Below are 1,153,433 nucleotides of genomic sequence, written 5' to 3'. Positions count from 1 at the left end.
CCCCTCTCAAAAGAAACAGTATTTTTCAATTCACCTCATACAAGTACTGTATTGCAATCTCTTTATAGTGAAAGTGCAAATTACAAATGTAGAATTATGTTTAAAAAATAACTGCATTCAAAAACAAAACAATGTAAAACTTTAGCGCCTACAAGTCCACTCAGTCCTACTTCTTGTTCAGCCAATCGCTCAAACAAGTTTGTTTACATTTACAGGATATAATGCTGCCTGCTTCTTATTTACAATGTCACCTGAAAGTGAGACAGTCTGGTTCTGTTTGATAACAAACCAAAGCAATACAGACCAATGCACCTTTTTTTTCATCATCTGGGGTCACATGCCACCAGCAGAAGGTTGTTTTTCTTTTTTGGTGGTTCAGATTCTGTAGTTTCCACATTGGAGTGATGCTCTTTTAAGACTTCTGATAGCATATTCCACACCTCGTCCCTCTCAGATTTTGGAAGGCATTTCGGACTCTTAAACCTTGGGTGGAGTGCTGTAGCTATCTTTAGAAATCTCATATTGGTACCTTCTTTGTGTTTTGTCAAATCTGATTATAGCATAATGTGGGTAAAACCATGGAGCTTGAAGACATACAATTCTCCCCCAAGGAGTTCAGTCACAGATTTAATCAACACATTATATTTTAACCAACATCATCAGCATGGAATCATGTTCTCTGGAATGGTGGTCAAAGCATGAAGGGGCATACGAATGTTTAGCATATCTAGCACATAGATACCTTGAAACGTTGGCTACAACAGTGCCATGTGAATGCCTATTCTCACTTTCAGGTGACATTGTAAATAAGAAGCAGGCAGCTTTATCTCCTCTAAATGTAAACAAACTTGTTTGAGCGATTGGCTGAACAAGAAGTAGGACTGAGTGGACTTGTAGGCTCTAAAGTTTTACATTGTTTTGTTTTTGAGTGCAGTTATATTAAAAAAATAATTCAACATTTGTAAATTGCACTTTCATGATAGAGATTGCACTACAGTACTTGTATGTGGTGAATTGAATAATATTATTTATAATAAAAATAATATAAAGTGAGCACTATATAGTTTGTATTCAGTATTGTAATTGAAATAAATATATCTGAAACTAGCAAAATCTCCAAAAATATTTATTATAAATTTAAACTGGTATTCTATTATTGTTTAACAGTACAATTAAAGCTGTGATTAATCACAATCAATTTTTTTAATCTAGTTAATTTGTTTTGTGTTAATTGCTTGAGTTAACTGTGATTAATTGACAGCCCTATGTGTAATTGGTCTGAATTCTCCGAAATACAGTAGTGTTACGTTGCAGCCTTCCAGCAAGAGTATTTATGTTTTTAATTTAACTCTTCTGAGTGTATGCTTCCAACATAACAAGGAAAAAAGGTGTTCATTTAAAAACATAACTAAGGTAAATCAGGAGTAAATCCACTGAAGTAAATTAAGTTAATCTGGTATGAACAAGAGGAGAATCAGAACCATTGTAGGAGAGAGTGTATTTGAGAGGAGAGATGATATATGATGGGAAGAGCCTAAAAGAACAGAAGTGTGAACAGGTCGGGGAGCAACATAAGGCTCGTCTCAAGCCCCATCATTTCCAGTGTAGTACTGCATAGCACTTTACAACTATGTAGCAGCCCAGATTAAATGTTCTGGAAGAAAAAAGAGAGAGACTGAAAACATAGTTCAGTTATAAGCTTTTTCATTTTAGAATTCAAGCTTACACAGTTATCTAGGCCCACTATATTCATAATTACATTTTAATATCTGCATACAAAAGCTATGTAAAAATTATTTCCCCCCCAAATATACAAATTTTCTCTTCGGATAGTTTAAAACATTTGTGGTCACAGATTTTTAATATATATATATTTTAGGCTGAAAAAATATTACTGATATAGCATATCACTTACTCCTGTTTGCAAAAAAATACATCATCCAAAGTATGGTCTTTCATTACATCATGTAATGTTTGTCTTACCCTCAGGGCATGAAACCAATAGTAACAATAAAAAAAGTCAACCTTTTGTCTCTTTTAAACAAATGGCATGAAAGACTAATTTGATGTAGTTGCGAACAAATTAAAAATGAAGAGTTAAGAAAGTATGAAAAGATAAAAAGAAATTACAGTGTGTCAGCTAGTTCATGCCCTGATATTATCTATACCAACATTAAATGTGTAATTAAATAAAGTGTCTTTTAATGTTTTACATTGTGCTCAGTAATTTAAACAAATTTAATCTACACCCTCTGGCTGATGCAGATTTATATGTGATTGTCTTGTGCATAAATAGGGTTAGCTTTTAAGTAGGTAAACTGTGCAATGGGCAGTCACAAAAAACTTATTACCTGCACAATATTGCTTTTGAAGGCGACGGCAGTCAATGTGGATACACACAAGAAATGCATACTCTTTGCATTTACTAAACATTTATACAACACGGTAAACCTTTGTGATAAGGCCAGACCTTTTTTGTGTGTTTTTTAAACAAGATTATTCTGTTGCAAAAAATGTGCTCACTTTACTTTGAATCTTTAGGTGGAAAATAAATCTCTATTGCACTAGAATAAAATTTCTCTCTATCAAGTTTAAAGAGGGATCATATCATAGCAATATCAAAAGGAAACGTCTGGTAATCAGTTCCATATTATTACAACAACAGGACAAATTAAGAGCTTGTTTAGCTCCTGGAGGCTCTATGTCAGTGAAAGGACAAGTGTTGGACACTTTTAACTGCTCTCACAGTGAGAGAGAGAGAGAAGAATGGTCCTTGGTTGCTGATTTTGATTCTGTCACTGAAAAAGGTTTAGCCTTATAAATGTTGGCTACGTCTCAAAACCGTAAGACTGATTTTTATAGTGTATGATTCATGCAGCAAAACGTCAATATGACACATACAGGTTAGAGTTCCATAGCATAAAGATACAACACTAACAATGACATGCTCTGCTTGTGATCAACAGCCCTACCTAGGCCGATTTCTGATTTCTCCCTCTGGTCATTTTTTTTTCTTTTTTCTTTCTGAAACCAACCCCTGAAGGAGCAAGCATTTACCTCAAAGATGATTTTGGATCTTAGAGGTCTAATTCTAAAGTCTACATTTTGGCAGAGTGTAAACAAAAATCATTATCACACTGTATATACGTTATTTTAAATATTGGAACTAAGTTGGGATGCCAGATGAAAGGAATAGGGCAAAAAACAGTGAGGATGACAATGAAAGAGCTAGGTTGACAGAAAGAATCATGAATAAAAGACCCCACTTGCTATACCTCTAGACCACAGAGCAAAAATGAGAGTTATGTGGCACCATCAAACACAAGAGTATGGACTGCACTGAAAAGTTCAGTTCTGTTGCACTCAGTCAGAAGGCCTTATTCTACAAATACTACAGGGTGTAGTGCTTACTACTGGGAACAGTCAGTCACACTAAAGTCTGTTACTCACAGTAGCAAGCACTATGTTCTTGAGCCTGCAAAGACTTGGGACTACGCATGTATGCAAATTTAAGCATGTGCATAAGTCATTGCAGGACAGGGGGCTGAGTCCAGTAGTAAGCGTTTGCAAGATCAGAGCCTAATATAGGTTCTAATTCTGCACTGGTGTAAATCAGGAGTAATATCACTGAAGTAAATGAAGTCAGACAATGTAAAACTGGTATGGAAGCAGGGCCTTAGATGTCACTAAGATCACATCTGTTAAACTAAGAAATGGATATTGGTTTTGGATTGATAAATACTGGTAATTCACTGCAATGAATTGCTGCCACATCCCATACCTTTAATATAAAAAAGGTTAAAAAAATACTGCTATATGTACTCTTTGCTAAAAACACTGACCAACATTTTCTGGCTTGTTTTCCTAACGTTAGGCACCGAAATCCATGTTCAGTCACTTAAATAGAGGTGAACTGATTTTTCGGGATACTGAGTAGTCACAGCTCCCAATTAAGTCAACATCTTGGAAATTCAGCCACTTATTCAGACATTTAAATACAAATTAGGTGCCTAATTCCAGGCACTCATTCATGTAATCTACTAAATCTAACACTTTTAAACATCAGTGCTTTGCTTGTTTCATTTAATGGGGACAGGTTCCCGTACCAGTAGTTATTTTAACAGCAGCCAGCCTGTGAAGTGTTTATTCTCAGCGCTGGATCAGACTGATGAAGCTTTCCTGAGTCAGATGACTAATCTTTTTTGTTTTTGTTTTTTGTACAACTCTGACCTTTTCTATGCTATTTACTTTGAATATCTCAGTGTTGCCAATCCCAAGGCTTCAAAAATCATGAGCCAGGCCCCCGAAATCATAAGATTGGCTTAAAAATCGCGAGAGTTCTAAATTGTCAATTTTGAGTTCTTATTTGCCTTCTAAGTTTTGAACATTTGGGTTTCACATTTTCAAGCTTTTTTCTACAACCAAAAGCACCAGAAACTTTTTTTTTTAAATCATGTAACAACATGATTTCCAGGGCGGGGGCGATAAGAAAAACAGCAGATATCTCAAGACTGGCAATAAAATTGTGAGTTGCCAATATTGATAGCTGCCAGGAAGAAGAATGTTTTTCTCTCTCTTTCACCTGCAGCATGATCAAATTTTTGTACACTAATTTAGTCATAAATAGCCTTAGGAGCATGTGTGGGGTTCTCACTGGCATCAGTGGGAGTTTCCCATGAAGATTAAGGGCAGAATACAGCTCTAAAAGGTTTGTACATTTCATTTATTTTTGCTTAGCAGATCTGGAAAACAGAAGCAAGAAATGGATCAACTATTTTATTTAATTTCTACAGGTATCTGTCATTTTAACTAATTTGATTTTAAAATGTGTGCAATTATTTTTCTTTTAATGTATGCAGTTAGGATCTGCTCATGCAAGCCCTGACTCGTATAAGCAGTTCTCACACTACGGAGTGACTTTCTTGAGACTGCACATCTGAGGAAGAGTTTGCAGGACCAAACCCATAATTCTCATTATTTTGTATGGGTTTTGTTTCTAAGTATAACCCCCAGTATTCTGGATGATGTCCCTGACCCCATGACGTACTCTGGGTTTTCCTGCAAAACAATCTGGAAAATGGTGTCATTCAAACATTTGCCTTGGGGTGAGGTGGTTTTTTTTTTAACCTCATACAAAAACCAAACATTTAAGAACAAGTTTCCAGTGGCCTGGCTTCCCTTGTGCCTGCAAAAAATTCAGCTGGGTGTTTTACACCCACAAGAAATTGTGGGCACAAATATTAGAAGTCCAATATGTAACTACTAAGATTAATGCTCACAATCCATTGCAAGTCTAGATGCAAATTGCACCAATAAACATGGAGGCAGGGATTCAGCCTGGCTGAAAACGTGGCCCTTAGTATTCCAAATTATTTCTTCCCATTCCAGCAGGAGTGAAAATCATTTCAAAATTCCCCTGGAGTTTTGCCCACAATGAAAGTTTTCCTAGTACCACATTTTCATGAGTCAAACACTTAGGGCTAGATTAGGGCCTTTAGCTTTGAATGTCCAACTATAACAATGCCTGTCCAGTTGGGCAGGAAAAGATACTTCCTTCTGTCTTTATGTATTGATATGTGAATGCACTATGCAACAGAGGGAGGCTGTACTAAATCTTTTCTGTTGCCAGGAAGTGGACGATCCTTCTGATGTATCCCACTTATAGATAAACCAGGAGACTTACCTGACCTGGAGTTTATAAAACTTCAGAGACAATCACCCTGTGATCAGGATGGAGGAAACAGAGGACTCTCTACTCATAATGCCCTTGAAAAAGGCCCACATGAGTGCCAGGAGTGCTGGCTGGCAGATTTCAGCAGCAAGACATCCTGTTGTTGCTCAGTTCAGCTCCTACTAATGCAGTCAATAAAAATAAATGATTTCAGGGAATTGAGAGAGAATCTAGCCAATCAAAATAAAAATGCACCAAAAAAGGTACAAAAAGATGGCAATATGTTTAAGACAGATGCTGAAGTTTCCTTTGTATTTATCTATCAGAAATTACTCTCAAGACATACTCTACATGTTACTGGGATAAAGCTGTACAGTCTGGAGCATAACTAGTAATAAGGTACGTTTCTATCCTATTTGGAGATCATCATAATCATTTTTTTCTCCCTGTGATCATCTGTATCTTTGCATAACCCTAAGCAAATCCTGCAGTCAGGATAAAAGACCCATTCCTGCAGAGTGCTGAGTGCATACCGATACCTGCTGAGTGCCCACCCCTTCCAGTGCCACTTGGATGTTGATGTGACATCCCCCTTCACTTCCTCTCCTGAAACCAACCTGAGTTGAGGGCTCCCAGCACCTGTTGGAAGAGCTCAACACCTCACAAGATCAAGCCCAAAGTCTCTATTCCAGTAGACCTGCCACTGAAGTATTCTAGAGTTTTAATTGAGCAAGGGCTGAAGGATTTTGCCTTCATTTTGTACAAATGAAAAAAATATATCAACCCCTCCTTCCCACTGGGTATTTGAAAAAAGATTTGATTGTAGAGGACACAGATATTTATGATCCATGTAATAATCCCAAAGACGTGATGCAATCACAGTGATGATGGTATTCTTAGGTCACAATGGTAATGGTTACACTTAGAATGACCATGGAAAACTAGACACTGTATCTCACTTGTGGCTTGCAAAATGAGGTAATACTGGGAAAAAGGCAGGGCAAAGTGCTTTGCCTTGGAGGCCTGTTTATTTTCTGCCACTTCAATTTTAACTCCCCATTTCCCCAAGCAGTTATGGATGTGAGCTGGTGACCACTTAAGTGCTGGTGATCGAGATTGGTTTGTCTGTGTTTTCACTGTTAAGCTGTCAAAGCATTCACATCAAGGGACTGAAGGACAAAATGCAATAGTCACAAGTACCCGCATAAAAGGGACATTTTCATCCATGTCTATGCAAAAAAAAAAAAAAAAAGAAACAAACAAACCAAACCAAAACAAAAAGAACAGAAGAAGAGCTAGGCAATGGAATGAAATGACAGCCAGTAGTGCTATGGGAATTCTGAGAACCACTCCAGTCTTTCTAATCCTCAAACACTTCCAAGAACAAAGGGGGAAAGAGTTCCGTGGGGCATTCCACCTTCATGTGCAGGAAGCGGCTGGCGTGGCAGGCTCCAATCATTCGTAGATCTGTCACTTTCATCAGCAGTTTTGGCCAAAAGTGTGCAACGTGGTGTTTTCTGTAATTAATGTAGTGTTCAAAGGCCAGGAGGAAACCTTCTTGACATTTTTCTATCCTCTCAACACTGAGGAGACCTGGACGATCTGTAGGTAAAAAGAAACAGGATGAATGCATTCATTTACAATAATAAATTCCTAATCAAAATCAAGAGAGGAAGGACAGCCATGTAATAAAGGCACTGGACTGAGACTCAGGACACCTGTGTTCAAATCCTGGCTCTGTCATAGACTTCCCATGTGACCTTGCTCACTTAATCTCTCTGTACCTCAAAGATAGTAATGGTTCCTTCCTCCAACCCTCCAATGGTTCCTTCCTCCAACCCTTTGTCTGTCTCATCCACTTAGAACGTAAGTTATTCAGGCAGGTACAGTCTCTTATTATTGGTATGTTCATTGCATAATGGAGACTTGATCTCAGCTGGGGCCTCCAAGTGTTACTGTATTACAAATAATTATGAATAAAAACTTCCTTCATCAAAAATCCCGCCCCCGCACCTCTAAATTACGATTCTCTCCTGTCTTTGTTTTCCCTTTCAATGGCAGCCCTACAACTGTGACCCAAGAAGCCCTCAATGCCAACTGGCAAGAAGGATACAGGAATGTCCTGATTCTGCTATGTACATTCGAGTTCACCAAAGAACGTCACTTCAGATCTTAAATGAAACTCGAGTCACATGGTCTTTAATGACGTTGTGAAATGTATGTATAGATACTAGGTAAGGAGTTCTGTACAGATACTGAAGATACGCTTATCTGCAGTCTGCAGCAAGGTATTAGCCACCAGCAGAGATGAAAAAATTGGTTTTCTGTTAGACAAAGAGATGTTTATTCACTGGTCTCTCTGTCAGGATGTAAATCCAGCATTATAAACCAACACAATGGATGCCCATTTACATACGAAGTCAACGAAGAGAGGTGAAACCAACGGCGAAGCAGCAGAGACACAAAACAAGCCACAGCTGATTAGCCTGTACTCTGACTACTGACAATGAACTTTGGGGATTTATGTAGAAGGCAAAGAAGACAGCCCCTCATCCTGCTGACTACATCACTATGATAATTCTTGGGGTACCTAGGACTGTGAGCCACCTTGTTCCCCCTGCATCCAGTGTCAGGGAGTCTTGCTTGTGCTTAGCTGGATGTTAGTTTTCTAACATCACCAGCCTTGTAGCCCCCCAAGCACTCTCCTCTGTGCCATGCCAGCCCTTACTGTGCCTTACAGGTTAACAATAGGTGCACCCCAGTCCCCTAGACCCTTTGAAGCATTCCCCTGTGATATCCAGCCCCTGACTACTTACAGAAATATTATGTCTGCTGTCCCCAAAGGAACAATATGTACAGCAGCTTATAAGATTCAGCTCAGGACCAGTATTTTACTTAACACCACAGCACTGAGATATATTTACAGTGAAAACAAGAATAAGTTTATTATCAAAGTCTAGAGATTCAGGAGATGGTGAGTAAGAATATTGGAAACACATGGTTACATAAAAAACAAAATCCTAACATGCTTTCTAGAGACTAAACTTAACTATCAGATTAACCTCCTATCTAACGAAGTTTATCTCACCCAAAGTCTTCTGAAACTTTTCAACCAAGATTGGCTGAGATCTTGGGTTTACAGGCAGTGAGTTTACATTCATGAAAATGGGATGGAGGATCCCATGGGAAGGCACAAGGTGAGCAGGCCTCTAGGAACACCAATGAACTGCACTCAGTGGTGCTGGCAATTCAGCAGACAGTCCTCCTCCCTCCAAATCAGCACAGAAGCAATGCGCCAGCCTGGCTGTGAAAATGCTTCCTTTATGAGAAAACATTTAAAGGTCCCTTTCAGGAAAGAAGTTCCTATGGAAATGCCTTCTGAAATAACTGTTTTACAAGCCAAGGCTTTGGAAAATAAACGGAGACCCAGATGTTTTCAGTGGAAATGTCAAATGAATGCAAATGATCAGGAAGGTCAATGTAAACCCCTGTCCTATGTATTGTTTACTACTCAGGGATTAAAGCACTCTCAACCCCTCCTCCCCCTCAAGTTGCCAGGTCTGTCATTGCCCAAGAACCACATTCTCAGTCCTGTATGTTACAGCACCCTGGGCTAGAGCAAAAGAGCACCTTGGGCTTGTCTTCAGTACGGGGTAAGTCGACCTAAGTTACGCTACTCCATGACGTAGCTGGAGTCGACATAGCTTAGGTCGACTTACTCCGGTGTCTTCACTGCGCTGCATCGACAGGAGATGATCTCCGGTCGACTTCGCTTACTCTTCTCTGAGAGCTGGCATGCTGGCATGGACTGGAGAGCACTCTGCCATCGATTTCTTCAGTAGACCTGCTAAATCGATCACAGCAGCATTGATCTCCCAGTAGTGAAGCCCAGCCCTTAGAGAATTTACCCTGAGGATGGCTGATGCTGAGCGCTCTATTTGTAAGCCAGGGAATGTTGGCCCAGACTCAGCTACATCACTGATCCCTTTCCAGCAACCAATCCACCTCAGACCTCTACACTGTTTGCACATGGTCTGAGACCAAGACCATTGTTATCTATCATAAAGGTATTTTTGTGAGTGCTTATCCACATAGTTTCTAAGCCCCAATGTGATGCAGAAACCAAGAATTTCAGCTGCATCATTCTAGTGACGCCTTAGCCAGTGCTCCTATATTTAAAATACCCTCTGTTTTCTTTTAGAGAGAGATTTGCTGCAGATACAACGAACCAGAACTTCACACAGGGATGGTTATAAAAGCTCTGGTGGTGCCCAATATGTTCTCATTCTCACCTGATGACATGAGCAGCACAGCCTGGAGCAGGGCGACCTCTGTGTCATCCAGGTTAAATGAAGACAGCGACATGCCCAGGTCGAAGATGGCATCAGAGACTACGCCGAGACCCCCGTTTTTCAGCTGGCCCCTTGTCACTGCCATCTCCCCATTTAGTGTTAAAGTCTCACTCTCGGGGTCGTAGCGCACTGCTGCTCGGAGGGACATAATCTCCATACAGCAGCCTTTCAAAAGGATTATCTGGTCTTCACATGGCAGCTGCAGAGATTACACATGATAATGAAACAGCCTGCACTAACTAGGGTTTTCAAGCAAACTTAGTTTTGAAATACAATAAAATCCATGTTACTCTCAATAAACATCAAGGGCTGCTAAATACACTATTAACGCTGTTACACACCATACAGCTGATAGACAAAATACTCCCAAGTATGAATGACACACCCCAAAAGCTAACAACCCTGTGTAGTATATGCTTTGCCATCCTTCTGAGTGGGTTCATTCCACCCAATTTCTGTTGGAAATTAAGACACCATATCGTTATAATGAAGGACTAATGGGTTCGAATTTCAGAAGACCTCAGCTCCCGTTAAGGCACTAAAATGAAGGGATCAGATTTTCAGAAGTGCTGTTCTCAGTGGGGACTGCTGGGGGCTGAGCAGGTTTGAAAAGCTAGCCTGATACATTTTCATAATATCCACTTTCCATTTGAAAAGCATTTTGCAAGCTTTAATTGACAAATTAATATTATCAATTGTTTCTTTGGTTACAACAATACTGCACCTCTTACTTTTCTGACCTAGGAATAGGGGGGGAAATAATCACACATGGGAAGAACTATAAATGTGGGCTGGTTTTTAGTAAAAGTAGTAAAACAAATATTGTCTCTGGAGAAGATTTTAAAAAATGCCTAAGTGATTGGGATTTGTGCTCTTTCTTCCCTTAATCACTTTTGAAATCTCCCCCTGTAATATTTTGGAAACCATCAAGTATCAGCATTTAATAAGAGACAATGAGCCAGATTCTGCTTTCAGCTTTAGAAATGTAACTCAGTTGCCTTTAGTGGCACTAGTCCAATGTTATGCTGGTGTGACTGACAGCAGAATTTGGATCATTATCTTCAAGGCATGTTGCAAGGCTCATCTTTTTCCCAGGGTCTGAAAATGGTAGCAGGGAGTGTAGGGAGTGAGAGGGAATTGTAATGCCAAAGATGGGGAACTATTTGAGCAGGATTTGCTGGAGGGTAGTTCCTGAATTATTGCACTTATGTTGTATTTATATGTTATTTCTAAGGTGTCTGCATAATAGGAATAGGTGCCCTTTTTAGCATTTCTATAAAGCTATCTAGCTACATAAATAAATGATAATGAAAGAAGAGTGAAATCTCCAAGACTGTTTTGAAGATGTCACTGTAAGTCAACATGAGCAGCTACCGTGACATACGTAATCATGTGAAGATGAACTAATTGGGTTCTAGAATGAAGAAAATCTGTTTCATTTTGGGTTCATGTTAAGATATGATTTTTTTACTTTGAATCTCAAGTGAAGTAAACGTGTGTGGTTTTGGCAGTTGTGCACTCACTCGCATAATGATTACATTTAATCTGGTAGAAAAACGTACAGCATGGATGATGGACAATTGGCTGACAGAGGCAAAAGCAGTGTTCTGTGGGAGAAGAGTTTTAAACATGGAGCCAGCGGAAAAGAGAAATTGACTAGGATTGCACAGTTATTTTGATGTGTCGCCAGTGGCAGGTCTGAAATGTTAGATACATAAGGAAAATGACACCTTCCAGTCAGGGCAAGTCAGCTTCCTTCTGCATCAAGCTCAATGGTTGCACATAGATGGGCTGAATGGGGAAACTGGCAGTTTAGCTTCCCAAAGGAAGTGCTGCTGTTTGGCTGCTGAGATCCAGTAAGAGAGGAGAGAAGGTGAAAGAAAAAAAAAAAGGAGAAAGGAAGCAATTATAAAAAGGTGACAAATGGGAAACAAATGCAGAGAAAAAGGAGAGAGAGAAAGAAAGGGGGGGGAACAGAGGGGGAATAAAGAGAAAAATGAGAACTGTATGGAGAGACAAGGAAGGAGGAAAGAAACAGAGACAAAAAGAAAAAAGAACGGGATCGTGAGATACGTAGCAAAAAAAGTCAATAGTGGGATATAACATGAGCAAATAACTCATTATTTTTTCCACTGATCTAATAAACATAAAGAAATTCCTTTACTCTCCCACCTCTCCCAGACCCCCCTTGTAACTTCTTTATGGTGCACCTTTTCCCATAATGCTGAAGGAAACACTGCACAGGCCTTGGTTCAAGGGACACTGTTAGGTTAAATTGTGTCCAAAGTATAGGCTTTGTAAAAAATAAGGTTTTACCAAACTGAAGACCAATAGAAATGGTTCCTTGACTTAATTTGTTTAAAAAATACCACAATTTTATTTTTCTTAAAGAAACAAACACCCTCAGTGCTTGCAGTAGCCCGCATTCTGTAGCACACCATGGCTGGGTCTGGTGGAAGTTGAGAGGGCATTCTGGCAAGTTTTAGGGACTTTTTTCTTTTAGCCTTTTTCCCCCTTAAAAGGGCGAGAGAGATCGGCATAGAAAATAACCTGTAATTCATCAGAAAGCATGTAACCTCCTGGCGGCTGGAGCCCAGCCCCCGACAATGAAAAATAATTCCTTGTCTATCACAAACATTCCCTTCCCTTACTCCCTCCCAGCTCTATTCTTTCCCTCTATACCTTCCCTGTCTCTACTCTTCTTTGCCTGTCCATTGCTCCCCTATTTTAACCCTCTCCAGTTCTTCTTCTTTTCCATCCGTAATTGCTCCCCTATTTTCTCACCTATCTCCTTATTTCTGGACAGGACTTGGATCCTACCTCTGTATGCAATTAGCCAGCCTGACAGACCAGGTAGGATCCTGCCAGCCAGGGCCAAGACTGGCTTCCTCCTAGCCTGCATGGAGTCCGGGCTGTCCAGGCTACAGTTGATGTTGGCACTGGCATCAGGACTCTCATCTTCTAGCAGCAACACATGCCCACCAGAGACTGGGGCTGCAGCTCCAGTTGACTGTGAAGGATGAGCTCATCTCACTGGGCCCCCTGCTGGTCACAGATATGAACTCGGCTGCTCACAATTTGATTTTGAGACTGAAATGACCTAAAACTGCATTGGCAAAACTCAGTACAGCCTTAGCCAAACTGGGACCGCTGACAACTGTGATACCATGCCACTAAACCATGAGCCTTTGAAACTGGGATGTTCTAGCAGCTGTGATGAATGTGATGGATGAAGCGAGCTGTAGCTCACGAAAGCTTATGCTCAAATAAATTGGTTAGTCTCTAAGGTGCACAAGTACTCCTTTTCTTTTTGCAAATACAGACTAACGCGGCTGCTACTCTGAAACCAATAAAAATACAGTGTGTATCCCCTCTTGCAGCAGGCAGGGCACTGGGGAAAAGGGCCATAGTCCTTCCCTGCTCTGTCTCTTTTGCAGAGGTTAGCTGCACTGTCAGCTCTGGTCCCATGACAGCAGGGACTGTGATTGTGTCTGTGCAGGGGCCTACAGGGGAAGGGAAGGGCTTTTCCTCGCAAACTGATTCACAGCCGGAGTCTGGCCCAGGCAGGATTATTTGTAACCGAAGTAAAGACACCTGCATTTTTTAAAAAGTGAATCATTTTAGCCAGACTGTGTCCCTTTCAAATAAGTACTAACGTTTGCCATTCCCATTCCTTTATTTCACAACTGCGGCCACATGAGAAGGCAGCTCTCCCGACCCTTTGTATTCACTGTGAATTGTTTCTCATTCTATTGTCAGATATTGGTGTCTGTAGGAGCAAAGTTTAAAAGGTGGCTCAGCTGCGGGGGAGGCCTGACCTAGCCAAAACGAGTAACATACAAAGGTCATGCCCCACAACTCCTGACTCATTTGCTTCATGCTTTCCACTCGCTTAAATTGTGGAGCATGTGGGCCTTGTGTGGCCAGGAGGGATAGGAGATGTCAGATAGGCATTGCAGCCTGTTATCTGATGGACCAGGTTTTTTAATTAAAAAGACTGCCTTGGCATGTCACTGCAATTTCCCACCACAAACAGTAAATCGATGCAGACAGCTCCCCTCAGACACTGGAGTGCTACAGGGGCCTCTCAATCTCTTTGGATTTTTAAATCTTCATACTTGGCCATTGTTTCATCCTTTCTTGGCTGACAGAGCCAGGGAGAGCTATTTATAGTGCACCAGCTATTGATACTTACTGCACCCTCTTTTGTAGGTGCCAGGGGAGGCAAAGGGCATTACTTGACATAATAGCTCTCCTTGACTAACCTTAGAGATTGAGCTATCAGCCAGGGAAAAGCACAATGGTGCGCCTGCCTTAAGCTTCTTCCCTGACTGATGTTCAGTCAGTGGGGAGAAGAAGTGGTTCCCATGTTTGGATTTCGGATCATCTCCCTGAGCATGCTCACTGTCATTTCCAAGGTCATTCTCTTGCCATATAACCAGTGGGGTCAAGTGCAGTTCTGCAGGAGGAGATAGTAGGGCGGCAGTCCACCGCTGCTGCAGAACTTCCATGGCTGTGGATTCCAGGAGACTCTCAGGTGTCAAAGTTAGTTTCCAGTCGATTCAGCCCAGAATTTAAGTTAACATTTTTTTAAGTCAAGAGAACAATCATCATCATTATCTACTGCTCTCAAATTTACATTCATTCCCAATTTGTACCAGTGTGAGTGAGATCAGAATAGGGCCCATGCATATCCTAATTACACTAAAATTTAATTTTAAATATTCCTCTTATAGTGTATCTCACATTTGAATATCCTTCTGGAGCGAAATGTTATTAGTTGCCTCCACATCTAACTTACATTTCACTCGTGGTGATGTCTGAGGGGCAGATTGTGGCCTGGGTTTTTGCTGACATCCCATCCACTACAGATGAGCCAGTGCGGGAGGTATCTTAGTCCTGGATTCAGGAAGGCACTTAACTCCATCCCTACGTAGGAAAGCATTTAAGTAAATGCTTAACTTTAAGCATGTACTTAAGTACCAGGGGGTTAATGGGCCTTAAGTATTTTCTTAAAGTTATGCAAGTGATAGGGAAGATTTATTGATTTTGCCACTGGTATAGGCCCATACAAAATCACAAAAAAGGGATTTGGTTGATCATAGGAAACAGGAAATTAAATGATACTGAGATGATTTTTATCCTATTTTTTTATTTTTAATTCTTTTAAGCCATCTGATTTAAAACAAAGTGAACTGATTAGTAAGGTCTAACCTCTTCACTTCATTCTTGCATGATTCAAGTCAACAGGAAGTGGAGGGATTTTATGAGGCTCAGATATAATTTTGTGTGTTTTCATGTCACAATGACACTACTTTCTATTGTTTCTCTTGACAGGTCCATTTAGAATAGCATGAAGCAAAGAAAAAGAAAAAAGAAATTCTTACCTCACAAAACATAGGCAACTTTTTGGCAAAATCCACCACTCTTGTAATTGCTGGTGTGATAATTTTTGTAAACTGGCTGAAGGCTTCTAAGTCCACTTTCCCACTTTCTGGGGCATTAACCATTGGTGCTTGCCCAATATCTTCAGGCTAAGGATATTAAGAAATACATTAAAAGGCAAAATTTGTTTCATTCAAGTCATCTTTCATAGATGTTTATAATATGGACGGGATTATATATAAAGTCCACCACTCTGTTCCTATGAAATTAAACAATAACATTAACCATTATTTATGCAGGACCTATAGGGGCAATTTTTCTAAAACAAGCCATAAAATGTGCAGTTGTCTGTAAAATAGGTGATTACATAAAGAAATGGGTGATCAACGTGCCATTACACCCATTTTGTGTGAGCAGCTGCATATTTTACACATGCAATTCCCTGTTTGTGTCTATGCATATTTCGTGGGAGAAGTTTAGGGGTTTCTGCTTGGAAATTTAGGGCTGATCCTGCCTCCTTCCACTGCTCAGCACCCTCAACCTCCCCTAAAACCAAGGGGAGTTGAAGATACTCATTATCTCTTACCTAGAAGATGCTCAGCACACTGTAGGATTGGGCTCCTTGGCTACCCAGTGTTATAATGTTATAATATCACAAAGACCACAAGCCAACTGCCAAGACCTATTTACAGAGGTGAGCTAACATGACTGAGACTAGGGATGGGCTGAAATCGGAGGTCGTTTGGATCAAATAAGAACTCCCTAAACATTTGCTCATTTAGGTTGAAATTTGTTCCTCTGCAGGGCTTCAGCACAAGGTTTATGCAACATGGAAGTCCTATTTTGAGGATTTAAGTGGGGCTTATATGATGTATAAGCTTTATCCTGAAACCCTGCAGAGGGGTGAATTTCACCGCAGTTGAATTTAGACTTGCATAATTTCTAGACTTGCATACTTCTGTTTTTTAAAAAACCCACACATATCCAAAGCTGTTCTTCCGTGCTCAAAGTAAGGCTTTGCAATTGCAAAAGACCTGCCAAACACTATGTGGAGGGAGCATTTTGTTCAATTACTAAGTTTAAAACTGCTCAGGAGTCAGAGAAGAACTCCTTCAAGACAGTTGAGGTGTATGAAGTTTACAGAAGTACCTTTCAACAGTGATGCTGAAACTGCTGTTTGAATAATATAAATAACATAGGCTTAATAGGCTTTTTTTAAAGCAAAATGTCAAAGATTTTCCTACAGTTCTGCCATCAGTCAAAATCAAAATCTAACTTCTTTCAGAAGAAAACTGGTGCTCTGTATAAAGCACATAAGCATCTGATTTGGAAAGAATTGGGAAAACCACATGCTATGTAACCCAACATATTAATCCAACTGAGGTTAGGGAAAAAAATGTAGTACACAGGATCCATGTTCTTGCCCTTTTAAACCAAACCAAACCGCGAACTTTGCTAGATAGTAATTTCAAAAACAACTACATCACTCTTTGCAATATTCACTGACTTTGTGAATATTGTCTTTGTGTTATCTTCTTTATGTCCTGACACAACAGTGTGTGACTGTACATATAGAAATGTGTGATCCAATGTTGGAACTGAGTAAACATTGTGACAGGGTCGGGCCAGATGGCTATAGGAGAGTAATTTTTTTTTTAAAGCAGAAAAGAATTTTATTTACAAAGAATCACCAAAAAGGAAAAAACAAAAATATGCAACAAAACAAAAGCAAACACAAGGTATAGCACAGCAGCCTTCAGGAGGGAGAAGTGTTCAGGCTAGCCTGGGCCCAGAGCGGGGGGGGCTTCCTCGACACTCGTGGTCCTCCACCCTCCTGAGTTACCTGGTGGCCTAGAGCGGGGGGGTTTCCTCGACACTCGTGGTTTTCCACCCCCTCGAGTTACCTAGTGCCACGCCCAGTGTCACCGATTATTCCTCTCCTGAGAGTGCCTGACAAGATGGGCATGGCTGCGGGGTGGGCAGTTTGGGGGGAGGGACGGACGTACACCCACGTGTGATAGGACCCCTCCTAGGTGACAGTAATGATGGTATACACAGCGGCAATGGCTGGGGCTGGGGTCTCTCGCTCTTCCCCTCAATCAAAGGGTCAGATGGAGGGAACCGGATGGGGTCACAGAGCAGAGAACCTCGGACAGCACCCACCGCTCCTCGAAGGCGTCAAGGGAGTCGGTGGACGCCGCCCAGAGGAACTCCGCCCGGATACGTGAATGTACTGAGGATCGGAAAACGGCCTTACAGTCGCAGGACGCTTCATTGGCCAATCTTCTCTCTCTGGTTTTATAGATGGCTGTTTTAGCTAGGGCTAGGAGGAGGTTAACCAGGAGATCCTGCGACTTTGTGGAGCCAAGGATGGGAAGTGTGTAAATAAAAAGGTGAGGGGAAAAGTGCAGCCAAAAGCGTAATAAAATATTCGTGAGGAGCCGAAAAAGGGGCTGCAGCCTGGCACACTCTAAATATACGTGTGCCAGGGTTTCCCTCACATTGCAAAAAGGGCAAGTATCCGAGATGCGGGTGAACCACGTCAAAAACACGCCCGTGCTCACAGCTCCATGAAGGAGCCGCCAAATAATGTCCCCGACGGGCCTCGGGACCAAGGTGGAATATAGGCTGGCCCACCGGGGCTGCTCACCCTCCAAAGGTGGCAGGAGGTCCCGCCACTTTGTATCGGGGAGGGACACCAGGGTGAGGGCGTGAAGGGTGTGAAGCATGAGTGTGTATAGATGTTTCCTTGGCGCGGTTTGGAAGCTGACCGGCTGCAGTTCATGCAGCTGGCTCGCAGTGAAAGGGTGAGAGGTTTGCTGGGGTCTACGGGGTAGGGGTCCAACTGAAAGGTCCGGAGGGCCTGGGGTAGAGGGTGGGCGGGGTGCGCCCTCGCACAGGGCTCGACTGAGATAAGCCTGAGCAGCAGGCGTCAAAATGGCCTTCACCTCCTGAAGTACGCGCCGGGGGGTATGAGGTCTGGAGAGCCCCATGCGCCGAGCAAGCGTCAGGGGATCCAGCCAGTCTCCCCGGTCGTAGTCCAGGAGGTCTCTGACTCTCGTGACTTCCGCCAGGACCAAACTCTGGCGCACTGAGCAGGACTCTGCCACCTGCACACGGAGCTGGGGGTTGTGTAGCAGGGGCTCCACAAGGAGATCCACTCCCACGGTGGACGCCGCGGACCTGGTCGGACAGTTTCCAAGTCCAGAGGAGGTCCTGGTAGAAGACTGGCAGCCCGGAGAGGTCTCGCGGAAAACCTCTTGGACAGAGATAAAAGAGCTGCCGGTCGTATCGGAGCCCTTGGAAGCGGCGCAGGAAGGCGTGCGCCAATATGCTCCACGTCGGACTACCTGCACTATAGAGGAGCCTCTGCAGGGCCCGAAGGCGGAAGACACGGACCTGAGTGTGCAGACACTTCAGGCCCTGCCCTCCTTCCTTCAGGGGTAGATGAAGAACTCCAACAGGGGCCTAGTGCATTCCTGACCAGAAGAATCCCTCCTCTAGAATCGATGTCCGGAGGTTGGTCAGGAAACCCGGGGCCGGGACCAGGGTGTTGAGCTGGTATCAGAGCATGGACAGGACTAGTTGGTTAAGCATCAGCGCTCTGCCTCGGAGGGAGAGACATCGGAGTAGCCTCGTCCATTTCCGGAGCCACTCTATCGCCCCGCCTTCTAAATTTTGCCAGTTCTCCGGCGGAGAAGGTTGCATGGCAGAAAGGTAAACGCCTAGGTAGAGCAGCAGACCCATGCTCCACCGGATGGTCTGAAGCGTGGGTGGGAGGGAGCTCACCTGCCACCAGTCCCCTACCGCCAAGCCAGAGCTCTTGACCCAGTTGACTTGGGTGGAGGAGGCTGCCGAATAGATGGCCTGGCAAGCCTCCACCCACGCCAAGTCGCCCGGGTCCTGGACCACGAGGAGCACATCATCGGCGTACGCCGACAGGACCAGCCGCAGCTCCGGCTCCCACAGCACCAACCCTGTCAACCTCCTTCGGAGGAGACAGAGGAAGGGCTCCATCGCCAGAGTGTACAGCTGGCCCGAGAGGGGGCACCCCTGCCGTACTCCTCGCCCGAAGCTGACCGGTTCGGTCAGGGTCCAGTCGAGCCTAACCAGACACTCTGCAGAAGCATACAGTTCCTGGATAAAACTCACAAACTGAGGTCCGAATCCAAACGCCTGCAGAGTGCCCAGGAGGTACCCATGGTCCACTCTACCAAACGCCTTCTCCTGATCAAGAGACAGGAAGGTGAACGACAGACCATCTCTACGCCCGAGTTCCAAAAGGTCTCGGACTAGAAATAGGTTGTCAAAAATGCTGCGGCCCAGGACAGTGTAGGTCTGGTCTGGGTGGATCACGTCCGCCATCACGGACCCTAGCCACAGCGAGATTGCTTTCGCTACGATTTTGTAGTCCGTGCTAAGGAGTGAGATGGGGTGCCAATTTCGTAAATTGCGGAGGTCCCCCTTCTTCGGCAAAAAGGCGAGCACCACTCGCCTGCACGACAGAGGGAGGACCCCGCTCTGCAAGGACTCAGCCCAGACAGTGACTAGGTCTGGGCCAAGGATGTCCCAGAACGCGCGGTAAAACTCCACGGTCAGCCCGTCCATGCCCGGAGATTTATTGGTGGGCATGCGACGGAGGGCTTCCGAGAACTCGGCCAGGGTGAGAGGCAGCTCTAGTCGGTCTCGGTCGCTCACGCTGACTGTAGGGAGTTCCTTCCAGAGCACCCTGCAAGTGCCAGGATGGGTCAGATCCGGGGAGAAAAGGCTTGTGTAGAAGTCATGGGCCCTCCCACACATCTCCACCGGATCCGTGAGGTGGGTGCCGTCTTCTGCTAGAAGGCAGGTGATGTGTTTCTTGGCCCCCCTCATTTTCTCCAGGGCATAGAAGAAACGGGAGCCACGATCCATCTCCCGAAGGAGGTGGATGTGGGATCGAACAAAGGCACCTCAGGCCCGATGGTCCTCGAGGGCCTGGAGCTCCTCCCGCTTCTCCCGGCACACTCCGCAGAGGAACGGGTCCTCGGGGCTGGCGGCCAGACGCCTCTCATCTCTAAGACCTCCTTTTCCAACTGCTCTATCGCCGCATTTCTCCGTCGGCTGATGCCCCGGGTGTAGTCACAGCAGAAGAGCTTGGCGCGAACCTTCCCTAGATCCCACCATCGCCGCGCCAAGGGAAAGGCACGCCGCTGCTCTCGCCAGGCCAGCCAGAACTCCCGGAAGGACGTCACGAAGCCCTCATCCTCCAACAGGCTGTTGTTAAAATGCCAATAGGCCGGCCCCAGCCTCTCTGCATGGAGGGAGGCTGTTATGGTGGCTAGATGATGGTCGGAAAATGGGGCCGGCCGAATGTTGGAAGAGTGGGCTCGTGAAAGATGGAAATGGGATAAATAAATACGGTCCAACCGAGAGTGGTGTGACCGATGGGCCTCCACCCGGACAAAGGTAAACGTGGAAGTGTCATCCAGGTGGTGGTCACGCCAGACATCCACTAGGGAGTGATATTCGACTATTTCTTGGAGAATGTTCGCGGCGGCCGGGCTCAGCTCGGCCCCCGAGCGGTCCTGCTCCTCAAGGGTGGTGTTAAAGTCACCTCCCAGGACTAGGCACTCGTGAGAATCTAGGGTGATGAGGAAGACGGACACCCGCTGGTAGAATTGCGGCCGCTTTGGGCTCGTTGTCGGGGCATAGATGTTAATGAGGTTGATCACGAGCCCCTCCATACGGACCCAGAGATGCAGCAGGTGGCCCGGCACAGCCTCAGTGACCCCTAGCACCTCGGGTCGTAGGTCGGGGGAGAACAGGGTCGCCACTCCAGCCTGTCGAACCGTGAAATGGCTAAAGTAGACCCTGTCCCCGCACTCCAGCTGCCAGCTGTCCTTGGCGGTTGGATCTGTATGGGTCTCCTGCAGGAAAACCACAGAGTACCTCCCCTCCCGAAGGAAAGAGAACACCTGGGACCTGCGGAGAGCCATCCTACAGCCCCTGGTGTTCAAAGTTGCGATAATGAGAGGCGTCATGCGGAGGGCTGGGGGGGTGGGGGTTCCTTGTTGGTGGGGGTGTTCGCAACTCCCAGCGGGTCACGCAACAATCCGTGACCCGTCCCGTAAGTGAGTAATTTATCACGGAAGCTGCGGACCCGCCCGTAGGCCGCGGCACCTTGCCTTCCTGTCCCTCTACCCTCTCTTATAAGGGCCCTTGTGGCTTGGAGGATTTGGTCAAAGTCCCCCCATCGCTGGAGAGCTAGCTGTACGTTGTTGCGGGAGCCACGGGCGTCTTCTAAAAACTCCCGCAACGCTTTTCGCAGCTCATGGGGGGGTGGGGTTGCGATTTCTTGGTTATTCCCTGGTGGGGCTCTTGGTGCAGGCTCGTGGTCCGCTGAGGCGGGCAGGCAGGGTGCAGACCACCGACGGGGCGTCTGACAGGCCAAAGTTATTAAGTCCGTCTCAAGCCTTGGGGTAGAAGGGGATGGTGGAGGGAAAATTGGAGCTCCTAATGGGTCGCAGCAGGAAAATGCGAAGACTGCTCCTTGGGGGGGATCCGCAAAAAAAGGGAAAGAAATAACCCCAGGGGCGGCAATAGCATTGCAGGAGGAGGTGGATTGGGCAGGGATGGGGTGGGGAAAGGGGCAAAGGCGAGGCTCTGGGCTTCGGGAGGCAAGCAGCTGAGAGGTGGCACCTCCCGAACAGATTAGAGGGTTAAGGGGGTGGGGAGGGGGCTCCCGGTGATGTCAGGCGCAGGCTCTGTGGTGGATTTGGCAGCCACGGCATCAGGCGGTGGACTACCTTCTGTAGGGTCCCCGCCCAGGAAGGCGGTTAGGGGGAGGGAGCATGGGGAAAGGGGGACTGGAGTGAGGTTGCCCAGATCCAGGCCAGCCGGCAGAAGGTCATCCTCTCCCTGGGTGACCGGGGTCAGACCTAGGGCCTCGATCTCCTCATACATGGAGGAGAGGTTGCCTTCCGCCACCCCAGGGGTCTCCCCTCTGGTGCCCGCCTCGACGGTTGCCTGGGGGTTCGTGGGGGTTTCGGGTGATGTCCGGGCAGAAGGGGCTTCCCCAGGGGTCTCAGAGGGGAGGGTCTTCCGTGGAGGGCAGATCCTACCTTCCAGTGCTATCGTGTCTTCCCCACCCGACACCGGCGGATGGATCTCACTCGTGGGCAGAGCAGAAGGCTCAGTGTCAGTGCCCTCCTTCCTGGTCTTCCGGGGAGCCTCCGCATCGGATGGGTAAACCGGAGCTCGAGCCTTCCGTTTGCCTCACTTCCCCTGGACTAGGGTCCAGCCCTCCATAGCATCGTCTGGGGACTGGTTAGCAGGGGTCGTGTCGGAGGGCAGAGGCGATGGTTCAGGGGCTCGGGGGGGTAACGGTGAGGCAGAATGAGGGAGGGAGGGTTCCCCTTGGGGCGGGCCCTCTCCTCTGCCTGGTAGTATCTTTGCTGCACCCTCCTCCATAGACTCTGCCAGATTGTTAGCAGCGAGGGCGGGGCTCCCTCGCTCATCTGGGCATTGTAGGGGAGGTGTCCTTTGGGCCCGGGCAGGAGTAGCAGTGGATCGAGCAGGAGGAGAGGTGGTTTCAGGTGCCGGGCGGCCAGGGGCGCCAGCAATGACGGAGCCGATGTCCTGCCGGGTCTCGGGTGCCCCTCCCCGCCGGGCCAAGGGGCAGTCTCTTCGGACATGCCCCACTGATCGGCAGAGGTAGCACTGGGCCTCTCCTATAGAGTAGTAGACCCGATAGCAGGCTCCCTGGTAGGGAACTAGGAAGGACCCCTCGAGCGCCTCTCTGTCACGTGCCGCCGGCGGCGGTAGAAGCTGCACTTGCCGGTGGAACGAGAGGACGTGACGGAGGGTGGGGTCCTTGCAGCCCAACTGGAGAGGGCTGATGACAGAAACGGGTTTCCCCAGGATGGAAAGAGCGGGTAACAGCGCGGCATTAGGTAAAAAAGGAGGGACGGAGGTCAGGACGAGGCGGACGCCCAGGTCCTCTAGCGGCTCCAGGGGGACAAAACCCTCCCCCCCCGCACCGCCAGGCCCTTCTCCACTGCCTCCTGGGCGGCAGCCTCCGATGCTAAGAGAAAGACGACCTTCCCGTACATTTTGGAGGCTGCCACAATAGCCATGGGTCCTACCACCCTCGCCAACGCCTGCACGTATGTCTCCACGTGGGGTGAGGCGGGCACCAGGAGGCAATGGACGCCGTGTTTCCTGGTCATGGTAGGAAAGGGGCCCCGGCCACTATTGATGGTAGCAGAGGCGGTGGGTGGGCAAGATGACGAGGCGGCAGGCAGGGAGGCTGCCGCCACCCAGGCATATGCTGTGGGGGCCGGGGGAGGGACGCTCGCAGAGCTGGTGGAGGGAACAGTGGGGAGGGACGCCATGGTCGATGACGAGGCCACAGCGGTGGGGACAGCCCCTGTCATGGAGGGCCTGGTGGTTGTAGCGGGGCCCTTTCCCTTCTTCACACCCTGGCCTTTCCGGCCAACTGGGGGGCTCTCCTAGAATCTGGGGGGGGCGGTGGGCGTGGCAGCGGTGATAATCGCCCCAGTGCCTCCTGCTGCTGATGCCCCAGCGGGGGCGGTGGCAGGTGTTTTGGCAGCAGTGGTGGGGGGAGAGGCTTGGGGGTTGGGCGGGGGGGTAGGTGGGGAAGGGGCAGCTGAGGTTGTTAGAGGGGCCTCACCCCTCTCATTCCCCGCCATCGTGAGCAGGGAGAGATGGGGAGACACCAGAAGGAGGAGGGGGGAGGGGGAAGCAGATTAACCACTTCTCCCTGTTGGGCTGCAGGTTGCGGGAGGGCGGGAGGGGGAAATGGATCGGACTGGAGAGGGGGAGGAAACAGGAGTTGGGGTCAGGTAGTAGGGGCAAACTGTGGGGTGGACAGTCCGCGGGCGGGGGACGGACGGACATGAACCCACGTGCATTTGTCCAAAGAGTCTCGTTTGGTTGGCTGTTGTTTCTGGCCCGGACGGTGGAATCAGGGTGAGCAGCTGAATCCAGAGGCAGATGGCAAGTTGCCAGCAGGGACAGACGGCGCGGGGGCCGTGACGGTTGTACTAGTGTTGGGGGGGGCACCGATGGATCGGGGGGCAGCTCCATGCCACACCCCCTGTGCCCCTACAAATGCAGTCAAGACACAGTCAAACCTCCTCCCACACGAGAGTACAGTTCAAAAGTTACTCAGTCTTACGGCCCCCTCTACGATGGTTTGTAGCTTCCCTGGGTGGTTTTTCTGTCGGCTATCTTCTCTTCTGGCTTTGTAGCTTTAGACAGCGAGGCTTTCAGCAGGCCAGGAATGTCGAGTAGATAAGAAGATTCCTCTCGGCCCAGTACGGGTCCAGAATCAAACAGCAAAACGGTTTGGACTGGGGGCTTCCACTCCCCTCCTCCGGGGAGCGGGTCGGCAGTTTCAGCCAGAGCAGTAGCAGCATCCAAGGGCAGGCGTGGGGGGGCTGGCAGCTAGCTGGCAGCCGACCAGCACTCAAATTGCAGCAGAAAAACAGCAAAAAAAACAAAACGAAGAAAAAGCGTCTGGCCCGGTCGGGGGGGAAGCTGAAGCAGGGGCAAAAAGTAAGAAAAGCCCAGGCCATGGGGCTACAGGAGAGGAATAGAAAGCAGATAGATTAGCAGTAAGCGAAGGAGGTCCCTTTTCCCTGGATAAGGGAGCAGGGAAGGTTCCAGAACAATCAGGAACCTTCTGGAGGCTGATTAGAACACCTGCAGCCAATGAAGAAGCTGCTAGACTCAATTAAGGCAGGCTAATCAGGGCACCTGGGTTTTAAAAAGGAGCAGTTTGTGGTGTGCGTGTGAGGAGCTGGGAGCAAGAGGCACTAGGAGCTGAGAGTGAGAACGTGGACTGTTGGAGGACTGAGGTGTACAAGCATTATCAGACACCAGGAGGAAGGTCCTATGGTGAGGATAAAGAAGGTGTTGGGAGGAGGCCGTGGGGAAGTAGCCCAGGGAATTGTAGCTGTCGCACAGCCGTTCCAGGAGGCACTCTAGACAGCTGCATTCCACAGGGCCCTGGGCTGGAACCCGGCGTAGAGGGCGGACCCAGGTTCCCCCCAAATCCTCCCAAGTCCTGGTCAGACACAGGAGGAGTCAACCTGGACTGTGAATTCAGAAAAACGGCCAAGCTGAGGGCTGCCGTGAAGCTCCAAGGCGAGCAAATCCGCTAATAAGCGCAAGACCCACCAAGGTAGAGCAGGAACTTTGTCACAACTGGTGTCGGAAGTGGGATCTGGTATCCACAGCAAGGCGGAAGAAGGAGGGTGTTTGGAAGGAAAAAAAAAAGAAAAAAAAAGTGAAGAGCATCTATTTTTGATTTTTTCACCACAATGGAGGAGGTAGTGCGGGCACTGATACAAGCCATGGCTGCCCAGCAGGAGGCTACCCGTGTCCAGGCAGCCACCCAACAGGACGCAGTGAGGTTGCAGCAAGAGACTAATCATCTGCTGATGGACCAGGGTGCTCAAGACCAGGTTATGTTGCGGGAACTGGTAAACCAGGTAAGGCCCTTACAGAGCAGAACCGCGGCCATGATGGGACGCAGATCATGCAGGCCAGCAATTGGCTGCAGAAAATGACGCGGGAGGATGATGTGGAGGCACACCTCCTGGCCTTTGATAGGACAGCCCTGTGGGAGGCTTGGCCCCGAGAACAGTGGTCTGGCATCCTCGCTCCATTCCGGTGTGGGGAGGCCCAGAAGGCCTCATATGATTTGCCTGAAGAGGCTGCGGCAGACTACCCCCAGCTGAAAGCAGAGATCCTGGCCAGATCTGGGGTAACAACCGCAGTGCAGGCCCAGCGATATCATGAGTGGAGGTACCATGAAAACAAAACCCCACGGTCCCAATTATATGACCTCATCCATCTCGCATAAAAGTGGTTACAAACTGAGTCCTGGAGTCTGGAGGAGATACTAGAGTTTCTGGTCATCGACCGGTACATGAGAGGACTACCGCCAGACCTTCATGCCTGGGTAAGCCAGAACGAACCCTCCACCTACGACGAGGTTGTCGCACTGGTAGAGAGGTGAAGGACGGCTAGGGAGCTGACCCGACCAGTTAAGGAAGAAGCACCCCGGGTTAAACTAGCAGCACCAAGCCCTAGAGCTTGGGTGACTGGGCCACCAGGAGAACCCAGGTGGAAAAAGAGAGGGGCTGAAGGCCCACCAGAAGCCACAAAGAGTCGGAGCACTGAGGGGGAAGAGGATCGTGATATTAGACTACCCAAACCAAGAGACCGGGGAATGCCTAGGGCTCCTTACAGATGTTACGCCTGCCGGGAGTGGGGACACATAGCTGCACAGTGTCCCAATGCCGAGGAGCCTATACAGTGTAACCTGGGGAACTGGGCAGACCCAGGCTCCCTAATCCACCTTGTGGGGGTCTCACTAACCCCACATATGTATACTAGACCGGTGAAGCTAAATGGGGTAGAGACCACAGCACTGGTTGATTTGGGGAGTGCTATCACGCTTGTCTCGGGGAATCTCGTGAAGCGTAGTCAGTTGCTGTGGGCTAAGCGTATGGGGATAATATGCGTCCATGGGACAGTTAGTTATTACCCCACCATCCCAGTAAAAATCGAGATTCAGGGGAACACTACTGAGGTAGCAGCAGGTGTAGTCCCTAAACTCCCATACCCAGTGCTCATAGGGAGGGACTTCCCAGGGTTTGGAGACTTACTCCAGGTAGAGGAATTGGAGAAAGGGGGAAGCCCTGAAAGTAGTGCGGCATCCACAGTAGACTGTCAACCCCCAACCTTCTCTGAAATATCCTCAGATTTGTTCTCCACTCTCAGACAGCGTAGAAAGATGAAAAGGGAAACAAGGGCAGCTAAGGCCTTGGGAAACCGAATACTGGCCCAAAGCCAGAGGGTCACTCTCATAGGTAGGCGGACCCGAGCAGCTGAAAAGGAGGCCACCCAGGAGGGAGAAGCACCCGAGTCGGACCCACACCCTAATGCCTCTGAACCAGTAGAGGCAACAGAGACTGGCCCCCTAGATCTCGGGCAGATTAGCTCCAGGAGAGGAAATTTTGGACGGGACCAGGCTGAAGACCCACGGTATGACAACATTAGGAAGGAGGTGACCGAAATAGATGGGGTCCCCGTGGAAGGGAAAACCCAGGGACCAGGACCCTACTTCATAATGAAGAAGAATCTCTTATACCAGATTGCACCAATACAGGGGCAGAAGGTACAGCAGATCCCAATACCTCAAAAACACCAGAATGCTGTATTAAGTCTTGCCCATAGTCATCTTTTTGGGGGGCATTTGGGGGTAGAGAAGACCCTGGCATGGGTCCTGCGACAATTCTTCTGGCCCAGAGTACATGAAGAAGTGCGGAGGTACTGTGCGTCCTACCCGGAGTGTCAGCTGCACAGTCCCCATCCCCACTTGAGGGCACCTTTAGTACCCCTTCCCATTATAGAGGTCCCCTTCGAGTGAATAGCCATGGATCTAGTGGGACCCATGGAGAAGACAGCCCGGGGCCACCAATATATACTTGTCGTTCTGGATTATGATACTCGCTACCCAGAAGCCGTCCCCCTGTGGAACACGGCCTCTAAAACGATAGCTAACGAGTTGGTGGGGATCTTTGCCCGAGTGGGGCTACCAAAGGAGATATTAACAGACCAAGGTACCCCATTTATGTCGAAGCTAATGAAGGACCTCTGTACGCTGCTCCATATACTTACCCTGAGAACTTCAGTCTATCATCCGCAGACCGATGGGCTGGTAGAAAGGTTTAACTGAACCCTCAAGGCAATGATAAGGAAAGTGGTAAAAAAGTCGAGATGGGAAGGATTGGGACACACTACTCCCTACCTTATGTTTGCAATCTGGGAGGTACCTCAGGCCTCAACTGGGTTTTCCCCCTTTGAATTATTATACGGACGCCACCCCCATGGCATACTAGATATTGCAAAAGAAATCTGGGAAGAGGAACCCAACGAGGGGAGAAATATAATTGACCATGTGTTGCAGATGCGAGAACGGATAGGCCGGGTCACCCCTATTGTACGGGAACATTTGGAAAAGGCGCAGGAGGCCCAGCGAACCCATTACAATCGCCAGGCAAAAGTTCCAACCAGGGGATCACGTGACGGTGTGGGTACCCACGGCAGAAAGCAAGCTTTTGGCCCAATGGCAGGGGCCCTATGAGGTGGTTGAACCCGTGGGGGAAGTAACCTACAAGGTGTGGCAGCCAGGATGCCGGAAACAAGAACAAATTTATCACATTAACCTCTTAAAGCCTTGGCACCAACAAGAGGCATGTGTAGTGGCCCAAGAGACCCCGATCCAGGGAAATAACATGCAGGAGCAGATCAGGATATCCACTGATCTGACATCAAACCAGAAGAAGGAGGTAACTGAGATGATCATCCAATACCAGGACGTGCTTTCAACCAAACCAGGCTGGACCACTGAAGCATATCACCACATTATCACAGACCCTGGGGCAAGGGTAACTTTAAGGCCCTATCAGGTCCCAGCAGCAAAAAGGGAGGAGATCAAGGCAGAGGTAAAAAGGATGTTGGAGCTGGGAGTCATCGAAGAGTCCTACAGTCAGTGGTCAAGCCCGATTGTGTTGGTGCCCAAACCCGATGGCACCGAGGCTAAATATCTTGGCTACATTGTAGGAAGGGGCATGGTCAAGCCCCAACTAAACAAACTAGAGGCTATCCAAAATTGGCCCGGCCGAATCGGAAAAAGCAAGTCCGGGCATTTCTGGGTGTAATGGGGTACTACCGACGATTTATTCTCCATTTTGCTACCAGAGCGAGTCCCCTGACAGACCTGATTAAAGCCCGGGGTCCAGACATGGTGAAGTGGACAGATGCCGCAGAGAAAGCACTCAGGGATCTACAGACAGCCCTCTGCAGTACCCCATGCTTATAGCCCCAGACTTCAACAAAGAATTCATTTTACAAACAGATGCATCTGAAGTAGGATTGGGAGCTGTCCTATCGCAGATGGTCGGAGACAAAGAACACCCAATCCTCTACCTCAGCAGGAAACTCCTCCCGAGAGAGCAGAAGTATGTCGTGGTTGAAAGAGAGTGTCTAGCTGTGAAATGGGCCATGGAAACACTACGTTATTACCTTCTGGGATGACGGTTTACCCTTGTGACTGACCATGCACCCCTCCAGTGGATGCAGCAAAATAAAGAGAAGAATGCAAGGGTGACCAGATGGTTCCTCTCCCTACAATGTTTCCAATTCACCATACAACACCAGGCTGGAAGCCACCATGGCAATGCAGATGGCTTGTCACGAGTACACTGCCTGAAGTCCCAAGTTGCCCAACCCCGTAGTGTTGAGCAGACTCGGGGGATATGTGACAAGGTCAGGCCAGATGGCTATAGGGGAGTAATAGAAGGCAGATATATAAGCCCCAGGCTAAGTAGGTCCCTTTTCCCTGGGTAAGGGAGCAGGGAAGGTTCCAGAACAATCAGGAACCTTCTGGAGACAATTAAGACAGGCTGATTAGAACACCTGCAGCCAATCAAGAAGCTGCTAAAATCAATTAAGGTAGGCTAATCAGGGCACCTGGGTTTTAAAAAGGAGCTCACTTCAGTTTGTGGTTGCGTGTGAGGAGCTGGGAGCAAGAAGCACTAAGAGCTAAGAATGAGAACGCGGACTGTTGAAGGGCTGAGGTGTACAAGCATTACCAGACACCAGGAGGAAGGTCCTATGGTGAGGATAAAGAAGGTGTTGGGAGGAGGCCATGGGGAAGTAGCCCAGGGAGTTGTAGCTGTCGCACAGCTGTTCCAGGAGGCACTCTAGACAGCTGCATTCCACAGGGCCCTGGGCTGGAACCCGGAGTAGAGAGCGGGCCCAGGTTCTCCCCAAATCCTCCCAAGTCCTGGTCGGACATAGGAGGAGTCAACCTGGACTGTGAATTCAGAAAAACGGCCAAGCTGAGGGCTGCCGTAAAGCTCCAAGGCGAGTAAATCCGCCAATAAGTGCAAGACCCACCAAGGTAGAGCAGAAACTTTGTCACAACGTCAAAAAACTGATCAGCTGACTCAAATGCAAAACTTCCTGTAGTGGGCTTAACAATGGCTCAAGGTTTGTGCAGAGTACGCTGCAGGTGTCTGTGCGTATAGATATGAGAATTTCCACCTGGAGGTCATTCTATGGTCTGGTGTACCTTGGACTGAAGTAGATTTCACTTTCCTTTGAGGCCCTTTGGTATTTGTGTGCTGCAGGAGCATTTGGTATTCTGCATTAATTTCCTTTACAAATCAAATTTAGAAAAATAATCAGAAATGAAACAAACCCTTTTTAGGGGCTGAGCCTTTTATTTTCTAGGCTGAACCTCAGTTATCACTTATTCAATAGTTAGACCTTTCCCCTGAAAAGGTCCCCAGGGTCCTTCTACAATCTGCAATCCCAGTGATGTACTATCCTGTTTTTGCTGAGCTTAATTCCTCCTCCCAGAATTTTTTTTTTTGGTTTAAATAAATGTATTCATTTTTGAACAAAGGGGCAATAAAAACACAATTTAACAAAAATCTGATTTTTGTGTTATTACCTGAAAAAAAGGTTTTTATTCACAACATGAAGCCGTGCTGGATATCAGTCCATACATGGACAAATGTGTCTGAATACACATGCACACACATAACCATTATTTATATTATGGGCTGACACCAGCATATAAGGAGTAAGATGTACTTTCTATTTTTCCTTACTCTACCAGAACAGGGGGTTCCCGTTTTAGCTGCATAGTTTGATCAGATGATCAGATTCACAGAAGTTGTCAACCACTAATTATGAAGTTCATGTGATTTTTCATACAGTTCACCAGTCAACATACAAACAAATTTGGGGGTGACAGTGCTGGGAAGGGGCTTCTGAGGGAATAAAAGAAATTGGCAACAAAAGCAGAGTACAAGGCTTCAGTTCCTACCAGAAATTTCCTTTTTTGTTTCCAGTGACTTCCTTGTGCATTAGTGGCCACATGCGCTTCAGTGACAATTTTGATCAGCTCCCATTCCTCATCTGTTGGCTCGGGTCTGTGCCCAATTGTTTTTTGTAGCTCTTCCCGACGTCTCTTCTCTCGGTTTTCTTCTATCAGCTTCCTTTTTGCTAACCGCTTGCTGTCATCCAGCACCACTATCAGGAATAAAAACAAAATAAAAAGTAACAAAATGGACACCTGCTCTTGGGAGTGTCTGAATTTTAGTCTGACTTATCTCAGATGTGCTGAGAGAACTAGAAACAACTTGACAAGGCAGTTGGTGAAGAAGTCTATCAGCCAGCCTGGAAGGTAGCAGAGCTAGTCTTTCTTACCCCACACTTATTCTCTCTAGATCCTGAATGATTTACTTACACATGTGCTTAACTTTATTCATGGAGAGTAGTGCCATTGTCTTCAATGGAGTCCCACTATGTTCAGTGGAGTCCCACTATGTTCAATGGGACCACTCACAGAGTGTAAAACTATGCAAGACTGATAGTAAATTGGACCCCCCATCCACTTGTTAGTGTATTCCAAGCTAGAAAACGAGGGGTCTTTCTTTTTCCTTAAGAAAGAAAAGGAAACAAAAAAACAGCCAAGCCAGTGCTCATGTTACAGTCTCATAAACTGACATGGTAAAATAGGAAGCAAGAATATAATAGTGTAGAGCGGCAGTTCTCAAACTGTGGGTCAGGACCCCAAAGTGGTTTGTGACCCCATTTTAATGGAGTCGCCAGGGCTGGTGTTAGACTTGCTGAGGCCCGGGGCCGAAGTCTCATCACCCACCGCCGAGGGCCAAAGCTGAAGCCCATGCTTCAGCCCTGGGCAGTGGGACTGAGGCTACAGTCCCCTGCTCTGGGACTGAAGCCCTTGGGTTTTGGCTTTGGCCTCCTGCCTAGGGCGGCGAGGCTTGGGCGGGCTCAGACTTCAGCCCCTGCTCCTGGGGTCGCGTAGTCATTTTTGTTGTTAGAAGGGGATCATGGTGCAATGAAGTTTGAAAACCCCCAACCTATACCAATTAAATGAAATTGGTTGTGGGAAAACACAATTATGGAATGAGGCAGGGCTCCAGAGATTGCCTGCAGAAGTGTGGTGTGTATCTAGAGACCCAAGCAACATCTGAGCAAGGTGCCGCAGGGTTTGAGGGTCATGGAGGCACTATAGAGGAAATTTATTGTTGCCTTGATATAATCTAGCTTCTCTTCAGCCTCCCTATTTTGATCTCTACGAGACCTCACTTTCCTAGAGTACAAAAGGGAGAAAGTGATGACAGCAGTTTAAGTCTATACCATGGCAGAATGTAAAGTAATAAAATATTTAGAGTCCACTTCAAGAAGAGGTTGAGAGGCCAGTCTACATAGTACAGTCAGGCTCTCTAAAGGACTGTCGACAAGATCAAAATACACACCTCTTCCAAAGGGAATAGCCCTACTCTATATGGACAGCTCCAATGCCTTCCTCTGCTGTTGCTCTTAGCTTCCCCAAGCTGCAAGATTAGATTAATCTGTTGCCTCATAAGTCTCACCATTGTCCACAGGACTCCAAATAGCCTCAGTTTAACTGATAGGAAACTAGACAATTTCCCACTGGTGCAACCTGGGAAAGCGATGAGCAGCAGTGGAGGCATTAAAGTCTGCAGACAGAGTTCAGGAAGACAGTACTACCTCAGTTTCCATTTGTCTCATGTTCACAGGTTGCAGACAAAGAGCCAGAATCTTAAATTTTGTAAATGAGATTAAATTCTGCATAATTTGATGGCACTTGTCTGTGAAAGCTTTCTACTGACCATGAGCAAGGGTAGTTTTCAAACCCTGAATATAGGATTTCATTTCAAGGAAGTTACTGCAGAGAATGTGTTTTAACTGTGAGTGCTGATTTTCCTATAACAAACTCCTAGTTGCCTCTAGACCAGCGGTTCTCAAACTATGGGTCAGGACCCCAAAGTGGGTCGGGACCCCATTTTAATGGGGTCACCAGGGCTGGTGTTAGACTTGCTAGGGCCCGGAGCCAAAGCCCAAGCCCCACAGCCCAGGGCCAAAGCTGAAGCTTGTGCCCTACTGCCCAAGGCCGAAGCCCAAGGGCTTCTGACCTGGGTGGCAGGGCTCAGGCTATGGTCCCCCGCCCTGGGGCTGAAGCCCTTGGGCTTTGGCCCCCTGCCCTGGGCAGTGGGGCTCAGTCTGGCTCAGACTTCAGCCTCCGCTTCTGGGGTCACGTAGTAATTTTTATCGTCAGAAGGGGGTTGCGGTGCAATGAAGTTTGAGAACCCCTGGTGTAGAGGTTGACTAGGTTCTGTGAATACACAAAGATGATAAATGACCTGGAATATTATTTGGTCATATAAATTTCCACCACTAACAATTCCCCTCACCCTTATTCCTGTAGGCTTTTCTAATTTTTTCTGAGTCCAGTTCTAGTGACACATATCGCATTAGACAGCCCTAGAGATGGATTACCTCTGTTTATCCACAGAGAGAAAAATCCTCCTTGCCCTACTCACATGAGTTGTCCCATTTAAGTAGACTGAACTATTCAAGATGGAAAAAAGAGCAGGTTTTGTCCATAACTGGTAATACATAGGGAGCAGCAACGCTTCCTGTACCTTGTCCCAGTAATATGGATCAATTCTAAACTGGAAGGGTCACCTCTACTGGTAGAGGGAGAGTTTGGCTGTCATGCTTATTCACTCCTCTACTGGGACTACCAATTAATGGTGGTGTTGACATCTTCTAACAGGAACCAAACTGAGATCAATATCTCATTTTAAATAGCCACTAAACAGCCAATGGTAGTAACTTTTGGTCACTGCCAGTCTGGGCTGCATTCGAACTGGTGGCCTAGAGCCACCCAGTCCCCTCTCATGCCATTTTCATTGGGAATGATGAAATGACAGATACTTCATTCTAATCAATGCTTCCGTGTATATGTAAAACATTATAATTCCTATTAGGACAAACAAACTTAGCACATTTTAGTTGCGTAATTTCTCCTTAATGGGTCTTTTCTCACTTTGTTTTTCTGCAGGGGATTACACTGGTAACAATCATTAACTAATGCGGGGGGATTTATGTAAGTTACTCCCATTTATACTAATTTAAGTTATGGTGTAAATCCCCTGTGCAATGATGGGAAAACAAGATCCCTAAGGGTTAATCTTGCAGCCATATGTCCTGGTTCTCTAGAATTTGAGTAGCACTCTCTCTCAGTACATACGTCCTTTATGGCTAAAAATAAAACAAACTACAGGATGACTCATAAAAACATACATTCAACTTCACATTCTCTAGAAATTTCTAAACAAGATGTTTTTCCAGCAAGGCATCTATCCAAATGGATTCCCTCTCCCACACTAGAAATTAACATCCTTCATGTTACATAATGTGGTTAAGGCCAAGAGAAGGTCCAATCTATTAAAAGTAAACAAAATATTACCACCCTATGACAGAAATAGTTTGTTATAATAATAAACATAATTTCCAAACACTACGTTATAAAAGGGAAAATTTGCTGGTGTGTCCGTTCTGTTCAAGCAATCTTCACCAGTCAACACATTTTAAACAAAGAGCAAAATTAAAAGAAGAAAAAAGAAATCTACTTACAATCTGTTGCCATGCCAACATAGATGCATTTTTTGAAGCGACATTCCTGACACTGGTTTCTTGTCACTTTGTCTATCACACATTTTCCTTCATATTTACAGGAATAGGTTGGATGGAGATTTTTCTGAATGGTTCTTCGAAAAAATCCCTAAGTGGGAAAGAAAATTCAGGAGGCATTAGTGTTCTGTGTTTTTTTTGGTGTTGAAAGGTACTTGGGCTTGGTACTGATGCAACCATGTATGCAAGATGGAATATTGTGTGTCATAAAGTTCTAGGATATTTAATGAGCACATCAATCCCTTAATATAGGCTCCTTACTTTTTTGGGTTGCAAGAAACATTTTGGGTTGCAAGAAACATTTTCCCCTAAAATTAAAACTAGAGATAGACCTGGGATGTCTAGATCCAAATGTGGGTGAGGTACTGTTCAGATGCAGGGTGCTAGTTTTGCCTCTTTTTGACAGAGGTACCAATTGCAGTATTTGCATCTAAACTCAGATTCTGAACCACCCACAAAGTGTGTTCAGAGCTGGTGTTTTCGAGGAGTCCTATTGTAAACACAGAGGCCAAGTAAGGAATTCTGATCTGCATCCAGGTTGAGATTCAGACCTCCCAAAAGCCCAAGAGCATTTGAATCTGGGGGTTTAATTCAGGCCCATCTCTAAATTAAAACATTTATTTCCGACTAAAGGGAAACATCTGCTTGTGTGCAAGATGCTTGCGTGAAAGTAATTAAGGCTACCGAGAGAATTAAAAACAAAAACACATGCAGCAGTAGCATTTTGCCAGAGCCAAACAAAACTTGCCCATCAGAAGTTTTGAGCTCAAGCCTAAATATTGAACCCACAATTTTCAAGTGGACTATAAATCTGAGGAAATGAGTACACCCTTACCTATGCCCACCTTTGTAGTCAGGACAAAATGTCACATGTCAGATTATCACCACGAATTGCAGTATGTATTTGGGGCCAGCTGGCATAAATTGATACAGCTCCACTGACGTCAATGATTTACATTAGTTGAGGATCTGATTTCTAGAGAAATCAGATACCGCCTTCTCTCTGAACGTTAAGGACCTGAATCTGCTATTGTTAAAGTCAACAGGAGCTTTGCCATTGACGTTAGAGACAGCAGGATCAGGCCCTAAAAGGGTATGCAACTACAGTGGGGGCAATCAAGATGGGAGCAAAGCAAGATGTTCAGATCTGTATTTGATTCCAGATCTCTCCATAGCCTGAGAACAGTTTCGGCCCACATCCAGCTACCAAACACATTATGGACCTAAAAAACCTGAAGCACTGAGTCTCAGAGCCCCAGGCAATTGACTCAGTGTCACAGGGCTTGGGTGGTGGGGCTATAAATTGTAGTGTAGATGTCTGAGCTTGGACCAGAGCCTCAGCTCTGAGATCCACCCAGAACTCAGTCTCCATCCCAAACCCGAATGTCTACACTGCAATTTTTAGCCCTGCAGCCAAGACTTCCAAGTCTAAGTCAGCTGACCCAGAACGGCCGTGGCTGTGCCATGGATCTTTTAATGCTGTGTATACATAACCTAAGTCCCTGACCCTGCAAAGACCTCCACACATGCTTAACTTTATGTACAGTGGGTGAAATTCAGTGGAGTCAGGATGTCACTCAGTGAGTAGTCTTTTGGGAGTAACGTCACAAGGAAAAAGGTGCATTCTTAACTCAAGCTAGCTAACTCTAAGTAAAATCCTAGTGAAGAAAAGGCAGTTTAGCATTCACATGAGTTAACAGGTTGAGTTAAAGCTATAGGGAAGCCTAGTCTTTAACTCAACCTGTTAACTCATATGAACACTAAAAACTGCCTTGTCTCCATAGAATTTTACTTCAAGTTCAGTAGCAGATTAAAGGATTAAAGATTTTGTCGCCCCTAGGCCCTGAAATAATTGCCCCCCACCCCCACCCCAGCTCACTTCTGCTCTGCCTCCGCCTCCTCTACTGAGCGCGCCGCCGGGTCCTGCTTCTCCCCACTCCCTGCCAGTGCTTGTGCGTGAAACAGCTCCGCAAAGGAGGGGGGATGAGCGGGGAATGTGGCGTGCTCAGGATAGGAGGCGGGGCCGGGGCGGGGATTTAGGGAAGGGGACAAATAGGGGCAGGGAGGGGGCGGGGAATGGGGGGTGGGGAAGGGGTGGAGTTGGGGTGGGGCCGGGGGCAGGAATCGGCACCAGGGGAAGCAGCCTCTGGCTGCTATTATAAATTTGCCGCCCCTGCAAATTTGTCGGCCTAGGCGTTAATATGCCACTGTTCAAGTTAGTTAACTCGAGTTAGCTAGCTTGAGTTAAGAGCACACCTTTTTTTCCCTGGTGAAGATCAGGCTTTTGAGGTTAATGCAACTCTTCACAGTGCATAATATTAAGCATGTCTGGAAGCCTTTGCAGCATCAGGGCCTGTGGGCATAAGCCAAAGCACACTGACATCAATGGAAAGTCTTCCACTGTCTTCTTTGGGCTTGGGATCAGACGCCAAAACAAATAACTGGATTTGAAAACTTTCTCAATCCCATAATGAATGCACATTTTAATAGGAACAGAGAGCCTGAATCTCTTTTTATTTATGCTGGTTTTGCTCTGGTGTAGCTCCATTGACTTAAGTGAAGCTACTCTTTCATTACAGTAGTATAAGTGAAGAGGGATGGAGGCCAAAGCGATAGAAAGCAGCTCTACAGATCAGCATACATTGGAACTCTGGGTAATTATGGTTAAAGCAGGAGACGGTATATGATCCCTGTGAGCCCTAGAATGCAGTGCTAATGTTTAGCTTCCCCAAATACTTCTTGTCCTTAGTGTGGCTTTGGCTTTATAATTTTTAACATTCTTACCCAAATAAACTACTCAGATTCTGGTTTCTGATCCAGCCCCTTTGCACTGCTCAGAAACTTTTTATTAAAAACATTCCCATCAGCTCTAGATTCCACAGGATGCAAACACCAGTCACAGTCTAGCCTGTTCTTCAATGCTGGCATTTTTTATTTTATTATTTACCTATGCTTTATAATATATGTGCAGATTGATACAGATAACTAGTTACACACAGCCAAATTTTGCCCCTTTCAGATGTGTGGATCTTCCCTTGACTTCTATGGGAGTTGCTAACACATATACCAGAGGGCTGAATAGGGCCCAGGAACACATTACATTATAAGGCAATGGCTATACTAGAGAATTTACAGCGGCATAGCTGGACTAAATTGCGCCCTATCTCGTATTCTGGGTTTTGGGGAAATAAAGATCTGCATCTGATACCTGTGACTCAACCATCTCTTTGTATGACACCAGAGTATGTACTGTGTGGTCCTGTCTTCTTAAAATGCCTCCTTTTCTGCAGGAAGGAAATATCTTGTTTACAGGATCCCAGTGTTATTCAATTGAATTCACTGCAGCAAAGGAGTTCTTTTGAAAGGACATGCCTGTACCATGCAGTTTTTTACATTTGTTTGTCTGAAACAACCCCTGTCTTCATTTAAAACAAACAAACAATTGTTCATATAATTTTAAAAATGCAGTTCATGGTTTAAAGTATATTTCATTAGTCATGGTACAGAAGGTAAAATAGTAAAAGAAAAAAAAGCATAATGTATTAGTGGCAATAGATTCTAAAATACTTCATGTTGTGTTTGCAAGTGCCTGTGTGGGGGTTTTGTTTGTTTGTTTGTTTAAAACAATAATTATCAGAGACACAGGAATACTGGCATTTGTCAAAAATAATTCATACCAACAGATGAGGTTCTTTCCTGGTATGATTTAGCATAGCTCCATTGAAGTCAATGGAAGTATATTGCTTTGCAACAGGTAAGAATCTAGTCAAAAATATTTTTAAAAATAGAAAACAGACTCCTAAAATTTAAGCTAGAAAAATATAATTGTATTGTCCTCTTTTCAGTTGTGAACTGTCTGCAAAAATACACCTTATTCGTGATGCATATAAGAATCAGTAACATAACCAAACACATGGATTATTATGTGTAACAGATGTTCTTGTTCTCTCCTAATCTGCCTTTATATTTTATGTGACAGCCAAGTACAGTAGCTTTTATGTGACTGGAACATGAACTAGAGTGCCACTTCCAGGTCCCAGCTTCCCGCCCTGGCTATTTACCTTGCATCCTTCACAAGTGATGCAGCGATAATGATACCCGGTGGCTTTGTCACCACATACTACACATAGCTCGTCCTTGTCTAAGTAACTGGGTATGTATCCTGTAAAGGAAAAGAGAAAGTGGCATGAAAACACCAACTACATTAAAATAATGCAGATCTTCTCTGCCTAGTCCCTACTTCTGACTTTTCATAGCAACTGATTGACACTCCGGGTTAAAAATGTTACACTAGAAATGTGACAGAAACATATAAAAATAATCTACAATTTCCAAAACTGCTGTTTCAGTATCTGCTTGTAACAAACGTCTACAGAGGCAAGTCAGCAACTTGTTCTTTGAATGAACAAAATATTATTTGTCAATATAGCATGTTTCACTTTTCAACTCAAAGTCTTAGGTAGGAAAAAATAAATGCAAGCAATACAGCAATATTTAATTTTTCTCCATTTTGTTCTGTGCAATCTGATATGCTTGTAGCATAAAGTAAAATAGTTCCAGGTTACTTAAAAGACTCAATATCCTATCAATCAGAAAAGTTTATTTACATTGTATTCCTTTCCAACTATTTTTGTAGGCATGATTCAGCATATAGCCAAAATGATATCAATCCTGCTTTACATAGGTGTGTACTAGTGTAACTTATTTAGTGTAGGTGGAATTTAAAACAGAACATAGTTACTCTCTATGTGAGAATCAAATACGAGTGTGTATCTCTCTCTATGAGTGGGAGAATGACACATTTTTTCTCATTCATGTGATTTACCATACATCCAACACCTGAAATTAACATGGATATTATTAAGTAAAACAGTTGCATTGATTGGTTCTTTTTCCATAATAACACATTAGATTTTAGTTTTATAAAAGTATTTAAAGAATTTAAAATTAACTTTAAAAACAACACAAAACATAATTCTAAAGGTAACAAAAATGTATTTTTAAACTAGGGAGAAATTTAAAACCGAAGTCAAACATAAGACAATTAGAACAAAAGTTTTGTTCAAACAATTTAGAATTAATGGAATTCAAAATGTGTTTCTTTAGGATGGTCTCTGCAAAAGGATAATCCCATACAGGGATTTCCAGGAGAGATTCACTTTGTGGGAGCTATGGGAAATTGTAATAATTTCCACATGACTCTGGAAGAATTATTAAAACAAAAACAAATACAAAACATATTGAACTTATACACGATATGTATATATAGACAAACAAGGAGTGGTTTTGGTTGTGCAAAAGGTTTGCAGTACCCAAACAAAATAAGGTTTTTATCCACATCCATTTTATCCAAGCTTGGAAAGTTCGGGAGGCAAGGGGGAGTTAGACGAAGGTTTTCAGTTTTATATTGTTTCTAATAATGTAAGGGATAGTGTATAGCAGTGGTTCTCTACCTTTTTTCATTTGCAGACCCCTAAAAATTTCAAATGGAGGTGTGGACCCCTTTTGAAATCTTAGACATAATCCGCAGAGTCCCTGGACCGCAGATTGAAAACCACTGTTTAATGTTAATGACAACTGCTTATGGACCCCTTAGACACAGTCTGCGGACCCCCACGGTCTGTAAATCACTGAAAAGCACTGCTCTATAGGATCCCCGTTGAAGAGCCCCTGCTTGAGAAGATACTGGTGCCACCTATAGGAGAAAAGGAGAAACTGAACAGAACGTTTACTAGTTTACTAATGCCTGGTATTGAAGTGGTTGCCCTGGTTTTTAGAAGGCAGGATTATTTCTAATGTTAAGGTTTGTAAATATATCTTTTTAAAAATCTTTCCTGTACTGGGCATTTTTAAGGCTGGGTTGTTACCAAAACCAGTCAATAAAACTGAAAAACAAATGCAATTAGAGGGATTCTTTTGGATGGAGACGTCTGTAAACATGACCCCTTCCACTTGGTTGTTGAGCCTCTTTGTGGTGTTTTGTCTTAGACTAGACTGTAAGCACTTCGAGGCAGGGGCTGTGTCACTTTGTGTGTTCATACAAAACTCAGGGTATGGCTCCATAGCCGCCGGGAGGTGTAATTCCCGGACAAGCGCTAGTTCTCCTCGAGCTAGCGCACTAAAAATAGCAGTGTGGCCATGGTGGCATAGGCAGCTGCTTCGGCTAGCTGCCCCAGTGCAACCTCACCTGATCCCCTGGGTGTATATATGGGCAGCTAGCTCGAGCCACCGCCTGTGCCACCACAGCCACACCGGTATTGTAGGCCCTAGCACGTGTATGTTTACCCAGGCTGGGCTTTAGTCCTCCCAGCTGCTGTGTGGAGGTACCCTCAGACCAATAGGGCCTCAAACCTGAGCGGGGACTCAGCAGACCACCACAAGGCAAATAATAAACAATAATCATAAAACCAATAAAAGGCAGCTACTGGGGCTATGCTACAAGGTGGACTGCTGTTGGTTTCTTGTGCCTAACGCATCAGAGGGGCAAGCCCCAGAAGTAGAGAAATGAACTAGAAACTAAAACTTCCCTTTGAAAGATGACTTTAGGAGAATGAGAAGGGATCTGTCCTGAGAAGAATGGGATCAGGATGGGAAGTAGGACTAAACTGAAGGCATATTGAGTGGAGATAGACCAAATGAGGGTGTTCGAGAGTTTCTGGCCAGCCCCAGGACAACTTGGGGTTACTGATGTGCCACTTGGAGTGTGGAATTTGAGGAAGTTACCAATACCTTACATTAGGAAGACACTGTTGAAAGTAACAGGTCCCAAGGGACCTAGTAAATTGACAAGTATTTAGGTTTAGGCCATCATTCTCACTGTGTCCAAGCTGCACATACAAAGCTCATCATAGTTTCTTGATCTCTGGCTGCCTGCCTCAGAGACGGCAAGAGCAGCTGGGAGTGCATTCTAATTTATACCACAGATTCCTAATGGAGCTTCTTCCAGTGAAAGATTAAAAATAATGGAGCTCTGTTCCACCACTCCTCCTCCCACTCACACCTGCCTCCACATACAGCATGGTGGGCTAGACCAGGAGGACACAGAGCTGGCAGAGAGTTCCCCTATGTTTGAAATTGCTACTTATATAAATGTATATATTAGGGCAGATAAGCGACCATTCTTGTTATCCTTCTCTGCCTTGGAATTCCCCACTTTTAAGGATCAGAGCAAACTTTTTTTTACATGGCAAGAAGGCAAATGAACTGCAAGCCCATGGCCCTAAAGACACACTCCAGTTTAGAAAATAAAAATGGCAATATTGAATGTGAGAACAGTCCAAAGTAAGATGGATTGTTTGCACCCAATATTAAGTGTTCAGTGTACTGATCATAGATAAGTATAACCAGACTCTATGATGTGCTAAGTGCCCTCTACTCCCATTAATTTAAAATGTGAAATGGGGTGCTCAGCACTTTGCAGGATTATGCTCCTAGTCTACAATTCTGTGAATTCTGCAGTTAGGGCTGGCGCTGCTCTTCTACTAAGTCAATAAGAAATATTGGCAGAGAATTCTTATCGCAGGCACTTGTGTGGATTGAACTTTTGGAGAAGTGAAAGCGATAAACTCTCTTTTTTATATTTCTGCTCCAAAATCTTTGTATTCAAAAAATCTGAGAATCATATTCATTTTCTTATTTGGCTTTTAACCTTTCTCCCAGCAACTTATTGGCCCACCAGTTACTGGGGAGTAAGAAACAGGGCCCTGAGCAGTGTTTTAAAAAAATCCACATGCTCCAAGTAGGCAGGAATCTAGCCAAAGGGAATGAGGGGACCTACTTAATGAATTCCTATAAATCTAAGTTTTTATTACAAAAATACGTTTCTAGCCATTATGGGTGTGATGATAACCTTCCAACTGTGATCTGAGCATAAATCAATGAAGTGTTGTTTTCCAACAGCAGCCCCCGTGCTTTTTGCTATTGCTTGTAGCTGGATCAAGCAGCAAGAGAGAGAAATTAATTGCTGCTACTCTAACTCTGTCAGCAGCATGGAAATTATGCGTTACTGCACAGTACTGCTGCTTGGGAAAACTGTGGGCAGCAGTAGAATGGCATTAGATTTATTCCCAGGGAAAAATAACCCAAATAACTTAAACTGAGTTTCAGGAAGGGATAAAGAAGCAGACTCCTCTTCCATTCCCTCCCAGCAGCAGCTGCCAGGAAAGAGACAGACGAATGGTAGATGGAGACTTGTCCCTGGCTGAAAATATAATTTCCAACATTGGAGAAGCAGACATTGTCTGGACAGGATAACCCAGGTGTTCTGCCACCAGCATATCCCGGCCAATGCAGAGTCCTCAGTGAAGTTTGCAGTCTCGAACCTTGATTATTTTTGCATTCCTTAGTCAGAATCTGTGCTCAACAGTCGAGCTGGAGCCATCCAGCACTAAGAAATTTGTAATGAAAGCAACATCTATATCACTGCAAGGTATAATATTAACCAACTTTATTCCCTGGTCATTTCAACCCCGGTGTACTGTGAGCCTGGCAACCTCATCTGACAGACACAGCATGCTGCATTCCTCTTGGTGTCTGCTCCTCATTGTTCTCCATGTATCCATCCAGTACAATTGACATTGTTCACCTTAATACCCAACCGAAAACCTTTGTTCTGAATGGGAGCTCACAAATAAATGTTAATGACCTTGACCTGTCATATGTCTGGTATTTCTCTTGCAGTCTAAAAGATAACTCCGTTGCCTTCCAGCCTACCACTTGCCAGTCTGACTAATCTTACTCTCTTGGCAAGACTAAATGCTCAACAGAATAGTTGCCCTTACCTTGGAGGAATGTGTGTCATAATCCACTACGTGCAATCATGTCTTCAATCCATAATACCTGAACAAATTGAGTTTTTCCCTATAGCATCTTTCTACAGATATGGCAGGAAAAGTTTACTTCTCATAGGACACACTACCTGTAAAATGGCTATCATCCATAAGAGCAGCCATACTGGGTCAGATCAAAGGTCCATCTAGCCCAGTATCCTGTCTTCCGACAGTGGCCAATGCCACGTGCTTCAGAGGGAATGAACAGAACAGGTAATCATCAAGTGATCCATTCCCTGTCATTCATTCCCAGCTTCTGGCATTGCTGAAAGAGAACCAGATCTGTTGATCTATGGAGGATGACCCATGCTGTCATACTTTGTGGTCTGTTTTTGAATGCTACACGTGTAGCATAATCTGAAGAGCTGACAAATTGCAGCAGCACTCCTGGCCCATGATATTCTTTCAAGGTTGAGGGGAAATGGAACAGATAACAGCTTGCTATTCTTGCCACTCCCTCAAATACAGTCAGGAAAAAGAATAAAGAAAGAAAACTCAAAAATACTTTAGCAAAACCTGTCTACAACCACTCAGAAAACCCAGGAGGATCTTATTGCCTATACATTTTGGCCGTGCCCTGCTTTTCAAATATACATCTGTTGGCAGGTGGTCTGTTTCTGCTTAGTCAGCTCTATGTGGGTGGAATTGTCTGTTTTATAGACTGTTAGATTGTCCTGCAGCTTTTAAGTGCAATGGTCTTAATATTATGGGACCAATCTCACAAGGTGCAGAATGCCTCCTGTGAAAGGCCAATTGTCTTCAACGTCCACTTACAGCCATTGGGAGCTCACAGAGCTTTATGTTCCATGAAAGGCACTCGGAACCTCATAGGATCAATCTCCTAATCAAAAGAAAATGCCTCCCCCGCTCCATAAAATGCCCCTGAACTCTTGCTGGGGAAAATATATCTTTTCTAAATGTTTCTGTACTCCAGAGAAATTGGAAACCCATTTTGAGAGAGTCAAAGAATAAACTTCAGTTATAATAAAAGTTAAGAACTTCTCAAGTTGTGGGGGCACCAGGCCTTCAGGTTTGAGCCTCCCACTCTGCTGACAAATATGTCAGATGCTTTAATATTAGGCTAGCTAATAAACTGCAATTCAGAAAAACTCTATGACCACTTTCACAACAGAAGAGTGGGATGTGTGACATAGATCTGAAAAAATAATTCCTACGTACCAATCGTTGTTTACTGTTACATTCTTGCTGCTGCAAAAGAGCCATCTTAGATTCGTTGCTTACAAGCAGAAAAACCCATTTTAGCCTTTGCACAGGAAAAGAGATCTGTTTTTAACAAGATTAGTATTTTAGTGCATTTTCATTGTATCAATGTGCTACAGCATATGTAGGGCCCTACCAAATTCATAGTCCATTTGGGTAAACTTCATGGTCATAGGATTTTAAAAATCATAAATTTCATGATTTCAGCTATTTAAATCTGAAATTTCACAGTGTTGTAATTTTAGGGGTCCTGGCCCAAAAAGGTCACAAGGTTTTTGGAGAGGGGGTTGCGGTACTGCTATCCTTACTTCTTTGTTGCTGCTCGCGATGGCGCTGCCTTCAGAGCTGGGCAGCTTGAGAGTGGCAGCTGCTGGCCAGGAGCCCAGCTCTGAAGGCAGAGCCACTGCCAGCAGCAGCGCAGAAGGAAGGATGGCATGGTATGGCATTGCCACCCTTACTTCTGCACTGCTGCCTGCAGAGCTGGGCCCTTAGTCAGCAGCTGCCACTCTCCAGCCTCCCAGCTCTGAAGGCAGCAGCACAGAAGTAAGGGTGGCATGGTATGGTGTAGCCCCCCTTACTTCTGCTCTGCTGCTGGTGGGATGCTGCCTTCAGAGCTGGGCGCCTGGCCAACAGCCGCCGCTCTTCAGCTGCCCAGCTCTGAAGTCAGCACAAAAGTAAGGGTGGCAATACAGTGCCCCCTAAAATAACCTTATGACCCCCCCCCCCCGCAACTCCCTTTTGGGTCAGGATCCCCAATTTGAGAAACACTGGACTCCCCCCATAAAACCTGTATAATATAGGGTAAAAGCACACAAAAGACCAGATTTCACTGGCTGTGATGCGTTTTTCATAGCTGTGAATTTGGTAGGGCCCTAAGCATATCCTTACTTCCTCCACTAGGACTAATTGCATAAGAAAGGGCTTCTCATTAATATAAGTGTTCTGGGACTTGTCCCTAAGATAGTACTGACACACACTGCATTGTACTGTGAAAATGAAGAAAGAAAATGTATTACTATATTGACCTATTTTGTACTGTATCAAACCTGAAAGATAAATTTACATTAATGTTCTGATGATTCAATCTGACACTAACATTTTAACACCCGACAATTATAAAAAAGTGACCAGAATCAACCAAATGCAGAGAGAGGTTGTGTGTGTGTGCAAATGCATATTATATATAATCTCTTGAGATTTGCATGGGATAAGGCACAGGGCTGTGAGCCAGGGAAATTGAGTTCTATTCTGTTATGGGCACTGAATTGCTGTATTACAATAGGCAAGTCACTTCATCTTTCTGTCCCAAATGTTTCCCATCTGAAAAATGGGAAAAGATACTATGGATTATTATTATTTATCTCCAGTTTTTTGTTTGATTAGTTTTGACTGGGACTCTCCAAAACTGTCTGTTTTCTCTTCCTCATTTATTCAAAAGTTATCTTTGAGAAAAAGTGCTTCATGTTTTGTAAAGCACTGAAGTAGAGAAAATGTTATTAAACAAATTCACACTTCCCTGGACAGCTGATCAGCTTTCTGGCCTGCGTTTTTGACTTTTCTTTACATTATTCTTTGTCTCACAGTATGACTAAATTCTGGTAAGCGACTCTGCAAAGATGCCATTTCAGGGCCCACTGTTTATTTTCTTTACAGTGATTCCAACTGTGCTCAGTTTACAAGTAAAGATGTGACTTTTTTTTCACAAGGGCTAGCCCTAAACACTTAGGCTGGGCTCAGCACCTTTATCGATAATATCACAGTTTGAGCAAATGTTCTTGACATGGAACAGTTTAGCCCTATCTGCACTAATCACTTAAACTGCTGCCAGCATTCGAGCAATTGTATCTGTTGCTAACTATAGATACAGAATGTGCTAGTGTAAATAATGCTAGAAAGTCAAGCCATGTTCTTTGTTACTTGGGCCTCATTACCAATAATTCTGCATTTGGGACTTACGGTACAATTTTCAGAGAAACATCTAAGTGACTTGGGAGCCTATGTCGTATTTTCAGAAGTGACTTAGGAGCCTAAGTTTCACTGAAAGTGAATGAAACAGTATCTTAAGTCACTTAGGTGCTTTTGAAAATTGTACACTTAGTTAACAATTTTGCTGGTGATGTGCAAGGCAAATGTAGAATCCCTTTTGCTCTCCCAAAGCTCTTTTGGTTCTGCTAGGTAACGGTGGTAAAAGGTAATCAAAACTTTTTTTTGTCACTGCAAAAAAATCAAGCAGCTATGACTCCAAATGCACACTGATCTGTTCAGTTGCAAAGATGCCCCTTTTCTGATCACAATCATCCCTATATTACTCACTCGAGCCAGGAACACCTATTTTTTGTAAGCCCTGAAGATGACAGCTAAAGTGCAGGCAGTTGTTTTATTGCAAAGGCCAGAGATGACAAAATGATCGGTTTCTATTTACTGTTTTGTTAATTGTGTGTATGTTAATTAATTAAATTATATTATATTGCTCTTCTAAGGAGACATTTTGACAAATAATTCTCTATGTCACATTTTCTTGGTGATTCAGAAAATAACCCAATGACCTTCACACTGTTAGGAACTCAGTTTGGACTAATTAACTGGTATCCTGTGACAACTACACTGTATGAACTTTTAGTTGCATGCAAATTGGCAGAAAAGGTATAAAGAGAAATAATAAGAATAATACTTTAAAAATACACAGCACCTCTGATCCCACAATACTAAAGAGTTTTGCAAACATGGACTTTAACCCAATTGTAAAGATGGGGAAACTGAGACACAGATAGGTTGAATGTTTTGTCACCATCTGACCTTGGACTCAGAGAGTCCCAGCTTGCAAACCTTTATTGACATGCATAATTTTGACTCACATGCTGAAATTTACTCCACATGCATAAAGTCTGAGGATGAAACCCTGGCCCCATTGAAAATAATGGGAGTTTTGCCACCGATATCTCTGATGCCAGGATTTCACCCAAGTACATGAGCTTTATGCAGCTGGGGAGATGAAATCCAACCCCAAACCTAGATTCAGAGAAGGGGCTGTTCTGCAGTCCCATCCCCTGTTTCAACCTACAGGCGGGAATTGCATACACAGTTTCTTCAAACCAGTTTCATTGGATACTGGGGCTTCTGGACTTGTATAAACATATTTTCTATGACCCCTCAACTGGCTCATCCCTACCTGCCCCAATGCATTTCTCCTCACTGGCCTATGCAAGGCTGGTGCAGAGATGGTACATGGACACCCCTGTCTAGGAACTCAGCTGCCTGACAGTCATGTAGCCCCTATGCAAGGCTTAAATGATAAGGAAGACCTTATGTTGGCCCCCTTCATTGGGCTGTACTAAGGTTGAAGTCCATGGAACAGAAAACTTGAAATCAGCTGACTGGTGTTTTATTCTCAACTATGCCTCAAAGGCCTGATCTCGCAAAGCTTTACTTTATGTGAGTAGTCCACTGAAGTCAGTGAAACTGCTAGAGGGAATACAGTTTTGCAGGTTACGGCCCTTTTGCGAAGAGCACTCAGCTCTCTCTTCTAATGGCTAAAAATAGCTACTTCAGACAGAAGCAGAGCAAGTTATTGTGTCTGTGTCTGCCTTGCCTGTTACATCGGGTTGTGGCCTCTAAGCACGACCAACATACAAACAATAATTTCTCAGAATAATGTGCTGCCATCTTTCAATAATGTGCAGCACAGTACAGAAGTTACTGACTGCCACAAAAACTAGGAAGCAGATACCACCCAGCTGCCCCTGATTTTTAGGAACGTACACAATTTTTCCTTAATATTCACGTGTCTCATCAAGGACTGTGATTTAAAACAGACAATAATGGGATTGTTAGTGTGCAATGGTAGCTAGGAGTAGGATAAGGTGTTTTCTGATGTCTTAGATCATTTGGCTTAATTTTCTAAGAACTTATTATTCTCCTTTAGTAACTATCCCTCATGTCACATGGGCCTTTTGTTCTTGATTTTTATTAGTGAGTCCCTCAATTTCTCTGTGAGGGGTTAAGAGGTAAGGAAGGCAGTAAGGACCCATTTATTAACATTGGCTTTCTTTAGCATCTGAAGGATTTGAACTTTTTAAATCTTTTAATAGGAAATAAACCGAAGACTAAAAATTCAGACAGCTTTATTACTGGAGAACACAAAGTGAACAGCATGAACATTATTGAGACTAATAGGAATTTCATAGAACTAACAGAAAGCTCAGTTGCAACAATAAGGACTGCTCAAGGTCACCTGCCTTGGGTCTTAATTTTGCCCTAATGAGCTATTACTAAGGCTTCACTAACAAACAAAAAAATCAATTTTGGATTAATACAGACACACACACGTCCTGTGCTGTGCCTTCTGTTGTCAGGACAGGATAAACAGATGTGTTAACTTTATGACAGTTTGGCTGAAAGCATCACATAAAAAAGAAATACGAACATGCCTGCAACTTCTTAGATTTCTTCTGTTTGGCAAACATAGCATTTGACTAGGTTTGATATTTTATTGCTGTCCACTGAGCTCAAGGTTTAAAGAATCCATAAAAACTGTGCATGTTCTCTGTAAATGATCAATTTGCAACAGGCACCAACATTCAAGTGTGATTGAAAGCCTGTTCCCAATGAAAATCTCTGAGACTTCTGATGAAATCGGGGCAATGTATTGCAAACAATGAAAAGGGAGTTTTTAAAAATGATTACACTATATTCGGAAATTAAGCCCTACCAACAGGTGGGAAGATTGTTCATGGATTACTAAAAATATCACGTCTGTGTGCTAAAACAACTTGTTTTAAGCCTTGACATAGATAATTATTACTTAGGATCCTTTAACACAGTAAAATGACACATGCAGTGGCAAATCGCTATTTTATATGATAAATTCATCATGACTAGTATCTTACTGCTAAAGAGAAAGATATGAACAAAGTCTACAACAAAGTTGCAAATTTATCACTTAAAACCACCTAGTTTAAAAGACCTTTAAAATGTTACAAGTAGAAAAACATGCACTATTTAATCTTTAATATGATCACGTTCTCTTGGTTTTTTTCCCCCTAGATTTGAAATACAGTACAGAGGTATTTTTTCTACTGAAGTGACAGATTTATTGCACCAAGTTCTAACGAATATTTCCTATAGGGTTTTCAGTGTTCCTAATAAGATGAAACAGACTACTTTTCGTTACAGAGCCACTTTAAAATAGAAAATAGTGTCTGTTCCCTAGCTAGTTACATCAGCTTCACTAGGCTTTTGATTAATTGCACACAAGTCTTAACAACTGAAGGGCACCATGTTGATACAAATGATATTGTCCTTATATTCTTTAGACTAAGTGAAATATATCTTAATGCAGATATATTTAATGTATATTTCTAAAATGCCTGCATCAAGTTTTAAGCTAACTTCAAATACAATACATAAGGTTAAAATATTTGCACACAGTTGCTAATATTCTGGGTTCTTTTTGAAAAATTATACATATTTTATCCATTTAAAAACAACAGGGGAAATTCTATAAAGCAATGTTACGGAAAATTTAAAAATGAACAGTGATTTAACCCGACGGGGATTGGATATTACAATTGGATTATATTCTACAAACATTTTGATTAGATCAACTTTTTGGAGGGGAAAATAAAGTATCATTATGGCATTATCTTTTATTCTTGAATTTCCAGTCTTTACTGCCTTAAATAATTAGAAACTACATGCTTTTCAGCTTTTCATTTTAAGCACATCAATTATATTAAATTAAATCATTAATTTTTTTAATGAACATTTACAGTTCTAGTTTCAACAAATTCTATTTGATATGGAGCTACTTAGTAATTAAACACTATTTACATTTACATTATTTTTATATAACCAGAAAATATGAAGCACATCCAAACTGAAGGACACACAGTAAACACATCTTGCAAGGGAAACTTTCTCATTCAGTCTGATAAAATACGGTAAATGAACATAATGAGCATGCGATACACAGAACTAGCGATATATTTGAAAATGGCTTTTACAATTAAGAAAAAAGTGCTTGGAAATCCCCATCATTCACAGAAAATCTTTCAATCACCTAGCAACCTGCTGCTGCTTTCAATTTTGAACAGGCAGCCTTCACATTCACAGATGTATCTGAGCCAACGGATGCAACTGCAAGTTTAAAGCAAAACAAAAAAACAAAACCAGATCTTTTTGTGTGGTTATTTAAATAAATTGCCCCTACCTTTCTTCTGAGAGTATGATGGCGACTGCACTTGAGAAAAAGTAGCTTTTTCTTCTGTGAAATATTCAAGTTGGTTGTACGGATTCAGGGCCATGTCCATGCCAGAGTACTCGCTTTTAAACACGTTTCCAGGGTAACTACAGGTATATGGCTGATTCACCGCCCAGGCCTGTTCCATAGATATGTTGTTATTGTGCAGGACCTGAGCATCACAACTGCTGTAACCCTGACTATCTTCAATATATGTGCAATAATCGGCAGACTGCATGGAGCAATTGCTACCAGCAGCAGGATGCACTTCATATATTTCTTGCATACAGTAGCTCATTTTGTTATCCGATCTCAGCTTCTACTTTACATTCACACACACACACGCATGCATGCACACACAGACATGCATACACATGGAATGGGAAAGGAGAAATGAATAAACAACGCCAACAAAGTCGATTGCAAAACAGTGTGTTTTACTTTGGGGCAGCACCTTGTGTGCTAAAATCCTATTTATATTGGGATGCCTTGTGAGCTCCCCTGCCAATCAAACATATTGGGAAGCAGATTTATGACAGTCAAAGGTCTTAATCTGTGATTGTAATTCCTGGGGAAGATGGCAGACAGGTAGCAATGACCACCAGACAAAGGCGGCTATGGCCAGACAACCCCCTCAACTGTTTGTTAGAAATAATCATTTGTAAACCATTTCAGCCCCTTCCAATATGATTAGACAATGATTACTAAGGCAAGGACACAGTTATGTCACTATAGTTGTCAACTTAAGTGTGAAGCATTATAAAGACCTCCTAAGAGGGGATATGCTGAAAATCCTAAAATCAATAATCCTGTTTTTCAGCATTAACCCATAGAAAATCCAATAGTGCTGTGTTGTTGACCCAAACAGTAGTCTAATTTTACAAATTTTAGCATCTTAATCTGTCATCAGCTTTATTGATTTTGTTTTACAGAATTATCTACATGAACCTCCCACGCCTCACACACATACATGAACTCCCTGCTGCTTGTTAATGCATTTACAGGAAAGCAGCCTTTTTTAAACTTCAGTGATTTTGGTAGGTAATTTCTATTGAGTTTAACAGGTGGGAAACTTCAGAATAATTTGTCTTGATCAGCAAATAGGATACTGCTTAAATAAGCTAATTGGTTTGCCGTTACATTTCATTCATCTTGTTTGCATGTTTCAGTAATGAAGTATTGAATGTATATTTGGTCGCAAATAGAGTGTGATTACAGGCTTTCCCCAGTCATTTTATTCACACACTCAAGTTATAAACATGTAACACCATGAAACAGTTCAGAAACAGAGTTACTATAGGATTTTATAATAATTCACCACCTCAAATGCTAGTACTAGTACACCCATTTTAATCTAATCTCTCTCCCCCCTTTTTCTTTACACCAAAAATAATTTCTGTTGTCTCTATTTTTCCCTAGACAAAGAATTTTCCTTCAATGGCATGCTACAATATAGCAAGATGTTTGTGAGAACAGGAGCACGATTGTATTATTCATTGGATCACTAAGTTCTTGTTATTGAGAAGCAAAAATAATATTAACAATATTAACTAAAGAAGAAACTGTTTCTTACTGTTATTGTTTCACTGATGTTAAACAATATTCACCACTCTTAAATATGAACTGAAGTAAGGCCCCCCTTCAGCCATGAACTTAAACCTGGGCCTAACTACCTTGCTGAAATGAGGCCGAGGGTCTTAAAAAGTACTCTTGAAAGGCCAAAGAATGGGACTTGAGGAGGACACATTGTTCCTTAGTTGGTTTCATGGAACATTTTAGAAAGATTTAAAGAGTACATAAAGGAACACTCCCTCTTCCTCCAGACACAACTTACCTATTTTATTATGGGCCAAAGCACTAAATCCTGAGCAGTGCAGAGCACTATCAACTCCCACTGACGCCAGGGCAGGTGCTCTTCACGTCTCAAGATTTGATGCATTCTGTTTCACCCGCTGATTACTTTACATTTGTTTTTCTAACTATAAATCAAAAACTGAAGTCAACAGAGTTGTTTCAGGAATGAAATTGTCCCTGTTAACTCTCATCGTGGAAAGCATCAACACACTCCTTTTGGAGCAAGGAATGCTTACTAAAAACTTCAGAAATAAGTTCCAAAACACCATACACCTCTGTCCTCTGTTTTTCAATGTCTCAAACTCAACAAAATATAATTTAAAATTAACCTTTCAGTAATATGCTTTATAAAAACACTTTGCAATTGTAATTTTGGATTTAGCTGGAATTTATGCCATAAGTTTTCAAAACTAATGAGTGGTTTTGGGTGTCTAACTTGAGACACCTTAAATAGACTGATTTTTTTAAGGATGGATGCAATTTCTGAAAATCAGTCCCCTTTTGGGTGTTTTAAGTAGGGTACTGAAAAGTGAGCCCCACACATTACTATGTTGATTTGCTTGTGTTTGATGTTTTTCCTCCATATTATTAATTTCTTTAAAGGCAAAAAAAGCCCAGTTTCTCTTCGCCCTTGAGAACAAAAGCAACATCTTTACCAAAAAGAAGCCAAGGCCACAACTCAAGCTGAAAATGTACATTAGAAAGCAATCAAAAATATTTTGGTGGAAACATTTTGGGAACTATTTTTCCTTTACGATTTATTGTATGTAAAGATCAGATATGAGTGCACAAATATTTTAGTACTTGTCACAGTTTCCTTCTTTGACAATATCACTGACACAAAATGACCAGAGAACTTTGCAATTATTTATTTATGCCGAAACACATGAAACATATCAGGCTTTGTGACTAGTTTGTGTGTGTTACACAAACACACCTTTTAATCTACTGAGAATACAGTACCCTCATTGCCCAGAAACAAACCATTCCATACATGCAGTAGGGTATTTTCTTTTGATTGCCAGACACAACTCCCATTACCCCTAACGTGAATTTATGTAAAAGCTCACAACAAGATGAAAACTATACACTACAGAATAACTGTTCAGGGTACCTACGCATATTTTTTCCTCAAATGTCCAAATGTTATCCATTGGTATGTCTCAAGCACTGTTTACCTGAATAAATCTTCAGTTATTTAATTTAATAACGAATTATATATATTAGAAGCTTGACATAATCTGAACTATGAAATTAATTTTTAGCAAATGTTCAGTCTAATTTTTTTTTGAAAATATTGTCATTTTAAATACCATCACCACATATATCACTAATCCATTTACTTCTGTTTAGTTTGGTACTAACAAGGAAGTCATGAACTGACCTTTTAAAAAAGAGTTTAAATAGTCTTTTGCTTATCTAGTCAAGACAGAAAAGTTTTATTACTGTCTGTACAGGAGCCATTTCGAATACACCTTTCCTGCTATCAGCTTGGGTAGACCTGTAACATTGTGTGTATTTTATTCCATATATACCATGGATATAGAATCAACAGATTGTTAAGGATAAATTTTGCCATCAGATGCTTTTGTAATTTCAAGTAAAGTGAGCCTGAATCCGAGCTCCACTCAGATCCTGAGGCAACATTTGTCCCTAAGCAATTACTACCTCTTCTGAGTAAAGGCGTGTGTTAGTAATACGTTTTAGTCTGAAAAGACTAACAAGTGTATCTCAGTTAAATTATATTTAGCAAGTTGTAAAGATAAAGATTACGTAAGTGTCAATCCTACTTTGACTAAATCTGCATGGAATTTAAGTTTTTCATTATTCTCGGAAAAACAAGCAGATACTTATTTCTTAAAAATGGAGAAAACTAACTGACATGGTGCATTGGTAACTGTTACAATATTCATATACCCAGAGTGAAATCCTGGCTTCACTGAAATCAATCTGAGTACATCTTAGACTTCAATGGGGTCAGGATTTCACCCCAACACTTTTCTTTAAAGTGAGTTTGGGGGAAAGACCTGAACAATACATGTTCAGAAACAGACCAATTTAGATTAGAAAATAAATATGATAAAGTTTAAGAGATACAGACTTGAAATTAAACCTTTTATTTAGTGTGGAGTGGGGAACTGAGCAATCACATCCATTCAAACTGAAAGACTAGGCGTGTTGTTGAAGATTTATGCAACATCTAGGTGGTTAGCACTACCTATTGTGTATTGGGTCTGTCATATATAATGTATAACATATATGTATTTTTGAAAACTGTGCTCCAGCAATTGGAAGAAAAATCTCGCCTAGAGTCAGAGAACAGATTGTTGTACTGAGAGAGAACAGATTGTTGCACTGAGAGACTGACATGCCAGAGAGGCCAGGTTTCATTTGCAAGACAGCAAAGAAACTTGTGGGCCACACTGGTCTGCATCTACACAACAAATTTAGTTCCTGCATTCCCCAGTGTAGTGGGTCAGTCCAAAAGCCACCTGGCCAAGTGGTCAGGCCATGGTTCCATAGTTCTTTTTAGTCTCTCTGTTCTGGAGGGGGCCCTGCCAGGTCATATACGGGAAGAAACAGTCCCTCTTGATTCCCTTCTCCTCAGGGCTGTCATGATAGAGGGGAGTCGGGAATAAGGAAGGGGGACCCGGGCTATCCTGATCCACCAGGTCCCAACCCAGGGCTTAATGTCCAGACTACTTGTTGGTCCATCCCAAGTCACATACCTGCTGGGTCTCTCCCTTTAGGGAGTGGTCACAGTCTTAGTAGCAGCAGTTTAGTCTGCCCCGGGGATGGGGGCATCCTGCTCTTTGGGGCCTCTCGTGGGTTCCCAACTCTAAAGGAGGGGGTGAGAGGAATCTGGATCACTGCTTCCAGCATATTCTTACCAGTGTCATAGTCACACTGTCCAAAGCTCCAGGCACCGGCCTCATTCCTGGTGCACCCTGTAGCTCCTTCCGCCCTTTCCCTGGGCTGTCCATCCCTTTTTAAACTATCCCTCCAACTGGAGCATGCCCCACAACCCCCGAAGGGTGGGGCCTCCCTACCCCAATACTGTGCCATGCCTTGCTCTGGTTTAGTGCGGGGTCTGTAAACCCCATCACACCCAGCCAGTGGTCGTAACTTTGGAGGCTGTAGTGTAGACAGGATTCAGACATTTTTACCACTGGGTTGTCTGACCCTGGCAATTTGTCTTTCGCTTACTGAAGCACAGTTATCTGGCACTGTTTGGTTCTTACCGTGTTTAAACCACCAGTCAGAAATATCCATGGGACAGTGGTAAAAATGGCTGCCTTGTCCACACTACAGCCTCCATGGGTGCTACTACCGGTGAAGCTACAGTTGTGAGGAATTATGGATCCTAAATGTGCCAAGGTAGATACAGTTCTGATTCCATCTCTGAAAGGAAGGGCTTGGTACATGATCAAAAAAAGGACAGAATATTTTTGATGTATAATATCTGTAGGGCGGGATGAACCTTACACTGATGGAGGGGAGCAAAAAGCAAGCGGAAAAGTGGGAGGTTAGGCTGCAGTGTGGCATGCCAGGCTCCATGCATTACTGCTTTGGGATCTGCAGGGAAGCAGCCAGAATTTCGCACGAAGACTTAGAATTCCCTGGGGATTCCAGAATGAGGTGCTTCTTCCTAGAGAAAGGAGGGAACTATGTGAGGTGAAGCTTGAGAACCCAATCCTGTAACGTGGTGAATACCCTCAACAGCAGATACTTTCCCCTTGTGATTTTGTTTTGACAAATGAGGCAATCAGCTTCTTAGTAATTATCCTTCACCCATCTCTTTTCCTCACCCATTTAATTTAACTTTCTTGTCTGAAAATAAATAGACTTGATATAAAAAACCACTATGGAGAGATTGGTGCCAATACATAACCCCTAGGATAGAGAATCTATGGCCATGATATGGAGAACTCTGTTAAGAGACGTCTCTCTTTATTTTAAGGTCAAGTCTCATCTTACTTGTTTTTTGTAATAATATCAATAATACTTATGCTACAGAATATGCACTGTTTTTCTGAGAGTAACTACCGCAACACAAGGAAATCATGTCACAAAAGACTAGGGAGAGTGTGAAAAAGGGCCCAAATGGAAAAGGCCTGTTTTGACCCAAAAAAAATGACAAGAAGTACCGGGGCATGAGTGTCTCCACTTGCAGTACGCTAGTGTTTTATGTTGACATAAAACTCAGGTTGATAGTCCTGCAGACACTTGTTTCCCTGGAAACAAATCAGATCATAAAACAGTGCCAAAAATTAACATCACTATTAGAACTGAAATGTTGCTGAAACATTTTCATTTGAATCTCTTAGGGCCTGATCCAACAGTCCTCACTCAGGTCCCAGAATGGGACTAATTACCTAAGGAAGTATCGCAGGACTGGGACCGAAGAGTCTGGAAGCAGAGTTGAAAACAACACACACAATTTCTACTTCAGCCATTTCTTTTGTGTATTGTATCTGCATTTTGGTTTTTTGGTTTAAATGGATATTGGATTCTTTCATTCATGAATAAAAACAACAAAAAATAACTTACATAAACATTAACACAAAACACTTCTGTGATTGTTCCTACTTAGGCAATGATTTCATCAGCACAGTGTCCAAGACAACCCAGAACACTGACACATGCAGAAGCAGAGCCATTAAACACATTCAACACCTGTAGAGTATAATTTACTATTTGAGGGCCTTATTCCCCAGAAGAGTTATATTCTCTTGACTGTTTGCAAACTGAATGTGTCTGGCTATAGTCTATGTTATCTCAGTTCTTTGCACAACACCTCTATCCCTCTTTTTAAAAACATTCTGAATCACCATCATAGAATCATAGAATATCAGGGTTGGAAGGGACCTCAGGAGGTCATCTAGTCCAACCCCCTGCTCAAAGCAGGACCAATCCCCAATTAAATCATCCCAGCCAGGGCTTTGTCAAGCCTGACCTTAAAAACTTCTAAGGAAGGAGATTCTACCACCTCCCTAGGTAACGCATTCCAGTGTTTCACCACCCTCCTAGTGAAAAAGTTTTTCCTAATATCCAACCTAAACCTCCCCCACTGCAACTTGAGACCATTACTCCTTGTCCTGTCCTCTTCTACCACTGAGAACAGTCTAGAACCATCCTCTCTGGAACCACCTCTCAGGTAGTTGAAAGCAGCTATCAAATCCCCCCTCATTCTTCTCTTCTGCAGCCTAAATAATCCCAGTTCCCTCAGCCTCTCCTCATAAGTCATGTGTTCCAGACCCCTAATCATTTTTGTTGCCCTTCGCTGGACTATCTCCAATTTATCCACATCCTTCTTGTAGTGTGGGGCCCAAAACTGGACACAGTACTCCAGATGAGGCCTCACCAATGTCGAATAGAGGGGAACGATCACGTCTCTCGATCTTCTCGCTATGCCCCTACTTATACATCCCAAAATGCCATTGGCCTTCTTGGCAACAAGGGCACACTGCTGACTCATATCCAGCTTCTCGTCCACTGTCACCCCTAGGTCCTTTTCCGCAGAACTGCTGCCTAGCCATTCGGTCCCTAGTTTGTAGCTGTGCATTGGGTTCTTCCGTCCTAAGTGCAGGACCCTGCACTTATCCTTATTGAACCTCATCAGATTTCTTTTGGCCCAATCCTCCAATTTGTCTAGGTCCCTCTGTATCCTATCCCTGCCCTCCAGTGTATCTACCACTCCTCCTAGTTTAGTATCATCCGCAAATTTGCTGAGGGTGCAATCCACACCATCCTCCAGATCATATGGATTACATCACACAGCATACGAATTATTCAGGACTCGATGGGGATCTCCCTAAGGACTATAGGGAAGGGTCTTATGATGTCTTTGGCCCTTCCCTACACTGATGGAGAAAAATATTTATGTGGTCAAATACATTTTTGCACATTTGAACATTTAGCATGAAGGATTACAATATATTTCAGAATTCTAGTGTTGTTGTACAAAGTAATATTATCATCTCCTGGCCTTTGAATACAATTATATCCATTTTGTTTCTTTTGTGTTATTATGGCCATTATATTCCTTTCTTTGTGCCATCTTTATATGATTATGAGTGACAACACAGTATTGTATTTTAAAATACTAACCCACACGTCACTCATTAATCACACCAATTTGATATACTTTTACCTTTAAAAGAATGCCAGCATACGTTCTCTATGCCAGTTCTGACAAAACCCACTATTCTGTACTACTCTTTGAAGAAATTACAATGCAAACTGCCTGCACGCTGTGGTCTCATACTGCACAGTTGATTCAGGACAATGTTGATCTTTGTGTACTGTAAAGAAAGTATAATTTACACCATCAACTGTTCTGTTTTGGCAGATCTATTAGTGTGGCTCTGGCTCTAGAAAATGTTTCAACCATATCTGTCTCTGCCAAATACACCTATATTTATGCCCATATGGTGTAATGAGTCCCTACTTTTTTAAAAAATGTGTGTTTTTGATCTACTTGACTCTTTATTTTGTATTACAGTTATACCTATCCCACGCTTGAGGCTCAGGACACTGTTCAAAATACAAACTTTTATCACAGAACAAGTTTTAAAAGGAAAAAAAACCCAATTCTTAAACGCCAACCCAATGACAGATGCAATCTCTGTTTGATGTGCCTAGATATCAGCCGACCATATTAGGTTCCTAGTTCTGGCTCTCCAATTCCTATATTACAAAGTACATATATCAGATACTACGCATGGTTGTCACATTTTGACATTAGCATTTGGTGGTTAGTGCCATGCATCTCAGTGGAATCAAAGGCCTATTAAAGTATAGCATTTTGGTTATGACATTCCACCAAGACTGTAGTAAGGTTTAGATAAAACACCAATATGATTTGTCTTTCATTCCAAGATTTAATATCCCTTTTTCTATTTGGTTACCTAAAAATAGTTAATTTTATACTGAAAGGTTCAGACTTGTCATGAACTTAGTTCTCAGAATAAGTGCCCTTGGTGAATTTGAAGAAATTTGGTTTACAAAGAATGAAGTTGTCTCTTTTCATAATCCAGAATTTTCTATAGGCTCACCCTGGCCATTATTTGATTATTTCCTTATAGCTCATTTCCAGTGTAAGATGTCCTCATGTCTTGTCACAAATAAATTGCTTATTGATAGTTTGCTGACAAATTCTTCAACGGTTTTTGAAAACTTTTAAGACTAGTACTGAACAAACATTGGTAAGTACAATTATAGTCCTGTGACACAGGCAACCCAATTTCTTAAGTCCCCTCATGTCTCATAATCAGAAGACACTGTTAAAAGACATTAGTTAATTAGACAGCTTATCTCTTGACGAAGCAACTACTGCTACTTAAAATGTGCAACTTTTTTCAAGTTCTCTCCCTTCAAGACAATTTTGAGGTAAAAAGTTATTTTCATTCAAAAATGAAGAAGAACGGATAATTGTATTAAAACTGTTTGACACACAACATAATTAACAGAACACTTGATGGAGCTGTCTGGATTCCGCAGACTTCAGACAGCCCCTTAGTAAGACGTTAAAGCGATCAACACCTTACATCTGTTAGCTAGAAGGCATTCTGAGGTAAAGAGCAGCTAAATCTAAAGAAATCAGGTACTTAGACCAGTTTAACTTTTTCATGAGGTGATATCCTTCCTGACACTATAATCTTTCCTTCTGGAGTGACGCAAGACTTTAAGTAAAAGAAAAGAACTTGTTGTCCCTCCCTCACAGCATAATGCACAAATATTTATTTCTTTGAGAGAAGAGCACTGACAAACTATTTATTCAATTTAAAAAGGAATATAAACCACAGAAACACCAAATTTGTGGTGACAGTTACGCATTTACAAGGCATAACACCTCCCTCGCAACTCTGCTCTAGCTTGGACAAACAGGACTGTCCTAAAACAGAACTTTCAATACTACTGCCTGCTCAAGAAAAACAATATTCACTATACCAAAGTCCAGGCACAAAAAGAAATAATTTTGGTCAGGGTACCAAGGGGGGGGGGGAAACCTTTTTAAAGGGACATCTGGAATTAGTTATATACTGTATATAGCAAAATTAATTTTTAAAATAAATTTCAAAATGTACATCACTTTAGCTCTTTACAAATATATTAAAACATACAAAGATGAAATACTCTCAGGATAAACTGAAAGCCACAACTATTGCCATGAAAAACATCTGTAGCTAGATTGCCCCATATTACAAAGCTGTTATCTATGGCCAAAGCCTGACCAACTCCACAGACACTCTGGCTTCTTTTCTTTTTAAATATTTGTTATGTTCTGAATAATAATTCTAATTACCTTTACATTTTTTTTCTTCTCTATCGTACTCCTGGGCACTTGACATGCCTTGAATATTCACTTCTGTATGACCTGGATGTAATATTGAGCTAGTCCAAACTGAAGCATGTAGAAACTGTGAAGATTGCTGTCCATTTCCCAGCATATCATTTCTGGAATGTCTTTTCCTACACAAGTGATTTTCTGTTATATCACAAATGGAATTTTGTAGATGTCTGTCACGAAGATGTACCAGCCCGTCCCAGGCTGGAAGGCCATTTTTTGGAGGGTTGATAAGCACTGGTTGACAAACTGTTGGCATTGCCAAAATCTTGCTGAGCTGTGGAGTTTTGGAAAGCAAGTGGTTTCCCAATTCTCTTGATCTGGTGGTATTCACAAGCATCTCCACTTGACCGCATTGATAAGATGCAGAGCTTTTCAGCCATGCACTTTCAGCCACCATAGTCAGTTTCCCTTCAGTGCAATTAAATGTAATGATTTCCCCCTCTATTAAGCCTGAAAAGACAGCTGGATCTACACGCACAGGTTACTACTAGATGCAACTTTCATCAACACCACAACTAGAACATGGGGCAAGTTACCATCAATTTATTGCCTCGCTCATATGATCATTTGAGGTCTTGTGGGTCGAGGCTGGTCGTGTACAATTTTCAGATACTTAAAACACAAAACATCAAGGATTCAGCCTTGCTTGACTTTGCTCTTAGCGTAGGCTGACCTGAGGGACACTCTGTTACCTAAGTATGACATTCTTATGTGGGCACGCTTAGCAGTTCCGCTCTTGCTACCACTACCTTTCTCTAGTTGAGGTTACCAGAGCAATATCAGAGAGACACATTTTATCTTGTGAGTTTTAACACTGTGGTCATAAGCAAATAACAAATACATAAATAATAATAAATAACAAGGCAACAATTATTATGTTTAATTAACAACAGTCCTGAAATGTGTTTTAGATAAAACATTTAAATACTGTCAGTTCATAAAACTACATGTCTAAAAATAACTCCTTTTTACTACTGGACAGCACAGCTAGATTCTACAGTAATGTCATTCCATAGCTGATGTTCCAAATATTCACAAATGTTTATATTTTAGATTATATGAATCAAAATTAAAATGTAAAATAGTTTATAACGTGTACTGAACATCTTAAGTCATTATCAGTGGATGCCAATTTGATATTCATTGCTACATTAATCATGATGAAATTCTGCTATTCTTATGGATTGAACAGGTAATTTTGCAGGAATTTCACTCAAGAGAATTCTCTGTATACATATCAATAATTGGATGCATATTAACTATACAAGTGGGTAATAAAGCATTTTAAAACAATTATGAGAATTAGATTTTCAGATTTGACATATTGTTAAAAGTTCTGAAAGTTATCTCTATATACTTTAGTAAATGGAATATTGCTATTGTAGGACTCTTGAAAATGCGAGTATGATCAGAAAAGTCACTATTAAATACTGTTATCTCATGTTTGTTCTTATTCCCATATATTTCATTCCCAAATATCACATTTACTCAATTTGTAATTCAAAGCAATCCTTTTCTAATTGCTATCAATGCATACTCAGCCTAGTATTTGGAAATCAAGCGGCATTCTTTCTGTTCTGTGTATCTCTATTTGTTATCTACAAAAGTATTCTAAAACCAGAACCTGGCTAGCAACGTAGTGACTATGTCTGAGGTAGGAGAAACTAAAATACAGTTTTCTCCTGTGTACCTTTTCTAGCTCTATAGTTCTCACCATAGCTCAAACTTGATTTTGTCAGTAACTATAGCACATTAGACCAAAAAACACACAAAGAGCAGGTACAATGACAGGGCATCATTTGTATGACGCATGATATTCAGAAAATGTTAGACACAAATATATAAGAATTGAAATATTAAAACACAAATATTTCAGCTTTTATATTCTGAACATGTTTACACCTTGTAAATTTCAAAACTTGTTATAATCTAAAGGAAAAGATGTGTTTGTTATGACCACTATCTGTATGCACTTATTTGCAGCTATATGAAAATAAACTCTTTCTAGGGACATTCTGAAAATTTTTGAGGCCCTACCATATAGGAAACTGTAGGGAACAATGTGTTGTAATGCAGTTTTCCACAATTCCTTGCATAATCTCAAAAAATACAACCTGTTAAATTAATTTCACTTTCCAGTGGTCTCCCTGTATGGCTAGTACTGTATATCCATGTCAATTACAGGATCAAAAATTGGCAAGACTACACAAATACGCAGACCCACATACATATTTTTATATTTTGTTATTCATATTTCACGAACAGGCCACTGCAACCCTGGCAACCTCACAAAACATGAAAAAAATCAGTTACATAACTTAGTAGTTGATTTAAGGACTGAAACTGAGATTCATAAGCTAAATAGTTGTACCTTTTCAGACTAAATTTCTGTCTTTTTCACCAACATTATTTTTGACACAAAAGTCCATCTACCATGTTACTCTACCATATACCATGCGGCTCCAGTTTAGTTCTGAAGTGCATTTAAAAATAAACAAGAAGGAAAAAGGTGGGCTACTGAGCCACCACAGTTGGAGAGACCTGAGATGTTCTGAGAGAATGCTTTTCAATACCTCTGTATTATTAAATTTACCAAGGAATTGTCAAAGAAGTCTTTAAATTAAAAAAAAGATTAAAGATATTTTTCTCTTTGTGTTTCTGAAGCATCCCAAGGACTTGTAGACTTGAATATTAACCTTTGTAGCCTTGCAAGCTTGTAAATGTGCAATGTTGCTATAACGGCTGTGTGAGCAGAGCTTGTAATTCTTTGAAATTTGTCTGTGCAGTTTCGGATTTCATAACTCAGCATCAAAATGGTCTTTTCTTTTTTGACATATAAACTTTGAAAATTGTCTCATTCTGATGTCCATGGTGGTTGCAGTTTATTTAGTGTTGTAAGGTTCCTCTTTACTTAACTAAGGCTCCTGAGATGCCAGTGGTTCTCTCCTAATGGCTGTTGCATTCAGCTTTTGTCAACACTTCTTTGAATTCAGCCTTAATTCAGCAATCTCAAAAGAAATTAAAAAGAAAACAAAATTGGAGAGGTGTATTCCCAGCTGAACTATATTAGTGAACAGGCTAGAGACTGGAAGCTAGAAGCAGTAATAGCATGGAAGGCAGGCCACTGAGAATAGCTCAAGATGGAAGGTGAAACTATTCCCAGATTCTCCATAAAATAAAGCGTAATACAGAACACGATACAGCTGATTGGAAATACTAGGCCAAATACATCCTTACATAATGCAACTCCATTAACCTTAGTGAAGTTAGACCATGAATAAATTTGGACCACTGTGTGTAGAAAGACATGAAAGGGGAAAAATTGCTTGAAGAAATTTGCATCTTAAAAATCTCATTTCTAAAATAAAAGCTTTTGAAAAAATGATTTGTTATAACTAACATCACAACAGGAAGCTTTCCATGTAAGATAATGTACCATTTTCAAATAATTTCTATGCACGGTTCTTTGGTTGTTGAGATTACCCAGACACAAAAATGTGCCAGGGTGCAGCAACTTGCATGATCAGGAGTTTAGTCTACAGCTAGCTGTTGACAGATAAGGCCAGTCTGTGATACCCTCACTTTTACTGAGTAGCATTTTACACTATGAGCCGTGCCACTGAAATCAACGGGACTATTGTGGAGTAAGCTATTACTCAGCATGGGCAAAGGCATTACTTTCTGGCCCACAATGAGAGTCTGGTTTTGAAAACAACAAAACCCTAGAGCAATGTGCAAACAGAGCAATTATGATTCCATGACTGTGTGTGTGTTTGGTACCGAACTGGCCGTTTGCATGCCTAAATACCAAATTTGCATTTGTCAATCACAGCACAGTAACTGTATGTGAAAATCAGCTGTGGAGCCGCACCCTTATTTTTGTGTATTGCTCCTGGGCTCTGACTGTTTGAAAATTTGCCTGTGAATGTTCAGTTAGAAAGGAAGTAGAATTTTGCTGTTGCTGCTGGGCCAAATCTTGCAACATTTACTGAGGTAAAACTCCTATTAACTTCAGGGGAGGTTGTGCCCCAAGCACAAGCTAATTCAAGGCTGCAGAATATAGTCTAGTGAGCAGCCATTACAGATGGGCTCTTGCTGTGTTGGGGAAAATATTTAATGTATGGATTAGTTAATTTAGTAATCATCTTTTAACGGGCCTGATATGTCTATCTTCTCTTATGAACATGTTGGCATTTCTCATACTTTCAAATTTCTACAAAGGGAAAGGACCTGCCATAGAGGGATCACTCATTTTGTCTTCTTTTCCCATGTTATTATGGTGTGGCCTTTTTCGATATTTCATTACGGTTTAGCTTGTTAAAATGTGGGTTCATTTCACCATTACAGAACATTATTATTTATCTTACACCCTTTTCTTCAACATGTTGTGCCTTAATTTGTCAGCAGCATTTCCTCCAATAAAAAGAACATTGTGAACTTCCTACATTTATGTGAATTCTTATTCTGGGTTATGCCAAACAAATAACCCTTGATAAGGGAGGACAGCAAGGTTAGTGTTATGCCAAGTTCCCAGTTATAAGACAAGAACCAGCATCCCCTTCCGGGTATTGTTAAAATGGCCATGCTCTGGGCAGAAAGCATGAAAGCATCTTGGGATGAACCATAAATAAAAAAGAGGCCCTATTTCAAAGTGAACAGAGCTTAATAAGAGGGCCTAGAGCATGGGTCCCAAACTTTTCAGGGTTGCACCCTCCCTTACCCCTGTCCTTCCCCCACTCCTCAGAGCCAGGCTGCAACTGGGGGCAGGTCTGGGGCCAGGACTGGGAATGGAGCCCAAGCCAGGGGTTGAGGCTGAGTGCGGCGCCGTCAGGGGCTGCAGCTGGGGCCGGGGCTGGGGCCGGGACTGGAGCAGACCTGGGAGCGGAGCAGGGCTGGGTGGTGCTCCCTCCCCGACTCCTGTGGGGACTGGCCCGGGCCCCACTGTACCCCCCTGAATGTTCCTCCATGCCCCCCTAGGGGGGCGCGCCCCACAGTTTGGGAATTCTGGCCTAGAGCTCTTTTTATGGTCTAGGTGGAGGATTCATCTGGTCACTGCAGAGATGTTATAATGGCATATACTGATAATGAGTAATTACTGCTACCTGAGCAGTCAGGAGTTCAAAGGATTTTCTCAGATTCCTATCAAGAATGTCTCCAAGGGTAAAATTTCCCTAAAGAGGAAACAAAGTCTCAGCTAGGGAAGAGTCCATCAAATAAAAAAGTTGCCTTTTCTATGGAAAGTCTAGACACCCAGTCCAAATGGGCGTGCGATGAGAATTTGATGTCAGTGGGATGTAAGGGTAGAGCTATTATTGCCCACTCTTCCTTTTTATGCAATCAACAATCACTTTCCTCAATTACAGTTAGTGGCCCAGAGGGGTCAAAACAAAATTTTTGCCTGGTGTTTCCACAGGTATGGTGAATCTTCCATTATAATATGCTTGGCAGAATATAGTTTTGTCTCTGCACCTTCTTCCTAAGCTCCTCAAACTGGACCTGCAACAGAGGTGCCGATAAACCTTCTCACAGGGAGACTGTCACTGCCTAAGCCATCCTCCTCACACTCTCCTACTTAGGATGGGGTCTGGTCTGGTGACCACACTTTGGGAGGGAGTTAGCGGGGTTGTTAATGAACAGCCCATATGAGATACAGCCTGGCCCATAGGAGTGAACTTATCAGAATGTATCGAATTGTATTCCCAGCTTTGTGGTGCCCTGAGTGAGTCACTTCATGTCTCTCTTCAGATTCCTCTGTAAAATGGGGACACTGCTATTCACATACATATCTAAGAGGGGGATACTGAGGATAAACTGGACGGAGCTGGAGTCCATGGACAGCTCTGCAAGAAGGGGTGGCTGCAAGGAGCTTTCCTTCCCTTCTGCCCTTATGCTGGGACCAGGCATTACCACAGTCCCTATTCTTTTGCCCTCTACTGAAGGGGAGGAGTATTTCCTTGAAATAAGAACTAGCTTCAACATCTGTAGCCGGGGAATCTGCAGAGCTTTCTTGGTGCTTTTTCCTGGACACAGCCCAAAGTAAATGGCATTACAAATATTTGCAAACAGGATCTGTGACTAAAGGTGAAGGTGGAAAAAACAAGGAAAGAAGGTAAACAGAAAAAATATATATAAAACCAGATGCTATACACAGAGTTTTATTTGAACTTCAATATATACAGGGCTATCAAAGCCCAGGTGACTACAGCCATCATTCATTTGTTTATTAACTTAAATAAACCTACTCACATTTTTTCCATTTCTCTATTTCAATGTATTAATGGGTACTAAAGGGTGTGCTCGTGGAGAAGAGGGCACAGCAAGCTTCCACATTCTCCTTCCTCCTCCTTGGTGCATCTGGGCAGTAAGGAACCATAATATGGCTGCTACCAGTAAATGGGAGGGGCAAGGCTGCCATCAGTGAGTACTGACTCCAAGAGGTGTTTCTGAGGGTGGGCTGAGGGGTGTGACTATGGTCCTGATCCTGTGCACTGACAAGCATTGGAGGAGTGCAGGATGGTTTGAACAGCAGCTGCTCTTCAATGCACTCCTCACAGTGACCCTTAAAACACCGAGCCAGATCCTACACCAACTAAAGATCTAGCCCATTACACCTTATACAGGCATTTTATGACGACGATGATGACTATTAAACATCTATATTTTGGGAGCACCAGATGTTAACCAAATTGTTCCATTGTGCTAGGTGCTGTACAAGCACATAGTAAATAACAGTCCCTGCTCCAAAGATCTTACTCCATCGATATCACATTGGTGGTACAGGTATTTTCTTCCCTCCTCTGCTCCCTCAGCAAAAGGCCATAACTGAGCTGCAAGTAAATAGGTAAAGCAGTAATGCACGGAGAGGTCGTTGTTTATACTAATCCCTCAATTACAACACAAATTAGTAAAAAGAGGTGAGTAAGATGCAGACTTAGGTATATATATATATACACACACAAGATTGAATTGCTATTTTTACTGTTGCACAGCAATCTGCTCTCATTGAAAAAAATTATTTTAAACCTAAAAGGAGTTCAAAATCTACCACAGTTTCTGCTTGGACATGAACAATGCTGTTGCAGCAGACAAATAGATTAGTCTCTCTCTTGCATCTAACTGATTTGCTTGGAAAACAAATGACTCAAAACAGTGAATCTTTTACACAGCCTTACCTCCTCTGATTTGAACATTTTATAATAAACTGGGCAGCAAGTGCAATGGTTGTTTTTTCAAAAAAAACCCCCCACTAAATATACAAGCATCTAAGGGCACAAAAGTAGGCTGGTAGCAGAGAGATCAGCTAAGGCAAATGTAATCAGGATTATGACGAAGGGTACATGGTAGGTTGATCAAGTAGGCTAGATTTGCATAGACCCAATCCAGTATATCTGGATGATTTTTAAACAAGAAAGGCACAACTAAAGAACTAGGAAAATGAAAAAACAAATAAGCAAAATAAAACTAAAACCCAACTCATCTTATGTACTAATGTCTTGGGGCAGAAGGAGTTTACCAGTAGAAGGCTTTAATGTGTGTTATACTCTAATTTGCTATGAGTGATAAAACTGTCTGTTCCAAGCAAGGTTGAAGTTTCTTTTCTTCCTGTGAGCTGCACTTCAGAGAACATTTTTTCTCTTCCACAGGGCATCCTGGTAATGTTTCCTTCCCCAAGAAATATGAAGAAATTTCCTACTTGGAGTTTTCTGAATATTAAACTATCTGTTGTGTTTAATGTTTGCGAGGGGCAGAACTAGTACAGAAAGACCTGCTTTTTATGCATAACACCAGCTCTGTCGCTTCATTGGCCAGAGGTACATATGGTTTTCCACATAACAAATGTAAGCATATGCGTATATATGTGAATTATAGTCTAATTTTCATACATATAAAAATGTCAAACTCAATACAGACAAAAATCTCTAATCTAGTGATGAAACGACTATAGCCTGGTGCCACCTCCATGGGCCTTCTGGTATTTCAGTAGAGAAAAATAAGGGCACGCCTACACTACAAAAAAACAACCAACTAACCAACCAACCAAAAAACAAAAAAACCACCAACCAAACAAAAAACATGGCAGTGAGTGTCAGAGCCCAGGGCAACTGACTTGGGCTTGTGGGGCTCCAACTATATGGCTAAAAATAGCAGTGTAGGCATTCCTGCTTGGGCTGGAGCCACGGCTCTGCAATCTGGTGAGTGGGGAGGGTCTAGCTAGACTTTGCAACTTTAACAACATTCTTTTAACAGTTTTGGGGAGTGGATTTTCTTCAGGTTTAAAAAAAGAAAACTGAAAAAACAAAGAAATTCCATTGTGTGCAATGGTAATGAGCCACCCCCCGGGTCCATGTGGGTTGAAAGCAGGGCCTGAACTCAGGACCATCAGATCCATGTCACAGTCCTCTATGACTTGAGTTGAAGGAGTAACTCTATTATCTGACGGCACTAGTATAATATGTAAGCAGAGACCAAGTATGGGAAATTCTGGCTTGAATAAGAGAAGTTTGTCAAAGTTACAAGCAACTGAAAACAGAGTTACAATGAAAACTGTTCACCTACCTTAACTACAGGGATCAACAATATACAACAACTTTTAATACAGAATGTAATGCAGAATTTTCACTGCTTACATTTAATCCAATAGTGAACACAATGAAAGATAATGTCCTTGAAAAAGAATAGAATCCTTCACAAAGATCAGTGGCGGAAAGTTTCATAATTCACATCATACTCAGCCTCAACAGCCTTTTATTGCGGCTTACACTTAAAGGTAATTACATGACAGGAAAAACAGATTTCATTTTTGGAAGCAGTGACTGTTGCAAATGGTGTTCATATTAATGTGGAACAAACGCTGAAGATAAAGTCTACAGCTGGCATTGTGACCTATCCAAAAGTACAGCACATACTGTATTACCTTTATATCTGGTTGTTGTTGACAGATATCATAAAACAACAAGTTCTTCAGTACAAACCCATGCAGTTGCTTTTTTAACGGACTATATCAGTGCCAGCTACGATTTGCAGTGCAGATATACTGGGGATTAAGTTAGCTATGTATATCTCCTAAGGAACTTGGGCAGGATGATGCTCAAGTAAACAGAAGTTCCTAATTACTTACGGGGAAAAATGAATGAGAGGAAAATAATATCTAGAGGGATATGGTAACCCATTTGCAAGTTAACCAGCAGCAACGGCCTCATGTACTGAAGCACAGGGTCTGATGTTCTCACTACTTGACAAAGAGGAGTGAAATTCTGGCCCCAATGAAGCCAACTGGAGTTCTGCAATTGACCCAGGGCCCAGGATTTCAACCTAGATTTCAATGACTGAATATGTAGTGTTGTGACAGCTGATGAAAGAAAAAAATACTAAAGGAAAAATAAATGAAAAAATGGAGGTAAATGGGAAGGAGTGGCAAACTGTGATGATATGCAGTACAACTGGAGAGTTGCCATAAAACAATCCAGGCACATAAAAAGTTAGTTTTATTGGATTCTTTCAGATTTCCATGAGGTAGATGAAATCCACATGAGGAAGAAGTTTAAAAAATGACACACCATATTAATGCATTATTATTACATTTATACTATGGTCAAAGGTATACTAGGTGCCTCTTTTCATTCTTGGTGACAGGCTGAAGGACCTTTAGCAAAGTAAAAGGAAGAAGCAAAAGTGTCATTTGCAGAAAACTACATCTGAACTTGATCCGCTGTGGTCTTAGAAATTTGTATGACACTTTACTGCAGCTGTGAGAAAAATGAAGTGATTTTTCTCCTATGCCCCGGCTTTCTGGCCATGAGTCATTCAACTAATTCAGATTGCCTTTGTCCAGTTTCAGACTGGAATATCACTCACTGCAAGGAGCTGGCTTCTTTTCTAAAGCTTCTGAATTATTATGATACAATCTCTCTGATTCCACGAGTTAGCATGGAAGTCAGGAATAATCAAAAATGAAAGTAAAGAATATCTCACTTAGGCAAAATTTGGTCAAAACACTGGGGTTAACACTACTACTGTTTTGAAAAATGTCATAGGATCTTTGATGACCACAAAAAGTCAGGAGTTCAGTATGAGATCTCATCTGAAAGTAAACATTGCTAGCAGTACAACACCCAGTAACAGCGTGCTGGTTCCCTGGTTCATTACTGGCTGAACGGGAAGCATGCTACCTACTGAACTGCCAGTATCACTTCCTACAGTTGTAGGTTTTCCTTGAGATCCGCCACTGAGGTTATGCTGGCTTTAGTGATATGGGAACTACAGTGCAGGGGAAAAATCTGAGCCTCCAGTTTTTAAGGTATATCATTTCAATTCAGTGGTTAGAATACCAGATGAACACAGATAACAAAATAATAGAACCATAGAATATGAGGGTTGGAAGGGACCTCAGGAGGTCATCTAGTCCAACCCCCTGCTCAAAGCAGGACCAGTTCCCAACTAAACCATCCCAGCCAGGGCTTTGTCAAGCCTGACCTTAAAAACCTCTAAGGAAGAAGATTCCACCACCTCCCTAGGTAACCCATTCCAGTGCTTCATCACCCTCCTAGTGAAAAAGTTCCTGCATGCCTGAGCAATATTTTTATACTCCTCCCTGGTCATTTGTCCAATCTTCCACTTCTTGTAAGCTTCTTTTTTGCACTTAAGATCAGCATGGATTTCACTGTTAAGCCAAGCTGGTTGCCTGACATATTTACTATTCTTTCTACACATCGGGATGCTGTGTTCCTGCAACCTCAATAAGGATTCTTTAAAATACAGCCAGCTCTCCTCGACTCCATTCCTCCTCATGCTATTCTCCCAGGGGATCCTGCCCATCCATTCCCCGAGGGAGTCAAAGTCTGCTTTTCTGAAGTCCAGGGTCCATACTCTGCTGTTCTCCTTTCTTCCTCGTGTCAGGATCCTGAACTCAACCATCTCATGGTCACTGCCTCGCAGGTTCCACTTTTGCTTCCCCTACTAATTCTTCCCTGTTTGTGAGCAGCAGGTCAAGAAGAGCTCTGCCCCTGGTTGGTTCCTCCAGGACTTGCACCAAGAAATTGTCCCCTACACTTTCCAAAAAATTCCTGGATTGTCTGTGCACTGCTGTATTGCTCTCCCAGCAGATATCGGGATGATTGTAATCCCCCATGAGAACCAGGGCCTGTGATCTAGTAATGAACTAATTAGAAATGATTAATGAACATTGCATTCATTAATTATGTCCACTTTGAAGACACCTTTGTTCTTATAATTAGATTCTAGGACCAACACTTTCAATTCTGGAAGCCTACAGTTAGGTTTCTGTGTCCATATTTAGGCACCTAATAAGAGGCCTTACTTTATTTAGGACCTTAAATATGGTCTTAGTGTTCTGCTTTTGGCACACAGGTTTGAAAATTCTAGGCTACAATATTTGTGTGTGTGCATGGGTGTTTGTATATAGAGAGAAAAATGCTGCCATTAAAAATAAACAAAACAAACAGATGACAAACCATCAATTATTTTACCAAAGCAAACAGTATGTGGGCGCAACATGGAACAGTAGTTGGTACATAACATCGGCGACTTAAGAGGAATGGGCCATTTACATGGTGGCAAGAAGTGAACTATTTAGTAGTTTATGAAAGCAAAGCAATAGAAGCATGTGAAAAAATCATGAATAGCTTTAAAAAGGCCAACAACAATTTTGCCAGTTGTAATTTTGGGTGGAGGAATTATATGTTATTGCTTTGTAAGAGGCATGCTAGGGTTACAAATTATATATACAGTGTGCACATATATAGTGTATATTCTATGCTATCCACCTCCATTGATTACCACTCCAATCCAAATGTTCTGCAGCAGGAAGAGAAATTTTCATCCAATCTCTTCCAGAGTTTTAACCTCCATCCCCGTACAAGATAGGGAAACAATCATAGACACAGAAAGTGAAAAGCATTTAAACAGAATGAAAAACTTGATGCTGAAAGGCTTCACCACAAAGGCCTTCAGATCCAACCTATAGGGACGTGAAAAAGTGTGGAAAGATTTCCACATGACTGCTAATACACTTCTACTATGAAAGTTGGGAACAATTAGAGAATGGCTTTTTGAGCAACTGGAAAGGGCATGAAGCTCTCATTAGCCAGTCATTCGCACAGGGAAGGTGCCTGTCTTCTCTTCAGAGGTCTGAAGCTGTTTCTGTTGCTATCATGATCTTATGAAAATGTATGGAGTTGCGGCCTGGATTCAAGGAGGAAATTTGTAAGTGTTGAATCTCATCTTTAAATCTGTGGAATAGACAGATTATGTGGCCAAGGTCCACTGAGGGCTTACAGATGCCGAAGTCTGGGGCAACGTGTACACAGCTAAGCATTTTGTTCTTCAAGGTCTAATTTAAGATAACTTGGTTTAAGCCATTTTAGTTCTAAAATTTGAAAAAAACTAGTACCTTGAATGAAGCCCATGGAAAAGCTTTTGCTCAGGAATTTGATCTTGAGCTGTGATCATGCATGGCAAGGATAACCAACTTGTGGCCCGTGGGCCGTTCACAGCCCACCAGAGCATTTAATAAAGCCTGTGGCCTGCTTGAACACGATATACTAATGGCCAATTCATTAGCATTTTGTCGTCATGTTTACACCATTTTAATTTACACAAGGAAATATATAGAATCTGTTTGGCCCACACAAGGTTGTGTTTAGGTTTATGTGGTCTCCTGTGTAATAAGGTTGTGCACCACTGATGTAGGGTATTTCTACACAGCAATTAAACAGCCATGTTTGGCTGGTGTCAGCTGAGTTGGGCTTATGGGGCTTGAATTCTACTCATTTGCCTGAGTCAGCTGACACCAGCCAGCTGTGGGTGTTTAATTGCAGTGTAGATATGCCAGTAAAGGGCAACTGCTAAAACTAATAAGCTGTGGCAAAGCTTTAAGAAACTCATGAAAGAAAATATAGATAATACCGAGAATGCTTGTCCAAATAGGCCAACAACAAACATCTTTGGAAAGAATGTGTAATCGGGATGTGAAGAGAGGCTTCTTTTACACCTACAACTCTAAGAAGTTCCATTTAGAATTTTTAAAGGCCTTATGAATGTGTTCACATTCTGCAAAGCCAGAAGCAGCCCATAGCATCCTTTCTTTATCAACACAGTAAAATAATAATAATTCCAAGACAAAAACGAGCTAGAATTAAGTGGGTAAATAAATAGCCATTAATTTAGGACATTAATACAATTATCATTAGAATGGCATACAGTAGTTGTAAAAAATCCTAACTATTTGAGAATGAGGACATTTGTAGCTGAAGCTCAACAATGAACCTTAACTTTGTTGCCGATTCCCTGCCCATTATATATTTACATATCTACCAACATTTCTAAAGTGACTATCACTAATACTATTAGCCACCTACCTGGGGTGAAATTGTATTATAATTATAAAAAGAAAAGGAGAACTTGCGGCATCTTAGAGACTAACCAAGTTATTTGAGAATAAGCTTTCATGAGATGCATCCGATGAAGTGAGCTGTAGCTCATGAAAGCTTATGCTCAAATAAATTGGTTAGTCTCTAAGGTGCCACAAGTTCTCCTTTTCTTTTTGCGAATACAGACTAACACGGCTGTTACTCTGAAACCTGTCATTATAATTATACATTTTTTCAATTCTTGACTGCAAATAAAAACAGTAGATTCTGAAGATCTGTCAACTCTTTTCTCCCCATGATAAATAAATGTTCATTGTTTTGGTGAATGAGATCTATCGCGTGAATCGGATAGAATTGGCTATGTTCTCTGTACCTGAAGGGTGGATTCTTTGACTTATGTGTGGAGGATAAGTATGAAAGGAAGATATAGTGAGGTTTCCAGCCAGTACAGGGAGATGCATGGTTTAGATTGTTTTTGCTAGCTCCTAGTGAAATAGGAGATAGCGGAAGGAATTAGTTTAGATATTATCTGGAGATTAAGATGGAGCTCTCTTGACTACAGTATCACAGAATCATAGAATATGAGGGTTGGAAGGGATCTCAAGAGGTCATCTAGTCCAACCTCCTGCTCAAAGCAGGACCAATTCCCAACTAAATCATCCCAGCCAGGGCTTTGTCAAGCCTGACCTTAAAAACCTCTAAGGAAGAAGATTCCACCACCTCCCTAGGTAACCCATTCCAGTGCTTCACCACCCTCCTAGTGAAAAAGTTTGCCCTAATATCCAACCTAAACCTTCCCCACTGCACCTTGAGACCATTACTCCTTGTTCTGTCATCTGCTACCACTGAGAACAGTCTAAATCCATCCCCTCTGGAACGCCCTTTCAGGTGTTTGAAAGCAGTTATCAAATCCCCCCATCTTTCTTCTCTTCTGCAGACTAAATAATCCCAGTTCCCTCAGCCTCTCCTCATAAATCATGTGCTCCACCCCCTAATCTTTTTTGTTGCCCAGTAGGAAGTTGGAATTGGGTAGGATCAAATCCTTGGTATATATATGGAGGGTAAGTGATATTCTGGTGTCTCTGGACTGTTGTAGGCATAAATAATGGTCTATGAAAAATTTGTGGTGGGTGGATAGTAGTTTTGAGGTCCTTTTAGAAATGGCTCTGTATTGGTTTCTGATCTACTGGCTCAGGCTGGGAAAGAACGCAGAGAAATAGACTGATTTAGTTTGTTTTTTTAACCATTTCAAAATTGTTTTTCATTTGAAATTAACAAACAAACAATAATGTAACTCAATCACTTCAATTTATGGGGGCAGAGTGACTTACATAACAGATTGACAACTAGCTAATGGCACAGCTGCAAATGGAATCCAGGACTCCCTACTCATAGTTCCATGCTCTAACCACAAGGCAATGTTTCAGGAAAACAAAGTTCCAAAAGAAAACAGCCTTTGTTCCAAATGAAACTGACCAGTCTAATTGTGGAGGAAGTGGCAGGCTGAACTATCCAACATTTTTGAAAATAAGAAAAGATTTTAGAAACAGACCCAAACATACTGTTTTGCTTATTGAGAGCACTAGAAAAGAAGAGAGCACCAAGACTCTAAAATAATGAACCATGCTTGAGAAAATGGCTAGCAGTCTTCACGGAGTTTAAAAAAAAAATAGATGCATTTGCTTCCCCCTTTCATTATTAAAATTGACCTAAATGCGCTTTTATTTTTTGAAGACAAAAGTGCCTTTCGTCTGGAAAAGGGAATGGTTGTTTAAATGAGTTATGACCGCAATATTAAATAAAGCATCCAAATTGGGCACCTCCACGGGTGTACAGAGATAAGCCCTTCTTGTTTTGTGAACATGGAAGTATTTTAGTAGAAACTTGTTTTCCACAAAGCAAAAACAATCCCAGTGCAGTGCCAAGAAATAGTATCTTTAAAGGTAAAAACCCTGGATAAATAAAAAAGCATCAGTTACACAAAAAGAATAAAAATTAACAACAGCTACCATGTCGACATAGTACCACCTATTAAATACGTTATTTTTAACTGCACATTAGAAAATACATCTTCCCAAGTAAAAAGGGCCTTTGTGGAGTGATTCACAGCTTCATGCAAAATCAGCCCACATTATAAATCTTGCTAACCTTTTGAAAATCCCCAAGAGCTTACTACAAAGCTGCTGAATCCTCGACTAACCAAACCTTACATTAAAGTATTTACTGTCCTTCTAAAAACTCCATTAGTTAAAGGAAGTAATACTTCTCAGTTGGTGGGCTTTTGTCATGGTCTGCTGGACAATAAGAGGGAGACAACTTGCTGCGCCACACAGTGATATAGGTTAAATTAAGTTATCCTAAGAAAATCATTCGGGGAATTTATGAGAAATCACTCCTAAAACAATACTTGACAATCAGCTGTTTTCCATCTGAATTGTTGCAGAGTGCTACAGGTTAATGAGCATTACAGAGAAACGGACTACACAGAAAAGGTGACTGTTTTATCTGAAACTATTATGTTTCCCAGTTCTTTGAAATTACATAAATTAGTCTTGCAGTTACTCATTTGCAGATAGATTTGTTTTAATAAAAGCTGATTAATTTCCTTCTCCAAATGAGTGACCTATTACAAGAAATATTGCATATTAAAGTTCTGCTTTCTGAAAATATGCATTTATGACATTTAAATTCTATTCCCCAACATAAGCACTTAATTATATGCTAATACCTATCTTGATTCAACTTAATGGTCATTCTCAAACAGAACTGTATTAATATCTGGGAGTTGAAGCCGAATTTCTGGATACAATATGAAAAAATATACGCTCAGGGTGAAATCCTGGCCCCACTGAAGTTAATGGCAAAAAATCCCAGTGACTTCAACAGGACTTAGTATTTTACTTCAGTATATCTCAAGCAGAAATTAATGTGAATTTATGGTACACTGCAGCTGTTATTCACTTGCTCACACTTTGGCCCAGACTTGATTCCTTGCTCAGTTCACACTATAAGTGAAGTCAGTGTGAGTTTTGCCTGACTTGACCCTGCCTGCACCAATGGTGTCAATGGGTATTTCACCACTGACTTCAGTGGGAGCAGGATCAGACCACCAGTGAATATGTTACTGCTATTCAGGGGTGATGCTTCAAGCATCAGCTCTGCTAGAATATTTGAACAAAGGACAATTTTGTTATAGAGTGTGCTTCACATTCTTGCTTATTTATTGGAAAGTATATCGTCTCAAAGAGAGAGTACCAGTTCCAAGCCCATATTCTATTCTACATCTGTATTACAGTGGACAAAGTTATAGTTATAGCTGAAAAGGCAGTTTCTGTATAAGCCCTTGTTTCCAAGGCACTTATATCTTTCTGCAAATATTACTCTTTGAGTTGACATTTCTCACTGCAGCAGTTATCATGAAATTTTTTTGGGGGGTCGGGGTGGGTAAATACTCACTTGGGCATTTTCTAGCGATCTGTGCATAAATAAAATAATCCTTTAAGACATTTCTGGTGCAATTCGAACATGGCTTCTTTAAAAACATGTAATTTGCTATGGAGTTAATCAGAAATGAAAATAAGTGCCTTTAACATGTTTAAAAGAATTTGCTTTTGAAATAGCAAAGTTATAATTATACATGCATGTATATTTATACCAAGGATTGGCAACCTTTGGCATGCGGCCCATCAGGGAAATCCGCTGGTGGGCCGGGACAGTTTGTTTACCTGCAGCGTCCGCAGGTTCGGCCAATGTTCGCAGCTCCCACTGGCCGCAGTTCACCGTTCCAGGCCAATGGGGGCTGCGGGAAGTGGCAGCCAGCATATCTCTCGGCCCATGCTGCTTCCTACAGCCCCCATTGGCCTGGAACGGTGAACCGCAGCCAGTGGGAGTTGCGATTGGCTGAACCTGCCTATGCTGCAGGTAAACAAACCATCCTGGCCTGCCAGCGGATTTCTCTGACTGGCCACATGCCAAAGGTTGCCAATCCATGATTTATACCATCCATGCATCATACAGAATTTGTCATCATTTATTTATGTGCTACCAAGCTGAAGGCAGCTATTTGAAGGTACCAGCGTGCATGTATTTAAAGCCACACTCAACTCTGAATCCTACCTGAAGTGTGTGAAACTACCCCTTTTCTTGAATTTCCCCTTTATTTGAATGTGTGATCATTATAATCAGTACTAAAAATGTATGTCTCTAAATGCATGCATCATATAGACTGCAAAATTTGAGATTCACAACTGATAATGGTAGTAAAGACGTATAGACCAACGCAATGCATGCCTGACCTGCCGCAAGATGGCAGGGCCCTGCAGGTCTAGCTTTTCAGCTGACCCCTTCCCACAGCCAGAAATTACAAAATTTCAGGCACTCTGTAGGACTACTTAGATTCCTGTGGCTATGCTCCAGGGTGAATTAAATTTATTATGAGTCTGCATTCTAATAAATGCACATTCACATTTATGTAAGAATTTATTTTTTATTTTATTTTCACTTGGCTCTCACATAAAAGCACTGCACTACAGTGCCATTTTCAGTTTCTTATTTTATACATTTACATACAAAGGAGTCCTGCTTTCTGAAAATCAAGCCCCATAAAGTGTGTGTCACCAAGCCAACTGCCTCCTGTCCTGAACATCCCCTTGTGGCCTGAGGTCAATCTCCAGACTGCCTGCCTCAGTTTCTCCCTTTCAGGACACTTACTTATTAAATACACTCAGGCTTTTTGTCCAATAAAGCCCCTTCTCCCAGGGTCTAATTTATTGACATAAGACAAAACAAAACTCAGTTCTGGGGCTTCTCTTCTTCCCCGGAGTCTGCTCTCTGCAGCATTTCCCTGCAATGGCAGGCCACTCTCAGCCATACCTGGCTGGAGATATTTCTTACTCCCCTGGAGTCTGTTTTCCCGGCCACTTAGCCTTCTTCAGCCCTCTGGCTCTGGCTTCCAGGACCAAACCTTCCCCGGTTAAGGGTCTCCTGCAAGAGCCTCCTGCTCGGGGCAGTTCTTCTGCACTCTCTGCCATACCTTTCTTTGACTGTTTCTCCCTAAGCATCCTCCTCTTTCTGCAGCTTCCTGCTGCTCTTGAAGTGGAATCACCTGATCCCTGCTCAGATGTGCCTCCTGAATAATTAGGGTTGACTGCCCTCATGCCTTCAGCCCTTAAAGGAGCAAGCCACCTAAATTGGGCATCCAAAGATTGAGGCACACAAAACCATTTTGGAAAATTTGGCATCTCTCTTTATCTTTATGTCTAGCTAGAGATTCAACTAGAGAGACAGACAGATATACACAGCACACACACACGACATTCACTTCAAAATAATCACACTACTACAATGTTAAAGTTGAGATTTCGAATGCACCAGAATAAAATAATTCAAAAATAATGACTTGCACAGTAACTGTGACTTGGTTATACTACACAGCATGTCAAATCCTGCAATCCTTTCTCAGGCAAATCTCCCACTGATTTCAGTAAGGACCAGAATGTTTGACCAATATCTACTAAGTAATCAACAGTAATAAAAAATGCAGCATACATACGAGGGGGCCATATATAAAAAAGTAAGTAGATATACATTCCGTATAATACAACATATAATTTGAGGCAATCTAACACATTCTGGGCAAGATTTTGCTCTCAGTCACATGGGTGTAAATGAATGGTAACTCCATGGACTTCAGAGAGCAGAATCTAGACCTTTATTTTAATTCATTAAGGATGACCTCCAATCTGGCTTTAGACCTTTCTCTAGCAATGCTGTAGCCAAAGATTTGAAAAGCTTTATATTCCAAGCATGCTCCTTTCTCCATTCTCAATCATGCAGGGGATTACAAGCTCTTTTAATAAGAAATGAAAAATTAAAATGGATTGGGATGAAAAACACTTGAAAGCGGCAGCTGCACCGACACTTTTAGTTTAAAATCAGTTTCTTTCACCCAGCCATTTTTGCTTTACACACACCTGTGGTGTTTACTCCTATTTATAAATGCTAAAGAGCCAGGTTATACCATTTAAACCCTTCCCTCCATCCAGGGCAGTTCAGTCACCCTCCCCCTGGAGAAGCACAATGAGACATTTTGCTTTGGGGAGTCATAATGTCCAGCGAAGGGCAACAAAAATGATTAGGGGCCTGGAACACATGACTTATGAGGAGAGGCTGAGGGAACTGGGATTGTTTAGTCTGCAGAAGAGAAGAATGAGGGGGGATTCGATAGCTGCTTTCAACTACCTGAGAGGTGGTTCCAGAGAGGATGGTTCTAGACTATTCTCAGTGGTAGAAGAGGACAGGACAAGGAGTAATGGTCTCAAGTTGCAGTGGGGAAGGTTTAGGTTGGATATTAGGAAAAAAATTTTCACTAGGAGGGTGGTGAAACACTGGAATGCGTTACCTAGGGAGGTGGTAGAATCTCCTTCCTTAGAAGTTTTTAAGGTCAGGCTTGACAAAGCCCTGGCTGGGATGATTTAATTGGGGATTGGTCCTGCTTTGAGCAGGGGGTTGGACTAGATGACCTCCTGAGGTCCCTTCCAACCCTGATATTCTATGATTCTATGAATGTCTCCAGGAGGTCCCAGTGCACAAGGCCAGAGTACTGGGTACTTTTGTGCCCATTGTGGATGCAGCTACCTACCCTCTGCTGCACACTGCATGGGGGGAGGGACAAAGCCATGACCTACCTGTCCTTGCCCCCTTTGGGCACTGGGCATTCCCAAGGGAGTAGAGATGGAATGCCCCCTGAGCACAGTGACCGGAATTCAGTCTGACCTGTTGTGACTTCCCCAAACCAGCTCAAAATTTGCATCGTGCATCGCACATGGGAGCTTTTAAAATAAAACATGCAAGTTTTGAAATGATAAAAAGCTATTGACAAATACAGCAGAACCCACAGCTTCTTTTTGAAAATGCGAATTTAAAAAAACAACTAGAAATGTGCTGTGAAAGTGAGAGATTCTCTGGGATTAAACATCATTTCTGTATATTGCATCTTTGTAGACATCCCACTCTTGGATTACTATTTTTTTACACCCAAAATTCTAATGCTAAGTGAACATTCCCATATTTTATATCTAAAAGGGGACAGGCTGGCCAAGGAGACTTGAAACGAAGTCCAGAGCCTTTCGCCTTGAGAACCTCGGCCTCAGTTCAGCCCAGGTCAGTAGTAATGAAAGTCATTTTTACAGGATGATTGCTCGATGGTCTGAGTTTATTTCAGTCCAGTCCTTAGAGGACATGTCCTCATCAGACAAACCACCATGATCCATAACACAGTTGGTGGCAATTGCCACCCTGTTGGCAGTTTTGGCAGAGGAGTCCAGGAAGTAATGGTCACAGAGAATGAACTATGGAGCAGGCCCCTCCAGCAGGGGAGTTGAGGCATATCAGCAGGGTGGTGTGGGGGAAATCTTGCTACCCAACTTATACCTGTTCTGGGGGTACAAGGAGAACTTCTGTCTCCAGGACCAATTCATTTCAGAACCTTTAAGAAGCACTCAATGCCCATAAAATATTATAATCATTTTATTTGACACTGTGTAGAGACTTCGTATGAAATATGGGTACCTGACATACTGCTGGGAGTTATGGATAAGTAATCATTCTCATTCTTCTTTTTCACCAATATCACCTGCCAAGAGGAGAAAAAAATATATATGTGATACATCCACAAATGCAAAATAGTTGGGCTAACATTAGTGTGTAAACAGGATAAGACATTTTTGGTACTGGATGCTACAGTCCACGTCTGCTGGCATTTCACATTGCACCGAAGCTCAGGTGACTTTCACTAATGCAGAGGGCAACAAATGTGAGCTACTGCCAGAATCCTGGCAGAGTTGTGGAAGACCAGGTCTCCAGATAGGTTCCTGGGTTAGTGTTTTTGTTGCGTGGCGTGTGGTTGCTGGAGGAACCTATCCTTGCAACAAAGCCTGTTGCCAACTCTGTCCACATATCTATTCAGGGGACACCATCATAGGGCCTAATCACGTCAGCCACACTATCAGAGGCTCGTTCACCTGCACATCTACCAATGTGATGTATGCCATCATGTGCCAGTAACGCCCCTCTGCCAAACTGGACAGTCTCTACATAAAAGAATAAATGGACACAAATCAGACGTCAAGAATAACAACATTCAAAAACCAGTCGGAGAACACTTCAATCTCTCTGGTCACTCAATTACAGACCTAAAAGTGGCCATATTACAACAAAAAAACTTCAAAAACAGACTCCAACGAGAGACTGCTGAATTGGAATTAATTTGCAAACTGGACACCATTAAATTAGGCTTGAATAAAGACTGGGAGTGGATGTGTCATTACACAAAGTAAAACTATTTCCCCATGTTTATTTCCCCCGCCCCCTACTGTTCCTCACACGTTCTTGTCAACTGCTGAAAATAGCCCACCTTGATTATCACTACAAAAGTTTTTTTTGTTTTTTTTCCCTCTCCTGCTGGTAATAGCTCACCTTACCTGATCACTCTCGTTACAGTGTGTATGGTAACACCCATTGTTTCATGTTCTCTGTGTATATAAAATCCCCCCACTGTATTTTCCACTGCATACACCCGATGCAGTGAGCTGTAGCTCACGAAAGCTTATGCTCAAATAAATTTGTTAGTCTCTAAGATGCCACAAGTCCTCCTTTTCTTTTTATAGAATAGGGGTGTCATCTTAGTGCAACCTGCTTATTTTAAACTATATACATCAGTTCTGGGACAGAGGTGCCACAAACAGCGCACAGGAATCTCAACCTAAACACCAACGCCCAGTTCCTAAGGAGCAACTCTGCCCCAGCCTTGACTCTAGTTACTGACATGATGACAGAGAACAAATTCTTCTGCCTCTTGCAACAGACCCTCCAATGAGAAATGACATCACAAAAATAAAAACAATGCAGCATTTCTTCCAAGACTGAACAGTGCTCACATACTAAGGAAAAGAACCACAGGACTATATGTAACAGCACCACCTGGTACCTTATCATTTATCTCCCTTGCTGTTTCTCCCACCACATCCATTTCTATCTACGTATTTCATTACATCTATCAGAGAATGTGTATGTTTCATCAGAAAGGAAAATGTGTGAATGTAAAGGTTTAAAAATGCAAAACAATTTAAAAAATTCTAAAAAATTAAAATTAAAATTAAAAAAATCTAAAAAAAATGCCTTTAGAACTTCATAATATCTTGCAGGGACCATGTAAGTTACTTGTGCTTTCCTCCCACTATTCAATGAAAGCTTTTTGGACATGTATTCTTATTTTCTTTAGATTTATTTGGGTTCTAGGGACACTTCCTCCCCTTCTTGAGAGACAGTGGGCCTGATCTCCAGCTAAGGTTCTGCCCATAAACTTTATAGTAAAGTTGTTAGCATTATTTCACAATAACCAATACATCCATTACTTAGCCCTGGTCTACACTGGGGGGTGGGGAGATCGATCTAAGCTATGCGACTTCAGCTATGTGAATAACGTAGCTGAAGTTGATGTACTTAGATCGACTTACTGTGATGTCTTCACCACGGTGAGCCGACTGCTGCCGCTCCCCCGTCGACTCTGCCTGCGCCTCTTGTGGCGCTGGAGTTCAGGAGTCGACAGGAGAGCACTCAGGGGTCGATTTATCGTGTCTAGACTAGAAGCGATAAATCGATCCCTGCTGGCTCGATTGCTGCCCACTAATCCGGCAGGTAGTGAAGACATATCCTGAGTTGTTGTGTGGCATCCTTCTTATAGACAAGTACTACAAAACATAAAATTTCCTTCAATGATTAAATCAAATAACTTAATTGTAAAAGAAATGCAAGCTTTAGATATTGTAAGCAAGAAGATGCTATATGGATAGTATAATTACTTTAACTGAAAATCCCTTTAAAAATTAAACCAGAGGATACATTGTTAAAAGAAATACGCTTGTTTCCTATATTCTTTACCACACCAGTTGCAGTATGGGAAAGTAAATGCTTGGGGTAAATGTGGGCTCCTAAACCACAAAAAGCCAGAGTAATCAATCAGGCTTTGAACATGGAACTCCATGGGGACTTGGAGGATCAGAATGCACCACCACCCAAACTGTGGCATAACTTCTCACTGTCTTTATTTCAACCTAGAACCTGGAACACCAGCTGTACACCATCTGCACCATCTATGTGGAAGGTTTGGGCCCTGGGTCTCTAGTAGCCCTCTGTGTTGGCCTACAGGGGCCTGGCATGGAACCCCCTCCGCAGGGTGTAGGGGGCACAAAGTCCCCACTGCATGTCTGCTCCACCTGTGATACCCTCATACATGGCTACCATGGGTGTAAGGCAGTGGTATAAATTCATGTGATGTCACGCCAGCAAATATTGAAAATCAGCCAATCATATTTTGAGGACCCATGTCAGAGTCCCCAGATAAAGTCAGTCTGATGTGTTTTTTAAGGTAAAACAAGAAAAATGTTTTTCCATTTATCAGGCCCGCCTGTCCACATTACCTCTTCTTGATTAATTATGTGGCTGGAACCCCTTACTATAATTTGGCTGGCATCACGTTATCCTCTAGCTCCCTCTAGTGCACCATTGATATCAACCATGAACAGGATGTCATACCCAGCTGTGAATTATGAAACGGACCCAGTCAGATCCACTAAAGCAGGGGTTCTCAAACTGGGGGTTGGGACCCCACAGGGGGTCACGAGGTTATTACATGGGGGGGTCGCGAGCTGTCAGCCTTCACCCCAAACCCTGATTTGCCTCCAGCATTTATAATGGTGTTAAATATATAAACAAGTGTTTTTAATTTATAAGGGAGTTTGCACTCAGAGCCTTGCTGTGTGAAAGGGGTCACCAGTACAATAGTTTGAGAAACACTGCACTAAAGTGACAGGGGAAGTGTGCTCCAGCAAGGAAGAAAGTACAACAGTACTAATGTGTTAAAGGAGTGACACCCCGGGGGTAGAAAGCTAGCAAGAAACAGTCAGTAGTGGGAGAAAAAGGAGACGGGAGCCAAAAAAGGATTAGCAGGGACTCATACAGAAGTGCATACGTAAGCAGGTGAAAGAAGCTCTCATTGGGAACCTGGGCAGGGTACACATCTGAATTTAGAGCCACACATGATACAAAATAAGAAACAGCTGCATTTAATCTTTTGAGTCTCCTTGAGCTTCACTCTCATGATTTATGACACTGGCACAAACCCCTAATGAAATGATAGCCCTATCATTCTCTCTTGACATGATTAGAAACCTACTAGTCCAAGGTCAGGATTTTTCAATGTGAGTTTAGCCCTCATAATGTAATGTATTTGTATATTGTCTTCATTTTAACTTGTTCTTAATTTGTTTTCGTCATTTAACCTGACATATTTGATAAACTTAACAATAAATTAATTGTTATTCCAAAGTCTGGAATTGCTACACCATGTTCCCAAAGTATTTAAAGGATCTCAACTTTTGTGGTAATTATAACAGCAAGTGAGAAAATAAAACCTGCTGGGTGAAGGTTTTATGGGACAAAAGGTTAAAATAATCAGCCTCTTTGCATGTTCTGATGTGTTTGTGTCTCCTCTTTTCTTCCCTACAGGCTGCCTGAAAGCAAATCGGGACTCTTCTTAGAAATAACAGTATGTCCTTTAATCTTTAGGTGCAAAACAGATATTCCGTTTCACTTTTGCCATATACAAACAAGTATAAACAGAGGCTACAAAGAAAACTTTATTCTCTTTCTATTGACATCTTGTGGAACTCTGAGGTATTTTATACTGTGCCAAACAACAAATTAAACAGGAGACTAGTAAACATAGATCAGGTCTGTTCCTACTCCTATTCAAATCAGGATCAGGCCCCTTCCAACATGCCAGTGGAACTAGTGAATCTCACCAATAAATCATTTGCCTGAATCTAACTGTGGTTAGGTGACTTACTGACAATCATATACAGTACTCTTAAAAACAAAATAATCAAGTTTTGGAAATAAAGCTTGTCCCTCCTGTAAATAATTAGTTACTAGTCTTAAAATTATTGTCTACAGGCCAATTTAAAGAAAAAAAAGAGAGAAAAGTAAAAGCTTTTTCAGCCAATTATGTTTTAAGGGCCAAAACTCCCCATTGGGAGTTTTGCTATTTTCCTCAATGAGACCAGTATTTGGCATGAAGGAGTCACTCGTGTAAAAATTCATGAGGAAATGAATGAAAGGAAAGATGGCCATTTGTGTAGGGCACTACACTGAGACTCAAGAGATCTGGCATTGCCACAGACCTCCTGTGTGATTTGGAGCGAGTCACTTAATCTTTCTGTGCCTCAGTTCCCTGTCTGTAAACCTGAGAGACTACTTTCTTCCTCTTCCTCTTGTGTGTGTAACTCACTGGGGCAGGGACTGCCTCCTGCTCTGAGTATATACAGCAACAAGCACATTTGGGCCCTGATTGGTTGAGGTTTCTAATTGCTGCTGTATTACAAATAATAAATGGAGTGGGTTTTTATTAGCTGTTTTATAGATGACAATGATTTTAATAGTGTTTCTTGATTCAATTCTGGAATTAATAATTAACGTTTCATTCTGCATTTTATTTGCAGTAAATAAAATAACTTCCTTTTAAGGAATGTGGCAAGTTGCAAGGAACAGTTCAGTCTGTGCTGTTTATCTGTTTTGTTGTCCCAAAAGTCAAATGTCTTTGTCCACAGATCCACAAGGGCATGCTTCGCCTCCAACTTTTAGACAATCTCTCTGGAAAATACCCCTTTTAGTGCTGGGTCTTAGGTCTCCACTTTTGATAAGGAGGAGCCCACTGGCCCTGCTATAACACTGACTTAAGCACCTCTGTTTCTCACCATGGCTCTTCCAGCCAGTCCAAAAGAACAGGAACTCCGGTTACAGATTTTACCCCTTTTGGAAGCTATGCAATCAGCAGATACTTGAAGGGACACAGTGCAGCCTTTTCAAACCAAGGCAACTTTTATTATGTCTACATTTAAACCTCAACAACGGCACCACCGCAGCTGCACTTCTGTAGCATTTCAGTGAAGACGCTCACTACAGCAATGAGGGGGGGTTCTCCCATTACTGAAGTTAATCCATCTCTGTGAGAGGTGATACTTGGTTGATGGAACAAACACTGGGGGTTAGGTCACTTAAATTATGTTGCACAGGGCTGTGGATTTTTCATACTCCTGAGCAATGTAGCTGGGTCAACCTAACTTTTTAGTGTAGACCTGGCCTGAGACAACTGGAATATAGTATTGAAGTGTCCTTAGGCTAGAATGGAAAGAGTTCTGATACCCAAGTGCTCATACCTCAGTCCTTTGTTCCCAGTCCCAGTTAAGCGGCTTCCACATTTACTTTCTCTTGGCTGCCAGTTATAAAAAGTTAATGTCCAGTCACTTGTCTTCCATTGTATCTCCAATGCAATCCTATCCATATGTAGACAATTCTTGGTAGTTCATTCATACCAACTCAGACTCACCTACTTGACTCTTTTACCTATTCTCGATCCCAAGAAAAAAATTAGTCCCTTCATAACCAGTGGGTAACAATACAAAACGAGAGGGGAAAACTGAGCTACGCATATTTTTTTGTTAAAATAATGCCCAAATGCCCCACATTCTTCACTGTTTTCTCTGGATCTAGTATTGTAAGCTGTTGGAAGGGTGGGTGGTGTCTAAATTAGCTACAGAACTTTCCTCCTTGGAGGCTGGTTAAGTGTGGAGGATCTTAGAGAAAATCTGGTCCCCAATCAAAATCAGTTACTGATCTAAAAAGGTTGTAAAAGGGTACATATAGCACCCAGGTGGGAGATTTATGGGGCAAATCCCTTCTCCACACCAGACTAGTAATGTATGGGATTCATACATTCTGAACATTGGTGCCTAACTTTCCCTTTCTGTACTCCACAAATGATACAACTTTTACATAAGAGAGCAAAGGTGGATGATGATTATGGTAATATCTTCTGGTCTGGGAAAGATAATCTGGTGGGTCACAGCTAAATACAAGGTAGAACAGATGGTATTTAGCTGTGACACTCTGATTACCTGTCCCAGACCTGAAGAGGAGCTCTGTGGAGCTCAAAAGCTTGTCTCTTTAACCAACAGAAATTGCTCTAATAAAAAATATTACCTCACCCACCTTCTCTTTCTCATATCCTGGGAGCAACACAAATGCAAACAACTTTTAGATTTCCACTCTTAATGTTAGCACCCAGGAAGCAGTCTCTAGCAGATGAACTTTTGTGCCGTCAGCTCTCTGTCTAGTGTTTTTGCAAGACGGCTAGCCAAGGTCTCACTCTTTCTTTACAATCCAATCTTTCCATTCATGAAGGATTTCCGTAGACTACAATCTTGAGATAAGCCCCATCCCAAAGCATTAGTTGCAGACATATGACAGTTAAGGTTGCAAAAGATTTCTCCTGTCCTTTCAATGGAGATATTCTGAACCTTTTCCCCAGCCTCCAGATTTGCAGCCACATGCTGTGTGTATGATTCAGTGTCAGGAAAGGAAGAGTCAGGGTTTTTCTTCACTTGATGTAGCGTACCTGGTGAAGATGCAATATGTCAACAGGAGAGCACGCTCCTGTCAACTTAATTACTCCACCTCAACAAGAGGCAGAAGCTATGTCTGTACAGTGAAGATGGCACTTTAGGGCTTTGTCTACACTGGCAATTGAAAGACAAAACTTTTGTCATTCAAAGATGTTAAAAAACACCTCCCCGAAAGACAAAAGTTTTGCTGACGATAAGTGCTGGTGTGAACAGCGCTTTGTCGGCAGGAGCACTTTCCTACCAACAAAGCTAGCGCTGTTTGTTGAGGGAGCTCTCCTGCTGACAAACAGCAGCTACACTGCGCGCCTTTTAGTGGCACAGCCAAGTTGCTAAAAGCTGCGTAGTGTAGACAAAGCCTAAGTCAATGTAACTTACTTTACTCAGGGGCGTGGCTTTTTCACACCCATGAGCAACGTAAATTGCATTGACTTAAGCGGTAGTGTAGACAAGCCCTCAGATTTGTCCAAACACAGAAGGAACACTAGAAATGGCTACATACTGTGCCTTGCCCCTTATCATATCTCCAGGACTCCTAGGGCTTGTCTACAGTACCTGCCGGATCAGAGGGCAGCGATCAACCGCTGAGTGCTCTCCCGTTGACTCCAATACTCCACCAGATCGAGGAGCGCAAGCGGAGTCGACGGGAGAGCGTCAGCTGTCGACATACCACAGTGAAGATGCCGCGGCAAGTAGATCTAAGTATGTCAACTTCAGCTACGCTATTCACGTAGCTGAAGTTGTGTATCTTAGATCGACCCAGTGCGGTAGTGTAGACAAGCCCCTAGTCTCCACTGGCCAGAGAAAGGCATATTTGGAATTCATTCCCAAATCTGGGTTTCCAATTTAGCAACACATCAGTCTGTTTGCCTGACAAGCCATGTGCCAGTTACTGTTCTTACCTTTTTTCATCATCACAAAAGGTGATTAACCAATTAACTTTAACCAGTCTGGTTAAACACACACCTCACCAAACTCCTCCTCTCTCATACAAACTCATTGGATTAAACAACAAACCTGTCAGGGATCGAATGGCTCAAAAGATTAGGAATGGGGTACTGAGGCATTTCACCTCTAAGCCACTGTTTCAGATCTAAGCAGTGGCTGATAGTCTTTAACATCTAATGGCTGTTTGGTGAGATATGCCAAATGATTTTGCAGTTTGAGTTCAGGCCCCTGTGGACAAATGTTCGCATCACAAAAGAAAGTCTTACTGGCAAATGTCAGCAGAGATGCCAAGGACTGAAGTGGCTTCCATTAATGTACTGCCAACTATTTCTTGTGTATGTTGAATCAAAAGTGACCTTGACTCAACATATGACTTTATAACATGACAGACAACAGAAATGACCATGCATTTCCCCATGGCTAAGCTGAATGTCGACCACACGGGAGCTAATAAAATGAGGTGCCGAGTCTTGAGAGGTTCTATGTATATTTAAATACCACTGATTGGAGGTCACTCAGCGGCACTTCCTAGTCTCAAGGGGTGTGCAGCAAATTAGATTATTGTGCCCTTTAAGAAAAATTGGGGGACTTGTCCATTCATTTTCAGCTAGAAGAAAAGGCAGTTCTGACTCGGCCGCTCAGTTGCTACGTGACCAGAGGAAAGTTATGTATCCTCTCTGTTCCTCAGTTAGCCCATCTGATAAATGGGCATAATAATATATACCTCCGTCAGAGCGGTGTTATGATGCTTAAATAAGTAGCACAGGCCTGGATTATCTCCAGATCTGATTCTTCCCATGTCAATAGGTGGGCTAGCAGTCTCCACAACACCACCCCTCCCTCTTCTATATCCCCCAGAGGGTGTTCTGTGAGTCTGGAGTCCGCAACAGGGGAGAAGGTGCAGGAAAGAAATGGGTGGGTTAAGGATGGTGCAGCGCAGCGCTCCACTTCTGTCCTAGGTTAGGATGGCTTCTCCTGAGTCTGGCTGCCCAGTGGCTCTGCTCACTCCCATCACCCATGCCGCACTCAAAATGGTGTGGGCTAAATTTGAGAGACAAGTGGTGTTGCGACTGGGCACACTGGGTCCCAGCGCCACTCAGGTTTGGCCCAGCTGCCTGTCCATCATGAACCAACATTGCCAAGTTGCAATGCCAGCCACAGAAATTTTGCCTGGCTGCCCCCGCAATCCTCCCATCATGATGGAAGAGCAGCCAGGCCAAATCTGAGTGGCATGTGACATCTAAGTGCCCAGTCGCAGTGCCATTCAAATTTGGCACATCCAATATCACCGACCATATTTAAATCAAGATTGGATGTTGTTCTGAAAAATCTACTCTAGGAATTACTTTGGGGAAGTTCTATGGCCTGTGTTACACAGGAGGTCAGACTTCTGGCTTCCTTCTGGCATTGGAATCTCTACATCTTTTCTGTGTTGGAGAGGATGATCTGGTCTATTTCTACAGTTTTCATAAGAACATAAGACATAAGAACGGCCATACTGGGTCAGACCAATGGTCCATCTAGCCCAGTATCTTCTGACAATGCATGGGTGAATCACGATATTGTGGAATCTGACCTTTGATTTTTGAAGGCTTGCAGCTGGCAATACTGTTTCTATCTCAGTCATTTCCAGAAGATCTGACTGTGATCACATAAACACAGGATTATGTCTTGAATGCAGGGTCAGTCAGAAGGGAAAACTGAGCTATGAGGTAGAATGTCCTTATTTAAAACATAAATATCCTAAGCAGCAGGGAACACACAAAGGTAGTAGCTGCTGATTTTGTTGTTTAAATATTTTTAGATTCATACAGTCAGAATGGGCCATGATGAGCCTCTAGTCTGACCTGCAAAACAAAGGCAATAGCATTTTACACAGTGATTCCTGGATAGAGCCCAATGTTCTCCCTTTCAACTTTGTTCTAATGTAAAAGTCCCTTCCAAAATGCAGTTCTTATGGTTCTGTAATTGGGAACTAGGGAAGTGAGGGGGAAAATGCCAGTTAATTTTGATCAGGTGTTCCAGGCGATGAGCCCTTACATTTTGTTTTGGCACAAGATGTGGCAATTTTATTTTTCTTGGGGGCTATCTTGGCTTTGTGGTGAAGGATTTACTTGATGTATCATCTGAACATTTTGTTCTGTAAACTTTCTCCACAAAAGCTACTTTCATTTTAGCCTCCACTTTCTCTGAGAAAGTCTGAACTGGAGACGCCAACTGCTATTTATGACAAACAGTCAGTATTGCATGGGTAGCGCTTATTAGTAATCGAATATGCTTGAAATATATTTTTAATAGTAAACCAAAGTCAACATTTTTGGGGCTATGTTATGTGCGAGATTCTTTTTCACTGGCTGCTTTAGTGGAATATTCTTAGGCCACAGTTTATATTAGATGATACCTACAAAATAAGTAAGCAGCATTCTCTTTCTTCAAAAACTGGACAACTTCGTGCCCTATGAGAAATGACATCAGTTCAATACCTGGCAAAGGTAAATACTATCACAAAAGCCACTATCACAATTACATTTTGAGGGGCCGTCTCTGCAGGGAGCTCAACCACTACTTCTCCAGTGAGATCATTTTGAGCGCCAGTTTCCTCACAAAATAATACTGTGTAGTCAATGATAATTGTATAAGTATGATTGATATACCTTTCACATAAACCTTTTCATTCTCTTATCCTTCAGCATCTGATAATATTAGTGAAGAGACACTGTGCCCTACAATTAGGACATCTGCCAGTAGTACTGTCTATTCCTAGTCTTTCCTTTTTCACAGTGGCAGTATTCTGAAGTGACAGTCTTCTTTCCAGAGGGGTACTTTATTACCATTGAGCTTCAACTTTCCCTTATTTTATCTTGTCACTAATCTACCCTGTGAGGTGATGAGCACTCACAACTCAACATGAATGGTTTATCCTCTGCATCTCTCTGGTTCAAACCTTAAAATAGTTACTGTTCAGCTCTGTACTGAAAAGTACAGAAAGGCCCTGAGTTTCAGCAGGTCTTTTACAAGTATGAAGTAAAAGTAAAAAGCAAAAGTCTGAAAATTGTTACATGCAGATACTACTTTTAATAGGCTATTATTGTAACCTTAGCCCCAGCCTCCTCATGTGGATTTTTGAAAGCATTTGGATTTCAATTAGCACAATTGTAGAATGAACAGTGTTAGTTCAGATGGATAGAAATAATTTTTAAGAAGTACAGTGCCAATGAGGCTGCTATTCTTCTACATGGCTTTCTGTGCATGATGATGTCTGTGTGATACATGAATATTTCTAGAGATAGGTTAGATAGTCTGCAACCTCCGGAAAGGTGGCATAATTCAATAAGGTTAGGGTTCCATTCATGTTTATCAGAACCTGCTGTATGCAATTATTTTGGTGTGTTTATTTGAATAAGACCTGTCACCTGCTGGAAAATATCATAATTAATCTGTCAGGCAGCAGGGGAATGCGGAAAGAGAGCTAAAATATGTTTTCCATTCCCCAAAGGTTCTAATACACCAGTATCATCCCTTTGGCTTAACTGAGCAAAGAAAGAGCTGTAGGTTGTCTTTAAGCAGGATGGATAATAAGCCGAAAATGTAACAAGTCAGTACTAGCTATAAATTAAAGTCATGCTTGCCTTGCTTAATACGTGCTGCACAGATAAAGATACCACACTTACAGAATATATGATCTGATCATCATTTGGTATCACAGTTATGGATTTGATAACATTAGAGATATAGCTCTAAAGGCTGTATATGTGATGCTTAAACACCCCAGTAGGTTAGAAGACATATCCCTTTAGGGTTGTGGAGCACTACGTGACATATCACCAGGCTCAAAAAGCTCCATCATTATCACCTCTGAAAATGTGAGCAACAAAGAGCAGGATTTCATCAGTCATGCCACCTCCCTACAAAATTGTTCCTGGAAGTCCATAAAAACCCTCCTTACAATCCACGAAGAGTGTATGTGTGCCTTCACGTAGGCATACAGTAGGTGGTTAGAAGATGATCAGCAGTACTGGAGCTGGAAGCCTCACTTTACAGATAACTTTATTGTGCCAGGCAATTCATTTTTGAAAATTGGATTTTGTGCCTCTTTCTCATTGTTTACAAAGCATAAAGATTGGAAAGGGCCTTTTTGTTTTGTATGTTGTTTTACATATTTTTTTCTGCTTGTTTTTAGACTCAGAAATATCAGGAATGTCAAATCTTGTCATCCCTGGGTCTGCTTCTCAGAGATGTCTGTTGTGAGCCCAAAAGAGCAGGGGGGCTGAAACACTGACAAAGATGACCTTGCTTCCAATGCTCTTTGGCAAATGAAAACGTTTGGTAATGATTCCAAACTTTGAAAAAATATTGATAAAAATGTCTCAGAAGTGGTCACAGAAAATGGGTCCATTTTAAACCCTGAAAGATGGAAACCAATTTATACATTTCTGTATTTCCCATTAAACGGTTTCTTCATTTTTCAGACAGCTCTGCCAAAAATCCTTTCCCCTCATAATAGCTCAGTCTCTTGAATCTTGTGATGTTGTAATGTCACTAGTTCACCAGTCACTACAGAGTGAAAGTAGATAAAACCTGAACTTATAACATATCCAAAAAAATAAATAAAATAAAATAGTCACAACCCCCTCCACATCTTCTTATGAAAAAAATCAATCAAACAAACAAACAAAAACTTGCATGCTTTCTTTGTATATCTCATAGATCTAAAAAAGGACATGAACCCTATATTTTACCTGTACAGGTCCCCTTTAACAGAAAGCATTTTAACCAAAGCTAGGTGCACTCACAAAAGTTCTAGCTGATTTGCAGTTGTGTATTAAAGATATTTATAAATTTAGTGATTTAGGCCTTGATTCAGAAAGGTACTTAAGCACATCGATAAGTATCTTGCTTAATAAGCATCCTAGTGGGGGGCTACTGGAGATGTAAAAACATAAATAAAATAAAAGAGTTTAAATGGAAGTGGTTATTCTCGTATATGTTTTAAATGTAAATGTATTTGTTTTAAGAGCACTGGAGATACCACATGGCTTTGACATAATTTTTTTCTTATTTTTGTTTTCTGTTCTACCAATTCATGACACATTAGCTCTCATTTAAATTTCAATAAGGGAGAGTTTATCTTCCATGTTAATTTTCATCACTGCTCATTGTGCAGTCTGTAAGTGATGAACAGTTCCCTGAAATTACTTGCAGGTCATCTTGTATTACCCAGTCACTCTGTACAAATGACTAATTACAGATAACCATAAAGATAGTAATTTTCAGACAGTTTTATCGAATGTGGTAAATTTTCCATCATAATGACTGGATATTAAAAATTACATTTTCTAAACCTCCGGCAGGAGGTGTCTGAATGAAAATTGTCAAAGGAAGACAAATTTTGTCCATGTGCCTTGTGTGTGTGCTGTGCCCATAAGTTTAGTGAAGCAGAAATAAATATGATTTGAACTGCAAATGTCACTTTATTGAATGGAGATGAGAATTACCTTAAAAACTTATATTGGCATTTGTTTTGAACTATTTCAGAGGTATTTCAGCAGGATTAATACAGCTTCAGGCTAGCTGCTTTCCTTAACCAAAGCTTTATAGATACAGAAGTTTGCTTTAAAAAGTAAATCTAACTACTGAAAAGTCATTTTCCATAACAAGGGTCTCAGAAATCTTTTATGGTGGCCAGCTAATTAGAGCTGCATAGAAAGCATTGGATGAACAAATGGAGGAGATTCAGTTATAGGCAGAAAATCAGACCCATGGTTTTGCACCAACTGAAATTTGGGGAGGTTCAAGACCTGAATCTGCATCTGAATTTTCCACATGGTCCCCATCTTTATAACTGGACAAACTAAAACCTTAGATCCAGACGCCCACATACTTTGGAGTGTTCAACACCTGAGATTTGTGGGATGAGTGCATCTCTAATTATGGGGGGAAAATTTCTGAGGTACTGTTTAATGTAAATAAAATTTAGATTGCAGGACCAGGACAATAATTAAGGTAGCAGAACCAGTTGCCTCTTCTCTTCTGAATGTTTACAGGCAGCAGAACTTAGTAAAGAGGGATGTAGGAAGGGTGAAAATCAGTCCAGCCCATTTCTGGGGACAAATTGGTTGCAGAAATTCTGTAGCATATCAGCGTACTGCTGTATAAAGAGAGAGAGTGAGAATGCATATTGGCCATGAGCTTACCATGTAATATGGCACCAAAGAAGGGTAATGAAATTTTGGGATGCATAAGCAGAGGCATCATGTAATGCAGCAAGGAGGTAATAATCTCTCTCTGTTTGGCTGTGGTGAATCCACAACTAGAATACTGCCTTCAGTTGTTGACATCTCAGTAGAAGAAAGATAGTCATGAATAGAGGAGAGCTGAGAAATGAAAAATGATTATGGGGTTGGACAGACTGATTTCTGAGGAGAGAATAAGAGAGTTAACCCTGGCTTGACTAAGTGACAGCAAAGCACTTGATAACCATATAGCCATAAAGAACGAGAGCTGATGGCCGAATGCTCTTGCTATGGAGATTCCAATCAAATCGCTGCTTAGCGTTACTGGCGGGTATGTAACTACGTTAAAAGGGTAGGTATTTTTAAAAATGAAAATTCCCTCCTGTTTTTAACTGATATTTTGTAACAGAGCAAGCCCATACGACCATTTCGGAAACTTAATCCAAAGCTTATTTTTCAACAGAACAACCCAATGAGTCCAATAATAATTAAATTTCTTCTTAAGTTTCACAAACATACTGAAACTCACTTCCCAAAAACATCATGACATATGCCTCACTTGTTCATTAGAATGAGGTTACTAGTATTACTCACTGATGATTTCATTACCTCTCCCAAGGAAACAACACAGATAGGGAACTTTTTAACCTGTTCCCTTCCTTCCTCTCCCTATTGAATTATTTATTCTGTAATTAACCAGTTAGGCATCCATCATGTTATTTTAAAGTGAATCACTATAATTGCTAGAAGTAGGGTTTGTTTGATTCTCAGTACTGGTGTTATGGGCTCATGCAATGGGGCATTTTGGAACCACAGAGAGCTACAGGTGGCTTTCTGCAAACTGCTGATGTTTTTTGTGGTAAGCTGCTTTTCTTTAAGTGATTTGATTTTTAATTTTTTAGGCATATTTATAAGGTGCACAAGTTTACTACCCAAATACATTTTTTAAATTTTTCATTCCTTGTGTCTTGGTCACATGTGACACTACTTTATTCATCTCTGTCATTTTTTCAAAGTAAGATTTTAAAAAATAAAGTAATGAAGTTACCCCCACAAGAGCATCTAGGTTGCTGTATAATAAAAACTCTGTAAAACACAAAACCCCCTTTATAATAAAGCTCACGCTACTTGAAAGTCAAATAAGGAAAACAAGTGGCAAGGATCTGACACATGGGAAAAAGGAAAGGGAAAAAGTTATACGTATGGGGCCAATATCGATCACAATAAAAATTTTAAACAACATAAAAACTCAGGTATGATATAAAAGATTTTGCTCTCCATAAGCATGTCCAGCTTACTTTGTCCATCAACTTGATTTAAAGAATCAGTATGAATGCAAGGTTAAAAAGAATTAGGTCTGATCTACACTAGAAAATTAAGTTCGCTTAACTATGGCGTTCAAGGGCATGAAAAATCCACACTCCGATCAGCATAGTTAAGCCAAATGAACCCCCAGCACAAACAGAATTCTTCCATCGACCTAGCTACCGCCTCTCAGGGGTGATTGCCTATGCAAATGGGATTACCTACAGCAGTGCAGTTCTGCTGCTGTAGCATTTCAAGTGTAGAAAACCCCGCAGACATTCCAATTATGAGTAATGACTCGGACTTTAGACATTCAAACCTGATTTTCAGAAAGGCTTACCATCCACAGCTCCCACTGGCATGAGTGCTGAGCACCTCTGAAAATCAGCCCATCGGCCTAATTATCAAAATGACAAGAGTGCAATGTTTGGCATCTAGATTGCATTAAATGAAATGAAATATCATTACTGAGTGCTAAAACCATGGGGATCTAGGGTATATACCTATGAAGTAAGCACATCCCTCCTATTCTACCATGTTGATCTTAATCAGCATGCAAGGGGAGCCTGCACAAAAGAAGAGGCTTCTGATACTGTGACATGCTCTCTCCTTTTCCACCAAGAAGCATGCCAGTGGTGTTCCAGCTCCTGATTCAATCCCCCACTGAAATCAATGACAAAATGCCCCTTGGCCTTGGGTCAGACCCTAGATTCCCTCACCTACCTGTGGAGGAGCACAGCTCAGGTTTATACCTGCTTTTTTAACTTGGGTTGTTTCCTCTCTGTGCTTTGGAGCTGCCTTTTATTAGACAGTCAAAGCATGGTAATTTTTTATCTGCAGCGTGGATCTCTGTTGCATATTCTGCTCTTGTTGATCTCAATGGAAGTTCCATGCAGACACTGACTGCAAATTATCAATTAAGGTTTCTGAAGTCCTTTGAGGATTGTAATCTTCAGCACTGAGGAACAACTCTGAGGTTTTGTTGCTCAGACATTCCTCAAAGAGAGGCTTGGAATGTAACAGACCAAAGAACCACACACTTGATATTAATTATTAAAAAGACTGATGATCAAATCAAAATAATAATTTGTTCAGATATCAAATATGAGAAAAGAATGGTAACACTGTAATACAAATACAATGTCAAATCCAAGTCAGGCTAAACTTCTTTAATTAGAGAGTTTTACAGACTCTCATTGTCTAATCCCTTGTCCACACTAAAATTTACTTTGGTATAACTTATCTTGCTCAGGGATGTGAATAATCCACACCCCTGAGCAATGTAAGTTTTAGTAACATAAGTGCTGGTGTAGACAGCGCTATGTTGGCAAGAGAGCTTCTCCTGCCGACATAGCTACTGTGGGAGGTGGAGTAATTAAGCCAATGGGAGAGCTCCTGTTGGCTTAGAGCGTCTTCACCAGAAACGCTACAGCAGTCCAGCTACAGTGCTTCTAGTGTAGATGTAGCCTAAGTCGATCAATGAAACTGAACTTTTTTCTGTCTTTTCATCATTTTACCCTAATGGAAGGCATTATGTAAGTCCTAAGTATTATTATTATGACTGTTATATGCACTGGACAGCTCTAGTGTGAACTGGAAAAGAAAATCTTCCCCTTAGTACTGAATCAAGTCAGGAAACTGGTAATGGTGCCTGGGACATCAGAAAACATGTTCTGTCATGAGTCCTCATCTGTGCTCCAGGGATAGCTATGTATCAGAGAAACTAATCTGTATGGCCATAAGCATGAAGGCCAACAAACCTGGGTTGTTGGGTCTCCCATATAGACTAGAATCAGAGGTCTCATTAATGTTACTACAGTCTAAGTCTCAAGTTTTAGACATTGTCCTTCCTATTTCTTTAAAAAAATAAGTAAATGAAACCATGGATGTTTGCTGAATGCATTAAATAAATGTATTTCCGAAGACAGTCTCTTCATCAAATTACATTAGGAAAACATCACATTAAAACCCTGCTGCCGTATATATATAACCCAGCAGAAAATTTATGCATTCAGTGCACTTCTGTTGTCAATGAAAACTGTGTTAATTACTATGAAAACATGTGGCTCCTGGATTTAGAGTTTGGTGCTCATTGCTGCATTTTGATGCTGCCAGACTTCTACTACCACAGTCATACCAATTTCTTCCTGACTGGCACAAATCCATGCTTCATCTAGCAGGATACCTGAGGAACGTATTATACCATCTTTCTATCTTTTCTTTTTCTGTAGTACCACTCACTACAGTATCTGATCACTGCATACACTTTACTAGTGCCTTCACAAAAGGACAGAACTCCTGGGTGCAGAGAGGAGGAGCAGATACTGCAGAATGATGCAAAGGAGAAAGGGAGACAAAGTGGGGCCAAGCAAAAAAGGGGGGAGAAAGGGACAGGAGAGAAACTGTGAAACAGGGCTAGAGCAGAAAGAAAACACCAAGAGGGAGGAAGGACAATCTTGTCATTAAGTTACTGGAATAAGATTCTGGAGATCTAGGTTCAATTCTTTGCTCTGCTACAAATTTCCTACATGATCTTGGGCAAGTCAGAGGGGGCTTGATCTAATGCTCTTCCTCCCTTGCCCTCATTAGTGCAGCCCCACCATACTCCCCTTCCTGGCCTCCTTTTCCATTCCGGAAAGAGAATCCACGAACCTCCTCCGCATTCCTCTGGCTCCCTTAAAAGTATTGTATTAGGGTGTGTCCCCAAGTGGGAATTAATTACTATTATTTTTATTATGGCAGCATCTAAGAACACCATTCAAGGATCACGGCTCCATTATGCTAAGCTTTGTACACACATGTATTAAAGATGATGGCCCACAATCGAGACAGCTTACAAACTAGGTCTCAGACAGGGCACAACAGGTGGATGAGACAGATGAGAGGAGGTGGAGTTGAGAAGATGAATTAACAATAAAAAAGAGTAGCATAAAAGCCGAAATCTCAGCTCATTACTTGCTTAAAAAATGCCTCACAAAGATGATTTGTAGCCATCACCGCAGAGGGATGCGTGAAGGAGGTATTAAAAAGGGACTATGAATTTAAGAATTTTGATGAGGAGCCCTGGCAGAAAGCATAGAGGTGCCTGTGGAAGAAGCAGATAAACAGGCAATTGAGGCTGGCTGCAATATTTGGCAGGCCTTGACAGCTCACTAAATTGATAGGTCTGTAAGACAGGGTGAGGTTAGATGATGTAAGATTTTAAAAGCAAAGACAAAGTTCATGTGTTTGGTGTGGTGGAGGAAAGGAGCCAGTGAAGGGATGCCAAGATGTGACTGGAGTGACTAGCCAGGCAGCTTACGTTTTAAGTGCATTTGAGGGAAACGGCGTGGCTGGTGTCAAGGCCAGAGAGGAGGAGATTACAGTCATAGTGCAAAAATGATGAGGGCATAAATGAGATCTGGGGCAGCCTGGACAAGTTGAAAAGGCCAAATATTTGGAATGTTACATAAGTAGAAGCAGCAAGATTTGGGCACCGCGTGTATATCTGGGCAGAGAGAAGGGCCATGTTGAAGAGGATGGACCTGAGTGACTGGGAGGATGGACCTTAGTGGTAGGTGAAGGAGAAAATGAGAAGAGCTTGAGGGAAAAGCCCCATGCTACCCACTGCCTTACCTGGGTTGCTGGTTACTTCCCTGTGGCTCCCCTGCTCTCCCCACTTTGCCAGCAGTGTGTGTGTTTCTCCCCCTCTCAGCTTCAACAGTAGCTGTAATCTGCTCCTCCCCCATGCAATGCTTTATGACCTAAGGGACTACTGACTAGAGCAATGAGGGAGGTGTTCCTGGCAGGGAAAAGTGAGGTTGAGTTGGGACTAGTTCCTCTCTAGAGTCCTGACTAGTGTGACCAGGTGTCTGGTTTTGGACTGGAACACATGCAGCCGAACATCTGACAACAGTCGTCAGAGAGAGAAACGCATTCTCTGCATTGCCCGGAACACTTACACAGAGGAGCTTGAAAGTCAGGAATGAGACTTGGAATTTGACCTAGTGTTCTACAGAGCAGCCATTGCAGTGAGAAATGAACCAGAGGGACGTGATTTCAGCAATCGGTGTTGCATTTTGGACTCTCAGTTTTAAAGTTCATACCTATGAAAACTGAATTGGATTAATCAAGCCTTGAAGTCACAAAGGTGTAGATTAACAAGGCCAAGTCATCAACATACAGGATGGGTGCAGTCTAGCTTCTCTCAGCTGGGGAAAAAGTCTTGTGACCATCCTCCAAACAGTGAGGGCCCAAGGGCGTTTTGACGGTATGGGGAAGATTCACTCCCTAGATAGAAGGTGACGTGGTATAAGTTGCTACTTTTTCCAAGTGTTTCTTTCTTCCAGATGACATCACCTCCATCTACCCAACTTTCAGCTTCAGCCAGTTGTTCTTCATGCAGGTGCTAATTTTGGCCAGGCATTCAGAAAATTGTGACAGAGATGGTGCTATTTGCATCAGTGGTAAAGGACATGCAGACCTGGGTACAATCTGCATACTGCTGACATTAGAGACTAAGGCCTCTCACAATTTCCCCCAACAACTTCATGTAGATGTTACAAAGGACCCTGGAGATAACTGAGGAGAGACTCCTCCATAGGGGATAACTCTGGAAGTGAAGGTACAATCCATCATCTTAATCTGGGAGCATCTCAAAAGAAAGGATCAGAACCATTTCAGTCCTTTCCAGCTGACACCTGCAACATCTTGGAAATGGGACATAGCATACCATGGTCAGGAATATAAAATGCCACAAACAGATCCCAAGTATAGGATGCACATCCTCCTTTTCAATGGACAGGAGGAGGTCACCTATTCCTGCTACTTTAGAACTAGCCAGTTTAATAAGAGTTAATATAGGGACCTAGTTTGTATTCTCCCCTATCCATACCCAGTTCTATAAAATGAAGAGAAACAAAAATGAGACACAGGAAAAATAAATTTTAGAGGATGACCAGTGGTGACCCACTAAGTAGAAAACTGGACTGGGACCCAGGAAACCAGTTCTGCCTTTTACTTCTCATATTTGTTTGGGAAGTCACTTATCTTTACTGCATCTCAGTTTCCCCACCTGTAAAGTGAAGATAATAATGCTCATCCCTACTTTCCTAAAACAATTGATGTACATCTATAAATAAAGTGCTAAGTACTATTATAATTAATAAACATACTTAGGAGTTGTTCTTGACTCAAAACATAACTTTATATCACGTCTGGGCTGTTTGGTCTATTTTCATTATTTGAGGAATTAGTTTCTCATAATTTGGCATAGATATTTTAAATTGATTTACTACATTTGGGCTTATTTCTTGCACTTAGATTTTACTGCATTGACTTTAATTCCATTTTACAGTTTATTAGTATTATGGGAGTTAGGTCTCTTTATGACACAGGAACAGAGTAGCATGACAATTCAGCAAACATCACTTTTATGGACTAACCAAATGCAACAAACTATTTTTTGTTGCCTCCCAGAACCACAACAAGCAGCCAATTTGATATTTAATAAGGAAAATCACAAATGGAGATATTACTTCATGGCAAGATACTGATGTAAAGATTGCAAAAGCCAATGGTGGAATTTTCCTGGAAAAGCCACTTTATGGAGGTTTCTGAACTGTTCCCGTGTGTGAGTCTGAAACAAACATGTTTACTATATAAACCAGATAAGCAGAACCATAAAAAGCAAGAAATAATACATAGAACTGAAGGTATTGACAAGATCACAGAATATATTTTTAAAATATATTAACCCCTTCATCTGTGGTAGATATGTGTAACCTCCTGTGCAAAAGGAATTTTGTGATCTTGGGACTTAACTTCTTCATAGCTCCATTATGGGGAGAAACGTTGTTTGGTGGGACAAGCAGGGAACTGTGAGTCAGGACTCATTGGTTCTATTTCTCATTCTGTCATTTACTAGTTATTTTGGTCATAATTCTGTAATCCTTTTGGCTCCATAAGATGGCCATAATACTCACTGATCTCTGAGGGGCGTGGTGATGCAAAATTAGTTAGTTTTTGTGAAGCAGTTTTGAGATCCAGACAGAAAAAGCTCTACAAAAGGGCTTCGTATTAGCATTTTCTTTGAGCTTTGTCCACAAACAATGTACTTTTTAGTAACTTTGGTTTTTAGATATCTTTACCGTTCTCTTCACAGTGGAGAGTTCAGTTACTGCATGTATCAGAAAAAAATATCAGTGCATGCACAACATCTATAGCTATATATTCCAGGATACATGTTGTGCAACTGCTCGAGTTTACGCTCAGTAAAGTGTAGGTAAGTATAATCCAAAAGGCCGGGTCAAGAAAATCCTGACTAGAAAAGCAGGAAGCCCTAGCTCCTAGATTCATGTGAATATGTAAGAATCTCAGCTTTCATTTATAAAATCAAAAGTTTCTAGCCCTCATGGTGGTGGAGAAAAGCACACACTCCGAAAGGTAAAAAAAACAAAAAACAAAACCCAAAATTAATTATTTTAAAGAATATCGTTATTTTGAAACCAGTCTCATGATTTTTGTGGCTTCACTCATGATTTCTGAATGCCTGATGTTTAGAGTCTGGGAGCATTAATTGTGTTTTGGGTCCTACAGAAATCTCTTCTCCCATAACATATGTGATATTGTGATATCATTGCAATCAACCTACCTGCTGGAATTCACAACTGTACTGCCATTTATATTTCTTGTTATTTTACCAAAGTTACATGAAGGAACAATGCAAATTAATGAACTTTTCCCATATTCAGTGATATTAGTCCATGCTGAGGAAAGAGTAAGAGTCTGATCCTGCAAAGACTTAAGAACCTACTTTACTTTAAAGCTCCTGAGTAGTCACAGTTAATTAAGTATAACCTTAATGGATCTAGTCATGTACTTACAATTAAGCATTACGTTTAAGCATTTCCAGGCCTAAGGCCTAAGATACACTGTGAATTTTGCAACCAGGAAACCTGAGTTTAGAGTGGTTTTATCTGGGCAAAATTATCATTGCAAATGAGCTTATTTTCATTTTTTTCCAGGCGAAATAAAGATTATTACTGATTATTATTATTGTGAATCATAAAATGTGTGGCTGAGTAACTCAGTGAACAAAACATTCTAGTTTAGAAATATAAGCTAAAGTGAGGTTTAATTTTCTTGTGCACAGTAGCAATCACAAACTGGGCATCAAATTCAATATATATCTTGGCCAGAATTTCTCAGTATGGGCTTGCCCATGCTACTGCACTGGTTGATGCTAATAAATCCTGACCCACAAAAGCAAGGCCTTTGAGTTGATCTATTTAGCTTTTATTTAGTTTATATTTCTCTGTATTGATTCTATTCGCCATTCAAAATGTTACTGTATGTCACATTGGGAAGGCAGGGTTGGGCTGGATAATTGTGGTGGTCTCTTCTGGCCTTGGAATCTGTTCCTCTCCTGTTCATCTCCTTATTTCACAAAACACAGGGAGAGCAGAATTGCCTGCATTGCCCCCAACATGCTCATAACTCCCGCAACTCTGCCATAAGACAATGTCGATAATAAAATTTCATGCTTCAGGGCTTCAGCTGATCACCTGCAGGAGTCAGGAAGGAATTGTGTTCCCCAATGCACAACTGGACAGCTGGGATTTCCCCCTGCCCCCCACTTTTCTCCAAAGTATCAGAGATTGGCCACAGCTGGAGATGGGACACCAGACAGGCTGGACCAATTCTCTGAGGCCATATAGAAAATCCTCTTTTTTACATGCCTGTCTGGTGGCTCTTGCTCACATGCTCAGGGTCAAGCTGATTGTCACATCTGGGGTCGGGAAGGAATTTTGCTCCAGTCAGATTGGCAGGGCCCTTGGAGGTTTTTCACCTTCCTCTGCAGCATGGGGTGTGGATCACCTGCTAGGACCCTCCCAGTGCATCTTACCTAATCAGTGGCCTGTCATTTCAGGAGCTCAACCTAGATGATCTAATGATGCCTTCTGTCCCTATTTTAGGGGTATGTCTATGTGCCAAAAATAACCCCAGAGGCAGTAAGTCTCAGAGCCCAGGTCTACAGACTTAGGCTCATGCTACAGCACTAGAAATAGCTATGTAGATGTTCTGGCTCAGGCTGGAGCTCAGGCTCTGAAACCCACTTACTTCCCTGGGCTTCATAGTCCAAGCCTGAATGTCTACACATCTGTTTTTACCACCTGTAGACCTGGGCTGAGAGACTTGCTGTGTGTGTTTGTTTGTTTGTCATGTAGACACACTCTGTGAAAGTGTATCTAACTGCTGCATCTCACAAGGCCATTTCTCTGGTTCATAATAACTCAGAAAGAAATAAAGAGAAAAAAAAACGTAAAAATTCAATTAACATGTGGGTTTGACCCATAGATTCTGTCTATGAGTAGTACCTCAACCCACAAGGAGATCCACTAAAATCTACTCTTTGAGTAAAGCATCGCTCAACATAAGTAAGCCTGGCAGAAAACGAGCCACAAGGAAGGATAGTCGAGAGGTTAGGGAGCTTGCCTAGGATTTGAGAGACGTGGGTTTAATTCCCTGTGTTGCCACAAACTTCCTGGGTGAAGCTGGCCATGTCATTTTAAGACAGTCAATAGTCAATAAGGCACCTAGTGGGATTTTCACAACTCCATAGGTGCCTAAGTCCCACTGAATTCAGTGGGAGTGAGGTGCTTTCACAAATTCCACTAGGTGCTTATCTGCACCATTAGGCATTTAAATACCACTAAAATGTGCCTCAGTTCCCATCTCTAAAATGGGCTTGGCAGGTTTCAGTGTAAATTGTTAGTCATTGGTAAACACCAGTTTCACTTGACACACAGAAAATGACCCAAAAATATATATATCCATCAATAACAATCAGCAAGTGCAGGCTCCCTTGCACCTGCAGGCATCGGGTGTCATCAGCCCCATGGTTATGCACGGAGCCCACTGGCTCACTCCTGGGCAGGAGTGGGGGGCCCATCCCTGGACAGGAGCCATTCAGCAGCACGGTGGCCTCCTACTTGCAAGCCCTGGCTGGGGGACTTGGTGCCAGTGGGCCAGGACTGTATGCTCCCCTGCACTTCCCGTCTGGGTGTCTTGGGCCTCACAACTATACAGAGAGCCCCCTGCAGCCCCATTTTCAGCACTGCCCTAGATCCAACCTAGCTCCACCTTAATTTCCTGCAACTAAATCGTTAAAAATAAAAAAACCCTAAAAATAAAAATTTCTATTAATGATTGAAATTACAAAACAATAAAAATTGAATTCCGCCAAGCCTAAAAATGATGATTATAGCACTGCACTTCCCTGCCCTAAAGGAATGCAGTAAGGGTACATACATTAAAGTTTGTGAGGTATCCTTTCATGGGCAGTTATACGTGGGCAGGCACAAATCTGCACCTTTGCAAATATGCAAAACTGGAGTCTGGGTTGATGACTTTAAAAAAATAAAATTAGGTGCTCAGGGCCAGATGATACACAGTGCAGATATGATGCTCCAGGATTTGGCTGAAATATATATTGGGCTGACAACAGCCTCCTTATCTAACTGAGGATCTTTTAGTAGGTTCCTGTCCTCCAAAAGGTCAAGTCTCTGGCTCTACGTCCTCCATTGGCATACAGTTAAGAAATGGAGGACTTGTGGCACCTTAGAGACTAACCAATTTATTTGAGCATGAGCTTTCGTGAGCTACAGCTCACTTCATCAGATGTATACCGTGGAAACTGCAGCAGACTTTATATACACACAGAGAATATGAAACAATACCTCCTCCCACCCCACTGTCCTGCTGGTAATAGCTTATCTAAAATGATCAACAGGTGGGCCATTTCCAGCACAAATCCAGGTTTTCTCACCCTCCACCCCCCCACACAAATTCACTCTCCTGCTGGTGCTAGCCCATCCAAAGTGACAACTCTTTACATAATCAAGTCGGGCTATTTCCTGCATAGATCCAGGTTTTCTCACATCCCCCCCACCCCCATACACACACAAACTCACTCTCCTGCTGGTAATAGCTCATCTAAACTGACCTCCTTTTCTTTTTGCGAATACAGACTAACACGGCTGTTCCTCTGAAACCAGTTAAGAAATGGTTCACAAGGAGTGTAGTATCACCAGACACGGGGAGAATCAACACAAAAACAAGCCAACCTTGTCACACCTTAGAAAAATGAGAATCTGATACATTTTGAACATGACCATAGCTGGAATAATTTGCTTTCTTCAATATCTGCTGCACTTTAGTTACTAGGTACCAATTGGGCTACATTTGTTGCTTTTTTTCTGTCTATCAGCTAAATCAGATATCAAAATGTAAAGATTTAGCACTGAGGAACATCATGTACACCCCACACATGCCTGACTCGAGAGCCATAAACCACTGCATAAATTTAAGGAGACACGAATGCATTATTTAAATTTGAGAGAGCTAATCTTGGTTCAGTATTATTCATGTGTCCATCCTCCTTTGATCAGCACTCTGCCATTGTAAAATGTAAGAAGCATCTCTAGATATAAATAATGTTCTTTAGGCAATAATCTTGCACTGGTGGAGGGATGGTTAATATGAGCTAACAAAACTCAACAAATCTTTTTCGTCTCAGGCCCTGATTCAGTGTAGCCTTTAAGCATATGCTTCAGTCCATGCCTATTCAGAAAAGCATGTAAGCACGTTTAACCATAAACATTATAGTAAAAAGGGCATAAGACATGTTGAAATGCTTTGTTGACAGGGATGGTATGCTGAACCTGGGCCTATATTCTGTGATTTTTAATGAAACATACTGTATATTTGACAGTTAATCTGAAACTTTTAAAACTTTGTAGTTCTGGGGTGCACACACAGATATAGGTTTTCCCCTCCTCACTGTTTTACACCATATGTCACTGAACACAATACACTGCTTATCCGAAAGCAAGATAGAATGGCATCATTTTGGAATATGATTCGTGTATGAAAGTAAAGTGACAAGCATGTTACACACACAATTTTGGGGGGCTCATGTCATACATCAGCAGTTTTATACCTGAAATTAGAAAAATGCAATAGCAGGTTAGGTGACATTCTACAGCCTAAAAGCATGTGTGACAAGCCTCTCACCTCACTTACGTATTTGTAACATGCTACAGAATGTTTCATCATGACTGCATACCAGGGCCGGATTAACTTTTTATGGGCCCAGCGCCAAACATATATGTGGGCCCCCATGGGGTAAGGGGGACAGGATGGTCAGTCTCCAGAGTGAAGGGCGGGCTGGGGGCAATGAGGCACAGTGCGGTGGGAGCAGCCCTGCTCTGCGCAGCCCAGCAGGAGGGCACTGTTTACAAACCTACAGCTGCCAGACGCACACTGGCCTGCCCAGCCCTGTAATGCCAGCATGCCCCTTCCCCTTGAGGGCGGGCCCGCACCTCACCACCCCCTGCCCAGCGCCCCACCCTTATGCCCAGCGCCCCCTCGCGCAGAGACCTCCACCACAGATCTCTATGCCCAGCCCTCACCCCTCCCAGAGACCTCCCCCGTTGGCCTCCCACCACACCCTGCACACCACACCACTTGTCTCCTGCCCACAGACCTCCCCACTGCCCACCACCTTCCTCACAGTCCCACCATCACAGCTGCACCCCATATTCCTGAGGGGTGGGAAGAGGCCGGGCAGGAGCAGAGGCTTTGTGGAAGAGGCGGAGCAGGGACGGGGGCAGCTTTCCTGGTCGGCTCAGCTGGCCGGGGCCCCTTCTGACTCTGGGCCCGGTGCCATGGTGCCACTGGCTCCATGGTAAACCCAGCACTGCTGTATACTATTGCATATATGAAATTGCTGGACCATATAGTTTAGTTTTTGGATTACCCAGAACTGTCATACACTTGCAAGTTGACCAGCTGTCTCCATTTATCAGGATTGTCTTTGTTTCATGGGACTGTCCTGGTTGATTCTAATGAAACATTGCAATTCTTTATCCCTTCCCACTTTACTTTTGAAGTCAAGTTCATTGCTACCTCTCTCCTAGCCTGATGTGCCAGCCACAGTCCATCTCTCTCTTGGTGCCCAAAGGAAAACAATAATTGTGGGATTCACATACTAAAAACTCATTGGGATCCATATTATATCAGAAATACCATTACATAAAAGTATTATTGTTAGAGAACCATATTGTAAATAGTGACAATACCTATATTTAGAGGAAGTTAAGAGGCAAGCAGCACTACTCACACACAATTGTACCGTATGTATATATAGCTATCTATCGTACATCATCACTATAATTTCATTACACAGAAAGTAAAATAAAATATCTCCATTGCTGCCCAAATGTATGTTAATAATACATAAGCTATTAGTAAGTATATTTCTGAGAGTTTTAATAGTCAATAGCTGTAGCCCAAACAAGAAATACACATCCATTTTCCATTTTCTTTTTCTTTATTTTGCCAACATGATTTCTAATAGTAAAGGAAATTCTAACACAGTTCTAGAAACGAATTACTACTGATCTTCATCGACAAATTCAAAATAACTTCATTGATATTAGATAAATGTCATTTTTAGAACACTCAGGGCTTGATTCAAAGCCCACTGAAGTTAGTGGGAGTCATTCCAATGACTCCAATTGATTCTGGATCTGACCCTTAGTGTGAGAATAGGCATATGTAACAAATAACTTCTAAGCCAAATTTTTGACTCATTTCCTGATGTTCAGTTCATATTCAAGCCAATGGAATTGGGTCTAAGACCAGAATTTTTTGTTTAATATGCAACAAATGAAACATTAATTGTGAAAAACTGTTATTTTAAAAAGTAACAAAGTGTTTTCCCTTCAATTTCTGTTTCTTCCATTACACAACATTCTTTTGTTTTTTAATCTATTCCCAGTTAGAATACTCAGAAAAACCAATGATTGCCTCACAGTTATTATCATTTATGTACTGCATAAATGTTTTTCCTGTGAAAGCTTAGGTAGCTCCTGATCAGAGAGACAGAGCTGCAGAAACAAATATTGCTTACAAAAAAGGAGGGTTGCTGACCTTGGTCAACAAACTGGCAAAGGCTTGGGTATGTTGCAGATAAGGGAGATGCTGTCTCCATAAGTCAGACAACCTATGAATGTGAATTAAAATATGGCAGTACATTAGGGGAAATAAAAAAAAAAAAGGAGCTATGCTAAAAAAGTCAACAACCTGGAAAAGAAAGGGGAATTCCTGTAATTTCTCAAGTGGAAGGAGAAGACAGGAGAAGAGGGACAGGGGCGTTGCTCCTTGTGAAAAGCATTTATTAAAACCCTCTGGAATCAACTTCTCACAACAAGAAGCTGTTGACCAAGACAACCACTAATATGGCTTAAACCCATAAACAATGCCTAGCATACCTCCCCTGGCTCTCTTTAGGGTGTTTCTGAAAAAAAAAATTTCATCTAGACTCTGCTGGACTGATTCTCCACTGCCTTTCACTGTGTATGGTCATTTACATCCATGCAAAGTGGGCGTGAAATGCTACAAAAATCAAAAAGGTTGCACTTACACCCAGTTTGCAGGGGTGCAAATAGCTAGATGAGGCATACAGCCCTGGAGAATCAGACCCTTTATAAGAAGAATCTAGGGCAGTCTAATAACAGCATTTATTACCATTTTTCTTGTTTGATATAATGAGAGATTATAACAATTAACAACACAACAGACTCTTTGTAATACTCTCTCCTTATAAAGGAATATTTAAATATAATGCCAGCTTGTTACAGGAACATGGTAATAAGCTCTACTAGAGAGAAGACCATGCCTCAGAACTTTAAGAGATCTGTACATCATTCAAATAGCAAACAGGCAGAAAGAAGAACAAATTACTGCAGGAGTGAAAATCACATCTTCTAAGCTAAATGAAGGAGAATGCATTACAGGTATTGTATATTGGGAATTTTACAGTTTTTGGGAGAATTTGTGACAAAGGAGTACACAGGTGAAATCATTTTGTTTCCTTTTTTAAAAAGAGATTCTGAAATTAAACAAAGCAGATAGGAAGATATTGCACTGATTTCACGAAGTATATCATGATGCAATTCCACTGTAGGCCAGATCAGGGATAGTGCCTTTGCTTAAACCCTAGAAACAGAAATTATACTTCTCTGGATTTTGGATCCAAAACTCAAATCTCAGTTTGGATCCAGATATGACATTCTGTAACTGGACACCAACAAAGTTGAGGGATGTTCCAACCTGTTGTTCCTGTTCAGAATGATTATCCAGCTCCCAACCATTATATCAAATGTGTATGACTATGAAACTGCTCTTGAAGGAAGTTACATTTCTGTGTATTTTACCACGAGCCCTTGATGAGCTGAGGATTATCTATTTCTCTCAATATTTGTTCACAGCTGATGCCATGTAAGCTAACTCTGAGATGACTTCTATTAAAGAGAGGGGGAGTCAAACACACAAGGTGCAGAATGTCTCCTGGGAAAGACTGAGCACTCTGACCTTGTACTGAAGTCAAGGGAATCAAGGGAACATAGCCCCTCCCAGGAGGAGACAATTAAGGAGGGACTTGATTGAGGCAATTCTGCAAGGCACTGAGGGCTAGATTCATGAAAGGGCTTAAGTGCCAGGTACCTAAATACCAGAATAAGGCCCCACTGGGATTCCCAAACCCCTATTCAGCTGCCCCCAAACCTTATAAGCACCTAAACTTGCTCAGCACCTACATTTTCATAGTAAAAGTTCCCTAGGCACCCATGTTTTTTCTTCTGAGCATGGGCGGTAGGTAATGGAGGCTGGGGTAGGCTAAACCTCCTCAAACCTCCACTAATGCTCCCTGCCACAGCTCCAGGGCCAGACTGTGACTAGGCTCAGAGCTCCTCTGGGTGGCTTAGGCTCAGGGCTCAGCCCCAGCTGGCTGGCTGGGGCTCGGGGCTCCTCCGGACTGCTCTGAGCGCCGGCAGGCCAGCTGAGATTTGGGGCTGCTCCGTGCTCTGGGTGGCCTGGGCTCAGGGTTTGACCCTGACTGTCTGGAGTTCGGGGCTGCTCCGGGCACCAGTGAGCTGGCCCGCGCTTGGGGCTGCTCTGGGTGGGGTTCAGGGCTACACTGATGGGCTGGCCAGCGAGAGCGGGGGGACCCAGAAGGGCCAGAGTGGGAGTGGGCCTCAGACAAAGTGGGGCAGGGCAGGGGCTAGCCTCCTCAAACGGGGGGTGCACAAACCGCCCATGCTTCTGAGCATGCATACTGCAGCACCATACAGACGCTTAAGCCTCAGAGCACTGCATGAACTGGGGAGGAGATAGGTGTCCCTCTGCCTAACCTGCCTGTGGGGACTAATTTGGTAAGTGTTGTTAGGATATAGATATTTAGGCCTGTCTGCAAAGGCCTGTACTTTAAGAATTTAGGGGTATTCTTATCACTTGGCTAGTTCTAGAGGTATAAAAGAAGAATCAAAATCACTGTCTGCTGGTGTAAGGGCCTTCTCTTACTGTGACAGTCTGAGGCCCTGTTCTTAGGCTAAGGCCTTTGGCTAAGCAGCAGAGGCAGCCATAAGCTGGGAAGCGAATGGTCACATCCTCACATTCCAAACTAGTCACACTGAAATAAGGTGCTATTCGGCTGTTAGGAATACAATCCTGTCCTGATAGTGCCTGTCACCTCCAGAGAAAGGGAAGTGCCTAGAAAATGTAAAAGAAAACTTAGTTTGATAGCATCCTGTCTGGCAAGAACTCATTTATCAATAGCTGGGATGTGAAATCCTCACTTCTGTATTGTTTTGTCATTATAGTTCCCACTTTGCTATTGTTTGTCTGTATAATCTCTGTCTGGTTCTGTGATTGTTCCTGTCTGCTGTATAATTAATTTTGCTGGGTGTAAACTAATTAAGGTGGTGGGATATAATTGGGTACATAATCATGTTACAATATGTTAGGATTGGTTAGTTAAATTTCAGGAAAATGATTGGTTAAGGTATAGCTAAGCAGAGCCCAAGTTTTACTATATAATCTGTAGTCAATGAGGAAGTGAGTGGGTGTGGGGAGGAGTGGGGGTGGGTGAGGGAAATGGGAACAGGGAATGGGGGTAAGGAAATTGCAATCATGTTTTGCTAAAGGGGGAAATGGGAACAGGGAATGCGGGTAAGGAAATTGGAATAATGTTTTGCTAAGGGCAGGAATGGGAACAGGGACACAGGTGTAAGGCTCTGTGGTGTCAGAGCTGGGAAGGAGGACACTAAGGAAGGAAACTAGAATCATGCTTGCTGGAAGTTCACCCCAATAAACATCGAATTGTTTGCACCTTTGGACTTCGGGTATTGTTGCTCTCTGTTCATGCGAGAAGGACCAGGGAAGTAAGTGGGTGAAGGAATAAGCCCCCTAACAAGTGTGCTTAGACCTCCCCTACTGGTTTACACAAAATTGCTGTGAGAGAGGGAGGAAAAGGACCTCCTGCACAACTTTTAGCCCAGTAATTAGGGTACTTCCCTGGCATGTGGGACACTCCAGTTCAAGTCCCCAAGGGCATAAAGGGGTTTGAAGAGGGATCTGCATAGATGTCCACCACCTCTCAGGTGAGTGCCCTAACCACTATGCTGTGGGATCAGGGGCTCCCGCAGTCTCTCCTGTTGAAGCTGTTCCACTGTGAATAAATCATTTTTTAAAAGTCACTGGGCAAAGCGGCTGGATCCTGGGTCTCCCAGGTCCTATGTGAGTGCTTGAACCTTCAGGCTACAGAATCATTCTCATGCTGTGTGTGCTCTTGCATTCTCTCTCACCCAATGATTCTTTCATTATTTAGTCACAGTGTAACTGCTTCAGTAAGAGAGACTGAGTGAGGCCAGCACCAGAAAACCCCATAACCTACCTTCTGTCAGTTCATGCATCACGCTGGAGCTTAGGCATCCAGGCACCAGGCTGCGGTGTGCAGGCCCAGAGACAGATACATAGGTGCCTAAGGAACATTTACTGCTAAAGTGTAGGCAGCAAGCAAGTTTATGTTCCTAAAGCATTCTGGGGCAGCTGAGCAGCGGTGCTGTGAATCCCAGTGGGGCCTGATTCTGGGATTTAGATGCCTAAAGTGGCAGTTAGGTGCCCAAGTCCATTTGTGAATCTAGCTCATCCTCTGTTACCTCTGCACTTGGATTGATTCTGAATTGCAAATAAATCCTTTAACTTTTTTTTAATAGAGATTTCTAGCCTTGGCCCTACAGTGGTTTGACTTTGGAATAGCACTGCATTACTTAATATGTTCTAGTTTTCTTACTCCCTTCCCAAATTTCCAGTACGTGTCAGTCCTACCATTGAATATAATAGGTTCTCTAAATCTTTGCAATATTTTGTACCAGGTCATGTGTTACTGAACAAGACATACTGGCAATCTAGACAACTGTCTATAAAAGTTACAGTGTGTTGAGATGTCTTGCCCATTTCTCAGAGACTTAAGACATGAAGTCCACCACTATGTGATGTGGGTGCAAAGACTGAAAAGTAAATAAAAAAGCCTTTGGTGGTAGTGTAGTGCTAGGAAGTCACAATAAATGCAAGTGGAAGGGAAAGGAAGCCTGCTTGAAGTTTCCCAGAAGCTATTACAACTGATGGAAAGATAACCATTCAATACCATAAAAATGGATGATACTTTGCACATTATACCATCTCTGTGACCTACATAAGGATCTCTGCACCACTGAAGCCAAATTTAAGCCTTGAGCAAGGGCTTATGAGTGGCTTCATGGGGTATAGGGCTTTGTGGGGACCCCACTACATTAGGGTGAATTTCATTCTCTGTATATAAATATTAGCTCTGATCCTCAAGGATTTGCTTGGTCCACCCATATGGACCCAGTAGCAGGACAGGGGCAGTTGTAACTTTTGCAATTTGTGTTGGAGGGATGGCAGGTAGGCTTTTAGGGAAGGGATATGGTAGAAAATGAAAGTGAAAAGGGCCTACCAGCTCCTGGAGGAATCCTGGTATGTTCCTGAATATTTTGACCTGTCTAGTTTTAAATGACTCATGCACTGAGTCGTTCACTCCCCCGCACAGTGCGATAGATATAATGTAAGCTGAATATGAGGAGATATTTCCTTTGCTTAATTTCACCCCATTACCGATACTCCCTTCTTTCTATTTGCACCCTTTGAATACTAGCAGATGTCTGATTTCATCTCCACAAGTCATGTCAGGATTTGTTGACATAGGGATATTGATCAATAGCTTTTCTGGAATAACTGTTCCATTATAGCTGCTCTGGAATAGCTCCCTGTTTGGACACTATATTCCAAATAAGTGACTCTTCCAATATAAAATCCTTTTTATCTCAGAATACAGCATTCACATAGGATTTGGAAATTATTCCAAAACAGCGAACAGGGGCAACAAACAGGGGCATTTGTGAGGGAACATGAGAGGCAGATACTCTAAACTTAGGCCAATCATCGCCTCCCAAAAAACCTGCAGGAATGAAAACAAATGCAGGCAGCTGTCCAGCAGCAGAGTCAGCGGAGGTTATCCAATTTGTTGCACTGAATGCCGTATGTACAATTACCTGCCTCGTGGACAGGTGCTGTGTGTGCATGCGGTGCAAGCAACTCATGACCTTCATAGACACAGTATAGTCTCCTAAGGCCAGCGTGGTTGAACTGGAGGAACTAAGACAGATAGGTTCATAGAGGAGACTTTCAGGGATACAACAGAGCAGTCTCACCTCCAGGCTGACAGCTGCTGTGCTGTTAGGGAGGATGAAAGTCTTAGGAAAGGAGAACATCAAGCTAATATGGGTGAACTAGCATGCTAGGCATTAAATGAGGATGTTGATATAATAGGCCGTGCAAAAACTTGGTGGAATGAGGATAATCAACAGCACATGGTAATACCAGGCTACAAAGTATATAGGAATCATAAAGTAGGTTGCGTTGGTGGGGGATTGGCACTATAATCTGAAAGAAAACATAAAATTAAATAAAGTAAAGAACTGTACCACTGAATCACTATGGAGAGAAACTCCATGCTTGAACAATAAGAGTACAGCAGTAGGAATTAATTGATCTTCGACTACTAGCGGTAGATATGCCCAATGGCCTGTGATGGGATGTTAGATGTGGAAGGATTTGAGTTACTACAGAGAATTCTTTCCTGGGTGTCTGGCTGGTGAGTCTTGCCCACATGCTCAGGGTTTAGCTGATCACCATATTTGGGGTCAGGAAGGAATTTTCCCCCAGGGCAGATTGGCAGAGGCCCTGGGGGGTTTTCGCCTTCCTCTGCAGCGTGGGGCACGGGTCACTTGCTGGGGGATTCTCTGCACCTTGAAGTCTTTAAACGCGATTTTAGGACTTCAGTAGCTCAGACATAAGTTAGGGGTTTGTTACAGGAGTTGATGGGTGAGATTCCGTGGCCTGCGTTGTGCAGGAGGTCAGACTAGATGATCATAATAGTCCCTTCTGACCTTAAAGTGTATGATTCTGTGACTAGATTTAAAAATTTTATTAAAGCGAATGTTAAAAAATTATGTAATACATAGGTTGAGAAAAGAGCGTCTGTACATCTGGGTATAGTGCTTACATTATCCACAAATACAAAGTTTTGTTTTTAAAGTCATAAGATACATGTAGTGCATAATCAGCAATAACCCAAATTTAGTGGCCACCTAACCAGGATGGTGACAGTGACTGAAATGCTCAGAGAGATTGGAGAGGCTACAGAAAACAGGGGATGTCATCTATCCCCATATTGACTGGGAACACGTCACCTCAGGAAGGGAGGCAGAGAGAAAATTTCTAGACACCATAACTGACTGCCTCTTGAAGCAGCTTGTTCTGGAACCCACAAGGAAAGAAGCAATTGTTGATTTCGTCCTAAGTGGAGCAAAGGATCTGGTCCAAGAGGTGAATATTGCTGAACTGCTCGGTACTAGCAACTATAATGTAATTAAACTTAACATCCTTGTAGGGGGGGAAAATCTCAAAGAATGCCTCCACTCTAGCATTTTTCTTCAAAAAAGGGAACTAAACAAAAATGAGGAAGCTAGTTAAATGGAAATTAAAAGGAACAGTCACAAGGTTGTAATGCCTACACACTGCATTGAAACTATTCAAAAACACTAATACAGTGTCAAATTAGACACAGTGTTTACCATTCACCCCTGCCAAATAAAAAATAAAAACACAAAAAACATTGTCAGAGGATCAACAAAATGCCACCATGGCTAAACAGCAAAATAAAGAAGGCTGTTGAGGCAAAAATGCATCCTTTAAAAATTGAAAAATCAAATCCTACTGAGGAAAATAGAAAGGAACAAACTCTGGCAAGTCAAGTGTGAAAATATAATAAGGCAGGCCAAGAAAGAATTTGGAGAGCAACTAACTAAAGACACAAAAACTAAACAGAAAAAACAATTAAGTCCATCAGAAGCCGGAAGTCAGCCAAACAATCAGCAGGGCCACGGGACAACTGAGGTGCCAAAGGAGTACTCAAGGAAGACAAGGCCATTGCAGAGATGCAAAATTAATTCTTTGCATTGGTCTTCACTGCAGAAGACATGGGAGAGATCCCCACACCTGAACCATATTTCTGAGGTGACAAATTTGAGGAACTCTCCCAGATTGAAATGTCAGAGAAGGTTTTGAAATAAATTGATAACTTATTACTGTTTAGTTTATCTGGACTAGATGGTATTCACCTAAGAGTTCTGAAGGAACTCTGATTTGAAACTGCAGAACTACTAACTGTAATGTGTAACCTATGGCTTAAATCAGCCTCTGTACCAGATGACTGGAGGCTTGCTAATGTAACAATGATTTTTTAAAAGGCTCCAGAGGCGATTCTGGCAATTATCAGCTGGTAAGCCTAACTTCAGTACCATGTCTGAAGCTATAATAAAGAACAGAATTATCAGACACAAATACAAAATATTGGGTAAGAGTCAACATGAGTTTTGTAAAGGGAAATCATGCTTCACCAATCTATTAGAATTCTTTGACAGTGTCATCAAGCATGTGGGGAAGGGTGATCCAGTGGATATAGCATTCTCAGAGTTTTAGAATGCCTTTGACAAGGTCTTTTACCAGAAACTCTTGAGCAAATTTAGCAGTCATGGAATAAGAAGAAAAGTTCTCTCATGGATCAGTCACTGGTTAAAAAAAGGAGGGAGAAGGGTAGGAATAAATGGTCAGTTTTCACAGTGAAGGGAGGTAAATAGAGAGGCTCCCCAAGGATCTGTACTAGGACCTTTGCTGTTCAACTTTCATAAATGATCTGGAAAAGGGGGTGAACAGTGAGGTGGCAAAATTTGCAGATGATATAAATTACTCAAGATAGCTTTGAATTTAACTTACTTCAAAGACTTACAAAGGGATCTCATTAACTGGGTGACCGGGCAACAAAATGGCATATGAAATTCAATGTTGGTAAGTGCAAAGTAATGCACATTGGAAAAAATAATCCCAACTATACATACAAAATTATAGGGTCTAAATTATCTGTTACCATACAAGAAATATCTTAGTGTCATCCTGGACAGTTCTCTGAAAACAGCCACTCAACATGCAGTGGCAATCAAAAGTGCTAACAATGTTACGAACCATTAGGAAATGGATAGATAATAAAAACCAGAAAATATAATAATGTCACTGTATACATCCCTGGTATGCCTACACCTTGAACACTGCGTGCAGTTCTGCTCACCCCAGCTCAAAAAAGATAAATTGGAGTTGGAAAAGGTATAGAAAAGGACAACAAAAATGATTAGGGGTGTGGAAGATCTTCCATATGAGGAGAGATTAAAGAACTGGGACAGTTCAGTTTACAAAAAGAGATGACTAAGGCAGGGGGAGGGTGAGTCTGACAGCAGTCTATAAAATCATGACTAGTGTGAAGAAAGTCAATAAGGAAGTGTTATTTACCCCTTCACATAACACAAGAACTAGAAATCACCTGATGACATTAGTAGGCAAAAGGTTTAAGACAAACATAAGAACTTACTTCACAAAGCAAAGTCAACCTGTGGACCCATTGCCAGGGGACATTGTGAAGGCCAAAAGTACAACTTGGTTCAAAAAAGAATTAGATAAATTCCTGGAGAATTGACCATCTTGACCACTGATGGACCTGAGACTCAGCCTGCTCTGGATGTCTCTAAGTCTCCAACTGCCAGAAACTGGCACTGAACAACAGGGGATGGATCTCTGGAATTTGCCCTGTTCTGTTCATTTCCTCTGAAACATCTGGCACTGGTCACAGTTAGAGGACAGGATAATGGGCTAGATGGACTATTGGTCTTACATAAGAATATAAGAACAGCCACACTGGGTAATAGCTAAATTATATTGGAATAGCTATTGTCAAATAGTTGTGCTGAAATAGCTATGATCAATTTGTCCCATGTAAACAAGGCTTATTCATCTCTCTTCCACGTCTCATGTCCTCTCTGTCAATCTTCATTTAGTCCACCTATATATGGATTTAATCTCCCAAGTGTGAAATGTATATATACACGTCAAACTTAGGTGATTACACACATATTTGGGAACCTGAATAAAAATAATCTAATGTTCAAAGGTTCTCAACCTCAGTTACTTCTGCTGAAGTCAATAAGGAGGTGCAAGTATTCAGCACTTAGAATCATAGAATATCAGGGTTGGAAGGGACCTCAGGAGGTCATCTAGTCCAACCCCCTGCTCAAAGCAGGGCCAATCCCCAATTTTTGCCCCAGATCCCTAAATGGTCCCCTCAAGGATTGAACTTACAATCCTGGGTTTTAGCTTTGGAAAACAATTTTTTACTTGCAGGTAGAAGGTAAATATCACAATTTCATTAATGTTATGAATTGATATGTGCTGTTCTCTTAAAGATAAATAAGTTTAAATTCACTCAAATTTATTTGATGGGAACATTCATTCATAGCATATAAAAGGTCACAGTGGAAATGTACTATGTTAAACATGGACCCCGCCTCAGTAATAGCTACTCAACTGAATGAAACTGAATAATAAACACAAGTTTATCTCTGTATTTTAACTTGGGAAATGTGTAGCTGTATTAAAATCTGAGGCTTGGTTCTAACAGTAAAAGAGGTTGTGAACTGAAGTAATGGGGACATAACACTTTGGGTCATTATGCATGTAACCTACTCGTATAAAATTGTACCATTTGTATTATACTTTTTCATCCAGAAAAACAAATACTAGTGATTATAATCCAGATTATTTCACTTTTATTGAAATTGCAATCTATTTGAAAGGTTAAAAAACAAAACTTTTCCTTTTCCAAACAAGGCACAATAAAAAAAATTGTAAGTGTATTCTATAAAGTTAAATGTGCACTAAAACAACATTTTCAAACTTATTTATTTATTTGTATATGTGCCTGAAATGCCCACCTGCATGAATAAATACAGAATTTGCTGAGCACAATAGTTGTGTATATGCATTTTTGATGCACCCATCCACAAACCCCTTTAAGATCTGCAAACCCTGAAATACAATACAGTCTAAGGTTAAAAGAAAAGGAGGACTTGTGGCACCTTAGAGATTAATAAATTTGTTAGTCTCTAAGGTGCCACAAGCCCTCCTTTTCTTTTTGCGGATACAGACTAACACGGCTGCTACTCTGAAACCAGTCTAAGGTTCTGATCCTGCAACAGTTTACATGAGAGCAACTCTCCCCAGTTGAGCAGTCACAGATTATTCTGTAGTACTACTTTTTTGTGATAAAGTTATTCACAAGAATAACTCTTTCCAGAACAAGGTTCTATATAGATAGCAGCCTTATTGTTTTTTTTTTTTTTTAAATATTTGTGACTCTATTTTTAAATACAATTGTCAATACAGAAAATTAACTGCTAACTTCTACCTCCAAGATATCAATTCTCGATATAAACATGATATTCAGAATCTGTCCTCAGTTGATTTTTTGTGCATAGATATTATAGAAGTCCCTAGATCATACCTAGGAAAAATAAAGTGAGTTCAGGGTGGCATAATATTTAGCTCTTCCATATTACCTTTTATCTGAGAATCACCACATCCTTTATACAAAAGTTACATAATTAAAACCTCAAACTATGAGTGTTAGGTACAGTAGTTCAGCTACAGATAAAATTCCACCATCCACCACTGGAATGCAGCCACTTTTAGGGCGAAACATGGAAGTACATCAAGTCTACACAATTTATAGCAAGAAGTAATTTAGAACGCCATATTCAATTACAATTGCAGGGGGAATTTAGTCGGTCAGACTGCAATTACCTGAGTTGGAATTTTTGCAGACCAGTAGTATTTTAAACACACCTGCACTTACTGAAAGTTCACTGATTGCATATGGTTGGGACCTAATTTTATGGAAGTCTCACCCAAAGATGGTACCTTGCCTCTACACCGAGCTGGGGCATTTGGTTAGTTCTAATTCAGATGGGAGAACGTCACCTACTGAATTCCCAAAAATCACTTCCTGCAGTACCTAGAGCAGATATTCATTGGAGGTCTTTCACTCAAGTACACATATAGCCTAGCCTGTATGGTCAGAAAGGCAACTTTTATTCTTAATTTCCTTGGCTTGCCAATTTAACTTAGTCTTTTGGTGCTAGATCATCCAAGAATTGTGAAATTAATACATATATCATACATTACCATTCTAATGAACTCCTTGTGCAGCCATAAGAGTGACTTTTCTGCCTATATGCAGAACATGTTATGACTGGTAGCAGAGGTATTACATAAAAATTCCCCCTTCTCACTATTACTCACCTCTTTCTCCATTGCAATAAAAAAGAAAGAAGAAACAGTAGTTTATATGATGAAGGTATCTTTCTGAAGAGCTTATGTGGAAGAAAGTTCTTAGTTTAAAAAAAGCATATCCAATCCTATTATGAAGTTGTAACGTACTGCAACACATGCCAGCATACAGCCTTATGTTTATAAAGCACCACTTTTAGGTGGTGTACTTGCCACTGTAGTTCTACATAAACTGATGATTTAAAACTAAATTTTCACTGTAATGGCTAAAGAATTTTGGCTGACTGGTAAGAAGATGGCACACAAATGCAACATTACAGCTATTCACACCCTGTTTTATTGTTTGCTTTCTCATGTTAAGACATGAAACATGATTATGTACCCAACCAGAGAAACATGAAACAACCTAATAAAGAAAAAGTAATCTGAAGAACGAAGATAATGTATATTTTCTTTGAGGTGCTCATATACATGTTGCTCAGATATTTACTGTATAGGTAAACAAAATTAAAAATAACGTCAGACATAAATCTGAGAAGTCTTATTCCAGATGGTTGTAACATACTGAGAAATGGTACATTTGAAACCTATATTATGGTCAAACTAACGGGGGAGGCTAATAATTTGTTATTTTTTATAGTTTCATCTTCGTCTAAAGAAAGAAATTACCAAGGAATGTACTGTTTGCAGTGTTGTTGCAGACGAGTTGGTCCCAGGATATTAGAGAGGCAAGGTGGGTGAGGTAATAACTTTTGTTGGACCAACTTCTGTTGGTAAGAAAGACCAACTTTTGAACTACAATGAGCTCTTCTTCTGCTAGTGTTTGTTTTCAGAAGAACTTTCCCGGATATGTTTTTTTACAGCTACAATTTTTTAAAATGATAATTTCTCAAAACATGTATTGTTCACAGTAAAAATGCCTGATGATCCATTTTATCTTGGGTTTCAGCCCATCACTACAAACCATGCATGTCTTTTTAGGATGTTTTCTCCGCTCAGGACCATGGTTTGTAGAGATGGGCCTCAAACCAAAACCCAGCTCCCAGGAATTCTGAAAAAATTCTATTCAGAATCCAGATTCAGATGTTTGTAGCTAGTTTCTATGATGTATTATTGCTTATGGGCTGATCAAAATCCCAAATCTGACGAGTAGCAAAATCTTGGAAAACTCAGGTCTAGATCAGAATGTTAGACTCCAGACCCATCTCTAGTAGTAATCATAATAATACCCTTTTGTAAGTTCAATTCTTTACATTTTAAAAGAAAACCAGAAAAGCTCCAACCAAATCAAAATATAGAATTAGGAAAAAACTAGCTTCCCATAAATCAAATTATTATACACAAAATTTTCCATGGGTTCACAACGTAAATCTGAAAGGAAGGAGGGGACAGAAAGTCACATGAAACAGAAAAACAAAACAATAGTTATAAACAAGAGCCAAGATTAATTCCTTTCTTTCCTTTGAAAGAAATCAGTACTCCAATACAAATATCACTTGGAGCAAGCCAGATGCCACAATAAAAAGATGTAGTATGCACCAAAAATTGCTTAGTGTTCAAACAGGCATAATAAAAACTGAATAATGATCCTGAAATAGAAATTTAATCCTCAGTGAATAATCCGTAGTTTAACTGGATAGAAACTAAATAAAAAAGTAGTTAAGTCATTTTGTCCACATACAGCTCACAATACTGTAATAAAATTTTGTCTTAGATTTTTTGTTGTTGTTGCTTATGATAGATCTAGATGGAAAATTACCTTTTTTTGCCAACGCATATTTTCTTCTCTGCTTAGGCAACCTGAAAGACTTCCTAATTCAAAAACTTTGTCCACTGTATAAAGGTCAGTCTAGCTTTTGGGGTTAAAATCATGGATGAAGTAGAACCTCATTTTAAAACCTGAATTATTGGTTTGGCATATCACGGAGATAAGGACAAACCTTGCAATATCCAAATGATGATAGATCATATATTTCTTACAAGTTTTAATCAAAATGTGTACACTTGAGTCCATAATGTCAACACTAGAGAGTAAAGCAATGACGCAAAAGTCACAGCTTCAGCGTTGCCTGGTTTGCTGCTAATAGGTTATACTGAATTATACTACTGGGCTTTAGCTATGTTTGGGCATTAATTCTGTTGTACATTTAAACCATGCCATGAGTGCTAAGAGCATATGGATAAGTGCTCTTTTTTCGGGTCTGGATAAATCTAAACAAATGGTTTTGGTTTTTTTTGCTCCGCTTTTCAGTGTGAGTTGCCATTCTCCTGAACTAGCACATCACTAACCGCACCATAACTCATTTACGTTGACTCACATCCATTGCCAGTTTCTCAGGATCTGTCATTTTGATGTCTACTGCCTCCTTTTTAGGGTAGTTTAAAGATCCATAACTCTCAGGGTAAATACATTAATGTGTTTTATACAAAAAGCTTGCATAGCACTTCATATAGACTTTAATGAAATAGCTGTAATTCATAACTCTTGAGAACTTTTCTGAGCTGGGGAAAGTAGCAGTTACTTAATACAGAATTGCCTGTCTGTGTCCTTCTCTCCCCGTATCTGACCCGCTCTTGTTTAGGACCTAGGTTGAGGAAAACCCAACAGAAGCTGGCTGGCCTTCCTTTTAAAAAAAAACAACACCCCCCCCCCCAAAACCTACCCTATAATTACACCTTGAACAAGAAAAAGAGGAGAACCATACATGTGGAACTGAACCCACCGACTGGAATGGTGCCTGCAAACTAGCCACAGGGAAAAAAAAAGTAAGAAATAACTCACCATGATAAATTGTTATGAAGGGAAGACAATTTGATAGCACCTCTCAAGTCAACAGTCTTAGAGAGCCCATATTCTCTTCTCCAGTCTGTTCTTTACTCAGTCCTCCACCCCACATAGGGGAGAAAATCAGGAGGAAAAAGAAGCCAAGGGACTTCAGTGATTGTGAAATAAACAATCAGATCTTCTTGTGCCAACACTTCTTTTAAAAACATTCAGTAATAAAGCTCCCAGAGGCCAGCAAGAGGCAGAAACATCAGCACACCGTGCTGTTACAGCACATTTAATACAATGTTATGAGACACTTCATACCTTTCCCTTCATTGCTGAAACTCCACCCCTTTCCTCACCACAGTTGAGGCCAAATTCTGCTCTTTGTCACCCTCATACAATCCCATTAAGTCAATAGCTAAACGATGACAAAATCTGCCTCACTGTTATTAACAGCCTTGGCCTTTTTCAAAGTTTTTGCAGCATCTCACTTCTGCCCCTTTCCCACGCCTAATGCAAGGGGGACATCAATCTCCAGAATTGCTAATATGAGTTACCCCCTTAGTCTGTTTTGTAAAAAAACAATCAGTTAAGTAGGAACTGGACAGTGCTGGGATAATAAGCCTTTTAATGTCTAGGCTGCTAGTTTGAAACAGCCCAGGTCTGTAGGGACTGATAGTCATTGCCATCTGATGACAATTCAGTGATCTATATGACTTAGTTGACTTAGTCCACTTCTTTAGTTCAGTTCTTAGTGGGCAAGTGTTGACAGTACAAAAACCACCACCAATACTGGCATAAATTCATGATCACAGCAGAGGCCACCACTTGAATGAGTCTGGCGACTTAAGAGCCTCTCCTGGAGAGTAGTGAAGGAAGATTCCCTCCAATATGAAGAATTTTGGCTACCAGAGCTAAAGGATAAAGCTATTAATTAGCTCTGTTCTTCTGTTTACCTAGAAACTCATTATTCAGCCACCCACTGGCATATTTTCTGACTCACTCACTCATGTTTTCACATGAATTTAATAATCCTGAAATGTGAAAAGTCATGCAAGACTTTTTATTAAGTAAGAATCCACATCCCCACACACAGACTTCCTCTTCATGCAATACAGAGGACTGGTCACCCCTGAAACCCTAATAGCAGTAGGGAGACCAACAATGAAAAAACAGCATTGTTCCTAACTCTCAGCTGTTTCACATATTTAACCCAAATTTCCATTTCCCTTATCCTCATGTTTATACATGTTAGTATGATTGGTTAATGCCAGATTATAAAACATTAAGGATATTCAAATGTATTCTTTACATATAATGGATTTTCTTGATTGGGGTGGGCAAACTTTTTGGCCTCAGGGCCACATCTAGGTGGGGAAATTGTATGCAGGGCCATGAATGTAGGGCTGGGGCTGGGGATTGGGGTGCGGGAGGGAGTGCGGTGTGCAGAAGGGGGCTCAGGGCAGGGGGTTGGGGTGCAGGAGGGGGTGTGGAATGAGGGAGAGGGCTCAGGGCAGGGGCTTGGGGTGCCGGAAGGGTGTGGGGTGCAGGGTGCATCAGGGGGCTCAGGGCAGAGGGTTAGGGGGCTCAGGGCAGGGGACAGGGGTGCAGAGTGTGGACTCCAGCCTCACACTGCTTACCTCAAGCGGCTCCCGGGTGGCAGTGGCACACAGCGGGGCTAAGGCAGGCTCCCTCCCTGCCCTGGCCCTGTGCCGCTCCTGGAAGTGGCCAGCATATCTGGCAGTGGCTCCTGGGGTGGGGCAGAGCAGGCTGCTCCGCCGTGTGCTGCCCTCGCCTGTGGGTACCATCCCCAAAGGTCCCATTAGCCGTGGTTCCCTGTTCTCAGCCAATGGGAGCTGTCGGGGGTGGTGCCTGAAGGCAAGGGCAGCACATGGGGCCCTCTGCCTCCCCTCCCCAGACGCTGCAGTGACATGGTGCCCGCTGCTTCCAGGAGTGGCATGGGGCCAGGGCAGGCAGGGAGCCTGCCTTATCCCTGCTGTGCCATGGGGCTGGCAATCCCATGGGCTGAATTGAAAGCCCTGACAGGCCAGATCTCCCTCCCCTGTTCTAGATCATGTCTTGTTAGTCCATCTCGTTTTGAGTAATTTTGTTGTGTTTTGACAAAGTATTTTCCCATTTGTGCCCTTAAGATATTTAACAACATGTAAAATAGATGTCACCAACCACAAAAAAGAAGATTATAAACCAGGGGTGGGCAAACTTTTTGGCCTGAGGGCCACATCTGGGTCTGGAAATTGTACAGCGGGCCATGAATGCTCACAAAATTGGGGGCTGAGGTGTGGGAGGGAGTGACGGCTCTGGCTGCGGGTGCAGGCTCTGGGGTGGGGCCATAAATGAGGCATTCAAGGTGTGGGAGGGGGCTCTGGGCTGGGGGAGTGAGGGCTCCAGCTCCGGGCTCTGGGGTGCAGGAGAGTGGAACAGATGGGTTTGGAGGGCAGGACTTGGATCAGGGCTGGGGCATGGGCGCTTGAGGGGGTCAGGGGTGCAGGCTCTGGGCAGCACTTACCTCAAGCAGCTCCCGGAAGCAGCGGCATGTCCCTGCTCCATCTTCTACGTGGAGGCATGGCTAGGCAGCTCTGCACCCTGCCCCGTCTGCAGGTGCTGCCCCTGCAGCTCCCATTGTCCATAGTTGCTGGCCAATGGGAGCTGCAGGGGTGGCACTTGGGGCCGGGGCAGGGTGTGGAGCCCCCTGGCTTCCCCTATGCATAGGAGCCAGAGGAGGAACATGCTGCTGCTTCTGGGAGCTGCACAGAGCCATGGCACACGAGCGGGGCAAGCCCTAGACCCCACACCCCAGCAGGAGCTCAAGGGCCAGATTAAAATGTCTGGAGGGCCGGATGCAGCCCTTGGGCTGTAGTTTGCCCACCCCTGTGATAAACCATTTAGAAATCAACCACATGTGCTCTTAGGCCAGGGGAGGGCAAACGATGGCCTGCAGGCTGGATCCAGCCCATCACAGCTTTCAATTTGGCCCGGGAGATTGCTAGCCCTGGGGCACAGCGCACCCCTCCTGTACCCCAACCCCCTGCCCCAAGCTCCCTCCTGCACACCGCACCTCCTCCCATACCCTGCACTCCCTCCCGCACCCCAACCCCCTGCCCCAGACCTACATTCATGGCTCTGCGTGCAATTTCCCCACCCAGATGTGGCCCTTGGGCCAAAAAGTTTGCCCACCCCTGTCTTAGGCCAAGATGGTCACTGGCCCGAAATACAGCCATGCTGAGGAGCAAGGAGTCATCAGCAGCTCTCCTCCCACCTGCACCACCTGTTTGGATTGCCAATTTGGACATAGGGGAGGCTCTGCAGGGCTGTTACTCTGCCCACGAGCGAGTGGGTGAGAAGCAGGCTTGGAAGAGAATGGGGGAAGGTGCTGGTAGAATAGGGGAAGTAAACTGTATCCTGTAAAGGGCTAAATAACTTCCTTTGCCCCAGTAGCAAGGGAGAACAGGGAAGGAACGGTGAGTCACAGTTCTTTCCTAGAGCTGGCTGCTCCTGAGGTGGTGCAGCTACGGGCTGCCACCCAGTTCAGGGCTAGATGTTAAATCTCCATTTGAAGGTGCAATTGGTATGTTTTGTTAAGAGCCTGATAGCTCGGGACCCAAACAACTTTTTCTTTTATAAAAACTAAAATGAGAAGGCAGCTGAGTGAAAAAACATCCAGTTATTCACTATATATGTACAGGTACCTTTCCCCTTCCCACTAATTTAGCGAATTTTATAGCCTGAATTTCTAAGAAGGCAGAGCACCTTGCCAAATGTTCTTTACCTGGCTATTTTTGCATTCATCTCCCTCAAGCAGCACTGCTGTATCATGTATCAAAACAACCACTTGTGAGGATATGAGAGCCTGCTAAAAAGTAAAGGTTACCCATAGCTACAGCAATTTGAGCCCTGACTAGAATTTACAGCCGATTTTCCTGGAGTGCCTTTCACTTTTGAGTTTGCTATAAGGCTTTACTCTCCTTTCCCCATGAAAAACTCCAAGTCTGACTTCCTTTCCCTACACTCACATTGAGTGACCTTCCGTCTGGTGAACAGAGCTGAATAGAATTCCTTGACTGATCCTTCCCACTGGGGCTCAGTGTGGGTTTCTGAATCAAGGCTAGCCCTGCAGTTGTAGGAGCTAGTTGTAGCAAAGTGAAGACTGACCGGTATGGTGCCTCCTGCTGGTCATCTTGGGAATTAGCTATCTAGCCTACAGAGCGCCTCCTCCTGGCCAGTGTCTCACCTGCCTTTGACCCCCATGTCCCTCCCAGACCCCAGTGCCCCTTTACCTTGGGGTGCTGCCCCCAGCAGTAACCCACAGTCTGGGTCTCCCCTCCCAGGGGAATCCCCACCCTCTATCCCCACCTTGCTTCAGTGGCTACTGCCAGTCATCATCTAGCCCCCACTCACTGGAATAGACTTCAATCTATAAACCACTTGTCATGGGCAAGGGGGTTTTGGATCTGCTGCCTTTCCCTGCAGCCCAGTATCTCTCTTTAGGCCTTGCACAAGGCCTGCAGCCTGGGAAGTTGCCAGGCTGGAGCTCCTCTTGCCTTTCCCCAGAACTTCTCCACCTCTAGTACCCTGCTCCCAGGTCCTTCTCTCTTCACCGCTAGAGAGAGACTGACTTAGCCGCTGGTTCACAGCCCTTTTATAGGTCCAGGTGTGGCCTGATTGGGGCATGGCCCCAGCTGTGGCTGCTTCCCCAATCAGCCTAGCCTTTTCTCTCCAGAGCAGGGTAACTGCCCCGCTACACTAGTGACCAGAGTTGAGAGTTAAACCAAGGTCTCTAGCACTGAGCCCTTGCCACATGGGCACTGGCCTGTTCAGCTTCCTCCTTTTTATTGTTAATTTCACTTGATATGATTCTGATATCATATTCCTATGCTTTCCCTGCCCGACCCCCCCATTAACCTGTTTTTTCCCTGTTTCATCACTTTTGTTTATTGCCCCTTAGCAAGTTTCCTGACACTCACTTAACTCAAGAGTATCTAGTAACTCAGCTGTCACCCTTTCTGGCCACTTAGTACCATTTAAAGTGAATTACAGTGCGCACAGCATTTAATTCTCTTCTTCTTGTCCAAGATCTCAGAGGAGGGACAAAGTTACCACCCATTTGTTCTTAGATTTTGTTTTCATCAAAAACTGCCAAAAGATGTTTTTCCTGCAGTGACAACAAGCCAAGCAAGCAATACTCCTGACTTCTCCTGATGATGTTCACAAATCTATGATAGGCTGTTAACTCTGAAATTCAGGGCTGGGCCAGGAACATTTAGAAGAATGCCAAAATAGCAGAAACAACTGACTTGCTCAAGAAATTAAAGCTCTTCTATCTTCCAGAATTCTGGTGAAGAAAAGGGAGGGAACCAGAGAGACTCAAGAAAAATGGACAGAAGCCCAGCTTGAAGGTTTAAGCCAGAATGGTTGGTGAGTAAACAAATGAAGGCTTTATTACAGGCTTTCATAAGCAACATTATAAATACTACATGAAAAAAGTCAAGCCATTTAGATTTCAAGCACCAAGATAGGATTTACTCTAGAAACAGAATTTTGTTGGTTGATATCTCTTCAAACATTTCAGCTGAATGTCAAAACTTTAGGACAACTTTACCAAGTGAGAATACAAGGAGCTGTTGACAACTACAATATTCAAACATTTAATCAAATGTAGAGCGCAATAGGGAAAGTGCTGCAGTCTGTCCACACTGACAGCTGCAAGCAAACTGGCGTGTCCACATTTGCGGCACTCGCAGCAGCTTTGGGAGCGGTGCATTTTGGGCAGCTATGCCACAGAGCACCTCTTCCCATTCTGGCACTGTGGCTTGTGAGAAGGGGGGGGGGGGAGTGCGGGGCATTCTGGATCCTGTCCCAATGCCCCGTGATGCATAGGTTCGTATCGCAGCCATCCCTGTGCTTCCATCCACAATTGGCGCCATCTTTCAACATTTTTTGTACTGTGCGCTATGTCTTCCCTTTCGGTCTGCGGGAGTGGACCCCAAACTGCTGAGGAATATGCTGACGAGTCTCGCCAGCACATCACGTTTGGCAGTCGAGTTATTCCTTAAGCTCCAAAGTGACAGTGAGGACTCAGACGATGATATCGATGCGAGTAACACATACAACACGAGATTGCTTGTGGCATTCACGGACATGCTCACCACTGTGGAATGGTGCTTTTGGGCTTGGGAAACAAGCACTGAGTGGCGGGATCACATCGTCATGCAAGTCTGGGATGACGTGCCATGGCTGCAGAACTTTCGGATGAGAAAAAACACTTTCATGGGACTGCGTGAGGAGTTCACCCCCACCCTGCGGTGCAAGGACACAAGATTGAGAGCTGCCCTGATGGCGGAGAAGTGGGTGGCTATTGCAATCTGGAAGCTGGCAACTCCAGACAGCTACTGATCGGTTGCTAACCAGTTTGGAGTGGGGAAGTCGACCGTTGGAATAGTGTTGATGCAAGTTTGCGGGGCTGTTAATAGCATCCTCCTCAGAAGAACCGTGACTCCGGGTAACGTACATGACATTGTGGATGGCTTTCCACAAATGGGTTTCCCTAACTGCGGAGGGGCGATAGATGGCACGCATATTTCAATTCTGGCACTCGCCCACTTAGCCTCAGAGTACATTAATCAGAAGGGGTATTTCTCTATGGTTCTCCAGGCGCTTGTGGATCACCATGGGCGTTTCACTGACATTAACGCAGGCTGGCCCGGAAAGGTGCATGAAACATGCATCTTTCGGAACACTGGCCTGTTCAGGAAGCTGCAAGCTGGGACTTTTTTCCCAGACCAGAAGATCACCGTAGGGGAAGTCAAAATGCCCATTGTGATCCTTGGAGACCCCGCTTACCATTTAATGCCATAGCTCATGAAACCCTACACAGGGAGCCTTGACAGCAAGGAGCCGTTCAACAACAGGCTGAGCCGGTGCAGAATGACTATGGAGTGTGCTTTAGGCCGTTTAAAGGGCTGCTGGTGCTCTCTGTATGGGAAGCTGGACCTGGCCAATAACAGCATCCCCGCGGTTATATCCACGTGCTGTACCCTCCATAACATTTGTGAAGGGAAGGGTGAACGATTCACTCAGGTATGGAACTCAGAGGTTCAACACCTGGAGGCTGAATTTGAACAGAGGGCTATTAGAGGGGCCCAGCACAGGGCTGCAAGGATTAGGGATGCCTTGAGGGAGCAATCTGAGGCTGAAAGCCACCAGTAATGTCTGGTGCCCTGCACGGGAATGAAGTGCAGTGGTTCCAATGTTAGTAGGAATCTGTTTGCGCTACAATGACTTGCAGTGCCTTTTGCTTTCCTGGGCTAAGGTATCTTTTACGTTATGCAATAATAAAGAATGTTTTCAAAGCAAAAAAATCCATTTAATGAAAAGAAAATGCATTTATTGAAAAGAAACACAACTGCTTGGGAAACAGAAAGGGCAAGGGGGTGGGGTGGGGAACGGTATGCATATGTCCTGTTATCATATTCAGCCTTCCTGCCTGGAGTGTTGTGCAATGAGTGCTGCACTGCAGGATGGCTATACTGCATGCTGATGGGGGTTGAGTGCAGTGGGTAAGGGTCATCGTTTTCAGGGCTGGGTGGTGAAGCTTCAGGTGTTGGAGGCAGCTGGTGGAGATAAGAACCCGGATGTTGGGGAAAGTGGGTTGGCGGTGACATGGGGGCACAAGGGAAAGAGTTTTGGGACAAGGGCTGGGGGAGGAAAAGGGGGAGGGATGCGGTAGTGCTCTGTCTGCATGGGCATGGCTACGAGAGTCTAGATCGAGTCCGCTTGGCGCTCCATGATGCTTATCAGCCACTCTGTGCTTTGGTGCCAATGATCCACATTCTGTGGACCCTCCTTTCACTCTTCCTCCACTCCTGCACTTTTTGATTTTCATTACTTGAATGCTGCATGACTTCATGCAACATGTCTTCCTTGCTTCTACGTGGCCTCTTTCTGATTCTTTGGAGTCTTTCAGCCAGTGATAGCACGGACGGCTGAGATCTCAAGGTTGCATCTGTAAAGGCAAAATGCAACACTTAACAGAGGCAACATTGTTCACACCAGACAGATCAATGATTCCCCTGTACTTAAGGGCAAGAACAGTCTACACAAGCGCATAATTTGCCTGTCCCAAAGCGAGCGCACATAACCCCTGGAAGCCCCAAAATGGTGAGTAAGCACAGGGTCAAGGGGGACAGATTCTTTCATGGCTGTACTTTCCTTTGGGTTTCTGTGCCTTGGGGAGAGCCAACAGTGGCAGGAGGCCCCTATACTGAACACTGTCCCCACATTTTCCACAGGAGTTCATCCTGGAAGATATCTCACTGCTGAGGGTGACCTCGGAAGCAAGGGAGGGTCTTCTACTGCAATGCAGCTTCCGCCCTGGCCCATATGCAGCTTGCCTATGTGCAGCAATGGTGCCCCTGCCCCTCACGGCACAGTGGCGTGGACAAGGACCACAGTGGCCTGACTGGAACAAGGACCACAGTGGCTCGCCCACAAAACCTGCACAAGCGCATTGCCCAAGTTCTGGATGAGACCTTTGAAGAGATCTCTGAGGCCGATTACCGTGATGTGAGAGAGCACATCAATGCCCTATTCCGCATCTAGGCATGCATGCAGCCCTAACCCTCCTTGCCCCAAGAGCCTGCACCGAATAACTTCCTTCCCAAAATAAAAGCCACTTACCAGGAACCTCCTCTGGTGTCTGTCCTTCTCCAAGCACTGGCCGCCGCGACTGGCTACCTTCCTCCTGGCTTGAGAACAGCTCCTGGCTGCATGCATCTAGGGATGCCAGGGTGTCTTCCTCCACCTCGGCACCCTCGCTCCCGCTTTGCTCCTCCTCCTCCTGCCTTGTTGAACTGGGCTCTGAAGTGTCCATGGTGGTACTCAGAGTGGAGGTGGGGTTTCCCCCAAGTATTGCATCCAGCTCTTTGTAAAAACAGCAGGTCGCAGGGGCAGCACCGAAGTGGCTGTTTGCCTCGTGGGCATTGCAGTAGGCGTTTCGCAGCTTCTTCACTTTAACTCTGCACTGCAGTGCGTCCCGGTCATGGCCGCTTTCCATCATGTCCCTTGATATCTGTCCAAAGGGATCGTAAGTCCTACGGCTGGAGAGCAGCTGGGACTGGAGAGCTTCCTCCCCTCAAACACTGATGAGGTCCAGCACCTGGCCATGGCTCCATACTGGGGATCGCCTGGCACGTGGAGGCGTGGTCACCTGGATAGACGTGCTGAGAGCACTCCACGCCCGGCTGAGCAAACAGGAAGGGGATTTTCAAAATTCCCGGAGAATTTAAAGGGTGGGTCTGACGGTTGGTCACCTGAGGGAAGGGCAGTAGAGTTCAAAGTGATGACCAGAGTGGCTAGAAGAGGCACTTCTGGAGGCGGATCAGCGCGCACTAACAGACCAGGGCATCCACACTGGCACTGCGGCGCTCCAGAAGGGGCACACAAAATGTTATTCCACTCCCCGAGGTGGAGTACCAGCAGTGCTCTAGCTGTGGAGTCAGAGCGCTCTACGTGCCTTGCCAGTGTGGACGGGTGGTGAGTTAGAGCGCACTGGGCTACTTTAATGCGCTGTGACTCACAAGTGTAGCCATGCCCTTAGGTTGCACCACTCTGGCACGGTAAAGAGCCTTAATTGACTAAGAATGGGGACAATTAACTGACAATGGGAACATTAGCAGCCTGCCTGCTTAGCTGTTATATTTCTGCTCTTCCTCAGGGACAGAGTCGGCTTCACGCAGCCCAGGTTACAGCAACAGCGAGCGAGAGGGACAGAGTGAGACTCTCTCACTCGTTGGTAACACAGGCATGGGCCAAGCCCCATCTGCTTAACGTCTCTCCACGGAAGCAGGCGTGCACACCCAGCCTCCCTCCTCTCCTCCATGGTGATCTGCTCTCTGCTGCCGGCTACTCCCAGCAGACGCACTGGAGCTGCCAGGGAAGGGGCACAGATTTCCCCACAGATTTCTTTGCTCTCCCATTTTTCTGCGGGGAGCCAAGAAATCTGCAGAAGATATTAATTCTGTGCCCCCACAGGGGCACAGAATTCCCCCAGGAGTAAATGGAGTGGAGACTGTATGGGTTAGAGGACTGTGAACATCTTATTCCTCCTGCAGGAGGAATGTCCTATGTCCCCCATGCAAAGCCCACTTACCCTGCCTTTGTTGAGGGGAGGTGACTATCACACCCAAGCAGGGGTGGCCCTAGACTAGCTGCCAGCAAGGCGAACCAGGCAGTTGAAGCCCCGCACCACCAAACCCCAAGGGAAGATCTAGGCTGAGGTTTTTGGTAAACTGGGAAACATTTTGCCCCTTTTTTCCTTTTAATGTTTTTTAAGCATTTTTTCTTAAACAGAGTTTTAATTATTCGGTTTGTCTATCTGTCCAACCAATGTTTCTGAGATCAGATAAAATAGAGACATGAAATTTTCAGAATAGATTTGTACACAACAGCTAGATGATATTTTAGTCCAATTTCAAATAAAATGCATTAAAATGTCAATTATAATTTTTATTATTACAAATCCAAAATCATCCATTACTCTATCCTGCTTTAACTGCCATTACCACCACATCAATGTAGAAAGAAATAAGAAAACTCTTTGATGAACTTTAACCTGTATTTACAAAACACTCTGAATAAAAAACACTCTGTGCTCTTAAAACATGACTTTTCTTGCTTTAAGTTTTGAAAATTCAGTCACTAGTTCTTTTAGATCCAGTTTTCCAGCTATTTCATGCTCTATTGACATTGTGGCAAGTCCAACAAGTCTCTCCTGCACCACTGTTGAACGCAGATATGTTTTTATCAATTTTAACTTTAAGAAGCTATGTTCCCCATTAGCTATGGAAACTAGCAAAGTTAAAAGAATGCGTAGAGCTATAAAAATGTTTGGAAAACTGTCTGTAAGTTTATTTTCACAAACAAACTTCAGTACTTCTTCAGGAGTGGAATGTTTCTTAAGTCGTCTTGAAAAAGCCTGAAGCTCACTACACAAATCTGTAGCATCAATGTCTTTTGAATTTTCATGAGTCAATGCCGACTCCAGTTTTATACAAAATTCTCTTATCTCTTTTACAAGCTGTGGATATCATATAAAAAGCCAAATACTGACTCTAGCCGCTGCGTTTGTTGAAATCTTTCATCAACCAATGAACAGCAGTATCAAGGACTGCAAAGTAGAAATTAGCTTTGAACCTTTGTTTTGGGTTCTGAATGGGTGTGTCTCGTCCTTCATACAAAAATTGCTGTTTCTTTTGCAGAATGTGAACTGGCTCTGGGTCAAATTCTGTCAGAAAGTCTATTTCTTCAGCAAGCTCAAGAGAATCTACCAGTGTTCTTTCGAACCCTTCATCACTTCTGAATTCCTCCAGAATATTTTTAGTTTGCTGCAGTTTCTGAATAGCAGAATGTATGTTCAAGTTCTTTTCCTGAAGCTGCTTACTAGTGAGGTTAATCTCGAAAAGAAAATTATTCCATAAAATGAGTAAAGTAACAAATTTGAACTTTGAAAGGCCATTTGCAAGAGCTTCTGCATCTGAACGTGCCGTATTGCCAGATGATCCAGTCAAGGTAGTATCATCAGACATTTCAATTAGGGCATCATAAATGTTTCCAAGTTCATAGCAAAGAGGCTTCAAAGCATCAGTGTGACTCTCCCATCTGGTCTAAGTGGTTTCACAGTTAGAGAATTCACATGGCGAGTCAGAATCTCCCAACAGCGTGTTGAGTCTGAGAAAAACACATAAACACGTTGCACCGTGTCAAAGAAACTGCTTGCCTCCAAACAGCATCTAGCAGCATCACTGACAACCAAATTCAGAGAATGCGCACTACAAAGAACAAAAAAGGCCCTAGGATTGATTTCCATCATTCTCCTTTGCACACCATTGTCTTTACCCTTCATATTACTCCCATTATCAAACCTTGGCCACATAATTTTTCAACCGTAATGACAGTGTTTCAAGCTCTTGTAGAATAGTTTCAGTCATAAATGCTCTAGTTGTCTTCTTCAGTGTCTTTTCTGTGGATGTGAGCTACCCTCATCTCAAAGTGATATACCTTCATCTTGATGTTCCAAACTGCTTCCCTGTGTATGTGAGCTAATCTCTCCAAGTAAAATTCCTTCATCTGGATGCTCTGAACTGCTTCCATCTTTATTTGGATCAAAAAGAAAATATTTCAGGAAGGATCCCTGCTGTTTTGTTTGGTCCTTTTCCTTCTCAGCCTTTCATTTACGATACTCAGCTCCTGAGGGTTTTCTTTTTCTTCTTTTTGCCATGGGGCATTTGAATATTGTTATGTACTGTGCTCCCAACTGCAAGCATTATAGTGTTGAGGATGGCTGACACACCACATGGTTGGTGATTTAAACCACATTGAAGCCATCCCAAGAAGTCTTTTCACTGCTTAAAGTGATATACACTCACTTGCCTATTAAAACAGTTAGTTACAGTGTTTACACGGAAACAAAATTACCTTTTTTGACATTATAACCCAACACCGGTTGTTTGGAAAGTAACCCCCTTCCTCACGGTTAACTGCTTGGAGTGTGACATCATCACTTTTGTAGTCTATTAAGCTTTAATGCTGTTACTTTTCTTTTATGGACCTTATTTATTACATGTGAACCAGTTATAACAAAGAAAAGTTCATAATTATTGTCATAAATATAAAGGGAAGGGTAACAAACTTTATTTATGCAGTAAGATAAAATCCCTCCTGGCCAGAGGTACAGAATCACTTACCTATAAGGGGTTAATCAATTCAATTAACCTAGTTGGCACCTGACCAGAAGGACCAATGGGGAAAGAAGATACTTTCAAATCTGCGGGGGTGAGAAGGTTTTGTTTGTGCTCTCTTTGTTTGTTCCCTCTTGGGAGAGAGAGAGACCACACAGGTAAACCATCTCTTGAAAAGATACCTTAAAATGATACATCTAAAATTACAGAAATTGTAAGTAAAGGCAAGGAAATGCATTAGATTATCTTTTGTTTTAGCTTGTGAATTTTCCCTATGCTAAGAGGTAGTTTTATTCCTGTTTTTTGTAACTGTGAAGTTGAGTCCAGAGGGGAGTACTCTGTGTTTTAAATCTTTTATGACCCCGTAAAGTTACCTTCCATCCTGATTTTGCAGGTGTGATTCTTTTACTTTTTTCTTTTTAATAAAAGTTCTTCTTTTAAGAGCCTGATTGATTTTTAATGTCCTAAAAACCCAAGGGTTTGGTCTGTGCTCACTTTGTTAACCTATTGGTTAGTATATTATTCTCAAGCCTCCCCAGGAAAGGGGGTGAAGAGGCTTGGGGGATATTTTAGGGAAATAGGAACTCCAAGTGGTCCTTTTCCTGAATCTTTGTCTAAATCACTTGGTGGTGGCAGCAATACCATCCAAGGACAAGGAAAGGATTTGTGCCTTGGGGAAGTTTTTAACCTAAACTAGTAGAAATAAGCTTAGGGGGTCTTTCATGCAGGTCCCCACATCTGTACCCCAGAATTCAGAGTGGGGAGGGAACCCTGACAATTATACAGCCCGATGATAATGCTAAGGTTTAATAACACTTAAAGATACTCACATTTTGGATGTATAATGCTGAAAGATATTATTCTTTATTCTTTGGCACAAAGGAACACAATTTTCCACCGTATTTGCACGATTCTTAACCATCTACCTGCGACATGTGTTAAAATGACCATTTGACATGTATCAATGTATCAATGACACTCACTGTACATGACTTTCCGGCTATGTGACCTTGATGTAATTTCGAGTTAGGTGTTACTAGCATTGCAGCTCTTGCCACTGGCAGATGTGTTTCACTGTGGCTGAGTTATTGCTTATCAAAATTGCGCAGTGGGTCATCTTGACCCTACGTCGCAAACTGGAAAAAAAATATCTAAAATATTATTTATTTCTGCAGTAAAAAAGATTTGACATATTAATAAATTCTCAGAAATGTAGAGAAATGAATTATAATTCATATTCCCTCCGTACGTGCATGGGAATTGAAATAATGACTTCATTATTTTATTTGTATTTTTTTCATCTTTTTCATTTTTCTTCTTCTTTTTTTTAAATTTGATTTTTTCCTCGAATTTGGCACCCCATTTAACTTGGGACCCTAGGCGACTGCCTAGTTCGCCTATATGGACGGGCCTCTCCTGCACCCAAGGCGTAGTGCTGGAGGTCACTCACTATGAAACATCAAGCAAAAAGAGTCTGAAATATCTCTGTGCAGAGTGTTAGAAACATTCTGAGATTCAGCCTAGAATTTCTGAATATCTTCATTTTTAACAATGAAACATTAATGATTGCATCCTGTCTCCTGAATCTTCCTGCAGCCCAGGACATGCTCATTACTCTTCCAAGTTATATTTCCTAACAGCTAAAAATAAACAGACACCCTCAGCTATTCTGCCTGCTCATTTCCTCCAGTCACCCAGAAACACACCTGCAAAACAGGAACGCTTTCCACAGTGCCAAAAATAGAAAAAAAATGAGCCAAGAAAAACCTCAAAATATAGAATTAAAAAAGGAATAACTTCCTTTTGGCTAAATATAAAAAAAACTAGTTTGAAGTTTAAAGAATCTGAATTTTTGTACCATTTTATACAAATGCAATAGACATAGCAAAATGTGAATTTTAAAATTCTTGTAGAACTCTTGGTCCCATAAATCACACCATGAGAGCTGTTTACTGCATACTGGATATAACTGGAATGAAACAATGGTTTCATATTTTGAAATGACATACAAATAGCATATCTTCTACATTAGTTTTTATTTAAGTTAGTATTATATCTTAGACATATTTGCTCCAAAATTTTCTAGCTGTAGACTTTTTTATTTAAAGCTACCGGTCCATTACAGGTTTAAACAGTCCATATAATCATATGTAAGTAGAAGCCATCAGCAAAATGCTGCTTGGCAAGGGGTAGCTTAAACACTGATGTTGCAATATTATTTTGCTTTTCCTATATCAGGAATGAATCATAGAATCACAGAATCATAGAATATCAGGGTTGGAAGGGACCTCAGGAGGTCATCTAGTCTGACCCCCTGCTCAAAAGCAGGACCAATCCCCAATTAAATCATTAAATCATTGAGTATAGAAATGAAACTATACTCAAACTAAGCATATGCTCATAGTTAGATAAATGTCAGTCATTATTTAGCATTATTAATCTAAGGACTCTTTAGCATACAACAAACTATGGGTCTAATCCTAAAAGCTTTACTCACATACATAATCCTTTCTCATTCATATATAGAGCTAAGTGAAGAACTGATTTTTGGTTTGCTGGCAGTTCTAATAAATAGGTGAAAAAAATGGTTTGACCCAAACCGAATGAGAAAAATTAAAATGTCAGTGAATTGAAAGAGGTGACAAAAGCTTTGTTTCGGGTCAAATTAAGCAACCCAAAATGAACTGTTTAATTTCATTTCCTAGCACTTGTTAACATAAAAGCAGAGGAAACAAAAGCCTAGATTCCCAAAATGGCTGGAGGAAAAGGAGATGGTGGTGTTAGTGCTGCTTCCTGGTTATCGGCTATTCTGGGGTGGGGCTCTCTCAATCTCTCCTCTTGAAGCAGTGCCGTATTGTATAAAATACTTGAATAGTCACGGGACCAGAGAGAGTGAAAATGACTCTATAATCCAGGGGCCAGGGCACTCCACTGCAATGCGGGAGACCCTGTTCCACAACAGACAGAGGGGGGAATTGAACTTGGGTCTCCCACATCCCAGGAGAGTACCCTCATCACTGGGATAAAGGTTATAAGGCTGGTGGTAGCACTACCATGGCCTTCTACTCCAGCCATTTTGTGAATGGCACCTAAGTTCCGAAAAAAAAAAAGTATTGGCCAAAACAATCAGCTGAATTTGTGACTGGTTTCAGGTTGACTGAAACTTCATTTCTCAGTGAATAAACCATTTGTCCAAAAAATTTCACTCAGCTCTACTCGCGTAATCCCACTGGGTTCAAATAGACTTCTTACATGAGCATGGATAACTCACAGAGGGTAATTGTTGCAGGATGGGAGTCTATGATTCTGGCTACAACCAGAAGTGGAAATATGAAAGTACCCAGACAAAGCTATTTGGGCCATGATTGGAACCAAGGACAACTGGAAATCAAATAAAATCATTCTCAAAAGATTACCATCCCAATGTCTAGCTAAACCAAAGGGTGTTTGAACAAGCATCAAAAATGCTTGGCTGCTTATGTTGGACTGTTGACCTTTGGCTGATGCTAGTTAGAACATGGAACCAATGCATGCATCCATTTCCAGAGATTTACTATTACTTTGCACTTATATACAGCCTTCTATCCAAGGATCACAGAGTGCCTTTCAATCTTTAATAAATTTAGCCTCAATATACCTACACACTTCTAAGATTAGCATTATTTTACATCTGAGAATATTCATGCAATGGGACTACTTGGTTATGTGTTTGCAGGGTTGAGCCCCCAGTGACTAGTGTTTGTAAAATCAGGTAGACGTGAGATTAAAACTCGGGTCTCATAATGCTCAGTTTTATACCTTAATCCTGCAACCAGCCTCCCGGACAATAGCACACAAAGTATTGCCCTAATAAACAAAGTGAATGGGAAAAAATTCTACTGATAAAAAAATGGTGTGGGGGAGGAGGCAGGCAGAGATGTTTAAAATTATTGGTTTATTTCTTCCTGTTTGTAGCACAAATCAATAGAAAAGATGATGCAATGGAATTGGCAAATGAAAAGAGCTTCTGGTCCTGCCTTACATCTAGGTCTTAATATGCTTTGACCAAGGCAGCTACATGGTCCAGTGGTCTGATCACAGGGTTAGGGGCCAGGAATCCTTTAGTGAGCTTTCATCTGAGCTCTGCCACTGACTACCAATGAGGTCTTGGGAAAATCATATAAGCAAACTGAGGCAGGGAAGTTATCTGTCAACCAAGGTCAATAAAACCTGCTTCAAATGGATGTTGCGAGGATTCATTAATGTTTCTACAGTCCTTGGAAAAAAAGAAGCACTATTTGTTGGGGCTAGCTCTGAAAACATCCACTCAATGTGCAGCGTCAGTCAAAAAAGCAAACAGAATGTTGGGAATCATTAAGAAAGGGATAGATCAGTGGTTCTCAAACTGTGGGTCAGGACCCCAAAGTGAGTCATGGCCCTGTTTTAATGGGGTTGCCAGGGCTGGTGTTAGACTTGCTGGGGCCCAGGGCTGAAGCCAAAATCTGAGCCCCACTGTCCAGGGCTGAAGCTGAAGCCCAAAGGCTTCAGCCCCAGGTGGCAGGGCTCAGGTTACAGTCCCTCTGCCCAGGGCTTAAGCCCTTGAGCTTCGCCCCCACGCCCCACAGGCGGGCAGGGGTTGGGCTTTGGCCCTCCTGCTCGGGGCAACGGGGCTCAGGCTTTGGTCCCCCTTCCTGGAGTCGTGTAGTAATTTTTGTTGTCAGAAGGGGTCCGGTGCAACAACGTTTGAGAAACGCTGGTATAGATAATAGGACAGAAAATATCATATTGCCTCTATATAAATATATGGTACGCCCACATCTTGAATACTGTGTGCAGATGTGATCACCCATCTCAAAAAAGATGTATTCGAATTGGAAAAGTTCAGAAAAGGGCAACAAAAATTATTAGCTTTCATATGAGGAGATATTAATAAGACTGAGACTTTTCAGCTCAGAAGAAAGATGACTAAGGGGGAATATGCCTAGAGGTCTAGAAAATGATGACTGGTGGGGAGAAAGTGAATAAGGAAGTGTTATTTACCCCTTCTCATAACACAAGAACTAGGGGCCACCAAATGAAAATGAATAGGCAGCAGGTTTAAAATAAACAAAAGGAAGTCTTTCTTCACACAATGCGCAGGCTGGGGAACTCTTTGCCAGAGGATGTTGTGAAGGCCAAGACTATAACCAGGTTTCAAAAAGAACTAGATAAATCCATGGAGGATAGGTCCATCAACGGCTATTAGCTAGGATGGGCCGGGATGGTGTCCCTAGCCTCTGTTTGCCAGAAGCTGGGAATGGGCGACAGGGGATGGATCACTTGATGATGACCTGTTCTGTTCACTCCCTCTAGGGCACCTGGCATTGGCCACTGTCGGAAGACAAGATATTAGGCTAAATAGACCTTTGGTGTGACCCAGTATGGCCATTATATGTTCTTATGATTGTTAATAATTAGCCTGTCTGGGATGACATGGACAAGAAAAGTCACTGTGTTACAGCAATTTGATCCTTTCCTTGATGCAAAGTTTAAATGCTGGCTACACGACATTTTTCAATATTGTTTGCATGCCACATGATTTAGCTATACACTAGAAAGCATCATTTAACATCAGACAAAAAAAAATGCAGAATGACATGTGACACTGCACCCCATATTCTTCATAGAAATGTTATGATGATTATGATTATGGAATAATTCTGATGTATTTTGTGCACTATAGGTCATGAGATATCATTGGAAAGGTTATGATTTACTGAATATTGTTATCCTATTTGTATGCATGTATCATTTTTGTATCTGAAGTTAGAAATATAGACTATGGGCATGGCTACACTTGCAGATGTAGAGCGCTTTGAATTAAACCTGCGTTCGGAGAGCGCAGTAGGGAAAGCGCTGCAGTCTGTCCACACTGACAGCTGCCAGCGCACTGGCGTGTCCACATTTGTGGCACTTGCAGTGGCATTGGGAGCAGTGCATTATGGGCAGCTATCCCACAGAGCACCTCTTCCCATTCTGGCGCTATGGCTTGTGGGAAGGAGGTGGGAGGGGCAGGGTATTCTGGGTCCTGTCCAATGTCCCATGATGCATTGGGTCACATCCCAGCAATCCCTGTGCTTCTGTACACATTTAGCGCCATCTTTTAACGTTTTTCTACTGCGCGCTCTGTCTTCCCTTTCGGTCTGCAGGAATGGATCCCGAACTGCTGAGGAATATGCTGACAAGTCTCGCCAGTGCATCATGTTTGGCGGTCGAGTTACTCCTTAAGATCCAAAGTGACAGTGAGGATTCCAACGATGGTATCGACGCCAGTAACGTATACGACACGAAATTGCTTGTGGCATTCACGAACATGCTCACCACCGTGGAACGGCGCTTTGGGGCTCGGGAAACAAGCACTGAGTGGTGGGATCACATCATCTTGCAAGTCTGGGATGATGAGCAGTGGCTGCAGAACTTTCGGATGAGAAAAGCCACTTTCATGGGACTGCGTGAGGAGCTCGCCCCCACCCTGAGGTGCAAGGACATGAGATTGAGAGCTGCCCTGCCAGTGGAGAAGCACGTGGCTTTTGCAATTTGGAAGCTGGCAACTCCAGACAGCTACTGATCGGTCGCTAACCAGTTTGGATGGGAAAGTCGACCGTTGGAATCATGTTCAGGAAGCTGCAAGCTGGGACTTTTCTCCCAGATCAGACCAGAAGATCACCATAGGGGAAGTCAAAATGCCCACTGTGATCCTGGAAGACCCCGCTTACCCTTTTATACCGTGGCTCATAAAACCCTACACAGGGAGCCTTGACAGCAAGGAGCCATTCAACAACAGGCTGAGCCGGTGCAGAATGACTATGGAGTGTGCTTTAGGTCGTTTAAAGGGCTGCTGGTGCTCTCTGTATGGGAAGCTGGACCTGGCCAATAACAGCATCCCCGCGGTTATATCCACGTGCTGTACCCTCCATAACATTTGTGAAGGGAAGGGTGAACGATTCACTCAGGTATGGAACTTGGACGTTCAACACCTGGAGGCTGAATTTGAACAGCCAGAGAGCAGGGATATTAGAGGGGCCCAGGGCGGGATGGCAAGGATTAAGGATGCCTTGAGGGAGCAATTTGAGGCTGAAAGCCACCAGTAATGTCTGGGGCCTTGCACGGGAGTGAAGTGCAGTGGTTCCAGTGTTAGTAGGAATCTGTGTTTGCTATGCTGACTTGCAGTGCCTGTTGCTTTCCCGGGCTAAGGTATCTTTTCCGTTATGCAATAATAAAGAATGTTTTCAAAGCCAAAAAATCCATTTATTAAAAAGAAACACAACTACTTGGGAAACAGAAAGGGGTGTGGAATGGTACAATCACAGATCTGTGTATGTCCTGTTATCATACTCAGCCTTCCTGTCTGGAGTGCTGTGCAATGAGTGCTGCACTTCAGGATGGCTATACTGCATGGTGATGGAGGTTGAGTGCAGTGGGTATGGGTCATAGTTTTCAGGGCTGGGTGGTGAAGCTACAGGTGTTGGAAGCAGCTGGTGGCAGAAAGAACCTGGATGTTGGGGAAAGTGGGTTGGAGGTGACATGGGGGCACAAGGGAAAGAGTTTTGGGACAAGGACTGCAGGGGGGTAGGGTGGGGACGGGGACGGTAGTGCTACGAGTGCCTGGATAGAGTGCGCTTGGCGCTCCATTATGCTTATCAGCCGATCCGTGCTTTGATGCCAGAGCACCGCGCTTTTGCGCCAGCACTCCTCATTCTGCTGGCAGATCCTCCTTTCACTGTCCCGCCACTCCTGCACTTTTCGATTTTCATTACTTGAATTCTGCATGACTTCATGCAACATGTCTTCCTTGCTTCTACGTGGCCTCTTTCTGATTCTTTGGAGTCTTTCGGCCAGTGATAACACGGACGGCTGAGATCTCAAGGTTGCATCTGTAAAGGCAAAATGCAACACTAAACAGAGGCAGCATTTTTCACACCAGACAGAGCAATGATTGCCCCATACTTAAGGGCAAGAACAGACTACACAATAGCATAATTTGCCCATCCCAAAGCAAGCGCATGTAACCCATGGGAGCCCCAAAATGGTGAGTAAGCATAGGGTAAAGCATGACTGATTGTTTCACGGCTGTACTGTCCTCTGGGTTTCTGTGCCTTGGGGAGAGCCAACAGTGGCAGGGGGCCCCTATACTGAACAATGTCCCCACATTTTCCACAGGAGTTCATCCTGGAAGATATCTCACTGCTGAGGGTGACCTCGGAAGCAAGGGAGGGTCTTCTACTAAAATGTGGCTTCCGCCCAGGCACATATGCAGCTTGCCCATGTGCAGCAATGGTCCCCCTGCCCCTCAGGGCACAGTGGCGTGGACAAGGACCACAGTGGCCTTACTAGGACAAGGAACACAGTGGCTCTCCCGAGAAACCTGCGCAAGCGCATTGCCCAAGTTCTGGATGAGACCTTTGAAGAGATCACTGAGGCCGATTCACACAATTGAGAGAGCACATCAACGCCCTATTCCACATCTAGGCATGCATGCAGCCCTAACCCTCCTCGCCCCCAGAACCCGCACCGTATAACTTCCTTCCCAAAATAAAAGCCACTTACCGGGAACCTCCTCTGGTGTTTGTCCTTCTCCAAGCACTGGCCGCCGCGACTGGCTACCTTCCTCCTGGTTTGAGAACAGCTCCTGGTTGCATGCATCTAGGGATGCCAGGGTGTCTTCCTCCGCCTCGGCACCCTCGCTCCCGCTTTGCTCCTCCTCCTCCTGCCTTGTTGAACTGGGCTCTGAAGTGTCCATGGTGGTACTTGGAGTGGAGGTGGGGTTGCTCCCAAGTATCGCATCCAGCTCTTTGTAGAAACAGCAAGTGCAGGGGCAGCACTGGAGTGGCTGTTTTCATCTTGGGCTTTGCAGTAGGCATTCCACAGCTTCTTCACTTTAACCCTGCGCTGCAGTGCATCCTGGTCATGGCCCCTTTCCATCATGTCCCTTGATATCTGCCCAAAGGGATCGTAAGTCCTACAGCTGGAGCGCAGCTGGGACTGGACAGCTTCCTCCCCCCAGACACTGATGAGGTCCAGCACCTGGCCATTGCTCCATACTGGGGATCACCTGGCGCATGGAGGCATAGTAACGTGGAAAGATTCCCTGAGAGCACTCCACGCCCGGCTGAGCAAACAGGAAGGGGATTTTCAAAATTCCCAGAGAATTTAAAGGGACCACGGTTGGTCACCTGAGGGCAGGGCAGTAGAGTTCAAAGTGATGACCAGAGTGGCTAGAACAGACATTGTGGGACACTTCTGGAGGCCAATCAGAGTGCACTAACGGACCAGGGCATCCACATTGGTGCCACGGCGCTGCAGCGGGGGTGCACAAAACGTTATTCCACTCGCCAAGGTGGAGTACCAGCAGCGCTCTAGCCACGAAGTCAGAGCGCTCTACGTGCCTTGCCAGTGTGGACGGGTAGTGAGCTAGTGCGCCCCAGGCTCCTTTAATGCACTGTAACTCACAAGTGTAGCCAAGCCCTATATATCAGTATTACAAATGTTGTTTACACCTAAGGAATACCCACTAGGCAAAAGGCAATCAGTGTAAATGGCTGGCTGGGAAGGGCCCATTCAGGTTAATGAATCATTAAGAAAATAACAGGTCTTAGACAAAGCTTTTCTTCCGGAACCTGGGGAGTCTTCCTGAGGACACTACAAACAGCCTCCAACTCATGGCTGCTGTAACACTACAGAAACATGTGACCAGGTCACCTGTTGCTGGACTCCATCTTGGGATACCAGTGTTTTTCCAATGACTGGTGTGGGAACCAAGCTTTGAAACAAAGGGTTCCCGCCATATGCAAAAGCTATATAAGGCGGGGAGTGACATCATCAGAGTTCTTCACTGACTCCCCACCCAAAAAGACTCTTGGAAACACCTAAGGAACAGGGAGACTGAACTGGGGGAAGTGCTGGACCCAGGTTAAAGGGATTTTTAGCCTGTGAATAGAACACCTGGAGATTTTAAGCTGTAAATTAGTGTAAATTAAGCTGTAAGAATCTGCAGTCTGCTGGTATCATCACTTAGGGTGAGGATCTGCTATTCATATCCAATCCCTTTAGTATATTAATCTGAGTTTGCATGTTTTGTTTATTTGTTAGGTAGTCTGCTTTGATCTGTTTGATATCCCTTATAATAACTTAAAATCTATCTTTTGTAGTTAATAAACTTGTTTTTGCTTTGTCTAAAACCAGTGTGTGTTCAAATCATAACTCAGGGCAGAAAGTTGTTTTATATTTCCTCTGCACATTGAGAGAGGGGTTGAATTTCATGAGCTTATGCTGTACAGTTCCCTGTGCAGTGCAAACCAGTATAATTTTGTGTTTACACTCCAGAGGGGAGTGCGTACCTGAGTAGCCGGGAAACTCCTTCGTTGAAGCCTCCCCATGCGGAGCTGACTACAGCATCTGCATATAACTGCAGCTGTGTGTGTCCCGACCTATATGTGTGCTGTTGTAAGTGCAGACTGGAGCCTGGGAGAGGGCTTAGCAGGCTGGGCAGAGCAGTACAGTGTAAAAGGAGCCCAGGCTGATGGATCAGGGGCTCAGTCATTCCCAAATTCCAGGCAGCATCCCTTGTGGGGAACCCATCACAACATCTATTGCTGCATTGTCTGCAAAGTGTCTGTTAGTGCATCAGTGAAATAGGGTTATTTCTCTCCCCGAGCTCCTGCTGACAGATCTATGAATTTCCAGGATTCATTCTTTTAAAAAGACCATAGTACTTGTCTGAACTAAGCATACTTCTGCCCTATATTGAAGATACTTTACTGCTATTAAGCCCGATACTGCAACCTTTACTGCCCAACTAGTCTCACAGAAGTCAAAACGACTCTCGCGTGAATAATAACTACTCACATGAGCAAGAGTTGTAGGATTAGTTCCTTAAATAGGAAAAGGACACTTCTGCTCTTGTTAAGTGATACTGTTTATGGTTATGCACCTTTACTTGTGTTTAGACATTGGGCATGCCCTTTTTTTTTCTTTACAGAATGCTATAGGAAGATTTTTATCATCTTAAATGGATTAAATTTACAACACATTTCGTACAAAATTAAAAGCACATGTTAAATTAAAGTGCATCATCTCCACTGGGCCATTTTCTGGGAGCAAGGCATTTGCCCATCAGTCAAAGGAATTCCCTAGCCCCCTGACAGAAAGACTTGTAGTGAGGCAGTAAAGTAATACAGCAATGAACAAAGCCAGGCCATGGTTTCTGATGTGCAATTCTTGGTGTGTCATGTGCATTATTCCATGACTTAAAAAACCTGCCACAAAATAATTCAACATTTCATGCCCTGCGATGAATGTTACACACAAAACCAAGTGAGAGTAAATCCTGCCCTGTCTTGGGACAAGATGGTGGGGTGGGTGGGGGCAGAGATAAGGAAGTGCAAAAGATCTCCTGTTTACACAAGCAGGACAAAACCCCTCCATAGCACTCAAGTAATCCCAAAGAGAGATAGCTGGCTAATATGCTAGCTTGCATATCATCAGCTGAGGGGTGTGTAATCACTCCCACCTGCCTCCTCCCCAAGCAAGGTTGTGTATATTCTGCCATCAGTAACAGCACCAGCGGGCAGTAGTAGGGAAACATGTTGTTCTGTTCAGAAAAGCAGCAAAGTTGCTCTCCACAGCATATTCCTCCCAGTGTGCTGCCAGGATTTGTGTCAAAGATAAGATTTCAGGTAGCATCTCTACACCTTAATGCACTGGCCAGGGCAGAATTTCAGGATAGTCTACTGCAAATCCTCACCAGCCCCACTTCCTGCCCACATATTATGGAATGAAAAAGTTGCAGTGCTCTTGGAACACTGCAAATCTTTGATCTGAGAAAAACAAAGCAGGAGCACCTATTCCCCACTGACTTGCAACCCACTCCCCTCCCCGTCATCTACCTCTTTCTCTATCCTACCCCACTTGCGAGGCACAGCTCATCTCGCTGCTGGCAGCACCACCTCGTCTCCCTGGCATCTCTCTGTATTGCCCCCTTCCCTCTCTGGCAGCCAGCCTGGGGAGTAGTCAGAAGTTGTCCTAGTCTAAACAGTACTCATTTTGTAACGTGCTCAGATGTTATGGTGATGAGCACCACAGATATGCTTATAAATACAGAGACTCTGACTACTGTCCAGAAAAATGTTCTCCCCACAACTTAATAATCGGATGATGCTTATTCACAATAGGGTGAAATTCAACCCATGCACTGAGGCTGCATAGACCTTACACACCACTTAAGCCACACTTGAACTATTAAGATGGGGCTTGTGTGGGCTCTTTACACTGCAGTGAATTTCACCCAGTACTGAATAATATAGTTAATTGAAGCGAAAATGAATATCTGCAAAACTAACTCATCATCCTTAAAATCCCTCTTTGAAAACTTTCCTTTCCCATAAAGCTTACAAAAAACCAAACTTGACAGTGGCAAGGCTGCCGATCTGTCCACAACCTATCATGCTGGCCAAGATTGTCTCATTGTTTCCTTGTACTCCTCTGTCTGTCTGCCTGCCCGTCTCCATCTATGGTTTCTTGCCTTATACTTAGATTGTAAGCTCTCTGCAGCAGGGACTGTCTTTTAGTCTGTTTGTACAGAACCTAGAACAGTGAGGTCCTTGCCATGACTTTGGCTCCTAGGTACTGTAATACTATCATCATAGGAACATTCTCTGCTGGGATTCTCTTTTTAAATAATTATTATACGATTACACAAAATATCCACAATAATACAAAATGCTACATACTTGCATCTGTGGTTGTCTTAAGTCTGAATTACTTAACTACTGTGTGATTAAGATCTCAGTCTGCTAAATTAACACAGGGTTTTTCATACTTTTTTAAACAAAAGATAAAAATATCAAAATCAATACACCAATGTTTGTAAAAGCACTCTAGGAGCCCCAGATAAAATTGCTCTATAGAGCAAATGTAAAGTATTGTTATGAAACAAAGGTGACAAAGGTATGCAAACAGATGTGCAGGAAAAGGTTCTGTATGAGATGAAATAGCATCCATAGTAAGATACACAAAAGTTACGTGTGTCATGGACTGGCTTTTTCCTTGGAAGTTTCCTATCTAATACTGACCCGGCCCAACATGGCTTATCTTGTGATATTTAACGAAGGCACAATCTTCGGTGGTATGCTGCAGGGTTTTGTGTATGCATTTGGTATCTCTGTATTCACTAAAGTGCCAGGGACTGAGAAAACAGCAGCAGGAATCAAATATATAACACTGCAGAACACCAGAAAGGCCTTTGGTACACAAAGGGTGAAAATGTAGCTTCATTGAAGTCCATGGGAGGTTTACCATTGATTTCATAAGGCCAGCATTTCCCCTGAAATCTTTCAGTCTAATTTAAATATATATGATATCATTAAGCAAAGCCAATGCTACCAGCAACAAACCTAGAAATGGTGATGTTCTTAAGCAGTCACCATCCATTTACTGACCAGAATCAAACACTTTTAACTTTCAAAATTGGGCAAGGGTCCAATGTTGTTTTCATTGAAGTCAAGGAGAGTTTTGCTACTAAATTTACTGGGCAAAGGAACAGGCCTAAAAGAGACCTACACATTAAGGCTACTTCTTTTAAAGCAGTCATCAATTCCTAACCCTGAAGCTGTAAATTACTCTAACTCCCATAATTTATTCATCCCATGATTCATTTATAAATATGCAATATAATTATCATACCACTGGCTTTAAAATGTTATAAACTGCTGCTCTTGCTGCCATGAGAATGTGGTCTTTCAAATCTCTGTTAGTATAAATATTCTGGGCATTGGCCCTGGTATAACTTTCTGAAGTTAAGGGGAAAGATGTATTTGTGCACAGTACGAATGCAATTTTTAAGTCTTTGTAACTTCAAACACATTTCTTCGAACATGGCAAAGACATTAGACTGCATTTAACACCAAATAAAAATACATGTCAAATCTGACTGAAAAAAATGTAATTTCTAAAGTAACCACGATCAAAACAAGGACCCGGTTCTGGTCATTCTTACGTTGATTTTACATCAATATAATTCCATTGGCTACCCTGAAATTACTCCAGATTAACACCAGCGTGGGTGAGATAAGAATGAAGCCCAATTGTCTACAACATTTTTAAACTGGAAAAAAATGCTTCCCCTGCCACATTCAGACAAAGCAAAACTGGAAGGACGTTTTTAATGAGGCTTTGAAAGAATTCATTTCTCAGCAAAGAAAAAGCATGATGAATTTTTGTTGAAAACAAAAGGAGAGGAGGTTTGAAAGATATAACTAACTGAGATTAGGGATGTCACTGAAAGTGCCATCTTCATTTTAAGGATAGAGGCAGTATATTATGTCCACCATCTGCACTGAATGTGTCTTACTCTATGTTTGTAAAGTGCCGTGTAGAGGTATGATGCTAATAATAGTAATGATGTTCCAGATTGTGCCTCCTGGATTGCACACAGGGGGTCCTTGCTGCAAACAGATTTCCCCATCTTCCAGGTAGACAGGGAGTGTCAGCTACCACCATGGCACTGTGCTCCCCACCTCTAGTCTCATGGAAGGCACTCCATGGGTTCAGTTGTCTGTATACAGAGAGGAATAGGACAGCCAAGGGAGAAGCAGTTGGCAGGCCAAAGCAGACACATCGTCCCTTCCAGATCAGTGGTTCATAACAAAAAAATAAATAACACCATCAGGGTACCTGGCTGTATTATCTTTTCTATGGAACACCCCTACTCTGTGGGTCTGAGAGGCCATCACACAAGGAAAAGATCATGGTAATGCAACCTCAGTGGACTCACACTGCCAAAGAAGGGGAGGCATCAGAGGTCACAGCCAGTGCAGGGGCAAGGGGTCTCTGCACAGTAAACCCTGGCCCATGGAACTGTCTAGAGGTTCAGCAGGTTTGTGATGAGTCTGGTGGTCTACTCCATGGGGTGCAAACATTCTCCCTGATGGAACACTCAAGAAGAAATTCTGCCAGACAAACCTCAAAGACAGATTTCAGAGTAACAGCCGTGTTAGTCTGTATTCGCAAAAAGAAAAGGAGTACTTGTGGCACCTTAGAGACTAACCAATTTATTTGAGCATGAGCTTTCGTGAGCTACAGCTCACTTCATCGGATGCGTACTCCGATGAAGTGAGCTGTAGCTCACGAAAGCTCATGCTCAAATAAATTGGTTAGTCTCTAAGGTGCCACAAGTACTCCTTTTCTCAAAGACAGAGGTTCTCAACCTGTTCCATACAAAGAGCCCACTCCCAGCTAGCCAGGAGCCTCCTCCCATTTAATTATATGGGAAGTGCATGGTGGTTGTGACCCCTTGATCCCTGTTCTTGACCTGCTGCAGGTTGTGACCCCCTGGGATGAGAACTCATGGTCAAAGAAATTTCATCTATTGAGCCCATTTTTTCATGGGTTTTTCACAATGGGAGAGGTAAATCTGGGCCAATAATAAATAATAAACCTTCCAGTTAGATTTGCTTTTATATATAAAAGTAAATGTTTAACTTGAAGATGGAGCTTCAATAATGCATTGTTGCATAGCAGCATAATTTTTGAAGAGACTGGTGTAGGCATGGGACTGGATCAATGTGGGGGAAGGCCCATTGAAAGTGCAGGCAAAAAGTCCAAGGAAAAATGTATTCTAATAAAATGGTTAACATGTTATGCAAACACTTACAAAACTATGCAGAGCCCGTTTTATGTCATCATCTTTGATACCAATTATTAATTAGAGACTATTCTATTTTGGCAGAAGGGATATCAAGAGAAGGATGTGTGCTGCATCAGCTCTTAGAACTGGCTTGTTTCCTTTTGGATGAGTCCTGAAGCTTCAAGCTACTTTGAAGAGCAAAGAGCATTGGGCCAAGAGGTGCATGTCAGACATGCCAAAGTGTAAGGGAGGATTTTGAAGCTGTTTGGTATTTCCCAATTAACTTCATCAAATGATACAGGTTGACTGACAGGAAATAACAGGGGAAATGGTTCCAATGAAAAGGTAAATTGGCATCTAGGTGCTCTCCAGGAAGCAATTCTCTCCCCAGATAAAAAATGTACTACTGTTGAGAAAGGCCTTTCTGAGGTCAAGGACACAGTGGGAGGAACAGAGGTCTTCTCGGAGAGGCAGACCTCAACGGAGTTGAAAAATAAAGCAGATACTGGATTACCAACACTGTGAAGAAGGGATGGCCTCATACTATGGTAGGAAATGCCCTTAAGAAATGTATCACTACATAGTCTATATGAATATCCTAGTGTCAGAGCCAGGCCATAAGCAGTCAGTGTGCCCAGTGTGCCCTGGTCAGCTGCTAAGTTGTGATTGGGAGACGTGTCTCAGGGTCAGGAGCGAGCCAGGTCAGAATGCCAGGAAGTCAGGGTCAGGCATGAAGTTGCAGGAAGATAGAGTCAGAGTTGAGCCAGGTCAGGATATCAGGAAGCCGGAGTCAGGCACCAAGTTTTAAGCAGCAATCAAATAGGAAAGTCAAGGACAAACTGGGGTCACAAACCACAGTCTACCACAAGCACAGTCTGGAGCAGAAATCAACCACAAATGGACTTGAACCCTCAATCTTCTGATCTAAACTCAGATGTCTTATCTATTCGGCCATGCGAAATAGGCAGGTAGCCTGCCTCGTTGCTCAGACAGCTCCTCTTGCTGGCATCTGGATTTAAATACTGGGTGTTGGCCAATCAGTGGGTTGTAAGGTGTGCTGTGAGGCCCTGCTGTGTGATACTTCCTGCTGAACCTTGCTTCACAGATCGATTGTAGTGGCGCAGCTACTTCAGCAGCCTAGAGCCCCCCATAATCCCAATGTTCTTACACCTATTCACACAGATTTTTTTGAGACAAAGATCAAGTAGATTCTGTCAGACTGATGTCTCTAAACAAACTGAAAGTTAGGACTAGAAAAAGAAAAGCAGTGGTCACCTGTTCAAGTACAAACTGCCAGCACAAGATTTTTACAGCTAGCCAGGAAAACCACAAAGCATTTATACCAAGCATCACAGATTTTATTTTATCCAGATTACATCAGTGTATTGAAGAGAAGAGAAGGAACAGGATGACTACAAAAAGGAACACAAAATCTGACTTATGTTCTGTAAGTGAGACTGATTTTGAGAATGTTTTTGTGTGCCCTTACTTTCCTTATAGAAACAGCTGTATCTTTCTTTCATTGAAGATCCTGAAAGAGAGATGAACTCAGACAATGGAGAATCAGATGGCTCAGAGATTCAGATTGCTTTTTTTTATGCTTTTCAATGTTTTATAAAGATTTGTCTGGTACATACCTAAAAATTATATAAAACAAATTAATGAAAATTACTGATAAAAATGATACCAATACACTAATGATCAGATACAGGTAATAGTAATAAGATATTTAAGAAATCATGAATATTGCTCTTGGAAAACATCCAAAACCAAGGATTTAATCAACTAAAAAAGTGTGACTTCCAGCTGCCTGAATGGAAGCAATGTTACCATTTATAAATTTTACTTGAGGATTATCCTAAGGTAGACAGTAGACATGCTTTATTATACTGATCCTATGCAGTGTTTGTATTTCTTCTCTACATTTACTGTTCTCATCATGAATTACTTTAGAAAGCAAGCAAAAATACCAGCATGTGGGCTGCAGAGAGTTTATGGGAAGATGATTGAGGACACCCAATGAGAGCCAGCACAATTTTGTGGGAAGGAAGGCTGCTGGAAGCCCACTCCTCCCATGAAGAGCAAGCGTCCCAGACTAAAAGAAAAGGAGTACTTGTGGCACCTTAGAGACTACCAAATTTATTTGAGCATAAGCTTTTGTGAGCTACAGCTCACTTCATCTGAAACCTCTCATTATGCAAGGTACTGAATTTAGCCGTGTGGAGTGGAAATCTATCAACTTCAGGAATGCATCTGATGAAGTGAGCTGTAGCTCACGAAAGCTTATGCTCAAATAAATTTGCTAGTCTCTAAGGTGCCACAAGTCCTCCTTTTCTTTTTGCGGATACAGACTAGCACGGCTGCTACTCTGAAACCCGTCCCAGACTAGTGCTCCAGAGATCCATTAAGGAAAGCTTCTCCCAGTTTGAGATGCTGAGGCCTTCGCACAAAGAGCAGTTTCTCTATCAAATCTGTGCTTTAGACACTCCTGAGACACACCATATAGAGACGACTTCTATCTCAGGCCCCAGAACCTTCACATAAAGCAGTTTCCCTATTTAATACCAAAGCCTCTTCTCTACAGATTCTGTCAGTCTAACCAGCATGCCTAAACACTGACTACAAGAATATTAGTAAATGAGGCCATCAGAAAACAATCTTGTTTGACCAGTGGCCAATGGGTCATTTGTTTAGAAATGCAGTCACAAACAAGAAAGGAAAGATGTCTGAGCTTAACAACAAGATTAATATGTAACTCCCCAGTTCTAAGAGGTATGTCGGAACAATAGTGCTCCAAAGGCAATAAAAAGCATTTAGTTTTTGGATATGGCCACAGGACTACCCTCAGAATATACACCTAAGGGAAGTGTGGAGTTATCCAGTATTAGGTATTTAGAGGAATGAAGAGTTGAAGGCTTTCTGCTAAGCTATTGTTTTCTGCCTTCTTCATTCTTGTGAAAATTTTCATGTCATAACCATCTTTTTTATATGTCCCAGTGACATTTTCTGTTATGTTTTACTGCACAGTTTAAGAGATTGATGAATGGCAAACATCTTATAAATATTTAACAGTATCCTGGGCGTTTAGTTATAAGAGGCATTGAGCATCTGGACCTCAATTTGATATGATAAAAAAAAAAACAAGTTAGGCAATTAGCTGATAAGCAATTAACAGGATTAACAACATATGCAATTAGCTACAGTCAGAGCAGGATGACATGATTTTATGCACATAAGCAGATTATTTAGTTAAGTGATAGGCATTAAGTAGAGTGCACAGTATCAGAAGTGTGTATGTTTATTTGCAGCCTTGTCTAAAAGAAGGGTTTCTTGACTATCCAATAAACAAATTACAGTTATGTGTGGGGCTGGTAGCACCATGTATTTTGAAGATTGCTCAACACTTCCTACTATAAGACCCTATTTTCAGTTGCTTATAAAACTTTGCCGAATTGCAACCATTTGGGCTGAAATTGTCCATGCTGGGTGTCTGCCACAGCCTGAATTTTGGAAAGTTTCAGCCAAACCACTTAGTCACTTCCAAGAACGAAGCTAGGAAATGTTGAGTTGGTTTACAATGTTAAAAAAAAAAAATCTGGTCACCTTGTCTTTGGAAAGCTGTAGTTCCCTCCCGCTTTGGATCAGGACTTGAAATGACGGGGAAAGAGGGTGGGAGGAGGAGGCATGGCCTTTATGTCAGGTAAGTGCTTTGGCATCCCTGTGAAAATCCACCAAATTTGGCCAATTTATAAACCTTTGCAAAATCTCAGTTTGTGCATATTCATTAGACTTAGAGTTTAGCAGCTAAAGTCACCAAAACTTTTGTCCTCACTGAGCATACTCCAGCCCCTCACAACTCCTAGCACTGACCAGACTGTGCATACAGCATCCCCACAGAGAGATGGTACATAATCGTAATCTGGGGCTACAGGGGCTCACTAAGACTTCTTCTGTAATTGCTCTGTGCAGGGGTGGGCCCAGGCACTGGAACAGAGAGCAGTTCTTCTGTGCTCCCTATGCTCCCTCTCTGCTGGCACCCAGGCAGCGTAGAGGAAGAAGTCATCTGACTCAAAGGAGACTAGTGAGACTGGAACTGGAGGGATATACGGGAGATCCAGAAGCTGTGACTGGGAGTTTTTTTGGGGGGAGGAGGCTGTGACTGGGGGCTGGGTGGAAATTGGGACTGGCTGGGCAAGGAAACTGGGAGCTTGGTGTTGGAATGGGATGGAGAGGAAGCTGGGGCTGGTTGGGCAAGGAGGCTGGGACAAGGAACTGGGGAGAAGGTGGGGAGAGAGATTGAGATTGTATGAGGAACCTTTGGAAAGATCTTTCCTGTATACTGAATAAAGGAAGGGGTCCTGTGGAAAAAATAGAATCATAGAACTGGAAGGGACCTTGAGAGGTCATCTAGTCCAGTCCCCTGCACTCATGGCAGGACTAAGTATGATCTAGACCAGTGGTTCTTAACCTTTACTCCAGCCTGCACCCCTTTGGTTCTCAAAATATGTTCTCGCACCCCTTATCAAAAATCATTGAAATAGGTCAGTTCTTTAAACCTAGATATATTTTTGTTTGTATATTACAGTAATCATTAAAAAATGTATAACGTTAATAAATACAGAGGTTTGATGAAACAAAGTAGTTGTACTTACATGCCTGTGCTTAATTTGTGTTTTCGATGATTTACCTTCTAAAAAATTCTGGCATGTCTCGCACCCCCAGAAAGGGCATCTCACACCCCCAGGGGGTGCATGCACCCCAGGTTAAGAACCACTGATCTAGACCATTCCTGACAGGTGTTTGTCTAACCTGCTCTTAAAAAACTCAAATGATGGAGATTCCACAACCTCCCTTGGCAATTTATTCCAGGGCTTAACTACTCTGACAGGAAATTTTTCCTAACATCCAACCTAAACCTCCCTTGCTGCAATTTAAGCCCATTGCTTCTTGTCCTATCCTCAAAGGTTAAGACCAATTTTTCCCTCTCCTTCTTGGAACAACCTTGTATGTGCTTGAAAACTGTTTTCGTGTCCCCTCTCAGTCTTTTCTTCTCCAGACTAAACAATAGTATAGGATCATGTAATTAAAGACTGCATAATAATGTGTAAATTCAAGGGAGCTGAATGAAGTTGAAAAAGCCCTGATCTTCAGAGGACTGATCACCCATAATTACAGTTGGAGGTAGTGGGTCCTGAGCACCTCTGGTTATTAGGACCAAGGGTTCTTTAAAAGGCTGACTAAAGTTAGGATCCCAAATCCATATTTATAACCCTATATAATGATTGGGATTTGGGAGGGGAAAAGATTTTCAAAGGTACTGAAGTACCTAATTTCCATTGTCTTAGCCCTGGTCTACACTACGAGTTTAGGTCGGATTTAGCAGCGTTAGATCAGTTTAGCCCTGCACCCATCCACACTACGAAGCCATTTTTTCCCGACTTTAAGGGCTCTTAAATCCAGTTTCTGTACTCCTCCCCAAAGAGTGGATTAGCACTGAAATTGACCTGGCTGGGTTGAATTTGGGGTAGCGTGGACACAATTCAACAGTATTGGCCTCCAGGAGCTATCCCAGAGTGCTCCATTGTGACCACTCTGGACAGCACTCTCAACTCAGATGCACTGGCCAGGTAGACAGGAAAAGCCCCGGGAACTTTTGAATTTCATTTCCTGTTTGGCCAGTGTGGTGAGCTCATCAGCAGAGGTGACCTCATCAGCAGAGGTGACCATGATGGAGTCCCAGAATCACAAAAGAGCTCCAGCATGGACCGAACAGGAGGTACTGGATCTGCTCGCTGCATCGGGAGATGAATCCGTGCTATCAGAACTCCATTCCAAAAGACGAAATGCCAAAATATTTGAAAAAATCTCCAAGGGCATGAAGGACAGAGGCTATCAAAGGGACCCGCAACAGTGCCGAGTGAAGGTAAGCCTACCAAAAAACCCAAGAGGCAAATGCCCACTCGGGGTCAGAGCCTCAGACATTCCGCTTCTATGATGAGCTGCATACAATTCTAGGGGGTAAACCTGCCACTGCCCCACCCCTGTACGTGGACTCCCGCAAAGGGGGAGTCTCATGCAACAGGAATGAGGATTTTGGGGATGAGGAAGATGATGAGGAGGGGGAGGTTGAAGATAGCGCACACCAGGCAAGCGGAGAAACTGTTCTCCCCAACAGCCAGGAACTGTTTATCACCTTGGAGCCAATACCCTCCCAACCTGGGCTCCCGGACCTTGAAGGCAGAGAAGGCAGCTCTGGTGACTGTACGTTTGTAAATATAATACACGGTTTAAAAGCAAGCATGTTTAATGATTAATTTGCCCTGAAGACTTGGGATGCATTCGCAGCCAGTACAGCTACTGGGAAAGTCTGCTAATGTGTATGGGGATGGAGCGGAAATCCTCCAGGGAAATCTCAATGAAGCTCTCCTGGATGTACTCCCAAAGCCTTTGCAAAAGTTTCTGCGGAGGGCAGCCTTATTCCATCCTCCATGGTAGAACACTTTACCACGGCAGGCCAGCAGCACGTAGTCTGGAATCATTGCATAACAAAGCATGGCAGCGTATGGTCCCATTATTTGCTGGCATTCAAACAACATCCATTCTTTATCTCTCTGTGTTATCCTCAGGAGAGTGATATCATTCATGGTCACCTGGTTGAAATAGGGGAATTTTATTCAGAGGACATTCAGAGGTGGCCATTCCTGCTGGGCTGTTTGCCTGTGGCTGAACAGAAATCATCCCCACTTTTCCCACACAGTGGGGGGAGGTGTGAAGCAATCATCCCAGAGAATTGGGTCTGTGTGTGGATGGGGGGGTGGGTTAGTTGGGTTTGTGCTGCACGTTAACTTGAAAACCGCAGCCCCTCCTTTTAAATGGCCAAACCATTTTAAAGGGCCAATGCAAAGGGTGCTTGGTATGTGAAATGAGGGTGCTGCTGTTTGAAACCATTCCCACATGTTAGGAAGGTTAAAGAAGCCAACAGACTGTGGCTTACCATGGCTGCCTGCAAGCCAAATTCTGTTGCCCGCCAGCCCTGCATGTGTGATCTCTCACACCATACCGGCAGGCCCTTGATATAAGAGGCAAAATGCGACCTTGTAAAGAAACCACACCTGCTATGTAATGTTAACAGCTTGGTTCACCATGAAAGAGTCTACCCATTGTTCTCTAAAATGTCTCTTTTTAAAGACTAATCTCCCTTTTTTCCCCTCCCGCATCTGCAAATGTTTCAACACTCCCCCTAACATCTCTGTCCCAGAGGCTATCAAAGGTTAGAAGCTGAAAAAAACGCACTTGCGATGAAATGTTCTCTGAGCTCATGCAGGCCTCCAACGCTGAAAGAGCCCAACACAATGCATGGAGGCAGACAATGTCAGAGTCCAGGAAAGCACAAAATGAATGCGAAGACAGGAGGGATGAGTGAGAGGAGAGGAGGGACAAGCGAGAGGACAGAAGGGACAAGTGAGCGGAGAGGTGGCTTCAGCGTGATGAGAGGAGGCAGGATGCAATGCTGAGGCTACTGGAGGATCAAAATGATATGCTCCGGCATATGGTTGAGGTGTAGAAAAGGCAGTAGGAGCACAAACCGCCACTGCAGCCCCTGTAACCAACCGCCCTCCTTCCCAAGTTCCATAGCCTCCTCACCCAGAAGCCCAAGAACACAGTGGGGGGGGGCTCCGTGCACCCAACCTCTCCAACCCAGAGGATTGCCCAAGCAACAGAAGGCTGGCATTCAATAAATTTTGAAGTGCAGTGTGGCCTTGTCCTTCCCTCCTCCCCTACCCCACCCGGTGCTTCCCTCCTCCCCCACCCCCTTGGGCTACCTTGACATTTATCCCCCCATTTGTGTGACGAATGAATAAAGAATGCATGAATGTGAAACAACAATGACTTTATTGCCTCTGCAAGTGGTGATAGAAGGGGGGGGAGGGGAGGGTGGTTGGCTTACAGGGAAGTAGGATGAACCAAGGGCGTGGGTTTTCATCAAGGAAACAAACAGAACTGTCACACCATAGCCTGGCCAGTCATGAAACTGGTTTTCAAAGCTTCTCTGATGCGCAGCGTGCCCTGCTGTGCTCTTCTAACCGCCTTGGTGTCTGGCTGTGCGTAATCGGCGGCGAGGCGATTTGCCTCAACCTCCCACCCCACCATAAACATCTCCCCCTTACTCTCACCGATATTGTTATTACTGCTTGCTGTGTGCTCCACAATGGGAATATTGGTTTCGCTGAGGTCTAACCGAGTCAGTAAACTGTGCCAGCGCGCTTTTAAACATCCGAAGGCACATTCTGCCACCATTCTGCACTTGCTCAGCCAAAAGTTGAACAGCTCCTGACTACTGTCCAGGGTGCCTGTGTATGGCTTCATGAGCCATGGCATTAAGGGGAAGGCTGAGTCTCCAAGGATAACTATAGGCATTTCAACATCCCCAACGGTTATTTTCTGGTCTGGGAATAAAGTCCCTTCCTGCAGCTTTTGAAACAGACCAGAGTTCCTGAAGATGCGAGTGTCATGTACCTTTCCCAGCCATCCCATGTTAATGTTGGTGAAACGTCTCTTGTGATCCACCAGTGCTTGCAGCACTATTGAAAAGTACCCCTTGCGGTAAATGTACTCGCCGGCTTGGTGGTCCGGTCCCAAGATAGGGATATGCATTTCATCTATCGCCCCACCACAGTTAGGGAATCCCATTGCAGCAAAGCCATCCACTATGACCTGCACATTTCCCAGAGTCACTACTCTTGATAGCAGCAGCTCAGTGATCATGTTAGCTACTTGTAACACAGCAGCCCCCACAGTAGATTTGCCCACTCCAAACTGATTCCCGTCTGACCGGTAGCTGTCTGGCATTGCAAGCTTCCAGAGGGCTATCGCCACTCGCTTGTGAACTGTGAGGGCTGCTCTCATCTTGGTATTCTTGCACTTCAGGGCAGGGGAAAGCAAGTCACAAAGTTCCATGAAAGTGCCCTTACGCATACGAAAGTTTCGCAGCCATTGGGAATCGTCCCAGACCTGCAACACTATGCGGTCCCACCAGTCTGTGCTTGTTTCCCGGGCCCAGAATTGGCATTCCACAGCATGAGCCTGCCCCATTGCCACCAGGATGGCCAAATTGCCAGGGCCCATACTTTGAGAGAAGTCTCTGTCCATGTCCTCAACACTCTCCTCACCGTGCTTCCGTCACCTACTTGCCTGCTTTTGCAGGTTCTGGTTCTGCATATACTGCATGATAATGCGCGTGGTGATCTGAGCGGGCTCCATTCTTGCTGTGGTATGGCGTGAGCAGGAGAGCAGAGTGGCAGCGGAAGCGGTGGGTGGATGACGTTGCTGACAGCAATATGGCGCCAGCACGGAAAAAGGCACAAAACGATTGTCGGTCGTTGCTTTCACGGAGGGAGGGAGGGGTAGGCTGGCAGCAGACAGTCCTGCTGGCTGGGAGAGCTATCCCTCTCTGCCAATATTCCAGGCAGGACTGAATCTCCATTAGACAAAACTTAAAGAAGAGATTGACCTGAGTCACTCCCATTTATGTGCAGGCGCCCTGACAGACCTTACTAAGGTCCGCCAGGAGCACCCATGTCTGCCCAGGCACCCCGACCGACCTGACCAAGGCCAGCCAGAGCACCCAGGAGATGACGAGGACAGCTACTAGTCGAACTGCTCTATCTGCTGCCACAAGGCAATGAGCTGCTGCTGTGTAGCAATGCAGTCCCATGTCTGCCAGCACCCAGGAGACATACGGTGACGGTGAGCTGAGCGGGTTCCATCCTTGCCATGGTATGGCGTCTGCACGGGTAACCCATGAAAAAAGACATGCATCGATTGCCTGCCATTGCTTTCACAGAGGGAGGGAGGGAATGGGAGCCTGACGACATATACCCAGAACCACCCTCAACAATGTTTTTTGCCCCATCAGGCATTGGGATCTCAACCCAGAATTCCAATGAGCGGTGGAGACTGCGGGAACTGTGGGATAACTACCCACAGTGCAATGCTCTGGAAGTCGACGCTAGCCTCAGTACTGTGGACGCACTCCACCGACTTAATGGTTTTAATGGTTCTAAGTAAGGACACACACAATTGAGTGTATAAAATCACTTTCTAAAAATTCAACTTCTGTAAATTTAACCTAATTTGGTAGGGTAGACATACCCTTAGATATTGGTGATTTAGGCTGTGCAGCGTGTAACAAGACTCTCACTTGAGTCTAAATTAGCTCTTTTATTATACCATGGAGAGAGGAAGGGTCAAATGGTATCTAAGACCCTTACCGAGAGCCCACACCACCACATACATCTCCCCATCCTCTCTCAACTCATTGGGCTTTGGAACCCATGTCCCCTGCCTAGCAAGTGCCGTTCAGTTGAGGGTGAGTCCCTCCAATGTGGTATGCCAGGTACAGTTCTGCTGCCCTGGGTTCACACAATAATGGTAATAACCCTTTATTACTCCTGCCCAAATAACAAGGAGACTGGGGATCCAACACCAGCCACAAGTGATCATTTGAGCAAGCAGAGCACCTAGGCAGGCTGGGTGTGTCCATGCAAATGAGATCTGCTCCTGAAGTCTTTTTCCACAGCTCATCACTAGATGTCAGGGGAGAGCTCATTAGGACTCTGTTTACATTAATATTAAATTAAACAGATACTAAGATTTAAACCTGACTGTTGCAAAGATTTGTTACTATGCATAGCATACGTTACGCTTAAATATGAATTTAGTACCAGTTTAGTCTGTTGGGTAAAAGGAAAAGTCATTTGAAAATAGTATATGAATATAATTCTTAACCACACACACAAAAAAATCCTGTCCATGGGTTTCCGAAAATTACCTGACTCAATATTTTAATGGTGCCTCTACATTTCCACTGGGGAGAAAATTAGATCAAGATCAGTTTCTCTTGGAAAGGTGTATGGTGCTAATCACACCACATGACCTATATTCCTTAGTCTTTGCTAGGAGGATGGGCATGTAGAACTTGGCCTGCAAAGTTGATCAGGGCTAGACAGGCCAGGGAAAACCTGTTCTCATTTGCTTGGATGTTTTGCAATAAATGCCAACAACAAAAGGAAATACGTTAAAACTTGTCTATAGTAGTGAGTTAGATGGGTAAATATTATTATCTTTGTGATGCCCACTGCTTTATTCATATAGAATTGTGAACATTTTATCCCAGCCAGATGAAAAATATTTTGGAACATAATGAAAGATGAGCCAAAACTGGAATAATTGATCAAAGCCCCCAAAATTTTGGGGAGGAGGGGTGGTAAGATAAATGGGACTTAAATCTGAACCATTCCTGGTTTTGGTTTAGAATTTGAGGAAGTTTTAAAATAGAAAAATGAAATATGTTGCCACCATATGATGGTTTTTTTGCTTGCATGGGTATAACCTGTGGGCATCAGCTACACATAAGTAGTAAATCTGTCTTAGAGTCTCTCTCTCACTGAACAGATGGAGGATGAGATTACTGGTTCTGTGGATGAAGGGAAAGCAGTGGATGTATTGTTTCTTGACTTTAGCAAAGCTTTTGACACGGTCTCCCACAGTATTCTGGTCAGCAAGTTAAGGAAGTATGGGCTGGATGAATGCACTATAAGGTGGGTAGAAAGCTGGCTAGATTGTCGGGCTCAACGGGTAGTGATCAATGGCTCCATGTCTAGTTGGCAGCCGGTATCAAGTGGAGTGCCCCAAGGGTCGGTCCTGGGGCCGGTTTTGTTCAATATCTTCATAAATGATCTGGAGGATGGTGTGGATTGCACTCTCAGCAAATTTGCGGATGATACTAAACTGGGAGGAGTGGTAGATACGCTGGAGGGGAGGGATAGGATACAGAAGGACCTAGACAAATTGGAGGATTGGGCCAAAAGAAATCTGATGAGGTTCAACAAGGACAAGTGCAGAGTCCTGCACTTAGGACGGAAGAACCCAATGCACAGCTACAGACTAGGGACCGAATGGCTAGGCAGTTCTGCGGAAAAGGACCTAGGGGTGACAGTGGACGAGAAGCTGGATATGAGTCAGCAGTGTGCCCTTGTTGCCAAGAAGGCCAATGGCATTTTGGGATGTATAAGTAGGGGCATAGCGAGCAGATCGAGGGACGTGATCGTTCCCTTCTATTCGACATTGGTGAGGCCTCATCTGGAGTACTGTGTCCAGTTTTGGGCCCCACACTTCAAGAAGGATGTGGATAAATTGGAGAGAGTCCAGCGAAGGGCAACAAAAATGATTAGGGGTCTGGAACACATGAGTTATGAGGAGAGGCTGAGGGAGCTGGGATTGTTTAGCCTGCAGAAGAGAAGAATGAGGGGGGATTTGATAGCTGCTTTCAACTACCTGAAAGGGGGTTCCAAAGAGGATGGCTCTAGACTGTTCTCAATGGTAGCAGATGACAGAACGAGGAGTAATGGTCTCAAGTTGCAGTGGGGGAGGTTTAGATTAGATATTAGGAAAAACTTTTTCACAAAGAGGGTGGTGAAACACTGGAATGCGTTACCTAGGGAGGTGGTAGAATCTCCTTCCTTAGAGGTTTTTAAGGTCAGGCTTGACAAAGCCCTGGCTGGGATGATTTAACTGGGAATTGGTCCTGCTTCGAGCAGGGGGTTGGACTAGATGACCATCTGGGGTCCCTTCCAACCCTGATATTCTATGATTCTATTACTCTTGCTTAGGCAAAATTTCCATTGTATCCTACAATATTAGCCCTGAATGATATCCTGATGTTATTTTACTGCAACTCTTTCCATCTTCAAATCCCATTGTTCCATACATTGTAATGCATTTTATTTCAGAGTGGGCAATCTAAAAATAATTCAAGGTGATATTATGATTTTTGTTTTGCACAGAGATTCACTTCTATTTTATCATCAAAAATTTCAGGGGGAAAACAAAGTGTGCATATGAGAGAGGGAGAGAAATGAATGAAAACGAATATTTAAAAAGTTAAATAATGGGAAAGAAACCAAGAGAGAAACAAACAAACCTAGAGGTACAGTCTAACCTCCAATGCACACTGCATATCACCATACATTTCAACAAAGATCAATTTTTGATCTTGCATCCAGACACACAGCAGGCGATTTTTCAAGTTATGCAAGGATGCACAAAGCAAATAGGTTAGTGTGTGGTCCTCAGAACTAAAAGAACATAAAACTGAAAAAAAATATGTAGAAGGGAAGGTGAAAGGAGAAAAAACATTAAATTATTAATCAAATCAAAGCTGTGGTTTTCAAATTGTCATCATAAAGTAATCAGGTAGACAGTCTTTGCCTTGCTAGTATCTCCATTCAAACAGAGGCAACATTTCACTCTAAGTAATAACTTGCATATATTCTTGGGCAGTTGTACCTGTTTTACTGAAAGAAGGTACGCCCATCAGGCACCCATCCTGTTTCTGAATAGTGCTAGGAGATCAAATTAGACAGTCACCAGTCACGTATTTCTGAAGGGTCTTTGACTTATGGGCCTCATCTCAAGGACTATGGGCCTGTGTCTGATCTTACAGCATTGTGTAACAGGAATAACTCAGTTTATGTCAACAGAGTTAGTGTGTAGAATCAGCTAAGTAGAGATGTTGGGCCCATTTCTCTTAATGTGTATCTCTCCCTTAGTAATGGATTGCCAGTATCAGACTGGAGTCCATAAACTTGCACCGATAATCTTCTGAGCCACTAGCGAGAGAACTCACAACTATGTGCAAGCAGCTGAAATTGTGTAAACTCTCCCACGGGAACTCTACCAATCTGAGTACAGACTCAGCTCTCCAGGAGGCTGGATCAAAGTACACAAGAGACTAGATATTATTCAGGAAAATTTGCCAACTATGAAGAAAAGGAGTTGAACCAATCTCAAGTGAAGTCCACAAGACTGGGTGACTGACTGAACAACGTCAAGGGCTTTGGGCATGCTACCCCTTTTCTTAGGATGTATAAAAAGACAAAGGACATTACATTCCTTTCAAAAAAAGTCAAAGCAAGAGTGAATGAAGATCTCTGAAAAGGCAGATTGAGCAGATGAAAGCTGTTCTTTTACTGACTGGATAACAGTCTTGTTGGAACCAGATCCCTTGTCCCAAACCACTTTGGTGTCAACTGGAAGATTACTGCTTGGTAGGCCAGTTGCAGTTGTAATCTGGCCACTGTGGGGACAAAATAAAAAGTTATCAGGAAGAAATTTGATTTCTGAAGACCAGACACAAGCTAGAACTTTCCTGGGAGTTAACATTAGGTTTCATTTTCAGTCTCTTGTCCCTAAGCTGTGAAGGCATTAGCTCAGCAACTATCTGGGTAGACGTATTGTCTGAGAGATGGGGCAGCTCATATAACTCTGAATCAACCTGCTGTTCCCGAATGAGCATCAATATTGAAGGGGGAGGGGGGAAGAAATATGGAGAGATCCCAGGTGATTTCCTCCATCTTCAGCTACAAAAGGTAGAGTTTTATCTAGTACTTAAGAATCAACAGGCTAAAATGGACATTTCCACTAAACCCAGACTGGAAAGTAGACAACAGACATCTCTTCTCAGGACATGACTGCAGAGGAGGTAAATACTCTTTATGGCAAGTAAAACCTGTAAGGAAAGCTGTTTGGTCTTTAAAAAAAAAAAAACCACCAGCACCACCACCAGACCTGGACCCAGTATCGTGTCATAGCACTTTACATCAAATTATCCTGAATCTACTGAATAGTTAATATCGCCATCTATTAGACGTGTATAGAGTTCATTGAAACATGTAGGCCTCTATCCTTTCTGCTGTGATGTGGAGCAGAACAGAAGCCCAGAGTTCACAGGCAAATAGAAGTCAGGAGATGCAGAAAGATGCAAGGTATCATGCAGCCACCTTCTGGAGAAACTGTGACGGAGTCTACACTCAACTTTTGGACAAGTTAATCCACCATTGCTGTAGCACTGGTACTTGCAACAGTATGAAAACGAATTCAGACCAGCTACATCCATTTTTACTACTGTATCGTATAGACCTACTTAAAGCAAAAGCACTGCATTAGTACTGCACTAGTACTGACATAGTTGCTTTCACTGGTGGAGTTACAACAGTGGAATCTTTCAGTAAAAGCTCAGTGTAAACAAGGCCTGTGTGTGGTTTCTGGGGGAAGGAGTCAGTTCTTGAATGCCACGTTGTCCCTCATACTAGGATACCTCAGTTGCATTTTGCAAATAGATCCTTTAAAAAAAGAATTAATTCCTTTGTGCTGTGGGACTGATGTTTTAATGTTGTACTGAGCACCTCCTGTAAGATGTGGAGAACTTTCATTTCTCATTGACTTCTTTGCAGAACTGAGCGTTCCATGAACACAATCAGTGTGTTCCCAGAACTACGGTTACAACAGCGGGACTATCAGCTACGAAGTGTGGGAGCCCATATTCTGGGGAAGGAACACAAATAATGATCTCTGGGCCCAAGTCATCGCTGTCCTGCACCTAGTGTAGTCATCTATACTACTGCAGGGAGAAAGCAAAGTGGGTATAAAATGCTACCAAATGAAAATAGTTGCTTTTGTACATATTTTGCTCTAGTGTAAATGACTACATGAGGTGCAGGCAATGGTGAATTGGGACCTCTGTCCTTGGCCTAAGATCTACAAGATCTCCACTGTCTAAGTCCCTGCAGCTTTGAGACCAGCATGCAATACAGAGATCTCCTCTTCTGCACTGTGTCCAGGAATCTGGTGATGAATCCAGATTGATGAAAAGCCAAGGGGCTTTGTGGATAGATTTTTCCCTTCAACCCCAATGGATCTGGGTTATTTTGAACTTGTAGGAAAGCTGATTCTAATGCCTAATGGGTTCATTATTTTATGGTACTGATTGCAGTAATAATTATCCCTTAAGATATCTATGAATATAATATCCATAATTAAAATGATAATCTTTCTAATTATTGCATTCTTCTAAAATGTATTGGCTGTGTGGGGGTGTTTGTATACACATATCCAGCTTTTTAATTTTAAATGTAAAAGGTTAAATGTATTTTCTTTATTTTGTTGGCTATAAAACATATTTAAAAGCCATTATGTGTCCTATCAGCTAATATATCTGCCTAGCCCACTTCAATTTCTATTTTCTGTGCCTTACGTTTGGCCGCAATTTGTAACAGATTTCCAGGTTTAGCATGAGATTTGCTGACCTACAAAATATTGAGACATTTTCTCCACTTTTTATTTAACTGAAACAGCTTTTAAAGAAATCCACAGAGTGCGTCATCAGCCATTTATTTCACTATTTTGTAGCGGAGTAGAGAAAATGTTGTAGTTTATTAATGGAATGATAGTCCACCACATTTTATATTTTCCTAAGATTCCAATCCTTGCAAAATTTATGGACATGCTTAACTTTACGCATTAGAGTAATCCCACTGAAGTCAAGTTAATCTTCATAGGTCAGATTCAGTCACTAAACTAGTGAGTTTACAGTGGCACAGCTGTACCAATGCAGCTGTGCCGCTGTAAGATCACTCGTGTAGACAATTCTCCCATTGACATAACTAAACCACCTCCAACAAGTGGCGGTAGCTATGTGGGCGGGAGAGCATCTCCCGCCAACATAGTGATAGCCACACCGGCGCTTCTGTCGGTGTAATTTATTTGTTCAGGGGTGTGTTTTTTTCACAACCCTGAGCAACATAAGTTATACTGACAAAAGTGCTAACATAGACATAGCCTAAGAGGCATAGCACTGAACTTGCAGCCTGAGGAGAGGGGCTACGGTGGCTTTAAGACACCTTTGTGCCCTCAAGCCTTGGCTTCTCTGAGAGCAGGAGAGGCTGCTGGAGTAATTTAAAAGTGTAAGGGCCTTTCTAATTTACTGCAGCCTCTCCTAGGTTGCCTTATGGGCCATAGCAATGCCTCAAATCTCTGCAATACCATGTGCTGCTGCCCCATCACTGGCACCCTCCCTACACCAAGGCATGTATGGGTGTCCTCATACATGGTCTCAAGTTGCAGTGGGGGAGGTTTAGATTGGATATTAGGAAAAACTTTTTCACAAAGAGGGTGGTGAAACACTGGAATGCGTTACCTAGGGAGGTGGTAGAATCTCCTTCCTTAAAGGTTTTTAAGGTCAGGCTTGACAAAGCCCTGGCTGGGATGATTTAACTGGGAATTGGTCCTGCTTCGAGCAGGGGGTTGGACTAGATGACCTTCTGGGGTCCCTTCCAACCCTGATATTCTATGATTCTATGATTCTATGAAAGGAAAAGAGGTTTTACTGATGGTATCCTCAACATCCAAAAAGAACTCCACCACGGCTAAAAAATAGGAGCAATTTTTTCAAGAGCTAATAGAACTAGCAAGGCCATCTGCATGATTTGCAGTAATATCACATACAGAACCAAATAAAGTTTATCAAGTCTACTATTTACATAAACTTGACATTTGCTCTAAAAATAAATATTTCAGAACAGTGCTATTTAACTTCAGGCCACATTGTTCAACCATAGGCTTCATAACAAAATGGTTATAACTCCCGTCTCTCAAGTGATTTATTAACACAGCTAGCACAATAGTTATCCATTCCTTTGTAGCCTACTAGCTTGTGGCTTGAGATACTGTTTTGCTTTAGGGGTTCCTGAAAGCATGGTGAGGCTTTAGCACTCTATACACTGCTCCCTCTTTAGATATGAATGTATCTGGGCCGATGCTATTTCATGCGTTTTAGCAAGGTCTACTACTTTATTTAAATCAAACTTAGCTTCCTAAGTTATCAGCTTTTCCCAGACTTTTTCTGAATTTGTCCCAAGCACTCTCCTGTCCCACTCATGTCACGATCCTCAGACAGACACTATAGCTATATTGCGGACTGTCCTGTGGGTTCACTTATGCTTCATATTCTGTTTATAGAAATTGTAGCAAGCAAACATTGGGTAACGTGGGTTGACATACTCTTCAAACTTATTGTAATATACTCCTGGCTCTTTTGTGTCTTCAGCTGTCATCTCTGTCCAATTATTATAAATGTCTTTAACTTCTCTCCAGTAAAGCTGCCAGCTCTCTCTGAGGTGGAACACAGTATCCGTTTGCCATAAAAACACTACACAGCAGGTCTTTTATAGGAGGGAAAGCAAAAGAGTTATCTCTAAGTCAATCTACTGTGGGAATTTGGAGAAGCAAAATGTAATTAATTACCCAGTCTGAATTTTGGCCAATACACTACTTACCCAACAGTTGCATTTTATCAGTTTCTTTCATTCTTTGTTTTTTGTTTTGGTGAGGGAACAGGTGGGGGAAGGGGGGACACCAGAGCTTGACTGTATATTAAGACTCGGTAATTTTTATTTCTACTGTGTGAACTCAGTTTTTTAGCTGTTATGATTTTTATATTGTAAGTTGTGCTGCTTTATGTGACTTTTTCAGATGAAAAATTAGGAATATAATACAGCCCTGAAGCAGAAGTTATTTTCAGAAACGGAAAGATTAGTTAATTATACATAAAGCAACCTCACAAAAAATAACCAGAGCATGAAACAGCTACACTGCATGTCCTCTGCCTTTCACTGACCATTTCCAACTCGCTTGGTGCTTTGTGTTGCCTTTCTGCAGCATTTTTTTTCACCGTCTGTACGTGCACTGACAACATTTTCATTTTAATTTGTTGATAGTAACTTTGGGGCTGGATCTAGTGAGTCCCTTTGCAGTTATCTAGCAGCTAGTTTAAAAAAATAAAACAAGGTGTCATGACATAATTGTGTTGTAAGGTTTTGCCATTCTTTTTCACTTTCTCTGTAACAAGAAATATGTTAGTGTTGTAGAAAGGAAATTACTTTTATGAACACTTTCGCCTCCAAAATATTTCAGGTACTAGCTAAGATTAAGATGAAGAGAAGAAATTATCAAAGGCATCACCTTCTTTTGGATCTTCCTGGGTGCCTTCTCTTTATACATCTGTCTTCTAGATTGATATCTCTGTCTTGTACAGCACCAAGTACTTTGTCAGTGCCTAAGAAATAATAATAATAATAGTAATATGCTGAGAATTAGGTTTTTGTGAATGAAATGATGGCTCCATTTTGGGAGCGGTTCTAACTTTGTTGGTTTGTTTTTGGGTGGTGTAGCTTTTATGATCTCATTTTTATGCCAGTACCCAGATTCCGTCCATATGCCGATTCATCTTTCTGAAACAAAGTTGTGAAAAGTAAAAGATGAAAGTTATTTTAATGTCCCTTTAAAACAATTAGGGCCTTCAGATCTCTGTGCACAACTCCCATGAAAATCAACGTGAGTTGCATGAGTACATCTTATGCATGTTAAGTATGCATCTTCTTTTTTAAAAATTCCTATACTTACAATTTGAGAGGAGAGTCAGTCAGGATTGGTTGGCTAATCAAAGGACGAGGTATATATGAAGGGTGAGAGACTAGCTCTGGCAGTGAAATCACAGCTTTTTCTTTTCTTTTTTTTGAGGGTGGGAAAGGCCAGGTACAGGCATCTTGGTGATATCATTCTGACTGTAGGCCTCACCCAAGGCCCCATTTGAAGTCAGTGGAAAGACTCCCATTGACTTCAGTTGACTCTCTAGCACTAGATTCTCTTGACCTGGTGCAACCACCACTTCAGAGAGGAATTTTATATTTAATTTCTTATTTCCTGGTCCATTTGCCCACTGTACTATATAAAATACAGAAGCTTTATAAAGTTATAAGGAAAAATGAACACCGACAAATCCTTGTCTACTTGGGAGACTCACTTTGACATGAATTAGGGTCAGAAGCGGTTTCCAAACAATCCATTTCAAATATTGCATACAGGTGTACATACTGCAGTATGCTTTTCTGCACAGTAAGCGACCGTGGATTATAAAACTCTAGTTGTTCATGTTCATATTGCCTTACCTGAAGAGTTTAGAGCATTTTTCTATGCAACGGTTTACTGCTGACCTTTTAAAATAAGAATTGCTTTGCCCTTTTAAAATAAGTGCTTAGAAATACAACAATGATTATGAAATTGCAAACCATCTTTCTAATAAGAGAAGGTGATTTTCTTCACTGCAGAAAAGCTGGCATTAATAAGCTTATAATCAGTGATAAAAAAAAATTGTCATAATGGGTATTTGAAGTTTACATCCAACCAGACCTCTCAACAAGCCAAAAAACTATAATGTGGAGATCAGGAACAAAAGAAGAAATGTAGGGATTGCATAGCCTGTATGCCTTTCATATGCTTTATTATAGTCTAAAATGCTCTAAGACCAGTAAGTGGTGTAAGACGCATTCTCCGCTTTGTACTTTCTGGAAAAGAACAGGTAAACTGCACTGTCATGGAGAAAATGTCTCCAGTAATTGACTGAAGAATACAAATATCTACAGATGGCAGCCATTTGTTTTAGTCAGTTACATACGGTTTTATTTGTACCCACAGGGCCTGATCCAAAGCCCAATGAAATCAACAGGGGAGTCTTTCCATTGACTTGAGTGGGTTTTGATTCAGGACATAAGAACATAAGAATGGCCATACTGGGTCAGACCAAAGGTCCATCCAGCCCAGTATCCTGTCTACCGACAGTGGCCAATGCCAGGTGCCCCAGAGGGAGTGAATCTAACAGGTAAGGATCAAGTGATCATTCTCCTGCCATCCATTTCCATCCTCTGACAAACAGAGGCTAGGGACACCATTCCTTACCCATCCTGGCTAATAGCCATTAATGGACTTAACCTCCATGAATTTATCCAGTTGTCTTTTAAACCCTGTTATAGTCCTAGCCTTCACAACCTCCTCAGGCAGTGAGTTCCATAGGTTGACTGTGTGCTGAGTGAAGAAGAACTTCTTTTTATTTGTTTTAAACGTGCTGCCCATTAATTTCATTTGGTGGTCCCTAGTTCTTATATTATGGGAACAAGTAAATAGCTTCTCCTTATTCACTTTCTCTACACCACTCATGATTTTATACACCTCTCTCATATCCCCGCTTAGTCTCCCCTTTTGCAAGCTGAAAAGCCCTAGCCTCTTTAATCTCTCTTCATACGGGACCTGTTCCAAACCCCTCATCATTTTAGCTGCCCTTTTCTGAACCTTTTGTAATGCCAGTATATCTTTTTTGAGATGAGGGGACCACATCTGTATGCAGTATTCAAGATGTGGGCGTACCATGGATTTATCTAAGGGCAATAAGATATTCTCCGTCTTATTCCCTATCCCTTTTTTAATGATTCCTAAGATCCCATTTGCTTTTTTGACTGCCACTGCACACTGCGTGGATGTCTTCAGAGAACTATCCACGGTGACTCCAAGATCTTTCTCCTGATTAGTTGGAGCTAAATTAGCCCCCATCATATTGTATGTATAGTTGGGGTTATTTTTTCCAATGTGCATTACTTTACATTTATCCACATTAAATTTCATTTGCCATTTTGTTGCCCAATCACTTAGTTTTGTGAGATCTTTCTGAAGTTCTTCACAGTCTGCTTTGGTCTTAACTATCTTGAGCAGTTTAGTATCATCTGCAAACTTTGCCACCTCAATGTTTACTCCTTTCTCCAGATCATTTATGAATAAGTGGAATAGAACTGGTCCTAGGACTGACCCTTGGGGAACACCACTAGTTACCCTTCTCCATTCTGAAAATTTATCATTTATTCCTACCCTTTGTTCCCTGTCTTTTAACCAGTTCTCAATCCATGAAAGGATCTTCCCTCTTATCCCATGACAACTTAAATTATGTAAGAGCCTTTGGTGAGGGACCTTGTCAAAAGCTTTCTGGAAATCTAAGTACACTATGTTCACTGGATTTCCCTTGTCCACATGTTTGTTGACCCCCTAAAAAAACTCTAATAGATTAGTAAAACATGATCTCCCTTTACAGAAACCATGTTGACTTTTGCTCAGATATTTATGTTCTTCTATGTGTCTGACAATTTTATTCTTTACTATTGTTTCAACTAATTTGCCAGGTACTGACGTTAGACTTACTGGTCTGTAATTGCCAGGATCACCTCTAGAGCCCTTCTTAAATATTGGCGTTACATTAGCTATCTTCCAGACATTGGGTACAGTAGTTGATTTAAAGGACAGGTTAAAACCATAGTTAATAGTTCCGCAATTTCACATTTGAGTTCTGTCAGAACTCTTGGGTGAATGCCATCTGGTCCCAGTGACTTGTTACTGTTAAGTTTCTCAATTAATTCCAAAACCTCCTCTAGTGACACTTCAATCTGTGACAATTCCTCAGATTTGTCACCTAAAAGACAGCTCAGGTTTGGGAATCTCCCTAACATCCTCGGCCATGAAGACTGAAGCAAAGAATTCATTTAGTTTCTCTGTGATGACTTTATCGTCTTTAAGTGCTCCTTTTGTATCTCGATTGTCCGGGGGCCCCACTGGTTATTTAGCAGGTTTCCTGCTTCTGATGTACTTAAAAAACATTTTGTTATTACCTTTTGAGATTTTGGCTAGCTGTTCTTCAAACTCCTTTTTGGCTTTTCTTATTACATTTTTACATTTAATTTGGCAATGTTTATGCTCCTTTCTATTTACCTCACTAGGATTTGACTTCCACTTTTTAAAAGATGCCTTTTTATCTCTCACTGCTTCTTTTACATGGTTGTTAAGCCATGGTGGCTCTTTTTTTAGTTCTTTTACTGTGTTTTTTAATTTGGGGTATACCTTTAAGTTGAGCCTCTATTATGGTGTCTTTGAAAAGTGTCCATGCAGCTTGCAGGGATTTCACTTTAGTCACTGTACCTTTTAATTTCTGTTTAACTAACCGCTTCATTTTTGCATAGTTCCCCTTTCTGAAATTAAATGCCAAAGTGTTGGGCTGTTGAGGTGTTCTTCCCACCACAGAAATGTTAAATGATATTGTATTATGGTCACTATTTCCAAGTGGTCCTGTTATAGTTACCTCTTGGATCAGATCCTGCGCTCCACTCAGGACTAGATCGAGAGTTGCCTCTCCCCTTGTGGGTTCCTGTACCAGCTGCTCCAAGAAGCAGTCATTTAAAGTATCGAGAAATTTTGTCTCTGCATTTTGTCCTGAGGTGACATGTACCCAGTCAATATGGGGATAATTGAAATCCCCCACTATTATTGAGTTCTTTATTTTGATAGCTTCTCTAATCTCCCTTAGCATTTCATCGTCACTATCACTGTCCTGGTCAGGTGGCCGATAATAGATCCCTACTGTTATATTCTTATTAGAGCATGGAATTACTGTCCATAGAGATTCTATGGAACATGTGGATTCATTTAAGATTTTTATTTCATTTGATTCTACATTTTCTTTCACATATGCCTGTCTACCTGGCCCTGCTCATGGAACTAGAAGCATTTCTGAGAATGCCACCATAAAGGTCCTGGATTTCAGTCTCTTTCCTAGCAGCCTAAATTTGGCCTCCAGGACGCCTCTCCTACCCTTCCCTATGTCATTGGTACCTACATGTACCACGACCACTGGCTCCTCTCCAGCACTACACATAAGTCTATCTAGATGCCTCGAGAGATCCGCAACCTTTGCACCAGGCAGGCAAGTCACCATACGGTTCTCCCGGTCATCACAAACCCAGCCATCTATGTTTCTAATGATCAACTCTCCCATTACTAACAAACACCTGCCTTTTCCTAATGACTGGAGTTCCCTTCTCCGGAGAGGTAACCTCAGTGAGATAGGATACCCCAACATCATCTGGAAGGAGGGTCCCAACTATGGCAAGGTTTCCCTCTGCTCCGTTGACTGCTTTCCTTCTCTGGGCCTTTCATCCTCCTTAACAGCACTGGGGCTGTCTGACCGGAGGTGGGACAAATCTACAGTATCCTGGAAAGCCTCATCAACATACCTCTCTGCCTCCCTTAGCTCCTCCAGTTCTGCCACCCTGGCCTCCAAAGCCCGTACATGGTCTCTGAGGGCCAGGAGCTCCTTGCACCAAATACACACATACACCACCTGCCCACAGGGCAGGTAATCATACATGCTATACTGAGTGCAATAAACAGGATAGCCCCCACTCTGCTGCTGGGCTTCTGCCTACATTCTCTCCTACAGCTACCTAGGTTAATGATAGGGTTTTTGTTTAAATCAACAAGTTTTGATTATAGTTTAAAGGTTTTAAAGAATGGCAAGTGTACCTCGCCCCCTTTCCAAACTCCCTCTCGAAACTCCCTGTTAGCGGTCCCTGGTCGCTTGCTCACTGCTTTATAAAGCCTTGGCCTTCTTGATAGCCCCGCCTCCTGACTAAGGCTCAGCCAATGAACAGAGGCTTCTAGATTTCAAACCTTGTTTAGACACTCACAGCTTCCAACTGACGGCCACAGCACACGGTCCTTCAAACAAACAAACAAACGCACACACACAAGCTCAGCACACAGCAAGTAACCCCCAAACACAAACACACACTACAGACAGCCATTTACCCAAGGGTCCTGTATTTGCTCCTCCTTCATCTGGAGAACTCCCTCTTGAAGCTCCCTGTTAGCAGTCCCTGTTCGCAAAAGGACCATAATGTATACAACAAAGAAGTTCACTCATTTCACCAGTAAATATGGCAAAGGTATAAATGATTTAAATTTCAACTCCATCTTGACACTTCCTCTCAAAGTACTGTAGTGGCTATCACCCAAAACGTAGAAAGTCAAATTTCAGAAAGTTAATGAAACTTGCAGAAATTCTCTCACTAGATCAGAGCATGTTTCCCATTTCTCAGCATACAGAGGACACCTTAGGACTCCCCATTCTCTACTGGCTGGTGACTTTTTCTCTCAAAACTTTTATCTGGATTTTGATGCTCAACTCTTACTCATTCTTTGAAGTCAGTTAATATAAATGTGCTAGTTCAGTTTCCTTTTTTAAAATTAAAACACTACAGCCAGTGATTTCAAATGCGGGCGACGTAAGTTAAAATCCTAGGCGAAGAATTCCAAAGGCAGAAATGGCAAATGGGTACCTAACTCCCTTGGGTTTGATAGAAAACCTAATAGGGATGTGACAGATGTAAGACCTAGGAATTCAAAAGGCTATACTGAAAATGTGCCAGACACATATGGACTTTTCGAACAATAAATGTTAATGGATTTCCTGAGGAATCCTCAGTGAGAAATTAGTACAAATTCCCAAACTCCAGTTAGGCAAAAACCCAGCCTTTTGAAGCTACGCCCTGAGGAGAGGGTAATTTTCTGCTGATTACCTATTACTGAAGGCCAAGATCAAAGGCCTAAGCTGTACAAAGAAACTGCTGATCTGCCCAGCCATTGTCCTAGTTTGGATTTAAGATGGATATGCACTTGGAAAACCCAGTTGTGGGTTTTGAAGGACTAAAACCTACCAGAGCCCTAGGCTGGAGTTGGGGGTGACCTCTGGTAAGCTTTTAGCATGTGTGTAGAAACTTTTATTCTTTTTATATGTTTTCTCTGTAATGCTTTTACCTTAAGAATAAATGTGCGTGGTTAGAAGGAGCTATATAGTAACTTATACCTGTGGGCAATATACTTGGAAGGTAACTTGATTCCTCTTGGATACTGGCACGGGGGGATACACCTCCCATAAATGACTCCATTTGCATTTTGGCTAACACAGTGTCTTGCAGGTCTGAAGCTAACTCATTGGGCCTGATTCACCCCCTCTGCTTTTAAAACCACAATATCATTCCTCAAAAGCAAATAATACAGAATATTTGACAGTATACCTACAACCAGCACCCCAACCCTTCCTGGTCTGTATAGAAATCTGTGATGTTGGTTAGAGTGACGGCTTTTACTCCAGAAATTTTAATCCAGATTTTACAGCGTGCAAGCATTAGATGGGGTTTCATGACGTGGGGCTTAATTACAGTTTTAGCATTCCCAGAATTTATCCATCCAATGAATGTCTCTCCACTGACTACCATCTTCTGTTCATACTAGCGATCCAATGGCTCTGCACCCAGGAGGTTGCAGCATGAGATGTGGACAGTGGTTTGGGGAGTGAATGGCTCAGCATGAATGTTAGATGCCATCGGCAGACTCGCTGTTTGACTCCCTCCCTTTGGTAAGTCAGGCACACAGTTAACTCTCTGAGGTTCGGGGTGGAACTGGCATTTCCATTTCCACATTGGGCCTCAGCAGGTAGAGTAGGCAATCCCAGGCAAAAAGTGAGCCAGCTGGTCACAGATGAGACACTGCTTTTCCCCACCTGTCCTGGGGCTTTTGGGAGGTGGCTTCCCTCCCCCCTGAGTGTGGTCTCCACTTGAGCCCATTCCTTGTCCTCTGATCCCTTTCCATCCCCATTAGGTTTTCTATCAAACCCAAGCTAACTATCCACACTAATGCTAAATAATTGATGGAAATGATCTCTACGGGACTAAGTGCACATCCTGTGTCTCACTAGATGAAGGGATGCTGTCAATAGAGGTTTCTGACTCTAAATACAAAGGAAACTGGTTGATGCACACTTCAAGGTGCATAAAAATGAACTGGCCACTTGCTCCCCACGTATTATACTTCAAGAAAACAAATTCAAGAAGATTCTTAAAAATGTTAATAAAACAGTACTCAGGCAACTGTAAATCTGTGTTCTGGCACCGTCCAGAAAGTTGGGTTTTAATTCAATGCGTCCTAATAACAGTGAAGGAATTATGTTCTTAAATGTCCCAATCTGATACTCAGACTGATGCTCGCAAATGTCTCTTTAATGTGTCTCCTGCAGCTCTTTGGAGCACATGATATTAAAGCTCTGCGATACAACCGCATTTGCTCCAACCCCTCAGACAGAGACAAACACCTACAAGATCTCTGTCAAGCTTTCTTACAACTACAATACCCACCTGCAGAAGTAAAGAAACAGATTGATAGAGCCAGAAGAGTTCCCAGAAGTTACCTACTACAGGACAGGCCTAACAAAGAAAATAACAGAACGCCACTAGCGGTCACCTTCAGCCCCCAACTAAAACCCCTCCAACGCATTATTAAGGATCTACAACCTATCCTAAAGGATGACCCAACACTCTCACAAGTCTTGGGAGACAGGCCAGTCCTTGCCTACAGACAGCCCCGCAACCTGAAGCAAATACTCACCAACAACCACATACCACACAACAGAACCACTAACCCAGGAACTTATCCTTGCAACAAAGCCCGTTGCCAATTGTGCCCACATATCTATTCAGGGGACACCATCACAGGGCCTAATAACATCAGCCACACTATCGGAGGCTCGTTCACCTGCACATCCACCAATGTGATATATGCCATCATGTGCCAGCAATGCCCCTCTGCTATGTACATTGGTCAAACTGGACAGTCTCTACGTAAAAGAATAAATGGACACAAATCAGATGTCAAGAATTATAACATTCATAAACCAGTCGGAGAACACTTCAATCTCTCTGGTCACGCAATCACAGACATGAAGGTCGCTATCTTAAAACAAAAAAACTTCAAATCCAGACTCCAGCGAGAAACTGCTGAATTGGAATTCATTTGCAAATTGGATACTATTAATTTAGGCTTAAATAGAGACTGGGAGTGGCTAAGTCATTATGCAAGGTAGCCTGTTTCCTCTTGTTTTTTCCTACCCCCCCCCCCCCCCCCCAGATGTTCTGGTTTAACTTGGATTTAAACTTGGAGAGTGGTCAGTTTAGATGAGCTATTACCAGCAGGAGAGTGAGTTTGTGTGTGTATGGGGGTGGGGGGGATGTGAGAAAACCTGGATTTATGCAGGAAATAGCCCGACTTGATTATGTAAAGAGTTGTCACTTTGGATGGGCTAGCACCAGCAGGAGAGTGAATTTGTGTGGGGGGGTGGAGGGTGAGAAAACCTGGATTTGTGCTGGAAATGGCCCACCTGTTGATCACTTTAGATAAGCTATTACCAGCAGGACAGTGGGGTGGGAGGAGGTATTGTTTCATATTCTCTGTGTATATATAAAGTCTGCTGCAGTTTCCACGGTATGCATCTGATGAAGTGAGCTGTAGCTCACGAAAGCTCATGCTCAAATAAATTGGTTAGTCTCTAAGGTGCCACAAGTACTCCTTTTCTTTTTGTGATTTAATTATTAACCCTCTAAGTTATTAACCAATCAGGATGCTTTTACTATGTTATTAGCCAAACGTAGTTGATAAACTAATAATACTTGGTCAGTCATTTTGCTGTGAGAATTAAAAACACAAACACACACACACACTAAACATTTCCCCGTCACACTGTTTAAATATGACTAGATAGTACTATAGTAAATGAAACAACGAATTCACACTTCTATGGCTCTTTTGGGCAATACTGATCGCTAATTTGACTCCTGAACCACTGAAGTCTGAGTATCAATGGTCCAGATGATTGGCCAGATAGATTTCTATCAATAGTTCTTCTCAAGCTTTTAAGGTGTGCTGCTTCAATCCAGCTGCCAAGCATGTGCACTAAGCCAAAAATCTCACATGGAATTTTGCTTTATTAAGAAGTTTGTGTGTACAGAACAAAGTTCATTAATAAACAAAGCAAATAGGTCATATAGATAGATAGATAGATAGATAGATAGATAGATAGATATAGTGATGCAGTGGTAGTCGGCACTCTTTTTTCTGTGTTAATGTTAAGCCCATGCTCTGTCCAGCATATAGTGTTAGTGGTACTGTGAAGGCCTGCTGGGCTCTTTCAGCTGGAACGTAAAGCTAAGCCCCTGACTACTTGAGGTAATTGATGATCCAATGGCATATTTTATAAGAATAGAGGTGTTAATCCTGGTATTTTGGCCAATTCCCAGTACACAGTAGGTAATGCAACTGCTCTGCCTAAATAACTTCACCCTGCAGTTTCATATGAATACTGTTTAGAGTTGCTATGAGCTGTTTTACACAGTTGCTACATTAAAAGCCAGAGGTATGTAAATTTGGATATATAGGGAAATACATAATGGTGTAATATAAAGGCTTTATTGGCATGAGTTTGGCATGCGTGCATTAATTATGATTGGAGAACCCATGTGTGAGTTACGTAGGTCATCTCAAATAAGTGCTAATAATATCTTTGTTCCACGTCCCAGAATTATGTGTTCTATATAAGCTGCATACAGTCTTGGCAATTTACAATTCAACATATCTTTCAATGGATTTACTACCTTGCTGAGTGAATTCCACTGAGCTCCAGTAAATAAGACACTACCTTCCTTCAGAACAGGGGGAGTTTTAAGACTCCATGACTGGATGGTGCCAAAAAACTATTTTACAAATATTTTAGACCATTTAAAAAGATTTGATTGGGATTATTTTTTCTTATCCTTACACCTGTAAATCAAGGCTCCCCTTGCTACCATGAATCCTGCAGAACAAGGCTTGCAGGGAGAGAAATTCAGATACTGATAAATATAAAACACCTCTAGAAATACCTAAAATGGCTTATCTACACTTAAAAATGTCACACATGTATAGCTTGATATTACATGTACTAACTTGTGAATTTTAGAAAAGTTTAGCGTTCTTATAGTCTTATTAATGTTGGTGTGGCTGTAAAGATGTGTATGTGTGTGACCATGCACATGCAGCATGGACATAAAACATTTCATTAAAATAATTTGAACTGGGAATTATTTTTTAAGACTTTTTCCCCCTACACATTTGGGTATTTATTTACATTCATTAATATTGGATGTCAATATTGTGTTGGATTGAAAGTTCTCTGCTTGGCTACAGATCAGGAGCAGCGAAAACTTCCTTGAACTGTTCCACCAATGGGCCTCAATCTTGCTTTGGAGGAAGCATCTCTTGAAGAGAGGCTGTTCAATCTCCATAGCTCATTCAGTCTTCATAGCTCAGATTGCCAACAAGGACTCCAATCAGTGTCAACGGCAGTGATGATTTTTGTGATGTGGATGATTGTCCACTGGAAACCAGACAAAGAGCAGACAGCACTAAACTCATTTCATATGGACACCTGAACGGTCATTAGATGGTGACAATTTTTGATCACTACTGATCTGGTCTACATTCAAGCTTAGGATTTTTTTTTTAAACGTCCATTGTTCTTTTATGCAGTTCAAAAGGGAAAGTGAGCGGTGACACTGACATGGGTAGATATAAAAATGTGTTTTTAAAGTTTTCACTTTCCCTTTTATTTTCAGTTCTGTTGTGCTATGCTAAGAGTTTATTTCAACTTCTGTTTATAGTGCTTTTGTGTGTGGCCCATGCTTCACACCCATCTCACTCTCCTCCTCACTCTTTGCTGACAAGCCAAAGTTTCTACTTTTTGTTTCTTTCTTCTTCTTTTTTTTTTTTTGATAATCAGAGAATGAGGCACAACATGACTGCGCAAGAAGAAAAATTGAAAAATGTGTAAATTGTCTCAGCATTTTGAAAAATATGTGAATGACCAACGACAGAATAACATAGACTAGCTTTGGCTTTGAGGCTTCAAAAGGAGTATTGTACCTTCACTCCACAGCAAACCATGATAAAATGTATATAATACAACACAAAGGGTAGAATTATTGACACATGTAGTGGCAAATAATACTGACTTTAAGAACAATCTGTTACCTTTTATTATCTAGTAATGCTTGAAGTATCAGGCTTGATAATGAATAATTACATTTTTGAATGACTGACAAGGAATTTTTCCAAATTATTTTTTTTCTTTTTACTATTTCTTTTAAAAACCCCTTGAAAATTTGAAATGGAAGAGTGTATATACACACACTGACTTCTTATTGCAGTATTGCTCACGAACACCTAACTGCTGGCATTTGTTACAAAGTCACATATAAAGATACATATGGACTTTTCAAAAGGTAAAAAACCCCAAACAAACACACACAAACAACAACAAATTGGGCAGGTCAAATGTTTGGTCTATCTGCTCCAAAAGAGTCACTTAGTAGCTTTTTTTCTGTTTTTCAAACTGTGGACTCTAGGTATCATTACAGAGATCATGTAACAACTACAAATTTTTGCAGTTTTACAAGGATTAAAAATGGAAGTAGAAAGTTAGTATGCACTGACTCCCCACTGATTCACTGACTCACCATATGTTCCTTTTCTAGTCTATTCTGTTCTATATAGGTTCTTATACTGTGCTCATCACTGTTGTACTTGAGTGCCTTCCAGTCGTGCATTAAACAATATGACTACATGTCTGTCACAAAGGTTTGTCCTTTCATCCTTTTCCCATGGGGAGAATTGTGTGGAGTGGAGTGTTTTGGTCTGGAATTTCTTTATAACATACCCTACCCTCCAAACCCACCCCAGTATGTTTATGCTAGAGAAAGTAAGGTCAGAGATACGCAACCTGCACTTGGAGCGGAAGGTGGTGAGGGTCGATTCTTAGTTCCTATTGGAGCTCATGTCTCTTTGGTGGGCTGGCACCTGAGAAAGTTCTGTCTCTTGTTCTACAGTGAAACCAGCTCTAGGGACCACTTCTGTTCGGCCACTCATCTTAAATGGTCACTTTACAGTATACAAGACTTTTAGGATACCTTTGTTTAAAGGCCATTGTTAGACCAATGAACTTTGCTAGTCCCTTGGTAAGTCCTTAATGATAGAAAAGTAGAGGAAGCCTGTTTTAAGATGCAGTGTTTGAATAATGTTAGAATACACTTTAATTCTGAAAATATATTTTTTTAAAAAACAGAAGCTAGACCAGCACCAACAGAGGATGCACTCCACAAAGGCTCTACTACGCATCATATGTCAAAGCCAAAAAGCTGTAAGTGGAGGAATGTGATGCACGAGAGACCAAAGGATTTAGGGACCGTCAGTTAAAAAGTACCTGGGTAATCAAAGAAGGCCATTAAATCAGAGATATGAGCTAGTATAAAGTTCAAAGAAAGAAGACCTTAGAGGTGAAGAAGGGTGTGGGGAAGTTAGAAGGAAAATGAATCAGTGCCAATATGAAATATCTCCAATAGTGGATGAAAACAGAGCAATTGAAACAATGTCTCCTGCTCTTTAGTTGTATCTAGCTTTATTTCCAGATTAAATGAAAAGCAATGGTACACATATGCTTCAAAACCACACCTAACTAACAAGTAATTACCCACTATTGGCCATTCTGAAAGTTAGCTATTGATTTTTCAGTCACAGTACAAAGACTGTGTTAATACTTAGTCCTGTCAGGAGTGCTAGGGACAGGACTCAATGACCTCTCAAGGTCCCTTTCAGTCCTATGATTCTATGATAATGAATATTAAAACAAATCTAGGTTGCTGACTTCTCATTACAACAACAAAAGTTGTGGCTTTTTTTCTTTTTCTTGGTTCACTGAAAGACTACAGGATTTCAGGGCAAGTTTGCTGTGTTAGGGAATTCACTGACAACAGGGTTCTCCAGCACTATGGCTATTCAGTAAAGGTATGCCCTTTCTTTTTTTTGTTTTCTGTTCAAAGAAAGATACACACAGTCTAGACAAACAGACAAATGTAACAATTTAATCAGTGAATACCAACTAATTCAGGACAAACAATAATATTAAGTACTGTTGCTGTTTCATTTTATCCCCAAATGAATCAACTGTAATCTGAATACAGCTTTAATTTAATAAAATTTAAAATTGTTCTCCACCTCAGATATCCAACCTGATTTTCTCAGGTAAGAAATTAACATAATAGAGTCATAGACTTTAAGGTCAGAAGGGACCATTATGATCATCTAGTCTGACCTCCTGAACAATGCAGGCTGCAGAATCTCACCCACCCACTCCTGCAATAAACCTCTCACCTATGTCTGAGCTATTGAAGTCCTCAAATCATGGTTTAAAGACTGTTTGTAAATTGATACTCCTGATAACCTTTTAATGACATCCGAATGTCTAAAATCAGATTAAAAATACTGATAATCTTTTGATCTCTGATGGCAAAATCAATGTCAATATTTTATCCCCAGTGACCAATATGAATAATTGCACCATATTTCTAACTGAGTGGGTACATTTAAATTAATCACATTATTCAGTCACTTGTTACAAGGGTCTATATTATATCTGTGTTCACAAACTCACTCACAGACACTTGTTATAATCAATATATAAAACATAGTCCCTTTGTAGTCAAGTAGTGATATCATTCCAGAAATTAATGAATTTCTATGAAAATTATTAGATTGATTGTAAAGGGGTAGATGTAATGACAGATAAAATAAAGCAATGTTACTTTGCCAAGGGTGTTCTGAGGAAAATGTAATACAGACCCAGACTGCCTTAGTTTTTCCTAGTAAACTCTGCTGGGTACAGAAATATGGATCTGCATCATCCTGGCTCCACCTTGGCCTGCCTAGTCCGTACTGTGTCCCTCCACATGGACCCCTGACCAGCACCGAGGTCTCCATGGGATCAGAGGGCAAGGGGATACTGCCTCAGAGATGGCTGAGTTTGGGATGACGAAAGAAGTGCACCTGGAGGATCTTTTCTACATGTGGCTCTGAGGGACACAATCCCCTTTTAGTTACCACATGGTTAAAATTTATAGTGTAGACAAGAACTATGTAGTAACTGGGCTATATGACCAAGGCTTTAACACAGGTATGGAGCACAATGGCCTGCTAACAGTACAAAATTTAATCATGCTGCAACCAGCTCAGGGGACAAACAGTAATTTAGTGCCCTGACTGGGTTATTTTGTTAGGTTTAAGAGCCTTTAGACAAAACACAGTAAAAAAAAGTGCACATCAGCCCAAACTTACAGGAACTGCTCTCCCCCTCTCTCTCTTCCTTGGAACAAAATTATGTCATCCTCCAGGAGATAAAGGTCTTCATTGGATTTACATAAAACTCCTTAAAGAGAACAAAAGGCATCTTGTTCAGAAACGTTAGGAAGACCCATCTTAGACTGAGTATATAAGTCTATGTTTATTCAGCACCTCATAAGAGATGAAAATTATGGAGCTGGTCAAAAACCAGTTTTTTTCTCAGACAATTTTAATTTTTCAGCAGCAATTCAAATACTGAGAAATTACAATTTGGAGCTGCTGCCACAGTGCCTCATGAAAGTTGTAATTTCGGTGCCTAATGTGCCCATTTTCCTCAATAGGCCAAGCTTCCCAGTCAGACTACATCTCCCATAATGCACCCTGGGCTCCCACCTTGGAGAAATGTTATACATCATGTGAGATAGTTTTCAGCTGAAATTTTTCGGTTTGGGGCCACACGTTTTTGATTTCTCATTTTAAAATATCCATTTTTTTCATCAGACAGCAGACATTTTTCACAAAAAAATTCATTTGGTCAAACCTCCAATTTTATAGCAAAAAACAGTTTAGATAAAAAATGTTCCATCCAAACAGCCAGAAGCTGGGACTGGACAACAGGGATGGATCACTCAATAAATCTTCCCCTCTTTCTTCATTCCCTATGAAGCACCAGCACCAGCCACTCTCAGAAGAAAACGACACTGGGTTAGATGGGTCAGACCATTCTTATATTTTTATGTGATGTTCAATTAGCCCTAGATGGCAACCATATTTAATAATAATTTGTCAGACACAAACAGATATATTATTCAATGGCAAAAACTATGTTAATGCAGAGTTAAGGTTGCATGGTGGTATGTCATTCCCTTGTAGAATGGTAAACTGAGCAAAACCTCAAACTTCTGAAAACCAGGAAATGCATGGTTAAAATTGCCTGTGCAACCTTAACTCTGCCCTCTTACAGCAATGCCCCAAAATGCCCCATTCACCCACATACCTTTTTGCCAACCCCACAGTTGCTGAAACATATAAGCTCTTCACCTCCTTTTCCATTCACTCTCATCCACAGGATTCCATCTAACACTATTAAATGACAAAAAGAAGAGTGAAGTTATTTGTGTTAACAGGACACACTGGGGCACTGCTGAAAGAGGGCAGAGTTAAGGTTGCACAGGCAATTTTATTAAGGTTATATTTTGGTTATATTTTGACTCACATCTCAGCAATAGTTTGCTTGTTAGCTCTACACACATACACACACAAACCCTAGAAACTTTTTGAAAAATGGCTCTTTTTTCCAAGGCTTATATTTCTGGTGTCCTTGGCGCAAATGACCCTACATGTGGGTCAATAACTATACTCTGCACTCCCACAAGGTGTTGCTAATTTCAAGAATATCTGTGAAACTGTGGGGATTTTAGAGCATTTTGAAGTGTCATCCTTTAAACAAGAAGGATAGACGGACCGTGGAGGGAACAGGCTCTTCTACACATCCATGTGCAGCGCAGCAGTCTCTGAAAGAGATGAAATGGCCCATTCATCCCAATGTGATGTTCTCAGCTGAATGAGAACACCCTGTGGAGATGAACAGAACCTGAAACAATATCGCTGAGGGCAAGTCTACATGACAAAATTAAGTTGACATAAGTTATGTCGATGTACAGCCACAGCAGTAACTGAATCACTTTTACACATCCACACTATGCTTCTTGTGTCAGTGTCCTCATCAGGAGCACTTGCGGGGCATTGTAGGACAATTTAAGCAATGCAATTTAATGCAGTGTCTACACTGACACTGTGTCAACCTGACTACATCGACATAAGTACTATGATTCTCGCAAAGGTGAAGTTATTAAGTAGGTATAGTGAGCGAATGACATTGATGAGAGCTACATTTTAATGTAGATGCTTACAGAGTTAGGTCGACATAAGCTGCCTTACGTCAACCTAACTGTTCGTGCCAGTGGCCTCTGGCTCAGGTGCCTCTGAGGCATCCATGGTCCACTGTTGGCCTCCCTGGGCTTCTGATGTGCTTGACACAGTTCCTTTGCTTTCATGTGGCACTGCTGCTGGTTCCTATTGTATCCCTTCTCCTGCATTCTCCATGCAATCTGCTCCTTGGGGTCCACGTTTCTACAGCTGGTCTGTAGCTGTTCTTGCACATAGCTCTTCTCGCCTCTAAGCTGAAGCGCGTCTGGAAATGCAGCTGGGCAGTTGCACACAACAATGGAGAGCTGCTAAAGTGTGCTTGCCAAGCTGGACAAGCAGGAGACGGCATTTCAAAAATTTGCGGGGCCTTAAAGGGTAGTGGGGGGCTTCTGGTCTCTGGGACCCCTAGGCAGTGGACCAGAGTAGTCAGTGCCAGGCATTGTGGAAGAGCTGCTGGAGGGCTGTTAGTGTTAAGATAAGAAACGCAGTCTCTACACTCGCATCAGCCTCAGTACATCGATCATGGCTCAACGCCACTTGGGGAGGTGGTGCTACTGTATTGTTGTAATGGGGCGACACAGTGGGAGACAAATTTAACTGTAGACACATGGCAGCTTACATCAACCTAATTTTACAGTGTAGATCAGGCTAATGGTTAAGTAGCTAACCACCTTTTGCTCTGTTTAATTTCCCTTTAAAGCCACTTCAGTGCATCACTACTAAGTGAAGTCTATTTTAAGACTCAAGTGAATGGAGGTGCAGCAAGCTGAAGCATTGTAACAAAAAGACAGGGAGGCAGAGATCAGAATCAACAGCAATGAACATGGCAAATTATTGGTATTGATTTTTTATACATTTAGTTGGTCACTTAACTCCTGTGGTCCGGTTTTAATACCTTTATTGACTGTAACTTTTTCAGAATGGGAAAAATCAGAGTGATTTCAAGATGGCCATGCAAACATTTCTGGTGTGAACCTTCATGTGAATACGTATTTAGCAGACTTGTACTTTCTACAAACAAAACATAAAAATCACTTCTATAAATGTTTGCGGAAAACAAAAAGAATTGTAAATACCATCAAATCAAATTCATGTTTCTATTTTTTATCCTAATCTAACGGTCAAATCCTTTTAGTAGCATTTACCCAGATCAAATCAGCTGATTGGGTAAAAGATAGCAAAGGGGAGGAATGGGGGACTGTGACAGGTTTCAATCAGTCCAGAGAGCCCCTAGGGGGCGATGGAGAGCTATGGTCCCACAGGCAAGCCCTAGTCACACTGTTCGGGCACCCCTCGGGCCCTGGGGAGCGCCGGCCCAAGTCTGCAGCGCGCCCCTCGGGCCCCGGGGAGCACCGGCCCGGGTATGTAGCGCGCGATTCTGCTACCCAAGGCGGGTTGGCCAGGGTAGGGGAACGCAGGCCCACCCAACTCCACTGCGTTCCAGCCCAGGGCCCTGACAGTGGCGGGAGGCGAAGGTCCCACCGCTGGGTCAGCAGGGGGCCCATCCGCGCCCTGCTGACCAAATACACCCACCCCACGGTGCAGTTCTGCCCCTGGGCTACTTCCTACCCGGTCTCTCAAGCGGGCCTCTCCGGACCCTCCAGCTCGTCCGGGTATTCCGCTGCTGGCAGCTCCAGCTCCCCCTCCGTGTCGGGCTCACGCTGGCCCGGGTTACAGCCTGGCCCCTCTGGGTACTCGGCAGCGGGCAGTCCTGGTCGCCACAGGCCTTCCTCCCAGTCGAGTTCCTCCTGGCCCAGGGCCTCCCCTGGGTCGGCAGCAGGGTCTGGAGGGAGCAGCCAGCAGCCTGTGTCTGTCTCCCTCCCTGATCCTCCTCTCACTGGGCAAAGGGCCCCGCCCTCTGTACTTCCTGTCCCATCCCTCCCCTTCCGGGGATTGGCATAAGCTTGGTCTCGCCCCGCCCACTCAGGCTGAGAGGGTGGCTCTTTACCCTCTGGTTCGGAGGGAAGCGACCCTGGCTCCCTACAGGGACCCTGTAATCTGAATGAACTTCAGACTGATCGTTTGCAGTGTTGTTGTAGCCATGTTGGCTTCAGGATATTAAAGAGACAAGGTGGGTGAGGTAATTTATTTTATTTGACCAACTGCTGTTGGTGAAAGAGGCAAGCTTTTGAGCTTACACAGAACTTTTCAGCTCAAAAGCTTGTCTCTTTCAACAACTGACGTTGGTCCAATAAAAGAAATTACCTCACTCACCCTGTCTTTCTTCATAATGATGGCACTTAACCTTAGCTATGAACTTTTTAAAGTAATTGCAGCCCTGAGTAAATTCCACCCTAATTTAACCACTGACTTCCACTCTTTCTTCATCACTGAAATCCTATTTTCTTGCACAGAAGAAATGACTTACATTGGAAATGTGTATTCAATGCAGACTTAAAACAAAGGGCCACTGCAACATTGATGACACCACCTTGAATAATGTGATTATTGTAAGCATGAATGTCCTGAACCTCGAAGAGTCTGAGGCAGAGGCTTCAAACTACAATCAATCACACATATACAAAGCACAGCTGACTATTGTCACTCAGATGGCAGTACACAAGCATTTAGTGACACTCAAATGTTCTGTAAAGGGAATTGCAATGTGAAAAGTGTACAGAGAAATTGTGCAGCTAAATGGAAATTACTTCTGCTACCATAATATTTTATTAAATATATATTTTTCACTCTATTGTTTTGGACAGGCATGCACTCATTACCAGTATTACTGCTCATTATTTTAGGCATTAACTACTAGGACAAAGTATTTGAAATTATAAATGTAGAAAGCAACAGATCCAATCCTGCCAAATGCAGAGCACCCTGTAAAATACTCACATACTCAATTTCTACCAGGCTAAAGGCACAATGCTGAACAGACAGAGGAAGAGACAAGTTGACCAAGTAGATAATTCCAGTTTCTATGAATCTACAGATTTTACAGGGACACTTCCTGTTGCACTAAAACCTGGCAATGGCAAGCAAATAACCAGCAAAAATTCCAGGGAATCAACATTAACAATATAATGTAATTGAACAGTGTAGTAGCTCATTAAAACAAAAAACAGGAAAATGCTAAATTCAATAGGATGTCATCTGAAATTTATCAGAATATGTAATTATTCCTTAATAAGGTGAATGTATTTTCATTAATACCACACTCTCAATTCAAGCTGAACACACAATTTATTGTAAAATAAACAGGTTGCATTATGCAGATTCGTAGGAGCTTTTAAGCAACTTACTTAACCAAAGATGCAAGCTGTCATGTTTAAAAAAATATATTTGAAATATTAACATAATTTATAGCATATTACAATAATTTAATTTATGCCAGCACAATCCATTTTAAAACACATTGCTTTCCCAGAAAGTAAGAAATAAGGCCCAATTCACCACTGCATTATCCCAATTTAGACTGCTATAACTCCACTGATTGCAGCCTGTTGACCTGTTCCAAAACCCACTGAAAGCAACTTCTGGGGGCTTTGGATCAGGTACTAAGCCCTGCACTGGCAAAAGAACAAACTTGACAATATAATATTGATGGTGCCCTTTATCATGTGATGGTGAACATGAGTAAAGGATGCACAATTGGTTCCTATTCTTTTCTAAAATGCACTACATATATTCCTGTCACTTTTGGACTTCTTTACAACATGGATTTTTAATACAAACAAGAATTCAGTGCGTCATTCTATCCTGAATACAACTTCATGTTCTCATTACATTGCAAATGACAACTGTAAAAGAAGGAAGTTCTTTGTGGAGTTCTCTGTAGAAGAACATGATTTATTAGCCTCTTCTGAAAAAGAAACTTTCAGGTCTGAAGAATAATGGCAAAAAATTACCATTAACACTAAACAAATGTTAATGGTTCAAATGAGCCAGTGCCTAAGATTTCAGTGATTTTTAATTATATGGCAAGTTTGGAGTGTTTATATAATTCTGTTATTAACACAATTCAGGACAAACGAGTGGTGCAATGCAGGTTGCTATACTGCTTAAAGGACTCATTTGTAATTACCAGATTTACTTGTAAATTTTCAAATATTTCATTCTGTACTTAAAGAGTCAATGCTGTATTTTGGGGAATGGTATGCTGTATTCTTCATAAACAACAGAGTAGTTGAATCACTGCTTTAAGTGCAAATGTCATCTCAACCTTACCTATGGACCTGCAATCAGCACTTCCATATTGTTATAAATAGAAGGTTAAATCTAGTCCCCACAGAAGTCATTAGCAATGCTCCCATTGACATCCGTGGGGACAGGATTTCAGCCAGGCACTTTTCAAAACAGTGATATAGAGCTGATAGGACTGTTCTGAATCAAGTCACAGTTATCTTAATTCATCGTGCCAGTACAGCTCCAATATATGCACGTTCTAGTCCAAACTTAGCCCTGATGAAAACAGGTGCTGTAAGTAGGGTTGCCAACTGTGTAACTGCACAAAGCCAAACATCCTTGTCCTGCCCCTTCTCTGAGGCCCTGACCCCTGCTCACTCCATCCCCCTCCCTCTGTCGCTCATTCTCCCCCACCCTCACTCACTTGCACCGGGCTGGGGCAGGGTGTTGGGGTGCAGGAGGGGGTGCGAGCTCTGGGCTGGGGGGTGGAGGTGGAGGGTTCAAAGTATGGGAGGAGGCTCTGAGCTGAGCCTAGGGCAGGGGGTTGGGGTACAGGAGTGGGTGAGGGCTCTGGGAGGAAGTTTGGGTGCGGGAGGGGGCTCAGGGCTGGGGTAGGGGTGCAGAAGGAGGTGTGGGCTCTGGGAGGGAGTTTGGGTATGGGAGAGGGCTCAGAGCTGGGGTAGGGGCTTTGGGGTGCAGGAGAGGGTGTGGGTTGCAGGCTCCAGGAGGCACTTACCTCGAGCGGCTCCCAGAAGCTACCAGCATGTCCGTCTCCTGGCTCAAAAGTGACCAGATGGCTCCTCGCACTGCACCAGGTAGGCACCGCCCCCGCAGCTCCCATTGGCCGCAGTTCCCGGCAAATGGGAGCTGTGGAGTCCCATGGCTGCCCCTGGGCTTAGGAGCCAGATATTCCGGCCACTTCCAGGAGCCGCTCGGAGCCAGGGCAGGCAGGGAGCCTGCCTTAGCCCCATTGCGCTGCCGACTGAACTTTTGGCTTATTAAAATCTCCCAGATTGCTTTTAATAGTCACCAGAAGATTGAGGCTGATTCTGGTAGACTGCTGGCCAAATTTGAGAGGGTTGGCAACCCTAGCTGTAACGGTGTCTCACCCTTAATGACTGGAGGGCCTGGGAGAAGCCAACCCTGACTACTAAAGGAGGCATACCTGTGTGAAAGAAGCTGATTCCCTATAAAGAGCAGCAAGTGCACACTGGGGTCAGGCTGGGCAAACCTAACCCTATCTTGAGAAGCTGTAGTTGGCTAGAGGAAGCAGAAGCTGCGGGGTGCAAGACTAGCTCTTGCAGAGATATTGAATTGTGGCCCACCTCTTGAAAAGAGGGCTGGGAAACCTCATCCCCCAACTAAGGGCAGAGAGACACTGAACTGGGGTTGGGGTCTGAAGCGCCAGTATATATCTGAGGACTAAATAAATTGGACCACAGGAAGGGAAATGTTTTCATTTCCTTTGGCCTGTGTTCCATTTGTTTGAGGAGCCCTAAAGAAGGGGAAAGCAGAGACAGGGGGCCATAGAGTGACCTCTGGCCATGAGGGAGTACTCAGCTGGTGGCTGACCCTGTTACAGGTGCAAAAACTGAAGTTAATGGAAGCTGCATTCATGCTAGGCTAGATTTGGTACTGTGGTTCTAGTGAAGTTGTGCAAGGTGCAAGTCAATACATAATTTGGCCTTTGTAGTATTACAGTACTCTATTGAATAGTAATCAATTTTAGCAACACTGGTTTGAAAAAACTTAGATATCTAATAAATACAATTTTTTTTATACAAGTTAACTTATCTAGACTTTGTTTCTTTATCCCAAAAGTGGTATTAGTATGCATTGTGGATTAACGGCATGGAGCATTTCAGTTTTAAAATAACCAGATTGTTTTTGAGTAATAAGAAAACAATGCATTTGAAAATCGCTAATGGAGTATAATTCTACTTCTTAAAACTTTAAAATGAACCACATTTAAAAAAAAAAACTGTAGATGTTTTAGGCTGAGATTTTATATGTCAGGTTTCTACTAGGAGTAGAGAGAAGTTATAAATCCTTGCAAATCAGGGTTTATAAAAATGCTGACAAAACCTGAACTACTGTACAGTAGCATAATAGAATCATTTTAATAAAAAAAAATCAAACTGTGATGAGTATTCTTGATCCAAGTTATTAGGAGTGGTAAGATATGAAGCACAGTGAGGGTATTAAGTAGAGCACATATTTATTTAACTGTAAAAGTTTGTGACTTTCCTCATATGACCTTCCTGGCACATAGCCAGAGCTCAGCTCCTGTTGACATTTAATCTGAACATAATCCCTGAAATCTCTCCACTATTGCTGGGTTGCTGGGGAACGATTCTTGGGCAATGTACAGAGGATTATGTTGGCAAGTTTTATTTTCAGCTTGTGGCTAGTCTCTCTTTTTCTCCGAGATGTTGAAAATGATTTGTTTTAATAAAAAATTTATGTCCCTTATTTATTATAGAAGAATGGCATCTAAAAATAGAAAACAAATCAGAGGAGAAGATTCAAACAGAAATAACTGTACCATTTCATTCCAGATGATTTTATTCTTATCGCTACAATAGTCTTTTAAAGGTGCAAACACAACACAAAGCTCATGACCACCCAAGGAAATGAGCCAAAGTGACCAGAAACAGAATCAGATCTGTTTGAGAAAATATATTCACAAAACCTAACAAAATAGTTAAATAGCTTTTCTATATTTTCTCCCTAAAGCCTCTAATCTGGGTGCCCTGTCTTAGGCCCAATTCTGCACCAGAGGTTCTGCATGGAGTCCTATTAACTCCCCACTGATATCAGTGTAAAATCAGGACCTTAGTGTATGGAAGTAATAACAATTCCAGTAGGAAATGTACACATTTAATTATCAGGTTTGCTCTTTATATGAGAATGGAAAATGGTAAATATTGCATCTTTATTATGAAGAAATATTACTTAAAACTCCAGTGAGCCAGCATCCCTGGAAGCTATTTTTGTCACTAGTACAGTGAGAGTCTCAAACTCAATGATTTTCATGTTTTTTTTAAATATATCCATGATTTTTTGCATTTCAGGATTTGTTTGCACAAGACTGGGGAAGCTTGTGGGTGAGGTGGATTGAATGGTAAACAGTTGAACAATATTAATAGAGGCTAAGAGAGAACATGACCTCTGTGACACCAAGGACTAGACCAGTGGACACTCAGGCTGAAATCCTGACTGCATTGAAGTCCATGGCAAAATTTCCATGGACTTCAGTGACACCACGATTTCACTCTAGTGAGAGCTCTAATTGCCCAAGTAATCATGAAATTCTCCCTTCCCTAAGACATACAAAATGAAAAGGGAAGATAAAATAATCTCCCCCCAAATACTGAATGTATAGCAAAGTTACTATGGATCATGCATTTAAGTAAAACCTGTTTTACTTTTTAGTCAGTGACATCCAGCAAAGCCTTTCCCCAGCATCATACAAAATGGCACCGGACTCTCCTCTCTGTATTTAAACCTCTTCCTACAAACAAGACTTCCCAGGAAGTGAATGTTGTGGGAGAAGAGGAAGCGTTCAAACCATTGTGGATACTTTTATAAACGCTTCTTTCTCTTCAAAGTCTGATGGGATTAGATGTAAAATATTGTTAAATTCAGTGTTCAATTTGTAATGAAGAGGTGCTGGGGCTCAAGCAATTTTTTTTACATTCATGACAGATGCAGCAAGCCCAGAGATATCGGGGCTATGAACTGTCAAGCCTAGAGGTGTCCAGGCTCAGCCCTGGTGAACCCTGGCACAAATTAAGCACTGCTTATATTCAGCAGCAAGACCAAGATTCTTGAGTCTGTTTTCTACGGTCTCTGAAGTAGGAATGGTTGCATGTAACTTCCTCTCTAGCAAACAGACATCTTGTCATCACCACTTTCCCTCTGGTCTAGTGTCCCTCTAGAGCTTTTCAATACTACTTATTTTCAAAGGTCACCTGCTCCTTGCAAGCAATATGTGCTAACCAGAGGCCTGATCCCACTTCCGCTGATGCCAATCAACAGGCAGATAGTTGGGTTAGATCCTCGGTGAGTGAGAAGCTGCACCCAGGATTTGAACCTCAGCTCTTTAGTACAGCACAGTATCATCATGAAGTCACTGGGTTGCCATAACAAAACCCTTTTAAAAGGAATATCTGCACAAGGAATTGATTAATTAAATGCAAACACTTTCCACATGTCAAGGAGGGGAAAACTTGGCAGTTTTTTTCATGGCAATTTTTAGATGAAGGCATGGGAGGGTCAAGGCAAAAAAGTAATGGAAGAATCTTTAAAATTTTCAAAAGACTCACAGCTATTGAGCATGATTCACCTCCATGGGCACCAGAAGATACAAAGTGCCAGCAGAGGTCACTCTATCACAGGAAGAATCCACCCATGGTGAAAGGCAGAATTTGTTTGCACAGCCACCCATCCTTGGGAGTTACATCACTTAGGATCAGAGGTGGTTTCCTGACAGAGCCTCCTAAGAGCTCCACCTGTAAGAGTTGCCTGGGGGATGTGCTGAACCAAGGCATTCCCGGATGCTTTGCTGACGTCCCCCTCCCTGGCCAGGACTGCCAACTTTTGCAGCTCTAGGTATCCTGCAGAGCAAAGGCTGTAAGCACCTCAGCCAGTGCAATCCCTCCAGATAGACTTTTCAGTGCCAAGGACTTTTATCAAGGTAACCTATTTCCCCTTGTTTTTTCCTACCCTCCCCCCCAGACATTCTTGTTAAACCCTGGATTTGTGCTGGAAATGGCCCACCTTGATTATCATACACATGGTAAGGAGAGTGATCACTTTAGATAAGCTATTACCAACAGGAGAGTGGGTTTGTGGGGCGGGGTATGTTGTGCTAACATTTTAAAACATGTTATAAACACAGCTCTCCACTTTTAGATTTTTATAAAGAAGATCTTATAGGTTATCTTAAAGCCTTTTCTTCTTTATAAAAATCTTTGCATCACTCTTATCAGCGGGACTCTTATGAGCCTGAAAACGAAAACTGTTCACACAATCTTCTCCTAACCCAGAGACCATCATTTCAGCCAGTGCTGACACAGTGAACCCCTTCTGCTCCACGTTTTCAATCCCTGAGATAACAACACTGTGCACAAAACATAATAAATAAGAGTTAGATTGGTTTGTCTAGTGACTCAGCAACAGCTGCTTACATTGCTGCTTCAGAAACATACTCCAGAGCCTAGGTCTTGCTGCTGAATATAAGGATATTGTGCAGGCAATCCCATCAGGCTTTGAAGAGAAAGAAGGCTTTGCATAGCCTACAGCAATCACTCATACATGATCCAGGAAGAGATATCAGCAGTGACTATTTGAAGAAGGCTCTGTTCATCATTCATTCTCCATTTACAATGAGAAGGGGAGGTGTCAGAAAGCAAAAGTCAGGGACCCTAGAGAAATAAACACAAAGAATATTATACACAACACACATTCAGCTACAACCTGTTTTAATGTAACAAACTGTGTTCAGTTAAAGCATTAATAATGCTCTACACCTATGTGGTACCTTCCATCTGATAATCTCAAAGTGCTTTATAAACAACAATTCTCACAACACTCCTGAGAGGCAGACAGATATCACCCCAGTTTTATATATGGCTAAACTAAAGCAACACAGTGAGGATAACAGCCTGATCAAAAATGCATGTGTGCAGTTGTGTGCCTAATTTGTTTGCATACACAATCACAGTAATTGTGCACATCAGGTACTCCTACACAAAAATGGAATGGTGTGTCTAACTGGTCAAGTGCATGTGCCAATACCTGGTTTACGTGTGCACCCTGTGATAACTGTGCATGCAAACTAAGTGCACACTGGAAAGTGAATGCAAACTACATGCATTCCTGAGAAATAAGTTTCTAGGCAAATTGATCAAGTTCATACAGAAATTACGGGGTAGAAAAGGGGCAGAGCCTATGGGCTTTGACTCCAAATCTCACGGGCCAGAAGCTACTAGATCACACTCTAGAAATACCATAATAGCAAAGGTGGGGGGGAAACAAGTCATTTCTAAATGTAAAGTCAAGTACTTCTCTGCAAATTAAAAAACTGGGAGAGTAGAGCAATAATGCATATAGGAAAAAGCAAAGAAGAAATGTGAAATGGATGTTTTTCAAAATTTAGTTTGGTAAGACTAACATCATTCTACAAGTTCATTGTGGGTGGACCTGTTCTGGTTTCTGGCTCAGACTTTGTGAGCATCCTGCTATATTTCCTTTACCGCGGTCAGAATCTTCTGTGCTAAATGTTGTTATTCCAGGTTCCAGTTTTCTCTCATTTAATCCTAGACTCCCCAATCTATAAACTCTGTACTTGACCCCTGGGTAGGAGTGAAGACAAGCAGATTAATGAGAAGCCAGAACAGCACACTGAGATATACCTATTTTAAGAAAAAAGAAAAGGAGTACTAGTGGCACCTTAGAGACTAACCAATTTATTTGAGCATAAGCTTTCCTGAGCTACAGCTCACTTCATCGAATGCGTAAAAGTGGAAAATACAGCGAGGAGATTTGTATACATAGAGAACATGAAACAATGGGTGTTACCATACACACTGTAACCAGAGTGATCACTTAAGGTGAGCTATTACCAGCAGAAGAGCGGGGGGAGGAACCTTTTGTACTGATAAGGTACAAGGTGGGCCATTGCCAGCAGTTAACAGGAATGTTACCCATAGCAGTGCCGCTGATTTGAAGGTATACAGGGTACTCACATGGCCCCACAGTATGCCAACATTTTTATGGCTGACTTAGAACAACGCTTCCTCAGCTCTCGTCCCCTAATGCCCCTACTCTACTTGTGCTATATTGATGACATCTTCATCTTCTGGACCCATGGAAAAGAAGCCCTTGAGGAATTCCACCATTATTTCAACTATTTCCATCCCACCATCAACCTCAGCCTGGACCAGTCCACACAAGAGATCCACTTCCTGGACACTACAGTGCTAATAAGCGACGGTCACAAAAACACCACCCTATACCAGAAACCTACTGACCGCTATTCCTACCTACATGCCTCCAGCTTTCACCCAGACCACACCACAAGATCCATCGTCTACAGCCAAGCTCTACGATACAACTGCATTTGTTCCACCCCCTCAGACAGAGACAAACACCTACAAGATCTCTATCAAGCATTCTTACAACTACAGTACCCACCTGCTGAAGTGAAGAAACAAATTGACAGAGCCAGAAGAGTACCCAGAAGTCACCTACTACAGGACAGGCCCAACAAAGATAATAACAGAACGCCATTAGCCATCACCTTCAGCCCCCAACTAAAACCTCTCCAACGCATCATCAAGGATCTACAACCTATCCTGAAGAACGACCCATCACTCTCACAAATCTTGGGAGACAGGCCAGTCCTTGCCTACAGACAGCCCCCCAACCTGAAGCAAATACTCACCAGCAACCACACACCATACAACAGAACCACTAACCCAGGAACCTATCCTTGCAACAAAGCCCGTTGCCAACTGTGTCCACATATCTATTCAGGGGACACCATCATAGGGCCTAATCACATCAGCCACACTATCAGAGGCTCGTTCACCTGCCCATCTACCAATGTGATATATGCCATCATGTGCCAGCAATGCCCCTCTGCCGTGTACATTGGTCAAACTGGACAGTCTCTACGTAAAAGAATAAATGGACACAAATCAGATGTCAAGAATTATAACATTCATAAACCAGTCGGAGAACACTTTAATCTCTCTGGTCACTCGATCTCTGACCTAAAAGTCGCAATATTACAACAAAAAGACTTCAAAAACAGACTCCAACGAGAGACTGCTGAATTGGAATTAATTCGCAAATTGGATACAATTAACTTAGGCTTGAATAGAGACTGGGAGTGGATGAGTGATTACACAAAGTAAAACTATTCCCCTCCCCCTTCCCCCCCATTCCTCAGATGTTCTTGTTAACTGCTGGAAATGGCTCACCTTAATTATCACTACAAAAGGTTTTCTCCCCCACAACCCCTGCTCTCCTGCTGGTAATAGCTCATCTTAAGTGATCTCTCTGGTTACAGTGTGTATGGTAACACCCATTTTTTCATGTTCTGTGTGTATATAAATCTCCTCACTGTATTTTCCACTGAAGGCATCCGATGAAGTGAGCTGTAGCTCACGAAAGCTTATGCTCAAATAAATTGGTTAGTCTCTAAGGTGCCACTAGCTCTCCTTTTCCTTTTACCTTCTCCTTTTCCACCCCCAGCCCCAGCTCACCTCCGCTCCACCTCCACCTCCTCCCCTGAATGCGCTGCCCCGCTCTGCTTCTCCACCCACCCCAGGCTTCCCGCAAATCAGCTGTTCACTGGGAAGCTGGGGCAGGCTGAGAAGCAGGCCGCCGGCTTCCTGCTCAGGCCCAGGGATGCGCAGATGAGCTGGGGCGGGGGAGCGCAAGGAGGGCCACCCGCGCTGCAGCAGGTAACCCGGGGGGGGCATGCAGGGGAACCACTCCCCGCCCCAGCTCACCTCCGCCACCCTCGGCCTGAGCATGAAGCCACCGCCTGCTTCTCTGCCCCCCCCCGCTTCCCGCTGAACAGCTGATTCGTGGGAAGCCGGGGGGGGTGTGGAGAAGCAGAGCAGGGCGGTGCTGTCAGCGGAGGAGTCAGAGTGGAGGTGAGCTGGGGCTGGGCGCGGGGTGGGGAGCTGCCGGTGGGAGCTCTGCACCCACCAATTTTCCCCGTGGGTGCTCCAGCCCCAGAGCACCCAGGGAGTCGGTGCCTAAGGCACCACTTTTGATGTGATCAGTGGGGGAGCAGCTGCTCCCCCCATAGCTACGATCTCCCGCCCCTAGGAGCCAGAGGGACCTGCTGGATGCTTCCTCTGGTAAGCATCTCCGGTACTCCCCACCTCGCCCCCCAGCAGGTACCTCTGGCTCTTAGGGGTGGGATGGGCACCCAGCATGATGGCATACGAGACCCTCCTGCCCGGTTCTGGGGGCAGTCAGGGGCCAGGGGAGGGGGGTGGATGGGGCAGGGGTCCTGGGGGGGGTGGGCATCAAGGAACGCTGAGGGGTTGGATGGGGCAGGAGTCCCGGGGGGGCGGGGGTGGGCAACGACCCCCTCGTGGGGTGAGGAGGGAACCCGTTGTTAAGATTTTGGCAGCTCATCACTGGTTAAGAAGCTACAGTAACCTAGCTGGCACCTGACCCAAAATGACCAATGAGAGGACAAGTTATTTGCAAATATGGAGCGGGGGGGGGGAAGGGTTCATCTGTCTGTGTGATGCTTTTGCCGGGAACCGATCAGGAATGCAGACTTACAACTCCTGTTAAGTTAGTAAGTAATCTAGCTAGAAATGCATTAGATTTCCTTTTGTTTAATGGCTGGTAAAATAAGCTGTGCTGGATGGAATGTATATTCCTGTTTTTGTGTCTTTTTGTAACTTAAGGTTTTGCCTAGAGGGATTCTCTGTGTTTTGAATCGGATTACCCTGTAAGGTATTTACCATCCGATTTTACAGAGGTGATTCTTTTACCTTTTCTTTAAATAAAATTCTTCTTTTAAGAACCTGATTGATTTTTCATTGTTCTTAAGATCCAAGGGTTTGGGTCTGTGTTCACCTGTACATTCTGGTGAGGATTCTTATCAAGCCTTCCCCAGGAAAGGGGGTGTAGGGCTTGGGGGGATATTTTGGGGGAAGACGTCTCCAAGTGGGCTCTTTCCCTGTTCTTTGTTTAAAACGTTTGGTGGTGGCAGCATACAGTTCAAGGACAAGGCAAAGTTTGTACCTTGGGGAAGTTTTTAACCTAAGCTGGTAAGAATAAGCTTAGGGGGTCTTTCATGCAGGTCCCCACATCTGTACCCTAGAGTTCAGAGTGGGGAAGGAACCTTGACAACCACCATCTGAGCCTGTGCTTTGGGTCTCCAGACTGTGAAAAGATCACACTGGCTTAAGCAAGTGTTTGTCCATTGAGAATCTGGATTAATTTACAGCAGCCATTTCCAAGGATCGTGTGGTAGGGTGGGATGTCAGGAATCCAGTGTCTCTGAATCAGGCCAGAAAGACCATCAACAAGGAGATGAAGATATCTGCCCATGGGAAGGAAGGTCCTGGTTACTGTTCAGCTGTCAGATTCTGAGGATTGGACACTATTGTTCCATGCCTAAAACCCAGCAACTGGAATTACAGAATTATTATAGCAGAATCTCATCTTTCAATGAAAAAAAACCAAAACCTCTAGTCCTCATGGCTGTGAAGAAAACATTGAAAACATGACCTGAAGGTAGACAATGAGCTTTACCTGAACCTGCAAACAGCCTGAAATAATAGCTCTCAGAAGAGGGAACTGACTCACGTATTTCAATGGGTTGTTAATTTCAAGTCCCATTGCTCTGAAGGGCTCTGCCAACATCACGCCTGCAAAAGACTCCGTGTAGCAGGAGGATAAGAGTGCAGTAGGCCCATCCCATCCATCTACGTATGTCAATGGTCTTCAACCTTTTTTCATTAGAGGACCACCTAAAATATTTCAAATGGAGGTGCGGACCCCTTTGGAAATCTTAGACATAGTCTGCGGACCCCCAGGGGTCCGTGGACCACAGGTTGAAAACCACTGATATAGATACATCCTGGTCACTGGCATAAGTACTGGGGCTTCTTCCCTGATGTCTCCTCTGCCTCTCCATGGAGGAGAGGGATCCTCAGGTGCCACCCCTGCTACTCCCAAGGGGAGGGGATCCTGCTGCTGATACTCTGGGGAGATAACGTGCTGCCCATGCCCACCATTAAGATTATCTTCAGGAGTGGAGTATAGTTAGTACTGTGACTTGTGCATCCTTTCACAGTCTTGGCCACGTTTACATAGCGGTTATTCAGTATCCATTTCATATTTTGTGGTTCTTATTTCAAATGACATACTGGAATGAATTTTCAGTACCATTTGTGGAATATCAAAACAAAGTTTCAGGTTTCCACCATTTAACCAAAACATTCATTCCAGTAGGCCATCCAAAATTAGAACCACAAGGTATGAGACGGATACCAAATAACAGCTACATCAACATGACCAAGAGTGTGATAGGATGCAAAAGCCAAATGTTGAAACCCATTCAAGAATTTATGGGAGAGCAAGAAAATGGATGAAGTTGGGATGAAATATGATCATATTTTATGCTGATAATTAACTTTGCTTCAATGTCCTGGAGAGAAAAGGTTTCAGGCCTGTAATATTTCTCAAGTGATGAAAGGAAACTCTTTTTTTAGCCTCTGATTCAAGGGTGACTTAAAAAATAAATAGGATTGGAAGGTGGCTCCCTATCTTCCAGCAGCAGAGAAAAGAGCTATTCTAGGGTAGTCACAAGTAAAAGTAAAACGGGAGAAACAACAAAAGGAAGAAGAAAGTAGCCAGTGATAAATACAATATGGAGTTTGGCTGTTTATATTTTAAACATCTGAAAAATTCCATGGCCTTCATCTCGTGATGGGTGAATCCCATCTCTATGGATCTTTTTGATCTTACATGTTCACTTTGAAAAGTTGGCAGGCGGGCTTCCATACTCATCAGCATGGCACTCATTCCACTGAACGCTATTTATAGAAATGTACAAAAGACCAACAAAACCAAGACATTTGATAAAAAGGCACCACACTTTTATCACCTCATATTTAAATTCAATCATATCTAAAGCACAAAATATCTGTTAACTTAGCCACATCACTCAAAACACTGCACACAGAATGAGGAGATGCAGTTTGCCCCATGAATAAAAAAGCTGAAGAACCACTTCATCACTACTAGCTTTAGATCTGTCTGAGTAAGGAAAGTATCAAATAGTTACACATTTCCTAATTTATTTATATATTTTCCTAGTCAAAGGTGAAGTTAGTTTCCATCTTCAAGGCTGACTTTTCAACTCCACTGTAAAATACCACAAAGAATATCTGGAATTTCACAATGCCACATTTCAACCCAATGTAGAAATTTTGGAAACATTTTGGGTGGGGCATGAGTGGGGGAATCAAGGCTGGAGTTTTAAAACTCCTTTGTTTTCAAAATTATCCTGTCCCTTTTTTTTGGGGGGGGGGGGGGGGGAAATGTTCTTAATGCTTTTTGTTTCCTCATGTCTCCCAAATGGTTTATCTATAAATGCTAATTTATTTTCTCTATCCATCCATCCATGTATTTATATGGTCTCATTACAGTAGTATCTGAGTACCTCCCAAGTACTTAAAAACTGAAATAAGAAATAATCTCTCCTTTTTTGAGCTCAGCTAGTAGAAGAAATAGACTGATTAGTTTATAGGGGTATTTTAATATGTCGATGTGCATGAATGTGTCCAAAGAATTTATTCAAATGTATTTTGTATTTAAATATGTAAGTGGCTCATGGTTTCATGGGCCAGACTGTACCACTCTGATCATCTAATTTGCTCCTGCATAACACATAGGACATACAACTTCCCTGAATTAATTCTTGTTTGAACTAGAGCATAACTTTTAGAAGTGTTGAGGTCTGTCATCATTCTTTTCCTATGCATGAGCAAGTTCCATAGTCTAAAGTCCAGTTCCTGTGAAAGTTCTGTCTCCTGCTCTCAAGAGTTCCCCCGACCCCTTGATCAACTGTATTGTTGTTCCAATATAACAGTTGTTTTGGGAGGCCATGGTTATGGAACTAGCACCAGTCCCATGGAGAGCTCTGAAAATCAAGACAGTGGCTCTGAACAGGACTCTGTTCAATGGAGCGAGTGGAACAAATGGGGCGATGTGTTTGTACTTGGTTTTGTTAGACTGTCTGAAAAAAGGTGCCTTTTGTAATTTTTTCAGGGGTGAGATTGCCTAGTGATAGAATCACAAACATATATCAGAGATCACAAAGACCCCTTTATCCAGTTCTCACAGCTCACCCAGCATTAAAGGGATACTGTTAACTTGAATTATAAAAAATGACTGGTATTTTAAAAATTCAAATTTCTTATAGGACACCCTCTAAGTAGCATATACAGACTTTTTAAAATTCCTTTTTAAAAAAACAAATCAGGTTTTTCCTGCACTCCTGTTGATATTTATAAGGATCTTTCCAGCACAGAAGAGAGGACAGACCCAAGAACAATGTCAAACATTCCCTTTCCTTCTCCACGCACATATAGCGTGCGCCTCTTTAGTTTCAGTTTCAATTTATCCTTTAGATCTTGGAAAGAGTCTGTGGGGGATTACAGTGATGTAATCATGCTAGATCATGATTCAGGAAGTGCAACTACGCAGAAACAAAAGACAATGAAACTGGCAGTACGCGATACATGGATGGCAAATTCAAAAAGTGAAACAAGAGAAAAAATACCCAAAACTACATTTTTTTCTAATCTTTTTCAGTTATACACAGTAATCTTGTGTTTTACCTGTGAACAATAGTAGGTTGCAAATTTTCAGACAGATAAGATGCTTTTTAAGTTGATGGCAGCCCTAACATTTTCACCTCCCTAAAATCTGCAGAAAAAGTATGACTAGATTAAAATAGAAAATGGAATTTTATAATTTCCTATAAATTTGTTATTTTAAAGGGTCCACTCCCAACGTACCATAATACTAACATACGGAAAATTAATCATGACCAAAAAAAACCTCTACATGTGCCAGCTGCTATACAATATAGCTAAAAACACAAACTTGAAAGCTTTAAATGCATTTACATAAATCTGGATGAATTCTCTTCATAAAGTTCTGCGCCACCAGCACATCACACTGTGAGGAAGCTGACAGATCGCTGACATGACAATGTACCAGGTGACTATGTCCTTTATGAAATCCTTACCAAGCAGTCAGGGCTTGATTTTTATAGGTTCTGATCACTGATATTGCTGGGAGCTGGTGGATGCTCACACATTTGAAAGATAGGCCCTTAACAAACTATGCAGCATCAACAGTAAACAGCCAATAACACAGTCCCAGTAAAGAGCAAATCAGAGAGACAAAGTTAAAGTTGAGCGGATCTGTGTAGGTGGGGTGGGATGATACTGAGGGATGAAGGACTGAAAACATGGCAGAGGGGAACTGGCTAGATCCCCTAACCATTCGTTTCCAGACATGTCAACATTTGGCTTTTTGGAAGCTGTAGAATTTTTGTAAAGAAAATGTATTTTACTGTGGGGTGCCACCTTAACTCAACTGAACTACACTTTCTGTGCTAACTCTTTTTTAACAGAGTTAGTGTTTGGGAATAGATAATGTTCCTGAATTAGTTTTTGGAAAATCCAAGTGAGAGGTACTGCACTTCTCCAATAGGCCAATTGGTTTGCATAGCTTATTTTGATATTCAAGTGACCCTTTCCCATTACAATAAAAGGACATTTAATATACACTGCCATTTAAAAACAAAACAAATTAACTACTTGTTGGATATTTAGAACAAAAGAAGGATCATGTCTGCACCACTGGAAGAAAGGAGGATGAGACACTTGTAGGTTAGGTACCATATGTGATAGGAAGTCTGACAAATGTTATTTCACAGGACCTTAAATGGAAAATAGTAGTTATAGTGGGGATTTGATGTCAGCTCTTAGCCCCAGAGGGTCCAAAAATGACAGTTTGTATTATCTTCATTCTGTACTAAGATCTTGTATACTGAGAGATATCTCTGGATGCATGTGAAATAGGAAAAATAGTTCCGATGTTTATGTCTTTGATGAAAAACACGAAACAGACATACAAGGCAAATATTAATATTTTCTGCAGAATTATAATATAGCACAACAGTATCAACAAACAGTCCAAGAAGAATTTGGGGCAGTCAATGGAGCAGTACTTACTTCTGTGAAACTATTACAATTTATACCAGCTGAGAATATTGCCTCATAATATTTTTAATCTTTTTTGCAAAGCAAAATGCTGAAAATAGTCACTCAGCTATTCTAAGGTTTCAGAGTAGCAGCTGTGTTAGTCTATATTCTTTCAGCTATTCTAAGCAACTTATAAAATTGGATTAAACCATTGAGATACAGAATCTACAGAATTGGATTTTTTTTTTTAATAAAAGTACCAGGATTTTATGGGCTAAGAGCTGAGAAAGGTGTAATATGAATTGCACACAAAGAATTTGTGGACACCCATGAAATAGACTATATAGGTTTGGGATCTAAAAAGGAATTTTACATCAGCTCCAAAAATATCACTGCACTTTACAATTTATGCTAGCAGATCAATTTCTACCCACTGTCAGAGACTTCAATTTCTCCTATATCTAAAATAAATAAATATTTTTTTGAAATTAGTACACCGTACAAGGCTGTCCCAAATTGTTTGGTTTATCTCCAAAATGTAGAATTCAGCGCTGCTTCTATAAAGCAAGATATGAACTGAAAGAGCAGTCTGGGTATTTACATAGACATTAGAATCCAGGTACCTCATTTTATTATTAATAGGGGATATTTTCAAAGGGACAAATGGAAATCTGGTGCCTAATTCCCATAAACTTTCAGTGGGAGTTAGGTGTTTAACTACCATTTATGCTTTTGACAGCCTTTTCCATATCTCAGTTCATATCTCCTATAGTGTGAAGCAGAGCTAAAATTTAATAACTAAACATATAACAAATTGCAAATAATGTATATTAGCAAAATGCAAGAAAAATGCTCGTTGCTATAAATCCTCCCTTGTTAGACCTTCCCACTAAATTAATTTCCAACCATGGACTGAATGCCAGAATAATTTGACTTTATAACACCTCACAGGTAAAGATTTAAGTAATCTGTATACTCAAAGCCTTGTGAAGAGTTCCCAAAGGTGAACATCACCGGTATGAAAAGAAAAAAAAAAAGATTTGGGGAATTACATTTCATGGAGCATGTGCACCCCCTCACTATTTAGACAAGCTACCCAGATAAGGAAGTATAACATATAACCAGTAACTGTGCAGACTCATTGCAGAGAAAGCAGTTCTCTCTCCACTGGAAGTGTAATACCACGTGGGAAACATCCACAAAGGTTGGTAGGCGAAAGGTTAATTCCTCTGTGGAAAAGTTGCTTCACTACTCTTTGCTGGTGATGGAAGTCTCAGAACATGTACAACAGATGAAAATACAATGTAATCATTAAAGGCTAATTATCCCTATCTAGCAATCGGCAACCAGGTGTTCTGAGTCAGAGAAAAGAAATGATTGAGAAAACAACTGGGGGAGTTTTCCTTTGGCTCCGCGAGTAGATGTGAGCAAGCGCTCTTTGACTATACCCAAAGGCACTACCTACAAAACCAGCCATTGTTAAACTCAGTTGTGGCTGAAGCAAGTTATAGCACATTTTGCTCCTGCCTGCATGGCCAAAGCCAAACGGTGAGATAATTTGGTTTTTAAAAAAAATCATCATGCTTTATGGTCTGATCCAAAGCCCACTTAAGTCAACAGGAGTCTTCCCCTTGATTTTAGTAGTCATTGAGTCTGACTCTTAGACCAGGTCTCAAGCGTATTATTAAATTGCTGAATTACAGAAGTGAGAGGTGGGAAAGACCTAATAGCTCAGCCAGCCCCTCTCTCACCATGCAGATTTGCTCCTTAGTCTTTAGAGTATATTTTCCAGCATGTTGCTCAGTCAAGTTTTAAATGTCCCAAGCAATGGGGCTTCCACCACTTTTCTTGGAAGATTATTCCACCACTATCCTTGGGGGAAGACTTCAGCAGCCTAATACATCTCAACAGCATGCAGCTTTTGCTGATTCCTCATTTGCCCTGCTGTTTTCAGTTTCATATCACTTGTACTCCAACACATCATCCAAAATAATTCCCCTCCACCCTAGGTGTTTAGACTGTTATCAGGGCCTTGGTCCCACCATTCTCTTAGATGAAATGTACTTATTTAGCTCTCTTAATTTGTCCTCAACAATGTCCTCAAGCCTACTGATCATTTTTGTTACTCTTCTCATGACTCCATTTGACTGTGCCATAGATTGGATAAAGAAGTATATTACTAACACAAACACTAGTATAGCATGGGAAGACAGTAAACTCTTGAGCAGAGAGTGCCTGAGGACAGAATGAGAGAGCACAAGACAGAGCAAGCTGCCAAAGTAAGTAGAATTTGGCTGCAGCAAAAGTTGAATGACAGCAGGAAGAGGCTGAGGGATTATAATCATTATTACTCCTGGGGGAATTCCGCACCACTGTGTGTGCACAGAATTCATGCCCCCCTCAGATTTCTTTGCTTCCCCACAGAAAAATGACTTCTGACAGGGAAGCAAAGAGACGCTGCAAGAGCAGTCATGCACCACTCCCTAGCTGCGCAGGTGCATCGTTTCAGGTACCTTGAACATCCGGACACCCCAGCCAGTGTCTCCTACTCTAAGCCAGGATCAGCTGCTAGTTCCGGCCGGGCTGGAGGCAAGAGAGGACAGGATTTCCTCTTCCCCTGCAAGGAGTGGCTGGGGCTGTGTCAGATCCACCCCAGAAACCTTCCCCAGCTGCAAAGTTCACCATCCTCCCTTGCTTCCTGCCCCCATCACTCCTCAGTGCAGGGGGAGGGGTCACTGTACGGGGAGCTGCTCCCCCATCTGCCCAAACCCTAACCCTGTGCATCTGGATCTCCCATACCCAGACACCCTTGCCAAGCCTGACCCTCACCCAGAACCCCCAAGCCCTCCATACCAAACCCCATCCCACTGAACTTCAACTCCTGCATCTGGAGCCCTCCTGCACCCAGACCCCTTGCCTCCGGACCCCCATCCCTGCACCCAGACCACCCCGCACTGAGCTCCCTGCACTCAAACCCCCACCCTGAAAAGCCTGAGCCCCTACATCCAGACCCCTATGCAACTGACACCCAATTGACTGCACCAAGACCCCCACCCCACCAAGCCACACTTCCCCAGAACCCAGATTCCCGTGCTGAGACCCCCACACTCAGACCTCTCCACTGAGCCCCAACCACTTTCACTTGGAAGCCCTTGCAGAGTCCCATTGCCCCTGCACCTGGAAGCCCCCCAACGAGCCTCTGTGCATCCAGATCCCCCCATATCTAGACCGCCCCACTGAGCTGCCTGCACCCAGATTGTCCCACACAGAATCCTCACCCCACACCTGGATCCCCCCACACTGAGCCCCTCCACACTTGGATCCTGCCTGGTTGAGTCTGCCTACCCCACACCCAGTGCACCTGGGGCAGAGGGGCAGGGCCCCAGGGTATTTCTGGGACAGGCCAAGGCCTTGTGCTGTGTCAGGGTCAGGTGCAGCCTCATTGAGTCCATGTCCCAGGAGTGGGGACGCTGCAGGGTGATCTCCCACCTTCGTACAGCCAGTCGTCTGTGCTCCCCACTGCCATGCTGGAGCCTCTGCACTTATTTATTGACAAAACTTGCAGAATTTTAAAATATTGTGTGCAGAATTTTCAATTTTTTGGTGCAGAATGCCCTCAGGAGTAATAGGCTAACTACTAGAAGGGCACCAGAAAACCCCCCTAGAAAAGAAACCGTGGGCTGCTGTGCGGGATGGGGGGTTGGGTAGGAGAAAGAGAGAGAGAGAGAGAAGATGCAATGCACATAACAAATATACTCTAAACGTAGGCCAATAACCCCTCCAAAGCCCAAAAACCAACCCCCGACAGGAGTAAAAATAATGCAGACAGAAGTTCAGCAGCAGAGTGGAGGCTATCCAGTTTGACGCACTGAATGCAGCATGTATTATTACCTGTCTTGTGGGCAGTTGCCATATGTGCGCATGCGCCACAAGCAACTCATGGCCCTCAGAGACACAATATGGGCTCGTAAGGCCAGAGTGGCTAAACTGGAGGAACTAAATGAGACAGAGAAGTACACAGAAGAGACTTTCAGGGACACAACAGAGCGGTCCCACCCCCAGGCTGACAGCCTCCATGCTGTTAGGGAGAATGAAAGTCTTGGGGAAGAAGAACATCAAGCTGGAATGGAAGCAAAAAATCCCATGGTTGGGACCCTCCTTCCAAATGATGTCATGGTATCCTCTCACACTGCGGATACTGCTCCTGGGGAGGGAACCCCAGTTACTTTAGAAAGAACAAGGTAATAGTAATGGGGGAGTCAATTATTAGAAATATAGATAACTGGGTTTGTGATGGCTGGGAGGACTGCATGGTAAATTTCCTGCTGGGTGTGAAGGTTGCAGATATCACAGGACATCAAGAAAGACCAAGATGCAGTGCTGAGGGAGGAGCCAGTGGTCATGGTTCATGTTGGTACCAATGACATAGAGACAGGTAGGAGAGAATCCTGCAGGTCAAATTTAGGCTGCTAAGTAAGAGATTAAAGTCCAAGACCTCCACGGTAGCATTTTCTGAAATGCTTCCAGTTCCATGCGCAGGGCCAGAAAAACAGGCAGAACTGCTGGGTCTCAATGTGTAAATGAGACGATGGTGTGGGGAAGACGGGGTTAGGTTCATTAGGAACTGGGAAAGGAGGAGCCTACACAGGAAGGATGACCTACACGTAAACCAAAACAGAACCAGACTGCTGGCATGTAACATTTAAAAGGTTGTAGAGGATATTTTAACTAAGGGCTGGGGGTGGGAGAAGGGAACCAACAGGTGCAGAGGAGCACATGGTTCAAGCAAGGACATCCCTTCATCATCAACAAAGAGAGCTGAGAAATTATCAACCTGCAGCTTGTTTCCACCAGTGTCTGAAGGAAGCACTGGACATATTTAGGGCATGTACCCTGATTGCCGACACACAGACTGCCACATAAAGCTGTCAAGTGAAAACCAACTGGTGTGAGGAAAGAAGGGCGTCCAAGAGAAACCTTAAGAAGAACCCTTAGGAGGGAGGGTAGAACAGTTGATCTCAACGCTCTAGAACTGAAGGAAGCAGCAGTAAATGACACAGAGGAATGGAAGAGACAAACGTGATCCTGAGGGTTCTCTCTCAATTTACCATACCCTATAACCTACAAACAAACTGCAATTTATGCTTTAATCAGGGACCTGTGATGTTTTGCAGAATTTCAGTGCTGCTTTCTGCATTAAGGTCAAAGGTTTTTGAGAAGGACTTGTTTCCTGGATTTCTATGTCACTTCAGTGCAGACCTGAAAACATGCTAACCTCTTACGATGCACACACAGGTTTAAAGGGTAGATATCTATTAGATTATTTTCTCTGCAATGTTATGTTTTTACCTTTACTAAGCAAATGAACATTCTGACTCTACGAGAGGGTAGATGTTTTTTTTAAATTAACTGCCCAGAAAAGAGTTTCACAAAATGAGAGTAAAGCAAATGCTGCTCATGGTTTTATTCTGACCCAGGGGAGAGAAGGGAAAGCGTTTGTAACTAGGCAAAACTTTAATAGCTAGATCCAGCCAGTAAGATTGACTTAGACAAAAGCTCAATGATTGTCTCTGGACTCACTAGTTCCAGGAAGAGATGCTCCTATCACACTACATAACAAACACAAGTTGTTATCAACCCTGGATTATATGATCACCTGTTTTTGTGCAGATGAGTAGGAAGGGAAAGCAGCGCAAGGATCCTCTCCCACATAAGGCAAACATAACAGAGACTGCTCAAGCCTTGCTCCTTCGGAGGAGCAAATCACCAAAAAAAAAAAACAACACAAGGAAGGTTGGATAGGATGAGAGTCCATGCCCTCCATCCTCACGCTGCTCAAATCCCTGGCCCAGGGGAAGTGTTCTGTTGGGGAGCAATCTGCACTATGCTAATGGCAGTCTGCACTCCTGTTTGCACCAAGCAGCCCCAAAATAGTTTGTGTCTCCTGAAGTGGTGCTCCAATTAGAGTTTTGTGCACCTGCACTTTCCCCTACTCACGGATCTGCGCATATTGTGCAACTGAACCCTCTCTGTATAGCAGTTAGTATATGATAAAAGGCTCAGGAATTTGAAATTGGCCCATCAGGGTGGCTAATGAAGGTCACTCACACCTTACACTCCGTCCTCTGAGGGAGAGGAGTGGAGATGGAGCTTTGAAGTTAAAAAGAAAAAAAAACCCTTTTTAAAGGATCTTTTTTCTTTTTTTAATTGAATTTTAAACACTTTTTCCTTTTTTATTTCCTATTTTATTTTATCCTTGCCAAGATAAACCATCCATGTTCTGAAGGTACCTAAGCCACCTTCTAACTACCTCTGGACACGCAGAGCAACAGTTTTCTTTAAGCTTACGCACATAAAGCTGCACATTTCTACATAATAGTTAATTAACTCTTACTTTGAATAAAAGCTAAAACATCGGCACCTCTCACAACCGCTGGGGAGGGGAAAATATTACTATTGACTACGTATTTCTTTTGTAGAAATATGCTATCCTATTACACTAAGAAAATTAATTTTGACATCTACTTTTGCAATATGGTTGTGACTTACAGCTATATCTTTGCCTCTAGTAAGTTGCACACTCAGTAAAACTACATGTGGGTTGAGGAAGCTGTGTTTTCATTCTGGCAAAACATAAGTCACTGTGTTCTGGTTTTGCCAGCACAGGTAGAGTCTTGCCCAGTTCTGAGTTGGTTTTGGATTCACTATCTATCAGTGAAATTTATTAACAAGCAGAGAAAGATTCTAAATTTTCCTATGCAAGTCTAGTAGAAGCTCACTGACTTGCACACCCCACAGTTTGAACACGAATAAATGGTTGTATTTTCTCACTGCTCAGAAAAGATATTATAGCAAAAAGTTATAGTTGAATCTCATGTTTCTAAGACTTCAATCCTACTACAATATAACAAATTATTAACTACACCTGTCAAATGAGTGAATAATGTATATTTGGTGCTGGAGTATACTCTTTTTACTGTTTGTTTGCTTACTTAATTTACAAAATTCAGTAATTTGCAATGTGTCTCCCATGCAGTACTGCAAACTAGTGAGGTCCTAAATTATGAAAAGAGAGGGCTATTGGACTCCAAGAACCAGAGGACACAGGAAACTGATTAAAGGAAGAGTACTGTATAAAAGGTGAATTAAGCAAAGCCACAGAGGGGAAAATGGAAACAACAGAACAAATGTTAGCTCCACGGTGATGATGATGATGATGATGAACAAGAATGACTTAAAAGCATTTGTAGATTTCAGCACAAGATCAGCAGCAGTTTCTAGATAGCCCACCACTGAGGGTATGTATACACTGCAGTTAGACAACCATGGCTGGCCCGTGCCAGCTGCCTCGGGCTCACAGAGCATGGGTTGTGGGGCTGTTCAATTGCAGTGTAGACATTCCAGCTCAGACTGCAGCCCAAGCTCTAGGACCCTCCCACCTCACAGAGTCCCAGAGCTCAGGCTGCAGCCCAAGCTCGGATGTCCACATTGCAATTAAACAGCCCCTTAGCTTGAGACAGCTTGTGCAGGCAGCTGCGGGTTTTAATTGCAGTTTAGACGTACCCTCAGGGACCTGGGGTGGGGGCAGGAGGGTGAGGGAGTTGCTGAAGGTTGAATGGAACTAAGGACATTCAATGGGCAGTCAGTCACTTTCCCACAATCTCTAATCTACCCACTGACCCACACATCTGTGGTGATCCGTACACTTGAAACTGCACTTGACTTCAAGGCCTTTGCCACATTTTCATGCAGTTCAGTGAATGACTAGGGGACTGCATTTGTTCAGAAATGCTTTCTGGATTGTCAGGGTGCAGTAACCTGAAATGTTGCGGTAGAAAGGGCCCTTGCAGGTAGACAATAGCTGCGATGCTGAGGTCCCTGCTTTGTAAAATGAGAGGAACTGAAGCAGCACCACAGCCACTTGCCTTTCCAATGTGTCCATCAATTAAGAGCATGCTGACATTACAAGAGAAAAACAGGACTTCTCATATGCTCTGTTTCCCCTGGTTCCTTCCCTCCTCCAATGGTTGACTTTATGTGCCCATATTGTACCCTGGAATGCATCAGATTAAAGGAGCCATGCTAAAATGGCATGCCACTCTCCCACGCTGACAGTAAGTTCATCTGTTTGGCTAACTTGGCAATTTTACAAAGTTGTGCTGTAAAACTCATTTAATAAAGAGCACTGCATTAATGCAAATCTCTCCCAGTGCCTGTAATACACACCCTGGATCATTACTGAAGCCAGATCCATCTTTCTAAAATGTGAATGAAGACAAACATGTCCCTGATGCACTGGAATTACTTCAGTACTTCCTTGCTACAACTACAGAGTTGGACTCAATGGCTAAATAGACTTAATAGCTTCTTATTTTTAAAAAATGAACCACAAAATGTGAATTTTCCATTCAGCAAAGAGAGAACATACCAGCTGATCTAGTTCTCTCAATGCAGCAAAACTTCACTGAATCATCAAGAGTTTGTGTTGTGCAACTGTGAACCCAATATTTTTAAATCTTATTTGAATAGACCTAAATACAGTGTATGCATCAGAGTGTTCTTCCACCACCGAACTCAAGTCTAACCCAGTATATGAACTAGAACGAAAGGCACATTTATTTTAAGATGCCAGTGTGCTACCTAGACAAAGTACAGAATTGTCTATGGAGACTGGAAATAATTATGTAAACAAAGACCACAAAACAAGATTTTCAATAACTTTTGAACTCAGTCAGATATCCTCGGTCTTTTTAATATGAATACAAAATCCTGGCCCAGCAGTGCATTTGCAATGAGTCACAAGAACACCCCTGACCACAACTCAACTGCATTTCACTTTCATTTATTTTTGAGTGCTATCATGCTCCCATAGTAATGCTATTTGAAAACACCAAGAAATGCCATCTACGATCCTTCATGATTTTCTCAATTAACCGCCCCACATCTGATACCTTTGTTCAGTAGAATAGTTTTTTCTTTCGTCCTGAAGACTATTTCATTTACATTAAGTTCCTGAGCTACGAACTTTCCTTCAGAAGGAAGCAGTAACAATTTGATGCCTCAAGTAAATTTGATAATGGAGCCCGCAATTTTCTCTCACTGCACAAGAAAAAATGCTCGTTCAGAATTGAGATGCCATTCTTCAGAACTGAGATATCCTTTAACAGTGACTTTGTGGTAGTAGCTGATGATTTAAGGAGTCTATTCTGAACAATTGATTCTTTACCCCACAACCCTTTTGTTCCCATTTCTTTCTCTTTTGAGTGTTATGAATAGCGTTGCTACATTTTCCCATTTGAAGATCAATATACTAGAACGCTAAGAAATCCTCTAGTAAATCCTGAAAGTTTGGATTTCCACCCAACATAGAAAACTCCTCAACCACATGCAGGAAGAAAGAACATCTAGAGTTAACCAAATGCAAACCAAACTGAACAGATCATCCACCTCCCTTGTTTATAAAATGCTGAAGTTGTGGCTGCCTACAAGTCCAAGTAGTTAAAAACACTATGAAGGCATGATCGAAAGCCCACTGAAGTCAAGGCGAGTTTTTCTACTGACTTCACTCATCTTTGGCTTATGCCCCACATTCAGAACTAAATAATTTCTAGTTTGTTGTGAAATAATTCTGATAACTAGTATTGTGGCTATGTTACTGATAAAATCTTGAACATTTAACATACACTTTAAAAATGTACTGTGTCTGAGAAGAGAACGAATGACAAACAATACTCACCATTATACAGTGAAAAACTTGTCAGACAATTAACATTTCTAAAACTAAGAGAGACAAGGTGGGTGCAGCAATCTCTTTTATTAAATCAGTTGTTCATGGAAGATACAAGCTTTTGAGCTACACAAGAAAGCTGGTCTCTTCCATCAATGGATGTTGGTCCAATAAAAAAAAATACTACCTCATCCACCTTGTCTCTCTCATATCCTGGAACCAACATGGCTACAGCACTGCAAACAACAATTTATAAAAATATATATTTTTAAAAGGTCCTTCTATTTTTGCCTTCATCAGATGCACCATATTTACACTTGAGTCACCACTAACCTGGAACTCTTCTCCACTTCTTTCCTCCCATCTCCTACCATGAAATCATGAATCTCATCTCTATGAATAAGAGCATCTCCATTCCTGAGCTCCCTCCAAGTTCTGTCAGTCTTAACCCAAAACTTTTTCTTCTTTTATGTGAAGTCTGCTAGTGGAAAGTTGCAAACCCCTTCTCCCCTATCCCCCGCCCTCCACACACATTCCAAATGTAGTTCATCTCACTAACCTTACTTTGTAATACCCACAGTGATGGTGCTTCAATGTCCTCTCTGAAAATTATTCCATTATCAAACTCAACTCGCTGTTAGACAGCTTTTCCTAATTTCTAATTTAAACTGCTGTGGTCATCATTAAAATATCAGCATTTACCAAACACTGGGTACCTGGTATAGCACAAAATGTTTCTGTATGTCTCTATACTTACAACAGTAAACAACTGCATTATCTCAGACACATGGAGTCCGGTGCTGCACCAACCCGACCCCATATTAAGCTCATGTTGCCACTGCAAAAACTCTGTTAATATGTGCTTTTATTCTAGATGACCATGGCCCCATTACTGAGGAAAATAATAGGAGTAATCTGTATATAGAGCATGCTCAAAACCTGTTGATGGTTCAAAGGGCATGCATGTTGAAATACAAGGATCAAATCATATCATCCCCTAGGCCTCCTTCTGGAATGCCCCTTTTATTAGGCTTTGAAGCATATCCAGAATTGGAGTAGAAAATTCTGTCTCTTGACATTTTTTGGCGATCACATACTGCAACCCACCAGTCAGTATTTTACCCATAGCTTTAGGTCATTACTCCTTGTTATAGCATGTTGTCCAAAATAACACCAATTCCTTCCATAGATGCTAGATCATCTAGGTTCAATAGGTGCATTAAGGATGGAGGATCTGATCCTAATCTCATTTAGACCTATTTTCCACCAGCATGACTCCACTGACTTCAGTGAAGTTACTCCTTGTTTAAGTGAGATCAGAATCAGGCTTACAGAGTCAGTCTTACTGTTGAATTTCCTTGCTTTTATTATTTAGGTCAAATTTTCAATATTGTAGAAAAGATTTTGTACGATATATAAATAACATTTAAGTGCTTGGATATTAAAGTTAATAATATAATGTACACTCATAGCAATGAACCTACCATGTTAATAGAAAAGGATCAGAGCTCTATATATTTTTTCTGTACAATATATCAGGTTCCCTCTTGACAGTAAATAAAATTATTCTTCAATAAACCCCTTAAAAGCCATTTCTCCTCATTTGCTCACTGAAGAATCTGCTGTCTTCAGTCCAATAAAATTAGGATGCACTTAATAGCAGATAAGAATTGAAGAGCCTCTCCTCCTATACTATCCAAGGATTCAAATGCAGGGCCCCAAGCAAAGCTGTATATCTCCAAACATTTTCAATATTCTGCAAAGTGGTTTACAATTAATTGGGAGTTCTATCTTATCTGCTGAAAATTTACCCTATATGGTCTAATGGTATAGTAGTTTCAGATACACCAGACCTGAAATAGCTCTTGTTCAAAGAATGGCATTTACAAGACATTGTCAGAATAACTGGAAAAAATTCTCACTGTATTTTAGGGAGAAATTAAGGATTTCCTAATTAGACCACATAGGCGGCTTGGTAACCATCACATATAAACTACTAAATACCTTTAGTATGAACTGCAAGTCATTGAATAAATTAGGCTAAATCATGAAGCCATCATTCAGACAAATAAGAGTTTTGTCTTGAGTAAGGACTGAGTAAAAACTGAGCAAGAACTTCGGGATCTGGCTATTTAAAATTATTATTATGTATTGCAAATGTGCATGTCACTTAATCAGCTGCACTCTGCCCACTGTCTAATCAATTTCTTCAGGGATTAATTCAAAGACTCTTACTTTTTCAGATGATATCATTCAGTCACCATAAAACAGTAGCAACCTACCTCAGTGACAGTATTGAAAATTCCACAGAATCACAGAAGATTAGGGTTGGAAGAGACCTCAGGAGGTCATCTAGTCCAACCCCCGGCTCAAAGCAGGACCAACCCATGTCTGTGGCAGCCTATATTGTATAAAGCAGCGGTTCTCAAACTTAAACAACTCAAGGACCCCCATTTTGATTTTAAAATTTTCAGGGACCCCCAAGTCCCCTCGCTCAGCCTTGCCCTGCCCCCTTCCCTGAGGCCATGCCCCTGCCTGCCCCCTTCTCCAAGGCCACACCCCCACTCACTCCATCCCCCCTCCCTCCATCACTCGTTCTCCCCACCCTCACTCACTTTCATCAGGCTGGAGCAGGGGGTTGGTGTGCAGGCTACGGGAAGGAGAAGATTAGGGTGCAGGAGGAGGGTATGGGCTCTGGGAGGCAGTTTGGGTGCGGGATGGGGTGAGGGGTCTGGGAGGGAATTTGGGTGCAGGCTCTGGGCTGGGGCAGGGGGTTGGGGTGCGGGAGGCAGTGAGGGGGATGGCGCTTACCTTGGGTGACTCCCAAAAGCAACTGGCACATCCTTCTGGCAACAGCTCGTAGTTGAGGGGCCTGGGGGGTCTCTGCGCGCTGCCCCTGCCCGCAGGCACCACCCCCATAGCTCCCATTGGCTGCAGGGACATGCTGGCCACTTCCAGGAGTGGTGCAGACCCAAAGTCCCTGCTCCTCCCGCTCCCTCCTAGCACCTCCTTCAGGCCAGGGAACAGCTGGAGGCGCTGGGAGGGAAGGAGAGGAATTGAGGGAGGGAGGAGGGGGAGGAGTTGATTAGCAGGGCCCACAGAACCTCTGGAGTACCCTCGGGGACCCCCAGGGGTCCATGGACCCTGTTTGAGAAACTCTGGTATAAGGACCTTTGTTCACAGATACTCAGATTTCTAATCCGACTTCCCGCATGGCACAGACCACAGAACCTCACACACTAATTTCTGTAAGAAGCCCAATAATTTGTGGTTGAACTAGGGAATATCTTTCAGAAAGATAATCAATCTTGATTTAATAACTCGAAGTGATGAATAATCTACCGCATTAATTGGTAAATTGTTCCAGTGGTTAATTACACTCACTGTTAAAAATGTGTGCTTTTTATTTCCAGTATGAATTTATCTTGCTTCAAATGTCAGCTATTGAATCTTCTTTAGTTTAGATTAAAGAGGCCTCTAATGTCAAATATCTTCTCCCTGTGTAGGTACTCAGAGACAGACTTGGCAGAATTCAATATTTATATTTTTTGTAATTTTGACAAATAGTGTTTATTTTAAGCATTTTAAATTTTCACATTGTGGGGAGGTGTCAATAATGGTGTAATACTGCCATTACAACACATTTTATGCACATTAAGTTCTCAAACAGCATTTTTCTCATCTTGTCTATCTAAGGAAATATTTTTTCATTGGTTTGTGTGTTCATGGTGAAATTGATGTTTACTGACATTTACTGATGAAAAGTCTAATCCTTCCAAACCTATTTATAGACCATAATCAAGTTGCCTCTTAAAATTGTCTTCAGGAAGTTAAATAGATTGAGTTCCTTAAGTCTGCTGGAGTTTCAAGCATGTTTAACAAGTTACAACTCGGAATGGAAGGACCAGGTTAGGCTGCTGCTGGTCTGGGACAGCTGCTGTGATGTGTTGTTACAGGGGGATTGTGTGGTGTTAGGCAACTGAAGAGGGATTACAACTCAGTACCCAGAATCCTCAATTCAAATAAATGTCAGAGAAAAGGTATTAAAAACATTTGTATCAAGTTTTCTAATATCGAGTGTACTATTTCCCGTCCCCTTGCAGGCACAGATTTCTCTGGCTACCAGAAGTAATGGTATTTTCCATTCCCAAGCCCTCGTATATTTGGGGAAATGAAAATGGGATACAGAATATGGGATTTATCTTCAGTCTACCAGGTCACTTCAAAATCAGCCCAGGATGGTAGTTACCAAAAATTGTTGACCTCTAAAGGCTACTTGGTGTCCTGTGGTAAACACATTGGTGGTCTCATGGGAGTGTCCAATAATCAGATGTCAGCATCACAAAAACCATTATTAAACAGGACTAACAAGCTCTTTTCTTGGCTGTCCCAGGACAGATGCTCAGGAGTGAACAGAGGGGGAGATTGAACCATTTCCATTCATGATCCCACCAGAAAACTGAGAAAATTTATTGGGTCAATGTGAGAAAACTTCCGCTGCTGTGGTAATGTAATATTAATTAGTGATTTCTATTTCCATTACAGGAGCATACCAGAGCTTTCATCAAGGCCCTCTTGTGCTAGGTGCTGTACCACAAACACAAACACGCTTAATTCATGTTGGGCAATATTGTGCCCAGTCCTTGTGCAGGTGAAAAAGCAGGGCAAAAGGAGCCTTCTGCCTTGTATACTCATTTAGAAGTCAGGCATGATGGCAGCTGTTGCACTCAGTGTACAAGGGCTGCTCAGGGCTAGAGCCACTGCTGGGACTAGCTCCTTGAAAGGAGGCAAGATGGAGTGGGTCCTGCCCCTCCACCGCAGCCAGCAAGTTGCCCAACACCCATGTTAGCACTGCACACTACAAAGTTCTTGTGATGGGAGTATTCCCTCGGGAGACTATCAGTCCCCTGGCAAACAATGGCTGGTGTGAAGGTGGCACAGTACAGCAGGGAATTCACCCCATTCTCTCTCAGAAGTCCCACTGGCACAAGCTGCTGCATACTACCCAGAAAATGGGGCTGTGACTAAAGGCACAATTCAACTGTCAACATTTAAAAAAAAATTAATTCCACTTAAAAGCACAGAGTAAGATGCTCCAGAGTGACACTGCTTAGAGATCTGCCATTTGCATTTATTATAAACATTTTTTATATTTTCTACAACAACAACAAAATGTGTGTTGACACCTTGCTACTTTTTCACCACAGTTCTGATCGTGGGTTTTTTCATTAATATTTTGCACTACTGTTGACTTGAGATTTCCAAGAGTTTACACTTTGCACAGTTTTTTAATTTCTTCTCAACGTGCCCTCCTCCCTATTCCAGCTGAAACCTGAAGCATCAATTTATGTAAATACAGCAGCGTATCTCGGATCTCAGAAGTCAGCAGGTCTGACAAAGTTCATCATGATGAACTGCTAATTGGAGGAAGTTTGACTTTGAATCAGTGCAATGAATCCAGATAGCTATTCTGAAAGCTTCTATAAATTAACAGTTGATAAGGGCTAAAATGGTTAACCTGGGGAGCAGTGTTAGGAAACAATAACAAACAGAAAAATCAGAACGTTTTGGATGTCTATGAAAATAAAACTGCTAACAGAAAAATAGCACTTGAAAGTACTTAGGTATTTCTCCAGCACTATAAAAAGGGTCATGCTCAGTTGCCTGTCAGAACAATTTACCATCAAATATTTGATTGTATGTGATTTGACTTTGCTGCTGCTTATATTTGTGCAGGTTTTCTGTAAATAGATCCCATAACATGGCACATGCATCTCAGCATCCTCATCAGTAAGTGAACAGATAAAAAAATTAAAAACATGTAACATTGTTCTTCCAGTTGGTAACATTTACCTTTTTTGTGCCTTCCTATCTACCTAGCAGACATATACAAAATCCATTTCCAAAACGTAATCTGACTTGTGTTGTAAGGCGAAGCCAAGGACAACGGTCTTAAGGAGAGTATTCTTGTTTGGATGCACACGGGTCTATTTACTCATGTAACTTTCATTAGCATTCATGGATGTTATACACACTAGTAACCATGCAACAAGGCAAGTACATATAAACGTCTCAAAACACAAAGACTTTCTGGGCACAAAGTCATATCTTTTAATGGCAATAGCATTGTATTTCATTTTCAGACTGCAAAACAACTCTCTTTTCAGGCAAACAAGTTAACCGTCAAAATAGCAGAAACTGTACCATACACTGGAAAAAATATTTTTCACTTGATGGCTTAGGACCAAACAAGTTTCAAAATCTGGGCAGTCAGCCTGCTGGGATTTAGAAACTTCACTAGGGAGGGGAACAAAACAAAAACATGCCGCAACATCTGAACCAAATCATCATATTAGTGGATGTAATGACTTCCCCTTTTCAATCTATACTTTAACATATTGACTCAATCTAACTAGTATCAACCCTAAAATGTTGGACAGTTTTGTTAAAAAATCAGCAGAATTACCTGAATATTTCACTGGAAATAGTATAATGAAATGTTACCTCATTAGAACTTCATTTTCAATACCTTTGCTGAAAAGAGTAAAGAAATCCTGTATTAAAGATCCATTCTGTAAAAGGTCTTTTCTGAAACTATTCACTAAATACATAAAACTACATTTTCTCACGTCAGAGTTAAAATTATTCTCAACAACTTTATATGGAAATATTGTGTAAATCTTTTAACAAATTTTTAAAATATTGTGAGAATATGAAAACAATTCATGTCATTGATCTAATTTGTAATCTGAACCCATGCTGTTCATACACAGTTCATGGCTTTGTTTTCACCCCAAGTGATATTTTTATACCTGTATAGCAGTAGAGCCCCATCGTATGAGGTGCTGTAAGAGACAGACCCTGCCTGGAAGACGTAACAATTCACGAATACTTGGCACTTTTTAAGAGAAACCTGTGTGAAAATGTACTGTACATATGTATACTGCTGTTAGCCTCAGCCTGCATCTTAAGTGAGTTAAGGTAAATGCCTCACAATGACAAAGGTATGGAAAATTCAACCCATTTCAAACTCTCTCGGTCATCTCAGATAGTTCAGCATGAATTATGAAATGTGGGTGGTTATACAACTATTAATTTCACTGATCTTTTAGTTTTCTGAGAACTTTGGCTAGCTTACTCTATTTGAGCTAAGAAATACGCAAGATATCAGTGTTATGACTTGTGGGCCCAATTCTGATCCCTTTGAAGTAAATGGGAGTTTTTATCACCATTAACATTCATGAGAACAGTATCAAGCCTTTTATCTTTACTCATTTTCTACATTAGCATAATATATATTGCAACATGGAAAAAACCCGAAAGCCAGATCAGATAAAATTTGGCAATGATTGTAACGTGTCTGGTGCAAAGAAAAAAAGGCAAATGAGAATGGCAATGAATTGTGAGCAAACCAAAGCTTTGTGGACAAGGAATGGAGTACCTTGCTGGATATACTATTTCAACTACTGGGCCAGTAAGGAAGCAAGCCTGGGGATGAAGGATGGTCTTTACTAAGACACGGTGCTGGAAGTCAAAAGAATTGGGTTCTGTTCCAAGCTGTCACAGATTTCCTTTGTGACATGAGGGAAGTTGCTTTATTCTGTGCTTCAGTTTCCTAAGGGGTAATAATACCTACCTTATGTAGGTGTTACAAGGTGGGAGAACTTTGAGATCAGTGAATGGACTTTATTATTAATCATCATTATCGTTTAACCCTTCCTGCACACCACACCCCCTCCCACACTCCACATAAACTAGCTACATCAGATGCCAGAGGGATTTAGAAAGTAATAATTAGAAGTACCAATTTATATTGGTATATGGTCACCCAGGAACTTATATCAATAGATTCTGGGCTTGTGGTGTGATCCATAGCTTTTGAAGCAAAGCTGTGATAAAAATGATTCACACCATAAATACACTTACAGCCAGCAGTGCTTGAAGACACATCTAACTGATGCTGCATACTTTTAAAAGAGGAGTTAAAATTAATTATGGACGGTTTTAGATCTACCAGAAAATATCCTAATGTACTGAAAGATAAAGCTAGGCTTACACTGAGTGAACAGATCCAGATAACAGACCTCATCTGATCCAGATGTTTATTAAAGGGCAGGCTGGATTAGGGCAACCTACGACCAAAGGTGCATCCCACTATGCCCTCCCCCTCCCCTCTCTCCCACAAACCCACTCCCTCCTTAAGCTGGTGAGGTCAGGAGCCACTCACACAAGAGCTATCTTCTGGAGGAGGGAGGACCCCACAACTGCTCCTCTTGATGCAGGTTGGGGCCTCTCTGTCTTCAGATGAGAGACACGCTGTCTTCTACCCAGGTGCAAGGGATTTTCAGCTGCACCTCATCTGAAGACTCTATGTGTGGGGGTTTCCACCAACCAACCACCCCAGCAGAGGGTTGTGTGTGGGCCCTCCTGCTACCCCAGCAGAGGGCTCTGTGTGTGCAAACCTCCTGACAGCCCAGGAGAGGGCTACACGTGGGCATTTAAAAGTCACATGCAATATTAATGATAACAGTACACCATGCTCTCATGCTTGGCGATATTATGTTCCCTCATAGGGAGGGGAAGAATTCTACAACCAGAGCTCATAGATTTCCTTCAGATATTCAGATATGTCACATTTCTTTGATCAACAAAGTACTTTTTCTTCTAACTGTATTCCAGGATATGCGCCATCAAATGTATTAACTTAGAATCATTCTGCCATGTATTGGGCTTCCAATTAAATATATCTTAAAAGTCCATTAAGTACAACTTAGAGAAACAAAAGCAATTGATTGCTGCCAACACTAAGCAACAAAGATCCTTTACATTCAGCAAGAATTTAATGTACAGCAAGGCGTTTGACATTGTCCTTTCAATTCATCTTAGGAAAATAATAAATCCCTTTATAAGCTCAGGGCTTTTCTGAACATCTCTTTATAAACCACTTTCATAAATTGTAAAAAACTCATTACTAGCAAAACAAATGCCAGAAATTGTTCCTATGAAGGCACTTTGCTACCCGCCCAGTTTACAAATTTACTTACAAAAGCCCAATGATCCATCTTACTCCTGTTGAAATTAATGGGAGTTTTGTCATGGACTCCAGTTTGTGAGGAGCAAGCCCAAATAAAATATTACAGTATAACATTGTAAACATTGTTATTTTTATGCAGTTGGCAGAGGGAAAATCTTGATCTGTTGCAATTTTGTTGCTAGTCCTCCGGAGGATTAGCACTGCTAAACTAACCAGTTGCAGCCTTCTAATCATATCTATACTGCATGTAAATATGTTAGTGGTGCAGGAAAATTTGTTCCTTCTACCAGGTTGAGAAAATAAATTGAATTGCATTGAGATCTAAAAATACAAAGACCATAGTCTTGTTTTAATCAGTATTGTTTCATGATTTTATGTTGTACATTAAATCCTGCGAAGGTGGAGGTACAACAACATAGCTCAGCAATAACCATAACTTCCTATATAGCCACATAACAAATATACTCAAATCGCTAAAAATGGGGTTTTATTCTAGCATCTCTCTCAGCCATGTCCATCAAGTGATCACGGTGTGTTAACCATTTGCTAGGTGATAAAAGAAAAGGCATCAATGAAGACTTTACATAATGCAGATATTATTGCCACATTCTGCTAGGAGGTCTTTGAGCAAAGAGCCAAGTGAATGTATCAGGGCAGTATTTTTCCATTTATACATACAAGGAAGCATCACCTCCATTCTCACTCAAGTCCCCTCATTCCACATTCACTTCTGGATCCAATTAAAAAAATGCTTTCTTTGTTTTTGAAATCCTCCACTGACTACTCTCCCTCTTTGTTTTCCTCTTGGTTCCTCCTCATGATCTCATCACATTGATGAGATCAATGCAAATCAATCCGGGGGCAGAGACACAATATATCTCTCAAAGTTACTAAAACAGCTTAAAAGTCCTAGTCTTCTAGTCAGATTCATGTCATGTAGCATTTATGTTCATTTACTCTGGCACAAATCCTGGTTAAAGACTCTGCTGGTGGAAAGACCAGGAGACTAGCTGAGCAACGGGGCTGCACATGAGCCCACTGGAAGCCAACACAGCCCAAGAAGTGGATGATAGTAACTAGAAAAGGAGAATAGTCAGGGTGACTGAGAATGTACTAATTCAGGGACAAACTCCTGCTCCCAGTTAAGATTCCCACCAGTGGAAAATCCAAGGAAAGGCAGCAGTAGAAACCCCACCTGAGCTGCCTCAAGCTAATTCTCCCTTAAGATGCAAGGAACTTCTTTGGTACCGAGACATAATTTAATTCTTCCTGTTCCAGCTTTACTGAGTCAGGCCTATTAGATTTCACTGTTCCAGAATATGCATGGGAGAGAACACTACAGAATGAAGATTGCTCATACAGATGGTGAGAGGGGACTGCAGCAGTTTGCAAGCTGTGCCATGCTACTCTGTGAAGTGAAAAGCTCTGGGTTTAAAGCCCTGGCATGCCGAAAATCTAGATTGTGACATGCCTTTTACTTCTCTGAAATGCACACTGCAATCCACGAAATGCTCAAGCTTTTCTGAAAAATGACACTGTCTATACTAGCAATGTATTGCTAGGCTGTATGCATATTTGTTTGAAACAAATATAAATATGTATGTTGGACTAAGCTCTTTGGATCCAGCAGATGCATCTGAAGAATGTTTACTTCTCATACAATGCTAATCACGATTATTATGCTGGTTTATGTTATCTCTAGGATCAAAAGCTGGAAAGCCCATTTTTGGATTAGGCTGTAAGGACAAGTTCATGACCAGAAGAGAAAAAACATAAGAATCCGAACAAAGCATAGGTACGGATTAAAAAATAACCATCGTTGCCAGAAAGCGGAATATGGTAACCCAGCCCATAACTACAGAGGTACATACATCTCTGCCAACAGCAAGAACAGCATATGGTGTAAGTTCTGCTGCCCATCCAGCATGAGCAGCCAGAGTTCATGTTTCAAGTTATGCCATTTTCTTGAACAAAGAGCTGAATCAGACTCTGAGATGCACATACAAGCATTACACACATTTCTGTTCAACTCTGGTTTTCCTCTCTCTTCAATCTTTATTTATTTCCTTGATTAATCCTAACAAGTTATTTGGAATTCATTTGTTATTGCTTTGGCTGGTTGGCTATCATAGAAGTCACGAATTATGTGGCTTCTTGCTTTTTTCAGGACCTCTATGAGTTCTTGCTATGTAGCTCTCTGCCGGGGTCTGAAGAAGGCACTGTTCCATCTGAGCAGCCTGTGCCACCTGCAGAGGAATAAAGATGTCATCACTTTTGCTTTGCACATTGCCTGTGACCCCTGCAGGGAGCTGAAGACCCACTGTTGCGAGTGACCAACCCTCTGCAGGGGGTGAAGATGCCCATGTATGGCTGAGAATGTGCGGTCTAGTGCCATGCGCCCTGTGAGAAAGCAGAGGATCCACAGCCCCTAACGCTATTCTTCTGTTCCTGGTCCTTTAACCTTTTTTGTGCATTACATAATGTGACCTATAAATTCATTTTTTTTTAAAAGCAAAATCATAACTTTCAAATTTTCCCCATGACAAAGCCTTCATTTTTCACATTCTTTGCCATGACAACCAATCAAGTGCAGAACAGAATCTCGTTGACCCTTTTTTCCTCCCTCTTCCTTCTCTTTTCCCTCAAAGACTCTATTGCGTTTTCTCTTTGACCATCTCCAAATCTTTCTGACCTATGCACGAGAACTGTACAATTGGTCCAGTGATTTCCCCTTTCCTGCACTCTTTGGTTTCAGTAACACATTCGCACTGCATTGTAAATTACTTGCAGAATTTCTATTATAAACTCTATTTAAATTTATAGTTGAGGAGATGAAAAGGCATTTTTGCCACCATAATGCAGCTCAGACTTCAAGTTCATTTATGCAGAATTTCTCTATTTTATGCATTTTTAGTTTCTTTTTTTAAAGTTTTCTTTTTTACTTAAAAAAGTTAAATTAAATTAAGAGACAACCAGACATGCTTTGTTTTTAAAAGGAAAAATAAAACCTTACTACAAAAATAACTACATCTGTTAAATCCATGTCAATCTCATTTCTCTAATTTTGTTCATATAATTTGATTACTTTTGGCATTAAAATGAAGAGCAAAGGTAAGATTCTGATACTGAGATTTCATCAGAAGTCAGCACTGCTAAACTGTGCTATTTTGGTCACTCACACAACATTTTTGAAAGCATGTTCTCAGCAGTGGGCATCCATTCTCTCTGGGGAGAACCACTACCATGTGTTCAGGAACCAGCTTTGTTCTTCTGAAACATTTACAAGAATTTCATGCATGTAGGGCCCAATCCAATACCCACTGAAGTCAATGGAAGGACTCCCACTGGACTGAGAAGAAGTGCCCAAACTACAGATGGGCTTGGGATGCTAAATTCAAATCTGGATACAGATTTTCAACAATTCAGTGTTCACACTTTTTCTGATCTGGGTGTTTGCTAAGAAAGATGGGGACAATCAGGGCTAGTCTCAGGGGAAATGGTGCCCTTCCCCTGGCTGCACCTACCCAGGGGCCCAAAACCCCCCGCCCATAGTGTTCTGCTGCGCCATTCCACACAGGGGAATCCTCCCCCACAGAGTGGGGCAGAACCAGGGGGCTGTGGCTCTCTACCAAGGCTCTCTCCTTCCTCCTCCCCTCCCCTACTCCTGCTCTGCAGTGATGTGTAGCTCTTCCCCCTCTCCCCGTGCCCCCCAATCACCTATCCCTCTAGATGAGCAAGCACAGGGACAAACCTTGGGACAGATGATTCTGTGGGGGAGGCCAAAGGGAGAAGATCTCCTGGAAATGGGCAGGCAGGCGTTAGCCCAGCTCTCTACTCAGGCAGCTTCCCCACTGCCATCTGGGCTGAAGTAGGTGAGAGAGACAGGGCAGGGCAAGGCAGGGAAGGGGACTGCCTGCAGCTTGCTCGGGCTGCAGGAACCAGCATGTGCCGGGGAGGGAGCAGGGATGTGCAGCCACATGCAGCCCCTGGCTGCCGGCCTGAGTGCATGGCAGCGGGGGCTGCAGGGAGGAACAGGGAGCCTCACAGCAGCTCCACAGCCCTGCACCTTCTAAACCCCCCACAGCTGGGCCAGGCTGGGCGTGGCAGTCCCCCTCCATCACTCCCTGGCTGTGTTAGACTCCGGCAGCTGCGCTTCACCCCAGCGAGCCAAGGGAGCTGCTGCTGCCACTGCTGCCATCACCGAGGTGACTTAAACCCTCTTGTCCATGGCACCCCCTGATCACAACGCCCTGGGCAGTCACCCACGTTGCCTACCTGTAGGTCCAGCCCTTGAGCCCTGGGGACAACTAGCAAAATTCACATCTAGATGCAGGTTTGCATTTTAAATGCAACATTTGGAGGTACTGAGATTGGAGGGTTTCTTTCTTTGTCCTCTCTTGATTCTGAATGAATGTTTTCAAGCAACATCCATGTGCCTGCCTAAGCATGCATTACAGCAGTGTTAAGACCAAGTTGTAAACTGGATTTCAGAGAAACCCCCCAACATAAGGCTACTTCTCTTTCATGGTTTTTAAATCATAGGCATGACATACATTTATCTTTGTATGTCTTCTTAACTCACATTAATAAACACATGACTTGATCAGTCGTAGTTTTTTATGGTATGTAAAAAGAAGGATTGACATCTATGCACAGCTTCAAAATATCACATTCAGCTCTACGTATGAAATCATGAAAGAGATTGTGGGCTTGATTCCCATTTACACTAAGTTCCCTTTATATGAGTGACACCTCCTTGAAGGCCTTTTTACAGTGCCAGAGAAATGTAAAGGGGCCTCAGTCCCACAATCTAAGCACGGTGACTTTCTTTTTAAAATTAGCTATGTGCTTTACATTTCCTGTAGTTGTTTCCTGGTGCCACCAGAGCCCCTCAGAATATTTATAGCTTTGTAACTCCCTATTATTAATTCTATATTTATAGCAAAAGACCTTTCCACTGAGTGACAGCTGTGATATTCCACAAACAGAATACAGAACTAATACCTATAATATAATTGAAAAACAAAACCACATTTTCTTTAATTATACAGAAATTCCTAAAAGAATCATTTTAAATTGTGGAGTATCTGATCTGTGGAGGAAGACATTTTTTCCATGTTTCTCTCACACAAGAAAGATTTCAAAATAAAAAATAGCCATTAAAGAGAGAATAAATCAATCATAAATAATCATGTAAATCAATGCTGGACTAAAACATAGTAGTTTGTGTTCCTATCTCCATTGATAAAAATAATGAAAAAGACAAAAACTAGAAAATAGCTTTTATACAGCACTGTATAGATATTTGAAGAAATGCAAAAGCACTAAACACACCATTTCAATTCCTAATCCAGTTTAGCTCAGTCATGCCTTTTAGTTTTCCAGAAGATCTTGGCATTAGCTCCAACAAGAAAGGTAAATATCAGTTCTGAGGGTTTTTATCTTGTTAGGCTACAACATCTTGCTGGAGGAGTTTAAATAAAAAATTGCCTGAGATTAGTCATATATGGCCATCATCAGCAAATGTCACTGCAATCACTAGGAATGTTTACCACCTCCTCACAAACCACAGCGAGAAACTTAGACAGCTCTGAAAAGAAATTAAATGTTAAAAATGGCGAGTAAAGTTAAAATGGTCAGACTTGATAGTGAAACTAGGGCCTAAAAGAACTAGCTGCTCTGTTCATTCCCTCTGAGGCACCTGGCATTGGCTACTGTTGGAAGACAAGATACAGGGCTAGATGGACCTTTGGTCTGACCCAACATGGCCATTCTTATGTAAAAATACTGTCATTGAGGCCTGACAAAGAAGTCCAGTTATCCATGTGGCACCCTTTTAACCTTAATGTCTTTCAAAGAAAATTTCTGTGTGAGAATATATTCTGTCTATTATATATCAATGAATTTTCCAAAACTCTTTTTAAAAATACCTTTCACTATTTCAATATTTTCATTGTCACTAATAGTCTCAGCAAAAGCTACCATTTGAACAATATTCCCCAGTAGGAAAACCAGAGTGATGATAATATAACCTGCTTTAGAACAAATTTCATAGTCTGTAGTATTCCATATAGGTTCTAGTCTCCCTTAATCCCACTCTACATCATACTGTCAAATAGAAGCTTGGTATTTTATTAATTCTTAATAATTTATATAGTCCAGTAATACCCAAAATGTGCTAGGCACTTTACAGATCTATAGAAGCAATTCTGTGCCCAGATCATACTATCAATAAGAACATAAGAATGGCCATACTGGGTCAGACCAAAGGTCCATCTAGCCCAGTATCCTGTCTTCTGACAGTGGCCAATGCCAGGTGCCCCAGAGGGAATGAACAGAACAGGTAATCATCAAGTGATCCTTTCCCTGTCACTCATTCCCAGCTTCTGGCAAACAGAGGCTAGGGAAACCATCCCTGCCCATCCTGCCTAATAGCCATTGATGGACCTATCCTCCATGAATTAATCTAGTTATTTTTTGAACCCCATTATAGTCTTGGCCTTCACAACATCCTCTGGCAAAGAGTTCCACGGATTGACAGTGTACTGTGTGAAGAAATACTTCCTTTTGTTTGTTTTAAGCCTGCTGCCTATTAATTTCATTTGGTGACCCCCAGTTCTTGTGTTATGAGAAGGAGTAAATAACACTTCCTTATTTATTTTCTCCACACCAGTCATGGCCATAACTCTCCAAGGTATGTAAGCACATGGGACTACAGTGAAACCTCAGGGTTATGAACACCAAAGTTATGAACTGACCAGTCAACCACACACCTCATTTGGAACTGGAAGTATGCAATCAGGCAGCAGAGACCAAAAAAAAAGAAAGAAAGAAAGAAAGAAAGAAAGAAAGAAGCCAACACAACACAGTACTGTGTTAAATGTAAACTACTAAAAAAATAAAGGGAAAGTTTTTAAAAAAGATTTGACAAGGTAAGGAAACTGTTTCTGTGCTTGTTTCATTTACGTTAAGATGGTTAAAGCAGCATTTTTCTTCTGCATAATAAAGTTTCAAAGCTGTATTAAACCAATGTTCAGTTGTAAAATTTTGAAAGAACAACCATAGCGTTTTGTTCAATTATGAACATTTCTGAATTATGAACAACCTCCATTTCCAAGGTGTTCCTAACTCTGAGGTTCTACTGTACTTGTGTATTTAAAATTAGGCATGTGCTTTAAAAGACAAAAAGAAATAAAAAGGTGGGAGAAAGAGGTACAACATACAACCAGATTGGTCAGAATAATGACTGGCACACACATCTAAATTTCCATTTTATTTTAATAAACTATAAAACAATTTTAAGTGATTTTCTCATCTTTATAACTAGATGCATCAATCAGAATATCTTCTACATTACATGAGAGCTTTCCCTGGAACTTTGATTTGCAATCACCATGACAGCTGCACTCCACTGTGTAGGTGTTAGTGGTGTTTTCAACTGTTCCAGGGAAGACAGAGAACCATGAACTCAGTTATTACAAAATGTATTTGAAAGTATGCATGTTGGACTTATCAGAGTTAGTGGAAGCAGCCAGGCCTTAGGATCTGGGACTGATGGCATGCAGATGACATCTTGGAAGAGACACCATGCCACAGCCTGTCATGTTTTGTTCCAAAGCCCACAATACACTAATGGTGATCATTGGCCAAGGGTATCATTCAGTGACATGTATCATGTGGTATTTCTTAAAGCTACTGAGCCAACTTCATTCCCCCATTCCATCAGAGATCAAGTAAGAGAAACTAAAAGACAAATGAAATAACCTCAGTGCATTGGGGGTGGGGTGGGGGTGGAGGGTGGAATAGAAAGACACAGCTTGAAGCACCTACCAATGCAAGGCATAAAGGCCCGGAAGAAAAGAACAGGTTTCATGCCAAAAATATATAAAACAACTCCAAAGCTGGACGATGTACTCCAGCACAGCCAAAATGCATCCGTTGCATCAAGTCTTGACAATGAAAATGGAAGCAGAGCCCAAGAGGAAGTAGATAGTACCTGCAGCCTCCCACAGCATGCCCTGTCAAGCACCTGAGGAGTCAATTGAAGCCAATGCAGTGAAAAATGAGGAATTCATTAACTTACCCATCCCAACCAAAGGCAGCAATGGCTAGTGAGCCTGAGGCCTTAAAGATGTTGACCACACAAAAGATCTTGCAGCCAGCTTAGAGTCAGTATATCAATGGATCAACATTTATTTAAAAATAATAATTAAAGGCTGGGTTTTTGACCCTTTCACCAACCTAGCCTTTAATTATTAATTTTTAAAAGGTATTCTAACAGGGAAGCTGCGGGCTCTGCAAAGCAGGGGAATCCCTGACTGACATAGCCAGCCTTCCTGGTCCTCACTGTCAGAGAGGGAATGTTGAGGGTACAAGGGGGGGTGACAGGAGCATAGTGATTTCTGGAGATATCCTACTACATACTAAGAAAAGGAGTACTTGTGGCACCTTAGAGACTAACCAATTTATTTGAGCATGAGCTTTCGTGAGCCACAGCTCACTTCATCAGATGTGTACCGTGGTGTCACTTAGGGGACATTACCAGCCAGTGTAGGGGCAGAACTGCCACCCAGGTGTTCCCAGAACAGGAAAAGCCAGAGACATCTTTAAAATGCACCATCTGAATTAAAAGACACATTCATTTTTCTAGCCTTCTGGCACTATATTTTATATAGGGAATTTAATAGAGAAATTGTTCCACAATATATGACCACAATCTTTATTCAATTTAATGAAGACTGTTATGATTTCTATTCTCGTAGAGTCAGGAAGAATTCCACATTTCCTCACATAATTAAAATATTAAGTAAGGGATCACAAACAAAATCAATACATTTTGTATAAAAATATATTGGGATCATCTGGTCCTAGAAGCTCTTTCACTGTTAGCTGACTTTCCATTTGAAAGAGTCAGGGCATCATTAAGAAAGTTCACTACCAGAAGTAAAACAGGTACAAGAATGAGTTTTCTGACCTCTTTTCTAAGGTCATGATGCAAGATCTGGTCTAATTTCTGTAAGCAATTTATTATTGGCAGGCCGGAGCATGCAGAATAAGTACTGGCTTTTAAGGTTAGCCTTAAACATTCAAAAACAATTATTAATGCTGCATGTGACTTAAAATCAACTGGATTATTATTAGCATATATTATTTATATTGTGATCCTGTAAGGACTGCAGTCCCATTCTGCTAGATACTGAGGGGTGCTGGAACAAATTTTTATTGTGTGGGTACTGAGAGCCATTGAACCAAACTGTAAACTCTGTATATGATGGAAACCACTTCAAGCCAGAGGGTGCAGGCAGCATCCCTAGTTCCAGCACCTTTGCAGATACTTTACAAATACACAGGATAACACAGTATTAAAGAGCTTACCGTCTAAGGCTCTGATCCTACAACTGGCTCCACATGGGCAAATCTTTATGCCAACAGGAACCTCACTGATTCCAACCACATGGATCCAGCTAGAGGATGAGGGCCTAATGCAAGATACCACAAACAACCAGAAAAGAAAAGTGGAGAGAAGGAGGAAGGATAAGGGCAGCAGAAGTAATATCATGTAGTTACATAGACTAACCATGGTCCTGATTCACAGAACCATCTCTATGTATATCTGTACTATCCGCCGGATCGGCGGGCAGCGATCGATCCAGTGGGGGTCGATTTATCGCGTCTAGTCTAGACGCGATAAATCTACCCCCCAAGCGCTCTCCCATCAACTCCTGTACTCCACCAAAGCAAGAGGCGCAGGCAGAGTCAATGACGGAGCGTCAACAGTCGACTCACCGCAGTGAAGACATCGTGGTGAGTAGATCTAAGTATGTCGACTTCAGCTACGTTATTTGTGTAGCTGAAGTTGCGTAACTTAGATCGATCTCCCTCCGCCCCCCCCCCACCGTAGACCAGGCCTATATAGGAAGGATGCTGAAGCACAAACAGGTGCTTAAAGGTATGTGTTAGCATTTACCTTAATAGCATACCCTTACATGCTTTCCTGAATTGGGGCCAAAATGCACAACTTGATGATTTTGCATCATAGAAACAATTTTTATCAAAATTGAATACATTCCCTATCAAAGTATAACCTCCTTGAGAGTTGCTTGCCCCAACTCCTGGAAATAGGACCATGGTCTATTATATTATTTATTGTCTGTTTCCCCCCATCTAAACAGATTATCCTCAACTGCCACTCTACCCATCATTCTTAATTCCATATTAATTTTTATATACGTTGTTGTGAGCTAGGTGAAACTTTGTTATGGGTTGAGTGAAAGCCCCACTGAGGTTGATATGTTAATTGAAGGATGAGTTCATACCTATCTGCAAACGTAAGCCCCACCTAAGAATAAAGAGCATGTGTGAATAAACAGCATGTGTGAACCAACCCAGAAACTTTTGGGTGGAGTACTGATTTAGATCGGTGCATGTGGGAAAGTGAGAGAACACACAGGGTATGTCTACACTGCAGTAAAAATAACCTGAGGCCGGCCCATGTCAGCCGATATGGGCTTAGGCTGCAGGGCTCTAAAATTGCAGCATAGATATTCAGGCTCAGGCTGGAGCCTGGGTTCTGGGATCCCATGAGGAAGAGCGGTGTGTAGCTCAAAAGTTTCTCTCTCTCACCAGTAGAAGTTGGTCCAACAAAAGATACCATCTCACCCACCTTGTGTCTCTCTTATTAAGAAATTCAGTGTCCTTGTGCTTAAATTAATGGACATCACTAGCCACAATATTTTCTAGTTCCTCTTTCAAGCTTCCATTCTTTGGCAGAGAAGTCTTTAATGCTGGCGTTTGCTATTTAGCTGTCAGGAAGAAATTCTTTGTATGAGAAAATGTCGGAAGTGTAGGATGATAAAATCACTTGACTAGTGTGTTTAACTTGATATTTTCATTTCTCTGTGGAGTGTGCAGCAGCTGTTGCTTGATCATTCAAAAAATCTCAATGATAAAAAATGGTAATCATGCCTAGAATCAGTGCAGAACATTAACCAGAGATTTCTTATCCCAACCTGAGCATAAAGTGTTAATTTCAACCATGTAAAATCAATCAAATATTTGAATTGGCAGTCTGCCACCTGCTGGGCTGTTAGCCTTATCTGTCATAGGAGAAACGAGAACTCTCATTAGCGGCTGACTCAGATGAATCAGCATAATTAGGACAAAATGGCTCAGGCAAAGTATCATTAAAACATTGAAGTAGTTATGTTATAATTATGGTACTGAGCATTCTCATTCTGAGGTGTAGTTTTTAGAAGTACTTTCTGGAAAAATTGCCCTTTGGGGTGACATACTTGTTCTTAATCACAAAGGTAAAGGTTTTAGAACTTTGTTCAAGTTTCAGTCAGATTTTTTTTTAATTATCCAAGCCCGGGGGGAGGAGGGGAAGGAAGATGTTTTCCAAGTTTTGAGAAATTTTCCAGACACTTTTTTGGTTGCATAGATAAATCAAAAACAGTTCAATGTTAAAAGTGCATGCACTTGAGTCAATTTAGCAGCCCTTTACTGAAATGTATATGGTCTAAGAATGTAGGACAATGTTAAGTCATTAAGTATGAAAGATTCTCATTCCCTGGAGACAACAAGAATTTATATTTTCATAGTCTTGACTTACTATCTAGCGTCTCTTTAAACAAGTATGACAGCAGTTGTAGAAATCTGTGGTGATTTTTTTTAAACTCTTTTTTTCCCCCGTTTCCCTTTAGATTATGTCACTGGCTATAAGACTTTCTTATATTTTGTACCTAAGTGATGGCTGGTGTTTTTGAACTTTTTTGTTTATTTTTATGTTATGGCCTGAATACATTATTGCATTTCGCTCATCCATAGTCACTTCACATGAAGAATCAGTGAAAAGTCTGCTGCTGCTTTTGAAAAGTGGCTCTGTAAAATGGAAATTGTAGGCTCATTCCTGAGCCTTTATTGGCTGCCAGTGATTTCCCTAAAGTTACAAGGCGAGTGAGATAATATCATTTATTGGACCAACTTATGTTGCTGAGAGAGGTGTGTTCAATTTACAAGTAAAATTATTTTTTTCCCTTGACTGCCAGCCTTGCAGATTCAGTCTGAGCTCTGAGACCCAAAGCTGAGTTCTTTACCTCTGAACATTATCATCAGTAACAAAGGTTCTGCAGGCCAAATTAGGTGTTAAGTAACACTTATGCAACCCCATTGTCTGTAAATTTTGCCTTCAGTGATATATGTATATCTTCATTAGTTTCAAGAGAGTAGAATTCTAGCTCTTGACTTTTAAACGTTAGGAGAGAAGGAAGGAACTCAGAATAATGTTACATCAAACATATTTTAACCTCCCTTTACTATTTCAGGCTCAACCTATGACCTTTGTGTTTAAGATTAGTCATGTGGAACATGAAATGGAAACATTCCATAACTTCTCTGAATCATTTTTTAATTTTTGTCATAATGCTGTTTCAGTTCTTTGTTAATTAGATCAGGACAGATTTTCTTGTTGTGCAAAATGCATATTTTAATCAAAGTCTTGTGCTCAGTGAAAATTTCAACATGTTTGTGGTAGCTGGATTCAAACATAGAGTCACAATCTTCCTAAGAATTCCACTGGGGATCGCTGGAAAGTTGCAACATCAATCCACCAGCTAAAGGACTGATAGAGGGTGCAGAAAGGTTTTTGACCTTTAACTTTCAGTACAGTGTTGCTTCTTTCCCTGTGAGGTTAAATAGTGGGCTGAACACCTATATGTCAGAAGTTTAGGGTGATTGCCCCTGAGAATTTCCCTCAGCTTTTTCATTTTATTTTCAGTCTCTCAATAAGGGTGAAAGACTTCCTTGTGATACTTTATTCTGCATTCTTGGGTGGCATCTTCAGTAAGCTGGAGACAATATTATTTGGTTTTCTCAGATGTAGAATCAAAACTATTGAATATGAAAACATTTTTCCCTGGGTGCTTGTAGCCATTATCAGGTGTTTCTGATCCTCTATCTACCAGTTTGGGCTAATAGCGAAGTTGATTATTTTTGTTCTTCCTTTAATTTTTCCTCTGTTTCTCCACTCATAACAGCTGGTAGTGACCCTACAAGTTTAAACCTGTCAGGAGGAGTACATCAAGGGTGAAGTGCTTCCAATTTAAAGAAATTGCTCATTTGAAATGCTGTGTTGAAAATGATGTTGTTAACATCAAGAATAGTTGTGACTTTCTCATCAAGTTTAATTTTTTGTTTTTATGACTAATCACTAATCAATCTGTGCCATTGTTTGGGTGTTGAAGACAAATAGAGATTGTTTCCAAATGAAGCTAACGTGAATCCCTGTCAGTAGTTCTTCAGCATTATCATCGTCAGCATTATCATCGTAGCTATTTATTGATGACAAAGATGGATTTAAAAATGTATCATTTGGAAGATCAGACTCAGTGTTCTGCTTTTCAATGTCAATAGACGAACTGTCATTCAATGGCACATTCGATCTTGAAGAATCTAAAGAAACAAATTTTCTTCACTTTCTATAAATTCTTAAATCTTGGTACTAAAAAACTCTTGACAATGTTTACATTTTACTTTAGAATAACTGCCTGTTGTCATTACTTCAATCCACTGAACAACTTGTTTCCTACTACTCCCTTCAACTTTTGGCTTGCATAATCATATAAACTCATACAAGGATGTTTGGTAAACACTGATCACTTAAAAGCAGCAAAGAGTCCTGTTTCAGAGTAGCAGCCGTGTTAGTCTGTATCCGCAAAAAGAACAGGAGTACTTGTGGCACCTTAGAGACTAACAAATTTATTAGAGCATAAGCTTTCGTGGGCTACAGCATCCGATGAAGTAGGCTGTAGCCCACAAAAGCTTATGCTCTAATAAATTTGTTAGTCTCTAAGGTGCCACAAGTACTCCTGTTCTTTTAGAGAGTCCTGTGACACCTTATAGACTAACAGACTTATTGGAGCATGAGCTTTCGTGGGTGAATACCCACTTCGTCGGATGCAAGCTTATGCTCCAATACGTCTGTTAGTCTATAAGGTGTCACAGGACTCTTTGCCGCTTTTACAGATCCAGACTAACCCGGCTATCCCTCTGATACTGATCACTTAGTAAATTCAACACTATGAACACTGAAAAATAAGATGAGCAAGAAGAGTTATATTACCTATTAATGTTTTTGACCAATTAAAGTTTCCAGTCATGAAACCAGAGCCTAACAGCCTATATTTTAAAAAGCATCTAGTGAATTAGGGTGCCTTAACTTTTTGGTGCCCAAGTTGAGCCACCTTAAATGGGGCTAATTTTAAGAAAGTACTGAGCTCATGCGATCTGAAAATCAGGCCCACTTTAAGATGTCTCGAGTTGTTCACCCAAACATGGAGTCACCCAAGTCACCAGTTGCTTTTAAAATTTAAGGCAACGTTTCCTGATCAAAAACCTGCAAAAATACAGTATGTTCATGTAAATACTTCAGTGACACAAAGGTTAAAAAAATAATGAAAAACCCACTGAGGTGGCTTTTTTTCTGAAAAACAAAAACAGGTTATTTCCAACTGGCAACTACAGAAAAACTTTATAGCCTTTCTTAGATAGAGAAAATAATCAGTCGTGCTTTCTTTTAATATTTTACATTTTGAGAGACCAAAAGGCATCTGCCTGTTTATTAGGAGATAAGACAAAACAGATGCAATATGTTGTCATCTTGTCATAAGTGAAAGAAAAGTAAAATGTCTTGTACATGTATTGGAATACACCGAAATTTCACTTAGGCTTAACAGGTTGAGCTCTGATCTCTGAAACAGAAGTGTGGAAGCTGCTTTTAGAAGACAGTGTTGACCTAAACAGTAAGGCTAACACTTTTGTCGGTATAACTTCTGTCACTTGTGTATGGGGGGGGGAGAAGGGGTGAAACCCCCCCCAAGCAATGTAAGTTACACCAAGAGAAGTGCTGGTACGGAGAGCGCTATGAGCTTCTCCCGCCGACATAGCTATCGCCGCTCCTGGAGGTGGTTTTATTCAGGGGCGCTGGAACAGCTTATAATAGTGGGGGTGCTGAGAGCCATTGAACCAAACTGTAAATGTCAAAAACCACTTCAAGACAGGGGGTGCAGCAGGCACCTCCAGTTCCAGCACCTATGGTTTTATGATGTCGATGGAACAGCTCTCTCCCACGGGCATAAAGCAGCTACACGGGAGATCTTACAGCAGCGCTGCTGCATCGGTACAGCTGTGCCACTGTAAGCTCGCTACTAATACACATCCACCTATGTGAGATCAGAATTAAGTGCTAAACATAGTCCTTTCGCATCCCCACCCTATCATTTCTCATTACGTAGTGAAATGTCTGCTCCTACCTTTGATGGACCCATTATGCCAGCCTCCATTGCCTACCAGTTAAATTTTCAAAGAAGCACATTTTTGCTTTCTCTCAAGCTGCCCCTCACAAGTTCATCAGAGCTCCCTACAACCACAGCAAAGCTACATCATTATCCACCTTCAAATTCTCCTTTGCTATGAGGCCTACAAAAAACTTGACAACGGTTAGAAGTTGCTATGGTGTTACCACCAACTAGCATGCTGATCAATATTGTTGCACTGTTTCTTTGTACTCCTACAGCTATCTGTCTGTATCCATTTGTTGTCTCTTGTCTTATACTTAGGTTGTAAGCTCTCTGGGGAGGGACTGTCTTTTTGTTCTGTGTTTGTACAGCACAATGGGGTCCTGGCCCATGAGTGGGGTGCCTATATGCTACAGTAAAAACAAAAACAAAGTAATAATAAATAATCAGATTTATAGCACTGAATGCACAGACTAATTGCCAAAACCTGAAGTATTTACCAAAACTCCCAAGCAAAAAGGAACACAATGGCAGTTTTGTCTGTATAGAAACTGAAGGATTTGGCTGTGCTTTTTTAATACTAGTAAATACTGCTTTGCCCTTGATCTGTATACACTAGTGCTTAAAAGCTGGCAATTTTCATTCAACTATGTAAGGTTTGTGATGTTCAAGCCATGTTCATAGGGAGTGTAAATCTGGCATATAGTTTCAAAAGATTTCTTCAGTAAGGTACGTGAATTAGTAAGAGAGTGGACAGAGCTACCAGGCAGGCACACAAAAAACCAAACCTTCAGAAACACTGTGCTCAATGGCCACCATCATTAGGCAACTCTAGAAGAACGAGACCTACACCTAGGACACATTACATTGTTTATATATGTAAAACATGTTTATGGTTTCTCCAAAACACATATTATACTGATAACAACCAACTAGGTTTGTGTCATATCAGTCTTCCAACAATGAGTATATGTAAACTTGCCCCCTACTAGTTAAAACATTGCGTTGTCTTTCCTCCTTCAGTGTGTACCGTGGCCGTCTACTGCTGTCCACAACATTCATATTCTAAAGCTCTAGAGCAGAGGTGGGCAAACTACGGCCCGCAGTCCACATGCAGCCCACAAGACCGTCCTACCCAGCCCCTGAGCTCCCAGCCGGGGAGGCTAGCCCCCGGACCCTCCCCCGCAGCCTCAGCGCGCTGTGCCTCCAGCACTCTGGCCCACCTCTCCCGCCGGGCAGCGCGGCAGTGGGGCTGGCTCCGGTATGGTAAGGGAGCGGGGAGTCCCGGCAGGCAGTCAGGGGACAGTGGGCGGTTGGATGGGGAGGAGGTTCTGGGGGGGGGCAATCAGGGGACAGGGAGCAGGGGGAGTGGACAGGGGTCGTGGCAGTCAGGAGACAGGGAGCGGGGGGGGTGTTGGATAGGGGGTGGAGTTCCAGGGGGCAGTTAAGGGCGGGGGGTTCTGGGAGGAGGCAGTCAGGGGTCAAGTTGCAGGGGAGGTTGGATGGGCTGAGGGTTCTGAGGGGGGCGGGAAGTGGGAGGGGGTGGATGGGGGCAGGGTCCAGGCTGTTTGAGGAGGCTCAGCCTTCCCTACCCAGTCCTCCATACAGTTGCGCAACCCCGATTTGGCCCTCGGGCCAAAAAGTTTGCTCACCCCTGCTCTAGAGGCAAGACCATTAGGAGAAAATCCTGACTTTTTCACCTGATGTAGCAACATGCAGCCTACAGGCAAAGGAAGTGCTCCGTGGCTTAACAGACTGCCCAACAGTATAAAAGAATGAAAAAAGACACTCCAAGCAAATAGCCAGTTTTGTGGATTGCAGTTCTCTGTCCTGAGAAGAATTCTTGGTGTGCTAAGAGAGCTACAAAGTCTAATGGGCACTAAGGTCCAACCACAGGTAGTTCTCAGTTTTGTGCCTGAGGCTCTGTTGGTCCTCTAAATAGAGGCGTGACCTATGTTAAATCTGTATTCCCAGCTTTTCTGTTACAGTGAAAAGGTCCACAGCGTGATCAGAGTAGCCAAGTATGTCTGTGGACACAGATGCCATAGCAGAAGAAATGGTGGGCAATGGCAATACATATGCAGGAGAAACTGTTTACCTCTCCTATGTATGCAGAAATCCCATTATGTTCAAAGAGAGCTAATAATTAGGTGAATGACAGGGACTTCAAATGGGGTCTGTCTGATGCCTATCCCAGAGCATACATTTCTCTTGATCTTAGTCTCCAGCAAGGTATTTTTGTTTTAAATAAAAAAAGACTGATAAAAAGATTGAGGATGTTCACTGGATGTATAGGGTTACATAGAGGGAAGTGGCTGATGCTATGGCTCTCTTTTTAAAACACTGTTTAAATGTGAAAAACACAATAGAAAGCAAAAGAGCATTATGTTGTCTCAAAATAAAGGTGATGGTTTTCTCTTGCTAAAGCCACAAAGATGTAGTACTTATGGCGGTTCAAACATTTCTCAGGATTACAAGGGTGGGAGAAACTTGTCTCTTCCAGTGCAAACTCCAGGCCTGGGCAAGGTGCTAAAGGACTATCAACATTTTCCCCTGTAGATCTCCTTACCCAGTTTTCCATTCTAGAGGCTAAAAAGCAAGAAGATATATTCAAATCAATTGCTGGGATGCTTCTCCCAGTATGGAGAATTCTCCAGTATGAATTGGTTTCTCCAGGTAGGCTGCATAGGAGAGGTTTTCATTTACTAGATACCACAAAAGGCTTATCAGAAGTCTTAAAAATTGTTGGTCAAAAGGATAGCATGATTTTTAACATCACACCAAAGAAAACTGGGGAATGGCGCAGGTGCTGATGTGGAAAACAGGAAGAGTGGGGGCTGTCATAAATCTAAAACTTTAAAGGGACACTCACCTGAAAACCTCGTCAATTTCCATGAATGAGTTTAAAAGTAGTTTCAAGTACTACACCTGCCTGAGTCCACTTTGTTGCACTGGCAGGTTCAAAAAGTGAAAGTAACTTTCTGGAAGTTAAAACTTTAGTCATAGACTTCTGGCTCAAAACACTAAAGACAGAAAGACAGTTTCATTAGTTAAGCTTTGTACTTCTACTTTGGCTTTAGTTTTTCCTGATGCTATTTGAAATATGGTACTTATTCACTGATGGGTGTAGCAGCCCCTAGTCCATGACTAAGGTTTTAGTCTTGCTTTAGCACGGGCAGCTGCATGTTAGATTGGGAAAAGAACCTTTATTTCCTATCCATCTTATGATCTAAGTTTCCTTCCTTTTTTTTTTTTTTTAAACCACCATTTGTGTGTAATTACATTATATATGTTTTGTAATTACACAATTACAAAATTACACACACACACACACACACAATCTAACAAAATACTTAAGGCCCAATTCTGTCATGAAATACACTTATGCAGTTCCTATACTTCAACAGGAGACATGCACAGATAAGAGAGGGCAGATTTTAGCACTAAATAGTAACAGGCTTCCTTTACACAGAAGCCATTGATTGTGTGTCTTCATCTTTTTCAAGTAATGGACCAAATCATAAAGGCCCAAGACAACCAAAGAGGAGCAAGTACAATCCATAAGGTAAAGCTTGAGTCACATGTACTGAAGATACCATATCACAGAGACAAAAATATATGGATTTTAAGAAATCTACTTTTTTCTTCGTAAATAGGATGGGGAAGGGGGTCATCTTCTATTTTCTCATAATTATGTGTGGTGGATTTCTTTCTCTTTACATTCACAATTTTTTGAAATACATTAACTTCTCATTTTGTTATACCGTATCACTGTACACCATGGTGCATTTCCTGGAAAGCAGAATTATGCAGTTTATTAGGGTTTGCGATTTGTAAGCTTTCTTGTTTCTTCAAAAACATGAATTATTCTGGCTCAATATCTGGGGTTGATCTTAGCTTGCAGAGGGCATTTTATTTTGGTAGGGATTTTGATTTTGAGGAATGAGGTCACTTTCCATCGAACATACAAGGTAACAATACCTTAGTCTCACAAGATGGGTTGTGTGCAAAAGGTGATTATCCCTGAGTAAATAATGAGTCATGAGTCCCTTGAGATAAAAGGCAAATAGACAAGGGTTAAAGAACAATTTTTAAAAAGGGCAAACAGATAGCACTGAAAACCACACATTCACAAAAATTGAACAGGAGGGGATAAATAATAGGAAAGGATAAAAACATCTGCTATTTCCCTATTTACCTGTCGTCTTGCGTGTACCTGTCTTCCCACATGTCTGTAAAGCACCATGCACACCAATGGTACTGTATAAATAATAATAAAATGAAAATACAAATGCATAGTGCAGGCTCATCTACTTTTACCTTCTAAGACCTAAGTGCAGTTCTCCGCGTCCCCTGCAATAGCTGATACAGCTGATGATATTTCAAATACACACATTACACACAGTTAAACTCCTGACACATTACTGGTGTAATCCGCTTATGGAGGGCCTCATCCAAAGCTGACTGAAGTCAATGGAATTCTTTCCATCAGGCCCAGAGGTCCTAATCATCTAAGCCTTGGTCTACACTAGGACTTTAGGTCGCATTTAGCAGCGTTAAATCGATGTAAACCTGCACCCGTCCACACGATGAAGCCCTTTATTTTGACTTAAAGGGCTCTTAAAATCGATTTCCTTACTCCACCCCTGACAAGTGGATTAGCGCTTAAATCGGCCTTGCTGGGTCGAATTTGGGGTACTGTGGACACAATTCGACGGTATTGGCCTCCGGGAGCTATCCCAGAGTGCTCCATTGTGACCGCTCTGGACAGCACTCTCAACTCAGATGCACTGGCCAGGTAGACAGGAAAAGAACTGCAAACTTTTGAATCTCATTTCCTGTTTGGCCAGCGTGGCAAGCTGCAGGTGACCATGCAGAGCTCATCAGCAGAGGTGACCATGATGGAGTCCCAGAATCGCAAAAGAGCTCCAGCATGGACTGAACGGGAGGTACGGGATCTGATCGTTGTGTGGGGAGAGGAATCCGTGCTATCAGAACTCTGTTCCAGTTTTCGAAATGCCAAAACCTTTGTCAAAATCTCCCAGGGCATGAAGGCCATAACAGGGATCCGAAGCAGTGCCGCATTAAGGAGCTGAGGCAAGCCTACCAGAAAACCAGAGGGGCAAACGGCCGCTCCGGGTCAGAGCCCCAAACATGCCGCCTCTATGATGAGCTGCATGCCATTTTAGGGGGTTCAGCCACCACTACCCCAGCCATGTTGTTTGACTCCTTCAATGGAGATGGAGGCAACACGGAAGCAGGTTTTGGGGACGAAGAAGATGACGATGATGATGATGATGTAGATAGCTCACAGCAAGCAAGCGGAGAAACTGGTTTTCCTGACAGCCAGGAACTGTTTCTCAACCTGGACCTGGAGCCCGTACCCCCCGAACCCACCCAAGGCTGCCTCCTGGATTCGCCAGGCGGAGAAGGGACCTCCAGTGAGTGTACCTTTCAAAATACTATACATGGTTTAAAAGCAAGCATGTGAAAGGATTAATTTGCCCTGGCATTCGCGGCTCTCCTGGATGTACTCCCAAAGCCTTTGCAAAAGGTTTCAGGGGAGGGCAGCCTTATTGCGTCCTTCATGGTAGGACACTTGACCACACCAAGCCAGTAACACGTACTCGAGAATCATTGTACAACAAAGCATTGCAGTGTATGTTTTCTGGCATTCAAACAACATCCGTTCTTTATCTCTCTGTGTTATCCTCAGGAGAGTGAGATATCATTCATGGTCACCTGGTTGAAATAGGGTGCTTTTCTTCAGGGGACACTCAGAGGAGCCCGTTCCTGCTGGGCTGTTTGCCTGTGGCTGAACAGAAATGTTCCCCGCTGTTAGCCACGGGGAGGGGGGAGGGTTGAGGGGGTAGCCACGCGGTGGGGGGAGGCAAAATGCGACCTTGTAACGAAAGCACATGTGCTATGTATGTAATGTTAACAGCAAGGTTTACCCTGAAAGAGTGTAGCCACTGTTTTATAAAATGTGTCTTTTTAAATACCGCTGTCCCTTTTTTTTCCTCCACCAGCTGCATGTGTTTCAATGATCACAGGATCTTCTCCTTCCCAGAGGCTAGTGAAGATTAGAAAGAAAAAAAAACGCACTCGAGATGAAATGTTCTCTGAGCTCATGCTGTCCTCCCACATTGACAGAGCACAGACGAATGCGTGGAGGCAAATAATGTCAGAGTGCAGGAAAGCACAAAATGACCGGGAGGAGAGGTGGCGGGCTGAAGAGAGTAAGTGGCGGGCTGAAGACAGGGCTGAAGCTCAAATGTGGTGGCAGCGTGATGAGAGGAGGCAGGATTCAATGCTGAGGCTGCTGGAGGACCAAACCAGTATGCTCCAGTGTATGGCTGAGCTGCAGCAAAGGCAGCTGGAGCACAGACTGCCACTACAGCCCCTGTGTAACCAACCGCCCTCCTCCCCAAGTTCCATAGCCTCCACACCCAGACGCCCAAGAACGCGGTGGGCGGGCCACCGGCCAACCAGCCACTCCACCACAGAGGATTGCCCAAAAAAAAGAAGGCTGTCATTCAATAAATTTTAAAGTTGTAAACTTTTAAAGTGCTGTGCTTAAAGTGCTGTGTGGCATTTTCCTTCCCTCCTCCACCACCCCTCCTGGGCTACCTTGGTAGTCATCCCCCTATTTGTGTGATAAATGAATAAAGAATGCATGAATGTGAAGCAACAATGACTTTATTGCCTCTGCAAGCGGTGATTGAAGGGAGGAGGGGCGGGTGGTTAGCTTACAGGGAAGTAGAGTGAACCAAGGGGCGGGGCGTTTCATCAAGGGGAAACAAAGAGAACTTTCACACCGTAGCGTGACCAATCATGAAACTGGTTTTCAAAGCTTCTCTGATGCGTACCGCACCCTCCTGTGCTCTTCTAACCGCCCTGGTGTCTGGCTGCGCGTAACCAGCAGCCAGGCGATTTGCCTCAACCTCCCACCCCGCCATAAACGTCTCCCCCTTACTCTCACAGATATTGTGGAGCACACAGCAAGCAGTAATAACAATGGGAATATTGGTTTCGCTGAGGTCTAAGCGAGTCAGTAAACTGCACCAGCGCGCCTTTAAACATCCAAATGCACATTCTACCACCATTCTGCACTTGCTCAGCCTGTAGTTGAACAGCTCCTGACTACTGTCCAGGCTGCCTGTGTACGGCTTCATGAGCCATGGCATTAAGGGGTAGACTGGGTACCCAAGGATACATATAGGCATTTCAACGTCCCCAACAGTTATTTTCTGGTCTGGGAATAAAGTCCCTTCCTGCAGCTTTTGAAACAGACCAGAGTTCCTGAAGATGCGAGCGTCATGTACCTTTCCCGGCCATCCCACGTTGATGTTGGTGAAATGTCCATTGTGATCCACCAGCGCTTGCAGCACTATTGAAAAGTACCCCTTGCGGTTTATGTACTCACTGGCTTGGTGCTCCGGTGCCAAGATAGGGATATGGGTTCCATCTATGGCCCCACCACACTTAGAGAATCCCATTGCAGCAAAGCCATCCACTATGACCTGCACATTTCCCAGGGTCACTACCCTTGATATCAGCAGATCTTTGATTGCGTGGGCTATTTGCATCACAGCAGCCCCAACAGTAGATTTGCCCACTCCAAATTGACTCCCAACTGACCAGTAGCTGTCTGGCGTTGCAAGCTTCCACAGGGCTATCGCCACTCGCTTCTCAACTGTGAGGGCTGCTCTCATCTTGGTATTCATGCGCTTCAGGGCAGGGGAAAGCAAGTCACAAAGTTCCATGAAAGTGCCCTTACGCATGAGAAAGTTTCGAAGCCACTGGGAATCGTCCCAGACCTGCAACACTATGCGGTCCCACCAGTCTGTGATTGCTTCCCAAGCCCAGAATTGGCGTTCCACAGCATGAACCTGCCCCATTAGCACCATGATGCATGCATTGTCAGGGCCCATGCTTTCAGAGAAATCTGTGTCCATGTCCTGATCACTCACGTGACCGCGCTGCCGTCGCCTCCTCGCCCGGTATCGCTTTGCCCGGTTCTGGTGCTGCATATACTGCTGGATAATGCGTGTGGTGTTTAATGTGCTCCTAATTGCCAAAGTGAGCTGAGCGGCCTCCATGCTTGCCTTGGTATGGCGTTCACACAGAAAAAAGGCGCGGAACGATTGCCTGCCGTTGCTCTGACGGAGGGAGGGGCGACTGACGACACGGCTTACAGGGTTGGCTTCAGGGAGCTAAAATCAACTAAGGGGGTGGCTTTACATCAAGGAGTATTTCAGGCAAGACTTCACGGAGGGTTCCAATAAGAAATGGTGCACCAAAGTTATTGTTCTTATTGGAACAAGGAGGTTAGTCTGGCCTCTGATTGATACATGGCTAGATTTACCTCGCTGCACCTTCTCTGTGAGTGACTGCAGTGAGACCTAGAGGAATGAGTCCCCTAGACGGGAGAGGGGGGGAAGCAAATGAGTACAAAACAAATCTGGTCTATTTCTTGTTTTGATCCACTCCATCTATCTTTTACATCTTTGGCTGGCAGCAGATGGTGCAGAAGGACTGCATGCCATCCACATCTCATGGCTGCTCGGCAGAAGATGGTACAGTACGACTGCTAGCCATCCTCATCTCTTGCCTGTCCGGCAGAAGATGGTACAGTACGACTGCTAGCAATCCGTATCGCCTGCCTGCTCACCATAAGACGGTTCAACAGGACTGACTGCAGGACTAAAGAGAATGACCTGGTCAAGTCACTCCAAATTTAGTCCCTGCGCCCATGTCTGCCCAGGTGCTCCCAGCCGACGTGGCCAGGAGCACCTCTGACATGACGATGACAGCTACCAGTCCTATTGCACCGTCTGCTGCCAGAAGGCAATGGGTTGCTGCTACTGTGTAGCAATGCCGTACCGCGTCTGCCAGCACCCAGGAGACACATGGTGATGGTTACCTGAGTGGGCTCCATGCTTGCCGTGGTATGGCGTCTGCACAGGTAACTCAGGAAAAAAGGCGTGAAACGATTGTCTGCCCTTGCTTTCACGGAGGGAGGGAGAGAACAGGGGCCTGACAATATGTACCCAGAACCACCCGCGACAATGTTTTAGCCCCATCAGGCATTGGAATCTCAACCCAGAATTCCAATGGGCAGCAGAGACTGCGGGAACTGTGGGATAGCTACCCACAGTGCAACGCTCCGGAAGTCGACGCTTGCCTCGGTACTGTGGAAGCACTCGCCGAGTTAATGCACTTAATGCACTTAGAGCATTTTCTGTGGGGACACACACACTCGAATATATAAAACCGATTTCTAAAAAACCGACTTCTATAAATTCGACCTAATTCCGTAGTGTAGACATACCCTAAGATGCTGAGCTCATTCAAGTCTCACTATGCCCTCAGTCCCCACTGAATTCACAATGGGAGTTGGAGATGCTTGGCATGTTACAAGATTTGGCCCTTCAGAAGACACCCCTTGAAAACAGGTCTTGCCACTTAAGCAAAGGAATATCTTATTTTCAATAATCAGATTTGATAATCTCTATCTATAATTTATGTACATATGCACTTAGTAAATGATTTGGACTCCTGAAGCAGAATTTACACCTAAGAAAATAAGGTTTTCAGTTCAGCTTTAAAAGGCCATCTGTACATGGCCATGCATGCAAGTGTTACTTGGAAAAGATTTGTTTTTAATATAGGGTTATCTATATTATCTATATCTATCCAGTACTGGAGTTCAGTTCTCACAACAATGTGGGGTTGAGGGGAGAAGAGGGAGACACTTATTTAGCATGACCTCACATTGAGAGACCTGCATTACTCAGGACTCCTCCTTGAAAGGTGTTTCATTGGGACCACTGCAAAGTGATCTAGGCCAACATATTATCTAAATGCAATTAAATTTATTTTGCTTGCCTCACATTCTTAAATATATACAGGGAGAAACAGCACTGTTATCCTAGTGTCATTGTAAGCACATGGCTATTATAGCTTAGCACAAACTAATTTAGTCATCCCTCTCTCCATAGCTAAATAAATTACAATTGTAAACAAAATGGAATGTTGAAATTCTACATGCCTACTGGCTATTGTGCAAAGACCAGTATGGTAAATATAACATAGCATGTAACTTGTAATTTTCATTACATATAACTAGGTAGTTTTCTATTACACTGTTGTTACAATTACAAACCATGAAAATATAAACACTTGCAGGTTGGGCATTCACCACTAATTAATGACCAGCTGGGTTAAAGGTCGGAGGCAAAGTTTTGGGTCTTCAGCATCTCCAGCCAGTCCGAATGCTGTGAAATGCCCTCACCCAGTCATTATTGCTTAACTCATCCCATATATTTTCTTTCTGATATCACTAGTGCAGACTATTGTAAGTCCACAATAAGGCTTCAATACCTTGCCCTATGGGAGAATTTAAGTCAGTGGTGGGCAACCTGCAGCCTGTCAGGGTAATCTGCTGGCGGACCACAATACAGTGTTTACATTGACCGTCCGCAGGCATGGCCACCCGCAGCTCCCAGTGGCTGCGGTTCACCATTCCCGGCCAATGGGAGCTGCGGAAAGCAACGGCCAGCACGTCCTGGCCAACTGGAGCTGCGGGAAGCAGCGCAGGGCACAGGGACGGGCTGGCAGCCGCATTCCAAAGCTCCCATTGGCTGGGAAAGGTGAACCGCAGCCACTGGGAGCTGCGGGAGGCCACGCCTGCAGACGGTCAATGCAAACACTGTCTTGCGGCCTGCCAGCGGATTACCCTGATGGGCCGCGTGCGGGCCTCAGGCTGCCCACCACTGATTTAAGTGTTCAAACTACACTTTCATCTTATCCATTCCAAAATAAGGCAGAAGACATTTTGAACAGTTTACTCCCAGATATTCTGAATAGAAGACTGAAGATCTGTAAGAACAGTCTATAGTTTTAAATAAAAAATAAGGTGGATCTTGCTATTATAATGCCTCATCATAAGCTATTATAGTAGTTGTCCTGGAAGCAACTGCTACAGTTAAAGGTTGCAAATACTTTCTATTACAATCCCACATTTTCTCATAACTTTAACATTCTGAAATATTCACCTTTTGGGGCTGAAATTTACCAAACCTGGGCTCTGCTCAAAGGTGGTGTGTGGTGGGGGTTTTTTGTTGTTGTTTTGGTTTGTTTTTTTTTAAAGTTTAAGGAAAATCCATTTAGCTACTTTTGAGTTATGGGGAAAGAAGAAAAAATAGTTACCCCACTTAAAAAAAGACCGTGGTTAGAATTTTTAAACACAGATACACCAAAAAGAGATTTAAAGTTTGATAGCTGAAACTTAGCATGAACATCATTCAAACTTCAGGACTAGTGCTATTTTGCTTGACAAACAAAACTATTAACAATGCCAGGAGTATTTGAAAATTGAATTCTGAGTATGCAGAATGTTTTCATGAAACATTCACAGGAAGTTTCTTTTAAAGTTGAAAAATGCACTCAAATTTTCCAGGAGCTGTTCAGAGATTTCATCTTAACCTGCAGTCTTTCATTCCCTGGCCAATCCTCCAACTTCCGCATTATCCTTCCAATTAAGGCTTGGGGGCTTTTAAAAAAAAATAATAAAAATAAAACTATATAAGGCCTTAAAGCAGATTAAACAAAAAAAACAAAAACAACCACCATGTAAACATGTCTAATAACACAATTAGGGAGGAGGACCCGATGTTGGCTGGAGGGCAGGCCATGGGATGGATAACACTTAACCTGCTTAAAAGTTTCTTAAACAAAATACTTGTAAGATGAACTGAAGTCATATGTAGGCACTAGTCACCTTTTGGCTGAATGGTGATTGCCAAATCATCAATTTACTAATGATGAAGCTATGCATTCATTTTGTTTAGCTGATTGTTGACAGTTCTAGAACAGGAGACATTACTTCCCCTACCCCAATTTAAAAAAAAAACTGGAAAAATGCAAAAAAACCTATCATTGTAACGTGAACGTTGCCTACTTGTGCTGGGATTTTCAAATGAACCCAGTCCCCTTTAGGGCACTTTAACAATCCTAGCCTTAAGCACTCAGAAGTCAAGAAATATCAAACTTAAACATGCTACCTTAACTCCACATTACAATACAGCTTTTGAATTGGTGATCATCTATCTTAGGAACAAATGTGTAACTAAGGTTCTGCAACTAAAATGTGCTGGCTGAGGCTCCAGATAAGTGTATGCTCCAGTAAGAAACTGTATGATGTGATCAAATAGTATTAATCAAATATTAAGTCAGCAATATACTGCATACACACAAGGGCAAAGATCAGGTGGTATATTCAATTTTAACTTCTGTATTTCCAGACTCTCGAGTAACGACTGTGCAACTTTTTCATTGTGCTTCTTTCCATTTAATAACGTTGATTTAACCCACATTTACACAGTGTGTGTCTACCTCTAGTGGCTGGTTTGCCCTGCTTTGCAGAAAAATATGCTTTATATCCATGCATTCAATGATCTTTTGCAGCTTGAGGGACATTTTGTTACAGCAGCAGTTTCATGTAAATGGACAGAGAAAATACTAGGTATTACCTTTACAAAATTGTTCTTTTATTCATAAAGAAACAGTTCAAGATTGCAGATTACAAGCAATAATACATTCAAAATAGTTCACAGATATAGATCAGGCCAAAATAAAAATACAGTTTACTTTAAATAACTTCGACTCTATAGAGAACATTTTCCTAATAGGCTTTCCAACTGTAACACAGAATTGTTATAATAATATTAATCACATACTATTAGATCCAAAACAATCTTTGTTAAAAGAACATAAGGTTGGAAAGAGAAACACTCAAAAATAAGGAAATGTCAGAATTACAGTTCCCTATATGCATTATCATAAGTTCTTTAATTACATGACCACATACTATCTTTTTCCACAGGATCCCTGCCTCATTTTGCATAAGATGGACCTGTTCTGGGAATTAATCAGGTTTTGTGCAGAGAATGAGTCCCTGTAATACCCCGGTCGCACTTGTTGCAGAAGATGTGTAGCGAACAAGACTGGAAAGATTATGAAAAAAGACAAGAAGTTGTTCCAACACATATATAATCACTTCTTAGAAAAAGAGGTTATTTCATAACAAAGAGAGCAGCTTTTCATGATGAAACAAATGCTCTGGGGCAAATTCTCCGAGATATGGAAGGGATACTGAAGGCCTCAAGCCAAGCAAACCACATGGTTTCATCATGTGGGAAGCTGAGATGCTGCATAGCAGCATCATAAAACCCCTGAATGCTGTGGAACACAGCTCCATGATTTCCTCCGTATAGAACAGAGAGAGACGGAACAAATTCTAAAGTTTGCGGATGATACCAAGCTGGGAGGACATGCAAATGCTTTGGAGGATAGGATTAAAATTCAAAATGATCTGGACAAAATGGAGATGGTCTGAAATAAATAGGATGAAATTCAATAAGAATAAATGCAAAGTACTCCACTTAGGAAGAAACAATCAGTTGCACACATACGAAATGGTAAATGCCTAGGAAGAAATATTGCAGAAACGGATTTAGCGTGTCATAGTGGATCACAAGTTAAATATGAGTCAACAGTGTAACTCTGTTGCAAAAAAAAAAAAAAAAAATCATTCTGGGATGTATCAGCAGGAGTGTTGTAAGCAAAACACAAGTAATTCTTCCGCTCTACTCTGCGCTGATTAGGCCTCAAACTGGAATATTATGTCCAATTCTGAGTGCCACATTTCAGGAAAGATTTGGAGAAAGTCCAGAGAAAAGCAACAGAAATGATTAAAGGTCTAGAAAATATGACCTATGACTGAAAAAACTGAGTTTGTTTAGTTTGGAAAAGAGAAAACTGAGGGGGGACATAACAGTTTTTAAATACATACAAGGTTGTTACAAGGAGGAGGGAGAAAAATTGTTGTTCTTAACCACTGATGATAGGACAAGAAGCAATGGGCTTAAATTGCAGCCAGGGAGATTTAGGTTGGACATTAGGAAAAACTCCTAGCTGTCAGAGTGGTTAAGCACTGAAATAAATTGCCTAGGGAGGTTGTGGAATCTCCATCATTGGAGATTCTTAAGAGCAGGTTAGACAAACACCTGTCATGGATGGTCTAGATCACTGGGCACCAAGCCGTCGATCACAATCGACTGGTCGATCCTGGAGCTGCTGCCAGTCAATCATGATCTCCACGGCCGGTGGCACAGCAGGGCTCAGGCAGACTGCCTGCCTTCCATGGCCCCATGCCACTCTCAGAAGCGGCTGGCTGCTGGCATGTCTGTGTGGCCCCTGGCAGGAGGAGGGGGGAGGGAGAAGCAGCTCTGCGCGCTGCCCCTGCACCCAGCACCATCCCTGCAGCTCCCATTGGCCGGGGACCTGCCAATGGGAGCTGTGGGGGCGACACTTGTGGGTGCAGGCAGCACACGGAGACCCGGTGCCCCCCTCTCCCCCAGGGGCTGCAGAGACGTGCCAGCAGCCAGCCGCTTCTGGGAGAGGCGTGGGGTCACAGCAGGCAGGCAGGCAGCCTGCCTGAGCCCCGCTGCGCCGCGGACTGGGAGCCACCTGTGGTGAGTTCCTCCCAGCCGAAGCCTGCGCTTGGCACCCCCTCTTACACCCCAACCCCCTGCCCCAGCCTGGAGCCCCTCCTGCACCAAACTCCCTCCCAGGGCTTTCACCCCTCACTCCTGAACCCCAACCCCCTGTCCCAGGCTCAGCCAATACACACCCCACAGTTGAGAATGTTATACTGATTTGAGATAATCCCTAAAGGATTTTGAATCTATAAACCACAGATGACACTAATAAAAAGTAAAACTCCTGAAATGTCCTATGGATTCTATGAGATTAGGTGCAGGGTGACCACATGACCCCTGCACCCGAACCACCTCCCAGAGCTTGCACCCCTCACTCCTGCACCCCAACCCCAGGCTCAGCCTGGAGCTCCCTCCCATACTCTGAACCCCTTGGCCTCAGCCCAGAGTCTGCACCCCCTCCTACACCCCAAGCCCCTGCCCCAGCCCAGTGAAAGTGAGTGAGGGTGGGGGAGAGCAAGCAACTGAGGGAGGGAGGAATGGAGGGAGCGGGGCAGGGCCTTGGGGAAGGGGTGGGGGAGATCCTGGGTTGATCTTAAATACAAAAAGTGATCTTGTGCGTAAAAAGGTTGCAGAACACTGGTCTAAAGAATACCTAGTCCTGCCTTGAGTGCAGGGGACTGGACTAGAAGACCTCTCGAGGTCCCTTCTAGTCCTACCATTCTATGAAATAACAGGGCCCATTTTTAGCATGCTTAATTATCCTCAGTGCAACTGAGCAAAGCTCAAAAGGAGAAGTCGCCACAGGCCACCAAAATGAGTGAAAGTAGCTGATGGGTTCAAAGGGAACTTCAGACCATCTTCAATAGTAAAGATATTTGGACTGCATCAAACAATTGGAATGGCAAGATGGGGGGGGGGGGGGATTAAATGCATGTTTTTTGCCAAAGCCTGTGCACCAAATTCAAGAATGCAGCTTTCACAGAAGTCAGTAGAGTTATATGCACATAGCCAGGGCCTTGCTTGTTTGGCCAGCTTAAAAAAATACTTGCCCTAAAGATCACTGCATTATACTAGTTTGTTCTATCATTCATTTGGCATTTTTATGTAATTAATATACTAATATATAGGCTAAGTTGTTGGTTTTTTAAGTGACTAGTGCTATTGGGTACTTCAATTTTTGGATGCTCAACTTCAGGTATCTTAAGGGGGCTCAATTTTTAGGAAGTACTGAGCAGCCGCCTTCTGAAAATCAGATTAGGCATCCAAACAGACAGGCACTAAATACCCATGGTCACTCTTGAAATTACTGGCCTTACTGAACAGATTTTTGATTAAGTTTCTATATTTCCCATATTAAGGAAGGAGTGCAGTCCAGCAGATAAGGCCCTTGTCTGGTAATAAAGAGACATGGATTCTGTTTCTGACTCTGCCACTGAGCTGCTATGTGACCTTGGGCAGTCACTTAACAACTCCATGACTCAGTTTCTCTGTCTGTTATGTTAAGATAACTTTTTTTTTACAATGCATTTTGTGATCTACTGATGAAGAGCTAAGTATTGTTATTTTAAAAGTCCATTTGATATACTATTCCTATTTCATGTTGATTTTTAGCTCTTGAGTCAGTGAATCCAAATGCTACTTAAAATGTGAATAGATTTGTGTACAAGTCCAGGAGCAAATACTGCCCTGGGATTCACTACTGCAGACCCGTGCAGTCATCCAGAGTTCCACCTGGAGTCAATGAATTTCACACTGGTGGATTTAGATGCAGAACTGGGGCCTTAAATGGAGTCAGGGATTTATCACATCTCTAATTCTGAAACAGTAGTTGAAGAAAAATAACAGTTCTACTAGCAGGAAAGAAAAAAAAATCACGGAATTCTGATATTTGTTTCTGGACAAATATGTCAAATTCTTAACGACAGATAAAAGGTAGAAAGTGAGGTTGCCAGGAAAAGCAACAAGAAATGGGAGGAAGAAATGAGAGAAAGTGAAACAACAAAAACTAAAGCGGCAGAGCAAGCTTTATATGTTTAATAGAAACTTTAATGCCAAAATGTTTAAGTATATTGTAGTGGAGTCATCTCGCTATGTGAGATGATGATGTCTCACAAAGATAGACTGGTCTCCAGTTGTGATATAGAACAGGCAATAAAACAGGGAGGAAATTTTGGCAAATTCAGATTTTTTGTTCTGTTATACAGTGGTACTTTATGTTTTTTCAAATTTACTGGAGAATTTATTTTAAACTATTTTGTTTGCTTGCTTTTGAAATAAAAATTTTTACAACTAATTCCTTTTTATTTCAAAAGTGGAAATAATTTGAAAAACCCTCACCACGTGGCTAAGCTAAGTAAATACGGCAATCCAAAAAAAATCCCTAAATTAAAAAAATAAACGTAGAAGAAAAACAAAAAGACTCCTTTTTAATTAAAGTTTCATTGAACATTTTCAATAAATAGAACATTTTTAAATGAAATATTTTGGTTTTGTATATAAAAAAAATTATTTTTTGCCAAGGTTGAATTTAGATGGGGAAGAGGTTCAGAAATTTCAATCAGCTATGTTCCTGGCCTCAAGACTGACTTTTAGTCCCCAGCCACAAGTTAATTAGTACAACTGTTTTACACTGTTTGATATCACTATGGGATAGATTGTGCAAACTTCACAAAGGCCAGAGTAAGGGTCTGTCGTTGTTTGAAAAGGAATACTGCCTCACGGGAACACACAATGTCCACTCCCGCCGTTGCTGTAGTTAATGAAACGGTTCCCGTTGATTTCAACAGGAACTGAATCAGGCCTTTCAGTCTGTGTGCTCCACCAAGCCCAGGAATTGCATCTGTGGCTGATCCTTACCTTATGGTAGTGAAGGAGTCTTTGTTACTCCTTCCCCAGTTCTAACCATGTATGGGCCAGGCAGAATCTGGTCCTATCTACTCAGGTCACAGTATGAATATTATGGAAGGTAACAGGGAGACATTTCACTCATTGTTTGGGGCTTGATCTAAAGCTCAATTAAGTTAACAGTGTTGGGTTTTTTCCCCAATCACTTCAATGGACTTTGGATCAGGCCCTAAGTTTCCTACCTGGAACTCTGATGTTTCAGTTAAAAATATAATTCTGATGTTTTTTGTGGGGAAATAAGGTGGGAGTTAGAGTATTTAATGAGGTTTAAAAACTTTCTGGAACATTTCACATGACGTTAATCACTGCATTTCCTTCCTCTCATTTCAGCACGTAATAATGGTCTTTTAAAGAGTCAGTTGAAAAGCAATGTGAAACTTGGAATATAAACAACAAAAAGGGACCGATATATGGCTATTACAGGTGACATATTTGATCAATTCAACATCTGATCAAGGGAGAAACAACTTCATGTGACCCTAACATTGCCTTCTAAATTCCACTGGTGTCATCTTGTAAAAGTTGATGAGATAACACTTTAGGCCCCAGATATTGCAGTAATCAGAACCTAAGTAATGCACAGCTATTTTTAAATCTCTATATACCATGTTTATCATAATTGTATAAGCACAGTGGAAATACTTAATTAGATAGATATTATTTCTATACCACTCAAGCATTGGTGCTCAGAAACCATAGTGATTAGAAAAAGTAGTGTCTTACATGACTGGTGGTTTGGGGTATCCAGCTGGACGTATCTTAGAAGAGCTTGCTTTTTTGAAAATGCTGAGCAGCTGCCCCCTGAAAAACCTGAAGGCGTCTCAAGTTGGGCAACAAAAATGGAGGCACCCAATATCTCTGGTCAGTTTTGAAAATATATATATCTAGATTGGAGCCCTGTTGGCTTTTCTGTATTGTAATGTTTTATTAAGAAAACTCAAAATATATATTTTAAATAGGAAAGTTAAAATTATTTAAATATTAATATTTCCCCCCTTTTTTTTTTGGTCTTTAAATTAGTCTTCTGACATAGAGGCCTCATTGTCTCAGTGCTACAATGACATTATATCACAGAGGATTCTGCTCTGGGCATGTTTTAAAGTTCAAACCATATTTCTTAAAGAGCCACCTCATGGAGCCAGAGAAGTCAGAGATGGAAGAGGCCTGCTAGGTTATCTAGCCCACCTCCAGGCCAGTGTAATATCATTCCATATTCTCTGGTTGAAGGTGTTTTGTTCAGTCTAGATTTAAATGTTTTCCACCACTTCTCTTAAAAGCTTCTTCCACAGCTTAATAGAGCTCACTCTCAGGAAGACTTTCCTGGCATTCAGACTAAATTTCCCCCTTTCTTAATTTCATTCTATTACTGCTATTGATATCAACCTTTATTATGCTGAATAATTCCTTTCCCTCGAGTGTTGTTCCTTGCAAATATTTGCAGATAATTATGATGCCCTCTCCTCCCATCACCAATAGCTATCTATATACTTCCCTATAGTCTCTCCTCATGTCATTCTCTCCAGTCTCCTTATCATTTTTGTAACTCTTCTCAGAATGCAGAAAGTATATTTCCAAGACTGGTCACATCAGAGCCAGAGAAAGAGGGAGGAAGATAAAGGGAGACAGACTACAACATCCCTGTGCAATACTGTATACAGCCATAAGTTATACCAGCAAAAAGGTCAGGGTGTTATATTACAAAGCATTGTCTAACTTGCTTTCTACTATTACCCTTAAGCTTCCTTCTACTTTACTGTTTCCAGATTTCTCCCTCCAATTTACTATCTCCGTTCAGGCCAAATACTTGTTCTCTCCTGTATTGTTAAACTATGGCTCAGAACAGATTCTGCCAGCAGTGCAACCAATGCCAAGCATCTGCCCTGTAATGGAAAATCTAGGCCCAGATATCTAAACATGCCTAAATTTTATATTTAAATCAAACTGAACATAGGTAGTGTGAGAGCACAAAAAATGTGTGTATAATATATACGAACAAAAATAACTAACAATTATTGATTTTGGGCAGAAAATAAAGATTATCAAATCAAACAATAGCATAATCGCTGAAGAATATAGAAACTGAAAGACAATATAATGATGCAATGTTATCAGGTGCTCAATATATAAAGATAAGTATATGTAATGTACCAAATACAACAATCATTTAAAAATACTGCATTCTGTATTATTGGTGATCATATGCTACATCTGTAGAATTTTCATAATGTTGACTAGAAAATATAAATGTGTATCAGAAAGGAAAGAACTCAATTATTTCCTTGAAATACCAGCATGACCAATTAACAAAAATTCAAGGGTTCACAAAAGACATTATGTGTCACCTGTACCAACTTTTAATAAAGATAACAGTTACAAATGACATGGAAAAAAATTAACTAAATTTCCACATTACAGCAGTCACAAATGGCATAATAAAAGTCTGAGGAGGACCAAGAAGAAGTTCAAAAACAAACATGCACATAAATCTCAGTTCCAATGTCAATATTTTGTAAAACCAACTACTGTGTTGACATGATACAGTTGCAGGTCACTTGAAATGGAAATCAAGTCCAAAAGATGGAAGGAAGTGTGTTGGCTGTTCAAAAACTATATTCTGATTTTGAGGGGATAAAGAAAACTGCATAGCAAAAAAAGTTGTATTTGAATCAGGTAAAGAAGTAGATTGACAAACATCTGTTGTTGGGCCAAATGATGCTAAAAGCTATTTCAGTTTAAAACACAGCAATGGTTTGTTATTAAAATGAATGCTATGAAAAGTACTTGGCAAATCTATACAATTAAGTCAGCACAACTTTCTTTTTGGGGGGGAGGAGGAATTACTATTCGTAAATATTTATATTACCATAGTATACCGCTTGCCCCAATTAGGCCCAGGCCCCCTTTGTACTAGCCACGGAACAAATACTTAAAAGACACAGTCTACTCAAACTCTTTCAATTTAATCCAAACATTAATCTCTTCTTTGTCATGATTAAATAACTAATGCTACACTTGTCTGTACATTATCGTGGCATATTTTTTTCTAATTAACCCATCTAGATTATTATTAAAAAGGATGGTGTCAATTTACAACTTAGATTGTAAGTAAAATGACACCGTCATCTTAAAAATATGTTGTAAACAAATAACTTGACCTGCAATACTGATAATGCTTTTTTGCCTCAGTCTTCACGAACAAGGTCAGCTCCCAGACTACTGCACTGGGCAGCACAGCATGGGGAGGAGGTGACCAGCCCTCTGTGGAGAAAAAAGTGGTTCGGGACTATTTAGAAAAGCTGGACGTGCACAAGTCCATGGGGCCGGATGCGTTGCATCCGAGAGTGCTAAAGGAGTTGGCGGATGTGATTGCAGAGCCATTGGCCATTATCTTTGAAAACTCATGGTGATCGGGAGAGGTCCCAGACGACTGGAAAAAGACTAATGTAGTGCCCATCTTTAAAAAAGGGAAGGAGGAGGATCCGGGGAACTACAAGCCAGTCAGCCTCACCTCAGTCCCTGGAAAAATCATGGAGCAGGTCCTCAAGGAATCAATTCTGAAGCACTTAGAGGAGAGGAAAGTGATCAGGAACAGTCAGCATGGATTCACCAAGAGCAAGTAATGCCTGACTAATATAATTGCCTTCTATGACTAGATAACTGGCTCTGTGGATGAGGTGAAAGCAGTGGACGTGTTGTTCCTTGACTTTAGCAAAGCTTTTGACACGGTCTCCCACAGTATTCTTGCCAGCAAGTTAAAGAAGTATGGGCTGGATGAATGGTCTATAAGGTGGATAGAAAGCTGGCTAGATCGTCGGGCTCAACGGGTAGTGATCAATGGCTCCATGTCTAGTTGGCAGCCGGTATCAAGTGGAGTGCCCCAAGGGTCGGTCCTGGGGCTGGTTTTGTTCAATATTTTCATAAATGATCTGGAGGATGGTGTGGATTCCACCCTCAGCAAGTTTGCAGATGACACTAAACTGGGAGGAGAGGTAAATACGCTGGAGGATAGGGATAGGATACAGAGGGACCTAGACAAATCGGAGGATTGGGCCAAAAGAAATCTGATGAAGTTCAACAAGGACAAGTGCAGAGTCCTGCACTTAAGACTGAAGTATCCAATGCACCGCTACGGACTAGGGACTGAATGGCTCGGCAGCAGTTCTGCAGAAAAGGACCTAGGGGTTACAGTGGGCGAGAAGCTGGATATGAGTCAGCAGTGTGCCCTTGTTGCCAAGAAGGCCAATGGCATTTTGGGATGTATAAGTAGGGGCACTGCCAGCAGATCGAGGGATGTGATTGTTCCCCTCTATTTGACACTGGTGAGGCCTCATCTGGAGTACTGTGTCCAGTTTTGGGCCCCACACTACAAGAAGGATGTGGAAAAATTGGAAAGAGTCCAGCGGAGGGCAACAAAAATGATTAGGGGACTGGAACGCATGAGTTACGAGGAGAGGCTGAGGGAACTGGGGATGTTTAGTCTACGGAAGAGAAGAATGAGGGGGGATTTGATAGCTGCTTTCAACTACCTGAAAGGGGGTTCCAAAGAGGATGGCTCTAGACTGTTCTCAGTGGTAGCAGAGGACAGAACAAAGAGTAATGGTCTCAAGTTGCAGTGGGGGAGGTTTAGGTTGGATATTAGGAAAAACTTTTTCACTAGGAGGGTGGTGAAACACTGGAATGCGTTACCTAGGGACGTGGTGGAATCGCCTTCCTTTGAAGTTTTTAAAGTCAGGCTTGACAAAGCCCTGGCTGGGATGATTTAATTGGGGATCGGTCCTGCTTTGAGTAGGTGGTTAGACTAGATGACTTCCTGAGGTCCCTTCCAACCCTGATATTCTATGATAACCCCTTAAAATTGTTAAATATCAATCACTGTCAACAGGCAATTTGTTACTATTTTCTATCCCTCCCCCATTTATCCCAGCTCAAACAATAAAAAACAGTGGGTACGTCTACACTCCGTGCTTCTTTTGGCAATGTGTAGAGTACATACCTGGATATGACATACCAGCATAGGCAGTGATGCATTGGTTAGGCAAGTACAATAAAGGCATACCTGAATGGTGTGGGCATACCTTACACGGCTCTCTACTCACTTAACCATGCCTTCCAATCTACAGTGCCTGTACTAGTCCCCAAGCTTAGCCTTTCCCTGCTGCCTCCTCCCTACCAGGGCCTTTCACTGTGTCATAAATATAAAGGGAAGGGTAAACCCCTTTAAAATCCCTCCTGGCCAGAGGAAAAATCCTCTCACCTGTAAAGGGTTAAGAAGCTAAAGATAACCTCGCTGGCACCTGACCAAAATGACCAATGAGGAGACAAGATACTTTCAAAAGCTGGGAGGAGGGAGAGAAACATGTCAAGGTTCCTCCCCCACTCTGAACTCTAGGGTACAGATGTGGGGACCTGCATGAAAACCTCCTAAGCTTACTTTTACCAGCTTAGGTTAAAACTTCCCCAAGGTACAAATTAATTTTATCCTTTGTCCTTGGAATATCCACTGCCACCACCAAACTCTAACTGGGTTTACTGGGAAACACAGTTTGGACACGTCTTTCCCCCCAAAATCCTCCCAACCCTTGCACCCCACTTCCTGGGAAAGGTTTGGTAAAAATCCTCACCAATTTGCATAAGTGACCACAGACCCAAACCCTTGGATCTGAGAACAATGAAAAAGCATTCCGTTTTCTTACAAAAAGACTTTTAATAGAAATAGAAGTAAATAGGAGTAAAGGAATCACCCCTGTAAAATCAGGATGGTAGGTACCTTACAGGGTAATTAGATTCAAAACATAGAGAATCCCTCTAGGCAAAACCTTAAATTACAAAAAAGACACACAGACAGAAATAGTCATTCTATTCAGCACAATTCTTTTCTCAGCCATTTAAAGAAATCATAATCTAATGCATACCTAGCTAGATTACTTACTAAAAGTTCTAAAAAAGAAAAGGAGTACTTGTGGCACCTTAGAGACTAACCAATTTATTTGAGCATGAGCTTTCGTGAGCTACAGCTCACTTCATCAGATGTTTACCGTGGAAACTGCAGCAGACTTTATATACACACAGAAATCATGAAACAATACCTCCTCCCACCCCACTGTCCTGCTGGTAATAGCTTATCTAAAGTGATCAACAGGTGGGCCATTTCCAGCACAAATCCAGGTTTTCTCACCCTCCACCCCCCCACACAAATTCACTCTCCTGCTGGTGCTAGCCCATCCAAAGTGACAACTCTTTACATAATCAAGTCGGGCTATTTCCTGCATAGATCAAGGTTTTCTCACATCCCCCCCACCCCCATACACACACAAACTCACTCTCCTGCTGGTAATAGCTCATCTAAACTGACCACTCTCCAGGTTTAAATCCAAGTTAAACCAGAACATCTGGGGGGGGGGGGGTAGGAAAAAACAAGAGGAAACAGGCTACCTTGCATAATGACTTAGCCACTCCCAGTCTCTATTTAAGCCTAAATTAATAGTATCCAATTTGCAAATGAATTCCAATTCAGCAGTTTCTCGCTGGAGTCTGGATTTGAAGTTTTTTTGTTTTAAGATAGCGACCTTCATGTCTGTGATTGCGTGACCAGAGAGATTGAAGTGTTCTCCGACTGGTTTATGAATGTTATAATTCTTGACATCTGATTTGTGTCCATTTATTCTTTTACGTAGAGACTGTCCAGTTTGACCAATGTACATGGCAGAGGGGCATTGCTGGCACATGATGGCATATATCACATTGGTGGATGTGCAGGTGAACGAGCCTCTGATAGTGTGGCTGATGTTATTAGGCCCTGTGATGGTGTCCCCTGAATAGATATGTGGGCACAATTGGCAACGGGCTTTGTTGCAAGGATAAGTTTCTGGGTTAGTGGTTCTGTTGTGTGGTATGTGGTTGTTGGTGAGTATTTGCTTCAGGTTGCGGGGCTGTCTGTAGGCAAGGACTGGCCTGTCTCCCAAGACTTGTGAGAGTGTTGGGTCATCCTTTAGGATAGGTTGTAGATCCTTAATAATGCGTTGGAGGGGTTTTAGTTGGGGGCTGAAGGTGACCGCTAGTGGCGTTCTGTTATTTTCTTTGTTAGGCCTGTCCTGTAGTAGGTAACTTCTGGGAACTCTTCTGGCTCTATCAATCTGTTTCTTTACTTCTGCAGGTGGGTATTGTAGTTGTAAGAAAGCTTGACAGAGATCTTGTAGGTGTTTGTCTCTGTCTGAGGGGTTGGAGCAAATGCGGTTGTATCGCAGAGCTTGGCTGTAGACGATGGATCGTGTGGTGTGGTCAGGGTGAAAGCTGGAGGCATGCAGGTAGGAATAGCGGTCAGTAGGTTTCCGGTATAGGGTGGTGTTTATGTGGCCATTGTTTATTAGCACTGTAGTGTCCAGGAAGTGGATCTCTTGTGTGGACTGGACCAGGCTGAGGTTGGTGGTGGGATGGAAATTGTTGAAATCATGGTGGAATTCCTCAAGGGCTTCTTTTCCATGGGTCCAGATGATGAAGATGTCATCAATATAGCGCAAGTAGAGTAGGGGCTTTAGGGGACGAGAGCTGAGGAAGCGTTGTTCTAAATCAGCCATAAAAATGTTGGCATACTGTGGGGCCATGCGGGTACCCATAGCAGTGCCGCTGATCTGAAGGTATACATTGTCCCCAAATGTGAAATAGTTATGGGTAAGGACAAAGTCACAAAGTTCAGCCACCAGGTTAGCCGTGACATTATCGGGGATAGTGTTCTTGACGGCTTGTAGTCCATCTTTGTGTGGAATGTTGGTGTAGAGGGCTTCTACATCCATAGTAGCCAGGATGGTGTTATCAGGAAGATCACCGATGGATTGAAGTTTCCTCAGGAAGTCAGTGGTGTCTCGAAGGTAGCTGGGAGTGCTGGTAGCGTAGGGCCTGAGGAGGGAGTCTACATAGCCAGACAATCCTGCTGTCAGGGTGCCAATGCCTGAGATGATGGGGCGCCCAGGATTTCCAGGTTTATGGATCTTGGGTAGTAGATAGAATATCCCAGGTCGGGGTTCCAGGGGTGTGTCTGTGCGGATTTGATCTTGTGCTTTTTCAGGAAGTTTCTTGAGCAAATGCTGTAGTTGCTTTTGGTAACTCTCAGTGGGATCATAGGGTAATGGCTTGTAGAAACTCGTGTTGGAGGAATTGTGCTGGAAATGGCCCACCTGTTGATCACTTTAGATAAGCTATTACCAGCAGGACAGAGGGGTGGGAGGAGGTATTGTTTCATGATTTCTGTGTGTATATAAAGTCTGCTGCAGTTTCCACGGTAAACATCTGATGAAGTGAGCTGTAGCTCACGAAAGCTCATGCTCAAATAAATTGGTTAGTCTCTAAGGTGCCACAAGTACTCCTTTTCTTTTTGCGAATACAGACTAACACGGCTGTTCCTCTGAAACCTAAAAGTTCTAAGACTCCATTCTTGTTCTATCCCCGGCAAAGCAGCACACTGACAGAGAGACACAGACCCTTTGTTTCTCTCCCTCCTCCCAGCTTTTGAAAGTATCTTGTCTCCTCATTGGTCATTTTGGTGAGGTGCTAGCGAGGTTACCTTTAGCTTCTTAACCCTTTACAGGTGAGAGGATTTTTCCTCTGGCCAGAAGGGATTTTAAAGGGGTTTACCCTTCCCTTTATATTTATGACACACTGACATACAGCTATACACCACAGTGCAGACAAAGCTTGCTTTTCACTGCTCTGTGTAGCTACACATACCCTACACACCTATGATGCCAGTGGGGCATAGTGTAGACATATCCTGTGAAACGAGTTTCACTTGTGCTTACAGTGACTTTCACTTTCAGGTTATCAGTGCAGCATTGTTTGAGTTTCTAACATTGCTAGAAAATGTTTTTGTTTAAAAACAACTATTGTTAATTGAATTTTAAAAATAGATATTGGAAGCGTTTAAAAACTGTTTTCTCCCTTATTTCAATTTTAGGCCACATTGAAATTCACACTGTCCTTTTAAATATTTACTCTAACTGATTTTTAGCATTGAAATGAGAATAACTTCACCTCTCAGTCACTAGACTGATTATTTATGTATTGTTATTAATAGCATTATTAGGAACTTGCTTGAAGAAATTATCTTCCAACTATTTATAATCAGAGAAGCTAAGTGATATCTCAAAGTCAGTTGGCATTTATCCATCACACATCCTCTTGGGACCTCGAGAATGCCATTCTAATATTGTCAAGGGAGGGATTAACACTGCTATTGCTTTATTTCCATGTGCCCCATCATATTTTCTAGGCTTAATTATAAAGCTCTAAATTTAAAAATCCATTTGAAAATCTGTCAAAAAGGCATAAATCAAACAAGATTCCTAAAAGAATTTCCCACTTCAGACTGGCTCTAAATCCTCCAAAGATGCAACATGAATAAGCTTCTCAACTATATCATGCTCTGCCCCATCAACCTGTCTTCCCCTGATTAACCCCACTACCCAGGTGGGAAGACAGGTGAGCCTTGCATTAGTCACATATAACTGTGCAATTTTCCGCCCACCTTTATCCACATAGCACTTCTTCCACATCATCACACACGTTGTGAAACTGGAATCACAGCTCTTGTTTTCCATAGAGGTGTCGGTCAACTTCAGTCATATTGTTAGCTTGAAAATGTCTGCAGTGATAAAGCTCTCAAACTCTTCATGGATGCTATTCTTATCAAGTTTAGATTTTAGAGCTTTGGAAAAAAACTTATACACACACACACTTTAAGGTCTGAGTTTTCAGAATTCTAATTTGAAAACTTGTTTTTAAGAGTAGGTAGACATACAGCTAACACTGCAGGAACTCAATATTATTATTATTTCTTAAGCACTGGTTTGCTTGATACCGTACAGGACAGAAATAAAGACAACGCCCTGGCCTGCTGTGCTCACAATGTAAGGCCATGATCCTGCACACTGCTCCATGCTGGTGCACCCCCAGTGCCCACATAGAGCACCAAAGACTTCAATGGAACTATGCACAGGTGTGGGGTGTTCCCCCTATGCAAAGCAACTCACAGGAACAGGGCCTAAAGAAACACAGATCGGATAAAACAAGATGCATTGGGAAACCCATTAGAAAGCAAAATGTATGGCACCGAGATTATAGGTTTGATCTGAAAGGTCTGGAGCTTCGACTGTTGCTTATTTTAAATACCTTTCTTGCACCACCAATTCATTTATTTAATTTTACTGCCATGATTGTTGGGAACAAATTAGTCTTTCCAACACAGTAACGCTCCCATATTGGTTAAGAAACACAAGGATGTGTTTTGAATTCTAATGCTCTGGAGATAATTTAAAAATCAAACATTAGTTTACACATCTAATTGACAATTAATTTATTATACACAAATAACAAGCATTTTAACATATCAAGCTTTTATAAAGTACATAATGGTAAGTTACTTGATAAGTTACACAAATTCTATTACTTTTTACAGCACACTTTTTAAACACAAACACTTCTATTATATGGCATTAAAAATGTGTTTTCTCCTAAACTGCCTCCTCTTGATTCGTCTCCCATTCATTCAATCCTAGCATACTTTAAAATTGAAAAACATTTTCCATAATGCGATGTGGCAACTTTTGCTCTCTGTTACCCTGGTGTAAACTCCGAGTAAGTCCACTGATAGAGGCAGGAATGAGAAGCCTGAGTGGAGTCTGGAACTGTGTAGGCAAGGAAAATGGGACTGGAACAAGGAGTCAGTGGTGAGGCAAGAATAAGGATAGGTTGAAGGGGACAGGGCAGAAAGGGTCAAGTTTGTATGGAATCGACAGAAGAGTCTGTGCATGTTAGAACACATTCCCCTCCAAAGCCTGAAATGCAATCCAAGATTACCACATCTCACCACTCCTCTGCTGTCGGAAACTGTGTCCATAAAAACCATTGGCAAAGTATGTGCCTCATCCCACTCCAGTTCTGGTACACACTGGAGATGACAACCTACTATTGCTATCAGTCCCTCCGTCAGCCCAAGACGCAATGGTCTGTGCACTGGATCTACAGTTTCCAACCCCATCGTGACCCATGTGTTAATATGATGTCACATGATGGAATTCGTTTTTTCAGCTTGCTTTTTTAAAAAACCTTGGAAATTACACACAAAAAACTATGTTAAAAGATTATTATTAAAGTTGCAGTATCAAGAACTGAAAAGAAAATGAAAAGTAAGATTGCTTGTGAAACCTTAATTCAGCCCCGTTGTGCACATGCAATATGAGCCAGGCTTTAATTACACAATCACATACTATTTTTGCCACAGGAGATCTTGCCACAGTGAATCTTGGGTTACATTTCAGGCTCTGGAGGGGAATGCACTCTGAGCTGCACAGACTCCTCTGTCCATTCCACCCAAACTTGACCCTTTCTGCCCTCTCCCCTGCAACCTGTCCTTGTTCCTTCGCCACCCCGGGCTCCTTGTTCCAGTCCCATTTTCCTTGCTTACACAGTCCCAGACTCCACTCAGGCTTCTCATCCCTGCCTCTGGAGTTTTCTGAGGGTTGTATAATGAAGGAGCCTGTTGTCTGTAGGGCCACTGCCTCAGTTACTGCAGAAGTTCATCGGTGTGTACTGAATGAGGCAAGGGTTTTCAGGAAGAGAAAGGATGGGCTCATGGTTAAGGCAGTTGAATACTATCCTGGAGAACTGGATTCTATCCCTACCTCTGCCACAGAGTTCACGTGTGAGGCTAGTCAAGTCACTTAAGCCAAACTTGTCACAAGTGGTCACTAGTTGTGTATTCCTCGTTGTCTGGGTGCCCAACATGATAACGTGGGGTCTGATTTGCAGAAATGCTGAGCACTCATAGTTGTAATAGAAGTTAGTGGGAGCTCTGCTTGAATATATAAAGTGCTATATAATGCTAGGTACTCTGAAAATGCATTAATTAAAATCTATTAATCTCAAATTTAAAACCCCAAATTAGTGGGCACATCTGACCTTAATTTCTGTGCCTCTGCTCCACATATGTAAATGGGGGAGAGGTACTGCCACCTCCCCACCTCACAGGAATGTTGTAAAGATAAATTAGTTTTTGTTTGTGAAGCACTCAGTTACTAGAGTGATGAGCACCATAGAAAAGCCCATGAGGAAATAAATTCATTTCTTCAGAGCAGGGTTTGACTAGTGTACAGTAAATAAGTCCTGGGGCCACACATTGAACAATCAGGAGCAAACAAAATATTGAACAGCTGCTCATTAAGTGAGCACTGTCTATCCTGTGCACTGAATGAGGCAGACGTCCTGTGGAAAAGTAGTATGATTCTGCAAGTAAAGACTATCGGAGTGCATATGCACTCATAATTGTCTTCATGCTCAAGTCCCTTCACAACCTATCATCTCTCATTCAGTATCGAAAGGTCAGCTCCCTCCTTTAATCAGCCCCTAATGGCAGCTTCCATTGTCCATGTGTTACACTTTCAAACAAGCACCTTTGTGCTTTCTACCATGCTGCTACTCATGCCTGGGAGATCCTCCCAGAAATATCAGCAAAACTCTCTCATTATCTTTCAAATCTCTCCTTAAAACCATAATGCCTATAAAAAACTTGACAATAGTTAGGCTGCTGGTGTGCTGAGGCCACAGCAATATTGTCTCATTGTTTCCTTGTATTCCCCATCAGTCTGTCTGCATCCATCTGTTGTTTCTTGTCTTATACTTAGATTGTAAGCTCTTTGGGGCAGGGACTGTCTTTTTGCTCTATTTGTACAGTGCCTAGCACAACGTTCTCTTGATCCATGACTGGGGATCCTAGATGCTAGAGAAATATAAAGAAATAATAGTAATAATAATAATTAATAATAAGGTTACAAAGACAACCTGAATCTGGCATTGCCTAACTTTTGAGTGCTTTGTGCAAATTAATAATGTTCTTTAAATTCCTTTTATTTTACGATAGTCTGGATTTATACTGTTGTAAGTGAGTACAGAAACTTGCTCTGTATGTCTGATATAATACTGTGCTGAAATGGTATATGTTCACACTCATTTTCATCACCTTACTTTCTTTAGCAACAAGGAGTCGGGGTGAGCACTAAGAAAAAGAATCCTTTTTTAGAAGATCAGGATAATCAAATATTTCTATAATATCTTCCAAATCCATGCAAAAGTTATACTAACTAATATAAAGGAATGGTACAGAGAGTCATGAACAGCCAGTGCCACCCTTGACTGAACAAGCCAATGCTTCATTCAGAGAAGGAATCTTCCCTTCTTCCTTCAAATAGGCAATAGTCAAAGGAACACTGGAGAAACCTACCCTGGACATTTCAGTTCTAGCCAACTATCACCCAGTGTACAACCTCCCATTCCTGTGCAAACTAACAGAGAATCTAGTAGAGCAGCCAGTTACAAACTCAGCTTATCGAAGTTGACATTCTAGACCCAGCACAATCTGGCTTCAGGCCAGGACACAAAACTGAAACTGCCTTAGTTCCACTGATAGATTATCTCCATTTGCCAATGGATAGAGGACAGACATCAATTCTCATCCTCCCATAGCATTCTGCACTGTTAATCACAAAATTCTACTGTCTCACCCGAGAGAGGTGGCAAGAATCCAGGGTAATGAATGAACGAACATGGTTTGAGACCTTCCTGGAAGGATGCACCCAATGAGTAGTGATGGGTTGAGGTGCAGTTTCCCTCTCACTTGTGGAGTTCCACATGGATCAATTCTTTTTCTGTTCCTTTTTAATATCTACATGCAACCACTAGGTGAACTGGTCAGACAACATGAACTCAAGCACCAGCAGTATGCAGATGGTACGCTACTCTATACCCTTTACCACATATAACCACACCACTAATACCAAAATGGTCCAGTTCTTGGATGAGATCAGCTCATGGATGAGGAACAGCTGGGGGAAGCTGAACCCAAACAAGACAGACAATACTGGTAGGCATAGGAAAGTGCTTTTTGAAGAGCTTGCAACCACCGTACAGTCTCCATTGGTTGAAGAGACACATCCACAATTGGTCAATTCCATCCATTGTCTAGGAGTACTCTTGGATTCCTTGCTGATGCTAAGTTCCCACATAGCAGCATTTGTGAGTAGCACTTTCCACCATATCCATTTGGCTAGCAAACTCCATCCCATTCTGATGGATAAAGACTTGGCCTCAGTTATCATGCTTTTGTCACCTCTCAGCTGGATTACAGCAATGCAATATACCTGAGCCTGAAGCATTCAGCACTGTGGAAACTCCAAGTAGTACAGAACATTGCAGCAAGTCTCCTTAGCAACAGAGGCTCCCACTAACACATCAAACCCATCCTCTGCTCTCTTTGCTGGGCTTCCCATAGAATTTTGAATCAAGTTTAAGATTTCAGTCCTTTTCTTCAAAGCACTCCATGGCCAGAGCACAGGATAGCTAAAAGGTCATCTAAAGCTCTGGCATAAAGACCACAGTTGACTACACTCCTCTGCCACAATGGAATTCACTACAAGAAGAATAAAGTTTCTTTGCGTGAGAGACAGAACTCTCCCCAGGGGCAGTTCCAAGACTCTGAAATGAACTCTCCCAGGAATAAAAGGACCACAACAAACTTAATCACTTTCCACTCCAAGCGCAAAGCACATTTCTTTGACCTTGCCTTCTCTACCATAAACATATAGCAATAGGCATATTAATATTTAAACAAAACAAAAACCCCACACCCTACCAATCTAAGATATTATTGCACATGCTTCTCCCTATGAAGAAAGGTTGAGAGAACAAACAACATGACAGATGTGTAGTCATCCTGCTTAACACACTTCTGGAAGGTGTTCCGATATTATTGTGGTGAGCACAGTATAAGAACCTATATAGAATACAATAAAAATTTATTTAAGTAGCAGCTTTTATGCAAACTATATCCCTAAAATTTTAGTGTCAACATTTAAAAAATTAAAGCAGAGGGAAAGTGAAATGATGGGTCAGGGAAGGAAGATGTTTTGCAGATGAAACTTGAAACAAATGACAGGTTTCAGAGTAGCAGCCATGTTAGTCTGTATTCACAAAAAGAAAAGGAGTACTTGTGGCACCTTAGAGACTAACAAATTTATTTGAGCATAAGCTTTCATGAGCTACAGCTCACTTCATCGGATACATTCAGTGGAAAAAAACAAATGGTGAATCAAGGAAGCAGAGGGCTGCATGAACGCTATCCCAATGGCAAGAGTTGCAAGGGAGAAGGCTCTCAAAGCAAGAGTGGTGACGTCATGTGAAGGGCCAGAGGGGAAGTGAACACCAGATAAGCAAAGATCTGTGAAGTAAGCTGGAACAAATCCATAGATAGTTTTAAATTTTGAACTAGATCCTAAAATGAAGGAAGAGTTGGAAGAATTATTTTAAGACGGGCGTGATAAAGTCACACTTCTTTGTATGGCTAAGAAGGTAAGCAGCCTTCTGCACAGTCTGAAGTCTGGAGAACTGGCTTGAATAAACTAGAGAAAGAAGTTGGCATAGTCTAGTCAAGAAGAGATAATGTAAATTCATTGAATATCAGTAGAGGTGGGGTAAAATCAGTAACATACTGAGGAGGACAAGATACAGGGGTAGCAAAAATGGAGATGCATAGATTGGTAGATATAGAAGATGTGGGAGGAGAAACAAAAGCACAGAGTCCAGAAGTATTCTACAGTTGTAAAGAGGCGAGGCAAACGTAAGGCTTGACAATGGAATTGATCCACTACTAGATGGAAATGGCATCAATAATGATGCAGAAAAGGCAAAAGCGTTCAATTAATATTTCTGTTCTGTACTTGGGGAAATAAAAACAGATGGTGATAACACTCTTTACATTCAACCATCAGCATCTCTCGATGATGTTAAACAGAAGCTGCTAAAGGTAGATATCTTTAAGTCAGCAGGTACAGATAATTTGCACCCAAGAGTTTTAAAAGAGAAAGCTGAGGCGCTCGCTGGAGTGTTAATGTTGTCTTGGAGCACAGGGGAAGTTCCAGAAGACTGGACGAAAGCTAATATGCCAGATTTTAAAAAGGGTAAAACAGGATGACCCAGGCAATTACAAGCTTCTCAGCCTGACATCCGTCCCAAGTGAGATAAAGGGGGGTAATTTAATTAATACAAATAAACATGGGTTTACAGAAAATAGATCCTGTCAAACTAAGGTGATATTTTTTTTAAAATGAGATTACAAGTTTGGTTGATAAAGGTAATAATGCTGACGTAATATACTACTGTAAGGCGTTTGCCTTGGTACCACATAGCATTTTGATTAAAAAGCTAGAATGATATAAAATTAATATGGATTACATTAAAGGGATTAAAAACTAGCTAATTGATTGATGGGTCTCAGAATGTAATTGTAAATGGAGAATCATCACTAAGTGGGTGTGTTTGCAGTCGGGTCCTTCAGGGACCAGTTCTGGGTCCTATGCTATTTAACATTTTTATCAATGACGTGGAAGAAAACATAAAATCATCACTTACAAAGTTTGCAGATGACACAAAAATTGGGGAAGTGGTAAATAATGAAGGGGACAGGTCACTGATTCAAAGCTGGATGCAAGCAAGCAATGTGCATTTTAACATGACTAAGTGTAACTGTATACATCCAGCAACAAGGAATGTAAGCAATACTTACTTACAAGATGGGGGATTCCATCCCAGGAAATAGTGACCCTGAAAAAAAGATTGGGGTTGTGTGGTGGATAATCAGCTGAACATGAGCTCCCAGTGTGACACTGTGCCAAATGCGATTCTGGGGACGCATGCACAGGAGACTATCAAGTAAGAGTAGAGAGGTTATTTTACCTCTCTATTTGGCACTAGTATGACTGCTGCTGGAATACTGAGTCCAGTTCTGGTGTCCACAATTCAAGAGGAATGCTGATAAATTGAAGAGGGACCAAAGAAGAGCCACAGGAATGATTAAAGGATTAGAAAACATGCCTTATAACGAAAGACTCAAAAAACACAATCTATTTCTCTTAACAAAGAGAAGATTAAAGGGTGACTTGATTACAGTCCAAGTATCTACACAGGGCTCTTCAATCTAGCAGAGAAAGCACAATCCAGTGGCTAGAAGTTGAAGCTAGACAAATTCAGACTGGAAATAAGGCATACATTTTTAAAGTGAGGGTAATTAACAATGGGAACAATTTGCCAAGGGTCGTGATGGCTTCTCCATCACTGACAATTTTTAAAATAAGACTGATTTAAAAAAAAATGAGAGAGAGAGAGAGAGAGAGAGAGAGAGAGAGAGAGAGGCTCTAGGAATTATTTGGGGGAAGTTCTCTGGCCCACATTATACTAGATGATCACAGTAGTTCCTTCTGGCCTTGGAATCTACGAAGTATCAAGAAGGAAGACCAGAGAGTTTGGAATTGTGTTGCAAGATGCTGCTCTTGCCTAAAGAAACACTTGTGTCCTGTGAAAATCTTTTTTAAAATTCTTAACTAAGTACATACAATTATCTACAAATTTGCACTTGCCCTATAATTCACACTGGTGATCCAGTTCTAAATCAAAGCTAGAACCTAGTTCACAAATATTTTCCTCTTTCCTCAATTACTCCTTTTTGAATAGTACCAAGTTCACGCTGAAGCATATTACAGGGTCAAATGGAGTTATTGTTGTACATGACCAAGTGCTCTATAATGAAATCTCTGTATCACTGTTCATTTATAGCACCATTCATTTCTACAAAGAAATCTGGGCTGCACTGAAGGTCACTTATGTTAAACCAGTCATGGATATTGTTTTTAAAAAATCTGTCAGAATCAATTATCTTTTATCCGTGATTTTTAACAAATGTATTTCATCCATGCAACTTGATTCTACAAAGACTGTTACTCTTTATTCATGAAAGAAATGGAAGTTTTGCATTTTGACTACACATTCACATCCTTCTTTCTACTTATCTTTTACATAGCTTGACTCTTAGGACTGGATTCCTTTACTCCTCCCAATGGAAAACAAAACCCTAATTTATTGGTTTAGATTCACCTGAGGACACAGGACAACTTTGTGATCCAGAAACATCAGACTGCTTTCATCCATATACCCTACTTATATTATAACAGTGATTTTATTTTATGTGTGAAATTAATTAAGGATCTGCACTGTAGCTAACTATACATTCAGAGTTACTTGAGGATATAGATTATGTCTTGCCTGCAATTTCACCCACACCATTGGGTTATAGCAAGCTAATTTATCCCGTAATTGTAGAACAGTCTTATTTCCTAATAATCTACAGTGGGCTACTAAAGTAAAATTAGATAGGTCTTTATAATTAGTATGCTCAGAATCAGTCACTTATTTAAAAAGCACCCATCATCTTTTCTTACAATAGCAATTGGACAAGATTCAGTGTGTCAGAGGCTTCTTGGTAGTATAACAAAAAATTGGAAGGGATAACAAGAGGACTGACTCTTTCTCCCAGTCTTTCCACCTAATTTTTATTCCCCAATCATAAAGGAGCTTAAAGTAAAGAAGTCCTGATGGGCACTGGAAACAGACACATGAGAGCGTTTATCTGAACCTCAGTAATGATTATTCAAAATGTCCCCTTGGGCAACATGTAACTAGTACAACAACAGTCTTGAAAATATACCAAATATTCTTACACTGAGTTATTATATGGTCTGCTGCTTGAATGCATAACAAAGGGTTTTGTAATAAGCGCATTACTGGTGTATGACATAATGACAAGACATACTTAGCGCTGTAGAATACACAGAAGTAAGAGTCTATCTGGAAGAGGATACAAACAGAGGTATTAAGTCAGTAAACAGATATAATGATGACTATATTTCTAACCATGCTGAGGTCTATTGACACGGGCCTAAATGTTTACACTAGAACATCTGTTTGTGGGATTGGAACCCAAATGGAAGAGACTTGGGTATGTGGTCACTTGCAAAACTAGGCCCTGGTCTACACTAGGACTTTAGGTCGAATTTAGCAGCGTTAAATCGATTTAAACCTGCACCCGTCCACACAATGAAGCCCTTTATTTCGACTTAAAGGGCTCTTAAAATCGATTTCCTTACTCCACCCCTGACAAGTGGATTAGCGCTTAAATCGACGTTGCCGGCTCGAATTTGGGGTACTGTGGACACAATTCGATGGTATTGGCCTCCGGGAGCTATCCCAGAGTGCTCCATTCTGACCGCTCTGGACAGCGCTCTCAACTCAGATGCACTGGCCAGGTAGACAGGAAAAGAACCGCGAACTTTTGAATCTCATTTCCTGTTTGGCCAGCGTGGCAAGCTGCAGGTGACCATGCAGAGCTCATCAGCAGAGGTGACCATGATGGAGTCCCAGAATCGCAAAAGAGCTCCAGCATGGACTGAACGGGAGGTACGGGATCTGATCGCTGTTTGGGGAGAGGAATCCGTGCTATCAGAACTCCGTTCCAGTTTTCGAAATGCCAAAACCTTTCTGAAAATCTCCCAGGGCATGAAGGACAGAGGCCATAACAGGGACCCGAAGCAGTGCCGCGTGAAACTGAAGGAGCTGAGGCAAGCCTACCAGAAAACCAGAGAGGCGAACAGCCGCTCTGGGTCAGAGCCCCAAACATGCCGCTTCTATGATGAGCTGCATGCCATTTTAGGGGGTTCAGCCACCACTACCCCAGCCGTGTTGTTTGACTCCTTCAATGGAGATGGAGGCAATACAGAAGTAGGTTTTGGGGACGAAGAAGATGATGATGAGGAGGTTGTAGATAGCTCACAGCAAGCAAGCGGAGAAACCGGTTTTCCCGACAGCCAGGAACTGTTTCTCACCCTAGACCTGGAGCCAGTACCCCCCGAACCCACCCAAGGCTGCTTCCTGGACTCAGCAGGCGGAGAAGGGACCTCTGGTGAGTGTACCTTTTAAAATGCTATACATGGTTTAAAAGCAAGCATGTGAAAGGATTACTTTGCCCTGGCATTTGCGGTTCTGCCTTTGCAAAAGGTTTCTGGGGAGGGCAGCCTTATTTCGTCCTTCATGGTAGGACACTTTACCACTCCAGGCCAGCAACACGTACTGGGGACTCACTGTAGAACAAAGCATTGCAGTGTATGTTTGCTGGCATTCAACCAAAATCACGCGGTGGGAGGAGGCAAAATGCGACCTTGTAACGAAAGCACATGTGCTATGTATGTAATGTTAACAGCAACACGTACTGGGGACTCACTGTAGAACAAAGCATTGCAGTGTATGTTTGCTGGCATTCAACCAAAATCACGCGGTGGGAGGAGGCAAAATGCGACCTTGTAACGAAAGCACATGTGCTATGTATGTAATGTTAACAGCAACACGTACTGGGGAATCACTGTAGAACAAAGCATTGCAGTGTATGTTTGCTGGCATTCAACCAAAATCACGCGGTGGGAGGAGGCAAAATGCGACCTTGTAACGAAAGCACATGTGCTATGTATGTAATGTTAACAGCAAGGTTTACCCTGAAAGAGTGTAGCCACTGTTTTATAAAATGTGTCTTTTTAAATACCGCTGTCCCTTTTTTTTTCTCCACCAGCTGCATGTGTTTCAATGATCACAGGATCTTCTCCTTCCCAGAGGCTAGTGAAGCTTAGAAAGAAAAAAAAACGCACTCGCGATGAAATGTTCTCCGAGCTCATGCTGTCCTCCCACACTGACAGAGCACAGACGAATGCGTGGAGGCAAATAATGTCAGAGTGCAGGAAAGCACAAAATGACCGGGAGGAGAGGTGGAGGGCTGAAGAGAGTAAGTGGCGGGCTGAAGAGAGTAAGTGGCGGGCTGAAGACAGGGCTGAAGCTCAAAGGTGGCGGCAGCGTGATGAGAGGAGGCAGGATTCAATGCTGAGGCTGCTGCAGGACCAAACCAGTATGCTCCAGTGTATGGTTGAGCTGCAGCAAAGGCAGCTGGAGCACAGACTGCCACTGCAGCCCCTCTGTAACCAACCGCCCTCCTCCCCAAGTTCCATAGCCTCCACACCCAGACGCCCAAGAACGCGGTGAGGAGGCCTCCGGCCAACCAGCCACTCCCCCACAGAGGATTGCCCAAAAAAAAGAAGGCTGTCATTCAATAAATTTTAAAGTTGTAAACTTTTAAAGTGCTGTGCTTAAAGTGCTGTGTGGCATTTTCCTTCCCTCCTCCACCACCCCTCCTGGGATACCTTGGTAGTCATCCCCCTATTTGTGTGATGAATGAATAACGAATGCATGACTGTGAAGCAGCAATGACTTTATTGGCTCTGCAAGCAATGATTAAAGGGAGGAGGGGAGGGTGGTTAGCTTACAGGGAAGTAGAGTGAACCAAGGGGTGGGGGGGTTCATCAAGGAGAAACAAAGAGAACTTTCACACCGTAGCCTGGCCAGTCATGAAACTGTTTTTCAAAGCTTCTCTGATGCGTACCGCGCCCTCCTGTGCTCTTCTAACCGCCCTGGTGTCTGGCTGCGCGTAACCAGCAGCCAGGCGATTTGCCTCAACCTCCCACCCCGCCATAAACGTCTCCCCCTTACTCTCACAGATATTGTGGAGCACACAGCAAGCAGTAATAACAGTGGGAATATTGGTTTCGCTGAGGTCTAAGCGAGTCAATAAACTGCGCCAGCGCGCCTTTAAACGTCCAAATGCACATTCTACCACCATTCTGCACTTGCTCAGCCTGTAGTTGAACAGCTCCTGACCACTGTCCAGGCTGCCTGTGTACGGCTTCATGAGCCATGGCATTAAGGGGTAGGCTGGGTCCCCAAGGATACATATAGGCATTTCAACATCCCCAACAGTTATTTTCTGGTCTGGGAATAAAGTCCCTTCCTGCAGCTTTTGAAACAGACCAGAGTTCCTGAAGATGCGAGCATCATGCACCTTTCCCGGCCATCCCACGTTGATGTTGGTGAAACGTCCCTTGTGATCCACCAGAGCTTGCAGCACTAATGAAAAGTACCCCTTGCGGTTTATGTACTCGGCGGCTTGGTGCTCCGGTGCCAAGATAGGGATATGGGTTCCATCTATAGCCCCACCACAGTTAGGGAATCCCATTGCAGCAAAGCCATCCACTATGACCTGCACATTTCCCAGGGTCACTACCCTTGATATCAGCAGATCTTTGATTGCGTGGGCTACTTGCATCACAGCAGCCCCCACAGTAGATTTGCCCACTCCAAATTGATTCCCAACTGACCGGTAGCTGTCTGGCGTTGCAAGCTTCCACAGGGCTATCGCCACTCGCTTCTAAACTGTGAGGGCTGCTCTCATCTTGGTATTCATGCGCTTCAGGACAGGGGAAAGCAAGTCACAAAGTTCCATGAAAGTGCCCTTACGCATGCGAAAGTTTCGTAGCCACTGGGAATCGTCCCAGACCTGCAACACTATGCGGTCCCACCAGTCTGTGCTTGTTTCCCGAGCCCAGAATCGGCGTTCCACAGCATGAACCTGCCCCATTAGCACCATGATGCATGCATTGTCAGGGCCCATGCTTTCAGAGAAATCTGTGTCCATGTCCTGATCACTCACGGGACCGCGCTGACGTCGCCTCCTCGCCCGGTATCGCGTTGCCATGTTCTGGTGCTGCATATACTGCTGAATAATGCGTGTGGTGGTTAATGTGCTCCTAATTGCCAAAGTGAGCTGAGCGGGCTCCATGCTTGCCGTGGTATGGCGTCCGCACAGAAAAAAGGCGCGGAACGATTGTCTGCCGTTGCTCTGACGGAGGGAGGGGCGACTGACGACACGGCTTACAGGGTTGGCTTCAGGGAGCTAAAATCAACAAAGGGGGTGCCTGTACATCAAGGAGTATTTCAGGCAGGACTGCACGGAGGGTTCCAATAAGAAATGGTGCACCTAAGTTATCGTTGTTATTGGAACAAGGAGGTTAGCCTGGCCTCTGATTGATACATGGCTAGATTTACCTCGCTGCACCTTCTCTGTGAGTGACTGCAGTGTGACCTAGAGGAATGAGTCCCCTAGACAGGGGAGGAGGCAAATGAGTACAAAACAAATCTGGTCTATTTCTTGTTTTGACCCACTCCATCTATCTTTTACATCTTTGGCTGGCAGCAGACGGTGCAGAAGGACTGCATGCCATCCACATCTCATGGCTGCTCGGCAGAAGATGGTACAGTACGACTGCTAGCCATCCCCATCTCTTGCCTGCCTGGCAGAAGATGGTGCAATACGACTGCTAGCAATCCTCATCTCTTGCCTGCCTGGCAGAAGATGGTACAGTACGACTGCTAGCAGTCCGTATCGCCTGCCTGCTCACCATAAGACGGTTCAATAGGACTGACTGCAGGACTAAAGAGAATGACCTGGTCAAGTCACTCCAAATTTAGTCCCTGCGCCCATGTCTGCCCAGGCGCTCCCAGCCGACGCGGCCAGGAGCACCTCGGACACGATGAGGACGACTACCAATCGTATTGCACCGTCTGCTGCCAGAAGGCAAGGGGTTGCTGCTACTGTGCAGCAAAGCCGTACCGCGTCTGCCAGCACCCAGGAGACATAGGGTGACGGTTACCTGAGCGGGCTCCATGCTTGCTGTGGTATGGCGTCTGCACAGGTAACTCAGGAAAAAAGGCGCGAAATGATTGTCTGCCCTTGCTTTCACGGAGGGAGGGAGGGAACGGGGGCCTGACGACACGTACCCAGAACCACCCGCGACAATGTTTTAGCCCCATCAGAGCGCTCCATTGTGACTGCTCTGGACAGCACTCTCAGATGCCCGATTGTTTGCCATTGCTCTGACGCTGGGAGGGGCGCTTACAGGGTTGGCTTCAGGGAGCTAAAATCAACAAAGGGGGTGGCTTTACATCAAGGAGTATTTCAGGCAGGACTTCACAGAGGGTTCCAATAAGAAATGGTGCACCTAAGTTATTGTCCTTATTGGAGCAAGAAGGTTAGCCTGGCCTCTGATTGATACATGGCTAGATTTACCTCGCTGCACCTTGACTGCAGTGTGATCTAGAAGAATGAGTCCCCTAGACAGGGGAGGGGGGGGAAGCAAATGAGTACAAAACAAATCTGGTCTATTTCTTGTTTTGACCCACTCCATCTATCTTTTACATCTTTGGCTGGCAGCAGACGGTGCAGAAGGACTGCATGCCATCCACATCTCATGACTGCTCGGCAGAAGATGGTACAGCACGACTGCTAGCAGTCCGTATCGCCTGCCCGCTCACCATAAGACGGTTCAATAGGACTGACTGCAGGACTAAAGAGAATGACCTGGTCAAGTCACTCCAAATTTAGTCCCTGTGCCCATGTCTGCCCAGGCGCTCCTGATCGACCTCACAGAGGCGACCAGGAGCACCTCAGACATGACGATGACGGCTACCAGTCGTACTGTACCGTCTGCTGCCACAAGGCAAGGGGTTGCTGCTACTGTGTAGCAATGCCGTACCGCGTCTGCCAGCACCCAGGAGACATAGGGTGACGGTTACCTGAGCGGGCTCCATGCTTGCCATGGTATGGCGTCTGCACAGGTAACTCAGGAAAAAAGGCGCGAAATGATTGTCTGCCCTTGCTTTCACGGGGGGAGGGAGGGAACGGGAGGCTGACGATATGTACCCAGAACCACCCGCGACAATGTTTTAGCCCCATCAGGCATTGGGATCTCAACCCAGAATTCCAATGGGCAGCGGAGACTGCGGGAACTGTGGGATAGCTACCCACAGTGCAACGCTCCGGAAGTCGACGCTTGCCTCGGTACTGTGGAAGCGCTCCGCCGAGTTAATGCACTTAATGCACTTAGAGCATTTTCTGTGGGGACACACACACTCGAATTTATAAAACCGATTTCTAAAAAACCGACTTCTATAAATTCGACCTTATTCCGTAGTGTAGACATACCCTAGGAAAGGAGGCAGAAGGAAAAAATCATGGAAATCTACAAACATATTTTTGGTGGGTCCTTAAACACCTGGTCTGATGGCAGAGCACACCACAAATTGAGGTTTTCCAAATTTAGCACCAGAGCCGGCTTCTAGGTTTTTTTGCCTCCCCAAGCAAAAAATTTGCCACCCGAAGCTCTGAGAGTGAAATAAATAAATAAATAAAAGGATGGCGGGAACGCCGCCCCTGGAATGTGCCTCCCCAAGCACATGCTTGCTTTGCTGGTACCTAGAGCCGGTTCTGTTTAGGACCTCACTGTACCATCTAGATTTGAAGGTAGAAAGGGCACTCCGCACACAGATTGCCCCATGCTGTGCAGAATGATAGGTGGGGGTGCTCAGCTGCAGCTCCAGCAATATTTCCTGTCTTCCTCCAGGTTCCACGAGGAGCACCAGGGGTCCTGGGATACAGGCAGGGAGAGGGTCAAGCCAAGAGAGACAAGGTATCTACACTTTAATCCTCTGCCAAACCAGTGCAGATCAGGGTTAAAAAAATAATATTCCCATCTATTTCCATGCCCTCTCCTTCCCTCACAGTGGAGATCCTACTTAAAGGACCACACTGCTTGGGTGGGGGAATTAGAGCTCCCAGAGACCTAGATGCAGCACTGAGGTATATGATTTCCACAAAGACGTCATTAGCCTTCCATAGATCCTTTTCAAAGCCTCAGCCTATTTATTCAATGCCGTGTCTTGCTTTTATATCCACTCTGCTTTTCTGTTCATACCCCTCTGTTATTATAATAACAAAGAAAAAACAAATGCAGTAAGTGAAACCCTGAAGTGGGGCTGACCTGCAGAAATCCCCTCCTTTAGAAGGACTACTGTGACTAGACACACCCTGCCATTAACAAACAAGATTCTGGCTCCAGGGAGTCCTGCTCCACGCCAGGGAGCTTTGTTGGGGTTTTAACCCCTTATTTCCTTCCAAACAAAACAGAACTCAAATCCTGTTGTAGTAGACACAAAGTATAACAAACTTTTGAGATTTTTTTTTAAACTTCACTGAATTTTCTTCTCCCTCCTTTTCTCCCAAGCTGGAGAATAACTAAAAAGTTTTTACATGTAGCTGAGGGAATACTCTTGTTCATCATCAATAATTTATGCTGATATATATATAGAGAGAGATTATGAGTAGAAGTCCCCAACACACTTTGGTTAGTATGAATTGCCAACTGCCACAATAATTTATATTCAAAATGTAGATGCTGCAATTAAATGAGCTTCTCCCACTCACAATAATGCACCGCTTGGTCCCTACCCGATCACTTGATCACTGAATACGTTTCAGAAGAGTGGCTACAAACATCTTTAGAATGCCCTGTCACATAATTTACTCATCATGGAAACTTCCACTCTGTACCAGCATCGCACTGGTAAGGATGCCAAAGACATTTTACAGTGATTTTGTCAACAACCCGGCACAGGCTGTGCGGAGCCATCACTCTCTTTAAATATTAAAAACAAGCCAACCATACCATGATGAAATAATCGCAAGGCTGGAAAAATCACCATTAACTGTATAAGAGGCACACTCACACAGCTGTTGCCTTTCCCACTGATCAAGGCTAAACATAGTAGCTGCGAGGTAATGAAAACTATCTTTATTACACCCTCCCCGCACAACAAGAAATTCTTATTTGAGAAATATCTCAAAATCCCATGCAGGAACCTCCCTGCCTTTGAAACCTGACTGCAATACTTGGGAGCCTGTTGTAATTTAATAAGACTTAATTGACCCAGGTTCTAAAAATACCCTTGATACAACCATTGAGCTTGGGTAACATCTGTCTACAGCTGTGCCCTTGGCCAAGCACCGAGGTCAAGTCTTGTCCATGTCCCCAGTTAATGTATATTTGTACTTTTCCCCACGGAGGACTGAGAGAGCCCGGAAATCACTTACCCAGAGATGAGGGTTTCCTTCGCAGCTATTTCACTCCTGAGCTTATAAAACGTGTCATCATGTTTTAAGGCGTACTCTCCCCCCCCCCACCCCTCTTTCCCCGCCTGGTGCCCAACTCCTGAGTCAGTGTCACTCCTCGAGCCGGTCGCTGTCTCTGGATGTGACCTGGATTCCCCCCGCGCCCCTACCGGGAGCCGGAGACGCCGCAGCAGCAGCGTGGAAAGGAAAGTGGCAGCTCAGCTGAGCCTGCCCCAGCAGCCCCCTCACCCCACAGGGCGGCACGAGAGTAGGGCAGAGAGGCGGTGTAAAGGGACCGCCAAGCGCGGCCAAATCAGGACCCTGGGAGCCTCTTCTGCTGGGGTCCCCCCCCCCCGACACTCCCACTCCCCGAGCACAGGCGGACGGACAGAGCGGAGCCGCTCCCTTTTCTGACCTGCCGTAGGGGGCTGCGCGTCTCAGCGCCCAGCCTCTAGTCCTCGCCGCGAAGCAGTACAGCCCAAAACAAAGCGACACTGGATTATGCAACGCGCAGCCCCGCGCCTGGCTCAGCTCTCCCTCCCGGCGGGAGCAGTTTGTGTTTGCAATTCCCACCCAGTCGGCTCATCCCAAGTGGGGAGCTGTACACAGTACTGGCGAGCAGCGCGGGGAGAGAGGAGGGGAAAGGCCAGGTACTCCGAAGTCCCACTGCAAAACGCCTTGAGCCTCACCTACTGCAGATCCCGCCTGACATCCACGGCCATGGTCAGAGCCTCCCAAGGCACACTGCAGACCACTTGTGGCTAGGCTAGCCCTGCTCTAACGCCCCCACAACACTGGGGCTGCTCTCCAGCGTCCCGGTTTCCAGAGGAAAGGAAAACAACGACCTTATCTCCACCAGGGAGCCCATCGCCTCCAGGGGGTTTGTTGTAAGGGGCAGAAAGGCGTTTACAGCACTACCCATCGTCTGCCTGCCAGTGGCCCTGTGGCTTTGGGCAAATCGCCTCCTCTCTCTACCACAGTCTGATCCTGCTCCCCCTGAAAATCAATGATAAGAAAAACTACCACGGCGAAGGATCCGGCCCCAGTTACGGCATCTTTAGAAATGGGGAAAATTAATACTTATTTCGCAGGATTTATTAGTCAATTCTTGCACTGCCCTTTCACCGTGCTACATAAGGGTATTCAAGTTTATTTAAAAAAAACACACCCTAATCAAGTATTTTAAAATAAAAAGTGAAAATTTAAACCAATTATAGCATTTTAAGCACTGAGAATTTCACAGATTCTCTCTGAGCTAAAATTTTGTTTCTCATCAGAAATCTTAACTAATTTCAAAGAGAAAAGCTTTGTGCGAAGTGTTTCAATGTGAAATTAAATTAAATATAAACTAAGAAATGTAGCTGGGGCTTAAATAAATATCAGGTCCGGAATTTAACTTTTTAAATGTTTCACAAATGAACAGAGATCAGGCTGGAAATGCCGATTAAGAGTTTTAGCCTGGCGTTAGGGGGCGAGCAAAAAAGACAGCTTAGTGACGATATCACAACTAAATAACTGCATAGATTTGCCAGCTACTCAGCAATCCCCTACACAAAACGGACAGAGTCCCACCAAAGGAGAATACAAATTCCTGAATATTCAGAGGCTACATACAGTTAGACAGCAGTACAATTAACCGCTGCAGTTATTATTTGTAGCTTTCCCCCCAAAACATACGTCATGTATGGAACAGTAGCGATTAGCACGCCGTCATCCGTTTTTATTTTAGTGCAAATATACAAGCTTAGGGCTGTCTATTTTACATACTGCTGGACTTTTCTGGTTTATTATAGTGAATTTCCGACCTATGTTTTACAAAGATCGAACATTTTCAGAGGTTCAATCAACTGCTTAGCAGCTTTGGCATCTCGTTGGCTCAGAATTAGTGCCACCGCTCTTGGCCGGCAAGCAGAGCATCCTACCTGAGTTTGAAGGTTGGACCTTTGTTTCAAGGCAGCCTGGAGGTGCACGATGAACGACAGAAGGGAGCGGGGGTGGGGCAGTCTGACTGCTGTATCAGTGTCCCCTTGCTGGCCAGCTGATGATGATGGGACTCTCCTCTCGGATGAGGAGAGAGTTGGAGGGTCTATCTCCAAGCTCTTTATGCAGGAAAGGCAAGGTAGCGCCCAGTCACGCAATAGTAATCCAAGACACCAAACCCGGCTAACTTCTTGTCATCCTCAATCGTGTGGCTCGTTTGGAGCAAGCCCTGCACTGGGGATCGGCACATTATCCATGAGAACAATCACAAACCTGCTAGTTCTGCATGCTTATATACAAACACTTTCCAGAAATGTTCCTTTCATCATGCTATTATAATTTAATTGAACCAAAAGAACAATGAGTTTATGCTAACAAGTCCTTTGCCTCTAGTTGAGTTTGATAAGTGACCAACAGGGCTATAAATAGAACACTGAATTTCTTTGACCAGAAGCTGAAAGATACCAGATTATTCTGACAGAGCAGCTGGAAATTTTGTCTAAAAGAAACTTTATTGCAGGTTGTTTCACCACACAGATCCTCTGCCCAGTTTGTAATAAGGACACTGGGCTAATATGTTTTCCTAGTAACAACAAATAAGATTGCTTGAGGAGGCAGGACAGTGGCTTTCAGTTGTGCACAGAAGGAACTGCTACAGAGAAAATGACAATACTGTACCAATACTGATTCCTTATGTACTCAAGAGCAAGGAGAGGAAGGTAAGAGTGAAAAAGGGTCTAGCATCCTCTGAATAAATACTAACTTCAGACAATTAGATGGCATCTAAAGTAATAGGTATGAAAAACAGCTATTTTAAAAAGTAAGATTGATTTGTTTTCCCTGAAGGAACCATAGGAATATTAAATGCTATTTGCAATTATAAATCATTTAATGCAAATCATTTAATCCAAATAGAAATTTACAAGCTCACAAGGATCTCTCATTTTGCTAGGAATGAGTCATGTACAAATAAAATGAAATCAACGAAGAAAAGAACTCTCATACCATGTGTATGTGGGTGATGCTTTGAAGAACTCCTAATTTATTATTTAAATTCTACAGCAGCCAGCAAGATATGTTTATGATGAACAGGCTAGAGTGCATTGATAATTGGACTGTAACCAATGTTCATTCTATCTATGCAATAGAACACCAGTTCCTTTACCAGTGGTGGGCAAACCATGGCCTGCAGGCCGCATCTGGCCCACCAGCGGTTTTAATGCGGCCCTCGAGCTCCTGCTGGGGAGTGGGGTCTGGGGCTTGCCCTGCTCCAGCCAGGGAGCGGGGTCTGGGGCCTCTCCGTGTGGCTCCCGGAAGCAGTGGCATATCCCCCTTCTGGCTCCAACCATGGAACCATGGCCAATGGGAGCTGCAGGGGCGGTGCCTGTAGATGGGACAGTGCACAGCACAGGTGCCTGGCCGCAACTCTGTGAAGGAGCCGGAGAGGGGACATGCTGCTGCTTCTGGGAGCAGCTTGAGGTAAGCGCTGCCTGTAGCCTGCACTCCCGTGTCCCAACCCCCTACCCCAGCCCTGATCCCCCTCCCACCCTCCGAACCCCTCAGTCCCAGCCTGGAGCACCCTCCTGTACCCCAAATCCTGCACCCCCAGCCAGAGCCCTCACCCCCCCTCCCCATGTCCCAACCCCCTACCCCAGCCCTGATCCCCCTCCTGCCCTCTGAACCCCAGTCCCAGCCCGGAGCACCCTCCTATACCCCAAACTCCTCATCCCCAGCCCCTCCCCAGAGCCCGCACCCCCTGCTCCAGCCCAGAGCCTCCTCCCGCACCCTGAACTCCTCACTTCTGGCCCTACCCTGCACCCCCAGCCAGAGCCCTCACCCCCTCCCACACCACAATCCCAATTTCGTGAGCATTCATGACCCGCCATACAATTTCCACACCCAGATGGGGCCCTTGGGCCAAAAAATTTTCCCACCCCTGCTTTAGACAGACAAGGTGGGTGAGGTAATATCTTTTATTGGACCAACTTCTGTTGGTGAGAGAGACAAGCTTTCCAGTTTACACAGAGCTCTTCTTCAGGTCTGGGAAACATACTCAGAGTGCCACAGCTAAATACAAGGTGGAACAGATTGTTTAGTATAAGTAGTTAACACATATTTCAAGGGACCATTCAAGGTGAAGTGGCCCACTAACACCCCTCCAGTCACAGGAGGGTAGGGAAAGGAGGAGAAAGGCAGATGGGGTGAGCTGTTAGTGGGTTATAGAATGTTGTAATAAACCCTAAATTCAGTTTCTATTCAGTCCATGATTTTTAGTGTCCAGCAGAGTTATGAATTTAAGCTCCCAGGCTCATCTTTTGAAAGTGTTGTGCAAATTACATTTGAGTATGAAGACTGATATGATCAGATATAGACAATTGCTTTGTGAAAAGAGTTCACCCAAGAGTGATATGAGGTTTTTGTCTTTTATCATTTTGCTGAGAGAGTTCATTTGAGAGTGTAGTAATTGTCTGATTTCACCCACATAGTTAGGATTGGGACATTTAGTGCACTGGATGAGGTAAATCACATGTTGTGATAGGCATGTGTAGGACTCAGGGATCTTATGAAGTTTGTTGTTGGTAGTGTTGATCGTTGTAGAAGTGGAGATTTATCTGAAGATTTTTGCATCTGTTCTGACAGGGTCTGGTGCTACTATGAGCTGGTATGTCCTGGTCTGTGGGGAAAATAGCTTCTGATGATGAGCTTGGAGAGGTTAGGGGGTTGTTTGAGGGCCAGAAAAGGGGGTTCAGGAAAGATTTCCTTCAGGATGGTGTCCCTATCAAATATGGGTTGTAACTGTTTGATGATACCCTGTATGGATTCCAGGTTGGGGTGACAGATGACAACTAGGGGTATGAGTTTGGAGGGGGATTTATTTATGTATTGAAGCAGATTCTCTCAGGGTATTTGGGTGGCCCAATCCACAATGTGATCTACTTCTCTAGTGGAGTGTCCTTGTCTAGTGAAGGTAGTTTTGAGTGTGTTAAGGTGTTTATCCCGGACTTTCTCCTCAGAGCATATTCTGAGTACCTGGCTGTAGATAACAGATTTCTGGTTTGGGGTGATTACTGGATCTATGAAGGTAGGTTTGGTGATCCATGGGTTTCTTGTATAAACAACTGAAATTGGTCCAATAAAAGATATTACCTCACCCACCTTATCTCTCTAATATCCAGGGATCGACATGGCTAAAACACACTGAATATAAGAGCTACTTTGTCAGTCCAAGAACAATTGTAATGGTGACACAAACTTATATATTTGCAAGAAAGAAAGCTGAGATTCTGGCCTTATCAAGGGACTTCAAGAACTGGCCCCAGAATGTCGATGTCTTAATCTGACTCCGAGATGAACCACAGAAGATTGGGGATTGTACAACTCCACGGGACTAGATTTTTCCTTGGACGACATAAGGTTCCCATAGGTGTAACAGGTTTTTTCTTGCCCTCACCACCTAAAGAGAACACCTTAGGTGTTTTTTTTGTTCGTTTGTTTTTTTACAAATTTGCACTCTGTTTGTGTAGCTCCCATGCCTGGTTTCTTTATGATAGGTCCATCCATTGGCACTATTTTCCCCCATTGCTCTTTGTCTGTTGCTTATTCTGGATTCTCATTCTTGGGTTTAGATCTGACCATGACTTGGATCGGAAAATAATTTTTGCTAGGTTTTTCCTGCCAAATCTACCTCTGACAGGGGTTTTGACATAAGTGGGTTTGCATCTTCCTTACAGATACTACCCACCCCATATGTTTTGTTTTTTTTCACTTGTTTGTTTGTAGTACATGCAATAAAACATGAGCCAAGGAAGTTGCTGGGTCATGTGACCTGATATCTTAGTGTATATTTTCTGGAGGGGAGGGAGTCTTAAACCTAAAAGTATCTACAAGTTAAAGCCTTGTCATGCGATAAACAGTCCTTGTGCAGCACTCACATGATACGCCAGCCAGTAGATCACTGCAGCTACCACACAACAGTGCTACCAATGAATGTTAGCCTGGGACAAGTTTAGCATGCATCTTTTAGCCTAGGTTAAGATCTGTTTATTTTTAATGAAAGCTGTGGCCAATCTCATCCTAAAAGATGTGTAATAAAAGTAGAAAGGCTAAAAGCCATGCAACACTTTGAAAACGTCATGGTGTTATTTGGAGGACCAAATCCTATTACTCTTACTTAGGCAAAATTTCCATTGTATCCTACAATATTAGCCCTGAATGATATCCTGATGTTATTTTACTGCAACTCTTTCCATCTTCAAATCCCATTGTTCCATACATTGTAATGCATTTTATTTCAGAGTGGGCAATCTAAAAATAATTCAAGGTGATATTATGATTTTTGTTTTGCACAGAGATTCACTTCTATTTTATCATCAAAAATTTCAGGGGGAAAACAAAGTGTGCATATGAGAGAGGGAGAGAAATGAATGAAAACAAATATTTAAAAAGTTAAATAATGGGAAAGAAACCAAGAGAGAAACAAACAAACCTAGAGGTACAGTCTAACCTCCAATGCACACTGCATATCACCATACATTTCAACAAAGATCAATTTTTGATCTTGCATCCAGACACACAGCAGGCGATCTTTCAAGTTATGCAAGGATGCACAAAGCAAATAGGTTAGTGTGTGGTCCTCAGAACTAAAAGAACAAAAAACTGAAAAAAAATATGTAGAAGGGAAGGTGAAAGGAGAAAAAACATTAAATTATTAATCAAATCAAAGCTGTGGTTTTCAAATTGTCATCATAAAGTAATCAGGTAGACAGTCTTTGCCTTGCTAGTATCTCCATTCAAACAGAGGCAACATTTCACTCTAAGTAATAACTTGCACATATTCTTGAGCAGTTGTACCTGTTTTACTGAAAGAAGGTACGCCCATCAGGCACCCATCCTGTTTCTGAATTGTGCTAGGAGATCAAATTAGACAGTCACCAGTCACGTATTTCTGAAGGGTCTTTGACTTATGGGCCTCATCTCAAGGACTATGGGCCTGTGTCTGATCTTACAGCATTGTGTAACAGGAATAACTCAGTTTATGTCAACAGAGTTAGTGTGTAGAATCAGCTAAGTAGAGATGTTGGGCCCATTTCTCTTAATGTGTATCTCTCCCTTAGTAATGGATTGCCAGTATCAGACTGGAGTCCATAAACTTGCACCGATAATCTTCTGAGCCACTAGCGAGAGAACTCACAACTATGTGCAAGCAGCTGAAATTGTGTAAACTCTCCCACGGGAACTCTACCAATCTGAGTACAGACTCAGCTCTCCAGGAGGCTGGATCAAAGTACACAAGAGACTAGATATTATTCAGGAAAATTTGCCAACTATGAAGAAAAGGAGTTGAACCAATCTCAAGTGAAGTCCACAAGACTGGGTGACTGACTGGACAACGTCAAGGGCTTTGGGCATGCTACCCCTTTTCTTAGGATGTATAAAAAGACAAAGGACATTACATTCCTTTCAAAAAAAGTCAAAGCAAGAGTGAATGAAGATCTCTGAAAAGGCAGATTGAGCAGATGAAAGCTGTTCTTTTACTGACTGGATAACAGTCTTTGTCATAAATATAAAGGGAAGGGTAAACCCCTTTGAAATCCCTCCTGGCCAGGGGAAAGCTCCTCTCACCTGTAAAGGGTTAAGAAGCTAAAGATAACCTCGCTGGCACCTGACCAAAATGACCAATGAGGAGACAAGATACTTTCAAAAGCTGGGACGAGGGAGAGGAACAAAGGGTCTGGGTCTGTCTGTGTGCTGCTCTTGCCAGAGACAGAACAGGAATGGAGTCTTAGAACTTTTAGTAAGTAATCTAGCTAGGTATGTGTTAGATTATGATTCCTTTAAATGGCTGAGAAAAGCATTGTGCTGAATAGAATAACTATTTCTGTCTGTATATCTTTTTTGTAACTTAAGGTTTTGCCTAGAGGGGTTCTCTATGTTTTGAATCTAATTACCCTGTAAGATATCTACCATCCTGATTTTACAGGGGGGATTCCTTTATTTCTATTTACTTCTATTTTTTATTAAAAGTCTTCTTGTAAAAACTGAATGCTTTTTCATTGTTCTCAGATCCAAGGGTTTGGGTCTGTGGTCACCTATGCAAATTGGTGAGGCGTTTTATCCAACATTTCCCAGGAAAGGGGGGGTGCAAGTGTTGGGAGGATTGTTCATTGTTCTTACGATCCAAGGGTCTGGGTCTGTAGTCACCTAGGCAAATTGGTGAGGCTTTTTACCAAACCTTGTCCAGGAAGTGGGGTGCAAGGTTTTGGGAAGTGTTTTGGGGGGACAGACGCGTCCAAACAGCTCTTCCCCAGTAACCAGTAATTGTTTGGTGGTGGTAGCGGCCATTCCAAGGATAACGGGTGTAATATTTTGTACCTTGGGGAAGTTTTGACCTAAGCTGGTAAAGATAAGCTTAGGAGGTTTTTCATGCAGGTCCCCACATCTGTACCCTAGAGTTCAGAGTGGGGGAGGAACCTTGACATGGTGGCACAGTGGTGGGATTAACCTGAAATCATTTGAGATCCAGTTGAGATTTTTTGAACTAGAAATACAGATTTTAAAAAGGAAATTTTTTTTTCTTTGGAAAGAAAGTCCAGAAAGCAGCTTTGAAACTGAAAGCAGCTTGGTTTCTCTCTGCTTTGTGGCCAAGCAGAGACAAAAGGGGATTATCTTGTGAATTGCAGGTTTTTTTGCCTGGAGGCAGGGTACTTAACTCCTGCAGGGAAATTCACAGTCTTCCAACCCATTGTTTTTTTTTTTCTTTTCTTCCTAAAAGTAAATAGGGGGTGTGTGTTCTACCCATTTGCTTTTTCTTTGGGCTGGGTAAGCAGGTTTCCAAGCAGTTGGAGGTTTTTTGCTTTAATTTGGGCCCAGAGCAGAGACAAGGGAATTGTCTTTTTCTGTAGGCTGACAATCACTATCAGAGAATAGGTATTCTATTGCAGCACAGCAAAATTTTACAGCCAAGTTTTGTTTGTTTATTTCTAAACCTCGGGTGTAAAGTTAGTTAAAAACAGAGAGGTTAGAATGACCAAATCCTCAGCTCGACTACAGCTGGAATTAGCCAAATTTCAGGCTGAGGAAAGACAAAGGGAACATGAAAGACAGATAGAACTCATGCAGCTGAAGAAGGAACAAGAAATGGAGGCAAGGAAGCATGTGGAGGAGGAGAGGGAAAAAGAGAGGAAGCATGTGGAGGAGATGGAGAGGATAAAGGCCCAGCAGAATATACCAACAAACCCTAGCAATCCTTCTCCAGGTACCACTTCCCATCCCAGAAAGTTCCCCACCTACAAGGCAGGTGATGATACTGAGGCCTTCTTAGAAAACTTCGAAAGGGCCTGCCTTGGGTACAACATCTCTACTGACCAATACATGGTAGAGCTGAGGCCGCAGCTCAGTGGACCCTTAGCTGAGGTGGCAGCTGAAATGCCTAAAGAACACATGAACAAGTATGAACTGTTTAAATCCAAGGCGAGAGTCAGAATGGGGATAACACCCGAGCAGTCTCGTCGGAGGTTCAGAGCCCTAAGGTGGAAACCAGACATGTCATTTACCCGACATGCCTACCACATTGTGAAACATTGGGATGCCTGGATATCAGGAGCAAGTGTTGAATCTCCAGTAAATTTGCCCTTCCTAATGCAAATGGAACAATTCTTAGAGGGTGTTCCTGAGGAAATAGAAAGATACATCCTAGATGGGAAACCCAAAACTGTAATTGAGGCAGGAGAGATTGGAGCCAGATGGGTGGAGGTGGCAGAGAAGAAGAAAACTGGTCGCAGTTGGAGCGGAGACCAGAAGGGACCACCCCAGACCACACCTTATTACCGGGGGCCACCCAAAGCCCCACCTACCTCCCAAAGAACCCTCCAGACCCCTTATCGTCCCACCACCCCGTTCTCCAGCAACCCTCCTCGCCCCAGTGACCTGTCAGCTGGACGATGTTTTAAGTGTAACGAGCTGGGGCATGTAAAGGCCAACTGCCCCAAGAACCCCAACAGATTACAGTTCATTGCACCGGAATCACACCAGAGGTCCACAGGCCCAGATACCTCCCAGATACCCTTGGAGTGGAGGGAAACTGTGAGTGTGGGCGGGAAGAAGGTCACCGCGTGGAGGGACACCGGAGCACAAGTGTCAGCTATCCATGCTTCCTTAGTGGACCCCAATTTAATCAACCCAGAGATCCAAGTGACGATTCAACCCTTCAAGTCCAACTCTTTCAATTTGCCTACAGCCAAGTTGCCTGTCCAGTACAAGGGCTGGTCAGGAATGTGGACTTTTGCAGTCTATGATGATTATCCCATCCCCATGCTGTTGGGGGAAGACTTGGCCAATCATGTGAAGCAGGCCAAGAGGGTGGGAATGGTCACCCGCAGCCAGGCTAAACAAGCCGTGAGGCCTAGCTCTGTTCCGGAAACTTCTATCAGGACCCAGTCAGAGGTGATGGACCTGGACCCCAGGCCAATGTCTGCAACAGCAGTAGTGGATCCAGTCCCAGAGACCCAGACGGAACCAGTCCCAGAACCGGGACCAGCCGAACAACCAACACCAGACCCCGTGTCAGCACTGAATCCAGTACTTGCAACCTCAACACCAGAGGGCCCCACCGAACCTGAACTGGCAGCAGCCGATAACCCTACACAAGAGGCTCAGCCGGAGCCTGAATCCCAACATAGTGCACCAGCGGAGAGCGGTTCACAGTCAACAGAAACAGCTCCATCCCCTATATCGCTTCCAGAGGGACCAAGCCTAGGTCCACAATCCCATGAGGAACTGATGTCTCCAGCATCAAGGGAACAGTTCCAGACCGAACAGGAAGCAGATGAAAGCCTCCAGAGAGCTTGGACGGCGGCACGGAGCAACCCACCGCCTCCCAGCTCTTCTAATCGATCCAGGTTTGTTATAGAAAGAGGACTTTTATACAAGGAAACTCTTTCTGGTGGACACCAGGAAGACTGGCATCCTCAGAGACAGTTGGTAGTTCCAACTAAATACCGGGCCAAGCTCTTGAGCTTAGCCCATGATCACCCTAGTGGCCATGCTGGGGTGAACAGGACCAAAGACCGTTTGGGGGGATCATTCCACTGGGAGGGAATGGGCAAGGATGTTTCTACCTATGTCCAGTCTTGTGAGGTGTGCCAAAGAGTGGGAAAACCCCAAGACCAGGTCAAAGCCCCTCTACAACCCCTCCCCATCATTGAAGTTCCATTTCAGCAAGTAGCTGTGGATATTCTGGGTCCTTTTCCGAAAAAGACACCCAGAGGAAAGCAGTACATACTGACTTTCATGGATTTTGCCACCCGATGGCCGGAAGCAGTAGCTCTAAGCAACACCAGGGCTAAAAGTGTGTGCCAGGCACTAGCAGACATTTTTGCCAGGGTAGGTTGGCCCTCCGACATCCTCACCGATGCAGGGACTAATTTCCTGGCAGGAACTATGAAAAACCTTTGGGAAGCTCATGGGGTAAATCACTTGGTTGCCACTCCTTACCATCATCAAACAAATGGCATGGTGGAGAAGTTTAATGGAACTTTGGGGGCCATGATACGTAAATTCGTAAATGAGCACTCCAATGATTGGGACCTAGTGTTGCAGCAGTTGCTCTTTGCCTACAGAGCTGTACCACATCCCAGTTTAGGGTTTTCCCCATTTGAACTTGTATATGGCCGTGAGGTTAAGGGGCCATTGCAGTTGGTGAAGCAGCAATGGGAGGGATTTACACCTTCTCCAGGAACTAACATTCTGGACTTTGTAACCAACCTACAAAACACCCTCCGAACCTCTTTAGCCCTTGCTAGAGAAAACTTACAGGATGCTCAAAAAGAACAAAAAGCCTGGTATGATAAACATGCCAGAGAGCGTTCCTTCAAAGTAGGAGACCAGGTCATGGTCTTAAGGGCGCTCCAGGCCCATAAAATGGAAGCATCGTGGGAAGGGCCATTCACGGTCCAGGAGCGCCTGGGAGCTGTTAATTATCTCATAGCATTCCCCACCTCCAACCGAAAGCCTAAGGTGTACCATATTAATTCTCTAAAGCCCTTTTATTCCAGAGAATTAAAGGTTTGTCAGTTTACAGCCCAGAGAGGAGACGACGCTGAGTGGCCTGAAGGTGTTTACTACGAAGGGAAATGTGCTGGTGGTGTGGAAGAGGTGAACCTCTCCATGACCCTTGGGCGTATGCAGCGACAGCAGATCCAGGAGCTGTGCACTAGCTACGCGCCAACGTTCTCAGCCACCCCAGGACTGACTGAACGGGCATACCACTCCATTGACACAGGTAATGCTCACCCAATTAGGGTCCAACCTTACCGGGTGTCTCCTCAAGCTAAAACTGCTATAGAACGGGAGATCCAGGATATGTTACAGATGGGTGTAATCCGCCCCTCTGAAAGTGCATGGGCATCTCCAGTGGTTCTAGTTCCCAAACCAGATGGGGAAATACGTTTTTGCGTGGACTACCGTAAGCTAAATGCTGTAACTCGCCCAGACAACTATCCAATGCCACGCACAGATGAACTATTAGAGAAACTGGGACGGGCCCAGTTCATCTCTACCTTGGACTTAACCAAGGGGTACTGGCAGGTACCGCTAGATGAATCTGCCAAGGAAAGGTCAGCCTTCATCACACATCTCGGGCTGTATGAATTTAATGTACTCCCTTTCGGGCTGCGAAATGCACCCGCCACTTTCCAAAGACTTGTAGATGGTCTCCTAGCGGGATTAGGAGAATATGCAGTCGCCTACCTTGACGATGTGGCCATATTTTCGGATTCCTGGGCAGACCACCTGGAACATCTACAAAAAGTCCTTGAGCGCATAAGGGAGGCAGGACTAACTGTTAAGGCTAAGAAGTGTCAAATAGGCCTAAACAGAGTGACTTACCTTGGACACCAGGTGGGTCAAGGAACTATCAGCCCCCTACAAGCCAAAGTGGATGCTATCCAAAAGTGGCCTGTCCCAAAGTCAAAGAAACAGGTTCAATCCTTCTTAGGCTTGGCCGGTTATTACAGACGATTTGTACCGCACTACAGCCAAATCGCTGCCCCACTGACAGACCTAACCAAAAAGAAACAGCCAAATGCTGTTCAGTGGACCGGAAAGTGTCAGAAGGCCTTTAACAAGCTTAAAGCGACACTCATGTCTGACCCTGTACTAAGGGCCCCAGACTTTGACAAACCGTTCCTAGTAACCACAGATGCATCCGAGCGTGGTGTGGGAGCAGTTTTAATGCAGAAAGGACCTGATCAAGAATTCCACCCTGTAGTGTTTCTCAGCAAAAAACTGTCTGAGAGGGAAAGCAACTGGTCAGTCACTGAAAAAGAATGTTACGCCATTGTCTACGCTCTGGAAAAGCTACGCCCATATGTTTGGGGACGGCGTTTCCACCTGCAAACCGACCATGCTGCACTGAAGTGGCTTCACACCGTCAAGGAAACTAACAAAAAACTTCTTCGGTGGAGTTTAGCTCTCCAAGATTTTGATTTCGACGTCCAACACATCTCAGGAGCCTCTAACAAAGTGGCTGATGCACTCTCCCGTGAAAGTTTCCCAGAATCAACTGGTTAAAATCGTCCTTGAGATGTGGAAAATATTGTTAGTCTTTATGTACTTGGTAGTATATTTAGAGATGCATGTGTCTTATTAACTCTGTTTTTCCTAGAGCTCCAGGAAGAAATCCCAGCCAGTGTTTCACCCTAGCTGAGATTTGGGGGGCGTGTCATAAATATAAAGGGAAGGGTAAACCCCTTTGAAATCCCTCCTGGCCAGGGGAAAGCTCCTCTCACCTGTAAAGGGTTAAGAAGCTAAAGATAACCTCGCTGGCACCTGACCAAAATGACCAATGAGGAGACAAGATACTTTCAAAAGCTGGGACGAGGGAGAGGAACAAAGGGTCTGGGTCTGTCTGTGTGCTGCTCTTGCCAGAGACAGAACAGGAATGGAGTCTTAGAACTTTTAGTAAGTAATCTAGTTAGGTATGTGTTAGATTATGATTCCTTTAAATGGCTGAGAAAAGCATTGTGCTGAATAGAATAACTATTTCTGTCTGTATATCTTTTTTGTAACTTAAGGTTTTGCCTAGAGGGGTTCTCTATGTTTTTGAATCTAATTACCCTGTAAGATATCTACCATCCTGATTTTACAGGGGGGATTCCTTTATTTCTATTTACTTCTATTTTTTATTAAAAGTCTTCTTGTAAAAACTGAATGCTTTTTCATTGTTCTCAGATCCAAGGGTTTGGGTCTGTGGTCACCTATGCAAATTGGTGAGGCGTTTTATCCAACATTTCCCAGGAAAGGGGGGTGCAAGTGTTGGGAGGATTGTTCATTGTTCTTACGATCCAAGGGTCTGGGTCTGTAGTCACCTAGGCAAATTGGTGAGGCTTTTTACCAAACCTTGTCCAGGAAGTGGGGTGCAAGGTTTTGGGAAGTGTTTTGGGGGGACAGACGCGTCCAAACAGCTCTTCCCCAGTAACCAGTAATTGTTTGGTGGTGGTAGCGGCCATCGGCCATATAACGGCCATATAACGGGTGTAATATTTTGTACCTTGGGGAAGTTTTGACCTAAGCTGGTAAAGATAAGCTTAGGAGGTTTTTCATGCAGGTCCCCACATCTGTACCCTAGAGTTCAGAGTGGGGGAGGAACCTTGACAGTCTTGTTGGAACCAGATCCCTTGTCCCAAACCACTTTGGTGTCAACTGGAAGATTACTGCTTGGTAGGCCAGTTGCAGTTGTAATCTGGCCACTGTGGGGACAAAATAAAAAGTTATCAGGAAGAAATTTGGTTTCTGAAGACCAGACACAAGCTAGAACTTTCCTGGGAGTTAACATTAGGTTTCATTTTCAGTCTCTTGTCCCTAAGCTGTGAAGGCATTAGCTCAGCAACTATCTGGGTAGACGTATTGTCTGAGAGATGGGGCAGCTCATATAACTCTGAATCAACCTGCTGTTCCCGAATGAGCATCAATATTGAAGGGGGAGGGGGGAAGAAATATGGAGAGATCCCAGGTGATTTCCTCCATCTTCAGCTACAAAAGGTAGAGTTTTATCTAGTACTTAAGAATCAACAGGCTAAAATGGACATTTCCACTAAACCCAGACTGGAAAGTAGACAACAGACATCTCTTCTCAGGACATGACTGCAGAGGAGGTAAATACTCTTTATGGCAAGTAAAACCTGTAAGGAAAGCTGTTTGGTCTTTTAAAAAAAAAAAACCACCAGCACCACCACCAGACCTGGACCCAGTATCGTGTCATAGCACTTTACATCAAATTATCCTGAATCTACTGAATAGTTAATATCGCCATCTATTAGACGTGTATAGAGTTCATTGAAACATGTAGGCCTCTATCCTTTCTGCTGTGATGTGGAGTAGAACAGAAGCCCAGAGTTCACAGGCAAATAGAAGTCAGGAGATGCAGAAAGATGCAAGGTATCATGCAGCCACCTTCTGGAGAAACTGTGACGGAGTCTACACTCAACTTTTGGACAAGTTAATCCACCATTGCTGTAGCACTGGTACTTGCAACAGTATGAAAACGAATTCAGACCAGCTACATCCATTTTTACTACTGTATCGTATAGACCTACTTAAAGCAAAAGCACTGCATTAGTACTGCACTAGTACTGACATAGTTGCTTTCACTGGTGGAGTTACAACAGTGGAATCTTTCAGTAAAAGCTCAGTGTAAACAAGGCCTGTGTGTGGTTTCTGGGGGAAGGAGTCAGTTCTTGAATGCCACGTTGTCCCTCATACTAGGATACCTCAGTTGCATTTTGCAAATAGATCCTTTAAAAAAAGAATTAATTCCTTTGTGCTGTGGGACTGATGTTTTAATGTTGTACTGAGCACCTCCTGTAAGATGTGGAGAACTTTCATTTCTCATTGACTTCTTTGCAGAACTGAGCGTTCCATGAACACAATCAGTGTGTTCCCAGAACTACGGTTACAACAGCGGGACTATCAGCTACGAAGTGTGGGAGCCCATATTCTGGGGAAGGAACACAAATAATGATCTCTGGGCCCAAGTCATCGCTGTCCTGCACCTAGTGTAGTCATCTATACTACTGCAGGGAGAAAGCAAAGTGGGTATAAAATGCTACCAAATGAAAATAGTTGCTTTTGTACATATTTTGCTCTAGTGTAAATGACTACATGAGGTGCAGGCAATGGTGAATTGGGACCTCTGTCCTTGGCCTAAGATCTACAAGATCTCCACTGTCTAAGTCCCTGCAGCTTTGAGACCAGCATGCAATACAGAGATCTCCTCTTCTGCACTGTGTCCAGGAATCTGGTGATGAATCCAGATTGATGAAAAGCCAAGGGGCTTTGTGGATAGATTTTTCCCTTCAACCCCAATGGATCTGGGTTATTTTGAACTTGTAGGAAAGCTGATTCTAATGCCTAATGGGTTCATTATTTTATGGTACTGATTGCAGTAATAATTATCCCTTAAGATATCTATGAATATAATATCCATAATTAAAATGATAATCTTTCTAATTATTGCATTCTTCTAAAATGTATTGGCTGTGTGGGGGTGTTTGTATACACATATCCAGCTTTTTAATTTTAAATGTAAAAGGTTAAATGTATTTTCTTTATTTTGTTGGCTATAAAACATATTTAAAAGCCATTATGTGTCCTATCAGCTAATATATCTGCCTAGCCCACTTCAATTTCTATTTTCTGTGCCTTACGTTTGGCCGCAATTTGTAACAGATTTCCAGGTTTAGCATGAGATTTGCTGACCTACAAAATATTGAGACATTTTCTCCACTTTTTATTTAACTGAAACAGCTTTTAAAGAAATCCACAGAGTGCGTCATCAGCCATTTATTTCACTATTTTGTAGCGGAGTAGAGAAAATGTTGTAGTTTATTAATGGAATGATAGTCCACCACATTTTATATTTTCCTAAGATTCCAATCCTTGCAAAATTTATGGACATGCTTAACTTTACACATTAGAGTAATCCCACTGAAGTCAAGTTAATCTTCATAGGTCAGATTCAGTCACTAAACTAGTGAGTTTACAGTGGCACAGCTGTACCAATGCAGCTGTGCCGCTGTAAGATCACTCGTGTAGACAATTCTCCCATTGACATAACTAAACCACCTCCAACAAGTGGCGGTATCAACATAGTGATAGCCACACCGGCGCTTCTGTCGGTGTAATTTATTTGTTCAGGGGTGTGTTTTTTTCACAGCCCTGAGCAACATAAGTTATACTGACAAAAGTGCTAACATAGACATAGCCTAAGAGGCATAGCACTGAACTTGCAGCCCGAGGAGAGGGGCTACGGTGGCTTTAAGACACCTTTGTGCCCTCAAGCCTTGGCTTCTCTGAGAGCAGGAGAGGCTGCTGGAGTAATTTAAAAGTGTAAGGGCCTTTCTAATTTACTGCAGCCTCTCCTAGGTTGCCTTATGGGCCATAGCAATGCCTCAAATCTCTGCAATACCATGTGCTGCTGCCCCATCACTGGCACCCTCCCTACACCAAGGCATGTATGGGTGTCCTCAGAAGTCAGCCTTATGGAGTCTCTGCAGTGCCTGCAATGGGAGAATCCTTCTCCAGCTGAAATGGAGGCTTTTAGAGCCCCTTTATGCTGCTGTGGCCCTTTTACTTAGACTAAAGTGGCTGGAACACTGGGTAAGAATCTCACCCCACGTATGTGCTTGCAAAGGACAAAAATTGCTTGACAGAAGCCCTAATATTATCTTCAAAAGAGCAAGTATACCAGGTCCATGGCACTGCAAGTGAGGATAACCACATTTTCTGTGGTAATTCACAGATCCCTTTGTGATCATCTAGTCTGATCGGCTGTCTGACACCGGCAACAGAACTTCCCCGAAGTAATTCCTAGAGCATGTCTTTTAGAAAAATATCCCAATCTTGATTTCAAAAATTGTCAGTGATGGAGAATCCACCACAACCCTAGGTGAACTGTTTCAATGGATAATTACTTACACCATTAAAATTTTACACCTTATTTCCAGTCTGAATTTGTCCAGCTGTAACTTCCAGGCATTGGACTGTGTTATACCTAAGGCTAAGATTATGTCACAGAGGTCACAAAAGTCAAGGAATCCATGACTTCCGTGATCTGTGACATTTTCCGTTTCAGCCCCAGGGTGCCGGAGCTGTCAGCCAGTGTGGGCCTGGAGCTCTGAGCCACCATGGGAGGCAGGGGCCCTCATATCACTCAGCCATTGGAGGGGGATCTGGAGCCCTCCATCGCCATGAGAGGCGGGGGACCGCGGAGCTCTAAGCCGCTGGCCCCAGATCTACGAGCCACCAAGGGAGATAGGGGTCCCCACAGTTCCAAGCCACCATGGGCAGTTGGGGGACCCCAGAGCTCCCAGCCACCACGGGGACCCCAGAGCAGTCAGCTGCAGCAGTGGCAGGTGATGGACTCCCTGCCCGCAGCAAAGCTAGGGCTCAGCCCTATTTTGTCCAAGTTATTTTTAATAAAAGTCAGGGTCAGGTCATGGGCTTCAATGAATTTTTGTTTATTGCCTATGACCTGTCTGTGACTTTTACTAAAAATAACCATGACAAAATCTTAACCTTAGTTATACTTTTCTCTGCAGATTGAAGAGCCCATTATTAAATATTTGTTTCCCACATAGATACGTAGAGACTATAATCAAGTCACTCCTTAATTTTCTCTTTGTTAAATAGATTGGCTCCTTGAGTCTGTCACTATAAGGCATGTTTTCTAATCCTCTAATCATTATCCTGGCTCTTCGCTAAACCCTCTCCAATTTATCAACATCCTTCTTGAATTGTGGTCACCAGACTAGGACGCAGTATTCCAGTAGCAGACACAATGCCAAATAGAGAGGTAAAATAACCTCTCTATTCCTACTCAAGATTCCCCTATAATCATTTACTGCCAACAACAACTGTCTGAACAGGGGCAGCAGAGAGCCATCAAATAAATGTAAACATATCTATTTACTCATTTTTTGCATAGTGCAGTTTGCATACAGGAGTAATTTTGATTTTCACCTAACATAAATCATCTGAGGCTCCACTATTTTAGTTATTTGGTCATCTAAAACTCATTCAAACAAAAATTAAGAAAATACAAGAGGCAACTGCAATGACAGGTCGACACTAACACGTAAAGAACCCACCCACTGTACTCAAACCCACAACTGTGCCCTCCTTTCCTCTGTACTGAGAAATTACACACTGGAGTCATTGCAACAGTTGAATATTTTACTTCTTCAGGACACAGCTGCACCAGCAAAACATGATTAAAAAAAAAAAGATGACTGAGACAGATAAGCAGCCCTTTCCCTGGGCAATTCACATAGTTGAGCGAACTTCAATGTGCCAGAGCCTTGTGACTGTGGACTCACCGACTACATTCAGCCAGCCCTTCCTCAGGGCAAAAAAACTGTCAGATGTGTACTTAGATACTATGGTGATGGACAAATCAGAAACATATACAAGTAGGCAGATCAACACACACACACCCCACTTAGTTTTGGATTTGTTTCCATAAAGATGAAAAATGCGAAATAAAATCCAGGTTAGTAGTTTTGTGAGGATTTAAGGGCTATGGAAATTGTGATGGGGTACACAACCTTATTTTTATTAACGGCATTTTTCAAAAACATATACTTTCATTTCTTCTCACTGAACTTCAGACATGTCAAAGGTACTCACTTGTTCCTGATAGAGACTAAATTTATAGAAAGTCCAAACTTAAACAAAGCCACTTTTGAGTAATACAAAAAGAAAAACCTTTGAAAAATTCTCAACTGATAAAATCACTTTTTATTGCTCAAATTTAAAAAATAATGAATTTTTACAAAAAACGTCATTGCAAAGTAGAATGAAAGTACTCGTTCAAACCTGACTATAAAAGTCACAGTAACAATACAATGATCATCTGCACTTTGGAAGGAAAAAGTTTCTCAAGAACAAATGGTTTATTTACTGTTAATTATAGTACCATGCTTCATCATTCAACATTAAACATGCATTTAGCAATTTTTATAACATTTCTGCTTCAATATCTTCTTTTCAGAACTCTAATAGATCCTCCAAATGAGCTTTATTAATCACTGATGGAAAACTGGCAAAACCCTACTGCATGCCTTGACCACCTTTCAAAATGTCCAATTAGGTCAAACCAAGAAAGCTCTAGAAACCAATTATAACATGAGTTCTAAGCCAAGAAACCTCATTGTACTTTGAAGCAAATGCAACTCTATAGCAAAGAAAAGCAAAATATGTAAGGTCATAAAAAGTATTGTGGCTGAAATCTCAGTTCTATGCACAATAGTTAACCACTCCTTGAATAATGTCATTTTATCACAGATTTTTATCACTGTGGAAATATTGTTAGCCACTTTATTATGAGAAATGGAACTAAACAAACAGTTTCTTATTTATCTAAAAAGAAAGCGTTGACTCTCCATTAACAGTTTCTTCAACATCCTAAATTTATTGCACTAATACCAAGAATTTACAAGTCTAGACCTTAAATTTCACAGGCGCCATACCTCACCTATTAACATCCAAATGTAGACTAACAACATTGCTGACAATATGATGCAACTAATCTTGGCTCAAACAATATTACCTACGTTTAGCTCTTCAATAAAGACTTAGAACTTACTCAGAAGTTTATGCAATATACCCCTAGATAGTGCAATAGGTATGTGATGAAGCAAAGAAACTGCCCACCAGCACAGCAGGGGTTAAGGAGAACCTTTGGACCCAGTCAGCCCCGCCTCGTTATACCTGCAGCCAATGCCAGGCCTGGAGGGAGCAGAAAAGGAGAGAGCCTACCCCAGTTCAGGGCTCATGGGTGAAGAGGTAGGAGCTAACTACTTCCCTACCTGATTGGAAGGGCCACCATCTTGTCAGCCAAGGCAGACACCAGGGAGCACATTCTGTCTCCCAGCCAAGGGAGGCAGACCTAGGAGCTTCTGGCAACTGAGGTAACTGGGTGACTGCAGCCCAAAGATATTGTGGGCTCCAGCAAACTTATGGCTACCCCACCCAAAAGAGCCTGGAACCACAGCAAGGTGCCATCCAAGATCCATGAGAGGGCACCACAGGAGGCAAGCCATTCCAGTAAATTGGAATACAGGGGCCATGCCCCAAATTGAAGAGACTCTGTTAGGAAGTAGCTCAGGGCAATGGATTTAGACTCCCTGCTTGAAGTGCCACCCATTCAGGGGTCAACTAACTAAGAGCCCTGGGCTGGGACTTGGTGGAGTGGAGGGCCTGGGTCCCCCTACCCCCACTGCCTGAAAGACTGATGCACCTTGACCAGGGAAACAAAGAGCTGAAAGTCAGGCTCACCCACCACTAGGCCACCTGGCCCTACAAGCACCATGTTATTAGATGTGACTGGGTTGTTGGAGAACCCAAGTCTGAACTTGCACATCCACATTGCAATTTTATAGCTCTGTAGCCAGAGCCGTGCGAGCCCAAATCAGTTGAAACAGGTCAACTGCAGGTATGTTATTGCTGTGTAGTGCCAAAAGCAGAAGACCCTCACCCTTGCTCTAAAGAAACACTCCTCTATCTGTGAAACAGTAATAAGCTTTATAGTCACAACAATCAGCAACTAGAGGGAAACAAGGTCAAACACACACTAGCCCAGTGTATTATTTTAGCATTAATTAGTTTTGCCTCAATTAATACATATTCTGTCTCCCCATTCCGTCATTCTGCCCTTAGGTTAGCATTTGGTAAGATTTGTACATTCCTGCAACCACTGGATCTCAGCCTTTACCACAGCTGCTTTACCCTGTTTGGCAATATTTTCCTTGTAATTCCCTACCCATTCTTTATGTTTCCTCCAAATTGTGTCTCTCTGCAGTATCTTTTGCTGGAGTTTCAATTTTTGCTCTTTAACATTTTGTCCTTAGATTAGAGAAGATCGTCCCTCAAATAAGTCTGGATCAGCTATTTTCCCCCCAGCTCGCAGCCTTTTTGGACTGCTTGACAATAGCCCTGAGCACATTCAGTATTGCCTACATTAAGCTGTTTCACCATTCATCTGTGGTGATTTTCTCTTCCACATCTTCACTGGGCCAGAAAACATCATCCAGTTGAACTTGGATAGCCTGGCAACAGTCACCGTATGAGATTTTTTTGAGCTTTGCTTTTGAAAATTAGCTGCCATCCATTTAGCATGGCTGAGTTCCATCTCCATATCATGGTGGTTCCACCTCATCTCTTGCAACTTCAGTACCTCAGCCCAGCTCCTGTATGTCTCCAGCAAGGTTTGCAAGGACTCCATTATAGGCTTGTGTTTCCTCTTGGCTAGACCCATCTCCTATTCCTTTTCTATTATTAACCATATGTATTCTACAAGTTTCCTCATTGTTTCTGCCTTGATCTGGTTGATCTCCCATGGAGTCAAGATCATTTTACCTTTTTTATCCCCAAGGCATATCTTGGTCTCTTGAAGGACACATTACAGCTCCATATTCTCAGCTTCCAGCTGCTTTCTGAATACTTCTGTCTTGTGAATCCTTTTTCAACTTGCCTAATGATGGACAATGAGATCAGAGATTTCCTTTAGAAATTCCTCTTTTTGGGATGCCTAGTAAGAGTTCTCCACCATGCTCAAAGAAATTTCCTTGGATTTCATTTCTTTCCCAAAGTTCTTCCTCAAAGAGCCTTTCAGTTAATCTTTTACCCTGAACTGTACTGCTGTATAATCATGTTCTCCTTGTTCCCTTTCACTAGGCCAGCTTCTGCTTGCAAGAGATTTCCTTCATAAACGAAGACAATTGTTCTACCATTTCCCTAATATTCCCCCATGCCATTTCTGATGTGTTCTTTCACATCTAACAATGGCTTTTCATTTATCTTGTTCAAAGCTTCATGCCAATTGTCCCATATCACTGAATAGTGGAAGTAGCAGATTTTCACTTTAAATTCATTGATACAATGACAGAAATCTTGAACTTTTCCTACTCAACACACTTTTCTGCTTTAAGTTCTTAGCTATAGGAGCAATGAGTCTTATATAACAGAATCATAAAATACCAGGGTTGGAAGGGACCTCAGGAGGTCATCTAGTCCAACGCCCTGCTCAAAGCAGGACCAATCCCCAACTAAATCAAATATCCCTTTGGTAAAGCTTAGTTCTCCCTTTTTAAAAGTTTCAAAATATCTTATGTAAGAGGCTTATCAACCACAGAGATGTAGAACCTGAAGATGTCCTGTTTTTCCTCTGTAATTTTCATTCAGTCTCTCAGGGCTTGTCTTCACATACAGCGTTGCAACTGCATGCTGTAGCGCTTTAGTAAAGATGCTACTATGCCAACTGGAGAATTTCTCCCATTGGCTTAGTTAATCCACGCCTCTGAGAGGCAGTAGCCATGCCAACAAGAAAAACTCTCCCATCGACACAGCACTGTCTACACAGAGGGTTAGGTTGGTATAACTACATTGCTCAGGGAGGGTCATGGACAGGGCAGTATTTCCAATTAGGCAGAGTAGCCACGTGCCTAGGGGCCCCAGCATTCTAGGAGCACCTAAAAGTTAAGTTTCATTTTTACGGAAAACACGAAGGTCGCTGAAGATGCTGCAACTAGGGGCATGTAAGGTGTAAATCCGGCCCTAGTCATGGATTTTTTTTTTTAACACGCCTGAGAAACGTAGTTATGCTGATATAGGTCTGTAGTGCAGACCTAGCCTTAGTCCCTTGCTATATTTTCTTCCCTCCATTGTTTCTTTGAAAACAATTTTTCTTTAATATATAAGTCTCTGACCTCATACATTCCTACAAATGACATCCACATTGCCTCTCTTTACCAAGAATACATCCCACCTTCTATTCTGCAACACCTCATAGTTGCTGTAGTACAGGGGTGGCCAACCTGAGGCTGAGAATGTACCAGTGTACATTGCCAAAGAGCCACAGTAATATGTAAGCAGCCCCCCACATCAGCTCCCACTCCCAGTGCCTCCCATCCACCGGAAGCCCCACTGATCAGCATCTTCCGCTCCCTCCCTGCAGCTCCTGATCAGCTGTTTCGTGGCATGCAGGAGGCTCTGAGAGGGAGGGAGAGGAGCGAGGGCATAGCAGGCTCAAGGTAGGGGGCAGAGCCAGGGGTTGAGCAGTGAGCACCCCCTGGCACATTGGAAAGTTGGGGCACCTGTAGCTCCAGCCCCAGAGTCGGTGCCTATACAAGGAGTTGCATATTAACTTCTGAAGAGCCGCATGTGGCTCCGGATTCACAGGTTGGCCACCCTTGCTGTAGTATGTACAATCGGACAATCAACTTTCCACCATTTAGCTAGATTTTCTCCTGTGGCACCAATATTCTCTCCAGAACACATGAGGACTATTTAGAACCTGAAAGCCTCCCTCTTCTAGTCTGAACGCTTTTTCTAGTGGTCAAAGCCAGATGACTGGTATATTCTTTTTCAGATTTGTTTCCTCTTTCTGTTGTATAGAAAACAAATCTCTCAGCTATTCATAAGCGTCTCTAGTGCATAAGGACTGCCTTTACTGCATTTTGCTACTGACTTCAATAGGAGTAGGATCTGTCATTACTGAAGGGAGATTTGTTTTGTGGTAAAGACATATGACAGTCAGGGAATCTGATTTTTCTTCTCAGCTCTGCCATGGATTTCTGTGGGACCTTGAACAAGTTACGTCATTTCTCTGTCTTGAGTTTTCAATTTTTTTCCTTATTAAGTCTTATGTCAATTCTTCAGAAGTAATTACTAGAGAAACACATGACTCAAACATATATTGTTGCCAAAATGTACTGTCTTGGCCACCACACTCACCAAGAGGCCACTTGTACATGTATTTTTAATGGCATTGATTATCCTTCAAACCCAGAAGTGCCAGTGACATACTATGTCATTATAGAGATTGCACAGTACATTAATGGAAACATTCACAAAGGACTTCATTTGTTAAATGATCACACAGTATTACCTTCAATTACACAACTCTACATTTACATGTTGGTTTGTGACATGAACTTAACACTTTTTCAAAATCTTTAAAATGATGGTCTTGTTCAGCTGCAACTTTTAGTTAAACTTAAGCTGCCACTCACACAAAGCAAAAACAACCAAGAAAAATATGGTCCTTTGGAAAGAAGCACTGCTATTCTACTAAATTATACACAGTATCACAGAATATACAGAAAGGGATACTCTGTTTAAAAAAAAAGTAGCTCACATTTGAGGATTATTTTGTTTACAAAGACACGGTCACAAAAATAAAAAATATTTGCTAAACTAAGAGACTTGGAGAAACTAAACACAGAAGATCCTTACTCTAGCATTAACAAAACCACCTGACTGGTGATTTAAGAAATTTCTGGGATGGAGGGAAGCCACACAATCAGCAGGAAGCTGCTTGAAGTAAACGATGTCTCATGATACACTTAGCAAATGACAAAAGTCAGTGAAAAGCAGGGTTTGATTTTAAAAGAGGTGAAAGGGGAGTTTTCACTGTTTCCTGTGATGGGGTCTGTCAGGCCTTCTCTGCTTCTTGCTGGAGGCATCAGCACCTCAATACTCCCTACCCAAGAAAAATCTCCTCAGATGGGGCAACTAACAAGATAGGCCTCCAGAGGCCTAGAAGAGGCAGGAGGAGAACCAGCAGGCCAGTTAACAAGGCTTGTCTGCTTTTGCTCAGGAGCACACCTAGGTGAGACTGAGACAGAGGAAGAACTCCTCCGGGCTAACCTAGAACTCGGGTCCAGGCCAAGGCCTTGCCTTAAGAGTGCTGCATTTGAGGGGAGAGGGGTTCCTCTTTGTTTAAAGGTTCAGCCAGCTGAATCCTGAGTTCCTGTTTTGTTACTTGATTATTTGAAGACTGACACCAAGCTTACCCCACAAGCTATCCTGCCCTACGCAGACAGCTTTCAGATTAAAGCAGGGAGCATCACGCACGGCCCTCAAAAGAGCACTATAGAGCAGCCGTGTCTCCCACAACTTGGTACAAGAGGTGGGGTCAACTCCCACTTTTCCTGTAAGGACGAACCATGGAGGAGACCATATGATTCCTAGCTCAGCAGCAGCAGGCCCAGCCAGAGGCCCAGGAGCTTTTCCTGGAAGGGCAGCAGTACGCTCAGTAAGCCAACCAACAGCATCAAAATATGTTCCTCAAGCTCTCGCAGCAGCAGTTTCAGGAAGCAATACTGGAGCATATCACTGGCCACCCCCCATCTGAAGTGACTCTGTTGGCACCAGCTATCACCTTTTCCAAACTGGGCCTGCTGAAGACCCCAGAGGCATATCTTGTTAGTTTGAGCAGGTAGCCCATGCTGCCCAATGGGAGAAGACCACCTGGGCTGCACAACTAGGCCCTTTTCTAACTAGGGAAAACCCAGAAGCCTACCGGGCCTTAGATTATGAAGCTGTGAAGGACTAGGATACCCTGGAAGCCGCCATCCTCAGCCAACTAGGAGTATCAGCTGTGATGTACTACAACTGATTCTGGACAATTGCTCACCAGAGCCATGACCCCGGCTGTGGCTCCAGGGCTAAAAGAGGGTCATCATCTGGCTCTGGCCAGCTTCCTGCTCTCCAGCGGAGATTGTGGGGTCAATGGCACTCAAACTGTACCCAGATATTTTGCCGACCATCATTCAAACCTGTCAACCTGGGTATGTAAATACAATCCCAATACATTGAAGACTTTATGACAGCAGATTGGTCCAGCCAGGGTGGATGGCCCAGGTTGGTGAAGCAGGAGTTAATCCGGGGTACCAGAAAAGGGCTAGGGGGCTCCCAGGGAAGTCTCAAAATGACTGCCAGTGAAACCCAGAGGACTTCCCACAACACCACCACAAGAACTACCAAAGAGGAACTGCATGGAGTCCCACATGAGGAGCAGGCCAAGGACTGGCCAAGAAGCCTCCCCTATTTGGACAATCAGACAGGATACTAGTTTAGATGGACCATTGGTTTGACCAAGCTTAGCCATTCTTATGTTCCCGCTGTGGGAAGCCAGGGCATGCCAGACACTTGTGCCCCTCATGGAGTGTGATTCTGTGAACTGTGGCTTTGCACTTGACAGTTTTAGCTCCAGTAGCACTTGGGGAGCTGAACAATGGCAGGGCTAACAGACTCTGGGTGACCCCAAACCCTGATCCAAGAGGTCCTATTGGATCCAGAAGAGTAGCAAGAGGATGACCAGGTGCATGTGATGTGTATCCACAGGGACACTCAAGCCTACCACCCAGCACAAATACATTTGAATACAGGGAAACAGGCTGTAAGATTTCAAGTTAGTATAACCCCCCAACTTGCTGTGGGAAGTAATAATCAGAAGGGTTTGGCAACATTTGTCCTCATTACTACTGCATCACCCAGAGAACCCAGTTGCCACTTCAGTCTGATTGTCTGACATCTTTCCGATTCCTGTATCTGACCTTTGTGATGGCTCATTGTAAGCCAAGAAGACTCTGAAACAGTGACAACTAGACAGGAAGGACTGGTTGCAAACTGCCTTTGCATCTGATGAGCTGTCTGGCAGCCCAACAGAAGCACCTTAGGGCAATGCTCTTCCTAACACTGACTCAAGAGTAGTAGCTAGAATCTTTGATCTGGTTCAGGAGTAAAAAGGAGATGACAGCTTTAGAGAGGCATACACTTGGCTTGCATTGGTTAACAGAATCATCGTGCAGAAGGCTCAGGTCTCCCAATTTCCCCACTTTGAACAACAAAATAATTCACTTTACTGTGTGGAGAAAAACTCCCAGACAGGTGAGATACCTCTCTAGCTTCTGGTGCCCCAAAGAATTTGAAAAGAAGTATTGTGACTAGCATGCTGCGCCCCCTTTGCCAGTCACTTAGGCAGAAATAAAACTCTAGAAAGGGTGCTAGATAAACTCTTGGCCACAAGGAGGTGGCAAACTTTTGTGCAATCTGTTCCAACTACCAACAAGTAGTATGTGAGGGACACCTCCTGGCTCCCTTCATCCCCTTACTACTCATAAGTACCCTGCTTTGAGCAGTGGGGATGGATGTAGCAGGGCCATTTGAAAAAAATGCAAGGGAGCACCAGTATGTCTTGGTGGTAGTAGTAGATTATGCAACTTGCTACTCTGGAGGCAGTTCACCTCTGCTCAGTAACAGCCAAGGCCATAGCCAAGGAGTTAGTCCTGCCTTTTGCACAAGTAGGCTTGCCTACCAAAGTCCTCACAGGTCAAAGGAGTAGCTTCACCTCCCACCTAATGCAGGACATATGACAGCATCTTAAGGTTAGATCCCTCCAAACTTCAGCATACCAGCCCCAGACTGATGGCTTGGTGGAAAGGTTTAACTAGACCATTAAGCAAATCCTGAAGAAATTTTATGATGATGGACCCCAATGCTTGGAATCAGCTACTTCCTTATCTTCTCTTTGCCATACAAGTACCACCTCAGGCCTCAACAGGCTTCTTGCCCTTTGAACTGTTCTGTGGCTGACAGTCTCAAGGACTCCTGGACCTCCTTAAAGAGCCCTGGGAAGAGCAGCAATCATGCTCTCAAAACATGTTATGTGTGACCCACACACCTCCTAGGTGTGGTGTTCTGTCCCCTCTAGTGGAGGGCAGGGGGAGTGAGAGACTGCTCTACAGCCAGTTGCCTTTTAGCTCGTGCAGTAAAGGCTCACACACTAAGCTTTTTAGCTCATGCGGTAGAGGCTCATGCACTAAGCTCCAGAGGTCCCCGGTTCAATCCTGCCCGTCAACGACTGGGATCTGTTGGCCTTACAACAGCATATCCTCCTACAGCTGTGCAAGCAGCTCAAACGAGTAGGACAATTTGTGAAGGAGATGCTCCTGTGGGCCCAAAAAACCCAGGCCTAACACTATAATAAAGGAATTTGGGAGGGTTTTTTCCAGCCAGGACACCATGTGCTGCTATGCCTCCCCACCCCAGACAGCAAACTCCTGGCCAAATGGCAAGGATCCTATGAGGCTGTCAGGCAAGTTGGAAAAGTTGATTATGAAATTCACTGTCCAGACAAAAAGAAGAAACACCAGATATTCCATGTAAATAGAGTTAAAACTGTGGCAGGCACAGGAAGGCTTGTTCACAGATCCCAGGGGTCTCCCTGAGCATCTGGACCCCCAGATACAAGAGCCAGGAGGCGCTGAAGATGTGCGGATAGCAGAAAGTCTTACTCCTAAGCTTACGCTGGCAAGCCAGAAACATATTGACCCACTACGACACGGTATTCTCCACCCATTCTCAGTCAAGGTGAACACATCTACTGAAACACTGACTTTAAACCTGCCCAGAGGTAAGGCCTGAACATGCAACTTATTGCATTCCTGAGCAGGAGGTACAGGCCATATTAGACCCTGGCATCATTGAGGAGTCCTAGATGTAGCCTTGGTGTAGCCTGGTGGCTTTGGTTCCCAAACCCTATGGGATCACCTGATTTTGCATGGACTTTCTGAGGCTTAACTTAGCATCACAGTTTGATGCCTACTCAGTGCCACACATTAATGAACTCCTCAAACACCCTGGGAAGGCTAAATGTATCACCACACTTGATTTAACGAAGGGTACTGGCAAATACCCCAGATTCCAAACAAAAGATAGCATTTGCCACACATCTTGGGCTTTTTCAGTTTACGACCATGCCTTTTGGACTGCCTGGGCCCCTATCACATTCTAGAGGCTTATGGACTGAGTCCTACACCATCACAGCCAGTTTGTAGCAGCCTATTTGGATGATGTATTTAATTTTAGTATGACCTGGCAGTCACATCCGGTACAGGTGGCCTCTGCATTACAATCACTGCAGGAGGTGGAGCTCACCACTAATCCAAAAGAATGTAAGTTTAGGATGCAGGACACCTGCTATCTTAGGTATTTCATAGATAGCCTCGATCAACAGCCTGACCTATGGTGTCTGGACTTCTCATTCGTGTTTATATTACAAACTGATGCTTCCACAGTTGGACTGGGAGCAGTATTGTCACAAAACTTCCAGGGGGTGGAATATCCAATACTATACCTAAACTGGAAGCTGCAACATCAAGAGACCAGGTCGTCCACCACTGAGAAAATGTCTAGCCATCAAATGGGCTGTGGGGCATTACACTATTGCCTTTTAAGGGCTCCTTTTGACCTTGTAACAGACTGTGCACCCCTTAAATGGTTGCAGGTGATGAAGGGCAATAACTTTCACATTACTCAGCAGTATTTGGCATTACAGCCTCATGCTTTTTGTGCACGACACCAGCCGGGTTCACAGCACCAGAATACAAGCTTATTTTCCCTGAATCGTGGCCTTACTGTGGAGTGGCAAGAACAGGCCCCTGGGCCTGTTCTGTGGAGACTGGTGTGTAACAGGACCGGTCAGGCCTTCTCTGCTCCATGCTGGTGGCATCAGTACCCTGACACTCTCTGTCCAAGGTAAATCCACTTAGAGTGGGCAACCAACAAGACAGTCCTCCAGAGGCCTAGAGGAGCCAGGAGGAAATACTCAGTGACCAATCAAGAACCATCAGGCCAATTAAGAAGGCTTGCCTGCGTTATCTCAATAGCGTACCTGAGTGAGTCTGGGAGAGAGGAAGAGTAATTCAAGCACAGGCAAGAGCCTTGCCCTAGGGGCTGCAACTCAGTATTTGCATCTGAAGGGTATTTTCCCCTCTCTCTTTGTGTAAAGGTACAGACAGCCTGAATTGCTATTGATTGTTTAGAGACTGATGCCAAGCTTAGGGCATCCTTCCCCAAACAGACAGCCAAAGCCTCCAAACTAAGTCAGGGAGCACCTGTAGTGCCACGTGTAGTCCTGCACAGGGCACTGCAGAGCAGCCCTGCGCCCGCCATTTCGCCCCCCACCCCACCAAATCACCATGCCGGTATCCGAAGCCGTCCTCCACCCCATATTCGACACTGCTCTACAAACTGAGTACTGTAGGGCCTCACGTTTCATGCAAGGACAAACTGAAGCAGCCCCTGAATGGGAAGCTGGGTGCCAAGATCGTGGGCCGGTCTCAGCACAACAGTTCACATTCAGCTGGGGCGGGTGCACCTTTGCTGTTTGCTGTGTCTGCTGCAAAGTTCTGAGGAGTCCCCCCAGGCCAGCACCAGCTACAGCTAGTGTGAATGGTAGTGAAATAAATAGGACTAGCAGTCTGCTGAACCTACTGCCCCCCTCTTCAAGGCCTGTGCTACCCAGCACTCCCAGATCTCGGGGGCCCAAGCTCCCAGCACATTCTCTGCCTCCAGCCTTTGTAACCTGGGAGAGGCAGGGGGAGGCTGCACTTAAAGCCCCCAGCTGCAGGAGTCTAGCGCAGCAGCTGGGCAAAGGCAAAGTCAACCCTTCCCCCCCCCCTGCACTTGAGATCCCAGAGCAGAAAACAAGGCAGCCCTGGAAGGGCCCTGCCCACCCCCGGGTGCAGCGCTCGGCAGCATCCCGGGCCCCCCCACCTTTCCAAGGGGCTTCTGAATCGAAACCACTTGTGGCGACTGGCAGCTCCCTCCGCCTCGCCTCGCCTCGCCCCCCAGCTCATTGCTGGCTTGTAAAGACTTATTTGCACGCCGCCCGCCGCAGCCTCCCCCTGGTCTGTGCGGGGCGATTTCCTTGCGGGGAAAGGGCAGCCCCTAAGGAAGCGCGGAGGGGGAGCTCTCACCTGACAAACGCCAGTCTGAGCGCGGGAGACGCCGGGCAGGCTCCTGCAGCGCTTCGGAGCGAGAGAGGCGGGCGGTGTCCTGAAATAACCCTGGAACTAGGGCGGCGCGGGGGGGGGGGGGGGGCGAGCGCAGGCGGGGGGAAGTAACGCTAAGCACGGGCTGAGGGAGGCGAGGCGCAGCTAGAGAGCGGGAGCGAGGCCGGGCTCTGTTTCTCTTTCCATTCCCCCGGGGAGGAGACGCCCGGGCATTGCCCAGCCCCCGCAGATGCCTAGCACGCGCCCCGTGCCCCCACTCGGCGCTGCGGGACAAAGGTGGACGGGCCCAGTGACCGCGCTGTCGTCGCCTGCTCCCCCGGCCGGGCAGAGGGCATGTTGAGAACGGGCTGGGGGTGGGGAGCCCGGGTGGCCTGTCCCTTTTTTGGCAGATTCCAAGACCGCCTCCTTGCTCCTGTTTGCTCCGTTACCATATTCGCTCCCTCTGTTCGCGGGCTGCAACAGTAAGTATAGGTTTCAGAGTAACAGCCGTGTTAGTCTGTATTCGCAAAAACAAAAGGAGGACTTGTGGCACCTTAGAGACTAACCAATTTATTTGAGCATCAGCTTTCCTGAGCTACAGCTCGCTTCGTCGGATGCATGCAGTAAGTATGTGGCCTGGCCTCTGAACCGGACTAGCCAGGCTTGGGAGGCAACCCTTTTTGAGGGTCCCTCCCTTTATGCCACGTGTCCCCAACATTACAGAAGTCCTGGGGTAGCTACTCTAGATCGTGATTGCTCTCTCTCAAGATAGAGCATGAATCCAGGGTCCTTGTTCATCCTGGTATTATAATTGTGCACAATGGCCTATGGCTAAGATGCTATGTTGATTAACTTCTGTGTTCCAGTTATTATAGCACAATTATGTGTAGTTACCAGTTTATAGTCATTGAGCATTTTCTTCATCTGTGAAATAGGGCTAATGATACCGACTTCCTTAGTAAAGCACTTTGAAATCTACTGCTGAAAAGTGCTATATAAGAGCCAGGAATTAATTATTTTATTTAGAAGATGGCTAATGAGAGCAGTGATTTGTGATCTGCATCTAGCTCAACTGCTTGCCACAGAGAGAGAGGAGGGTTGTAACTTGGAAAAGTAACTAGTACCCAGGGTCAAAGTGCAGAAAAGTCTGTGGAACTCTATTCATGCTGACTCACCATATCCGCTCCCTGATGGCTGCTGTGTCTTTTGTCTCTTCCCTCAGAGGCTGCACCTGTTCCCCTCCCCTTTCCTTTGGTGACTGTCCCATTCCCCACCCCATCCCTGCTTCCCCTAGTGGCTGCTTTCCACTTTCCTCCTACTTTGGTGATTGCTTATTCCCTTTCACTTTCCTTTTGGCTTCTGGTCCTGTGTTCCCTTCCCTTTGGTAGCTGTTGCCTCTTCTGCCCATTTCCCCCTAACCCTGCCAGCTCCCACTTTACTTCCTTCTCTGGTGGCCGCTCCTTTGCCTCCTTCCCTCACTTCTCTGGTGACTGTTCACCACCACCACCACATTTCCTGCTGGCTCATTTAGAGGCCTGGACTATTGCCAGGAGTAATGGGAGTAAATTTGTAGAAGGCGCATTTAAACTAGAAAAATGGAGGAAAATATGCTAATGGAGATAATCATTAGACTGGGGTGTAACCACCACAGGGAAGTGATGGAAGTCCCATCACTCTGAGCACTTTAAACCGGATAAAGCATTAAAAATGTACTGTAGGGAAGAGTCCTTCAGTGAGCCCTTGGAATGGATAAAAAGGCCTGTTGTAAGGCTTTTCCCTTTCTAAATTCCTCAATATCCAACACATCAGATGGATGTTTCTGCTAAAATGATCAGAGGAACAATTAAGAATGGTGGCAGTCAAATTGAAATCATTAGCCTTCAGATGGTGTGGTTAATAGAAGCTGTTCTAATATTTCAGGCTGTTTGCAGACTCCGGAAGAACCTGCTAGAAAATTAATTGTTTTAAATGAAATCTTAAATTATTCAGAAAGCACTGGGGCTATTAGAGAAATGCCAGAATAGTGCTCTGGCCTATTTCTATTCACTTTGAGCTCTGACTGCAAATATATTTGAATGGGGGAAGCTATGACTGCATAATAATAGTCCTCTAGGCTTATGTTCCTTCTCGGTGGAGTCTTTTTTTTTTTTTTTAAAAAGGACACTGAATTACATTTTTCTTCTAAACTACAAAGAATGGATATTTTTCTCACAACAGTTAAAGAGAACTCAGTGGCATTTCAGCATTGGCTGGATGCAGGATAAACACAGTAGCCAGTATATAACCACACACTCACCCACTTCACAAATGTCAGGGTTTAATTGACACAAAAATGATAACGCCTTACTTCCATTGTCAGCGTCATCACTGATGGCACTTTTAACACACAGGAACAAAAATAAGGACAAAGTAGTACCTAGATACCATGGTGATGCATGCATTAGAAAACTATAAATAAGATAAACATCAACATTACTCTTACTGATGGATACAATTAATTTGATTAGACATTGTAATAAGATGCCAGCTGAGACCCAAACACTGTTTGTTTGGGGTTTTTTTTGAAGCAGAAAAGAATTAAAACAACATTACAGTTTTCATTTAAACCTTTAGAACTTGGCACCCTCATAGTGCAATTCTATTCTGAAAATGACTATACAAGTGGCTTCATGGGGTTTTGTATTTATTGTGATTATTTCTGTATCAAATGTGCTCAATTTACAAGTAAAAAAAGTTGGATCTACTAGCTTCCACCCCTGCAAACTCACTCGGGAGCTGAAAGTCAACTGGAATCTTCTCAGGAATCACAGTAATCATGTTTTAAAAATCTAATTGAAAAAACATGTATCCCTTTATCTTTAAACAATTGTCTTACAGGACTTCCTTTTTCCAAAATAGATCATAGTGGGTTTAGAGTTTAGCAAAAGTCAGATCATAAACATTTTACTTTTTTCTGCTTACATAGAGAAAATCGCTGAAGAGGTAGAACTGTCATGGTGTTCGGCCCTAAATGTGACCAATTGTTTGCAAAGACCATGTAATCTTTTGTGTTCTGTTTTTAAAACAAAGGTGTCAGATTCTTTTTTTCTTTGAATTAAAGAGCTACCTGAAAACTTTTTATGCGCTCTGTCTGCATTATACCATAAAACAAAACTATACAACTTCTACTTATTTAAAAAACCCTGCTAAAATTCCATATTTTAAACTAGGGGTGGGCAAACTTTTTGAGGGCTATATCTGGGCGGGGAAACTGTATGCAGGGAAGGGGGTTGGGGTGTGGGAGGGAGTGCGGGGTGCGGGAGGGGGTGCAGTGTGCAGGAACAGGCTTAGGCCAAGGGATTGGGGCAGAGGAGGTGTGTGGGGTGTATGAGGGGGCTCAGAGCAGGGGATTGGGGTGCAGGAGGGGTGTAGGGTGCGACGGGCTCAGGGCTGAGAGTTGGGGTGCAGGGTGCAGCAGGGGGCTCAGGGCAGGGAGTTGAGGTGCAGGAGGGGTGCGAGATGCAGGCAGAGGGCTTAGGGAAAAGAGTTGGGGGCCGGGGTGCAGGAGGGGTTCGGATTCCACCCCGGCGCCACTTACCTAAAGCAGCTCCAGGTTGCCAGCGGCGTGCACCAGGGCCAAGGCAGGCTCCCTGCTTGCCCGCCCGCCTGCCCGCCCTGGCCCCATGCTCTGGGAAGCGGCCGGAACCACGTCCCTGCGCAGCCCATGGGGGAGGGGGACACAGGGCTCCACCTGCTGCCCTTGCCGCGCCTCTAGGTACCTCCTCTGAAGCTCCCATTGGCCGCAGTTCCCAGTTCCCGGCCAATGGGAGCTGCAGGGGGCAGTGCCTGGAAGCGAGGGCAACGCACGGAGCCCTCTTCCCCTCCCCCTGCCACCCCGGGCCACAGGGACGTGGTGCTGGCCTCTTCTGAGAGCAGTGCAGGGCCTGCGGCACCACAGGGGCAATGCCGCAGGCCAGATCCAAAGCCATGACGGGCCAGATCCGGCCCGTGGGTCATAGTTTGCCCACCCCTGTTTTAAACAAACAGACTCAGTTATGTAGAGTACACAATTACTACAAACTCAGCAAATGGACTCTAAAGAATGTTTTAGGCACAAAATATATATTGAATGTTCATGAAAATGAGGGACTAGTAACTAACTTGAGCCAGAAATCGTGCTGGCTGGCATTGTGCAAGCTTCCTTACTGAGCACTGCTCTTGCACTTCGGTGCTGACTTGCAACATTCCCTACTATTCTAGTGTTGAGCCACTGGAAAAGAGACTGCCAATCATGCCAAATGTGTCTAGCTAATTAGCAACTCACTGGAGTAAATAGTTGTCTAGCAAAGCTGTAAGTGCTGAAAATTTCATCAGTTCAGTAACTGACATTATTATTATTTACTATTAATTATAAAATATTAAAGTAGCACCCAGAGGCTTCATTGTGCTAGGGACTCTGCAAACACAGATGAAGTTATAATCCCTGTCCCAAAGAACAAGGTAAGTGTTATAGAAAGGGTAGGGGAAAAGGATACAATAAAAATAAATATATTTACAATGTTTTGAATAAAAATTAATATACAAATAAGTGCCAGGCAACCCTATGTATCTTTTGAGCTATCATTTCCTACAAGCTTACACCAAAAGATTTTGGGTTAATAAGAGTAAGGAAGAGTGTGAGTAAGCAGCAGTGTGCTGGAGCTCAGCTCCAGATGTTATAAAGCAGTGGTCCCCAAACTGTGGGGCACACCCCCCTACGAGGGCACAGAGGAACATTTGCGGGGGGGGGGGGCCTGCAGCAGGGCCTAGGCCAGCCCCCACCGGGGACGGGGAGGGAGCGCCACACTTCCAGTCCTGCTTCGCCCCCAGATCAGCTCCATCCCCAACCCCATTCAGCTCCCAGCCCTGCTCTGCCACCATGCCAGATCTGCCCCCAGTCCTGCTCTGCCTCCAGGTGCAGCTCCACCCCCAGCTCCACTCCACCCCTGGCTCTGGCCTCAGACCAGCTCTGCCCTTATTCCCTCTCTGCCCCCAGACCAGCTCCACCTTTAGCCCCAGCTACTCTCCCATCCTCAGTCCACCCCCAGCTCTGCCTTCAGCCCAACCTCCTCTGTTGAGAAAGCCTTGATTGTGCAAAATGGAGAGGGGGCACGGACAGATTCTATTAATGGCAAGGGAGGGCGCAACTGAAAAATTTGCACACCACTGACCTATGCTGATGGGAGAACCCGTCCCATCAGCATAAGTAGGATCTACACTGAAGTGATACAGTGGCACAGCTGTGCTGCTGTAGTGTTTTAAGTGTAGACAGGCCCTTACTCCTGAAGGTTCTTGTTCTAAGCAAAAGGAGTGATGAACTGGTAACCAATGGAAAACCTGTGGGTGGGGTTTGAAGGACTGTTAATCAGTTAGAGCTCTTGTTGGAGATGGGGTGATCTCTGGTAAGCTTATTAGCACAAGTGTGGGTTCTTTTATTGTTTTTAATATGTTTTCTCTGTAATGCTTGTATCTTAAGTAAAAAAGGAGTACTTGTGGCACCTTAGAGACTAACCAATTTATTTGAGCATAAGCTTTCATGAGCTACAGCTCACCTCATCGGATGCATAAAGTGGAAAGTACAGTGAGGAGATTTTATATATACATACAGACCAAGAAAATATATACATTGTAAGGAGAGTGATCACTTAAGATGAACTATTACCAGCAGGAGAGTGGGGTAGGGGGAGAGAAAACCTTTTGAAGTAATAATCAAAGTGGGCCATTTCTAGCACATTTCCAGGGTTAACAAGAACGTCTGAGGAACAGTGGGTGGGGAGAGGGAAGGAATTAACAAGGTGAAATAGTTTCACTTAGTATAATGACTCAACCACTCCCAGTCTCTATTCAAGCCTAAGTTAATTGTATCCAATGTGCAAATTAATTTCAATTCAGCAGTCTCTCGTTGGAGTCTGTTTTCGAAGTTTTTTTGTTGAAGGATAGTCACTTTGAGGTCAGAAATCGAGTGACTAGAGAGATTGAAGTGTTCTCCAACTGGTTTATGAGTGTTATAATTCTTGACATCTGATTTGTATCCATTTATTCTTTTATGTAGAGACTGTCCAGTTTGACCAATGTACACGGCAGAGGGGCATTGCTGGCACATGATGGCATATATCACATTGGTAGATGTGCAGGTGAATGAGCTTCTGATAGTGTGGCTGATGTGATTAGGCCCTATGATGGTGTCCCCTGAATAGATATGTGGGCACAGTTGGCAACGGGCTTTGTTGCAAGGGTAGGTTCCTGGGTTAGTGGTTCTGTTGTGTGGTGTGTGGTTGCTGGTGAGTATTTGCTTCAGGTTGGGGGGCTGTCTGTAGGCAAGGACTGGCCTGTCTCCCAAGATTTGTGAGAGTGATGGGTCGTCCTTCAGGATAGGTTGTAGATCCTTGATAATGCATTGGAGAGGTTTTAGTTGGGGGCTGAAGGTGACAGCTAGTGGTGTTCTATTATTTTCTTTGTTGGGCCTGTCCAGTAGTAGGTGACTTCTGGGTACTCTTCTGGCTCTGTCAATCTGTTTCTTACTTCAGCAGGTGGGTATTGTAGTTGTAAGAATGCTTGATAGAGATCTTGTAGTGTTTGTCTCTGTCTGAGGGGTTGGAGCAAATGCGGTTGTATCGTAGAGCTTGGCTGTAGACAATGGATTGTGTGGTGTGATCTGGGTGAAAGCTGGACTTCTACATAGAGTGCTTCCGCCGACGTACACAGGCTGAAATTGTGGAAAAGCAGCATCACTTGCCTCATAACCTCATCCGTGCAGAACACAATGCCATCCACAACCTCAGAAACAATTCTGACATCATAATCAAAAAGGCTGACAAAGAGGTGCTGTTGTCATCATGAATAGGTCGGAATATGAACAAGAGGCTGCTCGGCAGTTCTCCAGCACCACTTTCTACAAGCCATTACCCTCTGATCCCACTGAGGGTTACCAAAAGAAACTACAGCATTTGCTCAAGAAACTCCCTGAAAAAGCATAAGAACAAATCTGCACAGACACACCCCTGGAATCCCGACCTGGGGCATTCTATCTGCTACCCAAGATCCATAAACCTGGAAATCCTGGGCGCCCCATCATCTCAGGCATTGGCACCCTGACAGCAGGATTGTCTGGCTATGTAGACTCCCTTCTCAGGCCCTACGCTACCAGCACTCCCAGTTATCTTCGAGACACCACTGACTTCCTGAGGAAACTACAATCCATCGGTGATCTTCCTGAAAACACCATCCTGGCCACTATGGATGCAGAAGCCCTCTACACCAACATTCCACACAAAGATGGACTACAAGCCGTCAAGAACACTATCCCCGATAATGTCATGGCAAACCTGGTGGCTGATCTTTGTGACTTTGTCCTCACCCATAACTATTTCGCATTTGGGGACAATGTATACCTTCAAATCAGTGGCACTGCTATGGGTACCTGCATAGCCCCACAGGATGCCAACATTTTTATGGCTGACTTAGAACAACGCTTCCTCAGCTCTCGTCCCCTAATGCCCCTACTCTACTTGCGCTATATGGATGACATCTTTATCATCTGGACCCAGGGAAAAGAAGCCCTTGAGGAATTCCACCATGATTTCAACTATTTCCATCCAACCATCAACCTCAGCCTGGACCAGTCCACACAAGAAATCCACTTCCTGGACACTACGGTGCTAATAAGCGATGGTCACATAAACACCACCCTATACCGGAAACCTACTGACCACTATTCCTACCTACATGCCTCCAGCTTTCACCCAGACCACACCACACGATCCATTGTCTACAGCCAAGCTCTACGATACAACCGCATTTGCTCCAACCCCTCAGACAGAGACAAACACCTACAAGATTTCTATCAAGCGTTCTTACAACTACAATACCCACCTGCTGAAGTGAAGAAACAGATTGACAGAGCCAGAAGAGTACCCAGAAGTCACCTACTACAGGACAGGCCCAACAAAGAAAATAACAGAATGCCACTAGCTGTCACCTTCAGCCCCCAACTAAAACCTCTCCAATGCATTATCAAGGATCTACAACCTATCCTGAAGGACGACCCATCACTCTCACAAATCTTGGGAGACAGGCCAGTCCTTGCCTACAGACAGCCCCCCAACCTGAAGCAAATACTCACCAGCAACCACACACCACACAACAGAACCACTAACCCAGGAACCTACCCTTGCAACAAAGCCCGTTGCCAACTGTGCCCACATATCTATTCAGGGGACACCATCATAGGGCCTAATCACATCAGCCACACTATCAAAGGCTCATTCACCTGCACATCTACCAATGTGATATATGCCATCATGTGCCAGCAATGCCCCTCTGCCGTGTACATTGGTCAAACTGGACAGTCTCTACGTAAAAGAATAAATGGACACAAATCAGATGTCAAGAATTATAACACTCATAAACCAGTTGGAGAACACTTCAATCTCTCTAGTCACTCGATTTCTGACCTCAAAGTGACTATCCTTCAACAAAAAAACTTCGAAAACAGACTCCAACGAGAGACTGCTGAATTGAAATTAATTTGCACATTGGATACAATTAACTTAGGCTTGAATAGAGACTGGGAGTGGTTGTCATTATACTAAGTGAAACTATTTCCCCTTGTTTATTCCTTCCTCTGCCCCCCCCTCACTGTTCCTCAGACGTTCTTGTTAACTCCTGGAAATGTGCTGGAAATGGCCCACCTTGATTATCACTTCAAAAGGTTTTCTCTTCCCCCACCCCACTCTCCTGCTGCTAATAGCTCATCTTAAGTGATCACTCGCCTTACAATGTATATTTTTTCATGGTCTGTGTGTATATATAAAATCTCCTCACTGTACTTTCCACTTTATGCATCCGATGAAGTGAGCTGTAGCTCATGAAAGCTTATGCTCAAATGAATTGGTTAGTCTCTAAGGTGCCACAAGTACTCCTTTTCTTTTTGCGAATACAGACTAACATGGCTGCTACTCTGAAATGTATCTTAAGAGTAAATGTGCTTGTGTAACCCATACACCTTTTGGGTGTGGTGTTCTGTCCCATCTATTGGCACTGAGACCACTTAGAGAGATAAATGAGTCTGCTCTACAGCCTTAGCTAACAGCCAGTTGGCTTATAGCTTGTGCGGTAGAGGCTCATGCACTGAGGTCCCAGGTTTGATCCTGCCCACTGATGCCCGGGGTCTGTTGACGTTACACTTGCTTAAAAGAGCTGTGTTAACTACACTGTGTACCATCTCTGAGGAGAAAAGTAAAACAGGTTGACTTAGGAAGCTGGACTTTTCTGCGAAGGTCACAGTGTAGGCAGGGAGGTGTGCTGCAGGGAAATACAGCAAAGAGGAGGGAAAGACATGGCTCTCCACCTAACAAAAGTGATGACTGAGGAGCCTGGAGCCCTGTATGGGTCTCCTTGCTGGGACCACAGGGGGGAATACAGGTGCAGTTGCACTCTACTGCGACAGGCGTCATGGAGAGAGATTTGACCTTATGGATCATCAGTTCAAAGAGATGTTCCATGCAGAAGGAACAATGTGGAAGACTACAAAGGAAATGTTTGTGTGAGCAGCCAACAAACGGATGGACAAAGTTGGCGTTGTTGGTAGAGCAGAAGAAGTGGAGAGTGACTAAGAAAGAATCAATAGCTGGCAAAGATGGAGAGGCTTAGTTCTGAAGGCTCCTGTAGGTGAGGGCAACAACCTTCACCCTTATGGAGTGAAGTAAGGGAAGCCACTTGAGAGACTCAGTTGGGGTGATGTGGTCGGAGGGATGGGCAAGGAAGATGATCATAGAGAAAGAAGAGAATGTGTTATTGGCATGATATATCTTAAGAACCATACCTAGAAGTTTTCTTAATCTAGATTATTAGGCCATTTCTACATTGAGGATTTCCCCAATTCCAACTGCAGTGGCCTGCCACTAATGTAAACCTCTAGTATAAACAAAGTAATCGGCAATTTGTGCTGATGCAGTTTACCTTAGCTACATCAAAGGTTTGCACCAGTGCAGCTTCCCTGGTGGCTGGGTACCGCTGACTGAAACCGGGACAGATTCCCAGTGTAGACGAGGCCTAGCTTTATGGAAAAACAGTGTCTGTGTGTGGGCCTAAAGCCTCGGATACTTATGTCACTTTATACAGCGTCCTTGTCTTTTCCACAGAACATTACAAATAGCAATTTACTAAGTGTAGTACTAGAAAATGATTGAAAACACATTACTGTTATTTTGTATTTGTATTACCCTATGACCTGTCGTTCTACATGTTGTAAAAACACAAAGGTGCCCAAGGAGTTTATAGCCTGCATGCCTTTCATTTTCAGTATTTCATTTTAAACGTCTGAATGAAAACATTTGTAATTGTTTTCTGAAATCAAACTTGTTTTTCAGTTTGAAAAGCAGACCTCTTGGCATGGATACAGCAGACTAACCTGTAAACTAGGAGAGTCATGGAAGAAGTCAAGTTTCCAGGGCCCAAATGAGAGCTGTCCTTGGTCACAAACTGGAAAGGGGATAATTCTTGCTCAGTTACATAGGGTAGCCTATATACCTACTATAGGGTATTCTTTGATATACTCTATATACCAGGGGTCCCCAACGCGGTGCCCGTGGGTGCAATGGCACCCACTGGGGCAGTTGTATGCGCCCGCAGGACACCGCACTGCCGAAATGCCACTGCCGAGTGCAGCCGCCTGAGAACCGCCCACCGAAATGCCACCGAGAAGTATTGCCATTTCTCGGCGGCATTTCAGCGGCGAGGCTTCTTTCCGCTGCCGCTTCTCGGCAGCATTTCGGTGGCAGAGTGTTTGGCGCCCGCCACAGTCTGTTGGGAATAGGAATGTGCTATTCCCACAGAAAGGTTGGGGACCACTGCTATATACCATAAATTGGTAGTGGAGCTTCACACTTTCTCATGACGGAAACATCCATCCTGCTTTCTATTGGCTGTCATTTATGCAAAAATAATTGAGGCAGAGAAAAGAAAGTGTATTGCTCATAGGACCAAATTGAGAAATCCCTACTCTGGGTCAGCTCATTCTCTCTTGCAGAATAAATCCCACAGAAGAGAGATAAAGGGTCTGGAAAACATTGTGAGGTTTAGTCTATGGAATTTCCTGGCATTTTTCCCTTAAGGGGGAGGGATTTGAGGGGCAATGGAGTTTGGGCAGGGCAAAGCCTCCCAGCCCTGAAGTTTCCCCAGATCTATGGAGGCAGGAATGGGCTGCCTGGATAGCTCCTGTCTTCACTGTTCTGCTGGCCCCTCCTTTCCCCTGTTGCATGGCTCCTACATTCTGCTGGTGATGGGGTTCTCCAGTGACCATTCTTCCTCTTCTAGCTGTATTAACTCTCTCCCAGATTTCTGTATGTGGATCTCATGGGGAGAGACGGGATGGTGTTGTGGAGAATGACCAGTCCCCTGATTCTCTGATTCCTACATCTCTCTCTCAAAAGGCTGAGCCTCCTGGCTTCCCACTCCCTCCCCTGCAGAGGGGAATCTGCAGTAAAGGGGTCGGAGGGTGGGGGAGAGGAAGAGAGGAAAGTGCACAGGTGGGAGGAAATCTGCTCAAGGAGATGGAGATGGGGGAGGGGGAGAGAGGCTAGGTCCAGGATAGGGTTTGCTGTTAACATGGTATATAAATACATTATGGACTTGGAACAGATTATGATTGTATGAGCATATGGCTGTGGAGTAAAATAATTTTGGTTTAACTAATGGTAGAAGCACCCAGAGCTCGGGGAGTGTGCTTCTAGTATCCGGGTCTGATCCAAAGCTCACAGAAGTCAATGGAAAGACTTCCACCGACATCAATGGGCTTTGGATCTGGCCCTTAAATGTCTTAGAAATCTAAATAAATAAATATCTTCCTTATAACATGCTATTATGGCTAGTAAGCCTGAAGAAAATTTCAGCAGCACAAACAAATTGTAAGCTTCACAGTACTATTATATTGCTGGCAGGAAGGGAATTAGCTTAGCAAATAGGAGGTTATTTTTCATTCTTTCATTCAATGATCCTTTAATGAATAGAATCCCTGGAATGAACTGGAAAGATAGAGGGAAAGAAAACAGCCTTTTTCTGTTCTTTGTCTCCTTTAAGTACCCTAAAGTGTCCAAGTACAGAAATAATGCTTTAGACCAAACAGTAAAGGGAAATGTTAGTTATAGATTATAGTGGTGCGCCAGCCCCCCTCCTCCTTCAAATCCCTCCTCAGAGCTCACATCTGCTGTGAGGCCTACAAGAAATCAGCCAACTAATGATGGCTGGACTGCGGGCAGGGCCGTCCTTAGGCATATGCAGCATACGCGCCTGCGTAGGGCACCCGAAAATTTGGGGCACCACTGGGACAGCAGATAAGAGCAGGTTGGCTCCTGCACACCCAGCGCACACTGCAGTCTCCTTAGGCAGGGGCCATATTCCCTCAATATCCCCCCTCAGGAGCCCCCGCCTTCCCCTCCCCAGTCCCTCAATATCCCCCCCTCAGGTACTTGGGGGTATACAAGACAAATTAGGTTCCTGAAAGGGGTCTGGAAAGCTTGAGAGCCCCCGCTGTAAATAATCAGTGGCATTATCCAGTTTAATAAGCTGGGTTTCCAAGGAGCAGAGAAGTAGATATTGGTGAAGAAAGAAAAAAAGTCTGTGAAAAAGGATGCTGATAACGTTTTGGAGACTTTGTGGGATTTCATGGACAGTTCATGCACAGCTCTAGAGTAGAAGGAAAAAAACCCCAACCCTACTTCTAGAAAGTCTTTCTTCACCATTGGACAGTCACTGTAATGGCTAGCCAAACCTGGCATTATAATAAGAATATCATCTGCAAAAAGATTTTCAACAGTTACAATTTTAACATAGCAATCATGGGTATTAACGATTGGCAAATTCTTAGTCACACATTACCGCAACATGAAAAGGTACAACACCACATTGAAAGTATGCACAAATGGTGTGAGCTGAGTGTAAGGTTAAAAAAAATCAGACAACTTTGATGCCCAAAATCAAAGATTGCTGGAGTCAGAAGCAGCATTGGCATTGTGTTCTTGAACGTCTGTTATCTATTCTTGAATATCTATCAACAAACAATCTTGCTTTTAGAGGAAGTGTTGAGAAATTATACCAACCCCAAAATGGCAATTTTGGGGGCCTTGTACAACTGCTGGGAAAATTTGACACAGTGATGAACGAACAGCTCCGAAGAGTATCTGAAAATGAAATACATGACCAATATTTGGGACCAAGAATTCAAAATGAACTGATCATGCTAATGAGTGGCAAAGTGAGGGACAAAATTGTTTCATTGGTTTCTTTAGCAAAATATTTTGCCGTAATTCTAGATTGCACTTCAGACATAAATCATCAAGAACAAATGTCATTAGTAGTGAGATTTGTTGACATTAGTGATTCAGCACAGATTCTAGTTAAGGAATAATTTATCACATTTTTAGAAATAGAGGACAGAACAGGTTTTGGACTTCTTCAAGCTCTCCTTGAACGACTGGGATTGTCTGTAATGAACATTAGATGACAAGGCTATGATAATGGTGCCAATATGAGAGGACACATTTCTGGCGTGCAAGCGGCAGAAAATCCACAAGCCTTTTTTTGTTCTGTGTGCATGCCACGGCCTTAATTTGATTTTGTGTGATATGGCAAAGTCTTCTGTAGAAGCTATTTCTTTTTTTTGGCTTGCTGCAATGCATTTACATGCTCTTTTCAGCTTCCACTGAACAATGGCACATATTCAAAACACATGTCAGTAGTATTACCGTTAAGCCTCTATCTAAGACACTCTGGGAAAGCAGAGTAGAAAGTGTAAAAACATTGAGATATCAATCTGAGGAAGTTTACGAAGCACTGGTTACTATTTCAGAAGAAGCCAAAGCGCCAAAAGCTAAAAGTGAAGCACCGTCATTGGCCTCTGAAATATCCAGCTTCAAGTGTCTAACATCTGTTGGAATCTGCTATGACATTCTTGTTAAAATCTCAAGTGTAAGCAAAATAATGCATAGTCCAACAATGCAGCTTGATTCAACACTTACCTTACAAAGCAACACACAAGACTTTTTAGTGAAATACAGAGAAGCTGGCTTCAGAGAAGCACAGGTTATAGCAAGAGAGTTTGCAGAGGCACATGGTGTAGAACCAAAAGTTCCATGTCCAAACGTGACAAGAGTTTTGAGGAAAACACGGCAAGCAGAATATAAAGGAGCAGATGAGCCCATAGAAGATCCAGAAAAGAAATCTGAGGTTGAATTTTTTTTAATGGTGCGAAGGGTCAAGCAATATCTGTCATTGATGAAATGTTTAATACCTTACAAGCACACCATGAACAGTTTGGATTTTTGTATGTGTAGCGGGGTAGACACCTGATCCTGCCCGGAGGGGCTTAGAACAGCCCCAGAGAGGGCTGTGGCTGGGCACAAGAAGCCTGGGCTGATTGGGGAAGGCAGCAATAGCTGGGGCCATGCCCCAATCAGGCTCAGCTCGCCCCTGTAAAAGGCTGCAAGCCAGGAGTCCAAACAGACTTTCTCTGCCTGTAGAGAGAGAAGGGCCTGGCTGCTGGGGAGCCTAACCAAGTGCCTAGAGTGGAGCAGGGCTGGGGGAAGGCCAAGGGAGCTGGGGAGCTCCAGCCTGGAAACCCCCCAGGCTGCAGCCTAGTCGAAGGCCAGTTAGGAACTGGGGTTGCAGGGGGCGGCCTGCGGGTAGTCAGAGGCAGCAGGTCCAAACCCCACTTGCCTGTGATGAGTGGCTTATATACTGCAGTCAGCCCCAGTGAACGGGAGCTAGATAGTGACTGGGCAGTAGCCAAAGACTGAGGCGAGGTGGGGGTTGGGGTTCCCCTGGGTGGGGAGACCCTGCAAGTAAGGGGTTACTGCCAGGGGGCAGCCCCCGGTGTACAAGGGGCACCGGGTCCGGGACGGTGCTCCAAGGCTGGAAGTAGAGCTAATTCCCAGGACACCAGCAGGAAGCGCCGCAGGGGTGAGTCCCACACGCTTACAGTATGACATAACTAAATTCAGCAAAATAGGAAAACAAGAGCAGCTAATGACAAAGTGCAAGAACCTAGAGAGCCTCCTAAAGCATGGTGACAGTTTTGATTTAAATGGACTTGAACTGTATGAAGAATTGAGTACACTGTCCTCAATGTTGCCACATACAAAGTCTGTGATGGACACTGTACAGTTTATTCATACCAACAAACTTGTTGACATATGTCCTAATTTGCACATTGCCACTCGTATTCTACTGACAATTCCTGTAGCAGTAACATCAGGAGAATGGAGTTTCTCAAAACTGAGGCTCATTAAAAACAATCTCCGCTCTACAATGAGTCAGGAACGCCTGTCTGGTCTTGCTATTCTTGCAATCGAACAAGACATCACTTCATGTTTGTCATACGATGACATTATTACTGATTTTGCTGCCAAAAGAGCCAGAAAGATTGCTTTTAATTAAAAACAAATCTTTGTTTCAATACCTCTTTACAATAATTTCCAATAAAATGTTGACAAATTTAAAAAAATTTGCATCATTCTGTCAAAAAATCACCATTTTTTCTATATCATTTCTTTAGTGCAAGTATAGTCCATCAGCATTATAGTGTGCTTCATTTATTTAAACTGTTCTTAATAAAGTGCACGTGACAAGTTTTCCAATATTGTAAACTTATGTTTGTGTTGCTAAGAGCAAGTCAGGCAAGGGGCACCAGTTTAATAATACTGCGTAGGGCCCCATAAATCCTAAGGAAGGCCCTGGCTGAAGGAGCAGTAATGGTTAAGCTAGGATTCTGTCAGAGATATTAAAATGTTTTAAATATATAAATAAAATAAGCTGATTTGGATCCATCAAGTTGTGCACCTAGGGCTTTGTATGTCTGCCCTTTCTTCCTAACTGTTACACTCACTTGTGGTCTTTTGAATTAGCTTGAAAACTCTTCAGAGCAGAGACTAGGTCGTGTGGTTTGCACAGCACATGATGCAATGGAGTCCTCATCCTTACTGGGCACAACTGCAATACAAATAATATTTCACAGATGGGGAAAAGAGAGCAGAGAGAATTTAGTGACTTGCTAAGATTTTACAAGTCATTATCAGAGATAGGAAGAGAGAACCCAGGTCTCCTGGCGTCTGGTCTAGGGCCCTGTCCACTAAACAATGGGTTTTCAACCTGTGGTCGCAACAAGTGCCAAGGGGTCACTATGATCCAGCCCTTCCCATATTGTTATATGGAAGGGTGGCCTTACCTAGATAGGAGTGAGGTGCCAGGGGATCCAGGTACGGGAAAGGATAAGTAGCATTTTACTACACGACACTGCCTCCCTTCAAACATGTCTTGTTTTAATATTCTGGTTTCAGCTCAGCTATCATGATTAATGATGAAGCAATCGTTACTTTCTATTTTTGTACCAATACAAATATATGTTCTGGCAAATGCTACCTTTTGTAGTTACTATTTTCATAGGTTACATGGACATTTAGTAAATGTTTCCATGGCAATGCAGCAACAATTTGTCACAGATGAAGGTTGGTTTTGGTATTCATAGACAAAGGTTCTGCATTTTCTTTTTGTTTTTAAAATCTTTTAAAATGTAACTGTGTAGGAGTGTGGTCTATTAAAATAACAATGCTCGCACAGGATATTTTTTATGCAAAAAAGTTTAGGTTTGGAGATACCTGTTAAAAATATTCTATTTAAAAGACATGTTGAAAACACATAGGGGTGAGATCCTCAGCTGGTGACTGGAGTCCCAATATGAGTAAGGCCAAGCAGGGAGGGTGTGGTTTTGGGACGGTGGGAAAGGGGAGAGGAGGGATTTATTCTCTCTCATTCCCCTGTGTGGCCCAAAATAAGAGCGGAGACAAACTAGCCCACTGAGAGTTACTCACCCAAACAAATCGGTCTTACAATCAGAGGACAGCTTCTGGATGCAATTATTTATAACCATGAAGGTACAGAGGAAACTATTTGCCCAGTTGCCCTGAGAAAAGAATGCAGGCTGCTGATATTCTTGGGGGCTCCTAAACAAAGTCATTAAGAATGTCTAGAACCTTCCAAACAAAGTCTTCTCACCCCCTGCCACTATCAGAGTTAATGTTCTTCTGAAAAGGAGGCTCCAAAGTAAAAAGCAAAAGGACAAAACAGGGATAAACTGTAGAGCTTTGAAGGCGATTAACAAAGTGAACCTTGGCACAGTTGCTGGTAGACTTGGCCAGCTTAATAGCTTAGCCATTTTATGTATTTCATTCACAACAGCCAACACACTGCTGTATGTTATACAGATAAACTGAGTGTATCTTTGGAAATGAACTTAGACATTCCACAGGAAATGTGTGGGAAATGAGAACTATAAAAAAACAAACAAACAAAGGAGGGGGGAAAAAGTCAAGTCAGTTAAACTGCAAAAAGAAAGATGCCACTCACTTTTGTGGATCTGAAGAGACCTGTTAAGAAAATAGATACGTTCTGTTCCAATACCTTTATAATAATAATCCTTTACATTACTTTGTAAAACACCTAGACAAATGATTGTCTATTAGTCTAGTAAAACTGAATCAACTAGTGTTTAGTATTCACAGAACACAGCAGTCTGCTCATGTATTTTAGTCGCTCTACAATATTTATATCACTTCTTAGTCCAAACCACAAATTGTAATTGGCTTTTTTTGTGTATATGTGAGAGAAGAGAGAGAAAAGGAGATGTGGTCCACAGAGAGGATCAAAGTATAATTTATGTAGCAATTGTATCTAATGTCTGTAGCATATCAATTTGCTATAATGCTCCTTATTCTAGTCTGGGAGGCTCCTCCTCAAATAACTCTAACTATGGCAAAGTTTGTGATAGGTTTTGATGCAGCTGAACATCCAATTGGGACTCTATTGAAAACACTAAGAACTAACCTATCCCTAGGCCTAAAAAGGTCACTCAGTGGAGTAGGAAGAAATGAGGGCTTCCTTGTCTTGCGAAATTAGGGTTATCTGGATTGCAGCTCTGGGCACAGGAAGGAGTAGAGAGAACAGAGTCTGCTGTTATACCCCTTAGTAAGCAAATGAGTGGAGGGGCTGAAAAGTGAGGGGGGATGCACAGGATGTGCTGCTGGCTCTTACTCAAGGCTTAGCCTAGAAGCTCAATCTATTTCTAAAATTATTAGAGATTTAGGACAAGCCTATATCTCCAGAATTGCAAGCCAAGCGCATTTTAAAACTACATTACCTCCTCATCCATTACATCATCTTAATTGTTCTCTCTCACTTACGAGTTCACATTTTTTAAAAAATGTTGAAAACTGATCACTGGTCAGTATATCACTTTGTTAGTACTAATACTTGCCTATCACGATGGAGAGCTGAAAGGCTCAATTAATACTTGTAAAGCACTCTGAGATCCTCAGATGAAGGCATTATACAAATACATAAAATTATCTTGCTGTTTACAATTTCCTTCACATTTTAAAAATAGTCATAACATCATCGTTTTGTAACTATTACAGATAACTGCCTTGGTTGGTTGCTTCCCACACTGAATGTATAATCTGAAGGGAAATATGAATCCTTTTTGAACTTATATTGTGGTCTATCTGCCAGAAGTATTGCATTTTTTACAGCCCAGTAAGCTCAGCAAAGACCTTCAGGAGCTGTTTCTGCGCATCTCAAGACATGTTTGTGTTATACTATTAATTCAAGACCAATTCATGTTGTTTCCATAAGCTTCCAACCTCAGAGACGCTGGAGCAAGAGACAGTAAAATATTTCAGAACTGGTGACATGCCAGAAACTGAGCTGCTTAAGAAAAACGTCCAGTTCTTCTACTCCTATAAACAAATAAAACTTGCCACGTTATTAATGCTGTTTCTTTGTTTTGGTCTGGTTTTTTCATTTGCTTTTTTTGCCTTCAGTAAACTTAAAGTAAGGCTCTAAAACTGGCAAAACTGTTTTTTTAAAGGGGCTGGAGCAATGCATACCGCTGTATGTAGTCATAAGATCTTATTTGAAGCCTCATGCCGAGAAACTGGAGTAGTTTCAGATTTCATTACACAAGGCAATTTGGCTTCTTTCCAGATCAGTTGCCCTCTTATTCAGTGCCAGCTTTGACTTAATTCCTTTACTAAAAGGAAATATGTTGCATCCTCTTTTCAAAGCAGTTTTTCACACCAAGTGAGTTATAGGTGCACGTGTTTCTATAAAAGGGGTGTTTATAGTTTTGTCGTCTCAAACTAGGAAGGAAAGTTTGCCAAACAATGGGATTTAGTTATTACATAACAAGATATCAGGTCTCAGACAACTTGTTTAAAAAATGTTACCTCACCAGTGGCAAACACCATAATCACTTGAAAAAGTCTCTCTTTATTGCTAGGTCTGCAAACCCAGCCCACTTTATAATTTGTGTGAGAGGCAGATATGTTTACCAGACTTCTAGGTTGCTCTGCAAGGCAGCATGATCAATGTCTCATCATTGGATTGGGAGACAGGAAACTTGGGTTCTATTAACAGCTCTACTATTGACTCACGCTGTAACTTTTGGGCAACTGGTTTAGTCCATCTGTGCCTTAGTTTCCCTAGGTGTAAAACTGTGGTAATAATGATTGCACATCATTAAAGTCATTTGAAATCAACAGATAAAAAGTGCTAAAGTATTGTTCTTTTTACTAAACTTAGCTACAACTTCAGTGTAAAGCTAAAGATAATAGGTGCACTGATCATCTAAAAACAATTTAACAATATACTGCATTCTCTGTATAATTCAGAGTATTGAAATGAAACATTTTCAATTTTAGGTGGTTGGGACCCGAGTATAGTAGCAAAGAAAATCTTATAAGTCTGATAAAATGCCTTAAAACAAAGTACACGTGACTAGTAAAATACCAAACACATATAGAAAAAAGATATGGAAGAAACTGGAGACTAATTTCTAACCCTAACTGTAATAGTCCCTCGCTCTCCTGCTCAGAGGGAGGCCACTCAGGCTGGTCCTGTCTGGGCAAGACCAGATTCTGTAAGACAGCCAAGAGCCCACAAAAGGGCTGGGCGATTACTAGTCACTTTCAGGCTTTAGCCTGGGTTTGGGTAGCTCAAGTGGTCAGCCCTTAAACAGAGTCTATCTGGGCTGGCTCTGGCCTGGGCGGAGCTCAGGCAGCCAGCAAACAAACATACTCTCAGGGCTGGCTTTGGCCTGGGCACGGAGCTCCTCTTCAGATCTAGAGCCTCCTTGCACAATGTAGGGGGTCAGCCACCCTGGAGTGGGGTGGCAGGGGGACGTGGGCCTACCCTACTCCACCGCATCCCAGCCCAGGGCCCTGGCAGGGGCAGGATTGGCCACCCCTACATCAGCAGGGATCCAGCCGCAACATGCCAACTGAGCCACACCTGGCTTTGCAGCCGGCTGCTCCGTGGCTGCCCCTGGACTACTTCCTGCCACCCTGGGGTTCAGTACCTCTAGCCTCCAGGCCTCTTCCGGCTCCTCGGGGTACATGGCGGCAGGCACTCAAGGCCAGTCCTCATCAGCGTCTGTGGATTGGGCACCACCTGGGGAGGGTTCCTCTCGGGGACACAGCTGAACCAGCAGAGCATCCTTCTCCTCCACAGACTCCACTCCAACTGTGCTACAGGGCTGGCCTTTTATACTTCTGGCCACGCCCTGGTATTTCCGGCAAGGGGAGCGGGGCAATCTAGGCTCCACCCTCCAAGGGGTGTGTAATGGTCCCTCGCTCTCCCACTCAGAGGAAGGCCACTCGGTCTCACTACACTAACCCTAAAATTAAGTGTGATTGATATAGCATTACAACTGTATTTTTTCTAACAAAAATAAAGGTTAGTCCTGACATTAAATGATTTTCCTAACATGCAAATGACTTTTGGATGTAAATTGTTACTGCCGCCTCCATTTCTGAACCATTGTAGGTACCAGTCAGAAGACAGCTACACAGAAAGAGAGAAAGTCAGAGGAGAAATGATGTTTTTATGTACTGTACATTTGTGGGGGCATCTTGAGCAGTTGTGACCATAGGTTGTAAACAAGTAGGTGGTTTCAGTCACTCTCCCCCAGCTTTATTTTTAACACATTATCTTCAGCATCTCTGTGTTTTTCCTCTCAACTAAGGGCTAAATTCAAGCCTAGTGTAAGAGGTCACACCTGCAGTGACTTCACCAGGGTTGGGTTTGGCCCAAATATTTTTCTTTATATGTATCCTTGTTAGCAAAATATATATTGCTGAAATTCTGATTCCTCAGTCCTTACAAACACAAGTATTAATAGTGGGTCAAATCTTGGTCCCACTGAAGCTGGTGGCAAAACTCTCATTGACTTCAATGGGACTATTATTTGGTCCTATATCCATAAAAAGAAAACATGTGACTGAATTAGGTACTTCGAAAATAAGGGAATAATATCACTGGCTTGATCTGGGCACAGGGCAAGTGGACACTGCCCAGGCTTTCCCATATGTTTCTGCAATGTACCACCACTTGAACTGCAAAACTCACAAGAACTGGTTCTCCTCTCATGCTAGTTCTACACTGGTGTAATTCTATTTATTTCAATGGCTTTAGTCCTGATTTACATTGGTGTAAGTGAGAGTGGAATCAGGCCTCTATTGTTCAGGTTTTCTTCAAATGATGACCTGGCTCCCCATCTGCAGGCTGCTCTGTGATCAAAGGTTTTGTAGTGTTTCTGGAGAATTTCATACTCTTTGGTCTGGGAGAGCCTGTGTTAACCAGTTTCTCTTCCTCGCACCAAGGAGTAATGTTTCCTGCCTAGGTGAACTGAAAACCCATCCGCTGTGAGCAGCAGGGATAGGAGGTGGGTGGGCAGGGGACTCGCTAGGCAGGGCCAGCCCATAATATTTTGGCACCTGAGGCGGGGAACTCAAATGACACCCCCATACCCCCTCACTTGGGACAAAACTTTGAAAGGTCTCAATTCTGCCTTCTTCCTGTTCTACTCCTCTCATGGTACTGCTCTGCTACCTACCCCAATAAAGGAGAACTAACAACTTAAAATGCCTTGTTCAAAATTTTTAAGTAACACTTAACTTTCAAACTCCTGAACAGCAAATGTAACTTTTCTTGTCTGCATAGTAAAAACTGGCATTTTTATCTGTTTGAATAATCAAAGTGGTGCTTTCTGTGCCTTCTTGTTTGCAAAGATTTGAACTGCTTCCTGAAGGTCCACAGTCTGGGCCAGCTCATGCTTTATGGAGATGTTTGCAAGGCCGACCAGCCTCTCCTGTGTCATTGTGCAGCATAGATGTGTTTTTATTAACTTCAGCTTGGAGAAGCTGCGTTCTCCACTGGCAACTGTTACAGGAAGTCTTAGAAGTATGCGCAGAGCAACAAAAGCATTTGAAAAGAGGGTGGTCATCTTATTTGTGCACATATGTTCCAGAACAGCCTTTGGAGTTGATCCTGCTGAAATGTACCTTGAAAAGGCTTTCAGTTCATCATCTAAATCACTCGCATCAATATCACGCATGTCATCATGTGTCAACACTGTCTCTAGTGCCCTGCATTGCTGGTATATGTCTTCTTCAGGTATAGTGAGGAGCTTTGGAATATCATACAACATCCCAAATATCCTGCTGTGTTCCTTGAGCTGCATGAAACATTCTTCAACGGATTGTATTGCACAATCTAGCAGATGTTTAAAGAATTCAACTTTGAATTGTTGGTTGGGGTCTCTTATGGGATTATCCCGTGCCTCGTAATCAAAATGTCTTCTTCTTTGGTGACTCCTGTATTCTTGAATGGGTGGGAAAATGGCTTCAGTGTGAAGTTCCTCTGCCAACTTCAGTGCACTCTTCAGAATGTTTTGAAATCCCTCATGTGACCAGTAAGACTGTAGGTATTACTTTGCTTTGTCCAGTTGTTCTATTGCTCCATATATATCAAGGTCAACACCTTGGAGTCTCTTGCTTACAACATTTATTTCAAACAGTATGTCATGCCACAACACTAAGGCACACAGAAATTTGAAGTTATGTATGTTTCTGGTGATTCCATTTCCCTCTGCCACTGTTCTCCCACAAACAGTTCCTGTCATAGCATTATCTTCCATAATGGCAACTATGGCATCATCTGTCTTCCCAATTTGGTGTTTGTTAGGCTTTATCGCCTCCACTCGACTTTCCCATTGTGTCTTGTGTGGCACTCAGTGGTTTCAGTGGCAGAGAGGATGTTCACAGATTTTGCTTCAAAATTTGCCATCAATGAGTTGATGCAGAGAAAAATACATAGATGCTTTGAATTACATAAAATTCAGCAGCCTCACTAGAAGCTGAGACTGCATCACTGATCACCAAGTTCAATGAATGAGAACTGCATGGGACAAAAAAAAGCTCAAGGTTTTAACTCTCGGATCCGTGTCTGCACTCCTCTGTTCTTTCCTCTCATGTTGGCACCATTATTGTGGCCCTGACCTCTCATGTGAGCTATTGCAATTCCCATGTCTTCCAGCTTTTAAGAAGCACATTTGGCCACTATGGATGTAGAAGCCCTCTACACCAACATTCCACACAAAGATGGACTACAAGCCGTCAAGAACACTATCCCCGATAATGTCACGGCTAACCTAGTGACTGAACTTTGTGACTTTGTCCTTACCCATAACTATTTTACATTTGGGGACAATGTATACCTTCAGATCAGCGGCACTGCTATGGGTACCCGCATGGCCCCACAGTATGCCAACATTTTTATGGCTGATTTAGAACAACGCTTCCTCAGCTCTCGTCCCCTAAAGCCCCTACTCTACTTGCGCTATATGGATGACATCTTCATCATCTGGACCCATGGAAAAGAAGCCCTTGAGGAATTCCACCATGATTTCAACAATTTCCATCCCACCATCAACCTCAGCCTGGTCCAGTCCACACAAGAGATCCACTTCATGGACACTACAGTGCTAATAAACAATGGTCACATAAACACCACCCTATACCGGAAACCTACTGACCGCTATTCCTACCTACATGCCTCCAGCTTTCACCCTGACCACACCACACGATCCATCGTCTACAGCCAAGCTCTGCGATACAACCGCATTTGCTCCAACCCCTCAGACAGAGACAAACACCTACAAGATCTCTGTCAAGCTTTCTTACAACTACAATACCCACCTGCGGAAGTGAAGAAACAGATTGATAGAGCCAGAAGAGTTCCCAGAAGTCACCTACTACAGGACAGGCCCAACAAAGAAAATAACAGCACGCCACTAGCCGTCACCTTCAGCCCCCAACTAAAATCCCTCCAACGCATTATTAAAGATCTACAACCTATCCTGAAGGATGACCCAACACTCTCACAAATCTTGGGAGACAGGCCAGTCCTTGCCTACAGACAGCCCCGCAACCTGAAGCAAATACTCACCAACAACCACATACCACACAACAGAACCACTAACCCAGGAACCTATCCTTGCAACAAAGCCCGTTGCCAACTGTGCCCACATATCTATTCAGGGGACACCATCACAGGGCCTAATAACATCAGCCACACTATCAGAGGCTCGTTCACCTGCACATCCACCAATGTTATATATGCCATCATGTGCCAGCAATGCCCCTCTGCCATTTACATTGGTCAAACTGGATAGTCTCTACGTAAAAGAATAAATGGACACAAATCAGATGTCAAGAATTATAACATTCATAAACCAGTCGGAGAACGCTTCAGTCTCTCTGGTCACGCAATCACAGACATGAAGGTCGCTATCTTACAACAAAAAAACTTCAAATCCCGACTCCAGCAAGAAACTGCTGAATTGGAATTCATTTGCAAATTGGATACTATTAATTTATGCTTAAATAGAGACTGGGAGTGGCTAAATCATTATGCAAGGTAGCCTATTTCCCCTTGTTTTTTCCTAAACCCCACCCTCCCAGACCTTCTGGTTAAACTTGGATTTAAACTTGGAGAGTGGTCAGTTTGGATGAGCTATTGCCAGCAGGAGAGTGAGTTTGTGTGTGTGTAGGTGTGTTTCCGGGGGGGGGGGGGAGGGTGAGAGCCTGGATTTGTGCTGGAAATGGCCCACCTTGATTACCATGCACATTGTAGGGAGAGTGGTCACTTTGGATAAGCTATTACCAGCAGGAGCGTGAGTTTGTGTGTGTGGTTTTTGGAGGGGGGTGAGAGAACCTGGATTTGTGCAGGAAATGGCCCACCTTGATTATCATACACACTGTGAAGAGAGTGGTCACTTTGGATGGGCTATTACCAGCAGGAGAGTGAGTTTGTGGGGGGCGGGGGCGGAGGGTGAGAAAACCTGGATTTGTGCTGGAAATGGCCCAACTTGATGATCACTTTAGATAAGCTATTACCAGCAGGACAGTGGGGTGGGAGGAGGTATTGTTTCATGGTCTCTGTGTGTATATAATGTCTTCTGCAGTTTCCACGGTATGCATCCGATGAAGTGTGCTGTAGCTCACGAAAGCTCATGCTCAAATAAATTGGTTAGTCTCTAAGGTGCCACAAGTACTCCTTTTCTTTTTGCGAATACAGACTAACACAGCTGTTACTCTGAAATTTGTCATACCAGCTCCTGTAGCATCATCAATGTCAATAAATTCTAGAAAATGCTCTCTGACAGTCACCATTGCAGGGACATTTTCAGTAGGTTCTGTTGTTGTTACAAAATGCACCATTAAAGTCATTTGTTCTGTATGGCTGATGTCAGGTGTACAGTCCAGAATAACAGAGTAATATCTTGCTGACTTCAGATCTGCCACAATCTTCTGTTTGACTTTTGTTGCCAGTAACTGTATGATCTCATTTTGAATTGTTTTTCCAAAGTAGTGGTGTATGTACATTTCTTGGGTGGTGACTCTTCGTAGATGCTCCTGGAGTACAGCATCAAACTCAGCCATCAGCTCCACAATTTTAAGGAAGTTTCCATTGTTTGGCACATACACCTCATCTGAAGTGCCACGGAGTGCTAGGTTTTGGGTAGCAAACATTCTCACAATGACAATGAGCCTTTTCAGAACATTTTGCCAGTAAAGAGACTCTGATGCAATCTTCTCTTGATGCTGATCATCTATGGTGGCCTTTAACCTTAGTCTCATCTCAAGCTCTTTCCACCTATGGAATGCTCTCTGGTGATTTGCTGCCTTCTCATGGCATGCCAGATTTCTAGCCAGATTTTTCCAGTCCTTTGTTCCAGTAGAACCCAATGTGGCTGGAACATTAGACTGGAAGAGTTTGCAACAAAAACAGTATGCAGCATTCTGGGTTTTTGAGTACATAAGCCATAACCTCTCCACTTTGTCACCATTGAGGATTTCACGCCAGTAATGGGTTGGATGGAAACTTCTATTTTCATTGTCTTTGGGGAACATGAAGTTTTTCACTTGCTGTAGCCCATGCAGTACAAGGAAGTCCCTCAGGCTACTGCTCAAGTGGGTCCACAGTCCTGGATCATCTTGACTTAAGTAACTAAACTCAGCAGAAGCTGTTTCTTGCACCTCCACCACACTCTTCTCTGATCTACACTTTTCTTCAGGAATGTGCATGGTTACATCCATTTGAGGTGGAGATATGGATGCTGCAGTAGCTGCCAGGTCACCTGCACTCTCACTAACTGGAAGATCAGGCATCTCCTCACCACTCACATCCTCACTGGGGCCGGAAGGCTCACTGTGAACATTTGTGTCTATGTATCTCAGGAGAGCTCCTTCCTGCTTAGATAGAAAAGCTTCCTTTGCTTTCTTTCTTTTCCTGAATGTTGCCCGAGAGGGGTGTTTTCTTCTGTCACTCATGACTGCTGTTCTGTGCCAGCTATAGTGGCTCTCAACACTCAGTTGAAGGGGACAAATAAGCAGGCTGGTAGCAGGGCCTGAGTGAGGGAAGATATCGACATCTTAAAGGCCTAACTGGCTCCTACTACTTCAGTTGGCTGCCTGTTCTCCTCAAGTGGGTTCAGGGAAGGAGCAGGAAACAGGAAGCTTCCTGAGAAGCTGGTGTTAATCAGTCCAGGCTCCTGGGGGTGCTAGAGAGGTACATAAGAGGCTCCTTCTCCTCCTCTCTCTCCCTGCAGCTGCTGCTGCTTTCTGTTATTCCCTCTCACCTTTTCTCCTGCCTGCCTGTTATGTCTCTTGTGCCCTCCTTCCTCCAGCACAGCACTCCACCATCTCTGTGCATCTAGAGCAGAGAGAATACATATGCGCCAGCAGCAGACACAATTTTCTACACTCAGGGTCCTACTGGCGTCCCCCCACCCCCCCAGAGTCTGGTACCTGAGGCGGCTGCCTCAGTTCACCTCATGGTAAGGCCAGCACTGTTGCTAGGGGTCAAATGAAGATGGAGTGACTAAAAAGAACTTACTGGAGGTTGGAGGGAGGAGTGCATTGGGATATATTACTGGGGATATGTGTAGGATAGGGAAGCAGGAGAACCTCCTCCTCCGGGGGGGGGATGGGGTCGGAGTGGAGAAGACTGGCATAAAAGGATATAATTCCACTGATGTTAATGGAGTTACATCTGCCTACATCGATAATGATTTTACTCATACAACATCTGTGTGTTTGCTAGTTAATTGGGGGAGGGGGTCTGTTCTCTCCTTGGCAGATAAGTGTAAGGCTCATTAACGGTCATGGGGTTCACAAGTCAGTATTGTGGGGAGAAGAGACCCTTAGCTATATGAGCTACTTCAGAATCCTGCTGGAGAATGTTCTCCATATGAATAGTTTGTAAATGTTACTGTTTGTGGAATGGGAAATATAAGACCAGAAGGAAACATGAGTTAATCTAAAGAAAGGCTAAGTTACTTCCTTCCCATCCCACAAGCACAAAGCTGCATCATGACTGAAATAAATATACATGCTTGGTTGATAGGCTCCTTGAACTCCAGCACAGTGGTTAATTTTTTAACAATCTCCTTTAATGGATTTGAGACTTTAATACAGTGGAATCCACTAACAGTCAGTTCTCATTGTCACTTGCTAATGTTATGCTTTAGAGAAATTCCCATCTGTCTTCCACGATGTTAATTTTTAGTTATGATTTCCTCTTCTCATTGCCCCAGTCAGCTTTTGAATAAATAGCAATTCACTTGTTATGTTTCGACAGTGAGCTACAAGGGTTCCTTTGACCAGCTCTGGGTGGATTTCTTTCAGTTCTCTTTTTGCTAGGGCCTGAACCTGAAAGATACTGATCACTCTCGATGTCCACTGACTGCAGCAGGAGTTGAGGGTGCTCAGCATCTTGTAGGATTGATCCCTAATTATACAACAGATGTCTGAAATGCAGTCCTTAGAATAATTTATTCTTCCTTGTTTACTGCATTATTATTCTAGAAGAATAAGAAAGTTAGACGGGAGCCACAGGGAACAGCCGAGACATTTTTCCATGAAAATTCTCCCCAGAGCCATAGAAAGGAAAAGCATAAATTAAATATATGTTGGATGAGTTGATGATTTACAAGACTGGAAATCCAAAATCCAGTCCAGGAATGGATCCAGTCTATTAATGTGTGACTGATAGTTGTTACTACCTGACAGGCTAGGTGAGTTAAGGTTTATCAAGGCTAATTCCCCACTCTGGGACTTCAAGTACAGAAGGTGGGGGCCTGCAAGGATTCTAAAAATTAATACTGGCCACTCCAGGCTTGTATTAAACTCCCAGGGTTACAGCTTTTCTCTGACCTTGGATGGGTAGATGCTACCACCACTCAAGTGCAGAACCCCTTTGAGAGCCCAGGAAGCACACTTGGGAATTCCTTCCTGTTGGGTACCCTCAAGCCCTTTCACGCCCCCTCTGGGGAAGAGCTGAGACAGAGAGAGAGAAAAAAAAAAAGGAAATCAGCTGTTGCCACCAGCTAATTAACCAATGTGCACAAATCTCTTAAGACACAAAAATCCAATTCAGTTCTTTAAAAAGGTAAATTTTATTAATAAAAAAAAGAAAATACATCTGGAAACTCAGGCTATTGCTAGGTTTTAAAAGAGAAACTACAAGGATTAAGCACCAAGAGTAGCTTTCTTGAGGTCCAGCTTAAAGGTTATAAGCAAAGCAAAAGCACCTAGGGTTAGCACTGAGGAGTCCCCAGGCCATAAAAAAATAAAAAGAGATAAACCTAATCGCATCTTCCTAGACATTTCCTGATATACTTACGTATCTGGGGTTTTAATGAGTAGTTTCTAGGTATGATACTGATGATTTTTCATACCTGGCTCAAGCTTCTTATAGCATAAAACAGATAGTTGCCCTGTCTGCCTCTCCCAACGAGAACAGATAGACAGAAAGAGAGAAAGTCAGAGAAGAAATTATGTATTTATGTACTGTACGTTTGTGGGGGCATCTTGAGCAGTTGTGACCATAGATTGTAAACAAGTCCCCAAGCCATAAATAAAAAGAGATAAACCTAATCGCGTCTTCCTAGACATTTCCTGATATACTTACATATCTGGGATTTTAATTAGTAGTTTCTAGGTATGATACTGATGATTTTTCATACCTGGCTCAAGCTTCTTACATCATAAAATGGATAGTTTCCCTGTCTGCCTCTCCCCGGGAGAACAACAAACAGACAGAAAGAGAGAAAGTCAGAGGGGACAAAGTCAGAGGAGACAAAAGGGGAGTCTTTGTTTCAATTTTAAAAAGTTCTAGCCTTCTCATTGGCTCTTTTGGCCAGGTGCCCACTCACTTCCTTTTACCTATGCATAGCAGTGAGACATTTAAACCCTTTATGATTACATTTGCCATTAATTGGCAATCTCAGAAGAAAGACTAAAGACTGAAAGGGTATGAAGGTGTAGGGCCACATGGTGTAGGGCCTGTGCTCCAAGGATAGAGATCAGATCCATCCTACTGAATGGAGAAGATTGCACTCACTGCCTATGTGCAAGGAGCAGCATGGAGAGTGATTGCATCTGCCTTAGGCACAATCTCTCTAGTGCAGAGGTGGGCAAACTACGGCCCGTGGGCCACATCCGGCCCGCGGGACTGTCCTGCTGGGCCCCTGAGCTCTCGGCCAGGGAGACTAAACCCCAGCCCCTCCCCTACTGTCCCCCCTCCCCTGCAGCCTCAGCGCGCCATGCCGCCAGCGCTCTGGTCCGCTGCTCCTGCCAGGCAGCGTGGTGGCGTGGCTGGCTCCGGCATGGTAAGGGTTCTGTGTTCTGTGAAGGAGTACCTAACACTTCCTTATTTACTTTTTCCACACCAGCCCGAATTTATAGACCTCTGCAGTTGAAAAGTCCCAGACTTTTTAATCTCTCCTCATACGGAAGTTATTCCATATCCCTAATCATTTTAGTTGCCCTTCTCTGTACCTTTTCCAATTCCAATATATCTTTTTTGAGATGGGGCGTCCAGACTGCACATAGTATTCAAGATGTGGGCATACCATGGATATATAGAGAGGCAATATAATATTTTCTGTCTTATTATCTGTCCCATTCCTAATGATTCCCAACATTCTGCTAGCTTTTCTGACTGCTGCTGCACACTGAGCAGATGTTTTCAGAGAACTATCCACAATGACTCCAAGATCTCTTTCTACAATGGTAACAGCTAATTTAGACCCCCATCATATTGTAAACATTAGTAAAAAAAAATTGTTTAAAAAAAAAGGGGGTAAGTTTTTACTGCTTTTTACTCCCAGTAGTCTTGCATAACTAACAGAGCCAAGAGGAAGCAAGCTGGATTCTATTTTTTTCTTGTACATCATCAAAATTGTTTACTGAGTTTCAATCCATTACATCTGTGCAAAACCATTACAGACAATAGGACTGCACAGATGTAACTGAGGGCATAGTTTGACCTACTGGTGATAATGCATGAGAAAGACAGACAGAATCCAAACTGACTTTCAGATCCTAGGTTGAGTTTGGAGAACTATAAATTGGGGCAGGAAAGGAACCTTTCTTCTTACTTGTAAACTCAGCATATATCATCTAACTGGTGAGACCTAATCTAATCTGGAATATTGTGTGCAGTTCTGGTCTCCCATGTTTAAGAAAGATGAATTCAAACTGGAACAGGTACAAAGAAGGGCTACTAGGATGATCCGAGGAAAGGAAAACCTGTCTTATGAAAACAACAAGGAGTCCAGTGGCACCTTAAAGACTAACAGATTTATTTGAGCATAAGCTTTCATGGGTAGAAACCTCACTTCTTCAGATGCATGGAGTGAAAGTTACAGATGTAGACATAAATATGACACATGAAGAGAAGGGACACAAGAACAAATGGATATAAACTGGCCATCAGGAAGTTTAGACTTGAAATTAGAGGAAGGTTTCTAACCAACAGAGTAGTGAAGTTCTGGAACAGCCTTCCAAGGGAAGCAGTGGGGGCAAAAGACATATCTGGCTTCAAGACTAAGCTTGATAAATGTATGGAAGGGATGATATGATGGAATAGCCTCATTTTGGCAATTAATTGATCTTCAACTAGCAGTAGGTATGCCCAATGGCCTGTGATGGGATGTTAGATGGGGTGGGATCTGAGTTACTACAGAGAATTCTTTCCCAGGTGTCTCGCTGGTGAGTCTTGCCCACATGCTCAGGGTTTAGCTGATCGCCATATTTGGGGTCGGGAAGGAATTTTCTTCCAGGGCAGATTGGCAGAGGCCCTGGGGTTTTTTTGCCTTCCTCTGCAGTGTGGGGCATGGGTCACTTGCTGGAGGATTCTCTGCACCTCGATTTGAGGACTTCAATAGCTCAGACATAGGTTAGAGGTTTGTTACAGGAATGGGTGGGTGAGATTCTGTGGCCTGCGATGTGCAGGAGGTCAGACTAGATGAGTATAATGGTTCCTTCTGACAAACTCTATGATTCTATGAATAATTGGTATGCAATTAAAATATAACCCCATCATGTCATTTTCACAAGGTCACCTTTTAGCAAATAGATAGATCTGTACTTCAAAGAGATAGATAGGGCCCAATGCAGTTCCCGCTGACTTTAGTGGGAACTGGACCAGGCTGTTAAAAAGCTATTTCACACAAAGTTCAAGACAAGAAGTTCTTATTGATCTGGTTATCTTTAAAGCTTTATTTATTAATTTGTGTTATTTAAACTTTACTGTTATTTAAACAGTATACAAGGCTGGACAAAGTTAAAGGAAAGCAGTAGCTGTTAGTTGCATAATAAATACAAAATAACAGGATAACTTCCGGCTCTAAATGGTTGTTGCTGCAGCCTTCCCCATTCCACACAAATGGACCAGTTCATCCTTGTTCTAGTCAGTAGCATTTTTCTACCCTTAAGAAACAGGTTTTGAAAGGCAGCTGGTCAAATTATTCTGGTAAACTAAGTTTCTTACTACTTTTGAGGGGAAAACAGCCTCTGTAACTTTGTTTTTTCATAAAAATGTTTCTACAAGTAGAAAAACCTATCAAAATGCCTTACCCCGTTTTGTCTTGCACTTTCACTGCCTGTGTGGACTGAGCACTCCTCAGGACACCATGTCTCTCCGCCTGCCAACAGCTCAATGAGTAACACAAATCACTGGAATGTAGAACAAAGGACCCAAAGGAGGAATTTAGCAGAGATGAATAGAAAAAGTGACTGAGAAGATGTGGAAATTATTTATTTGGCAAAAATCAAGTTAAAGTTACATTACTCAGCTTTCCTGATGTTACTAAATACTTTTTCCAACAGGAAGAAACTAGAATAATGTTGGATGGAAGATAAACACAGCACAGGATAAAACTTCAGAATTGTAGAGTTCTTAAAACAGAATATTCCTTTTACTGAAATTGTTGGAAATCTCTTGAGTCTCATAAAGTTAACAGTGAACTTAGATTTACAGTTAAAATGAGGGCCATTCTTGCTAATGGATTTTAAAATATAACCCTCTGAAAAGTAGACAATGAAAGGATAAATAGTACAATAGCTAGCATGAGAGAACATTTTGTACCAGAAAGAAGTTTATTGCACAGACTAAGTACCATATAGAAAACCCATAAAGACAAATCACATTCAATTATATAAACCCAAACACAATAAAAGAAACTAAGTTCCGAAGAAATGCCTTTCTTCAGTGTTTCTCCATTTCAAATTTTGAAACATTAAAGAAAGCATTTTAGCTGAGACATTTGTTCAGTTTCTTTAAGTTTAGAGGATTAAGGGTTTTTTTACTTTTAGGGACAAATTCTTAGACTCTTGCACACATTTAGTTTCAGTGGGACTATTCATGGAGTGAAGTGAAACTCAGACTGAGTAAAGGTCAGAATCTGGCCCTGAGCTGTATTGCAAAAAATGCAAGGCATATTTAGATGGCCCAATTTATTCTGCATTGATTGAAGTAAATGGGACTCCTCGTGTTCTTAAAGTTATACACATGCTTAAGTACCTTGCTGAATTAGACCCTTCAATAGGATCCTCAGCACCTCCAACCATTACTCAGCAACTTGCAGGATCAGGCCATTACTATGGACCTAATTCTATAAACCATCTGTGTTTGACTCCCAGTTGAGTCAATGAAAGCTCTGCATGTGCAGAGGGTTTGTGGGGATGGGCTAGATCTTAGGGGAACACCCACGTAAAATGTGATTGTGAATTTCTGCTCTTCTTGAGAGCTGCTATTAATCTTGTAAATTGAGGTAATCCAACAGTAAGTATTGACACAGTTTTGGTTCTTGTAATACCATTAACATTCAGCCAGTAACACCTTTGTATTGTAATAATCAGAGCAGATAAGAGGAGAGAATGAATACATTCAAAAATCAAAAAAATCAAGGAAAAAAAATTCCAATACATGCTTTTTTCCCCTTTGTTCATTTAACAAAAGAAATCTGTCCTGAGCGTCAGCATATCAAAACTGCTAAATCTTTTTACAGTGTTTTACCCTTCCTGCTTATGTAGCAAGAAATCTTTGTGACACTCTGCAGCAATCTGGTGTCTGGGGAATGCAAAGAAAGACTTAGAAATCTTCCAGAAAAAAGACCTCTTACTGCAAGATCGAGGTCAGCATTAATTATAAATTAGTATTGTCATATAATGACTTTGCATGGGCCATGATAGTTACTATCTTTGTCAAGTTTCAGAGTAGCAGCCGTGTTAGTCTGTATCCGCAAAAAGAAAAGGAGGACTTGTGGCACCTTAGAGACTAATAAATTTATTTGAGCATAAGCTTTCGTGGGCTACAGCTCACTTCATCGGATACATTCAGTGGAAAATACAGTGCAGAGATTTATATACACAGAGAACATGAAACAATGGGTGTTACCATACAGACTGTAATGAGAGTGATCATGTAAGGTGAGCTCTCTCGTTACAGTGTGTATGGTAACACCCATTGTTTCATGTTCTCTGTTTATATAAATCTCCCCGCTGTATTTTCCACTAAATGTGGAAGAGAAAGGACCTCTACCTTTTAGCTCCTGAGAAAAGGGCTGAGGGAAGGTGGGATCTCTCCCTCAACAACCACCTGAAAGTCCCTCCCTGAGAGAAGGGAGGACCTGCTTCTGTTATACCTGGAGAGGGAGGCATTTCCCCCACTCACCTACTAGTGCAGTTTATTTGTGTTAATTCCCTGTGTGTTGTTTATGGACAACCCCTGAAGGGGAAAGACTTGGAACTGACCTGGCTGAAGGGCCAAGGCATGAGAGGAGGCAGCTGCTACCCCAAGAGAGTGAGAGCTACCATGCCACTCCCAGCTGTGAAGAGGCACCCAGTAGTGACTGAGTCCCTTCACAGCCTCCTGTGATAGACTGAGAACTTTGGACAATAGTGGGGAGGTAGGAAGTGGCCCAGGAAGAGCAGCCTTAAGGTCCTCCTGGGTGTCAGATCCTTGTGTTCCCCTCATGGGGCCCTGGGTGGGGAGTCTGGTGGAGTGGGAGGGCCTGGGTTCCCCTACCAAAAAACCCACTCTGCATGTTGAAGGGCCTAAGATCTGACCACTAGGCAGTGCTCCCCATGAGCAAATACCATCACAGTCCCAAACAGGAAAAATGTTTATTATATTGTGAATCTGTACAGTAGAGTATTTTTCCCCCACATTCATAGGCTGTGGCTTCTAATTCCAATAATGTCTAATTCCTAAGAAACATTGATTCATTTAACAGGTCTAATAACTACCAACTGTAAGATTTCATGATACACTAGAACTTTGTTTGTGGGATTTGGCAACGAAAGTTGTAGTCGTTGAAAATGGATTAAATCATTTACAGTACCAACACATCCACAGTAAAAAAGTTATGGGAATGGAGTACAAATTTAGGCTCCAGTCTGGCAAACTCTTACACATGGGTATGTTTACACATGCAAGTAGTCCTGTGGGACTACTCACACGCATAGTTCTTCACATAAGAGTTTCAGGAGGAGGGCCTTCATTTCTTCTTCAATAAAAAGGCAAAATGTCTGTATTTTCTATGAAATAGAAACAATGGGACAAACCCTGAAGTCCTTAAACAGTGGGAATTTTGCCTGGATAAGTTTCAAGAAAAAGCTCAGTAAAGATTTCAAGATTTGGCCCAATGGGAGAAGGGCAAAAGGGCACAAACTGTTGGTGAAACAAGAAGTGCAGCCAACTTTTTCTGGTATTATTACAGGTCCCAAAGAACCTAATGTAAAAGCTACTGTGTTAACTTTAATAGGAGCAGGATCGGGGTTCTTTGGGTCCGGGGATTGACTCACAGACTAGAGGAAATAGCCAGTGAGAGATCTGAATATTTTAAGATTTAGAACCACAGAAACTGATGCACATAAAGTGATATCTCAGTCATTTTGTAGAAAAGGATTGTCAAGGTTCCTTCCCCACTCTGAACGCTATGGTACAGATGTAGGGACCTGCATGAAAACCTCCTCAGCTTACTTTTACCAGCTTAGGTTAAAATTTCCCCAAGGTACAAACTATTTTACCCTTTGCCCTTGGACTTTCGCTGCCACCACCAGACATCTAACAGCGGTATTATTATTATTATGAAAGAGTTCGTTTGGAAACGTCTTTCCCCCCAAAATTCTCCCAAATCTTACCCCCTTTTTTCTGGGGAAGGTTTGATAAAAATCCTCACCAATTTGCATAGGTGAACACAGACCCAAACCCTTGGATCTTAAGAACAATGAAAAAAGCATTCAGTTTCTTAAAAGAAAATTTTTAATTGAAGAAAAAGTAAAAAAGAATCACCTCTGTAAAATCAGGATGGTAAATACCTTACAGGGTAATTAGATTCAAAACATAGAGAATCCCTCTAGGCAAAACCTTAAGTTACAAAAAGACACAAAAACAGGAATATCCATTTCATTCAGCACAGCTTATTTTCTCAGCCATTTAAATAAACAGAATCGAACGCATATCTAGCTAGATTACTTACTAACTTCTAAGACTCCATTCCTGTTCTGTTCCCAGCAAAAGCATCACACAGACAGACCCAGACCCCTCCAGCTTTGAAAGTATCTTGTCTCCTCATTGGTCATTGTGGTCAGGTGCCAGCGAGGTTATCCTAGCTTCTTAACCCTTTACAGGTGAAAGGGTTTTTCCTCTGGCCAGGAGGGATTTACCCTTTTAAAGGTGTTTACCCTTCCCTTTATATTTATGACAAGCCCCCCAAATCACAGATAGGGTGAAACACTGGCTGTGATTTCTTCCTGGAGCTCTAGGAGAAAACAGAGACACATGCACCTCTAAATATACTACCAAATATATAAAGGCTAACAATATTTTCCACATCTCAAGGACGCTTTTAACCAGTTGATTCTGGGAAACTTTCATGGGAGAGTGCATCAGCCATTTTGTTAGAAGCTCCTGAGATGTGTTGGATGTCGAAATCAAAATCTTGGAGAGCTAAACTCCACCAAAGAAGTTTTTTGTTATTTCCCGTGGTGGTATGAAGCCACTGTAGTGCAGAATGGTCAGTTTGCAGGTGGAAACGCCGTCCCCAAGCATATGGGCGTAGCTTTTCCAGAGTGTAGACCATGGTGTAACATTCTTTTTCACTGACTGACCAGTTGCTTTCCCTGTCAGACAGCTTCTTGCTGAGAAACACTACAGGGTGGAATTCTTGATCCGGTCCTTCCTGCATTAAAACCGCTCCCACACCATACTCTGATGCATCTGTGGTTACTAGAAATGGTTTGTCAAAGTCTGGAGCCCTTAGCACAGGGTCAGACATGAGTGTCACTTTAAGCTGGTTAAAGGCCTTCTGACACTCTTAGGTCCACTGAATGGCATTTGGCTGTTTCTTTTTTATTAGGTCTGTCAGTGGGGCGGCGATTTGGCTGTATTGCCTAAGAAGGATTGGACCTGTTTCTTTGACTTTGGGACAGGCCACTTTTGGATAGCATCCACTTTGGCTTGTAGGGGGCTGATAGTTCCTTGACCCACCTGGTGTCCAAGGTAAGTCACTCTGTTTAGGCCTATTTGACACTTCTTAGCCTTAACAGTTAGTCCTGCCTCCCTTATGCGCTCAAAGACTTTTTGTAGATGTTTGTAGATGTTCCAGGTGTTCTGCCCAGGAATCCGAAAATATGGCCACATCATCAAGGTAGGCGACTGCATATTCTCCTAATCCCACTAGGAGACCATCTACAAGTCTTTGGAAGGTGGCGGGTGCATTCCGCAGCCCGAAAGGGAGTACATTAAATTCATACAGCCCGACATGTGTGGTGAAGGCTGACCTTTCCTTGGCGGATTCATCTAGCGGTACCTGCCAGTACCCCTTGGTTAAGTCCAAGGTAGAGATGAACTGGGCCCGTCCCAGTTTCTCTAATAGTTCATCTGTGCATGGCATTGGATAGTTGTCTGGGCGAGTTACAGCATTTAGCTTATGGTAGTCCATGCAAAAACGTATCTCCCCATCTGGTTTGGGAACTAGAACCACTGGAGATGCCCATGCACTGCCAGAGGGGCGGATTATACCCATCTATAGCACATCCTGGATCTCCCATTCTATAGCAGTTTTAGCTTGAGGAGACACCCGGTAAGGTTGGACTCTAATTGGGTGAGCATTACCTGTGTCAATGGAGTGGTATGCCCGTTCAGTCAGTCCTGGGGTGACTGAGAATGTTGGCGCGTAGCTAGTGCACAGCTCCTTGATCCGCTGTTGCTGCATATGCCGAAGGGTCATGGAGAGGTTCACCTCTTCCATGCTACCAGCACTTTTCCCTTCGTAGTAGACACATTCAGGCCACTCAGCATCATCTCCTCCCTGGGCTGTAAACTGACAAACCTTTAATTCTCTGGAATAAAAGGGTTTTAGAGAATTAATATGGTACACCTTAGGCTTTCGGTTGGAGGTGGGGAATGCTATGAGATAATTAACAGCTCCCAGACGCTCCTGGACCGTGAATGGCCCTTCCCACGACGCTTCCATTTTATGGGCCTGGAGCGCCTTTAAGACCATGACCAGGTCCCCTACTTCGAAGGAACGCTCTCTGGCATGTTTATCATACCAGGCTTTTTGCTCTTTTTGAGCATCCTGTAGGTTTTCTTTAGCAGGGGCTAAAGAGGTTCGGAGGGTGTTTTGTAGGTTGGTTACAAAGTCCAGAATGTTAGTTCCTGGAGAAGGTGTAAACCCCTCCCATTGCTGCTTCACCAACTGCAATGGCCCCTTAACCTCGCGGCCATATTTTTCACAGGTAAGCTTTATAAAATTCAGCAACAACATGAGATCTTTGAGATATCTGAAGAGGCATTTGAAAAGGTGGAACACTACATTTCAGAAAACTAGAAATTAATTTGGCCCAGTAATTTTGATGTATGCTGAAGGGTTTGAAATATATAGGCAAATATATTAACAGAAGCTTTGGTAACATGGTCAGAGATAACCTCATAGATTCAGTATCTACAAACACCCTTTGCCAAGTGAGGTAAACTAATACTTGCAATAAGTAGTCAAGATTACCATCCTCATTTAAAATATAGGTGAAATTCTAGCCCTTTTGAAGTCAGTGGGAGTTTTGCCATTGACTTCAATGGAGCCAGGATTTCACCCTTTGTGTTGTGTAAACTACAATATCTTAAAAATGCAAATTATGATCAAGATTTTTATATGGGATGGGAAAGACCCATAAAGATAGAACACGGGCTCACTAAAAGGAGCTTTGGACTTGCCAAGCATATATTCGGTAGTCTCCGGCTTGACTTAGATGGGTCTGCTGTTCAATCCTACAGTTACCACCTCTCTATGGTTTCCTTTTAAATTTATGGAGATGGTTCCTCTTACTCAGACTTGCCCAGTTGTTCCTATGAATCAATTAAAAACAATCTATCTAATTTTGAAGCATACCAGAGAAATTTGGATAATGGTACAAACTGGGTGATGTGATATTAAAACTATCTTCTCAACTGCCTATATGAAAGGAATTCTTTTTATTGGTTGGAGTGGGGAAGGGCTGGGATCAGCAGCCTTACTCAATGTATTTACCACAGGAGGACAATCTTATTAAAGGTTTCAGAGTAGCAGCCATGCTAGTCTGTATTCGCAAAAAGAAAAGGAGTACTTGTGGCACGTTAGAGACTAACAAATTTATTTGAGCACAAGCTTTCATGAGCTACAGCTCACTTCATCGGATGTGCTTCATTCCCTCCCAATTCACAGCCTGAACCATCAGATCTTCAGGCATTGTGGGCAGAAAAGAACACTGCATGGTGGCAGGAGAGAAGGCCAGGCTCCTCAGGGGTTCGAGAACTCGTTTCTGCCCACATAGCAAGAGGGCTGCAGCATGAACAACTATTTCAATCAGTGCCCCACTGGGGCTGAAGTGTTGGGGACTCACTGTCAGTGATGGGAGACTGTTGGTCACAAGAGATTCTGCAAATTGCTTCAGGGCTGGAGAATCCAGGGCTTTGAAGCGTTGGATGAACTTGTTCATAGCATCACATTGCTCTTTTTTGGGGTGGAGGCTTGTGTTCCTGAATCCATACAGAGCAGTGAGTTCCCTGAAAATAGCCAAGAGCAGGTGAACAGCTTGTGCAGACGCAGAGCTGTTACATGCCTTCTGTGCTTCTGCAACGCCCTTCATCTTGCACTCAATCATTGCTTTTCCCACAGCATCATACAGGACTCTGTAGTTCTCGCCACATACCAAGTACCAATCAATCTGACTAGGTTGGTCCCTCTGTTGTTGAATGATTTCCACTGAGAATACCCAATGAAATTGACTCTCATCCGAAAGCTTCTGAGCAAACTCCATCCCATACTGGTTAGTCAGTTTTCGGACCAAGTAAACTTGGTACCAGTCATTCCCAGCCAGCCTACTGAAAGCAACACTTTCAGGAAGTACCAGAAATTTCAGCAATTATTATAGCCTTACTCATGCTAAGGAGCACAAGTACTTCCCATTGGAAGCCTGACCCTGCAAGGTACTGAGTATATCCTGGTCACTATAACCTGAAATGCTGGTTTCCACAGCCTGCTGCTTTTAAGGCTCCTTGTGAAAGATGGGAAAACAAAGTTTAAGCATGCTTCACAGTAATATGCACTGTTTAAATAATTTCACTAGAAGGGCGGCAAGGGAAGCAACATTTAATTTGATATAATTTAAAATTGGGAGTGTTAGGTCTTGTCTACACTTGAAATGAACATAACATAAGAGTGGCCCTACTGGGTCAGACCAAAGGTCCACCTAGCCCAGTATCCTGTCTTCCGACAGCAGCCAATGCCAGGTTCCCCAGAGGGAATGAACAGGTAATCATCAGGTGATCCATGCTACAGCGGCACTACTGTAGTACTTCAGCGTAGACCAGCGGTGGGCAAACTACAGCGGGACCCTCCTGTCCGGCCCCTGAGCTCCTGGCCCGGGAGGCTAGCCCCTGGCCTCATCCTCTTTTCCCCCTTTCCCTCAGCCTCAGCTCACTGTGCCGCTGGGGCAATGCTCTGGGCGTCGGGGCTCTTGCTGCACAGGGGGCGTGGCTGGCTCCAGCTGGGTGGCACGGCTGCCTGTCCTGGTGCTCTGGGCGGCGTGGCTGTGATGCTGCCAGCCACTGGTGCTCCAGGCAGCGCAGTAAGGGGGCAGGTAGTGGGGGGGGGGTTGGATATAGGGCAGGGGAGTTGGGGGGGTGGTCAGGGCACGGGGGTGGATAGGGGTCGGGGCGGTCAGAGGGTGGGGAACAGGCAGGTTGAATGGGGGCAAGGGTGCCGGGGGGTCACTCAGGAAGGAGGGGGGGTTGGATGGGGCGGCGGGCGACAGTCAGGGGCAGTTGTCCCAGGGGGGCCGTCAGGGGGCAGGGGCCGGGCCATGCCTGGCTGTTTGGGGAGGCACAGCCTCCTCAACTGGCCCGCCATACAATTTCAGAAACCCGATGTGGCCCTCAGGCCAAAAAGTTTACCCACCCCTGGTGTAGACACTACTTATGTCAACGGGTGGGTTCTCCCATCTTAGTAGGTAAGCCACCTCCCTGAAAGGTGGTAGTAGGATGAAGGAAGAATTCTTCCATTGACCTAGTTCTGTCTACAGAGGGACATAGGTTGGCTTAACTACGTAGCTCGGGGGTGTGGATTTTTCACACCCATGAGTGACAGCTGTGCTGATCTCATTTTCTAGTACAGACCAGCCCACAGATTACCTCAGTTGTGACAGTTCATTAGAATTAATAGCAGGGTAGCACCTAGGACTCCAGCCCCATTGCACTAGTTGCTAACCACCGCCCATGCCTCAAGAAGCTCACAATTTAAGTATAAGACAAAAGACAACAGGTGGATACAAAAGACAAGGGAGAGCACAAAAACAAAGAGACTATTATGATCAGAATGGTAAGAGGTCACAGCATACCAGATGCCTAACCACTGTCGATTTATATGTAAGGGGAAGACTCAGTGGGGGTGTTTTAGTTGCTAGCTCCCAGAACCAAAAGAAAGGGGAAGGGTTGATGGGAAATCAGGACCCTCAGACTGACAGTCCACAGGAACAATGGGGAGAGGTCAGTGCTCCAGGTCAGCCTGAATGACAGGGCAAGCAGGCTAATCAGGAAGTCAGGAGGCCGGGGGGAGAGGGGTGTCCATCCTCTGTGTGAGCTTGATTTCCTGGGTCAGACAGAGTGGGGCCGAACTAAGGTGAAAGCAGGGGCCCAAACTGAGCTGGGGAGTAGAGCTGTGCCAGATCCAGAGGAGCCAAAACAGAAGCCCAGGAAGCAGGTCAGTGCTGGGAGCAGACTCACAGAAGCAGCCCACAGAGCAGACCTGTCCTGGGAGCAGAGCTGCAGCAATCAGAGCCAGAGGGGCCAGAGACACAGCCGAGGGAGCTGGAGGCAGAGCAGCAGCAGCAGCCGTGCTGAGGCAGAGTGGAGCTGGAGCTGAGGCTGGACCAGTCCGGAGCTGGTGAGCTTCTGGGGAGAGCGAGGGGGACCCTAGGTTGCGGGCCCAGTGCAGTGAGACGCCCCCAGCCAAGAGGCCTTGTAGGCCAGACTTGTAGGGGGATTGTAACCCCGATGGGGCGATGCTGGGAAGAAGGATCCTGCCACCTAGAGCCTGAGAGCATGTGGCTCCTGCCAGAGCAAGTGTCCGACCCGCAGCATCTCTGCAGCACACCCAGGGCCTGAGAAGGAGGCCTTGGACTTTTGAGGAACAGACTGTGAACTGCCCTGACATTCCAGAGACACTGGTTGTGATGTCTCCGTGCCACAGAGTGGGGTGACGTGTTTTCCATTATTTTTCCCATTTTTCCCTTATTTTTTTAAATTGACTGCTGTTTAATAAATTGTATTTGCTTTGAACTATATGTACTGATCAGTGGGTCAGGGAAGCATCCAGTGCAGAGAAAGCACCCCAGAGTGGGGACACCCTAGCCCCTGTCCTAAGTGACCACAACAAGGTTGGGGGTCGGGCCCCCCAGGAATCCTGGGCCCAGCCTTGTTGGGGTTACAAGAACTCTGCCACACAGGAGAGTCAAAGGGGAGCCCTTGAAGTCAGGCAGGCCTCTGGGTAAAGGAAGTGGGAGCGAGGACTCAGATTCTTTCACTAACCATGTCACCGTGGTAGCGTATAAGCTAGGAAAGTTCCCCACAATAGCAGGACCATTCCTCCGCTTACATATACATCAGAGTAAAGGTGAGTTTTAAGGAGGTATTTGAACAAGGATTCATTCAATAGTACAAGTACTATCTAAGGCATTAAATATGGTTATTGTTGCTATATCTTTGACCAAAAGATTAGAAGGACACCAACAACCTGAAGTGAGTTTCATGTGCTATGTTTGCCTCTGAGACTCCCTGCCCATTCCTGCAGTTTTACAGTCACACTTTCCTCTTTTAGAAACAATATTTTTCTCTTCCCTGTGCTGTGTGAAAGGCCTACACAAACAAAAAGGGAAACGGACTAACTGGGCTATGCTGGGGAGACGTTGAAACTGACTGCAAAATGCTGTGAAATGCACAAAGCAAACTGGAAAAGATAGAAATTTTATTTTTCTTTAACATTTTCAGGATAGCAATTTTGCATACCCTCATAACAACACTAAGTAAACAATTTTCAGAGAGAAGTTTTAAAGAGATGTTGTAAGTTGACAATGTCCCTTAAAATAATGAGAAAGTAGAAAAATGGTACAATTTTGCTACGGTATATGGAGGAGGCCAAGTTTGCTTTGTACAAACATCTTATTTACTAATGGCAACATTTTCAGATGTGTTCACTTAATCCATTAGCTTCAGTGTGTATGTAGGCTGTCTCCCATTAGATATTCAAATATTCACTTGAAATAATTGGACAAATCAGTTACAATACCAAAGCTTTCTGATCCTTGTGGGAAGAGTTCATTAGTCCTATTGAAGAAAATACAGATGGATACAGGAAAGTTATCTGAAATCCAGAATTATATTGAGGGAAGGGATGCAATAACAGTCTAGGTTTACATGTTCCTTTGTCAGCTGGGTTGTATTTATATTTTTATTGTATTGTTTAATGTTTTTGTATCTTGTTTTTTATCATTTCAAAATCTTTAACATAGGGTAATAGAAAATAAAATGAAGGTTTTATGTACTTTTAAGTGACATTCATTTAGTACTACTTTGTAATAGGTTTCTTTTTAAAGATAGATAAATCCATAATGCTACGAAAATCAGCAAGTAGCCAGCACTGGAGGCTGTGGACTCAGGAAGTGAACAAATAAATCAAAGTAAAGAGGACTGCCAAACTTGTACATGACATTGAAATGATCCTGGATGCCCTTCAGAATTTAAATCTATTTTTGTGTTTGCAGAATCCCCTTGATATTAGAATGGTTCAGATAAATCTCTCTGTCAATGTCAACCAGTTCATACTTAACAATAATAAATCTTATTTCATTCCATAAAGAGTTCAGACACAAGCCTGGTAATTTTTTCCAGTGTAATTTCTTTCCCCATTGCTGACTAAAAACCTAGCACAAATCACAAAGGTACCGCATTCTAGATTGTTGGTAGCAAGTTTTCAAACTCAAACTGGTGAGGAAGATAGTGTCCCAGCCATCTGAAGTTTTGTTGCCGTATTTATGAGTCCAGTTAGTCTTCCACATATGGCCCCAGAGCAGGGACAACAACTGAAACCAATATTCACTGTGTTTGTGAATTCATCTCTTAAAAAATATGGTCTCATTTAACAGGCAAGATTCCTGCCAAAGACCATAGCTAAGTTACCTCACCACAAAGTTCCACATTCGGTCTCAGGAACAAGGGGGCTTAAACCTCTTAGAAACATCAATGACTGTATGGTTAAGATTTATTTTGAGGGTGTTTGACAAATAGCCCAATTTCACTGCTCTGCATGCCCTTCCATTTTAACTCTAGGCTTAGCATAAGTGCAAGCACTGTGTTACATGGACTAAAGTGACATCAGCCTGGGGATATTCAAAAAATCTTGTATATCTTTCCCTACATCTCAAGCTACATGAGTGCAGTTGCACAGCTACCACAGAACTCAGGGTTTACCAAACTTGAAAGGTACTTGTATCCTCCTTTCAAAAAAACCCGGAAAACCCCCAAACACAACCAGACAAAATGTTCATTAATTGAGGGATGTCTTTTGAGATGTCCCATTTAGCTCCAGCTTACTGGAAAATAACTAAATTCATAAGCAGCACTGTGATACTAGTACCCATTTCTATACTCATATGGCTGGACTGTGACCACAGGCAAGGGGTGGTGTGTAAACTGCACTAATCTAGAAGTAACCTGGTGAGGCACTGTGATTTAAAACACATCTGGAAGTCACAATTTCTTCCCTGCATCCTTCTTGCTCTGGGTGCAAATAGTTTGCTAATGATCTCTTATGGCACCTCCTACATCAGCATAGCTATGCTGGCCAGTGGAGCCAAAGCTCTGCTCTTTCCTCTCCCTGCCCACCTTCTCTGAAGATGGGCAGCAGGTTAGTAAGCAGACACTTAGGGTATTTCTTTACTGTAGGGTTAGCCCAGGATCTTACCGAACCCCGCCTTCTGTCCATATACAAAAAGCTTTTACCCAGGCTTACATGTGGTTTGAACCCAGGCTTGCTTACCCAATTGGGGGTACTGATTACAGCCTGGATTTTGCTTTCACATCAGCTCTAACCCACCTGCTTTGCAGTGTGGATGGAGGCTGTAACCTAGGTTCCAGAATTTGGATACTGCTAGTCCTCCAGTGCCTTCCCACAGTCCCTCCACAGACTGTTTTTTCATGCCTTTCTACTGAGTGCCTTCTTCTGCACTGGAAGTCACCTACCAATTTACACACACCAGCTCAGCGTTTAAACCCCACATTCCACATGTTCTGCTCCATTTCTACACAGCACCTGACTGAACAGAGAGGCTGGCCAGGAGATCCTCATTCCAGAGCGCAGCTAGCTGGCCAGCCTTACACCAAGGTTCTGATGGATGTGAAGTCAGTAAGATACACAATTTAGGGAGATGTTCCCCAAATCATCCCCTGTACAGTAACATCTCCAAGAGTCTGTCAGAGGAGGGCACTGAGTGGACAGGAAGATAATAAAAAACCTGAAACCATGTTTCACAAGGCAAAACATGCCAACAGCAAGTCTGGAAACTCACAGTCAACCTGCGCCCACTACGAGGAGCTTGATCAGGTGCTCAGTCACAACCTGAGCATAGAGCGCAGCATCAAGTTGCATGGGCTGTTGAGGCCAAACGGGTTTATTTTTGGAGTGGAGCCAGACAGACCTTGCTAGTAGGGGGACAGGAGAGGCTGGAACAGACTCCACAGCTGGAAAAGACCCTGTGATCAGAGGGACTGAAGGATGTCCTCGGCCTGGAATTCATGCAGCTGTTTAGGGAAAGGGACAGGGAACAGAGTGGAGAGGAAGGGCCATCAGAACCACAGCATAAATGGGAGGGTTTTGCTGGTTTATGACCATTGCACTTACTGTTATGGAAGGTATCACATGCTGTGGCATGGACTTTGCTTTAGTTGAGGGTGGAAGCCAAGCCATTACATTGAACCGCCTTCCTCACTCCCCCCCGCCCCCCCGACACATGCGATCCCAGAGAGCGAGAGAGAGAGAGAGAGTGTGTGTGTGTGTAGGGTTGGGGGAATTAAACATGCAACTACAGATTTACTCTAGCATGCATGTTATGTGCACGGTTGTATGCATTCCAAACTAGGATTACAAACTGAGGTGGATCCATGCCTTGGCACCAGCATAGAATCATAGAATCATAGAATATAAGGGTTGGAAGGGACCCCAGAAGGTCATCTAGTCCAACCCCCTGCTCAAAGCAGGACCAATTCCCAGTTAAATCATCCCAGCCAGGGCTTTGTCAAGCCTGACCTTAAAAACCTCTAAGGAAGGAGATTCTACCACCTCCCTAGGTAACGCATTCCAGTGTTTCACCACCCTCATAGTGAAAAAGTTTTTCCTAATATCCAATCTAAACCTCCCCCACTGCAGCTTGAGACCATTACTCCTCGTTCTGTCATCTGATACCATTGAGAACAGTCTAGAGGCATCCTCTTTGGAACCCCCTTTCAGGTAGTTGAAAACAGCTATCAAATCCCCCCTCATTCTTCTCTTCTGCAGGCTAACAATCCCAGCTCCCTCAGCCTCTCCTCATAACTCATGTGTTCCAGACCCCTAATCATTTTTGTTGCCCTTCGCTGGACTATCTCCAATTTATCCACATCCTTCTTGAAGTGTGGGGCCCAAAACTGGACACAGTACTCCAGATGAGGCCTCACCAATGTCGAATAGAGGGGAACGATCACGTCCCTCGATCTGCTCGCTATGCCCCTACTTATACATCCCAAAATGCCATTGGCCTTCTTGGCAACAAGGGCACACTGCTGACTCATATCCAGCTTCTCGTCCACTGTCACCCCTAGGTCCTTTTCCGCAGAACTGCTGCCTAGCCATTCGGTCCCTAGTCTGTAGCTGTGCATTGGGTTCTTCCGTCCTAAGTGCAGGACCCTGCACTTATCCTTATTGAACCTCATCAGATTTCTTTTGGCCCAATCCTCCAATTTGTCTAGGTCCTTCTGTATCCTATCCCTCCCCTCCAGTGTATCTACCACTCCTCCCAGTTTAGTATCATCCGCAAATTTGCTGAGAGTGCAATCCACACCATCCTCCAGATCATTTATGAAGATATTGAACAAAACTGGCCCCAGGACCGACCCTTGGGGCACTCCACTTGATACCGGCTGCCAACTAGACATGGAGCCATTGATCACTACCCGTTGAGCCCGACAATCTAGCCAGCTTTCTACCCACCTTGTAGTGCATGCAGAGCCATAAGTGTTTGTGTTTGCAGGACAAGAACACATCTGCACAGGACGTGAGAAAGACAGACCAGTTCTCCCACAGTACACTGTGAAACAATTTGTAGAGGAGCACATCTTAGTGCACTATTAAGAACCATGGGATATACTCCCAGAAATCCTAGCACCTAACCCTGGTTACTGCAGTGCCAGCATGGACATGACCATGCAGGGTATGCTTTGAGTGCTGCTACGTAATGCGGATGCTCTCACTCAGGCTTGACTAACCTGGGTGCCCAGACCTGGATAAACTCTATTGTGAAGACACACCATCAGAAGCTACTTACTCTGAAACACAAGGCCAGATTTTCAAAGATCTTTATGTGTCTAAAGCTGCAAACAGGTGCCTAGGGGGATTTACAAAAATGTCCATATTAGTTAGGTACATAACCTGCTTAGGCATGTTTGTAAATCTCAGTAGGCACTTATATGCATTTTTAGGCATCTAAATACCTTTGAAAATCTGGTCCCTGGATCCAAGATCTGGGTAAACCCATACAGAGGAGTTCCTATGCCTGCTTACTCCCATAGTCGTATAATCTCAATCACAGTATAGATTTGTACTGATTTTGTTCATGCTGGCTAATTTCAGTATAAAATGTGGGATAGATTCTGTGAGGGTGCTCTCTTCTGTAGTTGTTCTACAGACAGAAAGCTGGAGGGCATTTTCAGTGAACACCAGAAGGAAGCAGGAGCACACTTACTGGGTCATGCAATACCAGTATTCACAACAGATTAAAGCATGTGCAAGGTAACACCATGATTCCAACGTGCTAGTCTCATGGTACTACCAATATAGTAGAGACAGTCAATATAGTTATGTAAATACCCTTGGCTCCAATTTATATTGTCCATTTCATGTTACCATAAGAAGGGGTTCAACTAAAACATAAATATAACTCCACTTAGGAGGTTTGCCATCTCATCCATAAGATAAACTAAAAATATATTATAGTAAAATACATGAGAAGAACTAAAACACAGCTTGATTCTTAACACATGCCAAATATACTATCTCCTGTCTAACTGCAGATAATAAGTATATCTCACTTTTGTTATTTGTACTCCCTTTTCATACCAATCTTCCATGGCCCTCAAAAGTACATTCTATAAAGCAAATCTGACATGCTCTAAATAAGCTTAACTATATATTTGTATGCTGATAAGGTAGGGTAAATGTATCTATTTTATGTTTGTCTACAGGGCCCACCACCATATCTATTTGCTCCTAAATGTTGTGGGTTGAATACAATCATTCAGAAAAAAGAAAAGAAAAACTAAATCCACTATCTAATGAAAGAGATCATCCTGGCAGATTGTTTTCCATCTGTAGAAATGATGTACAGTAATATTGCTGTAAAGATGACAAATGACAAATTTGTCCTTTGATAATAACAAGTTGAATTTTACATAATATCCAATTAATCATGGCAAACACAAGAGGTTGTTTCATTTGTCATATCTATTTCATTAAGAATGACCTAGCACAATTTTAATGAGTTATATTTATTACCATGATGTTAATACATTTTACTGAAGTAATTATAATAGCATGAAATTTAAAATAATCGTCTGAATACCACACAGGAATTAAGCAGAACAGAGGACTCCTACTACCTTTAATTAGTGCCTTGGACTCAAACCGTCCCCTGAACTCTGGAGATTTACCTCCAGTTGTTTCCAAATGTACTGCATGTTAGAAAAAGAAACGATGGAATTTTGACACAACCAACTAAAGGAAGTCAATTACATATGCAATGAATCTTCTATCTTCCTGAATTTCATCATACATAATTAAGTCAGAGGACTGGATGAATACTCTGCATTGAATAAATTATTTAAGCGATGTCAGCTATATTGGTAAAGTAATTTCCTTACTTTTTCCCCCTGGTATTCAACCAACTCTATCGGTTAGATAACTGTATATCCAAAGTCAAATATTATCATCCGTAAAGTGAGGAAAACAGTAGGAGGATATAATGGAAAACGACATTCTCTGGTGGGTGGATGAATTTCTCAGTGTAAAAAGCATATTTCAGGTACTTTTTTTGTAAACGGACCTTAAATAAAACAGGCAATGGAGATTTCTTAGGATAGGCTCATTCCCAGTCCTGCAATCTTTTCTTATGCCAATCTTATCATAGAATCATAGAATATCAGGAACAATCCCGAACTAAATCATCCCAGCCAGGGCTTTGTCAAGCCTGACCTTAAAAACCTCAAATGAAGGAGATTCCACTACCTCCCTAGGTAATGCATTCCAGTGCTTCACCACCCTCCTAGCAGAAAAAGTTTGTCTTAATATCCAACCTAAACCTCCCTCACTGCAACTTGAGACCATTACTCCTTGTCCTGCCATCTGCTACCACTGAGAACAGTCTAGATCCATCCTCTTTGGAACCCCCTTTCAGGTAGTTGAAAGCAGCTATCAAATCCCCCTTCATTCTTCTCTTCCGCAGACTAAACAATCCCAGTTCCCTCAGCCTCTCCTCATAAGTCATGTGTTCCAGTTCCCTAATCATTGTTGTTGCCCTCCGTTGGACGCTTTCCAATTTTTTCACATCCTTCTTGTAGTGTGGGGCCCAAAACTGGACACAGTACTCCAGATGAGGCCTAACCAATGTCGAATAGAGGGGAACGATCACGTCCCTCGATCTGCTGGCAATGCCCCTACTTATATATCCCAAAATGCCGTTAGCCTTCTTGGCAACAAGGGCACAATGTTGACTCATATCCAGCTTCTCGTTCACTGTAACCCCTAGGTCCTTTTCTGCAGAACTGCTGCCTAGCCATTCGGTCCCTAGTCTGTAGCAGTGCATGGGATTCTTCCAGGACTCTGCACTTGTCCTTGTTGAACCTCATCAGATTTCTTTTGGCCCAAGCCTCTAATTTGCCTGGGTCCCTCTGTATCCTATCCCTACCCTCCAGCATATCAGACCACTCCTCCCAGTTTAGTGTTATCTGCAAACTTGCTGAGGGTGCAGTCCACATCATCCTCCAGATCATTAATAAAGATACCTGGAGCCATTGATCATTACCCATTGAGCCTGACGATCTAGCCAGCTTTCTATCCACTTTATAGTCCATTCATCCAGCCCATACTTCTTTAACTTGCTGGCAAGAATACTGTGGGAGACCGTGTCAAAAGCTTTGCTAAAGTCAAGGAATAACACATCCATTGCTTTCCCCTCATCCACAGAGCCAGTTATCTCGTCATAAAAGGCAATTAGATTAGTCAGGCATGACTTGCCCTTGGTGAATCCATGCTGACTGTTTTTGATTACTTTCCTCTCCTCTAAGTGCTTCAGAATTGATTCCTTGAGGACCTGCTCAATGATTTTTCCAGGGACTGAGGTGAGGCTGACTGGCCTATAGTTCCCCGGATCCTCCTTCTTCCCGTTTTTAAAGATGGGCACTACTGTGAGGATATAGATATTCAGGCCTGTCTGTAAAGGCCTATACTCTAAGAATTTAGGTGTATTCCTATCACTTGGCTAGTTAGAGGTATAAAAGAAAGAATCAAAATCACTGTCTGCCAGTGTAAGGGCCTTCTCTTACTGTGACAGTCTGAGGCCCTGTTCTTAGGCTAAGGCCTTTGGCTAAGCAACAGAGGCAGCCATAAGCTGGGAAGTGAATGGTCACATCCTCACATTCCAAACTAGTCACATTGAAATAAGGTGCTATTGGGCTGTTAGGAATTTAATCCTGTCCTTATAGTGCCTATCACCTCCAGAGAAAGGGAAGTGCCTAGAAGCTGTAAAAGGAAATTGAGGTTGATAGTTTTCTGTCTGGTAAGAACTCACTTATCAATAGACACAGCTGGGAAACTCTTATGTCTTTACAGATGTAGTTGTGAAATCCTCACTTCTGTATTGTTTTGTCATTATAGTTCCCACTTTGCTATTGTTTATTGGCATGGTCTCTGTCTGGTTCTGTGATTGCTTCTGTCTGCTGTATAATTAATTTTGCTGGGTGTAAACTAATTAAGGTGGTGGGATATAATTGGTTAGCTAACCCATGTTAGGATTGGTTAGTTAAATTTTAGTAGAATGATTGGTTAAGGTATAGCTAAGAATATTACTATATAAATTAGGGGCAAACAGGAAGTAAGTTGGGATTCGAAAATAAGGAAAAAGGAACTTGTATTTAGCTTGCTGGAAGTTCACCCCAATAAACATCGAATTGTTTGCACCTTCGGACTTCGGGTATTGTTGCTCTCTGTTCATGCGAGAAGAACCAGGGAAGTGGGAGAGTGAAGGAATAAGCTCTCTAACATCTTGGTGCCGGGACTTGGATACATCGCATTGGATAGGTGAGTGGCAGCCTGTAAGTCCCCCTCCCCAACAGTCCGCGCAGCTGCTTGGAGGGGGTATGGCGAACTCTCGTGATGGTAGTTGCGGGTTCTGGCAAGCTGGGGTAACGGATTTTTTGAACAAATGGATAAGGAAGAATCAGGGCCCATACCAGGTGCAGGGGTTCACCTGGGATGAGATTGAGAAGGAGATGGGAGAGGTTTTGGGAGACCCCAAGGGAAAGGAGTGTAGGAAAAAGGGAATGGTATTACAAGGTTTGTGTGCTGGGATGGCATACTGGGTAAAAAGGGAAGCTGATCTCCTCCAACACATTAAGGATTTGGAGGAGATTGTGGATCAGCAACGGATTTTAACAGAAAAATCTGTGTTAGCAGTAGAAGTAGCGGATTTGAAGGCACGGGATGCTGCACGGACAGAGGAGTCTTGTGAGGCAATCCGGAGAGAGAGGGACGAACTGCTGGGGAGAGTAGGAGACTTAGAGGAGGAATTGTATTATTGTAAACATGGGGGCAATGGATTTGGGGACCTCAAACCATCCGCCCCACTAATGGAACTGAAGGAGACACCTCCACCACCCTACCCTGAAAAAACACTGTACCCACCACTGCCGGTGGATGTTGTAAGCCGGCGATCCACAGTTACAGCCCCTGCGAGAGAGGCTACCCGGGAGGAACTGCAGGAGGCAGGAATAGTGGCCCCAGTTGCGGGGTGGGGGGACCATGCCCCACAAGTAGTAGAACAGGCAGAAATCCGCCCCTTGTCCCTGAAGGACCGGGAGGCAGTACTGGGCCGTTTGGGAAAGGTACCCCGGAATGATTGGGATCAGTTTGTGCTGTGGCTAGTGGAGGTGGGCAGAGAGATGGAGGGTCTAACTCGTGAGGACCAGGTGATCTTATGGCGTAGTCTTTTGGGACGAGGTACCTTAGGAATCGATGTGGCAGGAGTGGCACATCCATTTCTAATTCCCGGACAGGTGGCAAAACACTTGTTTGGGGTGTACTCTCGTACTGCGGGGATGAATAAGATGAAGCGAGTCCCTGGGGAAACAGGGCGGGATACACTTAATCACATACAGGCCTGGGCACGGTGCTGGGTGGATCCCCTGGACGGTCCATGGGTGATGCCCCAGACAGGGGCACCGGGACCTGGTAGGGGTGTGGAGCAGGGCAGGGGTGTGGAATTGCTGGAGAAATGGTTGGAGCTGAGCAATCTGCAGTTCGTGGGGCATTTAAGGTTGCAGCACCCTGAACTTGCTCCCAATCAGCTACCCCAGTTTCTGGAACAGGCAGATGTGTGGAGGCAGATGCATCAGGGGGAAGAGCCAGTCCATGCTATTACTGCGGGGGATCAATACAAGGTGGAAAGGAGTGGGTCAGCCTGGAGAGGAGGAGGTAGAGGGAGAGTTCGTGGCTTTGGGAGGGTAGTCAGGGATGAGCGGGCAGCTATAGAGCAAGAGATCCAGAGACTGCAGGCTAAACTGACTACCCACGATCTTACCAGATCAGGGGGAAAGTGGTCCCGGAGGCCAAGGGACTGGGACTGCCTGAAATGCCAGACATACAATTTTGCATGGAGACAGGAATGTGTTCGGTGCCAGGACCCCCGGTCCCCCCATGAACCAGTGGGAGGGACAGAGGTGGGTACTGCAACTTAGGGGTGCCCTGGGAGGCGTCCTGTCCATGTTCTCAGTTTAGGACGGGATGCATCTGGTCGCCCCACGCTCCAGGGGGCAATCGAAGGGAGTCCCATGAGGGATTTTTTGATAGACACTGGAGCAGCCATCAGTTTAACCACATGGGGGCAGGGGAGACCCTCAGAAGGGACTGTGACAATTGTAGGGGCAACAGGAGGGGAGACACAGTTAACCCTGAGGAGGGGACAAATCAAAGGAATCTGGGGGGAAGGGGAGATTATGTGGGGTTGTAATGATATGCTTAATCTGTTGGGGGCAGGAGATTTACACAAACTGGGACTTGTACTGGATTTAGCCAATTGGGTGTGTTTACTGGGGCAAACACAGGACGGTCAGGGCTATACCATTCCCATGGGGATAGCCACTATGACCATTAAAGCGGCACATGCCCTCCCACCACCCCCGGCTGGGTGGGAACACATCCCTGTGTGGGCGAAGGATAACCTGGATTGTGGTAGGGGCAGCATGGAGGTACTGATGGAGGGAGGGGACCCTCCCCCACAGAAACAGTACCCTATTCCTCGGGAGGCGTTGGCAGAGGTGGGGGCAACTATTGAGGAATTGGAACAGAGGGGACTGATTCGGGCAGTTGCATCCCCTTGTAATGCTGCTGTGTGGCCCGTGAGGAAGCCAAACGGTACCTGGCGCCTCACTGTGGATTACAGGGCACTAAATGCTCTGGCCAATTCGCCAGCCTCAGTGGTGGCAGCGTACCCTGAAATGTTGGCCCGTATTGGACCCCAATTCCGAATTTTCACTGTTTTGGACATAGCTAATGGATTTTGGTCTCTGCCACTAGCTACCTCGTGTCAGTATAAAACTGCATTCACATGGGAGGGCAGACAATTCTGCTGGACAGTCCTACCCCAGGGATATAGGGACTCCCCTGCAATTTTTCACAGATACATGAGACAGGCTCTGGAGGGGGTGGATTCAGCAAGGTGCATACAATATGTAGACGACCTGTTGCTAATGTCAGGGACAGAGGAAGAAGACAGGGAACTAACTGAGCAGGTCTTGCAAGCTTTGGCAAGAGCAGGATTGAAGGTCAATGGGAAAAAGGCTCAGATGGGACAGACAAGAGTGACCTACTTAGGAGTGGAAGTGTCTCAGATGGGAAGGGAAATTGATAAGGGACGGGTGCAACTGATCCAGTCCCTGCCACTGCCTACGGATGTTAAAAGCTTGCAAAGTTTTCTGGGTCTTACTGGATTTTGCAGGGATTTTGTGGCCAATTATGCAGAAATAGCCCAGCCTCTATTTGACCTAACCCGAGCCTCAACTTGGGAATGGTCAGAAGAGTGTACTGAGGCAGTGAGAGTGCTAAAGGAAAACCTGGCCAGTGCTCCAGTGCTGGCCTCCCCAGATGGGGAGAAATTCTTTTATCTGTATCCTTTGGTATCGGACACTACCATTGGTTGTGCATTAACACAGGAGTATGGAGCAAAGGACCGACCTGTGGCCTTTGCCTCTCGACTTTTGAGTGCTGTGGAATTGAAGTATGGATGGTGTGAAAAGGTGCTGTTGTGCTCCTACTGGGGGATAGGGAAATTTAAATACCTTACGGGAATGCAGAAAGTAATAATCCGATCTCATCATGACCCCCTGCGGCTGTTAAACATGCACACTATTTTACAGGGACAAGTGAGTGGGCAGCGTATTGCTAAATGGTTGCTGGCTCTACAGGCAGAAAACATTAAAGCAGAGGTGTTAAAGGAACCCATAGTCTGGGTAGCTGGATTACATCTGGCTGGCACCCCACACCAATGTGAAGCCAGCCCAGGTAAAACCCAACATCAGGTGTTTCGGGCAGCTAATCCCAATCAGGTAAAGGAGGGGACACTGGTATGGTTTTTGGATGGAAGTTGTAGCTATCAAGGGGGACGGAAAACTGCAGGCTTAGCTGTTGTGGGAATCAGAGGCAATGAGACAGTCAGCACCATTGGTTTCTCACTAGAAGCAAAGTCAGCTCAGGAGGCAGAACTGGCAGCCTTGCTAACAGCTTTAAATGAAGTGGATCCCAAATTTGAGGCAGAATGTTGGGTGGTGGTAGATTCAGATTATGTATTTCGTGGTGCCACATTAATGCTGAGATGGTGGGCAGATAATCATTTCAGGGCGACAGACGGCTCCACAATCAAGCATGCTACCTGGTGGAAGCGAGTGGAGGAGCTGAGTCACTGTTTTACACGGATCAATGTGGTGAAGGTAAAGGCACACAAGAAAACAGGACCCCTAAGCAAAGGGAATAATCTGGCTGATGTAGAGGCCAAGCGGGCTGCAACAGAGGCACCCCCATGGCCCTGGGAGCCAGAAGAGAGTGTGCCTGTAGCAGTGTTAACAAGAAGCGGGGTGGATACAGATCGGGGAGGGCGAATTCGAGAGTTGCAGGAATCTGACCCAGGACTGGAAGGCATCATGAAACTTGGGGACAGGCATGTGCCAAAGGTGGAACTAATGGAAGGGATTTGGTGTGTCTTAACAACTGAGGGACCGGTCATGTTGTGCCCTCAGGGAAGTCGGACGGCTTTCTTAAGCTGGGTGCATGGAAGCTTGGCAGGGGGACACCCGGGGTTTGAGGAGGCACTGGGAACTTTAAAAAGGTTGTGCTGGTGGCCAGGAATGGCAGCTGATTTAAAATCACATCTGGAACGTTGTTTGGACTGTGCCAGGCACAGCCCACCTCACAAGGTGCTAAGGGGAGAATTAATGAGACAAGCCCCAAGGGGACCATGGGAAAGGATACAGATTGATTACACAGGACCCCTACCACCAGATCACAGGAAAAACCGATTCATGTTGGTGGTAGTGGATGCTTTCAGCCGGTGGGTGGAAGCTTTCCCCACAAAGTATCAAACTGCCCGGGTAACTGCTGCAATACTGGTAAATGAGGTATTCACTCGCTGGGGGGTCCCAAAGGTGATTGACTCAGACCAAGGAGCTGCTTTTCGATCAGATCTGTTAGGGGAGCTATCAGCCCTCACTGGAATCACACAGTTGTTCCATATTGCTTATCACCCCCAGGCTGCGGGGCAGGTGGAACGCATGAACCGCACCATTAAAAGTGAGCTAAGAAAGGGAGTGGAAATTGGAGGAAAAAACTGGTCACAGTTACTGCCCTTTGTCTTAATGAGAATAAGGGCCCGAGAATCAAAGGGCACAGGATTTTCTCCATATGAAGCTCTCATGGGAAGGCCTATGGAACGGTGGGAAAATCTACTTACCCCAGTACCTGGGGAAGTCACTACACACGGCCTAACACAAGAATGGATTTTAACTTTAATCGAACATGTAAAACAGGTACAGCAGGCGGTGGCCTGGCGAGACGAGCAAGGAGCAGCAAGAGTCAGAGCGTGGTATGACCTGCCTGGGGAGCGTAATCTACCCACGGTGGGAGATCTAGTGATGTACAAGATTCCAGGTCAACACCATCCATTCCCAGCTCCTAAATGGAAGGGCCCTTATCTTGTCCTTGACCAATTAGGGCCCTGTCTGCTATTACTGGGTACAGAGAATGGAGGACGGGAGTGGGTTCACTGCACGCAAATAAAAAGGTACAAACAGGGGATTGGGAAAGGGGACATGTAAATTGTTTTATGTGTGTATTACAGGTTAATTCAAAAAGGAGAAAAGGATGAAAATTCCCTGGCCCTGGATGGAACAATTACTAGTGCTAATCACAATTGTCACATTTACAAATTCTATTCAGATCCCACGATGTGAAGTGTCAAAAGGAGGAAACACATGGACGGCTACACATGCAACCTGTGGTAATAAAGCTAATGAAGACTATGAGAATCTCCCCATAGAAAGATGTACCACTAATACTCCAACAGGAATTTGGCAGTGTCGGTATATGGTTTATGGATTAGATGGGGGAATCCCAACCAGGTGGAGAATATCAAATTTATCAGGAAATATTGCATGGTACTCCCTGGGTGCTGCCATGATTAACGATAGTGAAAAACACAGTTACCCAGCTATGTGGTTTGTTACAGAGGGTCCAAAGAATATAACCCTCTGGTCTCCTGGAGCAAATGAACCCTCTTGGGAAAATAGGGCCCCACATTTAGGGTGTGATGTTACCATATGTAACCACAATGGTACTTCCATGGAAGATAATCCCCAAAGGTGTGATTGTTATGTACATATTACATTAGGCGTAAAATCCCCTCTGGGACGCTGGGTGTACGATGAGTTAACCATTTTACAGAATGTAACCCTACAGGTGATATGGATGCCAAGTTGGAAGAATCCAAATTTAAAGTGGCCACAGCCTGGAGCCAAGAATATTCCCCGACGAGCAAATGTCTGGGAGCCATTGTGGGAGCAGGTGCAGCCAGCACTTTTTAACGTGTCCTTTCACTCTATTACATGGGTGGTACGCCCCAAGGAATGGTGGGTGGACCAAATCCATCCTAATTGTAGTATGTACATAAAAGGATTGAAACAACAATTCAATGCATGGGTGAGGGGACACACCTGGAATCGTCGTCGGAAAAGGGGATTGTGGGCAGCTGGGAACACTATGCTGGGTACATGGAATCTGGGGGACGAGTGGGTAACCAAACAATTAGTAAGCCAAAATGTGAAATTTCAACAACAAATTAATGAATTAATGGCACAGCAACTATCAGCAGTTGCCACAGGGTGGAGGACAGCAGTAGAGGTAAACTTGCAGTTAACTCATTGGGCAGGGGACCTGGTGACATGGGTAGAAGATGGCTTCAGAAGACTAACATGGGGAGAAGTGTGCATAGGTATTCAAAATGCTCAGTTAATAATGTTAATGGATATTATGAGAGATGCTTGGTCAGAACAATGGCCTTCAGTATTGAATCGGGAAGCTAGCCCATATTTATCCACAATTGCAAAAACATACCCATCTACCTGGAAAATAACATCCCCGACCTGTGGGGACAGTTCTTGTGTAGTTGTTACTATGATACCATGGGAAGGAAATGCAAATAAGGTGGTTCCCTTGTACCCTATGGGAGTAAGTAGGGAAGGGGGAGCACGTTGGGAGCCACTAGGGAATAGGTGGGGGGCATGGAATGGGGTAAATTGGACTGTCATCACATTAAGCAGTTGTATATCCAGAGGAGGAATATGGATGTGCCCCTCTCCTATGACTATGGAGGAGCAGGATCAATGGCCTATTGCAAAGGGGGGGCATTTAGGGGTAATGTATATGGGGTATGGTGTATTCTGTTGGGAATGTATGCAATCCTGCAATATAACACTAGGAGGCAAAATCCTTCCAGTGTATGACAAAATTATGAACTTCTATACTCTGCCACCTGGACTATGGTGCACCAATGGATCAGTGGACTCAATCGTTGTAAACAATCGAACCAGCACCTACTACCCGATACCGTACCAAGTAGTTGAATTGGTTTGGACAATACCAAATTTCACTGTGGATATTCAATGGACACACAATATGGACAAAAGTACACAAAGATTACAAGAGCAACTTGCTGCAAGCGACAACAGTTGGACACACTTACAATACACACTACAGGATGGTGCTGACAAAATTTTAACCTTATCAAAGGAGGAGAAGCAGTGTTTTTGGTGGTGGCCAGGATGTTGGACCATACTGCAGTGGTCAGGACTCTCGGTGTTGCTGTGGAGTATCATAGCAGCTAGTGTATTGTTAACTATATGTGTGTTACATTGCATATGGAAACGATCAAGGGGGGCACAACCCCCTAGAGAACAGCCACTAATTATAACTTATAAGTAATGTAGTAAGCCCCCCCAAGTGTACTAGACAACCTGGACCCAACCTTCTCGGGCCCACTACACTGGGAAATCTGGAACACTAATTGGAATAGGTGTGGTATGCCCGTACGAGAGAAGGTGCAGGGCACTATACTACACAAGGGGCAGTGGGACAGATGGAGCATCGACACCTTCCACCTCGATGCCTGGCCCTATCAGGAAATGTGTCACCATATGTCCTATGCTTTTCCAGGGATACCTGGGCAGGAGGATCCCAAAAGAAAAAGAAAAAAAAGGGGTGGAGTGTTAGGATATAGATATTCAGGCCTGTCTGTAAAGGCCTATACTCTAAGAATTTAGGTGTATTCCTATCACTTGGCTAGTTAGAGGTATAAAAGAAAGAATCAAAATCACTGTCTGCCAGTGTAAGGGCCTTCTCTTACTGTGACAGTCTGAGGCCCTGTTCTTAGGCTAAGGCCTTTGGCTAAGCAACAGAGGCAGCCATAAGCTGGGAAGTGAATGGTCACATCCTCACATTCCAAACTAGTCACATTGAAATAAGGTGCTATTGGGCTGTTAGGAATTTAATCCTGTCCTTATAGTGCCTATCACCTCCAGAGAAAGGGAAGTGCCTAGAAGCTGTAAAAGGAAATTGAGGTTGATAGTTTTCTGTCTGGTAAGAACTCACTTATCAATAGACACAGCTGGGAAACTCTTATGTCTTTACAGATGTAGTTGTGAAATCCTCACTTCTGTATTGTTTTGTCATTATAGTTCCCACTTTGCTATTGTTTATTGGCATGGTCTCTGTCTGGTTCTGTGATTGCTTCTGTCTGCTGTATAATTAATTTTGCTGGGTGTAAACTAATTAAGGTGGTGGGATATAATTGGTTAGCTAACCCATGTTAGGATTGGTTAGTTAAATTTTAGTAGAATGATTGGTTAAGGTATAGCTAAGAATATTACTATATAAATTAGGGGCAAACAGGAAGTAAGTTGGGATTCGAAAATAAGGAAAAAGGAACTTGTATTTAGCTTGCTGGAAGTTCACCCCAATAAACATCGAATTGTTTGCACCTTCGGACTTCGGGTATTGTTGCTCTCTGTTCATGCGAGAAGAACCAGGGAAGTGGGAGAGTGAAGGAATAAGCTCTCTAACAACTACATTAGCCTTTTTCCAGTCATCCGGGACCTCCCACGATTGCCATGAGTTTTCAAAGATAAGGGCCAAAGGCTCTGCAATCACATCCGCCAACTCCTTTAGCACTCTCGGATGCAGCGCGTCCGGCCCCATGGACTTGTGCTCGTCCATATTTTCTAAATAGTCTCAAACCACTCCTTTCTCCACAGGGGGCTGGTCACCTCCTCCCCATGCTGTGCTGCCCAGTGAAGTAGTCTGGGAGCTGACCTTGTTCGTGAAGACAGAGGCAAAAAAAGCATTGAGTACACTAGCTTTTTCCACATCCTCTGTCACTAGGTTGCCTCCCTAATTCTGTAAGGGGCCCACACTTTCCTTGACTTTCTTCTTGTTGCTAACATACCTGAAGAAACCCTTCTTGTTACTCTTAGCATTTCTTGTTAACATCTTCATCAACTTGAAGTGAAAACATGCACACAAAAATTCCTATTGAATCAGCGGGGTTTGGAGCAGGTCCACAAAAGCTGCATAATCAGTAAATAATAAAAAAACTATTCTGCTAACATGCTCCTAGGTAGGGAGTTCATGGCATATTTTTCACTGATCCCAAGTTATTTTGAACTCCATCATATTCTGCTGGATTGCTAACGTAGTATTTAATGACTACACTTTCTCTTTGCAAGAAAATTCTCCTTGGCATAGCGCTATAAACCCATAAGCTTTTCAAATGTATTGCCATTTGAAAAAGAAAAGTAAAACAAATTAGACAGGTGGAACAATAAGCCAAAAATCTGTGTGTGTGGAGCTGCCTTCTTTTATAATTACTATTTCACTCAACAAGGATCAGTATATATCATCATGACATCAGGAAGTACAAGTGTTTCCACTCTGTACATCAGCCTTGGTTAAATATATTAAATATAATATATCAAACAAGAACAAAAGGGAACTTAGAACATTTCCAATAATGCAGTTTTCGTATGAGTTTGGCTGTAGGTATAATTTTCAGAAACCAATACTGTGTATTTTTAAAAATAGTCTACAATCAAGATTTCAGTAAATGAAGATTAATTTTTAGACAATCTATCGTTATTATATTTCCTTCTTGTTTTGACTCTAGCACCTACATAACTAAATAAAAAAAAGCAATAACAGCAGATTATATTGTAACTTTGTTGAAATTCCTAGATAAGCAATGAACAGGTATCCAGGATAACTTTATCACAATTCATCCAATTTATCACACTGTGTCTTCAATATAATTAGTTATTGTCTTCTGGGCTACTCCTTTTCTATACCTCTATACATCACCTTAAGTGTTCCAATATTACAGAAGATTTCATGATGCTGTTAGTTATGTAGTTTAGCTGGAGGCCAAGTCTATCAGCATTTTTGCATGAGCTGCATAAATATAGGGATCTACATTGACAGCGAAGAACTGTATTTAATCAAACACAGATTTTTGTGGGGAACTGATGAAATGTTAGTCAATTCCAAATGTTATGTGTGATTCTCCAAAAAGATTTGACACGTAGGTCCATTTTTAAGCCTCCATTTTTGTGCAAACCTCTCTGGCTGCAGCAGACATTCTGTGCATGTACCAAAGGTAGCAGCACTGTATATTTAGGTATACCCCATGCCTCATTCTGGTATCTGAGCATCTATTTGCTGTTTCATTAAAAATAAATGATGCAGCAAACAGGCAGGATTGTAGGAAAGAGAACTTTTGTCATACAGGCCTGTGTTTCATGCTCAGAAGCCTGTGGTTTTTTTGGTAGCAGCCTGGCCCCAACTTGCATTCTGGAACCCTTGGTGAAGTAGGTCCCTCCTAAAACTTGACACACTTTCTCTAGTTACATTCATCATACTACATTTAGTAGCAACAGAGAACAGTTTTGAAAAAAACACTCTGATGACACTATTAACTGTGGGACAAATCTTAAAATCCTTTACTCAGTTTTTCTCAGTCTCATTGAAATTCATGGGAGTTTTATCTTAATAAGGACTCGTTAAAAACTGTGTGTCCAAGATTTCTTCTTTCTAGGACAATCAGCTAGACAGGAAAATTCCATAAGGGTTCCCTGGTGGAATTTCTTCTGTATTGTTCTGTCCAGAGGCAGGGTTTGTTCTCTCCTATGGAACAGGGAGGCAGTTCCACTCCCCGAGATCTGGCAATCTCAGGAGATCTGTCAGATACCACAGGCATCTGCCCCAGGGTCCCTTACTATCTTCCTCTGCTCCAGGGCAAACAGGGACTCTCCATAGAGTGTTTTCCCCTGGAACCACCCTTTAGAGTGTTTCACAGCAGGGAAAGGTTGTACAGCAAAGTACATTCCTACAGGTTTCATGAAAGGACACTGCACAGCACTGCCCCTTAACTCTTTCCCCTCCCCCACAGATGTGGATCCTCAACCCCACGGAGGGGCTTCCACAAGGATCTGGGGGATAATGGAGCAGAGTTGATGGAGGTCCAAAGGATTTCCCAAAAAGGCAGAAGGGATGACACACATGTGAGCAAGGACTTCAAGGTGTGGCCTTTTCCTGGTGACACAGCGGATGAAAGGTAAAATCCCTTTGATTATTAACAGCAGTCTACGTATATATAGCTAATTTCACCCTGCTCTCAGGGCAGGGCCCAGAGAGTAGTGCTTAGAACGACCATCACAGAATATGCTGTTCTGAGTATTGCAGCCTTCTCAGTCTCTGTTGTTGCACTGCAGCTCCCAAAAACCAACCAAACAAGTCAACTGGCAGAGTTTGTGGAACTTTGTAGGTTCAGAAAAGGCTGGCCATAGTCAGGATTCAAGAGAAACGGTAATTCAGGGACTCCCTGCCAACTATCATTGACTTTTAAATACATACTTAAGCTGCCTTTATGAGTCTATACTGTATTTATTTTGAGGGAGGAGAGTACAGTTTTCTGTATCTTGTAACATTATATGTGAGCAAAGAAGCCAAAATGAAAATTGCTTATCCAAAATTGTCAGATGGAGTTCCAGGATTTTGTCGTATGCCTGACATATGTCAATAATATAAGAGGCATATCACACACAAGCTGCTTTTTGGATGTGATATTGAACTTCAGCTGTGGCATGTCAGAAGCTTGTAATGTCAAGGCACAGTCTGACTGGTCAAAGTAGACATCCCACTGACCCAAAATATTCCCCACAATATTAAACAACTGTAACAAACAAATCAACCAACCTAAACAACAAATTAAAAAAAAAATATGCCAAGCACCGTTTTTACCCCAAAAAGGAAAAAGAGCCAGAAACCCCATGAAGTCCACTAGGGACTTCACTATTGCTATTGAGTTCATGGGGGAAATGTGTAATACAGTGATGGGCAGTAGTATGAAACCGTAAGATAGACAATGGTTCTGTCAGGGAGTCACTATTGCTCGCAGTTGTTGCTGTGGCAGTTTCTGGGATGGGCAGGCTATGAGAGATATTAGCCTGAGTGTTTCCACAAGAAAAAGTCTGCTTGAGGATGTGGACACCTCAGACACAGAATGCCTCTTCTCTATTTGTTTGTCTTGCCTGTATTTAGATTGCTTGGGCTTTATTCTCTCTTCAATTGGTGCATAGGTGTGTGTGTACATGCATGCATGCTGGATTATTATTTTAGGTTTTCTCACATGTTTTATTTGGCAGTTGCTACTAATCTGGTCTTCACGGCACTGCTTTGTTTGGCTCAAGTAAGCCCTTGCAAACTGGACCTAAATTCTGTGGCATTCTAGTACTGGAGACTCAATGTTCCAGAGCAGTCTGATTTAGAAACCTCTTTTTTAAAAAAGTTGACTGAATTAAATATTACCATAAATCATGCAGTCAAGAGCTGGGAAGATGGAAGAGAATTTAGAACTGGGATGAGCACATCACTGGATATCTCTGCTAAAATTAGCAGTGGTGATGGAGTTGGCAAGAGGTGGAGCCTATGGAAAATTCCAAAGCTGCAGAATACACTGTCTCCTTTCTCTCATTTATATATGAACAGCCCTTGGTTCTGTTGAAGTCAAAGGCAAATCGCCCATTGACGTTAATAGGCCTGTGATTTGGCCCATAATGCATGTAGGATCATGTCTTATTTAGATACTCCTGCAGTATTTTTGTAAGTTTGGATTATCCTGGACTCAGTGCTCAATTTGCATTTTGGGGCTTTGTCAGTTTAAGCCAGATTCTTACCACTACTGGGACTGCCTAATAAAATTATTAATTTTAAAAGTATGAACAAAATATATTCTCTTGTTAACAACAAATACTTATATTCCTGGCCCATACACATATTAGATTGAAAGAGAAAGTGAGATGTCAAACAAACCCAATACTCTCTGCAGCAGCCACTCTGATTTTTCCATTTAGCCATCATTTTGTCCCATGATAGGATTAATTTCCTATTGTTACTAGTGATTAGGGAGCATCAGTTGTCACTCCATGGTTAAGGTTTAAGCAAATTCTGCATGATAAGCTTGTTTTTAAAGTGTCCACTCCCCAACTTCTTCTTCAACAGTCTTTGAACTCTTGCCTGCAGCATTTCCTCCCAGGATAGAACCAGAGTTCAGGGGGGATGCCACAGCAGCGTGTCTGGGAAAATTCAGACAAAGGGGCAGATCTTGCTCTGGTGGAAATTGGCATAGTGCCTTTGGTTCAATGGGACTACACCAATATATACCAGCTGAGGATCTCACCCATTTTTTGTACATTTACTCTTTTGTACATTTACCTGTTATTAGTTGCTGTTGGTTTTGGTGGGGAGGTGGGGGAGGGTTAGTGGTGGTGGTTCTAGGATATTAGACAGACAAGGTGGGTGGGGTAATATTTATTGGACTAATAGAAGTTGGTCCAACAAAATATATTACCTTTTCCACCTACTCTCATTTTTTTAACTTTTCCAACTGTGTCTATTGGCTCATCGTATCTCCAGAATGACTTAGGCTAGAATCTCCTAACTGGTATTGTTCTCTTGGCCTCGCTCAGGAGAAGTGTTTTAATATCTTAGGGGGTTAGGGCTAGACTGAGCCTTGGTTTCGGCCTCAGCTGCGAAGTTGCTGTGTGACCCTAGCAGCCCTGAAAGGAATTTGACTCAGTTTTAGATCCACTTTGGATTCACTGGACCAGATTCTCCATTTGGGCCAACTTGTACTCAATGCAGCAACAGAGGGGTTAGGGAGGAAGGTGGCTTTAAGCCACCTTTGCTCCTCCCCTATTCTTGGCCCTGCTGAGAACCCCCAGTGTAAGATAAAGTTGCATCCGACTTCTAGCTTACATTCAACTGCAACAGTCCACAACGGGCCATGCTGGCAGCCTCGAACAGCTAGAGGCCAGAAGCATTCCAGCCACACACCCCTCCCTTTGGTCGTAGTACGTTCCCTATGCCAGGGGCTGCAAGGAAGACTGGCATAAATCCATGATGCTGGCTTTGCGCCATCTGGGGAACCCCTTATCCCAGGGGATTCCCCAGTTATACTCCCTTTCTGCTGCAGAAGCGATGTAAGAGTTAGATCTACTTGGCAGAAGTTTAAGTGACTGCACAAGTTGCGTTGCAGTGGAAAATCATGCTTATAATCTCTGAATCACTTGACAAACATTAACTAACCTCTACCCAATGATTTATTTACAAGTTGCAGGCTCAGGTCAGAGGGCTCAAATAAATGTAGCAGAATCAAATAACTGATGAATTTAGAAAATCATCATTATCCACATGTGCAATTTAGGACAACACATGTCCAGATGACTTGGCAGTAGGGGAACTCTTATAACAGTATAAAAATTAAAACCAGTGATTGAATCAGCTAACTACTTACAGTTTCTAAAACATGTGCGCTCAGATGTAGGGATAGCCACGCTACTATTTTTCACTGTATTTTCTTGAACATACAAACTTTAATCATTGTCCCTGATATTCTGAATTTTTTTTTTTTTTTTTTGCTTACACATGGATTTCCAGCTGTTTCTATGTGGTTCAAAAGGTGTGTAGTATATGCTGTATGCCTTTCTATATAAACTATTGGTTGAAAGAGAGGAAAAACCCTCAGATTTTCAATATTAATAACATGATCAATTAAAGCACATTTAAAAACAAGATGTAGAGCATGTTCCAAGTGGCATTATGCCACTTACAGTGGAGAACTTTAAAAATAGGTAAATGCCCAAGATATTGATAGTAGAGGGGAATCTGAATTACTTCTAGTCTGTCTGCTCCTGCTGACAGGGGTGGCAGGTTTGTAGAAATGTTGGTGCTGCCCAGAACCCATCCCCGCAAACTCCGTCCCCCACCTGCCTAAGGCTCTGGGAGGGAGTTTGGGTGGGGGGAGGAGGTCTGGGGTGCAGGCCCTGGGCTGGGGCAGGGGATTGGGGTGCAGGATGGGTGAGATGGGCTCTGGGAGGGAGTATAGGTGGGGGAGGGGGTGTGGGGTACAGGCTCCTGGATGGAGTTTGGGTGCTGGGTGAAGGCTCTGGGGGTGCAGGAGGGGGATGAGGGGTTCAGGCTCCAGGCTTGGGCAAGGGGTGGGGGTGCAGGAGGAGGTGAGGGGTGCAGGCTCTGGGAGGGAGTTTGGGGGCAGGAGGGGGTGTGTGGGAAGGAGGAGTGCAGGCTCTGGGATGGAGTTTGGGTGCTGTGTGCAGGCTCCAGGCTGGGACAGGGCCTGGGGGTGCAGGCGGGGATGAGGGATGCAGGCCCTGGGACTGAGTTTGGGTGCAGGCTGGGGGTGGGGGTGCAGGCTCTGGGAGGGAGCTTGGGGATAGGAGAGGGTCCAGAGGGAGGGGGTGCCAGCTCTGGGAGTTTGGGGATGGGAGGGGGTGCGGAGAGAGGGGGTGCAGCCGAGGGAGTTTGGGGGCCAAAGGAGGGGTACAGGCTCTGGGAGGGGGTAGGGAGGTGTGGCGCTTACCTGGGGCTCCTAGGCAGGGTGGGCCGGTAGTCTCCATGTGCTGCTACCCCCAGGCACTGCGCCCGCAGCTTCCCATTGGCTGCAGGGGCACTTGGGGTGGGACACAGACCCATCCCGCCCAGGGGCTTCAGGGAGGGGCCAGCAACCACCTGGAACAAGTAGGCAGGAAGCCACTCAGCTCCACTGCACTGCCAGTGGTGAGTGGGGGCCCTGGGCTGTTTTAAATGGCCCCGGGGATGCGCAGGGTAGGGGCACCTGAGGCAGAAGGCAGGGCCGAGGGAGAGACCTGGCCTCAGATATTGCTGGAGCCAGGCCCTGGGCCAGGAATATTCCTGGTGCCCAGGCACCACGGGCCCACAGGACTTGCTGCCCAGACCTTCTGATGCTCCTTATGCTGCAACTTCTGATGCCCAAAAAGATTCTGCTCAATGCATACAGTGCCAATGCAAGCTGTCAAGTAATGGAGCAAGAACAACATTCTCGTTTCCACATGCCAAAATGCAGATAATTAATTTGAATCTCCCCAGGAAACAGAATGATGGTCAGAAAAGAACAACGTGCTACCAGTTATTTTTTGGCACTGGAGTCTTGAAGAATTCTCCCCAAAAGACAGAAGATTGGAACAAAACCACGTCCTCCACCTTTACACTGAAATACAGAATAGGCACAGACAGAAACTCACACACTATTAGGGGAAGTGGGCATTTTCCTTTAAGCTGCTAAATAACATAAGCTTGTTGAAGAAAGTAAGTTGGCAAGACAAGGCATGCATTCCTGCTGCTGAAGAAACTCCTGCTTGTGTCTAACATGGCAGAGAACTTGCTGGACAGTTTGTGTATGTGAAAACAGAACCTCCATAATGTTCGCTGAGGAATCTGGTGATCTGCTGCTTTATAATAATGACATAGTGCTTGGTACAAGCAGTGAGTACCGTCTTGCATGTGAGGATATCAAATCATGTTACAAACGTTGTGCGGGGGTTAATATTATTGTACAGATGAGAAAACTGAGGCAGAAGGGCAGATTGTGACAGGCTCCTACATGGGTGAAAGCAGGCAAGGTATCTAACCCTCCACTTCTGTGGCCTACACAAGGGCCTGTTGCTTTCCCCACCTCTTTGTGCCCTGGCAGCGCATATGGTCCTGAAGGAGGCAGGGACATGACTTTTTACAGGCCTGCAGAGCAGACTCCCCACAATGAGGGAACGGTCACAATGAAACTTGTGAGGGATTGGGCCCCTTAGGAAGGAGATGCAGCTGCATACTCACCTCCGCTTCGGTTAGTGATCACATGATCACTTCACCCTAGATGACTTGCACATGCAGTCAGTTTCCAAGTTAGGAATATATAGGGTGACCAAATAGCCAGTGTGAAAAATCGGGACAGGGGATTGCGGGTAATAGGTCCCTAGATAAGAAAAAGCCCTGAATATCTGGACTGTCCCAATAAAATTGGGACATCTGGTCGCCCTAGGAATATAACGTATGTCTGTAGACCTCCCTGAGCCAAATTCTGCCCAATACTATCACTCTTCTGTGCCACTCTTGTGGTTCACTGTAAACTGAAGATTCCCGTGGCACTGGGTACTGAACAACTGGCATAGAGATAGCATAGGGGACGCGCTAAGAGCGGGTTGCACCATAGCCAGAGCGCACTGTCCTGCAGTGATTCTCGTCTGGCACAACAGCCCTTTGTAGCTAAGGCAACTCTAAATGCCAGCAAGAATCACACGGACCCCTGGCTATCCATGAGGCCAGGCAAGTGCAAAGGCGGCTTGGGTGCACTGGGTAACACTGTATTTTCTGCATTAGCAGGGCTTAGTCAGGCCCTGGAAATGCAAAAGTTAAGAAACCCATAGTACATATATACGTGGTATTCCATGTTTATTACTTAACTAATGACAGGTTTACCTTAAACCAATGGTTCTACAACCAGGAGTACACGTACCCCTGGGGTACATAGAAGTCTTCCAGGGGACACTCAACTCATCTAGATCAGTGTTTCTCAAGTTGAGGGTTGCAGCCTCTGGGAGATCACAGGATGGGTTTAGGGGGATCACAAGTGCAGAGTCGCCATAAGGGGGTGGCAAGCAGGACAGTTGCCTGGGGCCCTTTGCCACAGAGGCCCCCCATGAAGCTAAGTTACATGCTTCAGCCCCGCTGCCTGGGGCTCGGGCTTCAGACAAGCCTCACCAGTGAAAAACAGGCTCAAGTATCTCACTGAACTGTAAGTGTAATATTTATATTCCAATTGATTTATTTTATAATTATATGGTAAAAATGAGAAAGTAAACAGATTTTCAGTAATAGTGTGCTGTGACACTTTTGTGTCTGATTTTGTAAGCAAGTGGTTTTTAAGTGAGGTGAAACTTGGAATACATAAGACTAATCAGACTCCTGAAAGGGGCACAGTAGCCTGGAAAAGTTGAGAACCACTACCTTAAACTATATGGTGGGCCACATTTTTTTAAATGTGGGTGCTGACTGCAGGCTTACATGTCCACACACTATTACCACATTTGGGTGCACAAACAATGAGGCCTTAATCTTGATTGGAGTGTCTAGCCACTATTGTAATACAAATAATAATAAATTATGTATTTGCACACACAGATGGTTATGTAGACATCCGAAAGCCTAGTTACAGATGCCAATATACAATTTGTGTCCATAGTTGCAGTAATAAAGCATGAAAATGTAAGCATGAGATTCTACATAGCTCTTGGGCCTCAGTGTATTAAAAATCTGTCCAGGTATGCTCAGCGTGGTGGAGTTAACATTGCAGTCAGACCCGTAACTTTGGCATTTCCTGATTTGCATGAATTTAAGTTTACAAACCACATTGCATTCAAGATCATGTATCTAACACAATACTGAATTCTGTAACTGAAATCGGATATTCATTTCATTATAACATTCTTCTATAAATGTTTATACTTTCTAAAAAAAAAAAATTGCCCTCCCTTAATATGCAAATCCTCAGGATTTGAGAAACTGCGCTTCTGTTTTCAACTCTGCCCTGGTAAAAGTCCTAGGAAGTCTGTTCAGAACTAAGAAGGTTGTGACCAATTTGATCAGGATTAACCTAAATCAAACAAACAACCGTCTATTAAATAAAAGGACATTATCGGTATTACAGATGCTGAATGTTGAAGGTTAATTTATTGAAGATTTATATGTGCTCAAGAAATTAATTCCAGTTCATTTCCAGTTCTAAATGGTCTTCTTGTATTTTTCATTTGGAACTTTTTTCAGAGTAACAGCCGTGTTAGTCTGTATTCGCAAAAAGAAAAGGAGTACTTGTGGCACCTTAGAGACTAACCAATTTATTTGAGCATGAGCTTTCGTGAGCTATAGCTCACTTCATCGGATGCATACCGTGGAAACTGTAGCAGACTTTATATACACACAGAGATCATGAAACAATACCTCCTCCCACCCCACTGTCCTGCTGGTAATAGCTTATCTAAAGTGATCATCAAGTTGGGCCATTTCCAGCACAAATCCAGGTTTTCTCACCCTCCACCCCCCCCCCACACACACACAAGCTCACTCTCCTGCTGGTAATAGCCCATCCAAAGTGACAACTCTCTACACAATGTGCATGATAATCAAGGTGGGCCATTTCCTGCACAAATCCAGGTTCTCTCACCCCTCACCCCCCTCCAAAAAACACACACACAAACTCACTATCCTACTGGTAATAGCTCATCCAAAGTGACCACGCTGGAACTTTGTCACCCTCTGGCAATATAACAATAGAAACAAAGACTTCTGAAAAAGGCAAGTTAAATTGTGTACAATAACCTGAAGCACAACACTACCAGCAAAGTCTTAGAATGAGTTAGTATTCAAAAAATTAATTATTTAGCACAGACAGATATTTTGGGACAAATTTTCAAATTATTTGTGCATGCAAAGTGGATATTTACATGTGCAAATGCCTACCTAATGTTCATGCATAAGGCAATTGCTGGCAGACATAAAACTTAGCTTATATTTGCCCTAATGTGGTCATGTTATTTTTTCAAATGTAAATGCCTAACAGTCATGAGTCAGATGTCATAATGGATTAATACTCTAAAATCTTGTTGGTCATTACATGGGCCACAGTGGCTCACAGACACATTTCCTGAAGCTTCCAGCCTGACCAGTAGTATCACAGCATGTGTCTGATGCTGTTGCAGTAATAGTGGCACAGATGTTCTCTAGAAGTGCCTATACAGCCTGTCCTTGCCAAGGATGACTTATTCATGGCTCATAAAGTTACTTCTGGAGAGCAAGCTGTGACACTGTGCCCCATATTCTTCAGAGTGATATTATTATGATATGATTATAGCATAATTATGATGCATTTTGTACAAGACAGGTCATGTGTGGTGTCATTGGAAAAGTTATGTTTTGCTGAATATGATTATCCTATTTGTATGCATTTAATCATTTTTCTATCTAAAGTTAGGAATATTGACTATGTATCTGTATTTCAATCATGCTTACTCTGGGTGACACCCACAACTAGCCTTTCTGGTACAATAATGAAGACGCCAGACAGTGCTGATGGCCCATCAGCAAAGACAATGGACTCTGAAAGAACTTAACCTTCCTGTGAACATTTTGGCCAGCCTGTAAACAATGGCTGCTATAACACTGCAAGGGCAGGTAACCAGACCGCATGACTCTGGACTCCATCTTGGGATGTCAGTGTTTTTCCAGTGGTTTGGGACAAAGGGTTCCCACCATATGCTAAAGCTTTATAAGGCAGGGAGTGACATCATCAGTTGTTCTTCACTCTCCACATAAGATTCCTGGAAATACCCAAGGAACAAAAACTGAACTAGGGGAACTGCTGGACCTAGGCTAAAGGGATTTCTAGCCTGTGTATGAAAGACCTGGGAATTCTAAGCTGTAAAGCAAGTGCAGGTTGTTCCTTAAGAATCTGTAACCTGCCTGTACCATCTCTCAGGGTGAGAATTTGCTAATTCATGTCCTATCTTTCTAGTATCTTAGGCTTAGTTTGTGTTTTTTTTTATTTGCTAGGTAATCTGCTTTGAGCTGTCTGCTATCACTTAAAATCTATCTTTTGTAATTACTAAACTTGTTTTTGCTTTATCCAAACCAGTGAGTTGGAGTGAAGTGCATGGAAAATCATAGCTAAAGGGCAAAGGCTGTTGCATATTCCTCTCCACATTGAGGGGGAGGTGAACTGGATAATAAATTCATACTGGTTGGGGTTTGGACCAGGGCAGGATGGTACCGCTCTGGGGTCCTAGGCTGGGAAGCTGGCAGTTATTTTGGCTGTAGCCTTTCTATTGTTGGTTCACATGCAGTGGCTGCTCAGAGAGCCTACATGTAGCTGCAACTGGGTGTGTCCCTACCTGTGTGTATGCTGGTGGAAGTGTAAGGCCAGGAGCGTGCCTGCAGCTTGTCAATGCAGCACAGTGTGAGAGGGAGCCCAGGCTGGTGGGTCAGAGGGCTCAGTGGTACCCCAGTTTCAAGTGGCACCCCAGGGGGGGGACCCGTCACACAAGCATTTTTGCCTTTGAAATGCAGTGAAGACACGTATGTAAAGACACTTTCTGACAATGACTAATATAAAGCCTTCATGGTGTCCCAAGATTAGAGTTGGACCCTGGCCAATAGTTAGCGAGCACTAGGTTTCCAAATCAAGATCACGTTGTTTGAATCCGATTTAGGTGAAAAGGAAAAGAGTTCTGTGTCGTAACTCTTCCCTCTAGTCTGTCCAAAATAACATTGCTCAAATAATCTACCTGGTTCACACCTCAGATCACAACTCCACTTCTCTGATTCCATTCATTGGCTTCCTGTCTCTGGCTGCATAAAAATCTCCTGAACTCTTGCCATCCAACACTGCACTCTTTCGCCAACATCTATATCCCGGTTCTTATTTTTGCCAACTCTTCCTCTCCCCCCCCATGCTCCTCCCAGTCTTGTTCCTTCTTGTTCCCACACTCTTCTTTTACCTATTCTCCCCTTCTTTCATGCTGCTCCAACATTTGGAACAGCCTCTCTACTTCCTGCTCACCAAGTTCCCTCTCTCCCCTTCTTGAAACAACTGCTTCTTATAAAGGTGCCCTTCCCAAAGCAGTCTCCTGGGTTGAATGTATAAGCAGAGCTAATGGTCAAAAGAGTGAGCTAATTAAGTCTTCCTATCGTTTCATAGAGTTTAAGGTCACAAGGGACCATTAGATCATCTAATCTAATCTCCTGAACATCACAGGCCACTAAACTCTATCCAGTTTCCCATGCATTGAGTCCAACAACCTGGATTAGGTTAAAGTATTATAACAGAGACTAACCTGTTGTGCACCACAGGCAGAGAACAGGAGGGACTGGGGTGCACCATTGCCTGAGGCTCTTGCAATGGCAGAGAATTGATTTGGTGAGATATACCTAGCGAGTGACTGTGCCTCATGCTGTAGAGGAAGGCAAAACAAACCCCAATGTCCCTTCCAATTTGACTCGGGGAAAGGTGGGGGGAATTGCCATTTTTGCAGTTTGGAAGTATTGCCATTTTTATGATATGACCCTGACATAAGAGCAAAACACACCTGTCAAGTATCTACAGAAGCAAATTCTCTGTTCCACCTCAGGGCATGGCCCCACTTTATCCAGTGTCCCTTCTCCAGCTGTGGCCATCTCTGGTACTTCAGAGGAAGGAGGGGGGAAAAACAGAATATGTTGGGGCTGGGAGGAGAAAATATCCTTTCTGACTCTGGCCAGAGACTGGCTGACACCTTGAAACATGAGATTTAGGACATAAGACTGGAAGGGACACCTGGGTGACCAAGCCCAGCCCCCTGCAGGCAACTGTGTTACAAAATCCCACTCCAATTTATCAGCTCCGTTTTAAAACTAATTCGGTTATTTGCCTCCACTACTCCTATTTGGGAGGCTGTTCCTGAAAATCACTCCTCTGATTATTAGAAACCTTCTAATTTCCAGCCTACATTTACTCCTGGCCAGTTCATACCCATTTGCTCTTGTGCCCCAACATTGTCCTTTAACTTAAATAGCTCTTCACCTCCTTGGTGTTTACTCCCTCCCCAATATATTTAAAGAGAGCAATCATATTCCCATCTTAGCCTTCATTTTACTAGGCTAAGCAAGCCAAGCTCCTTTAGTCTGCTCTTGTAAAAAGGCTCTCAATTCCTCCGATTTTCCTAATAACCTTTTTCTGTGTATGTCCCAGTTTGAATTCATCTTCCTTGAACATGAGTGATCAGAATTGCACCGGTGATTCTCAATCAGGGATCAGTGGTCCCATGGGGGGCTGCAAGCAGGTTTCTGAGGTCTGCCAAGGAGAGCCAGTGTTAGACTCACTGGGGACCAGGGCAGAAAGCTGAAGCTGGAGCCCTGCAACAGTGGGGTTAAAGCCTGAGCAACTTAGCTTCACAGGACCCCCTGCGCTGTGTGGCCACAGGCAACTGCCCTGCTTGCTACCAGCCCTGGTTTTTATATTCAGAAAAACAGTTGCTGTGGCACAGATGGGCCATAGAGTTTTTATAGCATGGGGGGGTGAGGGAGGAGTCTCAGAAAGAAAAAGTTTGAGAACCCCTGGATACAGTTTTCAGAGTAGCAGCTGTGTTAGTCTGGTATCCGCAAAAAGAACAGGAGTACTTACCATTGCCTTGTACAATGGCAGTAATACTTCCTGGTCTCTACTGGAAATCCCTCACCTGATATATTCCAAGATGGCATTTGTCTTTTCCACAGTCACAGCACATTTTCAATCTGAGCAAGGATTTTTCTCTTCCTGTCTTGAACTGCCATGCAGATTTGCTGTTGAACATTGCCACATTTCACTCTAGAAGTGATTGCTGTTCAGTACTACAGTACTTCGTGATCCTTCCAAAGAAAAACAATATAGATTTGCGTTATTCAAAATAATCACAATGGGAAATTTAAGATCATGTTGTTTAAAAGAATTTTCCCCATAACATTAGACTTTAATATTGTGCTTGTGTGATCTAGCACAGTATTGATTTAATAGGTCAGGGTATTTTAAAATATACTTTATTTTATGTTAAAATACGAAAATGATTATGTGTACGTACATTTTCAAAACCTGTATTTTATTTGACATTGGATTTTCAGGAAAGCAATGGTATGAACCACACAAGTAGCATTTCATTAATCCACATCTGGTATGCAGGCAGTTCTGACCATATGCCTAGTGCTAAATGTTTTTCTCTGATTCTTGGCAAATTTTTAAATGAGCAACAGAAACTGTGTCTGCAAAGTGAATGTATTAGTATATAAAGGTACAGTGACAAAAGACTGAGCTAAATAGACAAATCAGACTTTGTGCTATTGGGGCTCAATACTTCATGGAGCTGAGCACCTCCTATGAGGTCCTGAACTCCCTCTACTCCCATTGATTCATTGAGACTGGAGAGTGTTGCGCACCTCACAGCAGGCATTCAGTACCGTGCAGGATCAGGCCCGTGGAGTAGGATGTTACAGGGTTTTTTCGGAGAGGAAAGAAAAAAGGCAAAGCAATTGCTGCACCTCCTTAGAACAGGCATCTAAGGGAACCTTGCTCAATGAAAGGCAAGAGAGTGGCAGAAATGGAAATCAGATGATAACCCAAATTCACCACTGGTGTGTAAGTTCTTCATTTTCTGGGTGCCCAAACTTGATACCCTGGGGTCTAATGTGCAGAAGAGCTGAGTCCTTGCAGAAGTCAATAGGAGTTCTGTTTGACTATGCAAGGTGCTGTATAACACTAAGTACTCTGAAACATCAGGTCTTAGGTGTTTCAAATTGGGCACCCAAAATTGGACACCTAACAGCCCTTCTCTGCCTCATTTCCCCAGGTGTAAAATAAGGATAATATCAACCCCTCATCTCATGGGGGTGTTGGGAAAATAAATCCAATGTTTGTGAGTCACTCAGATTCTCTCCTGATGAGCACCCTAGAAAAGCCCCTGAGGAAATTAATAATTTTGTCATCAGAGCAGAGTTTGAATAGTGCACGGTAAATAAGGCCTTGGACCATGCACTGAACACAACAAAAGATTGAGTAGCTGCTCACTAACTGAGCATCATCCTTTCTGTGTATTGAAAGAGGCAGAAGTCTGGGGAGGGGATGGGAAGGGGGGGGAGTCTGTGACCATGTAATTAAAGACTGTATCATCATGTGTCTGCACAAAAGGGTCAAATTAAAGTCATATAGGCAACCTTAATCTGTCATTTAACTTTTGAGTGCTTTCTTTTACCACTCTGTGTGTGTGTGTGTGTGTGTGTGTGTGTGTAAAATGAGTTATACAGTTTTATTTGTAGCCCACTTCTGGATCTTAAACTCCACCCTGAGCAATACAAAGCAAATGTCACACAGTTTATACAGAGAGCCTCTAGCATCCCAGCTGTCTTCTATTTTCTGAAATCACTCTCCATAGAACACCAAGGGTCCCAATCCTTCTCCCATTGGAAGCAGCAGTGACACGCCCATTGACTTCAGTGGGAGAAAGATCAGGCTCTAATCCAGCAAGAGATTTTTTTTTATATCTCCCCTGTTCCACATTAAAATGGTAACACTTATTCCCATTCAAATCAACTCTCTTAAAAAACAGAAAAAGCCTTCGTAGAACGGGATTCACTAAAAATGACTCCTTCGCCGGGTGGTTGTTGTTGTTGAGCCCAGAAACCTTTCCTCAGCTACAACCTCAGTTTTCAGGGCAGCAGTGTTTGTTATCTAAATATATAGCCACTGTGCTAGCTGAGGCAGGTGTACATGGCCAGGCCACAAACGGAGTGCCTGAACCAATGAGGTTCTGAGTGCCAATCAGAAGGCATTTACCATGCAGGACTTGACTCTAACTGAGTGGCTCATAAAACACTTGAATACAGGCCTTCCTGGTTCCACATCTTCTGATGTAATTATTAAAGACAAATGACATGACACTGCCTCCTCTCCTGTACTCTAGTGATGCATTCCCATGTTTCATTTGGAGATCACAAGCCAAATACACTTCTGGCCTACAGAAGCACAACTCCCAAATTCAGTGGGGTTTCCACCTGCTTTACATCACAGTTGAATTTGGTTCCCAGTCTCCAAGTACCATAATATAGCAGAACAGACTCTGCTTTTTCACTGTGCTAGTGGTTTTCCAAGTAGGTGCAGTATTACTCTCTCTAGCATATTTAAAAGTCCTATCAACATGACCTGAAACTTTTTATAGGTAGCAGATATTGTTTGGAAAAATAAAACAAATTCATTTACAGTGATTTATTAAAAGTAGTGGTTAGGTCAAGACAACATAGAGGGGGAAATCTCAGTTGGTCTTTTGGAATATTGCAGGCTTGCTGCTTCAGTGAGCTTACTGCAGCATACCCAGTTACATAATGTAACACAAAGTATTGACACACTAATGTAACCAGGCACAGTTCCAAAAATGTGTGGTTTACTGAACACCATGGTTTAAAGAATGGAGGCTTAGTGAGCCCACTGAAAATGAACTTCACCTTTACAAAGGGTAAAAAGTCTTTTCATTGTTCTGCCTTCAGACATGCAGATTGACCCTTGTAAAGCAGATACCACTAATGTTAACTCTGCATAGAAACAAGTTATTTTCCATTCCTCTTTCATCTCTCTAGAGAAATAACTAAATAACTTGATAATCCATGTCCGTCTGTCATGTCACCATTTCTTGTTTCTTTCACACCCTCACCTCCCTTTTTTCTATTTATTTGTGAGGCTTCTGCCCCCCCACCCCCTTTGCTGCTTTTACCCCCATCTTTATTCTTCTTTTTAACATCTCACTTTTTCATCTGATCTTCTTCACTCCAGGCTTGCATAATACACAGGATATTGGTGTGATTATGTGGCATGCAAATGACCCCATGATTCTAAAACTACCACATAAGTCCCTGGCTGGGTCACATGGATGGCCATCCAGAAAGCTTAGGGCTTTGTGGAGAGAGGGTCAGGAAGCAGATAAAGAGACCAAAGATCATGCAGGAAAGAATGGGTGACTTTTGGAGATGCGCATGTCTTGCAGTCCTCCAGAAGCAGAAACTATGCTCCAGCGTAGCAAACAAGCTCTGCCAAAGCAGAATCAGGATAGATTGGATGGCTGTGATGGCAGAGCAGGATGGTCCTTCTCCTATGCACCATCTGAGTTTAACTCAGACAAATTAAGTTCTTAAGTCACACCAGAACAGGGGCTCTGCTTCAGTGGGGATTAAGTGTTCCACAGGGCAGATACCCCCTCCAAAAATCTCCATCCTACTCATCTTTCACTTGAACAGCTACCCAGATGCAACCTCCTGTCAGGCCTCCCCTATTTTAAGAGATGATTTAAAGGGCAGCCAGAGGAAACCATTTACAAAATCCGGGAATTATGCTACATATTCTTGAACGCCATGTGCTGGCACTTTAGTATTTAGATACAGACAGTCACAGGTTGTTACAGGAGTGCTCCATCACTTGAATGGCACCCAGGGAATGCCCACTTTCTGCTGGATGCTGCTGCACAGGCCCTGGGGAAAGAAGGATAGTTTAGACAGAGCCAGTTGGTGGCAGGGAAGCCACAAAAGGAGCTTGGATCCAGACTATGTTGTAAATTAAGCAACCTTGCAGTTTGGTGTTCATTTAATATACTTATCGTATGTAGCCTTCTATCTCCCATGGTCCCACCAGAAAATACAAATTCAATTAAAGATCAAACAAAGGGAAAATGCCAAACAGCAAGAATGTGGGGAAAAGATTTTCATTTAGATAACACGGGCTATGCCTTCAATGTAGAGTTAATTCAAATGATCTACATTTGAGTTAACTCCTCTTGAGTTAGCCTCGTTGGAATGAGAGTAGCACAGTAGGATTTCACTGCAGAGTGATTGCACTCACCGCACACTGACTGCATTCACAGCTGATGAGTTGTGGTAAATGAAGCTGTAGTCCCTACCCCTGATGAAGCAGCTAATCCAAGTTAAAAGCACCATTAAGTTAAGGAATTGTGTGAGAGAATGGGATTCAAGTTAGGACCAGCACTTTGATTTATAAAGTGAGTTAACTTCCCAGTGAAGATGAACGCATGGTGATAAAAATGCCTGCAATGTATCTGCAGTAGGACTTCCACAGGCAGTAGCCCCCCATGGAACTGCACCAATGCAGAAAATCATTTTCCCCAGTACAGATGCACCTTGAAACTGAGAGTGAACTAATGTAAATTACAATTGTGCAGTGAGCCCATACTAAGCTCCTGTGTAAGGTGCACCCAGTGTTTCATGTCCACACACAACTGCTGGGCTTGTGGGTGGCACAGCTCCTGGGAGCAGCAGCCAGTCTGTGGTATACAGCGTGCATTCACATTTTGTTCATATTTAGGCAAAGGGTAGCCTAGCTGCACATCTTATACTAGCGTCCTTTCCTCTAGGTTCTCTTTTGCAGATCTCAGTCGAGTGGGAATTGCAGCTGGGGCAGCAGACCGGGTGCCATGGAAACCCTTAATAAAGGAAGTACATTCTTGTGTTACACGGACACAGTTTAGATTGCTTGGTCATGGGGTAGGCACAGTGTCTTCCTATGTATCCGAAAAATGTCTTGTACAATGGGGCCCCGACTGTGATTCAGGCGCACCAGTAGTACAAAAATATATGAGGAGGGAGACAAACATGCTTGCGTCTGCGGGTATGCAACCACATGTGCTAACCTTGGAGTTTATTATTTGTTTTCCAGGTGAAGGCACAGGGTGCAGAAGTTTTTAAATAAAGTTTGCGTTTTTCAGTCTACTTTAAAGTCCTCCTGTGCTGCTCTGGGCAAGCTACACTGACAGAAGGACCAGGTAGGGGTAAGAGCAGATGGTACAGCCTCAGCTGTTCTCAGCTGGGTCGGACCAGCATTGGGAAGCTGGGTAGAGCCATGAGTAACCAAGTCCCACATCTGCTGTTCTCAGGCCTGCCCTGATCAGGGCCTGGAGCAGAGCTGAGAGCAAACAAAGTACTGTCGTGAGTGTTTTCAGGCCATTATGCAGCCAGTAGGTGTGCAATTTGACAGACACCAGGGCTAGATTGCACAGGGAGGACCAAATGCACAGTTGCAATTGCCTATACCAGCACTGTGAAGGTGCAGGGCAACAGTGATGGATGCCAGTTCTTATCTTTGCTCAGAGCTAGTGCAATCTCCAAGGAAACCTCCAATTTTGTTTGTGATTACGAAGTGTATTACAGGGGTGCTAGGGGACTGCAATGCTAACAGTCTCTAATGTCAACAAGGCCTCACGCTGGTGCAAATCCAAAGTAACACCATTGAAGGTGATGAAGTTAAAGCAATGTAAGCAAGATCAGAAACAGACCCTTAGGCTCAAATTCCACTCATCTGTGCAACTGAGGGCAGAATTACATTCGTGAAGTGTCACTGATTTATAGGGAAGGAAAGCACAAAGTAAAATCATTGCTGAAATTCTACCCATACAATCCCACATTTTGTCTGGGTGTAGGCTGCTGAATATGCAGGAGGGGCCAAACTCAGATTTCAAGGACTTATTTTTCCCTCTAAAATAATGTCATCAAAACAAGCAAAATAAAAATACTACTAAGGACAAAAACTCCTTTAACAAAGGATAATCGTGTTTAAGGGGGTTGCATGTTCTGCCCCCAGTAGAGAGATAGAAGGAAAATATTAAGCCGATACTTCACCACTGACCACATAATAAATAAAAACAACTATGCTTGCCATATGTGTTCACAGCCCTTGAAAGATCTTTTCTTTCTTTCTTTCTCCTGCACTGCCATCTGGTGGCGTTTTGTAGAAAAATGACTGAAACACAGTACCTTCTATAACTGCACTTCTATAAACTCAGTTTAAATAGCTTTCTAGGGACACAATGTTCAGACTTTCAATTCTGTTACTCACAGGCTTATCTTTACTTAGTTTTCAAAGTGTTTTGGCTGCTGTGGCATAATGTGATTCTTTTTGATCACTCATATGTTTTATTTCTGCTATCCATAAAGGCTCTGAAGTCTGATTCATTCATTGGTGGTGAGTTATTACGTGCAGGTAATTGTTAGAGTAAAGTGAAATCCATTTAGATTAGGATATATGAAATGTTTGTTTCCTAGTAGTCCCTCGGGACCATAATTCTCCTATTTTAAAAAAAGCAGTTTTTTGTCTATCAATTCACCCGGTAAAGTCCTAGCTGAAATCAATGGGAAAAAAAGAACATTGACTTTAATGAGACCACTCATGAAGTTTCCTTTTCATCTTGCTAAAGGAGAAGATGGAAGGGGTTGTCCCTCATGCTGTTGAATTGGCAGAGAAATAGGGCCCACATACAACTGTGGATGTCTTGTATGCTGCATGGCTCTCATCACATTTGCCATGTTGCCATTGGCTGATTCCCAATACAGATAGCCAGCAAAAACCATTAAATGGACTTTAAGCAGCTTTAGGGGACCTGTAAAGGCAAGAACAAGGTTTCTGCCCTATGTTATTCTTTATGATATATTAAAAAGGCTTAAGAATGCAAGGGGAGGTGGTTCCTACTTAATAGTACTTTAGAAAGTCAGGTCTTGCCTATCCTGCAAGATTCTATGGATGACTGGAGAACTAGAAGAATGACATCTGGGAAGAGCAACCTGATTAAGAAGGTACATGGATTTTTAACTTGGGCTGTTTACAGCTCATTGGGTTTTGTCTAAGTTTTTGTAGACACACCACTATATTCAAAACCTGAGAAAAGCTCTCTTTGTTAAAGATTCAACACCACAGGCTCACCCATTAAGAGAAGAGTAAACTCCCAACCCAGAGCTGAGTTATCCGAGAAGTCCTCCAACAAAAACAAAATGAAACAAGATTTGACATCCCTACTAGTTAGTGTAAATATCCACATGGATCTAGACTTGTCTGCACACAAACTCATACTGAAATAACTACATTGCTTATTATTCATACCTTTTCTTATTTCAGTTCTAGTTTGTGTGCTCATATGAAGAATTATCATAGAATATCAGGGTTGGAAGGGACCTCAGGAGGTCATCTAGTCCAACCCCCTGCTCAAAGCAGGACCAATCCCCAGTTTTTGCCCCAGATCCCTAAATGGCCCCCTCGAGGATTGAGCTTACAACCCTGGGTTTAGCAGGCCAATGCTCAAACCACTGAGCAAGAATGAGCTATTCTGATTTATCTCTGAAGGGTCCCTGCAACAGGACTGGCCACTGCCTGAGTTATAGGTCACTACAGTCCCCTCCTACCAATTTCTCCCCTCTTCTGGGCCCCTTAATAATCTCACAGTTCACAGGTAGTTAAAGCATTCCTCTCCAGTGGTCCCATTTATTGAGTTCTTACATACCAGCCCTCTAAGCCCCAGCCACAGTTCAGTCACTCTTTCCCTTCAAGTAGGGAGTCCCTTCTTCAGAGAGCTATGTCCCAACTCAAAGTCTCTCAGGTTTTACTTGGGTAGAGCTCAGTCCTCTTCAGCCTCTTCATTTCCAGGCTCTCAAACCCTTCTCCCAATCAGGGTCTCTAGTATAAGCTGGGCTCAGTACTTCCAGACTTTACCTGGGTGAAGCTCAGCCTTCCTCAGCCCTCTGGTTCTGGCTTCCAGAACTAAACCCTTCTCTTGGGCAGGAGCCTCCTGTTCACTGCAGCTCTTCTCTAGCACCACTCCCTTGTTCTTCTTTGTAGGAGCCTTTCACATCTCTGCAACCTCCCTCCTTCCTTTGCCTATCACCTCATTGCAGCCATCTTCTGCTCTTTATAGGGCAATCGCCTGATCTCTCAGGTTTGGCTAATTCTGAAATCAGGGTTGGCTAGCCCTAGCCCTCCAGCCCTTAAAGGGCAAGCCACCCTCTTACAGCCCCCTTTGGTCCCAAGCACATTTCCAATACGAACGTTATTGGTTCAATGCAGGAGTATCCTGCACCGCTCAACCATAACCTAGCAGAACCCCATTCTGTTTCAGACCACCAAATCTCATAGAGCTTGTACCCCACCATGCTCCTATTATTATAACTTCCTTCCACTTACATTGTACTGGATCCATTGTATCTTATATTCTGACTGGGAGTTCTGCTCCTATTACTTCTATTCATAATGCTGTTTGAATTCCTAGTCATTCTGTATATTTCCTTTGCATCGTTTGGTTAGCTGTAGTTTATATGGCTATAAGATAGACGGTTTTCATACCTCACTAGTCAAGCATAAAAGTTTACAGCAAATCCTGTTATTTTCACAAGTCCGGTAACAAGTGTATGATGGCATCATCAGTGGTGGAAATAACACATTTATTTCTGCATTCCTGATTTCATCATTTACGTTTATTTCTTCAGGGGAGGAAGGGTGTGGGATGTCACTAAATATCACATTGGGGAGAGTCCTTCTTCTACTTGGAATTCCTAAATGGAGAGACAGTACTGTGTAAATTCAGAAGATTATAGTTAAACCTCTCTAGTATATATTTACCACTCCCTATTTAATATTTATCTGACCCTAACATAATATTGTCCTGAGGTTCTCTGAGACCACAGGAGATAGTTGTTCAAGCACTGGGAAAAAAATTTTTGTACTGAACTTTAGTTTCCTCATATGTAATCTCTTTAAGATATTACATCATCCAAGGGTTGAGCCCAATTCTCATATCTATATAAAGACCATTTTACACTGCTCTGGTAGTGTAAAGGGGTCTTCAAGTGAGACTAATATAATTTTCCCCCATATTAAGGCCCCTTTACACTGCCAGAACAGTGTAAAATAGCTTTATGCAAATGAGAGTTAAGCCCTTTATCTTAAGGAAGGGGGAGATGCAAACTTCAAGCAGTGTCAGTTCTTCTTTTTCATTTTTCTTCTACATTCATCATATAACCTCTCTGACCAAACACTGATACATTCATATATGTTAATACACGAGTGACAGTGGTCTATTCTTTATCAAATGTTTGTCTAAAAGGGCACCATTCTGGCTATCGAAACAGGTTTTGGTTTCTTAGGCCAGCTTTTTCCCCACCCATTATACTTTCTGTGGGTTTTTATTTTTGATATACTGGACTTTTTTTAAAGCAGGGTTACTCATTTCTTGGGTGCAGAACTCCCTCCATTTTGAAATGTTCCAGTGTTATCACCTACGTGAGTGCTGGGAATTTATTCCCTAGCCTCTCTGGAAAACAGTGAATGATGCCATTTTGAATAATGTCAACGTAACATAGTGTATCTGAGTTTGGATTTATGGTGTACAACAAGCAGAATGCAAATTATTACCTAACAATTTAATTTTCCCCCAGGAAATAATGCTTTCCGGATCAGCAGCTGTCATCCAGGAAAGCGTTGTCTCTTCTGGAAGTAAATTTGGGTGCACACACTTACAGCATTTATGTTCCTCCATTAGTAAAGCTCCAGCAGTCTGTTCCATACTCTGACAGCTCATGCAGTTCTGGGGCTCTCTGAATATTGAAAGGACACAACTACAAAAAGCAGCCCTTGCTCCCATGCCAACATGCAGACAGTGCATGCAGCATATTTGTGGGGTACTTGGAGACAAAAGAGATTTTGGTACAGTGGTGACTCATGTTAATTGCACAGCTATCACAAGATAATGTGATAGTATTAACATAAATGACTATATATTACCATTATTCCTAGCACTCAGTATTAAGTGCTGGCATTTATGATGGTGTTCACTCCTTCTAGTTCATAAAACAAAATCTGAAAATATCCTGGTTGAGATTCTTTTCTAAGTATTTGAACAAGCTACAGAACCATGTGGGCAATGTGATACCATTAGCTGCCTCTACCCACAAGTAGCAAGTGAGTAACCTGATCTGCTGATTACCCACAAAGATGAGCACTGGCAGTCCTGTACTAGTAAGTGAAGAAATGTCATTTTAAGAGGTATCAGTGTAGTTACCTTCAGAAACAGCTAGGCAGTCAGAGTACAACTAATTTACAATATTTGGCCAAACTGCACTGTGGTCACCCATGTTAGGTTCCTAAAGTCTAACAGCTGTCTTTAAAGGACATGGGAGAGGGTAGGACTACTGGAGATTCTGTTTGCAATTTTACCTGCTGTATGTGCATACTGGGTGTGAAGGTAGCTGGATAGAATGGGAGTCACTGGGTGCTGAGGAAGGTGTGCTGGCTGAGGGATGCTGGAGGTCTGTTAGGTGCTTCCTTCTCCTACCCCTTCCCCATCTCCTCCCTCTCCCCGTCTCCCACTCCCAACCTACAGTCAGCTCTGGGGAAAGCTACTCCACAGCATTTTGAAGTGCTGCTTCTGATGGAGTTCAATCCTTGAGGGGGCCATTTGGGGCTTGGTCCTGCTTTGAGCAGGGGTTGGACTAGATGACCTCCTGAGGTCCCTTCCAACCCTGATATTCTATGATTCTAAATACTATTAATAATTTCTTAAGATAAAGATCCTCTTGAGGATCACCTACCCACTTACATCAGATCCCCATACCTTCCCTGCAGCACCTTTAGTGCTGGATTACATGAAAATGTGATAAAAGCAAGATTAAGGAGCCAGAGGAAAATAAACTCACTTTCATGCAATAAGTGTAGCTGCTTGGTAATATCTCCCCCTTTTGTATGAGTGCGGTTTAATTCCTGTCCCTGGGTATAGAGCTTTCCATTTATTATTACTGTTTGTTCTCTCCTCATTGCCTGCAATTCCAACTGCTCTGATCTTTTCTGGTCGCTTTGCCCTTAGGTTCTAGCCTCCTAGTTTGGTGCCCTCTGCAGATTTGATAAAACAGCAGTCATCAGATATAGAAAGACATGACGCAGCTGTATAAAAGAAACTTGCTTTTTGCTGTTCTTTATTGTAGGTTCAGTTAGTCAAATAAAAGCTTTGGGAAATCCTGAGAGTTCTAGAACAGACTAAAATTAACAGCAACTATCACTGGTTGAAGAGTGATGGTTGCTTCACCTTAGTGACAGAAGTAATGCTGCAGATCACGTGGAAGTGCTCTCTGGATCACCACTGGAGAGCTCAACTACAGGTCTAATAGAGCAGACTGCTGCATGTCAGCACTTGTGGGTCTGACTCTCAACTCTCCCTCTGACTCGCTGTGTGGCCTACACATGTTTACCTACCATTCAGGGGTGTTATGAGGATTAATTAATGGTTTGAGCAGAGTTTTAAGATCACATGGTGAAAGGCTTTCATATATGCTAAGGATTATAACTCTATCTCAGTGAAATGCAATCAGTTTATTACATATCTGCCTTTATTTCCATAGCTTTATTTCCATATTTTTATAGCTTATCGATCCCTTGGTAACCATTACATTTTCTGGTTCCAGCATCTCTTGTTTGTAATTATGCAATAGTTTGTTAATAAATTCAAACATTTAAGATATTTTAAGATGCGCATATTGATTTATTTTATGTGTTAGGCCTGAAGCTCTTTACTAAATGGCTACTGGTAGCAGCAAACAAAAGAGATGTATGTTTGGTTTAACATATCTGATTGCCTAATGATTTTCATTACAGTTCAAGGTTATATGTTTTTTTAAATGATATGCTAGGCATAATCCCGATCAACATCACTCATTCTGGCTCCCCAAAATGTATAAAAATCAGTGTCATGACATTGACTGGTGCTGCAAAAATTTCATCACCAGAAGATGGCACTTGCTAGATGCGTTATAACACTCCTGCAACAATGAAGTTGTACAGTCTGCCGTAAGAGTTTTAAGAGAGCTGTTAAATCACTGATTTAATCCCATTTCTAGTCCAGGATTTAATCCCTAGATAGAGGATATATAAGGTATTAAACTGATAATACACTGGGTTCCCACTGGTTTCTGTGGGAACAGAACTGGGCCCTGGATCTCAAGCAAAAGGACAAGCTGAAGCACTATTTAATTTGTTACCACCTGTCCATGTGTACGGAAGAGTATTTGTATTATTCTCTCTCATCCAGAGTTACTAGAGCTGGTCAAAATTTTCATTCAAAGCTTTTTTCCAAAGAAAATGGCCTTTTTTTTCAAAACTGAAAACTTTCACAAGAGTCTTTTAATTTTATTTTTTTTAAAAAACACTCTGTTTTTCCTTCAAAACCAAAAGATCTGAATGTTGAAATTTTGAATTTTTGTATTTCCTCCTTTTCCTTTCTGCCAATTATGCCAATAGAATGAAAGATGTTTGTTTGCTTTTAGGGGGGTTTTCCCTTTTCCCCTTTTCTTTTTCCCCTTCTATCTGTCACTTTTCAAAACTTCCTCTACTTTGGAGCAGTTAGAGTGGCAAAAGGAAAAAAAAAGGCAGATGAAAAGAAGAAGAAAGGAAATTGAAAAAACTTGGACATCATTTATTTTGTTGCAGAGTGGGAAAATAAAGGTGAAAAGCTCTAGGTGGTAAGTTTCATTTGGTACTTTTAAGTGGTACTTTTCATTTGGTACTTTTAAGTGTTTTAAATAGTTTGTGTTTTATAGCAAGTTCCTAACAGTGCCCACTTACATCTGTAAAATAGTTTCCGTTCTAAGCCCACATTTCCACATGCTCATGATTCCCTGAAACATCGGTCTTTTGGGGTGAATTTTCCTTGTGAAGAGTATGCCCTTGGAGCTCCCTAAGCCTAAGAGTTCATGGCTGCAGAAGAAGGAGATAAAAATAGGGAAGTGTGGCTGTATGTGGTATCATCCCCATGACAGACACATGATAAACTACGGGAATTAATGCCAGACCTGCTAACACTAATTCCTGAAGATCCCCACATGTCAGCAAACCCACTCAATAGAGGAAAGACCATTTGCAGGTCAGGAAGTTTTGGCAACATGACTCCAGCTGAGTGCTGTCAGGAGGAAAGAGAGGGGACAGAGACTAACACACACACACACACCACTCTGGGAATATCCTGAGGTCCATGAGATTTTTCTGTAAGGAGATCCATATGCTTGAGTGATGCATGAATAACAATACTTCTTGCTCACTTTCTAGGGAGGCAAACCCCATCCACCTGGGACAGTCTGTACCATCCCACATGTCCTAATGTCAGAATGTTCATACCTTGTTACATTCTGAGCAAAGGTAGCAAGAAGTAAAGGATGAGGAGAGTATCAATTGGCTTCCAGAAAGTCTTTGGGGACTTGTGCAGGCGGTATGCACTAACTTTCCTGTCAGGGAGGTTTAAGTTTGCAAGGCCCTGTTAAGCTGGAGTCCAATCCAAGAGATGGCTGAGTCATGACTCCCTCTTTGCTTTCAGAGAGCTCTGGAGGAGAAGGCAAAAACTTGGGCCTGATTCTCCCACTTCTCACACGTGGCATAGCCATTTATAGCTATGTAAAGTGAAGTTTGTAATGCTAATAAGTATGGATACAATTTTGTCACGGTAAAATTAGGCAAAATTCACGGAACAATCATGGTAAAAATGTTCAAAATGAGGGTTTGGTCACAGCAACAAAAAATGTGTAACAATTGAACAATAAAGTATTACAGTGTAACGCAGAGGTGTTGACACTGACCCAAAGGCTGGGTGGCCTGCAGAGGTGAGTCAGGGTGGAAGTGGCACTCCCTCCCCAACCCCCGCTACCCAGGGCTGAAGCCGACCCCCGCCGCCTGGGGCTGAAGCCCAAGCCCAAGCCCTGCTGCTGGGACTGAAGCCGAAGGCTGAGCCCTGCCGCCCGGGGTTGAAGCACAAGCCTCACTGCCCAGGGGTGAAGCCCGAACTCACGGACATCTCTTAAAATCATGGATTCTGTGATCCCATGATAGAATCATAGCCTTACTAATACGTGATTGCAGAATTTGGATTGGTAGCATTTTACACCTACATGGCACTTGGGGTGTACAGGTGTAAATGACTACACACTATGTCAGGCAGGAGAGAATCAGGCTCAGAGTTTGTGACAGAGCAGAGCCCTGGGCAACGTGAACACTCTACCGGGGTGTTCCTGGGCCCAGAACATTCTGTCACCTCAGTATAAATCAGGAGTAACTCTGGACCCAATTCCCCTCTACCTTGCACCTTATGCATTTGTCTACACCTTGACAATGATGAATGGAAAGTGGATATGGAACAAAGCCAGACTAGAATGTTAGTGTTTCACACCCAATGTGCACAGGCATAAATAACTGGACAAAGTGGAAGGCAGTGAAGGATCAACACCAATGGAATTAAAATGATGTAAAAGAAGGAAAGGAAAAGTGTGCAACATCTCTTCAGACAAATAGAGACTCTCTCTCCTTCCTCCAGCAGTGGCAGTCACTTGGGGACAAGAAGCAGCTCTTTGGCAAAGCTGTTTCCTATCAGCTATTAAGGATCAGCTTTTAGAGATTCATCACCTACAAACTAGGTTTATATCAGCCATAGAGTAGGAAGGCACAAACAACTAAATTTCCTATAATGATGCTAAACCAAATTTTATGGAATTACTGAGGAATAAGATATATTTTCATGGGATCATTTTAATCAAGATGAACTTTGCCTACACCATGCTGTTTGTAAATACACTTAACTAGGAACAGTTAACGTGGGTGCCATAGAGAGACTTTTACTTAGACTAGTTTTATACTGTAACAGTTCTACAGAGGGAGAACACACAGAGACTTGGTCCTAGGATAGCTGGACTGTGGTTTAACTCAACTTTCACAGGAGCATTATGGTGGAAAGAGTTCAGGAAGCTTCTTCCCAACAAGAGCACCTGTGCAGAACCCAGGCAGAATGCTGACCTAGCGCTCAGAGGTGGGTAAGGAGCTAATTATTTATTGCTCCTTGTATTATAGTAACACCCAGAGGCCCCAATCTGGATGGAGGCCAACAGTGATGAAAAGTCCATCCAGAAAGCTTGCAGCAGTACATAGTTGTCATTACCTCGGGTGACCAGATGTCCCAATTTTATAGGGACAGTCCTGATTTTTGGGTCTTTTTCTTAGATAGGCTCCTATTACCTCCCACCCTCTGTCCCGATTTTTCACAGTTGCTGTCTGGTCACCCTATCATTACCTCGCCTTCGCTGGTGGGCCCCACATGTAGCTAACACAGCCTCCCAAATGGGCAGCACTGACTGATGAGGGAACCCGTGAGGGAGCCTGGGATGTACTGACTGAACAGTTTCCTCCACTGACTCCTTTGGAATCTCTAACAGAAACTCAAGGTGCACCCAAAATGAATCATCTAGGGCTGGTGTTCTCACTTCCACCCTCACAAGGATGAATTCCAACCTTCCTTTCACTGGGGCACAGTGTACCAGGCTGGCCTAAGAGGTACAATTTGCACCTCCCTGCACCGGGGAGGGTGAACGTTGTTGAATATATAATTAGGACTGGAAATTTGACTGCAGAAATTAAAGGAAAACCAAATAAGGTAGTATACACAACAGCAGATATTGCACTATTTTATATGGCTAAGAATTGGTTTCAGAACAGAGCATATAGAAAATACTGAAGTGTAAACTAGAATAATCTAAACCGGAATTTTCAGAAGATTTCAGTACTCACAACTAGGGGCAGATTTTCAAAGAGCTTAGCAGTGCATTAGGCTCCTTTGAAAATCTGGCCATAAATGTCAAAATGGAAGCTCCTGAGTACTAAGAATTTTTGTAAATCTGATCTTTATTTATGTGTCTAACTGAAAGGAGATCATTTTTGAAAATCTGGCCTTGATTGTGGATACAATTCACTTGAAAATCTGGCCCCTTTGAAAATTTGGTTAATAACATATCTGACAACTGCCATCTTGGTACACAATGGGAATTGAACAGAGGATCTCTGGAGCTACAAGCTTAAGACACTACAGGATGAGCTAAAGGGCCAGCGAAGCTAAGGGTTGTAACAGACTCATGTCCTCTCTGAATTGGGTACAGCATGGGATACATAACACACACTGACCAGTAGATTAGAGTAAATATGAGAGTGGATTATAGAAACTATTAAAATATGGGCCAGATTCACTAGAATACTGCAGCTGCTTTGTGAGACAGGGAAGCCACAAACTCATTTCTACTGGCCAGTTAAATCACGCTTACATTTCCATGCATCACTGGAGCAGTGCCACGCAGCCAAAGCAAACTGGTGAATATGCCCCTAAATTAGTAACTACTATCATGTACTTGAACACCGTAGTAACAATTGTATCACTTCTGTAAAATTAGACTATTAAGTGTATTGCAACATACTGTAATTTCACTATAACAAATGTTTTGCCTGGTCTGCTGCTCTCAAGAATCCCATCTTCAGCCTTCACACTTCTAGCAAAGAGCTGCTCTCTCCAGGGACTGTGACCACTCCATGTATATTCTTCCTCTTGTGCATTTCTTCGTGCCCTCTTGTGCCTCCCTCCACCACCAGGTTTGATTTAACTGTTAGCGGCTGCTCTCCTAGACTGCTGTCCCAGCACTATATCCACAGTCAGACCTAATATAAATGTGTTATTTTCACTGATGCAACAATTCATTCTTTTTAACTCACTACTTTAAAATGTGTTAATTTCTTCAACATTAAAAATTATAACCTTAGGTGCTGACTTCAGTGGAAACAACCACAGGCCCCTTATTTATGTAGGAGGACCTGTAAACACATAGTGACAATGCTTTTCATTGGAATCAATTTATTAAAAATCTATTAGGCTAAAAGCTTTAGAATACTTAAGTTGAAGGGAAAGTCAAACGTCAAGAAAAAAAATCAGTGCAAACATTAATTTGCTTTGAAAAGCAACTAAGCAAGTGAAAATACCATCGGTTGAAATTTAACAATATACTGAAAATATATAAGCTCAACATTTCATACTATTATAAATACACCAAATCTGAAAAAAAACAATATTAAGATATTTATGGACACTTTAATAGAAAACACACAATTTATTCTGAATTCTCAGATATAATATCAGAAAAAGTGTGTAGGACATTAAACTGTACAGATTAAGATTGCAAGTTTGAGCAGTGTGGACTGCTCATAACTTCCATTGAAAATGCCCAAGTCAGTTAGTGACAAAGCCAGGAAGAGAAACCAGATCTCCTGACACACAGTCTCCCATGTTAGACCACAATCCCATTCACAATTAATAATGGCATTTTGCATTTGTGTCTTCCATCCATGCCTCTCAAAGCATTTTGTCATGATGAATAAGTATTATTGTCACCATTTTACTGATGGGGAAACTGAAGTGATTTGCCCCAGGTAACATGGTGAGTCATTGTTAGTTACCCAAATAGCACTGGCTTCCGACCTGCGGTCCCCTAATTAGGCGCCTGATCCAAAGCCCATTGAAGTCAAGGGGAGCAGTGGCGGATTTAGAGTTAGTGGGGCCCTGTGCTCAGCTTCATTTTTGCACCCTCCCCCCCCACGGGACCCAGCCAAGAAAAAGAACATTCTCTCTTATCTCCCCCACCCGCCATTTTTCATTTTTTTTTCTTCATCCTCCTTCTATATTATAAGTAACAGGAAGTAAATGAAAATAAAGTGACGTACCTTGCTTGTTTTTGTAGTCTAACTTTTTCTTCACAGACCACTTGAAAAGTGCTGGGGGTCTCGGCGGACCACTTAATGATCTTTCCAAATGTTTTTTGTACCGTTAGCTAACTACTGTAAAGCGCTTTGGATAAGAGCGCTTTATAAAAAAACCATCATAACCTTTCCTTGGTCCACCTGAATGAAGTTCTCGGACCACAGTTTGAGAACTTCTGGTCTCGATGGGAGCTTGTATTTGCATTACGCTAACGTGAAAAACGTGTAAAAATAAAAAGTATAGATGATACATGAATGGAAAAAATAAAAGTTAACTTCCTCTGAAGAAACTTGTTCAATTTGAAAAAAAAAATTATTCAGATAGCATTTTTTTTCTACACTTTTTCTTTATAAAATCATCAATTAAGACATCATAAGTAATATTTTGTAAAGAGGCACTTTCAGTTGTATCTAGCGAAACCACAGCTTGTGTAGTCGCGGCAGAGCGCTGGGAGATAGGTCTCCCAGTGCTCTAAAAAAACCACCTCCACGAGGGGAATAGCTACTGGTGCTGGGAGCCCGGCTCCCAGCGCTGGTGCACAGTGTACACTGGCCCTTGACGGCACTGAAACTTGCTGTCCTCGGGGCTGTTTTTTCACACCCCATAGCGAGAACATTGCAGCGCTGTAAAGTGCCCGTGTAGACAAGCCCTACGACAATCGGTTTAGTCCTAGGAAGGCTGCACACTGTTCTCTGGAGAAACTGTGGGGCCAGCAGCCCCTTTTCTGCACTGCCAAGCATGGAATCAATGACTTTTGTTGTATCCTTCCCACATCAGGTATTTTCTTATGTTCAAACATTTGTCTGCATGAAGAGCTGCATTCTACTCTCTTGGGCTGCACTAGCAGGGGGGAATGAGAACAGCCGGGGGGAGCACAGTCCCTGCTGCCTCTACATGCTCATCTCTGCTCGCCTCCCTCGCCTGTGGGCTCTGCTCCGGCTCCTGTGGCCAGCCCCAGCCCCCGGCCGGCCCCCCCTGCCCACGGACTCTGTGCCGGTTCTGGTGGCCAGCCCCTGGTCCCTCGGCCACCCCCCTCCCCCATGGGCTGCACCCAGCTGCCGCTCACCAGGCAGCGGCGAGTGGCGCAAACGCGGGCCAGAGGACTCTGGAGGAGCAGGGGGCAGCCAAGCAGCTGGCGGCCGGAGAGAAGCAGCGGTTTCCCCTTCAAAGCGCCGCTTCTCTCCGGCCAGCTGTGCTGCTGCCCTGTGCTCCTCCTGCATCCTCTACCCTGCATTTGCGGCGCTCGCCACCACTCGTACCTCCTGCCTGCTCCCCTGTGGCTGCAGGTGAGCTTCCCTCCCTGCTCTCCTGCCTCCCACAGTCCCCCTGCACAGAGTGGGCTGCCTGAGTGCCTGGCTCTGGGGTCCCCTGGAGTTGGGGGGCTCTGTGCCAGGGCACGGTATGTTTCACGGTAAATCCGCCCCTGAGTGCGAGTCTTGCCATTGACTTCCATGGGCTTTGAATCAACCAATCATTGAGGTATTCTGCCTCCCTGTTTGTATGTGTGGATGTGAGCAGACCCCAGAGCACATTCTTCGGGTGCACCGCAGGCCTCGTTTTCAACCTCTTAAACACAACTGACTACTGCAACCCCTGGTGTAGAGCAATATCTAACTTCTTACCACATAGCTCTCTTCTTGTTAAATGCTAATTAGAATACTTGTTAACTGATTATTCAAAATGTAATTACACATTTAGTGCTAATGTAATTTTGGGTTTCACTCTATACCAACCAGACTTACAATCTGCATATTCATGAGCCTCAGAGGGTGCTCTTTTAAAAGTCAACTGAATTTAATAAACATGACAAAAACTGGCTTACTGTATCCACATTAAAGCTCAAGGCACATCATTTAAAGTGTTTCCCTGTTTTATGTTCCTGGGTTACTGTATCAAGGATCATTTTTCTAAACAAGTCCACACAAAAGACTCCTAAACAAGATCCCAGCATGTAATATGGAAATGTGAGAATGAATATTCCATCAGAGCAGTAATCAATATGTCACTTAATATTAATGCTCAGTGAAATACTCAACTGCAAATACAATAGGCCAAATTCTCTTCTCAGATGCACGGGTGCAACTGGCCATATATGTCAATAATCAAAAGGGGTATTGTTTCAGTATAGGAATGCCAGAACCTAACCATTCCAGACAAAGTAGTAAACCTGCATATTGTCTAGCTGTATGATTGGATTAAGACTGGAAACAGTGATGCTAACAGGAAATTGCCAACTGATAAAGAAAAACAATGCATTTATGCTTTTGAAGAAACCTATTCAGAACCATCAGCTGTGCCCATAAGTAATCGATGTAACCATGTGCTGCTATCACTATTACCCTTGTCTTTCCACACATCTGTGTTCTGATTGTGTGTTACACTCACTCCTTACAGCTCGTCTTAAAGTAGATAGTAAGTTCTCTGGGGAAAGGACAATGTGTTTGTACATTGTCAAATACAGTGGAACCCCAGTCCTGCTTGGGGCCTTTGGCCACTACCACAGTCATAATGATAAGTAATTAGATTTAAGCCAGAAATCACCCTTGTTCACTTCTAAGGAGTTTTGCCTGGCTAAGGACTAATCAGGGCTCTGTAGCTCTCCAAAGGCAAGTTAAAAATCCCATGAGACGTTTTTAAAAGAATGGAGGTAAGTGGTGTGTCTTGGCCAAAAATTCCCTCTCTCATTATAATGATTATTCCAAGGCGTTGTGAGCTTTTGGTGAACACATGTTGAGTGCTTGTTTGCCTCCACAGTCACTGAATTACTCATTACTTTGGAAACAGTTTTGGGATACTCTGAGTGTGCAAGATGCCACATAAAACCAACTTCTATTATACTCAGTTTACTTGTTTGTACGTCACAACCAATGAAATGGGGAAATCTGTAAGCTAAAGGAACATAAAACCCATTAAGGTGTCAATTCATCAAGATTAGTGCGGCATTTCTCAAGTGTTTGTTAGAGGAAGTTCATGTACGGCCTCAGGAGCGCTAGTGTGCATGCCTCCTCTGTTGGTGAGAGAGACAAGCTTTTTTTGAGCCACACAGAGCTCCTCTTCAGGGGATGCTCTGAGCAAAAGAAGAGCTCTGTGTGGCTCGAAAGCTTGTCTCTCTCACCAATAGAAGTTGGGCCAATGAAAGATATTACCTTACCCACCGTGTCTCTCTAATATCCTGGAACCAACATGGCTACAACTACGCTGCATGCCTCTTCACAGTAATTTTCACAGAATTATTTTTCATTCTGTATGAAAACTATGTTAATAGAGTATTAAGGTTATATGGTGACAGACCCAAAAGTCACGAAATACCATAAAACAGAGGTCACCAACCTGTTGATCGCAATCTCCGGCTGCGGCAGTGCAGCGGGGCTGCCTGCTGCTAAGGCAGCCTTCCTGCCTGCTGTGGCCCCACACCACTCCGGAAGTGGCCAGCATGCCCCTGCAGCCCTGTGGCGGGGGGGAGAAGGGGGGCACAGGGGTCTCCGCACACTGCTCTTACCTGCAAGCACCACGCCCCGCAGCTCCCATTGGCTGGGAACAGGGAGCTGTGACCAATGGGAGCTGCAGGGGCAGTACCTGCAGTGAGGGGCAGCACATGGAGCCATGTGCCTCCCCCAGGGGATGCAGAGGCGCGTTGGCCCCTTCCGGGAGCGGCGTGGCCATGTGGTGCACTACTGGCTGGCAGAGTGGCCCGGCTCGTGATGGGGAAGAGGTGCCGATATGCCTGAGTGGGGCTGGGGCAGGCAGGGAGTGTGCCTTAGCCCCGCTGCACAGCCAACCAGGAGCCGACCGAGGTAAGTTCCCCCTTCCCAGAGCCAGAACCCCATACCCCAGCCCTGCACCCTGAACCCCCTCCTGCACCCCAACTCCCTGCTCCAGCCCTGTCCACCCTCCCAGAGCCAGCACACCATACCCCCTCCTGCACCCCAACACTGCCTCAGCCCACAGCCTGCTCCTGCACCCATACTCCCTCCCAGAGCTTGCACCCCCTCACCTCCTCCTGCACCCCAATCCCCTGCCCCAGGCTCAGCCCAGAGCCCTCTCCCACATTGCAAACCCTCGGCCTCAGCCCAGAGCCTGCACCCCCTCCCGAACCCCAAACCCTGCCCCAGCTCGGAGAAAGTGAGTGAGGGTGTGGGAGAGCGAGCGACGGAGGAGGGGGCGGGGCCTTGGGGAAGGGGCGGAGTAGATCCTGGTTTGCCCTTAAATTCAAAAAGTGATCTTGGGTGTAAAAAGATTGGAGACCATTGCCATAAAGGCTAATGATTCATAGATTCATAGATTCATAGATATTTAGGCCAGAAGGGACCATTATGATCATCTAGTCTGACCTCCTGCACAATGCAGGCCACAGAATTTCACCCACCACTCCTAAAAAAGACCTCACACCTATATCTGTGCTATTGAAGTCCTCAAATTGTAGTTTGAAGACCTCAAGGAGCAGAGAATCCTCCAGCAAGTGACCCGTGCCCCATGCTACAGAGGAAGGCGAAAAACCTCCAGGGCCTTCCAATCTGCCCTGGAGGAAAATTCCTTCCCGACCCCAAATATGGCGATCAGCTAAACCCTGAGCATATGGGCAAGATTCATCAGCCAGATACTACAGAAAATTCTTTCCCGGGTAACTTGGATCTTACCCCATCTAAAAACCCATCACAGGCCATTGGGCCTATTTACCATGAATATTTAATTACCAAAACCATGTTATCCCATCATACCATCTCCTCCATAAACTTATCGAGTTTAATCTTAAAGCAAGATAGATCTTTTGCCCCCACTACTTCCCTCGGAAGGCTATTCCAAAACTTCACTCCTCTGATGGTTAGAAACCTTCGTCTAATTTCTAATCTAAATTTCCTAGTGGCCAGTTTATATCCATTTGTTCTTGTGTCCACATTGGTACTGAGTTTAAATAATTCCTCTCCCTCTCTGGTATTTATCCCTCTGATATATTTATAGAGAGCAATCATATCTCCCCTCAACCTTCTTTTAATTAGTCTAGCCAAGCCAAGCTCCCTGAGTCTCCTTTCATAAGACAAGTTTTCCATTCCTCGGATCATCCCAGTAGCCCTTCTCTGTACCTGTTCCAGTTTGAATTCATCCTTCTTAAACATGGGAGACCAGAACTGCACACAGTATTCCAGGTGAGGTCTCACCAGTGCCTTATATAACGGTACTAAAACCTCCTTATCCCTACTGGAAATACCTCTCCTGATGCATCCCAAGATGACATTAGCTTTTTTCACAGCCATATCACATTGGCAGCTCATAGTCATCCTATGATCAACCAATACTCCAAGGTCCTTTTCCTCCTCCGTTACTTCTAGTTGATGCGTCCCTAGCTTATAACTAAAATTCTTGTTATTAATCCCTAAATGCATGACCTTACACTTCTCACTATTAAATTTCATCCTATTCCTATTACTCCAGTTTACAAGGTCATCCAGATCCTCCTGTAGGGTATCCCTGTCCTTCTCTAAATTAGCAATACCTCCCAGCTTTGTATCATCTGCAAACTTTATTAGCACACTCCCACTTTTTGTGCCCAGGTCAGTAATAAAAAGATTAAATAAGATTGGTCCCAAAACTGATCCTTGAGGAACTCCACTGGTAACCTCCCTCCAACTTGACAGTTCACCTTTCAGTAGGACCCGTTGTAGTCTCCCCTTTAACCAATTCCCTATCCACCTTTCAATTTTCCTATTGATGCCCATCTTATCCAATTTAACTAATAATTCCCCATGTGGCACAGTATCAAACGCCTTACTAAAATCTAAGTAAATTAGATCCACTGCGTTTCCTTTATCTAAAAAATCTGTTACTCTCTCAAAGAAGGAGATCAGGTTGGTTTGGCACGATCTACCTTTTGTAAAACCATGTTGTATTTTGTCCCATTTACCATTGACTTCAATGTCCTTAACTACCTTCTCCTTCAAAATTTTTTCCGAGACCTTGCATACTACAGATGTCAAACTAACAGGCCTATAATTACTTGGATCACTTTTTTTCCCTTTCTTAAAAATAGGAACTATGTTAGCAATTCTCCAATCATATGGTACAACCCCTGAGTTTACAGATTCATTAAAAATTCTTGCTAATGGGCTTGCAATTTCTTGTGCCAATTCTTTTAATATTCTTGGATGAAGATTATCTGGGCCCCCCGATTTAGTCCCATTAAGCTGTTTGAGTTTCGCTTCTACCTCAGATATGGTGATGTCTACCTCCATATCCTCATTCCCATTTATCATGCTACCATTATCCCTAAGATCCTCTTTAGTCTTATTAAAGACTGAGGCAAAGTATTTGTTTAGATATTGGGCCATGCCTAGATTATCCTTGACCTCCACTCCATCCTCAGTTTTTAGCGGTCCCACTTCTTCTTTCTTTGTTTTCTTCCTATTTATATGACTATAGAACCTTTTACTATTGGTTTTAATTCCCTTTGCAAGGTCCAACTCTACTTGACTTTTAGCCTGTCTCACTTTATCCCTACATATTCTGACCTCAATAAGGTAGCTTTCCTTACTGATCCCTCCCTTCTTCCACTCCCTATATGCTTTCTGCTTTTTCTTAATTACCTCTCTAAGATGCTTGCTCATCCAGCTTGGTCTACAACTCCTGCCTATGAATTTTTCCCCCTTTCTTGGGATGCAGGCTTCCGATAGCTTCTGCAGCTTTAATTTAAAATAATCCCAGGCCTCCTCTACCTTTAAACCCATAAATTCTTCAGTCCAATCCACTTCCCTAACTAATTTCCTTAATTTTTGAAAGTCAGCCCTTTTGAAATCAAAAACCCTAGTTGCAGATTTATTTTTGTTAATCCTTCCATTCAGTTTGAACTGAATTAGCTCATGATCACTTGAGCCAAGATTATCCCCTACAACCATTTCCTCTATGAGGTCCTCATTACTCACCAAGACCAAATCTAAAATGGCATCCCCTCTAGTCGGTTCAGCAACTACTTGCTGAAGGAATCCATCAGCTATCGCATCTAGGAAAATCTGAGCCCTATTATTATTACTAGCACTCGTCCTCCAGTCTATATCTGGGAAGTTAAAGTCTCCCATGATCACACAGTTTCCATTAGTATTTACTTTATTAAAAACATTAAAAAGGGCTCTATCCATATCCAAATTAGATCCCGGCGGTCTATAGCATACCCCAAGCACTATCCCAGGGGAGGCTCTAATAGTTTTCTTCCCCAATTTAATTGTTGCCCAGACAGACTCAGTCATATCCATTTCATCGCTTCTTATTTCTTTACATTCTATCTCATCATTGATATACAGTGCTACTCCACCACCTTTACCTTTATTTCGGTCTTTCCTAAACAGCACATACCCTTCAATACCTGTAGCCCAGTCATGACTACTATTCCACCAGGTCTCTGTTATACCTATAATATCTGGTTTCACTTCCTGCACCAGTAACTCTAGTTCCTCCATTTTATTACCTAGGCTCCTTGCATTAGTGTACAAACATCTTAATTTTTGCTGTTTGGCCTCACTCACATTCTGTACCCTATTAGGCACGGTTATTTTACTACCAGTATAACCTATTAGACTTGTATCTACACTGCCCTTCCTCCTACCTACAGCTGTATCCACTCTTACTTCATTTTCTTTCCACTCTATGCTAAATTCTGGCGTGGAGATTACCTGGACATCTCCCAACCATCTCCCCCAAATTCCTAGTTTAAAGCTCTCTTAATCAGTTGTGCCAGCCTCCATCCTAGAAGTCTATTTCCTTCCCTACTCAGATGAAGTCCATCCCGAGAGAACTGTCCTCTATCCATGAATGCCTCCCAATGACCATACATCCCAAAGCCCTCCTTATAGCACCACTGCCTAAGCCATCTATTGATAGTCATAATCTTGTCACACCTTTGTTGCCCTTCTCTAGGAACAGGCAGAATCCCACTAAAGATCACCTGAGCCTCAATTTCCTTAAGCGTCCTCCCCAGCCTAGCATAGTCTCCCTTAATACTTTCCAGCGAGAATCTAGCCGTATCATTTGTTCCCACATGAAGGATAATTAGGGGATTCTTTCCCGCTCCCTTTAGAATCCTTTTCAACCTCAGGTCTACATCCCGTATCTTAGCACCTGGAAGACAGCACACCCTCCTATTTTCTGGATCAGCTCTGGTTACAGGCCTATCTATTCTTCTCAGTAAAGAGTCCCCAATCACATAGACCTGCCTTTTCCTAGTGACAGTGCTATTCTCCAGTCTATCCCCTGTTCCCTCTGGCTGCAAGTTCTTTCCATTCCCATTCTCCCTTGTAATCCTTTTTAACCCATCCTGTATCCTCCTGGGGCTCATATTTGGTGTAATCTCCATTAACTCTTCCCCTTTTCCTATAGGACTAACTGCTCTTCTCTTCTTCCTTGCCCTGTCACCTTCAGTGACTACCTGCTGAGCCCCTTCGTCATTTTCCAACTCTGCAAACCTATTCTGAAGCTCTATTTCTCCTTCACTGATAGAGGTGGGGGTGGGAAATCATAAGGGAATTCAGTTTCTAGGAGTTCAAAAATCTATCGGCTTCCAACAATCACAAATAGTATGTATGAATTCCATAGTCTGGAACTGTGTAGCTAGACACTACCTGAATGTTGACAATCTTGTCCAAAAACACTGGAACCCACCTGGGCACATATTGCTACACAGATGTCTACAGCATGTAGCTGAGTGGAACTCTATAGCTCCAGCCTTGACTGAGGCCTGCTGAGTAGTGAGGATAATCTGCACCATGAACTTTACTGTGTATAGTGTGTATATATTTTTATGTGTATAGTGTGAAACAGACTAGGATCATGGTGAGCTGTGGTGCTGGGAGAAGAGGCAGTGACTTTATATCCTGCAGGGAGCATCAGGGAAGTTTTCAAAAGAAAGTGCCTAAGCTGAGCTCCTAAATCCTGCTCGGGTAAAACCCTAGAGCAAAGAATTTGTCAGCCATGTGCCTTCCCCAACTTTGAAGATCCTTAGATATGTTAAAGCAAAAATGGTGTGTTACCATGTAATTAAAGATTGAGTTGAGGCCTGGCCTGAAATGAGTAATCAGCACCTGGAAGGAGGCCTCATTTCTTGGTGAATGGAAGTAGGGACATAAACAAATCATTAGATTGAAAATGACAGACTGTCTGACCCAGCTAAGATAAGAGGACGAACACTGCAGGGAACCATTTACGAATAATAGACAAGATAAATTAGGAATGTAAAGAGGAGGTTGGCTTGGACAATGCATAGACAGTGTGCTGCACAGGAATTTGTTCCTGCAAAGCAACCAAGCCAAGCCAAAAATGTGTGATGCGATGTATAGTAAATGCAATGAGAGGTGTACGTGTATATGAAGGTAGAGGGTTTCTGTGTAACTTTGGAACTGTGGTACACCCAATACCCACCCCCTATGCCTGAATCTGATCAACTCAGCATAGCTTTGCTGTATGCCAAATAAAGGTACCTGAGCGATGAAATCTGGAGTTAAACTGAGTTTTTTTGGATCCCAGAGAACAGGATAAAGTGTTCTCCCAGAACTGGACAAGGTGTTCTGGATAAGCTGAGGGGAGTGTTCTCGGAGGGAATCCTAAAAGAGACCACACAAAAAGTAGAGTCCACGGCACTGCTCTCCTGGAACACTGCGGCCGATATGCCAGAGAACCTTCACATTCATATGCCCCCTCAGCTCCACACAGAAGAGGGCAGGTCTCCATGGCTGACTAACTGTTTAAGGGATCTTTAAGGGAGCTGCAAGGTCTCAGACAGCTCTGAAATGGAGCTGTCCGCTCGGCTGCATCTGGGCAGCTGTCATCTGGGTTCCTCCTTCTGGGGCAACTGGGAGGGCTCAAGGGATAGCACAATCCCCTGATAACCCCAGCCCTAAAGTCAACAGAAAAACACTGTGCCCCTATCTCCGTCACACCCTTTCTCCCAGTCACAAAGTAGCTGGTACCTGTGAGTAGACCAGGCCTAGTGTCCCTGTGCCAGAGCAGATGAGCCCCCCTTAAGCTAATTAAAGAGGGCGGGGCTATACCTGGGCCTATAAAGACCTGTCAGTGGGCAGGAAGGGGAGGATAAATTTATATATATATATATATATGTGATAAATGGCGCAAACATTGTCAAATATATACAGATGGGTATAAAGATAATAAAACCAGGGGAGTGGGGACAGCATTCTGCATCGCAACACTTGGAATAAAGACTATCAATTGTTGTAGTTGTTATGACAGCTGAACTGGAAGGGATAATGGTGGCGTTATGTTGGATACTGAGTGTGCAGCCTACCTCCCTTGTCATCTCATCAGATTCACTCTCAGGACTGCTGAGAGTTAAAAATGGGACTTCAGATAGCAGAAAATATATAATTAATTAAATATTATTACTAACAACAGAATTGGCAGAGATGGGAAACAGCATGGATTCCAGCATAAGTTGGGTTACCAGGAAATGAGGTGGCAAAGTAGAAAAAATGCTGTAAAAATGAAAAAAAATGACCTAGAGATCCCTAAGTTAATAGGAGTTTAAAAACCTAATAAAAAATGAACTAAGAAAGGAGTAGCAGGAAGTATGGACAAAAGAAACAAGGGGAGGAAAGATTTCATGAGGTATGCCCTGGAATCGAAAATACTGGCATACTACAAGAACCTGAGACAGAAAGTGAGGTAGCTCTACTCCGAATATTTACCAGACATGATGGCTTAAACAGTAACTTGGCCTTAATAAATACACAGGGCAATGGAGAGGGACCAGTTCCGCAGACACTTGATCAAGGGAGGCAGCAAGGAGCTCATTTTTAGGTCCCTGCTCCAAAGGGCTTATAATAGTGGTGGGCAACCTGTGGCCCACAGGCCACACGTGGCCCATCAGGGTAATGCGCTGGCAGGCCGCCAGACAGTTTGTTTACATTTGCATGGGCGCCCTCAGCTCCCAGTGGCTGCGGTTCACCATTCCTGGTCAATGGGAGCTGCGGGAAGCAGAGGCCAGCATGTCCCTGCAGCCCGCGCCGCTTCCTACAGCTCCCATTGGCCGGGAACGGCGAACTGTGGCCACTGGGAGCTGCGGGCGGCCATGCACATGTAAACAAACTGTCTGGCAGCCTGCCAGCGGATTACCCTGATGGGCCGCATGTTGCCCACCTCTGGCTTATAATATAAATAGACAAGACAGACAAAAGAAATATTATTAGCGCCATTTCACAGGTGGGGAACTGAAGTACAGAGAGACTTGACCAACATCACACAGGAAACCTGTGTCAGAGCCAGGAATTGAACCTAAATCTCTTGACACACACACACACACCCAAGCTTGGTGTATTGACCAGAAAAACATCCTTCCTCTCTTTTTAGACTAATTTTCTCAGCAACAGGGATGATTGGTGAGTGATGCAAGGCAATTCCACCACCATCCCACTGCAACTGAGCATGTTGGGTCTGCAGTGCTCCCTGCCCTTACTGGCCCAGACAATATAAGGGCTGAGAACCAATCGTGTTTTTTGCACAACAATGCAGAGTGGCATAGCCCCAAATTTCTCTTGTACTCCAAGTGTGCAGATTTGATGGAGGTGGAATCCTCCGGAATAAAGTATTCCCGGGTACGGGCCTGACAACTGCTCCCATACAAGTCAATGGCAAAATTCTCACTGACCTCAGTGGAAACGAGATTGGGCTTCCTGTGTGTAATACAGAACTGATCTCAGAGAGAGACTGACTCAGTGCAGGCTCCGAAATCCTACAGGCGTTCTTTGAACACAAACTGTAATATTTCGTACTACGGAGAAGGAGTGTATATTTATCTAGTTATCTCTAGTTATTTTTATGGTCACGTAGGCCAGCACCTAGCCAGCCTAAGAAGGTTTGCTCCCACTCACAAAGAGCATCACACTGATGGCTGGATTGAATGAGCGTTAAGGTTTTCCCCCCCACAATAGCTTTTATTTTGGGTCCCTATTATTTCTCTCATCCTTGCGTATGCTGTGGCAGGATGGGCTACCAGAACCAAGACTGATGTTGCTGTGTACAGTCCTTAAGAGGAAATCAGACAGAGGTGCTTATGATGCAATAGTGCACCCACTCATTCTCTCCTTCCAAAAAAACTTCTTGCCTTACATAGTAGCTTAGAACCTGATTCTACCATGCAGCAGCTTCATGTCATGCTATCCTCTGCTACATCAGGCTGGCCTGGAGGGTGGAGGGTGGGTGATCTTTTAAAGCAAGAGCCCTCGGAGAGTTTTGACAGTGACACAGTAAGAAAGCTCCAGTTTTCATATTGTATCTCCTTACCAATTGTAAATCAGTCATTTAAAGGATGCTTTCCGTTCTTGCTTCCCTTTAGGCGTCTCTTATTTCTCTCTGGAAAAAGATGTGGTTTATAGCTAACTGCAGGACTGAAATGACATATATAATGGCAACAGCAGGCAACAAATGTGTCCCTAAAGTGGCAATATGTTCTTTTTGTTTTGTTTTAAGACTTTGGTGTGATAGGTAGTTTTTTTTTTCAAGCCTTCATTTGAATATAAAAGGAGTACTTGTGGCACCTTAGAGACTAACAAACGTATTTGAGCATAAGCTTTCGTGAGCTACAGCTCACTGCATCAGATGTGAGCTGTAGCTCATGAAAGTTTATGCTCAAATACATTGGTTAGTCTCTAAGGTGCCACAAGTACTCCTTTTCTTTTTGCGAATACAGACTAACACGGCTGCTACTCAGAAACCTGTCATTTGAATATAGTTAATTTAGAAAGTAACATTAGGTGTGTTCCATAATAGGAGCTGCATACGCCGACCCAGGCTGTTTGATAATATGAACAATAGGGCAAGACTGTCAGGCTAAAATACTACAGGGCAGAAGAAGATTATTTCTTTGTTATGCAATATTTTCTTACTAAAATTTTATAACAATTATTTAGGTACTGAAGATTACTTGACCTTTTTCTTTCTTTTCTTTTCCTGCCATCCCTTCTCTTCAAATAAAAAATAAACAAAAATCCCACCAAACCGACAATTCTGACTGCCAGGTTCTCGTACATAATCTGAACTATTCACAATTATCTTAAAATGGACAGACCATAAACCAGAGCGGTATTGTCTCTGTTACAGATTGACTCAGTGTTCAGGAATCTAACCAACAGGAGAAGTTAGAAGTTTTTCACTATGGGAGAAAATAATTGTATGATAAAATAACACAAGACTGCAATTTAAAGAATGAATCTTGAAACCTTACCTATGTGAGTATGTCTGTTGACTTCACCATACTTCTCAACTTCCAGGATACCAGGAAGGGAATTCAGACCTGCACTGTGGCCGCACCCGTCCCTATGAATTCCACAGGCACACCCTGCCAGCCACAGAGGAGGCTCTGCAGTCTCTGCATGACCCCATGGCACAAAGGTCTGGGGTTAGGGGCGGGGTGGGAGGGAGCATGACTGGAATAGTCTATTAGCTACATATATGACCCCACTGCTGTTTTCTCGGAGCACCTCAGTCTTTAATGTATTATTCTCACAACACCACAGAGAGGTAGGGACAGAGGTGATGCATGGTGGGGGGGAGCATGTAGGATCATTGCTCCCCAAGATTTGCTGCTTGGCTTGTACTGAGCAGGCTCACACGGACGGAGCACGCTCAGTAACACTGCTGAAGCCAGCTGCCCGCACTCTGCCCCCCCACCATCAGGCCGGCACTGTTGTCTCTGGGTAGGGAAGTAGTTACCTCTCCATAAAATGGTGATACTAAGGCACACAGAGACTAAGAAAGGCATCTAAACCCCAAATGTACGTCTCTAAATCCCAGTTTTAAGCACTACAGCGATCCACAAAACCCCCTCTCAGCTACTGCCCGACTCCAGTAGGTGCCTAAACTCACTCAGCACCCAAATGTCCACTGTAAAAGTTCCCTAGGTTCTTAAGTTCCTGCCTCTGGGCATGCGCACAGCTGCCTCGCTCTAGGTCTCTAGACACCTATCTAGTGACTAAGCTCCAGTGCAATCCACACACCAGAGGAAGATAGGTGGGGAAATGCCTATCTTGGCTGCAGGATCTGATCTGCTAGACTAGAGCCATATTCTGAGCACGCCTACTGGATCTGGTCCCATTCAAAATCCAAGACAAGGAGGAACCTCTTGTATAATTTTTAGGCTGGTGGTTAGAGCAGTCACTCAGGCTGTGGAAGATACAGGTTCAATTCCCCTCTTTGCGTAAGGAGGAGAAAAGATTTGATTGGGGTCTCCCACCTCTTAAGAGAGTGCGTTAACCATTGGGCTAGGGGATATTGGAATGTCTCCCTCTCTTCTGTTGAAGCTGTTCCACACTGAATTAAATACTTGGATAGTCACTGGGCCAAAAAGAGAGACTGCAAGTGACTATGACTCCAGAGGCTGGTGGTTAGGGCCGAGATGAGAGATCCAACGTCCAGTCCCCCTGCTCTAGTCACTCTTTAATTATTTAATCCAAAGTGGAGCAGCTTCAACAGCGGAGACTGAGGGAGCCCTGCCTCCTTTCTCCCCATCAGGTAGAGAATTGATTTGAACCCGGGTCTCCCACATCTTGTGGGTGTGGGTGCTCTAACCACTGAGCTAAAAGTTATAGGGAGGGGAGAGGGCAGCACCACAGCTGCCACCACCACCTGCTCAGTTTCTTGCAAGAAATGGTTTAGACACCAAAGGTGCCTGACTCCAGAAGAGGGGTTCCTGGCTGAGGACTGCAAGCTGCGATAGGTGCCCAACTCCATTGGAGAGGGTGCTTATGACCTACCCCTCTAGTCAGCATTTTCCATTGGCTTGCTTAGGCAGGGAGCTGCCTAGCAAGCTGTTTTTTGTGGATCCCATTCTGAGGTGCCTGTCTCTCCCCGTTCGTTGTATAGGGAGCATAGGCACCTGACTCAGGTTTTATAGATCATGTTCCAGTGATTTTCTAGGTGCCTAACAGTTAGGTGTTGCAATGTTCAGCTTTGCAATGACTAACTCCCTTTGTGGCTCTGGGCCTAAGGGATTTGCCCTAGATCACAGAGGAAGTCTGTGGGCAAGTCTACACTACAAAATTAAGTCAACCTAAGTTAAGTCGATGTACAGCCACCGCAGTAATTAAACTGCTTTTGCATGTCCACACTACGCTCCTTGAGTCGGCGGTGCGCGTCCTCACTGGGAGCGCTTGCACCAATTTCACTGTCAATGTGGGGCATTGTGGGACGGCTTCTGAAAGGCAGCAACAGTCGATGTAAGCAACTCAGTGTCTACACTAACACTGCATCGACCTAACTTACATCAGCTTAAGCACTACGCCTCTCACGGAGGTGGAGTTATTAAGTGAGTGCAGTGGGCAAGTTACATCAGTGGAAGCTGCATTTTAGTGTAGCAGACATTTAGAGGGTTTAGTGTAGCAGACATTTAGAGGGTTAGGTTGATGTAAATTGCCTTACGTCAACCTACTCTATAGTGCAGACCAGGGCTGTGACATGGCAGTGAATTGATCCTTCATCTTAAATCCCGAACTAACATCCTAACCCCTGACCTGAATTCCTCACTAGTGCCAGGGAGACAGGGGTGGGCCACTATGAGCAGCAAGTCTCAAAAGCAGCAGCTGGTGGACACCCTCCCTTCATGTCTTTATGGCCCCAGCTAACTTTTTCCCTTACAGTCTGTCTGCCCCTTATTTCCCTCCTCTCTCTGACACCAGTTTTGAGCTGGTCTCATTGGAGGTGTTTGTTAGAGAGCATAACCCAACATGACTGTTTAGTGTTAAGTTCTGAGCAGCTCCATGTCTGATATTTTACACAAGTTGTTGTTAATGTGCTTATTTGTAGATATGTCCTTGTGATTGTCAGGGTCAAGACACCCCACAGGGAGAACAGAGGATCTGAACCACAAGAATAAGCACACGAGTGAACTAGTTGTATACAATGTCATTGTGTATAAATATATGTCAAATAATGTCTTTTTTTGAAATTTTGTGACGTTGATGGTCATTCGGAGATTTGTTCACAAGTTATGGGTATGAATGTACGCATATGTGTCAGTGTAGAACTTGGTAATTGTAACTAGGACGATGGCTACACCACAGAGCTTACAGTGGCACAGCTACACCACTGTAGCGCTGCTAGTGCAGACAGTCTAAGCCGACGGGAGAGAGCTCTCCTGTCGACTTAACTTCTCCAGCCCCCGTGAGCAGTGGTAGCTATGTTGGCAGCACACTGCTGTCCACACCGGTGCTTCGGTTGGGGTAATTTATGTCACTCCGGGGGGGGGGGGGTTGGGGGGGTGGCTTATTCACACTCCTGAGTGACATAAGTTATGTCGACTTAAGGTGTAGTGTGTACATAGCTTGAGATGCAACTGCAGCAGCATCTCACAACAAGGGGTGAAGGAGTCAGGTAGGCAGGGTCTCCTCCCAGGCAAATTGATTACATAAAACTAACTGCAAGCACCTAGCTTTGTGCAACTGAGTGAAAGACAATAGTGGACTATTAAAGTTAACAGAAACACAATGAAACTGAAAAGAAAACTCCAATCTTGAAAAACTAAGGCCATGTCTACACTATAGCTTAGGTCCCTATTAGTTATGTCACTCAGAGGTGTGGATAAGACACCCCCGAGCGACATAAGTGACTTAAGTGCTGGTGTGGACAGCGCTATGTCAGTGGGAGAGCTCCTGCCAACATAGCTACTGCCTCTCATGGGGGCTGAAGTAATTAAATCAACAGGAGAGAGCTCTCCTGTTGGCTTAGAGCATCTGCACTGCGCTGCTATATGCTCTGTAGCGTAGCCATAACCTAAGGAAGGAGGGAGTTTCCCAATTCCATGTAACCATGAATTACCATAGTCTGAGAGAAAGGGGAAAAAATCCAAACCCTGTTAAAAGGGAAGGGATTTGAAGTGAAAGCTATCCAGACACTGAGGGCCAACATTGAAGCGGAGTGCTGTCAGTGGAACACTAGATCCCCCCCTAGGACAGAGGACATACTAGGAAACAGTTCAGAGGCACTAGCCATCAGAAAAGGGAATTTAGCTAATAGAGAAGTGTAAAGCCTCAGGTTGCGTCTTTGTGTTTATTTTCTGTGTAACTTGGATACCTTTGCTTTTCCTTACTATTTCATCTTTGAATTTAGGCTTTATCTATTAAATAAACTTTGTTTATTTTTACCCCAAGCAGGTCTCTGTTGGGCAAATTGTGTGGAGTGTGTGTGCAAACTGAACTGATAATTGGGGGCAGGTTTCACTCTTCTGGGGTCACAAACCAGAAGGCAAAAGTCCAAGTGTCTAGTAGTTAAGAACACAGGAGATGGACTTAGAACCAGAAGGGCTAGTGGGGTGTCCCTGCCAGGAATAAGTAGGCAGGTAGAAGCCATGGTTGAAGCCTTGATGCTTGTAGGCTGGCTACTGGTGTCAGAGCTGAGCCATAACATCATAGCATTAAGGCACCCAAAATTACAAGGCAGGTGGTGACAGCGAACCCCTTACTGGTCTAGATGATCCCCAGAACATCATAGTATTTTAAGGACTGCTCCCATTAACCAAAATACCAGTACTAAAAATAGAAAACAAAAGAAATATTAACACCACTTCTAAATTCATCTCAAAATACAATGTTTTACAATATAAAATAATTTCAACAGCTGTAGCTATTCCTTATACTAACATATATATTCCCAGACAAAAGTTACATTAAGATGGAGTGAAGGTTGACAATACATATCAGTAACATAGGGTAAAATAAATTAGTGGATGTTGCAATTATTCCAAAACCAAATGTGTTAAACCCGGGAAATTCAGAATAAAATGTTAAACTTAAAAGAAACCCGAACATCTTAAAGGATGAAAATGCAGTTAGGGCACTGAAACAACACTACTTCTGCACTGTAGAGACACTATGCAATTGTAACACCGACAGACCCCAGTCGTTGGTGAGTAGGATTGAAGCTGGGACCTCTGGAGATAAATGCATGAGCCTCTACTGCATGAGCTAAAAGCCACATGGCCCTTAGCTAAGGCTATAGCAGATTCATTAATCTCTAAGTGGCCTCAATGCCGCTAGAGGGGACAGAGCACCACACCCAGGAGGTGTAGGGGTTACACAATGCAATACCATACGGTTATGATCAAGGCACTTTAATGTTTATGGTCCCAGATTAGATTAAATTGATGTTGAAAGATCCATTTGATTTTCTTCTTTTCTTCCTGATGGCATCACTATTTCAGCACAAGCAGTCACCTCCTCCATCTGCCTACTTGCCTGTGCCTCAGACCGCAGCCTAAAATATGCAGTTACAGATCAGCTGCTCTGTGTCTGTTCGCTGGTCTTTGGCTGTACATAGGGTAGAGCGGTAGGTACTGTAGCTCAGGGAAGAAAGCAAGCTAGGCAGTAACAAGCTAAAACTACTCAAGAGCAGGACAAAGAGGTCAAACCCCCTCTTTTCACCTCTTCTTATGGCTTCCATGGTAATAAGGCAACCAATAAGGGCTGCCTCTAGGCTAGGGTGCCATACCACGTCCAATCAGGTAGAGGCATCTTACAATCATGGTCCTGCTGCACCTTTCACCTGTTCTTCATTTTGAGGGACATCACTCAGTTCCAAAGTTACCTACATTCCACACAGGTTTGGTGTCCCCTCCGTTTTACTATTAAAAAGTATTTACATTGGAAATAAAGACTCATAAGGCTGAAGGACCAATTTATCCAAGAGAGGTGCATCCCACAGCATTTTGTCTCCTGCATGAATAATTTTTTTGTCCCCCTCATTCTGTGTCTTTGTCATATATTATGTGCCACATTCAGGTCTTGGCAGATTGTGCTAAACTCTCAGATCCACCTCCAGCCCATGAAGACCAGCAGGTTTACAGCAAGGAACGCAGTAGTACGAAGTATCACAATGTACAAAGTATCTGTAAAACAAAACAAATATGCTGGGGAAAGCTACCCCTGGAACATCTACGAGGTCTTTCTTTACACCCTCTTTCAAATTACACAGAATTAATACTGTGCCATAGCATCCATGTATTCACTGTATTTTTCAGGAACAGATTACAAACATTTCAACCATAAGCATTTAATGTAAATTGTTTTGCCAAGTGCCAAGTTTTGCTTGCTGTGATTAGGATTATGAGCAAGCTTTTATTATTTAAAATCAAATCAATAGATTCCATAGCCCTATCACTTTTTTTTAAACTGAGTTTAATCACAAGCTAAGGGGAATTTTTTGTAGGATTCCCCTTGTAAAAATATTGACAGCATATCACTGCTTTACTATAATTTCACTGATGAATAGTTTTTTTCTTATTTCCCTTTGTGATGCAAATAAATGAGTGCAGACTATCACATGGCATTGTTCTGTTTTCTATCTAAATGCAATAATGGGTGACTTGCTCACTTTTCAGAATACCTTTGTACTGCCTCTGTGTAAGAAATCACAGAAACATTAATGTAAAACTAGTTCTGTGCCTATTAGCATGTTATCATCACATTATGAAGCTTTCAACAGATGGTGTTTCCTATGTGCTTAAACAACCTTGACCTTCAGTTCCTTGCAATGTGAATAATATGACATCACATCTAAGAAGAACAATGTAATCATCTTTTCCATTTCCAGCACTAAGACAGTCAACAGTATTTGATACAATCAGCATGTGTCTTGATACTGAAGGCACATGGTGACAAGTCTAACTGAATGTAGTTATTCAGCTGCCATGAAATGCACCTTATGGTGATAAACTTCAGCCATAAAATTGGAAGACTATCACATAAACATGTTTCATGAAGAAATACACTAACAGAATTCACTGCAAGTTTATTGTTAGAAAACGGCATTCTATTTATTATGCTGCAATTTTTTACAGTAAGTGAGTATTCAAAACTCATTACACTTTACCATGAAGTAATTACTGGGCGTTCATTCCTTTACTTCGACCAACAATTCTATCTAATTAGTGTACAATAAATTGAAATGCTGAGATTGGGGAAATGTGAAAGGACTCACACCAGAGTAGGCACCTGCAGTCAGTTCATGCAGTACATGTTTAACCTGAGATTTACTTGACATAAAAATAGTATTTTATTTTAATGACTGGTCAGAATATTTGCCTTGCATATTGTTTCTTCTTCTTTCAACCATATACAGTCTTAAATGACACAGTGTACATGACAATCGCTAAAGGGTTCATCTGTAAAAAAAAAAAGTGTCCACAAGCTCAGAGAAAGTCTTCTCTTCAGCATAAGTCAGTCAGTGAGAGCATGCTCCAGCAATGTAATGTTTCTATCTTGGCATTTTATTGGTTGAGGAGATTTTCGAGGGCAGTTAGGTGCCCAGGATCCATTGGAAGTCAATGGGAGGTGGGGGACCAACTCCCATTTGTGCCCTTGAAAAATCTCCTATTGAGTTCTTTTTTAGTTGTCATCCTGGATGAGATTGTGTTCTATTCTGGTCCCTTTAGGAGAATAAAGGGGCACAATTGGCCTCTGGGGAATATTACCAATGTAAGGGGTTTCCCTGGATAATGTGGAGACGCTGGAACAGGTCTGATCTGGCCTCCCTTGTAGTCCCTTTTGTAGAGGGCATGTCAGAGGTGTGTTGGGATGGTGGAGAGAGAGTGGCTGGAACATGCTGTTTTCTGGCTATCCTTAGCTGCAGAGCAGTTCCTATTGCATTGTGGCAACTGAGCATGGATTTAAAAAAACAACAACAACAAAATCCATCCTACAGGTCAAAGTTCTGTCAAATTCCTGTCAGGCATTCACACCATCAGACTGCCTTAGATAATAAAATAATAATAATAATATCTTACTCTTATGTAAGACTTTTCAGGCACAGATCCCAAAGTGCTTGGGTTGCTGCCATGGAAAGACCCAATATGCCAGACTTTAATTGTGGACTCAGTGGACAAGGAGAAGTAGTCACCAAAGTCTCAAAGAAATGGGAAATATTTTAGGAGAGCCATTAAATGCACATAATCACTGACCTAGCCAGAGCTGCTCAATCTTGGCACAGGTGATTAATATAATTAAAATGGGGTTTCTCCAATCTAAGATTTGACATTGTTGTATTATTTCTAGCCAAAAAGCAGGTCATATTAGATGAAGAAAAGTTCTTTTTTTTTTAAATTTTGATGATGCACAGCCATTTTTGTTCATCCAGCTGCAGAAATGGAAACTTTGTGCTGGCAATGAATTGGACAGTTTTATGAATTCTGATGAAGATCTACTCCTGAACTCAGTGATTCTAGATTTCTAGAAAGGATATCTTCATGTTTTCATTTTTCTTGTTATTGATCCAAATGCTTTTATTAGTATGCCAAGATTGGGGCTACCGTTTCAAAAGTGGGAATTTCTGCATACTATCATTTGCACAATGGCCAAGATCTGTAGTTTCGCTGATTACCTAACAATTAAGAAAAACTAGAGAAGCAAAATGTTTGAAAAATTGTACTGCTAGACAAGATGGCTACAAGTACCTTGTGCAGTAGCAAAAGCAAGCACAACTAAAACTGAATCTGAATCCTTCCCATAACATCAAACATTACTTATGCTACAACAAAGGCTCTGTAATCCCTATCTATCCTGGGCCGCTCTTTGTATGTCTTCTATGTTGTTAAGTCCCTTATATTTCCTTCTAAGTGATGTTCATTGGAGGGATTCTTTTGGTTGGCCCCTCTTACGTGTTCACAAAACTCTGCCTGGTCACAAAACAAAATGGCTCAATCTCCAGGCGATTTCAAAGCTACTCTATTGTTGTTGTAGCCATGTTGGACCCACTATATTATAAAACGAAGATGGGTGAGGTAATATCTTTTATTGGACCAACCTCTGTTAGAGAGAGAGGCAAGCTTTCGAGCTTACACCAAGAAGAGCTGAAGAAGAACTCCAAGAGAAGTTGGTCCAATAAAATATTTTAGCCTCCCCCCCATTGTCTCTCTACTTTTGTATTAGAAGTTTTTCAAATATGAGATTGCCCTGACTGAGCATGGGATATTAGAGTGGAGAATGTCACTAGGAAAGTACAGATAAATATCATATTGAAGAGCAGTTGAGGATTATACTAACCTCATCATTCATCAGGAGCAGTGGGTGTTGGTGGTCAGGTATATAGGGGATCTGGAGCACATTAGAGGCCTTTGTGTGAGACAGTACTTTGTGATGTTTCCTGTGGTCCACGTGAAGGAATAACCCCCCCATCCAACTTGGTTAACTCCTAAATATCAAAGAATTACATCTACAGGGCAAACCAAAGTGGGGACAAGGACCTGCTAGGAGAAAAGACCAACCACAGAAAATCATCCTATGCCCAGTCTCTCCCCCTCTGATAGATAAGGGTAGAATTGGACCATGTCATGGCAACTTGGTAAGAAGGTACTTGTTTTGGTGAGGTTGCCAGGCTCTGGCTACACTGCAACATTGCACTACAGCTGTGCCTCTGTAGGGCCTCCCGTGCAGCCACGCTATGCCAGAGGGAGAAAGCTCTCCCCTTGGCATAATTAAACCACCCCTAATGAGCAGCGGTAGCTACGTTGGTGAGAGAGCATCTCCCACCGACACAGTGTTGTCCACACCAGCGCTTTTGTTGATGAAACTTTTGTTGGTCGGGGTGAGTTTTTTTTCACACCCCTGACCAACAAATGTTTTACCGGCAAAACTGCCAGTGTAGACATAGCCCCAGTTTGTGCTCTAGAATTTAAGCTTTCACTAAAAATCACTTTAAAAATTCCCCAGCCTTATGGTTGTGAAGATAAACTTCAGAATGAACATAAGTAGTGCAAACTTGCACCTCAGTCAGTACACAACCTGAAACAATTACTCTGAGATCTTAAGCCTGTCTGTATTGTTTTGTTATGGATCTAAGACTGGCTAGGAGACAGAAAGCAAACAGATTTATATCGTCAATCTTCATCATGGTGGGAGGATAACAGTTGGGCATCCCAAGGATCCATACTGGATACCATTTTATTATAATTTCATTACAGAAATCAGTGGTACAACCTCTTTAGGAATACTGTATGCAGTATTGGTCGCCTCATCTCAAAGAGCATATTGCAGAACTAAAGTGTGGCGGAGGGGGTGAGGGGAGTTAGAGAAGAGTGACATGGATGATCAAGGGCCTGGAAAAAACCTCATGTGAATAAAGACTGAAAAGATTGGAACTGCTTATCTTACAAAGGTAATAGAAATATATAAAATAATGAATGCTACAGAGAAGGTAGATAGGGAGTTTCTGTTCTTGCCATCGCTAACACAAGCGTGACAGGGTGTACCAACCCCACAGTGGGCCAATGGGGCCTGACCAATCATTGTGGGCTCAGGATGCCATGCCCCCTCACCCGTGCTGCTCATGATCCAGGTGGAAGGGACTGATAAAAGGAGGCAGCCCAGCTCAGTCTGGGCTTGCTATGGAGGGGGAAGGCCGTGTGTGGCAGGCTCCTGCAGAACCACCTGCGACTCTCAGAGTGGTGTGGGCTGTGGACCCAGATTACGCTGCAGCCAACCAGCCAACCGTGGAGACTGGTGGGGATGACAAGCCACTGCCAGCTGAGGAGGTGTTCGAGATGAGCCTTGTGGTAGGAAGTGACCCAGGGAATGTATTAGAAGCTGGTGCTTGAACCCTTACCTGGGAATTTCCCAGCTTCACAGGGCCCTGGGTTGGCATCCGATGGTGTAGGGTGGACCTGGGTTCCTCTACCCACCCCCCGCATTGGCCACTAGGTGTGGCTACTGTGGGCTCCAGCTACAGAGTAACTGTTTGCTCTGCCCTGCCCAGAGGGTCAAAGCACCCCAGCTGCTATTGCCTGCCCCAGCCAGGAGACTCAGGGGCCATAGACTCTTTGCTTTGCTCTGCCCTTCCCAGGAGTTGCAGATTGTTTGCTCTTGCCCAGAGGGTCAGAGCCACCTAACTGCTATTGTTAGCCCTAGTCAGCAAGCTTAAGAGACTAGAGACTGAGCATTTGCTCTGCCCCACTGTGATGGGCTCCCCAGGGTAAAACCTGGAACTGGGGTACGACTGAGCCCTCTGTCTTACCAACCTGGGCTGCCTCTCACACTGTGATGCTGTGACAAACTGCAGACACCCTCCAGAGCCTGCACTCACACAAACATTCACAGGCAGGGACACACCCAGCTGAGTTACAGGAGTGCTTTCACCAGCCACCCATGAACCAACAATAGTCTCCAGCCAGTTCCCTCCAGCTCCCCAGCCTAGGACCACAGAGCTTTGCCATCTTGCCCTGGTCAAAAGCCTGACCAGTGTAAGTTTATTACCTTGTCCTCCCATCCCTCATTATGGAGAGAACATGCACCAGTTTTTGTTCACTGAGCAGATTCCACAAGCACTTCAAGCAGCACGCTGTTTTAGGTAAAAAATATAAAACAGATTTATTAACTATAGAAAGACAGATTTTACATGATTATAAGTAATAAGTGCACAGATTAAAGTAAATTACCTAAGAAATAAAACAAAATCACAATCTAAGTTCTGTAAACTAGACAGAATTTGAATCAAACAGTGTCTCACCCTGATGGTACAAACAGTTCACCAATCTTCCATACACAGGTTGGGATTCCTCTCCAGCCTGGGACCACCTCCCCAGTTCAGTCTTTGTTCCTGAGGTGTTTCCAGGTGTTGAGTTGTGGGGGGAGTGAGGCCAAGTGTTGATGTCGCTTCCCCCTTTGTAACAGTCCATAAAGGAGCAATCACATCTGAAGTGCCCTTCCTGGCTGTACTCATAACATCTGTCCCCCTCCACAACAGAGACAATGGGGGACAGATGTTATGAGTACAGCCAGGAAGGGCACTTCAGATGTGATTGCTCCTTTATGGACTGTTACAAAGTTCCTGCTCTACCTTGGTGGGTCTTGTGCTTATTGGCATATTTGCTCACCTTGGAGCTTCAAGGCAGCCCTCAGCTTGGTCTTTTTCTGAATTCACAGTCCAGGTCGACTCCTCCTGTGTCTGACCAGGAGTTGGGAGGATTTGGGGGGAACCCAGGCCTGCCCTCTATTCCGGGTTCCAGCCCAGGGCCCTGTGGAATGCAGCTGTCTAGAGTGCCTCCGGGAACAGCTGTGCGACAGCTACAACTCCCTGGCTACTTCCCCACGGCCTCCTCCCAACACCTTCTTTATCCTCACCATAGGACCTTCCTCCTGGTGTCTGGTAATGCTTGTACACCTCAGCCCTTCAACAGTCCGCGTTCTCACTCTCAGCTCCTAGTGCCTCTTGCTCCCAGCTCCTCACACGCACACCACAAACTGAAGTGAGCTCCTTTTTAAAACCCAGGTGCCCTGATTAGCCTGCCTTAATTGATTCTAGCAGCTTCTTGATTAGCTGCAGATGTTCTAATCAGCCTGTCTTAATTGTTTCCAGAAGGTTCCTGATTGTTCTCGAACCTTCCCTGTTGGGAAACGGAACGTCCTTTGCTTGCTCCTCAGCTATTTGCTTTCTATTCTTTCCTAAAGCCCCCTGGCCCGGATTTTTCTTACTTTTTGCACCTGCCTTAGTCCCCCCCAACCGGGCCAGATGCTTTTTTTTGGTTTTTTTTTATTCTTTGTTTTTTTTCCCATCTACGTGCTTCGGCCCTCAGCTTGCCGCCAGCACACCCCCCCCCCCCATGCCTGCTTTCGGGCTCAGCTATTTGCCTCAGCTGAGCCCCCGGAGGAAGGGGGGGAAGATTGCCGATTTTGCTGTCCAGAGGGGGGAGTGGAAACCCCCAGACCCAGCCGTTTTGCTAGCAGCTTGGACTTTACAACATTCTCAGCATGCCGGAAGCCTTGGAACACAGCGAACACAGCTGGAGAAGAAGATTTCAGAAGACAGGAGAAATAATCCAGGAGAGCTATAAATCATCGTGAAGGGGGCCTTAAGACTGAGTAATTTTCTGAATTATACTCTCGTGGGGGGGAGTTTGACTGTGGTTTACTTGCGTTTGTGGCGGCACAGGGGGTGTGGCGTGAAGACCCCCCCCTCCCCGATCCATCGGTGCCGCTAACTCCCCACCCTTACTACAACTGTCACGGCCCCCCCGCCGTCCATCCCTGCTGGCAACCTGCCATCTCCCTTCAGATCCAGCTGTTCGCTTTGAACTTTGCCTTCCGGACCGGACATAACAGCCGACCATCCGAGACTCTTTGGACAAACGTGTGTGGGTCTGCACCCCTCCCCCCCCCCCCGGATTGCTTATCCCACAGCTTGCCCCTATTACTGGACCCCGATTTTGTTTCTCCCCCCCTCCCAGTCCAACTCCCTCAGCATTCCCCCCCCTCCCCACCTGCAGCCTAGCGGAAGGAGGGGCTACTCCGCTTCTCCCCTCCCCCCTCCTCCTTCCGGTGTCTCCCTGTCTCTCCCTGCTCACAATGACGGGGAATGAGAGGGGTGAGGCCTCTTCAACAAAACTATTTGTCCCTCCCCCGCCACCACCCCTGCCCGACCCCCAAGGTCCCTCCCCCACCACTATTGTCAAGATACTTGCCACCCCCCCCGCAGCAGGAGGCACCGGGGCAATCGCTGCTGCTGCTGCACCCACCGCCCCCCCAGATTCTAGGAAATCCCCCCGGGTTGCCCGGAAGGGCCAGGGCGGGAGGAAAGGAAAGGGCCCCGCTAAAACCACTGAGTCCTCCATGGCAGAGGCTGCCCCCACCGCTGTGGCCTCGTCATCAACCGTGGTGCCCCTCCCTGCGTTTCCCTCCATCAGCTCTGCGATTGTCCCTCCCCCGGCCCCCAGGACGTATGCCCAGGCGGCAACGGGCTCCCCCCTGCCTGCCGCCTCGTCATCTCGCCCCCCTCTGCCTCTGCCACCATCACCAGTGGCCGGGGCCCTTTCCCCGCCTTGACCAGGAGGCACAGCGTCCGTTGCCTCCTGGTGCCCGCCTCGCCCCACGTGGAGACATACATGCAGGCGTTGGCGAAGGTGGTAGGACCCACGGCTATTGTGGCGGCCTCCAAGATGTATGGGAAGGTCGTTTTTTTCTTAGCTTCAGAGGATGCCGCCCAGGAGGCGGTGGAGAGGGGCCTGACGGTGGGGGGGGGGGTGTTTGTCCCCCTAGAACCGTTAGAAGACCTGGGCGTTCGCCTCGTCCTTACCTCTGTTCCTTCCTTCTTACCCAATGCTGCCCTGTTACCCGCTCTCTCCACTCTGGGGAAACTTGTCTCTGTCATCAGCCCTCTCCCGTTGGGCTGCAAGGACCCCACCCTCCATCACATTTTTTCGTTCCGCCGGCAAGTGCAGCTTCTACCGCCGGCAGGGGCACGTGACGAAGAGGCGCTCGAGGGGTCCTTTCTAGTCCCCTACCAGGGAGCCCGCTATCGGGTCTTTTATTCTACCGGAGAGGCCCGGTGCTACCTCTGCCGCTCAGCGGGGCATGTCCGCAGAGACTGCTCTTTGGCCCAGAGGGGAGGGGCACCCGAAACCCCCGAGACCTGGCAGGACATCGGCCCCGTCGCTGCCGACGCCCCTGGCTGCCCGGCACCTGAAACCAACCCTCCTCCTACTCGACCCATCGCTGCTCCCGTCCGGGCCCAAGAAATACCTTCCCTACAAAGCCCGGGCGAGCAAGGGAGTTCCACCCTTGCTAGTACCAATCCAACAGAGCCCATGGAGGAGGGTGTGGCAAGGATATTACCGGGTATAGGAGAGGGCCCGCCCCAAGGACAAACCCCCGCCCCTCATGTTGCCTCACCACTACCTCCCCGAACCTCTGAACCATCGCCTCCGCCCCCCGACATGACCCCTGCTAACCAACCCCCAGATGACGCTATGGAGGGCTGGACCCTAGTCCAGGGGAAGCAAGGCAAGCGGAAGGCTCGAGCTCTGCTGCATCCATCCGACGCGGAAGCCCCCCGGAAGACCAGGAAAGGAGGCACTGCTATCGAGCCTCCCGCCACAGCCACGAGTGAGATCCATCCGCTGGTGTCGGGAGGGGAAGACGGACTGGCATTGGAGGGCAGAATCCCCCCTCCACGGGAGACCCTCCCCTCCGAGACTTCTGAGGACGCCCCTTCTGCCTGGATACCACCCGAACCCCCCGCGGACCCCAAGGCGATTATTGAGACGGGCCCTAGAGGAGAGGCCCCCCGGGTGGCAGGAGCTGGCCTCTCCCCCGTGTACGCGGAGATTGAGGCCCTAGATTTGACCCCGGTCACCCAGGGAGGAGATGATCTGCTGCCGGCTGGCCTCGAGCTGGGCAATCTTACCCCAGCCTCCCTTTCCCCATGCTCCCTCCCCCTAATTGCCTTCCCAGGTGAGCACCCTGCAGAAGGTGGTCCACCACCTGATGCCATGGCCGCTAAGACCACCATGGAGCCAGCGCCTAGCATTATTGGGAGCCCCCTCCCTTACCCCTTAACCCTTGACTCTGCTCAGGAGGCACTTTCCTTTAGCTGCTTGCCTCCTGAACCCCAGAGCCTTACCCCTGCCCCTGCCCCCACCCCTGTCCCTGCCCAAATTCCCTCCTCCTGCAGTGCTAATGCCGCCCCTGGGGTTATTTCCTTTCCGCCTTTCGCAGATTCCCCCCAGGGAGCAGTCTTTGCACTTTCTAGCCGCGACCCATTAGGAGTGGCAATTTTTCCCCTGCCATCCCCCTCCACTCCAAGGCGTGAAATAAATTTAATAACCCCAGCCTGTCAGACGTCCCGTCGGTGGTCCGCACCCTGTCTACCCGCCTTAGCGGACCATGAGGCTGTATTAAGAGTCCCACCAGGGAACACCTCGGGAATTGTAACCCCACCCCCCCATGAGCTGCGGCATGCACTACGGAAGTTCCTAGAGCACACCCATGGCGCCCGCAATAGGGCACAGCTGGCTCTTCAGCTATGGGGGGACTTTGATCAAATTCTCCAGGCCACAAGGGCCCTTATAAAGGAGGGTAGGGGGCAAGGAAGGCGTGGTGCTGCGGCCTACGAGCGAGCCCGCAGCTTCCGATGCGATCTACTCACCCACGGGATGGGTCACGGGTTGCTGCGCAACCCACCAGGGGCCCTGAACACCCCCGCCAACACGAAGCCCCCACCCCCCCAGCCCTCCGCATGACGCCTCTTATTATTGCAACCCTGAATACCAGGGGCTGTAGGATGGCTCTCCGCAGGTCCCAGGTGCTCTCTTACCTTCGGGAAGGGAGGTACTCTGTAGTTTTCCTGCAGGAGACCCATACGGACCCGGCCGCCGAGGACAGGTGGCGGCTGGAGTGGGGGGATGGGGTATACTTTAGCCACTTCGCGACCTAGCAAGCTGGAGTGGCGACCCTGTTCTCCCCCAACCTACGGCCTGAGGTGCTAGGGGTCAATGAGGCCGTGCCAGGCCACCTGCTGCACCTTCGAGTCCGTATGGAGGGGCTCGTGGTCAATCTTGTTAACATCTATGCCCTGCAAATGAGCTCCAGGCGGCCACAATTTTATCAGCGGGTGTCCGACTTTCTCGGCACCCTGGATTCGCACGAGTGTTTGGTCCTGGGAGGGGACTTTAACACCACCCTCAAGGAACGGGACCGCTCAGGGGCCGAACCGAGCCCGGCCGCCGCGAATATTCTCCAAGGGATACTTGAACATCACGCCCTAGTGGACGTCTGGCGTGACCATCACCCAGATGACACCTCCACGTTCACCTTTGTCCGGGTGGAGGCCCATTGGTCACACCACTCTCGGTTGGACCGTATTTACTTATCCCGTTTCCATCTTTCACAGGCCCACTCCTCCGCCATTCGGCCGGCCCCATTCTCCGATCATCATTTAGTCACCGTAACGGTCTCCCTCCGTGCAGAGAGACCGGGGCCGGCCTATTGGCACTTTAACAACAGCCTGTTGGAGGACGAGAGCTTTGTGATGTCCTTCCAGGAGTTCTGGCTGGCCTGGCGAGAGCAATGGCGTGCCTTTCCCTCGGTGCGGCGATGGTGGGATCTCGGAAAGGTGCGCGCCAAGCTCTTCTGCTGTGACTACACTCGGGGCACCAGCCGACGAAGAAATGCGGCGATAGAGCAGTTGGAACGGGAGGTCTTAGAGATGGAGAGGCGCCTGGCCGCCAACCCCGAGGACCCGTCCCTCTGCGGAGCGTGCCGGGAGAAGCGGGAGGAGCTCCGGGCCCTCGAGGACCACCGGGCCCGAGGTGCCTTCGTTCGGTCCCGCATCCGCCTCCTTCGGGAGATGGACCGCGGCTCCCGCTTCTTCTATGCCCTGGAGAAAACGAGGGGGGCCAAGAAACACGTCACCTGTCTTCTTGCAGAAGACGCCACCCCCCTCACGGATCCGGAGGAGATGTGTGGGAGGGCCCGTGACTTCTACGCAAGCCTTTTCTCCCTGGATCCGACCGATCCTGGCGCTTGCGGGGTGCTCTGGGAGGAACTCCCCACCGTCAGCGTGGGCGACCGAGACCGGCTAGAGCTGCCTCTCACCCTGGCTGAGTTCTCGGAAGCCCTCTGTCGCATGCCCCCAATAAATCTCCGGGCATGGACGGGCTGACCGTGGAGTTTTACCGCGCGTTCTGGGACATCCTTGGCCCAGACCTAGTCACTGTCTGGGCTGAGTCCTTGCAGAGCGGGGTCCTCCCTCTGTTGTGCAGGCGAGTGGTGCTCGCCTTGCTGCCGAAGAAGGGGGACCTCCGCGATTTATGAAACTGGCGTCCCGTCTCACTCCTTAGCACGGATTACAAAATCGTAGCGAAAGTAATCTCGCTGCGGCTATGGTCCGTGATGGCGGACGTGATCCACCCAGACCAGACCTATACTGTCCCAGGTCGCAGCATTTTTGACAACCTATTTCTAGTCCGAGACCTTTTGGAACTCGGGCCGAGAGATGGTCTGTCGTTCGCCCTCCTGTCTCTCGATCAGAGCACTCTGCAGGCGTTTGGATTCGGACCTCAGTTTGTGAGTTTTCTCCGGGTGCTGTATGCCTCTGCGGAGTGTTTGGTTAGGCTCAACTGGACCCTGACCGAGCCGGTCAGCTTTGGGCGAGGAGTGCGGCAGGGGTGCCCCCTCTCGTGCCAGCTGTACACTCTGGTTATCGAGCCTTTCCTCTTTCTCCTCCGCAGGAGGTTGACAGGGTTGGTGCTGCGGGAGCCGGAGCTGTGGCTGGTCCTGTCGGCGTACGCCGATGACGTGCTCCTCGTGGTCCAGGACCCGGGCGACTTGGCGAGGGTGGAGGTTTGCCAGGCCATCTATTCGGCAGCCTCCTCCGCCCGAGTCAACTGGGTCAAGAGCTCTGGCTTGGCGGTGGGGGACTGGCGGCAGGTGAGCTCCCTCCCACCCGCGCTTCAGACCATCCGGTGGAGTGCGGGTCCACTGCTCTACCTAGGCGTTTACCTTTCCGCCACGCACCCTTCCCCGCCGGAGAACTGGCAAAATTTAGAGGGCGGGGTGATAGAGCGGCTCCGGAAATGGACGAGGCTACTCCGATGTCTCTCCCTCCGAGGGAGAGCACTGGTGCTTAACCAACTAGTCCTGTCCACGCTCTGGTACTGGCTCAACACCCTGGTCCCGGCCCCGGGTTTCCTGAGCAACCTCCAGACATCAATTCTAGAGTTTTTTGGGTCAGGAATGCACTGGGCCCCTGTTGGGGTTCTTCATCTACCCCTGAAGGAAGGAGGGCAGGGCCTGAAGTGTCTGCACACTCAGGTCCATGTCTTCCACCTGCAGGCCCTGCAGAGGCTCCTTTATAGTGCAGGTAGTTCGACGTGGAGCATATTGGCGCATGCCTTCCTGCGCCGCTTCCAAGGGCTCCGACAGAACCGGCAGCTCTTTTATCTCTGTCCGAGAGGTTTTCCGCGAGACCTCTCCGGGCTGCCGGTCTTCTACCAGGACCTCCTCCGGACCTGGAAACTGTTCTCTACGACCAGGTCCATGGCGGCCACCGTGGGAGTTGATCTCCTCACGGAGCCCCTGCTACACAACCCCCAGGTCCGTGTGCAGGCGGCGGAGTCCCGCTCGGTGCGCCAGAGTCTGGTCGTGGCAGAAGTGACGAGAGTTGGAGACCTCCTGGACTATGACCGGGGAGACTGGCTGGATCCCCAGACGCTTGCCCGGCTCATGGGGGTCTCCAGACCTCGTACCCCCCGGCGCATACTTCAGGAGGTGAAGGCCGCTTTGATGCCCGCTGCTCGGGCTTATCTTAATCGAGCCCTGTGCGAGGGCGCACCCCTCCCACCCTCTACCCCAGGCCCGCCGGACCTTTCAATTGGGCCCCTACCCCGTAGATCCCAACAAACGCCTCACCCTTTCACTGCAAGCCGGCTGCATGAACTGCAGCCGGTCAGCTTCCAAATCGCACCACGGAAATATCTATACACACTCACGCTTCACACCCTTCACGCCCACACCCTGGTGTCCCGCCCCAACACAAAGTGGTGGGACCTCCTGCCACCTTTGGAGGGTGAGCAACCTCGGTGGGCCAGCCTGTATTCCACCTTGGTCCCGAGGCCCGTCGGGGACATTAGTTGGCGGCTCCTTCACGGAGCTGTGAGCACGGGCGTGTTTTTGACACGGTTCACCCCCATCCCGGATACTTGCCCTTTTTGCAACGTGAGGGAAACCCTGGTGCACGTATATTTAGAGTGTGCCAGATTGCAGCTCCTTTTTCGGCTCCTCACGAATATTTTATTACGCTTTTGGCTACACTTTTCCCCTCACCTTCTTACCTACACACTCCCCATCCGTGGCCCCACAAAATTGCGAGATCTCCTGGTTAACCTCCTCCTAGCCCTAGCTAAAACAGCCATTTATAAAACCAGAGAGGGCAGGTTGGCTAATGAAGCGTCCTGCGATTGTAGGGCTGTTTTCCGATCCTTAGTACATTCACGTATCCGGGCAGAGTTCCTCTGGGCGGCGTCCAGCAACTCCCTTGACACCTTCAAGGAGCGGTGGGCGCTGTCCGAGGTTCTCTGCTCAGTGACCCTGTCCGGTTCCCTCCGTCTGACCCTTTGATTGAGGGGAAGAGTGAGAGCTGTTGCCGCTGTGGATACCATCATTATTGTCACCTAGGAGGGGTCCTATAACACGTGGGTGTAACCCCCCCACCCCAAACCGCCCACCCCGCAGCCGTGCCCATCTTGTCAGGCACTCTCAGGAGAGGAATAATCGGTGACACTGGGCATGGCACTAGGTAACTCGAGGGGGTGGAAGACCACGAGTGTCGAGGAAACCCCCCCGCTCTAGGCCACCAGGTAACTCAGGAGGGTGGAAGACCACGAGTGTTGAGGAAGCCCCCCCGCTCTGGGCCCAGGCTAGCCTGAACACTTCTCCCTCCTGAAGGCTGCTGTGTTATACCTTTTGTTTGCTCTTGTTTTGTTGCATAGTTTTGCTTTATCCTCTTTGGTGATTCTTTGTAAGTGTTACACAAATAAAATTCTTTTCTGCTTCAAAAAAAATTACTCTCCTATAGCCATCTGGTCCAACCCTGTCACAGGACCTTAATTATGGTCTGACCTGGGTGGCAGACATGCGAGCCCAGAAGAGAGGTCCACCCAAACTTCTGGTCACTATGCAGGTTTTACACTAGTAAAATGTCTGGTCGACTCAGGGTGCAGCCAGGCACTCACGCAGGCCAACCTAGTGAAGTCACCAGGCAGGACAGAGGCCCTTCTATATCGCCAGTGCTTCCAGAGTGACTTACAGCTGTACCCCACCACCAGGGTAAAGCTGGAGGTGGGCCCTCAGGAGGAGACATGCTCAGTCGGCCTGGCCAAGAAGCTGGTGTACCCCGTGGTCCTGGGACATGACTAGCGGTGTTCGTGCAGGAGAGGGGACACCAGCTGCTGGCAGAAATGAACCTGAGACTGTGACTAAAGGGGCTCCTAAGCCAAGTGGAGGATGAGGGGCAGGAGGGAGAACCCCCTGACCAGGTGGAAGATCCCGGGCCTCACTCCATAGAGATGGAAGCGCCAGAGAGAGCTGGGTGCAAATGGCTGATGGAAGATGGGGACTTGATGAGGGAACAGAGCGAAGACCCATAACTGAGTCATGCATGGGAGCAAGTGACCAACACCTAGGAGGAGGGGGGCACGAACCAACGAGTCCCAAAGGACCCACTTTGAGATCCACAATAACTGTCTATACCGGGTAACCAAGGATCCATAAATCCAAGAGATACTCCAACAACTGCTGGTGCCATGGAACTTCTGACAGGGCCTACTGCATCTGGCTCACTTGGTACCCTGGGCCAGACACCTGGGGCAGTAGAAGACCTTTCAGTAGGTGGTTCTTAGGTTTTTCTGGGAAGGGGTATGTCGGGGTGTACCATCCCCACACTAGGCCAATGCGGGTGGCCCCACCCAACACACAGGGCTCCCCATGACAAGGAGAACTAGGGGACAGGCAATGAAACTAAATGTCAGAAATTCAAAACCAATAAAAGAAAATACTTCTTCATACAATGTATAATTAGGCTGTGGAATTCATTGCCATAGTAAGTCACGGAGGACAAGAATTTCACAAGATTTCAAAAGAAGATAAATGACCTCCCAGGTAAGGGGGTCCCAGACCTATTTAACATTAACGATGATAGTTTTTGTATAAACAGAAAAATCAGATTGTTGGGACTTTGAGAGAGAAAAGAACGGTAGCCTGAGAGAACTACTGGAGTGAATTAGATATGTCATGTCTATTCTGTGTCACTGTTTATGTTGCTGCATTTGGAAGTCTGAAAAAGGTTTCAGGTGTCATTTGGTTGAAAATAAATTTCATGTAAGCACCAGATAAGGACAAGTGATAGTGTTATGGGGGCACGGGGGAAAGCAATGTTTCTTTAGTATCATCCTTTGATTTTTTGACACAGCTTAAGCTGCACCAAGATGTCAGAAGTGTGAAAATTCTGTCCACTACTCTATAAAAGATGTGTGGCAAAAATCAAGGAATGCCTGTGTAAGTAATTTTATTTTTTATGATTCGTGCCCCAAAAGGTCTTGAACTGTCAGATTTATTGTCCATCCAATTTTATGTCTTTTAGTTGTGTTTATTTCTTGATATTTACCATCAGCTTGTATCTATGTGAGCAGTGGTCTGTAGACTTTCATATTGCTGTGTCATTTGTTAAGCTTTACATGTAGCTTCAGTTCAGCATCAATCCCCTGAGACATGCCATTAACATGAATCACTTTTGAAAGTACTTGGTACAATATGAACTTCTTGCTGAGTCAATCACTCATTGTGATGGAAGGAAGTGATGACCTTCACAGAAGTGCAGTATCACAGCTAAATATCCCAGGGCAGACCTCTTTATTGCTGACAATGGCGTCTGCTCACACAAACTTAATCCTAGCATAAAAAAATAGGCTGAAGATTTTTTTCCCTTTGTGGTGAGCAGTGTGGAATGATTTAAATCCAAGATATTTAAATCACCAATCCTAATCACTATTTAGATCAGCAAGCAGGAACTCTTGATTTAAATAATTGATTTAAATCATATTTTCTATTTGTACTTTTTAGTAATTTTCCCTAAAGATACGATGATTCTTATTTGTTGATAATAGGGCTGTCGATTAATCACAATTAACTCATGCGATTTACTCAAAAAAATCAATCATTATTTTAAAAGTTTACTGCGATTAATTCAGTTTTAATCACACTGTTAAATAATAAAATACCAATTAAAATTTATTACATATTTTTGGATGTTTTTCTACATTTTCAAATATATTGATTTCAATTACAACACCAAATCCAAATGTACAGTGCTCACTGTATATTATTATTTTTTATGATAAATATTTGCACTGTAAAATGATAAACAAATTTAACAGTATTTTTCAATTCACTAAAAGTACTGTAGGGCAATCTCTTCATTGTGAAAGTGCAACTTACAAATGTAGATTTTTTTTGTTACATAACTGCACTCAAAACTAAAACAATGCAAAACTTTAGAGCCTATGAGTCCACTCAGTCCTATTTCTTGTTCAGCCAATCTCTCAGACAAACAAGCTTATTTACATTTACGGGAGATAATGCTGCCCACTTCTTATTTACAATGTTACCAGAAAGTCAGAACAGGCGTTCACATGGGACTTTTGTAGCTGGCATTGCAAGGTATTTACATGCCAGATATGCTAAACATTTGTATGCTCCTTCATGCTTCAGCCATCATTCCAGAGGATTTGCTTCCATGCTGATGATACTCGTTAAAGAAATAATGCGTCAATTAAATTTGTAACTGAACTCCTTGGGGGAGAATTGTATGCCTCCGGCTCTATTTTACCCGCATTCTGCCATATATTTCATGTTATAGTCGTCTGGGATGATGACTCAGTTCATTTTAAGAACACTTTAGCTGCAGATTTGACAAAAACCAAAGAAGGTACCAATGTGAGATTTCTAAAGATAGCTACAGCACTCAGCCCAAGGTTTAAGAATCTGAAGTGCCTTCCAAAATCTGGAAAGGATGAGATGTGGAGCATGTTTTCAGAAGTCTTAAAAGAGCAACATTCTGATGCAGAAACTACAGAACCTGAACCACCAAAAAAGAAAAACAACCATCTGCAGTTGGCATCTGACTCAGATGATGAAAATGAACATGCATCGGTCTGCACTGCTTTGGATTGTCATTGAGTAGAACCTGTCACCAGCATGGACACATGTCCTCTGGGATGGTCGTTGAAGGATATGAATCTTTAGCACATGTAAATATCTTGGGACGCGAGCTACAACAGTGCCATGAGAATGCCTGTTCTCACTTTCAGGTGACATTGTGAACAAGAAGGGCAGCATTATCTCCTGCAAATGTAAACAAACTTTTTTGTCTGAGCGATTGGCTGAACATGAAATAGGACTGAGTGGACTTGTAGGCTCTGAAGTTTTACATTGTTTTAGTTTTGAATGAAATTATTTTTTGTACATAATTCTACGTTCATAAGTTCCACTTTCATGATAAAGAGATTGCACTACAGTACTTGTATTAGGTGAATTGAAAAATACTATTTCTTTTGGTTTTTACAGTGCAAATATTTGTAGCCAAAAATAAATATAAAGTGAGCACTGTATACTTTGTACTCTGTTATAACTGAAATCAATATATTTGAAAATGTAGAAAAACATCAAAAATATTTAAATAAATGGATTTTCTATTATTTTTAACAGTGCAATTAATTGTGTGATTAATTTTTTAATCACTTGACAGCTGTAGTTGATAACCATTAAACATATTGATTTAAAGCTAAATACAGCCTTTATACTAAATTTTGGTGCTTTTTTGCTAACCTGGAGATAAACTGTATCTTTATACATTTATTTAAGCAATTATATAGCTTAACTTACATTTATTCAGTTTCTTAATTTTGTCATTTTAATTGTGTTAAAAAATGGTGAATGATGCATTTCTTATTCACTAGATTAATTTTTTTATTTGTAATTTTTGTTAAACTCTATTTGGATGAAAATTCAAATTAAATTAAAATTCACAAAAACAGCATTTTAAAATGGTTATTAATTAACTAAACCTTGAATGTGCTGGATACATAACAAAAAAGTATCATCCAGTTTAGCAAAACATGTTTTGTATTTAAAACTAACTGATTTCAGGATGTATTATCTGCTATTAGTGAAACTAACTGATTCTTTCTGGTCACTATGTACTTTCAAGATCTTAGAACTAGTATGTCTTATCCTTTCACATCCAGTTTTTATTTATAGTTTGGAAGTGGAAACAATCTCCCCTGCTTTTTTAACTCTTAATTGGTTTCTTAACTTAGAATGAACTAGTCATTGAACTGAACTAGTTGAATAAACTGAAATGAAGAAAAAAATTTCTCTTCACCTGCAGTAGAGGCTACTGCTGTCAAAAGCTGGTTTAGCACATCAGCATATTCTGGTTCCAGGTGCTTAGTCAGTGACTTCTACCAGTTCAGTGGGTTGATGTTCTTTAAAACTTCAGCAGCACACATGGACTGCTTAATATTATTTGAATGTAATTTAAATTATTTTAATATACTATAGTAAGTTTAGGCAATAACATGATTGTCATAATTTCAAATTTAATTTTAAGTAGGTTTATTTTTTTTTTAATTATTTCATTTAAATCAAAGCCCAATTTAAATGAAAAAAGGGGGTTTATATTAAAAATCATTTATTTTTATCCACCCCAACTATTGCCTCCCTCACTTTATTTAATATCTGTGTTATTTTCACAGTAGACATAAACGGTTTGAGAAGATAAATGTCTGAGTTGTGCTTTGGTCAGTCATTCTCATCTTCTCCAATGTCCCTCAGATGAAATAATTATGAATTTAATTTAGATAATTGGGAGGGAAGAAACACTTTTTCTCTGTCTCTCCCCTTCACTTCCATCTACGCAGGCAAATCAAGCTATCTCATTGACTCAGTGACCAGTAAAAATAATCAGAAGGACTTAAAACCATAGATCCTCTGAAGATAAGACAACAGCAGACGCTGTTTGGTCCTCTTAATAACTATGGTCCTGATCATGCAGGCCAGAACTGATAACACACCTCTATTACAGGGGAAAGAATAGGTGGGTAACTTGATCTGCCCAATGATGAATCAAAATGCGTTTGGAACTTAGATTTTACTAAAATTTCCCCAAAATGAAGTTGTACCACATCTTGTCTCCTCAGCATTCTGTACAATTGCTATAAAGTAACTTGAAAGTAAAATAAGGACAGAGGAAGAAGCAGTTTTGTAGTTTAAGAGACCCAGGTCTTAGAACCAAGAGTTCTGGGTTCTGTTCCCAGTTCTGCTGTGGGTTTCTTTTGGCAGCTTGTGTAAGTCACTTAACCTTTCTATACTCCAGCTTCTCCTTGTGAAAAACCAGCATAATTGTATGTACCTGCTTCACAAAGATGGTGGGAGGCTTCATTCATTCGTTAATGGTTGTAGAATCTTTGGATGAAAGGGGGCATAAAAGGGTATAATGGATTGTTAAACATGAGAAAGAGAATCCTTCTAAAAGAAGGTCAGTAAAAGCAGAGCAGCGGCACTTTTTACACCGTGATGTGGAGTTTCCGATGTTTTCTGTTAGATTTCCCTCCTAATGCACCCTGAGTCAAGCAATAGGCATGAGGCATACTCTGGAAATGAATCTGTATGATAGATATAACTCAGCTTAAATACACTTTAGATGTTTTATCTTGCATTAGGTTGCAGGGCAAACAGCTGCCAGATTTGTGGGAATTTTCCCCCATTTGTTGTACAGAAAAATAGCTTCTTCCCTGGCACCAATGATAAAATTCCCTCCAATAAGAATTTGAGTGGTTGGGCCAGAATCATTCCTGCCTCCAGAATCTCTTGTCTCCTGGACTGTTGAATCAATATCAGATTTACCCAACCATGCCCATACCTGTAAAGCAAATGGTACAGTTCAAATGGCTGGTCACAACAACAGTAGTTCATTTCCACTGTATGCAGTTTCTTTAGACCTTATTATAACAAAAGCTCTTAGTCATTATCTTTACAAAGGTTGTTTTCGGGAGCAAGAAGAGGAAGAACCACGGGATCATGGTTCAACAGTCCCACCAGTCTTATGAGAGTAGCAACATCTTATAGTGGATAGAAGTGGTCAAGAATGTGAATTTGAAAACCTTGTTAGTTACATAAGACATCTTTTGTGTTATGGGTGCAGCTATATTCTACTGCCATGTCTTTCAAATATAACCCAACAATGTATTACTGTGACGATGTGACTCAGCAGGAAGGGGGGAGTGTTGACCTGGGAATGTGCCCTGGGGATGGGAGACCTGAGAGCCTGTCACCTGAGCCAGGAGGGGGAGAGGGAGGTGACACCTCTGCCAGGAATGTGGACGGAGACTGCAGCAGGGAACCTGCTGGGTGGGTTTAGTTTCAGTTTGGGGCTGGGTGGAGGAACACAGGGAACCCCAGGGCTGGGGTCTAAGCTCCCTGCTCCCCCAGAAGGACTTGACTGAGGGGTCCTGGGTGTACCCACAAGCTCTGTTTTGGACTGTGTTCCTGTTGTCCAATAAACCTTCTGTTTTACTGGCTGGCTGAGAGTCTCAGTGAATCCCAGGAAGAGGGGTGCAGGGCCTGGACTCCCCCACACTCCATGACAACTACCAAAGCTTTCACTAGCAGTGAAAACTATAATTAGGGTTGCAAAAGTTTCCATTATGAATCCCATTGCTAGTTCATAGATAGAGCTGGTTGAGAATTTTCCACTGAAATGATTCTTTGGCAGAAAACTTGGCTTCCAAAAAATCAAAATTTTCTTTGGAAAAATGTAGATTTTTGCTGATTTTTTTTTTCTATTGGGAAAATCAAAACACAACATTTTATTTCAGTTGGGGTTAGCCTAAATCAAAATATTTATTTTAGAGTTGGTTCAACATTTAATCTGCTTCCACCAGAGCCACTGCATTGCCTCACAGGACCTGTAGTGCAGGTGCCTCCTACATCCATTCTCCCTCGGAAACAGGTTTCCCAGCCAGATTACATTTCTTAGGATGGACCGCAGTCCCGCCTCTGGCTGAGCCACAGTTTATATTACAGCTGGTGCCAACAAGACTGAATTGTAGCATGGAATCAAGGTCTGAAATTTAAATTGACACTGTGTGATAACTGCAAGTGCCTTCAGCTACAGTAGGGTTCTTTCTGCTTTTGTGTCTTTGGAAGAAGATATCACCACATTGGGCCAAATGAAGGACACCATATGAGGCAAGTGAGGCGAGCAAGTATTAAAAGCACAGGAACATAGGACCTACTGCATCTGACTAATGGTCCATCTAGCTCACTGTCCTCAGTGTCCTGTATAACAATGGCCAGTATCAGATACTTCAGAGGAAGAAGCAAAAAATGCTGAAGTAAGCAATTATGGAGTAACCTGCCCATATGGAAAGTTTCGTCCTAGCCCCTTCTGTTGGTTTCTGCCCTGAAGCATGAGGCTTTATATCCCTTCCTAATTTTTTTTCTAAAAATCCTTATTAATTTAACTCTGGAAGTCCACATAGTTGGATAAATGGACCCAGGCAAAATCACGCTACTCCCAGCTAGCCAAATACTGCAACATATTGCAACAATGGTTGGAAGCATCTTGTTATGTCTGCTGAGCTGGTAAAGAAAAATTATAGAAAAGATGAGAAGCTGGCGATTAAGAAAAATCACCACTATAATGTTTAAAAACATAACAAATGAGTGCTAATTCCAAAAGGAAATGTCAAACCCAAATGTAATGATTTAGAATTCAGTTTGCAATACCCTTTGCTTCTGATTTAGTAAAGTACCTCAAAGCCAAGTTACGGATATAACCCAGCATCAGGCATGCTACTTATACCCACAGGCATTTTGATTTGTTCATGGAAGATATTGAAATGAGGGACATTCTATCTGGATCATCATTTGGGATTGTAGCATTTAAAGGTCATAAGAGAATGCATCTTCCTGAGAACTATTATCAACAGCCACCTCTTGGAGTATTGACTGATAATGATTATATATTGTTAAAAGCATTTTGTGTCAAATAGAAATAAAAGTGTTTGTCATCATTGTTTTCTGGTCCTTGTATATACATAAATATATCTATATAAAAGATAAGGTTTTTCAGTATTTATTCTACTGTCTGTTCATATATGTGAAAAGCCCCATCAGAGTTTAATCTTTATAGCAATATCTTCTTTATAGCCATGATAACCTGGATGTGAGATTTTAACTACAAATACAGTAAATTTTAGTGCTCACAGCTGACTATAGTGATAATAACAAAGGATCCCAAAGGTGCTGTGGAGCAAAGAAAAGTTTAGAAGCTAAGAAAATATACCACGTTATCATAGCCAATTATTTCTTTACACCCCTTGAGCCTCTGCCATCATATTTATCAGATTACCCACTGAGACTAACAACAGGAGTCATGCTATGCAAATTGATAGACAGCAGCCACTTTCAGATGAAAAGGGCAGCACTGAAAGGAAATTGAATGAGAGCAGGAACATTGGTGTATGCAGTGTTGTTGTAACTGTGTCAGTCCCAGGATATTAGAGAGACAAGGTGGGTGAGGTGATATCGTCTACTGGACCAACCTCTGTTGGTGAGAGAGACACGCTTTTGAGCTTACATGGGGACTACATCCTGAAAGAAATCTTTCCTGAAACCTCCCTTCTGGCCTTCAAACAACCCCCCAATTTTTCCTGGCAGCTTAAATTCATAACTTTGCTAGAGGCTAAAAATCATGGACTGAACAGAGACATTGGATTTGTGGCTTATTACAACAATCTGTAACCCACTTAACTCACCCCCAGCTCCCGCCACATGACTGGGGAGGTGTAAATGGGCCACTTCCCTTTGAATGGTCCTTTGAAATATGTCTTAACTATTTACGTGAAACAATCTATTCCACCTTGTATCTAGCTGTGACATTCTAAGGCCAAGTCTACACTAGCACTTATGTCAGCAAAACTTTTGTCGCTCAGGGGTGTGAAAAAAACCACACCTCTAAGTGACATAAGTTTTGCTGGCATAAGTGCTTATGTGCACAGCACTATGTCGACAGGAGATGCTCTCCTGCTGACATAGCTACCGCCGCTCTTTCAGCTGGTTTTATTATGTCGACAGCAGAGTGCTCTCCCAGCTGCATAACTCAGCTACAAGAGCGATTTTACAGCCGCACAGCTATGCCACTGTAAGCTTGTAAGTGTAGACGTGGTGTAAGTATGTTTCCCAGACCTGAAGAGGAGCTCTGTGTAAGCTTGAAAGCTTATCTCTCTCACCAACATAAGTTGGCCCAATAGAAGATATTACTTCTCCCACCTTGTCTCAGTAGGAACATTGTAATTTACTACTGGCTGTCTGTCCAGGAAGTGAATCTTTGACCTTTGGGCAGTCACAAACAACCTTGGAACTAGTGGGTGTAATAGCCACTTTCCATTATTCAAACTAAATGAGGGAGTAGTTAAATGCCCCATTCTTTAGTAAGACCCAAAACAACAGACAACACCACCCAAATCACAGACCAGCATGTCAAGGCTGGAGTAGGAGTTGGACCATTTGTTCTGTGGGTTTTTCCTTTGGTCTGAATGCAAATGCCAGGACGAGGTATTATTTTTGTGGAGATATGTGTGTCTTTGAGCCAGAAGCAGACAGACAAGGCAGCAAGACAGTCAGAGAAGTACTGGTTGCTTGGCTCTGAGAGAAAGTGAAGAGAGAGATTTTTGTGCAGAGTGCTTGCTGGAAAAAGGCTTGTATTTTTGAGCAAGGAAACTGCTTCCTGTTGTTTGATTCCTACTGTGTGTTTCCAGGGAAACAGAACTTTGTGTACATTCTTGGTAAATAGAGAGGATGGCATAAAAAAATAGCATCAATTTCTCCTCCTCATGGAAACAAGCAGCAAGACCCTGAATAGTGACTCACTGCATGGGCCAAAAAGGGGTAACATTACTATATGCAGCAGAACTGACTGAGAAAGTATGGTTAGCCCATGGGTTTTTGGTTTTTTGCACTAAGCATTGACAGTGTGCTGGGCACTATACTGAGTATCTGCATCTCTTGTCTCCCATTGATTTTAGTGGAAGTTGAATGGGCTCAACCAGAGGCCATAAGGAAAAAAGCAAAACAATTCAGGCAGAAGATGTTTTGTTCCTCTAGATGCTTAAATAGCCCTCATTACCATAATACATGAGCACCTTACAATTGTTAATAGAATTTATCCTTACAACACTGCTGTCAGGTAGGGAAGTAACATTCCCATTTTACAAATGGGAGACTGGCGTACAACTGACTTGCCTATTGTCTCAGAGGAAGTCTGTGACAGACCTCGGCGTCAAACTCCAGAGGCCTAGTCCAATAGCTTAACCAATAAGCCATCCTTCCTCCCATGAGGCATACTGATATTTTAAATGATGGCATTATGACAGCATTTTATACATCAATGGGTTAACACATGGCTTCATTAATACAAAGATAGACTTCATGGAAGGTATGATATTGAAGGAGCAATTAGAATGAAGAGAGGATGGTTGCCCTTTATATGAGAGGTAGAAGGAAGTTCCAGGCATACAGGGCAGCATGAAAGAAGGCACAAAGATGGGAGTGGGAGAATGCTGTAAAGAGAGGAGTGAGGTGGGAACTCTGTAGGGGTGCTAATTGAATAATAGTGGATATGACTCTTCACTCAAAACCAGAGTTCCATCCATTTCAACTCACTTATCTACTATTGTCTGTACTAATAAAAATCTGATCTGAAACCACCTCCTCCCCTTTTGTAAGGAAGCCACTGAAAGCTGTTCTTAGTGTTCAGAAGTTGAACATAATGATTGATTCATGTTAACTTTTTTCTTTTAACATTTGGTTGCCACTTTTATATTTCCTTAACAGTCTAAAATCTGTTTTACAAGTTTAGCAGGACTCCTGCTACTGGAGGGGAAAAAAGGTTTGTAAAACTCAGTGAAAAGAGTTGTTCTGACTCACCCATAAATGAAGATTCTTCCCCTCTCCATATCTCACTAATAGAAGCTATCGACAACTAAATGTTTCTGAGAGAACATTAAAGGTGTCATATTCTGTTACAGTTTACCCCAGGGAAACATCAGTCTAATCGGTTGCCTGGAAGTAACTGAGAGCAGAATATGGCCCTTCAAGAATATGGCCCATATTGTCGTATATTGCATACAAAAAACTATGTTAATGTTGCAAAGTCAATCACTTAAAAGTTAGGAAATGACAGAATTTAGGTTACCTGTGCAAATTTAATTTGGCCCCCTTGTGACTATGCATAATGAAAAAGTTTTGCCTAATATCCCATAAGAAGTCTGGAGCAGGGCCAGGTTTAGAACCCAGTACTCTTGGGTTCAAGTCCAGAGCCTTACCCACCACACACATACACACACACGCACACACACACACACACACACAAAATAAAATCCTCTCTCTCTTGTCTCCTTACAGACCTCGGCCAGGAACAAATAGTATGTGTTGATGTAATGAATAACTGTATTCTAATGCATATGTATGAGCCACCTTAATTCTGCTATTTTCTAACTTTTGAGTATGTAACTTTGCAAGCTAACTGTTCTTAAAAGTAAGTATTTTATAGTTATTTGAAGAATTAACACTTTTGCTTGGTGAATTGAGAAACCAGGACTTTTCAGACATCCTGAAGGAAGTTCTTGCGAGGCAGCAGGTGTAATGAGCACTGCAGAGTGTTGCCAGCGGGGTTCCGTCTACATCTGCCCTGCAAGAATGCCTCAGAGCCCCTCAACTCACTTGACTGCAACAACTTCATGCAACCCTTACACTCCAGAGAGAATCAAGGCCCAATATTTTCATTGACTCTACTATATAGTATGTGCCCATTTACCTTTACTGTCATCAAATCAAAGATAAATCAAACAACAATACTGCTTTTCTGAAAGGCCGTTAAGATAAATTAAATACAGACTGGATTCCTCTTTCTGATTTCACACAATGGGGGAATTTCAAAAGGTGTAATTCTACCTCTCTCACCAAGGATTAGTAATTACATTGATCCATGTGCCATGTCTGCAAGAGCTGTGAAATTCACAGTATTTTTAATGTAAAATGTACTGTTTTATTGCATTATTTCACATTTAATGTGTACACAGTAATAACCATAAAGTATGATAACCAAAGTCATATGTTTTCATCAGGACCTTCATTTAGAGAGCTTTCAAAAGAGTCCAAGGAAATTAAAATATCAGTCAGTTTACGAGCAGGATATAGAGCTAAAGCAGAAAGCAGCATAATTTCTTTTACAAGCAGCACACTTTCCCGCACATGATGTCCCTGCCTCTGACTGATAAAATACAATAGTCATAACATTGTACATATTTTTAAACTACTGTACACTGTGCACAAAATAAAGATCTCAGAACTGAAGAAAAATGCATCTCCATGGATAAAATGTTGTTACTTGTGAGATGCCAGGCATTGGGGTTGAGGAGAGGAATCGCCACAACTAAGATATGAAATTTCAATACTTCTTCCCCATAATGAACAAGAAGATGACATTGACATCCATAAAGCTGGGGTGTCAAACGTGTTATGGAACATAGTTGCTGAGGATGAGTAGCATAAATAAATTAATAGACACTAAAAATAGCCAAAGTATTTGAAGCCCATAGAAGAGGAGTAGCATTAAGACAACAGAGACATACTGTGTGATCTGTAAAAAGAGGATACTGAAGCTATGGTGTTTCCGCTTTCCCCTGAAGCACCTGGTCCAGCCCGCTGTCAGAGACAGAATACTGGATTGGATGGACAGCTTTAGGATTAAATATGCATTTAATTTGGGGAAAACTTCGGTGTATCACAGGCTTCCTCACACTTCCGCACTGCAGAACCCACTTTTCTTTTATTAAAACTAGTCTTTGAAGCTTTGACCTGGATTGAAATGTGTCATATAACTGTGCATGGTTCAAAACTCCCTTTTATGTATTAATCTGTGGCACTGTATTGTAGATGATAATTGGATGAAATCATCTGGACCCATGGAAAAGAAGCCCTTGAGGAATTCCACCATGATTTCAACAATTTCCATCACACCATCAACCTCAGCCTGGACCAGTCCACACAAGAGATCCACTTCCTGGACACTATGGTGCTAATAAGCGATGGTCACATAAACACCACCCTATACCGGAAACCCACTGACCGCTATGCCTACCTACATGCCTCCAGCTCTCATCCAGACCACACCACACGATCCATCGTCTACAGCCAAGCTCTGCGATACAACCGCATTTGCTCCAACCCTTCAGACAGAGACAAATACGTACAAGATCTCTATCAACCATTCTTACAACTACAATACCCACCTGTTGAAGTGAAGAAACAGATTGACAGAGCCAGAAGAGTTCCCAGAAGTCACCTACTACTGGACAGGCCCAACAAAGAAAATAACAGAACGCCACTAGCCATCACCTTCAGTCCCCAACTAAAACCTCTCCAACCTATCATCAAGGATCTACAACCTATCCTGAAGGACGACCCATCACTCTTACAGATCTTGGGAGACAGGCCAGTCCTTGCTTACAGACAGCCCCCCAACCTGAAGCAAATACTCACCAGCAACCACACACCACATAACAGAACCACTAACTCAGGAACTTATCCTTGCAACAAAGCCCGTTGCCAACTGTGTCCACATATCTATTCAGGGGACACCATCATAGGGCCTAATCACATCAGCCACACTATCAGAGGCTCGTTCACCTGCACATCTACCAATGTGATATATGCCATCATGTGCATATATCCAACGAGAGACTGCTGAATTGGAATTAATTTGCAAACTGGATACAATTAACTTAGGCTTGAATAGAGACTGGGAATGGATGGGTCATTACACAAAATAAAACTATTTTCCCCTTGTTTAATCCGCCTCCCACCCGCCACTATTCCTCAAACGTTCTTGTCAACTGCTGGAAATGGCCTACCTTGATTATCACTACAAAAGGTTCCCCCCGCGCCCCTACCCCCCCGCTCTCCCGCTGGTAATAGCTCACGTTAAGTGATCACTCTCGTTGCAGTGTGTATGGTAACACCCGTTGTTTCATGTTCTCTGTGTATATAAATCTCCCCACTGTATTTTCCACTGAATACATCCGAAGAAGTGAGCTGTAGCTCACGAAAGCTTATGCTCAAATAAATTTGTTAGTCTCTAAGGTGCCACAAGTCCTCCTTTTCTTTTTGCGAATATAGACTAACATGGCTGCTACTCTGAAACTTGATACAGTATGCAAGTGAAGATTTATGTGCATTGGTGCAAAAGATCAGAAGAGGGCACTTAGTGCAAGATTGCAGGACAATGCCATAGATAAACGCCAGAGCTGAGCACAAACATCTCTTCTGCTTCCAGAGTACATTTTTAATCTCTTTGGAGTTTATTAGTCACCCCTGTTTTCAGTCGATTAAATTTGTTTGTAGATGTCCTGAAGATTATATTGACAGCTACTCCTACTTACATGTTAAATGGCAAGAAGTTGAAGAGCATGAGTTGACGTGATATGACAAATGGAAAAATTAAATGCACCACTGTGCAGTGCTCTTACTCACCGGTCATCCCCCCACCCCACCAACCCCCAGCATTTTTTGTGTTTGTTTGAGACTGGAAGTCAAACAAATGGGATGACATTTAGTTTTGCTAAAATAGCTGTGTTATCTGTGATTTATAGCTGCATTCCTTCGTAAGTACACAAATTAGCAGGGAAGGTGAAAGTTGGCTAGTCAGAAGATTTGTAGAGTTGCTGATTCTCAGTGGTAAGTTCATTGAGAAGTAAATCACAGAAGTCATAAATTTAAAGTAACTATGAAGGGGGAAAGCAGCTGGAATAATATGCTGCCTGAAAATGAGCACATAACAGATCTGTCTGTACTGGAATGAAATGCAATGTCTCTTTAGATATTTCTGCAGATTTAGGACCTGATTCTGATCTCATTTACACCATTGCATAACTGTATAATTCGGAGGTAACTCCATTAAAGTAAACAGAGTCACACTGCTGCAAAACAGGCAGAATCATAGAATTGTAGGACTGGAAGGGACCTCAAGAAGTCTTCAAGTCCAGTCCCCTGAACTCAAGGCAGGACTAGGTATTATCTAGAACATCCCTGACAGGTTTTTGTCTAACCTGCTCTTAAAAATCTCCAAAGACAGAGATTCTACAACCTCCCTAAGCAATTAATTCCAGTGCTTAAATACCAACAGTTAGGAAGTTCTTCCTAATGTCCAACCTAAACTGCCCTTGCTGCAATTTAAGCCTATTAGTTCTTGTCCTAGTCTCAAAGGTTAATGAGAATAATTTTTCTCCCTCTTCCTTGTAACAATCTTTTATGTACTTGAAAGCTATTATCATGTCCCCCATCAGTCTTTTGTTCTCCAGACTAAACAAACCCAATTTTTTCAATCTTCCCTCATAGGTCATATTTTCTAGACTTTTAATCAATTTTGTTGCTCTTCTCTGGACTCTCTCCAATTTATTCACATCTTTCCTGAAATGTGGCACCCAGAACTGGACACAACACTCCAGTTGAGGCCTAATCAGCACAGAGTAGAGCTAAAGAATTACTTCTTGTGTCTTGTAGTGTTACCATACGTCCATATTTTCCAGGTCATGGGCTTTTTGGTTCTTAAATCGCCGTCTGGGAGGAATTTTTAAATATCTAAAAATGTCCAGGATTTTGCCATTATTATTTTTCCCCAAAGAAGAGTTGATCATTCGAGAAAGAAAGTGAATGTTGATCATTTGAGAAAGAAAGTGAATGTTGATCACTCAAGAGAGCGCCCGCTTTCCCCCCCTTGCTCCCAGCACTTGTGCCACGAAACAGCTGTTTGGAGTGGCTGGGAGGGAGGGGGGAAGAGGGGGAATGTGGTACACTCAGGGGAGGAGGCGGGGCCCAGGCGGGGATTTGGGGAAGGGATCCAATGGGGCAGGGAGGGGGCGGAGTTGGGGTGGGGACTTTGGGGAAGCGATTGGAATGGGGGTGGGGAAGGGGCGGGGAAGGGGTGGAGTTGGGGGGGCTGGGGGGCATGAGCGAATACTCCCCCCCCCATGGAGTATCCTCTTTTTTGAATGTTCAAATATGGTAACCCTAGTGTCTTGCTTACAACACTCCTGCTAAGACACCCCAGAATGATGTTTGCTTTCTTTGCAACAGTGTTACACTGTTGACTCATATTTATCTTGTGATCCACTATGGCCTCAAGATCCTTTTCTGCAGTATTCCTTCCTAGGTAGTCATTTCTCATGTTGTATATGTGCAACTGATTGTTCCTTCCTAGGTGGAATACTTTGCATTTGTCCTTATTGAAATTCATCCTATTTACTTCAGCCCATTTCTCCAGTTTGTTCAGATCATTTGGGAATTTTAATCCTATCTTCCAAAGCCCTTGCAATCCCTCCCAGCTTTGTATCCTCCACAAACATTATAAGTATACTCTCTATTCCAGGGGTGGGCAAAATACGGCCCGCAGGCCACATCCAGCCCACCAGCTGATTTAATCCAGCCCGCGAGCTCCTTCCTGGGGAGTGGGGTCTGGGGCTTGCCTCGCTCCCACACTCCAGCCAAGGAGTGGGGTGAGGGGCCGCCTGGCGCGCATGTGCCGTGGCTCCGAGAGGCTCCTGGAAGCAGCGGCATGTCCCCGCTCTGGCTCCTACATGTAGGAGCAGCCAGGGGGCTCCACACACTGCTCCTGCCCCAAGCGTCGCCCCCTTAGCTCCCATTGGCCAGGAACTGCTGCCAATGGGAGCTGCAGGGGTGGCGCCTGCAGATGGGGCATGCTGCTGCTTCTGGGAGCTGCTTGAGGTAAGCGCCACCCGGACCCTGCACCCCTGAGCCCCTACCGTGCCCCAATCCCCTGCCACAGCCCCAATCCCCCTCCCACACTCCAAACCCCTCAGTCCCAGCCTGGAGCACCTTCCAACATCCCAAATCCCTCATCCTCAGCCCCACCCCAGAGCCCGCACCTCCAGCCAGAGCCCTCATCCCCCCGCACCCTAACCCCCTGCCCCGATCTGGAGCCCACTCCCGCACCCTGAATGCCTCATTTCTGACTCCACCCCAGAGCCCACACCCCCAGCCAGAGCCCTCATCCTCTTCTGCACCCCAACCCCAATTTTGTGAGCATTCATGGCCCACCATACAATTTCCATACCCAAATGTGGCCCTCGGACCAAAAAGTTTTCCACCCCTGCTCTATACCATTATCAAAATCATTGATGAAGATAATGAACAGAACTAGACCCAGAACTGATTGCTGCAGGACCCCATTTGATAGGCCCTTCCAGCTTGACTGTGAACCACTGATACCTACTCTCGAATGGTTTTCCAACTAGTTATGCACCCACCTTGTAATAGCTCCATCTAGGTTGTATTGCCTTAGTTTGGTTATGAGAAGGTCATGCGAGACAGTATCAAAAGCCTTACTAAAGTTCAGATATATTACATATTGAAGTAAGATCAGAATCTGATCCAGAGTTTCAAACTCCAATACTCACACAATAAATGGTACAATTAAAAATCAGACTGTCAAGTAATATTATTTTACTGTATTCTGTACATCTAGCAAAATATAAAGCTGTGGTAGCTTATTTATTATTAATTCTTTTCAGCAAGTGATAAAAGTATGTAAACCTGAAAATAATAGGGATTTTACTCTGGTCCTTGTACTTACCTGCAGTATTTTGACTTATGAGTACACCCTTATCTTTGGCAAAAACTAATTGACAGCAACTTACAGCGTAAAGCTTGTTTTGATATATACTTAGCTGTGTGGCATTAATGGTGAGTTCTGAGGTATACCTTCAATCGCGCATACTTGCCTTTTCTTCTACCTATTGCTTTCAATGTATACAATTAGCATAGGCTTAATGGGGGAAGACCTTAGGTTGGTAGAGTTCTTATTATTTTTACTACCAGTTCCAATCCTGCAAAGTACTGAAAACCTTTCAGGAAGTGCTCAGTGAGAACAATTCTCTCTGATATCCACTGGAGCTGAAGGAGCTCAGCAACCTGCAGGAAAACCTCAATGCCTCAAAGAACAAGGTTCACAGACCATGAATGTGTCTAACAAGCAGTGAAAGAACTGAAATGCATCTTGTTAAAAATGCATAAAGACAGGATGCCAGGATAAACATATGGCAAGGACCAGATTTGTTTGTAAAAATGTGGAGACAACCACAAATCCGTGCAAAGATGTCCAGCACTAGGGTTGGAATGTCATAATAAAAACAATGATTTTGCTAAAATTGTTCCTCTCAGCATGAACAGCAAAGAAATACAGAAGAAAAATATACCACAAACCTACAAATGATGATAATGAAGAAACAAAGTTAGATAATTTTCTGCATCTCATTTGTCAAATTTTGTTTTGGAAAGGACCTAAGTCATATTCACTTTAAACTCAAACAATAATGGAACACAAACTTCAGGCTAAGGCTTTTCTCCACACCCAATGGAACAGGATCTGTTCACAGCTGATTGCTTTGAGACACTGGTACCGATTTTAAGTGAGTTTTGACTGCGGTGGCCGGAGAACAGACAAAGTGGTTACTGGTTTGTTATTTTCTGTTTGTTTATTTCGGGTGAGGGAAATAAGCACAAGTAAGCAGGAAAATAACTACCAGTGAGGCAGCTACAAAACTAGAGCTGGCCTGACTGGAAGCGGAAGAGAAGGCAAAGGACTGCAAGTTTCAAATGTGGCAGGCAGAAATGAGGCTCTAAGAAGCAGCTGTGGCCAAGGAAACCATGGAGGCCCAGAATCAGGCTCAAATTAAAGCACAAAAAGCTGCTCACGAAAGAGCCATGGAAGCCCAGAGATTAGCCCAACAATCTGCTCAAGAAGAGAGGCAGCAAACCCTGGAATTAAAAGACAGAGAAATACAGGCCAAATTGAGACCCAGAAGCATGAACTGACTGTAATGGAGTGGAAGAGACAGAGCCCTTCAGCAGATGGCTCCACTTCTCCAAAAATCCATAAGTGGGAGCGGTTATGTCCATCATATGATGAATCCAGTGATATTGCCGAATATTTCTTCACCTTAGAGAGACTGAGCACTCTCCATGTGATTCCTGAAGATCAAAAATTGACTATTTGGGTTGCAAAATTGACTGGGAGAGCTCTGGACATATTCAATAAGATGCCTATTGATGATGCTTCAAACTATGGTAGATTTAAGGAACTGGTTTTGAAACAGTTCCAGATTACACCTGAAACCTATAGGGTAAAATTCAGGCATCTTCAGAAGGGATCTGGATTGAGTGATGTGGCTTATGTGAATGAAATGAGGGATTTGTTAAACAAGGGGGTGAAGGGAAAAGGCATTACAAGCTTGGAAGAAATGTGTGATTTGGTTACTCAGGAACAGTTCCTGAATATGTGCAGTGATGATGTAAAACAGGAATTGTGGGACAAAAAGGTGGGTGCAGTGGGTGAATTAGCTGGGTTTGCAGGCTCTTTTGTGCAATCACAAGCTGCCATTAAACACAAACCACTGGCCGAGGGGGACACAGTGGGGGGAAAGCAGAATCACCGTTTTACCCCTGGGGAAAAGGAGGCTGAGCGTTCACCTCCACATTCCCCTGTTATTCCTCCCCAGTCTCCTGTACAAGGAGAGGAGCCCAGAAGGTGCTCTCATTGCAAGTCCACTGAGCACCTGAGGAATAAAGGTCCTGGGATGAGTGGGAACAGGCACCAAGTAACACAAGAAGCTGCTGCTTCTCAGAGCACAGGAATATCCCAGGCTACTGCCTCTTACCACACAGGATTTGTAAAGGTTGCTTCTACACAACCAAACAGTGAGCGTATGCCTACTGTTAAGCTCCATGGTAGAGTGCTACAAGGTTGGAGGGATACTGGTGCAGAGATCTCTGTGATCAGGAGGGACCTGATCCAGGAGAAGGATTTGTTATCAGGAAAAATGGCAGAATTAGAATTGGTGGGAGATTACAAAGTCCTTGTACCTTTAACTAAGGTACACATGGAAACTGGTGATTTGCAGGCTGAACTGACTGTTGCAGCGGTGGCACACAATTTTGCACCCTTTCTACTGGGGAAAGATTTTTTTGATGTGGCAGAGTCTTGCGCTGAATCTTGCAGGAATCTTGCGCTTGCAGGAATCTTGCGCTGAAAGCCCCAGAGGGGATGGTAAAATCACATGTGCTACTGGGGAAATGGGAGAGTGTTTCTTTAATTCCTTGGTAGCAATCGAAAATGGGCTCTATAGCCCCAGGCTCAAAGGAGGTCCCTGTGGGAAGGGCTGGATAGAGCCAGCTCCTGTCCTGATCATCTCCCTGGGGGAGGGGGATGTTCCACCTTGTAACAGGGAGGCCTTCCCAGCTGCTGACTGCCAGGAGGTTGTAGTTCAGCAAGAGACAGGTCTAGCCCTAGGGTGCGCAGAGACAGGTATCCTGAAGATGGAAGTTGGGGTCCTGCGACCGCTGCAGTGGAAACAGACCCCAAGGAACTTTTAGCAGTAGCTAAAAGCAAGCCCAACCTGAGTGAAAGGGGAGTATTTTGCTGACCAGTGAAGAGTCTGTCGTAGCTGTGAGCCCACAGCTGGTTCAGGGTCACCTTCCTTTTTGGAGGACACAGGGATGTCTGCCTCGGGGGGAACCCAGAGAGGAAAGTCCAGACAGAAGGTGAGCGGGGACAGGAGGGTCTGACCACCTTTTCTAGGAAGGCTTTTCCCCAGGAGGAGGGTGAAGGATCTGCATCTGAAATGCCAGACCCCACACCTGCGGATCAGATTTTAAGGGAAGATTGGGGGTCAAATTTCCTGGAGGGGAGAGTCCACCCAGTGTGACCTTTTGGGAACAGAGAGTGGGGTGACCAAGGGGAACTTACCAATCCAAAGCATTTCACTGAAAGAAGTTGCTCCTGCTACACTTGTAAGAGATAAAACCGTCTCTTCAAGACAGGAGGAAGAAAAACTTTGCATTTGGGAAGCTTCACAAGCGGGTGGGGCCCAGCACAAAGAGATTCCAGAGGGAGGGACAAGGGCAGGCATGGTTGCAGTGCACCCTTTCCTTTCCAGGACCCCAAACACATGCCTGAATTGAGAGCCTTCTCCAAAGAGGCAGGAGATTCTGTGTCTGAGCACCTACCATGGTACACAAAGGGACTGGGAAATACAGTGGATACTGGGCAAGCCGGGCTGTGTGAACGGAGTCTGTCCGTCATAAGTTGGCTGTTAATCTTGTGTCTTTTGCTACTTCATCTAGGGGTCCAGACAAAGGAGTTAATACTAACGGTAAACGCTTTAAAGATGTGTGACATACCTGATTTGTGGCAAAAACTTTTGTACATGATAGGGGTGGTGACAAGACAGTCCCACAAGCATGTTGGTTTTCGGTTTATATCTGTAAACAGGCTGGAAGCTTGGCACAGCAGCAAAAGCATAACAGGTCTACACTGCTGTGTGGAAGGGGAAGCTGAGGCACACCATCTCATGGCATTGGTGATTAAATGCCAAGACACCTACACTTTAACAGATATTGCTATCTGCATTCTGTGAGCAATACTACACCCAAACATGTTTTCAGGCACCCAGGGACCAGAACTTTGCTAGAACACTTATGGATAACATCGTAGGGTTTAAAGATATTGGAAGGGGATGTGACTAGAGACAAACAGGGATTTTAAATGTACTGCCTCTGCCATGGACAGTATCCAAGACTTTGGCAGTAGGTTCAGGAGGAGGGCCTGTGATGGGTTCGGTCACAGACACCCCCTTGGGACTGTCACCTGATGTGCTGAAATTACCTCTGAGCCCGTTTTCCCTGCCATCTTGGGACTCCAGAATCCTGCCTTGTTGAGCCAGACACACTAGCTTGCTGCAACACAGACCCAGGCCTGAACCATGCCCCCAAAGCTGCAGGTTTTAACTGAAAACCACTCAGCAAGTTACCTATCTCCAGCACCCAGACTCCCCATTCCCAATGGAATCCAAACCCCAAATAAATCCATTTTACTCTGTATAAAGCTTATACAGGGTAAACTCATGGACTGTCCACCCTCTATAACACTGATAGAGAGATATGCACAGCTGTTTGCTCCCCCAGGTATTAATCACTTACTCTGGGTTTGTTAATAAACAAAAGTGATTTAATTAAGTATAAAAAGTAGGATTTAAGTGGTTTCAAGTAATAACAGACAGTACAAAGTAAGTCACCAAGCAAAATAAAGCAAAATCAAGCCTAATACATTAAGAAACTGATACAGGTAATATCTCACAGTCAGAGATGATCCAATAGGCTTCTTTCACAAACTAGACTCCTTCCTAGTCTGGGCCCAATCCTTTCCCCGGTACAGTCCTTGTTAGTTCCAGCTCAGGTGGTAATTAGGGGATTTCTCATGACTGGCAGCCCCTTTTCTTCTGTTCCACACCCTTTTATATCTTTGGCACAAGGCGGGAATCTTTTGGCTCTCTCTGGGTCCCACCTCTCCTTCTAAATAGAAAAGCACCAGGTTTAAGATGGATTCCAGTATCATGTGACATGGTCACATGTCCTGTGAGACCCCAGCCTTCATTCTTCCACGGCTGACCTGCACATACCCCAGAAGGTTTGCAAGTAAACAGAGCCATTCACAACCAATTGTCCTAGTCAATGGGAGCCACCAAGATTCCAAGCCACCATTAATGGCCCACATTTTGCATAATTACAATAGGACTTCAGAGTTATACTTCATATTTCTAGTTTTAGGTACAAGAATGATACATACATACAAATAGGATGAACACACTCAGTAGATTATAAGCATTGTAATAATACCTTACAAGAGAACTTTTGCATGAAGCATATTCCAGTTACATTATATTCACACTCATAAGCATATTTCCATGAACATATGGAGTGCAATGTCATACTGGATTCAACCACCTGATAGACTCAACAGAGGGAAGTCAGCATATTTCCATGAACATATGGAGTGCAATGTCATACAGGGTTCAACCACCTGATAGACTCAACAGAGGGAAGTCCATAAGCAGGACTTTAGAGAGTCTACCATTCTGTTACATAGACAGAGATTCCCAAATAGAGGAATGGGAATTCTCTACCAAGACTGGGTTAAACTAACAGACAATCCCTACAAAATTCTGAGCTGTAGGGACAGCAGATTTCCAAAAGTGAAGTGCATTATACTGCAGCATTTGACTTTGTTTCTCCCAAAGAAAGGGAGAAAAGCAGTGCAGAGAAGACATAGAATCACAGAATCATAGAATATCAGGGTTGGAAGGGACCTCAGGAGATCATCTAGTCCAACCTCCTGCTCAAAGCAGGACCAATCCCCAATTTTTGCCCCAGATCCCTAAATGGCCCCCTCAAGGATCTTAGCTAGAATACTGTGTGTCTCTGAACACAGCGTGGGGCAGGGGAACTCAGCTAGAAGGGCACAGAAACATCTAGAAATAGAGTGTGGCAGTTACTAGATATTGTTGTTAGCTGTTTCTGAAGCTTTATAGGATATTTTCATTGTCTGCAATACATCTGGCAGGTCACACACCATCACCCTCTGAGAGCTGAGCCACTCAGAGTGCAAGGTGGGGGATTGTTGTGAACATAAGAGTTAAAGACAGCCCTGTGGACTCAGTAGCTGATCTACCCAGAATCAAGAGCAATACCTGCTATAAGAGCTGGATTCCAATACCTGTGCCGTTTTTGACACGGGCTACAGGTTTCTGTTTCCCCAGCAACTGAGAGGAGCAGTCACCTGTTAACTGGAATGTTGCTAGCTATGACGCGCTAGACTGTTTGTTTGCTGACCAGCTTCTGAAATGTTTGATAGGACTGAGATGCTGCCATTTTTCTCAAGCACTGAAGAGCCCAGGTGACACAAAATACGTATCATAGCCACTCTATAAAGACTGACAAATCATCTCTGAGAGAGGATCAGAGAGGAATGTGTTGTGATGTTTGCACTAAAGTACAGAAAATGTTATGTTGAAACCTTATGTTTGAATATACAGTATGTAATAGCAGCAAAGTGGGGAACTTTGTAGAAGGCACACCACTAGATTTACTGTCCAACAGCTTTTGTGTAAAAGATATTCATAGTATTCCAAATACTATGTACAATGTTTTACACTATTTTTAGTGCTTACTCTGTGCATCAAATGTTTGTTTTACTAAGAAACTGTATGGCCCTCTTTGTTGAAAACTGACTGGAAACTATTAACATCTATTTATCAGGGTTTTTATGTCCAATAGCCCTGAAATTTAACTCTGTGCAATGCTTTCTGAAAAGTCTCGAGAAGACAGAACACTGGCATGTGTTTCAGCAAAGAATTATGCTGAGGTGAAGGAAGAGGGGAATTTGTGCTGGGGAATAAAGCCCTTCTATCCCACTGTGAGGTTTAAAGGAGCAACTCTGAGGTCAAGGGATGCCTCTCCAAAGCACCTGCAAAGCCTGCTCTAGCTGGAGGAGGAGTCTGACAGGGTTGGACACTAGCTAGCATAGGGGGATGGATCTGTTCTGAGAGCTCCTGAGTTAGGATACGGTGGAATTCTTGCTGCAGGAAAGCAAGATCCACAAGTTGTAGCTACCCCATGTCCCAGAGGAGGGACTAGTTTGTCCTTAAGGATTAAGAACCCCTTCACTTGGATTGTTTGTGCGACTGTGACCACACCCTGGATTGAGAGACTAAGGGTATGTCTACACTACGAAATTAGGTTGAATTTATAGAAGTCAGTTTTGTAGAAAGCGTTTTTATACAGTCGATTGTGTGTGTCCCCACACAAATGCTCTAAGTGCATGTAGTCGGCGGAATGTGTCCACAGTACCGATGCAACCATTGACTTCCGGAGCGTTGCACTATGGGTAGCTATCCCACAGTTCCTGCAATCTCTGCCACCCATTTGAATTCTGGGTAGAAATCCCAGTGCCTGATGGGGCTAAAACATTGTTGCGGGTGGTTCTGGGTACATATCATCAGGCCCCCGTTCCCTCCCTCCTTCCATGAAAGCAAGGGCAGACAATCGTTTTGTGCCTTTTTTCTTGAGTTACCTGTGCAGATGCCATACCACGGCAAGCATGGAGCCCGCTCAGCTCACCGTCACCATTTGTCTCCTGGGTGCTGGCAGACGTGGTACTGCATTGCTACACAGCAGCAGTTTATTGCCTTTTGGCAGCAGACAGTGCAGTATGACTGGTAGCCGTCATCGACGTAGTCCAGGGTGCTCTTTTAACCGACCTCGATGAGGTCAGGGGTGCCTGGGCAAACGTGGGAGTGACTCAGCCAGGTCATTTCCCTTTTAAGTTTTGTTTCATGGCGGTTCAGTCCTACCGGCAGTGCACTGTCTTTTAATCTGCAGCCAGCAGAAGACGATGGCCAGCAGTCATACTGCACCGTCTTCTGCCGAGCACCCAGGAGATGATGATGGCTAGCAGTCGTACTGCACAGTCTGCTGCCAGCAAGATGTATAAAGATAGATGAAGTGAATCAAAACAAGAAATAGACCAGATTTGTTTTGTATTCATTTTCTCCTCCCTCCCTCCGTGAAATCAACGGCCTGCTAAACCCAGTTTTGAGGTTCTTGAGGTTTTGAGTTCTATCCTTCAGGGGGCCATTCTGTTTCTCTCAAAGCCAACCCCTTTGTTGATTTTAATTCCCTGTAAGCCAACCCTGTAAGCCATGTCGTCAGTCGCCCCTCCCTCCCTCTGTCAGAGCAACGGCAGACAATCGTTCTGCGCCTTTTTTCTGTGCAGACGCCATACCACGGCAAGCATGGAGCCCGCTCAGATCACTTTGGCAATTAGGAGCACATTAAACACCACACGCATTATTCAGCAGTATATGCAGCACCAGAACCTGGCAAAGTGAAACCGGGCGAGTAGGCGACATCAGTGAAGTGATGAGAGTGATGAGGACATGGACACAGACTTCTCTCAAAGCACGGGCCCTGGCAATGTGGGCATCGTGGTGCTAATGGGGCAGGTTCATGCGGTGGAACACCGATTTTGGGCTCCGGAAACAAGCACAGACTGGTGGGACCGCATAGTGTTGCAGGTCTGGGAGGATTCCCAGTGGCTGCGAAACTTTCGCATGCGTAAGGATACTTTAATGGAACTTTGTGACTTGCTTTCCCCTGCCCTGAGGCACAAGAATACCAAGATGAGAGCAGCCCTCACAGTTGAGAAGTGAGTGGCAATAGCCCTGTGGAAGCTTGCAACGCCAGACAGCTACCGGTCAGTTGGGAATCAATTTGGAGTGGGCAAATGTCCTGTGGGGGCTGCTGTGATGCAAGTAGCCCACACAATCAAAGATCTGCTGATATCAAGGGTAGTGACCCTGGGAAATGTGCAGGTCATAGTGGATGGCTTTGCTGCAATGGGATTCCCTAACTGTGGTGGGGCCATAGACGGAACCCATATCCCTATCTTGGCACCGGAGCACCAAGCCACCGAGTACAGAAACCGCAAGGGGTACTTTTCAATAGTGCTGCAAGCTCTGGTGGATCACAAGGGACGTTTCACCAACATCAACGTGGGATGGCCGGGAAAGGTACATGACGCTCGCATCTTCAGGAACTCTGGTCTGTTTCAAAAGCTGCAGGAAGGGACTTTATTCCCAGACCAGAAAATAACCGTTGGGGATGTTGAAATGCCTATAGTTATCCTTGGGTACCCAGCCTACCCCTTAATGCCATGGCTTATGAAGCCATACACAGGCAGCCTGGACAGTAGTCAGGAGCTGTTCAACTACAGGCTGAGCAAGTGCAGAATGGTGGTAGAATGTGCATTTGGACGTTTAAAGGCGCGCTGGCGCAGTTTACTGACTCGGTTAGACCTAAGCAAAACCAATATTCCCACTGTTATTACTGTTTGCTGTGCGCTCCACAATATCTGTGAGAGTAAGGGGGAGATGTTTGGGGGGGATGGGAGGTTGAGGCAAATCGCCTGGCTGCTGGTTATGCACAGCCAGATACCAGGGCAATTACAAGAGCACAGGAGGGCGCGGTGAGCATCAGAGAAGCTTTGAAAACCAGTTTCGTGACTGGCCAGGCTACAGTGTGAAAGTTCTGTTTGTTTCTCCTTGATGAAACCCTCCACCCCTTGGTTCACTCTACTTCCCTGTAAGCTAACCACCCTCCTCTCCTCCCTTCAGTCACCGCTTGCAGAAGCAATACAGTCATTGTTGCTTCACATTCATGCATTCTTTATTCATTCATCACACAAATAGGGGGATAACTACCAAGGTACCCTAGGAGGGGTGGTGGAGGAGAGAAGCACGAGGAGGGGTGGTGGAGGAGGGAAGGACAAGGCTACACAGCACTTTAAAAGTTTAAAACTTTAAAACTTATTGAATGCCAGCCTTCTGTTGCCTGGGCAATCCTCTGGGGTGGAGTGGCCGGGTGGCCGGAGGGCCCCCCACCGCGTTCTTGGGCATCTGGGTGAGGAGGCTATGGAACTTGGGGAGGAGGGCAGTTGGTTACACAGGGGCTGTAACGGCGGTCTGTGCTCCAGCTGCCTTTCCTGTAGCTCAACCATATGCTGGACCATATTAGTTTGATCCTCCAGCAGCCTCAGCATTGAATCCTGTCTCCTCTCATCATGCTGTCGCCACCTTTCAGCTTCAGCCCTCTCTTCAGCCCTCCACTTACTCTCTTCAGCCCGCCACCTCTCCTCCAGGTCATTTTGTGCTTTCCTGCACTCTGACATTGTCTGCTTCCACGCATTCATCTGTGCTCTGTCAGTGTGGGAGTACAGCATGAGCTCAGAGAACATTTCATCACGAGTGTTTTTTTTTTGCCTTCTAATCTTCGCTAGCCTCTGGGAAGAGAAGATCCGTGATCCTTGGAACACATGCAGCTGGTGGAGAAAAAGAAAGGGACAGTGATATTTAAAAAGACACATTTTATAGAACAATGGGTACACTCTTTCACAGTAAACCTTGCTGTTAACATTACATACATAGCACATGTGCTTTCGTTACAAGGTCGCATTTTGCCTCCCCCCACTGCGTGGCTAGCCCCTCATCCCTCCCCGCTCCCCGTGGCTAACAGTGGGGAACATTTCTGTTCAGCTACAGGCAAACAGCCCAGCAGGAACGGGCACCTCTGAATGTCCCCTTAAGAAAAGCACCCTATTTCAACCAGGTGACCATGAATGATATCACTCTCCTGAGGATAACACAGAGAGATAAAGAACGGATGTTGTTTGAATGCCAGAAAACATACACTGCAATGCTTTGTTCTACAATGATTTCCAAGTACGTGCTACTGGTCTGGAGTGGTAAAGTGTCCTACCATGGTGACGGAATAAGGCTGCCCTCCCCAGAAACCTTTTGCAAAGGCTTTGGGAGTACATCCAGGAGAGCCGCGAATGCCAGGGCAAATTAATCATTAAACATGCTTGCTTTTAAACCATGTATACTATTTTAAAAGGTACACTCACCAGAGGTCCCTTCTCCACCTGTCAGGTCTGGGAGGCAGCTTTGGAAGGGTTCGGGGGGTACTGGCTCCAGGTCCAGGGTGAGAAACAGTTTCTGGCTGTCGGGAAAACCAGTTTCTCCGCTTGCTTGCTGTGAGCTATCTACAACCTCATCATCATCATCTTCCTCGTCCCCAAAACCTGCTTCCGTGTTGCCTCCATCTCCATTGAAGGAGTCAAACAACACGGCTGGGGTAGTGGTGGCTGAACCCCCTAAAATGGCATGCAGCTCATCATAGAAGCGGCATGCTTGGGGCTCTGACCGGGAGCGGCCATTTGCCTCTCTGGTTTTCTGGTAGGCTTGCCTCAGCTCCTTAAGTTTCATGCGGCACTGCTTCGGGTCCCTGTTATGGCCTCTGTCCTTCATGCCCTGGGAGATTTTGACAAAGGTTTTGGCATTTTGAAAACTGGAACGGAGTTCTGATAGCACGGATTCCTCTCCCCATACAGCGATCAGATCCCGTACCTCCCGTTTGGTCCATGCTGGAGCTCTTTTGTGATTCTGGGACTCCATCATGGTCACCACTTCTGATGAGCTCTGCATTCACCTGCAGCTTGCCACGCTGGCCAAACAGGAAACTGAAATTCAAAAGTTCGCAGGCCTTTTCCTGTCTATCTGGCCAGTGCATCTGAGTTGAGAGTGCTGTCCAGAGCGGTCACAATGGAGCACTCTGGAATAGCTCCCGGAGGCCAATACCGTCTAATTGTGTCCACAGTACCCCAAATTTGACCCGGCAAGGCCAATTTCAGCGCTAATCCCCTTGTTGGGGGTGGAGTAAGGAAATCGATTTTAAGTCGAAAGAAAGGGCTTCATCGTGTGGATGGGTGCAGGGTTAAATCGATATATCGCTGCTAAATTCGACCTCAACTCTTAGTGTAGACCAAGGCTAAGTGGTAGAAATTGGCTTTAAGAGATGGTCTCTGAGCACTGCTGGGGGCTTGATATTGCTGCCACTTATATGGCCCTGGGACAGAGCCAAGTGGAAAGGAAGGGCGTCAACTCCCCTACCAACCACCCTCCTGCAGGGGCGCTGGAACAATCTGTATAGTGGGAGTGCTGAGAGCCATTGAACCAAACTGTAAACCCTGTACATGATGGAAACCACTTCAAGCCTGGGGGTGCAGCAGCACTGCATCACCCTAGTTCCAGCACATACACTCTCCTGTGAAGTAGGAACAAACCCCTTCTTCTTTTCTTTTCCCCACCCAGAAATAAGTGTATTGTAAAACCTAAGGCAAGGACATGCAGACCACAGGGGTGTGGAGGTGGGGACATTGGACACATGTATTTTCTTGAATTGGGTCTCAGAGGACCGACCGATGCCTGTCACAAGTGGTGGAGAATGCGGGCAGGCGATCCCAACCCCTGACGAAAGGGGGTAAGTGCGAGGGCTCCTCTGAAGCTCCCCTACTGGAAAGATGGAGATGGAAAGGCTTATCAAGTTCCTGGCTGAGAGCCAGCAACAGCAGCAGCACCAACTCGTGCAACAGCTGGGCGCCCACCAGCAGCAGTTGCTCCAAACCCTGGGGGCCCAGCACCAGGAACAACAAACCCAGTGCTTCCAGCAGCTTGCAGCTCAACCGGAGCGGGCAGCCACCCCGACCCCTCCCACCCCACCGATCCATCTGGCCAAGATGGGGCCTGAGGATGACCCGGAAGCCTACCTAGTGACCTTCGAGCGGATGGCCTCAGTGGCTGGTTGGGCGCCTGACCAATGGGCGACACTCCTCGCCCCATATCTGACGGGGCTAGCCCAGAAGGCTTACCGTGGGCTCCCAGATGATGAGGCCCGCATTTATGCTCGAGTGAAAGTGGCTATCTTGGATGCCTTCGACATTACCCCGGAAACCTTTCAGCGACAGTTTCGGGAAAAGGTCTACCCACCGGGCGCCAGACCCCGGGCGGTGGCCCAGGAACTGAAGGACGCGGGTAACCGATGGCTCCAACCCGAGCGTTAAACCGCAGCTGAGGTGACAGAACAGGTCGTCCTTGAGCAATTCGTGCACATCCTCCCACCCCAGGGGAGGGCTTGGGTGTTAAGGCACTGGCCACAAAGTCTGAGCTCGGCTGTCACGCTTATGGAGGACTTTCTCAAGGCTGAGGCCCTGACAGGACCAGCCGCCCACCCCCCAAACCCTGGACCCAATGCACAGAAACTTGAACAGAGGGGCCCGCCTCCCAAACCAACGTACCCCACCGTACCCGACGACCAGAAGGCAGCAGGACCGAGTTTTCCCGACGGCCCGAGTCAACACCACTCTCTGGCCCTGGACGCTTAACCCAATCACCAGGCCCCAGCCCACTCTGCGGCCCCACCGGTGCCCCCATGCGGCCGGCACGCCCAGAGGTAGGACCTTGTTTCCGATGTGGCGAGTATGGGCATCTGCAACGGGGCTGTCCTGCAATGGACTGCAACTTTGGCCTGGTGTGCGCCGGGGAGCGACGGGCCCGTCTGCCCTCCGTGGCCAAACTGACAGCTCCCATGGAAGTCACCGGGGTCCCCGTGGTGGGTCTAGTCGATTCGGGCTGTGGGCAGACCCTTGTCCGCCAGGTGCTCTTCTCGGACCCCCAGCAGACCGTTGGGGAAGTACGGATTCAGTGCATCCACAGAGATGTAAAATCATACCCCACGGTGCGGGTCCCCGTTATGGTGCATGGAGTAACGCAGTTAATGAATGTGGCGGTGGCGTCATCCCTCGCCTATCCAACGATCCTGGGCCGGGACTGGCCAGACTTCGTCGAGGTGCTCCAATCCCTACCCACCAAAGAGACATTAGAGGGAGCCCCGCCTGAGAAGAAGACAGGACCTGACTCAAGCTCCGACCCTGGAGCGGAACCAGGCCCCACCCCCGGGCAGGAGGGCCTGGAAAGGGCGGGTCCCCCTCCTGACCTGGTGGACTTTAGCCGAGATGAAAGGGAGGATCCTATGCTCCGGTTTGCCTACGAGCAGCTGGCCTGGGTGGATGGTGAGGTTGTGGAGGCACAGCACACCACCCAGTGGCCCAGGTTTGAACTCAACCACGAGCAGCTCTACTGCCTTGACCGAGACCCCCAGACCCAAGAGGTCCGGACCCAACTCGTGGTCTCCCGCATCCATCGTCGGGCTGTCCTGAAGCTTGCACATGACATCCCGTCTGCCGGCCATTTAGGGCAGGAAAAAACTGTGGCCAGGGTCCTGGCCAGGTTCTTCTGGCCCGGCATCCACCCTGAGGTGAAGGAGTATTGTGCGTCGTGCCCAGTCTGCCAACATGCAGCCCCGGCCGGGGTACGGAAGGCCCCCCTAGTCCTGTTACCAGTCGTAGGTGTGCCATTTGAGCGGGTAGCCATGGACCTGGTCAGGCCTTTCCCAAAAAGCAAGGCGGGCCATCAATACATCCTTGTCCTGATGGACTACGCCACCCGCTTCCCGGAGGCCATCCCCTTAAGAAGTATCACCGCCCGCACTATCGCTGCGGAGCTCGTGAAGATCTTCGCAAGGGTGGGCCTCCCACGGGAGATACTCACTGATCAAGGGAACCAACTTCACATCTAAGCTGTTCCGCCAGGTATGTGCCCTTTTGGGGATTAAGAAATTGCAGACCTCGGTCTACCATCCCCAGACTAACTGATTGGTCGAGCGGTTCAACCGGACCCTGAAGGGGATGTTGCGGCATTTCCCCACCCAGGATCTCCGCCAGTGGGACCAGCTGCTCCCTCCTTTACTACTGGCGATTCGAGAAGTCCCACAGGCGTCCACGAAGTTCTCCCCGTTCGAGCTCCTCTATGGGCGGCGACCCCGCAGGGTGTTGGACCTCTTGAGGGAGACTTGGGAACACAACCTGTCCGCAACACAGGTTCTCTTGCAATATGTCTTAGAACTGCAGGGGCGTCTGGTGAGGGCGGGCGAGCTCGCAAGGGAAAACACTGCCCAAAGAGCCCAGGAGCAACACTACAATCGGGGCGCCCAGGCTCGATCATTCGGGTCAGGGGACCGAGTACTCCTCCTGCTCCCCTCAGAGGAATCAAAGCTTTTTGCCCGCTGGCAGGGTCCGTATGAGGTCCTCCACCAGGTAGGGCCAGTAACTTATGAGCTTCGGCAACCTGGTCGCCGTAAGGAAAAGCAGATTTATCATGTAAACCTCTTAAAACCTTGGCAGGACCGGGAAGGGCTCCTAGTGGCCCCATATCCCCCTGAACCGGAACTGGGGCCCCAACCACCCGAGGAGTCGGATAATGGTGAACCCCAGCTAGCAGAGACACTCACTGTCGAGCAGCGAGAACAGGCACTCTGCTTAGTGAGGGCGTTCCCCAAGATGTTCACCACGAAACCCAGGCGGACTACGCTCACCTACCATGTGATCCAGACGGAACCCGGGGTGGTGGTCCGAGAGACAACCCGGCCATTGCCGATGCGAATGCGGGAGGCCGTAGAGGAGGAAGTCCAGGCGATGTTGGAGCTTGGTGTTATTGAGCCCTCCCAGAGCGAGTGGCGGAGCCCCGTCGTCCTCGTACAGAAGCCCGATGGGAGCCGGCGGTTTTGCATTGACCTCCGGAGGGTCAACACCATCTCAAAATTTGACGCCTATCCGATGCCCCGCGTCGATGAGCTCCTCGACCGGCTCGGGGAGGCCTGTTATATCATCACTTTAGATCTCACCAAAGGGTACTGGCAGATCCCCTTGGATCCCAGGTCCAAGGAGAAGACCGCGTTTGCCACCCCTTCAGGGTTATACCATTTCACCTGGATGCCTTTTGGCCTACAGGGGGCCCCGGCAACCTTCCAGCGTTTGATGGACCGGGTGTTGCAACCACACACGAAATACGTGGCGGCCTACCTGGACGATGCGGTCATCTATGGCAATAACTGGGAGGAGCATCTTAACCAAGTAGCGGCAGTCCTCTGGGACCTCCGCGCAGCCGGGCTGACGGCCAACCCGAAAAAATGCCGAATTGGGCGGGAAGAAACCATTTACCTGGGGTACACCTTGGGCCGGGGACAGGTCCGCCCCCGCATTGGGAAGGTCCAAGCACTCCAGGAATGTCCGGTGCCGACCACAAAGAGGCAAGTATGTCAATTTTTGGGCTTAGCTGGTTATTACCGGTGGTTTGTACCCCACTTTGCAAGCATTACGGCCCCGCTAACGGAGCTCTTGACAAAGGACAGTCCCCGCCCGGTGCATTGGTCCAACGACTGCGAGATGGCCTTTCGAACCATCAAAGAACGGCTGTGTAGCGATCCAATACTCTTTAGCCCCGACTTTCATCGTGACTTTATTGTCCAGACAGATGCCTCAGGCGTTGGGCTTGGGGCGGTCCTCTCACAGGAGGTGGATGGGGAGGAACACCCGATTGTTTACCTCAGTCGGAAGCTGTTCCCCAGAGAACGGAACTACTCCGTCGTGGAGAAAGAGGCCCTAGCTGTTAAGTGGGCAGTCGATGCTCTCTGCTACTACCTCCTAGGGGCCCCCTTTATACTGGTTACGGACCATGCACCCCTGAAATGGCTCAATAAGATGAAGGACAATAATGCCAGGCTGATGCGATGGTATCTCGCTCTGCAGCCCTATGCCGTCACGATCCACCATCGGGCGGGACGAGACAACGCCAATGCGGATTTCCTATCCCGCCTCGGAGAAGGTGAGGACGCCAACTCCGAAGATCGGGAGCTGGATTTGAGGGGTGGGGTATGTAGGGAGCCAGGGTGGCTCCCCTCCGAACCAGAGGGTAAAGAGCCACCCTCTGAGCCTGAGTGGGCGGGGCCAGGCCAAGCTTCCGCCAATCCCTGGAAGGGGAGGGGTGGGACAGGAAGTACAAAGTACTGCCCTCTGCCCAGTGAAGAGAGCACCAGGGAGGGAGACAGTCACAGGCTGCTCCCTTGCAATCCTGCTGCTGACCCAGGCGAAGCCCTGGGCAAGGAGGAGTCTGACCGGGGGGAAGGCCTTTGGCAACCAGGGCTGCTGGCCGCTGAATACCCAGAGGACCTGGAGGGGCCTGACTGCAGCCTGGGCCAGCGTGAGTCCGATAATGAGGGGAAGTGGGAGTGGCCCGCAGCGGAATACTCGGACGAGATGGAGGAACCGGAGCTGCCCGCAGAGGACTACCTGGAGGAGATGGAGGGACCGGAGCGACCCGCCTGAGAGAGACCGGGTAGGAAGTAGCCCAGGGGCCCAACTACACCGTGGGGTGGGTGTGTTTGGTCAGCGGGCGCGGACTGCCCCGCTGACCCAGCGGCAGGACTTTTGCCTCCCGCCATTGTCAGGGCCCTGGGCTGGAACGCAGTGGAGTTGTGTGGGCCTGCGTTCCCCTACCCCGGCGCTCCCCTGCCTGAGGGGCGCGCTGTTGACTCTTGCCGGCGCTCCCCTGCCTGAGGGGCGCGCTGTTGACTCTTGCCGGCGCTCCCCTGCCTGAGGGGCGCGCTGTTGACTCTTGCCGGCACACCTTCCCCCTAATTCCCCAATGCCCGGGAGGTGGGGCCGAGGCCTGCCAAGGAGACCATTGCTCTCCATCGCCCCTAGGGGCTAGGAGGAGCGACCGACGCCTGTCACAGTCCCCCTCCCAACATAAGGCAGGGCAGAAGGAGAAACACTGCTTACCTCCTTATGGGTTAATTACTATTTTGGGAACATCAAGTTTCAGCAGATATGTCATGTGGAGGAGCTTTGCATTTCCCTGCTTTCCTGAACCTAGCCTGGTTTGTGAACTTCTAGAACAAATTTTGTCCTGTATGCATGAAAACTGACAGCTGATATGCTTTGTAGTAAAGGTTTGTGTGTGTGTGTGTAAAAAAACCCAAAAAACTAAGGGTGGATTTTGAGGCAGGATTTGCAAATATATCATGCAAGTGGTCCTACTGAAGTCAATGGGACTTCTTGAGTGAGGCGTGAATAGGATTTGGACCACTGTGGATCTTTTGTTTGTTCACTTTTAAAACAAAAATGTTACTATTTGATGACAACTAGAGTGAAGAATCTAGACCTTATGATATAAATATTTAAACGTAAAACACTGTGATTTAAAAAATGCAACAAATTGAGGAGAGGCTGCCATAACAAGCAATTCAACTAGATAAAGTGCCCAAAAATAATAGTCTGGGCCCAGTTTGACACTCTATTCCAAATGTTATTGGTATTGGGGTGAACTCTTGATTTAATTCTATTCAAAACTCCTGTTGCTATGTGGACTGTCATATCTGGCCCAATAGAAATTATGCAAGGGTATCTGAGAGTACAACTGATATATAGTATTTCACTCTATGTTCTGCTTCACAAGAAAATTTTTGAAAGCTAAATACATTTAAGAAATGGGAAATTAACCTATAATTTAACTATGATATGGGCTTAGGAATCAGTAGAGGTTCTACAGAACCAGAATGCAAGAGCAACAATGAGAGCTACAACTTGTATTAGTTTCTATTAGAATTAACACAAACCTAAGTACTATATCCCCAGTAAGCCATTAGTTATCAGTGCTAATAAATGGTGGGAAAATGAGTGTAGCGCCCTTATAACTTAAAAATAAACAGTATGCATGATGGTGTGTGATAAATATAGTACATACTGTAAGACTTGTGCTTTAAATATTGTACACTTAACAGACTTTTGTTATTCTTACTTGCTATTGATACCCAAGTATGTTTTTTGAATGTATTTTGGTCTCACAAAAACATAGTTTGATGGTCCTGCAACATTCCACATGCAAGTAGTTAAAAGATTATATGCCAGGCCACCGGCATTATACAAGTCAAAAGTGATTTACTGCTGATGCATTTGTCTCTTGATGAATACTTCCAAGATCATACAGCTGTTGTTTATCAAGTATCATTTATAAAGCATTACATGACAGTAAGCTATAAAGAATGCACACACAATCTTGTTAAATGAAACATAATGCTTGGCAATCTAAAAAATATATTCATTGTAGATTTAATTGTTGAATAGTTATCTTGATTTATACCACACAACTGGGTACTTTTTTATGGTTTACAGTGACTTTGGATACACTGAACTTCAGTTTGTCACTAAAATTGGTTTATGGGCTCAAGTTGCAAATTTTCTTCTTGAAGTGCGCCCGTAAGGACCAGTCCAGCATTCCTTGCATACTAGAAATCTCCATTGACCACAGTTGTTCAAATAGCCTATATCACTGGATTGGTTCTAGCCCAGACTAATTGTGGTGAAGAATTTATCTGATGGCTATTCAATGGCATCTGTGAAATGGCTCAGTGCTTTTGGTTCAGTTTCTAGTAATTGGTGGCCATGCTTTCTTCAGAAATTTGTTTATTTTTTTGGTTGAGATTCAAAATATTTCGATTCAGATATGCCACTGTAGTGCTCCGTGGGAATTGTAGTTTGGTTGCCTCATGTCCCCACTCTCCTATATAAGTGGGCTCCTCAGCTGGACTACATTTCCAAAGACTCACATGATGCACCAATTGGCTAGGGAGCCCAGTTTACAGAGGAGGATGAGAGCATGGGTAACCCACACTACTGTGGCATTTCCAAATAAAGCTATTTTGTTTTTCAGCCAAAATATTTTGGTCTTTGATTTTTTTTCTTGATGAGAAATCTAAAGTTTGCTCATCCCAGCTGAGATGCCAGCAGTTGTATATTGTTATTTCTAGAAGACTTTCCTCCAGAGCTCTGTTTAGCAGCAGTTTAGAAAACCTTCCACTACCACTGTTCATGCTGTACTTGATCTGCTGATGTGCATAGAGTATTTCAGTTTTCAAGGCTGGTATCTTCCATCCAAAATCACCAAATTCAAAGTAAATTAAAAGAATATATGTTTACCAGCAAGTTTAAAGAGGACCTGTTAAGACTCGTATGCCTAAAATATGTACTACTGCACTTGTTGTGGTTTGGATCCCAGCTGTGCATGAGTGAAAGCTATTCTCTGCAGTGCTTGTCTTCTCTCTTGTAGAGAGCCAGTAAAATGAAATTTACCAGAATTCTGACTAAGTGAGCAATATCCTTGTAAATTTAATGTATCTGCCTGCATACACCGTGAGACTAAATATATACAGCAAGGAAAAGCATCCAGGCATAAGCTTTATCTTGAATATGCACACCTGTGATTATAGAGAGAAAGAAGGAGACTGCTGTTATTCTACTTTCAGAACCAATGCACAGTTTGTTTGTTTATCAGATAAACTCACAATGTAAAATTCCACCAGAAAACAAGGGAGTGGATTTCAGCAAGATGTTTGGACCAGATCACTGGAGTTCTTATAACATGTCAGAGGCTAGCCTATCAGCTTTTGAGCGTTCCCTTAAGACGTGATCAAACCTTGATATAAAACCTATGTAAACGACATGGCACATTTTATTAAATGTTTCCTTTGTCCCTTTATTTATTTTGAAAGGCTGGGGTGATAATTTCTGCTCAGACATTTGGTATGTGCTTTGTGGGTTAATAAGTATGTTGGCATTTTTCCATCAGAATAATGCAATATGTACCCTGGCCCGGATCTCATACGAACGGTTTGTATGGAAAAATCAGAAGTACTGCAATTCCATTATTATGATAGTACAATTAACCTCTATTGAACAGATGTAGAAATTACATCTAATGATACATGTAGTTGACTTGAGACATTGGCCTTTGCCCACTGAGGACTAATCTGAGATCACCAAATTCCTTTTCACTTGGGACCTTTGCGCTCAGAGTTGAGAAGTGCAGTAAGTGATTTCACCATTAAACATCCCTGTGGCACTATAATCTTCCTAAAAGTCTGTTCTATACTCACTTTTACCTGAAGAAATTTAATGTGATACCCCAAGTGATGCAACAGGAATTCTTAGCAGAAGGTCACTGATAAAAAGCACCTTCTTTTTTTTGACTATGGGTCTTACAGCTAAAAGGCTAGTGGGGTCTGGTTCCATAAGTTCAGACATCAACATAATCATTTACACCTGTGCAGAAAGCCAGGGCAAGGCTGTATTCTGAACGTGGCACAAAGTCCTTGTGATAGCCCTCTGAAAAGTGGTGCATGTCATTAACCACAAGATACATATTTCTTCAACATTCAGCAAGTTTTCAGTCATTTCATACAACAGCACTTTGTTTCAGAATCATACATGATCCAACTGTGAACATAAGATATTTGTTAATCTTCTCTAGTCAAATATCAGCTGCATTTGTGTGCACTTATGTTAGAGTATAGTAGATGAGTGCAGAAGACAAAATGAACATGATTTACATGTGATTGCTGTTCCCCCCCAACATCATTTGCCTTTACCATTCTCTTTTACACCCATCAACATTATGTGATATTTAATAGAAGATTCTTTACTTGTGAATACATTAAACTGAGATGATTCTCAGTCGTTTTCATAGCGTGGATGTCATCTTAACAGAGAGAGAGAGAGAGTTGACTGGAACAACTCCACTTCGTTTGTGATCACACAAACCTCCTCACGCCTGGTCCCCCACCCCTTCACCAGTGTAAAACTGCCTTGTGGAAAGAAAGGCAATTGCATGCATTCAACATTGAGAAAGTATTTAATGTCATTATAGCTTCTTTTGAAACAATTTAGTAGCAAGAAACAAAGAAGACCTTCCAGCACCAGTGATCAACTGTGGATCACTGTGGATCACTATTTGGGAATTACTGCTATGTTATTGGTTTGGTTTTCCTACAATTTATCCCTTAATAACTAATAACTTTGCTACTGGTTTGATAGCAGAGTATGACATAGTTACCCTTCATTCCTGTTAACAGGAAGAAACATTCTCATGTTGTACATAAATTGTCATTTATGTACTATACTTTGTAACTCACACTGAATGACTTTCTTCTGTTGTCCACAAGCAATTACACTTATTAATACTGCAAAAATCATTCTTTAATTCCTACTGTGAAAGTTTTGTTTTTTCTGTTAGTTTTTCAGAGGGCAGAGATGCCATGAGATCTTTAATGTCCAATGTGCTCAGGAACTATTTTCAAAAAGGCGTATGGCTTTATATATAGATGAGGTTACAAGTTTGGTTTCTAAAAGTAATAGTGCTTATGTAATATACTTTGCCTTCTGTAAGGCATTTGACTTGGTACTGTACAACATTTTACCTTTTCCTCATTACAGCCTGGAGGAATAGTCTATCTTGATGTCTCCAGAACTGCATGGAAGACCAGAGTTTCTGGGACTGGATACATATAAAAAATGGATACAAATGCTTCCATGGGACTTGATAGATAGAATTATCTCATTTAGAGATGGGAGGGATGTGTGGAAAGATTAGCCAGCAATATTTTGCTGGCTTTAGAATGTCTAACCTAGTTAGACTGGCTGCTTGGACTAAAGGATAGCAAAGAGAGAATAACCCAAGGGGTTAGTAATGTATAAAACTTTAGGAGCCCATGACCCTAGGAGGATTCCAAGGTGGAGCTGCTAAGGATCCCTAAAAAAGGTCCTTATGCTCATCTAAGCGAAGAGGGATGGATAGCTTCTGAGGATAAGGGTTCCAGGAGTAAACCTTGAATGTCAGCCCAAATGATGGCAAGATTGACCCCAGAATCTCATGAACCCTCGACATAATTTCCTCATGGCATGGGACAGAAGATAAGTGGAATGTGGAAACCAACAAAGTATACCTTACTTGAAGGCACAGGACAAGAGTCAAACTCACAGATGCTAAATAAGGTACTGATGTTATAGGTACCCAGCTCTTGTCTATGACCAGAATTACCACAAAAGGTGATGTCAAAGAATCTGGTGCTAAGATACATGGCATAGACAAACCAAGGTCAAGGGGCCTGAATCTACAGCAAAATGCCAAATGATGAAGTAACTGATACTGAAGCATCCAAAGGCTAATGATGAAAATATCCCCGATAACTGTGTAATTGTGGTTTGGGTAGATTCACAGGACTTGTGGCTCCATCTCTTTTTCTTCTTCCTTAGCTGTAAATGAGAGTCATAGTGCTGGGAAGAAGAGTCTCTTGAAGACCCCTTACACCTGCTCTGTGAGTTCAACACCAAAGCCTATATAGTGTTTGATGGTAGAGGTAACCCCTTCTAACCTTCACATATGCATTTAGAAGAGAAAGAGAGAGATCTAAGATTGAGGAGCCTGGTTTTGGTGGCTTGGATTGACCATCTTTACTGGAAGCTGAGTTTGTAGGCATTGGACCTTCCTTAGGCATCAAACTCAGTTGACCACCAGCACTGGAGTCAATGAACTAGGATCTTGATTGTGAGTCTGACAGAGACTTGGTCCCAGGGGTTTGAGGCTTATATAGCCACCTCTAGGAGAAGTAGTGGTTCTCTCAAGCTCAGCATGCATGGCTGGAGAAATCCCTGCATATTAAATGCCTAGCAGGACAAAAAAGACTTCTGGTATTTCCTCTGTCAAAGACATGGTGCCACTTCAGGAAGGAAACAGCATGAAAAAAATGGATGTGACCTCAGTCATCCTGAATACAGAGAAAGGGACCTTCAGCAAAGCTGTGGGAAGCTTGGGTGTGCCTGAGTGGAAGATCCAACAAGGCCATAACATTTGCCAAAAAATAGCTAAACATTCTAACACTATGAAAGCAAACAAATACAATTTCCCTAAATCAGGGAATTGATGGGGAGGGATGAGTTTTTGCTCACTGCCTGTTGAACTCAAAAGGAAATGAGTGGCACTTTGGGGTGGGTCCCCTTATTTATGGCTGTGAGAGGATATGAGGTGAGAGACATGCAACCTCAAATGACATTGCAATCTGAATTGGTAAGGCAAGGGCATGCACACTATATGGAGTGGGGTTCCATCCAGGGAATGCACAAAAATACATATTTTAAAACTTCCTTTAGTATTTCACTCACATCTAGCAGCATTTAAATAACAACCTAGTATTACGTTTGTTTCAATCTAAAAACATTTGCCTTTTGAGAAAACTCGATTCTTTTACAAAAATGTAAAATGACCCACTGTTTCCAAGAACTTTTATTTCCCAGATTCAAACTTCTTAGTCTCTCCCAGTGAAAAACTTTGCAGTCCTTCTGAATAAAATAAAATAATAATAAAAACATTAGGAAGGTTAAAAAGCATAGCAAAGGACTTGTTGGGAAAGGTTTGATTATGACACATTATCATAAAGATCTTTGCCTTGATTATAGTACAAACTGTTCCACTTTTTACTTTAGATTTGTTCAGACAGAAGGAGAAAGAAATTGCTGGTCCAGATTTGCACTATCGAGTTTTTGTAGAAAGTGCAGTAAAAAGGACATTACCGATAGAATGCTGCTGAATGAATGATCAAATTTTATTTTATTTATTTTTGCTATTACAGCCAGATGTTGCCTCAGGAAGTTGAAACAAGAAGTCAGGAACTGACAGCTTAATAATTAAATTGGGAAAGTTGGCAGGCCTCCTGCTACTTCCTCCAATACACAGCATCTATGAAGGAAAGTGTACAGTATCCCAGTGGCACTCCTTCAGAACTGGCTCATCTATTAGTGGGGTAATGATTTTCCGTCAAGGCAACAGTGAAGCACAAGGCTTATTACACAGCTACATAAAGTTAAAAAGACATTATGAATAAAATGTTCATCATGGCTTTTACCAACATTTCTACACAAGATTGCCTAATGCTGACGTGTTTATTACACTTAATAATGTTTACATAATTCTTCCTTGAACTCATTATAGCTGTCAAAAATCGGAATGGAGTATTTGTTTCCCCCTGTGTTCATCTCTAAAGACTTTGCAGTCACTAAACCAAGATAAATTGCAGTGATGAGAAGACAGAGGAGTCTTGTGCAGAGCTGCTGGGATGGAAAGCCAACTGTAGCTTTTACATACTGCTTTGAGGAACTCAGGAATAGTTTGAACAGCATTATCTCCCTTATCCCTGTTATGCAACCACCCCCTAGAACAGGAAGAATCTGTTGCCTAGCTGAAGTTTGTTTATTTAAGGCCTCCATCTACTGGGCTGAAAACTATGGGCCCCATTGCAATACAGCTGTTTTATGATGCTGCGGCAGCAAAAGGAGTTGTAAAGGCAGCATATTTTCTCACTGGGAACTGCCCCTGCTAGGGGCTTCATTAGATGCTATAGAGCTGGCATAACCAGCTCTATGCCACCTTCCAATATAGTGGGTATGCTGAGGGAATGGCTGTTCTCAATGCCCTCAAGCTTCCCAGCATAAATTAAAATCGCCTTGAGGATGCTCTAATTTACACCAGCAGCTGGACCCAGAATAGAAGCATTCCCCTCCCACTCTCTGGCTCTTCTGTGCTGTGCTTAACTCAGCCAGAATGGAATATCATGCCCTGTGTTTGGAAAAACTGAGATTATACCCTTATTCCATCCGAAGTTTTCACCTGTGGGGCTAGAATCTGCCTTTCTGCTGGTAAAATATGTTGGAGGGGTGCAGAGAAACATGATGCTGCTGCATTCCCCTAGCTAGCTCAACCACAAGTCTGCCATATGTGTCACAAAGGGAGCAGCACACACTTCCTCTGTGACAAGGAGCTGTGCTGGCTGGTGCGAAGGGGTTGAAGGGCCATAGCCATACCCTTATGTGCTTTCAGGCAGCTACTACCCATGGCAGTGTTGCCAGCTCCCATGATTTTGTCATGAGTCTCATGATAATTATTGTTTTCCTTGAAGCCCCAGCTCCTGGAGTCAGGTGGATATGTGATGATTTCAGCCTTCACTCTTAAAGAAAAAGTAAGTTTCTAGCCCTCCTGGCTGTGGAGAAAGCTTCAAAATGTGACACACACACCCCGCAGCGCACCCTAACAGTTCAAAAAGCAGAAGGCCAAGAAAAAGAACACCTAAGTTATTATTTTACATAATCTCATGATTTTTGGTGAACCTGACTCACAGTTTTTGAACATTTGGGGTTGGCAATACTGTTCAGGGCCATAGGGAGGACAAAGAAGGATGCTTGTGCCTTTCCCCTGTGCGCAGGCTACCTACAACGCTGCCCTGATGGTTTGGCAGGCCACTATCGACCAGGTGCACTTGGGGCGGGGGTGTCTTTGGCACCCTAAATCGTACATTTAGCCCGGGGGAAGGAGGGGGGGCGCACAGGGGTGCCTGCCGAATGAAGGGTGAGCTTCAGAGTAGTGGCTGTCCCGCCGTATCAGCCACTGCTTGCACTTGGATTTTGAAGAGCTCCTCTCTCCTAGGCTCCTTGGGCCGGATCCTCTCCCCCGGACCTTGGAAGTCCCTGGAACAGCAGGGCGCTTGGGAGCGAGGGACCAGCTCCCCGGCTGCTTCTGGAGGGGGTGGGGCGCCGCTCAGCCAGCCGAGGGGGGCCCGCGGCCCCCCGCCCGAGCTCGCCCCGCAGGCCGGCTACGCGCAGCCGGAGGCAGTCAGAAGCTGCGGAACCCGGACGGCTCCGGCACAGGGGCGGGGCGGAGAGGGCGGGAGAAGCGGCCGGGGCGGGGGGGTCCTGTTGCTGCTGCTGCCGCCGCCGCGGCGCTCTCTCAGCTCGCGGGGCGGCAACGGGGAGAGGCGGCAGTAGCAGCGCTCGGAGCAGGCGGCGGCTGGAGCGAGCGCAGAGGTAAAGGGCGGGCTGTGGGGATAGACCGGGCCGGGCGGGAGTGCCGGTGGGCGGGCCATGCGCATGCTGTGCGGGGGGCTGGGGGTGGGTGCGGAGCGCGTGGCACCCAGGAGCCGTGGGGGAAGAGCTGATGGGGGTGGGTGTAGCGGGCATGCACCGCTGCTCCACGCTAGGTCTTGGGGACGGGCGCCTGCAGCTGTACGCTGCACGGGCAATTAAATACCCCCCCCCGTCACCCCCCCCCAGGTCAGGGACCTTTGGGCTGTGGTGGAGGCTTGTTCTGCATAGAAGCGCTGCGTTCTTCGGCACCCCCCGCCCTGCCCCCCCCCGGCCCGATCCGCTCAGGCCACGGGCCCCGGGGACTTCGATAGGAGTTTGCCCCGGCCTCAGTGAGAGCTGCGTGAGGGTCTCCCAGGCTCGGGCCAGCCGGCTTGAGTAAATGCGTGGTGTGACCCTGAGCGCGTCCCGGAGTCATTCCCCAGGCGCGCAGGCAGCCTGGAGGGCGGCTGCGGCAGCGCGCGGGGCACAGGCGTGCGGCTGCGGGGATGTCTGTCTTACGTGTGCCTCGCTGCTCTCTGCTGGAATCTTTGCAGCCGTTGCATGGTTGTGCTAGAACAGTGGGTGAGGAGCAAAGTTTGCAGCCCAGCTCCAGCCGCCTGCTCCAGGTAGAAGTGGGCTTCTCTGGGGCTCTGTGTTGAGAGAGACAAGGTGGGTGAGGCGATCTCTCTCTGTTGGTGAGAGACACCCGCTTTGGAGCCGCACAGAGCTCTTCTTCAGGTCTGCTTCTAGGTTTAGGGTAGTAAATCCCCCCCCCCCCCTTTGTCTGAAGTATCAGACCTAGGGTGCAAGGTCCTTGGTATATAACTTCTCAAGCTCTTAGGTGCAAAGCTTTGTGGGGCAGAAAGGGTGGGAGAGCTACGTTTTTTAGTGGTACAGCAATGTACCTGAGCTCCTCTGAGTTTGTGATTGCTGTTCACTTCTTGCTGCTGTGCTGTGTGCCTTAAAAAGAAGCTGGGAGAGCTGTTTTTGGTACAGATAGAGAGGCATTCCGAGTTTTGCTTTGGCTTATTGGAAACGTGCGGGTGACTTCTTGGGACAGCAGGGAGTTGTAAATATGGCAGTGTGCTGCGTGTGTGCAGCTTTGTTGTGTGGGGAGGGATCCCTGCATTTGCGGAGCCGCGTGTGTGCCTAATTGCTGGTAAAACAGCTGGAGTTGAAGCAGAATCGATCAAAACGATGAAAGCGTTAACCAGACAGAAGAAGGTCACAGGTTCAAGAGCACCGTGGCAGTTGTACTTTTAGCCATCAGCAGCAGCACCGCGCTTGTGTGGAAGTTGCAGTTTGTACTGGAGAGAGAGAGAGAGAGAGAGGAGCAGAGGTAACAAAAAACATCTTGCTTGGCTAGCTACTGTAATAGTCTATATTTTGTGAAAGAGATGTAAGCATTGAAACTTGTAGGAGAATAATCAAGATACGCTGCAGTGGCAATTAGTTTGATTATTTTGCAGAACTAGTGTATTTGAGAGAGGGGTGGCAAAGCAGAGTTGTAAACCGTCTGTTATTTTATTGCTACTGGGTTTAGATAATCCCATTAGACAAGTGTTGCACCTATTCCTGTGTTGTTTTTGACTGTCAGGGCAGAAGTGAAAGCAGTTTCTGCACAAATAAGAAATAGCTAAAATGAAGCTTTAAACAGGATCAAATGGGTTGTGTAACTGTGAATGGTATTAAAGTACTGTCAAGGCTATAAAATAGCCAGACAAAAACAAAGAAAAAAATAATTGTAACAAGAAAATGAAGGCTTTATAAGAACTTCAGTAATGAATACATAACAATTGATTGTATGATGCAGTAATTATTTTGGTATTTACACCATTAACTATTGTAATTTAACGTTAATGCCTTGGTATTTTATTCCTTCTCATTTGCAGACAAAAGCACATTTGAGACATCATCAGGGAGTAATTTGATAATAAAGTCATGAATAGAAAACACTAAACTATGCTTAGAACTCTTGCAACATAAAGCGTGGGGCAAACTAACCTCATTTGCTGTTTATTTGTCTTTTATAATTCTGTCTACCATCGTTTGCATAAATGAATAATTAAATTGTATACCGCATCACTTTTTGGTGAAAACATACTTGATGTTTATGTTTGTTCAAAAACTAAGAGTTTTTAGCAATGTTATCTATAAAAAGTGTGCCAAAGTATAATTTTAGAGATAGCATACACATTTCATTTTACAAAATGTACAAACAACCACAGTGGAAATTAAATTTCCTTTAACCAGCCACTTATTTTATTCTCACTAATTCTGAACAGTTTCTTATTTTAGTAAAACTAATTAATGGACATCATACTTGTTTTTCTGAATGAGGAATGTTTTCTACTAATTTTGCAAAGAACAAGGCAGTTCTGGAGTTAGCACAGCTTGTAGTTCACTGCTTTTGCCTTCTGGGTACTGCTTCATCATCATGGTAAATTCCCTAGACCTTTCAGTGGGATCAATTGTGTGGATAAGCCTATTCGGATAAGGGTCTGTAGGATCAAGTCCACTATCTGTAACAATGACATATATTTAGCAAGTGTATTATCTAAAGGCTCAGCGGGATTTATATTTTTCTATTTTCAAGGCTCTATGCTAGGATATGAAAATGTTACAATTATTTATACATCAAAATATTAATTTCTTATTAGTAAGTTTTTATTTTGATCAGGGTGAAATCCTGCCCTTTGAAGTCAATGACAAAAGTTCCATTGGCTTCGGTAGGGTAGGTATTTCACCCTTGGTTGAAACACACTTTATAGGAACCATTTATAAGAATTTGGTCTAATACAAATCTTGTTAAAGTGTAAAATGTAACTACTTCTACATTTATTTAATCTGTGATATTTTATTTATTTCTCTCTAAAAAATTATTGTAAGTAATTCTGAAATAAAGACATTTTAAATCAAGATAAGAGACCCCTGTTTAATACTAACTCAAAACTTTTTTATGCTAGGAGGAGTGTGTTGGGTTCAGGAAATTTATCATGATAGAGTACAGTTGATACCCAAAAGAGAGTAAAAGTCAATGAGACCACTGGGTCTATAAGGACTATTTATGTAAGAGTTTGCAGGTGCATGCCTACTAGTCATAACATAATGCAGTATATTTTTTGTTGGGACTACTTGCGTAAGGACTTGTCTACATAGGAGAGTTATGCTAGTGTAGGCTAAGGTGTCAGTGTAAACCAATGCATTTATACTGGTATAACCCCCTGTGTGGGCACTCTTATTGGAGTATAAGAGGGTTTTCACTTATGTTGCTTGGGCAGGGTATTTAAGCTAAACAGGAAAAAAAAGCCACTCATACTGGAATAAGAATGCCCACATAGGGGCTTATAACTGATTTATCTATATTGGTTAACTATATATTGGTTTACAGTGTTATAATTATGGTGGTATAACTGGTACAATCTTCCTTTGTAGATAAACCCTAAGATATGCATCAGACGCAATATGTACTGATCTGATAGCCACAAAAGGCTCATTCCGTGGGTACTTATGCAGGCAAAACTGCCAGTGATGTAAATTTTGTCTGAATAAAGACTGCAAGATTAGACCTATGGATGACAAAATGTGCTGCCATTAGTGGGTTAGGCATGATGATCAGGTTTGTGACAAATTACATATTGTGAACCAGATTTTCATTTAAACTAATCCTCCTTTACCTCATCCTGGCTGTGTGCTCAGATTCTCAAACTCCCTTTATGCTGCCCTGGTAATGTAAAGGTGCCTGAAAGTGGGTGTGAATTACACACTTTAGGACCTGTTTACCCTTCCAGAGTGGTGTAAAGCAGCCTTTGTATAAATGAGAATCCCATCCTGCCAACTTAGAATAAACCAGAAAGAATATCACGGGCCTGATTCATTACTGCGCTGCTGCCACAGGTTCCTCCTGCTGGTGACACAAGCTGAGTGAGATAGAAACAAGCTTTTGAGCTTCACAGAGCTCTTCTTCAGGTTTGGGAAATGTACTGAGTGTGTCGCAGATAAACACAAGGTAGAACAGATTGTTTAGTATACGTAGTTAACACATATTTCAAGGGCTTGTTCAAGGTGAAGTGGCCTGCTAACACCTCTCTAGTCAATGGTGTAGGGGGTGGTTAAGTGGGTTATAGATTGTTGTAATAAGTGTTTAAGGATGAGAACTGAGAGGTCAGGTATAGAGTGATCGCTTTGTGAGATATGTTTCAGAGTAGCAGCCGTGTTAGTCTGTATTTGCAAAAAGAAAAGGAGTACTTGTGGCACCTTAGAGACTAACCAATTTATTTGAGCATAAGCTTTCGTGAGCTACAGCTCAATCCATCGGATGCATTCAGTGGAAAATACAGTGAGGAGATTTATATACACACAGAACATGAAAAAATGGGTGTTCTCATACACACTGTAAGGAGAGTGATCACTTAAGATGAGCTATTTACCAGCAGGAGAGGGAGGGTGGGGGGAGAAAACCTTTTGTAGTCATAATCAAGGTGGGCCATTTCCAGCAGTTAATAAGAACATCTGAGGAAACTGGACAGTCTCTACGTAAAAGAATAAATGGACACAAATCAGATGTCAAGAATTATAACATTCATAAACCAATCGGAGAACACTTCAGTCTTTCTGGTCACTCGATTACAGACCTAAAAGTCGCAATATTACAACAAAAAGACTTCAAAAACAGACTCCAACGAGAGACTGCTGAATTGGAATTAATTTGCAAACTGGATACAATTAACTTAGGCTTCAATAGAGGCTGCGAGTGGATGGGTCATTACACAAAGTAAAACTATTTCCCCATGGCCCCCCCCCCCACATTCCTCAGACGTTCTTGTTAACTGCTGGAAATGGCCCACCTTGATTATCACTACAAAAGGTCCGTCCCCCCCTTTGCTGGTAAATAGCTCATCTTAAGTGATCACTCTCCTTACAGTGTGTATGAGAACACCCATTTTTTCATGTTCTGTGTGTATATAAATCTCCTCACTGTATTTTCCACTGAATGCATCTGATGCAGTGAGCTGTAGCTCACGAAAGCTTATGCTCAAATAAATTGGTTAGTCTGTAAGGTGCCACAGGTACTCCTTTTCTTTTTGTGAGATATGTTCTCCCACAGGTGAAATGGTGTTTTTGTTTTTGATCATGTTTCTGTGTGAGTTCAAGAGCATAGCGATTGTCTCATTTCATCCACGTAGTTGTTACTGGGGCATTTAGTGTGCTGGATGAGGTGTATCACATGTTGTGATGGGTATGTGCAGGATCCATGGATCTTGAAAGGTGCGTTTTGTGGGGTGTTGATCGTTGTAGAGCATCTCTCTAATATCCTGTTACCAACATGGCTACAACAACAATCCTCTTACTAGAATCACTCTTGTTTTCCATGGATTTACAATAGTATAAAACTGTAGTAACACAGTAGTGAATTAGGCCCATAGTGATATTTCAATTTCTTGTGTGAAATATTGATATTTCCTAGATTGTAAGGGTCTAATTCTCCACTGCCTTGCACCCCATTTACACCTGGAAAATCATACCCTAAAGAATTAAAATGCTGCCACTTTCACATGTGATTCAGGAATATGGAAAATGCCCTAGTGAATCAGACCAGGTGGTTCATCTATTTTGGTATCCTCTCTCTACCACAGGAAGGTGTCCTGTAGTGGACAGTTATGGAATAATTTGAGCATTGGAGAAGTTTCTTTGTAGCCCCGTCAGTTGGTAGCTAGCTTATGCTTATGCCTTGAAGCATGAAGGTTTACGTCCCTTCTAAAAAAATCTTTGCTCGCATTAGGTCTGTAAATGTCTACTCCTTTTCTGAATTCCTGTAAGCTCTTGGTCTCTTGGGACAATGAGTTCCATAAGTTACTTATCTGTGTTGAATTTCTTGCCTTTCAGTTCCACTGAATGTCCCCTTCTTTTTGTATTAAGAGACTGAATATATCTGAATGCCCTAATGTATCACAAAATGATTGAATTATTATAGCAAAATACATGCATATGCTTTGTATAAAAACAAACAGTATTTTAACCCGTAGTTGAAATTGGGAAAAGAGTCACAGTTTAATTTCAGTTGTTTGTTTGTTTCTGTGTTGAGTGTTCTAATTAAACATTCTCTACTATGGAAAGCAATACTTAGGAGTCCCAAGGTGCTAGCAAAGTGTCAATGAAATTATCTCTTTCCTTCAAAGCAATGTGCAATATGCACTTTGCAGTATTTGGAACACTTTAGAAATTGAAGACATTTAAATTTTTATTCATTACAATCCACACTTAACTTAATATTCAGAGTAGCTAGGCAAACTGGAAAAACATTGAACAATGTTAGCAGATACAGAAATAAAAAGAGAGAATGAGGCATACTGGAAACAAGCCAAATGGTTGTGAAATACAGAAAAGAGTAGAAAGTTTGTAGATGCCATTTATTGTTTTGAAGCAAGAAATATTAATGAAAACAAAAGTAACTTAATCTCTGATAAATAATTTTGGTTGTTGAAGTAATAGTTTTATCTGTTTTCAGTTTGTTTTCTAAATTAAGTTAAATTTTATATACAACTGACACCTTCTTTGAATTGTGTTGCAATGCGTTTAATATTGACCCGTGCTTCTGTAACCATGCATAAGTGAGTATGGCATTAGTGTACAACATTAATACTCTATTTCAGTGTCTTGATCAAGTTGTGTATTTTTCAAGTAGATTGTACAGCTCTGTGTACTCCATTTTCCAGAGTAACACAGTAATGTCTATAGGGCTTAGAAAAATTATGTGAAGAATATATATACATTTAGAAGTTTTGTGTCTGTCATAACCAAACCAGAAACATACTATCTCAGACCCCAGTCCTGCAAACCTATGAGCGGTTCTTTACATTATGTGTCCCAGTGAAGATAATGGGACTACTCACAGTGGATAGGGGCCAAAATCTATTCTTTCGCCCCACAGGTTTATTTAACTGAAAGTTTCCTTTACAGGTAAATTGGTATGACCTAATTTACTAAGTGTCTATACATCCATGGGAATAAAGATTATAAATTAGACTAGGCTACTAGCTGTCTCCAGACAAAATAACTTAGATATAATTCAACATATGTCAGGTCTAAAGTGACACATGAAATGGACATGTGTTAGTTCAGTATCTTTAATTTTTTTTCACTTACTGGTTTTGGCTATTTCAGTTGTATGTGTAATATCAATATGAAGTGCCTGGTTACTATTCTGTGAATTAAAATGGCCCATTAGAGTTAACCTTTGATGATAGTGAATGGCAAAAAAATGAGTGGAACGGGCAGAGAAAGGAGAAGAAAGAAAAAGACATGACAAAGTAAAAATGTCAGGCTGGACTAGAGAATCTTTAGCTTTCAGTATCATTGTAAGAGCTATAGACACACAATGAGTTCTGTTTTCCGTATTCTCACCCCATGTACTACATAATTGTCATCTAAGTATTTTAAATTATATTGCTAAAGATTTCTTTGAAGTTGGATGTGTCTGTAATATGCAGAGATTTTATCTATATCTCACACTGCATATGTTTGTGTATTATAGATGTAGACCTACAGATATATATTGCCTCCTACATTATTAGGTGGAATCCTACATCTGTTATACAGAGAAATGTTGAACCTAAATAATAGAATCCCCTTCCTTCAGACCCTGGAGAATCCCCTGTGTGTAAACTCCATGTAGTCATGATTCTACGGGTTGTGGGGCACTGGCAGGGCAGATGCAACAGAACCGCTCTGTGCAGCAGCAATCTCTAGCAAAATAGCGGCGCACACAGGTTACAGATAAACACATGATCAAATCAATTTTCACGTATAGAGAGTGCCCGGTAAAGCCTTGTTTCCCAGCTCCCATGGATCTCGCAGGCCGAGTGAGGTTACTTTGTGCCTTGTACTGCTGGGTATAAGGTTCTGCTACTTATCCGAGGTTTTGTAGAATCATAGAATATCAGGGTTGGAAGGGACCTCAGGAGGTCATCTAGTCCAACCCCCTGCTCAAAGCAGGACCAATCCCCAACTAAAGGTCAAGCTTGACCTTAAAAACTTCAAAAGGAAGAAGATTCCACCACCTCCCTAGGTAACCCATTCCAGTGCTTCACCACCCTCCTAATATCCAACCTAAACCTCCCCCACTGCAACTTGAGACCATTACTCCTCGTTCTCTCATCTGCTACCACTGAGAACAGTCTAGAAGATCCATCCTCTTTGGAACCCCCTTTCAGGTAGCTGAAAGCAGCTATCAAATCCCCCCTTCATTCTTCTCTTCTGCAGACTAAACAATCCCAGTTCCCTCAGCCTCTCCTCATAAATCATGTATTCCAGGCCCCTAATAATTTTTGTTGTCCTCCGCTGGATGTTTTCCAATTTTTCCACATCCTTCTTGTAGCGTGGGGCCCAAAACTGGACACAGTACTCCAGATGAGGCCTCACCAATGTCGAATAGAGGGGAAGGATCACGTCCCTCGATCTCCTGGCAATGCCCCTACTTATACAGCCCAAAATGCCATTGGCCTTCTTGGCAACAAGGGCACTGTTGACTGGTTGATCAAGATGAGGCCAAAATGGAGTTTAAAAACTTTGATCCAATGCAGCTAGGAGTAAGTACAATGACTGGGCAAAAGATTACAGGGGAATTTGTTTTAGCCATTTGGAAGTTCAGCTGAATACAAAAGGCCACTACAATTTTTAATTTTTAATGCTTTTCTTCCACAGGGCAGCTTTGGCCCTTGTGCTGAAGCCCATTGAGATTCTGCAACAAAGTATGCTTAGTTGACTTTTTGCTTACGTGAACTGGCACTGTCCTCTTTTTCCCATCTCTAATCCTCCTCCCTTTGCCTTCCCTCTCAACAGGTGCACAAGTTTGCCTTGTCTCTAGATTCCCTGCAGTTCTCTGTCTATTCAGTGGACATGTAGAGGCCACTCCATCAGAATATTATTCAATCCATTCCTTGATATCACAATACCTTAGAAACCTGTTTGTCTTTCTGCAGGAGGGTATGATTGAGCCCATAATATCTGTGTATGTATAGATAGATGTTATAACATTAAAGATTATTAGGGAATTTAATTAAACAAACAAAAAACCCAGCAGCAGCTAATAAGAAAGTCTGCTTTTTAAGTTTTCCATCCAGAGATCAAAGAAAACTCAGAGGAAGTTACAGATCATATGTCTTTTTTTATTCTTTATGAGGTCAAACACAGGAAGTTGTATGGCAACGTTCAAAACCACATTAATTTTCTTTTCTTTCTGCATGTTTTCCACTTCTTCACTTCAATTTTAAAAATACTGTCCTGGAGAGATCTGTGCTTATGTACAAAATTTCTTGCCTTGGACGCTTGTATGGGGCTTCCATTGACTTCACTGGAAGTTAAATGCCCTAGACCAGTGGTTCTCAAACTTTTTTTTCGTGGACCACTTGAAAATTGCTGAGGGTCTTGGCGGACCACTTAATGATCTTTCCAAATGTTGTTTGTACCATTAGTTAACTATTGTAAAGCACTTTGGATAAAAGCGCCAGATTAAAAAAAATGTAATTAACTTTTTTTGTTCTACAAATAAAAGCACACAACTCATATTTTAATATTGGTAGTCTTACCTTTCTAATGCAATAGATGTGGGGTCTCTTCCCTGCTGCGGTAGCCCCCAAGTTGGGGCTGGGATGGAGGGGGGTGTCTCTCCCACGCCACAGTAGCCCTCGAGCTGGGGCTGGGACGGAGGGGGGTGGGTCTCTTCCCGGCTGCGGCAGCCCCTGAGCTGGGGAAAGTCACCTTTCTCTGGCCACCGTAGCCCTGCACATCCCAAATTCCCCCCCACCCCCTCTTCTCACCCCACTGTCCTCTCCTACGCCGCCACCCTCCCCTTACATATGCGTCTTCTCCAAGGTCCAGGACCCTAATTAGTAGAACCATGCCTGCGCGTGGTGGGTGGGCCTTCATTTTCTCGTGTGCGGCCGCCCAAGCGCGCACCTTAGAGGGAACTAGGACCACCTGAATGGAGCTCAGTGGTCCATAGACCACTGTTTGAGAACCTCTGCCCTAGAATGTCTTCATGAGTTAGAGATGACCAAATAGCTGATAAGCCATGAGAATAATGAACTTTATTATATTCAAACAAAAAAGTATCTGGATAATTGAAGGAGTGTGTACTGCAAATATGGTCCATTCTCCAAAGATGCTGCAACACAAGGCAGTGTATAATGCTCCTGGGCAATGAGTGTGATTTTTCTTATAGTCTTCCCATTTAATTCAGTGTAAAATATGTGTAGATGGGGGGAAATGCACACACAAACAATATCACACTTTTTAGTACATGTAGTACGTGACACTGTACAGAATTACTGGAACATAGGTTAAGTATATTAGGCATCTTCTTAGAATATGTGCAACGTGCTCAGGTAGTACATGACCAGGATTCATCACCGAATTTGGTCAGCTGGTTGGATCATTAACTTCCCTGTCCCGGGCCGGGTGCTGATTGGGAATGCAACATGAACACTGATCTATGGCCCCGATGTTAGGTATGATTTGGGCTGAAAGGTTGGGAATCCAGGTCAGTTTTTCAGAAAGGCCGAGAGTGACAAAGGAAGTTGTTACTCTCGCCTGATTGCATTGTAAGTAGGTGCCTTTCATGGGAGGCTGTCGTTTTAGCGTGATAAATCTTCTGTGCAGAGTTCCTCATTATCTATGGACCGGATCCTGCCAGGCCTTTCTGAGGATGTATGCTAGGCCCAGGGAGGGGGCTCAAGGATTCTTTCCAACGCCGTTCCTTCCCTTACATAGCCTTTATAAAGACTAGGGTGAACTGCAGTCTTTACTCTGAGGGATGCAGAAGCTTCAATTTCTCTACTCCCCCAAACTGCTCTCCTGCCTTGGCTCATTGAATGGGACTGGCACATAAAGGGGAGCTGGCTGCATCCCATACTGGGATGTATTAGTGGGCATGTTTTTCCTATGTGCATGGGGAGTTCCCAAAGGAAAACTGACTTTTGGTGCCCCTCTGGGAGGGGAGAAGGGGCTGAAGCTCTACGCTGCCCCTTACTGTGAGCTGTGCTTCTTTAAAATTGTTATCCTTAACGGTATGTGTTCCAGAGCATTGCTGACCCCAGGTCAGTAATGCACATTGCAAAACATAATACCAACTGTACATATAAAATGATGGGGTCTAAATTAGCTGTGACCACTCAAAAAAGAGATCTTGGAGTCATTGTGGATAGTTCTCTGAAAACATCCACTCAATGTGCAGCGGCAGTCAAAAAAGCAAACAGAATGTTAGGAATCATTAAGAAAGGAATATGTAATAAGACAGAAAATATCATATTGCCTCTATATAAATCCATGGTATGCCCACATCTTGAATACTGCGTGCAGATGTGGTTGCCCCATCTCAAAAAGGATATATTGGACTTGGGAAAGGTTCAGTAAAGGGCAACAAAAATGATTAAGGGAATGGAATGGCTGCCGTATGAGGAGAGATTAACAAGACTGGGACTTTTCAGCTTGGAAAAGAAACAACTAAGGGGAGATATGATAGAGGTCTATAAAATCATGACTGGTGTGAAGAAAATAAATAAGGAAGTGTTATTTACTCCTTCTCATAACAAAAGAACTAGGGGCCACCAAATGAAATTAATAGGCAGCAGGTTTAAAACAAACAAACAAAAGGAAGTATTTCTTCACACACCGCACAGCCAACCTGTGGAACTCCTTGCCAGAGGATGTTATGAAGGCCAAGACTATAACAGGGTTCAAAAAAGAACTAGATAAATTCATGGAGGATAGGTCCATCAATGGCTACTAGCCAGGATGGGCAGCGATGGTGTCCCTAGCCTCTGTTTGCCAGAATCTGGGAATGGGCAAAGGGATGGGTCACTTGATGATTACCTGTTCTGTTCATTCCCTCTTGGGCACCTGGCATTGGCCACTGTTGGAAGACAGGATACTGGGCTAGATGGACCTTTTGTCTGGCCCAGTATGGCTGCTCTTATATTCTTAGGTGCTCAAAACCATGAGTCATGGCTCCCCAAATCATGAGGCTGGCTTCAAAATCATGACATTGAAGAAATTTGGAATTCTTTTGAGTTACTTTCTGGCTTTTGAGTCTTGGGTTACTTTCCAGTCACATTTTCAAGTTTTTCTTCACAACCACAGGGGCTAGAAATGTGCTTTTCTTTTTAAATGAAAGCTGAGGTTTTCTTGTAATTACAAAATTTGTGGAGCTGGAGCTTTAAGAGAAACACCAAATATTGCTAGATTTACAATAAAATCGTGGGAGTTGGCCGCACTGAGATTAACCAGTTTGTGGTTTTATGAAAATCCTTCTGGGTTTTTTCTTTGTTGGCTGTTGTTGAACCTGGTGCCTTGTTGATATTATTAAATAGAATATCAGTGACTTGGTGTATTCTGTGGCATGTCAATAGAGAAGTGTTATCAAACCAATCTTGTCTGTCTCAAGAGGTGGGCTAGGAGGCAGAGCACTTCGTTTGTTCAGCACTCAGTTTAGTTTCCCAGGAAAAAACCTATTTAAAGATAAGAGAGAGACCTTTGTGAATGCAATTGCTGAATGCCTAGTAAAGTCTGAGCTAAAGCGGTGAAGGTGCTGGCACGGACAGGAGTTTGGGACTAAAGAGTGGGAAAGTACAGTTCTATTTACTTTTAGCCCGCTTGCCCTGTCTGTTGGCTGAGTCAGTGAAACAGCAGTGCATTTATTTATGTTGTTTAACTTCATTTTTTAAAAGGTGAAATTCTTTTATATCCTCGATTCTGCTGACAGGTACCTTGAAACCCCCTTCAGCTGTGGGGAAAGCAGCATGTGTTAATGTGGATTTTGATGATCGTTAACATGCACTAAGATTTCCTGCGTGGTTCACAGGGCTATTCCTCTAACCTGCTCCTTCCAAAATTGTGAAGGTGAAATTGCCTCAAACACCTGTAGAGGGTATTCTGTGGGGTCAGGAAGGAGAGGGGAGCAAGGGTACCACTGAGCTCTTCATTTACTTTTACTATGGGTATGTTGGACATGATTAAAATCCCTGCCATATTTTGTTGGAGTTCAACTCTAACAGTTCTTTCCTTTTCCAGGATTTTAAACTCTCCCAAGTACAAGAAGTTAACTCCAGAGTCAACTTCCCAAGGACTTGCTTCCAGTTCCCAGGTGTGAAGGTAGAATTAAAGAGGTAAGTTAGGATTTATTTTCAAAATCCCTTGGAAATAGTTACAGTCATAATTGGTGACATGCCCTTTGCAAGGCAGCTCTTGGTACATTTCCTCCTGTAGAGCCATTCTATCCGTGACAGGAAGCTGTCAGCCAGAAAGATACGGAAATCTAAAAGAGTGGATTTGTTTTGAAGAGTTAGCAAAAAGTTAACAAAAAGAGCACTGCACAGGGGAAACACCAATGCAAACTGTATCCTCTGAGCTCTCTAAAAGCAAAAAATGCCTCACTGTTGGTTTACACCCACTTTACATATTATGCGTTGAAAATCAATCGGAAATAGTTGTACTGTATGTTGATAAGAGTGTGTTTTTTTCCCTACAGATAAAAGTAAGCTTGAAATAACTACACATTTAGCAACAGGTAATGTCACTGGAAATAAGAGAAACATTTCTGAATGTGAGAATTAACAAGAATCAGCAAGAACTCCTACTGCCTATTACTCAGTAGGGCAAGTTCCCATTGCCTGTGCAAAACCCAGGGGACCTGCATAATGGTTGGAGGGGACAGAATCCCCCTCCCACCCAAACCACACCCAGTGCACAGAACAGTCAGCTACTCTGTAGCTGTTCTCCACAGCCTCTGAGCTGTAGCAGTGGCTGTGGTTCTCTTCCACCCTCTACTCATGGGTTTTACCTAGTGAAACAGTATAGTTTGTAGACCACTGGCCACCATCCTTGCCACTCCTATTCCCCATCATGAATCTTCATGGTGGGCAGGGGCCCAGGAGGCCACTGTTCGTGGGCTGTCTGTGTGCAATGGAATAGTTGTAGTTCTGCTGCCCTTTGAGACTCGGCTGACAGTACAGTTGTGGTCAGGGGGAAGAATATGATTTGCCCCGAAGATCTCTGTTGTGTATTGGTCCTGTTGCTTGGTGGAAAGAAGAGAGTAGGGAGTCTTCTCTTTCTTGCACCAGAAGGCAGGCAGGATTTCTTTGAGCTGGGAGGCGGGCTTGCATACACATCCCCATGGGAGCATGGTCGAGGGTTAAGATATACGTCCAGTCCTCCAGGCTGCCTAGTGAATATTGTGCATTCAGCAGAGTGTGCCAGCTGGCAGTGGTTGAGGAATGCATGCTGATCTTGCTCATGGTAGCGGAAATATGCTCCCTGCTCTGTGTTTTTGGCAACTTTGCACTAGCATTGTGTCTCACGTGTTGCGGTTCAAATACAAGACAGAACAAGGCTTTAAGCAAGCAAGCAGGCTGGTCTGCCGACGGGCTGGTCTCCTGTCAGCTTTCCACCCTCTCTTTTATTCTTTCTCTCACCCCGTGCATTACGTACTCCAACAGATAAAAGGAATACACTGGCTTTGTTTAATATTCTTATTTACCAATATCTATCTACCGCATTCCTTGCTCTCGGGCCTTGAGCCCAGTCCTGGGAGGCTTCCCACGGTTCATGTCATCTGGGCGAGATTCCAAGGTTCATGCCCTTGAGAGGAGCCGTGTGTGCACTGCTCCTACACAACACTCCGGGTGTGCCCTGAATGTTGCCAAGTGCATGAACCTTGCATGAATGCTACACTCAAGCGCCAGTTACATGTCCTCCTTTCTTCTGCCTAAGCATGTCCCATAAGAGCGATATTTAGCCTAAATAAAAATAAAGTAGTTTTACATGCCTTTATTTTTCTGTTAGATCAAATAACATATGGACGGAAATAGACCTCTCGCTTTCAAAAATCAGTTTTCCTGAAATGTCTGTGATGTTATTGCCACAGTGGGGGAAAAAAATGTTCTTTGATAATGATGTATATAAACAAGGTCCATGTACTACACGGCAAGTTGGACCTAAAGTCTGAAAGATCCCTAGGTTTTGGTGCCTGCTGGTAGAAATTCGGTGGGAGCTTCAGTGACATTTTAAAAATTGAGGCTTTATTAAATTAAAGCTGAAACGGAATAATACTGTCAGTAACAGCCTGAGAGTCATTTTTTGATATTAAATTCATTTTATTTAATACTGTAGCCACAATTTCAGTTTCCAGTGTGTCACAGAACCCTTTGTAAAAAATACTTTACTGCACTGTAGCAAGCATCAAAGGGGGAAGTTGGAGGGTTTGGCAGCTGGGGAGGCACAGTATCTGGACATATCTGAAAAATAACCTGCAGTGAAATTGTTAATCGTGTTAACTAATTTAATATTTGGAGTGTTGTTATAATCATGTCAGTCCCAGGATATGAGAGAGACAAGGTGGAGGAGGTAATATCTTTTATTGGACCAACTTCTGATGGTGGAAAACAAGATTCTGAGCAGCTCAGAGCTTTTCAGGTCTGGAAAATTTTGTCTAGAGCTGAAGAAGAGCTCTGTGTAGCTCGAAAGCTTCTCTCTTCCACCAACAGAAGTTGGTCCAATAAAAGACATTACCTTCCCCACCTTGATATTTAATGGTCATCTTTAGGTTTCATAGTTAACATCCCTTTGTAATGAAGCCCCGGGGCAGCTCATGCCTGTGAGTTACTTTAGGCTTTCTGCAAACTCAGGAAGCCAACATTGCATCCTTGTATGCTCTGTTTTTATTTTCCAGGCTATTTTCACAACTATAAGGGCTAGAATCCAAAAACTTTCTAATTTTCATAATCAAAATATGACAGCTTATGTTCAATGGCAAAGAATGAATTCTACAAGCAAAGAACCATGGAGTGTATGGGCCGTTTATGAGCTTCATTTTTAGGATTTTCTAGTAATGTACATTCATTATACAAGGTTTTCATCTCATAACTAGAGGGGTTTTTTTAAAATTCCAGCCAATTTAAAAGCCAAAACAGATTTGTTTTTAAGGCTTGTGGGGTTATGCACAGATTTTTACAGTAGGAAAACTGGAAGAGTTTTTATTGAATCTAATCCTAAAGTATCAACATATGTTAAGCTCATTTTAATGGCTTATAATTCTACTCCCATGATTCACTTGATAATTTAAGGTTTCAGAGGAACAGCCGTGTTAGTCTGTATTCGCAAAAAGAAAAGGAGTACTTGTGGCACCTTAGAGACTAACCAATTTATTTGAGCATGAGCTTTCGTGAGCTGTAGCTGATGAAGTGAGCTGTAGCTCACGAAAGCTCATGCTCAAATAAATTGGTTAGTCTCTAAGGTGCCACAAGTACTCCTTTTCTTTTTGATAATTTAAAACTCTGAATTTGGTCTGAAGACAATCATCCCCCTTCAGTTTCCTATTTTCTCACACTCTGTTGAACTGTCTGGCTTGATAAAAGGCTAAAATAAAATCAGTGCTGCATTTACTGAAGAGACATTTACTCATCTTGTGTGGATACTCTGCCATTTAGAATCACATATTACAAATTAGTTTAGCTGGATCCTCAGAAATGGTCAATGAACTGTAACACCCTGGATCCAAATTCTTAAGAATACTAAGTAATAGGAACACAATCTACAATGCTTTGGGGTTTTTTTGTTTTTTTTTACAGCCAACAGCGGTAAAACAATAAATAGGCTAAAGGAAATTTTCGTCATTAGAATGACGACAACATATTTTGGTCCAGATCCTTAACCACATTTAGGCCCTTAAGTCCCATTGAAGTCAATGGGAGTTAGGTGCCCAAATACCTTTGAGAATCTGGGCCATTGTCATCAGCACAGATGTACATAGTCCAGTACAGCTATATTAAATATGAAGGAAGCTAGTAGAGACTCCTGTACTTAAGTTGCCTAACTTTCTATTATAAAGGATTCTTGTGATCTTTTCTTTTGATGAGGCCTCATCCCTTCACTGTTTGCAGTAGTTCATGATATTTAGCAGGGGGAATCTCTTGAGTACAGAAGTGCCTATTCTTTGTCAAATGAATTTCCACTGAGATTTGACTAAGGTATAAAGAGTTTAAAAATCACCATTTTTGATCTTTTACTTGTGTTCTTTAGGAAAATTTCGGCAGCCTCCCAAAGTCAATGACCATTCCAAAGCTGAGGTCACACTGTTGCTAAAATAGAAGATACTCTACCAGGTGTAATGGGCCAAGCATATGGGCTCATTTACTACCTCTTCCTCCCAAAGCACCATCCCATACCGGGGAGTTTGAGGTGGTGCCTTAAGAGAGCAAAGTAGGCTGCTTTGCGTTTCCCTCGCTGCTGCCCAGCCTAGCACTTGAACTCAGCAGTTTATCTTTCACTCTGGTAAGCAGTCTTCTCCTGCTGGTAGCTGATACTGCTAGTGTGGTAGTTTAGGTAGGACCTGTCCTGTGTTGAGGGTTCAAATTCTGGTGGTGATGTGCAATTAGGAAGCTGGGGTATTGACACAGTTGTGCATAGTATAGTTTGTGTTTACCATGTTCTGTGAAACAATCTAGAAATACATACAAAATTACATTTAAAAACATTATTTAGGTTGCAAAGTCAAGCACTTAATAGTTGAGAAGTGTCAGATTTATGATTGCCTGGACAACCTCTACTCCATGTGCGTTACAATGCAGTCATCTTAATTATGTAATCCCACGCTGCTGTTCCACAGGACTCCGGCTGCATTTATTGCACAAAATGGTTGGATAACGGGGCAAAATTAAGATGGCACAGGCAACTGTAAATCTGACATTTCCTAACTGCTTGACTTTGCAACCGAAATATTTTTTAACGTAGCATTTTGTCTGCAAGATGATTATATGATTAGTAAATAGCAAGATGTCTTCCTCAGAAATTTGCACAGAAGTTAATATTACTGTATTGTGGGCCATTATATTGAACCATTTTAAACATTTCTATGTTAGCAAAATGAAGTCGCACAATAGAGACTTTGGCCAATTCAGCCCTGGAGGAAGTAAACAGGTGTGACACTACTGATTTTAGTGGAGTTGTGCCCATTTACGTCAGCGTAGACTTTAGCTTTTTATTTCTGCCCTCTAGTCTAAAAGCAAATGTTCTGAAAATTCTGTTCTGGAGATAGTCATACTGGCAGTTTTGAGAGTTGTCAACGGCATTAGTTCTACTGCATATAGAGCTGATATTTAATTGTATACAAAAGTAATATAGTCCATTTTTTAAAAATAGAAAAATAAATAATAACATAGCTTCAAATAGAAACCTCCCAAAGAGACAGATTGTGAACACTTTAGTCCTATTGGTAAGTATTAACTCTTGTGAGTAGTCTCATAGGAGCCAATAGACCCACTCTTTTAGCTAATTGCAACCTTGCAGGCTTATGGGGTTCAGAATCTGGCCTTTATTCTGGATGTTGATGAATGCTGATAAAATGTTTTAAGGAACATTATAGGACAAGTCCACCCATACCCAAAGCTTTTTACATGAGTTTTATAAACTGCATGCTCTTATTTGCTGCCATGCAGTCATTCAAACTAATGAGATTTTATAGTTCCGTAGATGAGACCGAGGAAAAAATCTGGGTGTTTTAAAATATTCTTGATATAATTGAACATTTCTTAAGTTTTTAACATTATTTAAATATTTTATGTCAATAACTTTTTAAAAATTTTAGTTTTGATGGGTCATATTCAATAGACTTCAATTGAAATACATTATGGATGAATTTGGCTCAGTGTCTGTATCTCATGAAACATTCCAACAAATGTGCCTGATGGAGTATACGATGGTAGAGTATTAAACTTTCTAGTGTCCTACATAAGGCTTAGAATGATTGATGTACAATTAAAATGAGTTATATAGCTTAGTCTACATAATTATAATGCTCTGAATATTACCACGCTGTCTAACATTATAATAATATTTTACAACGAATAGTATCCTTGAATGGGGCTCCATGTGCATCTTGTAAGCGTTAAAATTATTTTCTGAAAGTGGAGTTGATGTCAGATAGCTTTCATAGGATGGACTGATAAAGGAATCACAGAAGTCCATAAAGTTTTGTATTATTATGATGGTTATTATAAATTTGAATTATGGTTGTTCCTATGGGTCCCAACTGACCAGTAGAGCCCTGTGTGGATACAAAATTTGTATCTGCATCTGACCCATGTTCTGCAAAAATGGTCCATGGATATCCGCATCCGCGGATGCAGATATCAGTGGATATAAAGTGGATAGCTGCAGATTTTGCAGGGCTCTACTAATCAGTACCCCATTGTTGTAGGCACTTCGCAAACATATAGTCACTACCCTGCAGAGTTTACAATCTAAATCAGTGTTTCTCAAATGTGTCCATCAGGGACTTTTCAGGTGGTCAGGGCCTCCTGGGCAGTGATTAGGCGGGGGCGGGAGAGGAAAGCAGTGTTAACAAACATACAAATATCACTTTTCACAGAAACAGACTTGCTAGCTTTAAAAAAAAAAAAAAAGGCAACCAAAAAAAGCAAAAGAAACAACAACAAAAAGAGACAAGAACGTGCAAAGCACTTTAAAAAAACAAAAACGAGGAGTACTTGTGGCACCTTAGAGACTAACAAATTTATTTGGGCATAAGCTTTTGTGGGCTAAAACCCACTTCATCGGATGCATGCAGTGGAAAGTACAGTAGGAAGATGTATAGACCCAGAGAACATGAAAAAATGGGTGTTGCCATACCAACTCTAAGGAGACTAATCAATTAAGGTGGGCTATTATCAGCAGGAGAAAAAAAACTTTTGTAGTGATAATCAGGATGGCCCATTTCAAACGGTTGACAAGGTGTGAGTAACAGTAGGGGAAAAATTAGCATGGTGAAATAGTTTTTACTTTGTGTAATGTCAAAGATTGACAGAGCCAGAAGTCACCTACTCCAGGACAGGCCCAACAAAGAAAATAACAGAACGACACTAGCCGGCCCCTTCAGCCACCAATTAAAACCTCTCCAGCGCATCATCAAGGATCTACAACCTATCCGGAAGGACAATCCCTCACTCTCACAGATCTTGGGAGACAGGCCAGTCCTCGCTTACAGAGAGCCCCTCAACCTGAAGCAAATACTCGCCAGCAGCCACACAACGAAAACACTAACCCAGGAACCTATCCTTGCAACAAAGCCCATTGCCAGCTCTGTCCACGTATTTATTCAAGTGACACCATCATAGGACCTAATCACATTAGCCACCCCATCAGGGGCTCGTTCACCTGCACATCTACCAATGTGATATATGCCATCATGTGCCAGCAATGCCCCTCTGCCATGTACATTGGCCAAACCGGACAGTCTCTGCGTAAAAGAATAAATGGACACAAATCAGACATCAAGAATTATAACATTCAAAAACAAGTTGGAGAACACTTCAGTCTCTTTGGTCACTCGATTACGAACCTAAAAGTGGCAATTCTTGAACAAAAAACTTCAAAACCAGATTCCATCGAGAAACTGCAGAATTGGAATTAATTTGCAAACTGGACACCATTAAATTAGGCTTGAATAAAGACTGGGAGTGGATGGGTCATTTCACCATGCTAATTTTCCCCCTACTGTTACTCGCAGCGTCTTGTCAACTGTTTGAAATGGGCCATCCTGATTATCACTACAAAAGTTTTTTTTTTCTCCTGCTGATAATAGCCCACCTTAATTGATTAGTCTTGTTACAGTTGGTATGGCAACACCCATTTTTCATGTTCTCTGTGTGTATATATATATATATCTTCCTACTGTATTTTCCACTGCATACATCTGATGAAGTGGGCTTTAGCTCATGAAAGTTTATGTCCAAATAAATTTGTTAGTCTCTAAGGTGCCACAAGGACTCCTTGTTTTTTTTGCGAATACAGACTAACATGGCTACCACTCTGAAACAAAGCGGTTTGTTTTTCTATTCTGTTTAGGTCCAGTAAAGAATAGACAACTGTACATTATTTTTATTATTGAGTCTGCAATAAAAACCTACATACATTACAATGATTTGGACATGTATATGTGCATATGTATATGTTTTCCCTAAGGTTAATTAAGTGTTTTAGGAAAAATTGTCAGAGCAGCCACCAGCAAGATTTGGTGGCCTCACTCTGAGGCTGCCAAAAAATTTCTTATGAGACCCCCCTGATAAATAGACAGACAAAGGTGGGAAGTATTATTATCCCTTTCTTTCGGATGGGGAATTGAGGCATAGAGAGGTTAAGTGATTGCCCAAGTTCACAGAAGAAATCTGCAAGAAAACTGGAAATTCATGCCAGATCTCCTGACTCCCAGTCCTGTGCCTTTATCACAAAACCATTCTTTCTCCTTACTCAAAGACTTCTCTATACGTAAGACCATCCTTCATCATCTTGTTATAAAATGAAAAATAATATATTTTCCGTGTTTTCAAGAAATCCAAGTACTGGACTGTAGAAACCCTGACAGCATTACATTTTGGTTCTCTGTGATGTTGGTGGTCTTGACTTGATCATGGTACAACTTGGGCAGGGGCAGCCATTGCCTTTAAATCGTAATCCCAAATACGGATTTTCAGTTCTACTGTCTAAACAGAGCACACAGATTTAAGTAACAGCAACTCATATCAAAGCCTCCTCATGCAATGTAAATATTTAACTATCTAATCCCCAGTACTGCGTATTAAACTGAAGTTCAAGTTGTTCAACAGGGTGGGAAAAATCGATTAAATTTTTTAAAAATTGGATATTTTAATTTAAATTAAATATATTTTTCTTTTAAAAATTAAACTATTTATAATTTAATTAGACATTGAGGCAACCTGTATTAAGGTCCAAATTTACTATAATTAAGGTCCTACTTAATTCCATGATATTGCTGATCCCACGATATTAGGCTTTCACCGCAGTTTTGACAGTGCTGGGAGCCCTGACCTGCATGGGGCTGACAGTGGGAGCCCCTGTTCTCAGCCCTGGATGGCTGCTGTCAACCGCAGGTGGCCAACAGCAGGAGTCCCCACTGTCAGCCCGGGGCTCCTACACTCGGCCCCGGGTGTCTGAGAGCAGAAAATCATGGAAAAGTAATCATGGACCTTATTATTGCAAATAATAAAGTCCATTATTACTTTTCTGCGATTTTTCCATGGCTTGTCCACAACTCCGCCACACTTTTTGGACAGTTGTCCTGCTGTTCAAGTAGGGCATTAACTATAATCTATTAAAATAATTTAAATTAAATATTGTAATATTCTGGCAGTATGTAGTTGCTGCTGAAGTTTTAAAGAACGTCAAATCACTGAACTAATGGAAATCACTGGCTAACGACCTGGAACCCCAGAGGTTGGTGAAGTGCTAAACCAGCTTTGGACATCAGGTTAGATAGTTAGAAAGCTTTTCAGTAGCCTCTCTTGTGCAGATGCAGAGAAAATATTTTCTTCATATCCGTTAATTCAGCTAGTTCAGTTCAAACTAGTTCATTCAGTATTGCAAAATGGATTGATTGGCAGTTTAAAAACCAGGAAAAAAGCTTGTTTTTCTCTTCTGATCTATGACTAAAAATGATAGTGAAAGGACTAGGTCTAAAATCTTGAAGGACATGGTGATCAGAAACAATCAGTTCACTTCATTAACTACAGATAATAAATACTTCCTTTGTTTAATAATTGGTTAGTTTTAAATGCAAAACATGTTTTTATAAACTTTTTTCTTAAGCACATTTAAGGTAGTTTTATTTAACTTAAAAAAAATTTAGAATACTGTTTTTGGTACATGTTTAATTGAATTCCTGTTTTTATCCAGATGCCACTTGACACAGTAAATAAAAAATGTGCCATTCACTATTTTGTAGTATAAAACTCTAAAAATTAAGAATCTGAATAAATGTATGTTAAGATATATCATTGCTTAAATAGCTGTGTACAGATAGCATATCCTCCTGGTTGGCAAAATAAATCCCAAATTTAGTGGGAAAAGGTGTATTTAGTTGCAAATCAACATGTTTTAGTGGTTAACAACCACTGATAATTAACCTTTTTTAAGGAAAATAACTAAATTGTACAAATGCAAAAGAAGATTTACAAGGCTTCCTGCTTGCTGGCTTAAATCATTATTAAAATGGCTGATTTAAATCAATGCACCCTGTTCAACAATTAATTGAATCAATCGAGGGAATAATTCCTTGGTTCTCATCTCCTTAGGGGATTCTATATCTACCACTCTTACAATATTTATGGTCAAGGAAATTTTTTGCCTTGTTTGTTGTGTGTCTGGTTTTTCTTTTTAGTGTGCTAGAGCCTTCGTTTGTGTAGAATAAAGATGGAACATCCCTAAAGAAACCCTAGTAACTCCAGGAGTTGACTCAGTAAATGCTTCGCGAAGGCGGCACCTTTCCCTCTGAATTAGTATTGAATTCAACATTATGCTTTGGTTATTATTACTGCACATATTGATAGTGTATCTGAGCACCCATGCAAGGCTTGGAACAGTAGGTGATTTTAATAAGAGGAACTAACATGATGGTCTTCTATTGCTTTAGAGTTTTTAATTTGATTAGTTAGTTAGGAGTTAAATCATTTGGGAAGGCCTGGGCAAAAGGTCTTGGCACTTTGCCTAGAGATGATTATGTTTGTCCTCAAGTATAAAGAAAAGGAGTACTTGTGGCACCTTAGAGACTAACCAATTTATTTGAGCATAAGCTTTTGTGAGCTACAGCTCACTTCATAGGATGCATGCAGTGGAAAATACAGTGAGGAGATTTATATACACACAGAACATGAAAAAATGGGTGTTATCATACACACTGTAAGGAGAGTGATCACTTAAGATGAGCTATTACCAGCAGGAGAGCGGGGGGAGGGGGGGAGAAAACCTTTTGTAGTCATAATCAAGGTGGGCCATTTCCAGCAGTTAACAGGAATGTCCGAGGAGCGGTGGGGGAAATAAACATGGGGAAATAGTTTTACTTTGTGTAATGACACATCCGCTCCCAGTCTCTATTCAAGCCTAAGTTAATTGTATCCAGTTTGCAAATTAATTCCAATTCAGCAGTCTCTCATTGGAGTCTGTTTTTGAAGTCTTTTTGTTCTAATATTGCGACCTTTAGGTCTGAAATCGAGTGACCAGAGAGATTGAAGTGTTCTCCGACTGGTTTATGAATGTTATAATTCTTGACATTAATAATTCTGATTTGTGTCCATTTATTCTTTTATGTAGAGACTGTCCAGTTTGACCAATGTACGTGGCAGAGGGTAAGGTGCCACTAGTACTCCTTTTCTTTTTGCGAATATAGACTTACACGGCTGCTACTCTGAAACCTGTCCTCAAGTATGTTTCCATAAGGCATGAATTCTAGAGGCAAAGGGCCACTCTCAGAAATGCCTTGCGTCCAGCAACCTACAGACTTCAACCTTGAAGAACTGAATTCCGTTATTCTGTATGAGATTAGATCACATGGTGAATTGAAGATGGTGACATGTCTTACCATTTTGGGCTTTGGATGATGTAATTGGAATCTTTAAATTTCATCTAACAATTGATTGGCTGCCTATGAAGGAAAAGAGCACAGGTATGTTGTGATGTCATGCAGATGGCTGCATTCTGAACCAGCCAGTGTTTCTGGGTGGATTTCAGACATGAAGTCCCAAGTAGGGCTTTATGCAGTCGTCCATTTGAGAGATTATACAAAACCATGTACAATCAAAGTGGGTTCTGCATTTGGTAGGAAAATGTGCAGTCTCCTTTCTAGATTTAAGTGAAAGAATGGTTTTCTGGAGACTCATGCAACTTGTGAGTGTACAGTTGAGTAAGACCCTGAGCTGCATATTGCTTTTGGTGACTGGAGAGAACCTGACCCTCATGTCGGAAATCAACATGCGCAAATTTATGTACTTTGGTCACATCAGGTGTAGAGATGGAAATAACCTCGAAAAAGTTATCATGAAAGGAATGGTGATGACTCACCATAGTAGGGGCCAGCCAGTGAGGAGATGGATAGCTGGTGTGTGGTAGATCACTGGGAGGTCAGCTGCTGAGTGCTTGAAGCTAGTGATGGTTTAGGAAGGCTTCCCAAAATTCTGCAATGATGTCATCCATGTTCAGACATGAATAAATGGATTTTACTTCCTTGCTTAGCAATGATGGCTTTTACTGGGTCCTTAAATCACCTCCCAGTGTCGAGAAGTGTGAACACATTGGCAGCTTCCGCCAACAGTTGCTGAATTTGTATCCCTGGAGCTGTTTATTCACAAAACAACTACAGCAGAGGCTGGGTCAGTGCATGCTTCCTTTTGCTGACCTGGAGAGACCATCTTTAGGGAACTGATCTTTCTCCATATCTGCTTACTTCTTGGTTCCCTCTGTTAAGACTGTTGTTAAGGGTATTGTAACCTGGTGGAATGACCCCTCCCCCCCCCCCCCCCCCCAAAAAAAAAAAAGATTTTCCTGGCCCCTCTCGGGAACCAAACTTCACCTTGTGGCATCATATAATCTTTGTTAGACTGAATAATGAGCGCAGTGAGTGCGTTTTCTGAGTAGATGTCCTGTTAGCTCAGTTGGCATATTCCATCTATGAATTATAGTTTCTGTACGCATGGGGTTTTTGCATTTGCTAGTTATATTTTGTCCAATATTTTCAAGTTAAATGTGAAATGGTTCAAAAGACAGTGATCTGTGTATTATACTTATAAAATAATTTTGAAAATAACTAGAAAACTTTCTTATCCTCTTTTGAGCTTAAATCTTCAACATCAGAAATCACATGCTCAATAATAAAAGGTAACATCCGCATAAACAAACATTTTTTTTCTGAGCTTGAAATGCAGTGTCTCTTTGAATTTTTGTGCATTAAGGGATAGAGGTTTCAAAGGCACAAAGGACAAGTGGGTATCCAAATCCATTTTAAATCAATGCGAGTTTAGCACCTAACTCCCGTTTCTGCTTTTGAAAATCTTCTCATTCATTGTTAGTTACTGGAAATGGTGTATCTCTTAAGGAGATGCTAAGAAGCTCTTTCAATTGTTTTGGTTCTGTAATTGTAAATACAGTGGCTCTGGTGTGAGAAGCATCAAACAGTAAGTCTTAACGATGGTTGAGTTAATTCACTTCTAGAAGTTCAATAATTCATCTAAGAAGTGTCAGCAGCTGGCCCTTGTTAATGGTAAGTCTTTCATTTCTGTTAAATCAATTGTGAATAATAGAACCCTTCAGAGAAAAATGGTGAAGTAAGCATTGATTTCCAAATTGGGTGTCTGATCTGGAGCATTAATAAAACACAGTGCAAGAAGGCAACAAGTACCTTATACATTTTGATCATCTAAGCAGTAATCAGAAAAAAAAATCAATAATTTTTGTGTATGGTGCTAGATCTTTTAACATTTCACCTGTCTCCATTCATCATTGTGTCTATAATTTCATTTTTATAATTATTTTGATTTTTGTTTTGTTTTCTGGTTTGCATTGAAGTAAGCAACTTACTATCAAGCTTTTGTGAAACAGACATGGCTTGGGGAATTACTGGCTGGGCCAGTTGTACTGTGATAAAGAATCTGAGGTTTATTGTGCATCACAATTGAATGTGAGCGAGCAATATGATGCAGTTGTGAAAAAGGCTAATATCATTCTGGGGTGCACTAACAAGAGTGTTATATGTAAGACACGCGAGGTAATTGTTCTGCTGTGCTTGGTTGGCACTGGTGAGGCCTCAGCTGGAGTACTGTGTTCAATTGTGGGCACCACACTTTAGGAAAGATGTGGACAAGTTGGAGAGAGTCCAGAGACCAACGAAAATAGTAAAAGATTTAGCAAACCTGGTCTAGAAGGAAAGGTTGAAAAAATTGGGCTAGTTTAGTTTTAAGAAAAAAAGACTGAGGAGGACCTGACAAGTCTTCAAATACATTAAGGGCCCTTATAGAAAGAATGGTGATCAATTCTTTTCCATGTCCACTGAAGATTGGGACAAGAAGTAAAGGGTTTAAGCTGCAGCATGGGAGATTCAGGTTAGATAGTTAGAAAGCTTTTCCTAATATAAGGATAGTTACACTTTGGAATAGGCTTCCAAGGGAGGTTGTGGAATTCCCGTTATTGGAGGTTTTTAAGCATAGGTTCGATAAAGACCTGTCAGGTATAGGTGAGGTACACTCTTGGTCCTCCCTTAGTCAGCTGCGTAGCCAGGTGGAGGGAACAGGGGGAGCAATCCAGAAAAAAGGCGCCACCCGCTGCGGCACTTTTACTCACACAGCGGCACTCCGGCAGCAGGCCCTCACTCGCTCCAGGTGTCTTCGGCACTGAAGATCTCGCCTCCGAAGACCCGTAGCGAGTGAAGGTTCCTGCCGCTGAAGACCCAGAGCGCTGCCGGGTGAGTAAAAGCACCGCCTGGGGGGGGCTTTTTTTTTTTTTTTTTGGATCGCTCCCCCTGTTCCCTGAAGAGGGGAAAATTTAAAAGGCGCCAAGACATTGACAAAGCGCCACTTGTGCTCAGTGTGGAAGTGGCCACTCCCCCCCAGCTACGCCACTGCCCTTCGTGCAGGGGGCAGGACTAGATGACTTCTTGAGGTCCCTTCCAACCCTACATTTCTATGATTCTGTGTTGCTATTCTGTTAGGTTTGGGAGAATTTTTTTTTTTTTTATAATTTTGACAGATAATGTAAATGTTTATTTTAAGCATTTCAATTTGTTTTATCCATGGAAATTTTCACCTTTGCACAAAATTATGGGTTGTAAGTATTTTTTTTATTTTTATAAATTTAAATTTTCACACTTGTGGGAAATTATGGGGGGGGGTGTCAGGCAGTAATTATTTAATCACAGTAGATGTTGAGATTCAAAAAGTTGATTTTGTTTTAACGGAAAGCTTTATCACCATCACTTGTTAAAATATATGAAGTAAATAACCTTAAATCAAACTCTAATACATTTGCAAGTGGCATTTTTCTTTCTTTGCCTATTTGGAAGTATTTTGTCATAAATTTGTGTGTGTACATTGAAATCTGTGTTTACTGACATTTACTAATAAAAATTTAATCCTTCCAAGTGTGAATACAGTTTATTGTCTGTGTATCTAGCTAAACATTTTGGGGTTTTCTATCGTGGCCATCAGCATAATATCTAAATATTTCCAAGTTAAATTAAATCTTCTTAGAGAAGTCCTAATGGACTTTACAGTGTCATCTATACTTCTTTCTTTCCTGGTTATAGGAAGCTCTGTTGCTATATATATAATATATATTATGTGTGTGCTTACTTTAAAAAATATAAATATTTCTGGTTCTAATGAGACGGCTCAAAGGGAAGGGTCTTTCAGAGTGCCCTTAAAGTGATGATACTTTTAATTGCTGTAATCTCCTCTCTAAGATCATTGCACAGCTGAAGTCCCTTCACCGAGAATGCTTTCACATACTTTGTTCTGCACTGTGCTGTATTTTTGTAGAGGAGCACAGCTGTCTTGATGTGTCAGGGTGGAGAGATGGGCACTGATCCATTGACTTTAGAAATCAGGATCAAGACCTTGAACTGACAACAGAAGCATCTGTGAGAGAACTGAGCCCAGGGGTAGTGTGTGCTCATGGTAGCACGTCCCATTGAGAAGGTGGATTTCTATGTTTTTGTACAACCTGAAACCTCTATATTGCTTCCACTTCGTTGCATTAATCTAGTCTGGAGATGACAAAAGCTTAGGTCACTGTGGCCAGATGCCAATCTGGGAGGAAGAGCCAAGGTTTCCTGTCTAGCTAAAACAGGAAGAAGATATTTTCACCTCCTGTTCATTTACACGAGTGGTCCCCAACTGTATTTGGGGTGAGGTGTGGCAGGGCCAGGTCCAGCCCTCACAGTGGCAAGGGGAGTGAGCACCATGCTTCCAGCCCACTTCTGCCCCCAGACCAGCTCCTCCCCAACCCTATTCAGAACGCCAGTCCTGCTCTGCATCCAGCTGAGCTCTGCCCTCATTCTGTCTCTTCCCCCAGACCAGGTCTGACCCCAGGTGCAGCTCCATTTCAACCAGCCCAGCTTTGCCCTCATTCCCTCTCCACCCCCAGACCATCTCTGCCTCTAGCCCCATGCACAGTTCCGACCCCAGTTCCACCTTCAGCTCAAGCTGCCCTGCTGAGGAAGACTTGGCTGTGCAGTAATGGAGAGTGGGGGGCATGGAACAGATTCTGTTACTGGTAAGGGGAGATGGGGCGCGACTGAAAAAGTTTGAGCACCACTGATGAGTTGGACTTTGCAGAAATTTAAAGAATGGAGGGGTAGATTCCTTTCATGGGAAGGCAGGTCAGTGTCTTGACTGGTTCTTTGAAACACTTGCCCTTTCAGTCCGGCATTGGCTACAGGTTACCAATGATTTTGCGTTGTTTAAAACTAGTCAACACTTACAGCAAGTCATGTGGGCCCAGGATTTTGATGAAAGTTAAGTGCCTAAATACCTTTAGGATCTGGGCCTTAGAGCCAAATCTGGGTCCTATTGAAGTCAATGGGAGATTAGACTAAAATAAAGCTATGATTTGGCCCATAAAGCATAGTAAGAAATTGTAATAGTTTTAATAAAACTTTTAAGGCAAATAAAACATTTCAGCAGGTGTTCATAAATGTGCTTTATGCCCATAGACTCTGTTAAATGTTAATGCTAAGGTCCTGCAGAAACTGCACATACGGTCTATCTGAAGGAAGAAAATGTCTGTTAAATGTGCTGTGCAATATTGTAGCAAAGGTGGATGGCAGTGCAATACCATGATACCTATTAGACTGAAATATGAAAGCTATTAAAGATTTTGCTGAATTTTCATTTTGTGAAGGAATAGTTTTCAAGAGAGAACATATCAAATAAAAAGCCATATGTTGGGCAAAACCAGAAGCGTTGGTGTATGTAGTTTTCACAGTTGTGTACAAAGCATATTAAAGACATCTTCTAACACACCATACTAACAATAAATTGAAAGTAAGGCAATGTTTGTGAAGGAAAATAATAGAAGGAAAGCAGGCTGTTTTCTATGTATTTCAATTTTCCTGTCTTGTATTCCAGATCTTATACTTAATCTGCAGGCAGAAATTCCAAAACAACCCTAAAAAAGTTCCTGATGATAATATGCATTGGTAGATTTTAGATGTAGATCTCTATCTTCTGCTAGCTATTAATTGTCTGTAGTATCTAGCACATAATATTGAAGCACTGCAAGGGTAAATTAGATTGGCATGGTGAGATCCATAGTGGACTTCATGGACCATTCTACTCTTCTCCTTCCTTAGTTCTAGGAAGCATTTCTTGGCAGCTTTGGTGGAAAAGTTTGATCAAGAATCTGGATTTTTGCAGCATGTTCTAAAAGTATTTAGATATGACACTAACCTGATTTGCTCTGGTAGATCTTTCTACAGGTGTCGGCCAAGTCCTCTTGTGTACTTACATGTGTACTAGAGTTGCTTCCTAAAACGATACTCTTCGTGTCATTGCTATAACAATGCTATAAATTGTGTTTAGTGACGGTGTGAACTCAGTCTATTATTCCCGAACAGCCTGGCCTGAATTGCTATTTCGTTAATTTAATGAGCCACATTTTTCTCTCTGTCCCATCAGCCTGAGTATATGAGATTGTTCTATCTTTTCCGACTAATTCCTTAGTTATTTCTGCTTAAACAGAGGGTTTAAAGCAGTTCATTTGCCTTAGAGCACCTCAGAATTGTTAAAAATCTGATTAGGGAGCCATACAACTTTTTAAATACCAAGTTGTAAAATCTAAAAATGTCCTCGTGTTGCATATTATTGTAATTGTCCAGCATACTGTCAGCAAGACTCTGCTCCTGGTGCCCCAGCCTTGCAGTGAGTGAAGCAGTTGTGCAGCTGTTCTCAAGGAAGTTTAAGATATTGGTGTAGGTCTTTTTTACTCCACAGTGTAGCTGGAGCGCATTGAAATAACTTCCTTTTACAGATAGGAGCACTAAAGGGGCCCACCCTTAAATCCTTGAATCAGTTTCTTAACACATAATGGGGCTGCATTAATACCAACATGCTTATAGACTTCCAGGGATATGGCTGGGCATCAGTGTTCAGTAGGAGAACAGGTGCTACAATACATGGAATAGTTACAAAAAACGATTTAAAATAATAAGGCACTAGCACTAGATGCTGAGAAAAATGAAGCAACAGGAAACACTTTAAAATGTGTGGGAAAATGGTAATCTTTTTCTTTAAAAAGAAATGGAGTACTTGTGGCACCTTAGACTAAAAAAATTATTAAAATCCTGTTCTTTTTGCGGATACAGACTAACATGGCTGCTACTTTGAAACCTGTCAATTTTTTTTTGTTACTGCATTTGTATAACAGTGACAGTCATGCATAACTTTTAATACTTGAAATAAATGTTAAATGAGGCCATTTATTTCAGTGGACTATTTATATAGTAAAGTTTTATGTGAAGTAATGGGCCATGAATGCGTTTTGTTTATTAACGTCACCATTGCTGGTTCTTCTATATCTTTTCTATCACAGAGCTATATTTTTGAAATGTAATAGTATCCTCTGACACCAAGAACAGCAACATATTGGGGATGTTGTTTATCAAATAAATAAATGAAGGTCTCTCTCTCTCATCAGTTATTCACTATGTTCTCTGTGTCCACTGAAGGTAGGACAAGAAGTAATGGGCTTAGTCTGCAGCAAGGAAGATTTAGGTTAGATATTAGGAAAAACATTCTAACTAAAGGGTAGTTAAGCTCTGGAATAGGCTTCCAATGGAGGTTGCGAAATACCCATCATCTGAGGTTTTAAAAAACACGTTGGACAAACACCTGTCAGGGATGGTCTAGTTTACCTGGTCCTGCCACAGCATGAGAGGGCTGGACTTGATGACTTCTCGAGCTCCTTTCTAGCCCTACATTTCTATGATTCTGTGGTTTAAAAATGTATAATATTGGGCGTTGGAAGCTTGAACTATATGTGATTTTTTTCACCTGAGCAGGGAAGAAGATTTTTATTTTGTAAAAAAGCAAAACAGCAAAAAAGGAGATTTTTTTCCCTTTGCTTAAAATTGCTGTATTGATTTATGTACTTAAATGGTCCCCACTTTACAGATGGGGAATTGATATACAGAAGATAAATTACTTTGCCCAAGGTGACACAGGAAGTCTGTAGCAGAAGCAGGAATTAAACCCAGATCTCCTGATTCATAGAACAGTGCCCAAACCACAAGACTGTCCTTCCTATCTTTTCTGTAATGTCTAATGTAAGATCTATTATGGCGAAACTGACAATATTTTATAGGGCTTCTACCGAACTACATAGAGACTTTGCAGTCCTAAGGGTATGAATTCCCACAATTTGTACAAATTCATCATCCTTTGCAGTTGATAGTACTGTATCTGTTGTTTAATCTCAAAAAGTAACTGTCAAGCCAACATCCTCTTAACAGTATTGTGGATTTCCTTCTGTAATTGTTTAATGTAATTATCATGAACATTTTAGCTATAAAGTTGGACAGCTGCAGCAGGATACAATATAACTGGCTCTTTTGCTTTCAGCATATTCTGGCAAACTTTACATCAGGTAATGTTTTATCAAAATCCCATTTAAGTGTCATGCAGTTAAACAGTACTTCCTTCTTTTCCATTTATTTATTGAATGTTTCCAAAGGCTAAATCCAATCACTCCTCAGCCTTTTGGCTAAGATCAATTTTGCCTGAGTAAGGGCTATAGGACATGGACCATGTGATGAGTTGCAGAACTGCATGATACATTGTGGAACCATTCAAAAGCCCTCACATTATTGTGCAAAATATATCAAATCCACTAACTGGTTATTTCCCTATGCATTCTTTGATCTGATTTGTGCAGTCCTGTCAAAATTCCAGCTTCAATGGGAATTTTGCCCGAATAAGGAAGACTTGATGATTTGCCAGACAATCCAGACCAAATTGCCCTCTTTTCTAGCAAGTCTGTAGCAGGCAAGAAAAGCATTCTTATGATATTATAAATCAACAGTTGTTTCCATGATGATTAATGATGATGCATTTGGGCTCTGGATTTTCTAGCATCACTGCACATATCAAGCCAAAGGAGCTGCCTGATTATAAAGGGCAAAGCTTTTATTTATACACTAATAGTCTGGTAATAAGCAATGATGGGGAAGGAAATACAGAAGGAGTACATGACAATTTAATGGGGTTTAAGTATAAGTACTGAAGAGTGGCCTGGATTTTACCGAGTTCCGTGACACCTGCCACATCATGGCCGTTATCTTGTATAATCCTAAGTATACCAGTTAGGGAAGAACCCATGACATCTTTCCTGCCAATCCAGTCCCTGCATATGGCAACTGGGTTGGGCTGAGATGTAGACTCTGCCTCTGGACAGGGTCGGGTGGGCATATGGTAATGAATACAACATTTGCATCTGCTTATGAGATAGATGTTCTTATTTGGATTAGTGTACAGTGTCAATGGTTGCTTAGCCCAGGAGGCCTGTTGGGTTTCTGCAGCTGCAGAATCTAGACAGAGCCTACACTAGTAAGTGAGGAACTGTGATAAGTGATCATCTTGGGAAAAAATGAAGCATGTGAATCCTGAATGGAAAAAAACATTCAAATGATTTATTTTGTTGTTCTTCAAAAATATCAGCATTTACCATTTTAAAAGAAAATACAATAAACTTGACTTATAAAGATACAAATTATCAGCCATGAGATTGTGGCATTACAGTACAAATACCAATGACTGTGGACTCTTAAGGTGCTCATGGGTTTTTGTTGTTTCATGTTAATTATATATTTAGATGTTTGAATGTAGATATTTTTAATAAAAATCAGAATTTTCTCCCGAAATGGCTGATTACATCATTTGCACACTTCTATTGTTCAAATGTCCTCTCATGTAAGCATTTTTTCATTTAGACAGCAATCATAATAAATTGAAATAAAATTGAGTCTTGACTGATGTTGTGGGTGTCATGTAAAGGGCAAGCCCCATCTATTAAATGTGGTTTGCCAAGGTAGCAATATTAGCAGCATTTGAATGTTTTTCTTATTAAGAAGAAAAATTGTCAGCAACATCAATGTGGTCTGCTCCAAAGACCACTATAAATGGAAACTGCTTGCAGCACATTTGAATTCCTCACTGTGTTTGGGACGACGGTACTATAAAGGCAGCAAGATTTTTTTTTTTCTTTCTGAAAATTAGGATAGACTATTACATTTCTTAGGATGAAAGTGAGAGGCTGATTACAACATAATGGAGTGTACCATATTCATCTCTTTGAAATATAACCTTACTCGGCCTTTTCCATTTTACAATCGATTCTCTCATTCCCTTAATGAACCTGAGCATTCATGAGTCTTCCTTGGAAGTATGCACATGAAGTATTACAGTAGCAAAGAGTAATTGTCTGCCAACCAAGTGCAAGCAAAGTGTCTCTCTTGTAGTCTTGTTCAATAACATTATGGTGTGTTAATGCATCATATCGGGCACCATATTGTTGTTTAATAATTGTTACTATATTCCTTCAAACTTGCTCATAGTTTTTTCTAAAATAGCAGCTTTTGAAAATTGGCATGACATTATCTCTTCTGCATTTCTGTGCTGAAGTATTTATGTGAGGGACCGTAATAGAGACACTATTGTAAATATTAAGCATACTTGAAGAAAAAATGATTTCTGAAATTAATAATTGCAGTGGTTTTTAATATTAATCCTGGAATCTAACACTCTAAAGTAGAAAAAACTATAGTATTGTGATAAGGATCAGGGAGGCTTTGAAGAGAGAAATATAGAAAATGCACAAAATTACTTAGAGAGCTGCTGTCTGCTTTCTAATATTGGATGTATTATTCCTTTAAAGATGTATTGCAATTTTAAAACAATAAACTAAATATTCGTGAATGATTGTAAGCACATGGGGACTTTTTGTATCTTAGTGTGCGTGAAGTTATGAGATTTTGCTGGGTCAAGGCTGATTCCCCACTCTGGCACTTCGAGTGCAGAAGGTGGGGGCCTGCAAGGATGCTAAAAATTAATACTGGACACTCCAGGCTTGTACTAAACTCCCAAGGTTAGAGCTTCTCTCTGACCTTGGATGGGTAGATGCTGCCACCACCCAAGTACAAAATAAAACACCAAAAAAACCCCACCCTTTTGAGAACCCAGGAAGGAGCACTTGGGAATTCCTTCCTGTGGGGTACCCTCAAGCCCTTTCACTCAACCACCACCCCCCCGGGAAGAGTTGAGAAAGAAAACAAAGGAAGTCAGCTGTTGCCACCAGCTAATTAAACAACATACGCACAAACATCTTAGGACACAAAAAACCCAATCCTGTTCTTAAAAAAGGTAAATTTTATTAAAACAAAAAGAAAGAAAATACATCTGGAACTTAGGCTTTTTGCTAGATCTTAAAAAAAAAATTACAAAAATTAAGCATCAAGATAGCTTTCTTGAGGTTCAGCTTAAAGGTTACAAAAAACCTCAAAAGCATTTGGGGGTTAGTACAGAGAAGTCCACAAGCCATAAAGAAATAAAAGAAATAACCCTAATCACATCTTCCTAGACATTCCCTGATTTACTTACATATCTGGGGTTTCAGATAAGCAATTCCTAGGTATGATTTGATGGTTTTTCATACCTGGCTTAAAGCTTCTGACAGCATAGTTCAGCCCTGTTCCTGCTCTGCGTTTCTCTGGAGAGCGAAAGACGGACAGACAGACAAAAGGGGAGTCCTGTTTCAATTTTAAAAAGTTCTAGCCTTCTCATTGGCTCTTCTGGCCAGGTGCCCATTCACTTCCTTTTACCTATGAATGCAGTCAGACTTTTTAACCCTTTACAGGTAAAGCAAGTAGAGAACAGCTACCAAGAGGGATTTTATAGCTAACTGGCTGGTTGGGCATCCATAAAAGGAAGCTCCTCCCCCCCTCCCCAGCCCCTTCATTTATCACATGCTGCATGGTTGTTACTGAAATATGTTGTAAGTTTGAGATCACCACCTCTACTAGGCGGCGATCCACCCCCAGGAGAGTGTTAAGCGACCATTAATCAGAAGGGGAGTTGTAAACAAAGGGTTTACAATTCTGTAATAGAATTGTGTAAGCATCACATAATGGGGGATTTCTCAACTCTGTAACTCGGCAAAGCCCACCAGGACATGTGTGGGTTAGTGTTTTCCAGGCGCATGAACTGAGGACATAAAATAGGGGACATTGGCATCATGCCTTTGCTTTTCTCCTTCCCCACTTACGCTGGAAGCAAGAAGAATGCTGGGAAGACAAAGACTTGAACTGAGGAGATTGCTCCCAGGCTTAAATGGGAAACGTGTATTAAGAACTGTAACATCTAGTAGGGTGAGCAAACTGCTTGATCCAAATACTGCCTATTCTAATAAGGTTTAAGAATTAGACTGTTCGCTTACCTTTTATTTCCTTTGATAACTACCTCTGACCTTTTGTGTCTATCACTTATAATCACTTAAAATCTATCTTTCTGTAGTTAATAAGTCTGTTTTATATTTTACCTAAAACAATGTGTTTTGGTTGAAGTGCTCGGGAAATCTCAGCTCAGGTTACAAAGGCTAGAGTATGTTCTCTCCACATTGAGGGAGGGGCGGACTGGGTAATAAACTTACACTGGTCAGACTTCTGACCAAGGCAGAATGGTACAGTTCTGGGGTCCAAGGATGGGGGTTTGGAAGATTTGCTGGTGCTTCTCTTTCAGCTCATCCTGTATATGATAGTCATTTTCACCAAACCATTCTTGGTGGTGACATTTGAAAAGTTTAGCATTTCTATGGAGTTTTGATTGCCAGTGTTTTCAAACTTCTGCAAATTCACTGTCTCCTCTGTCTGTGATCTATTTGCCCCCCAGTTTAGTCTTGATTTTTTTCCTTAAATTCTTCCTGGATAGTAATAATGCCAAAGGGATATATACTGACTCTTCTGGGTAGTTCATTTATGCTCCTAATCTTCTTTGTAATGTTATGACCAGGACAAGTTTGGGGCAAGAAACAGAGTCTGTCCTACAATGGCTTTTGTGATTTTAACCTCTTTTAGGTGTTTTTGGCATATGATGTAGTCAGCTTGTGCTTATGCTGTGGTCTTGGGTGCAATCCACACTCTTCTATATTTCTGAGTCTAGTCTAGTGGGAGACTATGTTGTTGATAATAAGTTGGAATGGTGAATAGACAGTGAATAGTTAGGGGTAAGATAATAAATGAAACAAAAATATCAAACAATATAATACCTGATACAACATACAGCTAAAAAGCTCTAACTTCACGCACACTAAGATACAAAAGTCCCCATGTGCTTACAATCATTCACGAATATTTAGTTTATTGTTTTAAAATTGCAATACATCTTTAAAGGAATAATACATCCAATATTAGAAAGCAGACAGCAGCTCTCTAAGTAATTTTGTGCATTTTCTATATTTCTCTCTTCAAAGCCTCCCTGATCCTTATCACAATACTATAGTTTTTTCTATCCAAACAATATACATGTTTGGATAGAACACTGGATTTCATCAGTTCATGACCTTTCATATGATTTCTTACATGGTATGCTTTGTATGAAATATATCATAATTATATGATGGTTGAATATGGGGGTTGCAGGGTGCTGCTTTGAGGTGCAGGGTGCCACAAGCAGTGAGTAACAAGTACATTTACAGTATTTCCAATCCCAAGCATTCAAAAATAATGAGTCAGGTTCCAAAAAATCATGAGTGAGGCTTAACAATAAAAATAATACACTGTGGATTCTTTTGATTTGCTTACTGATTTTTGAGCCCTAAGGGTTTACATTTTTAACCTTTCTTGCCCAACCACGAGGACTAGAAACTTACTTAATTTTTGAAGTGGAAGCTGATATACTTAGGGAATTACATCACTGTAGGGCATCTAGGGTTTGTGGGTTTAAGAAAAACACCAGTACTTGTGATAAAATCATTTGGCACCAGTGAATTTACTACTATATTATGCAAGATCAGGCTAAATAACTAAAACTAAACTACTGTTGTCAAAAAAAGAAAAAAGAACATATACCTGCATTTTAAAAAGTGATTGGCAATTTTGGATGTCTCAGCTATTGGGTATCCAACTTAGATGCATAAAAGAAATCTGATTTTTTTAAGCAACGTACAATACTGAGCACCTACCTTAAGAAAATCAAACCTCTTTTTGTTGTCTTAAAATCTACAATCTCCCCACCACTTTGAAAAATGTAAAGAACATAATTATAAACATAGGTTTCAGAGTAGCAGCCGTGTTAGTCTGTATCTGCAAAAAGAACAGGAGTACTTGTGGCACCTTAGAGACTAACAAATTTATTAGAGCATAAGCTTTCGTGGGCTGTTACAGCCCATTTCATCGGATGCATAGAATGGAAAATATAGTTAGATATATAGATATAGATATATATACAGATAAGTTGGAAGTGAACATACAAACTGTGAGAGGCTAATTAGTTAAGATGTGCTATTATCAGTAGGAGGAAAAAAACTTTTGTAGTGATAATCAAGGTGGCCCATTTAGACAGTTGACAAGAAGGTGTGAGGATACTTAACTTAAGGAAATAGATTCAATATGTGTAATGACCCAGCCACTCCCAGTCCCTATTCAAACCCAAGTCAATGGTATCTAGTTTGCATATTAATTCAAGCTCAGCAGTTTCTCCTTGGAGTCTGTTTTTGAAGCTTTTGTGTTGCAAAATTGCCACCCTTAAATCTTTTACTGAGTGGCCAGAGAGGTTGAAGTGTTCTCCTACTGGTTTTTGAATGTTCCACACAAGCATCTTTGTGTGGAATGTTGGTGTAGAGGGCTTCTACATCCATAGTGGCCAGGAGGGTGTTTTCAGGAAGATCACCGATGGATTGTAGTTTCCTCAGGAAGTCAGTGATGTCTCGAAGATAGCTGGGAGTGCTGATAGCATAGGGCCTCAGGGGAGAGTCCACATAGCCAGACAATCCAGCTGTCAGGGTGCCAATGCCTGAGATGATGGGGCATCCAGGATTCCCAGGTTTATGGATCTTGGGTAGCAGATAGAATACCCCTGGTTGGGGTTCTAGGCATGTGTCTACACAGATCTGTTTCTGTGCTTTTTCAGGGAGTTTCTTGAGCAGATGGTGTAGTTTCTTTTGGTAATTCTCAGTGGGATCAGAGGATAATGGCCTGTAGAATGTGGAGTTAGCTGCCTAGCAGCCTCTTGTTCATAATCCAACTTATTCATGATGACGACAGCACCTCCTTAGTCAGCCTTTTTGATTATGATGTCAGAGTTGTTCCTGAAGCTGTGGATAGCGTTGTGTTCTGCACGGCTGAGGTTATGGGGCAAGTGTTGCTGCTTTTCCACAGTTTCAGCCCGTGCATGTCAGTTTGTGTTTGTTCCCTCTTGGAGCCTGCTTCAGAGCCTGTTTGAAGTGAATGGGAAAAAATTTCCATTGATTTTCAGTAGGGTTTGAGTTAGACCCTTGATTCAGAGTTAGCCTTAACTTTTTGGGTGACTTTTGCTGGAATTAGAGTAAAAGTCATCATCACTCCTTAGAGCTATTGATCTGCTAGTTTGTTGTTGTTTTAGTGTAAGTGGCCAACTAAACTAGTAGTCAGTGTCAATTCCTGGGACTCATGGGACATACATACCATATCACACATTTTTAGTTGTAGAGCAAATGCAAACAACACTCTCTTCACAGAGTATGAGTAAACAATATCTCATTGTAGAACAGTAGTCCAGTGGATTACATGCAGCATTTAGCAAATTAATACATTTCAGGAAGAAGTCATTCACCAGGTCTCTATTTTAATGTGCTTAACTCAAAGCCATGTTCTTGAGCACTTTATGATGAATTGGTCTGTGTCCTAAGCTGTTGGAGTACGCATTTGCTCACCCAGATACAATAATGAATCATTACATTCTGTAGCTTCAATACTTTAAAGTTTACGGTGCTGGTAAAGGTATGGGGAAGCAAACTCTTTTTCTTTCTCCCTAATGGACTTAGACATTGTTCTTGTCACTATGGAGATCAATGTTCTTTTTGGTTTGGAAAGTTGTTTCTTAAAACAGAAATGACCATTTGATATTTTGCACTTAGAAAAAAACTTGCATAAGAGAGATTTCCGAACCATTGAGTCTAATGGTTGTAGATGGGAGACTCTACAGCTGAAGTAAACAACAACAAACTACTCTAAAATATGGAAGGAATTCTTAAAAACAAAAAAAAACCATCAAAAAAGCACTCAGCTGAGAATGGAATCTAAATGTAATACTCTGTGAGTGTTAGAAAATCATGTCTGATGCACTGGAACCATTTCTTACGGAAGGATGAATGCAACTCCAGTGTTCAAAAGTACTTACTAAAACCTCAGAAATGGAGGTGCTTTTTTTTTTTAATACATTTGTCAGCTGGAATTGGAAAGGAGGAATGTATTCTATGGGTTATGTGTGAGCGGTTAAAAGCTTGTTGTTTGCTGGCTTTTGGGGTTGTACTACGGTCTTTTTTGGACATAGTGCTTTTCAGACAGCAGCATTGTACTAATACACAGACTTCAAGCTGACCTGTCCTGCTTCTGCCTGCAAGATTTGAAAAGAGAGAGAACATATTTATTGGTTACAGTGACCAAGCAAATTTAGTGAAATATTTTAATACTGATTTTCTGCCTGTATGTTGCCTATCACACTAGTAGTATCTGAGCATCTCCCATGTACAATTCTTCATGGGGAGTTTTTAGGGAAATTAAATAATGATGGCGTGGGAGGAAAAAGTACTGTAACCAACCCCACTGCAGGGAGTCACAGTGAGTTTGTGGTATGTTAGTCCCTTAGATTTTTGGTAGCATGCTGGGTATGCCACATGCTGAGAGTCAAGAGTTGCAGGTGCTCCATGCTCTAGGTCCCCTTTAGGCCCCAGCCCTCTGTGGGCTCCTGTAAATAATCCCAGTGTTTAGAGTGGTCTGAGAAAATGTGTGGGGGGGAGTTCTGTCATTTTTTGCTAAAATGAAAGTGATATCATATGTGCCTGTCCTCCCTCTTTATCAGCTCTGCCCCCTGCATCAGCTCTGTGCCTCAAACTTTATTTCTGTTCTTCCTGCAGCTTCTGGGTTTTTTTCACTCCCCTCTTCCAGGCTTCGGGCGGCAGCTGCAGGGGGTGCTCTCTCCCCTGGCCAGGAGTTAAAGGGTGGGGAGCAGAAGATCTATCCCCATTGATCACCGGAGGGTAGGGAAGAATGGGGAGGATGTAGCGGAGCTGCCCTGGGCTGCTGGGCTTCTTTCTGCTCCCTCTTCCCCGTCCTGTGAGAATGTCTTTGCTCGTACTGGGCGGGGAGAGAGCTCAGCCTATTTCTGGTGCAGCTCTTATTGGCTGCTTATACCCCAGGGCGTGGGGAAATCAGGAAAGCAGCCAACCAGAGGGGAGGTTTCCACTAGGCAGGGCTGAAATGTGTATCCCCAGCTTGAGATGTAGAAATTGTACTTATTGGGTCTGTTCAGAGTCTGTTGAGGAGCAGAGGGTTGTTTGCCCGGGTGCCAGACATAAACAGAGCAGTTGCCCTCGGCATGATGGTTTTAAGTCACAAACAAAAGATGAACCTGCACATGCTAACTCAGCCCCCCCAGGGCAGTTTAGTACAGGGGAGGTATGAAGGTGGGGCCTAGCAGGAAGATTACTGACTCCCAAGCCACCCCTCTCCCAGGGGCAGTCACATATAGGCCCCTTTGCAGGTGACTAGCTGCTTCCTAGCCTGATTCTAAGCCTTTCAGGCCCCCCGCCTAAGATGCTTGGCCTTCTCTCCACAGCCAGCTCCCCGACTCCTGCTTCTGGCCTGCTGCTCCTCCATGCCCACCTTCTGGAAGTACTTCCCTTTTCTGTGCTGTTTATGAAGTGTTTTTCCAATTGGATGTTGCGCTGGGAGTTAACACAGTTCCCAGTAAGGAGTTAGCAGGTTCATTATAGTATTCTCATGGATTAGAAACTAGCTAAGAGACAGGACGCATAAAAGGAAGGTAAGACTACATGGTGAATTTTCAATATGGCAGAAGTTAACAGCGAGGTGCTCAGAGTTTGTGTAGTAAAGTGGGTGTTGTTGATATATCCATTAATGAGCTAGAAAAGGTGGTGAAGAAAGAGGTAACAAGATTTGCAGATGACACAACATTTGTTAGTCTCTAAGGTTCCACAAGTCCTCCTTTTCTTTTTGCAGATACAGACTAACACGGCTGCTACTCTGAAACCTAACATTTTTTAGGAAGGTCAGGACTAGAAAAGAATGTGAGGAGCATCCAGCCTAACAAGTATAGATGAATAGGCAGCACTATGGCAGATGAAATGTAGTGTTGACCAATGCAAGGAAAAGTACTTCAGAAGGAATAATTTGACCTTTAACTATGACCACTTAGGAAAAGACCTGGGCATTATCAAGGAAGGGGAGGAGTATCTTTGGATACAGACTGGCTAACCTAGTGAGGTGGGCTGTAAAGTAGGTTTGATGAGGATGAGAGGCAAAAGCCCACAGGTGAGTTCAGAACATGGAGACCTGGGTGAAGGGTTGGAATCTGGGAGGTACATGAGCAATCATAGCAGGGACAAAGGAGAGACAAGAGGGAACATAGAGGGGAAATCTAATCAACATCTTAGTGGTGCCCCTTGGCTTCATTCTCCAACTTGGTTGCCTGCTCTGTCCACTAGACCTGACTCAGACTACTAGCCCAGACTGCCTGCGTCCTGGTCTATAACAGTTTTGTTGTTGGGAGGAAGCAGTAGATGTGATCTATCTCGACTTTAATAATACTTTTGACTTTTTCACATGACCTTCTTGTAAGCAAATGAGGAAAATGTAGCGTAGATGAACCTACTGTAAGGTTGGGTGCACAGCTGGTTGGAAAACCATACTTAGAGAGTGGTCATCCATGGTTTACAGGCCCTTCCAGCTTGACTATCAAGCAGGATCTGTCAGGGATCTGTCTTGGGTCGAGTTCTGTTCAGTATCTTCATAAATTATTTGGATAATGGTATAGAGATACATGTATAGTCTGTGGATGATACCAAGCTGGGAGGGATTTGAATTCTTCGGAGGACAGGATTAGAATTTCAAAATGATCTTGACATACTGGAGAAATGGTCTGAGATAAATAGGATGAAATTCAGTAACGACAAATGCGAAGTACTACACTTAGGAAGGAATAATCAATTGCACATATAACATGGCTAGGAAGGAGTACTGCCTAGGACTGCCTAGGAAGGAGTACTGAAGAAAGGGATCTGGGGGTTATAGTTGATCACAAACTAAATATGAGTCAACAATGTAATACTGTTGTTGGGGGAAAAAAAGGCAAAAAATGTTCTGGGATGCATCAGTAGGAGTGTAGTAAGCAAGGCACCAGAAGTATTTCTTCTGCTCTACTCAGCACTGATAAGGCCTCAACTGCTGTACCCTGTCCAGTTCTGGGCACCACACTTTAGGAATGGTATGGACAAATTGGAGAAAGTCCATAGCAGAGCAACAAAAATGATTAAAGGTCTAGTAAGCATGATGTACCAGGAAAGACTGACAAAATTGGGTTTGTTTAGTGTGGAGGAGAGAAGATTGAGGTGGGATATAACTCTTCAAGTACAGAAAAGGTCGCTATAAAGCGGAGGGTGATGTATTGTTCTCCTTAATAACTGAGGACAGGACAAGAAGTAATGGGGTTAACTCTAAGCCCATTAAATTGAAACAAGGAAGATTTAGGTTAGGCCTGAGAAAAAACTTCCTAACTGTAAGGTTTGAGTAAGCACTGGAACAAATTACCTTTGTCTTTGGAAGTTTTTAAGAACAGTTTTTAGACAGACAACTGTCCGGGGTGGTCTAGATAATACTTTATCCTACTTCAGCGCAGGATCTGGACTAGATAACCTATTGAGGTCCCTTCCAGTCCTACATTTCTCTGATTTCATGTTTATTGTGGAGAGCTCACAAATACATCTGTCAATATGCAGTGTTGCAACATAACATATAATATCATTATATAAATCAGTGGTATGTCCTAGTCATGAATGGTACATTCTGTTCTAGTCACCTAGTCTCAAAAATCTATAGAAGACAGAGTTCAGAGATGGGCAATAAAAATGTTTAGAGGCTCTGGAGAGACTTGTTTATGAAAAGATATTGAAAGGATTAGAACTATATTAGTTTAAAGAAGAGAGTAATAGGGTAAGGGTAGATGTAAAGGGTAGATATAAAATAATGAATGATGCAGAGAAGATAATCATGTGCTACTGTTTATCCTTTCTCTCAATGCAAAATCAAGGAAATATCAATGAAATTTGAAGTCAATAGATGTAAATAGCCAATCAAAGGACAAGTATTTTACACAATGCATAATTAACCTGTGGAATTTTCAGCCAAAATGCATCAAACCCAAGAGCATGGAATTCAAAAAAGTATTAGACATTTGTATGGACGATTACAACATTCAGTTCATTAGATGGGATTAAAAAAATTAGATATTAACCCTCATGTTTCAGGGTGTAAACCAACCAATGGTTGCCTGGGTTAGAAAGAAACTTCCATTATGCACAGATTATTCTATAATTATACATTATAGGATTTCTTGCATTTTCTTGCATCTTCCTCATAAACAGCTGGTTCTGGTCACTATCAGGGACTAAATATTGGATTAGATAGGCCACTGGACTGATCCAGTATAGCAGTTCAGTCTCAGTTGCTGGGTGTTTCTACGGTCCTGATCTGTTCGGTTGTTTGTTTTAACACACTTCCAACTATTTCCGAGTTATTTGTATTTTTGTCTTGAATACAGAAACAACCAAAATCTCAAGTTTCTCATCATTCAAACTTTGTTCTGAAAGTGGGAAGATTTTGTTCTTTATTGTTCCAGAGTTTATTCACAGGAGGAGAGCTATTTCTTAGTAAAGGAAGTTTTTTATAGGTTTTCAGTGATCTGTGTTTATTAAATTTAAATGATATTCATGGAAAAATTCCCAATAAAGGCAGGTATTGAGTCATGTTAAATGAGTGTTAATCTGACCAGGGATTATGTATGCCATAGTCAAAAAGGTCATATGGAATAGTGTGTATACTTGTATGTGTTTAGGAACCAGCTACATGGATTTTTCCTCTCAATAGAATCAAGTGCCGATTTGGAGAAACCTCCTAACCCTGTGCACTGTTGTGGCCTGCACATTCTCTTGAAACAAGGTAAATAGGTGGAATTTACATTGGGATTCATTCACGGGCACTAGCTGTTATCAATATATGTCTCTCTTAAGATAGTAAGCATTAAAAAATTACTGCTGCTTCATATATATCCCCTTCTACATTTATGTAATGAGGCTCAAAAGAGAACAATCACCTGTTCTTGATTGGTTTTGCATTTGTAGCAAGAAAACTGTTTACAGTTATATTTTATTAAATTTGATTTTGTTAGTGTTTCAGTTTATCAGATTCCAGTCGTAATACTCCTTTATTTAGGAAAAGCATTCTTAATATGAAGGATGTGACTTTTCAGTCAGAAAAAGAGGGGAATCAAACATAGGTCTGTGTAGAACGAGTCAAACAAATTGTTCCATAAAAATGTCTCAATAAAAAAATGTATGGATAAGACTAGAGGCAAAGCAAATATGATTTTTTTTATTCCCAAATATTTGTACATTATTTCTCAGAAATGTGTATGTTAATATAATAGCTTGTGTATGTGGAGTCGTATTCATATAGGGTAGATTTTACCACTGTACATAGTGCCAACACAACGCCTACACACCACATTAGTTTTGAAAATAGGCCTTAGGTGGAGTTTAACTGTTGCATGGGTCTTCTGCTGTTTCAGTGCAACGAGTGAATTTCACCTCATGTGTATGAAATCTAAGACTCCTGTTTCCTTTTCATTTGTTCATACAATGATTATATACAGAGTTTGAGAGCGAGACTGCTGAGGTTTATTTGGATAGGCCTGGACCCTGGTGGTGTTTACCTTCGGCAGCATGCCTTATGCAGTTACTTGCTTAGGTGCATTGGATTCATTTTAACTTTTAACTGTGCTTTTTTTTTCCTTTTGCAAATGTAGGCTCTTGGTGGAAAGCTGTGTTTCAACTGGAGGATGGTATTACAAGAGATTATGGGCATATTCTCTCCGTGATGTACATGTGGAACTTGGCTTTTATTATCAATGGAAATTATGTGCGCACACTAATAATAAAATAGAACCCTTTGTTGATATCAAAAAGCCAATCAAGATAGAATTCTTTTTTTACAGAGAGCCTCCTGCCGCTTCCCAATGAAGTTCCCCTTTGCAAAAGCACAATGACAAATAATGGTGCTGCTTCGGTCATTGCATCACTAAAGGGTATTGTTTGAACTGTCACATTAATTGTGACTCATGAAACTCAGCTGTGCGATATTATACAGGCCAGTAAAAATGAAAAAGCCAGCATAGCACCTGGCCTCTTTCCCGAGTAAAAACTCAGATGCTTCAGTTTGATAATTTTCTAACATCTGGCGCTGCTGACCAGCCATTCCAGCTGCGCAGCAGGAAGAGTGGCAAAGGATGCACTTCAGAGGCAGTGTAAATATAAAGGAGAAATTATTTGACAGATCTTCCTGGCTAGTGTAACAATTTCTTTTGCAGTTTATAGAGTAGATTTAAAGATTAAAAATTACTCACCTTTGCTGGCTATGCATTCGCTGAAAGAACTGTGTCAGATAATGATTTTTTTTATTAAATTGTATTTTGTCTTTTTAAACTCTATGGGTAACATTTTCAAAAGCACCTAAATAACTTAGGCACTTCTAAAAATATTACCCTGCATGAATAGACAAGAAATCCATATTAATAAAAATCCTTCTTCCTTAAATTGATGTCTGTATCAAGTTATTTTTTCACAACAATTTGTCCATCTTGTTGTTGTGTATAATAGAGGCATGTACTTTTGGACCCCAGTCTTTTGTATTAAAATCTGAAAGATACTGGCATGTAGTTTTATTTTAAAGAAATTTACACTGTAGTTTAGGGTTTTCTTTTGACAGTCCTAAACAGATGCCATTCTGTCTTCTTATAGCCGAGTTCCCAACATACTCATTTTTCTTAAGGCTTTGGTGGTGGTAGAGTTTGTTGGAGAGAAGCACTGTAACCACTGATACTACCTGGTAAAAGAATGAGATTTATTTTGCAGGAGAGAGGAACTGACTGGTGAACTGACCCATGTGTTGAACTGCCTCGTGAATGTACAGTGGTGTGTTGTGGCATTTGTGTATGTTATTGCTGGGTAAAAGTTGTGTTAACTGATAGACTCACAGTGAATTCTTCAAATGTAGCACCAAAGCTGTTTCCAGGAAAGTGTAAAGAGTGTAGTCGCATGGGGGGCATGGACAAAAGGAGGCCCACAATTTGGTGGAAATTGGAGCTGTGACAAAATGCATTTACATGTTTTGAACGGTAAGAAATAGAGCTGTGGGAATTTCCTAAGGAGGGGCTGAGCATAGGGGTCTCTCCTGAGAGATCATTGGGAGCTCATAGGATAGCAGTGGGACTCACCTGGAGCGGGAAGGGCAGGAGAGGGGTAAAAGAAACTGGTGCCCCTATTCAATTCTCATGCTTCCTCTACAAATCTGTCAGATCAGCAGTGCATAGCATGAAAAGGTGTTGTCATTCATGTTCATGAAACAGTTTATACACAATAAAAGATTAATTTAGTCTACAAGGTGCTTCCAGACAATGCTACTGAGTTTTAGAAAAGGACTGAATTGCTTTTGGAAGACAGTGATGGTCTAAATGATCATGTATTCATATATTGCACAGTCTAACCTCGTCTCCCAGATTGTACCATTAGCTTTGTAAGGCATTGTTTATGCTCTTTGAACATTCTGCAGGTACTAACAGTGTAGGAAAGCAAAGTACAAGGTGATCCTAACTGTTAGGCTGTAGGTGAGATTTGATAAATCAAGTTTTTGTTCTGTACTTTATTTTTCTACCATAGGTTTCATGAGCCAGAATTTGAACTGGTGTACATTGGTGCAGCCTCATTGAAGAAAGTTGGTTTGTCTGGGATGTGATCAAAATCCCATGTATTTTTTCCTTGTCTGTTGTTACTAATAACTTACCTGATTGAAAGTGGAAAACATTGTAAAAATGTAATTTACTTTTTCATTCACTCTGCTTCTTCATTGAAGCTAGTCACTATTATTTTTAGCCAGTTTCACTCTCTATTCTGATACATTATGCAATTATATTTGTATGGCTTCATAACCCTGCAGGACACTCTTTAAATGAAAAAAAGAATTGTTTTCATTAACAGATTTACAGATATTTTATGAGTTTTTAATCAGGCTCTGTAAACATATTCCTTTTCTGCGAAGCCTAAATTTGGGGCTTTAATATTTATTGACAAGGCTCTTTAAACACCTTGTCTGGAGTTAGCTGTGGTGAGCCTTTAATGCTGCTAAAACATATCTTCTTTGCACAAAATGAGCTGTTAATTGTTAGTCTTGCTGTGAGATGGTTCAGCCAATGTAAGTGATATTGGTCTAGACCTTTTTATGATGTATATAGCCAGCATAGTAACATGGTCCATTACTTAAGTATGCACTAGTCCTGCTAATTAAACGTTGTTTGTTATGTGAGCTGGGCCATTCCAAAATTGTTAAGAAAATTCCAGGTCAAATGTGTGAAATGTTCTTTAAATGAATTGGGAAACAATGGGAAGTAGGCGGTAATGAGAGACTGTTAAGGATGGAAGGAGCAACAAAATTAATCTTGCAAAGTAATTTTTAGTGTCCTGTAAAACCACAAATTTAAGTTGTAGTTGTATTATCCTAAATTAGGTCTGTAACCCTGACATTACACAGATTTCAGACTGAAATATTGAAAGGTCTTGCTCTGCTCTTGAGATTTAAAAAAAGAATCAAACAGAGGCTGTTGGCTACCTGCATCCCAAATGTCTCCTATGACCATACGTGGTTGTGTATATATGCACCTAAATTTGAATCACGATAGGCCTGAGTCTCATTTACACTGAGGATGCTTTATTCCATCCTGACAATATAAAGAGTTGTAAATTACACCCACTTTAAGTCCTCTTTACATCCTTAGTGTAAATGAGAATCAGGGCCTGATGTTCTGGGTTGCGACCTCCTTTGTAGTTAAAAGTCCTTGCAAGCTTTCTCATGCTTTGTCTTTACTAAAGAGTTGTTTAACTGTGGGAAGGATGCTCATCATTCACTTACTCTAAGGCTAATGTCACCTTCCCCTGTGATGATGTCAGTTGTGTCACTTCATATTGTACTCCTGAGTAATATTTAATTCTGTGACCTCAGTTCGACATGGCTTCCAAATTGTCCATTAACCCTCTTTTCGAAGCAGAGTCAATCTTGTTTTCTGGATGGAAGCTAGAAAGAATGCATGGTGAAGCAGCTGAAGTTGATTAAAAGTGGTTTTGATTTCAAAGTTATGGTAAATTTGTAGCTTCGCTTCATATTATACTATTAGTTCCTTGTAATAATAATAACTGGTGTCATGGAACAGAAGTAGAATTCAAAGAAAAAAAGAAAGATGAGGAAGAAGGAAAAACAACTTACCCAGATATGTATGCCACAAACAGGGAAGTCTGTGAGAATATTATGCCAGAGTCTGACATCTTTGCTTCCTCTGAATCAAAGGGAGTAAATGTGTAGTAATTAAATTTGAGTATGAAATCTGGATCTGGCCACTCCTGTTTTATAGCACACTCAGTTCTGTGTTGGATTGTTGCACATGGTTAGATAAAACAGTGATAGTCATCTCAGAAAAATCTCATATAAACAGACTAAAGATTAATTCCTCAACATATTTCTTCTACTTTTGTAAAAGATTGTATAAAACAGAGCTTTCAATATCAAGCAGGTTATCATGAAAATTTGAATAAAGTAAACAGATCATTTGACTGTGGTTAAAAGTATAAGGAAAGACCATTGCATTTGAACATTGTAAACAAGAACAGTTTTTGCATCCTAAAGACTTGCTCCCACCTCTGTTGGTTTATCCCTCTCTCTTCTCCTAGTCCATTATGACTCTCTAGCCTCAGTGCCCATTGTGAATTTCATTAATAATGGCAGTGATAGCTATTGTCTTAACTGAAGCTACCGGCTCAGTCTAAATCATTCCTTCCTCCATCTTCTTCCTTCCCTGATGATGCCTGAGGCCTCTGAATGCATTTTGACATATATAAAATGTAATACATGTTTTTTCAATACCTGTTAACACATTTTCACAACTGTCAGATTACCAGCTTTGTGCAGCTCTAATTGTAGGCAAATGTTGCACATTTAGGGCTTTAAGACTCAAATTAAATTTTATGTCACCACACTGCTGTTCACGCATTTGAAACGCATTTTATTCTACTCTGTTTTTAAGGCTATAGCATGCACCTAATAATAAATGATGATAAACATGTCAAGAGCCAAATTTATAGCGGATGTGAGCAAGTGGCACTGAGTGAAGTCAGGGGAGTTTCACCTGCTTATGTCAGGTCAGCATTTGCCCCATATCTTCAGATTTTCTCAGCATTTGTTTTACTTTTAGATTCCTTACAAGTAAAAGGATGATTAATATTCTTACCAACTCTTGTAAACCAGTGGTGTCAAATACCAGCCCTGCTTGGTGAATTTATCTGGCCTACTTGACAGATTCATAATCTGCACTGTGCAAACTTTAATTTTATGTAAAAAGTAAACTGCTAACCATAAAAGAAGTAAAGGTGTCCTTTTGAATATGACTCAGTGAAGCCCTTTCTTACACAGCTTGAAGCAACAGCTCTGAGTGGTGTGACCTGCCTTATTGATCTCAGTGGGATAGTAACTCTGAAACCTAACAATGATACTTTTAGTACTAGATTTTCAAATAACTTAAGTGCACAGCTATGCACCTAACATGCACTTGCCTCTTTTTTTTTTTTGCAAATCACATACTATTGCAGTTATTTTGTACAGTGAATAGTATTGAACTCAACAGTAACTTTATAGCTAATGACCAATTTCTATTTTCAGTTGCAGCTCCTGATGAGGTTAATCTGAGATGCATTAAGGAGGTGAGCTAAGAATTTGGTCTTAAAATTTTAATTACTAGTATATCTTTGATCTTTGTGACAATCTACCAGTGTGTCTAAGCCTGAGACTCTGAGCACTTAGCTGCAACTCTATTGAAGCTCTCTTTGGATGAAGTCAGTTGTTATCACTGGAGGATCTTCTATGTATTGAAGGTAGTCTATTAGCCTAACTTTGTACATTTGACGTATTGAACATGAGTAAAACTGCAACATGACTCTGTCCACAGAATAAATATGACAGTACGGTTGCTTCAGAAGGTTTATTTCAGGGAAGTGGCAAATAATCTGTTCATATATAAATGACAGCTGCGATTCTCCTCTCATTTACATCATTTTTGTGCTGGAGTAACTCCACTGACTTCAAAGGAGTTATACCAGTGTAAAATTAGTGTAACAGAGTGGAAAATCAGGTCAGAGATTTTTGGGGCCGGTGCACTCTCTGAATGAAAAGTTATCATGAATCTGTTCCTTTACTATTGAGTGAGCTCATATACAAATACCCAGTACCAGAGAATAGGTCTACTGCGTGCTGTATTACATCTTTCAGTGGAGATGTTAAAGTGACATCTCTGTCCATCTCTGACTAGGAGAGAATATCTATTAAAAAAAATTTTCAGAAAGAATAAGGATTAATAAAATCTCTCTCATTAGGATTTATCCTAATGCGAACCATTGCAATTCTAACTGTTGCTAACTAATAGTGGACTTGGGTTTACCTACTCTATACATTTCTGTTGCTCTACCAGTAGCCACCTCATTTTTTAACAGTAAACTTGGATACATGAAAGGCACGCTATAAAAACCAATTATATTTGATTCTATTCTGTGTAAGTTAGTAACAAAGTAATTTTTTGCGTTTGTGATAAGCAGCCACACCTTTTGGGGTAATTTTCCATTTCTATGCTCCTGTTATTGAAAATGGGATTTCCATGCTTAATTCCCTTTACTCAGTGTTGAAAATAGACCCCTTTAGGTCTGACGGCTTGCTAAAAATTGTTCTAAAATTTTATATTGATTATGGGCCATATGTTAGTACTAATTATATAAATGAGAGATGGTGGAAATATGACACACTTAAACATTTAGTGGTTTAAAGAATTATACAAATGAATGCTAACTTGAATAAGTGCTGGAAGAAGAAAAGGAGAATTGCAGGTTTTTAGCAGATGTTAATAGGTTCGCATGGCTATCCATTGTTTTTATTTGTCTAACTATAAGAAGTGCTGACACTTTGAACGTTTTGTCAGACTATTTTAAGTTGCCATCTTGCAGGAAAATAAGAATTGCAGTTTGCACCTACGGATATACTAGGGATTCATTATATGAATGGGCTATGTTGAATCATACCAAGTGAAGTGTTAAACTCAGTTAGCATCATTGTACCTTTGGAACTATAAACATTAAGCTTGGGGCTGTAGTCATATGTGTTGCTGCAGTTGTATAGGTGATATGGCTATTACTGTGTAGTGGGGGCATTATATTTCACTTTGGCTCATGTACATTTTAGCCTTTGCATAATAGTTAAGAATTTAATGTGATAACTATGGGTATGTCTACACAGCAATTAAACACCTGCAGCTGGCCCGAGTCAATGACTCTGGCTCGCAGAGCTTGGCTGTGCGGCTGTAAAATTTCTGTGTAGACGTTTGGGGTCGAGCTCTGGGACCCCGCGAGGGGGAAGGGTCCCTGATCCCAAGATCCAACCTGAGCCTGAATGTCTACACAGCAGTTTTTAGCCCTGTGGCCTGAGCCCTGTGAGCCTGAGTTGGTTCACCTTGGCTAGTCATGGCCATGCCTTGGGTCTTTTATTCCAATGTAGACATACCCAATAGAACAGGAAGAGAACAAGGGAAATAGTGGGAGGGTAGGAGTTGTAGGCTGAGATTTTCAAAGCCATTTAGGGGATTTGGCCCTATATCTTTCATTCATATTAATTGAAGACATGTATCTAAATCTCTTAGAGGGCTTTGAAAAATTTCACCCATAGTCTTTAGGAAAGTATTGGCTAATGCTAGCAAAGAGTAGCTATATTTTGTAAGAAGTTTCTGGTAAAAATAATACAGGTGTGGTTTCTAGTAAAGCTAATACAGGTGTGTATGTGTGTGTTTATTTTTGTGAAGTGGTACAGAGCACACATTTTGTAAAGATAGGCTGGTTACAAAATATAATATACAAAGGTTTTGTTGTCATGGTTATAACTGAAATCTGTATTTAGAATAGGCTATTCAGAGGCAGTGGGCCAAATTTAGATCTGATATGAGTGAATGCTTTTGACCCAGTGTGGCCAGTAGTTAAACCAGAAGACAGAAACCCTGGTCTCCATTCCTAGCTCTGTCATTTTCTCATTCTGTGACTTGAGGCAAAACACAGCTTCTCCGTGCATCAGTCTATTGACCAGTGAAGTGGATATGATATACTTATCTCAAGGTTTTTGTGAGGCTTAATGAATGTTCCAGAAGCATTTTTAGCATCTGGATGAAAATTGCTACATTCGGCAAATGTGTTCCGATCACTTTTTTTTTTAACAAAAAGTGGGTTCTGGTTTGTTTCTTCTTGCAGGTTGACCGAAATGGTGAAGATTCCAAGACCAAATGAAACTGACTTCTTACTTGAATTTGACAATAAAAAAGGAAGCAAGACATCAGTTTTTCTTTATCTCCTATTTCTGTTCTTTATCTGGTCAGTCATGTCTACAGTTTGAGTGTTGTTTAAACAAACATTTGTTTATAGCAATTTTGAAAACGGCTGCTGGCTGGCTAAGCTAAAACTTATAGCTTTCTACTCTAACGCATGCAGTGGACTAGAATTAACAAAACATGAGTTCCCACTACCTTTGTAGACCAGGTACTTGCAAATTCACCAACGTTCTCATACGAACCTGGGCTCACTCTCCTCGTTATTTAATTCCTGTCCCTAGTACACATACATCACTGGAGCATTTTCACCCTTAGGCCTTTAACCACTAGATAGTTTCACTATCGTTAGTGTAACAAGGTAGCAGATTCTAGGACTGTTAATGGAGAAGTGAAGTCGTCTTGATGTCGCAAGGTGCAAGCATCTCTTAGAGATGCAGATATTGTTGCATTCACTCTACGTTTAGACATTTATGCCTAGTTAGTTTCAGCATAGGAGTGTTGAAAGGCAGTTCTTTCTTCCTTCTGACTGCAGGGAGATGCCATGTATTATCTCCTTTGATAAAAGGAAATGATAGTAAAACAATGTATTTGTTATACTATGTTGCTGATCTGCTTAAATGAGCTTGGAAGGATATTCATTTTATATATTGAATAATTTCTTAATTATAACTGTACATTCTGCATCCAGAACTAGGATTAGAACTACAGTAGTCAATCATGCAGAGTAATCTTTCAGTAAAATTATTACTAATCATTTCACAATTCCGTTTTCAAAACATGTTCTGATAAGAAATAATAAACTAAGAGACTTCGTCTGTGAAAGATGAGTATTGTTTAATTATGAAAGGGGAAGCATCCATAGTTTCACACATACAGCACAAGCAGGTAATTATTTCATAGGAAATCTTTTTTCAATTTACTTGAATTTAATTTCAAGTATTAGATCACTTCAATCTGTAAAACAGGGTGGGGAGCAATAGAAAACAGCTTGGAGCTGTTATGTCAGCAGAGAGATGTGGGTGAACAATATTAGAACGTTGCTTCATACCTCCGACCCTATTAATTAGCATTCTCTAGTCAACTAAAGCAATTCTTTAACGTTTGTAATGGATGCCACATTTTACACTGGTTCATGCCCAATCTTGATGTTCTGTATAATTGGGCACATAATATAAGTGGATATTGTTTTGTCAAGCATTGGTGGTGGTTTCATTTTTTTTAGAGGAAGGAACCCCTGCAGATGGTAAAACTTCTGCACTGCTTTAGGTTAACAGACCCATCCAGCCTTAATATTAGGGTGCATTACCAGAAGATAGTTTGTCCCCTCTGTGCCACAGTCATGCTTATTAGCTTTATTTTATTATATACTCTAGCTTGTGAAATGATCTTTTTAATGCCACTTAGTGGTGGCTTCTGTAGACAGCAAAATTACTGTTCCTGCCCTCGGGATCAATTTGTAATATGCTGTTATCATATAAATATTATGTGCTGTACTTTAATAATGTTGATAGTCCAAAAGATTACTTCAGTGTTGTTGAGTCGTCTTTAAAAAGCGTGATGAAAATTGAATCCACGGGGAATTTCAAGGAAAAGGTCCTTAATTACTTGTGATCTAATGCTGTAGTCCTTACTCTGGCATAACTCCCAGTGCCTATAAGGCTCACTCTAGTGCATATGGAAATGATGTTCCTGGTGTGGCTGTTTATTAAAGACATACTGTTTTTTCCAGTGCAGGTGACAGCTTTATAAAATGTGAATTCTAAATAACTGATATCTGGTTGCTCCTTTGTTCTGTGGTCCCAAGCCAAAAGAGTCAAACAGATAATTCCCTCTGTAGTTCGTCTTTACACACTGATACCAGGTAACCTGATTTATTGAAAACACTCTCCTTCTTAATAAGAAAAGGAGTACTTGTGGCACCTTAGAGACTAACCAATTTATTTGAGCGTAAGCTTTCGTGAGCTCAAATAAATTGGTTAGTCTCTAAGGTGCCACAAGTACTCCTTTTCTTTTTGAGAATACAGATTAACACGGCTGGTGCTCAAAAACATCTCCTTCTTAATGTATGTATTTGCATTCTGCCTTGGAAAGCTCTTAATCTTTCTTAAACCTCTCATCTCCAAACTTCTTCTTCTCCTTATACTTAACACCATGTTTCAGTTTTACAAACTTTGGGCCAGTGTTGATTGGAGCCATCACCTAATATGAAAATGTAGTGCTAAAGGTTGTAGCACTTTGATGCTCTACAGAAGGTAGGGCTCCTTCTTAGCCAATAATCAGCTCTTGCTCCTCCCTCTCCCTTCAAGGGTTGATTCTGTCCTTACCCCAATGCTTGGTTCAGGCTCACGTCTCTCCTCTCTCTTTCCTAGCTCCATCCACAGCAACCACCCTCAAGCTAACAGGAGAGGGATACTGAGCTGCTACATTTGTCAGGATTCCCTTTTCCCCCATGGGAGCAGGGGAATTTGGGGTAAGAGAAAGTCAGGAAGAGAAAATGGGGACAGGGTTGCATAATGTAAGGGATGGAATAGAGGGAGTTGTAGGAGGGACACTATTGTGAATGTCTTGGGGGCAGGGGAAATTTTTTTTTTGGGGGGTGGGGGGAGAGAAAGAAAGGAAGGGTCCAGCAACTTGGACAGGGAGGAGCTGGGGCGGGGGGAGAGACTCAATACCTAGGAGGGCAAGAAAACTGGAGGCAGAGAAGATGAGGAACCCAGACATGGGGGTAGATTTACGGAAGAGAATCAGAGTTGGAATTGCAGAAGAGCTAAGGGAGATTTGTAGGGATGGTAGAGAACTTTGGGGAAGAGATTATAAAATGGTACTAGGTAGAGACTGGTCTCCTAGAATAGGAGGTGGGGAAGATAATTGGATGGGAAGAGAATACAGAGGAAAGAGTCTGTGTTTGTACAGCATCTAGTCCAATGGAGTCCTGGTCCATGCCCAGGGTTGTAGGTACTGTGGTAATACAAATAATAATTAATAAAGTGGGGCTGTAAGGGAGTGGGGAGGAGATTCTGAAGTAGGAGCCTGGTAGTGATGCAAGAAGAGATTCAAGGAGCCAAGAGAGAAGGGAGGTATGTTTGGGTGAGGAGAGGGCATTCAGAAACAGTGTCTGTTTAGGGAGTGGCCAACAACAAGGCAGTTACACTTATTAGTTTGTGTATAGAGCTTGGGATGAAGTCACATAGTGGAGTTGTTAGTGGCGGGCTTCCTCTTCAAGTACCAGGAGGTGCCAGCATCAGCTTCATTCCTATCCTTTCAGGTGAATGGTGGTGGAATGAGAAGACAAGGAAGTGAGATGAGGGACTTGAGAAGGGAATAGATTTCATCAAGGGAGAGCTAAGATGAGAGGGGAAAGGATTGGTGGGCCTTACTGGAAAGGAAGGGAGTGGGAAAGAAAAGAAAAAAGCAGCCTTTGCTGGGAATAGAGACACGACAGATAACAGAAAAGAATCGGTGAAGACACAGAAGAAAGAAGTACCAGGAAAAGGGGAGGATGGGTGAAATAAAGAAGAGAAATGGTTATGGGGCAAATAGCCAAAAAAACTGCGAAGAAAGGACTTTGGTATTGCTCTGTACCTCTGAAAATCAGGCTATGTGTATTTTAAAGATGAGGTTACTATTCATTCATGTTACTATTCATTAAATCTTCCTGATTCAGTAGGGCTTCATATTTCCTTTTTTGCTGCTGACACCCATATTGGAAAGTATTAAAATTAGAAGTTGGAAAGACCGAGCACTGCATCTGTAAAATTTAAGCCATTAGTAGTTTATTTTAACACATGTTGGCAGCGTATGTACAGATACCACAGTCATCAGCAGGGTTTGAAACTATGGAGACATGCACTGAACTAGTTAGTACATTACATACTTTGCCTATTATATACATTTACCCCAAGTGTCTAGGGTCTACAAGAGCTCAAGTCCCATGCGGGTTACCATTCTGTATCATATTCACATGCATCCATGCTGCATGTATATAGGCACCATATTCATTCATGCGTGTTAATCTTGGGACCCCCAGCACAAAAAACCTCTGTCACTTGAGCTAAATGAAACTTATTTAGCTGAAAGAGTAAGCTTTTATAATCACTGGAGCCAGCCTCTGGAGGGAGACATGATTATATACACCAAGCTATGTGACAGACCCAGACCAGTGGGGTACAGGAGTCTGCTAGAAGGCAAATATACTGGCCACTGGATGAACAGTTTGCTGTTCCCTGAGTGACGAGAGCAGGGGCTGCACTAGATCAAGAACCTACTAGAACCAGTTAAGACAGGCAAGCTAATTAAGACACCTGGAGCCAATTAAGAACATTCTACAATCAATTATGGCAGGCAGACTAATCAGGACACCTGGTTTAAAAAGGACCTCCCATCAGTTAGGGGAGGGTGTGCAAGGAGCAGGGAGTGAGAAGGCATGCTGCTGGAGGACTGAGGAGCACAAGCATGATCAGGCTTCAGGAGGAAGATCCTGCAGTGAGGATAAAGAAGGTGTTGGGAGGAGACCATGGGGAAGTAGCCCAGGGTGTTGTAGCTGTCATGCAGCTGTTACAAGAGACACTGTCGACAGTTGCAATCCACAGGGCCCTGGGCTGGAACCCAGAGTAGAGGGTGGGACTGGGTTTCCCCCCATCCCCCTCAACTCCCTATTTGAGATAAGAGGAGGTGACCTGGACTGCGGGTCCCACCAGAGGGGAAGTCCCTGGCCTATCCCCTGACCCACTAGGTGGGTCAACAGAGACTGTGGGGATTGTTCTCTTCCCTTTCCCCATGGTGGCCAGTGATGAGGTTAGCTGAGTGGGCGGCAGGTTTGAGCCACTAGCAAAAGTGGCCAAACTGAGGGCTTCCGTGAATCTCTGAGGAAAGCAAATCCACCAATAACTGCAGGACCCACCAAGGCGGAGGAGGAACTTTGTCACAGCTAACACAGCATGATGTACCATTAGCTCCAAAATAAAAAGCATCCTGTGTAACCAAATATTTGTTTAAGATAATAACAATAAAAACAAAGGGACTTGCCCAATCTTATGTTTTAGTTAGGAACCAGACCCCAAACTCTTTTGTATGTGACAAAAATGGTAATTTCTTTTTTCTTTTCACATAGGTTTAAAACAAAAAGATAAAATCCCAGATGTATCTTTACTGGTTTTTTTTTTTTTTTTTTTTTTACCAAGACACTCTGACCCAGATTCTCCCTTACACTAAGGCCAGCCTATGCTGTTTTGCAGATTTGAGGTGTCTGAAAGTGGGCAAAAATTCCACTCAAAGGGCACTTTTCACTGCTACTGTGGTGTGAAGAGACCTTTGTGTATATGAAAACCATGCCCACTGTCTTTATAGAGGTTTGTAGACCTGATTCTTTTTTACTTTAAGGTCCCTTTACAATGCTTCCCTTTATTCCTCTGAGGGGGTATTTAGTCAGAGTCCCAGCTAGTCCATGCTGAACGTATACTTGTGTGTGTATATATACACATACTTTTATAATTTCATGTCTTTTCAGGACAGGGAGACTGTCTAACTCTGTAAAGTGCTATGTAAATTTAGGATGCTGGATATGATTTGTTAGTAACTATCCTCAATGTCAGGTTTCAGAATAGCAGCCATGTTAGTCTGTATCCACAAAAACAAAAGGAGGACTTGTGGCACCTTAGAGACTAACAAATTTATTTGAGCATAAGCTTTCATGAGCTACAGCTCACTTCATTGGATACATGCATGGAAAATACAGTGGGGAGATTTATATACACAGAGAACATGAAACAATGGGTGTTACCACTCACACTAACAAGAGTGATCAGGTAAGGTGAGCTATTACCAGCAGGAGAGTGGGGGCGGAGGGGGAGGGACCTTCTGTAGTGATAATCAATGTGGGCCATTTCCAGCAATTGACAAGAATGTCTGAGGAACAGCGGAGCGGAGGGGGGGAAATAAACATGGGGAAATAGTTTTACTTTGTGTAATGACCCATCCACTCCCAGTCTTTATTCAAGCCTAAGTTAATTGTATCCAGTTTGCAAATTAATTCCAATTCAGCAGTCTCTCGTTGGAATCTGTTTTTGAAGTTTTTTTGTTGAAGAATTGCCACTTTTAGGTCTGTAATCGAGTTCTCCGACTGGTTTTTGAATGTTATCATTCTTGACTCTGATTTGTGTCCATTTATTCTTTTACGTAGAGACTGTCCAGTTTGGCCAGTGTACATGGCAGAGGGGCATTGCTGGCACATGATGGCACATATCACATTGGTAGATGTGCAGGTGAACGAGCCTCTGATAGTGTGGCTGATGTGATTAGGCCCTATGATGGTGTCCCCTGAATAGATATGTGGACACAGTTGGCAACGGGCTTTGTTGCAAGGATAGGTTCCTGGGTTAGTGGTTCCGTTGTGTGGTGTGTGTGGTTGCTGGTGAGTATTTGCTTCAGGTTGGGGGGCTGTCTGTAAGCAAGGACTGGCCTGTCTCCCAAGATCTGTGAGAGTGATGGGTCGTCCTTCAGGATAGGTTGTAGATCCTTGATGATGCGTTGGAGAGGTTTTAGTTGGGGGCTGAAGGTGACGGCTAGTGGCGTTCTGTTATTTTCTTTGTTAGGCCTGTCCTGTAGTAGGTAACTTCTGGGAACTCTTCTGGCTCTATCAATCTGTTTCTTCACTTCCGCAGGTGGGTACTGTAGTTGTAAGAAAGCTTGATAGAGATCTTGTAGGTGTTTGTCTCTGTCTGAGGGGTTGGAGCAAATGCGGTTGTATCGCAGAGCTTGGCTGTAGACGATGGATCGTGTGGTGTGGTCAGGGTGAAAGCTGGAGGCATGTAGGTGGGCATAGCGGTCAGTAGGTTTCCGGTATAGGGTGGTGTTTATGTGACCATCGCTTATTAGCACTGTAGTGTCCAGGAAGTGGATCTCTTGTGTGGACTGGTCTAGGCTGAGGTTGATGTTGGGATGGAAATAGTTGAAATCATGGTGGAATTCCTCAAGGGCTTCTTTTCCATGGGTCCAGATGATGAAAATGTCATCAATGTAGCGCAAGTAGAGTAGGGGCATTAGGGGACGAGAGCTGAGGAAGCGTTGTTCTAAGTCAGCCATAAAAATGTTGGCATACTGTGAGGCCTTGTGGGTATCCATAGCAGTGCCGCTGATTCTGTGAACCAATGTCCTGTTAATCTTAGAACTAAGAAGAGTGACTGTGATTAATAATTAAACATAATAAATGGCTTTGATTAGTGTGTAGATAAAGGGCCTTACATTTATGCCCACTTTTGGCCCCTTTTAGAAAGCCAGAATACTGTATGTGTAAATGAAAATTAGGCCTCTTCAAAACTCAGTAGTGGATTAGCTGTACTTTTTTATTTATTTATAAAACTAGGATTTCTAAGGCATTGTTTCATTCTTGTAAATCACTACATGACATCTGTTGTATCATATTCTGAAGGTACTGTGCCAGATCCATTAAGGGATGAGCTATGTGGAACATGCAAAGTCAGTATGCCCTAGTTAAGTGTCAAGGACTGTATTATATAGCAGTGACCATCTAAAGCTTTTTAGTTAATTGTGTCATTGTTTTTCACCAAATTGTAGGATGCATGACCAAAGCGACATTTTGAAGTGGAATGACTTGAAGTGGCTATTTGTCCTTTATGTGAAATTAATTGGGATCCAATCCTCCTGCATGGTGCTGAGTGCCCTTAACTCCCATTGACTTCCCATGGGAATTGAAGGAGCTTAGCACATAAAGGAGTTGATGAAGGAGAAGATTTACTTAGAGTAAATGCAGTGTAGTTTGGGTGATCCTGGAGAACCCTACAAATTCTGGCCAAGTCATCTGTGAAGTGGGCTGTGTGCTCTTGAAAGTCACAACGTAGAGGTATTTTATTTGTTCTGGATCTACTAGGGAGGCTAAGGATACTGTCAAACAGGACTATGTGAAGGCGAATTTGGTACCTTGTTGTTTGTGCCAGTAGTGTCCACACAGGACAATTAGTGTGCAACATGTGGGTGTGATCTGCAGTTCATACCACTGTAGCCTGCATTGCAGCTCAGTGTAGATATAATTCAAGTTAACAAAGTCGGTGAGTGTGTATTATTGGTGGATCTGGTAGCATTCACCTAGTATTTAGGTTGTCTGACACTTCCTATTACACCGGACCCTTGCTAGAATGCGGGGTTCGGGATCCATGCGCGGTACCACGTTAACACAGGGACCGCGTTACCATGGATCCCAATTTGAATATTTAAATTTGGTATCCGCCGCTGCGACCGCGCTATGTGCGAATCCGCGCTCCAGTGAAGTGCGCTCTAGCAAGGGTCCGCTGTATAAGATTCTGTTTTCTGCTTGTAACTTTGTGAAATGTTAATTGTTTGGGCTGGAATTTTCCATGCTGGGCATCTCAGGCTGAATTTTTGGAGGAAAGTTTCAGCCAAAACAGGCCAACTGTGTCTGAGAGTGAGGCGAGTGAAAAAGGCAGGGTTTGGCCCTTGCTAAAAACTGGTGAGAGCTTTAGTTCCTGCATGCTTTGGAGTGGGGACTTGAACTTGGGCAGGTAGGTGGCCCTTTTTGCCAGGGATGTATGTGTCTGTTGCTGTTCCTGTGAAAATCAGCCCAAATTAGGCTAAGGTGTAAATCTTTTTAAAAAATTGCAGTTTGCACATGCTCAGTAGAGACTTGCTCAAACTTCACAGCTAAAATCTCTGACGATTCCATCCGTGCTGAGCATGCTGCACCACGCACCTGAGCAGGACTTTCCCTGCAATTGCAGCTCTTTGTGCTGTGGGCCATATCGGACCAGACATTGAAACTGAAAGGAAAGAGCCTCTCTCCTGTTTCTCAGAGACACCCTTCCCTCCCCCCTCCCCAGTTGCACCGCCACTGATAGGCAGGCAGGAGGAGGAGGAAGCTACCTCAGCGCAGTGAGGACAAGAACTGGATGGGATGGACTGTGGGGTGAGGGGAGGGAGCAGACTGGGATAAAGAGAAAGGGAGGATGCAGGGGAATAGATACATGACAGGCACTGGACGCTGGCAGGGGTCCTGGAAAAAATTATACGGGATCCGGTAATTAAAAACTGTGTCATAATGCATATGCACAAGGGGTTGAATTAAGGTTTAATGCAGTGAACCATAATTCTGGCATTTCCTAACTTTTGAGTCCTTGATTTTGCAACCTTAATAATGTTGTTTTACCATAGTTTTTGTGAGTTACATATGTAATGTATGTGTAACTCACAAAAGCTATGGTAAAAGAACATTGTATATATAAAACACTAAGATATGTACCTTTGACAGTCTGCTTATTTGGTGTCTTTGTATTACTGTTTAGATGGTCAGTTCTTTGGTGCAAAGAAAATGTCATATTATGTATTTGCATTAGCAGATAACAAAATGGGGCATCTATCCTGAGAGGGGGTGTTGGGTGCTCCTGGAATATAAATAATACCAATAATCATAGATAGTACACTGTATAGAAGAAATAGATGGATTAGAAGTTTTTTCGTAGTTATATTGAAATGTGAAGAAAGTGTTATATTCTTCATTTTGGGCTGATTGAGATAGATAACAACCTGTAGTAATAGAGTTATTGATTGGACTGCAAACGACTTTCCAATACCTTGGAAGGCATTGATACCTGACAGTCTGAAGCACTGCAGTGGATTGATAAACATTCTGTCTGTCTGTCTTTGGTATTTTATAGAAGCAGTTCCTAGATGGCTGTGTAAAGTGTACATGGGGGGGCCTTGATGAAGCAACGACTTCAGTTGGACTACTCACATGCTTAAAGTTAAGCATGCACCTAAGTGTTTTGCTGGATCAACCTAGATTCTTTTTTGCAGCTGGGGTTTTCGATCCTTGAATTAATGTATGGATTAAATTAATCTAATTTCAAAATACCTTATCTTACATTTTAAAATGGAGATAAGAAAAAAGAAAGGCTTCAATATCCTTTTAATGGGGAGCTTAATTTTTTGTACACTTACAATACTCCATTGATTTACTGTTAAGTTGTTAGTGTTGCTTTAGAAATATACAGCTTCTACTAGAGGTTGGAATTTGTGTATGTGGAACTTGATAATTTATTTGATATCTTTTATTTATACATTTGTATTGATTCCTTTACACTGGGTAGATTTAAAGATGCCAAATGCTAATGAACCTAGCAGCAGAGCTCTGGATCAAAGTGAGTAAAGAAGATAAAATATCCATGCATCTTCTTAGAACTTGGAGCCTGATCTTGTACTGAGAATTACATGTATCCAGTGATGAGCTGCCAAAATCTGAAGAACTGGTTCCTTCAGTCACTCCGGGTCTTTGGCGGCACTTCGGCGGCATGTCCTTCACTCGCTCCGGGTCTTCGGTGGCACTGAGGGACCTGCTGCCGAAGACCCTGAGCGCTGCCGGGGGAGTAAAAAGGGATTCTCAAGGGGAGCCTCCCCAGCCAGGAGCTCAGGCGGGCCTGTTGGGATGGTCCTGCGGGCCAGATGTGGCCCATGGGCTGGAGTTTGCCCAACCCTTTAACAACCTGTTCTAAACCGGCTTCTAAATTTAACAACCAGTTCGTGCGAACCGGCTCCAGCTCACCGCTGCATGTATCCAGGGGTCTGCCTGCATTGTTCTCCTTGCAGGACTAGAGAAGAGAACTAGATTGTAAACTCTGATTCTTGAATGGTGTCCCTGGGCACTACTGCTGTAAAAATAATTAATAATAATTGCATTTGAAGGAGTGGGGTTTTGTGTGTTTGGTGAAATCTGTGTGTCCTGGGGCAGCCTTAGGGTGTGTCTGTATGTACAGCACTGTAGTGGTGCAGCTTTACTGATACAGCTGTGCTGCTGCAGCACATCTGGTCAAGGCGCTCTATGCTTACAGGACAGAGCTCTCCCGTTGGCATAATAAAACCACCTTTGCGAGCTGTGTAAGCTGTGTTGGTGGGAGAAGCTCTCCTGCCAACAAAGGCCTGTGCACATGAATGCTTATGTCGGTGTAACTTATGTCGCTCGGGGGTGGAATATTTACATCCCTGAGTGACATGCATTTTGCTGACATAGGTTGTAGCGTAGACATAGCCTCAGTCACAGACCCTATCCAGCGAGAACAGGTACCTGAGCTGTCTGTCCTGAATTCCCTGCACAAACTCGGACCGAATCAGGCCCTTTGCATTGAAGAGAAATTGTGAGTTGAAAAGTGTGTGTGCGTGCGTATGTGTGAAAATCTCATTTCTGAACAGGTACTAGAAATAACCATTCTTGTCCTTGTTTAGTTGTTTGGGGTGCTATAAGAAACCTTAATGTTATAGCTCTTGAGCCTGACTGCTACAGTAGTCAGCTTCTGAATGTGGCTTGCTTTGCAGGAATTAGATACTCTAGCATCTTGGGAAGACGAGATCATTTATTGTAATGTTGCTAATCATAAACAGAATTCTGGAATGCTGAATACACTGTAAACATGAAATAACAAAATACCAGTGTTTGAGAAACAAACCTGCCTGAATACTGACTGAAGGATGACTGCCTTCTTGAGTTGCTTTTCCCATCCTTTGTAGGAACGGGTGCAGACATGTCCACTATAATATATTTGTGTCCAGGACTGTTTAGATATAGGGGATTTTTTTTCAAAAAGTAAAGTGCATGCAAATTTTACTAGTGGATGGTTAGTATTTTTTGAAAAAGGTAAGGAACTATCCAGCTAATACTAATACAAACCAGCCCACTTATTCCCTTTAGTGATTAGCTAGTTAACATTTCCATAATCTATTTGTTTACTTTTCTTCATAAGCAATATCAAATGTATTTTTTTTCATATTTAATGCATGGCTTATTTCAACATAAGAAAAAACACAGTATCTCACAGTAATCTTTGTGCACGTAGATGCTCTCTAAATCACCTTGTAAAAAATTGTGACCAGCAGAGGGGGCCTATCCCTGGAAAATGATCCCTTACATAGTATATTTTAAGTGTGAGAAGCAGATACCAAACACATTTTTACCATGGCTTCCCTTTCTGCTTTTGATTTTTATACATTTTTGCTCAATGCTTAAGTTTCTCAAAGGTATGGAACTGACAGCACTGGGAAGATCAGTCCTTTGGTCCTGATCCAGAACGGCACTGAGCACATGGTGGGTGCTAAGCACCTCTGTGGTGCCTTTACATATCTTCTGGCCATATATGATGCACTGAGCATCCCTACTTAGGACAGGGCAAATACATTTGGTTCTTAGTAGAAAGCTTTTTATTAGGAACTGGGCTATGGTATGCAGATATCATTCATTCCCAGCAGGGGCTAGTGATGAATCTCAGGATAAATGCAAGCTCAAAGGTAAATACTATATGGTGGACCACTTTTACAAGGGCCTATTAGGGCTGTCTGCATTGCGGGGAAAAAATTAAAAATTGCACTAGTGTCACTACATTAATGTCATGCTAACGCAAAGCTCTAAAGTAGAGGTGCTGCCATGTCACAAAGCAGTTTATCTGGTAAATTGCTGGAATAAGCTGCAAGCCCCATTTTATGTTGATGCAGCAAGCCTACATAAGAGGGTTTGTCCTAGTGTAACTATACCAATGCACTTACACTGGTGTGACTGATTTTCTAGTTAGAAACTGCCTTGCTGCTCCCTGCAGGGTATACTGATTTGCATTTCAGCTGGCTGACTTCTTTGCTTTCCTTTTCCTGAGTCCCCCCCCAAGAGTCTTTTCTGGCTTATTTTATGGTGGCTTAGCACTTTGTGGCTACATGTCTGATGTTGCCACATACACATTCCTTTCACATGCCACTGCTTTGCTCAGTACCCTGAGCCATCCAGTCAGAATGGATAGGACCCAGCTCTTTCAACTGAATGACTTGCAATGTATGGAAAGAACCCCCTTTTGGACATGTTTCATGAAAATACAGCTCTTGTTCAGCAGTGACTTTTTAAAAAAAGAATTGGAAGATAATAGGATTTTAAAGGGTGAGCAATTCACCAACAATCACTTTATGTTGAGCATTTTCCTTCATTTTCTGAATGCTAAGGTGATGCCTGAATGCTAAGTTGATGTTTACTTCTGCAGCTCACTGCATCGCTATTGGGATGGACATTCTGCAGCAGAGAAGGATAAACAGAAAGAAGTTTAATTGATTCTTTTAATTAAAAGAGTCACATGCATTATCGAATATCAAAGTTAACATAAGGACTGGAATATTACTTTTATTAGTAATACTAATATTTCATTTGGTCATAACATCCTGCTTTTGAATAGTTAATAATTATTTCCAGAAATAAGTTTATTTTTGTGATTTGCTGCAGACTTGAGTGTTAACCTTACATAACTGCACTGTAACAATGTTGGGATTGGAGGCTGGAAGGATCAGAGCTCTTGGTAGCTAGGTTGTTGGGGTTAATAAGGGCTTTTATTGCAGATGGAAATGTTTGATAGCAGGAGGGAGATGCTAGGTGTAGGCTAAAGTCGGGAGGGTCCGGGTGTTGATTGCTTAGAGGAGGATTTGGTACCACCAAGGTGAATTGAGGATTTTAGTCACTGGGAGGGAACATATCCTTCTCTTGCTTTGATGAGGATGTACTTCATTTACTTGAAGGGATACTCTTTAGTCTTAGATAACTAATCTCCTCTTCCTTCTCTGTGCTCACCAATGCCATGGGCCAAGACTTTATTTCCTTCCCATCTTTCTTCTCCCTCCCCACCCACTTGGGACTGAATGTCTCCCTCAGTAAGGACCATTTAATTAATATCTCCCACTCCCCCAGAAGGGCTCCTGAGATAATTGGAGGGTTCTGTATGGGAGCAGCAGTCCAACCATACACTGTTAATTGCAGGATCATAGACTAAGGCCTTGTCTACAATACACAGTTTTGTCGACAGAAGTCAGCTTTCATCAACAAAACAGTGGAGGTGTACATGCTACAATGTTCCTCCTGCCAATTTAACTCTCCTGCTATGCTCACAAAATAAAACCATCTCAACGAAAGGCATAGAGCTTTTTGTGACAAAGTTAGATTGACGACGTGTCAGTGTAGACAGTACGCTTGGTTATGTCGCCGTAAATGGCCTCCAGAAGATTTTGCACAGTGCCCATCTTGACTGCTCTGGGCACCATTTTGAACTCCGTTGCCCCTGCACCCAGTGCACAGGCATCCATCCCTCCCCATTTAAAGGACCGAGAATTTTTGAAATTGCACTTCCTTTGTGCTCAGTGTGGAGAGCTCACATCACATAACGATTTCCTGCTTGGAATATGCTGGTGGTGTTGGATCTGCTGGCTCTGTGGGGAGAGGGGGCTGTGCAGACCCACCTTTGCTCCAGCTGTGGGAACATCAATACCTACGGGAAGATTTCTCATGACATGTTGGATAGGGGCTGCGAATGGGACATGCATCGGTGCCGTTCGAAGATAAAGGAGCTGAGGCAGGCGTACCAGAAGGCAAGGGAGAAGGCAGGATTTAAACTATCATTCTGGTGCTGCGTCGAAGTCCTGCCGCTTCTATAAGGAGCTGGATGCCATTCTTGGCGGCGATCCTACCTCCACTGCCAACAGCCCATGGATACTTGGGGGGGGGGGGGGGGGGGCTGGAGACAGCGGACAGCAGACTGAACCCGGAGGACGAAGTGGTGGACGGGGCAGTCGAGTTTGAGGATGAGATGGGATGAGTGACAGGATCGTCTGGTTCTGTGGCAAGCCAGGATGTCTTCTCGACCTCAGAGGGTTCAAGCCAGTCTCAGCACTCCGGCTCTGGCACTCATGATACAGGAGAGGGAAGCTCTGGTAAGTGCTCATTTTGAGTTGATACTGCTCAGTTACAGGTGGTAGAGCTTTCCTTTGTTTTGTTATGTGCTAGAAGTTGGTTAAGGGATAGACATATACAAGACTAGCTGTGTTTGCGTCTGCTTCACGTTCTCCTGTGCAGCTATGCAGTGTGGGCCCTGTGGAAGAGTGTGTTAATAAACACCAAGATTTCACAGGAATTCTCCAGCGAGATCCCTAGGAAACTTTTCTAGAGGTACTCGCCAATCCTCTGCTGAAGGTTCCTTGGCAGAGCTGCTTTGTTCCGTTCCGCATTGTAGGAAACTTTCCCACACCAATCAGCAATCGCTTGTGCAGGAACCAAAGCAGCACTCAAGCGAGCAGCATAGGGACCCAGTCTAAAGCTACATACATGCAGGAGATGCACCTTGTATCCTTGCTTATCTTCAGGAGTGAGATATCAGCTGTAATGACCACTGTGTGTGGTAAATGGTGGCAGAATTTACAATATTGTCCCTAGTTGTTTGCAGTGATCCTCTTAAAAAAACAAAAAAAACCAAACAAACCTCTGCCTCATCTTGAAACCCACCAGGCCAAACTCACCCTGTTTAGAGTGTTCGCCGAACTGTGCTTGCTGAGGGACAATGAGAAAGAGGTGTATTTTACTATTATGATTCAATGCTGTGAGTATACTAACAATCATTCTTCTTTTTATTGTTTGTTATGCTTCTGCAGATGTGGCCTTGCAGGGAACCCTCTACACACTGGTGGAGCTCCTCGACCAGATAAGGAAGCAAGCAAGGAGGACATGTTTCGGGAGGTGCTCTAGTTCTCTGACACTACAAATCAAGAACACGGGCCTTAGAGAGAAAGAGAGAATTAATAAAAAATTTATAAATAGCCAGGAGAGGAAGCAGGACCAGGAGTGAATTTCAGTAGGCCAGAAGTGAATGATAAAAGGTGATGGAGGACCAAATAGAGATGTTGAAGTCCCTAATTGTGCTGCAGGCAGAACACATGCATACTCCCCCCCTCCCCCTGCCCATACAGAACTACGTGCCATGCCTTCCACAAACTCCTCCCACACATTCCTTGCATCTTCCTGGCCTGTCACAGTACTCTGTTCGCTCAAACCCTGTGGACAATTTCCCAAATGATAGCTGGAGTTGCACTTAGCTATGAGAGCTTCCATCAGGAGAGTGCTCCTCTCGCTGTTATGTCCCTTTCAACAAAGTGTTTTCTGTGTTTTGTTTGTTGCTGTTTCATAAAAAAAATACTCTGAAAGATAATCTTTATTTGTCTCCTTCATATGGTAGTTTCTGCTGGAATTAATACACAGTGGCAATTGGCACATTTGCAGACTACAAATCATGGTCAGAAAGCAATCATCAAAATTTTCATGCAAGGTAGCAAGTTAACAAAGCATGGCAGAATGCTTTATAGAAAGACTCATTACTGGTGCTCATTGTCAAAATGATGCCTCAAAGCCTCCCTGATTCGAATAGCCCACTATTGTGCCCCTCTATTAGCCATGGTATCTGGCTGCTCAAAATCAATCCCAGGTGATCTACCTCCATAAGCCACTCCTGGGGAAGTTTTGACCCTTAACTTCACAAATATTATGCAGCGCACAGCAGGCTGCTATGATCATGGGAATATTTTGCTCATAGAGATCTAACCTGTCATAAAGGCAGTGCCAGTGAGCTTTTAATCTGCCAAACATGGTCAACAATCATTCTGCACCTGCTCAGCCTGTTGCTGAAGTGCTCCTTGCTGCTATCCATGTTTTCCAGGTATGGCTTCATGAGCCATGGGAGTAAGGGGTATGCTGGGTCTCCCAGGATCACTGTGGGCGTTTCAACATCCCCCATTGGAATCTTCTGTTCTGGAAAGACCATCCTTGCTTGCAGCTTTCTGTACATCTCAGAGTTCCTGAAGATTTGTGCATCATGCACTTTCCTGTACCATCCTGCATTGATATCCATGAAATGACCCCGGTGCTCCACAAGCTTATGCAATACCATAGAGAAGTACCCCTTTCTATTGATGTACTACATCGCAAGATGTTCCAGGGCCAAAATTGGAATGTGTGCCATCTATCGCTCTGCTGCAGTTAGGGAATCCCGCGAAGCCATCCACTATTTCATGCACGTTTCCAAGAGTCACAGTCCTGCATAGCAGGATGCGATTAATGGCCTTACACACTTGCGTGAACATAACCCCCGGAGTGGACTTCCCGACTCCAAACCGATTTGCAACTGACCGGTAGCTGTCCGGAATTGCCAGTTTCCACACAGCAATAGCCACACACTTCACCACCAAAAGGGCAGCTCTCATTTTGGTGTCCTTGCATCGCAGTGCTGGGGCGAGCTCTGCACACAGTTCCAAGAAGGTGGCTTTGCACATGTGAAGTTCTGCAGCCACTGCTCGTCATCCCAGACCTGCATAATAATGCAATCCCGCCACTAAATGCTTGTTTCCCAAGCCCAAAGGCAACAGTTCACCGTGTGCAGTTGCTCCATGAATGCAAAAGGTAATCTGGAATTGTTTCATTCCATGTTATGCAGCAGGGCAGGCACCACGGATTTCTGTTCAGATTCAAAGCTCATGAGATACTGCATGATCAGCCATGTTGTGTTCGAAGCATTGAGCTCAAGAGTAGAGAACAGTGCAGGATCCATGCTTTCAGGCACATATGGTGGGTGCACAGTAAACTGGAGTTGCTGAAAAATGGTGCGAAACATATTCAGAAGCCTATGGAATGATGGGACAGAAATTGCATCATGGCATGTTGAATCCCGCTCCCATGATGCACTGTGTCCATGCCTTCTTCCCACAAATCTTAGCTGCAGAAGGCGGTGGGATAGCTATTCACCTGCTCTCACTGTCGATGCTAGAGCAGCAACTGTGGATGTGCTCCGCTGACAGCAGGAGTGTTGTGTGAACATGCACAAGCAATGTAATTATAGCAGTTTATGATCATCGGCGTAACTTGTGTTGACTTAACTCTATAGTGTAGACATAGCCTAAGAGCTTGTCTTCACAAATAGATTTAAAAACTTAGTTAAACTGATGCAAAACCCTACATAGACTCTTATTTCAGTTTATGAGTTCAGTATATCTTAAGTCAATAAGGAATCTACTTAAACTACATTGATATAAGCTACCCTTATACGAAACATTATTTCGTAGGGTATGTCTACACTACGAAATTAGGTCAAATTTATAGAAGTCGGTTTTTTAGAAATCGTTTTTATATATTCGAGTGTGTGTGTCCCCACAGAAAATGCTCTAAGTGCATTAACTCGGCGGAGTGCTTCCACAGTACCGAGGCAAGCGTCGACTTCTGGAGTGTTGCACTGTGGGTAGCTATCCCACAGTTTCCGCAGTCTCCGCTGCCCATTGGAATTCTGGGTTGAGATCCCAATGCCTGATGGGGCTAAAACATTGTCACGGGTGGTTCTGGGTACATATCGTCAGGCCCCCGTTCCCTCCCTCCCTCCGTGAAAGCAGCAGCAGACAATCGTTTTGTGCCTTTTTTCTTGAGTTACCTGTGCAGACGCCATACGACGGCAAGCATGGAGCCCGCTCAGGTAACCGTCACCGTGTCTCCTGGGTGCTGGCAGACGTGGTACTGCATTGCTACACAGCAACAGCAACCCCTTGCCTTGTGGCAGCAGACGGTGCAGTAGGACTGGTAGCCGTCCTCGTCATGTCCGAGGTGCTCCTGGCCGCGTCGGCCAGGAGCGCCTGGGCAGACATGGGTGCAGGGACTACATTAGAAGTGACTTGACACGTCAGTCCTATTGAACCATCTTATGGTGAGCAGGCAGGCGATACGGATTGCTAGCAGTCCTACTGTACCATCTTCTGCCAGGCAGGCAAGAGATGAGGATGGCTAGCAGTCCTACTGCACCATCTTCTGCCGAGCAGCCATGAGATGTGGATGGCTTGCAGTCCTTCTGCACCGTCTGCTGCCAGCCAAAGATGTAAAAGATAGATGGAGTGGATCAAAACAAGAAATAGACCAGATTTGTTTTGTACTCATTTGCTTCCCCCCCCCTCTCCCATCTAGGGGACTCATTCCTCTAGGTCACACTGCAGTCACTCACAGAGAAGGTGCAGTGAGGTAAACCTAGCCATGTATCAATCAGAGGCCAGACCAACCTGCTTGTTCCAATAAGAACAATTACTTAGATGCACCATTTCTTATTGGAACCCTCCGTGAAGTCCTGCCTGAAATACTCATTGATGTAAAGCCACCCCCTTAGTTGATTTTAATTCCCTGTAAGCCAACCCTGTAAGCCATGTCACCAGTGGCCCCTCCCTCAGTCAGAGCAACGGCAGACAATCGTTCCGCGCCTTTTTTCTGTGCGGACGCCATACCAAGGCAAGCATGGAACCTGCTCAGCTCACTTTGGCAATTAGGAGCACATTAAACACCACACGCATTATCCAGCAGTATATGCAGCACTGGAACCTGGCAGAGCAATACCGGGCGAGGAGGCGACGTCAGCGCGGTCACGTGAGTGATCAGGACATGGACACAGATTTCTCTGAAAGCATGGGCCCTGCCAATGCATGCATCATGGTGCTAATGGGGCAGGTTCATGCTGTGGAACGCCGATTCTGGGCTCGGGAAACAAGCACAGACTGGTGGGACCGCATGGTGTTGCAGGTCTGGGACGATTCCCAGTGGCTGCGAAACTTTCGCATGCGCAAGGGCACTTGCATGGAACTTTGTGATTTGCTTTCCCCTGCCCTGAAGCTCATGAATACCAAGATGAGAGCAGCCCTCACAGTTGAGAAGCGAGTGGCGATAGCCCTGTGGAAGCTTACAACGCCAGACAGCTACCGGTCAGCTGGGAATCAATTTGGAGTGGGCAAATCTACTGTTGGGGCTGCTGTGATGCAAGTAGCCCACACAATCAAAGATCTGCTGATATCAAGGGTTGTGACCCTGGGAAATGTGCAGGTCATAGTGGATGGCTTTGCTGCAATGGGATTCCCTAACTGTGGTGGGGCCATAGACGGAACCCATATCCCTATCTTGGCACCGGAGCACCAAGCCAGCAAGTACATAAACCGCAAGGGGTACTTTTCAATAGTGCTGCAAGCTCTGGTGGATCACAAGGGACATTTCACCAACATCAATGTGGAATGGCCGGGAAAGGTACATGGCGCTTGCATCTTCAGGAACTCTGGTCTGTTTCAAAAGCTGCAGGAAGGGACTTTATTCCCAGACCAGAAAATTACTGTTGGGGATGTTGAAATGCCTATAGTTATCCTTGGGTACCCAGCCTACCCCTTAATGCCATGGCTCATGAAGCCGTACACAAGCAGCCTGGACAGTAGTCAGGAGCTGTTCAACTACAGGCTGAGCAAGTGCAGAATGGTGTAGAATGTGCATTTGGATGTTTAAAGGTGCGCTGGCGCAGTTTACTGACTCGCTTAGACCTCAGCGAAACCAGTATTCCCACTGTTATTACTGCTCGCTGTGCGCTCCACAATATCTGTGAGAGTAAGGGGGAGATGTTTGCGGGGGGTGGGAGGTTGAGGCAAATCGCCTGGCTGCTGGTTACGTGCAGCCAGACACCAGGGCGCTTAGTTACAGGAGGGCGCAGTACGCATCAGAGAAGGTTTGAAAACCAATTTCATGACTGGACAGGCTACGGGGTGAAAGTTCTGTTTGTTTCTCCTTGATGAAACCCCCCGCGCCCCTTGGTTCACTCTGCTTCCTGTAAGCTAACCACCCTCCCCTCCTCCCTTCAATCACTGCTTGCAGAGGCAATAAAGTCATTGTTGCTTCACATTCATGCATTCTTTATTCATTCATCACACAAATAGGGGGATAACTGCCAAGGTAGCCTGGGAGGGATGGTGGAGGAGAGAAGCACCAGGAGGGGTGGTGGAGGAGGGAAGGAAAATGCCACACAGCACTTTAAAAGTTTAGAACTTTAAAATTTATTGAATGCCAGCCTTCTGTTTTTTGGGCAATCCTCTGTGGTGGAGTGGCTGGTTGGCTGAAGGCCCCCCCACCGCGTTCTTGGGCGTCTGGGTGTGGAGGCTATGGAACTTGGGGAGGAGGGCGGTTGGTTACACAGGGGCTGTAGTAGCAGTCTGTGCTCCAGCTGCCTTTGCTGCAGCTCAACCATACACTGGAGCATACTGGTTTGATCCTCCAGCAGCCTCAGCATTGAATCCTGCCTCCTCTCATCATGCGGCCACCACATTTGAGCTTCAGCCCTGTCTTCAGCCCGCCACTTACTCTCTTCAGCCCGCCACCTCTCCTCCCGGTCATTTTGTGCTTTCCTGCACTCTGACATTATTTGCGTCCATGCATTTGTCTGTGCTCTGTCAGTGTGGGAGGACAGCATGAGCTCAGAGAACATTTCATCAGGACTGCGTTTTTTTTTTCTTTCTAATCTTCACTAGCCTCTGGGAAGGAGAAGATCCTGTGATCTTTGAAACACATGCAGCGTGTGGAGGGAAAAAAAAAGGGACAGCGGTATTTAAAAAGACACATTTTCTAGAACAATGGCTGCACTCTTTCAGGGTAAACCTTGCTGTTAACATTACATACATAGCACATGTGCTTTCGTTACAAGGTCGCATTTTGCCTCCCCCCTGCCCGTGGCTAACAGCGGGGAACATTTCTGTTCAGCCACAGGCAAACAGCCCAGCAGGAATGGGCTCCTCTGAGTGTCCCCTGAAGAAAAGCACCCTATTTCAACCAGGTGACCATGAATTATATCTCACTCTCCTGAGGATAACACAGAGAGATAAAGAACGGATGTTGTTTGAACGCCAGCAAACATACACTGCAATGCTTTGTTGTACAATGATTCCCGAGTACGTGTTACCGGCCTGGAGTGGTCAAGTGTCCTACCATGAAGGACGCAATAAGGCTGCCCTCCCCAGAAACCTTTTGCAAAGGCTTTGGGAGTACATCCAGGAGAGCCGCGAATGCCAGGGCAAATTAATCCTTTCACATGCTTGCTTTTAAACCATGTATAGTATTTTGAAAGGTACACTCACTGGAGGTCCCTTCTCCGCCTGCCAGGTCCAGGAGGCAGTCTTGGGTGGGTTCGGGGGGTACTGGCTCCAGGTCCAGGGTGAGAAACAGTTTCTGGCTTTCGGGAAAACCAGTTTCTTCGCTTGCTTGCTGTGAGCTATCTACAACCTCCTCCTCATGATCATCTTCTTCAGCTCCAAAACCTGCTTCCATGTTGCCTCCATCTCCATTGAAGGAGTCAAACAACACGGCTGGGGTAGTGGTGGCTGAACCCCCTAAAATGGCATGCAGCTCATCATAGAAGTGGCATGTTCTGGGCTCTGACCCGGAGCAGCCGTTCGCCTCTCTGGTTTTCTAGTAGGCTTGCCTCAGCTCCTTAAGTTTCATGTGGCACTGCTTCGGGTCCCTGTTATGGCCTCTGTCCTTTATGCCCTGGGAGATTTTGACAAAGGTTTTGGCATTTCGAAAACTGGAATGGAGTTCCGATAGCACGGATTCCTCTCCCCATACAGCGATCAGATCCCGTATCTCCCGTTCGGTCCATGCTGGAGCTCTTTTGCGATTCTGGGACTCCATCATGGTCACCTGCAGCTTGCCACGCTGGCCAAACAGGAAATGAGATTCAAAAGTTCGCAGTTCTTTTCCTGTCTACCTGGCCAGTGCATCTGAGTTGAGAGTGCTGTCCAGAGCGGTCACAATGGAACACTCTGGGATAGCTCCCGGAGGCCAATACCGTCTAATTGTGTCCACAGTACCCCAAATTTGACCCGGCAAGGCCGATTTAAGCGCTAATCCACTTGTCAGGGGTAGAGTAAGGAAATCGATTTTAAGAGCCCTTTAAGTCGAAAGAAAGGGCTTCATCGTGTGGACGGTTGCAGGTTTACATCGATTTAACGCTGCTTAATTCGACCTAAAGTCTTAGTGTAGACCAGGGCTTAGGATCAAAATAAGACAGTCTATAGAGGGTTTTGCATTGGTTTAATTAACTCAATTTTAAAATACATCTTTAGTAAAGTGGTGCGAGTTTGTGTCTAGACCAGGCATAAGATTGTATTTTTAATTACTGGCCAGGGTACCTAAAGCTTTGGGTAGGCATTCTTTTACATGAGTTATATCTGTATGAATAAATGCTTTCAGAATTTAATACATTGTTTTATATTCATTTAGGGTTTTTAGGTTGTGGTCTTTATTTTCCTTGTTTTTGCTGCTCCTTCTGCAAGTGCATTTAAACGCTAGAAAAATGTGTAAATTTGGAGTAATTTTGGTATATCTGTTCTAAAAACTTATACTCAGATTCTTTCTTTGGTGGTGTTTTATGAGTTTTAAAACCAGAACGATGATGTGGTTGTTTTTACATAAATTTTACATATTTATGTTAAATAGAGTATGAGAGTATTTTATTTATTCTGAATTGCTTCAGAACAGCCTCTGAACTAATAGGCTTGCTCTTTTGGCAAAAAAAAGAACCCAAAATCCTGATATTGCAAAAATGTATGCCAATGGTGATCTCTTGTTTGATGTACATCTTCTACCTTAATATGTTAGTTGCTTATTTATCAGGTCAAATAAATTTTAAAAAACAAATTAATATTATCTTGCTGGTGAGCTACTTACTGATTTTAATTGTAACTGTAAAAAGATACCCAGAGGGAGATATAAGCAGTAGCAACTGACATTGTTATGATAGCCCCAGGAAACAAGTGTAAAAGACAGGATGTTTTGTTGTAAAACAATTAAAATAGCTTCACAAAGCATGCTGGTTTCTAAGCTGTCCAAAGGAAAAGACTGTGAAGGGAGTGTCAGCCAGTCACAGCGTCACAGTTATTATAAATTACCATCTCCTTTTGGGGAGGGGGCAGTGGAGGGAGGTGGAAGATGGATAACAAAGGTGACAAATAAATACATGCTACATAAATATGCATAAATCCATTACCATCTGCCACATTGTCCAATTTGACTGGGTTGTCTTTTGATGTCTACCACATAAATCAGTTTAAAGCAGTTTCCCTCGAGCAGTATTTTCTGTAACGAATGGGTCACATTCTTGGGTTTGTGACTGAAGACCTGGCAAATAATATAGCAAATGCAGTATTTACCTTTTAAAAAAAAATGTTGCAGTCATAGGATTTATTTTGCTGTGCAACCATTAAACATTGTATTAGTTACTAGAAACCAGACTGTGAAGTTAAACTACCATAAATTTTGCTTGGCTAGTGCTTTTTGGAACACAGTTTTGTGTATCATTGGTGAGGCATACGGCAAAAGAAGTTCAAAATGTCTGTTTTTGTGCTAGAGCCCTATGACTGTTTTAAATAGTAATTTTCATAAAGCTGCATCTCAACTTTTGATGGTAGGCAGATGTGGTTCACCATCGCTGGTGGCTATTCTTTATATCATCACTATGATGTGTTTCAGCCCCTCTTCTCAGTGTTGCTCAATTATTATTTTCTTTGTTGTTCCTTAATTCTTTGCCATGGCACTTCTACAGATAGTAATCTCATGTTCAGATGAGGACTCTCTCTCTCTCTGTATGTTCAGTTCCTGAAATATTCCAACATCCTGTTCCGGATTTCTCTTAATAGCCACCACTTATCACTTTGCGGTGGTACACACTCATCTCAGCATGAGTTTCCTTTACCAAAAAGACTGCGTTACACCATTCTGACAGTGAAAAGGGGCCTTCGTGTCAATGAGAATCAGGCCCCATCTGCCTTTTCCCTTTATGATTTTCTAGATATATCACAGCAGGATGGATAAGAATCTTGATTATTTTTTAATCATTGATTTAAAAATCTAAATGATTTTTTAATATACAGTAAATGGATTTTTTATTTACATGTTGCTAGTTCTTTCTCTATTTTGTAGTCTTAAATTGTTAATGTGGGTGCTTAGTACCTTTTTCAGTACTGAGTTTCCTAATAATTGCTAGACTTTCAGATTTTATGTAGATTTCTTGTACGAAGAAGTTTCACACTGAGAATTGTCATCTCTGCTGACAAAGACAAGTCAAGAGTCTTCTTACTGTGAGAACAACACAAACCCAAACCCAAAATTGGTAAGCAAATAGCGCATCCTGTTATTTGCAGCCTACACTAGCTGCCAACATAGCAAACTTCCGCAGGTCAAGAAAGCCAAAATACTTCAACCTGACTATGTTCCTCCATCAGTTTGCAGTTTGAAATCAAGGGGACTTGTGCTCCTAAGTCACTTAAGTGCTTTTAAAAATCTCAAACTTAGTGGCTTAAATATGGATTTAGGAGTCTAATTTTAGACTCCTATTTTAAAAAAACTTTGGCCTATGTGTATAAAAAAGTTCCCAATAACACATTAAAAAAGTTGAAAATATCAATAACTTTACATTATTAGCACTGAAGCAACTGATGTGACAGACATTTTAGCCCACAAGAGAAAATCTTTTAATAAAAATACAAATTCAAGCCTTGATGCTGCAAATAGTTAAGCACATGCTTAACTTTAAGTACATTAGTAGTCCAATAGAAGTCAATAGGCCTATTAATGTGAATAAAGTTACATGTCTACTTCAGTGTGTAGGTGATTGTGGCTTTAATTTTCAGTGTTTCATTTTTTGCATACAGAAGTTCTGTAAAATTCAGATGAGATACCCCACTAATAGTGGTATTTAAAAAAAATCATCTGTAATTTAGACCATCATTCATTTTAATCTAAAATTGCAATAGCACATATTTTCAGATTAGTTTTACAGAGCCTTAGCCTGATTTAAATCAACAAAAAAAAAATCAAGTTTGATTTAAATAACTTTAATTTAAATCACTCCGGTCTGTCTCACAGGAGCCCCATATTTTGGAAGATTCTATATCTTTCTCATCCACTGATTTGAGGCTCTGCCTTTGATAGCCACATAAAGTAATAAGCCACATCATGCAGGCTTGCTGAAGATTGAACGTCATGATGACTAGCACAACCTTTTCTGGCCAAGTAACCTCCAGTTTCATGAATACTATATATGCCTTAGCTCAGGGGTTCTTAACCTTTTCCTTTCTGAGTCCCCCTCTCCCAACATGCTGTAAAAATGTGCTACACTTGTGCCACAAAAAATGTTTTTCTGCATATCCAGTAGATTAAAAGCCAGGGCCAGAGTTAGGGGATAGCAAGCAGGGCAATTGTCCAAGGCCCCACGTCACAGGGGGTTCCTCAAAGCTAAGTTGGCTTCATCCCCATGCAGCAGGGTTCAGGCTTCAGCTTCGGCCCTAGGCAGCGGGGCTCAGGCTTTGGCTTTCTTCCCTGGGCCTTAGTGACTCTAGCGCCAGCTCTGCTCTCTGGTTTATTTTGGAGGACCCCCTGAAACCTGCTTGCGGCGCACAAGGGGGCCTTGGACCCCTGGTTGTGAACCACTGCCTTAGCTAACTTCTTTTTGTTGTCATCTGCTATGCTCATATGAAGGAGGAAAGATGATCTTGTGGTTAAAGAACAGGACTGGAAATCAGAAAATCTAGATTCTACTTCCAGCACTGCCACAGGCTTCTTGTATGACTTGTGGCCCTGATTCTACAGACTCTTACTCACATGTGTAAGGTACTTTGATAAATAAAGATTTTAAAAGTGGGCCTTTAATTTCCTGGTCCTCAATTTCCTCATTTATAAAATAAAGGATAGGTAAGTATTACTATCTGACAGAGATGTATGAAGATAAATTAATTAATGTCTATGGAGAATCTTGAAATCCTTATATAGAAGATGCTGTATAAATGCAGACAATAATTGTATATACTACAGATATAAACTAGCAGAACTCAAAGGCAATATGTCCAAGGGAAGGTAGTTCTGAAACTGCTGTCCTGCTCTGTGCCCCAGGTAATGTGGTAAAGAAATAAAACCCACACTAGAAATGAGCTAATTTGTTGTTATTTTAAAGCTAGGATGGCAGGGAACAGGAACAAAACAATTGCTCTGAAACCAATTTGAATGTTGTTCAGACAAATAAAAGACTGAGGCAGTTGCTGACCTCTCTTGACAAACAGCTGGACCCAAAAATGGCCATTGAGTTGTCGCTTAAGGACTTAATGGAGGAGATCTTTCAAATAAGAGAAACAGTAAATAAGGTAGATGGAGCTTTTACACACGTTAAAATTGAGATAGCTCAAATGAAAGCCAACCTAAATGAAATTAAAGAAAATGTGAATGAAGCTGAAAGAACATGTCTGTGTATGTGAGGATGAATTGCTTACGTTAAAAGACTCATAATCAAATCAAGCTTCTGGAAATGATCTTTGGAGAATCAAGAGAGTAGGAGCAGCAGAAAGAAAATTTAAGACTATCTGGACATCCAGAAATAGCTTGAAGGAGATCACCCAGGGAATGGTATTGAAAATATGGTAACAGAACTGATGAAATTGAATACTAAAAGTTTTTTTAAATGGAAAGGGCACATAGATTTACCAGTGCTTCCCAGAATACGCACAGTAAACTCCAGTCTTTTATATTAAAAATATTGAGTTTTGAGCATGTCCTGCAGATGATAGTGGTTCAGTCTCTTTCTTATTAGCCACTAACAAAAGTTGGTTCAGTAAAAGATATTACCTCACCTTCTATGTTTCATTCATATTCTGGGACCAACATGGCGGCAACAACACTGAAAATAGTGGAAAATCTTCTACTTAATGTTGTTTTGTCAGTTTTTAAGTAATTCTCTTTTGATTTTTGTTTGATGTGTCTCATCTGTGATTGACAGCTCAACTGCTTCTATGCTTCACGAAGACAGGACCTAATCCATAATAACCTAGTATTAAGGAAATAGGTTATTATTACATCTCTAATACAGTGACAAAGCAGCAGTAATTGGAGTAACCAAACTCAAGTTACCTCAGGATTTAGGAGGGGTTAGTTTCCCAAACACCGATGGATGGACAAGTTTATGCGTTGCCAAAATGTTATTTCCTTTAAAATTTAACATCTTGTTTAGGGATCATTGTTAGGGCCAGATTTTCTGGGTAAAGGGCTGGATTCTCTAGTTTGCCATATAAATGACACAAGTTAAACCTGACACAAACCTGCTACTGACTGAGCCAAATTTGTACAACTGATCTAGAGGTGAAAGGCTCCATATTTATTACAAATCCCCAAGTCAGTCAATTACATGATTAAAATAAATTTTGTTTAATCAGATTATTGTCTTTTACATTGTTGCATTTTATTTGCTCTTACTTTGGACGTTATTGAGTAGTTTTCATTATCTTCTGACAATGATCAGTAAGTCAAACACATTCAACTTTAATAAAAATGGTTATTTGGGAACAAAACTTCAATTAATGAAGACATTTCTGTGAACAAAAATCTTTATTTCAGTAGGCATAAATACAAAATACATGTTACTGTAATGGTAATGCACATCTGTTCTTCTGCCTCATCCCTTTATTTGTCTTAGAATTATTACCCCTGATACTACTATTATAGCTGGGAAACTGGCAACAACTATAGTTTAGCCTGCAGGAACTTTTCCATTCTAAGCCCCTGTATTTTAGCTTTGCAGTCAGCTCGGCCAGAATAAATTCTCATTCTATGTTGAAATCCCTCTTGGGTTCCAGAATGCAGATATCTGAAAAATAACCAATTTTTCTTTTTCAGCTAACCAGTCTCTCTAGTGGTAAAAAAGTATAGATAATTCAAATTAAAAGTAGGGAGAGACCAGTTAACTTCCCACAGAAATTTTGTCTGCTGATGTGATTTGTGAAAAGTAAACCCCAAAGAATTGTGGCTTATTCTCCAAGGTTATCAACAGTCTTTTACCCTACATTCCAAACACACTCTTACTTCTGATACACGCTCTCAAAGCTAGAGATTTTTTTTTTCTGTATCACAGCGTTCCTGGCAGTATCAAGGACGTTTATTATCCGTTGCTGATACCCTAGAATATTAATTTAAATCTGGGATAAATGTTTATTTTCTTCGAATTTCTACAAATTAAAAATGCACCTATCCAGCCATTCTGTATTCCTTTGACATAACTTAAATACACAAATAGTACCTTAAATCTCTCATAATCAGGGCAAGCCTCAGCAATCAGGGTAGCTGTAATGAATGTTCAGTAGAATGTGATCCTTTAATAATTCATCACCATACGTCCTGTTCTAGACATATTTCTGTAGACCTAAGAATATTCGTTTTTTATGGTTCCTGAATGTGGTATGTTAAGATGGTTAACATCCTCTGCCTGAAACTTTAGATTCTGTTAGTTAGTGAAGTTGTGTTTTCCATGGAAATAACCCTGAACAAGTGGTTGGGTGAGGTAGCTATACCTTCCTTTCAGTACCTTTTTATTTTATAATGACAAGGTGTCATTGAAGACCAGTTCTAGTTTTATCTCTAAAGTGGATTCAAGTTTAGAGAGGAGCCAACAAATAAATCTTCAAAGTATTTGTCTAAATTACCGTGTCTCAGAGAAGAGCTACAAAGCATACCTTGGATTTGGTAAGGGCTCTAATGTTCATAAAACCAAAAAAATTACAAATTTCATCCTTCTTAAAAGAGTCAAAGGAAAGGTCAGTGCATTTCTAGGTCTGCAGTTGCAGGTTCGAACAGCTCCTCGCATTAAAGAATCTTACAGTTTGTATCTTACCATCACCTGTACCATTAAGAACATAATATGACTGCCTCTTGGATGTATTGAGAACCTATTTCAGTTAAAAAGATTTTCTATTCTGCTACTTGGCTTTCCATTCATTGCTTCACTTTGTACTGGGAAGTTGGATCTTTCTTGAACACAGGTTTCTGGACGCATATACTAAATGCAATATTCTAAGGCTCCTCTGTTCAGGTTACCTCTCTGTCGTTGATCAGAGACTCCTATTTTATTTTCAGTGCTAAAGATGAACAGAAAAATATCTTTTATTCCTCCAGTTAATTGGATTTCCGTAAGTCAGCTCCAACTATCCAGAAATGCCACCAGGTAGCAAGTTTAGCTAACGGGATTGCTATTTTTTTAAATGTTCTGTATGCTTTAAAATAGCCAGTGTCTGGTCCTAAGGAAGTATCAGCTGGATCTTGAATGTAATTAAGATAAGACATGGTTAGTGTGCAGAAATTTTCAAGTGTACGCTGTCCAACTATGTCAGGTATTTGGAAGCATTTACAGGAAAAGAGGATAGTTCATGTGCTCTGCATTGATGGAACTGACTCCCAGGGATTTAATTCACATGGTTTTCAGGAAACATATTTTCTAGTTGTCTTTACTTTCCCTTTATCACTCCTGTGTAGTGAACCTGTGCAATTCAATTTATTAAAGCTTTGCCTATTATTTATTTTATTATTAAAGCTGATACTGCAAAACAATAGGTTTGAAACTAAACCAGTGTTCAGAATTAACAGGAAAAAGATGTACATCTATTAATTTTTTTTTTTACTAAAGAATATCTTCCATGAAGCAGTGCTCAATATACTAGTGTCAAACTAGGCCGTATTCCTAGATCATGTGCTATGCTTCAAATATCTAGAGGCACAATGGCATGCTAAATAGATGGATTAGCCTACATCTACATTGCAATAAAAACCCCACAGTACTGAATCTCAGAGCCCGGATCAATCAACTTGCGTTGCAGGGCTAAAAATTGCAATGTAGATGTTTAGGCTTGGGCTGCAGCCTGGGGTCTGAAACCCCATGACGGGGATGGGTCTCAGACCTGGGCCAGCCGTGGCCATGCCATGGGTCTTTTATTGCAGTGGAGATATTCAAAATATTTGTAAATATATTATAAAAAGCACTAAGGATTGCTGATGATCTTCCTCGTGTTGTTTCAGGGTGAATCCTTTATTTTTGTGTGTATGTTGATGAGGGTCTTAATGAAGACAAGGGAGATGGATTTAGAATATCAGATAATACCTTTTTTTCATCCTTTTACAATATCCAAAGAGATCTGATTTCACAGAGGGATACTTGGAAAACATAAAACACACTTATCCAGTTTTTTAAAGCACAATTTCCTGGTGTTTCATTTTTCAAGTTGCTTTGTACATTTTTTTTCTTTTTATGAATCACGATTTCCAATATGTTTCCATTGCTTATTGCTTCACACAGTAGCTAGAACAGCTGTGTTAATTAAATAGATATGTCACAGCACTGAAGCAAGTGCCTGCTGCTAGCGTACATGGGCAGTCAAGACTTACAACAAATTGAGCTTTGCAGAGGCATTAGCAGCATAACACCAAGTCTAGTTTAAAACAAAACATTGCAAAACCCAGATGCTTCTCAAACCTAATATTAAGTGCAAGTACAAATTCAAAATTATGTATATTCTTTAAATGATAGCATAGGACAAGAAAATACATAGGAACTAAAGCATCTCATTCTGTAGATGTCAGACAGAATAATGCATTTTCCTTGTAGCTGAACCACCTTTGTTGTGATCTTGTTAGATCTCTCAAGATAAACTGGGTCAAGCTAGATTGTTATTTTAATGGAAGACCTCAAAGAAACATCTAAGTGATGCAGGGAGTTGATTTTTTTTTTTCATTTAATAGGTGCCTAGTTCCTTTGACTCAGTAATGAACCAATGCCTGAGAGCAATGTTTACAATATCAGCAAGGGAACCTTTATAGAAATGACTTTCCCCTGACCACCCTCTGTAGGTTTTCCCATATGAGCTGATGTCCAGGCCGAGCTCATTACAGATCTTGTAGAACTTCCCTGAGGCTGAGTGTTAACCCGAGCATCCTGACCAAATTTGAATGAGTAAATAACATTCTTATCAGTTCACTGCCTGCTGGGACAGTTGCATACTGTAGTCTTCACTTCCTGTCTTACACAGCAACATTCATCAACAGTCTGTTTCTAAATGGCTGCATTTCAGTGATGGATAAAGTGTTCCCTTTATATTTTATTATTTACTCTTACACAAGGATGTTGTGAGTCATAGCTACTGAGGACAAATTGTTCTGATGAACTAGGACTCAAGCTTAGACCTGGCTCTGTCATATGGACTTCTTGTGGGAGAGGAGATGAGGAAGTCTCATGAAGTGCTCCCTTTTTCAGTCAGTTTTTCCACCCTTGTGAAAATGGTTAGTGGATTATGGAAGCCCTATCATAAGAGGTCAAGTTTCCATCTACTGGTGCTGGGAAGCAGGGGACAGCAGAAAATACAGACTCTCCAACAGGGGATGAAAGTGGAGTAAATCCCAAAACAATCTTTTCTCTGTGGTTTTCCCGCTTATTGGCAAGCTTCCATGTAGCAAATAGTGCCAGCAGTTACTCATGTGAGTAAATTCATGCATGTGAGTCCTCTGCACTTAATAAATAATTATGAACAGTTAGTAAAGTTTGTACTTTAGATATTATTTCCATTGTGCTATTTTTATTCTGCTTGGCTCGCAAAGAGTGTCAAACAGGAGAATAAAAATCTGCTTTTCAGTTCAATGTGATTTGATTTAATTTCTGAGGATTCAGAATATTCGCTGTTATTTCACAGAAAATGAACTGCACATTAACTTAATTGAAAAGAAATGTGGTAATACACATTGTAGGTTTGCCACATTCTCTATTGATAACTAAGGGCCAGCTTGTATTTTGTCCTGCGTGGAGGAGTAAGGAAAGATAAGGTACTTCCTCAGCAATATGCAGGCGTGCAATGTTCCTATCTATGCAAATGTTCAGAGAATAGTTGGAAAGGTGCAGGGAATGGACAGAGCCTAGACTCCTGTCCCGTGCACTGCGCAACACACATGTTTTGGTGCACTTCGAATATCCAGTTCCCCAAGTAAAGGGCTGGTGAATGGTACTTCCCACTAGAGAAGAAAGGAACTGGGAAGAAGATTGTGACTCATGCAGCCTTTCTCCTTAATACTACTTATTTTCACATCACTCATTATCCGTAGAGCAGCCTGTCAGTTAATTAAGCCAAAAACCTTCTGAAGAACTCCACTTATAATGACCGGTCATTGCTCTGCATTTGTACTGCACTGTCTTGAGCCTTTAGAATGGATGATCTTTGGGGCAGGTATCGTCTTCTTTGTTTTACACATTCTGACTAATGCAAAGCATCCTGTACCCTTATGGTACTATTTGTAAATGTACTAATTTAACTACATTAAAGATTGAGGCACTCAGATATTACGGTAATGGGGGGCCCATAAAAGTACCATGTAAGATGGATGGGTGGATAGATTTTCTCCTGAGGGAACAACGCTGCCATGGGAGAAATTGGACCCAGGGAATAAGATGGAGGAACTAGGGCCAGCACATTCAAATTTGGTTAACTGAGTTTGGGCACCTGATTCAGTATTTAGGCACTTGATTAGGTGCCTTGAATTTCAGAAGTGCTGAGCATGTGTAGCCTCCATTGATTTAAAAGGTGCTTAAATATGGATTTAGGTGCTCAACTTTAGGCACTCAACTTTGAAGATGTTATTCTAGGGCTCTGAATCTGCCTCTCAAATGATCAAATCTATAACAATCTTCTTGGCCCAGAAGCAGTTTGTGAGTTGTTTGGTACAGGAGAGCCTCTGGGTCAAAGTGTCTTTTTGTTCAAGTTTTTCCCTTGTTTGCTCCTGCTACTAAAGTAGTTTTTGCCAATGTCCCGCACTTCCTTCACAATGAGATGCTAGTGTCTGCTGTCTCCTGTTATGGGAAGATGTGAAGGAGATTATTGACTCTTTGGATAGCACTCAAGGGAAGCGGGAAGTTGAGGCCCGTTTCCCTGATTTACAGTGCTTTGTTCATTCCTCTGCCCTTGTCTTGAGAGAGACCTTGGTTGATTGTAGGAAACATTTGTCTCAAAAAGTTGTTGAATATGGTGAGAAAGTGTGCGGGGATTGTTCAAGTTATATAGGCCGCCACATTGCGCGTTTTGTTCAACATACTTCCACTTCCCATTGTTTGTCTCTGTTGCTTGGCTCTCTCCTTTTAGTTTCTATGGTGCTGCTGAACTTCAGCTCTGTAAATACTAATGGATGTTAGAATGGTCATAAAAGGGCACAACTCTGAATTTCTCAGCAAACACAAACTGATGATGTCCTTTTGCAAGAGATGCACTTAGACCCTGAGAATCAGGGGATCTGGTTGAAGGAATGGGAAAGGGAAGCTTTCTTGAGCTATGGGCTCCAGTGTCACTGCTGGGATAGCTGTTCTCTTTTCCTTGGGTGCAGGGGCACAAATCCTCTTTCTGAAGGAGACTGTGCCAGGCTGGGTCCTCCAGGTGGACACACATATTGGCATTATTGCTTTTAATCTTTTTCCGGTGTGTGCCCCTACTCTGGGGTTAGACTGTGTCTCCTTCTGCAGAAACTTGCCCATGCTGTGCTTGGCTGTGGCCATGATACTATTGTTATCCTGTAGATCATGTTTTAGACAGGAACCATGAGGATCCACACCCCCAGTCAGCTAAGTAACTGTATTGGTTCTGTAGACCATTGGGCTGGTGGGTGTTTGGAGGTTCTCTCACCCCGCTGTTAGGCAGTACTCTTGACTGAAGGCTATTCCCAACCAAGTCTCAGGGAGTAGATTGGATCACTTTTATACCATGAAGACCAGTATGAATATGTTTTTTTGGTTTTCCATATCTCCCACTGACTTGTCTGATCATTATTATATCTCTGTCAGTGTCTCTCTCCCTCTTCTTGCCAATGCTTCCCCCTGGCTCTTTAATATCAAATTATTACCTGAGTTGAATTTCACCCAGATGTTTGCTATGTTTTGGGAGCGTTGGTGGCAGCGCAAGCCTCTGTATGAGTCCCTGAGACAGTGGTGGGATGTCAGAAAGGCCCAGATCTGACTGTTCTGCTAGGGTTGCTAGGTGTCCAGTTTTCAGTGGAATGCCTGGTCGAAAGGAGACCCTGGTGGCTCCGGTCAGCACTGCTGACGGGGCCATTAAAAGTCTGGCTGGTGGCTCAGTGGGGCTAAGGCAGGCTCCCTGCGGCTCCTGGAAGCAATGTCATGTCCCCCCTACAGCTCCTAGGTGTAGGAGCAGCCGGGGGCATTCCACACGCTGCATCCACCTAAGCACTGGCTCTGCAGCTCCCATTGGCCAGGAACTATGGCCAATGGGAACTGCAGGGGCGGCACCTGCAAACAGGGCAGTGCGCAGAGCCGTCTAGCCGTGCCTCCGTGTAGGAGCCGGGGGCGGGGGGGACATGCCAATGCTTCTGGGAGCTGCTTCAGGTAAGCACCACCTAGAGCCTGCATCCCTGACCCCCTCCCATTGTTATGGTTATAAGAAGCACATGGGATTTTTTTTCAGGGAAGAAGGCAATACACTGCGTTTATTGAAAATACAACACTTAGCATATGCATTCAGGTACACCCTTCCACCCCCATACACACACACAAGTCCTGCAGATGGTCTTTATAGTTACCAGTCTGTCGTAGCTCGAGTCAATCTAATAGCCAGTTAGATTGAGCATGAGTGGGGAGCTGGGCTCTGTCAGTCACGATCTGATGTTCCGAGGTTTTGCAGGACTGAACCCAGAGTTTCATGGCAAAACACCCCATCTTTATAGTTGTAAATTCTCATTTGAGTCCATTCATTTTGCAATGTCATCCTGTAATCATTAGTCCTTAAATAGTGTTAATCTTGCAGTTTTCTGTTGTTATCATTAGATGGTTATTGTCGGACTTCCCATCGTTATCTCCTATTTGTTTTCTCTGCTTCGGAGGTGCCTGCCTCACCTCTGAGGTCGTCAATGCTGCTAACATGTTTAGCATAGGATTCAGTGGATGTTTTCTGACTGTCTCCTGGTGTTTCCAGAGTCTCTCACTTTTTTTTGACCATCTGGATATTTGTGTTGGGCTTTTCACTTATTTTTAACTATGCACACACTCCTCACTCACACCAAACAATTTTAGAGAGACTTTCAGACAGGATAACATTTTGGAAAGGAATATATGGTTACTAAGGGGATTACAAAAGAACCTTACACAACTTAGTTTGCAATGCAGACAAGAAACACAACTTAATTGGCAATGCATACAAGAAGCAAGACCTTATAGCAAATACTGTAATGAAATCTTATCCTAAACCAAAAGGTGACTATAATCAGCCATAAGGACTGTTCTGGTTTGTTCCTGCCTTGAAATCAAAAAGGGTTGGCAGGATGAAATCAAATCATACATTAATACATTTAATACATACTACATTTATTATAACCGTCAATCATTATAACTTCTAATACAAATATAAAATCCTACTCCTACACCATGCTCCAGCCCTGATCCCCCTCCCAACCCTCGGTCCCAGCCCGGAGCACCATCCTACACCCCAAACCCCTCATCCCCAGCCCTACCCCAGAGTCTGTACCCCAGCTGGAGCCCCTCCCCACCCCAACTCCCTGCCCCATCCTGGAGCCCCCTCCTGCATCCTGAACCCCTCATTTCTGGCCCCACCCCAGAATCTGCATCCCCATCCCAGAGCCCGTACCCCCTGCTCTGCAATGAGAGATCTTGGGCATTCATGGCAACCTTGATATGGGAAATCCGGTGCTGATTTAGCAAACCTTAACTGAGAAATACTGGCTCCAGAGGTGCCTGTTGGAAGAGAAGGTACAAGGAGCCCTCGTTTGGGCCTGTTTTACTCAGCTGCATGAAAATGATGCTCCCACAAGGTTCTTTTTGGAGCTGGAGAAAGTCTACAGCAGATTTTTTGCCTACAGCTTCTGGATGGTCATCTGATGACTGGCCCTGCTGAGATCTAGGGAAAGCAGCTGTCTCTTTTAACAGTATTTTGTACTTGCCTAAAGCCTGTGACGTGCTGGCAATGGAGAAACTTCACCAGCGGTTATGCCATTTGACTGGTGAGGAACAGTGGAGCCTGGATGCCCCACTGAGCAGGAGATGTGATTGCTCTCTATAAATACATTGGAGGGATAAATATCACAGAGAGAGAATTATTATTTAAGGTCAGTGTGGACACAAGAACAAATGGATATAAACTGGCCATCAGGAAGTTTAGGCTTGAAATTAGTCAAAGGTTTCTAACCATCAGAGGAGCGAAGTTCTGGAACAACCTTGCAAGGGAAGCAGTGGGGGCAAAAGACGTATCTGGCTTCAAGACTAAGCTTGGTAAGTTTATGGAAGGGATGATATGATGGGATAGCCTAATTTTGGCAATTAACTGATCTTCAACTATTAGCAGTAGATATGCCCAATGGCCTGTGATGGGATGTTAGACGGGGAGGGATCTTAGTTCCTACAGAGAATTATTTCCCAAGTGTCTGGCTGGTGAGTCTTGCCCACATGCTCAGGGTTTAGCTGATCACCATATTTGGGGTCAGGAAGGAATTTTCCTCCAGAGCAGATCGGAAGAGGCTCTGGGTTTTTTTTTGCCTTCCTCTGCAGTGTGGGGCACGGGTCACTTGCTGGAGGATTCTCTGCATCTCGAAGTCTTTAAACCACGATTTGAGAACTTCAATAGCTCAGACATAGGTTAGAGGTTTGTTACTGGAGTGGGTGAGATTCTGTGGCCTGCGCTGTGCAGGAGGTCAGACTAGACGATCATAATGGTCCCTTCTGACCTTAAAGTCTATGATTCTATGTTGTCGCCCCGGAACAGGCCAGGCCTCAGGTATTGGCTGTCTGTCGTCTGGATTTTGAGTATTTCTGGCATTGTATCAGTCCTGACTTGAAAGTCTAGCAGTGCTGGAGTGTATCCAGGAGAATGAGCTGCCCTTAATTGCTGCTGGGCAGCGATCACCCTGCTACACAAAAAAGGGGGTTGCTGTGACTTATGGAACTGGAGATCTATTTCTTGGCTCTGTTCTAATTATAAGATTTTATCTAGGGCCTTAGCTAGCTGGCTGAAGGACTGTCTGGACTCTGATACAGGCTGATCAAACATATTGTATTCCTACCCACTGTATTTTTGATCATTTGTTTTTAATTTGTGATGTTTTTTACTGTTAGCAGATTTCATGGGGCATATTTCAATGGATCAAGAGAAAGCCTACAGTAAACCATAGTTATCTTTTGAAAAGTTGGATGCTTTCAGGTTTGGGCCAGTGTTCTGTTTATATATAGTCGGGTGACTTCCCTCCTTTCATTAAAAGTTTCTTTTCTACACTCCGACTCTGTGCGTGCGAGTGGGGAAGTATTTCCTCTCAGGCACCCCAGTGTGATGTGTAATTTCCCATGTTACTGGGTGGGGGCTAGAGCTGGTTCTGTGTTGTATTGTTGAAAAGGAACCCCTAGATATTTAACCCGGCCCTGGTTGCTGCCAGCTCCACCTGGCGGAAGGGTTACGCAACCATGATCAAGAAGCAGGTCTGTGGGATGTGTTTCAAGATGGGGGCACTGTGCCACTCTCTCTGATGTCCCTGATACAGCCTGATGGATGCCTCTGTCCCTGGGTGACTCTGTCCCCAACTTATAGGACATTGTACAAACCTTCTTTTCCTAAGCGCTCAGATGACTTGCAGTGGAGTATCCTACTTAGCATTGTCACAAACAATTGTTTTGTGTACCATATTAGCCCTCGGGTGTCTGTGCAGTGCCCCTTTTCTTTGGCTTCACACATTTTGTTTTATTTTTTTCCTACATTGCCCCCGTTTGATTCCTCTTTTCTTGTTTATTATTTTTTTTTCTTTTTCTTTTTCGGCAGCAGTTTTTCAGCGGTTTGGTACTAGTTTTCTCCAGGTCCTTGTTTATTCTCGGAGTGATAAACAGTGCTCATATTCAGCCAGTTTGTGACATGGCTAACTTTTTGCTGGGTCAGGAAAACTAACCATTTTGAAATCTCACCAGAACAGAATGGCCAGGGTCAAGAAGTGTAAAGTGCTAGGGCGAGTCTGTGCATTGATTGTCACCTTGCTGCAGATTGATTATACTTTTTAGAAATAGACTTGGAACCTGGACACTTTTTGGTTGACTTGGTGTGTTAATATATTAAGTGAACTTGGTGATGATGCTTTAGTGATCCATGGATAATGTTTGCTGAAGACATGTTTTGCTTTATTTTATTCGTCTTTTTATGTATATATTGTAATTTTATAACATTATTAATATATAACATAATTTTATAACATTATTAATAGTTTTTAATGTGATTTTATGTTCATGTCATCTCTCTCTCTTCACTGAGTAGTGATGATGCTGAATTTTTTAGCCACTAATCACTGCTCCTGATTGATTTTTTTGTTGATTCAGGTAGGAAGATAACGGACAGACACACAAAGTAGATGGAGGCAAGTGTAGTAAATTTTGAGCAATTTCTATTTCTATAAAAACACAGTTTGAAATGTAAAAACTCTAAAATATTTTGTGGCTATTACGCTAAGAAGTGCCACAGGTTTCACCATCCCCAAACTCATTCTGATTCTGCCATGCTGACTGCAAAACTATAGTAAACTTCAGTGCATTGTCCTACATGTTACATTGAGTTGTGTCTTTGAATGTGTGATATAGAATGAGATTATTCAGTGTGACAACACTTAACCTAACATAATCCAGTTCAGTGCACTGAGAAGTAGAATGATGGATTATTTTACTAGAATGGGTACCCATCTATTGTCACTCTAGTTACCACAGAGTACCTGGATAGGAGTATAAGAACAAAGGAATTGTCCTATGAGACAGACCAATGGTCCATTTAGCCCAGTATCCTATCTGTGACAGTGGCCAAAACCAGATCTTTCAGACGAAGATACAGTATTTTCCATCCTATTTCTTAGCACTTTAACAATTAGTTGCTTGCATTTGTATTGGTAAGAGGAGGTACTTATATAGTGTGAAACAATGGACTGTGTACATAAAGAGAATTTATAGTTTAAAAAAAGAAGCCTAAGCAAAATGCACAAAAGTATGCAAATAAACAGTTAAGGGAAAGTAGGAACAGTTAATAGAATCTATTAACTATATTATGTTAATGGGCACCTGAGACACTGATATGTGGAGTTATATGAAGAACAGTTACCAACTATAAGAATCATCTTAACTTTTTTCTCTGTTAGAATTTTTTATAGTTTATAATTTTGACCCTCTGTAGCTTAGGGTCTGCATTTCTTCTCCTTGTTCTTCATCCTAAGTGGGACTTTTGCTTACATGAGGAATTATTCTTTTCTAAACTTTGGAGTTTGTTTTTTCCATTGGCTCAATAGACACATTGCAAAAACTATGCTTTTGTCCGAAGGGATGAGAATTTTTGCCATTATTATTTGATTCTGTATCCATCCAAGTGGTTTAATGCAGTGGATTTATATCCTTTAAATACGTAGATTTAGAGGATGCAATTGGTATATTTTATAAACTGAATCAATTAATAAGTATTGTACTTATTGAGCCTGCATGCTCCAGTGATGTGCAGTGAGTGATTTTTGGTTGAAATGAAGATATGTGCTGAAATGTCTTTTTATTCTGATTGCTTGGGGCAACTATTTTTAAAGTTCCAGTCTTGTATCTGATAGTGCTCTGGCAGACCGCTGCACCTGTGGGGAGCCCAGTTGCTTTAGGCCCAGTCCACTCACTTGCTATCAGTTGTAGTATTGGGGCCTAAAATTATAAAACTGATAATATGTGGACATTTTAAGGGAAATCCTTAATTTATTATGATCCCCAGTCATTTCATTTATTGGGATATATTTTTCTTTGTTGTTTTGTAGTTTTCGATCTCTAGATCCTATGACTTTCTTTTTTGTTGTTTGATTGTTTTTATTAAAAATTCATAGCAGACATTGTCCACTTTCTTAGGTCCTAAAATAAGTAATGAAAACCATCATAAAACCAGGACTTGAAATTGATTTCTTGAGTTTAAGATATCTGAGGTCTTCAGGGATCAGTATCCTTTACTCTGTCATACACACATGTATGCTGCTGCCATAAAAATAAATAACTAAAGCTCTTTTTAAGGTCTAGTTTGTGAAAAAAGATGAAACATTTATTGGCTAATGTATTTTGGACATTATATTTTTGAAGCTTTATTTGATGCTTTGTGTCTCATAAAATAAAAATTACGAGACTGAAGTCCGTAATCAAAAGAAAAAGGGCTCAGTGTGTCACTCTATTGCCAAGAATACATGCTTCTGGTTAAAATCGGCCTGCTCTCTAATGTGCTTCTGTTAATTTTGAATGATAGCTAATGAATCAAAAATTGATAGGCCCAAAAGATGGATTTTTCATCTGGCTCTCCTTTGTGCTTCAGTGCATGGATAATCTTTTAGAGCCCAGTGGTTGGAATCTAATGCTCAGGTGTGGATTACAAATCACAAGCTGTTCTCTGAATTCTTTAACTTGCAGCGGCTATGTATCTTCAGTGAATACTAGAATAATGCTCAAGGACACAAATTTTGGATTTTACATATGAATAGGATGTTCTAAAGAGGGACAGAAAAATGATAGAATTTTTTTTCCATTATGAATATCATAGGGTTTCCTGAAGGTAAGTCACTTTCAGTCCTGGGTCAGCTTGCTTGCTACATTGCATTTTCAGCTCCCGCCAATCCCACCAGGTGCCGCTGTAATGCAGTGATGGTTAAGAGACCTAAAAGGAAATGTAAAGATATACAATCCAAAATTACGGATTAATACAAATCAAAGGGCAAAGGAAATTGCAGCGTGTGCTCTGTGACCTGACCAAGTCAATGTGAGTCACAAAGGGAACCTTGATTAATCTGGAGTGATCTCCTAAATATGAGAGGTAATACTGCACTACAGAATATTGTACCTGCTCAGATACAGATTGGTGCAGTGTAGCCATATCACAGCAGCGGTTTGATGAGAAGGGAAAGGAAACTGAAGATTCAAGCCACAGCAATAGATCAGAAATGATTTACAAAGGCCTGGCTAAGTGGCCTAGAGATAAAGTTATGCCTCTCCAAGTATGAGGTTCATATTTAAATCCCAAAGGTCATACATTGTGTTGTCTGACTGAGGATGGTGGAGAAGAGGCAAGGATGTTCTTCATTATTCAGCATTAGAAATGACAATTAGGCTGGAAGGAAACTGCATAAGGAGAAATCATGGCATAAATTGAAAGATGGCGTTCTACCAGGCACCCCACTGATTTCATGTGGGCTCCTGATTTCATGGCTCTGCCAGATTGCTCCTGCATAGCAATGCCCCATCCTTTATCTGTGTGGTGAGAGAGGAGGTTGTATGGCACAGTTGAGGAAGATGTCATATACTGCATGTGGGGTTAGACACACCTGGTGCTGCATTGCCATGGCCAAAGAAGGAAGAAAAAAAGAGAGAAGCAGTTATGTGTTGATGTAATATACTTGTATTTCTCCAAGGCATGTAACTTAGCACTACGTGACATTTTGTTTTAAAAAAAAAAATAACAACTTGCATTGTATGGAATTAACAGGGCACATATTAGATTAAAAACTGGCTGGCTGAGAGATCTCAAAATGTTGTTGCTAATGGGGAAATATCATTGAGTGGGGCCTTTTCTAGTGGGGTCCACCAGGGATCTTAGTCCAGTGGTATTTAATATCTTCAGATCTAGATTATGATGGCAGATGACATAAAGATTGGTGGGGTAGTAAATAATTAGGAGGACAGGTTGCTGTTTGCAGAGTGGTCTAAATCACCTAGTGTAACAAGTCTGGCCTTCTCCCTAGTTGATAATGAACCCACAGCCACGCCCAGAGTAGGGTAGCCAACTTTCTAATTCTAGAAAACCGAACCCCCCCATCCCCACCCACTGCCCCCCCATCCCTGAGGCCCCACCCTGCACTGCCCCTTCCAGAGGCCCCGCTCCCACTCACTCCATCCCCTCTCTCTCCATCACTTGCTCTCCCCCACCCTTGCTCATGTACTCATTTTCACTGCGAGGCCCAAACAGGTATATTTATTGTTTTGACAGATGTATTATGCTAATTTCAGGTTTTGTTTGTTACAGGAAGCTAGAGCTGGCAGCAAAATAGTCAAAAAGGGTAGTTAAAAAAAAAAGAAATTTCACAAAGGTTTTCATGATTCTTTCCCTCCCTCTTCCCATTTTTCGTAACCAGCTCCATGCTTTTTGTTCCCCAACATTTTTTGTAATTTTATGTGTGGAATTAGGACCACACATTATCACAGCTGCAATGGGTTCATTGCACTTCTGAAGCCCAAATACAAATCCATAGAGCACAACTACAGAAATGCAGACCAGTCCAGATACCTATATAAATAAATCGGTAGAAACTGATTCCCACAACTACATGCAGATACACACTTGTGTTCATGTGTACACATCTAGCATGCACTAACACATATACTTCCACATTATTTATTATTACAATTATTGTTTTGTGCCTAGAGACCGCAACTAAGATCAGGGCTCCAGGGTGATAGGTGCTGTACATATACATAAAAAGAGAGAGTCTGCAACAAAGAGTTGGTAACGCCGCTAGACAAAGGTGGGGAGAAATGTATGATACATTGGCTCTTCTGCAATTACTAGTCGTCAACATTCACTTTTTAAGAAATAATACATTTCTTTTAGAGTTCCCTTCTCTTTTAAAAACTTGTTAGGAATTGAATACACACATTTTATGTCATCAGTTTTTTTGTGCACAAGCCAGCAAAAAGAACAAAAGTCAGAGTTAGGCTGAAAATTTTATTCACACAGGTATACACACATGTGGCAATACACGCACCTCCTTACACAGAGATGGGGATACATACCTCCAACTCCTGGGTGTTGGCGCTGTGGCGACAGAGCTTGAGCCCAGCCACAGGATGAGCATGAGGAGGAGAAGCAGGCTGGCAGCAGCGGGAGAGGCGCGTGCCACAACCCCTCAACAGCCACCTGCTAGGCGTGCTAGTTTGTCCCCTGCCCTGGCCAATGGGAGCTGCGCCTGTGGGCGGGGGGCAGCACGCGGACCCCCCTGGTTGCCCCTAAGCGTAGGAGCCGGAGGTGGGACATGCTGGCTGCTCCCTGGGAGCCATGCGGCTGCTAGCAGGGAGCCTGCCAGCCCTGCTGTGTGGCGTTGCCAGCCGGACAGTCAACAGCCTGGTCTGTGGTGCTTCACCGGAGCTGCCAGGGTCCCTTTTCGACCGGGTGTTCTAGTAAAAAACCGTACACGTGGTCACCCTAACTCAGAGTGTCTTTCCAGACAATTTTATTTTCTTAAATATAATCAAAACCAAAAACAGTTCCTAACCCCGCAGGGTACAGCCCCTATGGGGTTTTCGCCTTTACCTTTCAACCCTTCCTGTTTTCAGGCTTCTGCAGGAATCTGTCATGCTCTGTTCCCTGAGTACCACCACCCAGGTCTTTCTTCTTGGTGGGCCCTTTTTCCCCAGCAGGTTCCTACTGCTTCCTCTCCTAGAAACTTCTTGTAGCTCCCTTGCACTGTTTCATCAAATGTCTCCCAGCAGGTTGAGATGGCGTTCTGCCCAGGGGACTCAGTCACTTCTTTTTTAGCATATGCGTAATGTGCCTCAGGTGGCACGTGACCAGGATTCATCAACGAATTTGGTCTGCTGAGTTGGATCATTAGCTTCCCCGGGCCAGGCCGGATGCTGGTGGGGAGCGCAATATGAACGCTGATCCATGCCCCCCACCCAGAGAGCTTCCTGCTTCTGGTCTGTCTCCCTGTTCCCGGGGAGCTGGCAGTGAGAGGCCCATGTCTGCTTTCTTTGCCTAGGGAGGCCACTGATATTAAACTGGACAGTCTTCTTTTTGAGAGGTTTGTCCCCTGTGCTGTACTCGGAAACAACTGGACGTAGTTTTGTCTGGTATCAGATGGGAGATGCTGCTTTGCCCCCTCCAGCTCTTAAAAATGGCACCCATCCAATGTGGCATGACCTCACACACACCGTGCGTATGACATTATACTAGTGGAGGTGGGGCGCTCCTAAAGATGGTGTCCCTTGTGTAGCGTGACCTCACTGTCATACTGGTGAGGGCAGGGTCATGCCATTCATGGAAGAAGCAGACTGTCCAATATTCTGGGAACATGTGAGTAGCCATCTTATCTCTTACCCCTTTTTGTCTGACTCTCCAGCCTGGTTCACCCTGGCTTCTCCCTCTCTATCATCCAGGTACCTTTTCTTATAGCCCTAGTGATGGTCAGCTGATCAGGCACAGGTGCAATGGCCTTGCTACCTCTTAAAGGGCCAGTGCCAACCTGTGATACTGGTTAAATGGTCACAATCCAACAAAATATGTTTTAATATAGCCAAATAAGATCATACGTATGGGAACAAAGAATGCAGATTATAACTACAGAGTAGGAGACTCTATCTTGAAAGCAGTGTCTCAGAGAAGGACCTAGAGGTCATTGTAGATAATCACCTTAGCATGTGCTGTCAGTGCAGGGCTGTGACAAAAAGGGCTAATGCAATCCTTAGATGTATAAAGAGAGTATCAAGCATCAGTGGAAGTCATCTTGTCTCTGCACACAGCAGTGGTAAGACCTCTGCTAGAATATTGTGTCCAGTTCTGATGTCCATGCTTCAAGAAGGATGTATAAATACTGGAGATAATTTAAAGGCGGGCCATAAAAATGATCTAGGGGGCTGGAAAATAAGCCTCATAATGTGAGGCTTAAGGAGCTCCAATTACTCCGTTTATCAAAGGGAAGGTTGAAAGATGACAATCTCTGGTCATTATAAGTACTTACAGACAGAAAAGATAACTTCTTCAAGTGCTGGTCTCTAGGTCTATTCCACTGCGGGTGTGCATGCACTCCAAGCACCTGAAGTCTGAGAATTCTTGGAAGCAGTGTCTCTTATTTGCCCTTGATCACCTCGTGTTTTTAACCAAGGAGTGGACCAACTGTCTTTCCAGTTCCCAATAGGGCAGAGAAAAACACTATTTCATTCCAGCTAAGGGAGTGGAATTTCTCTTTATCCACCTTGTGCCAAACGCTCTGAACATCCAGGCTGCCACAGAGAGATCTAGACATAATCATCCTAAATCCACTCCTGACCAAAAAGCTAAATGTCTAGACCTGTTGAGAAGAAAAGTCTTTACATCTACTAGCCTTTGTTTTTGTACAGCGAATTATCAAGTGCCGCTGGCTAAATATGACTGTCTAAATTATTCCAAATTCTCTTGGTGTGATAGCTTGTCTAACAAGTCTGTGAATTTGGAATTTGAAAACTACTTGTTGTTCCTTGGGAATCTAACAAGTAGCAGATTCAAGCTGTCTGATTCCTGAGGTAAAATAGTAAGGGAGGGGTGACAATAATTGGTTGGAGGAAAAAATGGGCTTTGTATTAGTTATAAGCAACCCCCCAAAAGGTTTGGGTCTACCTCTTGTGCAGCCTATGCCAAGATATAGCATCTTCCCAACTTGCCTTTCCTATGTAGGTCTGACCCTTTACCTTTTATGAACAACCACATGCCCAGCAGATCACTTGTTTCTCTACTGGGCCTAGAATGTTTTCTCCTTTCAAAGATGGTAATATTCTGGGATTCCTTCATTAGTTATGTCCCAGAATATGTTATTCAGCTTTAACAGAAGCAAAATTCCAGAGATACACATGAAGTGAGAAACTAGCCTGTGTCCACCAGCAAAACTGGAGATGTGCTAGTCTGTGATATATTTCGTCGACAAGAATGGGGTTAGTGTCATGGCTATGGAAGTAGTAGAAAGGATTGAAGAAAGCTTAAATCAACTGGATTGAACTGGAGTCTCTGATAGTTCAGTTTGGCAGGAGGGTTAAGACTGAAGTTAATTCTTGCTTGAGAGAAGCAGGATTTAAATGTTCCTGGAGCACTGCTCCCATTGAGGGTTTTTTTTGGGGGGGGGAATCTATTTTCAAGTCCAAGTCCAAGACTTGCCAACTCTGCTTTTTGAACTTGCTTACTCCAGTCTGAAACACCCAAACACGGTGGAGTCCCTGTGGAGGAATTGGATCTAAGATCTGCAGAACAAGAATTCTGGAGTCCTTAAGAATTTATTGAAACTAAATTTTTCTCACACACCCTCGTAAAGCCTCTTTCTATCACCCTTTGCAGGAGCTATCTCCATGTATCCAGTTTATGGTTATGTCTACACTTTGAGATGGGAGTGTGAGTGTAACACACTCATGATAGCTCTCTCATCAAGCTAGTGCACTAAAAATAGAGAGTAGCTGTGGCAGTGCAAGTTGCAGGAGGGTCTAGTCGCTCCAAGTATGTATACATCCATGTGTCCTACATACTTTGTTGGGCTGGCTAGACCCTCCCATGTCTACATTCCGTTTTTAGTGCTCTGGCTTGATGACCGCTAAAGTGAGTGTGTCTCCTTGATCTGGGAATCACTCACCAAGTTCAAAGTGTAGGCACACTCTATGGGTGATGGCTTTGTCTTTACATACAGCAGATAGTTTTTGGCAGATAATATAAACTATCATGTGTACTCAAATATTAACAAACTCAGAAATTATCCATTGTGATAGGGTTGGGCCAGATGGCTACAGGAGATTGATAGAAGGCAGATATATTAGCCCTAGGTTAAGTAGGTCCCTTTTTCCTGGGTAAGGTAACAGGGAAGGTTCCAGAACAATCAGGAACCTTCTGGAAACAATTAAGACAGACAGGCTGATTAGAACTCTTGCAGCCAATCAAGAAGCTGCTAGACTTAATTAAGGCAGGCTAATCAGGGCACCTGGGTTGAAATAGGAGCTCACTTCAGTTTGTGGTGCGCGTGAGGAGCTGGGAGCAAGAGGCACTAGGAGCTGAGAGTGAGAATGCGGACTGTTGGAGGACTGAGGTGTACAAGCATTATCAGACACCAGGAGGAAGGTCCTATGGTGAGGATAAAGAAGGGGTTGGGAGGAGGCCATGGGGAAGTAGCCCAGGGAGTTGTAGCTGTTGCACAGCTGTTCCCGGAGTCACTCTAGACAGCTGCATTCCACAGGGCCCTGGGCTGGAACCTGGAATAGAGGGCAGGCCTGGGTTTCCCCCAAAGCTCCCCACTCCTGGTCAGACACAGGAGAAGTTGACCTGGACTGTGGGTTCATGAAAACGGCCAAATTGAAGGCTGCCGTGAATCTCCGAGGTGAGCAAATCCACCAATAAGCGCAAGACCCACGAAGGTAGAGGAGGAACTTTGTCACACCATGCACTGGTCTGAAACTAGTGAATTTGCACCTTGTTAATTAATGTTGGATATTTACAGCTTGCAAAATGCCCAGTGCATTGGGAATTTCATTAAACTTCAATAGACATACTTTCTTACATTGCCTGCGCATTTTCATAGAATTGCACATCTTAATGCACCCTCCAGTCCTTATATATGTATCAGACAGCTGCACTTGAAACTATGAGCCTGTGTGTAACATCTTTTCCCATAATTCTATTTAGTATACAGTATTTTGACAAAATTATCTGTGACGAACCACCCCATCAGTGAATTTAACTGCTTACTTGTTAACAGTTCATGTCCTCAGACTTGGAAGGTCCTCCATAGTATTAGTAACTGGATTGAAGTTGGCTTGAAAAATGGTTAGTTCTCACTGGGATTTCTAGGGCCATGGCTTCTAGGCTATTGACATAATGCAATAGTCAAATCATTGCTTTTTGGAGACTCGAATTCTCATACGCACACCGTACATTAAAAAGAAAACATCAAGTGTTCATCAAGGAATTTTTAACGGTTAAGAATGGTGGTTAAGCTTTATACTGGAAGCCTGACAATGGAGCATGCAGAACTTAAAAATAAAAAAAACGAACTTTAAAACTGAAAGCAAAATTGAGTTAGAACCTAGGAGTATGTAATAAATGTAGCCTGCTAAACAGAATAGGTGGGATATTTGCATGAACACATTTTAAATAAAAATGTTTAAAAAAATATTTTTTAGCCCTGATGAAAGACTACTACTGTTCTAGATTTGCTAATGATGCTTCAGAACGTGTTCAGATGCCAGACATTCATGACTATGTGCAGAAACTGGGGCCAGATCCTCAACTGGTGTGAATCAGCATGGCTTCTTCTTCAGTGGAGCACCAGCTGAGGAACGAGCCTATGAGATCTGTGATGTTATAGAATATATTCTGTGGCTTGTCTAGTGAACTTGGAAGAGCCAGTGGACTTTGCAAAGGTTTTTTTTTTGACGGTTGATTGGACCTCACTAATATATCTAACTAATGCCTGATTAGGAGGGAGCATTCATTACATATCTCTGGAATTAACTCAGGTTTGTTTTCATCAGTGATTTTTCTTTTAAGAAATCATGTGGCTTTGGTATCATTCCTTATTGCCCTTTGAATACCTAGTTCTCTTTATCTTTTCTGTTTCTATTTTTCTTTTTTGTTGTCAGTAAGTGAGTAGAAGTTGCAGCATCTGGGTGCATATATATATATACATATTTACTTCAGTATGTTAATGTATATAGAATTGTAATAAAATTATTTCAGAAAATATTTTTATGACAGAATCCTTCTAATTAGTCATAATCTCTCTGCTAAAGAAAGTCACATTCTTTGCCTTCCAGCTACAGCAAACATCTTTTAGACACCATAACTTAAATGAAAAATTACTGTTGTATTGTAACACGCAAAAGGCCTGGCAAGGGAAGATTCCTGGTTAATCACCCTTTGGGTGATGTTTGCCTCTACAATTGTTGAACTTTTAAAAGTAAAATGGTTTGAGTTCCTAGATTACTATTAAAGGCACTAGGTCACATTCATCCATGATATTAAATGAGTGCAGCTGCATCCACTTACACTAGGGCTGCATTTGTCCCATGGTTGGCAAATACTAAGCCAAAAATATGCCTAGCTTTATGTGTATGGGGAAAAGGTCTCTCACTCACAGGGGTCAGAGAGCCTCCACATTACCCTACACACTACTCTGAATAGGTCATCCATTGGGGTGCATTTGGGACAGTTGTAGAAAGTGGATACAGTGGCCCCACACATACCTCCTGCAGTTATGGAAGGGAATTAGCTGTGTTTAGTTTCCTGAACAAAGCCTATTTACTTACACTTTGTGAGGAGATAAACAAATCTCACCGACTGAAAGATGAGGCCCAAGAATGTTGCAGTTCTCACTTCAGCAAAACTCAAATGTGGATTCAGTGGAGGTTTTGCCTCAGAAGGGTCTGCAGATTATGGCCTGTAGAACCTAACAACTTTTCTGATTTTACTTTCTGAAGCCAATGATGTCCATAACTTCAGTATTCGTTAATCTAAAGTATTTGATGGGGTTTGCCATAGGATTCCAACTAAGCTACCTAATGGAGAAGCTATGGAAAATGTATATTAATGAGAATATTAATGTGCCCACTTCATACTGAAACCAGGTTTGACAATGTTTATGTAGCCTAAGGCCTGAAGGATGATGATAGAAAGAACAGATTGTTTAGCTGAGAGCAAAGTTAAAACATGTCATGCCTGTGTTTCTGTTCACTGGTTTTAATGTGTTGTGCAGTCACTGTGCTATAGGAATCATATTGTGCATCTATAGGTGGATAATTTCTTATCCACAATCTCTCTGTATGGAAGTATAACTGTACAGAAAACACAAGGTTGCTCTTCATTGCAGAGAAACCAATTAGAGCACAGTTTATTACACACCTGAGATTCTAAATGAAAAATATTCAGATAAAAGGTTCTTGATCAACAAAATGTGAAAAAACCTTTCAGTTTTAGTCCACTTGGATTTGGGTAATGTGACTCTCCTTAGTTCAGAGAGGGTGTAATCTTTTCCATCAGAGTACTCTCTGTTTGGCATGAGGACTACACCTACTCTATCATGTGAAAAGGCAACTGTGAAATAAGTTTTTCTCTTTCTTTCAGGATTGAGGGGGAGGTTCACTTCACTATCGGCTATATCATAGCCTCATCTCCCAGGCAGCTGCATAGTGTGAATAGCAGGAGTACAGAGACTCTACATCTCTCTTCCGCAGCCTATGTAAGGGCTAGCCAGAATGGAATCTTTGCGCTTGGGGCTGATAATGGAAGTAAACTCATAAAAAATATGGTTAGAAAGGAGCAGGCAGTACCTGGAGCTGGGGCTTAACCTGCTTAGCATCAGGAAATGTAGCTGTGGCTCTACATCATTCCTAGTGCATAACGGTGGCTCGATGCCCCAGTCTAGGCCTATAAGAGATCATTCCATTCTCAGCATGGTTTAGTAGGTTTCTTCAAAGCAGAGGGTGGGAGTTGTCCTGAATTTGTTTGCAGTGTTTTGTTCTGAAACTGCAAAACTGATTGCATTTAGGATTTTGATCTTGGCCACCAGACATGTCAGTGCACAGCCAAGCCCTTAATTCTAATCCATAATTACTTGTTATGTAGCTTTCTTCAGTAGCTCCATGCCCCTCCGATTAAAGCATATTTATCTTGCTCTGTAAGACCAATGCATTGGAGAAATAGATCTAGTTACTGTAAAAATATTTTTTGTAATAATTCTGATTGGGTTTCTCCTTCCTTCAAGAGATGCTAACTGTAATATGTATCCCTCAAAATGAATAATTTCCACATCTTGTAGTAAGGAGAATGAGTCAAAACTCTGGGAGCTTCTATTAGAGTTTTTTTCGGTGCCAGAAGTGACATAAATTTATTTACACATACATACATTTACACAGAAATAAATGGATGAATAGATAGTGTAGATAGAATGAAAGAACGCTGCTCTTTTAAATTGAAGTGCTTGTCACGGACGTTAATTTAGATGTAGTATTAGCAAGGCTCTTTAAAGGTCAGGTTTCCCCTGGAGCATTAGTTTACCCAGGACATTTTTACAGATGATGTGCTACAGATGTAATGCATCTAATAACTACATTTTGGCTTCATCTACTTGATTAATCAAATACCTTTCTTCTCAAAACTGAGCATTCTATGACATGTCATACGTGAGATGCGGGAAGACAGCCTGTTAATACTGTGTCAACCAGAACTGATATTTTGTTAGAGGTGTGTTAAAAGGGTGGAGGAAAAAAAGCTACAGGTCATTTATTGTTTAAGAGTGGACTACTACTCCTGAAAATAGGAGAGAGACAAGGTAGGTAAAGTAATATCTTTTATTGGTCCTACCTGTCTTGTTTCTCACATATCCTGGGACCAACACAGCTACAACTCTGAAAATAGGGTCAATCCATTGCTTAATGAAGGGGAAAATGGTTATGAATGGCAGTTTCTCTCTGTGTGGAAAGTGGCAGTCTCAGGATGCCTGGTGCTTGGTGTTTTCAGTGGATGAACAGCATGAATGCTATAGGCACAGATGGGTTGCAAACTGATCACATTGGGCACAAAAGCATACTGTATACAGCCAAATTGTATATTCTGGATTCATGCAAAGTCATAGGTGGTTAAGTGCATTGTTATCACAAAGAGAGAGCATAATTCCTGCAATTATCTTCTGTCCTCCTGCTAACAAGGATCCTTAACATGTTTTGCTGGCTCTTACAGGCTGAATGTGAATACGGTAGTTGACTGGAAACCAGAAAGGGTCCATTCCTGTGATTAGTAGGATTGTTTTCCTCATAAGAAATGGTTTGTTTTCCCTATTTAACATGGACATGACTATGTTGTAACACCACTCTGGGCTCTAAGCTATTGCTGTTTGAACATATTCTACCCTTGTCAATGGAAATGTTACTTAAAGATCCAGAGTAAAATATGACCTATTCTCAGTAATGAATCAGAATCTGAATTCTTGGTCAAACTGCAGCAGCATGGGCCCATGGATAGGGCACTGGATAGGGAGTCAGAAAACCTGGGTTCTCCTCTTCTTTCTGCCATTGTCTCTCTGTGTGACCGTGGGCATATTGCTTGCCCTTTTTGTATCTTGGTTTTCTAACTGTAGAATAGGCTTATGACACTTACCAACCTTTTGTAAGACCCTCTCAGTTCTTTGGATAAAACGTTCTATAGACGTGCTCAGTATTTGTTATCAGTTTTGTGCTTTTTGTGGGGCAAATGCTATCCATCGCTGTAACCTCTGCTGGAATGTGAGGTCTGAAAGGCAGGAGAATGGGTGTGAATCCACTGGATTGGGAGTGGGTTCTGTGTACTTGACAAAAGGGATCTGCATCCTCTTCTGAGTTGTGACACTGTTCTTGGTGAGGTACTATAGTAGAACCTCAGTTACGAACACTAGAGTAACGAACTGACCAGTCAACCACACACCTCATTTGGAACTGGCAGTATGCAATCAAGCAGCAGCAGAGACAAGGGGGGGCAGGAAAAAATGCAAACACAGTACAGTGTTAAATGCAAACTACTAAAACAATAAAGGGACAGCAGCATTTTTTTTCTTCATAGTAAAGTTTCGAAGCTGTATTAAGTCAATGATCAGTTGTAAACTTTTGAAAGAACTATAACATTTTGTTCAGTTACGAACATTTCAGAGTTACACACAACCTCCATTCCCAAGGTGTTTGTAACTCTGAGGTTCTACTGTATCATTGATTCAATCAGTGGGTTTTTGGCAGGTCAAGTTGGTTGCTCTGTCAGCACTGATCCCACTGGCCAGCTTCCCTCACCCACATGCCCTGTATAGGGATGTAAGTTCAGAGACTGTTGCATCTCTGAGGCTATGTCTACACTACAGCCGGGATCGATGCTCTGGCGGTCGATTTAGCGGGTCTCATGAAGACCCGCCAGATCGACAGCAGATCACTCTGCAGTCGCCGCCTGTACTCTACCCCCAATGAGAAGTGTAAGGTAAATCAATGGGAGAGTTTCTCCCGTCGACCCCCAGCAGTGTAGACCCCTGCACCCCGCAGTAACTTGACTCCAGCTACGTTATTCACGTAGCTGGAGTGGCGTAGTGTAGGTCGATTTACCACGGTATCGTAGATGTAGCCTACATTTGTGGGGTAACATGGGATTAGGATTTTGTGCTCTGAAAAGCACTCCTGCACCAACCCCATTTATTCAGGTATGCTGTAGTGGAGAGGATTTGACTGTCTCTCTCCTTTGTCCAAACTGCATTCTTAGAAATCAGAGGCAAAATACAAACTTTCCTTTATGTTTATTCCTGTAATTGCCTCTTGTGTGTGTATAATCGTAAAACAGCATCATGCTTGAAGATCTTTAAGCAGTTCTGCTCCTGCAGCCTAGGAGCTGTTGGTATAAAAACCCATTTAAATACTGAAACTGTTTCAGAATTTAAAGAGTTTTGAACTTATGATTGATTTTAAAAGTGATCCTCATTTTAAACATCAAAAGGGAATAAATAGTGTCTTGTTCTGATATTGAGCTAGTTTTAAAGTTAAATGACTTGAACAGTGAACAGTCTCATAGGAAACTGTGTTCTCATTTCAACCCCTAAATTCTCATGCACGTTTTAGTGTACCTCATTTGAGAATGGTGCTGCAGTGTTTCCTTCGACTGCACTGAGCGAGAGATTCTGTACCAGCACTGTAGTCTGATAGGATTTCTATTAGCTGGTTTAAAAGAAAATGCATTGAAAATATTGAATCCAGTCTAATATTTTTTCAGGCTAATGGAAGTTCAGCAGAAAGATATCGTAAGAAAAGAATTAGGATAGCTATCTTAAGAGGGAGGGAGAGATTTAAAAAAACATTGACATAGAGATATGGTAAATAAAGTATGGGATGAAGAGAGAGCGCTATATAATTGGTGAAGACTGGTCTGTGGGATTGGCTTATCCACACATGAACCATTATTTAGAATTGCTCGCCAAACTCCTTTTAATTTTTTTGGTGGTTTTCTTTCTTTGGCTTATATGCCTCAAAAATTGACTATTTGTGTAATTCATGTAACGTACACACTGTCCTATATTGGTAAATGCTGTTTAGCCTGTGCAGTTGGGTTTGTCCTGGTGTTCTGGCTCAGTCCTCTCCATTGGCTGTATATCATTTAATGAAAGTCTGACATCGGAAGCACCAAGAGCTACATTTGAGGACTAGATAAAGTATAAAATGAGTAATGTGTGCGCTCCTGTCTTATTGACCTTAACATTAACATTCCTTGTATGGCTTATCTTCAAGCTTGCTTTTCACTTTACTGACACTTGAAGGCATAATTACTTTAATTGAATAATTGATAGCCACTTGAGCATATTCTCTGTATTCCTTTTTCTTTAGCATGGGCCCAGAATAATGGATCAACATGACATTGCTGTTACTCTAAGCTTGATCTAGTCCACTTGGAGTTTGGCTTAGGTAAGGAGTAGGAGAAACTGTAGATGATGTCCAAATGCTGGTATTTTTGTTCAAATAGGGCTTATGAAGCAAGGGTTTTCAGCAAACAGAAACTGATTTATTATAGCTGGGACTTTCCTGTAGTGAAAAATATTTTTGGTGAAGCCACTATTATTACTGGCATGTATCATTAGGACTAGTGGTGCAAGAGTTGAAGCTAAATTGTACATGCAGTATTAGGTGGGAGTCTGGACTAATTCATCTCTATTTGTTTCCATTTCTTGAACACACAATGGATTTGGTTTTCATGGAAATTTACTCTGTTGCCTCTAGTTTAAGTCTTAACCAGTCACTAAAACGTATTAACATTCCCTTAAGAAAAGGATTGTGACTTTTTGGGGCCCTGGGACATTTTTTTCAAGGTCACTAGGGCACTTATTTGAAATGTTTGTTTCGAGATGAGTGGATAACTAGTTGACGCAATCAAAAAACAAACAAACCCCATAACCTTAGTGCACACAGAAAGGTCAGGTTTCAGAGTAGCAGCCGTGTTAGTCTGTATCCACAAAAAGAAAAGGAGTACTTGTGGCACCTTAGAGACTAAAAAAATTTATTTGAGCATAAGCTTTTGTGAGCTACAACTCACTGCATCGGATGCATGTAGTGGAAAATACAGTGGGGAGATTAATATACACAGAGAACATGAAACAGTGGGTGTTATCGTACACACTGTAACAAGAGTGATCAGGTAAGGTGAGCTATTATCAGCAGGAGAGCGGGATGGGGTGGGGGGAAACTTTTGTATTGATAATCAAGGTGGGCCATTTCCAAGAAAAAGTGCGGGGGGGAATAAACATGGGGAAATAGAACTATTTCCCCATGCTTATTCCCCCTTCCCCCACACTGTTTCTCACACGTTCTTGTCAACTGCTGGAAATGGCCCACCTTGATTGTCAATACAAAAGTTTCCCCCCACCCCATCCCGCTCTCCTGCTGATAATAGCTCACCTTACCTGATCACTCTTGTTACAGTGTGTACAGTAACACCCACTGTTTCATGTTCTCTGTGTATATTAATCTCCCCACTGTATTTTCCACTACATGCATCCGATGCAGTGAGTTGTAGCTCACGAAAGCTTACGCTCAAATAAATTTGTTAGTCTCTAAGGTGCCACAAGTACCATCATATACAAACTAGTAGGGAATTGGTAGAGCCTTTCTCAGGAGAGTCTTAATTTAATTCAGACAGACTTGGGAAATTGTGATAGATACGGAAATTTGAGTAACAGGCATTTTCTAAAAGAATAATTTGATTGGCTGAAATAAGTTGCAGTTGTGAGGCTCTCTGTTAAAACACCCATGATAAGGACTCAATAGCCAATTAGTCCAAAATAATTATGGCATTTTTTTTCATAAAAGCAATAACTTCAGAAAACTATTAGAGGGAACAGCCAAACAGCTTCTGTGGTTGAAGGTGTACAGCAAATAGGTATCAAGTGACTATCACTTGTGAATTATTTCATATTTTCCTGTCTGTTAGCTACATCCTCTCCCTGGTGCAAAATCAGTAAATGGGCTTTTTGCCAGAAGGTTACACACAAGTCAGGAGAAAAGGGGGCTGAACTCTGCCCTTTGCTCAGTGACTGATATTGCTGTGGCGTGGCAGCTGAGGGGGCTGCTGGCAAATGAATCTACATGTGCTATGCCCTAGCACTTCTTCTGGCCCAACTGTAGCCTCTCTCAAAAACTGCTGTACAATTAAAATGATTTAGCCCTGTGGACTTCTTACAGGTTGTTGATCCCCTGGACAGTTCTGTAGATTCTGCTTCTCCAGTGCTGAGAAGAATTGTGCAATTTCTTTTGTAATCAGGCATTGCACAACCCTCATCTTGGCTAAAGGATGTGATCCTGTGAGCCTTGCAGCTACTATTAGTGTTAGTGACAATAAACTGCAGAAACAGAAGGTGGAGACTTACATCAACAGCACTGCAGCTAGTCTTTTCCAACAAATTTACAGGACATGAGTGTGACATTCAGTGAGTGCAGAGAGCACTGTATTTGTTACTGTTGTTTTTTTCTTTTACTGGGTTGGTCTTTAGAAATACTCAGTTTGTTTTTAGGTATACTGATCTATAAGAGTATTGAGCACATAATCCTATAGATCATGGACACTGAGGTGCACCATAAAAGGCTGGATCCTCAGCTGCAGTAAATCAGCACAGCTCTGTAGGCTTCACTGGAGTTCTGCTGATATCCGCTGAAGAACTCGCCTGAAGTGTTACTTTACCAGTCAGAATACCTAGGGTAGATAAAAATGATAGTGAGAGAGACTTTGTTCCTAGCAAGCTCAGGAATTAATAAGGAGTAGCTTGAAATTCTAGAGAGGGTATAATTGAGGACATTTTAAGGAAAGGTCAGCATAGCTTTGCCAAAATGGAACATCAGTTGTGTTGAGTGCAGTCTCTAAGTAAGGCCTGAGGGCCCTGGTAAATCACACATGACCATGCTGCATGTCACTGAGTCTTGGAGCTCAGTTCAGGCCCAGGGGCTATTTGGAAAGATGGATCTGTTTGTGATAACCGAACAATAGTGACATATTCTAATGAAGTCTATGAAAGAAAATGCAGAAATATGATAAATATGATGTATGGATCTTGCAACCTTAATTTAACCTTAGTGAAGTTTTTTTTTTTTGTGTGGGAATATATATCATATTGTATGGCTGAGTGTGATCCATTGAATGGTTTATGGATATGCTCCTCCAGGGGGTGTTACACGCTCACTACTGAATGCTACATTTTGCATTTGGATCTCTGATTTAACAGAAAACGTGCAAAAACTGATTCATCCAGCCAATTCTCTTCTGGTTATACATCTGAGGCTCAGGATCTTCATTTGTTACTTTAATATTATTGTAAATGTTGTAGACATATGGCTTGGTTTTTTTTTTTTTTAAATGTAAAGGTCTCCATTTCAAATAAGCAATGAAAAATCTAAAGAAACAAAACAAAGAATTACAAGGTTCTGACAGAAATTTTGATTGTACTAGTGGCTGCAGAACTGCCTGTTTGAAACAGTAGCCTATGAAGAATTTATGTAGTTTGCAAAATCCACTTATTTTTGCTATAATTTTCCCTCTTTTTTGCGGACCAGCCACTTCAAGTGCAGGAGCTATGCATATCTAGAGATATGGTGCTTTTTGTTGGATGCTGGAATGGGATGGATTAATAGTTTAGTTTAATTTCTCGTTGTCCCTTTCATGCTTTAGGAGATTCACAACAGAAGGCCGAATAGACCCCTAGTGTCTAATGCTGGCCAGTGGTGATTATCATCATTGTCCAAATTACAACGTTTTATAGTGCCCACAAGTGTGCTACGTGCTTCACAGAAAGTGTGTAAATGATAAGTTCCTGATTCAAAGAGTTTACAGTTGAAGTGGTAGGATTGACAAACAAGTAAGGTTATAACCCACTGAGAAAAGAAAGAACATTGAGGAGGAACATAGGTTGTCGATAAAGGATAAGGCTGTTACTCAGGTCACACATCTTAGAGGGTAAAATGTGGTGTGTATGAAATACTCACTTTTTTTTTGTACAGTGCTGCAGAGTGATTGGAGTGAGGGAAGGACTTGACAAATAGTATTGGCAGTCCAAAAATAAAAAGCATTGTGTAGTAAACGTGGAGATGTCTGAGAGAAAGAGATTAAAAGGAGTACCAAGGTTGACATCATTGGCAAAGTGGAAAGGGCAAGGGAAATGTAAAAGGAGACTGGGTCAGAAATATATACTGGAACTACTATAGTGTGGCACTTGCTTCTCTGCATTGCCTTAGGCAGCTCCCTTAGCTTTCACTGGAAGATTTAATTATTGCTGTATTGGCGCAGTGTGATGCACCCTAGAAAAATTCCATTGTCTGATATAAACACTGAATAAAGCAAGGTAGAGTGGGAATGTAATCCTTAACAGGTGCAGAGAAGAGCTACTAGATGATCAGAGTAATGGAAAACCTACCTTATAAAATAGAGTCGAAGAGCTCGGCTTGTTCAGCTTAACCAAAAAATAAACTGAGGGGAGATATGATTACTCTCTATAAATACATCAGAGGACTAAATACGAGGGAGGGAGAAGAGTTATTTAAATTAAGCCCCAATGCTGACACAAAAACAAATGGATATAAACTGACCATCAACATGTTTAGGCTTGAAATTAGATGAAGATTTCTAACCGTCAGAGGAGTAAAGTTCTGGAACAGCCTTCCAAGGGGAGCAGTGGGGGCAAAAAACCTAACTGGCTTCAAGACTGAGCTTGATAAATTTGTGGAGGGGATGGCATGATGAGAGTGCTTACAATGGCATGTAGCTGATCTGCGACTGGTGATGGGATGCTAGATGGGGAGGGCTCTGAGTTACTACAGATGAGTCTTTCCCAGGTGTCTGGCTGGTGGGTCTTGCCCACGTGTTCAGGGTCTAACTGATCATCATGTTTGAGTTTTGGAAGGAATTTCCCCCTGGGTCAGATTGGCAGACACCCTGTAGTTTGTTGTTTTTTTTTTGCCTTCCTCTGCAGCACTGGACATGGGTCACTTGTAGGTTTAAACTGGTGTAAATGGTGGATTCTCTGTAACTTGAAGTCTTTAAGTCATGATTTGAGTTCTTCAGTAATTCAGCCAAAGGTTGTGGGTCTATCACAGGAGTGGGTGGGTAAGGTTCTGTGGCCTGCAATGTGTAGGAGGTCAGACTAAGTGATCATGATGGTCCCTTAATGTCTGAGAGTCTAATTATGAGTTTCCATGGTCTCTTCTGGATTTGTATCTAAAACGTAACATTACTCAAACATATTTTTCTTTTTTCTTTTTACCAGTTTTTTAAAAATAAAAGCAAAGAAAGAAGAAAGTAGTTTGAATGGAAGGGTCCAAGATTCCTTTGTTGTGTGTATCATTGAGACCAGAGTGGGCAATCACTGATTCAGGTATGTTATAGTTGATCATATCAATTTGTATTATTGGGAATCATTAATACATGTATAATTGACAGTGTAAACCACGAGGGCTGTAAGTGTGAGATGCTTATTTATAAGAAAGGATTAAGCACTGTTTGGATAATACAGCTGAGAGCTTCATGTTGAGCCAACAGGCTAGGCTCTCGGCACTGGGCAGCCGGGCACCCCGCTGGGAGCTCTATGCCGAGCTCGCAGCCCCCCACACTATCCCACTTAAATTGGTACAAGCACTTCTTGGTGAGGGTGTGCACCATTGGCATTGTATGGACATGAAAAATCGCAGTAATTAGTGCAGGGGATGTATGTCGACCTAACACAGGTTGACTTAATTGTGTTGTGTAGACAAGACCTTAGTGTTAAGGCTCCACCTAGAAGGAAGCAAAGGCCTTGTAAGGAATTGTTCTGCCCTTGGGAAGGGCAAAAAATAGTGGCAGAAAAGGGAAAACTGGAGGAGGGGATGAAAAAGCAGAGGAAAGGAAAATAAAGGACAAGGAAGTTGCAGAATAACAGTACTTGCAGGGTCATTACTTATCATGTCTTTCCTAAACATTTTAAACTCTTCAAACTAGAAGCAAAAGGTGAGAAAATTCCCCACCTCCCTATACAGATAAAATCCCAAAATTAAAACTCTGAACATTTCTACAGAGATCAAACTATAGATTCAGATTTCTAGAAAAAATGTTTCATAATGAAGCCTAGGAAACCAACCAGAAAATTCTGTGCAAAATATACATAAATTATGTACTTTTCTGAAATAGTGTGAAATAATATCGTAGGTCATTGTTTCATCTGAATGTTGGTTATATAATTTTTCCAGGTGAGGAACACTGACTATTTTGCATGGAAAACAATTGATTAGGGCAGTGGTTCTCAAACTTGTTCCACTGCTTATGCAGGGAGAGCTCCTGGCGGGCCCGGCCGGTTTGTTTACCTGCTGCATCTGCAGGTTCGGCCGATCACGGCTCCCAGTGGCTGCAGTTCGCTGCTCCAGGCCAATGGGAGCCGCTGGAAGCGGCGCGGGCCGAGGGACGTACTGGCCATTTCCTCACTGCCTTTTTTTTGTAGCGAGAGGAGATGCTTTTTCCCATACTTTGGAAGCTTCTTGAATAGAAGTAGTATTACAGTGAGATTGTGTCGCTTCATTGTACTGTAGTTCATTTAGTCCCAGGTGTACTATGTGTGTGTTCGGTCTAAGAGAGAGCATGGGAGTCCTGCCAAGTGCTTCAGTTTTTCTTGGCTCCCTGCCTAAGTGCTACATTTTTCTAACTTGTGAAATGAATTTCAACTTGTAACCTGTGGCACTTTCAAGGTCATAATTGGAAGGTGTCAGGTGTGCTTTAAGAATTGCTCAACAAGTACCGGGTCTATTAAAAAAAAGTTCCTTTTTTTAAAATTGCTGGCTTACAAATAGCTCAAAAGCAAACTAGCATGAACTCTTCAACACCTCTCCAAATTCAACAAAACTGACATTTATAGCTTTATTGTAGCGGAGACATGGCATTTGGATTCAGATTGTTTGGACTGCAGAGCGTCAGTATAAATAGCTATGATTGACTTTTGTATGGAGCACATCTGGAAGCAATTTATGGCATTCCAGCTAGATTAAAGCATGTTTTAAAGGAATTTCACCCGCTCTTTTTTTCTAGCTATGGTGAATAAAGTTTCAAAGAAGGTTTAGCTGCTGTTCCTGTTAATGTGGACTGTAGTGAAGTCAAACTAAGGGCAAATGGAACCCCTCCTCCCCCAGTTAGTGTATTTTTTTTTCAAAATAGAAAAACATTGAAGTGAGTAGTATTGGATCATTTTCTTCTTACTGAAAAGCATCTGGGATAAGATAAAGCATCTGACACCAGAATGCTGTTATACACTGAAAATAAGTAAACTAAACCTTGATTAATGGGGCTGAAGGAATTGACTTACGAGGAAAGATTTATAAAAAAAAAAAAACAACCCCTAAATACTGGCTAATGACGACTAATTGTTTATCTACATCTGAATGATGTAAATACCAAAAAGGGAGAGGAATTGTTTAGTGTATTTCAATGAGGCATAATTAGTATAATATGAAAAAATTATACTAAAGAAAATTTAAGCTGAATATGAAGGAAAGTTTCTTAATGGCTTAATCTATTGCACTTTGTCACACAAGGGAACTGGGAGAAGCCTCATTTATTGAGTCACTGAAAACCGCACTAACTGCTGTAGGATACAGTAGATTGTCAGGAAAGTCTGGCAACAAAATAGGCCAGTTGACCTCATAAATCTTTTCCGGTTCTGATTTCTGTAAAAATGTATTTTAAAATGTAACTTGCCAGTTTTGTTAAAACATTTTTCTTAACTGATGAGCTGTAAATTGAACCACCAAAAATTGCTAAAATGTGTAATATAGCACGCAAGATTCAGCCGAGGAAAATTAACTGTCCATGGAATTCTAATTCACAGGGATTTGCCCCCCCCCCATGTTGCATGTGCACATTGAAACTGTTGACCTATGTTTGCTTGTGCGTTCGATTAACAGAGTGAGTGTGGCAGATTGTTTTTTGCTCTGTCACATTTAATATAAAACATAATGTCAAATGAGAAGTCTAAGAATTGTGATCCCCATCTCTTCAAATATTATAAGCAAAGGAGACCTGAGCTGTCTGTAAGGTTAACACCATTGGTGGGGGACAGCAGAGGATGGGGGATTGTAAATGTGAACTGAAAGTACTCCATTCTTTGGACCTACCTTCAAGGGTTATAAGATGCAGGAACAAGAAAACAGAAACTGAACCTGCTTAGCCATATTGAATATAATCCTGAATGAATCCGGGGACAGATTCTGCGGGAACACACTTTGTGGTGGTGGGGGCCTGGTATGAGAATTAAGGCAATGAAGTCAAAGGCGCGTGAGTGGCAGAGCAAGGTGGAATGTAGCTTTGACACACTGGATCAGCTGGGAGATTAGGTGAAAGTACTCTGTAGTTTCCGTTTTTTAAAAATTCACTGTAACTATAATTTAGGGCCTGTCTACCTACGGATATTCAGGAAAGTTAACATGAATCTACTGAAAGTGTGAAGTCAATGCTTAGAAATTCAGGTTTGTTAAACCCTCATGTAGATGCTTAGGAGTAATATGGCCTTAATTCTCTGTAATTTAAGCCTCCTTCAAGGATTCTAGATGATCAGATTCAGAAACTTTTTTGGCCTTTAAATCTATGAACATCCTTTTGTGGTCAATTTCGTACTACAAACGGATGCAACAATGTGCCATCCACAGAGACTGTATCCAGAATTCTGCTGCACAGTTGCACAGAATGAGAGCATTCACATAGGATTTTAACTCACTTTAATTTATATGCATTGATGTCACACCTTTAGCCCTGGTCTACACTAGGACTTTAGGTCGAATTTAGCAGTGTTAAATCGATGTAAACCTGCACCCGTCCACATGATGAAGCCCTTTCTTTCAACTTAAAGGGCTCTTAAAATTGATTTCCTTACTCCACCCCTGACAAGTGGATTAGCACTTAAATTGGCCTTGCCGGGTCAAATTTGGGGTACTGTGGACACAATTCGACGGTATTGGCCTCCTGGAGCTATCCCAGAGTGCTCCATTGTGACCGCTCTGGACAGCACTCTCAACTCAAATGCACTGGCCAGGTAGACAGGAAAAGAACTGTGAACTTTTGAATCTCATTTCCTGTTTGGCCAGCGTGGCAAGCTGCAGGTGACCTTGCAGAGCTCATCAGCAGAGGTGACCATGATGGAGTCCCAGAATCGCAAAAGAGCTCCAGCATGGACCGAACGGGAGGTACGGGATCTGATCGCTGTTTGGAGAGAGGAATCCGTGCAATCAGAACTCCGTTCCAGTTTTCGAAATGCCAAAACCTTTGTCAAAATCTCCCAGGGCATGAAGGACAGAGGCCATAACAGGGACCCGAAGCAGTGCCACATGAAACTTAAGGAGCTGAGGCAAGCCTACCAGAAAACCAGAGAGGCGAACGGCTGCTCCGGGTCAGAGCCCCAAGCATGCTGCTTCTATGATGAGCTGCATGCCATTTTAGGGGGTTCAGCCACCACTACCCCAGCCGTGTTGTTTGACTCCTTCAATGGAGATGGAGGCAACACGGAAGCAGGTTTTGGGGACGAAGAAGATGATGATGATGATGAGGTTGTAGATAGCTCACAGCAAGCAAGCAGAGAAACCGGTTTTCCCGACAGCCAGAAACTGTTTCTCACCCTGGACCTGGAGCCAGTACCCCCTGAACCCACCCAACGCTGCTTCCTGGACCCGGCAGGCGGAGAAGGGACCTCTGGTGAGTGTACCTTTTAAAATACTATACTATCCCTTTAAAAGCAAGCATGTGAAGGGATTACTTTGCCCTGGCATTCGCGGCTCTCCTGGGTGTACTCCCAAAGCCTTTGCAAAAGGTTTCTGGGGAGGGCAGCCTTATTGCGTCCTTCATGGTAGGACACTTGACCACTCCAGGCCAGTAACACGTACTCGGGAATCATTGTACAACAAAGCATTGCAGTGTATGTTTGCTGGCGTTCAAACAACATCCGTTCTTTATCTCTCTGTGTTATCCTCAGGAGAGTGAGATATTATTCATGGTCACCTGGTTGAAATAGAGTGCTTTTCTTCAGGGGACACTCAGAGGAGCCCATTCCTGCTGGGCTGTTTGCCTGTGGCTAAACAGAAATGTTCCCCGCTGTTAGCCACGGGGAGGGGGAAGGGTTGAGGGGGTAGCCACGCGGTGGGGAGAGGCAAAATGCGACCTTGTAACGAAAGCACATGTGCTATGTATGTAATGTTAACAGCAAGGTTTACCCTGAAAGAGTGTAGCCACTGTTTTATAAAAATGTGTCTTTTTAAATATCGCTGTCCCTTTTTTTTTCTCCACCAGCTGCATGTGTTTCAAAGATCACAGGATCTTCTCCTTCCCAGAGGCTAGTGAAGATTAGAAAGAAAAAAAAATGCACTCGAGATGAAATGTTCTCCGAGCTCATGCTTTCCTCCCGCACTGACAGATCACAGTCAAATGCGTGGAGGCAAATAGTGTCAGAGTGCAGGAAAGCACAAAATGACCGGGAGGAGAGGTGGCAGGCTGAAGAGAGTAAGTGGCGGGCTGAAAAGAGTAAGTGGCGGGCTGAAGACAGGGCTGAAGCTCAAATGTTGCGGCAGCATGATGAGAGGAGGCAGGATTCAATGCTGAGTATGCTCCAGTGTATGGTTGAGCTGCAGCAAAGGCAGCTGGAGCACAGACTGCCACTACAGCCCCTGTGTAACCAACCGCCCTCCTCCCCAAGTTCCATAGCCTCCACACCCAGACGCCCAAGAATGCGGTGGGTGGGCCACCGGCCAACCAGCCACTCCGCCACAGAGGATTGCCCAAAAAACAGAAGGCTGGCATTCAGTAAATTTTAAAGTTGTACACTTTTAAAGTGCTGTGTGGCATTTTCCTTCCCTCCTCCACCACCCCTCCTGGGCTACCTTGGTAGTCATCCCCCTATTTGTGTGATGAATTAATAAAGAATGCATGAATGTGAAGCAACAATGACTTTATTGCCTCTGCAAGCGGTGATCGAAGGGAGGAGGGGAGGGTGGTTAGCTTACAGGGAAGTAGAGTGAACCAAGGGGCGGGGGGTTTCATCAAGGAGAAACAAACAGAACTTTCACACCGTAGCCTGGCCAGTCATGAAACTGGTTTTCAAAGCTTCTCTGATACGTACCGTGCCCTCCTGTGCTCTTCTAACCGCCCTGGTGTCTGGCTGCGCGTAACCAGCAGCCAGGCGATTTGCCTCAACCTCCCACCCTGCCATAAACATCTCCCCCTTACTCTCACAGATATTGTGGAGCACACAGCAAGCAGTAATAACAGTGGGAATATTGGTTTCGCTGAGGTCTAAGTGAGTCAGTAAACTGCGCCAGCGCGCCTTTAAACGTCCAAATGCACATTCTACACCATTCTGCACTTGCTCAGCCTGTAGTTGAACAGCTCCTGACTACTGTCCAGGCTGCCTATGTACGGCTTCATGAGCCATGGCATTAAGGGGTAGGCTGGATCCACAAGGATACATATAGGCATTTCAACATCCCCAACAGTTATTTTCTGGTCTGGGAATAAAGTCCCTTCCTGCAGCTTTTGAAACAGACCAGAGTTCCTGAAGATGCGAGCGTCATGTACCTTTCCCGGCCATCCCACGTTGATGTTGGTGAAACGTCCCTTGTGATCCACCAGAGCTTGCAGCACTATTGAAAAGTACCCCTTGCGGTTTATGTACTCGGCGGCTTGGTGCTCCGGTGCCAAGATAGGGATATGGGTTCCGTCTATGGCCCCACCACAGTTAGGGAATCCCATTGCAGCAAAGCCATCCACTATGACCTGCACATTTCCCAGGGTCACTACCCTTGACATCAGCAGATCTTTGATTGCGTGGGCTACTTGCATCACAGCAGCCCCAACAGTAGATTTGCCCACTCCAAATTGATTCCCAACTGACCGGTAGCTGTCTGGCGTTGCGAGCTTCCACAGGGCTATCGCCACTCGCTTCTCAACTGTGAGGGCTGCTCTCATCCTGGTATTCATGCACTTCAGGGCAGGGGAAAGCAAATCACAAAGTTCCATGAAAGTGCCCTTACGCATGCGAAAGTTTCGCAGCCACTGGGAATCGTCCCAGACCTGCAACGCTATGTGGTCCCACCAGTCTGTGCTTGTTTCCCGAGCCCAGAATCGGCATTCCACAGCATGAACCTGCCCCATTAGCACCATGATGCATGCATTGGCAGGGTCCATGCTTTCAGAGAAATCTGTGTCCATGTTCTGATCACTCACGTGACCGCGCTGACGTCGCCTCCTCGCCCGGTATCGCTTTGCCAGGTTCCCGTGCTGCATATACTGCTGGATAATGCGTGTGGTGTTTAATGTGCTCCTAATGGCCAAAGTGAGCCGAGCAGCCTCCATGCTTGCCTTGGTATGGCGTCCGCACAGAAAAAAGGCACGGAATGATTGTCTGCCGTTGCTCTGACTGAGGGAGGGGCCACTGGCGACATGGCTTACAGGGTTAGCTTCAGGAAGCTAAAATCAACAAAGGGGGTGGCTTTACATCAAGGAGTATTTCAGGCAGGACTTCACGAAGGGTTCCAATAAGAAATGGTGCACCTAAGTTATTTTTCTTATTGGAACAAGGAGGTTAGCCTGGCCTCTGATTTATACATGGCTAGATTTACCTCGCTGCACCTTCTCTGTGAGTGACTGCAGTGTGACCTAGAAGAATGAGTCCCCTAGACAGGGGAGGGGGGAAGCAAATGAGTACAAAACAAATCTGGTCTATTTCTTGTTTTGATCCACTCCATCTATCTTTTACATCTTTGGCTGGCAGCAGACGGTGCAGAAGGACTGCATGCCATCCACATCTCATGGCTGCTCGGCAGAAGATGGTACAGTAGGACTGCTAGCCATCCTCATCTCTTGCCTGCCCGGCAGAAGATGGTACAATACGACTGCTAACCATCCTCATCTCTTGCCTGCCCGGCAGAAGATGGTACAGTACGACTGCTAGCAATCCGTATCGCCTGCCTGCTCACCATAAGATGGTTCAATAGGACTGACTGCAGGACTAAAGAGAATGACCTGGTCAAGTCACTCCAAATTTAGTCCTTGTGCCCATGTCTGCCCAGGCGCTCCCGGCCGACGTGGCCAGGAGCACCTCGGACACGACGATGACGGCTACCAGTCATATTGCACCGTCTGCTGCCAGAAGGCAATGGGTTGCTGCTACTGTGTAGCAATGCCGTACCACGTCTGCCAGCACTCAGGAGACATAGGGTGACGGTTACCTGAGCGGGCTCCATGCTTGCCGTCGTATGGCGTCTGCACAGGTAACTCAGGAAAAAAGGCGTGAAACAATTGTCTGTTGCTGCTTTTACGGAGGGAGGGAGGGAACGGGGGCCTGACGATATGTACCCAGAACCACCCGCGACAATGTTTTAGCCCCATCAGGCATTGGGATCTCAACCCAGAATTCCAATGGGCAGCGGAGACTGCGGGAACTGTGGGATAGTTGCCCACAGTGCAACGCTCCGGAAGTCGACTCTAGCTTCGGTACTGTGGAAGCACTCCGCCGAGTTAATGCACTTAATGTACTTAGAGCATTTTCTGTGGGGACGCACACACTCGAATATATAAAGCCAATTTCTAAAAAACCGACTTCTATAAATTCGACCTTATTCCGTAGTGTAGACCTACCCTTAGTTGATTTGCCTTAAGTTTCTTGAGTGTCCCCATGTAGACTTGACCTTAATGTGTACTGCACCTATCTATCTTATTTTATGCCAAATATAAGATTACATACGTTATACAAACAGTTTCTCATGTTTTGATCTGGTTTAATAATCTTGTTTTTGATTAGATTACTTAAGACTTAAACTGCTATTTGGGAATTTCATGCAGACTGTTCAAAGAGTCTTTCAACCTTTAAGAAGAGGTAGTGAAAAAAGAATTCCTAGAGCCTAACCTGCTTTGGATTTTCACTCAAAAGGGCATAGACTAAGGAGTCCTCTCTTGTAAGGTAGTCTGTAGTCTGATAGATGCACAAAAAATGTCTGATTGCCTGGGCAAGAGCTAAATAAGGAAATACTTACATTATTTTGAGATTGAATCTTGTCTGTCCCACTGTTATGCATCTAGTCAATTATATCTGCCTTTTCCGGAGCCCTGTGTATTTTCTGATTCTGCAGCTGTAGAATTTGCTATGGAATCCCACATTTTCCCATAGAATGGTGCTTCAGACTTTAAGCTTTATTTATTTTTTTGTGAATCTTTCTAGCTTCTGTATTTATGAAGATAACCATAAAACTGTAAACTAAATGTAAACCAAATGTAGTATTGTATTGTAAGTAATGCAGTGTTGTAAGTTACTGAAACTTCAGACAGTCGGAAGCTGTAGCTGTGAGATATTTAAATTGCCCCGATCATCTAAGGGTTAAATCTGAAGCCTTTGGATGAAAATATTGTTAATTTATTTCATTGCTGATCATGTTAGTAGACATAACACCAATAATAGCTGGTCTCACTTGCTAACGCATAAGCTGTGGTCTTCGAACTAGTCTGTTGAAACACAAGAAGAAAATAGACTGCTGCTCACTCTATCTGATTGTTGACTCTGCAGTGCTCATAGTAGTAAAAAGCGGTAAAACTTTTTTCATTAAATTTTATCCGAAGATATTGGTTCTGAGACTGGCAGTGTTAGAGACCGTGGGAAATTTTTTAAAGAGAGCCTAGGTGACTTAGGAGTTAAGTTCCTCTATCTTTCAGTGGGATGTAGGCTCTAAGTCACGTAGGTGCTTCTGAAAATGGGACTTAATGTGCTTGCTTTGTCTGTGAAAAAAGATGGATTTGGGTGAGGGAGGGAGACTGGGTCAGATTTTGAAAGAGATTTAGGTGCTTAAAGGTACAGGTAAGCGCCTAGGATGATTTGTAAAAATGTCTCTGCAGGTAAGTGGCTTGTTCCCGTTGAATTTATTTCAGTATGAGTTAAGTCCCTAACCTGCTTAGGCACCTTTGAAAATCTCATTAGGCACTGGAGTCTCTAGATGCCTAAATACCTTTGAAAATCTAGATACTGTTCCTTAAATAATTTGTGTACTGACCTCTGCTGATGAAACAAGATAGGGAACTGCATCTTGTTCTTCTGACCAATTCAAGTTACTAATCATTTGCTAGCATGGGATGTGGCACTGGCTTTTCATTATCGCATGGGGAACAGATTGTTGGAATATGTGCATTCATTACATCATATTCCACCCTTGATATTTACACTGGACTTTCATTGATGGCAACAGTATTTGTACATATAGAAAAATGATAGGCTATCACCCTGAAAGTCTGAGCAGTGAATTTGTTCACGAAAATGTGATTGTCACAGGGCATCTCTATTTTAAATGTAACGACGTTCTAGCAAATAAACACAGAAAACCAAGGGCCCAATCTACAGAATGCTTAGGGTGAAATCTTGTCTCTATTGACATCAATGGCAAAACTCCCATTTACTTGAACATTGTCAGGATTTCACCTCTACCTCTAGTACAGTAGTAGTGTTTGTTGCCAGCTGTAGTCCCATTAAACCCAGTGGGACTCACCATCGTAGTAAGTACTACAGCTAGTATCATTTCCAGGGTTAGGCCCTAAAAGAATAACACACAACAAACGACTGTAATTGATTTACGTTGCCTGGTTATTTCATTACTTTTTTCTTGACAAGTTCATTGAAATGTAATTTTCTGAGAGGTGATAATGTCCACAGAATAAAATATGTTGGACTGAACAAGTTCAGAATACTAAATCACGAACAGTATTGCTGCAAGGAGACTTTCTTCAGCTTTTCATTAGAGACTGTATTCTGTCATTATATGGCATCATTAGTTATGCTGATTGAGGCAGGGGAAACTTTAATGACCACTACAGTAGACATTGGGAGCATATTTTAACTTATGGATGTAAAATACAAAAATAATTGCTAGTACCATATTACCAGGATTAATAGAGGTACTGTAGATTTATATTTTTTATTACTCTTGTACATAGATCTCGGGAATTATTCTTGGCAGGCATAGCATTGGTAACATTATTTTTCTATATTTTGGGTTGAAAAGTTTTGACAAAATATATTTAATATTATTTGTAACAATTTTCTTCTTTAGTGTTTCATTCATAATCTATCGTTGTAATATAATTATTTAGCAGTCCCATAAAAAGGATATCTGGTCATCTCTTAACAGGCTCATTTAGTCAAAGATGCATAAAATTTGCATTCTTACACAAGTGCCTAATTTATAAATAGCAATAAACATGCCAGGCAATGTGCCAGATACACTTCAGAGGCTTGTAATCTGGTAATAGTTAGAGTAGGCAAAGGTTGTGAAAGTTCCTTTTTTAATAATTAAAATATTGAGGGTTTTTTTTTGTTTTTTGTTTTTGTTTTTTTTGCCTGATCCAAAACCACTATTGGAGGTGAGCGGGAGTCTCTTCTCTGTCTTCAGTGGTCTTTGAATCTGGCCCTTTATAATTGGTCCATGGGGCAACTTCTTTGAGTATCTCACAATTATCCCTTATTCTATTGATTTTTTTTTAATGGCCACGTTTATTGGGATTGAATTTAGCCCACTGCATGTATGTTTTATAGATAAATTAACAGAAAATATTGTTTTAGTATGTTTTACTGGTGCACTATAATATGGAAATGTAAATGATGCCTGTTCCTTTAAGGAAAGTGTAATGTAAATTAGAGGCAACATTTTACAAGGGTGTAGTTGAGGGAGGATGTGGGAGTTTTCTTAGTAACAGCCAGATTATATTTTAATATTTCAGAGAGGTTATTTAAATGGCAGCCAGGAAGCTTTATAAATAAATGAGACATTAGACTTATAACAAAGCAGTATAAATTATAATGATGATGATAATTACCCTTTACACTGACAGGCATATGTAATGTTTTATTTGTGTTTGAACTGAAGGAGTTTGATGATGTATTTTAGAAACAGATAATGAAGAATTAATTGTTTCTTTATTAATATTAGTGAAGTTTAATGTTAATATATCCTCTAGCTCTTAGTGTGGATGTGTGGGTGACATTGTTCAGAAGTACTTTTCAATTATTTCAACAGGAACCATATGTACAAAGGGTAGTTGAAGTGCAAGATACCAAGTCAAAGTAATTGATGCTATGCAGACCTTATAGACTTTTCCATTTCTTTTTTAATTAAAGTTTCAGTCCAATGAAATCCTTTAAAGTAAATTAAAATTAATCAGAGGGTAAAGCTGTTCTGTGGAGAGCATAAAACAGCTAAAACTGTTTTTCATATTGTGCATATATTGGTCTTTCAGACAATATTAATTGATTTATTTGTAAATGTACCATGTGAACTATTTGTGAAACTTAAAAAATGTTAGATGTGAATCTTATCAGGGCAACAGTATTCAGTCATTGATTTGAATCAATAATGGCTTAAGCAAATTACAGATATGTTATTGTATTGGTTTTAGCTATGTAATTAAGCTTCAAAAACTCTATATTTTTATCTTTAAAAGGGAAATTTTAATTACTTTCCCCCTATTTACTAAAGTTTCACCAATACCATTTTATTCTGATGACTTTCTAGATGAAAATATACTGCTTGGAAAACATTAACAAAAAACATAGACTTGGCTTTATTATACATATGAATAAATTTTGGTGAGAGAAAGAAATGCTATTTACAACAGTCATTAAAGCCCTCTAATAATATATTTTTCTCTGTTATTGAAAATCTGTAATGTTTCCCTGAATGAGTCTCTGGCACTGTTTAAATATAGTGGCGAAACAAGTAATCTTTTATGTTACTTAGTGATTTATCACAAAATACTGTTGCTTGTCATCCACGCAAGGCCTATTGAAGTCCGAGGCTGAAGTCTTAGACTATGGAAGTCAATGGAAAACTCCCATTGAGTTCAGTGGGGTCAGAAATTGACCAATAGAGGTCTGTCTGAGTAGGAATGGGAGTAAGACGGTGGGAGTTAAGACTTGGTGGACTTCCACTATATCAGGTAGACTTGATGGCTGATGATGATTTTAAAAAGTCCTAATTATGGACAGACTTTGGGGAGTTGGGAAAGGGAAAAAATGTTAATGCATGGGACTGGGACTCGTGAAATCTTGGTTCAGTTCCTGATTCTGCCACAGACTCCCTGTGTCAAATTGGGAATGCCATTCAGGCTACAATTTTCAAAGGGCCCTTAGGAAATGAGGCTTCCAATTTGCAGTAGCCATCACTGGCAGCTGGGCACCTAAATCCCTTGGCCCCTTTTGAAAATTTCAGCTATAATCTCTCTGTGCCTCGACTCCCCATATCTCACCCCGAGGGGGTTGTGAGGATGTACATTAAAGATTGCTAGTTGTTCAGATTCTACAGTGATGGAAGCCATATGAAGCTGTATGAATATCTTGTCTGGGTTCAACAAGTGATTACTACCTCAACATTTGCATGTTCTTTAAGACCTTAAAAAGCAGTTTTTTTGCTTTTGGGTAAGGAGCTAATTCTAGGGAAAATACAGCGATCATTTCATACTTGGGAGATTGACATGGCACTCGCTAAGTGTTATGATTTTATTGAGTAATCTATAGTTATTACTGAGGGCTTGTCTACACAGTACTTTAGTCCACACCAGAGGGGAGTAAATTCGAGTGCACATTAATATGTCCTACACTAACTGGACTGTGTGGACCCTGCTGGCGTGCACTAAGTTTCCTAGTGCACATTAATGTAGTAGTGTTTGAAACTGTACTTTGATAATGGCAGCACCACAGTGACACTCCTTCTTCACTCTCAATCAAGGAGGAAAAGGAGGATGTTTACACATCTATACATCTCTTCTGCTCTTTGTTTATTTACGTGTAATGGTTGGTTTTTTGAGTTAGTTTGCTGTGATCTGTCAGAAGAATCGGAAAGGTTGGATACTTGGATACAGCAAGGCTTTTGACACAGTCTGTGATATGGTAACCTCACTAATTGCCCAGTCAAAGTTGGAACTGTGGATGTACTTTGATCCCTTTTTCTTAAGCTTTTCTAATCATGCTCTTCGCCACAGTAATATAGTTGCTGAAAGAAGGACCATCTAGGGCAGTAGACACCATCACTGAACTGGTAAGTTGATCTGGTTAGGCTGGGGGAACTGAAGTGTACTCCTGCATGCTTTCCCAGTCGGAGGACCATTCACTTGACTACTTCTATTGAATCATAGGATTAGAAGGGACCACAACAGTCATCTAGTCTAACCCTCTGCCAAGATGCAGGATTTGTTGTGTCTGAACCATCCAAGAGAGATGACTATCAAGCCTTCTTTTGAAAACCTCCGGTGAGGAAGCTTCCACAACCTCCCGAGGCAGTCTGTTCCATTGTCCTACTGTTCTTTACAGTTAGGAAATTTTTCCTGAGATTTAATCTAAATGCCTTAGTTTGAACCCACTGCGTCTTGTTCTGGCTTCAGTGGTAAAAGAGAACAACTTTCCTCCATCTTTTTTATGGCAGCCTTTCAAGTATCTGAAGACTGCTGTCATGTGTCCTCTTAATTTCCTCTTTTCCAGACTAAACATATCCAGTTCCTTGAGCCTTTGCTTATAGGGCTTGCATTCCATCCCTTTGATCATCTTTGTCGCTCACCTTTGGATCCTTTCCGTTTTCTCTACATCTGTTCTATATATTTGTTACCAAAATTGGGCACAGTACTCCAGCTGAGGCCTAACCAGCACTGAGTAGAGCGGTACTCTCCCCTCCTGTAACCTGCATGCGATGTCTCTGTTAATGCAACCTAAAATTTCATTTGCTTTTTTTGCAACAGCTGACTCTTGGTGAGGTAGTGATCCACCACAACTCCCAGATCCTTCTCAGCAGTGCTGCTGCCAAGCCAGTTTTTCCCCATTCTGTATTTGTGCATTTGGTTTTTCTTCCCTAAGTGTAACATCTTACTTTTTTCTTAGTTGAATTTCATTTGGTTGTCTATAGCCGAGTAACCAATTTATCTAGATCCCTCTGAATTTTAGCTCTATCCTCCAAAGTATTGGCAACCCTCCTTGCTTTGTGTCATCTGCAAACTTGATCAGTATGCTCTCTATACCGACATCCGGGTCATTAATAAAGATGTTAAACAACACCCGAACCCAGAACAAATACCTGTGGAACTCCACTTGAGACCTCCCTCCAATCCAACATCATTCCATTAATAAGTTATTCTTTGTTTGTGGTTGTTTAACCAGTTTTTTATCCATTTAATGGCAGTTCTGTCAAGTCCTCATTTCCCAGCTTACTTATCAGAATGTCAGGTGAGACTGTGTCAAAAGCCTTGCTGAAGTCCAAGTATATTATGTCCATCACATTTCCCCTAGCCACCAAATCAGTTACCCTGTCAAAGAAGGAAATCAAGCTGGTTTGGCATGATTTGTTCTTGGTAAATCCATGCTGGCTCCTAGTGATTACCCTTTCATCCTCGAGTTATTAGAAAATTGAATGTTTTATACATTACTCTAGTAGCTTCCCAGGTATTGAAGTCAGGTTGACAGGTCTGTAGTTCCTCAGCTTCTCCTTCTTAAAGATGGGCACTATGTTAGCCCTTCTCCAGTCTTCCGGGACCTCTCCTGTCATCCATGAGTTTGTAAATATTATTGCCAGTAGCACCAAGATTTCTTCAGCTAACTCCTTCAGTACCATCGGGTGAATAGCATCCAGTTCGACTGACTGAAATTCATTCAGATTTATCAGAAGATCTCTGACATGTTCTTTACGTATCCCAATCTGCATCCCTTCCCTTTTAATGTCTATGGTAGCTTCACTAGTTGTCCAATCAAAGTTTATCTTTTGTGAGAAGACTGAAGCAAAGTAGGCTTTGAGCAGCTCTGCCTGCCTATCATCTTCTGTTACCAGCTCACCTTCTCCATTGTACAGCGGACCCACACTGTCCTGGATCTTTCTTTTTTTTGTCTGACATATTTGAAGAACCCCTTCTTGTCTCTAACGTTTCTTGACAGCTGTAACTCATTCTTGGCCTTGGCTTTCCTGATGTTCTCCCTACACACTTGTGCTATTCCCATGTATACTTCCTTGGTGACATCTCCCTCCTTCCATTTCCTGTATGTGTTCCTTTTGGTTTTTAGATAGCTAAAAAGCTCCTTGTGCAGCCACATTGGCCTCCTGTGACTCTTGTTATCTTTCCTCTGCATCAGAATAGCTTGATGTTAAGCCTCTGTATTACATCTTTTAAGAACTGCCAGCCCCCTTCAGCTCCTTTTCTTCCTAGTTGGTCTTTCCATGGGACTTTGCCTAGTATTTCTCTGAGTCAGTTGAAATACGCCTTTTTGAAGTCTAGTGTCCTTGTTTTGCTGTTCCTGTGTCCTCCTTTCCATAGGATCTTGAAATCTGTCAGATCATGATCACTTCCTCCCAAGTTCCTGACTACCTTCATGTTCGCAACTAAGGGCTGGTCACCACTATCGGGGAGATTCATGATGCTGCAATTGATGCAGCAGGGATCGATTTATCAGCTCTAGTGAAGACCCGCTAAATTGATGGCACAGTGCTCTCCTGTCAACCCCTGTACTCCATCTCTCCAAGAAGTATAAGGGAAGTCGACTGGAGAGCATCTCGCATCGACTCAGTGTCGTGAAGACACCAGGGTAAGTTGACCTAAGCTATGTTGACTCCAGCTATGTTATTCACATAGTTGGAGTCACACAATTTAGGTCAACTTACCCATGTAGTGACTACAAGCTTGAATTCATCCTTGTTGGTCAAAATCAGATCTAAAATGGGTGAGCCCCCTAGTTGTTTCCTCAACTTTCTGAATCAGAAAGCTGTCCCCTACACATGCCAAGAATTTGCAGGATGTATTATGTATTGCTGCAATAGTCTTGCAACAGATATCAGGGAAGTTAAACTCCTCCATTTAATAGTGGCTTGTGTGTTAGCTAATCTTGTTACCTACTTGTAGAATGACTCATCTACTTCCTCTTCCTGATTTGGTGGTCTGTAATACACCCCCCACCATAACATTGCTTCTGTTCTTTTCCCATGTTATCCTCACCCAGAGACACTCAGTAGGTCTGTCGCTCACGTCCCCTTGGACCTGAGAGCAAGTGTATATACGTACAGCGGAACACCATCTTGACGTACAGCGGAACACCATCTCCTTTTCCTCCCAGACCTATCCTTTCAGAACAAGCTATATCCCTAAGTGCTGGTACCCCAGTCATGGGAGTTGTCCCATCAAGTCTCTGTGATGCCAGGTTAAGTCCTAATTTTCTTCATATACCATGACTTTGAGTTCATCCTGTTTGTTCCCCATATTCCTTGCATTTGTATCCAGGCATAGAAGATATTTTGCAGACTGACCTGTTGCTTTTATTTTTGCCTTTTTAATGCACTTGTGATTTCTAGACTCTTCTCCAGAAATTAGCCCCTTCCCCTTATCTTCATTACTTGAGCCTAGATGGACATTGACTGGATTTTTGTCACCATCCCCCATAGAACCTAGTTTAAAGCTCCCCTTATCAGGTTAGCCAGATGACGCTCTTCCCAGTGATTGATAGATGGAGCCCATCCCAGCACAATAATTATCTTTCCTGGAACATCAGCTCGTTGTCTAAGAAGCCAAAGTCCTCTTGCCAACATCACCTGCGTAGCCACACATTTACTTCCACTATTCGACAGCCTGTGTACTTCAGGGGTGCATTAGTGAAGTGAGTGTCCCCAAAGGTGCTGCGGGACTGGGGTCATATGCCAATGATAAAAGCAGAGTGTCTTGTTCACAGAGGAAATGGAGTTCTACCTTGCCTTGCTTTTAAGACTATTTACCTGTACTATGAATCTACTCACTCATCTCTGAATAAGCCTGTAGACCCGTTCATGGGGATGTGGCTGTCTCTTAGACAGATCAAGCAGACTTATGTCATAGCAGAGTTGTGTCCTGCCTTGCCTCCCTGTGTGTCAGGGGTGGCAGAGGAGAATGAGATAGAGTGGAGGAACTGAAAAAAGATGAGAGGAAAGGGAAATCTCCTGGTAAAATCCCTGAATCTCATGAGTGAAATCCTGGCCCCATTGATGTCGGTGGGAGTCAACTTCAGTGGAGCCAGGATTTTACCCAATGTCGATAGACTGAGAAGCAGGAACCTTTTTTGAGCATCTTTCACAACAGATTTGGAGTTGAGTTAGATGAGTGATCCCAGTAGGGCCCCAATTCAGCAAAGCACATAAGTATATTCTGAACTTGTAAGCATGTAATTAAGTCCCATTGACTTTAGTGGGACTTAAGCAGGAGTTTAAATAGATGTTTAAAGTGCTTTGCTAATTTGAGGCCTAAGGCTGTCCCTTGTTTGCTGGAGCTGTTGAACTTCATCACAGTGCTAAAGAGATTAAACCAATAAGACTGGGATCAGGTGACAGGCCCTTCTCAGAGAAGATAAATTGTCAGACAAGGCAAAACATTTCTGTGCAAGCCAATAGTTTTTCCTTTGTCATATGAATAAGTGCTCTTTGGAAATGGTAAAATCTCCCCTTTTTGTTCTGTGCACTGTGAGGGGTTTAGTTCAGGTTAGAGAGCTTGGTGGGATTTTAGGTTTAATGTTACACAAAACACAGATAACCTGCACAGTTTTGTGAAAACATGAAGGGCATGTAGAGTGCATGTGAATGAGTGAGTTAGGCTGAAAGTGTTTTTAATGATGCCAAATGAATAAAATAATCTTTTACTTTCTCCAGGCAACCATTAATCAGTCAGTAAGAACAATTAAATATAAGAAATAAAATCGAATGGCTTTTAAGCAATCAATGTGAACTTCTGTACTAAATTACTGAAGAGAAAAAATATACTGTGTCATCAGTCTTTAAATACTTTGCTCATTAAAAGGTTGTGCACTAACCTCTGATCCGTAATCCTCTGGATTATTACTATTAATTTATATTTTTAAAGAACAGTGGAAATCAATTTCAACATTGAACAAATTAGAGTATGACTTTCAGAAAACAAGTGTTTAAATTACATCTCTTGTTTAAAAAAAATATTTTCTATTAAAAAATTAAAATTTTGTTTTTGTGACATGCAAGTATGTTTAACAATTTTATGCAATTATTTATTTTAGAAAACAGACACATGACTCACATTGTGCTGTCTAAGAACTGTTTGCTCACTGTAGAAATTACTTAAGATTGAGGGATTAATTCTGTCCCTATTTCATTGGCTGCAGAAGCTCTAGGCAGTGGAATTGGTGTGGTTCACTGCTCCAAGGTGGGGATTCAGGAGTAGGGGCAGCAGCCTCAGATAGACAATACTTCTCCTATGTGTATCTGCTTACTACCTGACCCAGCTACTTGACTCCTTAGCGAGCTATGGGATGGCAGTTCGTAACACAGTAAATAATCTATGTTGGGCCCCTACCAGATATAAGCTGCTTCCTGGAATGTTGCTCTGGTTGACCGAATTTCTGCTTGCTTTCAAAGTTGTATGGAACCATGTTGATTGCTTCTGACTCCAAAGAGTTCCTTCCCCTTCACTAATGGCTATATAATGCCATTCACCGGTTAAATAACTGCCTATGAACACTAATGGCTTGTTGTATATAGCAATTGGGTCATGGAAATAAACTTAGCAGTGCAGGCCCCTCTAATACTGGGGGCATGGGCCTGACTTATTCTGTGGATGAATTGTATAGGGATCATGATCTCCTGAAGATGGCACTTATTTCTCTTGAAGCTTAATTCTGTTGCTCAGGGAGAAAAAGAAGGGTCCGTTGGGGCACCCATTTTCACCATAACAAAAAAGGTGATCTGGGGAATGGGAAGCCCTGTCACTGTAACATTGTGTTAGGAGTGCCAAAGGTAATCCAACCTCTCACTTAGAACAGAGAATGTCTGAGGCAACTAAGATAAGAGGGACAATATGCAGGGAACTATTTACTATGAACTAGATAACAAGGGACAAAATAAGGTAGGAATGTAGAGATGAGGAAAAGAGGAAGTTGAAGCATGGACAGCACATGCTGCACAGGGATTGGTTCCTGAAAAGTAGCCAAGCCAAGCCAAAAAAGTTGATGCAGTGTATCATAAATTCAGTGGGAGGTGTAATTTATATAAAGGGAGAAGGTTTCTGTGTAATTTTGCAGCTGTGATGCACCCTGCATCAATCCCCCCTGCGTTTGAATCTGATCAACTCAGCGTAGCACTACTGTATGCCAAATAAAGATACCTGAGTGACGAAGGCTGGAGCTGGGCTGAGTTCTTGGAAAGTTGACTGGAAAGAGGTCTCAGAAGGAGTCCCAACACTAAGGAGACAAGGCTTTGAGTGTGGGAATTCCTATCAGGTATGTGGCTCCAAGGTAGACTGACCTTAAGTTCAGCATGCAGGAGAGCCAGCATACACATCCTTCTACAGTCTGCTTGGTTCAGAAGGCTGCAGATATACCAGGCTCACTGTTGCCCTTATTTTTTTTAAATGTTTTTGTGACCATCACTTTGCTGTTCATGTTTTACTTATTGCACAAAAATAAAAGTAGACATTGTTTGCGGTTGCAAATATTGACACCACCTGCGAACATTTATCCCCTACAGAGTAAAAACCATACAGGTATCTTTCCGTTGACTTCAGTGGGTATTGAAGCAGGTCATACTGTACACTTAAAAAGATAAATCTTTACAATAATAAAGTAATATTCACTGATTCTTCTGGTATTTATTGTAATGCCATTACTTACACTGACCTTAGTTAGTATTAATGTGAATGTCATAAGCACTTCTACAGAATTTTCCATCATTGATTAACTGGAGTATTACTTTGAAACCCTTTAGCTCAGAGGGGAACCAGGAATGGTCTCACCACAGCTTTTAAACATAACAAGTGTGCCTGCCTCACGAGACAGTTTTCCCATTGAAATACTAAACTTGATATGAGAAGCACATGTCAAAACTCGAGACCAGACCATACAATAAAAATGTACATTCTGTCTGCAGCTATTAAAGTGGTAAATAACAAATTTAAAGGTGGTTTCTCAGGAAAATGTGAATGAAGTGATTATAAATTCAAATAAGATATATCACTCTTAAAAGGGACACTATTAGATTAGTAATTTCAACTTTCAGACTATATATTTTAGTTTTGCATTAACATTTTAAATTTTCTTTATCTCTTTTAAAATGTTTCTGAAGATTGATGATTTCATGGTAGTTAATACTTGAGAACTTCATTAAAACACAAGGCTAAGAAGATAAGCAATACAGTTTCTTCTAACTTGTTTTCCTTTCAAAGGTGATGCCTAAATATTTAAAAAATGTCTAGCACCATATTTCATATAATATGTAATTTTATATATATTCTGTTTGTAAAATTATTAGAAATTTGAAAGTAAATATTCTTCCCTGGGTGCTTGTTCTTCTTCTCATTTGCAAACAGATTTATTTGCTATCTGAGTAATTTTCACTCAGTTTTTTGCTTGTGAAAGGGTGATGAATTGGCAATCCTATATTCTTTAGTCTTCCGTCACTCTATAGAACATATGGATATCATGGGTAAAATCCTGGCCCAGCTGAAGTCAGTGACAGAAGTCACATTGACTTCAGTAGGGTCTGGATTTCATCACACATCACTTTCTTTAATCATATAGTGGATTCTCATACAGGATCTGATTCAGAGCCCATTGAAATAAAAAGAAAGACTACCATTGATTTCAGTGAGCTTTAGATCAGGCCCATAGTAAACTGTTTGGGTTTTTTTTTCCATTCACAAAAACTTCACTGTAAATGCAATTTCACTGTAATAAAACTATTGCCTACTTGACATGCTTCTCCTCTGTAGAATGGCAGGGTCTCTTTTCACCCTATACAGTACAGTATACAGCAGCCTTGTAGTGTAATGTCATTTTCCTTCATTTTCCATTGGCAGAAGCACTTGTGTGACTAATATTGTGCTGTGCTGACCTCCAGTTGTTTTTGAGCTCATACCATTAGGTTCTATGCAGAACTAAAAGTATGATACAAAGAGGACTTACTTCAAACCATTTAGGTCATGTTTTCTTACAATTGCAGTTTAAGATGAAGAAGTAAAGTGTTGACAGGATTTTACATTTCAGTGCTTAGCTGAGGATCACCGAGTAGAATGAAAATGGGCAGACATTACATTTAAGTCCATGTGATTTGAAAAGATATAATTTAGATTCCATTAAAAATAAATTGAAATGCAGTTGTATTTAAAAAAAACATGTTCACAGTATTTCTTTATTTTAAACTAATGTTTTATTTGGTAGGAGCGAAATTCATTCTATAGCAGAGGAGGCTTCCTGCACCAACACAGCAGCACATATGGATTTAAGGCCCCAATTCAGTACAGTCCTTAAGGGTGTCTAGGCATGGTTAAGTACGTGCTAAAGTTCTGTTGACTTTAATGCAACCTAAGCACATTTTGAAAGATAAAATTTCCTAAGGCACCTAAGTCAGTTAGGAACTTAAATCCCATTTTCAAAAGTTTCAGAGTAACAGCCGTGTTAGTCTGTATTCCCAAAAAGAAAAGGAGTACTTGTGGCACCTTAGAGACTAACCAATTTATTTGAGCATGAGCTCAAATGAGATGAGTGGGGTGGGAGGAGGTATTGTTTCATGGTCTCTGTGTATATAATGTCTTCTGCAGTTTCCACAGTATGCATCCGATGAAGTGAGCTGTAGCTCACGAAAGCTCATGCTCAAATAAATTGGTTAGTCTCTAAGGTGTCACAAGTACTCCTTTTCTATTTTCAAAAGTGACATGGGATCCCCCTTGAAATAGCATGACTGTCAGTGAGACAAAGGCTCTTAAGGGCCAAATTTTTAAAGGTATTTAAGCACCTAAAGATGGCAGTAGATACTTAGTTGGATTTTTAAAAGCACCTCAGTGCCTAACTCCTCTTGATTTCAATGGGAATTTAAATAGTATGGGAAGCTTTGTGTAAGCTCTCTTCACTGGAGTAAATTTAATCCTAACTAAAAAAAATATAGCCATGTGAATTTTGTACACGCTAGAAATCAGTTAAAGCAATGAACTCCATGGGTTATTACAACCTTGTATACATTTATGTAAATTCAATGGGTTATGGTCTACAGCTGAATTCCACAATGTTTCTGTGTTCTTTCAGCTACGTATCATTCAAAATTCAGAGCTCCTTTATGAGATTACTTTTACTGGGTGGGGGGAGGGGGAGAGGGGGGTAATGTATATTTATTCGTGTGCTATTCAGTAATATGTGTAGATTTAAGTAGCACATACCTAGATTTACATAGGTCTGCTATATTTCATATCTCATTATCTTTGTCCTATATGTTTTATTTTCTCACAAGACCAAATGGTCTCTAGCTTTTGCATAAGTTTGTAGGGGGTGCAGATAAGGGCAAGAAGAATGTTCAACCCTCAGTAGCCCACTGTATTCAGTTCAAAGGATCAAGAAAAATATTTTTATGAAAGAAAACGTTTAGAATAATATTTTCAAAAGTGCTTGGCATTGACTTGACTGCTGCCCCTGGAGAGACTTCATTGGGAGCAGAGACAGGCCAATACTGAGTGCTTTTGAAAATCCCACCCTTCCAATCCATGTTGAGGTACACTTATGAATGTGCTATTTAATTCTCAGCATTTTATTCCTGTACAGGGAACCACATGATAAAACTGATTGGGGTTCAATTTAGCTTTAGTGTCTTGCCTGTGTGGTTCTCTCTGCAAGTTCATGGTCTTAGGTCTTGTCCACACACACACACACAACTTGTACAGACTTTTATATCGGTTTAGAAACTGTTTAAGTAAAATTGTTGGAATCCCACTGGGTGGACACTCTTAAAGTTGGATTAAAAGTGCTTTGAGCAAAATCAATATAAATCAATTCCTTACCATTAAATTGGTGCAACTTCCTTTTGTAGATGATCCTTAAATGTACATATTGATAATGCCTGAGAATCAGATCTGGTTGAAAGTAGATGTCAACAGGAAGAAGATGGGAAAGGAGGGCAGTTTTTTGAGTTTTCCTATTAAATCTGATTTTAGTGGTTACAATATTTAGCTTAAAAATTACAATACCAAAACAAAACAACTAAATGCTTATTTTGGATTAATTTTGGATTTTAGATTCTATTAGAGGGATATTTTGATAGATGTCTGTACATTATCTAGCACAGTGGGATCCTGCCCTTTGATCCTGTTCCCTCAGTACAAATAGGTAAATAATAATAATGATGGCTATATCCTCAAATTATAGTACAAAGCCTATATTTGTTTTAATTGATTTTTGATTAAATATGCTTGTGTGTTTTTCTTTAATATGCATAAAGCTGATAATTGAACACACATTAGTTATTGTATTTATTGGCTAGTATACCTTAAAAAGTGTGATTTTGATACATAGCTTGTGAACATGTGTATATCAAATAAATTAAGTATAAGACATCACATTATTTGTTCAAAAATGGATTTTAATTTTTAAACATTAAATGAAGCTGAGCCTGATGCATGTACAAATATCTACAGACTTTTTATTCATGTAAGCAGTTGAAGGTAGGATAAAAGGAACAGACGTGGCTCCATGCATATTTCATACCTGCTTATGTGTGGGATTTTGGAGGCCAATAGATACTATTATTCCGCGGAAAGCTCAAGTTAGGACATAAACCGACATTAGACCTTTATCCCTCCAAATTCTAGTTGTGGAATCAACAGGAATGCAGGGAGTTCATGCAAAGCATTTCCCAACGTCTCGTGCTCTATTATTGCCAATTCTGTGAGTGGTTGCATTGTTAATGAAGCTCTAGGCTTGAATTAAGTCTTTTGTGTTTGTGGGTGGAGGGAACTGGTGTGTTCTCCTATCAGCCAGGTTTAAAAAATTGTGGTTAATGGAAACTTTTTGCACACCCTGTCATTGGATTGCTACCTGTCATTTCACTCCTCACTGCCAATTTGCTGCAGGGTGCTTTCTCTCCTACACTGTTCTGCTGCGTGGAGACTCTCATCAATCACCAGTCTGCTCTTGAGGGCTCTCCCATTCATCATCAATCTGCTGTAGGGTGCCCTTGTGGTTTAGACTTCTTATATGGACACTTTCACCCACATCTGCTTTTATTCTTTTCTGGGCTTTTAAATGATGTGGAGAGAAGGTGGTGAAATTGTAATCGTTTTTCATTTCCAAGCTACCTGGTTCCCTAGTTTCATAGCCCCTTTCTCCGTCTCCCTAGCTGATTTCTGGAACAAAATTATCAGCCAGAGAGAGCCTAATAACTGCGGTCTGCAGTGTCTGTAAAATTCTTGCTTACCGGACTGAGGTTGAGGAAAGAAACTGCTATTGTCTCCTTTATACCACAGAGACTGATTGCCCCATATGATGATCAAATTTCCAGATTCAGGGCTGTGAAACACATCCTTGCCAACCTCAGACATTCAAAAAATCTGTGTCCGACTCCTAAAAATCCTGTGGTTGGCTTAAAAATTACACATTTTCTTTGAGCCAACATCTATACTGTGAATGAACATCTCAGGTGCAAAATTCAACCTCAAATGTATATGCTAACGTATGGACCTGCTCACTGGCTATTAAGAGGTGATCTCCACTGTCTCCTAACTGCTGAGGTGGGGTTAAAGACATAGGGTCAGATCCTTACCTGGTCTAATTTGGCATAGCTCCATTGAAATCAGTGGAGCTAGACCAGTTTATGCAAGCTGAAGACCTGGCCTAAAGGGTTTTTTTACTAAGGACTTTACAGGTTCATGGCACGAACTTTCAAACACTAATGTGACTAATTGCACTGTTCATGTGAATAGGGATTGCTTGTGTGAATTGTTGGAGGATCAGGCCTAACTGAATTATGACTTGACGCATGGAAATTGATACTGAATGAGGGAGAGGCAGGCTTACACGAAATAAGGTTCTAGTATTGCTTGTATCACAGAGTTGTTGGTTGCTTTTGTTTTTAAAGTTAGATTTTATTAGCACGCTGTGGGAGTTAGGGTCATAACTGTAGGACTACATAGGTTTTGAGTACGGATGTACAGTAAAGGGAGGAGTTTGCATTGAGGAGGACATTCCAGGCATAGGGGAAAACATGGCAGAGAATGTGGTATTGAGTAAGATGCATGTACCGTTATACTGTGTGGATTCTGGTTGGGTGGGATGGAGTAGGATGAGGGGGTTGAAATTATGGATGCTTGTGGATAAAACAGAAATGGGAAAAATCTATTCATTTTTCCCCAAGTCAGTTGTGCTGGCTGTTGATATATGTTACTAAATCTATCTCTGAAGTATTTGTACAAAAGTGTTGTTAAAGTTCTAGTTGAATATTTTATATTGTATTATAAAGACAGTTAAGTATGATTTACAAATATTCTTTATTCAAACAAAAACATTTTAGTGCTACTGGAGGTAGTATCAGCAGTTTGTGTTTGAAAGCTTCAGAAACTACAACCTGCTTCAGTTATAAATAATCCTAATGAAGATAAATAGTCTTACACTGATTAAAACACTGGACATATATTTTAACAACTCCTGAGACACACCAACTCAAACGTCTCAATGGCATGATTCAATATTTAATATCCTCCCATGCATGTAGTTGGATTGTGAAAGTGACTTTTCCCCAAAGCATGACAAAGATTTATAGCCACCTCTGGTATTATTAGAATTGACAAGAAGTAAAAACTTCTCAAATATTAAATGTGTAGGTGTTTTTAATATATCACAATTTGTGAGAGAGGCTGGAGAAGATGACAAATTATGCAGATGTGTTAACACTATATTCAAAATCTAATAAAAACCTACAAGTTATAAACTGTATCTCACACATCCACTTGGTGGGGAGGGCATTAACGATGCTTAGCTCAACTCCACTGACTCCTGCAGGAGTAGTAAGTCATTGCTGTGATGATGTGCCTCAGTGATTTTACTGTCTCTGAAACAGAGACCATCTTCATATGAACTTCTAGGGGTTCTTCGTAATAATATTGTATTTTTTAAAAATGGCACTACCTCTCTACATAATCTCCACTAATCGGTACATAAACTCTGTTTGGCAGTTTAAACTGTATAGGCTCTGCCTATGACAGTAGTTAAAAGATTTACTCCAGTGTGAACCAATGATTTCATTTTTTTCATTGTACAGTACACAGGCTTGTCTCTCTCTTTATGCCCGGTACCTAATTTCCCTATTTTGTAATATCTCCTAGAACAGCAGTTCTCAACCAGAGGTCCTGGACCCCTGATGGACCGCGAGCAGGTTTCAGGGGGTCCACCAAAATAAACCAGAGAGCAGGGCCAGCATTAGACTCACTGGGGACCAGGGCAGAAAGCCGAATCCCGAGCCCCATTGCCTGGGGCTCCAGCCGAGCAATTTAACTTTGCAGGCCCCCTATGGTGTGGGGCTCTGGCCAGTTGCTCTGCTTGCTACTTCCTAATGCCAGCCCTGTCTTTTAATCTACTGAAAAACAGTTGTTGTGGCACAGGTGGGTCATGGAATTTTTATAACGTGGGGAGAGGGGAGCTCAGAAAGAAAAAGATTGAGAACCCCGTCCTAGAAAACAAATTTTTTGATAAATGAAAGGATTACTTTTTGAAATACAAAGCCTTGATCTGTAGCGTTTGAATAAAATGTTCTAATCTCCTTTCTTATTTGGAGTTGATCACATTCCACATCCATTATTCTTGCACTTTCATCAAGTTATCTTGTGTCCAGAGCCAGTTTTCTTCTATTATTAATAAATATTTCACTGGTGGATGAGTTTATTTTCTATCAAAATCTGACAAAAAGTGTATAGTATTTAAGCAAATTACCTGCTAGCCCATGAAAAAAAGCACTTACGTTTAATCTGTTTTTAGGATCCTGAAATAAGAAATTTCTCTTCCTTTACACAAGTAATAAGAGGTAGGTTGTTGATTAAATAACCTGCTTCAAGACAGACTGGAATGGAGAAGAAGGACTTTAAGAGCTGGCTCCGTATAGATGGGATTGAGGTTAGAAGAAGGATGACTTGTCAATTAAATAACCTACTGGAAGCAGAGAAGGACTTTAAGACTGTGTCTTGTGGTTTCAAGGCTTTGTACTGTTCAGAAAGGCACAAAAGCCTGAAGGAGTTCTGGAAAGAAGCTATTGGTCTTTGCTTGGCCATCTTTTATCTCAGTATTGCACTTCGCATTAGTAATGGAAACAGGACTCAAATGTCACACTGGCTTCAAAGCAACTTTTCTTTGTATCTTAGCTTTTTTTTAGACTTCTTTTATGTTTTTGTAAAATATTAGATTTCAAAAAAGCTTGTTTAATTATGAATTATGTTGAATGAGAGAGGCAAGTAGACCATTTCTACCATTCTCCTTTAATTTCTACCATTTCTACCATTCTTCTTTAATAATTGATGTTATAAACCACATTATTTTTCACATATGCCCTTTAAATATTGTCAGGTGGCGAAAGCTGAAGTTCATACCAAAAATAATGTATTTGGAATCTGTTAGAAATAGAGCTTCGCTTCTCTTCACTGACTCTTTTTGTCTGAACTCCATGACTAGTGGGTACATGGAGAGAGCTCCTTCTTTTTACAGTGCAGTCTGTATCTGTATGTTCCGAACTACAGCTGCCTTGCAGATTTCCTTCACTTCATGAAAAAAGTGGCATTGGCTGACTGCTTTGCCTTTAACCCAAACTCCATGTCCAGTCACTTCTCTGATAATGAGTAGATCCAGTCATGGAAGACCCAGTGGAGAGAGGGTCTTCCTCCTTTCTACAAAAACCGCTTGCCCTTTTGGCTCTTGCTTCAGGAATGTGATAAGACCTTCTCCATTTAGTAGCACTGCCAGCTCCCAAACTGTCCACATAATGCCTGTTAGGTAACCTTCATTACCCCTCCATCTCCTACCAGGAAAGATTTCTCCCGAGGCTTACTTGAGCCCTTTCTGGCAAACTTGAGGTGGACAAGTTTAAGGAGCCCTCTGGTGATTCACAACCTCTGAGGGAGAGCTAGTTAAACCATTATTCAAGTTTCTACCAAAGATAAATTGTCCATAGTAAGCTTAGAATGGATTTGATATTCATTTAAGGAAGACCCCCGCCCTCTAGTTTAGCGCCTAGTGAAGGAAAACCTACTTGTTCTGTTTCTAAACTGCTGCCTTCCATCTTCTTTAATTCCATGTTAGAGAATCCTTAAGAACAAGAGAGAAGTAGTGGGGGAAAACCCTAATTTATAGACTCTCCTGTCACCTCCCACCTGGAAGAGCCATTAATTAGTTTCCTTATGGGAAGGAAATCTACTCCGAAGAAGAGGGAGATTGCTACAAGCATGAGGATCAAGACAGTGGTAGAACTGCAGTAAGTACATTGTGACATTTTATGTCCAGTGTTCATTGTCTTGCTGTTGTAGAATGAGACCTCTGATATCTGTCTGTAACTAGTGAATGCAAAGCCACAATTTGTTCCTGAGATTGGATCATCTGCATGACGGTATATAGTAGTGGCACATTGTCATCACCAGGAGAGCCCTTCTGTTTCTCCTTCTCCAGGACATCTGTCACAGGCTGTGTTGCATGGCACAGTGAGCAGTTTGCACCTTGGTTCCACAGTTGTTGTAAAAGATGCATGGATACAGATGTATAAACATATAGTTGCTCTGTTAATTCTTGTCATTTTCCTGTGGTAGAATGGCAGCAGGTGGTCTTACAGGCAAATAGGTGTTCTTTAAAAAATGAAACACATTTTTCAGTAGAAGCTTGGGTTCATTGAAGCAGTCCCAAAGATGGGCTGCACATCTGCTGAATTTCCATTACCTGTACAAAAATCTGTCAGACACTGGGTCATGGCTAATAAGCAGGGATGAAGATAGGAGACGGTAGGGGAAGAAATAATGATTACTCAAATGATTCCTCTTCTGAAGAATGACAATACAAAAACTTATTTCTTGTCAGACCATCTCAAAATCCTGGCCTGCTTCTCATTAGGAAGCCAGCCTGAAAAACCAGTTTATAAGGAGTTCAGTCACAGCTGGTTAGGATTACATAGAGGATAAAACTCCTATTTATTTTTATTTATTTAATTTTATAAAGGCAGTTAAAGTGACTCCATCTATGGTCTGGGTACCCTTACAATAAATTAACAAACGTTACAAATAGCAGTAGATTACTGTATAAAGGATGGTTCATCCCACCATGACAGAAACATATATATTCATGAGAAAAAATAATGAGGATAACCCCAAATGTTTCCAATCCTCAGCTTGTGGAGTAAGGTGGGCTTCATGTGCCTGGAGGATTCACAAATGCAGGCTCCAGTGGACCAAGGCAGGCAGTGAGGTGCAATGTAGAGGACCGCAAATGGAGAATACCCTGCCTGCAGCTCTCTCTGATCTGCAGCAAGAGAGTTTCAGCTTGAGCACCTCACCTGATCACAACTGGAGTAATGTGGCAGAGAGAGGGTGTCTATCCAGTAAATAGGGCCCAACACAATTAAGGTTTTACTAGACAAAACCAAGAAATTCCGCCTGGAAACCTATTGGCGGTCGGCACAGAACATCGGGGGAAATTCCACATAATACTCCATTTTCTAAGTGGCAGAATTCTTCACTCATGGTCTCCAGCTGTGGCCCATATAGAGTGCATCTCTGGGTAACAAAGGAGACAGTAATTGGGGGTCAGGGTCTGCATTGGAGAAGAATGGTCACACACTTCTTTCCAGGCAAAAGTGGAAAAAAGTACCCATGACCGCAGCTGCTACTTGGACATCCTGGAGTAGCCCAAGATCTAAATAACCCAGAATTGTGCATCTGTGTTATAAATAGTGGCTACACTACAAAATAGGTTACAAGGATTCTTTTCCTAACCTACCAACATTATCTCAGGCTTATTTGGACTGAGTCAGTCAGCTTAGTCATCAAACAATAACCAAGTTCATAAAGGATATGCATACATTAGAGGTTTTTTCTCTAGTTTAGTGGTTTTCAACCTTTTTTTATTTTCAGACCCCTCAAAAATTTCAAATGGAGGTGTGGACCCCTTTGGAAATCTTAGACATAGTCTGCAGACCCCCAGGGGTCGGCACACCACAGGTTGAAAACCACTGTTCTATGATAACGGCAACCATTTGCGGACTCCTTAGACATAATCTGCAGACCTTCAGGGGTCCACAGACCACAGGTTGAAAACCATTGTTCTAGTTAATTGATTTTCAGTAAACTAGAGGTAGTTTACATGTTTGTAAAGACTGTTTGGGACACTCCTCTAGTGTTTATTTCAGACAGGAAATTTACCCTATGGCTTACCCATAAGAGGGAGTTCTTCCCTGGCTGAATGACCGATCTGATTCTGAAAGCATGAGCGGAGAAGAACAGTACAGTCCGGAGATATGCCTCTACTTCTTGCAACACTTTAGTTTAACTACAAGAATAATGTATTTGCTGTCATTTCTTCCTCCCCCTTCTCTGGCTGATATCCAGAATGAGCGTATCATTTAGTCAGGTGAGTGCTGTAAACAGCAAAAGACTCTCATTCTGGAAGGGAAAAAACCCTAAAAAACAAAGGCCATAGCTTAATGAAACATTTGTGTCTGAGGCAAGATCATTTTAATTTTACCAAGAGTTTTTGTGGTCTTAAAAATTGCTAAGTTCTTAAAGATTCCAGTTCTTGATTTATGGGCTCTTCTGCAAGATGGACAGAGGAAAGTATTACTGTTGATGAATCTGTAACTCCTGTGCTCCTAACTTGAAAAGCGTCCTGTTCTATTAATGTTGATTTGCACATCTTGCTTCATAATTTTTTGCATGAGAACTTACTTTGCCTTACCAACCCCCTTGTGTTACCAACTACTTATGAAGATGATCTTGAGGTCACAATGGGTAAATACTTTTTTCTTTATATGTCTCCCTCTGATTGCCTCTTGGCCTTTTGTCCATTCACTATATGTTATCTTCTGTGTTGGCCCAATAACCTCCATATGGGTGTGTCCTCTCTAGTATGACTCTGCTTTTATAAATACTGCTTCAGCACTGGTTTTGGAACTCTTTACATACGTACATTTTCTCATAGTGCAAAACACCTTAGCAATTAACAATAAACACGGCACATGGGCATCATTGGCCAGCAATCTTCTGGAACATCTTTACAGTTTCTTACTCTTATTAACAGAAGTATTTATTTGTATAGCATCAACAGTGTTGTCTTCTGACATACCTGTTAAAAAAAAGACCAATTTCCTTTCCTGTTTATTTTTTGTTGCACGACTTCCTCTTGCCACAAAGATTAACATAAAACATAGCTTGAAAACAAGGTAGGAAGAATCCTGTTGTCTGATGGTTTTAATTTACCATAAACTATCCTACATCAGTGAAATTTAGGACCTGATTTTCACAGATGGGCATATGGATAATTGCATAGAAAAAACAGAATCATGGGCAAATGTTCTATTAAGCATCTAATTTGCTATTTACATGTACCGATAGTACAGTTCCATGCAAAATTGGGTATTGTCTCCATGGGGACACGGCGGACAGTTAAGGCAAACCAACAATGTGCATAAATTAAAGCATGTTAAACCCTGTATGGATACTCTTTCAAGAGTAAAGTGGTCTTAATTTGCTGTAACTTAATCCTTCTACCTCAGCTTTCTTGAGATTGCTGCTGGAGGATAGAAGACACAGATATACATGACTGAACTGTTTTCTTTAATTCTACTTCGGGCATCCACTAGTATTCCCTATTGCACATTGCTAATCATGTATCACTACAAAAAATTGTGAAAACTCCATATTGTTGTTAAAAACCAGAGTTGGGGTTCAGGTTGTCCTGGGACAAGTCACATTTTTAAAAAAGCATAGTATGCTTGAATAGTATTGATTCCTTTTTTACTTATTTCTTTGATGTGTCAACGATAACTTGTGCATATTTAACAGTTATAAAGGAAAGTGGAATGCACTGAAGCATGGTTAATATATCGTTATACCAATAAAATAAAAACCATCAGGATCTTATTAAAGGGAAAAAGGCAAAATACCACATTTATTGTGAATACAGAAAGAATCATAGTAAGCAGTTAGTTATAGCTATAACATTCCATTCAATCTCATATTTATTCACACATTCATTCATACAAACACACACACACAGGTTCTGCAAGGTTGTTTCATAGTTACCAGCCTTAGAGTTGCTCATGCCAAGCCACTGGCCAGGTGGCCTGGACATGAGGGGGGAGCAGGGCCTTGTCAGATGCTCATCTGATGCTCCTGGAAGTTGGTTTGCAGAATCAGACCCCAAAGTTCTCACTTTTTAGAGTCTATTTTTATAGGAATTTCTTCCTATGCCAGTCTATGGGAATTGCTTCATCATGCTGTTGCTGAATCAATCATCAGATAGCACATTCCTGATGGCTCCGTGCTGCTGGATGTTATCTTGTTCTTTGATTTTCCCATTCTTGAGGATGTTGGGTGGATTCCAGTCTGCCCTCCGGGGGGTCCTCGGGTTATTTCCACTTGACGCCTTCTTCAGCCGATGGACACTGGATTCTTAGGCTGGCACCTCCCTGATCATTCATTTATTATCCACACCAAGCATCCATCCACATACATCCTCTATCTCTATTTTAATCACAATTGTTAATACAACAAAAGGGCGAGGAGTCTCTGGGTGCTGTTTCTGTTGTTAGAGTATTGCTTTGAGTCTCTCTCTTTCTGTGAATTGCTTTGAGAACAGACTCTGTCTTAGAATGTACTAACACAATTAGCAGCTTGCAAGTTTCACACATAGAGGGAGAGAAACAGTACCAAAACCCAAGAGACCTCTTAATTAGTAATACCCTGGAATTTAAACTATGGGGAATCAAACTCATTTGTGATTTTAATACAGAACTTCTTTAATATGATCCAACAATATAAATACTCTTCTTGTTCACATTAAATAATAAAGTTGCCTATAGAAGGTTGTAGGTGCCCTAATGCATCATTAATAATAAATAATTAATAGTGTATTTTATATGATATTGTGCTGGTTCCAGACGCAGTGTGTCAATCTGCTGAATGCAGAATACACCTTTCAAATTTGAATAATGACTTCTTGATCACTAAAGGCAGTATTTTAACAAAGCCCTTACAAGTAAGTGAAATCCATTATTCCACTGAGTTCATCTCCATTAATTGTCATGCTAGGGCTTGTATATCCTTTCTCAGGTGTAGGCTGGTACATTATCTCATTTTTTTTCAGACTGATGGTTAATCCATAGTTTTTTAACTGCCTCAGCACACTTACTGGTAATGATCTTGAAGTAGGCAGTATTGTGCAAACCAAAAGTCCAGTCATATGCATACTGTTGATTTGAGACTGTTGATTTGTTGATTTGTTCAAGGTAAAGATCTTCTCAAATGTTTAAAATGTAATAAAAATATTCCTGGCACCATTGTTGTAAAGAAAAGTCCAGAGAGAATAGATATTGAAATACAATAGCCTGTATTATGCAGGAAGTTAGTCTAGGTAATCAGAAAGGTCCCTTTTGGTTTTTAAATCGACGAACATCCTTGCTTGATCCATTTCATATACAAATGAATACAACAAAGTGCCATCCACAGAGATTGTATCCATAATTCTGTTGTACAGTTTACTGATGAGCTAAGAAATTTCTCTAGGCATTTAAACTTTTGCAGGACTTTCTACAATTCAATACAGCAGAACTCAATAACATTTTTAAGATCATGCAGCTACATATAGACACACGTTCTGTTACCTACATTTTTCCTGTTACTGTCAAGCACCAATTACTGTTTAAAGCCACATTGTGTCTCTGGGAAGATTTGTCTAGCTATTGTCATCAACGTGTCAAGGAGTACCGAGAAAAATATTTTTTCCTGCAGCTCAGATTAAGAGGAGCACAATAATTGCCAGACAGTTTTGTTCCCTTTACATTTAGAGATGATAGTGATGGCTACATCCACGAGGTAGACAAGATTATGTTGCCTTAAAGATATGTTGCTCACTAGCAAATATACTGGCAACCGTATTTGTAGAATTTTTTTTTTTTTTTAGGGTATTGGCGTCAGGACCTGAGAATTTTTCTGCTTTACAGCTTCACCCAGAATACTTTAGGTGCATCCATGTCTTCCAGCAAAATATGTTAATACTGTAGTAATCTATGAAAGGCTTTGTTCATGATGTCTGTTAGAAACTTAAGGAAATACCTGAAGGACCAGATTTTCCTTTTAGTTACAACGCGGCACTTTACTGACATCAGTGGACTTAGTCTAGGTTTGCACTAATGTAACTGAGAGAAGAATTTGGCTCAGAAAACTCAGAGAAGGAAATTGGTGTCAGAGATATTACCATTCTATAGTGGAGTGGGTTTCAATGTATATACAATATATGTAATGCATACAAATGTAAAATTAATATATGTACATACAGTAGATCCTCAGAGTTATGAACACCTTGGGAACGGAGGTTGTTTGTAATTCTGAAATGTTCGTAACTCTGAACAAAAAGTTATGGTGGTTCTTTCAAAAGTTTACAGCTAAACATTGACTTAATACAGCTTTGCAACTTTACTTCGCAGGAAAAAAATACTGCTTTCCCATTATTTTTTAGAAGTTTACATTTAATACAGGACTGTGCTATTATTGCTTTTTTTTTTAATCTCTGCTGCTGCCTGACTGCGTACTTCCGTTTCCAAATGAGGTGTGTGGTTGACTGGTCAATTCGTAACTCTGGTGTTTGTAACTCTAAGGTTCTACTGTACATGTATAACACACATACACTTTATTATATGCATGTAGATATATAAAAAGCGTGTACATACATAGGGCCAAACGTTCAACTGATGTAAGTTGTCATAGATCTGTTGCTTCAGTGGAGCTATGACAATTTATACCAGCTGAGAATCTGTCCCATAATTTAGATAGATTCTTTTTAAAAAGATTGTGTATTTAGCTTTCTGAGATATTAAGGACCTGAACAGTATTGCTTTTAACTGAAATTTTTATATATATATACACATGTGAGCCAGGGTCTGAATGAGCTGTCCCCAGCCATCTTTTAATGAACTGGAGGAAAAGATCTCAGGAGTAGACTGTATTTGTACAGATACATCTACTTTGCCGAGGTGATCAACAGACTGAGCTACTTTCTCAAAGTGATTGGCTGTTTTGGGTTAAAATGCACTTTAGTCATGGATTCAGAGAGCATGAAATGTTGTTAAATTTATTCTATGACTAAAAGGCAGAAGAACGGTCCTTAATATGTCCTAATTGAGAGGCTCATCCTCATTTTAACTGCATTCACTAAGCAAGGGGTAATAATGCCAAATCCAAGTAAAAGAGAGGGTGCGGACAGGTGTTCCTACCTGGTGGTGTGGACTCTGTTTAAAGAGTCCTAGATACTGTATGACCCTCTCGCTCCAATGTTTAAAAGACAAAACTGATCAGACTCACTTCAGAGTCCTTGTTTCTGCTTAGCGATCATTAGAGTTGAAATGACTGATAAAGATGGTCTGGGGGGCTGAATGCAGTGAAAGAGAGTGCAGGGGATGAAGCCAATGCAGCAGCAGTGAGGTTACCCATTACCCAGTGAACTCATTAAGAGCTAAAGTCACTAAAAATATGGTTAAGGGGTGGAACCTCACAACACAGGACTGCAGCTGGAGGCAAAGGTGGCAGCGATCGCAGCAAGCCGCAGCGGAGATGACAGCGACGACAGTGAGCAGTGGCAGCAGAGGCACTGCTTAACCCTCCCCTCCTTCAGGAGTGGGAGGTGAACCCAGATGAATGCAGCTGTGAATTCTGGGACTTAGCTGACCTTGGACAACCAATTGAGAGTGGGATGAAGTGGAGGGAAGGGAGAGTAGCATGTTCAGCCATCCGACTTTCATTCCGCAAGATGGGAAACTGAGGCAAATGACTAGTGCCCAAGATACTGTCGGGTGGGTGTTTACTTAATGTTGCATTCTTTTGAATCGTTGTGATGTTTCCCCATATTAATGCTGAGTTCCCTCTCCCTTTTAATAGAAATTTTATTTAATTATACATAGTTTCAGTGCTTATGAGTGGGGAAGTATTGCCTCTTAAATGCACCCATGGTTGGTGTTTACTTTTCCCAAATTACTGGGTGAGGGTTTGAGCTGGATTTATGTAATATTAAGAGGAATCCCTAGATATTGAATCTGGCTCTTGTTGCTGCCGACACCATCAGGCAGAAGGGTTACAATATCATTAAAAGACATTCTCAAGGCATGCTGTGCTGGATACTTTATTTTCAGGGAAGTATATCCACTCTGTTTTTAAAATATACAGTGAGTAAATTTAGGTGAGAAGCTGGAAAGATAGTTGGCTCATTTTTCAGCTTCACATCACGTCTTCATATTTAATTTTGGACATTTTCTATCCTCAAAAAATGAGGTTATGCTTCATTAAAATAAAGTTAGATAAGCTAAACATTAGCTGTAGTATGTACAATATGTTTCAGTAGCATTCTAACTTATGGAACTCCGTATTCTAGTGAAAGACATTGGGGTCCCTGCTTCCTTCTGCCATGTTTTGCTCACATATGCATTCAACAATTTCAGGATTTTAGTTATGCTCTTGGAATGCCTCTCTGCTCTCAGATCAATATGAAATAGTTTAATATTTATAAACATATAAATATACCTACAGCATTTCATGCTGACCTTAATTGAATAAAACATTATTTGAGAAGAGTTACCTTCATGTAGAACAAAAATCCTATCATTTTTAGTCCTGGTACAGCTAAAGTTGGAGATCTGGCAACATGTAGCTGAAAATAAAACTGCTGGCCTGATGATGCCATAAAGAGAGAAAATTGTGTTGCCAAAAAGAGGACTGATATTTTCTCCTACACTAGAGGATAATTTTCAGCATGATAGGTGCAGATTTAGCTCTCTGGCTCCCATGGATTATTCTCACTATTAGTCCTGCTTGTAATGTTTTCACATTTTTATTCATGCATGACAGAATATTGATCAGTAGTTCAACAGTTATTCAACAGCATCATGACATACAATCATACTGAACCTGAAACAGCACTGTCAAGTCATGCCTTTATTTAGATAAGCCTACAAGTGCTCATTGCTTTTGGCTTCTGACATAATTGTTCACTGCAGAAGGCAAATGTAAACAGGAGGCTGCTACTTCAGAAAATCACTCCTTCAGCTTCCTGTCCACCCCAAAAGGTCGTCACTAAAAACAACTGCTTAGCAATGGTGACAATGAAAAACAACTGTGTTGAGACTTCTGGTATGGATAAGAAGTTTCGGTTCAAAGTTATAGCTGAGAAATGTCCTTTCAGCATCATTCTCCTAACTTCTATAAATAGTTAGAAAACTAGAAGGGGTTCTTCATAAATGCCTACAGTAAAGAAATTTACAATGATTGTTCCTTTATTTTTTTGTTCTTGATATACTAAGATGTTTTCTAGGAGAGGGTAATCTTTTCCTAGTAATGCCCAGTTTGTACAACTTATATTTTACTATGTTTTTAAGGTGCCCCTCATTACCATTGTACCTGAACTCCTCACCACCTTGAATGCATTTATCCTCACATCACTCGTGGGAGGTAGGGAAGTACTATTATCCCCCTGTTACAGATGGGGGACTGAGGCCCAGATCCTCAAAGGTATTAAGGTGCCCGAGTCTCATTGATTTCACTGGGATTTAGGCAGCTAAATACGTTTGAGAATCAGAGTCTAAGTGACTTGCTCAAGGTCACACAGGAAGTGTGACACAGAGCAGGGACCTGAACCCAGGTCTTAGTCCAAGACTAGCACCCAAACCACTGGACCATCTTTCCTGTCTACTATTCTCAGCTATCAGACAGTTTTCTGTTTCATACTTATTAATCATCTAATTTTCTGTGGAAAATATTGGATTAATTCCTGTTTATAAAGGAACAAATTCTGAGCCTAATATCCAGCCCAGGTTCCCAGGCTGGGGCCTGGGCAGGTCACGAGTTAGGAAAGAGGAATCCATATACCTCCAACTCTAGCAGTAGAGTGGCTGTGATGCTGCTCAGTGGAGGTTTTTTCAGTCCAATGGCTTGGAGTATCCTCCATGGCATTTTGTGAGAGGGAGAACAAAGGAAGCCAGTAGCAACAGATCCTCCGGCCCCAGCCATCCACCAGAAGCGCTGCCAAAGCTCTTGTGGAGTAGGTCTCTGCACTGCATGGTGGTATGTGCCCCAACTCAGTGCTGTACCCCTCTCCCCCACATTCCTGCCTCCGCTTTGCACAGTTGAAGCACACCAGTTCTTCTTCGAGTAGTGTCCCTATGGGTGCTCCGCTTTAGGTGTCTGTGTGCCCCTGCACCTCTAATCGGAGATTTTTGGTAGCAGTGTCCCTTTGAGTCCGCGCATGTGCTCTCCCTCCCTCGTGGTCTGCCTCAAGATTATTTAGCACTGCATAGGCGAACCCCCCTCTCTTCTTCTCTACTGTCTTTGGCCTCTGATGGAATGAGCAGTTGTCCCTTCCTTATCTGTATCATTAGCATAAGTAGTGTTTGTTTTGTTCTCCTTAAAAGTAATTAGACTAGTGTTTCTCCTCTCAAACTGCCTTTTATAAGCACTTTTGATGAGCTGGTTGAGGGCCTGAACAATGATACCTTATAGCATCAGCTGCCATCTATACATCTGTCACACCACTCAGAAGTCACCTTGCCCTACTTCACAGCAGTTAGGACCAGCTGTAGAGCAAAGAGATTGATTTCTAGCCCTGAACCTACAGGGTGTCTACTTCCATATCTCAATACAACCATTGTACAGGAGATTTCCTACTACTTACCTTTGGGGCACGAGCATTATCAGTACAGAGTGCTCCACACAACTAAACATTAGGTGTAGTATCTCCAAGGTTCTCTTCATTGTAGTGGCATACTAACCCCGGTACAGTGACTGGACTTTATCAGAACCAACCTGATGCAGTACGAATGAGAGCGCTCCTCTCACTACCCACATTCACCACCCTGGGACACATATCTCCCTAATACACTGGGGAACTCACCTACACAACAACAGGACAAATGGCCTTCCACAGAAATGACCTTCCATATCACTCTTTTGGGGCTAAAGGTTGTCAGGAGTGCCTGTGTGCACACTCTGCCTTTCATCAAAAACAACACACAAAGGTCATGATGGACTTAATGTGACATGTATGTTTTGTATAAACTGCCAAGGAGCTGCCAGATCTCCCTCCCTCTACAAGACAGCACTCAAACTTTGGAATTGATGCACCCATCACAATGTGCTCATCTCAGCTGTCTATCTACCAGGGATACAGAACGTGACAACCAACAGTCTCAGTTGGAATTTTTTCACGACAGTGAGTGTGTACTGAATTCAGAGGTGCTTCAAGATATATCCGCCCTTTGGGGAACCCTGCCTATGGATCTCTTTGCTATTTAATAGAATAAGAAAGGTCCTTGTTACTGCTCCAGGGCTGGCCTGGGGAAACCTTCTCTGGCAGTTGCCCTCATCTTCCCATGGGACAGGGCCCACTTGTATGTCTTTTCCCAGTGTTCTACTGTATTCAAGATTCTGTTGAAAATTCAACGAGACAAACCGAGAGTTATTCTGATTGCCCCTCTTGACCATGACAAGTCTGGCTCTTTACCTGACACAGATGGCAATATGCCCTCCAGTTTCTCTTCAGCCCATTCCTCACCCACTCTCTCAAAACAATGGGCTGACCCTTCACCCCAACCCGTGGGTCCTCCGCCTCCAGGCTTGGCTCGTTCTTAGTTCCAAGGCTTAGAGGCAGAATGCTCTGACAAGCTGAAAGATGTATTGCTACACAACCGCAAGTTGACCACTCGACTTACTTATCTACAAAATGGAAACGACTGCAAGTTTGTGTCATTCCAAACACACAGACCCAACCTCCTCTGATTTTGCACTACATTTTAAACTCTCAGTCAGCTCCCTTAAGGTACATCTTGTGGCGAAAACGGCTTCCCACTTGGTCTTTGCTCATCCACTAATGTATAGATTCTTTAAGGGCATTGGGAATCTCTTCCCCTGTGTGACACCACGCACTCCAGCCTGGGACTTTAACCTAGTTCTCAGGGCTTGGACTAGACCTCCCTCCGAGTCCAGGGCAACTTGTTCTCTCTTACACATGTCCATGAAGACAGCATTTCTAATTGCCATCACCTCAGCTAGGCACATAGGAGAAATAGCGGCCCTGATGGCACGTCCATCATTCATGGCCTTTTTTTTTTTTTTTTTTTAGACAAAGTAACTCTAAGGCCATATCCCAAGTTTCTCCGAACTTTTTCTGCACTTTCCATATGAATCAACAGATCCATCTCCATCCATCTGTTTTTTCCCAAAACCATATTGTGACAACTGGGAGACAATTGTGCATATGCTAGATATTAGAAGGACATTAGCATTCTACTTGGACAGCACTAAGGACTTCAGGAAATCCCCTAACTCTTCCTTTTGTCCACAGAAAGATCCAAAAGCTCTGTGATATCCCCTCAAAGACTATCCAAATGGGTCTCTGGTTGCATTAATCACTTATCAAGGGCACAACTTGCTTCCGTTCAGAGTCCATATGCACTCCACGAGGTTAGTTTCTACATCAATCACATTCCTTAGGGATACCCCTATCTCAGCAATCTATAGAGCAACGACTTGGGCCTCTACCCATACTTTCGCAGAACATTGTGATCACTGAAGATTTGGCCGCTGACACCATCTTTGACTCCATAGTACTCTCTGTAGTAAAAGACTCCACTCTGAAGTCCCAGCCTCCAGTGGTGGGTACTGCTCGGGAGTCCCCTAAAGTGGAGCACCCTCAGGGACACTACTCAAAGAAGAAGAGGAAGTTACTTACCTTGTGCAGTAACGATGGTTCTTCGAGATGTGTGTCCCTATGGGTGCTCCACAACCAGACCTTCTCCCCTCTACTTCGGAGTTCTCTGTAGGGCTCTGTAGCAGAGACGGAAGTGAGCGGGGTTCGCCCGTACAGTGCTAAATAGCCTCCAGGCATACCACGAGGGAGGGAGAGTACATGCATGGGCTCAGCGGGACACTACTACCAAAAATCTCTGATTAGAGGTGCAGGGGCACACAGACACCTGAAGTGGAGCACTGATAGGGAAACATATCTCAGAGAACCATCGTTACTGCACAGGGTGAGTAACTTCCTCTTCTGCTCCCAAGGAATTTCCCACTGCCATGTAGTAGGGGTCAGGATTTATCCTTACGGGCATTAATGCTAGTCAAAAAACTGAGGGGTTGTAGCACCAATTCTTTTTTTTTAATACAGGTTGTTTTGTAATTCTGAAAAATTACAGACAGGATGGTTCACTGTGCAGTTTACTTGTAAATAACTGTGTTTAATCCACTCCCCCAACCCCGATTTTCATAAATTCTAGCTGTGTGTATGTGAGAGTTGGAAAAGCAAGAGGTGTCTTCAGTAAACTGACTTGTCTTTTGAAAAAGAAGGGCTGACCTGACACACTTTTTAAGGGATGTGGTTTTTTCAAAAGGGGTGGGGCTAATGACAGCAGGTGGAGAGTATGATGCATCCTTGCAGTGGTTTCTAGTCACACTAATTAGAATGTTGAGTGCTCTTGGTATGGTGGATGAAGAGGGACAGGGTGCTGTCCATCAGCTACAAAAGCATCATAGTAGGCATATTATAGGATGTTAATCTAGAATATGTCAACAACTGATCTTGAGAATGGGAAGAGATCCTACCAGAACCTGGCTCTTTCAACAGAGAGCAAAAGTGTGCTAGCTTTGGAGAAGTATGAAGTCAATGAAGGAAAAAATAAACACACAGGATTGCAGGTATGGAGAATGAATGAATTAAATGTGAGAAAGAATCAGAGCAACAACATATAAGGGTCTGTTGGTATTTCTCATGAAAAGGAATGGCAAGTAGAGAAGACGCTTCTACTTTTTTGTTTAGCCTTTGTTTATAAAAAAAAATCAAAGGATCTGTGTTCCTTGTGGCAGACGGTCAGGTGAATCTGATGCTACTAAATGAATATTTAAGACTTTACCACATTAAAGGACAATGATAAAAAATACTTACCACAATAGTATACCAGCTAGTGACACACATGCTTCAAAAGGTATTCTAGTAAGGCTAGGAATGTACACTAAATCAGTTAATTCTCATTGGGGGTAACAGTGGCAGTTAAAAACAGTGGCAGTTAAAACCTTTTTTTATCAAGATTAGAACAGAACTCATTATTATGATTAAAGATGTACTTACTAGTCATGACATGCTAGCTACATGCTGGTAGCAGAAAATACCTGCTGTTTGTGGGTTATTATCAACTTCCTTTGAAGAAAATCAGCCTTTCTTTACATTTGCAATGCAATGCACCCCCAGGCTTTGCTTTGCATGTATAATTTAAATATGTTTTTCAAAGGCAGGTACACAGCTGCAGTAAGCAGCAAAATACCCATCTCATCAGCATAGGGTAGACAGGCACTACATATTTTCTGCCATCCAGATTAATAGCTGGTAATTTTACAGATTTCCATGTTGAGCTTTTAGTAGTGTGGTAGCAACCCCAAGGATTCTACAGTACTATGGTATGAACCAATAAAACAAAGGAAAAATTGCTAATGTTGCAGTATACAGTATTAGGAGACGTTTTGCACAATATTTGTGAATATTGTTGTTCATGTGAGACAGTGTACTAAATAATGTTACAGAAAATTGTCAATATGAAAAAAGTCACTAGTAGGTACAGTGCTCTGTAGAAGTCCCTGATTTCAAAATATAACTTACCTGTTGTAGAGCTTGATGACAAATAACAGTGCAAACAAAATGCAAGTTCAGATGTATTCAAACCTGCTCCGAAAGGAGCTTATTCTGGGTGCTTGCTATAATTATTTTGGTGGAGAACTGCATATTAAATGTCAGCTCAAACTCAAGTTGCTCCATTGGAGAGATGCTGTGCAAATACCAAACTGACTGCTTTGTTTGTGAACCAGCAGATATATCATTCTTCCTCCTATCTATATTATTTTTTAAATTATTCAGTATGTCTGTTGTACTGACACTATAACATGAACAGTCCCACGCTGAGGATTTCATTTTGCCCAAGAATAAATTGAGTATTGGGATTTGAAAGGATGTTGATAACACATTGTCTTTTATGACCAGCTTTTTTCCCCTCTTTAGGAAGAAAAACATTGTAGTGCATAGCTTGCCAATATGAATATTGCAGGAATGGAAAGTTACTCTGTTTGTAAGTGTAGATATGTAGAGGCAGTAGCCTTGCCAGCAAAGATAGAAACTCAAGACCATGGTTCCCCATATTCCAAGAGTTCAGTTTGTGGCTGCCATCTGACAAAATGATTAAACCACAATTATATTTCTCCTTTCTGTGTAGTTTTTCTTTTTGCTGTTTTTCCTACTTCCCTACCTCCACATATTCCTCCAGTCCCCAACCCCACTCCAGACAGGTGACATAAATGCAGCTTTCCATCTCCTGTGCCCCTCACTGTTAAAACCTACCTTGAGTGGTAGGTTATTGCTTACTGCCTACAGGAGCCTTTTCCATGAGCTAATTTAGCTGTCAGTCTGAAATTGGTAAAAAGGATGAAAGATGGATCATAGGCCTAGGGCGTGCCTAGACCAATATCTAGTATAGTCATATTTGGAAGTATGCTTATTAAAGCGGATTTGAAAAATATTTTTTCCAATCTTGCCCTGCCATCACTTCATCCAGCTAAGAAAAACAGTTTTACACTGACACTGCTGATTCCGCTGCAGCTCTTTTTCCAAGAGAGAGAAAACAATATTTAGATACAAGATCAATAGAAAAACAAATAGACTCTTACATTCCCTGGAGAAGCCCCTAGAGAGAAGACTGATGCATGGAAATTTAATATTCTTGTAGGCAAAGATCACAAACATGGGGGCTCCATGCAGCTGAAATGAACTAGGAAAAAACTAGAAGCTTTCATGCCAGGCTGCTTGAGTTTCTTCCTTGATGAGCTGCTTGTTTATGACTTGGTAACTCTTTCAGAAAGGCATTTTTTGACCATAGATGATGTATGTTAAATTTAAATGAATCAGGCTTAACTTTGTTGGGTAAAAGGAGTTTTCCACCCTCCCTATTTTTGTAGACTTCCACATCCAGGTGCCAAGATCCCACAGAGAAGTACATTTTTTAACATCTGTTTTAGCTATCTTACGTAGCTACTTATATATGCCTCCATGACATAGAACCTAGTACTGCTAAGACCAGAGATAGTGTCCATATTGGTGTTTTTTACATGAAAGCTGTGAAAATAGAGAAACAAAATGTGATTTTCATTTTTATTGGAAAGTTAAATATGTCTAGCCAAATTCTGTCCGTTGAGGTTCCTGTTTTCTTAAATGGATTCCTTTTATGCATGTCCACGGACAGAATTTGCCCCACTGTTAGAAGGGGAGCAGCTCCCATGTTTGAGGTTGAGATTGTGATAAAAAAAAAAAACGTATCTGCTTTACAGATACCAGGAACTACCAAAAAAAACCCTTAGTTTTAAAATCGATACAAAAAATTAATGTTAATGCAATGTTAAAGTGGAGAAATCAAGCACTGAAGTCAGGAAATACAGATATATGGCTGAGGTAGGAATTCTCTATCTGATTGTCCACGGAAAAATGATTGCTGCTTCAGTTTCCCCTTTTGGGTGTATTCTTTTAACACTCCTACTACATCAAAATTCCAGCCCAAAAGTCCAGTCTGAGGCCAGATCTTCTTCATTTCTTAGCCAGGGATGTAGAAGAGTGTCTGCCATCCAAGTCTCAGGAGATCCAGAATGGGGGTTGTTAGTAGTAGTCTGTACTGCAGTAGCAGCTAGAGGCCTCAACCATGATGGGCCCCATTGTTCTGGGTGCTTAACAAATGTAGTAAATAAGAGTACCTTATTTACTCCCAAAGAGCTTACAGTTTGAAAGACAATACATAATAGGTGGATGAGACAAACAAACTGGTTGGGGTAAGGTTAGCACAGAAGGGGAAATAAAAATATGTGCGTAGCGTAGATCTTATGCAGAATGTTTTCGAAAGTGATGAGAATGTTGAGTCAGTGGATTAGGATGGAAACTCTTTTGCAACCTTAAGTTTAGCTGTTACTACAGTGACTAGTATAATATTCAAAATTGAATTTTATCTTTATTTGTGTTGACTACACAGATTAAGCCAAAAGGGAACTCTGTGTTAAAAGACATTGTTTGTGAACAGTAATTTTAAACAAACCAGTGTCATTTCCTCTGCAGGTAGTCATTGTCATAGCTCCATTGCAGTCAGTTTTGCTACATGAATTTACACCAACTCTGGCATTGGAAACCTATTTGTCTGTTTCTAACAAGTCCATGGAAGTTTAAAATTGAAATCTACTTTCTCAGAAAGTATTTTTTTATTGAATTCTCTCTTTCACTCTCTCACTCACATGCATGCACAGACACACAGATTTTGTAGCTCATGACTGTTGGCTGTGTTGGGTTTTTTAAAGGAAAAATAATACTGAAATAAATCTAGGCCCTAAGTCTGAATATTCTTTTACTTGTAAGTAACTTTACATATAAAGGTATTCTGTTTGAATTCAGAGGAATTTATTGACATGAATAAAGTTGCTCACATAGAATCTCAGGGTTGGAAGGGAATTCAGGAGGTCATCTAGTCCAATCCCCTGCTCAAAGCAGGACCAATCCCCAATTTTTGCCCTGATCCCTAAATGGCCCCCTCAAGGATTGAACTCATAACCCTGGGTTTAGTAGGCCAGTGCTCAAACCACTGAGCTATCCCTTTCCCCCAAACACGTATGTAAGTGTTTGTTGGATTATGGTTTTAGGTAGGGTAGACGTGAACCTGACATACTAAAAATTATTCAGGATTAGTTTATTTTTAAATATGCACTAGTAATAGAGAAAAGAAATGACATAATGTGGAAACTGGGAAGGAACAATACACCTTTCCGGTCGATTTTTGTGCATCTTTACAAGTGCTTTTTTTATTCACACGTGAAAGCACATGGGAAGGGAAACCCATTTTTGCAGAAACATCATGGGCATTGCTCATTTGAATGTATTACTTATGAAACAAATCACATAACTGCTGGAGAGGGAATTTCATTGTGTAAAACTAGGAGAGTATATTGAAAGAACTGTGTTATATATAGTAAACTTTGTTGCAGTTTGAGACACCCTTTAGTAGCCTGAAAGAAACTAGTGATGACCAAAAATAATACTTATCCCATTGTGTTTACAAATACTAAGTAATTAATCTTTACAACCCTCCTGTGAGGTAGATAGGTATATATTATTATTCTATGGACAAATGAGACCCAGAGAGCGTTAAGTCCAAAATGAAACCTTGAGGTTTCACGGTTGGCAGACCTAAATACCTATTTGGGCACCTAAACAATTGGTTTGGTTTTCAGAGGGGGAATATCCGCAGTTTTCATTGATTTCATATGGATTTAGGACAAGTTTGACATTTGGATTAGAATTCAGGATTTCCCAGAGGTCAGCACCATCCTCTATTTATGACCATTCAGCTTTTGTATTGAAAAAAGAATATGCACTAAATAATAATAGTAACACTGAATACAGCACAACAAAAGTTAATTGAAATGAACCAGGACATTGCCTTCTGCATGGTACATTTTCTTAAATGACAAAGATATTAATTATATCAAGGTGCTTTTGAATGAATTAGAAAAGGATGTAAATTCACGGTCTTGTTTTTCAATTTTAGATTCCCCCTTCTCCCTGCTTCCTTCCCAGATCTGATTGTGTGTCTTAATTGTTTTCTTTTATCTTTGTCGTCCAGAATCCTGGTTATAAGAGAAACCCAAAAGTATGTATAGTATTTGGATCTCAGGCCTCAAGCAAGCTCAGGGAAGCTGTGACATACTATATTGATATTTGGGGAGTTAGTTGCTTTGCATATATTTATCATTTTCTAGCCAGGTAGGAATCAGTCTGTTGTTGAGGTGAATACAACACTGGTGTTTGCTTCGGTGACACAAGAAAAACAGTATGTGTTTGCTGGTAATCAGTGGTTGAGGGGAATATTCAAGGGGGAAAATAGAAAAGTAAATTTTTTGGAAAATCACTTTGTCTTTGGCAGTTTTTTAAACTGTATTCTGTGTAGAAAAAATATTTTAAATGAAAATGATCAGCTCTCCTGTTCCTGTCCAGGTGCTTCCAGTTGGGCAAATTAAGAGGGTGGGTCTGTTGTGTAATTAGACACCCATAGTTGGCCTGTGCCAGCTGACTCAGGCTCGCAGGGCTTGGGCTGTTTAATTGTGGTGTAGACATTTGGGCTTGGGCTGAAGCCTGAGCTCTGGGACCCCGGTGGCAGGGAGGCCTGGTGTTAGAGCAGACTGAGTCAGTCAGGGGATTTGAACAGGAGAGGAAAGCTGCTTCTCCCTTGAGAAGACTGAAGGCAGGAAATCAGCAAGAGGGGTTTGCTTGCTTGCATGCATGCCTCCTTCCCTCTCCTCTCTTGTGTGACTCCTGACTGACTTAGTCTGTTCTGCCTTCCTGGGTGTCTTTCTTACCTGCCCCACCCTTATTAAGTAGGATGAAATTCAGGGAGGACAAATGCAGAGTACTCTACTTAGGAAGGAACAATCAGTTGCACACATAACAAAATGGGAAATGACTGCCTAGGAAGGAGTACTGCGGAAAGGGATCTGGGAGTCATAGTGGACCACAAGCTAAATATGAGTCAACAGTGTAATGCTGTTGCAAAAAAAAGCAAACATCATTCTGGAATGTATTAGCAGGAATGTTGTAAGCAAGACATGAGAAGTAATTCTTCCGCTCTACTCCACACTGATTAGGCCTCAACTGGAGAATTGTGTCCAGTTCTGGGTGCCACGTTTCAGGAAAGATGTGCAACAAAAGAGAAGAGCAACAAAAATGATTAAAGGTCTAGAAAACATGACCTATGAGGGAAGATTGAAAAAATTGGGTGTGTTTAGTCTGGAGAAGAGAAGACTGAGAGGAGACATGGTTTTTAAGAGCAGGTTAGACAAACACATGTCACAGATGGTCTAGATAATACTTAGTGCTGCCTTGAGTGCTGGGGACGGGACTAGATGACCTCTCAAGGTTCCTTCCAGTCCTATGATTCTGTGGTTATCTCTAGCCTGACTCCTTCTCCAGGCTCTCTGCATAGGGTATGCATTGAGGGGGCTGCAGAGATGTCCTTCCCTTCGTGTAACACTGGGTAGATTTGCATAGAGGATCCTTTCCTTACTCTTGCCTTCAGGGGAACAATAAGGCCCTCTGTATTTACATGTGTGATACAGGAGCTCTTCAGCTGTCACTTTGTTACTCCTTTAAAAAGGAAGCTTTTTAGCATGTGCTGCATATCTTAGCATGTGGTCTAAATGGGTTGGAGGGACTGGCCACATTTTTTTTAGCCAGAAGACTTAGTGGGTTGGTGGTGTGCTGGCTGGCACAGAAATTAGGTCTTCCTTTTAGCTGTTTCCCAGATGGTAGGTAGCACTGTGTCCTGCTGCAGGCTGAAGAGGCTCATAACACTGGGCAGGACACATGCAAATGTAGCATAGGCAGGATTTGACCCATAGACAAATACAATACTGCTTCGAGCTCTTTGGACAGTGGCTGTACAGAGTTCCTCAGAAGTTGTCTAATGGAATGCTTAACAAATATCTGCAGAAAATTAATTTCTTGCTGAAGACTGCTGAACCCTTTTCACATCACAAAACAATTACTGATTCACGCTTGTTGCTCAAGAGAAGGATAGGACTTGAATTAAATGTCTGTGGGGGTCAGGACTGGGCTCAGGAGCAGAGCTCCATGGGGTTACCTTGGACAGCAGTTCTCCACAGTAGGACTGATCCTGTGTTCTTTGTGCACCCCAAAAGTGAATTGGAGTTCTTGGTGCCCAGGGAAAGCAGGATCTGCCCCTTATGTGTAGGTTTGGCAGAATTTGATTTTTATTATAATTTCAACAGATAACATTTTGTTTATTTTTAAGTATCTTTTCTATTTGTCTTAATTTAGATTGTGGGGAATTATGGGGGTGCGGCATTTGACAGTAATTAGTGGCAATAGATGAGGAGGTTCAAAAAGTTAAAGCTTGTAACTAGTACAGTACAAATTGTCAGTATCACATGGCAAGAGACACAATGTAAATATCCTTACATCAAACTTCAATATGTTCTCTGGCGGCATTTTTCTTACTTTGTAAATTTCGATTGTTATAGATGGAAATTTTTTTTGTCACTTCATATGTATGGTCAAATTGACATTTACCAACATTTATTGATAAACTCTAACTTACCAAGCCTACTTATATGTGACTCAAGCCAGTGTTACCAGTCCATCACTTTCATGAGCACCTAATTCATGCATAAATTTTAAAACAGACCAACACCCTCCCTCCCTCCCCCCCCCAAAAAAAAGAATAATTAAAGTAGCAGGGTCTTGAAAAGGAAGAAAATAATCAAGGAAGACCCTGACATTACTTTTCTTCCCATATCCCTAGGGTTTTCTCCAGTTTCTCTTTTAAAATCGATTTTGTGTGAAAGTTATTTTAAATATAGCTGAAACAAGAGCAAAGTCATCTGTAGTACAGAGGCAAAAATAGGAAAGAAAGCAAACAGGCAAGAAGATGAAATATGAATGAGATACATATACCACTGTTTCATGAAAGAGAGCGCTTCAACTCCAAAGCCAAGAATCACAAATACAAAGTAGTAAAAGACAGTTGGATACTTTTTTGATTCGTGTTACAGTATTCAACTAGATACAATATGGAATTGCTTAATTATTTTTCTTTAAAAAAATGGGAGAGAAAGAGAAAGAAAGAAAGAGAAGGAAAACCAGCTCACTGCTTATTTCTTTTTTCCCACTTGCTGCTTTCTGTTTCAGTTAATTCAGCAGTAATTGGATACACTGTGTCTAATTTTTAATAAATCAACAGAACTTTATAGTAATATTGACAGTGGCTTTACTAGCCCCATTGTTTCTGTCAAGAGTTTTATTCTGCTTCAAAACAATTTGCTGTGAACGCCCTTGTTTGTTTGCCACACTACTCTTTGTTCTGGCTCAAACTTTGATTTATAACTATATATAATTGATGGCTGTGGGGTAGGTGGACTATAGCTATTGCTCCTCCTCTTTTAATCTAGCTTTGCCTAGAAATCCATGTAGTGGCGCATTCTCAAGGGAACCAGGCTGGGAAATTTTCTGTATACCCAATGGGAGGCCATTAATCATAGTGAAGAGTCTCTTACTGGCTGCAAGCATGTTTGTGAAAGTAAGGAAAACAAAAGTGGACCACCTCAAAATGACTTATCAAAAGAATAGATGTTAAAGCTAATGTATTCATTGTGATACATCAAAAAAGAATAGTTTATGCATTGCTAATTGCATTGAAGCATATTTATTCAAATAGATTTTGCACTTTAAAGTTATTTGAACCTAGTGGCCAGTATAATTTCAGAAATCAGAGATTAGAGTCGTAGTAGAAAAGAATATATGAGATATTACTGCTTTAAAACAGAAGCTTTTAAAGCAATAGATAAGAAATGAAGAGTACGTTTGTTTAATATTTGTCAGAGCAAAGCCTTTATAAAGATTTATTCTAAAATTAAAAGTGCAGTTGCTGAGGCACAGGTGGGATTGCTGACAAAGATGTCAGATTTAAAACTAAAAAAAAAAAAAAAAAAGCCTATGTAACTTTTTGGGTTCACAGAGAGATTTTAAATCACAAAGATTGATCACAGGATTCTGAAATCAACTATAAGTAACCTCTACAAATAGGAAAAAGGTGCTCAATTCTTCACTACGGGCTCAGGGTGCTGAGCACTCTGACCCTTATCCAGCAAGGCACTTTAGCATGGGCTTAATTTAAAGCATGTGAGAAGTCAGTGGGGCTACTCAAATGCTTACAGTAAGCACATGCATAAGTGTTTGCAGAATTGATGCCTAATGGATTCTGCAGGCTGATATATTTTTGTATTCTTCATACAAATTAGCTTGTCAGCAGCAAACCTTTTATAAGGGATCCGGGTTGTGACTGCTCAGAAAATATTTTTACAACACGGCGGTTGTGCCAGTTTTTGAATATAAGTAAATTGGATTTAAGATGGATTTACATGACGTATTTTTGTGATTAGAAATTTCTGTCCAGTATGGAGAAATAAAGGAAGTCAAGAGGCAATCAAAGTTTTTAAGCACTGACATCCTGGACCTTATCCCATATAAATAACCACGCAGCATGGGAAGTAAGCTGTTTTCATACTACATAACGTTCACTTTATTTACTAAACAACAGCTTATAATTTAGAAGCTAAATTTTAATGCAGTCAAAGAGTGCAAGAATGCTACAGTTTATTTTCTCACGAACCTCTGATGCAGCAGCATATTTAAGCTGGTTTTTTTTACTTTGAATTGTTTTACTTCACAAAAGCTCTTTAACTGAAGCTCGCTACCAGGAAGGCTAGCCAGTAACAATTTCAGTCTATTTTATATACTTTAAAGAGGCTACTAGAACTGATGCATAGTTTCCATGAACGATGCTAAAATCCAAAATGGAACTAGTGCTTTTCATAGTTTATACTCTGTTGTTTGAAATTCTGCGAAGTAAGGAGAACTGAATTCCCAGAAGCTGGTTCGTTAACACCACAGCTCATATGGTTAACAACAAAATCTATTAGTCTGGGTAACAGTACCTACAAACTGGATTGTTATGGGCACAGATTCAGTCATGTTCTACTGATGTATGTCATCACAAAAATACCTTAAAAGAAACACTGCAAACAATAATTAAAATCCATAATATTAGCCTGATTTATTGCACAAAATATGAACACTGGTACAGCAGTAGAAAAATGAATGCGCACTTTAGCACGTTAGAACCTCATTTAAAGTAATTCGAGAGGAAAAGAAAAATGTAACATTTTTGACACTTCTACAGATCATCCAAAAAAAAAAAAATCCGAATAAATTCAGCTGTGATGGCAACAGACGTGTCTTGGTTTGTCCTTTTCACTGTTTATGGAGAGAGATTTATTTTAGTTGTGTACACACTGTTATTTACAATGTCTTTATTCCTTCACATCTGTTACACTTTGGATACCTGATCCAGCAAAGTACTTAAGCCCATGCTTAACTTTAAGCAAGCATGGGCTTAAGTTATACTGACTTCAAGTTATTCATGTGCATAAGCGTTTTCCTGAAAACGGATTCTTTCCTGATTTAGGGGCTATGAAGCATGTGCTTAAGCACTTTCCTAGATTAGGCTATCGTTAGTTAACAATATTTTCTTTGAATTAGAAAAAAGAAAACAAACCTGTTCTTTCTGTGCATTATATAGGTGATGGTCTACATATCGACATAATGCTGCCTGTAATCTTAAATCCCTTTCAACTAGGACCCTTTCCCTTGTGTTCTTGTTTCTAAGCTTGATTGAAGTCCAAATGAAATAAAGTTCAAAAATAAGTGTTCATCTTAACTAGAATAAATGTGTGGGTTTTTTTTCTTATTACAGGACATTTGTTTGGAATTTTATTGGACTCATGGGATCAAAATATAGTCCCTGGGGTCCATAAAATTAATAGTCTTTGTACTGTCCTTCATATTTAAACCAAATATAACATATATTAAAAATGTTTTTCAACAACTAAAAAAATGCAGCTATATGTTCTAAATACAAATCATCAGTTTATCATCAGCAGAAAGAGGTCAAAATCAATCCATGTGCTTGAATAATATAAATTACATTTTGGGTGCAAAATATATTCCCTGTCCAAATAAACACGGTTAGCAATATAAGTGAAAAAGGTGCATCTAACCAAATAGATGTTTAAAACATGTTCTGTATACGTTATATGGAATGCTCTTTGTTTTTGAAAAATGTGAAGTGTGATGGATATGTTCCAGAACAGCTGAACTATGTTGAAAGGCATAATAAACAGTCAAAGCTTTATATCCAATTATTTAATTGGCAAATAGATTTTTCTGTCACTGTCACTGGCAATAGCAGCCATTTGAAACCAGGGCTTGGATTAAATGTTTCATCAGTAGTGCCTATTTAAAGATCTTTATAGAACAACAAGTTAGTCCCCTGGGCAAGCCTGTGTCAACTGCAATAAAGAGATCCCAGCAAGTGAATGAGTTGCATTTTTGCTGGATTTACAAGGAGGCTAAGATTTTCTGTGCTACCTGGATGCTTTCTAAGGCTGCTTCCTATTTTGTTTAAAAGCAGTGTCTACTGGTGGCCAGGGTTGAATGCTGGGCTTTGCACATTCAAGGGGTTTTTATAATTTCCTTATCAAAGTGGATTTGCAAGGCACTGTTCTCTGTCTGGAAGCAGGTGAGTTTCTGATAAAAATCAGACGCTGCAGGAATTGTATAGTTTTTATTATCCAGTAAATATTCTACAGTACAACTAAACCCTGAACTGGTAATGAAGCAGCAGTGCCTTGTTTTTTTTCTGCCTGGTTCAAAATACAGTCTTCTCTTTAACACAGAGAAAATGGGATGTCTGTACTTTTCAAGAGTACTTGACTTCTAATTCACCATCTCTGATCCCTGTTGTCTCATGTACTTAATTCTTGCTGCAGTGTTTTATAATTGTCGCACATAGTATATGCATTTTTCACTTGATAGCATGTCGGCTGAATCGAGAAGCAGTTTACAAGATTCAGTTTTGGGAATATATATTCATTTTAAACTGAATCTGTTGTTCTTCTCTTCAGAAAACAGACAGCCTAATTTTCCTGTTGTTGATTTTGATCTCAGGCTTGTGTTTAGATACATGTTTTCCATACATTCTTTAAAAACAAACAAAAATACGTAATGTGAACTAAATTAATTACAGCCAAAGATTCATTTTCAGATCTTTACAAACACAAAATTAAATTTCCACTGAAATGACATTAGTGTGTATTGGCCCTCTTTTGATTGGGCAGTAAACTGATGATATGCCTCACCTCCTTAGCTAATGTACTGCTTCTGAGATTGGAAAAAATGAGAGCAATTCTGTGGTTCAGCTGCAATGAGCTATTTGCAGCAGATTCAAACTGATGAACAAGCATCCTTTGGGCTCACTTGTAACAGTTTAAACTTTTATTCACTCACTGCTCTAGGATGAAAAACCAAGCCTAAATGCTGCCATTATTTAACCAACTGGTTCTGTAGCTTTAGCTGAGAGCGAGACCAGCGAAGGGACACACACCTTGCTTCCTGATCTGAAAAAAAAAATAAAATAGCCATTTTTAGATTGCGTGTTCAGTTTTCTTTGCGAGTGCTCCCTTAATTTTAATAAATATTTCTCTAGTTTTTAGATCATTCTCATGCAAAAAACTGTGCCCATCTAAAGGGCCTGAGTCTCATTAATACTAAGACCCCTTTACACCATTCTGGCGCGGGGTGGCACATTAAAGTGGGAGAGAGTTATATTTGCACCCACTTTGATGCCCTTCACACTCACAGAAAAGTGTAACGGAACTAAATGAGATAAATGAGAATCAGGTCCAAAGTTGCTAGCCTGCATATTCCACCAATGAAAAATGTAAAAAGGAAGGAAAATAATCAGGTAAGTCACTCAGCCACCCTATGTGCACTCCTCTCATCAATTTCCTATTTCAACTTCATCTGTCTCCTTTGCTTCATTCTGAGCTCTGGTATCTCCAGTCTCATCCTGAACAACTGATGGGCAGCCTTAACTCAGAGCGTGTTTGTTGGTTATATGTGCATATATTACAACGATTGATAACAGGGTTGCTCTGGCTTTCATAAATTACGTTGTCTGTAGTTCTGTATGTGGTTTTGATTTGGTGTAAGTAAGTGGGCTGTGCTTTCCAGTTCCAGTTCATGGCTGGCTGAGAGAGTTGTTTCTCTGTAATATTTCGGTAATGTTGTGCAAATGTGTGGGCTGTGTTCTCTGTGATTGTTTTAAATGTGGTTTTATTTTTGGTTGAGATTACAGAATTAAAATCTGCATGTGCCTTTCAGTATTATATTTATATTTGTCGTTTTAAAGCTGCACATTAGTTATGGTGGAGATATATGGCTGTTGAGGATGGAAGGTAGTTATCTGAAGTTAAAAGGAACTAATGCGTGAACAACTGAACCCTAAATCACACACTCTCCACTCTGATGGGCATTCAAGTCTGATGTCACTATGTGTCCATTTCTCCCACAAATGTGTCTGTGCTTTCTTCCACACTGCCACTTACAGATGGAACCTCGAGCTACTCTGATAGGCCACTAACCTGGCCTTGAAATCACTGCTCAAAACCTACTGTACCACAAGGCCATCTCATTGTTGGGTGTTTGTGTGCGTGGAGCAGAATGGGGTTCTGGTCCACGACTGAGACTCCTAGGTGCTTCAATAATGCAAACAATAAGTAATGGTAAGGCCTATAAGAAATAAATCAAATAATAAAGGTTAGGATGAACAGCAGTCAGGGCTTGATGATTTTATTTATATATAAACAGCACAAATTTAGAATGACCAAGTTAAGCTCATGCCTCACCTGGGAAGCTGTGTGTACTTATTACCATAGTCCTTCATTCCATGCTGGAGTCCTACTGATTTCTGGGGAATGCGTATATGAAATAACTACGGAATCTGGCTCTGAAGGTCTCTCCTGACAGTGTTCACTCAGACCCTTGTTCTGGCTCAGAGTATCTGGGCTTTGCACAAAGGATCCATCTGGGGGCTGGGGAGAAGGCATCATCACCCCAGCCTGCTGGCAGGGAATTTTCCTGCATGCTGAATGATACCTGTCCGCGTGAGTATTTTGCATAGTGGATCTGTTTAATTATGGACCCACTGATTATCTCTCAAACAGTCCTCCATGCTGCCAAAGATTGGGTAGCTGTGAAATCTTGCTCTGTGGACTGCTCTGCATGGCCTTTCTGCTGTCTGTCACCCCATGGAGCACAACCACCTTATCTTCTTAATAACGTGTAGGTTATTTATCCCAAGAGACTTGCTAAATGTGTTTGAGAAATAAGGGTGCATAGTATAAACATCTCCAAAAGGACAGAGAAAATGGGGAAGGGGCAGAAAGGGGAGGGCTATCACAAATCAACAAATAACATTCCCTTTTCTACAATGTTTTGCAGTTTGGGCATGACTCTTGAAGATATTATCAGGCTTCCTTAATAAAGAGCCTGGCTGTATTTATGTGTGGCTCCCCCTCTCTCGTCCATGCAGTAGGGTAGAGATAAGGTGCTCTCCTGCATCCTTTTCCTTTTATCGACTCTGTTAAGGGCTCTGTGGGATAAGGGAGGACATTAGGTAGGGGAAGGGGTGGGCTAGACAGCGGTAAGGCTGGAACAGCTGCACATGGTACCTCTGTCAGTGTGATGGACTTCCTTATGGAAAGCCTGTGGCTGTACTGCTTATCACATACTCCCCATCATCATCTGCACTGAACAAGCTCCCACCCTTATGTGGATCTGGGGGTCAGCCACCATCTGGGAAATTAACATGAAGGCTCCCACTTCTAATTCTGCTGAATTGCAAGTTAGCAGACCTTAAATCTCTCCTGGCTTCTTGGTTATATATTTTGAGAGATATTTTTCTTTTGTGGGGGAAGAAGTAAAATTTTCATTGGCTATATAAACAAAAGGTAGTGGGTTGAAGTTGCTCAGAGATTTGTAATGTTAGAAGTAATGCTAGAAGGTGAAGATGGATTAGGGGGCAGATTGCAGGTACATATTAAAGGCAGTTTATCACATGGATACCACCACTACGTATGTGGGTGGATGAATGAGTACAGATATCCCAACATACAGCTTTAGCTTGCTCAGTCATCACCTATTCAGTAGATTTCCACAGTTCTCACTGCTCCTAGAAGCATTACTGGGGTCATAGTGTCACACAGATTTCCTATTCTTGAACAGTTTTTCCATTGTGCTATGTGCAAGCGTGTTTCTCTTCAGCGTCACTCAGGCATGCATGCTTTTTGTTTCCGTCTGTTTTTTTTCCAACAACCATATTTATTGTGACCACTGAAGGATTATCACTCTCTGGTAGTATTAAGATTTTCCCTGTGTCCCTCATTTCGGATCTCAGGAAAATGCTGGACTTTGTGTTCTTGATTCACGCTTCTTTATATGAAGTTTTCTTTAAGGCTCCAATGTCAATAGATTTATTCCTTATTTACACTGGTGGAAGTGAAATCAGAAACAATCCTTGAGAGTGGTTGTCCCCATTTTCTGAATTTCTTTTTCCCTTGCACCATCTCCCAAGAACGCGTATTTGCACAACAGAGTTCAGAGGCAGCATCTGTTCAGAGCATTAGCAAATAGTTTGTATCAGGAGAACTAAAAGACACTAAAAAAAGGTTTATTCCACAGGTTGCCTCCAACTGCATATCGCCAGTCAGCAAGTTTGCTGGGGAGATACGATTTTAATCTATGGGACTCCCTGAATAAATTCAAAGACTCCCTGTCCCAAGAGTTGAGACAAGAATTCACAGTCCTCTTAGAAGAGGGTAAGGACCGGGACAGGACCTCTCTCCAGGAGGCTCTGGATGCTGCAGACTTGGCAGCCTGGACAATGGCCTCCACAGTCCCCATGAGGCACTGTTCCTGGCTCCAGTCCTTTGGCCTTCCCCAAGAGGTTCAAGAGTCAGTCTAGAACTTCCACTTGAAGCGTCCTCCCTTTTCTCAGAGCAGACAGAACAATGGCTTCATAAGTTGGATGATAGGCGAGCTCTTGCCTTTTATATTGAGAGGACTAAGCCCTTCTGCAAATCCAATAGCAATAGCAGAAAGGATGAGAGGTTGACCTGTGTCAACCCAAAGAATCTCATTTTGGATAACCGCTTATATTCGGGCTTGCAACAAGCAGGCGAATGTCCCTGCCACCAGCCATCATGATCGCTCATTCCACAAGAGCCCAGGCTTTGTCAGCAGCGTTCCTTGCACAGGTACCAATCCAGGACATCTGCAGAGTTGCAGTCTGGTTGTTAGGACACACCTTCGCGTCGCACTATGCCATCACCCAATTGGGCCTAGATGATGCCAGTTTTGGGAGAGCAGTGTTGCTGTCAGCACATCCATGAACTCTGAGCCCACCTCCTGGGGTACTGCTTGTCAGTCACCTAGCGTGGAATGGACATGTACAAGCACTTGAAGAAGAAAAAATGGTTACTAAGGTTTCGTAACAGTTGCTGTTCAAGATGTATGGCTCATGTCCATTCCATGACCCATCCTCTTACCTTTCTGGTGGAGTTACTGGGCAAGAAGGAACTGAGAGGGTGTGAGGCCAGCTGCACTCCTCATACTGGCACATATGTGCGTGGCTCTCAAGGATGCTAGACTTCGCTAAGGGAAAAATCTCTGGCAACAGTGCACGTGGTTCAGACACACCTAGTATGGAATGGACATGAGCAAAACATCGCAAAGAACAACAGTTATGAAGGGCTAGTAACTGTTTTTTCTGAATAAAGTCTGAACTGAAAAACTGAATACCAAATCCAGCTTCATCACACCAAATTAGGAAAAAATTTGGATCCAAGCTTCAAGTCTCAGGTTCGTCTCTACTTGTAAATGGATCCAGCAAGCCTGGGCTGATTAATGGTGTCATAGCTGTACTGTGGGGAGTTCAGTTTTGCATATGAGTTCTATGTGAAACCAAGAAAAACTGTGGTTTAAAGTGAATTTTCCTTAAATGTTGTAGTTAGTGTGAATCTTAAAATTCAAAACAAATCAATGGTTCAAGGCCAGATAAACTAAAACTGAAGCAAACAATTTGCACAAAGCTCTATGTACAGAAAATGACACCATTTGTGCAGCTCTGCTTGCATTGTTGCTTCCAGACAGAGGCAACTGGAAGTCTGCAACTCAGATTTCTCAAGGTTTTAGGGAGTGAACACTTATCTTCAGTGTTGTTAAAAGCAGTGCTAATGAAATGTTTTAATGGCTAAATATAGGTATTTTTTTCTTTTCCTTTCTTTTTTTTGGTGAGGGAGGAAAAAGGAGAAATCAAACAACTTTCAAGTCAAAAACAAAAAAAATTCACTAGTCTTTAATAAGAATATGTGTGTGACACTTAGGCCCTGTCTACACTACCAGGGTAAGTCAACCTAAATTACACTACTCCAGCTATGTGAATAACATAACTGGAGTCAGCGTAGCTTAGGTTGACTTACTGTGGTGTCTTCACTGTCTCTCGTCAACTTATCTTATTCTTCTCGGGGAGTTGGAGTACCAGAGTCGACCAGAGTGCTCTGCCATCGATTTAGCAAGTCTTCACTAGACCCGCTAAATTGACACCCGCTGCCTCAATTGTTGCACATCTCCCCAGTAGTGAAGACAAGCCCTTAGATAGGGATGAATTGTTTCTCCTTCAAGTATTAATAGCCTTAACATAGGACTTATTGTCCACCAGATGCAAAGCCCATTGAAGTTAATGAACAGAACATAAGGTTACTGTAGTACTATTTGTCATACACTGCATAGCCTCTGTTTCAAAACATTGTGGTTTATTAGTTGTAGTGTGGCCAAAAGTTACACCAAGTTGAAATCCTGGACCCACTGAAGTCATAGGGAGTTTTGCCATTGACTGCTGTGGGGTCAGGATTTCACCCTTTGATTTTAACATGACACAAAGTGAGGATGAGGCCAAACCAAGGGGGTGAGGGGCCCAGAAAGGCAGTGTGACAAGGTGAGGTAAATAGGATGTGTTGGTGACTTGGTTCATGTGCACTTCTTAGCCAATGAAAAAAATGAAAGCAATGAAAAAAATGTAGACTCTTTGGAATCTTCTGTTGGTTGCTTTACATGTAAGAGCAGTATCGTATTGCAACACAATTACTTCTTATTACATTTATAGCATAGTCCTTAGTGGAGATTGGGAGTCATTTTTTTAACTCTTCATTCATCAGTTTGTCCAGAGTGACCATATTTTGTATTTATTCAGGACTTATTGCAGGGCAATACAAGGCAAAATTTTTGTTATGATGTGTAATAAATTCATCTGGTGGCCAGTTGATCTGGTGGCCAAGCTATGCAGAAAAGCATTTAAGATGTCACTTTCCTCCTAGCTGTTTGCATTAGTTTTATATCCAGATGCTTTACTTCAGCTAGTGCCCAGCTTTGCTATGCCGGATTCAGTAAATCATGGTTAATAAACAGCAATTTGTTAATATAAGGGCACACTAAAAATAACAATGTGCATAGGGCTATGGGTTTTACATGATGATAAGCTTTCCACTCTGTTTCCTATTGTGTCATTCTACTTCCGTGCCTTTCTTGATAGAATTGCTCTGTTCACAGTTTCTACTATGAGAATGTCCCCATGGAGATCATGTGCTCTGTGTGCCTGTGTGTGCTATTTTGCATTTAATAAGATTCTAGATGTGATCTGAGGCTTCTTTGAGACACATATTATAAAAAGATACCTGTAAAATGAGTACTTTGCTAGTTTTAAAAAAAAAATCGTATCTGATATAAAAATAGCAACAGATCCTTTTTAGGTTTTCTGGAGGAGGGAATTTGGAGGGACAGAAGTATAAACTCAAACAGCAGACATTCAATCAAATATAATTGCATGACGAGGATGTCCTTCTGATAGTTCTGTTTGCATTCTTTTTCTTCATAGCTTTGATTTCTTTTTGTTAAAGGAGGATGTTGTATACCTCACCAGGAAGCAATGCCTTACAACAAGTGCTAAGTTTGCAGTTCTTGTGAAAGCTTCTTGTTACTGATTGTATCCAATTCAATCTGTTTCTATAGCATGGTCTCCTTTCCTATTTACTGTTGTGCCTCTTTATTTATAAATATCTTTTTTGTGCACTTTTTTTGGATGTCTGGCTCATAAAATCACAGCTAGAAATACAAGTATTATCATTAGAAAACAAGTCAGTCCTACCTTGTAGTCAGTGTCATCAGCTGTGATGTTGTATTCTATGTATAATCAATTTTACAGTAAGAGGAAAATAAGAGCATGCATTTTCCACATGAAGAAATCAAATGTGACCTAACTGCAAACCACAGATTTTATTGCACAGTAATATTTGATAGCAGTGCTATTACTAATCCCAGCATGACAAGAAACACAATATAATTATCAAGTTCATAACATAAAGTTTTGTTGTTTGGTTTGGAAAAGCCACAAAGTCAGAAACCAGTGTGTGAAAGATTATTTTCCAATCTATGGTTTTAAACATACCAAAATACTAGAGTATTATAGTTTACACAAATTAATTCAGATATGGTAGGAGTAAATGTTTGTTCTTTATAATGTCAGTGAAAACACTGCTGAGTTAGTATAATTAAACTGGGATAATTAACTACACAGTGAACGCCTGATCATTGACACAATCTTCTTTATAACATATTTCATTTGGGATTTTGATTTGTTTTTATTTGGTATTTTCACTTTCTTAATCAGTGAAATGACAACATGATTACATTTGACAAAATGATTACATTTACATTACAGTAAACACCAAATATTTCCCAAGAGGAGAGTATATTGCGGTTGGTCTCATGGATCATACAAAGCAATTAAGAGGAGGCTGGCTGAACTTTTTTTAGTGTCCTATTGGACACATTACACTCCTATAACGATGAATTTTCAGTCTGGTTCAGTAAAAATGTCGTAATATTTAATATTGTGAGAAATGTGGATATGAGACAGTCCCACTAATTGGGTTTGTTAAGTATATTAATTGATACAGACCAGGTTGGGATACATTTTGTATTGGTTTCCTCAGATGTGAATTGTCCCTTGAAAAATATATCCTAGATTTTATTAAACAATTATTTTCTGTAGGTATGGGATATAAAGACTGAGTCAGTCTGACTGCAATTGTGATTATAGCAGTTGCCATTAAAAGGAAGATCAGTAAATTAGTCTTGTTTGTTTTCCCTTTTCAAGTCCAATTCAGCAGTTACCATATATAGTTTTCTTCATAATGTATTATCTCCATAGCATGTTTTTATACAAGTTATAATAATAGCCCTACTTGGCAATTTCAAAATAGCTATCATCTAATGATCTCAAAGCACTGTAAAAACATTAAATTCACTGAGTCTCACAACAATCATTTGAGATACAGATTAGGATTTATTCACCCATAATGCACATGAGGTAGGACACAACAGCTATTTAAGAGCACAGAGCATCACTATACAACAGGTTCTGACAACAGGTTCCGGCACCGGTAATACTATGTACAATTGAAACTGCAGGGAGAATTTAGGCAGGCAAAATGTAATTGCCAGAGCAGAAATTTGGCTAGGATGCTAGGGCTAATTTCCATACTCAAATGAAAAATACAATAGAATAATGAAAAAATGTAATCAGGATCTCAGTTTTACATATCATCTGAAGGGGATGGTACCATTGGCATCAAAGTGCCCTGTTAATACCCTGCTGGGGCATTAGAGCTTACTCAGAGTGAAGAATGCCACCTATTTGAATAATTGACACCACTTCCTCCAGCAATTGGAATTTTCATGGAGGTCTCCTATTGAAGAACTCAGCCCAGCATTACTGAGCATGTCAGATTTGAAAGATCTCATCACATGGCTGCAAGCTCTCAGAGTCCTTGTACTCAAGGCCAGTCTTCTAACATATGGGCTTAAAGTCTCTAGCTATCTCATGACTTGTTCAGTGTAACCATGGGTAAGCACAACACGTCTTGAAAGCTACAAAGGAGTGCAGTGGGAATTGTAACAGAATACTATATTGTGTATCAAGATGGGTGACATACACAGAAGCCTTACTGTTGGTCACACTTTCTGTCTCCTAGTACTTTTCTGAATAGTGATAACAAAGTCAATTTTCCAGCCTTTAACAGGGAGGGTTATTTTGTTGCCCTTTAGTTTCCTTAAAAACCCATTGAAGACTAAGGACCAGGCCCCTCCCTGAACCTTGTCCCTCAACATTCCTTCCACTTTGACTGGAAGATGGAGTCTCTGGTCCTTTCATCTGAAAATTTAGCATCACATGGGAGAATACTGATAGATGGGCTACAAATTGTATTAAGTGTTTTTAGCATATCACCTATTTGTTTTGGAAAAACTTCCTTAAATTCTATACTTCTGTTGGTTGCAAAAATCTGATTGTTTTGCCTGGGGAGAGAACAAGAAGGACAAGGAAATAGTTTAATAATAATTCTTATAACAGTTACAGAATTGACATCACAATCAAAAAGGAAGATTGACCTATAGGAGTCTTCCGTACCTCTTAGTTTGTGTATGAATAACTATCTCCATTGTATAAGGCTGTATTAATATTAAAAGTTCTGTTAGCCATAATACTAAAATTTTAGCTATTACCAAGTCAGATTCCCTACCTAGTGCCTTTCTGGCTAATTGGATTTTGGGCATCTTTTCATTTGTGTTTGAGCTAGTGATGTCTGGGCATCCACTTCTGTTTTCATTGAAGAGTTATTAGCAAGATATCCAGTTTGTTTACAGATACTTCTGTGGAATATACTGTAACTTAATATAAAATTAATCAAATTCAAAAGTGGTGTCTGTGGTAATTGTATATATGTTACTCTGGTTTTTTTTAGCATATCCGTTCTGTTCATTGCTGTTTTTCCATCATTGATAATGATTTGTCTGCTTTATCTCCCCTCCTGGTAGTTTTGCCTGTGTCTCTATTCAGTTGTCTCAATTAATAAAGTTTTTAGTTCCCTGTTTTAGTTTCCAGCTGCCTGTACTTGAGCTTGCCCACTTCCTTTGTGCAGTTTTTCTAAATTGTCCTTGCAGTTGTTCTCTCTTTGCTTCTTCTGAGAAGCGGATAAGGAAATTAAATTATCTCGGAGCAAAACATCTGATCAGAGGACCAGAGAGATTTTTTAAGAAAGTTAAGTTCTAAGTTTTCTGTTACAAAGCTTTCAATTTCCAAAGGAGAGAGTTTATTTTTAAGCAGGCCACAGTTGTATCAATCTTGAGTCTTTCTCACTGTACCTGGTTCTCTGATCATACTGATAGGGATGTGATGATTGATACTGTATTTTCATTTACAGCTTTTGGTATTAAAACAGAAGAGAATAGGAAATGTGTGTGTGCATGTGTGTTGACTTTTAATCAATTATTTTAATTCACACCAGGAGTTCTTCAATCATATGCCTTCCGTAGATTGTATGTTACGTTTAGTTTTGTTGATGAAAAATCAGAACTGTCTGAACTACCATTTTATTGAGCTGTTGAAATGCCTTCCTTAGGTCTTCCCCAGTGGCTATCTTTCTGTGCCCCCAACTAAGACATTCTCCCAAATCTGCTCCTTCTTAGAGTATATGTCCCTGCTCTGCACAGGCGTGGCTTGACTGGAGAATGCAAAGCAGTGTCCATGGACCTGAACTTGTGCAGAGCGGCACTTTGTGCTTCTAAATGAGGGCATATAAGGTAGCATGGACCTGCCGGCACTCATTTCCTTCTCGGTGACCTGTGGCTCGAGATGGAGTGACTGTGTGTCCGTTGGTCTCAGCTTCCCGCCTTTCTTCATGTAGCGATTTATTCTTAGTTTTTTTCGTTTATTTTGTTCAGTTATTTTATTTATTATTAATTTCAGCACCATTTTGTTTGGAAGAGAAATTATTCCCCACCCCCCTTTTCTTTGGCCCTCTGGTTTTTGTCCTTTAGCACTCTGGGATGTGCCAAAGACTCTGGAATCTAAGCCCTGCCAGACCTGCTACAGGTCTTGTCCTCATAGTGACAGGCATTCGAGTGGCCTCTGCTGCCTTGGAGACACCCATGTTCCATCCAAGTGTAAAGTCTGTATAGGGTATAAAGGCAGGTCCTGCAAAGATAGAGAGGTTAGACTGAAGCTTCTAATGGAATGCTCACCAGCCCCAAAGAGGTCAGCTTCCCCACTTCTACATCAGCCTCAACTTCCCAGGCTGCTTCAATGGCTGTTGCAGCTCCAGCAGCACCTTCAGAGGCTAGGATAGCTAAGAAGCCTCTTTCACCTATCAGGGAAACAAGAAACAGGGGTAGGTCACCCCCTAAATCCTACTCTGAGATTTCGTGTCCCTCAAGGGGTGCAGCTGAGACTGCATCTGATTCTAGTACTGAGCTGCGGGTACCACACAAGAAGTAGTGTGTGGAGAAGTCTTCTAATAAACAGCAAAAGCCGCCGTCTGCCTTGGTACTGGCCAACACCTCTCAGCACCAAGATGCGTACAGGCCTCCTGCTCACGCTGTGGTACTGTTACCTTCCCTATGCCAGAGCTCTGGGGTTAGAGAACTTCCTCTACAACCCTCTACAGTACCACACTTACCATCTTGACACCATTTTCCAGACCTCAGAACTGACTCAGATTTCTGAATGCCAAAGCCCTCCAGCATTCTCCAGATTTCTTTCCCTGGAGAACCTTTTCATATGGGAGGAACTGGAGTTTCCCCTGTTATAGACCTCTAGGAGAGCCCCTTTCCTAGTACTGTTCAGACATCTGCAACCATAATCCTCGTAAATTGAATCCTGTTTGGACCTCCAACCTTTGCTACCAGCACCTATACGTGCTGCTCCCTCTTTAAGCCCATGGGGTGATACCTCTTTCGACTCTGAGGTCTCGGTACTTGGCTCTCTTTAGGCACCATACCATCACACCCCACTGAGTCAGCATACGGAAGAGGATCTTCCGGACCCCACCAGTTACCCTAGATCCAGGGTGCATAAGTAAGGCTAAGATTTTGGCTCAGGTATTTTTAGTAAAAGTCACATACAGGATGTGGGCAACAAATAAATCATGGAAACTGGAGCCCTGCCACCAGGGTCTGAAGTCGTGGCGGTCACATAAAATCATGGAATCTGTGACCAACTCATAGCCTTAGTTATGAGTATCTGCAGGGACCCTTCCCTTGCCCACCAGCTCAGTGGACTTACTGAAATCCCCAGGGTCACCTTGGTGAAAAACTTTATAGGGTACTAGCCAGAAAGAGCCCCCAATGCCCACCAGTACCACATCACTCACAGGCACCGACTAAACAAACTTTGGTACTGCACGATTGCCCTCTGGTACTTTATGTTCCTTTGGCACCGGGAGGCACTCAAGGACAGCAGGATCTACCGGATGAAGGAAGATCTCCCCCATCAGTGAAGTCCTCTTCATCCCCGATGAGGTGGCAGTGCCCCCCACCATCCTCTTCCATTGATGATTTTCAGGCCTTCCAAGACCTCATGGAATATCTGACACCCTTCATATCCCTTTAGAAGAGGTACAGGAGTCTCAACACTTCTTGGGGGACATTTTAGATATTGCTCCTTGGGAAAATTGCCCTCCCAATCAATGAGGCTCTGCTATCATCTTCTTGCATAGCCTGGCAAACACCTGACGCTACCCAGCCCACCTATAAGCGGGCAGATAAAATGGATTCTATTCTGTCTAAAGGAATGGAGCACTTTTCCTACTCCATTCCCAATTCACTGGTGGTGGATGTTGCTAATGAAAGAAACTGACAAATCCATTTTAGACTCTCTCCTTATGATGAGGAGTCCAAACACTTAGACCTCCTGGGTAGGAAAAAAGCTATTTCTTGGCAGCTCTCCTGTTTTGGGTGGCAAACTACCAAAGCCCTGTTGGCAAAGTATGATTTAACACTTATTCCAAATGTACATGTTTTATTGAACATCTGCCACAGCACCAAAAGGAACAATTTCAGGTCCTCATTTTGCAGGGTAAGTTGATAGCAAAAACCTCCATTTAGGTTGCCCTCCATGCCACCAACACAACTTCTAGATGCTTAGCCGTTACTGTGATCGTGCAGAGAGCATCCTGGCTCCAGTCTTCTGATTTCCTATGAGAGGTGCAGAATACAGTTGAAGACATCCCCTTTTTGAAGGACTTAAGCTCTGCAGTACAGACATGGACTCCTCATTCTGAAGGACTTGAGGATGACCTTTCTGTACTGGGACTTTATGGTCCTGCAACAAAGAGACGGTTTAGTAGTTCCCAAATATCACAGTACTCTAACTGTTTTGGTACCATCTGCAACAGATTTTTCCCATTCCTTCTGACTTTCAGAGAAGGAGATCTAGACCTCAAAAAAGGGGACTGCCCCCTTCTATGACAACATTGTCTGCACCTCCGTCTAAGAAATAGTTTTGACATCTCAGTCGAGGGCCTTGAGTAACCTAATTTCCCAGATTCTGCACTGAATGATTCCATCCACCACCCCTTTTGAGACCAACTATACAACTTCTTCCCTGCCTGGGAACCTCAGACAAATGGATCTTGGAGGTGATCCACGTGGGATATTCCATCCACCTCCACTCCCCTTCCTTGTCCTCTTCAGTGATCCCTTTCCTAAAGAGCTCTTAAAACAAGAGGTCCAGTTTCTCCTGATTTTGGTGGTGATCGAACTGGTTCCCCCTGAGTTCATTGGAGGAAGGTTCTATTCCAGCTATTTACTAGTTCTCAAGAGGCGCAGAAGATGGAGTTTGACCCAAGAAGGGAGAAAATGGAAACGTGAATACCTGTATCCTTTCACAGTACTTCAGGATGGTGGTATTAGCCACTATAATCCCATCCCTAGATCTGGGAGACTGGTTTGCCACCCTCAACCTTCAGGACACCTGCTTTCATGCAGCCTATCCACCCATCCCACAAATATTTCCTATGTTTCATAATTGCCTCAGAACACTACCAGTACAGAGTCCTTCCTTTTGGGCTTTCCACAGCCCCGAGGGACTTTACAAAGCTTTTCTCAGGAGTGGTAGCCCATTTATGTCAGTGAGACATAGCAGTATTCCCATACCTGGACGATTGGCTCTGCCGACGTCAATAAGCTCTGGACATCCAGTTTGTAACCTCCAAGGCTCCAGCCTTATTTCAGTTCCTTTGCATCAATTGAAAGAAGTCTTCATTGACCTTACTGCAAAGAATAGAGTTCATCGAACCACTCTGGACTCCCAACTGCCAGAACCTACCTCCCCAAGGATAGATTCTCTGTGTGGCTCGAAAGCTTGTCTCTCTCACCAACAGAAGTTTGTCCAATAAAATATATTACCTCCACCTTGTCTCTCAAATATCCTGGGACTGACATGGCTACAATTACACTGCATACGGTCTCATCTCGACAGTACAGTGCAGCCTGCAAACAACTGCAAGAACCTGCCTACAATTCATGCAAGACTTCACCTCAGGTGCCTTCAGACATGGTTGAGGACTGTTTACGCCCCAAATAGACACAGTCTCTCCAAATGCATCACAGTACCTCAGAATGTTCTGGTCTCTCTCAGGTGGTGGAAGGACACACTGGAGGTCTGTGTGGGAACCCCATTCTCACATCACCCACCCTCAAAGATCTTCACAACAAAAAATTCTCTTGGGGAATGGGACACTCACTTCCAAAGGCAGCCAAGGGCAAGTGGTCCACACAAGAGATCACCCTCCACATCAACATCCTGGAGCTGAGAGCAGTTCAGTTTGCTTCTCAACACATCCTTCACACTGTACAGGGCCACTCCATCAGGATAATGCTGGACAACAGGGTAGCAATATAGTATATCAGCAAATGGGTCAAGCAAGATCCCTGTTATTACCTATTTCTGTAATTCACCATGAGAAGTAGGAAGCATATCAGATAAATAAAAATAGGCTTCTCCAAATGCTACCTCATTTTTCACAGAAAGTTTCTATTTTGTATACAAAATTGAACTGGATAATGTAATTCTCTTGGGAGGTCATAAATATCCCTTTTCTGAATGTCAGTTCAAATCAAATAGTAGTTCATAGTGAACTATACATCTTCCCCACTACCCTCCAGAAAGTCACTGGGAAGAGTAATAACATTTAAAGAAATAATAGCAACACTGATCTCGGGCTTTTCACTCATAGATCTCAAAATGCTCTTCAAAACTGGATAAGCCTTATCTCCATTTTACAGATAGATAAACTGGGGCATTGAGAGGTTAAGTGACTTGCCTAAAGTCACAAGCAAGTCAGTTTCAGATCCAGGAATAGAATTTAGCAGCCTTATTCTCCACTGCATCGTGCTTTATGTAGTCATTTATACCTCTACAAAGCAGGAGTAAAATGCTACTATTCTGACTTGGTAATAATTTATACTCAATTTGGACTTGTGTAAGCAGCTATACAAGGTACAGGGCAGTGGAGAATTACATCCCAGCTCTCCTCACTCTCAATTCATTCTCCTATCCACAGTGGAACTACTCAGGTGAATAAATACTATTCAAGGTGAGTTAAGGGTCTTAAGCTTTTGATTGTCCCCAGCATGGGTGGAAGTGAATAGGACCAGATCAGGTGCAGAAGGGTAGCTGGTCATGCCAGATCCATAGCATCACCATCTTCCCTCTTTCTGATCTCGCAGAAGACCCTTGTTGGGTACAGCATGAAATTTAGATTCTGGACTGGAAGGAGTGGCACTGTATTGATCTAGGGACTTTGCATCAGTCCCCTCCGACAAATCTACAGCGATTCCAAGAATAAGGTACGGCAGAAAAAAAATCAGCATTGTATTTTGCTTTCTGCCCCTCTGGTGAGTTAATTACTGTGGGGAAGTTAGTAAAATCATGCAAGAAAATAATCAAGGATGCAAAATGCGAGCCCAGAATGGAAAGTGTTGGCAAGAACTAGTAGGAGCAACGTTATTGGATAGGGAAGGAAGATATGGAAAAATAGATGCCGTAAGTGGTAAATCTGCTATTCAGCTAAAAGAGGACACTACAACTCCAGAGGAACTGAACAAGTGCAACAGTTTGTTGGAGTATTCAAAACAAATCTCCTTTCTAAGGAGAAAAACAGCAGCAGGCAAACGATAGCCATTCATCACAGTAAAAGTGCAGAGATGTAGAGAGCTTTGGATAAATTGGACGTTAACAAATCGCCCATATTGGATAGGATACACTCTGTGATTCTGCAGGAGTTGAATAAAGAACTGGCAGGGCCAATGTCTTTTTGAAATATCACATCTCACATCAATGAGAGATCCCTTGATGACAAGAAGGCGGCAAAATTAAATGTTATGTGAAATGAGGACGTATTAATTTAAGGAGAAAAGCAGGTGAAGAAGAAAGGCAGGATAATATAACCCTGTTAAGTCTAACTTATGAGTCAGAATGCTTTTTGTAAAAATCTTATTAGGGACAAGCTAGCTGTGAGAGGGCCAGGGTTAGAGCAGCTAGCAAGACTGTTCTTGGAAAAATCCTCTCTGAGATGTGGGTTTTTTTTATTATTATTTCCTAGTTCTAATTTAATCAAAGTACAAATCTGGCAACCAGGTCTCTGGCTGAATTCTTGTCATACGGTTAGCGATAAACTACCAGCAGAACAGTACACAGGAAATGAGGTAGCTCTTGTTTCCCCACCGCTTCTAGCCTTGTCTTTTGATCAGCAAGACACCCATCTTTCTCTGTCATGGGAATAATCCAGCCCCTCATGAGGATCAAGTGGGCCTGATTAGCTCCCAGATACGAGTTCCTCCCTTTCCATCTGCTGCTGCCATCAACAGTTTGTGCCTCAGTGGTGCTGGCACCCTCCTCCTTGCTGCCAGGGTAGGAAAGGAGCTGTGCCTGGAAACACATGGGATACAGCTGGGGTTTCTCACTTCTGGATCCTATTGTCTGCTACACACTAATGGAAGAGGGCCATCTTGTTGATACTGTTACAGAAAGTGTCTGATTGTATGTTCAATCTCTCTCTCTTCACATTTCCTGCGGTGCTTGTTGTCTTATTACATGAACTCTGTGGGGCAGGGACTTGCCTTGCTATGCATTTGGAAAGCCCTGGCATACTTTGGGTGCTACCAGAAAGTGAATCACATTTGTGATGCCTCTGCTGCATGTGTTCTGCATGCGTTATGCTTCCCTTTCCAATCCTCTCAGCCTGGAACCGTTCCTCAGCATTAAATGTACTTCAAACATAGTTAAAATTTTAAAACATAAAAATATTGATGCCTTCCAACTTTGACAGACATCCCATACTGTAAATCTTAATACTAATTGCATAATGAATGGATTAAAATGTTTTTGTTGTTAATAGCTTCCTAATAAGTTGAAAATGAAATACGTGGATTTTAGTGTAACTTTTTCCAGCTAAGTTTGTCTTAGTGAAATACTGAGTCCTTGATTATTCCATAAAGAAAATCATAAAATATTTAGGTTCTCTGCAATTTGTGATGACCTCTATTTATAAAAGAAGAAAGCTGTTCTTCCTTTAAAGTATAACTGAGACTGCTCCTGACTGTGAGACATTGAAAGCTGCTAACTAGATTTGTGTAGAATCTAGTTCTCGTGTGTACAATTAATTAAAAAGCAATGAAACTAAAGCTAGCCTGCAAGGAAACACATGGGACAGCTCTGAGGAAATAAATGCGATTTCAACAGAGTCTAAAATGATTGGTTCTTGGTGTCAGTGAAAGAAAATAGCAAAATAGCTCTTGCAAAATAGCTCAGCTGTTGAAGAAATGTGTATGTGTGATTTCACATACTTCTTGGAAGATTGGATGCTGTTTCTTGAGCTGCTATACATTGCCTTTAATTGACTGGCCCAATAGCCTGGTAATAGTAATCTACAGTGGTATGCAAGAGACTTGGATTTGATTGCTGGTTTGGGGGATTCCCATGCCAGTATGGTGGGGGCTAGGGCAACTGCAGAAAGAGTGTGCTGAGCCTATCATGGGGGGAGTAGAGAGTACTGGCACTAGTGAGTGACCTTGTCAGCCAGTCTTCCATGGTGCAGGAATCCATACGCCAGTGAAGTTGTTGGAAGTTTATTGACTTGAGTGGGAGCTGGATCAGCTCATGAAAGCTTAGGGCTCCGAGAGACAGAAAAGGACTCTGGACTAGACTGTTGTTTGGCCTATGCAGCTGTGCAGGGGACTAAGAGTTCTAAGACGGCTGAATTGGAATTAATTTGCAAACTGGATACAATTCACTTGGGCTTGAATAGATACTGGGAGTGGATGGGTCATTACACAAAGTAAAACTATTTACCCATGTTTATCCCCCCCCGCCCCACACTGTTCCTTACACGTTCTTGTCAACTGCTGGAAATGGCCCACCTTGATTATCACTACAAAAGGTTTCCGCCCCTGGCCCTGCTCTCCTGCTGGTAATAGCTCACCTTACCTGATCACTCTTGTTACAGTGTGTATGGTAACACCCACTGTTTCATGTTCTCTCTGTATATAAAATCTCCCCACTATATTTTCCACTGAATGCATCCGATGAAGTGAGCTGTAGCTCACAAAAGCTTATGGTCAAATAAATATTAGTCTCTAAGGTGCCACAAGTACTTCTTTTTTGCGAATACAGTCTACCACGGCTGCTAGTCCGAAACCCCGTACAACTCTGTGGCTCCAACCAAGAGCTCAGACTCACAGGAGTAGGCATGCATTGCTTAGCTGCTACTACTCCCATTCCCCCCAGCAGCATGGAGATGAAAGTGAAGGAATTGTACCTCAAAGAGGTATGCGTGGGAGTGTCCTCTGGTGCTGCACCTGGGGTGGGGAAATGTATTACTTTATGTATCTTCTGTATGATTACTAAGCTTTTCTAACCTACGCAGTGAATCCTGCCATGTTAGGAAAAACGTAATGCTGCCATGGTTATCTAAACAGAAGCTCAGCTTCACAGGCAAGTGTGAATGATATATGAGCATGCGGTCTTCAGTCATCCACACTTTATTTCCCTTTTGTGCTTCTGTGCGCACCTGTTCACTTTAGCATGAGGTATAATAATCATTTGTAAATGCATTTGCTATCAGTGCAAAGTTCCAGAGTAAAAAGTCAAAGGGGAAAATATTTTGAAAAAGCTGTGCATGTATGTCACGGGGTGCACCACTCCCCTCTGCGCTGGCATCTCCTCCTGGTCACTCTGGGGATTAGCTCTTGAGATTGATGCTCCCTTCTGTGGTTTGCATGCTGTTGCTCTGACTCTCTCCCTGGTCTGCAGCTCCTCTCTCGCTCCAGGACCTGCAGCATCTCCTTCATGACTCAGCCCTCCAGCTAGATCACTCAGCATTCCTCCTTCCAGGGTACCAAAGTCTTTCAAAGTTGCTCTCTCTGTATTAGCAGTCTCAGGCAGTTTTTCCTTTCACTGCCCCGCTGGTCTATCCTGTGCCTTCAGTGGCTGGTCGGGGAACCCGGCCCCACCCTCTACTCCGAGTTCCAGTCCAGAGACCCTGAACCCAGCAGTTCTAGCTTTCCTCTCTCTGCCCTCACTGCTCCTTCCCTAGACTGCTTCCTACCACTCTGGTTTCCCTCTTTTCTCTGGGCATACAACTCCAAACTCTCCTCCTCCTTCCCAGGGAGTGACTATAGCGTATATGCCTCTGCAGCCTTCCAACACTTCTCCCTCTTTCCAGGAAGTGACTGCTCCTTCCCAGCAGCAGCAGCAGCAGCAGCCCCATTCTGTTACTAGCTACCTGGCTTTATAGGCACTGCCTGTTCCTGCCCAGCTGAGCCTGCTTTCAGTTAGTTACCTTCTCCCTGGCTTCTCCATAGCTTCTGCCAATCTCTGTCCGGAGGATCCTAAGCAAATCCTGTTGCCGTTTGGCCAACATTGCATTTCCAACATTGCATTTGTATAATTGCATTTCCCATTGTCTCTGTTGGATCTCTAAGACCTGACTAATAAGTGCCTGAATCCCCATTAGTTGTTTCTCGGCCCCCTTTGACGGGAGTGGCAACTCTGGGGTCCAGCTTGGGAAAAGGCTTCCACATGTGGCGGCTCCATCGTCCCTTGTCTTCTTTGCTACTTCAGTCTCTTCACTCTCCCTGGTATCTGGGGTGACTGGCTGATAAAGTCCTTTGGAGTTTCTTAGATGCCCCTTCTATCGGGTAATCACATGCCCAGTCTTTCACCGTCCACTTGTATAAGGAACGACCAAGTGCCTGTGTCAAGGTTCCTTCCACACTCTGAACTCCAGGGTACAGATGTGGGGACCTGCATGAAAGACCCCCTAAGCTTATTCTTACCAGCTTAGGTTAAAAACTTCCCCAAGGTACAAATTTTGCCTTGTCCTTGAACTGCATGCTGCCACCACCAAGCTTTTAAACAAACAACAGGGAAAGAGCCCACTTGGAGACATCTTCCCCCAAGCCCTACACCCCCTTTCCTGGGGAGGGCTTGATAAGAATCCTCACCAATTTGCGTAGGTGAACACAGACCCAAACCCTTGGATCTTAAGAACAATGAAAAATCAATCAGGTTCTTAAAAGAAGAATTTTAATTAAAGAAAAGGTAAAAGAATCACCTCTGTAAAATCAGGATGGTAAATACCTTACAGGGTAATCAGATTCAAAACATAGAGAATCCCTCTAGGCAAAACCTTAAGTTACAAAAAGACACAAAAACAGGAATATATATTCCATCCAGTACAGCTTATTTTACCAGCCATTAAACAAAAGGAAATCTAACACATTACTAGCTAGATTACTTAGTAACTTAACAGGAGTTGTGAGGCTGCATTCCTGATCTGTTCCCAGCAAAAGCATCACACAGACAGACCAAACCCTTTGTTTCTACTGCCCCGCCCCTCCAGATTTGAAAGAATCTTGTCCCCTCATTGGTCATTTTGGGTCAGGTGCCAGCGGGGTTACCTTAGCTTCTTAACCCTTTACAGGTGAAAGGGTTTTGCCTCTGGCCAGGAGGGATTTTATAGCACTGTATACAGAAAGGTGGTTACCCTTCCCTTTATATTTATGACAATTCTCCACCACATTGTCATGGCGTGCAAACCATGGAAGGAGGAGTCTGCCTTGAAGGCTAATCACCAGAGTGATCAGAAGGGGGTACCAGACCAGCGGTGAGTGGTGCACCCTGTGACAACGTAGTAAATGGTGTCTGATTTTCAGAAAATACCATCACAGGTACAGAGAAGGGCTACTAGGATGATCCGAGGAATGGAAAACTTGTCTTATGAAAGGAGACTCAAGGAGCTTGGCTTTTTTAGCTAACTAAAAGAAGGTTGAGGGGAGATATGATTGCTCTCTATAAATATATCAGAGGGATAAATACCGGAGAGGGAGAGGAATTAATTAAGCTCAGTACCAATGTGGACACAAGAACAAATTGCTATAAACTGGCCACCAGGAAGTTTAGACTTGAAATTAGACGAAGGTTTCTAACCATCAGAGGAGTGAAGTTTTGGAATAGCCTTCCAAGGGAAGCAGTGGGGGCAAAAGATCTGTCTGGCTTCAAAATTAAACTCGATAAGTTTATGGAGGAGACGGTGTGATGGGATAACATGATTTTGGTAATTAAATATTCATGGTAAATAGGCCTAATGGCCTGTGATGTGATGTTAGATGGGGTGGGATCTGAGTTTCCCAGGAAAGAATTTTCTGTAGTATCTGGCAGGTGAATCTTGCCCATGTGCTCAGGGTTTAGCTGATTGCCATATTTGGGGTTGGGAAGGAATTTTCCTCCAGGGCAGATTGGAAGAGGCCCTGGAGGTTTTTTGCCTTCCTCTGTAGCATGGGGCACAGGTCGCTTGCTGGAGGATTCTCTGCTCCTTGAAGTCTGTAAACCACGATTTGAGGACTTCAATAGCTCAGACATAGGTGAGAGGTTTTTCGCAGGAGTGGGTGGGTGAAATTCTGTGGCCTGAGTTGTGCAGGAGGTCAGACTAGATGATCATAATGGTCCCTTCTGACCTTAGTATCTATGAATCTGCATAGAAGGGCTGGTGTGAACTAAGGCACATACCTCGTTCAGCCCTGTTACTCTTCCATAACATTTTAAATAAATGTTTAATTGTTAGAGTCAATGTTTCTGTTGTATTGATGGGCTTGTTTATACCCTCTGGATAGTTTATCCCTTGAATTTTTCTTTTATATTAAGCAAAAATGTAGCCTATAATGGAACAGGTCCTGACTTTGGTTCATAAGTTTTTGGGCCCAAATCCTGTTATAGAAGATTTGCAAAGGATTTTTAAAATTATGCTGCTTGTGTTGTATTTTACTTTGATGTATTATAAAGTCCTGAAAGAGGTTTTAAGTTTAGAAATAGGAATTTCAATCCTACTCTTCTCTGGTGTTGCTAGAAAACCTCTGGGAGGTTTTGTGGATGTTAACTGTGATTGCCAACATATTAATTGAAAGGGTGAGGGTGTTAATCTTTAACAATGGCTACCTTTTATTTAAAATGTTAAATAGTCCGTGAAAATAAATAGGATTTAGCAAAAAACAAAAAAAGTTTTGTCACCTTGTTTGGAAATCCCTTCAGTTATTCAACTTTCACTCTTGTCATGTTACCATTTTATAATGCTCCAGTCAGTCTTCCAGCCTAGGTAAGACATTGAATTTCCAATATGAAAAAAATTGAAAAAACATTTTTCCTGATAAATTAACAAACAAAAAGTACCAAAATCATGCCAGGAAGTTATTTAAAGGTGTAGAGCTTAATGAGAGAATAGTAACAAGATGCAGTTGAGGCTCACTCCGAAAGTTTCCACTTGCATCTTGTTTTACTGGGCCATTCATCACCAAATTTTAAAATTTTAATTTGGTATATTCTTTTTCTTTTTTAAACAGTTTCAGTTGGATACAAGAGTACACCAACTTGTTGGTGTTCATAAAGAGATGTCCCACTCATTGTGTACCTCTATATTCCATGTGTGTGTTGAGGGTGTGACTGGCTAGATATTCCAGTCTCATGACTTGAGTCAGTCTGACCTTAATTTTGGAGATGTCAGCTGTGAAGGATATATTCTGAAAATCTTTGTAGTTTAGAACCTCTGAATTTGGTTCCTGTTCATTAAAGAATCATCATTTGTCCACATCACACAATCTATAACTATAATTTGCAGTGTTGCTGGCATTCTTAGTGTAGGAGAACAAGGAATGAAAATGGGCCATAGACCCTAACCATTCATCTCGGAGGTGGTTAGTCCAGAAGAGCACAGAGGTACAGCGGCATGGCAGAGCTGGGAAGCTTGCAGTGATGGTACCCAGGCTTTTCATGTTTTGTGGAGTCAATCACACACTTCTCACAGTATTCTTTGAAGTTCTCAGCTCAGTGTTTCTTGCTGGCACCCTTTTCCTGAACCTTTAACCTCACTCACATTATTGGTCTTTTGTAATTGTCCCAAGTTGTGCAGTTGACCTGCATGTTCCCAAGGCCCCTCCCAATTATTGAGGGGAGACCATTGCTGTTTTTTGTGGGTAGTTCTTCAGGAGTTCTTTTCATTTCACAGAGATCAAATAGGACCACAATTCTCACAGCCTACTCTGAGATTCTCTGCTCAGTGTTTGCCTCTGGTACTCTTTTGACCTCACTTCTATTCTTGCACTTTAAGTTGCTCCAAGTAAAGAGTAAAAAATTCTTCTGTTGACCTAACTGCCACTTCTTGAGGGAGTGGATTTAACTATAGCAATGGAAAAACCCTTTCTGTTGCTGTGGCAAGAGTCTACACTATGGTGCTCCAGCTCTGTCGCTCCAGCATTGGAGTGTAGACGTAGCTTGAACCGGAATATATGTTTTGCTTTTTGCAAAATCTGATTCATAAAATTAACTATAATTGTTCAAGTGGTTTAGGGAAATTAGTGTAACAGTCCCACTGTGCCCTCATCATTTTCATGATTGAGCTAATTTGCAAATCAAGACATATGGACATAAAAATATGTGAAGCAGGTACTAATGATTGCAAAGATATATTCGTCTCCAAAGTCACAGAGCCAGCTCCCACTTTTCAGCCAATATCAACAAAGTAGAAATGTAACAAAAGCCATCCAAAGAAAAACAGGGGAAAGCTGTCTCAGAGCTTGAATCTGCATAGCCTGGGACTCCTCATTCTATTAGTGCTTCTCATTGTATAGATTGGTTAAGAAACTTCAAGGCAGACTAATAATTAGTTGGTATTTACAGAAGTGTTTATGTGCAAACAAACTTTTTTTCTCACGACCTCCTCTCTCTTCATCTATAGACTGACATTGCATTTGCTTTGAAGACTACTACTTGTACTCTTCGTATCATATTTCTGATGATTTTGTTATATCCTTACTGATATTTTTCTAGCACTTTGGTATTAAAGTAACTGTATAGATAAATCTAGTGTAACCTTAGAAGAACGTCAGTGCCCTAATTAGAGAAATGACTCACTGCTCTTGATTTACTGATTCAAAAATTGATTTTCCAGCCATCAAAAGTACTCAAGTTGAAACCTAAGGAGGTGGTTAACTAGAAGAGTAGTATTCAGAAAACTGTATCAGAATAGCAGCTGAACCAAACGTCTGCTCATCTGCCTAAGCAAACTGGAAACTCTTGTCAGGTTCAGATACTCTTGTATCCCTCGCCCCACCTCCGCATGTGTTATAAAACAACAATAGTCACTGTGTTCAGGAAAGTCATCTACTCTAATTACAAAAATAGAGCAGTAAAGCCCCACAGAGAAGGTCAGTCAGGCACTAAAGCAGGGTGGCCCACACCTCTCTTGTCCAAGTGCATGTGCCTGCACTCTCTCAGCTTGTTGTGGGTCTTCAGCGGCGGCTCTCTGGAGGAGTCTCTCACAGTGCACATGTGAAATACAAATCAAACCCCCTCTGCGGTAAACAGTCCAACAGGGTCCTTTCCCTGTACTCCTCAGTTGGCCTTTCTCTTCCTGTAGCCCTCCCTGGGCTCAGGTCCTTATTTAGTCCAGCAGTCTTTAAATGGTCTCGGTCCTGGGATCAAGCCATACCCCCAGGGCTCTGTCCCTGGGGGCAGTATCTTTGCCCACTCTGGACCTTTCTGATCCCAGCTCTCCAGCTGGACCACTAAACAGTTAATTTTCCCTTCCAGGGGTGCATCAAAGTCCAGGCCACTTCCCCAGTAGCTAATGAGGGGCCGGGGAACTCGGGCCTGCCCTCTACTCCAGGTCCCAACCCAGGGACTCTACAGATAAGAGCCATCTACCAAGTCCCTTTAACTAAACATCACTGCTGTGAATCCCTGGCCACTTCCCTGTGGCTCCAGTGCATTCTTCATCCTTACCTCAGGGTCTTGCTCTGGTCCCAGCAGCCAGCCAGGAGCTCCTTCTTGCTCCCCCGGTCCCTGCCAGCAACTGCTCTGTCTGAGGTTCTGGAGGTCCTTCAGCCAGCCAGGAACACTACCCTCACTTCTCTGGTTCCAGGAAGCAACTGCCCCATGCTCTGCACTTCAACTCCTTTTACATGGTGCTGCTGGGCACAGATTGGCTGCTCCCTGTAGCCCCTTTCTGTTTGGCTGCATCCCATGCGGTCTCTCTAGGCCACTTGGAGGACTCATTTCCACTGCTGCTTTCTGGGACTGAGTGTGGTACGATTCTGAAGCCTCCAGCAGCCTGGTACACTCTGTCACCGGTACTATATTTACCCTCTCATCATTAAAGAACAAGGGATCAGTCAATGAAACTGAAAGGCAACTAGATATATACAAATAAAAGGAAATTATTTTTATACAATGCATAAGTAAACTGTAAAATTCATTGCTACTAGGTTTCATTGAGGCAAAGAGACTTGTAGGATTCAGAACAATAGTTTGTAGGGTTGAATCCAAGAGTGCTTTCAGTCACCAGTGTATAAGCCAACCACTACTTGATGGGAATTAGGAAGAAATTTTCCTTTTAGGCAGCCTATTCCATAATTGCTCAATTTGAGGTTTCTTACTTCTTCTTCAGAAGTATCTTGGGTGATCTCTGTCACAAAGATGATGCTGTATTAAATGGACCACTGATCTAACTCAATAAGGCAATTCCTATTATCCTGTATTCACAAGTAAACTTTTGTCCATTGGGAATTTTTCTCCTGGAAAAAGTCCCACATGCAGGAGTAGAAAGGGGAATGTGGCTGAAAGATTTTTACAATATTACTGTATTATTTTGTAGGTTATTTGAAAATGTGCATTCTTCTTCTTGAATGTCAGTCTTTTTTGTTAAATTATAAAATCTCATATCCTGTTCAAGAGATCCATTTTCAGTAATCTTTGAGTCATGAGTTTATTTAAAACTTTGTGCTTTTGGAAATCATAGGGGGTAGTGTTAAGGTTCAGTGGGTGGCATAAGAGTGAGTGATGAAGGATTATATGGCAGCAGTCTCTTAACTGTTCATTGCCAGACTTTATAATGTTTGTTTGTTCTTTAAAAGTGTAGAGTTTTTGAAAAGAAAGTTTAATATTATTCTTGGGTGTTAGCTGGACTCCATTGAAGCATACTTTCCACGTTAACTCCTTTTTAGCAAAGAGCTTTTGTTTGGGAATGTATTTAGTTAGACTGAAAGAAGTGTAGTGACTAATGGTACTGAGGAACGTGAGGTGGGGGTGTAATGCTGACGAACTGTATGTCTTGGATTTTCTGTTAATCCCAAGTTGGATTTACTTGTTTTTCTAAAGTTTAGGAGTGGATGAGACAGTCAAGCTGTTTAAGACAGGTCTTTTTAGCACCTCAAACAAAATTGCTCCATGTAGAGGGTGCTCAGTTCTCTGTACCTCTTAAAGGTTCCTTAGAGTCATGGGATGGGAGTTTGCTTTGTTATACCCAGAAAAATGTGAACCTCATATAGAGAGGATCCATTTCATTTGCTCACCATATGCCAACAGAAAATTCCTGGACCAGTATTTATGAGATGCAGAGTTGCTTTTTGGAAATGCTAGACTGGAGCTTAGGATCTAGCTATAGTATTTCTCACATTTTGCCATTACTCTTCTCTCTGACCATTTCGTCTTTGACTCTCAGCTCTAACTTTCAGATGCTGCAGTGTTTTCCTGTTCGTTATTATAAAAGAGAATAAAGAGATTGTCACAGACAATCGTATTTCCTCATAATAAAGACAGCGGGACTGATTCTCTTTTACACTATGGCCCCTTAATGTCTCCCTGGCAGTGTAAAGGGGCCTAAAAGCCATGTCTACACTGGAAAAAAGGTGTGTTTTTAACATGTTAGCTAACACATGTTGCAATCCTAGTGTAGACAAGGTGGTTGTACTTTTAACTTGTGTTAACTGTGGGGCAGGGACATACACAAGGTTTACCTTAATAACTATGTTGCAATCATTACCTTAATCACCATGTTTACCTTAATGCATCATGTTAGTTAACATGTTTTAGCTAAAACATATTAAAATACATTTTTCCCCCTAGTGAAGAAGAGGCCAAAGTCAGTATAGATGAGAATAAGTGTAGCACAAAAGGCTCCTTAGGAAAAGGAGTTTCTCATAATGTTAGTGTCCTTTCTCAAGCCTCCGAGGAATCTTGCAGTATGTAATCACTTTTCTCATGAACATACCCCTCAAATATTACTTATTTTGAGGGGAATTACTTATTTTTGCCCTGATGTTCCATGCAATTTTCCACACAACATTAGTGTTCTCTCATTTTCATTTTTAAAAATTATTTGATCAAAAATTAAAAAATCATGACACTGAGGCCGTTCTTCGGGTCTTTGTCCATGTGGGTCTCACTTACGGTGCACATGTGCCTTATGTGTGGAAGACTGGAGTCTTTAGCAGCTCTGCCCCTGTCCAGCATGTCCTTGTGCCCCTCCATCTGAGGATATACAATGCCAAATAACTCCAGCTGCTTCTCAATTTCCTCGCCAATTCAGAACCCCAGCAGAGTTGGACCCCAAAGGAATGGGGATGGGACTGCAGGCCATGGGATTCACATGGACAAGTCCTCTTGAAGAGCCACAGTTACTGCAAGGTAGGAGACCATTGTATAGAGAAAGAATCACATACACTAAAGGAGAGACTTCTGTAACATTTTAAAATTCCTGCATAAATAATTGTGTCCTCATTTTGAGTCTTTGTCACAGACTGTATTCCACATGTGGGATTGGCAGGTTGAGAGGTATACTCATGTACCAGCATGTTCTTTCCAGCATACTCTGGTTGGGCTACCTCTGTTCAATTCATATTCAAATTGTTTTGGATCACATAGGTCAATATTTGGATGTTTGATTAGCTCCATGCATTTCCAGTTCATATCTCTCTCTCTCTGATGAACCGAGAAACTGATTATCTCATTTGGTTTATGCACCATTGCCTGTTTGAAGGAACTTTAATTACAATCAAAAAGCAGTGTCTGCTTTAACATCTTTCCTGTGACATTTCCACTCAAATATTTGTTCTACCTGGCCACTAACATTTACACAGACTGTTAAAGCAGATTGTCTCATCAGCCTTTGATATTACTCCTGGGGAATTCTGCGCCACTGAGCAATGCAGAATTTTGCTGAATTCCCTGTTTCACCTGCCAAATTTCTGGCCTCCATTAGGGGCTGCTGAACTCTGCAGAGCCCAGCTTGCAATGAGTGAAGTGCCCAGCCTGGCGGGGCTGGAGGCTGCACACTCTTTGATCCCCATTCTCCGGAGGACGGGAAAGGGCCTGGGAGACCCAGCCAGTTCTGGCAAAGGGGAGGAAGGGCACGGTCGCCCCACACCATGTGCCCTGGCGGGACAGTAAAGACGCTGCAGGGAGTAAATGCTCTGGGGGTGCTGGTGCCTGGGGGTTTCCCAACTCTTGTGTATTTTTAAGTATACAAAAGGCCAGATTCCGCAAGCTGATGCAGAACCCCCAAGTTGGAAATTCTGGCAGGGGACAAACCTGTGCTATAAGAAAACTTAGTTAATTTCCCACCTACTTGGTGGCCTGTAATTGAGCAACACTGACTAGTGCTGGCAGGAAAGAGGCATGAGTGAAGATATGTTGATTTACTATATCTCCCTATATTCCCTAGGGGCAACATTATGCCTCTTTGCGCCTTCTTCAGTGAACCCAAGCCCAATAGCTGTTAAAGTAGATTCAGACCACAACGTATAACAGCTCTTCACATTGAAATTTCTTCCTGTGAATCATCCTAACAAATAGATTGACTTAAGTTGCCTTTAAAATTAAAAGGATTCAAATGCTATTAATAGCTTCTCATAACAGTTGTATGATGTGCCATGGTGTCTTTGAGGGAGTGATGTTAGAAATGTGTGTGTTCCTGTGAGTGAGCAGCCTGTGCCTTGAGGTGAGCTTGCCCAGCCTGCAGTGTACTTGATGCAGTGATAAGGGGGCAAGGTTCCTTTTGATGATGGTTAGAGATGTGCAAATCCACATGATTTGATTACCCCCATAACCCCTGGCTGAGTTACTGAATTCTTCATGGGTACCAGGGAGCTGTCCTCCCAGCAGTTTTTTGGCGGGGGACGGTGGAGAATTACCTAGTGTGGCCGACAGATCCTAGTACAGCAGGGCCATAGAAATAGTCTGGCTGCAGTTGCTGGCTATTTACTGAGTTGGAACATAGGTGCATATATTATCCTGAGGAGGGTCATTAGGGAACCCATGGGACTGCTGTCAATGTTAGAAGCAATACTCCATTGTCCTTTGAAAAGGGTGGTTCTGTGTTTGTACAGTGCCAAGTGTAATGGGGCCCTAATCCATGACTGTCTCCCCAAAGTGCTACTGCAATAGTAATAAATTGTTCCTAGCACACACATGCCAGACAATGCTAGGGCATTTTATATTGAACTGGCTGGCAGCAGTATTACTTCCCTTCTCCTGTTGAACTATGCAAGGAAGTTTATCCTTCCCCATCCCAAACTCTCTCTGGGCTCTGAGGGGCAGTGAACCCCATTCAGGGGAGCAGAAGAGGGCCGGCACCAGGTTGCCTCTAAATCCACTGAGCATGGCTAAGTGGAGTTTTAGAGAGGCAGCTGAGAGAACTGGGTCAGGAATATTAAGGCTCAAACCTCGAATGTACGTTATGGTCTCATAGGCAAGAAGTCCAGGGGGACTGTTTTGCATAGCTCTGGCCCTTTCCTCAGTTACTATTGCTTATCATACAAATATGAAAATGCTTTATTTTCTATTATTTTACAGAACTCTGTTCATATTAAGAGTTGTAACTATGCTCTAGCTAGTGACGTTCAATGATGTATGCACAAGTTTGGTCCTACCCTGTTGTATGCTCTGTTTAATCTAGTTAGAATTGACTGAAGATAGGGTCATAAGTGCTTAAGTCCCTTTTGAAAATGGGACTTAGGCTCTTTAGTCCCATCTAAGTCTCATTGGTTTTTAATGAGACTTGGGCTCCTAAGTGCTTACCTCATTTTAAAAAATGGAATTTAGGCTCCTAAATTACATAGGTGCTTTTGAAAATGTTATTTGTCGTCTAGCCTATATCTCAGAACTTTTCCAAGGAGATAGCCCTTCTTAATGCATCATGATATGGCAAAGCTTCTGCTGCTTTTGTGGCTTCCAGGATTGATGGTTGTAACTCTGTCCTTATGACCTGACCAATAAGGTTTTGCAGCATTTGCAGATGATTCAGAGCACTACTCCCAAGGTGCTTACATGTGCTATGTTATCTCAGCAGATTATTTGCGTTTCGCAGTTGCTTTATTGGCTCCCCATTAAGCACAATATTGACAATAAAATTGCTATTTTTGTCCTACAAGCCATTGCATCGTTTTGTCCCCTCCTAGTTATTGCCTATGCTGTTGCCTAATGTTGCTACCTTATGATTACTTTGACAAGAAGCCACAGAAAACGTAAGTTTCAAAATAAATGTTCATAATTTCCACCAGCTCAGTGGCATATCATGCTTACCCTATGGGATTCTTACTTAGAATACACTAAAATTCACAACTCATTATATATGAAGGCTCAAGAGCTTAAAACAGGAGATGGAAATGTCATCTTTTCAATACAGGATGGTTAAGGAGCCTTTAATGACTCAGAAGACTTATACTGCCTTTCAGCTGGGTATTACTGAATATAATATATTTAAGGAAAGATATAAGCCAAAGCAGCTGTGTTCAATATTCCTTGATAGCACATTTTCCATACTTCCCAGATATTAGGGGCCTAGAGCTACTTCTGGTCATATGATTGAGATTCATGGCTTGAACATTAGCATATGGTCATGATAGATTCCTGAACCAGTTATCCCAGCCCACTCCTCTCTTTCCAGTTGTCACCCTCATTGTCATCGGTGCCTTCATGAAAGCGCCAAGTATGTGACCTAAATCCAAATACTCCTGAACTTTGAGGATCCAATTTTGCAGCTAGTTAGCCCCTCTCTTTTTAATGGGCCAGTCTAAAATCTTGGATTCAACACCCTCCCACTCCCCTCAACTTTGGTAAAGCCAGATCTGGAGCTGGATCAGAACTTCAAAGCTTAGGCCCACCCCTAAGCTTTGTAAGCTTGTTTCGGGTTTCTGTTAGATAAACATTATTATCAGTTTTGCCTCAGAAGTAATACACAAGTCTTTAAGTAGAAATCACACAAAATTAAAGACAGTCTGAAATCAGAATAAGATAATATGAAAGTACAAATAATAATGAACTTGTTTAAGCAGCACGTGGAGCAGGCAATAGTTAAGTACCTAGCAGATAAGGAAAACAAATGGGAGAAAGAACTTCTGTGAGATCAAGATACCTGCTCACCACGTATGCTGCCACCATCAAAAATGTCATTTCATGTGAGAGCAATTAGGTCAATCATCAGTAGGCGATATTGTGACATTTTGGGAATTATGGCAAGCCAGTTGCCTGTATACTGCAGAAAGGTATTAAAATAAATGGTGTAGGGCAAATTAAAGCATATAGAGTCAAGATGAAAATGTAGCAGTTGGCTTGATAACAGTTCCTTGTCATTGAACATTTTGTGTGGCACCTTGGTTTGGGAAGGTGAGAGCTTCTGATTAGGTGTGTTCAGCTTAGTCTTCATGAAGAGCTAGTTTTGATAGCAGGGTCAATTATGTAGCCCTCTATCTGTTAAATAGTGAAGCAAATCAAATACAACTGAGAAGAGAAATTACAAACTGGAGTATGGGAAAACATTAAGATTCATGTTTAATGGTATAAAAATGGTGTCTTTAAATACTGGGCTGGACACTTTGCTCTTTTAAACCTATACAAGCCATTAACACTTACGCTAGTCCTGTTTTCTGGGACCTCCTCACTATGGAATGATTCCAACAGAGTCAGCAGCAAAAGAACAGAAATGCTGCTGCAAGTGAAATATTTTAAATAATAAATATACCTTTCAATATTAAGAAATTAACTCTAAAAGATTCTTGGGGAAATTAATTTAGTGCCATCTAAATTCAGGATACAGGGAGCTCATCTAGCCCCCTTTTACTTACCAAGGTGTTGACTCCTCTCATCTCTACTAGAAGTGTTCATCTTAATGGGAATTTTGGATGTGGGAAGTACATTTGGGGAAGAAATAGCGTGTCCTATGTACCAGGACAAAAAGTCTCCAGAGCCCCTTATATTCTGTGCAGAAACTGCAGCAGATTCTCTGGCAGAGTGATTGAAAAGTGGCTGCACACAGGAAATTCAACTTCTTATCCCATAAACATGAGCCAGTTCTACCATATTTGTCTTCTCAGGACATACACAGTAAATTGTTAACCCCACCTGACCTAACCGTTTATCTTTCTCCTCAATATAGATTTGACAACTGCTGAGTAATGAAAGAAATATGGAATGCAGATAGCTTAAAAATCCAAGCCAAACACACCCCCAAAAAAGGAAGAGCAAGGGGAAGTGAGAGAGACATGAATAGTATAATGTGGTGTGAGGTTCTTAAATATAGCTAAGAGAGAATGACAAATAATATTCTGTAGCATCTCTGCAGAACAACAGCAACTCTGACTACAAAGCCCCCATGTCTTCTTTTTTCAATTATGTGTCATTTATTTATTTGCCAACATTGTACAGATTAAGCTTATTTGAGCAACTCTGAGGAAATAGGCATTGTGCCTTTCAATCCTTCAGTGTAAGGGGTGTATAGAATCATAAAATCATAGAATATCAGGGTTGGAAGGGACCCCAGAAGGTCATCTAGTCCAACCCCCTGCTCAAAGCATTTCTGAATGTTGTCTTACAAATAAAGGCTGTCTGAAACAAAGGTTACCCCCTTGAAATAGAGTATAATGCTTATGGAGGCTATATACTTGTAGCTGCTGCTTTCCAGCCTGGACTCTCAGTTCGATTAAAATCAATAGTTGGTCCAGCAGGGCACTGTTGTATAGTATGTAAATAAATGGGTGCTGTTGTGTCTCTCACTCTTCCTCCCCCCACCCCCTTTCAAATTTAGATATGCAGTTTTCCTGGAGTGTATCAGGGCGTGTTTGAGATACAAGGCATATGAAGCTTGAGCGCTTAGGAAAAAATTAGTAAGTTTTTCAATGCACTCCCCAGCAACTTCTTTATATTAACCACCAGTTCCATTAATTGGGTTAATAATTGCACTCAGGAGAAAGCAATAAAACAAACCCACATAGCAAGAATTAACAATTTGTCAAGAAAAATTCTTTGTCTCACAAAGACAGCCTCACAAACTCAGAGACAGGGGAAAGGTCTCAATGCTAGACAATATGTATTCTCTAATTTTGTTTCTGCAATTTATTGTATCTTTTTCACAATTTATCCTGCACCTATAGCTTCAAGTATTTGATAATTTTGGTTATTTGGACCATATGAACTGCAGATCTGCTTTTCAATAAGTTGGCCTGAAAGGCCTATTTCATATACCTTCCCTTATATTAATACATCTGGTCATATGCAGTAGTTTACTTTTTTTGGCTGAAGACTTGGCAGATACAAAATGCAGATGTTGTTCTTGTGACATAATCTGCTATATTAAGATTTTTAGCTATTGGTTGAAAAGTGTAGGACTCAGTTGTTTATTTGGTTATCCAACTATTAGCTTCCTATGTTTACTTTCATAGTTTGAGATTAACAGCATGGTCCGTTTTTCACCATCATGGTTTTTTGATTAATAGCACAGTAAAGGATGTTATGCCTGAAAGAGCTCTTATTTGCCAAAATAAAAACAGAGCTGTAGCACTTTCCCTTTAAGAAAACCATATCTCCCTCCAGATGTCTGCCTCTCTTTGATACAGAAGGGTACACTAAGTTCCATCTATAAACAGAATCCACTAATTAAGAATAATTGCTTAGGAGATTGGTACAGACTATTCAGAATCAGATGCATGTTCCTCTGAGATATCCATTAGCCTCTAATAAGATAATGTAGATGTGCCAGGCTGTTTCCTGTTTCCTTCTATTGTACCTTTATTGCCATATATGGACCAATGGGATGGGCTGAACAATAAGTGGATGTCCTTTTGCTCCCTGAACAGTTCTCAAAGGAATGTTTGTTATTAGATTGCTTCTTCTGTTTAGTTTCACATCACTATGCTGATAAAGGAAACATAACACTCTGAAGGCTTTTTTACTTCTGCCATTGTAATGAGTTTATTGTTTAATTAAATCTCTTTATATAGGTAAGGAAACAAAATGCAACATCTCACACTCAAAGATGATCTATGGAAAACTAAACATGTTCCTTTTTGAAAAATGACGTTTCCATCTACATGTTTTAAATAGCTGTAAACGCAGCACGAATATCATGTTACTATATCTGACAGATTTACCAGGAGTCAACTGTACATCAGTTGAATTATTCAATTCTATTTAGTGTGATACTATCTAGAAAGCATATGCATAACCAAGGATTTCAGCATAAACTACAAACTCTTTATACATTAGATATATCGTAGTTTGTTTAACCTATCAGATCTTGATTTATTTTGAAAACAGAATTTAAATATGTCTTAAAGCTGTGTAATAGCCAAGGGCTTGATCAACACCCTCCCCTGGGTTAAGTGAGAAGAAATCACTGAAAGGTTTCTCTTGTGAGATTTCTCCTGATTTGCTCTGTTGAGTAAGGAGAGGTTTGCCTCTCTATGGACCATACAGAACAGCCCCAGCAAAGAAGAGCCAGACTTTTCCCTCGGAAAGGAAGGGTGGCCCAGTGGATGGGTGCTAGCCAGGGATTTAGGAGACTCAGGTTCCATTTCCTGCTCTACCGCAGACTTCCTGTGAGATCTGAGCACTTAGGCATTACTACATTCAGCATTGCAATGCCTAACTGTTTTAGGAGCCTGTCTCCTTTTCAAAAGGGATTTAGACACATAAGCATTGCAACACTGAGCACAGCAGCACCTAAATACTTTTTAAAATCTGGGACTTTGAGACTGTCTCTCAGTTCCCTGTCTATAAAATAGGAGCAGTAGCACTCCCCTACCTCACAGGAGTGTTGAGAGGACAAAGAGATTAAAGACACTGAAGTGCTTATTTACTACAGTAATGGGGGCCTTATAAGTACCTGAGAATTTCAGTGGGAGCTGTGGGTAAGGTAGAACCCCACAGTGCTGTTTTTAGAGTCCATAGTAGAAACCACTTTTGATAATGTTGTTTTTGGGGAAAGGGAAAACATAGTAAAGGAGAACAAAGGCCCTGATGTTGAGACTCTGTACATGTTGGCTGTCTTGCTGTGGAGATTGGAGAACGGCAGAAGAAGAGAGAAGAATGCTGGCCTGGTGCTGCATCGGGGAGGACGGAGCACAGTCTCTTCTGCTGGTCGCTTGCTGTCGACCAGGTCACCTGCCCTGGCTCCCTTACCAAGATCTCTTCCTGCTGTTGATATGTAGGCCAAGTCAATGGCATACTCAGTCGCCCATGGCTATGAAAGAATTTCGTGAACTGAATTCAGATCTTGTTTAAGTGAAAGCAGCTTCACCAAAGTCAGTAGCATCAAATGATAGTAAAAAAAATGGAAGCAAATGAGAGTAAAGTAAATTAATAAACTCTAGGAGGATCAGCAGATGCTCAGAAAACAAAGTTGCTTTCCAAGACTGATCTTACACAAAATATATATAGAATTAAAATAACGAGAAAACAGTAAGAAAAACCAGCCCACTCCCTCCTCCCAGTCACAGATGTTTTTGTGTATAAGAAAACAGTAGATTAAAACTACTGTTCAATTATATAAAACGCAAGAAGAAATGGAAAAGAGACAGGTACACCTTGTATGTTAACTATAGCTGGTAAATATGCTATTAGGCTTTGCATCTGTTCTAGCCTTCTGTCTTCATACTTCGGTGGCCTTCTGCTGTATCACTATAGTCAAGCCAATAAAACATCTATAGAATCCAAAAAAGGAAATACATGTTCTGTCAAAGAAGAGTCACTGGTTGGTGCTCAGTGTACTGCACAGTATGGACAATGCTTTTTTTGCCTCTGTCTTCACTAACAAGGTCTGCACTTAGGACGGAAGAACCCAATGCACAAGTTACAGACTAGGGACCGAATGGCTAGGCAGCAGTTCTGCAGAAAAGGACCTAGGGGTGACAGTGGACGAGAAGCTGGATATGAGTCAGCAGTGTGCCCTTGTTGCCAAGAAGGCCAATGGCATTTTGGGCTGTATAAGTAGGGGCATAGCGAGCAGATCGAGGGACGTGATCATCCCCCTCTATTTGACATTGGTGAGGCCTCATCTGGAGTACTGTGTCCAGTTTTGAGCCCCACACTACAAGAAGGATGTGGATGAATTGGAGAGAGTCCAGCGAAGAGCAACAAAAATGATTAGGGGTCTGGAACACATGAGTTATGAGGAGAGGCTGAGGGAGCTGGGATTGTTTAGCCTGCAGAAGAGAAGAATGAGGGGGGATTTGATAGCTGCTTTCAACTACCTGAGAGGTGGTTCCAAAGAGGATGGCTCTAGACTGTTCTCAATGGTAGCAGATGACAGAACGAGGAGTAATGGTCTCAAGTTGCAGTGGGGGAGGTTTAGATTGGATATTAGAAAAAACTTTTTCACTAGGAGGGTGGTGAAACACTGGAATGCGTTACCTAGGGAGGTGGTAGAATCTCCTTCCTTAGAGGTTTTTAAGGTCAGGCTTGACAAAGCCCTGGCTGGGATGATTTAACTGGGAATTGGTCCTGCTTCGAGCAGGGGGTTGGACTAGATGACCTTCTGGGGTCCCTTCCAACCCTTATATTCTATGATTCTATGATTCTATGATTCCTTCCTTAGAAGTTTTTAAGGTCAGGCTTGACAAAGCCCTGGCTGGGATGATTTAATTGGGGATTGGTCCTGCTTTGAGCAGGGGGTTGGACTAGATGACCTCCTGAGGTCCCTTCCAACCCTGATATTCTATGATTCTATGACATCTTTTAGTGTTATAAAAGGCCTTCCATACGATCCCCTTTGTCCTTGCTCTTCCTATGCAGGGGTTCTATTGTGCATCCCTTAGGCTGCTGAACTCCCATTCGTGATAATAGTCTCATGGAAGTTGATTTCATTTATTGAATGAATTTTCAGAAGCTTCTAAGTGACTTGGACATTTTTGAAAATCCCACCCATCGTGCATAGGATTGAAGCCAATGGGACTGCCTGCATGAGGGAGAGCTGCAGTCAGGCTCTATAGCCACTAATGGCATGCTGCCCATGCTGGAAGTATTCCTTTGCCAGTGAGTGTTTGTTCATTTTAACAGCAGCAAATGGGCAGTGAGATGGAGCGCCTCTCCTCACAGCTGGTGAAGGTAGTGCTGCCTTTACTGTCATGGAAAACTTTGATTCAGCCTTAGCTGAGAAAAAGAAAATGTCACTGTGGAACTGTAAACACCACTGGCTCCTGGGAGCCTTGTTCCTCCACATCTGAGACTGATGTCTAATGTCAATTTCAGACACCACAGTAGTAAGGTCTAGATATGAATCCAATGATACTTGCAGTCCTTCCTAATAATTTCCTCTACAATCTTTTGGGTATCTTATAAGTGTTGACCCACTCATACTTCATGCGAGTGCTAATTGCCTGTGGAGACCCAGTTTTCGAACCACCACTATCTTCCTTATTATACCATGTTGCTTGTCTGCGCATATCTACAGAACAAGACAGTGAATGAAGCTTAAAATCCTTCCTATTCTACAGGAGATTTTCTTCTCTGAAGACTGAAATCTAATGAATAGCAGTGAGTTTTTGGAAAGGCAGGAAAAGATTTAATGTTCCAGGAGTGTGTAATTTATATATAATAATGGCTTATATATATACTGACAATGTTTATGATTATATGATAATCCATAGTTTGGAGCTATAATTTTTGCATGAACATGCACATTAAGATTTTTATGAAAATGCTGATGCATTTTCAAGTCACTAGAAAATGTATTATAGAAAGTATTCTAGCATTTTTTGGGAAATGACTAGATGACCTTATTTTCATTTCAAATTTTCATTTTTCTACAAAAAGTAGTTATTTTTCATAAAAAATAAGCTAACATTCAAGTGTACAGGTATGTCTCTCTTTAGTAATTCTGGAAAGAATGATGTAGCTGAAGTTTAAACATTAGTGTCTTGAACTAATGTTTGAATATTTCAACTCTAATCCATTGCTTCCATCTGAAACTAGCCTTCCATAAGGCTAGTTGTTTGGATAAGTGTTGGAAGAACTGGGCCTTGTATTTTTTTTTTAAATGAAATCAAAATATCTAGTCCACTTTTATGGACTAATATGCTGCAATTTTTCATTTTAGACCAAAAAGGCAAAAAGTAATATGAAATTCCACTTTTTTTCCCCTCGCATTTGCGCTTTTACATGATAAGTTTAAAAACTTGCTAGTGGGTACTTTATAATAAGTGAATTGAAGATAAAAGAAAGGCAGTAAAAATCATGTGTGTAATATGTTGCCTGCTTAGCTCATCACATAGTCGTATTTCTGCTCTGTCTGAAATATTAGCAAAGACCACTGCTGTGCACATTTTGGTAATGTGTGCTGAGCTCTGCATGATTGAGCTAACAGAAATATAGTTGAAAGTATCTGATAGCTTTATAAGCTGTATTTTATTTCTGCAGGCCTTATTTAAAAATAGGTGACCTTGACCTAAAAATCATTGACTAAATAACTAAAAAGGGCCTCATTTATCCCTGGTCCAAGTCCCTTGACTTCAGGGTAAATTTGTTCTTTGTGCCTCCCCAACTTATAAGCACCTGAGTTTTAGGAAGTTATTGGTGCATGGGATCCTCCCATACTCTCGCTAAATTGCTCCTGGAAATTCCATTAGATTTTATTTTTGTCCCTCCTTTGTGGGATTCTTTAATATCTAACTCCCCCCATCTCTTAACTTTCAGTTTTCTCTTGATGTCATTGTGACCCATTATTTTGGCTATGAGTAGTTTCCTCCAAGACCAGTATCGTTTCACTGATCTCCTGGAAGACGGTCCTCAAAAGCAACATGATCAGTGCTCTTTCTGCCTTCCCCCTAATCTGTGTTTAGTGCAATATACCAATCATTATATTCTCCTCCCCATGCATGTCTAGCTTCATCTGTGTTAACGCTATTCACACATAAGTTACACAGTTATCAAGTACTTGCAACTACATTTGTTACCCTTAAACATGTTGTGCTCAGCACAAATTGCTGTGTCAAAATGTGCACAGCTAGTAGCCTTTCCTCCTATTCCACATATAGTAGAAATATTCCATTTCTGTGTGCCAGGCAGGCAAACATATGAATTTGGTTTTTATTTCTCATTTTAATTCATAATGCCAATCCATGGCCTGACTAGCAGCAACTACCCTTAAAAGCTGTGTTGTCACCATTTTCCCACCTCTGCCACTGATCTGTTCCGTCGCCTTGAGCAAGTCACTTCACTTCTGTGGCTTAGTTTCCCCATATCTAAAAAGGAGATAATGATACTCACCCTCCATTGTAAATCGCTTGGTGATCTGTGGATGAAAAGCACTATACAACAAAGAAATCTTATTTTTTGTTGTTTGCAGCTGCTAATGATTTCTGGGCTGACACCCTTCTGCACTGAAGCCTTTATACATCTGAGGACTTCACTGCATGAAAGCAGGAAATGTCAGGGATGCCTACTGACTATTTGCTGATGGGAAAGGCTAAGATGCCATGTGGCTCTTCCTCCCCTTACCCCAGTCAGAGATGTTGGGGGAGCCTACTGACTCCTTTTGTGGGAGAACTTGAGGAGCCATCCCTATTCCATTTGCTGACTTCTCATGCTTTTGCCCACTTAAGAGTCCAGTGTTGTGGTTAATGGTTCATATTTTGGTCCTTTTTTTAAGGTCATGGATAAATATGAACTTGGGGCTTTGGTCCATCATTAAGCAAATGAAAATGAACTGTACTCATTCTGATTGCTATAACTCCTAGTGGCAGGAGTTCAGCATAGAGTCCATAAAATTATTACGCACCCAACGCCATGACATAAGTTAAAAACAAACATCAACTAGTAGTGTTCACAGTCAGCAATAATAGCAGCCTGTCACTAGATTTCAAAATCTGTTAAGCCTTGGCAAAGGCGAAGCAAATGATTGGAGGAAAAGATGAGCCATGCATCATACCCTGAAATCTAATGAGATAAATTAGACATTCAGAGGGAGCAAATTTCACTGTTTAGGATGCCGCCAAAAATGCTGCTCCTCCAGTTCAAGACTTTGAATCTAGAGACTAGCACAAAGAGGAGCATCTCAGTTATTTTGATGAGGTATGGAGGGAGGAAGCTAAGTCCCTATTGATATAGGCCTTTAAAAATTGTATCCACCACCTTCCCTTGCACCTGAAAGCAGAAGAGAAGCCCACAGCAGAAGTATAGTTTACTGTTATACCAGCCTGAAATAGCTGAAACTTCTGAGTGTTCTTCAAGGGAAGCCCCAAGTAACATGCATTATATAAAACCCTATAATTATTCACACTAATAGATAACCTTGTTAGCAGTCTAAGGGCTTGTTTACACTGTCTTTGTGTTAGGTAATACATGTTCCCAGTATAGACAATACCCTAAGACAAGAGGCCAAGGGTTGAACGGGCTATTGACAATGAACCACAGAGGTGGTTCTTCTGGACCACAACTGAGGCACTCTGGTGAAGTAGAGTGGGGAGCTTGCATTCCAGCCGCTCATTCTGTATCTCTTATGGGGATGAGTCTTCAGGACTGAAACTGGAATGATTTGTATTTGCTAAACACACTTTAAAAAAATACACCCCAAATATATTTATAGGATTTGACTTGTGCTGATATATTGTACCTTCAAGAACATTTAATCTTTACTTGATCCCTCCACCCCCCCCCACCCATCAGGATTTCAGAATTTGGCAGTTTCTAAAACAGAAGTTATGTCTGATTAGCAATAAAACATTCAGTGCTGAAATCTTATTGTCAGGCCCATGTTATGGGACAATGGTAAATACCTCTCTTTACAAAGTAAGCACAGAATAGAAAGATTTTCAGCTTTTGTGCATAATATACCAATCTATTTTGTTTTTTTCCCTCCAGAATAAATCAGCATGCATCTGTAGAGTGAAGCTATCTTTCCAGAAAAAAGGTTATTTAAATAAGCAACTGCGCTGCACACCACATGCACAGTGTAGGAAAAGAAGATTTTCTATTCTCAATCTGCACAGCAAGAAGGTACTGGAAAAAACAGTAGAAAGCAGCAATGAAATAAAAGATTGTTATCTAGTGAATTATCTTCTCATCTTCACACAATCCAGCTCAAGCAGCACCTGCAGGTTTGTCAGCCTCTTCCATTCACAAGTTGAGATATTCATTTGCTGGCCTGGAGTAATGCAACATAGTATTTGTACACTGCATAGCCTTTGAGGTATTAACATGACAACCAGCAGCCACACGTGTCCAGTACCAACCGTGAATGGACATATGAATCACTATCCAACAGCTCCGTATCCATTACTTTTTCCTCCAGTCATCGGTGGACTTTCACTTCCTTCCCTTCATGGACTCCAGGGTAACCCACCAACAAGTGGATGCAGCACCCCATCACCTGCAAGTAAGTGCCCCGTTATTGGTTCTTATGGCTGTTATTTACTACAGTAGAACCTCAGAGTTACGAACATCTCAGGAATGGAGGTTGTTCGTAACTCTGAAATGTTTGTAACTCTGAACAAAACGTTATGGTTGTTCTTTCAAAAATTTACAACTGAACATTGACTTAATACAGCTTTGAAACTTTACTATGCAGAAGAAAAATGCTGCTTTCCCTTTATTTTTTTTAGCGGTTTACTTTACAGTACTGTACCGTATTTGCTTTTTTTTTTGTTTCTGCTGCTCCCTGATTGTGTACTTCCAGTTCCAAATGAGGTATGTGGTTGACTGTTCATTTCATAACTCCGATGTTCATAACTCTGAGGCTTTACTGTAATTTCCTTTATTAAAGAATGAACAGGTTGATTATTGTAAGGTTAATTACAGCTGTTCATTTGCCACTAGCCTCCCTTTCTTTAAAAACAAATTTATTTTGAAATATGATTTTTATTTTTCTCTTCCTTTTAAAAAAAATAAATATACATGCAATAGTATGAAATATCACTGATGATTTTCATAGCTGGGATAAAACCTGCTAGATGACATTAGGAAATCTTACATTGTTGTTCGTTAGTAGCTGTGGCGATACCCTATAATACCACCATAGGTCAGACCATAGATGTGTTTTTAACAAATCACACAGAAAAATAATTTCATCTCTCATTAGTAAATAGCTATTGCTTATGTTAGTACATAATTAATAGTGCTTTTTTGTTTTGCTTCCCTGTTGCATGCCATACTAAGGTTCTGATTCTGTAGCTGCACACAGAATCCCCACTAGAATCAGTAGGTATTTTGTGGCTGCACTGTTAGTACCTGCGTATGCATCTGAAACTCATATGCAGTAATATGGTGCTCTGTTGTCTGGTATATCCTCTTTAAAATGCTGGAGTTCAATATTACTAAGTGTACTAGCCAAAGTGATTTGTTTTCAGTGCTTTTTAATGAACACTGCCATGTTTCTTGCTAGGACTTACTTTCAAATGCACTGAAAGGAAGGGCCATGGGTCCAAATGATATTCCCAGTTACACTAGTGTAAACCCAGTGTAACATCATTTAAGGAAAGTGAGTTACTCCATATTTTCAGTGGTGTAACAGTGCAGAGTTAGGCCCTACATGAGGAAAAGCAGTGCATGCTCAGTGGGATATTGGGGGAGTATTCTTTTTCATTTCACAGCTCACGTTTATTGTACAAATGTTCGTTAAAGGATCTTGCTGTAAATGCTCCATATTAAGAAGTCTCTTGACTAAACAGAAAGCTACAAAGGGCTTGCAGAGTATTGATATTACCTACTAAAATATGTGCTGGAGTGAAAAAGCATACAAAGTTTTGAGTTCCACACAAGGAAGGGGAACAAAAAAGAAGAAAACCATAGAGACGAAGAAGGAAAGCAACATTTTAACATGATACTGAGGGAATGAAGAAATTCAAATGCTTGTTAGTGTCGCTTGCATGTGAAGCCCCTCCTTTATCCACTTACAAATGAACTCCTGGCCTCACTGAAATAAATGAGAGTTTTGCTATTAACTTCAAGAGGGGTGTGATTTCCCCATGCATGTAGACTTAGGTGAGACAACATGCAGGCATATTAAGTGTTTTCAGGGTCAGGCTCTTAGTTTCTTCTGTTTTATTGCACTACGTGATTTGTTTTATAGGACGTAAAGAAGAAACAGCTACAAGTTAGAAAACATTTTAAGCATTTGATTTCCCAGTCCCTTTAGAAGTGATCAGAATACTGAACTGAGTTTTTGCTCTGATTTTGTAAGAAAGTTCTTTTGTCACATGGACCAGATAGATGATTAGTCCACAGCACCTTTTTAAAGACATATATTGGTAAATATCCAAGATATATAGGACTGTATATGCACAATTGTTCTTCACAACAATCATGTTCTTATTACATTAAGATTGTATTAAAAGCAAATCAGTAGGAGATGTGACTGCTCATCACTTCTAAAAATCAAGCCAATTGTCTATTGTAGGCACTTAAAACAAATGGCCAGTTTTGAAAATTTGTGAATGTCTCTTTTAAGTCTCCACTGTCATGGTCCGATCCTCCAGTTTTCAGTATTTTCAAAGGTGCTTGCCTTAAGTCAGACACTTTTATTCATATTTACATATGTAAGTAAAATTAGCTTGATTCTTTAGGGGTGCGGAGTACCAACAGTTCCCATTGACTTCACTGACCATAAAAATCTGGTCACTTCAGAGCCTAGCACTAGGTACCTGTGTCTGAAAATTATGGTCTCTTTGTGAAATGTTGAGGGGGCTCAATGGGACAAAAATTTCTTGCAGGAAGAGATCCCTGCAGGCAGCTGGCACTTTTGATTGATATTTCTCACTTATTTTGTTTTCCGATCTTATAGAAGTGGCAGCCTCTTTTGAATTTAGGCCTTTAGAGTTCTGGTAAGTTATTTATAAATCATTCAGGAGCCCTGAGACAGGAACCTAGTGCATTGACTTTATATCTCAAGAGGCCTGGATTCAGATTCTTGAAAGTTGTCAGAGTGGCCTATTCTAACTAATTTTTCCATGTCACAAAACTACCACACAGTTTAGTACAGTTTAGCATGGTCAGCAGTCTTTCTATTAAAATGAGAGCCAGAACTGGACACTGGGGGAATACAGTTCTGTAGTGAGAAGCTATATGAGTGAGAAGAAACTTGCCCAGTATCTGCCTGAAGCCCTGCACTATATGTGACTGTATCCTCTGTGCTATTTATCTTTCAACTGCATGAGTTCAATATTCACAGGAAGTAATATTTTAGATAATAGGAACACTGTCAGGAATAAAGACCTCTGGTCCCTTTAGTTTTTTTAAAATAATGTAATTTATCAGCTTTTGTTCAGAGGTATCAAGGTTGGTACAGTTTATGCTGAAAGACTTCATATTATTTTACTGTATTATTTTTTGTTCTGTCTTGACTTCAGACTTTTTCCATTATACCAAGTACCTGTAAATTCAGCCATCTTGTATCTACAGTTGGAACTGACATGTCATAGAAATAAGAGGCCTCATCATCAGCCCCTTCTCCTATTAAAGAGACAAAAGGCTTTTAGACAGATTAATTTTATGGGCATAAGTGGCCTACAGTAAGAGAACAGTGTTATAGTGAATTAATTTCACTGATGTTGATAATGGTGTTGACTCGTTCACCTCTGACTTGACTTCTGTTTTTAGACTGAGATACATAGTGCAAAATCCTTAATAATTATAAGGTTGGTCACAATGCTAAAAAGGTCAGTAACAAAAGAAAAAATATTACCTTTACACATAGGTGAACTGTATATTAACATTGAATGAATAAAAGAGAGACTGTGGTTAAGAAGATAATTACTTTTATAAGAAGATTGATTCACCTAGTGCTGTACTAACTCTGGGCAGCACAAAGGAGAGATTTTCAGTAGTCCCATTTGGGAGTACTCATTGTGCACGCGCATGCAATAGCATTCATAATGACGAATCACAAACCTTATCCACTTCAAAAAAATTAACTGAGATAGTTACAGGATGGTTGGTTTAGTAATGGTATTTCGTGCTTCAGTGGGTCATTTCGTTCTCAGTTCCTGTGGCTATGAATCCATGAAAAAATGTGCACTGATAGTGCTCTGGACAAGGAAGTTCTTCTTGGAACCTAAGCAGGAACAAAGACAACATGGAAGAAAATGGAGCTCAGAGCCACTTTAATATCTTTTAAGTCAGAGTCGTGCACCAGCAACTGTTGGACTAGTTCTTCTTCGAGTGATGTCCCTATGGGTGCTCAACTTGTTGGTGCGGCAATGTCCCCTGTGCCTGGGACTAGAAATCTTCATTAGCAGTGTCTGTTGGACCACACGTGCACCTTCCCCCCCTTGTGCTGTCCGCCGGACTTATATATAGTGCTGTACAGTCCGACTGCCCCCAGTTCCTTCTTTACCCCCTTTGGTCTGGAATGGAATCCACAGCAGAGTAGTTAGTATTTTCTTCTTTTTCTTCTCCTTTCCTCTTCTATAAAAATAATATTTTTTTTTAATTTTCTCTTTCCCTTTACAGTTCTTTCATAGCTTGAGTTTCTGTTTGCCCCAACTTCCTGCCCTTCCCAATTGGGAAGCTTTTTCCTCTACTCTTATGCCCAGATCCCCTGGGTTTAAGAGGTTCATTTCTTGCGGAGCCACCTTCCTGGTAAGGGATGGCCACATGCAGTGTATCTGCTCTCTGGGAGAGGGACATGTCCCACAAAAGTGTTCCCACTGTCTCGGCCTCACACCCATGGCCAGAAAGGACTGGGACATTAGATTGAAACTCCTTACGAAGAAGTCGCTTTGACTGGCATCAGGAGCAGGCCCAGACTCTTCCCCAGAGAGACCCTCATGCCAGGAGCAGTGGAGTCATTCCAAGAGCGGGGGGACCCGCCCCTGCCCCCCTCTTCCATCTGAAGCCCCATCCCTGGCCAAACCAAAAGCAGGAGCTGCGGATCCTCCACCTGCCCGGGGATGGGGGGCAAAGAGCAGGCCCCAGCCCATGTCTCTACCCTGTGGGCCCCCTTCCCAGACAGGAGAGTCTGTGGCTTCCCATAGCTGCCTGCGCAGCTCTTACCTCAACCCGACTCCAGTTGGGGGCACCGGGCGGGGCAGCCTGGCCATGGAAAGAGCTGTGTCAGTAGCTGTGGGGAGCCACAGACCCTCCACCTGCCCTGAGCGGGGGGGCTGCAGGGCTGGGCCAGGGGCCAAGACTGCTCTCGCTCCCCCTCCCCCACCCCCAGGTACGTGGAGGAGGGTCCGTGGCATGGTGCCCCACAGCTGTCTGGGTTCCCTGGTCAGGCTCCATCTGCCAGCCTGGCTGGTGAGGGCAGGGCTTTGAGGGGTGGGGAAGAAATAAGGAAGGGGGCATGGCAAAAAATGGATGAGCCAGACCCCTGACCTCCCCCATTCCAGCACCCCATCTCACGCTCTGCCAGGTCATCTGCCAGTCCTTATTTTCCCTGTCTCCCTTGCTCGTTCGGATGACAAGAAATGGGCTTCCTCCTCACACTCTGAGGCACAGCCCACCAGAATGCCATCCCCAGCGATGTCGATTACTACAGCCTCATCTGACGGGATACACAGCTCCAGGGCTCATCCGAGCACCTCCAGTACTGGTTCAAAGAAAGGGTCAAAAGACTCTAACCGAGCAGACCTACATCCCTTGGCACCATTTACAGCTCTGGGGACCAAGCCGGGCCACCTTCAGGAGCTATGGCACGGATGCCATTTCTGGCACCGATGAAACCATCAACGTTGATTAAGACCTTGTGTGGCAAATTGCCGGTACGATTATGGTGGGTCCCGCGCTTCCTCTTCGGGGGGGGGGCGGGGGTTCCTGCCCCTGAACTAGCGTATCTACTGTCTCACTAGTAACCCAGAGAAGGGTAGTGGAGAGGGAGGGACCCGGGCCCGCCCTCTACTCCGGGTCCCAGCCCAGGGGCCCTAGGCATAGTGATAAACCACTTGAATTAGTGCTTCCTTCCCCTGGGCTACTTCGGTCTCCTGCTCTTCAGCTTGTGGGGCTTCCTGCCCTCTCTCTCTCTCTCTGCACAAGCCGGGTGTCTCTTTACCTAGGGTCTTGGTCTTCTAGCCAGCCAGGGCACTTCTCCAAACTCTCCTCTACTTCAACTCCTCCAAATTGCACTCTGCTCCAACTCCAAACCTCTCTGTTTCCTTGGCAGATTGAAGCAGGGGGTTTTTATCAGGGGGCTAGCTTCAGGTGCTATAATTGGCTTCAGGTGCTTTTAATTGATCTATAGAAACCTTTCTTCCCTCTGCAGGGAATAAGGATTCTCCTCATCTTGGGACTTACATATCTCTCCTGTATCACTCTCCTGCTGCCTTCTGGCCATGCTGTATCACACTTGGCACCAGCAAAATTGTCAGCACCAACCTAGTCTCAGAGACCCTGTCTTCGGTGCCATGTCTTCCATCAACACTGATGAGGCTTTTCCTCCCTCCACGTGACTTCAGATACCCGACAGATCTGCTGGTCTCTGACACTACTGAGTCTCCTCTTCTGTGATGTGACCTCTCCCTGCCACTTCCACTTTTTTCTCCAGACTCATTCTGTCTCTCCACCAAGAATGGTACCTCTCTTCCCTACTGACGATGATGATGAGGAAGACGAGGGCTCTATTTTTCCCTCGACTATGGGGCAATTCATACTTGCCCATCCTCACTATATGCAGTCTCCTGCTGGTCCTCAAGCCTGGCAGGGACCACTATGGATGTAGCCATATGTGCCACTCCCACCAAACTGGCTGAATTGGGAACCCTTATATAGGGAGCATTGACGGATACCTACACTTCTCCCTTCTCTGTCAGTTTCTCGCCCTCAGGAGGTCAAACCACTGCTGGCATTAACTGAACAGGAGGAGGAAGAGTCTCCACCAACTTTACATTTTTCATCCTCCTCACCTGATGATGCCCTAACCCTCCACATCTGCCGACAACTTCAGACACTTTCAGGAGTTATTCTGCTGGGTTACAGAATCTTTAGAGCTCCTGTTGGAGGAGGCTAAAGACCAACAGCATAAACTGCTGGATATATTACATACAATCTCTTCTGCCAAGATCGCTTTGCCAATTAATGAGGCTCTTCTTGACCCCACGAAGGTGCTGTGGCAGTCCCCGGCGTCTATCCCTCCAACCAGCAAACATGCCAACAGAAAATATTCTGTTCCGGAGAAAGATGAGGATTCTTATTTTTGCACCCTACTCCAAATTCTCTAGTGGTCAGTGCAGTGCAAAAGAGAGACAGTCAGTTCCAATCCTATTCTAATAAATGAGACAGAGAATGGAAACATCTGGACCTATTTGGATGCAAGGCATATTCATCAGCCACACTCCAATTTAGGATTTCAAACTATGACAAAGTATAACTACGTAAAAAGAACAGGAGTACTTATGACACCTTAGAGACTAACAAATTTATTTGAGCATAAGCTTTCATGGGCTGCATAGAATGGAACATATAGTAAGAAGATATATATACCTATCCTTGCAACAAAGTGGGATGCCAACTCTGTCCACATATTTATTCAAGTGACACCATCATAGGACCTAATCACATTAGCCACGCCATCAGGGGCTCGTTCACCTGCACATCTACCAATGTGATATATGCCATCATGTGCCAGCAATGCCCCTCTGCCATGTACCTTGGCCAAACCGGACAGTCTCTATGCAAAAGAATAAATGGACACAAATCTGACTTCAGGCATCATAACATTCAAAAACCGGTAGGAGAACACTTCAACCTCTCTGGCCACTCAGTAACAGACTTAAAGGTGGCAATTTTGCAACAGAAAAACTTCAAAAACAGACTCCAGTGAGAAACTGCTGAGCTTGAATTAATATGCAAACTAGATACCATTAACTTGGGTTTGAATAGAGACTGGGAGTGGCTGGGTCATTACACATATTGAATCTCTTTCCCCATGTTAAGTATCCTCACACTTTCTTGTCAACTGTCTAAATGGGCCATATTGATTATCACTAGAAAAGGTTTTTTTTCTCCTGCTGATAATAGCTCATCTTAATTAATTAGCCTCTTACTCCACCTTTTCATGTTCTCTGTATGTATATATATATATCTTCTTATTATATGTTCCATTCTATGCATCTGATGAAGTGAGCTGTAGCCCACAAAAGTTTATGCTCCAATAAATGTGTTCGTTTCTAAGGTGCTACAAGTACTCCTGTTCTTTTTGCGGATACAGACTAACACGGCTGCTACTCTGAAACCTATAACTACATAGAATCATAGAATCATAGAATATCAGGGTTGGAAGGGACCCCAGAAGGTCATCTAGTCCAACCCCCTGCTCGAAGCAGGACCAATTCCCAGTTAAATCATCCCAGCCAGGGCTTTGTCAAGCCTGACCTTAAAAACCTCTAAGGAAGGAGATTCTACCACCTCCCTAGGTAACGCATTCCAGTGTTTCACCACCCTCTTAGTGAAAAAGTTTTTCCTAATATCCAATCTAAACCTCCCCCACTGCAACTTGAGACCATTACTCCTCGTTCTGTCATCTGCTACCATTGAGAACAGTCTAGAGCCATCCTCTTTGGAACCCCCTTTCAGGTAGTTGAAAGCAGCTATCAAATCCCCCCTCATTCTTCTCTTCTGCAGGCTAAACAATCCCAGCTCCCTCAGCCTCTCCTCATAAGTCATGTGTTCCAGACCCCTAATCATTTTTGTTGCCCTTCGCTGGACTCTCTCCAATTTATCCACATCCTTCTTGAAGTGTGGGGCCCAAAACTGGACACAGTACTCCAGATGAGGCTTCACCAATGTCGAATAGAGGGGAACGATCACGTCCCTCGATCTGCTCGCTATGCCCCTACTTATACATCCCAAAATGCCATTGGCCTTCTTGGCAACAAGGGCACACTGCTGACTCATATCCAGCTTCTCGTCCACTGTCACCCCTAGGTCCTTTTCCGCAGAACTGCTGCCTAGCCATTCGGTCCCTAGTCTGTAGCGGTGCATTGGGTTCTTCCGTCCTAAGTGCAGGACCCTGCACTTATCCTTATTGAACCTCATCAGATTTCTTTTGGCCCAATCCTCCAATTTGTCTAGGTCCTTCTGTATGCTATCCCTCCCCTCCAGCGTATCTACCACTCCTCCCAGTTTAGTATCATCCGCAAATTTGCTGAGAGTGCAATCCACACCATCCTCCAGATCATTTATGAAGATATTGAACAAAACCGGCCCCAGGACCGACCCTTGGGGCACTCCACTTGATACCGGCTTCCAACTAGACATGGAGCCATTGATCACTACCCGTTGAGCCCGACAATCTAGCCAGCTTTCTACCCACCTTATAGTGCATTCATCCAGCCCATACTTCCTTAACTTGCTGACAAGAATACTGTGGGAGACCGTGTCAAAAGCTTTGCTAAAGTCAAGAAACAATACATCCACTGCTTTCCCTTCATCCACAGAACCAGTAATCTCACCATAAAAGGCGATTAGATTAGTCAGGCATGACCTTCCCTTGGTGAATCCATGCTGGCTGTTCCTGATCACTTTCCTCTCATGCAAGTGCTTCAGGATTGATTCTTTGAGGACCTGCTCCATGATTTTTCCAGGGACTGAGGTGAGGCTGACTGGCCTGTAGTTCCCAGGATCCTCCTCCTTCCCTTTTTTAAAGATTGGCACTACATTAGCCTTTTTCCAGTCATCCGGGACTTCCCCCGTTCGCCACATAAACTACTCCAAATTGGAGGAACTTTTTCATGATCTACTGGAGACCAAGAGGGAGCAATTCCAAGCCTTCATATTGGAAGGGCACCTCCTAGCCTGTACAGCCCTACAAGCCTCACTAGACTCCACAGTCACTGCTGTTTGATTCTTTGGGACTGCTGTGGTCAAGAGGCATGCATTGGGACTGCTGTAGTCAAGAGGCATGCATTGTGGCTCCACTCTTGGGTTTTCCTAAGGACATACAAAGCACAGTAGAGGACTTACTGTTTGAAGGCCGGAAACTTTTCTTGGAGGTCATGGATAATTCTCTGCACTCCCTTAAAGATTCCCAAGCACACTGAATTTGCTCAGGATATACATGCCGGCACCAAAGAGATGCTTGGGGAAGTACCAACTCCCCTTACGATTCAGTACACTCCTCAATGGCACTATGACATCCAGCACCAACGACTAAGGCCTCCTAATAAATGTAGACAGTCCACTCCTCAGGGGTCTACCTCTCACATATCCCCACCAAAGCAACTGTTTTGATGGTGCGGTTGAGGCCCCGAGAAGCACGCTCCTTTTCCAGGCATGCCCACTATCTTCAACATTCCATCTGTTTGACAACTGACTGGCTCCATTCCTATTATCGTGGGAGTCTCATCACCTTGGACAAGTAGGTCCTAGAGATAATCAGGGAAGGCTACTCCATCCCCTTCTTATCTATCCTTCCACTCGCTCCTCCCCATCCCTTTTCAGGGACCCCTCTCATGAGTCCGTTCTATGGGGAGGAAATAAAATCTTCTGCAATTGGGAGCCATAGAACAAGTCCCTGCCCTCCACAGGGGACAGGGCTTCTACTCCCACTATTTTCTGATTCAGAAAAACTCCTGTGGATAGTGTCCCATCACGGACCTTCACAACCTAAACAAATTTGTCAAACTGCAACGCTTCAAGGTGGTTATCCTCTCCACTATTATCCCAGCAATGGAACAGAGGGACTGGTTCTCAGCCCTCGACCTCCAAGATGCATACTTTCATATTTTCACACACCCTGCAGACAGATGATTCCTCCGATTTCTTGGGGGCACAGACTATTGCCAGTACAAAGTACTGCCCTTTGGACTATCTGCAGTGCCTCTGGTGTTCTCCAAGGTCTTCATGGTAGTCATTGCCTATCTGAGAAAACAAGGAATCCTCATTTTTCCATACTTGGATGAGTGTCTTCTCAAGGCCCCATCCAAATATGATGTTTCCTGTTCCTGTTGCGGTCTGAATTAGAACTCAATATAAAAATAGAAACATATTTTGAAAAATGTATCAGAAAATGACATAAAAGCCAAAGAGATCAGTTGTTGCCAATACATATTTGTACCAGAGTTGAAAGGGCAAATTCTCTCTTAATATAATATTGAGTGAACTGGCAACATAAATAGCAATGTCTTCACAATGCAGTCTGAATACAAATACCACTAAAGTATGTTATGAAGTAGTTGTGCACCTTTTGGGATTTTTAGTAGAGATTTAAATACTTCCACACAGACAGAAATGGCCTGGATTAATTCTAAATGAGGGCTAGATGCACAAACAAATGAAGCCCACTTTTTTTTTAAAAAAATTCCCTAACTTGGGACAGTCTGCTTTCTCCTGAGATGGCCTCTAATCCTCCTAATGAAGCAGCCCACAGAGCAGTTAGCTATTAACAATCATACGATGATACACTTGTTATTCTCCCTATGACTCACTGCTCCAATCTGATCCACAAGCCCTTGACCATAAGACTTGGATCCCAAGGATCTTGCCTTTATTTGTCCCAGGAACATATAGGGAGGAATTGGGAGATGTGAACGTATCATTATAAAGGACTTTGACTGAAAGTCAATAAGGTGAGTAACTGATCCACTTATTAGATAATCATAACCATTTTACATGGAGAGTCTGTGGGGTGGCAAGAATAGAGTTAAGGTAATTTAACTGCAGATTTCCATAATTTCCAGTGTTTGCAGTTTTAAAAGTGTAATCTTAAAATAGAATGTCCCATCTATTCTGTTCTGTATAGGTCTTTTGGACTTGTGTAGATGTCTGGAAAATAAAACCATTCAAGAACGTGGGAGAGGCAGGGAACAGAATCCACTCTGACCATGCTATGTGAGCCCTTATTACTGTATTTAGTAGCTAGATACTGTGGTTTTGAAATAGCCTTTTTGAGATACTCAAGCGAGGCAGATTGTTGTTTTAAAACATTATGTTCTATTAGGATTGTTTTCTCTTACATTATTGCTGGCTATTTACAACCTGGACTCCATCTCAAAGGTGGTTGTTGGTGTGTGTTTTTTTTTTTCTGGGAATAGATATGGACTGACTGACATCATTAAACTAATACAGTAGAATGCAGTATCTTTAGTGTATTACAACATAGTTTCCCTAGCTCCACTCCTTGTAGGCATTCATTTGCTTTTCCAGTTCACTTGTTAATCATTGTATTGACACAAAAAGTCCTCCCAAAAGCACTCTTTGGTAGATTGCATTAAATATGAATAGCGGATATTCATTACGATGTGTTGCCCCCAAGAGAGCGCTAAACTATCCGCACTACTCAGGAACAGGCAAATACAGTCAAATTCTTCAGCTATTCAAATAGTTCAGTGTCTCTCTGAATCTCTAATAAAACAAGAATATATCTTTATTCCCTTAATTACTTAGAAGGTCAAGGACTCCCAGTTCCCACTGTATCTTACAGTGTACAAGAGGGGAATGTTTCCAGTGGTGGTTGAATCACAGTTAATATATGATCGATTTTTTCACTCAGCATAGTTATAGTTTTCAACAGCTGTGCATAAGTCTAATAATATTGCTATATCTGTAATGAATTAGGGAAAAAATCTGATATGAATTAAAACTTTAAAGGACTTCATCTGTTTTATGTTTTTCAGTAGTTACAGCTTTGAGTATCTGCTTTTCACCTTTATTGCCTCCTCTTCGTTTAAATCCCATGTCACACTGAAGGCTTGCCATATACTCTTTACCATTTGCACATCTCTGCAATTGCCAGCTGTCTTCAGACATCGCCTTTTATCATCACCTGTGCCCTTTTTATTTTTACACATAGTTTTTCTATTCAGAAGGTGGGATAGGCAGAATTTGAATATTAATTTCTTTACGTACAGGCAATGTGATATCATGCTAGCAATTCTGATAAGAGTTCCCCAATACAATATCCTGCTAATGACATCAGCCCTAACCTTAAAAGACTCACTGCTTTTGGAACAAGCTGCCTTCAATTCTTGATGGATTCATTTAGTCTGAGACTTCTAAAACAATCAGACTGTTGGATTCACAAAAGAATCAGACTGTTGGATTCTAATATGTTCTGTGATGGTTTCATGATAGGAACTGTCTTAACTTATGAACAATTTTAAAGTACAGTTGAGAAATTTTGGAACTCTGTTATGGTATTCACAAAAAGGAAAGGAGTACTTGTGGCACTTTAGAGACTAACAAATTTATTTGAGCATAAGCTTTTGTGAGTTACAGCTCACTTCATCGGATGCATTCAGTGGAAAATACAGTGGGGAGATTTATATACATAGAGAACATGAAACAATGGGTGTTACTGTATGCACTGTAACGAGAGTGATCACTTAAGGTGAGCTATTACCAGCAGGAGAGTGGGGGGGACAATTGACTTTTTGTAGTGATAATCAAGGTGGGCCATTTCCAGCAGTTGACAAGAATGTCTGAGGAACAGTGGGGGGTGGAGGGGGGGATAAACATGGGGAAATAGTTTTACTTTGTGTAATGACCTATCCACTCCCAGTCTCTATTACTTGATTATCACTACAAAAAGTTTTTCCCCCCCGCTCTCCTGCTGGTAATAGCTCACCTTAAGTGATCACTCTGGTTACAGTGTGTACAGTAACACCCATTGTTTCATGTTCTCTATGTATATAAATCTCCCCACTGTATTTTCCACTGAATGCATCCGATGAAGTGAACTGTAGCTCACAAAAGCTTATGCTCAAATAAATTTGTTAGTTTCTAAGGTGCCACAAGTACTCCTTTTCTTTTTGCGAATACATACTAACACGGCTGCTACTCTGAAACCTGTTATGGTATTGTCATCTCCTAATGTGCTCTATGAAGCATAACACTTTTACATGTGTTCCCCCTAAAAGTTATTCAAATTAAACTACTCAGTAATAGCTCTTCCCTCAGACTAAATGCCCATGACTCCTTTTGTAACTATCAGAGTGATTCCTGGGAGTCCCATAGGTGTAAGCCACTTAAAAACTAGCAACAAGCTTTCCTAGACTTAGAGAATCAATTCTGCAGGTAGAGGGACAGAGTAGATCTGCTTTCAGATAAGAACCAATTTTAAGAAATTCTCTAAGCCTGTTAGCATACAGATGGATGACTCATACTGATTCTAGTACTTACCCCCATAAATTCTCTTCCCATGGACTTGCTAATGTCTACAAGTGGTAGGTATCATTAGTTCTATCACAGAATTGTTCCCCCACTCATGGACCTTGAAACAAGGAAATTCTGGAACAAAACGTTGTTAAAAAGAATCTATAATTGAAACTAACAACCTACGCCTTTTCCTACCCTCCTCTCGAAATAAAATATAAAAATCAACACCAAATGTTAGGAAGTCAGAAATATATAGTGAAGGGATCTCTCTACTCCTCCCTTTGCTGCAAAGATCTCCATCACTCACTGTTACGCCAGCTGACTTAACCCACTTATCCAACTTTAACCTTGGCCTCTTACTTGGTTCTTTGAAAGAAATATTCTGTTGATGTAAACTGCTGATTTTATATATTGCCAATGAAATATGTTGTAAATCTTTCAAAAGGAATATAATCCTCAGGCCATGCGGCCGTAAGTTTGTCAGAATTCTCTAAATTGTCTCACAGTATGATGTGTTGTTAGAGTGGAAGAATATCTTTCTGGCTCAAATTGGAATGATGGAGTTATGTATTGTTATGAAGCACGTTGGTCATGCGGTACTGCACACTTTTGAAAGTAGACATAAAGCTTTCAAATTTGTATTCTTCAAGTGCTGGTCCCTATGTGTATTGCACACATAGGTACAAATGCGCACCATGAGCCCAAATCTGGAAATGCTTCAGATCAGTGTCTGTTGGCCTGCACATGTGCAGTAGCCCTCCTCATGCTCCCGACCAAGGATATAAGAGGCAGTGAGGATTGACAGCTCTCCAGTTCCTTCTTACCACAACATGACCTGAGTCGGAATTGTGTCCTCTTTCATTCTGTTGTTTAACCAGTGAAGAAAGAAAATGTTTGTAAATAATTATATATCTTAGCTTAATAGTTAGTAGTTAAAGTTTATAGTTAGTATAGGTATTTCTTTTCACCAGTTGGGGAGCCTTTTCCCGGCTCCGGGACTATTCCTGGGTCCTGGGATTCAAGAATTGCGTCTCTTGCCTTTGCTCCTTCGCCATCAGTGACGAACGTCAGTGGTGCCTGTACTAGGTCTGAGTGAGGCACATATCTCTGCAAAGTGCAGTATCTGTGGCTCCTTCTCACCCAGAACTCAAGAAGCCCGGGAGCTTTGCCTACAAAACCACCTGATGGAGAAGATTATGAGGTCCCTGTCCGATCTGGGCCAGAGAAACCACCTCTCTTTATTGGCCGCAATTGACCAGCAGTACCCCTCCAAGCACGTGCTTTGAAGCTTTCAGGATCTAAGCCCAAGGTCTTTTCTTCTAGGGCTCCCCATGAGAGTAGTGGGCACTCTCATGGTATCAAGGACAGATCCCCTTCAAAGACTGCCCATAAGAAACACGCTTCCTCCCTGAGCCTGTCCAGGTTCGGTGAGATATCACCCCTGGAACTGGCTCTACTGAAGACCCCCAGATGGGAGGGCAAAAGCGTGTAAAAAGAAAATCCACTGGTTTCATCAGTCACCTTGGTACCAAAGTGTAAGGATAGATGTTCACTGGTTCTGTCTGAGTGCCGCCTCATTTGTCTAAAGACCATCCAGCTGCCACAGATGTACCGAGTTCTTCAGAATCATAGAATCATAGAATATCAGGGTTGGAAGGGACCCCAGAAGGTCATCTAGTCCAACCCCCTGCTCGAAGCAGGACCAATTCCCAGTTAAATCATCCCAGCCAGGGCTTTGTCAAGCCTGACCTTAAAAACCTCTAAGGAAGGAGATTCTACCACCTCCCTAGGTAACGCATTCCAAGTGTTTCACCACCCTCTTAGTGAAAAAGTTTTTCCTAATATCCAATCTAAACCTCCCCCACTGCAACTTGAGACCATTACTCCTCGTTCTGTCATCTGCTACCATTGAGAACAGTCTAGAGCCATCCTCTTTGGAACCCCCTTTCAGGTAGTTGAAAGCAGCTATCAAATCCCCCCTCATTCTTCTCTTCTGCAGGCTAAACAATCCCAGCTCCCTCAGCCTCTCCTCATAAGTCATGTGTTCCAGACCCCTAATCATTTTTGTTGTCCTTCGCTGGACTCTCTCCAATTTATCCACATCCTTCTTGTAGTGTGGGGCCCAAAACTGGACACAGTACTCCAGATGAGGCCTCACCAATGTCGAATAGAGGGGAATGATCACGTCCCTCGATCTGCTCGCTATGCCCCTACTTATACATCCCAAAATGCCATTGGCCTTCTTGGCAACAAGGGCACACTGCTGACTCATATCCAGCTTCTCGTCCACTGTCACCCCTAGGTCCTTTTCTGCAGACTTGACTGCTTGAACCTCTTGGTCACCAGAGTGCATGGAGACATACGTAACACCAGAGGATATATTCTTTCCTTATCCACAGTCTCCACTTCTTTCCAGTCCTGCCCTCCTGAGGGATGTCCTTACTTCGGCGGAAGAGTCTATATCAGTATCCCAGGAGCAGTCCCATCTCCAGCCATCTGGCAGGCATGCCCTGGTACCGATAGCACTGCTGCTACTGATGGAACAGTTCGTAGATGCGGACAAGTCAGAGAAGATAGCCACGCAGTATCTACATGGAGACACTCAAGCCCCATCAGACAGTCGAGGAGTTACGCTCACCATTCCTGTGGGTATGACCTCCCCCCACGGACCACTGGTAGAAATTCCCTTTGGGTCCCACACAATTAATTAACCCCTCTTTCTGGCCTTATTGATATCTATATGGCAGGTGTCTGTGCTGTTCTCAGGAGTCAGACCACTCCCCCCTCTCTCTCTCCAGCCAGTTCCATCAGTGTATGAGAGAGAAGAGCCGGAACCGGATCTGCAGGAATACAACTGCCTTCACAGCATTCTGGTCAAATGTCCCACTGTAGGACATCTGCAGGGCAAGCCACATATTCGCAACACATTACGCTCTAGTTCATGGCTCGGCTGCAAATGCAGCGGTCAGATGGGCAAACAGTGTCAGACTGGGGGCGGGTACAAGGAAGCCGGTAGCACAGATGCTTGCAATACTGCCAGTCACCCACATGTGGAATACACATAGGGCTCAGCACTCAAAAATGAAGATTACTTAGTGTAATTGGGGATTCTTCAAGATGCGTGGTCCCTATCTGTATATCACGACCCACCCTCTATCCCCTCTGCTTTGAATCCTGTTGGATTTGTGGAAAACAGAGGAACTGCAGAGGCGTCAACCTGCACTGCCTGTTATACCTTGGGTTGGGAGCATGAAGAGAGCTACTGTGCATATGTGAGCCTATGGATGCTGCGGTGAAGAATTTCTGGACTTGGGTGCATGGCATACATATGTGCTGATATGTGAAGTACAGATTGGGACCATACATCTCGAAGATCCTCCAGTTGCAGTAAGTAACCTCCACATTTGAGCTGTATGTATAGCAACTAACATGAGCAGAGTTTTTTTTTAGAGTGAATAATATTATATGGACTGATCTTACACAGGATGCACTCAAGCACATTCCTGTAATTATATGGAGCTCCATTGTAGAATTCTGTATATAAAGTAACTTTGGGACACAGAAGTGTGAGTTTTTGGGAGGAGTTGTTAGTGGAATGACCTTAATAAATTTCATTCTTTACTATTTTTATGTTTTTGGGTGTGTGTGATGTTCTGAACCGCATGTGACATTTAATCAGAAAGCTTTATTTTAGATTAATATATCCCACTTTTTTATTAAGAGAGCTTTAACTTTTTCCTCAGATGGGGATTACTGTCCCCTTTTGGGAATACTGGAAATAATTCTTGCGTTACACATGCTTAATTATTTTCAGCTATGTTAAAGGCAGCAGATTTCCAATTTAAAATGATAAATACCCATCCAAACTGTTGAGTCCTGAAAGTGTATAGAATCTATTTTCCTTTTCTTTATCCTTGAGTACTGTTTCCCTTTCTTACTGCCTAGAATAAGCTTACATCAGTAATATTCATAAATGATTTACAAAAGTAATTCCTGTGTAATAGCTTGGGACTTAAAGATTTTATGGTGCTGCCTGATGTGCTATCAAACAAAATTATCTGATTCAAAAAGCTTGATAAATCTAGTCAGAATAAATTCCCTGAAGCAAACACACACTCCCACCCTCCCTCAAGAAAAGTAACATAAAATTGTTAGGTTCTCTTTTGCCACATGTATGAAATTAGACTTAATGTTCTGTGTGAATAATATTGATGCTTTATGTTTGAAAAAAGAAACAAACATTGAGGTCTTACCTTTATTAAGTACCCCTTTCCCTCTGTGACACCACACATGATAAGAGTACATTTCAGAGATTTAAACTTCACTCATGGAGCAACCGCTGTGTCGTCTAAATATTACACTCTTAATATATTGCATGACTCCTGAACATTATAGACCAGGTTTTCAAAAAAGGCTCAGCATGTTGGCTGCTGTTCAAGAAGAGGTTGGCTTATAGATGGAATTTAAAAGGAAGTCAGTGGGAGGTGCATGCAAACAATACATGTAGAAACAAAGGTACAATTTGTTCTTTTGGTATTCTGCAATAATGAAATGTAATCAAGTAAGTCTAGCCTTTGCCCTAAATTTCCTGAGTTTCGTCTGTTTAAGTTGGAGTTGAGACTTAATTTTAGCAAAGTTTTATATATGTACATTCCTTTCCTAAAATGTCTGGAATGCAAGAAGACAAGACAATAGAAAATCCATCTTCAAAGGAAGGGAAATTAACTTGAAATATTCATGATATGGTCTTCCCATGTAAATATGTGTTTAAGGCAGTATTCTGACCTCAAACATACATGCATGACTCTCACAGGAGTTCTGGAGCCTATTTTGAGGGCAGAATTTGGCCCTTAGACAGTTTTATGTTTGTGCATTATTTACTGAAATGTCTTTCACTGCTTCTTAGAAAGTCTTAGGGTATGTCTACACTACGAAATTAGGGCGATAGTATAGAAGTCTATTTTTAGAAATCGATTTTATACAGTCGATTGTGTATGTCCACATTAAGCGCATTAAGTTGGTGGAGTGCGTCCTCACTACTGTGGCTAGCATCGACTTATGGAGTGGTGCACTGTGGGTAGCTATCCCACAGTTCCTGCAGTCTCCACCGCCCATTATAATTCTGGGTTAAGCTCCCAATGCCTGATGAGGCAAAAACATTGTCGCGGGTGGTTAGTCGCCCCTCCCTCCGTGAAACCAATGGCAGACAATCGTTTCACAACTTTTTTCCGCGCAAACGCCATACCAAGGCAAGCGTGCGGCCTGCTCAGCTCAGCTCACTGACACCGCCGCTGTTGTGTCCTGTGTGCTGCTGGCAGCAGACGGTGCAGTAGGTCTGCTAACCATCATCATCCACCGTTTCCGCTGCAATTCTGCTCTCCTGCAGCTCGGGGGATCCGTTATGGTCCTCCTGGATGCTGCTAACCGTCGTCATACATCGCTTCTGCTGCAACTCTGCTCTGCTGCTATTGTCTCAATAGCAAATTTCTCCATGTTGTCTGTCATGGGCTCCTGGGTACGTGTGTTCTTCCTCGGGAAATGTGTGCGATGCTAACCGTCGTCCTCCACCGCTTCTGCTGCAACTCTGCTCTGATGAATCCACCTCGCAGGTCCTCTCGTTGTTCTCTATGAATATCTATTCTCATGGCATCTGTCTTTAGCCACCGCTTCTGCTGCAACTCTTTTCTCCTGCAGACGCCATATCATGGCAAGCATGGAGCTCGCTCAGATCGCTGCGGCAGTTACGAGCATTGTAAACACCTCACACATCATCCTGCAGTATGTGCAGAACCAGAACCTGCAAAAGCAGGTGAGGAGGTGACGGCAGCACCAAGGAGGACATGGACGCAGACTTCTCTCAAAGCACGGGCCCCGGCAGTTTGGACATCCTGGTGGCAATGGGGCAGACTCATGCCGTGGAACGCCGATTCTGGGCCTGGGAAACAAGCACAGTCTGGTGGGACCGCATAGTGTTGCAGGTCTGGGACAATTCCCGGTGACTGCGAAATGTTTGCATGCGTAAGGGCACTTTCATGGAACTTTGTGACTTGCTTTCCCCTGCCCTGAAACGCAAGAATACCAAGATGAAAGCAGCCCTCACAGTTCACAAGTGAGTGGCGATAGCCCTCTGGAAGCTTGCAATGCCAGCCAACTACCGGTCAGTTGGTAATCAGTTTGGAGTGGGCAAATCTACTGTGGGGGCTGCTGTGATCCAAGTAGCCAACACAGTCACTGAGCTACTGCTATCAAGGGTAGTGACTCTGGGAAATGTGCAGGTCACAGTGGATGGGTTTGCTGCAGTGGAATTCCCTAACTGTGGTGGGGCAATAGGCGTAATGCATATCCCTGTCTTGGGACTGGACCACTTTGGCAGCCAGTACATAAACCGCAAGGGGTACTTTTCAATGGTGCTGCAAGCACTGGTGGATCACAAGGGACGTTTCACCAACATCAATGTGGGATGGCCGGGAAAGGTACATGGCGCTCGCATCTTCAGGAACTCTGGTCTGTGGGAACGGCTGCAGCAAGGGACTTACTTTCCAGACCAGAAAATAACCATTGGGGATGTTGAAATGCCGATAGTTATCCTTGGAGACTCAGCCTTCCCCTTAATGCCATGGCTCATGAAGCCATACACAGGCACCCTGGACAGTAGTCAGGAGCTGTTCAACTTTTGGCTGAGCAAGTGCAGAATGGTGGTAGAATGTGCCTTCGGATGTTTAAAAGCACGCTGGCACAGTTTACTGACCAATATTCCCATTGTGGAGCACACAGCAAGCAGTAATAACAATATCTGTGAGAGTAAGGGGGAGACGTTTATGGTGGGGTGGGAGGTTGAGGCAAATCGCCTCGCCGCCGATTACGCACAGCCAGACACCAAGGCGGTTAGAAGAGCACAGCAGGGCACGCTGCGCATCAGAGAAGCTTTGAGAACCAGTTTCATGACTGGCCAGACTATGGTGTGAGAGTTCTGTTTGTTTCTCCTTGATGAAAACCTGCACCCTTGGTTCACTCTACTTCCCTATAAGCCAACCGCCCTCCCCGCTTCGATCACTGTTTGCAGAGGCAATAAAGTCATTGTTGTTTCAAAATCATGCATTCTTTATTAATTCATCACACAAATGGGGGGATAACTGCCAAGGTATCCTGGGAGGGGTGGGGGAGGAGGGAAGCATTGGGTGGGTTGGTGGATGAGGGGAGGAGGGAAGGACAAGGCCACACTGCACTTCAAAACTTCTTGAATGCCAGCTTTCTGTTTCTTGGGCAGTCCTCTGTTGTGGAGTGGCTGGGTTGCTAGAGGCCCCCGCACCATGTTCTTGGGCATCTGGGTGAGGAGGCTGTGGAACTTGGGGAGGAGGATGGATGGTTGGACAGGGGCTGCAGCAGCAGTCTGTGCTCCTGCTGCCTTTCCTGCAGCTCCACCAGACGCCAGAGCATATCAGTTTGATCCCCCAGTAACCTCAGCATTGCATCCTGCCTCCTCTCATCACGCTACCACCACCTCTCCTCTTGCTTGTCCCTCCTGTCCTCGTGTTCATTTTTTGCTTTCCTGGACTCTGCCATTGTTTGCCTCCATGCATTCTGCTGAGCTCTTTCAGTGCGGGAGGACTGCATGAGCTGAGAGAACATTTCACTGCAAGTGCGTTTTTTCCGCCTTCGTATCTGCACTAGCCTCTGTGATGAAGATGATGGGGGAGCGTTGAAACATTTGCAGCTGCGGGAGGAAAAAAAGGGAGAGTAGTATTTAAAAGGACACATTTTAGAGAACAATGGGTAGACTCTTTCACGGTGAACCAAGCTGTTAACATTACATAGCACGTGTGCTTTCAGTACAAGGTTACATTTTGCCTTTTATATTGAGGGCCTGCCTGTTTGGTGTGAGAGATCACCCACGCATGGCCGGGCAACAGAATTTGGCTTGAAGGCAGCCCTGGTAAGCCACAGTCTTTCGGCTTCTTCAACCTTCATAACATGTGGGAATGGTTTCAAACAGCAGCACCCTCCTTTCCCATACCAAGCACCCATTGGGTTGGCTATTTAAAAGGAGGGGCTGTACCGGCCGTGAATGCATCCAAAGTCTTCAGGGCAAATTAATCATTAAACACGCTTGCTTTTAATCCATGCATTATGTACAAAGGTACCTTTTAAACCATGCATTATGTACAACCATGTACAAAGGTACACTCACCAGAGGTGCCTTCTCCGGCTTCATGGTTCGGTAACCCGCCTTGGGAGGGTTGGCTTCAGGGTGATAAACCGTTCCTGGCTGTCGAGGAGAAAGGTTTTTCTGCTTGCCTGCTGTGTGCTCTCCTCCTCCTCATCTTCCTCGTCCCCAAAATCCTCATGCCTGTTGCGTGAGACTCCCCCCTTGCAGGTGTCCGTAGGGGCGCTCCCTAGAATTGCATGCAGCTCATCATAGAAGCGGTATGTCTGGGGCTCTGACCCGGAGCGGCCGTTTGCCTCTTTGTTTTTTTAGTAGGCTTGCCTGAGCTCCTTAATCTTCATGCGGCACTGCTGCGGGTCCCTGTTGTAGCCTCTGTCCATCATGCCCTTGGAGATTTTGACAAATATATTGGCATTTTGTCTTTTGGAACGGAGTTCTGATAGCACAGATTCATCTCCCCATGCAGCGATCAGATCCAGTACCTCCTGTTCGGTCCATGCTGGAGCTCTTTTGCGATTCTGGGACTGCCTGATCACCTGTGCTGATGAGCTTGCTTTGCTGGCCAAACAGGAAATAAAATTCAAACGTTCCTGGGGCTTTTCCTGTGTACCTGGCTCGTGCATCTGAGTTGAAAGTGCTGTCCAGAGCGGTCACAATGGAGCACTCTGGGATAGCTCCCAGAGGCCAATACTGTCAAATTGCATCCACAGTACCTGAAATTCGACCTGGTAATGTCGATTTCAGCGCTAATTCTCTCGTCAGGGAGGAGTACAGAAATCGATTTTAAGAGCCCTTTAAGTCAACAAAACAGGTTTGGTCGTGTGGATGGATGCAGGGTTAAATCGATCTAACGCTGCTAAATTCAACCTAAACTTATAGTGTAGACCAGGGCTTAGAAGGCCCTGACCCTGCAACTGGATCTGTGTGGGCACTTAAGTGTGTATACCGGGAAGAATTAGTAGGGGAAGCAAAAGTGGATGGGAACCTGGGAGACAGTGACCATGAGATGGTCGAGTTCAGGATCCTGACAGAAGGAAGAAAGGAAAGTAGCAGAATACGGACCCTGGACTTCAGAAAAGCAGACTTTGACTCTCTCAGGGAACTGATGGGCAAGATCCCCTGGGAGAATAACATGAGGGGGAAAGGAGTCCAGGAGAGCTGGCTGTATTTTAAAGAATCCTTATTGAGGTTACAGGGACAAACCATCCCGATGTGTAGAAAGTATAGTAAATATGGCAGGCGACCAGCTTGGCTTAACAGTGAAATCTTGCTGATCTTAAATACAAAAAAGAAGCTTACAAAGAAGTGGAAGATTGGACAAATGACCAGGGATGAGTATTAAAATATTGCTCGGGCATGCAGGAGTGAAATCAGGAAGGCCAAATCACACCTGGAGTTGCAGCTAGCAGGAGATGTTAAGAGTAACAAGAAGGGTTTCTTCAGGTATGTTAGCAACAAGAAGAAAGTCAAGGGAAGTGTAGGCCCCTTACTGAATGAGGGAGGCAACCTAGTGACAGAGGATGTGGAAAAAGCTAAAATACTCAGTGCTTTTTTTGCCTCTGTCTTCACAAACAAGGTCAGCTCCCAGACTACTGCACTGGGCAGCACAGCCTGGAGAGGAGGTGACCAGCCCTCTGTGGAGAAAGAAGTGGTTCGGGACTATTTAGAAAAGCTGGACATGCACAAGTCCATGGGGCCGGATGCGTTGCATCCGAGAGTGCTAAAGGAGTTGGTGGATATGATTGCAGAGCCATTGGCCATTATCTTTGAAAACTCATGGCGATCGGGGGAAGTTCTGGACGACTGGAAAAAGGCTAATGTAGTGTCCATCTTTAAAAAAGGGAAGAAGGAGGATCCTGGGAATTACAGGCCAGTCAGCCTCACCTCAGTCCCTGGAAAAATCATGGAGCAGGTCCTCAAGGCATCAATTCTGAAGCACTTAGAGGAGAGGAAAGTGATCAGGAACAGTGAGCATGGATTCACTAAGGGCAAGTCATGCCTGACTAATCTAATTGCCTTCTATGACGAGATAACTGGCTCTGTGGATGAAGAGAAAGCAGTGGACGTGTTGTTCCTTGACTTTAGCAAAGCTTTTGACACAGTCTCCCACAGTATTCTTGCCAGCAAGTTAAAGTAGTATGGGCTGGATGAATGGACTATAAGGTGGATAGAAAGCTGGCTAGATTGTCGGGCTCAACGGGTAGCGATCAATGGCTCCATGTCTAGTTGGCAGCCGGTATCAAGTGGAGTGCCCCAAGGGTCGGTCCTGGGGCCGGTTTTGTTCAATATCTTCATAAATGATCTGGAGGATGGTGTGGATTGCACCCTCAGCAAGTTTGCAGATGGCACTAAACTGGGAGGAGAGGTAGATACGCTGGGGGGTAGGGATAGGATACAGAGGGACCTAGACAAATTGGAGGAATGGACCAAAAGAAATCTGATGAGGTTCAACAAGGACAAATGCAGAGTTCTGCACTTAGGACGGAAGAATCCAATGCACCGCTACAGACTAGGGACCGAATGGCTAGGCAGCAGTTCTGCAGAAAAGGACCTAGGGGTTACATTGGGTGAGAAGCTGGATATGAGTCAACAGTGTGCCCTTGTTGCCAAGAAGGCCAATGGCATTTTGGGATGTATAAGTAGGGGCATAGCGAGCAGATCGAGGGACGTGATCATTCCCCTCTATTCGACACTGGTGAGGCCTCATCTGGAGTACTGTGTCCAGTTTTGGGCCCCACACTACAAGAAGGATGTGGAAAAATTGGAAAATGTCCAGCGGAGGGCAACAAAAATGATTAGGAGACTGGAACACATGAGTTATAGGAGAGGCTGAGGGAACTGGGGATGTTTAGTCTACGGAAGAGAAGAATGAGGGGGGATTTGATAGTTGCTTTCAACTACCTGAAAGGGGGTTCCAAAGAGGATGGCTCTAGACTGTTCTCAGTGGTAGCAGATGACAGAACAAGGAGTAATGGTGTCAAGTTGCAGTGGGGGAGATTTAGGTTGGATATTAGGAAAAACTTTTTCACTAGGAGGATGGTGAAATACTGGAATGCGTTACCTAGGGAGGTTCTGGAATCTCCTTCCTTAGAGGTTTTTAAGGTCAGGCTTGACAAAGCCCTGGCTGGGATGATTTAATTGGGGATTGGTCCTGCTTTGAGCAGAGGGTTGGAGTAGATGACCTCCTGAGGTCCCCTCCAACCCTGATATTCTATGATTCTATGAAATGTAATACTTAGAGCCTTCTTCAAAAAAATCAGATTTTTATTTGATATGTATGTTGGCATGTGCACTGCTCAATAATTTGAGGATATAAATTATGCAATTTCTGTGAAAAAATCATTTATGTGCATACGTAGTCATCACTTTTGAAGGTTAAAGATTTAATTTATTTTTCAAAGTTTCATAACATAAATAACCCACTAAAACTATTGTGGAATGCTTGCTAGACAGATTTGTTTTATAAATCATAATCATTTTGAGTTGTTCAATCAATTTTAAGCATGGAACCAATAATATATGTCTGTGCGACTTTATATACTTGTGATTTAAAAACACCTAGGTTGATCTTTTAAAATATTTTTTAATATTCATTCTCAGGCAAGAATACCCTGTAACCAAGTTACATCTTGGAACGCACAGTCAATATATAAATCCCTACAAATTAGGTGTTATAAAGGAAATGCTGGTGAGCCCTTTAAATATAGTCGCAATAGCACAACTTTGTTCTGGGTTAAAAGAAAGAAAGAAAGAAAGAAAGAAAGAGAAACTCACATTTTCCCAGTCTTCTTTACAAAGTACATATTTTAGCAAAGAAAACAAACTATTGGTCACTCGAGTATACCAGTGCTGAAGGACCCAACTCTTAAGTATTCTTCCATGGCATGCTCAACAGAGTCCATTGTTGCCATGAATGATGGCCATGTTACTCATAAGGCCATAGGGGTTGATGTAATTTAAACCTCTTTGCAATTATATGTGTGAGTAAAGCTTAGCTAGATGGCTTCTGTTTAGGCTCCAAAGTGTCCAAGACTGGGGTGGAAATCCTGGTCCTATTAAAATCAATAAGGTAGCTCATCTCAGTGGCACTGAAAAAAGTCTTTCGTATTACAGCTACTCAAAACTGGCTCTGGTTTACAAAATGAAATGTGGCAAGCATATAGGTCATAATGTGCCCTAATCTTATTTCACTGTATTTTTTGAATGCTCAACTGATATAAGACACCGAGGCCCTTATCCTGTAAACTGCAATGGACAGGAAGCCCCTGTGCTTGTATAGAGCCCAGCTGATTTTGTTTTGGCTCCATTCAAGTGATGAGGTTATGGTTGTATGGAGCACCTTGACAGATCAGGCCGCCACTTAGAGTTACAGTGGATTTCATGGAAATGTCATTTTTATTCTCATTCCTTCTTACCCTCATTCCTCCTAAGCACTAAACAATGCTCTTTGATACACAATATGTAGAGAAGTGCATAGCCCTTAAGTCTAGAATCCTCGAGCTAAGGTAAATCTACAGCCTTTTAAATAACTCATCTGCATACTGTGACAGGGTTGGGCCAGATGGCTACAGGAGAGTAATAGAAGGCAGATATATTAGCCCCAGGTTAAGCAGGTCCCTTTTCCCTGCGTACTGTAACAGAGAAGGTTCTAGAACAATCGGGAACCTTCGGGAGACAATTAAGACAGACAGGCTGATTAGAACACCTGCAGCCAATCAAGAAGCTGCTAGAATCAATAAGGCAGGCTAATCAGGGCACTTGGGTTTAAATAGGAGCTCATTTCAGTTTGTGGTGCGTGTGTAAGGAGCTGGGAGCAAGAGGTGCTAGGAGCTGAGAGTGAGAACGCATGCTGTTGGAGGATTGAGGAGTACAAGCATTATCAGACACCAGGAGGAAGGTCCTATGGTGAGGATAAAGAAGGTGATGGGAGGAGGCCATGGGGAAGTAGCCCAGGGAGTTGTAGCTGTTGCACAGCTGTTCCAGGAGGCACTCTAGCCAGCTGCATTCCACAGGGCCCTGGGCTGGAACCTGGAGTAGAGGGCGGGCCCGGGTTCCCTCCAAACCTCCCGACTCCTGGTCAGACACAGGAGTTGACCTGGACTGTGGGTTCACAAAAACAGCCAAACTGAGGGCTGCTGTGAAGCTCCGAGGTGAGCAAATCCGCCAATAAGCACAAGACCCACCAAGGTAGAGGAGGAACTTTTTCACAATACCTACTCTACTTAAAAGCTGTCGGTGAAGATGTTTGGTAGGAAATAAGGGTATATCTGGTAAAGAAAATTTTTTTTCTTTCACATAGCAGTTCCAAAATCATGCTTTCTGTTGTTCAAGAAATTAAATTCTACTTGAGTCATTGCAAAATTAACTATCTGTAAATCCATGAGGTAAAATATTGATCATAAAGAGAATAGCAAAACATAATGCAGAGTACATCTGCTGCTTCAGTTTTATGCAGATGTATATTCTATTGGTATCTACATTTTAAATTGAACATCTTTAGAAGCACTTGAAAAAGCAGCATGAGAAACTATGCAACTGGTAAAACAGATTTTGCTGTGGTGGTATTCTCTGAATGGTAGTCTTACAAAAATTATTATAAATTCCTTTCAAGTCCCAGATCTTCCTGACATTTATTAAATAGCTACAGGATGAGTAAACCTGGGCTGTGGGACCGCTGAGTCCTCCAAACCCACCAGCCTGGGCTGTCCATCACAATGTGATGCTAATGTCAGTGTCTTCCAGATTTTCTTCCAGGCATTGAGATTGGGGAGAGGAGGAGAGGCCCGGCGATGATGTCACTTTCCCTCTTTTATACTTTCTTCCAGCTGCTAGAAAGATCCTTGCTGTGACATGGGTTAGCTTGCCCCCTGGCCTGCTTGCCTTCTCCAAGAAGCCTCTGGGATAATGGATTGCATATTGATGAGCCATTAATGGCAATGACTACTCCTTTGTTGAAACTTAAAGGCTGGTTGTGGGAGTTTCCAATCTCACAACATATTTCAGTAACACCTATAGCAATACTTCAGAACTTCACGCACAATGATAGCACATGCAATCCAACTGTATAATGTTCAACAGATCAAGACTTTTACAATGATACCACACAAGGCATACTTTGTACAAAACATATCATCATTATATGCCAGTGGTGAATATGGGGGTTCCAGGGTGCTGCTTTGAGACACAGAGCCTCAATCACAACAGCATACAAACCAAATGATGAGGGTGAGAAAAGGCACAAATCCTTCAATTCAAACTGGATTCTGGTGCTTAAAAAAGGATTGTATTTTTTAAAATGAGATGGTCACTGAAGATTGACACTGTTATTTTAAACAGCAGCAATGAGATGCTGTAACTAATATTTCACAAAACCTGCCCGTTTAGTCAGTGATTGATTAAATATTGTAATTGAACTGCATCTTCATAACTAACTAAGCCAGTCAGTTTTGATTGGAGTTTTCCCCCTAACTGCATGGTTCATCTGGGACCAACTAATTGGCAATTTTCTTCTTTTTAACAAAGCAAAAATATAATTAAACTACAAAGAAAGAAATGTTCACTGTAGATTAACTGTGATGTTTTTTGCTCTGATGTTTGACAGTCATTTGGAATACATCAGTTGATTAATGCCGTGGCAGCCATACATTGCATCTTGGCCCAATCCACGTTTAATTATTTGCAGAAAAATCTAGCTTTGCTGGGATGTGATCTGAAGGGACATTTGCCATTTTAATATATAGTTGCCTAGATAATGGAAACACTTAGATAAAAACATCTTACAGTGCCTGTGATTTGAAAAGCAGGTAATTTTGGTGGTTCCTCGAGTGCTTGCTCATGTCCATTTCAATGTAGGGTGTGTGCTCGCCCCAAGCACTGAGTTCGAAAAGTTTTCCCTGAGGGGTATCCATCAAGTCAGCTCTGGGGCCCCCTGGAGACATGCTGGCATAGCATCAGTATAAAGGGCCTTGCTTCCCTGCCACCCACTCAGTTCCTTCTTACCGCCTGTGATGGTTGCTGGAACTGCGGCTCATCTTTGCGTTTTCCTGCAAGTAACCTCTCTCGGTGTACTTTGTTTATTAGCTGTACATAGTTCTGTTTGCAGTGCTTAAGTTTTTGTTAGTTAATTAGTTAGTAAGTATTTAGCAGACCCCGCTTAGCGGGGTTAGCCCTTCCCCGGCACCGGGATATGCCTCGGTGCGTGAGGTTTAAGCTGTGTGCGTTGTGCCATAAGCCGATGCTGCTTAGTGACCCGCATTCCAGTTACCTCAAGTGTCTGGGGGAGGCCCACGTGCAGGAGTGTTGCAGGATTTCCAAGGACTTTAGGCCCAGAACTAAGAAGGACAGCGACACCAGACTACCCTGGCGCTACCATCCATGCTGGAGGTGCTTGAGGCAGTGAGGGAGCTGTTGTCACACCTGGTACCCCCGTTCCCCGCCATTTGGGAGCCGTCAGCAGCAGCACTGGAGACAAGGACTATCACAGCACCAAGATCTCAGGTGCCATCAAAAGGAAAGCTGGCCATGATGTTGTGGCACCGCTCTCTGACACTAGTTGGCACAGTTCTGCCTTGGTTGCCGAGAAGCAACGACTTGGACTCTGAGGTGGAGTCATATGCGTCCCAAAGGAGCAGACACCACTCTGAGCAGTGATACCTGAAGGCTGAGATGAGCTAGGGCATTCCACTGGTAGCCTGGCCAACAACACAGTGGCAGATGCCACAACAGTGGCTTTTCTGGAACCCCTGGGCTTTTCAGCCAGTCCAGGGTCCACAGTCCTCGGGAGGTCCTTCTCTGTTGCACTGGAGTCAAGGACTCCCTTGGAATAGGGATCAGGCCCCAGTGCTGAACCTGGAACTGAAATTTGAGAAGCAGCCCCATGAGACCCATCTGGTGGAGATGGCGAAGAACAAGGACATGAGCTGGTAGTACAGGCTTCCTTTTCCTCCTCTCCTGACCAGGTGGTGGCGGGAACAAGTATAGTTCCTTCCCAGAATGACTATAGGGCAGACCAGGAGCTCCTGAGGTTGCGAGCCCAGAACCTGGGTATCCAGGTGGAGTAAATCACCGAATCCTCCCACGCCCTAGTAGACATTCTAGTGGCATCAGGACCATTGCGGGTGGCTTTGCCTCTGAACAAAGCCATTTTGGACCCCATCAAGGCCTTATGGCAGACCGCTGCGTCCCTTCAACCTACAGCAAAAGGTATGGAGAAGAAGTACTTTGTCGACCCCCAAGGGATATGAATTCCTTTACACATACCCTCCACCGGGCTTGCTGGTAGTTTTAGCAACAAACGAGTGGGAGTGGCAAGGTCAGCAAGGGCCGACTCCCAAGACCAAAGATGCCAAAAAAACTAGACCGTTTTGGCAGGAAGGTGTACTCAATTGTTGGCATCCAGCTCAGGATTGCAAACCAGCAAGTGCTCCTGAGCCAATATGATTTCAACTCCTGGAGTGCAGTGGCAAAATTCAAGGAGCTTTTGCTACAAGAGACGAGGGGTGAGTTCTCGGTCCTAGTTGAAGAGGGAAAATCAGTGACAAGAGCATCCCTCCAGGCAGCTTTGGACGTGGCAGACTCTGCAGCCTGATCCATGGTTTCAGCTGTGGTTATGAAGAGAAACATGTGGCTTCAGTCCTTGGGGTTGCCCTATAAGGTGCAGCAGACACTGCAGGACCTCCCATTTGAAGGCAAGTGGCTCTTTTCGGAGCAAACAGACTCCAAGCTGGACAGTCTGACAGACTCTAGAGCCACCCTGAAATCCCCGGGGTTGCAAACAGCTCCCATCAGGAAGCACAATAAGCCCCAACTGACGGCTGGCTTCTACCCACCAAAACCAAGGCAAGATTACAGCAGGATATAAGAGGAGACCTCCATCCCAGTCCTCGTGTGCCCCAGTGCCTGTTCCCCAGAGACGATCAGCAGGGTCTAAGTAGGCCTTTTGATGGGACGCTCAGAGATGACATACCAGGAAAATGTTTGGATCCAGTGTCCCCTATTTTTGTGGACTAGTGTCATAAATATAAAGGGAAGGGTAAGCCCCTTTAAAATCCCTCCTGGCCAGAGGAAAAATCCTCTCACCTGTAAAGGGTTAAGAAGCTAAAGGTAACCTCGCTGGCACCTGACCAAAATGACCAATGAGGAGACAAGATACTTTCAAAAGCTGGAAGGAGGGAGAGGAACAAAGGGTCTGTGTCTGTCTGTATGCTGCATTTGCCGGGGATAGACCAGGAATGGAGTCTTAGAACTTTAGTAAGTAGTCTAGCTAGGTACGTGTTAGATTATGATTTCTTTAAATGGCTGAGAAAAGAGCTGTGCTGAATAGAATGACTATTCCTGTCTGTGTGTCCTTTTTGTAACTTAAGGTTTTGCCTAGAGAGATTCTCTATGTTTTGAATCTAATTACCCTGTAAGGTATCTACCATCCTGATGTTACAGAGGTCATTTCTTTACTTCTATTAAAAGTCTTCTTGTAAGAAAACGGAATGCTTTTTCATTGTTCTCAGATCGAAGGGTTTGGGTCTGTGGTCACCTATGCAAATTGGTGAGGATTTTTACCAAACCTTTCCCAGGAAGTGGGGTGCAAGGGTTGGGAGGATTTTGGGGGGAAAGACGTGTCCAAACTACGTTTCCCAGTAAACCCAGTTAGAGTTTGGTGGTGGCAGTGGAGATCCAGGGACAAAGGATAAAATTAATTTGTACGTTGGGGAAGTTTTAACCTAAGCTGGTGAAAGTAAGCTTAAGAGGTTTTCATGCAGGTCCCCACATCTGTACCCTAGAGTTCAGAGTGGGGGAGGAACCTTGACAACTAGTTATCCCACTTCTATTGGGCGTGGGCCCATATTACCTCAGATCGCTAGGTGCTACACACAATAGCGCTGGGGTATATCCTTCAGTTCAGTTATTCCCCTCCTTCCCACCCTCCCTTCCCATCCCTCTTCAGGGATTCTTCTCATGAGCAACTTCTAGCCCAGGAGGTACAGTCACTCCTAAGGGCGAGAGCAGTGGAAGAGGTTCCACCAGAGTTAAGGGGCCGTGGCTTCTTCTCCCATTATTTCCTAATCCCAAAGGCCAATGGCAATCTCAGACTGATCTTGGAAACCTGCAAAATGTCAACAGATTCATGAAAAGACTGAAGTTCCACATGGTCTCCTTGGCCTCCATTATCCCTTCTCTGAATCCAGGGGACTAATATGCTGCCCTTGAGTTGAAGAACATATATTTTCATATTGAGATCTTTTAGGGACACAGAAGGTTCCTACAATTCGTCGTGAACCACATGCACTACCACTTTACCATGCTCCCATTCCACTTGTCAGTGGCCCCTTGGTGTTCACAAAGTGCATGGCAGTCATCGCAGCCTTCCTGAGGAAACAAGGGGTTCAGGTCTACTCTTACCTCAATCCAAGGCCCAGCTGGCGGCAAACGTAGAGTTGATATAGTCAACCTTCCAGTTCAGTTGACAAATACTCAGAAATCTACCCTTTCCCTAGTTCAGAGGATAGAATTAGTTGGGTGATCCTCAACTCGACCTCTGCCAGAGCCTTCCTCCTGGAAAACTGGTTCTAGGCTCTAGGGACACTCAGAGAGAGCCTGAGGAATCACCCTATCGCAACCGCAAGAAACTGCTTAAAGCTCTGGGACATATGGCATCATGCACCTATGTGGTGTAATATGCGAGACTACAGCTCAGGCCTCTCCAGACTTGGCTGGTATCCGTATACATTGGGCTGACACCATGGTGTCTTGCTTCCCTCGTCGGTGATTTCCAATTTCTTTGAAGTGGACATGAACAACACATCTCAAAGAACAAGAGTTATGAAAGATTAGTGACTGTTCCCCCCTACCCCCCCGCAGGAAATTCTTTGAAACACTGTGATAAATTATTTGGCTGTGTAAATGAAAATGTAATCTGCATACTGAATGTATTGTTCGTCAGAATACAGGGCTGAGTGCTGTACTGATATTCACTGACTCCACATGTACCAAAGTTGTCTTCTGGAAGTTGCCCCACGTTGAAATTCATTAGTTATGCAAAAGACGTTAACTCCATGCAGTCACCTGGGGGCAGAATGAAGAGAAGGGGTGTAGATTGAAAAAGAAGGATTAGTCAGAAAGAAGGAATTTCAGGACGTGTTAAGGGGAAAGTCCTACTAAGGCAATTCAGCAGTAGTGCAGTTTTACATATGAATTGGTGGGCATCTAGTGACACTGGAAATGTTATACCCTGGATGCACAATGTTTTTGACATAAAAAAACCAGAGAAGGATGCTATCTAATCTTCTATCTAAACCTGTTTGCATTAAGCTCCTGTTCTGTGTCACACACAACATTTCCCCTGCTCTTGGGCCCACAAAACTTCCTCAGCTAGCCAGAAGTCTCCATAGTTGTCGATGACAGGAGGGAAGCAATTGGGAAGGAAGTAATTTATAGTGCTTGACATTTGTAGCTGCCAGCTGCCCTGGTCCATATTTAGCGGATCATTGGCAATGTTTAACAAAATTCTTGTTAAAAACGTAGTTATCTGAAGAACAGTTCAGTGGAAATTGACATATTGTCTCTCTGATATCCTGGTATCAACAGCTACAACACTGCATGTTACACCTCTTAGTATTTTTCTGCACGTTAGGGAGGTTTTTAGCAGTACTAATTCAGAATCACACAGGAGCAATGCAGTGATAAGTAATATGTCTCTTTCTCTTTGATGTTGGAATCTTTGGTGTTGGAATAAGAAGCTTTAATTATCTTAAGTGAAAGTAAAATGTTAATTTTTCAGTATGAATCACAGTCAAAATTCATGGGTGGCTCTGACTAGATATAGATTTTGGTTATTTCAAGGTGAAACAGGAGTCCATGCAGTGATTTATATAGTAGCAGAATAGTTACTGTCTGCCAGTCCTATTGGCTGCATAGTTAAATATCAGAGTTTTCTTTCTTGGACTCTGAAAATGAATGAATCAAACTCTCTATAAACTCTATGGGTAATATATGGGTGGTATTATCCATTCTGAAAACAGGAGTTAAACAAAAATTTGCTGAAGTCCTGCATTTTGTAAGGACTCTAATAATAACTTTACCCCTTTTTGATCCAAGAGTTTAGCCAATTTGGGGTCTAATGGATTGTTTCAATTAGGAGGAGAAATTAATGATAAACAAGATTGCATCAAAGAAATATCTGACTTCATGTACAGAGAATGTAGGAAGTCCTGTTTCCCTGAACAGAGAAGGAATTAAACGAGATAATTTGTTCACAGTTCTAAGCTGCTTTCACCCAACACTTTAACCAAAACCTCTCTCTCTCTTAGCTATTATTCTTAGGGTCACACTACTATGGCTTTGTGATGTCCTGTCCCTTTAAATGTTTGAGCATTCTCCCCCTCCCTTCTGCAAAGCATCATTTTTATGTTAGTTTCAGTTTTGATGCCAGAAGAACAATAAGGTCTCCACAGCGGACAGCTGTGTTTCTATCATCTCCCACTGTCTTTGTCTTATCTCCTTCTCTGCTGGGTCCAAATATAAAAAGCTTTTCTGGCTATATCTGGGCTGCTTTACTCCTCCTATGTTTCCTGTGTGTTTTTGTTCCTTCTCTTGCACACAAACACATACATCTCCACCAACCAATGACCCAGGCCCTTCATTTTCTGTATCAGTCCCCAGAGAAACCCTTTAGGCCAAAATGTTCAGTTTCTATTCAAAGCCTTGTCACATGCCTGTGTTTTGGGTGGTGGCGCCTCTTTTTTCAGCTAGCTTGTTTCATAAAGGAGCTTAATTGTTTCTTACAATTTATCCTGAAGGAAGGTGGCAGTTATGCCCACCCGCCTCAGTGAGATTTTGCCCAGCTTCCCCGCCCCTTCCCAGCATAACGACATGGGATTATCCGGGAGTGCTTCAGAGAAACGTTGGATATCGTTCTTGATAGCCATTTTCAAAGCTTACTGGGAAAGGGGGAGGCATTGTTCAAGATGTATCTGGGTGACAGAGAAGGCACATATGTTTCCTGGAACTTGGTATACAAAGAAAGAAACAGACAAAAGGTTGTGAAAAACTGGGAGCTGACAAACAAGTCTGGTTCTTGAGTTTCCCAAAGGTGACAGCACCTAAGGAATATGACTACGATGAGGGAGGCTTACTCCCTGGATCAGACATTAGCCTTCACATTCCCCTTTTACAGAAATGTATTGGTAGTAGACAACTTATGCCAAAGCAAGAGGTACCCATTGTAGTTTTGTTCATTGTGGTTTTTCTAAGGTGGTTGTCTTTTCTAACATGATTTCCCATATAAGACATCATGGGAGCATTGATTGAGAGTAGCTGCACATGTGTACCTGGCAAGAAGATGAAATTGTTTTCAGTTTGTTTCAAGTTCAAGTGGGGAGAGCTTTGTGATAGAACCCATGAGCTACTCTATGCAAGAATACTCCCTGATCTCTTGGGGGATACTTGGGCCTTGTTCTCCATGCATTGCACCTTGTAATTTGCATCCATTTTGTGCAGAGTGTGTAAAATTCTGCTATTCTGTTTTGGTAGCTCTTTGCACTTTCTTTACACAGATTTAAAACACTGCATGCTATGTAGGGCAATTTTTTTTGGTGCTCAAAGAATGCTCTGATAACTTCAGATTTCTTTCCCATCACATTAAGTCCGGGCAAGCAGCCTGTGACAGGCACACTCTTGCTTTCCAACTGGTTACCATTTCCCTTGCATTAGGCTAGGGGTTCTTAAACTGGGGGTCAGGTCCCCACAGGGGGTCGTGAGGTTATTACATGGGGGGGTTGCAAGCTGTGGGCCTCCATTCCAAACCCTGCTTTGCATCCAGCATTTATAATACACCTCTACCCCAATATAACGGGAGCCAAAAAATCTTACCACATTATAGGTGAAATGGCGTTGTATCGGGGTAGAGGGATTAGAGTGTACAAAGAAATAATGTGCTTTGAAATTTTACTAGGAAAGGTATTTTTATTCCTTTACGATACAAATGTTTGTAAACTTGTGAACTAAATCATTTTTGTTAGTAGGGGCAGAGGGTCTCGGGCGGGGGCGTGGGAGGGAGGCAGCAGCTGAGCAAAGCGGCAGCTGCGGCAAAACCTCCCAGTCTGGTGGAGCGCACAGCACGCCCTGGCAGGGGCGCGGGGCTGCGGCTGCAGCATGGACCCGCTCCCTCCAGCTGCAGGCACCCGGGCTGGGGCATAAACTTCCAGCCATGAGCCGCCCCCCGGGTCACTGCAGCCTGGCCAAGCCCCGCCGCGCTGCCCCTGCACGTCTGAATTGACCCCTGTTGTCCCCCTCCCCCATGACCCCATTATCCAACCCCTCGGCCCTGGTTCAGCACCCTTAACATGCCACTCAGAGCAGCGTGTGGGAGCCAGACATGCTGATGTGCTGATCCGCCCCCCAGGGCGCTGCTTTACTGCGTTATATCTGAATTTGTGTTATATTGGACCATGTTATATCGGGGTAGAGGTGTAGTGTTAAATATTTTAAAGGTGTTTTTAATTTATAAGTGGAGGGGTCACACTCAGTGGCTTGCTATGTGAAAGGGGTCACCAGTACAAAAGTTGGAGAACCATTGCATTAGGCAGATGCCACCAGATGCCTTTGTTTAGAGAGCAGCCACTGGGAATGCTGGGGGCTTTGCAGTCAGAGTCATTAATAGCCTTCCTAATTTTTCTGAGAGACAGAGGAGCAGACCTCACCTCTGGCATAAATTTATTATAGATTCCCCTTTAAGATCAGGAAATGAGTAAGGTCAGTTCTTTATTATTAACTGTCAGCTGAAAATCTCTGGAGGGAGAAAGAGGGCTAAAATAGATTCATCCACTTATAGAAGAAACACCATGGCTTAACAGGTGTACAGTGGTTGTAATATGCTACTTGGGAGTTCTTCAGGCTCTGCTGCAAACAAAATATTATCCAAGTATAATAACATTGTGAACCCAAAGACCTTAACTGCTTTCATTATCAAGTGAATGCCTTAGGGGAAATACACAGATGGAAAACCATTGCTTTCAGCTGGCATAATGTTCCTATGTGGGAGAATTTATGTCTAGACTGTAATTGGTCCTTATATGGGTGCATAATGGAGACAATGCATGGAGTTTTCCTCACACATTTTGTATCCTGTTTAAGGGGCAGGTCTGCATCACAGCCCCTAGAGTTGGGGAGCGCCATGATTTTTCTCTTTGGGTGCACGTTGCCCTAGAAGGAGGAGGCAGGATATGGTCCCACTCTCTGCCCACAGTAGCCTAAAGAGTACTCCCTGCTCAGGCACAGAGCTAGCTGTTACAAATTACAAAGATAGGAAAGTTACAGAAATTTGTGCTTAAATTCATTTATAGGTCTTGTGGTGCTGACTGAGCCCAGGTGATCTCCTCAAATTACACCCCTGACTTTCAAGTACAAACTTTGTAGCTAGCTGGATCAAAATTTGGAATCCAAAGGAGTGGGTGTTGCTGCTGTGTTTCTAGGTTGCTCACTGAGGTGGTCAGAGGCCACATCTGGAAGGCAGAGCACATTTGTGGAGTCAGGCTGCAAGGCATCATGTGGAGGGGGAAAAAATAGTGTCTGGCTGGATATTAGCCCTTCATATAGAAGAATGGATTTTAGTTCCATTGGCACTAAAGCCATATGAGCGTTCCTTTATCCGTGTAGAATATCAAGGAAAGATAGTTGCTCATTCATAAAAGTACCATGGCATTATTCAGTGGTTGATAAATAAGTATTCTTGCTGCACTTGTGTCAGATTTAACAAAAGCTATCTGGTTTATCTGCTGCAGGAACCCAGAAGAGATTGTGAAAGCCAGTTTATGGAATTTCTGTAAACACAGAACCTGCTGGTACTTAGCTAGAGCCTTCCATTATTGGGGTATTTTTAGTGATGAGTGAACGTAATGAAGAAAGTTTCAGAGCAGTTCAGGTAATTGCCCGAAACACTGGATGTTTCTCAGAACCTTTTGAGCTTGAGGCAGAAATCTCACAGAAAACAGCTTTTTTTATGATATTTTAGCACTTCCACTACTACCAGATCAAGCCAGAACCACGGAGGTATAAAAATGAAAAGGAAGGAAATAAAGTTGTGGACTTCTTGAAATATACTAAAAGTTTGGTTCAGGTTTTGGTTACAGAGTCAGGGAGGGATTCTTATGTTATCGAAACTGGTTTGTGCATTTCTGGTTTATTATCATTTGTCCTTTCTTTGAATATTGTACATGATTTCACAACTGTTAAAATGATGGTTTCCTGCCAGTGACCTTGATCATAGTGCAAAGGTCTTTTTTTTAAATTTCATACCGGTCAAGTAGCTCTGCTTGTCATTTCCCCCACTACAAGGTGGAAGAGTTGGCTTAAAAGGGGAGGGACGGCTTTTAGACGATGCTATGTTCTGCCAACTTGAGACTAAGTTACCATACAATATACAGCAGACGTGTTGGTAGTTGCACACAGGTGCCAGCTTTTTCCTTTGCCCAGGGTGCTCAATTCCCACTCAACCCCAGGCCCCGCCCCCTCTCCACCTGTTCCCTCAAGGCCCCACCTCCACCCGCCTTTTCTCATCCAGTTCTGCCCCCTCCCCGAGCATGCCCCATCCCTGCTTCTTTCCACTCCCTGCAGCGACTCCTGCATATTATTTAATGTTGCAAACTTAAACACTCAAGTTAGGAAATGGAAGAATTAAAGGTGTCTGTGCTACCTTAATTCACTCCTTGATGATACAGTCTTTAATTATATGGTCACATACTATTTTTTCCACATGATCCCTGGTTCTTTCAGGGAGCTTTCATAGGGTAGATGATGCACACTTAATGAGCAGCTATTAAATAGTTTGTGTTCTCCTCATTGTTCAGTGGGCGGCCCTAGGTCTTATTTACTGCACACGATTCAAACCTTGCTCTGAAGACCAAATTATTCATTTTCTCTTGGCTCATCATTACATTATTTGAGTGCTTCACAAATATTAATTCATTAATCTTTACAACACCCTGTCAGGTGAGGGGGTGCATGGTTTGCAGAACATATGGCAGGGTTATAAGTAACTGAAAACAGCATTTTACGATAGGAAATGTCAGGCAACCTTCATAATAGGTGATGCTTCCAGCCCCACCATTAATAATTTCTCAATGATAGTGTGTAAATCTATTTTTCACGGGTGCCAGAAATGTGGCGCCTCAATACATCTTGATATTAGCATACTGTGTATTGTATCCTCTAATTAAATTGTATCTGCTTGTAGGTTGGCTCTTCCCTGACTATATCATCCTGTAAACAGTATATGACCAAGAATCTAATCCAACAAAGTATCTGGCCTCTTGAACTCCATAGGAAGCCAGTGAGCTGCAGGCAGTGAGTGCCTGGCAGGATTGTACACCAAGTGAGCTATTGCTCTCATTAGGTTTCACAGTAATATATCATCAGTGTGACACGTCATCCTAATGATGCATTAGTGTAGTACATCATCAGGGGAGTCCCACTAATAATGTATCACTTAAGGTGTGATGCTATCCCGTGAAGAAAGCATCCAGCAGTCAATGTGCTGCAGTTTCAGGATAACATCAGGCAGGGTACATCCTAATGGCAAAGATTGATATAGCTTGACAGTGTTGCAGTTGTTTTTAAGTGGGTGCCTGAGTGCTTTCTCTACCCAATGACTTCTTAGTTGCATTCCCAGAGAGAGTGTACCCTGATTTGCATTTGTGTGCTAGTCGTAGCCAGAATTGATTCTTTAGATTGATGGCTGGGAGCTTGAATGTAAAGCCATCAGTCTCTTTGTCAGGATGTCTGTTACATTACACAACTGTTCTTTAGTGATTGGGGTTCTTTTAAGTAAAACGCGGCCCAAAATTAACATTGCTTTAATAGTATTTTTTCTTTCAGCCATTGGAATGCATCTCCAGTTTCCTATTAGAACTCCCTGTGTACACGTAAAAAAAAAAAGTACTATCTAACCAAAGTTAAATAACATCCATTCACTGTATCAAAGCATTGATTTTCTTCAATCTGCGAGATCCTGTAGCAAAACAATCCACCTTCCCACAGGAGCTGTCTCTCATACTTCATTTACTTCAGTGTGCAGAGAAATCAGATGACTTTTCTTATGGTTTTGAATCATAGCGGTGGTTTTAGTGAGGCACTCAATGTGGGATTACATCAGTTCCAGGGACCTGTGCATGGAGAAATATATTTGCAAGTTATCCAAGTAGTTTAGCATTAGGACAAACCTCTTGTATCACAAGATACAGTAAGATTATAATGAGGAATTCTTGTCATAAAGGAAATAATCACTGAAATGTAATTTTACATAGAGCCAGGATTTTCAAGAGTGACTTTTGATTTTGGATGCATCTATTTTGGGATATCCAACATGAGAAACCTTAGAGAAGCCTGAATTTCAAAATGTGTTAAGTACACACTCTCTGTAAATCAGGTCCTTTCAGATGTTGGGTGCCCCAAAACTGAAGCATCCAAATTTACAAGTCACTTTTGAAAATGTTGTTCAAATATATATATATATATAAAATGCAGCGAGAATCATTGATGCCTTAGAACTGATTAAAAGACTAAGCAAGAAGTGACTTATACAAGAAATTCAGGATTTATTAGTTTATCCAAGAATGGTAAATAAAAACAAGGAAGGTAAAATTATAGCCTGTCATATGGTATGCGTGAGTGTTTTGAATGCAGTGAAATTTATGATACCAACACAGCCCTCGCCTCAGCAGTACAGTGAAAATGCTATTTGAATTTCTCAACTCTACACATCTGTGAGAGAGTCCTAGATTGAAATGGCGCTTGAAGAGGAAGAAGATAAGCACCTATTGTATAAATAATAATTGGAATAAAACTAGATAAGTCTAAGTTCCATTGGTGATAATGAAACTGCAAGAGGGCAGAATTTTTGAGGGCCTTCTAGTACAGAACAGGAAAAGCATATCTGATGAAGCTCCTTGGAAGTCCATTAACCGCTCACCTTGGGCTATATTCTTCTGTCACTTCTCAGTCAAGGCAAAAGAAGTTTTTATTAGTGAGGCAAACAAGTTTTGAGCCCAGCAGCATTTTGTGTTCTCTTGCAGCATACTGGTAATTCGGTAAAATATGCCCTGTCTGAGCAGCACAATTCCAGCACTCTGGAAGACTGGACATTTCTATGGTTATCTCTGATTTAAGTAATGGAAGCAACACTGCAATCCCAAATCATTTCTGCTGTAACTCTGTTCAAGCCATCTGAGCCACATGAGAACTGCCCTAAAAGACAGTAATTCAATTTTTAAAAAAAAGAAAAGGAGTACTTGTGGCACCTTAGAGACTAACCAATTTATTTGAGCATGAGCTTTCGTGAGCTACAGCTCACTTCATCGGATGCATACCGTGGAAACTGCAGCAGACTTTATATACACACAGAGAATATGAAACAATACCTCCTCCCACCCCACTGTCCTGCTGGTAATAGCTTATCTAAAGTGATCATCAGGTTGGGCCATTTCCAGCACAAATCCAGGTTTTCTCACCCTCCACCCCCCCACACAAATTCACTCTCCTGCTGGTGATAGCCCATCCAAAGTGACAACTCTTTACACAATGTGCATGATAATCAAGTTGGGCCATTTCCTGCACATATATCAATGTGATATATGCCATCATGTGCCAGCAATGCCCCTCTGCCATTTACATTGGTCAAACTGGACAGTCTCTACATAAAAGAATAAATGGACACAAATCAGATGTCAAGAATTATAACATTCATAAACCAGTCGGAGACCACTTCAATCTCTCTGGTCACGCAATCACAGACATGAAGGTCGCTATCTTAAAACAAAAAAACTTCAAATCCAGACTCCAGCGAGAAACTGCTGAATTGGAATTCATTTGCAAATTGGATACTATTAATTTAGGCTTAAATAGAGACTGGGAGTGGCTAAGTCATTATGCAAGGTAGCCTATTTCCCCTTGTTTTTTTCCTACACCCCCGCCCCCCCAGATGTTCTGGTTTAACTTGGATTTAAACTTGGAGAGTGGTCAGTTTGGATGAGCTATTGCCAGCAGGAGAGTGAGTTTGTGTGTGTGTGTGTGTGTGTCCCCGGAAAAAAAAAAGTGGGGGGGGGGTGAGAAAGCCTGGATTTGTGCTGGACATGGCCCACCTTGATTACCATGCACATTGTAGGGAGAGTGGTCACTTTGGATGAGCTATTACCAGCAGGATAGTGAGTTTGTGTGTGTGGTTTTTGGAGGGGGGTGAGGGGGTGAGAGAACCTGGATTTGTGCAGGAAATGGCCCACCTTGATTATCATGCACATTGTGTAGAGAGTTGTCACTTTGGATGGGCTATTACCAGCAGGAGAGTGAGTTTGTGTGGGGGGGGGGGAGGGTGAGAAAACCTGGATTTGTGCTGGAAATGGCCCAACTTGATGATCACTTTAGATAAGCTATTACCAGCAGGACAGTGGGGTGGGAGGAGGTATTGTTTCATGATCTCTGTGTGTATATAAAGTCTGCTGCAGTTTCCACGGTATGCATCCGATGAAGTGAGCTGTAGCTCACGAAAGCTCATGCTCAAATAAATTGGTTAGTCTCTAAGGTGCCACAAGTACTCCTTTTCTTCATGGAGCAAGTACTTTTCCCAATATGCTCAAAACTTGCCCCTTTCCAGTTTTATTAACAATTAAAAATAAGATCATTCAGCTCAAATTTTTCTTTAGGACTGCCTGATCCTAAAATACTCTCAGAACAACTCAGCCCACACCCTAGATCCTCTTTTCATAGAGCTACTGCCACTTCTTTTTATGCAGGTGGAGTAATGAGCCAACCGCCATAGCACTTTTCCAACAGAATTACCATAGTTGATAAGGTGAAGTATTTCAGCCAAACACTGCCAGCCTATCACATATTATCTATGACATGTTATTACATTAACATATTAGGAAACATTATTTGAATACATTTTACCTTGTGTTCATCTTGATCATATGTTTTAGAAGGGATTACCTGAATTACTAGCAGATATTCAGTCAAAAACAGTATCTTTCTTCACCTTTCCAGCATGTGCTATTGCACTGTGTTTTGCTTTGTCCTTTTACATCATGTTGTACTGTGACTCAGACACAACATGACATGTTAGAAATGTAATGCGATGTGACATGTCCAATAACAATACCACTAAAAGTAGATAGTTTAGAATTCTGTAGATAGTTTCAGTTCATGGATTATTCACTATCCATTCATGTGTTCATAAAAGGTACGGTAGCCTTCAATATACTGAATGTGAAATGAAAAAGAAAAAAGCAAGGAAATTATAGCTGCCTTCATCCTTCCCTGAATCAGCTTCAATGCATTCTACTCTGCCTGTGTTCTTTTGTTCCAGCTGGTGGTAGTTGGGACCTGTAAGTTAATTAAAAGGACAAATTTCTGCATCTAGCAATGTAGATGTTCTGGAAAAAAAAAAACATTGCCCTTGAGGAAGGATGAAATTTGAGCAGATTTATAGTGCTGTGAGTGTGCATATGAATTAGATGACGGCCATCAGTGTGGCTGACTGCTGTGGGGAAGTATGTCAGGTCTGCTCTGGTATAAGGAGGTCTATGGGGTAAAGTGGCTAAATCAAGGGAAAGACATGACAAAAGTTAAATTGATTTATAATACTGGAATTAAAACTGTTAAAGCAAATGAAGAGACAGTTTCAAGAGAAAAAAATCCATATCTGCAAATAACACAGATTAAACCCTGCTAACTTTGGGATGAAATTCCCCTGAGTGCACAGGACTTGCTGAAAGCCTTCCATACTTGAGCACCATGTAAGCCGCATATGCCCTCTGCATTAGGGTGAATTTCACTCTTAAATAAAAATATAAAATATTCTGGTTTGTTCTGCTTTGCAATTTAAGAAAAATAGGGCTTGTTTTGCATTAGCAGGTGTATGGTCCCCATACTGTAATATGCTGAGCAAGGTACTGGGAAAAGGAATTTTTTCATCCCAGTTCTGCCACTAACCGTGTTTAGCCTTGGGCAAGTCTCTTAACTTCCCTGTGTCCTATATGTGTCTTTATCTATCTGTAAAATGGGAATAATCTTGCTTGTTTTGTTCACAGGATTTATGATGATTAATTAGTTGATGTATACTATTAGTCTGGATTATTTGCAAAGCATTCACTAATTGCACTTGTTTGATAAAAAGTGTAAATTTTCTTCACATAACCCAACAGAACTCAAATGTAACCTTTCATCATTTTCAACAATTGCTTTTGAATGAATGCCTTTTACTTGATTTTTCTTTCTGAAATTGAATAAATATCGAGACTATATTAATTGCCGCATGATTTATGTAGCACTTGAATGGTTGGCAACACATGTTAAGACTGCATTTCCATATCATTTGATGAATTTGTTGGGGAGGGAGTTTTTCGTTACTCATCTCTATTGTTCAAAGACTTTCTGTTTTAAATATTTGTCTATGCAGCCTGCTGCCTTTTACAGTGGGTCTTTGAAATCATTAAATGGAAAGTTTGATTAATTCCCTAGCAGGTCAAGAGGAGAAGGATAAATAACCAATCCTGCTTGGTGTTCTTTCTTAATGGCTTCAGCACAGTGTGAAAGAATAAACAGTTTTGACAAAAGATGTAATAGATTGTTTAGGTGTGACTGATCACTCAAAAATTTAGCTTATCCTCACTCAGTAGATATTGTATAATGAAGTGAGGCTTAAAATTTAGGTCAACATAACTGTGTTGGTCAGGTATATGGAAAATCCATTTCTCTGACCAACATAGCTTTGGTGACCTAACCCACGGTGTAGATGGAGCTATGTCAATGGAATAGTGCCCTTTGGTAGTTCTTATTGACATGGTTACCATCATTTGGGAAGGTGGTATTCCTATACCAACAGAAAAGCCCCTTCTGTTGGTGTAGGCTGCGTCTACGCTATGGGGTCATGCTTGCAGAGCTACAGCAATGTAATTATGCTGGTATCGTCTCTATAGTGTAGACATGCCCTGAGCTGTGGTACTGCTAGAGAACAGGGTTCCATGAAGACTGGTAGTAAAGAAGAGTCCCAAAGATAGACTTTCTGTAAACAAACCAAAGCAATGTTGTTTGATGCCAACAAAATAAAATAATAATAATAAATAATAAATAATAAACTACATCCGAGAACTGAAGTTACCACAGTGCTGTGGTTATCAGTAGGCTCACCAGGTTCTCCACATGCTACTGTTCTCCTGCTTCCCCAAACCCAGTTTGCCAGAAATGAAGAGGATCCTGTACATGAAGAGCTACATTCTCCTTCCCATGTAACAGGAACCTCAGCAGCCAGCTAATGAACTTCAGAGGGTGGGTTAATAGACTCTTACAGCTCACCTTGTGTTTCCAAGAAGGGCTAGATTTAACCTCCTGGCCCATCTGGTACCTTAAACTAGTTCCCTTTAGTACAGTATTCTTATTGACCTATTAAAATGGCCATCTTCCCTTTCCGTTCTGAAACTAGAGCTGGCCATTCAAAGGGTTTCATCTCTTGAAAAAAGAAACCACGCCTTTTCCCTTACACCCAATAGTCATCAACATGTTTTCACATGCCTAATCAGAAGAGAGTTCAAATAAAGCAGCCATCTCGTCTCTAGAGATCTCCTTGATTGCAAAGCTTTTTTCCTCCTTCACTCTGTGTCTTATTCATAGATGGCAAGGCCAGAAGGAGACCACTATGATCAGCTAGTTGAATGTCCTGCATAACAGAGGCTATAGAATTTCATCCAGTAGTTCCTGCATCAAGCCCATAACTTCTAGCTAAGCAAGAGCCCATCGTTTTAGAAACATATCCAACATCTAATCTTGATTTAAAGTCTTCAAGTGAATACCCCAGATGACTTGGAAAATTGTTGCGATGATTAATTACCCTCCCTGTTACAAATTTGCACCTTATTTCTAGTCTAAATTTGTCTAGCTTCAACTTCCAGCCACTGGATCTTGTAATGCCTTCATTTGCTAGATTAAAGAGCCCTCTACTATCAGAAATCATCTCCCAATGAAAGCACTTAATAGACTTAGATCAAGTCACCTGTAACCTTCTTTCAGATAAATTAAACAGATTTTGAGCTTTCTAATTCACTCAATGTAAGGCAGGTTTGTAGACCTTTAATCATTCTTGTACTCTGACCCTTTCTAATTTTTCAGCATTCTTTTTAAAGTGTGTACACCCGAATTGGATGTAATATTCCAAAAACATGACTCACTAATGTCATATATGATGGTAATATCACCTCTCTTCTTCTACCTAACATTTCTTGCTTAGCCAAATGCCTTACAGAAGTCTAAGTATATTGTCCCAATAGTTACGTTTATCAACTAAACTTGTAATTAGGGCTGCTGATTAATCGGAGTTAACTCATGCGATTAACTCAAAAAATTAATTGCAATTAATCGCAGTTTTAATTGCACTGTTAAACAATAGAGTACCAATTGAAATTTATTAAATATTTTTGGATGTTTTTCTACATTTTCAAATATATTTATTTAAATTATAACACAGACTATAAAGTGTACAGTACTCACTTTCTATTATTTTTATTACAAATATTTGCACTGTAAAAATGATAAACAAAAGTATATTTCAATTCACCTCATACAAGCACTGTGATAAATCTCTTTATTATGAAAGTGCAACTTACAAATGTAGATTTTTTTTTTGTTACATAACTGCACTCAAAAACAAAACAATGTAAAACTGTAGGACCTACACTCACTCCTACTTCTTATTTAGCCAATCGCTAAGACAGACAAGTTTATTTACATTTGTGGGAGATAATGCTGCTGGCTTCTTATTTACAAGGTCACCTGAAAGTGAGAACAGGCATTCACATGGCACTTTTGTAGCTGGCATTGCAAGGTATTTACATGTCAGATATGCTAAATATTTGTATGCCCCTTCATGCTTTGGCCATCATTTCAGAGGACATGCTTCCATGTTGATGACGCTTGTTAAAAAAAATGTGTTAATTAAATTTTGACTTAACTCCTTGGGGGGAGAATAGTATGTCTCCTGCTCTGTTTTAATCGCATTCTGCCATGTATATCATATTATAGCAATCTTGGATGATGACCCAGCACACATTGTTCTTTTTAAGAACACCTTCACTGCAGATTTCACAAAAGACAAAGAAGGTACCAATGTGAGATTTCTAAAGATAGCTACAGCACTCAACCTAAGGTTTAAAGATCTGAAGTGCCTTCCAAAATCTGAGAGGGATGAGGTGTGGAGCATGCTTTCAGAAGTTTTAAAAGAGTAACGTTCTGATGTCATAGCTACAGAATCCAAACCACCAAAAAATAAAATCAATCTTCTGCTGCTGGCATCTGATTCAGATGATGAAAGTGAACATGCATCGGTCTACACTGCTTTGGATTGTTATGGGGCAGAACCCATCATCAGCGTGGACGCATGTCCTCTGGAATGGTGGTTAAAGATGAAGGGACATATGAATCTTAAGCGTATCTGGCATGTAATTATCTTGCGATGCCATGCAAACGCCTGTTCTCACTTTCAAGGGACATTGTAAACAAGAAGCGAGCGGCATTATCTCCTGCAAATGTAAATAGATTTCTTTGTCTTCGCAATTGGCTTAACAAGGAGGAGGACTGAGTGGACTTGTAGGCTCTAAAGTTTTACATTGTTTTATTTTTGAATGCAGTTATTTTTGTACATAATTCAACGTTTGTAAGATCAACTTTCATGATAAAAGAGATTGCATTGCAGTACTTGTATGAGGTGAATTGAAAAATACTATTTCTTTTGTTTTTTACAGCACAAATATTTGTAATAAAAAAAGAGCACTGCACACTTTGTATTCTGTGTGGTAATTGAAATCAATATATTTGAAAATGTAGGAAACATCCACAAATATTTAAATAAATGGTATTCTGTTATTGTTTAGCAATGTGATTAATGGTGAGTAATTTTTTAATCACTTGACAGCCCTACTTGTAGTGACTTGTAGTTTGTTGGACAAGACCTATTTTCCATAAAACCATGTTGATATGCTGCCACCCTTTAATTCTTTACCGATTATATCTTGCAATAGCCTTTCTGTGATTTTTCTCAGAATCAGTGTCAGGTTAAGTGATCTATAGATAACCAGCACTTCCTGTTTACCCTCTTAAATATTGGCAGAACATTAGCTTTTTCCAGATCTCTGGAACTTCCGCAGAAGGCTGGGGAAACATGATGGGGTTGCTGCTAAGCCACTACAATTTCCCACTGCAGCCTCCTGAGAACCGCCTCTTCTCCAAGGCAGTGTTTCCCAGTCACACATTCTTATTGGTTAAATAGCATGAGTTTCTCAGTGATATATTGCATTACAGTGTATAAATGAATACTGAACTAATATTTGTAAGCCACAGAAACACTGGCAAAGCCAGCAAACCAAAAAATTAGGCCCATCAAATGTGTGCATTTTCAAGCTATGTTTGTGGACATGGGTGAGCTCTCATATATGTCTATCTTCCCCTTTATCACACTACATGGGGAATTTCTTACCACAACGGTTTCATTGGGTTCATACATCCTACAGTGTAAGACTTGCCCTTTTAGACATATATACAGTATATGGGATGAGATGTTCCTCTCCCACGGAGAAATTTTCAGGAGAGAGTCAGAACAACCAGGAAATTCCATAAGGTTCACTTTGTGCAGTTTCAGATAATACTTTTTCTCAGGTGCCACAAAATTCTTAAATCCACTGCAGAAACTAACCCTGGAGTGCCATAGGTGATATTACAAGATACAGTATAAGGAACTACCTATTAATATTTGAGTGTTGGTCCCTATGTGTATTCCAGACATGGGTACACATGCGCTCCATGCACCTGAGATTAGAGATTTGTAGCAAGCAGTATCAGTTAGTCTGTGCATGCCTAGTTGTTCTTGTGCTCTGATGCAAGGGGATAAGTGGAGGTGCAGACTGATGCGTATAATGAGTGTAGTTCTCCCTGCCTTGGGGAATTTTACCCTGTGGAGATGGACTATGCCCAGAGTCTCATAGTTTAAGAATTGTAACTTCCGTCTCCACTCATTCTCCATCCTGAGCAAACACCAGTGCTGCCTTTATTGTCTTTGAGAGCTCACATTGCTTCCAACTGCAGCATTTGCCACTCTTTCTTTCCCTGAATCTGTGAGGGCTGTGAGCTCAGCTTGAGGAAGTACCTCATGGAGAATGTCATGAGACCACAGCTCGAACCCAGGTCAGAGAGAACCTCCTTACAGTGTTCTCAGACTCTGGGAAGTGCCCCTCCGAGCACAAGCTCTGGAGCAGAAGTGGGATCTGTTAAGCCTATGAAACCCTCTCACTAGAGTCCACAACATGGTCATAGGCACAAGGACAGATCCCATTCCAGATCTGCCTCTATAAAAAAGATGCATCCCCAGCTTGATCCAGCTCAGGCAAGTCCATGTGCGTGGGTCCTGAGGACATAGGCTCACCTAAATCTTCTGTTCAAAAAGGAAAGGTAAGAAAGGGGAAGGATCTGTTGGTACCTACTCCAGCTTCAACTCATAAACCGAAGGATCAGCATCCTACATCTTTGTCCGGGAGCTCCTTGTCAGACTCCCCTTCTGAGGGACTGCCTCGTTCTACGAAGGGTCAGTCCTCGGAATCACTGGATCTATTGGTACCAAATTCTGGAACTCTCCAAACTCTGGGACAAACTGAGTTGCTTACCGCATCAGAGAATATTTTCACCTAACCCTACGTGCAGTCTCCTTTACTGAGTCCAATCCTCATCAGAGACATCTCAACACCAGAAAAAAACACTTCAGGGAAATGATACTTTCCCTTGCCATGTATAAAACCAGAGCATTCTTCCTCCAGTACTGCTGGTGGAACATGGACTGACTTCTTCAGCAGAAGAATCTGATGTTCCAGGTGAGCCTTAATCCCCCTCTAAGAGAGAACAGCCCAGCCATCCTCCTCTGAGACATGTCTACCAAGGGGACTGATGGTACCCAGAGCCTTGGGTTCCCCCTGAATCGGTTGAGCCATCATACTGGCCTTATTGATGCCGATGAGATCTGTACACTAGACGAGGGGGTCTCAACCTTTTTCTTTCTGAGCACCCTCCCCCACCCCTCCCAGATATGCTGTAAAAACTCCTCGGCCCACCTCTGCCACAACAACTGATTTTCTGCATATAAAAGCCAGGGCCGGCGTTAGGGCAATTGCCTGGAGATGCTACATTGCTCAGGCTTTGTCTTTAGCCCTGGGTGGCGGGGCTCAGGGCCCCGATCTTCAGCCCCATGAAGAGGGGCTTCAGCTTTCTGCCCTTATACCCAGGGAATCTAACCCCTGACCCTGCTTGGCGGACCCCCTGAAACCTGCTTGCGGCCCCCCTAGGGGGTCCTGGACCCCTGGTTGAGAACCACTGCACTAGACGACCTGCATTCATGCAGGCACTCACCACTTTCCCCTAACCAATACCAACGGATTCCATTGGTGTATGCGAAGGAGGAAACTGAGCCAGATCCTCTGATTCCAGTGGGTGTGTCATCCCCCTCACCTGATGAGACAGTTGCTCCATCATCCCCATCCTTACCTGATGACCACAGGCAATACCAGGAGCTTTGGTAGAGAGTGGTAACTGCATTTCAGGTCCCTCTTGAGAAGGTCCATGACACACAGCATAGACTTCTTGACGTCCTACAATCCCCTGGCCCTAGCACGGTGGATTTCCCAGTGAACGAGGCCGTTATAAAACTTCCCAGGACAGCATGGCACACTCCTGCCTCCTGCTCCAACCCCTACCCCAAAAAGAGCCAAGAACAACACATCAAAAACATCCAGCTGAAGGGGCAGAGTTCCTGTTCACCAATCCAGCACCTAACTCCAGGCAGCCAGTGATCCCAGGGCAGCACCACGTGACAAAGGTGCTAAGCGTCTTGACCTTTAAAAGAGGATATTTTCATCTGTCACCCTCCAGTTCAGAATTGCTAACTACCAGGCCCTGTTAGCAAAAATGATTTCACAAATTATACTAAATTTGTGGAATTCAGGGACAAACTTCCCCAGGAGGACAGGGCTCAATTCCAAGTCCTCATCAATGAAAGCTATCTGGTGGCTGATACTGCTACAAGTGGAAATGGACTCAGCCGATACTGCATCTAGGGCCATTTCCACAACCATAGTCATGAGATGTGAATCGTGGCTTCATTCTTCAGGACTGACACAGGGGAGGTCCAGAATACTACGGAGGACTTGCCTTTTGATGAGTCTATTTTCTTTAATGAAAAGATAGGCAAGTCACTACACTCTCTTAAGAACTCTAGAACATCGCTGTGCTCCTTGGATATTTACATCCCGGCCCTGATGAGGAAACATCACAAACAAACTTACAGGCCCAGACCTTTCCCTAGACATTTTATTACAAGCAACTTTATGAACCCCCATGTAAACGACAGAGGGTGCAAAGACCCAGATACATGGTTTCCTCCACCTCAACTGCCGCTGCTCAACAGAGTGTGTCAACCAGGGAGTTCTTTTGATGGGATGCTCCAGGACCATGTACCTCTATTGATGTCTATCCACACTGGTCCCCCAAACTTTCAGTGGCCATCTCACCCTCTTTGTCCACACCTGGAGGGCAATAACAATGGACAAGTGGGTACTAGAGATCATCTACTTTGGCTGCACTCCCAAGTTGCTCTCCCCTCCCCTTCACAAACTCTCTTTCTGGCCCCTCTTCTGGGACTACTCTCATGAGAAGTTTCTCTGTTAGGAGGTGGACTTTCTCTTCCAATGAGGGGCCATAGAGTAAATGCAACTCCTATAGAATCATAGAAATTTAGGGTTGGAAGGAACCTTGAGAAGTCATCTAGTCCAGCCCCCAGCATTATGCCAGGACCATGTAAACCTGGACCTAGGTTCCTGACAGGTATTTGTCCAACTGGTTTTTAAAACCTCCAATGATGGGGATTCCACAACCTCCCTAGGAAGCTTATTCCAGAGTTAAACTCCCGGTAGTTAGTAAATTATTCCTAATATCTAACTTAAATCTCCCTTGCTATAGATTAAACCCATTACTTCTTGATCTACCTTCAGTGGACATGGAGAACATACTTCATAGTTTGCAAGAAAAACAGAAGCTGGAGACACATTCTCCACCTTAGACAGTTAAATATTTTTATTTGCAAATCAAAATTCCAAATGATTATGTTGGCATCAATAATCCCTTCCTTAGAGGAGGGCACGTGGTTCACAGCTCTTGAAATGAAAGATGCTTACTTTCATGTGGACATTCATCCATCCCACAGAAAGATGCTCAGGTTTCTGGTAGGACAAGAACATTACCAGTTCATAGTACTTCCATTTGGGCTAGCAATAGGACCCAGGGTTTTCACAAAAGTATTTCTCAGTTGTGGTGGCCCAGATGAGACATAAGAGATACATAACATCTTCCCAAACCTGGACAATTGGCTACTACCGGGCAAATCCAGTCAGGAGATTCAGTCGGCAACCATATTCTTACTCAGTTGCCTGGCATCCGCGTAAACAAATAAAAATCCACTTTGACTCACATGAAAACCATAGACGTTATAGAGGTGGCCCTAGACTTGACCTCAGCAAAGCCTATCTCCCTATGGAAAGATTCCAAACTATGAATAGCTTGATAAGAAAAGCCACACTCAAATCTCAAACCACAGTTAATGTCCATCTTTCCCTATTAGGCCCCATGGCCTCATATATTTATGTAAAGCTATTCATTAGGCTACACCTCCATTGCCTGCACACCTGGCTCTGATCTGTTTACTCTCCAGACAGAGACAACATAAACACCGGAATAACCATTCCTGCCAAGATCATGGCTTCTCTCGCCTGGTTGGACGAACCCAGAGCAAATGTGTGTGGGAGTCCCTTTTGCTGCACCCACAGCTGAAATGGCCATTATCACATGTGCATCCCTCATAATAGTGGAGCTCACATAGGCAGTTATACCGTGCAAGGCTGTGCAAGACCTCTAGACCCCTCGAGAAGCCAGGTTAAGTCCATTAACAGCTATTAGCCAGGATAGGTAAGGAATAGTGTCCTTCGCCTCTGTTTGTCAGAGGGTGGAGCTGGATGGCAGGAGAGAAATCACTTGATCATTACCTGTTAGGTTCACTCCCCCAGGGGCAACTGGCATTGGCCACTGTTGGCAGACAGGATACTGGGCTGGATGGACCTTTGGTCTGACCTAGTATGGCCGTTCTTATGTTACATCCTTTTTCTTGTTTCTCAGTCATTACTGAACTGGCATAAATTTGCCAAAGTGAAAAGCGAGAGAGAGAGATGTAGTTGCCTAAAGTTATTTTTCAGTAAAGTTATCATTTGCATTACATCATGTAAAACATCAAGAGTTAACTCATTCAAGAATATACCCATTAAGGCTCTTAACCACCATGGAAAATTTTCTGTCTTCCAGGCACCAGAGTTATGTAAATGAATCAATCATGGACTCCAGGGAGCAAATCAACCTTGATGTAATTTAATGGAGTTGCACCCATTTACACCATGATTGGGTGTCTGGGTGTCTGTCTGTCTGACCTAGAATTTTATACTGCCACCCATCACCATCTTTGAGCACCTTGCATGTAATAGCAATAGTGAAGTTCCCAGTGGACTTAGTGGAGTACTGTGGCACTTCTTGTTTTCTGGGGTAAAAACTCTGCTGGTGGTAGGATTTTTGTTTTGTTTTCAATTGGGAAAAGAGCAATGTTTGAAAGACATAGATGCCTGATAGTTATTATTTTAAAAAAATACTTCAGAGAAAAGTAAATATTAAGAGGCTATTTACCACCTTATAGGCAAAGCCTTATTTACTGCACGCTATTCAGACCCTGCTCTGAAAACCGAATTAATTTCCTCATGAGCTTTATTATGGTGCTAATCACTATAGTATCCAAGTGCTTCCCAAGTGTTAATGAATTTATTTTTACAACACTCTTGTGAGGTGAGGGAGTGGTATTATCCCCATTTTACAGATGGGAGTCTGAGGTCAAAAGTATCCATTAATTTTGGGTGTCCAATCTGCGATGCCTACTCTGATTTTTCAGATTAGTTAGCGCTATACAGCATAAGTTCACGCTACATGTCTTATTGACTTCAGTTGCTGAGAGTGCTCAGTATTTCTGCATATCAGACTCAGGGTCTCAAGTCAGGTACCCAAAAAATGAGGAACACATAATTAGTGACCACCTGTGAAAAGTTTGATTTAAGTGACTTGCCCAGCATCACACTGGACCTCTGTGGCAGAGGTAGGGATAGACTCCAATCCTCCAGGGTGGCATTGACCGGCCTTTATCATGAGACCCTCTTTTTCTTCTGGCAATCCCCTGCCCCTCATTCACCACACACTTACCAACTTCTGCAGCAAGTGAGACCAAACATACTGGGGACAACAGCCTCCTTCACTGTACAACCCTGATTCATCCCCAGAGCAAGTCCACTTATTATAATTTTGTATTGAATGCAGTAGGTAAGGCGTGGGGCCACACGTTGATCAAAGAGGACAGAATAAAATAATGAATAGCTGCTTATTAGGTAAGTACCATCCATCCTGTGTACTGAATGAGGAAGGCATCCTGTGGAAAAATATAATATGTCATCATGTAATTAAAGATGGTATCATACTGCATACTCACAAGGGGGGCAAATTACTGTTGTACAGGAAACCTTAATTCTGACATTTCCTAAATTTTGAGTGCTTGACTTTGCAACCTTAATAATGTGTTTAATGTAGTTTTTTGTGTATAATCTATTATATAGAATAACTCAAATTATCTATTGCTGGTCAGAAAAGATCTTTATTATGCTGCTGAATTGATTGAATGTTTGATTGTACTATAGGATGGCCACAGAATTTGAATGTTGTTGCCTGCTCTCCATGTCTTGCATGGATCATAAAGCCCTTGTAATGGCAGTGTGGATAGAAGCTGGAGATTTTTACACCTGGGAAAGGGAGTGTAGTAGGATTATCTGTTCAGGGAATGTAGTTTCGGAATCAGATAGTCATGTTCCTGGTGCATTCGTTTGTAATTGTTATAATTATTTATGTGCATTCAGATGGAAATGAAGATATTTCCCCAAATGGGTAAATATTGTGATAAGAATATTTTCCATGTTTCTAGCATTCAATATAAAAGTTACTGAGAAATAAGAGAAAGGACAAGGATGAGGAGAGGGATCATTCTGTCAAAGGGGCCAGATCTTGGGCACCAGCCCTACTGTGCCCAGCACAGATGTTGGGTGGTGGGCAGAAAAGGAGACTTATGCCATCTTTGTATTGTTCTGATCCCAGGTGCAAGGTACAGCAAGATAATTTGCAGATGTGGGCTGAACTAGCTCAAAGAACCCATTAGCTCTCCTGCTTGTGTAGTTTGAATAAATCTGTTTGTGCATGACTGTAATATTTGTAATTCACCTCTGTACTCTTATTCTACTGCAACTGCAGTACTCCTCCCCATCTTATAAATATTACCTACATGTTGCAAACACAATGGGCCACTGTCTGCCTAGCCCTGAGTGGATGCACTAGAGGGAGGAGATGGTAGGGGTTGTTTCCCAGCCCCACACTCAGTGCACCTACACAGGAGACAGCCATAGTTTGGCTGGCTGCCATAGGAGCACAAGGGTTGTGAAGAAGTCACTAGTGGTGTCAGAAGTGCTCGTGGTGGTTGCATTTAAAGCAGTTAGTCTATTTTGAAATGTGCTGCTGATCTGGGAGGCATTCCCTGTGCTTAAAGTGGGGGATACCGCAAGAACTGGTGGTAGAGTTAGTAGAGAGATGTTTTGAGTTCACAAACTGTACTAGTCCACAGGGAGTGAGTATGAACAGGACAAGGTCCTCACAAGCCTACACACTGCACTGTGTGGGAACAGTGGGATGTGGTGCAAGCCACAGCTTTGCAAAGCAAGAGCTACCATCTAGCACAGCCAGACCCAGGAGGCATTATAGAAGCACACAGGCCCATCAGTTGAACCAGAATATCCAGTATTGGTGTGGAGTGCTGTTTGAAATATTGTCACTATGTACCCTTAAAGATGGTGTAAAGTTTCATGGTTTTAGGGTATGTATGGGGTGGGGGAGGGAACGGGGGACATTTCAAAACATTATCGTTTATGTATTTGTTACTGGTGAGTCATGTAAAGTCATCCATCACTTACAAAGAGATTTCCAATAACCCCGACATCTTTATGGATTCTGTGTAGCTGTGTTATCTATTTTAATACCATTATTGGACTTTTTGTTGCTTCTGGTGTCATTTTTCATTGAGACACAGTTTAAAAAAAAAACCTGTACATGCTCAGGATTCAAGACAGTGTTTCTCCTTCTGTGCGGCATGTAAGCGAGGAAAAGGAAAGCTAACATTTTATCTCAGTGAGTAAGTACCAGCCCTTGTGCCTTTGAGCTGGGACAGTGCTACTAGTACCACAGAAAAAGCAATTGTTTAGGTTGTTGGCGCATTGTAGCTTTACATCATGTAAAATCAATTTAAGCCCTAAGATAAGGTTTTTATTTTGTCTTGGTTAAATTATTAAATGCTAAAGACACCCTAAGACTTCTAATTTTGAACTTTAAAAAAGTTCCATATGAGCGAGATGCAGGCTGTATTTTAGAGGCAGAGGCTGTACTTCCCCCTAATACCAGCTAGAGCCCAGTGTCTTAATAGAGACAAACTAACAATTAAGATGTAATCTACATTCTGAAGAAGTTTGGGCGCCTCCTACTCTAGAACTCACTTGAGGTTTTGTGACACTTCTCTTCCTTCAGCGCCCCAAATTCTTTAGGTTTTGTATCTCATAATCCAAATCTTTCATTCTACTCAGGTTGATAACCCTGAATTTGAAGGTATTTTTATTACTTTTTTTTTTAGAAATAATTTCATCATCTTGCTATTTTATACATTTACCTGAAGAAATGAAAGGGTCAGGTTTAAATGTGAACATTAATAATTTTATGCTGGACTGTGTCTGAGCAATGCTTTCGTGGAGCAGGAGAGTTGGACTAATCAGTGCTGTTGAGTGAGCATAGCATGATACCTTCAGCATTTAATATTTTCCTTGTTCAAAAGTCAGCTATAAATTTATTTCTCAAAAACACCCTGGTCTTTTGTGAAATCGTGTAAGCTTAATTCCAAGTCCATTACTGACCATTCTCTGTTTGATGTGAGATATTCTCGAAATGGCTGGCATCCTAGAATGCAGAGATGGAAGTGAGAGATCTGTTAAATCTGCTGTTGCATATGGTCTCTGTCTTTGATACTGTCTCAAGAGACTGCACTGATCTCTTCTTTTCACTCAGCAGTCTGTATCTTCTTTGTGGTTTTCGTGGGAGATTCCTTTCAAGCATTTTTACTGACAGGGTTATGGTTTACGTGTGTTAGAGATTTTAACAGACACTAGGAAAGGAAGTAGCTATTACAGTGTTGCTTTGCACATTTGAGGTGAGTTCATATTGTTTAGGCTTTTTGTAAATTACCAAGAAATAAGTTATATCAGCAGTTTAATTAGCAGCAAGGTAAACTGAGAAGTGTTTTGCACTTCAGTGTTATCTTTATAAAAGCCCGAGTCTGTATATAAGAAGGAAATTACAGCTAGGAGAGCTGGCTCTGTTTTTCACTGAATGAGGCCCTTAGTGAGCAGACAGTCTGATCAGGTATTTGATTAGTATATTACAAAGGAAGAGAACAGGTACATTTTCAACAAATTATTTCGAATGCTTTTTAAACTTGCTTTGTAGATTTCGGCTATTGCTCATTCTCCTCTGAGGTCAAGGGTGTTGAAAAGTGAGCTAAAGCATTTTTTTCAACAGCTCTTAACTGAACGTTGTTGCTGAGCCAGGGATGACTTAGTTTTCCTTTTGAAGAAACTCCAAGAAGGTTTACCTCTTCAGAAAAACAAAAATGCAACCAAAAGATGAGAGAAGCTTTTATTCAGTATTTTGCTACTGGCTTTCTATCAAGAGATCTTTTCGGGTGCTTAAAACATTAAAACATATCTTAAAGTAGATAATGTTGCTTGACTTAAGAATAAATACAAATATCAATGATTCTGCATTAGGAAAAAGCAAAAGTCTCCTTTTTTTGTCAAAAGTAATTGTTCTGGGATTTGGTTTGAGAGTTGACGGAAGTAACCCCTCTGGAGCACAGCTATCTTGTTTTTCCATTTTAGATATCCTGTATATGGGCCATAGGCTCTTTGAAAGCAGGCTTTCCTTTTCCATCAACATTAGGGGTATTTTTAAAACAAATTTGGTACACCTGAAAATTGCTTTACACATGACTAAAAAGGAAGATGAAAACTGAGAAAATATTCTTTTAAATCACATGCACTTTTTGACATAGGATTTAGTCGTTTTCAGAATTGGTCTGTCTATCATATAGCCAGTTTATGTTGCCTGCTTGAACATTTCCCCCCTGTTGCTGCATAAACTAGTAATAGAATTTGGCCTATGATAATGAATGATATTTCAGTATTTCTAGCAAGACTAATACCTGAAAATACTGAAAAATTGCACAAGAAAGCCTGATTTTGGGACATTTTCAGGACCAAGAGTGAGAACAGAAAGTAGCAAGGGATCAAATTCAGCCCTTGACATGAGTGGGTGCACCTCCCTTGAGATCAGTGAAATCACCCTGAATTATGCACGGGCTGAATTTGGCCCAAGGAGAGGGATGGGAGACAGAGAAGTAGGAAGTAGGCTGATCAGGAAAGGAAAAAAAGCAGAGTAAGGGGAAAGCTGAAAGGGAAACAGGAAGCTTAAAAAATTGTTAATGATTTTAAATCCAGCAGGAGACTCATAGAAGTCAGCAGGGATATAAACAAACCAATCTAGAATCCTATTTTGGAATTCAACTGTCAGAGACATACGGTTCCAAAATATTGTATATCTTTTCCCCAAGCTTTTTCTTCCTATGAGTGATATCCTGGATAAAGGGTTTTTTGTGAAACGTCTTAAAAATTGTCGAACAAAACTGCGGTATTGACTGGGATGATTTCTCTGCATGTGGAATTTTATATGAATTTGGGTGCTACGAAATCATTACCCAGGATGGAATATTTCTGAAGAGCAGTCTCTTGATGATACTAGATTTTTCCAAATGACAAATATTTAAAAAAAAAATCCCCATGGGAAACACACACAAACGCTAGTTGAGCACAGGCTGCATTATCTGTATAGCTTGTTCAGGATAGGAACAAAGTATAAGTGTTTCCAATAATTGCATATAAATGTTTCCCGAGTGGTGTTGCATCCGTCCTTAGTTAAAGCACTGCTTATATGGAGAAACAAATGGATATATTCCCCATCATCACGTTGCCTCTCCACTCTGCAACAATACAGCTAATTCACATGATTGTCACGGGGTAAGGAATTGGGGGGTATTTACGAGTAGAGCTTTTTTAAAATACTGACAACATACTACTGTAGTTCACATCTCGCAGGCACGAGGGAGTTGGGGTGTGGAGAATTTTGGAGTGAGATAGTCCCAAATAATAAGCTACAGCATAGCAGCAAAAGCCAGGAGCTTCTCAGAGAGGCTGCCAGACGTACTGGGCCTTGCAACCAGATCCTGAAAACCAAGGACATGATACTGTGGGTTGCTGTAAGGAAAGGGGAAGCCAGTGGTCTTTTGGGGGAAGGAATATGAAAAGCCCAGCAGGAGCTCCTGTCTCACCCTTAGGTTGAAATCATAGACCTATTGAAGTTGCTGGGAGTTTTGCCATTGACCTCAGTAGGGCCAGGATTGCATCCTACTAGTCCTTTGCTCTTATCTAGCAGAGAAGCACTTTTCACCTTTATTTTTATTTGAAAAGTTTTTTTAGGAGCAAATTTTACAAAAATGTATATATCAGCAGCAGCACAAAGTAGGTGTTGTTAAAGTCACAGCCAACCCAGTCTCTGGAAATTCAATATTAAGGAGGTTTAAAATCAAAAAGTTTTGTTAATAGTACAGCAGAGAAGTGTGATATCTCTATTTATTTGTTAATTAATAAGCTTTACAGTACACCCATCATTGTTATAGCAAGGGGTATAATACAAAGATCATCAGCTATAGTTAACTTATAGGTCAAACCTACACTGTGTTTCTACCACCTAATCCTCTGACTCACTTTTTGTCTTCCCCTCAGCTCCATGGCTGAAGGCCCAGATTTTCAAAAAGACCCAAACATTTGTAGATTCTGAGGCCAGAAGGGACCATTGTGATCATCTACTCTGACCTGTTTAGCACAAGTCATAGAACTTCCCCAAAACAATTCCTAGAGCAGATCTTTTAGAAAACATCTAATCTTGATTTTAAAATTGCTAGTGATGAAGAATCCACCACAATTCTTGGTAAATTGTTTCAATAGTTAATTACCCTTTCTGTTAAATATTTGTACCTTATTTGCCGTCTGAATTTGTCTAGATTCAGCTTCCAGTCATTGGACTGTTACACCTGTCTCTACTTATAGACTGTGATCAAATCATCACTTAACATTCTCTTTGTTAAGCTAAATAGCTTGAGCTCCTTGTGTCTATCGCTGTAAGGTATGTGAGAGTAAATGTTTTACATTTAAATTGTTTTACATCCTAAATATTCCTACTTTCAGGTTATGTCAGGCTATGAGAAGAAGGAAATACCAGAGTCCAAATACCCAACTGGGAATGCTCTTTCTGGTAATCTCCTGGAGTTGAAATGTGGGGAAAGATAACAAGAGAATTCCAGCCCATCACACCCACTGCAAAGAGGCAAAGGATAGTCATTCAACAGGCGCAAAATATCACAGAAATGCCACTGTCATGCTGGAAGGAGCTCTCAGGAGCTCCTGAGCCCTGTGTTAAAATGTTTGCACCTAATACAAAGGAAAGGCTGGGATGATTTCCCTGTCTCTGATGAAATCACCCTGTCTCTAGAAATCAGTAAATCATCTCTGCCAGAGATGGTTTCTCAAAATGCTTCTGAAGAGCAAACTTTTGCTTTTGGCGTTGACCAGACTGAACCGAATGACAAGAATTTTAACAAAATATCTCTTGGGGAAGATTCCACTTGTATGCACTTATGATAAAGTTTTCATCCCATGGCCCATCTTCAGGTTATACAAATTGAACAATCTGCTGTACTGTCAGTGTACTCAGTATATTATTCTAGACCAAAGTGTGAACATTTCCAACAAAAGTTTGCCGCCCCCTCCATTGATTGGAGGAAGCTGTTTTTTGTTTAAATGGGAAAAGAAATTAAGAAATCCCTCAAGTGTCTCGTGCACGCATGCTCTCTGCAAATGCATGCACCCCTTTATACATAGGGTCTAACAAAAGATTTATTGCAGCCGCTAGGTTAAAATATTGGCAGCACATCACTGAGAAGTGCCACAGGAGCTACAGTATAAATTTTTTGCCCCCCACACTCCATATCTTGTTACAGAAGTTATCACTGAAGTGTTCCACAGATTTCCAGTGGATTCTGATTAAAAGGTTTTCAAAAATAGGGACAAAGGTTGTCATGGAAATAGACAGATCTCTTTAATGATAGTATTACTGTCGGGTGCCAGGCTAATTTGTTCCTGGGGGGGAAATGCAAGTTGGGCTATTTACATCTGTGGTACAGGCTTGATCTAGCTCTTTATAGACACCCATGTCAATTGACTGGATGTCTTTCAAGTAGTTTAGGTTTCTCCCATTGGGTGTAAGATCTGATGATAGCTATTTTAAAGTACTAATTGAATAGTGATAGTTTTACTGATCTCTCCTTTATTTCAAAAAGAAATCCACATGAGAAGCTGCAGACTGTGTTGTGAAGGCATGTGGCAGACTGTGACAATGGGTTGATATGTAAACAATAAAGAATATGATACTATGCATGATGTTTCATTTCAGAGTAGCTTGGAACAGTAATGCAGATGAGTGCATTAATCTCATTAACTATTTAGAAATGAAAGATCATGTACAATAACTTATTATTTATTGCTCTTCTGACATGTCTCTTCCATAAGATTTGTCATTAAAATTAAAATATAGACATTTAACAGCTAGTTTAAAAGAGTCTATGACTTTGCTGTTAGGTTCTAGTACATTTTTCACTGAAGATTCCAACAAACCTATTGCCATTCTACTATCTTATGGTGATTGGTTAGTAGAATATTTAGATTGTAATGGTGCCAAGGATAATTTAAAAGATATCACAAAGATAGGGTTCAAAAACAGTAAATTGAGGGACACTGGTAACCCCATCAATCACTGAAATCTAAAAAAGGCAGTAGGCACAAATCACCCCTGGTGAACAGTAGCTCCATTCAAACCAATATGCGACAGTTGCCTAGGTCATGTCTTGGTATAAATAAAATAGTAGGATTGTCATTTTATTTCTTCAGTAAATAAATGTATTATAGGCTTTTTGGAAGGATCATGCTTTTCACAGCAGTGAAATCAGAGTTGGGTATCTAGGCATTTTAATAGCTAGCCATGCCTGAACATGCCTTTTGTGCGTCATAGATTTTTATTACTAGTAAGACAAGTGACATTATTCATTGTTCCAGAATGGAATCTGTTACCAACAAGGGTTTAGTAAGGTTTGAATTTATTTTGTAATTAAAGAGACCTCAGGGTAAGTCATCTTCGTTGGATTTATTAAGGTAATTAGTTAATTAGACAGCGCATAAAAGAAAAAGAGAGACATCACCGCAGTCTGTGAGAATCCATTTCTAAACCACATAAACCCGAAATATAGCCAATAAGCCCATCTAAACTCTACAATTTTCTATTCCTAAAAACTCCTAAAAATTATCCTGTTTCTTGCCTTGCCATTGGATCTTGACCTCTATACTGACAAGGTGCAGTTACATCTATTAACAGGGAAATACACACAGTGATACATTTACTTGGACTCAGCCATATTTCAGTGAGAAAGATTGATGGCAACAGATATATGCATATATTCTATATTATTGTTCAGGTACTGAGATACTGAACCACTTATTGGTCCAGACTCTATGTGGGGCATCTTAAAGGAATGGAGATGGTCACAATCTTCTCTGGTATTGTAGCGGGTATTGGCAGTTCGGGAGTTGGAAGAACCCTTCCCATTAAGATGACTAATCTGTAAGCTGTCTAGGTGTCATTGGTTGGTCAACTGTCTGCTGCTATCAGCCTTGCTAAGGTTACATTATACCATTCTATATCTATAATGGTAATAGCTAAAACAAGGATTCTAACAATATATACAAAAAGTTTAACATTTCTCCCCCTCGGGTGCACAAATTAAAATAATATACAAATTAAAACAAAATAAAATAGAAATTTGTCAAGTTTGTATAAACACTTTGAGGATAATAAATGTTTGATATTTGCTTATTCTTATGAAATAAAGGTAGAACAGCTTTTGCAATTTTTTAAATGAGCTTTAACATCTTACAACATAAGTTACTAAACATTATATATTGTTGTTTTTAATCATTCTGGCTACAACATAATTATAGCTTTATTTTAATGTAACTATATTTTATTATAGCTTATTAACATTGCTTTATATTAGGGCTGTGAAGCGATTAAAAAAATTAATCGCATGATTAATCACGTGATTAATCGCTCTGTTAAACAACAATAGAATACCATTAATTTTAAATATTTTGGAGATTTACTACATTTTCAAATATATTAATTTAAATTACAACACAGAATATAAAGTGTACACTACTCACTTTATATTTATTTTTTATATTTGCACTGTAAAAAAATATTTTTCAGTTCACCTCATATAAGTACTGTAGTGCAACTTCTTTATCATGAAAGTTGAACTTACAAATGTAGAATTATGTACAAAAATAAATGCATTCAAAAATAAAACTTTAGAGTCTAAAAGTTCATTCAGGTCTACTTCTTGGTCAGCCAATCACTCAGACAAACAAGGTTGGTTACAATTTGCAGGAGATAATGCTGCCTGCTTCTTGTTTACAATGTCACCTGAAAGTGGAAATGGGCATTCACATGACACTGTTGTAGCTGGCGTTGCAAGATATTTATGCGCCAGAGGTGCTAAAGATTCATACGTCCCTTCATGCTTCAACCACCATTCCAGAGGACATGCTTCCATGCTGATGATGGGTTCTGCTTGATAACGATCCAAAGCAGTGCAGACCAAAGCATGTTCATTTTCATCATCTGAGTCAGATGCCACCAGCAGAAGGTTGATTTTCTTTTTTGGTGGTTTGGGTTCTATAGTTTCTGCATCAGACTGTTGCTCTTTTGAGACTTCTAAAAGCATGCTCCATACCTCATCCCTCTCAGATTTTGGATGGCACTTCAGATTCTTAAACCTTGGGTTGAGTGTCGTAGCTGTTTTTAGAAATCTCACATCAGTATCTTCTTTGCATTTTGTCAAATCTGCTGTGAAAATGTTCTTAAAACAAACATGTGCTGGGTCATCATCCGAGATTGCTGTAACATGAAATATATGGCAGAATGTGGGTAAAACAGAAAAGGAGACATACAATTCTACCCCCAAGGAGTTCAGTCACAAATTTAATTGACTCATTATTCTTTTAACTAGTGGTATTTGCATGGAAGCATGTCCTCTGGAATGGTGGCCGAAGCATGAAGGGACATACGAATGTTTAGCATATCTGGCATGTAAATACCTTGCAATGCCTGCTACAAAAGTGCCATGTGAACACCTGTTCTCACTTTCAGGTGACATTGTAAATAAGAAGCAGGCAGCAGTATCTCCCGTCAGTGTAAACAAACTTGTTTGTCTTAGCGATCGGCAGAGTAAGTAGGACTGAGTGGACTTATAGGCTCTAAAGTTTTAAACTGTTCTGTTTTTGAGTACAGTTATGTAACCAAAAAAAATCTGCATTTGTAAGTTACACTTTCACGATAGAGATTGCACTGCAGTACTAATATGAGGTGAATTGAAAGATACTATCTCTTTTGTTTATCATTTTTACAGTACATATATTTGTAATAAAAAATAATATAAGGTGAGCACTGTGCACTTTGTATTCTGTGTTGTAATTGAAATCAATATTGAAAATGTAGAAAAATGTTCAAAAATACTTAATAAATTTCAATTGGTGTTCTATTGTTATAAGTACAATTAAAGCTGTGATTAATTTTTTTATCATGATTAATTTTTTGAGTTAATCGTGTGAGTTAACTGCGATTAATTGACAGCCCTACTTAAAATATTACTATATATAACAATGAGAAAAAAACCTCCATATTTTATATATTCATTCATGGCTAGTAAAAAGGGGGTAAAAGTTTTAGTAATTATGCCAGGATTAAAAGCGGTTAGCATTTTGTTGCTCTGCACCATATTTTAAACAAGTTAAGAAAAGTTAAAAGTTCCTTTAGCTTTGGAATTCCTGAAGGGTTAAAATCATTAACTTTATTGAACTCATCCGATAGCAGTAATGATCAATGAAGCAGATGGGCATTGGAAACCTGTCCATCCTTAAACATTTAAGTATCTCTAAGTATCACCGAAAAAAACTATTTAAATTAATAACTGAGTTTTAGCTGGATTACACTTCAGCCCTGCTTGTTGGAGTAATCAAGTAATTCTGTCAAAGCCAAAGGTGTTTTACTTGAGTGACTGTAGCAAGGCAAAAATTGTCAACATATTGGAGGGAAAAAAGCAAATGATTTTAAAAGTAACACACACTTTATTTGTCCTTTAAGTGAGGAAGAAAGGAATGGATTTACAACAGTTTCTAGCGCTAAGGGTTTTCTTCATATCGGATAAAAATATCCATTCCTCTCCTATGTCTATTAAGAAATCAAGCCACCAACCTTCAGCTAATAACCTACATAACCCATAAGCAAACAACAAAACATTCTAGACGTATGCTTAATACTTTCATTTACCTAAGGGCTTTACTTTTGCTCTTTCTCCTACTCCTTTCCCAACCCACACCCCTGCCACTGTACTTTGCAGGTCAGAGGGGTTATGTGAGCAGGGTTTTGGATTACTCTGTGTTCATTTACTAATTCACTTTTGACATTTACATCAGCTATAGCCTTGTTCAAACAGATGTTGAACTCTATAGAAGCATTGATGTACTCAAAGAGGCACCTATTTCAAATGTATGGTTTAGCTGCTAAACAAAGAAGCCATTTGACATTAGTTATTTGTGTTCGGCTTCTCTTCTTAGCATGACATTCCCAAAGGTTCGTGGGGAAGTCTGGCTCATAGACAAGCTATAGGCCTTGTAAAAGTCTGGTTCATAGGTCAACAGATCGCATACAAATAGTTTAGATTTTCATGATTTTTACAGATTTAGTACCTGATTTTACAGTTCTTGCTCGGGCAGAACTCCCATTCAGTTTAAAAGGAGTTTTACCTAAATAAGAAATTAATTGGCTCCTTCGGACATACAAATGATGTTATGTACTTTTTTTAAATTGATCTTTATTATTTATTTATATTTCACTGGTGCCTAGATGAATCAACCAATATCAGGCAGCATTGTGCTAGGTGCTGAACGAATACATAGTGTAAGAGACAGTTCATGCTTTGACGATCTTACAATCTAAATAGAGAGGATGGACGAAGAATGAGAGGAAGAGAAAGTAGTAGTATCCCCATTTTACAGGCACAGAGATTTATTGGCTTGCTCAAAGCCACAGAGGGAATTGATCAGCTCCTGTGGGGATGTGGCTAAGCTGGTAACCTCTTTTGTTGTCTGGAAGTGCCATTTTCACAAAGGGGAGAAACTCCAATCAGTATTGGATGATGCTGTATTCAACTGTTGGAGGTACAGGGTCATGCCATGAAGGTTAGTTTTTAAAATATCTGAAGTATTCCTGGGCCTTTATATACCTCTTTTTAGAACTACTCTTGTATTCAAATTGGCTTTATAAATCAGTTCAAATTTAATTACATGCACAGATCCAGTAGCAGGGAAAAATATGTCGTTTATGCTCTCTTGAATTTCATACTGTAGTTTCCAGTGGAAATGGCAGGTGCTCAGCACTGTTCAGGATTTGGACCCCAATGCCTGTCTTTTTTTGCATGAAATAGTTTTATCTTCTGTATATTTTTTTTTAAAATTGTTCACTGAGATGAGTGCCAAGAGAGATCTGGGGGGATCTGACAACCACCTGTCATTTTTTCTCTCTGTTCAGTGAGGTTTTTCCCGGCTGTAGATTTGCTGCCACGCCAGCTCCACATCAAAAAGCTGGCATTTTTACCCTTGAATACTAAATTCTGTTCTGAGTATCTGTGCAAGCCTGTGTTTGATGTTAGTGTTGTGAGTGTTGTCTCCCAATCAGTCACACACTGCAAAGATTACCAGTATATCACCAGTTAAGGTGATAGAATTTGGAGGGTTGGGGGAGGGGGAGAAGGGGGCGGGTGGAACTTGGCCAAGGTAGCATGTAGTACTGTATGGTGTTTGTTTCATCAGTGAAACTCTTTACCGTTTAGATTCATTTATTAATCAGCTGGCATGGATACTGGAAAAAGGAAAGCAGATGACAACCTCCCCATTACCTGAAATCGAATATTTCACCTTTCCAGCACACTCTCACTCCAATGTCCACTGGCACAGAAGGTGACAATTCCTGTGTCTCTCTGACATTTGGGTTTTCTGCAGTGTTATTGTAGCTGTGTCAGTCCCAGGATATTAGACAGACAAGGTGCATTAGGTAGTATCTTTCATTGGAACAACTTCTGTTAGTGAGAGAGACAAGCTTTCAAGCTTACAGAGCTTTTTTTCAGTCTTCTTCTGTCTCTCTCACCAACAGAAGTTGGTCCAATCAAAGATATTACCTCACCCACCTTATCTGGGTTTTATGTATAGCAATAAAGGGCCTGATCCAAAGCCCACTGAGGTCAATGGAAATCTTTCCATCAACTTCACTGAGCGTTGGGTCAGGCCAATATAGTGGTATCAGTTTTGCTATTAAGATTAAGATCGGGGGTTGGACTAGATGACCTTCTGGGGTCCCTTCCAACCCTGATATTCTATGATTAGGTATATCCTAATTTTTCTCTTTTTCTTTCCATGTGGGTTTATTTGCATTGACATCTGAGCTTGCCCTCTGTCCAAAGGAGAGTCCAGACACAAGTCTTAGCTATTTCTTTGGCCATGTCTACACTACAGATTTTTTCTGGCATAGTTATGTTGATCAGGAATGGGAAGTGGTGATATCCCTAATGGACATAGCTGTATCAGCAGAAGCCCTGATTACAGGTGCAGTGACACTGTCAAGACTGCTTGTGATGGCACAGTTGTTTTTATTCAGGGTGTGTCCATGTTGAATAAGTTAAACTGGCTGAAGTGCAGCTTTTCAATCTGAGACCTCCCTCAAATAGTCACGATAATTGCCCCTCTCTTTACTTCAGTTAGGCAGCTGCTATTAGGGATTTACTTTCTCTGAAAGGTGAGTAAACAAACAACATTATCCAAGAATGGACACTGATACCATTCAGGTAAAAAGAGGAGGCAGGTAAAAGCTCTGTGAAGATCCAGAATTAACTCAGTCTCGTGAACAAGAATCCAGATGTGTCTTCTGAATCCGGGTCTCCTGTGTATGTCAGTGCTCATTTCCGTTCTGATCAGTAACATGCTGAATACATTTGAGTCTGTAGTGTTTAATGTTTTTGCTGCCAGCTTGCCATTTGTTGACACAGCATTGAATCAGATTTGCTAATACTCTCCCTAAGTCTGCAGGTCCTAAAAATAAACATTTTACACAGGTGGAAGCTTTGGCTGGAATTGTTGTTTGGCTTGACTTGCCAAATTCTTAGATCTCGTCTGATAAATGTAAATCAAGTCAGAAGTATTTGGCAAAGTGGGTCAGCACCTGATTCAAATTCAGATGCCTGAGTAGCTGTGCTGGGTATTTTGGCATGGCATTGCATTGCCTCTCTTAACTTGATGTGCCACATTGTTTGGTTATTAGAGGTTTGTCATATCCCTAGGAAGAGCTGTACTGTCTACGCTTCTTCTACGAAATTATTGCAGTAATTACATCATGTCATTCTAAATCATTGATTGGTAATCAGTCTACTTTCATCATCATGGTATTTGAGTTGCCTGGCTGACACTGTGGTATTAACATCAGAAGAATTGTCTTACGCAGCTGGCATCTCCGGGGATTGGAGAATCCACTAAGTTAGAAATGAAAAAGATCTATCAGATCTAATCTATCTCCCTGCCAATGCAGGATAGCTCCTTACAATGTTTCAGTATAGATGACACCACTCATAACATTACCGGTTCCCACAAAAGTAGCATGCTCACTTACCAATGTCCTTAGTGATTTAGTTGCCAAATTTTTAGTCTCCGTCTACACTGAAAAGTTAACAGGTTTCAGAGTAGCAGCTGTGTTCGTCTGTATCAGTAAAAAGAACGAGGAGTCCTTGTGGCACCTTAGAGACTAACAAATTTATTTGAGCATAAGGTTTCATGGGCTAAAACCCACTTCATCAGATACATGCAGTGGAAAATACAGTAGGAAGATATACACACACACACACACACACACAGAGAAAATGAAAAAAATGGGTGTTGCCATACACACTATAACGGGAGTGCTCAATTAAGGTGAACTATTATCAGCAGGAGAAAAAAACCTTTTGTAGTGATAATCAGGATGGCCCATTTCCAACAGTTGACAAGAAGGTGAGAGTAACAGTGGGGGGGGGGGATAAGAATGGGGCAATAGTTTTACTTTGTGTAATGACCCATCCACTCCCAGTCTTTATTCAAGCCTAATTTAATGGTGTCCAGTTTTCAAATTAATTCCAATTCAGCAGTCTCTCGTTGGAGTCTGTTTTTGAAGTTTTTTTGTTGTAATATTGCGACTTTTAGGTCTCTAATCAAGTGACCAGGGAGATTGAAGTGTTCTCCAACTGGTTTTTGAATGTTATAATTCTTGATGTCTGATTTGTGTCCATTTATTCTTTTACATAGAGACTGTCCGGTTTGGCCAATGTACATGGCAGAGGGGCATTGCTGGCACATGATGGCACATATCACATTGGTAGATGTGCAGGTGAACGAGCCTCTATAGTACGGCTGCTGTGATTAGGTCCTATGATGGTGTCCCCTGTATAGATATGTGGACAGAATTGGCAATGGGCTTTGTTGCAAGGATAGGTTCCTGGATTAGTGTTTCTGTTTTGTGGTGTGTGGTTGCTGGTGAGTATTTGCTTCAGGTTGCGGGGCTGTCTATAAGCAAGGACTGGCCTGTCTCCCAAGATCTGTGAGAGTGAGGGATCATCCTTCAGGATAGGTTGTAGATCCTTGATGATGCTCTGGAGAGGTTTTAGTTGGGGGCTGAAGGTGACAGCTAGTGGCGTTCTGTCACTTTCTTTGTTGGGCCTGTCCTGTAGTAGGTGACTTCTGGGTTCATCAACCTCAGCCTGGACCAGTCCACACAAGATATCCACTTCCTGGACGCTACGGTGCTGGTAAGCGATGATCACATAAACACCACCCTATACCGGAAACCTACTGACCGCTATACTTACCTACATTCCTCCAGCTTTCATCCATACCACACCACACGATGCATTGTCTACAGCCAAGCTCTAAGATACAACCTCATTTGCTCCAACCCCTCAGACAGAGACAAACACCTACAAGATCTCTATCAAGCATTCTTACAACTACAATACCCACCTGCTGAAGTGAAGAAAGAGCTTGACAGAGCCAGAAGAGTACCCAGAAACACTAACCTAGGAACCTATCCTTGCAACAAAGCCCATTGCCAACTCTGTCCACATATCTATTCAGGGGAAACCATCACAGGACCTAATCACATCAGCTGCACTATCAGAGGCTCGTTCACCTGCACATCTACCAATGTGATATATACCATCATGTGCCAGCAATGCCCCTCTGCCATAGGGGCATAGCTACACCAGTAAAAAAACTGAAGCCCCATCCAATATTGCTATGTCAACCTAACTACCAGTGTAGAAGCAACTATGTTGACGTGGCTGTCGATGTAGTTTCTATAACTCAGGGAGGTAGTATTCCAACACTGATGGAAAACCCCTTTTGTCAGTGTATGTTGATCTACACAATGGGGTTTTGCTGGCATAGCTACAGTGACGTTGCATGCCAGTGTAGTCTCCGTAGTATAAACCTACCCTTGGACAGAGAAGCCATAGAAGATCTGAAAGCTGAGGATTAAAATAAACAGAAAGTGAAAATGCAAACCACAGAAAAATATGCAGATGAAGGGGGACAGTGTTACCTGGCTGGGAGGAGATTGATGAGGCTTCAGTACCGAGGAATAGAGAGTTTAAAAGGGGACATAACTTTTAATTTCTTATTCCTACTCCCAAGCAAACAGCTTACCATCCGTAGGCATACTGGGTTTTTGCAACCCCATAGAGTTGGCGCAGTCCCGTGTTCTTTAGTGTACTTTTCTATATTATTGAAAGCAGCAGAAGAGTTTTGCAGTTTCAGTAAAAAGCATGAAGCAGAATTCAGCAGGTCAATATCCAAGATAAGCTTCTTACTTACAGTGACAGCATCCAATATAGATAAGAGGTGATTGAAAATGTTCATGAGATTTCTCTTATGTGCTCTAAAATGAATGAGGGCATACAGAGACTTTGTTTCCTTCAGTATTGAGAATTCAACATATTCAATTACAATTTTAAAAACATTCTCAAAGAAACCCTATTTTGTTTTTTCACTATAAAATGAAGTTAAGAAGCTATTCACCCTAACAGACTGTCTGGAACAAACTGGATGTGGTCAGTAGGAATTAATTTGTCTGTATTTGTGAAATGGCATCTTCATTGTGAGATCTAATAGCCAGTTGAGTTGTAGGAAAATTGTATTTACCATTATAGATACTCATCACTATAACTTCTTAAATTATGGTTTAATTTGAAGAGCTTTCTCCGTTTACTATCGGACAACACATTGAATTTCATTGTTCAGTAATCCAGTCCAGCTGTGCCAGCTGTTAAATATTCAAGCATACACTCTGTGTTTTTCTTAACAATTCATTTGTATTTAGTTACCTTCCTCCGTTACAGATTAGATACTGAATAACCAGGAGTTGGAATAAAAGATGGTAATTTTAGATGCTTCTATGTGTACTTGGCTGAACAAGTTTCTTCTTCCTCTGAGGTTGTTCTCTTAGGTATTTTTGTCCATAATTATCCTATTACTGGCTAACTTCTAGAAACTAAAGCAGATTCTTTTTAGACATAAATATTCATCAGAACCTTTGGCTACTAGCTTGTTACTCACAAATTCCTTTTGCTATCCTGGTTTGTTTTGTTTGTAATGGGGTTGCAAAAATTGTCTTGCTTATTAAACTCGGATACTATTGAGGAGTGGATGGATTTAAATCTTGCATTGAAAATCAGCTATTGATTTTTAAAAGCTTGGATGCTGTAGTTAATTTCTTTTTCCAGGCGCATCACATCCTGTTCTAAGTTATTTTTTTCCAGTGGTAGTACAACAGATTTTATAGACTAGTTCTGTTGCTTCTTTCAGTTTCACAGCAAGATCATTTTCTGTAATGTGAGCATGGTCTGGTTTACTCTTGTGCTCTATCTTCTTTTTTTCTGTCCTGTTTTGGTGGCCCTGAGTGATAATGTCATTCTTTGCTTGATGTTAAGAGAGCTCAGAAAAGGTCTCTTCAGTAAAACAAAACCAAATCAAGCTGGTCTAAAATCCTTTTGGGATTGTGTTGAAGTTTGGTTAATATTAGTCAGAACCACTTTCTGTAACCTTTAATCTAAGGATTCCAAAGAAGTTTCGACATCCCTGTTGTGTTGAATGGTATGTATTGTCTTGCATACCAAATGTTATAAGTAAAATTTCCTTTGTGGAGTCATGACGACTTTAGTCCTAATATTTGAATGATTCAGCAAAAGGATATTTCTGGCTTTAAGTTGTTGTTTAACTATTTCAACAGCAGCTTTTCTGTTGTTTTACACGTGGCTGCTTAAATTAGGCCTTTCATAACTGCTTTCAATCTGTAAAAAGTCTTTTTTTGTTTTTAAAAACTGGACTGTACTTTTTTATTCCTGCCCAAAATAATAAGATTTCCTTTCAGGGGACAGCAAGTTCACCCAAAAGAGGCTAAGTAGTTGAATTTTACAGACTAGCTGCTGGTTTTGACCCTGGTGTTTTGCAGTCAAAGTGCTCTGTAGTGACTCTAGAAGGTGAAGAAGGGGAGGCAGGACTCCATTCCCCAGAGGCAACCATCTTGCATGCACACAGAGAGGCAAAATTCCAATGCTGAGGATGTGCACATCACCCCTGGGCTGGTTCATTGTCATTGCAGCCCTTGAAGAGTGTCTAGCTCCACTATCATGCTTCTTTGCCCTTGTGTTCCAATCATGCAAGGACCAGAATTAGCTACCCCCCTGTTCAGGTGTGTAAGCAGAGAAGCTTCTTTGTGTTATCTTTTCAGATCTGAATACTTCTTAATTTCAGTGAAGTGAAACTGTGCAGCTGGCCACTAACTCAGTACTGAGCCTAATCAGAACCTCAGATTCCAGTACCTCTGAACTCATAGAATTTCAGATCTAGTCCCTAGTGATGCCCATCAGGTAAGCCCCAAATTCCTGTTATTGCCTTTTAAAGTCTACAAAGTAAATGGAAAGTAGAATGATTTTAAAAACTAGAAGATTTCTTTACAGAAAAAATGTTTGACATGTAAAACCCAATAAATCTTATTTATCCCTTGTGTTAACTCCCTTGAGCTTGTTGGAGTTACACCAAAGGTGCACTCCCAAATACAACCTTCTATCAATATTTGGAAATTAGATATTAGATTTGCTCCACATATGCTGGCATAAATAAATCACCTCTAAATAATAGCCACATCTATACATGGAAGAAATGAGCAGAAAATTTACCTCCCAAAAAGGTATGGTAGAAGCAAAATTAGGAGTAATGCTTATTGAAGAGGAGGAGTTGGACGGTACTTGTGCAATAGTACAGGTAATTTACAACACTGAGGCCTGATTCTGCCATCCTAACAAATGTTTAGTTGCACCTTCTTACACAAGTCAGCTCATGGGAATAATTATATAGCCACCAACATGACTGTAGGTGGCAGAATTAGATCCTCCCACAATCTTTATAATACTACAGTAAAGCCAAAGTAGGACTAGGATTAAAGTAGGATTAAATGATTAGGGGACTGGAACACATGAGTTACGAGGAGAGGCTGAGGGAGCTGGGATTGTTTAGCCTGCAGAAGAGAAGAATGAGGGGGGATTTGATAGCTGCTTTCAACTACCTGAAAGGGGGTTCCAAAGAGGATGGCTCTAGACTGTTCTCAATGGTAGCAGATGACAGAACGAGGAGTAATGGTCTCAAGTTGCAGTGGGGGAGGTTTAGATTGGATATTAGGAAAAACTTTTTCACTAAGAGGGTGGTGAAACACTGGAATGCGTTACCTAGGGAGGTGGTAGAATCTCCTTCCTTAGAGGTTTTTAAGGTCAGGCTTGACAAAGCCCTGGCTGGGATGATTTAACTGGGAATTGGTCCTGCTTTGAGCAGGGGGTTGGACTAGATGACCTTCTGGGGTCCCTTCCAACCCTGATATTCTATGATTCTATGATTCTATGCTAACAATACAAGCAATTTTTAGAAATCTTTTGCCGAGGACAATAATGTCATACATATAGATCCCACTTCGACATCACTTAAGTATATGTTTTAGTGCATTGCGGAACTGGGGCCAAAAGTGGAACTATAGGAGAATGCTGTTTGCATAATAAATGTCCAGTAATTTGGCAAACATTGTTAAATGGAAAGATGACCTCCTATTAGATCAGAAATTTGCTGTATTGACAACATTGCTGTAAGTTTGGGTAATTACCTCATAAACTAGGAAACATCTGAATGTATTCAATCCTGTGCCCAAAGTGCACTATGTGAATATGTATCTGGAACAATGAACATTACAAGAATCGCTATAAAAGAATGGCAAGCCTTCCAAGGCAAAAAGTCGGTGTGTGAACAAGCCAAAACTCTAAACCTTGCTTCAGAGTGGAAACTGTGGTTCTTGATCTTACGCTGTAAAATGTCCCTGTATACATTAGGAGGAATTTATGACCTTATAGTAAAACCAAGGACTGGAAATTAGGAGACCTAGTCCTAATTTTTTTTTAAAGGGACTTTTTTAGGATCTTGACCAAGACATTTAGGGATAGTCTTTCAGTGGAGCTATGCTGAATCTTCATTGAGTGCTGTCCCTGTGGCACCGTTGATCAGAGACCTTCGGTAGCAGTGCCTGGTCGGGACGCATGTGCTCAGCTGCTGTCTCGCGGTCTCGTTAGAGTCTGCCTGAGCGTGTGTCATAAATATAAAGGGAAGGGTAACCACCTTTCTGTATACAGTGCTATAAAATCCCTCCTGGCCAGAGGCAACATCCTGTTACCTGTAAAGGGTTAAGAAGCTCAGCTGACCTGGTTGGCACCTGACCCAAAGGACCAATAAGGGAACAAGATACTTTCAAATCTTTGGTGGGGGGAGGCTTTTGTTTGTGCTCTTTGTTTACGTGTATATTCTCTCTTGGGACTGAGAGAGGCCAGAGAAAATCCATCTTCTCCAACCCATCCTAATCCAAGTCTCCAGTATTGCAACCAGTATAGGTAAGCCAGGCAAGGCAGATTAGTTTATCTTTTGTTTTATGTGAATTTTCCCTGTGTTAAGAGGGAGGTTTATTCCTGTTTTCTGTAACTTTAAGGTTTTGCCCAGAGGGGGATCCTCTGTGTTTTAAATCTGAATACCCTGTAAAGTATTTTCCATCCTGATTTTACAGAGATGATTTTTACCTTTCTTTTTTTTTAATAAAATCCTTCTTTTAAGTACCTGACTGATTTTTCATTGGTCTTAAGAGCCAAGGGTTTGGGTCTGTGTTCGCCTGTACAAATTGGTGAGGATTATTATCAAGCCTTCCCCAGGAAAGGGGGTGTAAGGCTTGGGGGGATATTTTGGGGGAAGAAGTCTCCGAGTGGTCTCTTTCCCTGTTCTTTGTTTAAAACGCTTGGTGGTGGCAGCATACTGTTCAAGGCCAAGGCAAAGTTTATACCTTGGGGAAGTTTTTAACCTAAGCTGGTAAGAAGAAGCTTAGGGGGTCTTTCATGTGTGTCCCCACATCTGTACCCTAGAGTTCACGCACGCATCCCGCACCCCCCCCCCTTCTTAACCATCCTCGGCTGAAGATGGGACTTGGGGCAGTGCCAATCCTCTATCCTGGTTTCTGAAGGAAACAATTACAAAGAACATAGAAATAGTTAGTCAGTAACAACCCAGTTGTTTCCCTTCCTTTAGAATAGTTACTTAGTTTAAAAAAACAAAAACAAAAAAACCCCACCTTTTTTCTTCAAGTTTGTCTCCCGCTGAGACACTCTCCCCTGGCATTCCTAGCGCAATAATGCCAGGGGCTTCAGGATTCAAGAAATGTGCTTCCTGTCAGGATTCTATGCCAAAGTCCGATGGACACTCACGTTGTGTGTCCATTGTATGAGCCTCAAAACCAGGGCTCGTCGTGACAGGGACCTGCAGCTGAAAATCCTTCTCATGCAAAAATTGCGGCAGCTGCCTCTGGAGATGGGCAGTGGCAAACCCTCTCCCTCACTCTCCACAGCCAGGTCCAAATGAATTGGGAGCATGGCTTCACCCTCTCAGGTGAAGAGGCAAGAAGTCCAACTGTCTCCCTGCAGAGACTTTCACAAGGGTAAAGGGTCTCCTGCGAGATCCTTACCCTCAGTGCTGACAGTGCCGAAGGCAGGTGCCTCCGACCGTCCCAGCACCTCCACGGCTCCCGCGGAGCACAGAGGCAGGGACCTGATCTCTCATACTGGGAAGGTCCCCTTGGCACCGGTCCCCTCGGCACCGAAAATAGACCTGCTGCCGACAGCGCGCTCTGCCCTGGTGCCAAAAAGAACATAGGCACTGAGCCTGCCTACCACTCAGGTAGCAGCAGCGGACCTCCCGCAGGGCACCTATAAGCAGCCCGCGGCACCAGGGAAAGTCACACAAAACTCTGTGCACGCCTCTGAGTGCAGATGGCACGCAGCAGAATTACATCCCAGGGAGCAGCAACAACAGTTCCTCAGTCAGGACGGCCTCTCAGTGGCACATGAGCCTATCTCTCCGCTCCTGGACACGCAGCGCTCACTGTTTGAACAGTCGCTCTCCCCACCTCACCTGACCACCTTTACTGACAGCGAGCCTGATATGCAGCAGCAGGTGGAGTTCTCCCCAACTGCCTCTCCTCCTCCACCGGAACCTTTTACACCTCAGATCACAGCTCACAACCACCAGCCTCAGTTTCCCTACTTCGCCGCCCCCCCCCGTTGGGCATCACCTAACTTTTCTTATCCCATCCCTTGGCCTCACTGGTATCCTTGGCCAGCTCCTACTGCCACTCATCCTCATGCTTCTTCCACCAGACCACAAGCTCCTTCTGTGCTTCCATCTCCAGCGCCATCTACTTCTAGAGCGCCTGAACCCCCCTCTGAAGAGGTGGGCTATGGACCATACCCTGATTTGCCGACTCCTAACTCTCCATCAGCTCCAGATAGAGCCCTCATGCCTCCGCCTCCACAGAATGTGAATGACCTCAAACAGTTCCAGGAACTTTGCAAGAGGGTGGCACTCAGCCAAGACATCACTTTAGAGGAGGTCCAGGAGACACAACACAGACTCCTCAAAATTCTCCAACCCTCTGCGCCCTCAAAGATTGCGCTTCCCATAAATGAAGCAGTCCTAGAACCAGCTGACACACTCTGGCAGACCCCAGCCTCTATCTTATCAACTTGCAAAAAGTCTGAACGTAAATATTATGTTCCTGCTGAGGACGTAGACTTCTTATTCTCTCATCAACCAAATTCTCTTGTAGTGGATGCAGCGACACACAGGACAAAACAGCCACACTACCGGCCCGCCCCGCAAGACAAGGACCTCAAACACCTTGATATCTTGGGCCACAAGGTTTATACGCCTTCCACTCTACAATTCAGAATTGCAAACTATTCTGCCCTACTCGCAAGCTACTGACTTCGATCATTACAATAAACACTTCGATTTTATCTCCCATATCCTGGAGGACAGGAGAACAGACCTTAAGTCAGTCCTCGTCGAGGGCCAGTTGGTCTCCAGAACGGCCCTACAAGCATCTCTAGACATGGCAGACCCAGCAGCCCGCACTACTGCAACTGCAGTGGTTATGCACAGATCTTCCTGGCTCTCTGCATCCAGTATCCCAAAGACCTGCAGTCCAAAGTGGAGGACCTCTCCTTTGATAAAGATAAACTCTTTTCCAAGATAACCGACAAAGTTTTTCACACTCTAGAGCGCCCCTGCACACCCTGGGCATCTACCCATCCCAGGAGACAATGGTATCAACCTTACCAGAGGCCACAGACACAGCAGTATCACCGGCCTCAGGCCAGACCATACAATATACCCAGGAATTGCCCTAGACCACCTAGGCGCAGTCAAAACCAAGCGCGAACAGCCACCCCTCAGGAAATAAACAACAATTTTGAAATGTTGGTCGAGGGTCTGCACAACCACCCTTGACTCCACTGCCTACTTGCCCATTTGGCCACCGCCTCCAGGTTTTCCACCATGCCTGGCAGCAGATTACACAGGACCATTGGGTCCTGGAAATAGTTCAGTCCAGTTACTCTATCCCTTTTATATCCTACCTTCCTACCCTTCCCCATCCCTCTTCAGGGACCCCTCTCATGAGCACCTACTTCACGAAGAAGTGGCTCATCTTCTACAGCTAGATGCAGTGGAACCTGTGCTGACACAACATTGAGGAAAAGGGTTCTACTCCCACTACTTTCTGACCCAGAAAAAGACCAGGGGACGGAGGCCTATACTAGACCTACGCCAACTGAACAAATTCGTAAGGGTACAGAAATTCAAGATGGTCACACTGGGCATAATAATACCTACCCTAAGCCCACGACCTACAGGACGCCTATTTTCATATATCCATTCATCCAGCCCAGAGATGCTTCCTATGATTCACAATCGGACACAACCATTGCCAATACAGGGTACTCCCTTTCAGGCTCTCCACAGCACCAAGAGTATTCTCCAAGACCCTAGCTGTAGTTGTGGCCCACCTCCGCAGACATGGGATCATACTTTCCCCCTACCTAGACGATTGCTTCATCAAAGGCAACTCATACGATGAGACGCTACAAGCTACCCATTTCGCCATCTCCCTCTTCCACAGCTTAGGCCTGCAAATAAACGTCCAGAAAGCCACCCTGAGGCCTACACAGCAGATTGAATTCATTGGACCTCACCTGGACTCAATTTGAACCAGAGCCTCACTCCCACACAACATATTCCTTGCTATCATACATCTCATACGCATGCTCTCTGTTCGTCCCAGGACACAGGCAAGAATTTGCCTACAGCTTCTTGGCCACATGGCAGCCACCACCTTCATGGTCAAGTACACCAGGCTGCACATGAGATGTCTTCAGGGCTGGCTCAACTCCAACTACAAACCCAGCAGGCACAGCCTCTGCACGCTGCTAACTCCTCCAGCAAGCATACTAGCTTCCCTGCAATGCTGGACAAGACCAGAGAACCTCTGCATGGGCGTTCCCTTCCAACAACAATCCTCCATGCTCATGCTCACCATGGATACTTCCCTGATTGGTTGGGGAGCGCATCTGGGGGGACACACGGCACAAGGCTGCTGGTCGCCACCAGAGACGCGTCTACGCATAAATCTCCTAGACCTCAGAGCAGTGAGACAAGCCTGCCTTCACTTTCTTCTCCTCATAAAGAACAAATCTGACCGGGTCCTAACAGACAATATAGCATGTATGTTTTACATCAACAGATGGGGGAGCACGATCACACTCCCTATGCATGGAGGCCATCCGGTTATAGAATTGGTGCATACAACACCACATACAAATCATTGCTTCGTACCTACCTGGCTGTCACAACACTACTGCTGACGCACTCAACAGCCACTTCTCCACAGAATACGAATGGGAATTGCACCCTGTGATACTACAACAGCTCTTCTCCCACTGGGGCAGCCCGTCAATAGACCTCTTTGCCACAACCCAGAATTGCAAATGCCATCTATTTTGCTCCAGAGTGGGATTCGGGATTGCATCCCTAGGAGACACGTTCCTGATCCCGTGGAACAACTCCCTCATGTACGCCTTTCCGCCGATCCCTCTGATACACAGGGTCCTGCGCAAGATCAGAGACGACAAGGCCCGGGTCATGCTTATTGCCCCAGCTTGGCCGAGACAGACATGGTATCCTTCCTTACCTGTTCCATATGTCCGCCCATCTTCCACGGACTCTCCCCAACAGACCAGATCTGCTTTCTTAGGACAACGGACGGATTCTTCACCCTCAACTCAAGAAACTTCACCTGACAGCATGGTTCCAGACCCACAAACTAGCCTGTTCTGAGCAAGTCCGCTATGTCCTTCTGTATAGTAGAAAAGACTCCACTCGTAAAACTTACAGTAAAACTTGCAGAAGTCGAAGAGCTTGTCCCTCTGGTGCTCAAATAAACATTTAACACCCCCTAACATCCTAGACTACTTTTTGAAACTAAACTCAGCTCCATCAGAGTACACCTTGCGACCCTCACCACCTTCCATGATTCACTAGACAGCTATTCACTCTTTGCTCACCCCACCATAAAACGTTTTTTCACGGACCTACAAAATCTCTACCCTGAGATTTATGCATCGGCAGCTGCATGGAATCACAATCTTGTTCTTCGCAATCTTATGAAACATCCATTTGAACCCTTAGTCACCTCATCTCTTCTTCACATGTCCATGAAGGTAGCTTTCTTGGTTGCTATAACATCAGCAAGGAGAGTAGGGGAAATAAACTCCCTGATGGCTTACCCTCCCCACACAACCTTTTCTAAAGACAAAGTTACCCTGTGACCACACCCTACATTTCTCCCTAAGGTGGTGTCCACTTTCCACCTTAACCAACCAATATACTTACCTACATTCTATCCCAAACCTCATGAGACTCCTCATGAGGCGACTCTGCATACCCTCGACGTCAGATGAGCAATTGCCTTCTATTTAGAGAGGACTAAACCATTTCATAAGTCCTCGCAACTATTTGTCTCCACTACCAAGAGATCGAAGCGTGCGGCTATCTCTAAGCAACGCCTTTCCAAGTGGATCTCTGACTGCATTAGATCGTGTTAACGCATTCAGAATGCTCAACCGCCTGAAAGCATTAGAACTCTTTCTACTCGAGCTATGTCAACATCCATTGCCTTCCTCCATAATGTACCCATTCCTGATATCTGTAAGGCGGCCACATGGTCATCTGAACATACATTTACCAAACATTATGCTGTCGGGCAGGATACCACGGCAGATACCATAGTAGGCTACACAGTACTGTCTACAGTACTCACTGCCGCAACTCCAAAGTCCCACCAGCCATAGTGGGTACTGCTCCACATTCACCTGGAGTGGAGCACCCACAGGGACAGCACTCGAAGAAGAAGAGAAAGTTACTCACCTTGCAGTAACTGAGGTTCTTTGAGATATGTGTCGCTGTGGGTGCTCCACTCCCCGCCCTCCTCCTCTCTACTTTGGAGTACTGTTCTGACCTCTCCACGGTAGAGAAGGAACTGAGGGGGGTCCGTGCTCAGGAAGACTCTAACGAGACCGCGAGACAGTAGCTGTGCACGTGCCTCTGACCAAGCACTGCTACCGAAGATCTCCGATCAATGGTGTCGAGACGCACCGTCACCTGGAGTGGAGCACCCACAAGGACACACATCTCAAAGAACCTCTGTTACTGCAAGGTGAGTAACTTTCTCTTTATACCAGTTGAGGATCTAGCCCCCTCTTTCCATTTGCCTCATCTGCAAAATGGGAATAATACTTAGTAGCTCACAGGGGTTTTACAAATGAATTAATGTGAGTAAGGAGAAATCTTTCTATGGAGGACATAACAAAAGCGTGAAGTGATATCACTGTCTGTTACAATCCTGTAACATCTGGTGCATGTTTAGTTCTTACAGCTGCAGCAGAATTATACTTGATAACCGCTGCTTTACCATAATAAAGAAATGTTTTAGAAGGCTAGGAGACCAAGTACTTATAAAAGGTTCGGTCTCCTGGATAAGACAAAAAGAAAAGGAGTACTTGTGGCACCTTAGAGACTAACCAATTTATTTGAGCATAAGCTTTCGTGAGCTACAGCTCACTTCAAGTATCACTTACTGTGAAATTTTATTGTCCCTCCTACCTTTTTTCTTTCCAATACCCTTGATCTCCTTGTCATTATATGGAAATGACCCTCTGTCTTATGCAGCTCACATTGTTAAATTCACTGCCTGACTGATTAGCCAAGGACACAGTCAGCCAAAATACAGGTCAGGTAGCTCTTTTGCTTTCTCAAAAATGCTTTAGGAGAAGAAGGGGGGGGTGACAGCCCACTTACCAGTTTAAGCACAAAGCTTGTTTAGTATTAAAATTTTTACACGGTCAGCAAAAGCAATAGGGACTATGAAACTGAATTTGCATTTAAAGTACAAATATGAAAAATGAAGTCTACCATGAGCATGTCCTTATAGAGATAATAAATCCACTCACTTGACTTGAGTGCAGTGCTGTTTTCTGATTGTTATATCTAGATGTTTGTTGCACTTGAAAGTAAGGTATGTGGCATATTTGAGAGTGAGCCAATGTAGTTTTTTTTTACAGTGGGAATAATTTTGTAATGGAGAGCTCTGTAGTGAGAACATCCCTACTAGTATCGTAATACCGTACAGTTTTATTATATAGCTATAAAATTTGGCATGTGGTGGGTTAATAATTAGATACTCTTTGTGTATAGTTCAAGTGAAGGCCACCAGCTATGACTTCACTTTGGCTGGGGTTTCCCTGTAATCCATTTAGCAAATTAAAGAGATTACTTTGATTGGTGCCATTATCTCCTATTCTCTTGTGGTTGAACCACTTAACCTGTGCTTAATTGAAAGAGATAGAGAGGGTACAGTAACAAATACAATCAAATGAAAGGGGCAATAGGCTCTGTAGGCCAAACAAATGATCAGCAGTAGGCTAACAATAGCAGATTAGAGGTGAGATCAATTAATTAGAAGCTATTGTCGGCGTTGGGTGGCTGCCAAGCTTTCTAATAGCCTAAGCCATCATGCTGCTCTGTTTAGAAGGATTTTAATGACTGGGAGTTGATGTGCTTATTTCAATAATTATGTATTTTAATAATTACTTCATTAGAATACAAGATGTATTATTCTCCAGGCTCTGTTAGGAGGGTAAATTTACAAACAATATACCTGGAACAGGAAATCTTACGTGCTTTTTCAAGAAATCTGTGACAGAATAGCATTCAATGCTATCTAGGCTAGAGCGTCCAATATAAAAGTCATCCTCCTCATTGGGGATCTATGAGACAGATACAAATAGGCTTTGGCCATATAGCTAAACATGTTTTTAAAAGTGATGTTTGATACAATTGACTGAGTAAGGTTTGCTATTTGGGGTACTTATATTAGTCTAATGGAAACAGGTTGAACAGTATCTATAGGTGAAGTTTCCACAGAGTATCATGGTAAGTTCCCATGTGAGTTTAGACCTCCTTTTCCCACCTTTTAACCCATTAGTTGTAATGCAGAGAAATGAAAGCTTTCAATGACAAGCTCCTACTGACTTGACATGTCTGCTTTGTGACAACATGCCTGAGCGTCTGCAGGTTGTGACGCCCATCCGCTGCCAAGTTCCCACTTCACTCTGAGTTGGCCCTTCATAGTCAGCCTTGGTTCAGTGCAGCAGGGGGAGATGGCAGAGTAGCTGCAGTATCAACTGAGTTTGCTGTCACTTTGGCAGAAGTAGAAATAATAGGTGGTAGGAGCCAACATTTTAACATGCAGAAATTAGTGTCTTACCTTAGCCAGTTGGCAGGATAGACCATAAAAAATTGTGTATGCCTAACTTAACTCTGGCTCTTTGGTCACTTTGTGTGCATTTGAAAAGGTTGGAAGCCTTGGCTTAACTTTTTTCTCGTATCTCAAACAAAGTTTCATGTCTTTGGCATGTTAATTCTCAAATGTTTGTATCCCTGATTTAACATTATGAATAATTAGTTCTTTAGCACCCAGAAGTATGGTATTTGTTGTATAATATTGTGTTTTGCATTTGCTGTTACAAATCAAGTCTGAGGTAAACCTTTTAGGAGTCATTGGGTTTGTCTTTAGTGGGAGTTGGGGCTGCAATGTGAAAAGTTTTTTAAACTTAGACAACAGGGTTGGGAGCTAACTTAATACGTTTTGTGAAATCTCCTGACAGGATGCGGTGCTGGAAACAATGATTCATGGCTGTGATAAATAATATGACATATAGATTTGTGCACTGCAATGTGTGGTAGTAAATTAACTTGTTCCACCACAGAAGCCATTTGACTAAATCTTGCTGTTGGATACGCAAAAGTATCTCCTGTTGACCTTATATATACTTTTGTTGGGCTGCAATAAACAACAAGTATATCTCTTTTGGAAATGTATTGAAGTCTAGAGAAAGTAAAATACATTATTTCACTGTAGTTTTAATTTTAGTGTATTACTGGTCATGTACATCACTAAAACATGGTAAATGGGGTTCTAGTTGTGTATGTGCATGCACATGATATTTGACACCAATCAGGATGCTAGATACCTTAGTGATGAGCACTATAGGAAACCTTTAAACTGATAAAGGATGCACTCAATAGAAACTTGAAAACAACTAAAACACACAGACAGGTTATATTTGTGTGTATATATTTGCCATTCTTGGAGTCAATAATTTTATTGGTTTCAGCAGGATCAGTCTCTATCTACAATAGTGGGACAGTATTGTGTAAAAAAAAGTGATCATGAAATGGTAGGTGGGAGAACAGCAAAATAAAGACAATGGATTTCAAGAAGGCAGACTTTAGCAAACTTAGGGAGTTGGTAGGTAAGATCCCAGAGGAAGCAAGTCTAAGGGGAAAAACAATTGAAAACGGTTGGCAGTTTTTCAAAGAGACATTATTAAGGGCACAAAAGCAAACTACTCCACTGCGTAGGAAAGATAGGAAGCATGATAAGAGACCACCCTGGCTTAACCAGGAGATCTTCAAGGATCTAAAAGTCAAAAAAGAGTCTTACAAAAAGTGGAAATAGGTCAAATTACAAAGGATGAATATAAACAAGTATGTAGGGACAAAATTAGAAAGGCCAAGGCACAAAACAAGATCAAATTAGCTAGAGACATAAAGGGTAATAAGAAAACATTCCACAAATACATTAGAAGCAAGAGGAAGACCAATGACAGGATAGGCCTGTTACTCAATGATGGGGGAAAAATAATAATAGAAAATGTGGAAATGACAGAGGTGCTTAATGACTTTTTTGTTTTGGTGTTCACCAAGAAGGTCGGTGGTGATTGGATGTCTAACATAATGAATGCCAGTGAAAATGAGGTAGGATCAGAGGCTAAAATAGGGAAAGAATAAGTTAAAAATTACTTAGACAATTAGATGTCTTCAAGTCACCAGGGCCTGCTGAAATGCATCCTAGAATACTTAAGGAGGTGAATGAGGAGATATCTGAGCCATTAGCAATTATCTTTGAAAAGTCATGGAAGACAAGAGAGATTCCAGGAGATTGGAAATGTAATGTCAATCTATAGAAAGAGAAATAAGGACAACCCGGGGAATTACAGACCAGTCAGCTTTACTTCTGTACCTGGAAAGGTAATGGAGCAAATAATTAAGAAATCAATTTGCAAGCATCTAGAAGATAAGCAACAATCAGCATGGATATCTCAAGAACAAATCATGTCAAACCAACCTGATAGCTTTCTTTGAGAGGGTAACAAGCCTAATAGATACAGGTGAAGTGATAGACGTGGTATATCTTGACTTTAGTAAAGCTTTTAATAGGGTCTCCCATGACCTCATAAACAAACTAGGGAGATGCAGCCTCGATGGAGCTGCTATAAGGTGGGTGCATAAATGGTTGGAAAACCATTCCTAGAGAGTAGTTATCAGTGATTTACAGTCATGTTGGAAGGGTATAATGAGTGGGGTCCCACAGGGATCAGTTCTGGGTCCGGTTCTGTTCAATATCTTCATCAATGATTTAGATCAGGGGTCGGCAACCTTTCAGAAGTGGTGTGCTGAGTCTTCATTTATTCACTTTTAATTTAAGGTTTCGCATGCCAGTAATACATTTTAATGTTTTTTAGAGGGTCTCTCTCTATAAGGCTATATATTATATAACTAAACTATTGTCGTATGTAAAGTAAACAAGGTTTGCAAAATGTTTAAGAAGCTTCATTTAAAATTAAATTAAAATGCTGATCTTACGCTGCTGGCCCGCTCAGCCTACTGCCAGCCTGGGGTTCCGTTCACCTAGGTTGGCAGCAGGCTGAGCGGGGCCTGCGGCTGGGACCCTGGCTGGCAAGGGGCTGGCAGCCAGAACGCCAGACTGGCAGCGGGCTGAGCGGGGCAAGCGGCCAGGACCCCGACTGGCAAGGAGCTGGCAGCCAGAACCTCAGACCAGCAGCAAGCTGAGTGGGATCGGCGGCTGGGACCCCAGACTGGCAGTGGGCTGAGCGGCTCAGCCTGCTGCCACTCAGCCTGCTGCCGGTCTGGGGTTCCATCTACTGGTTCCTGTCAACCAGCGTTCTGGCTGCCAGCCCCGCTCAGCCCGCTGCCTGTCTGGGATCCCGGCCCTACCCACATAGAGTGAGTACCTACCTTCTCCCTGGTTCTAGCTCTTTCTCTCTGCACTGAGCTGAGGGTGGGAGTGCACTGAGCACAGGGCTGGGGGTGAAGGAGCAGGCTGGGGGTTGGGGTGCAGCGTCTGGCCAGGAACTAGAATGAGAGAGGGGGCTCAGGGTTGGGGCAAGAGGTTGGGTGTGAAGTGCTTACCTGGGCAGCTCCATTTGGTGCGAGGGGTGCAGGTGGGGTGCAGGAGCTCTGCAGCTGGGGTGTGTGGGAGGTGCAGGGGTGAGGGCCGAGGACCTGGGGTGTTTGAGGGGGTTCAGGGATCAGGGCAGAGGGCTGGGGTGTGTGGGGGGTGCAGGATCAGGGCAGAGGGCTGGGTTTGTGTGAGGGGGGCTGCAGGGCTCAGGGCAGGGGGGCTGGGAGTGTGTGTGTGGGGGTGTAGGGGTCAGGGCTGGGGGTCTGGGCTAGGGTTGTGGGGGTGCTCCCAGCCCCCTGCCCAGAGCAGCTCACAGCAGGGGGCTGGAGGGGATATGCCCTGACTCCACCCCCATCCCCACTTTTTCTCCGCCTCGTCCCCGGAGCAGCGAGCCCACTGCGACTCCGCTTCTCCCCCTCCCGCACAAGGGTCATCAGCTGATTGGCGGCAGGGAGAGGAGGAGGGGCAGGAACGCAGCACACTGGGGGGAGAGGTGGGGGAGCTTGCCTGCTCTGCAGCAACAGCCGGCAGGATCAAACTTCTTCACTCTGCCTGGGGGGGAGGAGGCAGAGAAGAGTGGGCCGGGGCGGGCAGGATTTTTAATGGCACGCTGTGGCCTGCCGGGGTCCCGGCCTCGGTTCGGCAGCAGGCTGAGTGGGGCCGGCAGCTGGGACCTGGCAGGCAGCAGCGTGCCATTAAAAATCGGCTCGTGTGCCATCTTCGGCACGTGTGCCATAGGTTGCCGACCCCTGATTTAGATAATGGCATAGAGTGTACACTTATAAAGTTTGCAGACAATACCAAGCTGGGAGGGGTTGCAAGTACTTTGGGGGATAGGATTAAAATTCAAAATGATTTGGACAAACTGGAGAAAGGGTCTGAAGTAAATCAGATGAAATTCAAGAAGGACAAATTGCAGAGTATTCCACTTAGGAAGGAACAATTTGTTGCACACATACAAAATGGGAAATGACTAGGAAGGAGTACTGTGGAAAAGGATCTGGGGGTCATAGTAGACCACAAGCTAAATGAGAGTGAACAGTGTAAAGCTGTTGCAAAAAAAGCGAACATCATTCTGGGATGTATTAGCAGGATGTAAGCAAGACATGAGGAGTAATTCTTTCGCTCTACTCTGTGCTGATTAGGCCTCAACTGGAATATTGTGTCCAGTACTCGGCACCACATTTCAAGAAAGATGTGGACAAACTGGAGAAAGTCCAGAGAAGAGCAACAAAAATCACTGAAGGTCTAGAAAACATGACCTATGAGGGAAGACTGAAAAAAAGTGGAAAAGAGTCTGGAAAACTCTTTTAGTCTGGAAAAGAGAAGACCGAGAGGGGACATAACAGTTTTCAAGCACATAAAAAGGTTGTTACAAGGAGCAGGGAGAAAAATTGTTCTCCTTAACCTCTGAGGATAGGACAAGAAGCAATGGGCTTAAATTGCAGCAAGGTAGGTTTAGGTTGGACATTAGGAAAAAGTTCCTAACTGTCAAGGTGGTTAAGCACTGGAATAAATTGCCTAGGGAGATTGTGGAATCTCCATCATTGGAGATTTTTAAGATCAGGTTAGACAAACATCTGTCAGGGATGGTCTAGATAATACTTAGTCCTATGAGTGCAGGGGACTGGACTAGATGACCTCTCTAGGTCCCTTCCAGTTCAAGGATTCTATTAATCAACAAAGGGGAGGGCAGTAAGAAATAGTCTTCACTACACACAAATTCTGGTTGCATCATTACCATATATATGATCATTCTGCCATAATTAAGAAAATTATGGCAGGCAATACATTTTGCTAGTGATGGACGAAACTGAAAAGTTTGGGTTTGGATAAGCCCTCAGATGTTGAGATCTCTTCCACACTATTCCAATCTCTTGGAAAGTTAGACTGGAAATCTCATAAGAACAGGTTTAACCCCTAGATTTTTGTTAGGATATCCTTCCACTTGGGCCAGGGAATACAGTGAACAGATCCTTTCTTTGTTACATTTTGGCATTTCAACCTCTGGTCTTGATCAGAACCAGGAAAAATAAACAGGTTTGTGTTAAAGGAAATTGTGAGAGTTAAAATGTTAACTGAACTTCTTCAAACCTCAAGATGGGTTCAGTTTGAGTTTGGGGCAAAAGTTAGAGTAATTTTTTATTTTATGCCAACTGCTTTGATCATCCTAGATATTGCTGGCATTTAATAAAGACAACTAGGCAGTACAGAGTTAAATACAGCAGTAAGGTCTCAAACCTGCCAAGACTTAAGAGCATGTTTTACTTTACACACTCTAAGGGTATGTCTACACTACGGAATAAGGTTGAATTTATAGAAGTCGGTTTTTTAGAAATCGTTTTTATATAGTCGATTGTGTGTGACCCCACACAAAATGCTCTAAGTGCATTAACTCGGCGGAGTGCTTCCACAGTACCGAGGCTAGAGTCGACTTCCGGAGCATTGCACTGTGGATAGCTATCCCACAGTTCCCGCAGTCTCCGCTGCCCATTGGAATTCTGGGTTGAGATCCCAATGCCTGATGGGGCTAAAACATTTTCGCGGGTGGTTCTAGGTACATATCGTCAGGCCCCCGTTCCCTCCCTCCATCCCTCCGTGAAAGCAAGGGCAGACAATCGTTTCGCGCCTTTTTTCCTGAGTTATCTGTGCAGACGCCTTACCACGGCAAGCATGGAGCCCGCTCAAGTAACCGTCACCGTATGTCTCCTGGGTGCTGGCAGACGCGGTACGGCATTGCTACACAGTAGCAGCAACCCATTGCCTTCTGGCAGCAGACGGTGCAGTATGACAGGTAGCTGTCCTCGTCATGTCCGAGGTGCTCCTGGCCACGTCGGCTGGGAGCGCTTGGGCAGACAGGGGTGCAGGGACTAAATTTGGAGTGGTCATTCTCTTTAGTCCTGCAGTCAGTCCTATTGAACCGTCTTATGGTGTCCTGCAGTCAGTCCTATTGAACCGTCTTATGGTGAGCAGGCAGGCAATACGGATTGCTAGCAGTCGTACTGCACCATCTTCTGCCGGGCAGGCAAGAGATGAGGATGGCTAGCAGTCGTACTGCACCATCTTCTGCCGAGCAGCCATGAGACATGGATGGCATGCAGTCCTTCTGCACCGTCTGCTGCCAGCCAAAGATGTAAAAGATAGATGGAGTGGATCAAAACAAGAAATAGACCAGATTTGTTTTGTACTCATTTGCTTCCCCCCTCCCCTGTCTAGGGGACTCATTCCTCTAGGTCACACTGCAGTCACTCACAGAGAAGGTGCAGTGAGGTAAATCTAGCCATGTATCAATCAGAGGCCAGGCTAACCTCCTTGTTCCAATAAGAACAATAACTTAGGTGCACCATTTCTTATTGGAACCCTCCGTGAAGTCCTGCCTGAAATACTCCTTGATGTAAAGCCACCCCCTTTGTTGATTTTAGCTCCCTGAAGCCAACCCTGTAAGCCGTGTCCTCAGTCGCCCCTCCCTGCGTCAGAGCAACGGCAAACAATCGTGCATCTGAGTTGAGAGTGCTGTCCAGAGCAGTCACAATGGAGCACTCTGATGGGGCTAAAACATTGTCGCGGGTGGTTCTGGGTACATATTGTCAGGCCCCTGTTCCCTCCCTCCCTCCATGAAAACAAGGGCAGACAATTGTTTCGCGCCTTTTTTCCTGAGTTACCTGTGCAGACGCCATACCATGGCAAGCATGGAGCCCGCTCAGGTAACCGTCACCATATGTCTCCTGTGTGCTGACAGACGCAGTACGGCATTGCTACACAGCAGCAGCAACCCATTGCCTTGTGGCAGCAGATGGTACAGTACGACTGGTAGCCGTCCTCGTCATGTCCGAGGTGCTCCTGGCCATGTCGGCTGGGAGCGCCTGGGCAGACATGGGCGCAGGGACTAAATTTGGAGTGACTTGACTAGGTCATTCTCTTTAGTTCTGCAGTCAGTCCTATTGAACTGTCTATGGTGAGCGGGCAGGCGATACGGATTGCTAGCAGTCCTATTGCATCATCTTCTGCCGGGCAGGCAAGAGATGAGGATGGCTAGCAGTCCTACCGCACCATCTTCTGCTGAGCAGCCATGAGATGTGGATGGCATGGAGTCCTTCTGCACCGTCTGCTGCCAGCCAAAGATGTAAAAGATAGATGGAGTGGATCAAAACAAGAAATAGACCAGATTTGTTTTGTACTCATTTGCCTCCTCCCCCGTCTAGGGGACTCATTCCTCTAGGTCACGCTGCAGTCACTCACAGAGAAGGTGCAGCGAGGTAAATCTAGCCATGTATCAATCAGAGGCCAGGCTAACCTCCTTGTTCCAATAAGAACAATAACTTAGGTGCACCATTTCTTATTGGAACCCTCCGTGAAGTCCTGCCTGAAATACTCCTTGATGTAAAGCCACCCCCTTTGTTGATTTTAGCTCCCTGAAGCCAACCCTGTAAGTCGTGTCGTCAGTCGCCCCTCCCTCCGTCAGAGCAACGGCAGACAATCGTTCCGCGCCTTTTTTCTGTGCGGACGCCATACCAAGGCAAGCATGGAGGCCGCTCAGCTCACTTTGGCAATTAGGAGCACATTAAACACCACACGCATTATCCAGCAGTATATGCAGCACCAGAACCTGGCAAAGCGATATCGGGCGAGGAGGCGACGTCAGCGCGGTCACATGAGTGATCAGGACATGGACACAGATTTCTCTGAAAGCATGGGCCCTGCCAGTGCATGCATCATGGTGCTAATGGGGCAGGTTCATGCTGTGGAACGCCGATTCTGGGCTCGGGAAACAAGCACAGACTGGTGGGACCGCATAGTGTTGCAGGTCTGGGACGATTCACAGTGGCTGCGAAACTTTCTCATGCGTAAGGGCACTTTCATGGAACTTTGTGACATGCTTTCCCCTTCCCTGAGGTGCATGAATACCAAGATGAGAGAAGCCCTCACAGTTGAGAAGCGAGTGGCGATAGCCCTATGGAAGCTTGCAACGCCAGACAGCTACCGGTCAGCTGGGAATCAATTTGGAGTGGGCAAATCTACTGTTGGGGCTGCTGTGATGCAAGTAGCCCACGCAATCAAAGATCTGCTGATATCAAGGGTAGTGACCCTGGGAAATGTGCAAGTCATAGTGGATGGCTTTGCTGCAATGGGATTCCCTAACTGTGGTGGGGCCATAGACGGAACCCATATCCCTATCTTGGCACCGGAGCACCAAGCCACCGAGTACAGAAACCGCAAGGGGTACTTTTCAATAGTGCTGCAAGCTCTGGTGGATCACCAGGGACGTTTCACCAACATCAACGTGGGATGGCCGGGAAAGGTACATGACGCTCGCATCTTCAGGAACTCTGGTCTGTTTCAAAAGCTGCAGGAAGGGACTTTATTCCCAGACCAGAAAATAACTGTTGGGGATGTTGAAATGCCTATATGTATCCTTGGGGACCCAGCCTACCCCTTAATGCCATGGCTCATGAAGCCGTACACAGGCAGCCTGGACAGTAGTCAGGAGCTGTTCAACTACAGGCTGAGCAAGTGCAGAATGGTGGTAGAATGTGCATTTGGACGTTTAAAGGTGCGCTGGCGCAGTTTACTGACTCGCTTAGACCTCAGCGAAACCAATATTCCCACTGTTATTACTGCTTGCTGTTGTGCTCCACAATATTTGTGAGAGTAAGGGGGAGACGTTTATGGCGGGGTGGGAGGTTGAGGCAAATCGCCTGGCTGCTGGTTACGTGCAGCCAGACACCAGGGCGGTTAGAAGAGCACAGGAGGGTGTGGTACGCATCAGAGAAGCTTTGAAAACCAGTTTCATGACTGGCCAGGCTACGGTGTGAAAGTTCTGTTTGTTTCTCCTTGATGAACCCCCCCCCCGCCCCTTGGTTCACTCTACTTCCCTGTAAGCTAACCACCCTCCCCTCCTCCCTTTGATCACTGCTTGCAGAGGCAATAAAGTCATTGTTGCTTCACATTCATGCATTCTTTATTCATTCATCACACAAATAGGGGGATGACTACCAAGGTAGCCCAGGAGGGGTGGTGGAGGAGGGAAGGAAAATGCCACACAGCACTTTAAAAGTGTACAACTTTAAAATTTATTGAATGCCAGCCTTCTTTTTTTTGGGCAATCCTCTGTGGCGGAGTGGCTGGTTTGCCGGTGGCCCCCCCCCCACCGCGTTCTTGGGCATCTGGGTGTGGAGGCTATGGAACTTGGGGAGGAGGGCGGTTGGTTACACAGGGGCTGTAGTGGCAGTCTGTGCTCCAGCTGCCTTTGCTGCATCTCAGCCATACACTGGAGCATACTGGTTTGGTCCTCCAGCAGCCTCAGCATTGAATCCTGCCTCCTCTCATCACGCTGCTGGCACATTTGAGCTTCAGCCCTGTCTTCAGCCCGCCACTTACTCTCTTCAGCCTGCCACGTACTCTCTTCAGTCCGCCACCTCTCCTCCCAGTCATTTTGTGCTTTCCTGCACTCTGACATTATTTGCCTCCACGCATTCGTCTGTGCTCTGTCAGTGTGGGAGGACAGCATGAGCTCGGAGAACATTTCATCGCGAGTGCGTTTTTTTTTCTTTCTAAGCTTCACTAGCCTCTGGGAAGGAGAAGATCCTGTGATCATTGAAACACATGCAGCTGGTGGAGGAAAAAAAAGGGACAGCGGTATTTAAAAAGACACATTTTATAAAACAGTGGCTACACTCTTTCAGGGTAAACCTTGCTGTTAACATTACATACATAGCACATGTGCTTTCGTTACAAGGTCGCATTTTGCCTCCCCCCACCGCGTGGCTACCCCCTCAACCCTCCCCCCTCCCCGTGGCTAACAGCGGGGAACATTTCTGTTTAGCCACAGGCAAACAGCCCAGCAGGAATGGGCTCCTCTGAGTGTTCCCTGAAGAAAAGCACTCTATTTCAACCAGGTGACTATGAATGATATCTCACTCTCCTGAGGATAACACAGAGAGATAAAGAACGGATGTTGTTTGAACGCCAGCAAACATACACTGCAATGCTTTGTTGTACAATGATTCCCGAGTATGTGTTACTGGCCTGGAGTGGTAAAGTGTCCTACCATGAAGGACGCAATAAGGCTGCCCTCCCCAGAAACCTTTTGCAAAGGCTTTGGGAGTACATCCAGGAGAGCCGCAAATGCCAGGGCAAATTAATCCTTTCTCATGCTTGCTTTTAAACCATGTATAGTATTTTAAAAGGTACACTCACCGGAGGTCCGTTCTCCACCTGCTGGGTCCAGGAGGCAGCCTTGGGTGGGTTCGGGGGGTACTGGCTCCAGGTCTAGGGTGAGAAACAGTTCCTGGCTGTCGGGAAAACCGGTTTCTCCGCTTGCTTGCTTTGAGCTATCTACAACCTCATCATCATCTTCTTCGTCCCCAAAACCTGCTTCCGTATTGCCTCCATCTCCATTGAAGGAGTCAAACAACACGGCTGGGGTAGTGGTGGCTGAACCCCCTAAAATGGCATGCAGCTCATCATAGAAGCGGCATGTTTTGGGCTCTGACTCGGAGCGGCCGTTCGCCTCTCTGGTTATCTGGTAGGCTTGCCTCAGCTCCTTCAGTTTCACGTGGCACTGCTTCGGGTCCCTGTTATGGCCTCTGTCTTTCATGCCCTGGGAGATTTTGACAAAGGTTTTGGCATTTCGAAAACTGGAATGGAGTTCTGATAGCACGGATTCCTCTCCCCAAACAGCGATCAGATCCCGTACCTCCCGTTCGGTCCATGCTGGAGCTCTTTTGCGATTCTGGGACTCCATCATGGTCACCTCTGCTGATGAGCTCTGCATGGTCACCTGCAGCTTGCCACGCTGGCCAAACAGGAAATGAGATTCAAAAGTTCTCGGTTCTTTACCTGGCCAGTGCATCTGAGTTGAGAGTGCTGTCCAGAGCGGTCAAAATGGATCACTCTGGGATAGCTCCCGGAGGCCAATACCGTCGAATTGTGTCCACAGTACCCCAAATTCGAGCCGGCAAGGCCGATTTAAGCGCTCATCCACTTGTCAGGGGTGGAGTAAGGAAATCAATTTTAAGAGCCCTTTAAGTCGAAATAAAGGGCTTCATCGTGTGGACGGGTGCAGGTTTACATCGATTTAATGCTGCTAAATTCAACCTAAAGTCCTAGTGTAGACCAGGGCTGAGTAGTCCCACTGAAGTCAAGTAACGTCTAAAATAAAACATGTTCTTAAGTCTTTGTGAGATTGGGGCTTAATATACAACGGTTTGGATTGGCCGCTGTCATCATAAATATTAAAAACCACCTAGTTACAATAAAATATTAACATACTACATTGTGCATTATTTGGATCAGATTAACATTCAAAGAACCTGGCTAAAGATTCTGCCTTGCTGGCTGGGAAGCCCTCCTCCTCTGAGTACGCCAGAAAGGGTGACTAAATTTTCAAATACCTATCCTTTTTATGGCACTTCTCTTGTATACATTCTTGGTGTGAAAGCTTTCCATTACAAAGATATTTTACAATACCACAATTCCATAGGAAGATAGGTCAAACTTTTCAAATAATATTGAATACAAAGTCGAGCTGATAACAGTAAAAAAAAAAATTGTTTTGTTTAAAATGTAGATCCTTTACTGGATCTCTAGGAAGCTCTTTAAGGAATCTCTGGGGAGCTGGCATTTTGTCATAAGATGAATCGCTAATAATTGCTTCCGAAAACCATCTAATTCCTGGACGCAGCCACCACATGTGCAAGTATGTTCCCCTTTCCTTGCAACCTCTCCAACAGAGTACCTCCCTAGTAATAAAAATATGATGAATTTAACTGAAGTCAAATTCCATCTATACAATAATTTATTTTAAAAAATTGAGCTGGACAAATTGAAGGTATATATCCCCTTTCCCATATAGAAACCCACGCATGCAGAGCAATTCCTTTGTTCAAATCCCTCTCCCATCTTTTCGTCTGAGTTGTTTTCTTATCAACAACTTATTCAATCAAAATTGTTATATATCTTAGCAATTAAGCTTTTTGTTCTACCTTGCTCCTAAGTCAATTTTTCAAATGTGGTAAAAAGTCTAGATAGAGCTGCCTCATATCCAGATTTCACAAGAAAACGTTTGACTTGTAATTATTGAAAATATGGCATCTTTTTCTTCTTCGTGCTCACCATTTTTGTCTGAGCAAATAGGTCTTTCTGAAAAATTTCTATGTAACAGTTTAATTTTGCAGTGTATGAGGCAATTTCTTCCAAGGGAGTCCCAGAGCTGAGTGAGCATCAGAGTTAAATGTCCTCTCACTCCAAGGGATACCCGTCCCCCTAGGCCAGGATTGAGGTCATTAGCAGGTCAATTTGGAAAAAGCATGTACTATTGCTATCTCCATCCATCCTGGCCTGAAGATAAACATAAAACTTCAGTTTCCATTGTTACCAGACCTGTAACCTTCACAAGCAGTAATAGTAGCTTAACAAATGTCAAGAATGTTTTTTGTTTTTTAACCAGTTCAAAAGCCTTGAGGTTTTGTCAATGATGGAGAAATTTACTACTGCTATACATATTTGTGCTACGTTTTCAGAAACAAAATCAATGAAATTAGTAAATCAGAATCTTTGAATAATCTGAAAGGTGTGTGTGTGTGACTTAATACATAATGGTGTGGTGTGTTAAAAGTTTTATCAGCATTAGGATGACTTACAGGATGACATAGCTCACTAAAAATGTAAATAATGTGGCCATACCAAATGAGTGTCGATAAAACTACAATGTCGTGTATTCTGTATATGCCGCATGGGTTATAGAAAAACAATGTAAGAATGTTTTAGGGAGTTTTACATTTTATTGGAACTACCTTCCCCTGCTAAGTAAGGTGCCTTAGTTACCGTAAGTCCATCTGTGCAGGGGTCACAGAGAGAGAAATATAAAACTAACAAAAGCAAAACACCTCCAGAAATGACTCCAAAAACCCCCAAACTCCATCAGTGCTTAAGGTCTGATATCTGATACTCTTTTAGGGTAAGAAGCAACTGCTGACTTCCATTAAGAACATTGGGATTTTCCCTTCCCAGTGGAAGGAAGGATTATTCTTTAACTTTGCAGAGATACGAAACCTTGAACACTAAAATTTGACTTTTTTGTATAGTAAAGCTATTCCTGGTTGAGGAATGAATCTTTCCGCATCCTGGTTGTTTCTATGGACATTTCATTAATAAAATATGGCAGCTATCTGAAAGTGCTTAGAGGGTTGGAACAGTAGAGTTAAGCCTGCAGAGATAGATTGATAAATAGACAGCAGGTGAAACACATGATAAACTAATTTATCACCTGACTCAGCCATTTTCCACATGGATATCGCCACCACATTGTGTACATTTACATGCTAAATATGAGAGTTGCATAACTTTTTTGTTTTGTTTTGTGAAATTACAGTTTGCCAAGCAATGCATTTTTCTCAGCACCAAAACTATTCGTGAGTTTGGCTAAAATTCGGTAAATGGTTTCAGGGAAAAAATGAAAAATAGAAATTTAGGAAAAATTGAAATATCGTGTTCTAACATTTTAGATATGAAGTGTTTTGAAATTTAGCTTCAAAATGACAGATTCAAATTAACAGTTTGTTTTGAAAATGATATTTTGTTTCCAATGGACGTTTAAAATGTTTTGTATGACCCAAATGACCTTTTTTTGTTTTTGTTTGGTTGAGAAAAACCAAAAAATTCAGTTGCAGTTTGAAATGAACAGAATTTTTTCCCAAATTTTTCCATTTGGTTGTTGAACCTAAAAAAATCAAGTATTCGCTCAGCTCTACTAAGGACCAAATTGTTCCTTAAGGGCATATCTTCACTGGCAACGTTAAAGCCCTGCTGCAGCCACGCTTTAACATGGCTTTGTAGTCGCGGCATAGTGCTGGGCCACCTCCACGAGGGGCTTAGTTATCAGCGCTGGGAGCCCAGCTTACACCGGCACTTTACAGCACTGATACTTGCAGCACTCCAGGGGGTGTTTTTTTCACAGAACTAGGAGTACAATTCTGAATGGCCTAATGTGTTGTTTGGGAGGCTGGCCTGGCATGACCCCTCTTGCCCCACATGTTCTGACTGACTCTTGCAAAACATGTGATCTGTGTATATAAGTGTGAATATTAACACATATTCATATGTATTACAGCTAGTCAACACTTTCTGCAAGTCATATTTTTCTCTGCAAAAAATAACCTTTTATCAAAAATGGAATTTAGTGCTCAAAACTGTTGCCACTTTTGAAATATTCCATAATTTTGAACACAAATTCTGATAGTTTCCATGACATTTTATCAATAATTTTTGTCACCAACAATGGAAAATGAGTCAGTTTGAATTCTGGAAACCAAAAACAGTTTAGAAATTCAGGCACACAAACCCGCTGACATGTAAATAAAGAATAGCTTCACTTTGAAAGGTGCTGAGCATCCACAGCTTCCACTGAAGACAGTAGGGGTGGGTGACTGTGATGTTCAGCACCTAAGAATAAGCATCAACAACAAGAAGTCCGGTGGCACCTTAAAGACTAACAGATTTATTTGGGCATAAGCTTTTGTGGGTAAAAAACCACTTTCCTTTTTTTACCCACAAAAGCTTATGCCCAAATAAATCTGTTAGTCTTTAAGGTGCCATCGGACTCCTTGTTGTTTTTGTGGATACAGACTAACACGGCTACCCCCTGATATAAGAATCAGCATATCTCTCTTTGGGTACCTAGTTCTGGGCACTGAAGTCTGAAATACTTTGCCAGAGAGTGTATATATTAATGTATTTTCTGAGCGTGTGGGGGAGTGTGGGGTGAAATCCTTGCCCCCACTGCAGTCAGTGGCAAAACTCCCATTGACTTCAGTGGGGCCAGGATTTATAACCTTACTGAAAAAAGCCAAGTTCAACATGGAAAACATGTGCAAGGCGTAAAAACAAAATATGAACATACAAGCTACCAGTAAAATAGAGCTTTATAGGCTGTTGTCCAATCTGAATAACAGGTATTGTGTAATACTTTTTTAGTGGTCATATCTGCCTTCATCGTAATCTTGATTTGGGGATAAAGGAAGGGGTTAGCTAAAATATTTTCAGTTATTTAAATGTTAGAAATAAATAACAACAAGTAAAATAATGTGTTGAGAACAGCTCTGAGACAGAGTGGATTTGATCGCTTTTGCCTTTGTTAGTCAGAGTCATTGCATTCAGTGAGAATTACTGTAAGGTATTTGAGTAGAAGGGCCACAGCCAAAGTCCTGTATTTCTTTTTCAAAGTCTCTGATGCAGAACATTCTCCGTTCTCTTGCTGCTACGTGAGTTCAAATCCTGGCTTTGTTAGTCCAAATAAAATATAAATCCAGGAAATAGTTTAGTTCCATTTGCATGTGCTGGGTAATGTACGACAGGTGGAACCCATTTGTTGAATAATTACTGGGATGCAAACAGTTGGAAGCTTTGCAGGAAATAGTCTCTCCATCACCATGCCAGTACTAAGGCCATATTTGTTCCTAATAATCAGCAAAATTCCACCACAAAACACTGAAATAACTTGGGGCCCTCTTCCTAAATGCCATATGTTCAAACAATAAGAGATTTGCTGTCCTTTCAGCACAAATTAGAGCAAATCCTTTGAAGATTAGTGCAATTATCCTCCTCCACCACCGCCTCCTTTTAAATGTGAGCAGGTTTTTCAGCTCTCCCGCCAAAGGGAAATAAAAAGGAGTGGTCTTTCCAGGAGAGGTGTAATTCTGAACATGTCTTCCAGGGGATCAGTCCTACACTCATTGAAATGGGTGGCAAAACTGCCATTGACATCAGTAGAGTGGGATCAGGCCTCAAAAGAGAAAAATCCACTTTGTCCTTAACAAAAGACTTCACCTGTTCTTCTCCCCTTTTTAATGCCCTTTATCACTTTCATCTCCCATAGCTCACAAAGGCTGGATGAGAACGCTCTGTGCATATGAACATCTATCTATAGCCCACTCCAAGGGACACTTCACCATGATTTTCTCTCCCCTCTCCCCAGCAGCTAAAGCTGCTCTCTCCCCACAGCTTTATCTTAGCCCAGCAAGTGATAGACATGTCCTAGGAACTGAAGTCAGACCTCTTTGGTGCCAGCCTGGAGCAGTAACCACACTGCCAGTAAGCAAGCTTTCTGCTTTCACTGTAGAGCAGTATAATTTTTTATTTTTGACCACATAAATATGAAAAGAAATCCAGATAAGGAGGGGCTGGAATAGCCAGTTAAATTACCCCCATGACTACTGTTTCACTAGTCTATAAAAATTCTCTTTTAACCTTTATTATCAATGGGACTGTTTGAGTAGTTGATTTCTGCCTAACTGAAAATTTTTCCTGTAGCTTCAATTGGATAAGATACTCTTCTTTCTTTTCTATTCTTAACTGTGGAATAGCATTTTATGCACAAGTAACATTTGCCATGTTTCACCCTGGTGGTAGCTGCATGTGGTGGTGATTTCTATCTGTACACATATGAAAAAGGATGCCTCTATTTCCCTATTTCTACCTGTGTAAACACCCAGCTCTGTCACTCTGTGTGACCTGTATTCAAATCATTGAGGACCAGATCTACAAATTTCAGAGTAACTGCCGTGTTAGTCTGTATTCGCAAAAAGAAAAGGAGTACTTGTGGCACCTTAGAGACTAACCAATTTATTTGCGCATGAGCTTTCGTGAGTGTAGCTCACGAAAGCTCATGCTCAAATAAATTGGTTAGTCTCTAAGGTGCCACAAGTACTCCTTTTCTTTTTGCAGATCTACAAAGTGATTTAAGTGCCTCAACTCCAGATTTAGGTTCCTAAGGCCCAGTTTCAGGCATTACTGCATTCCACAAAAACCCCACTGACCTACTGCCTAGCCCTGTTCGCATGGGCGACTCATGCCTCCTCCTATTGGGGGGCACAATCTAAAGGGGAGGACATGTGACTGCCCCATGTGTCACCTCTGCCCAGTGACCCCCTCACCCTGCTCCCAGCCTGGAGCCACCACTCTCTCCCCACCCCACGTTACCTGCAGGGAGGTACCTGTTACCTCCTCCTGCTGTGCCTCCCTGCTGGCACGTTCAGCCACTCTTCCTGGCAGCCAAGACTGGGTGGGGAAGGAGGCGGAGCTGCTTCTCACGTGGCTGAAACTGGCCGGTCCAGGTTGCTGCTCTGTGCAGCGCGGCAGCTGCCTAAGTGAGCCTGGCTGGGGAGGTGGCAGTGGCCAGGCTTTCTCAGGCAGAAGTGGCTCTTCCTACTCCCCGCCCAGCTGCCAGGGAGAGTAGGTGAATGTGCGAGGGGGAGGCGCAGGAAGAGATGGACAGAACCCCCCTCCTCACAGGTATCGTGGGGCGGGGAGAGCGTGGTGGCCCTGGGCTGGGCACAGGGCAGGGGAGTCACTGGGAAGGGGAGACATATGGGGCGGTCATATGTCCTCCCTTTTAGATTGTGCCCACCCAGTATGGGAAGGCACCGGTCATCTGTGCTAGTGACACACGCAGGGGAGCGCAGTACCAGTGAGGAAATAGCAACTTGAATATACCTTTTTAATGTGGCTGCTCATACTCGAGAGTTAACCCTCAGGCCCAGGTTAACTCTGCAGTGAAGGCATACCTGCCTTACATTCAGCTTCTATAAAATGGAGTTAATACTTGCTCACCATTCCACAGCACTTTAAGATCTGCAGAGGAAAGGTGCTATTTAAATTTAAAATGTTATTTTAATTTATTTATATTTTACTTTACACTTGATTTAATTACACTTTTAACAAGTAGTTACAGGCAATGAAGAGTGATGAGGATTAATGAGGTAATTATAAAGTACCTTTTCTCCAGAATGTTCCGCAGTTTCCCCCAAAAATGTATGGTACCTTTCTAATAAAAACCCATTTCCTGGCACTGAAATTCAGACTCTGTTGAGGTAAAACATGGCAATGAAAATTTCATGTTGAAATCATTGAGGTTGCATGGGTATAACTGAGAACTGAATTTGCCCCTCTGTTAAAAGCACAGTAAAAGGCAAGCTTTCCCTTCTGGAGTCATCTTATTTTATATCTGTTCTGTATAAGTCAGGAATTTTGATGCACCATGAACTAGCCAAGGAAAGGCCCAGATAGTAAAATGTAGCACATTTTAATTAATTTATTTATTTACTTGTAGCATAGAATGCTTAGCAAATTTGACATTCCCCTGAGTTGATTGTGGGTCTGTCCTACAGGCTGCTAATGGACTGTCTGTGTTGTGTTGACCTCTTTAAGGACACCAATTTCCATGTAACTATCTTTCGCAGAATTTTATGCTTAAGAGATGGTCTCACCAAATATAAAGTTCTCAGTATAAATCTTGCTTTGTGTGCGACCCACTGACATATATAAAGTTTTCCTTGCAACTCAGATACAACATTTTTAGTTTCAAGTTATTTATACTCTTCCTTGAGTATTTTGTAGCTCATGGTGGCAGAGCAAGTGTCTTAAAAAAACCCACCACCCTAATGTTATAGTGCTGCTGTTAAAAACCAAGGATCACAGGCTTGTGAACATACTGTGTGCTGAGGGGAAAAATGGTCTCCTGATGCACTGGTATTCTACTAACCAATAATTACCTACAGAGTAAAAAGTGTATCAATGACAAAATGTAGCAGAGCTGAAACAATTTCTTGTGATAAGATTTTTATGTGTAGAAAATGTTCATGTACAAAGATTGTGTAATAATTTCCACCATATACACAATACATTCTTGAAAAAGCTTAAATCTGACTTTTGATCCTGACATATGTGGCATGTTTATGCAGTGAATTTTACCTACTGTAGTTGCATGTCCTCTGGGTACAGCTATGGAAAGCCTCTGAGATTGTTAAATGGAAGCTTCACCTGCCCGTCTGTACTGCAAGATCTCTATAGCAACCAAACATAAATCAAGAAAATGGCCCCTTTTGTAAGTTGGTTAATAGGCACAACATGCTTCTTTAGAAAATCCAACTATTCTCTCAATAGACTTTGATTGAAAGTCAGCCTTTTCTACAGACACATTCACATTCACATCTAGTAGCAGCTTGTATGGCTGTCCAAGGTCTAATTTATTACCCTTTAAAGATCAGGCAAAGAAAAAATGGTTCTTGGAACAATGTTTACATTCAGAGGCATAAGCACAGTGCCACAAAAGAGCATCCTTTTGTTCTGAAACCAGAATATTAATCTTTAACCTACTACTTATTTCAACTCCTCCCGCTGTTATTTGGTTAGCTACATTCTTTCCTGTAATTGAAATCTTAACGATTTAATACCTTATTTATTACTGGTGGTGGGAGTACAGATCTCTCTCTCTATTGTTTTTCTAAATCTTGATATGTATTGATTAATTTCTCAAGATCTTTTGCCAATTCTGTGAGCTGGCTATTTTCCTATAAAGATTTCTGATGAGGGAGATGGGCATTCTCACTACTAACCCTTCTGATGTAAACTTTGGTTAATTATCAGGAAATTCCAGTAATCCCCTTTCTATCCCATCTCCAGGCAGTCTGGTACAATCAAGAGCTTGACATTTTTGTGACTGATACACAGATTTCAGACTTCTTAAAATATATAAATGGAAAACACTAAAATAAAATGCACTTGTTTTATCAAGGCATCAGGAATGCTATATAGTAGAAATGAAATGGAACTAGCCTAGACCTTTTGATGTGGGGGCTGGAGTTACATCCATAATTGAACAGCAAGATGCCCCTTAAAGGAAAAGGAAAATACAGTATATCCCCTTTATTTTTGGTAGAGAAGAAAAGTAGAAAGATAGATATAGCTTTAAGGTAAATAGCAACAGGACTTAACCTTTCTTCTTTAAAGTAAGAAGTTAAGTGAATTCATATGAGACACTTCTAATAGAAAAAAATTGATTAAAAGCATTCAGCTTGGATTGCACAATCACAGCAGAAGTGCTGCAATGAGGCATTCCTGAAAACAAAAAACAAAACAAAAAAAGCCCTCAATCAACACTATAAATATATCAGAGCCTGCCTTTTGCCATGAATATGGCACCCTTCCTACGAGTTAAAGGAGAATACTCCACTTAAGTATAGAGGGGCACAAAACACTTTAGTCACTTTCAGCCTACAGTATAAGGATTTGAGTAACTCTTTCTGAAAATATAAGCAGGATGGAGTTTGGGAGTGAGGAGAAGAAGCACTTTGCTAAATCCAGCCCAAACTCTCGTCAGCAGGATTCTGATGCTGATGAGACGTTTAAAAAAAAAAATTCCCCTGAGCAAAATTTCCCGAGTGATTCACTGGAAAATTCAGACAGTTCAGCATGTGGATCTGCTAATATATATGTGAGTGTCCAAAAGAAGCTCTTTGATGCCTACTTTTAATTCTTCTTCTCTCTCTAGATGAATCGAGTGAAAGGAGGGGTGGAAAATGTGTTTAAAAGAGCTGTGTCTGTGGCTGAGATACTGGATTGAGACCCAACACAAACAGAATATGAATTCTTGGGTTTTTATTCCCTCCTTGAACTTTTGAAAAGCTCCCTGCAGTCTCAGTTTGAAGGGGGTGTTTTTCTCCTTGGAAGTAGCCACTCAGTGTAAGTTTAGGCCTTATATGGGAGATGGTACAGCAGGAACTCTGTAGCTACAAAACCAAGAGGCTCCAGTTTAATTTTTCCCTGGAGGCGGATTTTATGCATGGGAAAGGGATTATATTTATTTAGTTTGTTGTACAAAATATAATAATGGTGCCCACAGCATTATGTAATTCATTTAAAAACGGACATCTCATCCCTCCAACAAATAACATATAATAAGACGCCTCTGTAGCAGATACAGTCATCAAAACTGTCCAACCCTGAGTCCATTCTTTCCCCAAATACCTGGCAAAAAGATGAGCATCTCAGCATGCCCAAAAGGTGTATATATTTTGGCTATTTCAGGCCAAGGGTATGGGGAGTGAATTCCAAAATCAAGGAACCTTATTGGATTATGTGCTGCCAAAAACTCCATCAATATGAAAGAGAGGAAGCCTCCAGCAACTCTGCTATATCAGCTGTGGTATAATGGGAGAGATGTGGTTTCCTTGCAATCGGCTCCCATTCCATTAAGACCAACAGTTTTCAAAAGTGGCCATGGCATTTTGGGTGCCAAAATAGGTGTCAGTTTGTACACCCAAAATTAGAGGCCACCTTTGAAAAATGTTGATCTTAGGCTTTTACAGGTTAAAACACCTTGATTTCCACCAAGAATCTTGTTGACAGCTAGTGCAGAACCCTATGCACTAGGACAGTGTGTTCCTGACAGGAAACTCCACTACATGTATACACTGGGACAGAGGCCGAGATGGAAATAGGAGACAGATTTGTTGAAAGTCTCTGAGTAAGGATAAAAGAGGTAAAAAACCATGGTGATGTCATGGTAATGACACCTAGGTACAGACCACCTAACCAGGAAAAAGAAGTGAATGAGACTTTTTTTTAAAAAAAAAAAAAAAACTAAGAAAATCATCAAGCACAGGACTTGTTGGTGATGGGGGACTTCAACTACCCAGACGGCTGCTGGGAAAATAACATAGCTGGGGAAAATTATCCAACAAGTTCTTCGAATGTAGTGGAGACAATTTTTTATTTCAGAAGGTGGAGAAAGCTACTGGGGAGAGGATGTTCTAGATTTGATTTGATTTGACAAATAGGGAGGAGAATTTGAAGATGGGAGAGATTCTAGAGGACTGGAAAAGGGCAAATATAGTGATAACCTATAGTGACAACCCGGGCAGCTACAGACCAGTCAGCTTACCTTCAGTATCCAGAAAGATAATAGAGCAAATAATTAAGCAATCAATTTGCAAACACCTAAAAGATAATAAGGTGATAAGCACCAGTCAGCATGGATATGGCAAGAACAAATCATGTCAAACCAACCTAGTAACTTTCTTTGACAGGGTAACAAGCCTTATGGCTAGGGGGGAAAGTGGTAGATGTGGTATATCTTGACTTTAGTAAGGCTTTTGGTACTGTTTTACGTGACCTTCTCATAAACAAACTAGGGAAATACAACCTAGATGGAGCTACTATAAGATGAGTGCATAATTGGTTGGAAAACTATTCCCAGAGAGTAGTTATCAATGGTTAACAGTCAAGCTGGAAGGGCATATCAAGTAGGGTCCTGCAGGGATCAGTTCTGGATCTGGTTCTGTACAATATTTTCATCAATTATTTAGATAACGGCATAGAGAATATATGCGGGGAGGGGTTTTCAGTGCGTTGGAGGGTAGGCTAAAAATTCAAAATGATCTGGAAAATGGGAGAAATGGTCTGATATAAATCAGATGAAATTCAATAAGGACAGATGCAGAGTATTCCACTTAGGAAGGAACAATCAGTTGCACACATACAAAATGGGAAATGACTACCTAGAAAGGAGTACTGCCGAAAGGGATCTGGGTGTCACAGCGAATCACAAGCTAAATATGTGTCAACATGTAACACTGGCAAAAAAAGCAAACATCATTATGGGGTATATTAGCAGAAGTGTTGCAAGCAAGGCATGGGGAGTAATTCTTCCACTCTATTCAATGCTCCTTAGTCCTCAGCTGGAGTATTGTATTTGGTTCTGGGCACCACATTTCAGGAAAGATGTGGACAAATTGGAGAAAGTCCAGAGAAGAGCAACAAAAATGATTAGAAGTCTAGAAAACATGACCTATGAGGGAAGATTGGAAAAAATGGGTTTGTTTAGTCTGAAGAAGAGAAGACATAACTGTTTTCAAGTACATAAAATGTTGTTACAAGGATGATGAGGAAAAATCGTTCTCCTTAACCTCTGAGAATAGGACAAGAAGTAATGGGTGGTTTAGGTGGATATTAGGAAAAATTTCATAACTGTCAGGGTAGTTAAGCACTAGAATAAATTGCCTAGGGAGGTTGTGTAATCCCCATCATTGGAGATTTTTAAGAGCAGGTTAGACAAACACCTGTCATGGATGGTCTGGATAATATCTAGTCCTGCCATGAGTGCAGGGGTTTGGACTAGATCAGGGATTCTCAGGCTTCACTGCACCACAACCCCCTTCTGACAACAAAAAATTACTACACGACTCCAGGAGGGTGGGACTGAAGTTTGAGCCCACCCGAGCCCCTCCGCCTCGAGGGGGAGGGCAAAGCCAAAGCTTCACCACCCTGCATGGGGGTGGGGACCTGTAACCTGAGTCCCACCACCCAGGGCTGAAGTCCTCGGATTTCTGTCCCGGGTGGTGGGGCTCAGGCTTCGGCTTTGGTCCCGGGCTCCAGCAAGTCTAATACCAGCCCTGGCAACCCCATTAAAACGGGATCACAACCCACTTTGGGGTCCTGACCCACAATCTGAGAACCACTGGACTAGATGACCTCTCAAGTACTTCCAGTACTACGATTCTATGATTCTAAATGGCGAGTAGCACATTCTGCAGTAGCTTCTGTGTTTTGTTTTGCCCTGTGTAGTTTGTTACAACAGAAGAATGTTGAGGTGACAAAAACATGGATGAACTATGGCAAGGTTTGCATTGAAGGAGTAGGTCATGTTCTTTTCACTAGGCTAGTTAGAAAAAATGCTCTTGGCCCCAGCTACTACATGGGAAGCCGGGAGTATTCCACAATCTAATACCCAGATTGTTAGCCTGTTACAAACTGACACCTTGTCTTCTTAATAGGGGTAATTATATGATTGTAACCAATTCTTTCAACTCCTTTCCTTCCAGCCAATCTTTATCTTAGTAGCCACTAGACACCCTAAATTTAGAGGATGATTATATGTGAAAAATTGTTTTTAAACCCATATAGCACTGCTGGTTCCATTGTCCCTCTAATGTTTCCAAGTGAAAGTGGTATTTTGTATTTAATTTTTTTCTAATATTCCAGTCTAGTCCCACATGTGGGATTAATTAGACAAGACAAGTGGCTACAAGAAACCTCATCTTTTCTGGCAAGCTGTTTTCTGACGTTGTCATCCCATTATTTTCACTTTTTAGCTGCTTGTTTAAATGACTGATGGACTCAATCGCTTCTAATGTTTGATAGGCAAATACTGCACTCCATTTTGATTGTGTGTATGTGTGTGCACTCCTATGATAAACAGTCATTTTTAATTTACTCTATTTACCTTGAGAGACTGCCAAGAAATGATTCAGATATTCCAGTGCAGCGGGTTTTCTATTGTGATATGGGACAAAGGACTGTTGAGCATATGCTGTTTCTTCAAAGAAAGGGGAATATTATTTATTTGTGCTTATACAAGAGCACTGTTTTTACTATGTAAACACTTGTCGAATTTTGTGCTTCACACGTACCAAATCTTTGCTTCTTTTGGGTGAAAAAGTAAATTTTGCTGCATAATGACAAAGAATTACTGCACTCTGTTCTAATGGTGTTTTCCTCTGCATACTGTTGTGCAGCAAATAGTGTTTACATCCATCTCCTGCTGCTGGCATTTTGCTTTTAGGTAAAAAATTTCCTAAGGGACTCATTCGTGAAAAAAGCCTTTTGCAGCAGCATTCAATCCCGTGGACACTTAATGTGGCAGTTGCATGGTGTGTGTGTCGATCCTGCCTCAAAAGATAACATTGAACACCTCGATGGTTACCTTCTGCATTTAGGCCAGTGAATTCAACATGAAAGACTATCTATTTGTCTAGGTATTAATATGGCCCAATATCACCATATTATCTGAACTCCTAGACGAGGCATATAATAGCAAAAGTATATGTTGCATTCCAAACAAAGTTTGGAGTTGGGAGGAATATATAGACACAGGAACACTTGCTTGGGAAGCTGAATGAAACCTTTTTTGATAAGACTGAAACCATAACTTATCCTGGTTTCTCTTTAAACTTCCCTGGACAGGGTTCTCCTCTTTGTACAGAACTCTTTTGAGGTGTGGCAGATTTCAGCCATGTTAGGAGATAAGTGATAGTCACTGTTCAGTAATCGAAGGTGACTAGAAAAATAGTCTGAGAATTACACCAATCCTTAAAAAGGTAGAAAGTGTGGTGAGTGATAGCCTGCCCATTGGTTGTATGCCAAGGAGAAAGAATGTTCGTGGGCTGTGTCTAAAGAGAAGATATAGAGGTCATATTGGATGAAAGCACTGTCAAGATCCAATACATCTTGTAAAACAAATCTCCTGAATATAAAGACTGGCTCTCCTCCAGATATGGTAATTTGGAACACAAACCTTTCATCAAATTCATCACAAATTCTACAAATTAATGATAAATACATAATGTATGTGGTCTGGGATTGAGCTATGGTAAAGTCTGTCTCTTTTCCCAAGCTCCATCCCAGTAGCTGAGATCAGATGTGGCACACCTGGTGAGATCCCTGAATGTGAATGTTCAGATTTTCTGTCCACAGGGAAGAGGTGGCCCCTCAACTCCAGAATTCTCTTCCTTGACTGGTCTGACACAGACCAGGTTTTGCTGACCTTTTGGTCATGTTACAGGGCTTTTTCCTGAGAAGGCAGGTTGAGTTTTTCCGAGGATTTAGAGAGGTGTTTGGAATTGTCTTGAGTTGACATAATCATCTTGTTGCTTAATTTATATGATATTGTGTGCTTAGAGGCTGCGATAAGCATAATTTATAAACTGGAAAAATTTAATTTTGGGACCACACCTGCCAATGTTCTGTACATGGAACCTTCATTGACTGTAATGGGTGTGTGTGAATATGGATTGATTATTGTTTATATTCAAATCAGTTGTGATTCTTTTGTGTTTTACTCTGCCCCCCTTTTGGGGGGGGGTGGGGGGTTTGCTTATCTGCCCACCAGGTGATACAAGAGATTTGTTTGGGCATATTGAAGAAGAGGATTTCTGAGTGGCAAGCATATAGACAGTAGATTTTCCAAAAAGGATTAATTCCACCTTCACCTAGTTAAGTTCCACGATACCTTAATTTGAATTGTGCATAAGTTTTTATGAGTTGTCCCCAAGTGTCTATAAAAATGTCATTACAAGTTGTTCTGCACAATTAGGAAGAAGCATCCCAAGAAAAATAAAAAAATGTACTGCTCAATAATGGCAAAATTGTAAAGCCAGGGCTGCTATATTTTAACATTGCTTTCGTAAGCAAGTAAAATGGTGGCCATTTGTTTTCATTTAAATTGACTAAAGAAAATGACTACACCAAACTTCTTCTTTATGGCAAACACTGGAACAGTACCCGTTGTAAAACTGAAGAATGCAGGTAATTGCAAAGTAAAATGATTAAAAAATTGTATGCAGAATACATGACAGTCATACAGTGAGAAAATGAGACTGAATTGCAGTTTGCTTTGTTTTTTGCCATATGCCAAATTCTTTAAAGTTACCATACAGTACTGTAATTTTGTTCTGAGATGGACTAAAATATGAAGTCATATTTACTAAATTTTCCTTGCAGTACTCTGCTCAATAACAATTACAATTCAGTAAGTGCGTGATATCTGACAAATAAGACAAGATTCAATTTTGATTTCTTTTCCTCAGCTAGACTAAGAGTAACTAAAATAAAAATCCATGACTAAATTAACACTGAAGTGAAGACTTATGTGCTCATTGTATTCTGCGTGGGAGCTCTAGGATTCCCATAGGTTATTCAGTCATCCAGATATCGGCTTATCCATAACACAAATTTTCAAATCTCTTCCGTATGGTACTGGATATTAATTCATTGTTGTTATATCTTTCAATAGTTCAGTTATTCAGGTTTCTCTTTTCTTAATAGCATGTTACTGTAGCCACAGGTCAAAGCTAACCTTTTATCTATCGAAGAGATGTCCTAGTTTGTCATATATATCTGAAGATGACTTTTTTTTCCCAGAGGTTAGGTTAACAGCATCGTTCTATTAGCTCTCTCCACCCTTTTAAATGAGAATATGAGTCTGAGAGGAGATCACTTTTCCCGGACATCTTTATATTATCTAGTTTAATGTTAGCTTATGTGATGCGTATATATTTTAGAAAGTTTTTGATGGCAAATGCACTATAGTGTTTGCTTGTTAGTGAAAGCTGTAGTTAAGGTTGCAGTACAGTTTCAAGGATAAGCCTGCTTTCACATGCTCATATCTTTCCAGAGTCTTCTGGTCTTGTACTGGCCTTGTTTCTCTGGCCAATAGTAATTTAAAAAAAAAAAAAAAGTTGAGCAGAAAATCCCTTCAGCCATGTTTAGTTCTATGAGTGTGTCAAATATGTTTTTCCTCATACTTAAAAAATTGCCACATTCTTTTCACACTGATGACTTGGAACATCTGCCCTTTTAAACTGGATATGTGGCATGCAGATAGTCCACAGTGAGGACCATCTGTTTGCAGCAATGTGTGGAAAAAACAGACTGAACATGAATAAAGTTCTGAACAATTGAAACCTGGATACTGTGGGAGAATTCCCTAAGTCTCAGTGCACACACTTGCAGAGTTCTGTGCATGCATGTATTCCTTTTATGTGCTCTCACCAGTGTAAGTTGTTAGCATTTGACGTATTTATCCATTTTAAATTCTGATGGACTGAGGCACTGATTATGAAAAGGGAGACCTGTGTTGGCCCTTAGTGCCAATGGGATCCTCTGCAGGCTGAGTCTGCCTATGGGGTTTACATATTAAGGTCTTAAAGTAGTTTAAACATGCTTGCCTCCTGTAGATCTGGATCATGTGACCCTCTCCCTTCCCAAGAACTGAGGGTACCCTCTTTGTGCACACAGATCTCTTCCCTCATCTTTCCTCTAAAACTGCTTCTGTGTCACCTCCCTGTCCTTCGGATCTCTCCAGGGTTTGTGCTGGAAGGGGGCAAAGACTCAGTGAGCTAGGGAAAGGAATAGGTAAGCTGGGCAGGAGTGGAGGTGGCACATATTATCTTTCCTCTGACCCCACAGAGCTTAGTCAGAAAAGATACCACAGCCTATTAAGGAACCTCTGTGCTGTAGCCAGTTGTAATCCTTCGTCCCAGAGTACTTGGCTGAGGGAACTGGAGTGGCAGCTGCTGGCAGCCAGAGCTGGTGTGGGAATAATGTGCCATATTTATTCAGTCAAAGTCTTAACTTTTGCATTTTCTGACTTTTAAAAACTTTAGCTCTACAATCCTAGCATTGCATTAGTGAAACTTTTTGCACATGGGGTACGTGAGTATGTGCAGAGAGAGACTGTGTGTGTGATAAATGCATGAAAGAATTTAATTGTCGTTTGTGTCTTTAAAAATAAAAATGGTACAGATAATTCATGTCACTACACATTAATTAGAGAAGTACATACAGGGAGAGAGACTCACTGCTCTGCATGTTAAATGATACTAAAGCAGATGTTTCACTAAGAGAGCCCATAGAAAAGGACTAAAAACTGATTAGTTAAAGAGAGAGAACTGTAAGTTCAATATAAATTGGTACCAAAAATCGGTTTGTATCAAATGTTTATTTTATTTGACTGACTTACTTTCGTGCCTGCATGCTTATTGGTTGAAGTATGAATTCTTTATAAGGAGTTGGGAAAGGGAATTAGCCTCTGTTGTATTCCTAGTCATAATGGCTCCACTCCCATTGGTAGAATCCCCACTGCACATCTGGTATCCAAGCTGGACTGCTGGTTTTCATTAGCACTCCAAACAAAGTTGTTAAAAAGAGTGCATAATATCCTACGTCAGATTGAAGCAGACTTTAATCTAAAGAAGGAAAACACTTCAGGCTGACTGAAACTGCACGCTTTTGTGAGGTTATCATTCAAGAAGAGTGGAAAGGAGAAAACAAAAGATAATCTGCTAACAAAAGTTCTGAGAACCAATGCAAGAGTTTGAACACTCTGTTCCTTTTCTGCTATTTTTGTAGTGTCTGGTCTGTCCTGGGTGTGAAGCGGATTTGTTGACTCTGCAGCATGGGAAAGAACCAACAACAGATTTACTATAGAGATGGTTTAGCCATCCCCTTAAAGGATTATGAAAAAAGTTTAAATGTTTAGATTGGCCCCTCTGAGGTACAATAAATTGTTATCTGAAACAATTGAGAACAAAGGAGGAAAAAGTCATAATTACATATCAGGAAATGCAAAGCCCGTTTTTGTGTACAGAATGGAGAGGGCATTTGGTTTCATTGACTTGGTCTCTGTGGAAAGCAGTCAGCCCCACAGGAAGGCCCTGCATTCCTGTCCTTTCGGTGAACCTGCCTGAAAGGAATACAGGAGTTATTGGGTAATCAAGGCTTGTCAGCACCTTGGTTATGCAGCGTGGTTCAATCCGATAATGTGAATGGAACCTGTAATAGCACTGATGAAAAGCACACCAGTTTGGAAAGGGTCTTGAATGATTTTTTTGTTCATTTTCTGTTTACGTGTAATGTGTTATTGATGTCATTACCTTATAATGCAGCTGCTTGTTTCATAGAAAAACTGGGAATTATTCATTATTTTAAAAAAAGAGAGAGAGAAAGAAAGAAAAAGAAAAACCCTGTTACGTGAAGAAAATTGCATTCGAATGCTACAACTGAAACATATTGATTTTTCTGGCACAGACTTTTTAGATTAAAAATGCCAATACTAAATCCTTTCATGACCTATAGTTCATATGAAGTTCACGTGTCATTTACTATTATTCTGGAAAAAGCAGCATCTTTAATGAAAACCTAGTTTGAAGGAATGTCCTGCATTTCTGTCATTTGCATGCAATTGTAATAATGCTTGGCTAAGAATAGAACATGCTGACGTTGTGGTGTCTTATATGTACATATTTTAAATTGCAGCAGATTTATCTTTTTTAATTGCTTGTTTGTCTTTATTTTAGTCTCATCTTGAGCTTTAGATCTGCCTTTTTAAAACTTCATTCATTCACTTCTATGTACATTATGATACACGGTCAAAGAAACTCATTCCCTTTTTCCCTTCCCCCCCACTAAGCACAAGGATCTTGCTCCAGGTTTTATGGTGTTCAAGGGATCAATGAGTCAAAATGTTATTTTGATCTGCAGTACAGCAAACATTTCTAGTACCAATTCCCACAGCTGCTCCTGACTTTACCAGATGTTTTCACCCATTTTTACTGGAGACTTTAAAAGTGCTGATGTTATGCTAGCAGATTCTTGATTGGCAGGTTGGGAAATTTAAGGCCAAATTCAGCCCTGGCTTAAGTGCATTAAAGTCAGTAGACTATTTCCAGCTTCCAATATGGCAAAATTTCTCTCTTAAACAGGGACTTTCACATTGAGACAAATTAAGAAAGAGAGAATAGGAAAACGGTATATATCATTGAATTGCACCAGGGATGAATTTGTCCCAGTATTATTTTATTTGTAACATTTTGTATTTGCTTGTCATTATGCTAAATACTTGCATTTCGTTTTGAGTGCTGTCTGACTGGCTATTTCTTTTTTGCTTATCCTGGAGAGAAGTCATGTAGTCCTGTATTTATGCCTGTAGTTCCTGAAATGAACATATCACATCACAAATATTTAGTATGATGACTTCAATACAGTGTAATACTCCAATAAGAGAAGATGGGGCTTTTGTTTTAAAAATGGTAAGAGAAATGTATATGATAAGTACTTCTTCCTCTATTTACTTTTCACAAGTTTGTCAGATAGCTTTGTTAGCCTTCTCCACTACGGAAGTCTCTCTTTACACACAATGGATAAAATTTTGCTCAGTTATGGCAGAGTAAAGAGTTACTCTGGATTCTAGTGGTGCAACTGAGCTCAGAATCTAGCCCACTCCCTCTCCTTTGCCCATAGCCTCAAACAATTATAAAAAGTCGCTGCGTATACTTTAATTGGGCATGAAATGCTGGTTCAAGGCACCAGCACAGGGAGATTCAGGTGTCTGGTTACCATACGTCTGAAAAGTCAGTGCACGTTTTTTTAGGCTCTGCTTCACCCAATCCAAAACCAGCATTTGTTTTCCTCTTAGGGACTTGAGATTCCTCAGGCTTTTGTATCAGTCTACACAGATCTTTAGCTTTGTCTCTGTTCATTTTGGAGAAGTTGCCTTCGCATTTAAATCCAGTTCTACTGTGGTACTGTGTGAAAGTAAAAGCATTCTAGCTTTACTAAAAGGTTCACTTGGTAGATAAGCAAAAAGAAAAGGAGTACTTGTGGCACCTTAGAGACTAACCAATTTATTTGAGCATGAGCTTTCCTGAACTACAGCTCACTTCATCGGATGCATCATCCGATGAAGTGAGCTGTAGCTCAGGAAAGCTCATGCTCAAATAAATTGGTTAGTCTCTAAGGTGCCACAAGTACTCCTTTTCTTTTTGCGAATACAGACTAACACGGCTGTTACTCTGAAACTTGGTAGATAAGACAATTAGACAACTCAGGTTCCAGGTCTTCCAATATGGCTTTCAGAGAATTTGTCAGTGGCAATATTTTAAAGTTATATATTATTTCACATGCAAGTAATTGTAGAGGCACCCTAGCAACTCTGTTGCAATTGTATGGAGATTTGCACTTAAATCATTTCTTAAGGAATTTGAAAAATTCCTTTGTTTCTCACTTATGAATGTTTGCATAAAGCTAGGATTATCAGGCTTTCACAATGTGGCATGAGCCATAATAAAGATTATCTTGTAGACCACATACCTTCCCATTTACAATGTCATGGAAGTTCTTTTCTCCCATTCCCAGTTGTTCAACATCCTTGCAAGCTATTGCTGTAGCTGCTACATGGAAAAGTTACATCAGGAAAGTATCTGTGTATTTTAGCTGTCTAATAAATACAGTAAGCACTTTGGCCCAAATTTTTAAAGGTATTTATTTAGGCATTGCTCTGCTCAGTGTTATAATCCTGACTAATTTAGGAGCCCAAGAGCTTGTCTACATGGTAGCTACTATGCATCCAGCCAGGGTGTGAATCTACAGCACACCAACTGGCTGGGCGGTAACGTCCATGTGGACACTGCTACAGCATTGTGCACTGCAGCAGTGTCCAGAGGGGACACCCACCACTATGTGGCAAGCTGGTTTCATACCCTGGCTTGCTGTGCAGTGTCTTGCCATGTAGACAAGCCCTAAATCTCTTGAAAATTAGACTTAGACTCCTATGTCAGTTATGTGTTGCAACGTTGAGCAGAGCAATGCCTAAACATAGGATTGCCAATTTTATGATCACAGAAAACTGAACACCCTTGCCCCATTCCCGAGACCCTGCCCCTTTCCTGAGACCCCTTCCCTTCCCTGAGGCCCTGCCCCTGCTCACTCCATCCCTCCTCCCACCTTCGCTCATTTTCACCAGGCTGGGGCAGGGGTTTGGGGTATGGGAGGGGGCTGGAGTGCAGGTGGGGTGATGGCTCCGGCTAGGGGTGTGGGCTCTGGTGTAGGGCTGGCGGTGAGGGGTTTGGGATTCAGGAGGGGGCTCTGGGCTAGGACCAAGGGGTTTGGATTGTGGGAGAGGGCTCAGGGATGGGGCAGAGGGTTGGGGTGCGGGAGGGGGTGAGGGGTGCGGGCTCTGGCCAGGCGGCACTTACCTCAGGTGGCTCCCGGAAGCAGCGACATGTCCGGCTCCTAGGCAGAAGGGTCAGGGGGCTCTGAGCACTGCCTGCAGGATCTGCCCCCGCAGCTCCCATTGCTTGCACTTCCTGGCCATTGGGAGCTGTGGAGATGGCATTTGGGATTGGGGCAACGCACTGAGCCCCCTGTGCCTAGGAGCCAGAGGAACAAGCTGGCCACTTCCAGGAGCCGCATGGAGCCAGGGAGCCTGCTTTAGCCCTGCTGTGTCACCGACCAGACTTTTAACGGCCTGAGCAATGGTGCTGACCAAAGCCGCCAGGAGCCCTTTTTGACCGGGCGCTCCAGTCAAAACCGGATGCCTGGCAACCCTACCTAAACACCTTTAAAATCTGGGCCTTTGTCTTGTTTTGAGCTAAGTGAGATGTTCTACCTTCTTTTGCTATCTTTACTTTCATCTCCCTCTCCCCCTCCTGTTTGTTTTGTTTCTCTCAGAGAACAAGGAGAATGGCCAGTATCACATGATCACATCTCTTTGAACACATCTGATATATAGAATGCATGCAGGGATGGTGTATAAAGTTTGTATTGGTATGAGTTTAGGATGACAAATTGCCCAAGGAATTATACAGGTCAACCAGGGTGGTGGTAAAACCGAAATAAATATGTACCATTGTGTATTTCAGTGCCATATTTTTACTGAAGTAAAGTATTTCAGAAATGTTTGATAGTGTAAAAAAATACTGGGACTATTTTTCATATCCCTCCACCTGTAAAACCAGGTTGTTTTATGTAACTGCGTAGGCTTTGGAGAGAGGGAAATATTGTAAGTAATAAATTTTAGACACTTTAAAAAAGATCTAAAATAGCTTTTCTATAAATCATGATGTCCTGATTTTAAGGTCCAATGTCTTGTGCTAGAGAAAAGGGCTCTATGCCAGTGGATAAGGGAATTTTGGTCTCTTCAGCTGAATAAAGAAAGCATTTCTAGTTGTGGTTGCTCGTGACATGTGGTCATAACTCTATCCCTGGGATAAGACTGAACCCTACCAGTCACGGCTCTTGGGCCACAGTAATTTTGAGGGGAAATTCCACATATGAAGAAAATGAAGCAGATATATTTTGCAGATTGTTTTTAAAATACTGGCTGCTCATAGGGTTGAATTGCTCGACATAGTTATGACAGAGATGGATTAATGAACAGAGTACAAATGAGATGGTCAAAGGTGCACAATAGTTGGAATTTATCACATGATTCTACAGTTCATCACACAAGGCCAAATCCTGCAGTCCTACCTCAGGCAAAATTGCCATTGACTTCATTGATCATCATCATCATCATCATCACATAACTTGCTCTTGTGTGTTCATTTTATACAGATGTAGTATGTGTTTGTGTGTCCATTTAAGAATGATATGAAAGAATGCAAAGTAAATGCTCAAGGCAAAAGCTGGCTCCATATTACTGGGAGAATATCTAATGTTCTCTATACAGTTCAAGCTCTTGTTACAGTACATGGTCAGACTCCCACAATTTAAGACCACCTTGGGGATTTTAATTCCTTCATAATATATACAGAATCTCAATGTTTGTTTACCAGAAAAATTTCTTATTTGTTCAACAATAACTGTTGTGCAAAATATTTCATTTTTGTTCCAAAACACACACAGCTCAGCGAGTTGTTCTCATCTCGGTGGCACCATGACAGCTACGTTCAAGGAAAAAAGCAAATAAAGGGCAGAGACTCCAAAATGAAAATAGATAGGTCATTTGGGGGATTTCTAGTTTGCAGAGAGCTGGAAAAGGTTACAGCTGATATAGAGCTTATTATACAAAGCATATGCCTTGGCTTTTGTTGGGGTGATGTTACAAAGCATACAACAATAACATTTGAAGAGCAGCACTGCTCTGCTTGGTTTGGATTCCCTGGTTTGAATGAATAAATGAATGTGCTTGTTTTTAAGAAAAAGCCCAGTTTTCTTCTGTGTGTTAGTGTAATTTGTAATTGAGATCTGGACATTTTCTCTTGCTTATATTAGTTCTCCTGAAAGGTGCCTGGCTGACAGCACTGGAGACTGAAGTCTGATTATCCACAGACCAGGCAGCAGCCATGTCCTTTATTCTACGCTGCCCTGCCAATGTGCTTCAGCTTTGACTTGGAGGGATCACCTCTAGGAACTGAGTGAATCGTTCAGTCTCCATGTCCAGTCAGACCGTGGCCCTCTAAGGAAAAGAGGTATGAGCAGTGAGGAAGTAATGAAGACTATGTAAACACGGGTTTTAATTTAAAAAAAAAATAGGTAAGAGAATAGGTGGAAAAATAGAGCATTTAGTAGAATGATACTGGCCTCCTTTGAAAAGTGTTTTGAGATCTATAGATGTTAAGGCCTATATAAGAGCTAGATATTGTTGTTGTACAAATCAGCTGATCTAAATAATATTATTCCCTGGATTTTAAGGAAATCACTTAATGAACTGAACTTAGTGGCATTTATTTTGGAAATATCATGGAAAACTAGTGGGTACCAGAGGAGTTAAAGTAGTAAATGGGGTACCTTCAGTTAGAGCCTTGCAACTAAACTCTGGGGGGAGGGATAGCGCAGTGGTTTGAGCATTGGCCTGCTTAACCCAGGGTTGTGAGTTCAATCCCTGAGGGGGCCATTTAGGGATCTGGGGCAAAAAAAAATTGGGGATTGGTCCTGCTTTGAGCAGGGGGTTGGACTAGATGGCCTCCTGAGGTCCCTTCCAACCCTCATGTTCTATGATTTCTATGATTTAAACAGATGGGATCCAACTACAAGTATTGGGGCCAGGTCAGGTGGTAAAACTATTGGACCCCTATCAAGCTTGGATAAGGTCACCTCTCCTCTTCTTCGTGAGGTCGGTGCAGGAATGGCTGTGTGCCCTGCTCCTGTCATCTTTCTTGGAGCTCAAGGGGAGGAAGACGGCAAGTGCAGGGACTAAAGCCACCACCGCACCAACCCCAAGTAGGAGGAGAGCCAACTCCAGGAGGTGACTTTGGCTCAGGTCTGAGGGAAGGGTCTAGGTCAGGTTGGAAAATGACTTCATCACTCTCGGGGTTGGGTCCAGATGAGGCCAAAAATTAGGGCTGAGCAGACCTCTAGCTGCTGCTTCTCTAAAAAAGGAAGAGGGTGCTTATAGTGATGGCATTCTAATTTCAGTCCCAAGTAAATAACGGAGTGTGTAGTATGAGGAAAATATCTAGAGGAGAGTGGAACTGGAGAAATAAGCAGCATGGTATTTTTTTAAAGAATAAAAAAAAGTTTGTAAGGGTGAGGCCAACTGTACTCCTATTCACGTTCACATAATTTCTCTGTGGTAAGCACAACAATTGCCTATCTGGAAAAGTAACATTAGGAAAATATTGAACATGTACATAATTTTATTTTACTTGGATTTAGCACAGGAAATGAGAGAAAATCAGCCCTGTGTCACGAGCCAGCTCTGCAGACCACCAGTGGTTCAAAGAGTACAGTCTGAGAGAGTACTCTATACAGTTTGCAAAATACTTGGGGGTCTTTCAGGATAAGTGGTGCTATAAAAGAGCCTGATCCAAAGCCCATTAAAGTCAATGGAAAGACTTCCATTGACTTTGATGGTCTTTGGACCCAGGCCTTCTATGTAAACTTAATTTGATTTATTTCTTTTTTATTTTTGAATGTCTGGAAAGCAGTAATTTTGAAAGAGACTAAAATGTATTAATAAAAAACAGATTAAATATGAGATTGCATAATGGTGTGGTGGTTAAAAAATGCGAATACCCTTTTGTGCTCCATACAGAGAGAGGCATTATATCATGGAACACGGAGGCCGGTGGCCATTTCTCTACAGTGCTGGTCAGACCAGACCTTAAATACCGTACACAATTTGAGGCACCGAGTACCAGAATGATGGTGACAAATTGGAGGGAGTTTAGAGCAGATGAACAATAATGATAAAGTGTTTAGTGATGAACATTTAAGAGAAACTAAATATTTTGGCCAAACAACAGCTAAAGAAAAAGAGAACTATTTAAGAACATAAGCAGAATATAAACACCAGGAAAGAAGAGTAATTGTTTAATATGATCCAGAAAGGGTATTCAAAACATTAATTAATTAAGCCTTACAACACCCCTTTATATAAGAATTTTTGAGCCTTGTGAACAAGGTATATAGAGAAGGTTCTGCTTTTCCTTTGTTGCTTGTTTATTTCAGGTCAGTTATCCTCCCTAAATTTTATTTAAAGTTCACAGCAGTCTATGCGGCTAGTGCAGTTTTAGGTTAAGCATATTTTATCCATAATTGCTATATTTGGTTCTCAAGTTATTATTGCAGTTCCTTGGGGTACATTTAAATCCACCTTATCGTAATAGATTATGGAATATAGTGGCTAATGTGTCTAATGTAAAATAAATGACTATAATGATTTATGATGCGGCACTTCAGTTTTATTGAACATAAGGATCATTGTACTAAAATGGATGGTGTATTGCTGGTTTAGCATAAAATACTGAATAACATAGTCAAGGAAATGAATGGATTGGCCAGTTCATAATATTCTGCCCCTTCAGTTGAGAGGTCTTTAATAAGCAAGAGTGTCATTACACTTGAAAATGTATGTGCAGGTAATCCATTATCTAGAACAATGACAGTGATCGGATGAAGCTCTTATTAAAGAAGGGCCTTCTTTAGAAGAAAATGCATAGCACTTTGATCTCTGTGAAAGGATGTTTTGTGCTACACAGGCTATAGCAGTATTTAAAAAGCTTGAGTGTGAAAATATCTACAGGTTTGAAGATAATCTGTTTGGGATAGATTGTAGTTTTAAAGGTGGAAAGGAATTTATCTAAGATTATGATTTGCATAAGATCATACTCAAGTGCATCCTTACTAGGCTTTATTACCATAAGCTACATGTACCCTTGATGTAAATTTCTCAGCCCCTCATTTGGAACTCATTTGAAGCCCAGTATAATTTATATCTTAATGTGCACCTTGCTACTGTTAACATCCAGACGTGACTCCCTGAGATTGTAGAAAAGAATTCAGTAAAGGTCCAATTCTTCTTGTTAATAGGCAACATATAAATGTGTGCGTGTCTATATAATTATGTATATCTGTACACAATGTATACATACACAAGTATGTGCGTATATATAAATTATGTAAAATGTGCACATATAAATTGATTACTTTAAATATGAGGAAGTTGATTCCTTTGGTTTCTATAATATAAGCTTATTTACGTTGTTCTCAACCTGGCGGAGGGAGGAGGGGGTCAGGTTGAAAATGTATTGACAGATAGAGGGCTACGTTTTTTACCTCATGTTACAGCTCGCCCAAGTTGCTACTACCTCCAGTTAAGGATATTTGTTATTTTCATCTCACCTTCTTATCAGCACTGAATGTGTGACCACAAAACATATTGTGAGACAGTGCAGTCCCCCTGCACAGTTAAAGCCAGCATGTGGAACCAGAGTACACATCCCATCCTGGGAGAAAAAAAAACAACACTTCTCTTTCTAAAATTTGAGTGTTGCACTGGGAAAGTACAAAGCTCTGATTTCATGGTGTTGGCTGCGCTGTGGATTGTAGAGAGCTTTACGTGCACCACCACATCCTGAGTCTTTGCAATTGCTAGTATTTAACCTCAGTCTGAACCACTCTCCATCTTGTTCAAAAGAAAGAAAATTCAATATATTGTTAAAAGAATGTTCAAAATTCTCTCTGATTCAATGTGCAAATGAGATCTTTATTCCATGCTATTTTTTTTAATGTGAAATGATTTGATTTGCATGTACACCTTAACATTAAGATTCCACAGCCAGACTAACAACATAGACAGACAGTTCTGTTCCATATGGACCATGATATGTAGCACAGTGTGTTCATAGAGTTAAAGAATTTTACATTCCTGAACAGAAAAATGTTTTTACAATGGAATCTGCTTTGTGTACATTACAGAGGTTTATTTACTGAGGCTAAACTCCTTGGACAGTTTTTGCTTGTTTGTTTGCTTGGTTTCTGTTTTTGTCTTGAAGAGGAGATGACATACCATAAAAATATTCACTATAGTATTTAGAGGAGTCATGATTAAAGCTGGTTGGAAAAATTAAAAACAAGAAAATTTTGATGAAAAAGAGAGAGAGAAATTTTTGTGACATTTTTTCCTCCCTATTTTCTGACCAGATCTGGTTGTGATAGAGCTTCAAACAGCTGTCTTTAGAAGGCAGTGTTTGCCAATAGATACCAAGCATTTACTGTAGTATTTCCTGTTTAAAGTACAAGTGTAAACTCTGGTATTTCAGTTACTGCTCTGTGTATGTGGCAAATGACATTTTAATAGCACCCACTACACACTTAATTTAGATAGCATGTGGAGTATGCTGCTTTTTGTAGCAACGTTTTGTTCCATTTCATCTGCAACTAGAAATTAAGGTAGAGTAATTCCTTCCTCAGTTGTTTAGTGGATATTCCCGTGATGGATGTAGTTTTTGGATCACATATTTACTTTATGAACAGATTCAGACAAAGCTACTAAGATTCCCAATGGTAGAATCGTAACTGCAAAGAGGGCAACTCTGCCTATACTTCTAATACAATGTTATTGTTCCTGGGATTCTTCCAATACTTAGAATTTCTGTCTCTGGGGTCTTTGAGATGTTTTTCCAACCAAAATTTACTGGAGATTTATGGATAAAAAGCACTATCTAAAGCTAAATATTATTGTTTATTTGATTATTTACTTATGGGGGTTACTATGTGATGAGCACGTTGCGGCACTTCATCATGCATCATTAGCCACATATGAGGTGGCTGTGCACTGAAGTGATATTAATTTTTTTTCTTAGCGATACACTGGTAGGAACAAATTCTGCCCTCAGATGTGTTCTCCCATTGATTTCAGTGGGATGTATGTGCACTCATCCATGAATGGAATTCAGCTTATAGTTTCTATTGGTGTATCATTACTCTGTATACTCAGAACCAGTGTATATCAGTGGCACTCCATTGATTTCAGTGGAGTGGGTATTCACATATAGTAGGCCTCAGATTCTTTACTGAGCGGAGCTAAAGGTGTAACAAGTTTATGAACCTAAGTGCAAATTCCAATGTACGTTGCTTCAATGCTGACATGGCACAGCTAAAGTATATAATCAGGGCTGGATAAAAGCTATTCAGTGTCATAACAACACCCACATGTGGGGCTCCAAGTGCTCTACTCCCACCATAACTTCTGCTTGAGTTGGTAATGGCAAGAACTATGCACAGCAGCCCTCAGGCTTGGATCGGGATGGGACAAGTGAGCAACATAGATCATTAGGCAAGGCCCTCTCTCCTGGCCTGCAGCTCCCTGTCTTCAGATCATTTGGGGTCTGATCCATGAAGAAGTCCTCTGTTGGGGTGGGATGAGGCTGGGACCCTCCTCATCTTGGCCTGGACGCCAGCCCACCTGAGTATTGGAATGGCAAGCCAGGGAAGCGTTGTAGCAGCAGAGGTGTGACAGGGATCCCTTTTTTCCTCCATGCCTATGAGTGTCAATAGATTTTTCCATTGTGCCCAAAGATGAGTGAGTGTTGGTGGGCCAAAGAGGAGGGAATCCACCCTGGAAGAGAATGAGCAGTGGCAGCTGTCTTCTTCAATCTCCCAAAGATGACAGCAGTTGTGGGCCAGGACGCACCCTTCTCTCAAAGCCTACACAAAGACTGGGAGTTAGCAAGTAGGTTGTCAGCTCCCAATGTATTTACCTGAGCCAGGGTTCCAATGGTGGTGGCGGTGGAGGGGGAGAGAAAGTGTGTGCCTCTTCTTCCTTGCTTTGTAGATGGAAGTGTGGGAGATGTTCCTCTGTTGGAGAAGAGCTCCACAGAAAAAGAACTCATGCAGGAACTCTGCTCCTCATGGGCTCAGACTTGTACGTGATGTGCCATGTTATTGAACACATCATGTAAATGTGTGATTCCAGAGACGAGGCCTTAGGTGCAAGCCTGTTGTGCTTGACGCTTAATCCCAGGTATGCTAAATATGGCTATGCAGTGCCTGAACTGGAGAAAACAGCGATCTGTATCTAGGGTGAGCAGATAGCAAGTGTGAAAAATCGGGACAGGGGGTGGAGGGTAATAGGCGCCTATATAAGACACAGTCCCAAATATCGGGACTGCCTCTATAAAATTGGGACATCTGGTCACCCTATCTGCATCACCAACATTTCCAACTTAAATTTTATTCACATTTTTAAGGCCGTAAGAGTGAGAAGTGAAGCTGTGATGTAACCATTTACATCATCCAGTTTTGCGCACCAGAACAATGAAATGAACTATTTAGATATGCACTGAATAAAGCTGATGAACTACAAAGTGACATCTTTGTTTGACTGCCCTCTCATCCACTGTGTAAACATATTGAAAAATAAAATGGGGTGTTTTTTTGTGTTGCTGTAGCATACTAGGTATGTTGTATCTCAGAGGCCTTAGTAAGCTGGGTACCTGAGAAAGGCAATGTTGGACTTCAAATTATTCACCTGACTAGTTAGTGTTTTACATTTCAACATGTTTGATGTCCAAGAAAGCCAACTTCCTGTCTGAGTTCGTATACTGTATCTTCCCTGAGAATAGGATTTTATAGGCTGTAAATTATTTTCTGTTCGTGATCTGATAGCAGACTGTATGTAAACATATGACCTGTTTTTCAGAAGCGACAAGCTGTGGGTGCTCAGCATTTTTGAATGTTGGGTCAGGAATCTAAATTGTGTACAGCTGAGGATTTGAAGATTACTGTGAAGTAGTAGGAGAGTACCAGAGTTCATTTTACCCTCGTTAAATGGCACACAAAAATATTCAGGTTATTCTCCTCCTTATACCAAATGAATTAACAGACTGAAGGAGCCTGACACAATAGATATTATTAGCACATTCTTCTTATCTGCGTAATAGACTTTACAAGACAAGAGGCAAGGAGAAGGTCGTTGACACGTGTGTTACCTTTGAAGAGAAATCTCCTCCTCCAGAAGCATTTTTAATTTACTAGGAGGAGGGGAGTGAAAATGGAAAGGGGATAATAAAGCCCTTTTTCATTTAAAAAATAAATGCCAGCACATTCTTTTCAGGCCAGGAGATGATGTTGCTTTGTTCTTACATCGGTTGTTCTATGCAGGAATATCGGCATAGCTGGGAAAGGACAGACCACATTGCAGTGCTATAGGCTACTGTACAGCACAAGTTTGGGCCAAAGAAACTGTATTTTAAAATGTGACGGATCCACACAGCATTTCCATGCCCCACTCACTGTATGGATAGATCCAAGACTAGAGTTTAATGTCTGCATCTTCATGTTCCCATGTAATTTTTCTGAATTGCCTTGAACTGTTCCTGAATTATAGCACCAGTTACCTAAAGGTTAATGTTAGTACTATGATAACTGGGCTTTTTGTGGGTTTTTTCCCCCCCTAGAAAAGATGCACGCCACAGCATGTAAAGTGAGAGAGAACACTTTTAGCATTATGAAACCGCTTGAGTACCGGATATTAGCACCTAAGTGTTCTCTGATGAAGCGCAAAGGCTGTATGGTTCTGCTCAACCAAACTGAGAATGCGAAGGCACTTAGAAAGAAAGATTCTGACAAATTTAGCATCATCAGATGTTCTCAACTTGTCTTTTATAAAAATTGTATAAGCTTTCACCACAACATTAACTAAGGGTTTGCCTACCTGGTCCTGCAGTTTAGATTATGGCGATGTGAATTGTAGCGTGCACTACCAGGGTATGCCGAAACGGGACGTTGCAGGTGCAAACTAAAAGGTACTTAGTTTGCATTAACTTAGTCCTGTTTGAAAGAGGACTACATTAACGTGAACTAGGTATGTTTTAGTATGCACCAGCAGTGTGCTGCAGTTCACCCTCCTGTAGTCCGAACAGCAGGGCCATGTAGACATAGCTATTTATGCATATGGCAACACAGCAATTCTTTTTAATGGAGAGGTCATATTTCTTCCTCTGTCAAGTTGTAGCCTGGAGCAAAATTTGACATCACATTATACAGTTAGTGAGGTAATGGCTGCATAACGTAGGGGGATTGTATATTAGGTTCTACACTAGATATATGTTCCCCTCGCTGGCAGGAAGTTCTTCAGCTGTACTTGGCCTCGTCACTGTGGGGAGGGAGAGACTTGCATTGATCCATAGTTATACCCTCTCGTTGACCAAACAAATGATGATGAGTTTCAAAGGGGGCTGCAGCTCATTCTTTTTGCTGTAGGAATGGTCACTGAAATATGCAGCGGATTAAGGAGGGAATGGGAAAATGTGAGGGCTCCTCAAGGAGCAAAGGGGGAGGATACAAGGAGTATTGGTGATCTTTCTGAACTAGATTAGATTGCTGGTCTTTGTATTTAGGGTGCATAAGTCACAATGAGGATATGGGAACTGGGGAAAATGATAATATATTGGATTTTTATTATATCTGGTACATATATTGGATAAAAAGTTTGGACTGTGGCATTTCTACCAAACTTCCTTTGCTTCGCTTATTTCCCAAAAGGCAGAACTAAGAAATCAATTCTGGATTTCACAGGAATATTAAAGCAATACGGGAGACACAAAAACATGAACTAGACACCTCTGCATGGGTAAAACACTAACCATATTTGTCCTCAGCCATATCTCTGGAAACTGTATGGCAGAATCAAGTGCCCTTAGAGCAGGCAGAGAGCTGCCAACATTTTTCTTCAAAAGGGCAGCATGTGACCCTTTACACTTTGAGACGGCACTGTGCTGCCTGTCTGTGGAATCCTCATTGTGGTTGGAATCAGAAGGGGCACTGTACATACTAGTGCTGATGTAATTTCTCTGTTGAAGCCTGTTTTGTGCATAAATTCAAGGTCCATACCTCTCTTTGCAGGAAAAACAAACAAACTGTCATCCAGCTCAGTTAAAAAATCCAAGCTCTCATACATATTCATGCGTCACGTTTCATATTTTACAAGTACTTTACACACACTAAAATAAAAGCACCATCTGTGAAAATCGAAATCTGAGGGGCACTTGCTCTTACATCAAGCATATGGCTCTGCAGATGACAAGCACATTGAGCCAAATTCGGCTCTGGTGTAACCATGTGCAGCTTCATTGAATTTAGTGCCTACATCCGCACCATGTTTGGTTCAGTATTCCCCAAATCATTATAAATAACACTTCTTGAAAAAGTGTACAACTTGAAAGCAGGTGGAAGCTGATCCTTGTCTGTGGTGTATGCTGGACATTCAAAGGAATAGTGCGTATAACTTCCCCATTATCATACAGAAGCCTCTGCAAACTTTCTAACCTAGGCTGCCTGGTCACAGTTGCAGTTGATTAGTATGAGATGCCAGTATTGTGTAACATGAAGAAACTTTACAATGACAAATGACTTAGAGCCATTTTCAAGGTGACATTTTGAACAGGGAGCTTGTGCCAAGTGTTTTGTATTAAACATTTCATTTCACTACATGCTTAATCAGTAAAAGATTCTTCCAAAACCCCATGTCATATATAATATGTCAGCTTCTTCTTGCTAAAACGAAGGGGGTCCCATTTATTTCTGAAAAATAACAAGTCTATTTTTTCTGCTGACATTTTTAAAAGTAAAAAAATAAACATAAGTTTCCTTTTGACCTCATTTGAAAGCTGTCTAGATGAAAAACCTAAAAATATAAAGGTTTACACAGCTTGGCATGTTATTCATTATGAAATGCTTGTAAAAACAACTCTAGCCTGGGTATTATTATGCTATTTGATAAAATCAGTATTAACTATGTGTGTCTTTTGAAGCTCAAATCAGACTGGGTCATTTTATATGACTGCAAAGACCTTTTGGAGTACAGTTCAAATCCCAGCATGTTTTTCTTTCTTACTCAAACTTTTTTGTACATTTAGGGGGCTCAAGTATGAAGAAGTCACTCAAGCTTCAATCAAAATTGGTATTTTTTTTCCTCCTTCACACTTTTTATAGAAAAGTGTGTGTGTGTGTGTGTTTTGACCAAAATATATATAATTATGTGTGAGAAACAAAATAGTGGTAGAATATTAGCTAGCCAGGGTTCACTTGGACAAGTTCACACCTAGGAAAGACTACATATGTTCAGACACTTTAACCCAGTTGCTGACTCAAGCACAAAAGCAGAAAATGGGTTCATACCAAAAATCATTAATACTGAAATCCTTCAGTGTTAAAAAGCTTCAGCAAATTGAGAGCTTATCAAAGCTGCTTGAACCATCAAGAGTCAACTCCTTCCCATCTGTTTTCTTAGTTGTGTACATAAGTAACACAAGGGGAAATCTGATAGCAGCTCACAATGCAAGTTTTTGTTTGTTTAGGTTTTGTGTGAAAAATATGTAATTTTGGCAGTAACGATGTTTCAGAGTCAATTATTTGAAGCTCTGCTGTTCTCTTAATGAAGAGAAAAGCTGACTAGGAACTGTAATGTTACAGTAGTCACCATCAGAGTTGGCACTGATTGATTAAAGTCCACTGAGCAGAAAGGCCAAGCATAACTGGCATAAAAATGACAGGTTTGAGAGTAACAGCCATGTTAGTCTGTATTTGCAAAAAGAAAAGGAGTACTTGTGGCACCTTAGAGACTAACCAATTTATTTGAGCATAAGCTTTCGTGAGCTACAGCTTCATCTGATGAAGTGAGCTGTAGCTCACGAAAGCTTATGCTCAAATAAATAAATAAAATAAATAAAATAAAATAAAATAAATAAATAAGTTGCCACAAGTACTCCTTTTCTTTTGGCATAAAAATGAAACTGTCCTCACACCTGCAGAAATAAGATGTTCCAAAGCAGGTTTGAGGTACATCAGTGGGTAGCATAGGGAAGTTCGCACGGCTACTTGCTGTGTTGTACATGTTTGTAGTTGGCCAGATTATCTGCTGTGCCAAGCTTTTGTTGGCTGCTGCTACCTTCACCCGCTAACTAATCTGCCCCAGAGGCTCCAGGACTGTACATCCAGGACTTTAATCGGGTATGTTAGCCAGAGGGGAAGTCTCAGAGGACAGGCTGTCATGTTCCAAGAGCTCTGGGGCAGACAGAGACTCAGGGAACAACAGAGCTGGACAGTGAGGGTATGTCTACATGGCAGCCGAGAGGTGTGATTTCCAGCTTGGGTGGACGTACACACATGAGTTTTGCTCAAATTAGCACCTTAAAATAAAAGGAGTACTTGTGGCACCTTAGAGACTAACCAATTTATTTGAGCATAAGCTTTCGTGAGCTACAGCTTCATCTGATGAAGTGAGCTGTAGCTCACGAAAGCTTATGCTCAAATAAATAAATAAAATAAATAAAATAAAATAAAATAAATAAATAAGTTGCCACAAGTACTCCTTTTCTTTTGGCATAAAAATGAAACTGTCCTCACACCTGCAGAAATAAGATGTTCCAAAGCAGGTTTGAGGTACATCAGTGGGTAGCATAGGGAAGTTCGCACGGCTACTTGCTGTGTTGTACATGTTTGTAGTTGGCCAGATTATCTGCTGTGCCAAGCTTTTGTTGGCTGCTGCTACCTTCACCCGCTAACTAATCTGCCCCAGAGGCTCCAGGACTGTACATCCAGGACTTTAATCGGGTATGTTAGCCAGAGGGGAAGTCTCAGAGGACAGGCTGTCATGTTCCAAGAGCTCTGGGGCAGACAGAGACTCAGGGAACAACAGAGCTGGACAGTGAGGGTATGTCTACATGGCAGCCGAGAGGTGTGATTTCCAGCTTGGGTGGACGTACACACATGAGTTTTGCTCAAATTAGCACCTTAAAATAAAAGGAGTACTTGTGGCACCTTAGAGACTAACCAATTTATTTGAGCATAAGCTTTCGTGAGCTATAGCTCACTTCATCGGATGCATACTGTGGAAACTGCAGAAGATATTATATACACAGAGACCATGAAACAATACCTCCTCCCACCCCACTCTCCTGCTGGTAATAGCTTATCTAAAGTGATCACTCTCCTTACAATGTGTATGATAATCAAGTTGGGCCATTTCCAGCACAAATCCAGGTTTTCTCACCCTCCCCCCCCCACCCACCCCCACACACAAACTCACTCTCCTGCTGGTAATAGCCCATCCAAAGTGACCACTCTCCTTACAATGTGTATGAAAATCAAGGTGGGCCATTTCCAGCACAAATCCAGGTTTTCTCACTCTCCGCCCCCCCCCCCCCCCCCCAACTCACTCTCCTGCTGGTAATAGCCCATCCAAAGTGACCACTCTCCTTACAATGTGTATGATAATCAAGGTGGACCATTTCCAGCACAAATCCAGGTTTTCTCACACCCCCCCCCCCATAATGTCACAGCTAAGCTGGTGGCTGAACTTTGTGACTTTGTCCTTACCCATAACTATTTTACATTTGGGGACAATGTATACCTTCAGATCAGCGGCACTGCTATGGGTACCCGCATGGCCCCACAGGATGCCAACATTTTTATGGCTGATTTAGAACAACGCTTCCTCAGCTCTCGTCCCCTAATGCCCCTACTCTACTTGTGCTATATTGATGACATCTTCATCATCTGGACCCATGGAAAAGAAGCCCTTGAGGAATTCCACCATGATTTCAACAGTTTCCATCCCACCATCAACCTCAGCCTGGTCCAGTCCACACAAGAGATCCACTTCCTGGACACTACAGTGCTAATAAACAATGGTCATATAAACACAACCCTATACCGGAAACCTACTGACCGCTATTCCTACCTACATGCCTCCAGCTTTCACCCTGACCACACCACACGATCCATCGTCTACAGCCAAGCTCTGCGATACAACCGCATTTGCTCCAACCCCTCAGACAGAGACAAACACCTACAAGATCTCTGTCAAGCTTTCTTACAACTACAATACGCACCTGTTGAAGTGAAGAAACAGATTGATAGAGCCAGAAGAGTTCCCAGAAGTCACCTACTACAGGACAGGCCTAACAAAGAAAATAACAGAACGCCACTAGCCGTCACCTTCAGCCCCCAACTAAAACCCCTCCAACGCATTATTAAGGATCTACAAACTATCCTGAAGGATGACCCAACACTCTCACAAATCTTGGGAGACAGGCCAGTCCTTGCCTACAGACAGCCCCCCAACCTGAAGCAAATACTCACCAACAACCACATACCACACAACAGAACCACTAACCCAGGAACCTATCCTTGCAACAAAGCCCGTTGCCAACTGTGCCCACATATCTATTCAGGGGACACCATCACAAGGCCTAATAACATCAGCCACACTATCAGAGGCTCGTTCACCTGCACATCCACCAATGTGATATATGCCATCATGTGCCAGCAATGCCCCTCTGCCATGTACATTGGTCAAACTGGACAGTCTCTGCATAAAAGAATAAATGGACACAAATCAGATGTCAAGAATTATAAAATTCATAAACCAGTCGGAGAACACTTCAATCTCTCTGGTCACGCAGTTACAGACATGAAGGTCGCTATCTTAAAACAAAAAAACTTCAAATCCAGACTCCAGCGAGAAACTGCTGAATTGGAATTCATTTGCAAATTGGATACTATTAATTTAGGCTTAAAAAGAGACTGGAAGTGGCTAAGTCATTATGCAAGGTAGCCTATTTCCCCTTGTTTTTTCCTACCCCCCCCCCACAGACGTACTGGTTAAACTTGGATTTGTGCTGGAAATGGCCCACCTTGATTATCATGAACATTGTAGGGAGAGTGGTCACTTTGGATGAACTATTACCAGCAGGAGAGTGAGTTTGTGTGGGGGGGGGGCGGAGGGTGAGAAAACCTGGATTTGTGCTGGAAATGGCCCACCTTGATTTTCATACACATTGTAAGGAGAGTGGTCACTTTGGATAAGCTATTACCAGCAGGAGAGTGATTTTGTGTGTGTGTGTGTGTGCGGGGGGGGGGGGGGGGGGCGGAGGGTGAGAAAACCTGGATTTGTGCTGGAAATGGCCTAACTTGATTATCATACACATTGTAAGGAGAGTGATCACTTTAGATAAGCTATTACCAGCAGGAGAGTGGGGTGGGAGGAGGTATTGTTTCATGGTCTCTGTGTATATAATATCTTCTGCAGTTTCCACAGTATGCATCCGATGAAGTGAGCTGTAGCTCAGGAAAGCTCATGCTCAAATAAATTGGTTAGTCTCTAAGGTGCCACAAGTCCTCCTTTTCTTTTTGCGAATACAGACTAACACGGCTGTTACTCTGAAACCCACCTTAAAATAGCAATGTGGTCACAGCAGCTTTGGCTAGCTGCCCAAGTACAATCCCGCTTAACCCCCCAGGTATGAACTGGTCGGCTACCTGAGTGCTGCCTGTGCCACGCTGCTGTTTTTAAGCCCTAGCTCAAGAAGGGTCAGCACGTGGACGTCTACCAATTCTGGGAATCACACCTCCAAGCTGCAGTTGAGACGTACCTGGAGAGACAAAGAAAGTGGTCCTGGGGTAACTGGGAAGCTGGTGTCTTAAACACTCCCATGCTACTGTCCCTTTTTGGGGTAGGGCCAGTGGTGCCAGAACAGGAGAGGTTAGGGAGCCATGGCCCTCCCACTGTTTCAAAGTGGATGAGCCTGGCCTGTCCACTTTTCACCAGAGTGGACCCCGCCCTTTCCCCTCCTCTTCCCCACCAGGCCCCTCCCACCACCCAGGCCAGCCGCTAGTCTCCCCGCCCAGGGCAGGGGGAGGGTCTGCACTGCAGCTCGCCACAGCTGCCCGCACGGCTCTTGCCATGGCCAGGCTGCGTCTCCAAGGCCCTGCCCCCTGTCTGGAGCCAGGTTGGGGGTAAGAGCCACCCCACGGGGAGCTTGGGTTCCCCCACCTGCCCTGGGTAGGGAGCCCCAGGGGCCTGCTTTTGGCCCCTCTGCCCTGGATGAAGGGCGTGCCGGGATCCCCATCCCTGCTCCGGCTTCTGGCTTGGCTGAGGGTGGGGCCTCCAGGAAAGAGGTGGGGCCTCTGGGTGGGGAACCTGACCCCCCTCCCACTTTTCAGAAGGCTCTGCCACCCCTGGGTAGGGCTCCCCTCTTTCTCAGCAAATCAGACAGGTTCTGGGAAGGAGAGCGGCATATTAATCTGCCCCTTCCCTTGTAAGAGGGAGAATGAGGCTCTGCCTCAAAACTATGAAGTATCCTAGGGAAAATTGCACCCCAGAAGGGTCCCCTGGGAGAAAGAGTTCTTTTGAAAGTTTTTGATGCAATTTTGTTTATTTGAGAGATTTCGTAGCCAGCCTGGCCAACACTGGGTGGAAGTAATTGAAAGGGCCAGCTGGGAGAAGCCAGCTCAGAGTCACAGCCTGCTACAAAGACTTTGCACAAGCACTAAAAATTAAGAGAAATGGTAGCCAGAGTTTAGATTTAGGAAGAATGAAATAAAAAGAATGTTCTCAATGGGGTTCAAAATACGGAAAGGAAAGAGAGAGGCTCACAGACAAAGGAAGGAAGAAAATCTAGTGGGGGGAGGGTGAGAGAGAGAATACAACTGAATTTTTCAGCTACCAAGGAGGTTCAGCAGTTTTGAAGTGCTTGTAGCACAATTCTTCTTTGGGGATGATTATTCTAGAGAGTGACTTCATTCTCTGATTGTACCTTCCTCTCTCATAAAGTAGGGGTAAATTTATGGAATTATATTTTTGACTAAGGAATTGCTGCAATGTTCTTTTGTAGAGAGGGCCAGCAAGATACCTTAATGCCTAAAGATGATAATATCAAAGATCTGTAGGGTATAGGACCTAAGCCTTATTACTACAATCTACAGAATTTAGTAGCAGTTCAACTTCTCATGGGTCAGCCAAAATGCATTCTTGTTTTCCCTAAGAACCCCATTTCAAGTCTTGTAGTCAGGATTTGTTTGCTTTCAGATTGATTCCTATGCTATTCATAAAAAACACTGCTAGAACAGGACGAAATTATTTATCTGACAGCTGAAAATATATGAAAGAGTTGTAGCCATCAAGGCCACACAAGGGCCAGTAAATATTATAAATTCAAAACTCCCTTTGGCTTCAGTGGGTGCATTGACCTTGCTGTCAGAATAATTCATTATGTTTTGGAGTTTAGGGCACCACCAGCAGCTTTCTAACTACCCTGATTCTGCCATGTTCAGCCACCTTGGAAGTACTCAGCAACTTTTAGGACTGGCTCCTAACTGAGCTGCCCATGACGGTAGGACAACCACTCCTAATATTACTGCCGTGTTCTTGGCCCTAACCCCTCATTGTGCACATGCTTTCAGCCCAACAGTGCCACCCCACAAGGTTCTTCCCCAGTGTGTAGGGTTGCCAGGTGTCTGGTTTTTGACTGGAATGCCCGGTCAAAAAGGAACTGTGCTGGCTCTGGTCAGCACCGCCGACGGGGCTGGTAAAAGCTAACGGGAGCTTGGGGACCAGTGCCTGTAGGCGAGAGCAGTACACGAAGCCTCCTGGCCCCCCCGCTGCAGAGCCAGGACAGGTGGGGAGCCTGCCTTAGCCCCACTACGCTGGAGTTGCCCGAGGTAAGTCCATGCCCCAACCTTGAGCCCCAACTCCCTTTCCCAGCCCTGAGCCCCCCCAAACCTGGAGCCCCCTCCTACACCCCAAACCCCTCATCCCTGGGCCCACACCAGAGCCTGCACTGCCAGCTGGAGCCTTGCCGCTCCCCTGCGTCCATGCCCCAACCCTGATCCCCGTCCTGCCCTCCAAACCCCTCGATCCCAGCCTGAAGCCCCCTCCTGCATCCGTGGCCCCACCCCGGAGTCCTCACCCCTTCCCTCATCCCAACCCACTGCCTCAGCCCGGAGCCCCCACCTACACCCTGAATTCCTCATTTCTAGCCCCACCCCGGAGCCTGCAGCCAGAGCCCTCACCCTCTCCTGCACCCTAACCCACTGAGCCAGCCCGGTGAAAATGAGCAAGTGAGTGAGGGTGGGGAGAGCAAGCCACAGAGGGATGGGGGATGGAGTGAGTGGGGGCGGAGTTGTGCAGGGGGCGGGGCAAGGTGTTCGGTTTTGTGCGAGTAGAAAGTTGGTAACCATACCAGCGTGATTATGGGCGGTGGGGGAAGGGACCTCTTTCATATGATCCAGAGTAAGTAATTTTAAAACAGTTAAAAATAACACTGGAGTCATATATTTTATTAGTAAAAAGCCTTCTCCATGTGCAGTTTGAAACATCAGTGCTTGCCAATCAACTGTCTTGCTCTCCATCCCTGGGCACCAAAGCACTGGCTAGAAGACTGCCTGTCACAGTTTGTGAGATGGGGTGGACGATGACATGCATGGAGTGCAGGCCAACCATCTAGCATCCCTGTGAGAACTGTAGCAGTTGCAGGGGTGCATGGTCCTATTAGAAAAAAGCTAACCACACTGTGTTCCTCCCTGTTTCATCTTCCTCTCCCACATATTCAATTCTTCTTTCATCCTTCCTTCTCTTCTGCCTCCCACATGCAACTCCGCTGCTTGGTTCTCTTCTCCATGAATGTTTCCCTCCCTTAGTTCTTCCATCTCTGTATACCTTGCCTAAACTGCCTCATTTTTCTCCTCATGGACTTCTCTCTTCCTCTGGTAGCTTGCAGCCTCTGTGCCACTGCTGGTTTTGATCCATCCTTTTTATGTGGCAACTTGGATGGCTCCTGCTCCCTGTTTGCAGCTGCTGTTACAAACCTCCAGGCCTTTGCAATGAAGAGCCTGGATTCTGTAGAAACGCCTGGAATTAAGGAGGCAAACCAGCACCATGTCACCTTCCAGCTCTCTGGACCACTGTTAAGGGTTCCATGGACTGATTTAGTGAATGGTGTCTCAGGAATAATGCCCCAGTGGAACCAGACGATATTTCCGTTTAAAACCCATCTAATACTCACTGTGCCTAAAGTTTGACTGGAGGCATCTGACGTAAAAATTTCCAAACTAAGGCGTATACAGTTCTCTCTTCCAGTGTGCTCTGCCTTCCTCTTGGGTGTCGCACAGAGGCGGAATGAGTTTTTTCTTTCTTCTCCATTAGGCTGTTAGCTGCATTCCCTCATATATTCTCCAGCATGTCATCTCTTCTTTCTTATCCTTCTGTTCATTTGCTCTTTTGAGTGTTTATCAGCTGCAGAGAAACAAATCAGATTTTCTTAATGAGTTTTGTGTGCTTGCATCTGTATTCGGAGATGGGTCATCTGTATTTCTCAGTTTTGGTGAATTTAATTTTAATGCTCTATCTATTGCTTCTCTTTTACAATCTTGGTTTTAAAACATTTGAATTCTTTTGGTTACACTTATTTGTGTTAGAGGTCATGCACTAGGAATTTTTTTTTAAGCTTCAAGTTCAAATGTTACCGTCGCTAGGCCATTTTCTCACCACTGTTTTTTCTCATTTTTTCTTATTAGTCCCCAGTTATCACCACATTTCTTCAAAGTACTTCCTACTTGTTGATCCTCCGACTTTATAAACTTTTTGGGGTTCTGGTGAGCTATCTTATGTGCCTGCACAAGGGAGTAAAGGCATGTGGCATTCCCTCACTTCCATATGTGGGCTAGCTAGGCTGAGGGGGAGGAGAGGAGCCTATGTGGGTTTGCTATTCCTCCTTGTCATGGGGTGCATCAGTCACCACCAAACTGGCGCCTCCTCGTGGTATGCTGGGGATTAGCTCGAGGCTGATGCCCCTGTCCACGGTTCACACACTATCACTGCTGTCCTCCTGCAACACCTCTCACACCCTCAGCAACCACAGCGTCCTCTTTGTGGCTCGGCTCTCCAGCTGTGTCACTGTCTGTGTTCTGCCCTCCTGAGGTGGGGAGTTTGTTCCTCATAGTCCTAGGTAGTCTTCCTGCTCACTGCCTCTGTGCCATGTGCCTAGTGGCTGGAAGGAGAACTTGCATCCACCCTCTTCTCGGGGTGCCAGCCCTGGGATCCTCAGCTCAGCAGTCTGAGCCTTCTCTCTGGCCTCATTGCTCTATCCTTGCTCTATACCACTGGTTCCCCTTTTCTTCCTGGGCCTACCAGTTCTCAAAGCCTCTTCCCAGGCAGTGACTGAAGCCTGCAGTCTCCACTCATTTCTCCCTTTCTCCTGGGAGTGTCTGCCTTTTCCTAGCCACCCTTTCTGCTTTCAGCTCCTGGGCTTTATAGGCCCTGCCTATTCCTGCCCAGCTGAGCTTCCTTAATCAGCTGCCTAATGAGTTAATTGGCCCATCTGGCCTGCATTAAACCCATCAGGGTGAGTGTGCAGTAGAGACCCCTCACGCTCCTCCAGCATGTGTTGGTGGAGAGTGAGTAGAGCCTTGGCTTTGCCCCTCACTGTGCCAGTCCACACAACTGAGCTGGTTAGGGGAAGGAATCTGATTGTTTCCTCCCCACCTGCAAAGCAAGAGGGGAACTGGATTAAGATGAATAATCTGGTTCCTGGTCTGCTCCTGTGGCAGAGCAACTACACACCGCTGCACCTTGCCTAGGGCTTCTGACAAGTCCACAGCTGAGTCCTTGGAAAAGATCAAGTGACATCTTTATAACTGTCCCCCACCAGAAACTATCCTGACTGGATTTTTATTTTGTCATTGACACAGTTTTCTGAAGAGCTCAGGGAAATAAAGGCCAACGATATGGTTGGGGTATCTTTGAGATGACTACACAAGGTTAACATCCAGTTAGCCTCTTCAATTAGTCTCTCAGCAGGATTGTTCACTTTCGTCAGTCTGTATATTCTAAAGTTTCCTTAATGGACTATTTCCCAGAAAACAGTTGAGAAGGAGTGTTTCTGGATTTTTTGAGATGTTATGGACATTGCTGTTCTATCCTCTAGTAAAAGCTGTCTTCTATAATGTCTGAAGAACGCTTGGACTTGCTGGGGAACATCTGATATATCAGTGGTCTCTTTCTGGTTTCCCTTTCTTCTTAAAAAGATATCACAGCAGATTCACGTGGCTAATATACAGCCATGGTGGTGCAGAGAATGTCATTCCATCTTGAACAGTCCCTTGGAAGTCGTCTTCCTTTGGCAAAAATCAGTATGGGAGGATTTAAATTTCTTCAATTTCTCAAAAGATGCAAGAAGGTAATTAGTTGATTGCTGAGAAGGTGGTTGAGGTAAACTTTAAAATTCCTCTCTAAAAAATTATTTGACAAATATTAGTCTGACTTTCATGCTTTATGCTTTAATACTCTGTGTATAGCTGCTGAACAGACCAGTTTTGAAAATTATTGCTGCTGTTCAGCTTTATAGTGGTGACCTGTGGATGTTTTTGTTATCCTTTTGTTGCCACTGGTGAGTGTTTGTATTGGCCTTCTTGTGGAACACTTGCTTGGCTTGTATCTGACTTCTACTCCAAAAACTAACTTTCAGTTGCTTTTGGTATTGTCCAAATTGTTTTGATTTCTTCTAGTAGTCAACATTCGCACCTTTATTGTTTTGTATGCTCTCAACAATATTATTTATACTGTTGTCTTCGGTGTCAGCTGCACGGTATGCTAAATGCACCCAGATGCCACTAGTAATGGCCCTGTTTCTGATACTTTTTTTTTTTTTGGATGCTCAGGTTTTCATATCTGCTGAGAGATCACTTACTGGCAAGGCCCTTCCCATTTCCTTCCATTCCCTTTTACCTTCCTGACAGTTTCCTTTGATGGTAGTTCTGTTTTTCCAGTTTCAAAGTCTTCTCTCAGTCTGAGCTTTCTTCGGAAACTCATGTTAATCAGATTATTTGTGAAACAGTCTTAGTATCATCTCAATAGGCTTTCCAGGTTTTGAGTGAGGAAGTTGTGTGGTCTCATGAGGAAGTTGAGCTGTGTATACCTCTCTTTATCACAGTTATCCTGATCATTCATTATCTACAAGTTCCTCCCTTTATTGCTACTTCTGGCAAGTATTGCAGTTTGCATAGGACTGTCTTTCTTTAATGCTCATCACAGCAAAAACTCTTGAGCACCGTACACCTCTGCTGAGAGAAACCCAATTGTGTTTGAAGTAAAAGATTTTTCATGCATGCAACCCATTACTTTAAACTTTTGCTGTTTATTAGAGGGAAGACTGTAGCATATGCATAAAAACAACAAAAAGAGCTAGACCAGAGACTGAAAGAACCAGTTTTTAGGTTTCAACGGCTCATATTTGCCAGTGCAGCTTCCGTAGAAAGCCTAAGGGATTTACAGTAAATACCTGGTTTTGCATCCAGAGCTGCTGACAAACAGGCCTTCTCTTGATAGATGGATTCGTTATCACCTCCTAATTACAAGCAGATTTCCAGGTGTGTAAACTACATTATATATATGAAACCTGCCTAGTATTATACAATGCTGATCTAAGGGTCAGCCATAAGGGATCTATTGCTCCTCTTCTGTCATTGGGCCATATCAATCAACTGTAGTTTTAACAGATAACCTTTAAAAAACCAACTTGAGTCATCACCTGGTAATGCTGACTGCTGTCAAGTTCAGCATCTCCAAATAAAGGAAGAAACTCAGCAAGTCTACAATATGTCATACTCATCAGTGCCAGTGTGTTAAAATACTTAAGGCCAGATGCTGCTCTTTTGAAAGAAAAGAAATCTGCTACATCAAACATGTAGGTGTTTTTCCAGCAAGAACATTCTGCTCTGGGATTCCTGGGGCTTCCATTGACTTGCAGTCAGAGAGAGCTCCGTACACATCTGAGTCAGAATTTGACCCTTAAAAAGTAGTAAAATTTCTACCAGATCCTGCCCTTTGATTTTGCAGACCTGGCAGTAATAGGGGTTGGTAAGCCCTATGCATAAAAACTCCAACAACAAAAAACAACCCACACCACCACAGTCCTCCTTCAACTAATTCTGTATTCAAGGACAGACTTAAACATACTTATCTGTGTTCCAGTCACTCCTTTTAAAGCTGGAATGGACTCCCTATTAATTTCCTAAGTAAAAATACACTCAGCATCTTTCAAATGGGGACTAATGTTGGCTGATACACATTCATGTTTGTGTTGGAAAAGTAAAATCGGGTCCTAACTGTCAGAAGAGTATCCATGACGCTTGTCCAGGGCAGTATACAAAACTTATCACACATGGCAAATATTGACCAAGTGTCTGTTCTAGGGAGTATACCTTGTGGCAGTGTAGTAACAGGGGCAGCACAATGTCAGTATCTAGGCTGTTAGTCTTGCATAGACTCTGTCCATTCTGCAGTACAGCGCCCCTTTCGTAGTCTCATGATCTCACAATTAGGATACTTCTATATACATATAGCTCACTAACGCAATATGCCAAACCTGATTTTATTATGCATTGCAACACAATGTGTTGGCATGCTGGCTCTAAAGATCTTTTTGGGCACAGCCCTGCTCCCTTTGAAGTTAATAGGAGTTTGGCCATTGACTTCAGTGGGAGCGAGGATGGGCCTTTGATGTCCTGCAAACCTAGTGGAACAGCCCTTCAATATCAGCACTTGCCTGCATAAATTAACAGAGGTAGCAATCTCAAGCCTGTTTTGTGTGAACAATCTGTTGAGTTTTGCTTGTGTGCTTAAATATAGCATTAGAAACTTATTCAGAGAGAAGTTTACCTCTATTGTTTATCCCAGAAGTGTGGGGATGATGCAGAATTTTATCTCATACAGTTCCCAATCCATTCATTCTCAGAGGTGCTTCTTGTCCTTTGACTTGCAAAGTTCCAGCCTGTAGAAAAGGGATACTCCGTTTCTCTTTGCATAACAGAAACAATAATGGACCAAGTTATAGCTGCCACAGATTAAAATAAATGTTGGGCCCACTTTTGTTCTCAGTTACTACTTCGTGACACCATTGAGTCAGTGGGGTTGAATGGGTAAAACTGAGATCAGAAGTTTGCCCATTATATTTATGATTCCCAGGCCATTCATTGCTTTATGGACTGAGAATTCCCCAGGGATATCAGCAAATTAACATAAAGTTCCTGAGTGCTACACTTCGTAGTAGGATCTGTGATTTACAGCTGACAGATATGTAACATCACATTTAGTCAGAAAACTCCCTCACAGAAGGACACAGCTGTATATAGAGATGAATCAGAGTTATTCCAGTTAAGATTGGCATTAATTTTTCTGTGAAAAATTCCCTCCAGATCTGCATTCCTAATGATGTAATATCACTGAGTATGATTTTGAGTTCATTCCACCTACTTTGGGTCAAATGACATGCTTTGGGGGCATTCAAGAGAAAGACTTGTACTTCTGGAGAGCTGCTTTTTATGTAGGATACCATCAGACTCTCATTCAGGTGTGGACTCCGACATCATTTACTTAATTTTATAAATAAAGGCAAAATTCTGTAATCTGGATTGGACTGTATTGCGTGGCCCCCTGAAATATATTAAATGAACTGTGTGTTTCTGTTTCTCATGAATCCCCTTTTATAACCCATTATGCTGTTTGATTATTTCCTCTGGGTTGTACAGGAAACAGTGAGTGGGTGATTAATAACCTGCCTCAGTTTTACTTTCCCCTCTTGCTGCCTTGTCAAGAAATAATGTGACCTGCAGATGTTTGAACAAAGTAATACATTGTGTTATGACAGATGTTGTTGGAACTTGCTCAATGAAAGTCAGCTTATCAGCAGTGGTGGAAACTCAGGTATTTTTGTGACTTTGATCTTCCTTTGTCTTTTGCTTAAATTTTGAGTGTGCTGAAAACTCCAACAAAACAAGACATCACCCATCACACCTCCCCCCCCCTCCCGCTCCCCGCCCTCCCCCCCCCCCCGCAAACAGCGTAGAGATGACTGAGTATTAGCCCCACAGATCCAGGAGACAGCCAAGAAACAAGTTTGTTGAAGTAAGAGGCAGAATTAACTCTAAAAATTAGCCTTCACAGATGGTAGAAGTGGCATAATGTACGTAAGAGGCACTGTATACGTAAATCCCCTCTTTCGTTTCTACTTTAAAAGGAGGATAGTGAAAATAGAGCCTTGCGCTTGAGCAAATGAAAACTGTCAGTCATAGCTAATTATATCAACCACGTCAGTCTTCACAATGATTAACATTGTTTGGAGTAGGTGAGTAATGGAAATTAAAATCATTATTATAATCAGTTAGTTGGAAAGCTGGTGGAGAGGGATAGGTGACAAGAGACTGTTTCCAAGCAGTAATACTCACTCCGTGTGGAAGATTCAGACTGACAGTAGTACCTCAGAGCAAGAGGTCTGACTGAATGAAATTACAAGCAGATTGAATCTTTTAAGAATTGTAAAACCTTTGTTGCTAGTAATTTCTAAGGAGCCAGCCTTCAGCATGCTCTTGAATCGTCAGTTAGTGCAGTTGGATTGGATACGTTTGTACTTGGAAAGCAGTCGGTCATGTTGCATAGCACTGAATGCACACTTGCATCACACTGTCTAATTGGGAATGCCACCCACCCACATCCATGTCTTTTTGTTCTCTCAAATCATTTTATGTCATGTTTGAACAGTATATAATATCACAGTGAGGTATTACAACGTTTGTTAGGAATAGAAGACAAAAGTAAAAGCAGTTATGCTGTACATAAGAGCACACAGATACCCAACTATTGGAAGGAAATATGCTCCATTTTTGATGTTGGCTGTTCTTCTATAAACTCATAAGAGAAAAGATAAACCATGCATACAAACTGCTATAACACAAGTTCTGGAACTTAGAATTTGTGGTCATGGGCTGGGGTAGAATATAGACATGTGCTGGATAGGTGTCTAAACATGGAAAATGACTTAAAAGCTCAGTACTCTATCCGTTCAGCAAAAGAGTGAAATGTGGACTGTACAATTATGCAATCTACACACATGCCTGCTGTTACTACATACGCTTAATCTTTCAATATTTCGTTCATCCCAGACCCCTGGTACCATTCAGAGCACATCAGTGTGTAGTTTCTGATTTCTGTGTTTCAAATCAACTGGTAAAAATCTCAAGTTTGAGGAAGAAAAAATAGACATATATAGAGAAGATAAATGATTGAAAGGCTCTCTTGGCAGCAGAGTGATACCTCATCCACATACCAAGCAGACACTAGTTACTCTCTCCTTCTTATAAGGTCACCTTTAGATGGACCTTGTTAAAATAGTCACAGGGATTCTTTTCACAGACTGGCACTCTTGAAAATAATCATTATAGTTCATACCTGTATAACTGCTTATGAGGAAGTGTCCTTGGTTTTGTTTAGTGAAAAGCAACAGATAAATTGATACCAGTAAGAGACTGCACATTCAGTGATGTTCGTTTTGATGTGGTGGTTATTGTACACTGCTCTAGATCTACATGTGCAACTCCCAGTGATGGAAATGGGAGTTCTACAGTGGACCAAAAGCTGTATATTACTCTTTGTCTCGTGCAAAATGATATCATACACTGAGTGAGTCCCATTTCTTTACTCAAGGAACCAAATTCTTTCTCTCGTCACTTTTGACTCCAAAATACCGAGAGCCTCCAATAAAGTGCTGAGAATTGTGCAAAGCTCAGTGGGAGTGGAGGATGCTCAGCATATCACAGAGTCAGCTCCTCTCTCTCTGCTCTTTACTTTCCCTTACACTAAAGTGCATCATTTTACAATAACATTAAGAAATCTGAGAACAATGGTAGAGAATGAACATCAAGGACTTTAAAAAAAATCTGCTAAGGAGAGGTTTCTGTAGAACATCTGATTTAAGCAATGACAATTAAAAAGAAACTGAAGTGGTCTTCCTCTGAAATCACATAGGCACCACATTGCATTATCATAAGAATTCGCATGCAAGAACAGTTTGCAGATGGTTTGCATTGGCATAAGTTATGTAGATGCTTTAGGGAACAGATGGCATCATGGATTCTGATGGCAAATGTGAATTTATAGTACCCACAACATGTTTAGGTCTTTTGTCTGTAGCTGAAAAAGCAACAAAAATGATGTGGAAGCTGAGTACTCTAAATCAATGTTCCCGTGCCTTTGCCACTTTAGCTCCAGATACGATTTAGTTTGGTCTTACTGAAATTGGAGATCTTTTGAGTACCACATTGATTCCATCCACTTGCCCATGACTCTGTATGTGTATGCACCCTTTATAATTAATAGACCTGCTTGACACGTAAAGGTCAGAGAGTTAAGAGATCAAGCAGCATTTATTCTAAATGTTCTTAATTTGTGACATAAAATAGAATGTGGAAAATTTTGATTTTCTGGGCATATTTATAGATTGCTCAATGTCAGTTGATTGATTTTTTTATACAGTAGACTTCCTAAATATTTCTAGAAAGGATAAAAATAATAGCATGTGTTCACAGCATGAATTGATTCTGGATACCATTTGCACTTATATGCTCAGTAAAATATGTATGAGCACACATTAATTAGTATAGACTACAATAACTGCTACTTATTTGGACACAAGTTGGAATTTCTGTAGTTCCCGTAAAGATTCAAGGAAATAGTTAAAAAACAAGAACCTTGGGGGAAAAACAAAAGCAAATAAGCAATGGGATCAGTTAGATTACTGTGTAACTATTGTATTGAATTCAGAATATAATTATTATTGTGGTGTACTCCCTAATTATTTAAATGCTTGTAAAATTGATTTTATGTAAACACAGCATGTTCTAAAACAGCCAGCTCTTTGCAGTGAACATAAGTTGTTTAAAATTTATTGACCTGTCGTTCACATGTGTTACTTTACTAGCACTTAATGGTCTGTTTAGATAGTCTTGGTGTGTATGAACTCCCTGTGCGCTACTCCAAGCACCACACGTTGACAGGTAGCTGCCATGTAGATAAAATAAGGGGCCCCATTCCACAACATACAGGGACACACAATCATTAGTTATTTTCTAATCTAAAGCAGGGATTTCCTCAGCAGCCAGAGGAAAAGAAAAGTGTTCTGCCTTTGCATTGTCTTTGCGTCTAACTGAACTCAACCCTAGGTACAACACACAGGAAGCCTGAAAGCAAACAAATAGGAAATTCAACTGTTGTGCTGAGTGAAATTGATTGTAGGGGCTTGATTTTTAAGCATATGATTTTGTTGGCACCCGAGATTAAAATTAATTCTTAATTAATTAATTCTTTGAAGTTGCACCAACTAATGCCCTAAAAAAATTACTGAAAGGTGCTGGGGAGGAGGGAGATTACTTTGGCAATAAACATCGATCACTGTGAAAACCCAGTTGTATTTAAATTTACTGTGGTATCTTTCATTCTGAGGAAATACTGTAAACACTAGAATAGTGGTAAATACTTTGAAATAGAAGGTATCAGTTTTAATGATGCCCACTGTACACACACATTTGTCATACCCAAACTACCATTTCTTAATTTCTAGAGTAAGAGTGGTTTTTGAAAGTGTTCAGATTGTATTTTGTTGGCATAGGGAGGAATGATTATAGTATATCCAAATAATTGTCACCAGCTATCATATCCTTTTGCTGTTCTGTCCATACACATATGAGAGGTCTCATGTGTTTTCGGTTTTTAGGGCTATTTCTGTTGAAGTGGATGAAAACAAAAATTGCCTGAGTTGGGGGGACTAGAGTTAAGCAGCTAAATTCATATTTATGATCTTAAATAAATGAATTGCCTGATTTTCAGTGGTGCTTAGCACTTGTAGCACTCAATGAAGTGTGTGAGGACTGTGAATGGTCAGAAACTCTGAAAATGGTACTTACATATGGATTCATGGATCCAATTTTAAACAGCCGAGGTTGAAAATGTTGGCCTAAATTGCTGTGAAGTGTTGTGTCATGTCTCTAATCCAGTCTTTAGATGTTGGAATGAGAATTTAAAACCAAGAACAAAAGAAAACTAACTTGATCAATCCATCTGTGCAGTATGTGGATCTGTGTATCTATATACATATTTTATAGGGTTTTAAAGGAAAAATTAATGTAATTTTACTGTTTACTCAGCTTCTGCAGTCGCATATCATGTAATGGGTACATTAGATTTGTATATACACTTGGGCCAAATTCTGTTTTGCCACACTGGTAGAAATCCAGAGTTACTCTGTTGTCTCCAGTGGATTTACAGCTATATAATTTGTCTAGGTGTATGCAGTACAGTAGGTAAGGAAAAATCTGTGTCATGTTTCACTTGCTGTATCAGTAAAGATATGTAGCCATGCACATTTGAAACTGCCCTGAATTCTCTGTGGATTGCAAAATTCCAAAATCCCTGGCCTTTTGAAAACTCCACAGATATTAAATCATTCACTGTCCTGGAATGCACTTGGGTTTGCAATGCATATAGCTATAAACCATAAATAATTATGAAAAATTATAAAAAAGAGGTGGCCAAGAAAGTTCTGGCTGGCCCATGTAGATCTAGCGTGCTCTGGGTTTGTGTGATGGGGTATGCATACTCCATCCTGGACAAAAGGGGGTTAATCCCACACTATGGGTGGCGGAAGTCCCACCCCTCAGACCGTGCTGGACATGTTCCAACTACTGCCTCAGTATAAAAGGGAGCAGCCCAGCTCATTTTAGGCTGACAGCTGGAGGGGAAGGACCTGGGGCGGAAGTTCCAGCCGAAGAGCCATCACAGCCTTGCCTGTGGGAACTGGAGACCCTGAAAGCCAGACCAGAGGGCTGCAGATGAGGAGCCCAGGAGCCCCAGTGCTCAATGGACTACAACGCCTGGAAACGCAGTAGGAAGTGACCCAGGGAGGGTGCGCAAGTGGTACCTCCCACGCGAGGTGAGGTCAGCGTGTTTCAGTGGGAGTCCCCGTTGATCCAGTGGCTGTTACAACCCTGATGGCGGCCCCTTCCTCCTCCCCGGATACTGGTCATTGGGCCTTACTGCCCAGGGGCTATGACATTGACTCCGGCCATTGGGCCTCATTAGCTCGTACCAGAGGGCTATTATGTGGACCCTGGCCTCTAGGCCACATTGCCCTATGCCTGTGGGCGGTTATATTGACTCTAGTCCCTAGTCTGCATTGCCCTGAATGTAAGGGGCACCGTAACTGACTCTGGCCACTAGGCTGCGCTGTTTCAAACACAGGGGCTGCAGGAAGTGACTCTGGCCACTTTTGGCCTCGAGGCTGTCGGGGAGACTGTAACGGCGGTGGTATCACAACCCCGCCCCAAAAGGGGGACGAGGTGTGCATACTCAGTGGCACGTGGTGGAGAATGCAGGCAGCGATCAGCGACGTACTGAGAGGCCCCAGGGGGAGGAGATCATTATTAGAGTAATCCTCCGTCACCTGCCTACTTGTCGCTTTGCCCAAGATGGAGACCGAGAAGATTTTAAAATGGATGCTGAAAAGTGGGCAGGAGCAGGCAACCCAGCAACAGCAGGCTCAGCTGATGCAACAGATCACCACTCAATGCCAGCTCCAGAAGGCCCAGCATCAGGAGCAGCAGCAGCTTCTCCAAGAGTTGGCTATTCAGAACAAGACTCAGCTTTGTTGATGTGCCCGACCGATGTGTCGAACCCAAGCCCAACTGGACAGGACCCGGGGGCTCTTCCCACTGGCCTGGTAATACGACTCTCAAAAATGAGACCTAGTGATGACCCTGAGGCATTTTTGGTGACTTTCAAATGGGTAGCCACGGCTGCCAGGTGGCCACCAGAGCACTGGGCATCCCTATTAATGCCCTACCTGATAGGGCCAGCCCAGGTGGACTGCTGGGGGTTAAATCCACACGATGCCTTAGTATATGAGAGCGTGAACACCGCCATCCTGGACCAGACCGGAATTAATCCTAACACTGTACCGATGGCACTTCCGCCAAGAAAGGTACCTGCAGAGAGCTAGGCCCCGGGCAGTAGGCCGTTTGAGGGACAACACCTGGTGATGGTTGGAGCCAGAGAAACGGTCGGCTGCACAGCATGAAGGACACCAATCCTAGGATTATATGTTGGTACCTCTCCCTCCAACCTTATGATTTCCACATCTGTCACTGACCGGATAAGGCTCATGCCAATGCGGACTTCCAGCCAAAGAGCCATCACAGCCTTTGCCTGTGGGAATTGGAGACCCTGAAGGCCAGACTGGAGGGCTGCAGTTGACGGAGCCGCAGGGAATCACCCACGCTGAGGAGCCCAGGAGCCCCGGTGCTCAATGGACTACAAAGCCTGAAAAAGCGTTAGGAAGTGACTCAGGGAGAGTGCGCGAGTAGTACCTCCCACATGAGTGAGGTCAGCATATTTCGGTGGGAGTCCCTGCTGACCCCCACCAAAGGCTTGGTGCAGTTGGGTAGGCCCGGGCCTCCCTACCCGGGCTGCCATCCACCTGGTGGCGGCCCATTCCTCCTCCCCAAATACTGGCCATTGGGCCACACTGCCCTGCACCGAGGGGCTGCGACATTGACTGCAGCCATTCGGCCGCATTAGCTCATACCAGAGGGCTATTATATGGACCCTGTCTGATAGGCTGCATTGCCTTGTGCCTGAGGGCAGTTATATTGACTCTAGTCACTAGACCGCGTTGCCCTGTACATAAGGGCTGCTGGAATTGACTTGGGTCACTAGGCTGTGCTGCACTGAACACAGGGACTGCCGGAGGGATTCTGGCCTCTTTCGGCCTCGAGGCTTTTGGAGAGACTGTAAGAGCAGTGATATCACATCTCCGCCCCACCCCAAAAGGGGGACAGGGTGTACATACCCAGTGACAGTTTGGGTTTGTTTTTTCCCATTTAAAAGGGGTTCAGAATCATCCTACTAGCTTACACATTAAATGTAAAAATGGGTACTTTAAACAAGCAGGACAAAATTTTAATTTCTAGTAGCATCAGAAATATCACCAGGATCCTGACAGGTACATGCCATGAGGCCAGCGTTAGTTTCAAAAGCACTATTTGTGAAGAGGACTTTTAAACAATTCTGTCCTGCCCAGCTGTGCAACACATCTCTCAGTGGTTTTCCACCTTGCTTTTACCGAGAAACAGCAAAATGAGTTAAGGAGAGTATTCCTGGCGATGTTCTCTGCCTTCAAAACTGCCGTGTTGTATTTTTAATGTATTTTTGTCACTATTTCTTTTTACTAATACTTGGCCTGATTTTTAGAGGTGTTGATCACCTGCAACTCCCTTTGTATTCATAGGAGCTGTAAGAGTTTGGCACCCTTGAAAATCAAGCTCAGGGATACAAACTATTGAAAATATTGAAATTCTTCAGGTCATCAACACTTCAGAGCAAGACACTGTGCCAAAAATATTGTCGGTTCAAAGCAAATAATACTGTGCAGAACTGTCGCAATTAAATGCTTTCTTAATAGTTATGTTTGTTTTAACAGATAGCTCTAATGCTAATTTCCAACCGTTAATTTGTTAGAAAACTAGTAACCTTTAAGAGGATTCATCAGTAATAGTTGCAAGCAGAAAAGTAATAGTTGCAAGCTGAGAGGCACAGCAAAGAACTCACAGCTGATGAGGATGGGAATGGCTGTAATGGCTTTAAGCCACCTTTGCTTTCTCCTCATTCTGGGCTGTTCTGCAGCCTCTGGCCTAACTCAGGATATGTCTACGCTGCAGCTGGGAGGTGTAATTCCAAGCTTGGGTAGCTCTGCTCAAACTAGCATGCTGAAAATATCAGTGCGGCTCAGCCACCTGAGTACACATAAAGGATTTCAGACAGGATTGTACTCGGGGTGGGTAGCCCAAGCCACCCACATTGCTATGACCATACTGCTACTTTTAGCACTCTAGCTCAAGCAGAGCTAGTGCGTGTACATCTATCAGAGTTGGGAATTATATCTCTTAGCCGTGGTGTAGACATATCCTTAGGGCATGTCTACATTGCAAATAAAACGTATTCTTACCTGGGGTTAGCTTTTCATGTTAGCTAACTCAGGTTATAATAGCGGTGAAGATATGGCAACTCTACTTTTAACTTGGGTTAGCAGCTCAAGTTGAACCCTTGGTTCTCCCATAGCCTTTAACTTGATTTGTTAATCCAAGTTTCCGTGTCTTCACTGGTATTTTAATCCAAATTAGCTAATTAGTTAACCTGAGTTAAGAGTTCTTTTTAAGTGTAGATGTACCGTTAGATATCTCTGGGGCCCATCTGAATTATGGCAGCCTGCCAGGCTGCCGTGTGGGCTGTATCATTACCCAGAATCTCTGTGGTGCTGTGACTCTGGCCCGGCCCCAAACCCACCTTTCTCTTTTAGGATTACATTTAAGAGTAGTAAATTGAGGATACAGTGAGGGATTTTTGCAATCATCCAGATTTATAGTCAACACCGTATTACATGCTTGACCAGGGTTAAAATAACAAATGGAGTTGGATGGGGGCGGGGGAGGTTATTTTCCATGCTGTTTCCTAGTAAATTGAAATGTGCAGGACTTCCTAGTTGGGCGGGGGAAGGGGGTAATTCTTAATAATAAATAGAGCCTTTCATCAGTCACCAGTTTGAAATTAACCCAGGTCTATAGTGACCAAAGTCATTACTATCTAATGGCTGTTTGGTCCATCTGAAATAAGTTCAGTCCCATATGTAGGAGAGAGATGTTGCCACCACAAATCATTACCACTATACATTTGTTCAAACTAATACCTTTAGTGGAATTGGCTTTAGAGAGGCCAGGAGTTGAATCAACATGGAGATTCCACCAGTTTCTCATCGCTGGCAGTGGTATTGCTGTGTATTGGCTAGGGAAGTAGGGAACCTGTGCTGCCATTGTATGTGCTATGTTTGTTCTGTCAGTAAGCTGGGCACCTCAGTTTCCAGTACTTTCTGTCTGGCTTATTTCATGGATCCTGAATTCACTTTGACATTAATAAATAGATAATATGTAGTATTGCTGGCTTACGCATTCAGTTTCGTTCAAAAATCATGAGATTTAAAAATAACTCCACCAATTTTTGTTGGTTTGCCTTTCTGTTTCTGAGCCTTTAGGGTGCACCACTCTAATCGTAGGTTTCAGAGCAGCAGCCGTGTCAGTCTGTATCCGCAAAAAGAAAAGGAGGACTTGTGGCACCAGTCTCTAAGGTGCCACAAGTACTCCTTTTTTTCCCCACTCTAATCATGTTTACAAGCTTTTCTCCCATGAAGAGGGCTAGAAACTTGCTACTTTTTTAAAGTGAAAACTGAGATCCTCACATAATCTCTTCACTTCAAGAGTTGGGCTTGAAGAAGAACAAGTATTGTCAGTCTCCTTGTAAATTTGAGAGTCAGCAACATCGTTTAACATTCTATTAATACTTTGTATTCTTTTGCAACACATGCATTGTTAGCAAGTGTTGTCTGTTAAAATGATGACCATATCCCACTTTGATTTAACTTTTCTACACCTAGTATATCTTCCCAGAACCAACAGTTTGAAGAACAGTCACGCATGGTAAGAAATCATGTGAAACTGGATGCCACTTCATGGCGAGGCAGAGCCTGCATTTCACCACTGTACAGTGCTAATGCAGATTACAAAAGCTCTCTGTATGATCTACCATGCTAAACACTAAAGATATTCAGCCACCAAGAATTGTTCTATAATGAGGTGGGAGTGCATCAGCTCGTACTTCAGATTTCTCTGCACCCTTGTGTAAAAATAGAGCTGTAAGCTGTCAGCATTCTTTCTCCTTTGAGAATGTGGTTTGCTTTATAAGGATTGGCACCACAATAGTGGGTGGGTTGGTACACTGTACATTCAACACTACAGATGCACAGTTGTTGTAGTCATGTAGATATGGCTTAGCAAGGAGTAATGGTTGGAAATGTTGTGTTTCCTGAAGCACAATACAAACTCTACGCAAAAATATTACTAAATAATTATTAAAATATTAACATGAGTGCTAGGCATATCCAAGATCATATTGGCCCAAGAGGGGTGGGGGAAGAATATTTGGGTATTACAAATTTGAATTGAAAAAGCTTTTGGTTTTATACTGAAGAGTTAACTTTAAAAAGTTAGTGTTATATTGGAAAATAACAAAAGTGTGCGTCAGGTGGTTTGGGTTTTGCAAAACTTCATTAATCAGATTTTGATTTTTCAAAATAGAAACAAAAGATCAGGACATTGGTATTTCCACTGCTTCCACTATCATCTGAACACCTAAATGTTTCCAGTGTTGGCTCTTCTCTATTTTAAATTAAAGGTGTGTCCAATCTAGCAGTTTCAGATCCAGATTTCATATACACCTAAGTTCTGGGACTTTGGGGTCCAGAGTTGATTTTGATTCAGCCAGTAAGATAGAAAAACTTAAAAAATCTGATGTGGTGGTGGGTTCAGAGTTTGAATATCCATTAAATGAGAATCCAGGGCTTTGAGGAAAGTCAGGCCTGTTTCTATTTTAAGTACCATAAAACAAATGAAAATTGAAATCTAGTTTTAGGTTTTTATGAAGGGCATTGGAAGATGTTTTACTTAGGAGCCTGTACAATCCCCTATTAAAGCTTTTTCCTCTCGATGCCTAATATTTTAAAGAAGCCTATTAATTACATAAAAACCTCTTCTTTATCAGTTTACCCTGTATTGTTCCATTTTTACTCCACCTGCTGTTTTCTTACTTGTGATCTTTGCTTCCTCTTTCAGTTGGGTATGTGTTAGAAGCTGGTTTTGTAGAAATAAAATGACTCTCATTTATTTACACAGCAGCTGTCAAAGCATGATATTCTGTCCTGTAGAAGTAAGCAAAAAACAAAACAAAAACAGTTGAGCCCTAGCTTGCTGTCTGCAAATTGCAGAGATTTGGAGATTTCACAGACCATCTTTTTATGACCATCTTTTTAAAAGGAAAAATCCTGCCACAAATGCAAATACTTCTCAGTTCTTGTCACACTTTTGTAACTTATAAAGTAATAGGTTCAGAATAAAGAAAGGTCTCTGTATCTTTCAATGATATATTTCAATCCCCATCTTTAGAGGTTTTTAAGGCCTGGCTTGACAAAGCCCTGGCTGGGATGATTTAGTGGGGGATTGTCCTGCTTTGAGCAGGGGGTTGGACTAGATGACCTCCTGAGGTCCCTTCCAACCCTGATATTCTATGATTCTATGAATGAGAACTCAAAAGAGGGAAGCTGTTGCTTACCTCCTTGTGGTGTCTGTTTCATACAAGCCCTACCCAACTAATATTCAGGCTGCAAAAATTGGTTTCTTAAAAAAAAAATAAAAAAATCCCAAACATATTTTTCTTTTGGCAGTGAGAACAGGCTGCTTAGGAAAAGAGAAATCTAAGACCAGGACTCAAGGTAAGACTGGGTCATCTCTCATTTCTTCAGCGGCTATATAATGCGTGCATCTGAGAGCTGCCATTTGGATCATAGCAAGGGAGGAACCACATCAGTTTATTTTCTTGCCTTGGAATACTTGTTTGTCATCACTCTCCCTTCATATCTGTGTTCTACTTGGAAGTAGTCTTTGTGCTGTATATGCATTTGCCAAGATGTTCATACAAACAATATTCCATTATGGCCTGCTCTGCATATCTCTTATCTGCACCATATATATTCAGAAGCAAATTTGTTTGAGAGTGACAAGGAGCAAACTCTTCTGCCCCCTTCCCCACCCCTCCCCTTTTTTTTTAGTTAGTCTGGACTTGCTACCATATATTTACTAAGGTCCCACTTCTATTCATGTTTTTATTAGGGAGGGGGAAAAAAGTCCAGATGCCTAACAAAGAAGCTTCTGTGTTCTCTGTTTAAAAAAATAAATAAATACTAGTTTCCTATGAAATGTTGATAGATGTACTCAGAGCTATTGTGGGGGGTGACGAATTTGAATAGTCTTGTGGTTAAAGCACAGGAGTGGAAATTAGAAGTGGAGTATACTTTCAGCTGTCATATACTCCTTGTGTGATCTTGGGGTATGTCACTTTACATCCCTGTGCATCATTTTCCTATTAGCAAAACCGGGATCAAAATATCTAACTTGCATGGTTGTTGAAGGCTACATTTATTAATGCCTGTAAAATGTTTTGAGAACTTTGGCTGGAAGACACTGCAGAAATGCAAAATACTGTTATTTAGTGTAGCAAAATTATGAAAGTTTGATGTGGAATATATGCCGTTTAGTAGAACTGTAGAGCCAGGGTAAAAGTTTTACAGTGATATAAATCACATTTAGTGACTCTGAACTCTAAAATGGTCAGATTAGTTCTTTTTCTCATTGATTTTGTATTTGGTTAATGATTCCAGTCCTGAGATCATAAAGCTTTGTAAGATGTAAAAGATACGGGAAGATATCTTTAACCTCTAATTTGAACTATGTGTTGATTTTGACATTGAAATAGTGCAATGACCCGGTAATGTTTTCCAATATTTTAATTTTTGCTGATGTACAAAAATATTGCAGAAGAGCTGATTCCTAATTATTACATGCAGTATTGCATACATTTCTTCCTAATTAAAAAGCTCCTAAATTCTGAATAATCAATTTGTGAAGGCATGTGGTTTTGACAAATTATACATTTAATTTCTAAAGATTTATTAGTAATTTGACCTGCAGCTAGTTAATTATGGTTATGGTACTGATGCAGTAATACTGGAGATTGATATAATGATATGGTTGCAAATTTATTTTGATATCTCTATCTTAATACCAGAACATGACAGTACACTTGTATTTTGTAGCCTTGTCTTCATTATGCTGGAAAGCATTAGTTTAATGAAATTAAGGTTTGATAAGAACCCATTGCATTTATTTGAAAAGATATTTTCAACACAATATAAACATATTAAACTGAATCCTTTAGTCTTTACTTTACACTGGCAAAACTCCCAGTGATATCACTAGTATTTCTGCAGAGTTTGAGCCAAAACTTTTACCCACAATGAAGTTTAAAAGTATTCTTGGTAATGAATTTGCAGGTAGCAAGCCTTCCTTAACGTACCTTTTCTTTTTACATATGTAAAACTGCCACAGGTAATCCAGATACTTCTAATTTTTTTTTTCTTATATGAAGAAAACGGTTAGGCTGTCCAAGGAGAACCTTTTAGTTTGAATGCATGAAACTGAATGTTACTGTATTGTAAATACAATTTGAAAATATCTTTTTTCTCAGTGCCTTGTGGTTTCTCAGGCAAGCTGTTCAAACTCTACTGAGGAAAACAGACTTTTTTTAAAGAGTAGAAAAAGTGCTGTATTTACTACCAAAGACATATACACAATCCATTCCAATTGGTTTTAAAAGAAAACATACGGTGCAGTGGTCAAGTGGTTAGTAGTGACAAAAAACTGGACTGGTAAGAGTTGGTTACCAACAACAAAATAAGGCCAGGTTCACAGATGGTGTAAATGGCATAGCTCCAATGACTTCAGTGGAACTAAGCCAGTTTATACCAGCTGAGAATCTGGCCCAGATTCTATATTCTGTGCTGCATGAAATGTGTCCTTTGTGGTTGGAAACAAAGCCTTCTGTATATTATAAGGCCAGATTCATCTCTGGCTTATACTAGTTTCTGCTAGCATAAGCAAGGATACAAGGCCACCAAAAGGCAGTGGAGGTCTTCAGTGAAAGGGCATTGCATCAGCACAAGGTAGCTACAAGATCTCTTCCACCAACTGAGTGGGTGATATGGCTGGGGATGGCGTGTGGCCACGAGTATAGAGGAGTGTGCTGTTTCAGGGCATCTCCTCTGCATCTTCCACCTGGGGATTTCCAGAGCATCTTTCAGAGGAAACTGAAGTTGTCCCTGTGTAATACATGAGAGAGGGACGTGTTGATAACAATGCCAACCCTCTCCTACATTAGCAAGCCTTCCTCTGTACCACGAGTCTAACTAGGGAGGCCTCAATGAGGGAGGAAAATCATAATGAATAAATCTTAGTAACATCTAAAAATGACCAAAGAATAACTTTTATATACACATGTAACCCTTCTGCCTGTCAGAGTTGGCAGCAACAAGGGCCGGGTTCAGTATCTAGGGGTTCCATTCCAATAACACAATGCAAAACCGGCTCGAGCCCCCACCCAGTGACCTGGGACAAATATATACCACCCCTGCTGGGTGCCTCCAAGAGGCAATACTTCCCCTCTCACAAGCACATAGTCTGAGTGTAGCAAAAAGCCTTTTAATAACAGAGAGAAATAATGTGGCATTATGTTGGGGAAACACCACCAACAGGATTCATAACACAGCCCATGAGCAAAACCCTCCCCAAGCAAATTGGGGCATGTCCTTTCCCTTTGGTTCTTGAGTCCAGCAACCCAAAATCACCCAAAGTCCCAAAAGTCCAACGACCCAAAAGTCTCTGGGCAGGGCAGCCCCAGAGTTCAAAAGTTTATCTGCAGAGTTTTACCTCCCAACCTGGGTGGAGATGAGGAGGCGGGGGTTAAGGGGCACCTTACATGGTCCAAAGCTGATGGCCCCACCTCTCCATGGGGCTCCGCTCTGCCAGCCACCCATGAGCTGCTCTAGGTATCCAACAAACTGCTCTGCTCCACCAGCCGCTCCACTCTGCTCGCCGTCCCACAAACTGCAATGCTCTGCAGTTGCTCCGCTCGCCGTCCCACAAACTGCTCCGCTCCACCAGTCGCTCTGTTCGCCGTCCCGAAAACTGCTCCACCATATAGCTTCAGGCTCCCCCACTACTTAACACAACACTCAGTGATTTCAGCTCTTAGTAAGTTTAGCTCTTTTGTGATTTCAGCTTGTAGTAGGGGAGCCTCAGTGCTGGTGTACCATTAGCCCAAAGTGAATTCAGCTCAGCAGCCTGTAACTAGACTCCTAATGGAATCAAAATTAGCTCTGATATTCCACAGTGGAGAGAGGAGGAAGTGCAATTAGCATGTAAGGCCCTCACCAGGGGGCCCATGCCACCAAGTATTAATACCTGTCCCCAGCCTCTCTCAATTCACAGAGTTTTGGAACCCATGTCCCTTGCCTAGCGAGTGCTACTTAGTTGATGGCGAGTCCCTCCATCATAACAAAAGGTCAAGTACAGTTCCACTGTCCCTGATTCCCATAATCAGGGTAATAACAATTTATTCTTCCTGCCCCAATAACAGAGACACTGGGGATCCCACAGCAGCCAAAGTGACCATCTGGGCAGCTATGGCCTCATTCTAGGCGGGGTGGGTGTGTCTATGCAAATGAGATCAGCCCCTGAAGTTCTTTTCCACAACTTGCCGCACCTCACCACCAGATGTCAGGGTGGAGCTCATCCTGACTCTGCTTACACACATAATGACAACCTGATCTCTTGATATTGTTTTCCCCATTGGAAAGCTCGGTAGCTCCACTTTCTAGTGGTATAAAACTCCTGTTTTTAGCTGTGAAATGTTACAAACCATCTGACAATCATTCTGTTACTGATTTAGAACTGGATACCTACACTGCCCCTCAGACCTGCAGTATTGCCACCCCCACACATTCAAAACTCATGAGAGCAGCTTAAAAATCATAAGATTTTAAAAATAATGAACTTTGGATTCTTTTTTTTTGTTTTCTGATTTTTGAGCTTATAGTATTCACATTTTCAAGCTCTTCCCTGTAACCATGGACGCTATAAACTTTTTTTAAATGGAAGTTGAGATTCTCTCATAATCACTTGGTGCTTGGAGCTGGAGCTTTAAAAGAAACCAAACGGACAAATATAATGAGACTCTTAATGGTATAGCCCGAGTTGACAACACTGGACATATTATTTTGAGGGGAAATTCTACATTTGGCAGGGGGAAGAAACATTTTTCTTCTAGGTTCCTTTTTTTTTTATGTGTTATATGTTTGAGTCTGCTCAGGCATGTGGAATGTTAATAGTAGTCCTGGTGGATATATATTAGTGGGCAGAGTGCAGGTGAGGTGCACAATATATGCAATTCATCACATGGATCTGACCACACCATGATATGTGTACAATACTTTATGAAAAATACATTTTATTTTTAGTAAATATGATATTTGACCAGAGTCAATAAAGCCCATGCCAGTTTTAACTCCCTGCATTGTTTATGGTCCTTGCACTGTAAGGAGCAGTCTTTTGATTCTTTTGCTACCCCTTTAAAAGCACAGGATTTTTTTGTTATTTTAAACAAATAGTACATATTTGCATAATTAGATTGCATTGGAAGAGGAAAAAGGCCTTCTGAGCCATATGGCATATGAGGCACCCAGAAAAGGGTTAATCTGTTGTGAGGAGTTATATAACAATATCCTGGTGTAAATGTCAGAGATTTTCAGCCAATGAGATTTTTTTCTGACAATACAATGCTTCTGTCATATGATTAATTGGTTATTTGTTGTCATTGAAGTTTTTCTGAACTGGAATTAAACTTCAGCTTCTTTCAAACTCTCCGCGGAGTCTTAAATAATTTTATTCCAAACACAAGACAGAAAAAAGATGAGTTCAAATGCTTATTTCCCCCCCTAAAAATGTTACATTTGATAACTGTTAGTGTCAGATAAAAAAATGATTTTTAGCAATGAAGTTCATTTCTTGTTTAAAAACTGGAAAATATTTTTTAAATTTGAGACTCCAAAAAACCCCTTTGTAAATATACAAGAATAAAAGAAAACCTGATACTTAGTGGGTCCTCAACCCAGCGCTCTGTTATGCATGCACAGTTTTCTAGCACCGTCATTTGCATTTTCCGGTTTCAGTGCTCACAAATTTGCTTGTGCATGAGGGAGAACTATCTTTTTAGGGGTGATTTTTTTTTTTTTAAAAGAGCCAGGTGTGTTTTTCCAAAGTCTCACAGCTCTAACAAAGCCTTTGTGACAGAGCCAATATATTTAAACAGAATATGGGGGTGGGTTTCTGGAAGAGATTCATCTGGAGGCCTTTGAAAGCTACTGATAAGATGAGGGAGAAGCCAAGCCTGGCCTGTGAAAACACCACTTAGAAATCTCTGCTTCGGCTGTTAGGTTTTGATAGGGAAAAAAAGAGTGGAGTGGTATTTGTCAACATGTGGTTGAATTCTCAATATGGTTTACACTTCACTTAGATCTCCTTGCATTCTTACCAGTGAGGTTTTCTGTCTGATGATTAGTATTGGCAAAGCTCTTAACTTTTCTGACATGCTTACAAGGCACTGGCTGCCAGTGACATAACATTGCAGCATTGTTAGGTTAGTTGAACTCAGTGCGGTATCACAATAGCGTGCATCAGTCCTGCTACGCAGCTCACTTTTTCTCATACACATAATTATGAAAAGGGCAGGGTTAGGAATCAAGCAGACAGAGTTTAACTTTTGCAAGAGTTTAAAATGTGTATTAATAAACCATTCATTGAGGCCTCAGTTCTGCCATTTAGCCCATAGTAAGGGGGTCCATGATGCTGTAATGCCACAGGAGAACAGCAGGAGATTGGACACACAACTGCTGCACAACTGTTCTATGCCCTTTCTGGGATGAGGCTTATTTTTGCCCCATGCAGCCAGCCAGCTCCATGGGGATTTGGGCAATGGCCCTGCTTCCTTTCCCCTATCTAACTCCCTTTGGGATGCTGTGCACGCCAGGGCAGGAGGGAGGGATCAGTTCATACACTCCCTCCTGGAATTCTGCTGGACCCCTTATACAGAATGCTCAGAGCGCTCAGGTTCCTTAGCCTGATCCCCATGCTCCTCACCTCCAGGTAAGTGCTTGGCAGATCCTGATCCTAAATTAACCTGTAGTCACCTTCAGATGGCTCCAGAGTTTAATGTCCCACTCACTTGATGTCTTTTCACATGGCAATTTGCCCGGAGCAAATGGGATGGAATAAAGGGAACTCTTTTCTCTGTGGGATGGCAAGGGCTGTGTTGAAGAGTTGAGCCAGAGTCTCAATGGATTGAAAACTCCAGCTGAAATGCAGCCTCTCTGTGTAAGAAACCAAGATGAAATGGCTTCTCCTGAGCAGGGCTGATATTCCTGATCAGCCAATCAGAGGCGCGAAGGTAATACCACGTAATTTGTATCATGTGGACTTGCCCAGAGGAATCAAGTAGAAGTTGAAATGCACTACAGAGAACAGTATGGAAGTTGTGAGGATGCAGAGAGAGTAAAATTGATTTGGAAAAGCTTCTACAAATGATTCAGACACAGCACAATTGATACTGTTGCTAGTTCATGGATGCAACAGGAACATAAAAATGGCTATACTGGGTCAGGACAATGGTCCATCCAGCCCAATATCCTGTCTTCTTACATTGGCTAGTGCCAGATGCTTCAGACGGAATGAACAGAACAGGGCAATTATTACGTATACATTCCACCAGCAGAAGTTGCTCCAATAAAATATATTACCTACCTCGTTTCTCTCCTGTCCTGGGGCCAACATAGCTACAACAACACTACTGTTTAAAATGGAAACTTGACAACATGAATAAACAGATTAAATAGTGACACCTGCTTCCTTTGCAAATGCAAGAAACAAAAATCATCCCCAGAGGACTTAACATCTATAACCCTCTGACCACTACATACAATTCCAAATAAGCTGAAGAGCTCTGCAGAAGGAGCAAACAAAAATTGAGGAACCATCTCCTACACCTTACATACATAAATCCATCACTTGGTCTCGCACAATAGAAGAAAAAATCATATAATCTACCTAGAGCTTATACAGGAAATGCAAAACAACTATAAAAATACCTCCTGATGATAGCTATCAAACACAAAGACAAAAAATGGAACCAACTACAACTCCTTCACAACCCATAGAACACCACCACCTCTGGGAGAAACCAAGACACCATGACCCACCCACATGGATGGACACTACACAATACCCCAACATCAACAATCTATTAAGACCACCCCAACTGGAACTAAAGTATGTGTGCTCTCCAAAGCACTGAACTTTTGCCCTGCTACAGAATCTGATCACATACAAATGTGGAAAACTAGAAGAATTTTTCTGCTGACTCCGCCTCAAGGAATTCTTTCAGAATAAAGATGACACAACACACAACTACCAAATCCCCACTGACAGTCGTAAAAAAAAAAAAAAAGAATCATTTGACTGGACATCCCCCAGTGGCAAAACCACACACTGGATCATTACATTGATTGCTTCAGGAAAAAAATGTACTATGAAATCCTCAATTATACACCTTCATCACAATCTTTTTACCATTGAGAGGACAGCTATACAGTCCCTGAAAGCCAACTACCAGATAGTGATAAAACCAGCAGATAAATAAGGCACTGTCATAGTCCTTAATCTTGATGACCACATCAACAAGGCCAACAGACAACTCTCTGATGCTACCCCCTATAAAGAACTGAAAGAAGATCCCACACCACAATTCACAAAGGAATTAAAAGAGACCATCAAATCCTTTCCCAAACAACTCCAAGAAAAACCCTACAACTTCATACCTCACAAAACCCACCCCAAGGACTTTCTACATGCTTCCCAAGATACACAAACAAGAGGAACCCAGGCAAATCCTTCATATCTGGCCAGGATACTCTTACTGAGGGAATATCAGAACACACAGCTACCATCCTTAAACCACTCATCACACAGTGGACTTCAATACACTAATGACTTCCTTCACTAACTCCACAACTTTAAAAATCTCCCCAAAACACCATTCTTGACACCAGAGTGCCTATATACCAACAACCCTTACCATGACATCGTCGCTGCCTGCCTTGTATACCTACAAGATAATGCACAGTGCTTGGAAATCCACCCAAAACACATCACCAAATTCATCCATTTCATCCTTCATGTTTAACAGCAAGCACTTTGTCCAAACTGTGGGAACAGCCATGGGTACTGGAATGGCTCCCTGGTACATCAGCGTGTTCATGGGCCACCTCAAGGAAGAATGTCTGGAGATTTTTTACAAAACAATCACTTCTTATCTGACCTTTCAATCCTCCTTGTCAAAGGAAATCTGCATAACACTATCCAAAGGCAAGTCTGGGAACTTAAATTCATAACTCTACTAGACTCCAAAAATCGTGGACTCAACAGGGACACTGGTTTTATGGCTCATTACAACAATTAGTAACACACCACACTGTCTGCTACCCTTAATTGCCGACTTCAAACCCCTTAGGCATAACAGTTTAAACCCTCAATTGCCCACTTAATTTCAAGTTACCACCTATAATATGCATTATCCCTTTTGCGTAACAATGTGTCCCAGCTTGTATTTAGCTCAGACATTCTCATTTCCTTCCTGAAGAAGAGCTCTGTATAGCTCAAAAGCTTCCCTCAACAGAAGTTATCCCCCACCTCACCTAACTTGTCTCTCTTGTACCCTCAACGAACATTCAAAAATGACTATTCACCTTATTGTGTTATTTCCTCTTCTCTGGATTTATACAGCTTATTTTCACCAGGCATAAAGCATCTGCTAGCTTGGTGAGCAGACTATAAGAATCCTGTTTCATGTCATCAGTAAGGTTAAGATTTTGTCAGTTATTTTTAGTAAAAGTCACCGACAGGTTGCAACTCTGGAAAAATTTCAACCTGCTCTAGTGGTGACTCTTGACAAGTTGATAAGGGACGTAGATGTCTTTGAGGGAGTTTTTCACTGAGATTTCCTTCCGCTGAAGTCCCCTCCTACTAACTTCTCCATCAGAGGGGATGACTAGAACCTATGAAATGGAATTAGCTGACTCAACACTTTTGTTGTTGTTGTTGATTGCAGGAACATGGGTTTCACAAACAAAACCTTTCAAAATGAAGACATGTTCCATCAAAAAATTACCTGTTTTGAAAACAAATTTTCAGGAAACCATTTTAGTGTTTCTAAAAATGTTCAAGATCTTTGGACATAAATGAATGACAAATGTAAGCCTGAGAGAAGCTTGTTGACATGCTTTGTCTTGTCATTTGTCTGCCTTATGGCCTATATGCTCCATGAGACCCATTTCTGCATTGCTCATTTTTCATTTTTGTTTTTTTTCCCCAGGTGAGTTTGTCATTTTTATTACATTATCTAGTATATTTTGTATTAGCATATTGGTATATTTAGTATATTATCTACTTTGATTGGTCAGTTTAGTCACCTGGTGAGATTTCTTCAATACTGAAGCATCTTTTCAAAATTTCAGTTTCAAAAGGGGGATACACATTTTTGTAAATTTTGCAGAAATTTTCAAAAAACAAAAAATATCAGTCTGTTTAGAAAATGAGTAGAAAAAACATTTCAACTTTCAGATTCCCACAGAATCGCAATTGATTTACTATAAATCAATATGAAAAGCTATGCTGTTGGGGTAATATGCCAAAAACTATAAGACCACATTCGACAGTGATTTCTAAAGAGGGAAAGATGCAGTCAACCTTTTCTGTCATTGACCTAGAACCAAAATTAAATAAAAATATAGTAGCTGCCATTTAAAAGTAAGAATCTGAGAGACGCCCCCTTCATTACTTATATTAAATAGAGGGGATTACTGAACTTTCTCAGATAGCAAAGTGTAGTAGCTCTTGGTGAATGTTTATTCTTTACTGGAGGCTAATGTATGTTCTCAATGCCTTTTCCTGTTCACTGTAGCACTCTTACTTCAGTTCACTGGGGTTTTTCTTTGGCATTCTTTGTTCAGCAAGTATAAATCAGAAGAATGTCAGTAGCCATTAAACTGATTTTTATCACCTTTAACAAGCCAAGGGACACCACAGCTATTCCACCACCAGGCCATCTTGACTATCTTTTATATGGATCGTGAGGTTTTGGTTTTTTTGCCCATTCGCAGCTAAAAATCTTTTTCATTGCTCCCTAACAAGAGATACAGTATATAGCACTACTCTTCTTTGTGAACTAATTAAGGAAGACGCGCATGTCATAAATACATGTGTAAATCTTTTGAAGTCAGTGGAGCTATGCCAATTTACACCAGCTGAGAATCTGGCCCCTTGCCTTTATATTAGGTTTTCCACCATCATAATCTTCTAGAAATTTGTTTCTCGTGTTCAGTCCACGATGAATTCTAAGCTAAATCTGTGTGAAATTGTCCCTTGTGCAGAGGACCCCCACAAGGTCTGTGAACCACTTAACTACCTCTTAAACTTTCAAAATACTTGTTACGTCAGGGATAGCCCTTGTTATGTTCTTATGCACAGGGCTGAATTTCACAATCATTTGCCAAATACTGTGGCATTTGTTTAAGCAATGCTGCTATGTGTATGCAGTCCCCAGGAATCTGATCTGTCAACAGAGAGCTTCTAAATATACTAGCTCTCGCTAATTTCTGCCCTCATTTCCTTTAACGCTTGTATGTTATCTGGGCCTGGTACTTTGTCTATTTTAAATTGTCCAGTCTTTCCACAGCTATGTCTATTGTTTTATGCACATTATCTTCCTCCTCCGTACACATTATCTTACTCCTCCCCAGTCGTACCAGGAAATGTAATAATCCCTTTCTTAGGCAAGTCTCCATCCTCTTCCTCCTTAGAAAAGTCAGAAACAAAGCAATTATTCAAACAGCCTCTTGGTTTCTCTACCATTATTTTTAGTGGATCATTATGTACTTGTACCTTCAATCAACGGTGAGCATATTGAGCATGAAAAATGCTTATCATTAGCAGGAATATTCTCTGCAGTTCAGTGTTCAATATTTCGACTTGCTTTTCTGTTCCTTGTTTTATCTTGCTTCTGCTTACATTTTATAGATCTCCCAAGCCACACTCTCACCAGATTATATAATACAGTATGTCAGAGCCATTCATGACTCCATAGCTAAGGTTGCCTCAGCATTTCCATTAAAACTATGTATTTCGGGAGACTTATAATCTAGCTGTAAAAATCTCTTTCTAGGTAAAACTTGAAACACGAGTTCTCAATCCATTTAAAAAAATAGTTATTTGCCAATAGCGTTTAGTGGAAGACACTTAGTAATTGCAGTGTTCTGGACCCCCACCCCCGATAGCAAGCATGGAGAGGCCCTCTCAGTATGTAGCTAATTTCATATGTCCTATCTTTTCTTTATGGGTGCCTCAAAATTGCAGGTCACCTTCTCCCTGTCCATGTGCTATGCTGGTGATGTGACAAGCACTACTGAATTCTGCTGGAGTCTACAGCTAGCCTATTGGGCTTCAAAGAGGTGCTTTTGGTTGTTTCTTTTTTTTTTTTTTTATTTACCATATAGATTAGTATTACAATTTTTTTTTAAAGTATTATCCCTCTCTGTTTCAAAGGCCAATAATGTATTATCCCTCTCAGTGATAGAGGCCAATAATTTAACAGGACTCAAAAAAAGACTGGGCATTGATGTGGCTATCAAGAATATCCAGTTATCATAGTTAATGACAAAATTTGTGGAAAGGCTATTGAGCCGATCTCTTCTAGAGATCAGTAGGAGGCCTGTTATGGGGAGCACATTATCTCACTTGTGCCCACTTCAAGGTTTTTACAGCTTCCTCAGAAGCACCAGAGCCAAGATACTGGGGTAGGTGGACTTTGGATCCAACCCACCTTTGCTATTCCTAAAGCCACAGGCAGCAGGAGAATAAAGTGCAACTACCCAACTTTTAAAATGTAAATTATGCCCAGATATTATTGTGTTGGTTAGCTTTATATGTATGTAATTATATTAATAGTAATATCCTTTAGGTTATAAAATATTTTTTTCAAAAATACCTTTGAAAATACGTACCTAATGGTAAAACAAGCAAACAAAAAGCCATGTGCAGTAACAGACTCATGGGCTAGCTGTATGCTTCAGGAGCATTTTATGGTGGTGCACCTGAAACCAGATCCACTTTCCCGCTTTTACCTATTGCTAGTAATCCATCTGGCACATCATCCTGGAGTTAAGGCTTGATATTGCATGTTATGTGGAAATCCACATTAAAGCCACTGAGAGTTCTGGAGCACAGCAACCAAGAATCACTACTGTGACTGCTTTTTTATTGTACTTCACATCTATCAAAGCTCTCTCTCCTGTGCCAGTCAAAATATTTGTACTCTGATATTCTCTCTGTAGGTTCAATATTGTTCTAGTCCGATTCCTGCTATGTGTTTCATATCCTTTCACTAGTATCTTGATATTTTAAATATTCAGCCATTCCCCTGGGTCAGCCTTCTTTTCCCTAATTCGTTAACATCATTCTTACTCTTCAAGCATGTGAAAACATCCTACAATATTAACAAGTAAATACAGTAAACTACACTGGGATTTGGATAGCCACATTTTAAACCCCACATCATTAAACTTAAAAAAAGAAAAGAGAAGAAAAGGCAGGTAATATTTCATATTAGCATCTATTCTGAATAAAGAGATAAAAATCAAAGCCTCTGTGTGTGAGTGATGGCAGTGATTTAACTGCCAGTGATTCTCCCAGCAACTGACACAAAGGAATCTCTGAGTATCAGAGTTGAGGCGGCAAGCTCAGTGTCAGCACTTGCCTAGGGAGTAGAAGAAACCTCACTTTGTCTCTGCTTTTACTGCTTAAACACACACATCACTCACTAGTAACCATTTACTCTGCTGTCAAAACTGTTTCAAGGGAGAGTTACATGTGATTAATAGTAAAATGCATGTAAAAAGGTAGGCTTCTGCCAACGTGCTTTCTTTTAAAGATTTTTGTGTGTGCGCACATTTGTTCTTTTTCTGTCCTTCACATAAGGCTGTAACAGTCTGCCAATAATATGTTGGTGCTAGTAAAAGCTTTTTTATTTAGACAGCACACAGCATTCAACCTAATTCTGGACAACTCTCTGTGAAGCACATTATGGCATCTTCAGACTCTTGTTCTTTACAAAAAGTGACCAGCACAAACATGTGTGCAGAACATGATTCATGGTGCTTCAGTCTGATTTGTCCAGTGGGTAATTGCTGTACAAAGAACAGAGAAACAGATGTAGACCCTAAACCTTAGCTGTAAATTTTTGTTTTATGATTATGGGTTTCAAATGTGCTATGTAACACTGACAAATATATACAGTAATGCTGAAAGAAATGGATTTCCAACTTGAACTTTTTATTTCATTTGTGGATAAGAATATGTTTATTGTTAAGTTTCTTGCCACCACAGATTGAGAAAAAACAGATCAAGGTGATGGCATGAAATCGAATTTTTTGTTGTTGTATGATCTAATGGGAAAATTTTTGAGAGTTCTTTTCCACTTGAATCTTTCAAGAACTGGATAAGAGTTAAAAATGTGTGTCAATAATTCAAGCTTTGTTACATTTGAATTAGCCAATTTATTAATTATGTCTTCAATGTATATTCAAAATGGTTGTAGTTAGTGCTGATCTGATATACACTATATAAATATTATTTTTTGCAAAAATTCTCCCAATTTATAAAAAGTACATTTTCTTTGTATTATGTTTTTTTAAAAAGCATAAATTGTACAATTTACAGAGGAACAAAACCTTGGAAGAGATAAATAAACTAAATAAATTCTAGAACTGAGAAGAAATACTATAGAGGTGAACTGTTAAATTATTTGAGGAATTCGTTAATTCACATGGTTCAGTAATAACTGTAATCATTAGCACAACTATAATTCATAATAAAACATGATGAACTACCTGGCCCATTTAGATATGGTATAAAAAAGCCATCTTATTCCATTCATATGCAATTAAGCATGAATTACTGACAGTTATTTTGAGAAGTTGCCCAGGACTTATCTGTAATTAAAAGCACCCCAAATAGGTTTTATATTAAATAAAATTTTATGAGAACAGTTAAAAAATAAACATAATCATGTTTTGTCAGTATGATTTTGTTCACTAAAAAAAACGAGGAGTCTTTGTGGCACCTTAGAGACTAACAAATTTGAGCATAATCTTTCGTGGGCTAGAACCCACTGTTCACTGTAATTCATCAGGGTACCTTCTTGGTCTAAACTTCTACCATTTCCAGAACTCTGGGGGCTGTAGAGAGCCCCCTTTCTTCTTAACTTGGAAACTGGCAAAAGATGTTTTGTTCTGTGTGTATCTTTCCAATCATCTTAATGATGACACACTAGATGTTCCTAATTTTTCTTGCATTCTCATCATGAGAAAACAAGTTTTATCTGGCTATAAAATAGTGTCTTTTAATGAAGCTGTGTTATCCACCATAAATGAACAAACAAACAAAACAAAAAAGCAATAGCCACATGATAAAATCAGATTTTAGTAAAATGTCACCACTTCTTTTTTCTTGTTAAGAGTGAGAACTCTGCTTGCTGTGCTGAAAATTGTTGTAATGTACTTAGGCAAAAGGATCTTTTGCTTGGGTAAGTGTGTATTGTGCATACTTTTCATATTACAGTGTAAGTATCACTGAGCCACTTTTTAAGTTGGAGCAATTTCAGCATGGGGTAAGTTTCCCCTGACAGACTCTGAAAGCCCCTGGATGCCAGTGTTGCATTCCAGCCCTATAATTCTTCTATCAGGATAGGAGATGAAGTGAGACTGTGTCTACTGTAGGGGCAGCTAAATCTCTTTTGTCTGAGAGGGAAAAAAATTAAGAAAAGCTTTTGTTTGTGTGTCTTCAAAGGGATTTTGCTTCTAGATTACAACAGGGCTTTTTGTTCAATGGTTTGTTTTCAGTATAGACCTATCCGTTTCAAGGGACAATGCTGTTTTGTTTGACTTCTTGAATCTTTACAGAAAGTTTTGTTAACACAATCTACAGGTATTGTCACAGAGCTTTTAACGCATCAAAGGACTTTCTTCAGAGAAAGAACATCACATCCATTAAGCAAGTTGGTCAGGTCCCACAGTGAATCTCTCCTTAGTATTTCTTGTCTTTTCTTGTGTGCATTTCCCACCCACAATGTTCCCAGGTTCATCAGATGTTATAGGTGAAGTTTTCAAAAGGTGTCCGCTAATTCTGTGTTTTTCTGGTTTTGGGTGCCCAGTCTGAGACACCTTGGATCTGATTATCAGAAATGCTGAGTATCTGCAATATTGACCTGAAGGGGCAGATATTGAAAGGCATGAAAGGAAATTAAGTGCCCAACTTCCATTGAAACTTGATGAAAGTTGGGCTCCTCTCTTCCCTTTGTGCCTTAGAAAATCTAACCCAAAGCCAATATCAGATGCAAGTTCTCAGAACCTATGATCCAAGGTGTCTCAAGTCAAGCTCCTGAAATAAGAGGCCACTTTTGAAAATTTCTTTTTTTTTTAAGAGGGAAAACAGTGTCTTGGAACTTGATATTACATTTTCCTTTTCATTATTAAAATACTTATAGCAATCCATCCAGGTCAAGAGTTGACAAGAGTCAGATCCATAAGCAAGATTGTATACGAAGGAGACTATTTATACAAAAATATGGAATTTTGTGACCTGCTTGACCCCTGAGATGCAGATGAGAGTTGAGAGAGAGAGAGAGAGAGAGCACACTGAACCACCAGTGAGACAGCTGAGCTTGGTGCTTTTTTAGTTATGGTCTCACCCCTTGCTTTCAGCTGTCTTACTGACCAAACTCTGTAGGTCACGGCCCCTCCCCCAGAGTCCAACACCTCTTTCCCCTGTCTCTTCAGGTGCAGTGAATGCGATGGGCAGGGAAAGAGAGAGGGGTGTCTTGGGGTGTTCGTCCCTCCTTTTTTATAATTCCAGGCCCCTTCTTGAAAAATATTTCCAGCTGAGAGCCAGGAGCCAAAGAGTCTATGTGGAAGGATGTTCCCTGCTGGTTTTTATTCATGTATTTGAACTTCCTGTGTCCATAGGTGCTGGAACTGGAGGTGATGCCGCACCCCTTGGCTTGAAGTAACTTCCATTATATACAGGGTTTACAGTTTGGTTAAATGGCTGTCAGCACCCCCACTATACAAATTGTTCCAGCACCCCACCTGTGTCTCCCCTTCCTCTGTTTACTGTTTAAATGCCAATCAAGCAGATCACACATTCCTTTGTTGAGTATGTACCTGTTTGCCAACTTCTGTTTGGGCAGGGCTGTGGGGTTTGGAACATGTGTTAATAACACCATACAGGGGAATCTGATAACTTCACATATAATGTTGCCACACATATTTTAACAAGACAATACTGACCAGCAAATTATGAGTTTTCAGATGATGCCTTAGAAGGCATACTTTGTACAAAGATCTTTGCAATAGTGTGTAGGGTGTGAACATAGGGGTCACAGTCTGATTCTGGGAGATGTTTGGCAGCTTGCAGAACCGGGCCCCCATACATACTAACTTCTCTGCACTGATGCTGAGCAAATGCTGAGTGCCAAATGCTATCACTTTGGCTCTCTACATTTCTTTCAGCAGCCTGAGTAGTCTGCAGGATTCAGGCTGTAATGATTCATCTGCTGTGTTTAATTACATTTATATGGATGTCTGGAGGGGGTGGACGTGGGGTGGATTTTGAAGCACCTAACGCTCTCCTAGTTATGGGCCTATGAAAATTCTCAAGTGAGTGGATGCTGGCATCGAGAGTTTTAGCTCCAGACTGTTAGGGATATTGTGTTACAAATATCAGCCAAAACATTAACACAGATTTGAACAGGGAGGAGTGTAGTCTGTGATGTTCTTTAGTAGCTGTCTTCCCAAGATGAGAAGCTAGTATCTGTAGCCGTGTCCCTGTAAAGTGGCGAATTGTGCCCGTGTGTTGCTGATTCTTTCTACAAAGGGCATAGGGAATGTGCAGGGGATTTAGGAAATAGACTGGCACTTAAAATAATCCACACACCTAGAATAAGCTGATATGTATACAAGTTCTGCTGTTGTGCAGACAAGAACCCAGAAGCAGCCTTTTTGCAATTTAATCTTCCTCTTTATTTTTTTATTTATTTTATCATTTAAAAATAAGAAAGTATAAAGGCAACGGCTAATAGTTGCCTGCTTCTCTGCCTGTCTGCTTTTGCAGGGCTGCTGGGAGTTTTTAAGCAGTGTGAGAATCCTGGGAGTTGGTGATGTCAGACTGGTTTGGGTCATTTGAAGGTTAGCAGCCTGGGAAGGGTTCATGGAAAGTTCACTCGCATATATTAGGCAATTCAATCTTTCTTTCTGTGTGACACAAATAGTAGGAAGTGAGCTGTTCAGAGGCAGAAGGATCTATTCACTGGTGAGGGGGATCCAGAGTTACTATCAAAGGTCTTTTATTACTGGGACTTTGATGATGTGTGTGATGTGAAAAAGATCATATCTTCAGCAACAATCTATGAGGCAGGACTGATTCTAAAGGATTTTTTGAATAATTTGATTGAAACTAAAACTTGGAATGTTGCTTGTTTCCCCCTATCTTGCTGGATTGGCTGAGCAGCCTGGAAAATGGTAAATGATCATTTGGATCAATTACAGGCTTTTAGCTGTGTTGTCTGTCATAATTCATGATTCTGGTCTGGGAAAAAGACGAACAGCCTACGTGCCAAAAAAGGGGCAGAGTTTGATGGAGTTGGGTGTACTTTTATATGCCATTTTCCTCCACACCTAGAGGAAAGCACTTTTGCAGACGTTCTGCAGAGGGGGAATCATGTTTGACTGTATGGATGTTCTAGCAGTGAGCCCTGGTCAAATTCTGGATTTCTACACTGCAAGTCCGTCTTCTTGCATGCTCCAGGAGAAGGCTCTGAAAGCATGCTTCAGTGGATTGGCACAAACAGACTGGCAACACCGGCACAGTGCTCAATGTAGGTCCCATTATTTTTTCCAGATTTAAAAAAATTATTTGCATGCAGTTAAAAAAAAAACAAAAATCCCAACTACTTTTAATTTGTGATAGGGATTGTACGGACTTTTTCTTATGCAAAATGTGGTTGTGTAAGTATTTATTTTATTTTGCAGAAAAAAATATTTAAAATATGTTTTATGTTTCTACCTTTTTACACAGCATATCAACCCTTCAACCAGGTTTTTAGCAAACAGGAATAAGCAAAACAATAATACAGTACAGCACGACTTTTTAAACTCCGTCCAATGAAGGACAAATTACACAGAATCTCTGTTGTAGCTTTCTTTCCTTTGCCTCCCTGCTCTAATTTCCGATCACACTTGATAATTGATTGCATATTTTCTTGATGTACACTTCAACAGTGCAGCCAAGCAATTAAAATTGTATTCTGTACATTCCTTACAAAGAATTTAAACTGCATAGTGTAGGTGATGTTCTTGAAATCAGGCGATAGTTTTAGGCTTCCATTAATATTTCCCGTGCTAAGAAAAAGCAATATTTCTTTGTACTGACCTTGCTGCCACCTTTCTTCTTCACTTTGTTGCTATAAGAAGTTGCTGTTTTGCTAGAAAACTACTAACTGTGAACTCCCCTTGTGTTTAGCCATCAATTATTTTCATACCTTTAGATTCAGTCAGAGTCTTGGACTAGTAGGGGAGGAAGCATAGATACTGTAATGTAGTTTAAAAAAAAATACTGTTTTGTTATCTGATCTTGACATAGTGCTGAGAAACATAGATGGTAAACAGTGGCAGTGTTTTACCGCTGTAGTTTCAAGTCTGAGAAATTACAAGTACCAGTACGCATCCCCTATACTCTGCATTAAAGAGCCCGCAGGATGCTTCTCTGCTCTGACGCTGATTAAGATAAATGACTTGGCTATCTATCAAAATGTTTTTAACACACTCTTTGACACTTCAGTGCAGCATTAGCTATAGAATTATGTCTGAAATCTTTGTTTTCCAGAGAGTTCAAAGCTGCATAAGAATAAATTTAGCTTTCCCTTCAATGTTGTTTATCCAGAGGGAATTAAAGAAAAAAAAAGTTCTTAAAAGAAGTGCCTGGTGGATTATCATATTTATGACTCTCCGCAAAACTTTTTCTCAGAATATGTATGGCATTAGTTCTTGACCTAGTAAACCATTGAGAAACGACTTGTAAAATCAGTAACAATTTGCATATGGGTTCAAATGTTTAACATCTTAACAATTTAAAAGAATTAAACTAAGTAAAAAAAAATCAACATATTTTATTTATTTTCCCTTAGCTACTTTCAAAATATTTCTACGTTTGAGGTCTCCAGATATGAAAGAAAACCTATTACTTGAAAGTTCTTCCATAACCGTAAGAAACTAAAGACATTTCACTAAAAATGTATTCTCTGGTTACCATGATTTAAACAGAAATATAAGTTTAACTATGGTAATAAAAATGCTTTGAATCTTAGAAATTTTGCCTCATTAATAAGCAAGTCCCATAATACAAAACTTTCACTGGAAAAATATTGTTCATCTCATTCTGATAATTGTTCAAACAATTTTTAGATAAAGTGTAGCTTTTATCTGCACTTTCCTATACTTTTGTTATTAACTAGAAACATGTTCTAAAAAATGAAAAACGTCGTGTTTGTTCTTGAACAAGTTAAACATAGGATTACCCTTATCAGAGTGGAAGAGTGGTAAATATGTCATTTGCCTAGGGCCAACTGATAAGAGACAAGTATTGATAACAGAAAAGGTCAGCTAATCAAAGAAACTCATATTAACAAGAGTAAATAAAAAATACAGAAAAGTACTTTCAGGAATTGAGTCTTGTAATTTTGTAAGGAAGACAATTAAATTTTACTGCAAGGCAACTTAAAATCAGGCTGAACCTGAATTATAATTTGTTTGGCTGTAATTTGAACTGACTGTTAATGACACTCATGCTAGAAAGTAGTTTAGCTGGTTACTTTCTAAATAATGTTCAGTTTAATTTATGTTGCATTTTTTTTATTCTGGAAAAATGAGCAAGTACCCTAAATATGTGTTTGTGTGTACATATGAAATTATGCACACATTTAAATTTATTAAAATTCTATTGAAATATAAACTGCTTTATTACTTATATGAGGTGCTGACAAAGAACAATTTTGGAGTGTGGGGGGGTAGATACAAAGAGCACAATGACTAAAGTTTGCTCGGGTGCTGTAAATGTAACAATGACAATGGTTAATTCCAACCACAAGTATTTCCTGACTCTCTCTTCCATTTAGACCTCTGTGGTTTTGTGTAAAGTAATCATAGCCAAGATTCAAAAGTATTAGGCACTTGGTAGGATGCTTTTTGGGGGGGTGGGGGAGTTTAGCAATACCAATGATGCACCTGCAGCAGTTGATTTAGGCCTTATAAATGCTACTTTGATAGAGATGAGGAATCTGGAGTACAAGTGAATAATGCATGTATATTGCAGACTCAAAAGAGCCCAGTAACAATCCTGACAGCATCAGTGCTGTAGCTGAGATGCTGGAAGAATTAATCCTTGTTGCGCTTAGTTATAGAGTACTGTATGTCCCCAACTTCAGCACATTAATTCCATTGCAGTTTAATGTGCAGAATGCAATCTTGTAATATTATGAATTGTCCTAGCCTGTGGAAGGTCTGGAAATTGAAATAGAAGGTAAGATGCAGTCCAAACATGATTTATGTTTGTACACTATTTTTCTTTCCCCCATTGGGTTGGTTTGCAAATCAAGCATAAACCATATGTATTACACATGTGTGTATGTAAGTATATATGTTTACACACACACGCACACATATTATAATGTGTATATATGCATTGAGTGCTTACTAATTTTTTCAAAATTAAAATATATGTATGTATATTTTCCATGTGGATTTAATTTTATGATTGTAATGGATTAAAGAGAAGAAATAATTCATTTACAAAGAAAGTAATGGACTCAAAGAAAGGGAATAAAACTGATTGATTGAATTTTTAAACATTAGTAGTGAGCACTCCTCTTAACTCTCTCTTGAGAGAAATCAGGCCAGTATATCAAAATCAGACAAGACTAGATTTGAAGAGGAGAATATAGACATTTAAAGAGGAGAATATAGACTAAAATTAGGATTATAAAAACGCCTCATTTGTATTTTAAAGTACAATATAATTTTCAGCTTCCCTGTTGCACAGCTTCAGTAATTAGCGCAAAAAAAACCAGTAGATGTTGAAACATGAAACAGCTGAATGGCATGGAAGCATAGGTGCACTCAGGATTGGACCAGACAGGACATGAAAAAGGTGGAATGGCTGATTTCCCCTTGTCCTAGAAGATCCTATTTAAAAAAAAAATCTTTGTATGATTCATTTAATAGGTGACCTCAAATGAGAAGGCCCAAAATAGGAATAAACCTAAGCATTCATATGAAAGCAGTGTTTCAACAAGTAATATAGAAAACCACTATTAGTGTAGCACATTTTGTTACATTTACAAAAATAGAGAACTCAATAAAGATAAAATTATGGGTGTACACATAGGCTCTAAATACGATCAGTATAATCCCTGTAGTATATAGCCCTTACGATCAGTATAATCCCTGTAGTATATAGCCCTTACGATCAGTATAATCCCTGTAGTATATAGCCTTTATAGTAAATTCCCTAGGAGTTGGCTTCCCTGGGAGGTTTGTCTGAATAAGAACTGGAGGTGTTAACCTTCAAAAGTCTTGTTAAAAATTAAATCCGGGAGCATAAAATTTACTTCTAAATCGCAGGTTGTTGTGAAGTGTGGACTGGGGGGAGGTTCTTGTTCTCTGCGGGCACTGGAAATCCTAGAAACATCTGTGCCCAACAAAGAGCTCAGTTCCTTATTTTCTTTCATCTTTCTGAATTTAAAAACAAACATTTTGAAGTGTGGGACTTGAAATCTGCATTCCCAAGTATCAGATTGCTGCAGGTGCATTTAGTAAATCACATACTGGCACCAGAGAAGGCAAGGTCTGTTTGAATCAGGTTATTTTCTTTAATGTTTGTTATAAACTTTACAGCGAGATGGTTATGAAGGAGTTGTTAAGTACTGTATTTAAAATATTTGCGCTTGATCTCCTATGGTTTAATCAGTCTACAAAGATAACAAGTAAAAGCATCTGTAAGATGTAATGAAATCTGTCACAGTGTTCCCTGAATTTTACTTCAAGAACACAGAAGATAAAATTCTATCTCATCCTCTGTGTTATTCATTACCTTCTCTTGAAAAAGCATGGCATGAATATTTTTTCTGAATGAACTGAAACTAGAATAACTGATCCTGTATTTTAGCGTCTGATACAGCAGGCCCTATTCAGTCCCCAGCATGCAAACTATGGCTGAAGTGCGCCGCTGTTAAAAATTCTTGAGGGTGCAAAATCTGAGAGGGATTCATTGGTGTTACTGGTATAGAATAAGCTTGGAGCAAAAGTGAAATATCTGTGGGTGGTTTTCTATTTGTGTAATGGGCCTGTGTAGTAAAGGCGCCCCCAGACAGGGCAAATCTGAGTTTGTGCACTGTTGCCAGGCAGTTCTATACAAAAATGGGAGGGAGAAGGAGACTATGTTTTAGAAACTGGAGTTAATCATCCTTACATCTAGCCACATCACCACTTACCACTATGTGAGTACACTTTCCAGAAGCCGTTTACACAAGCCATGTCTCTTAACCACATCTGGCTCATGCCTGCGCTCCCACCCTCCAACCAACCTCTGCTAAGCGTCTTTACACTAGTAATGAAATGCACCAGCCTGCAAATTACTTCCATCTAACTTACATGGCCCAGGTGACTAGATTGCTCATGTCTAAGTTACACACCACCCTCTCTGCAGCTGATGAAATGAACCTGCATTATACAGTAGGATTTTAGATCTTCTAGAATAGTGTTGAAAGAATAATGGTGGTTAGGCCAGTGCAATGTCTGCATGCTCTGAAGCACTGTGTGCTATAGGGCTCCTCTGCCTTCTGCTCTGTGACACGACATCCAGTCGTATTGAAAGCTCCAATTGAAGCATGGAACTGTGGTGAGTTTCTGCATCGCAGTCTCATCGATCATAGGGATCAGTTTTGTTGAAAAATGTGGTCTCCCTCGCCCAAGCCCTGCATGGAAGGAGGGAATCAAGAATTGTTGTCAGTTTGGGAACACTGAATTTGAACATGCAACTGATAGGGGCTAAAATTAGTCATGGCTTCAAAGGGGTTTCCATATCTCCACTAGCTGTTGTGCATTGAGAACACCAGTGTATGTATAAAATGGCCAGGAAACTGGAACTTGAGTAAATATATTTTACTCTATAGAATCCAAAGGCTCTGGCAGGAAGGTGAAAGGAAGGTGGGGCTGCATTTTCCCCTTCCTGTGCTTGGATATTTTTTATTATCCAGACTTTCTGGGACTGAGGAGGGTTGCCTAATAACAAAGCCTGCATAATACAAATGCCTAAACAGGCACACCATCTCGCGTGGGCTACTGTACTGTGAAATCCCCAAACTTTGCACTAAGTGTTTTGCTCCTGTACATCACAGGAAGGTAAGTGAATGCCTAATACAAAAGATAGAGCACTTTGCCTCTTCCCCTCCCCCCATTTCTATATTACTGTGTGGTTGGAAAGCCAGACCACCCTCTCTCCTCTTATCAATGTTTACTCCTCAGGGAAGACAATATTATAACCACTTCTGCCAGGATACACTGCTCAAAGTTATAATCCTGTGAAGTACCAAATCTGAATTGATTTTGACCTGTGCTCATACTTAGAGTCCATATCCATGCAGCGGGACCCATACCACTGATTGCTGAAAGCCAAAACCTCCTCAACCAAATGGAATTGCAAAAATATAAGATGCGAAATGCATGAGATTATTATAACCACACAATGGGCAATCCATCTAACAGAACAATATTGTGCTGTAGGCACTAATATAGGCAGGAGAATGGGCACAATTCGATATAGTGGTGGGTAAAGCAGGAAGAGTGACTTTCCTTTGGCTTTGCCCTTTCTTGAGTAGAACCATGCTCCCAGCCAGGCAGCCTCAGAACCTGACAAGGGCTCATAATAGATCAATGGCATATACTTTAATAAAGGCAACCAATATGGTCTGGTGATGCCATGATATCATCTTGAAGGGTGGGGCTGTTAATCTGGCAAACAATTTAGGATTGGAGAAGGGGCAGTTACTTGATGGAAAAATGCCCATAGGAATGCATTAACGGTATCATTTTGTAAAAGGGAGGGGGAAAAGTTGGAGACACATCATTACATTTATATCTAATTCATTTCAAAACAGCTAAATGTAGTTTCAGATTCTTCCCCTGGCCAGTTTTTGTGGTTTTACAATCAGATTTTCCTATTTCTTTAAAAAAAAAGAAAAAAAATCTCCATGCTATTGTGTGTGAAAGCCCCACTCAAACAGCAGGCAAGTGCTGTTTAGCAAGAGCCCTATTTTGTCACTTTATTGGCATTGAGTAGTACCTTTACACCAGGAGTAGTTCCACTGAAATCTTTTGTGAAATAAGCAACTGTGCAGGTGAAACAATGCAACTGACTACAGGTATCCAGAAGGGGCTGTCACATGCACAAAGTAAACTTGCAAAATAGAGATGACTTTTCTCTGTGTTCTCGTAAGTTAGTTATCTTCGTTGTTGGTAAAACATTTTTGAGACAGAAATGTAAATTTTAAAGTGTCTCTTTAAAAATAGTCTAAATACTGTGGTTGGTCCTATTATCTGGCATGGCATGCTTTCACATATTTCAGCGGCTTTTCAAAAACAGGAGCCTAAAGTTAGGCTCCTAAATCCATATTTGGGTACCTTAATAAATGGCCTGATTTTAAAATTTACTGAGCATCCAACAACTACCATTGTTCTCAGCACTTTTGAAAATAGATCACTTATTTGAGTGTCCAAATATGGATTTAGGAGCTTGATTTTAGGCTTTTATTTTTAAAAATCTTGGTTAAAGGGCTTTCCAAAGCACATTAAAAAAGAAACTGATATACAAACCAGCCACTGAGATGACTTCATCCACCAAGGAAAGGCAGCCACTTCTGGGGCAATACATGGGCTATGTTTAATAGCACGTCATAAATTGAGAAGACAAGAATACCTTGTCCAAACACAACTGCAGATTTCAACAGCAGAAATCTCAATTTGAGTCCCCCAGGCCATTTCTCTAATAATTTACATTCACTTCCTAGCATTTGTCATCTCATGAGTGTCTATATATCAGCGAGTTTCAAAGTTTTTCATTGTGGTTTGCATTTTAATATAGACGTTATTTTCTGCACACATTCTGCCCTTCCATTCACAACTGAATTTACCACTCCTCCATTGGCAATGAAGTAAAATCCCTGTGGTGACAGCAGCCATTGTTTACTTGGAAAAGTAATTGTAGGAAAATGAAGTGTGTTTAGCTGCCTTCAGTACATTTTAGCAGTTAGAAATAAGAGAGAGGAACCAGCACCATGTGACTAACCAGCCTTTTGCAGACCACCAGTAAGTATTCCACAAAGTATACTGTGAGAATTTTTGTGTTGTACATGACAGTCTGATAAAGACATCATGTAGTTTAGGGGCACTTGTCCACAAAGTTAACTTAGTTGTGCCTTTATTTTAGAAGTGGGCAGGGAGAAATGTAATTTCCTAATACAAGCCCTTATAACTAACCCTACTTTGTTTTAACATTCTGTTTGAGTTTTACAGCCTCTTAAAATACTTCTGTTAAAAGAGGAAATTATCAATCAGCATGTCAGTATGAAGAATCTTGGATGCGGGGTATTTATACTTCTCTTTGACCAAATGATTCCTCCCACCACCCCGATCTATGGCATATGTAAAATTGAAGGCAACTAAATATATACATGCAAATGGAAATTGTGTAGATTTAATTAGGTTAAAGCTGAATGAGCATTTATAAATATAGATTGTTTTGGATCTTCATCAGTAAAGACACATTGTTAAAGTCCATCCATAGTTTGGAGGATTTTCCATTTTATGCACTTTCAGTGCATAAAACCCTACCACCTCGCAGGATCCTAGAGCCCAGGCTGCAGCCCACGCCTGGAAGTCAACACTGCAGTGAAGCAGCCCCTTAGCCCGAGCCTCATGAACCTGAGTAAGCTGGCACGGGCCAGACGCAAGTTTTTAATTGCAGTATATACATACCCTTAGATAAGATTTTTTTTTCTTTTAGAGCCTGATCCTGTAAGCAGTCCATACACATAGATCCCATTGACTTTAATAGGAGTTCTGTGCATGGAGTGCTTGAGCAACTGAGTCATTAATAATAGGCTTATGTATTTTGGTTATTTATATTAAGTAGTGCTCAGAGCCCCCTAACAGGATCGGAGTCCCGTTGTGCAAGATATTGTACAAACAGGTAGGAAGAGATAATCCCTGCCCAGAAGGGCTTAAAATCTAATATACAAGATATACATGGTGTAGGAGGAAAGAAGGAAGAATTATCCCCATTTAAAAAATATGGAACTGAGGCAGAAAGAGTTTGTGACTTGACCAGTGTCATACAAAAAGTCCCTGCCATAGCCAGGAATTAAACCCAGATTTCTTTGAATCCTAATCCAGTGCTTTAACCACAAAACCATCTTTAATATGCAATTAAAGTTGTACATCATTCAGCGAGCATATAAGCAAATAAATAACCAAATTAAAAATTTATTGATTCCCATCATTCAATATCTGAATCCAAGTGGTCAAGGTTGCAAAAGTTCCTGCAACAGTCTTTCCATTAAATTAGTGGCCCAGAATAAAACAGTTTTATTCTTTCTCACCATGTCTCGCTTACTGGTAGCTTAGCAGAATGTCAAATAGAGGCATCAGTATCTTATGGAAAAGTAAACAGTTGATCTTTCTTCAAAACCAGTGTTTCATTCTGACACCAGAGTCACACTTTTGCTACGTGGGAGCAGTTTTCCTGAGCCTTGCAAGTCGGCTTCAGTGTTTTGGGCTCTGGATATATCGTAAATGTAACTTTTTTTATTTACACACATACACCAGTCCTAGAGGTGTTCAAACAGCATGGAGGCAATCCCTTCTTTCTGGAATCTCAGCCCAACATCAATACCCAGTTCCCAAAGAGCAACTCTGTCTCAGGAATTGACTCTAATCAGGAACGAAGAGAGCAAACTCTCCTGCTGCTTGCATAGCTCCTTCTCCAAGGTCCACTGCCTCTTCACACAAATATGCATAACAAAAACTAAGAACACCACACCATATCTTCCCAAGATTGAACATTTGCTCGCACGCTAACACTAGGAAGCTTGCAAGGCTGTATAACAGTGCCACCTAGTGATGTTTAGCATAGCCAGACCATTTTTGGGTACCATTGAAATAGGCATCTTAGAAAAAGATGGATGCTTTCCGAAAAGTAGTCTCCAATTTTAGCTTGGGACAGAGAGCAAAGCTAAAAGAGAAGTCTTGCAAGTATGTGTCTTCTTTTGACTTTTAAGATTGAGATCCTTAAATTTTTTAGCAGTTGCTCTTACTTTTCTCACTGAGGCCTGAGAAAAAGGAGATCTTTGACTTTTAATTCTATTCTTTTTTGTAGAAATCTTCTTAGCCACCCAATAGGTTAAATAAATATTATAGGATCCTCTTTAGTGTCCAGTTTGAATATTATATTATGGGATCCTCTTTGGGACCCAGTTTTCAAGCATGGCTAAAGGTCCTTCTACCCCATCACACAGATGTTTTGCTATAATTTGTTCTGTCTGTGTTTGAAATCTTTGTGCTCAAAATATTATTTTATTTTTTGTTTTCGTAAATGAAGTCTTCTCCTCAAGTCCCCACCCCCAATGCAATTTGAGAGCATCTTTGACCTGCGTTGTTCTAGTCGCATATTGTCACGTGTTCTCCATGCTAGTTATGTGAGTTGCCAGTCTTTATTTTTGCTTTTATTACCACACTCACTTCTCTGAGACCCTGTAGATTTGTCATCTCTCTAAAGTTTAAAAGCAAAGAATTACTCTTCACTCAGCAGCAGGACATCTGGGCTGACTCAGATCCTGCTGTGTCCTCTCCTTAGCCACATCCTTTCCTTTCCCCATGTTTTGGGCCAGATCCTGCAAGCATTCTGTGTACACAACACTTTGTGACTGAAGCATGAGCACACAGAGGGCTTGTTAGGAGGTAGCTTCAAATCCCCATGCATGATTCTGAAAGTTCTGAAGTGGCTGTATGACTCTTATATAATGTATACGTGGAGTTCAATCACAGAATACCTTCTCTGCTCTGTAGCTCCATCCTCCCTTGTCCTCTAACTCATCCTAATTACTGTGCATTGAAACGTGCAAATTGAAACGTTTCAGAATTAGAAAATAATCTGAAAACAAGAGCGGTGGTGGAAATGATGCAAGTCAAATATGTTTCGATTAAATCAGAATATCATTTACTTGGAACAGAAACATTTGCTTACAGTCACCCCAGTTTTGCCCCAGTTTTCATAGCAGATGAAGATTTCACATGATAACCTTTCTGTGAATATTAAAGCTTCCAGGGCTGAATTACCTATGTTTCTTCATCAAAGTACATAATTATAAAAGGCTGCCTTTCCTTAGGCCATTTCAGCTTCAAAAAGATTTTTAGGGCCTGGTCTATTGGAAAGCTTGGGGGCATAATTAGCTAAAATGGAAATAGATGCAAGTGAAATTTAGTTCCTGATGTTTTAATTTAGTGCAGTACTGCCATGTGTTATTGAAGAGAATTCTTAAAGGCAAACATAATTATTTCATTATGGTCTTCAGAATGCTTTCATTGGCCTTAATAACAAGAAGCTGCACAAGGAGTCATACATTATAATTATCCCTTTTTATATTTACATCAGATAAATAACAAATAATTGATGAAAAACAAGTCATCTGAATGGATGATTTCACACAGAGCTCTGGTTACAGTTTAATGATAAAACATTTCTCTTATTGCTTTGCATTTTAATTATCTAGAATTATTACTCTAGCAGAGATGTTGAAATATTGTTGTTTCCATGCATTTCATTAGATTCACAACTAATTTATATGAATCTGAAGCCAAGGAAAGGTGTCTTTAGACGTACATCACATACAACAAATTGCCAGCTCTATTAATTTTAGTAAGTTTTAATTACAAACATGTATCTCCAATTTGTAGATGGATTTTGCTTCAGTTGAAATAAATGGGAGTGGAATTGTGACTTTTTTGTATACTTTCATTTCCTGATTTAGGACCAAAACCGTGCTGTTCTTACCAGTTGGAGTCAGGGAGTGAGTGTGAACTGCGGGATTTGGGTTGGTCTTTTCAAAAGAGCCCAAGAGGGAGTTAGGATTCCCATTGACTTCACTGACAATCAGTGGGATTGGTGTTCCTAAATCTCCCCAGGAATTTGTGACAGTCCTCCACTCCTTGGCCCTCAGAACCATGCCCTGAAATGCACATCATGTTGTTGTTTTTTAACCACCTGCATTTAAAACACTGATCCATGTTTTACCTTTTTCTTTATTCTTTTCATTGTCCATTTCACAGTGTCATGTGAAAATTACTTCAGTTTTTCCTGCGTCTTTTTGAAGCGTCTTATACGTTTATAAGAGCTTTTATGTTTCATTTTTGTAACAAAACATATTTCACATGATTCATCCATCAGAATGTACAGAACACTAATTGTTGTTATTGATTTTGAATTTCACAACCATTACAAGTAACCCAGATGAGTGGCAGATAAAGAGTAATAATCCATGGAGTTCTGGAAGTGTTTCATGTTTGTCTGGAGTACTTTGCGTGATCAATATTAACTGCCCCATTGAAACTAACTGCTGTATCAAATAACAGTAAATCAAATGAATGTGCTTACAGATTATTTATTGAAAGCTTTAATTGTTCACTGGGGCCTTGCTTATCTGAGGGAACAATAGAAGCTAGTGATCAGACAAACTAGTTTGCAGAGCCTGGGGATACCATCAGACAACAAGATGGCTCCTGTCTATAGGTTAAGTGAGAGTTTTCTAAATCATGCACCAGCCCACATGACAATTATCCATCTTGGCCATCCCTGGATCAATTGTGTGGGGAGGATTTTTCCAAAGAGCTTCTCTTTGTTTCGTGGGGCACGCCTTTCCTTGCTAGCAGCCATTGCAATCTGTCTAGGTGACAGGCAACATCTTGTCTGGAAAAAGAACAAAAATAATTTTGTAAAATTTTCAAAAGTTGTAGTGACAGAAACCCGCAAATAAAGGGCTCAGTGGGAGATTTGCCTGCACTAGGATTGTAGGATCAGATCCCTGGTGAGGAAATCAATGGAAAATATACAGGGCTTTTATGAAAATTCTGTGTGGGTAAATCAGAAGAATGCTTGGCACTTACAACAGTGCTTCACATTTGCCAGAGTTGTGCAAGAATTAGCTAATTAAAGGGCACTTCTGTTCTGTTTAATTACTCTTAAATAATTAAAGAGCAGTTCTGAGAAATGACTCTAAAAATGCTGTCATGTGATCTCCTATTTATTGTATCTTAATTTCTTATCAAAATTGCTCAGATTACAAGTAAAAAGATGTTTTTATTTCTGTCAGCCCCGAGACCCTTCATCTTTGCTAGTTCAAAAACCTTGGCGTGGCTGTTATGGGGAGGGTGTCTGTGCTTCTCTACCCTCCTCGTTCTTCCCTGTGAATAACTGCATTAAAGACCTCAATCACTTTTCAGAGTTTTACTGAGCTGCACAGTGAAATTGGCACGATTCTTGACAAATTGACCACTTTCCAAAATGTTCTGAATAGCAGTAGTGAAATTTACTGTAGTTTTATCAATTATACTTCTCTGCAGTTTTGGAATGCTTTCAGCTTCAGCAGAGGCACTAAGGGTATTGTTCTGCAAACTCAAGAAGACATTACTGAATTGATTCGTGTTCAAAAAACTCTCTTTCCAACCAGGAGAATTAGAAAAGTACTTTAAAAAATAAGCTTAATTTCTGCAGAAAGTGATGGCGTAGGTCCATGGTCCATGCTGAGAAAAGCTTTCTACTAAAGAGAGTCAAGTTTTGTGTTTGTGCTTTTAGTATATAACACTATATTACAATACACATAGAAGCAGTAACGTAGTATAGGATAATAATACATTTTAGAAACACCTAAAATTACTTAACATGGCTTTTCTGTATATAATATCATAGTTAAAAATCTATATTTAGGGATATTCTAGGACTAGAAGCATGTGCATCCCATTTGAAAGAGTAAATCTCCCATTTCCAATGTCATAAATCATCCTGGTTTTATTCTTAAGTTTCCCAAGACATTGGACCTTAAACTTGTCACTAGTCCAGGACTGTATGTTGCTGGTCTTGGTTGGGCCAATGGAATTTTTTAAGGAAATTCCACATTTGATGGGCAAGAAAATATATCTCTGTCACAATATTTTGTCAAAAGCGTAGTGGCAATGTGAAACTATTCAGAGATTTGGAATATTGTAGGAGATTCTCAGGAGATGGACTAGTGGACAAAGAAAAAGTGGGGCAGGGTCAAAGGTGCATGATGAATAATAAATACCAGTTATCTCATGGACATCACCATCTTATACGTGGTACAGTAAATGTATGTGTGCGTACACTGTACTCTCTTCCCGCCTACATGAAACTGATACTGGCAGGCTAGAAAAGCCATTTTAGGCCATGTGCTGCAGATAGTATGGAGTGCTGCTGGTCAGCTTTTTGGTGCAGGGTGGGTGGACAGAAGAATCCATTGCAGAGAGAGAGCAGGAGAATCGTCCCTCTTGTGTGTCCGTCTTTTTTTCATACTTTGTCTGTTAGACTGAAAAAGTAGCTAGGAGCTGATGTTCTAATACCAGTATTGTCACAGATTTACTTTGGAACTCGGGATAAGTCACTTATAGCTCTCTGTGCCTTCATTACACCGTCTGTAAAATGGGGATAATAATACTTAGCTATTTGATGGGGTTGTTGTGAAAAATATGTAATGTCTATAAAATACTTTGGAATGTAATGTGCTATATAAATACAATGACAGCGGTGCTCAATTTTGATGAGGGAAAATTTGGTAGAATCCTAGCTAGTCATTTTTCAGGTGACTTCCCCAACACATTATCAATCTTTTGTATAATAAGTATGTTATTCAAAAGTTTCAAGTGGTCTGAGTGCATGTCCACTTGAGTTGTATGAAACTGAGTTCTGCATTTGTTCCACAGCATGAATATTGGTGCTATTCAGTTCATAAATATTCACCCATCCTGACTGTTTCTGTCAGCATCATCAAGCTTGGAGTGCAGTACTATGGCTAATGTGCTTCTAATTCTTGGCCTGGTGACTGACCAAAGACACCCTCTCTTCTTAGTAAAGCATATGAAGGCAGAGAGAACAACAGCAGCTTTTTCTGCCTCAGGGTGTGTGGTGGTATGTGTGACTGTGTGAGAGTTATTTTTTCCCAGTATGCTTCCGATGCCTTTGAAGTCTAGGGATAGCAGGAGAATTTCTGGAGATCACACCAGAAAGAGATCACACCCTGCCTCCTCTCACTTCCTCAAGGAGACAGAGTTCCCTTATATATGCTGTGGATTCTCTAATAGAAAGGTGTCCTTTCTTCCCACTGCACTTTGCTGCTTCTCTCAGAGTTCAGAACCTGTGCAGCTACACGGATTTCTGACCACCATTGACTGAAGTGGGGCTATTTCCACATTCAGACATGACCAGTTGGTTAAACAATTCCTTTATTTTACCAAGGTCTTGTTTACATGCAAAAGTTGTACTGCTTTAACTATTATCCATATAGCTAAGCTGTACAACCTCCTCTCCCCAGCGTGGATGCAATTATACTGATGTAATCGTCCTTATACTGGCATACCTTATTGCTACTGGTATAATTGTGTCCACATTAGGGGTTATATTGGTATAACTATATCATTAAAAAAATTACACCCTTAACATATTTACACTGGTAACTATGTGTAGACAAGGCTTACTGTTAATAAAACTCAAACACTATAACACTCCTGAGCAATGAGTTATATTGAACAGTGGGCTGTTGCCTGATAAACAGTCCTTTCTTTTGCAAATGAGTATGGGCTGTCAGCAAAAGAGCAAACTGCAGAGTGAAGGGGACTTACTCAGGGAAGGAACTCAGAATGGGGAAAATTGCAGAAAACTGTAAGTCCTTTCAAGTGAAAGCTGGAAACAATATATTTTTAATAAAAGGACAGTTACTGTAATTGCTGTACCCTACTGCTCAATTTCTTTTTATGCCCCCGTTCGTTAAGTTCTGCGTACTCACACTTACTATTTGCAGATGTATTCATTTTCAACTTGCTTATGCAAAACATGCTCTGCAAAAGGTAGCGAATGCCACTACACTACGCATTGGTAAGTGTTTATTGCTGCCTATAATATGCAATTTTTAAAACAAAACAAAACAAAAAAAACCCAGTTCAGTTTATCAACGGAGGCAAGCCCTATATTCCCTGTGAAAAGGGAAGTAATCTAAATGCAGCCTGACTTTAAAGATAATAGGCCGTTTGTAGTGGATTGATGTTATACAGTGTAATGAGGCATGTATCTGCACTTAAACATTTTAATTTAAGGATCTAAAGGTGCAGCAGTTCAGCTTCTGCAGTAACCCATTTAAACAGCTGTGATGCAGTTTCTAATTACCCTTGAATGGACATGCAAAAGAAGGTATATGTAACAGTGTGGCTCACCCCTTAAGGGCTGGAGCTAGCCAACCCTGCTTACAGAAGGAGTCACACCTGGGAGAGAGCAGGGTAGCTCTGTAAGGAGCAGCAGGAAGCTACAAGGAGGAAGTGGGCACCTGAGCTCAGGAAATTGAAGAGAAATTGTAGGGTAGGGAGTATGAAAGGGTCTTGCTGGGAAGACCCTGAGACCAAGGGAGCTGTGGCTGAGGGGAACCCAGGGAGCAGGATAAGCTCCTGTGGGGAAGGCTGCAGTTAGAAGGCTAAGTTGCAGCTAGGAAGCGCTGGGAGGATGGACTGTGACAAGAGTGGGACCGAAGAAGAGCTCTGCCTATGCAAGAAGACACCAGAGCTAAGTATGGGCTTTTATGTGGTGATGGGCAGTAGTTTGGGACCCTGAGGACCGTTAAGAACTATTTCTATTACTAAACTGGTCCCAGCAGAGGTGGTCTTAATGCAGAAAAGAATTGCTTCTGTTACTAAACTGACCACAGGCATGGGGGTGTTGTACACATGGAAGCTGTGTGCAATTCTTGGAGCCCATTAAAGGGGGCAGGGTGCCCGTAAAGCAACCCCTTGGTTGGGAGGGGTGCTCAGTAAATGGCCACCCTGCTACTGTATGTAAATCTGTGTCATCCAGCAGAGTCCCTGTAATCCAAAGGATGATCCGCTTTTTAGATGCTCTATCTATCTGTAATACTTCTTTGATCACAGCGTTAGCATTGGTTGAGTCAGTGTATTGATTTCAGGATTAAAAAATACCCCAATGTTTAACACTTCCTACAGTAAACAGTCATAACATTTGAGAAGTAAAATGGTGTGAAATGTTACCTAACAAGTCCATTTTACTACTTTTATGATAAGAACATTACAGTTTTATTTTTGTCTATGTGATACTGGACAACTATGTAATGAATTAAAGATATTAAAATTCCCATATTCTCTCTGGCTCCAAGCCAGGATAACAGGCATTATAAATAATGTTATATGAGGACTATCTAGGAAGGAATTTAAACTATATTTATGGTACACATGTTAACACCCAAAACTAATAAAAACTTATACTGGATATTAGATCGGAAGAATATATCACTGGTTTACAGTAGTACTCCAGATTATTCTGTTCAATGCTTAAAATATGTAGCCTTCTTAGGAAGAACTGATACAGATTCAGAGCTTCTGAAGATAAAAGAAAAACATTATAAAACATTTATGTTTAATATAAAGAGACATTCTTACATGGCGGGGGGAGGTGAGATGGGGAATAGGCACAAGTCCATTTCCCTTGTGATTTTAGTTTATCATCAAAGATATTGTCCAGATTCTTCTCTCATTTAGATGGTTGCAAATCAGGAGTAAGTCATCAAAGACAGTGGAGCTATGATTGTATAAAACAGGTGTGAGAAGATAATTGGACCCATTTTATGTTTTAAATGTCTTGTCCCTTATTACCCATCATCTTCTTGTAATTGATCCTGCAGGGAAATCATGCTGAATTTGGGACATCATAATCTTATAAAGGCCATTGCAGTAGGCTCTAATGTTTTAAAGTACAAAAGGGCCAGATTCTCAGCTGCTGTAAATCATTATAGCTCCTTTGACTTCTCTGGAGCTTCGCACTTTATTCCAGTTGAGGATTTGGCCCTATGAGGTCACCAGCAAGACCAAGCAAGAGAAACTGGGTTGTGGGCTTCTTATTAAAAAATAAAATCTGATATATCAAAAACAACACCACGAGATTCCTTTTGATAAGATATCTTGTTTTCAACTTTGTACGGGTTTAGAATTAACACTTCTGAATTGTGGCACCTTTTGTGATCGGAGCCAAGGTAAAATCACTGGGGGTGGCAACACCCCTCAGAGCCAGTATGTTCAGGATTTTTTTCTGCTATTTTTCATAAAATCTAAACTTTCACTTCAGTTTTTTTTTCCCTCTGTGAAGATAGACCCCTAGTGCAAACTGATGAGCTGCTGCCCTGTAAGCTTAGCTTTACCTGCCAGACGATTGGCTCACAGGCTGGTGACCTCAGTGATGAACCCTTGTTGTTTACTTGATCATTTAAATAGCAAGAGCCACAATCTGACTTCTGTTAAAGTCCCATGCAACCCCACTAACTCCCCCGTGATGGGCTGCACTGGTATAACTGAATGCAGATTTTGTCCCTATTATTGGCAAGCCATGCCTACCTTAGAGAAATGTGTTCAAGTGTAACTGCATCCGTGTACTTACACAAGGACCAAGCCCAAATGGAGATCTGCTGCACCATTGTAAATGTAGAAAACTGCTGTGGAATGTTACACTGGTATTAGCTCTGTTTTAGGCCAGGTTTACACTGAAAAGTTAGGTTGACCCAGCTACATCATGTGGGGTGTGAAAAATCTACACCCCGGAGTGATGTAGTTAAGCCAACGTAACCCCTGGTTTATATAGTGCTAGGTCGATGGAAGAACTGCCTCTCAGGGAGGTGGATTAACTACCACAGCGGGAACTCCTCCTGTCTCTATAGTGAGTGTCTATGCTGAAGCGTTACAGAAGCACAGCTGCTACTGTGCAGCTGTAGCATTTCTAGTGAAGGCTCTGTTTACGTTACAAAGTTAGGTTGACGTAAGTTGTGTGTGTCTCTACACTTAGATTTGTCTCCCATCTATGTAAATGCTCCATTACAGCAATGCAGTAACACCACTTCCCCGAGCGGCTTTGAGTCATGGTTGTTGTACTGAGGTTGATGCAATACAAGTGCAGATACTGCGTTACTTATGTTGATCCTAACAGTGCTCCAGCAGCTCTCCCACAATGCCAAACACTGATCGCTCTGATCATAATTATGAACTTCACTGCCCATGGGTCCCAGAGACCTGAAGGCCCCACTCCCTTTTAAAGCCCCATACATTTTGTAAATGCCTTTTCCTGATTGTCCAGCCTGGCAAGCACACCTAGCAACTCTCCACTGTTGCCTGCAACCACGCTGCTGACTGTGCCAGCTCCAAGCTCCAGACTCTCTCTGGCATTGAGTACACAGGAGATACTGGATCTCCTGGGCCTGTGGGGAAAAGAGGCTATGCAAACACAACTATACACCAGCCATAGAAATGTGGATAGCTATGAACAGATTGCACGCGGGATGCAGGAGAAGGGGAATGACAGGGACCAGCAGCAGTGCCGTGTGAAAGCGACGGAACTGCGGCAAGAATATTGGAAGGCCAGTTCTGCCAACAGTCAATCTGGTGCTGAGCCACAGACCTGGTGCTTTTACAAAGAGCTGCATGCTGTAGATGGTGGAGACCCCACCACCATCCTGGAGACCACCGTGGTTATCTCCCAGGAGCCCAAAACACAGGACCTGGCATGAACAGTGAGGAAGAAGCGGAGGACGACGAGGAGGGACATGTGATCAGGGGTTCCAGCTATGCTGCAAGTCAGGATCTGTATGAGACTCCACCACAGTCCGGTCAGTCGAGTATGGATGAGCCCTGTGCAGTGGAAGGATCCTCTGGTAAGTCTGTAAATTTATTTGCCGTTATCGTGATGGCATCCCCAACTTGACAGAGAAGGAAATTCTGAACCTTAACTTTAATTTACTTGTACTATAAGAGGTAGTGGTACAACAAAGAGAGGTAGCATTACCTGCTTTTCATTCCACTCCATTGCTCGGCACGGGGGAGGGGATGTGGAGCAGGGTTTTTTTGTTTGTTTGTTTTTTTGCATAAACGGGTGTCCCTTGAATCCTACTGAGAGATCTTGATGATGCCTTCAGGGAGGTACTGGGTAATCCTCTGCTGAAGGTTTCTAGGGATGTCAGCCTTATTCCTTTCCCACGCCAGTCAGCCATGACTTCAGCAGGCATCATACAGGCTAGCAGCATATGGGCCTGGGCAGCTTGGGGATGCCAGCAGCAGCTGTACTCTCTGTGCCTTTGTTACCCTCAGGAATGAGATATCAGCTAAAATTACCACCACCTGTGGAAAATGGTGCCTGTATACTCCTGGTTTTGTGCTACCAAGCAATTCCCTCCTCATTTCCCTCACGTCTGGCGGGCCAGGCTCACCATGGTGAAGCAGAAGTGTCAATACACATGTCTTGTTTAAAACCGTAGGGGGGGAAGGGAAGGGAATTCTGAACCTTAACTTTCACTTTCTGTTGTCACTATTGACAGTGGTACCTCTGTGTTTTATCTGCAGCTACTGCCGTTGCGGCCTTCAGAGGTTCCCCCTCCACGTCCACAGAACGCCTGAGCTAGATGAGGAGGAGAAAGAGGAGGACTCTGGATGACATGTTCAGTAAGATCCTGTAACCAGTGCTTCATCAGACTGTGAACAAAGGGCCTGGAGGGTGAATGTTACAGACAGTCTGGAGAAGGAAAGATCAGTTTCAGCAGGAAGAGGAGAGAAAGATGCACCAGGACATAATGGGGCTTCTCTGGCAGCAAACACAGATGCTGTGGGCTCTTGTGGACTTACAGGTTCAACTATCACAGGCTTGCCTCCGTTTGCAGTCCATGGAGAACTCCACTATAGCACCTCCCTACATACACCCCTCCCCTCAATATTCCACGTGGCATCAGGGGTGGCATCCCTACCACTCCACCCCCTGGGGGGACATTAAGGACAATCACAGCTTCATATACACAGACCTGTGAAAGCCACAGTTACTGTATGTGCAGGTAAAATGGACATGGATGATTTTCCCCTTGTTAAGTCCTGTTCCATTAATATATTAAGTTTTTAATGTATTTGCTTTTAAATTGCACAGATTTTTTTTACACTGGTTTTGTTACTGAATAAAATTCTTTTTATTTGGAAAATAATTCATCTTTATTAGTTCACAACATATGCTGCAGAGTGCCTAGCAGTTCAGAAAGTACCGATTTGTTACTGTACCTTGTGACACAACTCAAAGATCAGTGACAAACACAGTGTGTGGGAATCATAATTTTGCAGTGCTTGTTGTACATTTAATAGATGCATTGACAGCATTTCATTCACAGACGTACACCAACCAGTGCACAATTCCTAACAAGGCCCAGAACAGCAGGGCCAGCCAGAGCACAGTACACCACAATGCATTACTGTGGCTCATTGGTAAAGTGCTCTTTCAAAGCCTCCCAGAGACACATAGCTCCACGGTGAGCTCTTTTAATAGCCCTTGTGCCTGGCTGTTCAAACTCAGCAGACAGCTGCTCCACCCCAGCATCAACATCCCCCCCCTCCTTTGCTTCACAGCTATTATACAGGACACAGCAGGCAGCTATAACCATTGTGATGTTCTTTTCACTGAAATCCAATCTTGTGAGTAAACAACACCAGTGTCCCTTCAGTCTACAAAAAGCACATTTAGTTCTCATTCTCCACCAGCCGAGCTGGTAGTTGAATCTTTCTGTGGTGCTGTCAAGGTGGCTGGTGTATGCTTCATAGGCCAAGGGAGCCAGGGGTAGCCTGGGTCGCCCAGGGTCACTATTGGCATTTCAACATTGACAATGGTAATCCAGCAGTTGGGAAAGAAAGTAGCTGTTTGTAGCTTTCTGAAGAGTCCTGTTTTCTTAAAGATGCAAGTGTCATGAACCTTCCCCAACCAGCAAACGCTGATTGGGTGAAGCGTCCCTGGTGATCCACCAATGCTTGCATAACCATAGAAAAGCAGTGCTTTCTGTTGGTGTTCTCTGTGGCAAGGTGGTCTGGTGTCAGAATAGGGATATGCGTGCCATCTATTGCTCCACCACAGTTGGGGAATCCTACTGCTGCAAATCCATCCATTACATCCTGCACATTGCTGAGAGTCAATTCTGCTCACCAGGAGACTATTAATGGCCCTGCACACTTGCATGACAGCAGCCCCCGCAGGGATTTTCCAGTTCCAAAATGATTTCCCACTGATGGATAGAAATCCAGCGTTGCAAGTTTCCACAGTGCAATCGCCACTCACTTCTCCACTGTCAGTGCAGCTCTCATTCCGGTGTCCCGGCGCTGCAGGGCGGGATGAGCTCGTCACACAGATCCAGGACCTTCTACACCTGAAAGTTCTGCAGCCACAACTCTCATTCCCAAGCTTGCACTACAATGCGATCCCGCCAGTCAGGGCTCGATTCTCGGGCCCAGAATCGGCGCTCCACCATCTGCAGTTGCTTTGCGAATGCCACCAACAACCTTGATTGGTTCTTGCCATGTCCCACAGCAATCTGCCCTCCAGGAAATCGACATGGTCGGTTCCTCTTACAGCTCTGCAAATACCGGAGGATCATGCATCCTGTACTTGCAACACTCATGACAATAATGCAGAGCTGTGCAGGGTCCATTCTTTTGTCAGGCATGGTGGACAGCGAGGAGGGCTACATGGATTATGGTATTTTTAGAAAAGGTATGAAAATTAGGGTTATTGATAACACTATGGGATGGAGACAGTTGCACACTGGAAAATTAACCTCTTGCTCCCAGTCACCACTGCGTGGCTCGTTTCTGCCCCACCATGCATTGCCAAAACTTCCCAAAAGACAGTATACTGGATGGTTGCACATGGTACACCACATTGACACAATCACTCCTGGTGAGTCTGCAGGGCAGCCCAGTATGCATGCGCACAAATGATATAGTAACTGCGGTGGCTTTATGCTGACGTAACTTGTCACCCAAAGTCTGTAGTGTAGACATGGCTTCAGTTACACAACTGTAAATTTTTCTCTAATGTAGACAAGGCCTGAGGGCTTGTCTACTCTTAAAATGTTACAGTGATATAGCTTCAGTGCTGCAACTGCGCTGCTTTAGTGTAGACACTACCTACACCGATGGGAACGGTTCTCCTGTTGGCACAGGTAGATCACCTCCCTGGGTGGGGGTAGCTAGGCTGACAGAAGAATTCTTCCATTGACCTAGCACTTTCTAGGCCGGGGGTTAGGTTGGCATAGCTACATCTCTTAGGGGGTGTGGATTTTTCAGGCCCCTGAGAGCCGTACCTATGCCATTGTAAATTTTCCGTGTAGACTAGCTCTCTCAAAGAAGCAGCCATGTCTCTCACCACCTTGGAGAAACTGCCAAACTTTGCTTCTGGATGAAAATGTCCCCCTAAACAGGCTTAGAGGTACACAATATTAATGTGCACCCAAAGGCTGGCTGGAAGCAGTCTCCTACTCATCCTGTCTCCCGGCATCACCATCTTGCGCCAGTTAGGACCCCGTTATGCTAGGTGCTGTACAAATGCTTAGGGAGGCACAATCTGTGTTCCAAAGAACATATCATTTATGACAACAAGCAAGATAGAAATGTGTAGGGAGAAAGATGCAATCAAAAGAAGAGAGGATGTTTAAAAAAAAATTGAACACTTATTTTTTCAACAAAAAATGGCTATAATTTCACAGAAAATTTTTTCCTTTAACATGTTCTGATTTTTCTGTAAGAAACCCAGATCTGAAACTTTCTTTTTCAAAAACCCGAATTCATTGGCTTTTCCAAAATTTTCTGGAAAAAAAAAGACACTTTTCAATCAGCTCTAATCAAAAGTTCTTCTGTGTCATGATTGATGCAGGTGTTTCTTGGCATACTGTATGAGCTGGAACGGGAGGGGGGTTCTCTATATTTGAAATTTTAAATCTGCTTAATTTCCCATTTTCTACTGTAGCAGTAACAATAGATGCTGGTCACAAGGCTCTTTTTTAAACTACTGCGGCAAGCGCACGTACATACAGTGGTGAGCTGGGGCCGGTTCGCACCGGTTCGCTAGAACTGGTTGTTCCGCAAGGGACAACCGGTTCTAAAAGGGCTTCTAAATTTAACCGTCCAAAAGTGGTGCCTTACGCGCCAACTCCATGGGTGCTCCAGCCCTGGAGCACCCAAGGAGAAAATTGGGTGGTTGCAGAGCACCCACTGGCAGTGCCCTGCCCCAGACCTGCTCGCCTCCGCCCCTGAATGCGCCGCCCAGCTCTGCTTCTCTGTCCCCCGAGGCTTCCCGCTCAGGCCCAGGGAGGCGGAGGTGAGCTGGGGTGGAGGGGCACGAGGAGGGCCACCCGCGCTGCAGCAGGTAACCCGGGGGGGTGCAGGAGAACCGCTCCCCACCCCAGCTCACCTCCGCCACCCTCGGCCTGAGTGTGAAGCCGCCGCCTGCTTCTCAGCCCTCCCAGGCTTCCCGCTGAACAGCTGATTCACGGGAAGCCGGGGGGGCGGGGGTGGGGGGCGGAGAAGCAGAGTGGGGCAGCGTGTTCAGCGGAGGAGCAGAGTGAGGTGATCTGGAGCCAGGCGTGGCGTGGGGAGCTGCCGGTGGGTACTCTGCACCCACCAAATTTTCCCTGTGGGTGGTCCAGCCCCGGAGCACCCAGGGAGTCAGCGCCTAAGCCGCCACTTTTGATGTGATCAGTGGGGGAGCGGCCGCTCCCCCTGCTCCCCCCTAGTTACGCTCCCCCGCCCCTAGGAGCCAGAGGGCCTGCCGGATGCTTCCTGGGAGCTGCCCCAGGTAAGCACCTCTGGGACTCCCCACCTCACCCCCCGGCAGATGGCTCTGGCTCTTAGGGGTGGGGTGGGCACCCACTACAGTGGCCCACGAGACCCTCCTGTCCGGTTTTGGGGGCAGTCAGGGGACGGGGAGGGGGTGGATGGTGCAGGGGGTGTCAAGGAACGCGGGGGGGTTGGATGGGGCAGGAGTCCTGGGGGGCGGGTGTGGGCAACAACCCCCTCGTGGGGTGAGGAGGGAACCCATTAAGATTTTGGCAGCTCATCAGTGCGTACATATCAACGGGTTGTGCAGTCAGGAGAAGCTCTTCATTTACTGCCAGAGACCCAACAGATACAGTTGCAATAATGGACAGTCCCAGAAATGCTTCAACACTGAACCCAAAAAGCCAATGGTTTTTAAAAATGGATTTAAGCATGGCTCACTTCTGCTCTCAAAATTAACTCTGAAAATGGCATTTTGGCCTCCCTGTTCAGGGTATCTCTGTGCTTGCTATATCACATGTGCTTAATTTACAAGGAAAAAGTTTCTTTGCTAAGGTAGCCCTGCAACCTCAGCCTTGAATCTCAAAAGCAAGCTGGGCTTTTTGTGGCTTGTGCATCCCACTCACAAATAAAGATTCTGCAGTACAAATTATGCTGTCTCTTACACCTGTGTCACCCACTGATCTTAATAGGGTTTGTACAGGTCTTACAGCTTTGCCTTTGTAACAGAAATCAGTGCCTATTGACCTCTACCATGTGACAGGGATGTAACCTTATATAAGCTGACCTATATCAGGTTACTGAGGCCAGGAAATAAAGTTCAGTCTCTTACTAGCACTTTCTTTTATTTGTGTCTGAATTAAACTAAATTTTTAGCAAAAATGGAGCAAATGAAGCCTCCTGAATCCCAGTCTAGAAGTAACGGTGGCAGAGAACTGGAGAAAGGTGACTGCAGTGTTTATACATTTTCCTAAAAGCAAGTGGTAATGAAGAGAGATCAGGGTTCTATTCCTTGCTCTAAATCTTGCAAATCACTTAGCCAGATTATGGAAAGATATTTAAGAACCTAAGGAAGCAGTTGGGTGCCACGGTGCTTTTGAAAATCCCACTAGGCACCTATTTGCATCTTTAGACACCTAAATACCTTTATCAGTCTGGCCCTTATTTTCTCTGTGCCTCGGTTCTCCCTCTGTGAAATTGGGATAAAACTTTCCTATTTCACTGGGGGGTTGTGGAGATGAACACAGTAAAGATTATTAGGCACTCAGGCCCAGATCCACATTGAAATAAATGGAAATTAGGAACTTAAATACTTGTGGAGATCTGGGCCTCTGATAGTACAGTACTGGAGGCCTATAAGTGCTGGGTTAGACAGGAGAGGGTGAAAGGTGAATTTCCCCACACTGCTGCGTATGGTGTGCCCAGAGACGTCGTAGATCTACAGTACATTGCAGTAAAAGTCTTAAGGAGACTTCAGAATCCTAGACAGTCAGTGTCGAGAATGCTTTGATCATGCAAGAATGTCCTTTGAGAAGACCAGCTGCCAGGTGGTCAGTTAAAGATTTTTATTTCCTGGCTTCACTCACATGATATGGGTCAGTGTTACAAAAGGTTATCCTTCTGTCACATGGTTGGGGCCAGTGAGTATCCACTGATTCTCCTGGCTACTGCTATATGAGTCCACTGGCTAACGTTACAGCTTCGTAATTGGAACTTAGCAATTTTGTTGATGAAAGGTGAGACGCAATAAGATGCAGATCACTATCTCATAGCTCTGTTAGCTTTACTGGGTTGAAAAGAGTGGACAGAAATGAACACTTATTTTTACCACTAAAGGCAGCAGTTATGACTTGGATTACACGCAGATGGCAAACTTGTTGAGTAAGAAGAAGTCGTTTTTCCAGGCTCACTTAGAGTAGAACTGTAATCTTTTAAAATTAAGCTTTTTTACTTCTCTTTTTTCTGTACCATGATGCCCTAGATCTACGCACTCTCCCTAGATTCAAAGACAGTTATCACACAGTGTAAGACAGGTAATGCGGGGCCATATGTTATGTCACTTAAAAAAATTGTAAAATTATCTTGTGAGTAATGAGCCTTTCATACTTCTATCAGATCTGGTCTATACCTAAAATTCACACCCCCTGAAAGACGTAGTTAAGACGACCTAAGCTCCAGTGTAGACTGTAGAATCATCTGTAGAATTCTTCCGTCCATCTAGCTACTGCTTCTGGAGGAGGTGGATATGATCCAACGGCATAGCTGCACCTATGCTGCTCCTGTGCTTGTAGTGTAGACATACCCTAAGGCCGTGTCTACACTACAAAATTATGTTGACGTAACTTACATCGGCATACAGCCACTGCAGTTATTAAATTGCTTGTGTGTGTGCACACTTGGCTCCTTGTGTCAGCGGTGCACATCCGCACCAGGAGTGCTTGTATTGTTAATAGGCAGCATTGTGGGATGGCTCCTGAAAACCAGTAACAGTCGACATAAGCAATGCAGTGTCTGCCTAATTGCATTGACCACGACGCTACACCGGTCAGGGAGGTGGTGTTACTAAATTGGCATCGAGAGGCACTTACGTCGGCGGGAACCAAATTTAACTGAAGACACTTCCACAGATAGGTTGATGTAAGGCAGCTTATGACAACCTAACCGTGTAGTGTGAACCAGGTCTAAGGCTTGGGCTACACTGGGGTGGGGGAGGCAGGAGGTTTCAAACTAAGATACGCAACTTCCGCTACGCTATTCGCCGAAGTCAAAGTATCTTAGTTCAAGTTACTTGGCCATCACCAGGTGGCAAGTCGACTATGGTGGCTCCCCCGTCAACTCCACTTACTCCTCCTGCCAAGGTGGAGTACAGGCATCGATTCGGGGATCAATTTATCGCGTCTAGACGAGACTCGATAAATCGATCCCCGATAGATCGATCACTACCCGCCGAGCCAGCGAGTAGTGAAGATGTACCCTAAGGCTGAGGTCAGAGTTTAGCATTGGGTTCCCACTTTTCTGCCAGATGTACTGACATGGAAACCATCTGCACTCTTAATTGCTGCTTTGTTGAGGCAATTGTTGTCTGAGTGTATCTGTGTATGCTAATTTAAAAGAGACAGTAGGCCAATTCAGTTCTGTCGTCAGTTAAAACAAAACTAACACTTGAACAACTTCACTATTCATTTGTAAATCAAGCTAGTTGTATTGCAATATCTCAGACAAACTGAGAAGTTTAACCACAGAGTGATGAATCACTTATGTGACCCATCACCATAGTATCCAGTCACCAGTTGTTAAGTTTCATAGTTTCTTTTTGGTGACCATTACACTGACAAATTCGTTTACATGTTGGATTGAAAACTGGGTTTACAATGTTCACCTTTGAATTTTGGTTTAAAACTCATATAAAACAATGGTGTAATCCTGATTAGTAGAAAATTGAGAAAAAAATGTAAAGTTTACAGAATAGTCTGGAAGATTTTCCTGAGTGATATAACTTGTGGCGCAGAAACTTGCCAGCATAGACAGACGCTGAGTAAGTTTCCCAGACCTGAAGAGGAGCTCCGTGTAAACTCAAAAGCTTGTCTCTCTCACCAAGAGAAGTTGGCCCAATAAAAGAGATACTACCTCACCTATCTTCTCTGTCTACTATTTAAATAGACCAGAGACACATAGGGTTGGAGAAAGGAAATATTATCATCTCCATTTTACATATGGCTAATTGAGGTTCGGACAAACTAAGTGATTTGCGCAAGGAAATCAGTGTCAGGGCTGGGAATTGAGCACGGATCTTCAGTGTCGCAGTTTTGTTCCTCATTCACAATAGCATTTTTCTTCTCCAAGTGTGCCGCTTTTTGGGTCTAATCATGTCCCCCTTAGACTAATAAGAGTTGCTAGACCTGGTTCCTTATTTTCAATTTGATGGCTGTGAGTTGGGCTTATTATTAAGTGTTCAGTGATGTTGTTACGTTAAGTGATTTTGACAGATATATTATTTGAAGCATGCTGTAGGAATTCGACATGGTATATAATAATGATCTAATGCAGGGGTTCTCAACCTTTTTCTTTCTGAGGCCTCCCCCAACATGCTATAAAAATTCCACGGCCCACCTGTGCCACAATTACTGGTTTTCTGCATATCCAGTTGATTAGCAAGCAGGGGAATGGCCTGGGTCCCAACACTGCAGGTGGTTCCATGAAGCTAAGTTGCTCAGGCTTCGGCTTAAACCTGGGGTGGCAGGGTTTGGACGTGAGCTTCAGCTTCCTGCTGTGGGCTCCAGTGAATCTAACGCCAGCCCCGCTCTCTGGTTTATTTTGACGGACCCCCCTGAAACCTGCTCAGCGCCCCCTTGGGGGCCCTGGACCCCTGGTTGAGAACCACTGATCTAAAGAATCATGTTTAGCTTTTCAACAAACAGACAAGGATGGCTTTGGCTCTCTGAAGTAGAAAACCACATTATAAAAATTTAATGTAGATATTTAATCTTCTGGTGTCCCTTATGAAAATGCAAGGCCTCTTCCCATAATAAAAGTCAGCCTGAGGACTATTTTTTTTTGTTTTTTGGCCTTCAGCCCAGGTCATGTAGTTACAATATACAGTGATTAGTTGATTCTGAATTCCCCCTCCCCTTTTTTGAGACCTAAGCTGTCTTGTAGAGCTGTACTATGTCATGAATAAAATCAGTGCTCGAAAAATTATGACCATGAGTTAAAATGAAATAAGTAATGTAAGTTCTAGATTAAAGACAGATGTGTGCAGTTGACAAGACATGAGCTCATTAGAAGGGGGAGGGGAAAAAGGAGGACCTGGAAAGTAAAAAATAAATAAATAAAAGTACTTCTAGACATCTAAACATTTAGATGTATTGTCTCCATACGGGCCAATCCTGGTAGCTTTTATTTCAATCCCAGTGCATTGTGTTCAAGCATAAAATATACAGAAGAAATGAGGATGGTGATAGTACTGGTGCCCCAGTTTATGAACAAAAATTTAAGCTGATGGATCACAACCTGGGTTTTTTTTTCTTTTTAAACCGAGCATGTTTTACCTGGTTTGAGTTAATTATGGTGCTGTGTAAATGGAATACGCGTGATCTGCTGTGTATTTAAAATTCTCATTCACTGTAATGGTCAAGCAGACAGCTTCAGGGACTGAGAGGGGAACAGATCTGCAAGAGTTTTTTTTTTTTCTAACAAAACATCTTTGTTTAAAAAAAGCAAACAAAATCAAAGTCTTTACCTATGGTGTCTCCCTTTGTTTTCATCCCATTGTCCGTGGTCAGCACCTGTTGTCTATATGGTAAGAATAGCAGGGATTCATAGCCCAGCAACAGTACTCAGCCAGAATCCCGTGTGACCGGGTCAAACACATACTCCCTCTCGGGTCATGGCCAGGTTACTAAGTCAAGGCTGGCAAGTCTCCGTGATAATGTTTTCTTTTTCTCTCACTCTTTTTTTTGTCTTCCAAACCAGATTTTTTTCTTAACTCCCCCTCCCCCACCTCATAACAATGCAAACTATTTGTTTAAGTATGACATATTCAAAGCACTTCATTATTAAACAAAATTGGGAGGGGGGCAGGAGTCAGTGATATTTTGAATTTAATTTGATGATATAGTTTTGAACGACATATGAAAGAAATAAATTTGTATAGAAACAAATGAAACCCACTTTTCCCCTGCCTAGATTTTTACTGGAAGATGATTAAAGGCAGACTCTTTTTCCAGACTAGACATAAAAATTAAATGATCTACGGTATATAGTTATTTTTGCAAATGTTTGGAGGCTTATAAATAACGTCTACAATGAAATGCACACATACAAGCGGCAGAGAATCTGTTTCTAATTACTTGTACTTTAGCTGAACTTTGGCGTTTCCTTTGACTTTCTGCCTAATGTATGTGAGCTGTGTGCCTTGCACTCCAGCAGTGAATTCACACAAAAAGAAAAAAGAAATACAGACTGACTCTTCTTGGTGCCAACAAAAATGAGGGTTAACAGAATGTTTTGACCAAATGCAACACTTTTCTATTCACCCCTAATTAGCTGAAATTGCTCCTTCCCACCAGGGACTCAGAACCCAGTGTTCAAAGTTCCCTTGGGGCTATCCAGGAAATGCCATTTGCTTTACAACTTCTTATTCTTTTAAGACTCAGCTGTCCAAAGTGTGCATTAAAATACAGTCTTAATAATCTAAGTTTCTAGTAAAATGAAAGGGGCTACATAATGCTTGTCTGCTTTTAATCAGCTACAAAATAAAATACCTCTATCTGTCAACATGGTTTAGCTAGCAGTAAATTAGCTCTTATACACTCTCTCAAGGATCTTATCTGCTATTTTATCTAACCTTTAGAAAAAATTTCAAACATGTTAGGAATCATGAAGTGACCTTTTGTATGAGAATCCCTGGATGGTTAAGTGGAACTTGTGTGTTTTGTAACTTCTTTTATGCTGTATTTTCTCAGGTGAGTTGAGATTCCCAAGTGTCACATCCTCTGCTAACAGCAAGACATTAAAAATCAAGTTTTGTTTTGTTTTCCCCCACTTTGAGAAAATTGTAAGATTACTTTAAAATTGCATTAGCTGGGACTCTACCTTCCTGTCTGTAACACACACACACCTACATACAGAATGCCTTTTTCCCTCCTGCTCGTGCCCAAACAACCTATGTGAAGTAATAATAATAGTACTTTGTTCCTATACATAACATCTTTCATCCAGACGGGTTTCAGAGTAGCAGCCGTGTTAGTCTGTATCCACAAAAAGAAAAGGAGGACTTGTGGCACCTTAGAGAATAACAAATTTATTTGAGCATAAGCTTTCGTGAGCTACAGCTCACTTCATCAGGTGCAACATCCTTATCTTTCATCCAGTGACTGAAAAGTGGTTTACGAACATGAATCGATTAAGTCTCTGACACCATTCCTGGGAGTTGCCAGCATACCATTTTACAGATAGCCTCCTTGCCTCAGTTTACCTAAGTCCAAGGATCCACAGTAAGTCAGTAACAGACAGAAATAGAGCCCATGTGATCTGAACCCAGGCCCTCTGTGAAACTACAATTCTTGTCTATAACCGAAAATAAACAAGCCCTGTAATTGTTTTCTTGTGACAAATAAAACTCACTCGGCGTTTGTTCTTGTGACATGTGTTTCCAGTGTATGGGCTAAGCCAAGTTTAATAGCAGATATAGCTGAGGTGGTTTGGGAGGTTTATTTCTTGTTCTTGTTGTTCTTTGATTGTTCTATCCATTTTCAAATTGTCTACCTTGGCAATTCTATAGTAGCCTCCTCAGCATCTTCAGTTGCTGACTCTGCTTTGTGCATTTATGAACAGAGCCAGGTGTCTCATCTCGTTTAAGTAACACAAGTTCCTGTGGCTTGGCCAGAGTCTGACAGAGCTTTGTTGCGCATATGGTTAGCAATTTGAACACCACCATTGTATGCTGCTTCTTGTTTGGAATAAAACCATCAAAAAAGTAGAAGCAGATCAGAATTATTCCTAAAAGACTGCTTTCTCCAAACTAAAATCATATAAGGATGGCAAGAGTGCTGCTGTTTTACCAAATAACACAACCCTTGTTCCCCATGGGATGTCTAAAAACTGGTTTTTACACTGAGTGAGATAGCTGAATGAGCTAATATAGAACACGTTGTCTGCTGAGATTGCAGCATCTTAGAGCTAAATTTTTATCATTCCAGATACTGATTGGGAGCCACTAAGACGCATGTACTAACATGAAATAAGGAACAGAATGTTTGAGACCTCTCAAGGGCATTTGATGAATCTAACTTTAATTTAAAAGGACTAATAGATTATTGATTTAAGCAGGATGACTGTGCACAAATCAATAACAGAGTGCTCTGTGTCTATCTTAAATGCTAAAAATGACTATTAAAAGAAAGAATATAGTGGATTTTGTCTCCCTCTTTTTTCTATTAAGAAAAAACTTAAACTTTGCTCTGTAGAGTTGGAACCTGTAGCATGTTGCTTGTAACAGGTTTTGCTAAGGTGTCAGTGAATTCTGAAGAATGCGGGTTGGGAATGAATCCAGATGTAATACAAATGTAACATTTTAAAAATGTGGAAACCATCTTGGACAGTAAATCTTGTCCAAAAAGTTCTGTTGACTAATATTCTTTAGTGTTCACTTTTAAGACTCTTGAGAGTTAGCTCTGTGGATAATGTCTAATGTTTCTGGATGGATACAAGTTCATAGGTTACATCATTTCTATGTATCTGTTGAAAAATTAGAGGTATTTTTCCGAGAAGCCGCAGAACAACTTACTGAAACAAGGAAATGTATTGCACATCTACAGTAAATATGAATGATGATGATGGTGTATCAGAGAAAACTAATGCAGATGCTTTGAAGAGATCAAATTCACATCTTTTATCCTGCTTCACAGAGCCTTCATGTTGTTTCACAGAAAGGAGTAACTAATGCCTCAACAGGTTCAAAATAAATGTCCATCCAGAAATATTAAGGCAGTAAAGTGACAAGATGTCATAATACTTACGTGGCCCCTTTACAAAGTGGTTTACAAACATTAATATCCCATAAGGCAGATAAATAAGTGTTACTGCATTATGTCAGTTGTACAGATAGTAGAAACTGTAGGATTAGAACTTGCTGTGCTCCCAGTCCTATGCTTAAATCATCAGTCTCTTAATGCACATTGATGACTTTCTATATCCTTCCATGACAAACTTGCATCCTGAAAATGCTATCTCTGTTATGGAAGTAGGTGAGAGACTTCATAGCATGTTTAGCTAAAAGATAGATGTTGAATGATAGATATTTCACAAGTCATTTTGCATCAAAGACCAAATTCTATGCTCAGATGTGCGCACCCATAGCTCATGCTTAATTCCAAGGGCAGAATCTAGAATATGATCTAAATTCTGTCCTCTGATGCCCAAATTAATTTCCTAGTCTAGTCTAAAGGATTTGTGTTGTGGGTATCTTAGCGTGGAATTTGGCCCAGCACGTGAGAAAACCTGGATTTGTGCTGGAAATGGCCCACCTTGATTATCATACACATTTTAAAGAGAGTGGTCACTTTGGATAGGCTATTACCAGCAGGAGAGTGAGTTTGTGTGTGTGTGTGGGGGGGGGGGGGGGGCGGAGGGTGAGAAAACCTGGATTTGTGCTGGAAATGGCCCAACTTGATGATCACTTTAGATAAGCTATTACCAGCAGGAGAGTGGGGTGGGAGGAGGTATTGTTTCATGGTCTCTGTGTATATAATGTCTTCTGCAGTTTCCACAGTATGCATCCGATGCAGTGAGCTGTAGCTCACGAAAGCTCATGCTCAAATAAATTGGTTAGTCTCTAAGGTGCCACAAGTACTCCTTTTCTTTTTGCGAACACAGACTAATACGGCTGTTACTCTGAAACCAAACATATGCTTGTGATACACAATTATAGTAGCTGTAAAGGGATAAATAATAGAGTATATAAAAGTCAAAGGTAATGCACTAAAATGGTGTCTTTTCTTTTCTTTTCTTTTCTTTTCTTTTCTCTTTTGTAGCTATCGAAACTCAGAGCACCAGTTCTGAAGAACTTGTCCCAAGCCCACCTTCCCCGCTTCCTCCCCCTCGTGTTTACAAGCCCTGTTTTGTCTGTCAAGACAAGTCATCTGGATATCATTATGGCGTCAGTGCCTGTGAGGGATGCAAGGTGAGTACCAAAACCCCACTGGTATTTTGTTAGAAAGCCCTACATTTCTTTTAGAGATGGGCTAAGCAGATTAGTTTCAAACTGGATAGTTTGCCTGCTTGAATAAACTCTGACTTAGTGAGTAAGTCCAGACAAGTGGTTGTCATTCCTGGAGTAACCTGTCCTCTCCATCCTTACAGCAGTATATGATTGGCTGACATGAGGATGTAATTGGAAGTACATCTTTTTAGATGTGGTGCTTTGCAGAATGATGTAAAAACACACTATGGCTCCTTCTCTTAATGCGTTGTGTTCACCGGTAAATTAAGTATTGCACTGGGAGGTGGGGTTCACATGTTTATTTGTTGTCCTTAGTTCGTCCTCTCTGTTATACTTTTATGTAGTATACTGCCTATAGTAAGTTTAGAGAGTGAAGGTCAAATATGGATCTGAATCTTCCCAGAGTTCAGCAGAATTGAGATCTTTGGTGTTGTTTTAACCCTTTACACAGTTAAGGGCCAGCATGAAGTTAAAATATGAATATGCTTCCAAACTTTCCAAAAATGTATCAGTGGTCAGAGCTGGGGTTTGGTTACGAAACACAGACAAAGCAGAATGGCAGGTGTAAAACTAACTTTGACAGACTACAAAGTAGAAATAAGGATGTGTTTGCCAGCTACTTTTCAACATTGTGATTGTCCGTATTTTAGTTGAATCGCCATGAATATTTTTACATACACAGTTTGTGGTGAATCCATGGCATCTGGGAATTGGAGTACTAGAGTATATACTTACAGAGATTGAACGTGCATCAGAGAGGTTATGTGAACTGAACCCGGTGTGTGTTTGAGAGAGAATACATAGAACAGTTAGAGGAGGGTATTGTGCAACATGATCATCTGATAGCCACATTTTTTTCTAGCAATGTTAGAGGGACATATGAAAATACATCAGGGGAAATTATGAAGAAAAGGTGCCTAAGTAGGAGTTATATGGGTTTTGGTTTTATTAGTGATTGGTACCGACTGTGCAATACCTGTTTTGGTGCATGAGAATGGTTATAGAGCAGAAGTACTCTCAACATTATTGCATTTTGAAATCTGGTTCTGTAGTCCACACGAGTGTGCTGCCACCTCCTAGACAAGTGCATGTACATGTCCTCGTACACACATACAGCGCTAAGTTTAGTGATGTTTTTTAGGCAAATAGTCTAGTCAAGTCCTGCCAGATACGAACAGCCAGTGTGGCAAGAGCAACAGCGTGCAGGCACAGACAGTGGTGGGTGCTACTGTACAAAAGGTTTGAGTGTAGGGTCGATGTTTGTTGCACAGAACAGTCTCAGTCTTGCAGCATGATTGTCCCACAAATGCAGTGGGAAGACCTGAGTGCAGGACAAGGAATGATATTAGTGTAGGATAACACACCTTGCAATCATTCTCTTCTCTACTAACACACACTAATTATGGTATCTGGAGGTAACACACTATAAAAATGATAAAATATTTTAACCTTCCATTTAAAACATCTGCATTTATTAAAAGAAATGAATAAAATCTATATTTTGGTGTATTCATATGAAATATTGGAATTTGTTATGATTTTGTTATTAGTCAACCACACATTTAGGCCCCAGTTCTGCAGCTTCTTGCATGCAGGGGGTCTGCTGCACCCATAAGGACCCTCTCTCCCCACCCCAGTTGGTTTGCATTATTGTGATTTTGAATTCAGTGATGCTCTGACTTCTTCGGGAAAGAGGTTACAGGATCTCAGCCTGATATTTTTGCTCCATAAATATACCATAAATAGGTATTTGAAAGTTAGCATATAAGATCATCTGTGTTTTAAATTCTCCTTCCAGTGTTGAATTTTTGCTTGTATTCCCTGGCCATGTTCTCAGATATTGTAGTGCTGTGGTTGTTGCCATGCTGCTGAAATTTCCCTTTCTGTTTGAAAAAGTATAATAGAAACTTGTAAATCTCACTTCACTTAATTGCGAATTTGCTCTTCTTGCGCACACAAAAATGATGGTATTCCTCCCCTTTTTCAGCAAGAATGTAATTGCAGAATGCAAGAGAGAGGTCGCATGTTTCGAATACTTCATTGTTTTTGAAAAATATGTTCAAGTGTACTTATGACATACCAGGGTACAATCCAGACCAATGAATGGCTGTGTCACTTCTGCCCTGTAACCTGCAGTATCTCTCTTTGTTTTCTTTTACAAGATTTTGCAGATGCAGCCTCTAGCATATTAGTCACTCCCAGCTATGTCTCTACGTGTGCTGCAGCCACACCTTGGCTCTTACCAGCCTTAAAGATTACCACAGAGTGTCCACAACACACACCCAGTCCCAGATTTCACGCCCCCAGAAACATATGTCCTGCCCAGCCCTCTCCTATTGATCGCTGTACTTTAAAACAAACAAAAGGAAGTATTTTTCACACAATGCAGTCAACCTGTGGAATTCCTTGCCAGAGGATGTTGTGAAGGCCAAGATGATACCACCGTTCAAAAAAAGAGCTAGATAAGTTCATGGAGGATAGGTCCATCAATAGATATTAGCCAGAATGGGCAGAGATGGTGTCCCTAGCCTCTGTTTGCCAGAAGCTGGGAATGGGCGACAGGGGATGGATCACTTGATGATTACCTGTTATCATTCCCTCTGGGGCATCTGGCATCGGCCACTGTCAGAAGACAGGATACTGGGCTAGATGGACCTTTGGTCTGACCCAGTATGGCCATTCTTATGTTCCTTTGCCATTTTCTCTGTCTTGGCTTCCATGACTGTATCCTCATATCTTGCTGACTGCTTGTTCAGTGTCCATGTAAATAGCTCCTCATGTCTCTACCTCTCCCGTCCGTTATCACCCAAAGGTCCAGTCTAGGTGCTCTCCTCTCCCTCATCTCTAGATAATCTTATGTCCTCCCATGGTTTCAGTTACTGCCTTCCCATGAATGATTCCCAAATTGACCCTTCTTCCCCTTCTGTCCTTATTTAAATGCCTCTGACATGTCCTCTTTCTTGTCTAACTGCCAGCTCAGACTCAGTCTCTTGAAAACTGAACTCTTCATCCCTGTTCCTTTTTGATCTCCCCAAACAACTCCACTATCTTTTCTATTTCCCAGGCTTGCTACCATGGTGTCACATTTGACTCTTTACCATATTGATTCTCACTAAGTGCTGTCATTTCTTCACCAGAATCCACCTTCAACCCTCGTCTTCCTTGCCAAAACCCTTGTAAATGCACCGGTCATCTTTCATCTTGATTAACTTGCCCTCTTGCTCCCTCTTCCATTTCTCTTCCTCCCAGCCCCCACTCTCTATTTCAGATTCAACTTTCATCGTGCTGTCTTCTAAGATGGGAAATAATTTGCCATCCTCCTCTGACGAGCTTTCTCTCTTCATCTCTTCTTTATCCAGCCTTTTCAAGCAATCCTTTTTCTTCCTTCTCATCCCTAATTCCCATACCCTCCCTCACCTGAATGGTTGGTCTGTATATTTTAAGCTCTTCCAGAAATGGAGTGAGTCATAATCTCTGCTCATAAAATATCATGTAAACATAAGTTGCTGTATAAATGATTTTAAATAATAACAACTTCCCCCCGCTTTTTTTTCCTAACCCAAATGCACTAATATGGCCAGTATTTGCCCAAGATTTTCCTAATTGAGTAGTGATTCAGAATGCCTAGATTTTTTTGAGTTCTCTACTTGAGACATCATAAGGGGGGATGATTTTCAGAATGTGGGCATTCAGCACTTTCTGAAAAGCAGGCCTCTTTTAGATGTTACAGGTTTGGCACCCAAAATCGTGGCATTTTGTTTTATTTCTGGATAGTCCACTGCAAGAGCCACAACTATGAAGTCTGCATTATGTCTTGTCTATCCCTTCTTATATTAGATTCTCACAAATGAACTGAAAAGCAAACATGTTCGTAAGGGAAATTTCAGAGCTAACTAATTTTTTTCTATATAAAATAACACATACACAGAACCACATTGTGCAGTGTTCATGTTCTCACGTTTAAGTTCTCAATTATGTAAACTGCACAGTATTTCAGACATATCCTTTGGAACTTACTGATGTATTTCATGACCTTCAAATTACAGGATATTATTAAAGGAAAATTGCACTAATCTCAGAGTGTTGCTACAGAGCACGCTAAGAAATTCTTTGCAAAATGAGCAACTCTGATCCACCCAGCTGGGACAAGTGGTTGTAAGGCTCTTACTGAAAGCTCCACTCTTTGGTACTGACTTCACTCTTCATTGTAGCGAGATCTGCAGAAAAGGGGGATTGAGTGTAGTGAGCTGCTTTCCCAAACAATGTCAGCATTGTGTGGATGAAGAGGAGAAACTGGTGCTCTGGCAGATTCTGCTGTCTGTTAGAGCCTTGTCCCTTGTTCTAAGCATTTAAAAGGCGACATTCCTTTGCTGCCAATACACTGCATGGATTTCTGGCACAAACTTGGTGGGTAGCAAAAGCTGCTGAGAGCAATTTGGATGGGGCGGGGGCGGGGAGGAGGGAGAGTAGACTGCAAAGTGTATAAAGGAGAGTAGTATTTTTGTACTACATGCTGGCAAATTTGTTTGTACCATCAAAGTGTCTGTCTAATGTTCATGTTCATGAACAAAATGTAAATAAATTTGTTTCACAGAGTATTCCCCAAGTCAGCTCTTATCTCAGAAGAAGAGTATCTTCCCCATGTTAGTATTTGTATATAAAACTTCATACATTATGGGGATCAGCAAATTAAAAAAGTAGCTACGTCAATAAATTCCACTGAACTTTGGCTGTGGAAATATTACGCCCACTTGTTTTGCTTCCTCCGTACATCCAAATAAGTAGTTTTATTGCAAAGAGGTCAGACTTTCAGACTGTAGAAAAGAGGCATGAATATGTACAGTGAAGCAAGACTGCAATTTCAGAGGACCAAATCTCACAAAGACAAAATAAGAAATACCCAAGGGACCAGGGGAAAAAGAAAAAAAAGAAATATGGAGAAAATTAAACAGTTCTTGCTTTGTTCCAGGTTGTTGATTCACGAGGAGGTCCAGCTGAATAGAAAACCTGAACAGAAAAATATCCTAATACATATGCTCATGGGTGCACAGTTCTGCTTGCGTGAATAGTCTGCCCCAAAGCTTGTAGCACAGTCTGAGTCTCTGGATCCACAGTCCTGTAACTTCTTCCTAACTAGCATTTCATAACCCTCCTGGAGTTGCCTACATATACATTATGTTCTCCATGGACATGTCACTGTGGACACTGAGGCTAACACAGCATTCCCTTTGCAGGGCAATGCCCTTCATGACAAATGCCTTTTTTAAAAATAGGTAACTATTCTCTTTGTCTTTTAAATCAAATTGAGCCAGATTCTCATTTACACTAAGGCTCCTTTAGTTGGTTCTGGGAGTGGAGTGGAGCCTTAAAGTGGTGGATGTATGTGATGACACCAATCCTCCACATGTCCGCCTCCAGCTATAATGCAATGACATTCAGACCTACTTTAAGGGCCCTTTTATACTGCAAGGTTGGTATACAAGGGTGAATGACAGGTTTCAGAGTAGCAGCCATGTTAGTCTGTATCTACAGAAAGAAAAGGAGTACTTGTGGCACCTTAGAGACCAACAAATTTATTTGAGCATAAGCTCAAAGCATATGTGGGCACAGTTGGCAACGGGCTTTGTTGCAAGGATAGGTTCCTGGGTTAGTGTTTGTTGTGTGCTATGTAGACTCCCTCCTCAGGCCCTACACTATTAGCACTCCCAGCTATCTTCGAGACATCACTGACTTCCTGAGGAAACTACAATCCATCGGTGATCTTCCTGAAAACACCATCCTAGCCACTATGGATGTAGAAGCCCTCTACACCAACATTCCACACAAAGATGGACAACAAGCTGTCAGGAACAGTGTCCCCGATAATGTCACGGCAAACCTGGTGGCTGAACTTTGTGACTTTGTCCTCACCCATAACTGTTTCACATTTGGGGACAATGTATACCTTCAAATCAGTGGCACTGCTATGGGTACCCGCATGGCCCCACAGTATGCCAACATTTTTATGGCTGACTTAGAACAATGCTTCCTCAGCTCTCGTCCCCTAATGCCCCTACTCTACTTGCGCTACACTGATGACATTTTCATCATCTGGACCCATGGAAAAGAAGCCCTTGAGGAATTCCACCATGATTTCAACTATTTCCATCCCAACATCAACCTCAGCCTGGACCAGTCCACACAAGAGATCCTCTTCCTGGACACTACGGTGCTAATAAGCGATGGTCACATAAACACCACCCTATACCGGAAACCTACTGACCGCTATACTTACCTACATGCCTCCAGCTTTCACCCAGACCACACCATACGATCCATTGTCTACAGCCAAGCTCTACGATACAACCGCATTTGCTCCAACCCCTCAGACAGAGACAAACATCTACAAGATCTCTATCAAGCATTCTTACAACTATAATACCTACCTGCTGAAGTGAAGAAATAGATTGACAGAGCCAGAAGAGTACCCAGAAGTCACCTACTACAGTACAGGCCCAACAAAGAAAATAACAGAACTCCACTAGCCATCACCGTCAGCCCCCAACTAAAACCTCTCCAACGCATCATCAAGGATCTACAACCTATCCTGAAGGATGACCCATCACTCTCACAGATCTTGGGAGACAGGCCAGTCCTTGCTTACAGACAGGCCCCCAACCTGAAGCAAATACTCACCAGCAACCACACAACAAAAACACTAACCCAGGAACCTGTCCTTGCAATAAAGCCCGCTGTCAACTGTGTCCTCATATCTATTCAGGGGACACCATCACAGGGCCTAATCACATCAGCCGCACTATCAGAGGCTCGTTCACCTGCACATTTACCAATGTGATATATGCCATCATGTGCCAGCAATGCCCCTCTGCCATGTACATTGGTCAAACTGGACAGTCTCTACGTAAAAGAATAAAGGGACACAAATCTGACGTCAGGAATTATAACATTCAAAAACCAATCGGAGAACACTTCAATCTCTCTGGTCACTCGATTACAGACCTAAAAGTGGCAATTCTTCAACAGAAAAACTTCAAAAACAGACTCCAACGAGAGACTGCTGAATTGGAATTAATCTGAAAACTGGACAGCATTAACTTAGGCTTGAATAAAGACTGGGAGTGGATGTGTCATTTCACAAAGTAAAACTATTTCCCCATGTTTATTCCCCCCCCCACACACACACACACACTGTTCCTCACACGTTCTTGTCAACTGCTGGAAATGGCCCACCTTGATTATCACTACAAAAGGGTTTTTTTTTCTCCTGCTGGTAATAGCTCACCTTACCTGATCACTCTCCTTACAGTGTGTATGGTAACACCCAGTGTTCCATGTTCTCTGTAAATATAAAATCTCCCCACTGTATTTTCCACTGCATGCATCCGATGAAGTGAGCTATAGCTCACGAAAACTTGTGCTCGAATAAATTTGTTCGTCTCTAAGGTGCCACAAGTACTCCTTTTCTTTTTAAGGGTGAATGAGAATCTTTCCCATTATCTTCTCTCAAGCCATGTAATATATAATTGTCAAAACTATTATTGGGAAAACAAACAAAATAAAACGTTCAGAAAACAAACGAACAAATATGTCATGTTTGTTTACAGATGAATGAGAAAACTGAAGCTCACCCCAGATCAGTACAGTATGCATAATTTGCAACAACTTCAAGAGAGAGGGGAAAAAAGTAAATAATATGTTTGTATACAAGCATAGTCTGTACAGAGCTATGAAGACATACTGACATGTGATGTCAGAAGCAAGTGAACTGTGGTTCAATCTGTTATACTTTTCCTTCTAAGACTTCTTTTAACACGATTTTTATGCAGTTGATTCCAAGCCATTCTGAGTTAATTTGTTATTTTTTACTTAATATGAGTTCCAGTGAGTTACATGCAGCCCAGGGTTGTGTTTCTCTCGTCACTGTGGAGCACACACTACTTTTGTTCCACCCACTCAACTCCCATTGAAGTCAACAGGGAGTTGTGGCATAACTCAAGGGCAGTATATGGCCTTTTAATTATAGCAGTGAGCAGAAATGGTCATTTGAGCTAAATGTAAATACATTCCTGTGCATAATTCCAAAGCTGTGACACAGTGAACAAAAAAGCAGTTTTTTGCTGTATTTAATATGATGTTTCAAAATGTGATCTTGAAAAATACTTTGCAGAGATACATCAGTGAGTGCTTAAACTCAAAAATCCCAATGAAATACATTTGGGTTTTTGTAGGTGGTTTAGTATGAATGATGAGTTTGTTGAGAGCATGTTATAAAGATAGCTTCAGCTTATTCTAATGCTATAGGATGCAATGGCTGTGTTTGTACCTCACTTTTGTGTTTACTACATGGGCAGCAACATGTAGAATTAAATGAAAATAAACAATGAATTACATCTCAGACAGTTCTAAAGTTGAAATTCTGTAGAAAATAGTTCACAACAAAGAATATACAGCCAATCAATTTATAAGCTTAGATTTGATGACCTGCAGGGCACAACATCAAGTGCTTATGTTTTCCAGAGCTTTTTCTGGAGCTGTGTGGTGGGTACTTAATAGGAAGGCAGGATACATTCTGGGTGAGTACTGAGGATGGATGTTGATAAGATGGCTGGGAAGACTGATCCACTGAGCCATTATTGTATTTTTGAATTGTGGCTTTAGTTTTATTAAATGTGCTTAGCGATTGTGTGATTGGCACATTTTAGAAAGTAGAGTAATCAAATAAATAGTTGAGGGTCTTCTAAATGCACAAAAATATAGAATTATTTGTTGACTAATTCCACTTATGTACATGTTAAGTTTATACAAATGCTATTTATTATTTAATTATATTTATTTAGAAAACACACCTATCCCTTGTGCCTGTTTCCATTGGTTATTTGTGACTTATTACCTCCACTCCAGCCAGTGAACATTGTCTGCTCCCTAGTGTGCGGAAATTCTCTGATTTGCCTAAGAATGTAACCTCGTGCTGTTCTTGGTGCCCATTGACTGAATGGCTGATGGGAACAGAAGCTCTTTTTAATCCCAAATGAAATGTTCCTTTGAGGAGATTTTCTAAAGGGGTGCTTCTTATGCAATAGGAGTGCTATCTCATTTGTGGTGTGGGTTGTGGTATGGGCCATCTCATGTGTGGTGTGTTTATTCTACATAGCTGGTGAAACATCAGTTCTGCATTGTAGCAAAAACTCAGTGGTTCCTAATTTTTAGGAGACTTGGTATCTGAGTTTGACTTTAATGGTGGATTATTTCTCTCTGAGCATTTTGTTCTACAAAGGCTGCTATTTACAGACTTCAGAAAGATTAGAAGAAGGTACAGTTGAATGGATAAGCACTCAAAAGTTAGGAAGTGTCAAAGATTGCACCTACAGGTTTATTTCTCCCTCTCATATTTGCACAGTCTTTGACTGAATGATCATTTACTGTTTCTCAAATAAAACACAACCATAAATCCACATGTGCAGCGTCTTGTAGTAATAATAATAATAATATCCAGCTCTTATATATCACTTTTCATCAGTATATCTCAAAGTGCTTTAAAAAGGAGGTCAGTATTATTAGCTCTGCTTCGCAGATGGGGAAACTAAGGCACAGGGAGGTGACGTGACATGCCCAAGGTCACCCAAGCAGGCCAGTGGCAAAACTGGGAATAGCACCTGAGCTTCTGAATCACAGTCCAGTGCAAAATACTCTTTGCCACGTGGTATGCTCTTCTGTTTATTCTAAACCAGTGGTTTTCTGGCCTCTTTTGTACCAATCAGCACATAGCTGCAGCCCATGTGACATCCTCAGGGCCATACAGGCAGTGTATATGTGTGTGTGTATGTGTATATATATGTGGGTAGCATCCACACTATATCTATATCTATTTATCTATCTGTTTAGCTAGCTAGCTAGCTATAGTGTGGATGTGGCCCACATATCACTTAGAGAGCTGCATATATGGCCCACAGTGGTAAATAGGTTGAGAACCACTGATCTAAACAGAACCTACAATAAGTCACTTGTATACAAGATATGCAGTGAAAAAAGGAAGAACGCTGAGGAAGCTCACGGCTCACTTTAAAGTGCATTTTTTACAAGATTATAGAAACCATGTGCTTAATCTATTTTATTATTTCAGAAATAGAATACGATCATGATATTAAAGACTGTGTCCTCATGCATATGCTCAGGGGTGCACGGTTATGCATGTGTGTGTGCAGTCTGCAGCAAAACTTGTAGCACAGTCCAAGCCTCTGGATCCTCAGTCCTGTAACTTCTCCCCAACTATATTGGTACTTTGTCTGGAATAAAACAGACAAAACCTACAAAGCAAAGCATCAGACTAAAGCTATGCCAAATGTACATGTCATGTATTATGCTCAGTGTTTCCGCTTGAATCAGGTACTGATGAACCTCCAAGGGAACACATTCCAGCACTGAGGCCCAACTAGTCCTAGGGTGGAATATCAGGATCTTCCTAGCCAGTCTCAACTACCATGAGGCGTGAGCAATAACTGGAATATAAGCATATCGAGGCAATATAGAAAATGACTGGTCGAGTACATTCTTGTTTAGTATGTACGTGTTTTCATTTCAAATACTCTTCAGTAGGGAAATTTACTGGGAGACAATATTGTCAAAAGGAGACTGGTCCCCAAACCATCTATTGTAAACACAGGGTACTGCCACCCTGGGATCAAAAGACAGTCAGCTCAGCTCCTCCCTCTCTTCATTACTCCTTTGATCCTTCTAGCTGGCCCAGTTCCTCCCTCTGCTCATTGTAGGCTGCTCTTCCTTACAAGCTGCCTGCCTTTCCCGAGAGGGGCTGTGTGTGTGAGAGAGAAGGTGTCACTGTATAGTTTTGTGCCTGTCATGATTCTAGGAGTTTATACTAATGAAACATATTTATTTAGCGACAACAAAACTGTGAGGAACAAATAAAAAGAGTAGAGCTGTTGATTAGTCTCAGTTTACTCATGCAATTCACTCAAAAATATTAATCATGATTTTAAAAAATTAATCACAATTAATCGCACTGTTAAACAATAGAATACCAATTGAAATCTATTAAATATTTTTGGATGTTTTCTACATTTTAAAATAAATTGATTTAGATTACAACACAGAATACGACGTGTACAGTGCTCACTTTCTATTATTTTTTATTACAAATATTTGCACTGTAAAAATAATAAACAAAAGATGTAATATTTTTCAGTTCACCTCATACAAGTACTGTAGTGCAATCTCTTTATCATGAAAGTGCAACTTACAAATGTAGGGTTTTTGTTACATGATTGCACTAAAAAACAAAACACTGTTAAACTTTAGAGCCTACAAATCCACTCAGTCCTACTTCTTGTGCAGCCAGTCACTAAAAGAAACAAATTTGTTTACATTTACGGGAGATAATGCTGCCCACTTATTAATTACAATATCACCTGAAAGTGAGAGCAGGCATTCGCATGGCACTGTTATAGCTGGCATCGCAAGATATTTACGTGCCGGATATGGTAAACATTTGTATGCCCCTTCATGCTTTGGCCATCGTTCAAGAGGATATGCTTCCATGCTGATGTTGCTCATTAAAAAAGTTATGCGGTAATTAAAATAGTAACTGAACTCCTTGGGGGAGAATTGTATGTCTCCTCCTCTGTTTTACACACATTCTGTTATATATTTCGTGTTATAGCAGTCTTGAATGATGACCCAGCACATGTTGTTTGTTTTAAGAACACTTTCACTGCAAATCTGATAAAATGCACAGAAGGTACCAATGTGAGATTTCTAAAGATAGCTACAGCACTCGACCCAAGATTTAAGAATATGAAGTGCTTTACAAAATCTGATCGGGATGGGGTGTGGAGCATGCTTTCAGAAGTCTTAAAAGAGAAACACTCTGATCTGGAAATTACAGAACCCGAGCCACCAAAAAAGAAAATCAGCCTTCTGGTGCTGGTATCTGACTCAGATAATGAAAATGAACATGCGTCGGTTCGCACTGCTTTGGATTGTTATCGAGCAGAACCCGTCATCAGCATGGACACACGTCCTCTGGAAGCAGCAAGAGTCATATGAATCCTTAGCACATCTGGCACTTAAATATCTTTCAACCCTGGCTATAACAGTGTCATGCAAAAGCCTGTTCTCACTTTCAGGTGATGTAAACAAGAAGCAGGCAGCATTATCTTCTGCAAATGTAAACAAACTTGCTTGTCTGAGCGATTAGCTGAACAAGAAGTAGGACTGATTGGACTTGTAGGATCTAAAGATTTACGTTGTTTTATTTATGAATGCAGGTCTTTTTCGTACATAATTCTACATTTGTATGTTCAATTTTAATGATAAAGGGATTGCACTACAGTCCTTGTATGAGGTGGATTGAAAAGTACTATTTCTTTTGTTTATTATTTTTACAGTGCAAATATTTGTAATAAAAATAATATAAAGTGAGCACTGTACACTTTGTAGTCTGTTGTAATTGAAATCAATATATTTGAAAATGTAGAAAATATCAAAAAATATTTAAATAAATGGTATTCTATTATTGTTGAACAGCGCGATTAATCATGCGATTAATCACGATTAATTTTTTTAATCGCTTGATGGCCCTAGAAAAGAAATAATGAATGTGTTTTGAAGAGTCATCACTCGGGGGCCTAGTCTAGAAAGCTTCTCAGGGGTTATAAATCTGAAAAGGCTTTTTTTTTTTTTGGGTATATCACCAAAACCCTCTTGAAAAAAAACAGTGAATTTGTGTGTCTAGAAGGGTAATAGGAGCCTATATAAGAAAAAGACCCAAAAATCGGGACTGTCCCTATAAAATCGGGACATCTGGTCACCCTATTAGCAGGCATTGTAACCTTGCAGGAATCTCTGCTGACTCACTGGGGCACCTTAATTGGTGTCAGTCATTAAACTCCAACCTGAATACAAGGGTTGTGGAACAACCCTGTCAAGGTTCCTCCCCCACTCTGAACTCTAGGGTGCAGATGTGGGGACCTGCATGAAAACCTCCTAAGCTTACGTTCACCAGCTTAGGTTAAAACTTCCCCAACATACAAATTAATTTTATCCTTTGTCCCTGGATCTCCACTGCCACCACCAAACTCTAACTGGGTTTACTGGGAAACGTAGTTTGGACACGTCTTTACCCCCAAAATCCTTCCAACCCTTGCTCCCCACTTCCTGGGAAAGGTTTGGTAAAAATCCTACCAATTTGCATAGGTGACCACAGACCCAAACCCTTGGATCTTCGAACAATGAAAAAGCATTCAGTTTTCTTACAAGAAGACTTTTAATAGAAGTAAAGAAATCCCCTCTGTAAAATCAGGATGGTAGATACCTTACAGGGTAATTAGATTCAAAACATAGAGAATCCCTCTAGGCAAAACCTTAAGTTACAAAAAAGACACACAGACAGGAATAGGTTTCAGAGTAACAGCCGTGTTAGTCTGTATTTGCAAAAAGAAAAGGAGTACTTGTGGCACCTTAAAGACTAACCAATTTATTTGAGAACAGTCATTCTATTCAGCACAGTTCCTTTCTCAGCCATTTAAAGAAATCATAATCTAACACATACCTAGCTAGATTACTTACTAAAAGTTCTAAGACTCCATTTCTGTTCTATCCCTGGCAAAAGCAGCAGACAGACAGACACAGACCCTTTGTTTCTGTCCCTCCTCCCAGCTTTTGAAAGTATCTTGTCTCCTCATTGGTCATTTTGGTCAGGTGCCAGTGAGGTTACCTTTAGCTTCTTAACCCTTTACAGGTGAGAGGATTTTTCCTCTGGCCAGGAGGGATTTTAAAGGGGTTTACCCTTCCCTTTATATTTATGACACGCCCCCCGAATCTCAGCTAGGGTGAAACGCTGGCTGGGATTTCTTCCTGGAGCTCTAGGAAAAACAGAGTTAATAAGACACATGCATCTCTAAATATACTACCAAGTACATAAAGACTAACAATATTTTCCACATCTCAAGGACGATTTTAACCAGTTGATTCTGGGAAACTTTCACGGGAGAGTGCATCAGCCACTTTGTTAGAAGCTCCTGAGATGTGTTGGATGTCGAAATCAAAATCTTGGAGAGCTAAACTCCACCAAAGAAGTTTTTTGTTATTTCCCATGGTGGTATGAAGCCACTGTCGTGCAGCATGGTCAGTTTGCAGGTGGAAACGCTGTCCCCAAACATATGGGCGTAGCTTTTCCAGGGCGTAGACAATGGCGTAACATTCTTTTTCACTGACTGACCAGTTGCTTTCCCTCTGAGACAGTTTTTTGCTGAGAAACACTACAGGGTGGAATTCTTGATCAGGTCCTTTCTGCATTAAAACTGCTCCCACACCACGCTCGGACGCAACTGTGGTTACTAGGAACGGTTTGTCAAAGTCTGGGGCCCTTAGTACAGGGTCAGACGTGAGTGTCGCTTTAAACTTGTTAAAGGCCTTCTGACACTTTTCGGTCCACTGAACGGCATTTGGCTGTTTCTTTTTGGTTAGGTCTGTCAGTAGGGCAGTGATTTGGCTGTATTGCGGTACAAATCGTCTGTAATAACCGGCCAAGCCTAAGAAGGATTGAACCTGTTTCTTTGACTTTGGGACAGGCCACTTTTGGATAGCATCCACTTTGGCCTGTAGGGGGCTGATAGTTCCTTGACCCACCTGGTGTCCAAGGTAAGTCACTCTGTGTAGGCCTATTTGACACTTCTTAGCCTTAACAGTTAGTCCTGCCTCCCTTATGCGCTCAAGGACTTTTTGTAGATGTTCCAGGTGGTCTGCCCAGGAATCCGAAAATATGACCACATCGTCAAGGTAGGCGACTGCATATTCTCCTAATCCTGCTAGGAGACCATCTACAAGTCTTTGGAAGGTGGCGGGTGCATTTCGCAGCCCGAAAGGGAGTACATTAAATTCATACAGCCCGGCATGTGTGGTGAAGGCTGACCTTTCCTTGGCAGATTCATCTAGCGGTACCTGCCAGTACCCCTTGGTTAAGTCCAAGGTAGAGCTGAACTTGGCCCGTCCCAGTTTCTCTAATAGTTCATTTGTGCATGGCATTGGATAGTTGTCTGGGCGAGTTACAGCATTTAGCTTACGGTAGTCCACGCAAAAACGTATTTCCCCATCTGGTTTAGGAACTAGAACCACTGGAGATGCCCATGCACTTCCAGAGGGGCGGATTACACCCATCTGTAACATATCCTGGATCTCCCGTTCTATAGCAGTTTTAGCTGGAGGAGACACCCAGTAAGGTTGGACTTTAATTGGGTGAGCATTACCTGTGTCTCCCCCCACTCAGCTGGGGTCTCAGCTCCCACTGTGCTCAGCGCTGCCCTTGCTGTCCCAGTGGGGGTAGGCAGCAAGCTCCCTGCTTTCCTCACTGCATCAGAGCCAGGGTGAGCCCCTTCTCCGATGTGCAAGGGGGCGGAGAGCATCTCTCTGTCCCATCTAACCCCAGGTGTCTGGTTACAGGCAGGCAGGTAGCCTGAGCCTAGCCGCTCCTCCTCACTGCCAGCCCGGTCATCTGCATTTTCACTGACCATTTCCCTCTCCACCGATTGGTTCCCTGGATTCAAATTCAAACCCTCTGCAGTTACCGGAGCAGGGCCTGGATCCTGTCCCAAAGAGACACAGTCGCCCCACAACAGGGTCTCGCAGCTGGTGTCCTGGAGAACCCCAACGACCAGCCAGCCCCACCCCTCCTGGGTCTACACAGGGATCTGGGCCATAGGCAGGGCGAGGGGCTTCGTCCCTGGGACCCTCGCCCAGCTCACACAGCCCCTCAGCATCTGAGGCTGCACCACCCAGGGCCTGACAACAGTTCTCTCTGTCCCAGGGTCTTGCCACCCCAGGAATGTCTCCCCAATGACCATCATCTTCCGCTCCCGCTGGGAGTCCGAGGGACCTGGCCCCAGGAGACTCCACACAGACATATAGGTTGGGGTCAGGAGTGGGAGCCAGTCCACCTCCCCACCCATCTGGCTGACGGAGTCTATGGCCTTGGGACCCAGCAAGGGAGCTAGACACCGGGGCTTTTCCGCAGGGTCCCCCGGTTCAAATCGCCAGCCTGCTCAAAGGCAGTGAGGTGGGGCATCCACAGCCCCCCCTCCTTAACCAGGGGCAGCAGTTTAGTCTCGAGGTTCCCTGCGGAACTGGCCCCCGGGGTCTATCCCCACTCGCCCCTGGGAGGTCCCCTAGGCCTCTCCGCTCCACCACCACCAGTTCATGCTGTTGCTGCTTCTGCAGCTCTTTCTCAGGCTCTTGCTGTCTCTCACAGTCCTCTTGCTCTCTCCGACTCAGCTCCAATCCCGTCCATCTCCGATCCCCGGATGGGGAACCCAATCGTGAAGACCCTCGTCTGGTCGGGGACAGGAGTCTTGGTGATGCCTGGCTACTACTCCAGCTGCTCCCAGATCCTGCTATCGCCCCATTTGGGGTCAGGAATCTGTTCCTTAGAGTGGTCATCCTCCTCCAGCTGCACGATGAACTGTGCTTTGGTGAACTTTCCAATGCTCAACCCTCTCTTTCTGCACAGGGTTACAATGTCCTTCTTAAGGAGACAGTGATAGACCATCACTCCGCTCTTCCCAAGTTGCTGTGGACTCACAGGCCTGTGTGCTCTCAGCTCCCCACGGTTTCCAGGGAGAACCCCTAGTGTGCCAGCCCTTCTCGAGGTCACCACCTCTTTGCCAGGGTCGAGCGGCAGACTCCTCCGCCCCTGGGACCACTCGCTGCAGTCCCCAGGGGAACCCTGTTACTGCAAAAGTCCTTCTCTCCCAGGGCCAAGCTGCAGGCTCCTCTGCCCCTGAGGCTGCTCACCGCAGTCCCCAGGGAGACCCCATTACTGCACAGTCCTTCTCGCTGGTCACACACTCCCAGGGGTGAACCGCCCCCCGAAACCGCTCCTCTCTGAGCCTTCAGCACGCCTGGTCCTCGTCAATCCCCCTTCGTTTTACTGCTCCCCAGTCACTTACTGCAGGAAGCGCCATCCATGGGGTGCAGTATATCCCACCTTTGCCACCATGTCAAGGTTCCTCCCCCACTCTGAACTCTAGGGTACAGATGTGGGGACCTGCATGAAAACCTCCTAAGTTTACTTTCACCAGCTTAGGTTAAAACTTCCCCAACGTACAAATTAATTTTATCCTTTGTCCCTGGATCTCCACTGCCACCACCAAACTCTAACTGGGTTTACTGGGAAACGTAGTTTGGACACATCTTTCCCCCCAAAATCCTCCCAACCCTTGCACCCCACTTCCTGGGAAAGATTTGGTAAAAATCTTCACCAATTTGCATAGGTGACCACAGACCCAAACCCTTGGATCTTTGAACAATGAAAAAGCATTCAGTTTTCTTACAAGAAGACTTTTAATAGAAGTAAAGAAATCCCTTCTGTAAAATCAGGGTGGTAGATACCTTACAGGGTAATTAGATTCAAAACATAGAGAATCCCTCTAGGCAAAACCTTAAGTTACAAAAAAGACACACAGACAGGAATAGTCATTCTATTCAGCACGGTTCCTTTCTCAGCCATTTAAAGAAGTCACAATCTAGCACATACCTAGCTAGATTACTTACTAAAAGTTCTAAGACTCCATTCCTGTTCTATCCCTGGCAAAAGCAGCAGACAGACAGACACAGACCCTTTGTTTCTCTCCCTCCTCCCAACTTTTGAAAGTATCTTGTCTCCTCATTGGTCATTTTGGTCAGGTGCCAGCGAGGTTACCTTTAGCTTCTTAACCCTTTACAGGTGAGAGGATTTTTCCTCTGGCCAGGAGGGATTTTAAAGGGGTTTACCCTTCCCTTTATATTTATGACAAGCCCTCTAGAGAGGGAGGTGAAATCTGGGACAGAGGGGACCTAAAGTAAGAACCTAGGGCAGTCAAGATTTGAGAGAAAGTTTATTCTGGAGTTAACTGTGTTTGTTAGTTTTGAAGCCAAATTCCAGTTATACAAACTGCAGCCTTTTGTTGGGGTGACTCCGTCAACGTACAGGCATATATGAATATTTGCAGTCTAATTGAATTTCTTATTTCAGCTATATTATAAATATTCAATGACACATGGAATGTTAGCAATTTGCAAGCTATAAAGTTCTTTGGGGAGGCTAGTATTGTCTACCAAAATGACAGAAGTCCAAAAAATCCTCCTAGCTCTTTAGTGTTAAATACATTAAATTCCAAATATGCAATTGAAACCATTTAATAAGGGGTGTGGGCATAAAACCTAATTCATACTGAAGAATCTCTTTTTCAGATATTTCTCCCTGTACTGTAGTTCTTGTTTCAGCATATTCTTCTTTTTCCTTTCTCCGTAACTGCCATGGAGATATTACTCCTAAAGATCCGTAGCGGAAGTTTTGGAATAGTGGTTTTATATAGATAATATGGAAGTTAAACATTCTTACTTTAATCTATTTGTATTCCCTGGCTTAGGCATGTTGGGGGTCTGCACCCCAATGCATTAGTATACCTAGTCTGTTTTCCTGGGTGGAGAATAATCTGTTATGATAACTCTTGTTCATTTTGCCTTTTTATGGGAGCTAAAAAACCCTATATTATACCCATCAGTTATTTTCTGTTTCTAGTAAGCTGGTCACAAAGGTGCCTGAAATGTGAAATACATAGGGGGCAAGGGGAGCAATCAATAAAGCAAAAAAAGTATGCTGAGCTGCTGAACATACTGGAAAACATAAACAAAGACCCGTTATGCATTCTGGCATTAGCAGCCGGCAGTCTTGCATGGAGAAGCAATAATATCAGAAAAGAGAGCAGCTACATAAATGGTTTGGAAAACTGTCATTCTTTACTAAGAAATACTGTGCTTAATTAATTCTTGCTCCTGGGAGGTCAACCTGGAGCACTCATTATGGTCTTAATTGGTGGTATAAATCCTGAGGTGGGGTGGGGGGAGAAAAATCAGTAGCTAACAGTGTATGGCCTTTTGGTAAGTGTTAGCCCGTTGTATTACCATCTCAAATAGTGACAGTTTATGTTTTTAGTGGGTTATAGGTCTGGTCCTACCCAAATTAGGTTAGAGGGCATTAAATTGTGCAAAAAAAATTTGCAATAATTCATCCCTGTGTTTTGCATCACACAGTGTGAAGCAACCCTATACATGCCAACTCAGAAAAATGTGTTTCTGTGATATCCTGTTACTCATATTCAATTATGTTCATTACACTTCCCATCTGGAGTTTCCTACCAGAACAAAAATCATTTTACAGACATTACTGAAAGGAAGTTAACGGTAATTTTTTTAATTGTATACTTTTCATTTCCATTTTTTAATTGAAGAAACCAGATGGAAATGCACCCAGACTGGTGATATTATTGAAGAGCAGAAGCAGAAAATTCCAAACACATTGGTTTAAGGTGATGATTGTTCTGTCAGTAGGCTTTGTGGCATGTTTACTAATAGGATCAGAAGTTCTATTTAAATCTCAGTTGGCAAGGGGCGGGGGGGAATAAGAATAGTCTTACAGATGCTTTAACTTATGACAACCAACCTTAGTCTACATTTGACGAGGCAGGAGTGAAACCCCAAACTTCATGTGTGATGCCATTCATTTTCATTCTCTGTTAGTAGTTGTCCTTTTGCCAGCTGGCAAATAGAAAAGTCTATTTCTAGCTCATTGTAAAAATGATTCATATTCTGGGTTTTGACTATTCTAGAGCATATCATTTGCATCACCTTTGGAGAGCTGAGGCATCACACCAAGCGTACAAGTATGCTCCATCGGCCAGGATGTTGAACTGGTATTCAGAAAAGCTGGGTTTTGTTCCCAGCTCTCTTATTGACTTGCTGTGTGACCACGGGCAAGGCACTTATAGGTGGTCTGCAAAAAGAATTCTTAATGGGTTCTTTTTTCCCCCCTCTTTGACGTTTAATGAAGGCCTAGCGAAGGATTTTTTTTAAAAAAGACATTTTCCCCACCTTTAGAAATGTTACGAACATCAAATCTGGCCTTTTCTGATTTTGGTGGAGTACTCTTTGAGGTTGCAGATGTGTACTGTGAGTTTACACCTTAATTCAGTTTCTCCCAAGAGCACATTAGGCATTTGATATTAAATAGGTTTCGTCTCAACAAAATGCGGAGCGGTAAACAGTCTGACTAAAAATCCATCTCCCCTTCCCTCAGGGATCAACTTTCAGTCCCTTGTTGCTTGTGACAATTTCAATATCTATCCAGTCACTTTAGAGGGCCAGATCTTTAACTTGTTTAAATTCCCACAGCTCTATAGGAGTTATGACAACTAACACAAGTTGAAGATCTGGTCCAGAGTCTTTCAGGGCGGACAAGACCAGAATTTCTTGTGGTTAAATATATATATTTAACCAAAACCTTCCAGTCCTTTGTATACCATATAGGAGGGAAAAGGGCATTAGCCCAATTTCTTTCCTTCATGGATCCTGTAACCTCCCATGTCTCCCTTTTTCCATCTGTAAAATGGAGCTAATATTTACTTACGTTTGTAAAGTGCAATGAACTCTACAGATGAAAAGTTCTGATTAAGTACCAAGTATTGTTATAAAAGTGTGAAAAAAACAATTGCCATTAAGCTCAAGAATAAATGGCAATATATGTACAGAGTGGGCTGGACAAGGTGAAATGAAAAGGAAGGTGGGGAGTTATGCTGAAAATCACTGTGGAAAATAGCGAGCCACTTTTTGCCACAGTCTGACATTGAAACTACGCACGCAACCATTGTTCTGTCAGGTGGTTGGCTATTGCCAAAGCTATGTGCACGTGCTGCATTCTTTGAAAAGAGTCCACTATCTTGCATGGACATGTGTCTCCTGTGCCTCTCTTTGGCAAAATACATTGTCCTGCTCTATTATTGTACCTGGCTCTGGGGTCAAGGTCGGGGGGGGGGGGAACACAGGGGGAGGAGGAGCTTTTTGTCGTTTATGCGGGCACTGGGCCACAGAAGCTTTTGACTTGCTGTCACTGATCCAGCGGATTGGTGCTAAACCCCAGCTTTTGTAGTCTTTTGGAGGAACCTCCCGTGTGCCAGACTCCTAAGGAGTCTCACTCTTCTTTCAGGGTACGCTACTGAGCTACGGGGCGTCAGCACTGTGAGCTCTGCCCAGTGAATCCAACTGAGGTAGACTCATGGTAGAGTTGTACATTCTTCAGTGACTAATGCATTCCAGCCAGTATTTGCAGTGACACCTCAAATAGTGTTTTCAAAATCAAGTAGGATTTATTAGTCAACTGGAACACAGCATTGAAGTCCTTAGGTTAGCACAGAGAAATGAGGATTAAAGCACTGTCCATTCTAGTCACACCAAGCTGCAGTGAACTCCATTTTCAGGCTAGCGTGCCCCCACGCTCAGACTCTGTCTCTTTGATTTCCTTCCTTAGTCAGTTCCCAGGTGAGAGAGCCCCCACTCTCAGTCCTTTGTTCTCAAGCTGGGGTCTCTGCTCAGCTTCCCTGCTGAGAGTGTTGATGCATGAGTCCTTGGTTTGCATTGTCTGTCTGGACCCGTTGTTGATCTGGGTCAGTTTCAACCAGTTTCTTAACAACTCTATTTGTTTCACCCGTACAATGAAGTGACACATACACCTATGTCTCCTGTGTTGCCCCAGGAGTGTTGTTAACCCTTTTGCTCTATTGGGTAGCAAACGCAAAGCGTAGCAGGAAACTCAGACACACATCGGATTCATAAAAATATTACAAAAAATTCCACTTTGTCACACTTGTGCTTTTGCCCCGTTCACCATATGACTGAGGCAGATCATCTCACATTCTGGCTGCCCTGAGTTGCCTTTAGTTGCAATTTTTTAAAAGAAATCTCCAGTTTGCACAGGGTGGTAGATAATGCAAGCATCTTGGAAAAGAAATACCTTCTCACACTTTTAACTAAGAATGCCCTCATTTCAGTCTTCTGTGATTGTACTACCTTTTGGGGTTTTAATTACTCGTGGTGTCAGACTGTTCAAACATACATGTTTTGTGTACAACCATTTTTCATTGTATCTTCTGATATATGCTACACCTAACTCAATGGCGTGTTTCATGGGGCAGCAGCATGGCCCAATATTAAAGTACAGTTTTACTCTGAAAAATGACTGGGTAAGACTGCTGTTATGGAGTTCCATGTTCATCAATGACTTTAGGATCAAATGTGCATGGCTTACAACTAAAGGTTGCTTTCTCTTAACTGCCAGCCTTGCAAACTCAACCTGGAATGTGAGACTCAAGCTGGATTCTTTTTTCCTCAAACATCATCACAAGTACTCGAGATTTTTTCAAGCCAAATTCAGCTCTCACTGATGCCTGTTTAGGCCCCTTTACTATGCTAACAGAATGAGTTTGCACAGGTGTAACTAACTGCAACATAACAATTCTGATGTGGAATTCTGACATCACAGAATTCAGCTCTTTCTTATCTTAGTGGTGTAAATTCTGTACGGTTAACAAGATTAAAAGTTTATTTTAGTAATTAAAGAAAGAAGATACAACTGAGAAAGGCGTTGTATTCCCTATGGTCCAGTTTAAAAACAGAGCCACACGTTAATAAGGTCTAGGGCTCAGCATTTTTTCTGGTACAAAAACCAGCGAATCTGAATTTAGAAATGGCTTAATAAATGGGGTTGTAGAAAAGCCTGTCCTACTCCATTTTTATTTTCCTTTTACTAATATCCTAGGAAGACGCTTGATTTAGAAGCTCATTTTAAAGTCCATTCTTTGGTGCACCTGTAGAGCCGCTAAATTCATAGTGACTGTATTTGTGGGGAATCACCGTTAATTCAAATGAGCTGAGCAACTTCTGAAGTGTGAGTTTGTACCTAGTCTTTCTCAGTTGCTTACCACTTCAGCCACTTGTAAGTCAGTTTTTCAACCTGTAAGCTATTTGCTGCTGTAAATGAGACTTGACATACAGTAGGGTAGCAGAACATGTTTAGTAAAACTTCTGGATCAGGTAATCCTCCTCCTCCTCAGACAAAAAGTGTGTGTAACATTTGGCTTTAAATCATGTGACTTGGGAAAATAATCTGTTTGTGAAGAGAGAGAGAGCTCTGTTGCATTGTGTGGACTCATCCAACATTTTATTGGTGTTATATCAGGATAACCATCCCATAGGATTTTATGAGTTTATAATTCCTCTAAGAATTGAGTAAGAGCATGTTGAACTTAACATTATCAAAGGTTTCGTATACACAATGACTTCCTTTGTATCCAGCTGTAATTCTGAAGTCCTTTATGTCACTGGTTATTAAATCGGTTCAGATGTTCTTTAAGCAGCCTAGCCCTGTACTAAACTCTTTCATGTTTGACATAGTAATAGACAAGTACTACAAAAGTAAATAGCATCTAGAGTTGGGGTGGGGTTCATCTGGCATTGTGTTAAAGTTACATAGATTACTTTGGCTTTAGTAACAGGCTTTATTTGCTCCTCTGTACATGTGGTTTCACGTACCACACTCTACTTTCAACAGAGCAGATAAAGTATCAACACAATTAAAAGTGAAAAATAATCTGTCTACTTTGCCAGTGGTGAATGTTCAGGAAACACACACTGATACAATAGGTTTTGAATAATTTATGCCCAACCCTTTTTTTCCCTTGCAATCTGTAAATGAGGACACCTAATGCAGCATGGCCAGCATGATACTCTATCCATCACCCATTAAGATAACAAGATTGTGGTGGAGGGGAAAAAGAGAAGGTATGCTTTAGACTGCTATATTTCTGGAGCACAGAAAGGGTAAAAATTTTAAAATGAGATGTTTATCCTGTACTCTTTGTGTAAGAGAGTTGTTAAGAGACTCTTTGAAAATTGAAATGCTCAATTAATTCCAAGTCTGTGGGACTCCTGTATACTTTTCATTTTTCATCACTAAACTAAAAACACAGGTTTTGTGTTCCTTTCCCAAGATGTGGGCATAAAGCACATTAGAACAATACATTGCACCTTGATGTGTCTTTAGCAGCTTCCCTGACTCTTATGCAAGTGTGCTACAGATGCTATTGGAAACAAAGAGAAGTTGTGTGTTGCAGAATGTTTTTCTCCATGGAATTAACATATTAAATTTACAAAGATAATATCATTTCTGCTTATTTTTTGTGCAGAGGTCTCTGTTCTCCCCATCACAGGGGATGTATGCAGTATTATAATGCCCATTAACAATAATGGAAACTGTTCATGTAAATGCCCCATGCCTCACAGACACAACAGATTCCTAGCAATGATATTCAATACTAATAAAACAAAACATGAATTATGTTAAGTCAGCTTCTAACTCTGTTTTTTGTTCACTTCTAATAAGTGATTCACAGCCTGGCTGATGAGTATTAATTATGAACTCTAGTGGGTGAAAATGCCCTGTCTTTGCTCTTTATTAAATACTGTATATGACAAAGCTGAATGGGTTGAAGAGGTTTTATTATGGGGGTAAACTGATTGGGTTTGCAAGCCAAAGTGAAAGTCTCAGTCTGCTCAAAGGCTGTGAATTTCCAGAAAACGTAACCCAACACCTGCCATTGTTTTCGCTGGTGCACAAGGGGCAAAAAATGGAAGCAGGTCCAGCGTTCCATGAAATCAGTGCTAAAAAGCGTCAGCTTTCCACCAGAATCTCTCCCCAGCAAAGAAGAGCATCCTAGGAGGTGTAGGGCCTACGAACATGTCAAGACAGGCAAGACTTGCCCCTTACTGATAGCTGGGTGTACTTGCCAAAAGCAGCAAAAAGGATCATGGTATGTTATAGCTAGCCCAGCATTTGGAATCCAGCCCTCAGGTGGTGAAAACACCTCCAGATTTATATAAAGGAATGGTTCTGGCTATAACTGAGCACTGGGCCTTAACAAATATGCACTGTCTATGTGAGAATATTTCTCTGCACCATGTTACCTCTGGTGATCAGATACTATGGTGACTTGCTATAAATACCTGGAATTCAATAGAGAGACAAGAACCAATCCCCCATCCCCACCTCCAAACTCTTCTGCTGTGCACTACAAAATGGGAGAGGTGGGAAAACACGGAACCCCTGAGACAGTGTATCAAGTCCTCAGCTATGCAGTAGAGCAAGGAATAAACATTAAATGAGCAAGGGGAGGTCTAATAGTCAAGGTCAAGCCTTCCAGATACCATGTGTTGAGGTGAGCTGTAGAATCCAAGATAGTCTGGGTGCTCATGGCCTAGATTTAATTGTTGCATCTTGAATTTATCACTTAATATAAGTAAATATCTAAATGAAATGACGTCCCTCTTTGTAGGGGAAGAAGAGGAGATAGGGAAAGTGTAGCTGCCATTCAGGAAACAAAATAAAAGTAGAATCTTCCCACCTGGGTAATTAAGAAGTGTTTTTGACACTTAGGATCAACAGCTAGTTGGTAAAACAAGAGCTATGGGTGAGATTCTGCAACCACTGAGTGAAGCTATATCACTCTGGGGAGGGTGTGTAGAATGGAGAAGGTGATTGGCATCATTTTCAGACTTTCCTGGAAGCAAGTGTTGAAGAGATATTGTAGAGGATGAATCCTCCACCATGCTGTATGTGCCAGGCCAAGAACACACTGGAGAGCTACAGTATTTTCCAAAGGGCACATAAAAAGGGAATGCAGATGTCTTGATAGTCACATAAGCATATAATTTGCATAAGGTACATTTTCTTTGCTAGAAAGCAGCACCAGGTGAGACCATTGACCATCCTGTTACATACTGATGTCACAAAGCTGAGTCATATGAATTTGAACGGTTAATAGATGATGGACTAATTAGATACAGAACTAGTTTAGTAAAATTGATGACCTACTTGAGACAAAGTTATTCTGAGAGTTGGATGTGATTTTTACCAGGAACATTGAATATTTACAGTGCTGGTGAAAACAGCTTTCCAAATGAAAGTGTTCACAAGCAGTGAAGAAACAGAAGTGCATCTAATCAAAAATGCATATCGAGGGTGAAATTCTGATCAAAGTGGAAACAATAAGAGTTTTATTACGGATTTCAGTGGGGCCAAGGTTTGACCCCAGTTGGCTGAAAACAGACCATACGGGTAACTAAACAGCAAAGATTAGATCTGTTTGCCATAAATATGGAGGCCATCACTTAAAAGTGACAAAATATCCCACACAGTGGGACGACGCATTATAAATGGAATAAAAGTACTCCTGTTGGAAAGGGTATGTCACTTTCAAGAAATACTTCAGGAAATTCCATATGCAAACTGTATTTGGTGTCCAAATATTTAAACTAGTTCACCGTAGGACCTCCCAAAACACTGTGGGCTCAATTCTGCCTGTATTCGTACCCAAAAACTTGTGGCTGCAAAATCAGAGGCCTACTTGAAGTAGCTTTCAAAATCAGGTTACAAAAATGTAATTTCTGATGGCCAGTTTATAATTAGGAAAACTTCTTTTATCAAAGTAGCAGTACTATTGTGGAATTTACCAAGAAAGCAAGCAAAATAACATACTGGTTGTCTGGACATCTTTGTCAGTGCCTGTTGAGAGGAAATTCTAAAAACCAAATATTTTCAAATGCAATTTTTTGAGCTTTTTAAATAAATCAGTTTGCACAAACATTTGTAAAAATGGTATTGCTTTATTGCCTTACAGAACAGTATTAGCACGTGGATGATATTCCTCAACAGCATTTCAATAAGTTAATTTTGGGTCAGGACCAGTGTGATAAATTTCAAAATATCCAGTCTATGAAAGCTAAGAGGTCTGGTTTTTTTCTGCATTTTTGTGCTAAATTCAGAATAAATAGGAAACATGACCTTAAAGAATTTGTACAGAGTATTTTCTTAAGAAATTTTGCAGTTAATCTTCTCTTACACAGAATTTGTCCCATGAAAGAAACTCGTGTTGTGGGAGAGTTGTATTTTGTTTGTTTGGGGTTTTTTTAACCTAAATACCAATTTTTTCTTTAAGCTTTCTCCAATATTACTAATGGATACATGAACTTATGGATGCTCGTGGTGTGTTTCTCCCTTCTGGAGTTGAATCTCCGTGTTCTGTTTCGCTGTAAGGTTACAATCTCTCTGCTAAGGAGTGAGAGAACGTTTCTGCTAGGCCACCAGATCTAAGCAACCCTTTTAACCTGGGATTTTATTACAATCCATCAGGGAGGAAAAAGAGAAGGCAATCAGAACAAGTGACCTGTTAATGGGTGTCAAGTGGGTATAATGACCCATGTACTGCTGATATATTTTGGGTTTTGTTTCCTCTGTTGTCAGGGTTGGGGTGATTTTGTTGGTTGTTTTAATTCCAGCAGTACCCACAATGTACCAGATGCTATCTAGTTGCTGCCCCCAAAGAACTTGCAATTTAAGGAAGAACTGACAGTCTTTTGGGGGTTTTTTTCGTGGCATCTTGCAATGTTGATTACTGTTTTGTTAAATTATTCTAGTATCTCATTCCTTCTGAGGGGACGGGAGATTCAGGGGCAGCATTGGAGACTTCTTGTGGTGTTTGTTCATTCAGGGCAACTTGCTGCTTGGTTTGTATGATGGATGTAAGCAATACAGTTCCCTTAGTAGCTAAGATGAAATTTCACCAGAGATTCAATTTACATTCATAATGTCCTAGAGTCGGGGGAAATGTTGACTGCCACTGAGCTATGAACAGGTCATGTGGCACAATAGAAGCTGAAAATGTTAAATGTACATCTTGGGGAAACAGGACAGGTAGCTCAGTGCTGCACATGCCAGCTGTGAACTGATTTGTAGTGATAGTCCGCTGCGTTCATCATTTCTGCATTTGGAAGTTGGTAAATACCCTCTGTACTTGGGCAAGTCACTTAATCTCCCCATACAAGTGACTGTTGCTCTGCTTAGTGTTGCAATGCCTAACTGACTTGGGCTCCAAAGTGCCTAAGTCACTCTTGAAAAGGAGACGTAGGTTAGTTAGGCATTGCAACGCTGAGCAACGCAACATCTAAATGACTTAAAAATCTGGGTCTTCAGTCTACCCAGCACATAGGCAAAACTGAGAATAATAGTTCCCTCCATCAGCAGGCTATGATGAGGATCAAATGCATGAATAATTGTGAGGTGTTCAGATACTACTATATGGAAGGCTGTCTAAGTACCTAAATAATAGAGTTAGGTTGTAAATATAATTATTGTACAGTCATTAAGCTAAGGGACACATGTTTTCCCTTAGCAAATAAATAAAACAGACAGACATGTTTGTACTATTTTTCTCTTGAAACGTTTCAAGCAATAGGTGTAACTCATAGCATGAACACCCAGTGTTGACTTCAGTACACCCGTAATGGGGGTCTCAATAGTTCGGAAATTTTTTCTTTGGCTTTTGTGATGTTGGATAACTTAAAGAAACAAAATTTTTCTACCACTTGACCGTACTGACAAACGTCTGCTAAATTCAGTCAAAAGAACTAGCCCCAAAGGAGGCTTTGATTCCACAAGGGCCCAAGAAATATTGCACAAGGGGCATGATGAAGAAAACACTCTTCAATTCTTCGGACTGAATGAGAGATTTTCATAGCATTGATATAAAAAAAGCTCTGGCGGTGCAAGGGATTCATGATTAGCCTTCATCTGCATCCTTCTCCATGGTGATACTACTTGGAAGTCATGGCTAGCTGTTAAGAAGCTAAAAGGCTATAAAATTATCTACTTACATATCTATAAAATTGCTATTAAGAAACCCTTTCATACAGTCTATAATGACTGCATCTTGGGACAAATGAATTATGGATGCAGAACTATTATTATATCCCTTGTCAGCAAACATTGTGTTGCTCTATAGGGTGTACACCTGTGGTTTGTTGAACACATTTTCATAACCTCTAAAACCCCTCTAGATATTGAATCGGCAAGTATTCCTACACAGTAGAGTGGTGTTGACTGAGATTTGATCCTGCTGGATGGTGAAACACTGTTGAAAATTTAAGTAGTAATATGAAACTTTCTAATAGAGCTCAGTTACAGAACTACTTTTGCTGAATATCTGTGGGCTGATCTGTAAAAATTCTTAGGGCACTGTGTCTTGTTTTGTTTTTTGTTGTTGTTGTTTTGTTTTTAAGGTTGGCCAATATTTTCTCACCCAATGTACACACAATTTCCATTAACTCCCTGACTCTCATTTCTCTCATTCCTCTGTGAACTAACTCTCTTTCTCTTGATATAGATAGTGGACTTATATTTTTGGGAAGGTGTTCAGGTTCATAAATCAATAATGACCCTGATGCTGGAAATCTTCCATGTGTGGAAGTCTGGCTAATTTCAGTGGGGATTTTGAGTACTCTCAAGATTTGGCCCACTGTACAGTTATTTCACCTCTAACCACAAAATAAAAATAGAAATCCTTCCAAAAACAAATGGAGAAGGGATAATTGAGGCTGGAAGAAAGTGTGCCAAACTGGGTTAGGGAGTTGGATTTTAAAGTGAATCAGTCAGGAGGGAACAGTGTTTACAGTGTTGATAACTAAATCCATAAACCCAAGCTCACATGTTTTATTTTAGCCTGGATGTTATAACATAACCTAACAGTGGTTCTCAGACTTTTGTACTGGTGAACCCTTTCACATAGCAAGCCTCTGAGTGTGACACCCCCCCGCCTTATAAATTAAAAACACTTTTTTATATATTTAATATATTTATATATTATAAATGCTGGAGGTGAAGCTGGGTTTGGGGTGGAGGCTGGCAGCTCATGACCCCCCCCCCCCATAATAACCTTGCGACCCCCTGTGGGGTCCTGACCCCCAGTTTGAGAACCCCTGACCTCGAGCCTCATTTTCTGAATGCTTCTACTTACCTCAGTCTTCTTTACCCTGACAGTAAAATAGTTTCCTTTATTTTTGATGAAAAGATACTCTTCATGTTGCAAGAAAACAATATTCAACTTTTAATATTTATAAGGGCAGTAAGATTATCATAATCTTGCCATAATGTTGCATTCATATTATTAACTTAAAAGAATAGGAGACTGGCTATGATTTATGTGTGAAGCCCAGGGATTTTATTTCATTATTTTTTCTGCTTAATTGCAGGGTTTTTTCCGCAGAAGCATTCAGAAGAACATGGTTTACACGTGTCACAGAGACAAAAACTGCGTTATTAATAAAGTCACCAGAAATCGCTGCCAATACTGCAGACTACAGAAGTGCTTTGAAGTGGGAATGTCCAAAGAATGTAAGTGGTTTCTAGAAACAGTTCTTCTCCTTTGTGTGACCCCGTATGTATGGAGATCACGTGGGAAATAATAATATATTGTCATATAATTAAAGAAGTGTATCATAATGCATATGCACAAAGGCGACAGAATTTCAGTTTCACAGGCAACCTTAAATCTGGCATTTCTTAACTTCCAAGGGCTTGACCTTGCAACCTAAATAACGCTGTTTTAATGTGGGGTTATTTAGGTAACATACCAGATGTGCAATATGGGCAGGCAAATGTAGATGTGAAAACATTAAAGGGACACTTTCAACTTTTGTTTTTTGTAATTAGTTCATTTTTGATAAGGTATTCCTTTTAGTAGTAATGTCCTAAACTTAAAACAAAATCCTTCAAACAGATTCCCTGTTTTAAAAAAAAAATATTGTGTGTGTCAGTTTCAGGGTGCTGCACCTGTATCCTCCCCTCTGTGGTCCACTCCAGGAGTTCCCAGTCTCCAGCAGTCCCACTACCTTCTGACCAGGGCTTTTAAGGCTGCACAGCTGTCTGCCTTACACTGTGATATCCCCAGCTAGCCAGTCTGCCTAACAGCCAGCACCTGGGCTTTGCTTCTACTCTGGGGGCTATGATCAGTGTCTTGACAGCAGTTATAAGTCACCACACCTCTCTTTCTAAGCAAGCACCTTTATTCTGAAGGTAAAAGCATTACAGAGAAAACACATACAACCAATAAAAAGAACCTACTACACAGATGCTTATCAGAGGTCACCCACAACTCCAAGAAGGGCAGTGGTAGGTATCAGTCTTTCCAACCCTTTTGCAAGGGTTGAGCTCCCCCTAGGATCCAAGGTCCTGTCCATTTGCTGGATCAGAAAGAAGGTCTTGTTTCAGTGCACATAGAATCATAGAATATTAGGGTTGGAAGGGACCTCAGAAGGTCATCTAGTCCAACCCCCTGCTCAAAGCAGGGCCAATCCCCAACTAAATCATCCCAGCCAGGGCTTTGTCAAGCCTGACCTTAAAAACCTCTAAGGAAGAAGATTCCACCACCTCCCTAGGTAACCCATTCCAGTGCTTCACCACCATCCTAGTGAAAAAGTTTTTCCTAATATCCAACCTAAACCTCCCCCACTGCAACTTGAGACCATTACTCCTTGTTCTGTCATCTGGTACCACTGAGAACAGTCTAGATTCATCCTCTTTGGAACCCCCTTTCAGGTAGTTGAAAGCAGCTATCAAATCCCCCCTCATTCTTCTCTTCTGCAGACTAAATAATCCCAGTTCCCTCAGCCTCTCCTCATAAGTCATGTGCTCCAGCCCCCTAATCATTTGTTGCTGTCCGCTGTAGTCTTTCCATGTACCCTTTGTGTCCCAAAAGCCCTTTCTGTGTGTGTGTCTCTGAAAATCTAGTTTGAACCAGTGTATGTAAGCTTCCTTTCCCATACGGAGGAGTGCCTCTCTGGAGGGGTTTACAGCCTGAGTGATTCACTTTAATCACTCCCCCCCCATGCACACACACGCTGGTTTTGGTTCCTGGAGGCGTTGTGGTAGCCCTCGCCACTGGCGTTGCATACAATCCCTGGCCCACAGTCATCCATAAACTTAAAACAGGATGGTCACCAAAGATATTGCAGGGGATTGCAATTATCAGTCACAATAAGGATTTTTCTTTTCCCCGTTTTATAGTTTAGAATTGGTTTTGGGTAGGCATAAGAGCAAGGTGACCACCCATCCCTTATTTTAAGGGATGGTCCTTGACCACTTTAAACATTAAATTGAAGTTTATGATGATTGCATTGTATACTTGAAGCAGTACAAATGTACACTTGAGAGAAAAATACATGCTATGCTAAGAGAAATGGTGTTTCCCTAAAATGTTCCTCAAAATAAAGCATTGTCCCTTAGTTTTCATGATTTCCCCCCCTTATTTCCATCCAACAAAGGTGTTAGTTTCAACTCTGTTGCTCCTCCCCACCCACCTTTGACTGGAATCTGACATGAATCTGACCGGAACACAAAGAAGGTGCTGAGAATGAGCAAAGTAAGCACACAAAAGACAAAAAAGAAGTATTTGCATATCTCTGTGTTCTAGTAATCTTTGGGGTTACTTGTGACATTTGTTGGTGCAAAATGTTCAGATGGAAATATGATTTGACTTATTTTTCTTTCAAGCGGATGGTGTCCCGTTACATTCTATCGTGAAAGTTTTCAACATATTTACTCTGCGATCTCTAGGGGTGATTTTAAAAAAAGTTCACTTATTTTTGAGTCAGGTAATGGTGGCAAAAATACTTTTTTTTTCTTTTCATTTTTTTAAATTAAGATTATTTTTATTTTATTTTTTGTACATGGACCACTCAACAATGGCTGAAATTTAGAAGCTGGAACTTTCCAGGTGCCTCGTACTTACTGAAGGCTAGTGTGCAAACCAATCTGTGCGTGAAAAATTAATTGATAAATGAAAGCAATGTAGTAATAAGTGTTTGTAAAATAAATTTTACATATGCACAATGGTGCAGTTAATGTATCAGTGATAAGGATGACTATGTATTTACGCACACACCAGATAATGGACTAGTCCTGTTGTCCTTCCTCAGTCAACTCTCCTATTGACTCCAGTAGCTTCAGTCCAGCATTTTCATAACCATTTCAGAAATCCTGGGAGAGGAAAAAAATAAACATGAAGTTTCCATTCTTAGATTCTCCCACAGAAGTCCCCCTAGAGACACTTAAACTTGATGAAAGAATCATAACACTGAAGAGAGAATGATGACCATACTCTAAGGACTTGTCTACACTACCGCACGGGGTTGATCTAAGATACGCAACTTCAGCTATGTGAATAGCATAGCTGAAGTTGATGTACTTAGATCTACTTACCGCGGTGTTTTTACTGCAGTAAGTCGACAGCTGATGCTCTTCTGTCGACTCCACTTGCGCTCCTCGTTCTGGTGGAGTACCGGAGTGGACTGAAGAGTGCTCAGCGGTCGATTTATCGCGTCTATACTAGACGTGATAAATCGACCCCCGCTGGATCGATCACTGCCCGCCGATCCGGTGGGTAGTGTAGACAAGCCCTTACTTAAGCTAGAGAACTAATTCAAGCAACTATCCTTCTTAAATTACATGAAACTTCCCAAATAGAGTACAAAGTGACAAACTGTTTATGAGAGAGCTGAACAGATCCTAGAGTCTACTATTGGCCAGGCTCCAGTATAAGGAATCTGATAAACAATCTGCCTTGCATGTAATGAGATCTTTCTGATACCCACATTAAGTAACATTAGCACTGCAAGAGTCACTATAGTTAAGAAGGTGAGTGACTGAACATTTCTAAAATACACCATTATCTTCCTGAATTTATAACTCTGTAACAGGGATCGGCAACCTTTGGCATTCGGCCCGTTGGGGAAATCTGCTGGCGGGCCAGGATAATTTGTTTACCTGCAGCATCCGCAGGTTCAGCTGATCGCAGCTCCCACTGGCTGCGGTTCGCCATTCCAGGCCAATGGGGTCTACGGAAAGCGGCTGCCAGCACATTCCTCGGCCCATGCCGCTTCCCGCAGCCCCCGTTGGCCTAGAACGGGGACTGATTCTCCTGTTTTTCACATTGTCTCTCCATTTTCATTTGTGTAAAGCGGATGTAAAAGAGAATGGCAGTTTCACACCTCTGCTACATTCATTTTGCACAGATGTTGAGTGATGACCCCCGTGTCCAGATTCTCTGCCTTAGACCTTGTGCTGTCACTTACATCAGTGCGAAGTGGGTGTGAAATGCTGCCATTCTGAATTAGTAGCATTTTGCTCCCCCTTTGCTCAGGTGTAAATGGCAACACAATGTGCCATTCATTGACACACCTTCCTTTTTCACAATGGGTGAAAACACATTAACATAGCCTCACAATTCAGAATTGAGAGTCTATGTCTACACTTCCGCTTTTGTTGGTATAATTTATGTTGCTCAGGGGTGTGAAATAAACCCCCCGAGTGACATAAATTACACTGACAGAAGCACCAGTGTGAACAGTGCTATGTTGGCAGGAGATGCTCTGCTGTCCGACATGGCTGTCGCCGCTCATTGGGGCATTGGAACAATTTGTATGGTGGGGGGTGCTGAGAACCACATTCTAAACCCCATATATGATGGAATCCCCTTCAAGTCAGGGGGTGCATAAGCACCCCTAGTTCCAGCACTTATGCCACTCGTGGAGGGGTGGTTTAATTGTGTTGACTGGAGAACACGCTCCTATTCCATCAGCATAGAGCAGCTACACGGGAGATCTTACAGCATTGGTACATCTATGCCGCTATAAGCTCTCTGGAGCAGACATGGTCATAGACTGCAACGGCTCAAAAGGTGTAGGGCAAGATAAGATGCACTTTAAGAACTCTCACAGTTGTTGGGGACATTTCCACTGTACCCATGAAACTCATTTATTAAAAAAACAAATTATTCAAGAGAAACCTCTTTGTAAAATGTGGTGTTTTGTGTGTGTGAACATATGTGCTTGTTTTAGGTGGGAGAGGGGTTGGATAGTCCAGTATGGGCGATTAACTCTTTAATTTCCCCCCCTTACATTGTCTGGGGCCGTCTTTTGATTAGTGTATGTACAGTGCCTGACTCAGGCCTCTAAGGATCTGATGACATTGCATCTGGGAACAAGCCTCCCAGTCTGGGTCCAAAGACTGGTGCTAGCAGGGCTTGTCCTAGTGCTCTAAAAATAGATGTGTAGGCATTGCAGCACAGGCTGGAGCTGAGGCTCTGAAGCCTGGGAGCGAGAGGTAGGCCTGAGAGCTTGAATCACAGCATCTACCCAGCTACCCCTCTATCCCGATATAACACGAATTCGGATATAATGCGGTAAAGCAGCGCTCCGGGGGAGCAGGGCTGCGCGCTCCGGTGGATCAAAGCAAGTTGGATATAACGCGGTTTCACCTATAATGCGGCACAATTTTTTGGCTCCCGAGGACTGCATTATATCGGGGTAGAAGTGTATTTGTAGAGCACTAGCATGAGTCCCACTACCATGAGTCTGTGGCCCCGGGCTAGAAGGCTCACTAGCTCTGCTCCAGCTAGCATGCTAAAAGCAGCAGTGTGACTGTTGCTGCATGGGATGTGGCTCAGACTAGCCACCTGAGTCCAAGCCCACCCGACCCCATGGGTCTGGGCTTGGACAGCTAGCCCAAGCCACCACCTGTGTTAAAATGTGCACACAGCTATTTTTAGCGTGCTAGCTTGAGCAGAGCGAATGTGAGTCTGTCTGCCCTCGTTGGGAGCATGCTGCCAGCTGCAGTGTAGATATACCTTTAGGGCTCATCTATATAAACTGTTAGTGCATGGCATGCTCGTGTGCCAAAGATTTACACTCCTACTTGCCGTGCACTAACTCTTCATCTAGACAAGCCCTACTGATACCACAATACACAATTAATTCTGTGACAGACATTCCTTATTATTTGTATGTGGGGATATAGAGAGAGCCAAATGCTTCTCTTCCCCAATCCCAATAAGGAATAACCTGAGGAGATAGGAAGTAGAGTGTTGTGGCCAGAGGAAAGGGCCTGGCTTTCAAACCACTTGGGGATTTCTGATGCTGAGGGCATCCATAAGGACAACTGGCTTCTATGCTGTGTTTTTGTCCCCAAACCCTAAGCAGTAGGGTTTCTATGTGAGCCATACTTTCACTTGCTCTTCCACCACATGGGGAGTAAATTCCACGGTACAGAGCTGCCAGCAGTTCTCATCCGGGCAGGATCATTCCAGGTTTTCCAAATGAGTAACAGGTAATTGACAAGTTGACATGGCATTATGTCACTTACAGACCCTGCTGGAGTGTGAACCTTCCAGACCATGCTGAGGGAGGGGTTAGGTGAAATGCTTTTGCATTAATCTGTATGCTACAGTGTGTGGTTCTGTGAATATTTTTTTATATTGTTTACTGGCAAAATCAACATGATATAGGTTTAGGGGGTAAGGAAAGTCACTTACCTGCCCCCAATGTATGCTGGCCACCACTGGTTCTGTAGCTGCTGTGAAATAACCAGCATATTATGTTCTGAAATGTCACATCAGAGTTGGGTTTGGAAATCTCAGAAGGATGATCCTAAAAACAAAAGAGGAGAGTGATAATGTACTCATTGCCCCTCTCAGCCCACGTGTTGAGGGCATTCAGCACATATTGCCAAGGGCAAATTAATTATTACAATACTCTTTGCCAATCACCTTCAATTAACTTATACTCCTGCTAATTTTCAACAGCAGGCCGCAACATACTGTAGGTCGTACGTAAACATGCTGTATTTCTTTAAAATTGCCTTGCAACTGAATGGAGAAATTCTTTTAAATAAGAGCAGTTAGAATGCAGAGTGTCTTTCCCACAATATTAATATGAGACCTAAACTATGTAGTATTTTCCCTTTAAAAGCAGTAGTATTTCAGAACTGAAAGACCTTAAAGCCTTCTTTTTAATCTATTCTTACACAAATGTCTGCAGTTTTCAATGTATTTCTTGATATGTTTGTGTAAACAAAGGCACATTTACTAGAGGTTTGTTAGGATTTAATTTTTTTAAACTACCATTTTCCCCATTTTGCCTCCTTTCTGGCTGCAGCTACTTTACTCCATGGCATTCGTGCCATGAACAAAGGACAATAAAAGGTACTTCAGGAGACATGTAGGAAAACAAACCTACAATATTTAACCAGCCCCAAATGGAAAAATTAATCACGGTGGACAACTGCAAATGGGAACCCAAATGCCTATTCCTGGGGGCAAAGGAGGAATGAATACACTTCAACTGTGCAGAATTCTGTATGCACGCATGTGTACTTCTGTAGCTCTCTTACAGAAACACAGAAGAGAAATCCCTGTATTTTCTTTTAAAGAAAATGCAAAAATACTTGCCTTCACATGCAGCTTCCAGTGAGTTCAATGGAAGTTATGCATAGACATCTGAGGGCAGAACTGCAGTCAGTGCCATTGATAGGATTTTAAAGATATAGGCACAGTATTTTGGAAGACAACAGGCCTTTCTTGAAAATAAAAATCAGTGAATGGCAAAGTGCAATGAATTTATATTTCCTTACTAGCTTATTCTCTTTCAACCGCAACTTACTTTGTGGTCTGATTCATTGAGAGAGGTTAGTGGCAGACCTGCCCCCAGTGCAGCTACATGATTATTTATTTGTGTTATGATAGTGACTATCAGGCCCAAGTGAGATTGGGCTTCATTGTGCTAGCAAATATATAGTGAAAGATGGCCCCGGCCCCAAAGAACTTACTATCTAAACAGACAGCATGTGGGAGGGGAAACAGAGGCACAGAAAAGATAAATTATTTGCTCATTGTCATACAGCAGGTCAGGGAACAGAGCCCAAAATAGAACCCAGATCTCATGACTCCCATCCCAGTATCTTTATCTAGTGGACCATGCCGACTTGGGAAGATATGAGCTCAGATCTTTGGATTCAGACTCTCAAGTGCCAAAAGCTACACAATAGAACCAAGCAGGCCTTCCTAGTGTGCGGTACATTAGGGACTGGCTATGTTGTGTGAGCCTGCTACTGCAAGATCACATGGTACATGCACAGAGGCTTATGCTGTCGTGATGTGTGAGCAAGCGGGGTTATAACCCAAACACCAGCAGGGAGTATCATTCGAGGAATTTCTTTTAGGTCTTCTTAAAAACAAAGATCTCAACAATTTTTTTAAATGTAACGCTTAGAGACTGTAATCACGTTACCTAACGCAGGACTGTGAGCTGCTGCTGAATGAGGAGGACTGCTGTGGTTGACAGGGTCTCATTATCTGATGAAACCTCTGGAAACTAAGGAAGAAAACCCTGTCTTTTATTACATTTGTGTTAGTGTTGAGGCATCATCCTGCTCTGCCCTCAGTTGTTGGAAACAAGGCACACTCTGTCTGCATTCGTGGGCTGGTATTGCCCTAGAACTAACACAGGTGCACAGTGAGGCCTTGTACAGTTATAGAATAGGCAGGAAACGGAATAGAATTGCTTCAACAATGGGCTTTTTCAAGCAGGATACTGGAGAAACCACGTTAATAGGGTGAAAGTTATCCCTCTAAGTACAAATCCAGAGTATCCTGAACTCCTTCTATCCCCATTTTGTGGGGAGCCGCCTTTCATGCCATCCTTCTCAGCTCTGCATGGCAGCTGCTGTCCTTCCCAGACCTCTTTGTGTGAAGGCTTTAGACCACAGGATTCAAGTGTTGTAGTTGCTGATACCGTGGCCCCTGTCCAGACTTGCCCCATGCATAGATCTGTGATTCTGCTTACAATTAACTTCCCTTATGCGGAAACATTACCATAAAGTGGGGAATCTACTGCATTTAAAAACACAACCCACCCCCTCTTTACTCACATTATTTTAGAATTCTGTGCCTTGGAATATTTAGGGGTACATGCTTCTCTGGGCACATGGTCAAAAGCTGCTTTAGGACGAAGTTGACTTCTAAAGTGGTGGGGAAGGGCTGCAGACTAAACAAAGCATTTTATCAACAAGAATGGGATCTCTATTCAGATCTCGAAAGAGATGTGATCTAAGCCCTTGAATGGGAGCCAAGAATCCTGAATTCCTACCTCAGCTGACAATGTCTGTTTCCTCTGTCCTCTTTGGCCAGCCAGTTCCCCATGTGTAAAATGTGGCTGATAACCTGACTCTGCAGTTTTGGGAGAATTAATTTATGTTTGTAAAGTGCTTTGAAGATGAAAAATCCTAACTGTGATAATTCCACTGAAGGGAAGAATTTGAGGAAAAGAAAAGCAGGGAAACTCTGAAACCAAGCCACACAAATCAGGTTCTTCAATTTGTGAAATTGCATAGGCTCAGAAGATCAAGCCCCAAACATTCTTGTATCCCAATGTAGAGCTGTTTTGGGAAGAGAGAGAGCAAAATGGGAATAAGGGTGCTTCATTTGTTTGAGAACACAGAATGTTAGTTTTCATGTGATTAAAAACACAGTAGTCTAATGTTAAGGTCAGTCACATACTTTATGTGTATTCTTTATGATGTGGTGCTGAAAATGAATAATGGAATGTTTTATATTAAATTAAAATTTGATTGTAGAGAGCAGGTTCTGCTGGCTGCACATTGTTTCAAACATCTTTGCTATTGAGGTGTTTTAATGTCTTCAGAGAAGCAGATCCCTTTATTTTCTCTGAGATCTGTCTTTTTTTTATAAGCCTTTCCTTCTGATTTTACACTGCTTTTAATGCCAGTTTTAATGTTTAAAGGAGCAACTTAGATAGAGTAAATTATGAATAATAACATTCAATGTTCTGTGAAGATGGTTATGTAATAGCAATAATTGCATCAACTCATCCAATGCGCTTTCCTCCAGTGCCATGTACAGCAGATTAATAGCCCATGAATTCATTTGCAGCTCGTTGTGTTTCAGAAAGTATTTCAGGAGGCAATTAATAAACTGCTAAAGAAAATAGCAAAAATGATTTTTTATCTATTATGTTAACTTTCCAGCTGAACTGTTTACTGGCACCTTTTGTTGTGTGACCTAAGGAAATTCTCTTCTAATTTCTGACTCAATCACACCGTGACTCTTGAATCGTGCTCAAGTCAAGGCAATTTGATTGTTAGTCTGATCATTATTTTCTTAAATTTTGAGAGAAAAAATAAATTGTGCTCTAAGCTTCTGCGACTTCATTCATTGCTTTTTAAGTATTACATAAATATTTGTAACTTTAAACCATCATGTGATCATGTTGCAATATTTAAAGAGAGAAAATATAGTTGTGTATGAACTAGGAATTGAAGGCCCAATACCACATGGCACAATTCCCGTGTTTCTTTTTGTCAGCTGCCAGGCTGAGCTTTTTGTAGTCGTTACCCCTATGATGTCTGCTTAAGTCCGCGGTAGAAAGTGGGTCAGGGGAAGGGTGAGGAGGTGTTACTGGAGCAATAAAAATCAGTGGTTTGCATCACAGCACCAATGGGAAAAGAAAAAAGTGAGGGAAATCTTCTAATGCTGCTGAGCAAAACACAGGGAAAGTCAAGTTCTTACTGTTTCACTGGGACAAGAAGGAATGATAGAGACTGTAAAAATTGAGAACAGAGCTAGGGTTCAGAACCCAGGGGGAAATGAGAGAACAGTGAGATTTCTGTAATGCAGGCCAGACCTCAGGAGCAAAGCCCCAAGGGAAAGCATAGTACATGCTGGAATGCATGCCAGTCTGGTTCTAGAACTACCTTTTCTTTCTCTTCTCCTTTAACACTGAGTTTCCTTTAATTTTCTGTTTCAATTTTTCCAGTCTCTATCATTTCTTGTCAAAGTGAAACAGTAAGAACCATTTATTTTAAAATACAAGGGGAAATGCTAGGCCTTGGCTCCCTCTCTTTTAATAATAACAATATTTTTAAAAACAGTTTGCCTCCTCTGAGCTCTTGCTTTTTTTGAGAACTGGGTAAGCATAAGGGAAACATTTCTGATAGACTCACATAAAGATGATTACAGGTCCTCACCTGGAAGTTACACTAAAGCATAGCTACTATGGTGATCCTTTCAGTGCTCTCTGCTTCAGTCTCTGCATTGTCACAGAGACCAAACTTATTTGATCTTGTACATGTGTCTGCAGCATTCATTTGCATCCATAAATCCTAGTCCTTGCCAACAATAAATGTGAACCTTTCTCATATTTTGTTTAATAAGATTTTTTATTAAATTTGTGGCACGGAGAATGATCACATAGAATTGTAACTTCTTCACTCTGCAGTATCCAGTTTACATCTGAAGTACCCACTGGTCTTTGAGGAGGGAGGGCAGAGGATGTGGTGTTTGGATGTTTTGTATTATAAAGACTGCCTTTGGCCTTTGTACAGGGTTTCCTGTTGTACAGGGTAAATTGCATTGAATAACACTGAGTTCCTGTAAAAATTATGCTCTTTTTCTGCAGTATAGGTGACATTTTAATAGACACTTTGCACTTTCAAAAAGCCTTCTATCTAATTATCTCAAAGTGCTTTGCAAACATTAATGAATTAAGCTGTAATATGCTCCTGTGAGGTATTACTGTTCCTGTTTTTGCAGAAGGGAAAATTAAGGTGCAGAAAGGGGAGTTACTTATCCAAGGTGACGCAGCAAGTGTTTGGCAGAGTGAAGAATAGAGCTGAATTTGCTGAACTCCAAAGACCATCCTTTCTTAAGGGAATTACGTTTGATCAGAGCACATACATAGGTTTTTTCCCCCTACACTTAATAACGTTATTCTAACCATACTTTTTCCTTTCACTACACTTTTTAACCATTTCTTTTAAAATCAGTAATTTGTGGTACTAAATGGACATTTTTTAGCTGCATGCAACGCTTGTGGGGTTTTTTGGTTTGTTTGTTGTAGGGTTGTTGTTTTTTTACTTTGGAGACAAAGCTCATGCCCTCCTTGAGGTCTGCTATGTAAAAATGAAGTTGCATTTCAAGTTTGAACCTCCATAAATCCATCACAAAAATTGACACAATTGGAAGTCTCTCCAGGTGAATCCCATGCCTGAGTCAGTAGAGGCTGAGCTAACTCCAGCCCTTGGATAGACTCAATCAATGTTGCCTCAGGGTCAGGGTCATTAGTGGCTAGCAACAAAGGAAAGCCACCTAGGTATACATCATCTCTGAGTAAGACAGGTTCCACGTGAGACAGGGCAGAACTCCAAGTTTCTTGATCTTCTGAGTGGTGACCAGTATGCAAGATTTCTCCTACTGTCCAGCTGCATTCCTTAGTGGAAGATTCTGGAGGTTCAGGTATTTTCAGTGAAGGAATTCTCAACAGGAAGTGACTTGGATTTCTTTGGCTGTCCATCCACTTTTATGTCAACCCACAATTTTGTGCTCTCAGTATCCTTGTGGTTGATCTACCTTATCAGTCAGTTCCCTACTAAAATGTATTAAATTAGTTCAATCTGTGATATCTCTTTCAGTGCTTCTTCAACATGGCCCTGAAATGCTAGCCTAGTTTCCTCTGGCTTCCCTGTTGCTCCTTTAGGACCTGGCCCTTTTTGCTCTGACTTGTGTGAATTTGTTTTGTTTTAAGCATTGCATCAAACCTTGCTCCCTCAGGTCTGTTAGCATCCAATCCCATTACTTTCTCAGCCGTCTTTCAGTGCTCACATGCTTCCTTTTTATGCTTAGCTCAGTGCTTTGGCACTCTCTCAAGCCTTTGATGTTTGCTCAGGTGCTTGGGGTAACTTTGATTAATTGACACAGCTCTTCTTTCTTGGCCCCACAGTGTCATGTAATGGTGTTTTCCCATACCGATTCACTGGATTTTCCTGCCAATTTTCTGCATCTGCATTCTTTGTGCTCCTGTGTATTTTTTTTTTCTTTGAACGCATTTATTTCAGGATGTGGTCCTCTCAGAACCTGGAGGAGGAAGAAAAGTAGATGTTGCAGAAATATGTCAATTTGGGATTAATGGCTGGCTGCATCCTCTGCCTTGGAGCTGATTGCGCGGTTGTCAGGTCGGCCTAAAAAGCATTACCTAGAGCTGCCAGTTTCATGGGAATGCATAAGTTGTTCCTGGAGCCATTCCCAAAAGTCTCCTGAAAATCTGGCTTGCAGCTATCCCACATTGCTTTAAGGACTTGTTCTCAGAGGATAAGCCCCTCTGTTTTGAGGAAGCCTATGTCAACACACACCCAACTTCCCACTGGTGTGCTTGGATGTACTTAATCATTCCTTGGCTGTCTCAACAATCTTTATTGTTCATTCCCCAAGGCTGAGTTCTCCTAACTGCGTTGATATTTTGCTCTTTGATGAAGTCCCCTGAGAGAAGTGATAGAAGATGTGTGCTATTTGGATAATGGTGATATTTGGAAGATGCAAAATGTGATTGGCTAAATATCACTCTACAGCAGAACAGCTCTGCTCTAAGGATCTGTTTTTTCTCTGTTTTTAAAGAATCTGGCTAGGTCATTTGGATTTGACTTCACTCCTGTTCAGGAATCCTCAAAGGCCAAGACAAACAGCTCCCTAAATCAGAACACCTTTCAAATAGCATTGCTGTGTCCTCGTGTAACCCACACACCTTCTGGGTGTGGTGTTCTGTCCCAACTAGTGACACAGAGACCACTTAAAGAGAGAGATAAAATGAGTCTGCTCTACAGCCTTAGTTAACAGCCAGTTGGCTTTTAGCTCATGTGGTAGAGGCTCATCACTAAGCTCCAGAGATCCCAGGTTTGATCCTGCCCACCAATGACCGGGATCTGTCGGTGATCCCCACCCTGTTGTTGTGAGGAATCACCCTCACCTTCAACACTTTCTCCTTTTTCCTAGGGTTGTCAAGACAATGTATATCTTACATGAAGATTCCACTGGCTGTGCATTCCAATGTAGAGATTTAGGCAATTATGGTTAGTAGGAAGACGAACCAAATCTTAGTACTGAACCCCTGAACTTTGTCACTGGATTCACTTGGTAAGTCAGTTCACCGCTCCATAGCTCTTGCCTTAGAGGGTGAAGACCGGAAGGCAGGCTACATTATAGAAGAAGGCTCAATGCCTGGCTAAATCTCTTTCCAGAAATGCACAAGCTTGTGTGGATGTAGACATGAGAGCATAGAACTGGCCCTGCCTCAGGCACAGGTGATCTTTGATATGTGTGATTCACTGGTAAGGGGGATGGCCTCAGTACTATGTGTGTCTACAAGTTCACTTGGCTGCAGGCATTCAGATTCTGTACAGAGGTCCATATACAATATAAAAACACCTTGAGGTCCTTTTGATGACTGGAGAGAACCTTTTGAGTGAATTAGGGGGAGACCTCTGCAGAAGGCGAAGAGACAGGGTGGCCTTCGTCTCATCTGCTGAGCCCAGTGCTTCATACACTAATTTTCTAGAGGCAGGAAGTGGAAAGGCAGCTGCTGGGAAGTCAGCATCCTCTTCAGAGACTGTGTATTGAAAGGTTCCAACATATATGTGGAAAAGACCACAGAATGTCCCATAGGTGCTGGGACTGAGGGTGCTGCAGCACCCTCTGGCTTCAAGTGGATTCCATTATTTACAAGGTTTACAGTTTGGTTCAAAGGCCTCAGCACCCGCACTATACAAATTGTTCTAGCACCCTCTCTCTGTTAAACCCACATGATTTTTATCCAATGAATTGTTGTATAGGGAGTTTCCCAAAGCCTTGGCCATAAAGAACTGTGGCCACTCACTGCATTACAGCTCCTTCTGACAGGCTGCCAGTCTTATGGTTGTGCTACAAAACTAACCTCAAGTTGGGTGTATTTCGACTCGATGTATTACATGCCTGACTTAAAGCCCATTGGAACAAATCACCTTCATTTCTTCAGCTTTCCTGAGGAAAATTTGAGGGATAATTTAAATTTTTTAACCTTAATAGCCACATAGGGAGTAGAAATAATTTAATGCATTTATGATAGAAATGTAGGTAGCATTTTGCTGCTAACACAACATGAGTGATAAGATCACAAGACAATGGATTCTTTTTCACCCTGTTAAAACCTAAAATTAACTGAAGCAATTTTGCCCCTCCTTTTTTTCCAGAATACTTGTTGTCATGTTTGCATATTTATGAAAACTATCAATTTTTCGCTCAAGATGTAATGAAAAGTCTATTGCTCTCATACAAAGAAGATTCTGAAACTGACTTTAAAAAGCTGTAGCTTAAAGTCCTACAGGCAGTGCCTAAGGCTGATAAGTATTTCATTATCTGTGGGATTCCGTCTGTGTCCTGAATACATAACATGTTGTTTATTGCAGATATAAATGGTTTTGTTTAAATAAGTATGAGGAAATTCTTTCTTTCAGTTTTCAAGGTGCATACCTAAATTTCAGAGTTAAAGCTAAATGGAATTCTGCCTTTCCCCTGGCAAAAAGTGCAACTGAATGCAAACATGCTTTTACTGTGGATTACAGGGTTGGTTAATCATCTGACAGACACTTTTAATGGAGTCAGAAAGACATGCAAAGGGAAACACACTGACCTTTTCTTTCTTTCTTTCTTTCTTTCTTTCTTTCTTTCTTTCTTTCTTTCTTTCTTTCTTTTCACCACTGCAAGCAAATGAAATGTTAATTTAAAACTTCTCAGAAAATTAGGTTTCAGAGTAGCGGCCGTGTTAGTCTGTATCCGCAAAAAGAAAAGGAGTACTTGTGGCACCTTAGAGACTAACCAATTTATTTGAGCATAAGCTTTCGTGAGCTACAGTTCACTTCATCAAATGTATGTAGTGGAAAATACAGTATCTGATGCATCTGATGACGCTCACGAAAGCTTATGCTCAAATAAATTGGTTAGTCTCTAAGGTGCCACAAGTACTCCTTTTCTTTTTTCAGAAAATTAGCTTTCATTTAAAGGAGCTTTTTATTTTACACTTCTTTGGGAGAGTTGAAGGTTGCTGGGAAAGCATTTCCAGTCTAAACTTCATTGGGATATTCTGTTTTCCATAGGAAATTGGGTTGTTTGAGAATCTCATCCAATCCTCTGTTTCAACACTTTCTTCTATGTCCCCTTCCCTGGTAGAAGACGATCAGCTTTAAGATTAGTGAATGATTTAGTGTAAATCCTCTAAGGCAAAGCTTTAGGAATCATTTAAAATGATAGACTAACGAATTCTGTTATACTTGCATCATTTTTATCCCATTGTGTCTTTGTTTTTGTTTTTTGGCCTTTAAACTCTTTTAAAAATTACTAGCACCTACTGAGATGCATTTTTGCACTTGAGATTCTTTTATTAAAATATTACAGATATTTGAGCTTGTACCTTTAAGTATTTTGTTGAAATCAGAATTTAAAACTGGGAAAAGCTCACCAGAAAAGCTTGCTCATCTTGAGGGCCTGGGATAGGGGGAAGATACCTAAAATAAATGGGGAAATTTAGAACTGGGGAGTAAACAATTAGGACATAAAAGTAGAAACTAGAAATGAGATGGAATAAGCAGAGGGCAGTGAAAAGACAAAGCATGATAAGGGGGTTGTGTTCTTGCACTAGCAGCAATTCCCAAGGTACCATCCTACACCTAGCAAAGCAGCTAGCACATGGTGTATTCTACACATGGATCAGATATGCCATATACTGTTGTATTTCTTGCAGATAGATGTACTTTTATTTGCTAGCCAGCAGCAGACAGATTGGAGAGCAGATCAGAGCTGCAGTTCAGAGAGAGAAAGATCATAGACCTTTGGTTCGTTGCTAGATCCAGATATACTTTTCTCAGAATCTGAGTCACTAGTGTATTCTCCACTGTCCTCCACAGCTTAGTTTGATTTGAGGCACAGGAGGTGAGTAAGCCTTTAGACCTTGAACCAATAAACCCTGCTACAAATTCTTCAGTTATCATCTGTCATGTGCAAAAGCTTTTGTTTTAAAACCAGTTTACTCATTAAAGTTTTTAACCACACTTTGAATATGTGTGGGGCAATGTAAATGGTACATTGTTCACTAGGGGGGCCAGTAGGGGCAGCAGGTTTGTATACATTTTGGTGATGCCCAGAATGGGTCCAAGTCTGCTCCCCACCCCCACCACACACACACTCCCTGGGAGGAGTTTGGGTGCAGGAGGGTGTGATGGGTATGGGCTCTGGGAGAGAGTTTGAGTGTGGGAGGGGTGTGGGCTCTGGGAGGGAGTTTGGGTGCTGGGTGCGGGCTCTGGACTGGGTCGGGGTTGGGGTCCAGGCGGGGGTGCGGGAGGAGGTTTAGGGGCTGGCTGCAGGATCTGAGCTGGGACAGAGGGTTGGGATGTGGGATGGTGTGCGGGGCATGGGGCTGGGCTGGGGATGAGGAGTTTGGGGTGCAGCAGGCAGGCTGCCCTGAGGCGTGGGGCCAGAGAGGAGGACTCCCCCAAGCCCTCTCCCCACTGGAAGCAGCAAGGTCCAGAGGAGCCCCTTCCCCCCCCCTCCCCAACCTCCCTGGCACGACACTCACCCAAGCCCCCCACCTCACCCCCCACCCCCAGCTGCTGCTCAGGAGGTCCAGCCAGGATAAGCGCCCCCACCCGCTCCCGGAGTCAACTTGGAGTTGCCTGCTGCGGGGGTTGCCATGCGCCTCCTCTCTTCGCAGGTGCAGCGGCCGTCTCACTCTGCTCCCGGCACCACTTCCTTGGTGCCGGCAGCAGCAGGCGAGGGAGTGCAGTGCGGCGCTACAAGGGGCAGCTGCCCAGGGCAGGCAGGGATGCTTGGGAGGTGCGGAGGGCGGCAGGCAGGGCCATGAGATGCTCCGGGGGAGAACATTGGTGAAGCCAGGTCCCCCCGGGCCCTGAATTTGCTGGAGCCCGGGCACCACAGGCCCATATAACTCGCTGCTCCTGGGGGCAGGGACAAATCCTTGGAACATTTCATGGAGCTGGTTGCTTGTCTTTAAAGTTTCTGAAGTTTGCATAGATATTTTTACGGCGCATAGCACTTCTTCTAACCTTGTATATTAGTTGTATAGAAACCTCTCTATGCCTTAGTGTTAGACTGAGCCTAATAGCACATGTGGCCATTTGATGCTAAGCTTGTTCTTCCTGGTTTGTGGTCTCACCAGTGTATAGGGGCTCCATTTCTAGTGTACTTGACTCACTGGAGAATACGTTGTGCAACTAGAGATAGCATGAACTATCACAGTGCTTGTGAAATACCTACACACACTCAAGGTGAATACAGAGTACAAGCAAATGTGAACACAAATAACAAATAAACAATAAAGTCAGCTATATGGGGGAAGGGCAGTATCAAAAGAAAGATGGCTTTGAGCAGCTTGGACCTCTCCAGCTCTTACCTCCACAGACTTAACCTTAGCAAACTACTCTGAGCCAGTGTGTGAGGGCTTTTTTTGTTTGTTTTGTTTTTTAAAAAGCTGTTCTCTGCCCTCTTTTAGAGTTAGCATAGTCCTAGCTGTGGCAGGAGCTTACTCTAAAAATTACTGGTCTTCTGTTTTGGATTTTTCTTCAAATAAACATAGTCGTTGAGGCAGAGCAGCTAGACACAAGTAAGTTTTAAATGGGACTGTTGAGTAATTGCAGTTAACTCACACGATTCACTAAAAAAAATTAATTGTGATTAAAAAAATTAATTGCAGTTAATTGCAGTTTTAATCGCACTGCTAAACAACTGAAATTTATTAAATATTTCTGGATTTGTTTCTATATTTTTAAATATATCGATTTCAATTACAACACAGAATACAAAGTGTACACTGCTCACTTTATATTACTTTTGATTACAAATACTTGCACTGTAAAAATAATAAAAGAAATAGCATTTTTCAATTCAACATATACAAGTACTGTAGTGTGATCTCTTTATCATGAAAGTGCAACTTACAGATGTAGAGTTTTTTGTTACATAACTGCACTCAATAACATAACAATGTAAAATTTTAGAGCCTACAAGTCCACTTAGTCCTACTGCTTGTTCAGAGAAACAAGTTTGTTCACAGTTGCAGGAGATATTGCTGCCTGCCTCTTATTTACAATGTCACCTGAAAATGAGAACAGGCCATTCGCATGGCACTTTTGTAGCAGGCATTACTAGGTGTTTTACATGCCAGATATGCTAAATATTCGTATGCCCCTTCATGCTTTGGCCACCTTTCCAGAGGACATGCTTCCATGCTGATGACACTCATTAAAAATAATGCATTAGTTAAATTTGTGACTGAACTCCTTGGGGGAGAATTGTATGTCTCCAGCTCTGTTTTACCCACATTCTGCCATATATATCATGTCATAGCTGTCTTGGATGATGGCCCAGCACATGTTGTTCATTTTAAGAACACTTTCACTGCAGAGAAGGTACCAATGTGAGCTTTCTAAAGATAGCTACAGCACTCGACCCGAGATTTAAGAATCTGAAGTGCCTTCTAGAATCTGAGGGATGATGTGTTGAGCGTGCTTTCAGAAGTCTTAAAAGAGCAATACTTCAGTGTGAAAACTACAGAACCTGAACCACCCAAAAAGAAAATCAACCTTCTGCTGCTGGCATCTGACTCAAATGATGAAAATGAACATGTGTCAGTCCGCACTGCTTTGTATCGTTATCGAGCAGAACCTGTCATCAGCATGGATGCATGTCCTCTGGAATGGTGGTAGAAGCATGAAGGGATAAATGAATCTTTAGAGCATCTGGCATGTAAATATCTTGTGATGCTGGCTATAACAATGCCATGTGAACACCCGTTCTCACTTTTAGATGATATTGTAAACAAGAAGCTGGCAGCATTATCTCCTGCAAATGTAAAGAAATCATAGAATATCAGGGTTAGAAGGGACCTCAGGAGGTCATCTAGTCCAACCCCCTGCTCAAAGCAGGACCAATCCCCAATTTTTGCCCCAGATCTAAATGCCCCCCCCCCAAGGATTGGGCTCACAACCCTGGGTTTAGCAGGCCAATGCTCAAACAACTGAGCTATGGGTTTGTCTTAGAGATTGGCTGACCAAGAAGTAGGACTGAGTGGACTTGTAGGCTCTAAAGTTTTACGCTGTTCTATTTTTGAATGTAGCTATTTTTTTGTACATAATTCTACATTTGTAAGTTCAACTTTCATGATAAGGAGACTTCATTACAGTACTTGTATTAGGTGAATAGAAAAATACTATTTCTTTTGGTTTTTACAGTGCAAATATTTGTAATAAAAATAAATATAAACTGAACACTACACTTTGTATGCTGTATAGCAGTTGAAATCAATATATTTGAAAATGTAGAAAATATAAAAAAGAATTAAATAAACGCTATTCTGTTATTGTTTAACAGTGCGATTAATCATCTGATTAATCATGCTTAATTTTTTTAATCGCTTGACAGCTCTAGTGTTAAACTGAACAGGAAAGTAAAGGTGAAGAGAAATAACAAATAAAAGAAGAAGAGAGATGGCAAATAGTAGCACAGTGTGCACCCTGCTCTCACCTTGCCCTCTACAAAAGTAAAAATTTGGGAAGCGAAGAGGAAAAGACGAAATACCTTTATTCCTTAAATTCTCTGGGATGAAGTACTTACGGCTTCTTTGTCTCACAGAAAAAGTAGAAATCTGTCTTGAGTTACATTTGAACAAACAGATTCCAGAGTCAGAGAGAATTTAAAAGCTGCATTGTCTTGTCTGTTAGTATTAAATTTTAAAGTCAAGATTTGGATGGGATTTGAGTTGTTTAGAAGAAAGTATATTTTTGTGGTACTTTGTTAATTAATTAAATGCTTAAGACTTGCATAAACTTTCAATTTCATGTATTGTATTTCAAATGAGTTTCCCAGAAGACTTACAGTTTTGGCAGTGTACTGAAAATAAGATAGGAAACATTGTTGCCAGGACTCGGATATAATTTAAATGTGGCATATGTACGTGTTCCATAATTATCATGTGGTATTATTGGTGTAGTAATGTGATTATCTAAGGCATTTATTGTGGCTTCTGATTTGAAATATATTTTCAATAAACATTTATTCAGTAGTGCTTACACTTGGCAAGCTATAAACACACACAATCATGCAATTACTTTTTTCTTTCTACTTAAATATAAGTGCACAAGGAGTGATTCTTATTTTTAGTTCAAAAATACAGTTGTGGTCCCTTTTTCCCCTCAGCTGACTGTGTCTGTTTGTGAAGTCACTTTGCCTTACTAACCAGTGTTTATAGCCTTATACTAAGAAACTGCTATGTAAGCCTACTGTTATGATTGGGATTTTCTGGCAAAATTCAACCTGAAGGAAATATAATCAAGTAATCTGTGTCCAAATTGTGTAGAATGTCAAAATTGTAGCTGCTTTTGAGAGACCTTTAGTAACCAGATACGAAATTAACGTTTCAGTGGGCCCAGAATTTGGTGCCAAGGGAAGAGAGCTTTCACAGTGACTTCAGTGAAACCTGGATTTGGCCCTCAGACTTGCTAATTACTTATACAAAGGCAGGTCCATCACTTCCCCCAGCAATAATAATAAAAATGTTCCAAATGGACAATGTAGTTGGACATGACGTAATGTGTAAATAAGCTTGTTCCAGTGAGAGCAGTGTTTCAGTGGGATTTGGGCTCTGAAATTAAAATTATTTCACAATTTGTGGAACTCTGTCACTGCATGCAGGGAAGGATTTTGGCTTCTTGCGAAGTTATCTTTGGGTGGGGAGTGTTGAGGCTAAAAGTGCAGGAATCAGACTTGACAGGGCACTTTAGAGAAGCTTGCATCAGTCTTTCAGTAACTTTTTCCTCAATGGACTTCTGAAGAACTTAAAAGATATTAAGTCATTAGGGACAAGTAGTGAGACTCACAGACTCGATACGAGTGGGAAACAAAGTAGGACGTTGAGTGCCCAGTGACAATTAGGCAAGCTCAGTTGTTCCAGCATCACTAAAACAAATACGTTAGTTCTACTTCGTCTCTTCCCAGGAAAATAAATCCTGTTTGAAGATGTTTCATAGGCTGTTATTAATTTGTATGAGGTAGCATTTAGTGGCCTCTGTCAGGGCTTGGGACCCTGTGCGAGGCAGTGTCCACACACCAAAAAGTGTTGCTTCAGTATTTTGTGTTGACTTCTTGAACATCCTGTGGTTTAGGGATAAAGTATCTCTTTGGCCCAACTGAGATCAAGGCCCCATTGCCCTTGGCATTATACAAACATCCAGGGCGAGACAGCCCCTGCCCTGAAGAGCTTGCAGTCTAAGCAGATAAGACTGACAATAGAATAGAAACCAGATCTCCTGGTCCAGTGCCCTGTCCACTAACACACTGACTCCCATAAGACCTGCAATGTTAAACTAGATAGTAAACATGGGTGTTTTTGTATTAAGAAAAAACTGTGTTTTATGGGCTTTACAAAGTCTGAAATAACGCTGCAAAACGTTTTAGTCCCAAGAAACAGTGTGAAGAAAAAAAATGTAATGGAAAGGAATTACGAGATATCATGAACTATTAAGTCCAGTATATAAAAAGGTTGCCTAGTGGTTAGGATGAGGACTCCTGGGTTAAAGTCCTGGCTCTTGACTGAATATGTACCAAGAGGAAGTCACTTAGTCTCCCCGTGTCTCAGTTTACCCATCTAGGGTGGAGCTGAGAATTAATTACATGTAAAAGGTTTTGAGATCCTCTTATAAAAAGTGTTGTGTAAGTGCATCATGTTACTGTAGTTGTTCATCTGCCAGGTGATGCAACCTTACAGGGGGACACTCTGACTGAAGGGGAAAGAGAGTCAGTGCCCACTTGGACTCAGGGCTCAATCCTACGTTGTTGAAGGCAATGGGTGTTTTGCTGTTGACCTCAATGCGAGCAGGATCAGGTCCTTATTCCTCTCTCTGGGATGAGAAGCTGCTTGTTCTGCCAAATTATGCCATTCTCTGTGTGATCATTTGTGATGTAAATTTCTATCAGCTGGGGACTTATCATGGACCACCAACCTCATTTAATTAAAGACCACATGTTGAATTCAGACAGTGGCCCAGAGGTGAAAGAGACAGACAGAGAACACCCAGCCCTTTGACCACATTTCAGACATCATCTGATGTCCAAGTTGCATCCTTTGTTTCCACACAGGAATCTGGGAAAACTGGGTCAGTTTATCCGAGTAGAAAGTCTTATTTTATTGAGTTAACTCTGTGATGAACTGCTGCCTCTTTGCCTTATCGAAATGAATTCCCTTGTGTGCCTTAAGTCTTGCAGTGGAAGTTTCTGGAGCCTCCAGTAATCACTCTGATTTCAAATCAACAATGAAGGGGCTTCTTTTTTCAGGCTGATGTTTCCTGGAAACAAGTGTCTGCTCTGTTCCTTGCTTGATCACTAAATCAGGCTGTCCTTTCTTATTGTGAACGTACTTCATGTAAAAGGTTTTGTGCTAGTCCAGCTGCAGAATATTAGAAAACAGTGTAAAGAATAGGGCAGAGCTACAGGTCAAATCAGCATTTGGAGCCGTTTGACCTTACCTGACAGAATGATATCATTTAAATCAAGTTTATAATTACCAGCTAGCCTTATAATTCAGCAATCCACTCCAATTATTCCCATTAAATCAAAACTGAGTCACAGATCTTTTTAATGAAGGGAAACTCATTTTAAAGAATTTGCATTGGCCCTATATATGAAAAGTAAAATATGTCCAACTAGTCTGTTTGGTGTGGGGTTAGGGACTCCTGTCATAATCCAAAAGGGAAAAATATTTTAAAAGTTCTGGTTTCTGCAGACACTTCAGAGGATTCCAGCCCCATATATACAATCCTATTCTCGCTATGTAAGGCAGAGATGTGGCTTTCCAGAAAGAGGTGGAGTTTGCCTCATGCTTGGGGAATTATTATTACACTTACATATGCAGAGGCTCATATTCATGAATGGAATGGAATAATATACCCAACTGAGGGACTAGCAACTTTCTCTTAAAATGCCAGTTAAGTCTCATGTACTCCTGCACTCAGCAATCCCAAACATGAGGTGTGGTTTGACCTAAAGTGGTACAAACTAGTCTCTGCATTTTTAGTGGCTCTGCAAATAGTGTTCCTGCTACACCCCCTAGTCTGCACCACTTACTCCTGTCCATCATGCTCATTCACACCACTTAGCCCAAGGCTGGATGAGCGTTTTTATGAGAGTCAGTGTGTTGGTTCTTTAAGATATAGTTGTTTTTTTTTTAATGTAAAATGAGTCTTAACTTTGGAGGTGAGGGTGGGAAATATGATTTCTGAGGGGGAGGAGAAGTGATATTTAGGTGTCTTCTGCCTCCTGCTGCAGAAGTGGTTCCCCAGCTATTTGTGCTGTCTTGTATAATTATCAGTATTTCAAATAAAGATTTGGTAGATGTCAGTAGAAGCTGGGGTTTTAGTGACTACTCAGGCCCGAGTCTAGGCCCCTAGGGGGATTTGTCTGCGCCTAAGTTTTAGCATGTTGTCTTGTTTATTTATTTAATATTATGGTAGCACCCAGAGGCCCCTCACAGACTAAGGGCTCCAGTGTGTGGGCAGTGTGCAAACACACAGTAAGACTATCCTTACATCTTAGAAGCTCTTCTGTAAGCATATGTAGCACTTACAGACATTTAACTATTTAATCATCTCCACTGTGCCTGCGTGGTACAGCAGATGGATGTTATCCCCATTTTACAGATTGGAAGGCTAAGGTTTGTAGGTTAAGTGACTTGACTAACCCACAATGGGAGTTGGGCTTGGAGCTGGTATTAGAAAGCAGGAGACCTCGCTCAGTCCTGTCCTTAGTCCTACTCCACCCTCCCTTTGGTACTATTGAGCTTCCCCTCCTGGTGGCCAGAGGTCACTGAGCAGTAGGCCCTTGTTAGGCTGCAGCCAGAAGGGGAGGGGCATTGCAGTAGCTGTAGTGCCTCCCTTCAGTATCATTTTTTGCAGCACTGCCTTCCCACAGAGGCAAACTGGTTGGCGATCCTCCCAAAATGGAGGGCCTATGACTCACCTATTCACTGATCCCTGTGCCCAGCCCTGGGGGACTGAAAAGGAAACTGTGAATCTTTAAGAAAAATCAGTGACATACCTTTGTCCTTCACTTCGAAAACAAACCAGTATGAACCAACATAACCCCATTGTTATCCCACAAGGAAAAGATAAATAATAGCTGAGCTTTTCCTTTGTCCTGCTTGTCCCCCACTCAGAGGAAGTCCATGGCTGCAGTTTTATGAATCAAAAAATTGGCTCTGCAAACCAAGAGGTTGCAGGTCCCATTGATAAATCATTTATGTATCACTCTCTGAAGCAAGTGTATCACTGGCCACGTGAGATTTTACAAAATTGCTCAAGTAACTCAGAGGTACAACTGCAGAATCTAGCACTCAGAGACACTATATACGGATGACGCTTCTCTATATATGTAGTATTTTCCATCTGCAGATGAGGGTACTGGGCCTGATTCACCACTCTGTTACTCCAGTTTTACACGGGTGTGAATCTGTTGAAATTCATGGAGTTAAACCAGTGTAAAACTGGAGTAACACAGTGTGTGAATTGGGCCCATTATTCCTCATTGAATAAAACAAGTATAATAGGGTACAAGTTAGTAATTAAAGAGAGGCCTGGAACTGACCCTGGGTGAAAAAGAGGCAGAGGGAGATGGAAGGAGCCACCCCACCCCTCACTGCACAGGGCCAGACTCAGTAATAACAGGGAGAAGGGCAAGCATTCCAGTGCTGCCAACACAAGATTCCACCAAGTTCCCCACTATCCTTCACACTGGCTAGCAGAGCTGAATGCAAGCAAGGAAGAGGGAGTATGCATGCTGCGCCCTTTCAAAGGATGGCACCTCCAGCACATGCTTCCCCAGAGAAGCTCCGCCTGGCTCCACACACAATGCTAGCAGTGGTTTGAAACCGTGACTTGCTCCATTCTTTGGAAATAGTCTTAATTTTATTTCTTATGAGAGAGAAGACACAGGAGAGTATGAATTGTAAATTGCAACTACTCAGGGCACCTGGCTTTTCAGTGGCAAGTCACACTCTTTTATTCTTGGAATGAGGTCTAGATAAACCTAGGCACACTAAAGGCCATTAAATGCTACTACATGCCCTACATGCAACTATTGAGCAGATGTACAGCACAATATCTTGTTTTAGCTGACAGCAGTCCACCTGTGGGGCAGCGCACTTATTCATTGTCAATTTTCTTGGGTAAAATCCAGTAAATAGAATTGATGACCTGCGTTTCTCCAAAGTGGGAGGCATGACTGTCTCATAGAAGAAATTAATGTAATGTTTGTAACCTGCTCGGAATTGACCTTTTGGTGCCCTATGATAGAACGGTCAAATTTTAGATATTTTTCCCATAATCATCTGTCCATAAAGAAAAGGAGTAACCTTAGAGACTAACCAATTTATTTGAGCATGAGCTTTCGTGAGCTACAGCTCACTTCATCGGATGCATACCGTGGAAACTGCAGCAGATATTATATACACACAGAGATCATGAAACAATACCTCCTCCCACCCCACTGTCCTGCTGGTAATAGCTTATCTAAAGTGATCATCAAGTTGGGCCATTTCCAGCACAAATCCAGGTTTTCTCACCCTCCACCCCCCTACACACAAACTCACTCTCCTGCTGGTAATAGCCCATCCAAAGTGACAACTCTCTTCACAATGTCCTTACCCATAACTATTTTACATTTGGGGACAATGTATACCTTCAGATCAGCGGCACTGCTATGGGTACCTGCATGGCCCCACAGTATGCCAACATTTTTATGGCTGATTTAGAACAACGCTTCCTCAGCTCTCGTCCCCTAAAGCCCCTACTCTACTTGCGCTATATTGATGACATCTTCATCATCTGGACCCATGGAAAAGAAGCCCTTGAGGAATTCCACCATGATTTCAACAACTTCCATCCCACCATCAACCTCAGCCTGGTCCAGTCCACACAAGAGATCCACTTCCTGGACACTACAGTGCTAATAAACAATGGTCACATAAACACCACCCTATACCGGAAACCTACTGACCGCTATGCCTACCTACATGCCTCCAGCTTTCACCCTGACCACACCACACGATCCATCGTCTACAGCCAAGCTCTGCGATACAACCGCATTTGCTCCAACCCCTCAGACAGAGACAAACACCTACAAGATCTCTGTCAAGCTTTCTTACAACTACAATACCCACCTGCGGAAGTGAAGAAACAGATTGATAGAGCCAGAAGAGTTCCCAGAAGTTACCTACTACAGGACAGGCCTAACAAAGAAAATAACAGAACGCCACTTGCGGTCACCTTCAGCCCCCAACTAAAACCCCTCCAACGCATTATTAAGGATCTACAACCTATCCTGAAGGATGACCCAACACTCTCACAAATCTTGGGAGACAGGCCGTCCTTGCCTACAGGCAACCTGAAGCAAATACTCACCAACAACCACATACCACACAACAGAACCACTAACCCAGGAACTTATCCTTGCAACAAAGCCCGTTGCCAACTGTGCCCACATATATATTCAGGGAATACCATCACAGGGCCTAATAACATCAGCCACACTATCAGAGGCTCGTTCACCTGCACATCCACCAATGTGATATATGCCATCATGTGCCAGCAATGCCCCTCTGCCATGTACATTGGTCAAACTGGACAGTCTCTACGTAAAAGAATAAATGGACACAAATCAGATGTCAAGAATTATAACATTCATAAACCAGTCGGAGAACACTTCAATCTCTCTGGTCACGCAATCACAGACATGAAGGTCGCTATCTTACAACAAAAAAACTTCAAATCCAGACTCCAGCGAGAAACTGCTGAATTGGAATTCATTTGCAAATTGGACACTATTAATTTAGGCTTAAATAGAGACTGGGAGTGGCTAAGTCATTATGCAAGGTAGCCTATTTCCCCTTGTTTTTTCCTACCCCCCCCCCAGACGTTCTGGTTAAACTTGGATTTAAACTTGGAGAGTGGTCAGTTTGGATGAGCTATTGCCAGCAGGAGAGTGAGTTTGTGTGTGTGTGTGTGTGTGTGTGTGTGTGTCCCGGGGGGAGGAAGGGGGGGGTGAGAGAGCCTGGATTTGTGCTGGACATAGCCCACCTTGATTACCATGCACATTGTAGGGAGAGTGGTCACTTTGGATGAGCTATTACCAGCAGGAGAGTGAGTTTGTGTGTGTATGGGGGTTGGGGGCTGAGAAAACCTGGATTTGTGCTGGAAATGGCCCACCTTGATTATCATACACATTATAGGGAGAGTGGTCACTTTGGATGAGCTATTACCAGCAGGAGAGTGAGTTTGTGTGTGTGGTTTTTGGAGGGGGGTGAGGGAGTGAGAGAACCTGGATTTGTGCAGGAAATGGCCCACCTTGATTATCATGCACATTGTGAAGAGAGTTGTCACTTTGGATGGGCTATTACCAGCAGGAGAGTGAGTTTGTGTGTAGGGGGGTGGAGGGTGAGAAAACCTGGATTTGTGCTGGAAATAGCCCAACTTGATGATCACTTTAGATAAGCTATTACCAGCAGGACAGTGGGGTGGGAGGAGGTATTGTTTCATGATCTCTGTGTGTATATAATATCTGCTGCAGTTTCCACGGTATGCATCCGATGAAGTGAGCTGTAGCTCACGAAAGCTCATGCTCAAATAAATTGGTTAGTCTCTAAGGTGCCACAAGTACTCCTTTTCTTTTTGCGAATACAGACTAACACGGCTGTTACTCTGAAACCTGTCCATAAAGAATTAGTGTACCAAATTTCAAGAATCTAGTTCAGTGGAACCATGGAAATTAAATATCAGTTACCTCATTAGAAGTGTTTGTTGAACTGTTTTATATTGGTGATTGCAACTGTGTGGAATATAACATGAGAAATGAATGCCTTATATGTTGTGGGTTTTTTGTTAATGCATGTGTTCGACTAATCTGTTTAGACACTGCAGTTGCATCGAAACCACTTTATTCCTCAGATAGTGTTAATCTGAATTATTATTATTATGCTGGTTTGTTTTGCCTGGTAAGGAAATGACTAGAAAATCTGTTAGGAATTGGACAGACAGAAGGACATGCAAAAATGCTTAAGTAGATGCCCACGTAGTTATAGCTTAACTCTGACTGTATACACCAGAATCACAGATCTGGACACTAGTAATTGGTGCATTTCAGAAGTTCTGAAAGTTCAAATAAGTGTTCAAAAGTGTGAATGATTATCTACAATTAATTCAGATTAGACCGCAAAAAGTGAGAAGGGTGACTGGTAACATCAATGAGATTGTATGGTTACTCTATCTACAAGGCCTGGTGCATGACAGGATAAAGTTGATAAGGCTTGGAAGGCTTTTTTTTAAATTCAGAATAAGTAACTGATTGATTTGTGTATTGCAGTGTTTGTTGTAGCCATGTTGGTCCCAGGATATTAGCAACACGAGATGCATGAAGTAATATCTTTTACTCAACCAACTTCTGTTGGTGAAAGAGACAAGCTAGCTCTGTGCAAGCTTGAAAGCTTGTCTCTCTCTCACCAGCAGAAGCGGGTCCAATAAAAGATATTACCTCACCCACCTTGTCGCTCTGATTTTGATTGTGGCAGAAGTGGGTCTTCAGAAGACACTTGAATAAGGAGAGAGTGGTAGCTTTGCAGATCAGCTTAGAAAGGGCATTCCATGTCTAGGGTCAGGATGGAGTCCTGCTCTAGTTAGCTGCAGAAGCCCCGTCCCATAGTAGAAAAACTTTGTTTATAGTACATCACCTGAGGCTGTAATAATGTGGTATACAGTTAGAGATGCTTCTGTGAATAAGATCTTTCTTTGTGCTCTTAGGTTCTTTCCATCTCTGTGGTGTTGGGCTTGGACATAGCAGCTTACTGTATGTCCTTCAATTGTTACCTCTCCCTTCTTCTATGTTTTGAATACTGGGCTCTCCCTATCACAGACTTGTGGTAAAATGTGGGACACCCTGCTTCATGATGACAATTAGTTAATATTGGTAAAGTACTTTTTGAAGATAAAAATCTCAGTGAGTGCAATTTAATTATCATTTCTCATTAAATACATTCCCATTTCAACTTTAGTGGAATCTGATAGCAATGCTTAGCATTTGGTTTTTTTCTCCTTTATATCAATGCCTAGATACTGCAGTGATGATGGCAGTTAGATCAAGGCGTAGATGGACAGGAATTTTATTATCAGTTCAGCCAATATCATAGACTCTCTCCTTTGGTGCACCGGCATCTGACTGCTCCTGACTCTGACCAGATTGTGCCAGCTTTCACTCCTCCTGCCCACCCACACCTTTTTTCATTAATTTCTTTTTACCCATCTGCTGCCATTCTATCCCTGTGACTTCATAGTGTCTGATTTGCTATCCAACCCCAGAAGTTTAGAGGCGAAAATTTTTATCTTGTTTCTGAGGTCTGGAATTTTTCTTCTCTCCTTGCTCTTCAGGGCTTCCTCCAGTTCCCAGTGAACTGATGAGGTCGCTGTATGGGTAGGTTCTGCACATTCCCTTCCTACTACAAGTGACTCTTATAAAATTATTCATGCTGGCCTTGCCTTTAGAAGTCTCTTTATTGGCATATCTCCTTCTAAGGGTGTTACAGCTCTGGAAGAGGCAATCAACTTTGTAGGTTTTTTTGTATCTGAACCACTTTGTGGAGTTCTCTATGGGTATGTCTACACTACGGAATAAGGTCGAATTTATAGAAGTCGGTTTTTTAGAAATCGGTTTTATATATTCGAGTGTGTGTGTCCCCACAGAAAATGCTCTAAGTGCATTAAGTGCATTAACTCGGCGGAGCGCTTCCACAGTACCGAGGCTAGAGTCGACTTCCGGAGCGTTGCACTGTGGGTAGCTATCCCACAGTTCCCGCAGTCTCCGCTGCCCATTGGAATTCTGGGTTGAGATCCCAATGCCTGATGGGGCTAAAACATTGTCGCGGGTGGTTCTGGGTACATATCGTCAGGCCCCCGTTCCCTCCCTCCCTCCGTGAAAGCAAGGGCAGACAATCATTTCGCGCCTTTTTTCCTGAGTTACCTGTGCAAACGCCATACCACTGCAAGCATGGAGCCCGCTCAGGTAACCGTCACCCTATGTCTCCTGGGTGCTGGCAGACGCGGTACGGCATTGCTACACAGTAGCAGCAACCCCTTGCCTTGTGGCAGCAGACGGTACAGTACGACTGGTAGCCGTCATCGTCATGTCCGAGGTGCTCCTGGCCACGTCGGCTGGGAGCGCCTGGGCAGACGTGGGTGCAGGGACTAAATTTGGAGTGACTTGACCAGGTCATTCTCTTTAGTCCTGCCTGCAGTCAGTCCTATTGAACCGTCTTATGGTGAGCGGGCAGGCGATACGGACTGCTAGCAGTCGTACTGTACCATCTTCTGCCAAGCAGCCATGAGATGTGGATGGCATGCAGTCCTTCTGCACCGTCTGCTGCCAGCCAAAGATGTAAAAGATAGATGGAGTGGATCAAAACAAGAAATAGACCAGATTTGTTTTGTACTCATTTGCTTCCCCCCCTCCCCTGTCTAGGGGACTCATTCTTCTAGATCACACTGCAGTCACTCACAGAGAAGGTGCAGCAAGGTAAATCTAGCCATGTATCAATCAGAGGCCAGGCTAACCTTCTTGTTCCAATAAGGACAATAACTTAGGTGCACCATTTCTTATTGGAACCCTCCGTGAAGTCCTGCCTGAAATACTCCTAGATGTAAAGCCACCCCCTTTGTTGATTTTAGCTCCCTGAAGCCAACCCTGTAAGTGCCCCTCCCGGCGTCAGAGTAACGGCAAACAATCGGGCATCTGAGAGTGCTGTCCAGAGCAGTCACAATGGAGCACTCTGATGGGGCTAAAACATTGTCGCGGGTGGTTCTGGGTACGTATCGTCAGGCCCCCGTTCCCTCCCTCCCTCCGTGAAAGCAAGGGCAGACAATCATTTCGCGCCTTTTTTCCTGAGTTACCTGTGCAGACGCCATACCACGGCAAGCATGGAGCCCGCTCAGGTAACCGTCACCCTATGTCTCCTGGGTGCTGGCAGACGCGGTACGGCTTTGCTGCACAGTAGCAGCAACCCATTGCCTTCTGGCAGCAGACGGTGCAATACGACTGGTAGTCGTCCTCGTCATGTCCGAGGTGCTCCTGGCCACGTCGGCTGGGAGCACCTGGGCAGACATGGGCGCAGGGACTAAATTTGGAGTGACTTGACCAGGTCATTCTCTTTAGTCCTGCAGTCAGTCCTATTGAACCGTCTTATGGTGAGCAGGCAGGCGATACGGATTGCTAGCAGTCGTACTGTACCATCTTCTGCCGGGCAGGCAAGAGATGAGGATGGCTAGCAGTCGTATTGTACCATCTTCTGCCAGGCAGGCAAGAGATGGGGATGGCTAGCAGTCGTACTGTACCATCTTCTGCAAAGCAGCCATGAGATGTGGATGGCATGCAGTCCTTCTGCACCGTCTGCTGCCAGCCAAAGATGTAAAAGATAGATGGAGTGGGTCAAAACAAGAAATAGACCAGATTTGTTTTGTACTCATTTGCCTCCTCCCCTGTCTAGGGGACTCATTCCTCTAGGTCACACTGCAGTCACTCACAGAGAAGGTGCAGCGAGGTAAATCTAGCCATGTATCAATCAGAGGCCAGGCTAACCTCCTTGTTCCAATAAGAACGATAACTTAGGTGCACCATTTCTTATTGGAACCCTCCGTGAAGTCCTGCCTGAAATACTCCTTGATGTACAGGCACCCCCTTTGTTGATTTTAGCTCCCTGAAGCCAACCCTGTAAGCCGTGTCGTCAGTCGCCCCTCCCTCAGTCAGAGCAACGGCAGACAATCGTTCCGCACCTTTTTTCTGTGCGGACGCCATACCAAGGCAAGCATGGAGGCCGCTCAGCTCACTTTGGCAATTAGGAGCACATTAAACACCACACGCATTATCCAGCAGTATATGCAGCACCAGAACCTGGCAAAGCGATACCGGGCGAGGAGGCGACGTCAGCGCGGTCACGTGAGTGATCAGGACATGGACACAGATTTCTCTGAAAGCATGGGCCCTGCCAATGCATGCATCATGGTGCTAATGGGGCAGGTTCATGCTGTGGAACGCCGATTCTGGGCTCGGGAAACAAGCACAGACTGGTGGGACCGCATAGTGTTGCAGGTCTGGGACGATTCCCAGTGGCTGCGAAACTTTCTCATGCGTAAGGGCACTTTCATGGAACTTTGTGACTTGCTTTCCCCTGCCCTGAGGCGCATGAATACCAAGATGAGAGCAGCCCTCACAGTTGAGAAGCGAGTGGCGATAGCCCTGTGGAAGCTTGCAACGCCAGACAGCTACCGGTCAGCTGGGAATCAATTTGGAGTGGGCAAATCTACTGTGGGGGCTGCTGTGATGCAAGTAGCCCACGCAATCAAAGATCTGCTGATATCAAGGGTAGTGACCCTGGGAAATGTGCAGGTCATAGTGGATGGCTTTGCTGCAATGGGATTCCCTAACTGTGGTGGGGCTATAGACGGAACCCATATCCCTATCTTGGCACCGGAGCACCAAGCCGCCGAGTACATAAACCGCAAGGGGTACTTTTCGATAGTGCTGCAAGCTCTGGTGGATCACAAGGGACGTTTCACCAACATTAACGTGGGATGGCCGGGAAAGGTGCATGATGCTCGCATCTTCAGGAACTCTGGTCTGTTTCAAAAGCTGCAGGAAGGGACTTTATTCCCAGACCAGAAAATAACTGTTGGGGATGTTGAAATGCCTATATGTATCCTTGGGGACCCAGCCTACCCCTTAATGCCATGGCTCATGAAGCCGTACACAGGCAGCCTGGACAGTAGTCAGGAGCTGTTCAACTACAGGCTGAGCAAGTGCAGAATGGTGGTAGAATGTGCATTTGGACGTTTAAAGGCGCGCTGGCGCAGTTTACTGACTCGCTTAGACCTCAGCGAAACCAATATTCCCACTGTTATTACTGCTTGCTGTGTGCTCCACAATATCTGTGAGAGTAAGGGGGAGACATTTATGGCGGGGTGGGAGGTTGAGGCAAATCGCCTGGCTGCTGGTTACGCGCAGCCAGACACCAGGGCGGTTAGAAGAGCACAGGAGGGCGCAGTACGCATCAGAGAAGCTTTGAAAACCAGTTTCATGACTGGCCAGGCTACGGTGTGAAAGTTCTGTTTGTTTCTCCTTGATGAAACCCCCCGCCCCTTGGTTCACTCTACTTCCCTGTAAGCTAACCACCCGCCCCTCCTCTCTTCAATCACCGCTTGCAGAGGCAATAAAGTCATTGTTGCTTCACATTCATGCATTCTTTATTCATTCATCACACAAATAGGGGGGTGACTACCAAGGTAGCCCAGGAGGGGTGGTGGAGGAGGGAAGGAAAATGCCACACAGCACTTTAAGCACAGCACTTTAAAAGTTTACAACTTTAAAATTTATTGAATGACAGCCTTCTTTTTTTTGGGCAATCCTCTGTGGTGGAGTGGCTGGTTGGCCGGAGGCCCCCCCACCGCGTTCTTGGGCGTCTGGGTGTGGAGGCTATGGAACTTGGGGAGGAGGGCGGTTGGTTACAGAGGGGCAGCAGTGGCAGTCTGTGCTCGAGCTGCCTTTGCTGCAGCTCAACCATACACTGGAGCATACTGGTTTGGTCCTGCAGCAGCCTCAGCATTGAATCCTGCCTCCTCTCATCACGCTGCCGCCACATTTGAGCTTCAGCCCTGTCTTCAGCCCGCCACTTACTCTCTTCAGCCCGCCACCTCTCCTCCCGGTCATTTTGTGCTTTCCTGCACTCTGACATTATTTGCCTCCACGCATTCGTCTGTGCTCTGTCAGTGTGGGAGGACAGCATGAGCTCGGAGAACATTTCATCGCGAGTGCGTTTTTTTTTCTTTCTAAGCTTCACTAGCCTCTGGGAAGGAGAAGATCCTGTGATCATTGAAACACATGCAGCTGGTGGAGAAAAAAAAAAAGGGACAGCGGTATTTAAAAAGACACATTTTATAAAACAGTGGCTACACTCTTTCAGGGTAAACCTTGCTGTTAACATTACATACATAGCACATGTGCTTTCGTTACAAGGTCGCATTTTGCCTCCTCCCACCGCGTGACTACCCCCTCAACCTTCCCCCCTCCCTGTGGCTAACAGCGGAGAACATTTCTGTTTAGCCACAGGCAAACAGCCCAGCAGGAATGGGCTCCTCTGAGTGTCCCCTGAAGAAAAGCACTCTATTTCAACCAGGTGACCATGAATTATATCTCACTCTCCTGAGGATAACACAGAGAGATAAAGAACGGATGTTGTTTGAATGCCAGCAAACATACACTGCAATGCTTTGTTCTACAATGATTCCCGAGTACGTGTTACTGGCCTGGAGTGGTAAAGTGTCCTACCATGAAGGACGCAATAAGGCTGCCCTCCCCAGAAACCTTTTGCAAAGGCTTTAGGACTACATCTAGGAGAACCGCAAATGCCAGGGCAAAGTAATCCTTTCACATGCTTGCTTTTAAACCATGTATAGTATTTTAAAAGGTACACTCACCAGAGGTCCCTTCTCCGCCTGCTGGGTCCAGGAGGCAGCCTTGGGTGGGTTCGGGGGGTACTGGCTCCAGGTCTAGGGTGAGAAACAGTTCCTGGCTGTCGGGAAAACCGGTTTCTCCGCTTGTTTGCTGTGAGCTATCTACAACCTCCTCCTCATCATCATCTTCTTCGTCCCCAAAACCTGCTTCCGTATTGCCTCCATCTCCATTGAAGGAGTCAAACAACACGGCGGGGGTAGTGGTGGCTGAACCCCCTAAAATGGCATGCAGCTCATCATAGAAGCGGCATGTTTGGGGCTCTGACCCAGAGCGGCTGTTCGCCTCTCTGGTTTTCTGGTAGGCTTGCCTCAGCTCCTTCAGTTTCACGCGGCACTGCTTCGGGTCCCTGTTATGGCCTCTATCCTTCATGCCCTGGGAGATTTTCACAAACGTTTTGGCATTTCGAAAACTGGAACGGAGTTCTGATAGCACGGATTCCTCTTCCCAAACAACGATCAGATCCCGTACCTCCCGTTCGGTCCATGCTGGAGCTCTTTTGCGATTCTGGGACTCCATCATGGTCACCTGTGCTGATGAGCTCTGCATGGTCACCTGCAGCTTGCCACGCTGGCCAAACAGGAAATGAGATTCAAAAGTTCGCGGTTCTTTTCCTGTCTACCTGGCCAGTGCATCTGAGTTGAGAGTGCTGTCCAGAGCGGTCATAATGGAGCACTCTGGGATAGCTCCCGGAGGCCAATACCATCGAATTGTGTCCACAGTACCCCAAATTCGAGCCGGCAACGTCGATTTAAGCGCTAATCCACTTGTCAGGGGTGGAGTAAGGAAATCGATTTTAAGAGCCCTTTAAGTCGAAATAAAGGGCTTCATTGTGTGGACGGGTGCAGGTTTACATCGATTTAACGCTGCTAAATTCGACCTAAAGTCCTAGTGTAGACCAGGGCTATGAGAATAATGGTTTTCTTCAGTAGTCAGGCAAATCAGCCTTTTGGACCAGGATTCTCCTTTAACATTGGATTTGGGTCTAAGTCTTGGATCAGCAGTTTTAGAAAACCAAAGTAACAGAGGGCACTATATCCTATGCAAACTGTTAAGTTCACCTGAAACTTGTGGGCAATTAAGAGATTGATGTAAAAGCAAGAAAACAAAAAAGATTTGTTTACACTATTTTATTTTATACTTTATTTGGTTTTCCATCATTGTTTCTTTTAACTTTAAAATGACAGGGAAGGTAGATTAAAGAAAACTTCAAGGACATTTTTTTTTTTTTTTTTTTTTTGCTTTTCAGCTTTCTTCTAATATATGTCTTTTCCATTCTGAAAGTATCTTTTGTACCGGCTTCCCAGCTCAAGTACTGCTTGTTACTTATCAGTCACATAAACAAAAAGGACATAGAACCCTTCTTGCTAGCTTTTTTTCGTTTTAGTAACTTTTAAGGGTTACTTGTGACACAGGTACAAAATTTCCTGGCAGAAATGTGACTTTTCAGGTTGACAAAATCCCTTAAACCACAAATTAGGTCTTAGACCATTAAATAAAGCTGAATTAGTACACCCATTTTTATCAGTCATAATGAAATCTACTCTTTTTACTCACACCCTGATATATTAAGCATACAGCTCCCACACACACAAGGGATATAGATATGTGGCTCTCATTAGTTGTAATGGGAGATACCATATAAATCCCCCACGCACAAATGGAAGAATAGAGCCCCCAGTGCTACTAATAACAAGGTACTCCCCTGTACTTACAATGGTTTAATAAGGATGGTTTGGAGGGCCGGGCAATTATTCATAGATAGTTATAGCAAGCAATTTGTTAATCTTTAATTGAAAACTTGCGAAGGAATTTTATTTTAAACAAGCAAAATCCGTGTCCTTGTTATATGAAGAAAAATATGAAGTTTAGTGGACAGTGTTTGTCGCTTTTCTAGGTGTCAATGGTAAACTGCCAGTGAAAATACATTAGTTAGAATCTGACCTATTTAAATTTAAGAATCTTATTTCTCTCCATTTGGTGACACAAATTTATAGCACTCCGACAAAATTCACATTTTGATGAAAATATATAGTTATTACTGTGATTAATTTGATATTTAGAAAAATGTGGACCAAAGAGTTTCTGTGCAGTAGATGAAACATTTGGAGTGACTGACTGTCCCTGGGGACAGAATCAATCACTGTTGTAGAAGAGGGTGACATTTAAGAAAGAAACTTGGAGGAAAATGTCATGCTTAAAAAATTAGATTTAAAGGCAATAGCTCTTGATTGATTTTTATTGCACTCAGATGGATACACTGATTGATTATCAGTTGTACGAATGTTTAGTACCTTTCTCACGTCTCTCATAATCAGAATAATCTAATTTTCAATATCATTTAATATACTGTATTCAAGGTTATAATAGATCATATTTCTAATAAAACACAGCAATTACATAATGAATAATGCAAAGGTACCAGGCAGAGTTCAGATTCACCTGATTTTTAAAACTATTACCGCCGATGCCTGGAACAGCTAATTTACATGGATGCAACATGCTATATGATGTCTTTTGAATGCTGGACCGTATTTTTCATTGCTTTTGGACTGCATGGAATAATGTCAGAAGATTCTGGAGATAGGTCAGGGGAGACTTGCTAGAGCAGAACATTATTTCTCTACAAGAACCTGTCTGCAGGTTTGAATCCTTTAAAATATATTATGTTCACGTCACACCTGGAGAAAAAAGAGAGCATGCCAAGTTCTTTATCAAATTTCTCCAATAATGTGTCTCTACCCCCCTGATTTTGATATACTACCCTAGAGATACTATCACATTTGATTCTAGATATTTTCCTGGATCTATTGAAGTGGACAGCTAACATGTTGATTTCTCTGATAAACTACAGGATAATCAATTTGCAGTATTTTTTTGCTTTTATGCTTGTAGCCATGTGGCTAATACTAAAGTGACTATTTTTACTCTGATATTTTCGGTTGACATGTTAGACTCGCAGCAGGAGTCTCCCTACAAGATGGGGGAGCAGGCAGATACCGGACATAGTGTTGGTATGTTATTCACAAATACTCTTTATTGCTTACAAAATAAACCACTCACTCCACATTCATAACCCGAGCATACAACACCAGAGTCTGAAGATCAGAATTGAAGTCCTGATGGCCAGTCGACATTCAATCCCATCACCAGATGCGGGGAGTCAGCATTACCACATCTTAATCCAAACAGGGCTCTGGATCCACAAATGACTCCAAATTGCGAGTGTATCTAGGGTGACCAGATGTCCCAATTTTATAGGGATAGTCCTGATTTTCGGGTCTTCTTCTTATGTAGGCTCCTATTGACCCCCACCCCCTGTCCTGATTTTTCACATTTGCTGTCTGGTCACCCTAAGTGTATCAAACATCTTTTATAATCTACTCCATCATGTCATCAGTTGTCTGGGCAATTTCAAAGAGACAGTTCTGGGCAAATTGCCAAAACCCAAGATGTTTAGAAACAGTCTCTGGCCCAAGATGTTCCTCTTTCCCCAGTTGTTGTTCACAACTGCAGCAGATACATTGCAACAGGTACATTGTCATGGCAGTGCCCATTGTTTCCTTATCTGATATTTCTCCATCTTTCTCATAACAAAGTTATTTTTCACAAACAGCTCTTGACCACTTAAAACCTCAAATTCTTGCTTCGGTTATCAACACGCAACTCACATCAAGCACATTTCATCCACACTAGGCCTATAACATATTACATGGATATATGGATTATGTATGGAGATATATATATGTATGTATCCCAACAGACTCTGTCCATAAAGATTGGATTAGGCAGTTGACATTTTTACTGCCGCCAATCATTCCAAATATGTCAAAACCCAAGTTTTGGTGTATGAATTTATTTAAGATGGTTTCCTGCTCAGTTTAAAGATTGTGCAGGTATGTGTTCAGCCAAATATTGTATAATCTGAAAATCATTGCTTTGGAAAGCCAGTTTATTTATACTTGCCTAGAGTTTGGCAGACTTTTGATGGCATATATGGTTATATGCTGTTAAGACATCAGTGGATTCTCAGTAATCTGTATTGCTGGCAAACCTGCCTACAGCCGGTTGGTCAAGTACAACTATATTATTTTCAGGAGTATTACATTGTTTCTTTTTGATATTAGAGCATTTTTGGAATTTATAGAACATTCGTGAAATTCAGTCCCATACAGACAACTTCCTTATGACATAGGAACGAGGCTACATTCACACAGGAAATTAAATGCAGTGTTAATTTTGGCTGTAGGGTATTTTTTCCCCCAGCTTGAATGCCTATAGGTAAGCACTGAAATCCACATTAGGTACCTGAATATGACTGGGTGCCTGGGCAACCAAGTTTGAAAATGTTGATCTGTGCATAGGACAGTAAATAATGTGTCTAAAGCTAGAGCTAGTCGAAAATGGGAAGGTTCTTTTTTAAATCTTTGTAAAAAGTGTCCTTTTTTTGTAAAATGTTTGAAATTTTTCAGTCAGTTTTTCTAGAACCTTTCTGTAGGTCCCATCTGCATGGGGCTCTGAGTTGTATTTAAACATTGACTTCAACGTGATTTATACAGAGCTGGTTGAAAAATGAAAACCTAGCTTTATGAAAAATGTTGACAATGTTTTTGTCTTGACACACAGTTCAGTCATAACTGACCAGTTCTGGTGTAGATATAAAAGTGGGAGCTGATCGGTTGTGACTCGACCAACATCCATGCAGTTATAACCCAATTTAGATGCAGCTGACCAGCTTGGCTGGTTGGTGCAGATGGTAACCAAACCAGGATATAACCTGGTTATAAAACCGTTTGTTAGCCCAGATAGAAACCTAGAGATCCGAATTTGGGGGCAATATGCATGGCAAGAGTACGCTGCCTGTTAGTACAATAAGCGTAAGGGAGTCTGTGGCCTTGTCTACCCTTGGAATAGTCACAGTTCAGTGTAGCTGTGCTGATGCTTGACCTCCAAGTGTAGATAAAGAGGTGCAGGGTTTGCACTGATTTAAGCAAGGCCTAGGGCATGTCTACATGAGCGCTTACTGCAGTTTAAATCTACCGCACTCCAACTTGCCAAGGACCGTGCATTAAATGTCCGTTTGGACCTTGCTGATGCCCACTGAAAGTTCCTACTGTGCAGGAGGGAGCTTTTAGCACACATCAGCAGGGTCCACATGGACAGTGTGTGATGTGCTGGGGCACTGTAGATTTGCACCCCAGCTTGCCACACACAAAGTGCTCGTGTAGACAAGCCCTGCTCACACTAACATAACCATATTTAAACATAAACATGAGACACACTTGTGGCCATGCTATTTTATAACCTGATTTATTCTTGTCTGTCTCAGTGTGCCAACTGCCATGAATTAATAGTGAATCACCTAATTTTGGGCCTGAAGCAGGAGCTTTCATGATGACACAAAAAGCTTCTCCTGTGTTTCTGCTCCCTTTAGTATTTGGGAACATGTGCAGGGTTTTGGGCAGGAGTCTGCAGGACAGAGGAGGCATATAATCCTTGCCATGGCCCTACCATAGGGCCCACGTGTAGGTATAAAGGATCAGGGGGTCAGAGCAGTGGAAGGAAGGGGCCAGGGAGAGCGGATAAAAATCCTGTAGCTGGGTCTTGGGAGGGGGGTCCCAGGGCAGTGGGAGAGAAGGATCATTATAATTGTGCAAGTAATTATCATTATTTGCACAATTATAATTACAATGAAAATTATTTTTATAAAAATATTAAATGTATCATAATTGGGGAAGTTATGCGCATTTGATCAAGTTGTCTTAGAGTAATTTTAAAACATTTTTATATGCTTTGAATATGAGAGAACTGATTTCTTTTTTAAAATACGTTTTTGAAGAATTATAAATATTACTGCACTTGTACTGGAAAGTGTAGTTAAGTCAACCTCTGGCCTAAATCAAGTAAATCTGGCTTGTCTAAAATCTGACTGGGACAAGTATCAGTCTTTAATTCAGTGCACATTATCTATCTTGGGGTTATGTACAGCAGCCCATCAGAAGTAATATGTAAGTGCCTTATGCGTAAAATAGGGAGTTGCAAAGTATGGTCTGGCTCCTCTCCCTTTCTACGATAAAAAGATAGGTTTGGATTTGGGTATTTCCTGGTGAGTAGTAGGGTGGTAGATGTGAAGCTATTCTTGCATGTCAAGATCACTGCTGCTCGCATAATTCTTTATTGAAAGATAATTGGAAAAACTTGACATATGGGTGGGGAGTAAGGAGAAGTTAAAAAGTTAAGACAGACCAAAACATGGAATTTATTTGGCCAAAAAACTCATGAGAATAAGAGCTTGTCTACATGGGAGGATAGGGCTTGTGTGTTAAACCTGATTGATTTGATGCATGTTATTTAACTCGCAGTATGTAAGCCTCACTAATAGTGTGCACATGGGATGGCTGTGCCTCTTTCAGTTTGCATCATTGTGTTCATATGGCTGTGGCTTGGTGCTTATTAAGCATGTGGCATTCTCAGAGGGGATCCCATGGTTCTTTGCGGCACTGCTGAGTAGGGTGCATTCTGGGACTTTTCTCACTCTTTATTGTAGAATGAATACCTGAAGCAAGGCAGGTTAAAAAAATTTTAAAATCCCATGTTTCCACTGTCTCCATCCCATGCTTCCTTTTGTGGGCAGGTCGGTGCCATTTTCAAATTGCTGTCAGCCAGCATAGACCCAACAATGTTCCACACTGCTAGGCTGATGACTGCAAATAGACAGAAGCTGCTTGGGCTGTATTTCAGCACTCAATGCCAGACGGATTTCATTTTGGACTTTACCGCACCATTGAGCAGATGATTTGTCAGCAGGAGCAGCTTCTGCAGTAGCTTCAGTGGTGGTGAAGGAAACAAGATGAGGGTGAGGAAGTGGAGAAGGAGACCAAGCAACTGATACTAGAAGAGCTGTTCCCAGAGCAGCTTCACACCATGCAGTGCCATTTATGGGTTGAGAAACAAGTCTGGATTGATGGGAAAAGATCATTCTGTAGACCTGGGATGACCAGGAGTGATGAGAGAATTTCAGGATGATGAAGGCAACCTCTTTTGAGATATGGGCTAAATTAGCCCTGAAGCTGCACTGGCCAGCAAACCAACGTGCATACCATACAAGGAAAGAATAAAAAGACTGAGAATGTTCACCTTAGAAAAGATATGGCTAAGGGGGGAAATGATAGAGATCTATAAAATCATGAATGGTGGGGAGAAAGTGAATAGGGATGGGCTGTTTACCCCTTCACATGCTACAAGAACCAAGGGGTTGTACGATGAAATTACTAGGCAGCAGGTTTCAAACAAACAAGCATAATATAAGTTAAGGGAGGATAGTCCATCAATGGCTATTAGCCAAGATGGGCAGGAATGCAACCCCATGTTCCGGGTGTCTGTAAACCTCCAACTCCAAAAGCATCTGGCAATGGCCACTGTCAAAGACAAGAATCTGGGCTACATGGACCGTTGGTCTGACCCAGTGTGGCTGTTCTTATGAGGCTTATGTGCCCATACCTGTGGAGAAGCAGGTCAGATAAGCTGTTGGGGCCATTGCCAGGCACATGTGTGATATCATGGAAAAGGTACCGTTGCACGAGGTTATAAAGCTTGGTAATGCCCAGGACAGTATTGATTGCTTTGGACACATGAGATTCCCAAACTTTGTTGGGGCAACTGATGGGACTCATGTGCCCGTTATTCCCTCCCCCTGCCCCACCCCCTGGGCTCAGAATTTATAAACAGAAAGGGTTATTTCTTCATGATGCTCCAAGGGCTGGTTGACCACTGTGGCAGATTGACAGGCATAAGTGCAGGGTAGTCTGGAAGGAGCCATGGTTCTAGAATCTTTCAGAACTCAGTTCTGTGCCTTAATGAATAAAGGGCAGTTTGTCCACAGGATCACTATGGACACGAATGGTGTGGAGATTGGGCGTTTCCTCTGCTTCCCTAGTTAGTGAAGCTGTTCAGTGGCCAGTTGGACAGAAGGAAGGAACTGTTCAGGTACCGCCTCAGTAGTTGCAGAATGGCAGTGGAGTGTGCATTTGGCCATTTGAAAGGAAGGTGGCACTGTTTGTGTAGTAGGCTGGAAGCTATAGAAAAAAAAATGTCCCTAAGATGATGGCTACGTGCTGCATTTTGTATTGTATTTGTGAGTAAGGCAGAAAACCCTTATGGATGGGTGGGAGGCTGAGGTGCGGAGGTTTTGCTCAGGGGTTGAGCAGCCAGGAAGGGGTCCAATAGAAAATGGAAACAGTCAGGGACATGTTGTCAGGGATCCCTGTTGCTCTTACTTTGAGTCTCAGGCCTGAAAAAGTTAACCTGTACAGCCAGCCATTAACCTGGGAGATGGTGGGGTGGAGGGAGATTGGGAGCAGTGTAGTGTTGTTTGTGGGTGGTAGAGTGAAGTGAAATGTCGTGGCAACCCTTATTTTGCCTTGTGCTTTGCCTAGATACTTCTGTGAAACCATATGAATTCATTAAAGTCCATGGATTTTCTGTGCAAAGTTCATTGATGACTCTTCGTAAATTATTTTTCCCTTATTTGAATGCTTCAGGAGGGGGATGGGGTGCAGCCTAAGCTGCCAGCCACCATTCTGAGCTGGCGAAATGGGTTTTGGTTTGTTTTTTGGCAGTGGAGTTAGCTGGATAGAGCAGAATCAGGGCGGGGACAGGAAAATAGGTAGAGGGCATATGTCCTCCATGATATGGGCTTGAAAAGGATCAGTAGTTGGGGCTTTAACATGACATAGGCTGATTGCACTGCCAAAGCAGCTGCCATTTTGAAAATGTGTGTGAGAGGGTCAAACAGACAATGGGGGCAGACTAAGGAGGCCTGGAGGCCAGTTGTTGGAGACTCATAAAGGTTGCTAGCTCACATCAGCCTAAAATGGCTGTGGCCATGGGGCATCCAGAACAGAAGCTAGCACAGAGCTGGATATCAAAGTAATAACAATACATTGTAAAGGTAGATAGATACATGCCGAGGTTCCCTTGAGAAGATCTGCCTCCTCAATCCCAGCCTGGGTTTCTGGTTGGGAATTGGGGTTGGTTGCTACTCAGCAGGAATCGGACTCACCTTCTACATGGCCACCATCAGAGTCCTGAGTCCTGAAGAGATACTGGTTTTCTGGGCACAGCTCTTCACTGGCCTCCTCACCTTCATCCTCTGATAAGTCTTGCTGTTTGTCCATGGGAGTGGGGGAGACAGAGCGGGCATCAGGGTCCACAACCTTCCTGGATTGGGTGGTCATGTAATTGATCAAAGTCCAGTCCAGCTCCTCAAAAAATAGAGGCCACATTTCCACTCCCAGATTTTTTCCTGGCATCTATGGCTTGAATGCAAGTCCTGAGCGGTTTGTTCTTTATCCCGAACAGTTCGTTATCCCAATTGTGGCACCTCGTGGACGTCTGCCTAGCAATGTCTCCAAAATGTTCTTTATTCCATGGGCTGGCCACAAGAGCTTCCTGTACTGATGCTTCTCCCCAGGTGGCAATGAGATCCAGGGTCTAGGCCTGGCTCCAAGCAGCTGCTCGAGACATGTAGGACTTCTGGAGTAACATCACAGCAACACTGATGTACTTGAATCCAGGCGCAAATGGGCAAATTATGGCCCCGTGCCTGCTTTTAAATTGGGGAGAGGACACCTGGTCATCTTGACACCAGAGCAATGGAGGGCAGGCAGGTAAACAAGCAAGGCAGGTCAGTCATTGCCTGCAGAACTGTTTGGGTTAGTTGCTGGGGGACTGCCAAAGTAGCGTGCAGCAATTTTACATGCACACAAACAATAAACCAAACTAACTTAAATAATGCAGCAACTGAGCCCTCAAAATTTAGTGCACAAAAAAAAAAAAATGAATTGAGATTTCCTACAATAACATTAACTCTGTCACATTAAAGATTATAGGCAAGATTCATAGCTGGTGTAACTTTAATAAAGTCAGTGAAGTTACACCAGGGATTAATGTGATCATGTACGTGTACATAGCAAGATATAGAAAGGTATCACTTATAAAATACAACATAGGCTGTAATCCAAAATCCTACACATGCACAAAGTGACAGTGTTTCCACAGTGTGTCTTTTGAATGGACTGATTTGTGTGTGTGTGTGTGTGTATTTAATACCTTAATATTTAAAACGTAACCGTGCCTTACCTTCAACTTTTGCACTGAATCACAGATGTAGTTGAACATGTGCAGTGCTTTGTGGTATTGAAAGTCTGTACCATTTCTGAATGAGATGCTACATTGCAGCGTTTTATGTTGTTATCTTATATGGCATGTAGACTCACCACTGGATCTGATTAGACTTGTTTAGCCCTAGTTGAGACAAATGTGGAAGGTAGGGTAGAATATCTGATTTAAGTGCGGTGGGGTGGGAGGGCTTAAGTCACCAAAAATTAAACCAGAGAAACTGGAGTGAATGAAGACTGTTTTATTTTTCAGCACAATTTAATTCCCCTTCCTTCCCCCAGTTCCAGCCATAGGATCTCTAGAGGCTTCAAAAGAAACAGGACAGAACAGGATCTATTTGGTGATGTGGTCTGGGCCAGCTGGTGTCCTGCTAAGAGGCCTTCAGAAGACTGACAACTGTGTGTAAAACTAACCTGAAGAGTTGGAGCAGCAAGAGCCATACACTAGTAGCTAAGAAGCAGTAAAGTGATTCCCGTGTGAATCATCTCCTTATATCTGCAAGTTCTTGGCAGCAGTTCCTAAGACAGCTTAAATAATGTGTTTGTATTCTACAAGCAGTTCAAAGCTATTGAGCTCAGTAGTTGCTGAGACCGTATGTTTAGCAAATTTGTCAATCAGCTCAGGAAACTATAAGTAAATGGGGCTTTATTACAAAAGGTTTATTGCTCTTTGCAACTGTGTGGGAGTTTACATAATTTTCTAAGGAGCCCTTTTATCTCTAAGTGCAGCAATGATTAAAATTTACTTCTGGAGTGCAGTAAGTTTGAAAGCGGTCATGATGTAAGGTAGGCCCTGAACGTTTATTCAGTGGCTAAGCATGTTCTTAAATTCTGTCCTAAAATCCAATAAACAAATCATATTTTTTGGCCGTAAGGTGTTATTTGGAAAGAAGGAGGGTGGGGGAACAGGCAGCCTTTACAAGCAGGGCTGCTTCTTTGCCTTCCCTGCCACATCTTCCCAGCTCCATGATGATCTTTTTGGACTGGCATCAAGATAGAATCTAACAATTGTGGCAGTCCAAGTCATGGCTCAGCTCTGCGAGGTGCTGAGCACTCTGACCCTGATCCCCAAAAGCACTTATGCAATGTGCTTGCCTTTAAGCATGCAAGCAGTTCCGCTGAAGTTAATGGGATCCTTTAAAGCCAAGCTTCTGCTTAAGTGCTTTGCTGGAACATGGTCAAGCTCTCAGTGTGGACCTCAGTGCATCTTGCTGCTATGTTGGTTATAGTAAAAAATGCCTTACGAATTAATGTGTTATGTCATTATGGAATGATCGCTGTTCCACAGTTAAGGTTGCAACTCATTTTCTGTTACAAGCCAGATTTATTTTTGTTTGTTTGTTACTCCTTTTCTCCACACCTTAACTTATATTGGCCTCAGTAGCGATACCCTGAGAAAATCAAACTGTATGTTATCCATTCTTCCAAAAAAGGTTAATCTCTCCAGTGACCACAAAAACTAGAACAGGGGTTCTCAAACTTCATTGCACCACGACCCCTTCTGATAATAAAAATTACTAGAGAACCCCACGATGGAGCACTGAAGCCTTAGCCCTCCCGAGCCCCACTGACCCGGGGGAAGAGGGAGCAAAGTTGAAGCCCAAGGGCTTCAGCCCCAGGCAGGGGGCCTGTAACCTAAGTCCCAACACACAGGGCTGAAACCAGGGGTTGGCACCACCATGTTGCACGACGGACACTTGGCAAAATTACCGTACTTAGTGACAGACATTGTGGGGGTTATGCCATTCAGTCATTCAATGTTTCTTGAAAAATTACCACGGACCTCAACATTTTTACCTCTGACACTTGTGTCCATGCACGGACATGTTGCCGACCCCGCTGAAACCCTCAGGCTTCGCCCTTGGGTGATGGGGCTTGGACTTTGGCTTTGGCCCTGGGCCTCAGCAAGTCTAAGCCAGCCCTGGCGACCCTATTTTAGTCGGGTCGGGAGCTCATGTTTGAGAAGAGTAAATGTCTGTGTGCTGATGAGGCATCCAGCACTTTTTCTTATCAGACAGAAGGTATATGGGAAACCAGTTATAGACTTGATGTTGTACGATGCACATTTTCAGTACTAAACCAGCAAGGAAAGGAAGATAGGAGGCTGGCATCAGTTTAGAGCAAAAGTTAAAGAAGTTTAGTGAAGGTACCTATGAATTTTCATATTTCAAATTTTCTTGTTGTTTTTTTAAATTCAACCCTAACTCCTGAATTCCTGGGCTGTGTGTTTCTTTTTAAAGGCATATTTTGATTTACTGCTTTCAAACTTCACCTTAACAAAGGTTGTTTTATTTGCTTTTTGATTTGGTTTGGTTTGACTTTGGTTTGGGGATTTTATATTAATGTAGATTTTGCTACCAGTCCATACAATGTGATTCAGAAGGAAGAATATAATTCTTCTCTTTCTTTACTGCGTTATTTAAAATCAATGAAATGTAACATAAAGTCTTGAAGATAATTTCTCCATTACATTTCTTCTATGCTTAGTTATAAATTTAATTGGTCTCTGAAAACAAAACTATTCATAAAATTAAAATCTGATGCTATTAGCTAGAGGGAATGGCATTTTCTTTTCAGGCTTAAAGCTTCCCTTTCACAAATACTTCACTATACATGAACATAATAATGGCCATATTGGGTTAAACCAATGGTCCATCTAGCCCAGTATCCTGTCTTCTGACAGTGGCCAATGCCAGATGCTTCAGAGGGAATGAACAGAACAGGCAATCATCAAGTGATCCATCCCCTATTGTCCACTCCTGGCTTCTGGCAGTCAGAGGCTAAGGACATTCGGTTGCATCCCCAACCATCTTGGCTAATAGCCATCGCTGGACCTATTCTCCATGATCGTATCTAGTTCTTTTTTGAACGCTGTTATAGTTTTGGCCTTTACAGCATCCCGTGGCAACAAGTTCCAAAGATTTGACTGTTCATTATGTGAAGAAATACTTCCTTTTGTTTGTTTTAAACCTGTCTGTTAATTTAATTGGGTCACCTGTGGTTCTTGTGTTATGAAAAGGAGTAAATAACACTTCCTTATTTACTTTCTCCCCACCAGTCAAGATTTTATAGACCTCTATCATATCCCCTCATAATAGTCTCTTTTCCAATCTGAAAAGTCCCAGTCTTTTTAATCTCTCCTCATACGGAAGCCGTTCCATACCTCTAATCATTTTTGTTGCCCTTCTCTGTACCTTTCCCAATTCTAACATATCTTTTAAAAGAGGGGATGACCAGAACTGTACAGAGAATTCAAGATGGGGGTGTACCATGGATTTACTTAGAGACAATATAATATTTTTGTCTTATTATCTATCCCTTTCCTAATGGTTCCTAATATTCTGTTAGCGTTTTTGATTTCCTCTGCTCATTGAGTGGATGTTTTCAGAGAACTATCCACAATGACTCCAAGATCTCTCTTGAGTGGTAACAGCCAATTTAGATCCCATCATTTTGTATGTGCAGTTGGGATTACATTTTCCAGTGAGTATTACTTTGCATTCTTCTTTTAGTTGTGTCCCTACGGTTGGTTCACTGTAGGTGTCTGCATCCCTACGCTGCTAATTGGAGAATTTTGGTAGCAGTGTCTGTTCGGTCTGTATGTGCTTTGCCCCCTTCCCATGCTTTGCCGTGAGGCTAACCAATGTTGTGTCGGTGAACCCCTCCTCAGTTCCTGCTTAACCATCCCGGCTAGAAACAGAGCTTTATCTGTCTGTTAGTGGATCATTAACATCTTCAGATTTGTTAATTTTAGCTAATTTTTTTTTAATTAATTTTAGTTAATTTTAATTCTGGAGCTTCCCTTTTCTTTACTCCTTTATCTTTTATTACCAGAACAAAACAAAAACAAAACCCAAACTTTATTTTAGACTTCATTTTTCTTCCATTCTCTCCCTTCCTCCCTACCCCGATCTGAGACCCCTCCGGACAGGGCATGTCCATTTAACCAGGCTTCTAGAAGTGTCTCAGTTGCAAGGAATCTATCCCTCGCAGTGTGTCTGCTGTCTGGGAGAGAACCACATACCACAGAAGTATAGTTTGTGCCAACAACTGTGAAGCCTAGATCCAGAAAGGATAGAGAACTGAGACTCAAGCTTCTCCTAATGGAGGTGGCCTTTCAACCACCTTCAGCTGCTCCAAGACCCCACACAGTGGGAAACCTCACCGCAACCCTCTATTTCTAAAGGAGGTGAGCCCAAGAAGTACGCCCACGAGCCACTCACACAAGGCCTCTAAGAAAAGGGTCATGAGTCCCCAAAGCGAGCCCCGACCAAGTCGAAAACAATCTCCAGTTCGTTTGGTATCTTGTTACCGATGGCATTGAGCTATCTAAGTCTGGTACCAAGGTCTCGCGTGGTACTGCACTGATGGAGCATGTTGGGCTGTCTAAGGACCCAGTGGGCACAGGCAAGGAATCATCAATACCAACTGGGCACGAGAAATCCAGAGAATCCACCCTGGAGAAGGCTCCTGTGGTATGGACATCAGTGTCAGTACTGTCTTCAGCATATCAGGTACCGGTGGACTACACTATCAGGTCCACATCACCGACTCCTTGGTGCAGACATCTCAGCGTGGACAACCACCACTGGTACTGACGCCTTTGGCACTGCTGGACTTTCGGTATGCAACAGACTTTTCAGTGTCTGATGCACCAGAATTGCCTCTACTCAGTACCGGGGCAAGCCTGGAGTTCCAGACTTGCTGGCAACATCATGCCATGCACCCCCATTTTTGTCCACTGAGTCAGATAGTGTGTAAGAGGAAGTGGTCTTCTGCTGCTCTTCTCACCCACCCTATGGTGCCCAATTCCAGTATGAACCTCAGCCATATCGTCCCTCTGATCCGCAGCTTCCCTAGTATGGGAAACCATAATACCTTTAGGTCCCTTCACACCCTCTCAGTGGCCCTACTGGGACCCTTGGCAGGCACACAGACACCATGCTTTCTGTACCTCTAGCATGGCTTATTGAGCCAAGGAGGCATCAATTTTTTCCCACCCGATTATCAAGAGGTTTCTCAAAGGCATAGTGGACCTCTTCCCCCAACCCAAGCTTCCTACCCCAAAATGGGACCTCAATCTAGTATTAAAAGAACTGACTAGACCACCCTTTGAACCCATGGCCACTGGTTCTTTAACTCACATTTCCATGAAGATGGCATTCCTGATCACCATTACCTCAGCAAGAAGGATAGGGGAGATAGCGGCCCTGATGGCACATCCTCCACTCACAGTAGTCACTCTTAGACCACACCCAAAGTTCACCCCCAGTGTGAGTTCCGTATTTCATGTGAACCAACTCTTTCACCTTCCAACCTTTTGTCCTAAGCCTCACCAGGATAATAGGGAAGCCATCCTCCATACACTTGATGTAAGGAGATCCTTGGTCTTTTATTTGGACAGGACAGGACAAGAGCTTTTAACTGTGGTGGCACTTTTTTGGTCCTCTTCTGATGTTTTTGAGTTTGGGGTATACAATTAATTTGAGCCTCTATTGTGTTTTTAAAATGTTTCCAGACAGCTTGCAGGCATTTCACTTTACCTTTTCATTTCTGTTTAACTAGCTTCTTCATTTTTGTATAGTTCTCCTTACTGAAATTAAATGCTATTGTGGTGAGATTCTTTGGTGTTTCCCCCCCCCCTACGAGGATGTTAAATTATATTATGGTCACTATTACCAATTGGTTCGCTTTTTTGACTCTTGTACCAGATCCTGTGCTCCACCTTGGCCTAAATCAAGAATCACCTCTCCTCTTGTGGGTTCCACAATTAGCTGCTCCAAGAAGCAGTCATTTTTGGTGTCAAGAAACTTCATTTCTTCGTCCCATTTTGAAGTGACATGTACCCAGTCAATATGGGGATAGTTGAAAACCCTCTTATTATTGAGTTTTGTATTTTTATAGCCTCTCTAATCTCCTGAAGCATTTCACAGTCACCATCCTGGTCAGATGGTCGGTAATATTCTTCTTCGTCAAGCATGGAATTACTATCTGTAGAGATTCTGTGGTACAGTTTGATTCATTTAAGATCTTTATTATATTTGACTCTATGCTTTCTTTCATATATAGTGTCACTCTCCTACACCACCTACTCTGTCATTTCTATACATGAATAAACAAGTATTGCTTTTAGAATTGTGATCATTTTAACATGCAAGAATTTGGAACAATACAGAAATATATCAATTTTTGAACTAAACAAACACAAAACCTACAGCAACCAGTGAGAGCATGGGGCAGAAGTTGCATATCCTCTCTTGACCTCTTCTATATGTTTTGGGAAATGCCACACTTCAGAACCTCCAGATAAGAGCCACTGAGGTACATTATGGCTCACATGCTTTGTATGTACGCTCCCTAGTCTGATACAGGGCCTTTGCGCATTCATGCGCACACACATATCATTTAATTGTTACTCCCAACAAGAATATATTATGCAAAATAGGGGAAGCAAGCTGATTAGGCCATGTATTGGTATTGCTGTTAGTATGTATGTGTGCCTGTTTGGGAGAGCTTTATTTTTATTTCCCATTAGATCCTCCATCTGGCTGAGGAGCTCGGTGGACCATTAATGTTAATTTTCAATAAGTTGTGGAGCACTGAGGAAGTTCTAGAAGACTGGTAGAAAGTTAATGTTGTGCAAATTTTTAAAAAGCGTAAATGTGATGACCAGGGTAATTATAGGTCTGTCAGCCTGACATTGATCCTGAGCAAAATAATGGAGCAGCTGACATGGGACTTGATTAACCAAGAATTAAAGGAGGGTAATGTAATTAATCCAAATAAGCATGGGTTAATGGAAAATAGAACCTGTCGAATTAACTTGATATCTGTTTTTGAGGAGATTGCAAGTTTGGTTGATAAAGGTGTGACAGTGTTGACGTTATAGACTTCTGAAAGGTGTTTGACTTGGTACCGCATGACATTTTGATTAAATAACTAGAATGATATAAAGTTAGCATGGCGCACATTAAATGGATTAAAAACTGGCTAACTGATAGGTCTCAAAATGTAACTTTAAATGTGGAATTGTCATTGAGTGGATGTGTTTTCAGTGGGGTCATGCAGGGATTGGTTTTTGGCCCTACGCTAATTAACTTTTTAACCAATGACTTGGAAACACCGTAAAATCCTCACTGATAAAGTTTGCAGATGACAAAAACATTGAGGGAGTGGTAAATAATAAAGAGGACAGGTCACTGATTCAGAATGATTTGGATCGCTTGGTAAACTGGGTGCAATCTAATAATATGTATTTTAATATGGCAAAATATAAGCAAATACATAAGAGGAACAAAGAATGTAGGCATACTTACAGGCTGGGGGACTCTATCCTGAGAAGCAGTGACTCTGCAAACGATTTGGGGTGGATAATCATTTGAATGTCAGCTCCCATTGGGATCCTCTGGCCAAATTCTGTGATGCATAAGCAGGAAATCTCAAGTAAGAGTAAAGCGATTATTTTGTCTCTCTTTTGACCCTGGTGAGACCACTGCTGGAATACTGTGTCTAGTTCTGGTGCTCATAATTCAAGAGGGATGTTGATAAAGTGGAGAGGGTTCAGAGAAGAGACACGAGAATGATTAAAGATTTAGAAAACATGGAGCTTCATCCATTTACCTTAACAAGGAGAAGGTTATGGGGTTACTTGATTATAGTTTATAAAAACCTACATTGGGAACAAATATTTAATAATGGGCTTGTCAGTCTAGCAGAGAAAGGTATATGATCCAATGGCTGGAAGTAGAAGCCAGACAAATTTCACCTGGTAATAATGTGTAAATTTTTAACAGTGAGAGTGATTAACGATTGGAACAATTTATCAAGTCTCATGACACATGGTGGATTCTCCCTCACTGACAATTTTTAAATCAAGATTGGATGTTTCTAAAAGATCTGCTCTAGGAATTATTTTGGAGAAGTTCTATGGCCTGTATTACACAGGAGGTCAGAATAGATAATCACAATAGTCCCTTCTGGCCTTGGAACCTATAAGGATTTTTTTTAATTGGAATTTTTACTATTGATTTCAAAATGCCTGCCATACCAGAATTTGCCCATTGTCTACATGCTTTTACATGTTAAGTTAAGTTTATACTGTTTGTAAAACAATGGATTCATAAAAGATATATCTTTTGAATAGTACTGTGATGGGTTTGGTCACAGAGAACCCATTGGGACTGTCATTTGATGTGTTGAAACTATCTCTGAGCCCGTTTTCTTTGTCCGCTTGGGACTCCAGAGCCCTGTCTTGTTGAGCCAGATACACTAGCCTACTGCAGCAGAGACCCAGGGTCTGAACTACACCCCCAAAGCTGCAAACTTAACTGAAAACAGCTCAGCAAGTACTCCTTTCTCCAGCACCAAGACACCCAGTTCCCAATGGGATTCAAACCCCAAATAAATCCGTTTTATTCTGTATAAAGCTTATACAGGGTAAACTCATAAATTGTCTGTCCTCTGTAACACTGATAGAGAGAGATGCACAGCTGTTTGTTCCCCCAGGTATTAATCACTTACTCTGGGTTAATTAATAAACAAAAGTGATTTTATTAAGTATAAAAGTAGGATTTAAGTGGTTTCAAGTAATAACAGACAGAACAAAGTAAGTTACTAAGCAAAATAAAACAAAACACGCAAGTCTAAGCCTAATAGATTTAAGAACCTGAATACAGGTAAATCTCACCCTCAGAGAAGTTCCAGTAAGCTTCTTTCACAGACTAGACTCCTTCTTAGTCTGGGCCCAATCCTTTCCCCGGTACAATCCTTGTGAGTTCCAGCTCAGGTGGTAACTTGGGGATTTACCATGACTGGCAGCACCCTTTGTTCTATTCCACCCCCTTTTATAGCTTTGGCACAAGGCAGGAGTCTTTTGTCTCTCTGGATCCCCACTCCTCCTTCTAAATGGAAAAGCACCATGTTTAAGATGGATTCCAGTTCAGATGACATGATCACATGTCACTGTAAGACCTTTTTCTTAATTACCTAGTAGCTGGAAGACAGGTACATAGGAAGGCTTGTGGGTAAACAAACCCATTCACAGGTCATTGATTCTGAAGCACCCTTAATGGCTTCCACTTAACATGTTTACATCAGTAACACAAGTTTATATCTTATTCCCCTAACTCCAGACATAGAAATAATACATGCAAACAAATGGGATGAACACACTCAGTAGATCATAAGCTTTGTAATGATACCTTACAGGCGACCTTTTACATGAAGCATTCCAGTTACATCATATTCACACTCATTAGCATATTTTCATAAAACATATGGAGTGGAACGTCACAAGTCCTATTCTGAGAGAGAGTTTCCTATGAGGAAGAAATGGTTTTAGGGTTAAAATACAGGACATGGATCCAGGAGACGTGGGTTCTGTTCCCAGCTCTGCCACTGACTTCGTTAGCTTAAGCAAATCACATCAACTCTCAGTGCATTAATTTCCTCATCTGTAAAAATAATAATAATAATACAGTGTTATTAACTCTTGCCTCACAAAGCTATTGTGAGACATTTCATTAATGTGGGTACAGTTGTGGTTGGGCTCCTCAGGGGGCAGACACCATAGAAATTTAAAGTACGTTATTTATCAATGAGATACCTCCAGAAGGTCTCAAGCTTGCTATGGAAAGTTGGCTTTTACTTTCTGTATGTGTACATGAGAAATTGGTGCATTGGCCCATCTCAATGTAATATTTCCTGATAGTATTTTAACAAACAAAAATACTTTTCTTCTACACTTATGCAACATTTTCTATCCAAATTAGCTTCTTCAAAGTTTAAAGTAAAAAAAAAAAATCTGTGGCACTAATTTTAAGAAGAGCTGTGAAAGCAATATGAAGTAGTCTCATTAACCACACCTGACCTGCCTCCTTTCTTGTCTCTAGCTGTCAGAAATGACAGGAACAAAAAGAAGAAAGAGCCTTCAAAGCAAGAGTTTACTGAAAACTATGAAATGACAGCAGAGTTGGATGATCTGACTGAGAAAATTCGGAAAGCTCACCAGGAAACCTTCCCCTCTCTCTGCCAGCTGGGGAAATACACTACGGTAAGTGCTGTTTGTAAAGAACACACTTGGAAAGGTACACAGGAGACAGTAGTGTTGGAATGGATATGTTAGACATTTTCTAAAAATTACAGTAAAGTAGATTAATTTCTTGAATCTCGTGCCTGCTTCCAGAGCTGACACGGCATTCGGTGATGCTGTTCTACGGTCTGTACTGAATCTGTAGTTGAGGTACTGCTCGGGAATCCCCTGAAATAGAGCACCCGTATGGACACAACTTGAAGAAGAAGGAGAGGTTACTTACTTTGTACAGTAACTGGAGTTCTTTGAGATGTGTGTTCCTAGGGGTACTCTACTACCCGCCTTCCTTCCCCTGTGCCTCAGAGTCTTCTTGCTGGACTTTTGAGAAGGAATTGAAGCACCAGTGGGTCTGCCCTCATAATATACCCTCACAACAGAGCATGAGGTTATCTAGGGCGCATGGACACTGCAAATAAAATCTCCGATCAAGAGTGCACAGGCAAACGCCCATCCTGAAGTGGGATATGCATCTCAAAGAACTCCAGTTACAGTACAAGGTAAGGGATCTCTTTTTTTAGAAAACACATCCAATCTTAATTTAAAAGATGGAAAGATTGAAGTATTGACCTAGCAAATAAATGGATGTATAGTCCATGGGACTACTTGCATTCGTAAAGTTAAGCACATGCATTTGTTTTTGTAAGAGGTGTCTTAATTGTTAAATTCCTTCACAAGGCTACAAACCGTGTTTGGGCTCCAGAAGACTAAAGTCTCCTGGATGAGGTGCTCTTAAACATTAATGGATTATAGCTACAAATCTTGCCTAATCCCAATCTCAAAACTAGTGAAGATTAGCTATTGGGACCAAGAAGAATGCAGATGTTACGTTCTCCATTTTAATTCATAAATAAACCAAATTCCAAAATGCCAGTTTGTAATTTAGGCTACCACCTCCACACCTCCAAATAGTTTATACTGTATATACAATTCTGTGTAGAAAGGTTAAGAGGTAGACTTCATCCCTCAGAATTTTCCTGTGTACATCTATATGTAGTGTGTGTTGGTAAATGGATAAGAGACTGCAGCACATACAGATGGCAGTGAAGAAACACATGTCAAGCTTTTCAAATGCAGTAGTTAAAGATATGCTCGATATGGATAAAGTCACCGTGAAAGTCATAGGAACATAGTAATTTCTGTACTGGAACTGACCTGTGTTCTATCTAATCCAGTGGTTTGTCACGAACAGCGGCAAGTACCAGATATTTGAGGAAGGTGCAAAATACCCTGCAGCAGGCACTGTATAAGACTGAGCGTGTGTTCTCGCTTGTTTGGCCATGAGATCAGAGACAGCTTAAATGGACAAAGGGGTTGGATAGATGATGTGATACTTGTGCTGTGCAGCCAAAATCAAGGGATCCACCCTGGGTCTGTGCATGAGAAGCTCTGTCCTGTAGTGCTTTGTCAGACGTGAAATTTTTCAATTATTCAAACCTTAATCAAGGAAAATTGGCATTGACGGACTTACTATGTACAGTATACTCTTTTTTTTTTGTCTTTTTCTTTCTTTACCAAGTGTGGGGGAAGTCAGGTTAAAGCTCTTAGATCCCTGTTTATAAGATCTCAAAATGAAATTGCAAGAAAGCAAGTGTAAATATTGTGCACAGGGTTGAAAAATAAGAAAAATGTAATATTTTCACAAACCTTTTACACATTTGATTTTGAGAACAACATAAAATTGTTTGTCCTGGAAAAAGCTTATACAGCTACGTGCTTCTCTGGCAGTATCTCCATACTCCTGCTCATGTTAGACTTAGTCAAAACAATCAATGCAGGCATGCCGTTAAATAACAGGAATTACTGAAGTGGCCAAGCACGTTCAACTCTCCTGGGACCGGTGCACTGTGCTGGGCTGTAAAGTTGATAACAGCCAGCTGGTGACATAATTGGAAGTTCTTAACTTCAGGCATCAAGACTGTGGGATTTGTGGGGAGGCTTTTCAGTGAATCTTCTGTGTTAGGTTCCTACCGAAAAGAAAGGTTGTGACTTAAGTCATCTTAAATGAAATGGCACATAAATAGACTCGCAGTTCAGTAAACATAAGGCCATTTCTGAAAGATATGTGTGGAAAACATTTCTGGGCTTAGGGGAAACCACGTTTTGTCCATGTCAGAGCTGATCATATGTCCACAGCTGGAATGTATGTCCTCAGACAGGAATGCGTTCCAGAGTTTTATGCTCACAGACTGTGTGGCAAACAGACTGTATCCATCTGATATGAATATGTTGTTGTGTTAGATTTATGTTAGGCTGATACAGTAGCTCTATTGTACTGGTATTTTGTGTGGCTAATGTGTTGTCAAAACATAAACAGGGGCCCCTGTATTTTTGCATTGTAAGTTGGATGCTAAGGTAGAATTATATTATTTTTTTTGTTCTTGGAACAAATAGAGGTGCCGTATCTGAGAATATTGCTCATTCAGTGCTGCCTGTAATGCTGCTCCTACCGCATCCAACTCCAGTGGTGTCTCCGAGCATGAGCCGCCACTGAGTCAGACAGCAGGGTTGAATGCCAGCAGGGATCTCAGAGCCCTAGCTGGGAGTCCCTCTCTGAGCTGAGTAACCCAGTGAAGCTGGACCTAGTTTGACTTAGAGACTTGATTTGATCGTTCCTCATGGGAGGCTGAGTCAAGTGGTTGCTGATATGGAGTCAGAGGACCAACCCCTGTTTGCCTGGTTTTGTAATGCTTATGGCATTCAGTGACTGTTTAGCTCAGCGGTTCTCAAATGTCCTGGCACTGTGACCCTTTCTGACAACAAAAATTACAGCACAACCCCCCCGCCACAGGGGGCCCCGCAAAAAAAGCTACGTTGCTCGGGCTTCGGCTTCAGCCCCATGCGGTGGAGCTCAGGCTTCAGCAGGGTCAGTATTAGACTCGCTGGGGACCAGGGCAGAAAGCACAAGCCCGAACCAGAGCACTGCCACCTGGCGTCAGCTTCCGCCCCGTGAGACGGGACATGGGCTTCGGCTTTCGGCCCTGGGCCCCAGCAAGTCTAACGCCGGGCTGAATGAAGAGAATGTGGCTAGCAGCTCTGCTAGTTTATGGTGCTTGGATTAAATAAGAGTCTTGTTTATTTACACTCCCCCACCACAAGAGTGCTGTTTTGGCTTAACCAGGATCTTATGGCCCTGCAACTGCAGGAAAATGTTCACAGGCTCTGAGCCATAGATACATAAAAACTGATTGAATACCACTTTAATACCACTACTGTCTTCAGGTTCACAGACAGCTTCACCCCTATATCTGAATTGCAGACTGTTTAAATCACTGGTCTGACTACGCTCTGGTTATCAGCTTAGCGTTTTAGATGGGAATCTGTTTTATTAACTCATCATTACTATGTCATGCCCCTGCCTATATCTTAACGGTTAGACCATAAGCACTGGGTTTGGGCTTTCACAGCTGGTTGCCCCTGATTATAGAACTTGGTAGATAAGAATGATCACAAACATCACTGTTCTGAACAAAATGCAATCTCACTTCTTTAGCTTAGTAGTTTTCTAATGCCAAAGATTAAAAAAGTTCTTACCTTACTGGGATGGAAGGGAGAAATGGAAGAGTTGTAAATTGGTTAAAATTTGTACGCTGGTCAATTTGCAGGGTTTGGTAGTACAATAAGCTGTCCTTTATGAGCCACATGAAATTGAAATATGGAAATCAGAGAAGTGCTAAGAAATTAGAAATAAACCATCATTTGAAAAATTATGAGGCCAAAGAAAGCTAGAAGTGCATAAAGTTTTTTACTCCACTTAATTGATTGTAACAATATATTGCAGCCAGATGATTACCTAGTCATGCTTTAATTGGGGGCCTTATTTATCATTTAGTAGAACAGTGAATCTAGACATCTTGTGAAAGACCGTTTTGCTACCAAGTGCAGTGGGTGGATTGGTTCTGTAAACTGTAAACAGTTTAAAAAACAACAGCAACCCTAGAGATGTTTAATTAACATATTGAAATAAAGTGTAGAACTGCTGAGACATCGTGAGCTTACTGGCTGGATCTCTTGAAAGAGGAAACTCTGCTCCATCAGTAGGATTCTTTTACATTTTTAGTAGCATTGCGTTTGACACCGATTTTGGTATTTTTGTTTCTAACAAGAGCAAAAGGCTCTAGAATCTGTAACAGCAGAAAACAAAGGGGCAAAATGGCTAAGACCAAAAAAGCACTACAGAGGGATGCAACCCTAGGAAATCTATCTAAGCATTTGGAGTGCAAGTATCAGAATATTCTTATTTATTCTTGAGCTCTGCAAGGAGCAGTTTATTTAGGAACCCAAGACTTTTTATACTAGGTGTTCTGTCCTGGAGGAAATATATTTTCCCCTTTTAAAAATTGTTTGTATTTTGTGAAAAATAAGTTTTAGACAATTTTATATCCATCCTTTCTATAAGGTGTCCCCATTGCTAACAGTTATAACAAGAAGAAAAAAGAGTCTACTTACAATAATTGAAGAATAATTCTCTCATATTAAATTCCCCAGGTCATTTGAATTAGCAGGTACATTTGCTGGGCAAGTGTAGCTCTTTTTATGATGAGAATCAGCAAGCAGTTTAAAGATAATGGATTTCAAAAGTCCATCATAAATAGATCTGTTTTATTACTGTCATCCAGCTAAGAGCAAGTGCATTAGTAATTTCTCTAGCGATGTCATACTTTATAATATAATTGAGTGTAACTATGCTTCTTATCCCTTGAGACTGATATTATTTGTAAGTCTACAGCTGTGTTGCATCCAGCCTCAAGATAGAGGGAGAAATTAAACAGAAAATACTCTGTGGACCCTGCTTCAGGTTGTCCCAAACAGCGCTTTGCTAGCTGAGAGCATACAAATAGGTATCCTTCGGGTATTTTGTTCTTTGTAGCTGTTCTACTTTAAAGTTACATGACAACTGTTCTGTACTGTTACAGAGATAATATATTAATATATCATGACACTGGCATTCAGCAAAGGTATGTGCTGAATTCCTTGATCACCACAGTTGCATTAGAATTAATGCATTGCTGCTTTTGCTAAGGGAGGATAGCCAGGGTCCTTGATTAAGCAATAGTGGTACCTATGAGCCTTGTTCCATTTGTAAAGTGGATTTTAAAGACAGTAGGGATTCCACTACGGGGTGCGTATTTTCCTGAATACATTGTTCTGTATTGTTATGTGGAGATAGAGCGGATTGCAATGGAGAATAAAAATGAACTGAAAAAACAGGATCAACTTATGGGGCAAAAATGACTATTTAATTGAATTTCATAGCATGGTTGGACTTTGTCACTGATAAAGATGTCACTAGTGAGCATTAAGTATTGTTCCGCCATATGTTCACAAGAATGGGATTACAGGAAGCACAGTCCTTAAACTTATGCATGTACTGCTCTTGGAAAAGGCCCCCAAAAAACATGCTTCTGCAAAACTGCTCATGTTTGAAGTTTTTTCATAGCGTGGATAGAGAAGATCCCCAAGCATTACTAATCAGTTTCTGTTTCCAAGAGGCATTTTATTAACCCTGTGTTTTATTGTTCAGCCTCTACATTGATGATGCAGAATCAATTTTATGCAGGACTGCTGCTAAAAACGTAGCTGTTTTCAATGAGACTTATCACTGTGTTCATTACCAAATAAAATGTTAAAAGGCTTTCTGTTTGCAGCATTTGGAAAATAATGCATTCGCAATTTTAGATCCAATGCCTATGAATCTGGCAACTAGTATAATTAAACACCAAATTATTGTGTTTTATTAACTGCCTCTTCTCTTCAGTTTGCATAATGGGGAGTTAGATTTACATCTTGTGAAGACTGCAATGCATTATTTTTAATAGACGACATGTCAAAATTCCCTTTGTCGGAAGTGTAGCATGATAAAATAACCTTATCTGATACTGATGAAGACTTTGTTCACACTTGCTGGTTTCATGCAACATCTTTTTTTCCAGCTGGATACCCTATTGTAAAATGATTTCCTGCTTTAGGCTCTGCTTTGTGTAGCTCTGTCCTATGCCATCTTTCTATGAACTGGATAAACTGCTTATTAAATTTAATTACAGCCTGAATGACTGCACATCTTGATCTTATTTTTCCCCCAATGTACTGTATTTCACCAAGGTCCTTGAGGATGAAATAAAATAAATCTGAAGGCTGCATACTCAGTAGCTGCAAGAAATATTTCAAAGGGCATTACAGTGACTGTTAACCCATTAGTTTTGGTCCATTTTGAAGGGAATTCTTTATGTTTAGAGTTATAGAGACGTTTCCTCTTGTCTTCTCTTGTGTCATTAAAAAATCAAGTTGATTTTAATAGCTCTGCAGGATAGATTGTAAATAGAAATGATGGGGTATTGTTTCTGTCTTTTTAAAAAGAGAGCACATTTAAACATAGAAATGACTATTAGAGGTATGGATTCATGTAAATGTTACAGACTTGATTCTCCACTCCAACACAGATTTGGATTTTAACCTCCTTTTAAAATTGTGAAAACATAAACTCCATCACTTCAACATGGATCTTGCAAGGAGGCATCTTAATCCAAAGTACATCTGTGTGTTCATATATAGGCACAACTAGTGAGGGAATATGTCTTTTTAGAATGTCTTCATAATACCTGAAGTTTGATAGGCAAACATGATGTAAAATGCTGAACTCTGTACTCTCAAATGAATGTACTGCCTTCAACATTGTGCATAGTGCTTTCATAGTCAGAGGGAGAGTTGTAGCATTATGTAAAGAATGACTCTTCAATTCATGAGGGACAGTATTTTGAGAGAGCTGTAAAACCTTCATAGAGCCACAGAGAGATAAATTAAGTAGAACCAATTTTCTAAGACCTTAAGAATGTGAAACTATGTTTCAAAATATTTTGCTGCTTTTTCCAGATGAGGAGCCAATATTCAAGATCCGCTGTTCATTTTATTTTCAGGGGTTCAAATGTAAATTGTCTGTCTCAATGCACTCATTATATAATGACAGGGAAGAATGATGATAGTGGTCATTTGTATTCTGTGTACAGATGGCCTCTGTAATCATAAGTAACAGAAACATTCAAAGAATTTTTAGGAGACTAATCCAAGTTTAAAAACAGCAGCATCACAACAGCAAACTTTTCAGAAAATGCCTGGAATGCTAATAGAAAGCGCTTCTAGCAGAAATACTGAGTTATTATTTTACTAGCAAATCAGTCTCTTCACTGAACAGGAGATTGCTGATTTATGATGCCTTCTCTTCTTTCCAGAACTCTAGCGCAGACCATCGGGTTCGACTGGACCTTGGGCTTTGGGACAAATTCAGTGAACTTGCTACAAAGTGCATTATTAAAATAGTGGAATTTGCAAAACGATTGCCTGGCTTTACAAGTTTGACCATTGCAGATCAGATCACTCTGCTTAAAGCAGCCTGCCTGGACATCTTGGTATGTATCTGTACCTTACAATCTATTGTTGCATTACAGATGTATTTTATACTGCATTGTGTTGCAGACAGAAGTCATTAGTGAGATAGAACCAGGTTTTGTGACAGTTCTGCTGGTGCAAATGAATCAGTGGGATAGTTAGAGAGCAGACATTAGTGCATACACACAGATATATTACTTAGAGTGCTCTTACCCTTTTAGAAACCTTCGTCACCAGTAACGTGGCAATGGATAACGTGAGAGAAGAGAAGGGAAAATAAAGGTTACCCTTTCAAAGCATGGAATCTGTCCTCAGGCTCTGTTGATTTTAGCCTGGCTGCACGAAGAGCAGAATTTGGCCCTATGTATCTACTCGAATGTGTTTAAATTGTGGTGAAAACAATTTGTTCCTCCCCCTCCCCCATTGTTAATGTGAAACTGAGGTTTTATTATGAACACTAAACTTACGGGTCTACGTAGGGGATGCCTAGAAAGACAGTTCACTATATAATAGCCTTGGGATGGCTTGTACCTCTGATGCCATGGATGTGATAAAAGAGTACAATGAATAAACCACAATTAGAGGACTTCAGGAGCTCAGACATAGGTTAGGGGTTTGTTACAGGAGTGGGTGGGTGAGATTCTGTGGCCTGCGTTGTGCAGGAGGTCAGACTAGATGATCATAATGGTCCCTTCTGACCTTAAAGTCCATGATTCTATGATAAATCTTTAGATCAAGATTTTCCCAAGTTGTCATGATGGAATCTGCTGAACCTAAAGGTGGAAGCAGGTGCAGAGCCAACCCTTAAATGCACCATATGTCAATACAGAAAACTTCTGGTAGTGCTAAAATTCACTATAGAGAAGTACTTTCAAATTAACACCATTAAATTTTAGCAAAATGCCAAGTTGAATTTTAAAATCAAATGTGAGGGAGTATACTCAAGAGCAGGGAACTGGACCAATAGAACTTTGGGGTTTGATTCCTGACTCTGCAACGATTTTCACTTTGTCTGTTCGGGCAAGTCACTTACCTTCCCTTGGCCTCAGTTTCCCCATCTGGCAAACGGGGGTAACAACACTGACCTAATGTTCTTCAACAGAGCACAGTGAGGATGAATTATTATTTTGCAGAGAGATCAGAGATCCTCAGATGAAAGGTGGTCTATAAATGCAAATGAACTATTCTATACTATTCACTATAATAATTCATAATAAAACTGAAATTGCGACAAGAACAAAATGTGTTTTGGGGAAAAATAATGATCTTCCCAGCTGGTTTTCTGATAAGCAGAACTATTCTTGTCTTTAGTAAACCCCAAAGTGTATGCAATGCCTCCATGGGCCTGAAAAGCCTTCTGTTGGATGGCTATACTGTATGTATTTTGTTTGGCCTCAGCCAGGAGTTTATCCTAGAGAATTTTCAGTTAAAGTAATTAATCATGGAATCCCTAACAAATGCACAACTTCAAATGAAATCATATTGAGGGGAATATTAACTGCTCTGACCTTTTCTTCTTGTTTTGTCAAAAGCCGTTTTGAAGGATCTCTTCTAGGTGACATTGATATATGGGAGAAACAGAGAGAGAGAGGGAGAGAGATTATTCTCTGGCTCATAAAAAAGGGAAAGTTGAGGTTTCCCTACAGTTTCCAAGATTCACCTCTCATTGGCCCCTTGCTTATAGGCTTTCATTCATACTGGACTGTCTCGTCGTTTTTGTGTGTGGTCTCTCCACAAGGCAGAACCATTTATTCCCAACTGCATGCCTGTCGTTGTTAGCACTGTTATGATAAGACCCAGCTAAGTTCTTCTTACACCAGAAGGCATACAGTAATTTATAAAGTATGACATGTCTCAAGCGTATTCTGCCTGAGTTATGGGTAGAGAATTGATTTATAATTGTGAAGTTGAAGTGACAAATAGTTAATATATTGCTGCAGAACGGTATGGGGAGAGTATACGTATCTTAATTTTTCACCCCTGAACCTTAGTTCTTAAGATGCCTCCCTTCTATTTGGGGCCTCTCATTCCATAGGAATGCTCATCAGCTGTAATTCTGATTGGTTAAAATCCAAATGTTAACTCTGCCTCAGCATTGAATGCTATCTTAGCTTTGAGGATATGCTCTCTCTCTATTTTGTGTCTCTCTCTAATGGCTATACTAGTTGCACATATTCCTTAGGTTTCTGTAGGTTATTAAAATTTTAAAAATTGTGAGGTGTAGACTTTGTAGCTGGTGCTTTATCTTAAATTTTCAAATACTCCTAGCTTATGGACAAAGTGACTGAGTGAAAATTGATTTGGTAGATTTTACAAAAATATAAGTGGTCTTTATCTTAGTAATAGCAAAATGATTGATGTTTAACTCTGCAAGTACATAGCAAAGACTGATTCTTGAGAAAGTGATGCACCACAGAAAATATGGCAACCTTCAAGCCATTCTTCAAAAGTTTATCAAAGCACGTCCCTCCTCATTATCTGCCCACCTTTCCTCTGCTCCTCTCAAAAAGGGAAAGCAGCAAAACTGCACGTGAGTTACAGCAAAAAACTTAAATTACCAATAAAGGGAAAAAAACCTGAAATTTGTCAAAAATAAGCTCAGGCTTCTATATAGTGGAGAGACATAACTTTTTCTTTTGACATTTATGCAGGTTTTATGTGACTATTTTATGTGCTGCTTAAAAAGAAGAAAAAGACAATTACCATAACAACCACAGAATCATGTGGCACATCTTCTGTCTGTGAAATGCCCAGCACATTAACTAAACCTGCGCTACCTGTATCTAATCTGAATAGGAATGCAATTACATATTTTTATTTAAGTTAAATGTCAGTAATTTTAGCAATGTATTAATAATACATGTTTTTTTCCTGCAATAGTCTATTTCCCATAATTATAAGGATGTATTTCAAACCCTTTATTTGGTTTTACATTTGTACACAGAATGCACACTCTATACACAAATGCTGCACATACATATGCATGATGTGTACATACCACACGTACTACATGAACATTGCACTTACATGTACACACCACACAGTGCCTGTACGTGCATATTGCTGAGATCATAATGCACACACACTGAAGCACCACACATGTATTGCTCCCACACACACATACCACATGCACACTCACAGCTATTTCTTTCCTTGTTTTGTGAACAGGGGAAATGAATCTTGCTGGTGGCCTAAGGGAACGGTGCATGCTGAAGGCAGCTGGAGGGCATGCCTGATGTGTCAATTCCTCTCATGACACCATTTTTGTTTCTGCCTTGGGAACTCAGCAAATGGTGTCTACTGTTACTTGTCTAATGTGGACATGGGCATGTTTTCACAGCTGGAATAGACCTGCATTCTAATGGGGGGACATATAGTGTTGAAATATACACGCTAATCTGGTCAGCTAAAACAATAAAGGTTTTGTAGGGTGCTCAACACAAACTCAGATCCAGTAAGAATTTCAGGTGTTGTGATTGATGTAATCTCCTCCTCATGTCTAGAAGCCACTCCTCCATAATTGTATTCCTCCACTTCGCTACTGCTTTTGACACTATGGACCATCCACTTGGTCTCTTCCTGGGGCTTCTGTGATTTGTATGTTTCCTGGCTCTTCTCTTACCTTCCCAGGTGCTCTTTCCCAGTTGCTTTTGGCAGATTCTCCTCTTTCTCCACCCCCCTCTCTCGGTCGGGGTTCCACCAGCTCTCTGTGCTGGGACCATGACTTTTTTCTCCTCTTCACTTGTGCTCCTGGTGGAGCTTCCTCTCCCATGGGTCTCTATTCTCACCTCCCTATTAAGGAGTGTCGAATCTGTTGTTATTTATGTGCGGGCAGTGTGCATCTCATTCAGTCTCTTACTCCCTGCCACATCTTTCTGTCTTTCCTGTATCACTTCTTGGATTCCCCACTGCTTCCACAGACTAAACAGATGAAAAACATATCCTCACAACTTTCTGCATGACGTTTCCCCAGCCTAGTGAACGGGCTGTTTTTTGCTCCTCTCTATACAGCTAGACTGACTGACTCCAGGATAGTCCCGTGTCTGGAGCAGCCTGTCCTAAACATGCCAGTCTTCCTTCTACATTCAGTTCAGCAGGATATGGTGTATTTTTTCCTGCATCAATGGTGGTGTGCCCTCCCAGGGGAAGGAGGGAGGAAGAGCCTGATTTGTGGCACTGGATTCCCCAATCTGAGGTGAACTTGTTCAACTTCTCCTGCCACCAGCCTCTGAAAAACTTATTTTATGGGAAAACAGAACAGTATTGCCCTATATATTCTCACATGCTGACACAACCTCATGTAAGTGCAAATAATTACGTGTGTGGATACACACACTAGTTATGAGCCAGGGAGTCCTTCCCAGGCAGCTCCACCTCTGAACAGACAAGGATGTGCTGCCTGGGCATATGGAAGTTTCCTTAAAGTTTCTGCCATTTACTAAACTCTGCATGCCCCTCTGCTCCTAGAAAATTGGTGAACTCTGCAGGAGTGTTTGTCCGGCTGCTCTCTGGTTCCACAGGCAGGGTATATATACCCTGCAGGCCTCAAGAGCCATGGATACTGGGACACACCAGATCTGGGAAGCCTTTTAACTGCAGGGCCAGAAGGATGCTTGACCCTGGAAACATGCCCTTCAGTTCTGTGGAACTTTCAGGAGTGCAGGATTGCCATGTGTGGCCACCTCCTTCCACAATGGAAATTCGTCCCCCACCCTGTCCTGACGTGTAGGGGATGCTGCCACTTCTCAGCTTTGGGTCACTAGGCAGGAGGAGATTAGAAGCAGTAGGCTCACAATCCACACTATCCTGCGGTTGCTAATCCTTTTCCTGTGGGCTGGGGGCTTCCTCTTCCCTGGCCCTCCACTGATTCTTGTTTTGAGGCAGGCTGGGACCTCCTGTTATTCTTTGGGTACTCCAGGGAAAAGGGGTTTCCTAGTCCATCACCTTGCTGCCACTGCTGCCTCCACGTTGGATTGACCAGGAAGAAGGGGACCACAGCTAGACTCTGATTTTCTTCCTCCCTGGCCTGCTGCCACTCTTTAGGTTGCCCTACCATAGCCACCAGCCAAGCAGTTGGGCCCATGTGGGACCCTCACCACCAACCCGAGAGCAGTAAACCCTGTGGGGGTGCTGTGGTCCATTCCCTGTGGAGACTCCTGCCCAAGTAGCACATGTAGGTGGTGCCACTAGGAATGGAGCTGTGGAGGTCAGGGACCCACGTTTTTTTTTTTTTTTTTTTTACATGCCTAGGGTCCCAGTTTGCCTTAGTTCAGCCCTGATAACATGAGTTCTGCCCAGGGTTCCTTTAGAGTTTATAAATTATCAGCCTTGTGGACTTCATATGGTAACTAACTACCACTGTGAACTCTTAAAATCCTTTATACCCTGGCAGTTTGACTGTGGCAATGAACTTCATAAAATCCATCCAGTGTGGGCTGTGGAATTCTTTTAAACTCAGAAAAATTATAGCGAATAATGCCAAGCTTTGGCGAACAGTTAGAAGCATCTGTCCTCACTGAGAATGTCATAATTTAAGCCAAATCTGAAGCCAAGACTTGTAGAGATAAAATGCTACTAAAAATAAAAAGAATTCAGAAATCTTTGCGGAAGTGACTGCTTCTTATTTTACAAGTCGCCATTTTTGGATTTCTTCTCTGCTTATCCACAAATTAACAGAAAAATTCCACATAAATTGGTTTAATGTTGGCAAAGTTAGTAGAGAAAAGGTTTGTTGAAAAATTGGTCACAGCCTTAAAAATGGAGAGATTACTGTCACTTCATAGTTCTGTCTATTGTTGTCTGTAGGTGAGAAGGAAAGTTCAATCTGTCTTCATTCCTTTGGTACAAGAAGTAAGAATTTCTCAGCTCTAATCCCTAAAATTATCATTCTTATTTTGCATGTTGTAAAACCCGTGCAGTGACACTAAGAAGGCATTCTTGTGTGCAAAATAATAGGTGCAAACTGACAATTATTTGGACATGCCACTGCTGGATTTTTGCGAGAGCACCTGCTGTGGCTTCTGTTTCCAGGAATTCGAACTGTCTATCAAACCGGTTAAAAAAAGTGAAGACAATATTATTGAAAGAAAGTCAAGACTGCCTTTATAAATCTGTTTAAAAGAGACTGCATAACAGCAGTGAGAGCTTTGCAAATTTAGCTTTCTGAATGTGTTCCTTTTCCTTTTGTGTAATATGTTATTTTGCTATTCGTTCTTCCTTCATGAGGAATCCAGATATTTGAAGATAAAAATATTCCTTAAAACAAAGGATGCTTTAATCCTTTGCATAAGAACTTTATTTGTGGCTGCAAGTGGCATTTCACTGCAGTGTGACAATTAAAACACTTGGCTGCACTCCGGAATCTAAACAATATTAAAGACGTTAGGGGAGGATGTTTCTAGACAGTGGTTCAGCTTAAAACAAAAATATCAGTGTATCTGTTGCTCTTCAGTGTACTGATATTCCCCGTTTGTTCTGCAATGAATCTAAACTTGATATTTACTTGACAAAGGAGTTTGCTTAAGAAAGGGCTTAGTAATGATTATGAAAGGCCATTGTGTTTTACCGTTCTGCACGAAGGGAACAAGTACCACACAGTTCAAAATGTTTTAGCTGACCTGTCCCATGGAGACACTTGAAAGAAATCTGGCAACTGATTGCTCCAGTCAAGTTCAGGTGCACTGCAGAAGAGAGACATCCAGGCTTCTGCTGTGCCAGTGTTTTAGTGCCCCTTCTCTGTCACATGGTCAACAGCACTGCTGACAAAGGCATCTCCATGGCCAGCCATTCTGGCAAAAATTGGGTGCATAATGCTCTACTGGTGTGGCTCCCTGGCACCTCTGATGGAAGCTGTCATGTAGACAGTGTTCAGGTATTTTTAGCACTGTGTCATTTAACCCCACTGTGAGTCCCACCCGTATGCATTGTTGAGGAAGAATGGGGGCAGGGGCGTGAATGGTACTAGCATAAAGGTCTCTACACTTGGGCTATGGCTTAATTTTGCAAATTATCTTGCAACTTCAAATTAAAAAGAACTGAAATCTAAGAATTGCCAGTCAGAAAGTTGGAAATCTGACCAGCATTGGCTACTGTCATATTGGAATACCACTGTTGTCACTGTGGTTCTCACAGCGAAGGAGTTACACCCCTAGAGGTTTTATAGAAGGAGGCTCGGTGTTCCCAAATAGCACCAACAGAGGAGTACACTAGACAACTTGGACAGGGTTCTCCAGCTCTGAGTTCCATGATAGAAGAAGCAAACCAAATCACATTGTTCACAACAAACAGCATGCTCTGCTAAGCGATAGATGTTTGTTTTCTCTACAGTCCACTGGGTTAAAGTGTATCGAGATTCTTGCTCCTTTAGCAGTTCATTTTATCTCTTCTTTTATTATAATTTTTAAAAAATGATTTAAGAAAACAAATCATTGACAAATAAGCTGCAGGAAACTGTGGGGTCCCTAAAGTGCAAAACATGGTATTATAAATTCATGGGGAATGAAAGTGGAAGAGATGCTTTGCCCACTTTTACTTATTGGCAATATAAGTGTGTAGTTTGTTAATATCTGCTAATAATCCTGAAATATACATTGGGCTAGTACCCATTCTTCTGTAAAGATTCAGGACATCTGACCTACCAACACTGTCTTAAACAAGAACATTTATGCTGGAGGTCATTTGTGGGTACAAAGTGTTAGAAGTGCCATGAATTAATCAGAATTGTTCATGTTGCTACCAGTTATATTTGCCTCTTTTGATCATTGATTAAAAAGGAATTTTGAGAGCATATTCTAATTCAAAGAAAAATATATTTAATTCTGACACACACATCCCCTCAACCCAAATTCTTAATACTTTGATGTATGCCCAGACTATGGGCTAAGACAGAAAATAGGGGAGGTGCCTTATACAGAAATATACCATATTAGGGCTTTTACAGGAGGTTTAAAAAGAGAGAGAAAAGCTTCCCTGTAGGTCTCTTAAATGCCATTCCCTTTGATTCTCCTCCCCTCTCATTTGGAACATTGTTGCCAGGCAAAGATGAAAGAACCAACCGCAGATTGGTCAGCAGCCAAGTATTTGAGGGCTTCTGAGTAAGAGCTTCTGTAGCTATAGAAATAATTAAAATTCTCTCTGTGTTAGGTTGTATTTGTGTAAATCTTTTTTTGTTGAGTCTCTTAAACAAAGTAAGCTAGCTGTACAGGAAATAGATGGAGTCAAACCCTGATAAAATAGCATTGTGAAGGCAAAGAATATGAATGTGAGCTTAGCCAGCTAATCAATTATATTTTTGTGTGTTTTTTCAAAGTAAAACCTGAAATTTTATAAACTGTTTTTCACCATATGTAACCTGAATGTATGTGATGGGCTGTGTCAGTTTTACTTATATCCTTGTACCCATGTTCTTCATTAACTCAACAACTGTATAAATTAATCCATGCCATCCAGGAAACCTTTACATATAATGGTTTTGTCTTAATTGGCATAAGAGTTCTTTCTATCTCTTAAGAAATGCCTGGCACCTACGTACTGAATGCATCACTGTGGTACCATAGAGCTTCCCCTGGCAACGCTTACTAATCGAATGCAGAGCATTCTAAATGTGTTATCTGTGCATTTTCCCCGCTATGTCGAGTCCTCCCCATCCTATAATGGAACGTTCTACTTTGCTGAGGGTCAGGCCTGACTGGCTTTACACACACGAGTAAACCTACTGAAATCTACGCTGCCTCAACTCGTAAAACAATGTAAGATGCTTTCAATGGCAGGAAAATGAATCTCTTCCCCAGCCAACAGGGTTCCCAGTGTTCTGATTGCTGAACAGGACCAAGTAAAGGAGCAGGCTGTAACTTAGAACAGGCAGAAAATATTATAAACGAAGAAGAAGAAGTTGGGCCAGCTCTGCAGACAGTCTGTCACAAGCTCGGAAGTGAGTTCCCAGGCTGGCAAAGGAAAGGAGCAGTTGCAGAGGTGTTAAACTCAGCCACTGGGGGATGGAGAACTTTTTGTGTTGATCTCTAGAGATCCTCCTACCAGCTTGAGGGAGTGGGTGCTGGTGTGCCTTCAAGACCAGGAAGAGTCACCAGGACAGAAGGTCTTTGAGGGCAAGGGATGTGAAGGGGGAAAAACTGGGATAACTTTAGTCTCTGTGGGGCTGTGTCCTTACACACCAAGAGAAAAATGAAATAGCATAGGTTCCGATCCTTCCCCCATTAAAGTCAGAGGCAAAAATCCCACTGACTTGAAATGGAGGCATGAGCAAGCTCAGAGGCGTGTGCGTCTGTAGCAAAGCTTTATGGGAACGGAGATATTTAGATCAACAAAAGATGAAAAGCACACATAATCAAAATACAGTACTGTATCAGATTATGATTTTTCACTGAAGTGACCACCCAAAACTAGAATGCTCTCAAATGTGAGCCTCACACCCAGTTGCATGCTGTCAGGAAACAGTAGTGAAATGCAGTATTTGTTACAGGTGAAAAATGCTTTTATGCTTCAATAGAACTATCCCCTCTGTGCTGCCTGCTCACTTACTAACTACCAGCCCTCACCATCTCCCAGGAAGTGCAGCAATCTCAGAGAGGTGTAGGGACCAGAGCGATGGCGGAAGAACACTTCAGAATGTATTGGGTACTGATTAAAAGTGTATTGTTCTGCGATCTGTTCATCTGAAAAATCACAACTGTGAATTTGCCTTTGCTTCTTTACGTGTCCTACCACTCCCAGTTAGGCCCTCTTCCGACTAGATCTGCTGACTCCTACAGAGCTGATTGTGTACAGATGGTAGCACAGTCCCGTTTGCTATGAAGTCTGCCTCTGGTCCCTGCAGTTCCACTCAGTTCTGTTACTTCTCTGACGCACACGCAGAGGGGACAGGCTCAGGAAAGTTTTTGTATTTCCTTATTCATAATATTTTTGAGACTTTACTCGGAATTGGAGCAGTTATATAGAACAGATCCACAAAAATCACTAAAATGTGTGTAAGCCCAAACACATGGCTGGTGTGCTGTTACTGATAGGACCAAGGACTGTGTGTTAGGAGCTAGAGTTACAAGGCTAGGGTTACAAGGAAACACCACTGTAGATTTAGACTGATAGTGGGTACTAGCGGCTTGTTGTGTATCTATCAGGATAATGTTCACGACTTACACAAACCTTGGGAACAGAAGTCTTGTGATCATTTTGGCTAAATGGGAGTTCATGGAAGAAGTTGACTGGCCTAGAAAATTGCCAACTTTTTAAACATTTAGCAGAGAGAAGACTGAGCATTTTCAGTTTGTCTCCATGCACTTTGTAATAATGAATTTTGGCAGCAATAGCATAAATCTCAACTTTATGTAATCAATATTTTGGGCTCTGTGTACTGTGGCCTCAGGAGTAGTTTGCTGTGTCACAAAAGCTGTCTGGACTCTTCATGACAAATCTTTTCTCGGATGAACATATCAAATTTCATTCTTTTTCCCTCCTCCCACAGATCCTTAGAATTTGCACAAGATACACACCAGAGCAAGACACTATGACATTTTCAGATGGCCTTACCCTAAACCGAACTCAGATGCACAATGCTGGATTTGGTCCACTAACTGACCTTGTGTTCACATTTGCCAACCAACTCCTGCCTTTGGAAATGGATGACACAGAAACAGGCCTACTTAGTGCCATCTGCTTAATTTGTGGAGGTATTGTACAGCGTGAACTTGGATACTTTAAAAACAAATCCATTAGGATCTCTCCTTTCTTAATAATTTACATTGCTAAAATATATAATAATTAGATATTTAAATAATAGATATTTAAATAAATATAGTATATATTTATTACATATAGATAGATAGATCTATGTAATATATTAATTTCTATATGCAAGTTACATTCAGGGCTTTTCATTTGGCCAAAGTTTGTACTCCTTATACAAGTAAAATTGTCATGGAAATCAGTCAGCTAGATCACTGGGAATTTTACCTCAGAGAGGAATGCAGGATTTATCCCATTGGGTCTTTTTTTTTTTATTGTAAACTGTATATGGTATTATGTACACACAATTTCTTTTGTACAACAGGGATTTTTAATTTTTTTTATCCAACTGCTGTCCATAAATATGTGTGCACATACACGTGGATGTGTGTATACACACACACACACATATAGACAGAGAGATCCTGGGCTCAATCCTCCTTTCCAAAATTGTCGTTATGAACAAGATTTTACTCCAACAAATACACCAGTGGTGCTGACTTGATTTCTTGGGTTTGATCATGACTTATGTAAACAGACACTCGCAAGTTAAACTCTAGTCAATTTCAAAAAGTTGTTTCAGCTGGACCTGAGTGTCTCTGCCGAATTTTACTGCTCTTTTTAAAATAATGCTTTTCTTTCACCTTTTACTGTGCAAAACTCTGACACAAGCAGGAGAAACTGACCTAAATTCGAAGTAGACGCTTAGGTGCTGTCAAATGCGCATAGCAAGCAACTTTGTTCTCTCTAATTTCTTTCAGCTGTAATACTCTTAGGCGTTACCCACAGCAATAGCTAGCCAAAAATGTAGAGACAGAAGTGTGATTGTTAAACTAGTGGTATACCTTTAATATAACTTTTATTTAAATATTTTTCTAAGCATAACACTTCGGAATAACTGGGTTTCTTAATGTGAGACATCAGCATTGGTTTCAGAGTAACAGCCGTGTTAGTCTGTATTCGCAAAAAGAAAAGGAGTACTTGTGGCACCTTAGAGACTAAATAAATAAATAAATAAACAAATAAATTGGTTAGTCTCTAAGGTGCCACAAGTCCTCTTTTTCTATCAGCATCAGTGCGAGTGGCAAATCAGAACCCTGAATGTTTCCAGTGACATCTGTTGTAGTTCAGGCTAGTGCTGCCATCTGCTGACAGGCAAAGGTAATTGACTTGCTCGTGGAACTCCTGATCCAATAACCAAATGTGGCCTTTTAACTTAGTTGAGTCTCATTATAAAAATAAACACAAACAAAATTAATTTCAAAATGTTACATTTAGCATCATGCTCATCCCCTGGGGTGGGAGAGACAGGAAGCAGGGTAGTAAGGGTTTTGCATTGCTCGTATTGTAATGCCTCCAAGTAACTGAGGAACAGCATGGGTAAGATAGGAGGAGACTCCCAGCTTGTTCTCTTCTGGCAGAAGGATGATGACCGAAAGAAGAGACACAGAGGGGTGGGCGTGAAAGAGGAATGAACTAAAAATCGGGAGACCTACAGAGTTTCATTCAAGAACATGGAGGAACCTCTTGTTGTTTGAAGGTTGTGAAAAACATTAGATTTATACCAATGGCAAAATTTTTATTTTCTCCAGACCGCCAGGACCTTGAAGAACCAGCAAAAGTGGATAAGCTACAGGAGCCATTGCTGGAAGCACTGAAAATTTATATCAGAAAGAGACGACCCAACAAGCCTCACATGTTTCCAAAGATCTTAATGAAAATCACAGATCTTCGCAGTATCAGTGCGAAAGGTACGGTGTGCGGTGGCCTCTTCACCATCACAGTGTCAGGAGACAGCTGGCATGTAGAACTGGATTTATGCAAAAACAAAACCCACCTTCTTTTATTTTTCTTTGCTGGGAAATCTTTGTTTAATTCTTTTTATCTATGTTTGTATCGCACCCCCCTGTAGATATGCACCGTGCTTTAACAGCACCATGCCGTGTATACAGAAAATGAGATTTTGGGCAAAGATGGGTTAGGAATGAAATTATGCATCACCAGGAACTGTCTTACCGGTTATTTTAACATCAGAATCAACCGCTGAATTGGCCTTTGTTAATCTTCTTTTGTACGCAACGTGTGGTTGATATTTGGTGGTCAACTATCTAACTGCTGCATCGAGGGTGACAAGGTGTTGCAGTCCCCCTCCAGTCTTCTAATTGTGCACTCTCTCCACCCCGTTTGATCACCTGCATTGCTGCCCTGTAGTTGAACTCTGAAGATAGGGCTGAGCCAAATTTCTGCATTGTGGTGAGCACTCTGTGACACTCGAGTCTAGGATCTGTGTCCAAGGTTGCAAACAGGTGGATGTAAGTTAGAGCTTCTGAAATTCATCAGCATGTCTTGTCCAGAGTTGCTGCCACACTGTGAGGATGTAGCTGTTGGCCTGGATATGCCATTGTTCATCTGAAATTGGCACTAGGCCAGCAGCACTGAACATGAGTGTATGAACAGCTGCTGAAAAAGGATGTCACAAAGTCAATTGTTGCAAGTCAGCAGGTGTAGGTTTTCCTTCTGGAGGTAGGCAGATACTCATCTCGTCAGCTTTACATATGTGTAACTGCATTGGCTTCAGTGGAGTTACACCCGACTTACACCAGTGTGAGAGCAGAGGCACGCCATGAATCTCCAGTTGAATAGTTAGTGCACTGATCCATTGTATCACCTGTCCCCTGTTTTTAATGGTCAGTATTCTACTTTCTTGAAAGTTTCCAGCCTCTCTCTTCTCCCCTGCAGATATCAAAAGCAATGTTAGGTTTCCTTCAGCTGCTAGATTTGTCAGGAGATTTCTGTATGTAAACTAATGGAATCTGTTATACTGATTTAAAAGGAAAACAACTGACTGCATTTGTATTTGACAGCATGCCTCAAAACTTTTCCCAGTCAGATCCCAGAAAAGAAGTCAGCATCTTAGTATAGTTGCTTTCAATTAAAATCTAAGTTGTCATTAGCTTTAAGACCACAGGGATCTAGGTTAAGAGGTTAGAATTCAATTTATATGGTGACGTGAGATTTATACGCTGAAGTGAAAAGTTAGCCTTAAGGCTTGATGTAAATTAAAAGATCATTCTAGAGGGAAGTTCCAGAACTGGAGTAGAAAGCAAAAGTGGTCCTCAAAGATCTAAATATCATACATAATTTAATAAAGCTCATCATTTGTTCATGAGGGTGAAGTTCAGAAAGTTGATTGTCTCTCTATCAGGCTAAATTTACAAAGTTAACCTGTAACAACATAAGGCTATAAAAATGTTTAGGAAAGGTCACCCAGTCTACCATACATGCTTCTGGGAAACTTTGTCTTATTTCCACTTTCCTGTTTTTTTTTTACCATAGCTCTTCTTATTGTAAGCGGGGGAATAGTCCCACTATTGTGGGGAACTTTCCTGGTTTCTGCACTACCCCGGTGAAGTGGGTTAGCGAAAGGATCTGAGTCCTTGCTCCCACTTCCTTTACCCAGTGGCCTCCCTGCCCTTGAGGACTCCCCTTCCCCTTCCACTCTCCTGTCTGGCAAAGTCCTCGTAACCCCAACAAGGCTGGGCCCAGGATTCCTGGGGGGGCTCTCAACCCCCAACCCTGCTGCAGTCACCTAAGACAGGGGCTAGGGTGTCCCCACTCCGGGGTACTCTCTCTGCACTGGGCACTTCTCTGACCCACTGATCATTACATACAATTTAAAGCAAATGCAAGTTATTTAACCAACAATTAATTTTAAAAAGAATAAGGAAAAATGGGAAAGGTGAAAGGAAACATCACAGTGTCTCTGGAATGTCAGGGCAGTTCACAGTCTGTTCCTTGTAGGTTCCAGGCTGCCTTCTCAGACTCTGGCTGTGCTCCAGGGATGCTGTGGGTTGGACACTTGCTCTAGTGGTGGCCACACGCTCTCAGGCTCTAGGTGGCAGGGCCCTTCTTCCCAATGTTACCCCCGCCCTGTCAGGGTTACCAATCCCCCTCTGAGTCTGGCCTGCAGAGCCTCCTGGCTGAGGCATCTCCCTGTGCTGGGCCCACCCTCGCTCTCCCCAGCTGCTCACGACGCCCGGCCCCAGCTCCAGCCCCACTCTGCCTCCAGCTCCCTCGGCTGCTTCTCTGATCCCTCTGGCTTTGGTTGCTTCAGCTCTCCTCCCAGCACAGGTCTGCTCTGTGGGCTGCTTCTGTGAGTCTGCTCCCAGCACTTATCTGCTTCCTGGGCTGTTTTTCTGGCCCCTCTGGATCTGGCACAGCTCTGCTCCCCAGCTCAGCTTGGGCCCCTGCTTTCACCTTAGCTCAGCCCCACTCTGTCTGACGCAGGCAATTCCAGCTCACAGTGAGGACAGGACCTCCCTGGCCTCCTGACTCCCTGATTAGCCTGCTCGCCCTGTCATTCAGGCTGACCTGGAGTATTGGCCTTTCTCCATTGTTTCTGGGGACTAAGTCTCAGGGTCCTGATTTCCCATCAACCCTTCCCTCTTTTAGTACTGGAAGCTAGCAACTAAAACACCCCCACTGAATGTTAGTAAGGGGGCAACAGTCCCCTTACATTATCCATGCAAATTACATCCAGGCACCTATATCCAAAATGCAGACGTTCAAAATACCTGCTCGGCTCCCCCCTAAGCCTGTAGGTGCCTCACTTTCCACTGGTAAAGTCCCCTTGGGGCCTAAATTTCTCCCACAGGGCATGCACCCAGCTGCCTGAGTCCTAGCACGACTGAGCAGCTTACTGGTTAAGCCCTGTAGGGTTCATAAAGTAGGTATTTGTCCCATCTTGCCCGCTGAGGCTAACATGTCTATTGGATTGAGTTCTGCATAAAATATCCACCACCATTAATGCCAATGATTAGAGCAATACCTGTGTTCAAATTCCCAGTCTGCCTGTTCCTGTGTAGCAGGAACTTGGGTCTCCCGTGACCCAGGAGAGAGTCCTAACCTCTCTCTGTGGCCCAATGAATACTTAATTATTGACACAGAAGTGGAATGTCTTCAACAGGAGACACAGAGATCCAGCTCATCCAGTGCTGCCTGCTCAGTTTTTTAAAAGGACTGATCTGACTTTGGCACCGAACTCCAGGGAAGGGTTCTCAGTCGTGACTCCTGAGTGGTCCAGAGGGAGGCACCTCCCTCTCAGGTTAGATGCCTAACTCCCTTTGAGGGGCAGGTCTTAGGATACGCTCCCCCCGCCCCGTCTGCTTTTTCCTATGAGATAGCTTATGCAGTTCCCTGCTCAGAATCCTGCTGCTTCTTCAACCCTTAGCTGAACAGTTGGCCAGAGCAATTGTTCATCATTTGGTCTGTTCCTGTATGACCACAAGGGCTTGAAAGCCCAAGAGGTCAACTTTGGAACAGACTTGATGAATCCATGTAATAGGAGGTCTGCCTCCATCCCTCGGTTGGTGGAATTTTATCCTGGATGTTACAAGCCGTCCGGAGAACGGCATTCTCGTGATATGTCTGAAAAGTGGAATACCCTGTCTGTGGACAATGGCCTCAGTAGTCTGTAGACCAGAGCGACTGTAAACAGCTGCATTACAAATTAAATAATTCCACTTGATACCCAATGTACAACGATGGCATTTTATGTGGAAAGCCTCCAGCTTTCCCCAGTCTGAGTGGCATAGTGTCCATGTTTCACAATCGTACAACTGTACAGAGAGCACACAGCTCAAATAGATTCTGAACTTGGTTGTTGTGCTGAGATTACATTGCTTCCATATTCATGGTAAACGACCCATGGCAGACGCTGCAATGCCAATCCGATGGAGAACCTCCATGTGCAAGTTGGAGCATGCTGGCTTTTATAAAACCTATTCTTAGGCACCTAACTCTCCCCTTCCATTGTAGAGGGCACCTGAATGCCTAACTTGGGGCTGTGAATTTGACTTGATGCCTAAGTCCCCCTGATGAATCCCACCCTCTGTGTATACCTACGAGCAACAGAAATGAATTACTGTGGTAACTGAAAAGGAAAGGGATTTTTCAAGGGAGCCTAATTCCCTCAGGTGCTGACAAAATCTCCACCATGCTAGCTATTTAAACCCAGTGCATTATCATCAGTTTCTTGAATTCAGGGTAGTTCTAAGGTTTATTTGGGGGTTATACAAGCAGTGAGGGAAAGTAAATCCCTTGTTAAGCTGCAGGCATGGAGAACTTTCCACATACGAAATGTCATACTGGATAAAACAGAGGCCTCTTTAGTTAATTGTCTTGTCTGATTGTGGCCAATACTAGATACTTTAGAGGAAGGTATAAAGAAACATTAGTATATAATTATGGAACTTATACAACAGATGGTAAGTTTCTTCCTATCCCATTAGTAATTGCTGGCTCATGCTCTGAAGCATATGAGCCCTTTTTTATTGTAATGCATTCTAGAGTGCCATTTCTACATAAAATACAATTAGTTCAGAGGAAACTGGTGCTATTACCTATAAAGTTTCCAAATACTTTAAACTACATTTTATTGCTTAATGGAGTACAATCCTTTTGTTAGGAGGGATATGATGACATGTTAAAATAGTTTCTATTTCATGGCATATAATGACTTCAGGTTGGAAAGAAGTCCGTGTTTAACCTGTGTTGTTCACATTTACCGTTTCTAGCACTGCATTTTGTAGTCTCTCATACGTATATTTAAAATGTCAAAAAGCCTGTGTCTGTTTATCAGCCTGTTGCAGAGGTTGCTGTAGTGTTGAAGGGTTTAGAAACAAAACCTTAGAGTATGCAGGGAGTGATGTTTTCTTATTTATTTTTGTAATCAGCTATAGAACATCCCTAGGAACAGACTAGTGGAAATATTGGAAGTGAGTGTGTGTAAAGCAACTCCAGCAAAAATATCAGAGTGCACTCTACTGCTAAACAAATAAGATTTTCTGAAATTTCAAAATTAGAAGCCTTATTCTGATCTCATATTGTTGTAAATCAAAAGTAAATGGCGTAACCACAAAGGAACCAGGCCCTGTACATTAAGGCAAATTCTGCCCTAACTAATATTTTATATCCTTTGCTGCTCCAGTACATGCAGTGGAGCTAAACTGATTATGAATCAGGACCCTCTCCCAGTCCTTTAATTAAATTTGGTATTTTGTAAAGTTTTACCAGTATGGATGATTCTGAAGAGAAGTTGAAAATGGTTTTCTTTCACTAAAAAGAAAGTTACTGGTCAGTCCCTTTACCCATACTGTAGCTTGTAGCTTTTATTTTGAAACTTCACAAACTGTTCAAAAGGAATTGATCTAATATTGCTTTTTAGTGACAAATAATTCTGACTGTTTTATGTGTACACTCAAGTACTGCTATTTTTACACTACAACAATTTATGAAATATTTTGCTTATAGAACCTTGTGCAACTCTGAAGGACATAAACAAACCACTGACCCCAAAATCTTGTAAGCAAAATATTTCATAAATTGATTACAGGCAAGGAGTTTAAACTGTCAAACAGAGAAAAAAATCAAAATGAAAGGTTTCACTGTATCCCATCTCAATGGGAATACTTTGTCTTGAACTGAGATTTCTAAAAGTAATGCTTAATATTAATATGAACAGCCCCGCTACTGTTAACCAAAAGGATTTTTCTGTTTTTAAAGGTGCAGAACGTGTCATTACATTGAAAATGGAAATCCCTGGATCAATGCCACCTCTTATTCAGGAAATGTTGGAGAACTCTGAGGGACATGAACCACTGACACCAAGCTCCAGTGGAAATACAGCAGAGCACAGTCCTAGCATCTCACCCAGCTCAGTGGATAATAGCAGTGTCAGTCAATCTCCACTTTTGCAATAAGACATTTTACAGCTACTTTAGACATTCCTAATACCTTATGTACAGGGATGAAAAAAACAAGAAAAACATTTTTACTTCTGCTTAGTTTCTGGACTTAATATATATATTATATTAAAACTCAACAAGGACCAAGAAGTTTTCATATGTATCCGTATATTACTCCTTGCTGTTTAAAACTAGAAAACGTTTGAAACTCTAAATCAGCCATTTCAGTCAGCAACAAGAAACTAGTTAAGCTTCTATTTTCTCTTCTGAACAACCAAGACTGCATGGTGACAAGACCAAGCTCAAACTTTAAATTCTGGTTACATTTCTGATGACTTTGTACATACAAATGTATGGCTCTACTGGCTGTTTGGTGCTTTCCTTTTTTGTCTTGCATATCTAAAAGGATCAGGACATCAAGTTTATAAAAAATGGACTACTTGTACATGTCCAGCTAAGAACATTTAAAAAGACATTCTGATTTAGTTAGTATGAAAACGTGTCATTGCTCTTTTTGATGCCCTCAGTTTCTATCTCCTTCCCCATAAAAGTATTCAAAAAATCTGCATCAGTGTAACTACCAGATCAGTTATTCAGATGTCAATTGTTCCACTGTTAATGTCACTTTAAAAGGTGGTTTATTACTTGGCTGATGACATAGCTACACATTTTTTTCAGTGCTAGCCTCCAAGGCAGAAACACTTTTTAGTGTTACCATGTTTTTGTTTACAAGCCATTAGGGAAACTTCATGGGATAACCAACAGGCTTATTCACTACTTTTGAACTGGTGAGTCTAGTTTATTTCCTTAAGAAACTGGGGCCAGGAGTTGGGCTTTCCCAACATGCCTGATGCCAATGGGCTACCACAAGGACTTCCAAAATACATGGGGGAGAGAATCTGGCTTCTTGACCTTGTTAAATCACCATGAAGCAGAGTGAAAACAGTGGTAGAAGGGTTAACTGATTTAAAAAATGTCAGTTTCTTACATTTCATTTAAAGCACTAGTGGATTTTTTTGATTGATATATATATTCTAGCAAGTCTGTGATGTACTTTCACTGGCTCTGTTTGTACATTGAGATTGTTTAACAATGCTTTCTATGTTCATATACTGTTTACCTTTTTCCATGGAGTCTCCTGGCAAAGAATAAAATATATTTATTTTAAAACTGTGTAGACGCAGTACCTGTAGTCCAAATCTTCACACAAGAGTGACAGGTTTTCCATTTTTAATGTTTAAACTTCATTTCAAAAAGCAGGTCTGCAGTTTGCAACCATGACAATTAAAATATGTGCTTTAGCACAGCTGACTAAAACATTTCTACGAGCCAGTCAGACAAATACATGACATTTCAATGAGTAAAAAAGATCATAAAACTGTAGGTGTAAGAACAAAATGTTAAAATGCCTACACACAATAAAAACCATCAATTACATCATCACATAAAATAAGTCAAATGTACAAAAGTCTGCGACAGAAGGGACAAAAGGACAACACAAGATATTTGTTGGAAAATGTTTGTGTGCTCTTTGGGCACTTAATTAAACATAGTAAAATCATCATCTTCATCAGACTCTGCAAAATATTTCACTTCTTTTCTAGCCCGACCCATCCGTGGCTTAGATGCTGGTTCAGAAGCAAAGTCTGACTGAAAGATGTCTACATCAGAATCCTGGTCAAAGGAGGCTTTCTTGGATTTCTTAAAAAGAAAAAGAAAACCCATGATGCGATAAAAATACAGAATTCTGACATTCACACTGGAAACAAACATTTCTATAACATCTAGATTCTAGACCTATCTAAAATCCCAGTTCAGAATAATGATCAGATTTAGACGTTTTAAAATATTGTAAAAATGCTTCATGTGATACAGAAAATAACAGCTGGATATCAAGAAGCCAAACCTTGTCCTTTTCATGCAACAACAGACCCTGAACTGACCTTGCTTGGGGCTGACTTGGGTGTTTTCTTCCCAGGGTTGTATTCACCTTCATTTTCAGAACCAGATGCTTTCCTTTTCTTTGATCCTCTACCCTTTCCTGGTTGAGAAAAAATAAAATAATTTTACTGATATTAAAAAAGTGAAATTTCTTGGTGTTCTGAATGTTAGCAGATAGATTTCTAAAACAGTTTAATTTCATCCAAAGGCTAAAACATTCTACAGTTTCACTTCTATCTATGCAAAATGTAAGTAAAATGCTACCATTCTGCCACTCCAATGTGTCTCACTTTCTGTTTCATTCCTTTATTTTGCTTCTTTGAAACTATCATCTTGTCATAGGAATCTCATTCTTGCATTTCATGCACTCAGTTCAGGACAAGGCAGTGCTCTACTAGATCTACAGCTGTTGGATCTCTGAGGCAGCGGTAGTTAAATGAGATCTCCACTCTCCTTACAGGCTATCCATGACCAACTGTCATCATCATCTATTCAGAGGAATTAGCCTGATGTCTCATCACTGAGGCATTCTTTCCATGTAGTCTCTGGCTATTCTGTTCAGTCTGCTGTGTTGTATCTACTTCGGAGCTCTCAACTGTGAGGGAGTGGACCTACTATAAAATTCAGCTGTGGCCATAGTGTGAGGGATGAAAGCTGGTTTCCCACTGAACTGATTCAAAGGGCCAAAACCTCCTACACTAGGATAGTTTTGCTGTCTTTTACTGGGAACATGAGACCCAAGAGTGAAAATGGTATCTGAAGAATAAAGGTTCCTATAAGAAACATGAGTAATTATGAAGAAAGAGGTTTTGTGCCATTAAATGAATTTCCATAAAGTACAGTTCACTTAGCAGTTTTACAACATTGTCTATTGTGGGAGATACCAAGTCAATGTGTAATGCTGTACCAATGAGAAACATCTCCTGGTGCAAGTGCTGGAGGAACCAACTAGGGCAGAGGTCTTCTTGACCTGCTGCTCACAAACTGGGAAGAATTAGTAGGGGAAGCAAAAGTGGATGGGAACCTGGGAGGCAGTGACCATGAGATGGTCGAGTTCAGGATCCTGACACAAGGAAGAAAGGAGAGCAGCAGAATACGGACCCTGGACTTCAGAAAAGCAGACTTTGACTCCCTCAAGGAACTGATGGGCAGGATCCCCTGGGAGAATAATATGAGGGGGAAAGGAGTCCAGGAGAGCTGGCTGTATTTTAAAGAATCATTATTGAGGTTACAGGGACAAACCATCCCGATGTGTAGAAAGAATAGTAAATATGGCAGGTGATCAGCTTGGCTTAACAGTGAAATCCTTGCTGATCTTGAACACAAAACAGAAGCTTACAAGAAGTGGAAGATTGGACACATGACCAGGGAAGAGTATAAAAATATTGCTTGGGCATGCAGGAGTGAAATCAGGAAGGCCAAATCACACCTGGAGTTGCAGCTAGCAAGAGATCTTAAGAGTAAAAAGAAGGGTTTCTTCAGGTATGTTAGCAACAAGAAAAAAGTCAAGGAAAGTGTGGGCCCCTTACTGAATTAGGGAGGCAACCTAGTGACAGAAGATGTGGAAAAAGCTAATGTACTCAATGCTTTTTTTGCCTCTGTTCACGAACAAGGTCAGCTCCCAGACTACTGCACTGGGCAACACAGCATGGGGAGAAGGTGACCAGCCCTCTGTGGAGAAAGAAGTGGTTCGGGACTATTTAGAAAAGCCGGACGAGCACAAGTCCATGGGGCCGGATGCGCTGCATTTGAGAGTGCTAAAGGAGTTGGTGGATGTGATTGCAGAGCCATTAGCTATTATCTTTGAAAACTCATGGTGTCGGGGGAGGTCCTGGACGACTGGAAAAAGACTAATATAGTGCCCATCTTTTAAAAAGGGAAGGAGGAGGATCCGGGGGAACTACAGGCCAGTCAGCCTCACCTCAGTCCCTGGAAAAATCACAGAGCAGGTCCTCAAGGAATCAATTCTGAGGCACTTAGAGGAAAGAAAAGTTACCAGGAACAGTCAGCATGGATTCACCAAGGGCAAGTCATGCTTGACTAATCTAATTGCCTTCTATGACGAGATAACTGGCTCTGTGGATGAGGGGAGAGCAGTGGACATGTTATTCCTTGACTTTAGCAAAGCTTTGGATATGATCTCCCATGGTATTCTTGCCAGCAAGTTAAAGTATGGACTGGATGAATGGAAGATAAGGTCGAGAGAAAACTGGTTAGATTGTCGGGCTCAACGGGTAGTGATCAATGGCTCCATGTCTACTTGGCAGCCGGTATCAAGTGGAGTGCCCCAAGGGTTGGTCCTAGGGCCGGTTTTGTTCAATATCTTCATTAATGATCTAGAGGATGGCGTGGATTGCACCTTCAGCAAGTTTGCAGATGACACTAAACTGGGAGGAGTGGTAGACATGCTGGAGGGTAGGAATAGGATACAAAGGGACCTAGACAAATTAGAGGATTGGGCCAAAAGAAATCTGATGAGGTTCAACAAGGACAAGTGCAGAGTCCTGCACTTAGGACAGAAGAATCCCATGCACCACTACAGACGAGGGATCGAATGGCTAGGCAGCAGTTCTGCAGAAAAGGACCTAGGGGTTACAGTGGACGAGAAGCTGGATATGAGTCAACAGTGTGCCCTTGTTGCCAAGAAGGCCAATGGCATTTTGGGATGTATAAGTAGGGGCACTGCCAGCAGATCGAGGGACGTGATCGTTCCCCTCTATTAGACTTGGTGAGGCCTCACCTGGAGTACTGTGTCCAGTTTTGGGCCCCCCACGACAAGAAGGATGTGGAAAAACTGGAAAACGTCCAGCGGAGGGCAACAAAAATGATTAGGGGACTGGAACACATGACTTATGAGGAGAGGCTGAGGGAACTGGGATTGTTTAGTCTGAGAAGAGAAGAATGAGGGGGGATTTGATAGCAGCCTTCAACTACCTGAAAGGGGGTTCCAAAGAGGATGGATCTAGACTGTTCTCAGTGGTAGCAGTTGACGGAACGAGGAGCAATGGTCTCAAATTGCAGTGGGGGAGGTTTAGGTTGGATATTAGGAAAAACTTTTTCACTAGGAAGGTGGTGAAACACTGGAATGCGTTACCTAGGGAGGTGGTGGAATCTCCTTCCTCAGAAGTTTTTAAGGTCAGGCTTGACAAAGTCCTGGCTGGGATGATTTAGTTGGGGATTGGTCCTGCTTTGAGCAGGGGGTTGGACTAGATGACCTCTTGAGGTCCCTTCCAACCCTGATATTCTATGATCTCATGGCTGACTAGTTCATATTAGGAAATGAACGGTTTTCATGACACTCAGTTCTAGTTTTAGGAACAGTGCTGTTTTTTCATTCACAAAACTCAATTTGATCCTGTGTTATACAGAGAAGCTGAGAAAATCAGACAATTCACTTAATACAACATGCTTGGAAGTGTAAGCTTTAGTGGTGATGGGGTAACATTAGTAAGATATAATGTAGTAAAATTCTACAGATATGTATCTAGAGTAAAATAATATACTAATCCTAACAATGCAGTGCACCAAAATCCTTACCTTTGGGTGGTGCAGTCTTCTTTGGAATGCCAAATTCTGAATCTGAATCAGAGTTTATAATTTCCATCTTCTTCCGCTTGGGAGATCTTTTAGGTTTAGACGGTATGTCTGAAGCTGGTTTTGCTGTTCACAAAATCAGAGATACTAAAGATGCTGAATTCACATATTAGGTTAATAAATCTTATAGTTAAATAAGAAGATACTAGGCACTCTGATTATAGTATAATTATCATGTAGCATGGGGTAATTAATTGTTTTTTGGCAAGGTCCAGATTTCTTGGTCAAGGTATTGTCAAGGTCCAGACTCCAGAGAAAATAATACAAAAACAATAACAATACTGATGATAAGTAAATAAAAAGATGTCACAGTCCATTCAAAAGCATCTGGCGGTTCGGATTTGGCCCATGGTCTGCCTATTAACTACCTCTGATGTAGCAAATGAGTAGGAGAGAAGAGTTTTCTGTACTTGGGAAAATTATGCCCCTTATACTCAGGCTGAAGCTTTCTCTCTGTTGCATTAGCTGGAGGTCAATATTTGTCGTTTACGGAATTAACTGCATCAATGAGGTTGGAGCGCAAAAACTGAAATGTTTTATTTAAGACTCTTGTGTTTTGTGCGCAAATAACTCAAACACAGCTTTGTTTTGAAGTCTAAAAATGGGTATTTGTTTATAAAAACAATGCATCACTTCAGTTTTGAAGAAAGTTAAATTGTCTGCATCCACATAGAGAGACTTCAAGTGTGCATATTTCTTTTTCACATTTATGACAGCTGAGAATGTTAACCTCAAAATGGAAAAATGTTCTATTTGAGTAAACATTTTTCTTTCAATGTTCAGTTTTATGGTTTTAGACTTACATAATAAATTAATAATAGTTATGAAAAAGGAGGGGTAGCAGGAAAGAAAGCCTACAAAACTACTGGGGGTGAAACAGAGGAGGCAGGATACAGAGGCCGGTGTCATGAAGGAGTAGATGAGCTGGGTGCAGGAGAGGGGAAGGGAAACATGAAAGAGACAAGGGCAGAAAGATATGGAGGGGCAGAGTTGTGCAGTGACTTAAAGGTAAGGGCCAACTAGTTTGAACACCATGTGGAGGAGAACCATATTTTTCACCATTTTAAGTTAAGGTGTGTGGTAAGAAAAACAAGTATCTCATCGTTCACTAAGAGCTAGCAAAGCACTTAAGTATGCATTTATAATTGCTTTGTTAGAGTGGGACATAAGTCTCTTATCCTTAAAAGAGGGATCCTCTCTCACTGCGCTAGCAGTCCACAGGCCAGTACGCCACGAGATGGAACCCATAAGGAAGGATTTGCCCAGGAGAAGAAATAGCCCGTGGAAAGACAGATCAAAATGAAAATGGGAAGCATTTACACAAGCACCACGATCAGAGGGTTGCCCAGAAAGATCAGTAGCTTTGTGCCTCACTTTCCCTTCAGAACCATGACTGATAGAGTTGAACCTCCTGATGAGTCTTGGCGCTGGCTAACAGATCTAAAAAAAAATCCGAACATCACTGCGGGACCAGATTCAGCCAATGAACGATACACTTACATGGGGACAATTCACCCATTCTAATTCTCTCTGCAGCACATGCAAAGGCCTTCCCTGTGAGCGAGACCAATTCTGTCATTCCCACTGAAACAAATAGGGGACCCCCAAAGCTTCAAGGAGGGCCTCTTATCCTCAGGATTCCTAGTATCCAAGAAAGACAACTATGCTAAGTGAAACTGACCTTAATCTCCAATTCCCTACCAGATTCAGAGAATCCTGGTGATTTCTCCTCAGCGCTCATGTTATCTTTTATTTCTCTTAAGAACAGCCGTAAGAGATCCAAGAAGTGCTCTGAGCCTTTAGATTAGTTGTTTGCTCAACCCACTGGAGAAAACTTCAAAGCATGAGCACCTTGGAGTGACTACTTCAGTTTAAAAGTGCCTCCTGGAGCTGTCCGATATGGACCTAGAGTTTCACTCAGGTCATGGAGCCTCTAATGGCCAAAAAAAATAGTTCATGAACACCAATCTAAATTTTAACACTAATCTCAGATATGGAAAGAATTAGGATCTGTGATCACAGTGGCCAGTGAAGAGAGACAGACTAATATAATTAAGAAGCTGGAAGGGGTTTGTACCCTTTGTTCCACACTACTGGGTCCCAAGGAAAGGAACTCCCACTATGGGGATCTGTAGAAGTAATGTTATTTAGGAGAGCTACTCTTTCAGTAAATAGGTTGATTTACTACAAATACAGCTAATTACCTTTTTTAGCCGCTACTGTTTTACTTTGAGTTTTTTCTGTTTGTTTCAGGGTAAATGAAGATGAGAAAACTGGAGCAGAATCCTCTTCATCACTGTCTAATTTTGTTGCATCTAAAAGCAAACAAACAAACAAATGAAAAAAGAGTTCAGGACATGATGTAAGCATATACATTGACTGCATGATTTAATTCTACTAGATATAAAATGTATTTGATTCCAGTTAAAGTTAAGGCTATGAAGAAAGTACACCTGACATTCTAGGGAGTCAATAAGGACATTGCAAATTCTTCTTATCTGTGATAATCTGACAACTACAAAACTTTTGGCATATGCTTTGTTTTTCTAGCATTATTCTTTCCAGATTTACAGAGATTTTTCTGATTTGACCAAATAACCTACAAAGTCTGTATTGAGAGTGTGTGTGTGTGTGTCTCTATAGTGTTAACTGAGTAAACATACCATCATCTGTCTTCTGAGAATAAGATGGAAATGAGAACAGGTTTCCAAAATCTTGATTCTTCTTGTCGTGAGATGTTTTTCTACTTTAAAAAAAATGAAAAAAAGAAACTGTATATGCATTGTGCTATATACATTGTACTGTACAGGCACTGTACTAAACACTTCAGAGATTAAACTAGTATTGTAAAATATATAGCACTTTTGCCACCTCTTTGCAAAAATTTACCACTATATAACTATTTCTCAGCCAAATTTTTTGACCATTTGACATTATTGGAAATTTTCAGTTTTGCTATTTTTGTCAACCTATTTTGTATACTAAAACTGAGGCAGGGGGCATGGTGACAAGCAGAGAAACTTAGCAATGCCATTTGGCAAGCAGCACCTTCAAAACTATAGTACTAGTTGGGCCACACTATGCTTGCTTCCACATAGGTGCACTGGAAAGGTGAGAATATGCTGAGAATCCTTCCCTCCAATCTACCCGTACAGGAGGCACTCATAAGGAGGCTGCAGATGCCGTTTAGGAAATATGGGGGAGGATAAGGTTAAGCTAAATCTAGGTTCCAAAGCTGGCATGTCTGTATGAGGCTATCCCTCCCCAGTCTCCAAACTCCGGGAAGGAGGGGTCAGGAAGTATTCCTAGAACACATTATGCTTCATTGACACACACAAGTGAAATGCACCTCCACCCCTCCCCAGCAGGTATAATTTGGCCTTTAATACCATCATTTTGTGTATGCATATTATTAACTTGTTAATCCATTGCCCAATTGTCCCCAAAATGATCTCCATGTTTCTGATTTGAGATGGACCAAAATCACTAAAGAGTTATCTTAAATTAAAAAATAATATTAAAGAAACTATTTGGTTACTGTACTTACTCTGGTGAAGGTTTTGATTTGACTGGAGAGAAGTCATATTCATCTTTATCTAAACTGTCTGATGGAACAAACTCATCCTCTCGGTCATTTATGACCGGAGATGCTTTTACTTTCAGTTCATCTAAATCATTATTATTGTTGGCATCATCGTCATCAGCATCATCTTCCTCTTCTGAGAAATCAAAAGTATACTTGGGTCTTTCAGCTAAGAAAAATGGAAAGCATTTCAATGTAGTTATTATTTTTATTATTGTAGCATATAGAATCATAGAAGATTAGGGTTGGAAGAGACCTCAGGAGGTCATACAGTGCAACCCCCTGCTCAAAGCAGGACCAACCCCAACTAAATCATCCCAGCCAGGGCTTTGTCAAGCAAGGCCTTAAAAACCTCTAAGGATAGAGATTCCACCACCTCCCTAAGTAACCCATTCCAGTGTTTCACCAGCTTCCTAGTGAAATAGTTTTTCCTAATATCCAGCCTAGACCTCCCCCACTGCAAACTGAGACCATTGCTCCTTGTTCTGTCATCTGTCACCACTGAGAACAGCCTAACTCCATCCTCTTTGGAACCCCCCTTCAGGTAGTTGAAGGCTGCTATCAAATCCCCCCTCACTCTTCTCTTCTGCAAACTAAATAAGCCCAGTTCCTCAGTCTCTCCTCGTAAGTCATGTGCCCCAGCCTCCTAATAATTTTTGCCCTCCACTGGATTCTTTCCAGTTTGTCCACATCCTTTCCGTAGTGGGGGCCCCAAAACTGGCCTCACCGGTGCTGAATAGAGGGGAATAATCATTTCCCTTGATCTGCTGGCAGTGCTCCTACTAATGCGGCCCAATATACTGTTAGCCTTCTTGGCAACAAGGGCACACTGTTGACTCATATCCAGCTTCTCATCCACTGTAATCCCCAGGTCCTTTTCTGCAGAATTTTGGATTTTGTTATATCTTTGCTTGCTAGATTGAAGAGCCTTCTATCGGTGTCCCAATGTGCTAGCCACTTCACAAACAAATAATAAAATGCAATCTATGTTTATGACAAGATGCAACAGGTAGAAAAAGCAAACAAATGGTGATTTGGGGGTTGAAAGGACAAGGTAATAAAATTAACAAATTTTGCATAAAAAGCAGAAATCACAGATTGCCAATGCCTAGCCATTGTCAGATGGCAGTGTTCTGTAGACACTAATCAATGCCATCTACATTCATCTCTTAAGGAAGGATGTGAAATCTATCTCTTAAGAGGGAACATAAATGACTGAACCCATCTCCATTCTTTATTATTTTAAAGCTTGAGCAAACTGTTCCTAAATCCCTAAATTTATGAACAATTTTCAGGATACATTTCTCAGATGCTGTCTATCTCAGACTGTAGTATGTTCATATAGCAGGAGCTAAATATTTTAGAACAGATTGTGGTTTTTCTTTTGGTAGTTTTATAGTAATCTGCCTCTGTTACCTAGTTGAAAATATATAATGTAACTGCTTATAATGTAATAGCTGAATCTTGTTTCCATTTACCTGTTCCATGAGTCTTTTTTTTTTCCTGTTAACTAGGAAGTATGGAGTTCTAGCAGCTGCCAGTCCACACTGCAAAACCTACTATTATAAAGAGTTAATTCCAAGAAACATTCATCTCTTAAGGAAGGATGTGAAACCTACCTCTTATGAGGGAACATAAATAACTGAATGTATCTCCTTCTTTAATATAAAGCTTAGTGTTTTAAGCAGAATTTTAGCAGTATTTTAGAGCAGAATTGACAACACAAGCTATATGCAGGTTATCAAGTCCCCTATTCAAAGTAAGGAAAGATCAGGATTAAAGATATTCTGAGAGGCATATTTAAGACTTAAGTTTGCATATTCTGTTCATACAGTAGTTCACCTACAGTCAGTCATTCTATAATACACAGTGCTTCTTTTGTAAAAAAACTGGGAGTACCTGCAGCTCTTCTAAGCAAAGAGTCCCTTGGAATAATCACAGGTTCATTTTCTTCTAAATCACTTTCAGACTTGGATTCATCATCTGACCAAGGGTTTCGTTTCTTCACTTTTTTTGCAGTGGATTTTGTGGAAGATGGTGTTCTTCTCACCCTGGTACCTACAATAAAATGAAATACTTAGAACGGGGTAGGGGAGGGAGGGTGTTAAGGGGGCCGGGGGGGGCACGGGGAAGGGGCACAGTGTTTTTTCTTATTCTTTATAATGCCTAAAATTGGCTTCCTACATTTCTGTAAAAGCTTTTTGAAAGGAGTATCAAGTTCTCATTTCCCCTTTTCTTCCCGAAGGACATTTACCAATCTTTGAAGGTCCAGGTAATACAACTTTACAGAAGAATGAAGCCCCTTCTCTTATACACACGCCTCTCCCTCTTTGTCCTTTACTTTCTCATTTTGCATCCTCTTTTTTGTTTGTTTAGTTTTTTGCAATCTATTTTTATTTTCTCTTTTTTGCTTTCCTCATCTATTTCTTGTATCACTAGAAGGTTACATGCTGCTCAGGACACAGACATCCACTGGTTATTCTGTGGTGCCAGGATACAAGTTCTGGCAACTGAGTTATATGTTCTGAGAACAGACATGCATAGCCTGGACACTGAGCTGCTTCATGACACTGTAGCTCTGTATGTATGAGCTATGGCCAGTGGTACTGGGGACCACTTCAAGAATATGACAGATATCCAAAAGCTGCCTTTTAATACTCACAGCAGCACATTTGTTCTTGCGAGTCAGGGGGCTTGTCTAGACTCTGGAAACCCACAGCTGTTCTAAGTGCAGCCTTCCCTCCCTGCTTTCACCTCTACCTCTGCAGTAATATAACAACCCCAAAGACTATTAAAAAGAAGTTTTTTTTATAATTAAGTAAATGTATTTTTCCACTCTATACTCCCAAATCTTAAGCATTCTGGCACAATTTTTTTTAAATCGTCTTTGGAAAGAGACAAAACCTGGAAAAACTCAGCACAATAGTGGTATTTTTAGTCAATTACTAGTTACTAAAACCAGGAGGTTAGAATGGATATGATTATGCAACTACCTACAGCATTTACTACCTCGCCTACTGTCATTGCTACTTTGCTACTAAACTATGGTATAGCTTTTCTAAAGCACTTGGACATAACCTTAGCATGAGAAGGATTATATAAAGCTACATAGTGGTAATTATTATGGTATGTTTCTCCTGTGGCAATGCTTTTAAAAATGCATATGGTCCCTTCCGGTACACTAATATAGTATAAAGCAAAAACGGTATGTTTAAGATTCCTACAGCCTCTAACAAACTAAAGGTACAAAAAAAAGTTGATAATATAATGAACATAAATATAGTACAAAGAAAAGGAGGACTTGTGGCACCTTAGAGACTAACAAATTTATTTGAGCATAAACTTTTGTGAGCTAGAGCTCACTTCATCGGATGAATATATATAAAAATATAAAATATATATATTATAATATAAAAAAATATATATAGTACGTAGCTTTGGTCATACATATCTTATATAATATGTAATGAGTTTAATTACCAGTGTGCAAGTAACTTACCAGGCTCCTTTTTCTCCCTCTTGGTTTTAGGGGTTTTAGACACTGAGACAGATGTATTCAGTGAGTCCTCGCCGCCGCCACCCTCTGCCGGGGTTACACCAAATTCCTCATCAAATTCCATTTTTATTGCTAGAGAATCAAGATCACCCTAAAAATTAAAAAGGAGGTGGATAAATCTGTAGTGAAAAGAAATAGCAATACTGTGTGCTTCAGGACCAAACTGTAATATATTTATTAGTCTTTGCCAAAGAATATACAGGCCAATACTGAGACTTGGTGAAAAAAACAGCAGTAAGTAATTACAATAAGCTTGCCAATATAAAGCAACCAGAAATTTAGTGCTGTCCTTTTTGTAGACTGTGTGCAATAAAAAGCAAAAGTGTCTTTATAGTTCCACTGGTCTAGTGGCTTGGATTCTTCCTGTGCAAACTGCTAACGTAAAAAGCAGTAGCACTTCCTACAGAACTAGTATGAAAATGATAAATTAAATAGTTTGACTTGCCTTCTTCTTCTTTAGCAATTTCTTACTAGCATCAGCTTTCATGGCAGATGTAACCTGTGGAACTATTCTTCTACCAAATGGGGATGGCATGGTCTCTTCTAACTGAAGTTTCTTCATCTTGGGTTTACCAACTTTACCCTTTATTGGTTTGCCAGCCATGCCAGCCAAAATATCTTCTCTTTCTTGAGCTTCTACTTTCTAATGAGCAATAAAGGGAAAAACAGATATAAGTAACTTGTTAAACACAATTCATAGACTATAAGGACAGCAGGGACCATTGGGACCACCTAGTTTAGATGTTCTCAATGGACTTCTCTGAATTAATTTCTGCTTGAACTAAAGCATCTCTTTTAGAAAAACATCCAATCTTGATTTTAAAACTTCCAGTGATGGAGAATCCACCATAACACTTGGCAAGTTATTCAACAGTCAGTGACCCTCACTGTTAAAAAACTGCACATTATTTCTAGTTTGAATTTGCCTAGCTTTGACTTCCAGGTACTGGATTTTGTTATATCTTTGCTTGCTAGATTGAAGAGCCTTCTATTATTCAATTTTGGTTCCCCACATAGGTACATATAGCCTGTGGTCAAGTCAACCCTTAATCTTTTCTTTGATAAGCTAAATAGATTGAGATTCTTGAGTCTTTCACTATAAAGGAATGTTTTCCAATTATTTAACCATTCTTGTCATCTTCTCTGAACCCTCTCCAATTTATCAACGTCTTTCTTGAATTGTGGACACCAGAACTGGACACAGCTGTTGTACCAAATACAGATGTAATATAATGTCCCTACTTCTACTCAATATTTCCCTTTTTATACATTGAAGAATTTCATTAGTCTTTTTGGTCACACTGGGAGCTCATGTTCAGCTGATTTTTCCACCATGATGCCCAAGTCCTTTTCAGGTTACTGTTCCCAGGACAGAGGTCCCCAATTTGTATGTATGGAATATATTCTTTGTTCCTAGTTGTATGACTACATTTGGCTGTATTAAAATGCACATTGTTTGCTTGCACCCAAAATACCAAGTGATCCAGATTGCTCTTTTTCAGTGCCATTTCTTCTTCATTATTCACCACTCCCCCAAACTTTGTATCATCTTTATCAGTAATGTTTTTGTTTTCTTCCAGGTAATTAATAAAAATGTAAATAGTGTAGGGCCAAAAAACAATCCCTGCAGAACCCCACTAGAAACACACCCATTCAATGATGATTTCCTGTTTTCAATACAATTTGAGACCTATTGCTTAACCAGTTTTTTTACTCAGTTTAAGGTGTGCCATGTTAATTTTGCATCATTCTAGTTTCTTAATCAAAATGTTGTGCAGTAGCAAGTCAAATGCATGACAGAAGTCTTAAGTATATTACATCAACATGATTATCTTTATCAACCAAACTCATGATCTCATCAAAAATGATATAGTTTGACAAAATTAATTTTCCATAAACTCATGTGACTGGCATAATTATATTACAAGGTATTAGACCTATTTGGGAACTAGCTCAATCTATAGACATTAAAATTTTGAGCATGTGAGGATTTTCTGTGCATTACAGTTAAGCTCAATTGTCTTTTTAACTTTTGGAATTACAGATTTCATCTAATTCTGGTCAGACTGATCCAAGTGTAGCCTGGAACCACTTTAAACTTGATTTTACATTCAATATTCAAAGGTAATTATGCACAGTAATTATTCCAAAAATCACTTCTTTCAGTTTGTTCTTATTGCCACAGGTATGAGGAACAGAAGAAAGAGACACACTGAGGAGACAGTATTTTGCATGAAAAAGGAAACCTGGGATAGGATCTACAATTAACATGTAAGTAAAGAATCACAGAATCACAGACTTTAAGGTCAGAAGGGCCCAGTATGATAGTCTAGTCTGACCTCCTGCACAATGTGGGCCATAGAATCTCACCCACCCACGCCGGCAACAAACCCCTAACCTATGTCTGAGCTACTGAAGTTCTCAAATCGTGGTTTAAAGACTTCAAGGTGCAGAGAATCCTCCAGCAAGTGACCCGTGCCCCACGCTGCAGAAGAAGGCAAACACCCCCCAGGGACTGTGCCAATCTGCCCTGAAGGAAAATTCCTTCCCAACCCCAAATATGGTGATCAGCTAAAACCTGAGCATGTGGGCAAGACTTACCAGCCAGACACCCAGGAAAGAATTCTCTGTAGTAACTCAGATCCCACCCCATCTAACATCCCATCACAGCCATTGGGCATATTCACCCCTATTAGTCAAAGATCAATTAGTTGCCAAAATTAGGCTATCCCATCATACCATCCCATATCCCATCATACCATAAACTTATCAAGCTTAGTCTCGAAGCCAGATATGTCTTTTGCCACCACTGCTCCCCTTGGAAGGCGGTTCCAGAACTTCACTCCTCTGATGGTTAGAAACCTTCGTCTAATTTCAAGTCTAAATTTCCTGATGGCCAGTTTATACCCATTTGTTCTTGTGTCCACACTGGTACTGAGCTTAAATAATTTCTCTTCCTCCCTGGTATTTATCCCTCTGATATACTTATAGAGAGCAATCATATCTCCCCTCAGCCTCCTTTTGGTTAGGCTAAACAAGCCAAGAATCGTATATTGTGATCTACACCTAGCAAGGGACATAACAGGCAATAAGAAGAGCTTCTATAAATGCATTAGGAACAAGAGAAATATTAAGGAAAGTGTAGGTCCACTACTTATCAGGGAAGGGGAGCTCATAATAGACAACAGCAAAAAGGCGGAGGTGTTTAATGCCTATTTTGCTTTAGCCTTAACTAAAAAGAGTAATTGTGATTTTGTAATTGTAATATTAGTAACATAGGGGACAGAACACAAGACAGAACAGGAAAAGAACAGATTAAACATTCAGATAGGTTAGATGTATTCAAGTCAGCAGGGCCTGATGAAAGTAGACCTCGGGTACTTAAGCTGAAGCAATCTTGGAACCATTAGTGATTATCTTAGAGAACTCATGGAGGACAGGTTGAGGGCCCAGAGGACTGGAAAAGGCCAAATAGTATCTATCTTTAAAAAAGAGAAAAGGACCCAGAGAATCATGCACCAGTAAGCCTAACTTTGATAAATGGAAAGGTATTGGAACAAATTATTAAACAACTAATTTGTAAGCACCTAAAGGATAACAGGGTTATAAATAATAGCGAGCAAGGATCCGTCAAGAACAAATCATGCCAAACCAACCTAATCTCATTCTTTGACAGAGTTATTGGCCTACTGGATATGTGATATATCTTGATTTTTGTAAGACTTTTGTAAGACAGTCCCCCAAGACATTCTCATAAGAAAACCAGGGAAATGTGGCCTAGATGAAATTACTACAAGGTGGATACACAACTGGTTGAAAGACCATATTCAGAGAGAGTTATCATAAATGGCTCACTTTCAAACTCGGAGGACATATCTAGTGGGGTCTAGTCAGGATATGTCCTGGATCAGGTACTTTGCAACATTTTCATTAGTGACTCAGATAATGGAGTGGAGAGTATGCTTATAAGATTTGCAGATGACACCAAGCTGGGAGGTGTTGCAAGCACACTGGGAAAACAGGATTAGAATTCAAAATGACCTTGACAAACTGGAGAATTGGTCTGAAATCAACAAATGAAATTCAATAAAGACAAGTGGAAAGTAGTACACTTGGGAAGGAAAAATCATATGCACAAATTCAAAATGGTTAGAACTGGCTAAGGCCAGGCAGCAGTACTACTGAAAAGGATGTGGGGATTAAAGTGGATTACAAATTGAATACGAGTCAACAATGTGAGACAGCTGCAAAAAAGGCTAATATTCTGGGGTGTATTAACAGAAATATTGCATATAAGACACGGGAGGTAAATGACCCACTCTACTTGCACTAGTGAGGCCTCAGCTGAAGTATTGCATCCAGTTTTGGGCACATTTTAAAAAAAGATGTGGACAAATTGGAGACAGTCCAAAGAGCAACAAAAATGATAAAAAGTTTAGAAAACCTGACCAATGTGAAAAAGTTAAATAAATGGGCATGTCTAGTATTGAGAAAAGAAGATTGAGAGGGGGACTGGATAACAGTCTTCAAATACATTAAGAGCTGTTATAAAGAGGATGGTAATCAATTGTTCTTCATGTCCACTGAAGGTAGAAGAAGAATGGACTTAATCTGCAGCAAAGGAGATTTAGGTTAGATATTAGGAAAAATGTTTTAACTATAAGGACAGTTAAATACTGGAACAGGTTTCCAAGGGAAGTTATGAAATCCCTGTCACTGGAGGTTTTTAAGAACAGATAAGACAAACACCTATCAGGGATGGTCTTGGTATACCTGGTCCTGCCTGAGCATGGGGGGGGGAAATAGATGACCTGTTGAGGTCCCTTCCAGCCCTACCTTTCTATGATTATATGTAAGGCTGTCAAGTGATTAAAAAAATTAATCACGATTAATCATGCTATTAAACAATATCAGAATACCATTTATTTAAATATTTTTGGATGTTTTCTACATTTTCAAATATAGTAATTTCAGTTACAACACAGAATCCAAAGTGTACAGTGCTCACTTTATATTTATTTTTTATTACAAATATTTGCACTGTAAAAAATAAAATAAATAGTATTTACAAGTACTGTACTGCAATCTCTTTATCAGGAAATTTGAACTTCAGGAGATACTGCTATTCGCTTTTTGTTTACAATGTCACCTGAAAGTCAGGAAAGGCATTCGCATGGCATTGTTGTAGCCAGTGTCACCAGATATTTGAGACAGATGTGCTAAAGATTCATATGATCCTTCATGCTTCAACCACCATTCCAGAGGACATGCGTCCCTGCTGATGGCGGGTTCTGCTCGATAATAATCCAAAGCATTACAGACTGATGTGTATTCATTTTCATCATCTGAGTCAGATGCCACCAGCATCCACGGTTGATTTTCTTTTTTGGTGGATCAGGTTCTGTAGTTTTCGCATCAGAGCGTTGCTCTTTTAAGACTTCTGAAAGCATGCTCCACACCTCGTCCCTCTCAGATTTTGGAAAGTACTTCAGATTCTTAAACCTTGGGCTGAGTGCTGTATCTATTTTTAGAAATTGGTACCCTCTTTGCATTTTGTCAAATCTGCAGTGAATGTTTCTTAAAACATGTGCTGGGTCATCATTTAAGACTGCTATAACATGAAATATATGACAGAATGAGGGTAAAACAGAGCGGGAGACATACAATTCCCCCCCCTCACCCCCAAGGAGTTCAGTCAGAAATTTAATTAATGCATCATTTTTTTAACGAGCAGCAGCAGCAGCAAAGCATATCCTCTGGAATGGTGACCAAAGCATGAAGAGGCATACAAACGTTTAGCATATCTGGCATGTAAATACCTTGCAATGCCGACTACAAAAGCGCCATGCAAACACCTCACTTTCTGATGACGTTGTAAATAAAGAAGCGGACAGCATTATCTCCCGTAACTGTAAACAAACTTGTTTGTCTTAGCAATTGGCTGAACAAGAAGTAGGACAGAGTGGACTTGTAGACGCTAAAGTTTTACGTTTTATTTTTGAGTGCAGTTATGTAATTAAAAAAAATCTACATTTGTAAGTTCATGATAAAGAGATTGCACTAGAGTACTTGTATGAGGTGAATTGAAAAATACTATTTCTTTATCATTTTTACAGTGTAAACATTTGTAATAAAAAATAATATAAAGTGAGCACTGTACATTTCGTATTCTACGCTCTAATTGAAATCAATATATTTGAAAATGTAGAAAAACATCCAAAAATATTTAATACATTTCAACTGGTATTCTATTATTAACATTGTGATTAAAGCTGCGATTAATTTTTTTAATCAATCACATGAGTTAACTTCGATTAATTGACAGCCCCAATTATATGTTGATGAAAGAAAACAGCCATCCTGGCACGACATATCAAAAGATTTCCTGCTCCCAATTTATTGTACATTATTTCTATAACTGCTTTTTAAGGAAAACAATAACAATTAAAATGTTAATTCTTAATAAAAACTTATTCATAAATGTATTTAAACATACATCAAGCTCTTCAATGAAAGCTGCTAAATCTTCTTTCCAGAGATCTGAAGGAGACTTCCTCCGGAGGTCAGTGAGTTCTCTCCCCTAAAACATAAAGGTAGTATGTAGCAATTTAGGTTACTATATAAAGAATACCAAATTTGAACATTCACAATATAAATGCTTTATATTAGATCTAATGGTGCTGATGAAATGGTTTCAAAATGTTTTTTCCACAACATTCAAACCTTTGAATCTCTCTGTTTAATTAGATCTTCTACTTTCTCCTTAGTAAGACACCACAGAGACATGTTTAAGATGTAGTTAAAATCAGGGCCTGAGGTAGAGCCTGAAGAAGAGGAGGCATCATCATTCAGATTCTGTGTTTCTTCCTCTTCTGCTGCCTGCAATGAAATCGTATTCAAACTGTAATTTCAAATTATGATTTTACACATACTTTAGAACTATAAAAGAGACTGAATTAGATGGCAGTGCATTCCAATCACATTATACAACTGTCTCTTTCAGGAAAGGACACTAATATTTTAGTTGTTATCTGGAACTGCTTCCATAACCAAGGGTGTTATGAATTTTAGTTTTAGAGGGAATCAACATTTCTCCTTCTCTTATCAGAAATTCTATTATTAAATACCAAACACAAGATGTGTAATGGTAACATGATGATACATTATATATAATTAAAATATGGTAGCAATAAGAAAATAATTAAAACACACACACACACACAATATAAAACAGATAAAATTAAATAAATTAAATTAAAAATATTTAGATAAGTAAATAATTAAACAGCCAAATTCAATAGCAGCATTAAAAAATAGCTGATTAAAATTAAAAACCTTTTTCATAAGTATTTCTAACATTTAAAACTTGGAAGATAAAGTGAAATCGACTATGAATCAGTTTAGGTCAAAAAGAGCTCTTAAATCTTCTTACTCAAAGAAGTTACTTCAAATAAAACACTTCTAAAAATGAAATATTCTAGTAAATTTGACTCTGTCTTATACATAACTAAAAAGAACAAAGGTAACATTTATTTTGTATTCCAAAGGTCAATCTCTCATATGCAAATAAATATCATACTGTATGCTCAAAAGAACAGTGTCAGATAATGATCAGTCATGCATGTATGGGTTGCATCAGTAAATTGAAGTGTAATACTCTGTAAATAATGTCTGAGGAGGCCAAATTATTGTTCCTCTGAACATGATTATTTTCACACAGGATTGGAAAGGGTTAAGATGGCCAGGCAGGCCAATTAATTCCACAGGCTGCACCAGGAGGACTCAGGAACCAGGGAACTAATTAGAAACAGGTTCAGCTGTGCAGAAATAGGCAGGTTGCTGGCAAAGAAGGGGGCTGCTGGGAAAGACTGCAAGAAGGCAGGTAGCAAGAGGGATGACGGTTTGGAGCTGGAATACCCAGAGTAAGACGATGAACCAGGTGTGGTAGGAAGCCATCCAGGGAAGGAGCAGTGAGGGCTGAAAAGGAAAGCCCAGTACTCCTGAGCTGAAGGTCCTTGGCCTGGAATATGGAGCAGAGGGCAGGCCCAAGTTCCCCTTCCAGCCACTGAGAGTGGCATCACGGGGCAGTGAGAGGGAAGACTGCCTAGGACTACTAGAGAAAAGGGACTGCAACCCTGGAAGGGGGGAACATTGGGTGACCTGGCCAGAAGGCTGAGTCACAAAGAGGACACTGTGGGACAAATGAGGATGAAAGAGGAGCTGCAGACCTGTGTGAGAGAGAATATGACAGCATGCAAGCTGCAGAAGGGGGCGTTGACCTCAAGAGCTAATCCCTAGAGTGACCAGGAGGAGCGGTGCGCCCTATGACAGATAACTGTTTACATTTCAACTTTGAATTAGCCCAGTTTGGGGTTTTTAAATGTATCTATATGCAGGAGAGTGATATGTGGCAATGTTCTTACTTAGTTAATTTCTCTTCAAGATATTAATTTAAATGGTAAACTGGCAAAGGGAAGGAGAGAGAGAGAGACTATTTTTTTTTATTGTCATTAACATACATGGACAAAAAATATAACCATTTAAATTATACAGATGCTTATAGTTCTTAACACTAACCTAATAAATATTCATAATTCCACACAAGAATAATAAATCTTATCCATAACTATAAAACAATTTCCACATCTCTCCCCTACAAATACCACAATATTTAATCTGCAAAGAATCAAGAGGGACTCAGATCATTTACCTTTTCTTGCGCTTCCTTCCAGGCTTTCACTGGGTCAGATTCAAAACCTCTCTGGACTAACATTTGAATCAAATCTCTCTTTGACCTATTCTCTATGTGTGAGAGACAAAATAAAAGTTTGGGTCAAGAAAACGGATGCCTTTTTGTCTATATGTTATTTTGATCTAAATTACTTCTCAAAATGTTTTTTCTCCATTTATCAGTTCTAACTTGTAAGTTTAATAATTTTTCTTCTTACCTATGGTAATTTTCCCCTGTATCTTCTCTAGAATGAAGCGAGCTTGATTGTTAAGCTTGGTAGATTCTGCCCCCAACATTCCTACAAGCCACTCTTTGCGTAAACTATAATAATTTAATCGTAAATCAAAGAATTCTTTCAGAATATCTTGCACAGTTTCATACTTCTTCAGACATCCCATATGATCAAATAGCACCTACAGAAGATCCAAACAAAATAATATTTTTAAGTTAAACACCACATACGTGAGTTTATGTATATTCTAATGTTACATATACACATACAATGTATATAGAATTGGATTTTTAAAAAGTTTCTTACAGAGGTGTAAATCAAGATTAACTGCATTGACATCACTGTAGTTTTACCTATGTACAACTGGTATGAGATCAAAATCAGTCCCTAATGTACAATCATACAGCACATGAACATGCATAGTGATAGAAACAAATCCCATCCAGCTAATGCACTAATACTTTCAAACACTATTTGAAATATTTATGAACATCCCTGAATTTAGCAGAGGCATTCAGGGCCTAATATTAACATATATAAAGTAGTGCAGTCAATTAATCGCAGTTAACTCAAGTGATTAACTCAAAACAAATAAACTCAATTTAAAAAATTAATTGTGATTAATCAGTTTTAATCAAACTGTTAAACAATAATAGAATACTAATTGAAATTTATTATAAATATTTTGGATGTTTTTCTACATTTTAAAATATATTGATTTCAATTACAACACAAAATACAAAGTGTGCAGTGCTCACTTTATTATTATTTTTGATTACAAATATTTGCACTGTAAAAAAGATAGTTTTTTTCAATTCACCTCATACAAGTACTGAAGTGCAATCTCTTTATCGTGAAAGTGCAACTTATAAATGTAGAATTATTTTTTTACGTAATTTTTGCACTCCAAAACAAAACAATGTAAAACTTTTGAGCCTACAAATCTACTCAGTCCAACTTCTTGTTCACCCAATCGCTAAGACAAACAAGTTGGTTTACATTTATGGGCGATGCTGCTGCCCACTTCTTATTTACCATGTCACCCGAAAGTGAGAACAGGTGTTCGCATGGCACTGTTGTGGCTGGCTTTGCAAGGTGTTTACATGCCAGATATGCTAACCATTTGTATGCCCCTTCATGCTTCGACTTGTAGATTGCCCTATTATATTAAACCCAGTTTCAGCTGAGTTTGTACTTGGCACAGATCAGCTGTGCCTCCATTGCCACTACCAGTGCTACGGAGACAACACTGCTATTTATACTCATGCTAGCTCACTGAGAGCTACTGCAAGTATATATGGACAAGCAGGGGAATCGCCCTCTCGCTCATAGTGTACAGATGTAGTGTAAGGTAAGGCGGAAAATAAGTTTTCATATGAAGAATATCTTTTAGATTTAAATGTTATTGCCTAGCTGCCCAGCTTTTGGGTGAAAAGAAATTTAAATCGTCTAGCTGACAGAAAAAAAAATGCAGTTACTTCAGGCTGAAAGATACCTGAGCCCTACAATGGATGTGCTTCTTCTGAGATCTTCTGCATATTTTAAAGCCATTGAACCAAATTATTAATGTCATTCTATAATTACAATACGATATTAAATATTTTTTAAGTATACAACATTGTCCAATGCACCAGATTTTTCTGATGAAGCTTCAAAATTTAAGTTTCACTGCCCAAAACGAATGAATAAGCTAGAGACAAATCTGTTGTATCACAGAACTAACAACTTAAACGCTCAGTAATTCTTTTTGTTAGTAACAAAACATGAAAGAGATGTGCTATGTCATGTATTGGACCAATAAAGTGCCACCAGCAGGCCATCACAAAAACAGGTGAGCTCACAACAAGCTACCGTAATGATTCTGGTAGTCAAACATAGAAAAGTTACCATAGAATTACAAGTAAGACTTGTTTGAAGTTTAAAGACTTTGTGCAATCCAGCAGCTTCTGCTTGAGCAAGTTTTTCTTCCGTCATTTTCACAACAAATTTCACAGTTGTATCAGTGTGGTACTCTTTGTAATCAGAAATTAATGCTGGAGTTTTTTCGGTCCCATTCAACATAGGTTCTAGCACCTGTTCTTTGTATACCTACACGAAAGATAGCAAACAGTAGAAATGAACAACATAAAGCAAAAATTGTAATTCCTCAACATGACTGAACAATGCAAATGGATATGCTCCAAAATCACACAATGTTAAGGGATTATAATGCCCGATGTCACCAAGAGTCACTCATAGAGCCACTTGGTAAAAAAAAATTAGTATCTGAACCTTTTGACGAGACAATCTGCAGACCAGAACTGGTACCAGTCGTGCAGGCATTTGACGTCCCTAAGCAAAGAATGGATGGCATGTTTGAAGACATACAGAGAAGAAAAGGGATTGCAGATTAATTCAGGAAGAAAAAATGGTATTCCTTACAGTAAAACACAGTAGGTAGCATGACAATAAACATACCTTCTACTGAGGCCAAGCAAAAGGAAACCCATGCTTTGTTTCCTGAAATGCATACTAACATCAGCCTAAAGAATTCATCTGAATATGTGATTAAGTAGCCTAGAAAAGTTGTTTTAAACTAAATTTATTTCATTGTAACTAACCTGGGTCCATGTTCTCACTGGAAGCTCTGTAATCTCTACTGTATTCCTGTCCACCACAAATATTTCACCACTAACTGCATACTGATTCTGACCAAGTTCCTGGATAGTTCCTTTAAAGTTTTTGTAGTTTGGAAGCTGCAAGTGCAAGTAATAATACAGATTAATAATGTTCTTCAAAACGAAAAGTTGGGAAGAATTATTTGTTTCACATAAAGGTGTAAGTTTGCAACAAAGTTTGCAAGTTTGTAAGTTTACAATACACTGCAGATATATTACAGTACAAACTAAAACAAATACATAAAATGGTGAGAACATATAATTAGAACCCTTTGTGAATAGGTGATACTTATTTGGAAGATGGAATTGCACCAGTGACCGTGAGTTTTTTAGAAAAATGCTAGTGTAGATGTGACATTATCTGATTAATATATGACCATAGATCATTGTTGCAATCACTGTTATAGATTTGCAGCAAATATTGTACAAAGGTTGTCAAGTGAGGTATCTATGAAAAGGTTATGTTTTGCTATCTGTATTCATGTATCATTTTTGTATGTGAAGTTTTAAGTATTGGAATATCCACCAGCTTTATGGGGATTGTCTACCCTATTCTTTGCAGTTCACCCTAATTGAGTGACCACAGCTATCCCAACTGGGCTACCGGTCACAGCCAGATATACCATGTACGATATCTGCAAAAATGTTATAATTTGCCAGATATGATAATCTTGTTTATATGTTTATATCATCTTTGTATTATGAGTTATAGGTATGTATGTATGTCTGTACTTCAAACTTGTGCTATGCTTCTGGGTGACATCCCCAGACAGTTTGGCATCAGCACTGCCTAGCCTGCTTGATGGCCCGTTAAGGACCATCAACTATACAACTGACCCATTGAGAGAAGGCAGATACACCTTATGACTCAGCAAGGTATGTAGGGACACGCCTATGGACAGAAGTCTAAGGCTTCCAAGCCATGTGCTGGGCAGCTTGTGTTTGAAACAAAGGAAGCACAGGCTGCATGGCAAAAGACTATAAAAGGCAGCTGCATCTTCTCCATTTTGTCTTCAATCCTGCTTCTTACATCTGAAGGAACTTTGCTACAAACTGAAGCTCTGAACAATGGACTGAATAACCCATCCAACCTGTAGATGTACTCCAGAGACTTGACTTAAGCCAGCACTTGATTCCATCACTGTTACAAACTTGAACCAAAAACTTTGCCATTACTGTATATAAGTGAGTCCTTTAATCAGTTTGAACGTTCACCTTTTTCTTTCTTTTTATAAATAAACCTTTAGATTTTAGATACCAGAGGACTGGCATCAGCATGATTTTGGGATCATATCAAAGTTATATATTGACCTGGATGTGTGGCTGATCCTTTTGGATCAGGAGAACCTATTATTTGATGAGACTGGTTGTAAAGAACCACTCATCTCTGAATCCAGTGGTTTTGGTGGTGATATAAAAACTGAAATGTCTGAGGAAACTGCCTTTATGTTAGCCAGTGTGGTGAAACAGGAGTTTACTTTTGTGGCTGGTTTGGTATATCTTATAAAAGAATAACCACCAGTTTTGGGTTGTGTTTGCCCTATTTCTAAGCAGTTCGTCCTGAATTTGGCATCCTCAGTTGTGACCCACTAAGGCACAGTTACATTAGACAAGGTCCCTTTGGCCAAACAGGACAGAATGCAGGTTAAATACACTGAATTCTCAGGTTGTCCTAAAAGGAAGGCCAACAGATTCCAATTAGTGAAGATTTTCATTTATGTGGCATTCCCAGCAGTTGGTGAGAGGAAATCCTGTGTTGTAAAAGCTGAAGCTGCTTTCTCAAACAAAGGCAGTGAACTGGGATCGAAGTGCAGAAGTCCAGCAAGTGGAATCTGAACTGAAAAATAAAATTTAAAAAATAAAACTTTGTTCTATGAAACGGGCAAATCTAACCCAGCACTCATGTCCAAACTAGTAATAAACATGAAAGGGTTGTTTCTGCTGTCTAGATTTCAGCTGAATTTATGCCGAAATGATTTCAGACTGAGCTGGGCTCTTCTTTTCTTCTAGCATTTGAAGCCTTTTCAGGTACGTGGCAGCACTGAGAGCTTCCCCAAAAAAACTTTAAACAAATGAACACACAAGAGTTATGATTTGGAAATTGTTGGTTTTCCTGTTTAATAACAGTATTTTTCTTCTAGCTATAGAGGAACATAAAAGGGAACATAGTTTAGTCGAGACAAAGGATGCTTTAGAGATTCCAATGCAAGCCATAGAGGCTTTCAGGTTGGCTGAAGATATACTGTAACTTATCTTAAAGAAATGACTGATACAGCTTTTTAGCTACCAGATCGCAATATTCAATAGATCTTTCCACAACTGTGATTTTGAGAGCCCACTGACAAATCAACGAGTAGAATGGAGGAAAAAAACATTAAAAGAATCAGTAAAATTACAATATACTGATTTCAATGGGAATAAGACATAAGACAATAAATTCCTCTCCAGAGGTGATAATCATTTGGCAGTGATGTGTTTCTAAAGTGATATAAGATGCTCTTTATAAATGCAAAACTCAGGTTTGTTTAGGAAACATAAAAATAGCAGCATACACTGTGAGTTACATTACCATAGGATGGGGATCCAAGCCATCCAGCATTCGTCTGACGTTGTTCACAATCTCTCTGGTATCATAGTTAGGAAGTTTACACGCCCATCCTGTACCAATTCCCTCAGCACCATTTACTAAAACCATGGGAATGATGGGAATATACCACTCTGGTTCTACACGCTGGTTATCATCATAAAGGAATTTAAGCAGGTTGTCATCCACTGCAGGAAAAAGCAGCCGTGCTAAAGAGCTTTGAAAAAAAGAAGAAAACAACATACTTTAACAAGAGCCCAGTAAGTCAAAAAATGTGTTACACGATGAAGATTAATGGGCCCAAATTTCATCTCATTAAAAAAAATTGTATTTTCTCTCTTTTTAAATTGTCATTATGAAGCTGAAAATACTGTTTTCTGAAACAAGGACAGATGTATTATTGAACCTTCACAGTGGAACAATCAGTTCATAATAAATACAGGGTGCTTGGGTTTTTTTTTTTTTTTTGAGGGGGGGTTATGACCACGTGTGCATATATCTTACCATCCTATGTTTAAAACATACAGAAATCCGGTACACTAAAGTACTCAGGACTCATATATTTCAATACCTCTCCTCAAAAGACTAGAGATAAGTCAAGCAGACAGTTAGAAAACAGCAATGTTCACAGTTTCATACCAAACCAAAAAAGCCAAGCTTAACTGTAGGCATAAAAGCCTCAAGAGTCCATGAGACACTTTACAAACAGAGGTTTCATCAGTGGGCCCTTTACAAATTATGCACAATAAACTAGGCAAATCAGTCTTCTAGCATATGATCAAATGAACAGGAGAACATATTAAATCTATTAAAGTACTGTACCATAGAAACATTTATATGTGGAAGGAATACAAAACTGATATTCATGCAGAAGGGGATATAACTAGAATAATCAAATGAAATTAACAAAAGGATTAAGGCTCAATATCAATGTCAAATAATTTATTAAGGGAAATGGTAGAAGCCATATAATGTAACATTTACAATCAGACTGGACAAAATATTAGAATTTACTATAGGGAGCAAATTCTGTCTGCCAAATTACACTCTAACTTACTTCCAGGCCACTCCACTGTCTTTGAATTATACTCTCAATTATACCTATGAAATCCCATTAGTTTACATTGTGGTTGCACAGGTGCAACTGAGATCATAATTTTGTTTGCAGAACCTAAATACTGGCCATATGGAAGAAAGAAACAACACAGCTTGACTTTCAAAGCCTATACTGAGTTGTAAGGCTGCCATATAGAAATACATTCATGGGTAAAAGGATTGTAACACATTTTATGTGGAATCAGAAAGACAACATGAAATCGCACAGTTCCATTTTTGAAGACTGATAGTTGAACTGGATGATCTGCCTTTTCAATCTGTAACCTTATGATTCAAAGTAAAATTTGTACAGCTAACTTTTTTTTAAGTCCACAAGTACTACTCTCACAAAATTAGCAGGAAAATCTGTGCGCACGAAAAACGTATCTGCACATGTGAATCAGGAATTTGAGCATACCCAGCTACTTGGTTTCTTCGTCTCTTACATACATCCTCACAAACAAATACATGCTTGCAAATCTTGTAGTGCAGTAACAAAGGCAATTTGAAAATTTGGCTCTATGTGTTTTTAGTTTAATTTGTTTTGAGCAAGCTTTTACCTTAACATTGTGAAAATATATCGAGGGCTGGCAGCATCCTTCCCGCCATGAAGCCTGGTACCAAACTGACCGATAGGCTGCAGCAGATTAACATTGTTACTTCCAACAAAGTTCTGAGCCAAGTTGACAATAGTCATCATTAATGCTTGCTGGAAGAAAATACATAGACATGGTTACTATTCACTGTAAGAAATTGTACTCTTTCCTAATCAGCTAGTATAACAGGTTTTCATTGCCAGATAATCCATAACTCATTCTACCCTGATTTCAAACATGGTCTCTCTGAAAAATGGACGGCTATAATTTATTACAGAAATAGGGAATCTGTTGTTCAACTGTTAAAATATTGTATTCTCTCTCATTGTCCTTCTGTACAAGGAAGTTTACATATGTATTACTTTCTCATCCCCTACCCTCACACAAATGTTTTGAGTTTTCAAACACTCACTTCTGTGTACAGGAGAGAATAACCTCTGCTGATTGTGCATCATCACTCCTCTCCCACAAAATGATGATGGTGGCTTTTTGAACGTATATTTTTATATTTATATTTTGACAATTCTATTTTTTGGCAGTATTGATAATATTCCAGATAAATACAAGAAAGGCTGGAAAACAAATACTTTAATCTTATTAAATGCAAGAAACTGTATCATACAATTTCAAAACGTTCTGGAAAGAGATCACAGAATCCCATTTTAACTTTCTTTACTTTTACATAAAAACAATTTGTCTTTCCTGCCTAAGTCTAAAACGTGGTCAGGTATACAGCTGGCATGACTGAGGACCTGGTGCAAATCCACTAACTAGCTGCCCCAGCATAATTTTCCACAGCCTAGAATCTTTGTTTGGGACATGGCTGTGCATGAAGGAATAAAACTAACTAACTGTCTTCTTATCAAAATGGATTCCATTTAGTTCACTTTCTTAAAAAGGTTCTGAACACTTCTACTAGAAGGACTCTTGGTCAATTGTTAAGCGCTTTTGACAAAATAAAAAATTCACCTATATTCTATATAGAAAAAATACATCCTTCCCATTTTTCATACTCACCTCTCCATGATGATAAGCTGACATTTCAGCAACAGAACCAGCCAGCTGAGCAACTTTAACCTCACGTTTATCGTTTCTCTTAAAGCAGGTGAACAAAACTTTGCGCTGCCCTGGCTTAAAACCTGTTTAGAAGAATAATGCTTTTTAAATATATATACCCCCCCACACACCCCTTTTTGAAATTATAAATTCTGTCTCTCTCTCTAAGAGAACACATTTCTAATCTCTTTTGAAAGGGAGATAAATTTTATGTTGAATGAAAATAAATCTATACAATATTAGCAAATTCATAAACACAGCATAAAAGAACACATTTATATTAACCAACTGTAAGCGAAAATCGTGCTGATGAAAAGAGACAGCGATATAAACTGAAGTTTTCTAGCTAATTAACTTAATATTAACATGCAGCATTCAATAATTCCCCACACTATCCAGCTAAATCTCAATCCTGTCCCTGGATTCAGAAACGTGCCTTTTGCGTTCTCAATGAAAATCCACCCAAATATGGCAGAGTTACTTCTGAAAATGACATAGTTTACTAGTGGATTTTATAGTTACCTACTAGATAGCAAAAGAGTGTTTGGCACTCAGAAAACCTGGGTTCTGTTCCAGGTTCTGGATGGGAGTGTGTTTTAATGGTTACAGACCCTTCTGCACCTGTCCCCACCCTACTCCTGTTCCCACTGTAGGGTGGCCCTTTACCTATTCTAGCCTTTGCCACTCTCTGCTCCTAACCCCTCTTTGTTTGAGTCTGCCTACGTCCTGCTCTCGGGTTGTTTGGACACCAACAGGAGAACACAGAGCACAGGGGAGACCCAGCTCTTAGTACTGGTGCCCAGTGCCACCATAGACCTGAGCAGCTGTGAGCAACAACTGCAGGGAAAGTATTGCCTAGCCTTGGGCTGGAGGATGCTCAGCCCATATGAAATGTAAAATTTAGCTGCCAGCCTCTAACAACAGATGTATGCAGAGCATGTGCAAAGGGTGATTCCTCTCTAGTGACTCATCTACATAAAGGTCACCAGCCTACTATTTCTACCAGTTTTCTGTTTCTCAGGCAGTAGAGGTTTTTGCTATGGATATAAAAGTTCCAACCCCACTGATAACCTATGTGGGGATGAATATGGTTCCACATGATGGAATTTCTTTCAGTTTGCTTTATTTAAAAACTGAGAAAATTGCATACAAAAGTTATGTTAAAAGAACATTAAGGTTGCAAAGTCAAGCACGCAAAAGTTAAGAAATGCCAGAATTAATGTGATCCATTCAACCCCTTGTGCAGATGCACATTACAGTCTTTATTTACATGATCAAATACTCTTCTTTTCGACCCTTAAGGGAGTTTTGAGATTTTTGCATATGCTTTCCCTAGATGCTTTTGGTTGGGAGCTTGTATGCTGTTCTTCCTCATCTGAGAAGAGGTCAATAGAGAAGGGGCAGTAGAAGGTTTACCTTTCCATGAAGGGAGAAGATATCTGTCCTTCCCCCAGGCTGGCTAGCCCCCATTTAAGTACTATGAGCAACGAACCTTAGGCTTCTCACCTAAATTAGACGTAGTCTGATTAAGGGTTCTTCTCTATTGCAGCTGGATGAGAATGGCAGTCTTTGTGTACCTCTCTCTGGGTATCACCTGTCTTAAGTACACCTTGTGCTTTGTTGTGAAGTCTATGTTGTTGAGGGAAAGGGGGAATCCCATCCCACCTATGAGACTCCAATCCCCTTTTTCCTGGATGAACAAGAGTACCTGGGCTGAAAACAGGATAGGCATATATCTCCCCTTCTCCTGCTATGAGCTTTACAAATGGAGCATGCTTTGTGTCTGGGGTGCTTCTTTGCATATCCATGCTGCTCCATGGGAGAAAAGGTGGTAAACCTGAAAGATCCCAGCATGGGTCCAATGCCTCCAAAACACTGTCCTTGATGTGAGAAGGGGAGAGGACAGGACTTTCACTGTAATCTGCTCCCTACTGCTAATGTGAATTGAATGTTGATGAATATGAGCACTTGAAAGAAAGGAACGCTTGTAACAGAAGCAGAGCACCTGCACAGTCCAGGGATGAGGTTTGGCCAAGTGGACAGGTTGTTAAGCTACAACTTGATCTGCCTCTAGTTTCACTTCAGAGAGGAGACAACTCAGTACTGTACATTAGAGGCAACGTAATGAAGCAGAAACATACAGGTTCTCAATTTCTCTCACTAATTCCAAAATTTCATTCTCAGAGTACCAACTTCTTTTCAAATACAGTCATCTCCTTCAAAATGACATGGATAAAAAGGTACATCCTCATAAATCACCATGAATATCTACTTACCATCAACCAGGGATGGAATGGATCTCTCATTGTCTGAGTTTGAGAAGAGAATCAACTCCTTGTTAATGAAGTCATTGTAAGTCAAATGCTTTGTTGCTGTACCATACAGAAATTGCTAAAAGAAAATGTATATATCAGTATAATTTCAACATTGAAACCGCATTAATTTTAGCCATCATCCTCCAGGCCTCTTCTCCTCATTTAGAACTAACCTCTGGAAGGCCATGTAACCGACGCTGTCGTCTGTCTTCCATGAAGTTTGTTAACCACTCTTTTCGGTCATCAATTTTCTTTTTACTGAAGGCCTGCAAATATTTCAGATCATATTATTAGTATATACAGCATTATACATGTGTCATTTTAATAATTATTGTAAAATATTGCATGGTTCTTGTAAATATACAGTAACTTTTATTAAAGGTAAAAATTATAAAAACAATCTGTATAAATTGCTGCTCTCATAGAGGAATTATTTAAATACATATCCTCTTGTATACCCGCTCACAACAAACTACTCTCATTACAGTCAGAACAATTATTGTTGGTAGGTTTTCAAATGGGCAGTTCTCTGATCAGCAGGTTCTTGAGCTTTGCAATACTTTTTGAGATCCACACATAGTGGGCCAAATCTTGCAGACCTTACTGAAGAAAAAAACTCGCACTTTTCAGAGTAGAACTGGACTTTCAAGTCAAACCTTAAGTACCTGTGAGCTTCTCTCACATACAGATTGCAAGGTAGGGCCCAATGAACCACAGCCTAATACCAATATGAAGCTTAAATAAATGGCTTTGGAACTAGAGAATTCTGTAGGTGTCAGAAGAGATATTCTCTCTCTCCCCTGTCAGCTTATATCCCAAGTCTGTTCCACAGCCACAGGGCTGCAATACCACCATCCATAACTGCTAGCCACTCACTCCATATTTGGGGGTGAGAGTGGATCCACACACTTGCAAATCTACCAGATGCACTGTTCCCCAGCTAACCACCAACCAACCAACCACCTACTACAGAACACAGAAAAAACCCAGAGTGCAGACTCCATGCATCCTGCCCTCGTTATCTCACACAGCAGAATGACTTTGATTATACTATCTTTCACACTCACATGGGTGAGGGAGGGATTGGGTAAGATTTGTTCCGAAGAGTGAATGATTCAGAAACACAGAAATAATGGTGTTCTAATAATTACGAAAAGTAAATGACAATCATGCAGTATGGCCACTAGTAACTTTGAGCTCAATTCTAACTGAGATATGCAGGTGCATATTAATAAATTATGTGAAAATTCCCTACTGCTTATTCAACTACAAAAGTGGCTTTTGTATATGGTGTTGTAATAATGCATGTATATCTGAGATTAGAACTGCCACTCAGTGGTTACCCTAGGTGAAAAAATATATTCAGAAAAGCATATAATTTCTTTTTCTGGAATTTAAATTTACCAACTACCTGGTTCAAACAGTTGCCACCACGTTCATTTCTGTGACCAGACCAAATCTTAGCACACTGTCTTGACAATGACCCTCATGATCCAACCATATATAATTCAGTCCAGGATGTAGCCACAGTCAAGGACAGTTCCTGGTAGCACAGCTTCATTGGAATTAAGCTGCTAAGGAGCAGGAAGATGCCAGGGATACAAATTCAGTTCAGCAGTATAGGCCTCTTGTGGATCCCAATGGCCGCACAGACCATTCTGTGAGGGGAGAGGGAAGTGGCCAAATCTGTCCCCCTTTCCAACTAGACCAATGGAGGAGAACCTTTGTAGGTTACGGTCATGAACTTTTCCTTCTCCCTTAACTAATTGCCTTCAAGTTTTACTGTAGAAAGGAGCAATCTGGTCCTTGGTTTTCACACAGATTGAGTAGAGACAGAGTAAAGAGCTAGGATTTGGTCCTGTGTGTTTTGGGACGAGCAATTCCGGCTCACAGACTGTCCGTTTATCTGTGCCATCTAGGTGTATCATGCTTCTCCAGCACAGAGTAAAAATGTTTTAAAAGACAATGTATGTGGCAATTATTTTCTGTATGCTATTCTATTTCTATTTTATAAACCATTCACTAAACTCCCCTAAAAAATTATCTGAACTTTAAAAATTCATTTTATTCTGCTCTGATACAATCCAGTACAACTCTTTTTAGTAGTCCAACCATACAAGCCCTAGAAGGTCCCACTTCCATCCTCCAAAAAACCTACTCCTAAAGAGATATGTGAAGCTGCCAGGGTGGAGTCTGAAAGAGAGATTAAATAAGTATATATGAGTTTGCTGCCTTCCACCTCCTACAACTCCAGATTTTCAGGCCCCTTCACCAAAAGACACTAACAGAGCTAAAAAAACTTTTTGTTGAAATTAGTTAATTTAAAAAATCATATTGTCAGTATCCCTTTAAGAGCTGTTGTAAAGTCCTTGCACAATGTCAGGTGGTGAGACAGATGTTCACAAGGCGCAGCCTCTGAATGTGAATTGTAATATTGTTCAAACATCAACAAAATAACCTGAAAAATGAAGAAATAAAGTAAGTAACCACTGTACACTAAGAGTCAGGATTTCTTGACCCAATACTAACTGCAAGTGATGGCATTCATAAAACATGGCGCATAGTTTTAAAAGTTCTTACTAGTGTAATGGCAGCATCATCTTCAGGACCAGCATATCTGAATAAGATTCGATGCCTCTCCATGTCAGCAAAGTATTCCTTTGCTTCTTTAGCAGTGCTGGTACCCAAACCTGCAAGATGAGGAGAAAACAATTACTACATAATCATAGTATTTGAATTATCATGTTTTCCTAACAATTTACGGTGACTGACTTTGAAATAACTTCCGAAACTATTCTACAAGTGCTTACTAAAACAGACACCACCCAATTATTGCTTTTTCAAGTCCATGAGTGTTTTTTTAAAAACAAACCTTTGTAGTATTTTATCTTCCATGCTTTATGATTCTCCATATGTTTCTTCCACTCATCAAATTCAGGGATACTGTAGAAGGCAAGTTCCTGCTTACTTTTGCTTGCCTTAAAAATAACAAAAATATACCTAGTCAGCCTTTTTTATAATGTTATCTACAATACATCCAAACTTTATATTGTCAGTATAAGATGTACCTTTACAATGGGAGTAATGAATTCCTCAAGAAAACCATGTTTCAAAAGAGATGGCCAATTGTGATGAATAAAATTGATTAACAGGCCTTTTATGTGAGATCCATCCTGATCCTAAATATGAAAAAGGAACACTATCAGTGAATATGGCATATTAGCTCCAGTGCAAGTGAACTGACAAAAACAAAGACAATATATGATTAAGGAGTCAACGTGTCAATAGTTACAAATCTCACTGACCTGGATAAGAATGAAGCAATGTTTTTTTAGTGGGAAACATTTAATCAAATGGGTAGTTTCAGTTCTGGGTTGTACAAGCATAGCCCAGGGGATAAGACCTCCCGTAGAAGAAGTCCTCAGAGCATGGTTGCCAAAGCACAAAGTACCTACAATCTTCTTTTCATCAGCAGCAAGACAGCAGAGATGCAGAAGTGTACGGCTTGAACTGAAAGGGGAGTGGCTGAATGGATCCCCTGGACCGGTTCTGTTGATAGGGCTCTTCAGCAACTCAGCAGCAATTTAACAAAATGGTTACTCACCCTGTGCAGTAACTGTGGTTCTTCGAGATGTGTCCCCCTGTGCTTCACTCTGGGTGTGCTTGTGCCCCCTGGTGCCTTTGATCAGAGACTTCTCATAGCAGTATCCTTTCGACCCATGCATGCATGTTACTCAGCCTCATGCTCCATACTAGTTATATAGCACTCCACAGGTGAACCACCCTCAGTTTCTTCTCTACCACGATGCTCCACAGCAGAGAACTCCGAAGCAGAGAGGAATGAGGGTGAGCAGTGGAGCACCCATAGAGACAGACATCTCAAAGAACCACAGTTACTGCACATGGTGAGTAACCATTTCTTTTTCTTTCAAACAGTGTCCCTGTGGGTGCTTTACCAGGTGACTACTAAGCAGTTCCTCCTAAGGAAGAGGGGGCTTTGGAGTTGAGTCCAATACAGAGGAAAGCACAGCTGATCCGAATGCTGCATCAGAAGCAGAATTGTGAGTTACTGCATAGTGCTCAGCAAACGTAAGTATAGAAGTCCAAGTCGCAGCTCTACATATTTCAATGATGGGAACCATTTTTGAGAAAGACTGTAGAGGTGTGTAGCAAGGAGGTGCGGCCTCCCTCAGGGAGTGACAGGAAGGAACCATAACATGCCTCCTGATGGGCAGAACCAGGAGAGCCATGTCCACTCTGCTGGAAGCAGAAGGGCAGGACAGGAAGCAGAAGTAAAAAAGACGGGCCCTGCAGCTCAGTTGGGCTGGAGCCACCACAGGAGACAGATGCATCCCGCCTGTTGCTGGAGCCTGCAGATGTGCTGCCAGGGCTGCCTCCTGAGGACTGGCCAGAGCTTCCTGAGATGGCAGACAACCCCCATGGTATAGAGGTACCAAACCCTGGGGATGTAGGAAGTAGCCCAAGAGAACTAAACGCCCGTCTGGTTGACTGTTGGCCTGATTCAAGGTCACCGTGTTGCAGGCGGATCCCCCGCTGACACAGTGGCGGACTACTCCGCCACTGTTAGGGCCCTGGGCTGGTATGCAGTGGAGTTGGGCAGGCCCATGTCCCCCTACCATCTCACCCCTGAGGTGGCAGCACCCCCATCTTAGGCCAGGAAGCCTGTGGTACCCTACCATCCTCTGCTGCCTAAGCCCCTAGACTGTGCTGGTGCTCGCCCTTCCCTGTGGCTCAGACTGCTTAGCCGCTCTGCCCTGATTGCAGGCCAGAGCCTACTAACTGTTCGCTGCCCTGCCGTGACCAAGGGCCCGGGGCTCATACACTGACGTACTGCTCTGCCTGGCTGGAGGGCTGCAGCACTAGGTGCAGCTAATTCCACCCTTCTGAACTCACCTTTAGAGGTATGTGACAGTGAGGAGGCGTGGCCTCCCTCAGAGATTAATAGGGAGAGATGGTTATGCACCCTACAAGGTGAAAATAGACCTCATAGAGTGAGTTCATATGTCTCAGGGTATTTGCAGATTACAAGATTGGTAGCAACAACTATATAGTTGGCTATCGACTTGGAAAGTCTTTGTTTAGAGATTGTGGACCCTTTTGATCTGTCTGTGATCAAAACAAATAATTTGGAAGTTTTTCTGAAAGGCTTAGTCCTGTCAAGATAGAAGACCAGGGCTGTCCTGACCTCAGGTGTGTGTAAGAGCACCTCTTCTTTGCCTACGTGAGGTTCAGGGTGGAAGATTAGGAGGTGAATGGGTTGGTTGATAAGAAACACCTTGTACTGAAAGTAGTCCTGACCAAGAGCAAAGCGTAGGCATTTTTTGTGTAGCTGGTGGATCTATAGGGCCCTATCAAATTCACGGCCATGAAAAATGTGTCACGGACTGTGAAATCTGGTCTTTTGTGTACTTTTACCCTATACTATACAGATTTCACGGGGGAGACCAGTTTTCTCAAACTGGGGTACCAACCCAAAAGAGGGCTGGGGGAGAGGGAGGTGTCATAAGGTTATTGTAGGTTGATTGCAGTACTGCCACCCTTACTTTTGCGCTGCCTTCAGAGTTGAGTCAGGACCCCTACAGTTACAAGACTGTGAAAGTTCAGATTTAAATATCTGAAATCATGGACATTTATTATTTTTAAAATCCTATGACTATGAAATTGACTAAAATGGACCGTGAATTTGGTAGGGCCCTACCTATATGTAAATATGCCTCCTGAAGATCTAGGGCCGAGATCTAATCTCCTTGGTCCAGTGATGGAATTATTGCTGCAGCATCATTTTGAATTTTTGCCTTCACAAAGATGTTGAGTAGCCTTAAATCTAGGATGGGTCTCCCAACTGCTGTTCTTTTTTGAACCATGAAATACCTGGAATAAAACCCCTTCCCTCTGTGTTGCTATAGAACCAGTTCTATAGTACCCAACAGTAGGAGAGAACCCTATTTTCTGTTGTAGAAGATTTTCATGAGAGGGGTACCTGAAGAGGGACAGGGAAGGGATGTCAGGAGCGACAACAGAAGTACAGTGAATGGAGTACGCTGCAAATATAGTCTGCCAAACCCATTTGTCTGTACTGATTGACTCCTAAGCCCACTGGAAGTGGGAAGAAAGGCAGGTGAATCAGTGCAGCTGGTAAGAATGAGGATGGCAACTCAGGACTCGACCACTCTGTCAAAACTGGAGCTTGGTGGTAGAAGGCTATGAGGTCAAAGGTTGAGAAGTTGGTGGTTTTCTTCTCTGGAACCTCTGTCTCTTGTGTTGAGGTTCTTCTGATCTCTGGGAGCTTGAGAACTGTGCAGGATGGGATCTCTGTGCCTTCTGGGACTTATTAAACTTTCTCTTTTGGGCAGGTGTATAGATCCTGAGAGAACACAAAGTAGCCCTGGAGTCCTTTAAGAAGTGCAGAGATTGGTCCATACTGTCAGCGAACACTTTACTACCATCCACCGGGTGGCAGTATCAACAGTCAAAGGAGGCCTGCAGAGATCTTCTGGCGAGCAGCTGGCCTTCTGCAATAATTGCCTGGAATTGCTCTCTAATGTTCTGCTGATAGATGCTCAATAAATGAGTTCAGCTTGGTATAATTTGTATGATTATATTTTGCCTTTAAAGCTTGGTAGCTGGCAATTCTGAATTGTAAAGTAGCCAACTGAGTGTTGTCAGTAGAATGTCCATGCATGCGCTGAAGTGATAGTAGCTGAAGGAGCTGACGTTACTGTGAACCTCAACTGCTCCGAGGGGTGTGCAGATAGAGCCCAGGCAGCGCTCTTCTTGCCGCCCTGCTCTGTTGACAGTAACCGACGACGGTAACCGAGCCCAGAACTTTACAGTCTTTGAACTTGACAGTGCCCTTGGTACCCGAGGAACCAGCAGCCTCATGGGTACCAGATTGGAGAGCAGTGCGTGCCAAAGTAGATGGAATCATCAGAGACCATGACTTCTTTGAAGTAGATTCCCTATGTGAAGAACTTAGGGGACAGCCTTTGGGAGTCTTATGAGAGGAATCTTGGGTCCTCCTCTTAGATGCCATCAAGGAGTGTGGTTTGGAGACAGGGGAGGCAGCAGATTACTCAGAGACCATCATATGGGGGGATTCCCCTGGCCATGGACAGAGGCTGGGCGCAGTAAGATCTCCATCATGAAGAGTCAAAGTTTGATCTCCTTGGTTTTTTTTCTGGCTCTTGATTTTAATGCCAGACATAAGTTGCACTTCTGGGAAATATGAGATTCCCAGAGGTAATGGATGCACCAGGAGTGTCCGTCACTCACTGGGATTGCCTCCCAGCACAACAGGCAACCTTTGAAACCAGGAGAACCGGGTATGTCCTCCCAGTAAAGTAAAAATCTCTCAGGAGGGTAGAAACTAATATCCTGTTTTTAAAAAGTTTTTGTTTTTAAACTAGTACAGCTAAAACTAGTACTAAGTACTGCTAAGGACAACTACAATAAAATAACTACTAAAAGAATTAAGGGGACACGGTTGAGGTAAAACTAAACATAGACAATGTTAAGGCTCCATCTCAAGCCAAGGCGGTTGAGAAGGAAATGAAGGCAGCTCACCCATGCAGTGCTATACAGCAACAGCACATAGCATGAGATGGTGTAACATACATGCATTGGCTGAACTAACATTGCTATGAGAAATCTCCGATCAAAGGCACAAGGCAGCATAAGCATACCTACAGTGAAGCATCCACAGGCACACTGCTACAAGAAGCAGCTTCCCTTCCCAATGGAATCCTGTACACTTTCTTGTGGTGAATACACCAAGGGATACATCATTCTCCGGTGACTCAACAAGTTGTGATTAGCCCAATATAAAGCCACAGACTTTCAAATGACGATTGCCTTTCACCATAACGGTATGTAGTCCCAGATGACTACTGAAACCATTGGTGCACCTAGATTCTCAGGTAGCAGCAACAGACAACTGTCTTTCATCATCTATGACTGGCTGAAAAAATTGCAACTATTCTTCTCTAAATTGCAATAGTCATCCATGCTTTTGTTAATTCCATGCTAGACTACTGAAGTGTAGTTCTTATGCCTATCCTTGAAGTCCACCCAGAAACTTTAGCTGGTAGAAAATGTAGCCTCCCATGATCTGAGACTGATGAGTCACCACAACCATAAAACACCTGTACTGCTATATCTGTGCTGACTTCATATTCACTTCAAGTTGTAATCACAAGTGTTGGTAATAATCTTCAGAACCCAGAGTCATCTGGGACTCAACTTTGACATCACCTTTCATTCTATATCCCATTGCTGCAGTTCACATTAATATGGAAGATTTTGCTTTCAGTTCCAGGTGTCCAGGTGTTAAGCACTTTGGACAAGATTTTCAACAGTATTTAGACATCTAAAGATACAGATAGGTGACTAATGGGATTTTCTTAGGTGTCTATGAACCTAACTCTCATTGAAATCAATGAGGGGGCATTGGATCAGCGTCCTCGTTGTGCCACCCGCCAGTACCTGACAGCAGTCAGGGAAGCTAATGATCCAACCAGTGAGCCGAATTCCATGAGCACCAGCTCAACAAACCCCAGCACTGTCATCACCAACAACCCGAACGTGCAGCCCGAGGACTTCTATGGAGTTGGTCCAGCTCTATGCGTGTTACAATTCAACGTGGAGGGTTTGTCGGCTGCCAAGTGTGATTTACTTGGCATTCTTGCTCATCGACATACTATCGATATCATTTGCTTGCAAGAGACACATGTGGCAACTGCAGAAGTCAGGCGTTACAGTATCGACGGCTTCGACCTGCTGTGCCATGAGGCATATCCGAAGCATGGCCGAGCCACATATATTCAGTCCGATACTGCAGATGCCATTCAGCTGATGTCTACTGAATTCTGTGAAACCATACAGGTTGGCGGTTTCTGGCTGGCAAATGTATACAAGCCTCTAAGAGTCAGCTGGAACCAACAGGTTCTACCAAGCCTACCACACCCAACTGACTATGTTGGAGACTTACAGACATCACACAGACTGGAGATATAAGGAGGCTGACACTGATTGTGAACAACTTGCAGACTGGGCATCTTGAAATGTCCTCGCCCTTATCCATGATGCTAAGCAGCAAGACACGTTCCATTCTTCTAGATGAGATCATGACTACTGTCCTGACCTGTGCTGGATCAGTTCAGTTCATGGCCACCCTCAGCCAGCAACATGCCCATCTTGGATAACTTCCTACGCAGCCAACACAGACCGCTGATCCATATCGAGCTTCCAGTTGTCAAGAGTTCCAAAAAGACTTGGTGAAACTTCCGAAAGATACCGGGAAGCGTTGGAGAAGAGCGTGGTGACAAATCAGCCCGGCATATCTCAGTAAATGAGACCTACCGTCGCTTCTGTGTGCTATCTACAAAGCAGCCTGCAGAGCCATCCCATGCGGTTGCCGCCGGGTCTACATCCTGTCTCGACGCAGACAGCGCTGCCTTGTTCAAGCGGTATGAGGCATCTGGTGATCCAGATGTCGCTGACCATCTGATCGAATCATTGGACACTGCTTGCCGAGCCAGATGGGAGGAGACGACCAAGAGGATGAGCTTTACCCGCTCCAGCCACAAGTGTTGGAGTCTACTCTGACGCCTTGGAGCAGCACAACAGCCACCTGCATTCTGCCAACCCTCAGTGACACCCAACCAGGTAGCTGGACACCTACTTAAAGTGCCCAGAGAACCTTTGGAGAAACAGGTGCAAAGACAAATGAGGAACGAATGGCGTATGTTTAAACGTGTAAACCAGATCAGATACTAACCACAACCATTCACTGTAACAGACACTGGGTAGCAGCAAGTGTGGAACACCTGTGGGCTATGACAACATATCTCCAGAATTCCTGAAAAACCTTGGCTCCCATGCTTAACTTTGGCTTGTGAAATTCTTCACAAGGGTCATCAGTGATGGAAGGCTACCAAAGATATGGCACACCGCAAAAGTCATTGGCCTCCTAAAGCCTGGAAAGGACCCAAGTCAAGCATCAAGCTATCGTTCCATACCATTATTGTCGGTGTGCTTCAATGCACTGGAACGCTTGGTCCTACTGCGCATATTACCCGACATGGAGAGAATTTTGAGCCTTGACTGAGCCGGCTTTCACCGAAGCCGTAGCACATGCGACCAAGTTCTTGCGCTGACCACATTTGTTGAAAATGGCTTCCAGAGAAACTTGAAAACAGGCGCTGTTTTCATCACTCTAACAGCGGTGTACAATACGGTATGGCACACTGGTCTGCTTGTGAGGGTATCACGGGTCCTGCTACCTTGGGTCACAGGCGTCGTTGAACTGTTCCCCCGCGATAGGCAGTTCAGAGTCCATATGTGGGAGGAGACGAGTGCTTGGCGACGACAGAGCAATGGGTTATCCCAGGGCTCTGTGCTTTCGCCAACCCTGTTCAACCTTTACATCAATGACCTGCCAACAACAAAGTCACGGAAGTTCGTTTACGCAGATGACATCTGTTGCGGTACCCAGGCCCAGATGTTCCACGAGCTTGATGCCACCTTAAACCGGGACATGGCAAAGTTAGCCCACTACTATAAGACTTGGCGCCTTCAGCCAAACGTCATAAAAACAGTCTCCAGTTTGTTCCATCTTCATCACACCAGCACAACCTGGAAACTGAATGTTTATCTGAATGGTCAGAAGGTGAAGCATGAAGTAGAACCAGTATATCTAGCTGTGACCTTAGACTGCACACTGAGTTACCATGCCCACCTGAAGAAGACAGCAGCTAAAGTTAAGACGTGCAACAACCTTCTTAGCAAACTGGCAGGTTCATCATGCGGTGCTCGTGCTCAAACTCTGCGGACATCAGCTCTTGCCACCTCGTATTTGGTGGTGGAGTACTGTGCACCAGTATCGAGCCGATCATCACACATCAAACTGGTGGATACGCAGTTACATACCGCTATGCGTATCATCTCCAGCACCCTGTATCCAACTCCACTTCCATGGCTCCCAGTTCTGAGCAATATTGCTCCTCCTCCTATCAGATGAGAGGTTGCCACTGGCAAGTTACTGGAGAAAGTACGTGCCAACTCAAGCCTGCCGCGGCATAATGACCTTTTTAAACCACCGGCTGCACCTCTGCCGTCACTCCACCCAATATGGTCTCATCCACCATGCCAGGATGTTAGGGCGGAAACACTCTGGTGAGAGGAATGGATATCTATTATAATCCCCAGCCAGTCCCTCGTCGCTGACCTCACAAGTTGCCCGCCTGGTTTTGACCTGCCCTGTCGCCAATGGTCTCTGTTAAACAGGTTCTGGACTGGGCAAGGTTTCTGTGCAGCCAACCAGTATTTCTGGGGCCTTCATGACAGCCCTTTGTGCAGCTATGGCGCAACACAGACGATGACGCACATTGTCAATGAATGCCTACTGATTAGGTTCAGTGGTGGCCTAGAAGAACTGCATCATGCCACTGAAGATGCCATCGCTTGGCTAGACAACTATGCACACACTAAATAAATTGAAATCAAGCAAAGGAGTTCACTCAGTTGAGGACCCTACCTCTGGAATTTGTTCCCTGCGGCTATCTAACAGACAGATTGTCTCGTAAAACAGCATAATCTAGTTGATATGGCACAAGTTTAGGAATCAAACACTCCTGAATTCTAATCCCCGTTCTATCACTTATTCACTGTGTGGCCTTGGGAAAATAACTAAAGCCTAATTATTCAAAATTGTCTACTTTTGTGTGCATGTCCAACTTTAGACTCTGGAGCCTGATTTTCAGGGCCAATGAGAACCCACAACTAACTTCAATTAGTGTTGTGGTAGTTCAGCACCTTTGACAAAAATCAGATCAGGTGGACTTTTGAAATTTTGGATATCAGCTTCCCCCTCAGTTTCACATCTGTAAAATGGGGATAGTACATAGATACTTCAGAGGGGTATATGAGGATTGTTTGTGAAGTGTTTTCGAAAAGGGAGGTACTAATTATTATCAGTGAATTTCAAAACACAATGTATAAAAAACCTTGTTTGATTTAGTTTGTCTGCGTTTTGTTTTTATTATTCCTAACAAAAGGACACTGGTTTTAATACCAGTCATTTTGGAGAGGATCCATACAATATTTTCCCCTAACATTTATCTCTTTTTTTAAAAACGACACTACTAATAGTATATTTACTATCCCCTGAGCCACTTTCTACTGTCATTTCTCCTAAAACTTGGCCTTTGTCCCATTTTTTCCACTCGTGCCTCAACATATTTACGTGTGCTAGGTCAGATGTGTTCTCATTCACACCAATGGAACAAAGATTTGAAATCAGATGGGTTGCTCTGGTATAGTAAAGCAGAATTTGGTTATCTGTTTGATACCTGTTGTAACCTATACAATGGTTATAGGGAGTCGGGGAATTTCCTCTTTGACATGGTCTTGGGAGGGGGAGTGTTAGCTCTCCTTTTTCCACGTCCTTTAGGAGACAGGTCCCTTCCTTTCGGGATGGAGGAGAGGGGTCTGTCGGAAGCTGCCTGCCATAATAGGGTGGCAGGAGAAGTTTGCGAGCCAGTCTAAAATGGGACAGAGGGACTTCTCCATTAGGATGAGCTTCAGTTTAAGATCCCTGGCTTTCCTAGTCTGGGTCTTAAGATTGTGGCAATATGTGCACTTTTGGGGCACATGAGTTTCCCCCAGGCGCTGGACACACTGTGAGTGTCTGTCAGAAAGCGGAATTGCCTTGCGACAGGAGCGGCAGTTTTAAAGCCAGACGACCCTGGCATTCTGAGGAAAATAATGTCCCTTAAGGGGACGAAAGGAGAAAAAAGTTTTTGGTCCTTTTTTTTAAAATGAGGAGAAAAAGAAATAAAAGGTTCTTAACCAACTAAGCTAACTACACTAAACTACTTGACTAATCTAACTAAACTAAGTCTGAGGCGAGGAAGCGCACTGCCGGAGCTCTGACTCAGACCAAGGATGGGTGTGAAGGAACTGGGGAGCAAGGGGTCCGCACAGCTCCAGTTAACTGCCACTGCAGGCCTGAGACGGGGAGAGTGCATGTGCAGCCCAGCCAGGTACTGCTCTCAAAATTCTCCAACTCGAGGCACAGGGCACACAATCACCCAAAGTGAAGAACCCACAGGAACGCCACTCGAAGAAGAAACAGTAGTTATAGGGAAATCATCCCCCCAAAAAACATTAAGCAGTGGGGAGCTTCTCTGCACAGACTTGTGCCCTCCTTCTGCAAAGGCTAGGTAAAAGTGATACCTACAAAACTAGCAAAAATGAAAAACCAAAGACTCTAAAATATCTTAGTTTTGTGTTTTTTAAACCTGTATACCTCAAACTAACCTGATCAGTCATGATCATAATCTTTCCGTATCTCAGGGATTTTAGAGATTCTGGATCTTCATAGCTTTTCTTGTACTGCAGACCAACTATTTTGATAATGTTGTTGATTTCTGCATTTTCCATAATCTGTGTAAAAAGCAGAGATTCAGCACGGGGTAAAAAAGCACCATGAGTTGATACCCTGATATTTGTATAATATTACATCAGCTATACCAAAACCTCCCCATATTTAAGAGTCTCTTAGTTCAGGTGCTGTCCTTCATTACCCAATGTTGCCAACTCTTATTATTTTTACCACAACTTTTGCAATATTTTATAAATTCTGGAAGCCTCATCTCCAAATGTCATTTTATTAGGTGGGAATCTCAAATTTCAATAAAAAGTAACTCACATCTGCTGAGAATTTTTTGAAAATGTGAACTCTGAAAGCTCAAACATCAAATAAAGTCACATTAAAAATCATTATTTTTAAAATTTCACAATTTTTAAGCCATTATATACACTGAAGCTGACAAGATTTTTTTAACGTTGGGGGTTGGCAGTACTGCTTACCTGCTTGTGAGAAGCTTCCCGAACATTGAGGATTTTACCCCTGAGTGGGAATACCCCATATCTGTCTCGTCCAATGACCCCTAAGCCAGATACAGCTAAAGATTTAGCAGAGTCTCCTTCTGTTAAAATCAACGTGCAGTCCAAAGAATGTTTGCCACCTGGGGAGGGGTGGGAAAGAGGCAGGAAAGAAAGCAAACCAGAAAATATGTTTGTACTAAATTACTGGTTTTCTCCCTAAACCAAAATGATAGATAATTCTTTAATACAGGGTCTCAGAATGTGAGACCGTCCATACCACTTAAGCTCCACAGAGGGAGCAAAGCAACCTCCCCACCCACTCCTCCTTTGAGGAGGTCCTCATCCCAGCAATGGGCTGGAGTGGAGGGGAAGATGAATGCAATGGAAGAGGGTGGAGATGTCTCACACAAATCCAGGGACCTAAAACTCCTGCATAAGGAAAACAGAGGAGTACTGGCTGTTATATCTTTGAGTGAATAGCCACTTCTGGGTGGTTGTCTTGCAGCCCTACACGGTCTACAAATGACATACACTTATATATGCATATATACACTAAAGATGGGTTTTTCATTCCCCCACCCATATATCTGCATAATTTTTATACAAGTAACTTCATCTTCCACTGGACCTCATTATGTCTGGTTCTCTCATACACGCAGAATCCACAAGTCTGGACTGGGTAACCACATGCAAAAGCACGCACACATGGAAGCTGCTCAATGGATCAAAGTATTGTTACCCCCTCTATCTTCTCTGGAACCAAGCCATAATTCAAGTGTTCTGCCTCCATCTGACAGAAGCAGAACAACAAGACAAGAATACTTGTTTGCCTAGGGAAAAGGCTAAGATTTGGGACTTCTCCACAAGCAGTTCTCATTCGTCCTAAAACATTAACGTATTAAAACAAGATGATTCTCTCTTGTTCCTCCCTCATTGCTAGGGCTGCAGACAGTCTATATATTCATAGGAATCCTTCCTGGAAGGAAAGCCAGATATTAGCTCCACTCTTCTGGAGCCTACTCCATTCTTCAAATACCAATGACGCTCTCAGAGGCTGGAGAAAATGACTATTTAATACTAAACCTCAAAAAAAGGCATATATAACTTCCTCAGAAAAAAAAGAAGTATTGTGTTCTCCAGATTCCTCACAGTAATATGAGTCTCTCCCTGACTTAGCAGGTTGCCTTTTTGAATCTGATGATTTGAACAGTGGTATTTCAGAAACAAACAAGGCTCTGAAAATTTAAGAAATGGACTTTAAGAGTATGTCTACATTGCAATTAGAAACCGACAGCTGGCCTGTGCCAGCTGACTCAGGCTCGTGGGGCTCAGGCTAAGGGGCTGTTTAATTGTGGTGTAGACATTCAGGCTTGGGCTGCAGCACAAGTTCTGGGACACTCCCATCTTGCAGGGTTCTAAAACCTGGACTCGAACCCGAGCCCTGATGTCACTGCAATTAAACAGCCCCTTAGCCTGAGCCCCAGAAACCGCAGGTTTTTAATTGGGTTGTGGACATATCCTACATTCTCAGAAAACCCCATATGAAAATGAAAACCCTTAAAATGAAAATGCTTAAAGAGGGCTACTCCTTTCAAATTCTTAATTTTTGGAAGCTAAAGTGTATGCAAAATGGCTTTCTTCCTGGTGCAAAGAGATCAGTTATCAAATTATACTAAATGCCCAAAGGTCAGACTGTTTCTCTGTCCCTAAGATCTCATCCCTACCTAAAAAACACCAATCCCAGGTGATGGAACTGTTTCTCCCCAGGTTTCTGTGGCTAAAAAACTAGAAAATGTTCAGAAAAGATTACAAAGCCTCCTCAGCTGTCTTACATGGTGCTACCTAATCACAATGAATTATTATTTCTATATAGTCAGTGAATATTGACATATATTATAAAAAACCTAACAGAATATTGGACACACTACTTATTGTGATGTACCTCTCTAAATAAAAACCAGACCCTAAGTCAGAACTATTAACTCCTTACTGTAAAGCATCTGGTAGTCTTAGCATCAGACTGACAGCTACAACACTAAGGGGTTCACCTTTCTTTCACTGATCATTAAAAATTTGCATAGAGAAGTATGCAGTTCAAGATGATAAAGTCTGAACAGAAATATACTTTGAATAGTTTGAACAGTTAAAGGTTGAACAGAAATATATCATTAACATAACAATAAACTATCTTAAACTTGTGTACAACAGATTTAGAGCTTCTAACAGTGATTTAACAATTGTTGATAACATTAAAGATATAAACATAATAAACTTCTTGGCATGAAGTAATCATATTAAAGCTCTTACCAGCATCATTAGCATCATCTAGTTTTGGAATGCCCTTGATTTTACTGTGCTTCACTGATGAACATTTTTTGTTCAGCTGAGTCTGTGCCTTGAATTTGACCCAGTTCAGAATACTCTCTACGATACCACAATTAGAGGCCTATAAATGATAGATTAGAGTTGTGCATGAGCACAGAAGTAGAGCTTCACACACTAACTTAAAATAATACAGTAAAATGTAAGAATCCAATCTAAGATCCATCAGTGGTTTTCAAATTCCCCTAAACAATTTCAAAAAAGCATGATTTAAAAAATATTTAAGCAACTAACACTATATGTACATTAGCATCCAAACAACCCCCAACCTACCCTATGTATTCCTTTCTTTTATTTTATATCCCCCACATGTTTGTTATTATGCTTCTCCCTAATTCCTGCTTCCCTTCCCCATGTCTTTATTAGTATTTTGTCTAGGAGTTCTCTATTAAATTGTAAACTTTTAAAGTAAGGGACCTGTCTTATACTAGGTTTATGAAATGCATAGCACATTTTAGGTACCATGATCCTGATTCTATTTACACCAAGGCCAGTTTACACCTCTCCAGCAGTGAGCTACATTTACACGCACTTTAAAGACCTCTTTATATGTTCAGAATGGTATAAAATGGCCTGAGTATAAATGAGAATTGGGCCCTATATCAGCAAACCACCAGAACTCTACCCAGGAATTCTATACCAATGCAAGACAAATTTATGCAGCATGAGTAACACATTTCTATAGCAAATATTTCCACATAGTAACTAGTTGGAGAGATAATTTCACGTCAAAAGAAACCACCACTGGATGCAAATACCACGTGCTTTGGCTTTTCACTATTCCCTCATCATAAAAAATTCACTGGTTAGCGATTTCACTGCACATTTAATACCCTTAAATATAAAATGCACACTTCTAGCAAAGAGTACACACACTGCAAATAAAAAAAAATACTGCCAGAAAGAAAAGACATAATAAAGTGCAATTCTGGAGGTTGCATCCAGTCTCACATTATTATGATTTGTTGCTTTTCCCTTACGTACTAAAAGGTTAGAAAAATGCGGCTGATTCCATGTGATGAAACTAGGTGTTTTTTTTTTAATTTGTTATTAAGGCAAAGTTATAAAAAAAATCTTAACATACTACGTTGTATATTACCTATTCAACATCAAGTTAATCTTCAAAGAACCTGGCTAATGATTCTGGCCTGCTGGGTGGGAGGCCTTTCTCCTCTGAATTTGATAAAAAAAAGGTAGCCAAATTTCTAAATACCTTCCTCTTTTTGGAGCTTCTCTTGTGTACACACTTGGCTATGGTATAGTTTAATACAGTACAGTATAGTTTAATACTGTCCTTGTAATGGAAAAGCTTTCACAACAAGTCTGGAACTAGTATTTTAAGACCAAGAAGTTGCATTTTTTTATTTATTCAGTGTAAATCTGTTTGATGTTAGGAGTACAAGCTGTAAATCTCCTACTCACATGCTGTTACATTTCCATTTAGGTTACTGGCACTAAAGAGGACGCAGTTGAATGAATTCTGGCTGAAATTTAATTCTACTTTTTCTTATTTAATAGAGCCTTATAAAGAGGCACCGGTGAGGGGGAACCTGCATTTACACCACTGCATCTGTTTAAAAAGGCTTTACCTGAACTGTCTGAATTAAAACATAAACCCGTATTTTCAAATTATATTACTGGAGGAGAGTATATATTTTTGAATGGCATATTAATAGTTATATGTTACTTGATTCACAGAAGAAAAGACAAGTTCTTCTATGCACCCTTTGCTAAATAGTATAAGACACATTTTAAAGGACAAATTAGCGAAGATAATAATCCTCAACTCAAAAGGTACTGTTACAACCAAAATTGGAAAATGCCTGCCTTTGGATTAGAAATTTACTAGCATAAATAGTATGTAATCTACCATAGGCGGGTGAGCCATGGAAATGAAATGAAATCGGGCAATGGCACAGTGCAGCCTATTGCCTCCACTACTCAGACTAGAAGGGCAGCAGAAATCCTTCCATGCCATTTGCAGTTTGTTGAAGTCTCTGGATTCATAAAAATGCAGATTCTATAACCCAATTAATCTTGTACTTTCATTTGGGAGCACATGAAAACCTGATCCAGCATGGAATTCCTGTGTTCCCATCATAAAATCATATCATATACTTACTGCTTTGAAAAATTTCTCTGATAACTGGCACTTGGACCCAAAACTTTTAGGCTGAAGGGTCATGTTTTCCTTTGTCTGAGAATCAAAAGTTGGATTTTCTATCAGGCAATTCACAAAAACCCATATATGATTCTTCACCTGTTGAAAAAACAGAGAAATCAATTCACTTATCAAAACTGTTGCCTCCATTCTTTTTCAGTATTTGTTTTTAATATACATGAAACTACTTGCCTGAAATGGTTTCACTGAAACTCCAGCTTTGTTTTTCTTCTTCACCACCTCTATCAATTTACCAACAATCTGATCCACTACATAATCAACATGCCTACCACCCTTAATGAAAAAAAAAAGAAAAAGAAAACCACTGAAATTCCAAACATCTTGCAATTGTGTTACCAAAAATTACTGTATTCATGTTGAGGTTGAATAAACTATATACAGTATGCCATCACTTATTCAAGAATATTTATCATTATATTATAATGTAATGCTAGAAAAATTAGTTTAAAGCTTTTATTATACCATATAGTAGTCATCATCTGTGTGGATGCACAGATGCAGTCTAAGGCAAAAGGAGCTTTATCTTTTGCACACTCTGCGCAATGGCAGTCCACAAATATAATCCATGACTTCACAATATAGGAGCATGCATGCCATCCCTGTTTGTCTGACAGCTCTGAAGACAGCTCAGAGACCCTGAAGATCAGTAATGGTATATACAACTCCACATGACCCTCAGCAGGGACCTTTGCCTAACAGGCAAAACTGGTTTTAGCATATGTTAACACAAGCATGAGAGTGTGTTCTCTTTCTCATCAAGTCAAATTCTTCTCATTGCAGGGATTTAGGCCCAGATCCACAAAGGCAGTTAAGCTCCTAACTTCTACTGAAACTTTTGTAGATCCAGGCCTGAGTGTATAAAATCTGGCCTGCACGTGCATCCTCAGATTTACACCATCCATCACTATCCCTTCCTTCACCTATGCAATCCATCTCTGTTTTTCTTAGCAGAACTTCTAAAACACTCCTGAAAAACACTGACAGCTATTTGTGTGCTGCGAATTTGAAGCAAAACCTTTTCCTTGCTACTCTGTGCCTTATATTAGTACTTAGGAGGAGGAGCAGACCAGTAATGACCTAGCAGAGGATCCAAGAAACATCCCACGAGCACAGAGCAGGAGGATTTGGGGAAGGTCAGCAGCCTTCTTACCACTGCTCAGGCGCTACACGTACTCCTTATTCAATGTCTGCTGCTATGGCACCATAGACTCAGGGGTAGAGTTACTATATTTGAACATTCAAAAAAGAGGACACTCCATGGGGGTGGGGGGGGTATTTGCTCACGCCCCCCCATCCCAACTCCACCCCTTCCCCGCCCCCATTCCAACCCCTTCTCCAAAGTCCCCGCCCCAACTCCGCCCCCTCCCTGCCCCATTGAACCCCTTCCCCAAATCCCCACCCCAGCCCCACCCCCTCCCCTGAGCATGCCGCATTCCCCTTCTTCCCCCCTCCCTCCCAGCTGTGTGAAACAGCTGTTTTGCGGTACAAGCGCTGGGAGCTAGGGGGGAAAAGCGGGCACTCTCTTGAGTGATCAACATTCACTTTCTTTCTCAAATGATCAACATTCACTCTCTTTCTTGAATGATCAACCTTTCTTTGGGGAAAAATAATAATGGCAAAATCCTGGACATTTTTAGATATTTAAAAATTCCTCCCGAACGACGATTTAAGAACCAAAAAGCCGGACACGTCGGGAAAATACGGACGTATGGTAACCCCACACAGGGGGGCATATACCTCATCATATCACAAAAGCCAGCTGACTTACCCACTCTTGGGACAATGGAGCAGTTAATTTTGGGTGCATTAGCATGCAACCATTTGTCTAGCACTCAATAGCAGTCTGTTGGAATCCTGTCCATATACTGCCTGGATACAGGAGAAAAGGAAAGTGGTTCTCTGTACCCTAGAAAAACCTGAGTGTCTCTGGATTTAAGTTTAGAAGTGTGTGCAACAAGAGTGATATAGTGGTGGGAGTCTGCTATCGACCACCGGACCAGGGGGATGAGGTAGATGAGGCTTTCTTCTGGCAGCTCACGGAAGCTACTAGATCGCATGCCCTGATTCTCATGGGTGACTTTAATTTTCCTATTATCTGCTGGGAGAGCAATACAGCAGTGCATAGACAATCCAGGAAGTTTTTGGAAAGCGTAGGGGACAATTTCCTGGAGCAAGTGCTAGAGGAGCCAACTAGGGGGGGCGCTTTTCTTGACCTGCTGCTCACAAACCGGGTAGAATTAGTGGGGGAAGCAAAAGTGGATGGGAATCTGGGAGGCGTGACCATGAGTTGGTTGAGTTCAGGATCCTGACGCAGGGAAGAAAGGTAAGCAGCAGGATACGGACCCTGGACTTCAGGAAAGCAGACTTCGACTCCCTCAGGGAACGGATGGCCAGGATCCCCTGGGGGACTAACATGAAGGGGAAAGGAGTCCAGGAGAGCTGGCTGTATTTCAAGGAATCCCTGTTGAGGTTACAGGGACAAACCATCCCGATGAGTCGAAAGAATAGTAAATATGGCAGGCGACCAGCTTGGCTTAATGGTGAAAACTTAGCGGATCTTAAACATAAAAAAGAAGCTTACAAGAAGTGGAAGGTTGGACATATGACCAGGGAAGAGTATAAAAATATTGCTCGGGCATGTAGGAATGATATCAGGAGGGCCAAATCGCACCTGGAGCTGCAGCTAGCAAGAGATGTCAAGAGTAACAAGAAGGGTTTCTTCAGGTATGTTGGCAACAAGAAGAAAGCCAAGGAAAGTGTGGGCCCCTTACTGAATGAGGGAGGCAACCTAGTGACAGAGGATGTGGAAAAAGCTAATGTACTCAATGCTTTTTTTGCCTCTGTCTTCACTAACAAGGTCAGCTCCCAGACTGCTGCGCTGGGCATCACAAAATGGGGAAGAGATGGCCAGCCCTCTGTGGAGATAGAGGTGGTTAGGGACTATTTAGAAAAGCTGGACGTGCACAAGTCCATGGGGCCGGACGAGTTGCATCCGAGAGTGCTGAAGGAACTGGCGGCTGTGATTGCAGAGCCATTGGCCATTATCTTTGAAAACTCGTGGCGAACCGGGGAAGTCCCGGATGACTGGAAAAAGGCTAATGTAGTGCCAATCTTTAAAAAAGGGAAGAAGGAGGATCCTGGGAACTACAGGCCAGTCAGCCTCACCTCTGTCCCTGGAAAAATCATGGAGCAGGTCCTCAAAGAATCAATCCTGATGCACTTGCACGAGAGGAAAGTGGTCAGGAACAGCCAGCATGGATTCACCAAGGGAAGGTCATGCCTGACTAATCTAATCGCATTTTATGATGAGATTACTGGTTCTGTGGATGAAGGGAAAGCAGTGGATGTATTGTTTCTTGACTTTAGCAAAGCTTTTGACACGGTCTCCCATAGTATTCTTGTCAGCAAGTTAAAGAAGTATGGGCTGGATGAATGCACTATAAGGTGGGTAGAAAGCTGGCTAGATTGTCGGGCTCAACGGGTAGTGATCAATGGCTCCATGTCTAGTTGGCAGCCGGTGTCAAGTGGAGTGCCCCAGGGGTCGGTCCTGGAGCCGGTTTTGTTCAATATCTTCATAAATGATCTGGAGGATGGTGTAGATTGCACTCTCAGCAAATTTGCGGATGATACTAAACTGGGAGGAGTGGTAGATACGCTGGAGGGGAGGGATAGGATACAGAAGGACCTAGACAAATTGGAGGATTGGGCCAAAAGAAATCTGATGAGGTTCAATAAGGATAAGTGCAGGGTCCTGCACTTAGGACGGAAGAATCCAATGCACCGCTACAGAGTAGGGACCGAATGGCTAGGCAGCACTTCTGCGGAAAAGGACCTAGGGGTGACAGTGGATGAGAAGCTGGATATGAGTCAGCAGTGTGCCCTTGTTGCCAAGAAGGCCAATGGCATTTTGGGATGTATAAGTAGGGGCATAGCGAGCAGATCGAGGGACATGATCGTTCCCCTCTATTCGACATTGGTGAGGCCTCATCTGGAGTACTGTGTCCAGTTTTGGGCCCCACAGTACAAGAAGGATGTGGATAAATTGGAGAGAGTCCAGCGAAGGGCAACAAAAATGATTAGGGGTCTAGAACACATGACTTATGAGGAGAGGCTGAGGGAGCTGGGATTGTTTAGTCTGCAGAAGAGAAGAACGAGGGGGGATTTGATAGCTGCTTTCAACTACCTGAAAGGGGGTTCCAAAGAGGATGGCTCTAGACTGTTCTCAATGGTAGCAGATGACAGAACAAGGAGTAATGGTCTCAAGTTGCAGGTGGGGGGGAGGTTTAGATTGGATATTAGGAAAAACTTTTTCACTATGAGAGTGGTGAAACACTGGAATGCGTTACCTAGGGAGGTGGTAGAATCTCCTTCCTTAGAGGTTTTTAAGGTCAGGCTTGACAAAGCCCTGGCTGGGATGATTTAACTGGGAATTGGTCCTGCTTCGAGCAGGGGGTTGGACTAGAGGTCTGGGGTCCCTTGCAACCCTGATATTCTATGATTCTAACCCTCTACCCCATCCAAACACATCAATGCAAGACCAAACAGGATTTTTTCTTTATTCCACCACAAAAGCTGAGAGTGCAGAATCCACAATGCCTGTCAGCTCCCCCCTGTCCACAAATGGTAGCTCACAAAGCTTGTTCTTCTTCCTTATAGAGAATTCTTCAATTAGCTACTCTGTCTTCAGATGGGCCAGAATTATTATTTTATATTAATGAACTGAGACAACGTATTTAACTCCCAACTAAGATTTCTACCTTCCAACCTTGGTACAATGGAAACTGAATATAGGACACCGTCTACATCCCAAAACTTCGGAGAAGTTCAAACAGAAAGAATACTCAGCTACCATTTGTATATCACTAAATAAACGCTATACTGTACCACTAAAAAAACCCAAATCTATAAGATGTAGGATCAGACACACCCATTTGGAATTAAACTGGTTAGGGATATAAAGGCAATTCACACAGGCTTTATGCAGGAAAAAAAAATCAAATTACACCCTAACAGTGATTGTCCTTAAAAAGAGGCACATGAAAGAAATATGACAGATATAAGATATATACTAAAATAGATAACTATAATTAAAATAAAACCACCACAAAGAGAGAGGCAGTAAAAAAATGTTCTTATCCATCAGGTAAGAAAAACTGTCCATTATCTGGGAGAACAAATTTAGTCTGTTAGATGGGTTCTACATGTTCTCTTAACACAGTAGGACAGAATTATTTTACCAAACACTGCATGTGCAGCAACATATGTATTTATTCTATTTCAGATAACGTCTAATTAAAGCATGCGTGGAGGACCACACAGGAGCTCTGCAGATTTGTTCTAGGAAAATATTGCCTCAACCCTACTCCAAACAGCGAGCCCTAACCCTTGTAAGCATCACAGTACCAGAGTTACTGCTTATGGCGTGCAGTACATGCAGGCACGCATCCTGCAGGTCTGCAATAGTAAATAGTTCCCTGAGACAATAGTTAGTAAGACTGATCAAACTGATGGTGATGAATCTGTTTAAACAGTTCAAGTCCAAGATAGGACAATCTCCCCATAGAGTGAATGGGAATCTTTATCTAGGAGGAACATCATTCTTCTTATGGCAAAGAGGTGCTGGGCTATTTTTCATGCCCTGGATATCTTTTCTGGGAGTTGTGAGGAGGGATTGGAGAATGGGGAAGCTCGTAGAAGTATGTAGTAACCATCTGCAACAACCAATATTCTCTATAATAACGAGCCTGTACTTTGCAGCCTTGCAGGATGATCCTCTCATCTTGTAAGTATGGTAAATCTCTTATTTCCATTGCTCATAAAAAGGGGATGAATACCTGAAGTTAGGTTTGGGGAAAGAGTAAAACCTGCAGGTTGAGGCTTCCATCCACGCACCCATTAAATGGAGGTCATGAGCGATTTTATTCTTTAAGTCTTAAGTGCTTGATTTAAGGGTTCCCCAAACAGATGTCTGCTGCCATAGGGAAGTTGTATTTTGCTGAAAATTCTCCTCCAGATCAGGATCTCTGTCTAAGTGCACTGTAGGCTAGAACTAGCATAGCCTCTAATCTAGTTGAACCTGACAGATTCATGCAGTACCGGTCCCAGAATATTAGAGAGACAAGGTGGATGAGGTAATATATTTTACTGGACCAATTTTTGTTGGTGAGAGAGACAAGCTTTCAAGCCATACAGAGCTCTCTGAAGAACTCCATGTGTCCCGAAAGCGTGTCTCTCTCACCAACAGAAATTGGTCCAATAAAAGATTTTACCTCACCCACCTTGTCTTTTTAATAGATTCATGGTAGCCATTGTCCAAATATTCTGACATCTTATCTAACAATATGAAAATCCTTCTGGGAGAGTGGGAGACTTTTATGTAGTATTGGAAAGCTGGTGAACAGAAACCTTCAGCCAAGAATAGAATTTATGGAAGCACTTCAAAAGGCCATTTGTTTGACTAGGATCTCAGGGGATGATGCCAATCTTTATCAGGAGAGAGCATATCTTCATCTTTTCAATAACTAAACTGTAGAATTATACTCTTGTTGATTTGTTTAGAGTTTGCTCCAGGTTCCCTTGTCTTGGAGTTATGATTGTTTGGGTTAGACAAACTGCTGGAAAATTCTGGAAGGACAGCTGTAAAGTTTTTTTACAGACTAAGAAATATAAAAGCCAGGAGGACCAAAAAAGAATAACCCAAAAGAGGGGCTCAGCTTGGCTGCTCTGTGTCTTTGCTTTTGTTAGATTTGTATTGTGCATGTCTTTTTTCTTTTTTTTATTTTACACCCCAAATTGTAGGTGTCAAGCCCATTGAATCTCAGGCCAGAGTGTTTCTTGGATGTTGGCACCATATCTCAACTGGTTCCAGGATTTAGTTTTGCCTCCTCACCCGACACTGTCTTCACTAGTTCCTATCACTAAGAGAGAGGAAACTTCATTAAGCCTTGAGCCTATGTTTCCAAACCACGCCTTCCAACTTGTCCTAAACAACTTGGACCAGAGACTGCCTCCCTGAGGAGAAATCCATGACTTCATCCTGAAGCTGACAATAGTCAACCAAAACTGTAGAGGAGGATCAATTCTTTTCCTTTTCCTTTCTTATATCTTTTTTTGTATGTATTTATTTGTTTGTCTGAATTTGTTGGGGAAAATTACTAAACAAAATTCTTACTTTCATAAGTAACATTCTATCATTTAAAGTAAACAAGTTAAAACAATGCTGGTTTTGTAACTTGCAATTTTTTTGGACACTTAGGGTAACAACGTAGAAGTGTTAACAACCAAGACCATTAAAAAGAATCCTAGCACACCATGCTAGCTGTGGGGTATAAAAATAATATTTAAATAATTCTTATCGCTATGCCAGGTGAAATTAGAATAAAGTACAACCCACATATCAACATTTGTTTCTGTACAGTTAGGAAAAGGGAACAGCATCATCTGGCTGGTTCTCAAACTTATATAACAGCTCTGCCTCATCTGAGGAAAGAAGGATTAGCTTCAGCAAGTAAATAATACTTCAGAATAAGAGATAAATCTTGAAGTGCAAAACACCAAAGCTAATCACCAAGTTCATCCTGAAGGTTTCACAGAAATCAGGTTCAGATAAGTATATCTGTCAAACCGATTGGAGAGAAAAGAAAAGTAACTGAAAGGACAGAAAGCAAACTCCTCTGCATCAACTGTTTGCAGTTTGTTTAAAGGCTCAGTATCAGACTGGAGAGAAGGAGGAGGACAACTTAGCCCTGATTGGTGAGTCTGAAGAAGCTTAATATTGGCCGTCTCTTTAATTTATTTTTAGCCTTCCAATTATCCAGCTAAACTCTGGCAGGTACAAACTCATTGGTCAAAAGAACACATAAGTCTGGGAGAAAAGGGGAGACTTCATTCATACCTCAACGTCTGAATATGTTTTAAAGGTCTCTGGAGCATGCCTAGGGCTCTTCAACTGCTGAGCTGATCCTCTCCAGTTGCCATTGTGGCTAAGAGGCTCATCATTACCTCAAACACCATCAACAACCACAATGATTACAAAGTTTCATGCAAGAAGCAGAGAGACTACATCACACAATAGCACCCCTCGAGGCATTTACTGATTTTCTTATTAGCATTCCACAATTTTTCAATCATTTAAGTGGGTCACAGGCCTAACTAAAATCAGAGTAAGTGAGGCAAAAATGAACGTTTAGAAATGAAGAATGAGAGCAAAACATTCATGCTGTTTACTCTCCGCAAAACAGTGTATAACTAAAAAGCTGACAGGAGTTTTGAGACAATCTCTACTGGTGCTCCAAAACTGTATGCCTGGTCAAGGTTGTATTAAACAAAACCCCATCTAGACAGAGAAGAACTTTGTCTACTTGGAAAAATTCTTTACCAAAAGCACTGAAACAGATAAAACATATAGCAATGTCTTTAAAATCAAGGGAGATGAGGTGGGGATGAAAGTTGAATCTAAAATGTGAATACAAGAACTTTTAAAAATAAATATTTTGGTTTAGTACTACTTGATCATAATTCACATAAAAAAATGTGTTTGAATATAATGATTGTGAAATTTTCCACGCTGACAATACTGTAGATTGAAATCCTCAGTTATTACAAAAAAGGTGCAAGGAAAGCAGAAATGTAAGCTTCCCTTCTGCAGCTGACTAATGTGCCTCTAACTCAGTGCCCACTAACTCTGCAAGGGTGAATCATCTCTATTGTAGATATGTACAACAACAGATATTCGGTGTTTTGTAACATACTAAATCAAGGTCCCTACCTCAAAAAGTTTACAATCTAACAGACATTAAAATAAATACAACAGTTAAGTTGTATAGAGACATCATTGATGAGTAGACCAATGAAAGCACACTTTTCTGCTTCAAAGAACACAGGAAATTTGATTGCAACATTTTAAACACAGGAAGTCAGTGACGGGATTGGAGAAGCGGTAATGTAACGCCCCTACTCTACTTGCGCTACATTGATGACATCATCATCTGGACCCCTGGGAAAGAGGCCCTTGAGGAATTCCACCAGGATTTCAACAATTTCCACCCCACCATCAACCTCAGCCTGGACCAGTCCACACAAGAGGTCCACTTCCTAGACACTACAGTGCTAATAAGCGAAGGTCACATAAACACCACCCTATCCTACTGACCACTAACCTACTGACCACTATACTTACTACATGCCTACAGCTTTCATCCAGACCACATCACATGATCTTGCACTTAGGACGGAAGAATCCAATGCACCGCTACAGACTAGGGACCGAATGGCTAGGCAGCACTTCTGCGGAAAAGGACCTAGCGGTGACAGTGGACGAGAAGCTGGATATGATCAATGGCTCCATGTCTAGTTGGCAGCCGGTATCAAGTGGTGTGCCCCAAGGGTCGGTCCTGGGGCCGGTTTTGTTCAATATCTTCATAAATGATCTGGAGGATGGTGTGGATTGCACTCTCAGCAAATTTGCGGATGATACTAAACTGGGAGGAGTGGTAGATACGCTGGAGGGGAGGGATAGGATACAGAGGGACCTAGACAAATTGGAGGATTGGGCCAAAAGAAATCTGATGAGGTTCAATAAGGATAAGTGCAGGGTCCTGCACTTAGGACGGAAGAACCCAATGCACAGCTACAGACTAGGGACCGAATGGCTAGGCAGCAGTTCTGCGGAAAAGGACCTAGGGGTGACAGTGGACGAGAAGCTGGATATGAGTCAGCAGTGTGCCCTTGTTTATTCATAGATTCATAGATTCATAGATATTTAGGCCAGAAGGGACCATTATGATCATCTAGTCTGACCTCCTGCACAATGCAGGCCACAGAATTTCACCCACCACTCCTAAAAAAGACCTCACATCTATACCTGTGCTATTGAAGTCCTCAAATTGTAGTTTGAAGACCTCAAGGAGCAGAGAATCCTCCAGCAAGTGACCCGTGCCCCATGCTACAGAGGAAGGCGAAAAACCTCCAGGGCCTTCCAATCTGCCCTGGAGGAAAATTCCTTCCCAACCCCAAATATGGCGATCAGCTAAACCCTGAGCATATGGGCAAGATTCATCAGCCAGATACTACAGAAAATTCCTTCCCGGGTAACTTGGATCTTACCCCATCTAAAAACCCATCACAGGCCATTGGGCCTATTTACCATGAATATTTAATTACCAAAACCATGTTATCCCATCATACCATCTCCTCCATAAACTTATCGAGTTTAATCTTAAAGCAAGATAGATCTTTTGCCCCCACTACTTCCCTCGGAAGGCTATTCCAAAACTTCACTCCTCTGATGGTTAGAAACCTTCGTCTAATTTCTAATCTAAATTTCCTAGTGGCCAGTTTATATCCATTTGTTCTTGTGTCCACATTGGTACTGAGTTTAAATAATTCCTCTCCCTCTCTGGTATTTATCCCTCTGATATATTTATAGAGAGCAATCATATCTCCCCTCAACCTTCTTTTAGTTAGGCTAAACAAGCCAAGCTCCCTGAGTCTCCTTTCATAAGACAAGTTTTCCATTCCTCGGATCATCCTAGTAGCCCTTCTCTGTACCTGTTCCAGTTTGAATTCATCCTTCTTAAACATGGGAGACCAGAACTGCACACAGTATTCCAGGTGAGGTCTCACCAGTGCCTTATATAATGGTACTAAAACCTCCTTATCCCTACTGGAAATACCTCTCCTGATGCATCCCAAGATGACATTAGCTTTTTTCACAGCCATATCACATTGGCAGCTCATAGTCATCCTATGATCAACCAAGAAGGCCAATGGCATTTTGGGATGTATAAGTAGGGGCATAGCGAGCAGATCGAGGGACGTGATCGTTCCCCTCTATTCGACATTGGTGAGGCCTCATATGGAGTATTGTGTCCAGTTTTGGGCCCCACACTACAAGAAGGATGTGGAAAAATTGGAGAGAGTCCAGCGAAGGGCAACAAAAATGATTAGGGGTCTGGAACACATGACTTATGAGGAGAGGCTGAGGGAACTGGAATTGTTTAGTCTGCAGAAGAGAAGAATGAGGGGGGATTTGATAGCTGCTTTCAACTACCTGAAAGGGGGTTCCAAAGAGGATGGTTCTAGACTATTCTCAGTGGTAGAAGATGACAGGACAAGGAGTAATGGTTTCAAGTTGCAGTGGGGGAGGTTTAGGTTGGATATTAGGAAAAACTTTTTCACTAGGAGGGTGGTGAAACACTGGAATGCGTTACCTCGGGAGGTGGTAGAATCTCCTTCCTTAGAAGTTTTTAAGGTCAGGCTTGACAAAGCCCAGGCTGGGATGATTTAATTGGGGATTGGTCCTGCTTTGAGCAGGGGGTTGGACTAGATGACCTCCTGAGGTCCCTTCCAACCCTGATATTCTATGATTCTATCCATTGTCTACAGCCAAGCTCTAAGATACAACCTCATTTGCTCCGATCCCTCAGACAGAGACAAACACCTATAGGATCTCTATCAAGCGTTCTTAAAACTACAGTACCCATCTGCTGAAGTGAAGAAACGGATTGACAGAGCCAGAAGGGTACCCAGAAGTCACCTACTACAAGACAGGCCCAACAAAGAAAGTAACAGAACACCACTAGCCATCATCTACAGCTCCCAACTAAAACCTCTCCAATGCATCATCAAGGATCTACAACCTACCCTGAAGGACGATCCCTCACTCTCACAGACCTTGGGAGACAGGCCAATCCTCGCTTACAGACAGCCCCCAACCTGAAGCAAATACTCACCAGCAACTACACACCACACAACAGGAACCAAACCCTGCAACAAACTCTGGCGCCAACTCTGTCCACATATCTATTCAAAGGACACCATCATAGGACCTAACCACATCAGCCACACCATGAGGGGCTCGTTCACCTGCACATCTACCAATATAATATATGCCATCATGTGCCAGTAATGCCCCTCTGCCACGTACATTGGCCAAACCGGACAGTCTCTACACAAAAGAATAAATGGACACAAATCTGACATCAGGAATCATACATTCAAAAACCAGTAAGAGAACACTTCAATCTCCCTGGTCACCAAATAACAGACCTAAAAGTGGCAATTCTTCAACAAAAAAACTTCAAAAACAGACTCCAAAATGAAACTGCAGAACTGGAATTAATCTGCAAACTGGACACCATCAAATTAGGCCTGAATAAAGACTGGGAGTGGCTGGGTCATTACAAAATCTAATTTCCCCCTACTTTTACTCACACCTTCTTATGAACTGTTTGAAATGGGCCACTCTCATTACCACTATAAAAGTGATTTTTCCTCCCTTGGTATCCTACTGTTAATTGAATTGTCTCGTTAGACTGACCTCCCAATTGGTAAGGCAACTCCCATCTTTTCATGGGCTGTGTATTTATACCTGCTACTGTATTTTCCACTCCATGCATCTGATGAAGTGGGTTCTAGCTCATGGAAGCTTATGCCCAACTAAATTTGTTAGTCTCTAAGGTGCCACAAGGACTCCTCGTTGTTTTTGCTAATACAGACTAACATGGCTACCACCCTGAAAGAAATAGTAGCTGTGTTTTGAAAGTACTGTAGGGGAAAGAAATTAAAAGAAAGAAGGCCACAGAAGAGAAGGGTACAGTAACAATGGCAAGAAATGATTAAGGAGTGACCAAAGGTTTTACTATAAGGGATGGACGTTGATGATATCAGAGAAAGAAATGGCTGGATTTAGTGTGAGACAAGATATGGTGGAAGATGATAGGTCAGTATCCATTCCCATTCAGTCCTTGATCTCTGCTGAAACTGCAGGTAACTGTTTCAATTAGTTCCACTACTCAGTCTGGACCTTTTGATATGAACACCTGAACTGAACTGAGGCCACCAAACTCACTCAACAGAGACTCATAAAAGTCATAAAACAGAGAGGTCATAAAACAGCCATAAGACGATAATGACTTTTGGTCATTATCAAACTGGGCTGACAACCTAGATGTCAAGGAATCGATATACATTACCAATCCTCTGGGCCATCTAGTTCCCCTTTCATTTGATATGATAATTTATCTCAGGAGAAGTAGGAACACAGAAATTTGAAATGTGTACTCTATTTGACACGATTCTGTAAAAGAGAAGAGTAATGGGAACATTTACTCTAAGACTATGCCTACACTTGAAGATGGAGGTATGATTCCCAGCTTGAGCAGACATACTCACGCTACCAGTCAGAGCTAGCATACTAAAAACAGAATGTAGCTGAGTCAGTCTGAGCAGTAGGAGGGGCAAGCCATCCCAAGTACATACGCAGTGTCTCAGAATAGCATGCACACTGGGTGTCTAACCTTTCCCACTGTTCGTGCTATCTCAGTTACATTCTATTTACATACATGCTAGTTCAATGAGAACTAGTGCGAATATGTCTTCTAAAGCTGGGAATCACACCCTCAAGTTGAAGTGCAGACATACCCTAAGGCTCCAATCCTGCCATCTGGCCAAGTCAGGCAGATTACTGCATCCATTCATAGCCTCTCAACTTAACTAGTAACATGAACCAACCATACTTTTCAAAAAGTAATAATAGTGATTTTTTTTTAAAAAAAATCTATCCATTATTTGTTTCTTTATAAAACACTAGACTCCAGTTTTATTCACAGTAAGAAAGTACTACCTAACAATGCAGGATAGTTCTATTTACTGAAATTTAAATTTGTGCCCTGATATTTTAAGGAAAGAAAACCATAATACATTTTTCAGTTTGTAAAAAGAACTATTTATGACAAATGTCTACTGACCTCTATATTCAAAATGTCCATAAAACATTGGCAGAACAATTTTTTTTCAAAAAGTATTTAACTAGTTTTGTTACAGTTTTACTCACCACATCATTATAGTTCAGACTGTGTCAATATCTCTATTATAAATCCTATTTCAAACGTTTATAGCTAGGTTATAAAAATCTGTTTTTACCACTTTTAATATTTTGTAAAAATTGTAGTTGTTGATATATCAAAAAATTATAACTACTTACCTGAAATTCTTGGTCTCAGAAGATAATAGTTATAATAGTTCCCCACTCTTGGGTCCATTCCTAGTGTGCATAATTGAGTGAGGGATGTTGAGAGCTCGAAGTTAGGAGCCTTTAAACCTTTAAGCCATCTCACCAGTAGGTGGCATACTTACGCAATAACTTACAGCCTGTAACTGCCCCAACTGTCAGTACACTTTAATGAAAGTTCACAAGACTGAAAAGCTAGCTCTATCTTGCAACTCTGAGGGGATGTGGAGGGGTAACTATTATAACTACCACCTTCTGAGAAAGATAATTACAAGCACATAATTTTCTTTTCCCGAAAGGTAAGTGTTATAATTTAACCCCACTCTTGGGCACTCAAGGCTGCAGGGATGTGTCTAATAAAATGGTAACTGGTCAGTTCCTACACTGTGGCCCGGTCTACATTTAAAAGTTAGGTCAACATAGCTATGGCCCTGAGTACCAACCCCTGATCTAACCCCTGGCGTAGACAAGGCTATGTTGATGGAAGATTCTTCCGTCAACCTTGCTACCGCCACTCAGAGAGTTAGATTACCTAGAGCAATGGAAACCCCCTTTTGTTGCTGTAGGAAGTATCTACACTATAGCACTACAGCAGCATAGCTGTAGTGCTGTAGCTACAACACCACCGAATATGTAGACATGGCCTAAAAGTACCATTAGCAGCCACAATACCCAGTATTTTGTGACAAACTAGACCTAAATTCTAAGGAAAGGCCAACAGTTTGCGTGGCAAACTGAAATTTCTATAACTTATATAAATGAATTGCAAAGTGGAGGTTTTCTATGAATTAGATTTGTAAATAGAATTGTTACAGGATCCCTTGTGGTGTTTATTTTTCTATTAATATTAAATTCAATTTATTTTAAACTGTCACCAATTTCTAATTTTCAATATGCAAGGTCTGGGCCATTGGTTGGATAACAACTGAGACTTTGATGATCTAAGAAGCTGTGGAAGATGGAATTCATCTCCTCCTCCTCCTCTCTTGTGGATGGGGTTAACATGTTATTTTAAATTCTGGGAGGGCCTTGAATTTCTCACTACCAACACCAACAAATCTTAACAGCACACAGAAGAGTCCCTGAACCCTCCCTTAAATTCACAGCATCTTTATTAGAATGTTTCTGCTAAAATGATCAGTAGTGAAACATTAACATATTTAAAATCATCATTTGACTTCAGAGCTAACAACTGAGCTGATTAATACTGTTTATACTTCTATTACAGCTATTATTGAAGCTGTTTGAGAAATCAGGAAGACAACATTTAATAAGTTTACAAGTGTTTCATGTTTGGAAGGTTAGCTACATAACCAAAATAGCTAGAAACATTCTTTTAAATGAAATCTTTTAAGATTCCCAAGTAGAATTCTGTAGCAAGTGGTAGATTCTGAAGAACTGTGAATGCACAGGGACCTGACCATTATAGACACGACAACAAATTTACAAAAAACAGGGATTGGTACCTCAACATGCTACCTGAAGAAAACTTATTTTTAACTGACAGGTTTTTTTTTAAAAAGAAAGTAGGGAAAAGAATTACCACTGGCTGAAACGTATCTAGAAACAGAAAATGAAAGGATTTTGGCAAACAGAGCGATATACAACCAAAAAACAGCTGAAATGAGCTCCTCACCTGTTAGCAGATTAAAGGGAACAGGCAGTTGACGCAGTTAGTTACTAGCCATTATGTCTCATCAGTGGGTAGTTGCACATCAATTGCTGGTGAGGTGGATTACCGGCTCCGAACACTCCACATCCAGTCACATACATAAGGCATGGATCCAAGAGTGGGAGAAACTAGAAATTACAACACTTACCTTTGAAGAATACACAGTACTTTTTTCTATGAATTTTCATAAAGAATTTCTGATAGTACACACGTGTATGTGCATGATAGATGAAAACTGGACCAAAGGAGTCATTCTCAAGTCTCTTTCAGTAAAGTGATATATTTACTTAAGATTGAACAATTGCTCTTTCCCCCCCCAGATAAATAATATATGTAATAACTTTCTATCAGAGACACTTATTCATATTCTGTATGTGAAATCAGCTGTAGATATGCTTTCCCCTTGATTCTTAACTTTTTTCACAAACTTAATATTAAAAGGTAACCTGTGACAGACTTTTAAAAATGGGATTTGCACACTTTTTTTGCCTCTATGTTGTACAAAAAAGGCCTGAATTAATACAGGGGTTCTACTTGGGTTTTTTCATTATTATTTCAGAAATACCAAGAATGTCAAGTCTGTTTTCCCCCCATTTTGACAAGCATTAGTTAGGAATTAATATTAAATAGATGTTTTTTTTAAAATAACCGTGTCTGTATTATGGATTTTTAGCAAAATATTCCCACCATTCTGTCACTCATTCAACTGCACTGAAGACATCACTGGTATGAACTGTGTAGTAAAAATGACAAAAGCCACCAGAAACATGTCTACACTTATGCTCCCCCCAGTACTACCACTGATTTCACTGGAGCCTTGATTACAATAGTGCTCTTACTATGTGCTACCACTGGTACTGCTGAACCAGTGGCAGCAGGGCACTGGTAGAATTAGTATTAATATTTTTTGTACAGTTACCTAGCATAGACCTGATTAAAGAGTTTTAAACTGTCTTATTAAAAATCCATTTCCTTCTCAATAGTTCACCTTTCAGGGACACTCATAGTTAAGCTTCCCTAAAAATGGTTTAAACAGTCTCCAGAGAATTTTCCCTTCCTTACGTGATCCTTGAATTGAATAAGAACTGCTGTAGCAGCTCTTACATCACTCACCCCCTGCAACTTGTGCAGTGGATATTGCCAGGATATTCTTTTAACTTGGTGATCCCTGGAAGCCATATGTAGCTGGTACAAGTTAAGGTTGTTTTAATTTGTGCCAGACAACTGGCCTGGTGCAGGGTGATCCCAGGACCAGGGGAAGTACAAAGGTGGCCTAATGTGAATTTTGCACTGTTGTGAGGTGAGCAGACTGCTTCTTGGCCATGGCCGTTGATTTGGCTCTTATCAATGTGTGACTTCTTTAGTCAACATTGAGCCTTACAGTGTAGACAACACTTGGATATCTCATGTAAAAACACAAGCAGGGGAAAAAATAACCCCAGCATTTTAGGCCTGCTTTATATCTCAGAAAGAAGTAACAGGAAAGTAAGAAAAAGGTGCAGAAAGAGAAGGAGGGGAGGGACTCAAGCCCATTTTTTTCACCACTTTGCAGGTTACTTTTTGTACATAATTTTATTTCCAAACTAGTATCAGTAATATTTTATTGCAGTATGTGTTTTAAAGGTAAATATAAAAATGCTGTGAATGCTAAACAATAGTTGCAGTTCATTTCACATCCTTACCCAATATCATCAGGTGTATTCATAAGTTATTTGCATCACTGCAAATGACTACTAGTATTTTAAAATAAATCAAAAAAATGTATTTAGAAATACAGTTCTGCCATGAAGAGATTTTGATTGCACTCAACTGCCTTGGCAGACTATTATATTTCATGTAATAGGATTAATTCACCCATTTTAATTTTTTGTATAAAAAAGATTTATTTATAAAATAACTAAGCAGGCATAACTTTAGTGTACATTTTTTATCCCTTACATTTCACTCATTTAAAATATACATAAAACTACTCACCTTTGTGGTAGCTATGCTATTTACAAAGCTGATTTGCTGAAACCCTTTTTCACTTAAAGTGAGACACACATCCCATCGTTCATTCACAAGTTCATGAATAACTTTGAGCGCAACTCCAGTTTCATCCAACTTGTCCTTTACGTAAAGATCTACGTAACTCCGGAATCCATTTACCTATGGGTTCAAAAACATAAGCAATTACTGTCCTCCTACTTACCTATGCAATTTATAAAGTATTTTAAATAGAATTCTTACAGGTAGTTTCTTCCCATTAAACATAACTTTGACCCCTTTGCATGACCCAGCCAAATCATAAGCTCTTCTTGTCATGAGGGCCATAATATCCTTGTCAAGCTTTTCCATCTTAAATTTAGAAAGATCTGGTTGGAATGTGATGCATGTGAAGTCATCGCCTTCAAAATGCTTAATCTTGGGATCAGAAGTCTTCATCATATTGTTCAGCCAAGTCTTTGGAAACAAATTTTAGATGTTAATTACAATCGTCTCTAGTTTACAACAAAACAAAAAAAAGAAAAAAACATAACTAAAAAACCCCTTTTTTCAGATTCCAGTTATTCTAACTTAGCACTAAACTGTAGTATAAAAAATTTGCATATTTGACCTTACAAATTTCTCTGCTAACACAGTAAACACAGAATCAACTGTTTTCCCATGTTTCTGCATGAGTATTAATATGGAGATAGGCTCAAGGGCTTTGTGGAAGGGAAATTATGCAGGGAGATCATGACATCTAAGTGAACAAGAAAAACCAAGCGTCTGGCTGATTGTCTATGTTCTCTGCTGGGAGGTGGGGTGAGTAAACACGAAACAAAACAGCTCACTTGTGTAAACCTTTTTCTTACATAATTTTTCTTGAAAATGCCCAATTTCTTGAAAATGCCCAATGCTAAACTGTGAAAAATTTTAAAACGAACTCTACAGAAATCTACATTCATGCCACCGTTAATATGATTTTTAGCAGTTCTGCAGAAAATATAAAAAAATTAAAAAGCCTGGTAAACAACAGCTTTTTACAAATCATTTACTGCTCATTACAGTGCTATATGAAATAGTTGGAAACTAAAGATTTATCCACCAAAGAGACATAGTAAAAACAGCAAGATTCCAAACAGAATACCCCTAACCAAAGTGCCTCAAACCTATATCAAAGTGACCACCTCTAAGAGTGAGAAGGTAGATCAATTTACATGCCCATTCAATCCTTGGTCTGTGTGCTGAGAATGTCGACAATGAACTACACAGGTTGGTGTATTTTACGAAGTGGTTGCTGGTCCATTAGGGTTAAGGATATTAATAAGAAACATACACAGAAAAAAAACTGTTTAATATATGATTGTACAAGGTTTTGTTTTATTTAGATTTTTATATAAGGAGCAGGACAATCTTTAAGAAACTACTAGGATTCTCAGACTATTGCAGTTCCTATCTATTTTTAACATATTAGTAAGATTATCAAGAACAAATATAAAATTCTTACTCGAGAAAAATTCTTCAACTCTAATGAGTACCAACAGTAATTTTAATCAATTAACCTTGTTGCCTACATAATTGTTACTGCTGGATTTTCAATAATTTATTTTATGGAGCTCAGAAAATGTGTTAAAAATTAAGTTTCTAATTACAAAAATGTAGAAGAGAAAGATCAAAAACACCTGCATACCTGTTTGAAACTGTGTTTGTATTCTTTGCAAGCAGTTTCAACTGTAAATTTTGTACTGAATATATTACAAAGTTTTGCACCATAACCATTACGACCACCTGGAACAACAATTAAATGTGGTAAGTTTTTAAAAGCAGAAATTACCTGTATCATATTACAAATTACTTCAATGAAATAAAATATTCCCTTATCAGGGACTTCTACCAGGTGCAAGGGACCATGCTAACAGACATCAGTGAAGGACTGGGACCTAATTTAATAACTTTTTGCCCTGGAAGTTCACAAGGAAGTTGCACACACACTTTTCATTTTACAATCTGACTGGGTATCAACCTGGGACTAAATGTTACTAATCCATGGGGGGCAGCTTTGCAGAAGAGGTAAAGGGGTGCAGTCCTGGAATTCCCATGGATGCACTAACTCCACGGGCAACTCCTGGCAAAATCCCATGCAACCATGCCAAATTATTATACTTTAGTGGCACAAACAGATGCACTAGAAAGAAACAAAACTTACTTTCATTTGTGACCTAAATCAGGATTTATTACGTGTTTAAGTACTGAATCGGGACCTGTCTGCATCATTTAGTCCACTAAACTTTTCCTTCCATTTTGCCAGTTTAACCTTTTTAATATTTGTATGTGCATATAAACTACTATTTTAGATTAACCGTATATGATGTATTACATGTAAAAAACCGGTTACTCACTTTTTCATAACTGTTGATCTTCGAGATGTGTTGTTCATGTCCATTCCAAGCAGGTGTGTGCGCGCCGCGTGCACGCCAGCCGGAAGATTTTTTCCCCTAGCAGTGTCCGTAGGGTCGGCCTGGGTGCCCCCTGGAGTGGCGCCTTCACCTCAGTTCCTTCTTGACGACTATTCCGACAGAGGGGTAGGAGGGTGGGTATTGGCATGGACATGAACAACACATCTCGAAGAACAACAGTTACGAGAAAGTGAGTAACCGTTTTTTCTTCTTCGAGTGATTGTTCATGTCCATTCCAAGCAGGTGATTCACAAGCTAGAGCTCAGGAGGCGGGGTCGGAGTTATCCACAGAAAAGAGCACGGCTTGCCCAAAAGCTGCATCATCCCTGGACTGTTGTATAAATTGCATAGTGAGATGTAAATGTATGTATCGAGGACCACGTGGCTGCTCTGCAAATTTCCTGAATAGGGACTTGTGCCAAGAACGCTGCAGAGGAGGCCTGGGCCCTGGTAAAGTGAGCGGTTATCTGCGGAGCGGGCTCCTTTGCCATAGTATAGCATTCCCTAATGCAGGACGCTATCCATGACGATATACATTGACAGGATACAGGGAGGCACTTCATTCTGTCCGCCATGGCTACGAAGAGTTGGACGGACTTCCGGAACTATTTAGTTCTCTCTATGTAAAAGGCTAAGGCCCTACGCATGTTTAGTGAGTGCAGCCTGCGCTCCCTATAGGAGGAGTGCGGCTTGGGATAAAACACTGGGAGGAAGATATCCTGGGTCATGTGAAAATGGGAGATGACCTTTGGGAGAAAAACCGGATGAGGCCTGAGCTGGACCTTATCCTTATGAAAAACTGTGCAAGGGGGCTCAGACTTGAGGGCCCTGAGCCCTGAAACCCGTCGAGCCGAGGTAATTGCCACGAGGAACGCAACCTTGAATGAGAGATATAACAGGGAACAGGTGGCCAGAGGTTCAAATGGTGGGCCTGTAAGCCTGGAGAGGACTAAATTGAGGTCCCAGGCAGGGACAGGCTGACGCTTGTGTGGGAAGAGCCTGTCCAAACCCTTGAGAAAACGACTGACCATAGGGTTTGCAAAGACCGAGAGACCATCTGAGCCTGGATGGAAGGCGGAGACAGCGACCAAGTGGACCCCTATTGATGACCGGGACAAGTCTTGATGATTTAGGTGAAGGAGGTAGTCCAGTATAAATGGTATGGAGGCGAGAAGCGGCGACTGACTATGTTGCTCCGCCCAGATGGAAAACTTTTTTCCACTTGGCCAGGTACGTAGCCCTGGTGGAGGGCTTTCTACTACCCAGGAGGACTTGTCTAACCTGGTCCGAACAAGACAGTTCTGTAGCACTTAGCCATGGAGCATCCAGGCCATAAGGTGGAGTGACTCCAGATTCGGGTGCCAGAGTCGGCCCTGGTCCTGCGTGATCAGGTCGGGGACTAGCGGTAAGGTGAGTGGGGCCGCTATGGACATTTCCAGGAGCGAGGTGAACCAGTGCTGACGCGGCCACGCCGGCGCTATTGGTATGACTCGGTCCCACTCCCTGTGGATCTTGAGAAGCACCCTGTGCACTAGGGGAATGGGTGGGAAAACATATAGCAGGCAGCCCTCCCATGAGAGAAGGAAGGCATCCCCGATGGACCCCGAGCTGTGGCTCCCAAGGGAACAAAATGTCTGACATTTCCTGTTGCCTGGAATGGTCTATCTGGGGAGAGCCCCAGAACCGGAAGATTCAGCTCACCACGTCTGGCCAAAGGGACCACTTGTGGCCATTGAAGGTCCGGCTGAGGCTGTCTGCCAGAGTGTTTTGCACCCCGGGAAGGTGAAGCCTGCAGGTGGATCAAGTGCTCTATGCAGAAGTCCCACAGCGCAAGGGCTTCTCGGCACAGGGGAGAGGAGCGTGCACCCTCCTGTTTGTTGATATAAAACAACACCAAGGTATTGTCTGTGAGGATTGAAACACATCTGCCCATTATGCGCGTTCTGAAAGCATAGCATGCCAGATGCACTGCCCTCAGCTCTTTGACACTGATGTGAAGAGCGAGGTCCACTGAAGACCAGAGGCCTTGGGTCTTGAGGTCCCCTAGGTGAGCCCCCCAACTCAGATCCGAGGTGTCTGACACCAAGGTGAGCGAGGGCTGAGGGCTGGCAAAAGGCACCCCTGTGCAAACCATTCAAGGGTCAAGCCACCATAGGAGGGAGTCCAGTACCAGGTGGGGCAGGGTTACGACCCTGTCCAACACATCTCTGGCTGGTCGGTACACCGACGCCAGCCAAGACTGGAGTGGGCGCAGCCTGAGCCTGGCATGCTGCACCACGTATGTGCAGGAGGTCATGTGTCCCAGCAGCTCTAGAAAGTTTCTTGCCAACGTCATGGGGAACTGTCTGAGATTCTGTAATGATGTCCTGAAGTGAGCGAGACCTGGCCTCTGGGAGGCACGCCCTGGCTTGGGTAGAGTCCAGGACCAAGCCTATGAACGCTATCCTCTGCACCGGGGACAGAGCAGATTTCTCCTCGTTCAGGAGGAGACCTAAGACAAGGAAGGTTCTCCTTATAAACTCGACCTGAGCCTCCACCTGGGCTCTCGAGCGACCTTTGATCAGCCAGTCATCGAGGTATGGAAAAACTTGTATCTGGCGCTTGCACAGGAATGCTGCGACGACTGCCATGCATTTCGTGAATACTCAGGGGGCAGTTGACAGTCCGAACAGGAGGACGGCAAACTGGTAGTGGCCTCTGTTCACCACGAATCTGAGGTAGCGTCTGTGATGTGGGACTATTGCGATATGAAAATACATGTACTTCAAGTCAAGGGCGGCATACCAGTCTCCTGGATCCAGTGAGGGGATAACGGAGGTTAGTGAGACCATGCAAAACTGGAGTTTCTTTACGTACTTGTTGAGCTGCCGCAGATCCAGTATGGGTCTAAGGCCCTTCTTGGCCTTTGGTATGAGGAAATACTGGGAGTAGAAACCCCTTGCCCCTTAGCTCCTGAGGAACCTCCACCAGCCCCTACTGAGAGGAGGGACTGCACCTCTTGAATTAGAAGTTTCTAGTGAGAGGGGTCCCTGAAGAGGGACGGGAGGGTACAGAATTGGATGGAATATCCCCTCTCTACCGTGCGGAGCACCCATCGGTCTGAAGTAATTTGAGACCAGGCACAGTAGAAAGGGGATAGATGGGACGAGAAAGTAAGATGGGAAGTATCCAAAGGTCATACTGGCAAGCCGTCCTCGACCGTACCCTCAAAAGGGTGGTCTAGAGCCCGGTGGGGCCCTGGGCTGGCCAGAGCTTTGTCTAGAGGGAGGGCGTTGCCTCCTCCGAGTACTCCTGTTCCACCTATGTGGAGCGTCCTGGCGGTTTTGGGGTTGGCAAGGACGAGGGGCAGGTTGAGTCCTCAAACGTCTGCACTGGGTAGCAGGCGTATGAAGCCCCAGCGAACGAAGGGTAGACCTCAAGTCCTTCAAGCTGTGAAGTCTCTTATCCGTCTTCTCACAGAAGAGAGCTACACCCTCAAAGGGAAGGTCTTGAATGGTCTGCTGGACCTCGTGGGGAAGACCAGAGAGCTGTAGCCAGGAGCCTCTCCTTATAACTACCCCTGTGGCCAAAGTGAGGGAGGCCGCATCCGCCGCGTCCTAGGCCGCTTGCAAAGACGCTCGGAAGACCAGTTTCCCCTCCTCCATGAGCGCAGAGAACTCGCCCTGAGCTTCCTGAGGCAGAAGTTCTGTAAACTTAGCCATAGACTAGCAGGTGTTATGCCCGTAGCGGCTTACTATGGCCTGCTGGTTGGCTACACGAAGTTGCAGACCTCCTGTCAAGTAGACCTTCCAGCCAAACAGGTCCAGTTTCTCGGCATCCCTGTTTTTAGGGCTGGATCATTGAAACCCTTGACAATCTCTCTGATTGGTCGCGTCGACCATCAAGAAGTCCAGAGGAGGGTGGGTATAAAGATGTTCATACGCTCTAGAGGGAACAAAGTAGCAGCACTCGGATTTCTTGGCTGTAGGCGCCAGAGAAGCAGGAGTTTGCCACAAGTTCTTAGATGTTTCGGTTATCGACTTGATAAATGGCAATGCAACCCTGGATGGGTCGGAGGGAGCCAGGATGTCTATGACAGGGTCTAAATTCTCTTCCACCTCCTCTTCCTGAATCCCCAGGCTTTGGGAGGCCCTCCTCAAAAGCTGCTGAAGAACCCGGTTGTCCTCCAAAGCTGGGGCCGTCGACGTCCCCGTGACCGCTTCATCGGGTGAGGACGAGGAAGAGAGAACAGGAGGTGGGCCCAATTCACTGCCTTCGGCCCCCCCAGGGTCCCTCAGCACACGATACTCAGGCTGTGGAGCAGGTACCGATGAAGAACTCTGCGCCGCAGCTGGTGCCGGGGCAGATAAATCGGCAGGACCAAGACCGCTGGGGTTAGTAGGGACGGAGCTGAGGCTTCCACCGGTGCCGTCACCTGGAGAGCTGGTGCCGGAGCTGGCTGAGGTATCGGTGCTGAAACCATGTGAGTCAGCGGGGCCACTCCACCTGAGGGTGGCACCGTCATCGGCGGTGCCGGCGCTGATTGTGGCACGGATGACGCCGATGACACCGACACCATTCTGGAGCGTGGACCATGGACTTGACCCTGGCTCTGATTCTATGCCCAGGGTGTCCAGAAGGGCCATCAAGCAGGTGGTTGCCACTGTTGCTGCCACGGTGCCGGGTATGGTTGGTGACTGCGCAGGGACCTGGACCTTCTGCTCCGCGATCTGCTAGATCGAGCTGAGTCCACCTCCGACTCCGAGTTCTCCGAATAAGAAGACCACGGAGGAGCAGTCCCCTGGGTCGCCAACAAATGACGACGCGATTCCGGGGAATGGTGCGCTTAGAATCATAGAATCATAGAATATCAGGGTTGGAAGGGACCCCAGAAGGTCATCTAGTCCAACCCCCTGCTCGAAGCAGGACCAATTCCCAGTTAAATCATCCCAGCCAGGGCTTTGTCAAGCCTGACCTTAAAAACCTCTAAGGAAGGAGATTCTACCACCTCCCTAGGTAACGCATTCCAGTGTTTCACCACCCTCTTAGTGAAAAAGTTTTTCCTAATATCCAATCTAAACCTCCCCCACTGCAGCTTGAGACCATTACTCCTCGTTCTGTCATCTGATACCATTGAGAACAGTCTAGAGCCATCCTCTTTGGAACCCCCTTTCAGGTAGTTGAAAGCAGCTATCAAATCCCCCCTCATTCTTCTCTTCTGCAGGCTAAACAATCCCAGCTCCCTCAGCCTCTCCTCATAACTCATGTGTTCCAGACCCCTAATCATTTTTGTTGCCCTTCACTGGACTCTCTCCAATTTATCCACATCCTTCTTGAAGTGTGGGGCCCAAAACTGGACACAGTACTCCAGATGAGGCCTCACCAATGTCGAATAGAGGGGAACGATCACGTCCCTCGATCTGCTCGCTATGCCCCTACTTATACATCCCAAAATGCCATTGGCCTTCTTGGCAACAAGGGCACACTGCTGACTCATATCCAGCTTCTCATCCACTGTCACCCCTAGGTCCTTTTCCGCAGAACTGCTGCCTAGCCATTCGGTCCCTAGTCTGTAGCTGTGCACTGGGTTCTTCCGTCCTAAGTGCAGGACCCTGCACTTATCCTTATTGAACCTCATCAGATTTCTTTTGGCCCAATCCTCCAATTTGTCTAGGTCCTTCTGTATCCTATCCCTCCCCTCCAGCGTATCTACCACTCCTCCCAGTTTAGTATCATCCGCAAATTTGCTGAGAGTGCAATCCACACCATCCTCCAGATCATTTATGAAGATATTGAACAAAACCGGCCCTAGGACCGACCCTTGGGGCACTCCACTTGATACCGGCTGCCAACTAGACATGGAGCCATTGATCACTACCCTTTGAGCCCGACAATCTAGCCAGCTTTCTACCCACCTTATAGTGCATTCATCCAGCCCATACTTCCTTAACTTGCTGACAAGAATACTGTGGGAGACCGTGTCAAAAGCTTTGCTAAAGTCAAGAAACAATACATCCACTGCTTTCCCTTCATCCACAGAACCAGTAATCTCATCATAAAATGCGATTAGATTAGTCAGGCATGACCTTCCCTTGGTGAATCCATGCTGGCTGTTCCTGATCACTTTCCTCTCATGCAAGTGCTTCAGGATTGATTCTTTGAGGACCTGCTCCTTGATTTTTCCAGGGACTGAGGTGAGGCTGACTGGCCTGTAGTTCCCAGGATCCTCCTTCTTCCCTTTTTTAAAGATTGGCACTACATTAGCCTTTTTCCAGTCATCCGGGACTTCCCCTGTTCGCCACGAGTTTTCAAAGATAATGGCCAATGGCTCTGCAATCACAGCCGCCAATTCCTTCAGTACTCTCGGATGCAACTCGTCCGGCCCCATGGACTTGTGCACGTCCAGCTTTTCTAAATAGTCCCTAACCACCTCTATCTCCACAGAGGGCTGGCCATCTCTTCCCCATTTTGCGATGCCCAGCGCAGCAGTCTGGGAGCTGACCTTGTTAGTGAAAACAGAGGCAAAAAAAGCTTCTTGTGCCTGTGCAGGAAGTGCCGGAGACGGAGACCGACAAGCCATCATGGTTGGCTTACCCCTGGAGTGGAACAGGGACCGTGCAGTCGCCAGAGATTTGTCTCTCCTTTGGGTGGAGGACGGCACAGGGAGGCGCATCAGGTCCGTTGCCGCCTTGAACGCCTCCAGCGTCGATGGTGGTTGTATGTCCACCAGATGGTCCGGGGACCGACGAGGGTTCAGACTCGACTGGAGCTGGCTGGGGCAGGAGTCGACGAAACCCTGGGCGGAAGCGAGACGGAGGCGGTCTGTCCCAAGCCACTCGTGGACAGCACCGGACCCTTAGGTTTCAAGGGGGGTGATTGGTTCCTCACCAGCCTCTTCTTCTTTACCGGAACCGGAGATGGAGAACGGTGCCGAACTGAGGCAGACGCCCTATGGCCCGAGTAGTGGCGGTGCCAATGGGCTTTAGAGTCCTTAGCCAGGTCTGTTTCACGCGCCGTTGTCGCCGGAATGCTGCACACCGAAGAGGACGTGCTCGGGGCCGGGTTGTTTGGCCCCGGGTCGGATTGCAGTCTCAGAGCCGCCTCCATGGGCAGGAATTTTAGTCTCTGCTCTCTGTCCTCAAGGGTTCTTGGGCAGAAACCCTTGCAAATGCAGCACTTGTCCTTTTCATGAGTCTCACCAAGGCACCGCAGGCAAGACGAGTGAAGATCACTCTTGGGGATAAACTTTCCACAGGACTCACTGAGTTTAAACCCCAGAGACCTGGGCATACCCCTGAAGGAGAAATGAACTATCTAACATACCACTACTAACTATATGAAAAAGTATAACTATAGAGAATAACTATTGAACTATGTACACTAAGAACAAAGACACCGCTAAGGCGCTCGCTGTAAGAGCGAGCAAAGTTCCAGCTAGCCATCACGGGCAGTAAGAAGGAACTGAGTGGGTGGGGAGGTCAGTGGGGCCCAATATTGGGCTCCATGAAGGCGCTGCTCCAGGGGGAGCCCAGGCCGACCCTACAGACACTGCTAGGGGAAAAATCTTCCGGCTGGCGTGCACACGGCGCGCACACACCTGCTTGGAATGGACATGAACAATTACTCGAAGAAAAATTTGTATTTTATAATATATTTTGAATCCTGAGATTATACAAAAGAGAAGGCATATTTAAATAGTGATTTTCTTTGTCAGGACAATGCTAAGGGGACAGCTACATATAAATGGGTGCTGCTAGTACATATAAATGGGTGCTGTACTTGCAAGAGTACAGTTCTCTCTAAACAGTATTTGTGTAAAAAACAAAAAAAAACCCATGCAAACAAAGTTTGTTTTTAGATAATTTTATAGAAACAGGAAAACTGGCAAATAATGACTAGGAAATACACAAATAGTCATCTCTCACGAAGGCTCAAGAAAAGAAAACTCAGAAAATAATTAACTGTTTAACCAGCCAAAAACAAAGCATATTAATACGAGTCTTGCCTGTAACTTTTTTCTCATCATCATCATAGTTGCTAGATGTTAACAGCTGTCCAAAAATTAAAGCAGGAACATACACTTTTTCTACTTTGTGTTCCACAACTGGAATTCCTTTCCCATTATTCCAGATACTAATAATGTTTGATTCACTGCAAAAAACCAAATAATGACATCCATTCAAATGATTTATTAGTACCAAAACACACCTACAGAAGTTTTTACACAGATTTAATTAATATAAATCAAGAATATACTATCAAGGACTGTACCTAGCAATTTAAAACCATTTTTATTGTGTTTACTCACATCCTTTTGTCAATTTTATTCATCAAGAAACATCTGTTTAAAATGCTAGTATATGAAGGACATCTATTATTATTAAATTTGTCTAAAAACTTTCCTTTACAAAAATTATTCTTGTGATTTTTTTTTTTTTTGAGAACTCTAATGTCTCCCTGGTGTAAAGCAGGTCTTTGAAATCTACCCAACTGATAGTCCTGAGGTCAGGGAGATGGCTTTTGCTGGCCTCATGAAAATCCACCGAGATCTGACCCAGTGATAACCTGCTGAAAAATCACCATTTCCATCTACAATTTGCCTGCTAGTTCCTTTTTGGCAGCATGCCAAAATCCCTCAACATTCTATATGACTGCACATACACCCATTGCCTTGGTTTCTTACTTCAGCATTTCACATAGTTCAAACTCCTGATGGGAGATAGCCAAAATGATAATCATCTTCATTCTTCTCCCATTCCCTGTGAAAAATTTTCTTTATCCAATGAGCGTGCGCAACGCACTGGAAACCAGAAGATGGTGAGTTTTTTTACTCACTTGTCCTCCTGACTGGTGTTAATAATTCTGTGCCCTTCACAATTCTTATCATTAAGTTAATGCCTGTTAATGCCTATTGAGAGATTAGATAAAATGGGAACAGAATCCAGATCTCTAATATGGCAATCCGAAATGCCAGTCACACAGCTACGATGCCTCTCAGAAAGAACCTGCCATATTCTTATCCTTAGCTATGCTGTTTATAAAATGGTGCTCCTCACTGCTTCAGTCTGTTATGCATCCTCGCCTAGTAAATGGTTTACATAAAATAGCTGTATGCTGTTGCCAGCTAAAATAGTTAGTCTGGTAGCTCAAGAGGTAGAAGTCTATACTGCAGAGCTCAAGGTTCAGCATTCAAACCCCATTTGTGATCTACACTGATGGGCTATTAAAGTTGTACACTGTCTAACTTGCCTCAACTTTGAATGTTTAGATTATTTCAGGTTTTATCAGCTCTGTATACAAAATTTATTAAAGGGTAGTTTAGATAAGCAAGTTACTTTAAATTCAAAATGGTGATAATTATTCATCACATTTTCAGAACAATTTCTCCTTCAAATATAAAGAGTAAATACTTTCAGTACAATATAAGAAAATGGTAAATTTCATTGTATATAATCTGTTGTAAGAAGTTCAAGTCCAATTTCCCCGACAGAGAAGGGCAGCTAGGAAGTTCTTGTACTTACGGATCAATGGAAATTTTAATACAGGTCATATTCTTGTCCCTCTGCTTATTGTCAGCGGCATTTACTACGAAACAAATTAACACTTTTTAGGGGCAAAAAATAACAATCAGTTATTTGATGTACAAAGCTAATTATATACACACTCCATGACAAGTTACAATGTACTGAAAATGTTTGAGAAACTCCCCTTTTGACATTTTCTTTACCTTCTTACTGAACTCAGGAAATATAACCAGGTATCTACAACAATCTGAAGGAAACGATTTGATTCCTTCAATCAGACTTTCTGGGATTAATTTTTCTATTTCAAACAACTAAGCTAGAGGTTAGAGGTAATCAATGCCATGGAATCTTACTTCAAGTTGTATTATACTTTCACTCACTATTACCTATTTCTCCCTGGCCTCAAATCCCTAAATAATCTCTTAGAGAAGAATATTGCTAAAGATAAACATAAATTAAAAATTCATCAGCTCTAACAGATTGCTCTTATTATTATTAGTATTACAGTAGTGCCTTATCTAGTTTCAAGGCCCCATTGTGATAGGAATTATACAAACACATATCAAAAAGACGGTCCCAACTCAAACAGTATAAGGAGTTAAATTTACAATTAATTAGTATTCTAGGTGACTACAGCACAAAGCAGCCATTCATACCAGCATGTCAATTTTGGTTCTAGACTAACCCTCATTCTATGGTGTTTTGGATAGATAATTAATTACATCTATTATATTAAAATTACTGTTTTCCTAGTAGAGAGACACGGTGGATAAAGGGTAAATATAAAAGCTTGAACCAAGCAGTTGAATACAATAGAGGGTGGTAGGGAGGAAATTCAGTTTATGATGTTCTGAATTTTCTTAACAGAAGTTATAATAACTAAAAAAAGAACACATAGTATGGATCACCAAATTAGTTTCTCTCTCACAGTGTACTCAGATACCCATTCCTCATTGAGAGTCCAATCCTGCAAGTTACCGCAAGTGGAACCTGTGCTGAAGTTAAAGGGAAATTCCTTTTAAAGAGCTTGAATGATTGATTCCAAATAGTGTTAACTCAGAATAGCTATAAAAGCCAGGTTATAAAGAAGTTAAAATTTAATCAGGAAATTAATTAAACTACATTTGAATTTGTGTGAACTACAAGCAACTGAACTCAGAAATTCTAAGGTTGCCATCGAACATGAAAACATATTACAGTAATTTTCAGAATATGCCTCATCAGACAAAATATGGATTAAAATAAACACCCCAAGCCAGAAAGATAAACTCTGAGAAAAATAAAACACATTTTAACGGATGGAAAGAGAATACAGTATATCCCAGTGCAATATGAAATCAGACACATTTCAAATGCTCTTGTTAAAGATCATTAAGCAAGAAGTTTCATTAAAAAAAATGCACAATTACAACAATTGTAATCTTATGATGCTTTTATATAGGCCAGCGGTTCTCAAACAATTGTCTATGAAGCACAAGATGGCAATCTGCAGAGAGGTGACAAGCTATATGGTGCTAACTTCTCACATAAACCCCTGTTGGGCACCTTCCTTTTGAAAGAGGCAGGCTGGAAATGGCTCTCTTTTAAAGCCTGTAAATTATATCACTGATTCAGCAGCAGGAACATAGAAAAAGTGATGCAAGGTACTCATTTTCATACCACTCACTGTTTATAAGATATTTATAAATCTGAAAGTAAAATCTCTCCCTTTCTCTATATAGCCAAAAGAAGAGGTTACTCACCTTGTACAGTAACTGCGGTTCTTTGAGATGCGTGTCCATATGGATGCTCCACTCTAGATGTCTTTGTGTCCCTGCACCGAAGATCAGAGATTACTGGTAGCAATGTCAGTTTGGGATGCACATGTACTCTCCCCATCTCACACTGTGTTTGATCGCTATATAGTGCTATGTGGCAAGCCACCCTCAGTTTCTTCTCTACCACAGAGCTCAGAAGAACTCCGAAGCAGAAGGGGAGAAGGCGGGTGGTGGAGCACCCATAAAGGGACACATCTCAAAGAACTGCAGTTAAAGCACAAGGCAAGTAACCTCTTCTTTGAATAGTGTCCTTATGGGTGCTCCACTCTAAAGTGACTAAAAATTGGTGCCCCTGCTATTAGGATGGGACTTCGGAATTGAGTCCATTACTAATGATAATGCAGTCAAACCAAATAACGCATCAGATGCTGAGTCATCAGTGACTGCATAATGTATGGCAAATGTGTGAGCAGATGCCCAGGTTGCTAGTCTGTAAATTTCTGTGATTGGACTGCTGAGAAAGGCTAGGGAACTGGAGATCTTGTAGAATGTGTTCGAGCCCTGAACATGGGTTGTAGATCATGCTTGCGATAGCAATAGTTTATGCATTCGGATATCCATCTAGACAGTCTTTGCACCAATGCAGCTGTGCCGCTGCAGCGTGGACGGTAAAGATGCGCTATGCCAATGGGAGAGCGCTCTCCCGTTGGCATTACTCCACCTCAATGAGAGGCGGAAGCTTTGTCGGCAGGAGAATGACTCCTGCCGACACAGCACAGTATGGACTTAAGCTGAGGTAACTTGCATCACTCAGGTGTGTGTGGCTTTTGCACAACTTTGAGAGACATAACTTTTAAGCGGTACTGTAGACAAGCTCTTTGTTTAGATACTGGGGATTCCTTATATCTGTCTGTGTTGGAGGGGAATCATCTCATAGATTTTTGGAGTGGCTTGATCCTTTGATCCTAATGCTCTCCTGATGTCGAGTGTGTGCAGTGTTGCCTCCCTTTTATCACAGTGAAGTTTGGGAAAGAATGATGGAAGGTGGATAAGTTAATTCATGTGGAAGGCTGAAGGTATTTTTGGTAGGAACTTGGGGTGCAGCTGTCATGTGACCCTGTCCTTGAAAAAAATGGTAAAGGAGGGGTATGCCATTAGGGCCCCTTTCTCTCCCACTCGCGGAGCAGACATGATGGCTACCAGGAATGCAGTTTTCGTAGAGAGATGTAGAAGTGCGCAAGTGGCCATGAGCTCAAAGATTAAGGTCCCACAGTGGTGCAGGATCTCTGATTAGAGGGTAGAGGTTACTCATGCCTTTAAGAAATCTTTTTGTTATGACTTGAGCAAATACCAAATGACCATCTATCTTTTGATGGAAGGCACTAATGGCTGTGAGGTGCACTTTCACCCAGCATAGAGATAGCCCTGATTTCTTCAATTCTAGAATGTAGTCCAGCACAATTGGTAAAGGAGAGCATACAGTGATAACCTGTCTTGTGTCACACCAGATTTGGAATCTCTTCTATTTCTGCATGTACGTGTGACAAGTAGTTGTTTTTCTGCTATGTAACAGAATTTCATTTACCTCATCAGAACAGCTCCTTTCTACATTCTGGACCCATCAAGGAGCCATACTTTCAGGTGGAGAACTTTCAGGTCTGGGTGATGGATCTGGCTCACATATTAAGAGAGAAGATGTGGAACACGGTGGAGAATGACTGGTGGTCACACCACCAGCTGAAGAAGGTATGGAAATCATGTCTGTCTTGGCCATGTTGGAGCTATAAGAATAACTCTGACCTTTTCTTTCTTTATTTTGTATATTGCTTTGGATATTAGCAGAATTGGAGGATATAAATATAAAAGAGGTCTATTCCATTTGAGGAGAAAAGCATCTTCAAGAGAGCGATAGCCCCATCCTGCTCTGGAGCAGAACTGAGGGCATTTCTTCTTCTTGACTGTGGTGAAGAGGTCTATCTTTGGAGTTTCCAAGTGTGTGAATATGCTGTGAAGGATCATAGTATCTATTTCCCATTTGTGATTTTGAGAGAATTTCCTGCTGTGCATATCTGCTGTCGTGTTCTGAATGCCTGAGAGGTAAATTGCTGAGATGCTGATCTGGTGACAAATGCACCAATTCCATAATGTCACTGCCTTGGCTCGCAGGGAAGGTGACCTTGACCCTCCTTGGCGTTTTATGTAGTACATACATGCAATGTTGTCTGTCATTTTCTGACTGCTCTGAGCGCTAGTAGATTGACAGGTATTATGGATTCCAACAAGGACCATTTGCCCTAAACTGTGTAGGTGTTCAAGTGGTTACCCCATACGAACAGGAATGCATCCAACATTAAAATTAGCAACGGGTGGTTGGATGAAATGAACCCCCACATACATGTTGTGAGGATATGCCCACCAGTCAAGAAAGTTTTTGACCGTCAAGGGCATTCATAGAAGTTTGTTTAGATTATGTCTTCTCAGAACATATATCGTTCTGAGCCATCCTTGAAGACAACACATGTGGAGTCTCGCTTGCTGTACAACAAAGGTGCTCGCCGCCGTGTGCCCCAGTAGTTGGAGGCAGCTTCTGACCAAGAGCTGAAGACTGCCTTGATCTGTCGAGTTTAAGCTGTCTAAAATGTTAAATCTGTGCGATGGGAGGAAAGCTTTGGCCTCCACTGTATCTAGGTAGGCTCCTATGAACTCTAATTGCTGTACTGGGGTCAAAGTGGATTTTTGAGTATTTAGTTGAAGTCCCAGCTGTAAAAATAGGTCCACGGTCTTTTGTGTGGTTGCCAATGCATCATCAAAGGAAAGTGCTTTCAGCAGGTAATTATCTAAATATGGAAATATCATGATTCCTTGTTTGCGAAGGTGTGCCACCACCACAGAGAGGACTTTGGAGAAGACCCTGGGTGCCAATGACAGGCCAAATGGGAGCACTTTATATTGGAAATTATCCTGCCCCAGAATGAATCTCAGAAACCTCCTGTGGGATGGATGAATCATGACATGAAAGTAAGCATCTTGTAGTTCGATGGCCAGGAACCTGGTCCAGAGATGTGATTATTGCTGCCAAGATAACCTTCTTGAAATGTACTTTTACAAATCTGTTGAGCACCCTTAGATCTAGAATGGGTCTCCAACCACCGCTCTTTTTCTGTATCAGGAAATATTTGAAACAGAAACCCTCCCCTCTGTGTTGGTTCAGAACTGGTTCTATAGCACCTCGTTTTAGGAGGTAGTTTGTTTCCTCACATAAAAGGTACTCATGAGAGAGGTACCTGAAGAGGGACGGGACGCGAGAGTGGGGATGAGGTAAAGTGGACTGACTATCATGTGGTGATAATCTCTAGTACTCACTTTTCTGTGGTTATACATTTCCAAGATTGATGGAAAGGGGTAAGGTGGTCACCGAACTGATGGAGATGTTCTGGCTGCTGCAGCAAATGAAACTGGGGGTGGTAACTCAGGGCCTGACCAAGATCTCAAAATTGCTGTTTAGATATAGATAGCTGGGATTTTGATGATTGTGGGGAAGACGCTCTACGTTTTTGTACCCTCTGTCTCTTGCTTTGGAGCTCATAATATCTGTTAGGAGGAATAAAGTGTGATCTCTGTGTCATCTAGTATTTACTGGGTCTTCTCTTTTGGGCAGGAGTGTAATACCCAGAGAGCATAACAATTTCCTGGCATCTTTTAATGAGTAGAGGGATTTGTCAGTTTTGTCCGTGAACAATTTTGATCCCTCAAATGGGAGGTCCTCCACTGTGGCTTGCACCTTCTTTAGAAAGCCAGACAGATGAAGCCATGATGCTCTCCTCATGACAACTACTGTAGCAATTTAGCTGTGTCTGCAGCATATAGAGAAACTTGCAATGCTGTCCTCTCCAGGAGCTGACCCTCAGTAATAATTGCTTGAAATTGGTGTTTTTCATCTAACAGAAGGTATTGAATAAACTCACTTAATTTAGAGTAAAGTGTGATTTTACTTTGTCATAAGGGCTTGATAGTTAGTGATCCTAATTTGTAGGGTCACTTAGGAATACATTTTGCATCCAAATAAATTCAATCATTTCCAGTCTTTGTCACATGGTGTTGTTTTAGCATGGTACCATCTGCCACTTTCATTAACAGCATAGACGACCAGTGAATCTGGGGAAGGATGAGAAAACAAAAAGTCCACGTGCTAGAGGGCATATAACATTTCTTGTCTGCCCTTTTGCACATCGGGAGTATAGTGGCCGGTATTTTCCGAATAGCTTTTGCTGGGTCCAGCAGTGCCTCGTTGATAGGGAGTGCAATTTTTGCTGATGCCGACGTCTGCAGGATCTCATGCAGTTTGTATTGTGACTGTTTAACTTCAAGTGGGATTTGAAGAGGTCTTGGAACTGCCTGAAATCATTTGCTGTTGGTGGTGGGGGACGCATGATCACCTCTTCAGATGAGGACAAAGAAATATTGGTCACCAGAGTGGTATCTTTGTCTAGTCTCTCCTCCTGTTCTTCAAAGATCTCCTTTTGAGGATCAGGAAGTCTGGCTATGGAAACTGACAGGGATTTTCTTACTCTCTCTCTGGGTGACACTAGAGGACCTGGAGAATTGTTGCCTATATCCAGCCCACAGGTCCCACTATGGCCACTGAGGTGGTGGAAAAGGCATGGGTGGCGCCCCAACACGGTCCATACCAACCATGTGAATCTCATCTACTCTGTGGTGGTAGCTTGGAGGAGTATAGATTTCTATTTGGGTAGCACCCTGTTGCTGCGGTGGAGAACCATGAGCCAACCCAGAATATAAACCATCCCCCTCCTCCTCTTCATCATCGCTGGAAAGGGGTGGAGCAATCATGGACAGCAGAGTAGCCTGTCTTGATACTGCATGGTAAGCCCGGGGACCTGGGTGTAATGCATTCCGCAATTATGTAGATACCCAGTAATGGTGAATCAGGCATCTCTGAGACCAGCAAGTATTTAGGGAAGCAAAATTCCCAAAGTACCGGAACAGTCATTGGTACCATTGAGAGCAGCAGCATCAGTGCCATTGAAGCAGAAATAGTTGTCAGTACCATAGGCACTCTGTGCTCCAAAGAACAGCGAGAAGGCGGTACTCTGGCTTTTTGCATTCCCTGTGTACTTGGTACTTACTGACTGCATGACTCCATCGTGCTGTTTTAGAGAGCTGGGTCTGTCTTTGCCTCTCCTTTCCCCAGACAGTGCCATTCTGTCCGAGCCTGCCCTCTTAGGATCTTTGGTCTTACTGGTGGCAGCCTCATAGGTACTTAATCACGCAATGGTTGGTACCGAAGTAATAGACCACGCCAGGGATTTAGTTCTTTTAGCCAGTTCCCTGCTCGGCGAGCTTGTGGCCCATTTCTTTGTGGCTTTCTGAGAGGAAGCTAAGGATTCCCTCTTTTAAGTCATTGGAGAATGCTGCTCAGATGCTGCTGTCAGTCTTGATGGGGACTGTTGTCGGGGGGGTGGGGAACACAGATGGACGTGGCGTCCCCAGGACCAGGGTCAGAGGCTGGTCAGAATGAGCTTTCCATCATTAATAGTCTTAATTTCAGCTCATGACTCAGATTCTTGCTTTTATTTGAAGCAAAATGTGCACTTCTGAGGCATGTGTGTCTCTCCGAGTCAGCAAATGCAGAGGGAATGGCTGTCGCTGACAGGAATGGCTTCCTGACAGGCAAGACAATGTTTATAACCAGGGGAGCTGGAAATACCCTTTTTAGGGTTCAATTCCCTAACAGGAAGAACTAGGGAAGTTTAATATATACTATTCTACAATTGAAAGAGAAAAATAAAAATAATATTTCTTAAGGAAATGAAATAAGAAGAAGGAAAGAGAGAGAGTATTAACACTAACCAACCAAAGAGCTATTTCTACTAACAAAAGGAATTATTAAGAGGAAACACCAAGAGAAATCTCTCTGAACAGGCTCTGCTAAGACTTCATGTCAAGCCAAGGGCAGCTGAGAAGGAATTGAGGGTGGTTGGGCTGCTCAGCACTATATAGTGATTGAATGTGGCGCAAGACATGGAGAGCACATGTGCGGCCCAAACAGACACTGCTACCAAAAATTTCCAATCTTAGGTGTAAGGACACAAAGATACCTAGAGTGGAGCATCCACAGGCACACTACTCAAAAGAAGAATGTATTCTTTCCTTTTCATTTCAGATGTCACCACAGCTTTAGAGATATAGGGTAAAATTCTGACCTCAATGAAGTAAACAGCAAAACTCCCACTGACTTATATTTACACATGGTATGTGGAAGGATCACTGCCAACCTCAAGACCTTAAAAATCACCTACCAGCCAAAGGATTAACTCTATTAAGACTAATACCTCAGCAGAGTCAAGGGAAATTGGGAAATTACACCCTCCCGCTGCTCAAAGACTGCAATTTCTGTGCCTGTTACAAAGCCAAATGTCTCAGGATGAGAAAGGTCATGCTGAGTCAAATGTTTGCATATGAAATTTCCAAGAGACACCTTTGTACTGTAGGAGGCAGCGCTGGTGATTCAGGAGGTGGTACCCTTTCATCTGAGTCAAGACTGAATCAACTTCCCACCATGGTGTTAGGTGTGCAGGGCTGCTGGAGGATTCTTCTTTCAAATCAGTTGTAAAACTGAAGTCATGACCACTTTTTCTTATTAAAAAAATCCATAGTAACTGATTCTAGTGTCATGGTAAAAAGTTAAACTTGGGTATTTATACTCTGCCTTCTTGAAACTGCCCTGCAGTTTCAACTGGAGATAGTACCTCTTCCTAAACTGCTTCACCTCCTTTTCTAAACTGCTTAATTTCAGTAGCGGATCAAAGTATCCCTGTGTGTAGTTTGTATATCTGTTTAATATGTTAAGTGCTTGCAGAACCTTCAGGAGGAAACGTGCTGCATAACTGTAAAAATATTATCATTATTAAAAACACTTACCAAGAATTTCATCAAAGATCTTGTACAAGCCTGGGACAAAGGTAACTTCTCTGCAATTCATTCCGACCTCTTCATCATAAACCCACATTAACTACATATAAACAAAGTAAAATAAAAATATTTATTGTCTTGGATTCAAAAGGAAATGTTCATGTTGATATAATACGGATTATTTCACATTTCAAGAATTTGATTTTACTCTCTTCGCCACATATCTTATTTGATATTAAGCCAATCAGTCCGCCCTTCAAAGTAAATAAAAATAAAATAAAAAAATAAAGAGTGGTAATTACTTCTATTTTTATCTTAGGCATTTGTAACCATTTGATTGGCATATTATATTAGGTGGATCCTCACTTCCCCACAGGGTAAGCTATTGCATCTATTTACTTTACAGTTACTTCAAATTCAGTTATGGGGACAGATTCTGTATACCTCTCTGGCCTCTGCATGCCACTCTGGAAGCATACAGAGGCAGTACAGCCCATAGGAAATATAGTGCAGGCTGTTCTAATGTATAATGAGGACCATTTCAACCTCTAGAGCAGCCCAGAATTCAGAAGATACAAAGGTGGCATGCAATAACTTCTCACTTTCCCTGGGTTCATAGTCAAATCCATGGTCAGAAATAGTATTATGTACAAATTTTACCTTAGCAGGATAAATAACAAATCATAATAGGTTACATTTCAGCAGCTGGATATACTAAAAATACCAACACACACACTCTGAATCTGATAATCTTGCACAGATGCACAACATTTTTGTCTTTACATCACACTTAACATAACACTTTTCCTAGGTAGCTAGCTATAAATCTAGCTTTGGTAACAAGCCCCTAAGTTCCATTGGGGACTTATAAATGCCTCCTCCTATATTGGTGTATGTACTATTCAATCACAAATACAAAATCAAGCTGAAAGAGAAGGAGGCCAAATTTCTGCTCTAAGTTGCACCACTGCCCAAATAACATTGTTCAGATACTACATGGATAAAAGCTATGTAAATATTTAGGAATAGTAAATAAGAAAACAACTTTTCTTAATCAGACTCATTTCCCATTCCCTTGGTTTGAACTTATGCCACAATTATCTGTCTCAGTTGCACTTTCGACAAAAAACGTTTTTACTACAAATGGACGATCTGCTGGTTTTGAGCTCTCAGAAATGCACAGCACAGAGTAAGTGAAAAACTTATCTTGCTTAATTTCTTTCCTAGTTTTCAGGTTTAACAATATTATTGTGAGTTTTACTTTTCCATGCAGCTAACAGGTAGACCCAAACCAATCAATCTGGCTCAGGTTAAGTCACATCTGCTATAAGAAACCCCATGTGACATTATTCCCAAAGCTGTAAAATATTGATAAGTGTGTTAAACATGGAATTAATTCACTTGTATCTGTAGAGATTCAAACGGAATATATACATAGGTATACAACCATTTATATTGTATGTACTGATACACATACATAAATATACACAAGTATCTGCAGGACAGGCAAGCATAAAAGATGTAGAACTATCTAGGGATATCTATTCCACACATTACACTTAACATTCAGGATTGTCAGACTCAGAAACTAGAAGAAAAGAGATACAGCGGGTGAGACAAATGCTCCCTCTCTCTTTCCTGTTTTCATGTTTGAAAATTCTTTTGCAAGTTATAAATAGTGGTAAAGATCTCAGGGAGAAGAAAACAACTCTGAGATAACAATATACTGTACTTTTGAGTAGTTCTGCAGGAGGAACTGAACTGCTGAGGCAGATGCTACTCTACCTCCCCCACACCCATAGGTTGACAGGACTCTTCTTCCAAAGGAGAAGGGAAGGATTTTTTTGTCGACAGGGAAGGATTTATTTATTTATTTATTAGTACCTGACAAAAGAATCAGTATTGAAACATATGGCAGTTTTATATATCTTCATACAATGCTTGTCTAGATTAGGAGAAGAGTGTGGCTTCTCAGGGCCCCTCTTATCCAATGACATGCACTTTGAAAAGTAAAGCACCAGCCCAGGGAGCAAAAGACACTCTCCCAGCAGTATCTTGGCAGTAACACTGGTGGCAGAGGCAAAATCCAACTGGACTCCTCCTGAACCCTCTAGACGATACTGTTTGGTTGGCTGTTTTTGTTTTTTGGAGGGGGAAGCGGGCGGGAGGGAAATCTTCCTGGGGCATCAGGCCCTATACAGCCCTAGCTCCAGGCCTTTGAGCTTGGAGAAAGTATAGCAGCATCTACTGGGAACAAAGACTCCCATGGCAGGAGCCTGCCCTCACATTCCCCAGACTCTTGTGATATCACCAGACTGCTCTCTTCAGTTTAGAATTAGGATGTTATTCTAACGTCCTCTTACCCAGTCCCTCACAATCTTCCAGCTACTGGGCTCAATCCCATTCTCCAGGCCTTTCTACAGCCTTCCTTCCTCTCCCCCACTCAATGTCTTTTTTCCCCTTTCCTTTGTCTTGTCTATTCCCTTGCTATTTATTCATCCTAATTACCCATTAAAAACCAAAACAAAAAAGTAATTAACATGACCTTTACCAACAGTGACTCTGCTTTTATGTTCCATCCCTTTGTCCTGCCACTTGTCCATCTTGTCTATTTAGATTGTAAGGTCTCCATAACAGGGGTAGTCTCTTACTATGTGTTTGTAAAATAGGGCCAGATCTGAGTGGAGCCTTTAAGCATTACTGTGCTACAAATAATTAATAAAAACATGAAATCTCTCTGCTCACCAAGTAGACGTCAACCTGGTTGTGTGAGCTGTAATTCTATTAGCACCTTTGGATAATTCGGTGTTAGATTTCAGAAAAACCATTTTAAAAAGGAACTGGTTACCATAATATGAATAAATATTACATAACAAATTTGAGATGCCAAAAAGAACTTGTATGACTTGTCTTGCTGTACCTAGTATAATTTAATGGCAGCCCTGTTAATGCTGCTCCTTCTGAGTTTAATCATTTTGTGTCCACAGTTTTCTCTAGAGCAGGGGTTCTCAAACTTCATTGCACCGCAACCCCCTTCTGACAACAAACATTACTGCACAACCCCGGGGGGGAGGGAGGGGGGGGCGCGGTGGCGGCAAAGCCTTAGCCCGCCCAAGCCCCACCACCCTGGGGTAGAAAAGCAGAGCCAAAGTCCCACCTCCCCAGGCTAGGGGCAAAGCCAAAGCCCAAGGACTTCAGCCCCAGGCAGGGGGCCTGGAACCTGAGCCCTGCCATCCAGGGCTGAAGCCCTTGGGCTTGGACCCCGAGCCCTATCAAGTCTAAGCCAGCCCTGGCAACACCATTAAAATGGGGTTGTGACCCACTTTGGGGTCCCAACCCACAGTTTGAGAACCGCGGCTCTAGAGACTCAAGGATGAGACAGATTTGACACCTATTTGTATCTCATCCTAACTACTGAGATCTTTTTTCAGTGTGAATGAATGAGTTTCACCACCTTTTCCACTTCACCATGGATGAATAGAGTTCTGGATCCGTCCAAATGAGAGTGCTTTGAGAGGAAGCTGAAAGTCTCCTCATCCTCACAGGAGAGCAGAGACAATAGCTTATGATGCCTCCTTAGAGCCCTCGGGAAAGAGGGGCTGCACCTCTTAACTTTGTAGAGCTTCATATGTTTCTTAATTTTAGACCCTGTAGCAGCTACGCTATGCTCCTTTGATTTTTGGAACTCTTCAAGGAGGAATAAATAATTCTAGACCATGTAAAGCTATGCAGTTTAACTTTTTAAAGATAACTGCTAAGAAATTTGTCACAAATCGGGACCATTAGGGTGGGGGTGTTTCCCCAGTAGGAAAATGGAGAACTGATCCTCCTCCAAAATCAGCAGCATGTTTAGATAGTGAATCACTTTAAATTTCAGAGCTGGTTGGAGGAGTTCCTGTCTGTACACCTTCCTTCTGTTCTTCTCAGAATGTATCCGTTTTGAATTTGATAGTGAACATGTAGATATTAATGTTAAGGCCCTCCCTGGGCACTTGAAGCAAAAGGAATGAACCACCAGAGTCATTTCAGGGGTTCCAATTGGTACATTTTATCCCCCATGTAGTGAAGGTTGAAGCTGGCCACTCAGGGTAGGATCTGTGGCGGCGGAGCCTGGCTTCCAATGGTGTCCAAGTACCAAGAGATGCCCCACAAATGCTGAAATTCTCCCCAAACTATGTGGTTGTCTGCTGTGGCGAGAGCTGCTAGCTCTGCTGCTCAAGTTATGAGAGCAAAACAATGGCCCTTTAAATCCCCTACTGCTGCAACCCACAATGATAGAATAAAGTTGCTGCTTCTATCCATCTCCCCAGCTTTGCGCCCTATTTCAGTAAAGTCCTTCTCCCAACCAGACTGCTGCTGCTATGCTAGGGGAGAGAGAAACCGAAACATTTGGCAAAAATTAAAGAGTTTTTTTAAAAGGGGAAATCACAGCTGAGCTCAGGAGAGCTTCATGATGAACCTCCATAGCTTCCTGCTTCCTGGCAGGATCCTAGGGTGTGCAACATTGTTTAAAGAACTCAAGACATCAGTAAGAGGCGTCTGCTAGCCAATACATACATATATATACACACACACACACACACACACACACACTCCTCTTGCTGATGTCTTGAGTTCTTTAAACAATGTTACACATATATAGATATATCCCATGAGGAGTCTTCTGTCTATTCTCTATCTAAAAATGAGGCAGGTAAACTCATCAAGTATTGAATATGAAATAGTAGGCACCCAAAGAAGACAACAACATAAATAAATAAAGACTATCAGTATACTAGATTTGAGCATATGTTGTTTCAAAATGTTGCTAAACAATGCTTCTCCTGACCTATTTCAACGCATGCATGAACAAACTATAAAAGCTTTCAACATGATATTCTGGAATAAAACAGCCACAACAGTAATTTCATCATTGAAATGACAGAACACCAGGAAAACTGTAAATTTAATAGAAAAACTCACCTGAGTTAAAGGTTCCACTGATCCAATGTACGTATCAGGACGGAGGAGGATATGCTCAAGTTGAGTCTTTTTCTGATAAACTCTCTCAACTGACATCTTCTTTGAACTATCATTTTTACTAATGTTTTCTGACTCTTCTTTTTTTGAAGCATTGTTCTGATTATCAAATAGAGTCTAAAAAAGAGAATGAGGCATATTACTAACAATCTAGTTCATAAAGCTAACAATTCATCTTTATAACTCTCTAAAGCTGTAACCAAATCTTGACTGCAGTTTAAATTAATTTAGAGATTCATTTCAAATTCAATTCTTGAACTCTGAACACTGGTTACAGAAATAATTCAGCATATTTCTAGATGGTTTCCATTCTAATTCCCACAGCTTTTATACCTCTTTCAACATACTCGTCGTGTGATATATTAAGATAAAACAGCATTTACAAAAGGAATACTTTAAATTAGGCTTCTTTCTGTTTGTGAGATAAGGACACTGAATTTCAATTGTATGTTTAAATGTATTAACTCTGAACTCATTCAACTAACACTACTCTAAACAATGAAAATCATAGAATCACAGGACTGGAAGGGACCTTGAGAAGTCACCTAGTCCAGTCCCCTGCACTCAAGGCAGGACAAAGTATTATCTAAACCAGAGGTGGGCAAACTACGGCCCGTGGGACCGTCCTGCCTGGCTCCTGAGCTCCTGGCCTGGGAGGCTGTTCCCCCTCCCCTGCAGCCATGCTGCCGCACGGGCAGTGAGGCTACGAGCTCCTGCCGCTCTGAGCAGCATGGTAAAGGGGTGGCAGTGGGGCATGCGCAGTGGTAAATACATTCGGTAGGCGGTCCCGGGGGGCAGTCAGGGGACAGGGGGCGGCTGGATGGGGCGGAGGTTCTGGAGCGACAGGGGTCGGGGAACGGGGGGGGTTGGATAGGGCGTGGGAGTCCCGGGGGAGGGGGGCTGGTTTGCAGCATGGGGTCCCAGGAGGGGGCAGTCGGGGAAAAGGAGCGGGGGGGGGGTTAGATGGGGGGCAGTAAGGGGAGGGAAGTGGGAGGGGGCAAATAGGGAGCGGGGGGCCAGGCTGTTTGGTGGGGGGTGGGGGGGAACAGCCTTCCCTACCCATCCCTCCATACAGTTTCGCACCCCGATGTGGTCCTCAGGCCAAAAAGTTTGCCCACCCTGATCTAAACCATTCCTGACAGGTGTTTGTCTAACCTGCTCTTAAAAATCTCCCATGATGGAGATTCCACAACCTCCCTAAGCAATTTATTCCAGTGCTTAACCACCCTGACAGCTAGGAAGTTTTTCGTGATGTCCAACCTAAACCTCCCTGGCTGCAATTTAAGCCCATTGCTTCTTGTCCTAACCTCAGAGTTAAAGAAGAACAATTCTTCTCCCTCCTCCTTGTAACAACCTTTTACGTACTTGAAAACTGTTATAATGTCCCCTCTCAGTCTTCTCTTTTCCAGACTAAACAAACCCAATTTTTTCAATCTTCCCTCACAGGTCATATTTTCTAGACCTTCAATCATTTTTGTCACTCTTCTCTGGACTCTCTCCAATTGTCCACATACTTCCTAATATGATGTGCCCAGAACTGGACACAATACTCCAGTTGAGACCTAATCAGCGCAGAGTAGAGCAGAAGAATTACTTCTCATGTCTTGCTTACAACACTCCTGCTAATACATCCCAGAATGATGTTTGCTGTTTTTGCAACAGCATTACACTGTTCACTCATATTTAGCTTGTGGTCCATATGACCCCCAGATCCCTTTCCGCAGTACTCTTTCCTAGGCAGTCATTTCCCATTTGTATGTGTGCAACTGATTGTTCTTTCCTAGACGGAGTACTTTCCATTTGTCCTTACTGAATTTCATCTTATTTACTTCAGACCATTTCTCCAGTTTGTCCAGATCATTTTGAATTTTAATCCTCCAAAGCACTTACAACTGCTCCCAGATTGGTATCATCTGCCAACTTTATAAGTGTACTATGCTATTATCTAAATCATTGATGAAGATATTGAACAGAACCGGACCCAGAACTGATCCCTGAAGGACCCCACTCGTTATGTCCTTCCAGCATGACTGTAAACCACTGATAACTACTCTCTGGGAATGGTTTTCCAACCAGATCAATACATGTATTCCTTTAAATTTTGGTGTGGACTCTTAGGCCCTGATCAATTTCAGCGGGGCTTCAGAACAGGTAAAAGTGCTGTCCTGAACAGGAATGCCTTCTGGAATTTAGGCCTTAAAGCACACCAAACATAATTTACACATCCTGTTTAGCTCACTGAGTAATTAAGGCTGGATTCAACCCTGGTTTACATTGGGTTTACGAAGAAGCTAAGCTGGATGCAGGACTGTCAGCAGTAAAATAGGTGGTGAGGCTCCGATGACAGAAAACAGACACAACCTCCAATCCGTTGGCATAAGGAGAGGACAATCAAATCATAGTTGTAACTTGAACGATTCACAGTACTGGGAGGGAGTGGGAGGAAGAGAAGTATGGCCAAGTCTTCCAGTAATGTGCTAATTAAGGGCATCTACCAAAGACCAACCCCTGGTTAAAGCTAAACATTTCCTTCCATCACCACCCTCTTTTTCACTAAGAGGGTGGTGAAACACTGGAATGCGTTACCTAGGGAGGTGGTAGAATCTCCTTCCTTAGAGGTTTTTAAGGTCAGGCTTGACAAAGCCCTGGCTGGGATGATTTAACTGGGAATTGGTCCTGCTTCGAGCAGGGGGTTGGACTAGATGACCTTCAGGGGTCCCTTCCAACCCTGATATTCTATGATTCCCACAACATAAACTCCAAAGGAGAGGTTAAATCCTTTTAGAGCAGCAGCTTTAGTGAAGCACCTCTCTGAGTCAGCCAAGGCAAATCTAGTGAATGATCAGACACAGATATTGTATGGTGTTTATCCTTATTTGTACATAAGGATTATTTTAATTGGAATCATCCACAAAGATATCTGGGGCCATATTACACATTTGCCTGACTGGCAGAGAAGTTAATAGGAGACATAATTCTGGCAACATTCTCCTGTATATGAAACAGTCCTCTCTCACAGCCAATTCACTGATTTAGAAGCAACTGTTGATATAAATATTAAAAGTATCAATAAACCAACAGGGCCAACAACATGTTTTCTGAAAAGGGAAGGGAAGGAAGAAAGAAGGGAGTAGGACTGTGTGGGTGATTCCAGAAAGGAAGTTTACATAAAAGGAAGCAAACACATTTCTCCCTAACCGGTTTGACAATACAGACACCTGGGCTCCAATTCTAAACTCAGTGCAGCTGTGGGAGGACAGACCAGGTGAGACTACACTATCTTTGTGCCCTTTCCCACCCATGATTCTGCAGCCACATGAGCTATAAAATAACACAGCCCAACAGCTGCTCTAACTTACACTCAACTATCCTAAACCCAAAGAGTCAAATACAATGGCTCTCCAGCCATGCCCCCAAGCCAAAGGCAGTGAAAGAGGGTGGCATGCAGGTATTCTGCTATCTCTATGCCATCCAGGGAATCCTCCTGTGTCAAAGGAATTCCCAGTTGGCTCGTTCAGCTAGCTTTATGGAGAACCAGTTTAAAGTGATCCCAGTAAAACCCAGCAGCAGGACCCTAAGTGCTGAATCACAGTACCCAATAAGATTCTGTATTTGACTACATCAATTACTTAATACTTTATGGACATACCCTATAATAGCCTGTGACAGGGTGCTGGGAAAAGGGTTGCAGTTTCAGCCCTCCATCACACCTGCTCCTCGTTAGGAGAATAAATTAGAGTGGGCTGGAGGTAACCTAGCCCTAACTGGGGAGGCAGAAACAGCTGCTACCTAATTAGCTTGGGGCTGCATAAAAGTCTCAGGGGAAGGAAACCAAGGAAGAGCAGGACTAAAGGGGAAAGGCAAGGAATGGAAGCAGGGAGGTAGCTCTCCCTCGCTCCTGCTGATAGTGAAGGGTTACTTGTATGTGGCGAAATGGTGGTGGGAACAAGCCTGAGAATAAAGTGCACCAGTGGTTACAAAACCCAGGGTGACTTTATGAGCCTAACAGAGGCAGAAGCCAAGGGGGCCCTGCCACACTCTGTTACATAGCCCAACAAAAGAGATGTGATTTCTAAAGGTGGTGTAGGTAGTGCCTATACTGAAGTGTTCCAGCAGCACTACTGTAGCTCTGCTGCTGTAGTATTTCGAGCATAGATATGCCCTCAGAGGCCAGAGCTGGCACTCCTTTATGTTCCAGTGATCTTTGGCTGCAGGACTGGGACCTTGAGACTCTTGCCAATCAGCATAAGGGCTTGTCTATATGAGAAACTATTACCCATTGTATTGGCATAGTTAAACCTATAAACAGTAGATTCTGCTTAATCGTTATCCCAATATTAACAATTGTCACTTAATAGCAACATTTGCCAGGAACTGATCCCATCCCATTGACTTTACTGTTCATGGGATTCTGATATTGGCAACAGGCACGCTGCTTACTAACACCTTTTTTTGGAAAGCGCAGGTTTGCAGGGCTGCAGCTAGGGAAGGAAACACTAGGGCTGCACAGTACTTCACCCTGTGCTCTCCAACCTATATCCTGCCCTGGCACTGGGGCGGGATCAGTACTTTCCAGCACCTCTTTCCCTGGCTGCAGCAACCTCCTCAGGTTGGGGACCCACTGCTGACACAGAAGGTAACAGGCTGGGGTGCGCGTATCTGTGCCCAACAAGGGAGCCCTTGCCGGAGTCCTGGGGCTGCAGGCAGGGAGGGGAGGCTGTGGCCTGCGCAGCAATGGTGAGGGGGGCTGTAGCCCAGACACCAGGACTTTCCATGGGGAATGGGGATCCTGGGGACCCACAGAGCTGCACAGTACCTTTCCCTGTGCTCTCCAGGCTATGTCCTGCCCTTGCATCAGGAGCCCAGGTTCTGCATGTCACAGTCCTTCCTTCTCTTACTTCAGTCCTACAGGCAGGTTTGCTGGGCTGAAGCCAGAGAAGGAAGTGCTGGAACATGCTGAACAATGGTCGCCTGGCACTTTGTAGAGATGCAGTCAGAAAAGGCATGTCCCAGCACTTCCCAAGCTGCAGCTCCAACTAACCTTCCACTTATTGGCAATTTACAGATAATAGCAACTTTTTGCTGGAAAGCAAGAGGTTGCTAATAAACAGAATCCATTGTAGCTATATCGGCATAACTTCCTGTGTGAATGGCTCTTATTCCAGAACACAAAAGTTTTTTTTGGATCATCTTAAATCCCTTCCAAAAAGAGATGATTATCCCCTCCCGCCCTCCTCCAAAAAGATACACATACTGAAATAAGATTGTCAAGATGGTGAATTATAACAATATAACTATATTGGTTTAAATTCACACCTTATCTTGTACCACCATAACCTTCCCATGTAGACGGACCCTAAATTAAAGTAAGCTAGTTTACTGTGGGGACTGGACTAACTTCAGGGGATGCTTAAATTTGCACCGTCCTTCCTGAGTTGGGCCAAAGTGCAGGGAGGATAAAAATCAATTATTTTTTTTAGCAAATTGGATTTTTTTTATTTAAATCAGACTTTTTTATAAAATGCTTTTTGAGGAAAAAAACCTATCTTAATTAAAGCTCAAACATATCTCATCATGGAATAGTGATTATAAATTATATAGTATGAGACAATATATTCATGTAATGTTTAAAAGAAGTTTTGTAAATGAATTCCAACAATTCATGGATTAGGGACCCAATATTATGGGGTTTCAGGGGCTTCTGTATAGATTATTTAGGTTAATCTTCCTATCTACCCAATGGAACTCAGTGCTCAGTCTAGAAAAGACCATCAGAGATGCTTAGTTTTGCAGTTCTCAAACTGTGGATTTGTGTCTCCAGAGATAACATGCTTGCTAACAGCAAAAATGTTTTAAATAAATAAATAAATAGAGGTGAGAAATAACAGACCCCAACCCTATTGTCCCTCTGCAAATTTGTGTACACAGAGTCAATCCCTTACCTCTCTCTAAAAATGCAAAGTTTCAAAAAGTTCAATGAACAGAAGATTGTTGGGGGCGGAATAGATCTGGACAAGGAGAAGAAGTCTGGAAATAAATGTGAGAAGGAAGTGACAGGCAAAAATGAAACTGTTTGAGCAGCATATTCTAGAAGTCTTGAGGTCTTTCTGAGTGTGTAGCCTTCACTGACTTGAGATCTACCATACCATTCTCTCATTAGAAGGGAAAATCTATAATGGCAGCAGGCCGTAAAAGAGACCCAGTTTGGGAATATTTTAATGAAGTTCCTCTACCTGGGGGGTAAGACAGGGATGTGTGCAAATTGCAAACAGTGCAACAAAGAAATGCAAGGCCTGGTTGCCCGAATGAAACAACATCATGAGAAGTGTTCCTTCTCAGGAAGAAGCTGCATTGAAGATGATGAAAAGAACATGTCTGAACATGTAGGATCTTCTGGTTGGTAAACTTTTTTATTTCATACTTCTTTCTTAAGGACTGCCTGTCTTCCTTCTGGACTATTCTTGAATTCTCATGTTTGAGCAAAAAAAATATAGTTGTTACTCTTTGGTACTATCACTTTATATGCAGTTGTGATAAAAAATAAATAGCTGAAATAGGCAGATCTTCCTTTTACAATTTCACCTTTAAAGTAGTACCGAGTGACAGTGAATGCAATGAGCAATACTAAATGAGCAGTATGGTAATAATAATTAAATAACTGCATTGACTTATTTTGTTTAGGAGAATCCATCCTCAACATACAGGATTCTGAAGACTCTCCTTCGAGAGCACCTTCATTTTCTATAGTTTCAGAGTTATCTGCCAATGATAGTGTTTCAGTCATATCATGTATATCACATAGCCACAGTATATCACCTGTAGCAAAAAGAAAAATCTCCATCATCCAGAAACAACCACAGATCAGTTTGTAGTAAGAACCAGCAGATTACAAAAAGAGGTAATTGATGAAAAAATTGCCCAGTTTGTTTATGCAACAAACTCTCCTGTCTGATTGAGAATCCACACTTGATTAACATAGTTCAGTTATTAAGACCAGGATACAGTCCACCCAACAGAGTAGATGTCGCAGGCAAATTGCTGGATAGAGTGTATGAAAGAGAATTAAGCAGTGTGCAAAAGGTCTAGCAGTTAAAATTGTTAACCTGAGTCTTGATGGGTGGAGCAATGTCCACAATGATCTTGTTGTATAAGCTTGTGCGACAACAGAAGAAGTGAATGACTTCCTTACAGAAACAACTGATACATCAGGAAATGCACACACAACAGAATACTTACAAGAAGTAACAGTAAATGCTCTAACAAACTGTGAAAAAAAATTCAGATCTCTAGTACGCAACTTGGTCACCGACAATGCTGCAAATGTATCCAAGATGAGAAAAAATATTTAGAAGAGAGTCCCAAGCTAACAACATATAGTTGCAGTGCTCATTTGATGCACCTCCTAGACAAAGACTTCAGTGTTCCAGAAATAAAGGCTAATGTTGTTGAAATTACAAAATACTTCCGTAACAGCCACTTTGCAGCAGCTGCTCTGAAAAAAGTGGGAGGAACCAAGCTAACTCCCCCACAAGACGTGCAATGGAACTCAGTAGTGGACTGTTTTGAGCACTATATCAAGAACTGGCCTAATCTGATGAGTTTGTGAACAAAATCTTGAAAAAACAGATGGCACTGTCACAGCCAAAGTTCTCAACATTGGGCTTAAGAGAAATGTTGAACACATGCTGAGTATCCTGAAGCCTATTTCTGTAGCCTTGAACAAAATGCAGGGAAATAGCTGTTTTACTGCTAAAAGAAAAGGAGTACTTGTAGCACCTTAGAGACTAACAAATTTATTTGAGCATAAGCTTTTGTTAGCTACAGCTCACTTCATCGGATGCATTTTATTGCTGACGCTGTTGAAATCTGAAAGGAACTGACTTGAGATCTTAAAAAGAGAAATATGCAATGAAAGAGTTAAATTACATGCATTAAAAAACCAAATGGGACAAGCACGATCTCCAGCTCATTTTCTTGCAAATATTCCCAATACTTGGTAACAGGGTCAAATCTTAACTGCTGAAGAAGAGGAGTTGGCTATGACATGGACATCCAGCAATCATCCCTCCATAATGCCAACTATAATAAACTTCAGGGCTAAGTGTGAACCATTCAAAAAATGTTTGCTGATGATGATTTAAAGAAAGTCACACCACTGAACTGGTGGAAGTCACTTAAGCACTTGGATTCAGAGACTGTTGAAGTGATAATCTCACTTTTAACAGCAGTAGATTCTTCTGTCAGTGTAGAAAGAATATTTTCTTCCTTTGGACAAATTCATTCCAAACTGAGAAATTGTTTGAGACCTGAAAAAGCAGGAAAGCTTGTTTTTCTTTTCCAGATTATGAACAAACAGGAAAATGAAGGTGAAGACTACTGAGTTAGCTACAGAAGCCAATATTTTAAGTTTCTCATGTTGACCTGGCTGACAGTCAATTTAATTTTTATTTTAAAAAAAAATTCATTAACTATTTTAGTTAAAAACAATTTTAACAAAAACAAACCTGATTTTAAAAAACCTGAATGTTTAACTACATTCAAAAATTCATATGCTTGTTTTGTTAAAATATTATGTTTGCTGAAGAAAAAAATCCAGAATACATAAACATTGTTTTAGTTAAATAAAACAATTTAAATGTCTGTCTGGTGATGTTCTCCTCCTAATACAGCATGGCAAGAAAATCCTCCAAATATTAATGATTAACCTGTTGAATTGCAGATAGTTCACCTTCCAATGACTTCATAAATATCTGCTTCAATTACCTTTGCTAAATGAAATAACCAAGCAATCATTCATTTTCTGATATAGCTGTAAAACTAATCTGAAAAGCTTTCAAAATAAATCACTTTTAAAATGTATAGTGTGTAACTTCTAAAAATGAAACCTACATCTGTCTCTGAATTGTGAAGAATATGTATTAAGGGTATAACAACCAACAAGAATTCACTTTTAATGTAGAAATCCATGATTAAATCGAGTCTTCCTGACTAGTGATTTAAATCAAATCCATCCTGCCAAAGCGTGAAGAAATTCCATTTCCAAAGGCCTGTGTCTCCGACAGGCTAACATCAATTTTCCTTGGATAGTCTATGAATCCACCCAAGCCATTGCTTCTAGAAAAGTAATTGCTATGTAATTCTAGAAAAATCTATTTTCATATCTGCTTTTCCCTAGATGCCTCCTTCTATTATACTTCAAGTGAAAAGATGTTGCAATGCTGTTTTTTCTTTATTCACGTCAGGCAGTACTAAAGACCCGTCAACATCTTTCAATGCTGCATCCAATTGTTCCCAAGAAACCAATGGTCACTCTTCAATAAGGAAATCAGATTTGTTTTGGAAGCTACACTGCTTGTTGTTAAAGGATTAAATCACAAAATTTATCTCTTAAAGAATCTAGTTGTACTGCATAACGTACTTCTAAACTAAAAACTAACTAACGGGGTGGGTGGGGGGGGGGTGGGAGAGTTGGCTTTTCTGGCCCTTTCTTCTGTACTTTTTCCTAAGCTTCTACCTAGGCCACAATCACTCAGGAAGCATAAGTGCAATGAATGGCTAGATACAAGGCCTTAACTGAGGTTTTGTAGACTTTAGGTCTATAAAGGGACTATAGCTAGTCTTCTCTCATATCTGTGCAGGACACAGAATCTTCTCTGGGGTGGTACAAGACTTTGGAATGAACTCCCCTAGGAACTAAGGACTATCACAAATCTCACCATTCTGCTCCAAGTGAAGGCACATTTCTTTGACCTTCCTTTTGGTAATACAAACACGTGGCATCAGTATATTAAACACCTTACCAAACCAAGACACTTTACTCCCCTCTCCCTCTGAGGATGAAAGAACACACAACATGAGACAAGACATGTAGTCATGTTGCTTAATGCACAACTAGACGGCACTCAGATACTATCTGATATAACAAACGTATACAGAACAGAATATCACCAATTAGTCTTTTAAGCAGGCATTAAGGGACTGATTTTCCCAATTCTTTGTTGTCCTGGGGTCCAAAGATCCATTACAATGAGGTTTTTACAGCAGTGATCCTTCAAGGTGAGAAGCAGGATCACTTTTAAAAAAGGGCACCCAAAATTAGGTAAATTATATGACCTTCATTTTATCTTCCCCTGGGCATTGACGTATGGAGAAGACATCTATTGAAAAAAACCTGTCATGGATAAAGACTGAGTGATCAATATGTAGATTCTGAGTACTGTAAATCCTGGCAGCCACATGGCCACCTAGCAGATCTCATTACAGGACACATGACTTCTCTCCTCTGAGACTGTCAGTGCTTCTACAGATTGGATTTTGACATTTCACAGAGGGAAGGATTTGCTTTAGGAATAAATGCTATGATAGTTATGAGGACTTCATGTCTGAATCAGAAATACAATATGACGTGTCATTAGAGAAAGCTCCCAGCTTCAAAATTCACCATACTGAAGAAAGTAATTATCAGGAAGTCTATTTCAATTAATGGAAAATACACTGACACCTGCCACAAGGGTTCAATTGGGTAGCAACCTACAGGACGAGAATGAAAATCCAAGGATGTGCACTCAATTCCTATGGGGTTGGAATTAGAAATGATACCATCAGGGAGTATTTAATGTTGCGCTTTGTACAAAATTTCTTGAACATTCTGAGAACACTATAGTACAAAGATTTGATCTTTTATTTGGACTTCTTCATATATCCTCTTGGAGGAATGCAAGGCTATGGTTCAGTTGTTTAATATGGTAGTTAAACCATGGACTTTGCTTCACCCAGTAGAATGTTTTTTTGTTGACTTCGACTGGTGCTCTGATTTCTATTGCTGGCATGGTCCTGGGAAGCAGTGAAAGAGGTTGGAAGACACACAGAAGTGACATTATCCAAGTCTCCAGTAGTGTTGTAGCCAGGTCAGTCCCAGGTTATGAGAGAGACAAGGTGGGTGAGGTAGTATCTTTAAACGAACCAACTTCTGTTGGTGGAGACAAAAAAAGCTTTCAAGCTGCACACCCACCTTGTCTCTCTCATTATCCAAGTTTGTAGGAGATCATTCAGGGAGAAGCCATAGGGCACTTTATTGCTTTTTCAAATGCAAAGAGGTCAATCACCAATTCATCAAACTGACTCACCAAGAATGAAGATACATGTGTGTACAGATTCCATTCTGCTTAATGCAATATGCCATGTAAGCCTGGGTGTTCATCTTTCCCTTGATGGGCACTGCAGAGAGATAAGAAACTTGGCTCTGCCCAGAACAGGAGAAGCTGACTTTCTCTCTGGAGTGAGCTGATCATGTTCTTCCTCATGAAAACACCATCAGAGATATTGACTGTCATGACCAGAACAAGCCTTACCCATAGAAATAAGAGTACTCCCAGATCTCAATAAATTCCACCAACAGGTACGGTTTTCTTTCTGGTACCTATTCCCTGAAATCAATCGGGAACTGAATGAGCCCTCTCCATTACCTTCAGTTAGCATCTGACATAAGGATTGTTCACTAATGAGAGGATCCCTTCAAAAATTTGCTTCTCTGCATTCACCAGCTAAGAAAGCGAAGAATAGACAAAAGGACCTCTGCAAACCGATGTGATAGGGTGAGGTGTGAAGGAGATAATTATTGGGAGGGAATAATTACTGGAAAGGAGTTACTGGGTGGGCTTCATATGAATTCTTAATAATTATTACCAGTCATGTTTATTACGGTAGTGCCTAAGGGACAACCAAGAATAGGTCCCCATTGTGCTAGGCACAGTATGAACAGAGACAGTCCCTATCCTGAAAAGCTTACACTCAATATAGACAAGGCAGACATAGGGGAGGGAAGGGGTATTAACACACAAGCAGAGTAAATATTGTGATGGAAGCAAATGTCCTGTTAGTTCTATAATTTTTTTTCAGGGGGAGAGGGTGTTACTTAGGAGGCGATAAGCTAAATGGCAAGAAAAAGGTTAGGGAAGGGTGACACAGAGGTCAGGGAAGGGGAGAAGAAAGGAATGGCAGGTCTGGAGTGAACCTGAGGTGAAGAGATTGGGGGGGGGGGTGCGAACAGCTAATCAGCACAGGGCAGAGAAAATCCAGTCAAAAACTATAGAAAGTTCTCTGAAATGTCTAAAGTTTCCTGCTTTGGCTGCTTCTGCAGATGCTACTCCCAGCTGGAGTCTGTGGCTGGCTCCTATCTGCTGTTTTCCCCCAAAGGTCCCATGAGGGAAGGGAACCAGGCACCACCTCAGTCCCACTAGTGGGGGAATGAGGGTGTCCTTCCTGCACAGGTCTGGGTCCAGTGGGATGCTGGGAGAAAAGACAATGAGATCAGCATTCCCCCCCCAACAGGCTTCACTGAGAACTGTACTTTCGTTTCTGTGACATCACTTGTTCCCTTTATGACTATCTTCATCTTTTGTTAACATTCTTATGAGATAAGATCTTATGCCTAATAGGGGTCATCCTCAGCATACATCCATGGTTTACTTCGCAGGTGCCCTGTTTGTGTTTGTCAGGAATACACCACACTCCAGAAACTGTCTCACACTGTATTTTTCAGCTTTCTGCAGAGCCCTGATCAGCAGGGCATCAATTTCCTTTTTCCTTGAAGTCAATATTAATACTACCATGATCCTGGAAAAGACCCTGGGAGCATTTGTCAGATCAAGTGGTAATGATATCCTGGCATTTTCCTGGGCTGTTTGAGATTAGAAGTGGGATAAAACTGTGCCTGTGATTCTTGCACAGCTCCATAAAGTACCACTCCAGGCGATGTCCGGTGACCTCATTTTAACTCAAGATGCAGGTAGTCATTTGCTCCAAAACTGGGGTCTAACTCCAGACAACACTGGTGGGAGTCATGTAGATTGCACTGAGGCACCTGAAGACCACTACTGACCTCACCACACCACCTGATATATTCAAGCTACTCCTCAGGCAATGTACACACTACAGCTTAGGTCAGTATAAGTTATGTCGCTCAGGGGTGCGTATAAGCCACCCCACTAGAGCGACGTGAGTTCCACCGACCTAAGCGCTGATGTGGACAGCACTATGTCACTGGAAGAGCTCCTGCCAACATAGCTACCACTCGGAGGGGCTGGAGTAGACAGGAGAGCTCTCTCCGGTCAGCTTAGAGCATCTGTACTAGCAGCAGTGCAACAGTACAGCTGCATCAGTACAGCTGTGCTGCTGTAAACTCTGTAGTGTAGCCATAGCAGTATTCTCTCTTGTACTTGCAGGACTTCAACTTGCCATGTGATCTGTATTTCTTTGTACAGTATCTGGTAAGAGCCAGGATTGTAAATCTACTTTTCCAGTGATCCATGAATAGCCTCAACCTTCAATAAAGTTTCAGCATGAAGGGAGCTGGGAACTGAGCTGCCTGAGCATCTTATCTCAAGACAAAGGAGTGCATGAAACAGATGTGTCCCATTATCTTTTTTAGGGAGAAGTATTTCAGCTCTAAGATTTGTTTAGGTTGAGAGAGAGAATACTTGCAACAGTAACCACCCACATTAGCACTGCCTGTGAAGCCCTTTGGCAGAGGCCTGCGCATGAAATCTTTTAACATGGGGAAACCGGTATGCAGGTTGTGACCACACAAGACTTGACAGGAGGAAAACCCTGACCCAGTGGCTGTGCTGCAGCCCTCATCTGCCTTCACAGCTGCAGAATACTAAAAGGTCCTCTATATGCACCTGATCAACAGTTGGGGTCTTGTGAAGTTTAGACCACAGTTAGTCGAGCCTACCCTCAGACCTCCTCACCAAGGTGGACCCTACCAGGAGTATTAAAGCTCCAGACAATGTGGTTCTTAGGGTCTTTAGTCCACGAAAGCCTCTCCTCCATGCCAACACCTATGTCTCCTCCAAGGTTACACCTGTCACTTCTGTAGGAAAATCTGCAGGGCATGAATTGGGCTCCTCAGCCACTTAAAAACCCACCAATGAACCCCCTTGGCAAACATTATCCTCGCACTGAGGGATAGCCAAAGAAGAAGACCTTGTGAAAGCATGTGGAGCACATCAAAGTTTTTTATTTTTGTTGATGTTATTCTGATGTCACTAGACAGTGTTTACACCCAGGGAAGGGAGCTGAAATGAAATGAAAACTCCTATACAGTAAGAAGGCCACTTTCAGAGAAACAATATGCTTCATTAGAAACACCAAAGATGGCAGTGTTTACTGTTGGTAGTGACATCAGGTTGAATCTGAACCAGTGCAGAATGGGGCCGTATAAAATAGATGTTAAGGGCCTAGAAATAATTAAATAATGGGCCAAAAAGATCGATCGATCTCTCTCTCTGCCTCTTGTTGTTTTACATCTGGGCTGCCCTCCCTCGAGTTATTCCTTGGTGAGCTGTGGCAGGGAGGAGAGTGAGGTGGTGGTAAGGCATAGCAACAGATGGAAACAATCTGGATATTACAGCATAGCTACCTACCACGGCAACCAGAGTAACAGCCCAATACCTCCCTAGTCTTTGAGGTATGGCAGGAAATTCCTATTCGTCTACTATATCTTCCCAGGGAAGATGGGGAAGGATAAATAGCTATAGTTAGACCAGCCACAGAGGTGCTAAGCATACTTTCTCAGTACTCTACCTGAATATGTCTGTCTTCTGTTTCGTTTTTAATATTATATATAAGGCCCTACTTAACTTGTGATATTGCAGATTCTGCAATATTAGGTTTCCACTGCAATTTTGACAGCAGAAGCCCTGCCATGCTTGGGGCTGACAGTAGGAGCCCCAGCTGTACCAGGGCTGAGAACAAGAACCCCCACGACCCCACTCTAAGCTCCGGGCAGCTGACAGCAGGAGCCCCCCCAACGCCAGGCACCCTCTCTCAGCCCCAGGCAGCCGAGAGCAAAAAATCACAGAAAAGTAATAATGGACTTTATTACCGCAAATAATAAAGTCCATTATTACTTTTCTGCTATTTTCCTGGCTTGCCTGCAACTCAGACACAATTCTTTGACAATCATCCCGCAATTCAAGTAGGACCTTAATTATATATTACTTGATCCCCTAACTGTAATTCAGACAGCTGGACTTGCTTGCCTGCAGAGGAAGAATTTCCTTTTTTTTAGCAAGTGCATGCACCGAGACAAATCAGCACAGATCTTTGGCTTAGTCTTTTCTGCATTAATCCACCATGATGCACTCCATGAAGATGAGCTGTGCTGATTTTAGCTTCTTTGTTGTGTCCAGTGCCTTCCATCACATCCAGAGGGGAAGACACAGTAGACCTCCACTGTCAGTGGCTGCTGAGGTACAGTCTGGGCACTTAGATGTGATTTTCCATCTGGCTAGCTGCCCCTCTGATGTTATTCTGTTCACATACATGGGAGAAGGGGAACTGCTTGCCCCTGAAGTCAGCTATTCCAAACCTGCCTGCCTCTTTGAGTGGTGTGTGGGGACAGAAGGAGCAACCTTGTGTTGACTGGGCTAAGGCTTTCTTGGCCTAGCTCTCTCCCTAAGCTGCTGCAAACACATCAGAAGAAAAGCAGAGAACCAGGTAAGTCTCCCCAAAAGGCAAACGTAGCCCTAGGAAGCCCCAGGGAGAATCAGTCACATTACTGAGCCAAATTGTTCACCAGAAATTTGAAATAAAAAGGTTGGAATTTTCCTCAAAAAACCTCTGCATAGAAGTCTGATTGGGCACACCTGCCACTGTGCAGACAGATAAAGCTGCAGATAATTTCAGGAAATTGTCCATTTCACTTCTGTCAGTGACTGACAGGTCTGGTTCTTCTCCAAGTTGCAAGCCAGCTAAAGCACTCATTGTAACACAGCTGCAGACCTTAATACAATAAAGAATATCTTTGCCATCTGTTCCCCCAAACGAATCAAAGGCACCAGTTCTCATCAGAACCAATCAGAATTAGTTTGGAGTTTCCAGCCCAAACTATTCTGGAGCTAGGGAAGTTAGGGGGAAAAACAGATCAAGCACTGAGCAGCTCTTTTTTTTTTTTTTAAGACCCATTTCTCCCTACTGTTGTGTAGTATTTGCCTCATATTCAGAGGGGGAAAACTCTATTTTATTCCCATAAAATTTCTATGATACTGGTTTAGAGTTAGCAAAGTTTAGTAAAGGGGGCTAGGCATTAAAGTCAGACTTAAAATACTAGCCTAGCCTCCCCTTCCCTGGGAGACCCACTGTAAATTACTGAATTTTATGAAGTAGCAAGTAAAACAAACATGACAAGAATAAGGCATCACATCATCTTTGAGAAGTGAAAAGAGGCCACCCTTTTGTGCAAATTAGCATGGTTCTACTAGAACTGTTTTCAAACTGAAGAGTGTCATGTATATTACGAGCAATTACATGCCAAAGGTACTTTATCAAGAAGTTATTGAAGCAACAGCTCCACTACGATTTGGCACACGTTTCAACAGACAATCATAACACTTTTCAGGTTCCACTCCTTTGAGTAAAATAATGTGAAGCACGTGGCTAATGTCTCTTCTAGACAGGATCATCACAAGACATATTTTAAGGTCAGTTGTGGGCACTTATGAAATTACATTGATAATTCACAAATGGTAGATTTAAAACAATCAGTAGCTAAACTGTATCCAAAAAAGAAAGTTTATTGTGACCACTAGAAACACAGGTCACTCAATATTAAGGTGCCATTCAGGTCACGGATCATTAGGTAACGATTTAATGAGGATTCCATTAGAATTTATTTTTTCCTCCCATATAATTAAATCTCTTTGGATACTAGCACTCATGTTAATTTGAAGGACTTAAGCTGTACTCAAGCAAAATTATTAACAGCCCTGGTCTACACTACGAGTTTAGGTCGAATTTAGCAGCATTAGATCGATTTAACCCTGCACCTGTCCATACAACGAAACCATTTTTGTCGACTTAATGGGCTCTTAAAATCGATTTCTGTACTCCTCCCTGATGAGGGGATTAGCACTTAAATCAACATCGCCGGGTCAAATTTGGGGTAGTGTGGATGCAATTCAACGGTACTGGTCTCCAGGAGCTATCCCACAGTGCTCCATTGTGACCGCTCTGGACAGCACTCTCAACTCAGATGCACTGGCCAGGTAAACAGGAAAAACCCCGCGAACTTCTGAATTTCATTTCCTGTTTGGCCAGTGTGGCAAACTGATCAGCACAGGTGACTGTGCAGATCTCATCAGCAGAGGTGACCATGGAGTCTCAGAATCGCAAAAGAGCTCCAGCATGACCGAACGGGAAGTACTGGATCTGATCACTGTATGGGGAGACGAATCCTTGCTATGAGAACTCCGTTCCAAAAGACGAAATGCCAAAATATTTGAAAAAAATCTCCAAGGGCATGAAGGACAGAGGCTATCACAGGGACCTGCAGCAGTGCCGTGTGAAACTTAAGGAGCTTAGGCAAGCCTACCAAAAAACCCAAGAGGCAAATGCCCCCTCAGGGTCAGAGCCCCAGACATTCTATGATAAGCTGCATACAATTCTAGGGGGTGCCCCACCCCTGTACGTGGACTCCTGCAAGGGGCGGTGGGGAGGGAGTCTCACGCAACAGGGATGAGGATTTTGGCGACAGGAAGATGAGGAGGAGGTTGAAGATAGCGCACACCAGGCAAGCGGAGAAACCGTTCTTCCTGACAGCCAGGAACTGTTGATCACCCTGGATCCAATATCCTCCCAACCCAGGCTTCCGGACCTTGAAGGCGGAGAAGGCACCTCTGGTGAGTGTACCTTTGTAAATATAATACACGGTTTAAAAGCAAGCGTGTTTAATGATTAATTTGCCCTAAAGACTTGGGATGCATTCGCGGCCAGTACAGCTACTGGAAAAGTCTATTAACATGTCTCGTAATGGTGCGGAAATCCTCCAGGGACATCTCAATGAAGCTGTCCTGGAGGTACTCCCAAAGCCTTTGCAAAAGGTTTCTGGGGAGGGCAGCCTTATTGCGTCCTCCATGGTAGGACACTTTACCACGCCAGGCCAGTAGCACGTAGTCTGGAATCATTGCATAAGAAAGCATGGCAGCGTATGGTCCCGGTGTTTGCTGGCATTCAAGCAACAACTGTTTTTTATCTCTCTCTCTGTTATCCTCAGGAGAGTGATATCATTCATGGTCACCTGGTTGAAATAGGGGAATTTTATTCAGGGGACATTCAGAGATGGCCATTCCTGCTGGGCTGTTTGCCTGTGGCAGAAAAGAAATCATCCCTACTGTTAGCCACGCGGTGGGGTGAGGGGTAAAGCAATCATCCCAGAGAATGGGGGGGAGGGGTGGTTAGTTGGGTTTGTGCTGCATATTAATCCAAAAAATCAGCCCCTCCTTTTAAATAGCCAATGTCCCTTTTTCAATTTTAATGTCCCTTTTTTCCTCCCACAGCTGCACGTTTCAACGCTGCAACTAGCATCTCTGTCCCAGAGGCTAGCGCAGATAAGAAAGCGAAAAAAACGCACTCGCACTGAAATGTTCTATGAGCTCATGCAGTCCACCCGCACTGAAAGAGCCCAGCAGAATGCATGGAGGTAGACAATGGCAGAGTCCAAGAAAGCACAAAATGAACGTGAGGACAGATGGCTGGAGCAACAGGAGAGGTGGCGGCAGCATGATGAAAGGAGGCAGGATGCAATGCTGAAGCTACTGCAGGATCAAACTGATATGCTCCGGCGTATGGTTGAGGTGCAGGAAAGGCACAGACCACCACTGCAGCCCCTGTGTAATCAACGGCCCTCCTCCCCCAGTTCAATAGCCTCCACACCCAGACACCCAAAAACGAGCCCACTCCACCCCACCCCCGGGCACCCAACTACTCCACCCCAGAGGACTGCCCAAGCAACAGAAAGCTGGCATTCAATAAGTTTTGAAGTGCAGTGTGGCTTTGTCCTTCCCTCCTCCCCCACTCCTCCTGGTCTACCTTGCCAGTTATCCCCCTATTTGTGTGACAAATTAATAAAGAATGCATGAATTTGAAACAATGACTTTATTGCCCCTGCAAGCGGTGATCGAAGGGGGGAGGGGAGAGCGGTTGGCTTACAGGGAAGTAGAGTGAACCACGGGGGCGGGTTTTCATCAAGGAGAAACAAACAGAACTGTCACACCGTAGCCTGGTTTTCAAAGCTTCTCTGATGTGCAGCACGCCCTGCTGTGCTCTTCTAACCGCCCTGGTATCTGGCTGCGCATAATCAGCAGCGAGGCGATTTGCCTCAACTTCCCACCCCGCCATAAATGTCTCCCCCTTACTCTCACAGATATTATTACTGCTTGCTGTGTGCTCCACAATGGGAATATTGGTTTCGCTGAGGTCTAACCGAGTCAGTAAACTGCACCAGCGTGCTTTTAAAACATCCAAATGCACGTTCTACCACCATTCTGCACTTGCTCAGCCTATAGTTGAACAGCTCCTGACTGCTGTCCAGGCTGCCTGTGTACGGCTTCATGAGCCATGGCATTAAGGGGCAGGCTGGGTTCCCAAGGATAACTATACGCTTTTCAACATCCCCAACGGTTATTTTCTGGTCTGGAAAGTAAGTCCCTTGCTGCAGCTGTTCATACAGACCAGAGTTCCTGAAGATGTGAGCGTAATGTACGTTTCCCGGCCATCCCACGTTGATGTTGGTGAAACGTCCCTTGTGATCCACCAGTGCTTGCAGCACCATAGAAAAGTACCCCTCTCAGTTTACGTACTGGCTGCCTTGATGGTCCGGTCCCAAGATAGGGATACGCGTTTCGTCTACGGCCCCACCACAGTTAGGGAATCCCATTGCAGCAAAGCCATCCACTATGACCTGTACATTTCCCAGAGTCACTACCCTTGATAGCAGCAACTCAGTGATTGCATTGGTTGCTTGGATCACAGCAGCCCCCACAGTAAATTTTCCCACTCCAAATTGATTACCGACTGACCGGTAGGTGTCTGACGTTGCAAGCTTCCACAGGGCTATCACCACTCGCTTGTGAACTGTGAGGGCTGCTCTCATCTTGGTATTCTTGCACTTCAGGGCAGGGGAAAGCAAGTCAAAGAGTTCCATGAAAGTGCCCTTACGCATGCGAAAGTTTCACAGCCACTGGGAATCATCCCAGACCTGCAACACTATGTGGTCCCACCAGTCTGTGCTTGTTTCCCGGGCCCAGAATCGGCGTTCCACGGCATGAGCCTGCCCCACTGCCACCAGGATGTCCAAATTGCTGGGGCCCGTGCTTTGAGAGAATTCTGTGTCCATGTCCTCATCACTCTCGTCACCACACTGCCATCGCCTCCTCACCTGCTTTTGCAGGTTCTGGTTCTGCATATACTGCACGATAATGCGCGAGGTGTTTGCAATGCTCATAACTGCCGCGGTGATCTGAGCGGGCTCCATGCTTGCCATGGTATGTTGTCTGCAGGAGAGCAGAGTGACAGCAGAAGCGGTCGTTCAATGACAATGGTTTGCAGACCTACTGCACCATCTGCTGCCAGGACACAACAGCTGAGCTGGCTGCATGCTTGCTGTGTTATTGCGAGACAAGAGCAGCCAAGCAGAGCTGCAGCGGAAGCGACTCTGTGAGACCACCAGGAGAACAGAGTGGCAGCGGAAGTGGTAGCTGATGACCTGTGAGGTGGATTTATGAAAGCAGGAGAGCAGAGTTGCAGCGGAAGCGGGAGCCCTTGAGAGACAACATGGAGAAATTCGCTATGGAGACAAGAGCAGGAGAGCAGAGTGGCAGCGGAAGCGGTGGTTCAACGATGACAGTTAGCAGTCCTACTGCACCGTCTGTTGAAAACAATATGGCGCCCACAGGGAAAAAAGGCGCAAAACGATTGTCTGCCATTGCTTTCATGGAGGGAGGGGTGACTGATGACATGTACCCAAAACCACCCGCGACAATGTTTTTGCCCCATCAGGCATTGGGAGCTTAACCCAGAATTCCAATGGGCGGCGGAGACTGCGGGAACTGTGGGATAGCTACCCACAGTGCAATACTCCGAAAATTGACACTAGCCTTGGTACTGTAGACGCACTCTGCCGACTTAATGCGCTTAGTGGGGACACACACAATCGATTGTATAAAATCACTTTCTAAAAATCAACTTCTATAAATTCAACCTAATTCTGTAGTGTAGTCATACCCACAGTTATATCTAATTCTAAAAGTAATTGCAAGAACATATGTGCAATATATATGTCAAGTTTTAGAACCCTGCGTGAATGTGCACTAGTTCAAAGACTAACCCTGGAAGGTAGAGGGAGAGACAAAAGTTCTGCAGTAATACACCTTAGCAATAAGCCAGCCAGAGAGCAAGCTTAAGGGAGAGTCTGGGCTTGTCTACACTACAAGTTATGTCGGTATAACTTATATTGCTCAGGGGTGTGAATAAGCCACCCTGCTGAGTGACACAAGTTACACCGACCTAAGCACTATTGTGGATACTGCTGTCGGTGGGAGAGCTTCCGACATGCCGCTGACATAGCTACCGCCTTTCACGGAGGTGGTTTTATTATGCCAACAGGAGAGCTCTCTCCCATAGGCATAGAGAACATCTTCACCAGATGTGCTTCACTTCTCCTGAGGGCTAGTCTATACTGTAAGGGAGTGGTGCTGCTTTCAAGGCTTTATTACTAATGTTTCTGAAGACACAGAATAAAGGAAAATATCAGGGGAGGGATGTAATTGTGGACAAGAATATTGTGTGTATCATGCAGGAGAATGGCATACCTGCTTATAAAAGCTAACTTTTCATTTAAGTGGTAAAGGTCTTTTTTTTTCTTTTTTTTGACACTGAAAGCAGCACTCCAGTCCTGGTTTTGCACATTGATGCGTATTATTAAATAATTCTGGTTTGTTCATTCATTGTTGAGTGAAAGCCGACCATTTGATTTTGAAGCATGAAAGTGTGGGGTTATGCAGAAACAGAAGCAGTGACATCACTGGGATCTTTCTTCTGTTTCGACTGGGCATTTTTTCTACGTAACTAGTTGACCACCCAACCCCTCTATGATTAGTCTGCTGCAGCAGACTAATTCCCTTACCCTCATATCTTCCTATCTCAGTCGCTGTTGCCCATCACTTATTTCCCCTACTCCCATGCTTTGGGAATTCATCTCCATTTTCTTCTTTTGTCAAATCCCTCATTATATAATCAACAAACAAAACCACCCACAGAAAATAGTATTTGTCACATATCACTCTCTTGCAGCCTTCCACCCCCTCCCTCCCAAATCTTTTCTTTTTCTTGTTATTTAGACTGTAATATCTTCAGGGCAGGAAATTAAGATCTACAGTCTTCAATTGTTATTCTTTGTCCACACTATGGAAATTTTTGAACAATTCTGTATTGCTGACATTACCCATTCACCTTAACTGGTACCAGCACCAGAGTGCTGTTTGCATGTGTACCACCTAGCCCTACTTTTGAACAAGACTAATCACAGTATTGAAGACAGCATCAACCAATGATAGATTGTCTTCACTAGCACTCGGGAGTGCCAACACTGGTTTATGTAAACTGGTGTTAGCATTAAGAAACTTTAGAATTAAGAGCATTCATGACTTTGCAGTAGGCACTTAGCATCTTGCTGGACTAGGCCCATTAATTATTTTGTCTGGTAATCTAACGTGTGTGACAAAACTGTTAAGGATCATTTAGTTTTATAAATATAGACCACTGCAGAGGTGGGCCACAGCCGGCCCACGGGACTGTCCTGCCTGGCCCTTGAGCTCCCGGCCGGGGAGGCTAGCCCCCGACCCCTCCCCAGCTGTCCCCCCTCCCCTGCAGCCTCAGCTCGCCATGCCGCCAGCATTCTGGGCGGCGGGGCTGCGAGCTCCTGCAGGGCAACGTGGCTGCGAGAGCCGCCGGCCTGCCCCAATGCTCTGGACTGCGTGGCTGGCTCCGGCCAGGTGGCACGGCTGCCGGTCCTGGTGCTCTGAGCGGCATGGTAAGGGGGCAGGGAGCATGGGGGTTGGATAAGGGCAGGGGGTCCCAGGGAGCAGTCAGGGGACAGGAAGCAGGGGGCAGTTGGATAGGTGTGGGAGTTCCAGCGGGCCTGTCAGGGGGCAGGGGTGTGGACAGGGGTCAGGGCAGTCAAAGGACAGCGGGGGGATGGAGAGGGGGTGGGATTCCGGGGGGGACAGTTAGGGGAAAAGGAGCAGGGGGGTTGGATGGGTCAGAGGTTCTGAGGGGGGCAGTGAGGGGCAGGAAGGGGGAAGGGGCCAATAGGGGGCGGGGGGCCAGGCTGTTTGGGGAGGCACAGCCTTCCCTACCCAGCCCTCCAAACAGTTTCAGAACTCCAATGTGGCCCTCAGGCCAAAAACTTTGCCCACCCTTGGACTACCGAGACTGTATCCTACCTCTTTAATATACAAGTTTAACCTCAAACCTTCTTGAAAAAAAATATTCACACTGTTTCCTGCTCTTAAGTGAAAACTGTATTAATTTTACAGAATCATGGGACTGGAAGGGACCTCGAGAGGTCATCTAGTCCAGTCTCTTGCACTCATGGCAGGACTAAGTATTATCTGGACCATCTCTGACAAGATATCTGAGGAGCAGTTGCAAATGTAGCTGCCTCTATGAACGGTCAGTTTTATAAACCAATGAATGGGTTATGCACATTATTCTAAACAACCACATAACTCTTAGTCTTCTTTGACCTGCCTCCCCATGTTTTCCTTGTATTGATTTCCTATGTCATGTCTTTATTTAGTCCAATCTTGCAAAATGATCCACATAGATGTGCCCTTTTAGCCACAGCAGAGTCCCTCTGAAGTCCATTATTACAGGGTCCTATTGTCACCCCCAGAGATTACCTTAAAGGATCAGGACCTTAGACTATTAACTCTTTGGGGATGGGATCATGGTTGCTGTATAGGGACTAGCATGTTTTGGGGAGTTACACAACAAAAAAGGAAAATGATATAATTAGGTGTGATCTTTATCATACAGAAGCCAAAGTCTATACAGAGTACATTATATTTTTGTAACATTATATTGAAATAGATTTTGTTCAAAGACAAAGAAAGCAAATCACAAATTCTGCCCAGGCATCCTTGATAAAGACTTTGCTTGGTGAAAATACTGGATTAATCCACTTAACTACATTTCAAATGAGAGGAAAGCTATACCCAATGATTGCTGATTCTATGTTAAGTTATTAATACAGTGTAGTGAGACTGATGCTGTATTTGATTTATTGGATTTCCAAAACAAACAATACACTTGGCAATATTATTAATTTAAAAGTCTGGATACAGGGAATATCCTAATTTTTATGTGCATATATTAGTCACTGTGCTGCTACCTAATCGTTTTAACAAATACAGATTTAATAGTCTCATCACTGCACATACTGGTGGAGTAGTTTGATGGCAGTATGATAAGCATTCTTTAACTAGAGAGCTTTGAACCACTCTTAAAGGAAAGAGAAGGGGTAAAGACCAATATGAATATTCAAAACTTAAACCTCATAACTACGTAGCTTTGTAAGATCCATGATCTCTGATACGGAGAAAGAAGGAGAAATGGCATGGAGTCGAATTGGATTAGGTAGATAAATTTCATATTTTCCAGAACTGAATTATTTGTGAGAATTCCATACAGTAATACAAGGAATTGGGATAAATGTCACTAAAAAGGAATGAGAGGAAGGAGAAATAACTGGAATGCTAATAACTTTGAGCTCTCAGATGGTGCCCCATTAAATTTGTGGTGTCACTGACAAAAGTGCCCTGCTGAGTAGAGATGAGTCAGACCACAGTTTCCTGAACTTGAATTTGTACAGCTTCCTCTGATAAGATGAGGTCTGCACTAGGCCAAATCAGGTGTCAAGGAAGCATACTGTTGCAGGCACCTGAAGTATGACAACATTTGGAATGGTCTTTTTTAGGGCAGTTACACAAAGAGTGAGCAATAACTTCCCTTTTCACTGAATAGGCCCTCTCCACTGAGGTATTACCCTGACCTGAGTATGTGATAAAAGGCCTGGAAACTTGAGCCACACATACTGCCATAGAGATATTCAAAGTGCTAAAACCCTTGCAATCAAATCTGAGATATCAAGTGAGGCTTGCAGAGTGTAGTTACAGAATGATGTTCACGTGTTATCTTTGGCCTGTTTTTTCCTTGCTCCTCCAGCATTGGTTCAATGGGTTGTACACTGCCTACTAATTTTAAAACACAATTTTTATATCTCAAAAGGAGATGTTTCTCGACAAACCATTTATCTTCTCTGTCTCTCAGAAGATGCAAACATAAGGGATGTTGGTGATAGGTGCGTAAAAGAATGCACAAAACCTGTTGAGGCACTTGGTAAAGCTTATCAGACTTTGATACAGAAGGCAGAAGTACCATACAGTTATCCCTGACTGCCTCAAGAAGGCATTAATTCACATGTAAAGTAATGAGCCTTCTGAGCTGCCAGAGTCCCAAAATTCAGAGCAGTGACTCTCAACCTTTCCAGACTACTGTACCCCTTTCGGGAGTCTGATTTACCTTGTGTACCCCCAAGTTTCATCTCACTTAAAATCTACTTGCTTACAAAAATCAGACAAAAAATACAAAAGTGATACAGCACGCTATTACTGAAAAATTGCTTACTTTCTCATTTTTACCATACAATTTTAAAATAAATCAACTGGAACGAATATTGTACTTACATTTCAGTGTATAGTATATAGAGCAGTATAAACAAGCCATTGTCTGTATGAGATTTTAGTTTGTACTGACTTTGCTTATGCTTTTTATGTAGCCTGTTGTAAAACTAGGCAAATAACTAGATGACCTGATATACCTCCCGGAAGATCTCTGCATACCCCTGGTTCAGAGCATCTGCCATTAGAGGGAGATGTAGAAGAAACCACCACATTCTCAGCCTAGCTTAATATTTCATCAGCTATCTTGGTCTGCATAGTATCACCTCCCATATCCTACCTGTGATGTTACCCTTCAGATTTAGACAGATCCTATGAAGGAACACGTGTTTCAGCTGCTGAAGGAAGGAGGCAAGAGACTTCTAAGGATCATGATTCTGCAAGAGGCTGGAAGAGTAGCCTGGACTGCAGACTTGGCCTTCCTCCTGTGGTCTGAATAATACCTGACATAAGGGCTTGTCAGTGAGGCCAAATTCATTTAATAGCAACCAAAAGGAGGGTGCTGGATGAAGTCACCACATGAGATTTTAAAGTCTCCTAACCAAGGCAAGAAATGGAACAGATCGTATCACAGCTTGGGTTAGTTTATTCCAGGAGGTGCCCAGGTGAACCTCTAAATATATCCCAGACGATACCAAAGTCAATTCAAACAACTCCTGGAAAAGCAGCATCAACAGAGGGAACATGAGAAGAAAGACTGATCAGATCCAATCAATGGTTATGCAGTATCCCCTGGTACCAAAGGATCCAATCTCTTCTCTTTAGCAGACAGAGACAAAAATCCAGAAAATTGGTAGCACACCAAGGACTAGATACACCCTTTGTTCTGGGGGAGACTGAACCATGATTTCTGAGCCGCTCCTTTGATATATGTCTGTACAAGTGTTTCTTTGGAGATCAAGATTCCTTTGGCACCAACTAGATCACAGAGCTCCTTTTCCTCTTGCCCACATACTTGAAGGTAGGGGACAGAGGACTCAGGCCATCTGGAAATTCAGGTTTAACTCTACTGCCGGCATGGCACTAGTGGCAGAGCAAGGGTCAACAGATACCTTTAAGGCCAAGAACACCCCGTGCACTAAGGTGCTGACAGTAACAGCAGAAGCAGACATGCAGACAGCATAGACTCAGCAGTAGCATTCACCAACAATGCCTTTGTTGCATTACATGCCAATGTTACCATCATTGATCCTTTGCTGTGGTTCCAGAGGATGGTGCTGGTCCCAGCAGAGTCCAAGTCTGCTTCCAGAGGAGGACCTTAGCCCTGAACAATTCCCAGACCTTTAGCCTCATCCAGGCCTGGTCTACATTATATGGAGTTTTAGTGTCACAAAAAACTCTCTTTCTGGCAGCACAGGCATCTACACAATTTTGAGACCTAGCAACAATGCCCTCAGCTTTCAGTGGCAAAATTTTACCAGTCCCCCAAGCAAATTAAGCCCTCTATCAAAATGCTGGTGTGGATGTAGAAGTACCTATACAGATATAAGCAGTCCTCCAGCAACGAGCCCACAATGCAGCTGTTCCTACAGCCATGACCTCTATGGTCCAGTTTTTCTAACTTGCTGCACAGGAGTCAGTGACCAGCAGTCCTGTACAGGCATGGCTCCAGTTCACCCTTGTCCTGCTGCATGGACACCTCTCCTGGATTTCTCAGGACATGCAGGGAGAAACATGTGTGGGCACAAACTCCCACAATTTTCTGGGAGGAATGATGGCATCTCATAAATACAATACAAAAATATCCCACAGCTGGAGACTAACAGCTGGGGCCTTTGGCAGCCAGGGAGTGGTGAGAAGTTGTTGGGGATTGTAGTAAAAAGTACACCTCCACCCAGATATAATGCTGTCCTCGGGAGCCAAAAAATCTTACCGTGTTATAGGTGAAACCGTGTTATATCGAACTTGCATTGATCCGCCGGAGCGCGCAGCCCCGCTCCCCCGGAGCGCTGCTTTACCGCGTTATATCCGAATTCGTGTTATATCGGGTCACATTATATCAGGGTAGAGGTGTATATTATTTGGACTTTTACAAAAAGTAATCAGCAGTGAAATAGTTTATTCATATTGCCAATGAAATTGATCCAAACGCAAAATTTACAACAACTCATGGAAATGAATAGGGAAGTTCAACCTCTAAGAGCTATTGTTTCAGGCTATGCGCATGCTCAGGAAGACAACAACGCATCAGTTCAGGTTTTCAAGTTTTCTTCTAACTGTAGAGGTTACACTTTTTTAAAAAATTAAAGCTTAGATTCCACAGCACAGTTCTGCAGGAAAAGTGAATTCTGCAACAAATTCCAAGACCTCAGAACTCAAGGCCATGCCTGAACCAGATACTCTTCCCTCTCTCAGCTAAGTTTACAGATATTTTCACCTTTCTAAACACTGGCGTGGATATTAGCTTATCCATAGGCTACCATAAGAAGTTTTATGAATTCTGCATGGGAGTATGTACAGTTTGCCATACTTTTACGCGGAAAAAACATCAGTTACGGGCTCCTAAAAATATAAAACTAGGCTCATGCATCAGTTTTTAAAGGGAGGTGAAAATGTTGAAAGCTTCAGGCTTACGAGAAAAAAAAAATGCACGTTTGAGTATAAGTGAAACACACTGGTCCAGATTCTCATCTGGTGTGAAGTGGCATGGCTCCACTGAATTCACTGATTTACACGAGGTGAGGATCTGGATCACTTAAAAAAAAAAACACCCTAAAGATATATTTTGTGCTGAGCTGTGCCTCAGAAGGAAGATCTCCTCCACCTAGAATCAGGACTCTTATGGTTTCTTTATGCTGCCACAGCAGCATCAAAGGGCCATGTTGGGAAGGAGATTATCCAAACAGATTCCATCCTTTACTCCCCTAATAAAAAATAAGAGGAGAATGGCAAAAGAGGGTCCATGCAAAATTTCTGGCTTTTCCCCTGCAAATTTTACAAAAGTACAAAAATCAGGCTTTTAATAGGAACAGCCTTATAATCCTAACTATGGAATTGCTGCTGGTACTTTAGGATTGGTATAGTTTTATGCTTGCTGAGCAGTGACTTTATAGTAGAGTACAATTGCTAAACACACATTTATATTATAGTGTATTTTAACAGTTCTTTTGCAGAACAGCACTGTAAGGCTTGTATGATATAGCCCTATAAAAGAATTCGGTATATGATTAATTACAGCCATTACAATAGATTAAGATTCTAGGTGGCAAACAAACAGCAGCAGTATATTTCACTTAATACTATGGACCAGATAACAACCAGAAATTAATAAGACAAGTGTCATTTTCATGTTTTTTCACATGGAACAGTTAGAAATTTAAAAGCAATCATAGTCTCAGACCTCTTCCTTTGAGAGAGCAAAACCATAGGATATTATATGCCTTAACACTTTCATCTTAAGTGACTATGCTAACACAACTATTTTTTTAATCAACAAAATATTTTAGAACTATTAAAAGTTTGTCTTCATGTTACAGATTAAAATAGCACACTAATTTATTTTAACAGTTTGAATCTTGTTGCACAGCTAATGATATTTTGTTGACACTTTACAGATAATGAATTTTTCACAAATCCAATAAATTTGATTAAAATCTCTGACCCCAATCCTGCAGAGAACTCCATGAAGAGGATCACAGGAGTTTCAAATAGATTCATAGCAACCTAGAGAAACAGAAGGATGAGAGAAAAATCAAAGCCTTTCATATCAGGAAGAACCCTTAACCATGGGTATTTGAAATCCATGGCTGTTCTCTACATCCTCCTCTACCATCATTCCCACAGAAGTTAATGGGAAAGTCTTCTGGACATGGCTCATTATGTGTACTGCTGCTTTAAAAAGGGAGTCCCACCAGAACTTTAAACCTGCCTGTTGATTCAAGATGGAGCATCATGTTTCAGTAGGCAAGTATAAGAATTGTTTTCCCAATGACATAAATGATTACTCTGACAAAAATCTACTTTTCAAGAGAAATTTAAACAGAGTGCAATGCAATTTGTTTTAACTTCCAACAAAGTTTCTGAATTCTACTTTTTAAATTGTTCAGCATAAATACGTGCAATACTTTCATGCTCTGATTACCTCCTGTTCTCTTGTCCATTCGTGAAACCTCTCAGCTAGCAAGAGGAGAAACCTACATTTTATTCTGACACTGAAAGTTTTGCAACATGTTATAGGTTATAATTCAGTGTTCTGGATGAGGACAGCCACAAGCTGACTGTTACACTTTTCTGCCTAGTTCCCCTCTCCCACATATATTGGGTCATCTTTTCTTCCCTGCAAAGCCCAGAAGTCTTCCCTCATCACAGCTACCTCTTTGTTCTTCACGTACCTACTCAAACAAATTTGGAAATCTAACAGCCACCCTCCCATCCAACTTTGTTTGGAAATGGGAATGGGTGTTGCTGAGCTCTTTCTCCCAAGGTGTAAGCTCGTCCATTCTTATAGCTACTTATTGACTGAAAATATCAGCTGATACTCTGAGCAATTACTAGCACTAGTACCTATATGAACAAAAGCAGATGGACAATTCAATTGCAGTATGCAGAGACTATTTTGTAAATTAAAGAGACCTTGCTCCCTAGAAAGCCAAGAATACCCAATTTTATTAGATAAGGGACAGTGAGGTGAGAAGATGAGACCTATTAACTTCTAAAATCTTGAGGAAGATGGTCAACAGAAACAATGAGTTTAGTTCACTAACTGGAAGTACTACTTTTGCTTAATAAATCAGTTTTAAATGCAAAACATGTTTTGGTAAACATACTTTTTTCTTACTTCATACATTAAAGATAGTATTCTTTAACTAAAAAATTCTAGGATGCTGTTTTTGTGCATTTAATTGAATTCCAATTTCCATCCAAATGCAGCTTGATACAAATCATGAGTATTACATCATTGAAGCTATAAGAAATGTATCATTTGCCATTTTCTAATATGATAGAAAATGTAAAAATTAAGAATTTCAATAAGTGTACATTAAACCATATAATTGCTTAAATGTACAGACAATGTATCCCCCTGGTTAGCAAAAAGTACAGAATTTAGCATAAAGGCTGTATTTAGTTGCCAGTCAACATGTTTTAATGGTTTCCAACTAATGAGAATCAAACTCTGTCTAGGCAAATAACTAAAAAAGAAATGCAAAACGAGATTAGAATCAAGTATTTAACTCAATCCATCATGGTACAAACAGAAAAGTGAACACAAGGAAACAATGAAATCATAGGTTTCAGAGTAACAGCCGTGTTAGTCTGTATTCGCAAAAAGAAAAGGAGTACTTGTGGCACCTTAGAGACTAACCAATTTATCTGAGCATAAGCTTTCGTGAGCTACAGCTCACTTCATCGAATGCATACTGTGGCATCCGATGAAGTGGTCACAGTATGCATCCGATGAAGTGAGCTGTAGCTCACAAAAGCTTATGCTCAAATAAATTGGTTAGTCTCTAAGGCGCCACAAGTACTCCTTTTCTTTTAATGAAATCATACTGGTCACCAGAATAGCAGTGGTCACAGCACAACAGCCACCTAACCATTGTCTTTTTTGTAGACACTGCAGAGAAGAATTTTAAGGAGGGGCTTGAAGGAGAACAAAATGGCTTGGAACAAGAGTGTTCTAGGCTAGGGGTTATGAACCAGGGGTACATGTACCTCTGGGGGTTCACCAAGATCTTTTAGGGGGTACATCAAGTCATCTGGATATTTGCCTACTTTTACAACAGGCTACATAAAAAACACGAGCAAAGTCAGTACAAACTAAAATTTCATACAGACAAAATGAGAAAGCAAGCAATTTTTCAGTAATAGTATGCTATGACATTTTTGTATTTTTATGTCTGATTTTGTAAGCAAGTAGTTTTTAGGCGAGGTGAAACTTTGGAGCACGCAAGACAAGTTAGACTCCTGACAGGGGTACAGTTGTCTGGAAAGGCTGAGAACCGCTGTTCTAGGCCTGGCCTCAGCTGGCCAAGAAGTAAGGTGAAAACAGGCTTAATGCAGATGGGGAGTGGAAGAAACATAAAGATGCTGATCTTCAGTCCCCATCCTCACAGGCCCAGGATAGGAGGAATCTGGAGGATTCAGCAGGGGTCACCGTAGCTCCTCCTCCACTTGCTCTGCTCTTGAACACAAGAAGTGTTAGTGGATGTCTGCCTACAAACCTGATAGTAAGAAAAGAAGCAACGGCATTACATAGGCCTGGTTCACGTATTAAAAGGGGTTTTTTTTGGTGTCATATAGGATAAGCTTTTTAAAAAAAGCATAACTTTAAATTATTCAGAAGTTAATGGTATTGGACATACATACTTAGAAAGTGTTCCTACTTGCTTTTGATAATCAGAATTTTTCCAAGGTTGATTTAAAGGCTTCTCATCCATTGTATATATTACAACAGCACCCAAAAGTCCCAATCAATCAGATCAGAACCCTCTTATTTCAGGCATTATACAAATGTGAAGGATGGTCCCTGCCCAATGAGTTTACAAAGCAAATAAACAAGGCCAACGCAGAATGAATAATTAAGGCAGGCAATGGGTTTTTTACCCACGAAAGCTTATGCACAAATAAATCTGTTAGTCTTTAAGGTGCCACTGGACTCCTCATTGTTTTTGTGGATACAGAGTAACACAGCTACCCCCTGATATAAAAGGCAGGCAAGTGTCATGTACTTTCTACAATTAGCCATATATAGGGCCCTACCAAATTCACAATCCATTTTGGTCAATTTCAGAGTCATAGGATTTTAAAATCATAAATTTCATGATTTCAAAGCTATTTAAATCTAAAATTTCACAGTGTTGTAATTGTATTGGTCCTGACCCAAAAAGGAATTGTGGGGGTGTTGTGGTACTACTACCCTTACTTCTGCGCTGCTGCTCGTGTTGGCGCTGCCTTCAGAGCTGAGCTGCTGGAGAGTGGCAGCTGCGGGCCAGGAATCCAGCTCTGAAGGCAGAGCCACCACTAGCAGCAGCCCAAAAGTAAGGATGGCATAGTACGATAGTTGCAAAAAGAAAAGGAGTACTTGTGGCACCTTAGAGACTAACCAATTTATTTGAGCATAAGCTTTTGTGAGCTACAGCTCACTTCATCAGATGCATTCGGATGCTGTAGCTCACGAAAGCTTATGCTCAAATAAATTGGTTAGTCTCTAAGGTGCCACAAGTACTCCTTTTCTTTTTGCAAATACAGACTAACACGGCTGCTACTCTGAAACCTGATAGTATGATATTGCCACTCTTACTTCTGTGCTGCTGCCTGCAGACCTGGGCCCTCAGTCAGCAACGCCACTGTCCAGCCACCCAGCTCTGAAGGCAGCAGCACAGAAGTAAGAGGGCATGGTATGCTATTGCCACCCTTCTCTGCTGCTGCTGACAGGATGCTCCCTTCAGAGCTGGGTGCCCAGCCAACAGCCGCCGCTCTCCAGCTTCCCAACTCTGAAGCCAGCACAGAAGTAAGAGTGGCAATACCATGACCGCCACCTAAAATAACCTTGTGACCCCATTGCAACTCCCTTTTGGGTCAGGACCCCCAATTTGAAAAACACTTGTCTCCCCATGAAAATTGTACAGTATAGTGTAAAAGCACATAAGAGACCAGATTTCATCGTGGGAGACCAGATTTCACAATCCATGACACGTTTTTCATGGCCATGAATTTGGTAGGGCCCTAGCCATATACAAAATGGAACAAAAAGGTCAAGAAAGACTAGTTAAATATAGATTTCTCAAAGCAAGTTTCAGAGAATTATGGAGATTACTGGACATTGTTTCAAAGAGCTACTTGTCTTTCTCCTGCTATAGCAGAACAGCAGACTTGTTTAAACAATCAAAACTGAAAGCTATCCCTTCATTTTCAATGTAATCAACTAAAAAGGGTCTGATTCAGTCTGTTTATTCCATTTACTTTTAAATGGACTGATTAAATGAGGGGAAGACAAGCTCCCTCTAATGGAGACTGTCAAGTCTAACTAAAGACAGTTCAAGCTCCAATGTTTGATTCCAAATAACTGATCCCCACTCATTATACACATGCCAACTTTCACACAAGAAATAAATCAACTTCAAGCCTGTCCTTTAAAACTGCTGAGAGAAACATATGGCTTAAAATTCAGTTTTACTAAAACAATATTTTCTATCTTTTCACCTAGCCAAACACTGCTAAGGCAACACACATTTGATTAGGCACAAACTATGCTATAATCTGTCATGTTCATTTGTCTATACGTCAAGAAATCCTCAGATACAGAGTCAGAACATTTTAGTATTCATCAATATGATTCGCTTAACTAGAAACAGCAGTGATACTAGGCAAGTATTTCATTTTACACTAGCATTTTCCAAAATGTGGAGCATGCCTCTTTAGGGGGATGAGAAGGAACAGGGGAGGTAGGAAGAGACCCGAGTTATTTTCCAGAGTCTCAGCTTTAAGAAGTCTCAAGCTTTATGGTTATGAAGAAACACTCAGGTAATATTTTCAAGGTTAAATGATGCAGACAACCGTTAACAACAGCTCCAATAGAAATGACCATTTATTTCGATAGGTACTAACTCTCATGCTATGTTAGTTCAAATGTTACTTAACTATTTCACTGTCCCAAGGCACGTAAGATAGGACCAGTAGCATTATGAACAGCTACGCAATCTGAGTGACGTATCATTTTGGGTAGGTAACAGAAAGCAAGGTTGAAGGTGAATGTGACCAGTTTCTTTTTCCTGAAGTGGGAAGGTGGGCTTCAGGTTTCAAAAGCATGGGAAATTCTGTAGTAATCCAGAAGTGACCATCCTTAGTTTTAGACAGTTTTGTTATAAATTGATACTTTGAGATTAATGCCTAATATCCTCCCTAAAAAGCTAACTCTTTAACATAATCCTTTGAAGTCTGTTCCAAATCATGTACTAATTGTTTGCTTTACATAAAATCTAACAGTCATATCTGACGCCAACTTTGGGGGAGGGCTTTTTGTGTGTCTGTCTCTCCTCCACCCCTCCCCCCTTACTGAAGTGCCATTTGAAAAATGGTTTGATTTGGAAATCAGACACAGAATTAATCACTGACATTTTTTAAGAATGTAGAAGTCAAACAATATAACAAAAAGTTTAGTGTTACACAAGTGACATGCTTCAGACTAATTTTATCCATAAGGACTCCTAACTGAAGTAATGCCAAGCAACAAGTAGAACAAAAACATTGATTTTTGAGGGAAGTTTCATGATTGCTACCCTCCTAATATTAGTTTGTAAAAATATAATCATCATCCCAGGTCATGAATCCCCACCTCAAAAAAAAAAAAAAATATTTGCTTGTTTCCCTGCCAGTTAATAAAAATGTGTATTTATCAACTAATCCTGGTTATTCAAACATATCGAAGTAAAGCCAAGAAATTATCTTGGAAAATGTTAATATTGTCACCACACCAAAAAGGTAGCTTAATACATGAGATGATCAGATTCTAGTCAAAAGTGATGAGACTTATCACAGAACCATAGAAATGTAGAGCTGGAAGGAACCTCAAGAAGTCATCAAGTCCACTGTGGCAGAACCAAGTAAACCTAGATCATCCCTGATGGGTGTTTGTCCAACCAGTTTTTAAAAGCTTCCAACGATGGGCACTCCATGACCTCCCATGGAACTTAGGCTTTTGTTTTACTGGATCTTAGATGGCCAGAGGGAAAAAGTCCACTTTGGTATCCTGCTTTTGGCAGTGGCCATTACTACGTGCCTTATCACAGGATGTTCTCACTTTCACAGACCCATGGACCTCCTGCCTTTCCATTTGCAATTGTGGAGAACTCCTTCCCCAATTCCATTCACTATCACAAAATATCTATGGCAACTACAGCTGTAAAGTATCTAATACCCACTGCCAACAAGACAACAATCAAAAGCTCTCTTTTAATCCTGTTGTGTATTATAATATTTTGTAGATTTAGTATGTCAATCAAATATGTTTCAGACAAGTCCTATTTCTGCAGAGAACAAGTACAAGATACAGTACCAGTTCCTTCACAATTAAATGCAATGGGCCTCTCTAATTTGTGACCATTTCTAGGAGTGAGAAGGTTGTTCACTATTCATTTTTTTTTCAATCACTGGGTTTTTGGCTGGAGATTACCAATAAGAGTGGAATGAATACCAACTCTAGTGGTGGCTTGATGTACGCAGCTCTCCACTATAAACTTATAGTGAGGACCTGTCTACGTGCAAATGTAATTTAAAGTGATTTAAACAGATTTATTTAAACTGGTGCTAAACTTGGGGTCATACATTTTGGTTTAAACCAGGCTTTTTCCTGTTTATGTTAAATCGACTAGGACAAGATTTAACTAAACAGAAATAAGCCAAACTGAAATAAGTGTCACCAAAACAATTTAGTCCAATGCAAGGCCTAAGACGAAACTAATTTCAAACCACCATAAAATGATAAACTTCTCAGGACTGGTCTCCATTGTGGGGAGATCGACGCTGCTGCAATCGATGCAGCAGGGATTGATTTAGAGGATCTAGTGAAGACCTGCTACATCGATGGCAGAACGCTCGCTGGTCGACCCTGGCATTCCAGCTCTCCAAGAAGAGTAAGGGAAGTCGACCGGAGAGCGTCTCCAGTCAACTCAGCGCAATGAAGACACTGGGGTACGTCGACTCCAGCTACATAATTCACGTAGCTAAACTAGTGTAATTTAGGTCGACTAACCCCAGTTGGAAGGGCAAACAAAACTGTAAGCTGTACAGTGATCTGAAGAGGATAAAGCAGTGTGAGTTTCAAGTAGATAGGGAAGATTAGGTACTAAAATACAAACCTTTTACTCAGAGAAAGACAACTATATCAATTGTGCGTGAGGAAATGGGGACGAGATTATAACTAACCTGCTGATTAAAAAGAATTTCCTCCTTATATGCCTTTCAGGTACCTACCCACTACAGTTGCCACTAGAAAGGTGTGGTTTTCAGAGATGAGCTGTCTATTTTCAATTATTTGAAGCACAAAACAGGGAGGACCACAGCCTTAAATTGTTCACTGAACTCAGTTAAAACTTCATAACTGTTATATCCTTATCCTGACATAAGAGGAACAAAGATTCATACATTTTTAAATGTAGGATTTAAAACAGGAGAAAAAACAAAGGGTCCCGCAGGCAGTATTGCCTTCCCCTCTTTAGATTTAAAAAGAAGATTTTTTTTAAAGTAAAAATTGAAAAAAGAAATTGTTCTGTTGCAAAATGAATTGTCAAGTTCACCCAAGCTACTTAAGTCTTCTCTCATAAGGAAGGTTCTTCAGTCCTCTGATCATCCTAGTAGCCCTTCTCTGCACTTTTTCCAGTTTGAATTCATTTAAAATTTCTTAAACATAAGAAATCAGAACTGCACACAGTATTCCAGATGAGGTCTCATCAGTGCCTTGTACCACGGTAGTAACACTTCCCTCTCTCAACTAACGTATTTTAAGATTGAATTAGCTTTTTTCATTGCCACATTATTCTGGCAGCTCATAGTCATCTTGTGATTGACCAATACACCCAGGTCCTCCTCCGTCATTTCCAACTGGTAAATCCCCAGTTTATAGCAAAAACTCTTCTTGTTAGTCCCTAACAGCATGAACTCGCACTTTGCAATATTAAATTTCATCCCATTTCCATTACTCCAGTCTTCATGGACATCCAAATCTTCATGTACGATATTCCAATCCTCCTCCGTATTGACGGATCCTTGAGAAACTCCACTAGTAACCTACCTCCAGCTGACAGTTCACCTTTCAGTATGACCCACTGTAGACTCTCCTTTAACCAGTTCCTTACCCACCTTTCAATTTTTGTATTAATCCCCATCTTCTCCAATTTAACTAATAACTGTATCAAATGCTTTACTGAAATCCAGGTAGGCTACATCTACTACATTTCCTTTGTCTCAAAAATTGGTTATTCTCTCATAGAAAGATTAGGTTGGTATGGCACAATTTATCTTTTGTAAAACCATGTTGTATTTTATCTGAATTACCATTTACCTTTCTCTTTTTGATTACTCTCTTTCAAGATTTGTTCTAAGGTCTTGCAAAACAACCGAGGACAAACTAACAGGTCTGTAGCTTCCCAGATCACTTTTTTTCCCCCTCCTTTCTTAAATATAGGCACTATATTTACAACTGTCTAGTCATAGGATATGACCTCCAAGTTTATGAACTCATTAAAAATCCTTATTAGGCTTCCAATTTCATATGCCAGTTCCTTTAATATTCTTGGATGGAGGTTATCCAAACTCCCTATTGAAGGGGAATATTATTACACTGACAATCCCTAGTAAAACAGAGTGTGCCTGTTCGATGAAGATGCTGCTACTTTACTACTCATTCAACTATGCTGCCTTTTTTTGTTAGCTATATTAAGGAAATTACCCTACTGTGAACTCTATGCTTAGAAAGACAAATGCAAGTGAATTACTGATAGTCTGTGGGAACTGCGCCCCTTCAGGTCTTCTCTCCTCTGTCCTGGGGCCTTTCCAGAACCAGAGAGACATACTGTTAACAGGCCAGGAAGGCATTTCTCTCCACCCTCCCTGGATATGAGTCAACAGTGTGCCCTTGTTGCCAAGAAGGCCAATGGCATTTTGGGATGTACAAGTAGGGGCACTGCCAGGAGATTGAGGGACGTGATCGTTCCCCTCTACTAGACATTGGTGAGGTGTTATCTGGAGTACTGTGTCCAGTTTTGGGCCCCACACTACAAGAAGGATGTGGAAAAATTGGAAAGCGTTCAGCAGAGGGCAACAAAAATTATTAGGGGACTGGAACATGTGACTTATGAGGAGAGGCTGAGGGAACTGGGATTGTTTATTCTGCAGAAGAGAAGAGAGCAGCTATGAATCCCCCCCTCATTCAACTACCTGAAAGGGGGTTCCAAAGAGGATGGATCTAGACTGTTCTCAGTGGTAGCAGATGACAGAACAAGGAGTAATGGTCTCAAGTTGCAGTGGGGGAGGTTTAGGTTGGATATTAGGAAAAACTTTTTCACTAGGAGGGTGGTGAACACTGGAATGCATTACCTAGGGAGGTGGTGGAATCTCCTTCCTTCGAAGTTTTTAAGATCAGGTTTGACAAAGCCCTGGCTGAGATGATTTAGTTAGGGATTGGTCCTGCTTTGAGCAGGTGGTTGGACTAGATGACCTCCTGAGATCCCTTCCAACCCTGATAGTCTACAATTTTATTCCTCACACTGCCAAAAGCTTTTAAACTTCTCAAAAGCATTCACCAGTTCCAGAGTCACTTAATATCACCACAATGCCAAATTTAGTTCTGTTTGCTCATCTTAAAAAGAGAAGCCAAGAACAGGAAGGAAAACTTTCAGAAGGTTGTAAAGTTTAATTCCTGGGTTACATTGTGAAGCATGTAACATCCCAGCTGAACAGTCTCCTCTCCCCTTACTCCTAGGTTATGAGATATGAATACGCCAAAGACTATAGCTAAACTGATTAAAATGAATCTGTCATAAAGCTTAACTTGAAACATTTTAGACAGCTGAGAATGGAGGATGTCAGTTTGGGACTGACGTTCACCTGCATAACACTTTTGTAGCCCTGAAAACATTTCATTCTAACTGAAATCTAGCAGCACAAAATCTAAAGACCATAAAGAGGGTGATGGATGCCCCCTCACTCTGGAGAAAGGTATCTGTAGACATACTCTATCCCTGGCATTCCAACACCCTCCAGGGCACCAATTTACTAATCAAACAACCTGCCCTCAATTCTGGATGAAACACAGCAGCTTACCTCCCACAAACTCCCCCCATAAACACCCCAAACCCACCCAATGTCACCATCTACCTACAGTGACAAACTTGGTACCAATCCCTCTATCGTTGTAACCTTTCCCCTACATTCTCAGCTTCCATCGGAGCACTATCTGCCCTGCTGGAACTTGTCCACACATGGGAGATATTAAGCAACCGCCACATACATAATTCAATGTGCTGACAAGACCTTCATCCCTAAATTCGCAATCTCCCCTCTGGGCCAAGCCTCATAAGGGAACAGTGGGGAAAATAACTTACCACCCAGGTTAGTCCCCCGCTGCCACCGCCACCGCCTCCGGATTTAGCCATTTTCTCCCCGTTGCCTCAATATAAATAAGGAAGAGCTAAAAGGACGGGGGCCGAGACTGGGCTTCACCCCTGACCTCAAACAATACACACACACAGCTGGCTCAGGCTCTTCCAGCCCCTACACACACACACACACACACACAGCTGGCTCGGGCTCTTCCCTCCCTTGCGCGCGCGCGCACACACACACACACACACACACACACAGCTGGCTCAAGATCCCCCTTGCACGCACACCCACCGCCTTGGCACCAGGCTCCCACTCCCCTCGGTCCCGGCCCGGCGTCTATGTCATGCTGAGGAGCGCAGCCGAGTATTACAAAGTCGCGAATCACCCCCCGCTCAGCGTGCGCGAGGCCAGGCCGCCCCGGCGCGCCGAGCCCGCACAAGGCGCTCGTCCGCCGGCCGCTCTCAAACTCGAGGCTGGGCGGCGGCGGCTCAGGCAGGCCCGGCCTGCGGGTCTCGCTCACACCGAGGCGGCGGGCGGAGGCGGTTGGTCCCTTGGCGGTGGCGCGGCAGCTCCCGCGCCCGCGGCGGCCCCGAGGAACACGGTAAAAACGGGATTAAAGGTCCGTCTCCAGCCCAACCCCCACGCCGAGCCGTCGCTTCCCCGCCCCCAGCGCCGCCGCCGCCGCGCCGAGGCCCAGCTCTCAGACAATAACTGCGCTGCCCCCGTCCGGCATCACCGCTACGGCCGCCGCCGAACACCGCCGGCCCGGCCCCCAGCCAGCCCGCCAATCACAGGTCAGGGGCAGGCACACCGCGCCCACAGCCAGCCAATCAGAAAAAAGAACAAAGCGCCATGGTAGGCCTAGTGTACGTCACTGCGGGTGGCAACGAGGAAGAAGAATCCCGCCGAACGGGGGCGCTCCAACGGGGCGCGGAAGCCGCCGTCGTGGGGACGGTCCGTGGTGCTGATGCAAGGATGATGCGGAGCGGGGGATGGGGAGCCAATGAGAAACTAACAATATTGCTGCATTTCATGAAGTGATTAAGGCCTTACTTAATGTGTCTTAAGTCAGAGCAAAAATGGCAGTTAACGTGTATGTACGCCACTGCCCTCTACTGGCAGTCTCATGTGTGTTGATAGGAGGATAGAGCAGGGGTGGCCAAACTTACTCACCCTCTGAGCTGCATATGATAATCTTCAGAAGTTTGAGAGCTGAGGCGCACCTGCCCGGGCTCAGGGCTTCTGCCCCACAGGAGGCACCTGCCAGGGCTCAGGGCGTGAGCCCCGAAACCCAGCAGGCATGCGAGCCACAGTTTGGCCACCCCAGGTTAGAGAAACAAGTTGGTGAGGTAATATCTTTTATTGGATTAACTTCTGTTGGTGAGAGAGACAAGCTTTTGAGCCACACAGAGCTCTTCTTCAGGTCTGGGAAAGGTACTGAGCATCACAGTTAAATGCAAAATGGAACAGATTGTTTAGTATAAGTTGTTAGCACATATTCTAAAGGGACCATTCAAGGTAGAGAGGCCTGGAAACACCCCTGCAGTCATAGGACAATAAGAGCGGGTTAATGGGTTACAAATTGCTATAATAAACCATAAATCCAGTGAATTTATCTCTAAGGTGGCAGAAGTCCTCCTTTTGTTTTTGCGGATACAGACTAACATGGCTGCTACTCTGAAACCTGTCATAAATCCAGTGACTATATTCAGTCCATGATTTTTAGTGTTTAGCAGAGTTATGAATTTAAGCTCCCAGGCTTGTCTTTTGAAAGTGTTGTGCAGGTTTCCTTTGAGGATGAGGACTGATAGGTCAGACTGGGTGAACGCTTTTCACAAAGCAATCACTCTCATTGTTTTTATCTTTTATCATTTTTCTGTGTGGGCTTATTCAAAAGCGTCGTGATTGTCTGGATTCACCCACATTGTAATTATTGGGGCATTAAGTATACTAGGTGAGGTATACCATGCCAGAACAACAGATGCAAAAGCTGCAGACATTTCTCCACTGCTACAATGATCAGCACCCTCACAACACACCATTCACGATCCAGGGATCCTACACGTGCCTCTTAAAACATGTTGTATACTTGGTAAATATTTTTAGCCAGAGATTTGTTGCTATGTTAAAGGATGACATAATAAGACACCTTTTTATAGTGTCTTAATTTCAGGTATTTGTCACATTTGAAAAATTTTGATTTATGATGTAACAGACCAACCTTTTTCTAAGCCCAGCTAGCCGGTGTATAATGTTTAAAACTCAGTTATTTTAGATATGAGTATGAAAAATGTACAATAAGATATTGTCTTATTCTGCCAAGCAAATTCGGAGGTTTAAACTTAAAAAATATTATGGTCACAGGCCTTAGACAAACTTGAAGAAATAAGGCCAGCTCTACACAACAAACTACATCAGTATAACTATGTCACCGAGGGGTGTGAAAAATCCACACCCCTGAGAACCGCAATTATACCAACCTCACACCCACTCTAGACAGCACTATGGCAACAAGAGGGCTTCTCCTGTTGACATAGCTGCCACCTCCTGCAGAAGTAGATTAACTACGCTAATGGGAGAAGCTCTCCTGTCAGCCTTGTAGCATCTTCACTGAAATGCTACAGTGGCACAGCTGCAGCTTTTAAAGTGAAGATCTGCCCTAATTGTTTGCATAGCATATAACTTCTAAATTAGTAACAATTACTTTTAGCTTTTTATAAGAGAAGCAGAGACCTGACTACAACCGTATCCAGCCCTTTCCCCTTGAGTTATTAACACAAAAGGTGGGGTTGATAGTACAATGGCATCAGAGTTAGTAGACAAATTAGTATGTAAAGAGAATAAGTACTTTAAACTGAATAGTAGTAACCTTTTCCTTAGTTCATTTCCTAGTAAGTAAAGGAATTAAAAATTGAGCAGCTGCTTGTGAAAAATCAATAGTAATGTTCAATTATCCCTCAGGGAAGCATCAGAAGAATTTATATTAAATTTTGCTAAATAAGCAATGTTTACATCTGCCAACTTCTGAAGAGCCTATGAGCATAATATCTAAAAGTGCTACAGCAGGATTATATGAAATAGTGGGTCTGTCCAAAGGTGACAGTAAATTAGATCTGGTCTATACCTAAAAATTAGATCCACCTGCCTACGTCACGCAGGGCTGTGAAAAATGTTGTCCCCTGTACAATGTAGTTAGGTCAATGAAAACTCCACTGTAGATGCAGCTAGGTTGACAGACAAATTCTTCCATTAGCTAGCTAGTACCTCTCCAAGAGGTGGATTACTTACATTGAAGGAAAAAAAAACTTTCCATTGATGTAGGAAGCAGCCACAGTACAGCAGCACAGCTGTAGCACCGTAGCTATGCTGCTATAGTTGCTGTAGTGTAGACATACACTTATTTATTATTATTTTTATCTGCAGCCTTATACCTCTGAGCATGCTGCTGGGGTTTCTTCTGCGGTTGCTTTGGGCAAGGCTCTTGAGAAGTGTGTCTTGCTGAGCAGCCTAATTTTTTTTTTTTTTTTAATTTTTTTAATTTTCCTGATCTCCTTCTGGGTGGGGTTCCAGAATCTTGGACCTACTGTTAAGACTCTTTACAGCTCCTTACAGTGTATACCTCAACTCTGTTAGTTGTAGAAAGCCATACAAAGGGGGTCTTGAGAGGTCCAGAGATGGTCACTGAAGCAGCATGGGCCTATTTATTAAGGCTTTTGTAGATCAGTAGAGAACCTTGAATTAGATCCAATAAATGAGCGGAATGAGTGCAGGTTGCACAGCACTAGTGTACTATGCTCCCATCACCTCCTCTTGCTTAGGAGATGGGCTGCGCTGTGTGTAACAAATGTATCTTCATTAACTTATCTAGACTTGGGTATTAAGTTATAGTAGTCCAGGCTGGAGGTGGCAAACACCTGAACTATTACAGGCAGATCACTCTCCACACATAATAAAATCTTCTTGATAGCCAGAAATAGAAGGTGATCTGGGCAACTGCTGCTATTTGAGTGAGCAGAGTCACAAGTGAGTGCACAGCCTCTGGGCCATTCAGAACTATCTTAACTACTGGAGAGGAGATGCCTCCAACTAAGGGGAGATGGTGGTTCCTCAGAGCATTTCTCTCTTCCTCTTAGCATTGGTTTTAGTCTTTCCTGGGGTAATCTTGTTCAAGTTGTTCTTCATCCAGGCTTCAGTTCCCTTCATGAGGCACTGAGACAGCTGGAAGACAGTGCTGTCTGGGTTTGATGAAAGAGATATGTAGAGCTGCATGTCACTGGCATCACAGCTGGTTTGGCTCAGGATATCCCCCTTGGTACTACATATATGTAGGATATCCCCCTTGGTACCAGACTGAAGGGCAGGAAAACTAGTTTGATGTGTGCTGAGTTTGCCTATATCTAGAGCTGTGTACATTCAACTATTCTGAAAACACACATTCAAATACAATAAATTGGTTAGTCTCTAAGGTGCCACAAGTACTCCTTTTCTTTTTACATTCAAATACAGTCATCTATCTGAATGTGTAATCATAGTTCTTCCTTTCTGAAGGCAGAAAAAGTAACATGGCTAAAAACTGTATAAATACAATGTTTGAAATTTTAATCCAGAAAAATCATGACGTTAAGTTATAACATCATGACAACTCTAAATCTACCATATTGCACATAGCTGCAATAAGGTATAAGTGAACACCATGCATAGTAATACAAAATACTTACATTTACAAAAGGGCAGAGTTATGTCCTGACTTTTGTGCATTTAAAAATCTCAATCAGAATGTATTAACATAGTTGCCAACTAACAGGTCTAATTTTATTGGATGAATGACAATACTGTGAAATGATGATTGCTTATTTTACAATTTTTGGCTTACCTCTGAATGGAATTTAGAGAACACACCTGTTATGTGCTTCAGACAACTAGAAAGCAGTTTATCTATAAGAGGAAGGTTCAGGAAAGAATATCGTATTTGTGAGCATTGTTTTCTAGATGACTGCAGTTGTTTGACTCTTCACTGAATAATAATTTATCTTAAGCAAGCAAGAACTAGAAATGGCTGAATGTTAAACAGTTACGAACACTCTGCCATTAATCACTTTTTATACCGTTAAACATTCCTAGCCTCCTGAGTTTTGATACTGTGTCAGTCCTAGTTACCGTACCATTCTCCTGACAGTTGTATGTCAACTCAGATGATTGTCATATGCTGTTCTTGGGATGTTTCTTCTTTGTACTAATTCCTATCATATTTACTGGGTGGAAAAGGTTAAATGTCTAAGCCAAGGGTTTTGTTTTAGGTTTTGTTCAGTTTTAGTCTGAATGCTCAGGCTCTGGTTCTCCTGTTCTGTTTTTACCGTAACATTCCTATCTTCTCTTTCTACTCACCACTTCATACTTCCCTCCTTTACCACCGTAGACACTTCATATTTTCTTAGTACCTTCTTTTCTTCTTAAGAGGAGAAAGAAATCAAATTAATTCAATCTTTTGCTGAAGCAAGAACATCTAAATCATCCTCAGTCCAGATTGACTGCCAGAAGCATCCCTCCCTCTGCCGCTCACAAAGAGTGTTGACTCCTCAACATTCACCTATTAGTTTGGGAACGTTACCTATAGTTTCTCTTCTCCTCTGTAATGGGCAGATAAACTACTCCTTTAGTCCTTAAAGTTAAGTATGTGCCTCAGTGCTTTGTTGAATTTGAGCCTATGTCACCTTGCCCTACCAGCAATTACCATTATACTTAGTGGATTTACTTCAAGTTAACTTAATATAAAAGATGGATAGCTATTTTCTTCAAAATAGATTGCCGAATGTACCACATCTGCAGGATAGTCCCAGAATATTTCCCTCCATTCAGAAGTCCTGTTTGGTAAGAGGTCATGGAATTGAGTTATTCTAAATATAATGTCCAGTGAGAAATGAGAGAAATTCTTTTCAATATTTAATGTTCTGGAAGTTATGAATTTCTACGCACCTTTGCATATACTGTATGTGAAATAATATCTCCTACCTACTGCTGGAGAAACACTGCAATGTTAATATTAAGGAAAGGCCTGGATAAAATATACCAAAATGCTAGGACTACTCAGTCTTGCTTTTTCTACTTCAGTTTTATTTATATAGTCCAAACCAGTTTCTGCAGGAAAGAAGTCAACAGACTCATTAATGTGGACAAACATAGAAGAAATGTTGCCTTAATAGTTTAAATACTGTAGCTGAATTAATTCTGAAACACTTAAGTGCGCCTATTTGCCTCTATCCCCTCTGCATCTGTGCCATGTCTTAAATAAGCACCTTAGTTCTAGAACAAAGCACACATTGCTTAACTCTAAACCCAAATTTTTGCAGCTTTCTTTCTATTTCTACCTGTTATTAGCATATCTCCTAAATAACCAACATAATATAAAACTAGGAGAATGTGACCTATAATACTCGGAATAGGTCATTGGCACAAGCTAAAAAAATAGTAGTTCTCGTATCTGAATGTGTGCTCGCCATAAAGAGTTTTATATTCTAAAAGCTAGGGATTATTATTCCACCTGGTGAAAAGCCTGAGATAAGTCACTTTTTGTAATCTTCACACTTCCTACCAGTA

The 1,153,433-nt window shown here is 42.5% G+C and overlaps 6 protein-coding genes across 19 annotated transcripts; 3 read left to right on the top strand and 3 right to left on the bottom strand.

Moving 5' to 3' along the window:
* Positions 1-1,687: 1,687 nt before the first annotated feature.
* Positions 1,688-318,003, bottom strand: THRB (thyroid hormone receptor beta). 9 transcript variants are annotated; one of them, XM_048838576.2, is made up of 12 exons: positions 317,909-317,983; positions 198,539-198,775; positions 188,287-188,372; positions 187,284-187,374; positions 172,566-172,659; positions 82,477-82,540; positions 39,087-39,187; positions 34,969-35,116; positions 31,322-31,527; positions 15,411-15,557; positions 9,964-10,222; positions 1,688-7,273 (listed from the first exon to the last, which is right to left on the bottom strand). In XM_048838576.2, the coding sequence occupies exons 5-12, from the start codon at positions 172,602-172,604 to the stop codon at positions 7,032-7,034; spliced, it is 1,206 nt and encodes a 401-aa protein (XP_048694533.1). In that variant the 5' UTR covers positions 172,605-172,659; positions 187,284-187,374; positions 188,287-188,372; positions 198,539-198,775; positions 317,909-317,983; the 3' UTR covers positions 1,688-7,031. The 9 variants fall into 9 exon arrangements, with proteins under 9 accessions (XP_048694533.1, XP_048694532.1, XP_074981845.1 ...); XM_048838575.2 differs by lacking the exon at positions 198,539-198,775 and having other exon boundaries at positions 317,909-318,003; XM_075125744.1 differs by lacking the exon at positions 188,287-188,372.
* On the bottom strand, positions 136,994-146,904 carry LOC142071253 (uncharacterized). The gene is made up of 3 exons (XM_075126152.1): positions 146,633-146,904; positions 145,578-145,959; positions 136,994-137,057 (listed from the first exon to the last, which is right to left on the bottom strand). Exons 1-3 carry the CDS (start codon positions 146,823-146,825, stop codon positions 136,994-136,996), a joined length of 639 nt encoding a protein of 212 aa, XP_074982253.1. The 5' UTR covers positions 146,826-146,904.
* On the top strand, positions 278,477-280,604 carry LOC142070865 (uncharacterized). Its single transcript, XM_075124796.1, has 2 exons — positions 278,477-279,410; positions 280,071-280,604. Exons 1-2 carry the CDS (start codon positions 278,831-278,833, stop codon positions 280,532-280,534), a joined length of 1,044 nt encoding a protein of 347 aa, XP_074980897.1. The 5' UTR covers positions 278,477-278,830; the 3' UTR covers positions 280,535-280,604.
* Positions 318,004-487,815: 169,812 nt separating the features above from the next.
* Positions 487,816-1,014,661, top strand: RARB (retinoic acid receptor beta). 4 transcript variants are annotated; one of them, XM_048838583.2, is made up of 13 exons: positions 487,816-487,909; positions 501,017-501,111; positions 538,851-538,891; positions 601,067-601,174; positions 696,708-697,221; positions 850,233-850,280; positions 902,159-902,307; positions 932,305-932,446; positions 987,430-987,590; positions 994,853-995,029; positions 1,005,487-1,005,691; positions 1,007,339-1,007,497; positions 1,013,310-1,014,661. In XM_048838583.2, the coding sequence occupies exons 5-13, from the start codon at positions 697,044-697,046 to the stop codon at positions 1,013,504-1,013,506; spliced, it is 1,416 nt and encodes a 471-aa protein (XP_048694540.1). In that variant the 5' UTR covers positions 487,816-487,909; positions 501,017-501,111; positions 538,851-538,891; positions 601,067-601,174; positions 696,708-697,043; the 3' UTR covers positions 1,013,507-1,014,661. The 4 variants fall into 4 exon arrangements, with proteins under 4 accessions (XP_048694540.1, XP_048694541.1, XP_048694542.1 ...); XM_048838584.2 differs by lacking the exon at positions 538,851-538,891; XM_048838585.2 differs by lacking the exon at positions 850,233-850,280.
* Positions 604,911-606,800, top strand: LOC125631016 (uncharacterized). The gene is made up of 2 exons (XM_048837205.2): positions 604,911-605,502; positions 606,094-606,800. The coding sequence occupies exons 1-2, from the start codon at positions 604,947-604,949 to the stop codon at positions 606,612-606,614; spliced, it is 1,077 nt and encodes a 358-aa protein (XP_048693162.2). The 5' UTR covers positions 604,911-604,946; the 3' UTR covers positions 606,615-606,800.
* A 43-nt stretch (positions 1,014,662-1,014,704) lies between the features above and the next one.
* On the bottom strand, positions 1,014,705-1,147,334 carry TOP2B (DNA topoisomerase II beta). 3 transcript variants are annotated; one of them, XM_048838565.2, is made up of 36 exons: positions 1,146,839-1,147,334; positions 1,107,163-1,107,336; positions 1,102,210-1,102,300; positions 1,093,508-1,093,571; positions 1,091,992-1,092,137; positions 1,083,242-1,083,339; positions 1,081,816-1,082,028; positions 1,081,561-1,081,734; positions 1,064,075-1,064,176; positions 1,063,844-1,063,981; positions 1,061,647-1,061,785; positions 1,059,322-1,059,479; positions 1,058,770-1,058,895; positions 1,048,500-1,048,610; positions 1,048,304-1,048,409; positions 1,048,012-1,048,121; positions 1,045,605-1,045,697; positions 1,045,393-1,045,507; positions 1,043,078-1,043,199; positions 1,042,025-1,042,173; positions 1,040,355-1,040,586; positions 1,037,729-1,037,863; positions 1,037,016-1,037,216; positions 1,035,114-1,035,309; positions 1,034,876-1,034,967; positions 1,032,889-1,033,044; positions 1,032,662-1,032,745; positions 1,026,611-1,026,808; positions 1,026,109-1,026,256; positions 1,024,509-1,024,667; positions 1,022,574-1,022,778; positions 1,021,690-1,021,772; positions 1,021,231-1,021,341; positions 1,018,970-1,019,092; positions 1,015,435-1,015,532; positions 1,014,705-1,015,192 (listed from the first exon to the last, which is right to left on the bottom strand). In XM_048838565.2, exons 1-36 carry the CDS (start codon positions 1,146,887-1,146,889, stop codon positions 1,015,031-1,015,033), a joined length of 4,863 nt encoding a protein of 1,620 aa, XP_048694522.1. In that variant the 5' UTR covers positions 1,146,890-1,147,334; the 3' UTR covers positions 1,014,705-1,015,030. The 3 variants fall into 3 exon arrangements, with proteins under 3 accessions (XP_048694522.1, XP_048694523.1, XP_074981839.1); XM_048838566.2 differs by having other exon boundaries at positions 1,021,690-1,021,769; XM_075125738.1 differs by having other exon boundaries at positions 1,147,131-1,147,334.
* Positions 1,147,335-1,153,433: the final 6,099 nt, after the last annotated feature.

Source organism: Caretta caretta, chromosome 2 (assembly GCF_965140235.1).
Source record: "Caretta caretta isolate rCarCar2 chromosome 2, rCarCar1.hap1, whole genome shotgun sequence".
Lineage (NCBI taxonomy): Eukaryota > Metazoa > Chordata > Testudines > Cheloniidae > Caretta > Caretta caretta.
Note: the sequence above shows the minus strand (reverse complement) of the source record. Positions and strands in the feature narration are given on the sequence as shown.

Coding starts and splice junctions, on each gene's coding strand:
- THRB (XM_048838581.2), bottom strand. CDS start 61,916: ATGGTGGCTGAAAGTGCATGGCTGAAAAGCTCTGCATCTTATCAATGC. Junction 15,558..31,321: donor AACAAAAAAGGAAATTTCTG/GTAGGAACTGAA, acceptor TAATATCCTTAG/CCTGAAGATATTGGGCAAGC. Junction 7,274..9,963: donor TGTGCTGCTCATGTCATCAG/GTGAGAATGAGA, acceptor TTTTACCTACAG/ATCGTCCAGGTCTCCTCAGT.
- LOC142071253 (XM_075126152.1), bottom strand. CDS start 146,825: ATGGACACTTCAGAGCCCAGTTCAACAAGGCAGGAGGAGGAGGAGCAA. Junction 145,960..146,632: donor AACACCAGAGGAGGTTCCCG/GTAAGTGGCTTT, acceptor TTGCCTTTACAG/ATGCAACCTTGAGATCTCAG. Junction 137,058..145,577: donor CCACTTTCCCCAACATCCAG/GTTCTTTCTGCC, acceptor TGTTTTTCTCAG/ACTCAACACGCTGTTGGGAG.
- LOC142070865 (XM_075124796.1), top strand. CDS start 278,831: ATGCAGAGCTCATCAGCAGAGGTGACCATGATGGAGTCCCAGAATCGC. Junction 279,411..280,070: donor AGGCGGAGAAGGGACCTCTG/GTGAGTGTACCT, acceptor TTTCTCCACCAG/CTGCATGTGTTTCAATGATC.
- LOC125631016 (XM_048837205.2), top strand. CDS start 604,947: ATGATGGAGTCCCAGAATCGCAAAAGAGCTCCAGCATGGACCGAACGG. Junction 605,503..606,093: donor AGGCGGAGAAGGGACCTCTG/GTGAGTGTACCT, acceptor TTTCTCCACCAG/CTGCATGTGTTTCAAAGATC.
- RARB (XM_048838584.2), top strand. CDS start 697,044: ATGACAACCAGCAGCCACACGTGTCCAGTACCAACCGTGAATGGACAT. Junction 850,281..902,158: donor ATCTAAGACCAGGACTCAAG/GTAAGACTGGGT, acceptor TCTCTTTTGTAG/CTATCGAAACTCAGAGCACC. Junction 1,005,692..1,007,338: donor CATCTGCTTAATTTGTGGAG/GTATTGTACAGC, acceptor TATTTTCTCCAG/ACCGCCAGGACCTTGAAGAA.
- TOP2B (XM_048838565.2), bottom strand. CDS start 1,146,889: ATGGCTAAATCCGGAGGCGGTGGCGGTGGCAGCGGGGGACTAACCTGG. Junction 1,058,896..1,059,321: donor GGGAAGCTTCTCACAAGCAG/GTAAGCAGTACT, acceptor CTTTTTACACAG/ATTATGGAAAATGCAGAAAT. Junction 1,035,310..1,037,015: donor GTCTTACTTGTAATTCTATG/GTAACTTTTCTA, acceptor GATCTTCTGTAG/GTGCTATTTGATCATATGGG.